Here is a 1,153,433-nt window from a genome sequence, read left to right as displayed (position 1 = left end):
CAAAATATACAAAGAAGTCTGAAAACTCACAATAAGGAAACAACTCAATTAAAAAATAAGCCAAAGATCCTAACAGACACATCACCAAAGTAGATATATGATGGCAAATAAGGATATGAAAAGATGCTTCATATCAGGGAAATGCAAATTAAAAAAACAATAGGATACCACTAGATACCTATTAGAATTGCCAAAATCTGCAACACTGACAACAACAAATGCTGACAAGGATGCAGAGCAACAGGAACTCTCACGCATCGCTGGTGGGGATGCAAAATGGTACAGCCACATTGGAAGACAGTTTGGAAGTTTCTTACCATATGAATCACACTCCTTGGTATTTACCCAAAGGAGTTGAAAACTTATGCCCTTATAAAGTCTACAAATGGATGTTTATAGCAGCTTTATTCATAATTTATAAAACTTGGAATCAATCAGATGTCCTTCAAAAAGGTGAATGGATAAACTGTGGAACACTCAGACAATATCTTTCAGCACTAAAAAAGAGATGAGCTATCAGGCCATGAGAAGACATGGAGGAATCTCCAGTGCATATTAAAAAGTGAAAGAAACCAATTTGAAAAGGCTACATACTGTATGATTCCAACTATATGACATTCTGGAAATGGCAAAACTATGAAGATAATAATAAGATCACTGCTTGCAGGGGGCAGAAGGAGATTAATAGACAGAACACAGAGGATTTTTAGGTCTGGCAATACTCTCTCTGTTATTATAATGATGGATATATGTCATTATACTTTTGTCCAAGTCCATAGAAGGTAAAGCCTCAAGAGGAACGTTAAGGGAGACTATAGACTTTGAATGATTATGATGTGTCCGTGTAGGTTCACTCTTGTTAAAAGAATGGCTATAATTTGTTCAAGGAGAGGGTCTTTGTCAGTATGTTTCAATAAAGTTGTATATACAAGTTCACTATATATTTTTTATATTTTTATTATAGTTAGTCTCTCTTCAGGATTAAATACCTTTTAAAATATTTTTAATGGTTTCTAAGACTTCTCTCAAAATCTATAGATTGTCTTTGGTGTTCTGTTATTTCACCCAAGATGTTTCTACATGCAGATTTCTTTATACTTGTCTTGTTTTGGATTTTGTTTGTTTCTTTCCTTTTTTTTTGTTTTTTTCCCCCTTTTTAAATCAATTGGAAAATTCTTAGTCATTTTCTGTAAAATATTTCCTTTTCCCTATTATCTCCTTCTCATCTGATTATATATACATCCATTTAGTAAGCTCATAACTTCAATTATGTCATTAAAACAAACTGTATCTCAAAATTCCAATAAGTGAAGTGCTTTGGTATCTTCTGTTGTTTCTGCTGATTCTTGCTTAGAGTGTCTTTGGTGTTTTGAATATCTGATTTTCATAAATTTCATTAGCTAGAAGGCTATTACATTTTTTTCAGAATGGTAAATTTTCCTTCAGAGATGTTGATGGATGCCTGTAATTAAAAGTGTAAAGATTTCTACAAATATAAAATCTATGAATACATGATATATACATGTGAATATGTGTATGTCTGTGTGTGCGTGTGTATAACAGAGCAGAGTGTAATCTGTGCATTACAGAGCTGCTTCCAAAAATAAAAGTACAACTTTGTCATTTAACTTCATTTGCATTATAAAAGTCAAGAACTCAAGAGAAAGCTCTCTTCCTTGGGAGTTGTATGACTTGCAAACTCCTCTACTCTGCTGTTTCATTAGATTTTTAAAGTATTTATCACCATATTGTTGATGATAAAAGTAAGGCTTATGGAGGTATAGTGTTTATCCATGCATAGTAATATGAAGAGTCAGTCCTATAGCTTCTTAGTAAACCAGTTCGTCTATAAAAGAGAACTGTGTTGGTTGTATTAATGTAGCAATGATCGCCTAATTATTTCAGAGAGGCCTCTGTGATATTTGTAATTCTTTACAATTTTCAAAGATATAAGAAATTTTATTATTCCAAACCAGTCTTCTGTATGTTGCTTAAACTGTGGTTGCTAACAAGCCGTGTGTGCTTGTAACGGGGATCACTTCCACAAAGCTTCTCCCTCAACTGCACTGCTTTGCTCTAATCTTTTTTCAATGCATCATCTCAAGTTGCTCTGTCTCCTTGGAATTGCACCTAAGTCCCCACATAGTTTCTCACTGTAATTGTTTTCTAGCATTGGAATTGTCAGGAGTCATTGCAAGTGTCAGAGGAAGCACACGGAATGATAAATGTGTGAATTCTCCACTCTGTCACTCTGTCACCTGCAGCAGGATTATTACAAGTGAGATCTGCAGGCAGGTCAAATCCATTCACACAAGCAGAAACACATAGGTTAGTCAAACAGAGGCTAAAAAGCAAGCAATTCTGGTCATGAATAAGTGAGAGATGTTGTTTTTATAAAAATATTAGTAATACCCTTGAGATGTAATTTTTATTGTGGGCAGGATTTTAATAAGTCAGAGACTCAATTTTTTAAACTCATATTTGTTCACAGTAAAATATATCATACTGTCCTTGAATTTATAGCTTATTCACCATTTCTTAGAACATTTTCTAAAAAGAGCTTACAATTATGAATCCTTCCTTTGTCTCTTTGAGTTGTATCTCCTGCAACTCAAGAGTGTCTTACTCTAGGACGTGAAAGCCATTTTTTTGGAATATAATAATTAGGAAGGATGGTACCTCTATTTCTCAGTCTCTGTGGGAGAGTAGAATCCTAACTTTGGGATTTTCCAGCTGGTAAACCCAGCTGGCCTAATAGGCATTTACACTGACCAACCTCCTTGAACAATTAATTATAAAATATCTTTAAAAAAAAAAGATTTATTATTTATTTATTTTATTTATTTTTGGCTGCACTGGGTCTTAGTTGAGGCACACAGGATCTTTGTTGAGGCATGCGGGATATTTTGTTGCAGCGCACGGGCTTCTCTCTAGTTGTGGCATGCAGGTTTTCTCTTCTCTAGTTGTGGCGCATGGGCTCCAAGGACTGTGGGCTCTGTTGTTGTGGTGCGAAGGTTCCAGAGCACGTGGGCTCTGTGGTTTGCCGCACGCAGGGTCTCTAGTTGAGGTGCGTGGGCTTAGTTGCCCAGCAGCATGTGGGATCTTAGTTCCCTGATCAGGGATCGATCCCGCGTCCCCTGCATTGTAAGGCAGATTCTTTACCGCTGACCCCCAGGGAAGTCCCTAGGATATCTTTAAGACCAAGGATGAATTATCTGTATTCTTCCAAACAGGATTTACATTTGTTTCTGACAGATATCTAAGGCCATGGAAGATCTAGGTGATATGAAGTCACATAAGTGCTCACTGGTTGGATTTTATTTCTGTGGCCTGTCTGATGCCAAAGTAACTTTCTCTTTAGTTGCCTGGAGGAGGTGAGTGGGGAAGATTTACTGAGGCTCTCTTTTTACACTAAAGGTGTAGCTCTCAGATTAATAGATGGGGAGACAAGGGTCTCCTGACACACTCTCCATCATGGACAAGCACTGGGATTTGTCTCTAGCGGCACTTGCCTCCAGTGAGACAAGAAGCTCCCACTGTCAGATTGGCAAATTCAGTTCAATGACTTTAGCCTTCTGGGATCTAGCCTTTACCTACAGTGAGGAATGATGATTTCTTATCTGAACAAGTTTGTTTGTTGATGCTTTTAACAACATTTAGAAATACTTCTTTACCAGTTTTAGTCATTTTCAGTGAGAGAACTGGTGAATAACTTGATTTACCGTATTACTATTGGAAGTGAATTTCCTGGAAACCTATTAAATATTAAAGAAATGGTACAGCCAAAAAAACTCTGCAAACCTATAATTTTTCTCCCCCTTAAGCCAGCCTCTGAGGCCCTTCAGCAAGATTAACTGGGGCTCTTAGGCCCTTAAAACTCCCAAAGAGGAGGTTTGTATTCAGAACCAAAAAATATTTTAAAGCTACAATCAATGTAATTGTGTAAAAATTTCAAAAGACAGGAAAGGTTTTGCCCCAGTGTTCACATATAACAAGAGATCTATTCTGAAGGTCCCAGGATTCATACTCTCTCTGCAAAAGCCATGACTGAATTTTTAAAATTTACCTTAACTGTCATTTTATTTTATTTATTATTGATGTCTTTTCATTTATTTGATCCTGAAATTAGGCCAGCTGACATTTGCAAAGCTCTTCTTAGATTTTTTTTTTGAACATCTTTATTGGAGTATAATTGCTTTACAATGGTGTGTTAGTTTCTGCTTTATAACAAAGTGAATCAGTTATACATATACATATGTCCCCATATCTCTTCCCTCTTGTGTCTCCCTCCCTCCCACCCTCTCTATCCCACCCCACTAGGTGGTCACAAAGCACTGAGCTGATCTCCCTGTGCCATGCGGCTGCTTCCCACTAGCTAGCTATATTACGTTTGGTAGCATATATATGTCCATGCCACTCTCTCACTTTGTCCCAGCTTACCCTTCCCCATCCCTGTGTCCTCAAGTGCATTCTCTAGTAGGTCTGTGTCTTTATTCCCATCTTGCCCCTAGGTTCTTCATGACATTTTTTTTTTTTAAGATTCCATATATATGTGTTAGCATACGGTATTTGTTTTTCTCTTTCTGACTTACTTCACTCTGTATGACAGACTCTAGGTCCATCCACCTCAATACAAATAACTCAATTTCATTTATTTTTATGGCTGAGTAATATTCCATTGTATATATGTGCCACATCTTCTTTATCCATTCATCTGTCGATGGACACTTAGGTTTCTTCCATCTCCTGGCTATTGTAAATAGAGCTGCAATGAACGTTTTGGTACACGACTCTTTTTGAATTATGGTTTTCTCAGGGTATATGCCCAGTAGAGGGATTGCTGGGTCATATGATAGTTCTATTTTTAGTTTTCTAAGGAACCTCCATACTGTTCTCCATAGTGGCTGTATCAAAACAATGCAAGAGGCTTCCCTTTCCTTCACACCCTCTCCAGCATTTATTGTTTGTAGATTTTTTGATGATGGCCATTCTGACCAGTGTGAGATGATATCTCATTGTAGTTTTGATTTGCATTTCTCTAATGATTAATGATGTTGAGCATTCTTTCATGTGTTTGTTGGCAATCTGTATATCTTCTTTGAAGAAATGTCTATTTAGGTCTTCTGCCCATTTTTGGATTGGCTTGTTTGTTTTTTTGATATTGAGCTGCATGAGCTACTTGTAAATTTTGGAGATTAATCCTTTGTCAGTTGCTTCATTTGCAAATATTTTCTCCCATTCTGAGGGTTGTCTTTTGGTCTTGTTTATGGTTTCCTTTGCTGTGCAAAAACTTTGAAGTTTCATTAGGTCCCATTTGTTTATTTTTGTTTTTATTTCCATTTCTCTAGGAGGTGGGTCAAAAACACTCTATGACATAAATTAACTGTCATTTTAAATCAGACTATTTTCCATCGGAAATACAAGCCCTATGGCATTTAGGGCATAGTACTCCTATAATTGTGACTGGTAAATATTCATGTACATGTTGACCATAATACATATACAATACCCAAAGAACAGCATCCTGAATTTATTGAGTAAACTAAAGGGAAAATAGAATTTCCCGGGGTATTTTTCATACCACCTGGGAATTGAGTGGGGGGCATGTCAAGCACAAGGACTCAGGATAAAATAAATATGTATCTCTCAGTTGTTCAGGGTCTGAACGATTTTCGCACAAACTTTAAAGTGCATGCCTCTTCAACGAAAAACATACTGCATAGAAATGTAATAATTAGGTATATAATATATTGAACTAGATTAGGGGGAAAAAAACTGCCTTGCGAAATAGCGTCTGATTAGCTATTCAAAAGCCATCCAAAGTTTATTTCCTATCATGTCACAGACTGCCTGACTTCTTAAAAGTTGAATTCACAAGGAATGACTGTCTTAGAGTAATTATGTTGGCTTAGTGTTTAATTGTAAAGTCATGAACACACTCAAAAAAAGTTTCTGAAATGCAAATCAAAACTACAATGAGGTACCACCTCACACCTGTCAGAATGGACATCATTAAAAAGTCTACAAAGAACAAATGCTGGAGAGGGTGTGGAGAAAAGGGAACCCTCCTACACTGTTGGTGGGAATGTAAGTCGGTGCAGCCACTATGGAAAACAGTATGAAAGTTCCTCAAAAAGGTAAAAATAGAGTTGTCATATGATTCTGCATCCCACTCCTGGGCATATATCCAGACAAAACTATAATTCAAAAAGATACATGCACCCCTATGTTCATAACAGTACTATTCACAATAGCCAAGACATGTAAACAACCTAAATGCCCATTGACCGATGAATGGATTAAATATGTGGTACATGTATAAAATGGAGTATTACTCAGCCATATAAAAGAACAAAATAATGCCATTGGCAGCAACATGGATGGACCTAGAGATTATCATACTAAGTGAAGTAAGTCAGAAAGAGAAAGATAAATACCATATATCACTTATATGTGGAATCTAAAATATGACACAAATGAATTTATCTACGAAAATGAAATAGACTCACAGACATAGAGAACAAACTTGTGGTTGCCAAGAGGGAGGGAGGGTGGGGTAGGAATGGATTGGGTGTTTGGGCTTAGCAGATGCAAAGTATTATATATACTTGGATAAAAAATAAGATCCTACTGTATAGCACAGGGAACTATATTCAATATCCTGTGATAAACCATAATGGAAAAGAATATTAAAAAGTATATATATATACATACATATATATATATATAACTGAATCACTTTGCTGTACAGCAGAAATTAACACATTGTAAATCAACTATATGTCAATAAAATAAATTTTTAACAATGTTTCTGAAAATACATTGCAAACACTGGTGCTTTGGAAAATAATAAAACATTTGGGACTATTTAAATTAGAAAAAAATCTAATTTTGAAAAAAAATCGTCAAAGGTACATACTTCCAAGTATAAGATAAATAAGTCCTGGGGATGTAATGTACAGCATGGTGACTATAGTTAACTACAGTTATAGATGCTAAGGGAGTAGATCTTAAAAGTTCTTACCACAAGAAAAAAATTGTAACTATGTGAGGTAATGGATGTTAAGTAAACTTGGTCTCATGATCATTTTGCCTTATATATATATGTATTAAATCATTAGGTTGTACACCTAAAACTAATATAGTGTTATATGTTAATTATATCTCAATTTAAAAAAGAATTTTAAAAAAGGTAATTTAAGGTTTTTTGTTGTTGCTTCTGTTGTTAAGCAATGATCTGTCAATAGTAAATGTCTTTAGAGTGTTTAGCTACTTCAGGATTTCAAACTCTATTTTCCTCCCATGTAGCCATCTGTTCATACCAGAACACACCCAAAACTGATTTAGCGACCCCTCTAGCACTGACAGTTAACAAATTAGAATCACTGACTTACTCATTTGTTCCATCTCTGCCGTCATTTATGCTACATTAAAAGTCCAGGGAAGAGTGGCACAGTACCTAACAAATAATAAAAAATGTTATGTTTAAGCCATCTGTTCAGATATAGACATTTTTCAATCAAAACTATACAAGGTATTTATACTTAACAATAATTAATATTTATTTTGTGGGTGAATACAACTGAAGAAGATATTACTGAGGCATTGCCAAATTTAAAACAAAGTTTTAAAATAGCACATATTACTTATTTGATATTAATATTCAGTATTAATAAATATTAATTGCTGTTAATATTCATTTTGTCATAGTATAAACCTAGTGCATTTTACACTATTTCTATACTAAATTCATAGTAACTGAGTGTGTTTTCAATGCTTAATATTCTGGGGGACGATCATAGGATTATTAAAAAGTATTGTTTCATATTCTAATAAATTAAAAAGTCAAGTAAAAATTGGATTTTTTTGGTTGCTGTCTATTCATATTTCACACAGGAGTTTGAAGGAACTAACGTACTAATGTGCGTTGAGAACTTCCAATACGGGGATATACAAGTCCAGTACAAACACTACATTTTGAGAAGCAAAATAGTTTGCATCATCATTAAGTAATTACTTTGAATACAAGAAGCCCTCTTCTTTGACTTCTGGAATAATTTATCCTGATCTAAGTGATCATATTTTATCTTTTATCTATTCTGTTATTAAACCAATAAATTGTATTGAGAAAATATATGTTCTACATTACAGTTGTGTATTCTTATTGCTTAGCAATAAGAAATTAAATATATATCATAAATATTAAATATTATTTTTAATAGCAACATGCTATTCCATCCGTGGGTAAATTTGTAAATATTCCTTAAATTTGACCCTTTGGATTACCCTCAGTTACGAGTTATACATTTTCTTTAGATATTTTTTTGAACATGAATCTTTTTCAACATCTCTGATTATTGTCTCGGAATAGATCCCTATGAACAGCAGTGAGTCAAAGAATTCTTAAGTCTCTTCATATATAGGTAAAATGTAACCCCCCGATCATCTTTCTATGAGAATGTCATTCTCATTACACTTTTCACAAATTTTTTCAAAATTTTAAAAATCATGTAGATAAAAAAAATTCTCATATATTTTCAATGATTGGTATCCAAATAAACTTTTATAATAAAATTTCTATAATTATCTCCCTGGAGATAAACATTTTATTTTATTTTTATTTTTAATTTTTTTTAATTTTTCATTGTGTGGCATGTGGGATCTTAGTTCCCTGACAGTGAATCCAACGCAGCGTGCCCCCTGCAGTGGAAGCACGTAGTGTTAACCACTGGACCACCAGGGAAGTCCCGGAAATAAACATTTTAGATGTTACCAAGTTTTTTTTTTTCTGTAAAGGTTCACCTCTATGGATCTTTGTGAGCTTCTGAAATCCTGACTGCCAATCTTTTCTGTTCACCATCCCTTATCCTGACACATCCCACGCTGTCAATAAGCCTTTCTTCACTGAGACATCCAGGGTAGTAACCCTAGTAGCATGTCCTCGTCTGTCACACCCCTCTACCCTCACTTTCCTACTTGCCCAACATGGATTCATGGACAAACATTCCAAGTCTTCATTTCCATTGTACTTGCACAACAACCCAACCCTGAAGAATGCCTCCATGTAAACAGAGCAGCTGAAGAGAAAAAAGAAAACAACAACAGCAGCAACAAAAAAAACACATTGAGTGACAAGCCTCGCTCACAATTCATGACCAAGGTTCTCAACTGCATACCCAACAGTGTATGCATACTCACAGTGTGGCATATTGACTGAGGTAACAGATTTTGCATTTACTTAAGAGTTACCTGAACAACTTTTATACCGTATTTTCATCTCAAAATAGGGATGATGAGAATAGAATTTTCCACAAAGACTCGTTGTGAAGGTTAAATAAGCTAAGCAACGGAAAGCATTTATAAGTGATCTTCCCACGTCCATCTACAATAGTCACCATAGACAAGTTATTATAAACAGAAATAGAATCTCTAGATGGAGAAAAGGGAGATTCTAACTAACACGAGTACAAAGAACACCAAAGGAAAACCAGTTCCAAGAACAGGAGGCAAAAAACTCCCCATATACATACTCCATCAACAAAACAATTAAAAGTTACTTAGAGATTTTCGAGTGAGAAGCTGAACTATCAAACCAAAACATTCTCTCAGAATACATCATTATATTTAAAAGAGATAGCTTATATTTTAAGAAACATTCTGAATAGATTCAGATATTTAAAATATCCATGTCAGAATGGTTTTAGAACAGAAGAAAAAGAGACTAGAACAAAAGAAAACAATAAAAATAATAATAATAACTTTTTAAATGATGAAAGACTGTCACTAACTTCTGATTGAATGGGTGGTAGAAAAGATTAGTGAGAACAGTATCCTGAAATTTCAATCCATTTCTTCTTTATCAGACAACATTCTGGACTTCTCACAGTGCCTCTACTTTCATTCGAAATACCTACAGGGTTTCAAGTGAAATATTTACAGAATACCTTCTTTTGTTTTGGTCACCATTCTATCATGCTGTACATTGCATCCCTAGAACTTAGGTATCTTAGAATACCTTTAATGTATAGGTTTCATTTTAGATGCCAGCAATCAGAAGTTGAATTATGACAAATTACGTAACCTTGGGAATTTGTTAATTGCCATGTCTATAATATCCTGCTAGTGAGTCTGTAAACCTTAAATGTAGACTCCTCTCATGAATTGCTGTCAGTTCTACTTTCTAGATATTACAGCAGTGCATTACTATTTATGTCCACCTGCATTATATCTCACCTGGATTGCTAAGACATCCCTGTCTACTCTCCCCAGGTATACTTTCTACTTCCTGTCTTGTCATTCTCTTGGTGCAAGCAGGATGATCTTTCTAAAATGCAAATTGGTTCATGTCCATTCTGTTTAAAACTTCATTCAATAACTGCTCCGTTTCTCTTAGGAAAAGCCCCAATTTATTGAATATGGTTTGTAAGAACTTGGATAATCTGGGCCCTGCTTATGCCTCTAGTTTTAACACCGACATCTAATCCCCTCCCTCAATGATCCAGTCACAACCAATATCTTTACAGTTTCTAAATGCACTGTTCTTTCTTATCTTATGTAAGTCAATGCATTTATACTGGCCTGTAATTTTCTTTTTGTGTGTGATATCTTTATCTGGTTTTAGTATCAGAGTGATGTTGGCCATGTAGAATGAATTTGGAAGGGTTCCTTCCTCTGCAATTTTTTATTTTTGGAATAGTTTGAGAAAAATAGGTGTTAACTCTTCTCTAATGTTTGGTAGTATGCACCTGTGAAGCTATCTGGTGTTTGAATTTTTTTTGTTGGGAATATCTTTGTATTACTAATTCAATTTCATTACAGGTAATTGGTCTATTTATATTCTCTATTTCTTCCTAGTTCAGTCTTGAGAGAGTGTACATTTCTAGTAATTTGTTCATTTCTTCTAGGTTGTCCATTTTAATGGTATATAGTTGTTCATAGTAATCGCTCATGATACTCTGTATTTCCATGATGTCAGTTATAACTTCTCCTTTTTCATTTCTGATTTTATTGTTTTGGGCCCTCTGTCTTTTTTGCTTGATAGTCTGGCTAAAGATTTAGCAATTTTGTTTATCTTTCAAAGAACCTACTCTTACCTTCATTGATCTTTTCTATTGCTTTTTTAAAATTTAGTGTTTTTTTTATTGAAGTATAGCTGATTTATAATGTTCTGCTCAATTGCTTTTGTAGTCTCTATTTCATTGATTTCTCCTCTGACTCTTTATGACTCTTTCCTTCAACTAACTTTGGGTTTTGTTTGTTCTTCTTTTTCTAATTCCTTTAGGTATAGGATTAGGCTATTTATTTGAGATTTTTCCTGTTTCTTGAGGTACAAAGGTATAAACTTCCCTCTTAGAACTGCTTTTGCTGTGTCCCATAGATTTTGAATCATTGTGTTTTTGTTTTCATTTGTCTCTATGTATTGTTTGCTTTCCTCTTTGACTTCTTCAGTGACCCACTGATTGTTTAGTAGCATATTCTTTATCCTTCACATGTTTGTGAGGGGGTTTTTTGCAGTGTTTTTCTTGTAGTTGATCTGGTCTCATACATTATAGTCAGAAAAGACGCTTGATATTATTTCAGTCTTCTTAAATTCACTGACACTTACAATATTTTATGGCCTAGCATGTGATATATCCTGGAGAATGGTCCATGTTCATTTAAAAAGAATGTATATTTATTTTTAAAATTTGACACGTAAAGAGATTTCAAGAACATTTGTTTAAAAATTGAGAATTCATTATCTCTCATTGAGAAACTATTCTTAGACTATGTAGTATAAAATAGTATAGAATAAAAGAAGCTATTTATTTTATGCATTTTAGTTACTCAACTTTTTAAGTTTTTCTTTTTAAAACAACATTAAAGAGTAATTTCCTCACGTTATTTATTAATTATACCCAATTGCATGGAGTAAACAGGGGAAAGAAGAGTTTTAGTAACAAACTATATACTCAAAGAATCACATTAATAATTAAGACAAAAGAGATAATAGGGAAAGCCATATTGCATTTGCTTTACTAACTGTTATTCAATTTTATGTTAAGTGAAAAACAGTATACTGAATTCTGGTAGTAATTCATCCCTCAAAACTCATTTTACATAAACTCTTTTCAAGCATGCTTCAAAAGAGAAAAGAAATGAAATTCTGGAGCTTCTACTTCTATATATGTTTTTGGCACTGTTTTAATTTTTGTGGTTTTTTACTAAAAAGTTACATTAAAATGATTTTAATGCACTACAAGGTTTTTATAGCAATGGGGGAAAAAAGAAAAAGAAAGCAAATACCAATGATTACATTTCAAGGAATAAGAGAGTCTGAGAGACCAGAACAATAAATAAGTTTTAAAAAGTGAAACATTTTCTTTAAACTGTTATTGCAATAGATTAAAACTTTCCATATGTTGAGAACTAGAATAAAAGAGTTTGTAATGTAACCTTTTTTTTAAGAAAAAGGAAATCAACAAGGAATCATGTTAATTAAATAGTAAATAACAAAAGTTAAGTTAGAGCAAAACCATGTCACTTAGGAATTTATTAGCTCTTAATTTCATATTTAGAAGTTGTCATACTTGCAAATAATTTAGTGTTTTGCATTGGGCATAACTTATCTCACTATTAATTTAGTAGGTGATTTTTCTTTTAACTGAGGATGGTTTTTCTCTGACTGGAAAAGGATTTGATGTACTTTTCTAGTTCATGTGATTTAATCATCACTGAATTTAAGCTTCCATAGGGAGAGTTGCTCGGCTTATTTTCTGTGAAATAAGTGGAGGGAATAAATAAGATTGTAGTGACTTCTGAGTATTTCAATTCATAATGTGTCATCCCCCTTTTCACAGCATTAGCTTGTTCCCCCAGGATATAATTTTGCATTGAGAACAGCATTCAGGGTGTACATTTCTTTTTTTTTTAAATCAGTCTTTTTGTTTGTTTATTTTCTTTCCATTTTTTTTAAACATCTTTATTGGAGTATAATTGCTTTACAATGGTGTATTAGTTCCTGCTGTATAACAAGTTTACATTTCAATTTAGTGGAGAAGAGTAGAGTGAACTTCTGATTTTCAGAAGTCATATTCTATCCCCTTCCACTGAACCAAACACTCTAAGAGTCAATATTACTACCATTCTTTTGACTGAAGCTATTTTCATTCCAGCTCAAGATAAGACAATAACTATTGTCTACCTACAAATTTGGTATCATTCTTGTATTCGTCATCACAAATGGATTCATTGAGAACAAAGGCATCCCACATAACATAGTTTGACATAGAAGGAGACGTAATTTGGACCTTTGTCCCAGAATATCTCCAAAGGACTTTCTCTATATTAGTCACTTGTGTGCAGTTACATTTCTGTCACTAGTCTTCTGTTTTCTGCATGTAGCCTAATACCAAAAGCAAATATGTTATTTAACTTTGCGCAAACTTTGCTCTGATCATAGTTGTTTGGATTTAAAAAACAATTTTGTTCTTTCATTCTGTAGCATACATTGGTTTAATACACCAAACAGACCTGAATCACCACTGCTATTTTCAACTTATCCAGTGCCCCTTTGTCCTAGTTAAGAGTCACTCCTTTCTTAAATTATTTTCTTTTTCTTGACTACTGTCCCAATATCATTTCAGAAGAATTAAGGCTTACAAGATAATGAAGGAAAATGGTGACAATCCTAAAGTGAGAATGCTGGATGTCTATCTGGATTTATCTTAAGCCACTCTCTAAATGTCTCAATCCAATGCCCAGTCACTTTGATTTAAATCTTTACTCAGGAACATTACAAGTTACTATGATCATTGACCTTCTGGATTACTCACAAATAATAAAAACAACAAATTGTCAACTTACATAAGTTCATATAGCACATGTATATCACGGTAAAAAATACACCACCTGGGCTGGATGAAACATGATTATGACATCACCTACATGTACTTATTGGTTCCTTTTCTTGTAACCATATCCCTTTTCTCACCATCTCTTGATACCAAGTGCTTTTGTTTGCCCAGAGCCTTCCAGGTTTTGGCCAATTTACCTGAGGGGCACATCTAAATCCAGAATTTTGATGACAAACTACAATGGACCACTGAAAGTTTTTTCTCCACTGTTCTTTGTGGTTCTGGGATTTATAACGAATTGACTTATTTTATAACATTTATTATCATATCTTTTGGAGATAATGATTTGCATATTCCCCACAAGAAAACATATGTTCCTTTATTTATTACATTTATAAATTTGTTTGCTTATTTTGAGCCTTCTCTTCCTTAAAAAGCCACGGAAAACAGCAAAACTAATGAAAAATAGAGGCTAATTCCATCTTCAATGAAACAAAGCTGAAGACACAACTTGAAACCATCAACTATGAAGCATTTCCCCCAAAAGCTGTCATCTCTGAACCAAAATGAAGCAAGAGGCTGAGACTCACCATAGACCTCAGACTCTAGGCAAAAGCAGATTTGCCTAAGAAGAAAGAGATAGTTCTTAAAACCCTGTCAATATCCCTTTGATTATTAAAAGAGGAACACCCACAGGCTCTGGAAGATGTGAGGTACAGTCTATTCAACACTAAAGTCTAAGGGCATTTAATAATCATATTGCAACATTAAAAAAAAATCTTCTACAATCTAAAGAGACAGATTAAAGGATGGATAATAAAGCAAAAATTGCTTAGGGGATTCTGGGAACTACCCTGGAAGTTCAAATGTGAAAGAAAGTATGACTGGCGGTCAACGAACATCAATTAAGAGAGAGATTTCAGCAGGGGTGGGGATGAGTAATTGGATTCAGGGCTGGAGTCTGCCTCAGGTTACTCCCTGCCTACTCTGCAGTCCAGAATTTAGAAAGACCTATACTGTTCCAAGATTATGTTACTAAGAAAGGAACCAGTGGAGAAACTATACATAATTCAATCAAAGTGGAGGGAATGGTCTCAACAAATAGTTCTCCATAATTTCAAAACTTGTGCAAACAACAAACTGAATCTTTTTAAAAACAGAAAGAAAAAAGGTTGAAGGAAGAAATATAAGGCTTTAGAGAAGAAATTAGAAAGCAATCCAAGGAGATTTTTTTAAACCTTGGGAAAGCTCAGGATAACACTGAAAGGCAAAATAAAAACATTGCAGAGATCAAACATATTTAAAGCAACAAAATAGAAAGAACACTGTTAATCTGGCAATGGTGGACAGGCTTCAGGAAGCTACACAGACACAATGGAAAAAAAAGATTAAAAAGTAATTAGAAGAAAATATACAAGACAAAGGAGGTCAAATGCATACATAGTATATTTATGGAGAAGAGAGTAGAACAAATAGATTAGAAAAGTATTAAAATGTAAGTGATCAATATTATGGTTTAAAGAAAAATCTTTATAAATTAGTTTGGCAAAAATTTTAATGTCTGCTAACCTCAAGTGTTTCAAGATTGTCAGGAAGAAGCTTCACAGAGTTTTGTATTTGGGAAGTAAAACAGTAAAACTAAGTTGCAGGGAATTTGACAATATGTAGTACAAGTTAAAATGTGTAGTTCATGTGATTCAGCAGTACTATATTAACTTATCATAAAGAAAGGCTCACAGAGAAGCTTAAGTTATACATTGAACTATGTTTATTGTAACATTGTTTATAATAGAGAAACAGAATAAACAGCCCAGATAACCCTTACAGGTATGGAACCAGTGCTATATGGTTCAACATATATGATATATATATGGTATCAGTCATAGATTGAGCTCAAAACACAAGTTAATGATTAAAAAAAAATCATTAGAGGGATAGGTATAGTGTGATCACATGCATGTAAAGTTTAAAAAGACACACAGGGCTTCCCTGGTGGCACAGTGGTTGAGAGTCTGCCTGCCGATGCAGGGGACACAGGTTCATGCCCCGGTCTGGGGAGATCCCACATGCCGTGGAGCGGCTAGGCCCGTGAGCCATGGCCGCTGAGCCTGTGCATCCAGAGCCTGTGCTCCGCATCGGGAGAGGCCACAACAGTGAGAGGCCCACGTACTGCAAATAAATAAATAAATAAATAAAATAAAAAGACACACAAACATAATCAGAAACCAATACTATGTATATAATTCTATAAACTTAAAGAATATACACAATAGTATAAAAGTGAAGTATATGTAATAAATGCATCATACAGACTGATTATAAAGGAAGAGGGATATGGTTATATTTATGTTCAAAAGGAGACATCAAAAATCTCTAATATTTTAATTATTTAAAGGAATATTGTATTCATACAGCACATGAGATATATTTTAAAAGTTATTTAGCTTTAAATTAAAAGACAAATTACTGAATATAATATAAAAGAATATAATTTGGAAAATATCATACAGATAAGAACAAACTCAAAGAAGAAAACACTTCTAAACAGTGAAATGCCATCCAAAAAGCAATAACACCAAGTAAAAAAGCTCAGAAGTGGAGAATGCTAATTTGCGGTAAACATAGAATCAATTTAAATATAGGAAGAGTAAGCTGGGATGAAGTGAGAGAGTGGCATGGGCTTATAAATACTACCAAATGTAAAATAGATAGCTAATGGGAAGCAGCCGCATAGCACAGGGAGATCAGCTCCATGCTTTGTGACCAGCTACAGGGGTGGGACAGGGAGAGTGGGAGGGAGACGCAAGAGGGAAGAGATATGGGGATATATGTATATGTATAGCTGAAACTAACACACCATTGTAAAGCAATTATACTCCAATAAAGATGTTTAAAAAATTTAATATAGGGCTTCCCTGGTGGCGCAGTGGTTGAGAGCCTGCCTGCCGATGCAGGGGACACGGGTTCGTGCCCCGGTCCGGGAAGATCCCACATGCCGCGGAGCGGCTGGGCCCGTGAGCCATGGCCGCTGAGCCTGCGTGTCTGGAGCCTGTGCCCTGCAACGGGAGAGGCCACAACAGTGAGAGGCCCGCGTACCACAAAAAAAAAAAAAAAAAAAAAATTTAATATAAACTTTAAAAGTGATAAAATTATATTACAAAATAAAGAATACATATTATAAACGCTAAAAATTTTAAACTAACTACATATGTAATAGCATAGAGATATGGGTGAATGAGAAAACAGGAATTAATAGATGTTGTTTAAAGTTGCAGTTAAAAACACCTAAGGAGTTCATATTCTTAGTGATTTCATAATTTCCTCATTAATAGTTCCAAAAATAGAGTTGTTGGAAAATAATCTCTTTTGACAATTTTTTTCTGAAATTTAAAAACTCCCAGATTTTTGCTATAGGTCATTTTTTTTTGTTAAAATTGAGTAAAAGGTATCCATACATTACTAAATTTGTGTTGTAGTAGTATGGTCCTACTATCTATCATAATAGATGGATAGATGATAGATAGATAGAGCTCTCTCTATATATATGTGTATATATATATATTTAGAAATATATTAATAATTATGTCAAATAAAAGCTTAAAATGTTTCTGCAAGGAGAATATTTTTACATTTTATTTTATTTTTTAAATTAATTTTTATTGGAGTATAGTTGCTTTATTGATACTATGTATCAAATAGACGACTAATGAGAACATACTGTATAGCACAGGGAACTCTACTCAATGCACTGTGTTGACCTAAATGGGAGGGAAATCCAAAAAGGAGGGGATGTATGTATGTGTCTGGCTGATTCATTTTGCTGTACAGTAGAAACTAATGCAAGGAGAATTTTGAGGATTGGGTAGGAGGGGTTTGCTTTCTTCTTTGCACCTTCTTATATAGCTTAATTTTAAAAATATATAGTGAATACTTGTTATTTTTATAACAATGATAATGATAGTTTTACCTTTAAAAGGTAAATTGGAATATATATATATATATATATATATATATATATATATATATATATATATAAAATAAACATTCATATGTAAAATGTGTAGTGCCTAATTTGTTGGCAGTATGGATGGAGACAAAGTACTAGGTACTGGAGATATTTTATGAAGAGAAATTAAGTAGTTCACAAGGATTTGGGTATTTGGGAGGATGAGAAGAATAAAACTGAGGAGCCGAAAGGACTGAGACAGACGCGTAGGACGACTGACCAGTGATATTCTTTGGAGGAGGACAATTATTCGTGGGGTTGTTAAAGTTTTGGTGTTCAGGAAGCAGCTGGATATGATATTTTAATGGAGGCCAGGAAAAAATCTAGGAGTTTGGGAGTCAGTAGGGAATTATTTCCTGAATCCTTTAGCTATAATACACTTAGTGGTGGCAGTATAATTTATTTCATTTCAAAGGTGCATATAAGTTACTTTGTAGGTTTTAGACTACTTTGTGTTTTTTTAATACTTTTTATTATGAACTACTTTTTTTTGCGGTACGTGGGCCTCTCACTGTTGTGGCCTCTCCCGTTGCGGAGCACAGACTCCAGACGCGCAGGCTCAGCGGCCATGGCTTATGGGCCCAGCCGCTCGGCAGCATGCGGGATCCTCCCGGACCAGGGCACGAACCCATGTCCCCTGCATCAGCAGGCGGACTCTCAACCACTGCGCCACCAGGGAAGCCCTGAACTACTTTTAATAATCACAAAATCCATAGAATAAGATGATGTTCATCAGTGACCCAAATCCAGAATTATAATATAATAGTAACATTTTGTTTCATTTGCTTCAGATGTCATTGAAGAGGTAAAACATTTCAAACAGTCAAAGCCAATTTTGCTCATACCCACCCAGCCCTTCATTCTCTCAAAGGTAATCAATATCCCGACATTAGTATAGATCCTTTCTCTTTTTTTTTTTGGTACGTGGGCCTCTCACTGTTGTGGCCTCTCCCGTTGCGGAGCACAGACTCCGGACGCGCAGGCTCAGTGGCCATGGCTCATGGGCCCAGCTGTTCCGCGGCATGTGGGATCTTCCTGGACCGGGGCACGAACCCTCGTCCCCTGCATCGGCAGGTGGACTCTTGACCACTGCGCCACCAGGGAAGCCCTAGATCCTTTCTAACCATGCTTTTGTACAAGACTGCGTATGTGTGCCTCCATGAAATCTTAGAACAGGTGTGCCTACTTTTACCCTTAATATTAATGTCATTCTACAGTTTGAATCACTCAGCAATTTTTTTTTATCACTTCAGTTATTCCAGAGATTTATTCCTGTTTATACACGTACATCTAGTTCATTCATATTAATTATCACATAGTCTCTTGTATCATTATGTCACATTTTATCTATCTCCTATTAATGTATTTTCAGACTTCTTTCAAATTGCTATTACAAATAGTTTTATTTTGAACATTCTTAATCATATCTCCTTGGTTTTGCATAGAATTGGAGTTCCTGAATCAAAGGAAGGTATTATAAAATTGAGTCCAAGAAGTTTTACCAATTTATCTTTCTACCAGCAAGTTACAGTAGCTCTTCAACATCCTGGCCGAAGCTTGTTATTGTCAGACTTTTAAATACTGGCTAATCTGATAAGATATAAATTATTTTTATTATTCTTTCATCTTTTAATTATTTCTTTCATTTAATCTATTTCTGTACCAAATAATATTGATATAATGCCTGATGTAACTTTTGCACACTTGGAATTCATCTTGCATGGTTATACATATATTTTATATACATTGTGTTTTCAGCAAGATAATATGTCATTAGGACTTCTGAATTTATGTTCAAAGTGAAATTTGTCTAGTGATTTCTAATACTGTCATTTTCCAGGTTTGTTATATATATTAAACTGTATACTTAAAAAATGAGTTAGGCAGAACTCCCTATTTTCCTGTTTCTTAAAAAATTATATCAGGGGACTTCCCTGGTGGTCCAGTGGTTAAGACTCAGCACTTCCAATGTAAGGGGCTCAGGTTCAATCCCTGGTCGGAGAGCTAAGATCCCACATGCTACGTGGCGCAGCAAAAAAAAGAAAAAAAAAAGTCAAATTAGGACTAACTGTTCCCTAAAGGCCTGGTAAAATTCAACTATCTCTATAGCTATCCTTATAGGCTTGGTACTTTTGGTGAAGTGTGAATTTTTAGACTACTCATTTACTTAAACAGATAGTGATACATACAATTATCCTTCTCCTTCTGACTTAGGATGCACAATTCATCCTAGTTTTCCCCTTAACTCTCCTAGTTTTAGCACTGAAGTTTCCATATCCTTGGAAATCCATCAGTCTCATTCAAACCAGATAGTTGCTGGGGTGGAGTGGTATGAGTGGAGTCAATATTGGCCATTTATGTTGTTTAGAAATGTAAACAATTTAAGTAAATTGTAAAATTTACTGGAATGAATGTTTCCAATCTTGTCTTACATCAGCATCTTCTGTACTGTAGTTAGATCCCCATTTGTTCATAGAACATGTTAATTGCATCTGCTCACTTATGCTTAAATTCAGACATGCTTGGAGTTTCACTGTTTTGTTATTCTTTATAAGGAATCAGCCTTGGGTTTATTGATTATTTCTATTTTCTTATTCTTGACTTCATTTATCTCTGCCCTACTATTTCCATTTCATTTCATCAACTTCTTCTGGATTCTTGTTCTGGACATTATTCATATGGATAGCTCTATTCACTTATCACCTAACTGGGAGCCAGAACATAAAAGTAGAGAACACATGTTAATTGTAATTAAAAGGACAATAAAAATTAGGAAAGTCTTGCAAAATCAGACGGAAAGGCACTGAATGATTGAAAAAGAAAGAATGATAAATTAAAAAATAATTTACCTAATTTAACTACTCTTAACCTTCCTCTTATGAAACAAAGTTTATATTTTTGCTCAGGATACTCAGGTATGTATCCCCAAATACTTTGCCAATTAACTGTCCTCAGTATTAAAACTGTTGGAACACTAGTCTTTGGTCAACAAAAGCTATTCAAAGACATTTAATGAACACAGTCCTTAGTCGTTGGACCTCAAGTCTTACTTTGAACTATCTCCATTCTTTACTTTCATGATAAATTATCTTTTTCTTAGTGTGTAGATCTCTCTTCAGTTGGAGCATAAGGAGTAGATTGATGAATGACACGTCTTTAGAGGTAGAAATACATGGCAACTTGTTGACATAAATATTTATCATCTCACACTGAGGAAGAGTAAAATTAAAGGCAGCTAATGTAATAGAAATGTCAAAAGAAGGTTTGGACATTCATTCATTTTTGGTCACTCTTCAGATGTTCTGGCTTTCCACTGATTGCTTATATATTTGTTACTGGATCTCAGAGCAAGGTTTAGACACGTGTTGCTGTGATTTTTTTGGAAAGCTTTCCTCACCCTCACACCCCAGCAAATAAAGAAATGTGAGGGTTTGTGTGTGTGTGTGTGTGTGTGTTTTGTTTTTGTTTGTTCATTTGTTGTTTTTGGTTTTGTTTTTTTGCTGATTTTAAGCAAGGGCAAACAGATAAGGAAGGAAAAAGATTTTATTAATGCATTTGTTAGAATATTTGCTATATTTGCTATCTATTATACATTGTACCTTATTCTGATAATAACACACATGTTTTTCTTTGACTAAACCTTCCTTCCCATGCTTTGTCCCATGGCATATGAGTTTAATATTTCTACCCATAGATTCAGAGCTGGATATTCATTAAAATTTCCAATCCCTTGGTCAAACTAATTGGTGCAGAGATGTACATTATCCAAAGTGGTTCATTTATCTATCAGGAAAATATCTTTCTGCTGAACTAGAACCCCCATGGAGTCTGACAATACAATTTTTCAATTTTCAGATTTCCATAAAATTGTTACACCAGACTGTCTTGTATCAATGCAAAATTAACTTTATGGTTGGACAAAATTAATATCTTTGTGTTCAACATAGAGTTGTTAAAATTCAAGTTTTGTAGTTTATTAAATATAACAAATTTGCTTATAATTGAAGAATAGTAAATAGTACGCTTATTTCCAGAGACAGGGAGGCAGAAAAAGGAAAGACACACTGCAATTAACGATTTACTTTACTTTTTAAAAAATTATTGATTTAACTCTTAAAAATTAAGTTTTTAAATAAAATTTTCTAACTTTTGTAAAACAACTTTTTGTCTTTTTATATTTCAACATATTTTATTTCTTTTCTTGGCTGAGGAAAAGTTATGTCACCAATGCATAAGCAACTATTTAAAATGCAAAGATAATTTCCAGGGAGACAGTTTCAGACTTTCAAGGAAGTCAGTCTTTCATATTTTCTTTATCCCTGGGTAAACAAATGTATAAAAAGAAAGTGACAAAATGTTCTTTTTCTCTTTTCCAAATCCTATTTGCTTACATGCACACGTACAGTACACATGTGCATGCACATAATTGCCCACAATATTTGCAGAAATAATTCTGCAAGTTATTTCTTGGTGACAAGTTAATGGAATTAGAATATACTGGCTGCAGCTGAATATTAGAAATGATCCCAGGTGAATAATGACATAAAACTTCAAAACTAGGTTTTATTTTTAACCTAATGTAATTTGTTTTTCAAAAAAATGAAATATTTTTGCCAATATTAGGCTATTTCATCAAAGTTTTTTAGTTTACTTAACAGTAACCATATTTATTTAGTTTTTAAAAATTTTATTGAAATATAGTTGATTTACCATGTTGTGTTAGTTTCAGGTGTACAGCAATGTGATTCAGTTTACATACATATATATATATATATACTTTTGAGATTCTTTGATTCTTTTCCATTATAGGCTATTATAAGATATGGAGTATAGAGTATAGTTCCCTGTGCTATACAGTAGGTCCTTGTTGGTTATCTATTTTATCCCTCCCCCCGCTTCCCCTTCGGTAACCATAAGGTTGTTTTCTATGTCTGTGGGTCTGTTTCTGTTTTGTAAATAAGTTCATTTGTATCATTTTTTAGATTCCACATATAAGTGATATGATATATGTCTTTCTCTGTCTGATTTACTTCACTTAGGATGATAATCTCTAGGTCCATCCATGTTGCTGCAAATGGCATTATTTCATTCTTTTTTATGGCTGAGTAGTATTCCATTGTATATATGTACCACATCTTCTTTATCCATTCCTCTGCTGATGGACATTTAGGTTGCTTCCATGTCTTGGCTATTGTAAATAGTGCTGCTATGAACATTGGGGTACATGTATCTTTCTGAATTATAGTTTTCTTCAGTTATATGCCCAGGAGTCATATTGCCAGGTCATATGGTAACTCTATTTTTCCATTTCTAAGGAAACAGTCACAGAGCCCCTGAGACTAACTTCTTATCATCTTAGCATCTGATTAATCATCAGCAGGGCTTTCTTGACAGCTAAGAAAAAGCAAGGATATGTAGGGTTTTTCTTATCCTACTCCAGGCTTCATCTCAGGAGGATGTTAATCTGATTCTAAGTGATGGGCAGTGAGCTAAAGGCCATGAGTATGACTGTTGGCTAACATCTTTTCTGCTTCATCTCTTCAAGCAGCTCCAACTCTAGTTACTCTCTCTATTGCTCTTTCTTATCATTCTGCCTTGTCTCTGCTTCTGTCTCTCTCTGTGGCACTCTCTTTCTCTCTTCCTTTCCCCTCCTCTTTCTTCCTTCCTCTGTTTCTTATCTTTACCTATGTACCACAAGAGTCTTCACTGTATCTCTTCCAACCATGGCTATAGATCTGGGTCTTTGGAGGTTAGGAATACCAGAAAACAAATTGGAAAGGGAATTTCTCTTTGCTGTTGCTGCTTGCTCACTAATCTCTTTTGAAACATCAAAGAAATGATAGTCATGGTTCACATCAAGTTTTCTTTTAAAATAAATTTATTTATTTATTTACTTATTTATCTTGGTCGCATTGGGTCTTTGTTGCTGTGCATGGGCTTTCTCTAGTTGCGGCGAGTGGGAGCTACTCTTTGTTGTGGTGCACTGGCTTCTCATCGCAGTGGTTTCTCTTGTTGCAGAGCATGGGCTCTAGGTGCACGGGCTTCAGTAGTTGTGGCACGTGGGCTCAGTAGTTGTGGCTCACGGGCTCTAGAGCACAGACTCAGTAGTCGTGGTGCACAGGCTTAGTTGCTATGCGGCATGTGGGATCTTCCAGCACCAAGGATCGAACCCGTGTCCCCTGCATTGGCAGGCAGATTCTTAACCACTGTGCCACCAGGGAAGTCCCTGCATCAAGTTTTTATATTCTTAGATTCTCTGCACATTGAACTCCACACAACTCCACAAAGATTATTAACTGAGGGTACCTGAAGTATGACAGAATAACACTTGAGGAATGGATAGGAGACTTAGAAGGAGAAAGTTCATTTGCTTCCCAATCTTGGGTAAAATTAGCCCCAGATAAAATTCTAATCACAGAACCATTTTCCCCAAAATACCAGCCTACACCTAGAAATGCATATCTGCTGTGACCTAAAAGGAATAAATACTCCAGAAATATTTCTAATATAATATTAGAAAGGCGCTTAATACTGCTGTCAGCTAGAGAATCTCAAAAAAGATACCTAATGAAGCCCTCAGTCAATGCAGGAACCATAGGTTTCATAAGTGATATTTCAGCAAACACAGGGTATGCATCAACTTGTGATGTGTATTTCAAGGTTCAGGGCTAGTATTGAAAGACATTTAAAATTATATTCTTCATATTCTCTCCTGATTCTATTTTTATCAGTATCAATATTTGAGAGTATTTCCACAGATTAAATTAATTCCCCAAAGTAATTACAGGGGGAATAAATCATGCACGGTCTACCTCACAGAAATTCAAACTTTGGAAGGTATTTGCAAAGTAGGGAAGTTATGCAATGTTTGATGTGAAAATGGTTTAAACAACTCAGCATGAAATTGACTTATGTGGTCCCTTGGTCTTGGTAACTGTGCATTTGTTCACAGAATTATCTTCCTAAAGTGCCAAATCATCCACTCCCTATACACCCTGTCCTGAGATAAAGAGAAATGAACACTAAACACAGTTTAGAAATGAACACAGCCAGCCACACAGTTTAACAATATTTTATCCAAGCGATTTTGTTTATCCAGTTATAATTGACCATTTCACACTTCAATATGTTTCATCCAGAGCTGAAAGTATTCAACAATAAAATACAGTAACAGCCCTGTAGAAAATGGTTTTAGAACTAAATCTAGTGACAGGGTGGACGTTGCATGGGCATTAATGCAGTTTCTCACTTGCATGCTGGTACAGTCAGTAACATTCTATTGCAGACACTTAGATCATGAAGGATTACACATCTTCCCCACTCCTACAGTGCCAGACTGAAGAAATTGGTTTCCCAGTGTCTCTTCTGCATTACTCTTCTGCCCTATACACCACAGCAAATGTCTGGTCAGGGTGAATAGGAAAACTTAAAGAGGAATCTACCTCCTTAGGAAAGAGATCTGAACTTGTAGCCTTCCACAGCACCTAAGTCCAAGCCTAAGGGAGAGTATCTCAGCCTTCAGATCATGTTCATAAATCAGGAGCTTTCCAGGGCTTGAAATCAAATCTGGAGAAGGTTGTGATGGTTTGCTCTGGGGGGAAACAAGTTGGATATCTGGACAAGAGAAGAGGAAGAGCTTCTGGAAAATGTGAGGGCAAGCAAGGAAGAGGGAATTATAATCTATTCCTGATTAACACCACCCTCCACCAAAAAAAAAAAAGAACTGCGCTCTGCACCTGAAGGAACTGTTAATGGACTCTTTTAGTTAAAAAGTTATATTTTTTATTATGAAATAATTAAGATACAAAAATGTATGAAGAGTTGTTTCAAACAAGCAAACCTGAGGGAAAGGAAGGTTTGTCTTCATTAACCCATGGATAGAGAAGAGAGGCTCTAAAAGAAACTGCTTTGAAACAATTAAGCAGGGGAGGATTTTTTTAGGCTTTGGGGAGATGGGCACACTCTGAGGACAAGTAACAGAGGTTCTGGGGATGGAAACATGTTTCAAGAACTCATGACTGTTCAGCAAAACAGGATGTTGGTTGGTGTGAAGGTGAACAAAGTGACGCTTCCACTGTTCCCTTGAGAAAGACACAGTCATGTATATGAACCTTTCATCCTTGTGTTGGGTCTCTACCTGAAAAAGAGACCCAACGCAAGGGTCTCTTTTGGGATCCAGTACCCTTTTTGATATAATCATATGTAAAAAAGCATATCCACCACATCAGCTAGAGCTAAATATTTCCTCCCGAATGTCTATCTCCCTTCCTTTCTCTGTCTCTGTCTCTCTGTCTCTGCCTCTCTCTCTCTCTCTCTCTCTCTCTCACACACACACACACACACACACGCACGCATGCACCCACGCTATCAACCTGGAAATATCTTAAGAGACTCTTGCTTGTTCATTCCTCCTCTCATACAGGAAGGAGAGGAGTTTGGATCTAGAATGCAGACCTTTATAAAAAATCAGTCCTAACTCCTCCCTTTCCCCTAGTTTACAAATGAGAGTTAGAAGAAGCCTCTTTAACTTGCTTTGGGAAAACAACTTATGTTTTCAAATTTACGTTCAAGATGAGATCAGAACCCAATTAGAGTCAATAGATATTGTTTTCTATTTGTAATTTTTCACCTCCAATTCAGAAATTTAATGGAAGTTCAAACAAAATTTTAATCGTTGTAGGAGTAGGGGAAAAATGACCAATTTATAAATTCATTTTAAATTTCTTGTGAAACAAAAAGTTATAAATATCTCAGGAATTTTTTAAAAAAGTAATCACAATTTTTAATACTAGATATTAACTATTTTACTAAGCAACACCTACCCATACTGCAGAGCTGCAGCACAGATAGTGAAATGGAATAAGAAAAAAATCCCAGGAACAAACACAAGTATATAATAAGAGAAGATTTTATAATAGTGAGGGTCAACCTCTTATAAATAGTGCTGTAATAGCAACTTGATTAATGATTATATTATAATGATTTGGGGACAGTATTCTCTAGCTAACATCAGTAAAATTATTTCCAAAGAATTAGTAGCATTATGGAAACTGAATCAATGATTTAACTCAAAGAAAGTTATAATGCTTATAAGCTATTTGAGTTGGAATGATTTTAAAGAATAAATTCAATGGAAGTATAAAATGATATGTTTAAATATATAAAAATTGAAAATGTGGTATACAAATAAAACCATGGATCAATTAAACAGCAACTGAAGAAGCAGACAAATATTTGCAAAATTTTTCAAAGCAATATATTTTATGTAGTGTATATCATATAAAATTAATAATACTCATAAACTATGAAATATATACTGTAAATCTACCAATATATACATGATATACTATATCTTTAATATTACATTAAAATATAATCATATATAACACAAAATATAATATATCCATAACTATTACATATATTTATGTTATATAAATTAATTAAATTATATGAATTTATGTGTAAACATGCAGTTTTATTATAAAATGCACTAATTTTAAGGGATACAATATTATATATTTTATTTTATTTACAATTTTACAATTTAAATTTTATTCTTAAATATTAGGTGTTTCTTCAAATTAGTACAAAAATGGTGAAGCATCTTTAGGGAACATTTAGGAAAGTCCATGAGTGAAATAATCATCCACACTCTATAAACAGAAGATTAAAAATATATATTTTAAATATATATATATATATGTATATTTAAAATATTTTACCATACTGCTAATCAAGTAAATGGAAAATAGTATATTAATACTGTTCAGATATTTTCCAAAAATATACAATTTTTAAATGGCCATAGTGAAATGGCACCCCCATATTCTTGTGGTGGTGTAAATTTATATGAAAATTCTATAATATTTAATTAAAACCCATTCACTGTATATATTTCATAGAGGAATTTGTTAAATAAAAAAAATCAGATGTCCCTAAAGACATATGATTGAAAATCTTCATTAAAGTGTTATATCAAAATGTTCCATAAACAAGTTATATTGGAAACCAACTAAATTTTGACAGAGAAAATGGTGGTAGATGAAAGACTGTACATTGTAACACCATGAAATGGAAATTTTATGTGTTAGAAAATGCTTATGATATAATAGTAAGTAAAAAGCAAATTTACACACACAAGTTTTAGAAGGCATATATTACCAGTTACCCCCAGATATAGAACTGTGAATTCTTTATCAGTTTTTATTTTTCAGTATTTTCTGTGATTTCCAAAATTGTTATGTCTGTATAGTTATTTTACAGCAAGAAAAAAATTGGAAACTTCAAACTTGTAAGGAGTAAGAGATATTTTAGCGTTGGAAAGAAAAAGGTTAGCAGAAGACCTACAGTCTATTTCATCCTTTTTTAAAAATAAGTTTATTTATTTTATTTTATTCATTTATTTATTGGCTACTTTGGGTCTTTGTTGCTGTGAGGCGAGCGGTGGCTACTCTTCGTTGCGGTGCGCAGGCTTCTCATTGCAGTGACTTCTCTTGTTGCGGAGCATGCGTCCTAGGTGCATGGGCTTCAGTGGATGTGGCTCGCGGGCTCTAGAGCACAGACTCAGTAGTTATGGCGCACAGGCTTAGTGGCTCTGCAGCATGTGGGATCTTCCCAGACCAGGGCTTGAGCCCATGTCCCCTGCATTGGCAGGTGGATTCTTAACCACTGCGCCACCAGGGAAGCCCTATTTCATCTATATAAGGGATGTCTGGGAAAGAAAGAAAGAGATGAGGTGGTCAATCACTTGCAAAGATGTGCATGACAGCCCACTAATGGTATGTGGTGGTCAGACAGTCCTTATCTATGGAATGCTTTTAGCAGAATGTACCTAGTCAATCTAGGTTGATGGAATATTAGAAGGAGATGATCCAACCAAAGGGGTTCACTTTGTGCAAGCAATGCTCTGGTAAATCTATTAGGCTCTCACATGTTAATTTTTAAATAAAGCAAGTGGTAATGGGAGAAAGAAGAAGACCAGCACTGTTAGACTCAGATTTCATGTTTCTGTTTCTTACTGTTGCATGTATCCTTTGTACTAATACTAAAATTTTAAGTGGTTAGATGTACGATTCCTATGAGTTTGATTTGATTTAGCAAGTTGTGTTGTCTAATAATAAAGTTTTTAAAGCAGGCAAACATAAGGCATGAATTAGAGTTACTTTGTACACTGATGATTTGGAAACGCTAGATAATGCTTTCTACCCTCACTGAGTGGAGGATATTATGTGTTAAAATTGTAAACAGACTAGATGCTCCTGCCCAGTAAAACTTCACCATGTTGACCCCAAAAGGCCCCACTGTCAAGATTTGTGTGGGAGATGCAAAGGCAAATGTCTGTCCTGTGATAGCACTTTCAGCTTCAAACATATTATTTAAATGAACGTGGGGGGAAAATCACCATCCTTCTGAAGGTGTGCTGGTGGAACAGACAAGAGAACCTTTTTCCACACCCCTTCTCCTTTCTGCCTCTTCCTCCTAAAAATACTTCACGAATGGCTGTATTTGATAAAGGCTTTTTTAAAAGTATTGTAAAACAATTGAAAACAGTCTACATTGATAGTATCAATACATATTTGTGTTGATTTGCTACAGCTCTTATGGTTCCCACATTACTTACTTTAATTTTGTATTGTTTCTCACAGAATCTCTTTCTATATTTTTTATTCCTTTTTTTCCATGCTTAATTCTATTTTATATAAAATTAGAGAGAAGTGAATCATCCAATCCTGAAAACATGGCAGGGAGAGAGATTTGGTTTGATCCATGGGAGAGGGATGTGTGAAGGAGGCACCTTTTGTTCTCCATCTGGGGTCCATTTATATCTCAGTAAAGATCAATGAAGAAGAGATGTACATGTATAATGTGCAACATGCTATGTGGCCCTTGAAGTGGTTTCATAGCATTTAAGACATTTTAGAGAATTATTTATGCCTTAGTCAATGTAAGATATTTATTCAGAGCAATTTAGCCCAGCTAGAAGTTCTTCTAAATCCTGGAAAAAGAAGCAATCATAACCTCATAGCCAAAGAATAAATAATGATTTTTTCCCCTCTAATAAGTTGAGTAATATATTTTAGCAAGGCAGCAACTGGGAATTTACAGTAAGAATTTGTTAAAGAAATAAGTACTAAATAAAAGTCCCTGGGAAGCCATCCCTATTACTTAGTATAATGCATGTATATAAATTTTTAATTATTCTTATCAGATAATTATATGTACAATTAGATAATTGTCTTTTACACACACACACACGCACACACACACACACATACACTCACTTAACAGAGAAAGTGATTTTTTTTTTCCTGGTCCACAAAAAATGTTTGTTTGATGTAACAAAACAATACAGTTAGCATTAGATACAACCAACCACAAGGAGTATAATGAATGAAAAATTTGTATAATGCACGTAGAAAAACAGGATGTTTACTGTGACAACTATTATTTCTAAAACAATGCTTCTAAAATTACTGAATCATTGAAATCTATATAAAAACGGAAGGATCTTAATAGCAACAAAGGGCATAAAACCAAACATCAAATTTCGAGCAAATTAACATACTAAGCAATTTTGCTAACTAAGCATGATTTTTTTCTCTTGTTCACAATATGCTTAAAATAACTTCATACCAACAGGGTGGGCAGAACATTTAGGTTTCATATCAACTACACATATGAGCATAAAGTTCCATAAGTACAGATAGGGTATTTTGTTTTCTTTTGAGCCGACAAAGCGACTACTAGTTTCAGATAGTTGTCTGAAATGCTTTACCAGTTGGACATTTTAACCAAGATGCCCACAAACCATGCATCTCTGTACATAGTATTTACCTAATTGACACCTCTCCCATCTTTGCCTTCCTTCTAGGAGATATTTCACTTTTAATAAGCACTTTTTGAGCACATACCATGAGTAGGTACCTATCACATCATAGCAGATACTGAGATAGGCATCTGGAATGAGTATGTTTATTCAGAAATTGTATTTATTCATGTTGTACTTATAACTAACATTGAATTTTAAACTATTCTAAGGAAACCAGAGTTTTCTTCACCTCTAGCTTGAGATCATTAAATGCTTCACATATGTAACTAAATGAAAACATTGTAGGGCTCCACTTTTTGTTCCTGGTTTAAAATAGGTTCTCAAAAATTGTAGGATCAACACTTACTACTAAGTATATACTTCATTGTGTTGAAATGCCAAGAGATGATGCATCTAGTCGTGAATTAAATACCTCAAGTAAGTTTTACTTCTGGAATTATTTTCTGAAAAACATAGAAAATAGAATTTAAGGAAGTTTTTTCACATGAAAAGAAATTGTTCAGTTACTATTAAATGATAAAAATCAATACTTGTTTCAATTTGAGATTGAAAGAGCCTTGGTAGGGATACTGATATTATAGTTCTTGTCATTTTCCCCTATAAAGTATTGAACAAATAAATAGGGAAGACATTTCACAATTGCTTTAGTAGAGAATGATTGGAAAAAATTTATTTGAACAAATATATTTTGAACATTTACTTTCCTTTGAGAACAATGTTACCAGAATATTTTTTATGTATTCTAATGGAAGCAAATTTAAATTTCATAGTTCAGTATTTTGAGCATTTAGCATATTAAATTTACATCTGATTTCTTTATTAATTTTTTGCCTGTCTATCTGGCAGATTCTGGTTTTTGCCTCCATCTCTGTGAACCTGAAATTAATCTGATTCCTTTGTCTGGGCACTCAGCGCTATGGTTGTGTGGTTTAATCTCTCTCCCCAGGAGCACAACCCAATTCATCTCCACTAAAATCTTGACTCCTTTGTGACTTGGCTTTGCATCTGTGTTTCCATCTGCCAAGCATTTCACTGGGTTCTCTTTATTCTTTTCTGGGAGGCTGTTTGAAAATAATAAGAAAAAAATCATAGTGGACCCAGAGATGCTCAGCTGCTACAATCATAATGAGGCATCTCGAGATTGCAGTGATTCCCACCCATTAGATAAATAAAAAATGGAACTCAAGAAACATTATAAGTTAATCAATGAATTGATCTGTATTGAATATTTTTGAAGGGTGTTTTTTTTTCTCCGCTAAATAGACAAAGCTTAAATTTTAAGCTTGACACATTCTTTTAATTCTCACGTGTCTGAAATCATCTAATTAAGGATCTAATAACAAAACTTTCTTAATTCTCTCAAAACTTTGATATTAAGGTACTGCAGGCCTCTAGGCTTCTCACAATCAATGCAAGGACTTTTTATATCACTCAAGAGAGCAATATGGTGATATATTCCTGATACTTAGCGTTCTTATACCATTGTTAATTTCTTTATAATAATAATAAGAGGAATAATAAGAATCTAATAGAAATTAGAATATTGCTGTTGCTGTTTATACTTTGAGGCCAACAGGGAGATACCGAATTCAGTGTTATGTTCACAGCAATGCCCAAATGTTACATTTGATTTAATATTCAGTTTATGTGATGCCAAAATAATCTATTAATTATGCAAAAATAAATCAATTTGTTGTTTATGCCATAAATTTGAAAAACTAGGCAGGTCATCCCGTATTTTTTCTCTGGGTAAAAACTTGAGAGGAGATTTAAATTTAATCATTGCAAAAGTGAACAGCTATATTTTTGTCTACATAGTTACAGCTATTGTATATCAGCGATTTTTATTTGCTAGTTTTATTGTGGATAACATTTCTGCATTAATTCCTACACGCGCCAGAAAATATACAAAGGAAATTCAAGGGAAATTAACAAAGATAAAGGGACATAGTCTCTCATAAGTGAAGCAGGAATAGGAAGCATTCATATCTGCCAGGCTCTTTGGAAGAGTGTAAGTACCATTTCACTATCTTATAGCAGCTTTTAACTAGCCCTCTCTACCTCTCTCTATGTCTCTGTATCTCCAGTTTTTAAAATGCTATTGATTTCTTGGATTAGAAAACATTTCGGCTATGGCTTTTCATCTAAAGATTTGATTTCTATGCATATATTAGCAAACTGGCAGATGTAGAATTATTACCTGGATTATAAGCAGAGCTAGAACCCTCGTATCACCCCTAGCTGGTGCTCACTTCTATAGCTTGTCTGGGAGGAGGAGACTTTTTCATTGTCTGTGGGGTCATCCGACAGCATGTATGTACATGCTAGAAAGGAACACAATTGACAGTATAAAAAATCTCCCCAAATAAATTTTTCTCTGCAAAATCCATATTAGTGGACTTTGAGCTCTGAACTCTTGTATTCATACAAAAGAACTCTCGTATTTCACACAATGTTAATCCTTTGCACCTTCGAACTTAGAAATTTGCTTTGAAAGATCAGTTCAGTAGTTTTACTTCTAACTTTTTCGTTAAAAATTAGTGGAATGCTTTCAGCTAGCCTTTGTTTATCCTCTGATGTGTGATGTGTTTTCTGGGTTCTTCCTTGCAAAATCTGATCCTCTTCTTTCAGTCAGCTACAAAGTGTTAGAATGTTAAATGGCTGTGTTTGCCAATATCACACTGTACTCTAGAAATACAGACTGCTAAGAGTTACAGAAGATGGCATGTTATCAAGTTTCTAGCAACTTCAAAAACATAAAAATGTTGGCACATCAAAGATTCTGATTCACTTTTAAAGTAACACAGAGCACGTTTTCAAACTTAATAATAAATTGGCAATTTGAAATAAGTAAACTATGGAATGCCGATCTGCTTTGAGCCTGCAGTAATGATTACAGGAAAATGCCCTATTCTGAGGAATGAGTAGAAACCAGCAAATAAAAAAGCCTGACATGCACTCTCCCTCAAGTTTGCTTGCTAGCACAACTCCTCTGCATTAAAACCCTAAACTCATTAGACAATTAAATACAAAGCAGTTTATTCCACAGTTAATCGTGCTGCTTTAGGCATATTAAATTAACTGTTCAGAAAGGCATGATTTTCTCTAAGTCAATAGCCTCAGAAAATAGTACCTGGGAATTGGGAGTATCATATGGATTGAAAATCGATCAGAAAGGAAATGGAGATGGACTTTAGAAAATAAAAGTCACTCCATTTTCTAGTTAGAAGATATAAAACCCCCAGCATTAGCTTGATATCTTTTTGGGCTTAGGTTATTATTAATTCATTGGCATATCATGCAATCAGAGAGTACATTGAATGACCATTATGCTATGCGCACTATACAATAATGACCATTGTACAATGTGCAAAGCTTTGCAATGCATTTGGAAATACAGAATACAGAAACAAGTAAAAAATAATAAAACATTTCCAAAGTTGCAGCCCATACAGATAGTACCTAGGAAAAGAGATGTGAGAATGGGGAGAGGATAAATAGAGAAATCTGATCTGAAGTATATTTTGAAGTGAGGAAATGAAAACAATTGGTATAGAAAAGAGAAATAAATTCAACATAATTCACGCTTATCTAGTACACAGTTTGTGCCAGGCATTGAGCTAGTTACTAGGGATGCCAATCTAAGCTGTACTTCATACCTCTAATAACAGATGTAAAGGAAAGAGAGAAAACTTGTCATTAGGATACTGCAAGCATTTTTGCTTGGATGATGAATCAACATTGGGTGGTACGCAGAAATAAGACAGGTAAGATAGGAAGCTTCAACTAGAACATATACTTGACATTTTAAACAACCATGTGATTATAGATGAAGAGACAAAATTGACTGGCCTGGAAATACATTTGAACGTTGTGTCATTAGAATGCCACTCAGGGACTTCCCTGGTGGCCCAGTGGTTAAGAATCTGCCTGCCAGTGCAGGGGACACAGGTTTGAGCCCTGGTCTGGGAAGATCCCACATGCCTCGGAGCAACTAAGCCCCTGAGTCACAACTACTGAGCCTGAGCTCTAGAGCCCGTGAGCCACAACTACTGAGCCCGTGTGCCACAACTACTGAAGCCCGCATGCCTAGAGCCCACGCTCTGCAACAGGAGAAGCCACCACAATGAGAAGCCAGCACACTGCAATGAAGAGCAGCCCCCGCCCAACACAACTAGAGAAAGCCCACCCACAGCAATGAAGACCCAACGCAACCAAAAATAAATAAATTAAATAAATAAATTTTTTAAAAAAAGAATGACACTCAATTGGCAGTGGCATGGTAGATTCTGTAGTCAAGGCCCCATCAATATTCAATGATCACTCAGTCTGTCACAATGACCATATGGCAATTCAAATCAAGCCTTAAGGAAGCCAGGGTAACACATGTTTCTAATGAGATGTTGTATTCCAGCGTGGCCTGATGCACTTCAGTTCATGAAACGGGCTGCCAGCTCTGATTCTATATAGCAGAAACCAATGTGAAGAGTCCAAAATTAAAAGCAAAACATTTCTTCTCCATATTACTACTACAAAGTGCTTGAATCACTGGCATGCAATCAAGTTATGCGAGTCAGTAGCGGGGAATCAGATACTAAATGTACACTTCATAACCGAGTTAAAGAATGCTTTTCACAGATGGCTGAGACCTCAGGGGTATGAATTGTCATAAGGCTAAGCTAACTCCTTCCCCTTATGTAGGAGGAATTTGCTTCAATTCTGTACCTCAGTACTTCTCCAGCAATACTGGATAACAGAATCAAGACTAATGCCATTTTCAAATTAAATGCTACCACATCAAGCTCCCAGGACAAGTTCCCCCGCACTAAAGAAGCAGCTTTGAATGAGACAAAGCAAATCCATACCCTGAGGGAATCACACCAGTGGCCTGGCATCTGAGCTATGCTGATGTGTTTAGGGAGCAACATTTAGACTTCTTGAAATACGTTACACAGGTATATACTTCGAAACAATTTAAAATAAAGTAAACATCATCATGCCAAAGCATCATTACCCTAAAAAATGGGTTGATTTATTTGATGAATAGAACCGAAAATGCATTTAACACTAAGTGGGCCAAGAATATTATAATGCATTTCTCAAAAGACGTTGTTTGTACCTGTCAATATTTTATTTAACTCATTAATGAATGAGCCAGCAGGTAGATTAAGGAGCTTTCCCCCCCACCTCTCCCACGCTGCACAGCTTGTGGGATCTTAGTTCCCTGACCAGGGATTGAACCCCGGCCTTCGGCAGTGAAAGTGCACAGCATCCTAATCACTGGACTGCCAGGGAATTCTAAGGAGCTATTTTAAAAAGCACTTGAAGAATGGAGATTTACATAGTTTTGAAAAGGATGCCTAAATAAGTTCGCTAAATTAGTTAGAAGCCTGGCCCACTTCTTACAGGTCATGAAGTTACAGCATCTTATCAGTTTTTGCAGATTAAATTCTAACTTTGGAGGATGTATTGGCTGAGGATTGTTGGCAAATTGACTGGGATGAAATTTCATTTTATCAGGAAAATCTATTTGATTGTATACATTTTCTTCTTTCTACCATACATGTTCCTGATAATGCAGACACGGCCTCAGGCTCAGAAAAGTTTACACACTAAACTCCAAAAATCAGAGCAACCTTAGAAGAAACCTTGTCATCCCTTTCATTCTTTTCATGTGAAAGTTTATGGCAAGAGAGGTTTAACATGTTACCTTGATGCACAGCCTTTCAGAAGCAGGAATGGAACTGAACTTGAGGGTTCCTGACTTGCCTTTAGGGCTCTACCCAACGCACCCTGCTGTTCATTTGTATAACAATTATAAAACTTCTGATGCATTTCATGTAGGGTTAAGGAGGAAAAACACCTTTACAATAGAGTTCTAGTATGCTATATGATTCTCATGGTGCTTTCTTTCTGTACCTCTTAGGTACATTATAACTAAATTTTTGAAGCTGAAATGGATAAGCAGGTAAAGCGCTAATTGCTACCACACATAGCTAGTATGTAAACCATAGACAGTTGGGCCCTACGAGGATTTACTACTCAGAATTCCTATTTTGGACCCTAATAACTCTTTATTCCAAGCAGAATATAGCTAAAAGCAAACAGTGGGAGTCATAAAACTCCTAGTACAATCAAAGACATGTAATTCTGGGGAGGAAAATTGAGAACCAGTGGCCACAGCAGTGAGTCATCTATTAGCATATCGACACTCTAAACCATTGCCTTTAGGAAGAAAAACAAACATCCTAATTTTCCAATCTTAAATTTCAAAGCTAAAATATTTCTGGCCCTGCATTTTAAAATCTATTTTCTCAGAAAAAAATTAAATGGATTGTTTCCTCAAGTTGTATCATGAGGTAGAGCATTAAAGCCTTATATTTAATCAATTCTAAACTAAACAAATGACTGTTTTCATATGGAGTAAAAGTTCATACACGTTGAACAAGTAGTAATGAGGGTTCCAGACAATAAATACAAAAGCATTTTCCAAACTTAAATACAAAAATTGACATTATAGGATCTCTAGACTCTCTTCATATTTTATTTTGTTTTGTTGGGGGATGGACTTTCAAAGTTAAAGTAAACTTATCTTTATCTATTGAATGAGCCACGTGAATATAAAAGGTCACTAAAACCTGTTTTCTTTCATAGTAATGTAATTGAAGGAAAAATGAACTATTCTAGAATTCTGAAATTGAGAAAAATCTAAGGAGAGAAGGAGAAACTATAAATGAAAGTCTAAATCTCACTTTCTTCCTCTGAATTGTTAGTAATTGTTTATGCATAAAAAATTCATTTCCCTTCTCCATTTCCTTCTTATCAGCTAATAAAAGATACATGAAATGAATGAATATAATTTACCTTCCTATAGATGATACACTGTGGAAGTCCATCTAATTATGTGATTTTTAAATTATTTGTACCATTTTAAATAACTAACTTGACTATTAAGTGCCCACAACACAAAGTACTGTATCCTATAACTCATAATACATGTTTAAAATTATGTATAGACATTATCATCATTATCTTCATAATTATCACTAAAGAATAAAATTCTTTTTGAAATAGTGCCCTGTAATTTCAGCAGTTCTCCACTTCTTAGAATTTCTGCTATCCACTGAGAGAGCGATATAGGCTATTGTTCATGGGTAAACCAGTCGGGTACTGCTTGAAGTCATCGAACATAGATATACTTTTATTTCTGCTGTTATGGTACCAGTGAGAAATATAACATTCACTAACTGTCAGTTATAACAACTGTTCACATCCTAGTGCTTTTATTTAAAACAACACTTTTTACACAGCCTTGAGCCCAGAGCATGGGCACCTTCATCTTAGAATAAGAAACATAAAGCTACACCAGGCAAATAGGACAGAAACTGGATTTCATGTTTTGTAGTGTTAATAAGAATAAAGCCTCCTTTCATTCCTATCACCGGTCTAACAAAATCCCAAAGATGCCAGCCCTCTTGGACTATTTTCCTTTTTTATTTTAGCTCTGAAATCCCTTGATAATGCTGTCATTCACTTATGTCATTCACTTCACAAATACTTATTGACACACACTATATGCTAACACTGTGAATGAGAAAATGATCCAGCTTTCACCAAGTTGACATTCTAATAGGAGAGATAGACAGTAAATAATGAAATATCACTTAAGACAGTGATTAGTGGTCAGAGGAAACAATAAAGCAGGTAAATCAATAAGAAGTAACCTACCAGTATGGAGGAAAGGCTACTTTATATAGTGTCTTTATTGGAAACCACTCCTCCCCACCTGGAGGGAACAATATTTAAACAGAGACCTAACTGAAGTAAAAGAATAAACTAAATCTTGGGGAAGAGAGTTCAGATAGTGAGAACACCCAATGTAAAGGCCCTGAATTAGAGAAAGCAAAAAGAAAACCAGTGGGGCTAGACAGAAGGGGTCTCAGTGGATGGAGGGGAGGAATGGTAAATGTAGCATAAGATGTTTGAGATTTAGGAAGGATAATTTTAAGCAGGATTTATAAGCTATGCACAGAGTTTGAATTGTATTCCAAATGTGCTGGCAAAGCCACTGAGGGTTTTGAAAAAGCAGTGATGTCGTCTGATTTACATTTTAAAAGATCACTGTGCTGCTCTGTGTAATACTGAATGTAGAAGGGAAGAGCAGAAGGATGAATACAAATTAACATTTTGGTAGATGAGAATGATGGTAGATTAGTCTAGAACTTAGCGATGAAGGCAGTGAGATGCAGTTGATTGTTGGATACATTTTTGAGGTAAGCTCACAGGACTGACTGAGAAATTTAATATCAGGTGGTAAGCAGGAAAATTGAAGCCAAAATAACATGTATATTTTTGGCAAGAGTAACTGGGTTACAGTTGGTGCCATTTATTGAGATAGAGACTGAGATTTGAGAATCAGATTGAAGGGGGTAAACATAATTCTGATTTTGATGTATTAGGTGTGGGAAACTTACTAGACACAAAAGTGAAGTTTTTGAGTAGGTTATATTCTGGGCTATTCAGTAGAACTTTGTGTGATAACAGAAATGAATAATGGAGTAGCTATTACCACCTGTGGTTATCAAGTGATTGAAATGACTCATGTGTGGCTGAGGGAATTTAATTTTAATTATGTTTATTTTAATTAGTTTAAATCTAATTAGTTATATGTGCTACCGTACTGGACAGATCAAGTTTAGAAAGATGGAAGAGGAGGAAGAGCCAGCCAAGGAGAATACGGAGACTCAAGAAGGCAGCAGGAAAATCAGGAGAATGTGACACATGTAAAGACATTTTCCCAAAGGGAAGTAGAGAGAAATGTGGAGGAAAGGAGGTCCAGTTGACCCTTAAACAACACAAGTTCGAACTGCGAGAGTCTGTGGGTATGAAGGAACTCCAGTTAAGGAAGGCCAACTATAAATTATAGGCAGATTAATCCCTGTGTTGTTCAAGGGTCAACTGTATAAGTGGGACCAAATGTAAATATATGTGTATGTGTGTATATATATACAGGTATGTAAACATTACAGTATTTGTTAGCTAATGGCAATGAGTCACTAGTGAAGAAATAAAACTTTGATTATGCCAAAGGTGGAAAACTGACCTAGTTCTCTCTTCTCTTCTTATTGATTCTGGTTTCCTCAGTAAAATAATCTCTTTAGTTTAGGATTGGAGGGTGGAGCTTTGACTCTCCAGTACACCTTTTGCAATCCTAACTCCATCTCAGCTTCTACCTCCCAGAGAATCTAACACCACACAGTTAGGATCAGGAGTGGTCCAAGAAAACAAGTGGTAAAAAGGTGTTTGGGAACCAGATTGCTTCCTACAGGGCTGGTAGAGAGGACCTCCACCTACTGATAGTGGGTAATGCCTTCCCTCCTCGACACCCCAACTCTTGGGAAACTTTTCCATACAATCAGTGCTTTTCATGATGTAATTTTTTTTTGTCTTCAGATTATGTGACCTCAGCATAGTGCTACAGAGATAATGTGATATTCTTTCTTGATATATTCTTGTCTTTTTGCCATAGTATCACTTCCCTTTCCTATTCTTCCTAATTCTTCTTTGTTCTGTCTTCCACCCAACTGCTAAATAATGTCACTGTTCAGGGATTGTTCCCAGGCCTCTTCTTACTACTCTTCTTACTAAGTCCCATAACTCCCATGATTCGGTCATGCCCTTTTTCATCCAACAGCAAGATTGCTGTTCTGAAAAAACTCGGTAAGACCAGGACATTTCACTAATTAAAACCCTCCAGTAGATTGAAATACATTTTGATCTCATACTCAACTATCTCACTAGTCCCTCACCCACTTTGGGTTTCTTTCTGTTGCTTGAATATGCCACACTTTGTTTAGTTCAGGATTTTTGTTCATGCTATTAACATTGCCTATAATGCCCTTTCCTGCAAAGTTCACATCAACTCGTCTTTTAGTTATCAATGTACTAGTTCCTTTAAATGTCACCAGTCCATGTAGAGAAGTTACTACCATTATCATTTATTTGAGCATCTTCTAATTTCCTCTGTACCTTTTATTATAATTTGTAATTATTTTATATTTTTAACTATGAATTATTCCCATCTCCCAACAAAAACAAAAAGTATAAACCCCATGAAGGCAAGAATTTGTTTCCTGTTAAATCCTTTGTCTACTGAAAATATAGCTTTAATAAACATTGGTGAAATGCATGCATGAATAAATCAATAATGATTTTACTGCTTAGAATTTAATGTTTAAAATGGGATATGGATACTTAACTAAAATTTTTGTTAACAATATTAAGTGTATGCAAGGCACCTATCGCAGTGTCTAGGGCATAGTATTGTGCCATGTAAGTCTCATAGGCTTTCTTCATTCTTTTTCATTCTTTTATCATTTTACCTCTCTGACTGGATAATTTCTAACATTCTATCCTCCAGGTCACCGATTCTTTCTTCTGAAAAGTTCACTATGCTTTTGGAAGTGTTGAATTCTTCAGTTCAGTTATCATATTTTTCACTTCTAGGATTTCTGTTTCTTTGTGGGCTGTTTTTTGTTTTTGTTTTATTGTTTCTATTACTTTGTCAATCTTCTCATTTTGTTCATTGCATTGTTTTCCTAATTTTATTTAGTTGTTTGTGTATTCTTTCTTACTCATTAAACTTCTTTAAGAGAATTATTTTGAATTCTTTGTCTAATACTTTATAGATCTCCATTTCTTTAAGACCATTTATGAGAGCTTTATTAGTCTTTTTTTTTATTAGTTTCTGCTTTATAACAAAGTGAATCAGTCATACATATACATCTGTTCCCACATCCCTTCCCTCATGCATCTCCCTCCCTCCCACCCTCCCCATCCCACCCCTCCAGGCGGTCACAAAGCACCGAGCTGATCTCCCTGTGCTCTGCGGCTGCTTCCCACTATCTATCTACCTTACGTTTGGTAGTGTATATATGTCCATGCCTCTCTTTCGCTTTGTCACAGCTTACCCTTCCCCCTCCCCATATCCTCAAGTCCATTCTCAAGTAGGTCTGTGTCTTTATTCCTGTTTTACCCCTAGGTTCTTCATGACATTTTTTTAAAATTCCATATATATGTGTTAGCATACGGTATTTGTCTTTCTCTTTCTGACTTACTTCACTCTGTATGACAGACTCTAGGTCTATCCACCTCATTACAAATAGCTCAGTTTCGTTTCTTTTTATGGCTGAGTAATATTCCCTCTGGTGGTGTCACATTTACCTGGCTTTTTGTGATCTTTAAGTCCTTACATTGGTATCTCTGTATTTAAGTAATTAGGTTCCTTTTCCAGTCTTTACAGGTTTTCTTTGGAAGACACAGATCTTCACTAGTCAGCTCAGTTTGGGGTTCTGGGCATGTCTGTGGGTAATGTCCTTGGGCAGTGGAGGCTGCTATAATTGTCTATTTTAGGATTCAAGCTCTATTATTTATTTTGGTCTGTTTTGGGGTTCAAGCTCTGAGTTTGGAGATGGAGGATTGTGCCACTGGCTGAGAACAGTTGGATGGAACTTCTGGCTTGGTTCCCTATCCAAGTAAGGCTGTAGAATGGGCTTCACTGTTGCCTGATTCCTCTGGTCAGGCTTACTAGATGTTTGGGACTGGGTATTACATTCCGTTGTAGATGGGACTATGAACTGGCTTTCCTGCCTTAACAGGGCAGCAAGACAAGGCCCAGGACCTATACAACTCATTGTTTGGGGACCCAAATCAGGCAAGAATGTGCATTGAATTCCCTGGTCAGATGAGCCACTGATTTTGCTTTGTAGATGGAGGAAACCATAGGCTGTGCTCTCTGTTCAAGTGCTATTGTATGCAGGGCAGTTGAATGGGCTTTGCTGTTTCCCATATGCTCCAACCAGCTGAAGGCTATATTGAGCAATGAGCAGGACTATGAATTAGGTTCTCTGCCCAGGAGAAGCAGCAGAAGCACCTCTAAAACCCATAAAACTCTTTGTTGTCTTAACTCAGGCCGACCCATACCCCAAATTCCCTGGCCGAAGAGGGCTCTGGCTTTATTCTGGAAACTATAGGCTCTGTCTGTCCTTCACTCAGCTCTAGCTCTGCTGGGCCACACACCATTCAGGTGTTTTTGCCAGCCCTTCTGGTCAGGTGGGGCTGGGGGTCACTGTGGATGGCGCTATGTCCCTGCTGCCTTACCTAGACAGGAAGGGGAGGGGCCACTCCAGGCTACTCTCAGTTTTCCCAAACTGGTTCTGTGGTTGGGAGGGGCTGGGAGCTACTCTCAACCTTGACTATAAATTAATCCCCCTGCCTATGGGGAAACATAGGGAAACCTCCACACCCAGTACTGGCTTTGTTCTGCCAGCCTGCATCTCAGAAGGAATACAGCTAGGCCACACAGCTTCCAAGAGTTGCTGCCAGCCCTTCTGGTCAGATGGGCCTGGAAGGTACTCTCTACAGTAGGTGGGGCTGTGACTCAGCACCTTGCTTAGGTGTGGACAAACCAGGCTCTAGGGTCAGCAAAATTCCTCATTTGAGCATCCGAATCAGACAGATCTGTACCCCGCTGAATTCACTGGTCAGAGTCCACCCCCGACTTGGTTCTGCAGGTGAGCAGAGCTGCTGACTGGGACTACTACTTGGGCACTGCAGGTAGGAACTTCGTCAGCCAAGGTCCATATGCTGGTTGTTGCAAGCCCCTCCCGCTTTCTCCATCACAGTCAGCTTCTCGGTGATTGAACCCCACAGATTCCCCTGAAATCCCTAGAGTGAGAATCAGAATAGGGGCTCCCACAAAGCAACCCACAATCCTGTTGGTGAGTTGGTTGTCCCCGCTGGGTTCTCTTTTTCACTGGAGGAGCCAGAGGCTCAGGAGAGACCTGTCCACGTGGTGCTGCACTGGCCTGGGGGAGGAGGAATGAGGTTAATGTGTAGCTCCCCCTCTTCCCCTTCTAATGCAGTCTGCCTTGGTCTCTGAGGTGCAAAGGGTGGTTCAGTTCATTCCTGTGTTCTATGATTCTCAGTGGTGTATTGCTCTTGAATGGTTGTTGGTTGTTCTTGTAAGGGGGAGTGAAGTCAGGAATGATCTATCTTTGTGATGTCACCTCCCACGTCTGTCTTTATTAGATGAATTCAGGCCAGAGCCAAGGGAAGAATATTTATTGTCCACAAATGACCAGGAATCAAATTTTCTTAAAGGAAATCCAAAGTCAAACCAAGCCTAACTTTTCTCCTCTAAATTTTTGGAAATCCTGGTTTGCAAAACTGAAGACAGGGGGCTTCCCTGGTGGCGCAGTGGCTGGGAGTCCGCCTGCCGATGCAGGGGATGCGGGTTCGTGCCCCGGTCCGGGAGGATCCCACGTGCCACGGAGTGGCTGGGCCCATGAGCCATGGCCACTGAGCCTGTGCGTCCGGAGCCTGTGCTCCGCAACGGGAGAGGCCACAACAGTGAGAAGCCCGCGTACCGGAAAAAAACAAAAAACAAAAAACTGAAGACAGTAGTTCCTCAGGACCTCCCTCCCTCTTTCTGTTTTCCTTTTTGAACCCCACAAAATTCACACGGATTCAGCTCTTCTAATTCCTGAAGGTGGCACTGTACCGCAGCCCTGTCTTCTTAGTCAAATAACTGTTTGGCATCCGTAGGAGGTAATCTGGAGGGGATACCCTCAGAGAAGGTTCTTGAAGCAACTCTGAATTGAGACTAAGACATATGTGCATTGAAAGAAATCATCTAAAGAAATGGGCTGTCATTAGTGTTTTTTCCTTTCCTCCTTTATTTTCTTAGAGAAAGCATGCCTAAAACTCAGTAATGACTCTTCTAGATGTACAGTATATCTAACTAGGAACATATCTGTTTTTAGATATAGATATACCTTTCTGCTACCCAAATATGCTCTCAGTCATTGGTACTATCAGATATTTTCTAGTATTTTAATTAATTCACCTGGAGAAACAAATGATCTCTGATCAACTTACACAAAACTAATTCTAGATGTTCAACTAACCATAGAGTACTAGGCAATTTAATGCTTGTTTTCTACAATAAGAAAACTGATTTCTTGCTTGAATGTAATACTAGATGCTTCCCTTGACCGGTAAATATTTCAGTGGCAGCTTTTCAGCATGGAAATGCTTTTCACTTACCAGCATTTGATGAGGTTTTGTTCCCTGGGCAATCTTTTCTGTCACTGAGGAAGCACCCCATGCAGCCTGATTAGTGCTAAGCTGAACCAATTCCAAATTAATTTCTTTCCTTTTTACCACTTACAATACTTTCAAATTATCTCTTTCCTCCATACTCCCACTCGCACAGGATTCGGTAGAATAAAGAGTAAGCAGTATGGGCAAGTACAAAAATGGTTAACTGCTAAGAAGTGTTTTCTTGCATAAAACATCTTAGTAGCAATGCTTGCTGAGAAATGCTGTTAATAACAGTTCAGCAACCTCAGTATCTATTAACTTATTTTCCAGAAAATATCCATATTTCTTGGCCTAATGGAAAATTATCATTCTTAATTTTTAATGGTCCTGTTGAAGGTGGCATTAAAGACTGTTTCCTTGATAGAATATAAAAGGTGATTCCTTCAAGTAACACATTTGTTTTATATTCAGCAGCTAATTCCATTCACATTATTAAAACTAACTCCAGTATACATGCTATTGAACCATAGTTGACTGATATGTAATAACTAACAAAAGTATCGATAACATATTCAAAGTATAAAATTATTTAGTACATTTATTACAGAGATTTTCATTTTATATTTTTTGGCAAGTCAAAAATTCAATAAAATTCAAATATATTTTGATCAATATTATTCCTTTTCTGGGCTATTTGAAGCATAATATTCAAACTCTTACTTTCCTAATTTTGAATTTGACCTGAAGTCTCATTAACTTTTTATTTTTGGCCAAATGCATAAAAATGCTAGCATAATTGAATAAAGAAAGCTAGTAATTATTTTCCATGTGGCAGAAAGAATCAGAGCCAGATAAAATGTAGAATAATTTAAAGCCTGTTGAGAGAAGGAATGCTTCTTTCAATGGGACAAGAAAACTAAGTAAAGAATTAAATATATTCACAAGGTGAATAGGAGATGAATTGATTATCATCATCCTTAAAGAAGTCTGAATTTTGTGTGGAGGATGCTGATTCATCTCTTGAGAGTACACTGGGGAGACCTTAGATTGTATGTGTTCTTAGAACCAGGGAATTTTATTTTAGGAAGTATGGATTTAACCCTTACAAACTCCGAGTAATGTTCCAAACTTTTCATTATTTCTTTAACTTGGCTAATGCTTTATTATTGGAAGATGTGTCTTGTATTTTCTTTGATCTTTCTTATTCAACAGTTCTAGACTTTATCTAATTTTCTTGAGATAATATTTGCTTTCTTCACTTCCTTTTGTTGCCTGGAAGAGATCTTGGCTCAAAGATGGAAATCTGTACAGATAAGATCTAGTGCATTTTCCTTTAACACTCAAATGGCAGGGGAGAGCATTGGGCACCAGCACATTTTTTAAAGTAATCTGCATTATTCAGGTTTTTTTCTTAATCATGTCCTTTTTCCAATCTACTTTATGAAAAGAAATAGGGCTTTTCTTTGACTTTATAATATAATGTCTACATAGTTTCATGTAAATAGAATATCCTGAACTAAGCTTACTACGTCTGTGATTATTAAATATACATATGCTTAGTTTAAAATTAAAATATCAAATTATGAACCTAATGAGTATTAGTATTTGCTTATACTGTAATAATAAAAGTTCTTCTAAAGTACTTGAAAATAATATGTTCTGTTATGGGATACACTCTCTTAATATGTGGTTTATATTTGTTGTTATATTTCCCTTCTTCAGATAGTATATAAATTGCTCTAATAGCCCTGTTTTAGAGATTATAAGTTCTTAATTAGTAAAGTCCAAATTTATGGGACTTACAATTTTGATATGTTTGCTTATCTCACATATTATTGAGACTAACATACATGAAGTGTTGATTTTCCTTCTCTTGGTTACTATTGTGGATAAATCAAAGCTGAAAATTTGGAAAGGAGCTAGTTTCTCTCTACACGTTAAGCTTCTTAAGCAAATACATATTTGGCTGCAGTGACTGCTGTCCACTTGAGAAAATGTGAAAACAGAACTTAGAACTGTATTTTTAACGCAATCTACTACAGATTTTTTAATGCTTAGTAATTATAAAGGAATAGTTGATATGCTAGGTAGTTGGTATTTGAACCCATTTTCTTTTTTGTCCAAGCATTTAAGTATAAATATCTCTTTAATGATTATGTTTCCACTTGTTAGTTTTTATGATTTTTGTACAATTTTACCTAGTTTTATCTTGAGACAAAATCTTTATTATTTTTAATAGTACACAAAAGTTATGTCATATTTTTTTAAATTCTTATTTTTCAAATTGAATCTTCATATTAGGAATAAAGAAGAGACAAGTGACAAACTTTTAACAATGGAAGTAACTTCATCAAATATTTTCATTTTACACAGACATTAAGGTGCATGTCAGAGGGTCGCATGGTCCATTTTTGCTTGTCTGATTTGTCCCATCAAAATCAAGATTGAGGAAGTTGCGAGCTGATTAAACTTTTTTTCTCCTTTTCTTATTTATGTTTCCCAAAATTTGAACCAAAGTTCACCTCACATTACTTCCAATTCAATAAATATTTATTGAATTTCTACATAGCATATATAGAATTCCCCAGCTTTATATAATGATAATATTTTAAGACTTAAAGCATAAGTTTTAAAATTTTGTAGTCTCTTATTGTTTTCAAATAAATCTTTCAAGGTAAAAATACAAATAGATGCAAAGGGATAGAGATGACTGGTAAACTGACTTAAAGAGAGCAAACACCAAGCCCACTGTAGTAAATATTTTGGATTTTTAAAATATTTGCACAAGTAATGGTGTTTGAAAACTGCTTGCAAATCTGCTTTAGAATCAGGAGACTGTAGTAAGTAGCCTAAATTTAAATAAATCGTAACTATGCAGTGGAGCAAACATGTAATACAAAATGTACTTTTTTTTTTTTTTACATCTTTATTGGAGTATAATTGCCTTACAATGGTGTGTTAGTTTCTGCTTTATAACAAAGTGAATCAGTTATACATATATATATGTTCCCATATCTCTTCCCTCTTGCATCTCCCTCCCTCCCACCCTCCCTATCCCACCCCTCTAGGTGGTCACAAACCACTGAGCTGATCTCCCTGTGCTATGCGGCTGCTTCCCACTAGCTATCTGTTTTACGTTTGGTAGTGTATATATGTCCATGCCACTCTCTCGCTTTGTCACAGCTTACCCTTCCCCCTCCCCATATCCTCAAGTCCATTCTCTAGAAGGTCTGTGTCTTTATTCCCGTCTTACCCCTAGGTTCTTCATGACATTTTTTTTTCTTAAATTCCATATATATGTGTTAGCATATGGTATTTGTCTTTCTCTTTCTGACTTACTTCACTCTGTATGACAGACTCTAGTTCCATCCACCTCATTACAAATAGCTCAATTTCATTTCTTTTTATGGTTGAGTAATATTCCATTGTATATATGTACCACATCTTCTTTATCCATTCATCCGATGATGGACACTTAGGTTGTTTCCATCTCTGGCCTATTGTAAATAGAGCTGCAATGAACATTTTGGTACATGACTCTTTTTGAATTATGGTTTTCTCAGGGTATATGCCCAGTAGTGGGATTGCTGGGTCATATGGTAGTTCTATTTGTAGTTTTTTAAGGAACCTCCATACTGTTCTTCATAGTGGCTGTACCAATTCACATTCCCACCAGCAGTGCAAGAGTGTTCCCTTTTCTCCACACCCTCTCCAGCATTTATTGTTTCTAGATTTTTTGATGATGGCCATTCTGACCGGTGTGAGATGATATCTCATTGTAGTTTTGATTTGCATTTCTCTAATGATTAATGATGGCAAAATGTACTTTTTTCTAATGTTAAATTTAATTTTTGTTTCCCATTAGAGGGGACTGCGATGCATTATTTACTCTCCCACATATAATTGTTTCTATTTAATATCAGAAAGGAAAGGGAAGAAAATCTTGGAGGCCTATCTTATTACCTAAGAGCAGCAATAGGGTAGCAGTGTCCTGACTATAACTGTTGTATAAATTTTTAGCTGCCTCTGTCAGGCTCATAGAAGTTTACTGATGAGGATTTTGCTACAATGCCTGTGAACATGGTACAGATCATTGCATCACTCAGTTCTGCTTTTCAAGATACGTATCTCCATGTTTAAAAATTCATCATGTGGAAAATATTAGTTTTATAGAAGAGATGTAGTGGAAGAGATTTATTCATTTGATAAAAGGATTCTTCACTAACCTGAAGGCTTCACTTTTTATTAGTAGGTTTCCTTAGACATCACATAGTTTTCTGCAAATGATTTACTAATTAATTTATAGCAACCCATCTCTTAAGAATTTTAAAGTATACCAGGTATAAAGTATATACTATATTTGACCTTCAGTACATTGCTGTGTACTTAGATTTCCCACCGCTTACCTTTTAGGAGACTTACGTCTTCACCGCGTATGGTTGAAGCAACCAGCATTAGCATGGTTACCAGCAATTTGGAAATGTATCATCTACGGAATTAAAAGTATTTTTTACTAAATTTGAAATTATTTGGCCAAATTACCAAATGAATATAAAACTCAGTAGAGCCTAACCTTGGTATCTTTGAAGAGTTTTAGGATAATTATTTAAATTTGAAAGAATTTTTATCCTTATACCTACTAAAAACAGCTCTAAACTGAATTGGAGCTTTGAAGTTAGAGTGCTCAAAATTCATTGTTAACTAGTTCTTGAAAAATAACTGCATAAAAGGTCATCCATGCATCCCAATATCTAAATATTCTTTCTCAAATGTTCAGCCTCTGAAAATCTTCTCCAATGAATAATTTTTCATTTTTTAAAAGCTTTTACAGAAACAGTGAGAGACACTGTGTGATGATTGTGATCTGGTTGAGCATTCCTGTTTGGCTTGTCATTAAATGACTAATATTTACACTGAGAATTCATGTTATCAGTGACTTGAAATAAAAAAGCTTCTTGGTACGTTTTTTTTTTTTACTTGAACTTTTATAAGCAATTAAAATGGGGCTAGAAGTTGCATTACAGATAGAATTACAAGGAGGTTTTTAATCATGTATTTTAATGAATTATATACTTCTTAGCAGTAATGTATTCAACAACATGAATAAAGATGGCTATCAAAACCAACAAAGATAGATAGCAAGGAACAATTAGTCTCTTATAATCTTTCATTTGGTTGCAGAGTAATGAGTATTTCTTTTTTGCATATTTTAGTCTATTTTTGTTAACTTAAAAATGAATTAGATATCTATTGTTTGAATGCAAAATATTGTCACTTTATTCTATATTTAAGTATAAAAAGCATTTTTTAAAAAGCTAGGTAGCTAATGATACACTGTTTTTGATGCTAGCGTTATATAAAAGCTACAGTCCACTTTGACTCGCTAGCTGCAGTGTTGTCTTGAGGCTCTAAAAACTTCTTAAAGTACAACAATAAATTCTGTTTTGTTGACCCAATTTAAATATAAGTTGTTTATACAAAATTTTCTTCCTGTTAGTTTCATTTTATGCTACCAAGATCATTAACAATCAGGGTAAATGTAAATTTCTTATTCACACTATAAGAAAAAGAGGGTGAATTTCACATGTACATAGCTTGGTATTTGATTTACCACAAAACACATTAGGTCCATTCATTCAATAAACAGACATAGAGAACCTACTAAATGCCAGCCACAGACTTAACCACTGAGAAAAACCGCCATCACTTTTTAACTGACAAACAGGTTTATTCATATGTGTGCTGATTTAGTTATGGTGTGTCACTCCACTAAAATATAAGTACATAATAAGTCCCTGACACATTTGCAGATTGAAGGAATGAAAGCTGTCAATCAGTCCATGGCTTTTAGTCCAAGACCTATGTTCACGTCTGTGTTAGAGACAGATTCAGCTAAAAACATACCATAAACCCAATCTCTTCTAATGGTTATGTTTCTTTCTAAAAGTTCCTTTATACTCTTTATTAATTACTACTATTTTCTGTTTGGAACACTGTTGTTTTCCAAGTCCAAACATTTTTAACAGTTTTAAAAGATTTTTAAAAAACAGTTTGGGGGACTTCCCTCGTGGCGCAGTGGTTAAGAATCTGCCTGCCAATGCAGGGGACACGGGGTTGATCCCTGGTCAGGGAAGATCCCACGTGCTGCAGAGCCCGTGCGCCACAACTACTGAGTCTGTGCTCTAGAGCCCGCGAGCCACAACTACTGAAGCCCACTTGCCTAGAGCCCGTGCTCTGCAACAAGAGAAGCCACCACAAACGAGAAGCCTGCTCGCTGCAACTAGAGAAAGCCCACACGCAACAACAAAGACCCAATGCAGGCAAAAATAAATAAAATTTAAAAATAATAATAATTAAAAAAAAATTTGGCTTGCGGGGGAAGGATGTTGAATCAAGCAATTCTTTTTTTTTTTTTTTTTTTTTTTTTTTGTGGTATGCGGGACTCTCACTGCTGTGGCCTCTCCCGTTGCGGAGCACAGGCTCCGGACGCGCAGGCTCAGCGGCCATGGCTCACAGGCCTAGCCACTCCGCGGCATGTGGGATCTTCCCAGACCGGGGCACAAACCCGCGTCCCCTGCATCGGCAGGCGGACTCTCAACCACTGCGCCACCAGGGAAGCCCAAGCAATTCTTAAAAGCAGTACATTCGACAACTTTTAAACTGTCTGTATGATTACAGCTGTATGATGACACAAAGCCAAAATAGCAAGTCACTCCTACATACACACACACTCTGTCTTACACGCACTTTAATAGTATTATTGGCAATATCATGACTGAAAAGGTGATTGAAATGTAGAGATCAACTATGTTTACAATATAATTCTTTTGATCAAAATGTCAAGATATCACTATTGCCCACAGGACTTAAGGAAGAGCCCCAATAAAAAATGTGAATTATTATATAATTTGCATCATAAATACACAGAAAGGTCAGATCACTATTCTAATCCAAGAGCACAAAAGACAATGATTCTATTGTCTATTGTAAACACATGCCAGCTCCATTCTTTCATTGATTAACCCCCCTCCCCCATATTCTACAAACCTAATTGGTTTGTAGATTTCAACCTCAGCCAATGCTCATCTCAATAATTGCATCAATTTAAAAATGCCAAAAGTGGAAGAATTTATAACATTTCGTTCCTACATAACATTTATTATCCTACGTAATATAGTAGGATTAGATTTTCTAACCTCAGTGCTTTAAGGAGACAAGGCAATCATGGAATAAAGCAAGACAGGAAGGGAGAAAATACTGAAGTAACATAATCTGTCTTTGCCTGCAAGTTCATAATGAATGAGAATAAGCACTCAAAATTACATTTCAGTTACCCAATTGGAATGAGATTAATGAAGTACATTCATTTAATTTGCCAATATGAATATGAGGATATTTACAAAGAACCAATAGAGAAAAGTTGAGCAACTCTATTTTGATGTTTATGATTAGAATTGTGGATTGCATATTGAATTTCAGCTGTCCAGTGGAATCACTTTAGTTTGAAATCATTTTAATAGGCTATTTCATTAAAAGTCTATGGAGAATTTAGCATCTTGGCTTTCTTTTAATAACTAGTCTATAATTAAATATGGAACTTTAATGATGAAGAACAAAGATTCAAGTTGATAAATAGGACAAAATTATTTATGTGCTAATCGAGTGTGTCAGAGCAATGAATTGAAAGCAATCAGAATTGCTCTGATCTTATGGGAATAAGAACGCTGAGTTATGCACATGCAAAGGTACACAGATCACATTGTAATTGCAATTCTTGATTAGATTGGGGCAACGTGTCCCAATGTGCTTTCTAATCCCTCTGTGATATATATCAAAGATCTATTTTTCTTGGGTTAGTTGTGAACAAATCCATGGTGTTATATTGAAAACCCTCAAAGGGCTTTCTTTAAAATGGAATTTAATCATTGAATGTGCAGATAAGAAATTTTAATTTTTTTAACAAAAAAGCCAACAAAAAAGAGAATATCTGGAGAATTTAAGGAAATATTTTGATACTTAAACTTAGGAAAAACAAATGTAAAATGAATTAATTATGTCCTATACATAATCAGCTCTCATTAAATATGTACATATCGAAGGAAGAGCTGAAATGCATGAGAAAATACATGGAAATATAACGTAGATGATACCATGAGTATGTGGAATTTGACAAGTGAAATGAATATAGGAAAAAAGTTAGAAAGTAGACAAAAATCACAGGGAACACAAGGTGAATTGTTTGACATATGTTTGGTGAAGGGAAGAAAATGAAAAATCAGTACTGGGTGCTCAAAGAAGCAAAGCAGAACAAAATGGAAATCAGCATATTAGTTGGAGATAAATGGGGAGTGGCCTTAATGATCAGAATAAACCCACCCTCAGTTATCTGTTGTGTTTGTTGTTCATATTTTCTGAAGCAGAATGTCTGTATTTTTATATTCTTGTGGATTCTCTTTCCCAGAATTAACTTTATAGTTTTGTAAACATTCAAATAATTCTCATCTTAATTTCTTTTCATTTTCCAATTCTTCTGCAGTGCCATTAAATGATTTGCTATTTAAAATTTGCCATTCATTCTCTCTAGAATTATTCAATTATCTCAGTATTACTTGCTGACAGTTGAGAGTGTTCATTCTCTTAATTGGGTTCCTTTTATGTTTATTAAATTATCTAAAATTTCCTGTGTTTTGAATTGATAGACAAGAAGATTACATATACTTGCTTTCTGTTTTAATTGCTCCAAATCAGTTTTGATGACAAGGTATTAGAAAAAAATTCTTTCAAAGTAAATTCCCAAAACCCACAGGCTCCAATTTACTTTTTGGCCTACATCTTTTCAATTTAAACAGATGATTTCTTCTTTTCCTGTTGATGTGAGGAACACATGCCAGCTCCATTCTCTCATTGATTAATCCCCCTCCCCCATATTCCATGTGCTTGTGCCTATACATGAGTGCGCTCATGCGTGCGCGCACACACACACACACACACACCATTTGGTAAGTAATTAAAACTTTGGGTTTCAATCTATCTAATTAAAATTAAACTGTGATGTGATATGTCAGTTATATCTCAATAAAGCTGAAAAATTAAATATTTTTTTCCATTTTTTTAGTTACTGAAGAAAACCAATTGTGTGTGTATATATATCATTTATGACAATGATCCTGTTGAACAATATGAGTTGGTCAATCATATATTTACATTGATTAATGTAAACTACAAACAGGGATGTGATTTTACTGAGGCTGCATAACAATTATGCTATTGGGTAAAAGGGGGAGATGCTGCCCTGCTCACAGCCTGTCACCTCAGGCACAAAATTCAACTCAGAGGCGAACAACAAACGTTCCTGAGAAATGTGATTTCTTTTTATCAGATAGTCCCTTAGTAGAATTCTGTTTTCTTTCCCAAATGATAAAATGGGTTACATTGGCTCCAACTCATGGATACACTTAGTAGTAAACTCCACAATCAAAACTTCACCTAAAAGTCAATCCATAGCTCTGCAGCAGTAACGCTGAGTCTTTCCATTCTCGAAGGGGAAAAAAATGGTCCATTTCTCATGAGAGAAGCTCAAGTTTAAAGATAAATTTATGACACATAATCTGTTAAATAAATAGATACAGTTATTAAATATACCAAATATTATCTCTTTGGCCTTCAAGAGATAATATTAGGAGAAAAATATAAGAAATCTCCAAAGTAAGAAAGCCAAAAATAACTGGCTTCACTCTTGTAGCCTCCCATGGCAGTCAGGCCACAAGCATTGCTTCAAGCAACATAATTGCTATAAAGCACAAGAACCTTTAATTGCTCCCCTCAGGTACTAGACATCTATAACCATCAAATTTCCCTTTTCTATGAAAATAAAATCCTGGGCATTTTCTACCTTCTACAGAAATGACCAATTTCAAGGTTTAAATGTATTTTCCATTGACCTTTCTGAAGCACCAATTGATGGGCCCCTGTCTCTGCTTTTCTTATGCTCAATTTGGTGTTCCAGGTTTTACCAAACACTGTGCTTGCCTGAGTTGTTCCATGAAGTGAACAAACTAGACTACATTCAAATAGTAGTTTGTGTGTTGCTTACATTAGCACAAAATGAAGCTTAGATCAACAAATTATAGTCCTACAAAATAGTTCAAGTAATCTTTGTTGTACATAATATAAAATGTGTAAGAATTTGTCACAGTTAATATAAATGGCTCAAAAGATAGGGTAACTACAAGGCATGAACACAGTCACTTATTTTCATTAGCTGTCTCACAGAATAAAACAGCTCTCCATATGACCTACTTTCATTTCTTTTTGATATCATGCTCATAAGCAACTTTATTATTGTGAAGCTTTCCCAGGTATATTAAGAGAGGAAACATTGATTTATATATCCTCCTCTAGTGGGTTTTATTAGCAAGGGGCAGTTCTTAAGGGCTTGAGGTCTTTTGAGGACCCTGAAACAACTGCATTTCTGGACAAATGATTCTGAGAAACGTACTAGGGTTTCTGGAGACAGCACCAAATGGCTTTGTCAGAGCAACAACAGGTCCCCCATAGGATTACTCTCTTTGCAAGTGCAATAGTATTATTATTTCTTCCCTTACTTTACAACATACCTGGACTGTCAAATCTGATATAACAATAGTATATTATTCCCTATTGCTTTAAACAAAGATGTAACAAGACAAAAAACTAAAGTAATTGTTGACTTTGAGGTCAAAATATGGATTGTGCATATAAACACTTCATTTGAAAAAGAAAAATACAAAAACCTCTCAAACCATTAAGATTATTTGGAAATTTTTTGCATTTTTCTTAAATCGATGTGAAATTCTCATACCACAATGTACACAGATTTTAAGAGTACAGCTCAATGAGTTTTATGTGCACTCTTGCAGAGACCTGCCAATAAAGTTATCCTTGTGACTAAGATGAGGAAGAGCCAACTTGCTAAAAGACTATTGGATGAAGGTGTTCTAAGAAGTTGAGTGATTGTAATTACAAGTACTCTGGAGCCCTGGTTTAAGGGATTACTCAGTGAACATTTGAGTGAGGGTCATGAACCTTCCTAGCATTTTCGATTCAAAGTTTTACACATAAATGTCTTCTTTGAAAAGGGGCCCCTGAGGGAGTATTTATATCTTTTTCCCAGGTAAATAAAGCTCTAAATTGAAAGGCTAAGAGATGATCTCTGCAGAACATCAGTTCCTACTTCTTACTTCTTTATTCAGGCATACAGTCTGTGGTGTTCTGATTCCCACTCTGATGTCTACAGGTGCATGTGGTGTCCAGAAAATAATAACTGAAGAAACCTTGTGAGAGACATCTGATTGACTCTCATCACCTTGTAATCCGACTCTTCAGGGATGTCTGCTCCACAGAACAATCGGTAGGTTGCCGATAACATTCCACTGAGGAGGCAATCTAAGATGATTTCTGGTGCATGCATGCAGCAACCTGGATAAAGATAGCACTGATAATAACACCTACAGAACCACAGATGATTCGGAGAACCAACTACAATGTGTCAACTGGCCCCTACACAATTAGTTTCATTTCTGTTTCTGTTTCAGTTGCTAAAACCTAATGCTTTCCATTTCCAGCCCAACTGTGCCCCTTTAATTCCGTAGCACTCTTTTTTTAAATTAAAATTTTCAACTTTCTTGAGGTATAATTACATGAAGAGCCGTAGCTATTTAAAATGTGCCACTTAATGTGATTTACCAGATGTGTACACCTGCGCTCCCTGCCTCCTGCAGCCATCCCCTCCCCAATCATCGATGAAGAATAATTTCATTGTTACCACTTCCAAATGTCCAAGCTTTTCCTGCTTGCTGCACAACAGGCCAGTAAGTCAGGGCAAGGAATAGCGACTGGTTAGTTGTTGCACACTTCCTGGGGTCAGAATCCTTTGTTCTTGCAGCTGTCCATGTAGGTCAGGTCATAATGTTTCTGTAAATCTCCAACAAGACAAATGTTATTCTCTGTTCTGAAACTTTTTAATCTCTATATGAATGGAAAAGTGTTACACCTGTAAAGGTCAGAGCCTTGAGAATGGGTTCTCCTGTATATTTCAAGCTATAGGCAACATTTTTAACTTGTAGAAAAAGCAATACGATACAAAGGTTAAAGTAAAAGAAACATATCTAATATGGAGTCAGACTTGTTCTTCCCTGTTACATCATCACTCAAGAAAATTTCCTAGAATTCCATGAGAGTCTACATTTCTGTGAGTAGCAGTCTTTATTGTTTTGTCAAGTTCCAATATCAGGATATGTTGGCTTCTTAAAATTAGTTCAGCAGTGTTCCTTTCTCCTTTATTTTTTGAAAGAGTCTGTACATGATTGGTGTTGTTTTTGTTGTTTTTCTTGACTGACAGAATGTACTAGTGATATCACTGGAGCACAACATTTTCTTTATGGAGAGGTTTGAGGTAACAAATTCACTTTCTTTAATAGATATAGGGCTCTTCGAATTTGTTTCATCTCATGTTAATTTTGGTAAGCTGGGTTTTTCAGGCAATTTGGTTGTTTCACCAAAGTTTGAAAAGTGTTGGCATAACATTTTTCATAATATTCTTTATTACCCTATTCATGAGGATCTTTGGTGATAACTCTCTTACTCCTAATATGGTGACTTGTGCTCTTTTTCCCTTCATGATCAGTACATCTAGGGATTTATACATTTTGTCGCTCTTTTTAAAGAATCAGCTTTTTGCTTAAATTTTCTTTATTATTCTCCTTTTCTTATTTTGTGGATTTCTGCTCTTATCTTTATATTATCTTTCTTCAAATTACTTTGTTATATCACTAATTGGGTTTTTTAAAGGTGCTTTTTACTTTTTTAAAAATTTTTATTATTTTTATTTTTTGGCCACACTGCACAGCATGTGGGATCTTAGTTCCCTGACCAGGAATCGAACATGCCTCCCCTGTAAGGGAAGCATGGAGTCCTAACCCCTGGACCACCAAGGAAGTCCCTTCAAATACTTTGGATTTATTTTGTTCTTTTTTCTCTAGCTGCTTAAAATATAACCTTATGTCATTGATTTTGGGTTTCTCTTCTTTTTAAATATAAATTTGTGTTATAAATTTCTCTGAAGTGCTGCTTTTGCTGCATCCTCAAAATTTTGATATGTTTTATTTTCACTGTTATTTAGTTCAAATTATTTTATAATTTTCCTTGTTGTATTTTGTCTTTAATTCATGGATTATTTACAAATTTGTTCAGAAATATTTGTTATTTTGATGTATATTTTACTGTTATTGATATTTTATTTGATTCAGTGGTGGTTAGAAAATATTCTCCATACAGACTTCAATTTCAATCAGTAAGACTTTTTTATGGCCTAGCACATTGTCCATCCGCCTTATTTCTGGGCATCTTCTTCTTCTCCATCCTGATCCCAGGTAGTGGTAACGTGGCAACCCCTAAGCAAGAATCCCTCTGTAGTGCACTTAGGGAGACTGCAACCTAGTACAGATGTTGCCAGTCCCACCAAAGATTTCTCTTCCACAATGGTGGCCTAGAAGCAGAGAACCTCAAGACATTGGGGAAATTCAAGGCATGGTGGGACTAGGCATCCTCAGGCCACATCAGGGTCCTCTCCAGTGTCCAGTGCTACAGCTCATGACCTCAGTGAAAACCAAATATTGAGGAATAGAGTGGAGTGACTGAGATTGAATTTCCTGACAGTACAGGCTCATCAATGAAAGATGAAGGCTGAAAATCTGAGATAAGGTGAACTTTTAAAAGGAAGAAATTCCTATTTCTTGCACATACCCCAGCATATAGATTGAGATTCCTACCTACTCTGTCATTTGAAAAATTCAAAGAAATAATGTATGTATACTTTTTGGTCTCTAGTGAGTATCCAGTAAATATGATCCTTCTATGCTTCTGAAATAGATTGAATTTACTTATAGATGAAAGAATCCACTGCCAATATTTCTGATTTAAGGTGTATGGAAATGTTATAGAAATGTCCTCATGCCTCAAAGTAAGTTGCTTGCATTTTGGGATATTCTGTGTAATAGCTCTTTAAATAATAGGTGTTCCTTAAAGATTATTATTGCAAATCTAACAAAAACTCTTTCACATTTTAATGACATGTAATTTAGTCATACTATTTTCTGTCAATAATGTGTTGAATTATCCTTCTTTTGATGAAGTGATAAGGTGGAATATGGAGTAATTTTGAAGCAAAGAAACTTGAGTATGGATACTTCAATAAGATTTTGGATAGTCGGAAAAAGGCAAAGGGAACAGGAGAATAGCAAGGGTCCATTGATGAATGGAAGGGGGAAAAAGAGAAAGAAGAAGGGAAATATGGCATAAATTGGGGCAACACAAAATTACTGTTCTCCTAATTTTGCTGAAGGCTAATACTACTGACTGCCAAATCTAAGTCGTAACAAAACTGAAATTCTCCTCCAGACCCTACACTGCCTCTTGTCTACACCAAAATGATCAGTATAGGAACATGGACATGAAATGTAAAATGAAATGATCCTGAATTTTTTTTAAAAAGGCATGAGAAGGACACAGGGATAAATAAGAGGACAGTAGCTGTGATAAAGCCCAGAGTCACCTCTGCTGCATTTTACAGCACCCTCTAGTGCGTCGGAAGTACTGGATGATTTTATCCTCACTTGTGCTTTGTCAACTGTAAATGCATAGTTGAGATGTGCTTGCTCTTCATCATGTTTCTGAGTAATGATTCAAAACTCTATTCTTGGTCAAAATACTTGAAGCCTGTTGTGCGAAGTTCATGTGCTATGGAAAATCGTTGCTTCTCCATAGATAGTTGGAAATGACAGTTGTTTCCCCACTGTTCCTTTCTTCTTTAGAAAGTGTAGGTTGAAATTTGACCCCAAAAAAGGAAAGAAAAGAAATAAAAGAAAAAATTATTAAAAAGATTAATATACATTTCTTCATGCACTGCCGGATTCAGAGATCATTCTTCAACTATTTACTCCTCCTTAAGTGTATAGCAAAAACCTTGAGTTTAAAAATTAATGAGAATAAACAACAAAAGTAGATTTAACAAAAGTTCCTCAGTCTATGCTTGTTTGCCAAAAAAAAACTACTAAACTGCTCAACAAAATTACACCTCTTGTTGTAAAGAAGAGGTTTAAGGAAACATGTGCTGGAGATTTTACTTTGCCTATGTGTTCTTTAAGCTTTGCTTTTGAAAAGTTTCCTGGAAGAAAAAGCAATAGATATGCATTCAACCTGGTATTATTAAGGTACCATAACACCATATCAAATTATCCCTGATATCTAGGAAAAGTTAGAGACTAAAAACAAAATGAGACCAATGAATGACATGTACCTGGTGATGAGGGTTGGAAAAAGTTCCAGTTAGAAGTTAAATTGTAAAAGTCCAATGAGATGTATTGGAGTTTAAAAATCCACTGGTTTAGTGCAGTGTGCATTTCAGCCCTTTGAACTCATTTCAGTACTAATGGTGAAAAGAGAGATTTAAAATGCCACATTAACAAAGCTCCATATTTTAGAGATGATATATCTTCCTAATTAAAGTGTCATGTGTGTGTGTGTGTGTGTGTGCATGCAGATATCCATTCACTTATGCTTCCTGGTGAATCACAGCAACTCCTTAAAAGCCTCAGTGTTTTCTAATTAATAAAACAAAGAGCAATTAAACAGAGAAACACAAATCAGTAAAAACGGTTTCTTCCTGGCATGCATCACTACCTGACAGTAAATTTTGTACCCATTTGTTTGGTCAGTTGTAGTTTGTCAGCCCCACTAGAATTAAGTGTCATGAGGGGAGCTTTTGCTCTGCTGTGAGCTGTAAGTCTAGTACCTGAAACATTGTCAGTCATACAGTAGATGTTCAGAAACTTACAAATAAATGAAAGTATATTTTTAATAAAAGAAAGGAAAGAAATCTAAGTAGTTATTATAGTTCTTATTTCTGTCACTGGTAAAGAGAAGATAATTGGTATTCATAACTTCACCCCTCCACTATCAAATCCATGTTCCCTTGACTTTAGCCTGCATCTCAATTGGTTAAAGATCTTTACTGTGTGGAGTAACCCAGTTTTTTTATTCTTGAAGAGTCTGCGTCTATAGTGGTCCTGCTCCGGGGTTGCTGGGCTTCTATTAAATTTTGCCACAAGGGCTTCCCTGGTGGCACAGTGGTTAAGAATCCTCCTGCCAATGCACGGGACACGGGTTCAATCCCTGGTGTGGAAAGATCCCACACACCGCAGAGCAACTAAGCCCGTGTGCCACAACTACTGAGCCTGTGCTCTAGAGCCCACGAGCCAGAACTACTGAAGCCTGCATGCCACAACTACTGAAGCCCGCGTGCCTAGAGCCGGTGCTCCACAACAAGAGAAGTCACCGCAGTGAGAAGCCCACGCACCGCAACGAAGAGGAGCCCCCGCTCACCACAACTAGAGAAAGCCCGCGTGCAGCAACGAAGACCCAATGCAGCCAAAAATAAATAAATAAATTTATTTAAAAAAAATTTGACCACTGGATGTAGAAATATCAGGAGGAATTCTAGATGATAACCTCATTCTTTTCACAGTGCCCATTGTATAGTGGCAATTTCCCCTTGATAATCAGAGCTAATAGTCCCTGTCAATACACTAATCACTTTCTGTACCTGTTGGTTCAGTGACATAAGAAGTCAAAATGGCCGGGTAGCACTCTCAATAGCCAGTCCACTGCAAGTATTGTATATCCCCCAGTGGAAGCATTTTTTTTTCTTGGAACTGAGCCCAAATTTATAGGATAAAAAGCAAAAAAAAAAATGTTATGAGGTGGTCAAGATATAATAGAGAGACGTCACTTCTACATCTAACCTTTGGTTTCTGGATGCATGAGCTCAGCATATGCTTTTAGCAAGAACCCATGAGTTCAGTGTGTGCTCTTTTTTTTTTTTCATTTATTTTTGGCTGTGTCGGGTCCTAGCTGCAGCACACGGGATCCTCGTTGAGGCATGCAGGATCTTTTGTTGCAGCACGCGGGCTCTTCGTTGTAGTGCATGGGCTTCTCTCTAGTTGCGGCGTGCGGGTGTTCTATTTTCTAGTTGTGGTGCACAGGCTCCAGGGCACACGAGCTCAGTAGTTGTGGCATGCGGGCCTAGTTGCCCCGTGGCATGTGGCATCTTAGTTCCCTGGCCAGGGATTGGATCCCTGTCCCCTGCATTGTAAGGCGGATTCTTTACCACTGGACCACCAGGGAAGTCCCTCAGTGTGTGGTCTTCACATGCAACTTACTGTTACTCAAAAGAAATAGTAAGTTGCTTGTTAAAAGCATATATTGTATCTTGTAGGATAGCACCACAACCTTGAAAAAACTAAATATTCAATTAGCTCAGCTGTTTCTGGTTAATAGGGACAGGATAAGATCAGTGAATCCCATGATTTTTAGCCAGTTGTCTCATTTATTTCTTCATAAAATAAGTTCCTTAGGCAGAACTGTTGTGTGAGACACTGTGATGGTGAATAAGTCATTCAGTTATTCTGTGGATGGTGATACTGGCAGATTTACTGTCAGCAAGGTAAGCAATTCCATGTCTAGAATAAGCAAACCTTGAAGTGGTGAAACACATTCTCCCCTTTGTAAAGGAAAACTGTTTTCCCCTTGATCCCTCAAGTGGTGGAATGGTCACCACTGAGTGTGGTGCTGAAGGTCTCGGCATTTGTCTATTCTTTGAAGACTGGGAATCAGTAATGATGGTAACCAGTTCACCTTTGGTGAGGGAAAGTCCATGCAGTTAAGCTTATAGTAGGTAATTTCTCTGTCTCTCACCAAAGGCACGTTGTTCTTGAGCCTATAAGTAAGCACAGGGGAAGGAGCCTTAACAGGCATCACACAATATGGCCTTTGGTCAACCTTGACAATTGAGAGCCACCTCTACATTTGAAACATTTGGGGGAACATTAATATAAGGTACAAATCTTCTCATACTCTGTGGCTATTCGAAGTCCATCTTTTTTTTTCAAATTTTTATTGGAGTATAGTTGCTTTACAATGTTGTGTTAGTTTCTGCTGTACAGCAATGTGAATCAGTTATACATATACATATATCCCCTCTTTTTTAGATTTCCTTCCCATTTAGGTCACCACAGAGCACTGAGTAGAGTTCCCTGTACTATACAGTAGGTTCTCATTAGTCATCTGTTTTATACCTAGTAGTGTACATATGGCACTCCCTATCTCCCCATTCCCCCTTCCCCCCTTGATATCCAGATGTTCTCTACATCTGTGTCTCGAAGTCCATCTTCATGCCATTTCATCAGAACTTCTTGTCACCAATATTCCAGTTTTGTTCTTGCTTCAACCTGTATGTCTTTTTGCCACTTTGTGTGTCTCTGTTGATTCTCATATTTTTTAAATTCCCTAAGCATCTCTGTGTTTTAACTGGTAAGTTTAACTTGCTAACAATTATTATATTTATTGTTACACTAAGATTTAGTTATGCCATTCACATTTTCATTTAATAATATTGACTTTATTATATATTTCTTCATTTCTGTTTTCTGTCAGATAAATCAACTTATATGCTGCTGGTTTAAAAGTTGCATATTATATTTTAGTTCTTATACTAGTAGCTTATAACTTAAAACCCATAAGTGTATTTATTGACTTCTTAGAGTTATCCATATCTTTATCTTCCTCCTAATAAGGCAAGTCCTTAGCGAGGCCTCATTTATTTTGGTCTATATATTCCTTCCATACAAGTTTTTAGAAGAGCACCTTGATCTGGTCTTCTAGCACAGTAATTATATATCTATTTACCTCATTTAATGCATTCTTTATTTCAGTCACTAAGTTTCTCAGATCTGATGTTTTCACATAGTTCTTTTTTTATGATTTTTTTTTTGTTTCATAATACTAAGTTTTTTCTTCTCTTCTTTGTGTATATTTGGCTTACTTATTTTAAAAGTTTGGTCTGTCAGTTCTAAAACTCTTTGAGTGAGTTCATGACATACATTAGCAATGTTCACACTTGGCTCCCATCTTTTTCCAGATGTCCAGAAATTCACATTTCTCCCACACCCTTAAAGGTAGACACAGCCATATGTTTTGTGCTGGGCAATGAAATGAGTGGAAGGTACATGTGTCTGTTTCAGGATGACTTCCAGTACTTCATTTTCCAGTCCTCCTTTTCTCTTCTTTGGTGACCAAGATGTCCTGTGTTTCAAATGGTGCAGATGGAAGATGTGTTCATCAACCTAGGTCTGTGAGTGAGAGGAGCAGAGACCCCTCCCCCAAAACACAGGCTTGTCATGTAACATGAGTGGCCAACAGTATTTATTGTTTCTGCATGACTGAGATTTTTGCAGTTTTTGTTATCACAGAAAAACCTTTCCCATTCTGACTGATACAGGCATTGTCTCTCTTTAGTATTGTAATCATATTGGCCTTTGAGCTTATGATCTTCAGGGGCATGAGAGTACAGATATTCTATTTGGTATTATGTACTGAAGAAAAGCCCATTTATTGTTTTAATTTATTTTTATTGAAGTATAGTTGATTTACAATATTAGTTTCAGGTGTACAACATAGTGATTCAATATTTTTATAGATTATACTCCATTTAAAGTTATTACAAAATAATGGCTCTAGTTCCCTGTGCTGTACAATATATACATGCTGCCCATTTATTTTGTACATAGTTATTTGTATCTCTTAATCTCATACCCCTATCTTGCCCAAAAAACAATTTAAACAGAGGAAAGGGAATGAACCCCATTGAAGAGAGCCTGACCCATCAGCACTCCCATTGTCAACTTTAATTGCTATCACTCCTTCAGATAATTACTGTGGTGAGATTATGCCCTTGAGGGGATAAACCCTCAAGGTAAAGGAACAATGGCTGGTATATCTCTCCATCTGTTTGTATCATCATTAATTTCTTTCATCAGTGTCTTATAGTTTTCTGCATACAGGTCTTTTGTCTGGAGAGATATACCATGTTCTTGAATTGGAAGAATCAACATTGTGAAAATGACTACACTACCCAAAGCAGTCTACAGATTGAGTGCAATCCCTATCAAACTACCAATGGCATTTTTCACAGAACTAAAACAAAAAATTTCACAATTTGTATGGAAACACAAAAGATCCCGAATAGCCAAAGCAATCTTAAGAAAGAAAAACGGAGCTGGAGGAATCAGGCTCTTGGACTTCAGACTATACTACAAAGCTACAGTCATCAAGACAGTGTGGTGCTGGCACAAAAACAGAAATATAGATCAATGGAACAAGATAGAAAGCTCAGAGACAAACCGATGCACATGTGGTCACCTTATTTTTGATAAAGGAGGCCAGAATATACAGTGGAGAAAAGACAGCCTTTTCTTTTAATAAGTGGTGCTGGGAAGACTGGACAGCTAAAAGAATGAAATTAGAACACTCCCTAACACCACACACAAAAATAAACTCAAAATGGATTAAAGACCTAAATGTAAGGCCAGACACTATAAAACTCTTAGAGGAAAACATTGGCAGAACACTCTATGATATAAATCACACCAAGATCCTTTTTGACCCACCTCCTAGAGAAATGGAAATAAAAACAAAGATAAACAAATGGGACCTAATGAAACTTAAAAGCTTTTGCACAGCAAAGGAAACCATAAACAAGATGAAAAGACAACCCTCAGAATGGGAGAAAATATTTGCAAATGAAGCAACTGACAGAGGATTAATCTCCAAAATATACAAGCAGCTCATGCAGCTCAATATCAGAAAAACAAACAGCCCAATCCAAAAATGGGCAGAAGACCTAAATAGACATTTCTTCAAAGAAGATATACAGATGCCATCAAACCCATGAAAGGATGCTCAACATCACTAATTATTAGAGAAATGCGATTCAAAACTACAATGAGATATCATCTCACACCAGTCAGAATGGCCATCATCAAAAAATCTAGAAACAATAAATGCTGGAGAGGGTGTGAAGGAAAGGGAAGCCTCTTGCACTGTTTTGATACAGCCACTATGGAGAACAGTATGGAGGTTCCTTAGAAAACTAAAAATAGAACTACCATATGACCCAGCAATCCCACTATTGGGCATATACCCTGAGAAAACCATAATTCAAAAAGGGTTGTGTACCAAAACATTCATTGCAGCTCTATTTACAATAGCCAGGACATGGAAGCAACCTAAGTGTCCATGGACAGATGAATGGATAAAGAAGATGTGGCACATGTGTACAATGGAATATTACTCAGACATAAAAAGAAACGAAACTGAGCTATTTGTAGTGAGGTGGTTGGACCTAGAGTCTGTCATACAGAGTGAAGTAAGTCAGAAAGAGAAAAACAAATACCGTATGCTAACACATATATATGGAATCTAAAAAAAACAAAAACAAAAACAAAATGGTCATGAAGAACCTAGGAGCAAGGCGAGAATAAAGACACAGACCTACTAGAGAATGGACTTGAGGACACAGGGACATGGGGAGGGGGAGGGGTAAGCTGGGACGAAGTGAGAGAGTGGCATGGACTTATATATACTACCAAATGTAAAATAGATAGCTAGTGGGAAGCAGCCGCATAGCACAGGGAGATCAGCTGGGTGCTTTGTGACCACCTAGAGGGGTGGGATAGGGAGGGTGGGAGGGAGACACAAGAGGGAAGAGATATGGGGATATATGTATATGTATAGCTGATTCACTTTGTTATAAAGCAGAAACCTACACGCCATTGTAAAGCAATTATACTCCAATAAAGATGTTAAAAAAAAAAAAAAGAAACAATGGCTGGAAGCAGTCTCAAAGTTATAGATTTGTTTGGAGAATAATGTAGGGAGTGAATGCCCAAGGGCAGCCGGTCAGTTTCCATCAGTTCTCATCAAATCTTCACATGAGCAGAGCATTTGTGAGGCACTGATATAATCAGGGCTCCAGTTCTAGTGATCTGGGTCATTCCTATCAATTTATTCAGTGAATGGTGAGGCAATGACAGAAAGTTCTATTGAGGAAAGGACATGCCGGTGAGCTATTTAAATTTTGACCCCAAATGAACAGTTTTTAGAACATTTTGAGGAAATGAGCTGCATGTCTTTTATGTGGCACTTTACACAAGGATAATAATGTCTTTAAAGTTGTTATATAAATTTTGTCTTCTTATAGTTTACCATGAGACATCAAAAGGTCACAGCCACTGTCACATCAAAAGGTCACAGCTATTGAAAGTGATGTCATAGAACTGATAACAATCATGTTTTATAGAAGTTGATCTATTACAGTCTACTATATTGTTGCTGTTGTTTTATATAGAACCCCATATAGTCACTATATGGGGTTTATATAGAACCCCATATAGATGATGGTTCAGTGGATATTTCTGAGTACAAGCATAAATTTTGAAATGAATAATTTGTATCTGCTCCATTGTTGTAGTCAATACACACCAGAAATTTAGTGCCTTAAAAGCCTGATAAACGATGAAATGATTCCCAAAACCGAAAAGAGTTGGAATAAAACACTGCACCCATCCCTAAGTGTATTTTATATTGTAATATAGGCAACACTTGTAGAGTGTGAATACACTAGTTTGTTTTTCTTAGAATATTTGTCAAGATTTCCCTTAGCACCTACATTAGTTGGGACTTAATTTAGTGTTATGTTAGTAGATTGATTGCATCAGTGGCCCTAATTCTTTACCCTTCTTATATCCCTTCCCTCTGTCATATATCATTGTAGTGCCTTCCCAAACTGACTCTGCACCACGATGGGACTTGCTTTAGTCAGCAGAGCATTAACGAGCATGATTTAAGCAGAAGCTTGCAGATAGTTTGCATTGTGGGTCCTTCTTGCCCTTACACATTTGCCACCTATCATGGCAGTAGGAAACTGACACAGTTAGTAAAGGATATTTAGCCCAGTATTTGAGAATACCAAGGAAGATCATTCCTGATGAAGAAATGGTAACTATTCAGTGGAGAAAATGAACCTTCACATAATGATCAAAATTAACAACAGTAATAAGGAACAAATGAACACATGTGCCTCTGGATAGGATACCCTGAGAATATTTAATGTGTGGTGATGTTTCCATAGAGAGATAACACAGTTTAGGACATATTTTGTGAATGTGTTTGCTGAGATGTAAGAAATGTTGACATACAAGTCAAAGAAGATGGTGGGAATATATTGTTAGGAATTTGTTTTTCCTGAGCTATCATAGTGCTTTGTGCCTCCTTTTATAGCACACATTGGTCCTTGTCTCTTGTTCCTCCATTACAGTGGGTTCTCCGTTAAGGGAGAACCACTTGGAGTCTATTTATTCTCACCACCTCTTCAAATGCCTTCAATAGAACCTGCAGCCTAATCCACTTAGTAAGCATCTATTAAGATAATAACTTGGTAAATGTTTATTAAGGAAGATAATAAATGAATTAACAAAATGAAACTTAAGAAAACTATCATCCAATAAAAGCACTTATTATGTGCCATACAGTCTTGTAAACAAAGCATTTACATGAATTCTATCTTTTAATCCACTCAACAGCTACACTAGGAGTATATATTATCATCATTTTCATTTCACAGATGAGGAAATTAAGGTCAAGAGCAGTTACAGAAGCTGCTAAGGTCACACAGTTGATAAGTGGTGATCTGTGTTCACAAGTGCTCTGCTACAAACTGATTTATGGTTCATCAGTTTGAAGTAATATTATAGTAAATGAAAGGAAGTGGTACGCACAGAGCAAATATGAATGGAGATTGATAGGGAGGGTCTGTCAGTGTATCTCCAGAATATGGAGAGAAGTTTTGATGAACAGGTTTTTATGTAGGACTTTAGTGTAACTGTCCCAACCTGGCTGTTAGGAACATTCAATGTCACCTAGCAGTGAATAGTTATTTGACATCCTGCAAAGGTGTATTTATCAACAGCATAGTTCAGAGACAAACGGTTAACCAGTTGCATTGCATGAAAGTTTTATTTCTCCTGGCAACTTATACTGTTATCTTACGAGTTTTGTTAACATACACGAGTCCTTTAAGCCGCTTAATTCTGTATCAGTTTAATAGAATTCATAACACCAAAATCCTAAAAAATAGTTCCAACCATGGTAAGGATGCCTGGTATGAACTTACAAACAGAAGTCTGCTAACATTACCCTGTATCTCACGTTATCTGTCACAGGTTATGTCAGGGCTACTTAGCATTTTTGAAGAGCAACAACAATTGTGAACCAATGCTCTTTCAAGGATTCAGAATAAATTTTTAAATTTCTTTTTTACTTTCCTTACTGAACCTGGAAAGCATGAGTTGTTTAAAGAGTAGTATTAACAACGATTAAACAGAACAGACTAGAACACTGCAATAGCAGTCTGCACACCTCACTAGACATGCTTGTGCATCAGGGAATCAGTAGTCATGTTTACTTTTGTTAAATATGTGTGTATGTGTGTGTGTGTGTGTGTGTGTGTGTGCAGTTTTAACCTGAAACCTGAATACTGTAGTAGAGCAAACATTGCACTTTTAAAAAGGAAAATATTTATAGAAGAAGAAAATGGACTAATTAACATTCTCTAGCTTATAATGAATTAAGAATTAAAGAGAAAAATGCAGTCCTCTGAGAAAAAAATCCTTATTATAGTTAAATTGTTTTCTTCTCAGTAAATGCGTAAATACAAAGAAAATGTTTTATTAGGTAAAGACATTTGACTGGAACACTTGGAGAGATGCACAAATCACTTTGGGCTCTTTGGCAACCCAAAATGGAAGCAACCAAAGCCCTTGAATTTAACGTACCTCTCTGAGAAAATTGGTTGGTCATATTTTAAACACAGAAGCTCATTCCTATGTTATGCTATTTTGTAAATTTCTCTGGGGTAGAACCTGTGTCTTATTCTTCTCCCCCTTCCCCACTGTAGCTTGTAAAGTGCTCTACACAAAGTAGCTATTCAATCCACATCTCTTGACTTCTCATTTGTCATGACTACAGGAAGATTACTGCGGTCTATATTACATAAGAGACCTGGAGTCAATGATACTATGAACCTTCATATTCCCATCATTTCATAGCTAGCTTGAATCACATCATGAATTAATAAAGGCTTCTGAGTCTCTTATAGGAATAGATGTTAAACACTTTCTAATTAGAATAATATTTATAGAGTTCCCTTGTGAGTATGGTGTTGCCATAGATGTAAAACAGAATTCATTGAAGCGATTCATAGTTCTTTGAGAACAATATTTTAACACAACATGCTTTAATTTACCAAAAAAAAACCCCAATATATTTCCATAAATTATGCTTGAAAGATGCCTATTACAGTTACAAGTTCACTTTCAAAAATTCCTGAAAGAATGGCAGCTTCTCCTTTAAGCCTGCTCTCTATGACCCCTACTTCTTGTATTCTGCTTAAATTAATATTCTGGAGGTGGGATAGTGGACTCAGGGGAAGTACGAAAAGTCTCTGTCAATCAAAGAGCAACCTTAGACACCAGAATGAGTTACCACCTATGCAGTCCCTGCGTGGCCGCAGCATATATGTGGAGCAGGGTTCCCCACCTCCTTCCCTCAAGGAGCCCTACTGCCTACTGGTTCTAGATTCTTAAATGTGCCTTGTGAGATAGTTGTGTTGTTATTAACACTAGCGTGTGAAACTTCAGTACATTTGGCATTGAATAAAGTTAATAAATGTCAATCAAATTGATATCAAATAAATACTATTTAATAGTCAACATTGTGTGCCTCAAGGAAGCCAGCATCCTTCCTAAGTCGTTCTCTACTCCTCTCAGCACCCTACATCCTCTAATCTTACCCATGGCCTCTATCGCAGGTTATATAACAGCATGTGGCTATTGTGTTTGCATTTAACGTGTTTCTTCTCTAGGCTACATTTTTTTAAATTAATTAATCAGATATGGTTCTTTCTTTTTAAAACTTAGGCTCCAAACCCTCTCCAGTCTCCCATCCAATTTCTGCTTTGAGAGCTTTGTAAATGACTCATTTATGTACCTCACTTCATCCTCCTTTTTCTGTCTGGAATGCCTTCCTCTCTTTCCTTTCTTATCATCTCTGTTGGACTCCTGCCCATTTAGTAAGACACTGCAACTCCCTTAGCAAGGACATTGTTCTCTCTCTCTCTCTCTCTGTCTCTCTATCTCTCCCCCTTATCAAGCTGCACCCTCTACAGAATATGCTCTTTCCTTCCTTAGATGTCCTCAAAGCACTGCAAACATCCTGAATCGAATTTTCCATAATCAGTCTTGTACTAGAGCCCTGTTTGTGCTTGTCTAAGTTTTTTTTAACCTTCATATAGAAAGAGATTGAGTTCTGATTATGTAAAAACTCCCTAGAGAAATTTGGTGTCCTACACTCATTTTCAAAATAGAACTTCTTGGATTGAATTGCTCTGTCCAACCTAGGATTTGGATGCATTTTATCTAGCCTGTGAAGCTCCGCAAGGGCATAGACCTTAAGGTATTATCTTTTGCAGAATTACGGTTTAGAGTGAAGAGGAAAGGCTCTGGGCTGAGATATTCTACTGCATTTTTTGACAGCGCTGTGATTTTGGCAAGTTCTTTAGCCACTATAAAACCCCCTTCACATTATATTCAACGTCGAGCTGTCTTGAGGATTAAATGAAATAATGCAAGTAAAGTAGCACTACTACCACCGATGAAGTTATTGTTACTAGCTAGTTGGTAGTCATTATCACTGAACTGATTAGCACTTTAAATATTTCTTAACAGTTCTACAAGGTAAATGATGTGTTTCTACTTTAGGCAAAAGAGAGAAGAAGTAAATTGTTTCTGAGACGAGAACATTTGTGATGGTATGTGAATGGAAGCCACAGATGAAATTACCCAGAAACACACAATGCAACTTGCTTCTATTCACAGCTAGAAACAATTGTGTTCACAGCTCTGTCTCTCTGAACATTTGCTAAATTATATAAATGAGACAGCTGCAGTGCACTGGCCTACAAGACAATGGATTCAGAGAAGGCAGGCAGGGATAGAGACAATCAAGGCAATTAAAGGAAGGTCAAAGATTTGTATCCAAAAAACGGAGCAACAAGCTTTTGCCTAAAAATAGTGGGAACCTCCTATTAGTAGCTATGTCTACCGTATAATTTCTAGAAAATATCCTATAATCAAAGTCAAGGAGCATTCAGAACTGGGAAAGACTTGAGTAATGGGAGACGAGAAACATGCAAGAAATATGAAAAGAATGGAAATATAAATAGTGAAAGAACCAGGGGCGCATTGCATTGTTGTTTCAGAGTCAATAGATTTTTGTTTCTTTAACACCTGCTCTCAAATCTCACTGGATTCACCCCAATCCTTTCTTCATCCTGACCCTAATAGTTCTTCTTGTCTTCATTCCTTTTCACGTTGCCTGCTTTCCTGCATTTCTATGAAAATTTAATAGGTCATCACTTATCTCTAGGAAAAGCATTCAAATGATAGTTTTCAATGGTTTAAAAACAAAGGATCTTGCTAATATAAAGACAACTTATAACTAGTTATTTTGAACATGATGATGAATAAAAATAATGTTAGACATATACCTTCAATTTGTCTAACAGAGATAGCAAAATTCTTTTTTTTTTTTTTTTGCGGTATGTGGGCCTCTCACTGTTGTGGCCTCCCCCATTGCGGAGCACAGGCTCCGGATGCGCAGGCCCAGCGGCCATGGCTCACGGGCCCAGCCGCTCCACGGCATATGGGATCCTCCCAGACCGGGGCACGAACCCGTATCCCCTGCATCGGCAGGCGGACTCTCAACCACTGCGCCACCAGGGAGGCCCGAGATAGCAAAATTCTTAAGAATAAATCCCACGCATTTCATATTGTTCCATCTCCAGTGTTAATTCATGGTAACACTCAATAATCTTTAGTGAATCAATTTTCAATGCTGAGAAAGAAAAGAAAGAAAAAACAGTATTTGTAGAACTCTTTTTTTTTTTTTTTTTTTTTTTTTTTTTGCGGTACGTGGGCCTCTCACTGTTGTGGCCTCTCCCGTTGTGGAGCACAGGCTCCAGATGCACAGGCTCAGTGGCCATGGCTCATGGGCCCAGCCGCTCCACGGTATGTGGACTCTTCCCAGACCGGGGCACGAACCCGTGTCCCCTGCATCGGCAGGCGGACTCTCAACCACTGCGCCACCAGGGAAGCCCAGAACTCTTTTTTAATCACCGTTCAGTAGACAAAAAGTTTGGGGGAATTTTCTATAAATTTCATGAAGTAAAAAGTTATCATTATTTATATTTTCATTGAATTATTCAGTAACATGGATTTAGAGTGATAGGATTTAGGACTGTCTGACTAATCTTACACAAGTCACTTAACTCTTTATAGTAGGTTATTCATACATGAATTAGAGATAAATTTTTATAATGTAGGTTATAGCTTTGTTATGGGGTTAAAATAAGCTCATATTGTAAAAAATGTTTACAGATTGGAGAGTACACCAAAGAGTCATTCTTTCAGCAAATAATTTTGAGAACTGTTCTGTTTTGGGGACCATCAATTTATAGAATGCATTTTAAAGCAATGAGACTGGATGAGACCACCAGAAGAGTAAAGAGTCAGTAAAGGAAAGCAATCAGAAATCCAAGGACTGAGCACGGTGACGTTTGAATATTTAGAATAGATGATTAGAAATCTGCGAAGGCAGACCAATAGAAGAAAACTCAGGAGAGTATGATGTTCTAGAAGCCAAGTGAAGATAGTCCTTTGAGGCAGGATACACGTTATCAAACCCAAGTTCATGAGCCCGATGCACAGTGAGGCCAAACAAAACTAATGGAGTTTGGAACAGAAAGGGTTTATTGCAAGGAGAATGGGCCTCTCACGCTCAAAAGACTGGAACTCCCTGATGGTTTTCAGGGAAGTGTTTTTAAAGGCCACATTTGGGGGTGAGGGCTGTAGGATGCATGACTTTCTTCTGATTGGTTGGTGGTGAGGTAACAGGGTGATGTTTCTGCAATCTCAGTCATCAGACTTCTGGTTCCAATCAGTCTGGGGTCTACATGCTTGTGGACAGCATGTAGTCACCATCCTCCACCTGCATGGGGGCCGTCTTAGTTCCTGTAGAAGAACTCAAAGATTTGTATCAGATTGTTATGTTATATCCCTTGAGGAGGAAGTAGGACTCTGCTTTACAGCTGAACTGTTGTTTCTTGACTGCCTTTCCTTTGTATCTGCATTCCCTCACTTGCCCAATCAGTAACTATTTGAATCTGCCCTTTGGGACTCAGGGAAACTCTAGGAGGCTGAAACCTTTTTCCTACAAACCAGAATCCAGGGACATGGAAAGGCTTTTGTACCCAGGAGGGCCCCGCAGGGTCTTGCTGGGTTTTGTAAGGTGTACTGTTTAGACACATCATATGCTGATAAATCAAGAAAGAAGATGGAGGAAAACTGACTATTGGATTACAGCATGGGAGTTATGGTGACCATGAAAAGAGCAGTCTAGTGGAGAGAAAGGAGGAAAATCAATTGGAATTTAGTCCAGAAAGGAGAAGAGTTGGAGAAACAAAACACTCTAACCCCATAACCCTTTCATGAAGTTTTATTTCAGGGATGGGAGTGGGTGGGAGATGCAGTGGGACAAAGGCTGAAGGAACTGTGGCATCTTTGTTTTTAGATGAAAGATATTGCAGTGTGTGTTTATGCTGATAGCAGTGACCCAGCAGGGAAAGAAAATTTGATGATGCATAGAGAGAAAAGCATGAATAGCTGAAGTGATGACCTTAAGCGGGAGATGCATTACAATTTAAAAGTGCAAAGATTGGCTCTGGATAGGAATAAAGATCTTTATCACAGTTACAAGAGAATTGGCATAAGATACAGACGGTAGGTGTGGTCGGACAACAGAGCATAAGGAAGAGTGTTCTTCTGATTGAGTGTTTTCACTGTGAAATAAGAATCCCAGTCATCAACTTCCATAGCTCCTGCTATGCTTCAGGCTCTATTCTAAGGGCTATATCTTTATTCACTTTTTAAAATTCTATTAAAAACCTCTTGAGGTGAATATTATTATTATTATAGGTTTATAGGTGAGAAAACCAAGACAGAGAGTTTAAGTGACTTGCCTGAAATCACACAGTTAGTCAGTGACAGCCAATTAGGAAAAGGGAGGTGATGGATGTGAAAAGCATAAGAGGATTGCAAGGTACACTGAGGACCTCTGTGAGGTTAGAGATTGTGAAGTTAGAGGCATGGGTGTAATTTACTGTGACAGAGAGAAAACTAAGCTCAATCAGAGACCAACCACTTACTATATGTTTCATACTGGTTATAAAGCTTAATTTCAGTTTCTTCATTTGTAAAAACTTAGATAAGGATTAAAAGTAACAACATATGTTAACTGAGTAGGTTCTCAATTCGTAGAATTTTTTGTCTGTCCTTTCAATTCAGACAACCTTGCCCTTGCCAATTATGTCTTGACTTTTATTGGCCAAAAGCCCAAAACTTGCTTTATTCCTGAGGTTAAGGCTTTTTCTTTTGGCATATATTTCAGGACTGGCATTTTGTTTTCAAGGCTTTTCCGCAAATAGCTCTTCAGGGTAAATCAGTTCTCAGGCCCCCCAGTGAGCTAGGAGCCACAAAATTGCGACTGGATGTAACTTTAAGCCTGCAGAGCAGCTGACATAATTTTAAAGGAGTTTTAATTCCTGGTCCCAGCACTCTGCAGAAGCACTATGCATGAGTGACATTCTTCAGACGTGCAAAACGTGGTTCTCTGCCTCTTCCCCTCATGTGAGAAGCTCTTGCTCTGAGCCGGTTCATTCACACTTGGTGGAGTTTCCAAGTCTCCTTGAGAAATGAGCACAATTCATTTACTAGTTTATTTATTGTTTTTAACAACCTTGTGAGGTTGAGGTGAGCATTATTATTATTCTCAGTTTATAGATGTGTAGTAATATAATATAAAATCCATAGTAATAGAGGTTATTATTATTGTCCTTAAGGTTTGAAGCGGTACAGCAGTGCTGACTTCATTAAAATCAGGAAACACAGAGCCAGCAGCCAAGTTTGTTATAAAAATGATAATAGAAAAGAAATCCCAACAACCGTTAATTAACATTTTGGCAACTCTTAAAGTGATTCTGGGAAAAGAGTATTTGTGTTATGCTACTGAAAAATAAAGATGAGTAAAAGCAAAAACATAAAATCTTTAACCTCTGGCTCATCTGGAATGGAGACAGCTAATTTATTCAACCTGACATTTAATCCTTCTTTATATAATTAAAGGTTAATTTCTTAAATTATTTATGGAATTACAGAGTCATCTATCATTTGGCAGTGAAGTTATCTAGAATTTGATTTTAGTCACCTTAATTCAAAACTCATCCTTTAATTATTAATTCTTCCACACATACTATCAACTCATTCAAGTAACTATTGATTTTAAAAATACATTTAATGTGCAACATTGATGAAAAGTTAAAGTATATCTGTCACTTAATTTTCCATACTGTATTAGAAATAATACTGACACAGGTGTAGAAAGTAGATGATATTTAAGAACTCATTTCTTACCCAAAAGCATAGAAGTTAAGTGTGGAAACAAACATCCGAGTTTAAAATCCAGCTCTGACACTTACATGCTCTGTGACTTCAAGCAAGTGACTTTCTTCTTTGTGCCTCAGTTTTCTAATCTGTAAAATGAGAAAAAATAATTACTCCTACTTCAGAGAATCACTAAAAGAATTAAAAGAGGTAGTACCTCTAAAGCACTTAAAACTCTCTCAGCCCATAGTAAGTACTTAATAAGAATTAGCGGGGTTTAAAAAATTATTATTATTATTTAATTATTACTATTTGATTATGTATCCCCATTACCTACCACATTCTCATATGTTTGATGACTGTGAATCAAATGTGGAAGAGAATCATGATGGTAGAAAGGTGCTAACATTAGCCAGATCACCCAGAACCACTAGTGTAAAAGGGGTACATTGATGTTGGAAGGACACACCAGGATTTATAGCTAACTTGTGTCTCTTTGGGGCAAATCATCAATGATGTGGCACCAAGTTTGTCCTTGGGTACCCTTTCCTAGGTTATCCTCCCTGCCTCACAGCATCCGGTGGAATAAATGTGTGTGTTGCGGGGAGGGCAGTTGAGAGGGGTGGCCCTAAAAACCACTCGAGAGATTGTAGACAGTCAGGGCTAAGCTTATATTCAAGAAAAAACACCATTTTGTGCTGTTTATGATAAAATATAGAATTACAGCCTTATCAATAATGTATTATTTTTTAAAAACAGAATAGATTGTGAAATATAGTATAAATATGAAAGAGTGAATTAAACATGTATTAGTGCCGTTTAACAAACAAAATGACCACCCATGTAAACACCACCGGGGTCAAGAAATAGAACACTGCCATTGCCCCAGAAGCACCGGCACCCCACACCCTGCCAAACCACAGCACCATCACTGCCCTTTAAGGTGGACCATTATACCCTATTGGTCTTGATCATTTCATATGTTTTCTGTGTGGTTTTAACAATTAGGTATGCACTGCTAATCAATATACATTAGTGTTGCCTATTTTGAACTATGAATGACTCATACCATTTATTTTGTTTTGTTTCTTGATTATTTTGTTCAACATTATGTTTATTTTCATCCAGGTTGGTTGGTTTGTTGGTTTGTTGATTGCTGGATTTTTTTTAGGGAAAAAAGCTAGAGTGTACAAAGCTGATGGAAATTTTATTACATATGCAGCTTGGTGCATATAAGTGAGATTTTCTCTAGTGTAAACAAATAGGGATGGAGTTGTTATGCCATAGAATGTGCCTGTATTTGACTTTATTAGATAATGCCAAATAATTTTCCAGAGTAATTTTACCAAATATCAACAATGTTGGGTAGTTTCATTGGTCCACATACTCAACAGCATGATGCATTTTAGACTTTGCAGTTTTATATGATCTGTTGAGATATTTATGGTTTCTTGCTGTGGTTTTAATCTATATTTATTAATCGTAAGTTAACAACTATTTTGATTGCCTTTTGGTGAAATGTCCACTCAATTATTTTGCTTAATTTTTGTTTTGTGTTGCCTGGTCATTTTTTTTTAAATTGGTTTTTAAGAGTTCTTTGTATGGTTTGGAAACTAGTTCTTTTTCAAGTATATGTGTTGCAAATATCATCTTTCACTCAGTAACTCATTTATTTTGCTCTATTAATGCTGTCTTCTGATAAAGAGAAGTTGTTAAATTTAAGGTGGTTGACTTTGTCAAGCCATCATTTTATGGTTCATTCTCCTTATGTTCTGTTCTAGATAAGAAATCCACAATGTCATAAAAGTATTTTCTAATACTGACTTATAAAATATTTATAATTTTGATTATAGCATTTTTCCCTTTGTACTGGTTGTTTTTCAAAGTTTATAATGAACAATTTCAATTGTAGAGGAAAACTGAAATAATTTTACAATGAACACCTCTATATCTTCCACTTAGATCCTGTATGAACATATTATTATACATGTTTTATCAAGTACCCATCCATCCAACTATTTACCCCATGATCTATTAATCATCCTCTTTCTTGATACATTTCAAAGTAAATTACAGACAGCCAAAGGCCTCCTCATAGCATTTATATTACGAACTAGTGTTCAGTATTTTTTCCTTAGAAGGGAAATTTACTTAAGTGAAATGAATAAGTCTGATATGTTCATTCACTGAATTTTGAAAAACAGATACACTTCCGAAAGTCAAACTTCTATCAAGATTTAAAATATTACCAGGCCCTCAGAAAGTATCATATTCCTTTCCTGTCAATCTCATGCCTAAAAAATACTGCTCTGATATTTTCACTATAGATTAGTTTTGCCAGTTCTAGAATTTTATGTAAATGGAATTAAATAATATGAATATGTATCATTTCAGCAAATCATTTTTGATATTCATTTACATTGTTCTGTACATCAGTAGTTGTTCCTACTACTGCTAAATAGCATCCTGTCCTGTGAATATGCCATAGTCTACTGTTTCCAGCACTCTTCAACCTTTTGTGTAGCTCTAAATTGCATATGAGACCATTTTTCTACTGCCTACAGGACCTAGTTAACATTTTATGTAGTACAGGCCTGCTGGCAAAGGCTTTCACCTTCATGTTTGGAAGATATTCTTTCCAGTTATAGAATTCTAGGTCAATTTTTTTTCAGTACTTCAAAGATTCTGTTATTTTCTTTTCTGGGTTTCATAGTTTCCAACAAGTCTCTTATAACTGTTATCATTGTTCCTCTGTATGTAATGTCTTTTTTTCCTCTGCCTATTTTATGATTTTTTTTTCTTTATCATGTGTTTCGAATGACAGGTTATTATGTGACTTGGTGTAGTTTTCTTTATATTTCTCTTCCTGGGCCTTTCCAAGCATTTTGGATCTGTACATTTATAGGTTCATCAAATTTGCAAAATTTTGGCCAATATTTCTTCAAATATCTCTCAGGCCTTCTCTCTTTTTTCTGGAACTCCAATTACATTCATACCTTCCTTGTCTTCTTACCACACTTTCATATTCTCCAATATCTTTTGTTTCCCTGTACTACATTCGTTATCATTTTTCTGATCCATTTTCTACTTTACCTCTTTTCTTTTCAGTGGATTCTATTCAGCAATTAATTCTTCTACTGAGCATTGAATTTCAGATTGTTTTAAATTTCTATTTAATTTACAGAAGTTCTACTCTTTCAAATACTTAAGTTTTTTAAAAGTTTCTATTCTACAGATATATGCAAGCTTTTATTTTTCCCACTATACATAATAAACTAGTTGTTGCATAATCTATTATAAGTCTAATATCTAGAGTTCTTATAAGTCTAAGTGTTCTTTTTATTGTTTCTACAAGTTTTCCCTCACTGTGTCTTCTTAGTTACTTCTCACCTTGATTTTTTTTTCTTTTTTCTCCTTACTCTCCTTCAAAAATATATAGGTGGGGATTTATTAAGTCTAGGATGATGAACTCCTCTTTTATTATAGATTTGAGTTTCCTTCTGCCAGGCTCTTGGAGGCACTACTAGTCTAGAACCACTAAAGCAAGTTCACATGCAAAGTTGCTTGGACCATAGAGAGATACTGTGTACACAAGATGTAAACTCACATCAGAACTGGATCTTGATCACAAGGACTCAGGATCAAGTTTTTCCCTTTCCTTTTTCACTCTGCTTACATAGAATGATGGTATAGTAAATAACATTGATGTTCTGACCACAGCTCACCAAAACTCATCATTTCCATTCACAACAGTGCCCTCTTACTGCAAGGAAGAAATTCCTTCTCTGACCATGGGCAAGTGCTGGTATATCTTCCAGATGATGCAGAAGACATGGCAAATGACAACTCTAAAAACAATCCTCAATCAATGATGTATGGAAGTTGGTGGGAAATACCTGTTTCCTTGTCTCTCTGAGGAAGTTCTGCACAGCCTCCCAGGGCTCCCCAGTCAGGTTGAGCCACAGCTTAACACAACCCATATTGACCCTCTTCCCTTCCCCAGCTCATATCCCTGTGCTCTGGGATAACTTCCTGCCAGTTTGGTTTCCCAGTAAACAAACTCTGGGACTCTGAGATTTTATATAAAGGAGGCTCATTCGAGAGTACTTTCAGGGAATTCCCTGGCAGTCCAGGGGTTAAGATGCGGTGCTTTCACTGCCGGCGGCCCAGATTCAAACCCTGGTCAGGGAACTAAAATCCCGCAAGCCACGTGGCATGGCCAAAAAAAAAATGAGAGAGAGAGAGAGAGAGTACTTTCACCATATGTGAAGACAGATCAAGCAAGATTGGGCAGAGAGAAAAGTTGAACCTTAATGCAATTGCCTCAGAGACCCCAAATGACCCCAAAAAGAGTTCTGGAGTTAGAACAGCCTTCAGAGATTTCCCACTTTGAGACAAAGATGGCAGACACCAGTCACTGAATGTGGGCTGCTGCCAGGGAGGGGATGACCTTGCATGAGATGCTGTCTTCAGCTGAGGGCAAGTTCTGAAGAGGGACTCACCCTAGAGCCAGATGCAGCTCAAATTCATAGGGGTAGTGGAATGAGTGTGTCATTTCCCAAGGAGGGATATAGGCTGCATAATATAGCATCCACTACACCTGCTGATAAACTGCTGGTACTCAGATCTGACTCTAACCTCTGTGGAAACCTGACCTAAGACACAAAGCAACCATTTCCTTGATGTTCCCTGTGGTGGATGGTATAGGGGTAGATCTAACTCATCTCTACTGAGATTCATGTGGAGTGTTCTCTGTTTGATGTCTCTCTTTGAGCAGCCAAGGGCCCATGACCCCTGAGATCCGCCAGTAACCTCAGAGCTAAAGTAGCTGTAGCTACTGGTGCTCTGGTTATCTCTTTCTCTTTCAGTTCCTCTTAGATATTAGCCAAGGAGCTCCTTGCTTTCTTGCCAGCAATTTGATATTTTTAGAGTTTTTAAGCATTTTCACTGAAGGTTTGATCTGAATATCCCAGTTTGACATTACTGGAAATGAGAATCTCTGATAAAATCTCAAATGAAGTATTTTTAGTTGTCAGTCAGTAGTAAAATGGGCCAGGCCATTTGGTATTGAAAACTGCTACACACAATTCAATTCTTTCCAGCAGACCTTTACCAGCTTAAAAAAAAAAAATGTGTTTTCTTGAGCCAGTGTCAAGAAAAGCAATGATTTCTACCCTTACCCCTTTATACCCCCAGGAAAGAATGATTAGGTGTCTGAGAAAAGGACCTGCAGGAACTGTATAAAATCAAGCTGTGTGGTAGAGATCAGATAAATCTTTGTGGGGATTACTGCAAAGGTTTAGAGTATATGACCTATGTATTTTCTGCAGCCAATACCTCAGAAGCAAAGCCATTGGCTGAAACTGAACACATATAACTCAGGATGTAAAAGTATGCTAATATCTTATTTTTTTAATATTGTAACATATTTAAAAGACAATAACAAAAAGTTACATTACCAACCTTACTATCAGCTCTACTATAAATTTAATTAACAATGTTACCTATTGTGTTGTGTAGTTCTGCATGCTTTGCAAGTACTCCCTTATTTTATGATTTCTAGTATAGACCTGAACTGTTATCTTGCTGCCTGTGTATCTTTCTCTCTAAACTCTCTCAGTGTAGCATAAGCAAGTTACAAGCTCCAAGTACATGTTCACTGAGTTATAATATAGAGAAAATCCAATAATATTTAAATAAATACATAAAATCCCATAAAGATATAACTGCAAAAATATTGAAAAGGATGGTATGAAAAACCAAGAAGAATTAAGAAGAAATTTTTGACAGCAGATAAGTGATTTTTCTGTTCAGTGTTTCCTAGCTTGGCATTGTTTTTCTTTTTTGCTTTAGATTTTAATGCCAATAAACCAGAACCAAAAATAAAATTAAATGGTTTAAAATCCTATTTGTGACTTGTTCCTCTCTGGTTTCCTTTGATTCTATGATTGTATTTTATTTTATTTTATTTTATTTTATTTTATTTATTTTTTTGTCTGCATCAGGTCTTAGTTGCGACATGCGGGATCTTCATTGAGGCATGCAGGATGTTTCGCTGTGGCACTCGGGCTTCTCTCTAGTTGTGGTGCGTGGGCTTCTCTCTAGTTGTGGTGTGCAGGTTTTTTCTCTCTAGTTTTGGCGCACGGGCTCCAGAGTGCGTAGGCTCTGTAGTTTGCAGCACGCAGGCTCTCTTGTTGAGGCACTCGAGCTCTGTAGCTGTGGCGCATGGGCTTAGTTGCTTCACGGCATGTGGGATCTTAGTTCCCCAACCAGGGATCGAACCTGTGTCCCCTGCATTGGAAGCCAGATTCTTTACCACTGGATCACCAGGGAAGTCCCAATTCTATGGTTTTAATAACTTACTTGCTTTACTAGAACTGTAGGAAAACAGTTTCAGAGCAATGGGACTTTACCTTGATTATTTAAGTCAGTAGTAAGGAGTGCATTCTCTAAAGAGATCCATTTCAGGATGAACTTTTCAGAAATAAACCTATTATAGTAACAGTAAAACCCGTGTGATTACATATCATACGTAAAACAAATACTCCTCTTTCCCTGAGTCATAGTAATCGTGTACCTAAGAACCTTCTCTGTGAGCGGTCACTGTGTACTAGGTGAGCACTCCCCACTGCCTCAAGCAATCCTGATGCTCATCCACTGAGTTAGCAACTAGTGCATATAGACCTGAACTTGATAGAGGGTAGAGTGGATGGAGAGGGTTGAGAATTAGAAGAAAATGGCAAAAAGTTGTTGATACTGATTCATTCAACTGTCAATACCCATCATTCCAAAGCTGTGTGTCAGAGAACAGGTGAGTTTCTCCAAGTGGCACTTCCCATACACACACACACACACACACACACACACACAACCAGCATCTTCTGTACTGTGGTTTCCCAAAAGGGGCAGTGGGCTTTGCCTGACATCTCAAGGCTTCCCTGCCACCAGTTCCAGCCACATATCTAACTTGACTCTTGTGGCTAAAATTTCTTCCTCATTTAATAGCATCCAGTGAGTCCACAGGAAATGCATATATTCTTGCCAAATGGTGAGAGTGCAGCCCCATCGAGATCCTTTTCTTCTCACTTTGCAGGCCTCCCAGAGTCACTGTATCCTCACATGGACCTCACTTCTAAGGGCAAACTTCAGGGCCTTCCGGAACATTCTCATCTTGCCCTATACCACCTCCACCCAGGACATCTCTGTGAGTATCTTCTTGAGATCTTGCCCTACTAATCTGAACCAGGGTGGGGAGCACACCCTCCATGCCCTGATACAAAGAAGAGACAGAATGCCTTAGCATTGCCACTGCCTGACACTCTACTCCCATGATATTTTCCAAATTCTCTAGTCTTCTCTCCTTATAGGCGTATTGGGATGGGGGGGTTGAAGGTCATAGTAAACCCTAGAGAGGCTCCTAGGCTTCTGCTCAGCTTACTCTTTAGAATAAAGAGGATTCATCTATCACCTATTGTTCTCAGATTTGCAACTTTTGCTGAAACTCCAAGGTAAAAGGAAAAGTATCTTTTAACAGTCAAATAAAGTAAGAATTATTACTCCATTTTATTCCCAAGAAAACTGATGCCCAAATGGTGAGATAATATTTCAAGGTCACTTGATTATCAGCAGCTAATATTGTCTCTACTTAAACAAACTTCAGGCTTTCAGTCACATTAAATTTCAGTAAAAACAAACAAACACACAAACAAAATAAAAGGCTGGACACACGCCAAGCATTCATAAATAAACATTTGTTGAAAGTTTGCATTGTTTTTGTTCTAAGTAGGCACTTACAAACTTCTTTCCAACCTGGATTTGGATATGACCCTTTAGTGACTTTTTAAAAGAGGAAGATCTTTATATGACCTATCTCAGAATTGAAAGATTTATTTGATCGATAGTCTCCCATTAGAATTCCGCCCCCCCCCCCCCCCCCCCCGCCCCAGGAGCTAGCCACCCTCCTCTATGATTTCTGTTGCTGGTATGGAATAGCAGAGCTCTACAAGCCCTTTTCCTCACAACCAAAGAACTAATTCAAATTCAGTGGGACACCCCAGATTGAAATCCTGAGCTCTCCTGACCCAACTAATGATTGTTCTCTCCAGCAGCCTGTGAGCTCTGAAACTGCAGTGTCAGAGCCAGAGTCTGAACGACTTTCACCCGCGTTTCCACTCGTTCCATTTAATAGAAAGTGGCAGGACAAAACCCTCAGTAAATGAGGTTCTGAATTGCCATTGGTTCTAAGAATAAAGGGCAAGTTTATTGGTCTCTGGCTATACTAGACTAAACATGTTTAAAAAAAAAAAGGTAAAACCTTAATACAGAGGCAGCCATCTTGGTCAATTGAATGAGGGCAATTGGACAAAAGTCAGGAAGGAGAAATGTAGGGAATATACCATAGCACAATTCAAACAGGGTCACCGGAATATTCATAATGGAGAAATCTCGGAGCAACTCTACCCCATTCATACAGCAGTCAGAACGTTGGCCCTTCCCTCTGGTCCAAAGCTCTGCACTCCCTAGAGTTCTGGATACAGCAGATTCCTCGGCAGGCAACAGACCTAGATGCAGCAGGCAGCATTTCCCTGCTAAGGAGCCATCAGAAGTAGCTTGTGAAAGCATGTCATAGTCATATACACATTGTCAAACGAACGACTTTTCTAAGGCAAATTTAGTCTTTAGCTTCTTTATTTCGAAAATAAAAAATTATGTGTGGGCTCTCTATACCTCAGACTGTGAGCTCACACTTTGACAGAAACAAAGGTAAAGATATGCTTCCTGGGCCTCCCTGGTGGCGCAAGTGGTTGAGAGTCCGCCTGCCGATGCAGGGGATACGGGTTCGTGCCCCGGTCTGGGAGGATCCCATATGCCGCGGAGCGGCTGGGCCCGTGAGCCATGGCCGCTGAGCCTGCGCGTCCGGAGCCTGCGCGTCCGGAGCCTGTGCTCCGCGACGGGGGAGGCCACAACAGTGAGAGGCCCGCATACCGCAAAAGGAAAAAAAAAAAAAAAAAAAAGATATGCTTCCTTCCCTTAAACGTTTAATGAGGGAGCAAGGACATAATGACAATATCATAATGTGTGCAACCCTTTTTGATGCTTTAAGGCAATTACTTTGTTGACATATTGACTTGAGGCAATATTTCCCTTTCTCAGCTGTCATGAAAATATCTGAAATCCAAGACTGCATATAGATATGGAAACCTTCTGGATGACTTATGTTTGTAAATCCCTTTCACCTTGACTAAACCCAGTAATATTTTCCCACCTTTCCAGTCCATGAAACCCAATTCATCTTGATTCCTACTGACCTGGCACTGATGCCACAATTCATAGAATTCTATAAGTTTGGTGAGGATAATTACCATAATTTTCAGATTTAAGGTTGATATCGACATGATCCTGTTTGCTTTATGGGTGATCTCTTTCTCCTTTCTCAAAACAACTGCCATGTTTGTATTTATTTCTTATCTAAGTCCATTTTTCACCAAATCAGTAAAATTTCTAGAGCAGAGAGAGATTCCTTGTTTTGACCAGATAACTTATTTTCCCCAAGCTCTTCCAGGCAATTCTCAGCTTGCTGAGTCACCCAGTACTAATACATTGCATATTATTATCTTATAATTGTAGAACAGTGCTTTAAATGTTATATATGTTATATCATGCCATTTTTATAACCCTCCTAGGGAAGTGTTTCTGCCCTGTTTGACAAATGAGAAAATAGAAACTCAGAGAGGTGAGGAATTGGGTATGCTCATAGAAGTGAATAATTAGTAAAGTTAACACAAAAATAATGCTCTCTGATGTAAGTCTCATCTTGCAATGTAGCAGAAGTAAGAATGTGACCCATTGCTTGTGTCAACTCAGTTGATGATGGAACTCTAGGGAATGGTGAGTTAACCTTGAAGAAGGGAGTGAGATTTTGATGGAAGGAGCTTGAGCACTGGATGGGGTGGAAGCAGAGAATGCAGCCTCCTCCAAAGTCTCTTTGTGTCAAACTTCATGGGCTTCTTTCTAAATGCTAATGAGAATGGGGCTGCAACTCCAAACTGAGAGGTGTGTTTCTCTTGGGAGACTTTGGGTTGTAGACCCCTGTAACAAGATGTCAACCCATTTGCTGGTGAGGCAGCGTTCTTCCCATGCAGCACAGCTCCATCCTTCTGCTGGTGATTCTGGAGCTTTGACACTCCCCAAGTGTGATGCATCTGCAGTGATGTTGGTAGTGGTAACAGTGGAAACAGGAACTGAGCCAAAATGGGAGAGTCAATTGAGGACTACACTTGGAACTTAATAAGACCATCTCATAAGCATCCCTGAAACATGATTTAAGAGACTCACAAAAATAAATGCAGATATTGCACAGAGGTTGGAGATGCTGAAACTGCTGGTGCGGGCAAATGCCAAAGTAATAAGAGATTATTGCTAGCTTGGCCCCATTTTAACCCCTAAGATGATGTGATTTGAGGCATAAAGTATAGAAAGGTTCAAAGAATTGTAGAGATTCATAGTATTTGAAGGAAACCCTGTCATCGTCCTCATTATCACCATAACCAGTGACAGAAAGACTTGCATCTGAGTGGGTTATAAATGTTTTTATAATTTAATACTTTAACTTTCAAATTAAAGAAGAAAAGTAAAGTACACATTTAGGGCAGTTAAGTTTATCATGTCATTGATTCTCCCTCCTTTTCGTGCCCATTCACCTCTACCCTCGATCCCCTCAGCGTTCCCACATGACAAAAGTCTTAGGTGCTTGCTCTGGCTATAACCTCCCCAAATTGATAAACTCAAAACATGGTCCAGAAGAATCATTCCTATGTTGTTGGAAAGCAAAAACTTTCCCTTGAACAGACTTCAAAGGAAAACTACAGTGCCCTCGCAGCGTAATAAGTGCTCTTGTTTCAGGTGGGTTAGTCTGCAAATCCACTTCCACATGATATTCTGACTTGTAATTCAGTCAGAAAAAAGAGAATCAAAGGCAGACTCCTCCAAGGGCAAGTGCGCCTGACCACATCCCTGAATAACAGTGGTGGGAGTAAAATGCTCACTTACATGAGCCCCCAGGAGGAAAACCCTCCTCAGGCAATTAATGAGAGTCTCTGTAGCACACTGGGGGCATTTACTTTCATCGTGACAGCCATACTTTATTACAGAAGAATCCCCAGTTGCTCTGTGATCTTTTTTTCAATGATTTCCATAGTCTCACTGTAGGTTTACCACAAATGTCCATAGATTACCAGGGACTAAGATATAATATCCTGTATTACTTGTTTTTAACAGACCAATACGTTGGGGATAAAGTCTTGTTAATGATTAAAATACACTTTTGTTACTTACCTAAAGTTCCCAGTTAGAATTTTTTTTTAGCTTCCATTGCAATGGGACCAAAATATGGAATAATGTTTACGTCACTAACTGACCAAATGTAGCAGCAGTAGAAGTATTTGCATTAAAAATAAATAAATAAACATGTTTAACCACTAAAAAAGTAATGAAGGTTATTATAGAAAATGTGAGAATATATAAATGAAGAATGAACTTTATAGTCATCTGCAGTCTCAGCACAGAAAAGTAACTATTCTGGTACGTTTCTTCATAGACTTTTTACTGACATGCTTTTTTACATAGCTGCAATCTTGTCAAAAATAACAATTGTTAGGTGCCTTCCTAGAGGACCTGGAGTAGTTGATACATGGTAAAAGGACTCAGAAATGTAACACACAGAAATGGGATTAGCATAGTTAATACACAATCAATAAGATTTCTTAAATGAAGAAAACATTCTAAACATCATGAATTATTATTTCAGTCAATATTTATTAAGTGTCTGCTACATCCCCCGGCATTGTACTGGGTGTATTTAATATCTATTTGAATGTTTTGTGATTCATAAAGGAATGTGTTGATTATTATGAACACTATATCGGCAGCTTTCCTATTACATTACTCTTTAGCATCTAATCATAATACGTATATTGATTGTACGAATCCTCTTGTTTGGGAAGGGTTGAGTGGAGTATGTGACTTGCCCCTTGCTCACTCTAACTCTTCCTGAGTCACAGGATGACTGTGTAAATAAGTAGATAGCAGAGACTTCGTGGAATACAAAAGTTTATTAAAGACCCTAAGAAAGTTTTTTTTTTCCCTCCAGTGAGGCAAGAATATTAGAATTCTAATATCATAGACATTAGGAATATTTGAAGCATGATATTCTGATTGCATAGTTCATAGTGACAAATACCAAAAGCATGGGTGGATTATACAAAGCAGGCTACTGTTTATAAATTATGACAAAAACCTCAAATTCAAACACCTCTAGTGCTGGCCTAGTTTATCCTCCCTCCAATCTTTGAAGAAAATGTGAAGTGAAATCCCTGTCAAAGGAGTTATATTTTGTGTTACAAAATGAAACTCACCAAAGCTGAAACAGTTTGAACAAAATACATAAAATTCTATTGGATTATAACCCAAGGTATAACATAAATATCCATGAGCCCATACTGATATTTTAAAAATGATTGACAGTCTCTAGATCCATCCATGTCTCAACAAATGACTCAATTTCGTTCCTTTTTATGGCTGAGTAATATTCCATTGTATATGTGTACCACAACTTCTTTATCCATTCGTCTGTCAATGGGCATTTAGGTTGCTTCCATGCTTCTGTCATACAGAGTGAAGTAAGTCAGAAAGAGAAAAACAAATATCGTATATTAACGCATGTATGTGGAACCTAGAAAAATGGTACAGATGAACTGGTTTGCAGGGCAGAAGTTGAGACACAGATGTAGAGAACAAACATATGGACACCAAGGGGGAAAACCGCAGTGGGGTGGGAATGGTGGTGTGCTGAATTGGGCGATTGGGATTGACATGTATACACTGATATGTATAAAATTGATGACTAATAAGAACCTGCTGTATAAAAAGACAAAAAAAAACAACTAATACTAAACTTTCTTTTGGTTATTTGTATGGAAATATGTTAATATAAATGTTTCAGACATTACATGAAATTTCTAAAAATCTTATATGTTCTGGTATAATGTTATAAGTCATAATTCTAGTTATTACTTTAAAATGTATATCTCAGAAATAACTAAAAAAATGATTGAATAAACAAATAAATGAATAGAAAAGACAAATATCCTTTACAGAATTCCAAATATGTATGTAGGTATCCTGCTCTCAAGGAAGTGGAGCATAACCCCCTACTCATTAAGTGTGGGCTGGCAGTGTACAATGAGTACAGGATAGGAATGGGGTTGGGGGGGGAAAGAGTACCTTTATGGTGGAGAAATCTGGCAAACACTACCGTGGCCAGGTGACCAAGGTTAACATCAACAGTGAGAAGTCATGTTGATAAATATGAACCCTTGACATGATGTGAAGAAAATGACACTTTATATCTGTGGTCTTCTTCCTCAAAACTCAACTTCAGTCTAATCATGAGAAAACATCAGAAAATCCCTAATGGGAGACACTCTACAAAATACTTGACCATTACTCTTCAAAACTGTCAAGGTCACCACAAACAAGGAAAGTCTGAGAAACTGTCATAGCAAAGAGAAGCCTAAGGGGACATGACAGTTAAATAGAATGTGTCATCCTCAATAGGATACTGGAACAGAAAAGGATTTTTTTTAAAGCCCAAGGAAAAAATAAAATAAAATATATTCGTTTTTTAAAAGTCCAGAGAATTTTCCTCAGAAAGCAGGTGCCCCTCTGGTGAACCCTAACAGAACAATGGAGCTGTACCTCTTAAGTCAACCGATCCACATGATACATAAACCGGCAGGAATTCCGTCTTCCAGTAACCACTCTCACTCTGACAGATGAAAGCACCACAGAGGAAGGAGTTAGGACCTGAGAAGTCTTTTGTTTGTTTGTTTGCTTGTTTGTTTGTAAAGGAAAGAAAAGAAAAACTCTTTGAGTTAAGAAAAAACAGGACTATTACATTCTGTGGTGAGATGAATGACAAATTACGGGAAATGCTGACTAGTTAAAGGGATGTCAGTAGAATCTAGTTGCATTATTCACTACAGAAATCAAAAGCAAGCATAAACTGAAGAGTGACATGAAATTCTGACCTGGCAGAAGAGCTGCAGTCAGCGCCAGAAAACCAGTATCTGAGGTGCAGGAGACAAGGGATGAGACAAGAGGTCAGGAGACAGGGCAACCAGAGCAAATAAAGAACCAGAGTACAAAGCTTGGCAAGGGAAAATGGTTCAGAATATAAGCCATGGATAAAGCAGGACTCTTGACATCTCATCGCTGTTTGGATTCTGCCAGCTGGGTGGCCAGGGCTCATATCGGCTGATTTCAAAGCTCGAGGTGCGAATGGAGAGCGGCAGAAAACATTATAACACCTGAATGTGAATTATGGACATCACATACTTTTTTACTATTTAGTCTCATGATGAGAGGCTAAGAAAAGAAAGAACCATTTTCTGGTTCTAATTTAGCAAATATTACTCAATTGCTGCAATTCTGAGTGTGTACATACTGCTTCAGTGTAATCGCCTTGTCATTCACTCTTGTGTACACACCTCCACCCTCCCCTCAAAGTGTGATGTGTGGAATTTGGGGAAAAATGTTTGGGAGCTAGGATTGTCTTCAAGAAATGAGGCCTTTATTGTTTGTTTTTCCCCTCTCTCTTCCTAAATTCTGTAAGGTTCATTCTCATGTATTCATCACTTCCACAGTTATTCGATCCCTGTCTTCAATACCTAGTGTATTGATGAAGACAAAAAGTGATAGAAATATGAGTTGAATAATTTTTGATAGGTCTGTCTAATGTAATAAAAACTGATAAGTAAATTCAAAATGGAGACTAGGTTAGACCCACTTTGTGGGTAGGGGCTGCTGGAGATCTAGGTGGAGAAGATTTGTAAAATGATGTTAGTCTTTGGTAAAAAAAAAAAAAAAGAAAAAAAAAGGGTGCTGCAGTCAAGCAGCTATACCTGCCGTGTATGTGAGGGGGGCAAGTGAAAGCACTGGGGTCACAATTTACAGTACTTGTGCTTTACACTTGGTAAAGTAAGGAAAATATTTGATTCACACTTAAAACTTAGGTTCTCATTTTTCTTCTTATTTTTTCTAGTTCAGACCACTATTTATATATAGATTGACCAAATTTAGAGTCCTAAACATTCCTAATAAACCACACTGTTGGTGCATGATAATATCCATGTACTGAAGCATCATGATGGAGTCACATGCAATGATGTATTGGACCACATCTTGGTAAAACAAAGGATCTGTTCTTTTACTCCAAATGCATGAAATGTAACACCCTAATGAGACTGCTCAATGGTATAGTAGAACATGTAATGGTCATCACTTAGGGTGATGTAGGGTAGGGTTTATTTGCAGAAAGAATTTTTCTTCGCTTTGCATTATAGCTGTAGGGCGTAAAAACATAAAACACATCCCTGGACCTGTTAGCTTTTTATCCAACTTGTCAAACTGGATTGGCTTAATTGGTTCATTACAAATTATGCACATCAGTATGTCATCCTCTCCCCTTTCCCAATTTCCCTCAACTGTTAAAAATGTTAGATAACTATTAATTAGATAACTGATTAATTCAATTCAGATGAAGTACATTTGCTACCTAATGATAAAGAAGAAGCAATGAGCCTTCAAATAAAAAACACCCAACAACAAGTGAATCCATACAGCTCATTGGATGTTCATTGTTGTGGAACAAATCCTGTAGTTTGTATTCATTATCTAACCAAGACTTTGTGGATCTACCTTTACTTTCTACAAATTCAACAGGGATTTCCATTAGAAGACCAGTGATTAATTAAGCTCATCTATAAATTATTTAAATAATGGTGCTTAATGTAAGAAATAAGTTTTTAAAAACCCCAGTAAGAGAGGAAGGGCTTTGAATTATAGATGAATAACATACAGCTCTAAATACAATTCAGCTTGGCTTTATCTCCAAGTTGGTAAATTCCTGATGTGGGGATGTTTGTTACTTTGAATCTATTTCTGCTCTGTTGATTTCTTCTTTTATCACCCACTCCTGAGTTTTTGTTGGCTCTCTTTCATGTACCAGGATGACACATGCTTTTCCACTTGAACTGAGTGTATTCTTGTGCACCTATCCATACACCAACTGCAGACAAATATCCAACACCCTCACTTACTGAAAGTCAAGAAATTAAGTACAGAGTCTTCTAAGTCAAATTCTTCCAGTGTACATTCTGCTAGATTGTATGTTGAGCATGCCTACTAATACTTTCAACTTTGTTTCTCCTTTTCTATTATGGCTACAAATGATGGGCAAACTTGGTACTTACCAGAAATATATCTTCTACATGAAGTAACATTGCGTTAAAACATCCTATTAGTCCCCCAAATTATTGCTCTGTAGCAATATCAAACAACATGTTACCTCAAAATTCTCCAGGTTAAAGATTTACCATTTGGCAGTTCCCTTCTGGTTTAAAAAGCATCCTTGCTAGGCTCTGTGGAGATTTAAGGCATAAAAGACAAAGCCTCCTGTGGCATTGAAAACCCATTGGAGGAAATAAGTACCCAAGAATTAAGTTTTGCCAACAACAAGAAAGTTATGAAAAATGTTGGATTATTTCCTTTAAAATTCAGTTTAAAGAATAATCACTTTGAGTGCCTCTTAAAAACTCAGCTTCTACATGCACCCAGAAATGGAATACTCTATATTTGGATGCTATCATCTATCTCCTTAAAGCCCACCCAATCCAAATAATCATAATAATAGTATTTGATATCAAACACTGTTCTTAATAATGTTTGTATAAACATTATGTTTATACAAACATACAAATGTTTCTATTAATTTGTATCACCCAATCCAAGTACAACCAGTGTCTATAATATGTTGATGCTACATTAAGGCAGATCCTTCAGGCACTGTAACTCCCAAAAACATTTTAAGAGGGCATCTTCTATGAACACTTTTTTATAGGAGTGCTGAAGCTGCCTCCAGGACAAGGAATCTGTTTTTTTGTTTGTTTGTTTGTTTTTTTGCTGTACGCGGGCCTCTCACTGTTGTGGCCTCTCCCGTTGCGGAGCACAGGCTCCTGACGCGCAGGCTCAGCAGCCATGGCTCACGGGCCCAGCCGCTCCGCGGCATGTGGGATCTTCCCGGACAGGGGCATGAACCCATGTCCCCTGCATCGGCAGGCGGACTCTCAACCACTGCGCCACCAGGGAAGCCCCGGAATCTGTATTTTTAATAAGCTTCTTCCTGCCTTTTTCAGGTGGGCCTGGTGTGGACTGGAAAAGTGCACAACCTAGAAGATGAGAGTTATGTTTTATTCAGCAGACAAAACTGAGGACTTCAGCCTGGGACACAGCATCTCAGGTAACTCTGAGACACTGCCCTGAAGGGTGAGGGAGGAGCCAGGATATATAGGAGTTTTTGCAACAAAGACCAGATATTTGGAACATAAAAAGATTGCTGTTAATTAAAGAAAACTGGATATATCAAGTTAAGGAATTTAGCACTTTTCTGTAAGTGGGAAGATGCAAGAGTCTGAGTTCACTGAAATAATTCCTTTGATATGCACCTCAGCTACCTGGGGCCAGTATCCTTTGCTTTTCCGTCCTGAGTTCCCTCAGGGCTCACCATCAGGGCAGCTGTAATGTGATGGCTTGATGGCTGCAATATCCATTGTTTACTGATATGGCAGGCAATATTTCTCATTCACACTGGGAAACCCTAGGGTAAAGAGATCAGCAAAATCTTCATAGACATGTAGAAAATTTCTAGTTGAGGAATTTCATGAGAAGAGACAGTGCAAAATGTGTTCTGAAAAAAGTACATAGATTAATTTATCTGGAGTGTAATTCAAAGGCTATATGGTGAACTAGACATGAAAAGGTAACTTACAGACACAGGACAGATGACCTTGGGCACAAACCTACAGCTTGGACTATGAGGAACTGTGAAATTTTGAGCAGGTAAAGGACATGATCAGAAGTATGCATTAGGAACTGTGGGTGGTTGGATTGGAGTGGCAAGAAAACACAAGGAAATACTGGTTTCAAGGATAATTATAGCTCCCACTTGGGAGAGAGCAAAGACCTAGAGTCAGGGAGAAAGGAAAGCAGCAGGTGGTTATGAGACAAAACTCCAGGTGAATTTGCTCCCAGTCAACCAGAAGAGGCCTCACAACTGGGCAGGCATTGGCCTCCACAGATAGGAACCACTTCAAAAGTATGCCATCTAATCTAGGGGTCCTTTTTATTGCTTTTCTCTTTGAGAAGATTTGCTTTCTCTTTGCCTTAACATGGACTCTTTGATCAGTGTGTCAAGGTTCTCATTACTGAAGTCTCAATCAGAAAAACAGCAAGTATTTACATTCCAGGGCACAAATGTTGCAGAAAAAATGCCTATATCTGGTTTTGATGGTCAGGCAAAGAGCAGTTTTTGCCTTCCGACTGCAGTGTGTAGACTGCTCAAGTAATACTTAACCTCAGAATAGAGACATTTTCTGAAATGTCACAAAGGACAAACTGAAAATGTCTTAATCATATTTGGTTCCACCCTACCACTTGAATTTATTTTCCAGCATTCATTTTTAATGTCACATTTTCATAAGACATGATATACTGAGGGGGAAAAAGCCTCTCAAACAGAAGTCAGAAAATGAAAATGTTGGTCCTCATCCTTCACTCTTATTCAGTGCAGTATCTTACACACATGCCAGGAACTGGGTGGGGGTCTAGGGAAGAGGATAAATAAGACAGTCTTTGCCTTTGGGAAGCTCACTGTCTGGAAAGAGACAGAAACAAACATGAAGATGGAATTGCATTAGGATACGGTAAGTTCTGGGCAGAAGTTTGCATATCGTGTTCTAGGATCACAGAGGAGGAGTCTATTGACTTTTTTTTAAATTGAAGTATAGTTGATTTACAATGTTGTGTTAGTTTCAGGTGTAAAGCAAAAGTGATTCAGTTATACATATACATATATATCTATTCTTTTTCAGATTCTTTTCCCTTATAGGTTATTACAAGATATTGAATATAGTTCCCTGTGTTATACAGCAGGATCTTGTTGTTTATCTGTTATACATATAGTAGTGTGTATATGTTAATCCCAAACTCCTAATTTATCCCTCCTTTTCCTTTCCCCTTTGGTAACCATAGGGTTGTTTTCTATGCCTGTGAATCTATTTCTGTTTTGTAAATAAGTTCACTTCTATCCTATTTTAGATTCCATATATAAGCGATATCATATGATATCTGTCTTTCTCTTGTTTGACTTACTTCACTTAGTATGATAATCTCTAGATCCATTCATATTACTACAAATGGCATTATTTCATTCTTTTTTATGGCTGAGTAATATTCCATTGTGTATATATATATATATATATATATATATATATATATATATATACCACATCTTCTTTATCCATCCATCTGTCAATGGACATTTAGGTTGCTTCCACGTCTTGGCTATTGTGAATAGTGCTGCTATGAACCTAGGGGTGCATGTATATTTTCAAATTAGAGTTTTCTCCGAATATATGCCCAGGAGTGGGATCCCTCAATCATATGGTAGCTCAGGAGCCTGTTGACTTTAGGTGAAGGCTTTAAGAGGAGATGGCTGAGCTGAGGCTGAAAGGAGGGAGAAAAAGAGAGAAGTCATGAGATGGAGGGTGTTCCTTGTAGAGACAACAATGAGCAGAGCTGACAAGCAGCATGTTGTGTGCAGAGGAGAAACAAATGTTTTTGTTCTTGCTTTCAGAAAAATCTCAGTTGCCTTGTAAAGTGGTCTTTGATGAAGCTGAAAATATAGGAAGGAGTAAGACTTTGAGGGACCTTGAGTGCCCTGCTCAGGGCCTTTGAATCTATCCTAGAGACACAAGGAGCCATTGAAGGATTTTAAGCAGAGAAGTCACCCTCTACAATTTGTGTCTTAGATGTATCACTATGAGGGAAAGATGAGAGACAAAACATACAAAAGGACAATGGCCAGACTATATGCAAAAATAGAATTCTGACTCACAACCTGCAGCATCCTGCCCAGAACACTGACCCCTTATGTACAATAAATGGACCAGGAAGACTATAAGTCTGTTATAGGTCAGACTTATAGGAAGTCAGACTGCTATGTCTAGTAATAAACCAGGAAGCAACACAATAACTGTTGCAAAATTGGCCCAAAGTAGTCAGGACTTGATTAATAACTGATAGCTTTCCTAATCTGTGTCCCCATTTCCAACTGAGGACCAACCAGACAAAGCCAAACATGCTCCCCTAACCACAGGAAGCCCCACTTCTAGTCAGCCTTCCTACAGCTTCCCCAGGTCAACAGCCTACAATCAGGACATATTTGAAGCTTCCCCTTCTCTCCACTCTAAAGTTTTCCAGTCCGCTGCCTGCCTCTGAGTCTCTACCAAAATGCATGTGATGGTGACTGACTTCCTTGCTATTGCACGCTCTGCATAAATAGCCTTTGCTTTTCTCATTTGGTTGGTCTTCACGCATTTCCTCAAAAGTCAAGAATAGATGATAAATACTAAAGAGTAAACCTGGAGGAAAGGGGGGATCAGAAAAGAGGTGATCATAATCAATAACAAAATAATAAAACTAAATAACATGTGTTAAGCATTTACTATATATCTGCACCATACTAATCACTCTACCTTTTAGAATCTCACTTAATTCTTGAAACAACCCTACTGAATGTACTACGTGTTACCCACATTTTAAGATAGCAGAAAATAAGACTTAGAAAGATAAATAACTAGTTCATCTCAATTTTTAAAAATTTATTTTATATATCTATTTTGGCTGCATTGGGTCTTTGTTGGTGTTCATGGGCTTTCTCTAGTTGTGGGAGTTCATTGCGGTGTGCGGGCTTCTCATTGGGGTGGCTTCTCTTGTTGTGGAGTACAGGCTCTAGGCATGCAGGCTCAGTAGTTGTGGCACACAGGTATAGTTGCTCCGCGGCATGTGGGATCTTCCCAGACCAGGGCTCAAACCCATCTCCCCTGCAATGGCAGGCGGATTCTTAACCACTGTGCCACCAGGGAAGTCCTATCTCAATTTTTACATCTAGTTAGTAACTGCAACCAAGTCTTTTTGACAACAAGGCATATGCACTAAACAATTCTGGAACCTGCTTCAAAATCAAAGTCAATTGAGAATCAGACCTTAAACTTGAGTTTGCACTTTACTACCTCTCTGTGTAGCAGGAACTCAGATGCGAGATAAAAATGATAAAGTGGTAAAATATTTGGGAAGTAAGACATCAGAATTTGGAAAGTGACAGGATATGGTTGGTGGTAGAGGACTGGGTAAGGAATCCAAGGTAATTCCATGCCTTTAGTGGCTGGTTGTTCCCCGATTTACCATCCCCCAAGGACCTCCCCCACCCACACACACACAAGCTCAGAGAGGGGAACAAGGGGCTTAGGGGTATCTTTTACTGGGCCCTTGGGCTAGTCACTTAATTTCTCTAAATGTCAATTTCATCTGTAAAATGGGAAGAATGACTGCCTTGCCTATCTCTCCTGATTGTGTTCCATATAAAATAAAACAATGGACACAAAAATAATGAAAAGCTGTATAAAGATACATGTTTCAGATCATTTCTGATCATTTTTTGTAAAAAAAAAAATTTTGTAACATATCTGATGATATATTAGAAGGGTTCTATTGTTTTTCAAAATTAAGATGGAGTTTCAAAAATTTAATATGTGTGTTTCTCACAAAGTTATGTGATTTAACAATTTAACAATTTAACAATTCCTTTTATTTTGCATGGTCACTTCTGTCTTTGGTCTCCATAATATGGATCTAAGAAATTGCCTGAAAATATTTTTGCTTTCCTAGCAAGTAAACACAGCTGAGAATTCTGACATGAGATTATATAAAATGTCAAATCTCATGTGCCCAGTGCTATGTGTAACATCAGGAAAATAAAACAATTTAAAAGATATAAGCATGCAGAGCCACCCAGCACGTGTTTGCCTCAAAGTGGCCACAGTACTTGAACTCTTTCCCCTCTTGACTATTTAGCTTGCCTTCCTTGTCACAATATAGTCCTTATTTTCTTACATAGTAAATATATAGAGATATGTATTTGTATATATAAATATAGGTATGTAGATATAGATGTATATTATTTTACAAACTAAGTAGAAAATATAAAAATAAATAATACATACACACACACATTCCTTTCTTTGTAATTCAACATTCAGTTCAAAACTGCTTATAAAATCCCATCAAAAGCAGGCATCTAGAGCACAAAGGAACAATATGCTAAAGTACTTTTAGGAACTACTCTGTAGGTAACTTCAGACCTATTGATCTGAACCCTGTGTTCTGTGAATCCTTTCCCTTCTTGTTTTGGCCAGACACCAGATGTCAGAAGCAAGGCTAAGTCACACAATAGGTGGGTATCAAAGGATTATGATGGTGACAACAACAACACAACCACATCCTACCAACAACTGCACCATTCCATTCAATTTTTTTTTCTTATCTCATAGGGTCTTAATAACCCTAAGAACTAGGTGCTGTTGTTTCCCCTATTGCATAGTTAAAGAAACAGAATAAGAGAAGTTGAGTAGCTAGCTGAAGTTCATGGAGCTAGTAAATTGTGAAGCAGGTGTGTGAACCATTTATATGTCAAAACAGGTAGGTTATATTGCTGCACAAAATAAAACCCAAAATTTCAGTGACTTAGAACAACAAAAGTTTATTTCTCTTTCATGCTGTATGTCCATTATGGGCTGATAGCAGGGACTTTCTCATCACATTTTTTCATGGATCCAGGCTCATGAAGCAACTACTGTCTCTAAGTTTACCATCTTATAACAGAGAGGCAGGAAATATTGAAACAACAATTAAATGCTCCAGTCCAAAATGAACCAAGTCAACTCACTGCCCACAGCTTATCACATGATCCCATTACTGACTCACAAAGAGGTCAGGAAGTGCAATCCAGAAAGCTGGAAACATTTGGGGAAAAGCACTAACAACTATCATAATTCATATTTATCCAGAGCCTGTAGCAGTGCTCTTTCCACTATACAGTGTCAGATATAATAATCACTCCATAAAGCATCTGAGTCTTGTATAGCATAAAAAAATTATTCCTTTTGTAGACTATTGATTACTTTGACCTGAATTAAATAGACTGCCTGATATATCTCCAGCAATGATGGTTTTATTTGGCATCAGCAGAGAATTGCGATTCAGGGTCTGCAACCATGGTGAGCTATGAGCAAGTTTACCCACAGCAAGGAGAGGAGAAAGTTGGGAGAGCTATAGTAAACAAAGGGTCCATGATTTTTTGCTGAGTCCTTGGCAGGAAAGAAGAGGAGTCTTTCTTCTTCCTTTTGGGCTCTGCTAGCCTCACAGGCTTGAGAGCTCCCCCTTCTAATCTCCTGATTCTACTTAACTGAGGTTTCTGTTTATTAATTGTTTATAATTTTAATATATACAATATTACAATAATTTTCTGGTCTTCATTGCATATAAACAATAACCTCTCAACATAAAGATCTAATTGGGTCAATTATTTTCTTCTTCTTTTTTTTCTTTTTCCCCTTAAACTTTACTTTTTATTTTTTCAGAGAAATCATTCCAAAAATATTGGTATAAACGGTATTAGGTTTGTATTGCCATATAACAGATTATCACAAACCTAGTGGTCTACAAAGATGCACACTATCTCACAGCTTCCATGGGTCAGGAGTCTGGGCATGGCTTAGCTGAGACTTCTACATAGTGTCTCACAAGACTGCAATCAAGATGATGGCCAGGATGTGTTCTCAGCTGGAGGCTTGAATGGGGAAGAATTCTCTTCCAAGCTTAATCAGATTACTGGCAGAACTCACTTTGTTGGCACTGTAGGATGGAGGGCCCTGGCTTTTTGAAGCCTGTTGCCTTAGGGCTGCCCTTAAGTTCTACGCTGTGCCCGTAGTTTCCTGCCACATGTCCCTCTACATAGGTAGTTCAGAACATAACACCTTGCTTCTTCAATTTGAGCAAGAGAGTCTCTCACCAGTCTGCTCAGACAGATTCTTATATAATGTAATAAAATCATGGGAGTGGGGATTTCCCTGGTGGCACAGTGGTTAAGAATCCACCTGCCAATGCAGGGGACACAAGTTTGATCCCTGATCCAGGAAGATCCCACATGCCACGGAGCAACTAAGCCTGTGCACCTCAACTACTGAGCCTGAGCTCTAGAGCCTGCGAGCCACAACTACTGAGCCCATGGCTGCAACTACTGAAGCCCACACGCTCTAGGGCCCACGTGCCACAACTACTGAGCCCGCATGCTGCAACTATGGAAGCCTGTGTGCCTAGAGCCCATGCTCCACAACAAGAGAAGCCACCGCAATGAGAAGCCCATGCACCACTACGAAGAGTAGCCCCCGCTCGCCACAACTAGAGAAAGCCTGTGCAGAGCAATGAAGACCCAACACAGCCAAATAAATAAATAAATAAAATCATGGGAGTGATATTCCATCACCTGTGTCATATAATAGGTTAGAATCAAGTCACAGATTCCACTGTGTAGATTACACTAAATTGGGAGGGGGGACACCAGGGAGCAGGAACTATTGGGGATCACCTTATGGTGTGTCCATCAAATCAACAACATAGAATATGGAAAACTGGTTCTTTGTATGATAATATCTGGTCTGCCCAAGTCATCTTTGACTTATACTTTATAGATCTCTGTTGTTATACCCCTATTCATTATATAAATTAACTCTTTATGAGCTAATTACCTCTTACTTAGCAATATCTATAAATAATCATAATTAAGCCCAAAATGTCTTAGTCTTTGAATTAGTCTTTAAAGAATATATCTTCCCCCCTCTCTCTGTCTCTCTCTTTCTCTGTCTCTATCCCTAACTCTCTGAGAATCAAGGACACCTATTACCTTAACATTTAATGATCCTTTATTTTAAAAAATCATTAGTGGTACTTCTGATTTCAGCTCTAACATGTAAAGTTCTTAGAAGTCATCACTCCTTGCACAGGAAAGAGTTGGACAATGAATTTTCATGTACCTATCAAAGAAATGAGGTTGCAGGGCAAATGGCCATCCCCAAATCTGGAGAGACAGGGGCACCCAGAGAGATGTAGCTGAGATCTGCTTACCTGGGAGCAGGAGCCACTGGAGCTGTAAATTGGTTGGAGCACTTAAATGGTGATTTTGATAAATTGCTGGAAGCCACTGTGTACTAGCATGAGAGTGAGAGACTCCTGGGGGGTCTCAGACTGTGGGCCAAGGTATCATGATTTTACTTTCAAGAATCACAGCAGGTTCTCATGGTGAAGATTCAAGAAAGTTCAACTTGTGGCTGTAGCAAGGGGGATGGAAAGAGTAATATAACGCATACCTGAATCCTTCACAAAGGCCTACTCTCCAGGGTAAAAAAACTTTTGTAGAACATTATCCCACTATTCCTTTCACTTTAGCCTCTCTGTCACTTAGGAAGGAAAAAAAATAGTCAGTGGGAGAACAGGGCACCAAGGAAATAGATTAGGAACCCTGTAGCATGGGAAGGAAAGAGAGGGCAATAAGGGGAAAAGTAAACTGGCTAGAGAAGTACTTTTGAAGTTTACAGCATGCAAGATCAGATAGGTAATAAAAACAGAGAGATGGAAACTCTAAGAAAGTATGAACAGGTAATGGTAGAAATTAAAAAAAATAACCTAACAAGAAAAATGAAAGATACTTTCCACTGGCTCATCAGTAGACTTGGCAGGGCCAAGGAAAGAATCAGTGAACTGCAAGCTAGGTCAATAAAAAGTTCCCAAACATACATGCAAAGAGAAAAAGAGAATGCAGGGAAAAAAAACAACCAACAGCAGAACAGAACATTCAAGAACTGTAGGATATTTTCAAAAACTGTAATATAGGTGTGATTGTAATACCAGAGGAAAGAAAATCTTGAAAGGAGTCTGGGGAGAGGGAAAGCTTAACTATAGAGGGAAAAGAATAAGAAATTAAGTGACCATCTTGTCAGCAATGACGCAAACAAAAGGAGAATGGGATGAAATACACATGTTAAAAGAAAATAAAACAGGGAAATTGTTCTTAAAACTTGAAAGCAAAGTAGTGACTTTCTTAGACAAACAAAAACTGAGGGAATTCATCATCAGCAGACCTCCCTTCAATAAACGTTAAAAGTTTTTCCAGTGGAATGGAAATGATATGGGTAACAGACTTGGATTTACACAAAGAAAAGAAGTATAACAAAAAGGAATAAATGAAGGTGAAATAAAATATTTTTCTCATCTTTAATGTATCTAAAATACATATTTTTGTTTAAAGCAATAAAAGTAATAATGTATCAGGTGATTATAGCATATGGATAAGTTAAATGATTGACAGCCATATTCTAAAGGATGTGAAGGAGGAATTGGGAATATTCTGCTATAATAGACCAGCACTGCACAGAAAGCAGTATGTGTTATTTGAAGGAGGGCTTGTGTTAGTCCATCTATGATGATTCCAACCAGTAGATTATTTTAAAGTATAATTGATACATGAAGAAAGGAGATAAAAATGAAATCTATAAATATTCAGTTAGGCCCAGATAAGGGGGAAAAAAGATACACAAAAATTCAGTGGATAGGAAATAGTTAAAATATGGTAGATATCAATCCAACAATATCAAAGATATCTTTAAATATATGAATGATAAGCATACAGCAATTAAAAGATAGAGGTTATCAGAGTAGATAGGGAACAAGGCCCAACCATATTTTGTGTACAAAAAAAAAAAAAACCTTTAAATACATAGTTTAAAAGTAAGGGTACACTGGGACTTCCCTGGTGGTCCAGTGGTTAAGACTCTGCGCTCCCAATGCAGGGGCCCAGGGTTCGATCCCTGGTCAGGGAACTAGATCCCGCATGCTGCAATGACAATCTTGCATGCGGCAACGAATATCCCGCATGTCGCAACTAAGACCCAGTGAAGCCAAATAAATAAATAAATAAATTTAAATAAATAAATAAATAAATAAATAAATAAAAGTAAGGGTACACCATACTATCACCAAGTGAAGGAAAGCTGGAGTGGCTATATTAATTTCAGACAAATCAGACTTCAGAACACAAAAGATTATTAGCATTAAAAAGAGGCATTACATAATAGTAAAGGAGTCAGTGTCATTAGATTCCAAATGTATATGCACATAATAACAGAATGTCAATATACATTAGAGAAAAACTCATATTACTGAAAGGAGAAATAGATAATTCCAACTACTATAATTGAAGACTTCAATATCCTCTGTCAGTAATAATAGATCAAACAGACAGTAAATATGTAGAGTAAATATGTAGAGGACTTGAAAAACACTGTCAATGAACTTTAATTGACATTGGTAGAATATTCCATCCAACAAGAGCAGAATATACATTCTTCTCACACTTGCATGGAACATTCACCAGTATAGACACACAACATCCTGGGTCATAAAACACACCTTAACCAAAAAGATATTGCTGCAATTTATGTCAAAGAGTGTCCTGCCTGTGTTTTCCTCTAATAGTTTTTATAGTATCTGGTCTTACATTTAGGTCTTTAATCCATTTCGAGTTAATTTTTGTGTATGGTGTTAGAGAATGTTCTAATTTCATTCTTTTACATGTAGCTGTCCAGTAGCACCACAGATTGAAGGGACTCTCTTTTCTCCATTGTATATTCTTGCCTCCTTTGTTTTGGATTAATTGACCATAGGTGCATGGGTTTATTTATGGACTTTCTATCCTGTTCCATTGATCTATATTTCTGTTTTTGTGCCAGTACCATACTGTTTTGATTATTTTTTTCTTTTTTTTTTTTTTTTTTTTTTGCGGTATGCGGGCCTCTCACTGCTGTGGCCTCCCCCGTTGCGGAGCACAGGCTCCGGATGCGCAGGCCCAGAGGCCATGGCTCACGGGCCCAGCCGCTCCGCGGCATATGGGATCCTCCCAGACCGGGGCACGAACCCGTATCCCCTGCATCGGCAGGCGGACTCTCAACCACTGCGCCACCAGGGAGGCCCTGTTTTGATTATTGATGCTTTGTAGTATAGTCTGAAGTCAGGGACCCTGATTCCTCCAGCTCCATGTTTCTTTCTCAAGCTTGCTTTGGCTATTCAGGGTCTTTTGTGATTCCATACAAATTGTGAAATTTTTCTTTCCAGTTCAGTGAAAAGTGCCATTGGTAGTTTGATAGGGATTGCATTTAATCTGTAGATTGCCTTGGGTAGTATAGTCATTTTGACAGTATTAATTCTTTCAACCTAAGAACATGGTATATCTTTCCATCTGTCTGTGTCATCTTTGATTTCTCTCATCAGCATCTTAGTTTTCAGAGTACAGGTCTTTTGTCTCATTAGATAGGTTTATTCCTAGGTATGTTATTCTTTTTGATACTATGGTAAATTGGATTGTTTCTGTAATTTCCCTTTCTGATCTTCTGCTTAGTGTATAGAAAAGCAATATCTTTTTGGATCTGCCTCTTAGAGTAATGGAAATAAAAACAAAAATAAACAAATGGGACCTAATTAAGCTTCAGAGATTTTTCATGGGGAAGGAAACCATAAACAAGACAAAAAGACAACCCACATAATGTGAGAAAATATTTGCTAATGATGCAACTGACAAGGGATTAATCCCCAAAATGTACAAACAGCTCATACAGCTCAATATGAAAAAAACAATCCAATCAAAAATGGGCAGAAGTTCTAAATAGACATTTCTCCAAAGACGACATACAGATGGCCAAAAGGCACATGAAAAGATGTTCAACATCGCTAATTATTAGAGAAATGCAAATCAAAACTAAAACAAGGTATCACCTCACACCAGTCAGAATGGCCATCATCAAAAAAAATCTACAATAAATGCTGGAGAGGGTGTGGAGAAAAGTGAACCCTCCTACACTGTTGGCAGGAATGTAAATTGGTGCAGCCACTATAGAGAGCAGTATGGAGGTTCCTTAAAAAGCTAAAAATAGAGCTACCATTTGATCCTACAATCCAACTCCTGGGCATATATCCACTGAGAACTCTAATTTGAAAAAATACATGCACCCCAATGTTCATTGCAGCACTATTTACAATAGCCAAGACATGGAAGCAACCTAAAAGTCCATTGACAGATGAATGGATAAAGATGTGGTGTATACACACACACACACACACACACACACACACACACACAATGGAATATTACTCAGCCATAAAAAAGAACAAAATAATGCCATTTGCAGCAACATGGATGGACCTAGAGATTATCATACTAAGTAATTCAGACAGAAAAAGACAAATATCATATGATATCACTTATATGTTGAATCTAAAAAATGATAAAAAATGAACTTATTTACAAAATGGAAACAAGACTCACAGACATAGAAAACAAACTTACGGTTACCAAAGGAGAAAGGTGGGGGGAGGGATAAATTAGGAATTTGGGAATAACATTTACATATACACTCTACTAGTTATAACATAGATAAATAACAAGGACCTACAGTATAACACAGGGACCTATACTCAACATTTTGTAATAACCTATTTGGGAAAAGAATCTGAAAACGAATATATATATTATATATCATATATATTATATATATATAAATGAATCACTTTGCTGTCACTTGAAACTAACACAACATTGTAAATCAACTGTACTTCAATAAATAAATAAAACATACCTTAACCAATGAAATAATGGAAATCATGAAACATTCTTACTGTACAATGAAATTAAACTAGAAATCAATAACAGAAAGATAGATAGCTGCCAAATTCTAAAATTGTGGAATAAACAACATTAACACATGGATCAAAGACTAAATCTCAAGAGAAAGATAAAAATATATTGAACTAAATGAAAATGAAAATGCAGCTTTGACATTTGTTAAGCAAAAACAGTGCTTAGGTGGAAATGCATAGCATTAAGTATGTTAAAAATTATTATAATCTAAAATTAATAACTTAGCTTACATCTTAGGAAACTAGAGAAAGAAGATCAAATAAATCCTGAAGCAAGCAGAAGAAAAAAAATTTTGAAGTTAGAGCAATGTCAATAAGTTGAGGGACTTCCCTGGTGGCACAGTGGATAAGACTCCGCACTCCCAATGCAGGGAGCCTGGGTTCGATCCCTGGTCAGGGAACTAGATCCCACATGCATGCCGCAACTACGAGTTCGCATACCACAGCTAAGGAGGCCGCCTGCCACAACTGAGACCAGGTGCAACCAAATAAATAAATAAGTAAACAAATATTTAACATAAAGTAAAAGAAATCATGTTATAGAAAAAATAAAATAAAATAAAATAAATTGAAAACAGGAAAACAGTAAAGAAAATCAAGGAAAACAAAAAGTTGTCCTTTGAAAAGATCAATAAAATTGGTAACAGTGGGGGTGATAGTCAAGGTGTTTAGGGTTTCTTTTGGGGACTGTGAAAATGTTCTAAAATGGATTGTGTTAGTGGGTGCACAATTCTCTGAATATACTAAAAGCCATGGAATTGTACAGTTTGGATGAGTAAATTAGATGATCCTGAACCATATCTCTTATGTCTCGGTAAAGAAACCTGTTTGAAGAAAAGCAGTGTCACAACAAATGTGCCCAGGAAATATTTGTAAAGTGCTTAGAACAGTGCCTGAAATAAAGTTAAGTACTATTCATATTTTCTAACTAAATAATTTTGTATTTACAACACTAAAAATAATTGACTTTGGAATTAGACATCAGAGAAATGTAGTTTGTCTTCCTCATCTGACAAATGGGAGCACTGATATTTGGGCAACTGAAGTGATTTTTCTTTTCTCACATCAGTAATTGAAGTTTATTCGAGACCTAAATCTCAACTTGCTGATTTCTATCCCAGTGCTCCTTGTTCTACACCATATAGTGCTACTTTGTGATTGGGGGTGTGGGGTTAAAGGGTGGTGATTTTCAATCCGCTACTCATGATATTACCATTAGGTTGATTTAGAAGGTTATTTCATAAAATACCTTTTGTTTTCAGGTTTCTTTTATTAAATATAGTTGTACATGGATTGGTACACCAATATGATTAGAGCTGTGCAAAATATGAAATATTTGTTAAATTGATTGTTTACTAGAGTCCTTTTAAGTATACAATGATTTATGATGGACAGTATTGAAATGATATTGTTTAACTATAATTTTATGGATTTAAATTGTTTCATTTTAATATCTGGATGAGTAGCAATTTAAATCTGAATTTCAAGTAACTACCTATCACAAAAACTGTTTAGACTGAGCTTGCATATTACAATATTTGTCTAAAATGACATTCCAGTTATTTCATTCTTACTATAATGATCCTGTGGATTCTGGAGATTGAAGTCATAATGCATAATGATAAAGACCTTAGAAGACAGAAGAGAATAAATGTGAAACCTCATGTTTTTTAATGTGGTCTTTAGTAAGCAAAAGAAGCTGTTTTGATGAAAAGGACCAAAACTGCTTCAGCCTTGAGGTGTCAAACTGAAGAAGGCTTTTTTTCTTTTTTTTCTTTTTTTTTGTGGTACACGGGCCTCTCACCGTTGTGGCCTCTTCCGTTGTGGAGCACAGGCTCCGGACGTGCAGGCTCAGCAGCCATGGCTCACGGGCCCAGCCGCTCCGCGGCATGGGGGATCTTCCCAGACCGGGGCACGAACCCGTGTCCCCTTCATCGGCAGGCGGACTCTCAACCACTGCGCCACCAGGGAAGCCCCTGAAGAAGGTTTTCTTATCTCTTTTTTTTTCTATAAGTGTGAGTTTATATTACTTACTTCATGGATTGCCTTAACTAGATCTCCAGTGAGATATTCTAGTGTGTTTTTACAAATACTGCTACTAATAGTCATTATGTGGTCTACTCTAATCTTATAAATTACTGGAAATCATAATGTTATAATAAACATTAATTGCTTTCTTAATCTTTAAAGCTGAAATCTAAGCACAGTAATAATTATGAAATAGATAAAGTCTAAGATTGATCAGTGAATACTAAAGGATTTTTCCTCCAGCAGTAGTATTTGTCCCACACAAGCAATAATACTGAGTCATAAGTGGAGCTGCCAATTATAGAAGTTATCTATTTACTTTATTCACAAATAGAAATATGTCAGAATCATGCTAGAAAACAAGGACTTGAGTCTATATTTTGATCTCTAAACTGCTTATGCATCTTTCCTTGAAGACAAAATCCGTATTTTACAGCCACAAAACCCATTCATCTATCAAATGTTTTTCTACCTTGTATCTTTAAATTTTGTAATGTTTTCTATAATTTGTCAATGATAAATCATTGGGGAAAACTCTACTTAACCTTTTATAACTTTAGACTCACACAAATTCATAAATAATAAACAGTATATTTGAACTGCAATGCTCCATAGCAAATATAACATTTTATAAATAGATAAGATTTCTTTGTGTAAAAGTGTGAAACTGTGTAGACTGTGTGGAAATGTGCTTTTGGTTAAAAAAAAAAAAAAAAAAAACTTCTGTGTTAACCTAGCCACTAACTAGCTATAAGACCTTGGGCAAACCCTTTGACAAACACTACCATTCATGCTAGGTAAAAACAAATATTACTTCAAAATTTTCTAAAGATCAGGGAAAGGTACTGAGAAAGCCATAAGAACCTCCACAACTCCATGGTTTTATAAGTACATGTGAAATCTTAGGTTAATAGTAGACTAAAACGAGTGGAGAAGTCGAAGTAAAAACAAAATAAAACAAAAACCTTGTATTCAAATTCTGCTTGTGTGTTTTAGTTGCTGATTGGCTTTTGGGTCAGTTATAAAATCTTTGTAAAACCCAATTTCCTCATGTAAAAATAGCGCTAATACCCAAGTAATAGTTATATAAATCCCTTAGTGTTGATGCGAATTTGGTAAAGCAGCCCTATTCTGACTCTTGGTGGCCCCTTGGAATCCTCCTCTGCATAGTTAGTTGTCGGTATCCATAGCCTCTGCCTATCCTGCTCAAGGCAAACTTCTCCCATGTTCGGCCCTAGACTCTCTACTCTTTCCCCTGTTCCAGAGATTTCATTTACACTCATGGTTTCACAACTTCTAAATAGATGAAAACCTGAAATCCAACACTGAGGCCCTAAGTCAGTTGGACCATGATGATGCATGAATATAGATACTAATAATGAAAGATATCATGTAATTAGTGAAATAAATAAAAAATGAATATCCATAAAGTTTTTTTAAAATTTTTATTTTATATTGGAGTATAGTTGATTAACAGTGTTGTGTTAGTTTCAGGTGTACAGCAAAATGATTCAGTTATATATATACATGCATCTATTCTTTTTCAAATTCTTTTCCCATTTAGGTTATTACAGAATACTGAGTAGAGTCCTGTGCTATACAGTAGGTCCTTGTTAGTTATCTATTTTAAATATAGTAGTGTGTATATGTCAATCCCAAACTCCCAACCAGATTCCCTTTAACAGAAGGAGAGACAATATATAGTATTAATAATAGAAAGACTCTTCATCCTTATCCCAATGTGTGTTCTGAGATACTCCATCCACAAAGTTTTCTATGATCAAAAAGGTTTTGTAAATGTTCCATATTGTATTCCCTGATATTAATTCACTTTAGAAAACCAAAGTCTCTAAGAAATGTTCCAAGATAGAAACATATTAGCCTTGTTTAATCCAGAATTTCCAAAATTATTTGGTAACAGAACCCTTTTTTATATAGTACCTAATAATATATTGTATCAATACTATACAATTTAAGAAATGTTATCAAAACTTGCTCTTTTTAAAAACTTTGATTTACACCTGAGAAAGTCAACAGATCTTGAATGATATCATTAGCCATACCATCCAGTAAGGAGAAGCACAATTGGAACTCCCATTGATCATAAAGTAGACAGTGAATTCAGAGTATAATTTGATCTGAATTCTCTGCTATCATTTTGATGAAATATTAGTTTATATATTGCAATGAATAAAATTTGAAATATTCCTTAAATGCCAGCTCTTCCCACCAGTGGGCCTGCACTAGCTGTGGGACAGGCATTACCCACCAGTGGGCCATCACAAGCCTAGGAAGCCCCTAGGCTCTGGCGACACCCACCAATGTGTCAACATTAGCTCCAGGACACCTTGGGTCCCTCAGCCAGCCATGTCAAGAACACAATAACAGTAGGGGAATTTAACGCCTTACTTACATCAATGGACAGATTATCCATACAGAAAATCAATAAGGAAATACTGGCATGAAACTACACATCAGACCAAATGGACAAATGGACTTTAATTTGGTTAATTAAAGTCATTAAGGTCAGCCCTAATCCAATATGGCTGGTGTTCTTACAGAAAATGAGATTAAGATAGAGACACACATGGAGGGAAGACCATGTAAGGACATAGGGAGATGACAGTCATCTACTTGCAAAGGAGGAAAGCCTCAGAAAAAACCAGTCCTGCTGACTTCAAGCCTCCAGAATTGTGAGAAAATAATTTTCCATCCAGTCTGTGCTATTTGTTATTGCAGCCATAGCCGACTAAAACACTATCCACATAAAAAATTAATAATAATAATAATTAATAAAATATTACATGAAAGCTAACTTAGTAACAGAATCTTAATCACTTGAAAAAATTATATGCCTCTATCCGTGAAAAGATTAAAATACAAGGTGCGCAAAGTTACCACATCAGAGGTACCATTTTTCTTGCTATCCATCCTCTCCTCTCTATAAGGACCAATCCATGCAGTATCAGCCCTAGCATTTCAGATGTTTTTCAACTCTTTAGTTTATGCACTGTTGTACATCTTAGAATCATCCTGGACTATGGGAGAGAGAGTTATTCAAGATATTTCACAGAAAACAAATTCAGTGCCATTCATTTCATAACTTATGGATGCTTGCTGAACTGCTAATTAAATTTGTACCAGTTTGATAAGACTAACATTCTCAAACTTAGATCAAAGCAATGCAAATATCTATGCTTCTAATTATGCCTAAAATTTGTAAAACAAATTTTATACTTTTCTCTGAGTATACTTAGGGAATATTCACGAGCCAACATGTTTGACAATTTACCCCAGAATTAATCACAGGACAATTGCAATATGATTTAATTGATAATATTAAACATACCCAGAGCTCTTCAAGAATATATCCTTTAAAGTTAAGGTAGACCTCTCAGCCCAGAGGTTCATCTCAGACCTACAGATTATTTAGCTTCCTCCATCCAAATTTCAGTTCTTCTACTCTGATTTTGATAACCACATACTTATTATACAATAAATTACACCTTATTTTAAAGGCTTTTTTTTTTTTTTTTTTTTTGCGGTACGCGGGCCTCTCACTGCCGTGGCCTCTCCTGTTGCGGAGCACAGGCTCCGGACACGCAGGCTCAGCAGCCATGGCTCATGGGCCCAGCTGCTCCACGGCATGTGGGATCTTCCCAGACCGGGGCACGAACCCATGTCCCCTGCATCGGCAGGCGGACTCTCAACCACTGTGCCACCAGGGAAGCCCCAAGGCTTAATATTTTGATATTGCAGATGTTTATATGACATAGCAAAGTGATTTAAAATTTATTTTGATACTTAATTACTTTAATTATAATTGTTCATATTATCTTTCATCTACGCAACTCAGAAACCTTCTGTATTAGTTTACTGGGGCTACTCTAACAAATTACCACAAACTGGATGGTTAAAAACAACAGAAATTTATTCTCTCACCATTCTGAATATCTTAAGTTCAAAATCAAGGTATCAGCAGAACCACACTCCTTCTGAAAGCTCTAGGAGAGAATCCATTCTTTGCCTCTTCCAGCTTCTGGTGGCTGTCCGTCTGGTGGCTGTCCGCATTCCTTGACTTATAGCCCCATCACTTCAGTTTCTGCCTTTATGGTCACGTTGCATCCTCCTCTTCTGTCTGCGTTATCTTCCTTTGCCTCTCTCTTATGAGGACATATGGTTGCATTTATGGTTCACTTGAATAATCCAGGATAATCTATCCATCTCAAGATGTCTATCCTGATTGTGTCTGCAAACACCCTTTATTCAAATAAAGTAACATCTCCACTTCCACTATCATGACCTTGATATCTTAGGGTGTCCTTTATTCAACCTATTATAGTTTCTTCTTTCACTTAAGAGAAATAATAATATGTCTATATTGATTACATTATTGTTCAAATTGTATGTATTTATTGTATTAGATAAAATGCCATGTCTAAATTTGTACCAATTGAAAAGATTAATGAGTTAAATATTTTGGCCTAATATATAATTTTCCAGCTCTGTAGGGACTCTGATCTGTAATTTCCCATTTTAAATTTATTCCTGTTACATTTTCCCTAAACTTTGAAGTTTGAATAAATAGGAAGGCTGTAATCGTTTCTATATTTTTCTGATTTCTCCTCCTCCAAACACCTTTGCAGATGCTAGAGAATCCTCCCAGCTCATTTTCAAAACTTCCCACACCATGATAAGGATTTGTTTTTATACAAAACATCTCTCATAAATGATGAAGTTTAATACAGGTCAGATCTGTTAAAACAAACACTACAACTTTAAACATCTCTAATTAGTGAAACGATTACCCAAAATCTATTACTGATATGCTTATCTCAAGTAGTTCCTAATATGACAAATACAGTACAACACAGATAATTTGGAAATATCTCCATGCATATTATGATGTAACTTAGTAACCTTTGATTTATTGATCCTTCCCTTATCCATTATCCCCTACTCAGTTTATCACCCAGTTTCTGTCTTATTTCATAAATATTTTCTCAGTTTTGCTGCATTTGCCTAGAAGGCAGAAGATTCATTACTCAACTAAGACGACTTTAAGCTTAAATTTGAAGGACAGTACTGCAAAGATGAATCGTATTAAATAGAGTTCCTGCTTTCAAGGAGCCCACTATTTGGGAGTTGATACTGTCATCCACTTACACAGTTACCCTATAAAGCAATATAGTATAATTGATATTGATACAATAAACCTGAACAAAGTACAGACACTGAGTAACACATTTTGACTGACAAGACTGGAGAAGCCTTAACAGAAGACTTTCCATTTCTTCTTCATCTGTTAAATGCTTTTCATACTTCAAGATCTATATCAATTATATCACCTCCCTATATGGGCTTCCCTGGTGGCACAGTGGTTGAGGGTCCGCCTGCCGATGCTGGGGGCACGGATTCGTGCCCTGGTCTGGGAGGATCCCACGTGCCGCGGAGCGGCTGGGCCCGTGGGCCATGGCCGCTGAGCCTGCGCGTCCGGAGCCTGTGCTCCACGGCAGGAGAGGCCACAGCAGTGAGAGACCCGCGTACCACACACACACACACACACACACACACAAAATATATATATATATATATATATATATCATCTCCCTATGAAGCCTTCTCCAATGTCTTCAACGAGAATTGATAATATTGTGGCACTCATTTTGCAAGTAATTTTACAAGTAACATATGCCAGTTGGTACATAATATATCTCATTAAACTCATTACAGTGTATGCCTGTTTGTTAGCTTTGTTTTGTTTCATTTGCCCTGAGATTTTAAGATCCTTGAAAAAAGAGATTATATATTATTCATATCCAAATAATATATGCTGGAGTACTGCCATGTTTGATGAGGAATTAAATACACATTTTTTTAAGTCTTTATTGAATTTGTTACAATATTGCTTCTGTCTTATGTTTTGGTTTCTTCGCTGTGAGACATGTGGGATCCCAGCTCCCCGACCAGGAATCGAACCCGCACCCTCTGCATTAGGAAGGGGAAGTCTTAACCACTGGACCTCCAGGGAAGTCCCTAAATACTCATTTAATTTACTGAATAAACCACTAAAGAATACCTGAAATTTTCACTTTTGCCCATGAAAGATTAATAGCCGTCTGAATTTCTCTCCCACTGCTATAAACTACTAACTCAGAAAAAAGTTATGAAACAACTCCTTAGAAGGGAAGCAAAGGATGTGATTCTTGCCATCATCCCAAGTTACTGCCTGGAGGAAGTTTCCACACCACAGTGCAGAAAGAAACCACAGGAGTACAGGGGTATGTGATAGTGGTCTCTGGGAATTGAGAAGACAGGGACCATTGCTCCAGAGGCAGAGGTGACTAGGGAAATGCCTGCATGAATGAGCACATATATAGCAGATGAGAAAGATAAGTTTAGAGAAGCTAAGTGACTTGTCCAAGTAAACATACTTATATTAGGTTAAACAATTTCAAATACATTATTTCATCAACTCTTTGAGTTAAGAATCTTTTAAATTGTCATTTTGAAAACCAGGAAAATAAAGTTTAGAGAGAGTTTAAGCTGCCCAAATATATGGTAGTAGAACAGAACAAGCACTTAAATCCAGATATTCCACTAGCAAGTTTATCCTCTGATGCTAAGGGCACTTTGACCTCTAATTCCTCTTCATGTGACTAATCTTTAAATATTTGAAGACAAATTTCTGTCTCAACTTCTCCAGATGAATATCCTCAATCAATTTCATCACATTAACTTTTTGACAGCTACATCAAAATTCTGAATTGTATTAGGTTTTTGGCAGACTGATAGTCATAAGTGCTTTTTACATATTGACTCAAGGGAAGTCTATAAACTCAAATGTTCCACTGCATATGTATAGGATGAACTTGCTGAGCAGTGGCAGTGTATGAATAAGGCCTACTGGCAGTCACTGATTATCAAATATTAGCTCAGTCTGAGGCAGCTCTGTTGCCTAACTCCGGAAGGTATCTGCTATAACCTTCAACAACATTACAGGTGGACAGCAAAATCTCCAATGTGGAATTAATAATCCCATTTCCTCTGAGAAGGAACAACTTGTGATGTTCATTGCTTTTTATTTTTTAACTTATTTTATTGAATTATAGTTGATTTACAATGCTTTGTTAGTGTCTGATGTACAGCAAAGTATTTCATTTCTATATATATATTTTTTTTCCATTATATTTTATTATGGGATATTGAATATAGTTCCCTGTGCTGTACAGCAGGACCTTGTTGTTTAACCATTCAATATATAATAATTTGCATCTGCTAATTCCAAACTCCCAATCCATCCCTCCCCCACTTCCCCTTCCCCTTGGCAACCACAACTCTGTTCTCTATGTCTGTGAGTCTGTTTCTGTTTTGTAGATAAGTACATTTGTGTCATATTTTAGATTCCATGTATAAGTGATATCTTATTGTATTTGTCTTTCTCTGTCTGACTTACTTCACTTAGTATGATAATCTCTAGATCCATCCATGTTGCTGCAAATGGCATTATTTCATTCTTTTTTGTGGCTGAGTAGTATTCCATTGTATATATGTACCACATCTTCCTTATCCATTCCTCTGTCGATGGACATTTAGGTTGTTTCCAAGTTTTGGCTATTGTAAATTGTGCTTCTATGAACATAGGGGTGCCCGTATCTTTTTAAATTATAGTTTTGTTCAGTGATGTTCATTTCTAGATAATACATAGAGAAACTGAGATGTGTGCAAATATGGGTACAGATTTCATTGTAGGGATTACTGAAAAAGAATTGAGGTATTTAACCTGATAAATGAAAAATCTGAAGAACATTAAATGATGATATTTAATATTTAAAAGTGTTTCTACAAAAGAAGAATCAAGCTTAGTTTGTGCAGTTCCTTTAGCTACATATATGTTTAGAAGTGTCTAAGTGAGAATTTGGGGTCAATACAAAGAATAGCTTCCTAACAAAGTAGTAAAAACTTAGTTGCCATTTTGTTTCTGGAAACGTCAAAACAGAGGCTGTGTTTTACCATTACACTTATTCACTCTTACCCAAGCTTCCATAAGCTAGCCTGAAACACCCAGAGACACACATGCCCATTAAGTAACAGGTGTGAGGCATGGCCACAGTGCTTCTTTGAGCAAGGGTCCCTTTTTCTCTGTTTCAAATATACCTAGTTTCTTATTCCTGGCTCCATCTCCTATTGAAAAAGTCTCCTGTCTTTTAGATTTGTTACTGATATTTGGATTCTGAGATTTGATTTCTTGTTCCTGAGCCTTTTATCTTGGAGTTAGTCCCACTTAGTCTTTCTTCTCTGGAAACTACTTAGTAAAATGTGATGCAGTCTAAGGAGCGGATATTAAAAATGGAGTTGTATTGACCATGTAGTGTGGTAGATTGCTTTAGATAACCTACAAAGTCCCCACTTAGTCTAAGTTTCTATCATTCTATAGTTAATATTCCCTACATTTTAATCAACACATCTTCTTTCTTAAAAGATATCAGTAATTAATTTATTAATTGAAAAAGCTACACTTACATACTTACATATCTTAAAATAGTGATTTGGGTTATTGTTTTTACAATTTAAAATTTCAATAAGGATGTTTATAAATTCACTTTGTCTTTTCCCAACACAGTACCTCCAATGAACATCATTAACTTGATTTCCATTGGTGTTCAATTAAATATAAGTTGGTGTCTGGAATATCTCTGGCTCCTGAGAAATTATTTTTCCTTAATTTTGTCTCTCCTCATCCTCTTTTCTCTCCTCCTTTCCTTCCTTATTCTACATACTTAGATTTGTTTGTTTCTTTTTCATACTGTGTGGTTCCAACTTTATTCTTAGTTTTTAAATAATGATTTCCACTAATCCATTATTGTATGTCATTTTCCTATAAATGACTGGAACTTTCACCCTGTCTGAGATTAATAAATAACATACAGTCTTTATTATCTCTTTGTAGTGCAGGATTTTTCTGTAGAGTTGTCAACCCCAAGCCAAGTTTTCCATAAGATTTAGCAAATTTATTGAGAATCTCATTCTTCACTAATCTAATAAAGTAAATAACGTGTTGTATTTTAATGATGTTTTAACAGTTCTATAAGAATTTTCTTCTAATTTTTTCAAAAAAATAGCTGAGAAAATTTTTCTTATATCATCTCTTTCAATATTTCCAGGGCTTCTTGATTCAGCTGGATCAAAGTTTTTACATGGTGGTAAATAAATTATTTTATTCAAGTTCTTCATAACTAGAAAGGAAAGAAGTACTATCTAGAAATGCTTTTTCTAAGTTATTTTTTCTTTAAGTATTTAACAAACTGTTTAAATCCATGAAAACCTTTGAATACTCTAGAATCAATCCATACTTATTTTTGTAAGGATAGGAAATTGGAAAAGATAAATCATAAATAGTTTTGAAAGCCTTAAGATTTAGTGATTTTCAGCAATAAAAAGAAAAATAAATAAATAAATAAATAAATAAATAAAATCTGTAATTTGTAAGCTTGGGTTGGATTGCTACAGGTGTCACCTATGATTTATAATTTTTAAATTTGTTTTGATTCTGCTCTGACTTTTGTGTTATCTTTTAGGGTGGAATTAAACTTTATACACTTTGACCCATATTTGAAGTCATTCTTCAGTTGAGATTAATCAACTGTTTAACCTCTATTTTTGAACACAGGTAAATCAGTGAATAATTTTGTTATCTCATTAGTACTCAGTAAATGGATACTATGGGTTTTTGTTTTTTTTCTAATGCCTATACCACCCATATTTTGATGTAAAACATTGGCCCTGAAAATCTTCATTGGAAGGCATAAGTTGGTTCATTGACTATGATTCTATTGATAAGAGTTCCATATTGTGTGTGTGTTTGTGTGTGTGTGTAAATTATACCTATAATGCACTGTGTTCAATTTTTTAGCTTCAGTTTCTGCAGTATGGAGTAGGAAACAGTAGAAAATTGTCAAGGTATATGGAATCCTATATTTTTTACAGGATTTTCTTACCTAATTCAATACCAATATTTTAGATCCTTGATTTTATTGTTTTTTTCTAGAATCAGTACAACTTCTTTGTTATCGCACTCACATATTATCATTTTTTAATATATAATTATATTAGAATACCTACAATAACAAAAACAACAAATATTGGGCATTAGGAACAACAAAACTGCCTCTATGTTTTATAAAGTAGAAATCTTCTAGTGCAAGGATTGAAAAACTTTCTGTTAATGCTTAGGTAATAAATACTTTTGGCTTTGTGGCAGAGAAGATCTCTTACACAACCAATTCAGCTCTGCTGTTTTAGTGCAAGAAGAGTCATAGACAAGCAAATGAATGGTTTTAGATGTGTTCCAATAATAATTTATTTGTAAAAGCAGGCAGGGGGCTGTGTTTTGTTCATGGACCATATTTGCCAACACTTGTTCTACGGCTTAGGGCTCTAGTCACAAGTTTCATTGTGTCATTATATTTTAGAGAGGGAACACACGGCATCAATAAATCCAGAGAGTAGATTAAGTGAAGCACAGTTAAGAGTTTTCTATTGTACTTAGTATCAAGACACAGAACTTCATTCACACTACAAGAAAAAAATGACCTTGATGTTTAATAGAGTCAGTGTAAATAAGATGCTGATTCATAACTTGCACTTTTTCCAGTCTGAGATCTCTGACCCTTATTTTGACTTTGGCCCATACCCTAATACATTTAAGCAAATGCTTCACAAAGCTGTTTTGTATTTAAACTTTATTTCATTTTTTTTAAAACATAGGTTTTTAAAAAGTAGAACCAAAAGCTTAACTTTCTTTAGGCATAAGGGGTAAATTTTAAGAAATGACCCTTCCAAACATTTGCGAGAAGGAAGTTTGGCTGCCATGCAGCATCTGTTTTATGATGTATCAGTCATCACTTCATTAGAAATGGTGCTTAATCTTTAGGATGTGAGTCATCTCATACTCATAGCCTCCAGGAATTTATCATAGAGACATACAATATAGGAAGCCATTAGCTGAGGAACAGCAATTTTAAAATGACGCATGTATGCTACTGCCAGCTCCTATATCATGCCCCTTCGGCAGAGCCTTATCATAATTCCAGTGCCCTTTATATTGAAAAACCTTTCCATGCTGATGGAGCCCTCATCTAACTGAGATTTATGTGCTGCTTCTTCGGTTCTAACTTAGCCTTTAACAACCCACTATGCTGCTCAAGTTTTCTCTCTTTTTCAACATACAGCTGGAACTTCCTACCTTAGTTTGTGGACCATATTCCTTCAAAATTTTACCTTAAGGTCTGAATTTAAACTAAAATGCTGAAGTTTTCAGAGTTCAGGGTTGCTTTTATAAGGGCAAAACTCTAGACTCAGGGGCTATTCATTCAACAAATATGTACTTAGTGCCAACTATGTAGTAGGGTCTTTTCAGGTGCTGAGGGATCAATATATTGCCCCTGCCCTCACAATGCATAGTTAATGTGTGTGCGTGTATGTGTGTGAAATCAACATGTAAATCAATCATGACAGTAACATTACAATATTACAGCACACCATTGTGTAATAAAAAGGCACAGTGAGAGCGCAAATAGTAAATCATTATCATCCTGGCCTGGAGCAGTGCAGAGAGGTGTAGTTCTGAGGCCTCACAAAGGAAGTGAAATATACTGAGCTTTAAAGATGAGATGGAAGTTAAAGAGAAAAGAGTATTATAGAGAGAGGGAGCAACATGCATAAAGGCTCAGAGGTGTGACATAGCATGATGTGGTTTGACGGAGAAATGAAAAATAATTTGTATGAGTGAGCTAAGAGTATAGGTAAAGAAGGGACAAGAGGGCCTCCCTGGTGGCGCAGGTGGTTGGGAGTCCGCCTGCCGATGCGGGGGATGCGGGTTCGTGCCCCGGTCTGGGGGGATCCCATATGCCGCGGAGCGGCTGGGCCCGTGGGCCATGGCCGCTGGGCCTGCGCGTCCGGAGCCTGTGCTCCGCGGCGGGGGAGGCCACGGCAGTGGGAGGCCCACATACCGCAAAAAGAAAAAAAAAAAAAGAAGGGACAAGAAATAAAGCTGGAAAAGTAAGCAGGGCTTAGAGTTAATGGGTTAATAACTTTTAGACTAAAAGTAATAGGGAACTTTGAAAACTTGAGGCAGGGTAATGTGGTTAGTTTGGTGATTTCTGTTGATTACTAAGTGATATCCAAGTAAATGTGTTGGAGGTAGAACTCACCAGAGAGGGTTCTAGATTGGAGATTTGCATCTGGGGAGTCACCTGCATATATATGATTTCTGAAAATGTGGACTTAAAGAGTAAATAAATAAATTAATAAACACATACAGCAAGAAACGAAATTTTAAGGAACACACACCTCTAGCGTGGACAAGGGAAATTGGTGAGCAGTGGCCATAAAACAAACAAAAAATGAAAACCAGGGAAGAACATTTCTAGAATGTGGTCATAACTTACAGTTGTGTAAAAGATGTTAATGTGAAAAGATGACACAATATGACCATTACTTTGTCAAGAGAGTTATATGAAATGAGAAGCATGAATGTTAGACAGCAATCTGTTGGGAGATGAGTGGGAAGTAAGGAAGTATAGACAGTAATTTTAAATTACCCTACTTCAACTTAAAAAAATCAGTGTAATTCACCACATTAAAACATGAATGAAGAAAAAGCATATGACTTTCTCAGTAGATACAGAAAAATCATTTGACGAAAATTCAACATCCATTCTTGATAGAACAAACAAAAAACTTATAGCAACCTAGGAATAGAAGTTTAAACTCCCTAACCTGATAAAAGGTTTCTGTAAAATACTTTCGATTTAACATCATACTTAATGGAGAGATTGAAATTTTTCTATTAAGTTTAGGAGCAAGAGAAGGATGTCTTCTCTCACCAGTCCTATTTTACATTGTACTGGAAGTTCTAGCCAATGTGCCCATAAAAGGATCCAGGGCTCATCGGAAAAGTGGTTGATTCCAGGACTGCAGCAGGAAAAAGATGCTCCTGGATTGTAGTGTATGTTGAAAAGTAAGGAAGTGTCAAAAAATAAGAGAGACAGAGAAGGAGACAGAGAGAGAAACAGAGACAGAGAGAAACAGAAAGTCACCATTTAAATACCCTACTAATAATGGCCACAGGCAATATCTACCAATGAACACTAAAATCCAATTTTGAGCTACATCAGTTCTAATGCAGTATTGCAGGACAATAAGACAGGACAACACTGTGCTAGTTGCACAAAACAATGAGTAACTTCAAATAATTCACTGAAAATACATTTCAAAATCTATTTAGAAATAGCTATTAGAACATCTATGAGAAACAGAAGAAAAATGGGCAATTCAGAATTACTTTATACATATATGACAAATATATTGGGTTTAAAGTTTGAAATTTGCGTGGATTAAGTGATTGGCTAACTTCATGACCATTTCATTTTAAACTTGACTTGACTTATAGAGTCACATAAAAATTAATTGTTTCAGATACACTGAGACAGTCAGTCTGGTTCATTCATTGACTAGAAATAATTACCAAATATTATTAAAGAAGTGAAATGACCTTGAATGACACTATTCTCTACTTCTATGCCCACACTCGCTTCCCCTAACCCTATGCCTCTTCCTGCACTCCTTATTTGGTGAACAATAATGCCACCTACAGCGTTGTTCCAGCCAGAAATCCTGACTCATTTCTCTCCTCCTGGGTTCATTCACTCTGTTCCCAAGTTATGTGGATTCTCACTAAACAAACCACAGACCTCTATCCTGTGCTGCTAAAACTTCAGTCTGAGGCTGTGCTTCTTTACTGGGTTACAGCAACCACCTCAAAACTTGGCTTCCTGACTCCTGTCTCGCTCCACTCAATTATCAAAGTGACCTTTCAAAGACACCAGCCTGAATGTTCCACTTTCTTGCTTGAAATCTTCCAGTGACTCACGACTTCATGCCTGGAAGCTCCTCATAGGTCACCCTTCCATATCACTCCTATTTATGCTGCCGGCCCTATTTGCAGTTCCCTGAAGGTCACATTTTCCCTAAAATGGCCTCTGAACCTGCTCTTCCTCTCCAAGGAGACCTTGCAACACCCCTTCCCCATTGCCAGTGGCTGTCAAGATCCAACTTTCCCTTAAAGTTCTGCTTGGCTGTCAGCTCCTCTCAAGCCCACTCTTGGTATCCATCAGCCAAGAATTGGTGCCCCATCTACTGACCCCACTCCACACCAACTTCTCACACTTGTTTATAACTGCTTGTTTATTTATGGCTCCCCCTCCAGACTGTGAAATCTTCTAAAATAATGCCATACTTATTCTTATGTTTAATCTGCTGAGCCTAGAACTGTGCCTGTCTTAATACACATTTAACAGTGAAGGAAAGCATGAGTTTAAAACTTAGAGCACATTGTGAGTGAATCTGCTTGTCACCACTCCAGATCTGTTAGTTTGCAATGTTGGAATGATTTAAAATGACAGTCTTAGCATACACCTGTGGTTACAATTATCTTTAATAATCAAGATTTTCTTATAGACCCCAAATTAAAATAGAGAAGTTTTTTTATATGTGGATTATTTTCTCACCATTGGTCCTCAAGGAAGTTACTGTTGGATGCTATCCCAGGTGAAGAGTGTTAGCTTGGTTCTACTAATTAAAGAGCTTATGCAACACCTACTTAAAATTGCATTAAACTTTATTCACCTTAAGTACTGACCTTACAACTTTTTCATTTAGCAATATGCTGTAATGGTCTGGTTGAATATTCTCTTTCTAAAATCTGGAGGATTGAAGAAAGGGATTCACATTCATGGACTAATGAGCTTGTAAAGGATGGACCATGAAGCTTAAGTGCATTCTTCCATTGAAGTCCCAAGCTTCTTAGGCTCTTGAGCTCCCCTCTCTCCTTTTGAGCTCTGAGGAGGCTCTAACTGTCTTTACACAGATGCAGTCTATCAGGACCTCCCATCTGGCCTTCCTGGCAGACTTCTATCCCATCACCATGGAGCTTCCCTCTCAGTGCTGCTTCGGGATCCTGCTTGGTGCTCATGCTGGCTAGTGCAGGCACAACTTGGAAGTTCAGACTGATTACTGCCCCTCAGGATAAACATTTAACCAATAGGAAAAGGGGGTTGGTAGATAAAGCAGATAAAGGGGGTTAGTAGATCAGTCCCCCTTTGCTCTCCCAAGTGACGGTCCTGACCTGTGTGGTGCCCTAGTACCAGCAGTCAGTCATGCTAGAAGTGGCCAGTTCTGTGATTCATCTTTGTATTGACTCTCCCTCCCTGCCTCGGTCCCATCACCCCTCACTTCTGCTTCCTGGGTTGGGCATTCCACTAAAGGAATAGCCCATAAACCCTCTGCCTCCAGATGTGCTTTCTGGGAATCCCAGGCTTAAGACAGCTTGTATAGGAAATATTTTGTCTTTCTATGTGTCTACTCTCTGGGTTAACTCAGGAGTCGATAAAACGCTCAGTCTCAGCAAAAATCTTTAACGAAGGATCATTTCTTCCTTGCCTAGCATTCTAAAATCTGAATTTACTTTCTGTCCCTAATTTAAAAGAAGTAGACTTGTAATTTTGCACCCTGTTCTTGTTGGCATTTAACACTATTCTGTGTAGCTCAATTTCAAAGATCTGGCCAAGACCTATTCTCCCTATTCCTTTTAATTTGATAGGACCTCTAGACATGGCCCAAATCTCTAAAATTCTGCATTAATATAGAATTTAATTCCACATAAATGCAGTTCAACTTGGCATCGTTGTTGTTGCTACTGCTGTTGATGTTATTGCTGTTTCTAAATGCAAGATATTTTGTCAGTACCAGATGTGGATTGCAACACTGAGTCAGGGACTCTTCCTGTTCCCTCAGTAGGCTCTCAATACAGGGCAGGGAGAGGTAGTATATATAATTCCACAAATCAGCCAGACATGCTGTAACAGCTACCTAAAAAGGGAGCCTAAAGGAGCAGAGAGGGTGTGGGGCTTCATCACCCAAACTGACTAGAGAAAGCAGAAAGAATTTCAAAGAGGGGGGACTGGTAAGCAAAGTTTTCCTACATGTGCACAAGAAGGCTATAGTTAATAAATATTTAACAATGATCCACATAATGTAAAAGTCAGCTGAATTACTGACATGACCTTAACTCCCAAAGAGTCCCTAAAGAGCACAAATAAAATGTTTCTTAAAGTCCAGGACAATTTCTTATGTGTCTCTGCAGCCTCCACAAAAAAAAAAAAACTAACATGTGTTAGTCTTCTGCATACTAATAGGATGATAATTGTTTACTGGATAGAATCATGCATAAATGGTAACAGAAACATACACAGTAGCCTCTCTCCTCAATGTCATTCTCCTCGTGGCAACCTGCAGCCCAACACAGGTGCTTCTAGCCGCCCTACCCCTGTCGACAGTAATCTACACTCTCAGTCCCATAAGGTTTGAATGATACCAGCTCTGCTTGGTGCAAAGCAAAAGAGAAAGCGAAAACTTTTCACTCTACTCAGAAAGGCTCAAAGGAGATCTTAAATAAATGTTAGACACTCTCTTTAGATTTTTTTTCCCTCTGTAAAGAAAAATTGGTATTTATTTGAAGATTAGAGCCATGCCATGCTGATTTCAAAAGCTAGGATGGAAAGATTATTTGGATAACATATAACACAACTCAACTCTAATCCTTAATATTTAAAATGTCTTTAATTTGGTGGGTTGTCAGCATTTCCTCAATCACTTTTTGCCATTTTCTAGTTTTGTTTCTATGTAGAACTTTGGAAAATACAGTCTTGATAATTTTTTTGCTTTCCTTATTCACAACATGTTCATAGTTTTTGGCTTACTTAGTGTTCTTACTAAAGTCATTTCTTCTATTGTGTTAACTCTTTTATCCCCCTAGGCACTGGGTAGCTATGAATAGTCCATGTCTATGTATAGTCTCAATACTGGGAATAAGATACCCTTATGATACTTTGTATCCTCTCCTAATGGATCAGTATGGATTGTTTGAGACTACTAGTCTTAAACTGATCAAACAATGACAAGAAGTTTGTATATAATATCCTACAATATATTATATTGTACTAAATATCCCATTTTCCTCTTTGCACTGACCTTCACTGGTAGGGGGGTCATGGAGGTGGGATTCCACAAACCATGTGACTTGCTTCAGCCAATAACGTGGGAGAGTGATGTGTGTCATTTCTGGGCAGAAGTGTTTGATGACTCAGCATTTCCCGTTTTACTCAGCCTTGATCACTGGAAATGTTCCAGATAAAGGATGCTTTGTCACTTCGGGTCCTAGAGAGAAGGTGATGCAGGGCAGAACGGAAATCAAACTTTGATGAAACATGATTCAGAAAGTTTTGTTTTCATAAGCTATGGAGATTTTGAGGTCATTTGTTATTACAGCATAATCAGGCCAATTCTGAAATATATACCTTTCTTCAAAGAATTCTCTAAGAAAGGTGTCCTGCCAGGTGTGGTAGAATGGCCCCAAAAGATGTCCATCCTAAAGGTGTTTCCTAATCTCTGGAACCTGTGACTTTGTTACCTTCCTCAGAAAAAGTGACTTTGCAGATGTAACTAAAGCAATGAACCTTAAAAGAGTGAGGTTTTCTGGATATTCCAGGTGGGCCCAATCTAACAACATGAGCCTTTAAAAAAAGAAGTTTCTCTGGCAGGAGGTAAGGGCAGCTGAAGATGAAGTCAGAGAGGTGATTCAAGGTGTGAGAAGGACTCCATTGAGCAGATGCTGATTTGAAGATGGAGGTTGAGGGGGAAGGGGGGTTACAGCTAGGAGCTCAGGTGGCCTGAAGGAGCTGAGAGAGCCTTCCACAGACAGCCAGCAAGGAAAAGGGGACCTCAGTTCCAGAACCACAAAGAACTGAGTTTAGCCAACAGGCTGAATAAGCTTAAGAGCAGATTGATTCCTAGATCCTCAAGAAAGAATGCATGCATGATAAAAACTTCAGAATTGGGTCTCGTAACATTCTAAGCAAAGAGCCTAGCTGAGGCACACTGGACCCAGCATTCTAAGCAACAGAATTGTGAGATAATAAATTTGTGTTATATTTTACAACTACATTTGTGTTCATTTGTTATGACAGTGATAGAAAACAAATACACTAGTTTTGTGATTTAAGTAATAATGTGCATGGACACAAACTTTTCCAGTAAGAGTAAATGATTTAACTGAACGGTGGTTTAACCTGGTGGTCAGTGATAGAAAAAAGCAAAGGCTAATAATGGAATCTCATCTCTCACTTACTGGCTACTACACCTATGGCAATTTATGTATTTATAAGAGTTTCCTAACCTACAAAAGAAAACTAAACATGTTTACTTCACAAAGCTCATGGATATTTTTTTAAAGTAAATGTGCATAATCTAGTCCCTGATATGTGCTAAGAGATCAGTTATTGCTAGTTAAATAAATGAAAAAACTTAACAATAAGTGAAAAGTGGCTGAATCTGCCAAATGACCCAATTCATAGGAATATTCGGTTTCCTTTATCAAGATTGAGCAATTATCTATCCCAATCAGTGTCTGCCTTTGACATTTATAGCAGACCTGCTTGACAAAAAAGACAACACTGCAGTTTTCAAAATAGGACAAAAATATCTTACCAATATCATATACTCAATAAAATGAATTTATGTATTAGCCTTTTAAATCCACTTTATCATGAAACTATTAGTAATTTCAACATTTGTCATGCCTTCAGGTAATGTTTACAAATAAGACAGTATCATCATTTCTAAGCGTGCCAGGTTAGCCTGTTAATTGAGAATATTTCCCCAAATTCTGAAAGAATACAATGAATAGGAATACTAAAGTCAACCTTTCACTGGATTGTAGTTTCTTACTTACAATTCACCCTTTGTCTCAACTAGCAATTATTGAGCACCTAGCATTTATTCAGCTCTATTGTAAGTGTTAGGGTATGCAAAAAATAAAATAAAATATGCTCCTTGTCCCAGTAAAGATTATAATTTAATTAGAAAGCCAAACACTTCAACAACCATTAATGTTTCCACTGTTAGAACAGTGCTTTGTAATAAAGCACAAAGGAGAAAGAAAGTTAACTTTGCTGGGAGAGTAGGGAAAACCTTACAGAAGAGGAGAAATTAGATTTGGTTCTTAAGTGAATATTTGCACTGTTATTCATTTGCACATGCCAACTCAAAAGTGTTGTCTTGTGACCCATAACTTCAATGTTAGAAGGCTACCAGTGTAAAAGATTTTTTGTCATAATGTCTTCTGTTTATATCTGGGCTGGGCAAAGTTTTCTCTAAGAAGTTACATAGTAAATATTTTAAACTTTGCAGCTGCATGGTCTCTGTCACAATTACTCAACTCTGCAGTCCTAGGGAAAAGGCAGCCACAGACAGTATGTAAACAATAATATGTAAACAATTGGGCATGGCTGTGTTCCAATAAAACTTTACTTACAAAAACAGGCAGCTAGTCAGATTTGTCTTCAAGCTGCAGATTGCCAACCCCTGTCTTAGATAAATAATATACACACAAAAATAATTGACAAGTATTATACTTTGTGCCAGGGCTTGTGAAGACACCTAAAAAGAAAATGAATGGTTCTTACCTTCAAAAACTTTACTAATGTACAATATTCATGTTAAAGGAATTCTACAAAGATTTCAGTTTATCGTTTTAGCCTCTGACTCTTAGTGACCAAATTGAATTAGGAAACCATACTTAATTTGGTTTCACCTAATTTTGATATATTGCTTCAGATATTAACTAACATATTAGGGATTTGTTGACTTATTTGCCTATTTCAATGAATCTATATCTGTTCTAGAGACTTCAGCTTATTTTGGCTGCAGGAAAACATTCATACCCTCCTATTGACTCATTACGCCCAGATAATCAAGTCAGGCATAATTTTAGGTAAGATTGTGTTTTTAGATTAGAATCAGAAGTAGTGATGAGAAAGAAGAACCAAAAGGAATTTCATTTTTATATGTAGTCAGATTTAGTAAAGGAAGGAGCAGCTTGTGTTATAGAGAAACAAAGGATGGGGCTGGAGAGGCAGGTCACCAGTCAGTAAGGTATGGAGGCCTAGAGTCCTAGGATCCAGCAGACTCCAGGTTAAACTGTACATGCTCAGGCAAACTTCAGTGTGTAATACTAACACTATCTTAAGGTTATAATTCCGTGCCTATCGAGAATAGGGCTGGGGTTATTAAAGGAGTTAAGAGATGTGAGAAACTTGAAAACCAGGCTAGTTGTCTAAGCTTCAAATTTGAGATAGGATAGAATCAGGGCACTGAGGAATGAAAAGAATTTAATGAAAAAGAAAACATACTAAATTTGAGGAGAATAAAGATACTGGTCCTATCAGTGTAGAAGCTTCACATTGGACAACATTGGGAAATAAGATGAAAAACAGGACACATAGAGATTGTGGTGACATTTGCAAGAAGAACTTTGATTTAAAAATGTTATGGAGGCACAATGTAGATTTTTCAGCAAAAAAGTGACATGTTGCTTAAGAGATACTTATTTGGTGTCAAAATCAGAGATGGGTTGTGATGTGGCGACAATATTCTTGAAATCCAGTCAAATTGTTTGCTGAGTGGAATGAAAATGAATCACGTAGGCCTGGATTTAGAAGGTGTCAGGGGGAACAGCGGGAAATTTTTAATTTTTAACATAGTGAGCAAAGGAGAGAGATCTGTCACAGAGAACTCCAAGGTTTTGAGTGAAAGTAATTGGAAAAATGGTAATATTTTTAGAATAGACAAGGAAATTGAGGAGTGAATCTAATTTGGAGCATAGAAGGCAGATTCACCTGAAGAGATGTCTAGAGGAAGAACTTTCTATTAATGTTCAATCTGGTGCAAATGTGCAAGAGACTTTTTTTAATAGCAAAGTAACCTTGGGGGGAAAAAAAGCACTGACTTTCCCAGCAGCCTCTCTATCCAACATCAGGAGCATTTGATTACAAAAGGTGATTTAGTAACACATGGCTGCTTCTCAGGCCTGGCAAACCCACTTCACACAGACTGCTGTTAGCAGGATGTGGACCAAATATGGCTTCAGGGGACAGGAGACTCTGGGGGGCTGTGTAGCCAAACCTCAGTGTGAACTTACTCAGATCTTCTAGCTGTCCAGATGCAACAAGCGGTATCATTTGTTATCTGAGTAAATATTGAAATAAATATCTGTGTGTCAGTGTTTTTGTCATGGGATATAATTCATAATTGTTTAGTGCTCATATTAAAGGGAGCATAGTGATTAATTTTATGTGTACTGATTTTATTAAGAAAAATTACATAAAAGCGTAAAGGTCCCATGTATAGATTGAGGCATGAGAGTGGACATTTTCTAAGATGTGAAGGCTAGAATCATATATTTGGATAGCCATGGAATGTGAAACTATAGGAGTGGGTGAATTCTTTAAGTGTGTAGAGGGGGGAGCAGAGGAGTGGGGACTGAACACAGGAAGTGCTTTCATTGAAGTGTCCTCTAAGTGAAACTTGTACACAAGGGAAATTTCCCATACAAAGAGCAAAAGCTAGTGCTATGATACCCTGCCAGGAAAAAAAAAAAAAAAGACAGTTGAAATGTATTGAATGAACTCTGCTAAGCTTACATAAAATGACACAACTATAAACTATATAAGATAAGTGAACTGTGTTTTTTCACTGAAAATTATTTTCCAACTATTTTAATTATTTGAATAACTTTTAGTGAAATAGAGTTAGAAATCCACCACAAATCTCTCTAGGAATCTTACTATCCTGATATCATAAACTTTTTGAGGCAATAATAAATTTTCTTAATGATACCCTTAAAATCTTTAGTAACAGGAGTAAACAAGTAAGAGGAGACCTTCTTAACGAGAAGGGAAGTAAAGAGAAGATGGAGACAGCTGAAGAGTACAGAAGTTGAGACTAAGAATCTCAGGGAATAAGTCAGGAGACCATAGACTCATCCCAACCAGTTTGGTGTTGCTTCTACACTACCCTGCCCTCTTTATTCTGTCCAGATTTTTCCTGGATTTAGATTCTGCCTCAGAAAACACTTGCATTGACATTTGCCTCATTTAACAAACTATCAAACTGTTCTCTAAACAGATGTATATTTGTTCCCTAGGCAGATTGGATGTTAAAATACGTATTAGTGATGCTGCTTTGTCTAAAGAATAATCAGACAATTATCTTGGAACAAAATTGTCTGTTGACAATACCTTTTTGCTGAGAATAAATATATTTGCTCAAGTTGTACATTTTCCCAAGCTGACTTAAAAGAGAATTGGCTTTATCTTTTATAAAACCAGCATTGGTGGTTGAGAGAATTAGCTCCTCCAACATGGTCCTGGTGAATGTAAAATATGTGCGCTGTCAACCACCCATATGTTTCCTTTCTCTTGAACTTGAACAGAATCTATGTTGTCATATTTTATCATGACAATTCTCACTTCAGTCAGAAGAGAAGCCAAAGCTTCTCTGAAAACATGGAAAGAACAAATGGAAAAAAATATGAACAACTTTATTTACTGAAATAATAAGAAAGTGCAGTTAAAAGCAGTAAAATGCTAGAAGGTGGAAACAGTATTTGTTTGGTTGATTTGCTAAGGAAGTGGAGGATGTGAAGAGAGAAATGATGTTATGTTGTAAGAAAGCGGGTGGTTAAAGAGAAAGAACAAATTAAAGTAAATTAAATCAAATTAAATTAAAAGGGAGGCTGAAAAAGACAAGGAAAATTTTTGTGCATATGTGTGAAAAAAATAAAAAGAAAGGGACGTGGAAGACTTGGTGATTTGGTGAAGAGCCAGTAGTAAAGCAAAGTTTAAGGTGAAAAAGAAAAGGAAAAGAGAATCTTTGATAGACTCAAGTCCAGAATAATGATGAAAATAGGCAGATGACTAAGCTTTAGAAAGGAAAACGTCTCTTTTTCTTTTGAGATGAAGAAGGTAGAGTAATTAGTGGTAATGACACTGGGGAATTTTGAGGTGGAAGGCAAAACTTTTTTTGTGTGTGGCTGTGTTGGGTCTTCGTTTCTGTGCGAGGGCTTCCTCTAGTTGTGGCAAGCGGGGGCCACTCTTCATCGTGGTGCGTGGGCCTCTCACTATCGCGGCCTCTCTTGTTGCAGAGCACAGGCTCCAGACGCGCAGGCTCAGTAGTTGTGGCTCACGGGCTTAGTTGCTCCGCGGCATGTGGTATATTCCCAGACCAGGGCTCGAACCCGTGTCCCCTGCATTAGCAGGCAGATTCTCAACAACTGCACCACCAGGGAAGCCCCGGAAGGGGAAACTTTTGAAAGCTCAAATCAAATTGTTTCTCTCTCTTGTGGGAGTAGGAAGAGAGGCCATGATGGAAAATGGGATTGGCCCTTTGAGCAGAGTGAAAAACAATTCAAGGAGCCATTATACAGTGTGGTATAGAAGTGCTGCAGAGCAATTTCATTTAGAAGAAGGGTTGTTTATCTGGGATTAGATATAGACATGCGAGCTGATAGACCACATGAATGAGAGGGATATCAGAGGTGACACAGACATAAAGAGCAGAGCTAGTGGGAGGGCAGAGGTGGGAAAAATAAAAAGAGACAAATTTTCATGGAGAAATCATGAAAGTGGTCAAGGTCCCTGGCAGCACCATGAGTGAGGGACACTGAGAGAGAAGGAACATGAAAGTTATTGAAATTGAAGAATTTGAGGGACTGTCAATTTACACAAACCCTCTAACTGAAAGGGTGGAGACAGAACATGAGTGCACATGCCCATCCAACTGTGCTCTTTACAGCAACATGAAGGCCTCTAGCTTCTGATCTTAGTGCCTTCTCTGGGCTAACGGTACATAAGTTTCTCAAAAGCTTATTCATTAATATGTGTTACCTTGGTTTGCTGTTTATCTGCAACTCTGTGCTTTTGACCGTGGAATGCCTCTCCGCACTCGTTCTGGATGATCTGGTCCTGATTCCAGTATCTCTTTCTGCTAAGTAGTGGTCTCTCCCCTCCCCAGCCTCTGGCTGACCGGCAGAGCAAAACAGCATCAGTGTGATGATACAGTACCCCAGAAAGATGGCAGGAGACAGACAGATTATAGAAACAGTGGATAAGGACCAAAGATATTCCAGAAATATGGAGGCCCATCTAGAGATGGGCAAAAGGTGGTTCTGAAGAATGACTAAAAATAATAAATTAGCATGGACTTAAATGGAGAATGGTAAAAGAGTATAGAAACCTAGACTGGGTTAAAATTATGTTGTCCTCTCCTGATGTCTGAAGATGTATGCAAATTTTCACACACATCTCTTTTTTTAAATTAATCTTTACTGGAGTATAGTTGGTTTACAATGTTGTGTTAATTTCTGTTAATACAGCAAAGTGAATCAGTTATACGTATACATATATACCCTCTTTTATAGATTATTTTCCCATATAGGCCATTACAGAGTATTGAGTAGAGTTCCCTGTGCTATACAGTAGATCCTTATTAGTTATCTATTTTATATATAGTATGTACATGTCAATCCCAATCTCCCAGTTTATCCCTCCCCACATCTTTTCTTTTTTTTTTTTTTTTTTTTTTGCGGTATGCGGGCCTCTCACTGTTGTGGCCTCCCCCGTCGCGGAGCACAGGCTCCGGACGCGCAGGCTCCGGACGCGCAGGCTCAGCGGCCATGGCTCACGGGCCCAGCCGCTCTGCGGCATATGGGATCCTCCCAGACCGGGGCACGAACCCGTATCCCCTGCATCGGCAGGCGGACTCTCAACCACTTGCGCCACCAGGGAGGCCCCCCACATCTTTTCTTATATAGTCAAAACCTTGATACATAATCCTGCCACTTTAAACAAGAGTCAAATTTTGTTTCATCAAAACAAATAGAACCAGGAAAACTATTTAATAGCCAAATGATACATAAGATTTATTTATAAAATAATAATTTAGATCTTAAAAGGACCAAGCAAATTCTGTACCCACCTCCATAGAGATGCCACACCAACCTTTCTAAAATCTTCATCTGATTATTTCCCTGCCCTCTTCAAAGATCTCTGACAACTCCCCCGACTTATGAGAGTCAGCCTCCTTAGAGAGAGCAGAGTACCTTACATCCCAGTGTCCTGGGACAGTCCCATTGATACCACCTGTCTTGTCATAATTACCGATAGCTTCCTCCTCACTCTAAAAAGCATACCAGTTAAGAAAATAAATCACATGGTCACCACGTGTTTAAGGATTTTGATATCTCATCCCAACCCAGCTTCATATGCTGATATTCCTTCAAAAGTCCTTCAGACATAGGGACTATTCTGTAACTTGTGAACACACTTAGTACTTCCACACCTGTATTCTTCTTAACGCACGAAGTCCACTCTTTCTACTGCCCCTAGTGCTTCTTTCCAACCCTTAACCCTATTTCTATTTATCCATCCAGCAAACGACAACTTGCTCTTCAAATCCAGGGTTTACCAGAAGGGCTTATCAAAGCTTCAGCTGAAAATGTCAGAAACCAGATGTCATTCTTGACTCTTCTCACTCCCCCTTTCCTTTTTCACTCCACCAAAAAATCTTATAAATTTTATCTGTATTTATGGGGGTGCAAGATCTTGACCCCCTTGCCTCAGTTGAAACAGCTCTGAATAACTATCTGTGTAGTTTGCTATAGCTGCAGTAACAAAGTACCACAAACTGAATGACACAAACAAGGGAAATATATTGTCTCACAGGTCTGAGGACAAGATTTGAAAGATTTGTTCTTTCTGATGCCTTTGAGGAAGAATCTGTACTATGCTTCTAGAGGCTTGCTGGCAATCTTTGGTGTTCTTTGTTTTCTGCTGCATCACCTGATCTCTGCCTTCATCTTCATATAGCTTTCTCCTTATGTGTGTGTTTGTATCCAGATTTCCCCTGTTTGTAAGGACATGAGTCATATGGGATTAGGGACCTACCCTATTCCAGTATGCCCTCATCTTACCTAATTACATCTGCAACGATGCTATTTCCAAGTGAAGTCACACTCTGAGGTACTACTAGGGGGTTAGGACATCAACATATATATTTGGAGGATACAGTTCAACCCATAATATTATCCTAATATTAATTACTAATGCTTACTACTTCTTAATATGACAAATCTATATCTTAGTATCTGTTTCCCCAAAATCCAACATAAGATAAATCACCACCAATGTAATGACATTTTGGAGGATAAAATATTAATACTGTATTAAATACATAATTTCATTTTTAGTCTTTCAACAGAAATGTATCAAATACCTGCAATGTTCCAGGAAGTGTCCTAAGATTTGGAGAAATCAGTGGATAACAAAATAGACAAGGTCTTTACTAACAGCTTACATTTTAGTGGGTGGAGGTAGACAATAAACCAGTAAACTAATTAACTGTGATAAGGGCTTGCACCAAATTAAAATAAGGTGATATATTAGTAAATAATTGGAGGGTTACAATATACTAAAAATGTAGTGCTCGCTTTGGCAGCACATACAAAAAAATGTAGTAGTTTTTTCTAAGTGGTATCATTAGCATCATTTTTAGAAAATAGTGACTCTTAGCAATTAATATGAATCAGTAATTAGTCATTGCTAAATTACTTTCTGCATAGGTGACATTTAAACCTGGAGTCTAAATAACAAGAAGGAGCCAGCCAGGCAAAAAGGGCTTCGGCAGAGAGAGTGGTTACAGCTAAAAGCCTGCCCATAGAATGAGCTTGTCACATATAAGGAACAAAAATAAGCCAGTGTTTCCAGAGGGTGGTGAGTGAGAGGCAAAGTAGACAGAGCCAAGGCTGGAGAGAAATGCAAGACTCATCTCATGTGGGCATCAATTAGCGGGTTAAGGAAATCGGATACTAATCTAAATATGAAAGGTGTAGCTGGGAGTAATATCATCTGTCTTACATTTATACACATAACTGGTTAATGACTAGTGCTGCAGAAGTGGATACAGGAAGACCAGCTGAGGCTCTTTTGCAATAACCTAACCTACTAATCACGCTATTCTTCCCTGGATGATATCAATGGAGATGGAGAGATGTAAACACATTCAGAATGTTTCAGTTACCTGTAACTCAGGAGTCAGCATGACTTGCTGATAGATTGAATGTAGGAGTGAGGAAATGAGATGAATTAAGGCTAATTCATCTGAATGGGCCAATTTGGTGGGGAGTGGTACCAGTTACTGACTTGAAAGCCATAGGAAAAGCAAGATCTCTGGGGATAGATTAAGAATTCTTCATTGGCCATGGTAAGTCACAGATGCAGACTGGATAGTAAAATCAATATATCAAGTGTTAGCAGTTGATATATGAGTCTAGAGTTCTGGCAAGTGGTCTTGGCTGGAGATACAGGTTTGGGAGATAACTATATATAAGAAAGTACTTAAAGCCTTGTGTTTGTTATGAGGCCACCTAGGAAGGGAGTGTAGTAAGAGAAGCCCTCATGCACTCCAGGATTCAGAGGATAATTGTTCATAAAATTAAAACAGAAAAGTCATCAATGAATTTGCCAACATATAAGGCCTTTGGCAATGTCTGTGGAGTATTGGAGACAGAAGTTCTATTGAATGGGATGGAAGAGAGAAAGTGAAAATGAGAAAGCAAAGACAGGGTATAAACTCCTTCCACAAGTTTTAAATGGTATAAGAGAATGGAATGGTAGTTAAAAAGGAATGTAGGGGGTCAAAGAAAAGTTCTGTGTTATTGTTTTTGGGTTTTTTTGAGATGGCATCACTGATGACAAAGATCTAGTCGAGGGAGTAGAATGTGCAGATGCAGAAGTAACAGTTTCAGCATGGGCTTTTTTTACAGCATGAAAATAGGTATTCTTTATCTGTCTCAGGCTGATGCATTCATAGTGAATTTCAGATATCAGAATTTTTATTTCTGAAATTTACCCATCAACTGTTTTTTTACCTTCTCTATCACCTTGGTGACAGTTATAAGCATAAGACCTTAGTATCTAACTTGAGTTTCCAAACCCAAGTTCTCCCTTCATTAGAAGACATGTATCAGTTACCATCCTGCCAGGAAACAGAAGGCACACTGAAACGGGATTTTTTTTGTAGAAGTTTGAATGCTATTAGAAACTTGGGTGGTAGTTAGAGAAGAAAATGGGTAAAGGGAGTGTTCTTTGATAGTTTGTTGTTGTTGTCGTTGTTTTATTGGAGTATAATTGCTTTACAATGTTGTGTTACTTTCTGCTGTACAACGAAGTGAATCAGCTATACGTATACATATATTCCCTCCCTCTTGAGCCTCCCTCCCACCCTCCCCATCCCACCGCTCTAGATCATCACAGAGCACCAAGCTGAGCTCCCTGTGCTATACAGCAGCTTTCCACTAGCTATCTATTTTACACATGGTAGTGTATTTATGTCAATCCTAATCTCCCAGTTCGTCCCACCACCCCCTTCCCCCCATGTCCACATGTCCGTTCTCTACGTCTGCATATCTATTTCTGCCCTGCAAATAAGTTCATCAGTACCATTTTTCTAGATTCCACATATATGGGTTAATATATGATATTTGTTTTTCTCTTTCTGACTTACTTCATTCTGTACAACAGAGTCCAGGTCCATCCACATCTCTACAAATGACCCAATTTTGTTCCTTTTTATGGCTGAGTAATATTCCATTGTATATATGTACCAAATCTTCTTTATCCATTCCTCCTTCAATGGACATTTAGGTTGCTTCCATGTCCTGACTATTGTAAATAGTGCTGCAGTGAACATTGGGGTACATGTGTCATTTTTGAATTATGGTTTTCTCAGGGTATATACCCAGTAGTGGGATTGCTGGTCATATGGTAGTTTTATTTTTAGTTTTTTAATGAATGTCCACACTGTTCTCCATATTGGCTGTATCAATTTACATTCCCACCAGCAGAGCAAGAGGGTTCCCTTTGCTCCACATCCTCTCTATCATTTATTGTTTGTAGATTTTTCTTTTTTTAAGGAAACAATTGTTTTTATTTTTTTAGTGGAAATTTCAAAACATACACAAAAGTAGAGAGTATAGTATAATAAACATTAACAATTATCAACACTTTACTAATTTTGTTCCACCTATCCCCACCTTCCTTCACACACACCCACACTTTTATTTTTTTTCTTTCTGTAGTATTTTAAAAGCAAATCTCAGAAATCATGTCATTTTACATATATATATGTGTGTGTGTGTGTGTGTGTGTGTATGTATTTCAGTATGTAATTCTAATCAGTAAAGACTTTTAATTTAGCCATCTAGCATTAGAACACCTAACATATTTAATGATAAATTCTTTTTTTTTAACATCTTTATTGGAGTATAATTGCCTAACAATGGTGTGTTAGTTTCTGCTTTATAACAAGGTGAATCAGTTATACATATACATATGTTCCCATATCTCTTCCCTCTTGCATCTCCCTCCCTCCCACCCTCCCTATCCCACCCCTCTAGGTGGTCACAAACCACCGAGCTGATCTCCCTGTGCTATGCAGGTGCTTCCCACTAGCTATCTGTTTTACATTTGGTATTGTATATATGTCCATACCACTCTCTTACTTTGTCACAGCTTACCCTTCCCCCTCCCCATATCCTCAAGTCCATTCTCTAGAAGGTCTGTGTCTTTCTTCCCATCTTACCCCTAGGTTCTTCATGACCTTTATTTTTTCTTTCTTAGATTCCATATATATGTGTTAGCATACGGTATTTGTTTTTCTCTTTCTGACTGACTTCATTCTGTATGACAGACTCTAGGTCCATCCACCTCACTACAAATAACTCAATTTCGTTTCTTTTTATGGCTGAGTAATATTCCATTGTATATATGTGCCACATCTTCTTTATTCATTCATCCGATGGTGGACACTTTGGTTGATTCCATGTCCTGGCTATTGTAAATAGAGCTGCAATGAACATTGTGGTATATGACTCTTTTTGAATTATGGTTTTCTCAGGGTATATGCCCAGTAGTGGGATTGCTGGGTCGTATGGTAGTTCTATTTTTAGTTTTTTAAGGAACCTCCATACTGTTCTCCGTAGTGGCTGTATCAATTTACATTCCTACCAACAGTGCAAGAGTGTTCTCTTTTCTCCACACCCTCTCCAGCATTTATTGTTTGTAGATTTTTTGATGATGACCATTCTGACCGGTGTGAGATGATATCTCATTGTAGTTTTTTTTTTTTTTTTCTTTTTGCGGTATGTGGGCCTCTCACCGCTGTGGCCTCTCCCGTTGCGGAGCACAGGCTCCGGATGCGCAGGCTCAGCGGCCATGGCTCACGGGCCCAGCCGCTCCATGGCATATGGGATCCTCCCAGACCGGGGCACGAACCCGTATCCCCTGCATCGGCAGGCGGACTCTTAACCACTTGCGCCACCAGGGAGGCCCTCATTGTAGTTTTGATTGCATTTCTCTAATGATTAATGATGTTGAGCATTCTTTCACGTGTTTGTTGGCCATCTGTATGTCTTTGTTGGAGAAATGTCTATTTAGGTCTTCCACCCATTTTTGGATTGGGTTGTTTGTTTTTTTGATATTGACCTGTGTGAGCTGTTTATGACAGTAGATATAAGAACATGAGAGCATGTTTATATACTAACAGTAATGATCTAATGGAAGAAGGGAAATTGCTTAGGAGGGAGAAATAGTGATTTTAGAAGTAGAGCTTCTGATAAGTTGAGCAAGAACAGAGCACAGAGTTCAAGTGAAGGGGCTTGTGTTTTACAGGAACAAGAATGCTTCATCTGTGACGTGGCCGACCAAGCACCAAGTCACTTCTTTCTGATCGTACAATCATATTTTCCATTTGTCTTGCATAGAGATAGGGCCATGTGATTGGTTTCCACAAAAGGATCCTAGAAATAAATAAAATGTCGCATCTGAGCTAAAGCAGTTAAGCCTTCTCTACCATCTCTCTTTTGCCCCTGTGGTGACCACAAAGGCCATGTGTTGAAGATGGCCTCCAACAGGAATGTGATCTGAATCTCTAAAGCATTGCTTGAAGGAAAGATGCCCAGGAAAGACACACAACTGGAAGAGCTCCACTGGACTTAATTTACATGATATGTAATCTTTCATATGGAAAAAAATTGCAAGGCTGGAGTTCTTTCTCTTAGTTGTCTACCTACCATAGTAAATGTTCAAAGGACAGAGGGCATACCTAGGGGCACATATGGCTTTGTAGGCTTCATAGAGGGCAGATGGGGATATCTTCTAAGTTTGTGTTATTGAAAAATGCAGCAAGTTTATAAGTTGAGAACGTGGGAAAGGAGAGTTGGTATTGGATGTTTGAGGAGGAGAGTAGGCATAACTATGTCATTTTGGTGAATGAGAAAGTGAACTTGAGGAGTTTAGTAGAGTTGCCGGGTAGTGGCAAAATCCTATGTGAAATTTGGGTTCACAAATTTAAAGTCTCTAGTATTGCTTGTAAGACATCCTATTTTATGAAGCATTAAAATAAGTAAATAAACAAACACGTTTGTCTTAGAATTAAGGTAAAGGATACAGACTTCATTTAGTTTCATGCTGATGAAAAAGAAGATATTATCGGATTAAAGGATAGGATAATTCAGGTGGACCTAAGGAAAGGTCAAGAAAGGCAGAGCAGTGGACAATGGCCTTTGTTGCTATAAATAGCACTGGGAGGCTACAAGAGAATCTAAAGAGGAGAGAAAGTGGTGCAGCAAGTTTGAAATATCTACTGAAGAATTTACCTGTTGAAACCAGGCATTTCATATGCTTGGTTGCTTTACCCATTTTAAGCCTGCCAACACCACTCTGCTCTTTATTGCTATTAACTTTCCATATACTGAAGCTTCCCAAGATAGCCTAACAGCTCCTTGGTTGACAGAGATCATGTAGAACACTTCTTTGAGTTTTGCAATACCAACAATTCTATTATGAGGAAATGCTCAAAAATGCTTTCTTGGTAGAACATTTCCTGGGGAATAATAACATCTCCAGTTTGCTGAATTACAACCATGTGCCAGTGGTGCCCTGAGGGGGTTACAAATATCACTCTATATAATCCTCCCTATAAACCTGTGAAGTTAGTACTGATTTTAATGTTCTCATTTTAAGTATGAGTAAATGAAGGCTTAGTGAGATTAAGAGATTTGTCCAATGATAATGTATCAGAAAGCGGTAGAGTGAGATTCCACCCTATACAACTGATGCTAGAACCAGTTGGTTTTCAGAAACTTTGATACCCACTACCTCTCGGCTGAGGGCTTTCTGGTACTCAGTACTTATTTTTTTCATTATGTCACTACTCTGATGCCAGAAAAGGGGCTGAGGGAAGTGGGAGCATACAAGAAAAACTGTGCTTCCATCAGCATTTCCACAAAAATAAATGAAACTTTAACCTTGAAAAAAAATCATAAAATAGCACAGAAGGATGTACCTAGAGTCTGTCATACAGAGTGAAGTGAGTCAGAAAGAGAAAAACAAATATTGTATATTAACACATATATGTGGAATCTAGAAAAATGTACAGATGAACCAGTTTGCAAGGCAGAAATAGAGACACAGGTGTAGAGAACAAACATATGGACATGAGGGGTGAAAAGCGGGTGGTGGGGGAGTGGTGGTGGGATGAACTGGTAGATTGGGATTGACATGTATACACTAATATGTATAAAATAGAGAACTAATAAGAACCTGCTGTATAAAAATAAATTAAATTAAATTAAAAAAATTACACGTCTCCTACTCAATAATCCTCTCACTGCTTTAAAGCAATTAACTTTGTTATGTCAATTTTAGTGTAAAATAATTTGCTCTAGAATGATTTTGTTTCTTGAAAATTAACTAGAAATTCAAGGTGCCATGAGCGCACCTGTATGTCTTCTGTCAAGCATACTTCAGTAAAGCAAAAATTTCACGGATTTTTTGTGAAATTTGAGCAAAAAATGTGAGCAAAAAATTCACCAAAGTTAAAATTGACTTTATGACCTAAATCACCACCTGTGTAAACAGTTCACAAAGAAAAAAATTGCACTTATCAATTAGTTTCCTCTACTTCTGGCACTATCTTCTATCAAATGTTTTAATATTGAAAGAGCTAAGATTTCAATATTACCTTTCCTGTTCTGTCTTCCGTATCTATAATTCTTTTCATCCATCCATATCCTCTGTTGTACATTAAAAAAAAAAATATATATATATATATATATACATATATATATATATATATGTATATATATATATATATTCCTTTTCAGATTATTTTCCCTTATAGGTTATTACAAAATATTGAGTACAGTTCCCTGTGCTGTACAGTAGGTCCTTGTTGGTTATCTATTTTATATACAGTAGTGTGTATATGTTAGTCACAACCTCCTGATTTATTCCTCCCCCTGGTCATTTTACATTTAAACCCTTAACCCATTACAAGTTACTTTTGTGACTAGTATAAGGTAAGGGTTCAGTTTCATTCTTGTGTGTATGGCTGTAAAATTTTCTCAGCACCATTTATTGAAGAGACTATCTTTTCCCAATTAAGTATTCTTGGCTCCCTTAATCAAATATTAGTTGACCATATATGTGTGGATTTATGTCTGGGCTCTTGAATCTATTTCATTGGTCTATGTGTCTGTTTTTATGCCAGCAACATACTGTTTTGATTACTATAGCTTTGCAATATAGTGTGAAATCAGGAAGTATGATGCCTCCTACTTTGCTCCTCTTTCTCAAGACTGCTCTGGTAATTTGGAGTCTTTTTTGGTTCTGAGTAAAAATAGCTCAAGGTAAAAAAATCTCTGGGCTATCAGTAGTGGAACTCCATAATCTCAGCTTCTCAAAATGCCTCTCTACTTGCAGCCTTATCTCTCACTGTTCTCTTTCCAAGCACCCCATGTTTCTTTAAAAATGAACTATTAGGGCTTTCCTGGTGGCACAGTGGTTGAGAGTCCACCTGCCAATGCAGGGGGCATGGGTTCATGTCCCGGTCTGGGAAGATCCCACATGCCACGGAGCGGCTAGGCCCGTGAGCCATGGCCACTGAGCCTGCGCATCCGGAGCCTGTGCTCCGCAACGGGAGAGGCCACAACAGTGAGAGGCCGGCGTACCGCAAAACAAACAAACAAACAAAAAAACTATTTTCTGACTCAATGTTTCTCTTTATCATTGTCCTTCTGCCTGTATGGCCATGTCTGTCATTAGCATTTTAGTTATCCTTAAAAGCCCATCTAATAATCCACTAGTTGCTTTTTTCTTTACCCAGTTCCTCTCAAATCACCAGAGAAGGAAGGCAATTCACATGTAAATGGAAAAGCAAATGTTTGGTAAACAGATGTTTGCTGGGCCAGGCAGAGACAATGGGGCACAGAGTGTACTCTGAGTTTCTCACCACACATAGCCCATGTTCTTTGCACATGTCTCTGGTGATATCTCTGTACCAGGAACAGGCCGTTTCTAAAATTTTTTCAGGCAGTTAGTGGGAAAGTTAAAATTTCTTCCTGAATCTTTTGGGTCTTGATTGTTTTCAGCTTGAAATAATCTGCATGCCAAAGAGGCATTTTGGGGTGGCAAATTTTGCTCCCCTACAAGTGGCATTAATTACATTCATAATGCTGTGTGTCCATCACCGTGGTCTATGTCCAAAACTTTTTCATTATCTCCAACATACATAAGCTCAGTATTCATTAAACCATAAATCCTCTTTCTTTCCCCACAGCCCTTGGTAACCTTATTCTGCTCTCTGTCTCTATGAATTTTCCTATTCTGCAGACCTCATATAAGTGGAATTATTTAATATTTGTCTATGTCTGGCTTATTTTACTTAGTATAATGTGTTCAGGGTTCATCTGTATTATAGCATATATCAAAATTTTGTTCCTCTTTGTGACTTAATAGTATTATATTGTATGTATATGCCACAATTTTTTATCCATTCATCTGCTGATGGACACTTGGGTTGTTCCCACCTTTGGCTGTTGTGAATATTACTGCAATGAATGTGGTTGTACAGATATCTCTTCCAGTCCCAGATCTCAATTATTTTGGATATATACCTATGTTGATGAAAAATTAGTCAATCTAAGAAAAAAGGGGAAATTTTTATTTGAGCCAAATTTGAGGATTATAACCCAGGAAATGCACCTCAGAAAGCTATGAGAACTGTTCCACCCATTAGAAGTCAAGGCACATTTATGTAAGCTTTTTGAGACAGGGGGCTGTACATTAAATGATGTGTTATTGACAGTTTACATAATCCAGATCTAAGCACCATGTAACCACTTATGAGATCAAGAAGAAATGTTATTTTTAAGGAGTTGTCTTATTGATGCTAGGAGGAGAATGTTGCTTTTTATGGTTGAGCAGGTATTTCTGCCAATGGAAGGTTTGGTCCATGCATAATGCAGATACACAATGCAGTTGGGGAAGAGAGGAGGCCAAAGGGCAGAAAAGATTTTTTGTTTAAATTTTTCTTGTCTTGCCATTCATAAAATTCATGAATGTTATTTCACACCTAGGAGTATATTGCTGAGTCAATATGGTAGTTTGATGTTTAACTTTTTAAGAAATTGCCAAACTGTTTTCCACAGTGGCTACACCATTTTACAAATAAAAAGAAAAAAATTTTTTTAATTGATACATGCCTTTTAAACTCAAAGTATTTTCTTTGTTGTACTGATTTGTAACATTCTTAGAATCATGAAAATATGTCATTTGATTTAACATCCTGTTCTCAAAGAGGATGGGTAACAAATATATCTTTTAAAGTGTTAACATTTTTAGGGCTTCCCTGGTGGTGCAGTGGTTGAGAGTCTGCCTGCCGATGCAGGGGACACGGACTCATGCCCCGGTCCGGGAAGATCCCACATGCCGCAGAGCGGCTAGGCCCGTGAGCCATGGCCGCTGAGCCTGTGCGTCTGGAGCCTGTGCTCCGCAACGGGAGAGGCCACAACAGTGAGAGGCCCACGTACCGCAAAAAAATAAATAAATAAAATAAAGTGTTAACATTTTTATAGTTTGTGATTTTATTGGTCATAACATGGAGGTATCTACAGGAATCCCAAAGTAGCTAAAGTCACTAGATAAAATACAGATTTAGTAAACTATATTATGTATAAATAACAAATACATAAAATGGCATAAACATATCTAATGATTCTAAACAAATAAATATTAACAAAACAATCTGAATATTGGATATGTCTTGAAAAAGATATTGTTGAAACCCATAAAATTCCATTTAACTTTTATTATATATAGGTTAACCAATTTCAATAAACTGAGAAATGTACAGTGTTAAACATTCTGTAGTTTTTTCCAGTTAGGTCAATTTATATCTTTTTCTATGCAAAAAGAGTTACTGTGTTCATTCTGATATAATTCAGAGCACAGGAAAACAGAGTTCACATTCAGCAGTGTCTCACTGTTGGTGTAATTAATTTATTTGCATTGTCATACTTAGTTAAATAAGAAACCAGAATATTTTAATTAAATGATAATACCATGGAATTTTTTATGCTGCACCTTCTGACTTAAAACTATTCTAACATAGAATAGAATTTTAAAATTAAAACATTGGTATCTTGATTACCCAAGAATAAATATTAAAATGCTAGAAATGTGCTGTCTAGGTCAACAGTCCTGTGCCACTGTCATTGAGGTATATTAACAAAATTATCTTTTATATTATCTTCAGAGGTCAGTAAGAGAAAATTTACTCAAATGTGCTTAAGGAGTTTGAATGTTTTTAACTGAGAATGTCACAGGACTAATTTACTATAAAGCCTCCTCCTTCAATAAATAGAAAGCACTTATACTTCATAAAAAACTTTTCCAGCTGCTTAACCATCTCTTAAGACTGTTGATGGGGGCCTCCCTGGTGGCGCAGTGGTTGAGAGTCCGCCTGCCGATGCAGGGGATACGGGTTCGTGCCCCGGTCTGGGAGGATCCCATATGCCGCGGAGCGGCTGGGCCCGTGAGCCATGGCCGCTGGGCCTGCGCATCCGGAGCCTGTGCTCCGCAACAGGAGAGACCACAACAGTGAGAGGCCCGCATACCGCAAAAAGAAAAAAAAAAAAAAAAAAAAAAAGACTGTTGATGGTTGTTCATCTCAATCACTTACAGCTATAGCAACTGGTGACTTTCTCCCCCAGACTAGGACTTGCCCTGGTGCTAAGCCAATCTTGACCAGGACAGGAGGCTGCTTAAGTATCCTTGGGCCCACCAACTGGAAGAGTCTGAATTAATCTGCCAATCAGCCTGGTATTTGAATCACTAAGGATGAGCCCTGGGTTTCCATGTACAGTCAAGGGGCTCCATGTTTCCCTACCCCTGACAAACTAGCTTCGGCAACTAACCAATTTCTCCAAAAGCATTTCTGTGTTTCATAATGACTTGACACTTTGCCCAACTTCCTAGCTGAAACCCTGTTTTGTTTGTGGTTGAAAAGAAATGGAAAGGTAGATAAACTGTTATACATAGTATATGTAGTCATTTCAACCATGTGGGTCTAGTTCTTCTCAATTGACCCTTTAGTTAACTTTATAAACTTCAAAATGAAAATAATACCTTTACATAAAACCAAGGAGAAGGGCCTTAGCTGACATTTATTGTATCCTGACTGTCACCGAGTCCAAGCTTGTACTGCTCGCTGCACAACAGGCCAATAAATTAAGAGATGAGGTATTGGGGCAAGGAGTAGCAACTTTATTCAGAAAGCCAGCAGACCAAGAAGATGGTGGACTAGTGTCCCAAAGAACCATCTTACCCGAGTTACAAATCAGGCTTCTTTTATATGAAAAGGGGAGGGGTATGGCTGGCTGTCCCAAACTTCTTGGTGCTAGAATACTTTATTCTTTCAGCTGTCCATGTAGGTCTGATCACAATGTTTCTATAAACCTCCAACAAGACAAATGCTATTCTCTGTTCTGCAACTCTTTAATCTCTATATGAATGGAAAAGTGTTATACTTTTAAGGGTCAGAGCCTTGAGAATGGGCTATCCTGTATATTTCAGGCTATGGAGAACATTCTTTTACAAAAGGTGCAGAGTGAGAATGACTAAGCACAGAAAACAGAGCACAAGGGTTAGAGCTAAAAGTATACATTCAATACGGAGTCAGGTGTTTTTCTTCTCTGTTACATGGCCAGTAAATTTATCTCTTCAAAACAGTGTCCAAAAGGGAGCCTAATTATTTATGCCACTCTCTCTTCTATCCAGTCTTATCCACTGAGTAGTCTTATCCTCATTTTGCACCTCATCCTTTTTTTTTTTTTTTTTTTGAGGTACGTGGGCCTCTCACTATTGTGGCCTCTCCCGTTGTGGAGCACAGTCTCTGGACACGCAGGCTCAGTGGCCATGGCTCACGGGCCTAGCCGCTCTGTGGCATGTGGGATCTTCCCAGACCGGGGCATGAACCTGTGTCCCCTGCGTCGGCAGGGGGACTCTCAACCACTGCACCACCAGGGAAGCCCGCACCTCACCCTTTTGCATTCTCTGCACTTCTCTTCCCACTGTGTTCCTGGGAACACTGCCTTGATGTCATCCCCAAGGCTACCTTTCCCTCTTACTTCTGATTTAGTTGGGCCAGTGGGATGCACCTACAAGAGACTAGGGATAGGAGACAGAGTTCTGGATATTTCTTCCCCAGCAATTTCCCTATTCTGGCATTATGCTTCCAGAGGTGGCTGTATCCAAACGACCAATGTGCTTACTAGGGCAGCCACTTCTCCATGGTTCCATCTTTTACCTCTTAAGGGTCTAGGACTGAAATGGGTTCCCAGTTTCTGCAGTCACTAATTCCTGGGTGCCTCAGCATCCCCTGTTGACTTCCTAATCCCTGAACATGGCTTTGGAAATCATTCCTTTATTAATTTGTCTTCAGAATCTGATCTCCATGTGCTGTGCCTCCTGTCAGAACTCTGATTGATATATCTCCCAAAAGATCTTCCTTGAAGGGGAAAACTTGGACTAGAAACTCGGGTTGGATCTCTAAGGTCTTATATCTATATCCAGGACACTTAGGAAAGAAAACAAAAGGAATTTGTGGGAACGCTTCAAATGTAATAGTGAGATCACATTCAATGCAAAGGCATCAGACTGTGACAGAGAGCACACAGAATACTTATTTTCCCCCTCTGCAAAGCCCAGCCAACTGATATGGAGAAAAAAGACAGCACATTCACTGAGTACATTTCACCTCCCTTCAATCCCAGTATGTCATGCTCTGAATCAGTTAGCTCTGATAGGTCTCAAATGTAAAGCTGTGCCAAACTCACTTGTCAACATTTTTGAACAACCTATAACTATAACCCTTTTGAAAGCCCTTTTAATAAGTAACTCAACAACTCTTCTCCATGTATAAAAATCTGTTATTTACCCTGGCTAAAGTAGGTCCTGCATTGTAAGTAACATTAAACTTTACACCCCCCATGACTTTATAATTTTAAACACTTGACAGATGGGTAATGAGGATTTTTCCTCCCTCTTCCTGCAGAGTTCTTCTCAGTAATATGTGGTTATCTTATCCACCAGGTGTCTGTCCATGCAATAAAAATGAATACAGATGATTTTCATTCTGCTAGAAATTTGAATCATAATTCTGTTTCCCTTCCATTTACCGAAGCAGCATGGTGAAACTAAATCAATGTCCTCTAGACAAAACATCATTACAAATGGAACTTAAAACATACTCTCAATTTCACTGTGTTAATAAATTGCTTCATGGTTACTGTTGCCTGATTCTTTTGAAGGAATTATTAAATGATGGGAACTGGTTTTCAGTCCTTTGGTGATGTCATCAATACCTTACCTGCCACCGATAGAGTTTTTTTGTTGTTGTTGGGGCAAGGTAAAGCAACTTTATTCGGAAAGCAGCAGACCCAGAAGATGGTGGACTAGTGTCCCAAAGAACCATTTTACCTGAGTTAGAATTCAGGCTTCTTTTATACTAAAAGGGGAGGGGGTGTGGCTGGTTGTTGCAGACTTCTTGGTGCTGGAATCCTTTGTTCTTATAGGTCTGGTCACAGTGTTCCTATAAACCTCATAACAGGACAGATATCATTCTCTGTTTATCTCTATATGAATGGCAAAGTGTTATACCTCTAAAGGTCAGAGCCTTGAGAATGGGCTCTCCTGTATATTTCAGGCTATAGGCAACATTCTTTTACAAAAGATGCAGAGCCAGCATGACTAAGCAGAGGCAACAGAGCACAAAGTTTAGTGCTAACGGAATAGATTCAACAGGAGAGCCAGGAGCTATGGAATCTGGGGGACCTGGATCCTCTTCTGACCCAAACACTTATGAGCTGGGTGATATTGGACAACTCACTTCTGTAAGCTTCAGGCCACTTCGTTTATAATTAGACCTCATAGGGATGCAGTGAGGACTACAGGAGGGGACAAGTGAAAGGCACAGAGCCTTCGTAAGAAACAGATTTGTTAAATGTGTCATAGGTTTTGCATGCATATATTTTTTAGAAATTCAACTGCAGGAACCCTCCCCTGACTTCCACCACCCCACAGCCTTCTGTGTCTTTCATATACTCATCAAATGGGTCATCTTGGTTTCCACCACTGACACTGAGTTCCTAGGAGGCTGGATCTAGTCTCACCTCTCCCGCATCCAGTGTTTTCCACAGTGCTTGGGACATAGTAGATGATCAATGAATATATATATATAAATCAGATGAAATGCATGTAGAAGCTGTATCAGTAATTCTCAACCCAGGTTACATGTGAGAATTACCCGGGATACATCTCAGAAATTCTGATTTAATTAACCAGAGGCAGTGTTGCTCAACCTTGGCTGTACATCAGAATCACTTGGGAAAAATTTTAAATCCACATGCTCAAGCCACATCCCTAACCAGCTACATAAGAATCTCTTGGGATGGGACCCAAACAACTGATAGAGTATTGAATAAACATTGTGCACAATATCTGTAAGGAAAAAACAGCACGTGCATTTACAAGGAACGTTTCCCAAGAAGGTTGTGTGTGTGTGTGTGTGTGTGTGTGTGTGTGTGTGTGTGACTGGCACAGGATATTTCACTACAAAGTCTGTTGAGATGCTAGTGCAATTCACTTCAGTCAGTTCAGAGGGTACAGAATTTTTTTAACAAATAAAGAAAGCCTTCCAAGTGGAATCAGACAGTGAACCTAAATGGAAAGAAGCAAAGACAGCTTTATGTTCCCGAGGGAGTCTTTCCAACTCTCATCCCCCCAGAAATGTTAATCTGGTGCCTCTACTCTGCACAGGATCCCACCAGCCCAGCCTCTCATAAACCAGAGTTGGAATTGTCGGGGAACCTTTTACAAAGGAATGGGAATTTTATTCTAAGTGGGTGAAGGGCTCTATTTTTCACGAATGGGAATTTTATTCTAAGTGGGTGAAGGGCTCTATTTTTCACCATTTGCCTTTGGTGTCTTGTGTTTCTCCCAGTATTTGCCCCTTGAAGCAATACTCTGGCTATGCCAAGAAACACCAGTCTGCAATTACTTCCCTGCAAGAACCCATGAAATCTTTATGTGATTATGGCACAGAGTCTGGTTCATCAAAGCTATCCCATGTAGGTCGTCAAATTTCTTATCATCTTGAATGTTACCACGATGAATTGATACACTTTCATCTCAAATCAAGCGAATTAGGTATTTAACTTAGCAGTGCATTCTTTATACAGTTGAATGAATAATGTCTATTAAGTTTTTGACATGCTGAAAATATCTAAAGTAATGAGGATCCTTGAGTAGCTAATTGGCACAGGATGGAATTATACATGACTCCTTTTCTTAGTATCTATAGTTTCTTGGTGTTCCTGGATAATTTAGAGTCAGAAAAAGAACCTGTTTGATCAAAATATACTTTAAAATATGATTAATCATGGGCAATTCACCACGCCACAGGGAACAGCCCGACAACTTTCTGTGGATCTCCTCTGAACCCATCACTCCCCTAGCATAGGGCCCAGGGAGCGAGAGGAAGGTATCCCTGGTGCTGTCCTCTTCTGAGCCTCCTGTCTGTAGAATTTTCCACAGTGAACACAACCACCATGGTGATTTGAGGTTGTCAACTCACCTAAAGTACATGTATCAGTATTACTTTGTTCCTATCAAGAGGATAAGGGAAACAGTGGACACCTTTTAAATAAAGTAAGTGGGACATCAGAAATAGCAAAAAGAATAACAGGAAAGTCATTCTGATTTTAGAAGAGAGTATAAAAATGTTCTACCATCACCAAATTTCCCCTAACTTAGTTTAAATATCAAGCTTCTATATGATTATTGATATTCCTTAATAACTAACATTACAGGGATATACTCTTCTCTGCCCTTAAGTGCCTGTAACATAACTACAGTTCACACTTGCCTTATCCTTTCTGCTAGTATTTTATTCGTGTATCACCTTTGATTTACTCACATGATTTCCTACTAGACTATGTGTTCCTTCAGGAAAGAGGACTGTGTCTTTTATCACTAGTGACTTTAAATAACAATATGATACACAAGATGGAATCTCAAGAAATAGTTATCATATTAGTGAGATATATTTAAACAAATGAATAATGACATTTTTATTCCAAAAGAGAGCCTGGACTGTAGCCTCCTGTGCCTGATTAAAATACGGAGTCAAGTTAAAACAGAGGTGTTTTTTATGCAACCTCCCCTCCAGATGCCACCCTGTAATAGAAAGGGACACTATATGAATAATGCAAAGAAACTTGGAAAATCATCTGATCCAACCTTTTCATTTAACAAATGAGAAAGCAGGTACAGAATATGAAGTGGTTGGTGCAGGGCCACAACAGCCCTTCTCTCTGAATGGGGTAGGGACAGGGGTTAGGCAGGTAATGGTATATGACGATCTGGGCAATGAGTAGGGCAGTTGTAATACCAGCTCCTCTCTTACAGCGACAGTAGGAGTGGTAGCAGCCAAGCTTTCTCTTCACAGTCATAACTTTTGAAGATGCTCCTCCTAGTTTGTTTCTTTGTTTGTTTTTCATGGAGCGTGATTCTCTGACTAATCAAGAGCATAATCATTAGCTACAAATTTTAAAACATAGAAAGACCCATGTTACACATTCTTTTTGCCTACCCACCTGCCTCTGTTTTGTTCAGATAGCTGTTAGGGGTTAGTGGTTTGGAAAACCAATAGTTTTCAAACTTGAGCTTGCATCAGACTTAACAGGACAGCTTGTTAAAACACAAGTTGTTGGGCCTTAAACCCAGAGGTTCTGATTCAGTAGGTCTGGGGTGAGACCCAACAAGTGCCAGGTTCCAGGTAATGCTTATGCCATGGGTGTGGGAACCACACTTTGAGAAGCACTTGTCTAAACATATCAGGATAATTCTACTGCCAGTGATTGGTTTAGACATGGATTATGGAATAACTCTGATGGAGTCACTCAGTAAATATTTATTGTGCACATATTATGTACCAGACATTGCCCTGTGCACTTAGGATACATCAGTCAGTGAAACAAAGATCCTCACTCTGGTGGATCTTATATTATGATAGGGGAAATAGACAATGAATAATAAACATAATAAATAAAAATTTAAGATAATGGAAAAAAGAAAAAGTAGAACCAAGTACTCTTACCTGGATCACGGATGGTGGAGAAGCAGGTGGTGTAGTTTACAGAATTGAATGTGGTAGTCACTATCCGCCATATTGAAAGGGTGAGACATGGCCTGAAGGAGGAGAGGAAATTCAGCAAGAGGTTATCTGGGGAGGAGCATGCCAGGCAGAGGGAATGGCTAGAGCAAAGAACCTGCTATGGGCTGAATGTTTGCGCCCCCACAGAATCCATATGTCTAAACCCTAACTCCCAATGTGATGGTATTTGGAAGTGGGGCTTTGGGAAGGTCATTGGGTTTAGATGAGGTCAGGAGAGTGAAGCCCCCATGATGGGATTAGTATCCTTATACTAAGAAGGTGAAGAGAGTGGAGCCCTTTCTCTCTCCACCATTTGAGGACCCAGCGAGAAGGTGGTTGCCTGCCAGTCAGGAAGAGAGCCCTCACCAGAGCTCAACCATACTGACACCCTGATCTCAGAATTTTCAGTCTCCAGAACTGGAAAGTTAATGTTTGTTATTTAAGCCACCCAGTCTATGGTATCTTGTTATAGCAGCCTGAACTGACTAGGACAAGACTTTAGGCTGGAGCATGCATAGTGTGTAAGAGGAACAACAAAGAGGTGGGTGTGATGGCATAAAGGTATGGAACATGCAATGCTTGGGCTCTTGATAGTCTACAGGACTGATCGATTGATCAGCAAAGTGAGTGTAAGTGTGTCCCACTGTGTGCTGACCTTCCCATCAAATAGACAGCTACACTTATGAGGCTCTACAAACCAAAAGCAGGATTCCTACACAGCAGCTGTTGAGTTGCAGTGGCTGGGAGTCAAAGACCAGGGTCCTCATAATGATTTTGCCATTAATTACACAGCTGATATTAGGATAATTACTTGAGCTCTCTGGGGCCCAGTTTACTCAGTTATGAAATGAAGGGACTGGACTGCATCATCTCACAAGCTCCTTTTCAGCTCCAACATGCTCTTTCACCCCTAGCAATTCTCTTAGGGCTGTAGCTTAGCTGTCATAGCAGTGAAGTCAAGAATATACTGTTACAGGTCCACAGAATAAAGTGGCCTGATTGTGTGGCTGGGAAAGGCCAGAGGCTGATGGATCACAAGACAGAGATATAGTCACATTGTCAAGAAGACTTCAGGTCCAATTTAAAAGCCAAGTCAGAAATAAGGAAAGGCATTCCAGAGATTGGTGCCAACTGTAACAAAAATATGCCTTGTGCTGAAATGTGATAATGACTATTGATCCTGAGTTAGATTTTCAAGTCACAATTGCACCTATAGATCTTAGTCAACACCACTGTATTTTAAATAGATTATACAAAGAATTCCCCAGCTGTTAACTCTCTTCAATCTCACATATACTATATGTGTATGTATGTCCATTATTTGCAGCCTTTTTCTGAGCCATATGAACAAGTTATAGATGGGATGCCTCATCATCCTCACTATATAACCCTCCAACTTAGGAAATCATCACTGATGTGACATAATCTTCCAATCCTCAGATACCATTCAAATTTCACTGACTATGCCAGTGAAATCTCTTTTTTTCCTGGTTCAGAATTCCATTCAGAGGTACATATTGCATTTAGTTGTCATTCTTCTTTTGTTTTCTCCTAACTGGAAGACTTCCTCTGTCTTCTGTGTTCTTGAGCCTCACAGCTTTAAAAAATGTAAATTGTAATTATTGTCAAATGATCCTGAATCTGGGTCCACCTGAGGTTTCCTCATTACTAGACTCAAGATGTGCTTTCCTGGCAGGGAAACTACAGAAATCACACACTTTTTTCTGTGCTTCACATAAGGGGCCCACAATGTTGATGTTGCTGACCAGTGGGAAGGTTAAACTTTAAAACCTGGCCATGTTCTTTTAACCAGCTTTCTCCATATAATCACCATCCTCCCCCACCTTTGTAACTGATATATTCAATTTAGGGGGTGATAGTCCAAGATTATATTAGTATCCTATTTCCCATCAACCGCCACCCATCAGCTCAGCCTCCACTGACAACTCTCTTCTGAATCAATTACCACGATGATAGTAAGCCTGTGGTGTCTTTGTAGTCTATCGTTTTTTTCTATAAAACATTTAATATTAACCTTCTACTGTACAGAAAAGCTTTTCATTTTCCCCAATTATTTTCTGATTCATTCATTTTAGTTCATGTAGTTATACCAGTGTAGACATATTTATGTTTTTATTCAGTGGGTTATATTCCATCCCTACCATTATCCAATTTTCCTAAATTTGGCCAGTGAGAATTCTGAAAGTGATATTGTGGCATGTTCCTATCATTCTTTGAGCATTTTCTTACTTTCTGTCACAAGATGTTCCAAGAAAAGTTGGACTTCCAGTGCCCTAACCCAGAGTCAACAATTTCTCCAAAGAATCTTGGTTCTTTCAATGTAGGGTTTGTATTTAGAAACCAAGGGCTAGGTGTTTATTTTGCTCATTGCTGCCTGAGTGTCAGTGCTTCTAGGCCTCCTTGGTGGACAGAGCCAGGTCATGTATATATACATGCATGCATACACATACCTACATGTACACACATATATCTCTAACTGATTCTGTATCTCTGGACATAGATATTGTTATGGATATAGATATATTTTAAGCATGAGTTCACACTGATATATACGTTCAATTTCAATCCATCACCTCATGATTCTTTTCAGCCTTACTTGTAAATACTTATTGTCATTCTCAACATATTGACTTATGTGATCAGTTTACATATTTGCTTGAGCCAAGCAGATTCCCTACTCACCCCAAGGTAGGCACACTGCTACACAAGACAGCTTTCAGCTCTGAGGTTGGTCCAGGTCACCTCTCTTTTGGTCCATTATAACATCTCTACCCCCACTGACTCTCCTCCTCCCCCTTTCTACTCACCCACACTTGCCACCATATTGCTACTGAACTCACACTATTTATCTTCCTGCCTCAACAATAGCCCAGTTCAGGGACTTTCTGGTGGTCCAGTGGTTAAGACTCCACACTCCCAATGCAGGGGGCATGGGTGTGATCCCTGGTTGGGGATCTAAGATCCTCCCTCATGCCACACAGCGTGGCAAAAAAAAAAAAAAAAAAAACCCAGAAAACAAAAAAACCAATAGCCCAGTTTAGACTCACTTTTTTGTGTGACCACAAAACTCCATTAGCAAGAAACAGTCTCTCACTTCAATCTTAATGAAATAATTTGCTGTGTTCAGTTTTTCTCTGATTTCCCAACTTCAGAGTAGTGGATTGGATGAGAGTAAATAAAACTAGGCCCTAAGCTTGTGAAGATCTGTAATTTAATAAAGCCAGATGCAACCCCTGAAGTACTGGTACAATGTGTGGATTTTTACCATTTCTCTGAGTCTGCGATCTAATCCGTTATGTCAGTTTCCTGTAGTTACTCAGACTCTATTGATATCCAGAAAAGCATTTTGACTGAATATCAATGTTTCACCCCAAATGGAGAAATCAGCAGAATCAGGACTTTTGCAAGTTCTTGAATTCATCTGGTCTCTTACACAACTATTATAACTGAACATCAATATCAACACAGGATTTTTGCAGAAGTTTATAAAAACACAAGTTACATCTTAACATACTTACTATAACATTACTATACCCTGTGTTGGATGGAAATGAACCCTCATCCCCAAAATTCAAATTACAACATTTTCCCCTTCATTTGAAATACAAAGAACCTCCTTTTAAAGTGACACTAAGTAATCCTAAATGAGTTTTTCTGAACTTGTGCCAACTTTATCTAATAAGCAAATAGACAAATTATTGATACCATCTTTTATGTAAATAATTTGTTTTTACATTTTTGTCTCCCCTTGTGTCATTTCTAGTACATTAGAAATAGTAATAAAAATAGTGTCTAAAAAATAGTGTCTAGTATAATTCAAATAATAATATTTTCCTAAATTTTTGTTACCTACTATAAGCTGGAGCCAATAAATTTATTATTGATATTACCCCCCAAATGCTTAGATGTTATTATAACTTGATAGCTATGATAGAATTGAGGTTCATAAAAGTTTAAAATGATTTTCCCAAAATTATACATACAGTAAGACTTTGTTTTTCCCTCTGCTCTATCCCATGCATTAAATAATGCTTTCACATGGTAAGATGACCATAAATATTTGTTTAATGAATAAATGAATATGAATGAATACAGGTTTGGCTATGTCTAAAGCCTTTACTTACACTATCTTGTGTTCAGCTTCATCCTCTTGTGTCTAATAAACCTTTTAACAGTCAAGTGGTAAAATGGGAGCATAATTCTAAATAAAGAAAAGAATGCACAGGTATGGATTATTGATGCCAAAATATTCTAATTTACAGTATCACAATCAAAATGCATTCTGTGTATGCCCATTTCGCTGTTTTTCAAGGAAATTGCAAACTAAAATTTGACACCATTAATGAACTATGACCAGCAGTCCACACTCCAGCATAGATCAGCACCCTGATAATTCCTGAGCCATGTCTCCATAGCTCAGGAGCCCTACCTGTTAGCCAATAGTACCCAATACTGCTAACATCAAGATTTACAGAGCAGTTATTTATGGCTCTCAAAGAGAAGATAGTGTGTAATTCAGCAGTCTGTGCCTTTCCCTTGAATCAGAAATTTTTGTTGCGATGATCACAGCTATTAGAAAAAAAATGTGGCAGTAGTGAAGGTTAAAAGTTTTCCACTTGTGTGCATTAGTCAGATAGAAAGCAACATACAGTAACACAAGCAAAGAATGGTTTTCCAGTTTGACAGTGCTTTTTGGTAGAGTTGGAGTTAAAATATACCCATTGAAACTGACCTGCCCTACTTAGAAGGATTCTGTTATAGAGAATGTTGATTTCCTCTCCCTGAATGGATGGTTGGGAAACTGGAAACTTCATCATGTTCAGTTCTCTTCATGGGCATATGGCACCCCCAGAGGACCAACTTACTGACAGGTCTCCTGAGCTGCCCACAAGTCTATTGACAAGAGAGAAAACACATCAGTAAGCTGCATAGGAAAAACAAAGTTTGCCACCTCTTTTATATTTTGAATTGACAATTTTATGTTATGAGAAAATATTAGGCAGAGTTTTGTTCTTTACCAGCTGTAAAGAGTGCCATCCAGATTCTTACAATGACAAGATGATTATTCATCGATTGGGATGATAATTTTCTCTAATGTTCTGAGTTTTTGTCATATAGAAAATGTGTATCTTCCAATTCATTCTAAAATATTATTTTTAAGGGGAGAGAATACAGACCATTGTCTTTTTTTATTAATAGTCACAATTATTACAGTTGCAGAAACACAGAAACCTACCATATTTTCATGAGAATTCCTCATTTTAGAAGTAATGTTGGTTTTTCTGTCACTCAAGGCATAAGTTTGCAAACTGGAAAGTTGGGAAGGCACTGGTTATTTCCATCATAAGTATTTTATTAAGATGTCACAGGTGAAAATATTGTTTTTATAGAATGCAGAAATATGAAAGAGACCTGTAATAGGTCTGTACCAAACAAAGGTAGAGATATTTTCAAAATGGAAAAAAAGTATTGAAAGTATTTTATTTACCTTTCATATTTTTACTTAAATTTTTATTTTGAAATTTAAAAAATGGAATCATTGGTTATTATGTAGAGCAAAGAAATAGTTAACTGGGCTTCCTTAGTGGTGGTGCAGTGGTTAAGAATCCACCTGCCAATGCAGGGGACACGAGTTCGAGCCCTGGCCCGGGAAGATCCCACATGCTGCGGAACAACTAAGCCCGTGCACCACAACTACTGAACCTGTGCTCTAGAGCCCGTGAGCCACAACTACTGAGCCTTCGAGCCACAACTACTGAAGCCCTTATGCCTAAAGTCCATGCTCCGCAACAAGAGAAGCCACTGCAATGAGAAGCCCGCACACCACAACGAAGAGTAGCCCCTGCTCGCCACAACTAGAGAAAAGACCACGCGCAGCAACGAAGACCCAACACAGCCAATAATAAATAAACGCAGACCCAAGCACCATAAACACAAAGTGGTCACTGAGTTTATTGCTGTGACAGTGCCTGAGAACCCAGTAGAGAGTCTATTGAGATGTGATTTGAAAACTCATCACAGGTCTGAGGAGAAACTGCTGCTTCCCTCACACCTCAAGCTTGGATGGGTACATCCTGGCCTGACAATACTCAAGAGCAGCATTGACTCAGTTTAGCAATCCTGACATGTAGATTGAAGAAAAACAGCCTAGTCGTGTGGTTACCCATATGGATTCTAAAGGCAGATTTGAAAACATACTGGGTGACCTTGAGCGAGTAAGTTATTTACACTTGATTCCCAATTGGAGACATTTATGTTAAAATATACTACAAATATACACCCATACATACACACTTTTTCATATACATAATTTATTGTTTTAAAATGTAGGTTTTATTATTATTCAGAGGTGATGAGACCAACAGACTAGGAGACAACTGCCATTGAAAAGATGGTTTGTTAATTGCAGTTCCCAGTGGGAGGGCATGCCATGCCATGGGTGGGCAGGGGGCACGGGAGGAAGCACCAGGCTCAGTCAGGAGGCAGAGGGGAGCAGGAGGAAACCATGACAAGGCCATTTATTATGGTTTATGTGGGAAGAAACATGTGAGTAAGTGAAAGCAGGCTTAGAATCAGCTAGTTTGAATGAATTCAGTGGGTGGGCTCTCAGGTATAGGGGCTGCACTGAATCATCCGGCACTGGCCCTGGGAGATCAGACAGGGTACGGAATGTAGGAGCCTCGTGAGAACCCAATAAAGGAGGTAGCTGGAGGACATGGGCTTTGGATTGTTTGGTTTGCATATGAAAGTTGCACTCACAGGGAAGTAGTTTGCTACCTCTAGGAATTAGCGAGCCATGGGAGATGCAATCTCCCAGGCCCCAGATGTCAAGGAATCATAAAATACAAAAAAATAAAAAACATGATTTTTATAAAGATGCCTTGTATTTTTTGTATCACTGTGTTATATAGACAATTAGACTGCACTGGTTAGACACAGTTTAGGCTCTATTTTTAAGGTGATTGAATGGGTAATTTCACCCCAATATTATTCTAATTTATAGCCTTTTCTACCCACAAATGAGGAAAACAAACAAACAGCCCATTCTCTTGGCATTTTAGTTGATTCATTTGGCAAGACTTCCATAGTCTCCTTTGATTTTAGCTCTTATTTTTAAAGTATAATTCCACAAAGTTAACCTGAACATTTCCAATACACTGTAGTTCTTGCAGTCACATAGCAAAAGGAATCTCTCCAAAGATAATTGTTAAAAGGTTCCAAGTGACCATTTTTTACTGAATTTCTGAATGATTTTGGAAACTGTGATGGGTTAATTTTATGTGTCAGGTTGACTGGGCCACAGGATGACCAGATATTTGGTCAAATATTATCCTGGGTATGTCTGTGAGGGCGTTTTTTGATGAGTTTAACATTTAAATAGATGGACTGAGTAAAGCAGATTTGCCCTCCCTAATGTGGGTGGGCCTCACCCAATCAGTGGAAGGCCTGAATAGAACAAAAAGCCTGATCATTCCCCAAGTAAGAGAGCATTCTTCCTGTCTGATGGCTTATGAATTAAAACATTGGTTCCTTGGGTCTCCAGCTTGCCTTACAGATCTTGAGGCTTACCAGCCTCCATAGTCAAAGGAATCAATTTCATATAATAAATTTACTTTTATTATATATATAAACATAAATATATAAAAAATATATATTATATTAAATATAAATATATAATAATATTTGTAAATATATAATATATATATTACATTTATATCATATTGGTTCCATTTCTTGGGAGAACCCTGACTAATGTAGTGCTAATGTAGCAGTGCTAATAATTTATCCCTAATAAAACTGATAATGTCATGAGTAGACTCTCTGACTTTTGTTTTTGTGGACCCAAATTTCTATTAAGATTCCTCCCAAGCCTGGGATTTGATGGCAATTAATTCTAAAACTGCCAAGGTAAAAATGGCTCTTTTTTTCAGTCTGTTAAGTATTCCTTTAAGGAAACAACATAAATATTAACAAATAAGTAAAATTATCATATTCCCACATTTTGGAACAAGAACTTGCTAACTCATACCTACAAACTCCCTCAAGGAAATACTAGTCAGTGATCTTGGTGATAATCATAAGATTACTTATATATTACAGACACAAGTACAGTACTTAAGATCTTTGATGGATAAAAATATCTATTAAGGGCTTCCCTTCTGGCGCAGTGGTTGAGAGTCCGCCTGCCGATGCAGGGGACACGGGTTCGTGCCCTGGTCTGGGAAGATCCCATATGCCACAGAGCGGCTGGGCCCGTGAGCCATGGCCGCTGAGCCTGCACCTCCGGAGCCTGTGCTCCGCAACGGGAGCAGTGAGAGGCCCAAGTACCGCAAAAAAATAATAATAATAATAAATAAATAAATAAATATCTATGAAGCATAACAATAGATATGCCGAATAAGTTATTTTACTTTCTCAGTAAAGTCTTACTAAGTAAGTCTTCCTAAGTTAGTACTCACTTTCACGAGGACTTCTCATGATTGAATAAGTGAAAAAAAGCCACAATTGTAAGCACAAAGAACAGACACCACTAGAAGCACAGTAAGGGATATGCAGAATAGAACTGAAACGCAAGTAGCTTAATCTAGAAATGTAGAAACTTTTTTAGTATTAGAATGAAAATTATAACTCTGGGAGACAGAAATGGAGAGCTCATATACACAACACTGAAGGTGCAAAAAAGTGAAAAACAAAGGAGAAAATATGCAAAGATGTACTTAATCTACTCAGGTATTTTATTGACATCTTAATTAAAGACCTTGTACTTTTTGGTTATGTGTCCCATCTAAATTTAAACTCCTCCATAACAAACGCCAGCCTTGCATCCACCACAAGATTTACCTAGGTCATACACATGAGAGGCAAATGTATTGGGTTAGTATAGTGTAGTCTGAAACTCAACCAATAAAATTTAGGTTTTCTTAATTAAAAGTCAGAAGTTGATATTAAGCACATCCAATAATTTTTGAAATTAATATGTTAACAGGAAAGCTGCCAGGAAGCATAACATGAATTTTATAATTTGAAATCTACTGAGATACAGAAGCATAATTTTATTTTATTGCAGACATTTTCAACTACATAGCACACTCACTTTCCAGTTTCATAATGTAAAGCAGGCTAATATCCCATCTGTCATGCAGCATTCTGCCTCAACGTGTGATCTTGGTGATTTCTGAAAGAGTTAGTTGCTGGATTGGAAACAAATATTTTTTTTTGACATGTAAAATGCTTCTTGTGAATATTCATTTGTGGATTCATCACATATTCCAATCCTATCTGTAGAATCCTCCTGTACTTAAACTATTAAATGAGATCTGAGGTGACTTGAAAAAGAGTCATATTTCTTTTACAGTTAGGGTTGTTAGATTTAGCAAATAAAAAATACGGAATAAGCAGTTACATTTGAATATCAAATAAACAATAAATATTTTTTCAGGATAAGTATGCCCTATGCAATATTTAGGGTACACTTATACTTAAAAAAAAACCTGTTTACCTGAAATTCAAATTTACCTGGGTAACCTGTATTTTCTTTAACAATTCTACTTATAATAGAATAAAGTCTTTTCCTTATGTGTGTTGTGATACAATCTACTGTATTCCTTGAATATAAATCATGTAGACCCCATATTTTTTTGTCAAGGACAAACATGAAAGGATTACTTGTAGTGGTAAGTACAGAATGAAAGAAAATAAGGTGTGTAACAAGTGACCTGGGGGCTCAGCTATGGCCATTGGAGGACATCCAGCCAAATGACCAGGAAATGGTGTCCGAGAATATGAAGCAATGGACAATGGAAGAAAGGATAGACAAACTGGAATAAAACATAAAGCCATAACAAATGTGTCCACACAGCAGGCAGAGTGTGATACTAGGGAATCAGGGTCTCCCAGGTTGTTTCTGATGCATACGACTTCACCCAGAGGGGAAAGCAGTCCTTTGGGTGATGCAGGGAAAAAAAAAACCTATTCTTGATGCTCTGGACTCCCAGATTCATGCCGGTGTCATTTTAGGCTTGTCTTTTACCGTCTCTGATCATCGATCACTTTGTATGTAATAAAAGGATAATATTATCTGTATTGCCAAGGGCCGGGAGGATGAAATAAGATAAGAACTGTAATCCATGTGATCCATTATACAAATACCAGTTGTTATGCTTATTCCATGGCTGATTAATTTGAGTTAATTAATATGGTATTATTGAGACTAAATTCTAAGCGTACAAGACAGTAAAGGTAAAAGGGATTTATAATGTGACTTTTTCATTAGTCAATGTAGTTATATATTCAGGTTCAAACTAGCTTATTTGGCTCATGTTAGAATTATTAGGGAAAATTCTTCCTTTTGTTCTCTTAATTTATTATGTGGGTAGAATTTTTATTTCATAATCTTATTTCTTTCAGGCGGAATATCTAAAATACCTTATCATTGGCTTGTCTACCAGCCAACCCAAATATTTTACTTTGTTCAAATTTATATTATTCTATATGAGGAATTTAGTTTTCCTCTATTATAAAAAAGAAGAGATATTTCATAAAAGAAAATTTTATTTTACACTATCCCAAGAAATCTCAAAAATATGGGGAAAAGGTATATATAATCAAGCTGCTTCTATTGACATTAATCTTTTATGAATTTGAACATTATTCATGAAGCTCATTTTCACTCAATAAAGAGTGACACATCCTCTTTTTTTAAACGTTTTTTTTTTTTTTTTTTTTTTTTTTTTTTTTTTTTTTTTTTTTTTTTGCTGTATGCGGGCCTCTCACTGCTGTGGCCTCTCCCGTTGCGGAGCACAGGCTCCGGACACACAGGCTCCGCGGCCATGGCTCGCGGGCCCAGCCGCTCCGCGGCATGTGGGATCTTCCGGGATCGGGGCACGAACCCGTGTCCCCTGCATCGGCAGGCGGACTCTCAACCACTGCGCCACCAGGGAAGCCCTTAAACGTTTTTATTGGAGTATAATTGCTTTACAATGGTGTGTTAGTTTCTGCTTTATAACAAAGTGAATCAGTTATACATATACATATATCCCCATATCTCTTCCCTCTTGCATCTCCCTCCCTCCCACCCTCCCTATCCCACCCTTCTAGCTGGTCACAAAGCACCAAGCTGATCTCCCTGTGCTATGTGACTGCTTCCCACCAGCTATCTATTTTACATTTCATAGTGTATATGTGTCTATATATACACTACCACTCTCTCACTTTGTCCCAGTTTACCCTTCCTCCTCCCCATGTCCTCAGGTCCATTCCCTAGGAGGTCTGCGTCTTTATTCCGGTCTTGCCCCTAGGTTTTTCAGGACCTTTTTTTGTTTGTTTTTTAGATTCCATATATATGTGTTAGCATATGGTATTTGTTTTTCTCTTTCTGACTTACTTCACTCTGTATGACAGACTCTAGGTCCATCCACCTCATTACAAATAACTCAATTTCATTTCTTTTTATGGCTGAGTAATATTCCATTGTATATATGTGCCACATCTTCTTTATCCATTCATCTGTTGATGGACACTTAGGTTGCTTCCACGTCCTGGCTATTGTAAATAGAGCTGCAATGAACATTGTGGTACATGACTCTTTTTGAATTATGGTTTTCTCAGGGTATATGCCCAGTAGTGGGATGGCTGGGTGGTATGGTAGTTTTATTTTTAGTTTTTTAAGGAACCCTCCATACTGTTCTCCATAGTGGCTCTATCAATTTACATTCCCACCAACAGTGTATGAGAGTTCCCTTTTCTCCACACCCTCTCCAGCATTTATTGTTTGTAGAAGTTTTGATGATGGCCATTCTGACCGGTGTGAGATGATATCACATTGTAGTTATGATTTGCATTTCTCTAATGATTAATGATGTTGAGCATTCTTTCATGTGTTTGTTGGCAATCTGTATATCTTCTTTGGAGAAATGTCTATTTAGGTCTTCTGCCCATTTTTGATTTGGGTTGTTTATTTTTTTGATAATGAGCTGCTTGTAAATTTTAGAGATTAATCCTTTGTCACTTGCTTCATTTGTAAATATTTTCTCCCATTCTGTGTGTTGTCTTTGTGTCTTGTTTGTGATATCCTTTGCTGTGCAAAAGCTTTGAAGTTTCATTAGGTCCCATTTGTTTATTTTTGTTTTTATTTCTGTTTCTCTAGGAGGTGTCAAAAAGGATCTTGCTGTGATTTATGTCATAAAGTGTTCTGCCTATGTTTTCCTCTAAGCATTTTATAGTGTCTGGATGTATATTTAGGTCTTTAATCCATTTTGAGTTTATTTTTGTGTATGATGTTAAGGAGTGTTGTAATTTTATTCTTTTACATGTAGCTGTCCAGTTTTCCCAGCACCACTTATTGAAGAGGCTGTCTTTTCTTCATTGTATGTTCTTGCCTTCTTTATCAAAGATAAGGTGACCATATGTGCATGGGTTTATCTCTGGGCTTTCTATCCTGTTCCATTGATCTATATTTCTGTTTTTGTGCCAGTATCATACTGTCCTGATGACTGTAGCTTTGTAGTATAGTCTGAAGTCCAGGAGCCTGATTCCTCTAGCTCTATTTTTCTTTCTCAAGACTGCTTTGTCTCTTTGGGGTCTTTGTGTTTCCATAAAAATTGTGAAATTTTTTGCTCTAGTTCTGTGAAAAATGCCAGTGGTAGTTTGATAGGGATTGCATTGAATCTATAGATTGCTTTGGGTAGTAGAGTCATTTTCACAATGTTGATTCTTCCAATCCAAGAACATGGTATATCTCTCTATCTATTTGTATCATCTTTCATTTCTTTCATCAGTGTGTTGTAAGTTTTTGCATAGAGGTCTTTTGTCTCCTTAGTTAGGTTTATTCCTAGGTATTTTATTCTTTTTGTTGCAGTGGTAAATGGGAGTGTTTTCTTAATTTCACTTTCAGTTTTTTCATCATTAGTGTATAGGAATGCAAGAGATCTGTGCATTAATTTTGTATCCTGCTAATTCATTGATTAACTCTAGTAGTTTTCTGGTAGCATCTTTAGGATTCTCTATGTATAGTATCATGTCATCTGCAAACAGTGACAGCTTTACTTCTTCTTTTCTGATTTGGATTTCTTTTCTTTCCTTTTCTTCTCTGATTGCTGTGGCTAAAACTTCCAAAACTATTTTGAATAATAGTGGTGAGAGTGGGCAACCTTGTCTTGTTCCTGATCTTAGTGGAAATGGTTTTAGTTTTTCACCGTTGAGGATGATGTTGGCTGTGGGTTTGTCATATATGGCCTTTATTATGTTGCAGTAAGTTCCATCTATGCCTATTTTCTGGAGGGTTTTTATCATAAATGGGTGTGGAATTTTGTCGAAAGCTTTCTCTTCATCTATTGAGATGATCATATGGTTTTTATCCTTCAATTTGTTAATATGGTGTATCACATTGATTGATTTGCCTATATTGAAGATTCCTTGCATTCCTGGAATAAACCCCACTTGATCATGGTGTATGATCCTTTCAAGGTGTTGTTGGATTCTGTTTGATAGTATTTTGTTGAGGATTTTTGCATCTATGTTCATCAGTGATATTGCTCTGTAGTTTTCCTTTTTTGTGACATATTTGTCTGGTTTTGTTATCAGGGTGATGGTGGCCTCATAGAATGAGTTTGGGGGTGTTCCTCCCTCTGCTATATTTTGGAAGAGTTTGAGAAGGATAGGTGTTTGCTCTTCTCTAAATGTTTGATAGAATTCTCCTGTGAAGCCATCTGGTCCTGGACTTTTATTTGTTGGAAGATTTTTAATCATAGTTTCAATTTCAGTGCTTGTGATTGATCTCTTTATATTTTCTATTTCTTCCTGGTTCAGTCTTGGAAGGTTGTGCATTTCTAAGAATTTGTCCATTTCTTCCAGGTTGTCCATTTTATTGGCATATAGTTGCTTATAGTAATCTCTCATGATCCTTTGTATTTCTGCAGTGTCAGTTGTTTCTTCTCCTTTTTCAGTTCTAATTCTGTTGATTTGAGTGTTCCTCCTTTTTTCCTTGATGAGTCTGGCTAATGGTTTATCAATTTTGTTTATCTTCTCAAAGAACCAGCTTTTAATTTTATTGATCTTTGCTATCATTTCCTTCATTTCTTTTTTATTTATTTCTGGTCTGTTCTTTATGATTTCTTTCCTTCTGCTAACTTTGGGGTTTTTTTGTTCTTTCTCTAATTGCTTTAGGTGTAAGGTTAGGTTATTTATTTGAGATGTTTCTTGTTTCTTAGGGTAGGATTGTATTGCTATAAACTTCCATCTTAGAACTGCTTTTGCTGCATCCCATAGGTTTTGGGTCATCGTGTCTCCATTGTCATTTGTTTCTAGGTATTTTTTGATTTCCTCTTTGATTTCTTCAGTGATCTCTTGCTTATTAAGTAGTGTATTGTTTAGCCTCCATGTGTTTGTAATTTTTACAGAGTTTTTCCTGTAATTGATATCTAGTCTCATAGCCTTGTGGGCAGAAAAGATACTTGATATGATTTCAATTGTTTTAAATTTACCAAGGCTTTACTTGGTGACAAATCCTCTTAAAAAGAACTGCCATAATAGAAGTAGCTACAATCAGCTCATTTCACGTAGAAAGCCAGGGTACCATTTTTCCTTGGTACTCATCTGCTGAACAAGGTCAGGAAGATGTTGAAAATGATTTCACGTATATTTGTTCTAGTAAAATGGTGAAACAAAATGTGACGTGACTGATAAAGACAGAATAGAAAAATCAAATAGAGTGGGATTATCAAATCTTGGCTATATTTGCTAGCTTCAGAATATAAAATAATTGTATGGTTTTTTCCTTGACATTTAGCTCAGTAAATGTTTCTGATAATTCAAATGCAAATTTCCAATTTCTGAGATAATTTATTTTCATTATATTGTTAACACTTAAGGTGAGCCACATTATACTTTCCATTTCACAAAAGGTTTCCCTCCCTGGGAGAACTTATTTGCATTATTCAGATCTGAGAGTTATAAATGTCAGTGAAGCTTGACAGTTGTTTAAAACAAAATGCAAAGAGCAGGACACTCATGGGTTTCAGCCCTGTGCATTACGTGAGCTTCCCTCTGTTGTGTTACTATAGCCTGTACAATGTATCTTGGTCCACTACGTACATAGCCATGGTCAAGGAGGACGCACAATATAATAAAGTGTGAAAGGTAATGCAATGGGCTTGCTTAGCAAATATGAATGAGTGTCTCCTCTGAAATAGGCACTTTGCTGAGTGCTGGAAATGTGCCCATGGATGAGACAGATGGAAACTACATTCTAATAGGACAGAGGAGGGAGGGAAAGAAGGAAGGGAGAGAGGGAGGGACGAAGGGAGAAATCACAAACCAACGGCTACAGATTTAGAGAAAAAGGATTAGTAAGTGATATGAACTTTAATAAAGAACTGAAAACTCAAATTTGGAAATGAGCTAGCCATTCCCACTATTTGCATGACAGTTCAAATTTTATACCTTATGTGTTCTTCTTTGTGTATTATTGTATCTATTATATATCTAGCATGCCAAATTAAGCCAGATCTTGTTTGTCAGAGAACTCAAATTTGGAATCTGAGCTGAGACTTGACTTGAAGTGGAGTTTACCCGTTAAAAAAAGGGGATTAGGAAATGAATATGATAAACAAGATAAAAGATAAAAAGTATAAGCTGCTTTGAGGAGCAGTGTTATTTAAAATACTGAGAAAAACTAGGCAAATACATCAAAGGCTAACTACAGATATTTCCTATGCCAAGTTTAGGCTAGTTTTCTTGAGCTGCCACCCAACCACTCCTCATCTAATCTTCTGTAGGGACCACTGGTTGTCTTCCCTCAGCCTTTCCCCCAGACCATCTTGACAGCCCCAGGTTGCTATAGAGGATTTCATAATGTAAAGGAGAAATATAGATATTCCCAATGTGGAACCCATGAACTAGGTTAGGCCGAATAGAACATTTCACTTCCCTTGACCAAAAATAAAATTAGTTAAGAGTTGGCATTATGACTTAAACTGATCCAAGGACGGAATTTTGAGGCTTTTTTTTCTGAAAAACTGGGGACCGACATGCTCACTCTCCTTATGAATGGCATGATATATGGTAATGAAGACAGGAACTGCTAAAACTATTTTATTACACATAGGGAAGGAGGATGACACAAGAACAAGAGAGGAGCTGAATGAATCAGAGGTAAAAGCTGGAACCTGAATCAGATCACACCTGAAATTTGCACTATTTTCACCCTTTTCAGTTGCTGGCTTCTTAGCTGAGCCTGTCATTTCTGTGAATCATTTAATTCAGTTGAGTTCAGTTTTCTAATTAATATTTCTTCTGTCTATCCATGATGGAATCCTCTTTGTTTAGATTTTTATACATATGGAAACTGTTTGTCCCCTTCATTTACTCTGCTATCCTGGGCAGACAATGGACTTCTTTTCTAGCCTCACACATTCTTTCCATCTCTCTGACCTCCTACCGCAGGGAACTGCTCAGCTATATGTCTTAATACCCTCCATGAATCAACAGCCCAGACTAATTTTCATGGAATCACTCTGGCATCAGGAACCCATATTCTCTGACACTGGTAGGCTTTGAGGGAAATAGCTATAAATTACTAAAACTTCTCTCCTAGAATACAGCAGAGTTGAAAACTGAATAAAATGTCCTTGGCCTATCGGCATATATTCTGAGTTTAATGTGATGTTTCTATAAGCAAGTTATATTTTAGAAATGAATTACTTTCTCTTCAAGTTTGAAGATTTTGGTTATTGAAATTAAATGACTGCCTAAGTCCTGCATGAACACAAATCTAGCTTAAATATTGTGTCTCCAGGTAGATGAAACTTTCTTACAGCATCCAGTTGAAGGAACACTTCTGGATGAATTAAAAACTACATGGATATGATATGAATAATTATTCATGAAACAGACATTTATTAGTGTTCCACTTTGTAGCACACACTACTCTAGGTCCTATGAAGTCCATATTAGGAATTATAAAAACTCATGTCTACTCTCAAGGAACTCATATACAAACAACAAATAATAGTGCAGTGGGATAAAAGCGTCACCATCATAGAGACACCAGTCATACAAATGAGCTAAAGATGGTTCCTATATATTGGCCTTTGTTTATTTCTTTAGATCAGACTGAGATGTATTACCTGAAAGCTCAACAGTGACAAACTCAAATTTTTACACATCCAATTGTTAGCTTGTTAAACATCACTAAATTAAGCAGATTTTTAGCCTTGTAGCGTCTCTCTGCTTTCATATCCCACAAAACTGCACCTAATGCCTGCTAGCCAAAGATAAGAGAAAACCACAAGACAACAAAAAACACAAAGCCACTATTTCCCTTGGGAGCTGTCAGCCAGGAGAGTCTTTGCCAGGCTGCTGAGCACATCCTCTAGATGTAGAAGGCTCTCTCTGAGCCCCTTTCCCTTGAGGTCTTGCCCCCTCCCCTTCTAGATGGTGGCTCCCACCGCTTAAGCCTCCAGACTTCTGATGCTGGAAGGTACCTCCCCTGGATGCATTCCATCAAAATAAAGCTTATGAGTACTACTGCCAGGTCATATCTTTTTTCCTGCTTATCCCTGAAATCCTCAAACACTGCCTAAGCACATAAGCCAGATTCAGTGAAAGAGAAGAACATAGGAAAGTTGAGAGGACAAAGAAGGGGATAAAGGCAATCACAGTCATGGGGACAGAATGTACAAAGTTCTGAAATGTAGTACATTCTGGATATGAACTTTCAGGGATTCAGTGTGGTTGGAGTGTCAAAAGCAGAATGTGAGAAATGAGATTAGACAGGTACACAGCAGATAGAGCATGTCATGCCAAGAGGTTTGTATTTATCCTGGCAGCAATGGAGGTCTGTTAAGGAATGTTAAGTGAGGGAGTAAGTGATCAGAATTGTATTTTAGAAAGATCCACCTGGAAGCAGCATGGAGAATGGTTTTGAGGAAACTCAGCACCACAAAAAGTTTGCCCAAATAAGAAACCATTACAGTAACATCAGTGAGAAATTATGAGGCCTTGGACAAAGGTGTGATAGAGGTATGGAAACAATGAATGTTTGGGGTTTTTTGTCTTTTTTTTAAGAACAAGAATCGAGAGCATTTTTTGATTGACTTGACATAATGGGTGAGCGGATATGAAGAGAAAAAGATGATTTCCTGGAATCTGGTTTGGATGAATGGCTGCATTGTAGTGTATAAATTAAAGCTGAAATAGAAATCTCAGAAGAAGGAATGGACAGATTTTCTGGTTGGAGGGCCAACATTAATTTCAACTTTGGACATGTTGAATTTGAGGTCTTTGGAGTCATTTAGTCATTACCATTAGAGAACTGAACAGAGCTGGGAGTCCAAAATTCAGAAAAAATCTGTATATGACAAAAATTTGGACCTAGCCTATGAGCAGTGGTTGAAGACACAGAAGTGATGGGACTGTCCAAAAATAGTAATGAAATATAAGAATCCCAGATGGATTCCAAGGTACAGTGATATATTAAATGAATGACTACAGAGAGAATAATATACAGAGGAGAGGTATCCAGGAAAGAGGTGACATGGACGTGAAAAGAGAAGAAATATACAGAAAGAGAGAAATGAAAAGTTTCCACAACCTCCTTATAAGATCAACTATTTAATAATTTTAAATTTAAATAAATTTTTGTTCTTTATTTTGAAATATCAAAATAATTGTGATCTCATTAGTATCTTTGAGCTATGCTCTTCAGATTGTGAAGTGTGGTCCACATGCATCAAAATCACCTAGGAGTGTGGTTTAAAATTCAACTCTACTCCAGAAATCTGAGTCAGTGATAAGGGATGTGGATCCAGGAATCTGACTTTCCTAGCTTTCCAGGTTTAGTCCTACTGTCTTACAAGGAATTTGGGGTAAGAGCTCCATTGAAGTGAAACTAAAAACTAGGATTTAGGATGTGAGGTTTGATGTTTAAAGATCTTTAATCCTGCTTTCTGCAGTGCTCAGACCAAGATTGTAAAAAATGGTTAACTGTATAAGAAAGATCAACCTAGTCATCAGTTTCTGAATCAGACTGAGAAGTTAATATATTTAGAAAACAAAATAGGTTCCTTTCATGAACCATTATCTATATATTTTTAATGATCAAAGTAAGATCCATAAAATGTCAGTCTGATTAACAAAAGGAAATGAGAGTTTCAGCTGTTCCAGCCAAGCCAGTAGATTTAAACTGTACACTAATTTTTAAGTGAACAGAAACCTTTAAAATATATGTCAAACTATTCTTTTTTTTTTTAACATGAGGGTTAAAGAATAAATAAGGAGTTGAATGACCTACTCCTGTAATACAAATAATTACATAAGACACTTCATAAGAACAGGACAGATGTCTGGTTTGTCACAGCATGCCCACATTTAGCAGAGTGCCTGGTATATAAGCTACTCAATAAGTGTGATTTTAATAAATGAGTTTGAGATTCAAACAGAACAGTGTTCAGATACATATCTACCACACACCAATCCTTTGACCTTGAAAAATAATTGTAACCTCTCTGTTTTAGCCAGGGGTCTCTAGAGAAACAAAGCTAACAGAATATATTCAGATATATAGAATGAGATTATGAGGAATTGGCCGAGCAATTATGAAGGCTGAGAAGTCCCACAATCTGCCATCTGCAAGCTGGAGGCCCAGGAAAGCTGGCAGTGTGGTTCCAGTCCAAACTGACAGGCCTGAGAACCAGGGGAGCCAATGGTGTAAGTCCCAGTCCGAGTCTGAAGGCCCCAAAATCAGGAGCACTGATTTCCAAGGGCAGAAGAGAGCTGTTCCAGCTCAAGCAGAGAGAGCAAATTTGCCCTTCCTCCTTCTTTTTGTTCTATTCAGGCCCTCAATAGATTGGATGATGCCAACCTGCATTGGTGAGGGCCATCTTCTTTACTCTGTTGTCTACCGTTTCAAATATTAATCTTTTCAGGTGACACCCTTACAGACACACCCAGAAATCACGTTTTACCAGCTATTTGGACATCCCTTTGTCCATCAAGCTGATGCATAAAGTTAACTATCACATTCTCTCAGTTAATTTTCCTGTAAGCTTGTTCTGGCCTTACATGGTACAGTGTGTGAAAAGTGACTCACAGAGCATAAGCAGTCAAAATATGCAGAGGTAAATTGAACTTGAAGCTATCATAGCTTAAGTCAGGGCCTCTTACTTGCATATGCCCCTTCCAAAGCCTTGTATGGGGCTCTACTAATGGGTTAACGTGATCTGTTTTTTTGTAATGTTTGCAAAAGTAACATTTTTATATTATTTTTATAAGAAAGGGTCCCCTAAATGAGCTTTAGGCCTCACAAAACTTGGCTTTGTCCATGAATATATGATAAGTAGTATTATTATTTGAAAAAGAAATTTTATACAACCTATAGAAAATTCCTAGCACATTACTGGCACACAGTAAATGTATTATTTTTACGTATGTTATAAATTGCTGATTTATAATATAGACTGTTCCAGCAATGTACATGGTAGTTTATAAATATACAGAAAATATATAAAAATAAAAAGTGGAAGAAGATATAATAGAAGTTTTCTAACAGAAGAGAGGTAAGATGAATCCATACACATTCTAGCAGTCAAAGCAAAATGAAATAAAATTGGGTATTTATTTCACAGTGTGCATGAGCAGATGAAGTGCTAAGTAGAAACTCAACTATTTCCAGTATGAAGTAAAATATTTATTCTAGGAGTTTTTCATTAAAAGAAAAGTGTAATGTACTGAACAATGTCTTTAGGGCATCTTTAGAGTAAAATCAGCAAATGATATCATATATATGTTAAAGACCCCATAAGAAAAGCGTGATCATAATTTTAGTCTTACTTTTTAGATCATATAAATTCTTTATAAAAGGATGTGAAAAAAGGAAAATTTGTGTGTTTATTAAGGTAGGTACGGATTTGTTGAATAAAGATTCTCATAGAGGAGCTAGGAAACGCCAGTTGATTACAAGAAATTTGCATTGTGAGATGGGTCACAGTCAGATAGTAGTTTTATAGCCAAAAAAGGAAAAAATTATTGTGCAGTGACCCGAGTGGTGGGGAGGTAGTTAAAAACTGATAACAAACATTTGGGCTGGAGAAATTGACTCCAGAAGTCGTTGTACAGAATCCTACGGAGGTGGCCCGTGCCGGCCCTGCGCCCATCGCGCCCCTCACATCCCTCGCGCCGTTGCGACCTCACGCCCCACCCCGCCCCGTGCCCTTCATGATGCCGCGCCCCTCGCGCCCGTCGCGCCCCTCACGTCCCTCGCGACCTCACGTCCCTCGCGACCTCACGCCCCTCGAGACCTCTCGCCCCTTACGCCACCGTGACCTCACGCCCCTCGTGTCCTTCGCGCCCCTCACGTCCCTCGCGCCCTCGTGACCTCACGCCCCTCACGCCATCATGACCTCACTCCATCATGACTTCACTCCCCTCGCGCCCTTCGCTCCCCTCATGCTGTCGCGCTCCCGGCGCCGTATCGCCGGGCAGGAAGCAGCGAGAGCCAGGCGCCGGAGAACGTTTGCCGCTTGTGCAGCTCAGCGAGGGCGAGGCCGGAGGAGGCGAAGGCGGCTGCGTCCCAGAGACCTGGGCGCCACCAGCTCCAGCCCAGAAGATGATTGAGGAAACTGAGAGCAAGCGTAACATGGCAGAGAAGAGGCAGCTGTTCGTAGAAATGCGTGCTCAGAATTTTGATGTCCTATGATTATGAACTGACAGATTGCAAAGTACGATTTGTACAAAAAACGATGCAGCCTCCATCTTGCGGGTCTCCGGAACATGCTGGAAGCCTTTCAAGACGACGGCCTTGATACACTGGACTCATCCCCTGAGATCAGTGTGTCCCGCCTCGCGACCGACCCTCATCCATCTACTTCCAGCTGAGCACGTGCCTTCCTTCTCATGAGTCGGCGTGGACCAGCCCCTCAGCTCCTCCGTGACTTCGTGATTGCTGCTGTGACAGTGAGGCCCGAGGCAAGTTGATGGTATTTGCTGTTAAAGCTGTGTTAGCATGTGTGGTGGAAAAATGCTGGACAAGTTGAGATATGTTTTGTCCCAGATGTCAGATTCCAGTGGCTTAATGCTATTTAGCAAGTTTGACCAGTTTCTGAACGAAGTTCTAAAGTTCCCAGCAGCTGTCTTTGAAGGGCCATCTTTTGGTTACACAGAGCACTCAGCCTGCACCTGTTTTTCACAGCCGAAAAAGAGAATGCTGAATATGCCTTTAGACACAGCAATGGCTGATCCTCCTCCCTGGGGCCTTGTCTGGCTACCTCTCAAGCATAGGCTTGCCCACACGAAGGAGGTCTGCCATCCCGTGGAGTGCTCCAGTTTCCAGTGTGAGGTGGAGTGCTCCTATTCCTGGTTTGAGCATGGGATGGGCTTCTGGTACCCATGCCGGCAGTTGCCACACCCCCAGCTCTGCCAAAATTGCTTTTTGTGTGGCCATGCCAGTGTCTCTCATGGCAACCAATACCAGGTGAAGGAGCATTCCTCCTTGGTAACTGCTTTGTGTCTCAGTCTGTGTCCCTAACAGTTCGTCTGTTTCATCAGTAACAACACTAGGGGCACTTTCCTCATAGATGCCTACCATAAATAAGGGTGTAGTGTAATGAAATATTAACACTTACATTTATGACGGGGCTTGCAGATGTGTTGTGCTTCATCACTTGATTTGAAAAGCAGAGTTTTTAAAGTATGGGGAAATGGAGTTACAATGACATTTGACAAAGGTTCCTTTTATTCAGTAAATTGGAATGTGACAGTGCTCCCTTTCCGAGTGAAAGGTGTCTTGTTTTAAAATTGTACAAGGGCTACCACCCCCACCCCAAAAGACTAAACTCTCTGAGCTTTAAGGAAGATTTAAAGTTCTTTTTTTCAAGCAAGTTGACTTCGTGCATATAGGGTTTAAATGTTGCAAAGAAAGCTGCATGAAATGAAGTTAAATTTTTGATTCTCAAGTTGGGGAAATACTGTATTTTACAATTGCCACGTGGATGTCTTTACTTTCTAAAATAGTCTTTTAAGTAACAACATTTGGGTGGAGCTCAATGTCTCATTTTTCTGTGGTGTTTATTAATCATGTAATAAGTTCAGCACCAATCATTTTTCCTTCCCTTCTCTCAGTTTATTTACAGTTTTAAAAATGTCATACTTTTATTTCCAAACAGTTTCTAGAGCCTTGTTTTAAAACCTTTTCCTTTAGTTTTTATTGGTTAGTTTACTAGAAGGTAGAAAAATATACAGTCATAAGTATAATTCAGGATCTAAGTTCTCAGGCCTATTCATCCTACTGGATGAAAGCTTTGATAAGTGGGGGTTTTTCCTCTCTTTTTTTTTTTTCTTTTTCCTAGTTAACCTTCTTAAAAGTCAATCAAGAAGAAAGCAAGTAAGTCTATATCAGGGATTAGTTAAAAACAAAAACCAAACTTTAATCAAGTGTATACTTTACTTCCTACATTTCTAACAATGTCTTAGGTATAATTTTTTTATCAGATAGCTTTTCAGCTACAGTTAAACCATATAATTTTGTTAAACTGAACATCCTATCCTGGGTATTGTTGTGTTGTAAATTCCAGTATTTTTTTTTTTTTAGTTGAGGTGTCATTATTTTACATTTTTTAAACAAGCAAAGGAAAAAAATAACAGTAGTTTCTTCTCTTTTTCATTGACTCGGGAGAATTTATAGATTTTCAAATAGTTACTTTTTCTTAAAGTACAAGTATCCCACTGTGTTAATTGACTTGTTAACATTTTCAATTGTTTTTGGTTAGAGTCTTAACTCTACACTGAGATCGCTCTTTGCCCTATTACCTTTTTAAAAATTTACTTATTTATTTATTTTTTTAAATATTTTTTAACATCTTTATTGGAGTATGATTGCTTTACATTGTTGTGTTACTTGCTGCCTATTACCTTTCATAATGCTTGGATTCTCTGGAATGTATCTACTGAAAATCCTCATCCTAGATATTGGGGCTAGGAGATGAACTTGTTTTTCACCTTAGTTTGAACTTACTCCTTCAGCTAATTTATAACCCTTATAGAAATGGGAATTTTACGTTTATTTAAAGATAAATGACTGTTTGAATATTGCTTTCTGATTTACAGAGCAGTTTTTCACGTGAAAAACTCTGTTGAATTTTTCCATTGCTCTGTAACATACATAAATTGAAGTACAGAAATCACAAGTGAATTCTTATATTTCTGTTTAAACTTCACAACACTCTTGTGAAGTAAGTCATTTCTATTCATTGTTATTTTTATTTCAGCTTTATTTTTTTCTAGTTTATTAGTTCATTTTTGTTATAGTGAGTTAAGATTTAGGGAAAAATCAAGTATTATCAGCATGCATAATTTTGAAGCTGGTATCATAAATGTATCAGTTTTGGATTTTGACGAGTATATACATTATGTAGTAGATGCATGCTGGTAAGGCCTTTTAGCAATGTGTGTGTGTGTGTGTGTGTGTGTGTGTGTGTATAACTTGTTTTCAAGATTAGGACTATGTGCAATTCCCTTGTTCTTTGAGGAAGATATCAGTGAATTTTGAGGCTGATGTGAGTAAAGAAGTTTCCACTTAACAAAAAGATGTGTAATCAGTTAAGTAGTAATTACTTTGAAGATTGTCCACTGTATCTGTACTAATATTTTGAATGAATGTTTCTCTGTGTTCACAACAGATGAATTTAGCATGCATTTAACCAGCTTCTATATGAATTTACATTGCAGATTTGACATGTCTAGTGTTGGTGTTTGGAAGTTTATTTTGATTTTTCCGAAAGTTTTCATTTAATATTTTATCTAAGTAACTAGCAATATAATTTCTTATTCTTCTAGTCATCAATCCATTCATTTGCCTTTACTATAGAAAAAAAAAGCCACATGGTACTATTAAAAAAACAAAACAAAACAAAAGAATCCTAGGAACAAGCCCTCATTGTAGTAGTAAAGCATGAAGCATGATGGTGGCTAAGAGGCCCTGATATAGAAGCTCAGCAATTTAAGGAATAAAAGGGCATTCCACAAACAAATAATAGGGTAACTTTATTCTTTTCAATGACATCTGTTTTGTCCTAGAAAAGCTCAATTAAAAATTAACATTTTGGGGCCTCCCTGGTGGCGCAAGTGGTTGAGAGTCCGCCTGCCGATGCAGGGGATACGGGTTCGTGCCCCGGTCTGGGAGGATCCCATATGCCGCGGAGCGGCTGGGCCCGTGAGCCATGGCCGCTGAGCCTGCGCGTCCGGAGCCTGCGCGTCCGGAGCCTGTGCTCCGCAACGGGGGAGGCCACAACAGTGAGAGGCCCGCATACTGCAAAAAAAAAAAAAAAAAAAAAAAAAAAAAAAAATTAACATTTTATGGTCTGGAAGTCCAGTGGTTAGGACTTGGCGCTTTCACTGCTGAGGCCCAGGTTCAGTCCCTGGTTGGGGAACTAAGATCCTGCAAGCTGCAGGGCATGGCCAAAAAAAAAAAAAAAATTTAAAATTTTCTATGCACAGTATCTAAAACGTGAATCCTCTAGATCAGGAATAGATAAACTTTTTCTGTAAAGAGTCAGAGAGTAAAGATTTTGGGCTTTGCAGGCCATACTGTCTCTGTCACAGCTACTCCATAATAGCAGAAAAACAGCCATAAAAAATTGGTGAATGAACGGAGATGGCTATGAGCCAACAAAAATTTATTTACAGACCCTGAAATTTAAATATCCTATAGCATCACAAAAAATATTCTTATTTTGATTTTTTTTCAATAATTTAAAATTGTAAAACCATTCTTAAATAGTGGGCTGTACAAAAAGCGGTGGCAGGCTGGATTTTACCATTAGGATATAGTTTGCCAACCCTTGGCCTACATGTTTTTCAGTAGGGTTCCTCCCCTGCCACCAACAGTAGAATAACTTTGACTAGACCTAATTATAATGAACCTCATAGATGTCTAGGAATAGAGTTCTCCTAACTTAAGTCCAAAATGACATTTTATCATTCTAAACAAAGTATCCCAAAATAATAAAGAATTTTTTATATCTTGAGAAAACATTTTTTAATAACATGTTTTAATAACATGAAGTAAACTTGTCATATTCTCTGTTGGAATTTTTGGAAATAAGCACCAAGATATCTTATATGTAGGTAAGTCTTTGCCTTCTTTAAAATTATTTTGAAAAAATCTTAATTCTCCCTCATTTTAATCTGCATGTCTGATTTAAATGCTTAATGATTCTGTGAATATTGATTGAGAATAATTTAACTTTTTAAAACTTCTTAGTTTTATACATAGCAGTTTCTCATTAATATGTAAACATTTATAAAAGTTTGAAAGTAAAAATTATATGGCCTGAGCTTTGCTATTCACCTTTCAGTATGTAAAAGAACATTCAATATCTTATTTTTAAGCTCTTCAACTTATATGCAAATAGCTATTTACCAAGTTATTTTAAATAATGTAACAAAATGCCTAAACCCTCCAATCAAAACACAATGCCAGGATCTTGACCTACATCTAAATATTTAGTCTTCTTATGTGATGTACCAACATTCTGAATTTTATGTTTATCATTTCATTATTTCCCAAGTATATAATTTGCACACATCTACATATATATATATAGGCAAAAATATATTTTTTATGTTTTAACTTTGTAAAAGAGGTATCACTCTTTATTCAGTCCTTTTGGACTCTACCCACTGACTATAGTGGCACTAAGATTTACTATATATATTTCACTGTAGCTTATTCATATTGACTACTTGTAAAATATTCCAATGTGGGAATATAGCACAGTTTATTCTTTCATTTACCCATTTAGAAGAAATGAGTTGTTTTTGCTATTATGAGAACAGCATTTCTATGAATATTCTTACATATGTCTCTTATTAATATTCAAGAGTTTCTCTTAGATATGTATCTAGATGTTGAATAGTTAGACCATAGCATATATGAGTGTTCGACTTCAGGAGGAAATGTCAGAATGGTTTCATAGTGGCTGCATAGTGGTTTCAAACTTCTATTTACTACTAGCAATGTATAGCAGATTCTGTTGACCCACATCTCTCCTACACTTTGAACAGAATTTCTCATTTTGCCAGTAGAATGCTTATAAAATGCTATTTAACTGTGGTCTTTATTTGCATTTTCCTGAAGACCAGTAATCTTGAACTTCTCTGTTTATTCCTTTGGCAGTTTTTCTTTTGGGATATTTGTGCTTATATATTCTTCTTGATATTCATCTAGTTGTGTGTATGGTGAATGTCTTTTTCCAGTTTGTAACTTAGCTTTGAAATGTCTTTAATTTAAAAAGTAATCTTTGATGAATAAAAGTGATTAACCTTAGTATTTTAAGTTTAGTAATCTTCTCTTTTATAGAAAATTGTTTTCATGCATTATTTAAGACACCACATGTATGCTGAACTCTAAAAATATTCACTTATAATTTTCTTCAGTGTTCAAATGTTATCTTTTTTTAGATTTAGTCCTAAATCCATATAGAAGTGATAGTTTTGTTGTTTTTTTTTTTTTTTTTTTGCGGTATGTGGGCCTCTCACTGTTGTGGCCTCTCCCATTGCGGAGCACAGGCTCCGGACGCACAGGCCCAGCGGCCATGGCTCACGGGCCCAGCCGCTCTGCAGCATGTGGGATCTTCCCAGACCGGGGCACGAACCCGTTTCCCCTGCATCGGCAGGCGGACTCTCAACCACTGCGCCACCAGGGAAGCCCCCGGAAGTGATAGTTTTAAATGGTGTGAGGTAGGAATCCAACATTAACATTTTTCCATATAAATTATTTTTCCAACTCAATTTATCGAACCATCTCTTCATTCCTACTCATTTGTCATACCACCTCTGGCCTATGTCTAACATCTATCTATACCTACATGGGTCAGTCAATTTCTGATTGATCAACTGGTTAATTTGCTTCTTGTACACAAAAACCACACTGTCATATTTGCCATTTCATAAAGAATCATAGTAATTGTTCTACTTTTACACACACATGCTCTCATGCACAGGAGCACACACACACACACACTTCTTGGACATTTTAGAATTGTCTCTTAAGTTCTCTGACATATCCTGTTGGAAATTGCATTGAATCTAAAGATTAAAGAGAAATGATATCTTTATAATATACTTTTTATATATGAACACAGTTTACCTGTTCATCTATTTAGTCTTCTTCAGTATTTCTTAATAAAGTTTTTATAATTTCCCCAGGAAAGTTCCTAAACATATTTTTGTTAGATTTATTCCTGATTATATCATATTATCTCTTAGTCTCATAAATGGCATACTTCCTTTATTACATTTTCTAGTTATTTACTGCTGATATACAGAAATGCATTACTGTTTCTACATTAATTTTTTTTTTTTTTTTTTTTTTTGCTGTACGCGGGCCTCTCACTGCTGTGGCCTCTCCCGTTGCGGAGCACAGGCTCCGGACACACAGGCTCCGCGGCCATGGCTCACGGGCCCAGCCGCTCCGCGGCATGTGGGATCTTCCGGGATCGGGGCACGAACCCTAGTCCCCTGCATCGGCAGGCGGACTCTCAACCACTGCGCCACCAGGGAAGCCCTCTACATTAATTTTATATATTTACTGCTGATATACAGAAATGCATTACTGTTTCTACATTAATTTTATACCCAGCTTATAATGCATACTCTCTTATTGTCTTAAATAACTTATCCATGTATTCTTTGGGGTTTTCAATGTAAACTTAAATATAGACACAGTTCATTAATTTTGGCTCTCTTCATTACTTTATAAAGTATCTAGAGCTTTAACTTTCTAGGTTCATACCATTTTACAGCCCTCCCCAATTTTGATACATACAGTTTTCATAGCCTTTCAATTCCAAATATTGTTTTTTTTTGGCAGTACGCGGGCCTCTCACTGTTGTGGCCTCTCCCGTTGCGGAGCACAGGCTCCGGACGCGCAGGCTCAGCGGCCATGGCTCATGGGCCCAGCCGCTCTGCGGCATGTGGGATCCTCCCAGACCAGGGCACGAACCCGTGTCCCCTGCATCGGCAGGCGGACTCTCAACCTCTGCGCCACCAGGGAAGCCCCCAAATATTGTTTAAATTTTCATTATGATTTCTTCTTAAACCCATGCATTAGTTGGGAGGCTTTCTATGTTTCCAAACATTCAGGGATTTCTTTTTTTTAAGTTTACTCTTTATTATTTAACTCTAAAGTAATTATTTTGTTACAAAGATCTTGGTCTGTATTACATCTATTTTTTAATATATTGAAAGTTTTTTTTTATTTCCTAATACCTAGTCAGTTTTTTAAATGCTTCATATTTGCTTAAAAGAAAATGTGTATTATTTCACTGTTAAATACATAAATCTCTTGTATGTTATTTTAATTCTATTTTAAACACATGGTCCATCTGTTCTAATATTTCTGCTTCTGTTCAAATCTGTTACCTTGCAGGCTTTTTTTTTTTTTTTTTTTTTTTAAATGATTGTGCCCCTCCAGTGTCTTCGTGAGTTCATTTTACCCTAGGAGGAGAAGTGTATCTGTGGGACAGAGAGTAATTTACTCTGCCTTTTTATAACTTGAATCTCTGCAGCAAAGGGACCAGCAATTTTAAATGACCTTAAACATATGAAAATAGATAAGGGAATTTGAAACAAGAGCATAGAACAGCCTAACTACTGTCTTAAGCATTTTGCATGGGGTGAAGTTGGACACATGCTCAGTGGACAGAGAACAGATAAGCCCAGGGGTGGCCCTGTACCTATGTACAGCCCTATGAACAGATAAGTCCTATCTATCAGAGAACTATAGTCAATTACTCACCTTCCTAAAAACAACTCTTAGGTCTGAATTTCACCCTTCTCCTAGAACACCATGATAAAATTCAGATTTTTACTTCAGGAGGACTGGGTGGGACCTGAGATTCTGCATTTCTCACAATTTCCAAAATGATCATTATGCTGTTGGTCCTAGACATCACTTCAAGTGGCTGGGCTAGATTAAAATTCCCCAGTTTAGAGGAGAGAATCAGAAAGCAACTGCCCTAAAACCATTATTGCCTACTGGTTTTCTGGGTTTTTTTCTCATTTCCTCTCAATAAGAAAATGAGGGCTTCTGCACTGTGTTGACTTTATGTATTCCTAAGAACACCTGGACCAGAGTTCTTGCTCAGGGCAAATGTGGAGGCCAACAGGGCAGGGTCAGAGCCAAAACAAATGCTTTCAGCAGTTCTCCTGTTTTACCACTGCTGTGCTGGGTTGACTCCTGACACTGCCCTGCAAAGAATCTCTTTCTTTCTCCCCCCCCACCCACTGCCCGCACCCGCCCCTTCTCCGTCTCTCTTTCTAGTTCCTCAGGGTAAATTTTGCGAGGAGGAGACAGCCAGCACACAAATTCAGCACCTTGGGCAGGGCCCACTGGCTAAACAGACTTGGCAACTCATAGTTTAAAAACTGGCAAATTAATAACTCCCTGTATCCTTTCAGCTATGACTTATTTCCCTCCACCCTTTTACAGTTGGTCTTTACAAGAGGTGTCTATTACTTGCCTGTATTTTTTCTCACCTCTTACTCACTTTTTAACCCTTCTAAATTGGTTCTTAAAATTCATCACCTCACTAAAACAGTTCTAGCAAAGATCACCAATGACTACATGACACTAAGAACAACAGGTAATGTTTTAGTGTAATGACTAAATTGAAGACTAAATGGATTGACTAAGACTACTGCCTGTGGAAGATTTGTGAGGATGAAAAGAGTTAATGAAAATGAAACTCTTAAAACAGTACCTGGCACACAGTAAATACTCAAAAATATTAGCTATTATGATCTGACTTTACTTTTTGTCACTATTCAACTCTGTTGAGCATTATTTGAATCCTAAAACACTTCTCTTTGGCTTCTGGTAACATGTTAATCTTGTTTTATTTCAACTTCTATTGTTATTTCTTCTTTGTCTCTTTTGCAGGCTCATACTTCTCCAGCTGGCCATTAGATGTTAAAGATCCTCAAGTCTAGATCCCATAATCACCTTTTATCTCACTCTAAACGTTTTCCCTAGATGTTCTTATCTTACCTGTAGCTGCAATTACCACCTCTACACAAATGCCTTCTATTTATCTTTATTCCAAGCCCAGACCTTTCTTTTGATCATCAGACACGTACATAACTGCATTTGAAATTACATGAGCACCTCAAATTCAGCATGTCCAAAACTAGATCCATCAACAGTCCTCACTCTAAATATGGATTTCTTCCAGATTTACTGTGTCAGTAAAAAAACATCCTTTGTGTAAACCAGAAACTCACATCAGCATGCAGTTCCCCACCAATCTCTATTGCTTTTACCTCTGATGTGCCTTTAGCATCCGTCCAGTTTTTTCTATTTGCACACCACCTGGTCTAAACTTCTGTCTTCCCTAGCTTCAACTGACTATTGATAGAGAGCTTCTTTACCATCTACACACAACCAGTCTGAATCCTTCCAAATTGTATAGCTCATTACAACCAGATGCATCTTTTAGAAACACAAATCTGACCATGATACATCTCTCTTCAAATCGATCAATGGCTTTGCATTGCACTTTGGCAAATAGAAATCTTAACTTTACCTATGAGATTCTTTATGAGCTAACCTCTACTTTCTTTGCCAGCTTTGCCTGAAACCATGCAACTTTGTTCTCTCTTAATTAGCCATACTGATTTCTTTGGTCATCTCCTCTTTCTTGCCATACTCCTTCTCCCTACAAAATCATTGCATATACTATTCTCTCTGTAATGTTAATACCTCCTCTCTTGACTTAGATAACACCTACTCAGCCTTTTGAGTTCATCTCAATTCAACTATCTCTTCCTCTAGAAATACTTTCATAATTTCTCACTTATTCAAATCACCCAATATAAGTTTAAGTAGCTCCATGTGACCCTCAATATAGTACATGTCACAATTGCAATTTTATCTTTGCCTGCATGATTATGTGATTTGCATTATATCCTTTCTTAGAGGAAAGTTACATTTGGATAGAAATCATGAATTTAACAGAGGGACTGGCTATTAGTGTGCATTCAATAAATGCACTTTGAATAAAATATTATAAATAAAATGAAAGTAATGAATGTGCATTTCCAACAGCAAAACTGCATTGATTATAAGGAAGGTTACCAAGTTATCACTGAAATCTAGCAGGACTGGTTCTAGGATTGATTTTTTCCCATGCTTTCCATGGCCTCCTTTGTTCTCCACCACTTTGTTGTTTCACGTTTCTTTCTGGATAGATAGATAGACAGATAGATAGACAGACAGACATAGATATATGTGTAGATATACAGGGATCTCTATCTCTTTGCCCATTGATGTTCCCTTTTATTTTATATTTTATATAGAATACAATTGACTAGTGGTGAATGAACATAATTAAACAGAAAGTGCGTGCTTTCTACAGTTGATCACTAGGCATGAATCCTGCTAAAGAAAATGAAGTTGAAATCTTTTGCATTTGACACAGTGTTGCTTTTTCTTTTTTTTGTCATTGTAGAGGATTTTTATGAATCTGAAGAATTAGAAGCTTATTTAAAGACCAAAAGGGAATTCCCTGACAGTCCAGTGGTTAGGACTTGGCACTTTCACTGCTGGGGCCTGGATTCAATCCCTGGTTGGGCAACTAAGATCCCACAAGTAGCCTGGCACAGCCTAAATAAATAAATACATACATACATACATACATACAACAACAACAAAAAATCAATGCAACTTCCTCACCTAGATACTGTGTTTAAAGATGTTTCATGTTATAAACTCTATATAGCTAAGCAAACACCATTCGTTTTACAAGAGAGCTGGTTTTAAATTGAGGAATCAGGGTGATGGCCAAAACCAGTTTCTGACTTCTGGAACTATAAAATTAGTTAGGTAATGGCATACTTTTCAGTTGATTAATTTTTTTTTTCTAGCTGGGACATCTGCTGTCATTTGAAAACTATCCAATATGAATATCTAAAGCAGATGGAAACAGCATGGAAGATGTCAGATTGGCTTGTGGTTATAAGTAATATTTGCTTCTTTTGGATAAGCCTTTATACTGAATAGGCTCTCATTTTTAGCCTTAGGCAATTGTCACCAATCACAGGTAAAAGTAGGCTTGGTAGCCCAGGAGACGAACTACCTTCCATGAAGCAGAGTCTCCAGGACACTACTTAACATTGTTATGATGCTCACATGTTGTATGATTAAACACTTGGTGAGATCTTGGGGTTGCCAGCTGGACATGATTTGACACCCTTATTAATCTTGAGAAATGTTCCCACTTTTATCCAATTAGAAAAATTTTGGAAAAGCCCTCATACCATGTGTCTCTGTTGCTTTCAGCAGATAATGCCAGCTGGCAGTTTTCTTTTCATTAACTGAACTGAGTCTTTGAGGATTACTTCAGTGTGTTGTAATTTCACGGGTAAAGATGGTCAATGGAAAGTGGATATTGCCTCTTATAGGCACCTAAAAAAATATTGGAAATCTTTAGAGATCTCCAGATTCCCTCAGGCCACAATATAGTACCTCTCCTTCTGTGATTGGTTTCCCTTTGAAGCCTGGCCGTAAACCTCAATTCCTTGCATCTAGTTTGCTGGTAGAAGTACTTGACTTTACCAATGTCATGGTCATCTATGGCAGGGGAATAAAAGAGAATGAAGTTCTTTTAAAAGAGCCTAAAAATTCAGTCCTTCTAGAAGGAAGTTTGTATGGAGTACTTATGATGGTCTGGACCTTTTTCTAGGTACTGATACATTAAAAGAGAGTGTCTGCTCGTCAAGATCTCACACACTAGTAAGGCCTCAGACATTGCAAAAAAAAAATAATTTAATGCAGCAAGTTTATAATTGAAATTTGTAAAAATAATTATGAAAAAAAGGGAGAATCTGGGAAAACAAACTTCTATTTGAGTCTTTAATAATCAGAAGAATTCATTAAGGTACAAAAGTGAAGGGAACATTATTCCAGTCAGGAACAAATGTATACAGGTATAAGAGTGCACTTTTGGGGCTTCCCTGGTGGCACAGTAGTTAAGAATCGCCTGCCAATGCAGGGGACACAGGTTTGAGCCCTGGTCCAGGAAGATCCCACACAGCCGTGGTCCGGGAAGATCCCACATGCCGTGGAGCCAACTTAAGCCCATGCGCCTCAACTACTGAGCCTGTGCCCTAGAGCCCATGTGCCACAACTACTGAAGCCCACGCACCTAGAGCCCATGCTCTGCAACAAGAGAAGCCCCCGCAGTGAGAAGCTGGTGCACTGCAACAAAGAGTACCCCCCCGCCACAACTAGAGAAAGCCGGCATGCAGCAACGAAGACCCAACGCAGCCAAAAATAATAAATTAAATAAATAAATTTTAAAAAAAAGAATGTACTTCTGACCATTAGAAATGCATCAGATGAATGAACAGACAGACAAGGAACATTCCCGGTCTGTGTTTCACAAACTTTGTGGCCTCAGAACACCTTTACACTCAAATATTCTTGGGAATCCCGAAGAGCTTGTTTTACATAGGTTTTTTCTGTCAGTATTTACCATATTTTAAATTTAAACTGAGATATTTTTTAAATATTTGTCTTAATTCATTTAAAAGACACACACATAACATAGTAATCTAAATAACATTTTATGAAATAATTATATTTATTAAACAAGAAAAAATAATAGGAAGAGTGGCATTACTCTGTATTTCTGAAAATTTCTTTTATTTCTTGGTTAATAGAACACAACTACATTTTTATATCTGCTTCTATATGCAAGCAGTTGCACTATGTTTTTTGCCTGAAATATATGGAAAAAAATCTGGCCTTGGCACAGATGGGTAACTGGAACGAAGAGGAGCTTTTTAATGGCCTTTACAGATAATTGTGGTTATTCTTCTTTAATTCTACATAAAAATTCTACAGGTGGCAGGTTTAAAGGTCTGTTGCAATGACAAATCTAAAATTATATTAATAAGCTTTTCATAGTCAGTTACCTTAAAATCCATTGATCTGTCTTGCACTGTGAATAGACCTCTTACCCATGAATCATTTTGTAAAATCACAGATTGGCCATTTGGAAATATTGGCTTACTTGTGTTATGCAGATCTTCTAAATGTTGACACATTTCCTTATTCAATAACAAAAATTACATTTGTTAATATCACCACTGATCTCATCAGAAAGTCACTAGTATTTATTGAGAAGCTGTTGAGTTCACAGTGGCAGATACAGTTTTCCAGAATTCCATTTTTTTGCTGTTAAGATTGAATTTTATCAGTTTTTTTCCTTAAAGCAACAAGCCAAATCTGAATACCTATAGTTTGTCTGTCAGTCGTTCTTTCAAGAAAAACGGTGTTCCAGGAAACACAGTGGCAAGTGCAGCTTGCAGCTCAATCTTTTAAGTGCTCTTCCTTAAGAAAACCATTATACTTGGGTACGCAGCAGAAGTACTTAATGTAAACGTCCCATTTTACCATCTAGAACATTTAAAAAAAGCATGTAGATAATATTAAAAAAGTATAACTCAAGGATCAAAATATAATAAAATTAGTAATTTCTACTGCCTTATCAAGGACATTCTTACATGAAACTAGCTAACTAGCTTTTTTCTTCTTCTTTTTTTCCTGTGAGTGTGTGGAGGGAAATATACAATGGCTGCTTATACAGTCTGGTGCCATTGTCCTGATTTGTGCTTACGCACCACCAGTTTTCACCACTACTGTTTTTGAACCATCAGTGTAAATCCAACACAATAAAAAGAGCAAATAATTCCCAGTTTTGATCTTGAAGGCCCCCTGACAGTATACCATTCTTTAGAAACTGCTATTCTACATAAAATTATGAAATAACTAGAAGAAAGGAAACATAGGAGAAAAGTAAAATTCATTGAGCAATCACTATAAATTAGGGACTAAAGAACAGTGGTCAGAATTCATTTGGTTGAAAATAATTAAAACAATTATTTTTTAAAAATTAAAACAATTAGCGAAACAAAAATAGAACTCTAACAAACTAGCTGAGGCAAAAAGGGACTGTATTGGCTCACATAAACATCCTGAGGTCAAGTTAGGGGAGTCCCAGGAGCTCAAGAATAATTGAAAATGGAGAAACACACAGCATCAGGCTACTCCCCAACTCTTATCTAGCCTTGTGGGAAAGGCTTTATTTTCTGAGCAGCTCTTCCCATGAAGTTGGGGCCCTTGGCTACTGGCAACTCTGGGCTCATCTTTCTGACTCTCATCAGATATGAAGAGACTTTCTTCCATTATTAATTCTAATATGAAAAATTTAGGTCAAAGACTGATTCATCCTGGGGAGTATGCCATCTGCATGGCCAGGATGGCAGGGGAGAAGTAGAATGGAAGATGGCTTCTGTGATTGGTGGGGCCCACTGGAATCATCTGTTTGGACTAAGGAGAGGAATAGTTCCAAGAAAATAACGTGGGGGTTGTTTTCAGGAGAAAGGAGATCTTCTGGGCAAATTAAACAGGTTAGTATTAGATAGATAAATAGATGGATCGTTAGATATGGATTGTCAGCCAAATTGTGAGTCCGCTGGATTTTGAAAATGAGGAACCTAATTGTCAGAGAATTTAAGTAACTCCCAGCATCACAAAACTGTTAATTCAGGGAGCTGCTTTTGAATACCTGCTTCTGAAGATTCTCACTTTGTGGTGCTGCTTCTCAGTGAGAACAGAATGGGTATGGATGATTCAAAGGCTCAATCTATCCATAAAGCTCAGAAAAATCTGAGGTTTTTCAATACATCTCCTTACTTAGCACTGCTATCTTAGCCTGATATTAGTTTTTTGTTTTTTTGTTTTTTTGTTTTTTTTTTTGCGGTACGCGGGCCTCTCACTGCTGTGAGCTCTCCCGCTGCGGAGCACAGGCTCCGGACGCACAGGCCCAGCGGCCATGGCTCACGGGCCCAGCTGCTCCACGGCATGTGGGACCCTCCCGGACCGGGGCACTAACCCGTGTCCCCTGCATTGGCAGGCCGACTCCCAACCACCATGCCACCAGGGAAGCCCCTGATATTAGTATTTTTCTATGTATTAATGATTTGATGTTAGAAATGATGGATTCATGCATGATTAGATGTGTGGTATAAACTTTCTGTGATAGCTTATCCATAAAGAGTTGCTGTAATATCAAATGGTGCCATATTAAAGACTAATAGCTATCAGATACTTACTACGTGTTGAAATCCAGGTTAACCACTTTGTACATATTGTGATAATTCTTTCAACAGCCCCATGAGCCAGATAACTGTCATCACCACCCTTTCATGGGTGAGGAAGCTGACTTTCTGGAAGGTTAAATACTGCCCCCGCTCCTATACATCATGTACCCACGCACACTCTTATTCAGGATAGGCTAGATTACGCTGAGCAAACAAACAGACCAAAAAGCTTGGTGCTTTGAGAAAACAGTTTTATTTCAGTTCCCATTTCTAGTTTATTGTAGGTGAGAAGTGGTGTGCTGTTTATTATAGTCCCTCAGGAACTCACTCTGAAGAGGCAGCCAACACCTGAGAGGGAGAGAGATTTCTGCAGTGTTACACTGGTATTTCAGTGCTCCAGCAGAAAAGCGATGCATGGCTCTTAAATGTGCAACTCCAGCCAGACCTAGTTACATGGCCCCTCTCAGCCCCAGTAGGTATAGAAAAGCAAACCTACGACATGCCCGGAAGGAGAAGAACCGAGAATATTTGACAAACGAAGAACAAACATCAGAAGCATCTCTTCCCATCTGCCTGAAATTAAGGTGTCTGGAATCTCAATGTTCATTTCTTCAACTGAAGGCATTATTGTTCCATAAGTATAAATTGCCATGAGAGAATAACACACTGACCTGTCATCTAATTAACAATTAGGTTTAAATTACCTGATAAGCTACAGTATGCTTTGGATATATATGAGAATTATTTTCATGATGTGGAATGATGCTGTGGTGACAGGTCTGGCATGCAGTGTCCCATGAGCCACATGCATACATAGACCCCTGAGTTGGATAACAGGAAGTAGGAATGAGAATACAAGTGGGATGCAGATTGATACCAAGGACAAACTGTTTACTTTGCAGTTTTTTCCTGCACAGTAAAACTTACAAGTACTTTTGCCACTAAAGTTCCTTTGAGCAACCTTCCCAAACTTAAGCCTCAAGGTCAAGTTGTCCTCTCAGAGTGGAGTCAGGGTCAGCATCACTTTCCTGGCATCACTGTGTGAAAATAAGTGCTGAGTGATGCCAACTAGGGAAGCTCACACAAGCCCTGGTGTCCAGGCTTTACTGGAGTTCCATCACTTAGGCATAGTTGACCACCCACGTGGCTCATCTCTGAGTCCAGCCCCTCTAAAGGTTGAGCTGATATTGTGTGACCCAAAGTTCCCACCCCAAATCATACTGTTAGACTATCTGGTGTGGGTGGCCAGCTCCTACCCTAAATCATATTGTTACGTTCATATCAGGAATGACATTCCAAGGGCTCAGAGATTACCTCCCAAAGGCCAAGGCCAAAGACCAGAGCTCTCCATGGAAAAGGTTAAATTCTTTACTGTACACACACACAGACACACACACACAGCTATACCCAAATCTTTCGCACTTGAAACCCATTCATAAGTAATATATTGTCCACTGGAAGGAAAAATGGAACAAAAGAAAAATGATATTTATTGTGACCACCAATAACATCTTCTGTAAATACTCCCCTTTACTGGGAGGATTTTGCAAAGAAACAGCAACTATTCCAACTTTTTCAATAATATATCACACAATCAATCCTAGAAAGTAAACACTAAGAAAAACTCATAATTATCTTTAAAATAAGTGGGGTTAGTTATGGGCTCTTCACTATTTTAAAGGAGCTGGCACACTGAGCTTTATATACTCTCCTTCCCATTGACCTAATTAACTCAATCTCTCCAGACCTTTGGCTTTACTGTGAAGTTCAGGGCATGTCACTGCTGATGAATAAATTAATGGCATAGAGGAATCAAAGTCAAAATTAGCATGAAATCAGTATCCCACTGCTCATTATCTTGAGGGAAAACTAAATTTATTAGGAAATCTGTTGATGAGAGAATCTACTCTGACAAAAAATTTGGTTTTCTTTTTAGATACCTTTGGCATAATAATGTCATTAACCCCGTGCTATGTAAAAAGCATAAAACAGCCCTTACCAAATAATTGTTACTGTGTGGTCACCCTAATATTTATGGTTTTAAGAAATAATATCTTGACACAAAGGAAAGTTTTAGCTGTGACATTGTATTGATGACCTTTTAAATTGATTTTATTTATGTTCATGTGTGGAGACTCTAGATAAAGGGTTGGGGAGCTGTTACATTTTAATGCAGCTTCTAAGGATCCATCCTAATGTAGGATTCTGAGGAATCTAAAGAAAGAATATTCATCTAAATGGGCTTCAGATAATAGTGATGCTAAGAGCCAGTGTAATAAGGAAGTACCCTCTCAGAAATAGCCAACACATCCAAAATATATATTGTTCATAGCTCTTTGGAACTATTATTATTCCTTAGAGTATGCTGTACCAGGAAGATTTCTAAGAGAAAAATAGCAGACTTGGAGAAAGGAATATCGTGTGACAACAAAAAATTTAAGTGTAATTATTATTAGGACTGCTTCCTGTCTGTTTCTTTTTCTCCCATTTTCTCTAATATTTTTATGTGCATTCGTTTTTATAATTAAGGAATGTTTATTTCCCAGTTAATTTCTTTTGCATCTTATAAACAGGTTATCTCAAAGTAGAGTGGGGATAATTAATATTCGAGAAAGACCATTTAAAGTACCTGGTAAACATGTGCCTGGAAGAAAGGGTGTTCTAAGATGTATCCAATAATCACAGATAAGAAGAAGGTTAGGAAATCGTAATTTAACATTATGACTCTAGACTTTATTATCTTTAAAACAAAAATCAGACAAGATGTTTGCATCTTCTGCACACCTGCCTTTGGATATATTGCCAATTTTGATATTTAGAATTCTTCTTATAATGTAAATAAAATAGAAAGTAAATCCTTTTAGAGTATAGTGCAGTAAAGATTTGCCTCTTCTAAAGTAGTTTCGTGCGTTGTATCGGATTAAATAACTCTTCAGCAAGTCATGTTTCTCTGTGTTGGTTGCCAGGAAATTCAGAGGTAATAACTTCCTGTTATCAATCTCTTTGTGGTAGAGTTTCTCCCTCTGGGGGAATGTGACCTTCAACAACACAAGGACATTCAGACCCTCTCCTTAAATCTGAAAATAGGCCCTGGACATAGGAGGAGAGAATTGACTAGATATTTCAGACTTTATCCTTTCACTACTGCTATACCCTTGGTTCACCATGCCTGAGCCTAGGCAAGCAGGATGTTTCCATTAAAAGAGGTAACCAAATACTGAGAGATAGCAAAGAGAAAATAAAGAATTGGTGTAAACATTAGTAGCATTTTGTCTTACAACTTGCCTGTTTCAGATTCTGCTAAAATCTATTTGCTACCAGTGTCTCTGAACTCCCCCTCATTCTGCATCCTCTTCCACAAGGGAAAAGATGATCTGTCACCTGTATTCTTCATTTCCTGGTGAAACTTCGGATGTTCTGATATTTCTTTTATTACATTTTTTCCTTCAATATTTTCTTGACTTCAGTCTTTATTTTCAACTTTCATATGTGTGTTTATGTTATAAAATGTTTCAAGTTACTTCTCAAGTAAAGAGAGACTAAAATACAAGTAAATTGACACAAAAATTGAGAGCCTGACAAAATTTTTTTTTAAAACCCTTTTTTGTTGTTGTTGGCCTCCCTGCATGGCTTGTGGGATCTCAGTTCCCTGACCAAGGATTGAACCCAGGCCACAGCAGTGAAAGCCTGGAATCCTAACCACTGGGCCACCAGAGGACTCCCTATATTTTTTTATCCTTTTTTTTTTCCAATTGGAGTACAATTGATTTACAATGTTGTACTATTTTCCACTGTGTAGTAAAGTGGCTCAGTTATACTCAAATACACATTCTTTTTTAAATATTCTTCTCCATTATGGTTTATCCTAAGAGATTGGATATAGTTCCCTGTGCTATACAGTAGGACCTTGTTGTTTATCCCTTCTAAATGTAATAGTTTGCATCTACTAAGGCCAAACTCCCAGTCCATCCCTCTCTCTCCCCCCTCCCCCTTGGTAACCACAAGTCTGTTTTTAATGCCTGTGAGTCTGTTTCTGTTTTGTAGATAAGTGCATTTGTGTCATATTTTAGATTCCACATATAAGTCATATCATATGGTATTTGTCTTTCTCTTTCTGACTTACTGCACTTAGTATGATAATCTCTAGTTGCATCCATGCTGCTGCAAATGGCATTACTTTGTTCTTTTATATGGCTGAGTAGTATTCCATTATATATATATATATGTACCACATCTTCTTTATCCATTCCTCTGTCGGTGGACATTTAGATTATTTCCATGTTTTGGCTGTTGTAAATAGTGCTGCTGTGAACATAGGGATGCATGTATCTTCAGGAATTATGGTTTTGTCTGGGTATATGCCCAGGAGTTGGATTGCTGGATCATATGGTAACTCTATTTTTAGTTTTCTGAGGAACCTTCATACTGTTTTCCATAGTGGCTACACCAATTTACATTCCCACCAACAGTGTAGGAGGGTTCCCTTTTCTCCACACCCTCTCCAGCATTTGTTATTTGTAGACATTTTAATGATGGCCATTCTGGCCAGTGTGAAGTGGTACCTCACTATAGTTTCGATTTGCAAATCTCTAATAATTAGTGATGTTAAACATCTTTTCATGTGCCTACTCGCCATCTGTATGTCTTCTTTGGAGGAATGTCTCTTAAGGTCTTCTGCCCATTTTTCCATTGGGTTTTTCTGTTGTCAAGTTGTATGAGCTATTTGTATATTTTGGAGATTAAGTCCTTGTGGGTCACATCATTTGCAAATATTTTCTCCCATTCCATAGGTTGTCTTTTTTTTTTTTTATGGTTTCCTTTGCTGTGCAAAAGCTTGTATGTTTGATTATCTCCCATTTGTTTATTTTTGTTTTTATTTCTATTGCCTTGGAAGACTGACCTAAGAAAACATTGGTACGATTTATGTCAGAGAATGTTTTAGGTCCTGGCTAATTTATAATGCTAATGAATGCTTCCTGAGGGATTGAAGCCTCAGTTTCAGATTGGACTGGCAGAGCATGTAAATGCCTTATGGTTACAAAATTGCAGAGGCCCTAGGAGATTTGGTCTAAAGGAGTGAACAGTTTACAGTCCATCTCCATAATAAAGAATGTAAAATTGTTTTGCATCTCTGTGAAATAGCAATTCAAAGTAAGGGTAAACTTGATCTGTTTTCTATTTCAGTGTTTCTTGCTTTACTTAATTAAGACACGTATTCTTTCTCATATCCTGTTTTGTTGTTTTAGGTCATCTATTTTGAAGTAGGTAAGAGGAGGTAGGATACAACACTCAGAAAACTGAGTCGTATATGTAAATTGTTCTAGGGGCAAAGTCTGAGATTTTGTCCTGCTACTCATGCAACAGAGCTGAGAAAAATTCTATATATTCACCATATTCTAATATGTAACAATGCTACTTCATTTTAATAACTTCATCAGATCATATTTTCTCCCTGGAAAGAGCTAGGTGACAACATGACATTGCTCAGTGGAAGATTTTCTGTTTCTCATTGTTATTAGACAATCACTACATAGTAAACTGAATGCCAAAATGGCAAAGGAGGTAAACAAGGCTAAAAGCCCAGCTGTAGAATGGGGACTTTACCTTTGTGACACAGAACAACAATAATCTCTTGATGTTTATTATATCAAAACTGCATTATCCCTCTGGACTATTACTGTCATAATGGGCTATACATTTGCTTCAACTTCACTTACCTCAGTGATACATCATTATTTGCTATGAATGCTGCACATTCCACAAGGAGAGGGAAAAAAAGTGATTAATACGTGAGCTCCATCCCTAATCAAGAGCAAGTGAGAATGCAGGGACAGAGGGCAATGTGTTCTCAATTCCAATGTCTTTGGTGTGATTCTTTGTGTGTGTTTAAAAGACACCATCCAAAAGGGAATAAACTGTTTAAAATGTGTATGTATTTTCAGACTATTATCAAAATCAATTTATTAAAAATTTAACATTACTTATATATAATGCATAAGTTATTTTTAAAATATAAGTTCTAAAAAATCTGATCTTCTTCAGTGCATGTGACCTTAAAATTATATATGTATGGGCTTCCCTAGTGGTGCGGTGGTTGAGAGTCTGCCTGCCGATGCAGGGGACACGGGTTCGTGCCCTGGTCCGGGAAGATCCCACATGCCGCAGAGCGGCTGGGCCCCTGAGCCATGGCCTCTGAGCCTGCGCATCCGGAGCCTGTGCTCCACAATGGGAGAGGCCACAACAGTGAGAGGCCCGCGTACCGCAAAAAAAAAAGAAAAAAAATTATATATGTATGTATGTGTGTGCATGCATGTATGTATATATTAATATAGAGAAATATGTCTGTGGAGATATATGTATATATCCAAATACATATGTGTATGTGTGTGGATATATATTTATGCACACTATATGTAATGTATCCACATGCCTACATACTTATGATTATAATGCCTTACTGCATTTAAGAATCATAAACACTGGCTGCTGATACAAAATTCCAGCCTTCATTAAATTCACTCAAACATTTACTCATTTACTCATCCGACAACTAACTTACTCAACAAATATTTATTAAGCTTTTTGTGCAAGCCGTTAAGCTCATTGATGGATTTTAAAGTGATTAAGACTGGTGCTTGTCCAAAAAGAGGTTACAATCCATTAAAGGAGATAAGCAACTATTATGGAAGCAAGAATAATTAAGAACCATCTGATTGGTGCCAGTGGAGTACTATTCTTTCACATAAATGGAATTTGGAAAATTTTCATGGAGGAAGTGACACCTAAGGCATGTCAAACAATGAGGACAGTGCTAAAGGTTAAAGGAGAAGATTGGGACATTTAATCAGTGACTTAAGAAAATGCAAAGAGATAGGAAAGAAATTTTGGTTGAACTTAAGTGTCATCAAATTTGGTACAATGTTACCTATATTTTAGGAACTATTATGAGAGATGAAGTTAGAAGAGGCAATTAGGTTCAGATGGTAGAGGATCTTAAATGTATGGCCAAAGGGTTTAATCTTCAATTTATAAGCAGAAGGGAGTCACTGGAGTCTTCAGATCACTGAGTAAAACGAACATACCTGGCTTTGTGGCATAAACAATATATTATTATAAGGAGAAGCCATCAAGCAGTAGGCTTGTGTCTGGATCCACATGAAAGTGGTAATAAAGGGTTGGATGATGATAGTGTGGAAATGTAAAGGAGAGGCAGCATGCGTGTGTCTGTGTGAGCACAAACATGCATGCTTTTGGCATGGGGTTGCTGTTACAGACATAAGGAGCAGATTGGGGTTTTTTTGGATAGTACAGGTTTAGGAGAAATCAGTAATAGATTACTTCTAAGTGTCATGCTTGGGCAACTTAGACTATAGTAATGTCATTAACAAATGTTGTAGGATAGGGAAATCAAAAGGAAAACAGTTATAGAGAAAAAGAGGGAAGTTCTGGACTGAAGGATGGAAATTCTCTTTACTTAGGGGTCACTTTTGTTTTATTACAAATTGTTAGGAAGTGCTCAATACCTGTTTTATGGATGAAAACTCATATTTTCCTCTTGATGTGCTTCTTTTAACAATTTTTACCTTTACTTTGAAATTATCAATATTTAATCTAATGTACTAAAACTTATCTGTTGTTTTATATGTGTCTCACCACTCCTCCACGGAAATCCCCAAAAAGCTCAAGTGGGAATTATTTTACAGATGCATGTTTTACACCTTTTCAAGGGGTAAACCACTTAAAAGGATCATAAAACCAGAGAGGCCCAGAGACAATGTTCTCAGAGCCCACCCCATTTCACAGTTGGCCCTTGTCTTACTTTCCCTTTATTTTCCTTCCTTATCATGCTGCATCTGAATCTACTATTGAGCTCTTTTTGTACTTTTGGGACAATCTTCCTGAGCCAATCCTGTAGAGTATGAGAAGCACAGTAAGAGCTAAAGTAGGACCAATGTGCCAACGTGTTATCAGGACCACATTCCTTTTGGAGGTTTTCAGTGAGAATACATTTCCTTGCCTTTTCAGCTTCTAGAGGCTACACACATTCTTGGTACGTGCCCCTTCCTCCACCTTTAAAGGCAGCAAAGTGGCATCTTCAAAGCTCTCTCTAACCCTCCTGTCACCCTCTTCCACCTATGAGGACTCTTGATTGCACAGTACCTGATTGAATCATCCAAGATTATCCTCCCATCTCAAGATCCTTAAATTAATCACCTTTGTTAAAGCCCTTTTGTGATGCAAGATCACAGTTTCAAGGATTAAGACTTGGATATCTTTGAGGTGGAGGTACGGGCATTATTCTGCCTGCCACTTAGAATCCTTAGTGGTAGAACCCAGGAATCTGCATGTTCATGAGCTATCCAGGTGAGTTTGTGCAAGTATGGAGGCTTGAGCAGTCAAAAGATTGTAAAGCCAGGCTTGTGGTCTCTTTGGCAATGTAATTCCTTCTAAAGTGTAGTACATTTCCTAACTAGTACTTCCAATCAGTTCCATGTGCTATTCTCCACTGTCAAATTACCTTTCTAGAAATAGATATTGTGTCTCCATTATTCTTCTGATTCCTTGCCCTATCTCTGCCTCTCTAGCTCTTGTCTCAAAACCATCTGAAACATAGGCTGGGAAGGAGAGGAAACAACCTTAGCTCCCACTGTTTGGGAATTAGGAGCATTTGGTTCTCCAACTGTGCAAGGAAATACCCCAACTTTCCATTTTCCCTTCTGTATATGTCCTCAAACCTGCAAATTTTTGCTTGAGTTCACCTTACATGGAATATCTTAACTAAAAGCAGGAAGCCAAAGTCAGTGCTACACATTCCCAGCCACTTTTTCTAGAGCTGCAAGCAGTCACATGATCTGCCGTGTAAGTTAGTAAAGTTAGTACAGGTGACTGTTGCACCTAATGCAAGACCAAGCTTTGTTAAATTTCAGAGTATGATATCCATTTCAACAGTTCCAGTCATCCAGCAGTTATGCCAGTGTCTTATATCTCTATTATTAGAGCAGCATCTCGCTTCAAGATGCCTATTTCTATCTTAAATAGAGTAAGCAAGACTGCAGCAGCAAATAGACCAAAAATATGTATGCGGCTCATTACAATAGAAGTGTATTGCTTTATGATAGTCTGATGCAGATGTTCCCGGTCATCAGTGGTTTTCCTCCACACAGGGATTTAGAGACTTATGTTCTGTCCACCTTGTGCCTCCAGCATCCTTAAAGTTCTCATCCTGATCTGCATCCAACCAGTAGAAGAAGAGAACAAGGGAAGAACAGAAAAAATAATGCATATCATTTCCACTCACATTAAACTGGGTAGAACTTGGTGTCATGAGTTAATGGCATATCTAATTTCAATTGAATCAGGCAAATGTAATGTAGGCATATTCAGAGGAAGAAGAAATAGATTTGGCTTTTTTTTTTTTTTTTGGTAAACAGCTAACAGTCTCTCTCATATCATCAAATGATTATTTATATGTCTTCATTTAGGTTATTTGTTGTAGCTTGTAAATAAATAGAAACTTTTTTTTCATGTAAATCTATCTGTAATATATTTCATATAGTCCCAGACACATAAAGAAATTTAACAGATCTATTCTGATAATTTTTTTAAGAAGTTGGGTCAGACTCTGGTTTCTAAAAAGGTAAGGAAAAAAAAAAAACTTTCCAGTATGGTCTCCAGAAACATTCTTCCCTGAAGTCCCATTCCCACAAATGCCATAAGCTCACACTATGAATTGCTACTCACAGAATGACTTCCTGAAGTCTGTTGCAGGACAGAGATTCTCTAAATTACCAGAATCACTCGGAAACAAAATTAACAATGTGTGTCTAATTAGAAAGGGTCATTCCAGTCTACCTAGCTCCTTACTTTCTCCTTTGAGTTAGTCCCAGGTGTTCTGGAGGTGCAAATATAGATTTAGGGATTGGAAATGTGCTTGTGGGTACTATCACATTTCAGCATTTATTCTCCATCTAACCTTATTGAATCATTTGATTCTTTATACATTCTGTTAGTTTCTTATGCCTGTTGTAACAGATTGTCACCAACTTGGTGGATTAAAACAATAGAAATGTATCCTGTCTCTCACAGTTTTGGAGGCTGGGCGTTTGAATTAAGTATCACTGTGCTGAAATCAAAGTGTTGGCAGTGCTGTACTCTCTCCAGAAACTCTAGGAGATAATCTAGTCATTATTTCTTCCAGTTCTAGTGACTTCCAGCATTCCTTGTCTTTTGCCACATCATTCCAATTTTAAAACCTCTCTACTCTGTCTTCACATCACCTGATTCTCTGTGTGCAGTGAAATCTTTTTGCTTCTCTGTTATATGGATACTTACTATTGCATTGAGGGCCCACCCAGCTAATCCAGGATAATCTTCCCATCTCAAGAGCCCTATTTTAATTACATCTACACAGACTTTTTCCCAAATATGGTAACACTTAAACAGGTTCCAGATATTAGGACCCAATATGTTGAGGAGACCATTTTTTAGCCTTTCACAGTTTATTATCTCGTTTCCAATGAGTCACATCTGTCCCTCTTGCAAAATGCTTTCATTCCATCCCAACTTCCCCCAAAGTCTCAACCCATTATAGTATCAACTCAAGTCTAAAACCCCATCTAATTTTCATTAACTCCAAAGTCTCAAATATCATCTAAATAATTCAATCAAGTATGGGTGAGACTCTGCGTATGATTCATTATGGGTAAAATTCTTCCCCATCTGCAGACCTCTGAAGCTAGAAAACAAGTTATCTATTCCCAAAATACAATAGTGGGACACGTATAGTACAGCAGTTACAGCCATTCCTATTCCAAAAGGGAGAAAATTTTTTTAAAAAAAGAAAGATGTCATCAGTTTCAAGCAATTTTAAAATCCAATCGGGAAAATTCCATTAGGTTTCAAGGCCTAGAAATTAATCCTCTGTGGTTTATAGTTCTGCCCTCTGTACCAACAGCTCAGGTGTTTGCCCTCAGAGTCATTCTTTCTTTTTCTTGAAGTGTAGCACGTGTTTGCAGCAGATTGATTTTATAAACCTGTTTCATGCCTGTAGAATTTTAGAATTCTGACAGTCTTTTTTCACTTCATCTTGTCTCTGCCCTGATCAGGTTAAACTGGTAATATTTCTGCTGATATGACATTCCCCAAAACCTTGAAGGTCTCCTATGTATGTTATGAGAATTAACAGCATTAGACAAGAGGGTTGACCACAGATCTTTCCTAGATAATCACATCTCTATTTCTGGTTTTTGTTGAGATGGCTGAGTGGGTCCATGCCTAATTTCTTCACCACTAGCAAAAGGTTGGCCTTCCCTCCAGAACATGCTTCCCTAAAAGTGAATGTCCTAATTTTAGCATCTTCTGCAGTCTGTTAGATTCAGAACTTTCAGTATCAGCAAGCAATGGTTACTTTTTCCCCAATAGTCCTTTCCTCAACTTATCTTTTTCCTCTCACGTTTTACCATGAGCAGCAAGAAAAAGCAAGGATGCATATTCAACACTTTGCTTAAAAATCTCTTCAGCTAAATATCCAAGTTTATTACTTACAAATTCTGCTTTTCAACAACTGTAGGACACAATTCAATTAGACTTTTTTGGCCACAGTATAACAAGGGTCTCTTTTTACTCCAGTTTCCAATAACATTTTCCTTATTTCCTTCTGAGCCTTCAATGACAACACCTTTAATGTTCATATTTCTACCAACATTCTATTATGATATGTGTATTCTCTAAGATGGTAGAGTCTTTCTCTACTGTGTTCTTCACTTCCTCCTGAGCCCTCACTGGCAGGGTCTTTAACATCCATATTTCTATCAATAATCTATTTAGGCAGGGAGGGGACTGGGTTTGGCTGTGTGAAGACAGCCTGAAGGTGGCTAGTGCACCACAGCTAGCCAGGAGGGAGTCCCGGAAAAAGTCTGGACCTGCCGGAGAGGCAAGAAACCACTGTTTTGGGGTACGCGAGGAGAGGGGATTCCTGCTCTGTGTGCCCACAGAACGCAGAGCACCACCTAAGTGAGCTTCAGAGACAGGTGCGAGCCACGGCTGTCAGCTTGGACCCCAGGGTTGAGCATGAACCGCTAACGCTGCCACTGCTGCCACCAAGAATCCTGTGTGTAAGCGCAGGTCACTACCCACATCCCCTGGGATCCTGTGCAGCATGCCATTGCCAGGGTCCCGTGACCCAGGGACAACTTCCCTGGGAGAACACAGGGTGCACTTCAGGCTGTTGCAATGTCATGCTGGCCTCTGCCACCGCAGGCTCAGCCTGCATTGCAATATGACTACCGTGACCCTCCCTCTCCCCAGCCTGAGTGAGCAAGAGAGCCCTAATCAGCCGCTGTTTTAAACCCCTCCTGTCTGGATGGGGAACAGACACCTGAGGGAGGCCTACATGCAGAGGTGGGGCCAAAACCAAAGCTGAACCCCAGGAGCTGTGCTAACAGAGAAGAGGAAGGAAAATTTCTCCATGCAGCCTCAGGAGCAGCAGATTAAATCCCCGCAATTGGCTTGATAAACCCTGAATGTGTAGAATACCTGAATAGACAACGAATGGTCTGAAAATTAAGGCAGTGGAGGTCGGGAGCAACTGTAGACTTGGGGTTTGCTTTCTCCATCTGATTTGTTTTTGGTCTTCTGCTTAACTTAGTTTAGTTTTTAGTGCTTGTTATCATTGGTGGATTTGTTTATTGGATTGGTTGCTCTCTTCCTTTTTTTTTTTAACTTAAAAATTTTTTTTTCCTTTTTTCTCTTTTTGTGTGTATGTATATCTTTCTTTGTGTGATTTTGTCAGTTTAGGTTTAGTTTTACCATTTGTCCTAGGGTTCTTTCTGTTCTTTTTTGTTTGTTTTTTCCTTTTTATGAGTGTGTGTGTATATGTTTCTTTTTAGATTTTGTCTGTTTAGTTTTGCTTTTACCATTTGGTTTGGGGTTCTATCTGTTTGGTATGTTTTTTTCCTTCCTTTTCCTCTGAGCCGTGTGGCTAGCAAGGTCTTGGTGCTCCAGCCGGGTGTCGGGCCTGAGCCTCCGAGGTGACAGAGATGAGCCTAGGACGTTGGACCACCAGAAACCTCCCGGCCCTGCATAATATCAATCAGTGAGCGCACTCCCAGAGATCACCATCTCAACACAAAGACCCAGCTCCACCCAACGGACAACAAGCTCCAGTGCTGGATGCCCCATGCCAAACAACTAGCAAGAAAGCAACAACCCCACCCATTAGCAGAGAGGCTGCCTAAGTCATACTAAGTTCACAGACACCCGAAAACTGACCACTCAATGTGGCCCTGCTGACCAGAAAAACAAGATCCAGCCCCAACCACCAGAGCACAGGCACCAGTCTTCTCCACCATGAAGCCTACACAAGCCACTGAACCAACATCACCCAGTGGGAGCAGGCACCAAAAATAACGGGACCTATGAAACTGCAGCCTGCGAAAAGGAGACCCCAAAAACAGTAAGGTAAACAAAATGAGAAGACAGAGAAATATGCAGTAGATGAAGGAGCAAGATAAAAGCCCACCAGAACAAACAAATGAAGAGGAAATGCAGAGTCTACCTGAAAAAGAATTCAGAATAATGATAGTAAAGATGATCCAAAATCTCAGGAGGAGAACGGAGAAAATATAAGAAAAGTTTAACAAGGACCTAGAGGAACTAAAGAGCAAACAATGATGAACAACACCATAAATGAAATTAAAAATTCTCTAGAAGAAATCAATTGCAGAATAACTGAGGCAGAAGAACGGATAAGTGACCTGGAAGATAAAATATGGGAAATAACTGCCACAGAGCAAAATAAAGAAAAAAGAATGAAAAGAATGGAGGACAGTCTCAGAGATCTCTGGGACAACATTAAACACACCAACATTAGAATTATAGGGGTCCCAGAAGAGGAAGAGAAAAAAAAGGGGCTGAGAAAATATTTGAAGAGATTATAGTTGAAAACTTCCCTAACATGGGAAAAGAAATAGTCAAGTCCAGGAAGAGCACAGAGTCCCATACAGGATAAATCCAAGGAGAAACACGCCAATACACATATTAACCAAACTATCAAAAGTTAAATACAAAGAAAAAATATTAAAAACAGCAAGGGAAAAGCAACAAATAACATACAAAGGAATCCCCATAAGGTTAACAGCTAATCTTTCAGCAGAAACTCTGCAAGCCAGTAAGGAGTGGCAGGACAAATTTAAAGTGATGAAAGGGAAAAACCTACAACCAACATTACCCAGTAAGGATCTCTTTCAGATTTGACGGAAAAATTAAAACATTTACAGACAAGCAAAAGTTAAGAGAATTCAGCACCACCAAACTAGCTTTACAACAAATGATAAAGGAAATTCTCTAGGTAAGAAACACAAGGGAAGGAAAAGACCTACAAAAATAAACCCAAAACAGTTAAGAAAATGGTAATAGGAACATATGTATCGATAACTACCTTAAATGTAAATGCATTAAATGCTCCAACCAAAAGACACAGGATGGCTGAATGGATACAAAAATAAGACCCGTATATATGCTGTCTACAGGAGACCCACATCAGACCTAGGGACACGTGCAGACTGAAAGTGAGGGGACGGAAAGAGATATTCCATGCAAATGGAAATCAAAAGAAAGCTGGAGTAGCAATACACATATCAGACAAAATATACTTTAAAATAAAGGCTATTACAACAGACAAAGAAGGACTTTACATAATGTTCAAGGGATCAATATATGAAGAAGATATAACAATTGTAAATATTTAGGCACCCAACATGGGAGCACCAGAATACATAAGGCAAATGCTAACAGCCATAAAAGAGAAATAGACAGTAACACAATCATAGTAGGGGACTTTAACACCCCACTTTCACCAATGGACAGATCATCCGAAATGTAAATAAATAAGGAAACAAGCTGTAAATGACACATTACACAAGATAGACTTAATTGATATTTATAGAACATTCCATCCAAAAACAACAGAATACACTTTCTTCTCAAGTGCTCATGGCATATTCTCTGGGATAGATCATACCTTTTGTCACAAATCAATCCTTGGTAAATTTAAGAAAAGTGAAATCGTATCAAGTATCATTTCCGACCACAACGCTAGGAGACTTGATATCAATTACAGGAAAAAAATACTGTAAAAAATGCAAGCACATGAAGGCTAAACAATACACTACTAAATGACCAAGAGATCACAGAAGAAATTAAAGAGGAAATCAAAAAACACCTAGAAACAAATTACAATGAGAACAGGATGATGCAAAACCTATGGGATGCAGCAAAAGCACTTCTAAGAGGGAAGTTTATAGCAATACAGTCCTACCTCAAGAAACAAGAAAACTCTCAAATAAACAACCTAACCTTACACCTAAGGCAGTTAGAGAAAGAAGAACAAAGAAACCCAGAAAGTTAGCAGAAGGAAAGAAATTATAAAGATCACATGAGAGATGAATGAAAAAGAAATGAAGGAAGCAACAGGAACGATCAATAAAACTAATAACTGGTTCTTCAAGAAGATAAACAAAATTGATAAAACATTAGCCAAAACTCATCAAGAAAAAAAGAAGACTCAAATCAGAAGAATTAGAAATGAAAAAGGAGAAGTAACAACTGACACTGCAGAAATACAAAGGATCAAGAAAGACTACTACCAATAGTAGTATGCCAATAAAATGGACAAACTGGAAGAAATGGACAAATTCTTAGAAAAGTACAACCTTCCAAGACTGAACCAGGAAGAAATAGAAAATATGAACAGACTAATCACAAGCACTGAAATTGAAACTGTAATTAAAAATTTTCCAACAAACAAAAGCCCAGGTTCAGATGGCTTCACAGGTGAATTCTATCAAATATTTAGAGAAGATCTAACACCTGTCCTTCTCAAACTCTTCCAAAATATAGCAAAGGGAGGAACACTCCCAAACTCATCCTATGAGGCCACCATCATCCTGATACCAAAAGCAGACAAGGATGTCACAAAAAAAGAAAACTACGGGCCATTATCACTGATGAACATAGATGCAAAAATCCTCAACAAAATACTAGAAAACAGAATGCAACAGCACATTAAAAGGATCAGGCACAATGATCAAGTGGGGTTTATCCCAGGAATGCAACGATTCTTGAATATATGCAAATCAATCAATGTGATAAACCATACTAACAGACTGAAGGATAAAAACCATATGATAATCTCAATAGATACAGAAAAACCTTTTGACAAAATTCAACACCCATTTATGATAAAAAACTTTCCAGAAAGTGGGCATAGGGGGAACCTACCTCAACATAATAAAGGCCATATACAACAAACTAACAGCCAGCATGGTTCTCACTGATGAAAAATGAAAACATTTCCTCTAAGATCAGGAACAAGACAAGGTTGGCCGCTCTCACCACTATTATTCAACATAGTTTTGGAAGTCATAGCTATGGCAATCAGAGAAGAAAAAGAAACAAAAGGAATCCAAATCAGAAAAGAAGAAGTAAAACTGTCACTGTTTGCAGATGACATGATACTACTATACATAGAGAATCCTAAAGATGCTACCAGAAAACTACTAGAGCTAATCAATGAATTTGGTAAAGTAGCAGGATACCAAATTAATGCACAGAAATCTCTTGCATTCCTATACACTAATGATAGAAGTCTGAAAGAGAAATGAAGGAAACACTCTCATTTACCATTGCAACAACAACAAAAAAATACCTAGGAATAAACCTACCTAAGGAGGCAAAAGACCTGTAGGCAGAAAACTTAAGACACTGATGAAGAAATTAAAGACGATACAAACAGAGAGATATACCATGTTCTTGGATTGGAAGAATCAACATTGTGAAAATGAGTATACTACCCAAAGCAGTCTACAGATTCAGTGCAATTCCTATCAAACTGCCAATGGCATTTTTCACAGAACTAGAACAAAAAGTTTTACAATTTGTATAGAAACACAAAAGACCCTGAATAGCCAAAGCAATCTTGAGAAAGAAAAACACAGCTGGAGGAATCAGACTCCTGGACTTCAGACTATACTACAAAGCTATAGTACTTAATACAGTATGGTACTGGAACAAAAACAGAAATATAGATCACTGGAACAGCATGCAAACCCCAGAGATAAACCCACGCACATATGGTCACCTTATCTTTGATAAAGGAGGCAAGAATATACAATGGAGAAAAGACAGCCTCTTCAATAAGTGGTGCTGGGAAAACTGGAGAGCTACATGTAAAAGAATGAAATTAAAGTCTATTTGGTCTGATATGAGAATTGCTACTCCAGCTTTTTTTTGATTTCCATTTGCATGGAATATATTTTTCCATCCCCTCACTTTCAGTCTGTATGTGTCCCTAGGTCTGAAGTGGGTCTCCTATAGACAGTATATATACGGGTCTTGTTTTTGTATCCATTCAGCCAATCTGTGTCTTTTGGTTGGAGCATTTAATCCATTTACATTTAAGGTAATTATTGATATGTATGTTCCTATTACCATTTTCTTAATTGTTTTAGGTTTGTTATTGTAGGTCTTTTCCTTTTCTTGTGTTTCCTTCCTAGAGAAGTGTCTTTAGCATTTGTTGTAAAGCTGGTTTGGTGGTGCTGAATTCTCTTAGCTTTTGCTTGTCTCTAAAGATTTTAATTTCTCCGTCAAATCTGAATGAGATCCTTGCTGGATAGAGTAATGTTGGTTGTAGGTTTTTCTCTTTCATCACTTTAAATATGTCCTGCCACTCCCTCCTGTCTTGCAGAGTTTCTGCTGAAAGATTAGCTGTTAACCTTATGGGGATTCCCTTGTGTGTTATTTGTTGTTTTTCTCTTGATGCTTTTAATATTTTCTTGGTATTTAATTTTTGATAGTTTGGTTAATATGTGTTGTGGCGTGTTTCTCCTTGGATTTATCCTGTATGGGACTCTCTGTGCCTCCCGGACTTGATTAACTATTTCCTTTCCCATGTTAGGGAAGTTTTCTACTGTAATCTCTTCAAATATTTGCTCAGTCCCTTTCTTTTTTCTCTTCTTCTTCTGGGACCCCTATAATTTGAATGTTTGTGTGTTTAATATTGTCCCAGAAGTCTCTGAGACTGTTCTCAATGCTTTTCATTTTTCTTTCTTTATTCTGCTCTGCAGTAGTTATTTCCACTATTTTATCTTCCAGGTCACTTATCCGTTCTTCTGCCTCAGTTATTCTGCAATTGATCTCTTCTAGAGAATTTTTAATTTCATTTATTGTGTTGTTCATGATTGTTTGTTTGCTCTTTAGTTCTTCTAGGTCCTTGTTAAATGTTTCTTGTATTTTCTCCATTCTATTTCCAAGATTTTGCATCATCTTTACTATCATTATTCTGAATGCTTTTTCAGTTAGACTACTTATTTCCTCTTCATTTGTTAGGTCTGATGGGTTTTTACCTTGCTCCTTCATCTGCTATGTGTTTCTTTGTCTTCTTATTTTGCTTAATTTACTGTGTTTGGGGTCTCCTTTTCACAGGGTGCAGGTTCGTAGTTCCCATTGTTTTTGGTGTCTGTCCCCAGTGGCTAAGGTTGGTTCATTGGGTTGTGTAGGCTTCCTGGTGGAGAGGACTAGTGCCTGTGTTCTGGTGGATGAGGCTGGTTCTTGTCTTTATGGTGGGCAGGTCCACGTCTGGTGGTGTGTTTTGGGGTGTCTTTGGCTTTATTATGATTTTACGCAGCCTCTCTGCTAATGGATGGGGCTGTCTTCCTGTCTTGCTAGTTGTTTGGCATAGGGTGTCCAGCACTGTAGCTTGCTGGTCGTTGAGTGAAGCTGGGTGTTGGTGTTGAGATGGAGATCTCTGGGAGATTTTTGCCATTTGATATTACGTGGAGCTGGGAGGTCTCTAGTGGACCAATGACCTGTACCTGGCTCTCCCACCTCAGATGCACAGCCCTGACTCCTGGCTGGAGCACCAAGAGCCTATCATCCACGTGGCTCAAAATAAAAGGGAGAAAAAAAGAAAGAAAAAGGTAAAAAAAAAAAAGTTATTAAAATAAAATACCTAAAAATAATCATTAAACAAAATTTTTTAAAGTAATTTAAAAAACAAGATAGAAAGAAAGAACAACCAAAGCACAAAACAAATCTACCAATGATAACAAGAGCTGAAAAAAAAAGAAAAAAAAAAAAGAAAAAAAGAATGGATAGAACCCTAAGACAAATGGTAAAAGCAAAGCTATACATACAAAATCACACACAGAAGCATACACATACACACTCACAAAAACCGAAAAAGGAAATAAAAACATATATCGTTGCTCCCAAAGTCCACCTCCTCCATTTGGGATGATTCGTTGTCTATTCAGGTATTCCACAGATGCAGAGTACATCAAGTTGACTGTGGAGATTTAATCCACTGCTCCTGAGGCTTCTGGGAGAGATTTCCCTTTCTCTTCTTTGTTCGCACAGCTCTTGGAATTCAGCTTTGGATTTGGCCCCGCCTGTGCATGCAGGTCGCCTGAGGGTGTCTGTTCTTCGCTCAGACAGGATGGGGTTAAAGGAGCAGCTGCTTCTAGGGCTCAGTCAGGCAGCGGGGAGGGAGGGGTATGGAGTGCAGGGTGAGCCTGGGCTGGCAGAGCCCAGTGTGACGTTGCACCAGCCTGAGGTGTGCCATGTGTTCTCCCGGGGAAGATTTCCCTGGATCACAGGACTCTGGCAGTGGCGGGCTGCACAGGCTCCCGGGAGGGGAGGAGTGGATAGTGACCTGTGCTTGTGCACAGGCTTCTTGGTGGCTGTAGCAGCAGCCTTAGTGTCTCATGTCCATCTCTGGAGCTCCTTTAAGTAGCGCTCTTAATCCCCTCTCCTCTCCTCGCGCACCAGGAAACAAAGAGGCAAGAAAAAGTCTGTTGCCTGTTAGGCTGGTCCAGACCTTTTCCCGGACCCCCTCCTGGCTAGCTGTGGTGAACTAGCCCCTTTCAGGCTGTGTTCATGCAGCCAACCCCAGTCCTCTCCCTGGCATCCGACCGAAGCCAGAGCCTCAGCTGTCAGCCCCCACCTGCCCCGGCAGGTGAGCACATGAGCCTCTCAGGCTGGTGACTGCTGGTTGGCACTGATCCTTTATGCGGGAATCTCTCTGCTTTGCCCTCTGCACCCCTGTTGCTGCACCGTCCTCCGTGGCTCCGAAGCATCCCCCCTCCACCACCTGCAGTCTCCACCTGCGAAGGTGCTTCCTAGTGTGTGGAAACCTTTCCACCTTCACAGCTCCCTCCCACTGGTGCAGGCAATCTACAGATTCAATGCAATCCCTATCAAACTACCAGTGGCATTTTTCACAGAACTAGAGCAAAAAATTTCACAATATGTATGGAAACATAAAAGACCCCGCATAGCCAAAGCAATCTTGAGAAAGAAAAAGGGAGGTGGAGGAATCAGTCTCCTGGACTTTGGACTATACTACAAAGCTACAGTAATCAAGACAGTATGGTACTGGCACAAAAACAGAAATATACATCAATGGAACAAGATAGAAGGCCCAGAGATAATCCCACGCACATATGGTCACCTTATCTTTCGTAAAGGAGGCAAGAGTATACAATGGACAAAAGGCAGCCTCTTCAATAAGTGGTGCTGGGAAAACTGGACAGCTACATGTAAAAGAATGAAATTAGAACACTCCCTAACACCATACACAAAAATAAACTCAAAATGGATTAAAGTCCTAAATGTAAATCCAGACACTATCAAACGCTTAGAGGAAAACATAGGCAGAACACTTCATGACATAAATCACAGCAAGATCCTTTTTGACCCACCTCCTAGAGAAATGGAAATAAAAACAAAAATGGGACCTACTGAAACTTAAACGCTTTTGCACAGCAAAGGAAATGATAAACAAGACGAAAAGACAACCCTCAGAATGGGAGAAAATATTTACAGTTGAAGCAACTGAAAAAGGATTAATCTCCAAATTTATAAGTAGCTCATGCAGCTCAATATGATAAAAACAAACAACTCAATCCAAAAATGGGCAGAAGACCTAAATAGACATTTCTCCAAAGAAGATATACAGATTGCCAACAGACACATGAAATCGTGCTCAACATCATTAATAATTAGAGAAATGCAAATCAAAACTGCAATGTGATATCATCTCACACCAGTTAGAATGGCCATCATCAAAAAATCTACAAACAATAAATGCTGGAGAGGGTGTGGAGAAAAGGGGACTCTCATACACTGTTGGTGGGAATGTAAATTGATAGATACAGCCACTATGGAGAACAGTATGGATGTTCCTTAAAAAACTAAAAATAGGGCCTCCCTGGTGGCGCAAGTGGTTGAGAGTCCGCCTGCCGATGCAGGGGATACGGGTTCGTGCCCCGGTCTGGGAGGATCCCATATGCCGCGGAGCGGCTGGGCCCGTGAGCCATGGCCGCTGAGCCTGCGCGTCTGGAGCCTGCGCGTCCGGAGCCTGTGCTCCGCAACGGGGGAGGCCACAACAGTGAGAGGCCCGCATACCGCAAAACAAACAAACAAACAAACAAACAAACAAAAAAAAAAACTAAAAATAAAACTACCATACCACCCAGCAATCGCACTACTGGGCATATACCCTGAGAAAACCATAATTCAAAAAGAGTCATGTACCACAATGTTCATTGCAGCTCTATTTACAATAGCCAGGTCGTGGAAGCAACCTAAGTGTCCATTGACAGATGAATGGATAAAGAAGATGTGGCACATATATGCAATGGAATATTACTCAGCCATAAAAAGAAATGAAATTGAGTTATTTGTAGTGAGGTGGATGGACCTAGAGTCTGTCATACAGAGTGAAGTAAGTGAGAAAGAGGAAAAGAAATACCATATGCTAACACATGTATGTGGAATCTAAAAAAAAAAAAAAGGACATGAAGAACCCTAGGAACAAGATGGCAATAAAGATGCAGACCTACTAGAGATTGTACTTTAGGACACGAGGAGGGGGATGCGTAAGCTGGGGCAAAGTGAGAGAGTGGTAGTGTTTTTATGGACATATATACACTCCCAAATGTAAAATAGATAGCTAGTGGGAAGCAGTCACATAGCACAGAGAGATCAGCTCAGTGCTTTGTGACCAACTAGAAGGGTGGGATAGGGAGGGTGGGAGGGAGGGAGATGCAAGAGGGAAGAGATATGGGGATATATGTATATTTATAACTGATTCATTTTGTTATAAAGCAGAAACTAACACACCATTGTAAAGCAATTATACTCCAATAGAAATGTTACAAAAAAAAGAATGAAATTAGAACATTTCCTAACACCATACACAAAAATAAACTCAAAATGGATTAAAGACCTAAATGTAACTCTAGACACTATAAAACTCTTAGAGGAAAGCATAGGCAGAACACCCTATGATGTAAATCACAGCAAGATTCCTTTTGACCCATCTCCTAGAGAAATGGAAATAAAAACAAAAATAAACAAATGGGACCTAATGAAACTTAAAAGCTCTTGCACAGTAAAGAAAACCATAAAGCAAGATGAAAAGACAACCCTCAGAATGTGAGAAAATATTTGCAAACGAAGCAACTGACAAAGGATTAATCTCCAAAATATACAAGGTGCTCATGCAGCTCAATATGAAAAAAAAATAAACAATCCAAAAATGGGCAAAAGACCTAACTAGATATTTCTCCAAGGAAGATATACAGATTGCCAGCAAACACATGAAAAGATGCTCAACATCTAATCATTAGAGAAATGCTAATCAAAACCATAATGAGGTATTACCTCACACCGGTCAGAATAGCCATCATAAAAAAATCTACAAACAATAAATGGTGGAGAGCGTGTGGAGAAAAGGGAACCCTCTTGCACTGTTGGTGGGAATGTAAATTGATACAGCCACTATGGATTACAGTATGGATGTTCCTTAAAAAAGTAAAAATAGAACTACCATATGACCCAGCAATCCCTGAGAAAACCGTAATTCAAAAAGAGTCATGTACCACAGTGTTCATTGCAGCACTATTTACAATATCCAGGACATGGAAGCAATGTGTCTGTCGACAGATGAATGGATAAGATGTGGCACATATATAGAGTGGCATATTACTCAGCCATAAAAAGAAACGAAATTGAGTTATTTGTAGTGAGGTGGATGGACCTAGAGACTGTCATACAGAGTGAAGTAAGTCAGAAAGAGAAAAACAAATACAGTATGCTAACATATATATATATGGTATCCAAAAAAAATGGTTCTGATGAACCTAGGGGCAGGACAGGAATAAAGATGCAGACGTAGAGAATGAACTTGAGGACACGGGGAGGGGGAAGGTTAAGCTGGGACGAAGTGGGATAGTGGCATTGGCATATATACACTGCCAAATAAAATAGGTAGCTAGTGGGAAGCAGCAGCCTAATGTTTTGTCACTAGACCACAAAGTATCAGCTCAGTGCTTTGTGACCACCTAGAGGGGTGGAATAGGGAGGGTGGTAGGGAGACACAAGAGGGAGGGGCTGTGGTGATATATGTATACATATATCTGATTCACTTTATTATACAGCAGAAATTAACATTGTAAAGCAATTATACTCCAATAAAGATGTTAAACATCTGGATTTTTCCGTCAGGTCCATCATTTCTGTCGTTTTTTTCTATCATTTTTGTCATCTGCCCAGTACCCAATTCTGAAACTTCTTCTACATTTTTAGGTATTTGATACAGTAGCATCTCACTTCCCAGTACCAAAATCTATTTTAGTTTCCCATGCTGTATAAGAAATTACCACAAACTTAGTGGTTTATAACAACAGATTTTTTTTTCCTTGTAGTTTTGCAGGCCAGAAGTCCAAACTAAGTATCACTGAGCTGTAATGAAGGTTTTGACAAAATCACACTCCGTTTGGAAGATCTAGGGGAAATTCCATTCTTTGCCTCTGCCAGCTTTTGGTGGCTGTCAGCATTGCTTGTCTTCCGTCACATTACTCCACTTTCTGCCTCTGTCTTCACATTGCCTTCTCCTCTTTTGCCTGTAAAATCTAGACTACTTCTCCCTTATAAGGATACTTGTGATGGCATTTAGGGCCCATCCAGATTATCCAAGATGCTCTCCCCATCTCAGGATCTTTAACTTAATCACATCTGGAAAGACTCTTTTTTTTCCAAATAAGGTGACATGTAGTTCCCAGGGATTAGGACCTAATATCTTCGGGAGTGCCATTTTTCAGTCTACTACATACATACCCAATGTTGGCTTATTATTTCAGAGAAACTTGAACAGTGGGCCTGGGAGTAGACCAATTGGAATGTTAAGTATGGGCTTTGCTTGCTAATTAAAATGTCTCCCATGTACCCACTTTAATTTCTCCCCAGAGACTGGATAAAGAGCAAGCTTATACGTCTTTTCTTTTTTTTGCTTATACGTCATAAAAATGAAAAAATAGATAATAGTAAGAATTTCACATAGAACCAAGTTACGGTGAATATTTAACTTAGTTTTACTTGAACGTTTACTCAGAAGACTTGAGGACCTTATTAAAGGACTGATTAACAGCAGTAAAACATATGCTCTTGGGACTGATTCACCTGCTATAATCTATATAATCTAATAACGGTTGACTTTTTTTTTTCAGTTGAGAATCATAGACTGTTAGAGCCAAAAGGGGTCCCTGAGATTGTCAATTTTAATTCCTTTACTTTGTAGATGAAAAAAGGGATCCATAAGGGATAAGCTTGTTGCCGTGGTCACGTAGCTTGCAGAATTTCTCCAGTTTTTTCCTTTTGTCTCCTTTTTAGTGTCCTGATGTTTTAGACCTTTTGCTATGACCATTTCCTTTATTGTGTCACAGAATTGCAATGTACTATTTTAAGTGATTAACCATCCCTAATATAAAAAATTCTAGGTAATAACTTTCCCCTAGAATTCACTTCAGATATCTGGGGCAATGTTGACAGAGAAGATAAGCACAGAGAAAAGAATTTAGAGGAAGCTGCTACCATAAGAAACAATGTTTTGTCACTAGACCACAGTTACCTCTTTAATAAGCCTAAACTTTAAAATAACATTAAATATTGTAGATAAAGTGCCAATTAACTTTAAAATTTTTTCAAATAAATATTAAAATTTAAAATATTACCTGGATGGGTTATTTTATTCTGTTGGAATAGCCTTTAAAATCATTTTCTTATGCTCTTATGGAATTAAATACATTATTCCAGGGTAATAATTTATCTGCACAGAAATTTGGAGAGAAGTAGTATTACCTGTGAGGGCTTCCTTGAGAAGTATAAGAGAGAATTAAGTAGATATCAAATACAACAAACCATTGCATACAGTTTATCTCTTTACCCAGTGTTTACATGCTAGCAACCTATTATTCAAGCACCAGAAACACTGATCAATTCAACTCAGTAGTTAAAACAAACTGAAATTATCAGCATGACCTTGGAAAATAAATAAATGAATGATGTGCCAAATTTTCTGTTTATATAACTATGCAAGGATTATAAAGAAAAGCCATTTTAAATCTGGTTTGTGGCAGAGCATTAAAACCTCAGGCTCTGTATCTATTTCTAATTATATATGACTTATAGCTACTTTGTGAATTCTATAGGATTTATTTTATATTTTGGATATATTTCATTGAATATCAAACTATTTATGGTTTCAGGCCACTCCAATGAACTGGTATATTACCAAAGAAACAGATATCATGAAGTCTGAAATGGTGGTAAGTGACTTTTATCTTTCCACAGTAGGGAGTAACTGAAGTGCCATGTTGGACAGAAAAGGAGAATCCAAAAAAAAAGAGAGGGAGAGAGGCATTTGTTGAGTGTCTAATATGTTCTGTGCCAGTGACTATATTTGGTATTTGTTTTATATATATATAATGTTCCCAATCTTCACTCCCTTATGATTCCATCAATAAAATGAACATTAGGATACCTTTTTCTAGTCCCAGCTTTTGCACTGTGTAAGTGAAATTTGAGTGATTCTCTTAACCTCTTGGGACTTCAGTTTCCTCATCTAATAAGTGAAGGATTTGGACTGAGCAATAGCTCACGTCCCTTTCAGCACATATAACCTTCATGCTATTGTTACATTATAGTGGATCACAGTAGTAGCGCCTTTGTTTCAGTATGTTCCTGCTCCAAACTTGGGAATTACAGTGTATTCGTTCCTGCCAAGGTGGAGTCTAGTGTTGTAAACCTGAATAGGAGGATCATTTGACTTTTCCAGGGGTAGCTCCTACTGAGGCACATTTTGAAGAAGTTACGTTCAGTGCCCTTTGTTAAAATTGTTTTGGGGGCCCCAAACAGAACATAGCCTGACTGTGTGGTGGTGATGCTGACAGCTATTTAATCTGTTGCTATATGTTCTTATTCACCATTCATTTTCCCCTCTAAGGAAAATATATCACCTTATAGTTCAGGAGTTGAGTATGGTTTCTCAAAGGACTTCAGTTCTAATCCTGTTTCCACTGCATTAACTGTTTAAATTTGGGCAGTGTACTTAACTTTGTTGTGTTTTCGTTTCTTCATATGTAACATGGAGTACATGGTTTACTCAATTGAGTAAAAATTATAAGGCTCTTAGTACAATGACAACGTACTATAAGTGTTCAAAACATGCTAGCTTTTACTTCCTACATTTACTCCACTGTGTAAAGCAGGAGAATGATCCACAGTAATTTATGTCAACTCTAAGTAAATAACCAGCAGTGTTAATGGGGATAAAGGGATTGGCTGAAAGAGCCAGACACTAAATATTTTAGGTTCTGTGCATCCTGTGGTCTCACTACTTAACTCTGTCTTGTACACAAAAGCAGTCATCAACAGTACATAAACAAATGGGCGTGGCTGTGTTGCAATAAGACTTTATTTACAAAACAGGTAGCCAAATCACACATCTCTGCATAATATTCCAGCTTGCAGCTACCATATGTTCCTCTCCACCCTCTCAATGAAAGATTCCTAGATTGCCACCCACTCCCCATCAAGTGTCTTTTATGGACACTTCCTTGTTGCATGTCCTTTGAGGACAAATGTAAAATTTTCCCAAGCAGAATTGCTGAGTGACATGTGTGCATATGTAATGAACACAGTAGCGCTCTGGCTGGACTGTACTTTTCCAGAAGGGGAATGCATGGGTCATAATCAAAAGGGCAGGCAGGAGACATCCTGTACCCTACACAGCTGCCAACAGAGCTTACTAATTTTTCCAGCGTAAAAGGTATAGTGTATTTTATATTGTTTTATTTTTAATTTCTCTAATTACTAGTGAATTAGAACATGTGCTTAATAACCTTGAATTTTCCTCCTATAAATTGTCTATTCCTGTCCTATTGCTGTCTTTTTCTTGCAATTTGAAGAAGTGCCTTGAAAATTGTAGATACGATTGTCTTGTCTAATTTAGAGATTGAAAATATTTTCTCTAATTCTAAAAATAACTTTGTTCATGGACTTTTGTTTAATATAAATCCTTAATTTTGCGGTAATCAACTTCTTACTTTTTTGCTTGAACTTTTGAAGTTTTGTGCATTTGTGTGTGTAAAATATTTACATGTAGAGAAGAATCTGTCAGAAGATATGCTAAAATAGTCACAGTAATTATACCTGAGTGGTGCCATAAAATTTATTAGTGCTACTCAATTGCAATTGGTGGCAATATTTTGTTTTGTTTTATTTTATTTATTTTATTTGATGACTACTTTTGTAGAACAGTTTTAGGTCTACAGCAAAACTGAGGAGAAGGTGCAGAGATTGCCCCACATGCTCCTTGACCCCGCACACACAGCTTCCCCCATTAGCAATATCACTCGCCAGAGTGGTGCATCAGTTACAACTGATGAACCTGCATTGAAACATCATAATTATCCAAAGTCCATAATTTACATTATAGTTCATTCTTGGTATTGTATATTCTATGTATTTTGACAAATATATAATAACATGTATAGATCATGATGTATCATAAAGAATATTTTCACTGACCTAAAAATTGTTTATGATCCACCTGTAGATACAACCCCTTTTCCACCCCTAGCCCCTGGCAACCACTGATCTTTGTACCATCTTTTTAGGGGGTTAACTTTTCTTTTTTTTTTTTTTTGTGGTACACGGGCCTCTCACTCCACACTCCCAAAGCAGGGGGCATGGGCTCAATCCCTGGTTGGGGAACTAAGATCCTGCATGCCACACGTCGTGGCCCAAAAAAAAAGTATGTGTTGAAATTTTCCAATTTTTTCCTACAATAAGAGTTACCTGCTGATTTGTAAATAGTGTCTAAGAAGCCAAGCAGAAGGTAGTAACTAAGAGGATAGTATCCTGAGCTGAGGTTTTGGTAGTCAGTCCCACATGTCTGTGGAATCAACAAATTTTAAATTTGGTAAAATTAGATCCCAGAGATATCAGAAGAGCATTGAGATAAACCCAACAGTCCATGCTGCTTTTGTTCCTGAGATAGTTGTGGCTTAAGGCCAAGAATCTATGAGGCTGAAAAGAAGTTTCAGCTAAGAGGGTAGGAAATTGAGCACAGCATTTAGTAATGTCTTATGACTCTTGAGAGAAGACAGAAAACAAACAAGCAAACAAACAAACAATTCCAGTTAGGAACTCTGATAGGGCTATATTGTAGATGAATAATTAATTTGAAATAGATAAGCCTTCAAAAAAATTGATACCCAGCATCAAACAGCTCAATCTGCATGTGTTTTGTTTTGTTTTTTTTTGCGGTAGGCGGGCCTCTCACTGCTGTGGCCTCTCCCCTTGCGGAGCACAGGCTCCGGACGCGCAGGCTCAGCGGCCATGGCTCACGGGCCTAGCCGCTCTGAGGCATGTGGGATCCTCCCAGACCAGGGCACGAACCCGTGTCCCCTGCATCGGCAGGCGGACTCTCAACCACTGCGCCACCAGGGAAGCCCGCAATCTGCATGTTTGATAGTCTTCCCTTACTCTATTTGACTGCCAGAAATTTTTTTAAAAAATCATCTAAAAGAGTATAATATCATCTAAAGTCTCAAGTTATCTCTATAATTTTTATATACAGTATCAGAAAAGCATTAAAAAATGTATAAGAGTGCCAGAAGATACAATAAAATGACTGAGGACAACAAAAGCAACAGATCCATAGGTTATACACATATTGGAGTTGTCATACACATCTTTTAAGATAAATATAATTAATTTCTTGTGCTTAGAAAATAATTGAAAAGGTGGGGAAATTCAACACAAGCCTGGAATCTTTAATAAAATGAATTAAATAGTCAAGTGGGTATTTCAGAACTAAAACACAATAACTGAAATTTAGAATTTAATATAGGTTTAACAGCTGAACAATCATCCTGTTCTGCTGGATGAGAAACAACAAAAGAGAAAATGAGAGAACAGGATGATTGTTCATTGAAAATATCCATACTGAAGCATGGGAAAAAATGGCAGAACAAAAAGATAAAAACATTACAATATAAAATATATAAATATATATTATGTAAATACCAAAAGACATATGATATAGTTATACCAATATCAGGAAATCTAGACTTTAAAACAAGAAGATTCAAAATAATGAAGGATATTTCATGATGATAAATAGGTCAAAGTACAAGGAGTTATAATAATGACAAATGTATATGCTTCTACTAACATAACCTTAAGATATTTAAAGCATGTATTGTCAAACCTAAAAGGAGAAATAGATAAATCTAAAATCATACTTGGAGATTTTAATAAATGCCTTTCAGTAACTAATAAAACAATCAGAAAAAATACTTGTAATAATATCCAAGTTATTAGTAACACTATTAACAAATTTGACCTATTTAACAAAAATAGAACATCACACCCAAGAATGAAAAAATACATATTATTTTCAAGTACACATAAAAATTTACCAAAATTTATCATTTGCTGGACTATAAATAATTCTCTATTATTTCAGTCAAACAAAATACAGTTTCAGTTATATATAATTAAACCAGAAATAGGCAGCCACAGATTATGAGAAATTTCTGGTGTTTGGAAATTAAGCATATACTTTTATATATCTCATGAGCAAAAGATAAATCATTGAATGACTTATTGAAATTGATAAAGTATTTTGAACTGAATGATATTGGAACAACATGCTAAAACTTGTATGATGCAGCTTAGTATTTCTATAAAGAGAATATTTGTATCTTGAAATGTATTAATAGAAACACAAAAGGAATTATAATTAATGATTTAAGTATGCATTTCAAGAAGCTAGAAAAAGAACAGCAAGAATCTACTGGATGACAAAAAACTAACAAAGATAAGAGCAGATATCAATGATGTAGAAAACCAATGGAGAAAATCAGTACAACCTAAAGATGGTTCTTTGAAAAGACTAAAAATTTAGATAAGCCCCTGGCAAGAAAAACATGAGAAAACACAGATCACCACCATCAGAAATAAAAAAATAGACATCACTATGCACCATAGAGACAATAAAAGAATACAGGTTGTTATGAAAGTACTTAACCCAAATAAATTTAAAATTTGAAATAATAGATGAAACTTAACAAATCTGACACCAGGGGAATAAACAATGTAAATAAGTACATGTGTATCTGTCAATTAAATGGATATGTAATTAAAAACCTTCTCACAGAGAAAAATCCAGACCCAGATGGCTTCACTAGGTCTTTACCAATCTAAAAAAATTTCTTCCAGGGCTTCCCTGGTGGGACAGTGGTTGAGAGTCCGCCTGCCGATGCAGGGGACATGGGTTCGTGCCCCGGTCTGGGAAGATCCCACATGCCACGGAGTGACTGGGCCCCTGAGCCATGTCCGCTGAGCCTGTGCGTCTGGAGCCTGTGCTCCGCTACGGGAGAGGCCACAACAGTGAGAGGCCCGTGTACCACAAAAAAAAAAAAAATTTCTTCCAGACAATATAAAAAGAAGAAATACTTAACCCACTTGTTTCAGGGGACAACACAGTATGTAGAGCCAGATAATATAGATGTTCAAGCCCCAGTTTATAATTGGGTTATGTTCCTCATACACACTTAAGTGTCTGTAAGTAAGAGCAAATTGTACTCCTGGAGTTGACACAGTTTTTAGTCTGCAGTTATATAGGGCAACTAATGCAATTACATTTAAAAATCACTAGTCTTGGGCCTCCCTGGTGGCGCAGTGGTTGAGAGTCCGCCTGCCGATGCAGGGGATACGGGTTTGTGCCCCGGTCTGGGAGGATCCCATATGCCGCGGAGCAGCTGGGCCCGTGAGCCATGGCCGCTGGGCCTGCGCGTCCGGAGCCTGTGCTCCGCAACGGGGGAGGCCACAACAGTGAGAGGCCCGCGTACCGAAAAAAAAAAAAAAAAAAAAAAAAAATCACTAGTCTTTCCTGAAGCAGGATACACATTGTTTTGATGTAATTCATTTGTCTATTTCCCTGTTTTTCTCTGTTTACTGGAAAGAGAGGGAAAGAGTTTTAAAAGCAGTACAGATAATGAACAGGAACAGGAAGTTTATATGAAATACTAGGTAATTAGTTTGGAAATGGTATAGACAAATTGATAACATTTAATGTATTATTATCCATTAAAAGCACCATCTAACACTTCTAAATATATAAAGTCTGACTTCCAATAGGAAACAAAATTACTATTACTATTTTATTGATTCTCCATATCAATTTCAACTGTGGAATGAGGGGAATATAGAAAAATTTACAACTAAGAAATCTATGCTTCTAAACATGGCAAGCAATCTGAATAAGTACATTCTTTCATGAATTTTTCTAGACATACATTTTTGGTGGACCTGTTTAAAATATGAAAGTGAACATGATGATTTTCCTTGATATTTAATTTTTTAAAGACATTAGCTACTTTCCACAAATAGCACGTTTGAAGTGTAAAACAATTTCACTGGAGTTTTACAGTATTATACAGAGATTAGAGCTTAACTAGAATTAATTCTATAGCAAAAACTCAAAAGATGTTAATAATTAAGCCATCAAGGCTGTATCACTTGCGTGTCAATGAATTCTGTAGGCATTGTCTATATTTAAATATTGATTTCCAAAAAATGTGAGTGCTTATCTGAGTTGCGTGTGTGTTTGAAACTGCTAAATTCAAGGTCATTTGTGATACAGCAGTAGAAAATGAATACAAATCGTAATTGTATTAAGTTTTTATGTCACTTTTAGGAGCATTGACATTTTCTTATACTGTCTTCTCATGCATGAACATGACATATTTTCACTTGTTCTGATCCTTTTTTATATTCCTCAGTAAGAACATAAACATGTCCTTATAATTTTTGTATGTTTTGTATCCTACATGTTTCTTCATTGAGGCTTTTATATTTTTATTAAATTCATTTTTAATTATATTATGATTGTTATTACTATGGAAATATTTTTACAATTTTATTTCTAGGTGAATTAATAATAATATTCTAGAGAATAGAATTAATAGAGAAGAGTTTTTTTGATTTGTGTACTTATCTTGTATCCCAATATGTTATCAAATTCCTCTACTAATCTAGTAGATTTTTTTTTTTTTTTTTTTTTTTTTTTGGTGGTACACGGGCTTCTCACTGCTGTGGCCTCTCCCGTTGCGGAGCACAGGCTCCGGATGCGCAGGCTCAGCGGCCATGGCGCACGGACCCAGCCGCTCCGCGGCATGTGGGATCTTCCCAAACCGGGGCACGAACCCGTGTCCCCTGCATCGGCAGGCGGACTCTCAACCACTGCGCCACCAGGGAAGCCCTCTAGTAGATTTTTAATACTGTCTCTTGGATTTTTAAAGATACAACCATTCTATCAACAAAGTGTGATCATTTTATTCATTCTTTTATAATATTTCTTTTCCTTTTTTACTTGATTCCTGTCTGACTCATCCAGATGTCTACCCACTATCTTCTGGCAATAATCTTACTGTATTACCCTCTTTGAATTAACATTATGTTCTTTCACGTCCTTTTGCATTATTTAAGTACAGGACATCTTGCTACACTCAAACTAGGGAAAGGCAGAGCTAATAGGAAATAATGCCAAACACACACACACCAACAACAAAACCCTAATATTTCAAAATATCATCTTGTCATATGACCACATGCTGTGACAATATCGAAATAATTTGGAGACCTTGACAAGACAGTTTTGCTGGGGTGGGGAGGCAAGAGAGAAGTGGGTTGAAGAATGTGTGGATGGGCATGAGAAAGTTAGGACAGTGTGCACATACTGTTTAGAAAAAAATTGATAATAAAAGGAAGTGAGAAGTAGAAGGAATGGGGAGTGTTGATGGTTATGTAAACAATCTAAATGTTTAGTAAGCTGCTAGGTCTTTTTTAAGATACAGGGATGGACATAACAAAAAACCCATGTGTAGAAATTGGTCAGTTAGTCATAATGGTAATTACTGACAGAGTAATCAAGGTTGTAAAATTGTTTCAGACTTGTTCTTTAAACATTCATTCAGAATTAGATGTGGTTTGCTATGTATACAAGTTCGGGGAGGGTGGCGCGAAATTGAAGAAGATGCAAATCCTGCCTTCATAGAAATTAAATTTCAAAGGAAGAGGAAAGACATGAACATAAATAAAACAGACAATATACATATAGGGAGAAAAAAGAATCAGAAAATATCCCAAACTGGGCAGTTTGACAAATGAGCTCGTCTCCATGATTTGTTTCGATAAACTCATTATCTTAATGCCGCTCTTACTTTTCAGGGATAAAAATGACATCTTTGCTTAATTGATTATTATTCTGAAAAGATAACATTAACATTTTTTCTTATCCTGACATTAAAAAAAAATATGCCAACCTTCGTCACTTCAGGCTATTAGCAACCTGTTCTCCTATGTTTAATAATATGTTTTGCCACATCATGACACCAGATGCTGTTCACATCACTACATACATCTAAGTCATTGATGACAACTTCAGAAGCTTCAAAGCGAAAGTGTCATTTGTGAGAAAAACATAATTCAAAAACATACATGTACCACAGTGTTCATTGCAGCACTATTTACAATAGCCAGGACATGGAAACAACCTAAATGTTCATCGACAGATGAATGGATAAAGAAGATATGGCACATATATACAATGGAATATTACTCAGCCATAAAAAGGAATGAAATTGAGTTATTTGTAGTGAGGTGGATGGACCTAGAGTCTGTCATATAGAGTGAAGTTAAGTCAGAAAGAGAAGAACAAATACCGTATGCTAATGCATATATATGGAATCTAGAAAAATGGTACTGAAGAACCTAGTGGGAGGGCAGGAATAAAGATACAGACGTTGAGAATGGACTTGAGGACCCGGGGGTGGGGAGGGGAGGCTGAGACATAGTGAGAGAGTAGCACTGACATATATATACTACCAAGTGTAAAATGGATGGCTGGTGGGAAGCTGTTGCATAGCAGGGGAGATCAGCTCGATCTTTGTGACAACTTAAAGGGGTGGAATAGGGAGGGTGGGAGGGGAGGCTCAAGAGGAGGGGATATGGGGATGTGCATGTGCATAGAGGTGATTCATTTTGATGTATGGCAGAAACTAACAACATTGTGAAGTAATTATACTCCAATAAAGATGTAAAAAATAAAAAAGAGAAAGTGTCATTTGTTACTGTGGATGAATATTTGATGAGAGTTTGATGTGACAAGTATTGGCCAATATTTTAGAATGCTTGATTTAAAATGTTTAAAAAAGTTCTGGTCCATATCTATACAAATTACAGTCCTGTAAAAGAAAGATATATATCATTTCAACCCGATCATTTAAGTACTATAACTGACCCACATGTCAGAAACCCACCAAATCGCCTGTGGGAGCTGGGGAAGGCTTAACTGCAAAAGGTCACACTTGATGTAATTCTTGAAGAATGTTACACCAGCCCACACGACTACAGTATTTTGACACCAGACATCTAGAAAAATCAGGACTGTTCATTCAAAGGAGTCATTCATCTGTATTTTCGTGTATGTACACCACTAAAACATAAAAGTAATACTTCACTTATTTAACTGACAAGATACTAAAATCATTCTAAATAAGATGTCTTGTATGGTTATATTTATTGTCTTTGCCACATTGTTACACCTTTGCACATTAAAATTTTCAAGAGTTTATTTGAATAAACATGTATGCAAATTGGTCAGTACCAGACCTAAAATGGTTAAGAGAACTCCCTGACAGGAGATAGGGGAGAGATTTTTACAGAGAAGAGACAGAAGCAAAGCAAGGAAATTATTTGATTGGCTCTAACTTTAGCAGTTGCCTTATTTAGGAGGGCCTAGTAGCCTGTCTCTGATTGGTCATCCTGAAGTTTCATTTTCTTGGATTTAAGTGCATTGACTCTGGCATAGGTTTTGGTTAGCTTACATAGTCTACGAAGCATTAGGGCCATCTCAATCTAATGTCCTCGTTTAATTACTTAACAACACTCGCCCGTTGCCCTACATTTAAAAACTAGACTGATTAAAAGCAGTGGTATTGATATTTTTAAGCAGTGGTCTCTATCCTCAATGTAAATATTCTAAAAGTTCATTCCTAAAAGAGATACAAACAATGCTCCTTTATTTAAGTTGGGGGGAGTGGAGATAGAAGTAAGCCATGCCTAATTACCCATCCTGCCTGGAGTACAATTAATATTCACATAAAGTAAACTATATGAGTCTCCTTGTAAAAATTATTCCATTTCTATTGGGAAACAAAGGTAAATGAAATAATGTGATTCAGGAATGTGGTGGTATTTACATGAACTTGATAGAAATACAGTAAAACTTTAGCCAGCATATTAAGGGAAGCATATTATTCCAGTAGCATTGGTTTATTCTTAATGTTCCTGATTCCACTGGAAAAAATCTGCCTAAAATATATGAACAAAAATATAAAACTTATTGTGCCCCTAGTTTGCATGCTCCTTGCAGGTAGGGCCCTTGACTTAACGGTCTGTCTTGTCTCAGAGATCCTTTGCAGTCAGTATTGGACTGCATATATATAGAATGTCTCAGAGACTTTTTTAAAAAGTCTTTCACTGTCAGATCTTTAGATGTAAAATAGAAAGCATATCAAGTCACAGTGAGTGCCTTAAGGCAAGAATTGTGTCCTATTAACATTTGATTCTCTAGCACAGAGCTGTATATAAGTTGTCATTAAATAATGAATAAATGAACTAATAAAAATGTACAGACGTTGAGAGATCATCCTCTAACTTTTACATTTTTGTTGTTCTTGTTTTAGTATCTGGGTGATACTTTGATTTCATTTAGTTCCAGATTTTTAAGATTTTTATATTTTCTTTTTGTATCATATCACTTACCGATAACTAAGCTCTTTCATGATATATACAAAAAAAAAACAGTCATGGTTCTGCCACTAACTGGCAGTACACTCAAAGGCAAATTGCTTAATTATTTTGTCTCATCAACTATACAATTCTGATTCCTTTTTTTTTTTTTTTTTATTTATTTTTGGCTGAGTTGGTTCTCTGTTTCTGCATGTGGGCTCTCTCTAGTTGCAGCAAGTGGGGGCCACTCATCGTTGCGGTGCATGGACTTGTCATTGAGGTGGCTTCACTTGTTGCAGAGCACGGGCTCTAGGCACGCGGGCTTCGGTAGCTGTGGCTCGCGGGCTCCAGAGCGCAGGCTCAGCAGCTATGACTCACGGGCTTAGTTGCTCCGCTGCATGTGGGATCCTCCCGGACCAGGGCTCGAACCCGTGTCCCCTGCATTGGCAGGCGGATTCCCAACCACTGCACCACCAGGGAAGCCCCTCTGATTCCTTAAAAAAAAAAAAAAAAAAAAAAAAAAGGGAAGTAGGGTGGATATCAGTATGATCATTTCTCTGATAGTTTCTTCTTGAGGTTGCTGGTGCATTGCCTTTTTTAGTTCATTTTAGTGTGTAGAATACTAATAAAATATTTGCTTAGTAACAATAGTCTTACAATAGTCAGAATGCTCTTGATATATTTATCTATTATTCGATACTTAAAAACAACCCTGTGGAGTATTTAGTACTACTATTATGCCCATTTTATACCGAGGAGACTGAGGCCAGAAAAGGTCAGGCAGCTTGCCAAGTATGAAGGGCACTCAAGCCTGGGCACCCCGGCTCCACCTCTGTATATACTTTTCTCTTAACTACACCATGTGATTCCTCAAAAATGAACTTTGGCAAAACCACAAATGGTCGATATGAGTGTATCCTTTCCATTTTAAATTATATAGAAAATGTTTATGTCTTTGTCTTTAGAACTTGTAGGATAGTCAACTCAGGCTATATATTACCTCACCTTTCTGTATCAATTATGAAGAAATGCATAGTGCATCATAACATATACAAGTAATCTCTAGGTCCATATGGATCTTTTATAAGATTTAATTCATTTTTCTCCTTGCATTTTTTTCCTGTTTTAATCTGCTTTTAAAGGGATGGTCAAGGGAGTACTTTTATTAAGGTGGTAATTTAAATGACAGTATACTAGATGGATCTTACATCAGAGACTGGAAAATAATATAGAAAAGACTGGAGATAGATGGTTGCTTAGGTTTTGTTTTGTTTTCTTTCCCAACGCTTTTACCGAGTTTCTAAATCAGAGATTTGCCTTATGTATTTGCCATTTTATAAACATGGATTCTTCACAACAGTTCTTAAATATTTTAAATATTGTTTATAGATTTTAATATAAGCTGAGAAAATAACAATAAAAAATAATGTTTAAGCTGAGTCCCATAGTATGAAACTGCACTTATTATGCACGTAATTGTTATTTTTAGTATTTGTTACCTAATGGGATATTTGTTATAACTTTTCTCTGATTAATTTTACTGCCCTTGCATTCTTTCACCAAATTCACAAATACTTTTTGATCACATATGAGATATACAAGCTTCTTAGAAAGTAAAAATAATTCAAGTGGCTGGTGGCTGCTGAAGAAGGGCAAAAAAATATACATGTCTGTAAATGATCATATATCCCAAGGGCAAGTCCAGAATGTCCAATCTAGGCACAGTTCAGAGAGCATTATTTTTCCAGGCTAAATGTTGGTCTTGTGGATTGTTAAATGGTGGTTTACTTTCCACATTCTATTAGACACTGGTGTACCTTCTGCACTCCTGACCTTTGGTAACTTATATTATCAGGCAAAGAGGAAATTAAGTGATTAATATTCATGAACACTATTGCAAAGTTGGAAAAGCTAAGGAATAGTGTTAATCATTGATCGGTAACATTTCTCAAAGTAAATCCAAGTAAAACGAATTTCTTTAAGCATGAAATCAGATGTCTGCTTAAAATAGATCTCTCACTGCTTTGGAATACCTTAGCAGCAGAGATTCATCTGAACTAAATTTTTACTGCATCACATCTTATTGCAAAGACTCTTAATTGATTCTGCTTTACCTAAATTTCTATGAATAAGTATGTTGCACAAAAACGTTAATAGTTTCAATTTTTGGAAATCATGTTTCTAACATCTTTCTATTCTAATTTTTATGAATCATATTTCTAACGTCTTTCTACTCTAAAATTCTAGGAGTCTATTAATTATATATGTCAGACAGACATTGTTTAAAGGTATTTATGGAATGATCTTTATAAAGAATCATGTTAAGTATATGATTCATCTATATGCCTCATAATTTAACATTCTCAAGTTAGATATATATGTTCTCAAATTATTTTTAGGCTTAGACTTTGGGTATCTCATGCCTTAATAAATAGATTACAAATCTTAGAAAATAAATCATGGGACTCATTTGTTTAATGAATATCTTCCAAAAGACTTTTTTTTTCATGTACTGAAATAAAAGATAAAAAAACTGGAAGGAAAACAAATACTCGAGAACCATTTTTGTACAAAACTTATTTTAAATTGCATTACATGAAAAATGAATTATTTCTGAAGAACAGCAAATGAGAAAAACAATTAAAACTAGAAATCTGTAGACAAAAATGACTTGAAAAACACAAATTTTCTCTTATGATTTTTAAAATGACTAGAGGGAAAATGGCTGTTAAGAAACACAAAATGGTAATTATAATGTTTAGTTAAGAGGAATGATTATCAGCAAAAGTGAAAAAAGGGGGGTGTCGGTAGGAGGATTATAGCAATGTAAATTGAATCACACAGTGTTGGCATTCAACAGAATCCATTTTATCTAGTTCAGAGCAATCAAAGAGGTAAACAGAATAAAAAGTTCTTCAAGAGCTTGCAAACATACAGAATTAGAAAACAAAACAGTCAGAGCTCAGCTGCTGGTGTGAACAAAGGTAGGACTCCAGTCAGTGAGGAAATGGTTGCCATGGAAAGAAGGCTTAGCTTTACTATCTTCTATGTGGGTGTTCTTTTAGGTATCGGGAGGAATAAGCCAGAACTTTGGGAAAAACTTATTTAAAAGACATGAGAATAAGTCCATTAAACACATTTTCAGTGAGTTAATTATTATCTATATTGCTACAGAGTTAATAATTGGAGACACCATTTTACTTATGATTTTAGACCCAAGGGCAAGCATGAATGTCCCTAAAACTTGAAATAATAGCTGCAGCCTGGTGAAAGTTGAGGAGGTCATGTTTGGGCCCTAATTCGTTTGAATAGGAAAAGCAGTCCCTCCTTCCCATAGTTTTGAAGACTTGAGAGTTTTTGATTCAGAATGCACTAACATAAACAAGTAGGAATATTAAACCTCTCTATGTTCCCATTTCTTCTACCTAAGTCTGGTATTTTTTTTTTTTTTTTAACTTCTCAGGTAAGCAATCACTCTTGCAAATCTTTTTTTTCTTTAAAAAAAAAAAGCAAACTAGATATGCAGACACTAGAGGTGCATCAATTGCCACCTTGAGTAGCAGGTCTTTACCTTCTATTCCTGCAGACATAGTCAAGTGGCAGTTCCCCCACCCAGCCCCCGGCCCTTGATCACATAGAATCTTCTGGCAGATATGCTTCCTTACGTGGTGGGGAGGTTAAACTATACCTAAGCATTCAAACACATTAGAATCTACTATTTCTAAAAGCCTAAAAAGAAGATTCTACTCTTTCTCCTCATTGGTCCAGAAATTAGCAGAACATATACAATTTTTTTAAAAATGTTTCTTTTATGTCTAAACAAATCATATATATTTGTGAAATAAAATTCATATTTTATAAAAAAATCATATTTTATTCATTCAAGACAAGAAAAATATAAACCCAAGAATCTTCTGTGCCCTTTGGCCTCCTCTCTCCCCCCACTGTGCATCATGTGTCTACATTATGTGTGGATCAAACCTTCCCCATTGGCAGAAACACCTATTCAACCATAAACAGCAACATTCTCCTAGCAGCAATAAGACAGCTCCTTAAAGATGACACTCCTTCTTGATCTCATAAGGGGCCACAGTGAAGCTTAGATCTGAATTATGTAAACTTTCAATAATACATCATTTGATATACAGCCCTCTGTCTCAAAAAACTTACATAACCGTTCCTTGACTTGTAAAGGGCAGAACAGTTCTCAGAGCTTTCTGAGATACTCTTCCTTGGTTATAATCCTCAAATTTGGCTTGAATACAATTTTCCATTTTTTAGATCAACTGCTTAAGTTTTCTTCAACATACTGAATTTTAATTCAACTAACACATACTAAATTCCCATTGTGTGTCAAACATTGAACTAACTGCTCTATGGTATAAAAAGATTAGTAATGCATGATCCTTAGCTTCAAGGATCTTATCATATATGGAATGCGTAGAAATAATGGTAGCATACCATTGTTTCAGCACCTATGTGAGCCTAGCTCCAATGGTCACAGGACCCTGCAGTATCCCTACATTAAAAATAAGGTCACTGAGGAACAGAAAGTTTAAATAACTTGCAACATCACACAGGACATAGTTGAACAGTATTTCAAGCCTAAGTCTTTCTACCATGTCACACTTTGCATACTAGTGTCTGCCATTTACCTTGGTACTAAGTCACTGTTCAGCCTTCTTCCTTGAAGTTGAACAATCCTAGGTCCTTTACCATTTCTAAATTGTTATGGTGTCTGCAGCTTCTTATGCATTTATTCAATAATTACTGAATGTCTATATGATTGAGTAGTAATACTGAATTATACTGAATGCCTGAGAGCTCTTAATCATTCCCTCTAGCATCCCACATTTTACAGCAAAACAGAGAAAAACTTCCTAAATTTTAGTAGAATTTAAACCCTCCTCTAATACCCCACTCTTAAGATTCTTTTGACATATGGGTCATAACAATTAGGATAAAATTAGTCTTGACATTTTTTGAGGAAACATATTCATTAGCATTCCACTTCATCCCTTAATTACCCATGGAGAATGGGGAAAAGACAAGTGGAAAAGCAGTATATTATGAAATATATGAACTTTCACTGATCTAAACAACTAAAAATTATTTTTAAGGGAATTCTCAAATTATATCAAAATTTCTCTGTAAGGATCGAACTCAAAAATATTTATCTGTTTATCTCAACACTTAGTACTGTGCTTGACACTCCATAAGCTTTTGTTAAATAAATAAGCTTCCTAAACTATTAGTCTTTATTGCTCTATAGAAGGATATTTTAATTTTATTTTACTTTTTCAAGTTATTTACAGTGAAACAATATAAGTTGAGAAAATTTACATCATCTTCATGGTGACCCTAAGAAGTCCTGAAATGTTTTCTGATTCTTTCAAGAAATATTATATTTTACTCAAAATAACTAGCTTTTTAAAAAATTTTCTTGAAGTATAGTTGATTTACAATGTTGTGTTAATTTCTGCCATAGAGCAAAATGATTCAGTTGTACATATATATATTCTTTCTCATATTCTTTTCAAGTATGGTTCATCACAGGATATTGGATATAGTTACCTGTGCTGTACAGTAGGACCTTGATGTTTATCCATCCTGTATATAATAGTTTGCATCTGCTAATCCCAAACTCCCAATCTTTCCTCCCCTACTCCCCTGCCCCTTGGCAACCACAAGTCTGATCTCTACATCTGTGAGTGTGTTTTTATTTCATAGATCAGTTCATTTGTGTCATATTTTAGATTCCACATACAAGTGATATCATATGGTATTTTTCTTTCTCTTTCTGACCTACTTCACTTCATATGATAATCTCTAGGTCCATCCATGTTGCTGCAAATGGTATTATTTCATTCTTTTTTATGGCTGAGTGATATTCCATTGTGTGTGTGTGTGTGTGTGTGTGTGTGTATGTGTATCCACATCTTTATCCATTCATCTGTTGATGGGCATGTAGGTTGTTTCCATGTCTTAGCTGTTGTAAATAGTGCTGCTGTGAACATAGGGGTGCCTGTATCTTTTCAAATTATAGTTTTGTCTGGGTATACACCCAGGAGTGGGATTGCAGGATCATATGGCAACTCTATTTTTAGTTTTTTGAGGAATCTCCATACTGTTTTCCATAGTGGCTGTGCCAGTTTACATTCCCACCAACAGTGAAAGAGAGTTCCCTTTTCTCCACACCCTTTCCAGCATTTGTTATTTGTAGACTTTTTAATGATGGCCATTCTGACTGGTATGAGGTGGTACCTCATTGTAGTTTTGATTTGCATTTCTCTAATAATTAGCGATGATGAGCATCTTTTCATGTGCCCATTGGCAATCTATATGTCTTCTTTGGAGAAGTATCTGTTTAGGTCTTCTGCCCATTTTTCGATTGGGTTGTTTGGTTATTGAATTGTATGAGCTGTTTGTATATCAAAATAACTAATTTTGAATGTATTTTATCATATTTTAATGCTCTGAAAACCATCAACCAAGTATGTTCAGTCTCAGCCAGAAGAATGAGTACTGCTCTGATCTCATTCCAGGTGTATTACTTTCCTAGGAAGACTGTAACAGATTATCTACAAACCTGGTGGCTTAAAACAACAGAAATTTATTTCTCACAATTCTGGATGCTCAGAGTTCAAAGTCAAGGTTTTAGCAGGCCATGCTCCCTCTGGAGAAGGACAATCTGTGCCATGGGTTTAAGGGCCTACCCTAGACCAGTAGGACCTCATCTTAAGTCAATTACATCTGCAAAGGCCTTATTTTCAATAAGGTCTTATTCACAGGTTCTTATTGGACATGGATATTGGGGGGGCACCTATTCAACCCAGTATACCAGGTAAAGAGAAGGTTAGAGCATTTAGGTTAGTATCATCATTTTAATGTCAACAAAGGATTATTCATGAAATATTTTATGTATTAACTTACTAGTAGTGAGTTTGTTCATTAATACAGAGAATATATCTGAATTGAAGGTACTAGGTAGATAATATTGGTCTATAGAATAGCCAAATATAGTCTTAATGATAGCTCAGCACTGTCAAACAAATGTGTGCATAGGGTTGACTTACAATCAATAGGCAGTTTTTATTCCATTATATATAACCACTCAATCACAATTCTGCTCCAAGTAAAAAATATTTTTTACCATGATTGCAAATAAGCACATCTATAGATAACCATTTTCTTCTGTGATGATTTGATACACCCTTTTCTGAATGAGTACCCAGTTGTCCCTTCTTAGTTTCACCTCTTCTTTCTCATGCTACCATTTTGCTTCTAACCTCTTCTCACTCCTTTCAAAGAATCATATATACCATGGGAGATACAATTTGAGGTTGTAAGAAGAAAACTGCCTCTGCATATGTTCTTTGTTTTCACACTCATTACTTTCTTTACAATTATAGTACGTTCTGTTTGAGGTATATCTCCCACAAATATTCCTATGGCTCACATTCTCACTTCAGTCTGGCATCTGCTCTCATATGGGTTCCTCACAGAGGCTTTCCCTGACCACTCTATCTAAAGTAGGCACCCCTCTCCATTATACTCCCTCCCTTTACCCTGTTCATTTATTTCCTTCATATCATTTATACCAGCATGGTAATACAGATTATTTGTAGATTGATTTGTTTATTGTCTATATACTACACTAAAATATAAGCTCCATAAAGCCATGACTTTGTCTACCCAGTTGACTGTTGTATATCTTGCACTGACAGCAATACTAGTAGCCTGCCCCCATGGCAGCTGCTTAATAAATGTTTGTTGAATGATTGAATAACTGAATGATTTTGAGGTACATGTCTCTGAAAACTCCCTTCATATACTATAAATTGGCCTAAAAAATAAACATGAACAAATGTGTGACTCACCATATTTCTTATTCCCTGAAATGTGTCCGAGTCTTATAGATTGCCAGGGATATATACATAATTCGGAAGAGTTGCTTTCCTTATGGTGAGTTCAACAGCCCTTACAAACACAAAACTGATAACATGTAACTTGGTCAATTATTCATTAAGAATTCTGCTGTCTAATGGCAGATTATTTTTCATTTTAGCATATAACTGGACCAGGTAAACATATTTTAGTAATGGTAACCAATTGTAATAACTTATGATAATAATTGTACTATTTTTTAATGCAATCACACAAATACACATTATATAAATTCTATATACTCTATGTAAAATTCTTTTTCCACAACAGTATTTAGCTGGACATTAGTTTTAGGGCATCAATTCATCACACCATTTCTGTTATCCCCGAGTTTAGAGTCAGCTGCAAAAAGACACAGGAAATATACAAGTGGAGACCAAAATATCAACCTCAGTTCTGATCAGCTGATTAGAAAGTATGGCTTTACATTGACATATACACTACCAAATGTAAAATAGATAGCTAGTGGGGAGCAGCTGCAAAGCACGGGGAGATCAGCTTGGTGCTTTGTGACCACCTAGAGGGGTGGGATAGAAAGGGTGGGAGGGAGATGCAAGAGGGAGGGGATATGGGGATATATGTATTTGTATAACTGATTCACTTTGTTATACAGCAGGAACTAACTCACCCTTGTAAAGCAATTATACTCCAATAAAGATGTTTAAAAACAATTAAAAAATAAAATAAAAAAAAAAAAGAAAGTATGGCTTTAGATCTACAGTCAAAATGGTGTTAGAAAGTCATAGTGCTGGGCAAGGACGTTTCTCCTCTAGAGGAGCAGAGCCTGTCCTAGTAAGTTTACTGCATAGGAAAATCAAATGTATCAGTTTTCCACTGTTTCATTAATGATGTATACAAACAACTGCCAAATCATAGTGGTCTACATAAGAAACATTTATCTGTGCTCACAAGTCTATGAGTTGGCCCAAAGGTCCTGCTGATCTTGGCTGGATCCAAGGCTAGCTGGCAAGTCAGCTGAGTGGACGCTGGCTGGCTTGTGGTGCCCTCAGTTGGAACAATTTTTTTCTGCTTCAAGTGATGTCTCTTCCTCCAGCAGGCTAGTCTGGGCTTGTTCTTGTGGCACATGTGGATTCAAAGGGAGCCAGGATAGCACAAAGACACTGTCATTTCTACTGCATTCTGCTAACCTAGGCAAGTCACAAAACCAGTATACAGCCAGGGCTGGGGAAATAGACTCCACCTCTTGATGGGAGGAATGAAAAATTACATTGCAGGGGCACAGATACAGGAAAAAGTGGAGAATTGGTCAATTTTATAATCAGTTCAACACAATCAGACTGAACCCTCTTTACAGGCAGGCAGATCTAATAAAAGAAGGAAAGAACAGAGCTGAACCTGCCCCAGATGAGTAAGGAACAGAAAGAAAAAAAAGGTGTGTTACCATCACTGAAGCTATTCCACAAAATGCCTGATTTTAGGAGAAAGGATGAGCTCCGTAACATGTGTATGCTTGACACCACCAGCCTACCCAATCCAGTTCAAACTAAAATGAAATGAAAGAGTAGAGGTAAAATCAGTATTTTGTGCAGTAAAAAATAATGCTGCTGACTGACAGAATCTCTCACACTCAGATGAATTGTTTACTGACTTTGATCAAGTAAACACAGTCTATTTGCTTTTCTGTTCTCTTCTTATTTCTTAGAAGGGTGCCATACATTTGGCTTTTCCAACAGAAACAAACAACTTCACTTGAAAGATTTCACTTTGTGTTTTAATTACTTTGATCACAAAATAGACAATCGTACATCTAGAAATAGCATCACTTTTTCTTTTAAATTCTTCAAGTCTGTGGTTATTGAACTAGAACATCAAGTTTGGGATATATGCCAAGCAAACAAGTGACTTCTCCCCATAAGTTTCATATAATACTCATTACTTGATTAAAAAATTTGAAGAATTTATTTTTTATGTATTTGCTTGAAGAAAGCTACTGTATAATTAGGTGTTGCTATTACAATCACAGGAAATATTTGCGATTTTTTTTTCAGGAGGAAAAGAGAAAAATGTTAGATTAAATAAAAATTAAGCAGCCTATACCTTAACAGAATACCGTCACAATGAAACCTCATCAGGTCCCTAAGACAGAAAAATAAACTATTTTATTTTATAATAAAAATATTAACATATTTATATATTAAAATATATTATTTTATATATTATATTATTTTTCAATAAATAGTTTGCCATGTTACAAAGTTTTATTATCAATATCTATGTTTTAATAGCTTTCCAGTTATAGTTTTTTAATAGCTTTCAAATTTAATAGACTTTAAGTCCTTCAGAATAGTTTTCTCCATATATTTTGATCACACAGCTTTGATGTAAAAAAGTAATTAAATGCCTCTTTATATGTAAGTGTTCATATCTTATACACATATGTAATATATTATAAATCTAACAAATTATGCCAAAAAAGGGCATTAAAAAGTATGAGCTAAAATAAATGTGAGTAGACCATGTTTCAATACTTTTATTCCAAACCCCCGTGATAATTCTGCTCACACCAAAATAGATGAAGCATTGTAGGAAAGCAGAAAGAAGACTAGAGGAAGCAGTTGTTCAAAAAGCCATGGAAGTATTGAAACTTCTGAAAGCCATCCCCTGTACTCACTTTTCAAAAATGCACAGATCTTCAAATATAATAGAAAAAGGTGTCTACATTCAGTCTCTCCCTCCAGCCCTTCTGTACCATAGGCTTTGAGGATTAGGTCTTCTGGCAGCTAGTACTAATATCTGCACAGACACTTTCCCAGCACAAACACTTATAATAGGTCCTAACCCTCTGATCTTAAGTGGTGAGCACTTGAGATTCTCTGGGCCAGTCAGCTCCTCTCTCTTGGCATTGAACACACAGGGACAGGAGGTAGTTGGAACTTCCCACCTGATGGCAGCACCTTAGAAGTTTTATGAACTTGCCTTGGTTGAATACTCAGAACTGTGCTGCGTACTGTCATCACAAAGCTGGGTTGTTCATCCCTTTTTCTTATTCTTGAGCTATCTTAGTAGCTTTCCAAATAGTCTCTCTCCTGCTCAGGCTTGTCAGAGGCAGTTTTTGTTATTTCAACCAAGGAAACTTAACTGATATTTATTTGCCCTATCCCCTACAGCTGAGTTTTAAGGAGCTCAAAGCTTCATTCATCCATTCAGTCAGTCATTCAGTCTTTCTTCTAACAGATATTTACTGCGTACTTATTATGTGTTAGGTGCTAGACCACAGAAGAAAAAAGATGAATAAAGCATGTTTGCTGTCCTTCAAAAGAACAACTTTATGGTGGGGGAAACAGAGTGAAAGAGCTGCGTTAGAGTTCTAATTGTAATAATTACAAGATGCTAAGGGACAGGGTAGAAGCATAAAGCCCAGGTGTGAAAAGACAGGGGTTGCTTTCTGAAAGAGTTAATACAAATTGTAAGCCTTAAACAATTAATCTTGGAGAATATGTATACTGCTTGGGGCATTCTGAGCAAAGGGGGACCACACCAGCAAATGCCCAAGAAGGAAAATCAATTTGGTACATGGGGAACCACTGTAGTTTGGTGTTGAATATAAGTTATGGCACCAGAGATGAAGTTAGAAGCTAAGGAGTTTGAACATTGCCTCATTACATTTTTTTTAAAGGTGTCATCACCAAATTAGAATGCTTAGCTCATCTGCAATAAACCTGTTAAGTGTTTGTAAATTCTTTTTTTTTTTTTTTTTCGGTATGTGGGCCTCTCACTGTTGTGGCCTCTCCCGTTGCGGAGCACAGGCTCCGGACGCACAGGCCCTGCGGCCATGGCTCACGGGCCCAGCCACTCCGCGGCATGCGGGATCCTCCCAGACTGGGGCACGAACCCGTTTCCCCTGCATCGGCAGGCGGACTCTCAACCACTGCGCCACCAGGGAAGCCCTAAATTCTTGCACTATCCCTGCAATTCAGTCATAATTGAATGATTCACTAATAGGAAGTACTAAGTCACAAAGAGGGAGGCCAATATCATTATCAGTTACTAATCTTCTTAAATCAAAACCAGAAATGAATGAACACTGGTTCCATGATCAAGAATCTTTTGATCTGTATTTAATCAACACAAGGATGTATCAAGCCACTGAAAAACAGCAGTAAACATATTAGTGGAAATGTGCCTGGTGAGATTATATAAAATAATAAAATTAAACCCCACAGTAAAATTAAACCCCATAAGGCTTTGCTAATCACATAACTTGTTCTTAGTATTGGTATTCTAGATTGTCTAACTGCCTTCAGTTTATCATGTAGCGATATATTCCAAATATGATTGGGTGGGGGGGTCTGTTTTGCCCTTATTGAACAGAGTTTAAACATATGCGTTAAATTGATTATCTCTAATGTCACCCACCTCAGGGGTTATCCAGGCCGGCATTCTAACAAGCATTCTGAAGAAAGCTATTACAATATTTATTCCCCTGGTAAGCGGCAGTTGATGCTTTGCATTTTAATGCTTACTTGCAATAGCTGAAGTTTTGCTTTTACAAAGCAGTTGTCTTTTCACAATTGCAGGCCTTTGATAACTGAAGTTCTATTGTTGGGGAACAAAGAAGAGAGATAAGACCACAAAAATCAAATCATGGATTTTCACCTCTCATAACTTTTTCATTTTGGACCCGAGAAACAATTTTACCAAATGGCTTTGCAGGTATCCTTCTGAGATGAGATTGTGTATAGGCACCAGGTAATTATTTTTCCCCACGCCTGCTTTCACTCCATCTGATTCAGACACCTGCACATGTTTTTGGAAAATGAAAATTAATTCAGAGAAAGGCACATTTAAAGGTCCTGGTTCCTAATTAAGGACTTTCAACTGAGAGATGAAAAGCCATTTGATTGTCCTTTTGAGATGCCTGATTCCTCGTCCCCCAAAAGGGATATAATCCCTCACCAGGGAATTCCAGTCTCTAAAGAGAACACTGGAGATACGAAAACCCACATGACATTATGCCTGAAATAGCTTCTCTCCATTAAATGTTGCTGTTTTCCTTCTTTAATCTCTTTACCCTTCCAAATGTTTCTTACTCTTATAAGGATACACCGGAAAGCACTTGCCTCCATTATTTCACAGCTTTTCATGAGCAATAATCAGTGCTGTTCTCCCTTTCCAGCTCAGGAAAGCATTATATGGCTTCTCCAAAGATTAGAGGAGACAATGTCTAGATAATGTCTCCCTGTGACACATCTGCACACACGCTATTTGGGCTTAAGGACATCTCCCCAAGGCTGCTTTTGGCTCTGACTCTGCAGATATCAGCAGACTTCATAAGACAAGGATAATAGCTACAGAACTGGTGGAGAAATCATTCATCTCCTCCAAAGAATCTTAAATTTGGCCATGAGACAACTTCAGACTGAACGGCACCAGGGAGTGGGACAGGGTACTGGAAATGATGACACGCCTGATAGCTTCTAATGAAAAGAGTGTTGCCTGTTCAGGAAGACAAAGAAAGACCCAGGTGATCCACAAGCATGAGTGGAGAGACTGTCATTTATCTGAGTCCCATTTTGAACTTTTAGTAATAAGCATCCTATATGTGATTTTTGTGAATGGAGATAGTAATTGAGCTTCCTGTTGCAAAGGGGGCAATGTGGCAGTGTCCACCAACCGCAGTACCAAAGAAGCTAGTTCCAGAACAGATTGCTTTAGTATTTGTTGGGCTGGAAGAGAATGTTGGAGAGGGGAAGGCACACTGGCCCTTCTTCATAACCTTGATCTTTAGTTTATTTTTTTCTCTGCTAATATTCTCAATCTAGTAATTTACACCAAAAAATATTCATCTATTTTCTAAAAGGAATCTTGAACTCAAGACTCAACTTGAAGGATAAAGAGAGAACATATGCAGTCCATGTTCAAGGAGCTTCAACCCTAATGGGGAAGCAGGTTGGCACAGCAGGTGTGAAGGACTGAGCCGGCCAAACTTAACTGCAGAGTGAACTTTTTTAATATGAGTGTAGGATTTCACCATACAACTAATTGTGCCTTTTTTTTTTTTTTTTTTTTTTGGCTGTGTTGGGTCTTGGTTGCTGCGCGCGGGCTTTCTCTAGTTGCAGCGAGCGGGGACTACTCTTCGTTGCAGTGCACAGGCTTCTCATTGTCATGGCTTCTCTTGTTGCGGAGCATGGGCTCTAGGCGTGCGGGCTTCAGTAGTTGTGGCTTGTGGGCTCTAGAGCACAGGCTCAGTAGTTGTGGCGCACGGGCTTAGTTGCTCCACGGTGTGTGGGATCTTCCCTGGACCAGGGCTCGAACCCGTGTCCCTTGCATTGGCAGGTGGATTCTTAACCACTGCGTCACCAGGGAAGCCCTAATTGTGCCTTCTTAAACGACAAGACCATCGCTACGGTCTCTTTGTGTGGCCCCCATCAGCTGACACAGTGGTTTGTATTTAGTGAGTGATCTATTTTTGCTTTGAAAATTTAGGTGTTGAATGGAGTTTTTAAGAGTGATTGTAACTATTTAGGAAAGTACCTGTTTCCTCTGCCAGTGCAAAGGTTAAATAGATTGAAGCAAATGTATCCTCAGTAAACAAATTAATGCATACTAAAGTGTGTCCTAGAGGCACGAGATAGGATCTAATTGTTAGTGCCATGCTTTTTGTCTAATGTACTGGTAACAGGCATTAATTTCTTCCCCTCAATGGTTTGAAAGTCCTCAGAGTCTCGGTGCATACCTAATACATGCATGAATGTCTTGGTAAGATGCTAGAGATTGGAGTAGTCAGGACCTATTGATAGGAGGCTATTAACAAAATTCTCTGAGAAGACCATAACAAGGATTGGGGATATTTGTGAAAGTCAGGGCCATGGGAGCCTCTTATCCAGCAGAGTACCCATAAACGCCACCAAAGGGGATGACATCCAGCTGCTGTGCAACAAGAGAGATGCGCCCCTGGAGGGGATTCATAAGACAGAGCTGATGATCACCCATAGTCCTTCCTGCCCAGCTGTGGGGGTCAGAAAGGGAAAGCTCTCCATGTTTCTCGTCTTCTCTACTACAGCGCTCCACACTTTTGCTCACCAACTGAATAAGGAGTTTCCACACCGAGGAACTCTCCCACTCTTCAGCAGACACTGACTAGGTGTCCAACAGATTTAACTTAATTCTGACACTACCTACCTGGAGTTAGCACAGAACCCATGGGTTAAGTCCTCAGCCCCATAAGACTGCCCACCTTCAGACACTAATTACAAGGCCAAGTTGTCACCTGTGCTCTGACAGACCTATAAATTGGAGGTTCCCCAAACCTCCTCCTCAGTTTCAATCTTTTGCAGAACGACTCACAAAACTCAGTTTACTTACTATTGCCAATGTATTACAAAAGGTTGTAACTCAGGAATAGCCAGATGGAAGACATGCATAGGGCAAGATGTGGGGAAGGGGTACAAAGGTTCCATGCCATTTCTGGGTGCACCACCCTCCCAGTACCTCACTGTGTTCATCAACCCAGAAGCTCTCTGAATCCCATACTTAAGGGATATTTACGAAGGCATCATTACAAAGCATGATTGATTAAATCAATGGCTACTGATGATTGAACTCAATCTCCAACTCCTCTCCTGTACCAGGAGTTTGGGGACTAAAGGTTCATCTAATCATCTGGTTGGTTTCCCCTGGCAACCAACTCCCATCTTTAGGGGTTTTCCAAAAGTCATCTCATTAACATAAATGCAGGTGTTGTTGAAAAAGATTTGTTATGAATAACAAAAGACACCTTTATGTCTCATCATTTAGGAAATCACAGTATCTCAGGGTCAGACTCTTAAGATGTTCCCCAGTGGCCCCACCTCCTGGTATTCGTGTCCTTGCCTTATTTCTTGTCCTTGATTCTAGGTGGGACTTGTGATTTTTCTTCTAACCAATGGAATACAGCAAAGGTGATGGATGTCACTTCCATGATTAGGTTACATAAGATTGTGATTTCTGTCTTACTACCAGACTCTAGTCCCTATTGCCTTCTTGGTTTGCATGGTTTAATAAAGCAAGTGGTCATGTTGGAAAGGCTGTGTGGCCAAGAAATTGTTGGTGACCTATTGCCCACAAGCAGCAAGGAACTGAGGCCCTCAGGGCAACAACCTGAGAACAACCCAACCTCCCAAGAACCAAGTGAGTTTGGAAGCAGATCTTTCCTTAACTGACTCTTCAGATGACACCCCAGGTATTGACATCTTGATTGCAGCCTTATGAGAGACCCCGAAGCAGAGGACCCAGTTAAGGCAGGCTTGGACTCCTGATGCACAGAAACTGTGGAATAATAAATATGTGCTGTTTTAAGCCTCTAAGTTTTTGGTAATTTGTTACACAGCACTAGATAATAGAATCCCTGTGGAAAGTGGGTGCCCACAGTCTGGAATCTATGAGAGATTCGAAACTGGAAGTGGTCAGACAATTGTCTGGCCATGATTGTCTCTGGCAGGGATCCCTTAACACTCAAGAAATAGTGTGGTGGTAAATTTTATGTGTCAGTTAGGCTGTCACAGGGTGCCCACATATTTGGTTAAATATTATTCCTGGGTGGGTCTGTGAGGATGTTTCTGGATGAGATTAATATGAATCATTGGACTAAATAAAGCAGATTGTCCTCCACAATATGGATAGGCCTCATCCAATCCATTGAAGACTTGAATAAAAGACTGAGTCAGAAAGAATTCTTTCTCTCTACTTGACTCTTGACTGTCTTTGAACTGGAACATCAGTCTACTCCTGATTTTGAATTCAGACTTGGACTAGAACTAATACCATTGGCTCTCCTGAGTCTCCAGTTTGCCTACTGCAGATGTTGACCTTCTCAGCCTCCATAATTACATGAGCCAATTCCTTATAGTAAATATATGTTTTATATATATATATATATATATATATATATATGTTTATATATATATATATGTTTTTATATATATATATATATATATGCAATTTTTTTTTTTCTTGCGGTACACGGGCCTCTTACTGCTGTGGCCTCTCCCGTTGCGGAGCACAGGCTCCGGACGCGCAGGCTCAGCGGCCATGGCTCGGGCCCAGCCGCTCCGCGGCATATGGGATCTTCCCGGACCGGGGCACGAACCTGTGTCCCCTGCATCGGCAGGCGGACTCTCAACCACTGCGCCACCAGGGAAGCTCATATATATGCAATTTTTTAATGCCCTCTCTCCTGGAAGGGAACCTGCCCTTCTCATTTTTCCTTCACCCAAAGCCACACCCTCAAGAGAACCCTACCTGTAAGTCATTATATTTTTTATCTCATTTGGGAAGAGAGTAACCTTAGAGAGAAGACTTAATTAAAGTTTTGTTGCGGGTCTGAGGTATACTTTGGAACTCATGAAACATCATGAAGAGACCTGGTTCCTTTTGGTGAGGGCTGGAGGGGATGCAATAAGCACAGCTTAGAGCCTCGCTTTACCTTTCATCATTCCCATCCCCAGAGCTTCACTCCCAGATGCTACCCCATTTATTTTGGTCCCTCTTCTTATGTTTCAGTTTCTAAAAATGCTTGTAAGTGATAAACAAATACAAATGTGTGTCTTTACACTAACTGTAGGTGTGGCATTACATTTTAATTCTACTAGATAGTATTTCTTTTTTTTTTTGACAAAAGTAGTGGTAAGCGTTTGAGACATTTACTTAAGATATTGAAAGAAATCCACATTATTAGAAGCTGAGATGCATCTAAAACTGCCAGTTTAAATAACACATCCTCTGAAGTATGTACCCTGAGACCTATTTTTCCAGAGTCTTAAAAATGCTTTACCATCATATGTACATGCTATAGATCACATTTAAAATATTCTTATTGTTATTTACATCGTTGGCTATTGTGTTTCAGCTTCAGTTTTTATGAAATGTCTTAGTCCAGGCTTATTGGAGATCTACATTTGTAACCATGGAAAGTAAATGTGGGTCTTGGGGTATTAAAAAAATAGAAAAGTAAAAAAAAAAAAGATGCTTTACCATCATTAACTTTACTCAGCCAGACTCTATTAATATTATCATATCCCTGTTGGAAAGATGTAGGAAGAGTCAGACAGAAGGTGTAACAGGGAGTCCAAGGTCACAAGCTTCTGTGCCTGGAATATAAAACCTTTAAGAGTTACGTATTTGGGATGTTTTCTTTTCCCCAGTTGACAAGAACTAGTCATGCAAGTGACAGCTCAGGAACACTGTTATTTGCAAATATCCCTTCCCTCTCTTTTCCAACTCTTCTGCGTAGCCATTTACATAGAGGTCCATGAATTATACATACATCAGTATAATCTCTGTGTACCCTTCATGCACGTACACTTCAAGGGGTGTGTAGCCTTGAATCCATCACTTTGCATTTTCCCTCTGTACTCCCCCTTGTTTCTGGTGAACACTGTTTGCAGTATAGCCCCACCACCCCTTGCCACAGCCCTAAGCAGTCAGAGGGAGAGGAAATCTGACCCTTTCCTTATTCATGTTTTATGTTCCAAAAGAAAGAACACTCTTCTGACTTCTGGCCATGGCTGAAGAAGGAGGTTAGCAAATCCTTTCCCCAAAGAGCAACTCTAAAGTTGAGAAAAATTAACAAAATACAACCATTTCAATGCCATAAAAATAGACCAAAGATGGACAGCAATCTGAAAAGAGCTTATGCTTGGGGAGTTGCTGAACTTCAGGTGAGAATAGTGGGAGTCTGTGGCTAGAGCTTGTCCTATCCTCCTCCTTTCCCCTGCAACTCAGTCATCATGGAGGTTCTGCCAGAGCAGAGTAGGCCATTAGACCAGCATTTTTGCTGCAGTGGTCAAAAGGGGCTCACTCAGTTGACAGTGGTGGAAGATACCTATGCTCACTGCTGTTGTCAGTGAAAATGATAATCTTGACAATGGGTAAGCAAAAAGGGTCAGTGGCTCTATTATCCTGATGTCTTCGTCCTAGTTGGGGCAAGCCTATTCCTAGATAAAACTGCCTACACAGTGGAGACTAAAGAAGGACCAAGCTGTCCACATATGTCTGCTTCCCCTAAGACTATGCAGATGCACAAGGAGACAGAAAAGAGCCCAAGGGAAAGTAAAAGCTGGGCATGCTTGAAAACAGACTAAAGTTTGTACATGCTCTCTTGCCCACACATAGATCCATTGGTAAGTAAGTAAGAAGCCTTACTGGCTTGAGGCCTTTGAGTACAACCTCTGTCAAATTATTGGCAGACATCCAGCTTTGCAGGCATAGGGGCAACCCCTAAGGGGTCAGGCTTAAAAATAAAAAGAACTTGACAGAAAATCAGCAAAAGATATAGATAACTTAGGGACTTCCCTGGTGGCGCAGTGGTTGAGAGTCCGCCTTCCGATGCAGGGGACACGGGTTCGTGCCCCGGTCCAGGAAGATCCCACATGCTGTGGAGCGGCTGGGCCCGTGAGCCATGGCCGCTGAGCCTGTGCATCCGGAGCCTGTGCTCCGCAACGGGAGAGGCCACAACAGTGAGAGGCCCGCGTACCGCAAAAAAAAAAAAAAAAAAAAAAAAGCAACCTGATAATTTGGGGCTTCCCTGGTGGCACAGTGGTTGGGAGTCCGCCTGCTGATGCGGGGGACACAGGTTCATGCCCCAGTCTGGGAAGATCCCACATGCTGTGGAGCGGCTGGGCCCATGAGCCATGGCTGCTGAGCCTGTGTGTCTGGAGCCTGTGCTCCGCAACGGGAGAGGCCCGCGTACCACCAAAAAAAAAGATATAGAAAACTTAAATAACACACCTGACAAATATAGAATACTTAATTCAGTGACTATAGAATAAAAATTATTTTCAAGTACACACAAAGCATTCTCTAGAATAGACCATATGCTAGGCCATAAAACAAGTTTCAATAAATTTCAAAAAATTAAAATTATATAAAGTATGTTTTCAGTGACAACAGAACTAAGTTAGAAGTCAATAACAGACATTCGTTCTTTGTTAAACTTCTCACTGTGTTCATTCATTCTTCTCCTGAGTTTGCTGAGCATCTTTATGATCATTATTTGAACTCTTTGTTGACAGGTAGCTTATCTGCGCTTAGCCTAGTTCTTTCTCTGGAGTTTTATCTTGTTCCTTCATTTGGAACATATTCCTCTGTTCCCTCATTTTGCCTAACTGTCTGTGTTTCCTTCAATCTTTTAGGTAAGTCAGTTACATTTCCCAGTCTTGGAGATGTGGCCTTATGTAGGAGATGCCTTTATACTTCAAATAAAAGTATTTACACTGTAAATCAACTATACTTCAATTGAAAAGAAAAAAAAGTATTTGAAACCTGTTTGGCTGCCAGGTCCTGCCTCATGCAGAGGCTGCTGGCTCATTGGTGGGCAGGGCTGGGTCCCTAAGCAGCTGGTTGCTTGGCGTAGAAGGTCCCAGGAGCAGTGCACACCAGCTGGTGGGAAGGTAAGCTAGAGGGAGGACTCCAAAATGGTGCTTGCCAACCTCATGGTAGGATGAGCTTCCAATAATGGCTGCTGCCAGCATCTGTATCCCCAGGGGGGTGTCCCAGTTGCCTACTGCCTCTCTGGGAGGCTCTCCAAGATCAGCAAGTGGTTGTGACCCAGGCTCCTTTCAAATTACTGCCTCTGTGTTAGGTCTCAGAGCATGTGAGATTTTGCATGAGCCCTTTAATAGCATAGTCTCTGTTTCCTACAGCCCTCTGGCTCTTCTGTACACAAGCTCCACTGGCCTTCACAGCCAGACATTTTGGCTGCTTGTCTTCACACTGCAGGAGCCTAGTGTGGGGCTCAGACTCCTTGCTCCTTAGGGAGAACGTCTGCAATTGTGATTAGCCTTCCACTTGTGGGTCACCTACCCAGGGGTTGAGTCTTGACTATACCATGTCTCTGCCCCTACTGTTTGTCTCATTGTGGTTCCTTCTTTATATGTTTAGTTGTGAAAAATCATTTCTGCTACTCTTCAGGTTGTTCTCTTGGATACTTGCTCTGTAAATAGCTGTAATTTTGTTTGCCCGTGGGAGGAGGTGAGTTCAGGGTCTTCCTGCTCTGCCGTCTTGGCCACTGTGCCTTGAGTTGATGCTTTACAGGATAACAAAGTTGAGTTAAACTGAAGAGAAAAGCTATATTAAAAAATACAATTTTGCAGTGATTTGCATCATTGTAACAGTAATTTGTATCTGTGTAATTCACTTTTCTATGAGTAACATCAGTTCTTCTTCAGGATTATGTCAAATAGACCTGCTTTCAATGAATCACAACTGAAAACACAATTGTTCACAAGATTGAAGTTTGTAAAGTGTAGTATTACAACATCAATCAGACTCTTAAGATTTTTACTGCTAAAAGGTATATTATTTAGAACATGATAAGCTTATAGACCGGCACAGATAAATAAGACAATGTATAACTTTGTGAAGAAAATTGGTATTTAGTTAGTCTTACTGACAGTGTCTTGGCATGAAAAGTTCATAAAGTCTGTTAAAATGTGGTAGATAAGAGAAAATCTTCCACAGTGTGACTCTTGTTTTAATAATGGAGGCTCTATTTATTAATAAATTATTTTACATTAACCTTTATTACTTAATTGTGGCAATGTAATCCACATTTGATTCAAGTCATGTCTTAAGAGATTTTTATAGATTTGACAATAAATTATATTTATAAAGGATGTATGGATTATGGTGGCATATCTAAAATATGTTTGTTATACCACAAGATATACCATTTGAAAAGGGTTTTGTGGTCAAATATGTTTGAAAAACATTATTTACTATATCCATCTCTTAGGGATTAGAATGTATGTTAGTACATTAAAAGCTCTGAGAAGTTCTTGAAATAAGCATCCTGTTTTACTTATATCCCAACCTTTCAGTGGGTTTACACATCTTGTACCCTCCCCCACATGCTAAGTGCTTTCGTTGACCTTGTTGATAACGGCTTCACTTTTCTCTAGCTCTTTACAGCTGATGCAAGGCCTGGTGATGTGAACTGGTCATATGCTTTGCCTCCCAGGATGTTTTGAGGGTAGGAAGCTCAGCTGCTGAGGGAGAGTGGAAGATGACCAGACCACTATAGATAGCACTGGGTCCAGAAGACAGGTAGTGGGGCTTGGTCTGCCTCTGTAGCATCCGGGACAGCTTACTTGTCCCACCATTAGTTCTCATTTATGCTGACAGTGAGACAGTGACCTCCTTCTTCCACTCACCTCTTCTCACCATTTGGGATTTCTGGGCTATCGGTTTCTGTTGCTTCTCTGACTTCCATTTCATTCAGAAGTTGTAGTGATAAGGAGAAGACAGTCTAGAAACTTTCTGGGACCATGGTTCTTGTCTTGGCTCAGTCACTGACTGAGTTGACCTAACTAAAAAACACATGAGGTACTTACTGTGTCCCAGTTACTGATCTGAATACTTCACAGCTATTAACTCATTTAGTCTTCATACATCTCTAAAATGCATGCTCCTTATTAGCCCCATACTATGGATGGGAAGTCTTAAAACATAGAGAAGTTAAATAACTTGCTAGTTACTACTAGTAATAGTACATGTTTGAGCCAGGATTCATGCTTAACCAGTAAGCTACAGTGCCTCTTACAAGCCCCTTAACTTATTTGCTTCTTTGTGTCCGTAACCATAAAATCAGATGCACTCTAGAGAATGCCTCCCTGTCCTCTTTCCATCTCTGTCCCACTTTATCTGTTCCTGTGTGTTTTCAAGAACTCTTTCCTAGGCTCAGTCAAGTTTCCCTGCTCTACTGACAATCACAGTGCAACTTGACAGATCAGACAAAGCAATTGCAGGCTGACAGGTCATTACAGACAGCTGGCAGATGCTTTACACCTAGCCATGATTATAAAGGAAGGGTGAGAGAGATGAAAGGCACATTGTGGTATTATAAAATTTAGGCCAGTAATAAGCTGGCAGAGGGCTTGGCACGGAGTGGATACTCAGTAAAAGTTTGAAGACCAGAATGGTGCACTATGATGAAAGACCATCAATGAATTTGAAACCATGACCCATTAAAAAGGAGAGACGACCAGTTCCAATGTGCCATTTAAGATAAAATTTTAAAATAGGAGAGTAAAATTTAGCTATCAAGAGGATCTGCAGGCTTAAAGAGTGGACCTCCTACATGGGTGGTGAAGTCAGAAGTCTTGAATATAAATCACTTTCGTAGTGGAAGATTGGCCTGAGTGTGATTAAGTTGCCAAAACAGTAACTGAGTTAGTCATTTCCCTGAAGTTTTTAGTTTTCATTCAGCAGTTATTCATCCTTAAACTTTAATATGTATCAGCAAATACAAGAAAATAGTTTCTTAAAACAAAAGGAAAAACATTAAAATATTATTTAGTATTTGCCTATAAATTGCAACTTAACTTTTGTTTAAACCATGGGACTATGCAAGTGGAAACATGCAAAGGCAACATGCAAAATTTTTAAAAAAAGGTATATAGGTATTATGGGAAATTTTAATTTTATTTTTCCAAATTGTGTTGTTGCCTTACATCCTTTACAATAGTTTTCAAATTACTCAGAATAAATATAAAGTAAATATTTTTTACAGTTTCTTCATGCTGTGCCACTAGATGGACTGACCCCTGTCAGGACCAAAATTGTACCAATGCACTTGGCCCACCTGCACGAAGATAGAAAGTAGTCAGAAATTAGTCAGTGTTCAGAATCTTAAACAACAAACAAGGATTTTCTGTTCCCTTTGTTCTAATAAATGTACATATTTTTCTGTAAAAGCTACAAATAGACCTTAGTGTGAATTATTTAAGAACAATAGACAGCAGTAACAATTTACTGGTGTCATTTGTTTTCTGCCCACAAAAAGGAGGTGGGGGAGATCACTTGTGTGAAAAACATTAAGATCATAAATAGGAACTGAACAAAAGTTCTCCCAGGACACTGTGTCTAATGACTGGATTAGACCATGGCTGATGGACCACCCTAGGATTTCTTCTCATCCCCAGAAGATCAGGTTTATGGGATGGAAATAAGAAAGAGCCACCTCAGTACTGCTCATGCAGCACCTTGTGCTGACACAGGTATCTGGATCATTTAATGATGTGACTTGTCCCTGGTAAAATTGGATAAGCCTTCTGATTAATAGAACATCGATTTTTCTATGTCGTTTACTACTTCAGACCTATTGGATGGTTTTCTCCTTACATGAGTTTTTACAAATACCCGATCACTTTTCTCTAATAAAAGATATATTGTAATGTAAAAATCATACCACAATATTTATACTACATTGTTGTTTATATTTACTTTTCTTTTTTTTTTTTTTTTTTTTTTTTTGCTGTACGCGGGCCTCTCACTGCTGTGGCCTCTCCCGTTGCGGAGCACAGGCTCCGGACACACAGGCTCCGCGGCCATGGCTCGCGGGCCCAGCCGCTCCGCGGCATGTGGGATCTTCCGGGATCGGGGCACGAACCCGTGTCCCCTGCATCGGCAGGCGGACTCTCAACCACTGCGCCACCAGGGAAGCCCTATATTTACTTTTAAATAATATACTTTTAAATATTCAGAAAAAAATTTTTTTCTGAAAGTCCCATTTCAAAATTTTAGCAGAAAAGATGAAAGAAAAAATCTTATTTCATGAAAAGATCTGATTATTTCTACAGAAAGAGAAAATTAGAATAAGCAAATGTTAGAGATAATGTCTGTTGATCAAAAGGATGTACATATAGAATGAATATAATAAAAAAACTGTCTATTTAAAGATAAATAATGCCAAGATGAGAATTTAAGCATCAGTCATTATCTAATGGTTTCTTATTTGTTTGTATTTGGTTTCTTATTTGTTTTCTTATTTGTAGACAAAGTAATTAGAAAACTGCATTTTCATGTGGATGTTCTAATTCTAACATAGCGTGTCACTGATTGTCATCTTTTAGCTCTTCAACTGTAAGCAGTATTCTGATAAAATAATATCTTTCTTAATTTAGAGTAACACTTAATGACATGATAAATTATTATTTTACCTTGAATAATTTATACCAGAAAACTCAGATATTCAAAGACTATTTTAAACTAAGGCATAGTTGAAAGAGACATAGAATTTTTCAATCCCAGCGATCTATATAAACTATTTTTACAAGGACAAATACATTTTCTAGAAGGTTTCATATCAGCATGAGCAATTGAGGTTGATTCCATATTTAAATTTACACCTTGCACCTGGCCTCATTCCATTTCCACTTCCTAATCACTACACTGCAACAATATCTTTTCAAGATACTGACAATGCTGAGATATTTTGGGAATGGTGTTTTAGGGAGGGTTCAGTGGAGGTAATTATTCTATCTTCATGAATTTACAGCTTAGCATTTCAAGTTGATATATTAGCATATAATGTAAATGTAATATTTTTAGCATATAATGTAAATATAATTAATTCAATAGCTTTACAATCAAAGTTCTTTCAGCAAAGGCTGAACCTTTCTATTTTTAAACATCTTTCTTAACTCCTTTTTCACTTTTTCATATTATATCTTTCCAATTAAAGTTTAAATAAGGGTTCAAACGTCGTCCTTAGATATTCATTCACAAAATTGACCTGATTATCTGAGGGCAAAGATTACACATTACTTCCTGAGGGAATTACACATGTTAATGGAGGGTAGATATTAGCCCTTGATATTAATAGAAGTTACTCATGCTCATTGTTCACGTAATCTTGTCATTGGCAAGTCTTTTATTACTGCATAAAAATAAAAAGACTGAGAAGCCCTATTTTCCAATTTAAATATTAGTGTTTGGTTAGAATCTTCCCTATAAAGCCGTAGTTCTTAAATTCAATTATTATGTGATTTCTTTTTTCTCTACCTTACTCTCCTTAGCTATTTTTACCCTAGTAGTTATCTGTAACCCTTTGACAAACATCTGATTGTCCTGGGTGGTATAAGAAAAGTCCTCATTAACAAATTTTTTTTTAAAAGGAGAATTAGTATCTTTTTGCTAAATTAATGTGTTGAAATTTTAAATTGTTTTGTATCTAAATCCTTTAGGATTCCACTGAGATCTGGACATTCTATATACGTAATACCTGTTTGCAACCTAGAACTAAAGAATGTAAAGAATGTGATATTTTAACACTATATATTTTAAACCATTACAGATAATGTTGAGAAGGATGAAATACGACCAGGGGCAAAGAATCTATAGAGACCGTACATTTAGTAACTAATGTTAAGAGTCGGAAATTCTAAGGCCTGTAGTTTATTTTGTTCATTCACCCTTAATTTTAAGACTGTGAAGTACTTTAATACCCTTTGATCTGATTAGCAGTCTGAGTTCACATCACTTCTCAAATTCACATGCTATCTCAAAAAATGTGAGTTCCCTTCCCAAGGCACATCTCCCTGATGACAGGAGCAGAGCACAAAGTAGCATGGCAAAGCACTCAAAAACCAGCTGAGGGACTCCCAAGAAGATACTGAGGGGCTGAGTAATTCACCGACTGTACTTGCCACTGTCATTCATTAGCTGTTGCAAAGCTGAGCACATTCGGTATGTATGGGAAAAGCTTCTATTAAACAAACATGCTGTAATTTTTTAAAGGACTATTTTACTAGTAAAAAGAGAGTGTTACCAATAAAGAGTCACCTACATAAATAACACACAGTAGGTCATAATACTTCAGCATGAGTAAGTAAATAAGATAAATAGTACATGTTTTCTTTGCTCCATTTCACTAAAATTGATGTTGTAAACAGATTACTCAGGAAGTCAAAACTGTTGAATTCTCCAAATGGAAGACATCTTCTCTGATAAATATTAGTTTGCTTATTTTATCTTTTTTTTTCCAACAAGCAAACCCAGCATTGTTTGCATTTGTCATAATCCTAAACTGTTCAAGAAGCAAGGAAATCATAACTACATGATAGTCCCTTTCTATTTCCTCCTTTTACACAGCACAGCTATGGGCTCTTGTGATGACCCCAAGAGGGATGATGAGAAACACACTTGGGGGCACATACTCAATTTTTAAAAATCAACTCAATTTCAATTTGAATGAGGAACGGAAGGGCCCAACACGACGATAGGAAGTCTAAGCTAGACTTGAATAAATGTATTTCCTTCCAGACTGAAATAGTGACTTCATATCTGTACACTTTTTGGTCTGAAATAGTAAAGCACCATCCATTGGCATCCAGTGTACTAACTAATTAAATTGATGGGACTTTTTTACAAAAGGAAAAATGTCTGTACTTGGGTAGGTTGATGCCCTCTTTGGTCACTTTTGTAAACTCTGAGAGCCCTGTCTGACACAACCCATATCTGGAGCATCTGAACAGTGTGGCCCCTGGGGGTCATCCATGACCTGGGATATGCCTCTCAATGTAATGGCTAAAGGTAAAATGAGCTGAATGTGAGAGCACTTTGACAGGGATAAACCACACTCTTCATAAAAAAAATGAAACTTTTTTTAAATCAATATTTTCTTTACTGAAGTATAGTTTATTTACAATGTGTTAATTTCTGCTGTACAGCAAAGTGATTCAGTTATACATATATACATTCTTTTTTATATATTCTTTTCCATTATGGTTTATCATAGGATATTGCATATAGTAGCTCTCTGTGCTGTACAGTAGCATCTTGTTGTTTTTCCATTCTGTATATAAAAGCTTACATCTGCTAACCCCAGCCTCCCACTCCATCCCTCCCCCAACCCCCTCTTCCTTGGGAACCACCAGTCTGTTCTCTGTGTCTGTGATTCTGTTTCTGTTTCATAGATAGGTTCATTTGTGTCATATTTTAGATTCCACATATAAGTGATATCATATGGTATTTCTCTTTTTAAAAAAATGAGACTTTTCAATGCAGCCTGGTTTTCTCCCTGCTTTAAGAATGTCTCCATTTAGAATGTTAACTGTTTTGCTAAAAGCATTACCTAGAAATGCACCCATTAATCGGGAGATCCTAGATATACCTAGATATATCTATATGTATACTTACATTTATTAATGGGGCAGTCCTTGTATATATAGGATTATCTTAATTTTGTGCATATAACCCACACTATAAAATACATATCTAGGTGAGACCAGTCCCTAGATGTTGTTCAGGTCTGCACATCTATCTTTAACCATAATTGGACATTTATTTAATCAAGGGATTTCTATATTTGAGAATTGAGACAGGAGGAATGTGACTAGGACTCAAAAGCACCAAATTCACTTCCTTCATGAATGCAGAAAACGTAACAGAACAATAAAGTTGAGGTAATTTTTTAATCAGATTGCTTTAAAAATTAACACATTTCATCTTTATTAATAAGAGACAGTAAGTATGCAGTCAGGTTTAGGGATTGAAACAACTAATAGAATTCTGTATTCAAAAACATGAAATTAAGAGTTTAACGTTGTAAACCTCGAAATAGAACATACGTAACATTTATTAAATGAGACATCACATGCCATCAAATTTCAGATACCATTGTTTGTTAAAATTTTTTTTTCCAGAGAGGATACAAATCTTTAAAATGTAAAAATGTCTGCCTTAGAGTTTATGAACTATAGCATATGATTGAGAAATAGAAATGTAACCGACCAAGAGAATCTTTTAAGAACACTTTACTTTTTTTACAGTTTTACTGAGATATAATTGGCATATAACATTGTGTAAGTTTAAGGTGCACAAGGTGTGGATTTGACACACTATTTTGCAAAATGATTAACGTCATAGCATTAGTTAATACCTCCATCACTTCACATATTATCATTTCTTTTTGTGGTAAGAACATTTAAGATCTCTCTTAGCAACTTTTAAGTATATAACACAGTATTATTAACTGTAATCACCATGGTGTACATTAGACCCCCAGAACTTATTCATCTAACTGAAAGTTTGTATGCTTTGACTAATATCTCCCATATAGGAATACCTTACCTGTTATATCAAGTCCAGGAAAGCTAGCCAGCTTTCCGGGGTCCCTAGTGGCATGTGTTTTAAGGTTCAGCTATGGGGAGTTGGCACTAGAAAAAGAAATAGAAGAGAAGGTCTCGAAATACTGGTCAAAGTTGAGTCCATCTAGAGACCATATATGAAGGAGTAAAACACTCTCTCCTGAGTGATATTTGAGGGAATCATCTGAAATCTAGTGTTTCAGAGAGTCACTCTGAACTAAGGCAAAGTCCTGATACCTCATTGCATTATCAGAGAGTCAAACCTTGGCCAGAAATTGGCAGTTCTTTTCCTGAAACACATTAATTTAAAATGTCTGGCTTCAAAGAATCATCAATTCCAGTATTTTCCCTTCTAAGAGCAGACCAACAAATGTGCCGTGTTGGCTAAGTACAGCAAGTTGATACTGTTGATGAATTTTCTTCCAGGACCCCAGTCTGTCATCTTTTGTCACCAGTATGTGAAGTGAACTTTAAAATCAAAGTATAGATTTATTCACTCGCTTTCACATCCATCTTTATGGATTTCTTTGCCAAAAAGCTGCCCGAGAAGTTCTGGGTAAGCCTTCCTGCTCAAAAATATCTCCCCCAATTCTATACTTGTCCATCATCAACCTTCATTATTATTTTTTCATAAAAACAATGCTAGTTCATTTTTCTGCTGTTAAAGGAAGCCCATAGCATAGGGATTTTGTTCATACCCTGACAGAATTTTAAAGAGTGACAGAAAAGAGAGCAGCTTACATAGTCCCTGAAATAACACTGTTCAATTATTTTGCCTTGGTTTTGAAAGAACCTTGCTTAGATGAATTTTTCCATTTGGGCAAACTATTTCTACTAATTCTATTTAATAACTCTTCTAGGATTGTTCTTATCTAGGAAAGAATAAGATGTATGGAAGTGGAACCCAGGAAGACTGGTCTTAGGAAGTCAGGGAGCCCAAAAGTTTGTTCAGAAGTGAAATAGAAAACTAATGTAGAAAGTGCACCAGCATCAAAGCAACCTTCTTCACTGTTGTGCATAAAGCTGTTGGTTTGCGAACTCGTCCCACACATGGAGGGCAAAGAGAGACAGAAGAAAGAGGCAGACCACTCCAGATGCGTAGGTGGCAGGTTAACAAGCAAGAGAACTTACATACGAGGCTTGTCTTATATGGCCACAGTTGCGTAGATGTCCACACCCCATCCACCAGAATCTTAAAAGTTTATATAACTGACCTTAACTGAATTGAGTCACGTATACCATCCAGATGGCTGTTAACACCTCACTCTCTCAAGCCTGTGTCCTTGAAACAGCTCTGGCTATGAGAACGGTGGTCAGAACATTTATTCCAAGGATGCAGAAGAAATGAGGAGCCTCTGATTGCCTGGGTCCAGCTCACGGGTCAGCTGGTGCTCAGGTCCTCTCCATCACCTCCTCCAATGAAAGCAGATCTTAACATTTATCTGCAGCATCAGTTGGAATGGTGATTCAGTACATATTTAGTGCATGATTTTCAACAATAGAGTAGACAAATAGCCATTGATTTTTAAATATTATCTCCCAGTATTTTTTAAGTCATGAAGAAAAATGAAATAGAAACATTGAAACAGTGAGGCGGCAACTGCTAACACCCAGTCCTTAGGGGGGAAAATGCAAAATTAAATAAAATGATTTTATTCAAAAGAATAATTTGAAATGCTTAATAGTATAATTTCTGTTATTCATTATTCATGCCTAGGTCTTTGCAGAAGCGGCAAACAAATAAGAGGTGGTTAAGTATAAATTTAGAATTATTTTCTGAAGGGGAGAAGAGTATACTATCCCCAAATATTTCACTTTGGTATACTAATTCTTTTGAATTGAAGTTATATGAGAAACAGCCTGTTCAAGAAGAACACTTTACCCACCTTTGGCCCCCTGAAAGCAGAAAATAAATCCCCCATGTGAAAGATACCTTCCCTGTACCAGGAGGGTGGAAGGCATCCTTATCATCAGAGACAGGGAATTTAGGGCCAAGAAGGCCTACATAAACAAAGCTTGTTACTTCTCACTGATTTACTACCCCATGCCCAAACCCCTTGATCTTGTCAGTTCTTCACCAATTTATTGTTTCCTTGTCTAAAAGATTTCTGCTTTGGTAGCTTCTTTGAGCCTCATGTTTTTATGGGGCTCCCATATATACAAAATTAAATTTGTTTTTCTCCTCTTAATCTGTCTTATGTCAGTTTGATTATCAGACCAGCCAAAGATCCTAGAAAGGAAGAGAGAACATTTTTTTAACCCTACATCCTGTTTAATTTTGGAAGTGTTTTTTGAAAATCTTAAGAAGGGATGTTTAACTGGACTGGAAATAACTTGATTTTTAAATGTAAAATGGCATTACTTAAAGTCTTGAACATTCAATAGATTTTTACTTTATTTTGTAATATTTCTAGAGGTGATTTTAGTAGATTAATATCTCTGCTAATTACATTTTTGTTATGGAATAAAAGGTGAGGTTATATGACCCATGTTCTCTTCAGGTCATTTGCCCTGTTTGCATTCAGAACTTGGAAATGCCTCTCTGTCTCTAATTTTTTCCCCATTTTTCCTTCCTTATCCTCATATTCACCACATGCCCCTGAGCAGGAAACTAAACTAGATGGTTTGGTGCCCTCATTCACTTGAGGTCCTTAAACAGCTACGCCACATGATAAAGCATTTGAAACTCTAATTTTATCATTTATTGAGTGTGAAAATGCTTCTATTGTTTTGAAAAGGTCACATTTCTCTCTCTGCATTGGATCTGTTTTCAGACATATTCCTGTATTTACTCAAAAAAACTGCCTTCCCTCATTCATTCAACAACTGTGTATTGAATCCCTGCTGTTTGCGAGGACCGTAAGGCAGTGAGAAGATCAGATATGGTCTCTTTCATCTTAGAGTCAAATATACCATCTTATCAAAGTGTGGCTTCTGATTCATCTCCTTCCCTTCATTTCTCCCTCTAGGATTCCCATGACCCAGGGAAACAACCATCTTGTGCTTGCTTAGATGATTTCTAAGTTGGAACAGCTCTCTTAGATGATGTGTTGCCTCCCTTTTAGCCTTTCTGAATTTCAAAGAGGTACATAAATGAACTTAATTAACACACTCATGAGTCCCCACATTCTTATTATGAGCAGAGATATTATTTCTCTATCATCAGCAGTGCAGTATAACATAATCTTTGATACCGTGTGGCACTCACTTTGTTGCAGAAGGAAATCTCATTTCATAGTTCCCTTAAGAGGCTTCCAGTTTTTGTTTCATGAGAAATTATTATGAAGTATCTTTCAGAGTTTTTCAAGATGAACTGTATTCAAATTAACAATTTTCCTTAGAACACTGTGGCTTTGTTCAAATTTTAAGTTGGTTGCTTTAAAATAGGCCTACTCCTGTCAAAATGGCAGTAGTGAGAGGCGAGGAATAGCACTGAAATGGGAAAGAGTGTATTTTATAGTGACAGCTCTACAGTTCTTCAGTGTTTTAGCTGAAATAATTAAATTGAGACTGAAGCCTACTCTAATCTAGGCATATTTTTTATATAACTCACTCACTAAATTATCCCAGTCCCACAGGCCCTATTCTAGGGTAGTGAATGCCTCCTGTGGTATGATTTGGATGGGAAAACAAAAGTCTGCACCACATTGCTAATAAATGAAAGGTTTTTCTCTCTCTTACACCAAGGTGAAATTCTTAGAAAATGGGTCTTATGAGATAAGCACATATAAAAGGTAACATGATGTGGTAAAAATAAAACTGGCCCAAGAGCCAGAGCGATGGATGTCAGTGCTAGCTCTGCCACTGGTAAGCTTCTGACCTTGGATAATTCACTCAGCTTCTTTGAGCACAGTTCCTAATCTATAGAAATAGGTTAGTAACCTCCTTCATGGGATTGTTAGAGGGTAAAAATGAGAAAAAATATAAAAGTACATAACAGAATGCCTGGCAAGTGGTTGGCCCCCAATAAATAAGTTTCTTCCCTCTTTTCTCTTTCCCTTGCTTGCTGGAGAATCCCGTTGTGAGGCAGTGGAGAGCTTAGATCTCATTGATCACACCAGGAAGCTACAGTCTGTATATGAAATAGACCAGTGCTGTAGAAAGTGGGGAAGCCACTGCCTTTTTGGTGTGACCTGGTGGCTGCCACAACACCCACTGTGAGACCATGGGCACTTCATAGCACAAGTATTATTATGCTGTAGTAACTGTACAGTATTATGCTGTAGTTATCATAACATTAGGTTGTTGTCATCAAATGCTTTGAACCTAGTGAAACAGAGCAGGACCCTGTGGGGCCCTCCCTGGTGCAAGTCCTTTCTGTGTCCCCCATTTCTTGTTTGTGAAACCACACTCCTTTTTGGGTGGGACGCAAACCCAGCCAAAACACAGATTGGGACTTGAACCCACAGGCTGGGACTTGAACCCACTGTCTTTTAATTGAAACTGCTCACCTGACATCAGGACTTACTGAAGCTCAGGTTCTTTTGTCTTGGCGCAGAAAGAATTCAGCAAGAGGCAAAGAGGCAGGCAAAGAGTGAGTTTATAAGCATAGGACGCTTGTGAGAAATACAAGCAGGCAGGCAAGAAGGCTCTGCCCTAAGGACTGAGAGGACCTTGTTTTTATAAACAAAAGAAAAGTGGGGAGGGGGAGAAGACCACCTTCTTCCTCATTCTTGGCCAGATGTCAAAACTTACATCAGTGGTTCCTCCTTTGACCCTATATGGTCTAACTGGGACTGTCATGGCACTATTTAAATCATACATGTATCAGCAAAAAGGTGGTGACATATACTAAAATATGGTAATTCATCTCAGGTTTCAGTATAATGTCCCCTTTCACCTAGTTCTTTCCCCTTTCACCTATATTTCTGTCTTGGCTACATGCAGAAGTGCTCTTCAAGGACCTTAACTTAAATGCTCTTAACGGTCCTCTTCAAGGACCATTAACTCCCTGACTTCCTGTTTAAAGATTCAGACCCCGTATCTATTGTCTTGTGTTTTAACTATCAGGGTTTGTGGCTTGAGTGTATGTGGTGCTTGGATGCACGTGGTCTTCCTTCAATGTAGTGTAGATTGTTGCTAGGTTACTGGATTCTTTTCCCAAGTGGTTGTTAGCTTACAGTAGTCTCCCAAACTCCCTTAAAATTCCCCGTCTTTAAACCCCTAGTGGGAGTTCTAAACGACTAATTATTCTACTTTGTCCCTATCATTTGTAGGAAATAGGCTTCATTCAGCTTCTTTGACCTTCCCTGAGTTCCAAAGAGCAGATTCCAACAGTTGCTAGTCAGGGAAGGGAGGGGATGCAGAAACAAGGGAGGATCAGTCAAGAAACAGTAGTGCAGCCTTGCGGCAGGATCCTGGTTCCTCCTCATATACATATCTTTGAGTTCTTCTGCAGGAACTTAAGGCCTCCAGCAAGGTGAAGGATGGCAGCTTCAGGCCGAGCACAAGATGCCTGGAGCACTGCCCTGTTACCTCACCACCAACCAATCAGAAGAAAGTCACACACCCTGCAGCCCTCACCCCAAATTTTGCCTATAAAAACTTCTCCCTCAAAACCGTGGGGGAGTTCGGGGTTTTTGAGCACAAGCCACCTGTTCCCCTTGCTTGGCCCTACAATAAACCTTTCTCTGCTCCAAACTCCAATGTTTCAGTTTGTTTGGCCTTGTTGTACATTGAGCATACGAACTTTTGTTTGGTAACACTAGTGTGAGATCTAACCATTATTCTTTTAGCTGAATTTCCTTATTTCCTCTTATTCAGCTCTCAGAAACTACCTCTCTGGCTACTTTCTTTTTATGCTCCATGCAGGCCCTCCCTCCTTTTCTTGACTTCTAAATGCTGGAGTCCATGGGTCAATGTAGGCCATGCTCTTTGTATCTAAATTCAGGACTTATCCACCTCCTGGACTTGAAATTTTAACTATATTCCAATGACTTACATAAATATTTCCCCAGCCTACACCTCTCTCATAAGCACCAGACAGTATATCCAACTGATTAGTGCTTATATGTGTAGGGGAGGAAATACCTTTCTCTCCACACTTCTGAGTTCTTGGCTGAGACCCTTTTGATAAAAGACAGATTAACAAGAGAAAAACAAACTGTGTACTTCATGCATACATGGGAGATACCCAGGGAAAAATGAGTAACTCCCCTGGGGGCTTAGAATTCCAGTTTATATAGCATCTTCAACAAAGGGCAGTAAATTTGTAGAGAAATGACAGGACTAAGGAAAGCAGGTCTAGGCTTCCAAGGGAGGAGACGAAGCCTAGTTAGTAAAGTTCGTTTATACAGATTCCTCTGGTGACTTCTCCAGGTTAAGGGTCTGGCACTGTATCCAGTGACTAACTTCTGTCCTTCTTGGTAGGGAGGGGAGAAGGAACACCTTTATAAAAGTATGTCCCATTTTTAGGCAAATAGGGGAAGGCAGAGAGCTTTTCTTGTAACTGCTTCTTTTCAGTTACCTTCAGCTCAAAGTAATTCTTACTCCAACGTGGTATATTTTGGTGTGGTGTAATCTGCTGCCCTTAAGATGTCTAATAGGCCAAAGAGAATTCTTGATTTTCTCCCCCAAAACTATTTTCTTGACTCAGTGAATGGCACTACCATTCACACAGTTGCTTGGGTCAAAAATCTAAGAGCCAAACCTTGATTTCGCTCAGCTCCTTTCCCCTTGCTGCTCCCATCTCCCCAACGTCCAATTCACCAAGCAGTTCTGTCAGCTCCCTTTTCAAAATATATTCTAAATGTTACACTTCCCAGCGCCTGGCCCAAACCACACTCATCTCTACAATAACCCCTTAAACAGCCTCCCTGCTCCCCCTCGGACCCCTCTGACCTTCCTGCAGCTGGCTCCTCACCAAAGCAGCCAAAGGGATTTTTGCACAACATAAGTCAAATCATTTTGCTCTCCTGCTTTAAGTCCTCTACTGTATTTCCATTAAACTTCTACTGAAGCTTATAAGCCCTGTATTACCTGGCTCCCTATCTGGCATCATTTCTTGCCAGTTCTCCTTCATTCATTATATTCCAGCCACATTGACCTTGGGAATCCTCTCTGGACAGCACCTCTGCACTTGGTAATGCTTCCTGAAAGTGTTTCCTCAGAACTTCATGTAGTCACTCCTTCCCTTCCTTCTGGGCTCATCCCAAATGCCGCCTTCTTCGATAGGCCTTCCCTGACCATCTTACCTAAAGCAGTCCCCATACCCTCCATATTGTGACTCTGTTCCCTTCATCTGCTTGATTCTCTTCACGTTCTGTCACCATCTGAAGTTATTCTATGTGTTTATCATCTGAATCCCAACCTGGAAGGGAAACTCCTCATGGAAGAGACTTCATCTCTCATTCTTTCCTTATCTCCTTCGTATAATAAGTGGGCAAAAATATTTTGTTTAATTAATCTATTCACTTAGTCACCTGAGTTGTAAAACGCCTAATGATCTTTAATCTCTCTTTTTTTCTCCTACGTCTACTTCATCACTAACTCTTGTTCATTCTGTCTCCACATTTGTCTCCATTTCTCTGTCCCCAAGGTAACTATGTAATCCAGCCACTCATCATTCCTCATGGAAATTGTTGCAGGAAAGAAAGCTGGGGCACGAGAAGATGGTCATGCCCCAGGTCTCAGGTGAGTCCCTGGGACGGCCACCAGCTGTGGGTCCTTGGCTTCACACAGCAAAGAATTCAAGACTGAGCTATAGTAAAGTGAAAGCAGGTCTATTCAGGGAGGTACACACTTCATAGAGTGTGGGCCATCTCAGAAGGTGAGATGCCCCAGGGTACAGGGTTGTCAGTTTTTATAAGGGTGGGTAATTTCATAGGCTAATGAGTGGGAGGATTATTCCAACTATTTTGGGGAAGAGGTGGAGATTTCCAGGAATTGGGCCACTGCCCACTTTCAATTCTCTTTGGAACCAGAGATTCCTTGGTTTTGAAACTCTACTTCCCCTCACTTAGTGTCACTTTCAGAAAAGCATTTAAAATTTCTGGGTCTCAGGTTTTACATCTGTGTGATGGAGATAATAACACCTGTCCTATAGGGTTGTCATGAAGATAAAATGAGTTGTCATAAGGATAAAATAAGTTACTTTCAGAATTTAGGGTAAGACACAGCACATAGTAAGTACCCAATAAATGTTCACTGTTTTATTACAGCTGTTCCTCTCTGATCTAACATAGACTTGTTCATGGCTTTATCCGTAATGTCAGCCCTGACCCAAACCCTACATGAGCACATGATTCCAGTGTTCAACAGCAACTGGCTTTAATTCCTATTTCTTACTCAGATTCTTCTAAAAGGCATGCTTGGGTCATTGTTCATCCTGGTTCAGCCACCTAAATTTAGCCTGGAGAGAGAAGCATCACCTGGTACAATCATGGCAAGCTAAGCCCGCCCCTTCAGCAAGGGCCATGGGGCTCTACTGAGGTATAGCAAGGGCAGCCTGGGAAGGGACTAATATGTCTCTTCTACCAAGTAAGATGCCTGCCAAGTTACATAATTCTTTGGTAATAAAATATAGTGATCCTAGTATAAGAATCCTGTATTTTGAAAAAAAATGACTATTTGCATTCTGTTTATGTTTTCTATAATTTTTTACTTGTTTGTTTGCCCTTATCATTTACTGAAGGTCTGTTTTGGAAATGTTAGCTTATGAGGACTATGATAAAAATAGAACCAGGAGAGGGGTTTAGAATGGGTACTGCACCCCTGGGGCTAGGTGTGATGGAAGGAGGAACTATAATAAAAGAACCCTGATTCTGGGGATACATTTGGACTTCTTTGGGGCTTTGTTTTCACCCTAAAGATAATCCTTAGGAAAGTCATCTCTACTAAAACTTTGAACTTTGTGAAATTGCTTTAAAGGGAGACATTATCTATACTTTCTGCCCCAAAGATTTCCCTATCACGTCCCTGTCCCTTGTTAAGTTTTCAGAAATTCCAGTACTAATCACTTGTAGATAAGACCATAAAAGCCATGGTTAGTACTTAAATATGTTCATTGGGAGGAGTGAGTCCTTAGGTGCTGTCACTAACCTCAAATCCTTCTTGACCTGTCAGATTTGCTAGCAGAAAGTGGTGTTCCCAGGGAAGAGAGAGCAGGACAGATGGAACCAGGGCATGGAGCATGAGGCCCAGCTGATGAAGTGCACACTAGGTGCCATAAGAAAGAAGATTGGGTGAGCTAAGGAGAAAAAAAAAAGGAAAGAAAAGCCTTTAATTGGAGATAGAGGGACACACCTAAGGCATTTATTTCAAATGTTTGTTTGAGAGCAACCCCTTAATGATAAAGTCTAAATAAGTCCACGTTCTGTGAGGGCTGCACCACTGCCTGGAGCTCTGAGTGGGTGCTACTGAGGGTTCATCCTTGTCTTCCCCAGAGCACCTAATCACCATTTGGCATGGAGTAAGCAATGGATACATATCTCTTAAAAGGTGCAACGTTTTTATTTTGTCAGCACTTTTTTCTTTTTTTTCAAAATTGTTAAGGAATTTGCAAAAGCAAAATTTGCTTAACAAGTTAAAGTAGTGATTCAACATTTGTACATCGGCCAGCTCCCAGGCAGCAAGGCATCTTTGGTGAGCACACATGCTACATACCAAATGAGGACATATGGTTTTTAAACTTGACTCAAGATCTAGCATAAAACTTTGAACCTTTGTAATCAAGCCCTGGGGAGATCACACTTTTAAAGAGACAGAATTAGCTTTTCAACCCTTGCCTGTCCTTAAAGAACACTGGAGCTAAGTTTACCTGTGTAGACAAACAGTGAAACCTGAAGTGTGCCTTGCAAAGTTGTCATTCCTTGGGGGGGTAAATAGAACCACTTTAGCCAAAATCGGCCTGTGTTGCTGCCAGGCAGGAGCAAGGCAGGGTCTCCCATGGTGCCCTCATGGCCTTCCCTTCTTAAGGAGTTTTCTATCTTTACTCTTACTTAAAATGAGCAAAGAGAAGGGACCTACCTTCAAGATGGTGGAGGAGTAAGATGTGGAGATCACCCTCCTCCCCACATATACATCAGTAATGCATCTACATGTGGAAAAACTCCTACAGAACACCTATTGAACGCTGGCAGAAGACCTCAGACTTCACAAAAGGCAAGAAACTCCCCACGTACCTGGCTTTGCTTTTACCATTTGTCCTAGGGTGGTTCTGTCTTTGTGTGTGTGTGTGTGTGTGTGTGTATAATTTTTAGTGCTTGTTTTAACTGGTAGATTTGTGTTTTGGTTTGGTTGCTCTCTTCTTTCTTTTTTTTATTACTTTTTTATTTTTACAATTTAAAAAATATTTTAATAACTTAATTTTATTTTATTTAATTTTTATTTATTTTCTTTCTTTTTTTTCCTCCCTTTTCTTCTGAGCTGTGTGGCTGACAGGGTCTTCTTGCTCTGGCTGGGTGTCAGGCCTGAGCCTCTGAGGTGGGAGAGCTGAGTTCAGGACAGTTGGTCTACCAGAGACCTCCCGGCTCCACTTAATATCCACCAGAGAAAGCTCTCCCAGAGATCTCCATCTCAGCGCTAAGACTCAGCTCCACTCAACGACCAGCAAGCTACAGTGCTGGACACCCTATGCAAAACAACTAGCAAGACAGGAACACAACCCCACCCATTAGCAGAGAGGCTATCTAAAATCATAATAAGTTCAGAGACACCCCACAACACAGCACTGGATGCAGTCCAGCCCACCAGAAAGATAAGATCCAACCTCATCCACCAGACCACAGGCACCGGTCCCCTCCACCAGGAAGCCTACAGAACCCACTGAACCAAGCTTACCCACTGGGGGCAGACACCAAAAACAACGGGAACTACGGACCTGCAGCCTGCAAAAAGGAGATCCCAAACACAGTAAGTTAAGCAAAATGAGAAGACAGAGAATTACGCAGCAGATGAAGGAAGAAAATAAAAACCCACGATACCAAACAAATGAAGAGGAAATAGGCAATTTGCCTGAAAAAGAATTCAGAGTAATGATAGTAAAGATGATCCAACATCTTGTAAATAGAATGGAGAAAATACAAGAAAAGTTTAACAAGGACCTAAAGAGCTAAAGAGCAAACAAACAATGATGAACAACACAATAAATGAAACTAAAAATTCTCTAGAAGGAATCAATTGCAGAATGACTGAGGCAGAAGAACGGATAAGTGACCTGGAAGATAAAATAGTGGAAATAACTACCACAGAGCAGAATAAAGAAAAAAGAATGAAAAGAATTGAGGACAGTCTCAGAGACGTCTGGGACAACATTAAACACACCAAAATTTGAATTATAGGGGTCCCAGAAAAGAAGAGAAAACAAAAGGGACTGAGAAAATATTTGAGGAGATTATAGTTGAAAACTTCCCTAATATAGGAAAGGAAATAGTGAATCAAGTCCAGGAAGCACAGAGTCCCATACAGGATAAAGCCAAGGAGAAACATGCCAAGACATAAATTAATCAAAATAACACAAACTAAATACAAAGAAAAAAAATATTAAAAGCAGCAATGGAAAAGCAACAAATATCATACAAGAGAATCCCCAGAAGGTTAACAGCTGATCTTTCAGCAGAAACTCTGCAAGCCAGAAGGGAGTGGCAGACATATTTAAACTGATGAAAGGGAAAAACTTACAACCAAGATTACCCAGCGAGGATCTCATTCAGATTTAATGGAGAAATTAAAAACTTACAGACAAGCAAAAGTTAAGAGAATTAAGCACCACCAAACCAGCTGTACAACAAACGCTAAAGGAACTTCTCTAGGCAAGAAACACAAGGGAAAGAAAAGACCTACAATAAACCAAAAACAATTGAGAAAATGGTAATAGGAACATATGTGTCGATAATGACCTTAAATGTAAATGGATTAAATGCTCCAACCAAAAGACACAGACTGGCTGAGTGGATACAAAACATGACCTGTATATATGCTGTATACAAGAGACCCACTTCAGACCTAGAGACACATTCAGACTGAAAGTGAGGGGATGGAAAAAGATACTCCATGCAAATGGAAATCAAAAGAAAGCTAGAGTAGCAATTCTCATATCAGACAAAATCGACCTTAAAATAAAGACTATTACAAGACACAAAGAAGGACACTACATAATGATCAAGGGATCAATCCAAGAAGAAGGGATAACAATTGTAAATATTTATGCACCCAACATAGGAGCACCTCAATACATAAGGCAAATGCTGACAGCCATACAAGTGGAAATCGACAGTAACACAGTCATAGTAGGGGACTTTAACACCCCACTTTCACCAATGGACAGATCATTCAAAATGAAAATAAATAAGGAAACACAAGCTTTAAATGATACATTCAACAAGATGGACTTAATTGATATTTATAGGACATTCCATCCAACAACAACAGAATAAACTTTCTTCTCAAGTGCTCATGGAGCATTCTCCAGGATAGATCGTATCTTGGGTCACAAATCAACCCTAGGTAAATTTAGGAAAATTGAAATCATATCAGCTATCTTTTCCAACCACAACACTACAAGACTAGGTATCATTTACAAGAAAAAAATCTGTAAAAAATACAAACATGTGGAGGCTAAACAATACACTACTAAATAACCAAGAGATCACTGAAGAAATCAAAGAGGAAATCCAAAAATACCTAGAAACAAATGACAGTGAAAAGAGGATGATGCAAAACCTATGGGATGCAGCAAAAGCAGTTCTAAGAGAGAAACTTATAGCAATACAGTCCTACCTTAAAAAACAAGAAACATCTCAAATAAACAACCTAACCTTACAACTAAAGCAATTAGAGAAAGAAGAACAAAAAACCCCCAAAGTTAGCAGAAGGAAAGAAATCATAAAGATCAGATCAGAAATAAAAAGAAATGAAGGAAACGATGGCAAAGATCAGTAAAACTAAAAGCTGGTTCTTTGAGAAGATAAACAAAATTGATAAACAATCAGCCAGACTCATCAAGAAAAAAAGGGAGAAGACCCAAATCAATAGAATTAGATGAAAAAGGAGAAGTAACAACTGACACTTCAGAAATACAAAGCATCATGAGAGATTACTGCGATCAACTTTATGCCAATAAAATGGACAACCTAGAAGAGATGGACAAATTCTTAGAAAAGCATAACCTTCCGACACTGAACCAGGAAAAACTGGAAAATATAAACAGACCAGTCACAAGCACTGAAATTGAAACTGTTATTAAAAATCTTCCAACAGGGCTTCCCTGGTGGCGCAGTGGTTGAGAGTCCGCCTGCCAATGCAGGGGACGCGGGTTCGTGCCCCGGTTTGGGAAATCCCACATGCCGCGGAGCGGCTTGGCCCGTGAGCCATGGCCGCTGAGCCTGTGCGTCCGGAGCCTGTGCTCCGTAATGGGAGAGGCCACAACAGTGAGAGGCCCGTGTAATGCAAAAAAAAAAAAAAAAAAAAAAAAAATCTTCCAACAAACAAAGGCCCAGGACCAGATGGCTTCACAGGCAAATTCTATCAAACATTTAGAGAAGATCTAACACCTATCCTTCTCAAACTCTTCCAAAATATAGCAGAGGGAGGAACACTCCCAAATTCATTCTATGAGGCCACCATTACCCTGATACCAAAACCAGACAAAGATGTCACAGAAAAAGAAAACTACAGGCCAATATCACTGATGAGCATGGATGCAGAAATCCTCAACAAAATACTAGCAAACAGAATCCAACAGCACCTTAAAAGGATCATACACCATGATCAAGTGGGGTTTATTCCAGGAATGAAGGATTCTTCAATATAGTCAAATCAATCAAAATGATACACCGTGTTAACAAATTGAAGGAGAAAAACCATATGATCATTACAATAGATGCAAAAAAAGCGTTCAACAAAATTCAACACCCATTTATGATAAAAATCCTCCAGAAAGTAGGCATAGAGGGAACTTTCCTCAACATAATAAAGGCCATATACAACAAACCCACAGCCAACATTGTTCTCAATGGTGAAAAACTGAAACTATTTCCTCTAAGATCAGGAGCAAGACAAGTTTGCCCACACTCACCAATATTATTCAACATAGTTTTGGAATATTTAGCTATAGCAATCAGAGAAGAAAAAGAAATAAAAGGAATCCAAATTGGAAAAGAAGAAGTAAAACTGTCACTGTTTGCAGATGACATAATACTATAAAGAGAATCCTAAAGATGCTACCAGAAAACTACTAGAGCTAATCAATGAATCTGGTAAAGTTGCAGGATACAAAATTAATGCATAGAAATCTCTTGCATTCCTATACACCAATGACAAAAAATCTGAAAGAGAAATTAAAGAAACACTCCCATTTACGACTGCAACAAAAAGAACAAAATACCTAGGAATAAACCTACCTAAGGAGACAAAAGACTTGTATGCAGAAAACTATAACACAGTGATGAAAGAAATTAAAGATGATACAAACAGATGCAAAGATATACCATGTTCTTGGATTGGAAAAATCTATATTGTGAAAATGACTCTACTACCCAAAGCAATCTACAGATTCAATGTAATCCCTATCAAACTACCAATGGAATTTTTCACAAAACTAGAACAAAAAATTTCACAATTTTTATGGAAACACAAAACACCCTGAATAGCCAAAGCAATCTTGAGACAGAAAAACGGAGCTGGAGGAATCAGGCTCCTGGACTTCAGGCTATACTACAAAGCTACAGTCATCAAAACAGTATGGTACTGGAACAAAAACAGAAATATAGATCAAAAGAACAGGATAGAAAGCCCAGAGATTTACCCACTCTCATATGGTCACCTTATTTTTGATAAAGGAGCCAAGAATATATAATGGAGAAAAGACAGCCACTTCAATTAGTGGTGCTGGGAAAACTGGACAGCTCAGGTAAAAGAATGAAATTAGAACACTCCCTAACACAATACCCAAAAGTAAACTCAAAATGGATTAAAGACATAAGTGTAAGGCCAGACACTATCAAACTCTTAGAGGAAAACATAGGTAGAACACTCTTTGACATAAATCACAGCAATATCCTTTTTAACCCACCTCCTAGAGAAATGGAAATAAAAACAAAAATAAACAAATTGGATCTAATGAAACTTAAAAGCTTTTGCACAACAAAGGAAACCATAAACGAGACGGAATGACAACCCTCAGAATGGGAGAAAATATTTGCAAATGAAGCAACTGACAAAGGATTAATCTTCAAAATTTACAAGCAGCTCATTATCAAAAGAACAAACAACTGAATCCAAAAATGGGCAGAAGACCTGAATAGACATTTCTCCAAAGAAGATATATAGATTGCCAACAAATACATGAAAGGATGCTCAACATCACTAATCATTAGAGAAACGCAAATCAAAACTACAATGAGGTATCACCTCACACCAGTCAGAATGGCCATCATCAAAAAATCTACAAACAATAAATGCTGGAGAGGGTGTGGAGAAAAGGGAACCCTGTTGCACTGTTGGTAGGAATGTAAATTGATTGAGCCACTATGGAGAACAGTATGGAGGTTCCTTAAAATCTGAAAATAGAACTACCATATGACCCAGCAATCCCACTACTGGGCATATACCCTGAGAAAACCACAGTTCAAAAAGAGTCATGTATCACAGTGTTCATTGCAGCTCTATTTAGAATAGCCAGGACATGGAAGCAACCTAAGTGTCCATTGAGAGATGGGTGGATAAAGAAGATGTGGCACATATATACAATGGAATATTACTCAGCCGTAAAAAGAAACGAAATAGAGTTATTTGTAGTGAGGTGGATGGACCTAGAGTCTGTCATACAGAGTGAAGTAAGTCAGAAAGAGAAAAACAAATATCGTATGCTAACACATATATATGGAATCTAAAAAAAATGTTTCTGAATAACTTAGGGACAGGACAGGAATAGAGATGTAGACATAGAGAATGGACTTGAGGACACGGGGAGGGGGAAGGGTAAGCTGGGATGAAGTGAGAGAGTGGCATGGACATATATACACTACCAAATTTAAAATAGATAGCAAGTGGGAAGCAGCCACATTGCACAGGGAGATCAGCTCGGTGCTTTGTGACCACCTAGAGGGGTGGGATATGGAGGGTTGGAGGGAGGCGCAAGAGGGAAGAGATATGGGGATGTATGTATATGTATAGCTGATTCATTTTGTTATAAAGCAGAAGGTAACACTCCATTGTAAAGCAATTATACTCCAATAAAGACGTTAAGAATAAATAACTTAATAAATAAAAATTTTTTAAAAATAAAATGAGCAAAGAGATCCTCTCTCCTCCTTCAATATCAATGTTTTGATGTAAATATTTTTGTTTTGTTTGGGTGGGATTTATATTTTCTGCATCAAGGGGTAGAAAGTAACATTTCTGATACTCTCAAGGTTTGAATCACAATTATATCAAGTGCATGGTGATTCAAAGCCCAGGTTCTAGTGTCAGATGCCTATATTCAGGTCCCTGCTCTACCACCTCCTAGCTGTGTGACTCCATTTACATGACCCTCCATTATGTTAACCTCTGCTAATCTCTCTCTTGAGCTGATATATGCCCAGCATACACTTACAGCCATGCCTAGAATAGTAGGACGCTCTTATTATTGATGGCATGTCTCACGTACTCCCTTATTTATTCTTCATAGTTACCCTCATTTAATTCTCATGACCAACCTTCTGAGACTGATAGAATTAAAATCCCCATTTTATAGATAAAGACGTGAGACTAGGGCAGGTTAAGCTATTCACCCAGGGTTACAGAGCTAGGAAGTGATAGAGGGAGAATCAATACTGCATCGGTCTGACTCCAGTTAGGACACAAGCCATTTAATGTATGGTAGCCATTATGTCAAAGACGTGCTAGATATTTTAACTGTTTTTGAGAGACTAGATTGTCAGCAGAGACAAGTAAACCATAAATAAGAAAAGGAAACTCAACAAACATACTGTCAGTTGAAGCCCTGTTACACTTTATTAGCTTCGGGGGAACTAACCCACCTAAAGTCTTGAAGTCTACCAGTCTGCCAAACAAAAGTAAACCTGAAGGAGCCACAATCTGCATTACTATAAGGAAACAAGACAGCATTGCTACTCCTGAGTAGATGATAATCTAGTTGGACAGATTAAACATTGTTCTCATACATGCAAAATAATCATTGCAAGTTCACCATATATTCACCAGTGGGATGCATAATGCCTAATATAGTGTTAATCAAGCAAGAATTTTAGAGCAAATGATGAGCACGGGCTTGTGAAAAAAAATTGAAGTCAATTGTATGGTTCAGGTATTAAATGCTATAGGATTTTTGAGTTGCGGAGATAATGGCATTACTATAGAGCCAGGATTTGAACTGAGTCTTGAAAGAAGAAAGAGATTTGGATAAATGCACAGGAGATTGAAAAGCATTCCAGAAAAAGGGAAAAAACTGAAGCCATGGGGGCAGGAAAAGTGTAACATGGCTGGGATAGCAAAGGAGAGAAAGGATAAAAAAGACTGATTCCAGAAGGTAAGACATATAGTTGTCAAAGTGATTCAATTTATCAAGTTTTTTCACAGTTGATCAGTTAGTAGCTAACTCTGCAAAGCAGAAATATGTAGGCATTAGTATTCCCATTCAAAAAAATGAACTCAAGAGTCTAAATAACATGTACACAGGTATGCATTAAATTAGTGTTGTGCTACCAGTAAAAATAGAGTATTTTAGCCTCTTTTATTTTCATTACATTATGTATTCCCTGCAGTACAAAGGATAAGGAAGAACCTTCAAAGTCAAGAAGATGATTAAATAAGCATCACAGAGTCAAATGTAATAATAAATCAAATAGAATAGCATCTGATATACTCAGGATGTTACTATAGGGTTCCATCTTACAGGGTATCTATCTATCTATGTATCTCCATTTATAAAGTATCTATCCTAAGAATCACATCTAAGTGTTCTTGAGTTTATTTCTTTCATCTAAAAAGTAAGCTTTGTTCAAAAAAACATTCAAAGAAAGAGCAGAATAAATGTTACTTAAAATCAGCATGGTCCATTTTCCATGTCTTTCCGTCCCCTTTCTTAAAATTTTAACTCAAGCTATATGCTAGCCTAGAATCTTTGAAGATTTATTTATTTCTTTTTTTCTTTTTGCGGTATGTGGGCCTCTCACTGTTGTGGCCTCTCCCGTTGCGGAGCACAGGCTCCGGATGCGCAGGCCCAGCGGCCATGGCTCACGGGCCCAGCCGCTCCGCGGCATATGGGATCCTCCCAGACCGGGGCACGAACCCGTATCCCCTGCATCGGCAGGCGGACTCTTAACCACTGCGCCACCAGGGAGGCCCGAAGATTTATTTTTTTGAAAATATTCTTCATAAACTGATTGAGGTGATAGACTTTTGAAAACATTCATCTCCCACTCATATAAACCCACACAATAGAAGAAAATGAAATTTTATAAGTTCCATGGAAAGATTCTAACATAAGGTGGAAAGTTTACACACTTTTTTTTAAACTTTCCTCAGTGTTAGGGTCCAAATGACTTGTACATTTTATGCTGAAAATTGAAATTCAGCTTAACAGTCGCCATTTCCTGAAAAGGGTCATGTGCAAGTCGGGTCTTTATTATGTGTTTGTAATGGATTGGGGTGGTTGGGACTGGGAAGTTGCTGCTTATAAAAAAAGTTGGGTAAAGCCAGAGTTCTGTAATACAATATTAATGGTGACAGCAGTTACTGTTTGTTGATGACTTATGTGAGCACCTAAGTGCCTTATATACATAATTTTACTTTCACAGGATCCCTGTCTGGTAGAATTTTTTTCTGCCTCCTTCCAGAGTCCTGGAAGAAGAACCTAAAAGAGAGCCCAAAGCCTGCATGGGGAAGAGAGCACTGCCAGAATTTATACACTGAAGGTGCAAGAAATGGAACAGCAAACAGGTGAGAGGCAGGGATGCGTGATGCATTCAGGGAGTGAGATTAAAAGTGATGAGGGGGAATAAAGATGCAGACCTACTAGAGAATGGACTTGAGGGCACAGGGAGGGGGAAAGGTAAGCTGGGACAAAGTGAGAGAGTGGCATGGACATATATACACTACCAAACGTAAAATAGATAGCTAGTGGGAAGCAGTCACATAGCACAGGGAGATCAGCTCGGTGCTTTTGACCACCTAGAGGGGTGGGATAGGGAGGGTCAGAGGGAGGGAGACTCGAGGGAAGAGATATGGGGATATATGTATATGTATAGCTGACTCACTTGGTTATAAAGCAGAAACTAACACACCATTGTAAAGCAGTTATACTCCAATAAAGATGTTAAAAAAAAAAAAAGTGATGGGGAAGCAAGGTGGTTCCTGAAATCTGCTACCTGCTACTAGCCGGGGCCTTAGCTAATTAGCTTGAAAATGGTTTTGCTTCAGTTGGTTTGCTGATGTGGGAGACCATAGGAAGCCACTGGATGCAATGAAATAGGTTGAATGTGGAGCTGTACAGGCAGCCTGAGTTTCACATCCCAGCTCTGTTTCTCATGGACTGTGTCACACTTAATCCATCATTTTCCTCATTTATAGACGTCTCCAGGATAATAGCATATTAACAGTACGGTTCTGTATGCAGTAAATGACATACTTAATGTAAATAATGGATTTACTCTAGTGCCTGATATTGGGTAAGTGCTCAAGAAAAACTCTTAAAAGATACAAACATATTTAGAGTTTCTTTTTAATGAGTAGGCCATTGACAAGGGTTATGATTTTACCTGGTAATAGTTTATCTAAAAATATGAATTTTTAGGAGCAAGAAGAAAAGGGGATAGAAAGTAAAGCAGAAAAGAAAAAAGTCTGTGATTAATATGACAGTATCTGTTCCTCCCAACATCACTAAAATCTCTCTAACCCAGGCTTCATTGCAGAAGCAGCCAAGCACCTACCAAGCATTAGGGCATCGTGTCCTCCCAGAGTAAAGTAGTGCAGTAATACAGTGGTGCAGTGATACAGTGTAGTAGGGATACTAAGGCTCTCTAACCACACCTGTCTCCTTCCACTGCAGCCTGAAGAAGCAAACATGTTCACTTTCATTAAAAAGAATCACAGATGTCACTCCAGACTTGCAAAACTTCTAGCGTCACTGCAGGAGAATCTTACCCAGAGTCCCACCCCAGCCACTCTAATCAGTTGTCCATTTGAGACAGGAACTCAAAGAATAGGCTACTTGGCTTCTGCCTTCTGTCTCATTTCACTCTTCTTAAACCCTCTCCTTATTCCTGCCTGAGCCCCAGCCTGTCCCCTTCATTTCTTTCCCAGGCAGACCCTCAACATCGGCCCCCATGCAGCTCTGCCATGGAACCCTAGCACTTCCAGCCTAAGTGTCACCGTGGCTTGTTTCTGAGCTGCCGATGGGTGCCGCTACCCTGGCAAATGCAACCCCTCTGGGAGGAGAAGCACAAGGCTGGGAAGTAAAGAGTCTGGAAAAACCCTCAGTGGTTTGCCTCCACCATATCATTCCTAGGCAGCTCTAAACAACTACGGTTCTATTGCGCTGTCTTTTATTTCTATATTGAGACTTTTCTATTCTAATCATTCAAGAGAATAAAAAAGAAATTCCCAGAAATATCCTAATTCAGCTAATATTAACTTTGAGTTAGTCAGTTTTCAAACCTCCTTTATGTCCATTTGCCCATTCACCTTCACACTAAACCTGTGCATTCAAGAATGAAAGACTGGTCCACAGCCTCATAGCGAGTCACTGGTGGAGTTGGATTCAATTCTGTCTGTTCTGGCTGGTTCCTCATGTTACCAAACAACACCTTCTCTTCACAAAGAGTTTTTTGGAATATGTACCCTGATAAAAGGCGTGTGTGTTCCAGGTTCCGACTGGGACATGGCCATTGTTAGAAAACACAAAGCCAGGTCACTCAGCTGGCGGTTTGGGTTGTCTGAGATTCTAGTTTGTGACTCTGTGGCAGGGTCCCAAATATTATACAAATCCTGTTCTTATTTTTGTTTAAAGCTCCAGCAGGAAATAGAAAATGCTTTCACTCTATACTCAGCAAGAACGACCCAGGAGACCAACTCTCTGGGATCCATAGCTGTCAGAAAACTAACCAAAAATGCCTTTCTGTGCAGCACAAGTACTTACTTTAGATGTTCTGAGGAGTAGATGCTATAGTCAGCAGTGATATTGTTTCACAGGGTTCAGCCAAAGTCAGTAGGCTTTTTATTCCCAGAATATCTTAGCCCAAAGACACAGCATCCTTTCTGAGACAGGCTCAGAAACTTGTCTGCTTGACTGCTTGCCAACAGCTGCTCCTTCCTGACTATAAAGCAACTTTTCTGCAAAAGCAAGAAGGAACTAGGCCAGTAAGCTTAAACTATGGTTCCTTTAATAAAATGTCATAGTAATTTCTGATCCCTGTTCATGAATTTATTTCTGGAAAATCAGAAGTAAGATCATGTAAGTCCTGTCAATATATTCTGTGTAATATATATTTCCTTAGTATTTATAAATGATTTTGCAATCTGGTCTGTATTTGGTAAATCTACATTATAGAACTTCACATCTGAGTATGTAATCATATTCTCTGTTTCCTTTCTTGAGCATAAAAGAGTATTTATGACTCTTCTTTTATAGCCTTCTCCTCATAGTGTTGGGCACTAGGGACTCTAAATAAGTAAAAATGACTCATAGCCTAAAGATTCTGATCTTTAGTTCCTTAAAGCCACAAATAAAGACCGTTGTTTCTTTCTGACCATAGAAATTTGTTGCCTCTGTCTCTAACTCTTATCCCAATAGGCTACAAAGTGACTGCATTTTCCTCTAGATAAGAATGACCTGTTGGATCAGCTCCCCGCCAACTCCCATTATGAGGTTTGTGAACACTTAGTCTCCGTCAGCCCTGAAATTGCAAGCAGATACTATGTGTATTTGCTTATGTGCAGGTTTTTCAAGGTCCTTAGCTTTTTTCAATTCTCAAAAGATTTTGGATAGAGAATTAAGAATACTCTGCCAGGGCTTCCCTGGTGGCGCAGTCGTTGAGAGTCCGCCTGCCGATGCAGGGGACACGGGTTCGTGCCCTGGTCTGGGAAGATCCCACATGCCGCGGAGCGGCTGGGCCCGTGAGTCATGGCCGCTGAGCCTGCGCGTCCGGAGCCTGTGCTCCGCAAGGGGAGAGACCACAGCGGGGAGAGACCACAGCAGTGAGAGGCCCGCGTACCGCAAAAAAAAAAGAATACTCTGCCAGGCTTAGAACATCTTTTAGAGATTTTTATCAACAAGTCTTTACAGTGTTTCTTCTCCCCTCTGATTTGTGATATACTGTACTGCAGTAGTTTTATAACCCATGGTCCGTTTTCCAAATGTGTCTTGGATGATAGAGTGGTCATACAATAGACATTACTCAGTGCCAGCAAAATAAACTTCATTCTAGTACCTTGTTATTTCATTTAAGAATGACTGGTCACCATTTTTTAAGAAATAGATGATATAATATTGACCCATGTGGAATATGGTACCCAGTCATCTCTCTAAAATCTTAGGGATTGCTTTAAACTTAACTCCACCTTTCCCCAACATTAGGATGCCTCTCTAGTGGCCATGACCTCCCTGCAGTCATCAGGGTAACAAAAACCAATCAGGTTTGTGGAATGTTGATACTTTACTAATGAAGGTGCCAGCAGGTCAAGACAAAAAAAGAAAGTTTTCCACCATCATGCTTGTAATGCCGCCTCTGCTCACATGTAAACAGCCATCACAATTATCTTGTTGTGCATGCTGCCCACAGCATGGTCAGCCTCTTAAGAACACATAAAAAAGACAGAAAAGGGAACCTACCTATGATCCTTGCCCACTGTTTGGAGAATTGTACCCTCAGGGTTTTCACCCAGTGTTTTCTAAAAATTCACAGAACCATTTAAATTCTTCTTTCTGGATCAAGTCTCTCAAATTCTTGATGCTAGATATACTGCTCTGAGCCACAGTATTGTCCATGAGAATAAGCAGAATTATCTAGATCTGTGCCTTGCAGTATGGTAGCAATTGGCTACATGTGGCTTTTGGGCACTTGAATGTGGCGAGTTCAAATTGAGGTGGTGGTGAAGTATAAAATACACAAAAGATTTTGAAGATTTATTAAGGAAAAAAAATTTCATAAAATATTTTACACTAATTACATGTTGAAATGGTTATCTTTGGATGTGTGGATTAAATTAAAAATATTATTAAAATTAATTTCTCCTATTTTGACTTTTTTAATGTGACTAGTAAAAAAATTTAAAAATACATACATGACTCACATATATTTCTGTTGGTTTCTACCAACCACAGTGCTCTAGATCCTAAACAGCAAAATGGTAAGGTGAACACTTGAAGCTCTTTCTATAAACCAGGCCCCATCCTCAGCACAAAATGGAAACTAAAAGCATGCTAGGGTAAAGGGAAATGAAGAATGTTACCCAGAATGCAAGATGTTAGAAAGCAAAATGGGGGAGGAATGTAGACCAAAACAGTGAAATGCAATAGAGAAAAAAGAAATCTCATTCTGAGTCCCCAGTGACTCAGCAATCTAAATGTAATAAATGCAATTACTTAAGTGTTAGAAGAAAACATGGGTCAATTTCTCTGTAACCTGAGAGTAAGGGAAGGTTTTCTAATTATAACAGAAAATTCAGACACACACACACACACAGGTTGAGAAATTGACTATATAAAAAGTTTTTAAGTACTTTATTTTGAATTGAAAAAAAAAAATAAAGACAAATGACAAATCAGAAGCAAATATTTGCAACATATATGACAGACTAATATCCCTACTGTACAGATAAGGACATTTAAAAATTAAGAAAACAAAGACCACAAATTCTAGAGAAAACTGGGAAACAGACTGGAACTGAGAATTAACAAAAACTATGCAAAAATGACACTTGAACATATGAAAAGGTGTTCCAACTCATTCATAGTTAGAGAAATGCAAATTAAAACCATACTGATATATTGTTTCTCATCAGCAGATTGGCAAGAATTCACAGTCTTGAATTCTGTTGTCAGTGGAGAACAAGGCACTTCTTGTTGTCAGAGTGGAGAACAAGGCACTCCATGCACTGCTGAAGGGGACTACCAAAAAACATGACCTCTGTGGAGGGGAATTTGTCAACAGATTTGTCCAAAAACCTACATTCACATTCACCCTAGGACCCTCATTTATCTTGATGCTCAAATTGTTCCAGATTTGGCCTGTGAGAACACATTCAAGCTTGCCCCTGGGTCTTTTTGACATGCCTCTGTCACTTTCAGAGCACTGTCTTACTTTCTGTCACAAGATATTCAAATTATTTCAGACCGGCCCTGCTCCAAGCCCAGAGTCAGGAATTTCCCCAAGGAGACCTGGTTCTTCCTCTAAGAATTTGCACTGAGATTATACCTCCAACAATACAAAAATACCTCTGCAGAAGGTCATTTGTTGCAGCATTATTTGTAATTATAAAATACTGGAAACTATCTAAAGGGGCAAACATAAGAGAAGTGTTAGAAAACTATGCATCTGTAAAAAAGAATAAAAAAATTATCTCTATGAAATGATGAGTGATTTCCAGGATAAACAGGATATAACAAGTGACAAGAGCAAAGTGCTCTTTGCTGGGGGCTCTTACTAAGTATGATTCACAGCCTGAAGATTTTAATATATATATTAAAATCAAAGGGGAACCAAGAAAACATACATGGCCTTTTTAATTTTTCAAAAATAAATACAGGTAGAATAAACCAGAAAGTAAGTAAACTGGTTAATTCTAAGGGATTGATAATAGAGGAAAAGAATTACGAAGTATGGAAAAGGGAGGGACCCTTGTCTGAATATATTTTTTGTATAGTTTTGCTTTTTTGATTCATATTAATGTTCAGTGTATTGAAAAAATAACATTGAATCAACAAGAATGGATGGAACCCTAGAACTGATGCATTATTTCAAGTGAATAAGTAAGTACACTGAGGGAAAAACAATAAATCTAATCCAAGTAAAATTGCATATTGTAGTTTGGCTGTATCTGCCCTCATCTGAAGAGGGATAAAGAGCTGCAAATCAATCTTGGTCTGTTTGTTTATATCGTGGAGTAATACAGGAATGACAAATTCTGAAACTATTTTGTGTGTATTGTAGGATTGAGTAAATAGATATATGGATGTTGTTGGCAGTCAAGGTCTCACTGTGGAAGAAAAGCAGCTACAATTATGCAGTGAGTTAGACAAGCAAGAACACTATGGGATTCACAATTTCGTGTGTGTTTCTAACTCACACGAAAGAGCCTAGAAGCAAAGAGTACACCTAGGGCCCAGAAATTGGTTTCTAAATATCATTCCTAATGAAAAAGAGTAAGTATCCTTGGAAAGATGACTGATTGTGGGGCTGGTGCAAGAAGAGGATAAGATAAGAATAGAATATCTTGTGCCACAACTTAAGAAGGTGCTCCCCAATGGAAAGGAGCATGTCGGAGAGACACAGGAGTAAGACTGGGGCTCTCACTGGCCAAATGCAGGGCAATTTGATCATCAAAATAAGTGAGGACATAAAGAGCTTACAAGTCGTTGTATAGTATCATTGTAAGGATCCGTGAGTCTATACTGATGATAGAACTGATAGAATAGATATATAGATAGACAATACATAAACAGATGATTAGATAGATATGAAGATAATGGATAGATGAAAAAGAAAGCTTTTTTTTACTCTAGTGTATCAACTTATAAAAGAATGATGGATCAGAAAATCACCATTCTGTCATGGTAAAAACTGATTTAAGCAAGCATCATCAATAGTTGAGGGGGCAATTTTGATAAGAAACAGAATATTATATAATATCAAAATATTTCCTTACAATATACTTATTACTGACAGGAAAGAAAAATATGTAGTATAGAAATGGGACAAAATCTTAACCGAATGCTCAAAGGTACCATTTCCAATAAGGGCCACACAGAAACCATGAGCCTCTAGATGTGACACTTGAGGAGGGCATAATGTCACTCATGCAGTGTTCTAATCGAACACAGATCTTGAGGAAACTTTGGAGAATCCGAAATGGAGATACGTTATTTTATGGAATTCTTCACAAATACCCATAACATGAGAGACAAAAACTGATGAATTGTTCTACATTAAGTGGTGTTAAACAGAAATGACACCTAAATGCAACACTTGACTCTAGACTAGAAAAAGGTGCAGAGACAACATAATTGGGACAGTTGATGAAACTAAAACACTGACAAGTTGGAATATGAACTGTAGATGACATGAAAGTATTGTACCAGGGTTAAATGTCCTGAGTTTACTAACTGAACTCTGACTATATGAGAGAATTTTTTTGTTATGAGGAAATACACACTGAAATATTATGGGGTAAAGTGGGATGATTCATGCAACTTACCTCAAATGGTTGAAAAAATTAAAATATGTATCTAGAGAGGGAGAATGATAAAGCAAGTGCAGCAACATACTAAAAATTAGTGAAATTGGATAAAGAATATACAGGATACTTTGTACCATTCTTGGTTTTATTCTGGAAGTTTTAAATTATTTCCAGATAAAAAGTTTTTAAAAATATCTTTGAAATAGACTTGTCAGATTGAAGAACAGAAGCAAATTATGTCCATTTCCCTACTAGAACCCAGGATCAGGCACGGTTATAAAATTAAATGGCCGTACAGACTGTCTAGGCAAGGATAGGTAGCTAATTTGGGAGATATCTATGGTCTCTCTTGAAAACAGTCTCAGCCCAGATTCTGAGTGCCCGGGAGTGGCTGAAAAGAGGAAGAGAAAGATGCTCAACTGAAAGGGACATAGGTCTTAGACAAGAAGATGATCATCCCAGCTGATACCTAATTGGCCAGATGTATCAAGGACCAAATCCATCTCCTCCCCTCACCCCACCTCCTCCCCTCACCACACCTCACCACCGCCTCCAAAACCTAGCCCATACCTGGCAAAACACAAGCTCCCTGAAACTTAAAACTCAGCTTAGAACCCAAATCTACTGAGATTACAGTCAGCCATCTTGGCCAAATGGGGGCCTCAAAATAAAACCCAAGTTGAATGTTGAATGTGTCTAAAAGAACTCCTGCGTTTTCAGACTTAGTAGAATGTATTATTTGCACTTAACAAATAGCATCCACCTGTCAACTTGACTCTGCAAACATATATTTTAATAGCCTGAGTGTTTTTCTTTTGTTTTACCTAGATAAAAGTAGCTCTAACTTCTCCCTTCAAAGGGAGAATATGTCTACTGAAATTAGGTCTGATTTCAGATTAGACCTAAAAAAATCAGTACCTATCAAAAAAAAATCCCTCCTGACAACAACCAAAAAGTGATTAAGTTCACGTTTAACTTCAGCTTATTTGATGCATGCAAGAGCTACAAGAAAAATTCCATGGCCAGCAAAGCACTATTGGCTGGACCTCTCATTTCCAAAACCTAATTGTGCCACATGCTGCTTCCTGTGAACAGAATTTCTATTTTCTCTGCCTCTTAAAATGATCTGGAAACCAAGAAATTTCCTACGAGACAGTGTAAAACAAGCGCTCTGCCTGGATCTTGTGGTAATGATGCCTTCTTATTCCCAGCTTCGTTGCCTCCTCTGCTCATCACTCAAGAAGTGGAAGACTTGACAGATGCAAAGCAGTTATTTTTCTCTGCTATTCTCCCTTCAGTGATGCTCATGGGATGCCCTGAGGGGACACTCTGAAAGTGATTTAATGTCATCTGTGAGACAAGGGCTTCTTCAGCAGCCACAGTGAGGCTGCTATCACAACTAGGGTTACAAATTACTAATCATCCAATCTTAATGAAAATTGGTGCTTCCAAACTATACTACCATCCTGATTATAATACCAGAATCTTTTTTTTTTTTTTGGTTTAGTGTTTTATAGCTTAGTAAATCACTTCTGTACATAGTCTCATTTTAAACTCATGCTTTAATGTCCTCATTAGAAAATAAATTGGCCAAAACCCATGGCTGGTAAACAGTGGAGAGAAACTCAAAGCTTGACCTTCTTGTGCCCTGTCTAGTATTAATTCTCCTCAACCTAAATTTATATATATATAATATATACACAAATATATTTAAATTTTTATTGGAGTATAGTTGATTTACAATGTTGTGTTAGTTTCAGGTATACAGCAAAGTGAATCAGTTATACGTGTACATAAATCCATTCTGTTTTAGATTCTTTCCCCATATAAGTCATTAGAGAGTACTGAATAGAGTTCCCTGTGCTATACAGTAGGTCCTTGTTGATTATATGTTTTTTATGTAGTAGTGTATATATGTCAATCGCAATCTCCCAATTTATCCCTCCTCCCTCCCTTTCCCCCCGGTAACCATAAGTTTGCTTTCTTTTTTTAAAAAACATTATCTTTATTAAAAATATTTATTTATTTATTTATTTTTGGCTGCATTGGGTCTTCGTTACTGCATGGGGGCTTTCTCTAGTTGCAGCGAGCAGGGGCTACTCTTCGTTGAGGTGCACGGGCTTCTCATTGCAGTGGCCTCTCCTTGCAGAGCATGGGCTCTAGGTGCGCGGGCTTCAGTAGTTGTGGCTCATGGGCTCTAGAGCGCAGTCTCAGTAGTTGTGGCGCACGGGCTTACTTGTTCCACTGCATGTGGGATATTCCTGGACCAGGGCTGGAACCCATGTCCCCTGCTTTGGCAGGTGGATTCCTAATCACTGCACCACTAGGGAAGTTGCTTTACAATATTGTGATAGTTTACACTGTACAGCAGTGAATCAGCTATACGTTCATATACATATATCCCCTCTTTTTTGGATTTCCTTCTCATTTAGGTCACCACAGAGTACTGAGTAGAGCTCCCTGTGCTATACAGTAGGTTCTCATTAGTTATCTATTTTATACATAGTACATAGTATCAGTAGTGTATATATGTCAATCCCAAACTCCCAAACTCATCCTACCCCCCCGCCTTGGTATCCATACGTTTGTTCTCTATGTCTGTGTCTCTATTTCTGCTTTGTAAATAAGATCGTCTATACCAATTTTTTCAGATTCTATGTGTTAATATACGATACTCGTTTTTCTCTTTCTGACTTACTTCACTCTGTATGACAGTCTTTATGTCCATCCATGTCTCTACAAATGACCCAATTTCATTCTTTTTTATGGCTGAGTAGTATTCCATTGTATTATTTACCACATCTTCTTTATTCATTCCTCTGTTGATGGACATTTAGGTTGCTTACATGTCCTGACTATTGTAAATAGTGCCACAATGAACATTGGGGTGCATGTGTCTTTTCATATTATGGTTTTCTCTGGATATATGTCCAGGAGTGGGATTGCTGGATCATATGGTAGCTCTATTTTTAGTTTTTTAAGAAACCTCCATACTGTTCAAAGTGGTTGAACCAGTTTACATTCCCACCAACAGTGTAGGAGGGTTCCCTTTTCTCCACACCCTCTCCAGCATTTACTGTTGGTAGATTTTTTTTTTTTTTTTTTTGCGGTATGCAGGCCTCTCACTGTTGTGGCCTCTCCCATTGTGGAGCACAGGCTCCGGATGCACAGGCTCAGCTGCCATGGCTCACGGGCCTAGCCACTCCGCGGAATGTGGGATCTTCCCAGACTGAGGCATGAACCTGTGTCCCCTGCATCGGCAGGCAGACTCTCAACCACTGTGCCACCAGGGAAGCCCTGTTTGTAGAGTTTTTGATGATGGCCATTCCGACCGGTATGAGGTGATGCCTCATTGTAGTTTTGATTTACATTTCTCTAATAATTAGTGATGTTGAGCATCTTTTCATGTGCTTTTTGGCCATCTGTATGTCTCTTTGGAAAAATGTCTATTTAGATCTTCCACTCTTTTTTTTTTTTTTTTTTTTTTTTTTCCTTTTTGCGGTATGTGGGCCTCTCACTGTTGTGGCCTCTCCCGTTGCGGAGCACAGGCTCCGGATGCGCAGGCCCAGCGGCCATGGCTCACGGGCCCAGCCGCTCCGCGGCATATGGGATCCTCCCAGACCGGGGCACGAACCCGTATCCCCTGCATCGGCAGGCGGACTCTTAACCACTTGTGCCACCAGGGAGGCCCCACTCATTTTTTGATTGGGTTTTTTTTTTTTGAGCTGCAATAGCTGTTTGTATATTTTGGAGATTAATACCTTGTCAGTCGCTTCATTTGCAAATATTTTCTCCCATTCTGAGTGTTGTCTTTTCGTTTCGTTTATGGTTTCCTTTGCTGTGCAAAAGCTTTTGAGTTTAATTAGGTCCCAGTTGTTTATTTTTGTTTTTATTTTCATTACTCTAGGAGGTGGATCCAAAAAGATATTGCTGCAATTTATGTCATAGAGTGTTCTGCCTATGTTTTCCTCTAAGAGTTTTATAGTATCCAGCTTTACATTTAGGACTTTAATCCATTTTGAGTTTATTTTTGTGTATGGTGTTAGCGAGTATTCTAATTTAATTCTTTTACATGTAGCTGTCCAGTTTTCCCAGCACCACTTATTGAAAAGTCTGTCTTTATTCTATATTCTTGCCTCCTTTGTCATAGATTAGGTGACCATAGGTACATGGGTGTATCTCTGAACTTTTCTATCCTGTTCCATTGATCTATATTTCTGTTTTCATGCCAGTACCATACTGTTTTGATTACTGTAGCTTTAGAGTAGAATCTGAAGTCAGGGAGCCTGATTCCTCCAGCTCTGTTTTTCTTTCTCAAGATTGCTTTGGCTATTCTGGGTCTTATGTGTTTCCATACAAATTTAAAAATTTTTTGTTCTAATTCTGTGAAAAGTGCCATTGGTAGTTTGGTAGGGATTGCATTGAATCTGCAGATTGTTTTGGGTAGTATAGTCAATTTGGACAATATTGATTCTTCTGGTCCAACAACATGGTATATCTCTCCATCTGTTTGTGTCATCTTCGATTTATTTCATCATTTTCTTATAGTTTTCTGAGTGCAGGTCTTTTGCCTCCTTAGGTAGGTTTATTCCTAGGTATTTTATTCTTTTTGATGTGATGGTAAATGGGATTGTTTCTTTAATTTCTCTTTCTGATCTTTTGTTGTTAGTATATAGGAATTCAAGAGATTTCTGTGTATTAATTTTGTATCCTGCAACTTTACGAACTTCATTGATGAGCTCTAGTAGGTTTCTGGTAGCGTCTTTAGGAATTCTATGTATAGTATATCTTCTGCAAACAGTGACGGTTTTACTTCTTCTTTTCCAACTTGGATTCCTTTTATTTATTTTTATTCTCTGATTGCTGTGGCTATGACTTCCAAAACTATGTTGAATAAAAGTGGTGAGAGTGGACATCCTTGTCTTATTCCTGATCTTAGAGGAAATGCTTTCAGTTTTTCACCATTGAGAAAGATATTTGCTATGGGTTTGTTATATATGACTTTTATTATGCTGGTCAAACATTATCCTGGGTGTGTCTGTGTGGGTGTTTTTGGATGAATTTAACATTTAAATAGACTAGAGTAAAGCAAATTGCTCACCCTAATGTGGGTGGACCCCATTCAAATAGGCAAAGACCTGAATAGACCATAAAGGCTGACTTTCCCCCAAATAAGGGGAAATTCCTCCTACCTGACTGTTTTTGAGCTGGGTCATTGGTTTTTTTTCCTTTCTTTTAACTCAACTGAAACTTCACCTCTTCTTGTGTCTCTTTGCTGGCCTTTGGCCTTGAACTACACTACTGACTCCTGGTTCTCAAGCTTTTAGACTTTGACTAGATTGTATACCATTGGCTCTCCTGGGTCTCCAGCTTGCCATCTCGCCCTGTAGCTCTTGGGACTTTTCAGCCTTCATAATCACATGAGCCAATTCCTTATGATAAATCATATATATATCCTATGGTTCTTTTTCCCTGGAGAATCCTAATACAGATGGGAACTCAGTTTGGAAGTTTTCACCAGTTTGACAGATAGAGCTGCCTTTTTGGAGGTTGTAACCCATTGTCTGTGACCTTCCCTACTTCTGTAACTTGTGAGGAATTGCTAGCTTGCTGTCTCTAGCCAATGAGAGAGAGATCACTGTGCCTTATTCATGTTCTAGAATCTGGGACTGCACCTAGAATCAACTGCTTAATTACCTTAGGGAAGGAAAACCTCCAAAATGCTCTGGTTTACCTCTGATTTCTTGGATTATGCATTTGCATTAGCCTAACAGAATTTACGTCTATTGGAGGAAGTCCTTGAGAGGATGTAACTACCAGTTGACCCACAACCTGGACCCCAGCCATCAAAGGCTCCTCACCCCCTCCCCTGTGCTTGGAATGTATGTTCTACTGATAGGAGTATCAGTACGTTCTGATACTCCTAGCTGGAGCTGTTTCAAGGATGTAGCCTTGATAGAGTAAGGTATGTTGACACCATCTGGACTGAATACGTGACTGAACCCAGTTAAGGCCACTGTAAACTTTTAAGATTCTGGCAGGCAAGTGCAGAGATCTCCTCATCTTGTGGCCTGCCAAGACAAGCATCATATGTGTAAGTTCCCTTGCTTATTACATCTGCCACCTACACCTACCAATCTGGAGTGGTCTGCATCTCTCTTCCATCTCTCTTTGCCCTCTATGTACAGATGCCAGTTTGCAAACCAGCAAGGTCACCTTGTAAATTTATTTGATTTACCCATTAATATTCCCTTCAGGATGGGAAACACCCGAACACCACACAGGGCTACAGAGCCTGAGAAACCGTAGTTCTAATACCAACCCCCTCCACTTTACCATCTATGTGAATTTGGTACATTTCTCTAATTGAGGTTTAGTTTCCTCATATATGTGATAGTGATCAGAATGTCTCCTTCATAGAATTATTGCAAAAACTAAGTGGAACAGCTAAGGTTAAAAAGCCTGGCACACAAAAGAAACAAAATGAACATTAGTTTCTTTCCTTTCTCCTTAGTAGTTTTGGCCAAGTTTAAGGTAACTTCCTTGCCTTTAGAGACATTTAATAGTTACAATTAATTATGAATTAAATTTAACAGCATCTTAAGTTTGAAAATTGAAAAAAAGGTTGGCTAATAGGTTATTTTTGCCAGTGTTATTGTTTCTTGTCACACTATTCTTCTGTATTCAGTGCAAATTAGAAAGAACAACTTACAGGTTTTTTTCTTGCTCTCTACTTGCCATTAAGAGATTTTATGTTTATTGTTCCAACGTGATGAAGATTTCAGTGGTGAACCAAGTTCAATGAGGATTGTTTTTTATTTTCTTGGTGTTTAAAACTGTGCTATCTTTGCATTGTTAATGTTGAAATTCATTACTTGTGTTTTCCTCCTCTTTACCTCCTCTTAGAACTTGGCTGGAGTCAGTGTAAAATTTCTTTATGAAGAGATTAATTTATGAAGATACAACTGCTTGGTTGTATTTTCCATGTAACTTAGGCATAGTAATATAAATAAAGAAATAGGGAAAAAAACTAACAATATTAACTCATGGGTCAAGGAAAAATCACAGTGAAAATTAGAAAATATTTTGAACTAAGTGTTAACATAAATATGACACACCAAAACTGTGAGCTGCAGCTAAATCCATGCTTATGGAAAAGCTGTAACCTTGCATAAATATATTAGCAAAAAAGAAAGACTGAAAAAAGCAATACATTAATAATCTAACTCAAAAGCTACAAAATAAATAAGTTAAAATCAAAGAATGTAGAATTTAGAAAACAAAAGGAAAATAAATAGAAATAGAAAAGAAACAGACAACAGAGAAAAATCTAAATGTAGTTTCCTTAAAACTATAAGTAGTTTCTTAGAAAATATTTATAAAATTTATAACCCAAACAGGACTAATTAAGAGCAAGAAAAAGCACAAATAACCAACACCTGGAATAAAAAGGGGGACATTACTAACACCCCAGAGACATTTTAAAAATACGAAAAGGAGACAACTGTTCTTACAGAGGAATTCCATGACATATGCAGATACTGACCCCAGTATCAGGAAAAAAAGGCAGAGCTTAATTCCCTTCCTCTTAAATGTGAGCAGGACTTAGTGACTCAATTCCAAAGAACAGAGTATGGAAAGGGAAAAAGTAATTCTACCATGTAGTTTAGAAGCCTGGCAGCCAATAGGTAATTAATCCAAAATTACAAAAATAACTAACAGATTAACACAGATCTGATACTTAGCAAAGCAGAGATTCAAAAACCACACCTGTCTCTAAAGGATACATATTTTTTTCAGATTATTAATTTGCCTCCTACAAAACGATTATTTTCTGTGCTTTAATGTCTCCGTTTATTTGCTCTCCTTTTTCTTCTGCTCCCCAAAACGTGTAGAACTGAAACATAAACAGACTCCAGAAAGTTACTGTGCTCCATTGCAGAAGATGGCCCCATATGCTTCCCATTCCTGTATGCTCATTTCTTTGCAATGTGGCTTTTGCAGTTTCCCCCATCTAGGGTTAGACCCCGTTTCTCTTTCCCTTGAGTCTAGACTTGGCCATTATCTGCCTTGGCCAATGGGACAGTAGCAAATGCAAGCAGAGCCTTGGAAACTTTGAGGTTGCCATGTGAAAAGTCCCAACTAGCCCGCTGAGAGATGAAACACCAGGCAGGGCAAAGACAAGCTGTTGCAGCTGAGACTCCCCTCTCCCAGATGAACCAGTGTGCCAAACACTGCACATGTGGGTGAGGCCATTGTGGACCATCCAGCCTCAGCTGCACCAGCCTAGATTAGGCAAATCCACAGATCATGGGAAATGATAAGCCACTTTTCTTTTAAGCCACTAAGTTTTGGGATAGGTTGTAATGCAACGAAAGTTAACTGATACAAACATCTTTTCTGCTTTTTATCCCCTCTGATATAGTCACTCAAAAAAAATCATTATAATGAATCATGAGATTCCCACTGCTTAACTCCCAATCTTCAAACTCCATATTAAGAGTTTCTTCCCCACACATTTGTTAAGTAGAGCCTACCCAAGACTCTAGGCCCAATTCTGACCCTAAAGGATAGCATAAGCCCTAGAACAATTATACACATGGCCAGTGTTGAGTCAGACTTAACACTGATCTTCCCTCATTCAGGGCCTCTGCTTCTTCAAGCTCCTGGTTTGTGCCCTGGAATTGATCCACGATTGAATCTATTTAATTTCCTAAATACCTACCTGTGCCAAGAACTGTGCCCAAGGGGTGGAGACACAGAGGGGATTAGGACATAGCCTTGCTCTTGAGAAGGTACAGTGTGCAGTGGAGACAAGTAAACCGAGAAAGTATCGCCTAGTAGAAGGCAGTGTTTAATTGGAACCTCAGTTCTTCACTAACACGCATTTGCCTGGTTGCCTGAGACTGCCCGGCATCTCATCAAACCAGGCTATACTTTTGGTGGAACTGCAGTTTGACTTACTCAAGCTGCTGATCTGCCTGCTTGAGCCTCCACCAGCTGCTTGCTCTTTGAATCTTTAGAGTTACAAACCTCCCCTTTGTCCCTGCTTATATAAAGGCCCGAGGTCTGAGTTTGTTGTAGTCCTTTGGCTAAGGTAATTAGCACATCCACTCACCTCCTCAAGGTGTATCTGTTTATCTCAGACCTGCCTCTGGATTCACATCCCCATCAACCACCCCCTGATCCCATCCCTGCCCCTGCTCTCTGCTATGGCCCCAGTCCCATATGTCTGTCTGGGTATCTGGTGACATTGTTCGCTGGTAACTTGGTCCTGTTCCACCAGATCTCCACTTAGTGCTATGTGTCAACATGGGTTTTGGACTTTCCATCACCAACCTATTCAAGTGCTCTCGACAGTTTATCCTCTTCTTACTATGTTCTCCACTCCATGCCACTGCTTTCCCCTGCTTTAAACACCCCTACCTATCTCATAACTAATTTGATTATTGTAAATGCCCAAACTGGAAAATGTAAACCCAGTGTGAATCAGGACAGAATAACTGATTCAGCCTATATTGATCAAAATCACTCCTTAAACTGTTATTTATAAGAGAACAAATAATTTTAATAAGAGAACATTTTAAAAGATTCTTAATAGCAAGAAGGTTGATGTGGGAGAGTCATCAACATCTCAATGGTGCATTCATTTGGAAATATTTTAAAGGATAACTAGTAGGTGGGAAGAGCCTGGAATCTGGTTCCATGTTCCTGCTACCTTTTGCCTTAGTGGTGAAACTTTGGAATGAGGAGTTGTTAACTCACTGCCTCAGAATCTCAGGTCTAATTCTTCCCTTCCTCTGGGCAGCCTGATTAAAACAAAGGCAGGAAACAAAGCCCAGGAAACAATCTGAGTATCTCCTACTGGGGCAAGCAAACAACAACAATAAAAAGATCCAACAACTGATGAAAACTGGCATTGTTGCTTAGCCTACCAACAACCTTGAAGGGGCATTAAACCCCTGTGCAGAACTTGGACTGTTCTGCTGCGGATCCCTGTGCCCTGGAAACTCCACCATCAATCACCCTCACCGTGCACAATCTCATTTTTCTCCTAGTAGCCTGTGTAAATAAAACAAAACCTTCCCTGAAGGCAAAACTAATGGCTCCCCGTTAACATGAGACTGTTTGTCATAAACAGTGGACCCACGGTATCTATAATTCTGCAGGAAATGACTGATATTTTAGAAACAGCTAGGGTGCGAGTATGATCATTATGGGGCTGTATTTAATAACTCTAAATGTTAGATGTAATCCAGGCTCCCCTGAAACCAACTTAAACTGGCAAGGAAAATAATGTCAGGGTTAGAAATGACTGATTTGTGCATATCATGCATAACTTCTGCTGACAGTTGAATCAAAAATTTGCCAGGGCTTGGGCACTAGCTAGATATGAGGCAAGAGAAGGAAAAAAAAATTAAATACTGTAGTGCTACTGGTGGAAATGGGAGCCAATATTGGTGGGAAGGTGGCGAGTTTGGTTTGTAGTATAAGCCAGAAGTTAGTTGCCCTTAAGAAAATTGCTAAGAGCTGACCTGAATTCAAGTCCATGGCCAGTGACTGTCCACAGCCCCCCACCATTTCCACCAGTTTCTCTGGCTCAGTTACACATGCTTCTGTCTTCCCTGCCCCTCCTGTGCCACAGAGTTGGGTGTTTCTGCTTGCCTTCACCAGCTCCATAAAAAATACTGATGATGTGGGTTTCACAGGACGGCTTGAAATCAGCCATCATTCTGGCTCCATATCCACCAACTTTCTCTTTCTCTCATTACCCATCCTTCCTTCCTGAAACATCTGAAGATCAGACTCCCATTACTATGTGCTGGTCAACTGTACACACACCTAGGTGTCTCCTCTTTTACCCCAAGTACTCATCAGGGAGATTTTATAAACATATATACTTCCTTCCCTAAAATGTATACTGGTGAAATTTTTTCTTTATCCTATTGACCTTTATATATATGTATATATATCTATATGTATGTCTATATATCTATTTCTTTCATCTTTGGAGAGTGTTGAAATTCCATTTATATTCTAGATTTTCTCCTCTTTACTACTGCTGCTGCTGCTATTAGTGGTAATACTAGTATTTCTCCTACTCAATGAACATTGTTAATAGCTTTATTGAGGTATAATTGATACATAAGTAACTGTACGTATTTAATGTGTACAATTTGATGAGTTTGGACATATGCAAAAACCCATGTGATCATTACCACAATCAAGGTAATAGATACATCCATCACCTCCCAAAGTTTCCTTGTGTTCCTTTGTTTCCGCTTGTTTGTTTGTTTTGTGATAACACTTAACATGAGATCCACCCTCTTAACAAAATTTTAAGTGTACACTACTATGTTGTTAACTACAGGCACTGTGTTGTAGAGCAAATCTCTAGAACTATTCATCTAGCATAACTAAAACTTTATACCTATTGAATAATGACTCCCCATTTTCCCCCAACCCCTGGTGACACTATTGTATTCTCTACTCCTAATGGTTTGACTATTTCACATGCTCACATAAGTAGAATCACGCAGTGTTTATCCTTCTGTGGCTGGCTGATTTCACTTATTATAAGGTCCTCCAGGATCATCCTTGTTACAAATGGCAGAATTATCAGGGAAATGCAAATCAGAACTACAATGAGATATCACCTCAGACCTGTTAGCATGACTATGATTTTTTTAAAAAGATAAGTATTGGAAAGGATGTGGAGAAACTAAAACCATTGTACACTGTTGGGGAGAATGTAAATTGATGCAGCCACTATGGAAAACAGAATAAAGTTTCCTAAAAAAATTAGAAATAGAACTACCGTATGATCCAGCAATCCCATTTCTGGGTATATACCCAACAGAATTGAAATTAGGATCTTGAAGAGTTATATGTACTCCCATGTTTATTGCAGCATTATTCATAATAGCCAAGATATTGAAACAACCTATATGTTCATCCATAGGTGAGTAGATAAAGAAAATGTGATATATATATATATTCAATAAAATATGATTCAGCCTTAAAAGAGAAGTAAATCAATTAACATTTTAATGAACTTTTTGGCTTACTAAGTACTTTATAGGTTCCAAACACCTTTTACAACCTTTGTCTTATTTGCTCCTCACAAGATTCTGTGAGGGAGGAGTCGGGGAGGTGTAATTATTGGCTTCAAGTTATAGAGGAGTACTGAGGTTCAGTCAGGCTGTGTGACTTGCCCAAGGTCCTGGGGTTGGTTCATATTCAACCTGGACAGGATGGAATGGAGAACTTTTGGTTCTTAAGCTCAGAATCTTTCCTCTTGATGAAATCATGCTGCATCAATAAGAACATTCTGTAAATGGCTTGATGACTTTATTAACAGATGTGTTTTAAGATCTGACACTTCCAGAGGAAACAAGGACAGTGGGCTTTAATTTGCAAAGAGAAAATGTCAGCCAAGGGAAGAGAGCATAGGAAAGGGACCATGAATGATACAGAAGGTGAGCTGGTGGGAGAAATCAAAAGTGAGAAATTTCTCATGGTCTCTAAAAACATTCAGTAGAGATCATCCAGGGACCATGATTTCATTGATTCGGGTACTAAACTCAGGAAGGAACATATGTATACATAGTAAAGAACATGCCAACAGCTCTAGATCAGAGGATCCTGGGTCTTTCTGTTCCAGTTTCAGTACCTCATTCAAAGAATCTGATTGGCCCCTTTTGGGATCAGTGTCCACCTTAGAGCACTTGGCCATGTCCAAACAGAAGAGTCCCATAGCACCAGCATAGCCAGTGACCTCCTTCTCTTTCTAGAAAAGAGAAAGTGTGTTAAATCTAGGGTCACCTTAATTGCTTCTATTACATTGTACCATATGAATTATAGATCTTAAAGAACTGACAAAATGTTGGCATGAGACGATATGAAGAGAAATAGAAAAACAGGAAAACCTTGCATCATTTTTTTTGTAGTTCTCCCGTTTGGATGGAAAACAGGGAATGGTGAAAGAGTAATGGAATACGCTAAAACTGGAAAGGTAGAAAGTAGTTGTGACAGGTTCTGGGGTAAATAGAGGACAATTTTAATTGGCTGTAGGAAGTTGACTGGAAGGAGCCATATACTTTGCTGCATTAGGTATTAGTGTTTCAATATTAAATATATTTATGAAAATCTTTTAACCTCGTAGGAGCACTTTTGGTTGGAATTGCTATGAATCAGCCTCCCCATGGGGCCAAAGTTCCTTAGCACAAAATTACTTTCTCTAGTGGGGGCACTTCAAATTTTACTACATTGGTATTGGATCTTTTTTGCTAAACAGGAAGATGGGTAGTGACCAGAATAGCTCTTATTCATAGAGCAGCAGCAGCAATCAGAGCATGACAAAGAGATGTCATGTTTACTAGCAATGATAACTGTTTGCTTTTAGTATAAATGCCCTCCCTTCAAATTGGCCTCATCAGGAAAAATCATCTTGGAATTTTAAGTTGCCTTCTCTTGCCAAGTATAGGAGTTCTGTCCTTTTCTCAACAAAATTGATGTGTTTTCCTAGATTGCAAAGCATTCTATCATCTGAAGGGGAAAGGATGTCCTGGAGAGGAGCCGAGCGAGAACTCCATCAGGCATTAGTGAGAAAAGAGTTCCCATAAATGAGATTTGAGACTTTGCCCTAAAAAAAGCCATTGAAGAAACAGTATATTCTGGTGGCAAAAAGTACTAAACTAGAAACTAGGAACTGGTAAACATTTTTTTTCCAGAGCTCAAAAATGGTCACAAATGCTTAGACATCTAATTTTCTCTCTTATTTCCTTCCTACTGCATTTAATGACAAAAATCTGATGATGGGTTACAGCCATGTTTTGCTCAACAGGAACAGATTGTGTTGACGTTAGAAGCTTCCTCTTCATGGGTAGAACATTTTAGAAAAAAAAATTGATTCTTGTACTCTATTTCAGAAAGTTTCAATAGAATTAGCAAAACTATTTTTTAATCTATTTTATTTATATTTATTTATTTTTGTCTGTGTTGGGTCTTCGTTTCTGTGCGAGGGCTTTCTCTAGTTGCTGTGCACGGGCCTCTCACCGTTGCGGCCTCTCTTGTTGTGGAGCACAGGCTCCAGACGCGCAGGCTCAGTAGTTGTGGCTCACGGGCCCAGTTGCCCCGTGGCATGTGGGATCTTCCCAGACCAGGTCTTGAACCCGTGTCCCCTTCATTGGCAGGCAGATTCTCAACCACTGCACCACCAGGGAAGCCCAGCAAAACTATTTTTAACATTCACAATTTATGAACTCCAAAATCTAGAGGGCTTTTTCTCTTTAAGGTTTTTTTTTTCTTTTCTTTTCTTTTTTTTTTTTTTTTGTGGAGATACAAGATGTTTTTGCTTTACCACAATTAAAAATCAAACCATCTCGATTAATTTCATCGACATTTTAAACCCTGTGTTCTCTGGAGCAACTCTTGAGGGTTTTTATAATTTTCTCATTTCAAATGCAAGCTCTATGAATTGAGTTTATTAACATTTAAAAATAGAATAATGTTACTCATGAGTCTTTTTTAAGAAAAAAAATGTATACATAGTGGCAACTAAAGTCTTGGAAGTAATGTACTCTATTCTCCCTGGAACATATATAATTTCTTTGAAGTTAGGTGCCTAAAGAAATTAACATATACTAAAGGGAAACCCTAAGGTCTAAATTAATGTTCTTCCACTTGTATCTAAATGCTTACCAGGGAGTCGTTTGAATAAAAGGCATGTCTTTTTATTTTATTTTTTAAAGTATTTATTTATTTGGCTGCACCAAGTCTTAATTTCATCATGCAGGCTCTTAGTTGCGGCATGTAGGATCTAGTTCCCCGACCAGGGATCAAACTCAGGCCCCCTGCATTGGAAGCATGGAGTCTTAACCATTGGACCACCAGGGAAGTCCCAGCATGTCTTTTTTTTTTTTTTTTTTTTAATTTATTTTTGGCTGTGTTGGGTCTTTGTTTCTGTGCGAGGGCTTTCTCTAGTTGCGGCAAGCGGGGGCCACTCTTCATTGTGGTGCACGGGCCTCTCACTATTGTGGCCTCTCTTGTTGCGGAGCACGGGCTTTAGATGCACAGGCTCAGTAGTTGTGGCTCACGGGCCTAGTTGCTCCGCGGCATGCGGGATCTTCCCAGACCAGGGATCGAACCCATGTCCCCTGCATTAACAGGCAGATTCTCAGCCACTGTGCCACCAGGGAAGGCCCCTGGCATGTCTTTTTTTTTTTTTTTTTTTCTTTTTGCGGTATGTGGGCCTCTCACTGTTGTGGCCTCTCCCGTTGCGGAGCACAGGCTCCGGATGCGCAGGCCCAGCGGCCATGGCTCACGGGCCCAGCCGCTCCGCGGCATATGGGATCCTCCCAGACCGGGGCACGAACCCGTATCCCCTGCATCGGCAGGCGGACTCTCAACCACTGCGCCACCAGGGAGGCCCTGGCATGTCTTTTTAAACTGAAAGAATTCTTGAGAACCAAAGTCACTAACAGTTACTATATTCATATTTCATATTTCTCACCACAGGTTTGCATTTTTATGATATTAAGTCATCTTTAACACTAAATAACACAGTCAATTTAGGCATTATTTAGATCCATAAGTGATTAAGCTAAACCAGTCATTTGACTTTTTATTTATTAGCTGGTTGTTTTATTATTGATCAGATGATTTGGCATGATGCAGCCATCGTCTCACCTCAAGCCTTCCAATCTGGTCGCTATGGATTTGTCAACGACTTTTCCTGTTCCACATGATAGGACTGAGATACAATTTGAAAGTTCCCTTGTTCCTTTTTTCCTTAAACCCTAGGTATAAAAATGTGGGAAGGACCTCGCAGAAGGGAAAAAGCTTAGTTAGCAGATCCAACTCTGGGAACTGAGGGAAGTATCACATCCTAACTAGGGTTAGTTACCTGTCCCCAAGCTATAAGTAATTCCTTTGAGAACAGAGACCATGACTTATTCACTTCTGTTTAGCACCTAATACATGTAAGTATTCAAAGCCTGTTTACAGAATTAAACAAATGAATGAATAAACAGATGAATGAATGAATGAATCAATCAGGCAGTCAATTCTTTTCCCTTGACATCAGTGAAAGGGGGTGGGATAAGAAAGAATAGGAAAGCTGGGAAGCTATCATATATTGGACTCTATATGCTCATTCACATGTACTATTTCATAAGGTTCAGAGATGTTCCATGTACTCACACAGCCAGTACATGGTGAGATTGGGATTTAAAACTAACTCTGTCTGGCATTAATAGCCTATGATCTTCCTACCATCCCAATATCTCTTATTTTCCTTCCTGCTCTATAATATGTGGGGGTTAGGAGAGAATAGGAAGTGAAAGTTTCTCTTTTCTCCACCTAACAAAGGCTTTTCTCTCATCCTAAATTTGGGAGGTTGAATCTTGGAGGACATGAAAACATATTTAAGACTAATTTAGGGAAACCAGCAATCATGGAGGAAGAAAAGGCTGGATCTGCTGTGTGTTAAGGGACCAGGGGGAGAAAAGTTACAATATTCTGTAAGTTTTCGGTTCTTTACAGCCATTCATCACCCATATTGTGGTTCATCAGTGAAGCACCACTGCCGCAATTCAGCAAATAAATCACCAAGGCCAATAGCTGTTTGCCCCAAATCAGGAAATAACATATATTCACCTTGAATCAAGGTCTGGGTCACTGCATGTATTTCTTAGCATGAAAGTCCAGTCCTCTTTAGCATCAGTAAGCCCACATCCTGAGGAATGTTCCTGCAGGACATTTACTTTGTATGACATCTCCTGCTTATCTCAGCTAATATCCTGCAAACAAAAGCAAGTCTTAAGCAAGGGTCTTTTTTTTTTATTGAAGTATAGTTGATTTACAATGTTGTGTTAATTTCTGCTGTACAGCACAGTGATTCAGTTATGCATATATATATATACATATATATATATATACACACACACACATACACACACACACATTCTTTTTCATATTCTTTTCCATTATAGTTTATCACAGAATACTGAATGTAGTTCCCTGTGCTATATACACTGGGACCTTGTTGTCTATCCATCTTATATATAATAGTTTTCATCTGCCAGTCCCAAACTCCCAATCCATCCCTCCTCCATGCCCCCTCCCTCTTGGCAACCACAAGTCTGTTCTCTATGTCTGAGTCTGTTTCTGTTTGGTAGATAGGTTCTTTTGTGTCATATTTTAGATTTCACGTGTGTTATCATATGATATTTGTCTTTCTCTTTCTGACTTATTTCACTTAGTGTGATAATCTCTAGGTTCATCTATGTTGCTGCAAATGGCATTATTACATTCTTTTTTATGGCTGATTAGTATCCCATTGTATATATTACCACATCTTCTTTATCCTTTCCTCTGTAGATTGACATTTATGTTGTTTCCATGCATTGGCTATTGTGAATCGTGCTACTATGAACATAGGGGTGCATGTATCTCCTTGAATTTTGTCCAGATATGTGCCCAGGAGTGGGATTGCTGAATCATATGGCAACTTTATTTTTAGTTTTTTGAGGAACCTCCATACTGTTTTCCATAGTGGATACACCAACTTACATTTCCACCAACAGTGTAGGAGGGTTCCATTTTCTCCACACCCTCTCCAGCATTTATTATTTGTTGACTTTTTAATCACGGCCATTCTGGGGCTCCCCTGGTAGTGCAGTGGTAAGAATCTGCCTGCCAAAGCAGGGGACACGGGTTCGATCCCTGGTCCGGGAAGATCCCACATGTTGTGGAGCAACTAAGCCCGTGTACCACAGCTATGGAGCCTGTGCTCTAGAGCCCGTGAGCCACAACTACTGAAGCCCACATGCCTAAAGCCCATGCTCCACAACAAGAGAAGCCACTGCAATGAGAAGCCCGTGCACCACAACGAAGAGTAGCCCCACTCTCCGCAACCAGAGAAAAGCTTGCATGCAGCAACGATGACCCAACGCATCCAAAAAATAAAATAAAATAAAATATTTATTTTTAAAAAATCACGGCCATTCTGACTGGTGTCAGGTAAATACCTCGTTGTAGTTTTGATTAAGCAAGGGTATTAATATGAGTCCAGTGCACTTTTACTAGTTTGAGCTTAGATTTCAGAGAATCCAAGATGACCTAAAATTGGAGAGAACAATTGCTGTGTGGGTGCATTTTTTTTTTGGCAAGAAGTTTTCTAGCTATTATTAGATTCTAAAAGTGGTTCAAAACCAAAAAGTTTAAAGATTTTGGGGAGAGAAAATACTCCTTATAGTTTTAAATTTCTACTTTATCTTATTTCTCTGCTGATAATTTGTATTCTCATATTTTATGATTGGATAAAACCATGAAAATACTCCTCATGGTTTTAAATTTCTACTTTATCTTATCTTATTTCTCTGATGATAATTTGTATTCTAAATTGTATTTTATGATTTTTGCTATAAACCCCAAACATGAGAACTTAAACAAATAAATCAATATGTGTTTAAGTCAAAGCAGTAATGACACTGCCAGTGGCTGAAGGGGAGCCTGCCAGTGGGTGCTGGCAAGAGGAGTCAACTCAGAGCTCATACGTTCTCTCCAGAGAAGGGCCTCACACAGAGGACAAGGAGAAATGCCAACAACTTCTTAATGGAAGTTCAAGTTTATGCAAGGCATGCTACCAGGCACTGCGTTAAAGACACCGGTGGCATTGCTGTTGAGGAAGCACTTGCCACCTTAGTATAAACTTGAGGAGAGCAATGACATGCAATAGCACTATATGGAGATATATAGCACCTCAGTAACGCAGAGCTGAGAGATGCAGACACCCTGTTGTCATAAGGCAGCTGGGGAAGAGATAAAGGTCATTTCAGTTTCACACACTGCCACTTTCCTAAAGTGCATCCTATTCAAACACTCACACTCAGCAGAGTCCCTGGGAATCATTAGTACCTCTTAACTACTGTGCTCACATGAACCAGTATGTTTTGTGATTACTATATACAAATTGACATAATAAACTCTAAGTACACCCAGGGAGCCAATATGGCGCATTACATCAAGAGCACAGCGTAGAAGATTCCCTGGAGACATTCTGTTGAGTCACAGTCTAACAGTTTTACCAGGGATATTAACTAGTATTGTGCCAAACAGCTGTATGTTAAAGACTCCCTAAATAGATAGGGACGTGATGAGAATATATTAAGAGCTGCTTGCCCTGTCAATCATCCAAAGCTAATGTTATAAGATGTTGCATAGAAAAAGTAGAGGGAAAATAGATTAGGTTTGTTAAAATTCAACTACGCCTAGTTTGTGGATTATAATAACCTTGTCAAATCCCTTGGTATTTTTAATAGAAATTATCCCACTGTACAACCTTCCCAGATTCTAACACTGAATAAGCAAGAATGAAGATTAGTTATCTGTGCTAGTTTGTACACAGAGCTGTTACTACTAACTTGTAAATCACAAATGAGTTATTAAATCCGTTAATAGTATAAGATGCTAATGAAGCGAGGGTCAAGATTTGACCCCACAAGTGCCACTTAGTTACCTAAGTCCATGACTTAGGTAAGAAAAGATAAAATGCCCAAGCCTGGACAACCTTTCTGCTGGTGAGCACCAGGGGACCAGATGAGAAAGGGCCAGTCACTCATTACCAATAAGCAAGGTCGGGGGTGGGGTGAGGCCCACATTTTACACAATTCACAACCAGTCACATTTAGAAACAGGACTACAACTTAGTTCTTTTCACTGTGCCTTGCTGTCATCTCTGTTGAAGACAGAACAGTAGCACCATTTATACAATTTAGGCCTCTTTTGTATTCCCCAGGGAATGTCACGAGACGCTAGGAGCTTGGGGCTAGTGTGTGCTGTTAGAATAATATGTAAATATCTGTATTTTTAATAATAATAGTTTTTCTCGGAAAAAAAGACAAAAAAATCTCATATATACAGCCATATATATACATATGTATATGTACACACACATACACATACATACACAAAAATACAAATCTTTTTCTATGCATATATGTGTTTATTTTCTACAAAACAGGCTCATACTACATATACTATTTTGTTATGTGACTTTTTTTCCCTTAGTGATATGTCAGAAAAATCAGCTAATTTAAGAAATAGAATTTTCTAAATATGCTTAGTAATACGTTGCACAAAATGATCTGAAACAGATATCTTCAGTGGAAATTCCTTTTCACCTTTGGAAACATAAAATCTATAGCACTGCCAAAGGTTTGAGGATTTGGTTAAGCAACATCCATATTTTCACTCTCTCTCCTATAGCATGTCCAAACCCCTTCCTCTAATGGTGGGAAGCCATGATGCTCCTTCACTGCCAAATAGTGTAAGTTTCAACTTTTGGCCTAGGTTTCTGCTAAGTACAGTGACTACATATACTTCGAAAAACATTACATTGAGATGGGACCCTGAGGAATCATCTAAGGCAGCATCTTCAGATTCTAGGCCACCACTATTTAGTGTATTGTGAACTCAATTTCATTCTTTAAATGAGCCTATTAGAAGAGAAAGGAACAGAAAAATAATGAGTACATATATTACATGTAGGAAATGCAGATGTTCGATAATGAGACTCTAGTTATATGGCTGTGTGTTTGCTTAGGTCACAAGGTAAAATGGACATGAATTTTTATAACATCTTTATTGGAGTATAATTGCTTTAAAATGGTGTGTTAGTTTCTGCTTTATAACAAAGTGAATCAGTTATACATATACATATATCCCCATATCTCTTCCCTCTTGTATCTGTCTCCCTCCCACCCTCCCTATCCCACCCTTCTAGGTGGACAGAAAGCACCAAGCTGATCTCCCTGTGCTATGTGGCTGCTTCCCACTAGCTAGCCATTTTACGTTTGGTAGTGTATATGTGTCCATGCCACTCTCTCACTTTGTCCCAGCTTACCCTTCCCCCTCCCCATATCCTCAAGTCCATTGTCTAGTAGGTCTGTGTCTGTATTCCCATCTTGCCCCTAGGTTCTTCATGACCTTTTTTTTTTTTTTTTTTTTTTTAGATTCTGTATATACATGTTAGCTAGCATACAGTATTTGTTTTTCTCTTTCTGACTTACTTCACTCTGTATGACAGACTCTAGGTCCATCCACCTCACTACAAATAACTCAATTTCATTTCCTTTTATGGCTGAGTAATATTCCATTGTATATATGTGCCACATCTTCTTTATCCATTCATCTGTTGATGGACACTTAGGTTGCTTCCATGTCCCAGCTATTGTAAATACAGCTGCAATGAACATTGCAGTACATGACTCTTTTTGAATTATGTTTTTCTTAGGGTATATGCCCAGTAGTGGGATTGCTGGGTCATATGGTAGTTCTATTTTTAGTTTTTTAAGGAATCTCCATACTGTTCTCCATAGTGGCTGTATCAATTTACATTCCCACCAACAGTGCAAGAGTGTTCCCTTTTCTCCACACCCTCTCCAGCATTTATTGTGTGTAGATTTTTTGATGATGACCATTCTGACCGGTGTGAGATGATATCACATTGTAGTTTTGATTTGCATTTCTCTAATGATTAATGATGTTGAGCATTCTTTCATGTGTTTGTTGGCAATCTGTATAGCTTCTTTGGGGAAATGTCTATTCAGGTCTTCTGCCCATTTTTGGATTGGGTTGTTTGTTTTTTTGATATTGAGCTGCATGAGCTGCTTGTAAATTTTGGAGATTAATCCTTTGTCAGTTGCTTCATTTGCAAATATTTTCTCCCATTCTGAGGGTTGTCTTTTTGTCTTGTTTATGGTTTCCTTTGCTGTGCAAAAGCTTTTAAGTTGGGCTTCCCTGGTGGCGCAGTGGTTGGGAGTCCGCCTGCCGATGCAGGAGACACGGGCTCGTGCCCCGGTCCGGGAAGATCCCACATGCCGCAGAGTGGCTGGGCCCGTGAGCCATGGCCGCTGAGCCTGCGCGTCCGGAGCCTGTGCTCCGCAACGGGAGAGGCCACAGCAGTGAGAGGCCCGGGTACCACAAAAAAAAAAAAAAAAAAAAAAAAAAAAAAGCTTTTAAGTTTCATTAGGTCCCATTTGTTTATTTTTGTTTTTATTTCCCTTACTCAAGGAGGTGGGTCAAAAAGGATCTTGCTGTGATTTATGTCATAGAGCGTTCTGCATATTTTTCTTCTAAGAGTTTTATAGTGTCTGGCCTTACATTTAGGTCTTTAATCCACTTTGAGTTTATTTTTGTGTGTGGTGTTAGGAAGTTCTCTAATTTCATTCTTTTACATGTAGCTGTCCAGTTTTCCCAGCACCACTTATTGAAGAGGCTGTCTTTTCTCCATTCTATATTCTTGTCTCCTTTATCAAAGATAAGGTGACCATATGTACGTGGGTTTATCTCTGGGCTTTCTATCCTGTTCCATTGATCTATATTTCTGTTTTTGTGCCAGTACCATACTGTTTTTTTTTTTTTTTTTTTTTTGTGGTACGTGGACCTCTCACTGTTCTGGCCTCTCCCATTGCGGAGCACAGGCTCCGTACGTGCAGGCTCAGCAGCCATGGTTCACGGGCCCAGCCGCTCCGCGGCATGTGGGATCTTCCCAGACCGGGGCACGAACCCGTGTCCCCTGCATCGGCAGGCGGACTCTCAACCACTGCGCCACCAGGGAAGCCCACCATACTGTTTTGGTTAATGTAGCTTTGTAGTATAGTCTGAAGTCAGGGAGCCTGATTCCTCCAGCTCTGTTTTCCTTTCTCAAGATTGCTTTGGTTATTCGGGGTCTTTTGTGTTTCCATACAAATTGTGAAACTTTTTGTTCTAGTTCTGCGAAAAATGCCATGGTAGTTTGATAGGGATTGTATTGAATCTGTAGATTGCTTTCGGTAGTATAGTCATTTTCACGATGTTGATTCTTCCAATCCAAGAACATGGTATATCTCTCCATCTATTTGTATCATCTTCAATTTCTTTCCTCAGTGTCTTACAATTTTCTGCATATAGGTCTTTTGTCTCCTTAGGTAGGTTTATTCCTAGATATTTTATTCTTTTTGTTGCAGTGGTAAGTGGGAGTGTTTTCTTAATTTCACTTTCAGATTTTTTATCATTAGTGTACAGGAATGCCAGAGATTTCTGTGTATTAATTTTGTATCCTGCTCCTTTACCAAATTCATTGATTAGCTCTAGTAGTTTTCTGGTAGCATCTTTAGGATTCTCTATGTATAGTATCATGTCATCTGCAAACAGTGACAGCTTTACTTCTTTTCTGACTTGGATTCCTTTTATTTCCTTTTCTTCTCTGATTGCTGTGGCTAAAACTTCCAAAACTAAGTTGAATAAGAGTGGTGAGAGTGGGCAGCCTTGTCTTGTTCCTGATCTTAGTGGAAATGGTTTCAGTTTTTCACAATTGAGGACGATGTTGGCTGTGGGTTTGTCATATATGGCCTTTATTATGTTCAGGACAGTTCCCTCTATGCCTCCTTTCTGGAGGATTTTTATCATAAATGGGTGTTAAATTTTGTTGCAAGCTTTCTCTGCATCTATTGAGATGATCATATGGTTTTTCTCCTTCAATTTGTTAATATGGTGTATCACATTGATTGATTTGCCTGTATTGAAGAATCCTTGCATTCCTGGGATAAACCCCACTTGATCGTGGTGTGTGATCCTTTTAATGTGCTGTTGGATTCTGTTTGCTAGTATTTTGTTGAGGATTTTTGCATCTATGTTCATCAGTGATATTGGCCTGTAGTTTTCTTTCATTGTGACGTCTTTGTCTGGTTTTGGTATCAGGGTGATGGTGGCCTTGTAGAATGAATTTGGGAATGTTCCTCCCTCTGCTGTATGGACACAAATTTTAAAACTTGGAAATAACAGTGAATCTAGAGGGAGAAGCCTTAAGAACAGTAGAATTCCAAAGTTCCCCTAGAATCCTTCTGCACCAAAAAAAAAAAAAAAAAAAAGAAAAGAAAGTTTAATGCTTAAATCCATTAATTCTGGAATTCTCCTGACAGCTTCAGGACTCACAGTAGCTGGCCTCCATATTTGTTAAAAGAAGCAAACTTTTAGCAGTTTCTTACTCCTGCTTCTAAGCCTTACAAGAAAAAATAAAATGTGTGCAGCCTGACTTATTTTAATCATAAAACTAGGCATGTTTCTAGATTAATGAATCTTCTGATTAAAGACTGCCAAGTTCAAAGACTCGCTTTGGCTGCAGGAAAGGAATAAAATGATTCAGAATTAAAGACGAAGGAACTGAAGTGGGTGAAATGTTGAAACGGCTTAAACTACTGCTCTCGTGCTCATCTCCCACCTTCGAAGGAATCTCAACAGGAGATTATCAGAGGAGACAATTTTTATTGAAACCATTACTCATCCGTTGCACTGCATGTGTAAATTTAGGACATGGTAAGAAGTTTCAGTTTTGACTTTTGACAGTGAACGACTTTTTGAAACCAGATGCAGTGATATCCATAGCTGATGGTAAGATATATTAATCCCACTAACTCATTAACATAAGCCACAGCTCAAAAGATGTGGACATCGATTGGGAATGAATTGATAGGCTGAAGAGTTCACTTTGAGAGCTAATTTGAGATTTCTAAGTCTATATCCTTTAAAATGGTTTATTTCTTGTGAATAGCATGAATAATTTTATGTATCTATTTAACTTCAGATCTACAACCTTTTCAAATCCTTCCCTGACTCCCTTGTCTTTCCTTTAACAGTAATAACACATATTCTGAGCCATAAGGCAGCATGCAAATAAATGTATATTACACTGGACTATTCACTATTTAATATGTGGCTTTTTAAACCTGGCTTCTTATGGGTAAGGAGTATTTTGCATATCATAATCCTCAGATTATATAGGAAAATACTGAGCACAAATTGGTCCCTCAACAAATATTGATTATACAGTAAAACAGAAAACAAGAAGGAAACTAACATTTATTGAATAACTCTGTGCCAGGCCCTTGATGTGCATTATGTCATTTGAGTCCCAAGATATCCTGAATAGCATGGACAGTTATTTCTATTCTACATTTGAAGAAACTGAGCTCAGTAATGTTTAAAAACTCACAAAGCATCCCCCTAGGTCTCCAGAACCTGGAGATCTTCTACTACATCAGGGATGGCAAATATGTGCCGCATCCCTGGCAAGGAATCATAGTGTTCTTTCCTACTGAACCAATATATAACCTCAGAATCCTGCTCAACACAGTGTTCTGGGCAGCTTCAGTCAATTGATTGCAGTTCATTCAGGACTTGAAAACAAATTGCAAATTTGAAATTCAGCATATAGTCTCCAAGAAACTTTCCAACTCTGATATCCTATACTTCCTACCTACATCCTTTAAAGAGTTTTATTATAATGATAAATTTTTAGAATAAAAATTTTAAATAAATAAAAGTTTTTATTATAAATTTTATTGTAGTAAATTAGAAAAGGTGAAATCTTAGTTGAAAAATGAAGCTTAAAGCTGTCACCTTATCAAGAGACCAACTGCCACTCTGGACTACCTATGCCTCCCTCTCTGACTTACCTTTCCCCAACCATCTCTGCTTCCCTGTCTCTGTTCTGGCATTATCTTAGATCGTCCCTGTCTAACATGGTAGTTCTCTCTACATGTGGGTTTTGAGCACACGAAATTGTAGATAGTTCCAACTGAAATGTGCCATCAGAATCAAACACTCTAGATTTTGAAGACTGGTATGAAAAAGAGAAGGTTAAGTATCTCAGTAATTTTTATGTTGATCACATGTTGACATTATAATAATATTTGAATATAATCGAGTTAGAGAAAATATAGTTAAAAATAGTTTCATCTGTTTCCTTTTATTTTCTTGTAATGTGGCTACTAGAACATGCAAACAAACATGTGGCTCATATTTGTGGCTTGCATTTATATTTCTGTTGCATAGCACTGTCCTAAAGGCTTTCATCTTCCATCTTTGATTCTTCTGTTTTCCTTGCTTCTGTGTGGCCTCCTGTTCCATTTTCAAGGCTGGATGGTCCTCCATCTTCCTAAGTTGTTGGCTGTTGGCTGCAGCCTTGTGTCTGGCTTCCATGTGATGGGACAGCTATTCCATCTTCCCTCAGTCCATGGTAGCCTCCCTCTGCAACAGCTCTCTGCTGTCCACTGTTGTTGCCAGGAAACCTGTGAACTCTTTGAACTGGACTTCAGTTCTTCTAGCCAAACCCCATCAAACTCCAGCACCCTTAGTTTCTTGTAAGTTCTTTCAGAGATACATAGGAAGAGATCAGATTTGAAATGGGGAAGTGAGAAGACAGTCAAGCTCTTCCCCCTTTGACTTGGAGTACACCTTCTTTTGCAGGGCATTCAACCAGCTCAAAGTAGTCCACCAGTGGCTGATTGATAAAGCATGAGGAGTAGGTGATCCACGCTGATAATAGCTTATCAGTGGTCTTCACAGAATGGGCAGTGGTAGTACTGTTTCCAGTAGTGGTAGTGAGCCCACAACTGGAAACATCCAGAGCAAGTCAGATGGCTATTAGGGGTCCAAACATGAGATTCAGAGCAGGAACTGTTTCTTTGTAAGGCAGAGGGGAATGACGGGAAGGTTCAAAGCCAAGAAATTCACCTGTATAGAAAAAGAGCAAATCTCATGAAGCAAAGATCCAACCACCAGGGGGCTGTAGAAAAAATTGTTAAAAGATCTGAGTTGATGTCTCAGCCCTACCACCTAATTACACTTTCAGTTGTATCATTTAACTTTTGCATCTGAAAACTATAGACAATAACACTTCTCTTACCTGGGCATTGTGTCAATTATATAAAACATATGGGGGAGGGGGAACGTCACAGGAGGAGAGGGTAACAGAGGGGCAGCAGTCTCTCCCCCAAATCCTAGACTGGGGGAAAGTGTGTAGCTATAGGGAATGTGATCTTGACCAGAAAAGCACATGAAAGCACCTGTGTATATTGTAAAACATAAATCACAATCTACTTCAAAATAATATAAAAATACAATTTTTTAATCATGAATGAATATTTTTGAAACGGAAAGAGGAAGTGACTCTGAGAACACTGCCTTTAGAAGGCACACTCATGACCACAACCAACTTCTCCAGAAATGTAGCCACACAAATGAAAGCGTGGATATAAGAAATCTCTAGAACCTTTGCCAAGGTGACACTAGCCTTCTTGTTTTTCTTCAATCATGTTACACTGGTTCCTGCTTCAGAGCCTCTGCACTTGTTTTTTGCCCCCTGCCTGAAACACTATTCCCCTGGTTCACTGCCTCATTTCTCTTCTGCTCATCAGCACCATCCCTTCTGCTATGCCCACCAAGAGACCTTCTGAGGTTGAACGAAACATGTAGTCTCAGAAGACCACCTAAGGCCACACGTGACACCAGTGTCCTGAGATGGCTCTCGACAAGAACAAAATTGAGCCTCCTAAACCATAGCCTCAGGTGTTCCTTTTCAGTAGTGGGTGAACTTGCAGTAACTCAGGTGCCAACATCCACACTAGGGAAAGGGGGAAAGACCCTTATCAGGAAATGCCAGGCTCAAAAGCCTCCTGCTCCACAAGAGCCAGTAACTTGCAATCCATTTATGGGCATATCTTACAGAATCCCCAAAACCAACATGCCAGTTATAATAAGACTCATGGACTCAGAGAAGCCCAAAAAGCTTGGACCTCCATCAGATACTTAGAGGTTGTTTGCAGTACCTCCTATTTCAGATGCAGTTTACCAATATGGCATCATTTTTATCATAAGCAAGGTTGCTTAATAACTTAGTTGGCATTTTTACCCAAATCAGATCAGAGAAACAGCACTAGACAGTTGGACTAAAGCCCAGGTTCTCATGAAGCAGGAGATTTGGTTAACCCACACCATCTCAAATAGCCATGGGTTCTGTCACTTGAGACTTTCAACCCTCTTGCCCTGCTTTATTTCTATTCACAGCAGACATCATTGTTTGTTTGTTTATGTGCTTGTTTGTTGCCTATTGACCCCCATATCAGCTCCATTAGAGCAAAGAAGTTATCTGATATGCTCCCTGTTGTACCCAGCATCTAGAAGAATGTCTGGCATAGAGTAGGGAGCCAGCAAACATTTGTTAAATGAATAACATCAATATCCAGGATTTGATGCAAAGAGAAAGAATCCAGGCTATTATTACTGGTCCAACTAGCAACTTATGAGTAGGCGTGTATGGGCAAGCTATCTGTTAGCATGCCAAGTGGCCCCCCTTGGAGACCTGGTCCCAAGAGCACAATAGTTCCAGAGAAATAATCAAATTCCTAAGAGGACTTACAGTATTGGTCAGGGCTTTTATTACAGAGGAGCAAATAGTGACCTAGTCTGTAGGATGTAAAAAACTGGAAAACAACAACAAACAGAAAACAGTTTAGCTACCGGAACATTAAAATTCCAACATCAGAATGGACTCACCACCAAGATGGCTTGGCTGGCAGTTTAACCTCTACATGATGCCCCAACACAGTGGATCAAATTACCACATTTTCCACCATCACTTCCGAAAGAGTTCTGTGAGATGTTAATAAATGCTATTTAGAAAAGGGTTCATGCTTGGGAAATCCCAGTTAAATATCTTTGTTTATTAAAAGACCTCTCTGAGAATTTACTTCATAAATTTCAAAGAGAGAGCACAAAACACAGCCTTTCCCAAACTTCACAAGCTGTAGAAACCCTTCCTTCTCAGTGCGTCTCATGTACTTTGGAACAATTTTCATAAATGTGTTTTATACTGTTTGGCAGAAAATCATATAATGTGTATGTTATGACCAAAACTCTCCAAATGAGGAAACAGGAGCTAACTGCTGAGAGTAAAATTCATACGCACATCCCTCAGATACTGAGGGTTCAGTTCCAGACCACAGCAGCAAAGCAAATATCGTGATAAAGTGAGTCTCATGAATTTTTTGTTTCTCAGTACGTATAAAAGTTATGTTTACACTGTACTGTAGTCTGTTAAATGTGCAATAGCATTATGTCAAAAATATTACATACCTTAATTTAAAAATATTTTATTGCTAAAAAATGCTAATCACCTGAGCCTTCAGTTATTTGTAGTACTAACATCAAAGATCACTGACTGCAGATCACCGTAACAAATATAATAATAATGAAAAAGTTTGAAGTATTGTGAGAATTACCAAAATGTGACACAGAGACATGTAGTGAGCAAATGCTGTTGGAAAAATGGCACCAATAGACTTGCTAAGCGCAGGGCTGACAAAGTTTCAGGTTTCAAGGTCAACAAACTTTCAACTTGTAAAAGGCAGTATCGGCAAAGCGCAGTAAAACAAAGTGCAGTAAAAGGAGATACGCCTGTATATTCAATATGATTTTGAATGTATAATTTAACTATAAAAATTTTAATTTTAATTTAAAAGGTTATTGTTTCAGATATATATATACACAGTCATTTAAAAATTTTGTCTGTGAATAACCAATAGTTCCCTTATCTCAGTTCTGTTCCAGTCTCCACAAGAATGAGCCCCTTTATGTCTTCTAATTCTAAGAACCATGAATATTCACGAAACTACAGTGCTTATACAACTTGAATAGCACTTAACAGCTAGCTTAATACCTACCCTTGATAATAGGCAATCTAAGAAGATAGCAATTTTATGTTTAATCAGGTACCAAATGGAACATTCTTCTCAAATATACCAAAAACTAAGAGAGAAGAAAAACAAGTTTGAAAATAAATCTGCCAGCCCACTTTGTAACCTAGACTTGCACTAGTTCTGTGAAGTTGAGTGTCTAGATATCTAAAGCCCACTCCCTCCTATATGTCCAAGGTCTGTGAGGTGGCTGCCCCTCCCCATACTGTTTTTCCTGGCTCCAGCCAAACATGCCAAGAAAAGAAGAAAATTAGAAATTTGCTTTGACTCCTGACATATAGGAAATTTGCAAAATCTTTCTAAGGCGGAAGAATGTGCTACCACACAGAAAGGGAGCAGCATGCAGCAAAGTCTAAATCAGCCCCAAATAATGCTCTTTTATCACTGTGGCCCTTGGATGCCTCCATCAACAGCCAAATGAAGCCAAAGACCATTTATTTAAATAGAAAGAACCACTAATCACTTTCCACATAAGCTAAGCTAATAGCAAGTCAGGAATCTCACATTTGGATGACACATGTAAACAAGGATTGTATCCAGCATTAATAATCATCTCTGTGAAATACTGACTTGTTTACACTCCCTGTAGTTCTTCACACTTCATGACAAGCATTTATTATACATAAAAGAATTTTACATGTCTGCTTCTGACAGAATAATCATGCATTTTTTACAATGTGTGACCAAGGAAACATCTTAATTCCAATTCTCATTTCAATATATTTCACTGCCAGGCTACTGGCTGCAGAGGCTTGAAACGTTTGCACAATCTCCTCCCCATCTCTTATCCCTAAGGAGGTGAGGTGAGTAGGGTGAGGATTTAAAAACTGTAGCTTTTTGGCAGCCAGCTTACTTGTTAAGCACAACACGAATCATAAAACATTTAAAATTTTATCTGTTTCAAAGTTAAAAAATTGTTTTCATTGATTGGTTTATAGAAAGCAGAGAACCAAGTTGAAGTCATTCTGGAAACAGAAATAGTTTGCTTCCCTGTTCATATGCTGATATTCCCAAATTTGCCAAAGGAAAGACTTCCATATCCAGAAGCAGCATTTTCAATGTGTGTGAGAAGCCAGCTGTACATGTTTGGTCGTAACAGGAAAACACAAAATGCCAGGGATTCGATTGCCGCTCAATTAGCGAGCATTGGAAGGCGCCACTGTGTTCCCCTTAGGGAATCCTCCATCACTTAGCTGTTGCCTGGTTACCCCGCTCGTGGAATATGCTCTCCCATTTCCAATTTGGTAATTTGTCACAACAAAAATATCAGTTCATTACATCAAAACCTACCCACGTTGAATAGTCTGTAACGTCATAGCAGATGTGAAGGGCTGAGAAACACTTCCTGAAACTGAGGACTTTCCAGAAATCCCTCCAGCAGCTCTAAAGAACTGTAGACTCACATAAACCCAGGCCAGAAGTGTTCATTGCCTATTTACTGAGTCTTACTTTGTATGACCTTAACCTTTATTTAAGATGTTATTCTATTCTCCCCAAAATGTTATGATGCACAAAAAGCTGTTGTTATCCTTTTCTGGGTGATAAGGGGTAGCCAAATTTTTAGTCTATCCCCATATTTTTAATGTTTTTTCCCATACTATTTCAGTATTTCTCATGCCAAAGCAGAAAGTGAAGTCTCACATGAAGCACAGAATTTTTTATAGCTAGAAAAATCATCAAAGTGCCTGATGCATGTAAATCTCGATTGTAATGCTTTATCCAGAAATGACTCTTGAAGCAAGAAGAGCAGACATTACACTTGAAGCCAGCAGCTCTGTAAGCTACTTTTGTGGAAGAGAGATTTTAAGCTGATGCTTTTGGAAACGCCAACTAGATAAATCAGAGCAAGGGGAACTAGAGAGAAGTTTACTTTAGATGCATCTATGGTTAAACATTCACTTGAATGGATAATGATGCTTTCCTAGTTTGTGCTTATGCAGCCACTTAGCAGGTTTGGTATTAGACCACGAAGTTCAGAACCACACTTCATACTCTCCTAAACTCACTTCACTCAGTTTCTGAGAATTAATATCCAAAATGGATCCTCTGGCACTTTTTGTACAAGTACAGATTATTTGTTCTGACCACAATTCCTTTGGAGGTATCACACTCCCTTAGCTTAAATCACCTGCTTGGAAATAATTGAGCTTGGCATTTCTTCATAAACATAAAGATCAGAGCAGAAATAAATGAAATAGAAACAAAACAATAGCAAAGATCAATAAAACTAAAAGCTGGTTCTTTGAGAAGATAAACAAAATTGATAAACCATTAGCCAAACTCACTAAGAAAAAGAGGGAGAGGACTCAAATCAATAAGATTAGAAACGAAAAAGGAGAAGGTACAACAGACACCGCAGAAATACAAAGCATCCTAAGAGACTACTACAAGCAACTCTATGCCAATAAAATGCACAACCTGGAAGAAATGGACAAATTCTTAAAAAGGTACAACCTTCCAAAACTGAACTGGGAAGAAATATAAAATATGAACAGACCAATCACAAGTAATGAAATTGAAACAGTGATTAAAAATCTTCCAACAAACAAAAGTCCAGGACCAAATGGCTTCACAGGTGAATTCTGTGAAACATTTAGAGAAGAGGTAACACTCATCCTTCTCAAACTCTTCCAAAAAATTGCAGGAAGGAACACTCCCAAACTCATTCTATGAGTCCACCATCACCCTGACACCAAAACCAGACAAAGATACTACAAAAAAAGAAAGTTATAAACCAATACCACTGATGAATATAGATGCAAAAATCCTCAACAAAATATTAGCAAACACAATGCAACAACACATTAAAAGGATCATACACCATGATCAAGTGGGATTTATCTGAGGGATGCAAGGATTCTTCAATATATGCAAATCAATCAATGTGATACACCATATTAACAAATTGAAGAAGAAAAACCATATGATCATCTCAATAGATGCAGAAAAAACTTTTGACAAAATTCAACACCCATTTATGATAAAAACTCTCCAGAAAGTGGGCATAGAGGGAAGCTACCTCAACATAATAAAGGCCATATACGAGAAACCCACAGCAAACATCATTCTCAATGGTGAAAAACTGAAAGCATTTCCTCTAAGGTCTGGGACAAGACAGGGATGTCCACTCTCACCACTATTATTCAACATAGTTTTGGAAGTCCTAGCCATGGCAATCAGAGAATAAAAAGAAATAAAAGGAATCCAGATTGGAAAAGAAGAAGTAAAACTGTCACTGTTTGCAGATGACATGATACTATACATAGAGAATCCTAAAGATGCCACCAGAAAACTACTAGAGCTAATCAGTGAATTTGGTAAAGGAGCAGGATACAAAATTAATGCACAGAAATCTCTGGCATTCCTATACACTAAAGATGAAAAATCTGAAAGAGAAATTAAGGAAACACTTGCATTTACCATTGCAACAAAGAGAATAAAGTACCTAGGAATAAACCTACCTAGGGATACAAAAGACCTGTATGCAGAAAACTATAAGACACTGATGCAAGAAATTAAAGATGATACCAACAGATGGAGAGATATACCATGTTCTTGGATTGGAAGAATCAATATTGTGAAAATAACTATACTACCCAAAGCAATCTACAGATTCAATGCAATCCCTATCAAACTATCAATGGCATTTTTCAGAGAACTAGAACAAAAAGTTTCACAATTTGTATGGAAACATAAAAGACCCCAAATAACCAAAGCAATCTTGAGAAAGGAAAATGGAGCTGGAGGAATCAGGCTCCCTGACTTGAGATTATATTACAAAGCTACAGTAATCAAGACAGTATGGTACTGGCACAAAAACAGAAATATAGATCAATGGAACAGAATAGAAAGCCCAGAGATAAACCCACGCACATATGGTCACCTTGTCTTTGATAAAGATGGCAAGAATATACAATGGAGAAAAGACAGCCTCTTCAGTAAGTGGTGCTGGGAAAACTGGACAGCTACATGTAAAAGAATGAAATTAGAAAACTTCCTAACACCATACACAAAAATAAACTGAAAATGGATTAAAGACCTAAGTGTAAAGCCAGACACTGTAAAACTTTTAGAGGAAAACACAGGAAGAACACTCTTTGACATAAATCACAGCAAGATCCTTTTTGACCCACCTCCTAGAGTAATGGAAATAAAAAAAAATGGGACCTAATGAAACTTAAAAGCTTTTGCACAGCAAAGGAAAACATAAACAAGATGAAAAGACAACCCCCAGAATGGGAGAAAATATTTGCAAACAAAGCAACAAAGGATTAATCTCCACAATTTATAAGCAGCTCATGTAGCTCAATATTAAAAAACTAAACAACCCAATCCAAAAATGGACAGAACCCCTAAATAGACATTTCTCCAAAGAAGATATACAGATGGCCAAGAAGCACATGAAAAGCTGCTCAACATCACTCATTATTAGAGAAATGCAAACCAACACTACAATGAGGTATCACCTCACACCAGTTAGAATGGGCATCATCAGAAAATCTACAAACAACAAATGCTGCAAAGGGTGTGGAGAAAAGGGATCCCTCTTGCACTGTTGGTGGGAATGTAAAGTGATACAGCCACTATGGAGAACAGTATGGAGGTTCCTTAAAAAACTAAATATAGGCTTCCCTGGTGGCACAGTGTTTGAGAGTCCGCCTGCTGATGCAGGGGACATGGGTTCGTGCCCTGGTCTGGGAAGATCCCACATGCCGTGGAGCGGCTGGGCCCGTGAGCCATGGCCACTGAGCCTGTGCGTCCGGAGCCTGTGCTCTGCAACGGGAGAGGCCACAACAGTGAGAGTCCCGCCTACCGCAAAAAACAAACAAACAAACAAAAACTAAAAATAGAATTACCATATGACCCAGCAATCCCATTACTGGGCATATACCCAGCGAAAACCATAATTCAGAAAGACATATGCACCCCAATGTGCATTGCAGCACTATTTACAATAGCCAGGTCATGGAAGCAACCAAAATGCCCATCGGCAGACGAATGGATAAAGAAGATGTGGTACATATATACAGTCGAATATTACTCAGCCATAAAAAGGAATGAAATTGGGTCATTTGTAGAGATGTGGATGAATCTAGAGACTATCATACAGAGTGAAGTAAGTGAGAAAGAGAAAAACAAATATCATAGATTAATGCACACATGTGGAACCTAGAAAAATGGTACAGGTGAACCAGTTTGCAGGGCAGAAATTGAGACACAGATGTAGAGAACAAACCTATGGACACCAAGAGGGGAAAGCAGTAGGGGGGAGGCATGGTGGTGTGATGAATTGGGAGATTGGGATTGACATGTATACACTAATATGTATAAAATGGATGACTAATAAGAAACTGCTGTATAAAAAAATAAATAAATTTTAAAAAAGAAGTGATCTTCCGAGGCAGTATTTTTTTGCAGACCTAAAGGGAAATTTTTAAAAATAAAATGTTCCTAATCTTTTTTAAAATGATGCTCCTATTGGATGTTTGTGAAGATACCCAAGTCAATGTTAAAGCACATGGAATTACAAATATATAATGACAAAGTACAAATTTAGGTGATATAATATGAAGAATAAACTTAATTTCCAAAGTAGAATTAACACTGAATTTTTACATTTAAAGCATACCAAGTGTTTCTCTAAGAAAATCCTTTTTGCTCGATTTAGCATTAAGCTAGCTGCTTGGGCTTCCCTGGTGGCACAGTGGTTAAGAATCTATCTGCCAATGCAGGGGACACGGATTCAAGCCCTAGTCCGGGAGGATCCCACATGCCACGGAGCAACTAAGACCATGTGCCACAACTGCTGAGCCTGTGCTCTAGATTCTGTGAGCTACAACTACTGAGCCCACATGCTACAATTGCTGAGGCCCGTGTGCCTGGAGCCCGTGCTCTGCAACAAGAGAAGCCACTGCAGTGAGAGGCCCGCGCACCGCAACGAAGAGTAGCCCCCACTTGCCACAACTAGAAAAAGCCTGTGCACAGCAATAAAGACCCAAAGCAGCCAAAAAACAAGACCACATGGTACTGGCATAGTAGGGTGTGTGTATGTGTGTGCGTGTGTGTGTGTGTGTGTATGAAAAAGAATAAAGAAACCAGAAATAAAACATCCCATTCATTTATGGTCAATTGACTTTTGACAAGGGTACCAAGAAAAGATTTTTCAACAAGTGATGCTGGAACAGCTGAATATTCACCTGCAAAAGAAGTTGGACTCCTGCTTTGTATGCTGTACAAAAATTAACTCAAAATGTGTAGACCTAACTGTAAGATTTAGAACTATAAAACCCTTAGAAAAGAAGCATAAGCATAAATCTCCATGACTATTTATTAGGCAGTGATTTTTCTAGATATGACATCAGAAGCACAAGTGACCAAACAAAATAGATAAATTGACATCATCAAAAATTTGTTTTAAATTTTGTTTTAAATTACACTATTAAGAAAGTGAAAAGAATGCACAGAATTGGAGAAAATGTTTTCAAATCATATACCAGATAAGGGACTTATACCCACAATGCATTCTTTTAAAAGCCTTACAACTCAACCATAAAAAGACAGCCCAGTTTTTAAATGGGCAAATTTGTATAGACATTCCTCTAAAGAAGATATAGAAATGACCAATAAGCATGTTAAAAGATGCTCAACATCATTGGCTATTAGGGATATACAAATTAAAACCATAATGAGATACCATTTTAAAGGATAGCTATAATTAAAAAAAGATGGACAACTACTAATGTGGGTGAGGATGTAGGGAAAGTGGAACCCTCATACATGGCTAGTGGGGTTGTAAAATGGTGCAGCCGCTTTAGGAAACAGACAATTACTTGAAACATAGAATGACCCTATGACCCAACAATTTCACTCTTTACTGGCTACTTTGAAGCAAGTGATTTGAGATCCCATCTTTGTGGGTATGTCTCAAATCAAAGGAATGATTACGAATTCTGCCATTAAAATGTCACAGGCCACTTTTACACAATGTACAAATCATACCTGGCAAAGTCCTTTTAAATTCTACAGAGGCAAACTCTCGTTAAATCTTTCTTAATATTAGCACTAAGATTAGCTCTATTCATTGTTGGTATTATTTTACCTATTCAGTATATCATAATAGTCTATGTCTCTTTTTTTAAAATTAATTTATTTTTGGCTGCATTGGGTCTTCATTGCTGCGCGTGGGTTTCTCTAGTTGCGGCGAGCGGGGGCTACTCTTGGTTGTGGTGCACAGGCTTCTCATTGCCGTGGCTTCTCTTGTTGTGAAGCCCGGACTCTAGGCATGCTGACTCAGTGGTTGTGGCTCACGGGCTCTAGAGCACAGGCTCAGTAGTTGTGGCGCACGGGCTTTGTTGCTCCGTGGCATGTGGGATCTTCCCGGACCAGGGCTCAAACCTGTGTCCCCTGCATTGGCAGGAGGATTCTTACCCACTGTGCCACCAGGGAAGTCCCCTATGTCTTCTTATTTAACCTTTGGTTTAGTTTTAGATAACATGGGTGTAAATATATACTTGGCAGTATATTTTGGTATTTTAAATAATTATAGGTTTATAGTTGTATTATCTTTCCTTTGTCTAGCACAAAGCTCTCCTTTATTAAAGCTGGATCTTTGGACAGGAAAGCAACATTAGTGTGTACACTGAAGGAGGTTTCTGTGTTCTGACCCAAACTACCTGCTGCCCCTCTGGGCCAGTCCAGCTTCCCAAATATTTTCTATTCCCTCACTAGGCAGTACACTCTCCATTCTGGGACATTCCCTCTGCCTGGGAGTCCCTTTCATTATCTTCTCTTTTCTTTCTCTCTCTCTGTCTCTGTCTGTCTCTTACTTTCTCTCACTCCTTTGGTCTCTCTTCCTCCATTAATCAAAATCCTACCATATCTAACTTAAAAAACAACAACAATAACAACATCTAAAGAACCTTCCCTATTCCCTCCATCATAATGTATTGGTATTTTCTCTGTGCTCCAACTGAATTGAAATGGTAAATCTAATGTGTTGGGGGCTTACTATGTGACGAGCCCTAATGCTAAACACTACGATTGATCCCCTCATTTAATCCTCCCAATATTCCTCATAATGAAAGTTTTATTAATCCCAGTTCTACAGAGGAAAACAAGATGCAGAAATGCAGAAGATGCATGTCTTAAGAAATAGAGCTGGGATTCAAACCCAGGCAGACTCACTCTAGAACCAGCTGTGGGCTCTTGATCCCACTGGCAAGAATCCTACTTGTATTAAGGTTACTAGTTTCTGGCCCTGCTCTTCTCATTTGATTGTGAATCTAGTGGCTGTGGGTGGAAATTGGGGTAGAAAAGCATCATCCTATTCCTCCTTGTACCTTGCCAGCCCCTGGCGCAATGCCTGTGACATGATGGTACTCAATTCACATTTGTGGAATTAAATTATAATAATATCCCTATGGGAAATTACAACCAGCTTTAGGGTAATGCTTCATGATATTTGTCCAGAAACTTGTGGCAAAAAATACTAGACTGCAATGATTTGATACTCACACTTATTATCTGGAATGAGCTGCCATATTAATATTATCCACTCTTATTCCTTGGCACTCACATGGAAAGAGTCGCTAGCCAGTTATCAGATGAAAAGATAAAATAATTATTATAACAACTAGTATCATCATTATCACTATAAATATCAGTGTTCTGAATGTTTTAAGCATACATCATTTCATACATACAACCTATTAAGTGTGTACTGTTATCTCCATTTTAAAGATGAGAAAACTGAGATTCAGACAAGTTAAGTAATCAGTCCAAGGCCACAGAGTTGGCCAGAGGACCCAATCCCAGTTGTCCCACCACAGGACTCGGGCACATGCGCATCTCACCATATCGCCCACTAGTTCTTCCATTGGAACAGGAATTGGTGCCTGTATCAGGATGGATAGTGAGCAGTTCCCAATAAATGCCCTCTCTCTGCTCCCTGAAACGTCCTCCAGGTCTGAAAAGAAGTCCCACGACACTCCTCAACTCCAGCCGACTACTTTTTATGTAAACAGCCATTACTTATTTAACACAAAATACTGTTTTGTTTTCTTAGTGTGTGTGTGTGTATGTGTTTCCTTTTCTGTTGCTAGCCTTGACATCACAACAGAATTGCTAGCAGCATAATGATCAGATCAATTTCATTTCGAAGAACTGACTCACCATTGTTTTAGGGGGTATGGTTTAGCCTGGCATGCAGTCTCCCTGCTGTTCTCAAGTGGCTTCATGGATTCAGTGTGCATTTTAGGCTGAAGTATGTGCTCTGCAATCGAAGAAGTAGTTAATTGTGTGTTGTTGTGTTGTGCTAAGTCATCTTGTGATACTGACATAACAAAAATTAGACTTCTTGGTGGTGAAAAGCGTTTTCTGGGTCTTTTCAAAGTAGTCATTGGAAATTTCCTTTCCAACACTGAGGGAGAATTGTAAGGTGTTGACAGTAAAAACACAACACTTCACCTGGGCACCTGAAGTGCCTCATTTCTTTTTTCATTTTTTCTCTTTTTAATCCCACTTTTCTTCCTTGTTTGCCTACCAAAGACTTAGACTTATCCTATGTTAAGAAAATCATTTGCCAACATTCCCCAACAAGCTGGAAAATAAGGAACTGGGCAGTCTCTCGGTAACTCTTGCTTCCTGGGACCTTCCCACCAGACTTGAAACAACAGATTCCACGGATAGGAAGAGAAAGCATTTCTGTAAAGGAAAACATTTTATGGATGTTTGTACAAAATCATCCCAACAATGAGATTTTAGAGAGGAGATATTCAAATGTGTTAAATTTGCAATATAAATCCTCTGACCTTTCCATTAATTTGTTTAATAATTAGTCTGACATTTTTGTTATTTAATTAAATGGAAAAAAATTGTTTCTTCTAAGCCTTGCCTAATCACTTTAAAGTAATATTTATGTAAGTTTGAAAATTATATTGAAGCAATTAATATTATAACAAGGATGATTCTTAAATTAAGGCATGTTTATCTGGAGAAAAAGAGCCCATGAGAGTGGCTTGTCCATTGTTGCCAGTTTCTCTGTTTCCTTTAGGATTCTGCAAATGGGCATCATTTCTATTTTTGGCCCAATTTCCATTTCCCTGGTAACAAGGATCCTGCAAATGGAGGACTATGACTTCTGTAAGTTTCACAGATCACAAGCAGGGCTTGCTCAGGTCTCTGAGAGTGTGCTGAGAATCTGCATCACTGCTAAGGAAACAGAAGAAATAAGAAGTCACTGGCCAAGGATATTATGTTCACTGTTTATATCCCGTCCCCTTGCATTTTCAATGTTCCACTTCACTTTCTATTCCAAATACTTTACACAGTCAATTTCTGACCAAAAGCCAATGAAATTAAATAAACAGGAAAGTGTGGAATGAAACAGAAGCATGGTAAGCAGAAAAAGCTGCTACTCCATTGATTTTTAAACTGTGAACTTGGGTAAGGGTTCTCTGCCTCCAGCGCTAAGCTAAGACAGGGTAGTGAAGCAGGCGCTTGGGTCCACTTCTCTGAAGTCCATAGATGGGTGCTCAGTGCCCTCTCAATCCCTACATTCAAGGTCCAAAACCTCTTTTCTCCACACCTACCTCCACTGATGCTCAGTGGCCCTGGTGCCTTCTGACAGAACGCTGCAGAGGCTAACTGAGCAAGTGTATAGGGCCTAAGGTTTTCACAAATGTAATCATTTTGCTCTGCAAAATGAAATAACCCTGTGAGGTATTTTGTAGTAAATACTTTGTTATCATCTGTAAAATGGAGATAATTCCCTCATAGGGTTGTCAGAATAATTAAATGAGATCAATTGTAAAAATCGCTTAGCGGGCTTCCCTGGTGGCGCAGTGGTTGAGAGTCCACGTGCCGATGCAGGGGACACAGGTTCGTGCCCCGGTCCGGGAAGATCCCACAAGCTGCGGAGTGGCTGGGCCCGTGAGCCATGGCTGCTGGGCCTGCGCGTCCGAAGCCTGTGCTCCGCAACGGGAGAGGCCACAACAGTGAGAGGCCCACGTACCGCAAAAAAAAAAAAAAATCGCTTAGCACATGGTCTAAAAAATAGTACATGGTTGCAAGTGGTAGGTCATGATTACTATTCTGAGCCTTATTCTGAATGTGAGCATAATAGTATCAATATTAAGTATCAACTATGATTTGTTTGTCTCATATAATAACATGCTGGATGCCATACAAACCAAACACAGACAGGCATACCTTTCACACTCAGGTTTCTTGGAGTCAGAAACTTTCAATGCAGCTCTAAAGTTCAAAGAAAAACAAAGTAAAGCTAACTAACCACTGATGAAAGATATGAATTGAACAAAGGATTGGACAAGCTAATCAATCTGAAGAAGAATGTGACTGAGGAAGGAAGGAAGGGAGGGAGGGAGGAAGGAAGGGTGAAAGTTGCGTGTGGGCTGGTGTGAAAGATCTGTATGGAGCTGGTACCTCATCCAGCCAGTCAGGGAAGACCTCATGAAGAGAAAAGAATGAAGGGAGACCCCAAAGATGAGGAAGAGTTTTGGGCAACTTTTGACAATAGAGAAACAGAAGAAAATTTCCATTTCTCCCTGTGAAGGGACAGAGGACTGAATTTCCCAAGTTTCTCACACTAGATGTTAACTGACCGTTGGGCTAACATCACTTTCCCCTGTGTCTTCACAAGTGATCAGGATTTGATCTGTCTGTTCTTACAAGCCATCTATTGTTTATTCTAGCTTTGTAAGGACAAAATATGTGTTCATCTTTTTCTCCCTAGCCCCCAGTATAGTACCAGAATTTAGTATGTCCTCAATAAATACTTGATGAATCTTAGTGACCACATGCAGCTAAAACTCCTACATTCTAGTGGGGTCCTCCATGCTTCAGTGTTACTCATTTTCAGCATCTTTCTAACACCATCATCTTGTTTGATGTGGTCCAAACTGCAAAGAGGCATACTTGTTCCTCCTCAGTAAAAAGAGCCTCCAGTGGCATGATTAACACAAGTTCACTTACACATATGACCAACAGCCCCTAATAGAAGCCTCAAAAAAAAAAAAAAAAAAAAAGAGGGAGAGAGAGAGAGACATCAGAAGGCTGAAGGAAAAAATTGGCTCCCAGATCTCAGCAAACTAGCTGAAAAAGTATTTATAGAATTGTTTCATTGGCCAAACAGTAATTCTGTATTGACATGAGTTTGGACAAGGTTAACAAAAGAGTTTTTAAGTCACCAGTTTAACTTCAGAGCATTTGCATTAAGACAAATAAGAAATAGTACCTTTAAACTTTACATATATATATATATATATATGTATATATATACATGAATGGCAAATTGTTAAATGAGGAGGAAAAAAACATTCTGATATAATTCCTGCTTTATTTAATTCATAGTCCTAGAAAAACTAACATTTCTTTTCTATTTTTTCTTCATTGCTCTTACTGTAATTTTTATCTGTTTCTTGAGTACTTGATTACCTGTCTTCTCCAAAAGACTCTTTTCAAAATCAGGGCCCAAATCATGTATATTTTGCTCAATAATTTATCCCCAAGCAGTTTGCTTACACATCTTAGGTGTTCCTCACACATTTATTGGATGAATGTCTGAATTGGAGATGTCGGATTTGTGATTAATCAGTTAAAACCATGGGAGTGGATGAGCTCTGCTAGAATGGGAAGGGAAGTAGGTCAAAGAAAGAATCCTGGGAGAGTCCATTCATGGGGACCTGAATATACATATATACATATACACACATATATATATATTCTTTTTCAGATTGTTTTCCATTATAGGTTATTACAAGGTATTGAGTGTAGTTCCCTGTGCTATATAGTAGGTCCTTGTTGTTTACCTATTTTGCATATAGTAGTGTGTATATGTTAATCCAAAACTCCTAATTTATCTCTCCACGCCTGCACCCCCAAACTGTCCCCTTTGGTAACTATAAGTTTGTTTTCTATGTCTGTGAGTCTATTTCTGTTTTTGTAAAAAGGTTCATTTGTATAATTTTTTTAGATTCCACAAGTAAGTGATACCATATGATACTTGTCTTTCTCTCTCTGACTTACTTCAGTTAATATGATAATCTCATATATATGATTTTTTAAAAAATAGAGTTTGCTCTAATCAGAATTTTCATCATGAACAAACCAGTAGACAGCTTTTTCAATTTATACATCACAGGCCACAAGTAACATTTTTATCAGAGTGAGTCAAAATGATAATTAAATAAAATAAGCTCAAATTTCACAAAGCTTAAGTCATAGGATCTTAGTGCAGTAAAGATAACCAACAAGGATGATGTCATTTTCCAGCAGAGAAAACTGAGACCCAGAGAGGCACATGCACAAAGTTCCACTTGTTATCCCATCAGTCACACATTAGTTGACACATCTTACACGCCAGCCCTAGGGTGGGAAGTCCAAGGATGAATTGTTGTACATGGAAGACTGTACTGGAATTAGCACCCAGGGCTTCTCACTCCCAGGACAAAGTTCTTTCCTTCCCTGGAAGGAAGGCTCTTAGAATGGCCTCTGCTCTCTTTGGACATTGAAGCGGAAGGTCATGTAATGCCTGGTTGCCCACCCAATGTCCCACACCCTGAGAGCTTCACTTACCATCAAGGGGTCACTTATACACCACTAGACTAATGACCTCTGTTTGAAAATAAGGATTTGGGAAATTAATTATTTCCAAAGTCACACATACAACTTTGAATCCAATGGTTATCAAATCCCTGCATGACTTTAAATTCTGTCTTTTTCAGTTCAAGCCACTGCCAAATTATCTGTGCCTCGGGGCATGAAGATGCAATGCATAAATCAAAAACGAGTAAGTTTTTTCCTTTCCTGTGCTATTGCAGAGATGTCCATTTGCCACATCATTTAGCAGCAGAGAAGAAAGCTATAGATGGGAGAGGGGAAGCAGGGGCAATGAGCCTGCTCACTTGGGAAAAAAACTTGGAATTTCTGACTAAAGTGAATTCCTTGTGATTTTAGGGAAAGGTATTAGCATGCAGATAAAATACGAGGCCTGAGGAACCGCCTCCACCTCCTAAATGTTCTCAATTTTATTTCAATTGTATTTACTTCTAATCTCTCCCCTTGGGCTATCCAGACCACCACCACCATCACTGTCATCTTGGTGTTTCCTTTTTTAAATATATTTTTACAATTGATAGATGGTTTCCCATACTGAGACATGCTTTATCTATGTTGGCGAGCATGAATCTATGTTTTTAAACTATGCAGTGGAAAATCCACATGCACACACCACCAGAGGGGACAGTTCCAAGAAGCTATTTACTTCTATGGAAGAGTTCTTAAGCAAGGATTTAGGAGAGCTGGGTTCTGGTTGCACGTCTGACATTTGAATGCTTCAGGAACTCAAATACTCATCCCTGTACTTTCGCTCCCAGGGCCTGGCACAAGAGAGGAGTGAAAGCTACATCATCTATCAAATTTGTCCCCCAACAGAGATCCCCTTCTCCACTGGGCATGACCCTTTACTGTCTCCCACCCATATTCTGTTGATTCCTATTCTAAGTGTTTTTTTGTGTCTTTGGTCATTTGATTTTGGCTAATCCTTCATTCATCAAATCTAGACTAGCCTCCTTCCTCACCATCTGTCTTATCCCACCCTAACCATCCTCAACTGAAACTCAAATTCCACTTCTGCAGAGCTTCAGTTTCAATGTCATCAGTTCTCACCCTGCTCTGAAATCCCAGCTCTTTTACTTGTATCACATATTTTTTCACTTGGTTATATAATGTCTCATATTATTGTTTTAGATTTCTTTGTGTTATTTATTAATTGCTTCCCTGTGTTTGCCTTGACTCCCATCTGAGTGTCCAACCCGTTCTCTAAGTAATCAAAAGTCCTAGTTTCTTGTCCCAAGTCTCTACTCCCAACGACTCTGAGCAAAACCAATGATCTTCCATTTTCTTATATAAAAAGTAAAAGATCCTTAAAATTGATTTCAGCTCAAATAGTCTGCAAGTCTAAGATTTTATTTACCATTTAATATTTCAGATTTGTTCTTTCATGTTATCATTATTATTACTCCTTTCACTTCCTAGCACATTCCTAGATGCTTAATCAAGGAGGAAGTGTAAACAGAGTCAGTGAGCTCATTTCCCTGGCTACTCTGTGGAAGTGCAAGAATTCCAAGGGTTAAATTGAGGTGTCTTTGGAAGTGTTCCTCAACTCCTAAGGCCTTTCCTATTATGCTGTGAGCATCAGAAGTCTTTTTTTTCTCCTTCAAAGCATGGGAAAGGATGTGGAAACACAGTTCAGTGTTTATTGGAAGCAAAAGCCTTCCTAAAAATCCATCTTCAAAGCTTATAATTTTCAATGAATGAGAAGCAATTCCTTTACCTTCAAAGGCCAGGATTCTTCTGTCTTTTTAAATAAAGGGAAAGGCACGACCTGTCACACAAGCTGACAACGCGACCCAATTTAAGAAGAAAGAAATGAAACGATCAACAGTTTCAGTTTGCAGTTTGGAAGGAGGAGGGTGAGATCTGATAATCCTGGCCTATTCCTCATTTTCTGCTTGAGGAAAAAATAAAGGGTATTTATGAGAACTGTCCTCTGTTATTAAACTGAGATGATTGCTTCTGCCCCTCTAAAATGTTTTGTAATATTAATTTTTCACTAATGACATTTTTAATATACTGTGTGATAAATCCCTGCCAAAGTCTCACTCTCACCAGTGTCTGCATGTGGGGCTGTAATAAGCATGACCCTAGTCTCTTACCCAGATTGGAGTCATTCATTACCCAATGCCGTGGCCAGTTTGCATCTCCAGTTCATAAGCAGTCTTTCTCCAGCTGTTACCTCAATTTGTCCTTGCAACCATTTCCATCAGTTCTGGAGAATTTTATGTAGTAAAACTTTGCAAGTATCACTGGGAGTGGAGGTAAGGGAATGAGGAGGGATTTGTGTTCTCCATCAGAGGAAATCAGATGAGTCTGCAGTCAGCTTCCAGGGGTCACTCCTGGGGCAGCCCCACTTGGCCTTTTGAATCCGTGACTACCCCAGTCATAGGCACGAAGCCTCAAAGCTAGCTGTTGGCAGGGTCCTGCTGAATTTTGGGGAAACTGACACCGAATTTTATCAGCACCAAGTATATCAGATGGCTCTGAAGTTTGAGAAGAAACAAAACAAAAGCAACCTTGATTAGGTTCTTTAGTTCTGAGTCTAACCTATCACTTATCTGCCACACTAAGGAAAAAAGGAAAAGGAGGATAGTGGAAAATAAATGAGAATATTAGAGGGATTCTCTAGAACACTCAGCACCCAGTCAGAAAGGACAGCCCCTAAATCACATGCACCAATAAAACACTTCAGAGCTGCTGGTTGCTCTGAAGTGAAATGTATAGAAATATTTGAAATTAGTTTACTCATGGTTTTATACTTTCGTCCATTCATTCACTCATTAACGAGCATTCACGGCCAGACATTGGGTTAGGCCTAGGGGATACATGTATGACTAATATTGTTCAGTAAATAATAAGTATCTCATCTGTAAGTTCCATGAGACCAAGTCTCTCTCTTTTTTTTTTTTTTTACTGATAGATCTCTGAGACTGGCATAGTATGTGACAGAAAGTATGTCCCCTGAGAGAGAGATTGGGATGCAAAGAGAAAGAGAACCAGAAAATGAGAGCAGGAGAAAGGTGAGTTTCATCCCCAGGATCTAGGAAAATATCTGGTCCAGAGTAGAGGCTCAGTGAAGTTGGCTATTATTTATAAATATAGTGGAATTAACATGATTTATTCCCGAAGCATTGACTACACTGTATGACTCGAGTTATTCGTGTTCAGGCTGGATAAAAAGATCTTAACACAAACATTCTATGCTTCTATTGATATTTGCTTAGAGGCAGTAGGCAACTACTCTGCTTCATGATATGTTTTTGTATATGCACGAATATGCTTTGGCAAAATCATTTAACTAGACCTCTTCTAGGGAAGGTTATAAAGATAAAGAAACTCTAACTGAATACAGAGGGGAACTGCTAGTCCTGTGTGAAATGCAGGGTAGAAAGATGCATGGGGGAAGATGGGACCTTCAATGGGATTATGAAATTTTGTCTAAGCTGAATTCCCAGAACACGATCCGTCCATTGCATAAATATTTATTGAGGCTTTGCTGCATTGACGGCATTAAGCTAGAAGGGACGGACCCTGCACTCAAAGATCCTGTGGCTGAAAAGGACCCAGACAGAGGATGAGATGCACTGGGAAGGGCTGTGAGAGCAGAAGGCACTAAAGTGCTCAGGGCACAGGCCCCAACCCGGCCAGGTGGCCAGTGGCCAGAGGAGGATTTCCAGAGGAGGTGATCCCTCAGCCAGATTTTTTAAAGAGTAAGATGCAATGAAATAAGTAAAAGTAAGCCAAGCCGGAAACAAGCAGACAAAGCAGGAGATGGTTGTCGACTGGCGGGGGAAGAAAAGCACAGACGAAAAGTTAAGAATTATGTTTTATTCAGCAGCCTTGCTTAGGATTTAAACCTGGGAGGCAGTCTGTCCTAGTTCTGAAGGACTGCTCGGAAGAGGTAAGGGAGGAACCAGGATGCATGGGAGCTTTTGCAAACAAACAAACCAAAACGCAGGTAGAATATCGAAAGATTACTGTTAATTACAGAAAACCAGACATCTCAAGTTAAAGAATTAAGTGCTTTTCTGTGTATGCGGAAGATGCAAGTCTGGGCTCACTGAAATCATTCCTTCCATGTGCACCTTAACTATCTGGGGCCTGTTTTCTCCACCCTGAATCCCCTCAGGGTTCACAGTCAGGGGCAACTGCAGTGGCTGAAGGCTTGATGGCCACAACATCCTTTGCTGACTGATATGGCAGGATCCACAGGGCATCCCAGAATAGAAAAGAGCACAGACCACAGCCCGGGGAGGTGGGCGGGTAGAGTCAGAGCAGGTTTGGGAAACTTCAGAGGAGCTTTATATGACCAGCCACTGGGAAGAAGGGGGCCACTGGAACACATGGGCACAGACAAGATAAGGGGGGGCCTTGGGGGGGGCCATGCTAAGGAGACTGGGTCTTCTCCTGGAGATAACAGGAAGTTTCCCTCACATGCTGAGTTAGCACAAAAACACAGGCTGGTGGCAAATAGGAAGCAGGTCTTGCAGAACTGGCTCCTTCTAAAATATGGATGCAGACCACTTATAAGATCAAAGTTCATTCATCTCAAAAATATGGTTTGAGCACTTGGGTAAGTAATATGGAGAATACAAAGATGAGTAAGACACATGCTTCAAGGACATTCAATCCAGAAAGGGAAAGTAGAGTCCTGAATTGCTGTTGTCACAAGAGGAATACAAATAAAGAGTGTTGGTTTTCCAAACTAAGAAGGAATTCCCTCTGGCTGGACGATCAGGAAATGCTTCATGGAGAAGAGGACTTGGAGGTTCTACCTTAAGGTGGTGGTTCTCAAGGCTGAGTGTGTGTCAGAATCACCCGGAAGGTTTAACCATGATGGGTCCCCCACCCAGAGTTTCTGATTCACTAGATCAGGAGTGAGGCCGCCAAACTGACAGATAGCTCTCGTAAGTCCCCAGGTGATGCTGATGCTGCTGGTCCAGGGACAAGGCTTTGGAGACTCTTTGCCCTACGTGACAGTTACGGACTGCTCAAATAGAGATGAGGCTGTGGGCATCACATGAAGAGGAAACCGTGTATGTAAAGGTACATGGCTAGAAAAGCAAGGTTATGTCCTGATTACAGTCAAGTTGGGGTAGATAGAATATAAGACCTCTGAGTATATAAGGTACAATCAGGCACAACAAACTTGGTAAGTTAATTACCCAATCAACTCCAGTCAGCTGAGAGCAGTTGTGCTAGAATAGTTATCAAGCATAAGGCAATGTCCAAGTCTATCCTTCAACTGTCCTAGATCACCTGGTTTGCCCTGCTCTGAACTGAAACAGCCATTAGTACCAGTCAACTCAGCCATTGTATGCATTACCAATCCTTTTCATCTAAACAAAAAGGAATTTAAAAATCCCTTTAGTTTAGCCAAAGCAAGATTGGAATGTTTAAAAGGACTTTTAACAAGGAAAGAAAAATTATAAAAGTAAAGAAACAGAGGCATTCGCATATATTGAGTTCTCATGTCATTTAAAAAAAGAAAAAAAGGGCTTCCCTGGTGGCGCGTTGGTTGAGAGTCCGCCTGCCGATGCAGGGGACACGGGTTCATGCCCCGGTCCAGGAGGATCCCACATGCCGCGGAGCGGCTGGGTCCGTGAGCCATGGCCGCTGAGCCTGCGCGCCCGGAGCCTGTGCTCCACAACGGGAGAGGCCACAACAGTGAGAGGCCTGCATACCGCCAAAAAAGAAGGGAAAAAAAAGCCCCAAAGATTAATTTGGCTGATGCAGTTTTATATGGTTTGCAAGGTGTTTTGAGTTGAATTGTGCCTAAAGATACATTGAAGTCCTAGCCCAGTGAATGTGACTGGTTCGCCTCTTGGTGGGTGTTGAACCAAGAGACATAGCCAAGCCAGAGATTGGGAGAAGGAAGGATTTATTATTACTTGCAGCAAGGAAGAGAGCACCAGGCATCTTTCCCAAAGCAGTGTCTCACTGAACAGCCAAATTGGGGAAGTTTTAAGCTAAGGGCGCATGCATATTCATGAAGGGGATTGAGCAGAGGAGAACTCAGCATAAAATTGAGGCAGAGGTTGACAGTCCAAACTTCAGTTGATTGAAGTCAGGAGGGTCGACATCACCATTCCGTCCTCCACCTGGTTAGGGGCCTTAGTTCCTGCAGAACTCAAAGACAAGTGTCAGATTGTTAGGTATATCCCTTGAGGAGGAACTAGGCCTCTGCTCTAATCATTGCACTCTGGTTTGACTGCCTTTTCTCTGTTGCTGCATTCCTTTGTTCCTTAAGATCATTGATTACTGAGACCTGTTCAAGGGCAGGCACTGTGGCCAGGCTTAGAACACAAAATGGCTTCTCATTTCAAGAAAGCCGTTCCTGGTTCTCTTTCTCTGGGAACCCCCTAACCTATCTGCTATCACACAAGAATGTGACCTTATTTGGAAATGGGGTGTTTATGGAGGTAATCAAGTTAAAATGGGGCAATTAGTGTGGACTCCTATCCAATACTGGTGTCCCTTTGAGCTTAATTCAAGGTGGGGGCATGCATTTCAGTAGGCACTGTACAGGCCAGAAATCTCACACCAACTGTACCTGTAAATCCCCACCCCAAAGTCCTTAATTTTAGTTATTTTTCTTTCTTTAGCAGTTTACTACCTCTTTCTTAATCACCTAACTACTTACTTAACTACTCTTCTTCTACTTCAAGAGAGAGGTAGCCAGTACATTGCCATTCCTCTCAAAGTCCAAAAGCCTATTCAGCTGGGGCGCCTCCTGCCTGAGGAAGAAGGAAGGATAATTTCCCCTACTGGCGGTGGTCGTGGTGACAGGAAGGGGTGGAGCAGGAGAGGCAAGACAAAATGAGAGCAAGTCGGGGCTGGGCAGCCAGGGCAGAGGGTTGCCTGGCCCAGGCGGGAAGGAGGAAGTCGAAAGAAGACCTGGTGCTGGGACTCATCACCTTACATCTGACTCAGGCTCGCACTTTGTTCTTGCTCACTGAGAAGGAAAACCGTGTAAGTACTTGCAGTACATTGTCGGACGTCTTCCTTCAGAAGAGAAGTGTCCTGTTTCCACCACTTGCCGAGAACAGCTGGGTGCCCCCTAATTACTGATTAGCACACACAGTGGTCTAATGGGTCCTCCATATTTGAGGGGTAATTTTGATTATTGCTTTTTCACACTGATGAAAGTTTCCTGGGGCTTTGTTTATGTGATACCCCACCTTGCAGTCAGGAGGGCATACTCCAGTCACAGCAAGGGAACTGCTGTCCATACCAGGTCTCAAGGAACATGTGTCCAATGGCCAGAAAGCAGTAACAACCTTGGTATCTATCAGAATGCAGCCAGTCTCTAAAGAAATCACCATGTGTGCCCATTTCCAATAAAGGGAGCGTTAGTAAACCTGGCATAGCTATACCCTTGTTCTTTAGTTTAAATCGAAACACTCAAATGTAACTCAAAGAAGGTATGCCCAGAGTGAGCAAGGTTTTCAGAAATCAGACTTTGCCTTTCCCCAGTAGCACAGGCCCTCCCATGTCTCGGGGACCCTTGGGGGCCAGTCCAGTGAATAAGGAATGAGCAGTGTGTGAGTCAGGGTTCTCCAGAGAAACAGAGCAAGTAGGGGATAGATATGTATAGGTATATATTTATTATAAGGAATTTGCTCACATGTTTATGGAGGCTGAGAAGTCCCACGATCTGCTGTCTGCAAGCTGGGGACCCTGGAAAGCCAGGGGTATAATACAGTCCTTTGGTAGGTGACACAAAGTGGATCCTTAAATATGCCTATAAAACGTGAGTCAAATGAACACTGCAGTGATGACAGGGCTTTTGATAAGTCTCTACAATTTATGTGATTTGTATTCTACCTGTAATTCCACTAAAATTATTATTTTTTACTTTTTTATTTTTTCTTTAATATTTATTTAGTTTTGGCTGTGTCGGATCTTAGTTGCGGCACCTGGGATCTTTCATTGTGGCACACAGGCTCTTCGTTGTGGTGCATGGGCTTCTCTCTAGTTGTTTCATGCACGCTCCAGAGCACGTGAGCTCTGTAGTTGTGGCACGAGGGCTCAGTAGTTGTGGCACACGGGCTTAGTTGTCCTGTGGCATGTGGCATCTTAGTCTCCCGACAAGGAATCGAACCGGCTTCCCCTGCATTGTAAGACCGATTCTTAACCACTGGACCACCAGGGAAGTCCCCCACTAGAATTGTTTTTAAACGAGCAGATGATTTTAATATAAGAGAATACTAAGGGCAGCGTTTGCCCTTCCAGATTCAAAGGGCAGAGAGTTACTTTTGAGATCATCAGGGCTCCTTGAGGTGGACCACACACCATCAGTGCATTTTCTCGCCCGAAACTGAGTTGTGTCGTTGAATAAAGATGTCCTCAGAGGATTTAGTGCAGAAGTGAGTGTGAACTCACCTCATCTCAGCCCTGCTGGTGTATCTTGGGATTCACCCTTGACCCTCTACATCAGCGTGACTGGTGTGCGCCTGGGTGGACTTCCAGATATCACAACATAGTTCAGACTTTTATGTTTGTTTCTCAGCTGTATAAACACATACCCTCACAAGGGAACGCAACCCTAGAAGTACAGGCTGCTCTTCAGACTCACCACTGAGCAAAGGAGTCCATTGCTTGGCACTTGCTTTCTTTTCACCTCCCATCTCACCTTTATTTCCCAAGCACATAGACTTGTCTTGTTAATGTTAGTGACAATTTAACAAGTCACGATTATGCAGCAAGGTTTGTAATAAGCACTATCCATACATAATTTAATCGAACAAAAACCTGTTCGTTATAATAATACCTCCCCTGTGAGGTAGGTGTTATTACCCCCATTTTACAGATGTAAAAATTGTAACTCATTGACAGAGGTCACTGAGCTAGTAAATAGTGACTCAGAATTTATACCCAGATTCACCCATTGCCAAAATCCATATAACCGTATTCTATACTGCCTCCAAGTTTTAGCAAAATAGGTAAACTTTCCTTGATTTTTCACTACTTTAGGGAGCAACATTCATAAGTCCAATGGGGAGACTGGCCGTTCAGCTCCTGAGATGTCACACACAAGTCCAACCCTCATCCTTTTTTTTTTTTAATTGAGTGAAAGATTCTTGAAATTCTATAGTGCTTTACAGTTTTCAAAAGTTTCACACAGATGATTTCATATAATCTCATAATAACTTTTTTCCCCCTACCCCTATCTTGCCCCTCCCTCCTTCCCCCTCCCCACTGGTAACCACTCGTTTGTTCTCTATATCTGTGAGTCTGTTTCTTTTTGTTTTTTTCACTAGTTTGTTATATTTCTCTTCATTCTTATACTTATTCACATGTATAATGACTTGAAGACAAAACACCTAAATATTATGAGTTTGAGCTCATCACAAAGGAAATGAATCTGTACCAGTGAGGTTGGGAAACCATATTTTCAAGGGGGTTAGCCTTAGGACATGGCCACTAATGAAAGCACATTCATTGATTCATTCTTTCCCCAGTAAACACTGAGTACACACTGTCTAAGGCTTTCAGGATGCAATGAAAACACATCGGTCCCTGCCCTCAAGTGCTTCTAGTAGGGACACTGAGTAAATAAGAGGCCATTAAAATCCAATGTGGTAAGTCCTGTGAGCAAGTAAATGGGATGTGATGGGCTAGTGGCCAAACCCAAACCAGACAGAGGTGTTGGAAAGCCACATCCCATCCCTGAGGGCAGAGTCCAGCATTTCCTCAGTGCTGTTTGTCACCACCATGGTTAAATGAGTTGTGCAGTTTCCCCGGGGAAGACACATGCTTATTTGTTCGCTTTTATTAGTTGAAGAGAATTATAGATATCTGGTTACACGTTCTCAGTGCTCTGACAAAGATTCTTAGTCAACTTGGGAAAATTGTTCCTATCATAAATATTAGGCTAAATACAATCAAAAGAACACAGCTGCCAGGAGATATTCCCAATTTACAGATGAGAATACTGAGATTCTGAGAGGTAGTAACTTACCCAGTTCATACAGCTCATAGGTGGCAGAGCTAGGATGTACACCCAAATATGCAAGCTTCTAAAGGAAGGTCAATAAGCTAGTACATTAAGTGCTACACTGAGCAACTGGGAGAAAGCCTCTCTCAGCTAAAAGGTACCACATTGTTCCTGGGCTCTGAAGACCACCTGATTTCGATGTTTAAAGCACTGCAGCTGCAGACTGTGGCCTAAAGTGAATGAAGCTGGAGGAATCACCCTTTCCAAAGGAGTCGCACCTGCATACTACATAGATGTGCACCTGAAACCAGCTTTCCCTCTGTATATAAAGGGCATGGGGAGCGCGGGCTCTTGGGAGAGGAAGTGCAGGACAGGAAGCACGGTCAGTCAGGCTCCCGGCGACGCTGCTATGTGGCTGCTGCAATCCCTCTGGCTCTGGTTTCCACTGTCTGTTGCTCTGAGTGACCAGCATGAGCCCGAGGCACCAGATTATCCCGGTGGACTCCGCTGTGGGCTAAGGAGCTTTCAGTTCACCATAAACCTTCTCAGCCAGGAGACAGCAACCCCTCCTGCACTAGTAGCTTGGGGTAGGTTTGAAGGCTGAGCCAGGCAATGGCGTGTCTCCTCTACTGCCTAGAACTGCCCTCTGCTTCCTGTCCTAATGCTTCCCCCCTTTGCTAAACTCTGCCGCTTCTCTCTATAGAACAAATCTTTTAAAATGTAGCTTTGCTTCTGAATCTGATTCCCCTTTTGTTCCTCTTTTCTTGGCAGCTGTCCCTGGGGTCTAAGGCAAAGCTGCTAGTCCTTTCCCAGCACTGGTGACGGTGGTGACCGACCATCTGTGCTTTCCCCCCTTCCCCACCCCCAGATAATCGCGGGCTGCCGCACAGGCTGCAGAATGACTCTGAGTGTGGCACCTGGGTCAACGAGGGCCCTGGCAGCTCCCTGGTGGTGGACGTGTCCTACAGTGGCTGCTATGTCACTGAGTGGGTGAGTACGACCCAGTCCTCAGGAACGCTGAGACATCTGTGCCACCATCCAGGCTGATTCCCGGGGCCTGTCTCTCCAGGACTCCCACTACATCATGCCGGTTGGAGTTGAAGGAGCAGATGCAGGTGGACGCAGGACAGTTACAGAGACAAAGCTGTTCAGGTGTCCTATGGATCTCCCAGGTAAGGGCTGGAAACTTCCAGGTTCTGGGTGGTATGGAGCTGCCTGGAAGATGCCCTCAGGCATCTTCTACCTGCTGTGTGCAGTGACCCCAGGCACCCGTGGAGGACTGTCTTCTAACTCTCCCCTCCACAGGAGACCTTAGGATAACCACCACCTGAGCCATGACTTGGGGCCCAGGCACTGTGGGTGGTGCTGCACGTGTCACCTATAATCCCAGCCCAGCGCTGTGAGCCCTATTGCTGCCCCCCTGCAGGGAGCTTACCAAGTGCCCCTCACTGATAGGTGGCAGAGCTGGGAATGAACCAAGAGTTATCCCAGGACCAAAGCTACCCCCGCCTTGAAGGGTAGGGAAGGAAGCTGGAGTTATCAAGGAGACTCAGCAAATGCCTTCAAGAAGCAGACTGCGCTGAGAATAGGGCTCAGCCCCTTCAGCTAGGGGCGCTACTCAATTACTTAACTGGGTAATTAATAGGAAGTATGACACCAACTCAACTCCAGCAAATCTTGCCTTGCCACCTGAGAGCCCTACCTCAGTCGTAAGAGTCGAACTTGTAATTCTTCACACCTGCCTTGTTAGGCTATAGCCGCTGTGGTAATACTGATAAAATACAGGATCATAGGCCCCACTCCCCACCTACTGAATCAGAACTGCATTTCAAAATGGTGGTAATTTATAGAGTACACTAAAATTGAGAAGTGCCTTTTAAAGAACAGAATTAAGGGGCTTCCCTGGTGGCGCAGTGGTTGAGAGTTCACCTGCCGATGCAGGGGACATGGGTTCGTGCCCCAGTCCGGGAACATCCCACATGCTGCGGAGCGGCTGGGCTCGTGAGCCGTGGCCGCTGAGCCTGCGCGTCCGGAGCCTGTGCTCCGCAACGGGAGAGGCCACAACAGTGAGAGGCCCGCGTACCAAAAAAAACCCCAAAAAACGGAATTAAGAATTCTTTATTTTTAACGTCTTTATTGGAGTATAATTGCTTTACAATGATGTGTTAGTTTCTGCTGTATAACAAAGTGAATCAGCTATATGTATACATATATCCCCATATCTCCTCCCTCTTGCATCTCCCTCCCACCCTCCCTATCCCACCCCTCTAGGTGGTCACAAAGCACCCAAGCTGATCTCCCTGTGCGATGTGGCTGCTTCCCACTAGCTATCTGTTTTACATTTGGTAGTATATATATGTCAGTGCTACTCTCTCACTTCATCCCAGCTTACCCTTCCCCCTCCCCGTGTCCTCATAGCCCGTTCCCTATGTCTGAGTCTTTATTCCTGTCCTGCCCCTAGGTTCATCAGAACCATAAGAATTCTTTACTTGAATAAAAAAGTTGAGTCTCACTGCTTCTTCCAATCTTATTGGTATTTCTTCTTCCAAAGAAGACTCCTTTCAGGGGACTCCTATAAGGTGATCTAATAGTTAACTTTCCGACTCAGATACCTGTTATGTACATATCTCTTTCAATCACGTAGATATCTATGGGAATTGAATGTTAATGCTTTGTAATGAAATGGTCTCTTCTTAAAGACCAAACTTTGTTACTTAGTGTTGCTCTTCTCTGCAAAATCTAGCCCTAGACATCCCAAATGCTGGCCTTTGCGACTCTATCCCAGTGTGGGACAGACTGCCATGTGCTCCTTCACCCATCACTCAAAGAGACTGCAAGCAGCTAGGCTGCTGCTACGATTCTGAAGAGGCCAATTCCTGTTACTACGGAAACACAGGTGAGTCACTGTGTCTTTGAAATCAACTGAAGAAAAGTGCCTGCAATTACCACTAACTAAACCCAGAGGAGGGTTTTCTCCCCCACCTCCATCCAGAAGGCAAATAGTAAAGATGACTAGAGGTTAATGTATAAGCAACACCTCCTAGAACACTTGACCGTAAGTGACAGAGCTTTCTACAGCCTTCCATTGTCTATTCTCCTAGAATCCAATGTAAAGCAAGTAACTCTCAATGAACTCAAGAAGCTAAGTCTGTGTGCAAGATGCTAATTGACAGAAACTTAACCAATTCCCAAGAAATAGCCACTTGTGGCTGATTGTCTAGAGAGCTTTATTTCAAAAGATGATTATTTGTCCCAAACCATGCTCCAGCTTTTTCCCATTAAAAAAAAAAGACCCTCATTAAACACCTAGATGCCACACTCAATTCTATGCTCTGAATTCTAGCTGATTAGTAAAACAAAGCAGGTATGACTATCCCCATTCTACAGATAAAGTTGATGCAAGGAGGTTAAATACTCTGCTTGAGGCCACACAGTAAGTGGTGGAGGCAAGGTTCAAACCCAAGTGGCTATTCAGAGCCTTGATGAAGCTCTGGATGGCTGAACCTGCATCAAGGTCACTAGCTGGGAATGCAGCTTTTCTAGGAGGGGGGTGGGGAGAGGAGGGGGGGAATTTAAAAGAACTAAACTAAATAATTAGACTCTTGTCTGGCTGGCTCAGTAACAAGCAAGATGACCTGCCTTCAGCACAGTTGCTCTGGTGTTTCAGTGACCGCACGCTGTACCCAGGATGGCCACTTCTCCATCGCTGTGTCTCAGAATGTGACCTCGCCCCCACTGCTGCTGAATTCTGTGCACTTGGCCTTCAGGAATGACAGTGAATGTACACCTGTCATGGCAACACACACCTTTGTCCTGTTCCGGTTTCCGTTTACTGCCTGTGGTACTACAAATTGGGTGAGAAGAGCTGACCTTGGGCTCTGTTCCTGACTTGAAGTTGGGTAGGAATGCCCTAGTGATGGGGGGAGAACTGGAATAGCTTAGCCGTGGCTACTGCTTGGTGCATAGGATGGTCTCTAGGACAGAGAGGGCTTCATCACTGAGGAAGCTGAAACCTCCCCAGGGCACTCGGCTAAGTCATCCCACCTGCACTCCAGCAAGGGGCTAGCACCCCTTACCACACTGTAGGAGGACAAATAGCAGGTTCTTCCCACTGCCTTGACCTGGGAAACGAGCAGGGAGGTCAGCTGAGATCAGTAGTATTTCTGGCTGCCTCATCTGATTACTCATAAGCCTCTTCCTGTCCCTTTATCCTGAAAGTAAGGTGAAGTGATAACTTGCTAGCTAGTCAATGCCACCTGCTCTTGCCTCCACTCATGTTGTGAAAAATGCAACCTATCATAGGGCAGCCTTGCTGAGCACTGAACCAAAGCACATTATGAGTGAAGCAGCATCTGGCTTGCAGGAGTGACAAGACTTCTTTACCTGCCCTTGTAGATCACTGGAAACCAGGCAGTATATGAAAACGAGCTGGTTGCAACTCGGGATGTGAGAACTTGGAGCCGTGGTTCTATCACCCGAGACAGTATCTTCAGGTAAGGGTCTTAGTTAACCTGACCTTGCTTGACCAGAATGCCTGACTTCCCTTTTCGCATAAAGCAGGAGTTTTAGAGTAAACATGAATCCAGAAATGACCATCTCCTCATGACAGGAGAATCTCAACTGCCTTGGTTGTCCAATCTCACTGACCATTATTTGATCCAGTAGCCCTGCATTACTGCCACCAACTTGATCTAAGCCTCAAACTTACCTGACTTCTAATTCATTTCACCTGGGTCTTTGGTTTCTCACTCTGGTCTCTTCCTTCTACCTCCACTGGTTAAGCTGTAGCAAAATGAATCCCTTTAAAACCTTAGCTAGCATACTTAACGCTTTCTCTTTGTCTTCCTAGAGCTTAAGCTTAACATCATGAGCATAACTTGCAGGGCCCTGCATGAAACTGCTACTACTTCTCCAGCCTAATCTTTCTCGATCCTTCCCTCACTATTCCCTAACCCAAGATTGTGCATCTAGAGTATTCAGTGGCCCTCAAACTTCTTGCCTCCATACTTTTCTCTCGTCTATCACTGTTATTTTTATCAAATCCCCTGCAACATCTTCCCTGATTACCCCCTCCTCAGAAGGTATGTTTTTCTCATAGCACCATATTTATTTCTTAATTGAAGTATAGTGAATTTACAATGTTTTAATTTCTGCTGTACAGCAAAGTGATTCGGTTATATATATTTTTCATATTTTCCATTATGGTTTGTTACAGGATATTGAATATAGTTCCCTGTGCTGTACAGTAGGACCTTATTTATCCAGTCTCTATGTAATAGTTAGCATCTGCTAATCCCAAACTCCCAATCCATCCCTCCCCCATGCCCTCTCCCCCTTGGCAACCACAAGTCTGTTCTGTCTGTGAGTCTGTTTCTGGTTCATAGATAAGTTCATTTGTGTCCTATTTTAGATTCCACATGTAAGTGATATCATATGATATTTGTCTTTGTGTCTGATTTCACTTAGTTTGACCATCTGTGGGTCCATCCATGTTGCTGCAAATGGCATCATTTCATTCTTTTTTATGGCTGAGTAGTGTTCCATTGTATCTACCACATCTTTATCCATTCATCTGTTGACCATATCTATTTCTTGTATGGTTTTTATATCAAACTCTCAAACACTGATCTTGTTTACATATCAGTCTCCCCAATGATAGGTCTCACAAGGCCAGAATCACACAACACGTTTATAAACTTGTTCCAACACCTGGCACTTAATGGTTCCTCAAACCTTAAAGAGGTGACGTGGTCCACCCACCCAAGATAGTAGCTAAAATCTTATTTTTCTGTAGGCTTCGAATCAGTTGTAGCTACTCTGCAAGCGGCAATGCTCTTCCAGTTAATGTCCAGGTTTTTACTGTCCCGCCACCCCTTCCTGAGACCCAGCCTGGACATCTCACTCTGGAACTTCAGATTGCCAAAGGTAAGAAGACCCTCTTTTGTGGAGTATCTGGCCCTCTAGTCCAAGTCTTGTCCCTTCTCTGGGCGTCAAGACCCTACCTTGGTAACAAGATACTTGCCAGAGGTGTTTATGTGGGTGATGGTCTATCTCAAGCCACCTAGAGGTTCCAAGCTCTTTACTGCTTCAACTTGTTTTGGCCTCTTGCAGACAAACACTATAACTCCTACTACACTGCTAGTGACTACCCAGTGGTGAAGTTGCTTCGGGATCCCATCTACGTGGAAGTCTCCATCCAACACAGAACAGACCCCAGTCTAGAGCTGCGCCTACACCAGTGTTGGGCCACACCCAGCACAAATGCCCTGCTCTGGCCCCAGTGGCCCATGCTGGTAAATGGGTAAGTGGCTTTTTCCTGCACCTGTGTTAAACACCCTCCACGAAGCCCATCTTGACTGCTGGATATCCTTGCTTAGATGCCCCTACACTGGAGACAACTATCAGACCAAACTGATCCCTGTCCAGAGAGCCTTGGACCTGCCATTTCCTTCTCACTACCAGCGCTTCAGCATTTCCACCTTCAGTTTCGTGGACTCAGTGACAAAGCAGGCACTCAAGGGACCGGTATGATGCCACCTTCTGTGTTCTTCCTCAGGGCTCTAAACCCCCCAGCTCAAGTGTTTTCACACTGTACCACTCTTCAGCCGAAGTGGCCCTTAAACATTGGTTGTTGGTACTGCTTTGGAGCAATCAAGGGATGGCAGTGGCATGTGTGACATGTCAGCTAGAATCGAGTATTTTAGTGCTTCTGTGATGTCAGCTTGGTTTTTCAGGATTTTCTGAAACTTCTTGATTTCTTCCTGGGGGAGATAAAGCAGGTTTGAAGACTTATGATGTGTTATACCATGATCCCAATTCTGTTGGCTCCCAGGTGTATCTGCACTGCAGTGCATCGGTCTGCCAGCCTGCTGGGACACCATCCTGCGTGACAACCTGTCCTGCCAGACGTAAGTTTCCAAGCTGTCTACACCAGAGGACAGATTTCAGTGTATTTGGCGTCCCAGAGCAAACCTTCTTTAACCTGTGGCAAATGAGTCAAACGGAAGATTCATCTTATTAACGAGGCTTCCTTAAGTACTTTCACGATGCAGTAGAACAGAAATACAACTAGTTTCCTAGAATTCCAGGCCTTCTAAATATAAGCTATAAATCCTGAAAACTCTCAGCTTTAGCTTTTCTCCATATAAATTTTGACTTAGCCAGGAGGCAAATGGGTTCACAGCCTATAATCTAATAAAACATTTCTGGTCTATCCAGATATAAATGTAGACCTCTATACTTGCTTGAAGGCAGGTCTGGCAACAAGGCCTGAAGGCTTACAGGTGGAATAGGATTGCAGACTTAGTTATGTGCTCTAATGATCAGGCCCAAGGCTCATACAGTTGTATACTCCACCTGATCCCACAAATCTTACCTGGCTCCTGAATTAATTGAGATTCATGACCCCTGAAGCTTTAAGTCCCTTATGGCAAAAAAACACCTCATAGTATTTTTCATAACTATCATCTAATAGATTAAATATTCAACATCCAACTGCAATGATGCATACACTTGTATACATATATGTCTATAAAAACTAAAACTTTGAAAGTTCAAAGATCTACAACTGGCAGTAGAAATAGGATTCAAACAGAGCTCTTCTATTAGTGTCTTACCAGGTACCTTTATATCATAGGGTCTCAGTACTAAGGTACAAATGTTCAAGCATCTCTATGTAAGAAGAATGACAGTTTGGGGAGAGTCCAAAGTCATCATTTCTCTCAAAGTGTTAATACAAATGACCAAGTCTGAGACTTTGTATTGAACACATTGAGGTTTTTCTTGAGGCCCATGGAGCAGAGCTATCCATACCAAGGGACCTGGCACTATTTTAGACTCCTTAACCACTCACACCACATGTACTAACAAATCCCTAACTCATCTCTCCAACAGGAAGAAGAAGCTCTGACATCCATTATCAGAACAGCACTGCTAGCATTTCTAGCCAGGGTCCCATGATTTTACTCCAAGCCACTCAGGACTCTTCAGAAAAGCTCCATAAATACTCAAGTGAGTGGAAGGAGACCTCCAGGAGGTTCCATATCTGAACCATTGGTCATACCAAAGCTACTTGCTCACCCCGGCTTCCCTTACTGATTTGGTCAATGTGAACCTCAAAAGGAATTGTATAGCTTTTTTTCCTGTAGCTCAAGACTGGCAGTCTTTATTAGGATGTAGAATCACTTGCTTTTCAGTATGCATTAATCTACCTTTCCATCCTACAGGGTCTCCTATAGACTCCCAAGCTCTGTGGGTAGCTGGCCTTTCTGGAACCTTAATCATTGGAGCCTTGTTCTTGTCCTACCTGGCCATCAGGAAACGGAGATGAGCTACTCAGACCAAATGTGTTAATAAAACCAGATTGCACTGCTAGCCTGTGCTCAGCTTCTCATTTGAAAGGTAAAAAGTAATTTCTTTACACTAGTTCATCTACTGTTAGCATCACCTCTTTCCAGCTTGGGTTAATTTTTTCTTCTGCAGCCCTCCTATCTTCTGAAGAGAACATTTCAGTAGAATTTCATAGTTGGTTGACAACTCAAGCAGAATCTACAAGAACTTAGTATCTCAGGCTTAGCAGATCTTTTACAAGTTTATGAGGGTGTAGAACAAAACTCTTCCACAAAGTCGATCAAACTTAGGTAGAACTAGTCTAGAGCTAGTCACGAAACTTCTAGCTCAGGGGCCCCCAACCCCTGGGCCATGGACCCGTACCGGTCCTCAGCCTGTTAGGAACCGGGCCTCACAGCAGGAGATGAGCAGTGGGCAAGCCAGCGAAGCTTCATCTGCCACTCCATCACTCCCCATCGCTGGCGTTACTGTCTGAACCACCCCTTCCACCACCCCCGTCCGTGGAAAAATTATCTTCCACGAAACCGGTCCCTGGTGCCAAAAAAGGTTGGGGACTGCTGTTCTAGACCATTGGTTCTCCAACTTTCGTGTGCATCAGGATCAAAGGAGGGCTGATGGAAACAGTTACTGCACCCACCCCCAGACTTTGATTAAGTAGGTCTGGGCTGAAGCTTATGAACTTGCATTTATCACCATTCCTCAGGTGATCCTGATCTTTGTATTCCAAGCATTACACTTGGAAAACTAATGCCTAAAAAAGTATCTGATCATGAATTGATCAACTGGGAGAGGCTTTGTTTTGCCCCAGAACCAGCAAGTAATTTCATAGTTTAGTAGCTCTTAAGATTAGTAGAAAAAACAGGAGAAGAATGAATTATCCTGACTTCTCAAGGTGAATGTCCTACTCAAAGAACTACTGGTAACTAACACTGTTAGCCAACCTCTGTGGATCTCCTCTGTCCCCAGAGCGGGGAGCTATGAAAGTATGCCTGGTTAAATAAGATAAGACCATTCATCTTCATGGAGCAACTTCCAGGTCACTTTGAGGTGTAAAGTTGTTTCTAGCTTGGGGTGATAAGTAAAAAAGCTCCTTCCTATATACAGCAACCTTGTGCAATCTCCTACTTAGAATCAAAATGGCTGTGTGACAATACAACATGGTGAACATGATGGTGTTACTGGCGCTAGGTTATAAAAGACAGCACAGCTTCTGCCTTGGATCATTTGCTCTGGAGAAGCTAGCTGTTACGACACAATAAGGTTGCTGAAGCAGCCCTGTGGAGAAGGACTGAGGCCCCCCCCAGCCAAGAGCCATGTGAATGAGCCTCCTTGGAAGCTGATCCTCTAGCCCTAGTCCACATCTAACCAAAACCTCATGAAAGACTGCACCAGAGCCACGTAGCTGAGCCACTTCCAAATACCTGCTCCACCACAACTATGAGAAATGATTAATGTTATAAGCTACCACAGTTTGGGGTGACTTTTTTTTTAAGGCACAATAGATAACTAAGCCAAACAGTCCTTAAACTTCTTTGTGAAGATGTCTTATCTTGGATATCGAGGAGTAGAACTGCACAGAGTGTATGGTTTGGCAGTTGCTTATGAAGTTAAAACATTTTCCAAAGTATTTCTAGTATCTTAACACTCATAGTAGCTTTGTAAAGAGTTTTAGTTGCTCTAAATCCCGTAAGGATAGGCATCTGTTTTGGGGTGGTAAACAGTCTATAGTTTGTGCTACAGTCTAGTGTTGGCTCCTCCTCCTTAGCTTATGCCTAGTCCAGCCTATGGGGGCCCACAGCTGTCTCCTGTCCCCTGTCATCACTCTTTTTTATATAATTTTTAGTGGTATAGTTGATTTACAATGTTGTATTATACAGCAAAATGAATCTGTTATACATATATCTACTTGTTTAGATTCTTTTCCCATATAAGCCATTACAGTATTGAGTAGAGTTCCCTGTGCTATACAGTAGGCCCTTATTAGTTATTTTATATATAGTAGTGTATATGTGTGTCAATCCTGATCTTCCAATTTATCTCTCTCCCACTGTTAACCACCCCATAACCATAAGTTCCCTTTCTGTTTAAGATTTTTTTGATGGACCATTTTTACAGTCTTTATTGAATTTGTTACAATATTGCTTCTGTTTTATATTTTGGTGTTTTGGCCACGAGGCATGTGGGATCTTAGCTCCCCAACCAGGAAATGCACCCACAACCCCTATATTGAAGGTGAAGTCCTAATAACCACTGGACTGCCAGGGAAGTCCCTCATTTTCTATATCTGTAACTCTACTTCTATTTTGTAGATAAGTTCATTTGTAGCCTTTTTTAGATTCCCCATAGTGATATCATATGATATTTGTCTTTCTCTGTCTGACTTCATTTAGTATGATAATCTTTAGTTTCATCCGTGTTGCTGCAAATGGCATTATTTTGTCCTTTTTCATGGCTGAGTAATGTTCCCTTGTATATATGTACCACATCTTTATCCATTCATCTGTTGATGGACATTTAGGTTGCTTCCAGGTCCTGGCTATTGTAAATAGTGCTACAATGAACATTGGGGTGCATGTATCTTTTAGATTTATAGCTTTCTCCAGATGTATGCCCAAGAGTGGAATTGCAGGATTATGTGGTAGCTATATTTTTAGTTTATTAAGGAACCTCTATACTGTTCTCCATAGTGGCTCTACCAGTTTACATTCCCCCCATCAGCGTAGCAGGGTTCCCTTTTCTCCACACCCTCTCCAGCATTTGTTTGTAGATTTTTTGATGGGGGCCATTCTGACCAGTGTGAGGTGATACCTCATTGTAGTTTTGATTTGCATTTCTCTAATAATTAGTGATGTTGAGCATCCTTTCATGTGCTTTTTAACCATCTGTATCATTGCTCTAGTTTCTGACACTGCAAGTTCATAACTGCACATTTTGTTAGGACTGTTTCCTCCTCCTCAGTGTTAGCAATCTGGGGCATGGTTGCTGTCTGTGTCTAATCAGCCAACAAGCAAGGGAACTTTAAGCCAATGAAATATACAAGAATTCACAAAAATTGTAAGAGTAAGACAAAATTAACATCTTCAGAGTCAATGAGAATCAAGATGTGCTGGTCACCAACCATGTAGGGACCTAAGAAGTATTAAGTTTCCTTCATTTTTCCAGGGAAACAATTTTATATTAGGGCAAATCTAAGAAAACCCAAAGCAGCTGGCAGAAGACTGCAAACAGCATCTTGACATCAGCCCCATATATTGAAACATTATTTTATTGGATCTTCATGTTCAATGAAAAACTCTCTTTCATACTAGGGATGGACAGTAGAAGACTCTATTTCAACAACCAACAAGAAACTTAACTTATGTGGTCTGGGAACAGGAGAAACAATAGGAAACCAGAAGTTGAACCTGATATCACAGTAGCCATTCAGGTGGAATCCTATGATTTTTAATAGAGAATATCCACCTCCTGCTACCCAGAATATTCAGACCAGGATATGGCATGACTGTTGGCCAGACATTTAATCTCTATAGACTCAACCTTCTCACTCCTGAAGTAAGGACTAAATTATTTCTTTCTGTCTTTAAATTTTTCGTTCTTGGAAAATGACTGAAGGAGATTAAGAATAATCTATTTGCTTCCTAGCTCTCCCTTGGAAACTGTACTTCCCTGATGCCTTACTCAGAATTTTCATGCTGTGAGCTGGTGATGTGCTTTTGTGTCTTACACCACAGCATACTTCTGCCGTCTGAAAGCTAAAGCCTAGCTTTTATTTAATAAAAGTCTGAGCAAGCCTTACTGCAATAGCCATAGGCCAGAGGTAGCAGAAATTAGGTAGTTCTGCCACTTACCAACTTCTCACTTTTCCCAAGAAGTATTGCTTTGATATGAGACTGAGGACGTTGCCACAGAGAAATAAATCACCTCCCCAACACTCCCAAGTAGCCCAGTCAGGTGATGAGAAATGGCCAAATCAAATGAAGGCTCTCATTTCAAGCAGAGTGGCTGGGAATGGAGGGAGCAGAGAAGAAAGGGCCGACTACACAAAGGTTTATGGTTGTGAAATAAAGAATAGGTTTCAGTGAAATTGGATAAAATTTGTTATACCAACAGAAGTTTGCCTTACCTCAATATTGGAATAAAGGGTTCGATCGTAATAGCTCCTTCAAGTTTACGAGGTGTTCTTATTATGTGCCTGGTCAGTTCATTGTCCCCTCATCCGCGTAGAAGCACTGCTGTCTCAAAAGGTTGAATTTGTTTTACTTGTGTCAAAAATACCTAGGAGGTCAGTTTTTAAATAAGGCATCTGCTTTCTTACCCCGAGAGTTAGTCTTGTTGTCCTCTGTTGGGTAAATGTTAGGGACTGGGGGCTGGAGAGCGGGTGGAGATCAGGGAGAGGGGAAAAGGGCCAGCTTCAGGAGAGAGACCCACACGTCCACCAGACAGAGTGATTCCTCACCATGGCAGAGGCAGCCCTGAGGCCGAGGAGGTGCTTGTTTGGAGGTCAGGTTCCTGTTGCCAGTGGCCTTCAGGGCTGCTTGTGCTACCCAGATCTCCTCAAAGTCAGACTTTCATCCTAAAAATTCCCTCGTCCTTGTCCAGGACAAAGAGCCTGGCACAGACCAGGAGCTCAGGGAACATTTGCTGAGTGAATCACACCAAACTATGACATAATTTAACCAGATTTAAAGGAGCCCAGAAAATTCCCAGAGAATGGATGGCCGGATTTTAACCAGAACACACTCATCCCCTGGTCTAGGAACTCCTGACCAGGCGGGGCATTTAGGGCATGCAGACTGTCTACCTCTGTTGGCAGCCCCTTGTGGTTCACAGGAATGACAAAAACTTCATGATCAGCATGGACTGTCCCTTTGCACAAACTTACATCTTTATCTTTTGACAATAAGGAAAGCCACAGATTTCAAATTTCCCATTAAAACACCTACAACTTGTTTCTCCCCTTGAGGAAAAGTACTTAAGCAAGGAATAAAACTGCCACAAAGAAAAATCACAAATCCAGTAGCAACTATAGTGTGCTTTTCTCCTCAGTAGCCTAGCTTTTGGTTCTCATAGTTTAACATCCTTATTGACATATAGCTCACATTCCATACAATTATCCATTTAATTTGTACAATTCAGTGGTGGTTTAGTATATTCAGAGTTGTGCAGCCATCACTACACTCAATTTTAGAACACTTTCATCATCCTCAAAGAAACCCCACTAGAAGCCACTCCTGATTCCCACCTCTCCCCAACCCCTGACATTCACTAATCTACTGTCTGTCTCTATAGATTTGTCTGATCTGGAGCAGCTCACATAAATGAAATCATATAATATGTGGCCTTTTGTGACTGGCTTCTTTCATTGCATAATGTTTTCAAGGTTCATTTATGCCACATCATGTGTCTGTACTTCAGTCCTTTTTAGGACTGGATAATATTCCATTGTTACATTTTGTGTATCCATTTATCAGTTGATGGGCATTTGGGTTGTTTCCACCTTTGGCTATTAAGAATAATGCTGCCATGAATTTGTGTACAAGTTCTTATATGGACATATCATATATTTTTCTCTAGGTTATATATACCTAGAATAGAATTTCTGGGTCATCTGGTAACTCTATGTTTAACATTTTGAGAAACTTAACTGTTTTCCAAAGTGGTTCCACCATTTTACATTCCCACCAACAATGTATGAGGGTCCCAATTTCTCCACATCCTCACCAACATTTATTATCTCATACTGCAAAGTGACATTTTAAATGATTCTTTTTTTATTGGAGTATAATTGATTTACAGCATTGTGTTAGTTTATATGTATATCCCCTCCCTCTTAAGCCTCCCTCCCCACCCCCCCACCCCGATCCCACCCCCTAGGTCACCACAGAACACTGAGCTGAGCTCTCTGTGCTATACAGCAGCTTCCCACTAGCTAACTGTTTTACACATGGTAGTGTATATATGTCAGTGCTACTCTCTCAATTCGTCCCACCCACCCCTTCCCCGCCTGTGTCCACAAGTCCGTTCTCTACGTCTACATCTCTCTTCCTGCCCTGCAAATAGGTTCATCAGTACCATTTTACTAGATTCCATATATGTGTTGATATACAATATTTGTTTTTCTCTTTCTGACTTACTTCACTCTGTGACAGACTCTAGGTTCATCCACATCACTACAAATGACCCAATTTCATTCCTTTTTATGGCTGAGTAATATTCCATTGTATATATGTACCACATCTTCTTTATCCATTCATCTGTTGAGCAACCTAAATGTATATCGACAGATGAATGGATAAAGAAGATGTGATACATATATACAATGGAATATTACTTAGCCATAAAAAGGAACGAAATTGGGTCATTTGTAGTGATGTGGATGAACCTGTAAATGATTTTTAAACATGAAGAAACATAAAGACAATAAGAAGACCCATAATCCTACCAATAAAAATACTAATGTGTATGACCAAATTAGAAAAAAATTCAAATCATATAGAAAAGCACAAATATAAAGAACTACCATTCCCCACTCCCAGTCACTCTTCCTGAAAGTAACTGTCCTCAAGAATATGTCAGGCCAGAAGAAGCAAGCCTCATGTGTATATGGTATACCTGTTATTTGGTATCAATTTGGCATACAGGTATATACCTGTATATGGTATCACTTATTTTTTCTATGTGTATGTCACCTGTCTCTTGTCCAGAAGGCCAGTAGCCTCCAAAGAATAAGGATGCATGGGCTCAGGATGACCAGATACCCATCAGGAGTCCTGGAGGGCACCTTTTGCCTTTGTGTCTTCCCATGGGCTTAGCAAAGTATTCTGTATACAGTAAAAACCAGTTTTACAAGATGGCTTTTTATTTGACCGGGACAGGAAGAAGACCCTAGTGTGTGTGGGGTTTTTTTTGCTGAGCTTCCCAAAGTAAAGCCCAGGCCGTGGGGAAGGCTGAGCCCAGGGTCAACAGTGCTTTTATGTGCCTGCATCATACTCTGCACTAGGCCATTAGATCAAGCTCCACGCTCTTGATAATGCTTTGCATGCTGTCTTCCTTGTCTCCTTCAAAGGGATTCTACCTGCAAGCATGCTGTTTCTGGCATTTGCTGTTGCCCAGGAAGCTACAGGGACAGGTGATGGGAGAGCATTCATAAATAAGTCTATTCATAATGTTGGCCGGGGAAGAAACCTTCTGTCAAAGTCACATTTAAATTCAATGAGTCAACCCTTTTTTCAGTTAGCATGCAGAAAAGCTTAATACAGTCTATTGGAGTGGCCTCCGTAAGATGACACAGAAACCCTTAGACACCTCCAAGATGACTCGATGCCCTTGGTTTGGGATCAGTCAACTTAATATTCTGTATTTCCTGGGAATGAACTTTCCCTCATTTTACCCCACTGTCTACATTATAAGATTCCCTACACTGTTATTTTAACCTTTTTTAACCCTCTGGTATCTCAAGAACCATCTTCTTTTGGATAAAATATGGAAACTTTAACCATTGAAATAGGGTAGCACGATGAAAGTACTTCCCCAGCTGAGGTCTGATGAAAAAGTTTAGCAGAATGTATTAATAGAAAAGTATACAGAGCACAAAAGCAGTGGTATTTAAATATTATGATTGTAATAAATATTAATTTCACATTAATGATGCACTGGGTAAAATTAAAAACAAAATGAGATGCAGAATTAATCATGAGTCTACCCTGTTGAACTTATCTAAATGAAAGGTTATTCTATGAAAGAAATGGTGTTGAGAGGAAAAGATTAATTTGTGCATTTTAACCTCTGAAATAGGTGTTCAGGGAGCATAAAATAATAATTACCATTTTTAGCATATATAACATGCCAGACACTATGTAAGCAATTTCCATGGATTATTTTACTTAATGCTCACGATGCCAAATGAATATATATTTAATAAATGGTGATGACTGTGGTAATAATAGTGATAATGTTGAGAATCTCTACCATTTTTGGGTGCATTTTATGTGCACTGTGCTAAGCTCATTAAATATACCGTATTTAATTCTCATAACTCTCTTCTACATATTAATGTCATTTATGATATCACCGTTGTTAAATATATAGACACAGGGGCAAAAATAGCAAAAATTACTGTTTATAGTATGCTACATCCTACAGAAGAGAAAAACTCTTACTTATCTACCCAAAGGTAGATTTTGAATTTATCACGGGAGGTTGACAAAGATTGTTTTGGTTTCCCATCCATCTGGTGCTTCCCTTGGCAAGAATGAGGGACACACTCACTTGTGAAAGCAAAAGTGAAATTCTTTGCTCAACGATGTTTTCTTAAACACTCCTTCTATGCCGGGCACTGTGTGAGGGAGGTACTGAGGATCAGAACTCAGTCTAGAGAATAAAAACTTATTAAGGTAATTGTGATACCAAGATAGAGAAAAGAAAGGGTATTGTCTATGGCCACATACAGGGACCTGAGTGTGAAGTGAGGGCTTAGGAAGTTGGGGATTAGATTGATGAATGGTTGGGATGGGAAGGGCAGAGAGAGTTTCAGGGCTTGGAGAGAGAGAAAGGAGAACATTCCAAGCAGAAGAAAAAGCGTGAACAAAACCAGAGAGATGACAAACAGCCTGATGTGTCCAGCAAATGCCAAAGAATAAGGTAAAGCTATCAATCTGTAAACACTGTGAAAATTGTCTGGAATGGACAAACACATCAATAGAACAAGGCAGAGAGTTGAAACAAAATCATTTATATCAATGAATTTAGTATACAAAAAAGGCAGCATTTCTAATCATTGCAGAAATGATGAGGAATTTCACTTCCCACTCTATATATCACTGTAGGTCAGGAGTTCAGACAAGAGCATGGCAGAATGGCAGAGATGGCTTATTTCTGTTCCACAGCTGTCTGGAGTTTCCCCTGGAAGGCAGGAGGTAATGCTGTTCCCCATCTCTGTCTCTCTCTCTTTCATGGGCCATGACTACTCCTCATGGCTATGCTCTTCTGAGCCTGTCTGACCCATTTTCCCCTCTTTCCCACAGCCTGCTTTCCTTGCTAACCCACACCAGGATTCCAGTTTCCTCATGGCTTATAATGGCCACCTGGACCCTGAGTCGCCTTCCCGAATTTTATGCTCTGTTCCCATAGCCCATCCCCTTTCTATATGCCAGTTCCAGGCTCCAGGGAGAAAGTATAATTGAAGCAGCTCTTCTTTGAAGTCAGGCTTCACAAATCATGGGTCACTAGTAGCCTATGATCGGTTGTCCTTGGGGCACGTAACCATGCCTGGTCCAATCAGCTGTTGCATAAGTAAGGTCATGTGATACAAACCAAGGCCACTTAACTGTAGGTAGGCAGATTCCATTAGCATGGGTTAGCATGAGATTGTGTAAACCTGGGCTGTTGTGTAAGCCACCAGCTACATGGAGAATTTAAATTCAAATTAATGGAAATAAATTTAAAATCCAGTTCCTCATTTACAATAGCCACATTTCTGATGTACAAAGCCTGCCTCCCCCCGCACCATTAGGCTGGGCGTGCAGCCTAAGCTAAGAGAAATTATCTCAGTCTCCTGGACATGGATGGGTTTGGGGTCATCATTTGACTCCAGAAGGGTCATTCTTCCGTGACTGACATAGGTACACACAGAGAAGAGATATTTTGCCTTCAGAGAGCAGAAGCACTGAGAATCTTATTAGCCTAGACCTGCTAGAGGCCATCACTACAGCCAAGTGGAGAGAACCTGACAGAGAACTGCATCAAATCCCAGGCTAGGAGAGAAAGTGGGAGAGAGGGAGAGAGAGGAAGGGCGACAGGAGGAAGGAGGCAGAAGAAGAGAAGCAGGAGAGAAGGAAGAAGTGAGAAGAGCAAAGCTTTAAAGTGACTTTGTTTGTACTTCTGGATTCACTTGTGCAGGAAGTGCCAGCCTTGTAAACAGTGAATAAACTTCCGTTTGCTGGAAGGAGTCTAAGTTAGTTTAGTTCACTTACAGCCAAAAGAATCTTCATTTTCTCCACATCCTGAAGCCAAACACTGTAAGGACAGGGAAGAAAATTAGCTGATAATGTAAATTATCCTAAGTTGTAAGTTACTCATGGCTCAGTGTTTCATCTACTCACTAAAAAGGTCAATTTAAAAGGACACTGAAGAATTGATGCCCTCTTTCCGTAGAACTCTGTATTATCTGCTTTTTTTTTCCTTTTCCTCATACTCACTCTCTTTTTTATTAACAGCTAATTTGTTAGAGAAGTTTTAGGTTTATAGAAAAATTGAGCAGAAAGTATAGAGAGTAGTACCCTTATACCCCCTTCCTCCCTCCCCAACTATTCCCCCTGTTATTAACATCTTGCATTAGTGTGGTACATTTATTACAATTGGTGAGCTAATACTGATACATTATTATTAACCAAAGTCCATAGTTGACTTTATGGTTCACTCTTAATGTTCTGGATTTTGACAAATGCATAATGCTGTGTATACACCATTATAGTATCACACAAAATAGTTTCCCTGCCCTAAAAATCCCCTGCGCTCCAATTAGTCATTCCTCTCTTCCCCCAGCCCCTGGTAACCACCGATCTTCTTACTATCTCCATAGTTTTGCCTTTTCCAGAATGTCATATAGTTGAAATCATGCAATATACAGAGTTTTCACATTGGCTTCTTTCACTTAGTAAGATGCCTTCAAGTTCCCCTGTGTCTTCTCATGGCTTGACAGCTCTTTTTTAAATCACTGAATAATATTCCATTGTCTGGATGAACCACAGTTTGTCTGTTCATTCACCTACTGAAGGACATCTTAGTTGCTTCCAGTTATGAATAAAGTTGCTATAGATTATAATGACCACTTTCTGTTATGGCTGCCTGTCCTATTTTGAAAGCTGCTTTTCATTTCAAGAGCCACTCAGGTGGCACCTGCCTGATGAAGATTTCCCAACTCCCCAGGACAGTATAAATCACAGCATTCTCTCTACCTACCACATTTCTTAAGTGCTTCTATAATACCTTCTATTATGACATTATTGAGTAGTTTCTTTGTCTCTCTGTTCCTTACCAAGTGAACTCTTTCAGGATGTCTTACTCTCTACTGAATTACTTAATCTTTCTTTGCCTCAGTTTCCTTGTCTGTAAAATAAAAATTATGAGAATTAAATACATTATATATATACAATATATATCATATATTTTTTAGTATATATATTTAGAATAGTACCTGGCACACAGTATACACTATATAAATTTTAGCTATTATTCTTTTTTATTATTAACACTCATAACCATATCCAAAGCAATGAGCCACTTAGTAAATGCCACTTAGTCAATAATTTCCTCATCCCATTGGTTGATATATGACTGAACATGACTTATAATTTAAAATAGTAATAACTGTGTCAGACTCACCATCTATTATTTGTTTGGGGTTTTTTTTTTTCATACTATTGCTCAGCTATTTTAGTGAGACTTGAGCCTCTAGGTTAAGCTGCTTCTGTGATGAGGGCATGATAGGGGAGGGCCAGCTGATGAGGCCTGGAAGAGTTGAGAGAATGGGAGGCATTTGCCTCTTTCAGGTCCACAAACTTTGTAGATCCAGAAACTTCATTTCTAGTTCTACTGACTCGATTCATCTTTCAGGAATTGACAAACTCAAATGCAACAAACTTAAAAGGCTCTGGTGAGTAAACTAGAATGGTAACCTTCATTTTTCATGAAATCTGCAGTTGCCGATGAAAAGAGGATGGTTGGAGAGCCCCAACAAGTGCATTTATTTTATCCCTGTAGGAAAACTCGATATCATTATCATACCTTGGTCTGTGAGTTTAAAGACATTTCTCCAAATTTATATACAACCTGTGCCATTTGTACAAGGGATGTAGACAACATCACACTCCCTTTATGTCCTCCTCCACTTTCAGCAAAGAGCACTTAAAGTTGAGTTGTAGTCAGTGTGTTCTGGGCAACCTGGGAGACCAAGTCTCAAAGTGCAACATATCTGAGTTCAAAAAATCCAATTGCCCCTCATCTTTTGTTTGTGAAATGGGGTTAGGGATGCCTACTTTTTTTTTCTAATTTTGATTTTTTTAATTGAAGTATAGTTAATTTACAATGTCATGTTAGTTTTAGGTGTTCAGCACAGTGATTCAGTTATATATATATATATATTTTTTCAGATTCTTTTCCCTTGTAGGTTATTATATTGAGTACAGTTCCCTATGGTATAGGTCCTTGTTCGTTATATTTTATATATAGTTGTGTGTATATGTTAATCCCAACCTCCTAGTTTATCCCTCCCCCTGCTTTTCCCTTTGGTAACTTTAAATTTGTTTTCTATGTCTATCCCTCCCCCTGCTTTTCCCTTTGGTAACTTTAAATTTGTTTTCTGTTTTGTAAATAAGTTCATTTGTATCTTTTTTTTAAGTCCCCATATAAGCAATATCGTATTTGTTTCTCTGTCTGACTTAACTTCACTCAGTATGACAATCTCTAGGTCCATCCATGTTGCTGCAAATGGCATTAGTTCATTCTTTTTTATGGCTGAGTAATACTCCATTGTACCATACATTCTTTATCCACTCCTCTGTCAATGAACATTTAGGTTGTTTCCATATCTTGGCTATTGTAAATAGTGCTGCTATGAACACTGGGGTGCACGTATCTTTTCGAATTAGAGTTTTCTCTGGATATATGCCCAGGAGTGGGACTGCAGGATCATATAGTAGCTCTATTTTTAGTTTTTTAAGGGATACCTACTTCTAAGTGTTGTTGTGGAGTTAAAGGAGAAGCATCGAGCAGAGAGCCCACCGCAAGTTCCCTTTATTTTTCTTGTCCACCTGATTTGCCAGGGCAGGAAGGTCCTGAGGATGCAAACACAGCTCTTGCTGCTAAGAACCCACTCCCCAGTCCAACTGGATTTCCAAGTACACCTCTGCCTCATTCACAGCAGACTTGCCTTAAGGCTTAGACATAACCAATTCTCAAAGATGAAAATTTAAAAAAAATTCCTTTGAGCCATAATAGCACTTGAAATTTAATTACTTTATAAATGAGCTTTGATCCCTCAGTTGTGACAATCTCTCCACCCTCCCTCCCACCCACAGTTCAGTAGAGGATGCCTAATTATCTGATCTTGCTAAGTCATTAAATATGCATTTGCTAAAGTCATTTCCCTTATCCCCTGACCCTCCCTAGAGATTTTATCCTAATTACTGATTTGCTTTCCTTCATTAGAGTATGATTCCTTTGCAAATCTTTTGTTTTGCTAATGTATCTATGTAGCTGGGGGACCCTGGGAATTCTGTGCCTGCACATTGGTTGTGTTCTTCCTCTTTCCCTCCAAAGGAGAGAATTGCAGATGCCTGCCGCCTCTTCCCAGCCTTCATGGGTTGGACCCAGTGTCAACCAGTCTTATGTGAAATTTGAGGTCTGCGCGATGCAATAATGTTGTCTATACCTGAAAAACCCATGAGTCATGGGAGATGAAGGGAAGCACCAGGGTTTGCCAGTCTGTGGCTCAGAGCATGCTCTGTTCCTTCTTAGGAAGCACCTGGGTGCACTCAAGGCTTGCCCCCTCAACTACTCTCCACCGTCATGCTGGTTCTCAGGGACCAGCAGGTCCCCGTGAGAATGGATGTTTGGAGAGAGCGCCCTTGAGCAAGCAACTACTAAGAGGGGTTGCAACTATAGTTGGTCTAAATGAGCAATTTTTTAACTGGATAAGCAATTGGTGTCGTGGCCTGGGTTCTCCTGAAAGCAAAGACTGAGACAGCGTCTTCTGGGCAGGTAGTTTGCTTGTTGGCAGGGCATATAAATCAGGAAGAGGAGCAAGGGACCAAGAGTAGAGAAACAGGGAAGGAGCAAGAGGTGATGCAGGAGGGTGTTGCCATGGTAGTGACTTTTCCAACAGACAGGGGCTCCATCCCCTGGCGTTTAATGGGGAGCTTTCTGACATGTGCCTCTGAGCTGTCCTCCCAGGCGGAAATAGGGGACAGCGTTTATTCATTGGCTCTGATCCCCTATCAGTCAAGGGGGGTGCCTCATAGGGCGAAACTGCTCGAGTTGCACTTTTGGGCAGCAGGTGCATGAGTAACCTCATAGGTGATGGGAAACCTCAGGCATGTCGTGCTGCAGCACCAGAGAAGCCCAGGCAGAAGGCAAGGGGTACACAGCGCTTTCGGGGCAGCGGTCCAGAGCCAGCCAAACGGCTGTGTGGAAGGACAAGGATCGGAATAGTGCACTAGAGGTAAAATTGGTCTTCATACCGTCAGTTGCTTTTAATTTTCTACTTCCAATCTCATTTCATAAATGGCACAACCCATTTTCAAGTCTTATATGTGATGCTGCTCAGTTCCAACTGAAGGTTAGAAGGCAAATTAAAAGTGATTCCCAGCACTGTTTAATGACACTCTGGGTGCTGTTAATTATTTCAAAGCACACTGTAAAACTCTCCAAAATAATTTGAATCTGTGTATTAAAATACCATAGAACATATTTCAGAGGAGTACTGAGGTGGGGAGGGATGCATATTGTTAAGTCGAGCAGTGATGAGATGTCCCTGCTCATAAAGTGAGTTAAGAGAGCTGAAAGCACAACACGCATCTTGACACTGAACCATGGAGCTGGGTGACTTCAAGTTCTTAACAGTGGAGGCAGCGGAGGGAATAAATGCCACCTTACAGTACAGGATGTATTTGGGGAAATAACTTCCTCCAATAATAGAGGAAACCATTGTCTGACCTGTAAGTGGCTTGAATGTGATTCAAATGGAGCATTTTTATATCTTTTCAGTGTAACAAAAGTAATTTAGAGTCTAAATTTAGATGTGCAAAGTCCTGGAGGGTAGGGAGTTGATTTACATACATATCACATTGTGACTAATTGTGTATTTGAAGGGCAGGGGGCATTATGTTAAGACAGACAAGGATGTAAAGGCCAGGGAGTCTTCAGAAATCAATTACTTGACTCTGGTTCAAAATCACACCCATGGTAACTGACAGGAGGAGGTTTCTATTCAGATCTGTAGAGAAACCATGACCTTCACCATCTAAGTTAAGGAAAGAACACTGTGCAGTGACCTGAGGAGAAACAAATACCAGTCCCCTAGCCTGTAGAAAGGTGAGCTATTTGCTGTATAGACCATAGACACATGGCTGTAGTTTTCAACTGTGATTTCTCCTTCTGAGGATGTTTTCAGGAAGAAAGCATGACATTAGGACAACATGGCAGGATATTTGCCTGAAGAGTGGGTCTAAAGCCTTAAAAAAAAAAAAATTCAAGTGTGTTATAATTTCTGGAGAATAGGCCTTATGGTATTTGTCTATGCTATTTCTTATCCAAAACAATGGGAATTTGGGCAAAGTCGATATCCCAGATACGACTCTGGAGTATCAGTAGAGGCATGAGAAAGAAAGGCAGAAGGGGTATCACTGAGAGGATGTTCCAGTGAAGAAGGTGGGTGTAGGTTAAAGACAATGTTGGAGCCAGGACAGAAGCTAGAAAGGACCGTTTGTGAGACCAGTCATTTTTAGACTGTGGGAAGCAAAGGCAGAAGACAACGTATTGCGAGAGGGACAGACAAGGTCAAGGCATTAAGAAACACAGGCAGTTTATGAAGTTGACTTTAGAGGCTGCAAGCAATATATTGAGAAGGTTATGCTAAAGGCACGTTGGTATGAGTGAGGGATTTATCTGCAAGCTATGGGTATATTTGGCTGCAACTCAATAAAAATGATTAAGCATAAGAAAAGAAAGCCATGATTTGACTCTTCTGCTCCAATAATGTCTGAAAAGTTTAACCTTTGCAGTTCTGGAATTGAAGACACAGCAAAAGTTCAGGCTGAGCTTGACGATAACACAAAGAGATTGGGGAAAGAGAGGGAGAGAGAGAGAGAGAGAGAGAGCAATGCTTTGGAAGGCATCCACATGAAAGGAGCCTGCCAACATGCTTATAAATGTGATCAACTTCCTTCTCTAAATTCTCATCAAGGGGATTAAAAATTTTTTCTGTATATAAAATGCTTTATAATTGACTTGGGAAAATTAGGCAGAAGGCAAATGCAAATCCGTTAAAAGACAAATTCCAGTTAAAGAACACAAGAGAAACTTTTAGAGGTGATAAGCTTCCAGTAAGCAAATAAAATGATAAATGAACAGAAAAGACCATAAACTTTCTCTTAAATGCCAAAGGAAAGTGTCATCTTGAGGCTTACCCAATTTATTACAATCCCATTGTGAAGATTGCTATAATGCAATCAGAAATCCTTGCCACAATTAAATTCTGCAGTGTTTTAAACTACTGAAATAACTAAAAACACTAAGGGGAATTCAATGCCTTTGTTTTACCACATCCTTGAAGCATGGATACAGAATATTAACAAATGTGGTAAAGACTAATATTTACCGGGCATTGTTCAGACACATAGGAATGTTGGTTGCTTTATCTCATTTAATTCTCCTGACAATGCAATGAGGTATGATACTGTTATCTTCCTTCTACAAAGGAAAAAACTGAGATTTAAAAGGGTTAGAAAATGTGCCATGCTGTTTTTTTTCACCCCTGTATTCATAGTTCCTCCTAGCCTAGTGGCTGGCAAAGAAAGGCCTTTAGTAACTATCTACTGAATGAATGATGAGTAAATGAATGAAAAAATGAAGTGGTGATACCTAGACTCACATCCTAGACTGCCTAATGCCAAATCTTTAAGGGCTCTGCTCTGTCGCTTATTACGGTTAGGACTGTGAAATGCAGTTTGAAATGAGAGTTTTATAATATTAATGACCTTCTGCAGCCACCGAGACAAGTCACATCCTTTCTTTGGTACTTTGATGGCTAATCTGATGGGATATCTACCAAAACAATCTAAATACCTGTGGAGAGTGTAGACAAAAGTTGTAATTTAGCCCTTCCCTCATTTTCCAAACCAAAAATTTATCCCTAAATTCAAGATAGGCTAAAAAAAAAAGTTTCCAAAAAATGTACGTTAACAAAGAAGTGAAGTAGCTGCAAAAAAAAAAGGCTAATCCTTACAAGTAAACTCCAAAGTATTCAAAAATCAGGTAGAGATCCCATTGTTTTTTGTTTTTTTTTTTTTTTTTTCTTTTTGCGGTATGTGGGCCTCTCACTGTTGTGGCCTCTCCCGTTGCGGAGCACAGGCTCCGGATGTGCAGGCCCAGCGGCCATGGCTCACGGGCCCAGTCGCTCCGCGGCATATGGGATCCTCCCAGACCGGGGCACGAACCCGTATCCCCTGCATCGGCAGGCGGACTCTCAACCACTTGCGCCACCAGGGAGGCCCCTCATTGTTTTTTTAAGAGCCAGGAAAGAGAGAGAGAAAGGAAAGGAAGAAAGAAATCATGCTTACAGGAGACAAAAGTGCTGCCCCTTCAGAGAAGTTTCAAAATATGAACTGACAAAGAATAAAATCAAAATTGTGCAACATAGGTGATCTGTGCCATATTCACCACAGCAAGGAGAAACCCTGTCCCACATTCGTTTATGAATCTCCTTCAATTAACTAGTCAAGTTGTCTCAACTTGGTGCAACATGGTTGTACAATAGTTATATTAGGAGCAGAACACACTGTGCTGACGCACACTAGCGGCGGCATCAAACACGCCTTGCAAGAGTGCTTTACCCTGCTCCTCACTTGTTTCCTCTGTTAATAATCCCCTGGAGACCTCCAACCCAAAACTCAGTGCTATATAGAAACTGCATCTTTAGCTTGGTTCAATTGCCTTTTCCTGGCTCTGATTATGCCTTGCCTTCTCCGGTGGTGTTAATTAGTTTGCAAAGTTGCACTGCCACGGCTGAAACTATTTCCATATGATGAAGAGTTCCACCAGAATCTTGACTCAGTATGAAAAGTTGTCTTTTGGATTTGGATTGTCCCAAATCCAAAGCCTCAGTGAGATTAAACCTAGGCCGATTCATTTGAGTGCTAATGCAAGAAAGTCAAAAGACCAAAGTCAATCAAAAAGTATTTTTATAAAGGTGGAGCCTAAAATTCCACTCACAGCACCAGATCAAGTGCCAAAAGTCATGTGTTCATTCATGTAACAAACATTTACTGAACAACTCTAACTTACGGAGAATTATTCTAGGCACTGCTGAATGAGAGCAGAATAAGGCAGCAATGCTGCCCTTCAAGAGTTCACCATCTAATAAAACAAAAGAGATTGGCTTTTTAAAAAATGTTTCAGTAAAACGATATTTAAAAATCCATACAAAGTACAGTGAGGACGGACTTTGTTTCTTGTAGTCTGGCTATCCTGATCATCTTCCCCACTGGGAAACAAATAAAAATACTAAATGAGATATAAAAACCAACTTTGGTTTAAATAAACATCTTTATTAAAGTACAACATACATAGAGAAAAATGTGCCAGTAACTACATAGTTGAATTAGCACAAAGAAACATAGCAACCACCCAGATCTCCAAATGTAACCCTAGGTGGATTTCAAAAGCCAGCTTATGCCTTTTCTCAGCCACAAACCCCTTCCTCTTCCCTCAAGTTGACTTTAAAGCCATAGTTTACTTTTGCCAGTTTGTTACCACGCTATGTTTATTGGTTTGGGATCTGACTTCTTTCACTCAACTGAGATTCATCCATATTGTTGCACGTGTAATAGTTCATTCATTTTCATTGGTGTATAGTATTTCATTGCATAAATATGGCACATCAATATAGAATTTATTTGTTTACTGAATTGTTGAAGGACATTTTCCTACTGTATGGTCAAGCCACTCAGGGTGGCTATTCTCTTGCCCTCTGTACATCCCCTGCCTGACCAGGGCCCACTTCACCTACACCTACTCACATAACTGACCTTCCTAATTAGTAAATGCCTACATACTTGCCCCAGCTGGTGATTGTTCTTATCAAAGGGGTGGAGAGGCACTGAAGGGCGTGCTACTCTATTAGTTTCCCTGGTAACTGAAGAGCCAACCTGACATCAATTCCCCCTATAACTGGGAATCTCCCCTTCCCTCGGCAGTGAAGATTGCTGCTGCATCCTGCCTACCGTCTGCCACGCAGTGAGGTGTTTCTCCAGGACCTTGCTTCAGACGGGTAAGTTTCCCCCAACCATTAAACCACTGATGTCTCTGTCGCTGACTTGGGGCTCACTCTTTGGTCTTGAAGTTGGGCAGGCACTGGCCTTGTGGGCCTGCGGGGTGCAGCCCAGCAGTTGGTGGAGCAGCCAGGAGACTGAGGAAACTCCCGTGAGTGCCGCCAAGATGTCGGGAAATAAGGACGGGGAATGAAAAGTTGCAGGGGTGATCCTGGGGTGTCTGTCCACTAACATCTGGGGCGCCAAAGTTGCAGGCGTAATCCCAGGGTGGCCGTCCACTAACGTGGGGCCTGAAAGTTCCAGGGGTGATCCCCAATAGTGCAGGGGTAATCCTGGGGTAGCTGTCCACTAGTATGGGGGGCCCTGTGGTGGCTGTCCTCGATAAGGGGGGGCTACCAAGAGATTAAAGAACAGTGGTCCCCTGATGGCTCTGCTGTTGTGTCAAAATGAGCCTTTTGTCATTGGTGAGCTTAGCTTTCTAGAAGGAATTGGTATTTCTATTCTTGTGCCTCTGAGACATAAATGATCGACCTGGGCTCTCAGAAACTTTAATCAAGAGTGATCTCTAAGAATGAAGGGAAAAAAAGAGCTTTTATGTAAACTCTCTAGGAATGATTATATTTGGGGGAATGTCTATCAAAAATAATCTCTCCAGATTTTGGTATCTTGAAATGAAGCTAAGGGAAATGAAGAGAATTCATTGACTCTCTGGGTCATTTCAAATAGGATAAAATATTGGAACATTAACTGCTGTGTGGGTCTTAGTTTACCTACCTTACCTTTTTAGGAGAGGAAGACTAAAGCATAAGTTTTCCAATCAGGAAATGCTGGTATGACAAATAGTCCACAATTATTTGCTTCTTGTTTTTTGCCAGAGATTAAGGTTTTTAAGGGTTACGATTATTATCAGTCCTAATTCTAGTTATTGTAACCAAGTTTCTTCATTGATTACATTGTAATCAGGTATTTAACTCTGATGCTTTTGCAAAAGTGCTTCATCTTCAAGAGGATTCATAGGAAGGACCTTTCACAGGTACAGGTCTCTGATAAATTTCAGATTATACCTCTGAACTGGGTAAAACATTTAAAAATCCTAATGGAAAATCTGATGGCTTCATAAACTGTTAACAGAAGGATTGGTTACTGAGTGAACTGGTGAATATGGTTATAATTTTTATGGTTTTAGTCTGGAATGTTTCTGGCTTTGGTCTGTGTTTTCCTGTATAAGAAAGCCCTTCCCCTCAAGTTAATTATGACTTAACAGCAATTTGGTAAACTACACCTGTGGGTAGAATTGAAACATTTTTCTTTTCTCTCTGCCTGGTCGCTCCAGAAATTGGAGACTCTTGAGTTCTGAGTGCCTTAGCAGGTGAATGGGAAAGACTGTCTCCTGACATGTGCAGGAATCTCAATATTTTGGGGACCTCTAGAAGAGAAAAAATCCACCAAGGTGGAGCATGATGGCAGGCCTTTGGCATGGCTTTCCTGGCCTTGAGAGGCCTTTTGGGAATTCAGTCTGAGACCTCTGAGGAATTCCTCCACAGCCAGTTTGGAGGAGCCTATGTGGTCAACTGATCAGACTTGTTTTACAAACAAATTAGCCTTAATTTGTCTGTGTTTGGTGGAGAAGAGCGTAGTTTTAGAAAAATATTATGTTTCAGTGGATATTAAATTCTAGTTCTGCTAATTGAGGTCTGTATTTATGGAAGTTACTGCATTGGCCATACTTTTGCCCTGATGATCAGGAGGGAAAAAAATTATCTAGTATAGTTGTCACAGAGTGTAACTACTCATGATCTGTGACACAGCTAGCTTTTAGCCTGCCGCTAAAAGCATATGTACAATGCTTGTGTGACAATTGGCTATAAGTGATAAAATGTATGGCCTGTAAAGTGTTTCCCCATTTACATACCTCTGAGCCTGCTCACCCTATCTGATTAGTTTTCCCCCATTGTGGATAACTAGGTCAATATAAAGGAGGCCTAGTACCAAGGGACATGACCTACACCCAGGGCAGGCAACTGAACTACCCCAGCTTCTAGGGACAAATATTTTGATCATCAGTGCTTTCTATTAAATGTTTGGAATCAAAAGGGGAAATGATGGGAAAATCTGCACATGTTGAGGTATGGGGAAGTCAGAAGGCTTATACATTCTTTACCTTAAATTTCACTGACCAGAGCAACGTGTTTGGTGTACTTTTAGACATGCACTGTACATGTGCTTTGTCCACTGAGGGAGGGAATGCATTTGAAAGTCAAAATGGAGTAGCTGTGGTTCAGACATCCAAGGTAAAACTAGGTAGACATTGTAGATGTGATTTTTTTTTCGGGGGCGGTGGGTGTCTTGTTTCACTTTATTTTTTACTTGAAGTATATTTGATTTACAATGCTATGTTAGTTTCAGGTGTACAGCAAAGTGATGCAGTTATACATACATATATATGTATTTTTTTTCAGATACTTTTCCCTTATAGGTTATTACAAAATATTGAGTATAGTTCCCTGTACTATACAGTAGATATTTGTTGTTATCCATTTTATATATAGTAGTGTGTTTATGTTAATCCCAAACTACTATTTATCCCTTCCCTCTGCCACTTTCCCCTTTGGTAACCATAAATTTGTCTTCTATGTCTGTGGGTCTATTTCTGTTTTGTATGAAAGTTCATTTGTATAATTTTTTAAGATTCTACATATAAGTGATATCATATGATATTTGTCTTTCTCTATCTGGCTTACTTCAGTTATTATGGTAATCTCTAGGTCCATCCATGTTGCTGCACATGGCATTATTTCATTCTTTTTATGGCTGAATAATATTCCATTGTATATATGTACCACATCATCTTTATCCATTCATCTGTCGATGGTTGCTTCCATGTCTTGGCTATTGCAAATTGTGGTGCAATGAACATTGGAATGCATGTATCTTTTTGACTTATGATGTTCTCTGACTTATGATATTCTCTGGATATATGCCCAGGAGTGGGATTGCAGGATCATATGGTAGCTATATTTTTAGTTTTTTAAAGAGCATCCATACTGTTCTCCATTGTGGCTGTACCTATTTACATTCTCACCAGTAGTGTAGGGAGGGTTCTTTTATCTCTACACCCTCTCCAGCATTTATTGTTTATAGACTTTTTGATGATGGGCATTCAGACTGGTGTGAGGTGATACCTCATTGTAGTTTTGATTTGCATTTCTCTGTTAATAAGTGATGTTGAGCATCTGTTCATGTACCTTTTGGCCATCTGTATGTCTCCTATGGAGAAATGTCTATTTAGGTCTTATGCCCATTTTTTAAAATAATTTAATTTAATTTATTTATTTACTTGTTTATTTTTTGGCAGTGTTGGGCTTTAGGTGTGGCTCACGGGATCTTCGTTGTGGCATGAGGGATCTTTCGTTGCGGCGCATGGGCTTCTCTCTAGTTGCAGTGTGTGGGCTCTCTAGTTATGGCACGCAGGCTCCAGAGCGCACGGGTTCTGTAGTTTGCGGCACAGGGGATTTCTAGTTAAGATGCGCGGGCTTGGTAGTTGCAGCACATAGGCTTAGTTGCCCTGCGGCATGTGGGATCTTAGTTCCCCGACCAGGGATTGAACCCACATCCCCTGCACTGGAAGGCGGCTTCTTTTTTTTTTTTTTTTTTTTTTACAACTTTATTGGAGTATAATTGCTTCACAATGGTGTGTTAGTTTCTGCTTTATAACAAAGTGAATCAGTTATACATATACATCTGTTCCCATATCCCTTCCCTCTTACGTCTCCCTCCCTCCCACCCTCCCTATGCCACCCCTCCAGGCGGTCACAAAGCACCGATCTGATCTCCCTGGGAAGGCGGATTCTTTACCACTGGACTGCCAGGGAAGTCCCTTATGCCCATTTTTTGATTGGGTCATTTGTTCTTTATGATATCAAGCCACAGCTGACCCCCGCCTCCCCAGGAGACCCTCCAAGACCAGCAGGTAGGTCTGATCCAGGTTCTTATGGAGTCACTGCTTTGCCCTGGGTCCCAGTGCACGTGAAACCTTGTGTGTGCCCTCCAAGTGTGGAGTCTCTGTTTCCTCAGTTTTGTGGAGCTCCTGCACTCAAGCCCCCTGGCTTTGTGTTTGTGGGTCACCCACCCGTCAGGTATGGGATTTGATTATATCGTGAAAGCACCCCTCCTACTGTCTTGTGTGGCTTCTTCTTTGTCTTTGGGTGTAGAATATCTTTTTTGGTAGGTTCAATTCTTTTTGTCAATGGTTGTTCATCAGTTAGTTGTGATTTTGGTGTTTTCATGAGAGGAGGTGAGCTCAAGTCCTTCTACTCTGCCATCTTGTCTCTCGTCTAAAAACTTAAATTCTTATAGATAATTCACTGACACCAAAGATTATATCCTTGAACACTAGTTTGAGAAATGCTGATCTCTAGGGAGAAATTCAAAATCATTACTTCAAGACTGTTTTGGATTGAGTTGTATCTTTCCCACAAAAGATATGTTGGTGCCCTAGCCCCCAGTACCTCAGAATGTGGTCTTAGCTGGAGAGGGTCTTTACAGTGGTAATCAAGTTAAACCGAGGCCATCGGGGTGGGCCCTAAGCCAGTATGACTGATTCCCTTATAAAAAGGGAAAATATGGCCAAAGACACACACCCATGGAGAAGGCCACGTAAAGGTTAGGGTTACACTGCCACAATGAAGGATCTCCAAAGGTTGCTGGCAAACCACCAGATGCTAGGAGAAAGGCATGGGACAGATCGTCCTTTACAGCTTCAAGGAGAGGTGAGATTTCATACGTCTGTCCTCTGGAACTGAGACAATAAATTTCTGTTTAAGCCCTCAGTTTGTGGTACTTTTTTTTTTTTTTTCCGCGGTAGGCAGGCCTCTCACTGTTGTGGCCTCTCCCCTTGCGGAGCACAGGCTCCGGACGCGCAGGCCCAGCGGCCATGGCTCACGGGCCCAGCCGCTCCGCGGCATGTGGGATCCTCCCAGACCGGGCCACAAACCCGCGTCCCCTGCATCGGCAGGCGGACTCTCAACCACTGCGCCACCAGGGAAGCCCCAGTTTATGGTACTTTGTAAGAGAAAATAATATGAATAAACTAGGCATTCAACGTGTTTCTAAATCAACAAACTATACAGATGTCCATTTTCTATAAATTAATTAATAATTTAACAAAATTATAACCAAAACCCCAATGGGAATTTTTTGGAAATTGAGAAAATGATTTAAAGCGTTATGTGAAAAGAACTAAAACATTAGAAGTGTAGAGAGTTTGGGGAAGCATAATAAATGATGATGGAGGGCTTACTTTGTTATATATTAAAACACATTTTAAAGTTTTAGTAATTAAAATATGGTCCTAATGTAGGATTTGTTCAAATGCTTCTTATTGCCAATAACAGAAAACTAGTTCAAATTAGCTTAAACAGTAATGAAAATGTCATTGTTTTATATAAATGAAAAGATGTATGGCAGGCTTCCTGTGATGGTTTAATTTAGTAGCTCATGATGACATCAGGATTACAACTCTGTTTCCCTATGGTCCTCCCTTCTGCCTTTCTCTGTCTGTCAGCATTATCCTCAGACTATCTCTCTGCGATAGCAAAATGAATGTCTGACTTGCTGAAACTTAATGTTTGTTATGCAGATCCAATAGGATAGATAGATTCATATCCAAGGGGATATATCACATCATGTACCATAACCATCAAAACAAAATGTCCCAAGCTTACTTCTGATGAACCATCTTAAGTCAACTACCTACCCCTGTAAGTCACAAGGCCAATGATATGATTACTTCATTGATGACTTTCTTTGAACTATATAAAAAAGCTCTTTCTATTCAAGGATAATTGGAATTAGAACAAAAGGACACTTGAAATAGTAGGGAAGAAACAAAGTTTGTTAGAATTCACTAGTGAAATCACCTTTGAAGGAATGTTTTTGAAAACAAATTCAATTACTTCAGTAGATTAAGGACTTACATTTTTAATTCATCTTGTCAATGTGGTACGGTGTTTTTTGGGAATCTGTCCATTTCATTTTAGAAAAAGTCTAACTTTTCAAATTTATTTCCATATAGTTCATAATATTTATTATACTTTTAATATCTGTGGTATCTGTAATGATATCTTCTCTTTTATTCCTGAAATTAGTAAGTTGTGCTTTCTTCTTTTCATGCTCAAATATTATGCTATGGATTTATCAACTTTTTTATTCCTTCCAAGAACCAATTTTGGCTTCACTAGTCTTTTATGTTTTTTGTTTGTTTCCACTTTATTGATTTCAGCTCACATCTATCTTATTTCATTTTACTTACTTTGGGCTTAATTCTCTTTTTAAATTCTCTCTTCCAAATATAGAAACCTACACAATTGATTTTAAACCTTTTTACTAATAAAAGCATTTTAAGCTATACATTTCGCTACATCCTGTAAATTTTGTTATGTTCAACTTTAATTATCCTTTTTGAAATATTTTCTAATTTTTTTCCTTTTAAGACTTAAAATAATTTTATTTATTTATTTTTGGCTGCATTGGGTCTTCCTTGCTGCACACAGGCTTTCTCTAGTTGCGGCGAGTGGGGGCTACTCTTCATTGCGGTGCGCGGGCTTCTCATCGCGGTGGCTTCTCTTGTTGCAGAGCACAGGCTCTAGGCGCGCGGGCTTCAGTAGTTGTAGCTCATGGGCTCAATAGTTGTGGCTTGCAGGCTCTAGAGAACAGGCTCAATAGTTGCAGCACACAGGCTTAGTTGCTCCGCGACATGTGGGATCTTCATGGACCAGCGTTTGAACCCATGTCCCCTGCATTGGCAGGCAGATTCTTAACCACTGAACCACCAGGGAAGCCCTTCTTTTAAGAGTTTTAATTTCAGCTGTTAAAAAAGGGGGCAGTGGGCTTCCCTGGTGGCTCAGTGTTTGAGAGTCCGCCTGCCGATGCAGGGGAAACGGGTTCGTGCCCTGGTCTGGGAAGATCCCACATGCCGCGGAGCGGCTGGGTCCGTGAGCCATGGCCGCTGAGCCTGTGTGTCCGGAGCCTGTGCTCCACAATGGTAGAGGCCACAACAGTGAGAGGCCCGCGTACCGCAAAAAAAAAAGGAGGGGGGGCAGGACTAAAAATGGGGGCAGGGCTAAAAACAAATAAGAGAAAGTGGCAAAGTCCTTACAATTGTGGTCCCGGCTCGCTAGTTCCTAACTGGCTTTTGGCCTTTGATTTTTATTTTAGGGTTGGAAAGAAAGGAGGTCATCAATTCTGTCTCCTTACCTTCCTCCAAACTTAGACCAAGATCTTGCTGATTCCTTTTTCCGCAATGTTCCCTTTATTCAGTATTACAGCCAAAGCTGACATTCAAAGAAAGTGGTCAGTGATTGATTTCCTTCTGAACCTTAAACCTGGATGTCCTCAGTTGACCTTGGAAGCTAATACCCCTTACTCTTTCTGGTTCTCTCTCCGAGGAGCAATAATAACCCTACAAAAAAACCAAGCATGAAATTTACATGAAATAGTAAACATAAAATCTAAATGTTCTCTTTTACAACTACAGAGAATAAAGTAGAAACAAACTAACCTATCAGAATTACAGAAAAAATACACCATTTTAGATTTACTTAATTATTCAGAAGTTAAGGCACTGAATTTTACATTTATGAATGCACTGAACTGATTAAAAATTTCTCCTTGCTCACAGAAAATCTCTAGTTTTAGGAGTGCTGATTATCTCCTGCAAAATCTCATTTTGTTACTTCGGGAAAGTTTATACTATGAAGTCCCTTGTTTTGAATTGTGTTTTTCAGTTCTTAACATTTGCATTAACTTTGAGTCTCAGAATTCTGTCATTAAGTATCAGATAAAGTAATCTAGTCTTAGCCAGTTTAAATGAGTTCATCAATGCAGGTTAAATAAATCTATTGAATGTGAATCACTGGCAAGTACTAGAGCTGGGGCTGGAATCCAGGTCACCTGACTCTTAAAGCTAGTGTTCTTCAAATCCTACTTGAAGACCAATGCATCCTGCCATCATCACATAGTCATAGGCTCTTAGGGGTTTCAAAATCATTCATGTAATATTTCCTTAAACTGTAGTCTGTGAACCACTTGTATCAAAACACTGTGCATTGGCAGAGAATGGGTGCTGGTTTAAAATGCAGATTCCCTGGCCTTATCAGACCTTCCAAATCAGAATATTTGGGGGTATGGCTGAGGAATCTGAATAACTTATAAATTCTCAGATGATTGTTATGCAGCTATATTGAGCATATCTTTTCTAGAAATACTGAAAAATTAGTCTCTACTTAAATACTTCTCACAGGAAACACTATTTCTCAAACTAGACTAGCCCACTGTTGGGCAGAAGCATTAAAAGGCCATTGGAAAGTTGAGCGAAGTCCTTCTTTTTATTACTTTTAACAGTTGGTTCTAACTTGAAACAAAACGGGATATATTTTTCTTTTTTTTTCCCCCAGAACTTGTATTTTTCAAATTCAATAAGCAGACCCTTTATGTTTTCATTCAAGTAATCGATCATACCATTCTCCTTGTTGAAGAAAATGGGAGTAAATTAAATGTTAAGAAAAATTTTGTTCTCTTCCTGTGACCTGTTAGCATTATGCCACATTTCCCTAAGATTTGAAGCTATTTTTTTCCTCATAATTCATTTTTGATGATTATATATTTCAAATGTATAAAATTCAAAGAAATTATAGGATGGATGCTTGTATCAGACCCAAACCTCATTTGCTTCCTTAGATTTCCTCCATGCCACCTACTTCCTGGCTCTTCCTCAGCCTCCCGCAGCAGACAACTTTGTTCATACTCTAATGCTTCTGCTGCCTGGGGCTGACCAGTCTCTTACCTTTGGCATGTTGGGCCCTTCCTGTGGCGCCCCACCTTGTGCAGCCAATCTGACTGGCAACCCCCAGGGAATGTTGGCTCCTTTTCCTACTTCCAGACTTGGATCCACCCGCCCACTCAGGATATGGATCTGGTATCCAGAGTGGGCTCCTAGAGCAACCCAAGTGATTGAATGGAGGAGGTGGAGGGGGGACTTGTTATGCCTCAGGGTGAACTCTGCCCAAGGGGGACCGGAGATGGAAGAGAAGTGACAGATTCACTGCCTGTCCTATCTTCTCTCGTGGACTATTCCAAGGCACAGTGTCCTTTACAGAATGTCTTGTGAAGTCCTGGTGGGCCAACTGCACACACCTGCCCAGCAGCTCTCTTGCTCTTCCTGATTCATGGTGGAGTGGAGCCAGTGCATGTGTGGATTAGTTTGCATTGCTGCACAGCCTTCCTTGACTCACCCTAACTGCTTGGCTGCCCCGATAAAGCATAATCACTTCTATCCTTGTCTCAGGCTACATTCTAGAGCACCAAGGCTAAGATAATACCATGTAGGCACTAGCCAAGATATAAACAGGGAATAGTTCCTTTCTTGCTATTATGCTTTGTATGAATGATAAATTATTTATTTTTGTGTGCATAGCATTTTGCCTCTGCTCATTCTAAACTGAGCTTTCATGATATTTTCACATGTAGGCAGTCATTTCATTATTTATACTTTTTAAACAAAATGATAAGAGTTTCTATCATTTATCTCACTGGTGAGAAAACTGCTTGAATAATTGTATTTCTTCTGTATGTAATAAAAGATGAATAAACTGACAGCTGGCTATAAATTTTTGTTACTTTATAATATAATATCTTGCCAAGCCTTCTTCTCCATTCATTTTTTAAATTTTATTGAAATATAGTTGATTTACAATGTATTAATTTCTACTGTACAGCAAGTGATTCAGTTACATATACGTTCTTTTTCATATTCTTATCCATTATGGTTTATCACAGGATATGGAATATAGTCCCCAGTGCTATACAGTAGAACTTTGTTTATCAATTCAATATATAATAGTTTTCACCTGCTAATCCCCAACTCCCAATCCATCCTTCTCCCACCCATCCTCCCCCAACCACAAGTCTCTTCTCGATGTCTGTGAGTCTGTTTCTGTTTCATAGATAAGTTCATTTGTGCCATATTTTAGATTCCACATATAAGTGATATATGACATTTGTCTTTCTCTTTCTGACTTACTTCAGTTAACATAATCTCTAGGTCCATCCATGTTGCTGCAAATGGCATTATTTTATTCTTTTTTATGGCTGAGTAGTATTCCATTGTATATATGTACCACATCTTTTTTATCCATTCATCTGTCAATGGACCTTTAGGTTGCTTCCATGTCTTGGCTATTGTAAATCGTCCTGCAGTGAACATTGAGGTGCATGTATCTTCGTGAATTATGGTGTTCTCTGGATATATGCCTAGGAGTGGGATTGCTAGATCATATGGCAATGCTATATTTAGTTTTTTAAGGAACCTCCATACTGTTCTCCATAATGGCTGCACCAATTTACAGTCCCACCAACAGTGTATGAGGGTTCCCTTTTCTCCACACCAGCTCCAGCATTTGTTATTTGTAGACTTTTCTATGACAGCCATTTTGACCAGTGTGAGGTAGTACCTCATTTTAGTTTTGATTTTTATTTCTCTAATAATTCGCAATGTTAAGCATGTTTTCATATGCCTGTTGGCCATCTATATGTCTTCTTTGGAGAAATGTCTATTTTGGTCTTCTGCCCATTTTTCAGTTGGATTGTTTGTTTTTCTGTTGTTGAGTTGTATGAGCTGCTTGTTTACTTTGGAAATTAAGTCCTTGTTGATTTCATCATTTGCCAATATTTTCTCCAATTTTGTAGGTTGTCTTTTTGTTTTGTTCGTGGTTTCCTTTGCTGTGCAAAAGCTTGTAAGTTTGATTGGGTCCCATTTGTTTATTTTTGCTTTTATTTCTGTTGCCTTTGTAGACTGACCTCAGAAAACATTGGTATGATTTATGTCAGAGAATGTTTGGCCTATGATCTCTTCTAGGAGTTTGATGGTATCATATCTTATGTTTAAGTCTTCAAGCCATTTTGAGTTTATTTTTGTGCATGGTATGAGGGTATGTTCTAACTTCATTGATTTACATGCAGCTGTCCAACTTTCACAGCACCATTTGTTGAAGAGACTTTTTCTCATTTTATATTCTTGCCAACTTTGCCAAAGATTAATTGACCATAGGTGTATGGGTATTTTTCTGGGCTCTCTATTCTGTTACATAGATCTATATTTCTGTTTTTGTGCCAGTACCACACTGTTTTGATTACTGTAGCTTCGTAGTTTTGTCTGAAGTCTGGGAGGGTTATGCCTCCTGCTTTGGGTTTTTTTTTTCCCTCAGGATTGCTTTGTCAATTCTGGGTCTTTAATGCTTCCATATAAATTTTAGGATTATTTGTTCTAGTTCTTTGAAAAATGTCATGGGTAATTTGATAGGAATTGCATAAATCTGTAGATTGCTTTGGGTAGTATTGCCATTTTAACAATATTAATTCTTCCAATCTAAGAGCATGAGATATCTTTCCATTTCTTTGAATCATCTTTAATTTCCTTTATTAATGTTTTATAGTTCTCAGCATATAAATCTTTCACTGCCTTGGTGAGGTTTTATCCTAAGTACTTTTTTTGATGTGATTTTAAAAGGGATTGTTTATATTCCCTGTCTGATATTTTATTTTCAGTGTAAAGAAATGCATCCAATTTCTGTATGTTAGTCTTGTATCCTGCTGCCTGTGTTGAAGAGAGGTGGTGAGAGTGGTCATTCCTGTCTTGTTCCAGATTTTAGTGGGAAGGCTTTCAGTTTTTCACCATTGAGTATATTATTGGCTGTGAGTTTGTCATAAATAGCTTTTATTATGTTGAGGTATTTTCCCTCTATACCCATTTTTGTAAGGGTTTTTATCATGAATGGATGTTGAATTTTATCAAATGCTTTTTCTGCATCTATGGAGATGATGATGTGGTTTTTGTACTTTCATTGATGTGGTTTACCACGTTGATTGATTTGCGTATGTTGAACCATCTTTTTGACTCTGGAATGGATCCAACTTGGTAGTGGTGTATGACCGTTTTTATGTGTTGTTGGATTCAATTTGCTAATATTTTGTTGAGAATTTTTGTGTCTATATTCACCAAAGATATTTGCCTGTAATTTTCTTTTTTGGTAGTGCCTTTGTCAGGTTTTTGTATCAGGGTGATGGTAGCTTCATAGAATGTCTTTGGAGTGTTCCCTCCTCTTCAGTCTTTTGGTAGAGTTTGAGAAGGATGGGTATAATTTCTTACTGTATGTATGGTAGAATTAGCCTGTGAAGCCATCTGGTCCTGGACTTTTGTTTGTAGGGAGTTTTTTGTTTGTTTTTTTTTTAATTACAGATTTTATTTCACTGCTAGTGATTGGTCTGTTCAAATCATCTCTTTCTTCTTGATTCAGTTTTGGTGGGCTGTATGTTTCTAGAAACTTGTCCACTTCTTCTAGCTTGTCCAATTTGTTGGTATATAATTGTTTATAGTATTCTTTTATGGTTTTTTGTATTTCTGCAATATCAGTCATTATGTTTCCATTTTCATTTCTTATTTTGTTTATTTGGGTCCTCTCTCTTCTCAGTGAGTCTGGCCAGAAGTTTGTCAATTTTGTTTACCCTTTCATAGAACCAGCTCTTAGTTTTATCAGTTTTTTTCTATTGTTTTTTAATCTGTATTTTATTTATTTCCTCTCTGATCTTTATTATTTCCTTCCTTCTGACTTTTGTTCTTCTTTTTCTAATTCTTTTAGGTGGTATGTTATGTTGTTTGAGATTTTTTTTTGTTTCTTGAAGAAGGCCTGTATTGCTATGTACTTCCCTCTAAGAACTGCTTTTGCTGCATCCCATAGATTTTGTATGATTGTGTTTTCATTGTCACTTCTCTCATGGTATTTTTAAATTTTCTCTTTGATTTTATTGTTGACCCATTGGTTTTTTTGTAGCATGTTGTTTAGTCTCCATGTAGTCATTTTTTCCTCATTTCTTTTTCTGTGGTTGATATCTAGTTTCATGCCATTGTGGTCAGAAAAGATGCTTGAAATAATTTCTATAGTCTTAAATTTGTTAAGGCTTGTTTTGTGCCCTAATATGTGGTCAGTCGTAGAGAATGTTCCATGGTGCACTTGAAAAGAATGTGTATTCTAGGTTTTGTTTCTTTTGTTTTGTTTTGTTTTGGATGTAATGCCCTGAAAATACCAATTAAGTCTAACTGTTCTGTTGTATCATTTAGGATCTCTGTTGCCTTATTGATTTCCTCTCTAGAAGATCTGTCCATTGATGTGAGTGGGGTGTTAAAATCCCCTACTGTTATTGTATTCCCATCAACTTTTCCCTTTATGTCTGTTAGTATTTGTTTTATGTATTTGGATGCTCCTATATTGGGTGCATATATGTTGACGAGTGTAATATCCTCTTCTTGTATTGAGCCTTTTAACATTATATAGTGTCCTCTATTATGTTTTTTTAATGTCCTGTGTTTTAAAGTTTATTTTGTCTGATATGAGTATTGTGACCCCCACTTTCCTGTCATTTCCGTTTACATGAAATATCTTTTTTCATCTGCTCACCTTCAATTTATATGTGTCCTTTGCCCTTAGTGGGTCTCTTGTGGATAGCATATTGTAGGCTCTTGCTTTTTTTTAATCCAATCTGCCACTTTTTGTCTTTTAATTGGAGCATTTAGTTCATTGACATTTAAGGTAATTATTGATAGATATGTATTTATTGCCATCTTGAAAACCTTGTTTTCCTGTTGATTTTGTATTTCTTCTTTGTTCCTTTCTTTTTGTTTTTCCTTTTGTGATTTGATGATTTTCTTTTATATTATGCTTCTCTTCTTTTGGGTTTTTGTGAATCTGTTGTATGTTGTTGATTTGTGGTTACCCTGTTTTTCAAGTATGTTAACCCATTACTATATCTACTTGCTTTAGGCTGATAGTCATATAGGCTCAAACAAATTCTAAAAAATATCTACATTTTCTTCCTCTCCTCCACCACATTTTATGCTTTCCATGTCTTCCTTTACATCTTCATGCTTATCCTTTTGCTGTTCATTCTGGTTATCATCACTTTCACAATTTTTTTTTTAATTTTAATTTTTTACTTTGTATAGAGCTTATTTAAGTGATTTACTTTCCCATTATGATTTTCTCTTTCCTATACGTTCTTGCTTATTTTCTATTTGGAGAAGACCTTTCAATATTTCTTTAAGGATAGGTTTAGTATTGCAGTATTCTTTTAGTTTTTGCATGTCAGAGAAATTCTGTATCTCTCCTTCTATTGTAAATAATAAGCTTGTTGGGTGGAGTATTCTAGGTTGCAAATTATTCCCTTTCAGGATTTTGAATATACCTTGCCACTCCCTTCTGGCCTGCAACATTTCTGTAGAGAAATCAGCTGATAGCCTTGTGGTGGTTCCCTTGTAATTAACTCTTTGTTTTTTTCTTGCTGCCTTTTGAATACTCTCTTAATCTTTGCCATTTTAATTTTAATATGTCTTGGTGTAGGTCTTCTTGGGTTCATCTTGTTTGGGACCCATTGTGCTTCCTGTACCTGGATATCTGTTTCCTTCTTTAGGTTAGGGAAGTTTTTGGCCATAATTCCTTCAAATACATTCTTGATCCCTTTCTCTTTTTTCTCCTTCTGGGATCCCTATTATGCATAGATTGGCATGCCTTATATTATCCCATAGGTCTGTTATGTTGATTTCACTTTTTTTTCCATTTGGCTTTCTATCTACTGTTCTGATTTGGTGATTTCCATTATTCTATCTTCCAGATCACTTATTCATTCTTCTGCATTACACAATCTGGTATTTATCTCCTTAAGCTCAACTTTCATCTTGACAAATGAGTTTTCTAACTTTTCTTGGCTCCTCTTTATAGTTTCTAGTTCATTTGTACAGTAATCTGCATTTCTATTGATAGCCTTTCTTAATTCCTTCAGTATTTTTATTATCTCCTTTTTGAAATCTGTACCTATTAGGCTGAAGAGGTCTGTTTCGTTGTTTGTTCTTTCAGGGAATTCTCTTGATCTTTTAATTGGGGGTGGTTCCTCTGATTCTTCATTTTACTTATATTCTATGTGTTTAGGAGAAACAATGATGTACTGTGGTCTTAGAAGGATATTTTTATGTGGGAGCTTTCCTGTGTAGCCTGCGTGGGTTTAATATTTTTGCTGTTAGGGCTGTGTTTTGTATGGATGCCTGCCGCCTCTTTCCTCAGTGTGTGCTGGCTGTTATCCCCTTGATAGGAGGTGTGATTCATGTGGTGAGCAGAGCCCTGGATATTGAGCAGGGCTTCCATTAGGCTCTGTGGTTGTCACAGTGCTGTCAGGGGCAGAGTCTGCTCCCTGTTGTTTGTGCAGAAGCTCCCAGTTCTGTTTCTGAGCTGTGGTGTGAGGTCGGAGGGATAGAAGTGCTCCTTCTGGGAGAGAAGCCATTGAATATCCCTCTGCTGGAGCTGTCCACCGGGGAGTGTGCTCTGTGGTGTCACCTGAAACCTCTTGTGCACGCTCACAAAGTCCAATGCTGTTGGCACTGCCCTTGGCCTTGCCTCAGCTGTGGGAGTGGAGGCAATAGGTGCTGGTGTCCCACAGGTGCTGTTAACCAAGTCACCAGAACAGATCTGCTGAAGTCAGGTACAAGGACCCACTGTGGGAGCTACAGAAGCAGCCCAGACATGGCCCAACCTCTGTGTACATGCACCCACAGACCCACAGCTGCTAAGGGCAGACCATCCCAGCCACGAGAGCACCCATTGTCCACTGTCATGTCCTCCAGGTGCTGAGTTTACAAAGCCTGCAGTGGCGTAAATCCACAAATCACACAGCTCTGGGAAGAGAGCTCAGGTTTCTGCCCTGCTTCCTAAGTCATGTGGCCCCTGGGGATCAGCTTTGATTTTAGCCCCATCTCCTCTTGTGGGTAACCCACTGGCACTGGCGCACTCCCAGAGCTCATAGATGTGGTGCTGAGTCAGCAGAGAGCACAGAGAAAGAAGCTCCCTTTCCATTCCTCTTAACAGCAGTGCTTCCCTTCTGTGCGGGCTTGGGCTGCTTCTGCGTATACCCCCCAGCTGCTGCTCTCCCACACTCCAGCCCTTTCAGGCTGTCTGCACAGCCAACCCCAGTCCTCTCCCCAGGTCTGTCCTCTAATGCCCGAGTTTCAGCACCAGGCCTCTGCCCATACCAGCAGATGCTCATCTTAGGCTGGGAGTGCAGGGCAGTGACATGGACCATCTGTGCAGGTTTCTCTCTGTTCTGCCTGCCACAGACCATCTGCTGTGCTTTCCTCCAGGCCTCTGAAGCTCCCTTTCTGTCCCAGCTGATCACCCCACTGGAGAAGGGGCTTCCCAGAGTGAGAAAACCTTTCCTTTTTCACAGCTTCCTCCCAGTGTCACAGGTCCTGTCCCACTTCCTTTTTTTGGTTTCATCCTACCCAGTTACATGGAGATATTTCTTGCATTTTTAGTTTCTGAGATCTGCTGCCAGCATTCAGTAGGTATTCTGTGAGGATTGTTCCACATGTAAATGTGTTTTGATTTATCTGTGGGAGGAGGTGAGCTCCACGTCCTTCTATTCTGCCATCTTGATTCGAGCCTCTCCGTTCATCTTTATTTTATGTAGGAGGAAGGCCCTTAGCTTTGTTCTATTGTTAAAAGCTTAAATATCAATACATATCTCCAGTTTCTCTTTCTGCCAATAAAGAGTGTAATCATCTTATGTCCACCTATTACTTTTATTCTTAACATTACATCTGTCTATGTATTTCTGAATTTACATATGAAACACTAGGTCTTCCTAATTCTAATACATTTTTGAATATTAGGTACAAAACTGCAGGTAATTCAAATTACAGTGTGCAATAAGTTTCAGAATTGGTGGTCTTTTAAAAAAATATTCACTCTACAGTTCCTGCTTATGTTAATATACTATTGTTCCTGTTAGAAGCATTACACTTTGTAATACTTAGCTGTATTACCAGGTCTATAAAAAGTAAATTCTTTTTAAAAAAACAAAAATCCTAAGGCCCATAGAGCAATGCTTAATGCAAATGGAGTATGTGTATATCAAGGTCATAGATTTCTTAGAAGAAACAGAAACATAAATTATATGCCATATGGAAGGAGTTAGAACTCATCCTGAGTGTGTGAGGGTTGGTGAGCAAAAAAGGCAAATTCAATGCTCCTTTGCCATTGAAACACCTCTGGCACAATGATGTGTAGTATTCTTTGATCCCCTAAAACTTTTCCTCAACTGATGGTATGTGAAATCTGTAAGAAGAAAATATAAACTCAAATTATTATTTTTTTCTTTTTCATATTCTTTTCCATTATGGCTTATTACAGGATATTGAATATAGTTCCCTGTGCTGTACAATTGGACCTTGTTGTTTATCTGTTCTATTTATAATAGTTTGTATCTTCTAACCCCAAACTCCCAATCCATCCCTCCCTCCCCTCCACCCCAACCCCCAGCAACCACAAGTCTGTTCTTTATGTCTGTGAGTCTGTTTCTGTTTTGTAGATAAGTTCATTTGTGTCATATTTTAGATTCCACATATAGGAGATATCTTATGGTATTTATCTTTCTCTTTCTAACTTACTTTGCTTATTATGATCATCTCTAGGTTCATCCACGTTGCTGCAAATGGCATCATTTCATTCTTTTTTATGGCTAATATTCCATTGTATATATATACCAAACCTTCTTTAGCCATCTGCATGTCAGTGAACATTTAGATTGTTTCCATGTCTTGGCTATTTTAAATAATTCTTCTATGAACATAGGGGTGCATGTATTTTTTCAAATTATAGTTTGTCTGGATATATACCTAGGAGTGGGATTGTAGGATCATATGCAACTCTATTTTTAGTTTTTTGAGGAACCTCCATTCTGTTCTCCATAATGGCTGCACCAATTTACATTCCCACCAACAGTGAAGGAGGGTCCCCTTTTCTCCATACCCTCTCCAGCATTTGGTACTTATAGATTTTTTTAATGATAGTCATTCTGACTGGTGTGATGTGATAACTCATTGTAGTATTGATTTGCATTTCTCTAATAATTAGTGGTGTTGAGCATCTTTTCATGTGCCTACTGGCCATGTGTATGTTTCTTTGGAGAAATGTCTGTTTAGGTCTTCTGCCCATGTTTTGATTGAGTTGTTTTTATGTTATTGAGTTTAATGCACTGTTTGTATATTTTGGAAATTAAGCCCCTGTCGATTGAATCATTTGCAAATATTTTCTCCCAGTCTGTAGTTTGTCTTTTTGTTTTGTTTATGGTTTCCTTTGCTGTGCAAAAGCTTTTAAGTTGGATTAGGTCCCATTTGTTTATTTTTGTTTTTATTTCTGTTGCCTTGGTAGACTTACCTAAGAAAACATTGGTATGACTTATGGTAGAGAATGTTTTGCCTGTGCTCTCTTCTAGTAGTTTTATGGTGTCACGTTGTATATTTAACTCTTTAAGTCATTTTGTGAACTCAAATTATTTTAATCATGATGAATGTTACAACTGGAACTGGATCTCTTAGCCACAATAAAGTAATTTATGGACAGTTATTAAAACCAATGAAACAGTCTATAGAACTCCATAAAGAAATAAGGTAGACACTGAAACAAAATAGCAAGATGAAACTTTTCCTACTGTCTTGGACTAAAGTTGCCAATTGGTTCCTTTATCCTGAAATAGCAGTGTTCAATGGTGCTTTTGTGTGTGTGTGTGTGTGTGTGTGTGTGTGTGTGTGTGTGATAACGCAGGCCTCTCACTGTTGTGGCCTCTCCCGTTGTGGAGCACAGGCTCCGGATGCGCAGGCTCAGCGGCCATGGCTCATGGGCCTAGCTGCTCCGTGGCATGTGGGATCTTCCCAGACCGGGGCACGAACCTCTGTCCCCTGCATTAGCAGGCAGACTCTCAACTACTGCGCCACCAGGGAAGCCCCAGGGGTGCATTTTTGAAGCCAGTTATTCATTTGATAATCATTTCCAGCACTCCCGTTATTACAGAAGTAGAATATTAGTCTTCACAGATATTTCATCAAAATGTTTGTAGCTATCTGCTTTCCTGTTTCATTTTTGCTATGTCATAAGGAATTATTATTTTTCAACCCAGTCTGGCCATAGTAGGAAAAAGATTAAAAAGAAACGTGACTTCTTAGAATAAGCTCCAGCTCCCCCATTAAACAGCATTTTGATTTCTGCCAAGCCATTTAACCTGCCTAGATTGCATCATCTGAAACACAGTTGTTTAAATCCCTTCCAGCTCTAATGTTCTAGAAGGCCTGAAATGTTATCTCTAAGAGGAAACTGTTACCACTGCTGATTGTTTCTGTACTGAATTGTGATATTATATATACTCTGATTTGGGGAACATGAAACAGTAAGGATTTATTAAGCTGCTTGTTTAATATATTAGCTACACAATTATATATTATGACATAATTCTAGATAATGTGATAGGTTCTGACCTTGTCCTATTAATAAATGTGTGCTATTAATATTTATGGCTATTAAAAAACCTAGGCCATCCATGAACTTGTATCAAGGTCAAGATGCTCCTTCCCCAGCTTCTGTCAGGAATTTCAGAGTGATGGGCTGAGGTGTTATCAGTAAGGTGACAGGGAGGTCATCCTCTTCACAACACAATAGATATTTATGAAATAATTTGGTAAATGTCTAACTGTCCACGCCATTTCCATGTCAGTTTTACATGAATTCCATTCTTCAGTAAATCTAATAAATATAATACATACTTAAAAGTTCTCTTTTACTGTGTCCAGAGAAAATGAGGCAGTGACCACACTAATGGCTGGCCACCCAAAGACCTTTCCAGCAATGAGGGAAAGGAGGTGCATATTGATATAGTCACCCAGAAAACTGGAGCTTAAAAAATAGGAACATTTCCCTAGAAAAGCAAGATAGTGAAAAAAATGTACAGTTTTCATAGGTATGCTTTTCCAATCAGGAAACAAGTATTTTCATTACAATATGACTTTTAACTGCGTTTCTGTGAGGCTAAGAACTGTCTCCTGTGTATAAAAAATAATGACCATCAGTCTAAGGAGTGAGTACCATTTAGTGCATTTGGAAAAATTCAAATTCAGCTACTGATGCCGGTGGCTAGGTTGTTTTCTTGTCACAGAAAAAATTCAGAGGCGAGACAGGCAGGTCAAGAAAGTAAAGCAAGGATTTAATTAAGTGATAGTATGCTCTCAAGGTGATAGCAGACAGACTCAGATGAGTAGCTGCCCTGAGTTTCTTTGGCAAGCTGGTTATGTGGAGGCATAGAAATGAAGGGGTGGATATTCATTGGGAAGGGAGGGGTTTGGGGATTGTATTCCCTCCCAGCTACACCTTCCTGAGGGGAGCAGGGACTTTTGTCCTTATTTAATCTTGATTGGAAGTGTCATGGCATTGGTGCATGATGGGAAATTCTTTGATTTTTCTTTCCTTTTTTTTTTCTGGTTTTTCTTTTCTTTTTTATAACTTCTCATGTCAGTTTTCTAAAAAGATTTTTATTAGAGTATAGTTGATTTACAGTGTTTTATTAGTTTCTGCTCTACAGGAAAGTGAATCAGTTATACATTTACATATACCCACTCTTTTTTAGAGTCTTTTCCCATACAGACCATTTCAGAGTATTGAGTAGAGTTCCCTGTGCTATACAATACATCCTTATTAGTTATCTGTTTTATATGCACTAGTGTGTATATGCCAATCCCATCTCCCAATTTATCCCTCCCCCCAACCCCTGGTAACACTAAGTTTGTTTTCTACATCTGTAACTATTTCTGTTTCATAGATGAGTTCATTTGTACCCTTTCTTTAGATTCCACGTATAAGCAATACCATATGATATTTGTCTTTCTCTGTCTGACTTACCTCACTCAGTATGACAATCTCTAGGTCCATCCATGTTACTGCAACTGACATTATTTTGTTCTCTTTTATGGCTAATATTCCATTGTATATATGTACTACGTCTTCTTTATCAGTTCCTCTGTTGATGGACATTTAGGTAGCTTCCATGTCCTGGCTATTGTAAATACTGTAGTCATGAACATTGGGGTGCATGTATTTATTTGAAGTATGGTTTTCTCCAGATATATGCCTAGGAGTGGGATTGCAGGATCATATGGTAGCTCTATTTTTAGTTTTTTAAGGAACCTCCATACTGTTCTCCATAATGGCTGTACCAATCTACATTCCCACCAACAGTGTAGGAGGGTTCCCTTTTCTTTACACCCTCTTCAGCGTTCATCATTTGTAGACTTTGATCATGGCCATTTAGACTGGTGTGAGGTGATACCTCATTGTAGGTTTTTTTTTTTTTCAATTTTTATTTATTTATTTATTTATTTATTTTTTAACATCTTTATTGGAGTATAATTGCTTTACAATGGTGTGTTAGTTTCTGCTATATAACAAAGTGAATCAGCTATATGCATACCTATATCCCCATATCCCCTCCCTCTTACGTCTCCCTCCCACCCTCCCTATCCCACCCCTCTAGGTGGTCACAAAGCACTGAGCTGATCTCACAAAGCACTGAGCTGAGGTGATACCTCATTGTAGTTTTGATTTGTATTTCTCTAATGATTAGTGATGTTGAGCATCCTTTCATGTGTTTGTTGGCAATCTGTACATCTTCTTTGGAGAAATGTCTATTTAGTTCTACTGCCCATTTTTGGATTGGGTTGTTTGTTTTTTTGATATTGAGCTGCATGAACTGCTTGTATATTTTGGAGATAAATCGTCTGTCAGTTGCTTTGTTTGCAAATATTTTCTCACATTCTGACAGTTGTCTTTTCATTTTGTTTATGGTTACCTTTGCTGTGCAAAAGCTTTGCAGTTTCATTAGGTCCCATTTGTTTATTTTTGTTTTTATTTCCATTTCTCTAGGAGGTGTGTCAAAAAGGATCTTGCTGTGATTTATGTCATAGAGTGTTCTTCCTGTGTTTTCCTCTAAGACTTTTATAGTGTCTGGCCTTACATTTAGGTCTTTAATCCATTTTGAGTTTGTTTTTGTGTATGGTGTTAGGGAGTGTTCTAATTTCATTCTTTTACCTGTAGTTGTCCAGGTTTCCCAGCACCATTTATTTATTTATTTATTCATTTTACATCTTTATTGGAGTATAATTGCTTTACAATGGTGTGTTAGTTTCTGCTTTATAACAAAGTGACTCAGTTATACATATACATATGTTCCCATATCTCTTCCCTCTTGCATCTCCCTCCCTCCCACCCTCCCTATCCCACCCCTCTAGGTGGTCACAAAGCACCAAGCTGATCTCCCTGTCCCAGCACCATTTATTGAAGAGGGTCTCTTTTCTCCACTGTATATTCTTGCCTCCTTTATCAAAGATAAGGTGACCATATGTGAATGAGTTTATCTCTGGGCTTTCTATCCTGTTCCATTTATCTATATTTCTGTTTTTGTGCCAGTACCATATTGTCTTGATTACTCTAGCTTTGTAGTATAGTCTGAAGTCAGGGAGCCTGATTCCTCCAGCTCCGTTTTTCTTTCTCAAGATTGCTTTGGCTATTTGGGGTCTTTTGTGTTTCCATACAAATTATGAATTTTTTTGTTCTAGTTCTGTGAAAAATGCCAGTGGTAGTTTGATAGGGATTGTATTGAATCTGTAGATTGCTTTGGGTAGTATAGTCATTTTCACAATGTTGATTCTTCCAATCCAAGAGCATGGTATATCTCTCCTTCTGTTTGTATTATCTTTAATTTCTTTCATCAGTGTCTTATAGTTTTCTGCATACAGGTCTTTTGTCTCCTTAGGTAGGTTTAATACTAGGTATTTTATTCTTTTTGTTACAGTGGTAAATGGGAGTGTTTCCTTAATTTCTCTTTCAGGTTGTTCATCATTAGTGTATAGGAATGCAAGAGATTTCTGTGCATTAATTTTGTATCCTGCTACTTTACCAAATTCATTGATTAGCTTTAGTAGTTTTCTGGTACCATCTTTAGGATTCTCTATGTATAGTATCATATCATCTGCAAACAATAACAGCTTTACTTCTTCTTTTCTGATATGGATTCCTTTTATTTCTTTTTCTTCTCTGATCGCTGTGGCTAAAACTTCCAAAACAATGTTGAATAATAGTGGTGAGAGTGGGCAACCTTGTCTTGTTCCTGATCTTAGTGGAAATGGTTTCAGTTTTTCACCATTGAGAACAATGTTGGCTGTGGGTTTGTCATATATGGCTTTTATTATGTTGAGGTAAGTTCCCTCTATGCCTACTTTCTGGATGATTTTTATCATAAATTGGTGTTAAATTTTGTCGAAAGCCTTTTCTGCACCTATTGAGAGGATCATATGGTTTTTATCCTTCAATTTGTTAATATGGTGTATCACATTGATTGATTTGCATATATTGAAGAATCTTTGCATTCCTAGGATAAGCCCCACTTGATCATGGTGATGATCCTTTTTATGTGCTGTTGGATTCTGTTGGCTTATATTTTGTTGAGGATTTTTTCGTCTGTGTTCATCAGTGATACTGGCCTTCAGTTTTCTTTCTTTGTGACATGTTTGTCTGGTTTTGGTATCAGAGTGATGGTAGCCTTGTAGAATGAGTTTGGGAGTGTTCCTCCCTTTGCTGTATTTTGGAGGAGTTTGAGAAGGATAGATGTTAGCTCTTCTCTAAATGTTTGATAGAATTCGCCTGTGGAGCCATCTGGTCCTGGACTTTTATTTGTTGGAAGATTTTTAATCATAGTTTCAATTTCAGTGCTTGTGATTGGTCTGTTTATATTTTCTGTTTCTTTCTGGTTCAGTCTCGGAAGGTTGTGCTTTTCTAAGAATTTGTCCATTTCTTCCAGGTTGTCCATTTTATTGGCATAGGGTTGCTTGTAGTAATCTCTCATGATCCTTTGTATTTCTGCAGTGTCAGTTGTTTCTTCTCGTTTTTCACTTCTAATTCTGTTGATTTGAGTCTTCTCCCTTTTTTTCTTGATGAGTCTGGCTAGTGCTTTATCAATTTTGTTTATCTTCTCAAAGAACCAGCTTTTAGTTTTATTGATCTTTGCTATCATTTCCTTCCTTTTTCATTTATTTCTGATCTGATTTTTATGATTTCTTTCCTTCTGCTAATTTTGGGGTTTTTTTGTTCTTCTTTCTCTAATTGCTTTAGGTTTAAGGTTAGGTTGTTTATTTGAGATGTTTCCTGTTTCTTGAGGTAGGATTGTATTGCTATAAACTTCCATCTTAGAACTGCTTCTGGTGCATCACATAGGTTTTTTTTTTTTGTTTGTTTTGTTTTGTTTTTTTTTTTGCTGTACGCGGGCCTCTCACTGCTGTGGCCTCTCCCGTTGCGGAGCACAGGCTCCGGACACACAGGCTCCGCGGCCATGGCTCGCGGGCCCAGCCGCTCAGCGGCATGTGGGATCCTCCGGGATCGGGGCACGAACCCGCGTCCCCTGCATCGGCAGGCGGACTCTCAATCACTGTGCCACCAGGGAGGCCCCATCCCATAGGTTTTGGTTCGTCATGTTTTCATTCTCATTTGTTTCTAGGTATTTTTTGATTTCTCTTTGATTTTTTCAGTGATCTCTTGGTTATTTAGTAGTGTATTGTTTAGCCTCCATGTGTTTGTTGTTTTTTTTTTTTACAGTGTTTTTCCCTGTAATTAATATCTAGTCTCGTAGCGTTGTGGTCGGAAAAGATACTTGATACAATTTCAGTTTTCTTAAATTTATCAAGGCTTGATTTGTGACCCAAGATGTGATCTATCCTGGAGACTGTTCCATGAGCACTTGTGAAGAAAGTGTAATCTGCTGCTTTTGGATGGAATGTCCTATAAGTATCAGTTAAATCTATCTGTTCTATTGTGTCATTTAAATCTTGTGTTTCCTTATTAATTTTCTGTTTGGATGATCTGTCCATTGGTTTAAGTGAGGTGTTAAAGCCCCCCACTATTGTTGTGTTACTGTCAATTTCCTCTTTTATAGGTGTTAGCAGTTGCCTTATGTATTGAGGTGCTCCTATGTTGGGTGCATATATATTCATAATTGTTATATCTTCTTCTTGGATTGATCCCTTGATCATTATGTAGTGTCCTTCAATGTCTCTTATAACATTTTTCATTTTAAAGTCTATTTGATATGAGTATTGCTACTCCAGCTTTCTTTTGATTTCCATTTGCATAGAATATCTTTTTCCCTCCCCTCACTTTAAGTCTGTATGTGTTCCTGGGTCTGAAGTGGGTCTCTTGTAGACAGCATATATATGGGTCTTGTTTTTGTATCCTTTCATGGAGCCTTTGTCTTTTGGTTGGAGCATCTAATCTATTCACGTTTAAGGTAATTATCGATATGTATGTTCCTATTACCATTTTCTTAATTGTTTTTGGTTTGTTTTTGTAGGTCCTTTTCTTCTCTTGTGTTTCCCACTTAGAAAACTTCCTTTACCATTTGTTGTAGAGCTGGTTTGGTGGTGCTGAATTCACTTAGCTTTTGCTTGTCTGTAAAGGTTTTAATTTCTCTCTCAAGTCTGAATGAGATCCTTGCTGGGTAGAGTAATCTTGGTTGTAGGTTTTTCCCTTTCATCACTTTAAATATGTCCTGCCACTCCCTCCTGACTTGCAGAGTTTCTGCTGAAAGATCAGCTGTTAACCTTATGGCGATTCCCTTGTATGTGATTTGTTGCTTTTCTCTTGCTGCTTTTAATATTTTTCATTGTATTTAATTTTTGATTATTTGGTTACTATGTGTCTTGGCATCTTTCTCCTTGGATTTATTCTGTATGGGACTCTCTGTGCTTCCTGGACTTGATTGACTATTTATTTTTCCATCTTAGGGAAGTTTTCATCTATAATGTCTTCACATATTTTCCCAGTCCCTTTCTTTTTCTCTTCTTCTTCTAGCACCCCTATAATTCGAATGTTCTAGCACCCCTATAATTTGAATGTTGTTGTGTTTAATGTTGTCCCAGGGGTCTCTGAGACTGTCCTCAATTCTTTTCATTGTTTTTTCTTTATTCTGCTCTGTGGTAGTTATTTCCACTATTTTATCTTCCAGGTCACTTATCTATTCTTCTGCCTCAGTTATTCTGCTATTGATTCCTTCTAGAGAATTTTTAATTTCATTTATTGTGTTGTTCATCATTGTTTGTTTGCTCTTTAGTTCTTTAGGTCCGTGTTAAACTTTTCCTGTATTTTCTCCATTCTATTTCCAAGATGTTGGATCACCTTTACTATCATTACTCTGAATTCTTTTTCTGGTAGACTGCCTGTTTCCTCTTCATTTGTTTGGTATGGTGGGTTTTTACTTTCCTCCTTCATCTGCTGCGTATTTCTCTGTCTTCTCATTTTGCTTAACTTACTGTGTTTGGGATTTCCTTTTCACAGGCTGCAGGTTTGTAGTTCCCATTGTTTTTGGTGTCTGCCCCCAGTGGGTAAGCTTGGTTCAGTGGGTTGTGTAGGCTTCCTGGTGGAGGGGACTGGTGCCTGTGTTCTGGTGGATGAGGCTGGATCTTGTCTTTCTTGTGGGCAGGACTGCGTCCATTGGTGTGTTTTAGTGTGTCTGTGAACTTATTATGATTTTAGGCAGCCTCTCTGCTAATGGGTGGGGTCGTTTTCCTGTCTTCTAGGTGTTTGGCATGGGCTGTCCTGCGCTGTAGCTTGCTGGTCTTTGAGTGGAGCTGGGTATTAGCGTTGAGACTGAGATCTCTTGGAGAGCTCTCGCCGATTGATATTATGTGGGGCTGGGGAGGGGTCTCTGGTGGTCCAGTGTCCTGAACTTGGCTCTGCCACATCAGAGGCTCAGTCCTGACATCCAGCTGGATCACCAAGACTTGTCCACCCTGGCCCGCCTCCTCCCCTTGTGTCTCCTCTAACTTCCTCTTTCATTAACTTCCTTCTGGTTCCCAACTGGAGAGCACAGATTGCACCTGCTCCGAAGGCCAGTGGGGGCCTTGCCTCACCTGATGCTCAGCCTCTGTTGCTTGTGCTCATTGTAGGCTTGATTTGCATTTTATGGTTTCCTTTGCTGTGCAAAAGCTTTTAAGTTTAATTAGGTCTCATTTGTTTATTTTGTTTTTATTTCCCTTACTCTAGGAGATGGATCCAAAAAAGCTATTGCTGCAATTTATGTCAGAGTCTTCTATCTATGTTTTCCTCTAAGAGTTGTATAATATCGTCTTATGTTTGTCTTTAATCCATTTTGAGTTCTTTTGTGTGTGTGTGTATGGTGTTTGGGAATGTTCTAACTTCATTCATTTACATATAGCTGTCCAAGTTTCCCAGTACCACTTATTGAAGAGACTGTCTTTTCTCCATTGTATATGCTTGCCTCTTTTGTCATAGGTTAGGTGATCATAAGTGCATGGTTTTATCTCTGGGCTTTCTATCCTGTTCCATTTATCTATATTTCTCTTTTTGTGCCAGTACCATAATGTTGTGATAAGTGTAGCTTTGTAGTATAGTCTGAAGTCATAGAGCCTGATTTCTCCAGCTCTGTTTTTCTTTCTCAATATTGCTTTGGCTATTCAGGGTATTTTGTGTTTCTATACAAATTGTAAACATTTTTTGTTCTAATTCCGTGAGAAATGTCATTCGTAATTTGATAGGGATTATACTGAATCTGTAGATTGCTTTGGGTAGTAATGTCATTTTTACAATATTGATTCTTCCAATCCACGAAGATGGTATATCTTTCCATCCGTATGTGTCATCTTTGATTTCTTTCATCAGTATCTTACTGTTTTCTGAGTACTGTTCTTTTTCCTCCTTGGGTAGGTTTATTCCTAGGTTTTTTATTCTTTTTGATGTGATGGTAAATGCAATTATTTCCTTACTTTCTTTTTCTAATCTTTTGTTGTTAGTGTATAGGAATGCAAGAGATTTCTGTGTATTAATTTTGTATCCTGCACCTTTACCAAATTCATTGATGAGCTCTAGTAGTTTTCTGGTAGCATCTTTCAAATTTTCTAAGTATAGTATCATGTCATCTGCAAACACTGACAGTTTTACTACTTCTTTTCCAATTTGGATTCCTTTTATTTCCTTTTCTTCTCTGATTTCTGTGGTTAAGACTTTGAAAAGTGTGTTGAATAAAAGTGACGAAAGTTGACATCCTTGAATTGTTCCTAATCTTTGAGTAGATGCTTTCAGTTTTCCACCACTGAGAATGATATTTGCTGTGTGTTTGTCGTATATGGCCTTTATTATGTTATGGTAGGTTCCCTCTGTGCTCACTCTCTGGAGGGTTTTTATCATAAATCGGTGTTGAATTTTGTCAAAAGCTTTTTCTGCATCTCTTGAGATGATCATATGGTTTTTATTCTTCAATTTGTTAATATGGTGTACCACATTGATTGATTTGCATATATTGAAGAATCCTTGTGTCCCTGGGATAAATCCCACTTGATCAGGGTGTATGATCCTTTTAATGTATTGTTGGATTCAGTTTGCTAGTATTTTGTTTCGTATTTTGACATCTGTGTTCATCAGTGATATTGCCCTGTAATTTTCTTTTTATGTGATATCATTGTCTGGTTTTGCTATCAGGTTGTTGATGGCCTCATAGAATGAGCTTGGGAGTGTCCCTTCCTCTGACATATTTTGGAATAGTTTGAGAAGGGTAGGTGTTAACTCTTCTCTAAGGGTTTGATAGAATTCACCTGTGACGCCATATAGTCCTGGACTTTTGTTTGTTAGAAGATTTTTAATCACAGTTCAGTGATTTTTAAAATCAAATTCAGTCCTTGTGATTGGTCTGTTCATATTTTCTCTTTCTTCCTGGTTTAGTCTTGGAAGGTTGTACCTTTCTAAGAATTTGTTCTAGGTCATCCACTTTATTGACATATAATTGCTTGTAGTAGTCTCTTATGATCCTCTGTATTTCTGTGGTGTCCTTTGTAACTTCTCCTTTTTCATTTCTAATTTTATTGATTTGAGTTCTCTCCCTTTTTTTCTTGTTGAGCCTGGCTAAAGGTTTATCATTTTTGTTTATCTTCTCAAAGAACCGGGTTTTAGTTTCATTGATTTTTGCTATTGTTTTCTTGGTCTCTATTTCATTTATTTCTGCTCCCATCTTTATGATTTCTTTCCTTCTACTAACTTTGGGATTTATTTGTTCTTTCTCTAGTTGCTTTAGGTGAACTGTTAGGTTGTTTATTTGAGAGCCTTCTTGTTTTTTGAGGTAAGGTTTTATTGCTATAATCTTCCCTCTTAGAACTGCGTTCGCTGCATCGCATAGGTTTTTGATTGTCATGTTTTCCTTGTCATATTTCTCTAGGTATTTTTTGATTTCCTCTTTGATTTCTTCAGTGATCCGTTGGTTTAGTGATATATTGTTTAGGCATCATGGGTTTGTGTTTTTTGCCTTTTTTTTCCTGTAATTGGTTTCTAATATCATAGAGTTGTGGTTGGAAAAGATGCTTGATATGATTTCAGTTTTCTTAAATTTACTGAGGCTTGATTTGTGACCCAAGGTGTGATCTATCCTTGAGAATGTTTCGTGTGCACTTAAAAAGAATGTTTATTCTGCTTCTTTCGGATGGAGTATCTTATAAGTATCACTTAAGTCTGACTGGTCTAATGTGTCATTTATGGCTTTTGTTTCCTTATTGATTTTCTGTCTGGATGATCTGTCCATTGGTGTAAGTGGGGTGTTAAAATCACCCACTATTATCGTGTAACTGCCTGTCTCCCCTGTTATGGCTGTTATTAGCCTTTGCATTATATATTGAGGTGCTCCTATGTTGGGTGCATATATATTTACAATTGTTGTATCTTCTTCTTGGATTGATCACATGATCGTTAAGTTGTGTCCTTCCTTGTCACTTGTAACAGTCTATATTTTAAAGTCTATTTTGTCTTATAGGAGAATTGCTACTCCAGCTTTCTTTTGATTTCCATTTGTGTGGAATCTGTTTTTCCATCCCTTCACTTTCAGTCTGTATGTGTCCCTAGGTCTGAAGTATGTCTCTTGTAGACAGCATGTATACCTGTCTTGTTTTTGTATCCATCCAGCCAGTCTGTTTCTTTTGGTTGGAGCATTTAATCCATTTACATTTAAGGTAATTATCAATATATATGTTCCTATTGCCATTTTCTTCATTGTTTTGGGTTTGTTCTTGTAGTTCTTTTTTCTTCCCTTTCTTTTCTTGTAGTTTGATGATCATCTTTAGTGTTGTGTTTGGGTTGCTTTTTCTTTTGTGTGTGTATCTCTTGATTTTTGGTTTGCATTTCCCATGAGGTTTGGGAAACCTATATATATACATGGTTGTTTTAATTTGCTGGTCTTAAAGTCTTTAAGTTGCTGGTTTTAAGTTGCTGGTCTCTTAATTTCAAATGCAATTCCTATTTCCTGCATTTGTACTTGCCTCTTCTTACAGATGCTAATTTTGATATCGTATTTGTATATGGATGATTTCCTGATTTTACTGTATGTTTGCCTTTGCCAGTGAGCTTTCCCATTTGTTATTGTCTTATTTCTATTTGTGGCCTCTCCCCCAACCCTGCCCCCTGCCTAGAGAATGTCCTTTAGCATTTCTTGTAAAGCTGGTTTGGTGATGCTGAATTCTCTTAGCTTTTCCTTTTCTGTAAAGCGTTTGATTTCTCCATTGAATCTGAATGAGATCTTTGCTGCGTAGAGTATTCTTGGTTGTAGACTTTTCCCTTTCATCACTTTAAATGTATCATGCCACTCCCTTCTGCCTGCAGAGTTTCTGCTGAAAAATCAGGTGATAACCTGAGGGGGAATTCCCTTGTATGTGATTTGTTGCTTTTCCCTTGTTGCTTTCAATATTTTTCTTTGTATTTAATTTTTGTTAGTTTGATTAATGTGTGTCTCAATGTGTTCCTCGTTGGATTTATCCTGTATGGGACTCTCTGTGGTTCCTGTACTTGGGTGACTATTTACTTTACCATGTTAGGGAAGTTTTCAACTATAATCTCTTTAAATATCTTCTCAGGCCCTTTCTCTTTCTCTTCTTCTTCTGGGCCCCCTATAATTCAAATGTTGGTATGTTTAATGTTGCCCCAGAGGTCTCTGAGACTGTCCTCATTTCTTTTCATTCTTTTTTCTTTATTCTGTTCTGCAGCAGTGATTTCCACCGTTTTGTCTTCTAGCTCACTTATCCGTTCTTCCTCCTCAGTTATTCTGCTATTGATTCCTTCTGGTGTATTTTTCATTTCAGTCATTTTATTGTTCATCTCTGTTTGTTTGTTCTTTAGTTCTTCTAGGTCTTTGTTAAACATTTCTTTTATCTTCTCGATCAGGGCCTCCATTCTTTTTTCGAGATCTTGGATCATCTTACTATTATTACTCTGAATTCTTCTGCAGGTAGATCGCCTATCTCCTCTTCATTTACTTGTTCTTGTAGGTTTTATCTTGCTCCTTCTTCTGCAGCAAATTTCTCTGTTGTCTCATTTTTTTGTTCTTGTAGGTTTTTATCTTGCGCCTTCATCTGCAACATATTTCTCTTTCATCTCATTTTGTCTAACTTACTGTGTTTGTGGCCTCTTTTCCACAGGCTGCAGGATCGTAGTTCCTCTTGCTTCTGGTGTCTGCTCCCTGGTGGGTGAGGTTGGTCCAGGGGCTTCTGCCGTTATCCCCTTGTTGGGGGGCGGGGGAAGTTGACTGGTGGTGTGATGACCAGAGCTTGCCCTGGATATTGAGTAAGGCCTCCCCTTTGCGCTGTCGTTGTCACTGACATGTCAGGGGCAGGGTCTGCTTCCTAGTTGTTGGAGTAAAGGCCCCCAGTTCTGTTTCTTAGCTGTATTTCTGATCTCTGGTGCTAGATAAGCAGGATTGGATCACTCCCACTGTAAGAGAGAGCCACTGAGTGTTCCTCCTCTGGAGCTGTTTACCTGTGAATGTGCTTTGTTGTGTCCCCTTTCGTCCATTGTGCAGGCTCACAAAGTACACTGTTGTTGGCACTGCTCTCAGTCCCACCTTAACTGTGGGTATGCTGGCAGTTGGCCCTGGTAACTCTGAGGCATTTTTTTTTCACAGGCCACCAGCCTAGATTCACCAAGGTCAGTTCCCAGGACTGCAGTAGTTGTGCACCTGGATCCATTGTGGGAGCTATGGGGGCAGCTCAGACTTTGGCCTGGCCCAACCTCCCTGTGTAGGTGCCCAAAAAGCCCACATCTGCTAAAGCCAGACTCACCTCTGTTCAGATGTCTGTTCAGATGTTCCACAGGTGCTGAATTTAGGAGGCTGTCAGCGGAGGTGTAACTCTGTGGTTCGTGCAGCCACGAGGAGAGATTTCAGCTCTTCTTCCTTAGTCCCATGGCCCCTGGGGCTTAGCTGTGGTTTCAGCCCCACCTCTGTGTGTGTTCCTCCCACCAGAGTCTGCTCTATATGTTGCTGTCAGGTGGGAGGGGGCTAAAGCAGTGATCAGGGCAAGCGGGCTGCCCAGCTGGGAGGGAGCTGAGGCAGCGATCGGGGGAGCAGGTCACCCAGGTGGGAGCGAGGGGCCGAGGAGGCGGTGATGGGGGCGTGTGAGCCGGCTCCAGAAGGAGCCCTCCCTAGTGCCCATGGAGACAGGGGCTGGTGCCCGAGGAGAGAGGCTGCAATGGTGGCCCCACCCTTTGCACATCACTCAAGAGTGGCACTTCGCTTCTTTGTCAGTCCAGGCTTCCTCCATGAGCATTTCTGGTTGCGGAGCTCCTCACTCGCATCCCCTCAGTCTGTCTCCTTACAGCCAACAGCAGTCCCCTCCCCGGGTCTGCTCTCTAAACCCCGTGTTTCAGCCCCCAGCCCCCATGTGCACTAGCAGATGCCTTTCTCAGGCTGGGCCGCGCAGGGCTGTGGCACAAATCACCTTTATACGTCTCACTCTGTCCTGCCTGCTACAGACCAGTTGTTGCTCTCTCCTCCAAGCCCCTGAATCTCCCCTTCTGTCCCCGTTGATCTCCCCACAGGTGAGGGGGCTTCCCCAGATGTGGGAACCTTTCCTCACCTTCAGCTGTCTTCCAGGAGCACAGGTTCCATCCTGCTTCCTTTCCTCTTCCTTTCCCCTTCTTCTTTCTCCTGTCCCACCTGGTTGCATGAGGATCTTTCTTGTCCTTTCAGGTGTCCAAGGTCCTCTGCTAGTGTTCATCAGGTGCTCTGTGAGAATAGTTCCATTCGTATCTGTATTCTTGATGCATCTGTGGGGAGAGATGAATTTCACGTCCTCCTACTCCTCTGCCATCTTGAGGATATCATGTCAGCTTTTGTAATCAATTATTATCATATGACTTAAAATTCTATATACACTTAAAGAAAACTGACTTTGATGACAAAAACCAAGTCCAAGCCAATCTGTCCACCTAGCTGTGTTAATTCAGACAAGTTGTGCCTTTCTGAGCCATAATTTTCTCATCCCGAGCAAGGAGCTATGGCCACATGTGCTTTCCCACCAGACACTGAAGGAAAGGAACTTCGTATCTGCAAGGCTAATTTTATTGTAATGAGGCCATATGAGCAAAAGGTTACATTTGGGTGGCAGAGATCCTTACCTCACACTTATCACCCCAAAATGTGTGCTTTCCTGTCAGTCTGGAAGTCACTGCTTTTCTTTGTCTGCTCAAGAACCCCTGTTGTTTACAAGATGTGTGGTTTCCTGCCATCTGGCCTGTGCCCCCCTTTCTCTGCTCATGTCTAGCTAACTGCCTGCTCTAACATTCCCCCCTCAAGGAGTCTGGACCCTTAAAATCTTTTAAGGGGCACGGGTCGATGGTCTGTCTTTTGTAACTGCTTCAAGCTGAGCATGGGTGTTGTCCCTACCTGTGGGTCTAGATTGCTTGCTTATCTGTCAGAGGTAGGGGTCTTGGGTTGTTTAGAGTGGCAGAGATGGAGAGTGGGGAGTGGAAGGAGGCAGCAGCCTTGCCCAGTGGGTGTTGATGGTCCCTTTCTTCAAGTGGGATGGGTTGAAATCCCTGGCATAGCATCATTTGAAGTTGGAGTTGTTGTATCCTAGAGGATAGACCTTTAGCTAGGTGGTTAAAAATACAAGGACCAAGGAGAAAGATGAGAAATATAGATGGGCCTAGAAATGGGAGAAGCCAAGTATATCCTGGAAACCATCCCCTAAAGGGTCTCAGTCCATTCCTGCTTCCCTTGATTATACCTGTGGATCCAGGAAGCCTGTTCATAGATTCCTTGAACGTTTACTTTTACTTCTCCTGTGACATTAATATATATGTAGCATGTTTTATTTATGATAGCACAAACCCCTCCTTGGCTTGTTAGGAGATAGTCTAGGGCTCGATGGTTGTTGAAGGCCACCTCTGCCAGGGAATCTAGGGATTTTTGTAAGAGTGTGAGAGAGTCTCCAGTTCTCTTTAGTGTGCTGTCCAGGGAGGAGGTTAGATACCTCAGGGTTGCCTCATTGTAGGTAAATTTTCCCCAAAGGGCAGCTTCACCTCGGGTCCCCATATTTCCTGCTAGCACCAAACCAAAGGCCCTTTTTTGTCTCACATGGGTCACACTGAGGATGGTTATTTGGGCTGGAGCCATGGTTCCCAGGGTGTAGTCCCCATAATGAAGTGTGGCGTCTAGATGTGAGAGAGCAGTGGCTTTGGTTATTGTGAGGTCCCACATAGGCATAATAATCCAGGCGGTGCTGGTAAAGCAGCATCATTGGTTTGCTTATACAGCTGGAGAAAAGTTCTGGGAGGCGGGGGACAGTTGTGGAGAGGTCCCATCTGCATTTTTGGATTTGGTCCCTGGTTTGGAGTGTCCAGGGTGAGGCCTGTATTCAGGGATAGTCATGGTAAGGGAGTGTCTGGTATAATAGCTAGCACAAGCAGTTCTGTTGGCATTAGTTAGTGAGCTGTCATACATACATGTGTTTTGTTAGGGGTGCAGATGAAATGTAAAGAGGCTGGCGCACTATATCGCTCCAATTTATAGGCTTAAAGTTATGCAGCGACAGGCTTAGGCTTGTGTTAGAGTCTTAGGGGCTGAAGAGGGGTCTGTGTGTCCCCTCTGAGTATTGCTGTGACAAGGGGTGCATCCTAAGGTTTGATTGCAGATTAGGGAGGTTTTGGTGATATTTATAGCCCTTGAATAGGGAGGTGTGATGCGGTAACAGAGCGGAGGTGGCCTTTCCCATGTAACGATTAAGGAAAAATCTTGCCTAGGGTAATTAAAAGAAGATTGGTTAAAAGCTGAGAATACAGTATGGCTGTTGACTGTATAGGCCTTGAGGCTGGAACTAATGTCTCCTGGGGTGGTGGGTTGGGGATGGCAAACCCAAGAGAGATTGAGATTTTACCCTTTAGCAATAACCCAGGAGTTATTAACTATTCTGTTATCTTTCCATGTTAAGTCTTGGGACCAAAGAGATTGGATAGGTAAGAGGAGAACAAGTAATAGAGGGAGTAGGGTCCCTAGCATCTTTCAGAAGGAGAAAAAAAGGCTGTGGGCGGTCTTTGGATTTTTGGCAGGTCTTATCAAACCCAGCCTGGACAGAGGAGTTCCCTCTCGGGTATAAGTGCAGAGCTAAAGCAATACTCATAAAAGATTCTAAGAGCGAGGAGGAGAGCAAGGAGGACAACAAGTATGCAAATCCTCCAGAGTATTTTGGTTATTTTGTGGGTGGACTGGGGTATCAGAAGGCAAAAAGGAAAATAGTGGCTCTGGGTAATCAGCCTTGGATCTGTGACGTTTCTTTGTCCTTCCTAAGAGCTTCAGGTCCTAAAGAGGCTCTCGCATCCACCTGAACTCTTTTGGCTGTCCAAGGTCTTCCATGTCCTGTGAAGACTCAGGGGGAGGGGGAGGTTTAATTCTAGGAAGGTGCACCCAACTAGTGACCCCTGTAGTTTTACTACAGTAGGAGTGCTGAAAAGGACATAGTAAGGCCCTTTCCAGTCGGGCAGTAATTGATGAGAGGGGGACCCTTCTCTCCATGTTTTTAGGAAGACAGAATCTCCTGGCTGAACCTGCATGGAGCCTGTTTCCTGGCTGAGGGCTGGCAAAACCTGATTTCCATATTCTGAAATCGTCATTTGGACTTGCTGCAGATTAACTAGATACCTAATGAATTCACTGGTTTTGGTGTCTACCACAATATCAGAGGATAAAAGGGGCCTATCATAAGTCATTTCAAAGGGGCTGAGCCTTAGCCCTGTTTTAGGTGTGACCCTGGTTCTCAGGAGGGCTATGGGCAAAAGCTTTGTCCAAGGTTCTCATGTCTCTTGAGAAAGCTTAGCCAGGATTCTTTTTTCTTTTTCTTTTTTTTCTTTTTCTTTTTCTTTTTTATTGAAATGTAGTTGATTTACAATGTTGTGTTAGTTTCAGGTGTACAGCAAAGTGATTCAGTTATACATACATATATATGTATTTTTTTCAGATTATTTTCCCTTATAGGTTATTACAAAATATTGAGTATAGTTCCCTGTACTATATAGTAGGTATTTGTTGTTATCTATTTTATATATAGTAGTGTTTTTACATTAGTCCCAAACTACTATTTATCCCTCCTCCCCCGCCGCCCCTGCTTTCCCCTTTGGTAACCATAAGTGTGTTTTCTATGTCTGTGGGTCTATTTCTGTTTTGTATAAAAGTTCATTTGTATACTTTTTTTAAGATTCCACATATAAGCGATATCATGTCATATTTGTCTTTCTCTATCTGGCTTACTTCAGTTATTATGGTAATCTAAGTCCATCCATGTTGCTGCAAATGGTATTATTTCATTCTTTTGATGGCTGAATAGTATTCCATTGTACCATGTCTTCCTTATCCATTCATCTGTTGATAGACATTTAGGTTACTTCCATGTCTTGGCTATTGTCAATCATGGTTCAGTGAACATTGGGGTGCATGTATCTTTTGGAATTAGGGTTTTCTCCAGATATATGCCAGGAGTGGGATTGCAGGATCATCTGGTAGCTATATTTTGGTTTTTTATAGAACCTCTATACTGTTCTCCATAGTGGCTGTACCAACTTGCATTCCCACCAAGAGTATAGGAGGTTTCCTTTTTCTCTGCATCCTCTCCAGAATTTGTTATTTGTAGCCTTTTTAATGATGGCCATTCTGACCGGTGTGAGGTGATACCTCGTTGTAGTTTTGATTTTAATTTCTCTAATAATTAGTGATGTTGAGCATCTTTTCATGTGTCCTTTGGCCATTTGTATATCTTCTTTGGAGAAATGTCTATTTGGGTCTTTAAATTGTTTGCTTTATTTTGATATTGAGGTGAATGAGCTGTTTGTGTATTTTGGAAATTAAGCCCTTGTAGGTCACATCATTTTCAAATATTTTCTTCCATTGTGTAAGTTGTCTTTTAGTTTTGTTTATGGTTTCTTTCACTGTGCAAAAGCTTTTAAGTTTAATTAGGTCCCATTTGTTTATTTTTGGAAAGAAACTGAAGATGACAGAAAAAGATGGAAAGATATACCGTGTTCTTGGATTGGAAGAATCAATATTGTCAAAATGACTAAACTACCCAAGGCAATCTACAGGTTCAGTGCAATTCCTATCAAATTACCAATGACTTTTTTTCACAGAACTAGAACAAAAAATTTTTAAATTTGTATGGAAACACAAAAGACCCTGTATAGCCAAAGCAATCTTGAGAAAGAGAAACGGACCTGGAGGAATCAGGCTCCCTGATTTCAGACTATACTACAGAACTACAGTAATCAAAACAGTATGGTACTGGCACAGAAAACAGACATATAGATCAATGGAACAGGATAGAAAGCCCAGAAATAAACCCACACACCTATGGTCAATTAATCTATGACAAAGGAGGCAAGAATATAAGATGGAGAAAAGAAGTATCTTCAATAAATGGTGCTGGGAAAACTTGACAGCTACATGAAAAGAATGAAATTAGAACATTCTCTAATACCACACACAAAAATAAACTCAAAATGGATTAAAGACCTAAATTTAAGACCAGATATTATAAAACTCCTAGAGGAAAACACAGGCAGGATTCTTTTTTTTTTTTTTTTTTTCTTTTTGCGGTATGCGGGCCTCTCACTGTTGTGGCCTCTCCCGTTGTGGAGCATAGGCTCCGGATGTGCAGGCCCAGCGGCCATGGCTCACGGGCCCAGCCGCTCCGCGGCATATGGGATCCTCCCAGACCGGGGCACGAACCCGTATCCCCTGCATCGGCAGGCGGACTCTTAACCACTGCGCCACCAGGGAGGCCCAGGATTCTTTTTTAAAGTTGATTGCCCTTTCTATTTTACCTGAAGATTGAGGCCTCCAGCCAGCATGGAGGTGGTAGCAAATGCCTAGGGCAGTAGAGATTTGTTGTGTAATCTTAGCCACAAAAGAGGGGCCATTATCACTTTGTAAAGACTGTTGAAGTCTGAACCAAGGAATTATTTTCTTTCATAATGCCTTTGTTACTTTCCTAAGCTCTCTGGTCCTTGTTGGAAAGGCATCCTTCCGCCCAGTGAAAGTGTCAATAAAAATTAGGAGGTATTTATCTCCCTGGGAGGATGGCATCTGGGTAAAGTCTTCTCCCAGATAAGTTCCTCTTCTTTGGATGGGCTGGAGGAGGGGTGGGGGCCTGTTTTCCCTCTGGGCTGTTACGGTAGCATATGTTACAGGCTTTTGTGATTTCTAAGATAGTCTGAGAAAGGCCTATGCCAGAAAAAGCTTTTTCCACCAGGCTAGTCAAAGCATCCCTCCCCAGATGAGAGGAATCATGGAGTGCCTTTAAAATTTTCCATTGTAATGCTCTGGGCAGCATTATTGTATGTTCCTTTATCCACCATCCATTGGGGCCCTTTCTATATGCCCTAGTTCTAGCCTACTTTATTTCCTTATTTATATACTGGGGTGGCAAAAGCAGGCTGGGGGGGTTGGTACATGGAGGGAGTAAGGTAACCTGAGTTGAAGGAGTTTTAAGAGCTGCACTCTTTGCTGTCTTGTCAGCCAGGTTATTTGCTTTTACTAGTGTGAATTTCCCTTCTGGTGTCTCTTAGAGTGGATAACTGCCATTTCCTTAGGGTCTTGTACTGCCTGTAGGAGTTCCAAGATCTCCTGGCAGTGCTGGATTGGGAAGCCCCATGCAGTCAGGAGTCCCCTGTGTTTCAAGAAGGCATCATGTGCATGTAACACCAAAAATGCATACTTAGAATCCATATAGATATTGATCCTCTTGTCTTTTCCTAGCCTTAAAGCTCGAGCTAGGGCTATTGGCTTCTGGTGCCAAGGTTTGGGGTGGCAGGGCATCAGCCTCTACGAGCTCATGTAAATCTACGATGGCATACCCTGCTTTCTGGACGCCATCATGTATGTAGCTACTTCCATCAGTAAACCAGTCAGCGTCAGGGTCCTCGAGGGGCTGGTCCCTAAGGTCAGGTCTGCTGGAATACACCTGTTTGATGGTCTCAGTACAAGAATGAGACAACTCCCCTGGGCTTTCTCTTGGCATACGGGTAGCTGGATTTAAGGCCTGACATACTTTAAGGGTCACTTCAGGAGAGTCAAGAAGGGTGGCCTGATATTTTGTGAGGCGGCCTCCAGTCAGCCATTGTTGTCCTTTAATTTCTAATACTCCCTGTACCTGGTGTGGGGTTAATACTTCCAGGGGTTGATGCATGGCGAGTTTTGTGGCCTCTTCAACTAGCAGGGCTGTGGCTGCTATGGCTCTCAGACAGCCTGGCCATCCTGAGGCCACTGGGTCTAATTGCTTGGAGAGATATACCACTAGCCGTGGAGCTGGCCCTACTTTTTGGGGGAGAACTCCCAGGGCTATTCAGTTTCTCTGAGGTAAATAGAGTGAAGGGCTTGTTAAGATCTGGGATCCCTATAGGGCTCAGGCACTAGTCAGGGCTGTCTTTATCTAATCAAATGCTCTTTGTAAATTCCCTGTCCAATATAGAGGTTCTGTGTCCATTCCCTTCAAGGCCTCATACAATGGTTTTGCCATGAGACCAACCCTGGGGATCCAAATCCTGTAAAACCCAGCCCTTCCTAAGAAGGTTCTGATCCGTTTCTTTGTATGTGGTCATTGTAAATGGAGGATTGCTTCCTTATGCTGGGTCGTAAGGGTGCGCTTCTCTTGGCTTAGAACATGTCCCAGGTAGGTGACCCTCTGGGAGGAAATTTGGGCTTTCTCGGGGGATACTTTATACCCCCTGGAGCCCAGGAAACTGAAGATCTGTACAGCGTTTTGGTCTGAAGCTTCCTTTGAAGGGCTGCAGATAAGGAGTCATCTGCATATTGTAATAATGCCCTCATATCTAACTTTAGTTTCCTTAGTTCCAAGGCCTTGCCAAGCAGGTTTGGGCTCTCCTGGAATCTCCGAGGAAGGACAGTCCAGGTATATTACTGGGTCTCATTAGTGTCTGGGTCAGTCCATTCAAGAGCAAAAATGTATTGAGAATCAGGGCGAACAGGTATACAGAAGAAGGCATTTTAAGATCAAGGACTGTAAACCAGGTGTATCCTTTGGGACCAAGTAAGGATTGTATATGGGTTGGGAACAATTGGATGAAGAGGAATTACAGCTTCACTTAAGATTCAGAGATCTTGGACCATTCTTTATTCCCTACTAGGTTTGAGGACAGGTAGGATTAGAGTGTTACAGGGAGATTGACATGGCACCAAAAGCCTACATATATATATATATATATATATATATATATATATATATTTTTTTTTTTTTGGCGGTACGCGGGCCTCTCACTGTTGTGGCCTCTCCCGTTGCGGAGCACAGGCTCCGGACGCGCAGGCTCAGTGGCCATGGCTCACGGGCCCAGCCGCTCCGTAGCATGTGGGATCTTCCCGGACTGGGGCACGAACCCATGTCCCCTGCATCAGCAGGCGGACTCTCAACCACTGCACCACCAGGGAAGCCCAAAAGCCTATATTTGATAAATTTTGAGATTAGGGGTTGGAGTCTCTGGTTTTATGGGGTGTTGCTTCCTGGAAAAGAAGTTGTTAGTTTCTTTTAAGGTGATTTTTATAGGAGTGACAAACTTTGCCTTCCCCGGAATTCCCTGATCCCAGACCTGTAGATCTATACGTTTTTCCTGGGGAATATTTTGGGCTGGACTGTCCATGTCTTGTATAATACATAGTCTAGCCAAAAACATTCCTTGCTTTTGGTTTTCAGGGAGAGTAAGAGTCACCCCCAAGGCTGAGAGAAAGTCCCTTCCAAGTAATGGTCTAGGGCATTCAGGCATGACAAATAACCTGTGAGTTATAAGTATCTTTCCCCAGGTGCAAGGTAGAGGGGTGGTGAAATGTTTTAGCTTTGGTCTTCCTTCTACTCCAATAATAGAGCAGGTTTTGGGGGCAGGGGGCCCAGTGTGAGAAGTCAGGACAAAGTAAGTGGCTCCCATGTCCACTAGAAACTGGAGAAGTTTACCTGTGACGTCAGTGGTCTCCCGCAGTTTTTCCTGTGTGATGATGACTGTCTTCTCAGGAGCCTTGGGAGGTCCTGGGTCCTATAATCAAACACTGCCATGACTAGCTTGGGGGAATTACCTCACTTGCTTTGGAGCTGGGGGCATTCCCTCCTCCAGTGGTATACCTTCTTACAGTGTGGGCATGGCATCCTGGGTGTAGCTGGGACCTGTTTCCTGGGCATTCCTTCCTCTAGTGTTTGGGGCTCCCACAGCTAAAAAAGGTTCCCTTTCCTGGCAGGGGTCTTCTGGGAGTACTTTTGGGGTGACCAGGTGGTGGGTTAGGTCTTGTCGTGATGGCTGCCAAAAGCCTAGCCTGCAGTCATTCCTTTCTTAAGTCACACTGTTCCTTCCTTTCCTCCTCAGCCTGGTCTCTATTGCTAAAGACCCTGAAGGCTGTATCAATAAAAAGGTTGACAGGCGTTTGGGGCCCCATGGTAAACTTTTGAAGCTTCCTATGGGTGTCAGGGGCTGATTGGCTAATGAAGTGGGTTGCAAATACTGTGTGTCCCTCAAAAGTGTCTGCATCTACATTCGCATACTTTCTGAGGGTGTCTATTGATACCAGTCGGGCTAGAAGTAGGATTGGATTTTCATCTTGGCCCTGGGTGATGTCTTTAACCATATCATAGTTAACAGGGTTAATTATGCATTGTTTCATCCCTTCAGCAAGGCACAGGATCATGTGATCCCTTCTAGTGATACCAGGCTGGTCTGGCCAATAGTCACAGCTGGGATCCATTAGACTCACTGCTGTCGTGTCCACAGGGCATTGGTGAGGTTGGGTGACATGTAATCCACCCGCATACGTTTGAGCCTGTGCCCAAATTTGGGTCTTCCCTCAGTGGTGCCGCAGTGGGAAAGAACAGTATTTAGGTCCTTCCAGGTAAGGTCAAAGGATAGAGTTAGTCCCTGGAATTCTTCAGTGAGCCAGCTGGGGTCCTCGGAGAATCCGCCTAAGGGAGTGCAGCACTGGGTTGGACAAAGAAAAAGGGGTGTGGACTCCGGTAATTCCCTGAGGCCCACTTACTACTTCCTGAAGGGGGCCGGGAAGCTCTGGCTGCACTGCTGGTCTGGAAGGGTAAAGAGGCTTATAGGGCCGGGGAGGAGTGAAGATGGTGAAAGAGTGTGGGGCTTGGGTCTTCTGTCTGGGGATTGTGCTCCTCCACAGACGCCACTAGAGAGGGCTTTTGTGTAGCCTCAATGGGTCCCAGCCAGCAAGTTCCCTAACATAGGACTTGCGAAGCTCCAGGTTCTCTCTTAGGGCCATAAAAGCCTGAACATAAGGAACTTCTGTTCATTTAGATGTCTAACTGTAGGATGTTATGTATTATAGTTGAGGCTTCTGTTTTCTGGTCAGGCCTCATCGTCCTCAAGTTTATATTGGGGCCAGGCTGTGTTACAAAAGAAAGCAAGTTTTTTTCACTTTAAACCATCTAGAGGAAACTTGTCCTAGGGACTCAGAATGCACCTGAGGGCTCAGTCCTTGAGGATGGAAGAGGTGTTTCCTATCATTCCTTCAGGGAGGTGGTGCTCCCGTGACAGAGAGGAGCGCTGGCGTTAGGAGGTCCCGTGGGGATTCCCTAGGACAGGATTTGTTCCAGGTGCCCCTGTCCACCAGGTCCCTTCGATACTAGTCATGATGGGGGTGAGCTACTCCCCCATACGGCGGTCCTGCCGGCTCCACATCTTGGGGCCTGTGTCCTGTCGTGGTGTCTGCGGTACCCAGGATGAGTGACTGTCCTGAAGGCTCCTTTACAGATTCTGTGGCCAGCGATTAATCTCTGTGTTCTGGGGTATGTACTTCTAGAACAGACATCCTCAGAGTTTCAGGACCTATTTAGGTTACAGCTTTTTTTCCCTAAGAGGGTGGTATATGTCTGGAAACAGGCACTGGCCATTAAGGGAGATGGTTTGTGAAAAAGCCTCTCTTTTCCCTTCCCTTTTGTGGGCAGCACCCCCGGGCCTGGGTGCTACCCTGCCCCCCCCGCCAAATGCCCCATGCAGCGGGCAGTGCCACCGGGGTGGGGGGGATATGGTGGCCCAAAGTGGAGGCACTGTGTCTGCACTTGGTGGGACGGAGGGCCCGACAGCCCCGCGAGAACACTCCCAATCACGCAACCCAGGGGAGGCAAGCAAGGCAAACGGGGGTCATGTGTCCCTGGGGTGTGGCCATGCGTGCGTCCCGCCCCCAGCATGAACTACCCCGTGCTCACAGTCCCCCTTCCCCACACCAGGGATTATGTACACAGACCACCCACGGCACAAGGGAGCTCCCGAAGGGACCCTAACAGCCATGGGCACGGGGTGAACTCTCTTACAGTCTGAGGAAGGCTGCATTTTATACTTCCACACAATTGAACCCAATGACAGCTAATTAAATGGTGGATAAGGCAAACCCAAAGGGCAAAGCTCCTATGGTTTGGGCCCCTAGCTACCTGTGAGAATGCTTGGAAACTTCCTGACATGCATTGTGAGTAATGAGAGCTATAAGACCTAACGGCAAGGTTGGAAAATGCCTGGCAGATTCTCTTTCCCCATTTCCAGCAGAGTAAGGCATGAAATAAGAATGGAAAGTACAGGGACACAGAGAGAGACAAGGAGAGTCAGGCATAGGTGGACCAATAATAAGCCTATAAGGGTAGCTGCAGGGCGTGGGTGGTGTTATGCTTTTAACTGTGTGCCTAAAAACGTTGCCCGGAAATTGCCTTGAGGTGGGCGGACAGACCTATCGCCTTTCTAGTCCACTGAACTACCCAGTTGTCCGGACGAGAGTCTTCCAGTGGCGAAGCAAGGCAGCGCCTCTCAAGCGTCAGGGAGGCGAGAGGCTGAGGCTTACCGAATTCCCCTGGCTGCCTCGCCAAAGATGATACTGGCGGCTAATTTCTTGTCTCGTCGCAGAAGGAATTCAGGGACAAGGCGGGAGGTCAGGAAAGTAAAGCAAGGGTTTATTTAAGCGATTGTATGCTCCCTAGGGGAGAGCAGCCAGGCTCCGGTGGGTAGCTGCCCTGAGTTTCTTTGGGAAACTTGTTATGTGGATGTAGGAATGAAGAGGTGGAATATTCATTTGGGAGGGAGAGGTTTGGGGGTGGTTTTCCCTGATTTTCATCAGCCCCACCTTCCTGAGGGGAGGAAGGATTTTTGTCCTTATTTAGCCTTGATTGGAAGTATCGTGGCATCGGTGCATGACGAGAACTTCTTATATGCAAGGCTAATTTTATGGTAATGAGGGCACAGTGACCAAAAGGTTACAATGGACACCAGAGATTCCCGCCTTTTCCCACCTTTCTTTGTCTGCCTTCAGGACACTTGTCACCCCAAAATGTGTGGTTTCCTGTCGGTCTGGAAGTTCCTACTTCTGTCTACCCACGGACCCCTGCTGTTAGGGGTGTGGTTCCTGCCCTTTGGCCTTTGCCCGCCTTGTTCTGCCGCTATCTAGCTAACTGCCTGCTTTAGCTGTTTACCTTATGGAGTAGGATCAAGAGATGTTTCCAAAGGAAAAAGTGGGGTAGGAATAGATGAAATAAGAAAGGGAGAAAAATGGCCGTGAGAGTGGAAGCAGAGACATGAAGATACGATATTATGACACTCTTTGTGATCGTTTGATTACTTGAAAATTTCTGAGGGGATTACATTTCTTGAGTTTGAGTTAGGCAGCCCTGAGCTTAATCAGAGAAGTAGAGAGTCCCAGTGTGTTTGTAATTCGCGCAACATTTCCTGGGAGATTTAATAATGATGCCAATGCAGAAAATCTGCCCCTTCCCCTTTGAGGCCTTGAGACGGAAACGAAGAGGTACCCTCCTCCTCTGTCGGCCACTGACAGCCCCAGTGACAGTTTCTAAAGTGACCAGCTCTGCTCCTTAACACTGATGGCCAAAGGCCACGAGTGGAAGGAAGCTTCCTTTCCTGAATTCACCCTTTCTCTGCTTCTCCCTGAGCACTTGTCTGTCACCAACCAGGGCTCTAAAGCCAGGAGCCATCAATCAGGAGAGTCTACAAGAATCTGCAGAATCCAGGGGACAACTAGGAATTTCTTCGCTCACCTCTCACCTGTACTGTTGTTTCATGTCAACTCTGATTTGGGCATTATGAACCGAAGACCTGCATCTGTCAGACTTCATGTGGCAGAAGAACATTTATTCCTCTCCGCTGCGTGCTTCCTCTGAAGTGTTTTGTGGCAAAGGGGAACATGGTCTTGGATGTTTTGTGGAGCTGACCTCATTTATTTTATCCAGACTCCTCAGAACATGAGGTCACCTCCTTGAGCAGGACTGAGGATTCCCACAGCACCGACAAATTGACTCCTTCACCCAAATAAAAATGTTACTGAGAGGTTTAGTATGAGCCTCCCCAGAATGTGCCACTTTGGCATGTGGATTACTTTGAGCTGAAGTCAAACAAGCCTAGGAAGACTCAGGAAGAGCTTTTTATCTCCTCCTTAAGTGTCTAAAAGAATTCAGAAAGAAGACCTGGTCCAGGAAGAGAACCATCACCAGGGATAACTAGAGAGAGTGTGGGCTGGTGTGGGAAGCTGGGGGGAGCCCAGCAGGGCCTGTTTGTTCTACCTGGCACTGCAAAAACTTGTTTACCAAATATTTGCTCTTGCCACCGTCCTGTGAATTGTCTTCCTTCCCTTTGAAGGCCCAGACCCCACTCTCTTCTCCTGAGCTCAGGATGGCACATAAGCCTCAGTTGCCTCACTGTTGGGAGCCTCTCCTGTCTTTGTGGGGCTCACGTACATAAAAAATTGTTTTTCTCCTGTGAACCTGTCTTATGTCCATTTAACCTGCCAAAGAACCTAGAAAGGAAGAAGGGCAAAGTTTTTCAAAACAAATGCAAAATCTAAGTACCACAGCTATGATGTGCCAATGGGCTGAAAAATGACAGTAGATACCCAGCACTGCCCTTGGTACACAGTAGATGTTCAATTAGCACTGGAACGTTTCATATATCACTTACTGGTGTGCCAGTCCTCTTCCAGATTAAGACAGAAAATGAATCCCTGTTGTTGCATGGAAATGAATTTTCCCTGAATAAGGAAGAGCTTCCTAAAATGAAAGCTGATTAAAAATTAAAATGATTTGGGAGACTGATTTTTCTGTTATTGGTGGTTTCCAAGAAATCTGGATGACCCCAAGACAAGGAAATGACAGGGGTGGAGCTAGGTGATTCAAAATACTCCACAGCTCTGAGGTTCCGTAATCATAAAAGCAGAAAACTTGCTTAGCTACAGGGACGTATGACAGGCCTTAAGACAGTGTTTGGATTGTGCTAGACACACACAACTTAAAAACTCAAGGCTTTCAAGGCTTTTTGATGCATCCCAGTTATAAGTGAAATGAAGAAAGAGGGTGAGAAAGTTAAATAGTTTAATCAGAGCAGTTTTACAATTCTAAAATTAACAAGCAGACCTTGTAATAAAAGAGCTCCAATATTTGCAAAATGACCTCGCTTCCATTCTGAATCTCTTTTTTATTTGTAAAGATTCGCATTACATTTAAAAGGACTCAAAATGGAGTGATTGATATATTATTATCCATGTTTTTTGATGCAACTGATGAAATCCCTGAATGGATATTGCTTCAGCTTTGATATTAAAAAAATGGCCTGACAAGAAGTCCTTAATCCACAACTGATCACAGGTGGCCGAAAGAAAGAGAAAAACCCAAAACTACTGTCAAGTTCATAATGTATCACACTGTTGGTGGATGACACTGGCTCCAAATATACAATTAAGCCCACGACACTTTATTACTATGAATATAATTATCATGAAAGTTCTTTCACGTGGATCAACTTGCTTCTGAAGGTTTTCTTGGTTCGTTTAAACTTGCATAATAAACATGCAATGAATTATTTCTTTTGAAAGTGTATTTTTTGCAGTCTTTTTGTTTTCATACAAAGATTTCATAAAGTTGCAATATTGCATCAGAGCATTACCAAAATAAGAGCAGGAGCACAGGGGGAGGGGAAATGGGAATCTGGATGAATAAGAAGAACCTCCTCTCATCCTGAGACAGGCCACCCGTCTTTTTATTTGAGATTTTTTTTTTTTTTTTGGTTTTCTTTTTTGTGGTATGTGGGCCTCTCACTGTTGTGGCCTCTCCCATTGCGGAGCACAGGCTCCGGACGCACAGGCTCAGCGGCCATGGCTCACGGGCCCAGCCGCTCCGCGGCATGTGGGATCTTCCCGGACTGGGGCACGAACCCGTGTCCCCTGCATCGGCAGGCGGACTCTCAACCACTGCGCCACCAGGGAAGCCCCACCCGTCTTTTTTAAAAGGTGCACGCAAACTGCTTTTCTTACCCTCCCCCACCAAAGAAAAGCATGAAAGAAAAAAAAACCCTCACAAAAATCAATCTAAGAAAAAAAGTCGACATAAAGAAAATAAAGATGTTTTTTCATGCACATATCTTCTGCATAGCTCAACCCACATATAGTAAGGCACTATTTCCCTTCGTAACTGGTGTCCACAGCAATCTGGTAAGTGCTACAGTGCTCTGTGACCATTAGAGAATTCCTTTCTGGATGGTGAAATAAAGAGGCCGGATGAGTGTGGCTGCCACGCTTCTCTGTGAAAGTCCCACAGTGCAAGCTGATTTCCAGGAGTCTCAGAAGGAAATCTGTGTGTATAACGATTGAGAGTCTCCAGAATGGTTTTCTTTCCAAAGTTCCTATTTTGTCCTTGTATGAATTTAGATTATTCTTCAGTCATTATTCTCAAAGAAAATACACTAGGTGGGGGAAAAAGCACAGTCAAGTCTTCAGAAACACAGCTTCACTGCTCCGAGAAAGCATATAACACTGGCAATTCAGAAAATCAGCAGATGTTTCCAAGGGAACAGAGAGAGAGAGAGAGTCTAGAAACAGAAGAACAGAGACAAAGACAGAGCGTGTGTGTGTGTTTTTGTTTTCGGAGGTGATCTGGGACTGAGATTAATTTAGCTGGTCTTCGTACTGTTTCCGGAAACAATCCCCAGCCGGGAAAAATTCCCAGCACCTTTCTTGATACATCTTCCAAACATAAGATTCCTGTAAAAGTAAAGGCAATGTGTTAAGAACATGTCTTTCCCTAGGATCTCTGTGTTACCACAAAATATAAGATAGAAAGAGACTCAAATTTGTTATTTTATATACATATATATATATCACATACGTATAATGGTGTATTACACATAGTTATAATCCCAAATTCATTTAGATAGTTCCTAACTATACCAGGTCTTATTTATTTCTACTAATAAATAATCAATCTTCATCCTGACTGTAATATAATAATGATAAAAACCTATTTGTGATATATGAGTTTGAGGGTTCCTTAAAACTATTATTTTTGTTTAATTGTACCATTCAAATTCAAACTATTAACAATCGCAGGTGAATATTTGTGGAGGGAGAATTTCAAATAGCTCGGGTAGAACCTTAAACATTTAATATGCAATTATTTATTTATTTTAATTTAAAAAATTGAAGTATAGTTGATTTACAGTGTTGTTAGTTTCAGGTGTACAGCTAAGTGATTCAGTTATACACATACATATATTTTTTTCTCAGATTATTTTCCCTTATAGGTTATTACAAAATATTGAGAATAGTTCCCTGTGCTATACAGTAGGTATTTGTTGCTATCTATTTTATATATAGTAGTGTGTATATGTTAATCACAAACTCCTAATTTATCCCTTCCACTCCTTTCCTCTTTGGTAACCATAGATATGTTTTCTATGTCTGTGGCTCTGTTTCTGTTTTGTATATAAATTTATTTGTATCATTTTATTTTTGGTTCCACATATAAGAGATATCATATGATTTTTGTCTTTGTCTGACTTACTTAACTTAGTATCATAATCTCTAGGTCCATTCATGTTGCTGCAAAAAGCATTATTTCATAATTTTTTATGCCCAAGTAATATTCCATTGTGCGTGCGTGTGTGTGTGTTACATCTTCAAGTCTTAAGAAACACAGCTTCACTGCTCCGAGAAAGCATATAACGCTGGCAATTCAGAAAATCAGCAGATGTACGTGTGTGCATGTGTGTGTGTCACATCTTCTGTATCCACTCATTTGTCAGTGGACATTTAGGTTGTTTCAATGTCTTGGCTATTGTAAATCGTGCTGTAGTGAACATTGGGGTACATGTATCTTTTCAAATTAATGGTTTTCTCCAGATATATACCCAGGAGTAGAACTGCAGGATCATATGGTAGCTCTATTGTTAGTTTTTTAATGATCCTCCATACTGTTCTCCATAGTGGCTGTACCCATTTACAATCCCACCAACAGTGTAGGAGGGTTCCTTTTTCTCCACACCCTCTCTGTGTTTATTATTTGTAGACTTCTTGATGACAGCCATTCTGACCGGTGCGAGGTGATACCTCATTGTAGTTTTGATTTACAGTTCTCTAATAATTAGTAATGCTGAGCATCTTTTCATGTGCTTTTTGGCTATCTGTATGTCTTCTAGGAGAAACACCTATTTAGGTCTTCTGCCCATTTTTGATTGGGTTGGTGGTTTTTTTTGATATTAAGGTGTAGGAGCTGTTTATGTATTTTGGAGATGAATCCTTTGTCAGTTGCATCATTTGCAAATATTTACTCCCAGTCCGCAGGTTTTCTTTCCATTTTGTTTATGGCTTCCTTTGCTATTCAAAAGATGTTAAGTTTAGTTAGGTCCCACTTGTTTACTTTGGTTTTTATTTCCGTTACACTAGGAGACAGATCCAAAAAGATATTGCTGTGATTTATGTCAGAGTGTTCTGCCTATGTTTTCTTCTAGGAGTTACATGGTATCCAGGCTTAAATTTAGGTCTTTAATCCATTTTGAGTTTATTTTTGTGTATGGTGTTAGGGAGTGTTCTAATTTCATTCTTTTACATGTAGCTGTCCAGTTTTCCCAGCAGCACTTATTGAAGAGACTGTCTTTTCTCCATTGTATATTGTACCTCCTTTGTTGTAAACTAATTGACCAAAGGTGCGTTGGTTTATTTCTGGGATTTCTTTCTTTTTTTTAATTGTTATTGGAGTATATAGCTGCTTTACAATGTTGTATTAGTTTCTGCTGTACAGCAAAGTGAATTTATTTATTTATTTATATATATATATGAATATAATTACTATGAATATAATTATGAATATATATATATATATCCCCTCTTTTTTAGATTTCCTTCCCATTTAGGTCACCATGGAGCATGGAGTAGAGTTCCCTGTGTTACACAGTAGGTTTTCATTAGGTATCTATTATATACATAGTAGTGTATATGTGTCAATCCTAATCTCTCAGTTCATCCCACCCCTCCTTCCCCCTTGATATCCATAAGTTTGTTCCCTACATCTGTGTCTCCATTTCTGCTTTGCAAATAAGTTCATCTGTACCATTTTTCCAGATTCCATGTATAAGTGATATTCCATGATATTTTTTCTTTCTCTGATTTACTTCACTCTGTATGACAGGCACTATTTCGTTCTTTTTTATGGCTGAGTAATATTCCATTGTATATATGTGCCACATCTTTATCCATTCCTCTGCTGATGGACATTTAGGTTGCTTTCATGTCCTGGCTATTGTAAATAGTGCTGCAATGAATATTGGGGTGCATGTATCTTTTTGAATTATGGTTTTCTCAGGGTATATGCCCAGTAGTGGGATTTCTGGGTCATATGGTAGTTCGATTTTTAGTTTTTTGATGGACCTCCATACCATTCTCCATAGTGGCTGTACCAATTAACATTCGCACCAACAGTGTAGGAGGGTCCCCCTTTCTCCACATCCTCTCCAGCATTTACTGTTTATAGAGTTTTTTGATGATGGCCATTCTGACCATTGTGAGGTGATACCTCATTGTAGTTTTGATTTGCATTTCTCTAATAATTAGTGATATTGAGCATCTTTTCATGTGCCTCTAGGCCATCTGTATGTCTTCTTTGGAGAAATGTCTATTTAGGTCTTCCATCCATTTTTTGATTGGGTTGTTTGTTTTTCTTGATATTGAGCTGCATGAACTGTTTGTGTATTTTGGAGATTAATCCCTTGTCGGTTGCTTTGTTTGCAAATATGTTCTCCCATTCTGAGGGTTGTCTTTTCATTTTGTTTATGGTTTCCTTTGCTGTGAAAAAGCTTTTAAATTTAATTAGGTCCCATTTGTTTATTTTTGTTTTTATTTTCATTACTCTAGGAGGTGTTATCTAAAAAGATCTTGCTGTGATTTATGTCAAAGAGTGTTCTGCCTCTGTTTTCCTCTAGGAATTGCATAGTATCCAGCCTTACATTTAGGTCTTTAATCTATTTTGAGTTTATTTTTGTGTATGGTGTTAGGTAGTGTTCTAATTTCATTCTTTTACATGTAGCTATCCAGTTTTCCTAGTACCACTTGTTGAAGAGACTGTCTTTTCTCCATTGCATATTCTTGCCTCCTTAATCATCGATTAGTTGACCATAGGTGTGTGGGTTTTTCTCTGGGCTTTCTATCCTGTTCCATTGATCTATATTTCTGTTTTTGTGCCAGTACCATACTATCTTGATTACTGTAGCTTTGTAGTGTAGACTGAAGTCAGGGAGCCTGATGCCTCCAGTTCCATCTTTCTTTCTCAAGAGTGCTTTGACTATTTGGGGCCTTTTGTGTCTCCATACAAATTAAAAAAATTTTTGTTCTAGTTCTTTGAAAATGCCATTGGTAATTTGATAGGGATTACACTGAATCTCTAGATTGCCTTGGGTAGTTTATTCATTTTTTTAAAAATTTATTTTATTTTATTTTTGGCTGTGCTGGGTCTTCATTGATTCACGCAGGCTTTCTCTAGTTGCGGTGAGCAGGGGCTGCTCTTTATTGTGGTGCGTGGGCCTCTCATTGCGGTGGTCCCTCCCGTTGCAGAGCACAGGCTCTAGGCACACTGCCTTAAGTAGTTGTGACTCACAGGCTCTGGAGCACAGGCTCAGTAGTTGTGGCGCACGGGCCTAGTTGCATTGTGGTATGTGGGATCTTCCTGGACCAGGGCTCAAACCCATGTCCCCTGTGCTGGCAGGTGGACTCCTAACCACTGTACCACTAGGAAAGCCTGGTTTATTCATTCTGACAATATTCATTCTTCCAACCAAAGAACATGGTATATTTTTCCATCATTTTGTGTCATCTTGGTTTCTTTCATCAGCATCTTATAGTTTTGAAGTACAGGTCTTTGCCTCCTTAGGTAGGTTTATTCCTAGGTATTTTATTCTTTTTGATGCGATGGTAAATGGGATTGTTTCCTTTGTTTGTTTTTGTCCTTATGAAATTCCTTTATTTTTAACTTTTTATTAGAGTGTAGTTGATTTAAAATATTGTTTCCTCAAGTGAATCAATTATACATATACATATATCCATTCTTTTTTAGATTCTTTTCCCATATAGGTCACTACAGAGTATTGAGTAGAGTTCCCTGTGCTATACAGTAAGTCCTTGTTGATTATCTATTTCTCATATAGTAGTGTGTATATGTCAATCCCAATCTCCCAATTTATCCCTCTCCCCTTCCCCCCTGGTAACCATAAATTTGTTTTTTTACATCTGTGACTCTATTTCTGTTTTGTAAATAAGTTCATTTGACCCATTTTCTTAGATTCCACATATATATGTGATATCATATGATATTTGTCTTTCTCTGTCTTACTTCACTCAGTATGACAATGTCTAGGTCCATGCATGTTGCTGCAAATAGCATTATTCCATTCTTTTTTATGGCTGAGTCATATTCCACTGTACGTATGTACCACATCTTCTTTACCCATTCCTTTGTCGATGGACATTTAGGTAATGGGATTGTTTCCTAATTTCTCTTTCTGATTATTTGTTGTTAGTGTGTAGAAATGCAACAGATTTCTGTGTGTTAATTTTGTATCCTGCAACTTTACTGAATTCCTTGATGAACTCTAGTAGTTTTCTGGTAGCATCGTTAGGATTTTTTATGTGTAGTATATCACATCATTTACAAACAGTGACAGTTTTACTTTTTTTCCAATTTGAATTCCTTTTATTGCTTTTTCTTCTCTGATTGCTGGGGCTAGGACTTCCAAAACTGTGTTGAATAATAGCAGTGAGAGTGGACATCCTTGTCTTGTTTCTGATCTTAGAGTAAATGCTTTTAGGTTTTCACCATTGAGTGTGATGTTAGCTGTGGATTTGTCATATGTGGGCTTTATTATGTTGAGATAGGTTCCCTCTGTGCCTACTTTCTGGTGTGTTTTTGTCATAAGTGGATGTTGACTTTTATCAAAAGCTTTTTCTGCATCTATTGAGATGAACATATGGTCTCTATCCTTTAATTTGTTAATATGCTGTATTACACTGATTGATTTGGGAATATTGAAAAACCATTGCATCCCTGGGATAAATCCCACTCAATCATGGTGTATGATCCTTTTAATGTATTGTTGGATTTGGTTTGCTAGTGTTTGGTTGAGGATTTTCGTGTCTATGTTCATCAGTAATATTGGCCTGTAACTTTTTTGTGTGGTATCTTTGTCTGATTTTGGTGTCAGGTTGATGGTGGCCTCATAGAATGAGTTTGGAACTGTTTCTTCCTCTGCAGTTTTTTGGATTAGTTTCAGGATAGGTGTTAACTCTTCTCTAAATGTTTGGTAGAATTCTGCTGTGAAGCCATCTGGTCCTGGACTTTTGTTTTTTGGGAGTTTTAAAATCACAGGTTCAATTACAGTACTTGTAATTGGTCTGTTCCTATTTCTGTTTATTCCTTGTACCTTTCTAAGAAGTGTCCATTTCTTCTAGGTTGTCCATTTATTAGCATATAGTTCTTGTATTACTCTCTTATGGTCCTTTGTGTTCCTGTGGTTTCCTCCGTAACATCTCCCTTTTCATTTCTAGTTTTATTGATTTGGGTGCCCTCCCTTTTTTTCTTGATGAATCTGGCTAAAGGTTTATTCAGTTTTGTTTATCTTTTCAAGGAACCAGCTTTTAGTTTCATTGATCTTTTCTATTGTTTCCTTCATCTCTATTTCATTTATTTCTGCTCTGATCTTTATGATTGTTTTCCTTCTGCTAACTTTGAGGTTTGTTTGGTCTTTCTTGAGTTGATTTAGGTGTAAGTTTGGGTTGTTTATTTGAGATTATTTTTTTGGTTCTTGAGCCTATATGGCTGTAACTATAAAGTTTACGTGGCTATACACTTCTCTCTTAGAACTGTTTTTGCTGCATCCCATAGGTTTTGGAACCTCGTGTTTTCATTGTCATTTGTCTCTAGGTATTTTTTAATTTCCCCTTTGATTTCTTCAGTGATCCATTGGTTGGTGGTAGCATAGTTTCAATATCACTACTTGTGACTGATCTGTTCATATGTTCTATTTCTTGCTGGTGCAGTCTTGGAATGTTGTACCTTTCTAAGAATTTGTCCATTTCTTCCTGGTTCTCCCTTTTATTGGCATATAGTTGCTTGTACTAGTCTCTTATGATCCTTTGTATTTCTCTGGTGTCCATTCTGACTTCTCCTTTTTCATTTCTAATTTTATTGATTTGAGTTCTCTTTTTCTTGATGAATCTGGGTAAAGGTTTATCAATTTTATCTTCTCAAAGAACCAGCTTTTAGTTTCATTGATCTTTGCTATTGTTTCCTTTGTATCTATTTCATTTATTTCTGCTCTGATCTTGATTTCTGCCCTACTAAATTTGGGTTTTGTTTGTTCTTCTTTCTCTGGTTGCTTTAGGTGTAAGGTTAGGAGGTTTGAGAGTTTTCTTGTTTCCTGAGGTTAGACTGTATTGCTATAAACTTCCTTCTTAGAAATACTTTTGCTGCATCCCATAGTTTTTGGGTTGTCAAGTTTTTGTCATTTGTTTCTAGGTATTTTTTTTAAATTTCCTCTTTGATTTCTTCAGTGATCCATTGGTTGTTTAGTAACATATTGTTTAGCCTCCATGTGTTTGTGTGTTTTACAGTTTTATTCCTGTAATTGATTTCTAATCCCATAGCATTGTGGTCACAAAGGATGCTTGATATGATTTCAGTTTTCTTGCATTTACTGAGGCTTGCTTTTTAGCCCAGCATGAGATCTATCCTGGAGAATGTTACATGTGCACTTGTAAAGAATGTGTATTCTGCTGCTTTCGGACGGAATGCTCTATAAATATCAATGAAGTCCATCTGGTCTTATGTGTCATTTAAGGCCTGTGTTTCCTTATTGATTTTCTGTCTGGATGATCTGTCCATTGATGTAAGTGGGGTGTTAAAATCACCCATTAATATTGTGTTACTGTCAATTACTCCTTTTATGTCTGTTAACATTTCCTTCTACATTGAGGTGCTCCTATGTTGGGTGCATATATATTTACAATGGTTGTATCTTCTTCTTGGATTATTCCCTTGATCACTATTTTGTGTCATTCTTTGTCTTTCATAGCAGTCTTTATTTTAAACTCTATTTTGTCTAATCTGAGTATTTTTTTTTACATCCTTATTGGAGTATAATTGCTTTACAATGGTATGTTAGTTTCTACTTTATAACAAAGTGAATCAGTTATACATATACATACGTTCCCATATCTCTTCCCTCTTGTGTCTCCCTCCCTATCCCACTCCTCTAGGTGGTTACAAAGCACCAAGCTGATCTCCCTGTGCTATGTAGCTGCTTCCCACTAGCTATCTTTTTTATGTTTGGTAGTGTATATATGTCCATGCCACTCTCTCGCTTTGTCACAGCTTACCCTTCCCCCTCCCCATATCCTCAAGTCCATTCTCTAGTAGGTCTGTGTCTTTATTCCTGTCTTACCCCTAGGTTCTTCATGACATTTTTTCCCCTTAAATTCCATATGTATGTGTTAGCATACGGTATTTGTCTTTCTCTTTCTGACTTACTTCACTCTGTATGACAGACTCTAGGTCCATCCACCTCATTACAAATAGCTCAATTTCGTTTTTTTAATGGCTGAGTAATATTCCATTGTATATATGTGCCACATCTTCTTTATCCATTCATCCGATGATGGACACTTAGGTTGTTTCCATCTCCGGGCTATTGTAAATAGGGCTGCTATGAACATTTTGGTACATGACTCTTTTTGAATTATGGTTTTCTCAGGGTATGTGCCCAGTAGTGGGATTGCTGGGTCATATGGTAGTTCTATTTTTAGTTTTTTTAGGGAACCTCCATACTGTTCTCCATAGTGGCTGTACCAATTCACACTCCCACCAGCAGTGCAAGAGTGTTCCCTTTTCTCCACACCCTCTCCAGCATTTATTGTTTCTAGATTTTTTGATGATGGTCATTCTGACTGGTGTGAGTATTGCTACTCTTGATTTCCATTTACATGGAATACCTTTTTCCATCCCCTCACTTTCAGTCTGTATGTGTCCCTAGATCTGAAGTGGGTCTCTTGTACACAGAATTTATATGGGACCTGTTTTTGTATCCATTCACCCATTCTGTGTCCTTTGGTTGGAGCATTTAATCTATTTACATTTATGGAAATTATCAATATGTATATTTTTATTGCCATTTTGTTAATTATTTTGGATTTGTTTTTGTTGGTCTTTTCTTCCTTTCCTATTTTGTTCTCCTGTCTTGTTTGATGACCATCTTTAGTGTTGTGTTTGAATTCCTTTTTTTATGTGTGTATATCAATTATAGATTTTTGATTTGTGGTTACCATGAGGTTTTGATATAGCAGTCTATATATATACTTGATTGTTTTAAGTTGCTGATCTCCTAATTTCAAATGCATTTCAAATATCCTACATCTGTACGCTCCTCCTCTCATGATTACTGGTTTAGTTATCCCATTTGTGTACGAAGGATTTCCTACCTTTACTGTATGTTTGCCTTACAGGTGAGCTTTCCCATTTTGTAATTTTTTTTCTAGTTGTTGCCTTTTCCTTTCTGCCTAGAGAAGTTCCTTTAGCACTTGCTATAAAGCTGATTTGGTGGTGCTGAATTCTCTTAACTTCTGCTTGTCTGTAAAGCTTTTGATTTCTCCATCAAATCTGAATGAGAGCCTTGCTGTGTAGAGCATTCATGGTTGTAGGTTTTTCCCTTTCATCACTTTAAATATATTATGCCACTCCCTTCTGGCCTGCAGAGTTTCTGCTGAGAAATCAACTGATAGTATTATGGGGAATCCTTTGTATGTTATTGGTTGCTTTCCCATTGTGGCTTTTAATATTTTTCTTTAATTTTTGTCAATTTTATTATTGTGTGTCTTGGTGTGTTCCCCCTTGGGTTAATCCTGCCTGAGACTCTGTATTTCTTGGACTTAGGTGACTGTTTCCTTTCCCATGGTAGGGAATTTTTCAGCTATTATCTCTTCAGGTATCTTCTCAGGCCCTTTCTCTCTCTCTCTCTCTCTCTCTCTCTCTCTCTCTCTCTCTCTCTCCTTTCTGGGACTCCTATAATGTGAATGTTGGTGCCTTTGACATTGTCCCAGAGGCTGCTTAAACTGTCCTCACTTCTTTTCATTCTTTATTCAGTTTTGAAACAGTAATTTCCACCACTCTATCTTCCAGCTCACTTATCCATTCTTCTGCCTCATTTATTCTGCTGTCAATTCCTTCTACTGTATTTTTCATTTCACTTATTGTATTGTTCAATTGTTTGGTTGTTATTTATATTTTCTAACTCTGGTAAAAACTTCCTGTTACTTCTCACTCTGTGCATCCATTCTTTTCCTGAGTTCTTGGATCTTTATGATCACTGCTCTCAACTCTTTCTCAGGTAGATTGCGTATCTCCAGGCCCCTTAATTGTTCTTCTGGGGTTTTATCTTGTTACTTCGTCTGGAACATATTCCTCTGCCATCTCATTTGTCTGAATTTCTATTTGTATTTTTGTGTATGTGGAAGGTCAGTTATGTTTCTTGACCTTGGAGAAGTGGCCCTCTGTAGGGGATGTCCTATGTGTCCCAGCAGTACACTCCCCTCTCATCACCACGGGCCAGGGACGAGGTGGCCCCAGGGTAGTTTCTGACCTGTGTTTGCAGACTCAGTTCCACAGTGTGGAGGTGATTGTAGTTTTCTTCCTTCTGGTGTCTGCCCCCTGGTGGCTGAGGCTTGTGCAGGCTTCCTGGTGGGAGGAACTGGTGCCTCTCCACTGGGATGGAGCTGGGTCTTGGCCCTCTGGTGGGCTGGCCATGTAAGGGGCGTGTCTAGAGGTGGCTGTGGACTCAGGAAGTCTTCAGGCAGCCTGTCTGCTGATAGGTGGGTCTGCGTTCCCACCCTGTTGGTGGTTTGGGTGTTGGGTGGAGCCAGGTCTTGGTGCCAAAATGGCGGCCTCTGGGAGAGCTCAGGCCAGTGAATCTAACGGTGTCCTTGTCCCCATAGTGAGCCACACCTGCTTCCCCAGGAGACCCTCCAAGACCAGCAGGTAAGTCTGGCCCAGGCTCCTATGAAGTCACTGCTCTTGCCCTGGGTCCTGGGGCACAAAAACCTTGTGTGTGCCCTCTAAGAGTGGCATCTCTCTTTTGCACAGTTCTTTGGAGCTCCTGCATTCAAGCCCTGCTGGCTTCAAAGTCAAGTGCTCTGGGGTGGGGGAGGGTCCTCCTCCTGATGCCAGACCCCAAGGCTGGGGAGCTTGATGTGGGGCTCAGAACTCTCACTCCTGTGGGAGAAGTTCTGCAATATAATTATTCTCCAGTGTGTGGGTCACCCACCTGGGGTGGGTATAGGATTTAATTATATTGCAGGTGCACCCCTTATACTGTCTCGTTGTGGTTTCTTCTTTGTCTTTGGATGTAGAATATCTTTTTTGGTAGGTTCCAGTCTTTTTTACAAATGGTTGTTTAGCATTCAGTTGTGATTTTGGTGTGCTCCTGAGAGGAGGTGAGCTCAAGGTCCTTCTCCTCTGCCATCTTGTCCCAGGATATGCAATTATTTTTAAATGACCATAATACTATTGAATGAAGTTCATTTGAAATCATCTGCTATCTGATTAAGCAATCAAGTATATTATAATTATCAAAACCCAAACTCAGCATTTTCAGCTAATAAATGTGCAATTCTAGTTTTACTTTTCCTACTACAGCAATCTTTGCATACACATACAGGATAACAGGAATTTTATACTAAGATACCATGACTAATATCTGAAAGTAATTCCAATATTAATGTTTAATGTACACATTCCAAAATGCAGAGGTTCTTTTATCATTTCTTTTAGATGATGTATGGTCACTGTTTACCTACCTGTCCTGTGTGCTCTGTTTCATCTTTGTTTATGAGATACATCAGAAAAAACCTACAGATACAGAGAGAGTAATCAGAAATGGATTGTACGGAAATATCAGCATAAACAGATACTTCTGATTCTGCTGTGGACTAATAACTCTTCATGGCAGAGAAAATAAATGGGTCAAACCTGCAGGGCCAAAAAAAAAAAAAAAAAAAAGCCATGGGGACCAAAAGCTTAATCAATCAGCTTTTAAAATATTTTTTTCAAAGGAGCTATAATGTGTTCACAGATCAAGTTATACCTCTTGGGAGCTGCTTTATACCAGGCTCAGTGCCAGACCCTGCCTGCAACTGTTTCCACATTCACTCATGGAGCAGGAATTGAAATCCTCTTTTGGAAAACCAATAATTAAAAAGGTTCAATAACTTGTCTAATATTGCACACTTGTGAATTCCAAAACCTTTTTTTTTAATTGCTACAATGCTACTCTATATCTTTTCTTTTTTTTTCTATATCTTTTCTGTTAGATATTAAAATCAGGTTAGAAACAGATTAAGAAATAATATTGTACTGAAGTACAGTTTTGGCTAGTCTCAAGTAATAGCCAGATTTCTATGTATTAAAAAAAATACAACATTTAACTGTTTCCAGTGGTGCCTAAATGGGTCTGTGGTTCTTCAGAAAAGAGAAATGAAGATTCACATATCTCTAGGGAGCAGCTGGAGCATTCCTGTTTGAAATGGAAAACATGGCCCAAGCTGTCTGAGAGGCTTGGTACATATTCTGCTCATCCTTTCCACCTTTTCATTTCATGTTCTAGAAGGTATTGTTCACGTGGAGGGCTGCAACTTCATTTCCTAAGTCAAAATAACCACTAGCTGTGGGTCTTTCCCTCCGAGAGGCGCTCTCTGTCCTGTTTCTCCAGCTTGCTGAGGTGGGGGATGCCTGGGTATCAGGAGAGGTAGGGGAGTCCGAGTCAGGCACACTCACAGATAATTGGCCAAGTTGTGTTCCTGTAAAGTGTGGGTTTCAAAGCCATGGGGCACGGTGTCGAAGTAATCATTGCCTATCCCACAGATGAAGCACTTGGTCTAGAAGACAAAGGCAGTATTCAAAGGTCAGAGTTCAGAAAGCAAAACAAAAGGAAAACACTCGGGCAGCTACTTGGGTTAATTCGGTCTACGTAAAACATCATCCCAGAAGACTGTGCCAAGCCCCAGTATCAATTTAACTGTTGCCACCACTACATCTTGCCGTGGGGTTTAAATGACATAGGAACCAATAGCAAGAAGTAACAGAGGCAGAAAGAAGAGAACAAGATGATGATGGCTGAAAAGCAAAGCAATGTCTTCTTCTTTTCTCCAGCCTAAGTGAACACGCCCAGGCTTGGTGATCACTCTTGTTCATTACACTGGCTCAAGTTTTCTAGGTAGGACTGAATGTGTCCTCAACTGAAACCACAAACTTGGTATCTATCCTAGACAAGTCTGATGACCAGGCTGGTGGAGGTGGGGAGGCACAAATTCCTTCCATCTGGGGAGGACCAAACCAAATACCAAGCTGTGAGGTGTTGAATCAACGATTCAGAGAAGGTCCGCCACATGCCAGGCATCATGCTAGGCACACAACCAATATACATGTACTGGGATGGCAGTCCACTCTAGAAACAGAACAGCTGCTCTCTCCACTTCCCTCCCATCCCATCCATCTCTCTCTTCACCCGCTAGGTCTGCCATCTGCAGGCCTGGTACCCAAAACCCAGGGAGAAGCAGGCCTTCCATTTTATCATTAGCATCTCCTGTGCATCAACTCAAATGAATTCAATAATTATTGTCCTCATGTGGCTCCAGATGCTCATCTTCCCTGCAAATTAGAAGCTGTTTCATACCGTCAGAGGCATGTTTATGATGCCCTAGATGCGAGAGCCTAGAATCAAGATGATTAAGGTAATTTATAATTCTCCCTGCCTTACTGATCAACAGCTGCTGACAGCAGAAAGGCTCCATTCAGCAATCCAGTCTTGTACACAGTTCAGTGTCTCTTAACTAAACAGGTTCCCACTTAACAGCTTTCCCCAGGAAACTGCCCTTCCTCTCTGTTACCTCTCTCAGTCACTCTGTGTGTAACTGAGCCACCGTGCTTCTTCCTAGAGGCTCATGCTGGACGGAACCTCAGTAACATCCCCACTTGCTCCAAACTCTTCATTCTCTGCATCTGGCCAATCACCAAGTTCTTTTCATGCCAAAGTACTGCTTGAATCCACTGGGCTCCTGCATCCTCAGTGGCACTTCTTTAGCAAAAGCCTCATCATCTCCTACCTAGAAAATGCTGACAGCTGCTTCCCTATCCCTGGGTGTGCCAGTGTCGAGCTCACGCCCCCTATTTTAATCCATAGTTATCTTTTTAAAATGTAAAATCTGATCACCTCACTGCCCCGCTTAAAACCCTTTTCTTGCTTCCCAGCCTGTAAGTCACACTGTAAATTTCTCAAATGCATGATTAGGCTCTTAATTAGCTGGCCTTCTTCTCCAGCCCCTTTACTAGAAAGTCATGCTTCATCCTGAACCAGTTATGCTTCCAAGAAAAAAAATCTGCATATCAAATCCCCTAAAATCAGAGTCTTGGTATATAGAACGTCAGGCAGTGACGTTTTTACAGAATCCAATGTGAATGGTACCCCTGGTGATGGGCATGGCGGGGTGGGGAGGTGGCCTAAAACTGGCCTGCGCTCGCTCTCTCTCTCAAATCCACACCTCTGCAATCTTCAGGCCTCAGCTTGGGCATCCCTTCTTTTAAGTACGCCCCTGATCATACAAGAGGAAATTAGACACCAGCCCCAGAGACGCCAGCACTCAGGGTTTCCTCCTATAAAGGGCTCATCACACTGCTCATGATGTCCTGTTTACTTATTTGTCAGCAAATCCCCCATTTTGAATGAATGGTCTCCCCCTCCTGGAGGGGCAGATGGCGCCATACTCCTGTTTGTACGTACCTGGAGCCCACCACACAGCCTAGCAACAGTGCTCAACTACGTGTATTGCCTGAATCAAAAACAGGCCAGTGAAACCATGCATCGTTCATGTCCCTCCCCCTTCTCCCACAGTCGTCATTCTTTGATAAAAGACAGTGGGGACAGGCAGTGTCCACAACAACAAAAACGCAGAGTCAGAAACGGAGAGACTCACCTCCATGTCTTCTTTGACCTGTTCCTGTTGGTCTCTTAGCTCCCCAAAAGCATCGATAATTAAACCTAGTGTTCAGTAAAGATGGGATTTAATCTATCAACCAGAGAAGGATAATGAAATTCACAGCCCCTTGGCTAAGCCTCCCAAGGAAAGGGACCATGACACTGAGAGATGCTCAGAGCTTGGCAGAAGATGTGAGCGCACACCAGATACTCCTACGAGGGCAGCAACGTTCTCTCTTTGGGGGGCAGACATACATGCAGTTCCCAGGGCACATACATACTGCCTGAAAAGGGGTTTAAAAATGAGGTGACAGCAGGAAAAACCTTGGGTTACCTTGGCATCAATAAATGGTGTGTTACTACCTGCTTCACGCCAAGAAGGAGCAATGGAGATTGATGGTCATAAAGTACAGAAAATGCCACTAATAAGATTTTCAAGTGCTAATTTGCAAATCAAACATGCCCATATTAACTGTGAGGAATTTACCTCCAATCATTTTTTTCACAAGTTCGTCATCAATAAACTTTCCGTAACGTTATTAACTGCAGCAATCAGCAACTAACGGCTTCCTGCTGCTTTGTTCCCTTTTCTCCTGTGACTTGCCGGGCTGTACGTTTTCTTCCAAGTGTTTTATATGACTTTGCCCTCTTCTAAACACATTATTGTTACGCTCCATAAAGACATAAAGGAAGGGTTATGAATCCTTTAAAGGTGTTCCTGTACTTTCCTGAAAAAAGGGTATCATTTTTTTGCCTGTGGAATTTAGAGGATAATATCCCATTTATAGATTCAAGCTAGGATAAATGTGTAAGCAGAAGAAGACAACATGAGTGATTTTTCTGAGGGAAAAAAAAGTTACCTTGGAATAAAAGGAGAGGAAAAAACTACCCGCTCCAAGTTCCCTTGGAGTAAAAGGAAGATCGAATGGGTCAACATGGCACGGTGGTTGCACATGACGGCTCTGGGTCCAGACCCTGTGGCCTTTGGATTCCAGCCCTGACACTTTTCAGCTGTACACTTCAGCCAAGTTACTTAGACTTACTATGGCTCAGTTTCTTCAAATGTGAAGAACAACATTTTGCTCCCAGGGCGCACGGAACAGACGTCATTTTCAAAGAAATCTTTTCAATAACCCATGGCTTAGAGCTTTATATAATTTCCATGTGATAGACCCAAAGAGTCTAAATGGCTCACCGACCACTAGTTGTAAAGGTCATCAGCGGCAGGGCAGGAAATCAGACCCAGGAAATGCTCTTTCCATTCTGTTATTTGAAAGGAGGCCAAAGAAACCTGTGTCCATCTCCCTGCTAGAGCAGGGTCCCTTGCTTCTTTGTTTTTCCCTCTACAGATTTCCAATGAAGAAACACTGAATGGAAGAGTTCTATTTGGCTTTTCTAGGAAACACCTGACATTCTTACCCCGTCTTTAGTGTTAGCTTCAACAATATGTAGGTCAAATTCTAGATCTTCTTAAGGATGATGCTTACCTTGTATTATGGCCAAGAGAATGACAATTACAAAGAAGAAGAAGGTGATGTCAAAGATGATTCGATAGATCTCATATTCATCGCCGGCTGGGTCTTCAATTTCATCACCGATACCCCCTCCGGCACGTACCCCGACATACATGTGGAACATATAGCACTGGAAAAGAGAGGAATGGCTTCACTTCCTGGAGGACCACTGCCCATTTTTATACTCAACACACCTGAGATTGTCTCTCTTGTTCCTAATCTTCACTGTGGAAATGATGAGCATCTTTGCCTTCTACCTCACCTCTTTTTGTTTCAGTATTTGTAATTGTGATGCAAACACTTGGCTCTTACCTTCTGCTGTCTTTTAAACAAAACTCTGTGCTGCATACTCTGCTTAGCACCTGCTGTCATACTTTGCAGGAAATGAAAAATACCTCACTAGCATCAGGCATAAAGGTTATCCCATTAAGATCACAGTAAGGGCCACAAAACTACATTTAATTGCACTGTTCAGTTTTTTGTGAGCATAACAGACAAAGGAATGGGGAAGTAAAAGTCCATTGTATAACTGGATAGAATGTTAGAAATTAAGTGAGGAAAAAACCAGACTTAACACTTACCATCCTCTCATCTATCACATTGGAATATAATGCGAAAAATTTTTAACTTTAATGTCTAGAATAAAGAAAAATGAGAAAGGCAGGGAAGAAATAGCAGCTTATTGTTTAAACTTTGAAACTTTAAAGCAACCGACAACATGTACAGCTGCAAGTAAGTGTCCATTGCCAAAAAAGAGGGGTGCAGTAAAGCGCTTTGGGGTAGGGTTTCTCAGCCTCAAAACCATCAACATTTTAGGTCAGATAATTCTTTGTTGTGAGGTCTGTCTTACGCACTGTAGCATATGTTAGAAGGATCTCTGGCCTCTACTCACTAGATGCCAGTAGCACCCCAACCCACAGACAATCAAAAACGTCTGCAGACATTGCCAAGTGTCCTCTGGGGGGGCAACATCAGGACCACTGGATTAAGCATCTAGGGTTTTATCTTTATTTAGGGTAAGTCCACACTCTCCATTCCAGGCCCTCTGATTTAGCCATACTTCCCCTAAGTTCCCGTCTCCCAAGCACCGCCCTCTCCTCTACCCGTGCCTCCTCCAAATACAATATTCCTGATTCTAGATCTTTGCCTGCATATTCTCCTTATCTTGTAATATTCTTTCCCATTTGTATCCCATTAGAAACTACTCATCCTTCAGAACCTCAATGAATAATCCTTCTTCCATGAGGCCTCCTCAGGCTGTTCGAGACACTCTCATTTACCCAACTGATGTCACCCATCAATGCAAAAAAAAAAAACTCACTGTCTGCCGTAACCCTAACGAATGGGGCAAAGACCTCAAAACAGCATCTTCACTCAGTGAGACACCACACTCCTCTGGTTTTCTCCTACATTTCTGGTCATTCCTTCTCAGCCCCCTTGGCTGGTTCTTCCTCATCTCCCTATCTCTTCATGAACTAATGCCCAGGATTGGGGTCTCTGACTTTTTGTTTCTTTTAGGACACTCCCTTGGGGAACTTTTCCAGTTTCATGCTTAAATATCATCTGTGCTAATTACTTCAAAAAATTTCTATTTACACCTTGGGTCTCTTTCCTGAATTCCAGACTTGTATGTCCAACTTATTTTTCATTTGAGGTTTTATGATCTATCTCACTCCACTAGAATTAGTCCCATTATAAGAAGAATTACTTGGGTTACTATTCTATCATCAGTGCCTAAATAATGTCCAGCACATGATAGGTACTCAAAAATCACTTGTGGGATAACTGAGGAGTGAAAAGTTATGACTGGTCAGCTGTTCTCATGGAGAACAGCTCAAATAGACCTCAGATTCTCAGGTCATTTTAAAGAGCATAAAGTTCAGGCAAAGAATAGGCAGCAAGATGATACCAAAATGCTCATAGTTCAACAGCCAATTAATTACTGATAGGAAACTTTTTGCATTCTGCATCTAAGTCAGACGCCTGGAATTTAAAAAATGAACAGAATTAAATAAAGGTTGGGTCACTTAGGCAATAGCAGTGAAAGCAAAAATAAACGAATGGCATCTACTCAAACTTATAAGCTTTTGTGCAACAAAGGAAACCATAAGCAAAACAAAAAGGAAACCATAAGTAAAACAAAAAGGAAACCATAAGCAAAACATGGACTGGCGGAAAATATTTGCAAATCATGTGACTGATAAGGGCTTAATTTCCAAAGTATACAAACAGCTCATACAATTCAATAAGAAAAAAACAAACCACCCAATCGAATAATGGGCAGAAGACCTAAATAGACATTTCTCCAAAGACAACATACAGTTGGCCAAAAGGCACATGAAAAGATGCTCATCATCACTAATTATTAGAGAAATGCATATCAAAACTACAGTGGGGTACCACCTCACACTGGTCAGAATAGCCATCATTAGAAAAATCTATCAATACAAATAACAAGTGCTGGAGAGGGTGTGGAGAAAAGGGAACCCTCCTACACTGTTGGTGGGAATGTAAATTTGTACAACCATTATGGAGAACAGTACGGAGGTTCCTTAAAAAACTAAAAATAGAGTTGCCATATGATCCAGCAATTCCACTCCTGAGCATATACCCAGACAAAACTGTAATTCGTATAGATACACGCATCCCCATGTTCACTGCAGCACTATTTACAATAGCCAAGACATGGAAATAACCTAAAAGTCCATTGATGGATGGATAAAGAAGATGTGATACACACACACACACACACACACACACACACACACACACACAATGGAATATTACTCAGCCATAAAAAGAATGAAATAATGCCATTTGCAGCAATATGGATGCAACTAGATATTGTCATACTAAGTAAGTCAGAAAGAGAAAGACAAATACCATATCACTTGTATGTGGAACCTAAAATATGACACAAATGAACATATCTACAAAACAGAAACAGACTCACAGACATAGAGAACAGACTTGTGGTTGCCAAGGCTGGGGGAGTTGGAGGAGGGATGGATTGGGAGTTCGGGATTAGCAGATGCAAACTATTATATATAGGATGGATAAACAACAAGGTCCTATTGTATAGCACAGGGAACTATATTCAATATCCTGTGATAAACCGTAATGGAAGAGAATACAAAAAGAATATATACGTATGTATAAAGGAATCACCTTGCTGTACAACAAAAATTAATGCAACATTGTGAATCAACCATACTTCAATAAAATTAAAAAAAAAAAAAGATTGGGTCACTCAGAAAAGAGGTTGGTCAGTCTGGGATGCAGTAAGCAAAGAGCATCACCCCAGAACTGTTCTGGAGCCCAGGGAAGGGGTCTCTCTTACAGAGAGGCCAGGATAGTCCTTTTTTACAGACAGCCTGATGAGACCAGTGGTGCCTAAACTTAATCCTGCATCCACATCTCCTGGAGGCTTAAACATTCTGGATTCCTGGTACCACGTACTGAATCAATCTTTAGAAATAAAAATTTGAAGACATTTTAAAAAAGCCCTCAGGACATGGCATTAATTTCTTAGAACTGTTTGTCTAAAACAGTGCTTGAAACTGTAAATGGTGGATCTGTGGGTAGAGAAAGTTTTATTTTCCCTGTATATTCTTGCATACTCTTGGAATTAGTTTTTACCACATGCATTTCTTATTTTTATTAAGAAAAATTGGGGGTTATATGTTTTTCTCCAAATCTGTCCACACATGTGATTAACTGTGGCTACAGGAAATAGAATTATTATTGCAGCTGCCTACTCTTTACTTAGTGAACTAACATAGGCCATCCTTTCCTGGCTTTCCCATTCTTAGCTTTGTTTGTAAAACTCCCCCTGCCCCCTTTGGCTGGCGACTTAATTTGGACAATCTACCTGGCTGTGGTCTGGCATTTCTCCATGTCAAATTCTGGCCCTTTGACTCCCCACATTAATAGCCATAGTGGGCCAACAGTGGATCACTGCAGTTCCCTGTTCAGGTCCTGGAATGCCCTAGCTCTCCAAGCCCGCTTATTTGACATGTATGTGACTAAGATGGTCTAGCTAATTCCTCTTGCTAATTCTTGCTGACCAAGACTTTTGGATTATAATTTGGCTCCCCACATAGAGTTTTTCTATAGAGAAGAGACTATCAACTTGTTGCTTGAACTTTTAGTGAGTGGAATGTTGGTATTCTGACTGATACATCTGACTCTTAGGAGTCTGGTTAATGTGAGTCTGTCCTCAGGCAAATAATTCACTTTTACTTTCTAGACATTAAAGTTGAAAACAAGACCATGGAATGAGGCTAAATTACCAAAGTAAATGTATCCTTTTTAGATCTCTCGTCAGCCACTTGGCCTCTCTTGGCAATATCTGCATCTCACTGCTCGCCTTCATTCTATGATAGCACTAAGAATTTTGAGGAGGGGATTCCACCATATTTCATTAAAATGAAATATGGTCATGCTGTGAAAAGAGAGATAAGAGTTTTGTGGATGTGCTTAGTTAGGCTTAATAAGATACCAAAGTGAAAAAGAATAAAATGCACAGTTCACCAGTGGGATTTTGATATTGATTTTCCCAACCTTCTCCTTCATTATCAGAAGTTCTCACCAGAGATAGCAGGGCCATGGCTGCTGTGGTGGAGTAGGAGGAAATGTGGTGACCAGCCACTCACAGGAGGCGGCAGCCTGTCAGATTACCATTCTGCTCCTGAAAAGGGAAGTCCTTTCATCTACCTTCCTTTTCAGAGAATCAGATTCAACCTGAGCATAAGAGCTGGAAGAGCAGTGCTGGGCAGCAAAAAGTGACACCGCTTTCTTCAGAGAACCTGAGTAATGAGGGAGGAAGGTGCCTGATGCTACAGAAATGGGGACAGGGCAGCTGCTAATTCTCAAGATTTAATGTTCTGTGACTTTCCCCCCATCCACCTCCTAAACTGATACATTCTGGGGTTAATCACTGTTAATGCTACCTTTAGGGGACACTGAAGAGTAACAGTTTCTAGTGGACTGGTGAAGATCCTTATAAGATCTTTACCTTGGCCAAAAAAAAAAAAAAAAAAAAAAAAAAAGGCGGGTGTGGGGAGAGAAACAGACACAGGGAGAGAAAAAGGTTGAACTAGAGAGAAACAGATTATTCGTTGAGAAGATGGGGTAAAATAAGTACTTTGGAACAACTACTTAAGCAGGTTACTTCCCTAGGAGTATACTTTTTAGCTCAACCACCTGGAAAGCTTTTTCCAAAATACACAGGTGTTGATACCTTTCCTACAGTTTCTGACTCAAGGGATCTGGGGTTGGTCTTGAAGATCTGTGGATTTACAGAGAGTTTTCCTGGTGATTCCTCTGGGCATTTGAGGCTGAAAAGCACTCCTTTTGAGATGAATGCTCTTATATATGCCACGTCAGTCTCCCTGGCTCTCTAGCTGCAATCAGCTTTTTCCCCTGGACTTGAGAACTTTAGATTACTTTTCAATTTCTTCTCCTACATTCTTGGTGAAGAGATTCAAATTCTATCAGGTTGTGGCTGGTTTAATTAGATTCTCTGGCTCAAAAAACCGTGATTCCAAATAAATAAGTAAAGAAAGAAGAAAAGAAATTTAAGTATGAATCATCACTGACTCTGCAAAACTGCAGCTACAGTGCCACCTGCTGTAAGTTATGAAACACTGGCGGGTGAATTACATCCCCCGGAAAACCTACAATGTTCTCTGAGACCCGAAGAAACAACCTGAAACAACAAATGTGATGGGAACTCAGGATGACAGCAATAAAATACGACGCGAGTGAGGAAAACCTATCTCAGATGAGAATACTAGACTTCACTCTTTGAAAAAGAAATGCTAAGGAGACTGGCATAAAGAAAGGATTCTCTTTGGGGAATTAAAACAATGCAATCTGATCACCTGCTACTCCATAATTCTGTCTTGCTAGCTGTTTGGTTTTACTAAGCCTCCACTTTTAATGAACATTACTGTCAGTGATTACTTACATTTTAAGTGGCTATGGCTTCTTCAAAACCTCCCTGCACAAGCGTTAGTAAGAGGCAAATTAAAAGGGGTTTTTAGATCTAAAATTGAAAGTTTAACCTAGGTAATGTGGCCTCTGACACAATAGTTGTTAAGAACAATCAGCTGGAGATGGACTGTGCAAAAGTACACAGACTCCTGTCTGGTTCGACTGATTGACAGCAGTACATAATAATGAAAGAGGTAGGAGCCGAGGTGTATTGTATCCTGGAACTGAGTTTTCTTTTTCAAGAAAGAAACACCTAAGATGCAAACTTATGATGCCTCCAACCTCACCTCAGCCAAAGGCAAGATCTGTTCATTGTTATTTGTAGAGACAGAAATACCTACAACAGAGCTGGTCAGAGGCAGTCTCGCCCATACAGACAGAAATTCCTGAAACTGAACAAAATCCTGGCTGTAGCTCAGTCCCAAGCCCATAGATGAAAACATCAAGAAGCCAATTTCCTCATCCTAAAGTGAGGCAAGCTTCTCTGCCTTCTTTATACATTTCCCTGTCATTGGGTAAAATCAACCAGGTAAAGGCAGTGGTCTTCCTAACCCACCTCTTGTTCAAATGATGCATGGATTCTTCTCCTAATAAATCCATTGACAAAATTAACAAAAGCAGTGGAAACATCTGAGAGCAAGATGCAAAATGTAGTCATATAAGAATACTATTAGGGCAACTTGAACAGGGTCAGATACGACTCATGATGTGAGAGTGAGAGACCAGGATATTTTGGGGTCATACTGTGGTAGGAGAGGTGAATCCAAGTCACACGTTGTTCCCACCGTGTAACCCAGGCCACTGCATATCCCCATCTGAAACCCTCCCTACTTTCCACTAATCTGAGCAGTTCACTGAGCATCACACCCTCTGTGAATGAACGACTGCAGGACAACTTTCTGACCTGAGGCTGGTGAATTTTGAGATTTAGACCCATTGGGGTGATTCTCCTGGAATATAAATGAATCTCCCCAGAGTCCGTGTAGGCACGAGTGCCTACCGTTAGCCCTTACTGACCTCCCTTGCACCTTGTTGCCTCCTCCAGCCCCCTGCTCCCCTCCCTGCATCTGGCCAGCCGCTCCCCCAAGTCTTCAGGGTCATGGGAGAGAGAGACAAGGTGGTACTAAAGGCAGCACACAGAAGAGGGGCTGAAGGATCGATCTCTAAAGTACCTTCCTCACTGGGCCTGGAATGGCAGGGTAGGGATGTGGGGAAGCAGCAAGCGGGTGGCAGAGTGCCCCCCGTTAGCGACTCTGGTGGAGGTTACTACTAGTGACTGGTCAGTCTCCCGGAGCACAAGTTTTCTCTCTCCTTGACTTGTGGTCCTGCTTCCTGTACCAAATCTTGTTAACAGTTTCTTATGTATTCTTCCAGAAAAATAGTATGTGTATTCTAGCATATCTATTATATACATTCTAGCATATGTGTGTGTATCATCTTGTACAGTTAGGATCCTTTTGATCTTTTTTTTTCCCACTTAAGTATAATTTGTATGTCTTTCCATATCAGCATGTACAGATTTCTCTACTATTTTTAAAAGCTGCATATTTTCCATTATATGGATTTACCATAATTTATTTAATCAAGACTCTATAGATGATAATTTATATTATTTTCTATTTGTTTTAGCAGCTAATATCCTTGAATATAGCAAGGCATATTTGTGAATAAACAGGTCAATTACTAGCAATGGAACTGACAAGTCAAAGGGTAAGTACACTTAAAAGTTCAATAGATATTATAAAGTTTCTCTCAAATTGTTGTGTTATTTTAAATTCCCAACCGTGTTCATGAAGGTGCCAGTTTTTCAATCAATTCAGTAACTCTGGGTATTAACAAACTTTAATATTTTGCAAACCTGATAGGTAAAGGTGGCAACTGATTGCTTTGATTTTCACTTTTTAAAGTATCACTATGATAGAGGCTGAGCATCTTTCCATATTTATAAGCTGATTCAACTAATTTTATAGTGAATTGTCTAGTCATATAATTTGCTTATTTTTCTATTGGCTTGTTATTTCTTCTCTCAGTTGTGACAAAGACGTTGTAAATTAAAGAAACTGGCCCTTTGTTATAGTGCTCAGTATATTTTTGCTAGCTTGTCATCTGCATTTAAGATTATCCTTATAGTTATTCCTTTTCAAAGTAATTTTTTATGCTTACATGGATCCTAGGTTTTATGTCATGTTCAGAAAGACCTTTCCCCATTAAGAAATTATTGTTATGGGGCTTCCCTGGTGGTGCAGTGGTTAAGAATCTGCCTGCCAATGGAGGGGACACGGGTTCGAGCCCTGGTCTGGGAAGATCCCACATGCCGCGGAGCAACTAAGCCCATGTGCCACAACTACTTAGCCTGTGCTCTAGAGCCCACACACCACAACTATTGAAGCCCGCGCTCCTAGAGCCCGTGCTCCGCAACGAGAGGCCACCGCAATGAGATGCCCATGCACCGCAACGAAGAGCAGCCCCCGCTCGCTGCAACTAAAGAAAGCCCACGGGCAGCAACGAAGACCCAACGCAGCAAGCAAGCAAGCAAGCAAGCAATAAATAAATAAATAAATCTATTTAAAAAATTGTTATTATTTCACAAGTCAAATCCTAACTTTCATTTTTCTCTTTCTTTTTTCACTGAAAGATTTATTTCATTTGGAATTTATTTTGAGGTAAAGAACTTGGTTGGCATCCACTTTTAGCAGTTTCCTCCTAACAGCATGTCCATGGTACCAATACCATTTATTGAATTATTTTTCATTTCATAATTTCTAAGGCAACTTTTATCATACTTTTAATTTCCAGGTGTATCTGAATCTCTTTCTAGACTGTATTCCATTGATCTGTCATTCTCTCGTACAAAAACTGTCTTAATTACTAGTCTTTGTAATATTAGTAGGTCTTTGTCACTACTCCTTTGAGATGTTTATTTTTTCTAGAGCAGTTTTAGCATCATTATGTCCATCTCTTTTTACACCAGCCCCAACTGCGTCGGTATCTCAGTTTGGAGCTCACTGAAGGATTCATCTCTTTCCAGCTAGAGGTTAAATATTTTGTCTAATTTTCTCCTTCCCAGTCTAGCATCTCATATATGGTAATTTCTGATTTGTCATATTAGAGATGCAGGTTATAGAAGAGTGATAAAGCAATATGAAATCTTTAACATCTGTTGATTTTTAAAACCAAGACTAAAAGGGTAATTTAACCCAGGATACTCAATATAAAAGAGATATTTTTGGACTTCAGTAATTTCAGTTCAAGTCATTAAGGTGAACAAATACCTAAACCTTCTACAAGGAAATAATTTTACCTGCTGTCCTAGAATATATGAACAACAGACTAAAGTGTTTACCTTAATCCTTCCAGTTCTAAGGACTTTACTCAGGATTCTACTAATTATCAGGCTGATGGAGTAGATGTGCAAAACTGGCAGAAACAGTCCTTCATGTTCCACAAAAAATGAAAATCGTCGATTCTTTAAAAAGCCACACAACTTTTTGCTGTGTACACTATTTTCTATTTTTCACTGTTAAAGAACAACTACACAATTCCTTGGGTTGAAGAAGCAGGAGAAGTTTTTTCATTCATAGGAGATCAAAGTGTATGAACTTACCGTTAGCATGTCATCACATTTCATGTCCGGTGTATCGCCATCTTCACTTTTATTGTAGAATTTTCGGAAAAAATTGAATGCCACGACAGTATATAGGTACACGACAACAGCTAATAAGCCAACGGTTAATACAAGCTGGAAAGCAATGTGACATTGAACATATATTAGAAATATAAGTCAGTGGATTTACTGACTAAAAGCTAATGGAATCCACACCTCATACCTTTCTTATACCCCCAGTGGGGAAATCTATTTTCATAGTTTCTATATTTTATCAAGTTGCCAGTTTATTTTATGTAAAACTTGACTACTTAATTGGCTAATAAATGCATACTATAACTAGAATATGAATAAAACTCATTTAGTTTCATATCCAAATTGATATTAATAATATTAATAAGCAGCTTAATATGTTCATTTTTCTATCATCTAAATATTTGGTAGTAGATACTACATTAAATACATTCTCTCTTTTTATAAGTTCTATTCCCTTTAAATAATTTACATTCCTAACAAAAACTCTCTCATTTTTGTTATGATAGTAAAAGGGGTTGTAAATCACGTTTTCTTTCAATCACATCCTAAAACTAAATAGGAATTGTTTCTAACATCTGGAAATGCACGACTGTTAATAATGTGTATCATAAATATTAAAAAAAAATAAAACTAAGAAGTCTGGCTTTGTTAACATAAACCAGTGATCAAAGGGAAAGACACTTGAATAGCTAATAAATAACACTATTTTGAAGGCTAATTTTCTCAACGTATAAATAAAAGTCACAGTTTGAAAGGTCTTTTTTCAGCTCTATGTAATCTTTCTTTAATTCCAAACTATACTTTACATACATGTATATATATATGCATATATATGTATGTATATATAAACATATATTTTATAGAATATGTATATATATGAATATACATAGAATTTGTATATGAATATGTATATTTTTTAAATATGACTTTCACCAAGGTGGTAAAAATATATTTCTGGTTCTATCACAGAAGTTCTAAACACACTAAAATGCATTATTTTTTATGTCTACTTCCTCTGATTACAACATACCCCTGGTGTTCTTAACTGTGGCAGCATATATTAAGTCTTTTAAAAATCACTTCATAGGGCCTCCCTGGTGGCGCAGTGGTTGAGAGTCCGCCTGCCGATGCAGGGGATACGGGTTCGTGCCCCGATCTGGGAGGATCCCATATGCTGCGGAGCGGCTGGGCCCGTGAGCCATGGCCGCTGGGCCTGCGCATCCGGAGCCTGTGCTCCGCAACGGGAGAGGCCACGACAGTGAGAGGCCCGCATACCACAAAAAAAAAGAAAAAAAAAAAAAAATCACTTCATAATTATCTGGAAAAAACATGTTGTCTTAATAGAGGGCTTAATTCACTTCTATAAATTAAGTGTAAGGCCACTGTAAATTTCTGCGTGTTTTACCTAAAAGGGCTATTTAAGCTCTATATATCTTTGCAAATGAAAATTTGATACCTCAAAAAGAGAAGGAATAAAGTTTAGAAATAAACAAAAGTTTAGAAATTGAGAGTAGTGCCAGACTTCTTGTGTGAAAATACTCCACAGATTTAGCATCTCCAGTTCTTCGAACATACTGGGAGCTCAAAACCAATTTACTAATTGACCGATGAATATGCATAGTACACTTCTTGTCACCGGACTCATGACGTGCCATGTATATCATACTCATATTCAGAAACTAGAGTGACATATATAAGAACATTGTGCTGAAATTTAGAAAGCTGAAGGTCATGATAATGTGAATTTAACCGTGGACACAGTTCAAGGTTTTGGGAAGGGCACTGATTTTAAAATACACTGGATTATAAAATTCTGGAAAAGGACTCTGTTATTCTAAATAACTAACAGAATGTGTTACCTCCCACTGGACACTTGATAAATAGAGAATGAATTGATAAGTTTAATAATAATGAAAGTTTTAACATTACAAATGGGTTGTATTAGAACATAAGCTGATTATCTGGAATTAAGCCAGCTTTTCTCCAAGTAAGCATGACCTTGTCAAGTGTGAAACATTATTATTCCTTTTGCCCAATTTAAAAGTGGAGAAAAGAGCCCGTGAATATCCAGTTTTAAAATACTATATTAAATTAAGAATGTAGCATCTCAGGTTTTATTACTAATATAACTAGTGTGTTAGGATGTTGCAACATATTTTGGTTTAGCCACAGTATCAGATACAGCAAATATATTAGGAACAAAATAATAACTATCTTCCTGAGTGTTTAATGTGCTTGAGCCTGTTCTAAGACCTCCACATTTCTGTTTTTATTTAATTTTCACAAAACCCCTATAAGGTAGGTACTTTTATTGTACTCATTTTACAAAATGAGGGAGTTGAGATTTAAAAGAATGCTGAATAATTTATCCAAGGTCACACAGCTCATCCATCAAGCCAAGACTTGAATGTAGGTCTAGGGGGCTCTTAAACTACAAATCTGCATGGTTTATAGGAGAAAAAGTACAGATCCTCTATTCACAAAAGTCTTTAAAACTGTACACTGTCATTTGAGGTTTGGTGTTACTTCTGATAGAATATTTGTTGCTTTTTCAGTTTTTACAGGGGGAGGAAAACATAAACTTTTACCTGTTTGCCATTGTGTGTTACTGATGACAAGATGGTTCTTAACGTCTTGAATCCCATAGCAATGTCAAGAAGATGAGCGGCAAAAAAAAAGTTGTTATAGTGTCCGAGAACGGACATGGCCATATACCAGGCAAGGTAGAGGAAGGACTATTAAGACAAAATGAGAGAAAATAATCTCAGAAAATAGAATACATACTATTGTCAAAAACTACTCTGCTCTCATTCCATGATAACCACTCCACTGACTTTATCTTCTTAGACTAAAGATTTATATAAGTCCAATCGGTTATATCAGTTTGTTGGTGTATTTTATTTTGATTTAGCTGTTCTGCAAAGTTCAATGCCATTCTCTCCTTTATATCAGAGTGGCTCTTTTTATTTATCCTCCCACAGAGAAAAATGTATTGACTTACTACTCAACAGCAACTTACTAATGTCAACTATTGATAGTTTGGGGCAGATAATCCTTGGTTGTGGATGCCATCCTGTGCCTAGTAGGATGGTTAGCTAGCAGCATCCCTGGTCTCTACTCACTAGTTGCCGGTAGTAGCACTCCCCCTCTCCAGTCATGACAACCAAGAATGTCTCCAGATGTTGCCACATGTGGCTGAGTTGGGGTGGCCTCCTTTTTATTCAAGGGAGTTGCTTGTATTGTTAGATGAGAAGTTAGCTGCAAGACACCTTACTAACAGTTGACAGTCCTAAAAGATATTTCAAGACTTGATTGTGAGCTCTCCAGAGGGTTCTCTATGATACCCAGAGTTCTGGGCCCACAGCTGGGTGAGGCAGGGTGGGGACAGAGGCAGGAGTTTTGGGGGGAGGGCTGTCACAGGTCTTTAGGAGAATGGAACTCAGGTTCACTATAAAAGTGCTAAAATTAGAGCGAGATTTTGAGACTAAATGAGATGTACAAGGAAGAAAGCACGGCAGCAAGAACAGCAGAAGGCCTTAGGGGAGGTTCTTACGATCCTTTCTGTAGGGGGTGTGAGAAGACAGTAAAAGAATTAAGAAGCAGTAATGAGGGGATGGACTGAGATCTAACAGCAAAAATTGTAGTCCATCTATTCAGCCATGTTTCATGATTTTCTCTAGCAACTTCCCATAGCCAGCAAATGGTAGCACAAAAACAATTGACAGTAAGTTATTTAAACTGGAATTCCTAAGAATCAAAAATGTCATGCTATTGAGCCAACGAGGTAGTATAATATGATTCTCTGCCTTGACAGCTGGTGGCTTTTAGTCATGGGTGTTTTTTTTCATAATATTTGGATATATATGTGGGTCCTATGCCTAACTCAGAGGCTCTTAATGCTCTTTGATAAAAGAAGGATCCATCAAGAAAAAGAGCACAGTAATTTAATGTACTTTATTTGGCAGAAACAAATGGATCGCAATTAATGTTAAAAAAAACTTTAAAATTTATTTAGAACTTTCTAACATCTATAAAAATTCTGAAGAATGCGATTGGTCAACTAAAATCTGAATGAAAATACACACGAATTTGCATCTCCATTTCATTTTTCTCATGTAAATATATTTTCATTTTAATCTTTCAGCTACTGAAAGAAATGGAATGAGATATGGGCTGATTAATCATATATTTCTGTGGGTCTTTCTCAGATGTGGTCAGTATTAAACGAACTGATATTTAAGTAGCTTTCTTAAATAGCCATCTTTCCAGCCACTGAAGCCCAACAAGCTCATCTCATCAGAGTGCGTTTTACTTTGTGGTAATGAAGTTGGCTTACATTGTCAGTGAAAACGACTCCTAGTTTCCACATCTGATACTTCACATCAATAGAGTTCAGCCTGGAAAGACAAAAAAGAAGAATTTGTAGATATGTACATGAAGCAGAGACTCACAGGCTTGCAAAAGCCTGCTGTCATTCACTCTCCGTGGGGCAGGGCTGGCAGCCATCTCAGGAGATAAGTTCTAGTTCAGGAGCCCAGGGAAGAGCTGAGAGCTCTGTTGGAAAACGTACTCCAGAGTTTTGTGATTTTTTTTTTTTAAGAGGAATCTTGGAAAACAAAACAAAGCATCACTATGTCTCTATTACTTAAAAATAGTCTTTTCTTTTTGACCTTTTCTTTTCCTACATTAAATATAAATACTTTATATGTGACAGTTATTCCTGGAAACTACTAAATTAACTAACATAGGTATATCGAAAGTTTCCTCCCTAACTTTCATTATACATTCATAATTGCATCCCAACAGAATAATTTTTAGTTCAACTAATAAAAACTTGCATAGATGTCCACACTTGTTTTACAGCTGTACTGATTTTGCCAATGAAAGGGCTTATTCATTTTGATTTTGTTTCCTATTGTTTTCAGAAATGCCCCTTCTCTACTTCCATGTCTATCCAAGAAGGAATTTAACCCTTCCCCTTGGTTCCCACAGAACTTTGTAGACACCTCCCTTTATAATCGTTTCCCATGTTGTTTTGCAGGCGTAGGTGTGTATGTATGTATGTGTATTGATGCCTTCCTCACTAGTCTGTGAAATCCCTGGCACCAAGCATGTTATATCATACATTGAATGTCTCTCAGTAATGTTGAATGAGTGAATCTTAACATAAATATTCATGATCTTTGCAGATTAAAATATACATGTATTAAAATATACTTTTTAATTTTCACTTTTTTCCAGAACTTGTCACTAGTTTATGGGGCTAGAAATTATCATTTTGTTAGCCTTTGCAACATTCCAGGGAATTGATATGATAATATAATATAATTTTAGTGTTATTTTCAAAAAGGCTTCTCTAGGCTTACTGTTTTAGTCTTTAACTACTTCTTTAATCATTTCTTTTAATTAGGCCAATCTTAAATTACAAGTGCAATGATAAATAGTTGATAATCTAAGCTGACTTCTTAGGAGACTTTTCCCCTTAGAGTTAAGGTTTAATTTTTTAAGGAAATAAAGCAGTCTTTGAGTTATAATTAATTTTATTATTAAATAATATTTTTTAAAATTTCATGAATATTTACAATGGGTTTCAATATAAGAATACTTTTTCTTAAAAAAAAGAGATGAAGGGCTTCCCTGGTGGCGCAGTGGTTGGGAGTCCGCCTGCCGATGCAGGGGACACGGGTTCGTGCCCCGGTCCGGGAAGATCCCACGTGCCGCGGAGCGGCTGGGCCCGTGAGCCATGGCCGCTGAGCCTGCGCGTCCGGAGCCTGTGCTCCGCAACGGGAGAGGCCACAACAGTGAGAGGCCCGGGTACCGCAAAAAAAAAAAAAAAAAAGAGATGAAAAAAAAATAAACCCATTGGATAATTTGCATGAGAGCATGATTATTTCCCATGAAAGCAATCCAAAACAAAATAAGGGTTGATATCAGGATGTCTGAACTTCCCATGGTCGTTTCTAACTTTATTTATAAGTTTGTTCTTATGATTAGTTGTTTTCCATCCCTGTCATGCATTAGGGTAGCAAGTTTCCTACCAACAGCATTAAGAGTATTTTGTAGTATACAATACTCTTTTCTCACCAGTAGTGGCAGTGATGCTGTTTGGGTGGAGCTGACTCCACCCCCAGGGATGGAGCACAGCTGATCTAGGCCAATCAGGGCATGGCATTAACCTGGCCACAGGGCTTGGTTCAGGGGTAAACTAGAAGCCAGAAGCTGAGGAGTTTTGCTAGATGGTTTTGAGATTATAAGCTCTCCTCTCACTCCATAAAGACACACAGGAAGAAGCATGCAGGCTTTCTGGCTGCTGGCAGCTATTCTATCCCCAGGAGGTGAGCTGGCCACTTGTTTAAATGTGCACATACCAAGCCCTATGTATTTGATAAATAAATACATGCACACATAGATACATGAATCATCCTTGTATGCAAATGTTCACAATAAGATACTACTCATAGAAAACAGATAATCTTTTAAAACTCCATCCTTCTAAACACTTTAATAAAGGAACACTACATGTACATTTTTTCCTAGTAATGTGTGTTATTTACTAGATCTTTATTCTTCTAATTTTATTATCCATATTTAAAGGTATTAATAAAAGCCACATTAATTTCTTGGTACTTTGCTAGGGGTCAAACCTGCAAACATTTACTATGTAAAACAGTGGAAAATTCCACTAATTTAAAACTTTCTTCATAGTAAAAAAACAGTCTAAACTTTCCTTCTGTTTTTTCAGACATTTTCTAGAGTCACAAATATGACCATGGAAAATGCATAATTCAGTAAAACTATTTAATTCTACATTGGTTATCAGGGATCTGAAAATGCTAGTAAGAAACTCAGCAACCCCCCTCTCACCATAGTCCTTACGTGATATTCTAACATAAGGGCCTTAATGCCTACGGGCTGCCAAGTGTGTTTCATCTTACGTATAGTGACCACATTTCTTTAAGAACCACATTTGTTTTCTTAAAGTACTCAGGTAATATTTTAAATTTAAATTCATAACTTGCTATATATTCTCTTATCTAACTACTTTTGAACTGGGTTCACATTATTTTTAAAGACCCAACTAGCTCTAACAAGGTTTCAGAGAGATAAAAAGTATATGACCAAAGAGATCAGCCAAAATGTTTTTTTTTGTTTGTTTGTTTGTTTTGCGGTATGCGGGCCTCTCACTGCCGTTGCCTCTCCCATTGCGGAGCACAGGCTCCGGACGCGCAGGCTCAGCAGCCATGGCTCACGGGCCTAGCCGCTCTGCGGCACGTGGGATTTTCCCAGACCGGGGCATGAACCCGTGTCCCCTGCATCGGCAGGCGGACTCTCAACCACTGCGCCACCAGGGAAGCCCCAAAATGTTGTTTTTTAATGCTAGCTAAAATCTAAGACAAACTAACATTGCTCTACGGAACCTTAAATATTTATGTTTTCAGAGAAATCATCATATACCTAATTGACTGATACCTTAAATACACAGATAAGGGAAGGTAACGATTACGTTTTTTTCTAAAATCGTTAAGTGGCTACAATAAGAAATTACATTTTTAAAAGCCTGTAGGCTTCACAACTGCAATTCTAGAATTATAGTTGACTAAATTTGCAAGACAGATACAGATGTATATATATACATATATATATATATATGTATACTAACACTACACGTGCATGTGAAATTCAATCTCAGGTGAATTCAGTTCAACTGGTTACATCCTTCTAAATATATATTATTCCATGCAAGCACTGTATAAGAGTGCCTCATTTTAAAATAAACTTTCCAAGTAATAGTATGACAGCACAGTACTTCAGCATACCAAGTCTTTGCTGTTTAAATAAAACACAACAATTAAAAGAATATGAACTTATTTCTAATAAAAGGTCTACATAGCTCCCTTTTCCAAAATAAGAAAACGAACTTCTTTTCAAACAGGAAGCATTAACAAGTCAAATATTATGCTTTTGCATCTTTGACTTCAACTTAAGTGGCATTTAGGGATAAAAAGGCAAATTGATAAATCTTTTTTTCTTGCTTTATGTAAATAATGAAAAAGTCACCTTCAAAAATTAATAGATTAAATCTACTGATTCCATAGTGCAAAAATACCCAGAAGTACAGAAGCAGACTTTATATATTCTCTGCTTCTCTCATCTCTACTCCTCTGACACTGAAGGAAAGGAAATCAACGCACTAGCAAGTTCAGAAGTGTATTACTTTTTCCTCCTTTCCACCTAGACCTTGGATAGAGCAGAATTAACACTCACACGGCTGACAGGGAGCTGTCTTTCTTTGGCTTCTTCTTTTCCCGGGCATCGCTGAAGTCCAGGGCAGCTTTGTCCATGCCAAGTAACTCGCTGATTCTGTCTCGGCCATAGAACTCTCCATATTTATCCATAACCTGGGGCAAGAAAAAAAGCATTTTACTGGCCTCCATCATTAAGTAATCTCATCTGTATATGCACATACAAACATCTAATTATTTTTATACATAGTATATATCGGTCTTACTTTCAAGTTCACTTAAACATCTAACTTAACAGCTCATGTTCTGTGATCACACTGCTTAAGGTCTTAGTGAACTTATAGCGTTTTAAATAATGCCTAGCTGAAGAACAAGATTTCTTATGCAAGAGAGAAAGGCAGGCAAAAAAGAGGATGGGCTCAAGTAAATGTGTAAAGAGGTGGGAGAAAATGGAATAAAGTAACTGCTACCAAGTTCATACTCTGTGCCAGGAATTATGCTAAAAGGTCTAACTTGCTTTTCCCTCATGGGACTGTCACAATATGTAAGTTTTCTGTTGTTAGCATCCTACTCTGCAGATAAAGAAATTGATCTTGGAGAATGTAACATGCCCAGTCTCAGCTTGGCAAGAGATGGGGTGAGGAAGCATCCAGGCAAGGCTGACTCTCAGCAAAGATCTTCTGCATAGAGCACGGCATGCCACTGGGCTGCCCATGACATGCTGGTATCCCCTCTGTGGTCTCCAAGGCAAACATTCAACTCCCCCCATAGTATCCTGACTCCAGCCATTCTTCAATAACACCTGAACCTGGAGTCCTGTCACCATCCACAGGTCCTCAGTTTAATTCTTACCTAGAATGGATTCCTTGTCCATCATTAGAATCACTTCCTTGCAACCCCCCCTTGGCTTCCTTGCCCCTCTCTCTTCTGTCACATTTGTCTGGGCTTTGCCCAGATGTTGGGTTTTTAGATCAGGGCTTAGACATGGGCTAACAGATCACCTGTGAGCTCAGTACCTCTGTCTCTGATATAGCGACTCTTGGCCTACAGTTTATATACCATGAGGATCCCGCACGTCATTGAAAATGGAGGCAACAGGAAAAGTAATGAAAGAAACGCAGAAGGAGAGAGAACTGGCAGCAAGAGAGGAAAAAGAAAGCAAGGAACAGGCATATAGGAGAAACAAACTGAGAACCAGCGAAAGAGGAGGGGGAACGTTAAAGTAAAACATTAGAGTGGATGAAGGAAAAATACATAAATAGATAGAAAGAAAGGATTAGCAGAAATAAAAATGAGCTTTTCTGAATGTATACAATCAGGTAAATTAAAAGAAAACATAAAAGAGCAACAGTAGTTAAAAAGCCTATGAAGGTACACTATTTAGGTTCATTAAAACAATTTGTTTTCCATTATTCTCACAGCACTGAAAATGGGCTGGTCTGGTCTGAGTGGGAGTTCTTTAGGGGTTGTATTCTCGCCCAGGAGAACAAACTGGACCTCAGAGCAGGAATGCTATGGATTGTCTCAACTGCAATTACAATCTGTATTTATTTGACTCTAGATATATCGTGTCCTTCAGAGAAACTCTTGCTTTAATAACTTAGAAGCTGCTTCTTTATACTGTTAAATAATTAATAAGCATAAAATATTCAAATTATCTATTTTATATTACTTAAAAATTATTCTTTCAGAGCTCTGGCCTAATTTGGATGCACTCATCTGCATTCGCGCAGTGCTACTACTCTGTGGTCACAAGGGGACAAAAACTTGCACCAAAATGAAAATCAACAAACACACTGCTTCTTCCAACTAGGAAGTCTTGGGGTTTTTTTGGTTTATTTTGTTTCTGTTTTTTTTTTAATGTGCTTCATTTTAAATAATGTACTTGATTTAAATTCTTGGCAAACTCTCCTCAGATTGGTAACAAAAAATTTGCAGTTGCTAATCCCCAGCCACTCTATGAGTAGTTCTCAACTGGTGGAATCAAAGGGAAAAAGACCACTTCATTCAGCAGATATTTGTGGCCATTCACCCTAGACCATATACACTGGAGCTACAACTCGTTATGGTACGTGGCATGAAGTGATTCAGTTTGGCAATTGGAGGGTTCAAGGAATAAGAAGGAGCTACAGGGCCTCCCTGGTGGCGCAAGTGGTTGAGAGTCCGCCTGCCGATGCAGGGGATACGGGTTCGTGCCCCGGTCTGGGAGGATCCCATATGCCGCGGAGCGGCTGGGCCCGTGAGCCATGGCCGCTGAGCCTGCGCGTCCGGAGCCTGCGCGTCCGGAGCCTGTGCTCCGCAACGGGGGAGGCCACAACAGTGAGAGGCCCGCATACCGCAAAAAAAAAAAAAAAAAAAAAAAAGAAGGAGCTACAAAATAATGATTACTGTATTTTACAATGTACAAGTACTGATACATGCATTATTATATATATATTTTTAAAAAGTGACCTACAGGGCTTCCCTGGTGGTGCAGTGGTTGAGAGTCCGCCTGCTGATGCAGGGGACACGGGTTCGTGCCCCGGTGCGGGAAGATCCCACATGCCGCGGAGCAGCTGGGCTGGTGAGCCATGGCCGCTGAGCCTGCGCGTCCGGAGCCTGTGCTCCGCAACAGGAGAGGCCACAACAGTGAGAGGCCCGCGAACCGCAAAAAAAAAAAAAAAAAAAAAAAAAAAAAAGTGACCTACATTAAATCCTGTGTGGTAGGAAGAGCAGAGATAATCCTTGTGTCTTGAAACCAGAGCCGACATAGGTGCCAGAGTCCGTAGCTGAACTCCTATTTGTATTCTTTCTATCACGCTCTGATACAGTGTGCATCAGAAGAATAAAACTTTATCAAAATAAAAAGGACTTTGAAGTTTATATAAAAGTAAATAAAATTCAGTCCTTTGTTGTTATACAACGACTTTACTTTTTTATTGTAAGGGAGGATCCCAGCCCTGGTGACTTAGCTGTCTTAACAGAAAAAGAGCCTTTAGTCAATTTCAGTTACCCGAACAATCTCAGAGAATATTCTTACCAATTCTTGTTAATGTACAGACTGAGCACTGTTTAGTCACCTGAGTCAGATGACAGGTGGGTGAGCAATGCTTATTTATTTTTTTAGCTGCAGAGTATGGGTCTCTTATGAAATTTTTGAAATTCATATTGAATCCTATTTCCATTTTGAAATGACATTAACAGACAAAGCATGCCTCAATATCTCAGCCCACATATGAGCCACAGCAAATTCAAATCTGAATTGCACTTTAGGAAAATAATAGAAAATTTAAGCCCTCTAAGTAGTATTACCTTTCTTTTAACAAATTTGTCCCAGTAGTTGTTGGGAAATGACCTAAAAGATATAAAAGCATAGAAATAAAATAGTATAATTTTAAAAAATGATAAATAACAATATATTTTTTGGAATAAACAAAATACTTAAAATAATATGTAAACATACATTCTTCCATTCACAAAAATTACAATGAATTTCCCCCATCTTATCCCATCATTTTTCTATCATAAGTATTTTAAATGTTAAATGTTAATATATACATGTAAATCACAAAAGAGACTATGGGCTAATATTGTAATGGAGACAAATATGAGCATATTTATTAATAAGCAGTCTTGTTATATTTTTTCTTTATGTATAATGTGTTAATGTATACATTTCTTTGTCAATTGTCTTTAAAAATTAAAGTATCTAAAACTGTCACTGTTTTTCCTAGGAAGTAAAAAAAATCTCATTCCCACTAGTTATCCTTAAGGAAACTGAGCATAATACCATCACATGACTCCAGCATCTTAACTAATATAGAGTTCACCTAAGGGGACAGACGTGATTCAATTTAGAGTTGCTAAACAAAATATTGAGCATTTAGAGTAAACATTTATAACACACAAACAAATCATCCCCATTTGGAAACCCAGAACTTATTAGAAATCATAACTTTTTAAGAATAAGCAAAACTAATCATAATAAAAAGAAGCTATTTCACTCGAGTAGTACAAACTACAGAAAAATATTGTATCACTAATACCTCTAATAGTGTAAAATTAGACTTTTGTGATGGATTTTTATCTGCAGCAGCAGCTAGTAGTTTGGATCTAGACCTCACAAGGCGAAATAATTAGTATAAAGAAAAGTATTTGTTTTTCTGTCTTATATTTTACATGTCATAATGTTTAGCTAGTTATATGCTTCGCCTCTGGATGATACCAACTGAAAATTTCCAACTTAGATTAAAAGTGTGAAATTCAATATTTTTGCCTTTAATGCTACAACTCCTTCCTTAATGAATAATTTTGGCTTCCTCTATGCTTTTAGATGAGATAACCCCACACTGCAGGTTATGCACCTCCAGCTACACACTTCCCTGAACACTGAGTAATGGATGTTGTTATGTTCCATCAGTGCTGTGGAAATGGACTCAAAGCCATTTTTGATGGAGGAATTCAGAACACAGAGGGCAAAAATTGATGGCATCCATTAAGAGACTGATGGAGCTTAGTCTTTGATTTTCTTGGCTGAATATATAACTGTTATTCACCTCTGCTAAACTTTTGATAAATCTGCAAGAACTCCGGCAAAGTATGTCTTGAAATTTTTGAGCACAGAAATGTCTCATCTCATTCTTTACTCACTGTGTGTTGATTACGAGTCTATCCCACTGGCCTTTAATATCATCTTCTGAAGGCTGTTCTGTAATATAAAGCCCATCAAATTCCAATTTTCGAGCTACTTCTTTTTCTCGCTTAAAAATAACCAGTGGGACCTACATTTGAAAAATAAACATGTTAAAATTAATTTAGGTTTACTAGCATCTCTTGGGGTCACTATCTTTACAAAACAGCTTTTGGAAAGAAATATTTCCCATGTTACTTCCAGGAAGGTAAAAATTGAGTGAAAATCAATCAGCTATATTTAGGCAAAAGGAGGCGTCTAGAGGTTTTCGAGAAACAAAAGACAGTATAGATATTATATATATGCATATGGTTTTAAACACATAGATGTTCATAAATAATTGCACTAATGAAATCAATTTTAAATATTAAAGAGAAAAAGATTATACAAAATTGCTTTTCTTTTGCATATTACATATATACATATATATAATATATATGGATGCAATAAAACATAGCACTAATGTTCCAAAATGCATACTTCTAAAAAATTTTTAGTTTTATTTGAGAAATCTCTTTAATAATTCCATGCTCAGCATGCCCATATGCTATTTTGAAATAAATTTTAATTTCAACATCAGCAAAAATCTTTGTCAGTTTGCCAGAATGTCTCCAGAATTTACTGATTCCCTTTTCATATGGACAGGTTTTACACAAGGCACAGATGCAAAAAAGATGCAGACATTCTGGAAGTATCCAAGAATATCCCCTCTCCCCCCCCCAATAAAACAAGGGAAACAAAGGGAGGTAGAGGAGTTTCTGAAAAAAACTTTACACTCTAGTCTTTTACCCTGGACCCTGGGTTTTCAAAAGTCTTCTAGAAGCTCCCCAATCCGAAGCAGGGCACAGTGAAATAAAAGCCCTGCAGTAAAAAGGTGTCATGCTAGGAAAAGATAAAGAGGTTTGCAAAGGTGATGGGCAGCCCTGAGCACTCAGAGAGACTATCTTGAGTTCTATTCACCAAACTATAGTGCTCCCTTGGTAAGGATCTAGGGATGGAGCTCCATTATTTTCCGGGTGACGTTACAAACAGTGAAGCATTTCTGCCAAGGATAGCGAGAGATACATACCTAATAACAAAACAATCAAAATGACTCTCAGAGGTCCAATATGATGTATTTCTAGAACTTCTACTACACTGGGCACTGCTAGGAGACATAGTGGGTGGTCACTTCTGTGGGGTCAAATTATAGGTGAAATTGGCTATATGTGAATAATTACTGACATGTGCGAGAAAACTACAATGTGACAGCCACATCCCCTTCCCAGGGCAGCCTGCATCCAGTGACTCGTCACCAGGGAGCTCTAAAGGCCCAGCTCCAATGCCCCAGCCCAGGGCTACCCTGAAGGGGGCATCTCAACTTCAGAACAGAGACCTGTGATGTGCCCTGTTGGGTCTGTACTGTAGCCCCACTTTTCCCTTCCCTCCATGCTGCTTCCTCCCCTTGCCCCGCAGGTGTTTATGGAACATCCCCTAATAAACTATGTGTATGTAATTTCCATTTCAGAATCTGCTTCCCCAGAAGTCCAACGTGCAACAGACACACACACACGCGGACACACACAGGTTCCTTGGTGCCTTACTATCTTACTTTCAAGCAGTAGTATCCAATGATGCAGAAGAAAGAGATAACCGTATGCAAAATGGCTAAGATACGCAGCGTGGGCTCCATGTAGCCGCTGCTCTCCTCCAGCACGTAGTGAACTGCAATGATTCTAGGCGAGCTGCTGTCCAGGCTGCTAACTTTGGCATTTTCACTTGAACTGCGAGTGGGGAGCTCCTTTCCTTCAACCACAGAAGAAGTGGAGACCTGATTCAAATCATTTAAAGTACAGTCAGTTCACTTCCTCTGACATCAGGGTAAACAAGAAACAATGGAAACCCAGTCTTAGCAAATAGCTGGATGTGAAACCACTGCACGATGAAAAGACTAAAAGCAAAGGCTAAAAAAGATAGCTTTTTCAGTATCTTGTAATAACCTATAATGGAAAAGAATCTGAAAAAGAACATATGATACATATATATATATATATATGTAGAGAAAAAAATATATAAAAATATAACAAATATATATATATAACTGAGTCACTTTGTTGTATGACTGAAACTAACACAGTATTATAAATCAACTATACTTCAATAGAAAAAAATAATGACAAATAATGAACAAATTTTAAAAATTCCCTCTAATTTACCCAGACATGAGGATTCCAGTGCATGCAGGAAATAATTAGATGGCTAAGCTGCCTTCTCAGTGATCAAAAGAATTTAATACAATACAGATACGCCACACCCAGATACAGTAACAAGTGAGATATTCAGCCAAATTAGACTCTGAGTACTGTGGGTAGATCCTCTGCAAATCCAACATTCTTCAGTGGGGGCATTTCTCACCTAGTGTGAAGGAGCAAATCTATCCCTGCTGTACTAGACAGTCAGCAATGTGCCTGAGATTCAGGTTTTCATTTTCATCAAATACATTTCAGAATCGGTTTTGATGTGCTCACTAGTGGATCTCTGAAATTTTTACATTCAATTCAGTCTTTCATATTGGTTATTAAAAGACTAAGATGTACATACCTTATAAAAGAGCAAGATGAAATTGATTGCAAACGCGACAAATAAGGCTAACATTCTCATGTTGTAAAAGTTGCGAGCAAAATAGTTCTGAAGGTGAAAAAAATTATTAAAAGGTCATTGAATCGAGAGACTTGAAATTTGCAGACAACTGAAATAAAGCATTCATGCATTTACCCAAAACTATTTGTTGAAGGCCCACTGGGTTTCAAGTCCCATGCTTGGTGCTATCGATGTAAAGCACCAAGCTTTACGACGTAAAGCACCACGGAGGAGACATAATAAAGAAGCACACTCACAGATAAAAAGCGTAATTTCAGGGAATGTTAAATGTTATGAAGAAAAATCCATCAGGTTAAGGACTTAGGGAACAGGGGCGCTATTCAGACAGGTGGTCAGAGAAGGTCTATCTAAGGAGGTGACATTTGAGCTGCGGCCTGGATGCCACTGGACGGCAATCAAATGAACAGCTGGGGACGGGAATGTCAGAGAAAGAGCTTGGAGGGCAAAGGTCCTGAGTTCCAGGTGATGCTGGTGTGTTTGACGGATAGTGAAGAGGTAGCGCAGTGAGAGGAGGGGAGAGTGGGAGGGAATGAGGTCAGAGAGGTGAGCGGGGGACAGGGTTCTGTAGCCCTCTGATAAAAAGTCTGTTGCCCCTTATAGCACAGTGGTTCAGTGTCTGATTGCTGGGACCACACTGCCTGGGCATAAAGCCTGACCTCACCACTGACTCACTGTGGGATGTGGGCGAGAGACTTAAATCATTCTTGTAGCATCATTTTTCTCACCTGTAAAGTGGGAATAACAACAAAACCTGTCTCATAAGTTTGCTATGAGGATTAGGTAAGTTACTATAGGGGAAGTTAGTCATTACTCTTGTTAATATCACTGGAATTATTATTTTATTCTACATGGGATGGCAAGCTCTTGGAGGAGCTGAAGAGGGCTGATGCAATCAGATGATCTGAAAGATGATTTTCCAGCTACTGAGTATAAAATAGATTGGAGGCAAGCATGGAAGGCAGGAGACGAGTTAGAAAGTGACTGCAGGATGCAAGAAGAGATGATGTTGCTGGTGGTGGCTTGGACCAGGTGGTGGCTGTGGAGGTGGTAAGTACTGGGCAGACTCTGCGTATATCTGGAGGAGAGAGCCGAGAAGAATTATTGTCGGGTTGTATCTGAGGTAGGAAAGAAAGAGAGGACTCAGAGATGATAATTCTGGATTTGGGGGTCTGAGCAACCAAGTAAATGGTTGGTTCTATTTTTTGAGCTATGAGGGGAAAAAGTACAAAACACTTCGAGGAGAAGTGGGTTTAAGGAAAAAGGTTATGGGGCATACCAAGAATTTGTTTTAATATTAAGTGGGAGATGACTATAAAGTATCTACCCGGATATGCCAGGGGCTTTAGCATCATAAGGCCATAGCAAAATGACATCTCGTTAGTTATCCCTCTCTGTGGACACAGCCCATTTTGATGGTGTCATCTCCCCACACATGACCCTGACTTTTCTGCCACCATTTATAGGACCAAAGCTGGCCACCACATCCAAACCGGGTCAGTCACATTGGTTCTCCGTGGAAGGTGGGACTGGGTCATAGGTCGGAGTTAGGTACCCTGGTTATCTGAGCTGGGAGGTCACGAAGACTCGGGTCACAAGGGGCCTGTGGCAGCTGGTGTGGTCATGATTAGGCTGGTGCATGCAAGCAGGTGAACAGAGAAAGTCATACTGCAAGAGAAGCAGGAAAGTAGAAACTGTGACCTCTGAGACAGAAGGATGGAAGGAAATCTGAATTATGCGCTTTACTCAGCTGCAGTTACACATACTCTTCAGGAACCCAGGGGCCCGGCTGCAGCGTATTACAGTGGCTGTGCAGCCTCGCCCCCTCTACCACGCCCAGACCACACCTGCAGCCACGTCCACCGTGACAACGCATCAAACCAGTGGTTATCCAGAGTTGCCTCAGAAGCATCTGTGTTCTCTGTATTAAATAATATAGTCACATACAAGGTAGTTTAAGAAAATATAGGTCAAACTATTCCTTAAAAAATATATTTGTATACGTTCTAAAAAATGTGTCATATATACACTTACGCATAAGCAGTTAGAACATATCACCACTGAGAACAATCCATTTCCCTTACAGGTGAAGTTCTATACTACATGAGTTTCTTGTCTATGTTTTTCCCAAAGGCTAAGTATGATTTTGCCTTTCAAATGGCCGTATGATGGAGTGTTGCTCATCATTTCTAGGTCTGACATTATTGGTCAGTACCTCTTACAGGTTTATTCTAGACATTCATCTCCCAGTCTTTTCCTGCTTGAAAAAATTATATATAATATTTATGCACATATACATACATACACATATAAGAGGCCTTTCAAACAAAATTTTTAACAATTCCATCCTGTATGAATAGGAAGAGAGAACTACATCTCCTTTCTTTGTTTTCCACGTACAAGTATATATTTTATTAATTGGGAGAGCATTTCCACTGAATGTTTAGGACACTACATAAAGAACTGTCTTCTCCCTCTTTGTTCTTTCATTTATTTACTTATTTCCACTTAAAGAAGAATTTGGAATAGACCTTCTTATTATCAATGGAGAGTTGGCTCACTGCATTAATATTTTTATAACTGGAATTTTAATGAAAGGGCGATGTTCTAGAAAGGCTGACTAACCCCACTCTGGAACATCAATATGAATTACTTGTCCCCTAGAAGGTATTCTTTGCTATAATGTATGGCAGAGCCTTACATAGTGTTCTTCAAAGACGGAGCCCCGGGGTTATGTTTATTGACTTGCCCTGAAGTCCTTGTAGGAAGGCACTGGCAGTCACTAAATCAAGTGGACCCTCATGTGAATGTGTGCAGAGGTTATGTGTTTGATGACAGGGAGCCGTGGACCAAGGCATTCATTTTAACATATAAACACTAAGATGGGCAAATACAACATACGTGCAGGGCTGACCCAAGTGAACGTCAATGCGTATTTACTGCACCCGAATGATTATGATCTCACAGTATATCAGTAACAACATTCATTTTAAAACATCTTACTAGAAGTTTCTGTTGATAGGCTATGATTTTCTTCCAGAATGCTGACTCAGGAACTTCTGGCTCTCCATATCTGTGTGTGTGGAGCTGCCTCAATTTTTGTTTACCCTTATCTTCTTTGGCTTTTTCTTCTTTTTCTCCATCTTCTCCCCTACGGACACAAATGAATGAAAAATAAGCCATCCATAAACTAAAGAACTGAACAGGTTTTGTGCCAAAATATACAAACGAACAAATATTTAAATCATAGTATCAGTTTTAATAACTGATATCTCTTCCAATGAATTATGATATTCAGAACTTTAGAATTAGGGGTAGGACTTCTTGCTTATCATAGCCCCCTACAGATGGATAATTTCTGTGAAGTTCAAATCTATAGGACATTTTACAGGCTTCAAGTATCTTTGTATCTATACCTAGCATATTCCTTTCCAAGTGTAGAGTAAAATATTTAAATCAAAGAATAACAATGGAGACTTTTTTTGGCTGCTACTTTTTAACATACCTTATTTTTAAATTCTTATTTCAATGTTCAGGCTACTAGGATTTAAAATCAGAGGCGTACGCATTTGGTTGTTCACATGTATAAAGGATGTCAATACCTTAATTTTGCAGAAAATAATGAAATTAGAAGCACTGAAATTTGATACCTAAACCCCTCTAGGTGCAAAATACCAAGGCTTCATGGAAGTATATTTATGTATATGTGTAGTCACAGATATGTAACCCATAACATAACCCATACTTAACTCATATGCGGTCAAACATTATTTTAACGTTAAAGAGTTGCCATTGAAATGACTGTCATGCCCTGTTACATTTGTCTGCATTTCACTATAATAGTCACTTATGTGGCCATTTTTACAACTGATTCAACAGTTCAAGGTCTATGACAATGAACAGTGCTGACTGTACAAAACACAACTGTGGCCCTTGTTTGAAGCCTAATTCAAACAAACCAACTGTAAAAATACCCTTTTCAGACAACTAAAGAAGCTTAAATATTTAGCGGGTATTAGACGGTACTAGAGAATAATTGCAAATTTTGTTAAGTATAAATAATGGCATGATAATTATGTTTTTTAAAAAGTCCTTAGCAATTAGAAATGTATACAAGATATTTATGGGTGAAATAACATGGTGTCTAGTATTTTCTTTAAAGCAACTTGTTGTACAGGAGGCCCCAAAATATGTGTGTGTGTCTATGGTAGGGAGGGTAGGCAGGAGAAAACCTAGATGAAACAAAATTAGCAAAATGTTAATAATTAGTAAAACTTGGTGATGGGTATATGGGGTGCATTATAACATTCTCTCTTTTGTGTATGTTTGAAAATTTCTAATAACAAAACTCTTTAAAATTTTCTGTCTCAAATAACTTGGAAATAAAAATGATTTTCCCTGAAAAAAGTGTTGTTATTCAAAAGGTGACTCAAGTGATGTCAAGTAGGCATGTGAAAAAGTTAAACTGTTTTCCATGAAATATAACATTAGAAATAAGAACTATTTCTGAGTTATATCATTTAATGTTTTACTTTTATAGCTATAACTAAATTAACACAATTCTAAATAAACATTTGCTATTCTAAAAAAAAAAAAAAGAAGAAAAAACAGAACAGGCAATGAAAACAGGCCAAAGGCAGTAACAGAATAGAGGAGAAAAATAAAATGCTACATGAGAATGCTACAGGTGCACTATAGGCACTTAAAAATTTGATTTCCCCAATTGTTAAAAATGTGCATATAAAACTATGTAAACTTGGGGAAAGATGTAGGTTTCAATTAACAGAAAGCCAGTGTTATGAGGAAATTATAAATTTTCATTGCTTCATAGGCAGCTCTTTATTTCTCATTGTTGCATTTATAACTGTGATCCATAGCACCAGGAATATTGCTGAAAATGAAGTTTCCTGGGTCCCAGACCTGCTGATTAAAAAACCTGTGCTGGGGCCTAGGAATCTGTGTCTTTAACAGACTCTCCAGGTAGTTTTTACACAGGTGGCCCTAGGACTGTGCGTTGAGGACCACCATGCCCCAAGAATTCTGTGCCACGGCATTCAGAACGTTTGTCCCCTCCCTTCTTTACAAGGACAGAATAGATGCTCGATTTTAAACAGAGAACTACAGCCGTCAGTCATCTTGCAGAGAGCATCACACGGAATCACTGAAGTCTTTTCTGCTGAGAGAGAAACACACAAACAGAATCCTCATGGCACAAGAAAGAGGTGGGAGTGGCCCCCAGGGTGGGTGGGTGGTCTACGCTTATCCCTGCCCAGGGGCTGAGGCTCTCCACTAGGATGACAGATGTCCTCCTGCAGCCTGAGAGTCTCCACTGCATCCCCTGAAGAGAGAGGACGAGTGAAAGACACTAAAATAAAGGAAAGGATACAGCAACTACACCTACTCGGCTTTCTCAGGTTCGGATTTGCTTTCTTCTTTTTCTTCCTTTTCTTCTTCTTTTGCCTTCTGTTCCTTGGATGAGTCAATGGGGAAAAGAGAAGCAGGATTACACATCACTTTTGAATGAGTTTAGGGAGCCCCGTGACCCTGTGTCAAACTGTAACCTATAAATGATACCCTCCTGTCTCTATTGAGATAAAGCTGCTATGTGTGCCCTTTCTTCTACTGGTCCACGCATTCCCCCCTTCTCCGCACTTACCTACCAGGCTAGCAGTAGGTACCAACTTTCTGAGCTCCTTCCCACTTTTCTTATTTCACAACTACCTTCTTTCCCTCAGTCACCTACTCAAATCCTACTCACCCTCCAACACCAACTTAAATTCCACTGCTTAAGTCTCATCTAACTACTCCAAGCTATACTGAGGTTTCCATTTTCTCAACACAGGTAACCTCTACTGTCTGCTGCCTATGCTACTTACCACTTAATAATTTTCTAACTTTTTCATGAGTCTTTTAGCTTTCTAATAAACTCTTTAAGGCAGCTTGAAAGCAGTGAGCACATCTTACATTTCTTTTAATTTGCTATGATACCCAGTGGTATCAGACACCTGGCCAATCCTCATAAAATATTTGTGGATGGAATGATTATCGTTCAATTGCCTAATGACAGGAGGGTGAATACTTCAGCTCGTCCTTTCATAGTTTAACTTAATAATTTATAAGGAACCTTCACAAAACGCTAGCTCCACCTAACTAAAAAAGCCATTCCTCTTTGGCAAGTCAAGTCACGTACCGAAAACCACCCTGGCACTAGCAAGACAGCTGATGTCAAGAAGTTCACTTATCGTGCCCACCTGAAGTCCAGAGAGCTGCTGTGACTGGAGGTAAGTTACCTGGAAATTTTCTTGCACCTCGGGGATAGGGACGGGGTTGCTCATGAGGTCGCTCAGGCCAGCATTGGGATTATGAGGAATCAGTTTGTACTGCCCGCCTTCTCGCTTCAGGTCCAAGCCAAAGATGTCGGAAAGCAGGTCACTCTCCTCGGTCAGTTCCTTTAAGTCCGTCAGATCTTCGTTGGGCAGGGCGCCTTCCATGGCTTTCCTCTCCCCGTCCTCCCCGTCTCCTCGAACCTCATCCTGCGTGGGGTCTGGCATGTTGGCCAAGAGCTCCGCCACCTTGATCTTCTTCGCACCTTCCACCAGGCTTCCTCCCAGCAGGAGGCTGCCGACGATGCGGGAGAAGCCTCTGAAGACACTCGCTACGAAGTGCAGGAGGCTCATAAAAACCCCCCAGTAGGACGTAAAGAAGGCCGTGACCATGTCCTTCACTGTCATCTTCTTCACCTTCTTCATCTGCTTCTTCAGGCTCTTTAAGCTGAGCATCCGCATAAGGGTCAAGATATTATACCTGAGGGCAAACAGGGCCGACGTGACCGTCACGATGGAAAAGAAACCCGTCCTCGGCCCCTGCTCCTCTGGCTTCTCCTTCCCGCTCTCCTCTTTATTCGCTGACCTCTCGTTCAAGTCCGACTCCGAGATCTGAGCTGCGAGCTGCATCTCAAATATGGTGTCCTCACAGAAGTTCACGAAGAGCTCCATCTTCTCTTTTTCTCCCCCTTCGTTGACCACATCAAATATAAATTGCCGTTTGGACTCCTTGACCTGGGGCTTCTCCCACTGGGTTCGGCTAGACTCACTGATTTCAAAGTAAACCCTCTCGATGCGCTTGGCACTGCCCATGATCTCGATGCGGCCCAGAAAGGGCTGGAAGTAATTCAGGACACTCTCGGCCAATTCCAGGAAGGTCTGCAGCCGGGTGTCGTTGGGCATGTGTTCAGAGAGGTTTGTCAGAAGCACTGCCACGTTGAAGCCGATGTCCTTGGCAGGCTCGTGGAACCGTTTGACAAATTCCTCGTAGTCCAGGGTTTCGTTTTCATCCGTCTCTGTGCAGGACAGCAGAAATTCAGTCTCGGACTGGGTGTAATGCTTATGGCTCTCCATCGCTTTGTGGAAGTCCCTCTTGGAAATGACTCCCTTACCATCTGGGTCATACTCTTTAAAGGTGTCAGAAGATGTCAAGTCCTTGAGTTTTAAAAACATGTCAAAAAATTTGAGAATCATCTCCACGTTGTTGGAAGATTCCACGAGCATATCAACCATCTGTTTGCCGATGGTGCCATTAACGACATTGCCTGGGGGTAAAGAACTGCATTGGCTCAAAATGAACATGCCCGATAAAACCGGTGTCTAAGCTGGATAGAAGCTAGTGTACGTTACTGTGAATTAATTGTAAACTGGTCCAGTTGTATAAGCTGTCGCTAATTTGTGCAGATAAATATTAAACATCTTAAAATGTCTAAAAAAACCCAGTGTCTATAGAGAAAATAACAATATAAATCTTATATGACATCTGAATCAAAGATAGCTCCTTGTTTATCTTCCAATGTACGAAGGAAAAGATGAGTAATTACTTGTAAACTCTAGTTTCAAAGAGTCATTACATGAACACAAGCAAAAGCATATTTACAAAGTAATTAGACTAACGCACATAAAACAATATGTGAAGAAAAGCTGACATTTTTTTCTTCTAATTGTGTTTTAGGATTAAAAAAAAGCAACGTGTTTTAGGATTAAAAAAAAATAGGGCAAACATTTATATTATCCTAAAGCCAGAAACTGAAATACAATCTCATTTTAATAATAAAAATGAGTGTTTGCACAGACCTTTTGGGTTGAAATGTCACTGCTCGTAAACGTTACCTGATTTCATGTTCATATGTCTGTGAGGCAGGTACTTTTTATTAATTCTGATTTTATTATTGAGAAAACTGAGGTTTGGCAAGGTTAAATTAATGTGCTGGCCGTGACATGATTATTGAGGGCTAAGGCCTGGATTTTAAACAGATCTGCTGAGAGCAAATTAGATGCTCTTTCTGATTTAAAATGTGAAAGATCTCTCTGCATTTCTTCATGGTCCAGAATGTTTATAATTAGAAAATGGCAGATTATGGATAAGCTTGAGGAAACGAAATGTTATCCTAAGGTATAGTCATCGAATGCTTTTATTCCATGAACAGAGCTTGATATGTAACATGAAGACATGCATCAGGAAAAAGATGCATGGTGAGGGGTTTGTTGAGTGCATTTGTGAAGCATTAAACACCAGGGTTAAGAGCATAGGCTCAGGAGCCATGCTATTGGGATTTGAATCCAGGTCCCACCATCTGTTAGCTGAGCTACCTGGGCAGACTTCTTAGCCTCTCTGCACTCAGTTTCCTCATTTGCAAAACAGTGATAATATTACTATGCAATTCATAAACCTGATATTAGGATGAAAAAGTACTTAAACCAGCAGCTGGCATATTAAACGAGGTTAAATTTAAGTTGTCATTCCTGCAGTTCCTGTTGCAGTTATTACGGTTGTGGTGTTATTATTATTTAGACTAAAACTTGAATTGAGGTCATGGGAAAAGGATCCTGTGCTCAAAGGGTATAAAGTGGCTGCCAACTAAGGGTTTCGAGCAAGTGCTGCATCGTTGAAGTCCTAGCGCAAGGTGTGCCTACTGCCTTAATTAGTCAAAGTATAGCTGTGCAGTGCAGGGCAGGCTAAGAAACAGAGAGAGGAATTAGGAAGGATTTAAGAAAAAAAAAAGGACAAGGAACATAATAGCAAACATTTTTAATTTTCTTTGGTCGTATTCACATGATTTCACTGAATTCTTGCATCAGCCTATCATGAGCCCCATTTCACAGAGGAGGAAAGTGAAAAATGGAGACGTAACTTGTGTCAGGGTCACGCTGCCTGCGTGGGAAAGTGGGATGCGGGCGTTGGTGGCAGATCTCAGAACCCAAGCTCTTACCTACTACGTTTACTGTCTGAGACAGAAAAGAAATGCAGTAGCAAAGGAAAGTAAGTTGAAAAGAGAAAAGCGCGAGAATGAAAACCGGAGAGAGAGGCATGTATTGGGAGGACTAGGCCGCCACTAGACTTGGTGGGCTGGGGCGCTCTCCCGAGCCTTCTCCTCCTGCAGATTTTTTTTTTTTTTTTCTTTTTGCGGTACTTGGGCCTCTCATTGTTGTGGCCTCTCCTGTTGCGGAGCACAGGCTCCGGACGTGCAGGCTCAGCGGCCATGGCTCACGGGCCCAGCCGCTCTGCGGCATGTGGGATCTTCCCGGACCGGGGCACGAACCCGTGTCTCCTGCATCGGCAGGCGGACTCTCAACCACTGCGCCACCAGGGAAGCCCCCTCCTGCAGAATTTTAAGAACCCATAGGAGTCACAAGGCAGTCAGCTCAAAGCAGCAATTTACACCGTTGGAGTGTATCCAAACGTCTGTAATCCCCACTGGTTACAAAAAAACAAAATGATAAACAAATAAAACCTTCTTTAGGTATTCTGTCTGAAGAGCATACTCTCTGGGGTATCACTATGAAATGAAAAATATCACTATGAATGAAGTACTAGTGATTTCATTCCATAGTTTTATAAACTGAGATAGGCAGGATTTCTCTTTTTTAAAAAGCAAACTTGGAAAAAGAGTAATCAAGCCAGCAATAAATCTGAGGCATCTGTCCCATCTCAGCGTTGATATTTTATCCTTTGCAGCATGCTGACTCCCAAAGCAAGCATGTATGGAATCCTTAAAATAAAAGATTAAAGGGGACTTGAAGATATAAATCAAAACTACCTTCCAACATGGACAGCAACATGACCACCATGTCCTTCTGAAGATCCATCAATTCTTTTAGCAGCTCAATTTGACTGGAATCCTGAAAGAATTAACATACTGCGTTTGAGATAATATGGGAAACCTATGCAGCAAGAACATCATACTTATTCTCTCAAAAAGAGTACGGATCTACCGATAGTAGACACTTTACAGCAAAATAGAGCTAAAGGGAGGCCAAATATAAGTCTGAAGCTTATTAAAAATACACACTTAGGAATTAAAGAGTATTTACTGTTGATTCCAACTCATGTTTATTAAAGTATTTGTAAGGACAATGAATAAATCTAACACGAGTACAGAAGAACTAAAGCAGTGGTGGAACCCCTGGGGCCAGGTAGGCAAGACTCAGGTGCTTCTGCACATTGGATATCTTTCTTTTACTTGAGTAAAGACGGGACTTGTCTTTTCTTCTTTCTAACTTACTACACCAAGATGCTATATATTTTGTAAAAATTAACATATTCTGGAAAACACAGGCATAACAGTGATAAGAGACAAACTTATCCTACATAAATCTAGGCAAAAATGTACACAAGTATTACCTGTATTAATAATGCACAAAATATCTTATTTACCAATTTTATCAAGCTCTGATATTTCTCTCGTTAAAATTTTCTGTTTTGTTTTTTGTTTTTCATGTTTCACCATGAAAAAAATTATTTTACAAAGCTATGTTGTGTCCTAACATCACTATGCTTAGACTCAGTGCCTGGAAATATGGAATGTACTTATATTTACATTATGACTTCATGAATCATCAGATTTTTTTATTTTAAACTATACCCCTTTCTTTTTTTAAAAAAAAATACAAGGTATCATTTTATTCATATGAATTTTGCTACATAGGAAGCCAAATTTCTACACTGCTGGAAGGATGAGGCTTTTTCTTCCTAGATAGTTGTTACCTTGACTAGGTCTACAAACTGAACAACTGCTAGGTAGCACCATCAGATGTTCATAAAATGATGGCAATACATCTGAATCAGAACTCTCCTGTGAATGTATAAATTTGGTTCATGTTGATTTCCTTTACTTACTAAAATGTCATTAGCAATTAGTTGAAAGCATCATGATATTTCCTTACTTGGTTGATTACCAATAACTAGATACTAACAAAGATTCTCTCCTTGACCAAACTAGCCAGCTCCTCTGGGCCCTCTTCCCAACTAGGCTTTAATCTTGGTCTATAAAGACTTGAACAAAACACCACCATAGTTTCTAACAGCTCAAGGCTGCATCCCTAGCATGACCCCAGCTCCCCTTAGAGTGCCTGCCTGAGAAAAATCAAGACTGCCAGAAAAATTTTCTGTTTGTTCCAGCCAACACCTGACGATAGTAGAACCTGTCTCCCAGGCTCTGTGGGAGGGTAGAATCCTGCCTTTAATATTCAGCGGGCCCAATCACATTTACACTGAACAACCGTTTGTCATTTTCCTCTTCCCTAACTCTACTGAACCCTGCTAACCCCCCTCCTCCTCCCTTAAAAACACTTATCACCTCTGTACAAGTCCAAGTTGAGTTCAGCTCACACTAGGTTCTTTTCCCTACAGTAACAGTTATCACTGACTAAATTGGTCCTTGCCACTTTAACCAGTGCCTGGCTTTATCTTTGACCAAGATGTCTTCCTGCTTGTAGGCCAGAGGGCAATGTGAGTATCCTCACTTTGCTGGAGGAAAGGAGACTCAAGGAAGAGAGATGGGACACGTGAATGAAATCGTGGGAGTTGGACTGGAGTCCTTTGACTTTGAATCTAGCATTCTCTCCTCTACCTGACACCTGGAAGATACATACCCACACCCCGACAGACATGTCAGCCTCAGGAGAGCCCATCAAAATTCACTGTATCACAGGGACATATTTACTCAAGATTTATATTAAGAGTTTTTCTGTTTGTGTAACTCTGAGCTCCAAATGCAATACACAGTGAGAAAACAGCACTCTGATGTTTTCAAGATATGCTCCCGAATTAACATGAAAAAGCATGGTGGAAAACCTGTTTCTTCTTTATTTGCCTATCTGTCTTTCACAAAGTAAAATGTCCTGTTAATGGGTGAGTGTCACCTTTTGAGAACAGCTGCTTGTTTATGACCCTATAAGAAAACTGTCTCCCCTTAACGAGGGATTTGGAACAGATGACAAATCCTCTTCCAATTATCTGTAGGGAGGAGGAAAATTCCAGTGAGTAATCATCGAGAAGTAGGTCTACAAAGGACTGTAAAATGTACAGTGTTTGGAGAGTATATTTTATTTCTCCATTATAGTCAATTCCTCAATACCTTTTGTTTTCAAAATTGAATAATGGCTTCCACCTATTCTCAGCTTGCATAAAATTCTTTTATTTTAAAAAAAAGGTTTTTTTTTAATGTAGAGTAAAAGTTGTATCAAGAAGTCATCTAAGAAAGATAATATTCAGACAAAGGAAAGCATGTTTAATTTGCCAGTGATCACAGTCTCCAGTGTGTCATTTAGGATGGTGGAGGACAGTGACTTTACCTGAGACAGCTTCATCTGCATGTGGGCAAATACATGAAGAAAACCCACCACCGCATCCCAGAGCCTGCTATGAGCCAAACTCTGCTGGTTGCCAGTGCAAGGACCCTGGGGCAGAAACAGACAAACAACAATCATTCCTGATAATTTAATTGCCAAAATAAACTTTACAGTAATAGGGACAAAGTTAACTTAGTGCTGACATATCTTATCACCAGCATGTTATCTGAAAAGACAGGAACCCAAAACAAAAGATATACAGTGATTGTAATGGTATAGCACTCTTAGGGGACAAACATTTTCTTCCTTGAAATGTTTAAATCCCCAAAACAGTTTCTCAAGGATTTTCATGTTCTGTTTCTGTATGAACACTAAAACACTGGGGAAAAAATGGTGAATTATTTCATTTTTGTCTGACTTTGGTTTCTTCTATTTAGAGGAAATCTCAGCTAAGTTATTTTAGCTAAGTAAGATCATCAGAAGTGACTACTTGTGTGAAAAGAATTTGAGATTATGCTTTACATGAGAGGTATTTACTTCTTATTGTTAAATAGTAACCTGGATAAAGCATTCATAGAGAGGACAAAATATCCTCTTCAGCACTTCATTGTACAACCGTATCCTGGTTACCAATCATACAACCATTGAGATTTTTAAAGATTAATACTTAGTCATTAACTTTATGAACCCAGAATCCAAGACAATTAGAACCTAACTTTGTTCTCTTAGCTTTCACTTCAGAAGTGATCTTTATGTGACACTAGAGTGAGTGTTGTAGCAGAGACTGTTTGGATGGAGACAACTTCTATTCTTACTTCCCAAGGAGAAATTCTACAATCGCTAAGTTTTGAAAACACACCCACATCAACCAGGAAAAGAAATAATAGGGATTATATTTCAAAAGAAAAAAACTCATTCACTCATTAGACAAATGGCTCAGAATAAGTTTAAGTTGGAGAGCACATTAAAATGTTTCAGGTTTTAGTCTGGAGACAAGTGACTGGAAGAGAGGACTGCATTGAAGATACTGAAAAGATGTCGACATGGAACTCTGTCCTTTATCAAGCTACACTTGAGGCCCTACAGCTGAGGATAAAAGATGTAACCGAGTGGGACTCTATGAGGCCTTCCCAGAATAGACGCCCACCCATGTCCTCTGCCTTCCTTTTGACTGTAGAAAACCTTTAGTCAAAGAATACATTTAATCAAAGAAGTGAACAAATGCAGAAAGAAAGGAAAACAGTCAAGCAAGGCAAAATAATACTTTAGCCATTAAACCAAGTCAAGGACCTTTAGTTTCTTCTCCAGGTCTATAGATAATATACTGAGCCACGTCCTTTGAGCTGTTTGGCAGATACTGAAATGCACACCAGGTGGAAGAAGTGAACCGCAGGCTGCCCACAAGCACGGGAGACCCCAGACTGGCTGGAATCAGGTCGATGATGCTGACTTCCAATTACCTCACCACCAACCAGTCAGAAGAATGTCCACGAGCTGATCACACACCCCACAAGACCTCTCCCTCCCCCTGTCTTTATAAACCTTCCCCTGAAAGCCTCAGGGAGTTCGGGCCTTTTAAGCACTAGGCTCTCTGGACTCCTCGCTTGGCGCCTGCAATAAACACTGCACTTCCCTTCACCACCACCAGGTGTCAGTAGATTGACTTTACTGCGCGAGGGTGGGCAGACCTAAGTTTAGCTCGGTAACAAAGACAGTAAGTGCCAAGTATCTCAGTATTCCAAAAGCAAGGTGCTAGATCCAGTACCTGCGAAAGGAAACTAGGTAGATCTTTCTACCTCAAAGATATAAAGGTGCTGAAGCCGAAAAGGGAAAGACTTTGGAAAGAGCTCTGCAGGTGCCGGGCCTCCCAGCCTCCAGCCTCCACCCCTGCTGCCGCAGGAGAGGAGAGGGCTGCCTGCTTCCCTTAACACCATGGAGAGAGGAGGGGTCAAGAGAGCCATCAGAAGTGCTCGGCTCCTGCATCCTGAGCTTGGGTAGCATACAGTCCCGTAGTAGGGACTGTGAAGATGGAAAGTGACAACAGAAGATTTCTTAAGTTGGGTACTTCGGAGGGAGCTATCTTGTCCAGCAGGACTTTGAAATCTTGCCGACAAAACTGTCTGGGGCTTCCCTGGTGGCGCAACGGTTGAGAGTCCGCCTGCTGATGTAGGGGACACGGGTTCGTGCCCCGGTCCGGGAAGATCCCATGTGCCGCGGAGCGGCTGGGCCTGTAGGCCATGGCCACTGAGCCTGCGCGTCTGGAGCCTGTGCTCCACAGCGGGAGAGGCCACAACAGTGAGAGGCCCGCGTACCACAAAAAAAAAAAAAAAAAAGAAGCGGGCCACAGAGCAAGTCTGAAGAGACAGTGGGGAGGAGTCAGTTCTTTTAACTTAGAGGTTAATACATTGAGCCCATTCAACGTACCAGGCCAAACTGATTTTACAGTGTACGTGAGTCCTGTCTGGCTGTTAAAATAACTCTGGATCAAAGCAACGGATCTTCACGATTCCACTGTGGTCCAGCCTCAGCAATGTGCCTCATGTGCTAACACTGGGAAGGGTGGAAAGTGCAGGAGGGCATTAGGTGGACACTAGAAGGCCATTTCGAAGAAAATAAACATTTTTCCTGAAGAAACAAACATTTTCTTCATGTGGTATTTAAGGTTTTAACCAAATGTTAAAATATTATATTAGAAAGGACTAAGATCTTCTGAAACCCCTAGGTGACCAAGAGTTCTTTTGCAAACCTTATGCGACAGAGCTGCAAACCAGAGGCCCAAGTTCCTACTTTTCCTTGTAAACCTGAAACACACAGAAGGTACTTTCCAGGACTTGCTCAGCCTCAGACCATCGACTTCTGAGAACTGTTCACTACCTGAATGGAACATCTGTCTTGCCTGCCACCTCGCAGGCCTATTTCTCCTGATCTATTCAGTGCCTGTAACATATAAAACCCTTGCTACTATTACACAGAGAATGGATAGACACCAAGGTCCTACTGTCTATCACAGGGACCTATATTCAATCACCTGTGATAAACCATAATGGAAAATAATCTGAAAAAGAATGCATATATACGTATAACTGAATCACTGTGTTGTACAGCAGAAATTAACACAACATTGTACGTCAATTGTACTTCCATAATATAAATTAAAAAACAAACAGACACCCTGGCTAACTGCCAGAAGGCAGTTACTTTCAGGTTGACCTTCTCGTGGAACGACAAATACAGCTTTCTCTCTTCTCACGACTCACCCTGTGGTCTTAACCCCAGGCACTTGGACAATACAATGTCCTCCTTCTCAGGCAGTTCTTCTTCCCCCCTTATGAAAACTGGAGTTGAAATCTTACAGAAGATTATGTTTATTTTGATGGTTTTGGATTCCCCCCCCTTGCATAATTTTCTACAGTTAGCAAAAATTGGAGTCCAAAAGCAACATGCAGTGCTGTCAACTAAAAGCCAGCCCAAAGCAAGTATGAAGCCAACGATGAGCTTTTATTCACAGTATCAACAATAATCAATAAACATAATGCTAAGGCAAATATCTTCAAAATACGTTTCACTAAAGGCAATGGGGTGCCCTGGGTTGGCTCCTGGAACAGAACAAGGACATTAAAGAAAAAACTGGTAAAATCGAAATAAAGTCTGTAATTTAGGTTATAGAATGGTGCTGGTGTTAATTTCTTAGTTTTGACAAATGTATCATGGTTACTTAAAATGCCAAAAGCTGGGAAAGCTGGATGAATCATATATGGAAACTCTCTGTACTGTCTTTGCAATTTTTCTGTATATCTACAATTATTCCAAATTAAATTTTTATTAAAATATATTTTTAGGGAATTCCCTGGTGGTCCAGTGGTTAGGACTCGGCACTTTCACTGCTGAGGGCTGGGGTTCGATCCCTGGTCTGGGAACCAAGATCCCACAAGCTGTGCAGTGTGGCCAAAAAAAAAAAAAAAAAAAAAAAGTATATATATATATATATATATATATATATATATATATAATTTGAGAGTTGATTAAATTATGTAAAAATGTCAAATAAACAAGGAGTATTGAGAAGTTAAAACATGAACAGGCCGCAATAAGCCTTGCTACTTTACCTATTATTCCTTGAATGTTCATTTAGAATGTTCCGTGTTATATAAACAAGTTAGAATAAATGATTTTGCACATAGTGGAAGGTCAATGGCTGCTTCTAGTTTTATATAAATTTAGGACTCTCACTTACCTTAGGAACCAAGAAATGTCCACTCTTGGCTGAAAGGAATTTACCTTTTATTTGTTATATAGAAGCCATTTTCCTGTTTCTATAAAATTCACTGGCTTGCTAATGTCATCAATCAATCTTATTACTTAATCAGGACAGTTCACACCAAACACTGTATTGCTCTCTTTCTAGACACCGATGAGTATATTAAGGTAATAATGGAAGCCAAGGAAGATAAGGAAAAAGGAACATGAGTGGACTGAACTGGATTTAAAACTTTGCTTGTATTTGAATTAAAGAAAAGTTATTAGCATTATCAAGTGTGGCTTTTCCATTTTTAAATACTGAAATAAGGATCCTCTGCCCTGCCCTTGGAGACAAGAGAAAAAGTGAGATCCTTCCAAGGTACGAATACAGAGGAGAGAGTGAGCCTGGAGGAGGTGAGGAATGGCCATTCTGCCATCTTTCCTCTGAGCCACTCAGCCCTGGCGGCTTCACTTGGCCATGAACAGTTCACTCACTCGGTCATTCTACAAACACCTGTAAGTATGCAAGGCTCTGGGGATACAATCTGTTATTTTTACTTAACTCTTTCCCCCACAAGATTATGTTCAGTCTAACAAAGCAAACTGTACATTTCTTCCTCCTATTTTATCCTTGCACATGGCACTTCAATCACAGTGACTGAGTCAGAGTAATATTGGCCATGGAGACAGAAGATAGAAAGGAAAGATGACTGACTAGTCTTCTAGAAAATGGCAATGTTTTGCTTTCTGAAAAAGGCAGAAATTTATAAAATCTTTTAAGAATCTGCAGGTTAAGACTAGAAGTCTACCCCAAGAAGAATAGAAAGCAAATCAAGGTAAAAAAAAAAAAAAGGTATATTATTCATGGAATTTGGAATTTTACCTGTATTATATACCTTATCATGTTATATAATTTTATATATATACACACACACATATATGTGTATATATATACTGTGGACAAAGAATGTTGCCTGCCGTTTCAGTAAGCAAAGGATGTTGCCGCCATCAAGACATCAGCTACTGCAGCTGCCCCCTGACTGTGCACCCTGAGGGGATTCAGGATGGAGAAAAGCAGGGGACTGGCCCTAGGTAGTTAAGGTTCACATCAAAGGAGTGATTTCAGTGAGCCCACATTCTTGCATCTTCCCATACACAGAAAAGCACTAAATTCATTAACTTAAGATGTTTGATTTTCTTTAATTAACAGTAATCTTTTGACGTTCAGACTCCCTGGGTTTTTTTTTGTTGTTGTTTGTTTGTTTTCTTGTTTTTGCCAAAAAACCCTATATATCCTATATAGCCTCCCTTACCTCTTCAGAGCAGTCCCTCAAAGCTATCTGAGAGGCTGCATCCCGGGCTTAAGTCCTCAGTAAGTCCTCTAAATAAAACATAATTCTCAACTCCTAGGTTGCACATGTTTTTTTCAGTCAACAATACACACATACATGTATTAAAATGAAGTTTTTAAGTGCTCTTTTCTTTTTCATAAAGTTTCTATGAAACTTCTTCCTTATTTTCCCTGGAATACTATAAAAAGTGGTTTACAACTCTGCCCTCTCTCCTTCACTTCTTCTCTCTCCTCCTTCTTTAATATTTATTTAGTGCTTAATATATATACCAGACCCTGGAAGTATGACACAGTCAACATCATGGTTCATGTCTTGAAGGAGTTCATGATATCCCAACCTGCCAAGTGGTAAAGCAGGTTCCTTCCATATAAATTCACATCTCAAGTGAGTATTTTAAATGGCCAATTGGCTCTGGAAGAGGTCAGTAAGAATGTGGATGAGAGCAGGAAAATACTTTAGGAATACTGCATTTTTCCAAGGAATTCAATGCTAACCAGTTGACTCTCTTTTCTCTCTTTCTTTCCTTCTTCAAATAACAGAAATGTTTAAAGGTTTACCTGAATATACTCTGTAAGCGTGTTAAAGACTTGTTTTGCTACTTGAATCGCTTTGGAGAAATTCCTTTGTCCTTGTTCATCAATGACATCTTTCCCAGAGTAATACCAATAGAAGTCACTGATTGATTCCTGGAAAAGAGAGACGATAGGATTAAGGCACAATCTGATGCTACCAAAGACCTGTCCAGTTCTGGACTCAGTAATAGGAAATCATCTTAAGTAACAGATTGGAAGCAAACAAAAATATCTGCGAGGTAAATACTATTGTCAATGATTTTCCTAAACATAAAATATGGCGACATCCTCCCTAGATATAAATTAACAACTGGAGAGAAGATTAGAAGTAGAAAACTTAGCTTTTAAAATGACTTTCTGTCTCTGATGACCTTGAACTTCACAAACATAAGGATTCATGACATTAATGCATATTTATCCATAGAGCAGTTAGACGTTTACTATGTGAGCACAGAAATTAGACAAATCATAGAACAATATTTCTGGGTTCCAGACATTTGGTCTCCTTTTCCTCCAACAAAGCCAATAACGTTTCTTTGATGAGAATTCCAGGATGTTCCTGGCTTGTGTAACTGCCCCTGAAGAAACTAGTTGGACTCCTTGTAAATACTGACAACTGTAAACAAATATCTAAATAAGATCAATCTTTCCAAACAGGATATTTTCAACAATAACTTATATTTTGAAGGAACTTTAGTTGCCTAAATGAATAATACAATTTGGGCTACCATTTAGGTTTTGAGACATGATTTTGAAAATCACAAATATATTTTCAGCAATGCTTCTTGACATATTTGCTTCAAAAATGGATTTTTTTCTCATTAAGCTTTAAATAAGAGTGTTGTGCTTTTACATATGCAAAGATTAAGGGAGAAACAGAGTTTGAATTTGAAGTTTTTAAAAGTACTATACCTGACTTCCTTATAAATAAAGTGAGGGAAATAAAAGTTATATAAAATCTTATTACTTAAGAGGCCTACACCTTCAGATTCGGTTCTAGTTACGTGTAAAACATTACTATACTATCAAAGATACTTTTAAGTGATGAAGTGTTAAGCTGAATTTTTAAATTAATGCAAATATTTCAAGAGCTGAAAAGAACTAACCTTATGCTATTAAAGTTAAGTGTATGGTAAGTAGTTTGAAAGCCTTTCTTTCCCATTTTTAGTAACGTTTCAAATATTCTTCTCCTATTTATCTCTCAACTGTAGAAGAAGGAACAGAGCATGTTCATGCTTTACAAATTGAAAAGCAATTTAAAATGCCATCAAGCTTAAAACTGTAGGAGGGCTTCCCTGGTGGCACAGTGGTTGAGAATCCGCCTGCCAATGCAGGGGACACGGGTTCGTGCCCCGGTCCGGGAAGATCCCACATGCCGCGGAGCGGCTGGGCCCGTGAGCCGTGGCCGCTGAGCCTGCGCGTCCGGAGCCTGTGCTCCGCAACGGGAGAGGCCACAACGGTGAGAGGCCCGCGTAGCGCAGGCCGGTAAAAAAAAAAAAAAAAAACTGTAGGAAAAAAATATTCCCACTTATAGAAAGAAAATAAGCCAAGTAAGAGCCAGGATCAGAGGCAAAGACAATAGTAGCAGTTTCAACCTAAGACGTGGGGAAAGACTGTGATCAAAGACAAAATATCTCTACAAATTCTGACCTCATAAATCAAAACACATTTCAACATGCCAGTTTCACAGCTCCACCATATCTTGCCAACCAACCAACCCCTTAATTTGTTACTAACGTAAAGCAACGTACCTGAACTCTCAGTAGGTAGTCTACAGTAGAGATGATTATGTTGACCGTCGTATTATTGCCAGTCTGAGTTCGCAGATAATTTTGAAAATCTACATAAGATCAAAAGATGTTATTAAAGCGCATTCAAAACTTTAAAATGAGTTGTTTGAATAACTCCAAAAGCAAATGATGTCTCCAGCAAAATCACCATGGATACATACGTACACTGTTATATCTGATAGCTTTAATATTGAATAATTTATATTTTCCATAAAAAGTGAGTACCTCAAAAACAAATCTAGGTGCTTCACAGAATATCAATATTCAAATTTCATCTAAGAGGTCGCTAACACCTGTTTCTTGATTCCTAGCTCTAGGGCTCTGGGCATGTGAATGACTGAAAACAACTTCCATCCTGTAGGAAGCATAATTAAATGATTTATTCCATAATCCCTTATTCCTTAGTACTGTGTTAAGTGCTGGGGAAGCAAAAATCAAGATCAAGTTCCTGCCTTCACGGATACACAAGCTTGGTGGAGAACCAGTTATATAAACAATGAATGTAAATATATCATGCAAAGTTACACAGTGAAGTAGATTCCCCCAGTAAGATAAGTGGTAAAAAAAAGAAACAGAGCTACATATGTCTCTATAGCTATCTATCTAATCTACATCTTTCTTCACCTATCAGCTGTCTTCTCTAGCATGAGAACAACCAATAAGAATTAAGTGAGGGACTTCCCTGGTGGCGCAGTGGTTAGGAATCCGCCTGCCAATGCAGGGGACATGGGTTCGAGCCCTGGTCTGGGAAGACCCCACATGCCGCGGAGCAACTAAGCCTGTGCGCCACAACTACTGAGCCCGCATGCCACAACTACTGAGCCTGTGCTCTAGAGCCCATGAGCCACAACTACTGAAGCCCACGCACCCTAGAGCCTGTGTCCTGCAATAAGAGAAGCCACCACAATGAGACGCCTGTGCACTGCAACAAAGAGTAGCCCCCGCTCGCCGCAACCAGAGAAAGTCCGTGCACAGCAACGAAGACCCAATGCAGCCCAAAATAAATAAATAAATTAATTAAAGAAAAAAAAAGAATTAAATGAAAGGGCTAGCAAAGGACTTTGAAAGAGGCAATGCGATACAGAAAATTTCCCAGCGCCTATGCAGCAGGTAATGTTCAAGAACTGTTTCTTGACCCAAGGGAAGAAGCATAACTGGAACTAACAGACTCCTATTATTGCTTCAAAATGCTTATTCCTGGGTACCACCGATGGTCTGGGGTCTCACAAACCTGAGTTGTGTCCCTCACAAAGCAGTTGCAAGAAGCGGAAGAGGTCACAGGTGAATTCGTCATCCTGCAGAACCTTTTCTCCTGCAGGAAGTCCAGAGGGACCCAATGTTATCAACCACTTTAGCCTCGCCCTCCCTTTCTATCCCCACCTCCATCAAACTTGCATGTTGATCTAGCATCGTTCTGAACCCAAAACAGTCACAAATCATAGCCACTTTTCTATATGAAGCTCATAAGATCATGCGCTTGACAGATAGATGCACTTTTTCTTGGTAAGAAAAGAACACTTGGATCTTAAAAACTCAGATATCTCTCTGTTAAAAGTAGCAGCATGGGTTTGGCAACATTTTAGAAACAACCTGAAGAGATTAGAGACAAACTTTTTTTTTCTTTCTTTCTATCTTTCTTTTTTTTCTTTTTGGTAAGATTTGTGTAGGAATGATCTCTGCATCTCTTACAAATGTGGAAGTTAAATCTGCTTTGTTCCCAGAGTCTGACCAAATGATTCAATGCAGAAGTATTCAGTACATATATAAAACAGGACCAAGAGTTTCTTTTATTCGAATATTAATTAAAGGACTTTTGTGAAAACTCTGGATGACTGGAAAATGTTTTTTAACTCATTTCACTTAACTCTCTCATGAGCTTGTCTAAATAGAGAGCTCATTGGTTGGAGCATTCCTTCCAGAGGAGGAAGAACTGACAAGCAGACCTAATTCTAAATACCAAACCAAAAGATACACTTCGCTGGCTCCTGCTAGGAGAGCTAAATCTAACAAAGAAATGTGAAAAGGAGGACATCTCAGTGCCATAGGAGGTGGTCTGCATCATTTCAACACTAACTATACATGCGGGGCAAGGATGAAGCCTCAGAAAAGGGTTCCGATCTTTCACCTACATTTCCATTTAAATGTATCTTGATCACAAGTTACTTTGAAAGCAAAAACACAAAGAAGCAAACAAACAAAAAACAGGCACCACACAAATGAAAGCTGATTTTAAAAGCATAGAGTGTCTGTGAAAAAAACACTGTCAACATTATGAGTGTATGCTCTAGAATCTCAATTTGTTTAGAAAGCAAAATGACCAAAAAAAAAAAAAAAGAAAGAAATGTTGTTTGGCAAGTGAATGAATATACTCATGTATTTAAAAAAATAATAATAACTTTTCAGACTGGAAATACTTTGGGCTAAGAAAGAAAACTATGCAATGATCATGTGTTTACTGGAACTAAAATTATGAATGATCATAATGACAGAGAGTTGATGGACTTACCAGTCTGCAGTCTGTGACTTTCAAAGTGAGAGGCTTCATATAATGGGAGGGTTAGGAAGCAAAACCATTTTGAAAACTAATATAAACATTAAAAAAAGTACATAAAATCACTGTACTGGTTTCCCTGTTGGCCTGCTAGATATTATATTTGGTGACCAAATTAAGATCACCACGTCTACAAATGCAATGTGGCAAGTTTAATGTGTTAAATGCACATTGTTTTGAATCTCAATACATGGCTGATAAGCCCATTCCTCCATGTTCACATTCATGACAGGATAGGAAAAAAGGAAACAGCCTAGGCTAATAAACTAAACTCTTCACTGATTACACTTAGTATCATTTCATGAAGATACTTTAAAATGCTATTTAAATCAAACTGTTAAGAGTTAGTTACACAGACTTATTGACTCTTTCCTTGTGAACCCATCTAAAATGTTTTGTTTTGGTTTTTTCGTTTTTCAGAAAATTGAATCAGTAAAACCACGGACATACTTTCAATGTTTGCATATTCAATGTGGAGTAAGTAACCCTTGGTAGAAAGTATTCAGAAAAGTTAACACAAATAAATTAACATGTAGTCTACCAGTGTGCCTGAAAATGTTCTGTATGATGCACATTGATTTATAACATAAGGCTTTTTTTTTGCTGTTGGCATGCACAGTATTTTCCGGACTGTATACCGAGACACATACGAGTAACTTCACTTACATAGGACACGCTGCACACAGCAGAACAAGAGGGAAAGGTGGGGTGGGGGGGGAGGGGCAGGTCAAGCCTTCATTTACCATCAGTTGACACCAGGTTGTCGTATCCACTAAGGTGCTATTGCTTAATGAACACATTACTATCTGATTAAAATGCTGCCATGGCCCATGCTGCATGTAGGCAGTGCAGGAACAGAGATGGATGATGGCTTTATGTCTGCAGAAGGTACACGAGCAACAGTCTATTTTGTGACGTATGCAAAAGAAATCCCATTGTAAGATGGAAACTAAGGTTAATAATAAATAACAAAATGGAGTAAAATGTAGTTGAAAGTGCTCTTACATTTTAAAAATATTATTTGCAATAGCTGCATGATGGCCAAATGTAGATAGTGTGAAGGGCATTCCTTTGGTTTTATTTTTAATTATAAGGGGCTTATGATTTCTAACACTGTACTAAAGGGAGAGTTATTTCAATACTGTTGTGATGATGAGTTTGTGCTTTGTGCCTCAGTTTTCTCACCTATAAAATGAATGCAGAGCGTACACTGTCTACCTCACTGGCTCTGCACAATCTATATGACCATTTTTTTATCAATTGTGGAGAGGTTAATATTATCAGTAGCAGTGGTAATGACACTAAATAAAGATGGGAACAACATGCCTACATGATATAGTTATGTGAACATAGGTATTAAATGTGTTTATATTTTCAAAAAGCCACCTTAATTTTAATGGACCAAATATTTTCAAAAATATAAGTTTACACCTGGAAATAATATTAGGTAGACCTTATTTGTTCAAGCTGCCAATAAAAAGTAATTCCTCATTTAGAGATCTAATCAAGTTAACACAATTTTAAAGGCTTTTCTACTCACAATCGGTTTATCCAACTAATAGAAAAGTACACAAGTGTTTAAGTTCAATAAAAACAGTTGTTTTTCCTTAGAATTTTTCCTTAGAATATCCATGGATATAGCTCAAAGTCTGCAGACTTATCTCCAGACAAAGCTTGATTTAACTGTTAATAATTTATTATCAATAACTGTTCTAAAATTAATGAAATAAATAAAAGACTAATATATATATAAACAATTGAATTAGCATCAGTAGACTCCAGAAGACTAACATCCCCATCGTTGTAGGGTCAGCATCAAATAATTCCCTGTAATCTATTGTTAAACAGCTCTCAAGAGCCCCCCATTGCCATAGAGGAAATAATTCTGATTACTTACTAATCTTTAGAGGACTTAAATATTTATTTTGTATATGAAAACACTGAAGGATAAAGGTTAAAAGTATTTTTAAATAGTGAAAAGTCAGGTATTTGATTCCATGTGGGTAGTTTTAATATCATTGCTTAAATGGTCTAAATATGGCTGCTTGAATAATATTACAGCTCAACTAGCAGAGAATAAAAAATTTGAAATGGATTTACGATTAACATTTAGTTAGTGACTACGGTGTGCTAGGCATTGTGCTAGATATATTTTCTCATCATTTCATTTCAGGTTTACAAAAATCCTACAAATGAGGTGATACGATCCCATTTTGTGGTTTGGTAAACAACCGAGAAATTAAGTAACCTGACTACTGTCCTACAGCTATTAACAAGTAAAAGACTTGAATTCAGTAAACTTCAGCAAACATTCATAGTCTCCTATATGCTAGGCACCTTGTGAGGTGCTAGGGACAAAAAAGACCAATGGACACAATCCCTAACCTCAAGAAGGTCACAGTCAGGCAATAAACAGGTAATTTCGATATTGTATGGTCCTTCTGAATCCAGTGTGCCATAGTTTCTACACTTCATAGAGCTCACATCAGTAATCAATCTCTGACTAACAATCATTACACTTACTGTACATTATTTAAATTGTGAACTCCTAACTTGTTTTTCTGAATTTTAGAACCCAAGGAAAACCATCTAGACATGTGGCTTTAGAAAAGTCAATTCACCTTTCTGAGTCTTTGTTTCATCATTTTGATATGGAAATTAACAGTCTCCTGACTTCCTGAATTCATAGGGCTGCTGGGAGAATCAAACTGGTCCAAACAAGTACATTTGCTTTGAAATATGCAAAACACAGTAGGAATAAATGTGAAGTTTTAATGGCATGCAGTCATTAAAAAAAAACCTTTAGATTTCTAAAATATAGAATACTGGTGGGTTGTGGATATGATAAATCATTCATAATTCCATTAAGTACATGTATTTAATCTAAGGTAACAACCTAACACCAGTGTATAAAATGCACTCCTAGATAATACCAATGACCACTGTGTGTGAAAAAAGTTAGGTGTGACCTATGGAAAACAGAATTAAAGTTATAGGTTAGCTGTGGGGGGAGAAATCTTTTGGTTTCAAACATGATTTGCAGATTGTTTCTCTTATAGCTGTCTTTTTTCTTTCTTTTTTTTACTGAAGTATAGTTAATTTACAATGTTGTATTAATTTCTGTTGTACAGCAAAGAGACTCAGTTATATATATATATATATATATATATATATATATATATATACATATACATTCTTTTCTATTATGGTTTATCACAGGGTATTGAATATAGTTCCCTGTGCTCTACAGTAGGACCTTGTTGTTTATCCATCCTATATCTAATATTCAATAGTCTGCATCTTCTTGTAGCCTTCTCTTAGTGCCTTTCAGTTGTCATTACTCTAACTGAAATCCTTGACATCCTTCACCCATTCCATCCACCAGCATCCTAACTGATCTCCGTGCCTTCACATGGGACACCCATCTTACACCCTGTTGCTGACAACAACAGCTATAGGCAATCCAGTTATAACACTCTTCCTGATAAACAGACTGACTCCTGTAACAGTAATTACGGAAAGCATACTCTGAAGAATTCCCTGCGATCTATGGTTAAGCAGAGTTCCCCAGCTGCCGTGAAGGAAATGGTCGTGACCACTATCTTTGGAGAACTCCATGTCTATTTGATACACTAGCATTACTGAGAAAGGAGAGATTTGTGCCTTTTAGTATTAGTAGGTTCTACTGGAAGCATTTTGAACAGTGAATGTAGGAATTTAATTCCAGGTGGATCATCACACAAAACATAATGTATCACTTAAGTGTTATTTAGTTAATGGCTCTCCAGGGTCTCAGCAAGAAAGTACAAATGCCTGGGAAGAGCAAAGAGGTCCTTCAGCACCTCTCACAAACTATCTTTCCATCTTCTAGTGGGTTCATTTCTCTTCAACCACACCAGGTTGGTTACTGTCCTCTAATATGTTTTGTACCTTGAACTTTGCATACGCTGATGCTGATGCCTTCCACTGGAATGCCTTTCTTTGCTTTCCTTATCTACCAGATAAACTTCTATTTCAGGCTATGTGTTATGTCTATGGTGATACTTCCCCATCCCGGGCAAAGTATCAACTCAGTTCTCTCTTACACAGAGGGCATTGTTCTGAAGTTGCTTGTTTACAAGTCTGTCTACACAATACTGGACTCCTATAGAACGCCAGTGCCTAGGACAGTGTCTAGCACGTAATAGCCACTCAAATTTAAACGACTGCTTCAAAGTTTAAAAACTGCAAGGATGTTAAAAAACAATCTATTTAGTGCTGTGAACTACAGGCTTTTTCTTGAGGAGAAAGTTTACCCATAGGAACTGCAGAGTAATATAGTGAGAACCCAGATGTTAGCACTGGATTACACCTGGGAAAGTACTCTGAACATCTGGGGCAGGAGAAAGCCAATAAATAATTAAGCACTAAAAACACTAACGAAAAATGAGGGTAGCCAATATTTTAAGACTGTTTTAATTATCTCTTTCATTAATTAATTAAAAGGAATCCTTTTTCCTTCAACTTCACATAAACGTCATGAGGTCACTATAAATATATCAGCAAGAACCTCAGTGCAACACATGATCAGTTACAGGTGGAAATCCGAGAAGCTTAACTTGTATTAATGTTTTATATAACAGTTTAGAAAATCAAACAATTTCTGAGGAATCAGATCAGCTTCGCAATTTCATCTTGCTTACGAAGTCAAGGATCCCTGCAAAATGATCAAAAATAAAATGCAGTATCTTCGACTATATTCCAAGAAGACGTTTGAAAGAAGGAAAATTGCACTTTCAAGCTCATCATGAATTACTAATGAGGTTAAATGGTACTGAAGAAAAATTAAATATCCAAGGATGGAATGAAATTTCAAAGATTTATATAGGTTTTTGGTTTTGAACTTCACTCTATGTTAAAAGAAAACACATAGGACTAAAAAATATACAGAGAGGACAACACTGAGCACGTGACAAATCTAAACACATTTGCTTAAGAACCTTTTTTTTTTAAAAAAGAAAAAAAACAAGGGGGAGGTCCAGGCTTTTGTAGAAATGGGGGACATTTAGTAAGGTAGGATAGGGCTACAGGACAGTAACAGTGTAGAGAAAGGGATATAAACAATTAGTCTGAGATCCAGATACAGTTGCCCTTCTGTATCTGCAGATACAGAGCTATGACCGTGCTATGCCACTTTATATCAGGGACTTGAGCATCTGTGGATTTTGATATCTGCGGGGGGCGGGGGGGAGGAAGGGGAGGGTCCTGGAACCAACCCCTCATGGATATAGAGGGGCAGCTGTATACAAAGCTTAAAGGAGCACATATTCCCTAATGGTATTTCAACACCAGATGGGGAATGTCATGTGTAACCATAAAAAGCTTAAAAGTGATATTAAAACTTCAACAGTGGATGCAAAAATCGGCAATAGATGGGTGTCTTTGAAGGGAGACATTACATTAAGGGACCAATAATTCTACTTAAGTCAACATGCTGGACACAAAATAAGCCCCCCAAAGACTACTGAAGGATGCGGGGGAAGGGAGTAGGCATGTGGAATGGGCAAATTAAAGACAGGAAGAATGCCTGCATTTCAGCCTTGACCCTGCCACTTCGCTGTGTGACCCTGAACAAGCCATGTTATCTTTCTCTCCCTCACTCTCCTTATTTATAAAATAGGGAAAATACCTCATGGGAAAGTTGTGGGTATGAAAAAGTTCATGTATTCAAGTTATACATTTTCCATGGCAATATAATGTATGGTCATTTTATCATCATCGGGAAGAGACTGAGCTTAATAAAGATAATTGGTTAGGATGGAGATTTAGGTCTATCAGATTATTTTCTCAGTCCTGAGCCTATACTGCACAAGCGTCAAGCTTTGAAGCAAGGATATCACAAACAGATTTAGATTTTTCAGCCTTTTCTATGTTTTCCAAGAGGGATGACCAATGTTCTTTCTCCTTCGAGAGTACAAACTTTTCTTAATAGTTGCAGAAGCTTAAAAGAATGGTCACGTAACAGAAATTTTAAAAATATGCCAAAAGATAGAGTCAGTATAGGTGTTCTCAATCTGGGAAATAGTGTACCATTCATTACAGCGAATGAATTGTCACTGCATGTTCTCCTAAAAGATATTTTGATGAAGGCAACAGTGTGTATTCAGAAAGCACAACTTAATCTCTGAAGCCCTGTTGACATACTAGGCACTATTCAAAAAATCTCATCCCTTCTTTATTACCATCGTATGTCATGTCTTTTAGAGACTACTTTGCAATACCAGTGCCATCTTTGTTATTATCCTAGCTTGAAGAGTAAACATTTGCTACTGTTTCTACAGTTCTTTAAATTCGGTCTCAAGAATGAAAATTTGCTTTTATGGTAGAAGGTTTTTAATGTGTGATATTTTCAAAGAATAGAGGAAAACTCTACAGATCTCTCAATACTTGGAAAGGAAGTGGCAGAGCCTAATGGCTAAGATGAGACTCAGCCATTCACAGCACACACTGGATCGGCACTGATTTTCCCGTGCACCACTTGGTGCAGCCATAAAGCCACAGTATGTCCAAGACAGAAATGCCACAGGGAGACTATTGCACACATTCATTCATTTACACAACAGCTGCAAACACTGGGTCCACCAGAACTTTTTTAAAATGAAAGAACAGAACCAAACAAATCTCAAACCATCATTTAAATGCTTGTTGCCCCTTCAGGTCTAATATGTTAATAACTGCACATCCTCATAGGATGAGAAAAAAAAAAGGAAAGCTTGATACATAAGTTTTAAAAGGAAAAGGATGCATAATGATGGAAAGTAAACAATCTACTTGTTAAAAGGGTCTATAAAAGGAAAAAATGCACAAAAACTGTCACTATCAAGACTGTACACAAAGCTAACAACAAATAAAGGAGCAAATGAAGAAAAGGCAGTTCCTTTTTAATAATTACCACGCTCATGAGTGATGACTGAGGAAGGGAGGATAGTACATTGACGGTAGTCGAAAGAAAAGGAAATGGGGAAAAAGAAAGAAGTTGAGAGTTTGTTTTTGCTTTGCTGTTTGTAAGGAAATAAAATAGAACACGTGTTAATCAATTTGGGCAATTATTTTTGTGTGCATTTTCAAAAAGAATAAACTAATCAAACCCATCTCATATTGAGAGACAGAACTAATTCTCACATTAGGATGGTCACTCTCATCAAGTTATTTCTGATTTGGGACTCACAAATGTTATTCTCATCTATATCTGGTTGACAAAGCCTAGGAGGCCCAGTAAAATAATCCTGTGTGGTCACTATTTCTTTGTGGGAAGCTGATGTAAAGAGTGATTCAGAATAATTAATGGAATTGTGTTCAGAGCCTCTGGTACGTTAGCTAAAAACTGCAGGGGAAAATGAAATTGATTTCTAATTCCATGACAGGGAAGTCAGACTTTGGATAGAGAACTGACTCATTTTTAGGCACTTTCCAGCTGGAAAATGCCCAGGACTTCTGTGAGACATTAGAGGCATGAGGTTAATGGGACCTGGGATTTGTCATGGCTCTGAGTTCTCCAGATGGGCCCCTCAAGGCCAGGTGTTGTTAACTGTCAACACAAAGGTTAGTAATGAAGACATCTGGCTTGATCTCCATTTTCAAAAAACCTAAGTTCAGAATTCTGCTGGTGATTTTTCTTGAAGGTAGCTAACCCAATTAAATAACCGTGTGATGAATACTTGATTACTGAAACTATACATTCAAAAGCCAAGCAGAAAATAAAATTACACAGGTGATATACACAGAAGCAGCAGCGTTAGCATATGTATAAATGATAATCTTTAAAATACTGGAAGAAAAATGCAGCTAATTTTTTTCCTATTGTGAGAACAAAAATATACAGAGATAATTAGAGAGATTAGTTAATTCTAAAATATTTCAGAAAGGCAAGCAGACTACAAATGGCAGAGGGGAGAAAATTTATTTTTTGCAATAAGATTAGTTTTATAGAAGACCCAATGTTCCAAAACTAATACATTGATAAGATGACAACTCCAAACCAGACCAAACAAACAAAAACAGATAAACACACAGGGCCTTACTCAAACTAAATTAATTTAAAAATCAAACACAAAAGAATAAAAACAAATCAAAACCAAAAATAGTGAAGATACTTTCTTCTTAATAAGTACCAAAACGAATGTGCAACAATAGTTATTTCTGCTTTAAATGCACTGTGTGCTAAATTTTCTAGTTCATGCATCTATGTATAGAGAGAAAAGCTCTAAGATTAGGTGAGTCATTATTTTCATGCACATGTAAATTAAGTGATCAGAGTTATTTAAACACAAAAATTACTCTTTATTTCATTAAACAATTTGGACTTGCAAAGACATGGATATATGAGATAGAAGGATAATTGCGCTAAAAGGGAGGAGATAGTAAGACTAGTGGTGGATTGAAGGATCTGAAAGCATCACTATCCTAAGGAGGTAGAAGAATTTGAAAGCCTAACAGTTTGCTAAAGTGGCCAAAGAAATTCAAACATTTTCTAATGTGGCTCATCCATGTGCTTTAGAATTTTATAGATAATTCTCTAATAAGGGATATTTATTTACTACCCAACTAGGGGAAAGGCCACTGACAGTAGATCTGGAATAAAAAAGGAGTCAATGACCAACATGGAAGATTGGGGTTTTGGGTGTGACCTGCATGGGTGTCTAACTATGAACTTTTAAATGAGTCACATAAGCACTGTGTCTATTTAAAGATAACCTTGTATCTCTCTGTATTGCAAAGGTAATTTCAGGGAATAAGTGGGGACACGTGACGCTTTTAATTTAAGTGATCAATACCTGATCCTTCCTCGGTCACCATCCCAAGTCCTTCAGCTTTGTTTTGTCGCTCAAATGCGTTTAGGTCAAGGACACTGCAATAACAGGGAGGAAAACATTTAGAGGCCTAACAGAACATTTTCCTTCTTCAGGAGAGCAAATGTCTAAAAACCGTGTATCGTGAAACGTGAACCGAATGTTATCAGATACTGAAAACATACACTGACTCAATGCCTACTAACCATATTTTCCTAGTAGCAGACTAGTTTCTCTCCAGGGTCCACACTGAAATGATCTATGTGAAAGTCAAGCATATGGCATTGATGGGTTTCAACTTTGGGAGAACATTACAAAGTTAGCAGACATACTGAAATACAATTAGAATGATCATGTTTTTCCAGTTGGAATAATAACATTAAGTATGTGGCAGGTTCCTTAGTCATTCATTTAGGGCAGATGAGAAGTGGTCTAATGGCTCCCAGATAAAATGAAAGAGAATTTTGTTTTTTGTCTTTTAAAAATCATACACTACTCATTTCCAAGTAAGCAGAATACACATTAATTCTCCAAGGTTCCTATTTAAGCACAGGGTAGACTATTTTAAGACATTATTAACGTGGAACAATTAGTAATTAAAACATTACTAACACCTAACAGCAAGATAGAGCATAAGACACCTGCACACTTTGGTCTCACTTAAAAGTGTGTTTAATCATTAAAAATTCTTCTGTGTATAAGTGCTTTCAGTAATGTAAAACAAGCACTTTAAAAGGTACAACCACTGAGTGGAAGCAAAGCAAGAAAAGCATGTGCTTACCTGCATGACTGCATCAGGCCAGCAAGGCTCTGAAAGAAGCCCACATCCTTTTTCTCCTTGAGGTAGTCAAGCATTTTCTACAGTAGACAGATAAACCACATGGTCACTGAACACAAATCTCATTTTTTGTTAAATAAGAAACAATAAAAACATCCTTTGATTCTGAAATAAAGATAAAAAATATCCAGTGCATACAAACATGACGAACGTCACCTTGACCACAAAATAGTGATAAGCATGTCACAGCAAGAGACTTGCACATTTCTAAGTGCAGCAGGACATACACATGGCTTGGAACAAGGGAGGTGCTTTACAAAACACCACAGGCAGCATAAATATCAGGGGGAAATAATACTCTTAATTCTCTTCATGTCACTCTGTAAGTATCTGGAGATTCAGATACTTAGTTCAAGTTTACCGGGAAGAAGGCCCACCTGTATGCTATTCACAGGTTTCATTACAAAAGTGAGTTCCTTAAACAGCATGCCAATCCGAGAGCTCTGATTACCATATACTAATGTTACAGACAGAAATTCAGTTTCCATTACCATGGTCTCTAGACCCAAGGACTGGTGGGAATCATGTGACTATGAATTTTTCTCCTCTTTTCTCTGAATGATGTCCAGATTCTGTGGTTAACATTTTGGTTAAACATAAATGTAAAAAATGCTAAAGCAATGCATGGCTTCTACTTGTTAGTATGTTGTTACATGCCACGATGAAACAGCTACTTTGAATGTAGATACAGTGTGCTGGAGGTTTCAAATAAGAAGTACTATTTGCAGGGCAGGAATAGAGAGGAAGACGTAGAGAACGGACATGTGGACACAGGGCGGGGTGGGAGGAAGAACTGGGAGATTGGGATTGATGTACGAGCACTGCCATGTGTAAAATGGATAGCTGGTGGGAACCTGCTGGATAGCGCCGGGAGCTCAGCTCGGTGCTCTGTGGTGACCTAGGGGGTGGGACGGGGGGTGGGGAGGTCCAAGAGGGAGGGGATATATGTATACATACAGTTGATTTGTTTCATTGTACGGCAGAAACTAACACAACATTGTAAAGCAACTATTCCCCAATTTAAAAAAAAAAGTACATACAAGATGATAAGATGACAGAGGTACACCAAAGGTTTTAAGAAAATAAAGATACTGCTCTTCTCTGAATCTTGAATAGAAGGAATTAATTCCTATTATCAGAGCTATCTAGATAGGGCTCAGCTAAGCAGTCAAAATATTGGTAGTACTCTTTTTCCAGAAATCGGAGTTAAAGGTAATATAAAACTAAATATGTGAAGGCTGTATACACATACAGAGTGTATATATATTTGTGTGTGTGTGTGTGTGTGTGTGTATATACACACATGTATGCATATACCTACACATGCACAGATACACACAAATACAGACACACAAAAACGTACAGCCATTTTGGGGTGTGTGTGTGATAACTCATTGGTCTAATAAAACATGAAGCGCTTATTAATCACTGGCCTTTTAAAACAAAATGAATATGGGTTACAGGGTCAAAGGGGAGTGGTGGAATATATATCTGAAGGTATAAAGAAAAAAGAAAAGATCTGTACAGACGAAGAGTACATTTATTACATGGTCTCTCAAGGTTCCTTTTGGCTCCATGGATTTCTGAATATATATACTATACAATTAAGGTCTTTTGAAGCAATACGTAAGTCAAGGGAAATTACTTATTTATAAGTATTGTGGCGAGATTAGGTTGGTTTTCTTTATTTTTCCTTTTTTAAAAAAAGTCATGTAGTCATTTACTATGGAAATCAAAAAAGAAAATCTGTAAATTGGATGGGAGAAAATTCCCTTTATTTTTACTAACTTCTAACTGAAATTTAGCATTCCTTTCAACCAGTAATCTAAGCAACAAACACTAAGAGGATTAAAAAAATAGAGGATTAAAAAATCGTAGCTACGATTTTGTCACCAATAAAGATTTCAGGTATTTTCATATCACATTACAGCTGTTGTAGCTATTTAAAAATATTTAGACACGTCTTTTCTTCTCAATAATTATTAGACCAAGTACTAGATCTTTTATTTAATGAGTTCATAAAGAAACATATTACTTTATCGAAAACCTATTTTATAATATTTTGATTACCACAATTCAATATAGTTGGTTTCCTTTGTCAATCTGTGTAATTTTAATTTGTGCACTTATAAACATTACACCGAGAGGAGGCCAGAGATTTCAACGAACTGTCAGAGGCAATAAAAAGCTAAGAACCCTCGCTTAGGTTATGTCTACGTTCTCTTCCAGTACTAACATGTAATGATTATATTTACAGAAAAAAATATACAGTTTGAGAACAATGTAAAGATGAATTTTTCAGCTCTTCTGAGTTACTGCTTCACCTAGTCCAAAACTTTACTAACCCAAAAGAAATCTTCAAATTTTCTCTGCTTTTCTTTTCTTAGACTCAAAGGTTTCTAGGAGCCTATTCCTAGCTTTGTGCCACTCTAGTGATTCTGAGGTTCACAGCAACTTGAAGTCAAACATTCTAAAGTTCTCATTTGCCTTCCTTTCCCTCAATGAGGGTAGCCCTTTACCTGCCTGATTAAAACTTACCCAGGAAAGAAACAGTTACTAGTTCCCTGTTCAACCGTTCTTTCTCATACAGAAGCCAAGATACAAAAATAAGAGAGACATTATAGTTTTAGAATAACACAATCTGATGCTTATATTATGTTGTGCTTTGTTGTTCTTCAATGAGCATAAGAATTTTTTCTGAGCTCAGAGCCACACTGTTGGCCGTGTGAATGTTGTCCCCAGAGGTAGGCAGTACACACCTGTGACAATCTTTTTTTAAGTCACTCAAATACTCTTTTTTTCTTTAGTGAAGTATAGTTGCTTTACAATGTTGTGCTAATTTCTGCTATAGAGCAAAGACACTCAGTATATATATATATGTGTGTGTATATATATATATATATATATTCTTTTTTCATATTCTTTTCCATTATCACAGGATATTGAATATAGTTCCCTGTGCTGTACAGTAGGACCTTGTTGCTTATCCATCTATATATAATAACTTGCATCTGCTAATCCCAAACTCCCAGTCCTTCCCTTCCTCCCCCACCCCTTCCCCCTTGGCAACCACAAGTCTATTCTCCATGTCTATGAGTCTGTTTCTGTTTCATAGATAGGTTCATTTGTGCAGCATTTTAGATTCCAAATATAAGTGATACCATATGGCATTTGTCTTTCTCCTTCTGACTTACTTCCCTTAGTATAATAATCTCTAAGTCCATCCATGTTGCTGCAAATGGCATTATTTCATTCTTTTTTATGGCTGAGTAATAGTCCATTTTATATATGAGCCATATCTTCATTATCCATTCATCTGTTGACTGACATTTAGGTTGCTTCCATGTCTTGGTTATTGTGAATAGTGGTGCTATGAACACAGGGATGCATGTATCTTTTTGAATTATAGTTTTGTCTGGGTATACACCCCTGGAGTGGGATTGCTGGGTCATAGGGTAGTTCTATTTTTAGTTTTCTGAGGAACCTCCATTCTGTTCTCCATAGTGGTTATGCCAACTTACATTCCCACCAAGAGTATAGGAGGGCTCCCTTTTCTCCACACCCTCTCCAGCATTTGTGATTTGTAGTAAGTCACTCAAATACTCTTATTCTAACAAACTCAACAGACCTTGGCCTTCAGTTGGATATGGAGATTGCATCCTTTGTCATAACTGGTTGAAGTTATCAAAATCCCAGTCCAGATAATATCTAACTTTTAAACAGAACATCATTACAAAACTTGGTTGGGAAGTGATTTTCTCATATCTTAGGAGAATAGAAAGAATTACAACTAGAAAAATTCTTAACAGTGCATTCTGTTTACATGTTAACCTAGGAGCCAGCTTTGCACCAAATATACAACAAAATCTTAAGAGTCAATTTTTAGGAGATATAACACTATAAAACATGTTACCAAACTAGGCTCCCCAGGTCAGGGTATTTATTTTTCACTATTAAAACAAACCAGCTGCTTTATGCCAACTTATTCACATGAAATGCAGCACTGCAAATGATGACACCATATGACATGACTTCAGACTTCTAAGCAGCGTTATTATTTATTGTGCTACCTAGAAGGGGTGTTTATTGTGCTACCTGGGAGATATTTGGATACTGGGATAAGATGACCATAAAATAAAGGCATACTTTACATAGAAAATGAAAACAAAAAAGTACAACTAATGTACAACTAATAGTTCTTTTAGGATGACTAAAATAGTTCAACAGGATGACTATACGGTCCATCTCTTCGAAAAGCACATTATGTAAAAGGCTCAATGACACACCTGCTGTACTGTAGAGTTCCCGCCATTTAGGATAGCAATTCCAAGTTTCAAAGTAGCAGCCACCATGGGTCCCATTTCACCTTAAAAATACAAAACATTGTGATCCTTATATCACCTCACCTGCTACATTAACCAATTCTATCTCAAAATGTGCACTTTTAAAGTCATTATTCACCTCCTACAAACCTATGTCATGGTGGAGAGGGACAGACTGACTCATATAACAACAACAACAAAAAATTAAAAGAGTCATAATGCATATTTTGCCATCAATGTTTTTACTAAGTTCTGTGTAATATGTCTATGATTGAAACTATATGAGAACACAGAAAAAATGAACAGGAAGGAACAACTGATTTTGAAATACTGACACCTAAAATTATTAAAATTCCAAACAAATCATGTGTATTAAAATAATATTGAAAGGAATATGAGCTACTTAAAATATTCTCCCTCCTCCCTCAAGACAGTATGTTTGAACAACTTTTATAATCTCCATTTCATCACTTTTATCTTAATATGTTTATAGCCTTGCTTTATTAGGATGACTAGTCACAATTTTAAGTTATTTGAATAATAATAACAAAATTTTAAATCCAACCAGTTGTCTAAATTTAGCATATTATGTTTTATTTTTACTTTAGTCGCCTCCACTTATCTTAGAAATGAAATAATCCCTATATTTGGAGAGGGGTGCTTAATAACCACCATTACTTTTCCATTCCATTAAAATTACACTAACTAGTTTTCACAGAGAAGGTATTACCAATGTAAGAAAAATCAGCTTGCACTGGCTGGCTACTGAAAAATGCAACAGTACTTGAATTACTAAAAATGACTCACTTAAAAAATCTAAACATTTATATCAAAGGCCCCGAGGGCCAAGTCCAGCTTGGCACCTGTTTCTGTAAATAAAGTTTTATTGGAACATGGCCACACCATTTATTCATGTATTGTCTCTAGCTACTTTCATGCCACTCTGGCGGAGTTGAAGAGATGCCACAGAGGCCCCAATGGCTCACAAAGCCGAAAATATTTACTATCTGGCCTCTATCAGAAAACATTTGCCCACCTCTGATTCACATAATCAGTTTGTTAGAGTTGCGTCCCAATATAATTTCCAAAACTTACTGAACAGAAATAAAAAATCTTTTAGTAAGATTCTGATTAAAAAAGAAAAATCAACATTGAACTTGGTAAGAGAGGTGGCATTTGTGAAGTCACCTGACCTAGTCATGAACAAGAAATTCAGGGACGAAATAAATCGGTAGATTTTAAGTAAGGGCGCTCCTAGGAGTAAAGGGGAAATCTACAGAATCGGCTCTTCGGAGGTAGAGCCAAGAGCCTCACCTTTGCTGGCACTGATGGTCTGCAGCACCATCTCAGCTGCACCGCGGTCGTGGAGCCTGGCTTGTTGGTACAGAAGCTTTTGCTTTTCCATTTCTTTTTCCTGAACACAAATCCCAACCATTTATGTTGCAGATATCACTAAGCAGAGCAGCTTTCTATAAACCATATTCTCAGTCATCTCTTCATGTATGGGCTCTATGACAACATTATGGACCATTTCAACACCAACAATGTTATCCAACAGATGTTAACATAGTCAACTCTTGGTTTTTCCCTTTATATTTCTTGTGATAGACTTTTGGTACTGATTTATCAGGATGAATTTTCTCAATTGTAATGACTGGATTAGTCCAAAGCCTGTATCATACTTTTGAAGTACTGTACTTTATCATTGAAACTTGCACTTTCTGAATGATACATTCGTGCATCAGTTTGTCACGTGTTTAATCATCTCCCAGGTCATGGTCATAACTTGATACTGCTCAGCAAATGGCTCGAGTTGTAAGTTATCACTGAATGACAGAAAAACATTAACTGAGGACGTGTTGGAGTTTAAGCAAAATTAAAAGCTGATATGGATAAAAAGGTAGGCTTCAACTAAGTAGTAGACATATGATAACAGATCTCCCCAGTCCCCTCCCAAAGAATAAAAGCAGCAATGTGCCTTTATATTTTGTATTCTCTGGTGGTAACAAACGATTCTGCATGGTACGGCTAGAGCAATGGCTAGAGTTTGTTCTTTTCCACTTAAACTACCACTGAAAACATACAGAAGGAAATCAAAATAAAATATAAAGGCACAGCAAGTTCAAGACTGGTAGGATCATTCACTTGAGCTATCCAGTTCGCTGGAGAATTGAGACGGAACCAAGCAGTATAAGTTGCAGAATGAAAGTTGCATAGAGCACTATGACAGCGCGTCCATCAAATGGCGTGGTACGGAAGCTTAGTCAATGGGACATGAAACAGTCAATTAGTATCATGTCCATAAACACAACGGCCAAAACATATATGACCTAAGAGCAGAAAGAGCTGCAGCAGAGGTAGCCAGAGTGACAGCTTTGCTGCCATAAACTTTCCATCCAAAGTACGGAAAATAGACACTGGAAGATGGAAGAGGTTTAAAAAATGAAGGCTTGCTAGTTACAGAATATGAAAAAGAACATAAACTAAAAGGAGGGGGTAAAAGAAATGGGCTCAAACAAATGAAAAAAGAAACCTTTAAATCAAAAGCAACCAACACAGACATTTATGCTGTTACCAGAGAGTTCTCGCCGAGGCTGGCAAATTTGTCTCTTAAATCTTTGATAATATCGTGCTGCGAAAACAAAATTGATCAGGGTTTTTTTTCACACTATAGTTAGAGCTCCTGTGGTTAAATTTTTATTTTTTCTTAAATTATGTGATAGGCCTAAATGGAAGCAGAAAAAAGAAAAAAAAAGGCAGCTTTGCTTTATATGTAGCCATGCTAACATCTAAAAGGTTTGCCTTCATGTTTAAACCTCTTCCTGTGAAGTCAAAAACAAAACGAAAACAAAACCACACAGACACACAAAACTATATTGTCATTACAACAGAGTTTCAGAAAAACTGAAAGAAGACCCTTTCGTCTGCTCTTCAGGTGCTGTTTAAAATTAGTGAGCAACATTTGATTCTTCCTTTTAGACCCAACAATCTTTGACTTTCCTCCCGTTGCCAGAGCTATTTCTGGAACTTTTACTTCCTAGCTTAACCAACTCCCTTCGTGAAAGAGCTTTCCAGTAAAACTGATAAGAAATTACTGTCTTAAGGAACTGCACTGTTATTTTCATCAACTAAAGAGGCAAAGGAGTTAGAAAGAATGATTCTTCTATTGACGCAATACAACATATAAAGATAGTCATCAGGAAATCCAAAGAAGATGGAAGATGGCAGCATGCCATATATTCTTGAGGAGAAACAAATACAGAAACCCTTCGCTATTTGTGCTCCAAAAGTAGGGAGACCAGCTCAAAGATCTGCCAGAACAACCTGCACAATAGATTCTAAGGTCCCAGTATCCTCTTCAGTAACTGAAATCACTCATGATGGATAGACCTCAGGAGGACCAAGAAACACAGGATATCAAATTGCCTTCTTTACAAAGTAAACTCCCTGAGCAAAGATCATGCTAATTTTCCTTATATAACATCTAAATTTCAATAATAATATTTCGGGGGAGATGATATGAAACATTTGAAGAAAAAATATTGAGTAAAAAAACACACTCTGATCTAGAGGCAGGAAAATCATATTTCATAAAGAGGGATCAGGTCGACCACTCTTTTGAATTTCTTTGTTGGAAGCCCTCTCTTCAGAATATCTTTAATGTTATTTCTTTTTGTACTTTGTTGTCCCCTTTGAAAACTGCTTCTGGGTATATAATTTAATCTTTCATTGGAAATTTTTTCACGACATAAAAAAGTAAAACTTTAAAAGTGAAACTAGAAAGTTTTCAGGCAATAAAATGATGGATTATACGGAAAGAAAAAAATTCTTTCATTTCAAATTTACTGCAGATTAGCTTTTCTAAGCAAATTGGAGATAGATCTTTTAAAAGTATCTTATTCAAGGAAATAGCACCTTGAAAGTACTTTTTATTTTTTATTTTTTATTTATTTTTTATTTTTTTTGCGGTACGCGGGCCTCCCACCGCTGCGGCCTCACCAGTTGCGGAGCACAGGCTCCAGACGCACAGGCCCAGCAGCCATGGCCCACGGGCCCAGCCGCTCCGCGGCACGCGGGATCCTCCCAGACTGGGGCACGAACCCGCGTCCCCTGCATCGGCAGGCGGACTCTCAACCACTGCGCCACCAGGGAAGCCCTGAAAGTACTTTTTAAAGGACCTTTTTAAAAGTAGGGTTCCTTGCCCTGCCGCACTCCAAATTCCGCTTGAATTGCTAAAGGTTTTTAAATATAACACTATACCTTCAACCTGTAGTTTAGTCTTTAAATTATTCCAAGGTTACAAAGGGAAAAATGCTTCAGGAATTGTTGTTTCTCCCAAACAAGAAGATTGTCTCAGTATTTTATTGATATAGGAAACTTTTACATTTATATGATTTTATGTAGACTCCTAGAAACCTCGGAATCACTAGTACTGACAACCTGCAGCAAATTAGCAAGACCCTGTGGCATGGGTTTCTGGATTAATTACATTATTGGAAGGCCCTACTTTGTGTCCCTAAATGCTTTTCATCCCTCAACACTTTTCTTTCTTCATCTAACTGTATTATGTATGATTGTGTGATATTTTAAATACCAAATGAGGAAAAGGTAGAGACACGTATACATGTACAGAAGCTAGACATTATTTTCTACAAATCATTTTCATTGTGACATTCCTATACTAAAAAAGCATGGAGTTTATTTTTTCACCCCTTCACAAAAGATCAGAAGAAAAGTCACGAAAATTTGCAAGCTTCTGATCAGTATTTATGCACTTAGAAGAGTTATGAAATTGCCCTGAAAAATGAGCTTACTCAAAAACAGCAAATCAGACAGTTTTAAAGGTGGATATTACCCCTGAGAACATCCAGTTCAAAGATGAAAAGGCTGAGGTACAGGGTAATTAAATGTGACCTGCTGAAGGTCACCTGGTTGGCACCCAGATGAGAACTCAGGTCTCCTGCCTTGGGAGGTTCTGTGCTCATTATGATAAAAGATTTCCTCTCATTGGGCTTCTCTGACTTGATTTTAGTAAGGAAGTGAAATTGATTAAATGTAATGATAATAGCAAATACTTATAGAGTTTGTTATGTGATAGGCAATGTTCTGAGTGGATTATATACATTAACTAATTTAATCCTCATCACAATCCTATGCAATAGAGACCTTAATTAGTCCCATTTTATAGACAGGATAATTGAGGCTTAAGATCATACAGCCATATGGTGGAGCTGGGATGCAAACACAGCTGGTCTATTTGAGTGTCTGTGCTCTTAATGATTCTGCTGTATCCCATTTCCTGTAAATAATGTGGCCAAGCATAAGCTTCAACTGGGATTATTTTTTAAAATTTTTATTTAATATTGGAGTATAGTTGATTAACAATGCTGTGTTAGTTTTAGGCGTACAGCAAAGTGATTCAGTTATACACATACATGCATCTATTCTTTTACAAATTCTTTTCCCATTTAGGTTATTACAGATTATTGAGCAGAGCTCCCTGTGCTATACAGTACATTCTTGTTGGTTATCTATTTTAAATATAGCAGTGTGTATATGTCAAACTCAACTGGGATTGTTTTTAAAAACAATAGCACATGCAGTCAAATTATTGTGCATGTCAAAAATGCACAGTTATATGTTTAAATATGTGTTGTCTACATACTCACATGCTATTTAGGTTTACACATTCATATGCATAAATTACCATACACAATATAGAGGACTGTGCTTTTTGGGAATTTTCCTTGTATCAGGACCAGTATTCCAGCCCACACTGACCCCCCTTCTCTCCAAGTCTTAGTGACTTGCCTTGCTTCTGAAGTACAGTGGTCCTAGAAATGGCTTGCACCATTACTGTGCTTACGAAAGCTGGCTCTTATCACAACTACCACTGTCTAAGGAAACCACATGCTGATGGAGATGGAGACTGCAGTGCCTGGACACTCGCAGGCTGGACCCAAGCTGGCTCTGGCTTCCCCAGGGGTCACCTGGAAGAACTGGTTAATATCAGCAGGAAGTATGAAGAAATTAACACCCTGTGACCAATAAGAGATAGGAGGTTGGACAAAACCAGCAGATAAAGTGTTCCTTGTTGCTCCCCAGGAGGTAATGTTCCAGGATGCATATAGCCTCTCCAGGGGCATCCAACACAATCTAGCAACTAGCTGTATGGCTGGTTAGTTGTGGTTAGCTGGTCAGCTCAAGAATGCATTACTGCGTTCTCTCTGCTTCCCTGTATCAGTTCTCATTCTCCCTCACTCTTACTCCCCTGAGACTGTAACACCTCCAACCCCAGTAAAGTGTTAGCAAAAAACCTCTTTGCTCTGTTTTCTAGGGAACATGGGCTAAGACAGGAGGGTATTACTGCAGATCAACAATTTCAGTATATAAAAATGCAGTTGGCAGATTGCAGCAATAAGCATGAGTATTGGAGAACACTGGCCATGAAAATTCCTTCCCCCCTCACCTCTGTGATTCAACAGTGTGACAAGCAACTCAACACTCTAGGGTCCATATTTTGACACCATAGAGCTTCCACAGTAGAAACTAAAGAAGTGTAAATTTTCTTGATAAAAGAGATAATTGTTTCAATGTTTTATATCCATAGCTTTATCTACAATTTTTAAAAATTTAATGGTTCTCTTTGGTAAGATTGAGGAAGCCCTGCTAATCTAAATTGCTGTGTTCCTATGAACACAAGTAAATAAGCCCATTCAAAGGTCAAATTATGTAGCTATTGGAAAGGGAACATCTTATAGCCAATTCATTCTTGTAGAATTACAAAAAATTGAATTCTATTCAAATTTAGATCCTTGGGGGCTTCCCTGGTGGCGCAGTGGTTGAGAGTCCGCCTGTCGATGCAGGGGACACGGGTTCGTGCTCCGGTCCAGGAAGATCCCACATGCCACGGAGTGGCTAGGCTCGTGAGCCATGGCCGCTGAGCCTGCGCGTCTGGAGTCTGTGCTCCTCAATGGGAGAAGCCACAACAGTGAGAGGCCCGCGTACCGCAAAAAAAAAAAAAAAAAAAAAAAATTTAGATCATTGGAGGGGCAAGACAAAAGTGCTTTTATCACTGTGTAGAGCTATATAACATCAGTCCTTAAGACATTTTAGACCTAAATGGATTCTTTCACACCTAATGGTACATACTTTGGAATATGAGCTGGGTATTGGCCTGAGTACTTAGTGGGTATGATGTCACTTTAGTTATGCCTGAGGCCCATCTGGGAGACAATATAGGTTAGTCTCCTAAGTTTTTATGACAAAATATCAACTCTGTCACAGGCATATTTGCCATTTTAGACACAAGCAGTTCTCTTTAATCAATAGGACAGAATGATAGCACCTCAGGGACTCACCAGAGAATTCACCTGTGAATTAGAAACTGGGCATTTGCCAAAGGATGATGCAACTTGCATAATACTCGAGAAAGATGGTCTAGAAGGCGAGTTAATGGTCCATTCCTCTAGATTTACTTAAGCTTCACTGTCATTAATTTAGGTTTTTCCATAAGTGGTAAATCTATATTAAAGTATTTAATTCAATAAAAGCTTTTGTGTAGAATATTATCATCGAACGTTGCACCCTCAGATTTGGAAGGATGGCAGTAGGAGAAGCAACCATCAGAAGAATGTTGTTATATGTTTTGCAAAATCATCATTTTAAAATGTGGCCTACTGTGGTACCAAAGTTCTTTCTTCTACGTGAGAAAAACCCATCGTGCTCAGGAAAGTCATTCAACTTGAAATATTACTCTTTGTTATTATTATTATTTGTTTTGGCTTATGAAAAGTTCAAAGCCGAATAACGCAATACACTGTAGTAATTAACATTTTGGGTAATTGCTAAAACGTTTCTTCCCTTTCAATTAATATTGTCCTCTTTATAATATTTAACTGTCCATTTTCATAGTTTTAATATTGAAGTAGTCTCAAGTCTAAAAAGAGTTATATATAATTACTAACTAAATATGCAATTAAATTTTCAAATAAGTAGTTGTAGGTAAATATGCATATAAATAGATGAAGCTGGGAATTAAATTATCAACTTAAATCAGGCAAGTTTTAACAGGATCATATCAGTAAAACATACATGTGATGGAAGAAGAAAAGAGCTGGTAAATACTAGGCATTTTAGCCTGCACTCCCTGTTTTCCATGTTTTTTTGAGCTTTATTTATGTTACTCCTCATGGAAATTTTCTTTATAATGCTACCTTTTAATATCTACTTCTTTCTTCTTCTCAATATTCTTATAGATAATTTAAGTGGAAAGTATAGCAAATATTAATAATCAGCCAGTTATAGGGATACAATTCAATTAGCACACTCTGTTATTCCAAAATTTATTTAACATAATTTGTTTTAAGAATTATTGAAACTGCCAAGCGACCTTTCAAATTCATTATAACTTAGATGAAAAATTCCACTATTTAGACTATACTAAATAATGTTAAACAACCAGACATCTCAATGTAAAAAGTCTGGTCCGTTACTAAATTTATAAAGAGAAAAGCAATAATCCAGTTGTCTAGTCAAACTTTTCAGTGGTGTTGCTGTCATCACAGGGCCAATCTCAGACAGAACCCTCTTTGCAGGTGATTGGTTCTCTGTCAGTTCTAAAAACACGGCCTCATTCTTCAGCTTGGGAAGAGTTCATATTGTTAACTCACAGAGTGTGTATTTTGCAAATAGACTGCTCCACAGATTAGGCATAAATGATGAGTTATAGTATAGAAATCACACGGAGAGTCAGTCAAACATCGGTTAAGAAGGGAAAAGTCCCAAATCTCTTCTATTGTGTTATGCGTGTGAGTATGTAGCACCCCTGGCAACTCTAAAATCCTGTCTCATTCTGGGACAGTCACACCGGCTGGTGTCTACCTCCTTTCTGGGGGGATTAATTACCAGGTTGCACCATTACGTGAACTTCTCTCCCACCATCCTAAATCCAAGGCATGCAGCCCATTCTCCCAGGCGGGGCGCCATACGTCTCCTGATTTCTTGTTCTCAGTATGACCTGAATCCTACACTGTACAGGCTAGATTCCACTACTAGTTACTCCCAGACTTCTTTTCTGAATAGGGAATCTTTCTGATGTCACCAAATGTGATCCTATTTACCAAATTTTATTTGCTTTTAGATCTCCCTGAAACTGCACTCCTCTTTCAAAGTAAAATGGTTTTCTTAACAAGCAATACTTTCTCATCCTGGCCTTCCTTACCCGCCCCCATTCCGTCTAAATCAATACCCTTGGGCATGAATTTCAGTGCTATCCGTGCAATCAAATCTTGGTGGATGTTAGGAGGTCCCTTTATGCTTTCAACCCTCAACAAGTCACAGGAATTCTATCTGAGATCATTAGCGATAAAACTATAAAAATCCAGCCAATTAGGATCACGCCCATTGTACCTACTGATTTAAACCCATAATCTATAATTAAGTGTTATGCCTATTATATGCCATTAAATTATATCCATCTGATTAGAGCTAAACGTGATAACATCTGCATGAACTCTAATTTTAAAATGATATGAGAACAATATAGTCCTCCAAATATAATAGTGAGTTAAAAACATTATAATTTGCTCCTTCTAAGTAGATTTTTTATGACATTCTAAATTCATCTTAACAGAAAATATTTCACTTTTTAAAATAGAAGGCAAAAAAGAACACTTTACACTTACAAACAGAAAAGCTTTCTCTCTTTTCTTTAACTAAAGTCATTATAGGTATTTTTTTCCCTGGGATGTTTATGATTTTTCAACTAAATAGTCTCACGAAAATAAAATGTAAGCTTAACAGGGTTCATATGAAAGGAAAATTTTTGTGATTATAGACCAAAATGTTTTCTCTTGGCAAATTTTCCAGGTACTTAGCTCTTCAGAATATTCAGAGACAGAAAGAGTCATCTAGTTATTAGCTATAAGGAAATGCTAAATTAACACTGAAATCATGGAATATCCTCTCCAATTATCAGTTGAAGGTATTACTAGCACAATGGAAAAGAAGATTATTTCCAATCCCACCAGCAATGCCATATATCATATCTCTTTTCTAGTAATAAGACTGGTATAAAAACCCACAAGAGGGATGAGGCATGAAATGTTGCACTGAAAAGTCACCAGCTAAAACTGAATCACCGAAAGGGTGGACTCTTTCATCTCAGCATAGTACACAGCTCAAAGTCAACACAGAGGATAAAATTTCAAATTATGAGTCAATTAAATTGCAAGGAGAATAAACCTATGTCAAGGAAGGGATACTGAAGAGACAAACTGCATTGGAGCTACAAACTTGGTAGAAAGATTGCAAGACTGTTTTGTTTTGTTTTTTTACAAAAAAGAATCCAAGATGTTGGGTCTAACAAAGGTAAATGTCACAAGAAACTGAAACTCAGACCCAGACAAATACACACATATATATATAGTTTTACCTTGCTGCGTTGGGATCCTGTGACCTTAAGGAAGGATGAGGACAAGAAGCAAAATAGCAATAAACAATTGCTCGGAAGACAACCGACAGACCATAAATGGTGTGCACTTCAGGAAAACAGTATTATCTGCTGCTCACAGCTCATTCTAATTTAGTTCAGTTTCTTATCAATGAAGATGGATTTGAGACTAGAAATACACATACATTAGAAAAGATTATAGTGTCATCCAGGAAATTAATCTTAAGGCATTTTTCTCAGCCAGCAATAGTCATGGGTCATTCTCAAATTAGTTTGTTTTGGTATTTTTTTACACAATGACTTCAGTGCAATGCTGCAGAGATGCTCACATCCAATTATTCCTAAAAGGGGCACTACTCAATATCTACTCCTCACCTACACTTTTTTGTGGGTCCACTGTAATTAAAGACTTACAGCTGGCTACTAATATATTTCCAGACTTCTAGCTCAAAGCAGACATGTAAATTAATAGCAGCAAAAAAAAAAAAAAAAGGTCTAATCCATTTCCTTCCATTTAATTTCTTTTTGAAAATTCCAGAAAAAAAAAAAGAACCAATAAATAAGGAGAGGGTAGTTGGCAACAGCTGGTCTTTCTTATAAAAAGCAAAAGTACAGCCTAAGCAAAGGGGGAAAATAATATTTACTTTCCCTTTGGCTAATGAATATTGAGCAGTATTTCGAATTATATGGAAATGTAAAATCTGAGAAGGTTTGAGGAAATAATCATAAAATAGAACATAGCCCTAGGAATATATGCAATCCTGCCTCATGCAAGCAAACTGCACTGTGTGCCACCAACTACATATGTACAGGGAATGAGTGACCTAATTGGGCAGAAGTCAAAAGAGGCTAAATCTTTAAGATTTCTTTGATTTAGAAAAAAAATCAAACCAAGGGTTTAATTAGAAACTTGATGTCATGTTGCTCTTCCATAAATATTTTTCTGCCACGTCTGTTGGAAATTTCAGATCACATCATTAACTGAGATGAGAACAATTTAAAGCAACCTCATCTCTGAGGGCTGTCAGGAACACTCATTCTGAACATATGGGTTTTATCTGATTCTTTAACTAGTCTATGTTCCTTGGTCTTAACTTCAGCAAATGTTAGGACTCAAATTTGTCCATCCAGCTTCTGACATGCAGTTCCTTGACACAATAAGCTGCAATAAGCCATGAAGCAAGAAACATAAATGTCAGTTATAAGCTATGAAACAATGTTTCAACGTAGACAAAAAACAAATATAGAAAGATTCATCTTACTTCAAAACTCTTCACTTCCTCTTCCCCATCATCGTCTTCCTCGTCATGACAACTCTGATACATGTAAAAAAAAAATTTTGAAAAGGTCAACAGGATAACATGTTGAGGCAGAAAATATAAAAGAATTTAGCACAGAATACTGAATCATTTGTGTTAGTTTATCATCAATAATGTTTAAATATATACATTATATATAATAAGCTTAGATGACATGATCAATGAATCTGTGGCCTAAAAGAAAACTACACTGTGCATATACAAAATTAAAATACTAAATTACCAATTATATATATATCATGGAGATATTTATGAGGTCTGTATCATACTACACATACTACTTATTCATGCATTTTCCTTGTGCAAATCAAGTTACAAGCCTTAAAAACAAGGATCATTGTTTTCTCCTTTTTTATGCTTCCATTACAATGTGTTAATACAGATACATTTAATAACTATGAATTAAAATTAAAAGAAAGCAGTGTCCATTACTTAAAGTGAATCTTGTCATCTTTTTTTTGTTGTTGTTAAGTTCATTATTTATTGTATTTGGTCTAAAGGAGGAAAGTAAAATTCCAACTGTTACCAAGATTATTCTTTCACAGAAAAATGATAAAACAGACAATTTCATTATTTTGAGTTATTTTCCCGGAAATGGTAAAGGAGCTGTGCATGTATTCTTATCTAATTCCCACAGCTGAAAATTTTGCTTGCTAAGGAAGCAGAGCTGTTTGGTGGTTAGGAACATGGCCTGAGGATACAGAGTGCCTGGTTCAAATCCTGATGCTGCCATTTATGAGCTGTTTAGTCAAGGGCAAGTTCCTTTACCTCTCTGGGTCTCCGCTTCCTCATATTTAAAGTGGAAATAATAAAAAAAGTAACCATGTTCCTGAGAGGATCACATGAATTAATATATGGAAATTGTTTGCCACTTAGGAACAAGTATCTGAAAAACAATAAGCTTTTAATAAATCTCAATTGCTATTATTATCATGGTTTGGTACTAGGAGTATCGTGTTGACCAAAAGAAGCAGGTCATCAGCCAATACCTGTGCTAAGAAGACCCTAACGCTCTTCTAAGTTAGATTACTGCAACCCTTCTAAGGATTTTTTTTATGGTTGGTAAACACTCAGTGTATCTATGAAGCTCATGGAAGAAGTGGTTAAATATAACTTACAAATCAGAAAAATACTTTTAACTCAATGTTTCACAGTACTTTGAGTACATACGTGAAGTAGAAATGGGAGCCAGGGTACAAAATGTGATCCTTCCACCAGACTCAGTGATAAATGCTAAAAGGTTTGTTACATTCTTTCATTCATTCAACAAACATGTACTGAGCATCATCCTCTCCATTTCATGAGAATGTGGACATGGTTTGCAAAGGAGAAAATAAGGGGACACAGACCTGTGACAATTTCACTACATGGAAAAGTTGCTAAATAGTATGTTCCACCACAAAATCCAAGATGTTGATTATTCATTCAGAGTGCAGGAACTTTTTGACTATATGCTAATGTCACCTTGACTCCCGTGTCAACAGTTAACTAGGATCTTGAAAATAAATACACCTGAGAAGTTTAGCAAAACATATCTGGAAGGCCAATCTGCAGCCCTCCATAAATATTGTATGTATAATGTTGAATGCAGAGGAATTTTGGCTGAGCTGCTCCTTTTAGATTACCTACATAATGCTTCCTTCACATGCATTATAAATTAGGAGTGAAACATAGGGATTTTATCAAGTAACAAGCATGATAACTATCTAATCAAATTAGAATACCAATACAAAATGTCTCTTAAGAATATAAAGTTACACATTTTCTGAAACACATCATCTCCCATACAAATTTCATTACCTTCAGAAATACTGGGAACAAGGTTTGAGTTGAAGAATACATTTAGAGAAGTTGGCATTTTGAGTTATAATGATATGCTTTTAAGCTATAAAATTCATATGATATGTTTGCTTTTATGTAAAGGAATTTAGAGCTCTAGCTGACAGATCTATCTATCTATCTATATATATACACACACATTTTTTTGGCCGCGTGGCACGTGGAATCTTAGTTCCGTGACCACGGATCAAACCTGTGCCCCCTGCAGTGGAAGTGCAGAGTCTTAACCACTGGACCGCCAGGGAAGTCTCTGACAGATATTTTTTACAAAGAATTATTTTGAAACAAAATACTTTAAACTGTTTTCTAAAAATTTCCTAAGAAAATTTAGTGAGATTCTCTTCTAATAAAGTTAAAATTTTGATTTTTAAAAAACCTATTAAACCTGAATCTATTTGGAGACCTATCTGACAAAATTCAATAAACCCATAAACTGCTTTAAACTTGTCCTGATTGCCATGGGGCATGCTGGGACCACAAGAAAACTATAGAGAATGTCTAGCACTTTTTAATGTACAAACAGAAACAGAGGGATTTACAGGCATAGGACACAATGTTTTTCAATAGCAAACTGCATCCACGCAATTTGTATGATAATGCTAAGTAAACAGTAGGTTCTATTAGATGGTCCTGCAACACAGGACTTAACTTTCTGGATCAAAACGATCAATTCTAGGCAAGGAAGAGTGATATCGTACTCCAGGAAAGAAAAAAGTGAATAAAACCCATACATAAAGGGGCAGAAGCATGAAATAGAGAATTTAGAAGGAAAAAATTAGAGAAGACCAAAAAACAGGATACTTCAGACATTCAGATATCTGGATCAAAACTCAAAATTGGCAGTGAGAATTCATAAAGCAGTAAATGGGGCACTTCACCTCGCCACCATCCGCTGGAAATTTCATTCTGCAAAACAAGTGTATGTCATACATCCTTCAGTTGCCTTTCTGAGTGCGTCACTCCTCAGAAGACAGAGGAAGCAAAAAGAAACCTTCAGGATGGATTTAAAACTAAGTTTTGCGTGAGACAGAAAACAGAAATCTCATAAGAAAGTGATCCTGGCATTTTATAATTTTAACCAGCAAAGAACGAAACACTAACTTAATGTGTACCTTTCAATAAGCTATAAGAGAAAGAAGAGGAAACATTTTCCTTAGCCAGAAACTCAAAAAAGTGAAAACATTATTGAGCGTTTAATTTATGACAGTATCATTCTAGATACTTCCACATGGTTATCTTATTTAAATTGGTAAAACCATTCCCTTAGAACAGAACAGCTTCAGACAGTCCAGAAGGGATGATGAGTACAGAGATATTCTGAGAATCAAGCATGAGTGACCACGATGAGGACAAAAGGAAGGGGTAACAGCAAACCAATGTGGATGCACTGCAAATTCTCTAAGATGTTCAAAAGAGGAGATATATATGATGTAAGGAAGGGGTTGGAAACAATTAACCTAAGGTTTAAAATAAAGTGTGGCTCAAAAAATACAAAGATGTAAAATGATTTTTAACATACAGCCAAACACAAAGCAAGGAGAACAAGGAACAGAAAGTACATGATTTACAGCAGAAACTGTAATAATAATAATAGAGAGAAAAAGCAGAACTACTCATCAGCTGTTTGCTTCAGACTTAACCACCAAAGAGAAGTGATTTTTAAATATGAAAGTTACCTAGCCAAGAGAAATGAACATTAAGACCTCAATGAAATGCTATATTACACCCACCTGGTTGACAAAAATTAATAAAACATAAAATATAAAATATTGGAGAAGATGTGGATCATCAGAATCTCTCTTAAACATTGCAGGGAGGAATGTAATTTAATGCAATGACTTTGGAAAACAGTTTGGCATCTTCTCCTTAAGTTGAATATTCATATATCCTATGACCCTTGGCTTTTGGACATGAATAAGAACAGGCATTTCAAGCCCTTGTTTCATGTCAGCAAAAACATAGATTCAACACAAAAGGCTACCAACAAAAAAGTAAATGGATAAGCTATGGTGTAGTTGCACAATGGAATATAATAGTCAAATCAAATGATCTCCAGCACACACAAAAGTAGAGATGAATCTTAGAAAACAACAGTAAGTAAAACAAGTAAGTACCAAAAGATTACATAGCATACTGCCCTTTTAAAAGTCAGAACTACTAAAATCTCAAAAATATGTAATTATGTATGTAACACACATGTATATATGTAATATATGTATTAATAAATTCATATAACTAATGTATACTATATAAAAGGAAAGCAAGGTTATCCTGAACATGGGCTACAGGAGGATGATTTCCTTGTGTGGGGATGCAGGGTATGGGTTAATGGAGAGGACCGTATGATTCCAGGTAGGGTTATTATCAAGGTCTTAGCTTTTCTTGTGAGTGGTGAGTTTATGAGCAGTTACTATATTATTAGAAACTACTAAGTAACTACTTTGAATAAAAGTAGCCAATAATGTAATGGACCAATGATGAGAGTGTATCATGAATCCAGAGCTCTGATTAACCCAATGCTGGGCTCCTATGGTTAAAAAAAACTGAAAACTGAAAACAAAAACCAACTAATATGTAAACATTGCCTTCATAAAGTCCTGCAAATGGAGAAGGAAGACATAAGTCTCTTGAACAGAGTTCAAGTGTCAAGATTCAAGGCAAAAATAATCATATGTGAATGTAAAATGACCACTGGTAAACTCTGAGAAACCATGAAGGCCAAGAGAAAGTTTCAGACTCCTGGGATGCTGATTGTCAAAGTGAAGAAAGGCAGCCTCCAAAAACTACTTACTAAAAAGTTTGGTATCAATCATCAAAACTAGCAACTTAGATAAACACAGGGAAAGCACACTTACGGGTTTGTGGTTAACATAAATGGAAAGAAATATTTAACAATGGATGAGAGAAATGAACTTTAAAAGTATTTTGGCCTTGGGACTTCCCTGGTGGCGCAGTGGTTAAGAATCTGCCTGCTAGTTCAGGGGACATGGGTTTGATCCCTGGTCCGGGAAGATCCCACATTCCATGGAGCAACTAAGCCCGTGCGCCACAACTGCTGAGCCTGTGCTCTAGAGCCCGTGAGCCACAACAACCGAGCCCGCGTGCCACAACTACCGAAGCCCACACGCCTAGAGCCCGAGCTCCACAAGAGAAGCCACCACAATGAGAAGCCCATGCACCGCAACAAAGAGTAGCCCCCACTCACCACAACTAGAGAGGAAGCCTGTGCACGGCAACGAAGACCCAACAAAGCCAAAAATAAATAAATAAATTTATTTATTTAAAAAAATATTTTTGGCCTTGGATAATGGTATAACTCTAATTAGAGAAATGACGACTTATACTTAAAGAGTATTCAACTGCCAAAATACAGGTATGTGAGGTAAACCTCAGAAGAAATCCATAAATGACATGGAATTTAGGTGAATATGCAAGCTCTAAATGTGACAAAAATGTAATCTGGCTGCCGAAACACCAGTGAATTCTTACAATTTATTGTAAATATATAGAATTCCAAGGCAGAATAAGCAAGGATCAGTCCCAACGTGCACTACAGAGGTGAACTCACAGCCAGCACACTGTGTTCAAGTAATTTCTGGGGGGCACATATTGATAGATGATTGAGAGAAGAATGAACTGAGTAATGAAAGCTGAGCATTCCTGGGATACATTAAACAATAAAAGGAACAAGATTATTTAATTATGAAGGGAAAATCTTGAGAAAAAGCATCATCAAATATTTGATCACTTATCAAAAGAGATTAAACTTCAGGATATAACCAGGACAAATGCAGAGGCTGATTCTGCTCCAGTCACAAGGAAGAACTTGAACCATCAGGAATCTCCTACTCTCAAAACAGGAGCTTCTCCCCTTTTAGCCCACTTGCTCACTGCTTCTTCAACTGCGAGGACAATAGTCCATGGACTCCTTTACAATCTCCTTACTTATCAGCTCCTTCTTTCCTCATTTCCTTATTTATCCTAGTTAGAATCCAAGATCCAATGCCTCAGCCACTCTCATAATGATAGACAACCCCCCTGTGATCCCCTGTCCTTCAACAACAGCTTGGCAAAAATCCTTATCCTTGACAAACCTAACTTCCTGCCTTCTCTCAATCTGCATTTGGTTCTGGGAACTGCTAGAGAAAAGCCACACAACCAGAAGACTGGTACTGTCCAAATTCATAAAAAACGACATCAGTCAGGCTTTCCACACTGCCTGGGAATTCTATTTTAGTTTCCAGTCAATACTCATTCCCAATTTTCACAGAAGGAAATATCCTTCCTCTTTAATCTTTTAACCTAGTGTTTTTTAAATATTTATTTTATTTTATTGAAGTATAGTTGATTTACAATGTTGTGTTAGTTTCTGGTGTACAGCAAAGTGATTCAGGTATACATACATACAATAGTTTGCATCTTCTAATCCCAACCTCCAAATCCATCCCCTCCCACCGCCTTGGCAACCACAAGTCTGTTGTCTATGTTTGTTTTGTAGATAAGTTCTTTGTGTCATATTTTAGATTTCACATATAAGCAATACCATATGGTATTTCTCTCTTTCTGACTTACTTCACTTAGTACGATAATTTCTAGGTCCATCCATGTTGCTACAAATGGCCTTGTTTCATTCTTTTTTTATGGCCGAGTAGTTTTCCATTGCATATATATATAGAATTCATATTCTTTAACCATTTATCTGTCGATAGATATTTAGGTTGTTTTCATGTTTTTTAAACTGTGGATTTCAACCCATTAACTGGATGTGAAATCTGTTTAGTAAATCATGATCTAAAACAACTTTTTTATTTAAATAGAATAGAAAATATCAGTCTGCACTGCTCATAGTACAAGTATAATTTCATGATGATTTTCTTTCAAGGTATCTGTTTTTATGTTTCTATAAATATACTTGGTAAATGTATTTCTGACCGTGGGTTACGGTTTAAAAGAAAGCTGGAAAGCCACGACTTTTCTCTTATTCTCTGTAAGCTGTCCTGCTGCCCTGCTCCCACCTACTCAAAGCTTCACTCCACAAATTATTCCCTTATCTACTCTTTTGTGTCCTTCCCACCAGAACAGAAGCATGTTCAAATCTATTTTAAAAAAGTAAAAAAAAAAAAAAGGCAAACAGGCAAAAATAATCCCCATTCAACCTCACAATTCTATATAGATATTTATCACCCTCTACCTTTCTTCTCCTTCTCAGCCTTCTCAGTAAAGAGATGTCTATGCCACATCTACTCACACATGAAACTCTACGTACTTCCCCACAATACACACTTGGACCACCAGTGCTCCATCTCACAATCCTCTGCAACTGTTCTCACCATGGTCCTATGATGTCCATGTAATGAATCCTGGAGAATTTTCAATCCTTACCTTGTTCAATCCCTCAGCAGAATAAGATTTTGTTGACCACACACTCCAACAGTTACTATATATGCTCACACTTAAGATTCTCTCCTTTTTTTTGGGGCAGGGGAGCTCCTTTTTTTCTAACCACCTCTTAAGCATCTATGTCTTTAGAGGCTTGGTCCTAGCCACCTGTTCTTCTCATGCTTCCTTTTCTGCCTGCGCAAGATCATCTACTACTATGGCTTCAATTACCTTCTAATGCTGACAATTCCCAAAACTGTAATTTTATTTTATTTTTAAAATTTTTTAAATGAATTTATTTATTTTATTTTTGGCCGCGTTGGGTCTTTGTTGCTGCGCCCAGGCATTCTCTAGTTGCAGCGAGCGGGGGCTACTCTTCATTGCGGTGTGTGGGCTTCTCATTGTGGTGGCTTCTCTTTCTGTGGAGCTCGGGCTCTAGGCAGGCAGGCTTCAGTAGTTGCAGCACGCGGGCTCAGTAGTTGTGGCTCGCAGGGCTAGAGCGCAGGCTCAGTAGTTGTGGTGCGTGGGGTAGTTACTCCATGGCATGTGGGATCTTCCTGGACCAGGGATCAAACCCATGTCCCCTGCACTGGCAGGTGGATTCTTAGCCACTGTGCCACCAGGGAAATCCCCCCAAAACTGTAAATTTAAGCCTTCTGTGAGATATGGAATATCAGACATGACTATCTTATTGCATGTTAGACATCTCCACTTAGCTGTCTCACAGGTATTTTTGACTAACATGTCCAAAATTTAATTTGCCATCTTTCCTCTTCACTCTAGGCCTGCAATCATTCTGGTGCTCCCCACTTTAGAATATGGTTCTGCCATCTACTCAGCTGCCCAAGTCAGAAGCCTCAGAGAAACGTGACTCCTCTTCCCCTCATTCATTCTCAGGTTATGAGATTAAACGAAATAAGCACCCAGAAAATACTAGCTATTACTATTTTTTTCATGGTCAATTCATCATTCAACAGTTAAGGACTTCCTTGAAACTCAGACTAATGCTATATAAACTACTCCCACTACTCTTAATTGTTTCTCTACCATTAAACTTGTCAGAGTTTTTTTGTAATCATTTACTCAAATTTTGTCTCCTCAATCAGATGATAAACTCCAAGAAGGCAGGGTGTGTGTGTTACTTTCTGGTTCACCACATTATCTCCAATACCTTGATGTCGAGTGAATATTTGTTGAATGAATGAATGTTTGGAAAATTCGTGAGCTCTCCATAAATAAAGTATTAAAGGAAGAAACAATGATCACCTGTCAAAAACGTTAGAAGAGATATTCAGGCAACAAGTGGAAAGTTGAGATTAATGCCCTGTAGGTTTCTAAAATTTAACGATATTTTATTTTAATCTAGAAACACACAGATTCTTATATTTTGCCATTAAAATCAGACATTTATTTACCTTTGCCATAATATCTGCATAAGCCATATATAAAAAATCTTCCTCCAGTTTGCTATGAAAAACAAGAAGAAAATCAGTTTTTAGGTAGAAGGTTAGTTACATGCAAAATCACCATCACTGTATAAAATAACTTTTATCCTTCAAAAAGTATGTCTTTTTAAAAAGAAATAAACACAAAACTCAGGCAAAGCATTATTCAGAAATATTGTAGAATCAGAGAGCAAAGATCTTAGACTTCCTAAACAGTGGCCCCATCTTACCTTACAGAAGAGACCTTCAAGTCTCACAAAATAAATGATCTATTGACTTACACACAAATGTAATAACATTAATATTCCCTTAAAACTACAAAAGTTGAACCAAGCAAATTTACATGATGTCAGGGCTTTTGACAGCAGAAGTGATATCTGACATTTGTTGGAAAGACTCCCCCAATTATTATGCTACTACGTAGTTTAAAAGTATGATGGTCATCATGATTCTTAAAAACTAAGATAGGTTAAAATCTGTTTACTATCCTCCTTTGAAAAATTATGGAAACCACTAATTCATTGAAGAAAGGCTTCCATCAAAAAATACCCGACGTTTTGCAAAGTTTTTTAGCAGTTTTAAACTTATAGCCATCAGAAAAATCCACTTATGAGAAATACCTCATTACCTGACAATGCCACACAGGGAGCTGCTCTATGCTTAGGGATGAGATGATTTTGTTAGTTAGGAAATAATAAGAGAAAGAGAGAGAAATCGTGAGAGAAGGATGGATCACATTAGCTAAGAGGGAGAAATGTACATTATTACGACATGCATAGAGGTCAGATGAACTCTTTAAGACTCATGTGGCTATGGGTTGATAATTAAATTCTCTGCAGAGGATGAGGGAGGCCTGGTGCAAAGTAGGCTTCCTCTCCCATGGCAGGGAAGCAGGTAAAGGTTTTAGAACCTCCGCCATGGCTCATCTACAGAATCAGCCTGTGCGGTGCCCCTGTAATGAGCAGATACTGAGCATATTTTGATTACTGGGCTTCTGAGTGCATTTCTTATTTAACTCCATAGAGGTTTGCCCTTTGTGGTTTCAGTGAATTCATATGACCAAGACTGTAGGAACCAAGAAAAATGGAGAATGCCCATAAAATAGATCTCCAAGAAACCTTCCACTGAGAGGATGGCGCACCCACCTCCTCAAGTTTCCTAAGACTTACTGCTGAATGGAGACAGAATCTATCCAGGAAATTTGGGGTCACCAGTGGTCTCCAAACATTTTTGGTACTGAAATTTGCTTTGGGCTCTTTTATTTTCTAAAGCCTGTTTGTGATCAACAGGAAGATTCAGAATCAAGTCAACCAGCTAATTACAATGTTGTTAAGAAAAATGAGAGCTAGGTAAGTATCTGATAGGTAACTATTCAAGCCTGAAGTTGTGTGAGCGTTGATTCGTAGTGTATGCCAGACTGGTCCTATCTTTGAACACTTCTCTCTCCTCCCAAGAACAAGATGAAACTGAAACAGGAACATGTGACGGACAGAACACTCAGACACGGGTTTCTATCTGTTCTTCCTACGTCTCGTGTGAATCCTCCCAACCATACCATTTCTCCGTTAAAGCCGTTCGACTGAACAGAAGGATCAGCTGATGGAGAGGATCAACCCGCTTAGTGCCTTCATCTTCCTCCGGAGGTTCTGCTCCAGGTTTCTATACAAAAGTCAAATTTATAAAATTTCACATTTAGGTGAAATGTTCACCCAGACCCAGGAGCACTATGAAGGTTCGGAACAACAAATAAAAAGAAAGTCTTTCTCTTCCTATTGTGGTGCGCGAGTGTGTCTGTGTCATATGTATTGTACCTGCACATGTATGCATGTGTGTGTGTGTGTTATATTAGCGACACAAAGGTATGCAGCTTTAAAAAAAAAAGAAGCTATTTAATAATGGGACCAAAAAACACTATGGGCAAGGATGACTTACCTCATTTAAAAATTCTGAATGCTATTCTTATAAGCAGATTCATAACTAACTGAAAAGTGTATCTGCTACATGGATTTCAGCTTTAGGGAGGGCTCAATTTACAAAGAATTGCAATAAAATGCTACATCACTCCAAGTATAAAAATGTAGTTCATGTAGCAAAGCAAACTGATTATCAAATGAAACATTTTTGTTGCCTACAGAGACAGAGAAAGGCAAAGAATGCTGAATGAGTTAATGTCTGAACCACTTACACATTATTTTTTCTCATTTTCAGTTACTTTTAAAACTTAAAAAAGTAATTTCATTCTATTGGATAGAACATGTACCATGAGGAAAATTATGAAGCATTTTTACTGACTGTAGAATTAATTAATCCCATTTGTTGAATGATTTAATGAATTTTATATCTCTATAAGAATTACCCATTCAGACTGATATTCTCTCTACATAAATGATGTTCTTTCTTGGATTTAAGGCTTAATGTTGCAGGTACTGTGTAAATTTCTATAAGGTTGAATATTCTAATATTCTACAGGTTTTGATTTTAAAGAGAAATGAAATTCATTTAAAATATAAGGGGGTAATCAGGGGTAAGGTTTTATGAACTGGATTAGTTTATCCTTTATGTTCCCTGATAATTTGTGAGTTAAACAAAACAAAACAAAACTTTTAGACAAGAGGTCTTTAACTTGGGAATCACAAAGCCTCTAACTAGTCTGCAAAATTCTGCAGGACTATATGCTTACAAACTTTCCTAAGATGGTTCTTGGTCAGATTTTTAAATAGGTCCACAGCTCATAAAAAATTAAGACAGTGGCTCCCCTGAGTGAAGCACTCTCAGTAACACAAGCCTCCTTATCAGCATGGTCGGACTGCAAAATTCTACTTGCCATTTATACTATATTTACCATGACTTCCTGCTCTTCCTATACCTAATCTATCATTCTCTGCCCTGTATATGTTTAACAACCAGCTACTTTTCATTGGCTTTTGTCAACCTTTAACCTAGTTTTGGTGAATAATTCTTTATGGTTCAGCTTTTATAGTAATATCCTGGTTCTGAGGTGTCTGAAGTTGCTTTGAGGAAGAATTTAAAAGAATAATAGAGTCAAAGTTTAGTTAAATTCTGAATTGCTGGGTGCTGATGAGATCTCTTTGAAAGAAGAAGAGTGACTTTTTCCCTAAACACTGCATGCAATAACAATCGAGAATAAAGTTTCCTAAGGCCCATACACTGCAATGATGTTTTCTCTTCAATGTTATAAGATAAATGGCTCACACCAATGTTATTCCACCAAGCCCAGACTTCCTTTCATCTTCTAACCCCATTAAAAATGTACCGCTAAATCTTCTATCAGTTTATCTTCAAAGTAATGTTCTTCTGTCTCAATCCAAGATTTTTCATATCCCTGAAGAAAGAGATTGACAGCCCGATGCCTAAAAGGTAAGCACAATTTCAAACAGTTATTTTTAATTAAAGTGAAAAGGTATTCAATAGCACTTTATCACTGGATTATCTGTGCACTAAAAGAATAAAATAAAAATAAACTTCCCACTCTCAACTGGAGAACAAGGCATCTCAGAGGACAGAGAAAGGTTTCTCAGATCACACACTGACATGGATTTAGTTATTTCTAAGTTTTGTAACATTGGTCAAGTTATCCAACTTTGTCAACTTTCACTTCTCTCATTTATAAAACGAGGATAACCCTATCTATGTGTCAGTTTTGTGAGACTCAAACTGAGATAAAGAATATAAAGCACATTGGATGGATGCTCATTACATGGTAGCTCTTATGACATAAAGTGGCTCTGCTTAAACGATGTTATGGAATTATCCAGTGCTCCTGTTAACATTAGATACAGACCCTGAGGATTACAAAACTAAATGTATGAAGGGAACTTTATGGGAGTATATATCCAAAGATTAAATCCTAGAATACTGATGACAAGTGGCTGTCTATGAATTAAAGAAGACCAGTGAACACTAAAACCATAAGTAAACTCATCATGAAATTGATGAGATTTATGGCTAAGGTTCCACTCTAAGAAAATCATGTCAATAAGGGAACATCAGAAGAGAATACCAGACGTGTTAAAATGAGCTGGTGCCATTGTAGGATGGAATGCTGAGCTTAACAGTATCAAAGGCGGGCTAAGGAATCACGAGACATAAAGGTAGACAGGTTTATGAAGGGCTTTGAAATCCAGGGAGAAGAACTGTCAACACAGATGGAACGGCCAGAACTCACCATAAATTCTTGTACGAGAGCGGCTCAGTCTTACTGGTACATCAGAATCCCCTGTGGAGCTTTCAAACAGTACACATGCTAAGCCCTCAGATATTCTGATTCAACAGGTTGAGGTTTGGATATTTCTCAAGCGAATTTGAGTGTATTTCCTAAAAGCACCAGGTCTGAGAACCACTGGAATAAGGGATACAATTCTGAATATGTTATATCCCAGAGAGTGGAACGGCAGACTCCGTGACATTGTAGAAACTAGCTTGGACTCTGCTGTCATCAACATGATGTGAGTCAATGAAGGGAGTTGAAGAGGTGGCCTTGAAGGGAAGGATGGTGATGCGAAACGGTTCAAAGGAAAAGTTGAATACCGTATGCTAACACATATACATAGAATCTAAAAAAACAGTACTGATGAACCTAGTGTCAGGGCAGGAATAAAGATGCAGACGTAGAGAATGGACCTGAGGACATGGGGAGGGGGAAGGGTAAACTGGGAAGAAGTGAGAGAGTAGCACTGACCTATATACACTACCAAACCTAAAATAGATAGCTAGTGGGAAGCAGGCACATAGCACAGGGAGATCAGCTCTGTGCTTTGTGACCACCTAGAGGGGTGGGGTAGGGAGGGTGGGAGGGAGATGCAAGAGGGAGGAGATATGGGGATATATGTATATGTATAGCTGATTCACTTTGTTGCACAGCAGAAACTAATACAACATCGAAAAGCAATTATAATCCAATAGAGTTGTAAAAAGAAAAGAAAAGAAAAACTTGATGAAACTTGGACAATGTCTATATAGGAGCAACCAGAAAAGAAATAAGAATATGAATTCAAGGTCAGTGTTCTATTTGACTAATCTGTGACACCATAATTGAGTCAGAGAATTTAGAAGCAGCACGTGGTTTGAGAAGGAACTGAAATTTATTTTATACTTGGTGAGTGACGAGATGGCAAGGAATTTAGTGGCCTTAGTGAAATGGAAAAGTTTTGTTTGTTTTGCTTTGTTAGTGGCGGGGGGCAGGGAGGAGTTATGTTTTTGTCTTGTTTTTTTCTTTATTTTACTACCCAACTTACGTTATTCATTCATTCAAACACTTACTGAAAGTCAGTGCTCTAGGTGCTGAAGATATGAAATTGAACATAGCTCTGAAGGATCTCGAAGTCTGAATCAGAGAGACAAACAGCCCCAATACTATAGGAAAGTGCCCACAACCAGAGGTATTTAAAAGTGTCCTAGAAACAAATAGGAGGAAGCATTTTCAACTTGGAAGAAGTAGAAGGGCATGGCTTGGTCAGAGATGGTCCAACAAAGAGATGCAGCTGAGCTGAGCCTTGTTTAACAGACATGGGGATGATGCCACTTGTATAAAGCTCAGATTGGGAAACAGCACAGTTTCTTAGGAGAATCACAAGAAGGCTGAAATGGTACCCTGGGCTAGACTTCAATGCCACGGGTTACTTTTCTTTTAACAAGTATATCTCCTGTATCTCTAGGAGAAGGTTGATGGGTCTGTCAAACGTGTTTACGTTATTCCCATAAGTTAGTTCCATATCAGTTCTTTTCCCCAAAGGCTAAATAATCACAAAACAATAAACAACAATTAACAATGTTTGTGTTATGTCCAGTTCTAAGCACTGTGTATACTTCGACCCATTAAATAACCTGAACAACTCTATGAGGCAAATTTTACAGTACAGCTGAGAAAACTATAACAAAGTCAGGGAAGAACCTTGACCAAGGTCGTGCATCCATAAGCTGCGAGGTCAGGATTCAAATCAAGGCAGTCTGACCCCCAAGACTGAGTTCCTAATTACTCTATCCTGCCTCACATATGTGAGCAGATCCTCCTGAGTATTTAAAAGTAATAGAAAACAAACTTATGGTTACCAAAGGGTAAACAGTGAGGAGGGATAAATTAGGAGTGTGGGATTAACATACACACACTACTATATATAAAATAAACAACAAAGACTTACTGTATAGCACAGGGAACTAACTATATTCAATATTTTGTAATAACCTATAAAAGAATCTGAAAAAGAATAGATTTTTATATATGTATAACTGAATCACTTGAAATACCTGAAACTAACACAATGATACTTCAATAAAAAATAAAAGTCATTTCATAATGACATTACAGACCAATGAGAATACCCAACAAAGGAAGACAAAGTCAAGTATTACACAGAAGAGCCAATAAATCTTGTCCATCCTTCTCTTTGGACTATTGTACTCGTGTTAAGGTAGATGCCACCTATCACTTGTTAGGGGAAGAATAACTTTAATCCATTATAAACATCAAAGAAATTCTGACCTTGGCAGGTTATACAAAGGAGCCATCCGAAAGCAGGCAACCACTGCCCGTTTTCTCTGCTTAGAGAGCAGCTTGTGCCACACGGCCTTTTTCGATCTCTGAGGATGCTCGACCTGAGATAGAATGACACAAAGACATATGTATTTAACCCCCCAAAGGCCCTCAAAAATACAGCTGCATCTTTTAGCTAAAAACTTTTAGAATTTCAATCCCAAAATTACCTCACAATTATTATGGGAAAACCCATGTCCTCAAAGTTACCCAATGCTAAATTTGAAATAGTTTCAAATGTTACATATTTTCCTTAGTAAAACTATAATACTTTCCCAACACTGTGTGCTTTAGAAGCTATGTGATCTTTAAAAATCAAAGAAATATAAAACTATTCTATATAAAACAATTTTGTATCCTTTTCAGAATTCGGTTATGGTGCCAAAACATAGTTTTTGCCTATGCAAAACAATTAACCTATTCTTATTTATTTATCCATTTCCACTAATTTTATCACAAGAGCTACAACAGTAAACATAAATAGATGCAGTTAAAGAAAATTCTAATGAAAAGTCCGCTGTTCCTTAATATAACAGGATGGAGAGATGACAAGTCTTTGTGAACACATTAGTAGGAGTGAGTAAAAGAATTTAATTTTGCAAAAATGTTAAAATATATAATTACTTTGTTAGATAGGGACAAATGAGAATTCAAAAGTTGCAGTAAATGATGCAAGCAAGCTATGTGTTTAGCTAATGGTGTTTGGAATTTCAAGAAGAAAAAGAGATTAATTGTAAGTATTAGAGAGAAAAAAATCCCAGCATAGAATTCTACATTAATTAGTAATTTCTAGGCAATTGAACACTGTACTTCCCGGACTGTAATATCTCCGGCGCAAACATGTAGATTTCTGGAAGAAATAAAAACGTTACATTAGCTAAAAAAGTAAAACTAAATTTATTATCCTTTGCAGTAAAGGGTCAACATATGAATGTAATAATGCCTGAAGAAAACATTAAGAATGTTTGGATTACAGTGATTTGGAAATTTTAACAAAGCAATTTGTATAATTTGAAAGCACTTATTTCTGTGATCTTCTTCCTTCTATAGGATCAATAAACACTTTCTGATAATTATCCAGTTCAATTTTCTTCTTGGTTATATTAAGCAAAACAAAACATTGTTGAGACACTGCAGGTGAAAACAATCAAGGGTAGTATTATTCACCTAGAATACGGCATTCTGATCAACACGGGTGATAGTCAACAAACATAATTAATAAGGAAAGACCTTAAATAGTGAATTTTCCTATAAATCAAGTAAACAGATGTTGTTAAGATCTGTGATCCAAAGGTGAACATCAAGATGTGTCTTGTAATCGCTTGAACACCTGGGTTTGCTGCTGTGTTAGCCTGTCTGGAGTTTGAGTATTAGACAATTCCAAGGAGACAGCTTACTGTCCTAAGAAAAATGACCAGATGTACAGTACAAAATGTTCAATTGCAAAGGTTGCTGACCCTTGAGCCAAATGAAGTCTTTCCTCTGCACCCACTGTTTTTGCACCGAGTGTGGCAAATGAAAATATTCTTTGCCAACTATTCTATGACTCACAAATTAACATTAGAATAGAGGTATTAAAGGCATGACTTCTGCACACAGATATCTTCCACTCTTTTCTATTCTTTGATAACTGAGGAGTTCTTTTTACTCATATTCTTAACAGTTTGAAGAATACTTGGCCATGAAAATCTGACCCTCTTACCTTTTCCTAGATAATTCCTACTTCTTTAAGGTTTACACAGGGATCACCCTCATCGTGGCTAGAGTAAGTTTGGGTCCCTCTTATTCTCTCTTCAGTACATTTTGTATCCTGGCACATATAAGTCACTACATATTTATCTATGTGGCCATATACTCCACTAGAGCACAAGCCACTTGAGTAGAGGGACAGAATTCAGTCCCCAGCAGAGTACAATGCTGCCATATGGTAGTGCATGCAATAAATGTTCACAGGATAAACAGCTGCTCAGTAAAATGAATCTCACCACTTTACAAATAACATCATTCATTATGATCACATGTATTTATGACTATATAACATATGACTATAATAAAACAGGGTTCAATAAACTTCATTTAATGTATCTAAAAGTCATTCAAGCAAATCCAGATATGTGCATGAAAACCAGGAAGAATTAAAAACTCATGGTAGAGTAATGCTGTCAGAAATGGTCCTCTAGGAGCCATTTAATTATCATTGAGTAATCTTCCTAAATATGTATATACTTCTGGAAACACAACTCTATGACTTTATATATCACTTAACATTTCATTACCTCAAATCTTGTCATCTGTTGATGGATGATCATTTATATTTATTTAATATTTCCTGAAAATATTTAGGGAACCATTAAGTTGCCTAAATAATATTTTATTATCATATTATATTATTAATATTATGGTGTTACATTATGTAAACACATATCGATAGCCATATGGTATAAGAGTATCCTAGCTTAATCTCATCAGGTGCAGTGATAAATTGCATGGCACTGGAGAAGTTATTAGCATTTGGGGGGCATCTGAGTAAGCAAGGAGGAAATTAAGAGGATGCTACATTAGATATACCCTTCGGTTATTTAACTGGCCAGGGCAGTGATAGGAGGTCATCAGATAATATAAAATAGGAAGCAAAGAAACACATTTATTATTGCTATGTTAGTAAGTTCTGCAAAACATTCAGATGACAATATCCTGAGGTGACATGGGGCATTTCATTATTTTATGTTCAGTGTAAAATAACCGCCCCTCCATGTCAGGTAGGTATTGTCATGGAGACCCAGTGACAGAGCACACTCTTGGGTTTACACTGAGCACCCTCAGTCTGGTGTTATTTTGCTGAATGGACCTCGTGAGAAACAGAGACTGTCTCTGTGTTGCAGATATTTTACCTAAGCCAGAAGATCCCTTATACAAAAATATAATCCACCGATTGATGACGTTTCAGATATTATTGGTTTGGGAATTCTTGAGCAAAGGTAATAAATAAGAAAATCAAATACACAGTAAGCTTTGTAGCTTAAAATAGAATACAACTGAAAAATGATAAAAAAAACATTATTTTCACATGGCTCTAATACCAATGCACTGCTCTTCTCTAAATGTAACATATTGCTGAACTTGAGAAAAATTAGCCCAAAAATATTAAAAGGAAAGGTTAAATAAGTGACCTTAAATTCAAAATTCAAACATTAGACCAGGGAAAGATAGCATCTCAAACATGTTTTTATGATGAACAATAGAAAAAAATACAGTTATAAAACATTTGAAATCAGGTGTAACTCCTCAAATTTTTGTTAAAATGGCTTAAAATTAATTACATAATTTTAATTATCTGTTTAATTTTAGAAATATTTTGAAAAAGACTATAAAACAGAGGCCTTGATCTCCCCAAATACATTATTTATCGATGGTTACAAAAATTACAAGCTTGGAAGTGCTGCTGATTAGATACTAAGGACTCCCAAGTCATAGATTCTTTGTAATGAACATGCTGGATATATATGTTTTCTGGCCCACGGTTAACAAGTTAACACACATCCTTTAAAAAAATATTTTTTTATGGTTAAGGCAAATGTGATTGAATCAACACAAAATCTAACCTGTTCAAGATGAAAAAGCACATTTGCTATATCCAAGACCCTTTCCACTGTCTTCTCAGGATCTGAAGTGTCTTCTGTCCTGTTGGGTAAATCTTTGTAAAGAGCCATCTGCCATCTAATAGCAGGATCCTCCACCTGCAGAAAAAAAGAAAAATGTTAAAAAAAATACAGTGTAAAGAGGGGAAGACACACTTCTGAAGAGTCAATCTATAGCTATTTATTGAGCATAGCACAGGATGAAAACATGACGCAGAGATCAAGACAGAGAAGTACCTTGTACTCATGAAATTTATCCTCTGGTGAGGAAGGCAGACATCAAACAAACATTTACAGTTGTGACAAGGGCTACTAGAAAGAAATATAAGGTACCTGGAGATTTAACCTAATCTGTTGGTGGCTGGGAAGATTTCCCTAAACAAGTGAAGTTTCAACTAGGATTTAAGGATGAGCTGGAGATGGTCAGGGAAAGGAAATAGGCAAAGCAATCTTTTATCTTTCTCTTTTCCTTTCACAGTCAAACACTGAGAGACTCACATATTTACTTTAGAGGCAATGATATAGGATCACATTTATCTATAAATACAAGGATTCTACAACAGAGCTCAGTCTCACTGAAACAAAGATATCAATTAATATAAAGCAACGAAGGCCTACAAAATCACACTTACAATAAACCAATCTACAAACTCTACTTTTTAATACTGTCAAATTTCGAGTGAAAGATACAACGGAATTCTGAATGTTTTTAAGAAATATTATTTTAAACCATAGAAACTGACCAATACAAGCATCTTTCCAGGGATACAGCACTTCAAAGTAATAATTTAGATTAACTATGTCATTAAAAACGGGCACAGCAATACTCGTATGTTTCTCCTCCCATTAAATACTTTAAAAACGGGAGATGGAGTGCAATGAAGCAGAAGTAAACAAACAACATCTAAAACTTCACAACTCCTAGCCTGAGAAAGTGTAGTTTGAAATGTTAAAAATAACTTTCATCTTGCAGGAAAACAGAGATAGAGCTCTGTGCACTGAACGACTTGTCAACACCATTTGTCTTTTGATAAAACAAGATGTTTTCTTCCATATACTTTTTTCATCTGAGGACTCTGGTACCTCTAGATATTATTCTTTCTAATATACAATCACTCCCTCTTGTCCTCAGGATTACCAGTCTTACAATTTCAAGACAATGTATTCAAGAAAGAGCTGGGAACAAAAGAACTCATTGCTTGCAAGTCTGTAATATACATGAGGGCCTTGGGGCCTATTTTTATATACATGAGGGCCTTGGGGCCTATTTTTATATACATGGGGGCCTTGGGGCCTATTTTTACGTAAAAAATATAGAATGAATTGTCACAAAGAATATGTATTCATTACGTCTTTATTTTCAGGTTTCATTCGTTTGGAGGTGAAATATTGGTTATACATATGCATCCTTTTCAGCTTTTTTGTTCCTCCTGACTCCTCAATACACAGCATACATTGTCCAAAGTATCCCTACAAGTAACCTCTAGAATATAATGGAAGAATTTCCTCCTGCTTATCCGAGACATAACTTTTTTTTTTTTTGCGATACACGGGCCTCTCACCGTTGCGGCCTCTCCCATTGCGGAACACAGGCTCGGGACGCGCAGGCTCAGCGGCCATGGCTCACGGGCCCAGCTGCTCCGCGGCATGTGGGATCTTCCCGGACTGGGGCACGAACCCGTGTCCCCTGAATCGGCAGGCGGACTCTCAACCACTGCGCCACCAGGGAAGCCCTTTTTTGTTTTGTTTTGTTTTATGTTTTGCTTTGTTTTGTTTTGTTTTGTTTTGTTTTGTTTTGTTTTGTTTTGCAGTACACGGGCCTCTCACTGATGTGGCCTCTCCCATGTCGGAGCACAGGCTCCGGACGTGCAGGGTCAGCGGCCATGGCTCACGGGTCCAGCCACTCTGCGGCATGTGGGATCCTCACGGACCGGGGCACGAACCCGTGTCCCCTGCATCGGCAGGTGGACTCAACCACTGCGTCACCAGGGAAGCCCCAAGACATAACTTTTATTTGACTGTTTCCTGAGAGTGGTATAAACCCCTTCTTAAGAGGTAGTGAATACTTTCTGTCTCTACGTGGGACCATGGTTCTCAAAATGTGGTCTTGAATTCCCTGGGGCTCCCGAGATCTTTTCAGGGGCACATGATTGCCTCAAGTGCCCATGCATGTAGTATAAAATTGAGGTTCAGCTGGAGGCTTTATGAACATTTTGAATAATGTTAAAAACCTTTTTGCTATCTGCAAAGAGATCGTGCTCTTATAGGAATTAATCTCCTACTCTGCTAAAGTTAAAATTAAATGGATAATTGAGTACACAACAAAGTACACATGAAATTTGCTCTAAATAATGTGAGTACTGTAAAAGCATGTCGCACCTTTATATTATATTCCGAAGTGTTAAAAGAAAATGAATATGGTTTGGATCTTTGGAAAGAAACATTTTAATACCCAGGAAGGGATACATTATACTATAGCCACTAGTTTTTGACATTTGGACATTTTCACAATTAAAAAAAAATCCTCAGAAGGGACATCTGAATAGAAGAGTTGAGTCAAAATAATAAATTGCTAGACTTCTCATATTACATAACACGTCCTGTAAACAAATGAATAGTTTATCCACTACTATGAAAGCATTTCCAAATAATGGTAAATGCTTGGACTACAAAAACTACTTTGAGCAAATTTTTTACCCACCATTAGAAAGTATGTGTTATCTTGGTTTCCATTCATGTTTCTCTTCTAAATGTACACTGGCTTTGCTATTACATTAATTCTTGCTATCTCATATGTACTAATGACTCAAATACACTTATTTAATTTCTGAGCACTAGGTGTAAAATATCAAATTTTCATAGACACCTGTCTCCATGTCCCAAAGGTCCTCAAACTCAGCTATATGAAGGAAATTCCCAACCTTTATTTCAACTGGTAACATCTTTTTTCAAAGTTTGACAATCTCCGATGATCTACTTTAAAAATACATCATTTGTTATCTTGAGAGTCATTAATACAAAAGGATTTGAAAGCAGGATAATGACTGATTAAGATGATATATTTCCACTACCTTACTTGTTAAAGTAACATTATTTGTAGTACTCTACTAAAGAGAGATTAACTAGTTTATAGGTGCTAAGTGTGCTTTCTAATAATATTGGGCTTACCTTGCCTTGTAAGTGAATATTACTGCGGATTATATCTCGAACTTCATCCTCAGTGTCTTTCTGTCAAGAAATAAATGTTACCTAAATGAAGTCTTATAATGCATCGACTGTCACAAGTCATTAGAAATAAACTTCTTGAAATAGTATATGTTTGAACAAATGTCTTTATAGGATTTAATACATGCAACAAATGTATTACATCGCTCAGATAATTAATATCTGGGGCTTATCACTCAGATACTTTTTTGATATTGCTGTGACTTGAAACAAGACAACCACCTAATTTAACTCCAGTGAAAGTGCCCTAGACTCAAGACAACTGAATTTCCAGTTCACAAGAAGTAGGTCAGAAGCATGTTCCCTTGGGTTTAAACAGAAGTATGTCTCCAGCATTCTCTGAAATCTCCATGAAGTCATGTTAGCACCCAATAACATCCCCAAGGATCCAGTAATACTGAGGAGCATATCCTGAGAAGCAAATATTAGACAAAAGCCAATGGGCCTGAATCTCTGCAGCTCCCTTTCCTACAAACTCCCTTCAATTTGCTCATGGTAGGGTCTCAAACTCTGGATATGCAGAGAGGTGCTTCAGTGTGGGAACATGGGAGAGAGAACATGTCCTCCAATTTACATGAATAAAAGACAGCAAACCCAATGTATATTTTTGAAAACTTGCATCCTCTCTGTGTGACCATGAAGAGGAAAACCAGAGACCATCAAGAAATCTTGAGAACTTCAATCTTGATGCTCACAAAGGAGAAAAGCTGCTGATTCAAAAGTCAAATTCGTATCTAACGACAATCAGCACATTATGCATCTAACATTCAAAATCACTCTTCAGAAATCTGCAGAAACCTCTCATCACAAATTTGATATAGGAGTTCATATGAAATCCATTTTTTTCCACTACCGGTGACTTGTTGCCATCTTTTCTATTTGGTTTCTGAATATGCCCTGGGGGTGATTAATGTAATTGAGAAATAAAAACAGCCTCCAAAAAAAATATTAGGCAGTCTTTGTGTCTGAGTCCTAGGGCCTGTGCAGAAAAATTGTTTAATAAAGCATTGAATGCAAATGAAATATTGACATAGAGCAGTGAGACGAAGGAATCCAAACACATGAGCATCTGGAGGTTGAATGATCATTCCCACTGGTAGGAACAGGAGCCTTACCAGACTAAATCGATTTTTGGCCAGAGCAATGAGCTCCTGGTCCCCAGGGGCACAGATGTTCAAGCCAATGGGCAGTAATCGCTTCAGAGCTGCCACGATAAGAGAGGTCTGCATGGAATACCGGTCTCCTTTGCGCTTCATTTTCTTCCTTTCCTGATCAGAAACAGCTGCCTACAGAACAAAGGTAAGTGTTGGAATCTGCAATGACTTCTTGTCTCATAGGACTATGAGCCTTTTCTAACTTGCCTGTAGTTCCATCTTCCTCGTTTTCTGCTGGCCCCTATTGTTTAGGAATCCTATTGAGGATACCCTTTCTCTTTCCTTCTCAGCATTTCTTGCTGATTTTAAGTCCTACTCTCAGATTCCCAAATCACTAGAATTTACTGGTAGGCATTTCTAGATAATCTTTTTTTTTTTTAAAGAAAAAAGGTTTATTTTTTTGTTTCTTTTTTGTTGTTGTTGTTTATCTGGCCACATCATGTTTCCTGACCATGGTTTGAACCCAGGCCTCCAGCAGTGGAAGCGCCGAGTCCTAACCACTGGACTGCCAGGGAATACCCTCTATATAATTTTAGAAGGAAAATGCACATTGTAATTTTAGAGAGTCATATGGATGCATGAAAAATCCATGGTAATTTCAGATACTGCATGTTTTATGATTTTTGGTGGTTAACAGGAAAAAAAAGATTAAGAATAAATGGGTTTTGCTTTGACAAATGCTTGCTTTGCAACACACACACACACAGCATATATAAAACTCTCATATATTTGCCTTTTATACAGGCTGAACACTTGTCTCCCCAGGACCTTAATCTAGACGTAATATACTAATCAGTGTTACATAAATATTCAGGATTATCTCTGGATAACCTGTTTACAACTGAGAACAGCCATGATACTTCAGGGTTCTCTAGTGATTTTGTTGAAAACTGTGCTTGTGCCAGGGTCACCTCCAATGACAGAGTCTAATTTTCACTGGGTAGTGAGTATTCTTCTTTCTATTAAGAGGACATGTTCTAATGTTAAAATGAAAATAGCTGTCCCATATCCACTTCTTTGTGCATGTTAAATTTCTTTGTAATAATAAATCAAACATTGAAGATAGTTTTATGATATATTGTAATAGTTTTGGGATGAGAAATTCAGAAGATCATTTAATATACAAATGATTTGCTTTCCCCAAAAGAAGGCAAAATATATCACAACATGATAATGAAAGAAGTTTTTTTGCAAAGTGAAAGTACTGAAACATCTGAAATCATATGGTAATGGTAGCTGATATGTTAATAATATAATATATATTATATAATGTATTATATTTTTACATATATAGTATATATTGATATATTATATCAAACCTACAATATCTGAACCACAGTAATAAGAATCATATTCACTTTCCAAAGAGATGTACTTATTGTGTGGATCCCGCTTTTATCTGTACCAGTTTGTAAGAGAGTACTCTCAGTAAGTTTAGTAGAAAAAGAACAGTGAATAATTATTTGTACTATTAAATTGATTAACCCATAAAAATAATGAATCAGTGGTTTCACATGAACTCTTTGCTAAAAGGAAACCTAACCACACTGATAAAAATAATTACCCAAATGAGGAACCACCATCCTAAAAATTAAGGAAATTGATATAAATTATGCAAACATATTTCTACCCAATACTGGTAATTTAGTTTTTGCAAAACAATATTACTCAATACATTAAAGTCTAAATTTTACTGGTGCTGAAGTTTTCTTTGATTTTAACTTGTAAAGGTCTTTTGGTTTTACTGTTGTAAAAGTAGAAGGAGCTTATACCTGGCTTGATATTTATAAATATTTAAGCAACCTTATAATAAAAATAATTTAAATCAACACTAAAGGCAACTCTACACTGCTCAGTTTTGAGAAGTACTAGATAAATTAATTCCTACTTATGCTCAAAATATCATCTTTGCTTTCTATACCATAGGAAATCTGTAAACTGAAAAGAGCAGTCAATAAATCTTTGAACTTTTATGGGTGACACAGTCCACTGTTGGTATGAAGAAATTAAATATACGAGCAAGCAAATATCCTCATGTACATCTATAAAGGCTGGTTTTTCCTTGTTCAGTGCCGATTTCCTCCCCAGACTATGGAGCTTCATTGGGGAGGCGGCCAAACCTATTTTGTTCCTTTTTCTATATGCAGAACCAAGCACTGTGCCTTACACATAGGAGCTGTTCGATAATTTGAACAGAACTGCTAAAACTATTGAATTTGCATAGTTCATTTTCAATCCTAACATTTGAATCAGATATGAATACACAATAACAGGGTCAATATGTAGGCACTGATGGAAGAAATTTTCACATATTGAGATCTGGGAAAGTCATTCTGGCTTCCATGATTTAACTTAAATTTTACGCTAATTAGAACAGCCTGTTTTGTGACCCATCAAACATGCATTGTGCATCTGCTTTAACCACTGAAGAAACAAATGCATTTAAAAAATTAAAATAGAGTAACTGTGGCTCAGACATCCAACATGGAGCTCAGTGGCCACTGTGAATGTAGTCTGAGACAGGATCCTGAATCACAGAGAACTTGAATTTTCTGAACTGTACCAGTCTCAAGGACACCACCAGCCATTCTCAAAACATCTGCTAGCCCCTGCCAGCTGCAGCGTTGTAGTCTCAAGATCTCCTTGGTAACTATGCAACTATTTCGGACCCAGACCAATCCTTACTTAACAAGCACACTTACTTCTTGCCAGGTCCAGTCATAATTTTTGACAAATAACTTATGTAATTTTGCAGTGTTTGCCTTTGTAAGTCTCCCCCATTTTGTAGTACGGCGGAACATAATTCAACTGCTTCTTGAATCTGTGTCTACCGGGTTATAGTCCTCAGTTTGGCTCAAATAAAACTCTTTTCTATTCCTATTACAGATTGTTTATCATTTCTGTCAACAGCATATTTAAGGAGTTGAATAAATGACCTCTCTCTTAAATCAACTGTATGTGTGTGTGTGTGTGTCTGTCTGTCTCTCTCTCACCTACACACAGACACATGCACGCACCACAAATACAGCTCCAACAATTTCACCTAAAATAACCTAAAATTTAATAGAGGACCAAGAAAAAGGGAAGAATTTTCTAATATTCCTACAAGAAAATGGCCTACAAATCCCCCCCAAAATAGACATAAAATCATAAATGATTTATGAAAATTTAGATATATGAAGGATAAAAGTGAGCCTATTCATCAAAAAGACAAGAGATTACAAGTTCTGGTGAGAATGTGGAGGAAGGGGAACCCTTGTGCACTGCTGGTAGGAATGCAAACTGGTTCAGCCACTGTGGAACTGCATGGAGGTTCCTCAAAAAATAAGAAAAATAGAACTCCCAGAGTATTATGGCCAATTATACATGCACTGGCCTCTCTCTGGGCTATATATATTTTGCTTTAAGCCAAAATGAGCTTCCCTATCCCAGATTTCCTATTCCAAATTGGTCTGCTGGCCAACTTATATACTCTTCTAATTTGGGAAATGGCACTCCATACATATAGTGATTATCTCTGCTTGAGCGACTGGCTGAAGACTGATGTGTGACAATGTGTCCTTTGGTTGGTGTTTGCATTTGGTCTCAATCTCTGGCCAAAAGGAGTTCGTTTTTCCTGCAGGACTCTGGGAGGGTGGCTCTATCGACTGCTGTGACGCCTTAGACAGATGGTTTAAGGTCTTGTCACAGAAATCCCTGAAGCTTTCTGCATCTCTCTGCTCTCAGCATTTCAGGAGGGAACACCTCTCTGTTCATTTCAGTTTCAGATGTAAGACCTCTCGCCACCCTACTGGTATCCATTCTTGACACCAGACCCAAATGACACAGCTTTTGGGGAAAGAACTTACTCATCCCCTGACTACCTTCCACTTCTGAATCCCTCTTGCCATCCGTGGTCAGCTGAGAACCTCAATGATACTGCTATGACCAACCAGTGACTCTCAAATCTGTCCAAATGTTGACACATGCACATCATGATGACTTTAGTAAAACAATATAGGTAACATGTTAGTATGTTTGACTCCATTGTTTGAACTGGAAACATTTTTTCTAGGAAAAAAGTTTATTGTATTTCCACAATATAAAATGTCAAGCACACATGCAGGCAAAAAAAATTTTTAAAGCAAAGAAGCAAGGCATAGTCGCTGATTTCTAAATTTTTCATCAATATTACTGTTATTTGCGATCTATCTCGTCTCAGAGTGTTAGCAGCCATAGGTAAAAAGACTAAAAGGGTTAACAAAATTTGGGGGGGGGACATTAAATTTGAGATGCTCCTATCCATTACTTTTGATTTTTTTCCTGAAAATAGGAGTAAATGTCAATGGTTGTAGATGCCTCAGTTTAGGTTACAGGACGTACAATGCTTTGAGTGTATGCTTGGAGAATCCTTGGACTAGAATGATGGAAAAGAGGGAAGAGGATGTCTGTATAGAGGTATGCAGACCTCTGCTCTGAAGACCTTTAATTTATCTTGAGTTTGATAATACACTTGAGTCATTGTCATCCTCCAAAAGAAAACACTGACCTCTTATGTCCTCTCTATGCCTTTGTTAACACCGGCCTACACTGACAACATACTGACAAAGCAGGGTAATTCACTAACAGTTTTCAGTTCAGAACATCCCTGTGAAATATATACTCTTAGTATAGCATCTTCTGAAGGAGCAGTTCCTCACTCTTTAGGCTTACTGTCTGCCCAGAGGAAAGAAAATTTATCATCTTTTATGAGTGTTTCAAGAGCACAGGTGCCCAGAGTAACAGCCTGTAGTAGTCGGACAATTGTTCTAGTCATGCAAAGCTTCAGCCAGCATTAGCTTTGAGTTCATGTGTAATAGAATCAAATACATGGCATTTACAACTCTGAATAAGACTAGAGTACTGAGTGATGCTACTTTATTGTCCTGGTGGCCGACAATGAAACAAGTCAGATGGACGCTTGGGGTTCATCTCTCTTCCCATAATTTATTGAGTTGGTCGAGACTGATTTCCGTAGCCACAGTGCCACACTATTTTGCATCTTTGGCCATTTGGTAGCAGATTTTGTGTGTTACGCCATCTAATATATTCATTTTCTTATTTAGTAGTAATTCACAAGATAAAGGCACATATTTTTCAGTGTTTTGAAAGGTCCTCCAGTCCGCAACATGAGTGATGGAGAAAACAAAAATTTCCATTTCATATGTGAGAACTTAGAATTCATCCATGTGGTTCTTAAACAATGCAGCTAATTATTTGGCGGTGTATTTATTTGACACACATAAATGTACATACATTTCCTCTGATGAATACATATTATTGACTAATTATATCTATATTATACTGATTGGCAATTTTGTGAGTGTGTGTGTATATTAAGCATGTCTTTTTTTTTTTTTTTTTTTTTTGCAGTACGCAGGCCTCTCACTGTTGTGGCCTCTCCCATTGCAGAGCACAGGCTCCGGATGTGCAGGCTCAGCAGCCATGGCTCACAGGCCTAGCCTCTCCGCGGCATGTGGGATCTTCCCAGACCGGGGCACAAACCCGTGTCCCCTGCATCGGTAGGCGGACTCTCAACCACTGCGCCACCAGGGAAGCCCTAAGCATGTCTTTGTATTGTGATGCCTTGACATCGTGGTCCCTGCTGATCTTTGAGTGCCCCTCCCAGGGTTAGTCAATTCCTAGAGATAGAAAATTACTTGCCTGCAAGCACGCCTTTCATATACAAACCAATCAATTCAGAGTCCTTGTCCTCCAATCACCTCCTTTACCTGAATCTCAATCCACCTGCCCTCATCACCCAGGGCCAGGTACCAGACAACTAGGGACAGTCCCTACACCCCAGAGCCTGCTGAAATGATTCAAGCTAGCCAGTGCTAAGCCTGCTTACCCTACCTCGTCTGCTCCTTTCCACAGAAACCATAATAAAGGCTCTTGTGCACATCTTCCCCTTGCTCCCTCCGCCTCATGGCTGACCCTGGTGCTTCCCCATGTGTCCTCACTCTACGCTGTGCCTTCTGTTTCCAGGGAACTGTGAGTAAAATCTTCTTCCTCCATGACAGTCATTTCCATGTCTACATGTCTTGCCACACCTGATTACAGTAAGTCCCAGGTACCCTTAAAACTGTGTGTGTGTGTGTGTGTGTTTAATCAGTAAACGTATCATCAAATCCATCAAATTCCAGTTACAAACCTTTAAAAGGTCTAAAAAATATCAACCAATTCAACTAATGAACGTTATATTCACACATTTTCTAGAGAGTTAAACAGATTATAATAATACCTTGGACATCTTTGACTTGGTGTCCGTAATAAGGAAAGACATATTGTTGATTTCATTCTGTACCACGAAGTTCTGCTCTTCTCTTTTGAAATTCTGAGAAGTCCCAAAGGAAGTTTTAATTAAAACCACAGATAAGTAGTTCATGTAATAGAGGTTACAAAGGAACCTAAACTTTCTACAAAGATAAGTAGTAATTTGATATATGACTTATAAAGAAAGGAAACAAATAGCTGTTGAATATCAAATGAGGGTGCTTGGCTGGGGGCAACAATTCTGGGAACTAGATAGAAATATGTATGTTTCAAAGATGGGAATACTAAGGTTCAGAAAATTTAAGTAACCAAGTCACACACCTACCAAGGGGCAGAATGAATACTCAAACACCAACTAACTGGTGGTAAGCATATACTGCCTTTTGGGATAAACACAGATTTCCTAAGGGCATGCACAACTATAATGCAACTTTCCATTCTGTCAGATATTTTATCTACTTTTTCATATACCCTAAAATTATTTTATTCATTTTTAATTTAGGAACATAAAAACACTGGCAAAGTCAAGTGTTTAAGCAGTGGTAGTAGTGAAAGCAAATACAGAATAAAAGCAGAAATAATCACAGAGCTTTAAAAGAGAGGTTAACAATCTAATTATACGTGTTTCTTTTTTGAAGGAGCATAACCCAAGCAAAATAATTTCATAGTAACCAACTAAATATGTTAATAATTGATGAGTAATAAAAGATTTTGTATGAAGGACAGTGAAAAGACTAAGCCTCAACTTTCATTCAGCTCATATTAACATTCTAATTTTAATATTATAACTGCTCACATAGTTTCACCTTTAAAAATTTGGGTTAGAACGTATATAACATATATTAACAGATTTGTGTTTAAAATACATCCATGAGATTCAAAAGCACATATTCAGATTCTTTTTCTTATTCTTGAAACTAATACTAGGCATTCATCTAAAAACCTACTGATTATGATAAATACTCAGCACAATTAAAAATCTCTGTGATTGTTTGAAGATAAATTACAAAACTCAAAAGAAGGCTTATATTGCATCAAACTCCCCAGGGAAACCTAGTCTCTCTCCTGACCAGTTAAGTGATACTAAGGAGATGACCTTGAGAAACACTCTGATAGGTATTTACTAAGGGGATAGGAAAATTCATTAAATTTTGCAAGTCCTTAACATATTCCAGAGAGTAAGCACTGTCAGTATTTTCCTACTTACGTGGGATTTTGACCAGTAGATAAACACCTCTGCAACCATGCGGAAAAGATCTTCTGCTTCTGGGTTAGGCTCTTTTAGCCACTTTGCCCTAGATCACATAATAAATAAAGAAAGTGGTGTCTCAGTTACTCCCTAAAGTTAATTAAAAAAAAATCACACTCCTAAAGTTAAACGTGAAACCAAGTAAACTGAGGGTGAGCATGCTTGTCCACAGAGCTCATAAATGGCTTCAGTGTACAGCTGTAACATTTTAAATAATTTAAACACTGTAACTGTCAAAGTGCTAGCTTTTACACCCACAAGGCAGACTGCTCCACAATGGGATTTCCAATTGTAATTTTAAGATGTTTGGTGAAATTCGCATCTGATAATGTCATCACTGTGAAAAAGCTCATTGCTAAGTAATGAATGAAGCAATTCCACTGGGACATATGAACACAGTAAGGTTATGACTTAATTTGAGAAATTAGATCACTTTTGAACATTCTACCTGTTATAGTCCACAAATCTAATCAAGAGCGGGTAGAAGGCATAGAGATCTCTGGCCAGCGTGGTGAACTCGTCTAGAATGAGAAGTTCAGCCTCGGACATATCCCCCCTGACCTCGGATTTCAGATGGTCTTCCTCTGATACCACCATTGCTGCCTTTTTCTTGAGTTTCTCCATTAATGGCAAGAAATGAGTTTTCAAGAGCTGAGGTTTCACTTTATTTATAATAGGCTGGGAAAATACTGTTTGAAGACAGACATTAATATTCCACTCTGCATAAACATTCATTAAAATGAGGATTAGATGGTCATCACAATTGTACAGCATGATTAAGCCTCCCTCTCCTCCAGCACATGACTTCCTTTAGAATTCAGCCCATGCCGCAGTCCTTTTTCTAGTCCCAAACCTAATTACATAGCTGCTGTTCAAAAATGATTACTGAATTGAAACTGATGTGCTTCCTTGTTTTCAAAAAAGAAAGAAAGAAAAAAATTGGCAGCTAATTTAGAATTTTTAAAAAGGCATTCATTCACTTTGGAAATCAATTATTTTCACACAAAGAAGAAAAGTCCCCAAATGGAAAAGTTTCCCCGGGCCTTTTTTTAGAAGAGATACACACCACTGAATACTTATATGAGACCACTACCTACTTAACTACTACGCCATCTCATTATAACTGTCCCCATCCTTGTCCCAGTGGAAGAGTTAGATTACATATAATACTGCTCTTTTATTTAATAATAGTTGTAGTTGTTAGCAACAGTTCTAAACTTGATTAGGCCATTTTTTAAATTTAATTTTTACTTTATATCAGATTTACAATGCTGTGTTAGTTTCAGGTAGACGGCAAAGTGATTCAGTTATACATAAACACATATCCGTTCTTTCTCAGGTTCTTTTCCCATATAGGTTATTACAAAATATTGAGCAGAGTTCCCTGTGCTATAGAATACGTCCTTGTTGATTACCTATTTTATATATAGTAGTGTGTATATATTAATCCCTCCCCCTCACCTTTCCCCTTTGGTAACCATAAGTTTGTTTTTTAGGCCATTTTAAAAGGAATATTTTTCTCCCTAAGAGTAACATACATACACTGGGGAAGTGTATAAAAGAGAAATGTTAAAAATCAACCATAATTACCCTACCGAAATTAGTAAGACTTTGGTGTATTTTTTTTGGAAATTTTCCCAATAAGTAATATCATATGTAAACTTCTGAATTCAAATTTTTAAAGTTCTTCTCTTAATCCTCCATGATATACTGAATATTTTCCACATCATAAAATATTGTTGAAATCTTAATGTTTGAAAAAAAGCATAATATTCTGGTATATGGATGTGCCAACCTATTTAGCCATATGCTAGTGGCTGGGCATTCAAATTGCTTCCAATTACTCAATATAAACAGTGCAATGATAGAGAAGCTTAAATGTAAATATTTGTATCTTTTGATTATCCTCCCCCATTCCTGCTAAGAGAGATGACTAAACCTGGGTGGCTTCAAAATACAGTTTTATTTTTGTCTCTGTCTGCAGAATCATTAATTTTTACTGCTGTGTTCACTGATTAATCTTAGCGAGATTAGTCAAATCTAGAAAATGTTTACTCACTTAAAAGTAGTAACTATATGGAAAGTTACCCAATGTCTGATTAAATCTATTATTTTTTTAGAACAGCATGACAGAAGTAATCCAGAATATTTTTTGAGCACAGAGCAAATATTCACAAAGATTAAGATAGAAAAATTTTAGTCTTCTGTATTTCAAATCTTTTTGGAAATAAACAAATGGAAGTGGCACATTCCTTCCCAGTCTTACCTGCTAACCTTTTCATCCAGGCTCCCTCATCAATTCCCAAGTTATTATATATGATTTTCAGGATATTTCCCAGCAGCGTGTTCATATGCTCTGAGTTCAGAGCTGTGCAGCACATCTCAGCCCTTCCTGGATTATTCTCGGGTCCGTGCTCCCACCAATGAGACATGTAGCTACACAGCATGGGCAGGATAACTTCCATCACATGTGGCATTTGTGTATAGCGAATACCGGACTCAGCTAAGTCCACAATTTCTTCCATGAGTTTCTCCAAAGATGGTATATTTGGACAAACATCTTCAACATTAGCTGGCAAATTAAGAGCTAGAGAAGCACACGTACAAATGACATGTATTTAGTGAAAGAAGTGACCCGAAACACACACAAGCAATCATTTCACACTGGGCTTCAAAACTCAGCCAGACCTGCCATGCCTTCAGCTGGATTCCTCTTTTTTTTTTTTTTTTAACTGAAATGTAGTTGATTTACAATGTTGTGCCACTCTCTGCTGTACAGCAAAGTGACTCAGTTATACACATACAGACATTCATTTTTTATATTCTTTTCCATTATGGTTTATCACAGGATATTGAATAAAGCTCCCTGTGCCTCTCCCTTTCCCCATGGCAGCTATTTCAAACTTTCTTTTCCCCCGAGTCCCTACCCAACCACCTGAAGATCAGCAAATGACCGATCCTTCTAGGAATATCAGATGTTTCTTCTTTGAACTGCCTGCTCTCATCTGGACAGGATTTGTGTGTCTGGTCTCACATTCACGTCTGCTCCCCTTTTCAGCAGGAGTTCTGAGGTCCCTATGCATGGTTCACCTGTGTTCTGATGCTGTCTACCCTCCAGCAGCCGCCTTGCTCAGGAATGTATTTTCAACTCCTTCTCTACTGCCTCTTCCGCAGCAAACCTATACACATGCTCAGCTCTCTCTTAGACTGTTTACCTTTCCAGGTACTCTCCTAGCCACAGAATTGAAGGCTTCTGCTTTTCACCACTGAACAAATTTATTCTTTTACAATCCTTATCTTACTAAGTGTTTCAAGGGCGTTTCACATCACTGACCAAAGTTCCTTTTCCTAAAATCCCCCTTTTCCTTAACTTCAATGCATTCAGTGTTTCTTGACTCTCTTCTGAATTTTGTCAGTCTCCTTTTGCTAACTCTTTTCTCCTTGCTGAACTTTTAAATATGGGTTTTCTTTAGGGATTTATCTTGAACTCACTTCTCTTTTTCAGCTTATATGTTTGCCTAGGCAATTCTGGCCATTCCTATGGGCTTCTGCTGTAAGAGAATAACTCTCAAAGCCATATTTCCTAAAGTTTTTTTGTGTGTCTCATAAGGAATGTGTCAAAAACAACTAAAATATAACGGGTCTAAATTTAAACTTGACCTTTCCTCTCCAATCTACCTCTTGAGCCTGCACTACTATCTCGTGAGGACAACATTATCCAATGAGTCACCCAGGCTAGAAACCTGGGAGAAATTCTAGGCTGTGATGCTCCTTCATCTCCTACAGGAGATGATTCTACCTCTAGGATTTCTCATAACCTCTTCACTATAGACTACATCCAAGGGGTTTTGCCCAATTAGATTTCTTCTGCGTTACCACAATCATTTTCTAACTGGTGATGCACACTCATTCGTCTTCCTTATTTCTGCCATGATGGAGTTCTAAAATGCAAAGCTACTCATGTTACTCCCCTTTTTAAAGTCAATAAAAGGATCCTTTTTGCCCTGGTACAGTCCCCACTCCTAACCTGACACAGGAAGCCTACCTCGCCTCTTCTTGGCTTTCCATTCTTGCCTCATCTTTTCTCTTTCTTCCCTGAAAGCTACTGCCACCTCAAAGTACTTGAAGTTTCCCCTAACGTACCAGACTTTCAGTGTTCCTAATTTCAAGGCTCATCTGTACAAACTCTGCTAAGTCTTCCCAGGTGCTCTCAGCTCAAACTGCTTTTTTTGTGTCCCCAGTGCTCTTTATTCTGAATTCTATCACATATATTCACCAGTCTCTCTCCCTCTACTGCAACTAAAAACTCCCTGAAGAAAAAAATCAAATCTTATCTTTGTATATACCATCTTCTCCATCTACCAATGATCATTTGTTGAATGACTTGACTAAAAAAATGAATGAAGGAGAATCATTAAATGCAATTCCTTTCCTTTGTTATGCAAACGGTGTATTACAGAAAATAAGCGGGGAAATTATCTGCTCTGTGTATTTCCTTACCTGTAACAAAATAACAATCTGCTTCATTCTTGATGCATTAAAAAATATTAATGAATCAAAAATCCTTAATAAGACAACTTAATAAGACATGCTTATACAGATAATTAACAATCCAAACTCAACTGTTTTACTGTTTACAAATATATTGTGCAACTTATGTAGAAAAATATTGCTAAGTTATATTCAACATATTTTTCTTTAACTTCCTCTGTGATGTGAAATTCGAATCATAAATTAGGCAAATTAAATAACGATTATTCAAGTTTTTAAGAGGTTCTTTACTTGAAAAATTCACTATAAAATCAGTGTAACCAGTAGCTCCCATATAGACATGAATTACACAGAGAAATGATCTCATCAACAGAGAGGTATGCATTTGTGAACAGCTAATAATTCTTGTTCAAGTTGGGGAAACTCTTGAGGGCTTTTGGAAAATGATTAAAATAAAATATACTTTATCAGGCTTAGAGGACCAAACTATCAGAAAAATATCACATGGAATAAAACTGTTCCAATAAGATAGACATACCCGGTGAACCAAGAGAAATGAAAGGTACAAATCTATAACTGTAACAAATAAGAATACCATATACTTACTGACTACCTATAAGAGATAACTGAATCAGAAATCAGATTGACCTATTTTTCCATATCTGCTGATTATTCTGTCTTATTATTAAGAGGGTTAATTTGTCTGTGGCTCATTGACTTAGAAGAAATTAAACTAATTTTCTTTCAGAAACACTATGGAAATAGTATACAGCATTCCAAAAAATTCCAAATAATAACACCTAAGAACAAGTAACATGGAGATAATAAATTAAAATAGCCCATTAAAAAATCACGGTCAGAAAACACAACAAATGTCATTAAGTTTTAGCTTCAAATATCAAGTAGTGCACATGCTTCTGTGTTACCTGCTCTCTCTCGAGAAGACTTAGTATTGTAGATGGAGTAAATATTGTGTTTGTCGAGATGAGTTTCCAAAAATGCTACGGGAAAGGCACCAGCAAAGGCAGCCAGACACTCTCCTAATGCAGAACGTTGCCTATAAGTGGAAAACGCTTATATTTTTTAAGTCTTCTAAGTGAAAAACTGAAGAAGTTATATTAAAATTGGAAAGGTAAACCTAAAAGAAGGACACTCATAGTGCTACTGCTACTGATAAAAACTAACCCTCAAATCCAATTGCTATATTGCAAAACAGCATGTGCTTTCAATAGCAAATTCCCTGCCATTAAAAAAAAAAACACACCTAAATTATCTGTCAGCTAAAAAGAAGTTAAAAACAGTACAGACAAAAATAACAACAACAAGGAAAATAAACCCCAAGCCCTGTAAATTCCCTCATAAGTTTGGACATTTTACTTTTTTTCTTTCTTTCTTTTAACATGATGACCTAAGGAACAATTCTTGCCACGTGAATAAATGGATTTTGATAAAAATTTTAAAATTCAAGTACTAATACAACATACAAATAAAACTTTCTGAAAATTTACCATGTATAAGTAATTTCAGGGTAGCTATGAAATGTAAGGACATATTAGATCCTAACAACTATTGATAACACTTAAAATTAATTTATCATTTTCAAGGGAAGGAAGGGAATCAGACTGTGATGAATTTATTCAAGGCTTCCCTTGCCACTGATATAAATTCTCTCTCCCTCAGTTACCTACTTAATCCAAGGCTTTACTGGCATGTTAAGTGTTTATTAAATATAGAATAATGTGAGAGTTATTTCAGCAAATTATGAACTCCTTAAATGAGTTTGAATATGTATTTTATTTAAAAGTCAATAAAACGGATCAAATTAAGAAAAGATTACATAATTCTCTTAGACAGTTTTAAATTTCTCCCTGAAAAAAATAATACTTAAAATTAACACTGTCTGATTATCTAATATTTTAATTAAAAATGACTAGATATATATTCAGCTAGGAGAAAATATTCCTTCATAGAATGACACTGAATAAGATAAAGTTCAATTCAAACATTTCATAACATTTCATTACTAAAGATAATTTAGGACATCAAGAAATTACAAAGAGCATGGGCTTTGATTCAGACAGACCCAAGTCCTGATCGTAGTCCTAACACTGTGTCACTCACCATAGAAAAATTACTTACTCTTTTCAAGTTTTTCTTTCCTTACCTAAAAACAGGGATACAGAATTGCAAAATTTCTGGCACACAATATGGGTTCAATAAATGTTTTAAAAGAATGAGAAATACTTCATTTAAGAATTTAATAGCCTAAAATGTTTCATGTATGACCCCAAAGTAGATAATCTATTTCCAGACATCTAACTGGGCTAGTCCTTTTATTTCATTAATAATTCATCTGAATTATTTAATAGTTCACTTTAAGATATAAATTCAATTAGTAACTCAGATCAACTCTGATCATTTCTGTTGCTATTCTGGAAATAGCAATTTTTCTTTTAGATGAGCTGTATTAAAATAACTACTTTTTTTTTTAGTATAGTGTCATTTTTTTCAAAATACCTTTTACTCACCTTCAAATTTTTATTTTTATATTCTCCCAAACTCGCTTTATAATTGCAAAGTTAACTGAAAAAATATATATCTTTTTAAAGAATCTAACAGAGGGCTTCCCTGGTGGCACAGTGGTTGAGAGTCCACCTGCCGATGCGGGGGACACGGGTTCGTGCCTCGGTCCGGGAAGATCCCACATGCTGCGGAGTGGCTGGGCCCGTGAGCCATGGCTGCTGAGCCTGCATGTCCGGAGCCTGTGCTCCGCAACGGGAGAGGCCACAACAGTGAGAGGCCCGTGTACCGCAAAAAAAAAAAAAAAAAAAAAAAAAAAAAGAATCTAACAGAAAGATCCCAAATTCTATCAAGAAAAATACCCAGGCAAGAGTAGAAACAACAATAACAGTAACTGCTGAGGTATGAGAGAATTTGGACTACCAGATATTAAAATGTATTAGAAAATACTAACAATTCAGGCTAGATGGTATTGCTCTAATCATTCAAAAATCAAATAATTTAGAATAGAATAGAAATTCTAGAAATATAACCTAGCAAATATACTTAGTATATGATGAAGAGTTTGTTTTAAATCAGTAAATAAGAGAAATATTTAATAAATCATTATATTAGAGACGTGGTGGACGATTTAAAAAATTGAATTTGAATTCTACGTAACACCAAAGAGAAACAGGAAAAGGCTCATTTCCAGTAAATCCCTTCATACTCCAGAGACAATCATTTCAGACATTCTATGCCTCCCTCAAGCTTCTCACACTTGTTTCTTCAACTGTCATCTGGCTGAAGACTCAAGTCAGACTTCACTGAGACAATGAAGGCTATTACACACAGACCTATTTACACCTGACTTATCATCTACCTGTTTCCTGTTGCGTAGAGAAAGTTCTGAGTCTAAAAAGCCGTGTTCTCAAAGATGCATTCCTGATCATCTCGTGTCATTCTCTGTACTGTGTGCCAACTCACACACAATAACTTGCCCCTGTTACGTTAATCGGTTCCCTTGTTTTGTTTCTCTCCCTTGATATAAGCTCTCTGAGAGCAGGGATCTATTTGTTCACTGTTGTATCCCAGAACCTGACATTTGATCAGTATTTACTGAATGAACAAAAGGATTAAACAACTGAAAGCATGAAAAACCTAGGAGAATAAATATTTGAATTTCTAGCTATTAAGGGTATAGTATAAACTCCTTAAAATCATGAAACTAAGGGGATGAAACACGTATGGTATAATTGCTAGATCTGATTATATAAAAATCCAAAATTCTCATGTCATAAAAAGCTATCTGCACATAATGATTTGTATATAAGCAATATAAAGGTAAAAAAAATGCTAGAAGTCATAAAAGCAGGAGAAATAACAGGCAAGAAGTTAATAGTTAACAAATACAATGGTTATTACTGATCAGTAAGATAATACATTAATAGAAAAATGGACAAAAAATAAGAAAAGGCAATTTATAAAATAAGTACAAATGGTAAGGTAAACACACACACACAAATAGCTAGTAACTGGTAATGAGGAAAATGCATTTGAAAAGAAAAATAGGATCTTACTTTCAACTAATAAATTTATAAATAGTAAAAAAGGGTAATAATCAGAAATGAGAAATGTGAGGAAAAGAGAATTCTCTTGTAAAACTTTAAAGTATGAATTGAATCATTTTTTTTAAAGATAGTAAAATGTGTATCACAAACCCGTAATACATGCATACTCTTTAACCTAGATCTCCAAATTCTGATAAAGGAAATAAAATAAATATACACAGAAAACTATGAACATAGATCTAGCATTATTTATGTAAGTGAAAAAGAGAAAAGAGGCTACATGTCAAAAATAAAGGAATATTTCAATAAATTATAATACTTCCTTAGGATAAAATATTTTATAACCATAAAAATCATATGAAACTATTGATAGTTTAACTTAAAATGCAGGTAAAACTTTAAAAATATTCAGAGTAAACTCAATTATCTTTTTCCATTGATCTACTTTCCTACCTCTTTGTAATTGTCACCTTATTTTAATTACTGTTGCTTTTTAAGTTTTAATGTTTGGTAGGCCACGTGAATGCCCTTATTACTCTAATTTTCTCTCTCAAAATTTTATTGCATTGATTCTCATGCATTGATTCTTTCAAATGAACTTTAAAAATTTTTCAAGTTCAACAAAAAACAAATTTCTACTTGAAATTCTTTATAATTAAGATTAATTTGGGGAGAATTTACATCTATTCAATGTTCTTCTCTCAGAATATCCTTTGACTTATTTATTTCATTTTTTGGTCTTCTATTAGAATGTCTTTTTATTTCTCCTAACATTTAAAAAAGCCCTCTTTCTCTTCTCTCTTCCACAGAAATCTTACAGAAGTTGCCCATGTGATCTCTCTTGTTCAGTTCAGTGGGGACACCTTATCTTACTTGACCTGTCTACAACATCTGACTCTGCTAATCTTCTTTTGAACTTGAGAACATGAAAAAATTAACTGCCTATATTCATTCTTATTTTGTATTTCCAATATAGAATTAGAAACTGTACTATCAGATTCCTTCGTAAGCCTCATTAACACTCTAAGTTTAAACTTTATATTAAATATAGGCTTTACCACTATGGCTTTACACTTTTTGTTCATAATTCGTAATTGTCTTTTATTATATCAATTCAAATTTAGCTTAAAGATTGTCTAATTACTCCCAAGGAATTCAATATGTCAATCTGATTGTTTAGTTTATAATTAAGGAAAAAGTTATAAAGTGAAGACCCTTGAAATAAATAATCATAACACTTGAAAAAACTATTAATACAAAGTTAAACTTTTAAAATCTTACCTTTCCACATAAATACTCTTGCTGGTTCCCAATGCATACAAGCTAGTCAGAATTCTGTAACATGATACCTGTACATCTTCCACTAAGGAAAAAGAGAATCTCACTTTAAAAAAAAAACACTTGTTATCAATACACTGTCCTGAGAAAGTTTCGGCTAACAACAAAATTCCATATTAAAGGCATACTAACATTTTAATATTTGAAAAAAAGCAATACAAGAACACACACACACATAAAATGAAATTTAAGACCTTTTTCTCAAACAAAATTCTTTTCTTGAAGGAGCTGAAAGCATTCTAAAGAATTGTGCTCTGATTATACAGACAGAATATTATCAGGAACAATTGCTTTAGGTATAAGAATAAAGGATTTCTTCAAGAATAAAACTAAGCACAAGGATATCTGGGAGGACAGGTCCATTTTGACTCCTGTTCCAAAGGTATATAAAGACTGCACCTTTTATTTTAACTCTCAAATGAACAAGAATAAGAATGCTAGAGAACAGGGTGTATCATTTATTTCTGCAATGACCTGAAATTCAAGGCATAAGTAAGTCACTCTTGGAGCTTTTAAAGCTAGAAAATCAAGTAAAACCTTTTAGATGATCTCTGATCCAATAAACATGTTCAACAGGCAAAGAAAACTAAGAACATTGGATTTCTAATGCCAACTCTGCTACCATTTCACAGAGGACACACCATGACATGAATGGAGAAATCCTCCTCATCCCCCATATTTGTTTCTGTGTCCACATGGGGCTGTAAGTAATCCTCCCATTGGCTAAAGCAGTGTCAATGTCAATGTTTTGAAACTAGCGGTTATGTCATTCACTGATGAACAATGGTGGTTTTTACACAGAGCTGTATTGTACTTCACCGGGGAGACCTACAACACTGAGTCTGAGTGGGTGGGTCTGCAAGCAAGACCCACTTGACTGGTAGACAAGGGCTCATATCATCTTTCATGTTCATACAGGCAGGAGAGCAGGAACTTAGGTCACGTGGTTTCTTTTCCATGCAACCTTGGGCATTCTGTGGATATTTTTAATAACCACAGAATTCCAGCCAGAAACGGCTGCTGAAATCCCCTATGAAAAGAGACTGAAACCTATAAACAAACGATATTTGAGCCACCCTAGTAGGTCAGTTATTTAGATGCAGAATTTGTCTCAGCAGTCTTCAAATTTACTGGTAGGATAGCTTGCAGAAACAACCTGCATCGACTCAGAAATAATCTGAAAACATTTAATGCTGCATGTCCTTTGGTGAAACTGCATTAGAAAATTTCCATGGAAAGAGACACCACAGAAAGTATAAAATTTGGCACTTGGATGTCAACAATGTGGGCGTGACTGTCCATAACCAGTACCTTACTGGTCCCTTCTGTGAATCCATGTGATTCAGAGATCTATCTCTATTAAGAATGGTTCTGGTTTTGTAACTCAAATGTCAACCTAATGTGTTCTTAAAAAAAAAAAAACATTTTAATGTATAAGCAGTGTTTGAATAACCTCGATGATGTGGCTGTTAATTTCTGATTGTACTATGTAGATAATGAAACTCTAAGTAATAGATTTACATACATATTAGATCTTCTCCGAACTGATGCTGGCCAATATGCTCAAATAATGATGACAGCATTGGCAACAGTGCCACCGTGGTATAATTGATAATCTGAGTAACACCTTTGGGTTGGTTTCGGGTGTGGGTGAACTGGCCCTGCTTAAGATTTTCCATCGTCTTCTCCAGATCCTCTGCGGCATTGTCCAGGAAAGCTCTGAGTGCACTTTTAACACTTTCCAGGCCAGTCTTCATCACAGTCCTAGGGAGTAAAGAAGAGACAGCTTGTATCTTGTGAGAGGAGCATGTGAAATACAAATAAAACATGCTTCTACATCGTATTTATTTTTGTCCATGATGACATTCACTCAGTCAACTCAATTTTTTAAATCCACTTTGAAATAATTCTTTCCTATATACTTGAAGTTACAGCAATAGCACTCCGTAAATGCGTAACGTGTCCTAAATGCCTTTGTAGTCAACTTAATTAGGACCTCGGAGCAAACGGCAGTTCTAATGCTTTACGTTTTCCACCTGTGGTCTCAAATATTGAGAATATTTAGTTGATAACTAAGAAACCCAGCTCCTGAGTCAGTTTAGTTCATCCCAAATCCAACAAAACTAGAATGTTTTCTGAGGCTATAGGTGTGAAAGAAACATTTAATGCCGGCTAAACCACGTTAAAGAATGATATGGATTTTTTTTTTTTTTTTTACCTTAAGGGTAACAATCAATCTTTTCAAAATAAGCTCTGAAGGCTGAACTTTGTAGAGAAGTGACATTCTAAAGCTGCCATTTCTTGTAGAAAATGAAGGTGTATGGTAGCATCTCCTTTCTTCATTTATTATACAAAACACCTCAAATAAACTTTTAAACACAAAAATGGATAATTCAAGAGTATCACCGCATATTCTCTGTAGAAGACTTTTAGGAACTTTTATTTAGATGTATCCTGGATAATAAGTAAATTAAATGTATGGCTTAAAGGCCGAATTAATCATGCTAACCAAACTGGTTTTGTATTTGGATTTCTGGTCATTTTAATAGAGGTGCAGAGTAGAAAGTGCATAGACTTGGAAACTGGTATATTTCCACTTACTATGCAATCTTAAGCTTCACTTTACTCATCTATAAAATGAGAATGAAACCTTCATATTTCCTGTAAAGCTAAATGTTACTAGAAATATGGAGAACAACTACCATGCCTTGAGGCTAATAAAACCTCTAGAGTTGTAGCTCATCATTTTTACCTCACATAATACAGTCCCAATTCAACCCTCAATTACATACCTAGCTGCTACAGAAATTACTTAAAATTTAAATAACAATATATATATGATCATAAAAATAATAAAAGGCCGTTGTATTACTAATTTACAAAAGATATTCTTTTCACCTACCTTAAAGTCTTTATTGCAATCCCAAAGAACAAAGACACTAGGTTCTTCTTATTATTCCTGTATATCATTATTACACTCATTGATTTAAATAAAAATGTATCCATTTTACCTTGCATCCAAAGTCTGACCCAAAATATGAAGACAGTTGACAATTGATGTTGCATCATTTCCTAAAGAGGAAACAAAAAGCTGCATAAATTGCCCTGAGAATTTCTCAATGCTCTTCTTTTCTATTAATGTTTGTGTTCCAAAAATTAGTCAAGGGCACAGCTCAGTAAGGATAACTCAATTCAACAGATTTTTTGATAATCAAGTTTAAAATCATGCAGTTTTTCTGCTTAAAAGTGGTTATGCGAATGTAAGTAGAAAAGCAATAAAGCATGTCTCATCAAATAGCTGACATACTCAAGAAGCATTCAAAGCACTGCCTCAGGCTAAAGAATTTTCACTGGATTTTTCAAATATATCCTCCTCTCCATACTAGCTCACCTTATTTTTAAGTCATATTGTATGCCAACTTTTTAAGTCAGCTGATATCCTTCGTGAAATGAGGTGGGCTAAAAGTCTAATAAATTTAATTCCCTTTTAATTACCCCAAGTATATCTGCTTTCTTATTGCATTCAACTGCATTGAGATGCATTAATTTGCCTGAATTCAACTGCATTGACATGAACTAATTTGCCTGAGTGTTGTTCATCTTTGGTGAAAAAGTAGTACCAAACTATCATGCAAAACAGCATCAGAGGCTGAATAAGTTAAACATTACTCATGAGATATTTGAAACGGGGGTGACCCTTCTTGAAAATAAGATGAAACTCAGCCATTCTGATTGGCATATTTCATCAGAAAGTACAGAAATATGAATCACATAATGAGTACACATATTTTATTTTGTGATAAGGATACAAAAAAGAAAATATGAATCCAAAGTAACAAAATGATTTGACCACTCACAATACAGTCTGACACTCATCACTTCCTCATTCCATACTTTCCTATTTGTAATATATACAGTCATTCCCTGGTCCTTAGGTTAAAAACTCCTAATTAAATGTGAGTTTTGAAAACATTTGAGCATGTTATATTCTTTATACACAAAAGGACCCTAAAAGGAACAAATGAAATATACATGGAAATAACTGCCTTAGAATGTGGGCATACCAGTTTAGTGATATGATGCAAATAAGAAAAAAATAATAAGGTATTCATTGCTGAGACTCTTGAATTCTTTCAGAAAATGTTCCATTAATCTCGTGCTTTGAATCTCAGAACTTCCAGGTAATAATGAAGACAAAATCAGCAGAAGGGCAGAATTTGTCATGCTCCTCCTGTCTACTGACTGGTGGCAGTGCTAGGGCTTCTACAATACTACAGCCCTTAGAAGTATTACTCATTTAATTATTCATTCACTCAATAAATACATGTTAAATACCAGGTACTCTTAAACTTCCAATAATAAGCAAAATAGAGTTCTCATGGTACTTGCATTTTAATGGGGGACACAGACAATGAACTATTAAGCAAAAAATAAATCAGTATGTAACATAATGTCAGGCCTCAGTAAAAATATATAAAGCAGGGAATAGGGATTAGAGCAACAGGATAGAGTAATAGGGTGAGTGGTCACCAGAGCCTCCCCAAGAAGGTGGCACCTGAGCAGAGATTTGAATGAAGTGAAGGAACAAGCCATGCATATAACTGGGAGAAGGGCCCAGGTGGTAGAAACAGCATGTTTCCGGGGCAGAAAATGAATCTGGTGGTCCAGGCAAGGAAGTCAAGATGACTGATGTGGGAAAATTCAGGGGAAAGAAGGAGAATGTAAGATGGAGAGGAGGGAAACAACAGGTTCTAGAGCCTTGCAACCAGAGCAAGCACTTTGGATTGTGCTTCAGTGGTTAAGAATCCACCTGCCAATGCAGAGGACGTGGGTTCGAGCCCTGGTCCGGGAGGATCTCACTTGCCATGGAGCAACTAAGCCTGTGAGCCACAACAACTGAGCCTGCGCTCTAGAGCCCGTGCACCACAACTACTGAGCCCACGTGCCACAACTACTGAAGCCCGGGCGGCTAGAGCCCATGCTCCCCAACGAGAAGCCACTGCAATGAGAAGCGCATGCACCGCAATGAAGAGTGGCCCCCGCTCGCCGCAACTAGAGAAAGCCCACGCGCAGCTACGAAGACCCAACGTAGCCAAAAATAAATAATTAATTAATATATATATATTAAAAAAAGAATGTATGTTGAGGTTTTGCTTATGGGTTGCATGTTGGTGACGGGGAAAGGAGACAAGGCTGACTCCACGATCATTTGGGTGAGCAACTGTGTGAGCAGTTGGGTGAATAGTGGTCGGATTCAATCACGTAGGGAGAGCCCAAGGCAGGAGCAAAATGTGTGGGGAGGGGAGAGGGGAGGGTTGGGCGTTCTGCTTCCGACAGGTCAAGTGTGATGGGCCAATTCATCTCCAGTAGAGATGTAGGCAACTGAAAAAAACCTGGAGTGCAGAGATGAGATCTGAGTTAGAGCTGTAAACTTGGGCCTCATAAGCATATGGATAATTTTTTAAATCATGCACCTGAATGAAATTAGCCAGCATGAACATAAATACAGAAGCATAAAGGTCCCAGAGCCTCCAATGTTTGGAGGTAAAAAAAAAAAAATAAGAAGGGTGCAGCACAGAAAATGACAGAGGGAAGGCCCAGGAGGAAGAGGGGATACAAGGGGATGCCTATGAGTCTCATGCAACCAAATTCAGCACCAAATCAGAGAGGCTGGTCCCCTACTCTCTTCCTAAGACTCACAGTTATACTGTCTCTTCATACAGATTATCAGTGTTTGTACTTTGTACCGAGCTTATCCATGCCTTTTGCCAAAAGGAGGTCCAGGGTACTTTAAACTTCCTTTTGTATAAGCTCATGAGGTGTGATTTTTTTTTTTTTTACGTCTTTATTGGAGTATAATTGCTTTACAATGGTGTGTTAGTTTCTGCTTTATAACAAAGTGAATCAGTGAGGTGTGATTTTTGTTTGCTTTGTTCCCTGATGCCACTCTGCAAATAGAATAGTGCCTGATTTAGAGCAGGAGCTCAATTAAATACTTGTGGAGTGACTGGAATGTGAGTAAAAAGAGTAGGAAAGGGCACCAGTGGCCAGTCAAGTTCTGTGGGTCAAATGAAAATGTGTGTGGTGAATATGAGATTCCTGTGATTGTTAGTCACAAAACTGTAAGCTATATAAGTTGACACACTTTGGTACACTCCAGAGCAGATATAGTACAACTTTAAATGGAAACCTCTTATTGTAAAAAATGGAGAAAGGACCCTAAGGAATGCAGTTAACAGTATTAACTGAACCTTCCTTCAGCATTTGAATGTATGGACCAGCAAAAGTATCAATTTTATTGGCATGTATAAATGCCTAAACTAATGGTTAGTCTTGAAGAGATAAAGTACGTAGTCAGGCTTTTAAATAAAATAGCAACCTGGATATGGTCCTTCTAAAGGCTCTCCAGATCACCGTAATCAGGTATGTCAGTCACGCTATTAGTAAGAACAGGAAGGGCTAGACAAAGCGTAGTAAGATGGTAAAATTTTAAGGTGATGACTGTATTTTTTCATGTTAACTATATGTAATTTCTTAACTGCTCTGAGCAGTATAAAAACCAAAAGTTTGATACCTTCAACTCACGCTTTTTTCAAGATTCAAGTTACTTTCTTTGTCTTCAAATATAACTCTCATCACCTCTAAACACTTAGGGAAACACTTATGGATTGCCTATTTATCTTTAAGATTGTGTTTGCATCAGTGTGTGTGTGTATAAGTGTAAAAGGTACAAAATTAAAATCACAGCTCATACCTGAATCTCATAACAACATACAGCAAGCACTGGGTTTTTAAAAACATTGTTACCAATTCTCACAAAATAATACAACTCTCTAAATAATAAAAATAACAAAGCTAACACTGTTAAGAGTCAAAATATCCTTCTTGTATCTTAATCCCAAACTGTTTTGTGGTTTTTAATATAAGATTTCTATAATTCAGGAGTTTTCAATGTCATCAAAAATTTGATATGTCACGTACCACTTGTTTTATAATCTGATTTATTGAGAATTCTCAGAATGTTGACTTTCTCTCTTCTGGGAAAACAGTAATAGTCATTCTAATTTTTATTCTTCTTTACTTTTTCTAGCATGGCTCTTGACACAATATCTCATTATATTCTCTTCTTTGCAGAAATGATTAATCTTGGAAAAATCCTTATTAATAACATGAAATAAAATTATGCTAGAAGATACAAATTTCTCTCAAAATTATGAAGAGACAGAAATTGAAGCATGTCAAAGATTTTATTACTTCTGAAGTCAGTGATATTGAAAAGAATAAAATTACTGAGTCCCTAACTTGGTGAGAAGTTTCAGTTAAACTTAGAATATATATTACATTTTCTATTCATTTGTCTCAAAGTCAGGAAATTCTCTCAGAGTAATATGTTGAAATGAAAGAAGTATCTATCTCTTTAATACAATATTCTGATATTATTTTCAAATACTATTATATATTATTTTCAGTCTGAGTCTGATATTTAACCTCTATAACAATTAGGTTATTTTTTTATATAGCAACCCTAATCCAGGAAACTCTTGCCTTTATCATACACACTGTCATAAAACTACAGAATCTTTAAGTTAGATAAGACCTTAAGGATCCTCTAGTGATGAATACCATACTCAAAATAGATAACCAACAAGGATGTACTGTATAGCACAGGGAACTCTGCTCAATATTGTGTAATAACCTAAATGAGAAAAGAATTTGAAAAAGAATAGATACATGTATATATATAACTGAATCACTTTGCTGTGCACCTGAAACTAACACAACATGGTTAATCAACTATACTCCAATATAAAATAAAAATTTTTTTAAAGTAGCAGATTGTGCTACCTATTTTTCCTATTTTCCTTGACTATCATCCATTTTATTTAACCTTCAGGTTTACTGACATAAAGTTATATATAATTTTCTAACAGATTGTGCTACTTTTAAAATTTAAACCATGACATTCTCAAAATAGTGACACAGTCAGTTCTCACATATGCACTATCCTCAGAAAGTCTTAGTGCTTAAAATGACTTTCCTTTCATTATATGTGTCCTATTAAACAAGCACAAGCACAATCTGAACCTTTTTAGGGATAATACAAACACATACAGTCATTCCTCAGTATCCACAGGGGATTGATTCCAAGACCCTCCCCCAACACCAAGAATCCAAGGATGCTCAAGTCCCTTGTATAAAATGGCATAGTATTTGCATATAACCTACTCACATCCTCCTTTATACTTTAAATCATCTCTAGATTACTTAAAATACATAATACAAAGTAAATGCTATGCACGTATTTTTGAAGGATGGAGATTTCAAGTGTTGTTTTTTGGAACTTTCTGGAATTTTTAAAAAAATATTTTTGGTCCCCGATTGGTTAAATCCATGGATGCAGGGCCTGCGGATAAGGAGGGATGACTGTACTAATTTTCTAATATCTCCTGATACAAGATAGCCCCTCATTTAAACACATGAAGGGGGTTTGGGGTCGGGGATAACAGAAGGATCAACATAAACTTATTCCACTAATTTTTTAATCAGGGAGAGATACCAATTGATAGAATTCACTATATTACTTTATTTACTATTAAAACTCTTTTAAAATTAACATTAAGATTTAGGTACCAGTTTAATCATTCATACTCGCCTAGAGGAAAAAACAAATACTTTAACAAGACCTATTGCTTCATTTAAGCACATGATAATACTTGTCCAGTATCCCTGAAGCTAATGTGGGAGCTGTATTAATGATGTTCTAGGGTCATTGAGGTCAACCAGAAGGAATGTTGGAGTTTGATGCTCATAATGTTGCAAAATGCTTGCTTTATTCCAGGCATTCCTAGGAATCTACCTGTCATCAAATTTGGAAATTCTCCAGTAAATCTGGGTGTCTCTAGACAATTAACTGTCTTGCTAATATGTTAAAAACTCACCAGAAAACAGGAAAGTAGAAAAGGCCTCTACCAAAATGTTCATTGCAGCTCTATTTACAATAGCCAGGACATGGAAGCAACCTAAGTGTCTATCAACAGATGAACGGATAAAGAAGATGTGGCACATACATACAATGGAATATTACTCAGCCATAAAAAGGAATGAAACTGAGTTATTTGTAGTGAGGTGGATGGAGCTAGAGTCTGTCATACAGAGTGAAGTAAGTCAGAAAAAGAGAAAAACAAATACCGTATGATCACACACATATATGGAATCTAAAAAAAAAAAAAAAGGTCATGAAGAACCTAGGGGAAAGATGGGAATAAAGATGCAGACCTACTAGAGAATGGGCTTGAGGATACGGGGAGAGGGAAGGGTAAGCTGGGACAAAGTGAGAGAGTGGCATGGACATATATACACTACCAAATGTAAAATAGATAGCTAGTGGGAAGCAGCTGCATAGCATAGGGAGATCAGCTCGGTGCTTCGTGACCACCTAGAGGGGTGGGATAGGGAGGGTGGGAGGGCGGGAGATGCAAGAGGGAAGAGATATGGGGACATATGTTTATGTATAACTGATTCACTTATAAAGCAGAAACTAACACACCATTGTAAAGCAATTATACTCCAATAAAGATTTTAAAAAAATAAAAATTAAAAAAATTTTTAATTAAAAAAACCAAAAAACAAAAAAAACCTCACCAGAAAACAGATAAGTAGAAAAGTCCTCTAAATGATAACTATTTTGTGCCAGCCTTCTCAAATAGTTCCTCGAACTGAAAGTATCATTGTTGGTAGAGTTTAATGATTGTTTGAAAAGTCATTAATCATGTGTTACTTCCTTTTCAATGTTAAGTGCCCTAAGTGTTTTCATGGACCACTTAAGGAATTTTTTTTAAATGTGATTCTCATAAACTATGAGATAAGTGGATATTATATTTTCCCTAATATTCTCAAGGAAAAAAATGTAAAGTCTGGGTTATTCATGAATGTAAGAAAATTCCAAATTGACAGCACTCATCTCATTGTAGTAAGCATCTGCTGACTTATCTATCTTCTCTGTTAGACTATAGACTTCTTAAAGGTAGGACCTGGTTGGTTGATTAATTCAGTCATCAGATATTTATAAAAGAGCCACTGCGCACCACACTTACTGCTGGGCTCTGAGGATACAAAAATAAGCCCTTGAAGGGCTGAGTTTTGGGCCAGAGAAAGAAGTTAATCTAGTAACAACATCAGTGAGATGAAGGAAAAGTATGCAGAGCTATGAGAAAGTTATAAAAGTAGAAGGAGAGAGTATAATCAGGGAGGTTGGGGATGGTCTTCCTGAGAGAATACTATTTGGGTTGAAATCTGAAGGATTAGTACTTAACCCCATTGTGGGTGTGAGGGACTGGAGAGGGGCATGTGGTGTATGGGATCCCATCTCTGTCAGTAATTACAGCATGTGCAAAGGCCCTGGGCAGAAAGGAATACATTTTCACGAAGCAGAGAGAAGGCCGCTTAAGCTGAGGCATTATGAGGAAGCCAGAGCATGCTGGGAAATGAGGATGCAGGGGTACACAAGGGACAGACTATCAAACACTATGTGGCCAGATGAAGAATTCTGATCTTTATTACAGAGAAATGGGAAGCCACTGGCTACACAGGAGTGTATTCAGTGATGAGACCATTTTGTTGTTCTGTTTTGGTTTTTGGTTGGGGAGGGGGAGAGATATGATTGCTTTGGAGCACAGTTTAGAAGGGCAAGAGGGAATTCTAAGAGAAGGGTGAGTACGTTTGTGGAGGCATACAGGTAAGAGACACCTGTAGATTGGCGTGGGGTGGTAGCAGCAGAGAGGGAAAGAAATCTGTGCTTTTCTATCCTCACAGGCTAAGAGAATGTCTACACACAGCAGACACACAACTGGTTACTGAAAGAATGCACAAAATGAATGTCATTAAGGCATTCGATTCATTTTCACATGTAAAAAGAAAGCTGTTAAGAAGTCTTGATACACACACACTTGTGCCACCATCACTATCCCTGCTGGAGTTCTGGTTACCAGATTCTCTTTCCCCTACAAATGACTGAAAGTCTAAAAATAGGCTGTAATAGTAGGACTTAAGTATCCTCTAAATGCTTTAAAATTAGGCAGTTAGAGAGAGAGAATTTTCACTTAGCATAAGTGGGCAAAAATGGTAGGATTAAAAGCAATATTTCGTTAGTCAATAATGTGTCCTTGAAAACGGTAAATGGGATCCTTATTCCTTGTCAACCTGCCTGCGTCTTACCCCGTCCTGATTTTCCAAAATACAAGTGTGCACCAACTTGCAATCACAAGCATTTCAGAAGTCAAAAGGGAAGCCTAGGGCTTCCCTGGTGACGCAGTGGTTGGGAGTCCGCCTGCCGATGTAGGGGACGCGGATTCGTGCCCCGGTCTGGGAAGATCCCACATGCAGCGGAGTGGCTGGGCCCGTGAGCCATGCCCGCTGAGCCTGCGCGTCCGGAGCCTGTGCTCCGCAACGAGAGAGGCCACAGTAGTGAGAGGCCCGCGTACCGCAAAAAAAAAAAAAAAAAAAAAAAAAAATGGGGAAGCCTAATATAAAATAGATGCTATTTTCCTTACTAATTTTTTCTATAAAGTATTTTGATACCCCAGAATTACTGTTCTGTAGGGAATATGGCTTGTTCCCCTTTTTTAAAACCCTACCTTTTTCTAAGATAAAAGGAAATGGTTTACACACCTTCAAAAGAATATATGAGAAATAAAAACATGACATCTCTCTTTAATTCTTAGTGTGCTTCAACGTATAGAAAATATTTTAAAGTAGATAAAAGATATACATAAATATAGAAGTTCAAGTTTGGGGAATCCTCACTTTACATATCAGAAAAATTTCTGAACAGCTACAATCTGGCAGACACCTTGGAATAAATATTCCATTACTGATCAAACTCAGCTCCCCACAATGACCACCACCAGGACAAGAGTTTTGACTTCTGGTTTATTTTAATGCTTCCCTCTTGTCTCCAATCCCACCTTGCTGACATGTTTCAGGTTAATGTATCTCTTTCTGTATTTTTGCTCCTTGACAGGAAGCCCAAGTATTTCTTTGTTAACCTCAACTTTCACTTCTGTATTACTTTATTCTTAGGCTAGATCATGAAACAATTTTTTGAACTAAGCACAGGAAAAACATTTTGATCATCAGTTAATGTCTGCCAGAATACAGAAAAAATATATATAATGTAAAGATAGGGTGAAAGAAAAAGTAAGAGATTAATATGTCTATATATTTACAAAAGACCACTGTATATATGCTCTCTCTCTTCAGGAAAATCCACAACGGTATAATTGATATATCAAAAAGTAAATACTTGGATTATACAACTTCTGCTTTGATCTAGAAATGGCTAGATTATAAAGGCTTCATGGCACATGTATTTTAAATAACCAAGTTCCCTAGTTTAGTGTGTATGTAATTTGATTTATCTAAATAAAAGCTGTACAAATAAGGCTAAAAATACCTTAGTTTTGAAAGCTGTACTGTTACAGTTTACATAGCACTTCAACATTCATCATGTCATATGAGATTTTATACATGCAATAAATCTCTAAAGTTAGTAGTTATTTTAATCTAGTTTAAAAATGAAAAAAAAAACCCAAACAAACCAAAAAACAAAGATTCAGAGAAGTTAAGTCCCTTGTCCAAATCATTCAGCTGGTTTAGTTGCAAATAGAGGACTTACATACAGGTTTTCTGATTCAAAGCCCATTATTCTCTCCAGGACATCATGTTAACATCTAAAACCACGCTGTAACTGTAACATGTAAAGTTTACGTGTCTAAGACTTAACATGCTAACACTTTGACAAGTCTGTATTAGAGTATGTTTGATTAATAAAAGCTTCTTGAAGTCTGTATTGTTTTACAGGCAAATGCCTAAGCAAATTTGAAACAATAATAAGACACTAGAATAATATAAAGACTGCATTAAAATATGCCTTTGAGATAAAGATACATAGTAGCTCCCCAATAAATTCCTGTTAAAAATAAAAATAATAGTATTTAAAGGCAAAGGGATTTAACATGCAATGCCTAAATGAAATACAAGAATCACAGAGAGACAGAATGAATGTTAAAATCCAGTTCTTCTCCTCTGACTGGTATGACAAGTTATATTATCCATTTATCTTCAACTCCTGAACCCTTAATATATTCAAAGGGAAAAGAGAGATTAAACAACACGTAAAATTAATACATGGTAATGGAAGTCTACATTAGTAGACCAGTAGATTAGTTTACATATAGTTCCTTTACAGAGGGTTATAAATTGCAAAATGGCACAAGGCAGGCTTCTGGGATGCTGAAAATGTTCTGTCTCGACCTGAGAAAATGGGCAGATACATGTAAAATTTCATCAAGCTATGTCATCAAGCTGTTCTCAAGATCTGTGTACTCTGCCGTATATATGGAATGCCTCAAAAAATTTAAAAATAAAATTACAGCAAAACGTAACATGGGAAACCAAGAAGTTAAAATATGTAAGAAGCGAGAAAGAGCACAACAGAAAGTATTATTATTTTGGGTCCCCATCAGAGCCTTCCCCTATCTTGAGAAGGTTAAAGAGTATACAAAAGCTCTGTCTGAACAATTTTCATAGAAATTTTTCTATGATGAAGAGAAGTCAAACAAAAGCCAGTCAACTTAGGAGAGCTTTCTGAAGACAATTTCCCCGTTAATTTTGGATAACTGAAACTTTAATGCAAAAACTCAGGCAATTTATGAGAAATATATCTTAAAAACACCCAGATACTGGATATAATAATATTAGAAAGCAAATACAGCATTAAGTAGTCATATCCATAAACTATCATTTCTCAAAAAATGTAAAGAATGTAAAAGTTATTTGCATATATATACACATACACACACGTACATGTACCTAGTTCTCAGCTTATCCACTGTGGCTTTTATAGAAATGACTTAATCCTTAGGTTTTCCTGTGAATGGAATGGGACTTATAACATCTCTATCAGTACACTCAATGTTTTCTTACTGAAGTCACCCCAACGCTGTCTCAAAACCTATAGAGCATTGAGCTAAAATTTGCTTTGGCAGTTACGAAGCCAGATGCAGGAAAGCGTACAACATAAATTCTGCCGACTGCTATGAAGTCTTAAAGCCCCATGGCAAGGAGAGTCTGTGGAAAGTGAGTGACCACCCTGCAAGGCTCTTTGAAAGCAAGTGTTTGGGAACATGAATTTCAGCTACATGAATTCTCAGAAATGAACAAAAACTGACTATTATGGGGTGAGGGGTGCTAGAAAAGTCGCTTTTGCCAAATCCAGGCCTCACTGTCTCTACCATGAAGCTCCAATATCTGGAATACAGTCGACATGCAAATCTGTAGTCAAGAGCATTAAAAAAGTACAGTTAAAAATTGTTCGTGTATAACAGCTCATTACTTTATCTATAAGAGATAACCAAACACAAATTCAGAGGCCCAGTTTTGCTTCACCCCTCTGAAATAAAATATGGCAGAAGCTGCCATTTTCATTCATTTGACCTTTAATAATATAACCTTTTGATTTTCAAGTGTGCTTTGGACTAGTATATAAAGTTACAGTCTTCAATTTCACCACAGGTAATGCTACTTATAAACAACCTTGAGGACCTTAACTTGGCCTATGATGACCATGCATGCAGCCATGCAAACATGCATTCATGCAACATAGCAGCACACAACACAGTGCAAAAATGGCAAAGAAAACCAAGTGATGGCCATGCTAGTATTTGTTCAAGGGTCTCCTTACCAAATAGTGAAATCCTATGCCTGACAAGAACTCCAAGTTTGCAGAATAGGCTGAAGACAAAAGAAAAACAAAAGAGAAAAGGGAAAAGGGGAAGGGAAGGTAGAAAAGACAGGGAGAAATTTAATTAAAATAAAACAAAAAAAAAGAAGAAGAAAAAAAGAAAAATAAACAGCTGATATATGAGCCAGAAAAAAGCAACATGATGTCACGCAGAAAGAATCAATTCTCTGAGCAGAATGTGGAGTAAAGATATTAAAGAAAGAGTCTTTGAGTGCATATCTTTAACAAACATGGTTAAAAAAGCACATATTATAAGGAACCAAAAAAAAATTGAAAGCAAAGCTAATTAATATAAAAGCAATCTATATGAACCCCGTCAGAATATAACTACTAGAAAACCAGAAGGAGAAAAATTTAATTTTATCTGCCCCAAAGTACTACTGAAGTTCTAGAAATTTGTTGTTGTTGTTATGGACATTATTTAACAATGGAAGTATGGTGCTTTGGGCATAAAATGTTTACTTTTAGTATGTTTTATCATTTGACCTTTCCTTCTCCCTGACCTTGACCACACCCCTTACACATATACCAAAGCATCCAGTGAATCTGAACACAATGAACTAGAGAGAGAATTTAAACAACTGATAATCCCTCAGAGAAAAACGTTACAGATGTGATAACTTAAAGGGCCTCTAATGGTAATTCATGAGTTGAACATTTATTTCCTCTAGACTAAGTTCCTGGGTCCTCATGTCCTTCCTGGTGGTCACCAATGGGAGATTCCAAATAAGGGGGCCCAGGACTCAACATGATGGCATAGGTACGCACTAATGCTTGGATCACAACCCAGAGCCTGGGCAATACCCGTTCTTGTCCTGTCACGTCTGTCACCAAGCAGTCTGGTGGCTTTCTTGCTGGGCCCTATTTTTAGGAACACTCAGTTTCATGCTACAATCCCTTCTAAACATCCCTCAGGATTCAGCTCAGACATGTTTACTCCAAGAAGCCTTTTCTAACACCAGGTGTTCCTTCACCACTCCCAACCCAAGCTCAAAGAAGTCCCCTCCCAGCCAGGGGCCATCTGCAAATATCTACCAGGACACTTAACCTCCCATATTACAACTGACACTCTTTTCACTTCTATCCAACACTCTTCTGAACCCTCAGAGAGCACTGGTGGTCCACAGCCAGAACTTACCAAAGCTCTAACCTTGAAAATCCACTTGTACAGCACCCCCCACACTCAGCTTGACTTTCCCAATCGTGATGACAGCTATGTCCTCACTGCCCCATCCTCTCTTACAAAGCTTTCCCATCACCAGCAGTGCGCAGATGTACACTCGTCAGGACTGGGGGGACAGGCTCTATGCCGTGGAATACAATGATGGCAACTGCTCATGGCAGAATGGGAGAAAGGAGTCAGGATCACCTTTGTGACGTGGACCACTTTTATTACAGTAGGTTTTGGCCATCATCTCTCACTTCAGTAACAATGTGAAATAACGTATTGGTGAAAATTAATTATATAGGGCATGGGGTAGCTCTTCCAAGAAAACATTCATCCGCAAGTGCTTAAGTGACTTTGAGGTCTTGGGAAATCTCTTATCAGTGATAAATTTTTTTCAAACAATGATCTATTCAAGTAGATGTTAGACATAAGATTAGACATTAGCCCCCCCACCAAGCGGCATTATTTATCTTTAGGCTATAATTGAAATGAACAAAGACAATAAAACAAAAGCAACTTTCTCCAGGTGCCCTCATTCACTGAGCTTTCTGTGTGTTAACAAGGATCTCTTTCCATGTAAAGAGAGTGATTACATCTTAGAATTGTACACATTTTGGATTCTTGAAATCTAGTCTATTTTAAGTGACATCTTTTACCTCTTACTCGCTGACACTCTCTAGTATCCAGAGTGAAACATTCTGTGATGATGTTGAATTTATAATTCTAGGATTATGTTTTAATTTATTATGAATTTGAATTACGAATTTATAATACTAGAATTATGTTTTAATCTAGACCCGGGGTGTTTTGAGGTGATAGGAAACAGAACTGCTCTGTATCCTGAGCACATTTATGTTGGAGAATCTCTCCGAAAAAAATGACTTCTTATGATATCAGCTGCTTCCTAACTCTAGGTGTTCCTAATTAGTAACAGATGTGCCACCAGAGAGACATACAGGTATATAGAAAGCTAGGTCCTAAGAAAAGACAAATCATATCTCTCTCCCTTCCTGTGCCATCCTCTTTCAGGGTATAGCTTCTGTGCAGACTCTAAGGTTTGATTATTATAAACTTTGGCCTGTAGTTTTTCTAAAGACAATTTCCATAATCCCATTATCCCCTTTCTCTACATCCCTTCATTATTAACATTCTTAAGAATTCATTCTGCAGTTTCCTCCCTGACTCACTGCCTTGTGAGTTTGCTTTCCACCTCATCGCTCTCCTGAAAAACACTCTCTTGAAGTTCTCAATACCCTCTAAGTAGCAAATCTAATAACAACCTTTTCCGTCTCCATCCTGGAGAGCTCTCCACAGTACTTGGCATCATTAACTACTTAAATCTGTGAAACTCTGGTTTCTGTTTTACAGTATTATTTCCCACTTCCTCTCTAATTAATTGTTCTTTCTATTCTTCAAAGATCCACTTCTGAAAACCCTGGAAATGTAATAATTCTCCAAGTTTTGGTTCAGACCTTTCAGCTTCTCTCCCATTCTCCCTTAGTTTCATCTGCTTTCAGAGCTTCGAGCAGGAGATGGGTATAGATTATCCCCAAATATGTCATTTCTTGCCCTGATCTCTCCAACACCAAACACCTACTTCCCACTTTCTGCTGGATATCTCCAGCTGAATGACCTGTTAGTACTTTAACCTTCCATACGTACCTCTTTAACCAAATTTAAACTCTTCTTCTCAAAACTAGTTCTTCTGAAGTTTCTTGTTTTCCCTAGTGAGACCAATACTGTTCCAACCACTCAGCACTGAAACTTCAGCCCCAGGTTGGCCTCCTCCTTTCTACTTGAGATAGGACTCATTACCGAGGCATGCTTATTTTCCCTCGTCCATGTTTCTCAGACGCAGCCCCTCTCTGCATTTACATCTCCTGTGCACTCCCAGCACTTTATATATGGCTCATTTACACTCATCACAACATAGTTCATGGTTAGCTCTATATGTATGTGTCTCCTCAGCTATACTTCTAATCCATTAAAGTTGGGAACTGTGCTGTTGTATCTGTGTGTTTATCCTCAGACCTAGGACAGCACCTTGTACCCATGGGGCATTCAGAATACTTGCTGAACAAACCCACGGGTAGCACCACCTACTGGAAGTAGCACTTCTGTTACAACAGCTTGCATCCCTGCCATAGCTCCTAATACCTGCCATGGCTTCCCAGCCATGCTACTCTTATCAATCCTACTTATGCTCCCAGACTGTCCTCATTCTTCTATTTAAAAAGTGTCAATGGGGCTTCCCTGGAGGCGCAGTGGTTGAGAGTCCGCCTGCCGATGCAGGGGACACGGGTTCATGCCCCGGTCTGGGAGGATCCCACATGCCATGGAGCAGCTGGGCCCGTGAGCCATGGCCACTGAGCGGGCACGTCCGAAGCCTGTGCTCCGCAGCGGGAGAGGCCACAACAGTGAGAGGCCCGCGTACCACAAAAAAATAAATAAATAAATAAATAAATAAAAAATAAAAAGTGTCAATGGCTTCCTAGTGCTAATGAATTAAGTAAAAAGAAAAAAGATATTTTGACAGTTACTCTCAATTACAGTGTTCCATCATTAATCTACATAACCTATATTTCTCCTAAATGACCAGCTTCTACGCTGTACGTTGTTATCTAAAAAATATACCTTTTTCTTAATCTCTGACCTACATATTTTTTAAGATCAACTCTGAATGTCATGACTTCCATAAATCTCCAGCCCATCCATACCCATCTAAGGGGTTCTTACTTTACTTTGAATCCTATAGCACCGCTCAGCTTTCTGCTATTGGAACGATATTTATTCCCATATACTTAGCCACTGCTATGTATACTCCTGGAGTGCAGATACCCCATCTAACTCATTTCTGTGGACAGGAGAATACTGACTGTAGACAGGAAATGCTCGATACCTAATTTCTAGTACCAGGAGGTATCTAAACAATTAATGGGAACAACCTGGTTTTAACTGTGGAGAAATTAATTTAGACCCACATAACTACTGCTACACCCAACTGTTAAATACAAATTAAAACGATCATGGCAATGCTAATCATGTGTATGCAGGTATGCTTGTTTATTCACAGTAGCAGGGCCAGTTTTTTTTTTAAACCTGTTTTGTTGTATTTTTTACATATTTTACTCATTGAATATTTAACTTAAGTAGTAAGAAATCAGAGATTTACAAATTTCAGTGATTCCATTTCAACATGCCAAACAAGTTATTTGTTTTTGTTAATGTGATAGTGATGTTGGTTGTTTTAAAACATATCTTTATGATTATTAAAGTAAGATTTTTTCATTTTAAAAACTTGGAAAACACATAAAAATAGTAATATAAAATCTACAATGCACTACCTAAAGAAAACAACCATTAACATTAAATTTATCCCTCACCAGTACTTTTCTCTACATAAAAATTTAGGTTCTTTTAAAAAATCCAAATCAATACTATTTGAACAAATGTTTTATTTTTTAAATGATGATTTTCCTAAGTTATCATGTATTTGTACCCATCATCATTTTAATGACTGGACAACATGTACCATAATTTATTTACCATCACCTTATTCATTTTTCAACTCTAATTTTTTTCTCTCTGAGGATAAATTCTACCTACGTTTGGCATTAAAGTACTGTGAAGAAATCAGTTACTTCTGTTGTTATGTCTCTCATTCCTGTGCATTGGAATTTTAATGGCATACATTAAATTTTAATGTCATACATTCCCTTTTTCGGAAGTGCTAGTGGGAGAAGTAAAACTTACCAACCCTCTTTCCAAGAAGTGAAGAAAAAAATTGAAGATGAAATCATTAAAAACTGGGGCAGTGTTATTAAAGGCCCCAAAACTACATCAACGGAGGCTAGTACAGAATCGTGATGTTCTTCTGATTTCTTCTATGAGGGATATAGTTGGTAAAGGAGAATTAGTTACTTCTGTAGTTAGTGAACAGTTCTTAGAGTAAAACTGAAAAATGAATGGCGAAAACAAGACACAATAAAAGGGGAAGGGAAAGAGGAGAACTTGCATAATTTTTTTTCATTTTTTTGCCTATATTCTCCAACTGAATTTTGATTTATGTTAATGAATGTGATTAAATTAACAACACCCTCTAGGAACAAAGTTTCTGTTACAAAAGGTTAACTGGCCAGGAAAGACTAGGAGACTTTGCAGTAGCCTTGGTTCCATAGTGTTTAATGATAACTTGGTGTTCTGGCATTTTCCAGCTACTGTGCACACTCACCATCCACAGGGGAACACGGGGCCAGTGGTGTGGATGAGTGCGCGTGTGAAATGAGGAAAGATGGGTCTCTCTCTCTCCTAGGGAAGGCGGAAAGAAGGCCATGCCATAGTGGGGAAGGGGAGGGGGTTATTTGCATCTTGGAAAGTAGCTCTTCCTTCCCTTTCCTTCTGGTAACACAGTTGGTGGAAACAAAGTAAGTCACTGGAATGGATTCTCTGTTATTTTAACTATCATCCATTTTATCAACTTCACAGGAAGCTTATTATTTGAAGAAGTTTGGAAACATTTTTAATGCTGCTGCAATCCTACATCACATGATTGGCTATCTATCTGTTGGTAGACAACCAACTAGACAATAAATTTGAGTAAAGAGATGAGCTTAAGATCCTACCCCCAGTGCTATGCACCACAGGAATCTTACTTCCTCTTTACCCTCTGGGGACAGTCTATATTCAATGTCATCTCACCCTGTCCAATAGGCTGATACTGCACTGCCATTCAACATAACATTAAAGTCAAGTCTATGCTATGAATCTAAAATTGCTCTAAAAGAAGTCTTAAGAAAATAAAAAAGAGGTTTGTTTCCCAGGCAAGCCTCTGGTGACAGATCCATAGATACTGTGAAATGATAAATGCATATTCTTTTAGGATGTTAAACTTGTGATAATACTGCTAAACAGCAATAGATAACTAAAAACAGTCAAGACCAAGGAAAGTCTGTATTCTACTTTATACAGGGTACTCATTTTTATAGAATATTTTTTTCAAATACAATCTAAAAGCTTGGTTTGGACCCCTGTGCAATGTAATATAGAAGAAGACTTTCTCAGTAATTGATTCTCATGTATACTAAGTTCTGGCAGAATTTTGAGGACTCAAACTTGAAATCCCCAGCAGAATCACAAATAAATCTCCAAAGAATACTTGGGTTTAAAGAGAAATAAGAAAGCACTGCTAGGATACTGGCTTGACTGGTGTGAGCAGAAAACTTTAGAAAGTATATATGTTTACTTCATTTTATCCCAAGATTGCTCATAATTTTTTAAAATTTAAAGTTATAATTTCTGAAAATGAGATTCTGCTGAAAAATACAGGCTGGCAAAAACATTAGATTTGAATACATTTTCAGTGTTAAAAAGTATCATTTAACAAAAAATACTAATACACTGATGCATCTCCAGCCTCTACTTATGGATTCTGTATTGGGTATTTTGTTCCTTCTACTCAGCATTACATTTAGCAGTAAAATATAAGAAAATTCAACACCTAGAACACATGTATTAACTTGCCAAAACCATCCTTCTCCTAGTGTTTGATTCCAAGGGGCCAGAGGCCAGGGAACATGGGTGGCAACTCTTTGCATGATCCTACTTCAAGAATCTGAGATGCTCTTTCTCAAAAGGAAATACACTTAAACAATAGTCTTTATTTTTTAAAGCTGTTTACCTAGTCACCATTTCTTTCTCTTTGTTTGATGCATGTCCTCCAGAACAGAGAGGTCTGCTTGCTGCAGATAAGAAGTATAAACGATGGTTTTTGAAATACTGATCAATTAAAGGAAGAACAACCTGAAAGAAAGGAAAAGAAAACAGATCTACACAGTGGACTCTTCCGGGGGATGAATGAATGCTGTGTTGTTAGAGCAGCCAGCGTTCTGTCCACATGCAATAAGTCCCCAATATCCACAGCCATGCCAGTCAGCACCATTTCAAAGTATGCCTCTCATAAGTTTCACCCTGCTGTCTCCAGTCCCTATGTGTGTGTGTGCATGTGTGTAATTATAAAAAAACACATCAAATTTTCAATGGTTTGAAATTAGTCTCAATATTTTCTGAAGATGAAACAGTCTTAATATTTTCACATCATGCAGTTCCGTGCCTGAAAGGTTCAATAATAATCAGTGATGACCTTCTACTGAGTCTCCACTATGTCTGAGGATTGTAACTGATATGCTATCATTTCATGTCTCCCAGTAACCACTCTGTATGGTAGGTGCCATCATCCCTGATTTCCAGGTATTAAATTGAGATGTAGAAAGTGAATGATTTACTCAAAGTCACACTGCCACTTACCTACCTGCACAAAGCTCTTGCCTGGCCTCTGTCAAAGCCCACCTCCCAATTCTGCCCTCTAATCCTGATGGCTGTTGGCCAATTCCTCCCCCTCCTCTGTCCACAGGCTTTGTACCTGCCACTCACTCTGAAACGCTCTCCCCACACCCCATGACCTACTCACTTCACTCCTCCTGCAGGCCTCAGTGCAGTGGCACTTCATCAGATAAGCCTTTGCTGGCCTGTCAACTAGATAAACTCCCTGTATCCTCTGGCCTTTGAACATCATTTGCAATTTTATATTTTATGTGTATGATTTTCGGGTTAGTCTCTCTCCCTAAGAGTCTATAAGGCACACAAGAGAAAGAAACATTTCTAGGTTTGTTTCCCATTAAAGTCCTCTCCTGGCCTCTATGACTACTGCTTGTTCTGTTTCATTTACTACTGATGCACCAGTGCTTAGGACCTTGTTGCAAGCCTGTAGCAAGCGCTAGATAAATATTTGTTGAATAAATAAATGAAAAAAGTAATAATAACTGGCATTACCAGTATTTAGACTCAAGCCTGTCCAAATACATTTTTCCCCTACAAGGTAGGTATATTTTTTAATAATAGGAATACAAAAGCTTTTAGTGATCTTCCTAGGAAGTGGTGACACTGCCTGAACTTAGTGATTGACATATAATAGGTACTCAATAAATATGTGAATGAATGATCACAGACTTAGTAGAAATTAAGCCACATTAGGCATGCATCTGCAAACAAAATCACTAGGGGCGCTGAGTGCACAGGCAATGAAATACAAGAATGTATTTTAAAAGTGTGATTAGAGGCCATGAATACAGCACTTCTGATCACTGGTTCTCAAGGGCGATTACATCCTAGCAGAAAAGGTAACCAGCAACGTGCAGCCCAAGACAGACTTCAGAGGACTGATACAGATTTGGGGTGCAATACTGAGTGGAAGGAAAAGACAAATCTCCCTTACAGTAAAAGGTACAATTCTGAAAACATATAATAGAAACCAAATATTAATCAGTCAAAATAACATGTCATTTTGTAAATGACCTATAACCACCAAATGCAAGTACTTTGAGAGGAAATGGACGGAAATCATTAGGTCTTCAGGTTAACTAAAAGATATTGTAAATAGGAAAGCTTCCTAAGGGCATTCGGTCTTTGTGATAGTGAATCTCCAGGACATAATTCAATGCATGGCACAGACGAGGCTCAGAGTAAACACTGAGTATGTGAATGGACCCAATGTGGACACTCTGCAACTCCTTCCCATACTGGCTGGAATGTGCACACAGCAAATTCTTGATAAATTCGTATTAAACGGAATAAATAAAAATCATGGGATATACTCTAAATATGAACAATTGATTCTCTCTGAGCCTCAGTTTTCCTCTTCTGAGTAGGATTCAGGTCCCACAAGGATTCTATAGTATAGGTTCTTATAACATACCCACTGATAAATTAACTCATGCTTTTCCTCTTTAACAAAGAAATATTCATCTAAAAATTTTAAATCAGAACAATATTCAAATGTTAGGAAATAGAATGTTTCTCCTTTATGTCATATGATAAAGCCAAAAAAGAGAACTTTGAGTCAGACTTCACAGAGGACAAAGTCATTTGAGAAATACGGTACGGAGAGCAGAGCGAGTTAAAGCATGACCAAAGGTGCTGGGAGCACATTTAGCCCACATGATTCATGCAGTAATTTTCATGCCACAGAATATTTAGTTAGAGTAGAATTCACATTTGTAGACAAGTGCATTCCATAAAGAGGCAACGATCTAAAGAGTATATTTGGTAAACAAACATATTGAAGGAAATACAGGACGGATTGTATACTGTACTTTAGCAAAGAACTTGATTTCTTGTTCGTAAGGGAAATGTTCGCCTTTGCTTCTGCTGCCACCATCTGTAGACATGAAGAGTTTTTAGGTACACGTTGCACTTCAAACATTGCAAGATATTCACCCCAAATGCTAAGTTTAGAACACATTGCTAAATGCGTTACCCCACTAAACTGAATACAAAAATATAAAGGCTAACTTCAGTTGTGCAATTTAAAAAAAGATTAAAAACATACCCAAACCAAAATAAAAAAGCTCTTGAGACAGCCCATACATGTGGTTATAAGCACACACATACTGGTGTAGCTTTGAGATCTGACTGACATGTAGGGAGGAAACTGGAATAAAGTAAAAATCCCACATTTTTAGCAGTAAAATCCCACATTCTCTTTCAGTAAGAAAGAAGCTCCCTGGGGTGAGAAAAGTGAGTGGAAAATAAGCAAACATAATTTGTTAGATTTTAACATGGACCTCTAAATAAAGATAGTGACTTCTTGGTGTGACTGCAAGTTACAGCCTTTAATATTAATATACCAATGGAAAAATTTCAGGAAGCCAGCACCTGTGATGAAGGGGAGGACCACAACTATAATACTAGGTTGGAAAATTAACATTCTTTTAAAGAATAAAAAAGTTCACCAGTGTCAAAAGATAATTTCCATAAGCAAAGCAAAAAGCCCTGAATTTTCCCCATGGTGTAGAAAATGAGTTCAAGGTTAAGAACTGATTGACTGAATGCATTTAGCTTAGAAGGTGGCCTTTCCTACCTCCCTCATGCATATAAAGGAGGTTTCATGCATATAGAAGAGGTAGCAATAAACTATAATAACCACGATGCTATGCAGAACAGATTGGAGAGCTAAGAATTTCAGAACTGGATATAAGGTTTCAGTAAAATCTGTAAGCAGAGCTTCCATATTTTGTAAGAATCAAACTGACTTTTCCTTGAAAAAGTTCTTTTGCACATAGAAATGAAAACAATTTGAAATACGCTTTATTAAATCTTAAGCATAAATTCAGGATAATTTTTAGAGAACTTAGGTAATACTCTGTAAAATCAGACAGTGCTCTTCCCATGAATAAGTAAAAGAAAATAATGGCTTTTCAATGCTTGCGAATTTCAATTTCTTTTAAATCACTTTTGCACTAAATCTCTCTCAAGCATATTATGCAGAATGGCTGGATCCACCTAAGGGACCTTCTCATATAAACGTTATTAAGACAGAAATTTGTACCTATCTAAATCTGCTAATATTTCAAAGAACTAAATAGGAAATATCTTTCCTTTCATTATATATTTTAACAAAAATGCCTCTGTATAAAATGTGAAAAGATTTGGAGAGAATATGATCTGTGATGTAATACAAAAATTCAAAAAAGGCATAGGCATATTCTTACCATGACCATGAGTCTATGTTTAAGAATGAATATATTAAAGATGTGTAGCAAAGGAAATAAAGTGTAAGATAAAAGAAGAAGGTATTACAGAAATTTTGGGTTTTAGTAATAATGAAAAATGAAAACAAATGATTGTGTAGACAATCTCAACTCTGCTTCTCCTCTTGACAGAGTTCTTGTACATAATTTGCCTTGCCAAAGGCACCTGAAAAAGGAACAGGTAACATCAGCAATTGTAAAAAAAAAAAAAACTAATTTTGTTGGGCTCTATATTAATCTAACCTTATTTCTCCCCAGAATTCTGTTCATAATACCTTCTCTATCCTATAGAAAGAAAGAAATGTGTGAAGTGGGTGAATCTGCCCTGTAGTTAGCTTCTCACCACTCCTTACACACAAACGCCGTCCTAGGAGTTTTATTCAGAAACTTGAATATAATGTGAATAAGGCAAAGCCTAAACACATTTTACCCTTCAAAGTTCTGTTTCTGCTACCCATACGTAAGCAAAAACTTTTCTTACTCCCTTTCCAAATGATCACTCTTTATTCCCTCTTCTCCTCTCTCGTCAAAAAAGAAGCCTGGATCCCAGAGCTGCTACTCATACAGATATTTTTGAATGTGGATTAGAAATGTCAACACTTAACTTTGTGCATAAAATCTTCAAAAGTTCACCATGGCCTCATGCTTGTTCTTTGGTCAAATTTCATTCAGACTAATGTGGCTACTAGTCAAGGTGACTATCATATTTAAAAAAATATATTGTTGGATGAGTTACAAAGAGACTGCATATTACAGATTAGTTTGTATAACTGGCCTTTATGAAAAAGATGGTTAAGAGAGGAAAAATATAGCATTTGTACTGTAGCTAAAGAGGCAGGTGGGAAAAGAGGGAGGTTCTTTAAGAGAACGATGCTCAAGTAGAAAATCTCTAATCACATTTGGGATCCAGGGGCCAGGAACAAGAAAATACCAGAGCTCGAATTTCTATAAACTTTAATCTGATGCTGTGCTGAAAACTAATATAAATCCTAAGAAAACAGCAGCAAAAAGAGTCCTTGGTTAGGAGGGGTTTGTTGCTGATGTATCACTAAGGGATCTAGGACTATGGGCCCCAAGGAAAGGGGCTGAAAACAGAAAGAATGAGGGTCAAAAAACCAAAACAAAAACAGAAAGAGAAACTTAAAACTGGAAAAGAAAACAAGAAGATCACCACCAGCAGAGCACACTGCCTTTCAAAAAGGACCAAACTCTACTTCTTTATATCCTAATACCAACCAGTGGCTGGAGGGGATCTGACACAAAGGTGAGTAACTGACAACTTGAATTTTAATTCAACAATGCTGAGGACAAACACAAAATAAGAGAAGTGAGAGGAGGCTGTCTTGATGATCTGTGCTGAATCTTAGATTTAAAATAAGGAGTTCTTTTTGTACTTAAATGGCACTGAGCCAGATGGGGAAGAGGTCTTTCCTTTTACTCTAAGAGAATAATCAAGTATTCTGTATTGCAGATACTATAATATAAATGTGTAACCCTGCAAAGGCTAAACTCATTGTCTAGAAATTTGGAGAATCCATAGAGTTTTAGTTTAGTTTTTTTTTTTTTTTTTTGCGGTATGCGGGCCTCTCACTGTTGTGGCCTCTCCCGTTGCGGAGCACAGGCTCCGGACGCGCAGGCTCCGGACGCGCAGGCTCAGCGGCCATGGCTCACGGGCCCAGCCGCTCCGCGGCATATGGGATCCTCCCAGACCGGGGCACGAACCCGTATCCCCTGCATCGGCAGGCGGACTCTCAACCACTTGCGCCACCAGGGAGGCCCTAGTTTAGTTTTTTTTAAGAGCAGAGAAATTAATTTCATAAGGAAAGATTTAAGTGTACCTTAAAATCTGATGTCCATCCAACATATCTTTCAAAATGAAAACTCAATGTCAATAAACATTTTAAGGCAAAAAGTATTACATGTTACATTTTTTTTAAGTTCTCAAAATTTACCCATCCTTAAAAATGAGTTTGCCTATTGACTTTTGGACTCAAATTAGTATTACGATGGATAGAAAGTGTTTATACCATCCGGGAGCAGATCACAAGCATCCCAGTAGTCTATGCTGTTCTAGCTCCTGATGTTGTAAATGTTAAGAATAACAAAAACTGGGCTGTTAGTAATAGGACTATGGTACCTACCAAACTCCAGGATATACTGGTGGGCTTCGTCCACATAGCGAATGAGTTGCTGAAGGAAACTATAGGCAAATCGTTTCTCAATAGAAGGAGTGTCCAATTCCAGGTCCTTGAATCCTCTAGAACAGCAAAAAGGAAAAATGGAAACCAACACCTACAAAGACTGCTAGAAGGTAAGGTAAAAACGAAATATATTTTTTAAATACCTACATATAGAGAAGTATATTTAATATTTTACACATAGCAATATATAGATGTGTATATATATACACACACAGATATAGATAAATTTGCAAGGTTAGCTAATATTCTTGTAGCTAAAAACAAAAAAGATTAAATTTATAAAAAATACTTTGCACCTGATATAAAACTGTACTAAATAACTATTACTATGTATTAAAATGTTGCATTTAGAAAAATAGAGTGTCATTTTTGCCTAGGGATTTTGCCTAAATGATGGATGGGGACTTAACATAAGAAGTGTAAGAACGCAATTATGTGGCACAACCGCTAAGGGCATTAATGTTTCTGACACATATATTTTGAACATACTAAACAGTAGCTCTAAGATTTAAAGAGAGCACTGAGTTCATTTTCAGACTTAAATCTGATAGGGATATTTAAATATTCAGTCTTATAACGAGAATGTGTAACTGGAGTAGGTGTGCTTTTACCTGGATACAGCATAGCCATTGATCTGCAGGAACTTGAGGATGTCCTGTGCTTTTTCCCTATCCTTGGCTTTCTCTTTGGCCGTCAGTGTATCATAGGGTACCAGCAGGGGATGGTTTCCACCTCCTAAGAGGATGTCAAGACAAGAACACAGCATAGTAATTAGAAAATAATGTGAAATGAGATATGGCTGCATGTATAATAGGACTGCACTACAGAACTTCTGGTGTCCTCCACTTATACACAGGATATATAGGACTCATATAAGACTCTTCCCTTTATGGAGCCTTTAATGCTCCAATTAATTTAGGAAACCTGTTCAAAAAGGACTGTGCTTATGCCTTCTAAGAGGCAATTAAAACATGAACATACAGGCATTTGTAATTTCAAATGCCAATGACATCTGCAATCACACAAGAAAGGAAAAGCTGTGTTCTCCTCTCCACTGGAACTCCAAATGCAGTGTATTTATGCACCAAAACATGCACAGCTGGATCCAGTAAAATTACAAGGCATGTTTCAAGCAATATGCTTCATTTGCCACCACACAGAGAGAAGAGAAAAAAATGTCTTAAATATGGAATTTTTATTATGCCTCCCAGATCAGAGAGTACTTTATGGTCACATCTTTCTAAATATACAAAACCCATACTTAGACTGCTGGTACAAGTTGGTTGCTCTTAAATATCTAATAAAAGTAACATACATACTTGATTAAGAATTTTGGCAAGAACCTAGGTTTCTACTATACCTCTTCTGGTAAGACATACTACAACCATTCTTTTAGATTTGAAAATTCTGGGAAGCACTTAAACTTAAAAAAAACTGGTAAAAAGAAAACAATTTATAAAATTATAAATTTTATAAAAATTATAAAAATTTCAAAAAATGCACTGGTAATTCCAGATATTAAGATCTGTCTGATACAGGGAATGCTATTAAAGCAGCAGCAAAATGAATAGCACAGTATGACCCAAATTTAAAGTTTACAAAACACATATAGGAATATATTTTATGTGGGATGCTGAAATTCTTTGAAATACAACTGCTAAGGGAACACCAGAAAAAAATAACTATTTTGTTTGAATTATGATGACAACATAGAGACTATTAAATCCCTGTCCAATGGGGTTAAGCCAGGAGCTCCCCAAACAATCATAAATGTTGAATCGGTCCCACACAATAAATAAGCAGACAAAAAGACAAAGGAGAAAACGCCATGCTCTCCTAGAGCTTGCTTTGACTGAGAGCGCCATCTACAGAAATGCAATCACGCACTGAACCTTCTGACCATTAGGTGCCACCATACACCACAAATGCAAAGGGAGAGTCAGGAACTACCACGTTAACACGAAGCATATTAAGAAGCCACCAGTAATTTTACAGTATGATACAATTATTAATGTAATATAATACACCTGTCAGTAGAATACAATTCTCATGTGCTACTAAGAAACATTTTGTGGACAGCAAGAAGGATATAGAATCAACTACTAGCCCACTGAGAACAAATTTGACTTCTATTCTAATCACAGATAGAATTTAAAAGCATATTTTATGAAAAATTTTATAAAGCAGACACTTAATTTCATCATGCTGCGATCATAACCTATTTAGAAATTCCACTATTGCATGTAGTCCTTTATTCCTAGAAAAATTGGCAACTTAATTTGTATTCCACAATGATCTGGGTGGGGGGAGGTCAGACACTAATAGGTTACTCTGGGAAGGGTGAGGGGCAAGGGGGGTGGGGAAGAGGAAAAGAGGGAGAGAGAGAGAGAATGAATAAAGCCTAAACTTTAAAAATCCTAAGAACACAAAGTACGCTCTGACTCTAAAACCCTTCAGAACTAGATAGGGTGGGTTCTTTGAAGTCAGCCAACAGACTGGAAATGATGTCCTTTGCTGTGCCACTTAGCTAATGGCAGTGTGACTACCTTGACCTTGCCTATTTATAACATGAGTATAGATATTACGTGGAAGGGAGGTAAAGAAACTAGCTAAACCTGAGAGGTGAATAAATACGCAGGAGTTCCTAGGACTCTGCCTCAAACATACTGCCTGGCTTGTGTACTCATTCATGCTAAAGGGTCAAAATTGATACCAGCACTGTCCTTGGCTTAGTGACAGATCATTGCAGCCCAAAATATGTGGCAGGGGGGAAAGAAGAATAAAAAGAAATGCTAGTTCTTTACATTTTTCACTAATTGGGGAGCCTGGATAATATTTCTTGGACTCTCACTCCTTTTTTCTATTCATAACATACTCCTTAAACCGCCTGATTTCCCCCAAACTCTGCTAGCTTCTTAAAGTAGATTGGGAGGGCACTGAGGAACAGATAACCTGGGTGAGCAAAAGAGGAAATTTTCTCCCGGTTTTTCTAAAGCAGATTCATCTTCTGCACATAGATGTAGGGATGATAAAAGAGCCCTGAGCCCTGGATGGGGCTGAAACAAAAGTGGGCAGGTTTGGCACGGACTCTCTTAGTTGTCCAAGTGTCTAAATGACTAAATGGCTATTTCAAGTCATTTCCTTATTCCTGACTTCCTGGCTTCTCTCTTCTCTCCTGCTGTTTCTCTGTCTCTTTCCTATTGTTTTTCAATGTCTCTCTCTCTCAAACACACACACACACACACACACACACACACACACACACACACACACACACACACACACACACACACACACACACACACACACACACACACACACACACACACACACACACACACACACACACACACACACCATAGGTACTAAGACACGCAGTAGGTGACAGGCCTCTCCCAGACTCCCACCCATATCTTCTTGGAAGCAGAAGCAGAGTAGTCAGAACACAAGTTGGCTGTCAAAGTCTCCAGGAGAGGGAACACGTTGGAGAAAAGACACCTGTGGTTTCTGTCCTAAAACTGTCCACAGTCTCAAGCCTCTCTGGTTCCAAGAATCATTTCTCCTTCCTTTAGCCCCAATAACTTAAAAGTCAAGATCCAGTGCTATATATTTCAATACCTTTCCTATTGGCCTGCTGTTTTAGGGCCAAACAACTCACTTTCTCCTTTGAAAGGGTAGCCTTCATGGGGTAAGAATACTAATTTCACCACCTCACCTTTTAGCCTTTGCTGCAACTGTGCTTGTCTCCCCCCTACACAGTATGAATTTGGACCAATACAAGCTGGATGCAGAGATACAGATGCCTCATTTATGAGTGATGTGCTTCAAAGAAAACACTGACTGTAGGACACCTAATGGCTGGCCCAGAAATTAAAGGATGATGATTTTCTAGCATACTTATTAGAAGTGAGTACTAAGGTAGCTGCTTATTACTTTTAGTTGTAACCAAACCATAGTGATTGAAACACACTTAGAAAACAAAACTGAATTTTTTTCATGTAATTTGCTCATGGAACAAATAGTAATTTTGTTAACTAGTTATGTGGACAATGCTCCTTCAATAACCTCACTAAGTGAAAATTCTATGACTCTGTAACTCAGTTATCCATCCATCCTTCCATCCATCCATCAGCCAATTAAACAACTGATCATTCATTTTACAAACACTGATGGAATGTTTCTAGAAAAACAGGTCTAGCCCTTAGCCAAATTCTTGAATAGGCAATTTTGGTATATGGAATCCTTTTTGTTTGTTTCTATGCCCAATTCTAATTTGTTTTACTCAGTTTCCTAGTGCTTGGTGCCTGGTACCACCCTCCAATATCACAGCTATTCCTTTGATTATGAAATATCTCCACCTCCCAAAATGATCTCCTTCTCTATTCTTACCTGTATCAATAAATAAGAAATAGAGAGTTTCCTGGTGTCCAGAGCTGTACAATAAGGATGACAAAAGTAATCAAAATTGTGGCCCTGAACCTGAACTATATTCTCATTGGGGGAAAGAGACCCACATAGGAAGTAACTAAAGAAAACACACACACACACACACACATTATAAACAATATGTGTATAATCTAAAGCTAATGCTGCTGATTTATTCAGCTAATACTGAATAAATAACAATGAAAGAGATCATCAGATACATTAAACTGAAGAAAATTTATGCAAATATCATATATTTATATTAAGAAATATAATTTTCTCAATAAACTAAGAAAAGATTTGAGAAATGACTAAGAGAATACTAGGTTGTTTTAGTATTTAACAAAAACAGCAGAAAAGAGCAAGCAAAAGAATATAAGAGGGGCAGAGTCAAGATGGCATACTAGGAAGATGCAGAATTCACATCTCCGCACAACTAGGGCATCTACCAGGCCCCGGTGGGGGACCGCGGACACCTGAGGGGACGGGAGGAACCCCCAGTGACAGGGCAGGATGCGGGGTGTGGGGGGAGTGAACGGGGAGGAGAAGTGGCGGCCGGACAGGACTGGCGCCCCTTAGGGGAAGGGATCCCAGGCCCGAAGGGGGAAATTGGGGAACCACTGGGAGGGCAGAGGATCAAAAGGGAGCGTGGTCAGGTTTCCCCTGCTCACTTGGACCCCCAGGAACCTGCTGAGATCCTGAGCCTGATCCTCTGCACACCGAGGCCCCCTGCAGCCACGTGGGTCCTGAGGGAATGGGAGGTGGGGAAGGGGGAGGAAAAGTAAAGGCCAGACCTCCGGGGCCAGCACCCCTGAAGGGTGGCTGGGGGAGGGAAGGAGTTCCTACACCTAGCAGGACCCACCCACGGTTAGGGGTCCAGTGGCGACAGGGGAGACCCTGGGGGAGACGGTGGGGGAGGGGCACAAAGGAATGGAGGGGAACAGGGCCAGCGCTTTCCCTGTCCACTTAGGCACCAGGGAACGTGCTGGGCTCCTGGTCCTAATCCTCTGCCCTTGGAGCCTCCCTCTTGCCCACAGACCCCAAGCCCCGCACCTACACCCCCACCCAGGGCCCCACCTCTGCACTCAGAGACCCCCTCTGAGACCTCCTCCAACGTGCTGGCCCTGAACTCCACCCACACACCCTCACTCAGGGCCCTACCTCCAAACTCCGGAAGTGCACACTCCAGACACTCTCCTTTCCACATGCTGCCTCTCCACTTCCGTGCAGGTCCTAAGCAGAGGTCCCGGCCCACCCAAAACCCCACCCCTGCCTAAGTTCCACCCACCACCCAAACCCCACCCCTATAGCCAAGGCTTTTTTGTTTTTTTCCTCTTTCAGATTGGGGTTCTGCTTTACCTGGTTGATTCACTGTTGTTGATTCTTTTATATATATATATTTTCCCAATAAATATTTTATTTTTCTTATTTTATTTTATTCTTTTTTTGTTTGTTTGTTTGTTTTTGCCGTACGTGGGCCTCTCACTGCTGTGGCCTCTCCTGTTGCAGAGCACAGGCTCCGGACGCACAGGCTCAGTGGCCATGGGCCATGGGCCCAGCCGCTCCGCAGCATGTGGGATCTTCCCGGACTGGGGCACGAACCCGTGTCCCCTGCATCGGCAGGCAGACTCTCAACCACTGCGCCACCAGGGAAGCCCCTATTTTATTCTTTATACTTTGTCAGTGATCTCTCCTTTTGGTGTGTTGCCACCCCCCCACCTGTTTTTTTTCTGTTGTCGTTTTATTTTACCTGGCTGCAGTTGTTTCGATTATAGTTTTATTTTTCCTAATATATTTTTTATCTTCCTAATTTTATTTTGTTTTTTATTCTTTGATATTGTACTGCTACTCTTTTTCTTTCTTCCTTTTCTGTTTTTTTTTTTTAACTACACCATGAAGTTTGCAGGATCTTGGTTCCCAGGCCAGAGGTCGGGCCCAAGCTCCTGTGGTGGGAACTCTGAGTCCAAACCACTGGACTAACAGAACCTCAGACTCCAGGGAATATCAATCAGAGTGAGGCCTCCTGGAGGTCCTCATCTCAGCACCAAGACCCAGCTCTATCTAACTGCCTGCAAATTCCAGTGCTGGATGTCTCAGGCCAAACAACCAGTAAGACAGGAATACAGCACCACCCATCAAAAAAAAAAAAGAAGGAAACGAAAAGAAAAATGTGTTACAGACGAAGGAGCAAGGTAAAAACCTACAAGACCAAATAAATGAAGACAAAATAGGCAACCTACCTAAAAAAGAATTCAGAGTAATGATAGTAAAGATGATCCAAAAACTCGGAAATAGAATGGAGAAAATACAAGAAACATTTAACAAGGATCTAAAATAACTAAAGAGCAAACAAACGGTGATGAACAACAAATTCCTGAAATTAAAAATACTCTAGAAGGAATCAATAACAGAATAGCTGAGGCAGAAGAACGGATAAGTAAGCTGGAAGATAAAATGGCAGAAATAACTGCCAGGGAGCAGAATAAAGAAAAAGAATGAAAAGAATTGAGGACAGTCTCAGAGACTTCTGGGACAATATTAAACACACCAACATATGATTTATAGGGGTCCCAGAAGAAGAAGAGAAAAAGAAACGGTCTGAGAAAATATTTGAAGAGATTAGAGTCAAAAACTTCCCTAACATGGGAAAGGAAATAGTCAATAAAGTCCAGGAAGCACAGAGAGTGCCATACAGGATAAACCCAAAGAGAAACATGCTGAGACACATATTAATCAAACTATCAAAAATTAAATACAAAGAAAACATAATAAAAGCAGCAAGGGAAAAGCAACAAATAACATTCAAGGGAATCCCCATAAGGTTAACAGCTGATCTTTCAGCAGAAACCCTGCAAGTCAGAAGGGAGTGGGAGGACATATTTAAATTGAAGAAAGGGAAAAACCTACAGACAAGATTACTCTACCCAGCAAGGATCTCATTCAGACTTGACAGAGAAATTAAAACCTTTACAGATAAGCAAAAGTTAAGAGAATTCAGCACCACCAAACCAGCTTTACAACAAATGCTAAAGGAACTTCTCTAGATAGGAAACACAAGAGAAGGAAAAGACCTACAATAACAAACCACAAACAATTAAGAATATGGTAATACGAACATACATATCAATAATTACCTTAAATGTAAATGGATTAAATGTCCCAACCAAAAGACAAAGACTGGCTGAATGGATACAAAAAAAAGACCTGTACATATGCTGTCTAAAAGAGACCCATTTCAGACCTAGGGACACATACAGGCTGAAAGGGAGGGAATGGAAAAAGATACTCCATGCAAATGGAAATCACAATAAAGCTGGAGTAGCAGTTCTCATATCAGACAAAATAGACTTTAAAATAAAGACTAATACAAGAGACAAAGAAGGACACTACATAATGATCAAGGGATCAATCCAAGAAAAAGATATAACAATTGTAAATATTTATGCACCCAACATGGGAGCACCTCAATACATAAGGCAAATGCTAACAGCCATACAAAGGGAAATCGACAGTAACACAATCATAGACGGGGACTTTAACACCCCACTTTCACCAATGGACAGATCATCCAAAATGAAAATAAATAAGGAAACACAAGCTTTAAATGATACATTAAACAAGGTGGACTTAACTGATATATATAGGACATTCCAGCCAAAAACAATAGAATACACTTTCTTTTCAAGGGCTCATGCAACTTTCTATGGGATATATCAAATCTTGGGTCACAAATCAAGCCTTGGTAAATTTAAGAAAATTGAAATCATATCAAGTATCTTTTCCAACCACAATGCTCTGAGACTAGATATCAGTTACAGGAAAAAAAACTGTAAAAATACAAAAACATGGAAGCTAAATAATACACTACTAAAAAATCAAGAGATCACTGAAGAAGTCAAAGAGGAAATCAAAAAATACCTAGAAACAAATGACAATAAACAAGATAACCCAAAACCTATGGGATGCAGCAAAAGCAGTTCTAAGAGCGAAGTTTATAGCAATACAATCCTACCTCAAGATACAAGAAAAGTCTCTAATAAACAACCTAACCTTACCCCTAAAGCAGTTAGAGAAAGAAAAACAAAAAAACCCCAAAGTTAGCAGAAGGAAAGAAGTCATAAAGATCAGATCAGAAATAAATGAAAAAGAAATGAAGGAAACAACAGCAAAGATCAATAAAACTGAAAGCTGGTTCTATGAGAAGATAAACAAAACTGATAAACCATTAGTCAGACCCAAGAAGAAAAAAAGAGAGAAGACTCAAATCAAGAGAATTAGAAATGAAAAAGGAGAAGTTACAACAGAGACCACAGAAATACAAAGCATCCTAAGAGACTACTACAAGCAACTCTATGCCAGTAAAATGGACAACCTGGAAGAAATGGACAAATTCTTAGGAAAGCACAACCTTCTGAGACTGAACCAGGAAGAAATAGAAAATATAAACAGACCAATCACAAGCACTGAAATTGAAACTGTGATTAAAAATCTTCAAAAAAACAAAAACCCAGGGCAAGATGGCTTCACAGGCGAATTCTATCAAACATTTAGAGAAGAGCTAACACCTATCCTTCTCAAACTCTTCCAAAATATAGCAGAGGGAGAAATACTCCCAAATTCATTCTACGAGGCCACCATCACCCTGATACCAAAACCAGACAAAGATGTCACAAAATAAGAAAACTACAGGCCAATGTCTCTGATGAACACAGATGTAAAAATCCTCAACAAAATACTAGCAAAGAGAATCCAACAACACATTAAAAGAATCATACACCATCATCAAGTGGGGTTTATCCCAGGAATGGAAGGATTCTTCACTATATGCAAATCAATCAATGTGATACACCATATTAACAAACTTAAGGATAAAAAAACCATATAATAATCTCAATAGATGCACAAAAAGCTTTTGACAAAATTCAACACCCATTTATGATAAAAACTCTCCAGGAAGTAGGCATAGAGGGAACCTACCTCCACATAATAAATGCCATATATGACAGACCCACAGCCAACATCATTCTCAATGGTGAAAAACTGAAACCATTTCCTCTAAGATCAGAACAAGACAAGGTTGCGCACTCTCACCACTCTCATTCAACACAGTTTTGGAAGTTTTAGCCACAGCAATCAGGGTAGAAAAAGAAATAAAAGGAGTCCAAATCAGAAAAGAAGAAGTAAAACTGTCACTGTTTGCAGATGACATGATACTATACATAGAGAATTCTAAAGATGCTACCAGAAAACTACTAGAGCTAATCAATTAATATGCAGAGTAGCAGGAATCAAAATTAATGCACAGAAATCTCTTGCATTTCTATATGCTAGTGATGAAAAATTTGAAAGAGAAATTAAGGAAACACTGCCATTTACCACTGCAACAAAAACAATAAAATACCTAGGAATAATCCTACCTTAAGAGACAAAAGACCTGTACGCAGAAAACTATAAGACACTGATGAAAGCAATTAAAGACGATACAAACAGATGGAGAGATATACTATGTTCCTGGATTGGAAGAATCAACAATGTGAAAATGACTATTCTACCCAAAGCAATCTACAGATTCAATGCAATCCCTATCAAACTACCAATGGCATCTTCCACACAACTAGAACAAAAAATTTCACAGTTTGTATGGAAACACAAAAGACCCTGAACAGCCAAAGCAATCTTGTGAAAGAAAAATGGAGCTGGAGAAATCAGGCTCCCTGATTTCAGACTATATTACAAAGCTACAGTCATCAAGACAGTATGGTACTGGCACAAAAACAGAAATATAGATCAATGGAACACGATAGAAAACCCAGAGATAAACCCACACACACATGGTCACCTTATCTTTGATAATGGAGGCAAGAGCATACAATGGAGAAAAGACACCTCTTCAATAAATGGTGCTGGGAAAACTGGACAACTACATGTAAAAGAATGAAATTAGAACATTCCCTAATACCATACACAAAAATAAACTCAAAATGGATTAAAGACCTAAATGTAGGGCCAGGCAGTATAAAAGTCTTAGAGGAAAACAGAGCAGAACACTCTATGACATAAATCACAGCAAGATCCTTTTTGACCCACCTCCTACAAAAATGGAAATAAAAGCAAAAATAAACAAATGGGACCTAATGAAACTTAAAAGCTTTTGCACAGCAAAGGAAACCATAAACAAGATGAAAAGACAGAAAGAGAAAAACAAATGCCATATGCTAACACATATATATGGAATCTAAAAAAAATGGTTCTGAAGAATCTAGGGGAAGGACAGGAATAAAGACACAGACGTAGAGAATGGACTTGAGGACATGGGGAGGGGAAACTGTAAGCTGGGACAAAGTGAGAGAGTCGCACTGACATATATACACTACCAAATGTAAAGTAGATAGCTAGTGGGAAGCAGCTGCATGGCACAGGGAGATCAGCCCAGTGCTTTGCGACCACCTAGAGGGGTGGGATAAAGAGGGTGGGAGAGAGACGCAAGAGGGAGGGAATATGGGGATGTATGTATACATATAGCTGATTCACTTTGTTATACAGCAGAAACTAACACAACAATGTAAAGCAACTATACTCCAATAAAGATGTTAGAAAAAAAGAATGTAAGAGACAATTACATAACTGGACTGAACAAAACAAAGAGGCTGAAGATGGGAGATAGAATGAAATAAGAGAAATATTTAAGTTGGGGATAGAAGTCAGTGAGGGAGGTCTACGTAACTAATAGAACACCTCGGGTATTAGGATGAGAAATATAGTTATCTACATGCTAAAATGGGCAAGAGAGAGCCACCAAAATTCTGAGACATGAGGAAATATACACTAGCAATCAGGAAATCAGGAAATAGCATTTCCACCTTGAAACTATTACAGCCATATTTGAACCATTCTAATAAAATAAAGTTGTAATGAGCTCTTATGCTGAAAAGACTATTTTATCCTTATCATACGTTCATGTACTCAAACTCTGTTTTTTTTATAAGGATTTTTAGAAAATACTACCTTTGGACTCCAGTTCCAGTTTCTTTTTCTTTGCCCAAATATTATGGTAGTTTTCAGCCATCATTTCTGCCATAGCCTTAAAAGAACAAAATATTTAGCAACTAAGTTATACTCTAAAAGGATAGTAGAAAAAAGATAACTTTGTCTTCCAATATGTAATATCAAAACACACTTTAAATTAATAAATTGTAGTGTCTTAGTGCTAAAACACATGTAAAAAGATAATTAAGCACAGCTTTGTTATTTAGAATCTGAATTTCAGAGGATTCTAATGATCTGTGAATTTACAAACCAGCAGAGGTGATGTGATGGGAATGGTCATTGTTCTTTATAATGTTTAAAGATACATGTTTTGTTAATTTAATAATGAAACTTCAAACTAGCTATGGACTTTAAAAATATGTTTATTTACAAGTTCTTATTTTAATTTCTAAAGTTTTAAAAGATGATGTAAACCTTACTGAATGAACACTGAATGCAGAGAGCATCAGACAAGCAGTCTAGATCCATGTCTGTCCCAACCTAGGTCAGTCTGAGGTCTTGGATGAGACTTGGCCTCTGTGGCCTTTGGGTTTTGACAAGATTACCTCCAAGATTCCTTTCATTTTTGATTTTCAAGTTTACTATGTCATGTTAATACATTTGTACTAGAGCAATGACAAAGGGCAAGCCAAACAATTTAACAATCCATAGATTTTTTTATCTTTATATACTTATATCTCTTGGAATAATACTAACAATGCCAATGTCATTGTCTGATCATTATATTGACCTGTTAACTTATGTTCCATGGAAACAAACTTTATCTTTTCACTCAAATCAGGCAATTCAAAGTAGGTTCCTTAGTGACAAAGGAGACAGACAGAACTATGGTGGAGAAAGCAAAATGCCATCAGTTTCCCTGGATAAACAACTTATAATATATATATTCTTTCATGAGTAATTAAAGTGATCCTTGAGCAGAGCATTATAAACTACTGATTTAGTCTCTTCTCACATACAGCTATTTAATTATATTAGGACTTTTACATAGATATGATCTTTAAAGAAAATATATTATCCTAGAAAAAGTTCTATCAACTTTTACAGCATTAAAAGCTTAGGGTACATAATCTATAAACTCCATGGACCTTCTATATGATCACTACATTCAAATAATTCATGCTGTAAAATACATGCAGGAAGTGTTACAGTATGCTTTTTAAAAATGAAATTTGCAGAATATTTTTAAAAGTACTTACATGCAGATCTCTGGATAGTGTAACATTGCTCATGTCAATGGCTCGGGGGCTATAACCATGGGCGGCATCTACAGAAACCTAGATAATTTGCAAAAAAAAAAAAATAGCATCTCATTAAAAAACACAGTAGAGAGAGATTTAAGAGACACTTTGAAAATATAAGGCAAACAAAATTCCAAGTGTAACGTTTCCTCAGATAAAACTGGCAAGTAGCTACACAAATTGATTTTGCAAACATATCTAGCAGATTAAATTATATTTGGGTGTCTGACAAGCATTTATGATTGAATAATACATCCCAATATCTTAGGGATTGCTAATCTGTAAAGTTAATGATCAGGATTCAACAAATTATGTAGTGAGTCCAAGATTCTGAAATATTACCGGAATCAAAGGATAATTGAATTCTTGAGTTTCTTACAAATTCTAATTGGCTGCAATGAAATTTTCTTTTCCTCACACAAACGGTAGTTAATCAAAGAGGTCAGTATTTATAAATGTCTTTATGGGCAAAACAGATAAAATAAAGCCAACTTTTTAATTTTAAAAGTGCATCATATAGTACTCAGTGATTTGTAACGACACCCTCAATCACCAGAGGGTTTCCTTAATATTTAAATTTTGACATTTTAAGGATGAAATCTGAAAAACAAAAAAAAAACCCTACAGAATGGGAGAAAATATTTGCAAATGATGCGACTGACAAGGGATTAATTTCCAAAATATAAAAACGGCTCATATGGCTCAGTATCAAAACAAAACAACAACAAACACCCCAATCAAATAATGGGCAGAAGACATAAACAGACATTTCTCCAAAGAAGACATACAGATGGCCAACTGGCACATGAAAAGATGCTCAACATTGCTAATTATTAGAGGAATGCAAATCAAAACTACAATGAGGGGCTTCCCTGGTGGCGCAGTTGTTGAGAATCCGCCTGCCGATGCAGGGGACACGGGTTCGTGCCCCGGTCTGGGAAGATCCCACGTGCCGCGGAGCGGCTGGGCCCGTGAGCCATGGCCGCTGAGCCTGCGCGTCCAGAGCCTGTGCTCCGCAACGGGAGAGGCCACAACAGTGAGAGGCCCGCATACAGAAAAAAAAAAAAAAAAAAAAACAACTACAATGAGGTACCACCTCTCACTGGTCAGAAGGGCCATCATTAAAAAGTCTACAAATAACAAATACTGGAGAAAGTCTGGAGAAAAGGGAACCAACCCTCTGACACTGTTGGTGGGAATGTAAATTGGTGCATCCCCTATGGAAAACAGGATGGAGATTCCTCAAAAAACTGAAAATAGAGTTGCCATATGATCCAGCAATCCCATTCCTGGATATATAACCAAACAAAACTATGATTCAAAGAGACACATGCACCCTTATGTTCACTGCAGCACTATTCACAATAGCCAAGACATGGAAACAACCTAAGTGTCCATCGACAGATGAATGGATAAAGAAGATGTGGGGGCTTCCCTGGTGGCAGAGCGGTTGAGAGTCTGCCTGCCGATGCAGGGGACACGGGTTTGTGCCCCAGTCCGGGAAGATCTCACATGCCGTGGAGCGGCTAGGCCCGTGAGCCATGGCCGCTGAGCCTGCGCGTCTGGAGCCTGTTGCTCCGCAATGGGAGAAGCCACAACAGTGAGAGGCCTGCGTACCGCAAAAAAAAAAAAAAAAAAAAAAAAAAAAAAAATGTGGTACATATACACAATGGAACACTACTCAGCCATGAAAAATAATGAATGCCATTTGCAGCAACATGGATGGACTTAGAGATGATCATATTAAGTAATTCAGAAAGAGAAAGACAAATACCGTATGATATCACTCACACGTGGAATCTAAAATATGACACAAATGAACCTATCTACGAAACAGAAACACACTCACAGACACAGAGAACAGACTTGTGGTTACCAAGCGGGAGGGGGTTGGATGGAGTGGGAGTTTGGGATTAGCAGATGCAAACTATCATATACAGAATGGATAAACAACAAGGTCCTACTGTATAGCACAGGGAACTGTATCCTGTGCTAAACCATAATGGAAAAGCATATAAAAAGAATGTATATATATGTATAACTGAATCAGTTTGCTGTACCGCAGAAATTAACACAACATAAATCAGCTATACTTCATTTAAAAAGACAAGAATGAAACCTATCTTCCAATCAACTGCAAGAGGGTTTCACTTACTGTCAGGAGCTCTTACCTCATTCCACCCAACGGCATATTATGGAAAAGTATGCCACAGAAACGAATTCTGGTTCATGCTTATAAATCTGAAATTATATTTGATATATTTCATAACTGTGTATATTCTCGTCAGACATGGATAAACAAAAAGCTAAATAAAAGGTACAATACAGCTCAGATCTGTGCCTGTGAACCAAAGGGAGGCTATTATGTGCTACCATTAATCATGTTCTCACGGGCTACACTCAACTCACCGTTCAGTTTTAAGTGAATCTTGGCTTCTGTGTCAGTACTGAGCCACTGCTGGGTACCATCCATAAGAGAATGCAGAATAAAAATCACAGTTTTTTCTCCCTTAAATACCCATGAAAGGAAATTGAGACTTAGAGAACTTAAGTGACTCGCCCAAGGTCACAGAGCTAAAATTCTGAGCAGGCAGGATTCCAACTCAGGCTGTCTGACTCCAGGCCCACTTCTCTCTCACTGTCACCTCTTTTCTTCAACATATCACAGTATATTTCTTTCCCCAGCACTCTACTACCCCTGCCCTCTCTAATGTAATCAGTTTCCAAGTTGCCAAATTCAAAGTCTTCTTTGCAGCTACCATCATACTGGTCCTTCTACACTGGACATGACTAACCACCACTCAACCAGCCCCCTCGTTTCACGAAACCACCCACCTGGCTCTCCACTTCCCTCTCTGATCTCTTTGCCTCCTTCTCTGGCTCCTCTTCCATAAATGACCTCGAAATATTTGTGGCTTTCTGGGTTCCCTCTTCAGTTGTTTCTTTCTTTATTCTAAATGCTTTCTTTAGGTGTCCCTATCCACATCTACTTTAAATATTTCATTTATCAACCATGTTTTATTAAAACCAAAAATGAGTTGATCCAGCCTAGCATTGCTTCTCTGCTCTAGACTTACATTTTCAACTATTCATTACCATCTCCATTTGGGATTCTATAAGTGTATTCATTTTCTACTGCTTCTATAATAAGCGACTGCCAGAAATGTAGTGGCTTAAAACATCACAAAGTTATGAGAAATCTGAAACAGGTCTCAATTAGCTAAATTCAAGGTGTCCACAGGGCTGTGTTCCTTTCTAGAGGTTTTATCAAAGCATCTTTTCCCTGTCTTTCCCAGCTTCTAAAGGCTACCCACATTTTTGACTCATGGCCCATTCCTCCATCTTCAAGTCAGCTATACTACATCTCTCTGACCTTCCTTCTGTAGTCACGTCTCCTTTGTCCAAAGCCAGGAAAGGGTATCCACTTTTAAGGATCCTTGTGATTACGCTGGACCCACCATTAATTCAGTAGAATCTTGCCCATCTCAAGATCATTAACCTTGATCACATGGGCAAACATAATCACATTGGCAAAGCCCCAGGAAATCAACCTTTCTACAGACAACAGTGATTGGGGATCATCTTTGGAGCCAGAATTCTGCCTAACACGACATCTAAAATCAAAAACATATTCTCTCCTTGCCACCCACCCCCCAGCACTAACCTCATCTCACATACGCTACCCAGCTGGTAGGCCAGTACAGACCCATGGCAACCCCCTCTGATTAGCCCTCCTCATTTGCTATTATGGATCAGTCACAAAATTCTGTCTCTTCTACTACAAAACACCTCTGGGATACATCCGCTTTCCTCCATGTCCACTGTCTTTGCTCTAATTCATATATTTAATGTTTTTGTTTTGTTTCATGCAATGCATTCAATATCCTCCTAAGGAGTTTGTCTTTCTGCCTTCAATCTCCCCCTTCTCTGATTCCTTCTCCACTCTGTTGTGAGAATTACATTTCCAAAGTATTTATTTTGTTATTCCCTGACTTATAAGCCTTTCCACTGAACAGTAAAAATCTGCAGGCCTAGGCTGAGCCTTACTCATCACAGTATTCCCAGAGCCTGGCACAAGCCATCTTTCATCAATTTCAGGACTATAAAATGATTCCCAATCTCACAGATATTGAAATATGGCAAACATGCGTCTTAAAACTAATTTTTAAAAAAGCATTAGACTCTGCAAATTTTGTTGAATAAATGAATCAAATAGAGTTGATATCGATAACTTTATTTGTTCCTAAAATAAAATTCTCAGTATTTAATATCCTCTTAGACCATGTTCCTTATATAACTGAAATTTATATCCTTTTAGCTTTAGAGTAAGTTATTGAGGCTGGTTTAAAGAATGCAAGTAGATATTTGTTTATTCAGAGATAGAGTCTTTTCATGTTTTTCATAACCTGTTTCTCTCCTTTACATTCACAGTAATCACAAGACTGGCCAGGTCTTCTATAATTTCAAGTTACCTGGGATACATACCATCTCTGTATTTAATTAACTCTAGTCTTCTTAGCAATAATAATAACAACAAATAACAACCACCATGTGAATGGTTATGTGCAAGGCACATAGATTATCTCATTTCTTTAGAGCAATTCTGAAAAGGAGATACTGCTTTTTGTCATTTTAAAATGAGAAGAGGATCAAAAGAATTACATAATTTTAAGCCATTATATCATGTAAATTGTAAACAGCAGAATCAAGTTTTTAAAGTAATTCTGTCTGACTCCAAAGCACTTCTCAACTTTCTTAAGACGGCCACCAATGTTCTGCCTGATTTGGCCCCTAAGACCTCTCTTCCCATCTCCTTGTTACTCATGAGCTCCAATCTCACTGGATTCCTCATTTTCCCTCACACACGCCAGGCCACACTCTCATCTCAGAGCACGTGCACAACTTGCAACATCCTTCCCCCAAGTAGGTCCAACTCCCTCCCTTCTATTCAATTTATCTTCTCCATGAAATCTGCTCTGATAACCCTATATCATACTGCAACTCGTCCCAAAAGGCTAACCAACTCCCCTGCTCTGCACTCGGAATCTGCCTTTCCATGCTACATTTTCTCTTTCCATAATATTTATCACATTTTGATGTAGTATGTAATTTACTTATATCTATTATTTACTTTCCCCATTAACATGTAAGCTCTATGAGAGCAGAGGTTTTTGTCTATTTTGTTCATGGACCTATTTGAAAAGCTCAGGATAGTACATGGAACATAGCAGGTGCTCAGTAAATAACTCTTAAAAGAATGAATGAATCATTCCTCTATCCTAGTCTCTATTTTAGTTCAAGATAGGTAACACCTTCCAAATTTCATTCCCATCTTCCTCTCCTTCTCAGGTTATAAGCTTATTTTTTAAATTTGTTTAAATAATTTATACCCTACATGTGTAATAAAAACCAGATATAAGAAATTAAAATTGGGAGGTAAATAAGTAATTACTGTGAACCTGTGGAATGTGACTGAAATTGTCAGAAATGTCCTCCTTTTCTGCTGACTTGAGTGACGACCAAGAAGTCAAAATCCACCAATTTAGCTGCTCTACTCAGCATCTCCTCACTGATAATTATATCAGCATCTATACACTCTATTCTTTTTTTTATTTTATTGAAGTACAGTTGATTTACAATGTTGTGTTAATTTCTGCTGTACAGCAAAGTGATTCAGTAATATACACATATATATATTCTTTTTCATACTCTTTTCCATTATGGTTTATCACAGGATATTGAATATGGTTCCCTGTGCTATACAGTAGGACCTTGTCATTGATCCATCCTATATGTAACAGTTTGCATCTGCTAATCCCGAACTCCCAATCCATCCCTCCCCGATGGCAACAAGTTTGTTCTCTATGCCTGTGCATCTGTTTCTGTTTCGTAGATAAGTTTATTTGTGTCATATATTAGATTCTACATATAAGTATACACTCTATTCTATATCCTGTCAAGTTATTGGCTTTGTCATTGTCCATATATTACCTTAATGTGCACATTACAAAACCCTAATGGAGTGGCAAATTTCCTGAAATCGTGATTCCTGTAGTGTTCATGGTAAACAAAAGACATTAACAGTGTTACTGATCCACGTAAAAATAATAATGATCATAATTAGGTCTAACATTGAAATATATGCCCGTCACTCCTTTAAGTGATTTATAAGCATCACAACATGTAATTCTCACAATAATCTTTTAAATTAGATGCTCTCTTCTGTTTCACTTTGAAAAGGAGAAAACCGCAGCATAGAGAGGTTAAGCAGTTTGCCTGAGCTCACAAAAAAGCTATCTACTCCACGGTGAGACCAGGATTTCAACCCAGACAGGCTGTGCCAGATCTTGCTGAGTTAAACACAGGCCGCTTCTGCCTCACAGATGGAGTGCTGAGCCCCAGTGGAAGGAAGCTAAGAATATCAGCTCCAGAATCATGTCAACAGGTGATCTCAATTCACCCAACTGCAGTCCTTAGTATAAAGTGATGCCACCAAAAGTGTTCCTTAATTTATTCAAGAGTGTATCTATTACATAATAGAAAACATCTTTAGAGTCACATGGGAAAATCAGTAATGGAGAGAAGAAAAGACATTAAGAAGTTTGGCAAGATGATAACTGAAAAAGATGATAATACTGTTAGGTTAGTAATTAAGAAATGACGAGCTATTTTAACATTTCAAATAATGTTGGATTATGCTTCAAGAATGTTTGTGTGAAAATAATGGCAAGGATTATAAATATATTTGTGGCATTTGTTGCTCTCTGTTTCTGATACTGATAGAAATATAGAAATATTCTGTCCTTTTATTTTAAACTACTGAAAGGTCAAAGTACTACAAACTCAAATAACCTCTTTTACGTACCTTCGAAGAAATACTCTCTGGCATTAAAAATATATAAATAATAATGGTCATAATAAGAGTTACCATTTACTGAGGGAAACAGATTGAGTAACGTGCCCAGCAGTTTATTTCTAGAAAGTGGTGGTCCCAGGATTGAAGCCCCAGTGGTCTACCTCCAGAGCTGTCCCTCTTAATCCGTACATCTGGCATAAGCACCTCCTAATATTTTGAAATGACGTAGGAGATTTAACAATATATGTCATATGTCACACATGTCACTCTGAAAATCATTAAGACTTAAGAGATGATTATAGGGTATCAATTAATAGTATCTATTGAGGGTTTAATGGGAACTGAAAACTGCACTAGAAGCTAAGCAGGGTGTAAGGAAGAGCAGAAATATATACAACATACACAATTTTTTTTTTTTTAGCCATCTTGGGAAAAGTTTATTGAAATTCAGAAAAACATAATTATGATTTTCCCAGGGTTAAAACAAGGTAATCCTTTTCTGAAGATGGATTGGTTATAGCTTGTGCATTATAATTCACAGAGTCTGTAATCACTTCCGATGTTTTAGAATCAGTTTCTTAAATTTCGCGTAACATTTTGTATCTGACATGATCCAGTACCATTTTGGAGTTTGTTATGTTTCATCATTGGTTACTGTTTTTTTTTTTTTTTTCAGAGATGCTCACAAAAGTATGAAATCTATAAGTTATTTTAGTCTTCAGGTGAGCGTGGCTAAAACTGTGGTATGAACCTTTGCTTCTCTCCCTTTTCTGGTATTTTTGAAAAATTCGAGAGATAAGACAGGCAGAGGCATACTCAGCAGTCTGCCCTACTTGCTCTGAGAGCAGTGGCAGGAAAAGGTATGGCAAAGACAGCAACAAGAGAACGGAGTACCCCTCCTTTCTGTTGCAGCCCTTCCCTTGCCCTCTCTGGGCTGTGCTCCAGCACGTTATAGAGGCCCAGGTTTTCTGGCTAATAGACAGGTCTTTTTTTTTTGTCTGCCTCCTACCATTTCTACCCTTTATTGCTGGCCCACAGAATCGGCACCGTTATTGTTTCAAAGGGCATGTTCTCATTCAACATATACGATTTTAGATTAGAGCACATAATTTTTCCTATGAAGGGCAGTGGGAGAATCTATTTTATTTCTCCTGGCAGAGCTTAAAGTCACTTCCATTATGTAATAATTTCCTTATTTCCTATACAACTTACAGGAAAAAAAAACAAAACATCATTCCATTCTCTGCACTCTGAGCATTTTGTACATAGCCTAAATCTTATTGTTGTGGTAGGTTTAACTAGACTGTCTCTAACACCAAATTGTGAGTCTCTAGGAGTAGAATTGGATCTTATTATCTTTGTATTCCTATCACCTAGTCCTCAGTTTGTGCTCAATATTTGTTCAAACAGATTAAAACAAAATGTGATTTAGTTAGAACTGTGTGTATACATGATAACAAGGTAAAATATGCTTTTACAGCTTCTATCTCCAGGATACTTAAGAGAATATGATGTAAAATACGCCCAAATCAGAACTTAATCTATTTAACAGTACTATATTTCAAATATGAAGCATGTGAAGCACACACTTTGAGTACCTTCATTTTCTTTTTTTCAAAAATGTCATCTATATAAATGGCAATAATAAACACAACAGTTTGGTTAAACCAAAGGCAGTGGCCCAAGCAGTCTGGAAAGGGACGACGACAGGTTTAGCTCCCAGGAGAAATGAAAGGGCCAGGTGGTATTTGGTCCCCACCTTGAACCCTAGGTTCTCAAGGTCAAGGCTGTCCTTATTCTGCCATCTTGAACACAGAAGCCCCACAGCCACGCCTTGTTAAGTTGACTGAACTTCCTTGACCTGATCCACTAGCGGTGTGTTCTTCGATTCCTGCGCTGCCTGTCTGGTTCATATCTTCCCTTCGCAAGTGGACAGGTGCTCAAGCCCACTTGTATGGAGCATCCATGGGGGTTTTAGATCTGGATCACTACTATCTGACCACCCCTCTAGCACCTAAGAACCAACCTTCAGTTCTTACTGGTAAGGAGACAAAAGCTCTGTAGACAACCTTTTTGTGGATAAAGGAACGTATTTTACATCCTTCATTAGCATAACTTTATGACTTTATCATCGAGTACTCCTTTATATACTGTCAGAAGTACAACCTGATATATAAACTCCAGTACTTTAACCAAGACCTAAACTCACTTAAAAGGAACAGAGTTTTCCCGCTTCTAAACTTTATGTTAGTCTTTAGAATTTTCAAGTTAGTTGTTTTGGGAAACACAATAATTAAATGAAATATTCAAATTATTTTAAAATAACATAAACAGTGGATTCATTACTGTGGTTCTTACCTGGCTTGTCTGGGAAATACGACGAGTCCGGCTATAAAGGGCCATGCTGTCTCCCTCCCGTGTCCTTTCAATTCTCCACCCCCAGGCCAGCATAGTTTTTAAAGATTCTTTGATTGGCCAGCGATAAATTTCTTTTTCCTAGAAAAAAATCAGAAAAGGGTGGGGTATTATGAACCTAAACAAAAATTTAAAATATTTTAATGCTTTTTTCTGAAATACTCTGTCTTCACCTAAAATTTTTTTGATTAGCATTGTTTATTTAAAAATAAAAAAGGAAAGTAAAAATTCTGAAGAGCAGAGTGTGAGCTGAGACCTCGTTTGACTAATGCTGCTAAGAGGGATCCTATCTTATTATATAGCATGAGGTTAATTTCCTTTAGTTTCCCAGATTCTGATACTTCAGACAGAAACTAGAAAGGAGAAACACAATTAGGAAGAAGTGCTAGATTATATGACATGTGCTTGAAGCCGTTTCTCTGCTTCTCTTGAAGCAGAGAAGTAACTTCCTCTGTAAGCACCAAGCTAGAAAATCCTTTTCACTTTATTTTTCAAGATACTGCTTTCCCCTCAAAGAAGTAAAATATATGAAAACATAAATAATAAGCATATTACAATATATTACTTCATTATCCCTTATCAAAAAACTCTTAAGAATGAAAAGAATGTTTTCTAAAGTTCTTAAAAATATAGGAGAGGAATAAAAATAAAAAAGAAACAGAAAAATATTAAGTAGAGAAGAGAATAACCAATTAAATACTGACAGAAAATGGTACTACAGAGAAAAAAACAATAGATAAAAAATGGGACCTTTGAGAAAAGGTAAAAATAGTATATATAAAATAGACGTGTTAATAAGAAGAAAAAAAAACTTCCCTCCCCAAATTAAAACCATATAAACTTAAAAAATAAACACGTCACCTTTTCAGATAATAGTTTATATGGCTTCATTAATGGTTGAACTTTAGATGAGTCTGAATATATTTCTCCATAAATCCATCCATTTGCCAACTAAAAAAAAAATCAAAATTGTTTTACATGCTTTAATTTTAGAGTGTAGGCGTGCATGTGTTTAAGTGTGTACTTGATAAAATAAATCTAAAATGAACCAAGATAAGGATTAAGGTTTGAACTTTATCCAGCATAATTCAATATAAAGATTTTCATCGTAGTCAATATTATTTTGAGTAACCACTTGAAACAAATCTTTTTATCCAGAGATTAAAAGCATCCAGTCTTCCTTAGACAGGTCTGTGATTATGTCAATAGCCCTCCTCTAGGAGGAGGCTGAAGGCTGCACGACCCCTATGATATTCATTTTGGCCCATCTTGGGACCCCAACCTGTGTGATCAATAAGTGTGAAACACTCATTTTAAACAGGAAAACTGGAGCAGCTGGCTTATTTGGAAGCCTCCCTGAATAATGCTACTTGTTTTGCCCACTCCTTTGTCCAATGACCTCTCAACACATTTGTTCCATGTGATTTTGCCCATATAATTTGGTGCATTTCACTGTTTCCCTATATCATTTCACGTATGTCTATGGGATCCGGGTAACTAGTAACTAGGCTGAAATAGCTCAGGACTGCCTTCCTGTAAATCTCCTCTCCATCACCACCCCACCGGCTCAGTCTTTATAGAGGACAGACACTTCACTCTTACTGACTTACCTAGTAAATCGATTAAGTTACTGAACAAAGAAAGAGCCATACGCTTAACAAAACAAAAAGGGGGTTTCTTGGAAGGAGGGACTGGTTGGCCGAGGCAAAGACTAAAACTTAATATCAAGTTTAATAGGGTGGGGCTTCCCTGGTGGCACAGTGGTAAAGAACCCACCTGCCAATGCAGGGGACACGGGTTCGAGCCCTGGTCCGGGAAGATCCCACATGCCACAGAGCAACAAAGCCCATGCGCCACAACTACTGAAGCCTGCGCGTCTAGAACCTGTGCTCCGCAACAAGAGAAGCCACTGCAATGAGAAGCCCGCGTGCAGCAACAAAGACCCAATGCAGCCAAAAATAAATAAATTTTTAAAAAATAAAAAAAGTTTAATAGGGTGATACTGAGTTGCCACATAACATAAGCAACCCTTGGAACCTTCGCTCTTTGATTTTCACTTCGCCAAGTCAGTACATGCTTATTTTAGAATCCTGCTTCATCTCAACTTAATTTCTCTGACAACCCTATTTTAACCATCTTCTCTAAGTTTAACTAGGCTTAACTTAAATGTGACCACATTTTTCCTCCAGAAAAATCTCATAATATATATGTAGGACTTATATCACGGACTGCGACTGCTTTAGTTATCTCATTCAAGTTATCTTTTCTTGACAATGCAAATAAAACATGCCATCTTGCCTCATAAGTGAACTGCAGATCTACTTAGAGATAAGAAATACAACAGAAGAGTAGAAGGTATAAATAATCACTAAATTCTGATTAATAATTTTCAAGATTTTATCTAATATAAAATTATACATAAAGCTAAAGTTCCCTTAAAAGATGTCTGGACCTAGAGCCACTATTTCTTACTGAAGACCCTAATGATAGTTTAAAAAAAATTTTTTTTGAAGTATAGTTGTGTTAATTTCTTCTGTACAGCAGAGTGATTCAGTTATGCAGTGATTCAGTGATTCAGTTATACATATATATACATATATATATATATATATATATATACTTTTTCAGATTCTTTTCCATTATGGTTTATCACAGGATATTGAATATAGTTCACTGTGCTATACAATAAGAACTTGTTGTTTATCCATGCTACATATAATATTTTGCATATTATTACTACTTTTTACTCTCACAAAAATGTATGTTTAGAAACTATATTTGATTTAATTAATAGATTCTTTTGAAGTTTTAACACTGTGCTTTTTTTTTTTTTTTTTTTTTTGCGGTATGCGGGCCTCTCACTGCTGCGGCCTCCCCCGTTGCAGAGCACAGGCTCCGGACGCGCAGGCTCCGGACGCGCAGGCTCAGCGGCCACGGCTCACGGGCCCAGCCGCTCCGCGGCATATGGGATCCTCCCAGACCGGGGCACGAACCCGTATCCCCTGCATCGGCAGGCGGACTCTCAACCACTTGCGCCACCAGGGAGGCCCTAACACTGTGCTTTTTATGAACACAAATATTCTTATTCTTATGTGCATTATATGTACATCAGTGGTAGAACTAAGTATTTTATTAGACTAAATATTATGTCAGCAAATCATAATTGAATGTTCTTTCCTAATCTAAAGCTCTCACTTGAAAGTAGAAAATTGTCATGGTCAGAAATATCTGAGCCATGATCATTCATTAGGTACGTTCAGTACTGAATTAGAATGTGATATTCTGACTTTTACCTTGTCCATTGACCACTTGTCATGGGAATGTTCTGCATATTTGTTAATGAAGTATTCCAACTTCTCAGGAATTGTAATGCTATGAGAAAAATAAAGAAAAAAGGCTTGATTTTCACAGCACTTACAGGGAATATTAATAATTTACTCACAGCTTATGACTGCTTATACCCCATTCGATGCATAACTGTTAAAAAATTGGTTTAACAAGGTACTACTTTTCCATATGGTAGGAACAATATAAGAAAAGTCAAGCAGATATGGTTCTATCCACTCATCTTATAATGAGTCACACTTTATGTCTTAATGTTAAGTTATATATAATAAAAATTATACATAGTATAAATAAAAATAATTAAAATGTATTCAAAGAAGAGGACAACAGATAACACCAATTTTTTCTTTAAACCTGAATGAAGATATAGTTAAATTCAACAAGCTTAAAGACATACTTTTCTCTCACATACGGTCTTTGAAGTTATTCCTCCTTTTGACTTAAGTCTCTTAGGAAACAACTATAAATGGATAAAAGACTGCTGAAATCTGACCTGTTCCATTTTTAAATGTACTAAAATTAATTTTAAGTTAATTGCATACAACTAGTGATATGTTAATAATTTTAAATGTTAATGGTCTATATATAAATTCTAGATGGTACTAATATGAACTATAGGGAAAAGTAATTAACCAATTCATGCTTTATGATTTTGATAACATTTCTTCTTGATTTCCTTCACGCTTAAATAAATATTTAATCCCTCGAACAGACATGGAGTCCACGCAACTGAAGACCAAGTCTGATGGTAAATGTAAGACTTGGGACTATCAAATATATCTATGAATGGAAAAAGTAACTTACTAATGCAATTAACCTTGAGAATAGAATTATAAGTAAAACCTAGTATAATAAGATGGTTTACTGTTCTTTTCTAGTAATGTTATCAGTTAGTAATTGAACTTTATGACATTCACATACTCAAAAAATAATATGTAAAAAAATCACAAAGATGTAGAAATTATTGCTATCACTATGCAAACCTAGTCTGTTAAGAGGTCCCCAAAGGGGCTAGCTGAGGTTAATTAATATACATGCCTCACACTTGTTCATTAATTGGATTTAATTAATCAACATCAAAGCCATAACATTGTTCTAATGTTATTTTAAAATCCTAGATTACATTGTATGTTAACAAACCACAAACTTACCCAAGTAGGAATGTGAACATGTGATATTTTGGTTTACTTACTTTAGAAGAGATACAAAGGATCAATCACATAAGCCAAATACTGGGGGGGTAGAGTCTTTTCTCACAGGACTGTTATCAAATACCAAACATGCAAATTTAAGGCATTATCAAACTAATGGCATACCACCTGGCTTGAAATTTGGATCTGGTTATGGAAGCTAAACCAGCTGAGGGGCCACCCAGAGACCTGAAAGTTGAACTCCCAAGCAAATTCAGATGCTGTGGATGGTAACTACCAAGTGACTACCTTGCTAATACTGATCTTGCTGAGTCACCACGGAATGGGTAAGATAATGTGGCATGAAGAGCAGCCTCCTTGAAAATGGAAAACCATGGTCCTACTTAAAGACAGTAACAACAACAAAAATGCTGAGACTCCGAACACCTGACATACCCAAACATCCTATCTGTAGAGCAATTTATGCAAGTAGGTACATGGAAGAGCTTTCATAATGATAAGTAATATATTATCTGTGGTTAAGGTTGTCACACCGCATTCTCAATCCATGCTAAATTTTCCAGAAATATTCTCATTTGATATTCCCTTCACTCTCACGCTGTGCTTTATGGGGCTGAACATAAGCTGCTAACCCTAGGCCTGGCTGAGATGTAGTGATGATGAAGTGATGCCCCGTAGCTCACAGAGCTTTGCACTGCATGCTGGGAGCACCCTGAATCAAAGACTCTGCATAGAAGTTGGCTTCAATTATTAATAAACATTTAGGGTAGAATTTCAACTAAAAAATATAACTTATATACTTTCTTGATTCTCATTATTATAGGTATTGCCATGTGGTTACGTAGAGAATCCTGATGATATTAAGAGTATATCTCTTAGAAGGTACGTCTTATCTACTTCTGATATTTGTATAACCATTATTATTACTATTATCATTTCATCAAGTAGAGGGACCCCTAGTAAAAGGATACCAATTCAAAGGGGGCATGGATGAGAGAAAGTTCACTTTAGTACCTTATTCAATTTCAGACTTCACACATCATTTACAATAAAAATCTGCTGCAATAGAAAGAGTCCATACTTTGAGGTATCAACAGGTTGTGGGTTAAAGTTCCCTTCAGAATCCATTGATGACTGTTTTTCCATCATACTGACATAATTTGACTCCATGTAGTCTGGAGGCAAAGCTCCCGCAACTGCACTCAGGCAAGGCAGTGCCAGTTTGAAAAGTTCTTGTTCATATTTCTGGGAAGAGATGGAGGACCAAAAAGTAAATACTCCATTACTATTGAGCAAAAGCTGTCAACATGATCACTGCGGCTGACACGATGCTGTAAGAGAAAATCTGAATTACCTTGGGCTGGCTCAACTCCCCAAAGGATTCTTTCTCTAGAAAATGGAAACTATAGCCTGACATCCCGTAAGATGAGATGACTGAAGCTTTGTACTGCAGTTGCAGCATAAAAGGAATAAAATCTTTGCTTCTCTAAACGTTTATTCTCCAATATGGGAAATGAAGTGAACCTGAATATTCTACATGTATAATGTGTCTTTACAACATAAACATAATTTCAGTCAATGAGGACTACTGCTGCACCACATTATAAAGACTAGACATGAAAAATACCCAAAGTATAACATTCCAGAGAGTAAGGAATTTTAACTGGTCTGTATTGCATTACAAAGGTATGAAAAATAAAATTCTGAACTGAGAAAGAAATTCTATAGGAGATATGTATAATCAAAATTTCTGGGGAGAGGTATTTGTATATTAATTACATAATTAGTTAAATTTGTATTTGTAGATTTTTTAAAAATCAAAAAAATAATTCCTTTATTATTAAAAAATTTAATTGAAGTGTAGTTGATTTATAATGTTGTATTAATCTCTGCTGTACAGCAAAGTGACTCAGTTATACACATCTAGACATTCTTTTTTTAAAAAATATTCTTTTCCATTTTGCTTTATCCCAGGAGATTACAGTTCCCTGGGCTATACAGTAGGACATTGTTGTTTATCCATTTTAAAAGTTATCTCACTTTAAATGTTCAATTTTAAATTAAAGCTGTAAATTCTTCTCAAAATACCTTCTACGTATTATTTCAAAAATGCTCCAGGTTTACCCAAGGCAATTTAGCAAGAAAAAGCACTGAGTTGTAGCTACCAAATGTAATCACAGATAAACCTCCCTTATTATGCAGTAAACTCTTGGTTATACTATTCCAGTCATCTGATAATGTCTCTTTGGGAATTCAAACTGATTTTGATTAATAATTTAAGCATAAGCATATGAAGCATGTTGTTCTGATTTTCTCTGAAATAATACACTCCAGTCTTCTGAAAGTATATGAACTATTCATTATAAATATGGCAACTATAAGGGAATGTCACATACATAAAGCACTGAGTACTTAAATCTCCATAGCAGCAAAGTGGGAAAAGTCAGTAAGGCCACTGGAATATTATAATTTTATGATATTTAATATTTTATATTTTTATATTTGACAGGATTTCTTCAGGCTTTATAAGATTGGGGAGGTGACTGACTAGGGAGGGTTTGAGTCCAAAGAAGTCCAAATGTACCAGAAACTGATCAACCCATGTGCATAATTTCCTAAAATGCTTAGCCATTTTAAAGTCAGAAAATGTTATGATCACAAGAAACATGTTACCATAATGATTATGAAAAGTTAATATAAATTGCATCCTCAACATTTGTTATAAATGAAGAGAAAAAATAAAACTATGTCAAGTCTTGATGAGCAAAGACAGCATTCCACTATTCCACTAGGAATATTATCTTACCAAATCCTATGGTTTTTCAGTTGTTTTATCATACAAATAAAACCACAATTACCTTTTGAGACAGGGCATCAAAAATGCCCCAGAACAACTTTCTTGATAAATGAAGTTCTTCTTCTGAGGCAGCTCCAAAGTTTCCCCACCCTCCAAGCAGGCAGTAGTATTTCCAGCATCTTTCATAATGATTTGTCAGCAGCTAGGTGGGAAAACAATTCTAAGAGCACTGAGCTAAAGACACATGGTACATATTTTCCATTTCCTCCCCAATGGCATTTTAATGCCATGTAATAAGGCCAACTGATAACTGATATGGAAATGCTCAATCCCATATGAATTCTTCTGGAGAATACTATGATCTTATATAGGATGTCTCCTTAAATTTAACACTGAGCACAGGATGAAGACCAAATGACCAATTTCACAAATTATCTTGAACAGAATTCTTTAGGAGGTTGTTTGGTTATCTGTGTACCCGAGTTCTACTTTAGTTGCTATCATTTACTTACAATTTTATGACTTGTTATCCCCTGGAATCCATGCATGTAACAGAGGGATTGATGTCACACTGACCCAGAGGATATAGCACCTAAAATGTGCATTCTCAAGGGACAATACCTCTGAATATTTGTGCTTCCTCTCTACCTACCCTGAGTCATTACACTTCACGATTTGCTTCAGAATGCACATCTCTAAGTAAACTCCCCAAACTGCCCTACTTCCGTAATTTCTTTATCTGTAGCTCTTTGGTGGTTTTGGATGTAATTTATTTTCTTACTGAGGGTCTATGTTGCTTCTTAAGTTTTTAACCTACAAATATTTTGTGGGACTAAACTAGAAGTTCAAAGACATGGATGGAATTTTTCAATTATTCGGTAGCTCTTTGGATCATTTATTCTGGATATATAAACTGAAAAATATTCACAACTATTTGCCAAGTTAATAAAATTATTATTAATAATAATTAAAATAAAAATATTTTTTGAATAAACTGTAAATTTTTGGACCCTCTTTCCTATCGCTAAGGAGGAAAATAAATTGAGCGTTACTCTTATTAAAGCTAACTAGGTCTCTTACTGTATAAATATTTCTTCTCGTTTGGTCTCCCTCACAGTTACGAATCTCACACACACACACACACACACACACACAAAATTTAGGAATCTCAAATGATGAAATATTGAGATCTAATTTGCTTAGAGTAACAGGCAAATATCTATAATGCAAAAGAGTTTTATCACATAAAGTGATACTGTATCTTTTTTCAGGTATTTTCCAGCTCATTTGTATCAAGAAAATTTTGCATGACAAGCAAATGATAAAAACTGTAAAAAAAAACCCAGGATTTTCAGCAAGGATATAACTTACTTTACATAATTCATCAATTTCTGTAGATTTATTAAACCCAAATCACTTTTTGTAGAGAAAGATTGTTTTTGTTAAGTATCTAGGTGTGTTTAGTGTAAGAGCAGCTGAAAAAAATAGCAGCTTATTTTTATCTTAAACCTCTTTTCACAGCACAATTACTGGGTGGCCATGAGGAAGAAATGATGTTTACTTACCAGGTGGCAGAGCACAGTGGTCACCTACAAAAAGTCCACTACAGGACAGTGACCTCCATACACAGACCACGCCACTAGATCACACATTGGTACGCACCTAATACCTTAAAATCGTGAGCCAGGATTGGTATATTACATGACAGGAAAATATTCCCAAGTCAATAAGACAGAATGAAACTTGATCATTCATGAACAGAATAATAAAGCTGGGAAGCAAAAATGTCAGGGACTTTACTCTGTGACAAACTGTAACTGCATATACATAAAGATTATATTTGATCCTTATGAAATGATATTTGGAAACTGTTATTTGATTACCAACTTAGAAAATGTTGTTTCTAAAACCTATTCTTTATGCCTTGACGTGGCTAATACTTTAGGCCAGGCCTATTACCATGTTTTCCAGCCTAAGAATATCTTGGCTCATCTTTTTCTTGTGGCCCATTTTCTTTCCATTGATTTCTATTTCCATTGATTTACAGTAAACCAATCTTAGGATTTCTCTGGTCTTTTATTACTTGTTTATTTTAGGTTGAGGTACACCTATCTATAACTTACATGCCCATTTCAATAACTGGAAGAAATTTTTCAGCATCAAAGATCAAACATGATGTATCTGAGATATATATATATATTGTAACAGGAAACAAAGCCAGAGGACCCAGTAATCAAATAACTACAAACACTTCCTGTACTTACCTTAAGAGGCATCTTTGCATGTTCATTTAATAAGGGGACATCAAATACTAATCTTCTGAGTAAGTGCTGCATCATAGAAGGTCTCAATTGGCTGGTGGAACAAAGCTAATTTTAATAATGAACATTTAATAATGTCTAAACTAAGCAGAATAATTCACTAGACTAGATTATACATGCCAAAAAACTGTACCTACACCTCTCTTCAGATGATGTTAATTTTAGGTGTTCCTAATCCAAAGATTAACCAATAGTTACATACTTTTGTAAAAAGCTACATTTCCAACTCATCTCTAGCTCCCTGATCTGAAGACCAACCCTTATTTGCTACAGGAGATGTTCCTCTTCTGCTCTTTCCCTTGCTACCACTCACAACTGCAGACCCCACTGTTGCTACTAATTTAGTAAATGCTTCTTCCCTCACTCCAGTGAGTGGGAAGGGTCTTCAATGACTAGATCAGAAGCAGAAAGAGGATAGAGTGTAGGAACAAGAGGACGAGAAAAAGGCTGAGACCGAAATTTTGCCAGAGGAGAAAGGGGAAGAAAACCAACACACAGTGACCATTTACTGTGTCAGCAATCCTGAGTGCTTCATCTCATTTAATATTCAGAAAAAGCCAGTGAGATAGATATTTTGATTCCATTTCACAGAATTTTGGGGTCAGGGAACTAAAATTAGATTATGAACTAATCTCCTTTTTTTTTTCTTTTTTTTTAACCTCCCTCAGTCCCATCTGGCTCCTATACCCATACACTCGTTCCACTATGAGTGAAAACCTTTCCTTTACCAATGTACTGGGCAGGCTACAAGCTTTCACCTCCAAGAGCTCCTATCCGTCAGAAAAAAACCATTACCCTAGCTAGAGGCCTGAGAAATTGTCATTTTGACTGTCAGAACCTCAAAAGGAGAAGATATGCTTCTGGTTTTCAGAGTAAGACCTTCAAACACTTCTATCTATAGGAAGCGGCTTTCCAGGCTGGAGGAAATAGTCTGTCTTCATCACTGTCACAATAGGTCATACTTTAATATTATACTACATATATTTTTTATCTTTAGTAAGTCTCTGTTTTCTCTTCTCTTCTGGAAGAGGAGTTAAAACCATCACACAGTGAAAAGGGGAGAATCTATTAATATTACACTAACGTGGCCAGAGACACCTCACACGCCAACATCCAGAATAGCATCATTGGTCCAACACTGTATCCAATGGCTAGATACCGAGAAGGTCTTGGAGGAACACTCCTGAACTTGATCAGGAGCAAGGGCACTCTGGTGAGACTCATACCCCAGCATATAAAATGAATTAATTGTATGGTCCAGAAATTGTTGACAACATTCAAAACAATTTGTCAAGGGTCAGAGACTAAATTCTCTTTCTTAAAGAAGAAGAAACTTGGTATAGACTTCATTGCCCACTTACCCACAAATAGAGAGTAAACACACTTCTATGGAATCTCGTTGAGCTTTGGTAAGTGAGCAGCCTTTAGAAAGTCTGTACACGGTGTGAAGTAATGAGTCAATGAGGGAAGCATGGTGCTCAGTGCCAGCAAAAAGAGGAGCACATCTTGTTAACAAAGGCAACACGGCCGTGCAAAGGTACCGATTGAGGGCCAGGGCCATGTCTGTAGCGCTCAAAGCAGCCTAGAAAGGAATTGGAGAGGAGACAGTCATTTGTGTTAGGCAGGAGACAACTTTCAAAGGGATCCACAAGTTGACGTGTATTGTCATTACCTAGAAAATGACAAAAGTACATAATACGGAAACGGATTCTTCTGTTATAGATTTACCTGTGGTTCATATGCTTTTTTATCACAAAAAACAATCAATTTTCAATTGCTCATAAATAGATAAAAATGAATGAAGTAATATCTATCTCTTCAAAAAGCCCCAGAGGTTCACGTTCTAAAATAAAATATTGGGGGCTTCCCTGGTGGCGCAGTGGTTAAGAATATGCCTGCCAATGCAGGGGAAAACGGGTTCGAGCCCTGGTCCGGGAAGATCCCACATTCTGCGGAGCAACTAAGCCTGTGTACCACAACTAGTGAAGCCCCTGAGCCTGTAGCCCGTGCTCTGCAACAAGAGAAGACACCACAATGAGAAGCCCGTGCACCACAACGAAGAGTCGCCCCCGCTAGCCACAACTAGAGAAAGCCCGCGCACAGCAACTAAGACCCAACGCAGCCAAAAATTAGTTAATTAATTAATTAATTAATTAATTAGGGCTTCCCTGGTGGCGCAGTGGTTGAGAGTCCACCTGCCGATGCAGGGCACGCGGGTTTGTGCCCCGGTCTGGGAAGATCCCACATGCCACGGAGCGGCTGGGCCCGTGAGCCATGGCCGCTGAGCCTGCGCGTCCGGAGCCTGTGCTCCGCAACGGGAGAGGCCACAACAGTGAGAGGCCCGCGTACCTCAAAAAAAATAAATATATAATAAATAAATAAATAAGTTACTTTTTAAAAATTTAATAAAATAAAATATCAAGGGTAGGATGGATGAAAGATAAAGACACTAATGATATCAAAGAATGTGAGTGCTTCCCTTTACTAGGAAAGGTAAGAGAAAGGAGTTTATTCTCACAGTAGATCTCAAATACATAAATTCTTTCTGAATTCTATGTATGAGTATTAATTATATTTCTGTTCATGTCCACCAGCATCAATAACCAAAGGCTGATTGTCCTACCATGTTATCAACTATACTACTTAGGTTCAGAATTTCACATGAACACAACCAAAAAAGAACAAAAAAATTCAGTTTTATTTTTGTGATTCTCCTCTCACAACTTTCACTATTGACAACTCAAGATCTGATTTCCTCTGATATCAAAAAGACTCATTTAATTGAGAATAAAAAGAGGTATTATTATAGCTACTAGAATAACACTTAGAGTTTCAGCTTATTTTACAATGTTTCAAATAGTAGAACACTTATACTGATAATGGCAGATTCTCAATACTGGCCACTGGATTCACAGGACTCAAATCTGGATTCACAGATTTGAGCCTATATGTACGTTAATAAATGAAGGCACCAGGATGATACTGTAATTGGCATGACTCAGCAATGTCCACTAAACCTTCTCAATACTTTAACTGCTTTTGTTGAGATGCATAATTATTTATGTTGACTTCGAAGTGAACAGGAGCCACTGTGACCTCCCAAATTAGGGTTATATAAACTTTCTACTGTCTTCCATTGCACCTGATCAGAATTCTTACCTTACTCTTCAGGTTGTCCATTTTCTCCACTATTCAGTGAATTCCTTGAGGATATAGTCTATTTTGTTTTCTGTTTACCCTATGCTTGTCTAAAAATATAATAGGCACTCAATAACCATTTGGTGACAATGAATGAATGAATATATCTATGAAAGAATATCATATGGCAGAGATTGTAGAGTTAGAAGTCGCAAAAGTAATTTGTTCAGATCATTACCGTGTCTAAAGAAGCAGCAGCCCGCAGATCTGGCAGAAAGCCAACCTCGAGAAGATGGAGGAGGAAATCTTGAACCTCAATTCCATAGACCCTGTCAAGGAACAAAACCATGGCTGCCTTGTGATCTGGGCAAAACCCCGCAGACATGTCAGGCTCCACCACATTCCCATCTAAAAAAGAGAAGGTGACACATTGTTGTTAATGAAATAGATTACAAATGGCTACTTTCCAGCCTTCTCTTGTTTTAAATAGTTATCCGGTGAATGGTTTTCTGTTCCTCTACTACCCTCAAGCAAGGGCTGGGACTTAGCTGAGGCAATATGGCAGCGCAATGTAAATCCATGGTCATTTAAATGTTATTTGGCCATCCATTTGTTAACTGTGTATATGATTAGGACATAGCATTATGCCAGATACCGAGAAGGAAACAAAATGGCACCTAAAATCCAAACTGTAAAACTAAGAGTAAATATCATAAAGGTAAAATGTAAAGCAAGGTTTGCATTCTTTTCAATACACGAACCTCTTGAAAACTTAATAAAACATTAATAAAGTTCATGTACCCTATGTGATAATCATGGTACATTTACATCATTTACATATTTATGGCTTAGACAATTACAGAATAATGAACAAAACTCCAGGAACCAGTCTGACTTTCAAATGAAAGATGTTTCATTAATCGTAATAGCATTTAATAACATTTAAAACATATTTGAGAGACATATTATTTTCTCTATCAACAGTCAATGCTTGATGCCTATATAGAGGAGTGAATTCCTTAGTATAACTGTAGATTCATAGAGGGGATCACTGATATGAAGAATTAGGGAATTATGTGCCCATTGAAAATACTGGAGAACAAACTTGTTTTCTGTTTGACCATGTGATAATCATGCCACATTGCTGCTGACCACACACTATAAGACTCTGCAAATACTATCACAGAATCTTTATTACTGATGCAATGTTGGAGAAAGAAGGACCCAGGGAAAGATGATACATGATCATACCCATCCTGAAAGAATACAGTCACAACGTTTTTGTTTTCATTCACAGTCGATGAATGAATTTGATATGTGAATCATGAAAATGAACAAATAACAATGTTTTAAAGGAAATTAGACTGAAGACTAATACCAAATCACTTCCATTCCTTATAATTAATAATAACTAATACACCTAATACCTTCCTTCCTGTAATTACAATAATAAGAATAACAATGTCATTTGTGCTGTTGTCAGGTTTATGTTAGGAATGTTCCAGACACACTTTCATACAATTTTCACACATGCACTATGAAGGTGGTATTATCATCTTCCACAAGATAAAAAGCGACTTTTAGGGAAGTTAAATAACTTGTCCAAAGCTGCACATCTAGTCTTTGGCAAAGTTAGATTTAGACTAAGTAAAATTGGATTTAAAATCCAACCCGAGGTAATTTAATCCTTAGGTTAAATCAGCATGCTCTAATTTTTGATTAAAATTCTACAAGAAATTCCAGTTCCATTCTCCTAAAAAAAAATCACATTATAGGTAATTTATAGTTATAGGATTCTACTCTTCTAACAGAAAGCTGTGCCTAAGGAAATGACAAGCAACTCACTGATCTTGAAATAAGATTTGTTTTTGAAACACTCATTCAGGTGGACATTCATTTTAAGGAATGCTACAACTCCAGCTGCCTGGGAATGAAGACTCATGGATTGGCTGCTGCCTTATGCTCTCCATCTCCTCAGACACACTGGGGACAATACAGCTGATGAACTGCGCTCCTCTCAGACTCCTGGAAAATGAACTGGCACAAGGAGGGCCAGCTGCACTGGCTTTACCCTGTGCTGCCTGCATTATTCATCCACCTAAAATTACTACCTCAGACAATCTGCCCAAACCTGTTTGGACCAAGAGCTGCAGGAAAAGAATATCTACTTTTGAGATTAGATACTTGCCCCTTAATTTTTCTAAACTCCTCCTTCTTTCATTATCATTTTGGGCTACCCTCTAGTTCTAGGATAATTATAATAAAAATGTATGAGACCCATCAGAATGGCCCTCATCAAAAAGTCTAGAAACAACAAATGCTGGAGAGGTGTGGAGAAAAGGGAACCCTGCTACACTGTTGGTGGGAATGTAAATTGGTGCAGCCACTATGGAGAACAGTATAGAGTTTCCTTAAAAAACTAAAAATAGAGCTACCATACGATCCAGCAATCCCTCTCCTGGGCATATATCCAGAGAAAACCATAATTCGAAAAGATACATGCACCCCTGTGTTCATTGCAGCACTATTTACAATAGCCAAGACATGGAAGCAAACTAAATGTCCATCAACAGAGGGATGGATAAAGATGTGGTACATATATACAATGGAATATTAGTCAGCCATAAAAATGAATGAAATAATGCCATTTGCAGCAACATGGATGGACCTAGAGATGATCATACTAAGTGAAGTAAGTCAGACAAAGACAAATATCATATGGTATCACTTATATGTGGAATCTAAAAAATGATACAAATGAACTTATTTACAAAACAGAAAACAGACTCACAGACTTAGAAACCAAACTTATGGTTACCAAAGGGGAAAGGTCGGTGGGGGGAGGGATAAATTAGGAGGTTGGGATTGACATATACACACTACTATATATAAAATAGATAATCAACAAGGACCTACTGTATAGCACAGGGAACTCTACTCTATACTCTGTAATAACCTAATTGGAAAAAGAATCTCAAAAAGAATAGATATATGTATATGTATAACTGATTCACTTTGCTGTACACCTGAAACTAACACAACATTATAAATCAACTATACTCCAATATAAAATAAAAATTAAAAATAAAACTCATGGCCTAGGAAAAAAATGTATGAGAAAGGCCTTAGCTAATACTGAGGGGCAAGGTACTAATGTTTAGAAACAAACTTCACATACTAAATACAGAATATATAATAGGAATTATCAACAATAGCTGGTGATGCTTAAAGAACCAACTGACTTGTCATTGAAACCTAAGAAGAAATATTGATGGTTTGAGTTTTAGAAGTTGATTTAATGCATACCACAGCAAAATAAAAACATACAAGTTTCTATCTACATTCTCCATAAAAAGAAAGAAGATTAAAAAAAAAAGCATAAATTTAACAATGACCAGTAGATGGTGTTTTAAAAATTAGCTTTCAGTGTGACTGTGATAGTTCACAAAAAATCCTTTAAATCCTAAGGTAGACAATATACTGCATATTTATGACAAAAAAGTCATAACATTACTATAACTCAACTAAATAGGACAGGAAAGAACAATAAACGTTGAGTTAAAATGGGGAGAAACTAATCTTTCCAAAATGTTCTCCTCTGTCTTGCAAAGAGCACTTCTTTCAACACACTGGCGATTTTTAAATCACTAAGTCAAAACCTATGACCATGGTTTTAGAAAAAAAGTATTATAAGAAAGTGACCACAAAAACTATCAAAAAGAGTGAATTAAGGTGTTGCTGTCAAGAAAGAGAAGAATAGGGGACCAAAGAACTCTAGGAGAGACATTAGATAAAACAGTTGAGATGCTTATTTCCCTTTTCTGGAAACTGAAATGTCACCTGTAAAAGACTTAGAATCTCTTTGGAAACAGAGCTGTTTAAAAACAATGCATGTAGAAAATATTTTATAAAAAACATATTTTTAAATTGGGGTATAGTTTCTTTACAATGTTGTGTTAGTTTCTGCTGTATGATGAAGTGAATCACCTATATGTATACATATATTCCCTCCCTCTTGGACCTCCCTCGCACCACCCCTCCATCCCACCGCTCTAGGTCACCACAGAGCACCAAGTGGAGCTCCCTGTGCTATACAGCAGGTTCCCACTAGTTATCTTTTTTACACATGGGAGTGTATATATGTCAATCCTAATCTCCCAATTCATCCCTCTATGTCCACACATCCGTTTTCTACATCTGCATCTCTATTCCTGCCCTGCAAATTGGTTCATCTGTATCATTTTTCTAGATTTCACATATATGCGTTAACATATATACAGTGGAATATTACTCAGCCATAAAAAGGAATGAAATTGGGTCATTTGTAGAGATGTGGATGGATCTAGAGTCTGTCGTACAGAGTTAAGTCGGAAAGAGAAAAACAAATATTGTATATTAACATATGTGTGGAATCTAGAAGAATGATACAGATGTAGTTCATTTTTTAAAAGAAACTTATGTAGTGTAACTATGCTGCAGGGAAAGAAACCGTGGGTACTGATGATCTTATTGAAAACATCACACCATCCACATCCTACTGAATTAAAAAAATGGAAATTCACCTTACCTTTGGCTATCGTTGGCATCTGAAAAGCAATGCTGATTACTCCCACCAAATCTCCCAGTGGAATCAGGGATCTCAAAATAGACCTGATTCTGATGGCTTCTCCCTTAGCAGCATGAATCAACTACAGGCAGAAAAATAAAGGAACGAAGAATAACTTTGTGAAATCAATGGTCTAATTCTATCTAAAAAATTGGAAGAATGGGAATCCAAGTCTAAAATAATTTTCTGTTAATTATATAAAGTTAGACCTCTTTAATAATAGAACCACTCTATGATTCAGCAATTCCACTCCTGGGTATATATCCAAAGAAAACAGAAACACTAATTTGAAAACATATATGTACCCAAATGTTCATAGCAGAATTGCCTAGATATAGCACCCTAAGTGTCCATCAACAGAAGAATGGATAAAGATGTGGTGTGTGTATGTCTATCTTTCTATATCTATATAGATATAGATATAGAAAGATAGACATACACACAACAGAATACTACTCAGCCATAAAAAAGAATGAAATTTTGCCATTTGCAACAAAATGGGTAGAACTGGAGGGCATTATCCTTAGTGAAATAAGTCAGAGAAATACAAATACTGTACATGATCACTATATGTGGAATCTAAAAGATAAAACAAATGAACAAATATAACAAAACAGAAACAGACCCACAGTTACAGAAAACAAACTAGTGGATACCAATGGGAAGAGGGTAGTGGGGAGGGGCAAGACAGGGGTAGGGAATGAAGAGATATAAGCTATTATGTATAAGTAAATAAATAAGATACAAGGTTATATTGTACAGCACAGGGAATATAGCCAATATTTTATAATAACTTTAAACAGAGTATAACCTATGACAATACTGAATTACTATGTTGTAACTAATATAATAAATCAATTATACTTTAATTAAAATTTTTTTTAATTAAAAATAAATAATAAAGTTGAAACTCTCTCAGAAAGTGCTGTTTCAGGCTTACAGACAGATATTTACTTGCCACACAATTTTCATTGACTTCAGCAGACACTGAGTCACATACTGCATTCTAGGCCAACAGGTATATCCATTAGAATAATAGTTTTTATCCTCTCTGGGGTATTAAAGTATTTTAAGATTGATAAGTCTGTGAATGCTTACCCCCCAAAATTACATATAAATATCTATCCATAACATGAGCAATAATACTAAGGGAAAAATTATTATCTTTAGGTTCTGAACATATACTAATATTTAGGCTGGTTTAGCCTTTTTTGTTTTGTGATAAAAATGTAATTGTATATCCACCTATATTCTACCCTGATTTCTTGCAAGGATGGGTTTATAATGTTGGGGAAAATGGTGAACATGGATCCTAACAGGTGTTTTAGACCTTCACTGGCTAATGAAGTATCTATGAAGATTGTGGACCTGACATAGTCAAGGATCTCAGCCCATCTCTGCAACAGACTGGAAGCTTCCAATGCCAGGGAACGCATCTGTTCCTTCACCACAGAGTGTGAAACAGAAGCACAATTTCTGACACCTAGGAAGTCCTCAATTAATGGCTGTTGAAGGTGAATAAATTTCTGAAGTGCCAAGGTCAGTCCCTTATTAAGTCACTTGGTTGTTTTTCCCTTTAATATAATAGAACAAAAATCTTCTATTTATTAGCATAATTTCTCTCGTGGTTCCTTTGATTTTCCACCTTAACAGGAAAAGAATGAATATTGTGAGCATGAAGTTTTTTCTCTGCAATGACCTTCCAGCACACAAATTTTTGATAGTCTATTCCCATTTACTATAATGAAAATCTCATTGATAGCAAGTTAAGTCATTACAAAAAATCAAACTCCAGGTTTTCTAACATTCTAATATTTCTCCATCCTGCAATTCCTCTCTGTTCACAACAAAAGATTACATCCAGAAAGCAAGAAAGTTTTAACTTATGGGTGTGAGAGAAAGAGACAAAAACAAACAAGCAAACTCCACTCCCCCTACACCCCCCCAAAAAAAGACATAGATTCGAAGGGTAGGGAGAAAGGTGATGTGTTATAACAGTCACTTTGGCTTCATGCTCAGAGCAGTTAGAAGTGTATTTGCTTTCTTCCCCAGGACTGGTCAATGTGCTTCAGACTCTGGCTGTTTCCCATCAACAGATCATGAAGCTAATTTTATGGACCCTGGGTAACATTTTTAAAATTAATATAATGGAAGAAAACAGAATAGATTAGAATAAAGTAGAAAACAGCAGAATGTATTACAGAGTAAAAGTAAGTATCGTTCCATGAACTTCAATTACCTTTTGGTCAAAAAGTTTATGAAAACACTATCAATAGGGTCTACATAGCTCTTTCCTTCCCCATGACCTGCTCCCAGCCCCACTTTCCCTTAAACCAGTGGCCAACATGTAGCAGCTCCTTCAAAAGGACTAAATATTGTATAGCAAGGAAACAACCCTTGGTAGGAGTGGTGCTTTCTGCATGCACTGAAACAGGAAAGGACACTGTATAGGAAAAATAAGTTCTTTCCTTCTTAAACTGTGGGGAGGCTTATATGAGTTTTGGAGATGTATTAGTAACTGACTAGTCTATTAATGACTCATAATGAAATCTCATCACTAATTTTTGTAACCAAGAAGATATTTCCAACTAAACAAACACTTGTTCAGCAATGAGGCTGCAGCGATTATTTTTAATGGAGCATGAAGATTGCTGGTTTTGGATACTTCTGTGGTTTTTGCAAGTGATGGATGTCTTAACAAAGAGGAATAAGCCAGGATGTTTGTTCTTGGACCTCACGGCACTTACATGCATTTCGGGAGCACAGCGTCCTAACAGGTCAATCAAAGCTGCATAAAATGTCATGATGGCATTCCCCATGTGGATGGTATCATCTTCCTCCTCTTCTGTATCACTTTCATGGAATTTTCAAAAGAAAGAGAAAGAAAAGCAAACGATAATAATATAATGTTTTATATTATATATATTATAATAATATAATGTATTTTAATATAATAAAATAATATAATTATAAACATATAATAAAATGATGTTTCAGATTTATTACATACTTCTCAGAGGAAAGGGACCAGTACAGTAATTAATTCTGCCTCTTCTGACACTTTTCACATATGTGTTTAATATACAGCTTGACATTTCAAAAAGGAAAATAAAAATGGGTTAAAGACAAGATTTGAGATTCTATCACCAAGAAGGCATCTGTGGGAACTTTAATATTAAGATTCCTTCAAAATGGAAAAAAAAGAGGAATTATTAATTTGATGGATTCTGCTCATTTCTACTGGCAGATAAGATATTAACAGAAAATAATTGATTGAAGAACATGGTAAGTTTACTTTTGTCAACAGCATACATTTAGAGAAAGGGTGACAGAGATCTGTCCTATAAGATGACATGTACAAGGCACCCAGTAAGGTGATTTGCCCAGAGTACTTCATAAACGTGATTCCATTTACTCACCTCTCTCTTTACTCTGCCCCACCCACTCACTCCCAAGTAATACAACATGAAAAACATAAATATTTCATTATCTCATTGATGAGAGACAAATTTGGATGGCCCTGTCATTCCTTGTTTAGTGGCCTGGCCGACAGCTGCCTCAGCTGGACTCAGCAGTCTGCAGAGTAACAGCAAGGCCTGTTGACAATATTGTTCCTCAGAAGCAATGCTGTTCCCAAGGTCCTCAGGTGCACACCCACTCAGGTGGTACTCGACCAGCAATCTCTTGGTATATTTTCGACTTGTTAGAAAAACTAAGGGATTCCTAGTTCCTCAACAGCTAACTGATAAATATGTAACTTGCTCTTGGAGTGCTCCCAGCCTGGAACCCTGGCCTTGCTGTCGATGGAACATTTACGCCAGGTCTCTAAGTGGGAGAACCAGGGTTTGCAGGACTACCTCTTTGCTTGGAAAATTGCCTCCAATAAGCCCTATGTTATATCTTTACCAGTGGTGCTAGCAGTGCGGTTACATGGGCCCCTAGCAGGACACTCAGCTCCACAGATTAAAAAAATAGAAAGTTGGGACTTCCCTGGAGGTCCAGTGGTTAAGACTCCATGCTTCCACTGTAGGGAACATGGGTTCGATCCCTGGTCAGGGAACTAGCACTTGCATGCCACGTGATGCAGCCAAAAAAGAAAAAAAAGGAAGCAACACGCCTGGATGAATTTATTGTTGGAATCAAGTATTAACAACAAAGACTATGGAGAAATGTAAGGTAGTCACTGCCTCCCCAGTCACCAAGACCTTAATAAAGCATTTTACTCCTCAAAGTGACAACATCCCCTTTTCTCTGCCAACACACCAGTTAAGTCCCCATCCTCTTGCTAAGCGTCTCTTTCTCTCTTACTATTATCATGAAAACTCATTCCAGCTAACCTCCCAGTAAACTCTATTCTAAATTCAAAGGCTCACCTGCCATCATTTGTAAGAACTCACTACTCCCTAGAGCCCTGAGAAAATTCACAAAATACAACCTAAGTTTTTTCCGACTAAATCCATACAATCTTCCTGAGGTCCCTCTTTGTTCATTCACCCTATCCCAGCAGCAAATTCCATCCCTTCTCTCAAAACACATTTCATTTTCAAGGGAAGAAATCCAGAGTACCAGAGAATTAGACTGCAATTAAGAGAACGCAAATTATATTTTGTAAAATTAAAAGTCAAGTAGTATCATTTAATCTTAAGAGTGCGTATATTCGACCTACGGGGTTTTGCTGGATCCACTAGTTGGTGAGGGACCATCTCGAGAAGGATCCTCAGCTATTTTTATGGCTTCTTCCATGGCTGCGAGCAGACCATTCCCACCTTCCCCCCTCAAGGCAGGACCGAAACACTCAGGTCTCCGGATGAGCAATCTCACCACGACATTTGCATTCTCCTCCACGCTTTCCCCTAAGTTCAAACGGGGAACAGGAGTAAGCAAACATTGACTACATGGAAGTTCTGAGCAAACAATGTTATACTAATCTGCTTATATTTAAAGAAAAATAACTAAAACCTAATAAGGTAGTAGTAGAGCCAAAGTTGAATCCAAATTACTAGTGTTCTGTCCGTAAGACTCAGTAAATTTCTTTTCTTGCCCTTAAAATTTTCCAAGTAAAGAAAAGCATGATGGAGTTATAAACTATTCATTTTTGTTAATTTGTTATAGGAAGTGAAGTCTTGGTCCTAGCTATTATTAGAGTCTAATTATAAAAACAGCAAGAATGTAAGTGCCTAAAAATTTTTATTTAATAATGAAAGCCCAGCATCATGATCAAAATAAATATTACAAAATAAATTATTACTGTGAAAAAGCCTACTGATTATAAAATATTCAATTTCTTTACTACTACCTACTTCCTTCATGAAAATGCTGGGATGCCTCATTATTTTATACATCTATTTTTTTTTCAGTTTTAATAATGACCATAAAAGACCCTATGCGATTCATCCTACCATTACAGAAGACAGCAAATCTGAGAAAGTCAAGATATCTCTCTCCTTCAACTGGATTCCACCCAATGTCTGGATAACCCTTCGACACCAGCATTGGACAACTTTGCAGTCCACAACCAGCCAAATATCGCACTACCTGCAAAAACAAGATGATAAACAAAAACGTTATCCCTTGGGTGAGATACTCATTAGAAGCTTGCACTGGACATGGTAAATGTTATTATCAAGGGATGGTTTAAAACGAATGCATTTTTGCAAGTTCTTTTTAATCTCATGACCGTCTATATGAACCCCCTTTAGTAAAACCTTAGAATTAAGAAATACTGACAAACTGTAACAAAGTGCTATCATAGTAAAAATGTTTATGAATGAACTCTATGAAAGAAAAATATTCCTAAATTTCATATCATTTGAGACTTTTACCTACAAGAGTCATAATATTTGATAAGCTTTAAATATGCCTAATGGCCTCTGGCCCAGTGTAAAACCTGAATCCATCTGAGATAGTGAAAGATCCATCTGAGATACGATGATATTTTTAAAGAAGTGAATTTATTTCCACAATAAAATATCAGTGTAATGGGGGAAGGTGTGTGTGTGAGAGGACACCTAGAGAAGTGGAGAAAACTAAGCTCAGAATCAAATATCGTTGGGTTCAAATCTGACCTGCATTAGAACTTAGTGTATCATCTTGAACCACGGTTTCACTGTCTATTAAGTTTGGGATAATACTACCAAACTTTCTGCTTTGTTAAACTTAACACATTAAAATTTCTGCTTAGCTTGGCCTTTTAAAATATTCTGTCTTATTGTGAATGTTGGTTCTCTATATAAGATTTCATAACAGAACCAGTTTTAAAAGAAATCCCTAAAAAAAAAAAAAAGGAATCCCTAAAGAAGTCACTATCAATGGTAGCAGATGGTTGGAGGAGCAACTTATCAAACAAAATAAGCTACACCCAGCCCAGTCACAAGCTAAGCCAGGCTTAAAAATAAATAAATAATAAAGCTAAAAATATTTTACATCATCCTTATTGAGGTATAATTTATGTACAATAAATTCATCTATTTAAAGTATAAATTCAATGACCTTTGAGAGATTTATCCATCTGTAAGAACCCACAACCAAGATGTAGAGCATTTTCCATTGCTCCTCAGGTCCCCGTGTCTTTTGCAGACCATCCGTCCCTACAAACCTTGGTCCTGACAACCTGCTTTCTGCCACTACAAACTAGCTTACATGTTCTAGGACACTGATACATGCAGTCATCCATTATGGGTATATCTGAGCCTGGCTTATTTTACTCAGAATAACAATTTTGAGATTCATTCATGCTGGAGTACATGTCAGTCCCTCATTCCTTTTTATAGCCTAATCATGGCATCTCACTACTTATGGAAATACCCCAGTGTTGTTTATCCATTCACCAGTTGTCTGGTGAGCTGTCTCCAGTTTTGGACTCAGATGAATAAAGCCATTATCAACACCATGTACACATCTCTATGTGGACATATATTTGTATTACTATTGAGTAACTACCTAGGAGTGGAAAGGCTAGGTGCATATTTATGTTAGGTATGTTCAACTTATTAAAAATAATGCCAAACTGCTTTCCAACTGACTTAACCATTTTTCATCCCAACAGCAGTAGATGAGCGTTCCAGTTGCTCCAAAGCCTACTCAGTGTTCAGCATTGTCTACTTTTTAAAAATACTAGCTATTTTATCAGTGTGTAGATAAAAACATTTCAAATTATATATGGGAGAGAATTCTCCAGAGGTTATATTTAGAGATGCAAAGCTTCATGACGCTTGACTGGCATGTCAGAAGGATTTGGGGAAGAGTTCACTTTTTCATGCTTTCAACAGCTATGCGTTGAGCGTCTACCCAGTGCCAATGCTAAGACTGGGAAAAAGCAATGAGCAGCCGAGAAAAAAGTGCCCTGTACTCACTAGCCTTACATTATGGTAAGGAGTAGATTTTGGTAAATACATATACAGATTTTAGTAAAATATATTTATATTAAAATGTAATTTTAAACCATAAATATTTAAACTATAGCACGGACACGGAAGAACTGAAAAGAAGGTGACTTTGGAGCAATGACTGAAAGGATGTCCGGAAAAGAGCCATGAGGACATCTGGCAGAAGAATATTGCAGACGGAGGGAAGAGCAAGGGCAAAGGCCCTAGGGCAGGAGCACACCTAGCAAGTTCCAGTGACAGTAAGGGGTCCAGCGTGGCTGGAGCAAAAAGAGAGACCCGGAGAATAGCAGGAACTGATTGGATGGAGCTATTGCAATGCCTCTAAGTGTATGCTCAAAGTGAGATAGGAAGTCTTTCCAGAGTTCTGGGCAGAGGATTAATGTGATCCTTTCAAGAGACTCACTCTGGCTGCAAGGGAGGGATCAGGAAGACCACTTAGAATGCAACTGCAATTAAAACATGGGGGAAATTTATCCATATTTTGGTAAACATATATGTGGCCTAATATGCTTAGAGTGCACGGCCTCCAGTATATCAATGATAACTTGCACTGTAATATGCAAACTTCTGTGATATAAATTGTATATATAAGATGTTAAAACAATTTCTTTTACGAAATCTAAACTGTATGATTAAAGCAAAAGTGACAGCAGATTACCAGGAAAGGACAAAAACGCAAAAGAATATAGAGTAAGTTGATTCTCTTTCCAAAGAAAAATGCACGTGATCAGAGAAAATACCTTATCTCAAATTTCTTGTTCTTTATAATTTATAATATTACATATAAATGTAACATATTTATAATACATAGTATATTATAATTATAATAATTATAACTATAGTATAATTACATTTAAATATCTAGAGAAACCACTATGAACAAGTGTAATTCACACAAACACACGGGGCAGGGATGCTGTTTACCTTTTCCAGATCTGGCTCCCGCAAAGCTAAGGCTAGTTCATTATTATCCATCACCGAGGCTGCTGCTACGTCCAGTGGCGTTGAACCTCTCATAGATGGTGAGGCTGTTAATTGAAGCAAAGATGAAACAAAACCTGAATTGTGCTGCAACTATGAATTCCATGTAAAAAAAAAAACTTTCACTTAGAATTGAATTTCTGAATGCAATACATATCGCACTAATCCAACTTAATTTACATTAAAGTTTAATTTTAAAATCCAATATGTAAATCCTATTCATCTTAAAGATTAAATGAAAGTCATACATTTACTTACCAAGACCAACACTGCTGTTTTCCAGTAAATAACTGAGATGATCGAACATTGCTTTCTGATTCTGCCTACTTATACGGCAGAAGTAACAGAGAAAACGGCAACAGTTGGCCACCATCTTGGGAAAAGTGATTTCCTACATAAAGAGCATTTAGTTAGCTGGGAAAGCAAAGGATCTTTATAAAGTTGAGTTCTGAAGCTGAGGTCTCAATCAGATTGCCCATCCATGTGTGCCCATGTCTGCCATGCCTCAGGTACAGAAGACCTTCGAGACTTGGACTCATCTAGTCCTAGAGCCACCAAAAATCAAGGCTGGCACTAATTTGAAGCCTCACTGCCATCAATGGGTTGATCTGGAATTAATCTACAGCCCTAAACCTAAAGGTGGCATGGGCCTGGTTTAGGAACCAGGCAGGCTCAGCTGTGATTCCTGACTCACATTTATTAGCTGTGCTTCTTTGGGGAATTATGCAATCTTACTGATTCTCTTCTGTAAAATTGTAATAAGATGGATGATAATATTTACCTGAGGCAAAGGAGGGAGAGTTCAATAAGATGTATTGTGAAAAATACCCAGTTTAATACTTGGAACCACATAATAGGATGTTCTTATCATCAGTGTCGCTGTTGTATTATTATTAAGATTCTGGGAACTCACATCTTCCCTGACTGGCACATGACATCTCCTATGATGAACACCCTTCCTGGAAGGTCTGCCTGCTTGGCCCCAGCAAACACATCTCCCCTGAGACCTAGCTCTTATTCTAGTATGCCACAGATAATCCCTAAAGACTCCAAGTCCTTCTTAAACAGAGTATTTTATAAATATTTTTAAAGGTCTAACTGGTAGTCGGAACATGAGAAATATGGACTCACATCTATATTTTGAAAAATACATTTTAAAATCTCAAAAAAAAACTGAAACATTTTGCAAATCAGAGGTCATGAAATTGTACTGCTTTATATGGAGTTATATATTATATTATTCTATTTGTTTGGTTTTAAATTTTTTTATTTTAAAATTTAATCATTTAAAAATGCACCTTAGTGTCTTACAACAAATGCTATAGAGCATCATCTTCAAATTTTGGTCTGGATCAGGAATTTAGTGGAACCAACTGTTGTCTGAATCAAGGGAATGGGTGGGTCTGAAGAGCATGCTTGTGTTATGGACTTCTAATGTGATGGAAATGGATTTATAATTCAAAATCTTACAAAATTAGCATAGTATTAACTTTTAAGCTTTCTAAATATCCCCTAAGTGAGGATAATCTAGGAGATAGCAAATTACATGGCATAAGAAAAATTGTTATCAATATCAAAGAAAAAACTACAGTCAGACCTCTATATTTGCAGGTTCTACATCTGCAGATTCAACCAAAATGCAAAAAATGCCAAAAGTTCTAAAAAGCAAAACTTGGATTTGCTACATGACAGCAACTATTTACATAGCATTTACATTGTATTAGGTATTATAAATGATCTAGAAATTAAAGTATATGAGAGGATGTGCATTAAGTTATACACGAATACTACACCATTTTACCTAAGGGACTCAAGCATCTGTGGATTTTGGTATCTGCAGGAAGGTCCTGCAAGCAATCCCTTGTGGATACTGAGGGGATGAGTGTAGAAGCATATCCAACTCTCAGTCTGTACAGTTTTGTTCAATTTTTTTCAAAAAGTGTTCTTTAAAAAGCAATCCTAATAGAATTTACAGAAGTTCTCATTAAGAATATGCCATGTACATATTCTAGGAGGTTACAATAAACGGCATCCCAAGAATCAAAGGGTTTCCTTTACCTTGGACTCCCCACCTCCAAGGACATTCACCATGACCTCCATCACCGTCTCGTGCATCCCAAGTGCCCTCATGAGATTAGGGTGCTGGTAAAACACTTTATTATTCATGATATCCCTAGAAAGGACAACATAGGTACAAAGGAAACACAGAAGTCAGAGCAAAATTTAAATAAAAACGTATCTGAGATCATGATAAATCTTCTGGAAATAATTACTGGCATGTATGGAAAAGTAAGAGCAATCATCATTAAGCCATAGAAGTTAATAAGCGCAATTGGGTCTTCCTCAAAAATACTGACAGCCTACCAAAAACAGCATACAAGTCTTCCACTCCTCTCAATTATAAGAAATGTACTAAACAGGTAAACATTCATTTATGTGAAACAGACTTTGTGACACTTATTCCTAGTTTTATGAATATCTAAATTCAATCTTATTTTGTTCAACCTTATTTTGTATAGAAATATGAAGCAGTGTTATACCATGTTCTTATGAAAATTTCTATATAAATAAGTGTTGTATAAGCATCTCTGCTTTTCATATATGCTTTTTTAGTACTATATTCATTATTTGTATGTTTAAAACAGTAGTGTTATTTCCTGCCACATTTATGTTATCATTCTGGCAAAATGCTTTTAAAGGATACATATTCTCTCAGAGACACTGAATACACATGAAGTCCAGGTACGAGTAATCCAACTCATTAAAAGGGACATTTAATCTAAAGAAACAGCAGCAGACAATACCTAGAATGTTTTGTATTATTACTATTGCATTACACATTATTACAATACTCATGTAAAGGTACTTTTAAAGATCTTAATGTTTAGCAGTCCTTGCAAATAAACAGCTCTGTTGATTTTTATTTTAACATATAGCAAATCATGCAACAGTCTTTTCTATAAAACACTTTCTTGTTGGAGCCAGAGCAAGAAAATAATGTACAATCAACGAGAAACCTGAAACTTTCCCTTTGAATCGGGTTACCTTAACTGAGACATTCATCTATTCCTTTAGTCATATGCTAACTTTTAGTTATTCTGGCTACATCAAGAAAGTGGAATAGTGTGATTCTTTTCTTTTCTTCTTTTTTTTTTTTTGTTTTTGTTTTAGCTCTTCACTTTTAATTTAGCTTTGTTTAGGTTTGTGCTAATGAAGACAGTTTTTAGGTAGCACAACTCAGAAAAATGACTTGGGGGCCCAGGGCTAATACAGGTCTGATCTATTTAATGCAAGGACGAATAAGGTAAAGAAAGACATCCTTTCATTCACATCAGATAGCAGCATATTTATCAAGAGAACCTTCAACTCTCAAACCACAGATGTAATCATGAGATCTGTTCTCCTGTTAATTCAGATCCTTTGCATGACCTAACTTTGGAAGGTAGCTAATTGAAAAATCTCATTTGCCTTTAGTTCCAGGTAAATTAAATGGATTTTTAATTCTACCACCAGTAGGCAGGTTGTCACTTATTAAATGTGTCATTTTAGGATCTTTCTAATACCACAAAAAGTAACATTTTATCTTGTTTCATAATCATTTTGAGTTTTATCCCTATTGAGTGATTTATATGTTAACAGTACATCGTACTTGTTACACGGTCATTTAAGAAAGAAAGGGCTCTACATTTCCTGGAAGGCTTTCTTTCTCATTTAATTAAGATCACTTCTCAGGAGAGGCCCCCTCAGGTTAGATTTAAGTACTAATATTCCAAAAAAAGGCTAGGCACAGACAATTATAAATAAAGAACATAACATTAGCTTGTGTTGTTTAGGTTTTTCTCTTTTCCCTCTTTGTCCCATTAGTACACTGATTTTTAGTGTGCAATCATTATAATGATTTTCGGAATATAACCTCCCAGTTTTATGATTTCAAATACTTAATAGTCCCACAGGAAATATATAGTATCGTGTTCTGAATTTAAAATGTACATAAATATCACATAATCTGAGTCTTTCCATACTTTCGTTCCCCCTCAGAATTATTTTTCTAGCCAAAGAAAACATCAGTTATTCTATTTCCTTAGTTGTTTTTCAAAGAGCCAACGCTGAGTTTTTTTAATCCTTTTTATTATTTGTGTTTTATTTTACCTATGTCACTAGTTATCATTATCTCCTCTTTTATCTGTTATTTATAGAACCAGATGAGCTTTTTTTGGTTGGGGGTGCTAAATATTTGTCTTTTACATCACTTTTCAACATTCTACATTCCAGATTTTTATATCCTTACATTTAGGTATTTTCTCTTATGAATATCATACAGCTTAATTTAAGCTTTTATTTTTCTCTGGTATTTTAATACTCTCATATTTTCTTTTTTTTTTTTTTTTTTTTTTGTGGTACGCGGCCCTCTCACTGCTGTGGTCTCTCCCGTTGCAGAGCACAGGCTCCAGACGCGCAGGCCCAGCAGCCATAGCCCACGGGCCCAGCCACTCCTCGGCATGTGGGATCTTCCCAGACCGGGGCACGAACCCGTGTCCCCTGCATCGGCAGGCGGACTCTCAACCACTGCGCCATTAGGGAAGCCCCTCTCATATTTTCTTTTTTTTTTTTTTTGTGGTACGCGGGCCTCTCACTGTTGTGGCCTCTCCCGTTGCAGAGCACAGGCTCCGGACGCACAGGCTCAGCGGCCATGGCTCACGGGCCCAGCCACTCCGCGGCATGTGGGATCTTCCCGGACCGGGGCACGAACCCGTGTCCCCTGCATCGGCAGGCAGACTCTCAACCACTGCACCACCAGGGAAGCCCCCCTCTCATATTTTCTTATCCCCAAATCATACAAGCTTGTTAATGACTGCTTAGATATATGCATATATGTGCCAGTAATATACTCTCTGAAATTGATTACCTCCCATTCTTCTGAATTCCATTTTCTTTTCCAGAATATACAGCCTTTAGAAGGCCTTTCAATGAGGGACTTTAAGTAAACATTCTGAAATATCTTTGTTTTGCCCTCACTCTTGAATATGGAATATGAACTCCAATATCCAAATCCACATGAAGCACAAGCTCATGATGGTAAAGTCTTAGTTGAGTAACACACTGTAAATTGATGGCTATTTTCTGTTGGAACTTTGTGATATTTTGTTGAGTTATGATCTCTAGTTTTACAACTGAGAATTCTAAATATTGTTTCTTTTCAAGTGTCCTGGCTTTTTCTATTTGCTTTCAATATATTCTATTTATCACTGGTTTTATGCTGTTTCACTATAGTCTATCCAGCTGTAGATGTGGAATGGTTTGTACTGTGAATTCATATTGTGAATTCATACTGTGAATTCATATTTTTCATCAATTCTGAAAAACTCAAGCCAATAGCTCTTCATAGTTCCCATTCTATATATAGCTCATCTATTCTGTCTCTCTATAACTCCTATTCAGCATATGCTGGACCTCCTTATACTATCCCCTATGTCTCTTAACTTCTCTTTCAGTGTTGCATTACTAATTTCCTCAGATCTATGATTCAATTTATTAATTCTCTTCAGCTTTATTTATCTATACTTTTATTAATCACTACTCTTAATTTCAATTATTATATTTTTCATTTCTAGAACTTCTATTTAGATATTTTTCAAATTTTCATGGAACTTTTGTGTGTCTTATTTTTGGTGATTTTATTTATTCTTTCTTTTTTTTTCTTTTCTTTTTTTTTTTTTTTTCAGTATGCAGGCCTCTCACTGTTTGTGGCCTCTCCCGTTGCGGAGCACAGGCTCCGGATGCGCAGGCTCAGCAGCCATGGCTCATGGGCCCAGCCGCTCCACGGCATGTGGGATCTTCCCGGACCAGGGCACGAACCCGTGTCCCCTGCATCTGCAGGCGGACTCTCAACCACTGCGCCACCAGGGAAGCCCCTATTCTTTCTTATTTTTAAACATTTTAAATACAGTAACTTTACATTCTCTTTCTGGCATTCTATGATCTGAAATTCCTGTGGGAGGTGTTCTAACTCCACTCTTTATTGTATCTGCAGACTCTTGCCTATGGTGGATTGTTTCCTTGGGTGTTTTGCAAGTTTTGATTGTGGGATAATCTTTAGTAGTATGTAGGTTTTTCCTGCAAGAATTCACAGTGAATTGAGTTGAGAAAGCACACCTCCGGGCCAAATTATGTGTTAATTTCTCAGCTTGGGGATCCTTAGACTACATATGAGGTATAAATGTTAACCCTATTTAAGACTAGCGTATACAAACTATTATATATAAAATGGATAAACAACACGGTTCTATTGTATGTCACAGGGAACTATATTCAATATCCTGTAATAAACCACAATGGAAAAGAATATGAAAAAGAATATATATATATATATATATGTGTGTATATATATATGTAATTGAATCACTTTGCTGTACACCAAAAACTAACACAACATTGCAAATCAACTATAACTCAATAAAAAAATTTTAACCCTGAAATCCACACAAAGTACAATGTACGATGTTGAATTCTAAGAACAGTTGTTTTATCCCCCATTCTTTGCTCAAGGCCCAATAGGCATAGGCAAACTTCCTTGTTATTTCCTGCTCGTGATTGTTTGTCCCCCTGTGGATTTTATTGTTTTTATTAATCTGTATTTTTTATATGTGATTGTACACTACTGAGAAATTAATAAAAATAAAATCTAAGATATTTGTTGTATATCATAGCCACCTTAGCATCTAGTTGTAAAATTAGTCATGTTTTGTTATTGAGCACTTTTCCTATTTAGCTTTAAAACATAGTCTCTAGAAAAATGACAATCTAATTTAATGATCATAAAATCTAGACAGTGTATTTATACTAATGCACCTACTGTACTACTATTGGGATAAACAACTAGAAAGAAGACATTTATAAGAAAAAGGTTGTAATAGTAAATAACTTACCCTAATCCACGAATCATAAGTTTCTCTTCTTCTTTGCCCATTCTCACACTCAGCAGAGAACGAATCTGACCAAGAGATGCCAGCAGGTTGATGGTATCCTCCACGGAAATACCATTTATAGTGTAGGTCTTTGGCAGAGCCCGGACCAGACCCCCAATGCCATCATACTGTCGATGGAGCAACACGAACATGGCCCTCACCAACTCAGGGTCTTCAATAACAGACTCTTGAGCCCATCGGACCATGGTCTCAGAAATCAACTGCTGAAGAGTGGCTGCAAAGTAATTATGGATACTTCTTTAAAAAGGAGAATAATAAGACACATTAGATGGGCATTTCAAATGCATATCTCCGATAAGCCAAACTGGTATCAATATTTGTGCCAGAATTTCAAAAATATATTTTTTGAAAAAAATAAACTTCATTTAAATATTCTTCAAGGTCAATATGTCAATACCAATGAGTTACAGACATGCAAGGATAAAAATACACAATATTTTCTTTAAAAACTATTCTTAAAACTAAGGTATTTAAGCTGTTTCAAAATTGTAGCCACTTTTCCAAAACTACTATTGGCAATCCATAGGGCAATGAATGAGTGGTCCTATTACTTTTACTTTTATTTTCTTAGTTCCATTCTTTTCCTCTCAGAAGATCTGACATCATATATCCTTATAAAGGTCAACCATGAGCATTCAAGGAGCTTTCTTTTTATCTAACTGTCTCCTCATTTGAGTCCTTTGTAGTAGCAACCTCATGAAATTATATTTCCACTTCAATTTGTATCCCTAATTGTCACTTAAAATGTCTTCAAAAGGATTTGATTGTGAAACTGTATTAAGGTGAAAAGTTACCCCATACATAGAAGATTACTTGCAATGTACAAGCAATATAGCACACTTAAAAGCAATAGAACTTCCAAACCTCTTAAAATATATAGTAAAATTATCAAAGCTAAGTAGGGTTGATGTGACTAATTCATACATAGGTACTTAGTTCCTATCACCAATACACTGTCTGATTTCCAAAAGAAGCTGTTTAACCTGTTTTAATCTATAGCATACTAAAAAAAAAAAATCTACCAATTTTAATCAAATACAGAAATTAGATAAAATGCCAGTATACTTCCATGTATCTCAAAACCATGTTGTCAGTTTTAATAGGTCAAAATTGATAATAATAAAAAGTGATTCATAAGAAACTTTGAACTCTGATTTTGAAGAAGCCCTGGCTCAAATTTGATTGTGATACTGAAGAATAAATTTAGAAGTAATTGTATGGATAAAAGATTTCCCTTGTAAGTTAGTGTGAAAAAAACACAAAATTTTCATGATTTTTTTTCTTTCCATAAAAGCCATTAATAAACCAACACTGCATCTTAAATGAATGGAGTCTCAGCAGTGAGACAGTAAGTCAGTGGATCTCACAGACCTACTTCATGAAACCCTTCTGGATGAGAGTGCAGTGTCTCAAAGACCGATTGCCTCAGTGTGCTTATTTGGTTTCACAGAGTATCAGCTGTGACTTTTCAGTTAAATATTATATGGATGAATCAGAAATGCATAAAACTTTAGAAAATATTTCAGAACCAAAATATAGTTACAGACAATATCTATTTAAACTTTAAGAAAAGGTTTAACTTGATGCAAGAATATATGAAAGTCAATAGCATAATATTTAGATATGAAGGCTAAATTACCTGCTTTATACTTTCTCTTGATAAGACTGATCCAATCCCTAAATGTTTAGTTCTCTAGGGAGCCCATCCACCCTTTCAAAGCTGCCATCTCTCAATCTGTTCCTACAAATATGGCCTGATGCTGCTGTCTACTTCTGGCAGCTACAGGCATCTACTTAAGAATTTGATTTCTTGGAAGCTGCAAACTCAATTTTCTCACTGGTTCATCTAGTATAATATTTAAGTGATGAGTAAATGCCGTAGTTGAGTCATTTTAGCAGTGCCCTTTCATAACTCACACGACTTCTTGGAGTCACTCTCAATGGGCTTTTCAGCTTGCTTCTTCTTTAGGTATGTCACCTTTTCTACCAAGGACAGCAGGCGTCCTCTAATTGTTAAATCGCTGTTTCCATCCAGAGACCCATCTTCATCTAGCTCAATTCCTAGTAGGAAGAAAACAAAGAGAAAGAAGAAAAGAAAAAATAATATTAAAAAAACATTTAGGATAAATAATTCTCAGGTTTTGCAAGTTTTTCCATTCATAGCTTAAAGCAATGCTGCCATGTCTGAAACAGCTGATGACACTGAGTTAAGCAATCTTGCCCACTAGCACTCACAGGTAAGAGTCACTCATGGCTCTCTCTTCCTTCTTTCTCTTTTTCCCCTGTTCTTGTGATATCAGAGCTATCAGCAGCCAGTACAAAATATAAAACCAAGCAGAGAGGGAAAAGAGTCTCTTAGGAGTCAAAATCAATTGTGCTACTTGGGCTAACCCTCAGGCATCTCTTGACCTTGGGCACTGTTTAGACCTATGGTTCTGCCCTGCCTAAAAACCTCCCTAGTCTTTTATCCTCCTTACTTACTTCCAAAAATATCAGTGATATTTTAATAACTCGAGGGACAGAGAGAGCAGATATCATTAGATATCCTAAACTAAGGAATACTTTATGTCTGAAGCAATAATTCTACCACTTTAGAGCACTCCTTTATTTATAGTATATATAAATGTGTGTGCGTGTGTGTGTGTGTGTGTATTTATAGTATAACCTTCTAGCGGTCATTCAGTGGTTCTTCATTCATAAGCTGAATTAATATACTTTTACTCTCTTTATTAAAATAAAATGAAAATAATATCACTGGCGCTATATATATATACCACTTAAGAAATGGCTAATTCATTTTCTTTAACTGAGACGCAGATGCAGACTTATCCACACCACTGCATAAAGGGAGAAAGAACCACACATTCAGAACATCCAATCAATTCCATTTTAAAAGTTCTTAGAATAAAAATAAGGGAGAATCCCCTTAATAGATTTGGGCTACTGACATATAATTTAATGCAGGAGTTCCTTAGCATTAATTAATTTCAAAAGATATGTGCCAGATTTCCTAGGCCAGTCCTAAAAAGTGGCCCCTCAACCAGTTTAAATACAACTGTTTGTGATGAAATTTCTTTAGACTAAATTAACTTAACACTCCCCTCTCTGCCAAAAGCACCTGGTTACATGTCCCCATTCCCCAGGCCACTGAGGGAAGGAGGGAAAATAGAGAATTTTGGTCATGGCCTGCTTGGTCTTCATGCCTTTCTGATCTCTGTACCCCTCATGACTTCCCACATGGGTTTTTTTTTTCCCCATAACAAATATTCTTATATGAACTCCTAACAGGCATCATGTACATTTTTGAACGTATTTACATACATACTTACTTTTGTACCAGTATATGTGTACTAAAATATACATTTAATAAGAGTTGTAGGTCAAGAAGGCCTTACCACAATGTGTCATCAAATCTTCATGAAAATCCAAGAGTTGGTCTTGGATTTCTTCGGGACATGGACATTCGCTTTTGTCATCCTTAAAATTGAGAAGCATATTGATCTGAAAGTTTGGAAAAACAAAAGAGGAAGAACTAGAGTAAAAGAAAAGTGAATTCAGGAATGGCACAGCAAAGAAGATCACAAAAAACAAAGATGTTCAAAATCTGTTTTTCAGTATTCATAGCTGGTTGCCCAACAGATGAAAAATCATTATCTATCACTCAATCCAACAAACACCACAAATAAATCATTCAAATCTTAGCATGCTGAAAAATAGTCATGTCTTTTGCTTTCTCTTTCTCAATTCCACAATATCAGACCTTTGTATACTTGGCGTTCTTCAATCAATTAAGATCTAAATGTTGGTTTTTAAAATTTTTTATTATGCTTCTCCTAAATTTTCTTTTTTTCCTAGTTAATTTCCATGCTTTATTGAATATTTTCAAGAATTATTTTTAGAAGGATACAGTAAAGAAGAAGGAAAACCAAACATAATTGAAGAGTAATATAATGGATAACTATGCTTTTTTCTAACATTAATGGTTCAATTAAACAAACTGCAAGAAACTTTCTTCCATTTCTTTTAGTTTTAGATACAATAGTATCAAATTCATAAATGAAGAATAGTATTAAATTCATAAATGAAGAAAAGTCTGTTCCATAATTTTCCTTTAGGAAACAATTGTAAGTTTTCTTTTTAGAGCTTTGTGTTTGAATTTTTTGTTAAACTATTATTTTGAGAAAATTGTAGATTCACATGCTATTGTAAGAAATAATACAAAGAAATCCTGTGTACCCTTTACCCTGTTACCCCCTATGGTGACATCTTTCAAAACAGTAGTACAGAATCACAACCAGGATACTGACACTGATAGAGTCGAAAGAGAGAACAATTCCATCATTTCAGGATCCCTCCTGTTACCCTTTTATAACCACACCCACTTCCATCTTGCTTGCTCTTCATCCCTAATTCCTGTCAACCACTAATCTGTTCTCCACTTCTATACTATTGGTATCTTAAGAACGTTACATAAGCAGAATCATACAGTATGCATATATGTATTCCCATATGATCCTTTTGACAACCATAGGGTCTGTAGTAATATCTTGTTTCATTCCTGATTTGATAATGTGTATCTTCTCTTTCTTCCTTTGTCAGTTTCTCTAGAGTTTTATTGACTTTACAAATATTTTTAAATAACCAGCTTTTGGATTCACTGATTTTTGTAACTGTCCTGTTTTCAGTTTGCATTCATTTCTCATCTGTTCTGTATTACTTGTTTTGGGTTCATGTTGCTTTTTCTAAATTCTTGTGATGGCAATTTAGATTATTGCTTTGAGTGTTTTTCTCTTTTTAAATGTTAAGTATTTAATGCAATAAATTTCCCTCTCACACAGTTTTGGCTGTTTCCACAAATTTTGATATGTGATATTTTCATTTTCTTTCAGTTCAGTGTAGTTTTTACTTTCTCTTGAGACTTGATTCTCAAACTGTGGATTATTTAGAAGTGTGTTGTTTAGTTTCCAAGTGTTTAGAGATTTACCTGTTAACTTTCTGTTACTGATTTCTAATTTGACTCCATTGTGGTCAAAAAAACATTCTGTATAAAAAAATTCAATTTTTTTACATTTTTTGAGGTTGTTTCATGGCTCAGGATACAGTCCATCTTTGCAAATGTTTCATGGGCACTTGAAAAAAAAATGTGTGTTCTGTTATTGGGTGGAGTGTTCCACAAATTTCCAAAAATCCTGCTGGTTGATGACAGTGTTGTATTCTCCTACATTCTTGCTGATTTTCCATCTAGCTTTTCCTTCAAATATTGAGTGAGGGGTGTTGAAGTCTCCAACTATAATTGTGTATTTGTCTATGTCTCCTTTCAGTTCTATATGTGTTCACTTCACATATTTTGCAGTTCTTTTGTTTAGTGCATACACATTTGTCTTCCTGGTGGATTGATCTTTTATCCTTTTGTAATGTTCCTGTCAGTCTATGATAATTTTCTTTGCTCTTACCTTCTTTTGATTAATTTTTCATGACATATCTTTTTTCATCCTTTTACCTTAAACATATCTTTATTATTACATTTTAAGTGAGTTTCTTGTAGACAGCATGTAGTTAGGCCAAGTTTCAAAAATTCACTCTGTCAATCTCTGTCTTTTACTTGGTGTATTTAGATTATTTATATTCATGAATTTACTGGTATGGTTCTGTTTGTTCTCTCTGATTTATTTTTCCCAACATGCTTTGAGTTCCCTGAACTATTTTTAGGATCCCATTTTGAATTATCCATGGTATTTTTTAGTGTACCTCTTTGCATAGCATTTTTAGTGGTTGCACTGGATATTATATTAATATATACATAATTTATCTCAAGTCTATTGGTATCAATATTTTACCAGTTTAAATGAAGTATAAAAACCTTATCTTCCTTTATGTCCCTTATTCTCTCCAATGAAAATATAATTGCCTTAGATATTTCTTATGCATACATTTAGAACACATCAGACAGTTAGCATTTTTGCTTTGTCCATCAAACATAATTTAGAAGACTCAGGAGGAGAAGGAAATTGTATTTACCCTTAACACCTTGTGTTTTGTCTTCCTTCCTGATTTTTCACATTTTCTTCTTTCATTATTTCCCTTCTGTTTAAAGAAGGCATTCTTTCAGAGTAATCAAATTCTGGTAGTTTTCCTTCATTTGAGAAAGTCTTGATTTCCCCTTCATTCCTGAAGGATATTTTCATTGCATATAGAATTCTGGTTGACAGATCTTTGCTTTCAGGACTTGAAAAATGCTGTGCCACTTCCTTCCGTCCTCCATATTTTTTGATGAGAAATCCATTGTCATTTGAATTGTCTTTCCCCTATGAGTGTCATTTGTTTCTCAGGGCTTTCAAGATTTTTCTTAGTCAAACTTCTGAAAACTAAAGACAATGATATGTCTTGGTTTAGATTTGGGGGGGTATCTCATTTGGGATTTACTCAGTTTCTTGAATCTCTTATCTTTGTACCTTTTGCCAAATTTGAAAAGTTTTCAACCAGTATTTTTTCAAGTATTTTTTCAGTTCACTCTCTTTCTCTTGTCCCTCTGGAAATCTAATGCCACAAATGTGAGACCTTTTGCTATATTTGCACTCGTCCCTGAAGCTCTATTTTTTTTTTTTTTTTCACTCTATTTTCTGGTTTTTCGGGCTAGGTAATTTCTATTGTTCTCTCTTCAGTTCAACGATTCTTTTCTCTTTTTCCTCCATTCTGCTGTTAAGTCCATCCATTGAAGGTTTTTAAAAATTCAGATACTGTATTTTTCAGCTCTAAAATTTCCATTTGGCTCTTCTTTGTATCTTCTTTTTTTTTTTTGCTGCAACTTTCTTTTTTTAGTTTTGTCATCTCAGAGTTTGTATCTATTGATTGTCATTTTTCATTCAAGTTTTTGCTGGTTCTTGGTGTGATGAGTGATTTGTAATTGAAGCCTGGATACTTCTGGTATTATGTTATGAGACTTTGGTTCTTATTTAAACTTCTGGCTTCTTCTGACACTGTCCAGCAGAAGAAGAGCTGGGGCGCCTCATTACTGCCAGGTGGAGTGGAAAGTTCATTTCTCCACTTGACCTCCATGAAGGAGAAAGGAGACCTTGTTTCTGCTGTGTGAGGCTGGGAGATCCAGGTCCCCAGTGGACCTGAACTCACACAACCCTGGCTGGAAAGGGTAAGAGTGCCTTGGTATATCTCCCTCCCTGGCCTCTACTGACACTCAGGAAGGGGTAGGTCTCATCACCACTCAGCGGGGATAAAGTCCCAGCTCCCCACCGTCCCAGTTGGAGCACCTGTGTACAGCCTGGTGAGAGTGGAAGTCTAGGCTCTCCACTCAGTGTCTGCTGGTTTGGGTAGGGGGTGGGGCACAGGGTTTACTGTGGTGTTTGGCTGGAGTAGCATGGTCATTACCTAAAAGTTTTCTGTCTTGCTAGAAAAAACAGTTTTTCTGGTCCTTTGGCCAGACAGAGAAGGCACTTGTTGGGGCTTTTCTTGTCTATGCCCGCTGGCGTTTCTGCGTTGCCGGCTTCTTTAGCTCCAAGTCTGGGATAGGTGAGGCAAAAAGAAAACCCAGGGAACTCACCACCATGTCATTCCTCAGCTCCCAACTTCCGTAGCCACTCTTTCTTCTATCTTTCAGAGTCTTCTTATGTTGTCTTTTATGTAATGTCCAGGGTTACAGTTGTACTTAGAAGGAAGAATAGGGAAAGGCACATGTACTCCATCTTTCCAGAAGCACAAGTCTCCCAATAGTAGTTTAACAAATGGAATTACTCTGGGAGAGGTTGGACTTGTTCTCTGCCTCAGTAAATGTTGTTTACAGCAATAAACAAGATCCCATGTCCCTTCCCTCAAAGAAATTACATTCTGGTGAGAAAAAGATACATTCTGCAATTAGTCCCTAAACACTTTCATTCAGAGGTATCTTGGACATAGAGGGAAATAGCAAGGTAAGATATTGAAGACGCGATCTGTCAGTTATACCTTGTGACCACCATAGCTGCATTTTGGTAATATCTCACACTATGAGACCCATCCTCAGGTGGATGCTAGAAAATGCACAATCCTAGACTAGCTCATTCTTGGGTTTAGGCATAGGCTTTTGGTTTTGCTGCACCCAAGGGAGACCTGGGTTTGGAGGTAAGCAACCAGAGGAAGAACCACAAAGAGGTGATCACTATTCCTGCAAGACTGGTGGCAGTGACACTGGGTTCTTCTAGGAGACACAAAATGAAAAGTGTTAATTCCTAGGAGTCAAGGGTGCCTATTAGCTGGGGCAGTGCTGTGCCAGCCAACGAAGACCCACCTGTGCTTGGATATTATTCCTATTTGAAGAACTTCAGAATCTGGCACAGTGGTTTCCACAGAGTCCGTAATACACCTGATACCTTTTAATAAGTCTCTCATCTGTTTAAACTAACAGATAATTAGATAATTTTGGTGAGACCAAATAAGTAGGCAATTTTGGTGAGACCTATGGATACTGACTAAACAAACATAGCCAGTTTAAAGAGAACAGGAGAAAAATACACTCACAACTTCTGGTATCATTTTGCAATGTGTGGAACCTGAATGAACTAAAACCCAAAGTAAAAGGAAGACCTTTCAGTTCATTCTTATACCTGCTCTTGAGGCGGTGATCTGAATTCCTTTGTTTTCCTGGCTGTGAGTGCAGCCGACATGTTTAAGGCTTGCATAACTTCGTTATAGCGGAATCGTTGATTGTCTTGGAGCTTGGCTACAAAGTCATCTGAAAAGGCCACAATGGCTTCTATCCGGTGCCGGACCTGGCAGTCACAGAGGTACTGAAGTAGCAGGCACATCTAAAGAGATGATTAAAAAGACACCAAATTTAATTTCTGCAACTTGCTTAATGTATATCAAATCAAAATTTGTGGCACACATGCTTAGTTGTCAACTCTTCTCCTTTATTAACAGAATCCTGATTTTATGTAGATAGCAATGTGCTCAGTCCCAGGGGATGAAACATAATTCATCTAAGCCCAAATGGCAAATACCCTCTGATGTCCCTCTGATGAACACTTACTGTCCCAGCCTCGTCTGCAGCTAGAGGCAAATGAGATAATGAAGAGAAGTTTGCAAGGGGTTGTCTGGGAAAGATTTTTCACCATTCATAAGGGGCTAGAATATCCTCTTTTCAAAAACTGGCTAATGACATGAACACTGGAGGAAGAAGGAAGTGACACACTTTAGGATAAAAACTATAAACTGGGCTTCCCTGGTGGCGCAGTGGTTGAGAGTCTCCCTGCCGATGCAGGGGACATGGGTTCATGCCCCGTTCCAGGAGGATCCCACATGCCTCGGAGCGGCTGGGCCCGTGAGCCATGGCCGCTGAGCCTGCACGTCCGGAGCCTGTGCTCCACAACGGGAGAGGCCACAACAGTGAGGGGCCCGCGTACCGCAGGAAAAAAAAAAACACGAAAACAACAAAAAAACATAAACTGAGGACTGCAGGAAGACAGTAAGGTCTGGGTTCCTGATGACACCACTGAGCTACTACATTCATTCTAGAACTGTCTACCTCCAGACTTTAAGTTAACTAAGTGGTTTTATTGCTTATTCATTAAATGGTCAGCTGGGTATTCTTCTACCAGAAGCCCAAAGGATTTTTAACTGATATGGCACATCAGTAGCAACATGTTCTGCCCAAGTTTATACCAATTGTGATATAAATACACAGCAGTGTTAAAGAGGACTTTAAAACCCTATCACCATCCACAACATGGCCATTTCTGTCAATGCCAGTTCTGAGACAGCCCTAGTGTCTAGGTCCCTCTCTCCATCCGCTTTGGCTTTGTCCCACCCCAGTGTAAGCACTGTCCCCCTCGGGTCTGAACCAGCATGACAGCGTCCTACTAAGTGGGCTCTGGATGACCACCCTCTCTTACTCCCCTCACAGGGAGCTCTACTGAGATTTTCAGAATAAAATTATCCTGCTAAAATTCTTCAGAGGTTTTAATTGAAATTAGAATAAAATTCACATCCACCGTATGGCTGGTTTTAGCAAACAGCCAGACTCTGTACGAACTGCCTTCTGCTTATTATCTCACCCTCCTTCCCCGCAGACACTGGTCTGGTCTCTTCCCGAGTCAGAGCCTTTTTGTCATGCTCCGTGCTCCATGTGAAAGCTTCTAGAACACTCTTGCCCTTCCTCTTCACAAGTACTGGGCTCCCACTACTAAATATCTGACCCCAGCTAAAAAGTCACCCTTTCAGAAAGGCCTTCCCTCACCTTACTCACAGTATTCCAGTTGAAATTTTCTTTCTTCTAAAAATCCATTCTTTTCCTTCTGAGCATTTAATGTGATGAACAATAAGATATTCTAACAGAAATACATATCAATAAGTGTATATTTCCCCCAGAGACAGTAAGCTTCCTTCACCCAGCACCCAGTGCCTGGCTCAGAGGAAGACCTCAGTCAGGGTTGACTAAGGAAGGAAGAGCAAAAAAAAAGGGTGTCAAGGATGCAAGCAACAAACTGATGCTAATGAACCAAAGAGGCATTAGGAAAGGGTCCTTGGGACATCTGGATGAGCACAAAGACAGGCAAGGTCTTCGATTCTTTAGAAACACAGGAAGGAAGTAAAATCTTGTGGGTGAGAATGGACGCACCTACTGGTGAGCAAGCGTCCTAAGGCTGGAAGGGTAGAGGTGGGGTTGGAAACAGGCACTGAAAGCCTTGCATTTCAGGCATTCCAACAAAATGTGGTGAAATGCATCCACGGAAACAAGGAGACGCAAGGAAACTGCTAATGAATAAGAGGGAGAAGAAGTGTAATAGGGAAGAACAAATCTGACTCCATATTGGATTCGTTTCTTTTACTTTAACCTTTATATTCTATTGCTTTTGCTACAAGTTGATCACTAAAGTGTTGTGGCTTTAAGTATACATAATGGTCCGTCTCCAGGGACCCTGCCTCCCATGCCTAAATGTTAAGCTAAAATACCTTTGTTTAAGCTCACAGGAAACATCCTGACCAGGCCCCCCTGTGAATGGCTGCAGGAAGAAGAAATTAACACATCCCCTCCTGAATCTGGCCAGAACCAGGAAATATTTGCAATAACTTCTTGCCCTTTTTTTTTTTTTTTAACTTTACTTCCACACCTCTCCCTCTTTGCTCTATAAAAGAAATCAGCATCCCAACCCAGGCAAGATGGTTCTTTGGGGCACCAGTCCCCCATCTTCTCTGTCTGCTGGCTTTCTGAATAAAGTCACTATTCCTTGCCCCAATACGTCTCTCGATTTACTGGACAGTGCGGCGAGCAACATGAGCTTGGACTCGGTAACACTGGCAGGACAAAAACCCCTCTCCTATGCTCCTTTCAGATAGACATACATACATGCACATGCACAAATACACACACACACACATACACACAGAGAAATAGCGACATGCCACACACACACGTGTATGTTGGGCGGACACGTACTTGACCAAGGAAACCACCTTGGCAAAAATACAAAAAAATATGTCAACTGACTCAATTGGAAAATAAATGAACTTCATTCCAAATGCAAGAAAATTAGATGGGCATGTCCCCAGGCATAACAGGAAGTTGGTTAATTTTATGAAGAACTATCTTTACCCAGGAATACAAATACACACACACACACACACACACACACACACAGAAAAAGAGACAAAGGTCAGTGTTAATAGGCTGTGAAATTCACTGCAATCTTTTTCTCTGATTACCTGCAATTTAACTGGCTCGGGCAGTTTCATTTGGAGCAGGCCTTCCTTGGACCTCTTACCCCCTTTGTTTTCTTCCTCAGTGGCTCCTTCCAGCTTGGAGTCTTCTGCGCAGGGCTCCTTCTCTGGTGACTCGCCCTCCTCCTCGGGACCGGCAGCTTCCTTGAACACGCTGGGCTCAATCAACTGCAAGATGTGTTTCAAGTCCTCATTGTGGAAGATGCCCATGATGAGCAGGGTATAGAACAACTTGATGAGAGGGACGAAGAGGAACTCAGTGGTCCCCCCGACAGGGTCCCGGGAGTGAAGGCTGCCCTCTTCTACGGCCTCTATCAGCATCTGTATGGTCTTGGCCTTCAGGATGTCCAGCGGGAACTCAGGGCTGTACTGGTAACCCTCGTTATTAATGCTGACAAAACTCGGGGAGGAAAACTGCATCCGCGGCCTGAGGGAGGTGCTGAGGCCAATGCCCGGGAGGCCGTGCTTTTTGTTCTCGTCGGGGAAGAGTGTGATGCTCTTTGTCTCCTCCGTCATGGGGACGATGAACTCATTGTTCATCATGAGCCTGGCGGTGGCGTAGGAACTGAGGTGGATGTCAATCAGCAGGTCGTAGTAGCCGGCGCGCAGCAAGCCGGGCATGTACTTGTTCTCGATGGCGTAGAGCAGCTGCGGTTCGTCCACGTGGCTGCACAAGGCGTGGGCCACCCGATGATTCCCAAGCGCGCAGACGGCCGAGTAGAGCCGGAGAGTATGGTAGTGGAATTTCAGCAGTTCTTCCTGCTCGGTCAGTTCCAGGATGTCCACAGATCTGGAGACAAGAGAAGTTAAACATGGACATTGAAAACGACTCTCCATCAGAGGAGAAATCTACATATGTTGTTGATGTCACAAGTTATGGAAACAGACACTATTTTTTTTTTTTTTTTTTTTTTTTTTTTTGCGGTATGCGGGCCTCTCACTGTTGTGGCCTCCCCCGTTGCGGAGCACAGGCTCCGGATGCGCAGGCTCCGGACGCGCAGGCTCAGCGGCCATGGCTCACGGGCCCAGCCGCTCCGCGGCATATGGGATCCTCCCAGACCGGGGCACGAACCCGTATCCCCTGCATCGGCAGGCGGACTCTCAACCACTTGCGCCACCAGGGAGGCCCGACACTATTTTTTAAATTAGTTTTCTGTGACATGTTTGATGATAGCATAGATTTAAAAAAATCAGTTCTAGATGTTTTTAAGTTTTCTTCCAGATAGAATTTGATGTTGAAAATTTCCAGTCACTAGTGCTTGGAGCTTTCTTCATTCTTCATCACCCCAGGATTCTGAACATCTCTTTTAGATATCTGGGTCTCAAGCTGACCCTGGGGACTCCCCTCCTTTCAGAATTTGAGCACTCTTCGAAAAATCCTGAATCTCCTTTTCCAATTTGGCTAAACTGCTTCAAGAAGCCAGAAAACTTAGCCTTAGGCTATCTTGCTTTGTCTCTGACTTTAGGATCAGCTCTGAGTGTAACCAGTCAGTAGGTAAACAGTGGGATAATTCCTTTCATATAATTTACCTACTTACACGACCCTCACGGACCCAAACATATGCCAATGCCACCCTGTTTCCACCAGGTATGTGCCACTCATGAAACAAACACTATTAGGGACATTTTCACTCAGGAAAGCTTCTGTTGGGAATCTGAGTTTATATCAGATCATTTTGCTTCTAGTACACATCATGACCTTTCAACGCAATTAAACCTTAAGCATATGTCCAGAATGTACCTAAAGTCAAGTCATTCCTTTTAAAAGAAAATCTATTTTAAGAGCACATAATTCCTTTAGATGCGCTAATTTTTCTAAACTCTTTAAATTACATAGATTATTCATGGGCAACACTATAGTATTAAAGGTAGAAACTTGATATATTGATAATCAAGGGAACCACTCATTCATCTAGCAATGTATCCTTGGTGAGGCTGTAATATAAGCTCATCAGGACAGGGGCTATTATATACTGTGGTTATTAGTATTCATCCAGCACCTAGCCTAGCACACAATGGGTACTGAATAATTATTTGTGATTATTTATTGTTAAGCTTTGCCCCTATCCTTAGATACCCTGTCATCCTGTCCACACCACCTATCCATTGTACCTGTGCTTTTCAGGTCACAGGCATTCTGCTAAAATCCACTGTGGCTTGATGGCGCAGACTTATTCCAGACTCCACCTTCTGACTCTCAGAGTCAGAAGATTCATGCATTATAAAATGCCTAGCAAATAATTACCCACCCTGTGTATCACCTAGACTTCCAGGAAACCACACATCTGCTGGGCCCAGTTGCTAGCACCTAGTTCTTGGAAAGGTATAATTGAGCAAGCCCCCACCACCTCAAGGTGTAGTGGAGGATTCCCATATCTTAACTGGGCTCTTCAATCTCCCAAGAAGACTGTTACCCATCCCTCAGCCTGGCTAATGGCTAAAATATATAAACCCGTTTATTGTAGCAACACAGAATATCTGAACTCTAGGTCCTTACCAAAGAACGCAATTCAGTCTACTGTCTGATCAATCTCAAAATGTCAGTTGCTAGAAACAATATATAAGGACTCTACAATCTACGTTGCTGCTGCCACTCCCAATTCACCCCCCATGATTCATTTTATGATGCCATGTTCTTTCCTATAAAGCACCCCTCCTCCCTACCACGCCAGTCTTTTAAGGTAAGGGTCATGTCTGTTTGGCTCACTATTTTCTATCCAGTGCCAGGAACACAGTGGGCATTAATACATGTTTGTGGAATGAATGAATGAATGGGAGAGAAATCGGAAGGAGTTGTAGTCTACTTCTCATAACCTGACTTAGGTCAAGGCAAACCAAAGGATATACCACAGCTAATTTAGTCTGTCTTTCCACACCAACCCGTTGTAGCAATATTCATACATTAATGAACAATGGCTTTAACTGGAGGAGAGCAAAAGAAATAACTCACTGTTTCATCTGTTATAAGCACAACGCCAAATATATCATCTAGCACATCTTTAGCACGTGCTGTAAATTGCATTGTTGTCAGTAAATATTCTCCTCCTTCCTTCTTCCCTGTAGATGGAGTCATCTTATCAGCCCTACTTACTTTGGGCTTGACTACCTCACTTGCCTTGGTCAATAAAATGTAACTGGATAGAACATCTGCCACAAGGGAAAAGAAAACTCTTAGAGGTCTGTTAGACCTCCTTCATATCTACCCTTGACCATGGAAGCTATACATCCCAGATCAGGGCTGTCCCACCAGCTGGGCAAGAAGGCACATGAACCGCATCTGCAGACCATCTCCCCAGCCTGGAGCAGAGCTTCAGTGGACCCAAGACCTCATGTAACATGAGCAAGAAACACAGGTTTCTTTGCAAGCCACTGAAATTTGGGGGTTGCCATTACAGTAAAATCTGACTAATACAACTCATTATAGTCTTTAAAGTCTCCAGGGGAGAAATTTCCTTCATGACTCAGTATCATTCTTTTATTCATCAAATATTACGGAGTACCTATTATGTATCGATCACTGTGCACTGGTGAAATGATGGTGAACAATACAGACAAGATTCCTGCCCTAAGGCAGCTTACTACCTACTTAAAGAGGGAAACAACCCCCAAAATAAGTAAATTAAATTATGAACTATGAGTGAGATATCTCATGAAAGAAACAGAGGACTGACATACATCTACTACCGTTCAATTTTTAAAATATTAGTTAATTGTCATATTATTGGGGCATGAGGAACAGATTCTACTTGAATACTAGTCAGCATTTCCATTTTGGAATCTGAATTTTGAAACTCATCAGATTTTTCTTTGGCTTCTACAAAGTGTGAAACCAGTGTGCAACCATACCATGGTGTGATGCGAATGACTGTGGATCAGTCCTGGCTTTGTTATTTTCCTATCCTTATCTTCTCTGCAACCTGATTCCAATGACACATTTTTTTTTTTTTTACAAATTTGCATTTCATATATTTTGGGAAATTGACTCATTCTTTACAGTCTATAGTAAGAATTTAAATTATCCATTCATTTGCATATAATTTATCACAGGTAATTAACATAAATGATACATTACTATGGCAGGAGTGTATGCTGGGTTTCTATGACATGCCAACATATTAAATCACAACCTTAAAACTCTCTGCTTAATAGAGATAGAATATTTTCCCTTATAAAGAAAAATTCGTTCCCAAATGTGATGTTTCTTTTGGTTGCAGAGTAATTTTTTTAAAACATTAGATGCAAAATTCCAATAAAACTTTTCTCACATAAAATAAAAAGTATGAAATTCAATTGAATCCTCTAAAGAGTACATTATGAAAGCTGTATCTCTCTAATTATTTCACCTAAAAATATACAAATAAATACTTAATGGATTAAAAAAAATTCACCTGGCCAGATTAATTTTTCTTTGGATTTCTTCTGTTTGGAAACAGCTTTGTTGAGATATCATTTACATACTATACAATTTACCTATTTAAAATAAATAATTCAATGGCTTTAGTATATTAATGGAACTGGGCAACCATAACCATAATCTAAGCTTAGAACGTTTTCCTCACCCCAAAAGAAACCCAGTAGTACCCAGTGGCAGTCATTCCTCAGGTCCACTGCCCTTGCATCCCCTAAGTAAACATTATTCTACTTTCTCTCCCTAAAGATTTGCCTATTACAGACTTTTCCTGTAAATGGAATCCTATAACATGTGGTATAACTAGTAGTATAACTAGTTAAAAACTTAGTATAATGTTTTAAAGCTTCATCCATTTTGTAGCACATATAAGTACTTCATTCCTTTGTATTGCCAAATAGATTTACAGTATGGATTCACCACACTTTATTTATCCACGAATTAGTTGGTGGGCATTTGGGTTGTTCCCACTTTTTGGCTACTGTGAATAATGCTGCTCTGAAATTCGTGTACAAGTTTTTGTGTGGACATGTTTTCATTTCCCTTGGGTATATACCTAGGAGTGGAATTGAAGGCTCTTATGGTAACTCTGTATTTAATTTGTTGAGGAACTGACCAATTGTTTTCCAAAATACAGGTTAAATCTTAAAGGTACTAAAAGAAAATAAAAGTGCCAAGCATGTCTAAATATATAAAAATGAACATAGCTCCTACAGCTTTTTAAGAGTAGAGTTTTAAAATATAAGAAAAATAACAAATATGTGTGTCTTTGCATTGTTTTCATGAAATGTTTTCACTCAGTTTTTGACTTAACTTTTTAATGATATTTTGGGAGGGAAATCTTGGTCCCAAACTTACTGATAATGAGGCTGCTAAAATGAAATCCTGCAATTTAATTGGCTCTCACATGGAAAAACTGAAAATCATAAACAAAGCCACCTCTGAACATTAAGTGTACTTTATATCATTACTATGACTGTCTAGAATGCATATAAACTTGTTTCCCAAGCCCTCAAGGTATTTTCACAATGCTCTTTCACTGACATCTCTTGGTCTCAGTTTTTCCCATCTGTCAAACAAAGGACTGAACTAAGTGATTTTTCTGATTCCCTCTTTACTATCTTACAGTTCTGTGATACTCTCTTACTCGGCTGTCTTAAGTCAGATGGCAGCTGTACTTGTCTGAATTTTTACTTACTGTTATTCTCATAAGCAAAACAAGAATGAGCAAAGAAATCATACACTATCAAATCACGTCTTCACCTGTAATAATTCTGTTTCAGTAACCAAGGAGTTGAGACATAGACTTAAACTTGGGATGTACAAAATAACGTCTGCATGGCCCCAAGAAATCAGTATTTTTTAAACCCCATTTTGTTTCCCCAGCACCACCCCTGAACCCTGGGGTAGGCATCTAATTTGATGGGTCCCCATCAGATAGTAAAGGATGCTCAGGCCTGACCTGTTCTCCTCTGGGATATGGAGAGACATGAACTGCAGAGGTTCCACACACTGCACCAGCCAGCCTTGGCGTTCACTTATTCGAGACACGTCTACCTTCAAGAACTGGTTGGGCATTCTGCTCCAGAGGACATGTGAGAGGAATTGCACATGGAGACGAGGGGGACACTGCGGCACGGGGTTTTTGTGCTCGCTCTTGAATAATCCCGCTGAGAGAGGCATCACATTCTAGGAGATGGGGAAGCAGAAAAAGAATGAATGGATGACGCTCCTGGGGGGTCAATAAAGTGATGACTAGAGTTCTGTACAGGAAAGAGATAATGACAGATACACTAATTGTTGAGCAGAGTCAATACAAAACTTAATAGAAATTGGGTTGAGCTGTTTCTGAAAGGACAAGTGGAGAAAATTTGGGGATGTTTCCTTCCCATATATTCAATGGCACACTGAGAATGCAAGAGCAAGAGAGTATAACCATGCACCTTTCCTATTTCTTCACCAAGCTGGGTCCTCAGGGACGCTTGGCATGTCTTTAGCTGCTTTCATCCAAACATCCTGAAAGACTGGTCACATCCACTTGGCTTTCTCCCTCTCTTATTGTCTGTCCTTTGTCACCCACTTCATCCTTCCTTAAACTACTCACACCCTCACTCATCTTCAGGTTTCTCAGGTTTGAGTAACCAACAATACACCAGAGACAATTCAACAGATACACCTAACTATTAAACAAGAAACACAATTTCCTTCTCCTCCACCTCTAATATGTATCTTCAACCATTCCAATTCCTGCAGTATGGCCTCAGGGAAAGAAAAGTCTCTACTATGCCAAAGCTTATTCATTCATTTATGATCGTGATACCACCCCTGCCTGCCTCTTCTGGGCCAATAAAACAATTATCTCATCTTTCCGCATTACCTTCCGTTTCTTCCTCTCCTCTAGAACCTTCTCTACTGCATTATTTAGACTTGCTCATCCTCAAGCTACTTTCCTATTCTCTTTTGCTAATGGGGACAAAAAATCCAGGCACTGAGAATGTATCAGTGAAACAAAACAGACAAAATCCCTACCCTCATACAGCTTCCATTTCTTTTTCATTAGACATAAAATAAACAAAATCAGTAAGTAAATAGTTATTAGAAAAGAGGTCATGGAGAAGAAAAAAAAACAGGATGGGGGAATCAGAATGTAGGACAGTAATAATAAACAGGGTGGTCAGAATGGTGTCACTGAGAAGATGACATTTACAGAACAATCCAAAGAGAAGAACCATGTGGATATGCAGGGGAAGAAATTTCCATGCAGAGGGAACTGTGAATGCAAAGAACCCAAGGAGGGAGTTTGCCTGGCAAGTCTGAGGAAGAGCTGGGGGCCAGGGTGGCTGCAGTGAAGTGAAGGAGGGGACAGCAGGAGGAGTTGAAGTCAGAGGGGTTAGAGGAGGTCAGGTAGTTTAGAACTTGAGAACCATCCTCAGACCTCTGATTTTTACTCTCAGGGAAACAGGGTTTCTAGGGTTTCGAGCAGTGAAGTGAGTGACATGGTCTGACTTTTATTTTAAAATCATGACAGTCACTCAGATTGTTCTATGATAAACAGAGGGGTGAGAATGAATTAGAGGCTAGTGGCGAAAAATACAGATGGGAAATGATGGTGATGGAGGGCAGATCAGCAGGAGGGGTGGTGGGACGGGTCAGAAGGTGGAGGATTTGCTGGGGGGGTGGAACTGGGATGCGAAATGTAAAGGAGGGAAGCCAAGGATGACTCCAAGGTTTGGGGTCTGAGTTATTAACTGACAGATCAGGAAGACTTGAGCAGGCAAGTCAGGAGGAGGGGGGACTGAGGGTCAGAAGTCCAGTTTCGGACATATCCAATTTGCAATATCTATGAAACACGAAACATAAATGTCAAATAGACCAATATCAGAGTCTGGGTTCTGAGAAACTACCACTTTTCTGTCAAATTTTAACTTTTTTTTTTAACATCTTTATTGGAGTATAATTGCTTTACAGTGGTGTGTTAGTTTCTGCTTTATAACAAAGTGAATCAGTTATACATATACATATGTTCCCATATCTCCTCCCTCTTGTGTCTCCCTCCCTCCCACCCTCCCTATCCCACCGCTCCAGGTGGTCACAAACCACTGAGCTGATCTCCCTGTTCAGTCATCCAAACTTGCTGCCTCCTTTCCCTCACGTTCAATCTCAAATAATAATATGAATTGAATGATCTTGAACAAAATACTATGGCTTCTTCCATCATTTTACTGAAATTTTTCTGGAAAGGTCACTAAAGCCCTCCGACTTAACAAAAAATCACAGATTCCTTTAGTCCATATTGTATTGGCTCTTCTGGGGCAGGTGGAATCTCATTTTACAAAGGCAGAAACTGAGCTCACATGGTTTCAGAAATATGTCCAAGGTCGCTGAGCCAGCATGGTAAAACTGTCTACTAAATTCACCCTGAGGGGTGCCCAGCATCTCATTGTTTACAATTGCGAATTTCAATTCAATTCCTTTTCCTGAATTTCAGCAGGCTCTTCTGCTTGTTGTTGTATTAGTATCCCTTGGCTGGCCAAACTAAAATTATTCAAATTAATCCTTTTCAGATTAACATATACACACTACTATACATAAAATAGATAACCGACAATGACCTATTGTATAGCACAGGGAACTATACCCAATATTTTGTAATATCCTATAAGGGAAGAAAATCTGAAGGAGTACACACACACACATAACTGAATCACCATGCTGTACACCTGAAACTAACACGACATTGTAAATCAACTATACTTTAATTTTAAAAAAAGTCCACCCCCAAAAAAAGTTTAAAAAAAGAAAAAAAATTAATCTTTGATTCTTCATTCTCCTTGAGCACCAAATCCAATTTCAACAAATCCTATTAATCCAATTCACTGACAAATTCTGTTACTCTCTCCCCTAAAACATCTTCTTATGTATCACTCTCTCTCTATGATGACTTTCATGAATCTCATCATCTTCCCCCATGTGGACAATAACAAATTCTTGATAGATAATTATTACTGCCTGCTCTCATTCTTTTGAGGGCAGATATTTCTCCACATTACTACCAACCTATTTTCCCAAAACAGGTTTGATTATACTCAATCCCCTGCTTCAAATTTCCAGTAAGGCACCACTGCCTAGGGAATAGGTGTACACTTCTTAATATGGCATTTAAGGCCTTTTCAACTTGGACTACCTTCCATCCATATTCATCTCTAGCCACACCCCAGAAACATCCTTTGTTACAGTCACACTGAATTTCTTAACCTTCAGCACTTTCACGCCTATGTATTTTCACTTTCTCTCACCCTCTGTCTAGAATGCCCTCTCCTAGCAAATGTACCCTGAGACCTGTAATTCAACAGTTAAGAATCAACCTAAATGTCATCTCCTCTTTCAGCTTTACCTGATCCACCCCATCCTACTTAGTTGTCCTTTCACTTATGTTCCCAGAGTACTCAATACCTGCCACTCTTGCATTTACCACAATGTAGCATACTTTCAGCTCTTCAAGCCCGTTCACTAGCTTACCTGTGAGTTCAGTGATTACTGAGCTGTATGTAATGTGGTATTTGTGTTCTGTACAAGCCTAGTTTTATTGAATAATATACTTAAGATAACCAAAGAAAACCCTTTCTAATTACTTATGTTACCCTAGTGACCTTAACGAGATTACAGAATTTTCAAATATGGAAACTTTTAAAGAATGATTTATGTGATTAATATCAGTACTAATAAAGTATGGAATTAATTGAAGAAGTAAATGCTATTTCCTAACAAAAAACAACCCAAATATAATACCAGGAATGAGTCTTTCTTACCTTTATCCTTCCCAACTCAAACTGAAAAACGTTGGGACTTGTAGCTTGCGCAAAAACTGCAGGAAATAATTTTGTACTTGGTTCCACCTTAAATAATCAAATGAATTTAATAATATTAGTAAAGGAAGGAACACACAAAAAAATACATTTTCCTCCTAACACCTAAGAAACACTTTACAGAAAAAGACTTTTTCTTCCTCTCATGCAGATATTCTCTTTCAATAATTATTTGGAATATTTCATTTCAGGACTATGTGAACATTTTTGGAGGAATGTACTGTTTACTCTGAAGGGCTTATGGCACTGTTATTACTCCAACAGAAGTAAAAATACAGAATTGACTCATTTGTGTTTTCATTTCCTTCTAGCTTATAATTTACTTGTGTTCTCCCCTGTAATGGAGATAAAGGTTTCCTCCCTGGAAGCACAAGGCCATCCCTGACCACATACCTGATAGTATGTGCTCAGCTCCTTGCCGTTGGCCGTGAAGGTGAGCAGCCCACTGGCGGTGTCCACCACGCAGCCAATCTCCAGGCCGTTGTTGTTGCGTCCTTGCCCGGGGCTCAGGCTCTCACCCGCACACACCATATAGCAGTTGCTGCGTTTGATGCTGAATTGCAAAAAAAAAACATGTTTATCTTTGAACAAGCACAGGTAGTGTGGAAAGCATGGATGTCCGGCAAACTAAACCTAAGTTATGCTGTGCAAGCAACAAGCTCATGCTGAAATGGGACAGGTGTACAGTGGGCCCGATTCGGTGATTCTGAGCCAAACTCCATTGACTTCAGTGGACATTCTGAGTCAGGTCTTCCAATCTCTCAATTTCACACCTAATGAAGACGGGTCGACGAGTTGGAACCAAGGATAAGAACTGACCTGCACCTTCCCTCCAAAAACTCAAACCAAACTGGACCTTTTTCTGAGGTTCAAAAAAGTTTAACTATGATAAAGCAGAAACTAACACACACACACACACACACAAAAAAAGTTTAACTATGTAATAATCATCCAAATTGGTAATTTTCATTCTCATGGCTTTTTTTAAACATCTTTATTGGAGTATAATTGCTTTACAATGGTGTGTTAGTTCCTGCTTTATAACAAAGTGAATCAGCTATACATATACATACAACCCTATATCTCATCTCCTCCCTCTTACGTCTCCCTCCCACCCTCCCTTTCCCACCCCTCTAGGTGGTCACAAATCTCGTGGGTTTTGTTTTTTTTTTTTTTAACCACTTGTTCTGAGATGAGAAGCACCTGTTTCTGAACACTATCAAAGTCTTTAGGCCAATTCTATGTGAGCTGTCAGTGATTCGACAGATATAAAATTTGGCTAAATTTAAGCCCCTTTCTGGACAATTCCTGGTGATCTGTTATGAGAGACAGACTTAGCTGGGAAGTGCACAAGATCTGTGATATAAACAACAAACCCCACCTGAGTTTCACCCTCAACAAAACCTTTACCAGAGATAGTAGCAAACTTAAGTGATTTGAGTTTCACATCCTTCCCTTTCTCTACTCCTGTGCAGTGCATGTATGAATGAGGCTGGCAAAAAGGGCAAACACAGGCAAGTGGGAGGAAAAGAGCAAGAAGGAGGAGATAAAGTCAGTTTCTGAATAGTCAAAAGTTGGCTGTGTTTCTATGCTCTATTTATGTAAGGTTCAACAACTTCCCTAGCCTGTATTTCCTACACCAAAAACATCAGTCAGATATCATATCCCTTTATTATCTCCTTTCATTGTCCCCATCTCTGAAACTCAAATATATCCGTCAGAATATTCCTGGAAACAGGTGGTTTGGGGCCCCCCTACTGACGTAAAGCACTGTTCATTGGAGAATTTCTGCTAGGCTCACTGTCTCAAGTGCTAAGTTCACTGCGGTTCAAGTGTTACAACCTGAAGGCAGGGGAGGGAGCTTCCGGTCACCAAAAATGATGGTGCAGGTATAAAAGAAAAGCAACATTATGGGGGGGGGCTCTTTCTAGGAGACCCATCACAGCAGATCAGAGAGGATGCACGGGCACACAAAGTAGATGCAAATGGCCAGATCTTCTCTTGTCTTATTCTGCAAGGAAGATAGCCTTCTTCACTTTTTTGAAGTTTGGTTTGAGTTTGGTTTGTTTTATAAATGAAAAAGGATGGCACAGAAACTGAAACTGACTTACCCAAAGCCACACAGCGAGTCAATGGCAAAGCTGAGGAAAGAACCCACGGCTCCTCAGTCTGAGTTCGAATGCGTCCACCTGGTCTAAACCACTAGCCCACACTGTCTTCACCTTTTTCTCCCCACCTCCTAACCAGTTCCCAAGGTACAGATCAGACCACAGGTTAAATGCCTCACAGTCACCCGTCTCTAATCCTCAAACAATGGCTAAGTAATGGTAACCCAAGTCATTAGTCATGTGCGATGTCACCTGAAGGAATATATGATTATTACCCCAAAAAGATGCACTGCTCTTACTTTATAAGATTTTGCACTTTCAATATATTCAGATTCCTTACTGGCTTGTATGAGTAACAAAAAGGACATGGACATCAACGGTCTGATTACACTGTTCCTATAAACAGAATATTATCTTGGACATAAAATCCAAGAGAAAAAAAATGCCTAGGTTTATCAACATTTTTATCAAATGTCATTTATGTAAGAAATCGAGGAAAACCAACCTTTCATGCACCTTTCCTTTTTCATCTCCTAGAGTCACGGTCACTGTACGAACTCTGTCCAAGTCAAAGCCTGTATCATACTGATGGAAATCGGATGTGATCCAGCCCACCCAGACGTTGGCAGGTTCTTGTCCAGGAAAGATTCTCACTGAGTAATAGTACTGTCGAGATAGCAACACCAAGTATTGGTGAAGTAAAAAGAAACAAAACTTTGACTTGCAATGTCTAAGAAGATATGTCTTTGTTTAAAATCGTTTGGCATATTTGCAGCAACATGGATGCAACTAGAGATTATCATACTAAATGCAGTAAGTCAGAAAGAGAAAGACAAACACCATGTGATATCACTTAGTTTGGAATCTAAAATATGACACAAATGAACCTATCTATGGAACAGAAAGAGAGTCATGGACATAGAGAACAGACTGGGGATTGCCAAGGGGAGGGGGGTGGGAGAGGGATGGATTGAGAGTTTGGAATTAGCAGATACAAACTGGTATATGTAGAAAGGATAAACAAGAAGGTCCTACTGTATAGCACAGTATAGGGAACTATATTCAATATCTTATAATGAACATAATGGAAAAGAATCTGAAAAAAATATTGGCTTGGCCAAAAAGTTCATTTGGGTTTTTCCGTAACGTCTTATGGAAAAACCCGAACAAACTTTTTGGTCAATGCAATATACACAAATGTATAACTGAATCACTTTGCTGTACACCTGAAACTAACACAGCATTGTTAATCAACTATACTTCAATGAAAAAGAAAATAATAGTATATTCCATACTAATAATAGTATATTCAATTATGCTATAACAACAACAACAAAACCCAAAGCTTAAAGCAGCAAAAAAAAAAAAAAAAAAATCCTTTGGCCTAAGTAAAACGTTATAGGCACAAAGGACTGACGTGGTGAAGGAAAAGTCTTAAAACAGAGATCCTGAATTATTGCAGAAATAATGGGAAAAAGAGAAAAGACTATCTGAGCAAAAGATGACCTGAAGCTTTTTATACTTCCAAGTATGAATGGATGGGGGAGTACATATATAGTATGTTTATGTGATAAAATCATCAATCCATTACACAGGTAAGCTTTGAATTCTTCAAGCTGACACAAGAACAATAATCTATGCTACAGCTTTTATACCTGTTTTAAACCTTGAATATGCTATCACTAACATAATATTTTGAACCCTTAAAATCACTTTGAAATAGTTCAGATCTGATACGTGAAAGTCAAGTTCAAATATGGGGGAACTCTCAAAGGGACACAGCTATATATATTTTTTCCATTTGGTGTTTTATGAGAAGTGCTTTAAAAATTCAAAATGGCAGACAGCACACCTTGACCTCTAACAAAGTATGATAAATGATCTTGCAGACATATCACTGAGACAAAAGAAACTGCAAAATGTACTTGGAAAACTTAAGTGGCAAATAAAGTGCTGTCAAGAAAGAGGAGAACAAAATCAGGACTGAGGGGGCCATTAAGGATTATTTTTCCTAAAATAGCTCTCTTACTGCATAATATCCATTAGAATATACATACATCTTTCAACTTTTCAGTCCCCAAGATATAAGTGAATAATTATTTTAAAAATAAGCTTGCTAAATAGTACAAATCATGTTAACTATTTGAAATGCAAAGCATGATCACTGACAAATAGAAATAAATGACAAAAGCTGCAACCTCATACCGTGGACGTTTGCATCAAGTAATCATAGTCATCCCTCTCATCTGCCAGGACGTCTTCTGTGAGTCTTGCAGAATGGCTGGTGCTGTAATCTGGCTTTGTCCTTCTAAGCAAAAATCTGGAATATAGTAGAGGACTAGGAATAAGCAACGTTAAAATGTTCTGCCTATCTCAAATATAAACATATAATTAACTTAGTAGAGTGGTTGTCAGCCAGGATGATTAGCTCCCAAGAGGACATCTGGCAATATCTGGAGATATTTTTGGTTGTCACAACTTGGTGGGGGAGGGGTGCCACTAGCATCTACTGGTGGAGGGATCCTGCTAACCATCCTACAATGCACAAGGCAGACGCTTACAATAAATAATTATCTAACCCAGAGTGGCAATAGTGTTGAGGTTGAGAATTTCATATTTAGTGTAAGAAAGGATGCTAAAACAATCTACCTTCTTATCCATTCAAAAGTACTATTTAGAGAGAATACTCTAAGGTTCAACCAGTAATGTAAATATAAACATCTTAAAAACTAACTCTTGGGAGAAAATACAAATCATATATCTGATAAGGTTAACATCTAGAATATACAAAGAATTCCGACAACTCAGCAACAAAAATGCAAATGACCCAATCAACAAATGGGCCAAGAACTTGAATAGACATTTCTCCAAACATGTTATACAAATGACCAATAAGCATATGAAAAGATGCTCAACATCACTAATCATCAGGGAAATGGGAATCAAAACTACAATGTGATATCACTTCACACCCATTAGGATGACTACTATCAAATAACCAGAAAGTAACAAGGGTTGACAAGGACTTGGAGAAATTGGAACCCTCGTGCAGTGCTGATGGGATTGTAAAATGGTACAACTGCTATGGAATACAATATAAATTTTTTTCCTCAAAAATTTAAATATAGGGCTTCCCTGGTGGCGCAGTGGTTAAGAACCCACCTGCCAATGCAGGGGACATGGGTTTGAGCCCTAGTCCAGGAAGATCCCACATGCCATGGAGCAAATAAGTCCGTGCACTACAACTACTGAGTTTGCGCTCTAGAGTCCGCGAGTTACAACTACTGAAGCCCGTGTGCCTAGAGCCCGTGCTCTGCAACAAGAGAAGCCACTGCAATGAGAAGCCTGCGCACCGAACCAGAGTAGCCCCTGCTCACTGCAACTAGAGAAAAGCTCACTCGCAGCAACGAAGACCCAACGCAGCCAAAAAAATAAATAAATAAAATAAATAAATTTATTTAAAAAAAAATTTAAATACAGAAGTACCAGGCATCCCAGTTCCGGGTATATATCCAAAAGAATTGAAAGTAGGGTTGTGAAAAGATATTTGCACACCCAAGTTCTTAACAGCATGATTCACAATAACCAAGAGGTGGAATCACCCTAAATGTCCATCACTGGATGAATGGATAAACAAAATGTGGTGTATATACACACACTGGAATATCATTCAGCCTTAAAAAGGAAGGGAATTCTGACATATGTTACAACACATATGAACTTTGAGGACATTAAGCTACATGAGATAAGTCAGTCACAAAAAGACAAATACTGTATAATTTCATTTATATGAGGTATTTAAGCAGTCAAATTCATAGAAACAAAAAGTAAAATGGTGATGACCAGGGACTGGGGAAGGTTGGAAAAGGCAAGTTATTTCATAGACCCGTGTACAGCAAAAAAAAAAAAAAAAAAAATCGTAGAAAAAGTAACTCTTTAGACAGATTGTTAGTGATAACAAATTAGATGGCCAACAGGCTGCTTTTCCTTCTGTAGAATCCTTGGTACGTAAAGAAGGAGGAAGAGGAAGAAAAAATTGACCTTGGAAATCCCTTACCCACTATTACCCTCTCCTGTGATCCCCTAACATAATAACCACATATTTAAAATCATTAAAAAAATTAAAATTAAAAAAAAATTAAAAATCATTTTGCATGTATCAATGACCTTTGTTTCAGACGAGAGGGCTTTTCCTGAGCATAATCTTTGTGGTTGTTAAACTCTGGTTTTGTAGCTTCTTTGTCTTTGTCCACTCGATCTGGCACCAGATGGCCATGAGCTGTCTTCATGAGAACCTCAAAGTCCGAATCCACATCATAATCCTCCAAATCATTCTTGGGCCCAAAGAGACTGGCGCCAGGGATCCCTCCAGCCGCAGTCTTGGAGAAGACCTCCGCGCACTCGATGGGCATGCTCAGACGATAAAACATGATATCCGTGCTGCTGTTTTGAGAGCCAAAGGACTTCTGGGTGACCTTTAAACACGGGGAACTGTCGATGGTGCCGTCTATTCTGGTCACCTAACAAATGAAGACGTGATTGTTCAAATGCTCATCACTGTCAGTTTCCTGATTCTAAAACCCTAACGTGCATCACACCTTTACAACACAAAACATGGCCCGCCCATGGCATAATTTCATAAATGAGATCATTAACTTGCTGTGTTACAGACATACTCACAGTTCTGTTTCTAACTCAGAAGATGATTTGGGAAATTCATGTTAAAACTGTATATATTCAGATTGAGCCTGACACTGCCTACATAAGAAAAGAAGTATATACAGTTGACCCTTGAACACCGCAGGTTTGAACTGCCTGGATCCACTTATATGTGGATATTTTTCAATAGTAAATACTACAGCACTACATAATCCGCGACTGGCTGAAACCGTGGATACAGAGGGCCGACTATAAATTATATGCAGATTAACCCCAAAGTTGTTCGAGGATTAACTGTAGGTAATCAGTCTAATCAGCCTCTCAGAAGTACCTAAAATCAGAGGGTAATCCTGTCCTTAGATTCTCCTACAGTGGAACACATCAGAGACATCATTTTAAGGAAATGCCAGCAACTGTCCAAGTAGGAACACCCACTCCTGGTTTTTGGCAATGGTCTGATTTTTAAAGGAAAAGCAAACCTCAATATGTTCATGGTTTGATGGAACTTGGAGAAACTGAGGAAGCCTCTTGCTTAGCCACATGGTAATATCCCTGTTCGTGTTAACGGCAAATGGTTCATAGCCCTCTTGTAAGCCACAGATGGTGAAATATTTCAAGGTGCTGACATCCTTTCCAAAGTTCATCCTGCCCACTTGAGCCACTCCAAGGCTACATACAGGTATGAATCCTGGGAAGAAAAAAAATACATCAAAATCTTCAGTATCATTCGTATAAGATCCTTTTAGCATGGAATCACCAAAAGTATTGCTCTAAAACTCTTACCTTTGTGAGAACCGTTGCCCTGAGGTAAAAACAATAGTGGGGTAAAGAGACCACGGACACTAAGTATTAAATGTGAGGATCAGAAGACCAGTATTTGCTCTTGGCATCATAATTCCTTAAATGCAGGCCTGAGCTAAGTCCCTTCTTCCACCCTGGACTTCTGTAAAATGAGGTAACTACTAAGCGGCCCCGAGTCCTCTGGAAATCCTGGGGACCAAAACCCCCTCCTCACAGCCTCCCAGCTCCGACGTGCAGGTGACTCTCTTGCAGAGGGAAAATGAGAAAGAAGTTAAGTGCCAAAGCGCATTGCCAAAGAGCCTGAAATGTGCAAACATCAAATACAGCCGAGCTTTACATGTAACTCAAAGAAGAAGAAAAAAAAAAAGGATTGGAGGCCACATTTTTAAAGGTGTTCATTCACTTGTAGCTGCTTTTGATCTTTGAAGAGAATTTTGCTTCTTTTTTTCCCCCTAGGGTACCCTAGATCTAAGCGTAGAAAATATACATATAAATAAGAATTCAGAAGTAGCTGTTAAAATCCTACTGAAACTCCTCCATCTGTCCCTTTCCCTTCAATGTCACTGTTGGTATAGATTAAGCAGGGTAATGCAAAATTAACATAAATAGCTAAGATAAGAAATCAAAAAGTTAAAAGTTAACAAGAAACTAAATCAAAAGCAACAGCAATGAGCAATGAAGAAAAAAATATTTCAATGTGTGGCAGGGATGGTTAATCATTCCACTATTAAATAAAAAGGGGAAACTACATTAATTATGTTGTTTGAGTTCTTTGGAATCAACTGTCTGGCAAGGGGATGAGATGATACTTTTCAGTGGAGGGGGCATTTACCTACTCTTCATATCTTTCTGTAATATTTTACATGAAAGTTCAAGTAGTCAGCACAATAAACAAGGTCAGTATTGCGATGCAGACTACCAATTAGAGGATCTAACTTGCAGATCAAAAAAGCAGGGGATCCTCAGAATAAGCTGACAGATTTCTACCATTATGATGTCCATTTCTTTCCTTGTTGAAATTAGTGGCAGTGAAAGCAATGTATAACTCTCAAGACAGCATAAGACAATAGAAATTACATCTGATAATTCATAATGATTTTATCCAGTTTGTGTCATCAATATATATTTAAATAAACAGTTGAATCATAGCATTACCAACCGGGAAGCAAGAACACATCCAGCTGGGTTCAAGGAAGTGTGAATGATGAGTTTCTAGCTAAAACTAAAAAAGCCACAGCTGTGTCTGCAGCTGTACCAGCTCTTGATGCAGTAGTCAAGGAAAGTTGTCTTAAATAAGTGTCCCCAAAGGAATCAAAGAAAAGGATTGGATAAATGCAATAGATCTGAGACAGCTTGAACTACATTTGCACAAACTGGAAAACCTAACATTCATTTGACATAAACTAGGGGATACCAAGGCAGAAACATCTCTGCTGATGCTGAACATTTTTCTTTCTAACCACTTTATATGTAGTTGAAGTTCCTACTCTAAAAGTGAAGTTACTGGATACCTTTAAATATCTGTAGAGTAGATCTTTGGGTGTTCGTTATCTTAATATCTGAACTTTTCTCTATGTCTGATATATTTTCATCTAAAAAATCAAGTATTTAGTATTGTACTCAAAGATCTGTGTCCTAAACTGTTCACTATGGCTATGTATACAATCATAGAATACTGTTTGGACAATAAATACGTGTTTTTCTTTTCCTGGAGATGGTATACTACTTAGCTTTTGAAAATCTGGTTTTCAAAGGTTCATTAATATATAGGAAAATATTCACAGTATGTATTATTTCGAGAAAGAAAGATGGAACATATGGCTTATTTTTAAAGATGCAAAAACACCAGAAGGGGTTTTTTTAAATCAAAAAAGTTTCAGAATGGTGGAATTTTTAATGCTTTTTCCCTCTTTTTATGTCTTTCAATTTAACAATTCTTTTCAATGAATATGTATTTTATGATGACAACAAACGACGGCCTTCGTAAAAATAAAATATTCATTTAAGGAAATGGGATATACCTACATCTTTCTCGTATAGAAAGGTGGAAGAATGATGTGAATATAAAATGGTCCAAACAACATGTTCTTCAAGTTGCTGAAGTTCAAGTTCTCATTGCTAGTGAGTGTGCAGTGAGCTCGGTACCAGAAATCTTGCTAATAAAATTACACTAGTACAGGAGTGCTGAAAAGTGATTTAGCAATATGCATTAAGACACTTTCACCTACTCATTTCTTTATCCAACAGACGTCTATTGAGCAGCTACTGTGTGCCAGAAACAGGGAATACTAGGTCACTAACACAGACCCAGCTAAATGTTCTCATAGTCTAATACAGTGGGGAGACAAGCGAAGAAGTAATAAAATAAGCTACTGACTCATCTAAAAAGAGGGAGTGCTAAGAGCCGAGGAAGAGTAGAGAGATGAAGTCAGGAAGATTTTGCAGAAGAGTCACCATCTAAGTAGAGGGCACACAGGCAGTCCTGGGAAATGACTAAGAACAGGGACTTTGGAATCCAAGAGACCTGGATTCAAGTTTCAGCTCCACCACTTCTTGGCAAGTTACTTAAATTCCCTAAGCTTTAATCCTTTCTTTTGTAATATCTACCCACTAGGGTTATGGTTTTAAAAACAAGATCCTGTATGTATAGTGCTTAATATATATGCTCACTAAACTCAATTTTAAATGGAAAAAAAAGAGGTAAAAGAAACTAAACAGGTGTAATAAGAGAATGGTTAATTATGATACATACATAAGATTAAATAGGTGTAGTCATTAAAAATCATGTTCAGGGCTCACCAAAATAAAACTATACAGGGAGGTAAAACTAACATGGCAACATTTAAAAACTGGTGATTCCAGGTGAAGCGTACACAGGTGTACATTGCACTATTCTTGCACTTTTCTAAAAGGCTGACATTTCTCAAAATATGATATTGGTAAAAATACCACAAGTTATGCTTAAAATACTTTTACGCCTTAGGACAACATACTATACATAATATTAAGTTTAAAATAGGTGGCAAAAATTATTTTTACATCTCAAACCTTTAAATGGGAGAAAAATACATTAAAAGTCAAATTTCTCTCTGGGTAGTGGGAATATAATTTTTAACCATTTTCTTATACTCCTTTGTATTTTCCAAATGCTCAAAAAGAATATATTAATTTTATGAAAGATAATAGATAATTTTTCATTAGCTTATAGCAGTAGATGGTTTTTTCACTGCTTTAGCGTTTTGGTCTCCTTTAAAGGAATTTATCTGCGAAAGTACATCCATAAGTAGAAATTATGCTTTTTTCTCTTTGTAATGTAAATGAAGTAGAACTGAATAAAAATTAAATTGTATTCTGACTTCAGAAGATGCGATTTTAATAGCTGTTATGATAATAAAACAAAAGATATTTCTAAAAACTACATTTTTAAAATTAGCATATCACAGCAGGAACAACAACATGGCAATGGTATCAAAGCAGATAGAGAGTGGAGGAAAAACTCCAGGTACTTTTCAGTGGCCACATGGGAAAGGGCCAGGCCTCAGTCACTTCCATTTGGCCAATGCCCTGCAAATAAATGTGCTGACAACAGATGAAATGCTTACCACACAAGGCTCCCTAACAGCAGCTAATTCCCTGAGTGTTCATCTCAGTGACCCTTAACGACCATTCACTGAGACAGGAATCATTATTATCTTTTTCCAGTGATTTAAGTCCAATCTCGGCTTAAATCACAGCTAAGTGGCCAGAAAATAAACCCAGGTCTGCCAGATCTCAAGCTCCGTGCTTTAATTCAGGCCTGTAATCACCAGAGAGTAGAGATTTTAGGTTTCCTGGACCATATGGTCTCTGTGAAAACTACTCAAGCCTGTGTTAGAGCGCAAAAGCAGCCACAGACAGTATGTAAACAAAGGAGCATGGCTGTGTTCCAATAAAACTTTACTCACAAAAGCTGGCGGCAGGCTGGATGTGACCCTCAGACCTTAGTTTGCCAACTCCTGCTCTAAGTTTTCAATATTCAAACATTGTGTATCAGGTCCCTCCATCTGGCAAATATCTAAAGAACACCGACCAGGTACCAACCACTATTCTAGGCACTGGAAATACAGCTGTGAACAGAACAAAAAGGAGTCCCTACCTTTCCGGAGCTTATCTTTATGTAGAGAAGGCAGATAAAGAATAAATAAATAGTTACCAATATACATAACACAATGTCAGGAAATCATAAATGCTATCAGGACTGATGGAATGTTTTGCCATGAATTACACAAGACAAGTTGATAAATGACCTCACTCTTAATCATTTCCCACAGCAAAACATGATAACTGAGGTTCAATTCTTTATTAGCTTGAGGTATGCTGAACACAAAAATATTCCAACCCAATGAAACAGACTTCCACAAATTCACACACAACCCCCGGCACAGGTGAAAGTTGGTCCTACCTTCCTGTCCTTTGTGTTCTCGATCTTCTATTCCAGTTATCTTAACTGACACCCTGCAAATAACAAAGTCTGATGTATCTAAGGGAAGTTTTCTTCCTGGCAGTGGGTCTTAAATTAGTACACATGAGTCCAATTGGTTACTTGGGCCTGTGCCAGACCCACCCTAGCTATTTGTAAATCTGTTAAAACAGTAGCTACAGCTTACGGCTAAACTGCTTCCTCCAACAAAAGACAGATGGCTACAGCAAATTTTAACTTTCTCCGTTGAGAAGCCTCTTTGCTCCTGAGCAGAGGGGTGTGTTGGGAGCATGCAAGTCCAGCAAAAGAACTGGCAGTCACAGGATGTGGCGCTGAGAGGCCGGTGTGAAAAGAAGATAAAGCAGATCACAAGCATACCAGCTTTTCCTAAGAATATACAATTTCAGATTTCAAATTTTCTAAAATACAGATAGGAATCAACATTTACAAGCCAAACCAAACGGCCAAAAGCAGACAAAAATGGCCGATATTATACTAACATGTAAATTTGAGTTATTTGATCAGAAGGAAGGGTAACATTTACTGGTGGCATACTATTTGCCAGATAATATATAAGCACTTTCCCATTCATTATTATTATTATCATGCTTTTTTTTTTAATTTGGCCACGTTGTGCGGCATGCAGGATCTTAGTTCCCCCACCAGGGATTGAACCCATGCCCCTTGCAGTGGAAGCATGGAGTCTTGACCACTGGACTGCCAGAGAAGACCTCCCACTTATTATTAAATATTAACCCCATTTTTCAAGATGTGGAAACAACTAAGATGTTAAATCATCTTGTCTAAGGTCCTACAGCTAGTTAAATGGCATGCTAAAAGTTGAATCAAGAATGCAGAGAAGGAGGGGGGCTTCCCTGGCGGCGCAGTGGTTGAAAGTCCGCCTGCCGATGCAGGGGACACGGGTTCGTGCCCTGGTCCAGGAAGATCCCACATGCCGCGGAGCGGCTGGGCCCGTGAGCCATGGCCGCTGAGCCTGTGCGTCCGGAGCCTGTGCTCCGCAATGGGAGAGGCCACAACAGTGAGAGGCCCGCGTACCGCAAAAAAAAAAAAAAAAAAAAAAAAGAATGCAGAGAAGGAGGGAAAAACAAAAACAAAAAACACTTGCCTTAGATTTCTGGGCTCTTTAGACTTGCAAGGGGCATGAAAAGACCATTTCCAATTAGTACAATTAGTATTTTTTATTTTAAGGATATGAAAACAGAGGGGCTGGCCATTTGCCCAAGATCATATGGGAAGAATGATTTTCACAATAGGGTCTAGAACCCAGGGCTTCAGACGTGATATTTGTTGCTTCTATTTCATGTTGGCTTCAAAAATGAATTAAGGAATTATGCTAAGTGAAGTCTTAGGGAATTTTCCATGATGCAAGTGCATCTTTAGTGCATGGACTCTGTAACATCAATGCTGGCACAATAGGGACATTCCCATACTTTCTTCCTGGCTCTTGGTTTATTTCAGATAATCAAAGCAGTAGAATTTTTGTTTGACCTTGAATATCATTTTAAAGCCATCACATTCTTTCCACCAGTCCAAATCCAGAAAAAAAGAACGTTTAATATACACAGGGTTCTGACATCCTTTATTCTGATTCCTTGATCTTTTCAGTATAATTTAAACATTAAATCTTGCTGTTTGGCTCTATAGCCTTCATAAATAATAAGCCATTGGTGTTGTAAATAAGCCATTGGTGTTGTACATCTGTATTACTCCTTCTAGTACCTCAAACACACATTCATTATATGCAAAACTGCCAATTTGCGGATAGGCTAGTATATACAGAAATTACCTCATTAACCACCTACCAACTTTATTCATTCTCAAAATGGTCTGTAAGGTAGAAATTTCCTCTGTTCATCAATATATAAAATTTAACTGTCAATTAACTGATCAGTTTAGGCTAAGCAGTTTGATTTTCACTGAATTCCCCAATCATTTCACAATGAATTTCCCGAAACAACATGTTGTTTAGATTACATACACGTAAGCTCAAAAGATGTATATTAAATAATAATCTGAAATTTAACACTAAGTATTAAAAATCTCCTCACTGCTTGAAGTATTCCATGAATGTAGTACATATTTAAGAGTTTCATTCGTGGAAATATCCAGAGTGTTTCTAGGATAGCTTCCCTTTCTGATTCCAGAGAAAACTATGAGACTGATTATGCTGGTTTCCATCATCTTCATACTCTTTAGAATTTGTCTACCACTTTATAACTGTCTTTATCTTCACTCAAAATATGTAGTGTCCCAACCCAATTCCCTGACTGTTTGAATTGCTCCACTGCAGTGAGTCATAGTCCTAACTTCTTCCTTCCTTCAAAAATAGTTTACTTTTAATTAGGGTGATTCCCAACAACGTTACTTTCTCAGGTCTGATACAAACCTAGGTCCAAGGTCTGTACCAACAGCAAGTTGTACATAATGTCACTAGTGACAGAATGGACAGATGTTATGATGGAGCCAGGAAGGTAGGTATTTGGGACAGTACAGACCCAACCTTATTTCACACCGTGTTGACAGCTACTCTTCTGGATGAGCCATACACATCTGCCAAATAGTGCATATTTCAACTGAGGGTAAAAAGAATATTGTATTATAAGTATAGACTGATGATTCTATATTCTGTTTTTTTCTTTCTTTTTTTAAAGGCAGCAAAATAAAATCAATCATGGAAAGTTATCCCTCTCTTTTTCCTTAGAGGTCTTTTCTGCCTAAAGCTATGCAGGTATTTTAATTACAAAAATATTCTTCTGGTTTTCTGCCAAGGAAAGGAATTCCATGCAGTCTCAGCACCAGGAATTCAGTTTTGCTCACTGTCCTTTCAAGTGGCAGATACAGAATCAGAAGCATCCTTTCTGGATTTGATTAGAATCATTACAGGTGTAGAACCCGAGGGCCCTGAGATAATCTTTACTTACAGAAGAGCTGACAAGCTTGAAAAAGCTCCAGTGTAATGAGACATTTACACAATGCAAGATATATCCCAGAGCCTACTTTGTAAAATGCAGGTAACCTCCAGACAAAATAACTGTTCTTTCACCATCAGGCAAGATGTTATATGACTCTCTGCCTTGCTTTAAATTAAGGATATGATTAGTTCTTCAAATTACTGCTAACACTAAGCTCTTGCACATAAGAGTAAATTGAAGGTGGTTCTAGATGAGTATGGGATATAAGCGCAGAGGGGTCGTTTATTAGTTTCCTCGGGTTGCCATAGCAAAATACCACAGACATTTTCTTTATTCATTCATCTATCCATAGACACTTAGGTTGTTTCCATATCTTGGCTATTGTGAGTAATCCTGCAATTAACATGGGAGTGCAGAGATCTCCTTGAGATCCTAATTTCTATTCCTTCAGATCTATAGCCAGAAGTGGTTTTGCTGGAGCATATGGTAGTTATAGTTTTAATTTTTGAGGAACCTCCATACTGTTTTCCACAATCGCTGCACCAATTTACCTTCCCACCAACAGTGCACCAGGGTTCCCTTTTCTCCACACCCTCACCAACATTTGTTACCTTCAGGTTTTTTTGACTATAAATGTTCTTACAGGTGTGACATGATATCTCGTGTTTTTGACTTGCCCTTCCCTGGTGATTAGTGATGGAGAGCACTTTACATATCTGTTCAGTTTCTTTGACCATTTTTAAAATGGGTTATTTGTTTTTTGTTTGTTTGGTTTTGGTTTTGGTTTGTGCTACAGAGTTGTAGGAGTTCCTTATATATTTTGGATTACCCTTTATGAGATATATGATTTGCAAATATTTTCTCCCATTCCATAGGTTGCCTTTTCGTTGTGTTCATGGTTTCCTTTGTTGTGCAGAAAGGTTTTAGTTTAATTCCACTTGTCCATTTTTCCTTTTGTTGACTTTTCTTGTGGTTGAAAAAATCACTGCCAAGGCCACTGCCAAATAGCTTCTCCCCTATATTTTCTTCTTCAGGTTTTAGAGTTTCAAGTCTAATGTTTAAGTTTTTAATCCATTTTGAGTTGATTTTTGTGTATAGTCAAAAATCATGTTGTGCACAGTCACAAAAACATTTTCTGTGTGGTTCAAAATTAGATAAGGGTCCAATTTCATTCTTTGCATATGAATATCCTATTATCCCAACGCCAGTTATGAAAGAGATGACACTATCCTCACTATGCATTTTTGTTATGCTTGTCAAAGATCAGTTGACCATATATGATACATTTCATAGTAAAGTTTACCTCTCAATAAAGTTCAGTGATTTTCTCTGTAAAAGTATCGTACACCTTCTGTTAAAGTGATAACTAGTGATTACTGAAAACACCTGATGTTACTGTAAATGGTATCTTCTATTTAATTTAGTTTTCCAGGTTTTCTGTTAGTATAGAAATGCTACCTTGCTAAATGCTCCAGTTATTCCTAGTAATGTCTGTAGATTCTATAGGGTTTTCTCTGCAAATGATTAAATTATCTGCAAATAATTATAGATTGTTGTTCCTCTTATTCCAATTCTTAACATTTCCAATTTCTTTTTCTTGTCTATTACAAGTTTGAAAACCAATTTAGGACGAGAGCCTTTTTAGCACAAGAATAAACTAAAGTACTAAAAGAGTTTATAAATGCTCTATATTTAAATTCCTCTCACATCTATCTGTCTTTATATCTGTGCCATGCTTGATTTGGGATTTTTACCATCTTCATCATTTCTTCTTATTGCTACAGAGAATGTCAGCTCAGACATAAATATATTGGCTAGTAAAGCAATCAAAAGAACAATGTGGTAAGATATACAAAAATATATTTATTCTCTACTAGCCCTGTTCTTGTCCCCCACCTAACATGGTAAGAATCATCTCCACTGGGCTCCTGAGGAAGTATATCAAGGCATGCTCCATATAAAAATTATCATTTAAAAAAAAAGCTTCAGTCTCAAATTTGATATGGAATCATCTCTGGCTTTGATAAGATGAACTAGACTCTGGATCAATCAGAAGAACCCCTTTCAGGTTCTTGCTATGGGGCATCATATCTCAATTGGCTACCAGATCTCTGTGGGTAAAAGTTAGAATGTCTTCTATGTTACGGGCAACTTGATTTGTGATAAAATTAACTCCTGATTAGTTAACTGTGTATGGACTGGGGGAATACATCTAAAGATTCCTGACGAAGAGAAATGCTTGAGGTAGACCGGTTCGCAAGCATTAATTCCTGTTCTCTACCTTTCTGAGTAGACAGACACTAAGGATGCCCTTTGACAGTTTTGCGAGTCTGAAGACTCAGTTGAAACTAAAAATGTATTGGTCAATGTATTTGCTTCCATTGCTGTTGAACAAACTACCACAAACTTATCAGTTTAAAATAATGCCCATTTATTATCTCCTAGTTCTATAGGTCAGAAGTCCAGGTATGGCATGACTGGGGTTCTCTGCTTAGCGTCATGAGGATGAAATCAAGGTACTGGCTGGACTGTGTTCTCATCTGAGGCTCGGAATCCTCTTTCCAGCTCCCTGGTTGTTAAATGAATTCAGTTCTTTGTGGTTGTAGGACGGAGGTCTCCTTTTTCTTGCCAGCTATCAATCAGGGGCTGTTCTCAGATTTCCACCGTGTGGCCCTCTCACACCACAACAGTTTGTTCCTTCCAGTCCAGGAGAAGATTTTGTCTCACACTTTGGATCTCTCTGACTTCAAGAAGGAACCAATCTCTTTTAAGAGCTCACCTGATTAGGTCAGGCCCATATGGCTAATCTCCAGCTGATTAACTCAAAGTCAACTGGTTAGTAACCTAATCATGAGAGCTATACCCCATCATATTCATATTCTGCCCACACTCAAGAAGAGAGGGTTATACATGGCATGTCCACCAGGGATCAGGACTCCTAGAGGTTGCAGTCTTAAAATTCTGCCTACAACAGAGGGTACTGCCAGCTCTTTTCTTGGGCTCTCCCCATTCTGGATCCTGAATGTTTGTCAGTACAATGGTAGGAAGAGATGAGGAAAAATTCACAGAAAACCTTACCAGGGACGGCATCTGCACTTGTCAGCACTATTCCTTTGTTGACATTACAGCCAGAGGACTCTTTGAAAAATGAGATTCAATTAATCTTTTGTTTTACTTAGAGATATTCTGAAGATATTTTTTTAAAAAAATCAAAAAGAAGGGAGAATCCTAAAAGAGGACCTGCCACATAGATGAAATAGCTTTTAAAGTCTGAAAACTCCACTCCAGCACTACACAATGCTCTTGATCTCAACCATGTAAGTTCTGGTCCTTTGAGGGGAGATGAGAGGCTAACAGATCTTGTTCTTCTACCAGAGACCAGTGTATCTCAGCAATTTGCTCTTTGTCCAGTTTACATATGAGCTTTAAGGTCAAGTCTGTGGTCACTGAGGGAAAGTGCAGTCCCTATATGGGAAAGAGATCTATAGCTTTTTAGAAGAGCCCTGCCTGCATCTTTATGGAATAACCAGACCCTCACTGGAACTAACTGTATGGCTGTATCTCCACCTGGATTTAACTGGATGACCCCATCAGTCTTTCAAAGATTTTTGTGATTTCCCTTTTGATGTTATCTAGAAACAATTTATACTGGTCAAGACATCACTTCAGTTGTGTAAGCTGTACAAAAGGCAGAGACATCAAAATATGTTTAGCCATGTTGTCTACCAAGCTGATCAGACAGGATCTGCAGAGTGTGCATGCATGTATATGTATATATTTTATATATAGAAAATTTTCTATCCGCCTTACCACACAGTTCTTTTGATTGCTTTACATATGACTGAGCTATCTCTGCAGCAACAAAAAGAAATTATGAAGATGTTAAAAAATACCAAATCAAGCATGGCACAAACATAAAGACAAGCTAGGTATAAGAACAATTTCAAAATACAGCACTTATGAAACCTCTTTAGTACTTAAGCAGCAACAGTATATTCCTAAATTAATGGTTTCTCGAACATGCTCCTTTGAGTCATAGATATCCCCAGGGCTCACTTTCAGTGGTGGTGGGTGAGTTAGGGAGCTCAACTCAGGGCCTCACATTGTAGTTTTACCCAGAGCAGTTCCACTGTATTTTTTAAGAAGCTATGTAAAGTTAATAGGGAAGAATAGGAAAAATTCCACTCCCAAAAAGCATTTGGAAGTCACAGGCATGCATAAACTCTGTAGTCCTTCTTATGGCAGAAAATGTGGAATTATGACTAACTCCTAAAAAATTAATAGTTAATGGTCATGGCTAAATAAAATTTATCATCTGCCTTAGAGACCAAAAGGATACATCCCAACACATCCAACAATAATCCAACTGATGGGCCATAAAATTTTCAGACAGTTCATCAGAATGCTGTATTAACTTGATAACTGAGTTATCAGGATAAGTTTCAAGTCATTTTTAAAATTTCCAAAATTACGTGAAGTGTAAAGTCAAAAAACAAAGTTGTTTATATGACTGCGCCACTCAGACTCACCTCAGAGCCTAGCTCATCACTACAATGGTAATTGGTCTCTGTGACAGGGCTGTAGCATGAACATTATGTGCTTAAATAGTATGAACAGGCATTCTGCATTGTTTATAATTCTAACATCATTCTGTGAATCTACATCACATAAATCAAACAAGTAAAACTCACATAGGCATTTCAAAAATTTAACTTCATGAGAAGAAACGCATAACATGCAAGCATTTTAAAATAACAACCAATTAAAAAAACCCACAAAATCTCAGGTCATATCCATAGTAGTAGACAGTATAGACAGATAACAGAAAAAAGTCCTTCTCCCACCTTCCCTGTGATATGCTGACACTGCTAAAAGCAATACTACAGGAGGGGAGATAGGTAATGGAAGGTTAGAGGGTCAGTTTTGAAACCGAGCAGGACCCTTGGGGCTCCTGGGGCCGAAAGCCTTTCTGTGTCTTCCGTTTCTTGTTTGTAGGGAACAGACTCCAGCCTCCATGACCTTCCTTGAGTTCCAAAGGGCAGATTTGAACAGCTGCTAATCAGGGAAGGGAGGGGATGCAGAAACAAGGGAGGAACAGCCAAGAAACAATAGTGCAGCCTTGGGACAGGATCCTGGTTCCACCTCAAGGGATACATATAACAATATCTTTAAGCTCTTTATAGAACTAAACCCCCGAAAAAGGGAAGATGTCAGCATTCTTCATTCCAGATTAAAGGAACCAGAGAAGCTCTTCAAGAAGACCACCTCAGGCCAGATTAAAGGAACCACAGAAACTCATCAGATTACCTGAGACCAGATTAAAGGACTGCAGGCCCTGCACACACCCTAATCTTATCAGCAACCCCGTCCTTGAACCAATGCTATAAAACTCCTCACCAAATCCTCCCAGGTTGGGGCACACAGTTTTTGAGAGCAGGAGCCCACTGTGTCCCCCTTTGCCTGGCAAAGCACTAAAGTTATTCTTTTCTACTTCACCCAAAACTCTGCTCTGAGATTTGATTTGGCACCGGTACACAGAGGCTGCGTTCTCAGCATCAGTTTCACCCACCAGCCAGCGATGCAGGTATGCAAAATAGAAATTAAGTTATAAAAATGCAAAATTCCTATTATTTTCACAAACCTGTGTTTGAGAAATGATGGTCATACCCGCTCAAAAGCTTGTTGAATGAATAACTACAGAACTTAATGCAAATAATGAGCTGGCCAACTTTTTGAGGACTGGCAACAAGTTTACAGAATATTAAAAGTATTTATTGGGGTATATCTTAAAACCCAAGACTATATATACATATATATTCAAGTAATAGGATATATTCAAAGCCATTTTGAAAAAAACTGTTAGCTCATTTTGAAATGAGATATTTATAAAATATTTTGTTAGATATTATCTTGTTTATATGCTCTAGATGAACACTTCCAGTGATGATGTAAATGTTCTCTAGCTCTGCTGTCCAGTAGGGCACCATTAGCCATAGGACCCTACTGAGCACTTGAAATGTAGCAAGTGCCACTAAGAAACTCAATTTTTTAATCTATTTCACTTAAATTAATGTAAATTCAAATAACCCCATGTGGCCAGTCTACTGGAGGTACAGCTCTAAGAACACCTACCTTCCCACTTGCTTCATAAAGGGCTTTTGTCCTTTTCTTACGACCCTGTTCAAGGTCATCTCAGAGCCCCACAGGCAGAGGTATTTTTTCCCTGCATGGTGCTTCCATAGAACTTTCTGCATTTCTCTATTTTAGAACTTATTCACTGAATAGAAATTACACAAGTGAGAACGTCCCCTGGTATTCTGTCATCTGCATAAAGATAGGACAGCTTTGTCCTCTCAGCATCCAGCAGAGGGCCTGATACTTGGTAGGTTCTCATTACATTTTTTTTTTTTTTTTGAAATGAATGAACAGAGAGAAGCCATAAGCAGTTGATTAAACAGGGAAGTTCTAAACAAACATTTAATATTTGTGGAAAACTGTCCTTTTGCCTGCCATTTATTTTCTTATTCACACTCATAAAAGCCATTTCTGCCTTATGGGAATCCTAGCTAAGTAGCAGAGAGAGAGTTTCTGCTAAAGTAATTTCAAGGGTATTGAACCAAATAAGCCACATGGCAACCTTGTGATCTACAGCTGCAACTCATCTGCTGGCTCACCCTCAAACCAAGATGGCTGGTCAAGAGGCATCAGAACAAAGAGCTTTACTGTGCCCCAAACCTGAAAATGACACGAGATGCAGTACACTTACCATCACCAACATCAAAGTCCTTGAAAGCCAACTCTGAACCCGAATCATCAAGAAGGATTTCGCCGTTCAGTGTGAACATCATGGTATGTTCTGTCATGTCAACCATACACCCCACAACATCGCCTGCTTGCCAAGAGCGCCCATAGTGCTCATTGCCCTGGTGCCACCGCTGGGCCTAGGGACAGAAGAGTCATTGTCACAGAGAAAGCCAGAAGAACAGCACCCACCTACCCCTAATCGGCATGACTCACAGTAGCCTTTGTATTAACACAGCGGGAGGAAGGAGTATAGTCAGCACATCTGTCTAAAGAAATGCACAAAGCAATGTGGAGGTGCCCGGGGATGCTGAACCCCTGATATTAACATTGTATGTTATTGAATCTTGAGAAAAACCCAAATGCTATTTCATGATTTTCAGAGTCTAATATTTAAAAAATCTAACCCCACATCTTTTCTATTAAAAGAAAAACTGTCTCTTTAGAAATTTATTTTTTCTCACTACAATGAATGCTTCCCAGGATATGGGTTGTTTTTGTCTACTCCCCCAAATACAGAGAAGTATGAGCAGAGACTCAACTGGGAACTGATCAGAGAAAATGACATTCTAGTTTTCATCTATTTCAAAATAAAATCCCATTCCTTGGAAGCAAAGGCACTCGTACTTCAGCAAAATAGAAATCTAGAAGCATTTCAGTACATACTAAAATCAAAAAAGGTTCAAATCAAACTTAAATATATTCTCAAGATATTTACTGAAATAGTAAGCCAAAAATTGAATATATATGTCAACACTGCCTTATATAACACACGTGAAATCTCATAAATACCTGTGAAACATAGGATAAATGTCACTTTTTAATCTATAAGTATGTTCCACTGATTTACAGATATAAAATTAGTTATATTAAATATTTTGTCAGATAAATCTTTAAATTTTTCCCTAAAGTATCACCTTCACTGTGAACTGACATATAACGGGATATAGTCACCAATGCAAAACAATGATTTGATTCTTCTAAAGCATAACACATTGTACTTTTAAAAAATTTTAACTAAATGAGGTATCAAAAGGTGTTAAATTTTTCCATCTGAAATAAAAAACAGGATTCAGGAATTGTAATATTTCAGAACACAGTGGGTCAGTTGTCCTAGAAGACACAACACTAATTTATAGCCTAGAAATGCTTTCCCACACATACACCTGGGTACCCAGGCGTCAAATCTCTTCATGATTATTTACTCTAATTTTTTTTTTAATTAGAAAATACTTTTTTCCTTCAAAAGGAATACAAATTCACTGAAGAAAATTAGGAAATAAAAATAGGATAAAAAAATAAAATGTCGGGCCTCCCTGGTGGCGCAAGTGGTTGAGAGTCCGCCTGCCGATGCAGGGGATACGGGTTCGTGCCCCGGTCTGGGAGGATCCCATATGCCGCGGAGCGGCTGGGCCCGTGAGCCATGGCCGCTGGGCCTGCGCATCCGGAGCCTGTGCTCCGCAACGGGAGAGGCCACAACAGTGAGAGGCCCACATACCGCAAAAAGAAAAAAAAAAAAAAAAAAAAAATAAATAAATAAATAAATAAAATGTCAATAATTTCATCCCCCCAAAAAGACTATTATTATTCTATTATGGCTGTGCCATATATACATTAAAAAAATTTTTTTTATTCTTTTTTAAGTTTTTGTCTTGATATTCCTAATAATGTGTTTACTTTTTATAATTTTTGAAATTTATTTATTTATTTATTTTTATTTTTATTTTTTTTGCAGTACGTGGGCCTCTCACTGTTGTGGCCTCTCCTGTTGCGGAGCACAGGCTCTGGACGCGCAGGCTCAATGGCCATGGCTCACGGGCCCAGCCGCTCCGCGGCATGTGGGATCCTCCCAGACCGGGGCATGAACCCGTGTCCCCTGCATCGGCAGGCGGACTCTTAACCACTGCGCCACCAGGGAAGCCCTGAAATTTATTTTATTTATTTTTATATACAGGTTCTTATTAGTCATCCATTTTATACATATTAGTGTATATATGTCAATCCCCATCTCCCAATTCAACATACCACCACCTCCTCCTGCCACGTACCCACCTTGGTGTCCATACATGTGTTCCCCACATCTGTGTCTCTATTTCTGCCCTGAAAACGAGTTCATCTGTACCATTTTTCTAGGTCTACATATATGCGTTAATATACGATATTTGTTTTTCTCTTTCTGACTTACTTCACTCTGTATCACAGTCTCTAGATCCACCCACATCTCTACAAATGACCCAATTTCCTTCCTTTCTATGGCTGAGTAATATTCCACTGTATATATGTGCCACATCTTCCTTATCCATTCATCTGTCGATGGGCATTTAGGTTGCTTCCATGATCTGGCTATTGTAAATAGTGCTGCAATGAACATTGGGGTGCATGTGTCATTTTGAATGATGATTTTCTCTGGGTATATGCCCAGAAGTGGGATTGCTGGGTCATATGGTAATTCTTAGTTTTTTAAGGAACCTCCATACTGTTATTCATAGTGGCTGTATCAATTTACATTCCCACCAACAGTGCAAGAGTGTTCCATTTTCTCCACACCCTCTCTAGCATTTGTTATTTGTAGATTTTCTAATGATGCCCATTCTAACTGGTTTGAGGTAATACCTCACTGTTTTTCTGATTTGCATTTTGCTAATAATTAGTGATGTTGAGCAGTTTTTCATGTGCTTCTTGGCCATCTGTATGTCTTCTTTGGAGAAATGTCTATTTAGATCTTCTATTTTTTGATTGGGTTGTTTTTTTAATATTGAGCTGCATGAGCTGTTCATATATTTTGGAAATTAATCCTTTGTCCACTGATTCGTTTGCCAATATTTTCTCCCATTCTGAGGGTTGTCTTTTCATCTTGTTTATGGTTTCCTTTGCTGTGCAAAAGCTTTGGTGTTTCATTAGGTCCCAATTGTATATTTTTGTTTTTATTTCCATTTCTCTAGGAGGTGGGTCAAAAAAGACCTTGCTGTGATTTATGGCAAAGAGTTTTCTTCTATGCTTTCCTCTAAGAGTTTTATAGTGTCCGGTCTTACATTTAGGTCTCTAATCCGTTCTGAGTTTATTTTTGTGTATGGTGTTAGGAAGTGTTCTAATTTCATTCTTTTATATGTAGCTGTCCAGTTTTCCCAGCACCACTTATTGAAGAGACTGTCTTTTCTCCACTGTATATCCTTGCCTCCTTTGTCATAGATGAGTGGACCATAGGTGCAAGGGTTTATCTCTGGGCTTTCTATCCTGTTCCATTGATCTATATTTCTGTTTTTGTGCCAGTACCATATTGTCTTGATTACTGTAGCTTTGTAGTATAGTCTGAAGTCAGAGAGTCTGATTCCACCAGCTCCATTTTTTCCCCTCAAGACTGCTTTGGCTATTTGGAGTCTTTTGTGTCTCCATACAAATTTTAAGACTTTTTGTTCTAGTTCTGTAAAAAATGCCATTGGTAATTTGATAGGGATTGCACTGAATCTGTAGATGCTTTGGGTAGTATAGTCATTTTCACAATATTGATTCTTCCAATCCAAGAACATGGTATATCTCTCCATCTGTTGGTATCACCTTTAATTTCTTTCATCACTGTCTTATAGTTTTCTGCATACAGGTTTTTGTCTCCCTAGGTAGGTTTATTCCTAGGTATTTTATTCTTTTTATTGCAGTGGTAAATGGGAATGTTTCCTTAATTTCTCTTTCAGATTTTTCATCATTAGTGTATAGGAATGCAAGAGATTTCTGTGCATTAATTTCGTATCCTGCAACTTTACCAAATTCATTGAAGAGCTTTAGTAGTTTTCTGGTGGAATCTTTAGGATTCTCTATGTATAATATCATGTCATCTGCAAACAGTGACAGCTTTACTTCTTCTTTTCCAATATGTATTCCTTTTATTTCTTTTTCTTCTCTGATTGCCGTGGCTAGGACTTGCAAAACTACGTTGACTAATAGTGGCCAGAGTGGACATGCTCATCTTGTTCCTGATCTTAGTGGAAATGCTTTCAGTTTTTCACAATAGAGAATGATGTTTGTTGTGGGTTTGTCATATATAGCCTTTATTATGTTGAGGTAGGTTCCCTCTACGCCCACTTTCTGGAGAGTTTTTATCATGAATTGGTGTTGAATTTTGTCAAAAGCTTTTTCTGCATCTCTTGAGATGATCATATGGGTTTTATTCTTCAGTTTGTTAATATGGTGTATCACATTAATTGATTTGCGTATATTGAAGTATCCTTGCATCCCTGGGATAAATCCCACTTCTTCATGGTGTATGATCCTTTTGGTGTGCTGTTGGATTCTGTTTGCTAGTATTTTGTTGAGGAATTTTGCATCTATATTCATCAGTGATACTGGTCTGTAATTTCTTTTTCTGTAATATCTTTGTCTGCTTTTCGTATCAGGGTGATGGTGGCCTCATAGAATGAGTTCGGGAGTATTCCTTCCTCTGCAATTTTTTCGAAGACTTTGAGAAGGACAGGTGTTAGCTCTTCTCTAAATGTCTGATAGAATTCGCCTGTGAAGCCATCTGGTTCTGACCTTGTTTGTTTGTTGGAAGATTTTTTTTTTTTTTTTTTTTTTTTTTTGCGGTATGCGGGCCTCTCACTGTTGTGGCCTCTCCCGTTGCGGAGCACAGGCTCCGGATGCGCAGGCTCAGCGGCCATGGCTCACGGGTCTGGCCACTCTGCGGCATGTGGGATCCTCCCAGACCGGTGCATGAACCCGTGTCCCCTGCATTGGCAGGTGGACTCTCAACCACTGCGCCACCAGTGAAGCCCTGTTGGAAGATTTTAAATCACAGTTTCAACTTCAGTACTTATGATTGGTCTCTTCATATTTTCTACTTCTTCCTGGTTCAGTCTTGGAAGGTTATACATTTCTAAGAATTTGTCCATTTCTTCCAGGTTGTCTATTTTATTGGCATAGAGTTCCTTGTAAGTAGTCTCTTAGGATGCTTTGTATTTCTGTGGTGTATGTTGTAACTTCTCCTTTTTCATTTCTAATTTTATTGATTTGAGTCCTCTCCCTCTTTTTCTTGATGAGTGGATAATGGTTTATCAATTGTGTTTATCTTCTCAAAGAACCAGCTTTTAGTTTTATTGATCTTTGCTACTGTTTTCTTTGTTTCTATTTCATTTATTTCTGCTGTGATATTTATGATTTCTTTCCTTCTACTAACTTGGCGTTTTGTTTGTCCTTCTTTCTCTAGTTCCTTTAGGTGTAAGGTTAGATTTCTTATTTGAAATTTTTCTTGTTTATTGAGGTAGGCTTGTATTGCTATAAACTTCCCTCTTAGAACTGCTTTTGCTGCATCCCATAGGTTTTGGATCATTGTGTTTTCACTGTAATTTGTCTCTAGGTATTTTTTGATTTCCTCTTTAATTTCTTCAGTGATCTCTTGGATATTTAGTAACATATTATTTAGCCTCCATGTATTTTGTGTTTTTTACGTTTTTTCCCCTGTAATTCATTTCTAATCTCATGGTGTTGTGGTCAGAAAAGATGCGTGATATGATTTCAATTTTCTTAAATTTACTGAGGCTTGATTTGTGACCCAAGATGTGATCTATCCTACAGAATGTTCCGTGTGCACTTGAGAAGAAAGTGTAATCTGCTGTTTTTGAATGGAATGTCCCATAAATATCAATTAAATCTATCTGGTTGGGCCTCCCTGGTGGCGCAAGTGGTTGAGAGTCCGCCTGCCGATGCAGGGGATACGGGTTCGTGCCCCGGTCTGGGAGGATCCCATATGCCGCGGAGCGGCTGGGCCCGTGAGCCATGGCCGCTGAGCCTGCGCGTCCGGAGCCTGCGCGTCCGGAGCCTGTGCTCCGCAACGGGGGAGGCCACAACAGTGAGAGGCCCGCATACCGCAAAAAAAAAATAAAATAAAAAAAAAATAAGTCTATCTGGTCTACTGTATCGTTTAAAGCTTGTGTTTCCTTATTAATTTTCTGTTTGGAAGATCTGTCCATTGGTGTAAGTGAGGTGTTAAAGTCCCCCAATATTAGTGTGTGACTGTCAATTTCCTCTTTTATAGCTGTTAGCAGTTGCCTTATGTATTAAGGTGCTCCTATGTTGGGTGCATATATATTTATAATTGTTATATCTTCTTGGATTGATCCCTTGATTATTATGTAGTGTCCTTTGTCTCTTGTAACATTCTTTATCTTAAAGTCTATTTTATCTGATATGAGTATTGCTACTCCAGCTTTCTTTTGATTTCCATTTGCATGGAATATCTTTTCCATACCCTCCCTTTCAGTCTGTATGTGTCCCTAGGTCTGAAGTGTGTCTCTTGTAGACAGCATATATATGGGTCCTGTTTCTGTATCCATTCAGCGAGCCTGTGTCTTTTGGTTAGAGCACTTAATCCATTCATGTTTAAGGTAATTATCAATATGTATGTTCCTATTACCATCTTTTTAATTATTATGGGTTTGTTTTTGTTGTTTGTTTGTTTTGTTGTGTTCTCTTGTGTTTCCCACTTAGAGAAGTTCCTTTAGCATTTGTTGTAGAGCTGGTTTGGTGGTGCTGAATTCTCTTAGCTTTTGCTTGTCTGTAAAGCTTTTGATTTCTCCGTTGAATCTGAATGAGATCCTTGCCGGGTAGAGTAGTCTTGGTTGTAGGTTTTTCCCTTCCATCACTTTAAATATATCATGCCACTTCCTTCTGGCTTGTAGAGTTTCTGCTGAGGAATCAGCTGTTAACCTTATGGTAGTTCCCTTGTACGTTATTTGTCGTTTTTCCCTTGTTGCTTTCAATAATTTTTCTTTGTCTTTAATTTTTGTCAGTTTGATTACTATGTGTCTTGGCATGTTTCTCCTTGGGTTTATACTGTATGGGACTCTCTGTGCTTCCTGGACTTGGGTGGCTATTTCCTTTCCCATGTTAGGGAAGTTTTTGACTATAATCTCTTAAAATATTTGCTCAGATCCTTTCTCTGTCTCTTCTCCTTCTGGGACCCCTATAATGCAAATGTTGTTGCGTTTAATGTTGTCCCAAAGGTCTCTTAGGCTGTCTTCATTTCTTTTCATTCTTTTCTCTTTATTCTGTTCCATGGCAGTGAATTCCACCTTTCTGTCTTCCAGGTCACTTATCCATTCTTCTGCCTCAGTTTTTCTGCTATTGATTCCTTCTAGTGTAGTTTTCATTTCAGTTATTGTATTGTTCATCTCTGTTTGTTCTTTAATTCTTCTAGGTGTTTATTCTTTAATTCTTCTAGGTTTTTGTTAAACATTTATTGCATCTTCTCGATCTTTGCCTCCATTCTTTTTCCGAGGTCCTGGATCATCTTCACTATCATTATTCTGAATTATTTTTCTGGAATGTTGCCTATCTCCACTTTATTTAGTTGTTTTTCTGGGGTTTTATCTTGTTCTTTCATCTACTACATAGCCCATTGCCTTTTCATCTTGTGTATCTTTCTGTGAATGTGTTTTTTGTTCCATAGGCGGCAGGACTGTAGTTCTTCTTGCTTCTGCTGTCTGCCCTCTGGTGGATGAGGCTATCTAAGATGTTTGTGCAAGTTTTCTGATGGGAGGGACTGGTGGGGGGTAGACCTGGGTGTTGCTCTGGTGGGCAGAGCTCAGTAAAACTTTAATCTGCTTGTCTGCTGATGGGTGTGTCTGGGTTCCCTCCCTGTTGGTTGTTTGGCCTGAGACAACCCAACACTGGAGCCTACCCGGCTCTTTGGTGGGGCTAATGGTGAACTCTGGGAGGGCTCATGCCAAGGAGTACTTCCCAGAACTTCTTCCGCCAGTGTCCTTGTCCTCATGGTGAGGCACAGCCACCCCCCACCTCTGCAGGAGACCCTCCAACACTAGGAGGTAGGTCTGGTTCAGTCTCCTGTGGGCTCACTGCTCCTTCCTCTGGGTCCCAACACTACTTTGTTTGTACCCTCCAAGAGTGGAGTCCCTGTTTCCCCCAGTCCTGCCAAAGTCCTGCAATCCAATGTTGCTAGCCTTCAAAGTCTGATTCTCTAGGAATTCTTCCTCCCGCTTCCAGATCCCCAGGTTGGGAAGCCTGATGTGGGGCTCAGAACCTTCACTCCAGTGGGTGGACTTCTGTGGTATAAGTGTTCTCCAGTTTGTGAGTCACCCACCCTGTAGTTATGGGATTTGATTTTATTGTGATTGCGCCCCTCCTACCATCTCTCACTGTGGCTTCTCCTTTGTCTCTGGATGTGGGGTATCTTTTTTGGTGAGTTCCACTGTCTTCCTGTCGATGACCGTTCAGCAGTTAGTTGTGATTCCGGTGTTCTCGCAAGAGTGAGTGAGCGCACATCCTTCTACTTCACCATCTTGAACCAATCTCTCCATATTTTGTATTTTTAATTTTAAAATATATTATGCAGCTAAAATTATCATTAAACACTTATATAATGTATAAATAAACAATAAAAGAAGCAATTGAGGGGAATTCCCTGGCGGTCCAGTGGTTTGGACTCTGCACTTTCACTGCCATGGGCCCAGTTCAATCCCTGGTCGGGGAACTAGGATCCCACAAGCCACGAGGCCTCACCAAATTAAAAAAAAAAAAAAAAAAAAGCAACTGACCAGCTTCCACCAAACTTAAAACATAAAAATTACCAATAATGTTGAAAATGAAAACTCTTGGTGATTGCAAACAACAAACAGCATTCTTATGGCTATTAAATGTTTATACCTATCATTAATTATTGCTTGAGGATAAATTCCTCCTATGCAATTCCTCTGTCAAAGTGAATATATTTTAAATTAGCATATGGATTTTTAGCATTTTTGATAGACAAGGATGATTCATCTTTTTGATATGATACAGCATCAATATTTTACTTCTTGAATTTTGAATAATCTTGACTATTCACAGGGTGAGGGAAAACGTTTTGAGACTACAAGGACAAAAGTTTTCCTAGGAACTATTTTCTCAAGGTTGAGCTCAGGAAAGTACTAATATTACTGTACCACCAAAAGGAATACCAGAGGAAATCAAGCCAGGCAGCGTGGGAGCCCACAGTGTGTGGATGCCTGGTGCACAGCAGCCTACAAAACCAGGAGCCTACAAACTCCAGTGTCCAGTGCCCAGCAAAGCACACTCACCTTGAAGCCATCGAAAGCAAAGGCACGTTCATCCGAGCCAAGCTCCTGATCGGGTTGACAGCCTGGCCTGCTCCAGCCAACTCTCATGTCTCCAGCAGTGACAGCCTCAAATTCAAAATACCACCTTCCTGCCTTCACAGCATAAGTTTTCTCAGCGCGGAAGATTCGGAACCTTTCTCCTGTGCCACTGCACACTTCAGCTCTGGCAGCTGTGAATGGAAAGAGATTCTGGTGATCGTTGCATGGGGAATTGAAAGAGGAGGGCAGATACCACATAACCTACAGGGATGATGCTAATGATACCTTCTATTCTTATCTTGGTTCATATGTGACAAAGTGTTTTCATATCAGATAGAACCAGCTGGGTGAAGTGGAAAGTACATGGCCTCCCTTGGGAGATGCTGGTTGTTAACTTTCACTAATGCTGTAGGGCAGATGATGTAAAAAAAAAAAATTTTTTTTTTTCCTGTGGAAAAAAGCCTAACAGCCACTTGGTGGTTTGGTAGTGGAAGATGAGATGAACTTGAGGGCAAGAATGGGAAGAAGACAATAAAAGAGGTTTAAACTGTTTTGCATGGGAAATAAATAGACATTTATGGGTAGGAGAGAAGAGAGAAGAAGCACCCAGGAAGTGAGGAGGAGAGAAAGAAAACAACAAGAGAGAGCTATACATTAGCAGAGAATGGGAACCATTGATAAGTTTCCCAGACAGAATGGTTACGAGCATAAGTCTTCTGCTACCCCACCTCTTCACTGTAATGTACTATACACACAAATGCTGTGTTTAAGTGACTTGAGGAAAAAATAAAAGGGTCAAGTCCAACATCAGGATCCGTGTGGTGAGATGGGGAAAAAATATCTGTAGGATGTGAGGTGCACCAGAGATGGAGAGTGCCAGTGGTACAAAACCTCAGAACAGGGGACCTGGAGCTAGAATGACTTGGAGAACGTCACCTCCTAGGAAATCACAGCGCATGGGGACAAGGGTCCACTGAACTGATATCAAAGGATATGGTCAGCTCCATGAAGTTCGGGGTTAGATACAGAGAAGCAAATTTAAGTGACTTGACTGAAGTCACACAACTAACAAATGGCAGAATTCGGGAGCTGCCAAATGCTACAACCTGTGTCCTCTCCACTCTACCTTCAGGAGTTCACACAGAATTAGTAGGTACCAGTTAAATATTAGTGCTCATCTGTTCTCAGGAGTTAGGGAAGCCCTGATAAATAATAAAAGTTTATTAAAAGCTAAACTACTGATGTGACCAAATAAATAATACTAGTCACGATAAGCTCTAAAGGTTGACGATAAACACACAGATCATCTTTAACAATTTAAGATTAGATTGAAGAAAAGAAAAATGGACTAAGAGGTCCCAGCACATAATAGGAGCTGATTTAATGAAATGATCAATTATTACTTTTTGATGACTTTATGGTGATTGTAGGGCATGTAGATGAACTGCATCTGTTGATAAACCTTTCAAAAACTGGGTTAAATTTCTGAATAAGCAACATTTTGTTTTTTCACCTTTCCCCACATATACACACATGCTCACTCCTAACGACTTAGTCTGCTCCAAGCAAATCTCCTGTGTCCAGCAGTGACAGCCTCAAATGTCACACACTCATATCATACAATACATTCAAACACCTTACTGAAAAAATGAATGCATTAATACAGTTTAAAAATGAGACATTTATACTACTCTATGGAGCAGACAGCATGTACAAAATTCTCTGAAGAGAGAAAGTTTGCTTTCGATACATTCAAGGTGGGAGTGGAAAGGGGCTTGAATGAGAGAAACATCTCCATGGTGAAGAGTAAAATATTCTCACATCTGTTACTTAATAACTGAATGATTTTTGAAAGGGAGAATAGTAAACCACTGTTTTGAGGACAAGAAAATTAACTATTAAGGAGATAGTTCTAAATGCCATAATACCAAAAAAAAAAAAAAAATAGGAAAAGCCACATTTCCAGAGTCAGTATTTTCTCAAGAAACAGTACACCGATCCACTGCTTCTTTAAATCATGGCTGTAATCTTCCCTAAATTAATCTAAGAGGTACAGAAAACAAGCTTTGAACTACACAAACATTGGGAGATTCCTTTTCAGGAAAATAAAACGCTCTCACATATTATCCTTATTTTTAGTGATGTCGACATGTGCAAATACAATCATACTTATATTCTAGTATGTACTAACAAACTCAATCCCAATTTCCTGAGTATGAAACACTCAGTTTTTTAGAAAACTAAACTGCTGAAAAACTCACATATCCTTTTTCCTGTTTTATGTTTCCAGGACATCGGACTCCACGAAATGCACAGTGTGCTCAAGAAATGCAAATAAATGTTAATATTAGCTTAAATCAAATACATTGGAAAATGTGGTATAAAAAAATATAACCAGTATTTAATTTCTTTAAAAGCTCAGTACAGAGCCTGGAGTCTCGTCCAGGGCAGCTGGTCCACTCTCATCGGGGTGTCCTGGCCAAAGCCCGCATGGCAGGCAGAACTCGACAAGAAAAGCATCACTGGAGCTCAAGTTTGTCTTGAAAACAGCCTCAAGTTCCACCTGTCCTTGCTGATCTGTGGTTTTCTATGTGACCAGGAAATCAAACTGATAATCTGATCAGTCTGATCTCCAAATTGGAGCAGGAAGATAAAGTGATGACAGAGGAGAGAGCAACTCCCCCAGCCACCTGTCCAGATTTGGAAGTTCTACCTAAAGCCAAAGGGTTAACTTCTAAGCAGCACGTTTTTAGAAAAGAACAATCTAAAGGTATAAATATAGTAAGAGTTCTGATTTTCCACAGTGGAAAAATGCCATAAATTAGAAAAGACACAAAGTTACCAAGACAGTCATTTTCCCAAGAGAAAATGTTGCCGCTGGAGAGATAACATGAAACTGTTGCAAGTTGGAGTGAAGTATAAGTCATCTCCAAAATTACATTTTCCTTGAGCATTCCTACAAGCAATTGTTTGCATAAATGTGACTCAGATACTGAGTGTTTCAAACATAAACTGGTATTGGTTTAGTTGCTCTCTTCTTATCTTTTTATTACTTGTTTTATTTTAATAATATTTTTTAATTTTTTTAAATAACTTTATTTTATTTTTTCTTTCTTTCTTATTTTTCTCCCTTTACTTCTGAGCCATGTGGCTGACAGGGTCTTGGTGCTCTGGCTGGGTGTCAGGCCTGAGCCTCTGAGGTGGGAGAGCCGAGTTCAGGACACTGGACCACCAGAGACCACCTGGCTTCATGTAATATCAATCAGCAAGAGATCCCCCCGAGACCTCTGTCTCAATGCGACGATCCAGCTCCATCCAACGGCCAGCAAGCACCACTGCTGGACGCCCGATGCCAAACAACAGCAAGACAGGAACACAACCCCACCCATTAGCAGAGAGGCTGCCTAAAATCACAGTAAGTTCACAGACACCCCAAAACACACCACTGGACACCACCCTGCCCAATAGAAAGACAAGATCCAGCCCCATCCATCAGAACTCAGGCACCAGTCCCCTCAACCAGGAAGCCTACACAAGACACTGAACCAACTTCAATCACTGGGGGCAGACACAAAAAACAACGGGAACTACGAACCTGCAGCCTGTGAAAAGGAAACCCCAAACACAGTAAGTTAAGCAAAATGAGAAGACAGAGAAATATGCAGCAGATGAAGGAGCAAGGTAAAAACCCACCAGACCAAACAAATGAAGAGGAAATAGGCAGTCTACCTGAAAAAGAATTCAGAGTAATGATAGTAAAGATGATCCAAAATCTTGGAAATAGGATGGAGAAAATACAAGAAACATTTAACAAGGACCAAGAAGAACTAAGGAGCACAAAAACAATGATGAACAACATAAAAATGAAATTAAAAATTCTCTAGAGTAAGATGGGAATAAAGACACAGACCTACTAGAGAATGGACTTGAGGACATGGGGAGGGGGAAGGGTAAGCTGTGACAAAGTGAGAGAGTGGCATGGACATATATACACTACCAAACGTAAAATAGATAGCTAGTGGGAAGCAGCCGCATAGCACAGGGAGATCAGCTCAGTGCTTTGTGACCACCTAGAGGGGTGGGATAGGGTGGGTGGGAGGGAGGGAGACATAAGAGGGAAGAGATATGGGAACATACGTATATGTATAACTGATTCACTTTGTTATAAAGCAGAAACTAACAGACCATTGTAAAGCAATTATACTCCAATAAAGATGCTAAAAAAAATTCTCTAGAAGAAATCAATATCAGAATAACTGAGTCAGAAGAACATATAAGTGACCTGGAAGATAAAATACTGGAAATAACTACTGCAGAGCACAATAAAGAACAAAGAATGAGAAGAATTGAGGACAGTCTCAGAGACCTCTGGGACAACATTAAACGCACCAACATTCAAATTATAGGGGTCCCAGAAGAAGAAGAGAAAAAGAAAGGGACTGAGAAAATATCTGAATAGATTATTGTTGAAAACTTCCCTAATATGGGAAAGGAAATAGTCAATCAAGTCCAGGAAGCATAGAGAGTCCCATGTGGGATAAATCCAAGGAGAACCTCATGTAAGTATGTAAGCTCATGTAAGCTCATGTAAGTATGTTACATAAATGATTTTTAAATTGTTATAATGAATATAACACTAATTGACATTTAAAAAAAATGAACAGTTAGCAGATATATTTCTATCACACTTATCAAAGCTACTCAAAGAAGAAATTTGGGATTTATGCCTTTAACAAACCACTTTAAGGGCAAGATCTGATATACTGTGTTCCTAGTACCTCACTGCTCCTAGCACGGAGAGGGCAAACACCAATGACCATTCAAATAGGATGTAAAATATCTATACACGCTTCATTCCAAACCATATATTTAAAAGACAATTACCACTAGAGGGCAGTCAAGATCTAAGCATGTATTAAAATTACAAGTTTTTTATAATAAGCTATGAAGGCAGGCAGGCTAGTCTCGAAAATTGTATACGTATCTTGAATCCTTTAGGTGTATCTGTATAATAATCTTAAAAAAATCATTGATATTAATCAGTTATCTTTTTAACCTGGTAATATTTCTAAGTAAGCAATTCAAATCTCAATAAAACTTTGTAATGAATAAAAATAAATGACTTTTTCAAATGTTTTAAAATATTATTTAGAACAATTCTCCAAAAATAGTATAATTCAAACACTGAGTTCATATTCATTCTGGAGTACATAAATCATCATTCCGACTAACAGAAAATAAATGATAGCCCTGACCAATTACATAAGGTTAGATTCAGTTTTATCAAAAATTTTATGTCCTTAACTTTTTTAATGTCAGCAAAAGCAGTACAGTCAATTACAAATTAATGTTTTAAATCTTATCTTAGTGATCACCATTTTGCTTTATTCCATAAAATCTCACATCTATCTATTAATTTCCATTTTTCACTATCCTTGTCCTGAAGATCACAATATTCCCAAAGCCCCCCAACTCGTCTCTCTGTCCAAGCACTCTCCCCCTCCAATCTGTTCCTTCCCACTGTTGTCATAGTTATTTTGTTGTTCTAAACTCTAATCACAAATCAAGCTTTTGCTTTAAAACTTCCTGGCGCTAGAACTCCTTGTACAACTTTACCGTATTTCTCAACTGGGTTTTCAAAATATTCCATATTTTAGCCTAATCCTTCTACCTCCATTTATAACTGTTCTGTCCTCACTTATACCCTATAATTTAGCCTAACTAGACAATCAATTTCCCCTCAACTCTTTCTAAATTTAATGACATCAGATATACTTTCCCTCTTTCAGGAATGTCCTTTCTCCCACCAACCTCTTCTTGTTGCTATTTTCATCTCTTCAACAGCTAACTCAGATGCCATTTTTTCCCCTTACTGATTCCTCCAGTTGGAAAATGAATCTTTCTTACGTATTTTCCATATATATCAATTTAATCCCTACTAAGAGGTAGGCGGGCTCTTGGATTCCGGGACACACTGGTGAATGAAAAACAGGATCTCAGGGAATTCCCTGGCAGTCCAGTGGTTAGGACTTGGTGCTTTCATTGCCATGGCCCCAGGTTCAATCCCTGGTCTGGGAACTAAGGTCCCACAAGCCACGGAGCACAGCCCAAAAAGAGAAAGAAAAAATACAGGATCTCAGCGTCCATTGTGGAATATTTTACATGAGCCTCTCCGTTCGTTAATCACATAACTTCAGTAAGATTGAATCTTGTAAATCAGCTATCAATGGCTCTATCTTTAAATTCTTAAAATGCAGAAACGATGCCATCCTCTGATCACCATTTTTCCTCCCAGTTTTCTCATTTCCTTATTCAAACACATTCACTCTTCAAACTCATTAATTTCCTCTGTGGCTTCCCTTCTTTATCTATACAACTTCAGTACCTTCCTGCCCTATTACTCTTCTCCTCACTTGCTCTGTTAACCCCAATCTTTGTCTAATTTTACTATCTCATTCTCACCATCTATACTTGCTCTGCTGAGCTTGCTGGAAAACACAAGCACACAACAGACTGGCACCATTACTAACTCAAAGTCTCTAACCTCAATTGGACCATTAATGTTTCTCTGCTTTTTATCTCTCTGAAACCTGCTCTCTGTCCCATCCCACAAACATCTCTCTCTAATCTTTATTGCTGAGTGACATCAGAAGGAATAGCAGAGTATGGACCTCCAAAACTACTCTTCTCTGTAAAAGCAATGAGAACAATGGAAAAAATGGTCAAAATCAACTTTTTCAGAGCTCTAAAAATTAATTAAAGGCTGGCAGCAATCTGGGGAGTGTTTTCTCAATAAAAAATGGCTCAATATTTGTAAGGACAGCAAGCTTCGTGGTGCTTTAACTTGACTTAGTGCTATTCCTTTCTTCCTAGATGCACAGTACAATGAAAACCAATAGGCCTTCAATTAAAGTGAAAATCAGCAAGCTAGAAGCCTCTGGAGTGGACAGAGCAGAGTGGAGCTCCTCAAAGCCCCATTCACGGATAACTGTCATTATTTCACCTTTCTGGTAGTTCCTTGGAAAATTCCACTGGCAATACTTACCTTTATTGGACCTGATTTAGAGTTTGCTCAATGCAAACAATCTTTTCCCCAGGGTCATTTGTTGAAAATCAGAGGCCATTTTTTTGTTGTTGTTGTTGTTTTTGTGTGGTACGCGGGCCTCTCACTGTTGTGGCCTCTCCCGTTGCGGAGCACAGGCTCTGGACATGCAGGCTCAGCGGCCATGGCTCACGGGCCCAGCCGCTCCGCGGCATGTGGGATCCTCCTGGACCGGAGCACGAACCTGCGTCCCCTGCATCGGCAGGGGGACTCTGAACCACTGCGCCACCAGGGAAGCCCCCAGAGGCCATTTTTTAACACTGCGGCTGCTTGAGGTGGCAATAACAGCTGAGGCAAACAACAAGCTGTCCAAAATATTTGGAACCACTGCGCCACCAGGGAAGCCCCCAGAGGCCATTTTTTAACACTGCGGCTGCTTGAGGTGGCAATAACAGCTGAGGCAAACAACAAGCTGTCCAAAATATTTGAAAAGAAAAGCTGCGGAATGAGATATCCACAATAGGCTGTGAAAGGTTTCAACATAATCCTGGTGATCTAATAAGCCATGCTCATGCCCAGGGTTCTGGGTTCAGGAAAAGACCTGAGAAGGCCCTAAGTTCTCACGTCTGGAAGACCCTGAGGTTCTGCAAAAGCCATAAGTGAAGGCTAAGGTGGGGACTGGCTGGCTGTGTGTCCAAGGCATCTCCCAACAAGCACACAGAGTCCCTCCCTTGACAAAAGCTGGGAGATTTATAGGTCCCATTTATGGAAGTCTCTGTCTAATCACAAGCTGACCACTAAGCTGATGAAATAGAGATTTCAGCAGCCACACGTGACAAACAGAACATACTCTACTGAACTAAGAAAATTCATTAAACAAATAAGTAACGACAATTACAACAAGCACAATAACAAACCCTGAAGGGAGAATCCAGAGTTGCCATATTATACTATTTAAAATGTCCAGTTTTCAACAAAAGTAGTGAGACATGCAAAGAGACAAAAAAGTACATCTTATATACAGGGGAAAAAAGTCAATAGAAATTGTCACTGAGGAAGCCCAGTTACTGGACTTATTAGACAAAAATGTTAGGTCTCTCTTTTATACAAGGCCAAACCCTTTACCCATGTTGTGAATTTCATTCCCCACCCCAACCATCCTCAGATCATACTTCATCAAGTTCCTCTCCTCTCCTTTCAACTCGCCTTTCCTCTGATTCTTTTCCTTAGCATTTAAAAATGTCCAAATTTCTCCTATTTAAAAAAATGAAAACTTTAACCCTCTTTTTCTCTCTAGCAATAGTCTCAGCTTCATATATGTGTGTGTGTGTGAGTGTGTGTGTGTATACATATATACATATGTACTGAGCCTTGGTTGCTCTGTCTAGTTGTCTCACATGCATCTCAAACTCAACATATTTAAAATCAAACTCAGAATCTCCCCAATTTCCCACCTCTATCTGCTCCAATTCCTGTGTTCCCAGTGAATGCGAAGGTACTCACCAGCTACTAACCCAGAAGCCATCCCAGACTCATCCCAGACACTCCTTCGTCCTTCTACTGATTCTACTTCTAAATGTCAAACAATTGTCCTGTGAATTCTGTGAATTCTCTCTATTCACAGTATTGGCTAAGATCAGGCCTTCAACACTCCTCATCTATACTTCTTTTATAGTCACCAAACTGCTGTCCTAACCTCTAATTTTGTTCACCTTCAGCCCATTCTCCAGAGAGCCACTGGACTAATTCTTTTAAACAGAAAACCCTTGTTTCAGTCTCTGTCTTCTCTCCTTCATCTCCCCCTGGTTCTCAAACTTCACTCTATATTCGGCCATGTAAAGCTATCTGATTCCCACGTGCAACCCTCCCTTGTCACTCCAAGCCTTTACACAAACCATCCTCTCTGTCTGGAACACATGAACCTCACTGATTCCTACTCATTCCTCTAAATTTCACCCTAGCTTTGATGGTTTTAAAACATGTCTCCAAATATTTTGTCACACTTCCCCTCAAAAAGTGTGGGCTTAAGGGTGCAATGCATTTAGTGACTCACTTCCAACAAACAGAATATGGCAGAAGTAATTGTAACAGGCATTGAGGCTTCCTCCTCGCACTATCTCTTAGATTACTAACTCTAGGGGAAGCCAGCTGCCATGTGAAGGCACTGAAGCACCTCTCTGAGGAGGTCTACGTAACAAGGAACTTAGGTCTCTTGCCAATATCCAGAGACAAACTGAGCCTTTTAACCAAGAACTATGCAAGTGAACTGTCTGAGAAGCAAATCCTCCAGCCCCACTGAAGTCTTCAGATGACTGCAGCCCTGGCCGACTTGACAGCAGCCTCAAGAGAGGCCATGATTCAGAACGACCTAACTAATCCACTCAAATCCCTAACCACAGAAACTTTCAGATAGCAAACATTTGTTGGTTTAAGCCATTAAATTTTAGGGAGGGGTTATTTGTTACACAGCAGTAGATAACTAACACACCTCCTTTATGAAGATTTCTCTGACACCACCAAGATCAGTTAAATCCTCTCTGCTGTGACACTTGGGCATTAATGTTTACACTGTATAAAAGCATTGACTACTTAGTCTACCTTCCCTGCCTATCCTGAAAGCTACCTGTGGGCAAAACTGTCTTATTCATTGGTGAATCCCCAGAACTAAGCACGGGAGATGTTCAATAACTATGTATTAAAATCAAATGAAAATGAGGATGATTTGAAATATGGAAGTAACATGAAACCCAAAGATGGATTTAGTAAATATAAGCTCCTTTTCTTCCTTCTTGAAATTCATATAAGTCACAAGAAAGTAGGTAACCATAAGGTAGTAATACATTGCCTCACAAAGGCGTTAAGAAGATGAAATTTTATTATGGTTGTAAATAATATAAAACACTGTATGTCATCAGAATAACATCTTATCCAGTATCCTTCTGAATGCAGTTCTCACTAAAAGTGAATATATCAGATCTGACACAGTTTATGCCCATAATTGATAATGTTTTTAAATATAATCATCATTATTTTTCTCTGGCATACACTGCTTATTTCTTTGTACAGGGCTAAATGTATTCTCCTCCTTGAATATTGACCACAATTAACTATTTCCTTGAAGACTTAAGGTTATTGTTAGAGCCATTATTAATCATTTCTCTGAGCTATACAGTGGGCTTGTTTCTTTCCTGTTTTCTCCTTAATTCACTGGCTGTCATCTATAACTTTAGAACTGAGTCAGCCTAACTTGGGCAGCACTCTTTCTATGTAATTTTCAATGAGTATCAGAAAAGCAATGGTGGAGGAAAGACCTATAAATGTAGGTAAGACTCTAGATACCCAAAATATAAATATTCATGTGGGAAGGAATGAAAATAAAATTGAGGGATATCAAATGGTTGATATGTCAGACTTTAAAAGCACGGTTGATTTTTCCCCAAACCTTTATTATTATCACTAAAACATCTTCCAACAGAAAAGATACAGACTGTCATCTCTCTTATCTAATACTCTCTAGGGAGACACAAAGTTAGGAAGAAGCTCAAAAACTTCTATGACGACTGTATCCTTGTTAGGTATTTATTGTACTTATATTAGGTATATACCTAATAGAGCAGTTGAATCAAATATTTTAAAAGTATGCAGGGCATACTGGTGGCACAGTGGTTAAGAATCTGCCTGACAATGCAGGGGACACTGGTTCAATCCCTGGCCAGGGAAGACCCCACATGCCGCAGAGCCACTAAGCCAGTGTGCCAGAACTACTGAGGCTGCACTCTAGAGCCCATGAGCCACAACTACTGAGCCCACGTGCCACAACTACTGAAGCCTGCACACCTAGAGCCTGCTCCACAAGAAGAGAAGCCACAACGAGAAGTCTGCGCACCACAACAAAGAGTAGCCCCCACTCGCCGCAACCAGAGAAAGCCCTCACGCAGCAACAAAGACCCAACACAGCCAAAAATAAAAACAAATAAATTAATTAATAAAAAATAATTTTTAAAAGAAGTATGCAAAAACACTGGAAAATGCTATACTATCCTAAGGTATTATTAATAAACATTTGTATGCCTGATACATCCAATTGTTCATTAAAGAGTACATTTAATAGGTAATTACAAAAAGAGATTGTGGCTTTGTGAAACTAGGAGTCACTATGACTAATGATTGAAGTTCTCCACAGAATGCCACAATCACTAAGGAGATATTAGATACAGCCACTCATAATTATGATAGTTTACTAATAATAATCCACAATTGATGATGCAGGAAGATAAACAAATGTCTGAAAGTTTAACGAAAAAAAAATAAGATCAATTAACTCTTTAAAAGATTTACAAGTCTTCAAAATTAACCACATCTGCTCCATGGAAGATCTCATTTAAATAATGAAAAAGCAATCCACAAACTGGGAGGAAATATTTCCAATATCTGACATAGTTCTTATACCCAGAAAAACATACATATATGTTTATATATATAAATATATATATTTTCACAGTTTAATAAAAAGAAGACAAAACAACCCAGGTTTTTTTTTTTTTTTTTTTTTCTTTTTGCGGTACACGGGCCTCTCACTGTTGTGGCCTCTCCCGTTGCGGAGCACAGGCTCCGGACGCGCAGGCTCAGCGGCCATGGCTCACGGACCCAGCCGCTCCGCGGCATATGGGATCCTCCCAGACCGGGGCACGAACCTGTATCCCCTGCATCGGCAGGCGGACTCTCAACCACTGCGCCACCAGGGAGGCCCCCAACCCAGGTTTTTTAATGGATAAAAGATGTGAACAAACTCTTCATAAAAAAGATATACCGATGGCTAACGAGTATAAGAAAAGATGCCAACATTATTATTCTTAAGGAAAATGCAAATTAAAACTACAATAAGATACCATTTCACACCTACTGTAAGGGCTAAAATCGGAAAGATTCACTACCAATTCTTGGCCAGGGTGCGGGAGCAACTATACCTTCACAAATTGGTCATGGGAGTATATTTGCAGAACTGTTTGGAAGTTTCTTGTAAAGTGAAATGTACGTTTGTCCTATGACCCAGCAATTTCACTTCTATTTACCCTAAAAGAAATGAAAGTATGAATCTGCACAAAGATTTGTCTACAAATGTTCATAGCAGTCTTATTCATAACAGTCAAAAACTGGAAACAACCCAAATCTATATCAACAGGAGAATGGATTAAAAAAAATTGTGGTTTATTAGTCAAATGGAATGCTACTCAGCAATTAATTTTGTGATACTTGTAAAAATATGGGTGATCACAAAAACAGTATATTGAGGGACCTCCCTGGTGGTCCAGTCATAAAGAATCCACCTTCCAATGCAGGGGACACAGGTTTGATCTCTGGTTGGGGAACTAAGATCCCACATGCCTCGGGGCAACTAAGCCCACGTGCCACAACTACTGAGCCCACACGCCTCAACTAGAGAGCCTGCGTGCTGCAAACTACAGGGCCCATGTGCTCTGGAGCCCACCCATCACAACTAGAGAGAGAAAAACCCATATGCCACAACTAGAGAGATGCCTGCGCACCGCAACCAGGGAGAAGCCTGTGTGCCTCAATAAAGAGCCCACGCTGCAATGAAAGATCGCACGTGCTGCAACTGAGACCCGACACAGCCAAAATAAATAAATAAATACATAAAATAAAATAACAAACAAAAACAGTATGTTGAGCAAAAGAAGTTAGATAAAAAATATGTGATTACTGTTGGTGGGAATGTAAAGTGATACAGCCACTATGGAGAACAGTATGGAGGTTCCTTAGAAAACTAACAATAGAACTACCATATAACCCACCAATCTCACTACTGGGCATATAGCCTGAGAAAACCATAATTCAAAAAGATACATGTACCCCAATGTTCATTACAGCACTATTTACAATAGCCAGGACATAGAAGCAACCTAAATGTCCATCAACAGATGAATGGCTAAAGAAGATGTGCTACATATATATACAATGGAATATTACTCAGCCATAAAAAGGAATGAAATTGGGTAATTTGTAGTGATGTGGGTGAACCTAGAGTTTGTCATACAGAGTGAACTCAGTCAGAAAGAGAAAAACAAATATTGTATATTAATGCATATATATGGAATCTAGAAAAATGGTACTGATGAACCAAGTGGTAGGGCAGGAATAAAGACTCAGACGTAGAGAACAGACTTGTGGACACGGTGGGGGGGGAGGGGAAGGGGAAGCTGAGACAAAGTGAGAGAAGCACTGACATATATACACTACCAAATGTAAAATAGATAGTTACTGGGAAGCAGCCGCATAGCACAGGGAGATCAGCTTGGTGCTTTGTGACCACCTAGAGTGGTGGGATGGGGAGGGTGGGAAGGAGGCTCTAGAAGGAGTGGATATGTGTATACATATAGCTGATGCACTTTGTTGTACAGGAGAAACTAACACAACATTGTAAAGCAATTATACTCCAATAAAGATTTTTTAAAAATATATAGTGATTACATTTATGCAGAGTATCAGAAGAGGCAAAATTAATCTGTGATGATAGAATTTAGAAAGTGGTTACTTTTCAGGGGCAGAGGGAACTTTCTGTGATGAAGAAAATGGTCCGCATGTTCGTTTGGGTGGTGGTTTCTCTCGTGTATACAACTGTCAAAATTTACCAAATTGAACACTGAAGATCTGTGCATTCTATTATACAAAAATTATACCTCATTTAAAAAATATTTTAAAAAGAACAATTAGCGTTGAGGGCTTATTCTGTACCAGACAGCTGTAGAACTCTTCCCAATTGTTGTTTCTTGACTTGGCAGGGTTTTATTGTTTATCCATCCCAGGGGCCGTGTGGACTGCACACCCTTTAAGGCAGGGATATTTTCTGTATCTTGCATATCTAGTAGTATCTGCTTCATAATAAGATCTACCAAGTATTTGTTGCTATAAAGCTGACTTCAAGATACATTAATTGTAAGAAATTACATTATGATTATGAACATTATTGCTATTAAATAGGTATCTAATTTTATTTGTAGCAAATATAAGGAGATGCTAACTACATACTGACTCAACTCAAAGGACTGAAATCTGGGGTTGGGATTCTGCCTCTACCATTTAGTAAATAGGAAGACACAGAAGTATCTGAATCTGTTTCCTTATCTGTAAAATGAGCATAGTACACAGACCATCCTCATAGAGTTACTGTGAGGATTAAACAATAATTGCAAAGGTCTTCTAAACACTTGTTACACACGATAAGCACTATATAAATATTACCTATCATTACTACTTAAGATTGAATTCCTATACACAGATACTACACTGAAAATATTAGTCATTAGAGAATATCTGACATAGATTTTAAAAACTTTCTATCAAAAAACACAGGCACTACAATGAAACATGCAGAGCTCATGTCATTTTTGGCAACTTTAAAATATGGATATTAACACCAACTCAAAGTACAGGAGCAAAGGATTAAGGAGTTAACCATCTTAAACCATATTCTTAAAAGGTATTATTCAAAGGAAATATGTTCTTCATAGACCCTTTAAAAATCCATTTATTCAACACATATTTATTGAGTGCCTATTCTAGAGTGTTTTCCTTAAAGCAAAATATTGCACTAATTAATTACTATGGCCTATATGTAAGAGTCTAAACAATGAAGGTTTAGAAAACACTAGCTCCCACTATAGATTTACTCCCATAAACAACTAAAACTAGCTCTTCTGAAGCAGAGCTGGTGGGGTAGGTGGGAGTGAGGGGCAATATCAGAATCACGGAGTTAACTGCTCCCTCAGATTCTTCGGGAAGGTAAACCCATTTCTTCCCCCTGTGGAATCACTGCGGTCCTGAGGCACTCTGCTGAAAGATGAGCTAATCCTCCAAGTGTCCTTCAGGACAAAAAATGCTCTGAACTCCTGGCCTAAATTACATACTTCGACTGAAGGAGTCTATGTTGCACTCCCCCTTTTTATTCATGCATTTGGCTTTAAAGAACTTACTATGTGATTTTGCAACAAGAGGAGAAGAAAGCGAAATGAAAATACCATGATCTTGATCGGGCGCCTCCAGGTTGTAGCCATACCCCAGCAGTGTGCGCACGGCCTCACGGAGGCTGTCCTTGTTGGATTTCTTAGTTCGGTCATCTAGAAGGGCATAGGGAACCAGGCGAGGGTTTCTTCTGTTCTTTACATCCTACAGGAAGACAAAAAAGGTGCATGATCATCAAAGAGTGACCAACAGCATTTGGAAATGAGACAGCCACCAAATACATCAAAATATAAAGCATATGAAGGTAGATACTGTGCCTTCTACCTTCCCTTTGTCTTCCCAGGCTGCAGGAGTTACTGAAATACTATCAGTATGAAAGATTTAATCAAGTGAGTAACTGCATCAGTTTAAACCAGGCCCTCTCCATGAGAAGAAAACGTAAAAATAACAGCAGTAACAAAAGCCAACTTGAAGGATCTCAGTAATCATCTTCCATCTGCCCTGGTCACAAGGCAGTGGGCTAACTTAAGAGAACCTACCATTTCCTTGCCAAGTTGAGTGACAGGTCTTTGTTACAAGAAGAGCCTAATTATTACCTGACATCTGATTTTTGAGCCAAAGGACAACACCTGGCTGCTGTGCCTTCTTCAGAGAAAACTCAGTGCGTGGGCGGCCATCCCATGACTTCAAATAGCTTGGAAAATATGCATTAAGTTGATTCCATCAACTGGTGAAACCAGGTAATGCCAGGAATACTGAAATAGCTACAAACCTCACAATTCATCTTTTACAAAAGAGGCCCCAAGTTTAAAATGTGATTAAAATGGTGTTGACCAAGCAAGAAGACAGCCTATCTTACGACCTTGGAAAAGGATACCTAATTTACGAGTAAGTACAAAACTTAATCTCATGGAGGTGGAGATGCCTCCCATGGGCTGCGAGTCTTTAGGGCTCTAACATTTAAGAAATTACTTCTTTCCACTCACTCACTGCTGCAGGTTTTGTCAAACTTTCCATATTTTAGGAGGCGTACTCGATTCTCAATTTACCTTAGCATGAAGAAGAACTCAGAGGCTGTGGATATTCCCAAACCTTCTCCAAAACAAAAACAAAAAACAAAAAAAATGGTATGTGGTGGACAGGGTTTGCTCTCGCTGGGGAAGACCAAAGAAAACTGTTTCCTAATTTCTTCTTCCCCCTCTCTAGCAAATCTGTAGTAAATACCTCATCCTGGCTACATGACCATCTACTGACACCTGGAGTCCAAATCATCTGGGTTGCTTGATGGGGAACCCCACACCGAAGCCACCCCCAAATACACAAGCAGCGTAAACAGAGTACCTGCACTGCCAGTGCAGCTTTAAGACACATTACCCAGCACCCCTCCTTTTCAACATTGGTTGCTGCCCCGCGCTGCCCTGCAACTTTTCGTGTAGAGAAATTAAGAGGCCTCCGATGAATCACACTCTCTGGAAATGGTGTCCTGGGAATCTGATTGTGAAAAGGAGCTGCCCTGGGGTTTCCATGTACACAAGTGCTTGAAATCAAGTGTGCTGGAGAGGCAGAGAAGAGGGACCTCAAGCAAATGCCTGCTCTCAAGGAGTTTACGACCTAGTTGTGAACCAGATTATGTTAAGGAGAGGGTGATGAAAAATTAAAGACAACGCTCGTTCAGACAACCCAGCAAATGTGTGCTCTGTCAGTGGGGAATGGGGTGGAGGGATGGAGTGGGAACTGGGGGAGGGGATGGAGAAACGGTTCCAAGGAGAGCTTTGGCCAGCTCAGACAGAGCTCTGTGTTTTTATGAGGAGGACCCTCATGCACAAGGAAGAGGCAGACACCAGGGGGGTTCTGGTTTGTCCCACAGAGTCATGCGGTCTGCAAGGCAAGTAAGCGCTCCTTTGGCAGAGAGCAAATGTGACCCCTTATCCCCCTGTGGTATATGGTTCAGGTTCATATACACACACACACACACACACACACATACACACACAATGCTCAAGTGGATTGCATACTGACAATCTCATCAGTTACAACCAGTTTAATTCAATATAAAAATAGCTTCTTTTATGAAGGAAATGAAGGCTATCTGAGTTTTCTTTAGCCTTGCAAATGACAAAAGTCACCGGTTAAGAAGAATTTTGGAAACATATTTTTCAAACCAACATTTTTTTTTGATAAACTCTAGTATTTATTAAATTATAAAGTCTGTAATCAAAAAGAAAAATGTGGATCAAGACACACCTCAAACTACAAGGACTAGACAGCAAAGCCTATGGGAACGCCATGAAGTGTGTTACAGACAACATTCTGAAACATAAGTTATAAGCTGTTTCCTTTACATTTCCATTTCAGTAACTTTACTATTAAATAGTTGTTATTCATCTATTTTAAAACCCCAAATTCACATGTAGCCTTTATCCTGACATGTAGCCTTTATCCTGAACCATGGCCTAAGCTTATAAGTAATAATCCAGTTTATTCCTAAAACTCTTTAAGTAAAGGCACTGCCCACCATGAGCTGGCAAGAATCACTGTGATAAACAAGAGAAGAATTTGGGCTCTGGAGTCAAAAGGCTTGATTCCAACCTGGTTCTGCCACCTGGGTAGCGCTGGACAAATTGTTCTCAAGCTCCCTGTACATCATATGTGAATTGGCAATAAAAACTGTTCATCCTGGGCTTCCCTGATGGCGCAGTGGTTGAGAGTCCACCTGCCAATGCAGGGGTCATGGGTTCGTGCCCCGGTCCGGGAGGATCCCACATGCCGCGGGGCGGCTGGGTCCGTGAGCCATGGCCGCTGAGCCTGCACGTCCGGAGCCTGTGCTCCGCAACGGGAGAGGCCACAACAGTGAGAGGCCTGCGGACCGCAAAAACAAACAAACAAACAAACAAACAAAGTGTTCATCCTTCATGGAACTGTTGCAAGAGTTAAAGAAGAAAATAGATGTAAAACTCGATGCATAGTGACTGGCATCTTATAATAATAGCAAAGTATTCTATATTATTTGTTAGGTGAAATGCACTGCTGTAGCCTTTCTTATACATAAGTTATATAATGAAATTTAATAATTCAGTGAGGAGGAAAACAGTGGCACAGAGAAAATTAATTTAAGTAGCTTTCCCAAGGTCCCACAGTCACTAAGAGGCAAGGCTAAATTTGCTCTGCTTTGCTATCTCAGTACAGACCCAGACTAATGACGGTTAGTTATTCCTGTGAGTGCAACCATTAACAGAAATCCATGATTCTGAAATCCAGAAAACTCAGAGAAGTCAGTTTTTTACTAAGTTTAACAAAAACTCAGTTGGTGGCAAAAATGATCTGAATTGATGCAAGGCTGTGGATAATCTTTACTTACCCCTCTTGGTATCATCAGCCTACACTGCTGAACAAAGAATAATTTATATATAGTCTGCTGCCCTGCTGAGGGCACTATGTAACGTGATCAATGTATCACCATTCTGAAAACCAAGAAATATCTGGATTCTGAAATTCATCTGGTCCCAGGGGTGTTAAATAAGGAATTGTGGGACTTCCCTAGTGGCGCAGTGGTTAAAAATCTGCCTGCCAATGCAGGGGACATGGGTTCGAGCCCTGGTCTGGGAAGGTCCCACATGCCGCGGAGCAACTAAGCCCGTGTGCCACAACTACTGAGCCTGCGCTCTAGAGCCTGTGAGCCACGACTACTGAGCCCGCGTGCAACAACTACTGAAGCCCATGTGCCTAGAGCCCATGCTCCGCAACAAGAGAAGCCACTGCAGTGAGAAGCCTGAGCACCACAACAAAGAGTAGACCCCACTTGCTGCAACTATAGAAAGCCCGCACAGCAACGAAGACCCAATGCAGCAAAAAATTAATAAACAAACAAACAAATAAATAAGGAATTGTGGACCTCGTCTATTATTAGTTTATCTTGAACTTCTCGTATTTCAAAAGCTTCTCCTAAAATACAATCTTAGAGAGAGAAATGCCACAAAACAATGTTATAAATCACTCATCTGGTAATATTCACTGTGCCCCTCATGATAACAACAAGACTTGGGGTGGCCTGACTTCTTGAATCAGGCATTTCTGTGCATATGTACATTAAAGATATCTATATGATGTGAGTTTTACAATGGTCATTACTTAATCTCTCCTGTTACAAATTATACTAATTCCTACTTAAGTCAATCTCAGAGTACGTGCTGTAGAGCTAAATTCCCACGTACCTGTTGGATGCCATAGGTCCAGCCCTGCCGGATTCGATCCCGGGCCCACACGTTATGGGCATTTTCTGCCAACTTGTCCACCATTGCTTCCTGAGACGGGGTGAGCTTGATAAAGCTCAGGTCCATCGGGGCAGGCTTGTATCCACTTGTCAGCTGGTAACTACAAAGCAAAGCCAAAGAAATATATAATGGGCCTGTCCAAAAAAGTCAAGGTTGAAAAATCCCTGTAACAGTCTGTTAATTCCAATTGTTCCTAATTCTTTTTTTTTCCTTTTTTTTTATTTTACAAATTTAATCAGTTATACATATACATATGTTCCCATATCCCCTCCCTTTTGCGTCTCCCTCCCACCCTCCCTATCCCACCCCTCCAGGCGGTCACAAAGAACCGAGCTGATCTCCCTGTGCTATGCGGCTGCTTCCCACTAGCTATCTACCTTACGTTTGGTAGTGTATATATGTCCATGCCGCTCTTTCACTTTGTCACAGCTTACCCTTCCCCCTCCCCATATCCTCAAGTCCATGCTCTAGTAGGTCTGTGTCTTTATTCCTGTCTTACCCCTATGTTCTTGATGACATTTTTTTTTCTTAAATTCCATATATATGTGTCAGCATACAGTATTTGTCTTTCTCTTTCTGACTTACTTCACTCTGTATGACAGACTCTAGGTCCATCCACCTCATTACAAATAGCTCAATTTCATTTCTTTTTATGGCTGAGTAATATTCCATTGTATATATGTGCCACATCTTCTTTACCCATTCATCCGATGATGGACACTTAGGTTGTTTCCATCTCCGGGCTATTGTAAATAGGGCTGCTATGAACATTTTGGTACATGTCTCTTTTTGAATTATGGTTTTCTCAGGGTATATGCCCAGTAGTGGGATTGCTGGGTCATATGGTAGTTCTATTTGTAGTTTTTCAAGGAACCTCCATTCCGTTCTCCATAGTGGCTGTACCAATTCACATTCCCACCAGCAGTGCAAGAGTGTTCCCTTTTTTCCACACCCTCTCCAGCATTTATTGTTTCTAGATTTTTTGATGATGGCCATTCTGACTGGTGTGAGATGATATCTCATTGTAGTTTTGATTTGCATTTCTCTAATGAGTAAAGATGTTGAGCATCCTTTCATGTGTTTGTTGGCTGTCTGTATATCTTCTGTGGAGAAATGTCTATTTAGGTCGTCTGCCCATTTTTGGATTGGGTTGTTTGTTTTTTTGCTATTGAGCTGCATGAGCTGCTTATAAATTTTGGAGATTAATCCTTTGTCAGTTGCTTCATTTGCAAATATTTTCTCCCATTCTGAGGGTTGTCTTTTGGTCTTGTTTATGGTTTCCTTTGCTGTGCAAAAGCTTTGAAGTTTCATTAGGTCCCATGTGTTTATTTTTGTCTTTATTTCCATTTCTCTAGGAGGTGGGTCAAAAAGGATCTTGCTGTGATTTATGTCATAGAGTGTTCTGCCTATGTTTTCCTCTAGGAGTTTGATAGTGTCTGGCCTTACATTTAGGTCTTTAATCCATTTTGAGCTTATTTTTGTGTATGGTGTTAGGGAGTGATCTAATCTCATACTTTTACATGTCCCTGTCCAGTTTTCCCAGCACCACTTATTGAAGAGACTGTCCTTTCTCCACTGTACATTCCTGCCTCCTTTATCAAAGATAAGGTGACCATATGTCCGTGGGTTTATCTCTGGGCTTTCTATCCTGTTCCATTGATCTATCTTTCTGTTTTTGTGCCAGTACCATACTGTCTTGATTACTGTAGCTTTGTAGTATAGTCTGAAGTCAGGGAGCCTGATTCCTCCAGCTCCATTTTTCGTTCTCAAGATTGCTTTGGCTATTCGGAGTCTTTTGTGTTTCCATACAAATTGTGAAATTTTTTGTTCTAGTTCTGTGAAAAATGCCATTGGTAGTTTGATAGGTATTGCATTGAATCTGTAGATTGCTTTGGGTAGTAGAGTCATTTTCACAATGTTGATTCTTCCAATCCAAGAACATGGTACATCTCTCCATCTATTTGTATCATCTTTAATTTCTTTCATCAGTGTCTTATAATTTTCTGCATACAGGTCTTTTGTCTCCTTAGGTAGGTTTATTCCTAGATATTTTATTCTTTTTGTTGCAATGGTAAATGGGAGTGTTTTCTTGATTTCACTTTCAGATTTTTCATCATTAGTATATAGGAATGCCAGAGATTTCTGTGCATTAATTTTGTATCCTGCAACTTTACCAAATTCATTGATTACCTCTAGTAGTTTTCTGGTAGCATCTTTAGGATTCTCTATGTATAGTATCATGTCATCTGCAAACAGTGACAGCTTTACTTCTTCTTTTCCCATTTGGATTCCTTTTATTTCCTTTTCTTCTCTGATTGCTGTGGCTAAAACTTCCAAAACTATGTTGAATAAGAGTGGTGAGAGTGGGCAACCTTGTCTTGTTCCTGATCTTAGTGGAAATGGTTTCAGTTTTTCACCATTGAGGACGATGCTGGCTGTGGGTTTGTCATATATGGCCTTTATTATGTTGAGGAAAGTTCCCTCTATGCCTACTTTCTGCAGGGTTTTTATCATAAATGGGTGTTGAATTTTGTCAAAAGCTTTCTCTGCATCTATTGAGATGATTATATGGTTTTTCTCCTTCAGTTTGTTAATATGGTGTATCACATTGATTGATTTGCATATATTGAAGAATCCTTGCATTCCTGGAATAAACCCCACTTGATCATGGTGTATGATCCTTTTAATGTGCTGTTGGATTCTGTTTGCTAGTATTTTGTTGAGGATTTTTGCATCTATGTTCATCAGTGATATTGGCCTGTAGTTTTCTTTCTTTGTGACATCCTTGTCTGGTTTTGGTATCAAGGTGATGGTGGCCTCGTAGAATGAGTTTGGGAGTGTTCCTCCCTCTGCTATATTTTGGAAGAGTTTGAGAAGGATAGGTGTTAGCTCTTCTCTAAATGCTTGATAGAATTCGCCTGTGAAGCCATCTGGTCCTGGGCTTTTGTTTGTTGGAAGATTTTTTATCACAGTTTCAATTTCAGTGCTTGTGATTGGTCTGTTCATATTTTCTATTTCTTCCTGATTCAGTCTTGGCAGGTTGTGCATTTCTAAGAATTTGTCCATTTCTTCCAGGTTGTCCATTTTATTGGCATAGAGTTGCTTATAGTAATCTCTCATGATCTTTTGTATTTCTGCAGTGTCAGTTGTTACTTCTCCTTTTTCATTTCTAATTCTATTGATTTGAGTCTTCTCCCTGTTTTTCTTGATGAGTCTGGCTAATGGTTTATCAATTTTGTTTATCTTCTCAAAGAACCAGCTTTTAGTTTTATTGATCTTTGCTATCGTTTCCTTCATTTCTTTTTCATTTATTTCTGATCTGATTTTTATGATTTCTTTCCTTCTGCTAACTTTGGGATGTTTTTGTTCTTCTTTCTCTAATTGCTTTAGGTGCAAGGTTAGGTTGTTTATTCGAGATGTTTCCTGTTTCTTAAGGTGGGATTGTATTGCCATAAACTTCCTAATTCTTATTGTTCCATAAACCACAGTGGTGACCACTGGTAATGTGTCCAGGAAGCCTGAGCCCCTTTCCGTTAAGCTAAAAACTCATCAGGTGCAAAGGCCACACGATCTTTATGTTTTCATTTTCATACCAATAAAACAGAAAAGAGGCAACACCTGTCTCTCAAAGGTGAGAAGGATTTATCTTGGTTTGTGTTCCAAACAGTTGATGCTTTTTTACAGGATAAATCAAAGTATCGGTAATTAAAACATCTGATAAATTTCTCTTCCTGTTAAGTCCTCATTTTTCTTCAACATTTACATGTTATATTAAAGTAATATTTATTTCATAAATCTGCATATGCTTTCAGATACTAGCTATTCATTATTCTACAGGGGAATTTTAATGCATTTATACATTATTTCCCTACTGCTATTCCTAGTTACATACTTTAGGAAGCCTCAAGATAAGATAGACATTAGGAAATACCAGGCATATAATCATCTAAAATATGATTAAGGCCTGTAATTTAGGGAACTCATACCAGAGACTATTTCCACACTCTGAGCTGGAGAGGAAAAGTATTAAAACAAGTATAAGTTTTAACCTTTTGGGAGAAATATAAAATTGGAAATAAAACGTTTTCAACAGACATATATTAGGGCAATAGGACTGCTCTGCTACAAACACACACACACACACACAGCTGTCTCATCTATTTAACTAGAGAGATTGGCACAAAGTCTATTGTACAGTTGCTTCTCTTTCATTCTCTGTCATTGTTGTGTCCCCTTCAACTATGCTTCAAGGTCAGGAACTGCTTCTGATCCATTTTTCTAATTGTCATTATACTTAAAAGAGTACCCGGCAGAGAGCAGCCTTTCAGTCTACAGTTTTTGAAAGAATTAACTTTATTTACAGAATGAATATAAAGAGATATCCATCTTCATCTCAAAGATTCTCCTTTGGTGCAAACAAAGTAAAGAAAATTCACCAGATAATTAAGCTAAGTTTAAGAAATTATCAGAGAATGAGAAAATGGTCTTTAAGAAACTATACATAATCTTTCTTCTTCTAATTCAGGGAGTTGAACTGCTTTGCTCCTAGCTATCCCCAGGAACTAGAATAGTGCCTGATACATGGTAGATATTCAATAAAAATTTGTTAAATGAATCCATGTATGACAGCAATAAATAATTTAAGGTTGAATAAAGTTGGCTTTACCTTAAATACTCCTACTTCATTATAAGGCATCTTCTATTTTATAAATGATTTATCTACAGGCAAAAGTTTTAGAGAATATTTTGTTTGATTTAAATAGATCAGATTGGCCTGGTAACTGCAAAAATTATGGCTAATTACCACCTTATGTCACTTCATTTACATCCACGAGCTAAATTTATTGACATGAAATTTTGTTCTGTTTTAAATCAGAACTCTGTATGTTTGGGTAATTAACAATATTTTTTCTTTGTTTTTCTATAAAGAAGCCACATGGGATTTTTGTAATCACTCACACGAATCACTGTATTTTATAGAATTTTTATGTTTAAATGGACAAATCTGTCAACTCTAAGCACAGCCTATATACAAGTTCTCACTCAGAAAATAATTTCTTCAAGAAAGAGCTCTCAATGCGTTTCAAATGCACCAAGAGGTGATCAAGCCAGCATTGTCTAATTTCCAAGTTTAACATTATTTGCTGGAAGCAGGGTTGAGGGTAATGATAAAGAATTTGGTCTTTTGCATACAGCTGGCCAGTAAGCAAATGAAAAGATGCTCAACATCACTAAGTATTAGAGAAATGCAAATCAAAACTACAATGAGGTACCACCTCATACCGGTCAGAATGGCCATGATTAAAAAGTCTACAAATAACAAACGTTGGAGAGAATGTGGAGAAAAGGGAACCCTCCTATATACTGTTGGTGGGAATATAAATTGGTACACTCACTATGGAAAACAGTATGGAGGTTCCTCAGAAAACTAAAAATAGAATTACCATATGATCCAGCAATCCCACTCCGGGCATATACCTGGACAAAACTGTAATTCAAAAAGATACATGCACCCCTATGTTCATGGCAGCACTGTTCACAATAGCCAAAACATGGAGACAACCTAAATGTCCCTCAACAGATGAATGGATAAAAAAGATGTGGTACATATATACCGTGGAATACTACTCAGCCATAAAAAATGAAATAATGCCATTTGCAGCAAAATGGATGCAACTAGAGATTATCATACTAAGTGAAGTAAGTCAGAAAGAGAAAGACAAATACCATATGATATCACTTATATGTGGAATCTAAAATATGGCACAAACGAACCTATCTACGAAAACAGAAACAGAATCGTGGACACAGAGAATACTCTGTGGTTGCCAAGGGGGAGGAGGGTAGGGAGAGGGATGGGTTGGGAGTTTTGGGTTAATAGATGTAAACAATTATATACAGAATAGATAAACAAGGTCCTACTGTACAGCACAGAGAACTACACTCAATATCCTGTGATAAACCATAATGGAAAAAAATACAAAAAAAGAATGTATATATGTGTATAACTGAGTCACTCTGCTGTACAGCAGAGATTGGCAGGACATCGTAAATCAACTACACTTCAATTGGGGAATAAAAAACACCAACTTGGTCTTTTGTACTCTCCCATCTTCCCACCTCTATTTCTCACCCTCCTCTTGACTTTCCCCACAATAACGCAGCACATGGTAGCATAACAGTACACCATTCTCTTTTTTCTCTCATTTTCCAGTGGTCCTAATCCCTCCTACCTGTCACAGAGGATACACATATGGTCAAGTTTTGAAGCTAATCTATGAATAGTTGACTAGAGCCTATGTTACCTCAGTGAGGGATATATGCCCTCTAAAAGAGGAAAGATCCTTCCCCTGCAACCAATTCTAATGGTAGACTTGCCAGCCATGTCTTACGTGACATGGGGAGGAATTTTTGAGGGGTATTTTCTATAAACAATTATTGATAAGTTTTACTAATCTATAGTAGAACTACACATTCTACTATATGTCTATAATATATATATATAGTATACGTATATATGATAATATTGACATAAGCATTTCTCTTTATTTTCTAAATTTTCCTCTTCCTATATAGAATATCTACTAATGTTGCTTTAATTTGTGATCACAAGGAAAACCTACGGAGACACATTTGCATCTGTTGATTTGAAATAACAGAATAATTAGTTCACACTCATTTTCAGATGTAGACTACGATTCATTTTACTTGCTTTTCTTCATAGCCCTGTGCAAGAAAGAATTTAAAGTGGTTCTTTTAAATGGCCAATAGTCCCAACCAAATTAAAGTTACTAATTCCCATTTCACCTGAACCTTATTTCCACACTGTTTTACTTCATCTTCTATAGTAAAAATACAAATATCTTTGAAATTAATAGACTTCAACCTCCGTAGGTTGATAAAAATGATGACATCATGAATGTTTTAACCAGTGGCATCAATGAGGATTTTCAAGACCATTTTTCATTATGTGAGACATGACAAAGTATCAAATCATTATACCAAAATGAGATTTTTTAAAAGTGCATAAATGTACTTCAGCAAATAATGTCCATTTCATCTTATTAATACAAGCTAATTAGGTACATAAAGATCTGCTAATATAAACTATTTTCTTTTTGTGATTGAAAACGAACAAAGAACAAAGCTTTTGAATAAAATGTGACTGATGTGAATCTTGGAAGCTAAATGTTTCCAAGTAAAGCTTCAGATTGATTTCCAGAGATTTAAAAGAAATAAAGGAAAGACTGCTACAACAATTCTTGGGAAGTAGAATTCTGTAGGCCAAATAATAGGGAAAAGGCATGTCATTAGTAATTATATTAATACAAAATATATATAGCTCATATTAAAGACATCTATGTATTACAGTCTACCTTCTCAAGCTTTCTGGGAAAATTCTGCCAGAATCAGTTAATAGATCTCTTTCTTCTGCCATCTATTTGTCTAGTAAGTGTAGTTTTTTACTTCCCTTACTTTAATATACAAAGTTGCAGTGCTAACAATCATTTTGTAAATTTAGGTTATGAGGAATATATATGGTATTAAACAAATACATTCAATATGTTCATTTCCAAAGCATCAAAGTTCTTTTATAGTTATTAGCTCTTAGTTATATTTTGATGTAGTATATAATGCAATAATATTTTAAAAGTGAGATTAACAAATTACATAAACTCTCTGGGCGTCAGTTTTCTTACAGTAAAATTTCTTTTTAAATACGTCTTTGCCTGAAAAAAAGAAAAACCTACTGGCAAACTGCCAGTTTCATTTGCATCAAATTACCAAAGATGTAAACAAAAAACTGATAATACTTAGCCCTACTGATGAACTGCCATGTGAAGCAGCAGTTCAGTTTTGTGCTCCATTCCCACCTGACCCACATTTTTTTCTAAGCAGGAATTCTAAATGAGCCTTTGAAAAAAGTGTTCAGTAGAATATCACTTAAGGGCCAATTAAAGTGGTGCAACAAAAATGTGGCAGAATACCAAAAACACTGAGGAACAAGCCTTTTCTTTTTTTCCAGCCTCTCCCACCTCTCAAGCTTACTTGTTTAGTATAAATCAGGTTAAATGAAGCTTGGAAGTCATTACGTTGTGAAAGATGCACAGTAAACATGAAAAGATTATGTCCAAGTTCAGTGGATGTTAGCTGTAAATTTCAAAACCAAATCAGCGCTTCAAGTACCTTGGAACAAATGGGAAAAATCTCAGATGACTGCATGCCAGAGATATTAAGAACAAGTTTTGCTGGAAGCACATCTATCAAAAATGAATACTGGGCTGACATTCTCACAGAAAGGAGATAGAGAATATTCAAAAACCCTTCTCCAGAAAACAAATACAGGAGAGTAATTTCAGTGTAGAAATTAGAAAGGAAAAGGACAGGGATCTATTTCTTCTACTAGTACAATTCTTCATTTTGTTTTTAAATAAATGTATAATATGATGATATGCCCTGTGTGTGCCCCACCACTAATTCCTTTTTTAACCCAAGGCCTTTCTGTACCTCACAGCCTGTTTGAAACAAAACCAAGAGAGGATCATTTCAAGAGAGACCAAAAAAAAGCCATTCTTGGCTTTTGGATTTTTAAAATAGGCTTTGAAAATTCACTGCAGAGACAACAGTCTTTAGAGAAAGGCCTTCTGATATTAAAAGCTCTACTTATGAATACCAAAAGCGCAAGGCCCTGATGTGTCAGAACATAAAAGGAGACCAGCTAAAGAGTCCAGTCTGTCCAGCCCCAGACAGGCTGAATGTTCCAGAGCCTGGAAGAGAGGAGAGCTGGAGGGAAGCCAGGGCTCTCCATCCCCCTGCCCAGATGGAGACCAGACAGATCCAGAGCTGAGGGGAACTTCTGTCTTGCTTACCAGATTGGACCCAGGAGAATGGCCAGGTTCCAGAATCTCCCACACCCTAACCCTTGTGCAGCACAGTTTCAGGAGAACAGATTTGGCAACAAACCAAGTCTAGGCTGCCAGGCAACCTTCCCTCCTCCCTCCACCAAGAGACTGCAGTCCCCAAGTTGCCAGAGAGAGCATTCCTAGGTTTCCAGCCACCTCTTAAAGAGGCATGAGTGAAGCTAAAAGTAGAGCAAGGACCTGGAGGTCTCAAAAAGAGATGAGGAGGAGAGTCCCAGCGTGTGGTCCAAAGATCAGTCAGGAAAACACGCATCCCATAATGAGGCAGGAGATAGATGGGCCCCAGGCCTAGCAGCTGGAATACAGGTACTTCAAGATGAAGATAAGAGCAGGAGGATAATGAGAGGAGCTGAGCCCTGCCCAGATAAAAACGTAGAGAGACCACATTTTCCTCATTCTCGAAGCCAAGGAGGCCTTCTCAACTACACATGCACAGAAATGCTCCTCGGAGGTCAAAAAGGGAGGGCGCGCCACCCAATGGTAGGTGGTGTCAACCTACCCATAGGCCTCTTCGCTAGAATCCATGTTGGCTAAGAGACGCACGCGCACACAGAGGGGAGGACCCTGAGTTGAACCAAATACAGACTCAGAACCAGGCAAAGCAAGATGATTGGCCACAGGAAACAAGGAAGAAATATCCCGTATAAGTGATTCAAACTACCACGAGGGCACGACTCTTCCTCTGCATCTGCCCATGTGAGTCTATTCACACATACCCTTTTTCCTCCTAATAAACATTTTACCTGTTTCACTACTTTCCACCTCTTTGAGGGAATTCATTTCTACAAAGCTGATGGGCCAGGGGCCTTGTCACTGACCACTGGTCTAGTGGTTAGGATTCAGCGCTCTCACTGCCACAGCCCGACTTCAGTCTCTGGCCAGGAATCGAAATCCTGCTTCAAGCCGCTGCAGGCTGAGGCCACCCAAGATCCGTAAGATGCCAGCAGAGACGAATGAAGACAATTAACAAAGACTTCCCTTTGGCCAAACTTGAGTCAGGCTCCTCTGAGCCCTCTTTCTGACCTGGCCTCTGACCTTGGGCTCTGTCCTTGTTTCGTTTAGTCCAGTTTTAGCAAGAATCCTGCTAGGTCAAGTTAATGGAAATCCCCCACCGGTGACCTCCGATCCCACTCCTCATCCCCCACCTTCGATATCCTATCACTCTGGTCTGCCTTCAGCAAGAACCCTATCAAGTTGGTTTTACCAGAATCCCCCTTTTCCTTAATGTTTCCTCTTAGTAATTTTCCATCCACTGTCCCCCACTCTGGTCCTGAGCTACAAATCCCCGCTTGTTCTTGCTGTATGTGAATACGGAGGTCTCTCTTCCCCTATTGCAATAGTTCTGGAATAAAATTTGCCCTTATGGCTTTAACTTCTGTCTGGCTCTAGTTTTCTTTGATATAATTCAGCCCCTGACAGCAAACTCAAAAGAGAATGCCCAAGGATCCAATGTCCCCTCCCCATCAGGTGAGTGTCCAAAACAGACGTATAGCCCCGGGAGTAAGACGGGGGTACACCTTGAATTCAAACTTAACAAATATTCATTCTGTAGCCGTATATTTCAGGCCCTGTTCTAGGAACTAATAGCACTGAATAACGTGGACAAACAATCTATATCTTTATAGAAATTACGTTTAGATGAGGAATCAGGCAATAAACAAAATAAACATAAAATAATAGTATGTCAGAGGATATAAGTGCCGTGAGGAAAAATCAAGTAGAAAAGGAAGCATGAGAGGAAGTACAATTTAAAATAGGGTGCAATTTTAAAGAGGTAGAGAAAGACAGCTTGGAGAAGGTGACCTTTGAATCAAAACTTAAAGGTGAGAATAAACACAGAAAACAGTGATTTTAATGGAGTTTGTACTGAACAGACAAGGATTAGGTTTCCACTATCAAGCTGCATCCTGGCTGCAAGGTCCATTGGGTTTAAATATGAAATTAAGTCCGACGAGAGCAAATGAAGAACATTACATATGAGCACATTTTAAAATTTGTGGTCTGTGAAATTTACTCGCTACACATAAAAAGCGTATATAAATAATTTTTTCTTCACAATCACAGTGCTCATCCTCACAGAAAAAAATCCAGCTGCATTTGTAACACTATTTTTCATTTAGGTAAATATTTACATACACTGAATTTTGTGCATGTGCTTGTGTCTATATGCACAGTATAAATATGAGTCTGCACATTCAGTATCCCTCTAAGCATTCATTTCCGAAAGCCATTTTAAATTTACATATACATATAAGCATTGAGAATATCATTCTTAACCTTCTATCTGCCCCAATATGCTTGAGAGATACCACTTCCCATCACTACAGTGGCTACACAGCATGAGGGGGAAGGAAGTGATGCAGGAGCGAGGGAATTTAGCACTAGTCTTAAATACCTCTCAAAGGATTCGAATATGTTCTTCCACAATTCAACACTACCTCTTACTTCCCAGCGATACATACAAGCAACCAGTTCCTGACCTATGTTTTGGTTTAACAGCAGAGAAGTGCTAACAAGAAGTCTGAATAAAAGGTACTGGTATTCAGACAAGAATTTTATTTTCATTTAAACCTTTACATTTTAAAAAAATCTCAGCTACGCAGGGATATGAGATACTGGGAACCACAAGCTCTGGGACTGGATTCTTTTTCAGTTGCATTTTTCTTTATTCCTGTAGCAACTGGACTCTGCTCATCAAACTCTGCAGTGGGTCGAGCTTAATTTTACAACAAATGTGGGAAGGTTTATGAATTTAAGAACAGACCGTTATGTGCTGTACCATTCAGCTGCCTGCTGGTTTGTTTAGAGAGGAGGAAGAGGGAGAAAGGGAGAACTGAGCTACAATCTATCACATATTTTTTAAAAGTCTTTAAGGATTTTAAGTGAAATGATCTGTATTACCAGAAAAAAAAAAACACATAACATTCAGATTGCCTATTTTCAAATAGGGAATGTAGCACATCATTCTAATTACAGTTTGAGTCTATGTGTATCCTTAAATCTGCAATGGGTCTCTTGTAGGCAGCATATAGTTGGGTCTTGTGTTTTTACCCACCTAACCACTCCATACCTTTCGAATGGCAAATTCAATCCATTTACATTTAGAGTAATTATTGATATGTAAGGGCACACTAATGCCATCTTATTAATGGCTCTCTGGTTGCTTTGTATTTCCATTGTTTCTTTCTCCTTCTATGTCTACTTCCGTAAATTGATTATTTTCCATGTTGGTGTGCTCTGTTTTCCCTTTCTTTGTCTTTGTGAATCCATTCTATATAGACTTTTGTCTTGTGGTAACCTTGTAAATTACATTAAAAATCGTATAGATAAAATAATCCATTTTAGGCTTATCAGCTATCACAACTCATCTGTGAAAGGCTATGAAGGCTCCATCTTTACTCCTCCATCTTATATTACTCATATTACTGATATTACAATTGATATTACTGATGTTACAACTTATCTCTTTTTATGTTGTATATTCATTAATGATTTATAGTAGCTATAGTTCTTTTTACTACTCTTTGCCTTTAACTTTTATACTATAGTTGAGTGGCTAACACACCCCCCTAACATGGAGTTACAACTCTCTGGGTCAAACTGCCTTTGTTTCTCCATCACCAGTGTCTTGTATACTTTCGATGTTGTCCTGTTGCTCATCAGCATCTTTTCATTCCAGCTTGAAGAACTCCTTTCAGCATTTCTTGCAAGGCAGGTCTACTGGCACTGAGCTCCCTCAGCTTTTGTCTGGGAAAGGCTTTATTTCTCCTTCTTATCTGAAAGGTAACTTTGTTGCATACACTATTCTTGGCTGGCAATTTTAATCTTTCAACACTGAATATGTCATTCTACCCTCTCCTGGCCTGTAGAGTTTCTGCTGAGAAATCAGCTGACAGCCTAATGGGGCTCCTCTGTACCTTACTTTTTTTGTTCCCCTGATGTGCTTTAAGATAATTTCTTTATCACTGATTTTTAAAAATTAATTTATTTATGTATTTATTTATTTAGGGCTGCTTTGGGTCCTCGTTGTTGCACACGGGCTTTCTTTAGGTGCGTCAAGCGGGGGCTGCTCTTCATTGCAGTGTGTGGGCTTCTCACTGCGGTGGCCTCTCCTGTTGTGGAGCACGGGCTCTAGGCACACAGGCCCAGTAGTTGTGGCTCACGGGCCCCAGAGCGCAGGCTCAGTAGTTGTGGTGCCCGGGCTTAGTTGCTCCACAGCATGTGGGATCTTCCCAGACCAGGGCTCAAACCCGTGTCCCCTGCATTGGCAGGCTGGTTCCCAACCACTGTGCCACCAGGGAAGCCCTATGACTGATTTTTGACAGTTTCATCACAATGTGTCTTGGAGGAAGTCTTTTTACATTGAGATAATAGGGTGTTCTTTTAGCTTTATGGAGTTGTATGTCTAAGTCTGTTCCCAGGCCTGGGAAGTTCTCAACTATTATTTCTTTAAACAAAGTCCCTGCCCCCTTCTCCCTCTCCTCTCCTTCTGGAGCCCAATTATTCAGATATTTGTTTTTCTGATAGAATCTGATAGCTCTTATAGGCTTTCATCACTCTTTTAAATCTTAGTTTCACGTCCTCTTCTAATTGTATTATTTCTATATTCCTATCCTCCAAGTCATTTACTCTTTCTTCTACATGGTCTGCTCTGCTACACATGTTCTGTGTTACCTTCTTCATCTCATTCATTGAATACTTTAGTTCCAGTATTTCTGTTTGGCTCTTTTTATAATTTCATTCTCTTTGTTAGAGTACTCCTTCCATTCATTAATTTTATTTCTGATTTCACTAAATTGCCTTTCTGAGTTCTCCTGTGGCTCGCTGAATTTCTTAATACTATTTTGAATACTTTATCAGTTAGATCACAATATTCCATGCCATTGAGCTCAGCTGCTGGAGAATTACCATCCTCTTTTTGTGATGCCATATTCCCTTGACTTTTCCACATTGGTTGTAGTCATGTGTTTCTGCTTTTTGCATTTGAAGTAGCAGAAAGCACCTTAACTAAGCTTTCATGTCTTTTCTGGTTCTTATAACTCACCAGGGCTGGCTATCAGAAACCTCTCTTTTTTTTTTCCAGAAGGCGGCGCTATAGCTCAAGCTTGTGGTTTCTCCCTTGCCCATCCACCTGGTCTGTCTACTGGAGCTCATTCTCCTTGACCAGAAGTGTGCACAGGGAGCTGGCAGCAGAGTGGGAGGGAGGTGTGGGTTTAGCACTTGGTGAGTTAGGGGTGCCCACAGTCCTGGTAGGGAGATCCCGAGAGTGGCACTCCCAAAGGCATGTGGGTAGACTTTCTGTAGAGTGCAGTCCCTTTAAGGCCTTTTGAAATTCTTATCTACTTCTATTTCAAAGCCTTCCCAGCCCCTAGCTGCAAGCTCCCACCTTAATACTCCAAGTGCCAGTGGAGAGAAATGGGTTTCTCCAGCCAAGTCCCACCCAGCCAAGGCAGTAGGGCACTCTCATGCTCCTCCTCTTACTCCAAGGAAGAGATGTCTCTGCCACATAAATCAGCCTGATAACCACCTTCTTAGGGGTGGGGTGGTGCTGGGAAAAGTTTCTCCTACTGCTTCCGCTGTGACCAAACTCCTGTTTCTTTTTTCGTTTGTTTGTTTTCTTTGTTCTTTTTTTCTCCAATGGTGTGGTGGCATCTCCCTTTGGGAGGGCTGGACTTCTGCAAGTTGTCTGTCACGGGTGCGTACCTGCCTGATTCACACTCACCAGATTCTGGCCCCACAGCCAGGAAAGGGGCCCAGGCAGCCTTACTGGCTTCATTAGTTCTGCAGCTTATCAGGAGGTTTCTCTATCTCCTACCAGATGCACTGGTGAGCAAGATTCCTCTTGGGTCCCTGAGAGCTAGGTGCAAATTGCAGAAACCCCACAAAGGGACTCTTATTCATGTATGGATATCTAATTCACTGATTTATAAAAGGGGGATGAAAAGGAGGAACATCTTATGCTGTCATGTTACAGACATCACTCCTGTACTAGGTATTTTAGAAACTGGGGGCCTTGCAGTAAACAAAGCCCCAGCCTCTTACTGAGTGCATATTTCAGTTTAGGTGACCCAAAAGCTAAACGAATAAATAACGTCAGCTGTAGAAGTGCAAGTGAAAAAATAAAGCAGGCTAAAGAAAATGATCAGAGCATTATAAATAGAATGCCTAAGGAAGACCTCTCAGAGGAGTTTATACTTAAGCAAAGACTTAAATGAAGTGAGCGTTCTTTTGTGTTTTGTGTTTTTTTCTGATTTAAAAAGTCCTTCTCCACCTCATGGTCATGAAGTTATTCCACTTGTCTTCAAAAAGTATTTTTGTTTTGGGCAATTGGGTCTTAAATTAACCTGCAAATGTTTGTGTATAGCATAAGGTAGAGACCTAACTTTTTTTTATTTTGCTAGTCAATTATATGAATACCATTGATGGAACAGTTTTCCTTTCCCCACTTATCTATAACAAGACCTTTGGCATATGTCAAATTTGAATATATGCATGTATATATTTGGGAACTCTCAATTTGTCTATCCCAATACCATTGTAACACTTCCTTCATTACCATAGTTTTATCATAAATCTTGATATCTAGCAGAGCAGGTTTATCTTCTTTTGTAAAAGACTTCTAGATATTCTTGAACCTTTGAAATTCCACATATATTTTAGAATAGCTTAGCAAGCTGCTTAAAAACCTCTGTTGGCAGAATGACTGGAATAGTATTGATTCTAAGATTAATTGGGGGACAACTGATATATTTGTTGTACCATCCATGATCATGATCTATCTCTATTTATTTAGATAGTCTTTAAAGACTTTAAATCCAATTTTAACATTTAGTCTACAGAGGTCTCGCACCTCTTTGGTTAGATTTCTCATCTACCTTAGGGATTTCTTTTTTTCTTTCTTTTGCTTTTTTTTTTTTGCACTTCTAAATGATATTTTAAAGGTACTGATCTAGCAGTATTGCTGTACTTATTGTCAGCAAATAATACTGTAGATCCTCCTGAGTTTTCAATGCAATAAAATTACCTGCTATTGACAACAGTATGTTTTCTTCCTTTCCAAAACTCATAATTTTTCTCTTGTCTCACTGCATTGGCTATATTGAATACATCAGGTAATAGTAGTTTATATGTTTTATTCCTGAATCCTAAAGGAAAAACTTTGGGGTTTTACCTTATAGATTATTGGTTGCTATTTGCCTTTTGTCAGGTTAAGAAGGTTCTCTCAGATTATTGCTTGCTAAGAGTTCATATGCTTATAAGTAAAACATTTTATGAAATATTTATTACTAAATATACTGGTATGATCATATGAATTTTCTCCTTCACTCTAGTGTGAATAAATATATTTTCTAACGTTAACCCATCTTTTTATTACTGGAATAAATTTAGCTGGGCCATAATATACTGCTAAGTTTGTTAATATTTTGCTTAGCATTTTTTTGTATCTATGCCCATAAGTGAAAATGGATTACAATTTCCCTTCCTCACACTACCCTCATCTGGGCTTTATTTTATTTATTTTATTCATAGATAATAAGCTGTAAAGTGCTGCTTCTTTTTCATTTGAGATTACTCATTCTTAAATATTTGCTGGAAATCAATAGAATAGTGGTTTGGGATGTGTGTGTGTATTTTAAACTATTAATTCAATTCCTTTAATAGCTGTAGCTCTATTAACATTTTCTTTCTTCATGGGTCAGTTTTGATAATACTATATACAATTGTCAATATCATTTAACTTAGAAACTAATTTGTTAATTAATAAATTTGTTATAGTTTACGGTCCCTCTTGAAAATATCCCTATAATTGCTAAAAGAAATATTTCTTTTTTCTTTTATCAATCTTTTCAGAGATTTTTCTTCCTGCTTATTAGGTTTCTAAAACATGCTTTCTCCAAGTACTGCTTTAAATATGCAACTCTTATGTTTTGATATGAAGTCTTTGCCTTTGCTATTCTTGTATTTTAAATTTTCACAATGATATGTTTGATCTATAAGCTATTTAGAACTATGTTTTAAAAGTTTTAAATGTCATGACTTTACATGATTTTTTTATTGTTACTGTTATTTCCTGTGATTCAATAAATATGATATTTACAATATCAATGTCCTCATGTTGTAAAGGATGTTGAGTTTTATAAATGTTCCATGTGTTCAGTGTTCTATATATGTCAAGCTTTTAATTTATAGGGGGTTAAATTTTTATTATTCTTCATTAATATTTATCTGTTACACATATTAGTTTCTGGGAGTTGTGTAAGGAATTATCACTATGATTTTACATTTGTCTATTTATTTTGGAAAATCTATTAATATTTTGCTTTCTTGATTTTTTGAAGCCATTTTACTTGGTGCATACATGAGTAGTATTAGCATAATGCTTATTTTGTGGATCCTTATACAGCGTCCTTCTTTCCTTAATTTTGCCTTATTTTGTCTTATATAAGGCAACTGACAAAAAGGAAACTGCAGTTTCCTTTTGAATAATATTACTTGGAGCATCATGTTCTCATTTTTTTTCAACTTTTCACGTTCTGAATTTCTCGATGTGTCTCCTGTAGCTGGGTTTTATTTTTGTGAGGTGTATACAACATGAGTTATCTTTCTGAATCTAATCTGACAATCACTATATCTCACCTGGAGAATTTCACTGATTTCCATTTACTGAGATTAATGACATATTTGGATGTATACCTGTCATATTTTTATTTTTAAAAATAACTATTTTTGGATACACACAAGAGAATATACTTTAAAGCATTATAATGAAATGAACTCCATTAACCCACCACCATGTTAAAAATTAGAACATTACCAACACCCTTGTATTTATCTTTGTGCTCCCCCCCTTTCAACACCCTTGCCTGTACTCCAACAAAGGTAGTTACTATCTAGAATTATGATGCCATGGCTTTAGAAAAAATCTTATAAGTCAAATAAGCATATATCCCTAAAAATATGTACATATGTTTTATGCATATATGGTTTGAGCCTCAAAACTAGTCCTATACTTTATATATATATAACCTTGTAGGATATGCTGTTATACATATTTTTTTTAATGGAAGCCCTGAGTAAAAAGGTTTGGTGGCCTAAAGGACCTGCTAGAATTTGCACTCGCATAGCAAGCTCATGGTTTCTACTTTAATTCTATGTTTATCTGGGGTGATTGATAGAAATTATGGAGTGGCTACTTTGTTTTTATCTCCATGATATTACTTAGCACATTTCCAGGCCTGCTATTTACAACATGCAGGTCTCGGAAGAGTGGCTTGAATACTTAAACTAAACTAAATAGAGAAAAAGTAACAATATGTAACAGTTATCATTTATTAAGCACTTATACTCATTTAATCCCTAAAACTTCCCGTATTAATACCTGTTAGCAGATGAGAAAGCTAAAGTTTTAAGAAGTTAAACAAGGTCACAGAGATTGTAGCATAGCAAGCAAAATAACTCCAAGAGCATCCAGTGCCTCAGGTTTTTCATCTTAAAGTGGAAATGATAACACTGACTGCATAACTACTCCTAAAATAGATTTTCTTTGTAAAAATAAACAAAATTATACACCTTCTGGTGGAAAGTGGGAAACCATATCCAATCAGTTAGGATGTGGGCACACGTGTTCACACACACATACACAAAACAAAAATAACAAACTCATAACACACTACCAAACATTTTGTGAGCTTGTTTCCCCTCTGGGCACTGTGATGGACTCTCACCCCACCATGGCCTTGATGCAGCCCCTAGTGTAATACAGCAAGCTTAAATTTTGAATCTGAATTTTATAGCTTATGTGTAAGCAAGGCATCTAGGATTCCATCAAGAGTTTTGTGGGTGCAGTAACACTAAAGTAAGGCACAGACTATTTAATATTGCTTAGACATTCAACTTACTTCTTCGGCAGCTTCATTTTTTTCACCTTTTCTTCGGTGTGTTCATCTGATATACCCACATGACATCCTAATGCCAACAAAGTCCTGGAAAAGAAAATCAGACATAAGCTGCAACAATTCCTTCCCTATGTACAGAACAACCCAACATAATAGCAGCTAGGCATGAGGTATAACAGTCCACCTCAAATGCAGAGAGAAGTATTTTTTTTAAAGCAAAAGGAAAGCTTACTTAGTTGTAAATTATTTACTGTTGAGTAATGAGTAGGACATTTGAAAATTAAATGTTTCAATTCAAACACAAAAAGGAACATACTGAAAAGTAAGTCTCTCTACAATCCCTTCCTTCTATTCCTGTTTCTTTGCCTAAAGGCACTGATTGCTACTAATTCCTGAATGTCCTGCTACAATCTATGCATATTCTAAAGCAGCTGTGGTGTGTGTGTGTGTGTGTGTGTGTGTGTGTGTGATTGTTGTTTCTGCTTTCCTTTTACACATTGGTTATGTGTAAGAGTTCTCCACAATTTGCTATCTTGACTTTACAATATAACCTTGATATATGACTTTGACTTACTCTCCTTCATATAAAGCTGGTTTATTTTTCAATAGCTCTGAAGTGTTCCATTCACTGAATGTGTCATAATGTCTTACCCAATTCTCTGTTCACAATCTTTTGTTATTACAAACAATGCTGCAATGAATAACCTTATACATTTAATACATGTACTATATCCTTCATCTGTAGGATAAATTCCTACATGCAATTACTGGGTCACAGGGGTGGTACATTTCAGAGTTTGACAAATATTGCCAAATGTCTATAGAGCTGGTAATCATTTATATTTCCACCAGCAAGCTATGACACTGCCTATTTCCCATACCTGGTCCAACACAGAGTTATCAATTAATATGCTAATGAGATGTCTCGTTTACAGTTTTAATTGGCATTTTTCTTAATATAAGTGCACTTGAGCACCTTTTTCGTATGCTTTGGTGATATCTGTACTTCCTTTTTTCTGTGAAAACATTCCTTATTCACTTTTCTGTTAGATTTGGGTTTTGTTGTTGCAGTTCAGAAGCTCTTCAAATACATGAGATGTGAGTTACAAATATTTTCTCCAGTTTGTTATTTGTCTTTTTACTTTCTTTATGCTGTTCTATGTAGAGCGTTAAATTTGTTTTTACATAACTGAATTTTTCTATCTTTTAAAAATGGCTTCTGAGTTTTATGTGATACTTAGAAAGAGATTTCCCAATTGTTAAATCACTTGAAGGAAACGTCCTTGCTTTTTTGACGGGGAAGGGGTGGGGCAGGGGAGGCTATATATCTTAAGGTAGAAATTTAACTTTATTTCCCAGATGGATACCCAGTTCTCCACAAAATATTTACTGAATAATACATTTTTACTTTCACTTACTTGAAATGCTACTTTTATGATATACTGAAGTCCCATATGTTTTTAAGTCCTTTTCTGGACTTTCTACTCTAGAAAAATCTCCCTTTCACATGACACATCAGGGTTCCAACTGGCCAGAAACAGTTTATCCAGTGTTTAGATACACTGTATTTTTTTACTCCCTTTAATGAATAAGCTTTTGTTGATTTTCCCAAGAAAGATCCTCACCATTCACATTTAGAACTCAACCTTAAAAGTCCCCAGACTCAGGGAGAACAACATCCTTTACTATTCATGACAGTGAGTGGTTCCAACTATCTCAATAGAATAAGATGCAACGGCATAAACTTTGTGGATGACAGAATTTCTAAGGTGTGGTCAGTTGCAAAAGGAAGGTAGCAAGTATCTAAAATCCATCTATACTTACCCTCCATCACATTTAGAAAACGACAATATGGAGATATAGATATAGATATACACACACACACACACACACACAAGCCCACACACTTACACACACCGTTATCAAGTTAAATTTTAGGTTATATATGGCAAAATTGAGATGAGCCCGTGAAATTACCTTTGGAGTGTTAAACTGCAAAAATATGGATAGAGCAAGAGCTAACTGAAGCTATGAAATTATCTAAAGAATGTGCCACTTCAAATGAGATTGACTGGCAACAGAAGAATCAAAAATTGACTCACAGAACAAACACAGGCTATGCTTATTCAAACACTGTCCAAGGAACAGGAAGTTTCCTGCCATCATCCTCCGTTCATGTATCTATTCAATAAGTATCTTTTGAAAGCCAGGTCCTGTGCTAAGTTCTGGGGATAAGCTTATAGGCCAGTGAGAACTAAGACAAAAATTAACTATAACACAGTGTCTTGCATGCAGTGACATATGTACAGGGCTATGAAAGGGTCAAGTAGGATCCCAAACCCAGCTCTAAGGGAACTCAAGGGTGACAATAACATTGGGATTTATCTTAAATCCAGGTAGTTAAACTTCTGAGTGCACGCCTACCAAGAAATCTGATTATAACATATGGAGAACCCTGCTTAATACATTAAGTGACGATAACGGCTAGCACTGTATGACCAATGCTACAATCCAGTTTTAGAATATTTCCATCACCCCATCAGATTCTCCATGCCTGTCTGCAGTCATTGATCATACCCACCCTCATGCAATCATAAATGTGCTTTCTGTCTCTAAAGAATTGCCTTTTCTGGGCTTCCCTGGTGGCACAGTGGTTGAGAGTCCGCCTGCCGATGCAGGGGACACGGGTTCGTGCCCCGGTCCGGGAAGATCCCACATGCCATGGAGCGGCTGGGCCCGTGAGCCATGGCCGCTGAGCCTGCGCGTCCGGAGCCTGTGTTCCGCAACGGGAGAGGCCATGACAGTGAGAGGCCCGCATACCGCAAAAAAAAAAAAAAAAAAAAAAGAATTGCCTTTTCTGGACATTTCATCTAAATAGAATCATACAGTATTAAATCTTTCATGTCAGGCTTCTTTGACTTACCACGTTCTTTAGGTTGATCCATGCTGTAATGCACATTAGTAGTTTATTTCCTTTTATTGATAAATAGTATTGCATTGTATGGCTCCACTACATTTTGTTTATCCATTCATCAGCTGATGGATGTTTGCAGTTTTTCCAGTTTGGGGATGTTATGTATAATGCTTCTATGAACATGTCTTTGTGTCAACATAGGCTTTCATTTCTCTTGGGTACGTATGTAGGAGTAGAATTGCTAGGCTGTATCATAAATTTATGTTTAACGTTTTAAGAAACCACCGAGTGGCAGGGCCATTTTACATTCCCATCACTAATACATGTAGATTTCAGTTTTTTCTATATCTGCACCAACACTGAGTATATCTGTCATTTTGATTATGGCTATTCCAGCATGTGTGCGGTAGTATCTCATTGTGATTCAGTTTGCATTTTCCTAATGACTAATGATGTTGAGCATCTTTTCATGTGCTTATTAGCCATTCACATATCTTCTTTATTAAAATATATACTCAAGCGTTTTGCCTGTTTTTTACTTGGGCCGTATGCATTCTTATTACAGAGCTGTAAGAGTTACCTATATATTCTGTACACAAGTTCTTTATCAGGACTTGTACGATTTACTACAAACCCTATAAATGTAAACTTACATGATTTATAAATATTTTCTCCCTATCTGTGGCCTGAGTCTCCATCTCCTATGTGGTTCTTTTGTATTACAAAAGGTTTTACTTTCTTTTTTTTTTTTTTTTTTTTTTTTTTTTTCGGTATGCGGGCCTCTCACTGTTGTGGCCTCCCCCGTCGCGGAGCACAGGCTCCGGACGCGCAGGCTCCGGACGCGCAGGCTCAGCGGCCATGGCTCACGGGCCCAGCCGCTCCGCGGCATATGGGATCCTCCCAGATCGGGGCACGAACCCGTATCCCCTGCATCGGCAGGCGGACTCTCAACCACTTGCGCCACCAGGGAGGCCCCAGGTTTTACTTTCAATGAGATCCAGTGTATTGATTTTGTTTTCTTTTATAGATCGCATTTTTGGTATCATACCTAAGAACTCTATGTCTAACCCAAAGAGACTTTTTTTTTTTTTTTTTTTTGCGGTATGCGGGCCTCTCACTGTTGTGGCCTCTCCCGTTGCGGAGCACAGGCTCTGGATGCGCAGGCTCAGTGGCCGTGGCTCACGGGCCCAGCCGCTCCGCGGCATATGGGATCCTCCCGGACCGGGGCACGAACCCGTATCCCCTGCATCGGCAGGCGGACTCTCAACCACTGCGCCACCAGGGAGGCCCGAGACTTTTAAATGAGAACAACAGATCATTTAAAATATCTATTCAATGCTATCAACCACACCAAGTTCTCTGAATAAGAACTCTTTTGTCTTTATATTATCTTTATTAAAACCATTTTATTTGACTTAACACCATTCAACTCACCCATTTAAAATGGTTTTAAAGTCTGCAGAGGGTGGGGAGAGAGCAGCGTGAGCTGTGGAGCTTGTGCAGAGGTTAGCAGAGAGGAACAGAGTATGGGAAGTGGAAATGGACGAGCTGGAGGTAGGCTCTCCATCTGATCCCTGTGCTTCCCACAGTAACCTGCATATGCATTCAGCACATATTGCTACAAGATTAAGTGGCAATAATTGCAATTTAGCACTTCAAGTATATGACCACCGACAAGAAGAGGAAACATACTGGCACAAAGCCACAGAGAGAACAGGACGCACCCTGTCCATGATAACCACTTGGTATACAAAAGCCTGGCTAGAGACTGAGCTTTATTGCTTATTCGTTGGTTCATTCATTCGAGAAATATTTACTGAGCTCTGTGTAAAGTTCAAAAGATGGTGAATAAAATCAAAATCAGATGCCCGCCCTCAAGAAACTTAGGTCTGGTGGAGTAGAGAGGCCATCCTGTCATTATACATAACTGGACAGTTTCTAGGCTGAGAGATACAAACAGGCTGAGTGCCTATAAAAGGGGGCTTTATTGAGTCAAGGAGCTCAGCAAATGTTTCCCGTAGAAGTGACCTGAGATGTAAAGGATGAGAACAGGGCATGGAGGGGAGCATTCCAGGAAATGGACATAAAGAAGGGGGAAGGAACATGCAAACAGGTGTGCAAAACAAAGACTAGTGTGATGGCAAGCAAGGAAAAAGAAGAGTAGCCTCCTACATGATGATGGTGGTGAGAAGGGGAGCAAGACCTTGCAGGACCACTGGGCAAATTAAGGTACTGCCTTTATCTTAAGAGCAATGGGAAGCCATTAAAGGAATTCAAATAGAGAGAAATGACACTAAATATTTGAAAAAGATCAGAGTACAGAATGGGTAAGAGAAGAGCTAGCTTAATATTTCAACTGGATCTGTTGGGACAGTTTTATAGTTTCAGGTGGGGAATAATGGTAGCTTAGGCTAAAGACATGGAAGCAACCTAAATGTCCCTCAACAGATGAATGGATAAAGAGGATGTGGTACATATACACAGTGTAATATTACTCAGCCATAAAAAAAGAATGAAATAATGCCATTTACAGCAACACGGATAGACCTAGAGATTATCATACTAAGTGAAGTAAGCCAGACAGAGGAAGACAAATATCATAGCATTTGACTTATATGTGAAATCTAAAAAAAAAAAAAGAAAGAAAGACACAAATGAACTTATTTACAGAACAGAAACAGACCCACAGACATACAAAACAAACTTATGGTTATCAAAGGGGAAAGGGGGGGGGAGGGATAAATTAGGAGGTTGGGATTTATACATATTACTATATATAAAATAGATAACCAACAAGGACCTACTGTATAGCACAGGGAACTATATTCAATATCTTGTAATAAACTATAATGGGAAAGAATCTGAAAAAGAATATACATACATATACACATATATATATATATATATATATATATGTATATGTATAACTGAATCACTGTGCTGTGCACCTGAAACTAACACAACATTGTAAATCAACTATACTTCAACTTAAAAAAATGGTAGCTTAGGCTAGGGTGGTACAGTGCTGTTCTGGAAGAGGGTGTCAGAATTTCTGCAGTGCTGTACAGCACACAGATGATCATTCAAATCGGAAGTAAGCTGTCTTTTTCGACAATTTACGTGATAAAAAAAATCACAGAAAGAGCAACAAAAATTCATATTCACACAAAATCACCCAACATCCAAAATAAGGAATATTCTGTAATAATCATTTGTTTATTTAGTCACTTGGCACTCCTCAGAATGTAAATGAGTAAAGTTGCTAATCCCACCCACAGTGCATTATTTTTTTTAAAAAAACCTGAACTTTACAGAGTGCTTCTTCTGTTAGACATTACGGTGCTAAAGGCTTTATCAGTATTGTATCATTTAGTCCCCACTACAATTCCATAAAGTAGATACACTATGATCCCCATTTTAAACTGATGCTAAAAAGTCTAAGGTTCAGAGAACCTAAGATTCCCTTTGTAGGAGCAAGTCCTTAAATCTAGACCATCCAACCATCTAGACTCTATGTTCTTACCCACTCTGCTCTACTGCCTATCAACTAACCAAGTGAATAAAGGAAATACATAAAGTACTGTACTTTCTTTAACTACTGGAATTGGGCATAGTGTGAATTTTGGAGAAATAGGAGCTCTTTTCCCCCTAATTTAAAGTTTAAAGAAACAAGTGAAATTAGTTCATCATAAAACCATATAAATATTAACAAATATGAAAAGGGTTATTAGCATTCGCCATAGGCAACAGCACCACGGTACGTGCAGTCTGATGATTAATCAAACCAGCCACCAGTAGCTGTTAGGAATGAGATTAGGTTATGTGTAGCAGTCAAAGGCTCAACATACCAAGGAGACTGGTATGGAGATCTCTACATTCCAGTCTTCCCAGGATTTGCCTAGCTAGCTTAGCTGTCAATTGCTAAAATTATAGGGAATGTACTGCAAATTTAACTCAAATATCTTAGGCCATGAACTTTCAATAAAAACATTTTGTTGTAAAAGATGGGCAAATAATGGGCTGCCGTGAATTAGCAAGCTAAATGTACAAGCTTCACATCAAGACCACAAAGGAAGATAGGAGACCCTGAAGAGGAGGTCACAGTGATGTGTTCTGCATTCCTCATTACAGGAAAGCTTTGTCATTTTTTACCTGTAGTGGTTTCTCAATTCACTCGATTTGTATATACTCCTTTTCCTTTTAAGTTACTAGTAGAACCTAAACTCATTCTAGGCCCAATTTGTTAATTTTCATAAGGAAAATCACTACCAGATCTTTGAAGATATATACCTGGACCCAAATCCTAGAATTTGAAACAGTGTCTAAGTTTTATGTTCTGGGTCTTTGGTAAAATAACTTCAACAGAACTAGCTCTTTGCACTTAACAAAACTGAAACAAAACAGAGAAAGGACAAAAGCATTGGTTTATTCCTAATATAAGCAGGTTTTGAGATAAGTGACCTATTGGAACAAATCCAGTTCTTCGAGGCCATCAAGGATGGAAAAGTGCAAAACTATATACTTAATAAGGTACTTCCTAAGTACTTGCTGATTTGACAGTTGTCTAACCATTACTGAGTTAATGAAAGGACCCCATTTTCTGATCATGCATCACCAAGTCTTACAGTGAAAAACTGTTCTAAACTAGAAGCTAGAGAAGCTGGATCCCAGTCCCAGCACAGCTACTAACTAGCTGCCAGGGCATCTGACAGCTCTCTGAGAATCCTCGGCTGTGACATCATTGGTAAATCTGAAATAATAACACTCACAGCCCAGTGTGCTGCTAGGAAGATTAACCCAATACCTGTAAGTGAGAGTGTATGTGAAAAGGCAAAGCTCTAAATAAATAAACATACCAATTAGTGTAAAGTATCATATGGTATTACCACTAACACTAATAATAAATGCCATTATTCAAAGCTCAGTGCAATACCTTAAATTGGTATAAAAATTTCTAAACACTTGTTCAAACCTTCATTTACCTAGTCACACACTGGTAACAATTTATGACTGACATTCTGAGGAGCACTGCATCCAATGCCAAAATCCTTGTATTCCGAAATACCCATAAACATCTGTAGAATACTCTTTGGGAAATACTTACATAGAGCACAAAGACATAAAGTAATATGCTCAAAGTCTGTTCCAAACAAATATTGATTCAATCTAACCAATGCATTATGGACATTTCTAACCGGAATTAAAATGAATTAAAGCATAATATCAACACTTGGTTTCTTTCGTGTAATACAGATAGGAAAATAGGAAATTTAAGACACTCACTTCAGGGTCTCAAGCGACATCTGTAAATTGTAATTGCGTTCCTGTTCAGGCAGCTTGGAGAACTCCACCAGACACGGGTGCTGTCTCTTATTGTCATCTCTAACCTGAAACAGAACAGGATATCGACATATGATAGTTTCTAAGGTCAGATACTAGCGATGGTAATCTAATTGCATGGAGGAAAGCGAAGGGGGAAGCGAGAAGGGAAACCCAGGCCATCACCCCAGCTAAGCTGCCTCTGTCATCTCCCAGGCACGGCTAATATTCGAGGTCAGTGGTCAAGCCTGGCATTGTCTGGGCTTCCTGATGTCTTCCATTTGGCACCGTTCCTGGCCCCAGTGTCCATGCCTGCTCTACCCTGAATCCCCCATGCCCACTCTCCCAGCAACTTCCAGCATTTGCTTAAATCTTACTTTCTCAATGAGGCTCATCCTGCCCGCCTTCCTAATATGCCAATCTGCCCACCCACCCTACTTTTTTTTTTCCCGTAACAGTTACCACCTGCGAACAGACTAGGTCTTTATTTATTGCATTACTGTCTATCTCCCTGAAACTAGAATGTCTGACCAAAGGAACAGGAATTTGATCTCTTTTGCTTTTTGACAATGTGTTCCCAGCACCTAGAACATGCCAGGTACATGGCAGGCACGGAACAAATATTTTGTAAACTGAAATGAATTCTAGGTAAGAAGGTGCAGTAATCACTTAGTTTTGATGTGCAGGAAGTTTTACATGTTTAGAGCCAAACAGATTAGAGACATCAATTAACATCAGGACTGATTGATACAGACTCTTGGAGGTGGTTCCAGCTGTTCATTTCACCCCACATAAGCCACTTCTGCTCTCACAAATCTCTCCAGTGCTTTACCAAAGTCAGTTAACATCCCACAGCCATTTTTCATATTAATCCTTGAAAACATGGGTTAGCAATCAGAATAAACTAAATTCAAGATTTTAGGGATGAATTAATGAGAAAGATGTTCTGTACCCTTGCATTAGTAATTAGGTTTTTATCTTCTTAGAGACCTAAATTACACAGGCATTACTGCCGTGGTGACACCACGATCACAGCCATATGCTGTCAGGGAACAAATTACTCCATGGTAATAATTACCAGGCTTTATAAATGCCTCATAAAAAGTAGGTAAACATGAGTATGATTTTTTTTTTAAGTTTTCAGGAGTCGCCAAGTTAAAAACAAGATAGTTATTCCTTTCTTTCCAGTGATCATTGCAAATGAACAGGACTTACACAAAAGCACAGTTTATTTACTTATTCAAGTGTGTAACTTTGGAAATGAAATCTAGAATTACAAAATGTAACACTAAATTCTAAACATAAAGGTAAAAATGAACGTGCCCAATTCCGGAGATAATTTAATCTGTGTTCGTGTAATTTCCACTTTCCCTCTATTCTCTACGCCAGAGAGTAACTGACCCCATCATCCTCTCGGGTGTCCAAGCTAAAACCAGAAATCTACCCAGATTTCCTTCCCTCTCTTATCCACATCCCATAGTGGAACTTCAAAACATCTGCAGTCATGTCTCTCCAGCCCCACTGCTGGCACACAGTTGGGAAACTCACAACCTCTCACCTGGGCCACCTGAGTCTTCTCCCTGACCCCTTTTCCTGCCTCCAGGCTCACTGCTCTTCCACAAAAACAGCAGAGCAAATATTTACCACCTCCTGGAAGCCCTCCCTGATTTCACCAGAAAAGCTGTAAATATTCCTCCCTCACAGTTAGCATCTCCACTACAGTACTTAGCTTGTTAATTGTTTGTGTATCTATCACTCAGCTAAACCAGAAGCTCTTAAAAAAGGCAAACTGACTAAAACAAGGTCTTTTCCATTTGGTGACCCCAGTACCAAGTACATCAGGCAAAAGGGACGCACGAATGCCTGAATGGACAGGCCTGATGTTATTCCATAAAACAGAGGTCTTACATGATGCTCCTGTGAAACACATCGCAAAGACATTTAAAGGAACTAAGTTATTTCCAAAAAGTAATAACAAACAAAAAACCCCAACTTATTCAACAGTTCAAATTGCTCTAAAGTAAAACACAGTTGAACACTTCATTTAAAATGTCAAAGAGTTTATGGAATTAGTCTCAATAACAGGGATCTACCTAAGTTTAGACTAACAGAGATCACAAAGTCAGGGATGGTGGCCACTAATCTGGAAGGAGTTTTAGGAAAGCCCTTGTAAAAGCAGCAGGACACAAGGTCAATTATTACATGGTAGAGCAATGTGAAATCTCCTCATGTGTCAGTTTGAGACTCTCCCAAATTGTTGACCCTCTGATATGATACCTGGAGCTGTGCCTGCCCAGAATGAGCCCTAAGAAAACAACCGTTTCGTCCTATCAGCAAGTATTTGAGTATGTTCCCTGTCCCAGGAAAGGTGCCAGATGCCAGCACTACAGCAACAGACTAAGTGCTTAATCTCCACCCTGGAGGCCCAATAAACATAAAGCCCAAGGTTGCTTTAACCAGACAGGACCAGGTGAAGGATAACTGGCAGCAACCAGGATGGCTCAGAGGCACCGTATTCTCTTTCAGCATCTACAGACTAGCAGCATTAGAAGATATGGTATTGAAATGAACTGGATTTAACTGCAAAAATAGATAATAATGAGACCTTATATTTCCTCTTTTTTTTTAAAAGAAGAAACGTAAGTAAGTTCACTGTAGAACGTCATCATTTAGGCAACCTTTAGAAGCTTGCAATAGAAATCATCTTTCTTGAGCATAAGCCTGTTAAACAGTTCCTGTTACTGTCCGGGTTTTTTGTTTTTTTTTTTGGAGGGGAGTTGTTATGAGATGTTTTTAAACCTTAGCCTGTAATTATCTTTCTCCAAATTTTGTCCATAACTCAAATCTCTGCCTCATCGTGAATCTTGTGGTAAATTCTGTCAGTAACTCCTCTGGCAATTGACTAGGTACACCTTCATGATACCTCTCCTCTTACTGACTTTAAATATGGTAAATATCTTATCTAGCATTTATTCATTTCCTCTATTTTTCGAAGTCCATGAATATAGCACAAAACTATATACTTAACACGGTAACTTTGTAAGTGCTTGCTGATTTGACAACTGTCTAACCATTACTCAATTAATGAAAGGGTCCCACTTTCTGATCGTGCATCAGTAAGTCTTAATAGTGAAAAACAATTCTGGACTAGAAGCTAGAGAACATACATCCTAGTCTTAGCACAGCTACTAACTAGCTGTCAGGGCATCTGACAGCTCTATGAGAATCCCCAGCTGTGACATCACTGGCCAAACTGAAGTAATAACACACAGCCCAGTGTGTTGTTAGGAAAATTAACCTATTACTTGTAATCGGGAGTATATGTAAAAAGGCAAAGCTCTAAATAAACAAACATACTAATTAGTATAAAGTATCATATGGTATTATCACTAATATTAATAATAAATGTCATTATTCAAAGCTCAATGTAATAAGTATGACTGGCTGAATACACTCATTTCTATATTCAGTCAAATGTAAGAAAGTGTTACAACCTTTGGGATGCTTAGGCTATTAGTATCATAAAAATGAAAGTGTTGCCACAGTCCTGCTAAACAACGATATATGCCACACTGGGATTACACGGGGAGTCGTTTTGGTTTTATTTCATCTAAATTTTATTGATAAACTGTAAACTAAGTTCTCTGAAAAATAATCATTTGGAAACGCATGCAGTCATTACTTCTCAGCCTCTCTTCCACTTACGAAACCATCTTGAATCTTTGCCAAGAGGACTTACACTGCTACGCACAATTGGGACTAAAAGAAGTGAAACATCAGAGGAGGAGGGTAAACTGACTTCTTTCCACTTGCAGTTTTCACTTTCAATATCAGGTTTTTTCCTGAGTTCCTTAGAAATCAATGCCTATTGTCTGTATATGTTAACCTTGATTGAAAACTGTAACTTTCAGCCTGAAGACTGATAACTTTTCAATTGTCTGGGCAACTAAGCCATCCGTCAATGAACCTGCCACTAACGTCACTCCCTTTCGTAAATAAAAAATGCCCAAAACTAAAGTGTAGGGGAAAAAAATCAATCGGATCGACTCATGTCACCACGTAGCAGGATGAGTGAGAAGAAGTTATGTTTTCAGAAAGATGTATTAACAGAATCTAAAAATAATTTACAAAATTATGTACCGGACCATACTGCCAGCCAAGTTCAATTTTATTCATAACCCAGAGTTCATGGATATTCTCTGCCAGTTTTTCTCTTATCCTCTCCAGGTGGGGAGGCAACACAACCTAAAATTGAAAAAAAGAAAAAGAAAACACATCAGAAAGAAATGCAAGAAAATGCAGTGTTAATCGTCCTCACTGCGAGTTGAACCAAATAAAACAGTCTCATCAACCATTAAAATATAATCATATAACAAGGTTCCAAACCATCTAATCTAAATTTGTAAAACTAGGTATCTAAGCAATTAATAGGTAAATTTGGGGAAATTATGAATGAAAGTTAGAAAGAAAGAAAACAGAGTATTGCTGAGGATGGCCATCATTAAGAAAAAAGTCCTAATGGATTTGGTATAACCACCAGAATATGCATTATTTAAAAACAGAAATCAGCCCAGAGTTCTTAAACCAAACTGGCCAGCACCCACCAGCTAGAATGAAGGCAATTCAGTGTCCAAAAGATAATCCGCTCGCTCCCTGTGTCTAGAAATATCTGATGGCAGTTACTTATGTTTTCCCTAACTCTGTAACTTTTAGTGGTTTCCAAATATAAGCCTCAGGTGAAAAAATCTGAACCTGTTCCCATTAAAAAGGGAAAGTTTAACGGCCTCTTCATAACACAAAATGGTTTTCCAGGTGACGGGTTGGCTGTGCACACCTGGCGATGCACTGGCATGTGCCCCACAAGCAGTCCCTCAACACAGAGAGCAGGCAACTGCCCACCATGCCCATGGATGCGGCAGAGTTTCCACAGGGGGCAGGCCATCCCTGTCTCCTTCTCTCCAAACAGTAGAGGTTATCCAGGGCTCAGGAAATCCTAACTGTGCTAGTGACAGCACAGAATCCCACTGTCCATTCCAGTCCATTTCCATCCTCCAATCGTGCTGACCGCTGAACTCTGGTAGCACCATACACACCCTGCCATGTTCCAGCGATGGCAACACACACTGAATTTTAGCCATGAACAAAGCTTGTTTGTTTATGTGACGGCATCATATACAAAGCCAGCAGGGAGAGACAAGAAATATGGTTCAAGGAACCAAACAACGGAAGCTTCTGAGGCCTGCTATTAATTCTATTTCAGACTTCAGACATTTCTCTGATCTTCAAAAGCTAATGAACAAACTATGAATATCTAACCGGAATGAAGTTACTTCACCATTAAAATAGAGCAATACTTAATTCATTGTCAATGTCAGGATACTTTCAAGTCTATGAAAGAGAAAAGCAAGAGTAACTGCTAACATTGCTTAGGTGCTTATTTGCAAAGTATTGTGCCAATGTGTTATTTATTAACTATGTCAAACGTACTCTGAACATCCCAATGAATGTGATGAGTAATTTTCTCAAGTCCCAGAGCGTACATTCGATCCCAGGCATTCTGATCATAATCCTAGAGCTCACGATCTCAATCTCTACCCAAGATAAAAGTCAGTTAATCACTTCAAAACACCAAATGTATCTAGATGGGAGAAGAAATTGAAAACTCCACCACTACCCTAGATAAAAAAAAACAACACTCTAAAATCAGTATGCATTACCTCAGGTTGTGGCCCATTAGTACATTATAAAGTCAATTTACTGGCTTGAAACTGCCCTTAAAAAACAAAACAGAATAGAGTAGGCAAATGGCTAAGTGGACATGGTAAGGGTAAGCATTAGTTTATGAAACCAATTATACACATAAATTGTATTATTGTAAAATGCATTCATATGCAGGCAAAAGTTTGAAAGCCACTGCATATGGGAATGACTGCAATTCAAACGTTGCCATCACAGCTGACGATCTGGGTACCTGGCTGGTATCCACGGGGATCGGTGTGAAGGCGGCTTGTGTCAGGGAAACTGTGGGACCCAGGAGGTCCCGTGTATAAGTCCTTTCTTGCTTGTAATCTCGGCTGTGTTCCACTTTCAACTTTTCTTTTGGCAGAACAGCTTCATAACAAGGAGCATACCCGGGCGGAGGAAGGAACTTAAATTCTCCATGTCTCCCCCCAAGCAGAAAGCGTACCCTGAAAAGGATGCATGTCGGGGTCGGTTATATCTCTGGCATACAGAAAAGTTTCCTAATCAGTAGAATAGAGGAATAAATTATGAGTACAAAATTAGCTTTGTCAGAAGCCACATTTTTTCCCTAAGTACCACCATAATGTCAGTACCTTAGAGATTAAGAGCCTCTAATCATAAAAGTGAAACCTGATTAAATTATGTTAATGGCTCAGCAAAAACTTACCACTCTCTGGAGAAATAATAAAAGCATATGCACCATATTCCCATGTGAATGAAATACCTGTTCATAGTATTTGGTCATTTAATGTCTCAAGGTGCCCAAATAATCAACAGAGAAAGAACAGACTTGATCTAAATATCTGTATACTTAAAATTGCAGGGCTGGATGAGATCTGATAAAGAGAACAAATAGTCACAGTCCAAGTTCCCTGTGAAATTCCTTAAAGGGGACTCAAATGATACTTCTACATACTAAATTATCACTTTAATTTCTCTTCCATCTGGTAGAAGCAAAAAAGCACAGGGTTAGAGGAAACTACCTTGACCCAGCTGACCATACGCAGATAATTTACAAGTATAGCAGGTAGAGGGTGACATGGAAAGGAGTCATCTTGACCTGATCAACCAAAAAACATGTGGTTTCTGTAGAAGTGAGGGGGTTTGGAGTAGGGTGGCAGAATGTCATGAAAAGAAAAGTTAATGAAAATAAATATGAGAAAATAAATGGTATTTTTAATGCAACATTGTTTGTTTACCCTTACTAAATAAAAAAGTGAACTTAAATGGACTCGAAATATTTCAGGAACACTGGATAGAAGGATAGTCAGCAGATTGCATATCTAAATGGTTGGAATATGAACAAAGGATTCAGCCTCCTGAGATTCCCCTCTTAGGTGAATCTTATCTTCACCCTTCAAGGAAGGGGCAAAATGCCCTGTGGACAGACGCCCAGGAGTGAGAGAGAGAGAAGGTAAGCAAAGCAAGTGCGATGGCAGTGCAGAGTCTTCCATGAAAGAATGAGAAGTGGGGAGGCAAAGAGACCAAAACACATAGAAATACTAACTTGATTCCTGCAGAGAAACTGACAACTGGAAAGAAGAGGCCATCAACGTTGAAATTCTCAAACATGCCTTGAACAGGTTGTCCGTTAATTCGGAAGGAGATGCTTGGGGCACTGAGATCTAAACAGCAACTGATGACATCATCAGTTCTCAACAGATGCTGGTTTGGTGAGCTGACAGTACGGGCAATACAACCTATGGGGAAACACATTAAGGAGGGTGATGCACCTTTATCCCAGAGAATCATCTTCAGAACCTGAGTCGAAGATCTGAGGAGGCAGTGACAAGCAACCAACGGTACTGGACGACACTAAACCTTGAATGCGTATTAATGTTATAGGTCAACTCCTTTACCAAAAAAGTTGTTGTTGTTTTCAGGAGCCATGCTGTTATCTTTATTGTAAAATGGTCCTTCTGACATGCAGAAATGTTTGCATGCAGATGGATGGTATTTGATGCTGATATCATCTTACAGCTGATAATATAATGATGTCAGGGGAAAACCTCTAGCGAAAGGCTTGAGGTCAAATTGCTACTTTATCACCTACTACTTGTATGACCTTCAGCACATTACTTAAGCTCTAGAAAGCTTGATTTCTTGTAAACCAAATTCCATCACCTTGCAGACTTGTTATGATGATTAAATTAATGGTTTGTAAGAATAGTCTCAGACACAGCAGGTATTTATTTCAGTCCCCTTCTCAAAGATTAAATCCATTTTGTTTTATAAAATAAAAATATGAAGGGATAATGAAAGCAGAAAATGTGCTCATTTGTGCATTGTTTATTGAGAGACAATACATGTCAACTGCTTTGTTGCTGTTCTGTAACTTATTTCATACAAGGTCTTGGTTGGCTTCTTAGGTAGGATACAGCAGGATACAAGTTGAGGCATGAAAATGATATTTGATAAATGTCATTTCTTGCCCCAGCCAGCCTATAACCTATGCCCATTCTTGACTGTGTCATACTCCTTGGCCGATTAGTCCCATGGGCACAATGGAAAACAAGAAGGTAAGGTCCTCCCAAACACACATGCTCACAAATGCAAACATACAAAATTTCTCAATTTGAGCAAAGACAAAAATAGATTTGATGATGCAAGCTTTGCATTCTTTATAACACCTTTTTAAATTTTCTAGCATGCCAAGATTTCTACCAACAGCATATCTGAAATGCCAGTAGTAGAGCATATCTACACTTTAAACTGTGTACTTTTTAAAAATTTTACCAATATTCAAATCTGCAAGCAATACATTCATTATCAGGTGGTCCCTCTAAAATTCCCTGGATATAATAAAGGCAGCTTGTTAAAAAAAAGTCATACAAAAGCAACAGGACTCACAGATAAAGGTCTATATCCCTGTTTGTATCAAGATCTGTAGCTGATAATGTTATTAAACATATTTACTATAATCCAAATATATTGCTCAATCTGAGGGATACTATAATGCTAATACTAATGACCATGGTTAACTGTTTTGCAATGCCTGAAAGAAACAGGTAAGAGAGATAAGGTCACTAGTGACCAGCCTAAGTCCACAGTTTCAATGGCACTCACACTGCTGAATCCACTAGGAAGCATTTTAAGGTTGCATTTACATAAACTCAGATCACATCCATATAAGAACTATATTCCTGTTCACTGCATTAGCCAGAAAAGAAGATAGCAGTGGTCTGATTCATAGGTCCTGTAAGAGAATCCTTACCCAGCTTTCCCATACTGTTCTATGACATTCCTCCATACTTTTATACTTAAATTCTCCAAAATCACCAAGGTTTTTCACACTTTTGGTCCTTACAAACACAGGATGTGGATGCCCCAATCCAGGGGTCCCCAACCCCAGGGCCGGCATCGGGCCGCACAGCAGGAGGTGAGCAGTGGGCGAGCGAGCGAAGCTTCATCTGCCGCTCCCCATCGCTCCCATGACCGCCTGAACCATCTCCCACCCCCAGCCCCGTCTGCGGAAAAACTGTATTCCGTGAAACGGGTCCCTGGTGCCAAAAAGGATGGGGACTGCTGCCCCAATCCAATTCTCATTCACACAAGGGGAACACAGCAATGCTATGCAAAGTTTAAGTTGGGAAGAAGCAATGAAGACAGAGCTCAAAACTTTTGCTGATAAGCCAAATTCTGGTTACAAGGAATATCTCCACCCTCCAATCACAAAAAGTTAAGTGTTCTCTCTCAGAAATCACAGATAGTTGATACTTTAAATTCTACTTCAACTATTAAAAAGAAAAGGAATAGGAGAGTGAACCCAAGAAGATTATGTGAATTACAGTGGATTTAACCACATAACTCAGTCAGAAGCCCATTAGTTTACATTTATCTTTGTTGATCCTGAATCTAAAATTAGCAATAGATCCCAGGGCTTGAGAGAACATAGCTTTCAACTACAGGCGTGGTAGAGTGCATATTTTCTTGCCATTTGAAAAAACAGTCAAATATTTTCTCCTGATACAAAGTTTCAGGATGAATTTCTCTTGAAATTCCACAATGTATCCTCTTTTCTGTGATACCTGCATAGAGTCACTCAATATTTTTGTTGCTCTTATCACTCTGTTTAAAAGATACTTTGCCATGAAAGGCATATTGCATACACTTTCAACTCCAGAAGCTCTGGGTTCTTCCTCTGTGTTGACAGAAAAAGCTTCAAACTAAATGCAAACATGAAAATGGTGAAGTGGCGTTATATGGCTAAAATAATGAGATGCAATTCAGCATTTTTTTTTTTTTGACCAGTGTAATGTTTTGTTTCGTTTTTCCCCTAATCTCTGTGTAATGGGAAAACAAGTGGACATGCTTCATTCATTCACCTGAGGACCCATTTTGTGTGGAGTGATACTCGAAGGTAGAGAGAGGGGATAATATCTGAAGATGATACTTATATTATATATTATATATTATAAATGTATAATCAAACAGACATTAACCCTATTTCATCTTTGTCAGGTCTTCTGAAGGCAGGGCTCTTTGTCTTCGTTTGGTGGGTAGAAAAATTCTGTAACAAGCATTGTGACTCTCTTCTGACCAGCGCAGTACACCTGTGTTAAGACACACCACACTACAGCCTGGGTCCCAACCAGTGCCCCACAGGTTAGATGAAATATCCAACATACAGCCTCATCTCCTCCAGGCTACTGAGCTATTGGCACCAAATAAAGGAAAAATTTAGTAAGTATTATTGTTCGATACAACTACATGGAGTGCTTTTCTTTATAAATTCCTTACCATAAACTCTTAGGTTTAATTACATTTAATTAAAAATGTTCTTTTCATAATTTATGAGGCCTGTAAAGCATTAATAAGTGAATACCGCTTGATTTGCCCATGAGAGGCAAAGTTCAGCTTTCTGTAATGTAAGGAACCTCTCTCTATTTTCTGTATGTTAAATGTGCTATAAAATATATCAGGTTCGTTCTAAATGCAGCTTTATGAATACAAGCATGTGTCTGCAGAATCCAAATGAATTCCAATATCTACATAATCAAACGGTAAACTTTTAAATAGAGCCAATCAAAATACATGTTTTAATAAATCTGAAAAGAGTACTATTTTTATTTTTATATATTACTCATTTTTAATATACTTTCAACCATCAAAGCTTTGCGGTGGTAGCTAGTGAAATGAACTATTCATTCATTTTTAAACCGTTCCACACTTCTGAAACAAAGCATCATTTTATTATGAGCTGACTCCTCACAATACACTTGACCAATTACCAATTCCTGACATTACATTACCCACCAGAAGATGGAACTTAGTCTATTTATTCCAATTATTTTCCAGGATTTGGTTTTGGTTCTTTTTTATATTGGAAGCTAAAGCTTCACATATACCAATTAAAAGAAGTAGGAAACATTTAAGTTTTTGCACTTGATTCATGAATCAGAAAGCCACGTCTGAAGTATACCATTCAAAGGCAAAGAAGTCTTTTGGAGAGGTACTATAATTGTAAGAGTTTTCTTTTTCCCCTAGTGAAATTCTGCTTTTTACGTAACACTCTCATCATTTCAGTGTTACGTTTCTGAAATAAATGTACCTGATATGAACAGCACCAATACCAACAGCTTTTAGAAATGTCCAGCGAGGGCAAAAGATTTCCTTCAAAAACACTGTGAAAGACAATGGATACTACGTACCTGACCAGAGGTGAAGGCCATCAAATCCATAGGAGAAGAGGTCATCTCCGACACCATTTCCACCCCACTCCTCGCCCCCTCCAGGGTAGGGAGAGTACCCCTCCGTTGAAGCCCAGCCCACTCGCAGGTGAGTGGCTTCGGCGGTCACAAATGGCTCGGTGTGGTCCACCATCAACTCATAGTACCATTTCTTATATTGCGCAGACCCTTCGCTGACACCCAGAAAAATATTGGGTCTCATGCTTTAAAGAGATGGGAATAGCATGTGAGAAAATCTGAATAAACCTTTCATTGTCTTAACTTACATTGTGCTATTTTGAATTAGTCCTGCTTCTCAAAGACATATATTACACATTAAATATGTTTCCTTAAGTACAACAAATTATTGAAGCAATCACTGAAGTCTGCTGTGACAGCCAACCTTACAGTTAACATTCAGAGACTGATGTGTACTTCTGGGATAACTTAGCAATGTCACTCAAGGGTCTATTATTTTTTCTTAATTGCTCTTCAGCATATTTTATATCATTAATCATATTTAAGGGGAGGCACTCAGGATAGCACAGCGGGCCCTCGGACCTAATGGCGTTACTATTAATCCAGGACATAGAGACATTTTCCTAAGCTAAGCTTTGTGTCATACAGAGTTTGAGGCTGAAGCAAGTCATAGTCTTAGTGAAGGAACCAAGGTGATCAATCATCTTTGTTGTTCTCTATGCTTTGCTGTGAAAAGAATAATTTCTAGTTAGTTGTATTTAATTGCATTTTACAGAAGAACTTTTACCCTAAGTTAATACTAGGGATTAGTGAAAGTCTCAGAAAATACTGCTCATTAACGACAGGTTTATTATATAAAGAACCACAAAGGGGGCTTCCCTGGTGGCACCGTGGTTGAGAGTCCGCCTGCCAATGCACGGGACACGGGTTCATGCCCGAGTCCAGGCGGATCCCACGTGCCACGGAGCAGCTGGGCCCATGAGCCATGGCCGCTGGGCCTGCGCGTCCAGGGCCTGTGCTCCCCAATGGGAGAGGCCGCAGCAGTGAGAGTCCTGCGTACCGCAAAAAAAAAAAAAAAAAGCAGTTTTATTGCTTATTTGTAGCATTTATTATACTTTGGACATTTGAATTCAATGTCTTTATTATACATAGTACGCACTTCACCATTGGTATTGAAGGATATAGTGTTTTTAGTTATGTTCTAAGAAGATGTAAAACATAATTATATATAATTATATCCCTGTATCATTGTCAGCCTGCTCCTGAGGATGACAACAACAATTTGGCTATATATGAACGTGAATGAGAGCTCTTATACATTTTTTTTTAATAAATGTGTATTTTGCTTGGGTCATCTATTGTTGTTATCTCATCTGATGGGTAGAAAAAATTCCTACACTATTCCCTGGGGAAATATGTAAAAGATTCTCATCAAACAAACAGACTATACGATGTTTTAGCGACAAAGCTAGAACGTGCATTTTTTGTTATGCCACCAATCTGGCGACGCGGGCTCGCTGAACCTACCTGCTGACGTGGTTCACAAGGCGTGTCTGCAGTAACAGGTCTCTTCCTGGCAGAAGATTGTCACAGATGAGATGCTGGTTAGAACGGACTGCTACCCCATGGCAAACACAGAGGGAGCATAAGACGTCCAGAACCTAAAAAGAGAAGCCACCTTCAGACTCTCATTCCCTTCTCAGGTTCAAGTGTCAGCAGCAATTTCCACAAACACACTTCCTCCAGTTACCTCTGACCCAGTCACTTTAAACATTACAGCTATGTGTCCACTTATTTTCCAACTTTCCTTCATACACCAATTGAGAACTGCTCCATCCTCCCATTGAGGCTATGCATAAGCACTAAGCAATATTACCTGATTGGAATTAAAAGGTGAAAAACACTCACAAAAAATTTGACACACCTTTTAAAAATTATCTTTTTAAAAAAATAGTTTTAAAATTATTCCAGAATTTATTTCTGGCAATAAAATGGTTCACTTACCTTGTGATTTCTTCCATGCTTGTCTAAAAGTGAGATAATGGATTTAATATGGCCTTCTTTAATAATATTTAGAGCTTCTGGACTTTCTACTAACACACAGTGTAAAGCTTCAAGAATACCTAAAGAGAAAACAAAGAAAGGGGGGAAGTATGATTAACCAATCTACAATGATCAGTGGCTTTCCTCTTCTCTATGTGTTTATTCAGGTGTTGACTGAACATAATATAATTATTATGTGCTCAATGCATTTGGGCATAATGCATAGTACCACAGGGCACCTGTGATAGGGGACAGGTGGTGTTTGGAACACAGGACCGATAACCAAAGGTGATGTCGAGTGAGGACAAGGCAAAGATACAGTGTTCAGCTGGGTAAACAGGTAATTCTGCCTACAGAGAAATGAAAGAAAGCAACATTTAAGTGGGGCCACAGAGAACTCATTCATGGCCATTTTCCAGACAGGAAAAGATGGCGGTAAAGTGTTGAATGAAGTCTTGAATGGGGGGCATACCTCATGCGCCTGGGGTACAAAGCCAATAGGGGATGGGACAGGTAGGTTAGGGCCAGCTTACGAAGCTTCTGGACACTGAAAGCATAACCCTGCAATAATGCATCCTAACCCATGGAGATCATTACATTCTCCTGGAGGTTTATAGCAGAAAATGTTTCTTGGTTTGCAGAACAAGAGAAATATACAAGTTAACACAAAACTAAATAGAAATATACAATATACAAAACCTGAAAAAGAAGGGTAATGTTTTTAGGTATTAGCTATCAGAGAAGATAAAATGGAATACATCTTTTCTTAAAGTCTAAAATAGAAATTAGAAAATAAGTCTCATTATCAGAATCTTTAGGGTGAACTTGAAAAGCTAAATGGGTACACGTATATTTATTTTTTCAGAGCAAGCCTGCCTTGTCAACGATGAGAATGTAGTTCATTTGTAGCAATTAGACATAACACTTAGAAAGTGTGATCTCTGTCTGAGAGCTACTGTCTGACCACTCTGAGAGTATTGAGGAGGGTCCCAGAAGAACCTTGTAGAAAGGTTTATTCATTTCAGATGGAGATCACTTTCTTGGAAAAGAAATGTAAAGTGCTCAGGTTTACAAATGGTAGAGTATAGAGTAATTCACTATTACTGTCACAATTGACACTTGATCCAAACCAAGACAAGGGCTGTTAATACTAATTTCTTCACCAATGACTTAATTTTTTGAAATATAAATGCACACTCAATGAAAATATACCCTAAAAGGTAAGTTAATTTTTGGTGTGGTTCAAAATCTGTTGCTGTATTCCAACAATCCGTGCCTGTTAAAAATCAAAGAGAGCAGAAAATAATAATACAACAGGCTGCTTTTATATAAGGGTATGGAAACTATTTCTGCTATTATTAAAAAGGTAAGCAATAAAATAAACTCCATCATTCTAAGCTAAAAGAAACTAAAATAACAGAAAGGGAACAGCATTTTTTTTTTTTTTTGGCTGTACCGTGTGGCATGTGGGAATCTTAGTTCCCTGACCAGGAGTGGAACCCACGCTTCCTGCAGTGGAAGCGCAGTGTCTTAACCACTGGACCGCCAGGGAAGTCCTGGGAAAAGCATTTTTAATAGATTAGTCATATGTTATCCTGATGTTTTTTGTTTTCTCCCTATTACTTATTACTATAGAGCACGTGGCTGCCTATGTTTATAAATAAAGTTGTATTGTGTTTACATACACGTTTGTTCACATATCTTCTTGGAACTAAAAGTATGACCTTGTGGCAGTGCATCCTAACTAATAGAGATCATTTCACTTTCCTGGAGGTTTATAGTAGAAAATGTTTCTTAGTCTCCAAAACAAGAGAAATATACAAATGGTGCTCTCGCATTAAAAAGGCAGAGCTGAGCGATGCAACGACAAAGTCCTATAGTCCCACAACCTAAAATATTTACTATCTGGCCTTTTACAGAAAGAGTTTGCCAATCTCTGCTATAAAACATAATCATTAAGAAAAAAACAAGTAGAAGATCAAGAAAAATAAATCCTTCGTGTAAATAAACATTCACGAAAGCCCACAGCATTCATAAACCTAAATATATCAGAAAAGATTAAAGACTAGATTTTCGAAAAGAACAGCACGTATCACAAAATGCAAGAATGGCAATGTGAAAATAAATCTGATTTTTCTCATATTCAGCCTATTCTAATGGAAGGGTTTCAGAGTTTTGGGTTTAACATTAATTTTTTTTTTCAGTGGGACCAGGTCAGAGCCAACAAATAAACACCTAGATGAAAAGAACTACTGCCTCTAATGCCGACAATAAAATGTCAGAGAAAACTATTTTTAATTTTAACTGTTGGAATAAACTGCAAATAAACTGCTTTTGCTTTTAATAGCAAGACATTCCTAAAGGAAAACAATTGGAAACACCAAAAGAGACATTTTCAAAAATAAAAACTAGCTAGACTGCTTTATGTATATATTTAAATCATACTGATATATGCCTCAAACACTTAGGTAAAAAAAATGAGACAGAGATACAGTGCTTAATATTAAGTGGCAATAGTTGACTAAAGATGATTTGACATTTAAAATTTAAATTCACTGAGTGAGACCCAGGAATGGCAACAGTACAGAACACTTATGGTCAGATTCTCAAAGAAAAATTGTAAAACTTGGTAGATCATAACAGGATTACCGGAATGAAAGAATTATGAACATGTTATAAAGTGTAAAATAAAAAATAAAAACCCACCCAAACTAGTAAGACAAAACGTTTTGATAAGTTTAATAAACTTATAGAAATGATTCATGAAATTTTAATAATAACACAGAAATGCATAATGTATAATGTAAACTTTTAAGAGTAAATACAAAATTGGATATATATTAGGACTGCAACTATGTAAAGTATACTTATTTACATAGTTGCAGTCCTAATAAAAACACCAGAAGTTATTACATCAGGATGTCAGTGCTAGTTATTGCTTGGCTATGAGGGAGACCCTTGAACAACATGGGTTTGAACTGCACAAGTCCACTTACACACGGATTTTTTTTTCACTAAATACATACCAGAGTGCTACATGATCCACAGTTGTTCAATTCGTGGATGTGGAACTGTGGATACAGAGCCAACTGTAAAGATATACATGGATTTTCAACAGCCCAGAGAGTCGGCGCCCCCAAACCCTGTGTTGTTCAAGGGTCAACTGTACTTCTATCACAATACTACATACACTCTACGATATGAGCACACCTCACTCTTAAAGTAAGAAACATTTCTAGGTCCTGGTTCAAGGTAGTGACATCGGAGGATTCTAAACTCAACTCCTCCCAAGAATACACCAAATCTACATTTATATATGGAACAATTTCCTCTGAAAGAAACTCAAAACTTTACTGAGTGAATCCTATACATCAGGCAAACACAACAAAAAAAACCCGCACTGAATCAGATAGGAGAGGCTGAGACACAATCTCGCTATAAACCCTACTCCCAAGCAGCAACCCACAATCGGCAAGTAACTCACAACCCCAAGCTTCTCCCTGAGTAGCAAAGGGCTTGGAACCCCATATCTGGCACCCCTACTTTAAGACCTGCACCTGAGAGCAAGTGCCCCAAACATCTAGCTTTGAAAGCCAATGGGGCTTGCGTCCATGAGACCCATGAGGCTATAGCAAATTGAGAAAAAGTCCCTAAAGGGGCAGCAGGAACTCCCCTACCCCAGGGCCCAGCACAGAGGCAGCCAAAAGTACCCAGTCTTTCTGTAAAAGGCTTATTTGCTTACCTTAAAGCTTTGGCCTGAGGGGCAGGCATCTAATTTAACACAAATCTGGGAACCAACTGAAATTCTCTCCAGAGATGGAGGTTGGCGGGCACCACCTTTGTGCTCCCCAACTGACTTGCTTCAGCTCGTGGGTATTTCCTGGAGGGAGCTTCTGTGCGTGACTGGTGCCCCAGTTTTACACCTAGTGCCCTGATGCACAGGGACGCCCCTTCATCACCTGGCTGTGATGGCCAGCAGGGCCTGTGCTCGTGTGTTCCATGAAAGCATAACACCCTGCCCAGGGCACAGAACAGACAGAGCCAACTGAAACCCACCCCCAATTTTCTGTGAAAAGGCCTATTTGCTGTCTTGGAGCTTTGGCTGGAGGGGAAGGTTTCTGGTCTGGCACACATCTCGAGACCCCAGATCATCGGTGTCTCTGAGAAAGGAGCTTGTGTACATGTCTGACGCACCGGCTCTTATGGCTGTGAACCAAAGGACACATCCCTTGATGTGTCCAGCTTGGCTCTGGTGCCAGTGGGGCTTATGTTCAAGGCTTCAGTGGGACAGTAGCAAAGAAAGAAACAGTTCTTACCTAGCTATCACCCCAGGATTTGACACTGAGAGAGCAGACAGAAATGCCCATCTCCCAGTCTTCCCCTGAATGAGGTATATTTGCATATTTTAAAGGCTGCTGCCTGAGGGTCTGGCTTTCAATCAGCCTGAATCTAGGTTCTGAGATCCTCCTCTTTGAGATGCTGACAGGTCTTGGCATACTCTCTAAAAATAAAGAAACCAAGCCATCTATATGCTGCCTACAAGAGACTCACTTCAGATGTAAGGACACACACAGACTGAAAGAGAACAGATGGAAAAAGAAATTTCAGACAAACGGAAACCAAAGAAAGCTGGGATAGCTATACCTATATCAGACAAAATACACTTTAAGACACAGACTGTAATTAGAGACAAAGAAGGTCATTATATAATGATAAAGGGGTCAATCCAACTATAATGTTTGTACATATTTATGCACCCAACATAGAAGCAACTGAATATATAAAGCAAATATAAAAAGACCTAAAGGGAGAAACAGATAGTAGTACAATAATAGTAGGAGACTTTAATGGCCCAATTTCATCAATGGATAGATCATCCAGACAGAAAAGCAATAAGGAAAATTGCCCTTAAATGACGCACTAGACCAGATGAACTGAACTAACATATACAGAACATTCCAACAAAAAGAAACAGAAAACACAATCTTCTCAAGCACATGTGGAGCATTCTACAGGATAGATAATATGCTGGGCCACAAAACAAGTCTTAATAAGTTTAAGAAGATTAAAATCATATCAAGCATCATTTCTGAGCACAATGGCTTGAAACTAGAAATTAGTTACAAGAAGAAAACTGGGATATTCATAAATATGTGGATATCAAACAACAGGTTACTCAACAACCAGTGGGTCAAAGAGGAAATCAAAAGAAAAAGCAAAAAACAGAGCAGCAAATGAAAATGGAAATACAACATACCAAAACTTATGGGACACAGCAAAGGCAGTTCTAAGAGGGAATTTCACAGTGATAAATGCCTATAATGAGAAAAATCTCAAATAAACCGCTTAACTTTGCACTTCAACAAACTAGAAAAAGAAGAAACAAAGCCCAAGTCAGCACAAGGAAGAAAATAACAAACATCAAAGTGGAAATCAATGAAATAGAGACTAAAAGACAACAGAGAAGGTCAATTTAACTAAAAGCTGGCTTTTGGAAAAGATGAACAAAACAGACAAACCTTTAGCTAGACTCACCAAGAGAAAAAGAGAAGGGACTCAAATAAATAAAATCAGAAATGAAAGAGGAGATGTTACAACTGATACCACAGAAACAAATTGGGAACTATGTTAAAAAATGAATTCATAGAAACATAAAATACACCAAAACTGAATTATGAAGAAACAGAAATTGTGAGTAGACTGATTAATAGTAATAAGATTGCATTAGTAACCAAAAACCTCCCAGCAAACACAAGTCCAGGACCAGTTGGTTTCACTGATGAATTCCACCTAACATTGAAAGAAGAATTAATATAATCCTTTTCAATCTCTTCCAAAAAACAGAAGAGAAGGGAACACTTCTGAACTCATTTTATAAGGCCAGCATTACTGTGATACCGAAAACAGACAAGGACACCACAAGAAAAGAAAATTGCAGGTCAATATCCCTGATGAACACAGATGTAAAAATCCTCAACAAAATATAACCGAAACAAATTCAACAATACATTAAAAGCATGTCAGTTCCTTTTCTAGATGGTTTAACCTTCCTTTATTGCCTCAATTCCCACCACTTGCTCCTACAAAGAATGATTAATACATACTTTTATTTAAATATTAATCATAAATATTTATTAAGTACCTACCAGGCACTGTTCCAAACAACGGGGATGAGCAGTAGACAAGGCCTGCAAAGCCCTGGTGGAGCTTGTAGGATCTTTCTCACCTTCAACCCTTCGCACATATTGATCTCAGATTTAAACACACTTTCCTTTTCTGAGACTGCAAAATCTGAACCATCTTGCAAAGGCAAAAAGTCACCTCACATGGTGAGTCTTTACTAACGTCTGGGGATGAATTATTCCTTCTTTGCAGTATTGATCACATTTTATTAAAATTATTTACTTTCATTTCAATCTCCCATGAGACAATGAGCCCTTAAGGGCAGGGACTGGTTTAACTGTGCCTAATGCAAAATTGAGGGGCAAGGCATTATATGTATAATACAAGCAACATTCAGCTATTTGCCTTAAAACTTTTATGGCTGTAACTTTCTGAATCATTTATATTCTCATGAGCAAGAAAAATCTCTGAGGATATAACAAAATGGCTGGAAAGAACTTGATGGTAATGGGAGCATCCAAGGGCTGGGATGGTAGAGAATGTTCCTCACCTTGTTTTCTGTAATCAAAGTACAATGGCCCAGTTTGCTTTTTATCGATAGACTTACACGTTTGTTACCCGGCTTCCAAAACTGGGGAAGCTCTCCATCTGGGATCAAAGTTGACTGGGCTATTTTCTATTCACGGGTCATGCCCAGGGCTGTCCACGGTTGGACAAAATTTGTCGAGGGTCTGTATGGAAAAACTGGAAACAAGCCACAGAGCAGAAGTGCTGTATTTGGTCTGACTTTACCTACCAGGAGGAATCTAGTCTGGGGATTTCACCTCATAGCAAGTAGGCACAAGCTCCCTGGTGAACCTTGTCCACTTGAGAGAAGGAGTGAATAGAATCAGACTTGGAGCCACTCCAGCATAGAAGGCCAATGAGAAGCTAGAGCCAAGCCACGGTACATGTGCTCCCAGTGTCGTCACAGGACAACAAGGAGAACCAACTGACCTGGAAAGCACAACGTCAATCCCCCCCCAGGAAATTATTTTCTCACCTATGGTCACAAGAGTCTTGCAAAATAAAACAAAATTAAGATAATCCCAGGACACCGAGGTAGATGTAGGTTTAGATGGAACCTAGTTCTCAATGCATTAGGGGTAACATGGGTGTGACTCAGATTTGAGAGAAAGGAATTATCACTTACATCTCTACTGCAAGCAACTCCAGAAGGAGTCCATGGCCTCAGCTGAAGATTTCAACATGGAAATCCCTTGGGCTAAGCTAGTGGTGAGCAAACAGGAAGGCTTCAACCTGGGTGCTAACTGGTGTGAATCACACTGCTCCCTAGTTAAGGAAGCACTGGGGACAGGGCACATGCAAAACACACAGAAGGGTGGTATCCACTGCAGGATCAGTGACAGCTATAATTAGAGAAACCATGAATTCCAAATTATTCCAACCAGAGCCTGCTTTTTTCTTTTCTCTCTTTCTAGGAGTTAAGATTTTTTGCAACGTTTTGGTCAGACCTTATTATTAGTGTCCCCAGGGCTCACTGAAGGCAAAAGGAAATAAGGAAATTTCTATTTTTGCCCTGGGTAATGAAATTTAAACAAAGCGACACAACAAGTAAAAAGACTGGGGGAAAGACACTGGGAAATGACAGAAAAAAAAAAACATGAAAACGCACAAACGTGAAACAAGCAGACCAAAGCTATCTATAGAGGTTATGGGAGACTGTTTCCAGATGCAGTAACAAGATATGCAGTAGACTGTCATGCTTTTAACAGAGGGACTACTCAATATTTACAAGGCTTAATGAGGAAATATAATAATAAGATACCGTTATTATTCTGCTGTTTTATGTACTGGTTACAAACACAGTCTAAAGCCAACGTGCCCAGATTTTAGTCCTGGCAGATTTTAGGCACATTACTTAACCTCTCTATGCTCCAGTGTCCTCGTCTCTAAAATGGGGACAATAATGGTGCCCACCCTGGGGGTCTGTTGTGAGAATATGTGGGAAGCATTTAGAACAGGGCCTGGATCTGAGCAGTGCTATATGATCACCTGCTATTATTTTATGGCTGTAACAAAATAACATAAAAGACAAATAAAGTGAAATAAAAAGGATCAACAGGGAAACATTATAAATATGCTTCTTTTTAAAAGGAGGCTAAAAATTAAAAAAATAGGAAAAGGTAGGGAAATGCCGAATGGACAACACTGATTAGAAGAAAAATTCAGGGAAAATATTTATTGATCAGCAGGAAGAAATAAAATAAAGGTTAGTTATTAAAACAAAATTAGTTAAGGTAGTATATCTGGGACTGCGGTAAGAGAGCAAGAAAGGCAAGTAGACTCAACGGCAGAAAATTTTTCTTTCTTGAGACAGCAGGACTGTTGGGCCAAAAATACAGTGAAAGATGAACCAAGTAGCCTTACAACCTTACGAATGCTAAAATGAGACATAGAGCACTCCTGGTGGACAGGAAGCCCTTCTCATGATATTATTACCATTATGAGAAAAGAAAAATATGCAAATAATCACTGGTTAGAGAGAGCAGAAGACAAGTCCAGCTAGCGCCATGTTGACTAAACGTCCGAGGAGTCTGGGAGGTTTTGGGGGGTACACACCAAATGTGAAGCCATGAAAGAAAGAATATGACAGGTGTAAAGGGATGCATTTGTACCTGGGCCTGTGCATTTGAGAGGGTTCTGTAGAGACACACATCTGTTGTTTTGTTCCACTAATTTAAACTAAACTGCCAATGAGTCACAACTCCCATATCCCATCCAAGCCATCCTTCTTTCATGGGTGGGCACGAACATGGAACTAGAAATGGCAGAAACTTCTAGTTTGAACTGGTTGGGAGCTCAGTTGGCCCTCACCCAGAACAAACAGCAGGAGTTGAATAATGAATCAGTATTTAGCATAATTACAACACATCTTTTTTAACATTTACAGTGAATTTTGCAGGTTACAGATTGAAGCGCTGAGAAAGGAATAACTTGTTATTATACCGTTTTATGGGTATAAATTTGAATTCAAGGAACCATTTCAGTTTCAGTATGAGATGAACTGCTAAATTTATTTTTTTCACTTTTTAAAACAAATAGAGAGGGAGAAAAGAAAAAAAAAAAAAGTAATACAAATTTTGCTTTCTTTCCGTAACAGAGGGCTAACTTGTGAAATAAAGAGAAGTCACCCTAAATAGGGTTTCTGTATCTCACTCAAATAGAGAAAAAAAAATGAATTAAATTGACATCAATATTAAAATATATAAAGCCTTAAAAATAATGATCTTAAGAGATATGGTCACAAGCCAAATCGGGAAAACACATAATGGCATATACTTATAATTTATAATAATGGTTTTGAGGCTAGAGAAGAAAATGGTCTCATTAAATCCTGAGCTAACATAAAGCTGAGAGGGAGAGAGAAGTGACAGGAATGAGATTAAAATATAACAGAACTTGACAAAAATAGGAAAATGAGAGGAAAATTAATAAAAATGGAAGTTAGTCCAGGTAAAGGTATTGTTGCACTGTTATTCATATACAGAAAGGTAAAATATTAGGAATGCTTCAGCAAGAAAAACAAAAAAGTTGGACCTAGGGCATTTTCTTGGAAGATAAGATGAACATGAGTCAAAAGTTTCCCATGGTAAATAAGCTGAAATAAAACACATAAAATCAGTAATGTAATTATAATGTACCATCCTGCCTTAGTTAGGCCTCTGATGGTTTGCTGCCTTCAGTTTAGGGAGCAATGATTTATAAAAGATAGACAAACTAGAGAAGTTAAAGGACAGCTAAAAGAAGAAAAGAAAATGTCAATTAAAGGCAGTTTATGATACAGCAGAGTTAAATAATAATGTTAGAAATTTTATGCTATATAAATATGTTTGTATAAATTGTCATGTCTCAAGGCCTATGAAGTGTTGAGTGCCAGACAAGACATCATCAATACTTTAAGACAGTCTTATCTTGCTATTTATTTTTTTTCATTTATTTGTTCATTTATCACTGAGTACATAAAATGGGTCATTCTCAGTGTTAGGTCCTGGGTATGAGTAAAGTGCAGAGCAAAAATTGATACAAGCCCTGCTCTTGTCAAGTTTACAGACCATGCAAGTTCAATTCTAACTCCATTACTTTCTTTGATCTTAAAAAAATTACCTCTGAGCTTCTTATCCTCAGATTCTTCATTTATAAAATGGAAATTATAATGGAACATACCTTATAGGGTTACTGGGGGAATCCAGTGAAATAATACATATGACATTCTCAGCACAGTGTCCTAAATTAAGATTTCCTTGGCCACACCATACAGTCATTAAAATGTATACAAATCCAACAATTGTGTCTCTCCGTGAAATATTAGTATCTATAGACATTCTGGCAGATGTAATTAACTGCTCTAATGCCTTTTAAATAAATATTTAGAAGATCTACACATTTTGCCATCTTCAAGATGGATTTCTCCAGGACAAGAGAAATACAGATTAATCAACTCTCCAAAAAGATACTTGCCTCAAAGCAGCAAATATTTATTGAGAAAATTATTCTGGGCAGGAATGTAAAACGATCATAGCATCTGCCTGAGCTTTATGTCAATTGTGAAAGTTCTCTTGCAGCATGAGGACAAGTCAGGGGCATTCTTTCCGATAAGCACAAAAGAAACAAATACAAAGGGATAGAATAAACTAATTCTGATACTTGGCAAGTGTGAAAAAAGGGGAAGGAGAAAAGTTACACGATACATCATTTAATGAAAAACCACAATTTCAGACAGGGTGTTAAGTGCAGAATGGTATGCAGTCCTGAGATATATCAATATGCGTAGAGCAAAGAACAGCTTAAAAATGCAGTTAAAAGTGGATATAGTTTTAGGAGGGTAAGCAACTGCTTCCGACCAGAGAATATCAGAAAGTACTGGCAGAGAACTTCAAAATACTTAGTCACATGATGGAAAGTAGTATTTTAGATCATTCACTTCTAAACTCCATTGTGTAATGTGATTCAAGAGAGCAAAAGAAAGAGGGGACACAGGGCAGTGATGCCCAAGAAGGTTAGCCAGGTTAAGATACCCCCCAAAATCACTTCCACCTCAGAAATTCTACAAATCTCTGTCAAGTGAACTGATCTATTTATATGAAAGGGTTATTATTCTCCCTCATGGTATTAGAAGAATACAATTGCACATAATCATTTGCTTCCTCCCACCAGAGGGGCATCTATCATGAAGGGAAAGAGCATGAAATAGAGCCATACTGCAAGTGACACAGTGTAATTATTTCACCAAAGATGACGCTAAAGAATATTTAATAACCAGAATGGCATGAGCAAAACTCAAACAGACGAGACGCTGGCATTAAACAGTCAACAGTCATCAGCAGCAAAGCAGAAGAGCTGATGTAAATCAATTATACTCCGATAAAATTTTTGAAAAAAACAAAAAAGCGCTGAAACATCAGTTCTGTCCATGTCAATGAGACAGAAGAAGTTCAGTACCTGAAGAGGACTAGAAACCGACCAGGTGAAATGCAGAGATCACTGTGGTTTTGTTTTTAATAAGCAGTTTTTCTCAAGTGAGCCCTCCCTGGATAATACAGTTTCTCTGAGACAAGACTTCCTCTCGCTAACCAGGATTTTGTAGAATGCCACCCTAAAGGGCTGTGTGCTGAGAAAAATACAATAAGTAAAAGTGGGGAACACTCCCATCTCCAAACCAACTGTGGAGAATCTAAGGAAGCAGGATGGAAACATGAATTCCAGGAACCGCCCAAGAAAACCCCTGGGAGACAAAGGCTCTCTCCAATTGGTGGGAGGTGGCTACTGCAGCATGGATGGAGACCAGGCACCCAGGACAGGCAAGACAAGTGTAAGGCTGCCATAAAACAACTGCTTGCCCTTGGCTGCAAAATCGGCAGCAGCAGCCCAGGCCACTGGGGCCAGCGTGGAGTAATGTCAGGAGAGCATTACAGCCCTCCAAGGTCAGGGAAGTGACCAAAACAGGTGCCAACTGACCCCTGTCCTTGGGCAATCAACCTTTTGCATGTTTCTCATCTAAATATTCAGGTGGCTGGTTAATTAAAGCCTAGGGAGACCATCTTTGTATACTATGCTCCTTTCTGGGGTTTAAAGCCCTGGCTTACAAAGCCATCTCTCTATAAAAGCCAGGGATGCTCTCAGCCTGGTCACTTCTGGTATCCTTCACACTTTAATGTCTAAGGCTAGAAATTAGTAATGTGGTTAAATGGTAACTATGGAAAATGATTATAAAATCAATTCTATGTTGCAAAGCACTAAATTTTTTTTCTCAAATATGAGATAGTCGAAGATTTTTTTCAAGAACCATTTTCTAGAAATGTAATTTGCCATCAATCCCACACATGGATTTTTAGAAAAGCATTCTGAAAAGGACACAGATTTTGGATAACCTAGCAACTTGGATCAAGTTTGCATTCAGAAAAGAATGTTCCCATTCATGTGGACTTTTCTTTGGGGGAATTCTTTCTTCATTCTTCACATTGCTGGTGAGATATTTCAAAATACAGGAAGCCCTCCAAATCTGGATCTCTGTCCCCTCTTTCTTCTTTCCAGCTACAACTTAATGCTTTACTCAGAAAGGAAGAAGTATGGCTGTATACTAAGTTTTCTAGCATCATTCAAAAGTGAGTAATTTTGACAAGGGTCTTAGCTATTCTTTTTTTAAATTTACTGGGAGCGGGGGCTACTCTTCGTTGCTGTGTGCGGGCTCCTCACTGCGGTGGCTTCTCTTGTTGCGGAGCACGGGCTCTAGGCGCGTGGGCTTCAGTAGTTGTGGCACGCAGGCTCAGTAGTTGTGGCACACGGGCTTAGTTGCTCCGCGGCACGTGGGATCTTCCAGGACCAGCGCTGGACCCATGTCCCCTATATTGGCAGGTGGATTCTTAACCACTGTGCCACCAGGGAAGCCCCTTAGCTAACTATTAAATTAGTAACCTTTAATTTCTAATACATGATTTCAAACATTTAGAGGGGATATCTTTGAAAAATGTATTCTCTGCTTCCCTGTCTTAAGTGACCCATCAGCATTAAACATAATTTACATATCCTGATGACCCAAGATCATTATTAAAAACACCAATCATTTTAATGTGCTCTAGGTGAATCTCTGGATGCAAATGGATGATTACAGTGTGGGGTTACAGAGTCAAACACATATTGATCCCAACAGCTATTATAAAAGATTTTCTTTAAAAGGTCTCCAGTATCATCATGATTCTGATTTAGAGCTTCTTATAAGGTTCAGGTACATAAACTCCTGGGTTTAACATAGCTGACTTTCTGCAAAATCAAAAGCTTTCAATCAAGAGCTTAAGTTGCCTTCTCCATGGCTATCTCCTAGAACACTGTCCCTTTCTCTGTTAGCATTAGTGTTGTATGAATTGTTGGTATCCCTTAAAAAGGTTAGCTGTGATTTCTGCATACCTAACAGTGGATCTCATATAATATCCTGTGAACTCATATTCTTTCTAACTCAATTGCTCACACCTAAGTAGATACTAAGGTGGAAGAGTTTCCTACACACAAGATTCTGGGACAAATTATTCCACTGGTTACAAATTTTTCCCTTTGCAAAATGATGAGCTTATGCTTTGCAAGAAATAGCTGTGCCATCTTTGGAAGCTTTAAACTATCATGTTTCCAGGTAGCAAAAGCTGGATTGGACATGAGCGCAAAGCTCTGGCAATTCACGACTACTCAAAGCCCCTTATCCTGCTTAGCCCCAGAGGGAGCTTCACTCACGGCACTTGCTAAGAGTGGGAGGAATTGGCAGGAATCCCTAAGAAGGCCATTTTGATTCCCTGCAAAACTATCTGGGGGAATAGACTGTGTAAAAAATAAGACTTAGAAAAAATATGCAGCCTCCTAACCAGCAGACTGTTCTTAGCCATCTCCTGAAATGCTCAAAAAGTATTTCAAGGGTTAAGAACATCCTAAAGAAACACCCAGCCTTCAGAAATACATCAACTCAATCAGTGTACTTGCTCATACAAGTCTTTTGTCTTTTCAATTAAATTTGGCCCAGAGACATAGTCACACATGAAGTCTGGGCCAATGTCCGATTTATCTCCCCTCCCCGGCAAGAAATTCATAGTGGCTGTTCTTAAAACTGATCAGATATTCTAAGAAGGCTTTATGCAGTAGCGATACTGGTCAACTTTAGATAATGCAGAATGTGAACCAAAAAATCAGCTGCCTCTCTATATCATATAGTGAAAGAGCAGTTGGCTGGGTAGTAGATGCTGCCAGGGCCCTGGTCAGACTCTCATCCTCTCCATTCAGTGAACACTGCCTGATTTCCAACTGCCAGTGTCTACATTTCTTTGCTTCGAGATTTGTTGTGACCACAGTGGTAGCTGGAGGAGCCCCAGAGCTAACGTCTCCAGGGAGCAGCACCAACCAATGAGAAGCTGGTTATTAACACTCCAACCCCCTCGCCCCTCAGGTGGGATAACTCTAAGGCACGGGTCCGCAGAATCACCCCGCCCCCAAGTAGCTCGATTCCCACGGCGGTAACCTGCTTATCAACACACCCTCTCTGGCCCCTTCTCTACCTTGGCTCATGTCCACTCACGCCCCAGATAAACTTGCCCTTCGACCCTTGTCTCAAGGTCCACTTCTGGTGGAACCCAAACTAAGCTTTTTCACTGACACATCCTTTTGCTGACTCTTTTCATGTCTTCACCAGATTTCTACTTAAGTTTGCACCAGTTTATTTTGAGTTTTGTCCATTGCCCTTTTCTGAAGGCAACTGAGAGCTCGTAGACCCCCAGCTCTGCTCTGCTGCTCATATACAGACACAGAAGCTACTCATACAGCTGGGAGATTGACAAGCAGAGGAGAGTGTGTATTCAGCAATCCCATATAGAGAGAAACTAAGATGATGCATACGAAAGCACTCAGTAAACAATACAGCATGATTGAAATACATTTATATTATTTCTGTGTGTGCATATACATATATATGCATGTCCTTATTGTTACTGTCGCTTTTAAAAACTAAGCAACATTCTACTTCCTCTAGGGAAAAAACGCAGTTCACTAAAAGAATAAATGTAACTACAGCAGAGAAACCTGTTCAGTGAAAAAAATTTTAGATACTTAAAAACTAGGAGGCTACAAGGTATAGTGAACATATTTCAAGCCTGATTGTGGGGGAGCTCGTTCTCATCTTAGCTATAAAAGTTAATTCTAGCATCTCAAAGCAGTCGTTTCAAGGTTCTATGCCTCAATTTTCTTCCTCCAAAGTGAGAATGTTAGGTGAAGCATTCTCTAAGGGTCCTTCCTACTCTTGACTTTCACCCTGCTCTCTCAGGGCACAAGCCTTCTATTTTAAGTAGAAATGCCTGCGACCAACACCTGGATTGGGAAATGATCATAGCAAGTAGCGATTTGTAGCCAATGGAACTGTGCCTATAACTGACTAAATTGAAGACTGTAAACACTGGACTCTGTGTGGCTGAGCTTGAAACCATATGCAAGCCTCTGTGCCCCTGTCCTTTGAAGTAAAAGGCTTTTGCTTTAGTCTCCCAGGCCTCCCTTAAGTCTCAAAAGGGTGGCTCAAGAGTTAAAGATTAGGAAATGTGAAGATGCAGAAACAAAGAACAGCCTTGGGCCCAGAAACTAGTAACAATGTAGACTATAAATCTGCCACATAGCAGAATCACAAACTCCCAGTTCCCTGAAAGATACAGATAAAGGCCCAACACACATTCCTAGATTGTTTTTATAGGAAGCAGACCCCAACCAGATGAAAATTGCTGACCGCAAGTGCATACACTCAACAGTGTTTGAAACCAGAAGGTTGATGATGCTTGAAAGTTCACCTTGATGCCAACCAATCCGAGACCCGTGCATGAGCTGATCACACACCCTGCAGCCCTCTCCCTCACAATGCCTTCCCTGAAAGCCACTGGGAAGCTTGGGTCTTTTGAGAGTGAGCTGCCCATTCTCCTGGCTTGGTGTCCTGCAATAAACGCTGCACTTTCCTTCACCACAGCCCAGTGTCGGTAGACTGGCTTTACTGCACGCCAGTGAGCGAACCCAAGTTTGGTCCTGTCACAAGCTTAAAGGATGCTCTGCTCTGTTCTTTCCTTCTCTCTCTCTCTCCTCTTTTCCTTTGAGCTTTTTTTGCTGTGCATTTTTTAAAAAGTGAAGCAGCTGATTTGTCCAGAATTCATACTGCATCCTGAAGGTTGCTCTGTTCCTTTCTCTTTCCAGATACTCCCTGGGCCAGGGAAAGAGACCAGCATACTTTTTGCATCTACTGGAGCTTGCCAACAATTCTAGATGCTTTGAACCAAGAATTTATCCATTTCTCAATCCCTGCCATCATCTTACTACTATTTGATCACTTCCTCCTAGTAGCTATTCAGTTTTTCCTTACTGAATATATTCCACATTGATTCATAGTTATCTCATTCATGCTGTGATACCCTGAAAACCCTTGTGTCATAATTCTTGCACCTTTTTTACCTCAACAATCTCCTATTCTATTTTTGCCACCCAACAATCCAGGAATGTCTCAGAACTCATCGTTACTCAAATTTCTCTTAACTTAGATTTAAGTTCCTGAATCTTAAACTTTGAAATTTCACTCTGTGACTTAAAAGTAACCTCCTTTGACCATAGCTATCTGTTCTTCTACCTCTCTATCCATTCAATTCCAACAAACCTGTCCCTGAATGGGTCTTCATCATGAAAAGTCATGGAATTATTCCTGTATTGACAGGTATATTATTAAGTGAATTCAAACTGTCATTCATTCAATCAACAAATACTATCAAGCCCCTACTAAGTGCCAGATGGTATGGCAGGTCCAGAGAATACAAAGATCAATAAAACTGAGGCCCTACCTTCAAGGAGTTCACTACTAATGTAGGAGATGGAGAGGAAAAATAAATAACAGAAATGGGCAGTAGTGCTATAGAAGGGCAGCTAATGGAACACTATGCAAACAGATGGAGGAGCAATAGATTCAGTTTGGGGCGTCCCTGAGGCAATCTGCGGTGCCAGAGTTCAGGCAGGCCTGGTAAGCACAGGTACATCTCCACAACAATGTAAAAGTAACATACTTGTTAGAGACAGATGTATCAGATTTATTGCCTTTAACTATTTTACAATGATGCAGGCTGTTTATTGGTATTTATTAAATCCCTTTAAAATAAACTATTGTGCTACATGATTTGGAAAACTAATTTTTTTTCCAAATCTGTCCACATAATCATTTGAAGACAAGTTAAAAATGTGAATTCCAAACCAATCCTTTTTTTTCAAATTCAATTCACTTAAACTAAAGAACAAAAACAATTCACCCAAACCAATCCTTTTATCTGTATGGTACTGTAATGTACTAATGCATTAGGAACAATTGATTTGAAAAGTAATGGGAATGCTGGCTCTTCAGTGGCTTTCCGAACTTCATTCTTTTTTAAATGTAAATGAAGATATGGTTAGACTGCTTTTCAGAAATAACTAATGAAAATACCAATGATTTTAGCAATCAGTAAACTTTCTAACCTAGTAAAAGGAAAACGTTTATATTGCACTGAATCTCAGTTTTTAATGTCTTAAGGGACATAAAATAGAAAAAAAAAAAAAACAGGAATAATATATCATAAAAAGGAGATAGTGGAAAACATACCAGAAGAAGCTTCCAGTCTTTCCAATCGGCTGATTAACCAGTCGAGGGAGCCAGAAAATTGAGCACAGTTTTTACGATTTCCTCTAATTAGAGCCGCTGCAAAACAAAAAGCAGATTTCACAGTTACGTGATTTTCTAGTTCAAAACCAAAGTAAGCTAATAGTAGCCATAAAATGTTGGATCAAAAACAAAATACCTTTATTTTATACCTAAAACACATACAAATACATACATATATACATACACAAAAATTGAGACATTAAAAAAAGAACTGATATTTATTAATGGAGACTGAAAAAATACTGCTTATTAGAAGGACTATATTTTGAGAAAGTAACATTTCATTGGAAAGTCATAATGAAGGGTAATGGAAAAACCAGTGTCCTGGGAGTTTCCCCACTTGGATTCCAATATTCCTTTCTTTTAATTAGCTGTGAGACTAAATTATTTAATTTCCCTAGAGCTCAATCTTCTCACCTATATAATGAAGAAGTTAAGAAAACATCAGTTTACCAGAAAATGTGGCACAAAATACTAGGAGATAGAACTGGTAACTATAACAGACACGCAAAGATATATCATTAAATGTTACAGGAAAAAGAGGGTGGGAGGGCAGACGGCTAGTAAGTTTGAAACCATTTTCCCCCCTATATCTCTTCTTTCCATTTAGAGATTCACAATGCACATTAAAGACTCTAAGAACTAACCCCTGCAATAAAGTCATCTATTCTAACTTTGCTTAACCTAGTGTTTTCTACACTTCTTTGACCAAAGAACCCATCTTAGATGAAATTCCTATGTGACCCTTAGGATCTCTTTCAACCCAACTGATATACTCAATTTAATACTTTTATTTTTTCTAAATCATTCACTTCTTTCAAAGCAAATGTGGTAAATATTTTATGTAAATTCTACTCTTACATCTATAAGACTGTTCAGAAACTGTATAACTGTTTATAAAGGGCTAATGAGGTTTTTATATAAAAAATGTTTAATGTGAAAAAGATGCTGCTATAAGAAAAATCACTACTTAAAGTCTAGTAGTGCTAGGAAACAGTTTGAAGAACTAAAGTTTGAGACTACCACCTGTTCATCTCCTTATTAAGAGCAAAACAAAGGAGACCCTGCAGCAACAGAGTTCAATTAAACTTAAAGACTTCCTTCACATTTCCTCTTTCCTCCCCAAAATGTTGTTACCTCGCCTGAAAGTAAGAAAAGAAATAATCACAGAAAAGACAGGAAGCCTTCAGTTCTTGCAACTGCATAAGAAAAGCTCTTTTGTGAGTGGAGCCCCCATAACATTTGTACAAATATTACAAGGTGATGTATTCAATTACTTAGGCTCTCTTCCAGCTCTGGGACCAAGAAGAACCAGCTACACACACACACACAGAGGGACAAATGTGTCAAGGATGAGGTGTAGTAGAGGAATGAGGAGTCCTATATGCTCAGTGGGACTTCTAATTTTAACCTGTAGGAACATCTGTTCCTGACTTAGAACAGCAGCAACTGGGGGAAAGTAAACGATGAAGTTTTTGAATCTTTATAGAGTTTCATTTGTTTAAAATTTAACCCACTCCTTTAATTTTGACTTCTGGCTTTTAAAATTAAATATATTAACTATTTTCTAGAGGTCAAATGTTAGAGATAAGGTAATTCTTGAAGAAACTAATAACACACAAATAAACCCTTTTAATAAACCATGGAACGTTTAAGAAAATCCTACAGTAAGCCACAAAGAAAACTTCACTAAACTTACTACAAACAGAAATGGTATACAGACTAAGTTCTCTGACAACAATGTAATGAAATTTGAAATTAGTAAGAAAAGCAGAAACAAAAATAAAACCTACATAAAAATTTAAACTCTCTCCTAAGTAATTTTTTAGTCAATGAGGGAATCAATACCACAATTTTAGAATATCTAGTAAACATCAAAAATAGCAATGCTACCTTATACAATCAATGGTCGATGGTCAAAACTGTACTTAAGGAAAAATAAACTAAACACTTTAATCGCTAAGTAACAGGGTGAAAAATGTTAACTAAACACTCCTTTCAAAATATACAAAAAGAATATCAAAAATATTAGAATAGGAAAAATAGAGAGCAATAAAAGCAGAAATTAATGTTAGAAATAGAAGTGATCTATGTAATAAATTGAAATATGATTAATCAATATGGTCAAGATTCTTTTTTTAAATATAAGCTAAATACCAAAGACATTAATCAAGAAGAAAAGAGAAAAAGAACAAAGTTAAGAAGAAAAAGGAATTATAAACACAGCCACTTTATATATCTCTGTACTGGAATTTTTGAACATTTAGGAAAGAGGATGGCCTCCAAATATATATATTTTTTCACCAGAATTGACCAAAGAAGAAAATCTAAATAGAGTAACAAACCACAAGTAATATTGAGCAGTATGTATGTCAAAGACCAAAAACTTTTTTTACATTCAAGAATTAAGTCATTTCTATAATAAACTGTTCCAAAGTAAAGAAAGTAAGAAAATCTCCCTACTTTTTTACAAAGGCAGTATAACTTTGATATCAGTGCCTACCAAAGAGAGTGTGCATATAAGAAAACTAGAGGGAATGGGAAAAGAATCTAACAAAGAGCGGATATATGTATATGTATAACTGATTCACTTTGCTGTACAGCAGAAACTAACACAACATTTTAAATCAACTAGGCTCCAATAAAAATTTTGTAACAAAAGGAAAACTAGAGGGAACTCTTACTTATGAAAGCAGATCCCAAAGTCTTACACAAGGATGGTATTTACAAACCATATTCAGCAGTGCATTAGCAGCATTAACTCAAGTGGGGCTTCAATACTCCAGTGAGACAGAAATGTATTAGGAAATCTATTGTCACATGAAACAGATGATGATCTCAATAGACTCTGTATGTACTTCTAATCAAAAGAAAATTGAACTCAGTCAAACAGAATGCCTCCTGAGCATTATGAATGTGTGTGCGCATGTGTGTGCACGTGCAGAGTATGTTTCCCAAATAAACAGAGTGTGTGACTTATTACAATTCAGCAAGTTACCCATGAAAAAATCAGCTGAGTTTCTAAAGTAATGGAAAAATATACAGAGAAATACAAGAAAGCTCATCCTAACACTATTTATAATAGCAAAGCACTGGAAACAGCTTGAGTGTGGGCTAAATAAATGATGACACATCCCTTCAGTAGGGCGGAGTACATCCACTAAAGCCTGATGAAGGTTTATAGTCACTGCTGAGGAAAGATGTCCACAATACAGAAGTCAGTGGAAACAAATGCTATAAAAGAATACTGAGACTGTGATCCCATTTTGGTGAAGTAAATATATATACTCGATATGCATGTGCACAGAATGGAGAAATTGAGTTTTTTAGAATATTTCTTAGGGAATGAGAGCTCACTTTTTGAGAAACAGATCATGATAAGTTGCTGGGATAGAAACAGACCTTGAGGAACATTGATAAGGGTGGGAGAGCTCTCCCCAGGTCAAAAGGGGAAATTCTCTTATTCTAAAATGGGGGGTGGGGGGAAGGAATGAATGGAGCTGGGAGGAAAAAGGGTCACCCTCTGTGATACAATTCTGCACAGGGACCCTCTGAAGCCACAGTAAATTCTGTAAAATAAATAAACAAGCAAACAAATAACTCACAAAGGCTGGATAAGAATGGAAGTTTGTACGAACCAGCGAGGAGGTGGTGGTCTGCAGCAAGATATTATGTAACCTCAGAGAAACATCAGATAATAAGGAAGAAGCATGCAAGTGGGAGACAGTGTAACCAAATAATGCCCCTAAAGTGTACAGACATCAAAGGGAAATCTTAAGTCTGCCCCAGTCCATGAAACTGGAATGTGGACCAAGTCAACTAAAGCTTCAGGGGATCAGACCACAGCTAATGTCCACTAGCAGGGATTTGCTATTGTTTATGTATGTGTGTGGGTGTGTGAAATGTTTTACGTGTACTTAATGTTGTATTTAGAGTCAAAGAAATATTTTTTAAAGGTTATACACCAAAATGGGTGGCTACATTTAAAAGCCGTTTCTACCTTCTTTTTTTGGTCAATTATCTAAGTTTTTTATCATGAAGATGTATTCATTTTTAAGTTAAAGAACACAATAAAGTTACTTTCTTTTTAAAAAGAGAAAGGAAAACAATGCCATTAATACTGACAGTGGCAGTAGCTATCAGATTGCTCGGAGCGCCACTCTCATGGCCAAAGAACAATGGCCACTTTACATTGTACCTCAAGGTACAGAAACAAACTCAAGACAAATGTCGTTTCATGCACGCTATACCTTAAAATACTGTTATTGCTGCCTAACTGTCCTGGAAGAAAGTTAAGACCTTTCACCCGCCATACTATTTTTCCTCATTTATTTAAGAAATATTAACGTTAATGCATCAGGCACTATGGTTGGCCCTGCAAATATAAGCTTGAATAAAGTGTGAATATAATACAATGGTTTGCAGGTCTTCTAGCATATTCTAAGCTCCTTTAGATCTGCCACTCTGTCTTATTACACTTTTGCACATTGCCTGACACTTAGAGGTATGTTATTTCTTAAGGAATAAATAGGATCCATTCTCTTACAGAATAACATTGGTTGTAAGTGCAAATTTTATTTATATATTTTTTAAAATAAATTTATTTATTTATTTATGGCCGCATTGGGTCTTCATTGCTGCACACGGGGCTTTCTTTAGTTGCGGTGAGCAGGGACTACTCTTCGATGCAGTGCGCGGGCTTCTCATTGCAGTGGCTTCTCTTGTTGTGGAGCACAGGTTCTAGGCGCACAGGCTTCAGTAGTTGTGGTGCGTGAACTCTAGAGCACAGGCTCAGTAGTTGTGGCACACAGGCTTAGTTGCTCTGTAGCATGTGGGATCTTTCCGGACCAGGGCTCGAACCCGTGTCTCCTGCGTTGGCAGGCGGATTCTTAACCACTGCACCACCAGGGAAGTCCCAATTTAAATACTATCAACACATTTTGAACTAAGCGCATATGATGGAAGTGCTAGTTCAGTGAATCAAACTTCTTTTGGTGTTGAGTAACTCATTAAATCCTTAAACTTTTATCAATCAGAATACGAAATGCAAGTAATATTGGCACTTAACTGAAAAATAATTACTGTTAAAAATACTCTATTCTATATTTCTTACTAGTATCATAACATCCCTATGTCTTCATGCTTTTGTGTTTTAAACTCTGACTCAAAATTTCTCAAAATACTAACAGAATCAGAAAATTACAGATGGACTGAGATGTAACTTCCACGATAACTCTCACTTTAAAAATTTATTCAACAAATACTGATTACCTGCTTTGTATCAGGCACTGTTCTAGGTGCTGGAGACACACAGGAAATAAAACTATGTTTCCTCTTGGAGTTTACTTTCAAAGCCTAGAGATACTAAGTGAATAGGCCTTAAACAGCACAGACAAATGAGGAGGCAACAGAACTAGAATCCAGAAAGATATTTATAATATTCAGATTAACAAGTGAATACTCCTAAATCTTGAAAACCATAAAAAACAAAAACAAACAAAACAAAAGAAACCCTCAGAATGTTGTTGAAGAATTTAAGAGTGTAGTCTGTGGGTTCCCAGAGTAGGCTGCCCCAAAATGTGCCTCTATGGCATATTGAGTATTTTGAATTAAAGTTACTTAAGAAATGGCCAAAGCAAGAGGGACACTCTGACCCTCCTTTCTGTCTCCCTGAAAGCAGGAAATAAATCTCTCACATGAAAGATTCATTCACATTTCCTGCATCTGGAGGTATAAGGACAAGCTTACCACCAGAAACAGGGAGCCTGGGTCAAGAAACCTTTGTAAACAAACCCTGTTACTTCTATAACTGACAACCCATAGCCCAAACTCTGTTTAGATTCTTCATTAATTGGGCACTCAAAACCCAGGTTTCTTTGTCCTGTCAATTCCTCACAAATTTATTGTTTCTTTGTCTAAAAAGTATAAAAGCTGCCTGCTTTGGCCACTTCTTAGGTCTCATTTCTATGACCTCCATGGGCATGAATTAAAATCTATTTCTTTTTCTCCTGTTAATCTGTCTCGTGCCAATTTTATTAAGGACTCAGAAACTGGTAACTTCTCCCATCCTAAAAGAGTAGCTGTCTATCCTGTTTGTTTCATACTTTGAATTTTCATAACATGAGTAATCACAGGGAGAATTTGCCAAAGAGCATTTCTCAGGACATCTTTAGAAAATCATCCTGGCTTGCAAGCCTCCTGTAGATTAATTGTGTGGATGTCAGAAAAGATGTATGAAAGCATGCCACAGCGATGCGTTTCAAACTATGAATATCGGTGTCTATAAGATCCTTAGGTCTTCCAGATGGCAGGCTCATAAATCTGCTTTTGTCATTCTCCACTTAAACACATATTAAATATATCCACGTCAAATTTTTAAACTGTTACAGATTATCATTCCCACCTTCTCCCTTTTCTCTCCATGCTAAATAAACCTGCTGAAGTAAAAGAAGAAGGTTTATTTCACACATAACCTCATGAAAGAACCTACTGTCTACCTTTTTGCAAGAATGGGGAGGAGGCTTAATAAATTTGAAGTTAATGATACTTGCAGCAAACTTTCTGATAGCTGGGTAAAGAGGGACAATGAGATATAAATATCACATTGAACTCCAAGTACTGCTGCCGTTCTGAGACTTCTCCAGCCAAGGTGAAATATACACTTACATATACATGTCTACCTAGCTTATGATTACACCGACTTCAATAAAAACTACTGGTGTCAGATGGTTCTTCAGTCAACATAAGATTTTATTTACTATTTTTTTCCTGATCATGAAATCAGTGCTCACTACAATAAAAACAGATTATCAAGAGTGCTCAAAGGAACATTTAAGCCACAAAATCTCTCATAATTCTATTCACCCAAAACTACCATTATTAAAACTACCATGTATATATTGAAAAAGATTCTCTTTATATGCACTGACATATTCTATTTTTAAACTCAACTGGAATGAATATATTAACTTTTCCTTTCATTATCAATTATCTAGCATTACACATTTCTGTCACCTATTTTTTAATTATAAAAGTAATACATGTAAATAGGTTAAGAATAAATGTTCATTAGAACACACAGAAAAATAAAAGTTCTCTCCAAGAAGCAGCCACCTAACAGCTTTCTGTGTATCCTTTCAGAAATGTCCAATGTATTTACAAGAATGTATATGTCTCTACATACTTTTAATTTTATGCAGCTGGAATCTAACTATGCATACAGTAAGCATCTTGTGCTTTTTTCCCCTTAACCCCATATCCTAGATTGCCATACTAAAAAGACCAGAAACCAAGCCTGTTTCATACAGCTTTCCAAATGGTATACTTATCTCAATTTTCAATAACACAGTTTTACACTCTATAGGTATACTATTACTTATGTAACCAACCCCCTGTTGATAGAAAAATTGTTTTCAATTTTATGCTACTTATAAACAATTTTTCAGTGGACATCCTTTCCACAGTTGCACAAATATATCTCTAGAATACACTTCTTAAAGTAGAAATTCTGAGAGTAAAAGGATATATACATTTAAAGTTTTACGTGTATTGTTGACTGAGGTTTGTTTGGTTTCTTTAAATTTCATCAATTTATACTCCCACCAAGAAGATGTTTTGCAACATTTTCACCAATGATGGATATTACCATTTTTTTGCCTGTGCCAATCTAATAAGTGAAATATGATCTCTACTTATTAGTTTAATTTCCATTTCTTTATTTGCCATGTTGAGAATCTTTTATTATTTTATTCATTGTTCTGTGAACTACCCGTTGCCATCTGTTGTCTGTTTTTCTATTAGGCGATATTCTCTTTTATTATACATTTATGAAAACTCTGTATATTACAGACACTAGGCCTTTGTCTTTCATATAGATTGAATATTTTACAAAATTCCCATCTGTTTTTTATTTTGTAATGATATTATTTATCCTAAAAGTTTTAATTTTCATGTAGTCAAATTTATCAGTCTTTTACTAATCACTTACTAACATGATTTAACAGTAACGTGTACTGAGATGGTTGAGGCAATAACTGTACAGCACTGTGGCTAGCTGTGCTATTTACACCACCTGTCTCTCTTACTCAACCATAAGCTTCATGAGAGCAGGGACTACATCCTGCTAACAACTGCACCTCATTGCCCAGATTGTGGCATATCCCCTAGTAGACACTCAATTAATCTTTGATGAATGGATGAAGCTTCTATCAAAACCCAGGTCCATTGGACTCCCAGCAGTCTCTGTTACCAAGGATGCCCCTTCAGGAGACTATACAAGCAATTAAGAGGAAAGGTATTTGAGAAAACAGATAAAAGAGAAAAGGAAGCTTTTCTGAAGAGATATATATATGTATGTATATATATATATATCTCAAGTGTTTTGTCTCATATATATAATACATATATACACACACACATACATACTTGCATGCACACATACATACACGGGAGTAGGGGATTAACAAAAACCCTCTGAGGAATAGCAGTGTGAAACTATACAAGTTAAAGTTAAGAGAGTGTGTGTGTGTGTGTGTACACGTGGAAAGTACATTCAGAATTTATGTCTCCCATTGCATGAAAAAATTAATTTAAAAACCACAAAGCATGCACTGCCTGAAATCACTGTGTGCTCTCTTAGTGACATATATGGTTATTATGCTATCTTCCATTATGATGTGAGTTCTAGGGGGTCCTAATTATGTCAATTTTAAGTAATAGCTCCCTTAAATCCTTCTTTAATCAAATGGGATGTAAAGAATTAAGGAAATAAATGCATATACTTAAGAAATATATGCTGTATACATACATACATACATACTTAATATAGAATATATATTTTAAATAGAAATATATATTTCCTGTATATCAAGTCTCTGATAGGGATAATAATTCTAGACAGTCTGGAGGGATAGTAGTGGATTGGAGGTAAGGACGGGCAGGACATAATCCCAATGACTAGAGATAAATTGGCTGAAGTCACAGGTGAAAAGGAAGGGACAGAGCAGCCATGGGGCTTGAGTACTCGGAAGACTAGAACAGGAAGTTATACACCAAGTGTCAGAGAGTCAATGAAAGTGCATGAGGAAGTGTGTGAGGGCTTCCCAGAGTCTAAAAGATTGGTGGAGAAAAGAAGTGGAAGCACAGAGATTAACCAGTAATCTCACAATAGCCAGCTAGCAACACAGTCTCAGGTGTTTACATCTCAAACATCTGCTGAGCACCGTCTACGCACCAGAGATGGAGGCTACCAATGTATGAGGTGTGTGATGCTGGGTTCAAAGAATGGGTGAAGTAATAGAATGTAGCATTTCAGCCTGGGGGCAACTACAAAAGAAACTTTGTTCCTCCATTTCCTGAGGAGGAAACCAAGAGGAGGGTGTATCTGCAATAACCATGATGCTACGGCCTTCTATCAGCTAATCCAGAACTTTCCTTGCTATATCCAACAGTTCCAACTAAAGTTCCTTTCCTAAGCCATATTTAAATGACAGAAACAACAAGAACAAAAACAGAAGTGGAAGAAGAAAGCATGACTATGTTAATGAGGGAGAAGATGACAACGAAAGTATCCAGAAGAAGTGGGCATATATGATAAGAACAATAATATGCTAATGTTAAGCCTCTGACGTACATCTTCACATTGAAGCCATCCAACAACCTTATGAATGTCTGCAAAGCGTGAACAGGAATGCATCATACCACTGCAATTTTTGCTGAGCATATGCCAAGTTACCTAGAAGTTGCAGATACAGATCTCCACCCTAGATGACTCGCCCCCTTTAACCAAAGGCAAAACTACTGCTCTGGCCATCTGTCACGCTCAGAGATGGATTTAATACTAAACATCATTGACTTTAGTGCAACTAAAGTAAAACTTGAAAGCCTCAATTAAAAAGCATGTTATAAAGCTGCTGTAACTGTTACACGATCATGTTAAATAGACATAAGTTGGGTGCCTTGAAAGCCCAATCATACTTCTTACCCAGCAACTCATACAGAGAATTCAGAATCGATTTCCAAGATTCCCCTGCTTCTCTCCCAGCGACATCCGCAAAGTGTGCAGCGCTGCTGTACACGTGCAGCCTGTCTATACACTCGAGCACAAGGTTGATCATTCCCTGGAAGGGTAGAAAAATCCCCATCAGAAACTGCGATTCTGCTCACAGGGAAAAAAAAAAAAATGCTAAGTTGGTTTTTTTTAAAAAGCCTGGCGCAAAGTAAGTCTGTTAATCATAAAGAACACTGAGCTCATTTACTCAAAGGACAGGAAGAAACACACTTGCATGTGAAATAAAATGTTCTTGAAATGATTCGAGTGGTTTTTAAATCCTGAGTGCTATTCTCAAATAGAAGCAGAACAATATAAAAATATGTACTTCATACTTACATTTGCAAGGCTTAGTAGTAGAATGAAGAATCCATCATAACAGTATTCTACCATAAGTGCAAGGGTTCAGAGTGTGCCACCCCAAAATATGCCACTTTGGCATAAGGATTATTTGGGGCTGAAGGCAATTGAGAAAAAGTGGACACGAAAAATTCCCTACCCTTCTCTGTTCCACCAGGAAGGGCAGGAGGATGCTTGAGACGACGTTTGATCTACACATCAAACTAGCCCTTACTGTCCACTAGTTTCTCCCATATATTTCCTTCCTACAATTTGTTGCCCCTCCAAGCTCAAAATTCCTTTCGTCTTATCACTTCCCTACAAATTTATTATTCTTTGTGTTAAGATGCTATGTAAACCTGAGTTCTAACCACTCCTTGGAGTTACCCATCACTGAGTACTCCCATGTATACACATGATGCACATGTTAATAATCTATTTGTTGTTCTCTTGTACATTTGTCTTTTGTCAGTCTAAACTGCAGGGCCCCAACCAGTGAACCTGAGTAGAGGAAAATGATTTTTTCCCCTACCCTGCAAAAGCATAAGAGCAGATCCTTACTTTTAGGGAGGACACCACCACCATCATCATCAATCATTCATTTTTAACAGTAAACTGAAGATATAGTAACTTAATAAAGAAAAGCTCATGAAAACACATCTTTAAAGCAAATCAAAAATTCATTACAGAACTTTGTAAGAAGCTGTCTACTTTTCAAATTATGCTTCTAATTATGCTTTTACTTTTCAAATTATGCTTTCTAGATCAAGGTTGTCAAAATGAGGGAGGCAAAGCCCATGAAAGGAAGAGCTATAAAGAGTTGACAAATTAAATTAACTTACTTCACACAAAGAATGTAAGAGGCATTATGACCCTAAGAACATTTCTAGGTTCCCATTCAGATTGTCTTATATGAGAAATTGAGAAAAACACTAATCCAAGTCAATATTTTAAATTTTCACAACCCAATATTTCATTTTCTTTTTCTAGATATTAAATAAGTGTAGTATACCTAACAGTTTGGTATGTACAAAAAGAAATGATCTCAATAAACTATTCCATGTTGCTATTATAGGTTTATGTTGACATTTCCTGTGCTTTCATGCCATTATGAGCTCTAGATAGGTCATTTCTTTTGTACGCAGTGAAAAAAATCCTCAAAAGTTAATGTACGGTTCAACGGCTTTTGATGGAAAATTAGGAAACAGTTTTAAAACTAGAAGAACATAGATTTAGGAGCTATGGGAACTCAACCATGTCCACTAACGTTTTTTCTTAAATACTTTTTACAAAGATACTTTCACTCAGAAAAATGCATTAATCCACATACAGGGAGCACTGAGAAGAATGGGAACACTTGCTGATCTGGCCTGATTTGCCAGCTCAACTCTGACATCCTCCCACTGAAATTCTTGAATACATGGTACTAGTTTGGACACTAGCATCAGGACCATTAGATGTATCACTTGGTCCTTCTGTTATTCTGCCTATAAAATATGCACTGGAGCTCTTTTTAGCAGGGGAACTTCCGGAAAATAAAATCATACACAGAATCTTAACATATGCAAAAAGAAAAAATGGGGGTGCCCTGTCCAAGCAGGGAGTCTGCAGCCTGCCTCCCAGGTGGCCCTCTCCCAGGCAACTTCCATCCCCAACCCAAAGCTCCAGTGGATCCTGAAGCACTTCCAAGGAGCCCCAAGGAACCTGCTGAACACTTCGAAAACCCTTGTACTTTCCAAAGCCTGTATCCATTTAGACGCTTTTGAGAATCTGTTTTTATATAACAAGCATAAAGCAAACTATTGTGCAACAATGATCAGAATGGAAGCTGAGCAGAGAGTAAAATAAAACGTCTTTTGCCAGAGAAGCGAAGAGTGTCATCTTTTAAAATTAATACTTACTGAGAAAGAAATAAAAACCATTGCAGGATTCCCCCAAGGCCTGGTTCCCTTGTTCCCTTTGTATAGTAGTACATCTGCTCATGTATATCTCAAAATGCAGATGTCAAATAGATAGAGAATCTTCCCCACCAAGAAGTTGTTTCCCCAAGACAACGACAGAAAAGAAACGATCATTGGTAGAAACTCACCTCTTCCTGGAAGAGATTCTGCCGATTTTTTAGTGCTCGTAATCTATTCTGCTTATCTTCATGCTCTAAGTGCTCATCTGGTGGGTGGAAGTAGCCAATCAGGTCCTGCAGACTTAGACTTACAGACTCTATAGGTAAGTCTACAGTGGAAGCCTTTGCTTTTTTGCTGAGAGCATCAAGGCCCCTAAAATAAATAAGAAATGTTTCTCCACATCAGTGATTCACAATTTTGTTTTATTCTTTTTTAGTCTATAGATGATTGAAAGCTTTACTCTCTCTCCCTATATGCCTGTAAAAGGAACATATAAGAAAGGCCCTAATTTTCCTCAAACAAAAATAATGAATATATTCAAATGAGAAATGTTATATGCCGTCAAGTATATATAATGCTAAACACCAGTATCAAGAGAAACTCATCTAGAAGAAAATCTAAAGGATCTGGAGAACCAATGCCTACAAAACCAATGGTCTAAATATTTAGAAACCAACTGATTTTCATTTTAAAACACTATATACTTCACCGTTTGAGATGCAATTTCCCAGGCTCATAATTCTGACATTTACTTGTTCTGTTTTGTTTTGTTTTTGGCGTAAACACCGTTAACTGCTATGCTATCACTGACACTCACTGCCATCCTGCCTAATTCCTGCCAATTTAAAGATATATCCCAATGATAATAATTTAGAAAATTCACTTATTAATCAGAAAACAATATATTAACATGCTTTTCCATTGTCTGAAACAGATGTATTTAAGAAGTAGATTAAGAAACAGCATCAAGTTGCATTTTCTAGCCTTTGAAGAAAAGCATACGGCTGGCATGTAAATGTGTTAATTTATTGGTCTTCTGAGACTCTGAATTTTAAAACTCATAGCTTTGTATGTATCTGGAAAGAAACACTTTAAAGCATAATGTTTGTAAATCAGAATTATTCCAAAATAAAAAAAATACCCAACAGATACCATAAAAGAATGGGAAAATGCCTATACTATAGTTGATATAGTAACATTCATATTAGTCATGACAAAATTTGATGCATAAAATATTATACTTCCTTTTCTTCCCTCTGCATTGGCAAAATTATATGTCAATATTTTATTCCAAGGAAATATTTCTTTCTAGTTATCTGACTGTATTACAATTTTTATTTTAAAAAACAATAAAAACCTTATAAATGAAAAATTAGCTTATCTTTGAATTTTATGATGCTATTTAAAATATATCATTTACATAAATATTACTAATAATTTTGGAATATTATACTTCAGCTTTATAAACAGTTCAAATGGTAAAACTGCATGACTATCTTTTTTTTTTTTTTTTTTTTTTAATTTTTTTTTTTTTTCTTTTTGCGGTATGCGGGCCTCTCACTGTTGTGGCCTCTCCCGTTGCGGAGCACAGGCTCCGGATGCGCAGGCCCAGCGGCCATGGCTCACGGGCCCAGCCGCTCCGCGGCATATGGGATCCTCCCAGACCGGGGCACGAACCCGTATCCCCTGCATCGGCAGGCGGACTCTTAACCACTGCGCCACCAGGGAGGCCCTGCATGACTATCTTAAAGTTTCTACCTGTAATTCCAAATCAAGTACATCAATGAAATTCATCTATTACCTTGTCTTGCCATCTCTACAAGGCCTATGCCCAAAAAGCAACAGAAATGACTTGTCAGAAGAAAATTATTTCTCCCTTTCTAAAATGAATACTCATATGCAATGTAACATTGCTGGTTCTAAACATTTAACCCATTAATTCTAGTTGAATGATAAATATAACAAAGTCAAATTCAAATCCTATCATGCAAAAGTAAATAAAATTCATAAGTAATTCAAATGTAATATCTACATTTTCAAACCTAAAGAGAAATAATAGCAAATCAGTTTTTAGGTTATTAGGTTGAATATATCTGCTATCAGAAATGTAACCATTCAATTGCTTTCCAGGAGAAGCCTCTTGTCAGACAAATGCTATCCAAGACTCTTAAAACTGTTAATGATATTGCAGCCATATCTTTTTCAATCCGTCTCCCAGCATAATGGAAATTTTAAAAAATAAACAAATGGGACTTAATTAAACGCAAAACCTTTTGCACAGCTAAGGAAATCATAAACAAAATGAAAAGACAACCCACAGATTGGGAGAAATTATTTGTAAATGATATGACCAACAAGGGATTAGTCTCCAAAATTTACCAAGAGCTCATGAGACTTAATATCATCAAAACAAACAACCCAATCAAAAAATGGGCAGAAGACCTAAATAGATATTTCTCCAAAGAAGACATACAGATGGCCAAGAGGCATACTGAAAAGATGTTCAATATTGCTAATTATTAGAGAAATGCAAGTCAAAACTACAATGAGATATCACCTCATACCAGCCAAAATGGCTACCACACACAATGAATGCTGGAGAGTGTGTGGAGAGAAAGGCACCCTCCTACACTGTTGGTGGGAATGTAAATTGGTACAGCCACTATGGAGAACAGTATGGAGGTTCCTTAAAAATCTAAAAGTAGAGCTACCATGTGACCCTGCAATCCCACTCCTGGGCATGTATCTAGAGAAAAACACGGTCTGAAAGGATACATGCACCCCAGTGTTCACTGCAGCACTGTTTACAATAGCCAAGACATAGAAGCAACCTAAGTGTCCATCGACAGAGGAATGGATAAAGAAGATGTGGTACATATATGCAATGGAATATTATTCAGCCATTAAAAAGAATGAAATAATGCCATTTACAGCAAAATGGATAGACCTAGAGATTGTCATACTGAGTGAAATAAGACAGAGAAAGAGAAATATCATATGATATCCCTTATATGTGGAATCTAAAAAAGAAATGATATAGATGAACTATTTACAAAACAGAAACAGATTCACAGACTTAGAGAATGAACTTATGGTTACCAGAGGGGAAGGGATAGGGAGTTTGGGATTGACATGTACACACTGCTATATTTAAAATGGATAACCAACAAGGACCTACTGTACGGCACAGGGAACTCTTCTCAATGTTATGTGGTAGCCTGGATGGGAGGGGAGATTGATGGAGAATGGATACATGTATATGTGTGGTTGGGTCACTTTGCTGTGCACCTGCAACTATTACAACATTGTTAATTGGCTATACTCCAATATAAAATAAAAAGTTTTAAAAATGTTAATGATTCTAAGTTTTAGGACTCTCCAATAAAGAGACATTTTTCATCTTAATTTATCAGGGACAAAAAAATGAAAAAAAAAATAATTAGGGGAAATCAAAGGTGGTAGAAGCACACTATGTCACAAGAAAAATTAAAGCCATGAATTCCAGCTCTACATTTTATAATTTGAAGATTAAATCACATTACAAACATACACTCCTCCCTTATCTCATTTACTTCAAGAATACATTTATTCACTAATATGTTTAAAACGGATAACTAATAAGAACATGCTGTATAAAAATAAATTCAAAAATTAAAAAAAATGTTTAAAAAGAATACATTTATTAATATACCTGGAGGGAAAAAAGCTATACCTTTTTTTTTAACAGTGCAGAAAAATAGAACCCTTTCCCCTATACATGAAAACAAATGCAAACACACACACACCCTCACACACACCACACCACCACCACTACCCTAACCTTGGGGAGAGAGACCAGAAGGGTCACAGAAAATAAACTGCATAAGAAAAATACAAATGAACAAAAACAAAATAGATCTCAACTTCCACTCTAAGAAGTAAAAAAGAAAGGTCTGAATTTACATTTTTTAAATGAGTCTCTTAATAGTATATAAATCTACATTAATAAAATGAATACCTAAAAAATTTTACTTTGAAAAATATATGGATATTGTAAAATATTATAAAGATATTGAGGTTTTAAATACTTTTAGTGCTTTTATGAATGTGATAGAAGGATCAAACTATGTTACTTAAAATAACATACCCTTTACAATGTTCTGTAATTATGTAAAACTTTTCAAAGTTTCTAAGCTATATTAAAGAAGCTATATTAAATTACATTAAGCTCTATTAAAGCTATATAAATTCAGGAATTCAAATAATTCAGTAATATTAACAAGCACATAAGTAAAATCCATATATATAGAAATATATATATAAATGATGAATTAAATAATATAACCAGCAGGTGAGTATAGAAAAGAAGAGAAAAAAATAAAGCTAAATTAAAATTTAATTTTTGAAAAACTAATACATAATTAAGGTCAGTTAAGTGTAAAAAAGAGAAACAGACTCATTATCTTCATCCATAGCATCTGTTACATGATCACAGGAAAGAGACACACTTTTAAAAGGAGATGCTGGATAACCAGGAAAAGATGGTAGGTAGTTTGATGATGGGCTTGTGATTAGAAATCTGAAGGAGAAAAAAAATACCAATATAGAACTAGCAAAGATTAGACTACATTTGCCAGGGGAAACATGGAATCGCATCTCAAAATACAAATTTCATGTGTCAACTACATCTGAGTTGCTTTCAGCCAAGATAAAGTGAAACAACCCTCCTCCTCCTCCAAAAAAAACACAAGACAAAATATTTGGAGAAGAACACATTTCAAGACACTGGACATCAAGAAATAAAGGATAGATATGGTAACAACCATGTTGAGTCCTACAATGGCTCCACTTTGCTTTAGGAGAATTTCTAGGCTATGATACAGGTATGGGAACCCAGGTGAGGCAAAGAAGACTCCCTGAGTTGAGGAGACATTGCTGAGAGTCTGGGAGACCAAGGTTACTAGAGTTTGCAGGACACAGTACCAAAGAGGAGACCGCTACATAGGAGTGGACTCTAGAGAAATACAGAGGGTCCTCCTCAAATATTCAGCAGAGGGTTGATGAACACATACACATGAGAAAACTACCCAGGACAGGGAACAAAGCCTTCTGAAATAATTAGAGAAAACAGTAACCGATACTCACACAGGATGTGAAATGGTGCCTTTTCCCATCAGTCAGATTGGGAACCCTCATAATTCACGGGGCATCAGGTTGAGTATACAGATGGTCTTGCCTCAAGAGTGGGGAATAATTAGCCCTAGATTTAACATGGATCTGCACCCACCCCAAAAATCCTAAAAGCAAATTCCAGAAGAATCAAACTTAACCAAGTAACTTAACTGCTTCCCAGAAAAACTCAAAAATATTGACAGGAAGACAAAAATATCCAGTACCCAACAAATTTACAATGTCTGACAACTAAACAAAAATGACCAGATAAGTAAAGAAGAATAAAATATAATCATCAATAAGAAGAAAAATCAATGAACCAAAAGAAAAAAAAAAGTCAGCCTAGAATGTTATACCCAGAAAAAAAATCACTTAAAATGAAGGTAAAATAGGACATTTTCAGACATACAATAGCCAAAGTTTCCATCTCCAGGAGACCTGCACCATAAGAAATGTTAAAAGAAGCACTTTGGGAATAAAGATAAACTACCCACAGGAAATGCAAATCCTCAAAAAAATAATAAAGATTAAAACACCTGAAATGGTAAATATATGCACAAAATATTAGGTGCATTTGTTATTATTTAAATCTTTTTGAAATCTAATTGACCTTAAATAAAAATGATAAAAATGTAGTGTGGGGTTTACAACACCTATAAAAGCAAAACGTATGACAAAAACATCACAAAGGGGCTTCCCTGGTGTCGCAGTGGTTGGGAGTCCACCTGCCGATGCAGGGGACGCAGGTTTGTACCCTGGTCCGGGAGGATCCCACATGCCGCGGGGCGGCTGGGCCTGTGAGCCATGGCCGCTGGGCCTGTGCTCTGCAACGGGAGAGGCCACAGCGGTGAGAGGCCTGCGTACTGCAAAAAAAAAAAAAATCACAAAGACTGGGAGAGAAGTATACTATTGAAATGTTCTTATATTACTCACAAAGGTAAAATGACCTGAAAGTAGGCTGTGATAAGTTAAAGTTGTATGCTAAACATCTTAAGCAACCACTAAAATAACCAAAAAAGGAATTATAACTAATAAGCCAACAAAAAAAGGAGATAAGATGGAATTGCAGAAAATTCTTAATCCAAAAGAAGGTAGAAAAAGAAGGAAAAGGGACAAAGACCAGAAGGGACAAATACTAAACAAATAATAAGATGGCAGGCAAACTTATATATCCATTATCATATGAATATAAATGGACTAAACTTCACAATTAAAAGGCGGTGATTGCCAAATTGGATAAAAAATCAAAACCCAAGTACATACTGCCTAAAAGAAATGTACTTTGACTCTAAAGACAATAGTAAGTCAAAAGTAAAAGATTTTTTTTAAATATACAATGCTAACACCAAAGAAAACAAGAGAGCAGAAGTGCTATATTAACTTCATACAAAGTTGATGTTATAGCAAATATCACTAGGGATTTTAAAAAGGTGATTTCATAATAAAGGGGTCAGTTTATTATATCCTAAATTTTTTGATGAACCTAATAACAGAGCTTCAAAATACATGAAGAAAAAAATGACAGAACTGCCAAGGAGAAACAGAAAAATCCAATTATAGTCAGATTTCAACACCCTTCTCTCAATAATGAATAGAACATACAGACTGAACATCAGTAAGGAAGCAGAAGATCTAAACAACACTATCACCCAATTAGATCAAACTGACATTCTTTAGCACTCCACCCAATTAAAGGTGAATGGGCACATGGAACATTTATTTTCCAGTGCACACAGAACATTTACCAAGATAGAACATATTCTGGTAGAGCAACTAACAGAAAACATTATGAAAATGTCTGAGAGGACTTGTAATTGAGTTGATTAGTATGACCTTGGCTATGAAGGTAACAAAAAAGGGACCGGTGCTTAGACTGAGTTATAACACTGTTCTTGGTTCAGCGACAGAGTAAGGGCTATTTGTTCAGGCTGCCTCGGAGTAGCCATGCCTGTCTCTCCATGCAACCTACATACATCCTCCAGTGCTCCTTAAACCATCTCTAGATTACTTATAGGACACAATACAATGTAAATACTATGTAAATAGTGGTAAATACAATGTAAACGCTATTTATATAAACAGTTCCCAGCATGCAGCAAATTCAGGTTTTGCTTTTTGGATCTTCCTGGACCATAAAACATGTCTCAATAAATTTAAAAGCATTCAGTTTTACAAAATATATTCTCTGACCACAGTGATATTAAATTAGAAATCAGTAACAGAAAGATCTTTGGAAAACCCCAAATATTTGGAAACTAAACAACCTATTGGTCAAAGAAGCAATTAAAAGGGAAACTGGGGCTTCCCTGGTGGCGCAGTGGTTGAGAGTCCGCCTGCCGATGCAGGGGATGCGGGTTCGTGCCCCAGTCCGGGAAGATCCCACATGCCGCGGAGCAGCTGGGCCCGTCAGCCATGGTTGCTGGGCCTGCGTGTCCGGAGCCTGTGCTCCGCAACGGGAGAGGCCACAACAGTGAGAGGCCCGTGTACCGCAGAAAAAAAAAAAAAGGGAAACTGAAACACAACACAACAAAGAGTGAGAGAAGCCACTAAGGACAGATATTTTAGCACTAAATGACATAAGAAAGGTCTCAAATCAATGATGTCAGCCTGCATCCTCTGAAACCAAAAAAAGAAGAGTAAATTTAAACCCAAGGCAAACAGAAAAAAAGATTAAAGATCAGAATGGGAATCAGATAATCTTTTTAAATGATCATCTCTCCCTCAGTATCTACTGGTTCCAGGACCTCTCTCAGATATCAAAATCTGTGGACGTTCAAGTCCCTTATATAAAATGGTGTAGTATTTACATATAACCTACACATACTCTCCTGTATACTTTATATCATCTCTAGCTAACCTACATAATACAATGTAAATACTATGTAAATAGTTGTAAATACAATGTAAATGCTATGTAAGTAGTTGTCATCATGCTTCAAATTCAAGTTTTGCTTTTTGAAACATTCTGGAATTTCTTTCCTAATATTTTTGATCCATGGTTGGTTGAATACACAGATGCAAAATCCTTGGATACAGAGAGCTAACTATAGTTAAATATAGGTTATATAACTAACCTGTTTTATCAAGATAAGTATAATAAATGAATTTCATTCAAATAACCCAAACAAAAACAATTTCAATATGAAGCACCAAATATATAATTCAGTAAGTACTTTTGCCACAGAATCCAAATTTCCCATGTTTGGTTCTCTATCTAATCAATTAAGCAAGTGTTAGATTCTAAAATTAAGCTTCCAAATCACAGACACTACTTTTTTAAAAAAAATATGATTGGTCTTGGGCAAAGAACAAATGTGCAAAAGCAAATCACATCCATGATGAATTATAGTATCTTGATCAACATACAAAATGCCATTTAAGACATACCATCACTACGTTAAGTCTAAACACAGATATAGTACCTTTCTGACAAAATATGTTTTAAAACAAATAATCAGTTTTTTCTCTAGTATTAATTGAGCTCTTGCTTGCCAAATGGAATCTCCATAGTGCCTCTGAAAATACCACACAAGTCACAATGTAATAAAAATTTGTCTTTTTGTAGTTGAAGAAGTCAGTACTGATGTATATAATTACATAGAAAACAGACTATTTTAAAGATTTATGATTATTTTCCTCAGTCCTTATAGAACTGATTAGGCTGTAGTCAAAAAGAACCATGGAAAGAACAAGATGGAAAAAAATCTAAGTTGAACTGATCCTAAAATAAGTTATAATTTCAAAGTCAAAAATTTATTTATTACAAGAAATAAGTGCCATAAAAAATGATAAGAATCTGATGCTTACCCCATCTTTAAGCCTTTACTCCATCTAAAAAGGGTTAGGGTTTAGATGAGGCAGAGAGGTGAGATAAATACTAAGGATATGATGAAGCTGAATGCTGTGCATATTCTTTGACTTCATGAAAGTATGCACACAAATGCACATACACACAGTGGGATGGTTTATAAAAGAAGCAGAGAATAATTAAGTGAATATTTATATAATCTTGGGTGGCAAAGGTCTTTCATATGCTAATTTATAGAGTAAACTATGATGAAAAAACACTTTAAAATCTTTCCAAACCAGTAAGTTGGGAAAATATTTGCAATTTATATGATTATAGGAAATTAGTATCTCTAACATAACAAAAGCTCATAACAGCCTAATAGAAATATTATCAAATAATAGGGTAAATCACAAAGAAAAAAATAAATGAAGAAAATTGGTCAACACCCATTTTTCACAATTCTCACATAAATGCAAATTTTTAAAATAATTATAAGTAAATATGTACCTACTATAAATAAATACATATACACATATATATCACTTTTTCCCATCAAATTGGTAAGCTTAAAGAGATATGTAATATCCATCACCAACCAGAGTATATATTGGTATAATGTTCCCAGAGAACACATTGGACACAAGTTTGATTTAGTTTTGTAGATATGCAATTGTTTCCATTATTAGGGTGGGAAAGGTTACTTATTGCAAGAATCATTTTTTTGAGTTCAAAACTCACAAAGTATGTAGGCTGTACTACCTCCAGTGTGAAAGGGCTAGCACAGGGATATGTTATAGAATAATTCTGACATACAGCTATCAATTATAAGTTACATATATAATTTTTAAAACCACAGTCTTTTTTAAAAAATTCATTTCAAAGAAAGACATAAAATCATCTAACTAGCATTTTCTAACGGGTTCTGCAGAACTGCCAAATTGTATGAGATTTACCACCATAGTATATTTTAGAATTGTTTACTTGTAAATCTGATAAGAAAATTAAAATAAAATATTAAACAACTACCACAACAAAGGACAATGTACCTAATAAATCTATTGAAAAGGAAGACTGTGCTCCGGATGACACGTGCTGTCCGTGATTCTTCATGCTGAGATCTGGATAAATTTAGGCCATCATCCATGTGACCCTCATGATGCATAATAGCCTGCACGAAAGCAGAAATAACACCATTACTCCCAATATCTCTTTTTCAAATGGGTGTTAAGAAGTAGGCAACTCAAAAAGGTAAGCCATGACAGTAAACAGAGTCAAAAGACAGGTGAAGGGAACTGTAAGCTGTCAGGTTCAGGTAAAATAATATGCACAGGTCCCTGTACAAATTAGTCATTCAATATATTTATTCAGCTATTGTTTTAAAGATGAATCAGTTGTTGTTTTAAAGAACCAATCAATAAATATATTGATTTGAAAAACAATCACTAGAATGTTTTCACATATCTATGTTCAATGATTCATCCACAGTCTAAGCAAACTCTGAACAAAGAAGCAAAGGAAAACATTACATGGGATACCAGTTATTTGGTAGTTCTGAACATAGCTGGGTTCATTAATAAGTACTGAGCAATGCTTCTAAGGCACCTCAGTTCTTTAAAAAAAAGTGTTTTTATTAGTTCTTTTGTTAGCTTTATGTTTTTGAACACTCTATGAAAGAACAACATGAAGAGATAAGTGCAAAATATTAAGTGAACAGCTGAATCAATTTCACAAAGTGAACAAACCACGTAACTAACACCCAGATCAAGAAATAGAACAATATGGCACCTTAAAACCTGCCCTGGAGCTCCCTTCCTGCCCCATCCACCACAATGTTCCCCCATCTTCATGACTTTCAACAGCAAAGGTCACTTGTGTACTATATGTAAATGGAACCATTTGTGCCTAACTTCCTTCACTCAACACTAACAGCAAGATGGTTCTAGAACATTTAATCAGGTATACTGAACTAAAATTAGCAACTAGAACTAAAATCATAAACTACCTAGAAAGCAATGTAAAGAGGAGCTCCTAATACCAAAATCAATGAGACAGATACATCTGTATTCAAAGTCAATTTTGTAGCTTTAAATGCCTTCACTGACAAAGAAAAAAATGACTAAAGTGAAGGAACGTATCACTCACTTCAAGACTCTAAAAAAGAAAAACAAATTGAATAGAAATGGGGAATTAATGAAGATAAAAAGAGAATTTAATGAACTAGAAATCAAATAAAATACGAAAAAAGGATGAATAAACACAAAATGTTTATTTTTTGAGAAGATAAATAAAATAGTTAAACCTCTCACAAACCAGGCTAAGGATAAAATGGAAAGAAAGAAAAAAGCACAGAGAAAAGAATATAAGGTACAAAAGACATTAAAATTCTAAAATGATAATAAGACAATGCTATATGGAACTTAATGGCCAAAAAAAATTTTTTTTAATTTAAGAACAAAACTGACTACTCCAGAGGACAAGGATGGCTTCCCAGCAAGTTGAAAATCATCAAAAGGAATCTGCCCAACAAAGTAGAAAATTTGAGGATACCAATTTATTAAACAGAGATTGAAAAGGAAATTTAAGATCCAATTTTTAAAAGATTATAGGACTAGACAGTTTTACAAGTGAGCTCTAATGAACCTTCAAAGAAATGATACTCTTAATGGTAGACTAGGTCAGTGAACTATGACCACTGCCTATTTTTATATAGCCTATGAGCTATGAATGGTCTACAATTTTAATGGCTGAAAAAAGACCAAGAAAAGAATATTTCATGAAACCTGAAAATTATATGAAATTCAAATTTCAGTACCCATAAACAAAGAAAAATTAATATATAAATTTCATATATAAAGTGAATATATATGATAATTCTAGATAAATTCTAAATAAAACATAAATAGAATCTAATAAGATTTCAAAAGAATAATAAACTAGGTCAAATTGGGTTTAGTCTATGAATGTAAGGATTCTTCAGTATCATGATTATTAACCTATTTATCAACAAAGTAAAAGACACTAAAACATGATTTTTTCTCTACAACTGATAAAATTTAGCAATCATTGCTAATTTTCTAAAAAGTCAGATAAAATAGAAATAGCAAGATATTATTTAAATATATAAACTATTTCAATTGTCCACAGGATGCAAGAAGGCATAACTTCTGTGAAAATTCGCAATAAGAAGTCATACTGGGATGAGCAACCAGAATAGATGAAAAGACAGCAAGCTGAGATAAAATGTGACCTGGGTGAGATAACGAAAAAGACAAGAAAACTAAAATTTCAAAGGCACGGAAAGACATTAAGGAACAGAACTGCATCAAAGAAAACAAAGTGAGTGATTTGGGGGACACATTTGCGAAGCAAAATGCAGAGACTGGGTAAGAACGATAGGAATGCCAAAGGGGAAGACGGCCGACCTGGAGGAGAGAAACTATCTGTGCTCCTGAGAAAGAAAGTACAACTGTAAGAAAAGGAGGCCAAAGATACACTGCACAATTCTCCTCTCAGTTTTAAAAGACCTATGTGTGCTGATTAAAAATCCTTGGTGACACAGACATAGAGAACAGACCTGTGGTCGCTGAGGAGGGGCGGGAGAGGATTGGGAGTTTGGGGTTAGCAGATGCAAACTATTATACAGAGAATGGATAAACAACAAGGTCCTACTGTATAGCACAGGGAACTATATTCAATAACCTGTGATAAACCTTAATGAAAAATGTATGTATATGTATAACTGAATCACTTTGCTGTACAACAGAAACAAACACAAAATTGTAAATCAACTATACTTCAATAAAATAAATTTTAGAAAATCCTTGGTGACAGATGCATTTCATAATTCAGAGTTTTCAGGGGTTTTTTAAAATGTAATACAATGTATAAACTGTACGTGTGGAACACACAATATGGTAGGTGCATCACTGCATAATCAATGAATTTATATTTCTGCAGCAAAACATGAATATCCACACTAAGTGGGACACATAAAACCTATGAAAAGTGATTCAGACATTTTTTTAGCTAACCAAGGTTTTATTCATATGAAACAACAACAGGAAGTCAGTTTCAAATATGTAAAGATTTGGTGAATATACCACCAACATGCTTTTCTCGAAAAATAAAATGATTTGAAGATACTAGCTAACTGGGAAGTGTATAAAAATTAGGAGACCTAGACTGAGAAGTCCTCACCTGTCATGACCACACTGAGGTCTCTCGATAAAGATTTAATATAACAGATGGTTCTAGAAGTAGTAATACATTTACAGTAGAGATTGTATTAGATTATCTCTTCTATGGCCTATAAAGTCTGTTTCACATGTTACTTTACTAATGTAAATAAGACTGGTTAGCTTCTCAACACCCCTGTCAAATTCTTCTATAAAGCAAGGTCTTTGTTAGCCTATGATGTAGAATGTAAGTCCCACTCTGACTTTAATCCATGGTTAAGGAATAAGACAGTGGAGTAATAATAATGACAACAGGGTGAGGGATAAATGAAATGAGTGGAGAGCATTGAAAATGTTGAAGGTGACTGATGGATGGATACACAGGGTCCACTGTACCCTTTTGTTCTCTTTGCATATATTTGAATTTCTATAATAAAAAGTTAAAAACAGCGAGGCTCAGTCGTGGGACAGAATGAACACTATACAAATACTGAATACAAACACATTTAAATTTATGAGCCTAGATCAAAGACCCCAGAGACAAGCGATCATATTATAACGATTATACGGGTCTGCAGGAGAGTTGTCCCAGGCTCTCCATCCGAAGCTCTGAGGAAGGTGGTACAGGGATGCACTTAAGCCCAACTCTATCAAAGCAGGATTAGCTTCCCACTCCACTAATATCAGCACTGGTCACTCTAAAAAGATAGCAATAGCCTTGAACAATCCATATTGGAATGTGTATATGTTACGATTAGGAAATCTACTGAAAATAAAAATTTCTTCCCCACTACTTCCCTTCCAAGGTCTATTATAGAAATAATAGTTATCCCATTATCTGATTCTGCGTACTGTTACATGGCAGTGTAAAAACATGAAATGTGAACAATCTAGTATCAATGCTATGTACTTGCCATAAGGAAGCTCACAAATTAGAGAGAGAGAGATGTAGCCTAGTGAATAAAATAGCACAGAGAGTGTATATAAAATTTAATAATACACAAATATTATGAGAACACAAAGGAGGGTGTACTAGATGAACTTAGATAGGAAGAACGTCTAAGATCATCTTTAAACTTAATCCCTGGGGGATGGATAGGAACTGGATGGAGGAAAAAAAGAAATTTAAAAGGGCATTCCAAACAGAGGAAATGGTATGTGCAAAGGCACAGATGTGGAAAAGCCATGTTTCTTTGAGGCTTTGGAAGGAATGTGCTGTAAGTGGCTGGTGTGCTGGGGAACCTGAAGACACCTAGAGACTGGACAAAGAATAGGAGAATGGGGCAGAGACAGATGGGAGGCAGGTCAGGAAGGGCGTCACATACTATCAAAAGGCATAACTGTCGTCTTGTAAGAGATGGGGTGTCAGTGAAGAACTCAGAGGTGAGTGTATGAGCATGTCTGCAAATGAGTTTGGGGAAATAACAGAAACGAAACTCACAAACACTAAACATTTCTACGCATGAGCAGTATTGAGCATTCTAAAAAAGATACTGTACACACAATCCCAGCAGCATCACAGAGGACACAGTGAATTAGGCAGACCAAGCTAGGATCCAGAAAAGAGTAGCATATTTCTTCACTTAGTATTTAAATCAGTGATATAACATCCAGCGCTGTTCACTTACAAAAACCAGAGAGTTTATTAGGGTGGGACTGGACCTCTAGCATGTAAATTACAAACATTAGCAGGTGGCTGAAAGGGTTAGCTACTTCTTTTTGTCGTGCATTTGTGTTTTTCGTTCATTAATAATGACTGCTATAAATACTGTTTTGAAATACTCTTACCTTACGTTGTATGGATCCCATTCTCACAGATTTCACATCCACAGACTGGTAAGTTAGCCACAAGCCCGTATTGATATGCTGTATATAGCATACTGAGTCTCCATATTTTATTTCAGAGGTTCCCATGCCATCAACTTCTTTTCTCACCCCTACATCCAATTTTTCCTAAGAGAGAGAGAAAAAAAAAGATAAGAAAAGGTTTTAAAAATACTAGTTTATATCGAAAAAACTTTGCCTTGTTGTAAATAATGTTCCTTGAAAAATGCAACTCTCTGCCATCCTCTGAAATAATAATGGTCAAATGTTCCATGCTAGCAGTTCAACCTCTACTGGAAACTGAAGTAGGAGATTGCAGAGATAAATAACATATTCCTGACTTATTCATACTGGCAGAAAACTATTTTGGCCATAACACAAAATTTTATATTGCTTCATGGCAAACTCCAAACCAGAGATCTTAAAATCAGTAATTTAGGCTTCATATTCTTTCCAGATTATTATTTTTGTGACTGATGACTAAGAGCATAGGATTGAGGGACAGAAAAGCCAATTTTGAGTCCAATCTCTGCCACTTATTACGTCTGTGACCTTAGGATAAGTTAATTAAACGTTTTAAGTCTCCATCTTCTCATCTGTAAATACAGCTAACAAGAGACTCTCCCCCAGAGTATGGGAAAACATGAGATAATGAATGCAAAGTTCTCAGCACAGTGCCTGAGATAAAATAAACACTTCAATAAATTCTAATGATTTTGACCATGAAAACGGTATTGATAATGGTGATGATGATTTCCTTCTTAATAAGTATGTTAGACATAATGATGATTTCTTTCAAACTAATCAAGGCTATAATTCAGTTTCAACTACTTGCAGTTTCTAACTCGGACCCCAGAGGTATTCACCCCTAAAGGGCTGCCATGCTCAGCTCCCTATGCTATGAAGAAGCAATCAGTCCTCTGATACCAACTAAATGTTTCTTTTAAACCCCTATTTATTTTTTATAAAATTATTTATTTATTTTTGGCTGCATTGGGTCTTTGTTGCTGTGCGTGGGCTTTCTCCAGTTGTAGCGAGTGGGGGCTACTCTTCCTTGTGGTGCACGGGCTTCTCACTGCGGTGGCTTCTCTTGTTGCAGAGCGTGGGCTCTAGGCGCACGAGCCTCAGCAGTTGTGGCACGTGGGCTCAGTAGTTGTGGCACACGGGCTTAGCTGCCCTGTGGCTTGTGGGATCTTCGCAGACCAGGGCTCAAACCCGTGTCCTCTGCATTGGCAGGTGGATTCTTAACCATTGCGCCACCAGGGAAGCCCCTAAAGCCCTATTTATTTTAATGCTTCTTCCTTCAATTTTCCCTCCCATGCATCATTCTGATCTTTAAGAACTCATTATGTCTTGAAGTTCTGTAGAGTTCTTAAAACAACAGCAAAAACACAAAACAAAAAAAAAAAACCTAATGTTCTTTTGGTTACAATACCTCCATTTGTGGTTTCTTATTGTTCTCTTTGGTCTAACTTTCCTTGTTAAATTTACTAGGTTTTGTCTATTTCTTTGGCTATTTGACTGTCCTGTGAAGTTAGTACCAGTTACACAAATGTTTTTGAAGATTACATTGGAAGTCTGTTAAACAAAAAGGAACAATCCAAGTAAAACAGATTTTTTATTTCTCATGGTATTATTGCACCATACTAATAGTTAGCAACTCCAAAATAATTACGGACACTCTGCCAACAATTGAAAATTAAAATTTAAATGAGCTGCAATTCTTAATGCAAAAAGGGTCAAGGTCATATAAGTAAATGCAATCATGAGTTAAGTTGATTTAACCATTAAGCAAATAACTTGAAACACTATTCTAAGAATCTGCAATAAAACAGATACTAAACCATTCCAATTTCATTCTATCAAACCAGATAAACTACTAATCTACTTATACCAACCCTATAAATAGGAAAATTAAATTCTAGGGAAAATATATAACAATGCAATTATCTCCTCAAAATAAAACAATGAGCCTGTAACATTCTTTTTGTTTGTCTTTTATCCCAGGAAATGACTATGTAGTCTATTTATAGGCTTGTGGATTGTGCTTTGAGAAGCCTCAGTTACTAAGTGCAAAGGTATGCTGTGTTTGCTTTTTATTGAAGTAGTTCACATCTCTCTCTGGATTAGAAATTTTAATTGTGAAACTTCATGATGACCAGGTTTTCATAATTACTCTGATCCTCAACTCAGGTAAGAGCTGCTAAAATGACATTAGAGAAGAAAAAAAGAAATGTGATTATTTGCTGAAGAAACACCAGTAAAGGCCAGTCATGCTCTTTCCTTCTTTTATTTCCTATCATTTTCTGTAGCTCAGACTTAGGAGAATTTCAGGTGAAAATCATCTAGATGCTGTGACCAACCACCAAGTCAAGAAAACGTGACAGCTGGTAGAAGCTTCTAACAGATAATTAGTCTGTATTACTAGAAATAAAGTGTCCAGCTTAGGCGAGTAGTAATCTTCCTAAAACCCTATATTAGCTACCTTATATCTAAATCAGTGGCCTTTAGTTTCAGCATTGCTTTGATTTACTTTATAAATCATCTAGATTTATTTTTCTTTTGAGTTATTCTGGCTTTGGGAAATGACGGTGTGGTTTAGTTGTGCTAATCCTCCCACAGATAACAGAAAATTTGGAAAAAAATATTTTTCAGAATCTACTGGAAGGCACTTAAGAGGGACCAAAAGCAGAGAGAAAGTGAACAGCAGACTTCTCTCCAAAGACAGAGTACCCAAGTGATTTGTAAAAAGCAGCCTTTGCCCTGGGGCATGGCCCATCCAATCTGCCTGGAGCTCAGGCAGAAGAAAGCTGCTGTGGTATTGATACTTGAGGTATCAGAGTACACAGTTTGGGGCTCACAAGCAGACAGAAAATTAGATAAGCTAAATCCTGGATAAGAAAAGTAGCCACAAGATCTGTTTATAAAATTTGTCCCAGGGACTTCCCTGGTGGTGCAGTGGTTAAGAATCCGCCTGCCAATGCACGGGACACGGGTTCAAGCCCTGGTCCGGGAAGATTCCACATGCTGAGGAGTAACTAAGCCCGTGCGCTGCAACTACCGAGCGTGCACTCTAGAGCCCGCGTGCTGCAACTACTGAAGCCTGAGCGCCTAGAGCTCGTGCTCCGCAACAAGAAGCCTCTGCAACAAGAAGCCACCGCAGCGAGAAGCCCGTGCACTGCAAGGAAGAGTAGCCCCCGATCACTGCAACTAGAGAACGCCTGCGTGCAGCAACGAAGATCCAATGCAGCCCAAAATAAATAAAATAAAATAAAAAATTTGCCTCAATTCTTGCTGACCACTATACTATGCATGCTCAGGGAAGGCCCAGTTAATGGCAGCCGCTAGGAATCGAAATAACTGAGCACAAATAAGTAGTACAAGCAACAGCCCACTGCCAAAGAGAGAAAGAAACCAGAGTTTCACTCAAGCAAGGTTCACTGCCTACCAAAACCATAGTCACTCTTCAGAGAAAGAAAAAAAAAAAAAAACTACTCCCAATCCCAGCCTTCAAACAATCCTACTCATGAATGCTTGGCAAATCTAATTTTCAACTGAGTATCAAAATGCTTCCGGAAGCAAAAAAGATCAGCCTGAAAAATAATAAGCGATATTTTGGCATTGGGTACACCAAACTGGCTCATGACTAAGTCAAAACTATTTCTGAACAACTGTCTTCATTAAATGATACATATGCATTGGATATACTCATTGGATAAAGTAGACTCATTAAGAAATTTAAACTAGTCCCATAGGATTATGTCTTTATTATATGGACAAGGTGGTTCAAAGAGAGTCTTCTAGCATTAATTGAAATCTTCCTTAAATGTCTCCAAATTATTCTGTCAAGTGGCTGATATGAAGAAAACAAAGGCCTTTACCCTTAGATGATGGAGTGTTTCTTTTGGTAATAGCCAGGTCTCCTTAAAACAAATAATGGCTAAAGTTAGGAGAGTTAAAAGGTCAAAAAATTTTTATTTATTTGCTTCTTTATGGGGCCACATTTTGGCACAGATAGTTGGTCACTGTGAAATATGAGTCTAAAAATGCTACAGGGTCAGAGAAATTGCTGGGACTGACACACCAGGCCAAGCTTAGCCCATCCAGGGCAGAGCTGCAAAAAAAAACCAGACAGCTTGCTTTAGCCCTGGTGTTCAGAAACTTCATAAGGAGACACTCTGGTGGGTGAGTTTGTGGTCAGAAGGGTTTTAAAACTTTTCTTGTATTGGGAGGTGTCAGCAGCTTTTGGCAGGAAAAAGCTCTTTGCAGGAAAGCGCTCTCTATAGGGGGCCCCTCTGTCTTGTCACTAAACTTACACCAGGTGCCCCCCATGCTCTATTCGTCTCCGGCTCTAGCACACCTTTCAAATCTTTTGACCACACAATACCTTGCCTAATCCGTTGGTTCTTTCCATAGATCAAAGAAGTAGAAATGAAGGATAAGTAATTAACAGATGACCAAATCTCTTCCCTAGCTTCCGCGTCAGTAATCTCGCCAACAAACTGTGTGAACAAAACAGCATCTAAAGAAAGATCACTAGGAATCAACAAGCCTGCACACACGCCTGCACGCAGTGGGGGATGGCGAGGACTCTGACCCCCTATCTCAATGATTCACTGAGATGACTTCCCTGTTTCTTTTTAAAGGCTTCCATGGTTGAGCAGAATCTTCAGAGGTACTTTCTGGGGGACACTGAATCCACCATCTCCCCAGACTGTCAGCATTCTGATTAAAGGCAACTTTCCCTTCTATCAGCATTTGTGAGTATCGATTTTGTAAGCAGAGAGCAGCTGGACCTGATTCAGTAATGGAGGGTCTTTGAGGGGCTTCCATGGGGCAGTGAAACAAGGTCACAGAGCCTTAGGAGAAGCCCTCTCATATCTTGTACTATACTTCCCTCCTCTGGAGTGTGGGTGGAGCCAACGAATACGTTGGGACATCACTCCTGCAATTAGGTTATGTTATATGGTAAAGGTGAGAAGATCTTGGAGATGTAATTAAGGTCTCTATTTAATTGACTTTGAGCAAATAAAATGGGAGGTTCTCCTGGGTGAGTCATGCTTAATCAGGTGAGGTCTTTAAGGAGGGTTTAGGCTTTCTCTGAGCTCAGCAACTACAAACAGTGCATCCCATGGGTTCCATTCTGCTTACAATCTTCCTTTCCAGGCCACTTGCACTATGGACTCCAGGCTTACTCAGCCAGCCTCATAATCTCAGAAAGCGGGTCCATGTAACACATCCCTTCATGTATACGTATCTCATGCTGGCTCTACCTCTCGTTAAACTCTGACCCATACACCTCATCTTTTTTTCATTTTTTTTTTTTTTTCATTTTTAAGGACATTCATTGCTTTCTAATTTTACAAGCAATACATGTTCACTGCAGACAATGAAAGATACCTAAAAGTATAAAGTAAAAATTAATGATCACCCATAGCCCATCCCTCCCAGAGATAACCATCATTAGCATCTTGATGCATTTCCTCCCAGTATCTCCATTTTCTAAAAAATTGAAGTACAATTGGCCTACAATACTATGTTAGCTCCAGGTATACAACACAGTGATTCAATATTGCTATACATTACAAAATCGTCACCATGATGTCTAGCTACCATCTGTCACCAAAGAGACTACAATATTATTAACTATATTCCCCATGCTGCACATATCATCCCGGTGACTTATTTATCTGTAACTGTAAGTTTTTACCTCTTAGTCTCCCTAACTTGTATCTTAAACATTTTTTGAGCCAAGAATAAAAATCTCAAATAAAACAACATACTAAAACTGTGTCCTAAAAATATTTTGTTATTTCTATTTTTGCCATTTGCTCCATAATCCTTGTAATCTCATTGGCAGTCTTATTTGAGGTTGGTATTCCATCATTTCAGCAGCAAAAGGTTTCTATTCATGGGGCGTGAGAGGGAAAAAACTGGAGGAAATCACCCACAGAGGAATATTTTTAGGGCATTTTAAGCTAACAAAAAAATGACATCTTGAGGGTAGTATAATACGTGGGTGATTGGCAAGACCTACCTTATGATGAAAACTGACATTTTAACACACTAACGTAATGGTTAAAAATTCTAGGAGTAGAGAAAGTGAAGAATAGGTCTAAGAAAACCTGCATGATTCAAATTGAATTCTTCATGATATAAAATGTTTTCTTTAAGAAAAGACCAGCATAAGCATTTTGCAATATATATGTGCATCAAATCATCACATAGTACACCTTAATTTCATACATTATTAAATGTCAATTATATCACAATAAAGCTAGGGGAAAAAAGAGGACCAACATCAGTGATCTTATAAACTGTCTTCCACTTTATTCTGTTTATTCTGAATATATATAGTCATCAACAATTGTTGATTATTCTGCAAATCCTGAATTTGAGATTGGCTAGTGAGTGTTCATGTTAGTGCAAAGATATCCCAATGACAATCAAAACAACTACTCCTTATATTAGCTAGTAGAACAGGTTTTTAAAGCCATTCTCATAATTTTAAGTAAGAATGATCTTAATGATTTGTAAAAAAAAAAAAAAAAAGGTATGTTTCAAGAATATATTTTCAAAACAGTCTCACACAATCATAGGTAAGGGAATGCTACTGTAAATGTAAGGGTTCTTTTTTTTTGAGTTTGACTTTTTTTGTTGTTGAATTTTTGAATTTTATTTTATTTATTTTTGTATACAGCAGGTTCTTATTATCCATTTTATACATATTATACACTAATATGTCAATCCCAATTTTAAAAGTTAAATTTTTCATCAGTAATGAAAATTTGATTTGCAACACAGTAATTATGTCAATCAATAGTCGTTTATTAATTGTATACTCAAAATATACCAAAATTGAAGAAATATCTTACACACACAAGTCTCTGCCTTCCAGAAATATAAGTACTCATTATTTTCACTGGAAACAGTATAGCAAAGATACATAAAGATATGACAAGCATTTTCAACTTGTCAGTGGCACTAAGGGAAAAAAAAAGAATCCAATACACCTTTATGTAAATCTGATTATTTATTTCAAAATCCAGGGGCCATGACCAAATGTGATGATTAACAAAAGGATGAAAGAAACTGTTTAGCCATACCATCTTCTCCAAAATGTCGACAGTATAAAAACTATTTTAATTTTAAAACATACAATTTCATCTATAATTAAGGACTGTACTTTTATTCTAGTTTAGTTTGTTCTAAGTTCAATGCTTTTTTTATTATGTAATTGTACTTTTCATCATGAATAATTTTCAATTTTAGTAATTAGCCCTATTAGTATCAAAATATGCATATATTTGTTAAAAACTGAAATACACACACAATACAGTTGTTTCTGATTGATGGATAGTACATGATTTTAATTTTCCCCTTACCTCATTTTTGCAGTATTCCCTTTTAAAATCCTCTATAGTGACTACACATTACATATAATGAAAAAGTAATTTTAGAAAGAAATAATAGAGTTACTATCTTGACTTCATAGGAAACACTTTATTACCTACTCTGTCAGTGATTTTAAAATGAAAATTCTTTGATTTTAAAAATAAGATGTCCTCCAAAAACTAAAAATATAGTTGTCATGATCCAGCACTCCCACTCCTGGGCATATATCCAGAAAAAACTCTAATTCAGAAAAATACATGCACCCCTGTGTTCACCGTAGTACTATTCACAATAGTCAAGACATGGAAACAACCTAAATGTGTATCAACAGATGAATGGGTAAAGAGGATGTGGTACATATATACAATGGAATACTACTCAGCCATAAAAAAGAATATATGCCATTTGCAGCAACATGGATGGACAGAGAGATTATCATACTAAGTGAAGTAAGTCAGAAAGAGAAAGACAAATACCATATGGTATCACTTATATATGGAATCTAAAGTCTGACACAAATGAACTTATTTACAAAACAGAAACAGACTTGCAGACATAGAGAACAGACTTGTGGTTGCCAAGGGGGAGGGGATGGGGAGGGGATGGGGAAGGGATGGATTGGGAGTTTGGGATTAGCAGATGCAAACTATTATATATAAGATGTATAAACAACAATCTACTGTATAGCACAGGGAACTATATTCAATATCCAGTGATAAACCATAATGGAAAAGAATATGAAAAAGAATATATATATATGTATAAGTGAATCACTGTGCTATACAGCAGAAATTAACACAACACTGTAAATCAACTATACTTCGATAAAATAAATTAAAGAAAATAAAAAATAAAAATAAAATGTTTTCCTGGATTTCACTTCCACCTTCACCACTCTTAACCATGTTATATACAATTATCAGAGTGGTAAATGACAGTGGGTTATTAACAACCTGTGTATTACAGTTGTTCCATAAATGTGAGGTCCATGTAGGAGACTAGTTTTAGAGAAACCAAACAGTTTATTAAAAGGCAATGTTGGAGGTGCTCCCTGGTGGCGCAGTGGTTAAGAACCCTCCTGCCAATGCAGGGGACATGGGTTCGAGCCCTGGTCCGGGAAGATCCCACATGCCATGGAGCGACTAAGCCCATGTGCCACAACTACTGAGCCTGCACTCCACAGCTACTGAAGCCCTCGTGCCTAGAGCCCATGCTCCGCAACAAGAGAAGCCACTGCAATGAGAAGCCCGCGCACCGCGACAAAGAGTAGCCCCCGCTCGATGCAACTAGAGAAAGCCCGCGCGCAGCAACGAAAACCCAACGCAGCCAAAAATAAATACATTTATTTTTTTTAAAAAGGCAATGTTAGAATCCTAGGTCTCTGTACTTTCAGTGTAACCTATGACATTACACAATCACCAAAAGCCAGCAACAGAACCTCTGAGCAGAGACCACAGAAGGAGCTGGTCAGTAAAAACTCTTCAAATACAAACTATACTCTAACACTGACAGAACATAAGCAGAGATATTTGGGGGGAAATGTTTCAAAAGCTATTGCTTTGGGCAAGAACCGTTATCAAGAGATTTTGAAAATATTCATAGCTTTTGAGTATTTCTGTTTCTAGGTCTAGCTCTAAATAAATAAATTTAAACTGTGCACAAAACTTATGTCCAAGTATATCAGTACAATGGATGAATTTTGTAACTGATTTTTTTGTTACAAAGGAAAAATGGCTATCATAATAGGCAAAATAATCCAGAGATTTTTTTTTAAGTTAAAGAAAATGCTTTCCCCTTGCACTCATACTCTCATACACCTTCCATTTTGATCTTTCTTTTTATTAGTTTTATTTTATTTTTTTATATTTTATTGAAGTATAGTTGATTTACAATGTTGTTAATTTCTGCTGTATAGCAAAATGATTCAGTTATACATATATATACACACACACACACATTCTTTTTCATGTTCTTTTCCATTATGGTTTATCACAGGATATTGAATATAGTTCCCTATGCTATACAGTAGGACCTTGTTGTTTATCCATTCTCTATATAATAGTTTGCATCCGCTAATCCCAAACTCCCAACCCTTCCCTCTCCCACCTCCCTTCCCCCTTTTCATCTTTCTAAAGCAGCCAAAGTTAAAAGATTAGTGTACATTCTTCCACATCTAATATATAATCATATATAAACACACACACACAGATCTTTTTCTTAAGTAAAAAAATAATAAGATTTTAAAATTGCATTACAATTTGTTTTTTTCTTCACTCAACAATATTATGATGGGTATCTTTCCAGATCAATATATTCTGATAGCTAATACCACTTAGCTATCAAGTCTATTTGTTAAACATTTGAGTCTACCAATTTTTTTGCCATGACAAAGAATGATAATGTGCAGTTTTATTTTATTTCTGTAAGAAAACTCCTCTCATTAAAAATACATTTATATAGAAGACTGCTAGATCAGTGGCTGCATGTATGCAAGAAAGAAATTATTGAAATATGTTCATACTTGTCTCTTTTGCACTTACATTTCCATTGGAATAATCTAGCCCATTTTGCTAGAGGCATCCATTTACCTCCTGGAGAATTAGGATTGTCAAAGAGTGAAAAGAGAAAGATCATGTAGGTATTCATCTTTCTATAGCAAAATAGGATTTTTGGAGACCATGGGAATATGATTGCTACAGAAATAATGAAAAGAGAAAGATGAACTCAGCATTCAGATTTCTCCAGCAATAGAAGGAACTAGGGAGACCACAGTTAGACGATAGAGTCAGGCACCTACACGGGAGGCCCTACATGAGGCCCTGGTGTACCTCCAGGCCCCTGGGCAGCCCTGACAGCCTGGGGGTAAATGAATGACTAGCCAGTCCAGGGTTCCAGGCCTGGAAGTCAGGCCTGGTTACTGAAACCCACCCTGGCTAGTGGTATGGAGCAGAGGTAATCTCATGTTCACTGGATCTTCTTATGTGCTCAGCCAAGTGACATGGACAAGTGGTTCATCTCTCCTGCCTTTAGTTTTTCCATCTGTAAAATGGGGATCCTGATTCTCAGAGAGATCAGTTACAGAGAATATTCAGCTCAATTGGCAGACTTACAAGAAACAGAGAATGGTAGCAATTATTATCTTTAAAAGGCCAAGAAATTAGGGAAGAAAGGGTCCCGCTTCCCAGTGCCGTCAACAAGCTTTAGGAGGGCACACACTGTCAGTACGTTCCCAGCTCCCAGCCAAGGTCAAGTCAGCCCTTAAATATTCCTGGGTGAATAAATGTCCACTTCCCTTCTTTCACAAACCTCCCCTCTCTTCCACCACCTTACTTTAGTAAATTTTACTACAATAAAAATATTGTTTAGTGTTTGGCTTTTTACTATAAATATCTTATTTGTTACTTGATTTTGGAGTTTTAAGAAAATATTATTTGACTTTTCACTGCTTCACTGGAAGCAATCAGAGCACCTTTCATTTTTCCTCTTTCTCCTCCAGTTTTTGTTAGATGTATTTTTCCTTTTTAAATGCCATATACTGAAATTTTTTCTAACATCTTTCATTGTGATATGGCTGTTCAGCTTCTTCTACTTCTTTGGGATTTTATTTTGGTAGATTATATTTTGCTGGGATGTCGTGCATTTCTTTTCACTTTTCCGATTTCCTACCATTAAGCTGTATGTCATTTTACACTATCTTTTTTACTTGAAAAGGGCTTCCACCATCAGATAACTGATGCATCTTTGGTGGGTTGAATTTTTTTTTTCTTTCTGCACTGAGGTGTTATCAGTGGACAAACTAGCAAATTCCCACCACCCTGGTTAAAGTCTTGAGGAAGAAGCCCATCAGCGCCAAGTTTGTTCACAGTGCAATCAACTGTGCTTTCCAACTACAGACACAAGGAGCAACTAACTGCCCACCTGAGGTCCACCCAGGTACCCTCTGCAGAGCCCCTCTATGGGTCCCTACAACAAATTATAGATGCCAATCCTGTCTCAGATTATCCACTGGAGTTGATCAGCTTTGTGTGTTTTCACCATAAAGGACGGGGACCTACACTGGCCGTCTTTCCAGGAGATCTCGGGAGAATTCATCAAATCAGAAGCATCTTCTACCATTCTGTGTCCTCCAAAGCAAGAAAACTGAGAGCATGGCACTAGGGATGTAAACTGAGGCTACTGTCTTTTTAGAGTTACTTCTGGTCTTGCTCAAACTTACCTTTATCTGTAACAGGGGTGTAAAGTTTTCCATCCCTGAGACAAAAGCTAACCAGTAAGTTAATACCATTGCTATCATGATGCCCAAGTTTCACATTCTTCATTTAATTAAGGACAGAAATACACAATTATCACAAAAATGCATATAATCGATGCTTGGCATGTGTCACATGAACAAGTGATTTTCAACTATTCTTGAGACACTTCACTATTCAGGACATCTACTGTTTTCCTGAGGCATGGTTAGCAATCCATTGCACTGCAGGGTTGGTGAGTTACGAATCTTTCATGAGGTACTACGTGGGCCTAGCTGTGCTACAGCACCAGCATTCCAACTTGACTTTGATGTGCACTTATTTTTTTTTCTATTCTACTCATCATCTAGTTCAGAGGGATTCTCATGAAAGATATTAAGGATTCTCTCAGGGGTTCTGTTCTTACAAATGATTCAAGAACGTAAGAAGAAAGGTCTGTATGTAAGAGCATCTGTGTGAACGTTCTGGTGTGCCCATCACATTGCTATACAACAACAGCACGAGGTCTGTGCTTACTGCACTGTCAACACCTAAGAAAGCTAAAAGGGGCTGGATCAATGTGCTACACGTAAATAACCAAAGAACTATAAGCCAGGTGCAACACCTGGGAAGGTGTTAGTGGTTTAGGAAATAGACTTTACTGAAGAGGAAGGCATCGAAGAGAAAATGGGAATTTGGAAATACATGTAAAACATACATCATTTCTTTTTGCATTTCTAACATCAAAGGAAATGCAGTAGGGATGTACTTAAAGGAAATCGAAAATTATACATTTCTGTCTTACCTTGGAAGATCGGAAGGTAAATGCTGTTGATTTGACATCAGCTTTTTCTTTGTCCATGAGTAGAAGGCTTTTGTCTTCCATGAGGCTCAAGTATTTTCCTGTTGTGACATGGCGTAGTCGGAAAGGCTGGCCCCATCTTATGTGGCTTCCACTCCACCTAGCAAAAACAGTTAAGACTTGATCCAATAGCAAATACAATGACAGGAGAAACAGCAATTAAAATGTATGTGTCAGACAATGAACAAAGGTGCTTTGCATACACTGTCTTCTTTAATGATCCCCCAAACCTTATGATGTTGGTGTTATTAATTTCGTATCACAAATAACAAAATGGTTATTCAGAATGATTAGGTAATATTCCATGTCACAGAGCTAACAGTAGGTAGAAGCGAATTTAACTCAAGGTCTTCCGACATTAAGTGTAATACCATCCACACCAAACACTACTCCATGCAAAGATGACCAAGAACTTGTGTTCCAGGTTAACCTCTAATCGCTAGTCACAGATATAGACATTATGAGTTTAAATGATACCTTAGCATTTACTAGTTATTTTTGGATTTGCACAGACTTGAAAACTAGTGATATTAGAGTCAATGCCTAATTATGATTAACTGGAACTCATATATATAAACTGAAGTATGTATTTATCTGAAAAAAGAAATCTCTTCCTATGCTTTAAATTTTAATAATGTGGAACAATTATGTCATTAAAAACCAATGAACAAGAAAGACAAACCAAGAATATAAATTCTAATAGAGTCAAGAGGAAAAACGGGAAAGCAAAATTGAATGCAACACAGAGAAAATATAAACTAAGATTGCAGAAAAAAGATAAAAAGCAAAGTTGTGATCACTAAAGTCTGCTTTTAAAAATAATGACTTTCAGATAGGGTAGAAAAGAAAAATTAAGATACAGACCATCCTTGCTTTGCACAGTACTGTGTTAACTGAAAGCCGTCATTATCAGAGCCTTGCCCTTACTACAGTACAGAGTGGAAAAAAGGTTCTGATAGTGGTGACTTTCAGTTATCATGCTAGTGTGCAAAACGAGGACAGCCTCTTATCAATGATGTAAAATCAAATTTTAAAAATACAAATAAAAAGGATTTACCATGCATACAAAATCAAAAGAAAATAGTGATGGTAAAGTTGATAGTAGAGAAATTAGAATTCAAGGCAAAAAAGTATAAAGGGGACACTGTCGGGTATTTTATAATGAGAAAGATATACTATAAAAAGAATGTACTATGTTATGAAGCTTCACATGTCAATGGGAAACAGAAAATGAAACAAAAGAAACACAAGGATAATTTTTTAAAAGACAATTATAGTGGAAGCTTTACCACTATGTAAGGAATCAAATAAATAAAAAGTAAAGGTATGGAGGATTTCAGTATGATTTTATTAATTAATAAACCAGTTTTAATACAGATGCATTATAAACTTTTATATTCTACAAATTAAGAACACTTTAAAAAGAATTCACCAATCTTAGTGAACTACAAGTCAATTTTATGCTGTTTCCCAACCTGGATTTTTGACCTGAACTATTAGCCTGGAAAATTAACAGTAGAGTGATATTGTAATAAGTTCATGGATTTGTTTATAAAGACAATTACTTTGGAAAAGTCCTCCTACTAAATTAATAATCATGTACCAATAAACCCTGATAATAACACGGTATTGTCTTAAAAATGAAATTAAGGTTCATTTACCGACAACAGCATGTTAAAGCATTTCTAGTCTGGTAATAGTGTATACTTTTTACCAGAATTTCTATACGGTATTCTGGATCCCATGTTCAAATCTATTTAATAGGGCTCATATACATAAGCACTCCTCTCAAGCCACTGTTAGAAATGGAATGAAACTGGCCAATCATCAGCCAAACTTTGTGAAGTCTAAACACATTTTCTTTAGCTCACAGGTCCAAAAGAAAAGAGGAAAAGCCCAGGAGAATCAAGGGCAAGAAAATAATATTTCAGTAAAAACTGAAAATAGTTATAGTAAAGAAGTTATATAAAGCAGCTTCCTATGTTATTAGAAAACTGTTCCATATGTATTATCTATATTTACTTGTAATTATGTCAAAGAAATTAGGACTATTTGGTCACCTGTCATGACATGTTAATTTTTTAAAAATTTGTAACACATAAGAAAGTGGAATTTTACTTAAAATACAAAATGTATATTTATAATTGCAGTGATCATGCCCATTACAGAAACGAACATATATCCTACTTACAGTGTTCTGACAACTTTGTACTGGGGTACAACACAGGAATGTGTTTTCTATTACATTTGACTCCCAAAATTAAAACTTACCTTATTAAAATGTTCATAATATGGAAAAACTTTTGACAACATTAATGTTATGTAAGTAAGCAATATAAAATATATAATTACTGGACTACATAAATTATAACAAATACATAGTTTGGGGCCTCATTGGAGGAAAAAAAACCATATGGTATCCCAAAGATTATAATACAAACATTGACCTTTGGAAATAAAGTTCTGTCATAAACAAACATAAGCAGGATCTTTGACTATTGCTTCCTAAGTAAAAAGAAAAATTAATTATGTGGCCATTGCATATAATAAGACATGCAAATTAAATGCAGTCTAATTTGTAAATTTACAGTGAGGCCAAAGTAGGTCAAAGATGCAACAAAATCTAAAAAACAAATTTTTTTTAAATAATTACATTTGTTACATATGAACCTCCTGCTTTCCTACTGTAGATATACATCAAGGGTCATAGAGTAGAATCAAAACACCACTCTTTAATTTTTTAAATGGTTGAAAAAGTCCCTGATCCACCTTGGCTGTCAAGCCCCCTTGCTGTCATCTAGATTCTGAGAGGCACAGCTACAAACACATGGTGATAAAGTACCCCCTCTCATCTCCATTATTTGAAGAAGGCTCAGGCTCTTTCTATATATCAGTCAACCAAATTCAAAGTAAAACAAACTCCAAACTTCCCCCTTTCAAACTTCAAACATTAGGCAACAGCAGAGGAATGGAATTAAGACCACGGGATAGAAACACGTGCTGAATAATGGGATTTATGTAATTGCAGTTCATCAACAACATTGTTGACAATAAAAAGGAACTCTTGTTGGGCTTTCAGGAGCTCTCATCTTTTTTTTTTTTTTTTTTTTAAGTCTATAAATTGAGACAGATTTAGGTCCTGGTTTCCTCAAAAAAAAAAAAATCATTTCTTTAAGCACACAATTGTGAAGGGTAGGTAGATCTATAAATGTGAAAACACATCTGGAGTCTGTTTTTTAAAGGCAAAAAAACTTCTCTAAATTTCACTTTTTTGGACTATTTCATTTCTCTAATTAAGCTGTCATTTTTATAATACACAAGGCAAATTACAAAAATACATGTATATATTTGAAATTCTTTTCCCTAAATTCTCTGAATAATTTATGAAGCACACAAAAGCTATGAGTTTTCTTCCCTTTCCTTTATAAGTCATCTCTTCTTTTTCCATCACATTAAGAGGTGCACTTCCCATAAAATTTTACTTTTAAGTTCAATGTTTATCAAAAGTTTTAATATTTCAGTGCATTTGATCATCTATGAATTTATACAGGAGAAATTTAATATCATCAATTAATTAAGAATTAATGGGGTTAATATAGAAGCACTTTTTTAAAGTCACAGACTTACAATCAGAGAAAATATAAAAAATAAATTTAATTTACATGAATTTTTTTTGTTGAAGAGGAGTATGACACAATGAGCAGAAAAGTCTTTCAATCATAAAAAAAATCCAATTGGGGTACTATTCTGTCATGGGAGAGTAAAGGAAATATGATTTCAATGAGAAAGATGAATAACATATTTTTTCACTGTTAAAGAGACCATGTTCAAGTATTTTTAAATAAACAAAGATGGTTATTAAATCACAGCAGTACTTAGAGACAATGGGATACTTTTATAAGAGTGGTGTAACCATTTTATCTTAAAATGTCACTACTTAGGATACACTGTAAGTTATATTCTATGCATCTATTTAAACTGATAATGAAAAAATTTCTATGTCAAGCCTAACAATGATCAAAGAAATACAAAGTTTTTCGAAATCACTGTATGTGATATGTGAGCAGAAAAAACAAAAAGACAAAAAACTGAAGACCACTGAACCATTTTAATCATCATTAGATAAGCATTAATCTCAAAATATCAGGTTGACAAAGACAGCTATTCCATAATAAGATAGTTCCCTACAGCCATCCATGAAGTCTGTTACCCTAAATCAATATTTTTTTAAAGTGTCATATAATAGGGGACATACATTGAAAACTTAATGATTTTTAGGTAAAGGACTAAAACTTCCAACCTTTTATTTTTAATTTAACTGATATTTAAATTCTATTTAAAATAGTTCAAAATGACACCTTTACCATCAGTATTGCATTTACATAAAGGAACTAAAAGTCAATCTCTGGACAGCTTTTTGAAGTCACCAGAAAAAAAGGTCATTGCTTCTATAATGAATACACAGTGACTTGTTTGCAATCTACATTTCTCACTCAGCTATCAAGCTATTTGTAAGTAAAGATAGTGACTGCCAGTTATGACTGTCACATCTCACTGAGGTTCAAATTTCCACTGTTTTACATGTGACTTTACAAGGTTAAACCCAGACCTGAAATGTGCGACAGGGTTGCAAACAATTTGTCCTGTCTCCAAACCTTACATCACTCTGCTCTGGGAGCTCTTCCTGCCAGGAGATGCACAGACTGGGACAAGACGATATTATAAAAACAAATGAGGCTAAACGCAAAAGCAGATGGTATAAAATTGTTGCTTACTACCTGGTGAATGTAGGCTAGTGAAAGATAAATAAAGGCAGGCAGAAGGTAAAAGAGGAGAGACTCTCCACTTTCTCAGGGTTTCATTTGCTTGCTGGTTGTTAGCATGACCATCTCACATAAAAGCACAAGAGCACTCGATGTACTTTGTACCCGGAGCGTCAGGCTGTATTTAGAAGTTCTACTTACGCAACTCTTAGTGTCTCTAGTCTCCACAGGGAACGTGCGTGAACAGATACAGCACCGCCTTCGTAATGAACAGTTCTGTTAAAAGAAATAAAAAGCCCAATTTTAACGTTGCATTCTTGGACTCAATTTTTCAAGCCAATTCACAGAGAAAAGTAAATGGGAAGGCTTTGGAGAAACAGTAAAAGCTACTTTTTGGTAGGAGACAATATAACTGGAAATAAAAATAACAACAGTGACCTGAATAAACATTTGATTTAAACACATTCCTTTGTCTTTTACTCCCTCTCATCCCCTTCATCCCCTCTCCCTCACCCTGGCCATTTTTCTCTCTTTATCCCAGTGAATACTTTCATCATTAAACTTAAGTCCATGAACGTACTCCACTATGAGTTTAGGTGTAGTTTAATATATTTCAACACATGCGTATAATTATTTGCAATTCTAAATTCTTTTAGACATTTAAAACATTTTAAAGAAACGTAAAAACACATTAATTTTAATGTTTCCATGACAATCTGTTAAATGATAAGAGATAGGAAAATGTAAACATCAATAAAATGTAAATATCAACAAAAAGTCATACACACACACACAGAAATTTCTTTGGATGTACATCACACATACCAAAATTCCAAAGCTCTCGTAATAACAATTTGTTAATCTGCCAGACGTGATGCTAAGTAATGTGTATACATTATCCAAATTGGTCTCTATACCATCCCCTTGAGATTGGCTTAAGGAACCACAACTTGTTTCCTGTTTCTTTCCCAAGTGCTCACCATCTCCCTCTCCACTGGGTCTCTTCATCATCCAAACACACATGACCCTGTCCTGTCACAAACATAATAACGTGTGACCATATTTTCCTCCCCTGCTTCCCTTGCTTTTCTGCCTCATTACCACCTCCTCTTAAACCTCAGTGCATTCAATCTTGTCTGCAGACCCACTTCTCCACTGAGACAGATTTAGCTGAGGCCATCAAATGACCTTCATGTTCCCAAATCCAGTGGACCTATTTTTTTTAAACACTTTCAAAAACTACTGCTTTGACAGTTTTCCTAACACCATTCTCACCTGCATTCCTCTTAACTACTCAGATATTCCTTCTCATTCTATTTTTATTGTGGAACTTTTCAAAGACACACAAAAGTAGAGAGAATATTATAATAAACCCCAATACACCCAGTACATAGCTTCAACGGTGATCAATATAGGGCCAACCTTGTTTTACCTATAACCACAAGTTATCCTTCGACATACAACCTCCACATAAAACAATACAAAAGTATTTTTCTATACTTGATATACATATATATAAAATTTGTTTTTATTGGGCTTCCCTGGTGGTGCAGTGGTTGAGAGTCCGCCTGCCGATGCAGGGGACACGGGTTCGTGCCCCGGTCCGGGAAGATCCCACATGCCGCGGAGTGGCTAGGCCCGTGAGCCATGGCCACTGAGCCTGCGCATCCGGAGCCTGTGCTCCGCAACAGGAGAGGCCACAACAGTGAGAGGCGCACGTATGGCCAAAAAAAAAAAATTGTTTTTATGAAATACCCATTCACTGTTCAAATTTTCCCAATTGTCTCAAAAATGTCTTTTTCAGATTGAATAATGCCATTTGTAGCAACAAGGATGGACCTGGAGATTACCATACTATGTGAAGTCAGACAGAGAAACAAAAATCATGATATCGCTTATATGCAGAATCTTAAAAAAAAGATACAAATGAACTTATTTATGCAACACAAACAGACTCAGAGACTTGGAGAAGGAACTTATGGTTACCAGGAGGGAAGGGTTGGGGGTAGGGATAGTTAGGGAGTTTGGGATTGACATATACACACTACTATATTTAAAATAGATAACCAACAAGGAGCTACTGTACAGCACAGGGAACTCTGCTCAATACTCTGTAATAACCTAAATGGGAAAAGAATTTGAAAAAGAATAGATACACGTATATGTACAACTGAATCACTTTGCTGTACACCTAAAACTAACACAACATTGTTAATCAACTATACTCCAATATAAAATAAAAAGTTTTTAAATGTAGCAAAAGCCATAGAAAACAGGATGATCAGGAATCCTACCGAGAAGCATGAGGTAATCATTCTCAGGTTAACTTGCTTTCAAATTTTATTCTTTTTTAATAATGAATCTACTTTTATCCATCATGTCACAGGATGGGAAAAATCTGAATAAATTGTTCTCCAAGGAAAAAAATGTCTTCTTCTTTCTGTTGCTTTTTCAAATCAAGATCCAAATGAGATGCATAAATTGGTTTGGTGTCTTTATTTTATTCTAGAACAGTTCTCCCTTCCTCTTTTTTTTTTCCTTCTTGCCATTTATTTGCTTACAAAAAAACTGTATCATTTGTCCTGGAGTATTTTCTACATTCTGAATTTTGCTGATGACATCCTCACAGTCTTTTTTAACATCTGCCTCTACGTGGTAGATCTAGAAATCTAGAAACTTGCTCAGGTTCAAGTTTGTGATTCTTCGGCAAGAACATTTCAGAAATTGGTGTTTGCCTTCCTATTACATCACATCAGGAGGTAATAATGACTACTTGTTTATCTTTTTACATTAAAATTGATTCAGGATCACCCTGATCCATCCATTATAACCTAAGAATTTTAGGTACATCAATGACCAGGGTCCTCAGTAGGGGCTTTTAATGGTGGTTGTGAATATAATCATGTGGATAGCTTTTAAAATCCTGAAACCTTGCCCTCACCACTGGCCAATTAAACCAAATTTGGAGTCAGGTGTTTTAAAAGCTCCCCAGCTGGTCGTAAGGGGGAGCCAAAGTTAGGAAACTATGGTCTATACCTGTCTCTAAACAGTAGCACTACTGACACTTTGGTCCAGGTAATTCTTTGCTGTGGGGGGCTGTCCTGTGCACTGTAGGATATTTCCCACATCCCTGGCCTCTACCCACTACACATCAACAGTATCCATCCAAGCTGTGACCCAAGTTGTGGAGATATATATATATATAAATCTTAATATACAGAATATATGTTATATAAAAATACATTCATATATGTGTGTGTCTGTCTGTGTGTATATATATAATTTTATAGAAAGGATTTACTATAAGGAGCCTGCTCATGCAATCATGGAGGCTGACAAGTCCCAGGATCTGCTGGAGACCCAGGAGAGCTGATGATATAAGTTCCAGTCCAAGCCCAAATGCCTGAAAACCAGGAGAGCCAATGGTATAGTCCCATTCCAAAGACTGACAGGTTCAAGATCCAAGAAGAACTGATGTTTCAGTTTCAGTTCAAAGGTAAGAAATAATTGATGTCTCAGCTCAAAGGCAGTTAGGCAGAAAGAGGTCCCTCTGATTCAGGAAGAGTCAGCCTTTCTGTTCTATTCAGGCCTTTAACGGATTATGAGGCCCACCCACACGAGGGAGAGCAATCTGCTTTACTCAGTCTATAGATTTAAGTGGTAAACTCATCTAAAAACACTCTCACAGAAACACCCAGAATAATTTGATCAAATAGTCTGATCAAATATCTGGCTACTGTGTGGCCCAGTCAAGTTGACACATAAAATTAAACATCATAATAACTGAAAGTCCAACTTATCTAACTATATTTCTAAATCTGGAATTAATATCTACATTGTGAGTGATACTTTTTTTTTCTCCCCAAGATAACTACAGATAAATTCAGAGTGTTTCAGAACACTTGGATCATCCCAAAAGCATTAGTTTGATCAGTGAAGCATGAGCAAAATAATTGTCTTATACATGAATTACAAAAATAACAATTAGGTCATTTTCAATTTACTTTTGTTTCTTCAACATAAAAAAGGCTTAAATTTAGTACATTATTTTAACACTGGACAGCTCATAGTCAATTATTACTGCAGTACCACAGACACCACCTTTTTTTTTTCCTCCAAGTGAACTATTTTTTTTTTTAACATTTACCATATGACCTTAAAGCAATGGGGATAAGGGATGTTGTCATTAGTGTTCTACTTTTTGAACACATACTGGTTTCTTTTTTGTCCAGAGAGAGGCTACAGTGTGTAACAAACGCTGAACAACAAAAGAGGGAACAAAAATAATACAAGGAAATTTAATCAGTCACATCCAATTTTGATAGTGAATCAATTACACAAGTTGAAAATAAAGAGTAGTAGTTTACTGGATTCTAAAGATTGCCATGCCAATTCAAATGCTTATGACATGTTTATGTAGAATTCAGTAGGGACAAAAAAAAGTCATATCACTGTATTTTAGTTACTGCAATGAAGGGCAGTAAAATAATATCAGAATTATTCATTTTTCCAAACTTGATGTTCAATAAATGAATGACGGACCACAGAATTAAATTCTCTTTTGAAAAATGTTTTTTTAAATCCTAACAAAATAGATTTTAAAAGTCATAATTGGTATCCATAGGAACTATCACTACTTTTTACCTCAAAAGAAATGTGCTGCTTTAATACATGTAGCAAAAATGATTACTTTTCTCCTTTTGTACACATAAGTTTATTAATTTAAAGTATCACTGAACATTCATAAAATCCATCACATGCACAGGCTAAAAAATAAAAACCATGTTATCATATCAATAAATGCAAAAAGCATTTGACAGAATCCCACATCCATTCAGTGAAAACTCTTAGAAAACTAGGAATAGGAGGGAACGTCCTCAACTTCATGAAGATCATCTACAATCAACATCATTCTTAATAGTGAGAAACTAAATAATTTCCCCCTAAGATACAGAACAAGGCAAGAATTTCCCCTCTCACCAATCCTTTTCAACACTGTACTAGAAGTATTAGCTAATGCAATAAAACAAGGAAAAGAAGGTATGTGAATTGAGGAGAAAAAAAACTGTTTTCTTTTGCAGATGACATGACGGTCTATGTAGAAAATCCAAAAGAATCAACATCAAAAATAAAACTCTTGAAACTAAGAAGCAATTACAGGAAGGTTACAGGATACAAGATTAATGGAACAATTAATGGACAAACTCAACTTTCTTATATACCAGTGATGAACAACAGAAATTTGAAATTAAAACACAATACTATTTATATTATCACCAAAAGGAAAAGAAAGGTATATTTCATACAAAATATGTACAAGATCTATATGAGAAAAACTACAAAAGTCTGATGAAAGAAATCAAATAGTAAATAATTGGAGAAACATTCCACATATACAAACAGGAAGACTCAATACTGTCAAGATATCAGCTCTTCTCAATCTGATCCATAGATTCAACTCAAACCCAATCAATAACCCTAGGAAACTAATCAGTTATCTTCAAAGCAAATCTAAAGTTTATACAGAAAGGCCAAAGACCCAGAATACCGAACACAATATTAAAGGAGAACAAAATTGGAAGAATGACACTACCAAACTTCAAGACTTACTATAAAGCTACAGTAATCAAGATGGTGTGGTCCTGGTGAAAGAGCAGACAAATAGATAAATGGAACAAAGCAGAGAGCCCTAAAATAGGCTCATACAAATATAGTCAATTGACCTTTGACAAAGGCACAAAGGTGCTCCATTCCTTTCAATGAAAAAAAGGATAGTCTTAAATAGGTAAAGTACAGGAGATTTTTAAGGCACTGAAACTATTCTGTGTGCATTACAAGGGTGGATATATGTCATTATACATTTGTCAAAACCCAGAAAATATACAAAACTAAAAGTGAATCCTAATGTAAATAATGGACTTTAATTAATACTAATGTGTCCATATTGACTTATCAGTTGTGAAGGAAGTACCACACTAAAGCAACATCTTAATAATAGGAAAACTGCAGAGGAAGGTCTGGAAGGGATATGTGGGAAGTATCTGTACTTTCTGCTCAATTCCTTTGTAAATCTGAAACTCCTCTAAAAAATAATGCTTATTAGAGCCACAGTAATCAAAATAGCATGTTATTAGCACAAAAACAGATATATAGATCAATGGAAGAGATTAGGGAGCCCAGAAATAAACCAATGCATCTATGGTCAATTAATCTATGACAAAGGATGCAGGAATATACAATGGAGAAAAGACAATCTCTTCAACAAGTGGTACTGGGAAAGCTGGACAGCTACATGTAAATCAAAGAAATTAGAACACTCCCTCACACCATCTACAAAAATAAGCTCCAAATGGTTTAAAGATCTAAATATATGACATGACACCAAAAAACTCCTAGAAGAGAACATAGGAAAAACATTCTCTGACATAAATCGTACCAATGTCTTCTTACAGCATTTTCCCAAGGCAAAAGAAACAAAAACAAAAATAAACAAATGGGACCTAATCAAACTTAAAAGCTTTTGCACAGCAAAGGAAACCATCAACAAAACAAAAAGACAACATACGGAATGGGAGAAAATATTTGCAAACAATGTGACCAACAAGGGGTTAATATCCAAAATACGCGAAGGGCTCATACAACTCAATATGGAAAAAACAAACAATCCAATCAAAAAATGGGCAGAAGACCTAAAGAGACATTTTTCCAAAAAAGAGTTATAGATGGTCAAAAGGCACATAAAAATATGCTCAACATCGGTAATTATTAGAAAAATGCAAATCAAAACCACAATGAGATATCAACTCACACGTGTCAGAATGGCTATCATCAAAAAGTCTACAAATAATAAATGCTGGAGAGGGTGTGGAGAAAAGGGAACCCTTGTACACTGTTGGTGGGAATCTAAATTGATGCAGCCACCATGGAAAACAGTATAAAGTTTCCTTAAAAAACTAAAAATAAAGCTAACATATGATGCAGCAATCCAACTCCTGCGTATATATCCTGAGAAAATAAAAACTCTTAATTTGAAAAGATATATGCACCTCAATGTTCACAGTAACACTATTTACAAGAGCCAAAACAATGGAAACAACCAAGTGCCCATCAACAGAGCACTGGCTTAAGAAGGTGTGGTATATGTATACAATGGAATACTACTCAGCCATAAAAAGAATGAAATATTGCCATTTGCAACATGGATGGGCCAAAGAACATTATGCTTAGTGAAATAAGTCAGACAGAGAAAGACAAATACTATATGTTATCACTTTTATGGGGAATCTAAAATATAATGCAAATGAATCTATATACAAAACAGAAACAGACTCACAGACACAGAAAACAAACTTATGGTTACCAAAAGGGAAAGGTGGGGAGGGACAAATTAGGGATATGGTATTTAACAGATACAAACTATTATACATAAAATAGATAAGCAACAAGGATTTACTGTATATTACAGGGAATTATATTCAATATCTTGTAATAACCTATACTGGAACATAATAAAAAAAATAACTGAATCACTATGTTGTACACCTGAAACTAACACAATATTATAAATCAACTATGCTTCAATTTCAAGTCTTAATTTTTAAAAATCACTTAATTTTTTTTTAATATTTATATATTAGGAGAAAATATACTAGGACTATACTAGGAAGAAAATGAAGAGGATGATTATAAAATTTAGCCACTTTTATGCTTTTCTTTTGTTTTGAAAAATATCACATTTTACAAGATTTAAAAATTTTAGGTTAGCAGTTATTTTCTTTAATCACTTTTAAGCTTACATCCAATGTCTCCAAATGTCTCTTACTTGAAGTGAGCTGTAAATCTTACTGTTGTTGGCCCCTTAAAGATATCACATCTTTTTTTCTATCTGTTTTTAAGTGTTTAATTTTGTGTTTACTTTTCAGTACTTTTAGTCTGATGTAAGTGTGGTTTCTTTTCATTTGTCTTACTTAGGGTTCATAGTTCTTGAATATGTGGCTTAATATACTTAGTCAGTTGTGGAGAATTCTTAAGCAACTGTATTAAACATTGCCTGTGCCTTGTGTACTTGCAAGCACTCTTTTTCTTGTTCTCTGTCTCCCTCCTGCTTTCCTTCTCCTGCTGCCTCCCTCCCTTCTCTATCCTTTTATTTTGGAACTCCCATACATGTATGATAGACCATTCATCATTTACCATGTACTTTGTATGCTCTTTTTCATATTTCCCAATCTTTTGACTATCAGTGTTTCAGTATGAGGTCAGAATATTTCTTCTGACATTATTTCCAGTTCAATAATTCTCTTTTCAGCTATGTCTAAGCTGATATTAAATCCATCTGTTCTAATATCAGTTATTTTAATTTTCAGTTTTAGAATGTCTGTATGACCCCTTCTTATAGTTACCAGTTCTCCACCAAATTTATTCACCTGGTCTTTTAATTCTTAGATAATAATCATAAATATTTTAAATGCTACTTGTGATAACACTATTATCTATGTATCCAGGACCTGTATGCCTTTTTCTATAGTGTGTGTTTGCCATTGCTTTTCAGATGGGTCCTATCTTATATGCCTGTGCTGTATAACAAAGAATTTGGCTGACCAATGCCCCTGGTTCCTAGAAGGGAGATTCTAAACCCTTGGAATTTCCCAAGTGATATAAGAGACTATGTTTTTCATGAGCCTCTTAGATCACACCTTCATTTATGGTAATGGGGGCACTCGTGGTGGGCCCTTAGATAGCTTCAGTAAGAGGGTTGGCCATGCTGGAAAGACAAATCAGATGACCAGAGGGTTGGAAGTTTGATCCAGCCTGACCTCTGAGGAGTGAAAGTGTGGAAGAGATTAATTAAATAATTGAGTACATGATTGAACTCAAACATTCCTACGTAACAAAACCCCAAGAAAAACACTCTAAGACAAAAGCTTGGCTGAGCTTCCTGGATGATGGACACGATGATGTGCCAGGAGGGTAAGATATCTTGATCCACAGGTACAGGGAAAAGAAACTCTACATTTGAAACCCTCCCAGACCTCGCCCTATACGTAGCTACATCTGGTCCGATTTGTAATCCTTTATAATAAAATTGTAATCGTAAGTATAGCACTTTCCTGAGTTCTTAAATCTAAAGGGGTTATGGGAACCCCCAAATTTGTAGCCAGTTGTACAGTAGTACAGATGGTCTGAGGACCACCCCTCTCCTTGTGGCTGTTGTCTGAGATAAAGGCAGTTTTGTAGGGAAAAAAGCCTGTAATTTGTATGATCTATTAATTCTGGGGAGTTGGTGCCAGAACTGTACTGCAGTACATCAGTCAGGGTTGAAACAGAACAGCGTGTTTAATTTTGATTATTAGATTCAGTATATGTAAAACACAGAAATCACTTGAGTTCTTTGTGTTAGTCCCCCACCCCCCAAAGATGTACTTTTGCTTCTCGCAGGTAAAGTAATCTAGGGGCACCAGCAATCCCACATCATCTTAATCCAAATGGTAATTAATATTATTTGAGGCTGAGTTTCAATACTTGCAAGGGATGCTCTTTTTCCAGTTCACCACTGCTTCAAGGGTATAGCTCTTTGAATTCCCTCCTAAAGTACCTCTTGTTTGGTGGGTCCTGTACGACCACTTTTGATCCACTTGCACTCTGATGCTTCCAACAGCTCTGCCCCACTTCTGAGCCACTCAGCCACTGCAATCCCCTGGAGAGAAGAGGCTTCCTCAGATGCCGAACTCACTCCTCCGTCTCCTATTTTGGGAACCTGGCTCCACACATTTTCACTACTTTTTTAGCTCTCAATTATCTTTGAACAGATTTTTGGTTTTTCTCAGAGGGAAACATGGCTTGGAATAACCTCATCTACTATTGTTATCACCATCACTTTAAAAAATTATCTTTAAAATACAATTATTTTTGGGCCTCCCTGGTGGCGCAAGTGGTTAAGAGTCCGCCTGCCGATGCAGGGGATACGGGTTCGTGCCCCGGTCTGGGAGGATCCCATATGCCGCGGAGCAGCTGGGCCCGTGAGCCATGGCCGCTGGGCCTGCGCGTCGGGAGCCTGTGCTCCGCAACGGGAGAGGCCACAACAGTGAGAGGCCCACATACCGCAAAAAGAAAAAAAATAAATAAATAAAAATAAAAATAAAATACAATTATTTTCAACTTTGAGTCCATCAAGCTAGTGTGGAATTCAAGCACTTATTTTTTTGTTTGTTTTTGTTTTGTTTTGTTTTTGCGGTACGCGGGCCTCTCACTGTTGTGGCCTCTCCCGTTGAGGAGCACAGGCTCCAGACGCGCAGGCTCAGCGGCCATGGCTCACAGGCCTAGCCGCTACACGGCATGTGGGATCCTCCCAGACCGGGGCACGAACCCATATCCCCTGCATCGGCAGGCGGACTCTTAACCACTGCGCCACCAGGGAAGCCCTCAAGCACTTATTATCATTGCTGGAGTTGTACAGTAATCTCGGACCTTGGGGAGTAAGCCCAGTTCACTTTTTAGATCTTCTAAGTGCAGGGTCTCTACTTACATGCTCCTGTCCAGTCTGAGGGCTGACGCTTTCCACTCACTTCAGAGGCTCAGGACATTTTGCTCAAGTGAAAAACCCCACAGCCACTGCCCTCTGAGTCTTGCCATCTCCTGATAAGCCAGGATGAAATGGGGAGTAGCAAGTTGTCAGGGAGCAGAGTACTGGTCAGCCTGAAAGGGGAACTCAGAACACGCTGCTCCCTCCCCAGTCTCTATGAATGCTTTAAAAAGAATTTTTTTAAGATAACCATGGATTCACATGCTGTTGTGAGAATACAGAAAAATCTCTTGAACATCTGTCTGGTTTCCCTTAATAGCAATATTTTTCAACTATAATATAATAGTTACATATATACATAACCTTAAGTTACATATGTGTAACTATTATATATGTAATATATATGTAACTAATAGTTACATATGTAATGTACTATTATATATGTAACTATATTTTAAAACTATAGTATAATAGTTACACATATATGTAACTACACATATATTCAAGTTACATACATATGTAATTGAATATATATATATATAACGGTTTTTCAAGGAAGATATTGACTTTGATACAATCCCCTGACCTTATTAAATTTCTCCAGTTTTGCTTATATTCATTTGAGTATGTGTCTGTGTGTGTGTATTAAATTCTATACCATTTTATTAACTGTGTAACTTCCTGGAACCCCATCATTGTAAAGGTCCTACACCACAAGGATGCCTCACATTGCCCTCTTCTAACTAAACCTACCTCCCTCCCGCTCCCCTCTCTTGCTTCCCTAACCCTGGATAACCACTAATCTGTCCTCCAGTTCTAAGATTCATTTCAAAAATGTTATAAACATGGACTCACACAGTATGTGATCTTCTGGGATTGACAATTTTCACCCAGCCTAACCGCTGGGAGATCCATCCCAATTGTTATGTATCAATAGGCCATTCCTTTTTATTGCCGAGCAGCATCCCATGCTATGGTTGTACTGCAGACTGGATAACCATTCCCTTGGTGAAGGACATCTGGGCTGATTCCAGTTTTCGGCTATTACAAATAAAGCTGCTTTACACTAAGTATTTGTGAAGAAGTATTTTTGTGAACACAGTTTTTGTTTCTTTGAGATAAACACCGAGAAATGCAATTGCTAGGTCGTATGGCAGTGCATGTTTAGTTTTTTAAGCAACTGTCAAAATGTTTCCCAGAGTGGCTATACCATTTACAAGCAATTTATGAGCGATCCAGTTTCTCTGCATCCTCGCCAACATTTGGTTATCAGTATTCTGTTTTGTTTTAGCCATTCTGATAAGTGTGTAGTGATAGCACCTGGTGGCCTTGTATTTCCATAATCACTAATGACGTTGAACATCTTTCCCTGTGCTTACTTGCAAACTGTATGTCCTTTAAGTGAAACCACCGTCTATGTTTTGCACCCATTTTCTAATTAGGTTGTCTGTTACTGTTGAGCTTTGAGAGTTCTTTCTGTATTTTCAGATTATTTGTCCTTTGTTGGACATATGACTTACAAATATCTTTGGCCAGTCTATAACTTATCTTTTCATCCTCTTCACAGGGACTTTTACAGAATAAAATTTTCTCATTTTGATGAGATCAATTTATTGATGTTTTCCTTTCATGGACATGTTTTTGATGTCAAGTTATAAACTATGATCTCAAAGATCTTTTCCTAATGTTTTATAGTTTTATGTTTTACATTTAAGCCCATGATCCATTTGAATTAGATTTCATATGAAGTGTGAGGTTTGGGCTGTGGTTCATATATTTTTGCCTTATGGTCATCCATTTGCTCCATGTGAGTGTCTTCTGAGTCTGTGGCAAAATCCTTTCTTCTCTTCTTTCTCTGCCAGAGGGAATCTCTCTCTCCCTGTGTGCAAGACACTAAGCCTAACAACCTCCTTGGACTTAGTCTTTAGGGAATAAAAGTCAGGAAGGGAAGCGCCATCTAGAAAAGTTAAGCTTTCTGCCAACTCTCAAACCTCCCCTGAGGAGAAAAGTGCACTGGGACTGCTAGCTGCTTAAGTGGGGAAAAATACTGGGAGAAAACATACGTTAACATCACGAAAATCACCTCGCAGGCAAAAGTTTTGCATGCTGGCAAGTATGTGAGTTTTCTCTGAAAAAAATCTATAACATACATCATACTGTCAAAATATCCACAAACCACCCCCAGTTTGTTTAAATCACTGTCTTCAAGGCTCAGATTCCTGCTGTAGAAATAGGGATTCTTCCCTGTGGAGTGACATGAAGTCAAGATGCTTCCAATAGAGAAGGCTCTTAGCCAAGGATGTGGGACTTATAGGCCTCAAAATAGTGTTCTGTTCATTCAGGTTGGTCGGCTGGTTTCTTCCCCTCCTGGAATTGCAAGAGGACAATCATCTTTTAGGAGTCACTGAAATCCTACAAACGGGGACCTCAAACCCCTCTGAATTAACCAGAGCGGTTCTCAAGGCATGCATCCCACTGCTCTCCTTAAACAACCTACAGGGAAGTGCATGACTTTTTTTTCTCCATTAATTTCTTTCACAAACACAAAACAATCAGCATTTGTATGCAGATTCCCATATATTTGTCACTCTATGAAAGGGGTACAAAAATGAATGATACAATCCTGGCTGAAAACTAAACAGAATAGATGAACACACACACCAGTAAAGATAAAAAATGGCACTATGTGATATATGCCATTTACCTGGGGCAGTTAAAGACACAGACGATTCTACTACCAACACGTCCTCAACCAAATTAAGTTCTGTGTGGTAATGTATTACCAGACCCTGGATGTTGAGGATTCACCTATGAATCCTTTGAAAAACAGAAAAATTACTCACACACAATTTCCATTGAGAGTTGATACTGAATGGCAGGTTCAAAACAATTATGGGGAAGAGAAGCTTGTTCTACTACCTTACAGGCTGGCGAGAATACCACCTCAAAATCAAAGGTCAGCACAGATTCCTCCTTGTCTAATCCTCCTCAATGGGTAGAATAGTAAGATACATTTTCTACGATCTCATTTTTTTATAGCCAGCACACATCGAAATGCCTAGAACAAACAAACCCTCAATAAGCATTAAAGGAATTGATAAATAGACCCAGGATTAAAAGATTATTGCAGAGAGAAATTATAAGTGTTTCAGTTTACACATTTTCTCAGTAGAATTTCTGCTTGCACACCAGTCTACTACGTAAGGGCCTAAGAGAGTGTTTGGCTGAGCACCTAAGCCCCAGGCAAGCTCCCAGGAACCTCTTCATAGTAACAGAGAAATCAAAAGTATACGCCTATACAACACTTAGAGAAGCATCACGTATTTACTCAGGACTGAGTTTGTGATATTTCTATTCAAGTTGCTGCACAAAGAGAAACAGGTATTGAGACAGGACATGGATGGGCCTCAGGCTGAGCAGTTTCTCCCTTGTGGACAGAAACTCCGTAACAGCAGAAACTCCATAAAAGCAGGATGATAGAGGAGGCTGGGCCCTGCCCAGATCAAAGACCACATAATCCTTATCCTCAAAGTCAAGGAGACCTTCCTGACTACACATGCACAGAAAGGCTCCTTGGAGGTCAAAAAGGGAGGCGGCGCCACCCCACAGTAAGTGATGCCAACTACCCATAGGCCTCTTTGCTAGAATCCATCTTGGCTGAGAGATGTGCACGCACACAGAGGAGGACCCTGAGGTAGACCAAATACGGACTCAGAACCAGGCAAAGCAAGATGACTGGTCAAAGGAAATCTGGAAGAAATGTCCCATAACAGTGATTCAAACTACCACAAGGGTGCGACTCTCTCTCTCTGAGCCCACCCGTGTGTCTATCCACACGTACTGTACTCTTTTTCCTCCTAATAAACACTTTACTTGCTTCACTGCTTTCCACCTCTATGTGGAAATTCATTTCTACGCAGCTGATGGGCCAGGGCCTCGTCACTGGCCACTGGTCCCGGGTGGTCTAGTGATTAGGATTCAGCGCTCTGCGCAACCTCAATCTCTGGCCGGGAACTGAAATCCTGCTTCAAGCCGCTGCAGGCCGAGGCCACCCAAGATCAGTATGTTTTGAGATGTCATGTCTGCATAAAATATAAATGAATAATCGTGGATTAAAAACAATAACATCCTTACACTCCGAATCCATATTAAACAGTCATATAAATAGGACTAGAGCAGAAAAACAACAACAAACATTTGCTACTTTTACTTCTCACTCCGTACGGAATATAACACAACCACAAAGGAATTTGGAAATTAAAAAAAAGAGGAAGCTTTTCTTTTCTTCCTGAAAGATATTGCTTACACCTAGATTAAGTTAAGAAACTAAACGTGGACCAGTAAAAACGGTCTTAAATTTTCACTGAGAAAATAACTGGGAGGTTTCTCTCAGTGTTGATTTTTAATCTATTGTCTCTTGCCAGTCACTCACTTTCAGTGCATCCGACACCTCAATTGTTTTTTTTCATTTTTACTCTTATCCAGTGGCTCCAATTTCTGTGAATATTTTTAATCCTTTGCCTTCAAAGCTTGTATTTTGGAAAACAGTGCCTTCTAGCCCAGTCGTTCCTTGAGAGTGTGGCTCTCGACCAAGTCAGGCTGCTAAATAATGACAGGCTGAAGCAAGGCCAGGGTGCTCTCTGCAATCAGCAGGGAGGTTAAGTTCAGGGGAGAGACTGCATCTCCTTCCAGGGAGAAGAGGCAAAGAAGAAAAAAATAGCTCTCCTTCACGTGCTTATTCTTCTAACAAAACTATTTGGGAAATCTGTCCTATCCCCAGATGCAGGCTAAAGAGGTATAAACAGGACATGAAGAGAAGGAAGAAAATTCTTATATGACCCAAACTTGACCGTTTTGGAGCAAAACAGCGCAGCTTCAGAAGCTTGAGCCGAGGTAGGCATACAAACCCTGCGGGGTATTAGTCATCCAATTGTGTACGTAGACATAAACCACACCTCTCCTTCTAAGCCAGACTGAGAGACACTTAATTCATTAGATCAAACGCATCTCATGCCTTATCAATTATTCACAAGTAAAGCTCACTGAATCATAATATTAAAAGAGGCATGAAGGCAAAAATATTGTCATGTATACATACGGCATGGCTTTTGCCTGCTGAGTCACATTCTGGAAAGCAGATGTAACATTTATTTCCAGACACTGTCAGAAACAATGACTTAATGGTCCTGAGTTTGAAAGGAACAAGACAGAGCAAGTATATGCCGAGAGTAATGCCTGGTAAGATGGAAACAGGACAACTTCTCTATCCACGCTCAAGCCTGCTTGCGCTCTCTCTCTCTCTCTCATACACGCACACACACACAGACACACACACCATCAGGTGTATTTTATCTATGCATGCATGGGTATGTGTGTGCATTTATAAACAAGCATATTTAAGTTTTTATTGTTACATATCCCCACTAGAATATAAACTCCTTGAGAAAAGAGACTTTGTATCTTTTTAGATACTAACAACCCCAGCACCCAGAACACGGTGTCATTCCACAGATTTTTATTAAATGAATAAAATTATCTATGAGCTATGTGGTAAAAACTGTTTTAACATACAAATAATGCTTTTCAAAAAACGTTCCCTTAATACCGGTTTCCACATCAGAGATCTCACATAATAATTCTGAATAACACTCCCCTAACTCATCTTTCTTAAAACTTATTAATTTAAAAGTATGACATACTTAATTCAGGTAGTGCATATTTAATCCATTAGTAAGCATGTGTGCACATAAAGTAAATGCCTTTGTTGACATTTTATTGTATTCACATAAAAATGGATGGAAGTAATAAGGTGCAATCCAGAGACAGAACCTAGAACAGAAAACATTCCCCATATAAAAGACTTCATGCTTGAAATGAAAACTGATAATCAAATTTCAAGGCTCCAGAATGAAATCTTTTTTTAAAGCAATAATTTAAAAGCTGTGTGGCATCCAACAGATCTCTTGCCAAGTAGCAGAACTTGTTTCTCCTTAATTTATCCCATCTCACTATTTGAAAAGTTTGAGAAAGAACAAAGAAATTACAATTCTACAGTTAACGTTCCGTGCATTTCTCCCTTTCCCCCGCCTGCTCACAATGTCTATAGATGATGATTTTACGACTTTTATTGTTGTTTAGACCAGTTGTATACTGGTAATTTTAGACTCACACATCTTTCTGGAAAAATCTCAAGAAATTTAAAGTAAAACCATAGTGATGCTTTACTTCACAAACATGTCAGAATTCAATCCATAAAAGCAACATGAGCAGGAAGTGTGGGGAAAATATATGTTTAATTTAACTTTGGTAGGCTTCATTCTCCAATTCAATTCCACTTAAGTGAATGGGACAATATATGCTCTTCATTCTGGGGGTCTGGTTAACACTCCCATGAGATGCACAGGAAACCACATACATATACAAATCTAAGTGTGAAGAGGAAGTTAAAGATCACTCCATCAGAGAGAGAACAGACTTGTGGTTGCCAAGGGTGGGTGGGGATGGTGGGGAGGGATGGAGTGGGAGTTTGGGATTAGCAGATGCAAACTATTATCTGTAGGATGGATAAACAACAAGGTCCTACTGTAGAGCACAGGGAACTATATTCAACATCCTGCGATAAGCCATAATGGAAAAGAATATGAAAAAGAATGTGTATATATGTATAACGGAGTCACTGTGCTGTACAGCAGAAATGAACACAACACTGTAAATCAACTATACTTCCATAAAATAGATTATAAAATAATAATAATAAAAGATCACTGCATCGGTATCTAGAACTACAGTACCCATCGTTGAACTGCATTTTCAACTGCTACAATTACAGTTCTATTATGTATATTCAAAACTTGTCATGGGAAGGAGGCATGAGCAGATTGACAAATCCACTTACTAACCCAGCATTTACGACCAAAATGGTCCTAAATTACTCAGAAGCAACTGTCACTTCTGGCCATCTCCTTATCAATTCCACTACTTCTTGTAACAAACCTGATTTGACTTTAGTTATTTAACTTTAATAACAGAATATAATTGAGTGTAGCCAGATCATAATTACAGTGAAGAATTATGAGTTAAAAGAAATCTTTATATATGACAAGGCTAGACCAAAAAAAAAAAAGTCAAATTATTTTTACTTCTTTTTAAAAAATGAATCAAAATACATTTTTAAGGTTATCACTATGCGTTTTTCCCCCAATACAGATTCACATCAATTAAAGAAAGGCTGCCTCCTGGCTGTACAGTCCTTTGCCTTCCCCTCATTCTGTAAGACATTGAAGTGACTTAGCATGAGGACAGGGGAAGATAAAGAAATTTCTACACACTGATATTAAGAAGACTTGAAAGAATAAAGGGCTCTATAAATGTAAAATTTAAGGAATTACTTTTATCGTTACATGCAAAAAATTGTTCAATCTCACTGTGTAATCAAGACATAGATAACTTTCAGTCTTAAGCAACATCCCTCAGGCTCCTGCTGCCTATTTCTGACTCATTTTCTCCCTCAAGTCATGAGGGAGAGAGGAATGTCATGAGGCATGTCAAGTCTGACATCCATTTTAATCTAATTTCACCCATGTAAACACGCCGTACAAGGGGGCACTAAGGATGTGTTCTTACTGACATCACTACCTAGAAAGAGCTGCAATGTGTTGATCTGAATACATACTGAGATTAATTTGACACAGAAATGAATAACATTAAACCAAGAATAATACAGGAGTGGGGGCGGGAGCAGCCTGCAACATGCATGCAATGGGAAAGCGGACCCAGAACAATACCAAAATGTCTTTGACATTTCCCCTAGTTTTCTCTGCAATAACCAGCAATGTAAAGAACTACAGCAATGTAATAATAACCAGCAGGAGAGATGATCATACTAAGCGAAGTAAGTCAGACAGAGAAAGACAAATACTGTATGCTATCACTTACATGTGGACTCTACAAAAATGACACAAATGAACTTATTTACAAAACAGAAAGAGACTCACAGACTTAGGAAACAAACTTATGGTTACCAAAGGGGAAAGATGGCAGGGAAGGATAAATTAGGAGGTTGAGCTTAACATACACACACTACTACATATAACATAGATAACCAACAAGGGCCTACTGTAGAGCACAGGGAACTCCACTCAATATTCTGCAATAACCTATATGGGAAAAGAATCTGAAAAAGAATAGATATACGTATATGTATAACTGATTCACTTTGTTGTACACCTGAAACTAACACAACATTGTAAATCAACTATACTCCAATATAAAATAAAAATTAAAAAAATAAATAAAAGGCATCGCCCAAAAAAAAACCAATTAGCAGGAAATCTGCTCTATAAGTATCATGTTTAATAAAACCCCTCTTTAACATACAGACTCTCTAATGTGCAGGAGAGGTGGAAAACTGCAGTCACTGCCCGCGAGCTTAGTCCAAGAAATCTGGGATCTATCCGACGCTGGATATTCTCATTTGGAAATGAAAACACCCAACTGTTAAAAACTATGCTCATCCATTCCTCGCTTCTAAAGCTTAGCAAGAAGGAGGAGCCCTTCCCCACCACTCACCTACCACATTCATTTCAAAACAGAAGAGGGTTTTCTTTGATATAGTTTAGCGACTCTTCCCCTAAAATCTAGGCTCTACCATACTTTCACGCGCATGCCCAGGGTCCCTCAAACGTTTCCATATCTGACTAAATGCTGCTCTTCTGTCTAAACAATAGTGATAAGATAACAACAACGATAATACATTTGTTGATCTCTTAATATGCATCAAGGTTTTACATGCATTTTCCTACTGAACCTTCACAACAATCCCATGAAGTAACAGCTAACATTTAAGCCGCATTTCACAGAGGAGAAAAATCAGGTTTAAAGAAATTAAGTCACACAAGTCACACAACTATTTGTGGCAGAGGCGAGGCCCAAACCCAGGTCTACAGCCCATTCTCTTAATTACAAATCTCTAGAGTGTCCGTAGAAGAGCAGACGGGCTCAAAGAATCACTTTGTTTCAAGTGTTTCATTTAACAAGTCAGAGACTAAAGATCCAAAAGGCTATGGCACAACCTCATTTTGCTCCTAAGTCTCTATGATGATATTATATCATTGAACACACCTACACCCCAAGCCTCCTTTGGGTTCCATAACTAATTTCCCTGGCTCTCCACTTAACTACCATTCTGCCTCGCTTGTGCCTTTCCTTCACCTGTCAGTGTCCTAAATATCAGACTTATCTAGGATTCCATCCTCAGCCTCCTCTCTAGTTAGCCTATTCCAAGGCTTTGCAGCCTTTTAAAGCAATGCCCAAGTTGCTAAACATAACACTCTAGTCACTGTTCCTCCCTCTCTACCTAGGGCTCCCATTCTTTCAACTACCCCCTGTGCACTTGTGTTTTATATCCAACCCAAGCTTTGTATAAGTTAAAGACTCAAAAATTCCAATTTCCCATAAACCCTTTATTTCCCATAGACCCTCTGTACTCACCAGTGTCCAAAATCTCACTCGGTCCTTTGTATCAAATCTGTCCATCTCCCACAATCTTTAACACCATCTCTCTTCCCTAGAGTCAGAAACTCTAGGGAGTTTCTCGCCCTTAAATCTGATACATTCTCTCACCAACCACATAGAGTTCATCCTTAAACGAGTTAATCTGACCTGAAATGTTTCTGGGCCAGGCTGTCCTATTCTAACAGCCACTCTCCAGGATAAGCTTCTCCATTTCTCTCACATGAATGACTTCATCAGCCTTCTCCGAGTTGGTTTCCCTGCTCCACAATCTCTCCACCTCCGATCTAAGTTCTTCTTGTTTGTCAGAGACACTCTTTTCAAAGAGAACTGACCACGTCACCCCCTCCCCACACACTCCTTCCCAACTATCTCAGGGTAAAAGCCAACCCGTGGGAATGGCACTAAGGAGACTTCAAAAGCTGAACAAACTGGGCTTCCCTGGTGGCACAGTGGTTGAGAGTCTGCCTGCCGCAGGGGACATGGGTTCGTGCCCCGGTCCGGGAAGATCCCACATGCCGCGGAGCAGCTGGGCCCGTGAGCCATGGCCGCTGAGCCTGCGCGTCCGGAGCCTGTGCTCCACAACGGGAGAGGCCACAACAGTGAGAGGCCCGCGTACCGCAAAAAAAAAAAAAAAAAAAAAAAAAAAGCTGACCAAACTACTCCCTCCTGTCTAGTTTCCATGCTTCTTCCATCCTGCCCCTCATCACTCGGGAATAACTGCAATTCCCATTGTACACTGCATCCCCTCTGAGTCTTCTGAGGGATGAATCTTCTGAATTAATTCCTCAAATAAACCGTCTTTTGAATTCCCTCTCATCTTTTATATAAACCCTATCAACACACCATTAACATCTTCTTCCTAACCTACTAAAAGCAGCACTTTTCGTTTAGGGAATTTTTTGAGGCTCTGCATTTCATGCTTCACCATAAGCTAGGTCTACCTGGGGAGAGGTAAGACTAGTACCCAGGTCTCACAGTGACTTTTCCCAAGGTTAAACAGCTAATTAAAGAACTATTAACTTTCTAAATGTTCTCTGTATCTTTCTTTAAATTACAAAAATAAATATTTATCAATAATAGTTATCTAAGGGATATGCTAATATTACGAGAAACCTCCACTAAAAGACTTAAAGCCACGTAATAAATCACCCGGATCACGCCTTCTCTCACAATAATCGCTTATTTATGCATTCCACTTACCATATTCATCCATTAACTTGTGAGGCAAAATGGAACATTCAAATCACCCTCAATATTTTTATGGTTTTGTATTATTTGTGCACTTTTCCCCATGATCCAGGCTACTGCCATCTTGGCCCAATGCCAAATAATAGTAACATAGGAGAGGTATTAAAATCACATAAAATATTAGGGAAAGTGCTCAATTTTATCATCTATCTCAGTAAATGGGAGGTAACAGAAAAGGGTCCTAAACCTTTGGGCAATTTGACAAGTCTAAAACTGAACTGGAGACTAAACATTCCAGAAAGAGGATTCATCAAAACGAATGAACATTTCACGAAGTTTTAAGTAGGTGAATGTGTTCATTCCTCCCACTCAGTTTATTGTATTCACTGCTTCTCACCATGTTTTAATTATACAAGAATTTTCTGCAACTCTATTCATAGGTAGTCAAAACCGTACGTGAGAAAAAAACTACTTCAGAGGAGGCCAGCAATGGATCACTTCAGTGGACAGATGAATGATAGTGGCCCACTTTCTCCTATGCTAATGGCCTGAACTGACAAATCCTTAATTTACAAAACTTATATCAAAACAAGAAAATGCAAGGCTCAAGGCGCTGGGCTCAGGTACTAACCTTCGCTGCTCTTCACCGTGTTCTCCTGAAGGGACCGTGAGGCATTCATCCATGTGTCCATGAAGCAACCTGAGGACGTCACCACCAATCAGATACCCTAGAAGGATTGAAATGCAGTCACGTTTGAACTGTCATCATCACATTGACAGCTGAACAGATCATCGGCTCCAATCTCCTATTTTCATAGACAGATACACAGAAGTCCAGCAAGGCTTAAGTACCTGGTCAAAATCAGAGATGGATGGTGCCACCTGCCTGCCACCTCTGAGCCCTGGGTTCCCAAGTCCCCCAGTTAGTGATGTTCCCAGTATTATACATGACCTCAGCCTCATAAAAACCTCCACTAAACATGCAAGCCTGGATAGGCTCCGATTTGAACTTACGTAAGTGAGAACAACCAGAACACACAGATATTTCCTGGGAAAACCCTGATGTACAAGCACTGCTGTGATCCAGTTCTAAGTCACGCGCCCTGGAAGATGAGAAATCTTGACAGTTGCCTAACTAAGCAATACCCTGAGGCCAAAACACTGGAGAAAATAACCCCTAGAAAGCTAGCATGTAAAACACACACAAAAATAAGCTAAAGCTGACGATAGCATAAAAATAAGAGGAGATAAACCTTAACACAAACTTCACTTTTAAACAGCAATTCAAATGAGTTTCTTAAATGTTATGTATCTGCATTACAGAATATTTTGACACAAACAGCTCTAATTAATCTACTCATTTTCACAATCCCAAAGATGACTGCCAACTCTGCATCAGGGACCAGCTCCCTAATGGAAGTGGAGTTCTTACCTTGGGCTGCTTCACTTCCTGAGCTGATTGGGGCCACGCTCCAGAGGGTCTGCTGGAAAGCGGCGTCCACGTGCAAGCTGCCATTGCCATAAGACAAGTGCTGCATTAGAAGCAAAAGAAGGCATCACTACAGGCTCTGGGTAAGTCTCAACACGAAGTGCTTCTGGCAACTCAAGTTGAACTCTGCCAACGTGGGACTGTCCACAGAGAGCCTCTGTTGCAATCCTGTCACTCAAAAATGAAGAGACTAGTAGGAAAAAAATTAGAGTTTATATTTGACTTTAGGTATTTTTCAGCTTCCTTCTAAGAGTTACTACTTAAGCCACTAATCTGAAAACACAAATAAAATAAATTTATTTGTGAAAACAGACTATTTTGTTTTAAAGGCTTATTGATGGGCAAATTTGTACAGATAGTAGGCCCTTACCATTAAAATTATAATTAAGTTTTTACATATCACACTGTGACAGTGTGTTGACAATGAAGTAGGTTAAACCTACTGGACTAATGTGTTACTTTCATGGGGTCCTTTAGGAACTTTTATCTACAATCTGATGTAATAGCCATTAGATGGCAATATTTCCTAATAGGTATCAAAAACCAAGACAATACATGTCCTTCAAAATTCAGACATTACAAATTTCAGATGTTCCTTCTTAAGTCAAATGTATTAAAAAACATCATATTTCACATCTTTGAGAGCCATAATTGATGAGTTCTGAAATAATAAGTAAAGAAAAACAAAATTATGAGTACAGACAAATGACTTGCTTATTTCACTAACCATTACCTGGCTGCTGCTAGAATTTCAAATATGCAAAGAACAACCACTTTTTTTCTTGGAGTCATCTGAGTCAACATCACCAATATTCCTATAATTTTCCTGGAACACTTTCCAATGCTGATGACAGCCTAAGCTTTTAAAGACTTCAATTGCACTAGAACTTTCCCAGATATCTGACCTTCCTAGTTAGACAAACAGCAGTCACAGCATGCAGAGTCACACTGGTATATGCCACAAGCCTTTCAACATCCAAAGGTCTCTTCTGCCTAAATATACTAATCTCAAGTCACCAGCATAGGTAGGCATTTCATTTTCTTTCTCTGAAAAACAAAACCCGAGAAATTTGTGACATTTGACATATATGTAATTATCTTATCAGCAATTTTCCAATCAATAAGATTAAAAGTGGATGTTTCAGGTTTAGCAATAACCTGCTCTTACCCCTCTCCCATCTCAACCAGCTGTCTGTCTTTGTACAACCTCCTTTCTACCTGGACCTGTCATTCTTATACAAAAATCCAGCTAAGATGTCTGTACTGAATTAATTCCTTCCCTAATATATTAAAATTCTTTAACTATTTACAAATAAATCATATGCCATCTGCTTCCACAAACAAGAAAAATATATTTTCCTTCATAGCCCTTATCACAATGTGATCATTTAGTGTATTTTTCATTCTCCCTCTTGTAAGCTGACACAGGCTCACAACTGTATCCCTAGCATCTAGCAGGGTTACTCAATAAAGAAGTATGTGCAGAAGTGAACCAAACCTTTAAAATCAAAGTGTAAACTTTAAAAAAATATTTTAAGTTATTCCATAAATGTTCCTATTTCAATGACCTGAGCCAAACTAACAGCACATACACACCAAACAAACAAACAAAAAAAAACAAAGAAACCTGTAAAACCATATGGATTTTATCAAACTATCAGAAGACGATTCAAAATACCAATGCTTATATTTTTACTTTTGAACTCAAGTGAAAAGAAAGCTCATGCCATATTACGATAAATAGATTTGTTCATCCTTGTTCACTGAATATACTATGTATAAAGCATTGTGCTAAACATTAATAGAACACATTCCCCACCATGAGGGTGCTCATAAGCTAGAAAGGTAAGTAAAATATATCCACAAAATGCTGTGAGTCAGTGTTTTGAAAATGTTAGCTGAATTGTAATCAAAGTGCTACAGGAATTGAGAGAAAAGAACACTTGGACCAGCCTAACTGGAACAGAGTTCATTGTCCTGGGCCTTGAGGACAGGTGGTATTTCCACAGGAGAGAGGGTTCCATGTGGGACGAGGCATTTGAAGGGCCAGTAGGATCACTTGGCCTGAGCGTCACATTTATATACTTAAGAGATGCTGTCTCCAAAATTTTGTACATACACTGAATTTGCGTATGTGTATTAATAACGTTAATCCTCTAAGTGTAAGTATTTTTTTAAAAAAATACCAAAACTTTTATAAACTACTTTAGAGATTCTCATTCTTAATACACCAGAAACCTCGTGATCGGAAGTGGCCTGGGCTTTTTTGGTGCTGTAGGCTCTAATAAGGGAAATGGTACCCAAAGGGGCAGAGATAAAGGAACATACAGCTCAGCAGAGAGTTTCCTCTTTGGGGCTTACAGCATATACTTAGAAAGAGAGTGAGAGATAGGCCTGCAGACAAAGCAGGTGTCAGATCAAGGACCTTATAGGCAATAAGGAGCTACTGAAGTGAAAAAACAGTCGGGGGGGGGAGGAGGACAAAAATGCAATCTTCAAATCATATCTAAGCCTAAAGGTACACAATAAATAAAACCATAAAAAAAGGAAAATTTCAGTCTGTTGGAGAAAGTAAAAAAAAAAATGTCCTTCAGATCATATTACACCATTTAAAGTTATCTAAATCATGTCCACTCTTCTCAAGAAAATATTCTCTAGGCATAACTATTTTGGATGCTTCTATTTAATTTTGCTGCTTAAGCAACAAAGGGAAATCTGAGTAAGAACCACACAGGCTTGTGATATTAAATATTCAGAATGCAGTAACAATTTCAGTTACTGACACTAAGATGGGTTATCCTTAGAGCCAAAACAGATGTTGTCAGAGGTTGAAAGCAAAGCTGGCCTTAGGCTGAAATATGTAACTGCTCTAAAGTTTACACGCCCGCCAGGAGCACTGCAGGCACTTTGGAGAGTGATCTGCTCTCTCCTATCACCTTGATTCTCATGTTAGTGACGCTCAAGTTCTCATGGACACACAGATCACCTGAGGATCTTGTCAAAAAAAGGCAAATTTGAATTCAGGAGGTGTGAAGGGGGGCCAACCAAGGCCATTGGTTCAAGAAGCATATTTTGAGTAACATGTAATATGATAGAAGCACGAAATCTCAGGAATAGAAAAGATATTATTATAAATCACCTCCCAGGAGTTCTCAACCTGGACTCCACTTTGATACTTTTAGTTTCCTTTGTAATCCAGTGTATATATTTTATGCATTTTAAAAGATAATGAAACAAAGAGTCAGTAAGCTTTCTCCCACTGTCCGAAAGGTCCAAGGCACAAGAATTTCTAAGAATATCCAAATTCAACCCTTATCTGATGCATTTATTCACTCATTTATTTCTCTCATCTTAAGTGTCAGGCACTTGACCCTGGTGATGCAACACACTAGAAAAATGATCCTCCAGTGACAGGGAACACAAGTAAACAAGATATATCACCCCCTCAGAATTCACTTTTTTATTCTGAGAAAAAAACGAGGGACACAGAATAGATGCTCTTTCCAAATGGAACAGTCTATGATTCCATCACCTGAGCCACAGAGAGAAAAAAAAAAGGCTCAAGGTAAATAAATAAAAAATAAATTGGATGGAATCTAAGGGAAAAAAAGGAAAAAAAAAAAAAGGTCATGAAGAACCTAGGGGTAAGACGGGAATAAGACACAGACCTACTGGAGCATGGACTTGAGGATATGGGGAGGGGGAAGGGTAAGCCGTGATAAAGTGAGAGAGTGGCATGGACATATATACACTACCAAACGTAAAATAGATAGCTAGTGGGAAGCAGCCACATAGCACAGGGAGATCAGCTCAGTGGTTTGTGACCACCTAGAGGGGTGGGATAGGGAGGGTGGGAGGGAGGGAGACGCAAGAGGGAAGAGATATGGGGACATATGTATAACTAATTCACTCTGTTATAAAGCAGAAACTAACACACCATTGTAAAGCAATTATACTCCAATAAAGATGTTAAAAATAAATAAATAAATAAATAAATAAATTGGTTGATACGATAAAGAGCTTGAAAATATTTATAATCACTGTCTTTTTAGCTATCGGTAATTTTAAGCAACTTGAGGGAGTTCGGTAACTTACTATGCAATCAGAACACCTAGCATTTATTGGAAATTCAGAGGTGGGTATGAGAGAAGTAAATTTTTATGAGCCCTAGAATAGCTTTCTTTTAAGCATTTTTCATCACTTTTTAGATTGTGGGGTTTTGCTTTTCCTAATTTACTTTTAGACAGTTGTTTGGTAATGTTTTCATGGATTTAAAAAATCTGTCTGCTACTGTATAGCACAGGGAACTCTACTCAGTACTCTGTAATAACCTATATGGGAAAAGAATCTAAAAAAGAGTGGATATATGTATATGTATAACTGATTCACTATGCTATACACCTGAAACTAACACAACATCATAAATTAACTATACTCCAATAAAATTTTTTTTAAAAATCTGTCCGTTTCTATAGGTGACAGAGAAAATTATTCAAAAATCAATGTTTCAAATGAGAGCAATCCAATCCATGGGTTGAAAACTCTTGTGCATACCATGGTGATTTTTATATCTTTCTAACACACATTTTGAGTGCTTTACCTTATTTTGTTTAGTTTGAAAGAGATTCACAGCAATACCTATTTGACCATATTTCCTCTCTTTTAAATTGTATCTTTCTCTTATATTTAAGCTGCTTTGATAAAGCCTCCTTTAAAGAAAAAAATAAGTCATTCCAATAGGTCAAAGGAATTTTTCTTCCTCTTAGATATTCCTGAAAAGAGGATTAGAATATCATTTCATATTAGAATATGAAACAGCAAGATTAGAAAAGATATTATTTGGATGAGTGGCTTACAACCTTTTCTGGAGATAAAACCTTTTATTCCTGAGACATCATGTACAAGGTTCATCACATAAAGCAGAAAAGGGCGGAGCATCCTAGGTGGAGCCTGGGTTCCTAGAGCCCAGCACAGTCCACAGGACACCTCCACAGAGGACAGAGTGAAAATCAATCCTTCAATCAGTTTTAATCAATTTAGCATCCCAATATTTGTACGCTTGATTAGAGCAGCAAACACACAATTAGATAGTTCAGCCATAGCTTAACCATCACTGTTCTTGAAGAAAAATTAGATCAAAGGCCAACAGACACTAACAAATGAAAAGTTACAAAGTCAATGACAGGACATGTTTATTTTTAGTAGTTAGTTTTAACGGATGTGTTTTCAGCCGTATTTCTTATTTATTTTTAATCATGTCAGCATCTTCTCAGAATATGAATCTGGCTTTCACATGATAGCCTTTTATTTAAAATCAACTGTAACTGTCTCTTCACTTCTCACTTCCCAACTTTCTCCTATTCTGGTTAAATATCTACAGTTCTTTTTTTTTTTTTCTTTTTGCGGTATGCGGGCCTCTCCCTGTTGTGGCCTCTCCCGTTGCGGAGCACAGGCTCCGGACGCGCAGGCCCAGCGGCCATGGCTCACGGGCCCAGCCGCTCCGCAGCATGTGGGATCTTCCCAGACCGGGGCATGAACCCGTGTCCCCTGCATCGGCAGGCAGACTCTCAACCACTGCACCACGAGGGAAGCCCTACAGTTCTTAATAGGCACAAATCTCCTGGGTAAATAAGCAATTTTTACATGTGCCATTCATAGAGCTAAGAGTCTTGTCTTGATTAAGCATTCAATCCTCTTAATATCCCTGTGAACTAGGCTATTATCCCCATACTGCAGATGAAGAAACTGAGGGTTTGAAGAGGTTACATGATTGGCCCAGGCTCATTCTTAGGCTCCGTACCAATAAACAAGTGTGTGTGTGTGTGTGTGTGTGTGTGTGTACACACACACACACACATACACAGAGCCCAAGGGTACCAACTACTTAATTCTAAATCAATTACACACAAATAATATGTTGATTTAAGGCAGTAGGAATACACTTTCTATAAACTAGCATGAGCTTAACTGCAATGATGCTCTATTTCTGATTTTTGTTTCAATCATCATCCACTAGGATGTCTGGGATTTTTTTAATGTGGATATTCATGTAAAGTTTATAATACCGTATTTTATATTTGTTTGCTTTCTCAACCTTAAAATAGAAAGAATATTTTCACTGACACCCTTCACACTTCCATTGATTTCAATATTCTGCGAAATTCTGCATATGACTATTCTTTAGCAAAAATATAATTTACTACAGAAGTTAAATAGATATTGGCCTCACCACAAAAGTAAAAAATACCTTCAATGATTAAGCATAAACTTCTTTCTTCAATCTCCCATTTCTAGCCCCTTCCCTTTGAAACAATGCAATGTCAGTGAGGGAATTAAACCGTTTTTTAATTTTGTTTATTTCTCCTTTCTTAGCATGACAAGTGTTTCTCACATAATAATCTGCTTTCATGAATATCAAAATAGGTAATCAATGCCTCATTAATATAACCTTCTCATTGGGCGCAAAATAAAGTCCATGGAATTTCAAATTCCTGATTGGACTGCATTTACATGCTATTAATAAAATAATCCAAGAACAGGCACTATCGATGTCACGAACATACATATCAAGGGCACGAGGGAAGCCTGTCTAAATAATCCTGGTAAGCCACACTTCCACACATGTCACATCATTCTTCTACTTAGGGAGTTATGTATAATTCATCAAATAGAGATACAGGCTTGTTTCTAAGCAATTTTCCTAGATAATTTGCGATTTCAGCTTTAAAAAGATCATTCTATCGACCTGTCACTTACCATATCACCAACTACATGATCCGACTTTGCACACTTACCAAGTACCTTTCGGAGGACACACTAACTAAGATGAGGTCATCTCCAACCCGTACTTTTTCTCCTTCTGAGCGCTGCTTGGAGGCAGGATGGATGGTCCACCAACAAGCTTCACCTGCACAATGATTGAAATGTGAAACACAAAGAAATGCCTCAGTTTCAAACTCGATGTTCTTTGCCAGTGACTCCAAAATACAAGAGGGAAATGAAGTCCTCAAAATCAGTCTTCTTAAAATGAAACTGTCCTATTCACACAAACGTCAGAAATTTGAAATAGAATGCAAATTCATCTCTTAGACCATGGAAAATCAAAAAGAATTAGGCCAAATTAGCTTAGAATCTAAAAAAATAGTGGGCATATGTATAACTGATTCACTTTGCTGTCCAGCAGAAACTAACAGAACATTGTGAATCAACTATACCCCAATAAAAATTAGAAAGAAAGGAAAGAAAGGGGAAGAAAGGAAAGAAAGGGGAAGAAAGAAAGAGGGAGAGAGGGAGGGAGGAAGACATACTGACATGAAAAGACTCTTCTCATAGAAACTAGCTGTGACATTAGGGGAAGTTTGGTGTCTCTTTCCCCCACTAAGAATTGCTTTAAAAGGATGTTTATTTATGCTAAGACAAGGCCAATTTCACCAGCCAGGCTGATCCAACTTCGCTCCTTACAAAATCACATGTTGTTACACTGCTCACATTGCTCTCTCCTATTAACATCTTTTTGCCACCTGATTTTCAAAAGGATTTGGGTTTTTGTGACACGACAGTTGCATTGTAACAATTTAAAAAACCTCTACTTTTTGAGGGATGCTGATGCAAAATAGGTACAAATACTGTCCCCTAAGTTTTACTATCCTGTGCCTTATTTTACAATATTTTGTTATTTTTAAATGTGGTAGTTTCTATTAATCTAGGAGTAAAATAGTAGAGAATCCTACAGAATTTTCTGGGATACATTATAAAAATATCTGGGTATACATAAAATCAAATAATTTCTTCTAGAACAAGTCAAGCATAAGCCTCATGAACCATATAGCTATACTTCAAACTTCAGTCTCATCACCTAGGATATAAACATAAGCACACAATTCTTCACTTTGTTCACAGTTCCTTTTGAAACCTTTAAGTTCTACCGCAAAATGGGAATAGTTTTAGTGATATCTGTTATCTAATAATTACCATTCTCTGTGCCCAGCTTTATTATTTCTCCATAACTTATTTTTTTGCTTCTTTACTAATTGCCCAATGCCAAAATGTAAACTCCATGATAGCAGAGCATTTGTATGTTTTGTTTACTGGGGTTTTCCCAGCTCCTACTAGCATTTTGTAGGCATTCAATAACAATTCATTTTGCATAAATGAGTAAATGAATCAGCAAATAACACTTCTTAAGCATACTTAACAGGCAATACATAATCTATGCCCTGAGCTGCTTTTCTTACACAAACCATATTCTTACTTGAATGTCACGTTGCAGAATTCCTTATCTTCATCCACTCAACTCACATTTTTAAAATTATAGGGCATTTTTCATTCACTCACTCAAATATTGATAAAGCACACACTATTTGTCAATCATTGCTTTAGTAGCTGGGGATACCTCAACAAATAAGGAAGAAAAAATGATCTGCCTTGTGAGTTTCATTCTGATCAAGGCAGGCACACAACAAATGATAAATATAGTAAGTAGTTCAGTAATTCAGAAGAAGTAGAGACCTATGGGGAAAAGAGAGCAGCATAAGGGTGTAGGGTGAAAGACTGCCTTGTTTGGTGGGTTTCACTATTATATAATCATCTCAATGTATGGAAACAAGTTATAGATCGTGCATGTCTTTTACTTCTTTTGAGAAAGAGAACTGAAGATTTTTTTTTCATGTAACTATGTGCTGAAGTAAATTAATTACAATGAGAAAACTAAAAATACTAGCCAAAATACAGAGGAATAATGGAGCCTATAGAAAATGAAATAAACATGAGAAGAATATATTTATCTTTTTGGTGTCTGGGATTCTTGGAATTTCTTGTACAAGGTGATGTGTTGGTCCATTAAAAAGTTAATTAGGTTGGTAAACAGAACTTTATTTTTATCCATTTGTTATTAGTGAAACTTTTAGAGTATGGGAAAGTATTTTAAAAAGGAGGGCATGTGTGAGCTTGATCCCACCCAAAAAAGCAACAACTTAATGAGTTGGTCTATTTCCTTCCATTCTTTTTTCTAGCTGGTCTTTTATTTATTTTTAATTTCTATTTCCTTCCATTCTTTTTTCTAGTTGGTCTTTTATTTATTTTTAATTCCAAAATCAGGCATGCTCATTGTAAAAGATAAAGCCATTAAATTGTACAGGGGTGTATAAAGTGTAAAGTTCTCAAAGCATTGAGAATAAAAACACAAATAAAGCCTATACTTTCCTATCTGGAGTCTCCAAAAGTATAACTGTGTTAATATGTGTTTTTTGTTTCAAAAATATGTAAATACATAGATATGGAGCATGATGACCTGTGGACAGGGAAATGAAGGAGGCTTTCATTTTCTACTTTTTTGTTTGAATGCTGACATTGACAATGTTACATGTGTACACTTAAAAATATTTTAAGATGAAAGCTGAAAGGTAGAAAAGATATGAATTAATAACACTTTACAAACTAATCAGAGCACAGTAATATGGTTAACGATCAGCAGAGCATAAGTACTGTTTTCCTACCCAACTCCAACAAAAGAATAAGGTTTGAAGTCTAGTTTGCACATCAAGCTAATTATGTGGGGATGACCCACCAGTAGAAACAATGTACATTTCCTCCTTCTATTAAAACCTTTCCGAGTTAGTCATTTGTTTTTTTCCTGAATCCGTCCCTAAGAATATTCAACCAGTTTATCTTCCAGAATATTCAACCAGTTTATTTTCCATCGTGTCTCAATACGTCTCCCAATCCAATCCCTGCCACGATCTGAGTGCAGCTTCATCATGGACCAAGGTGCTCACCTGTTGTGTCCTCTTGCAAGCCAACATCAAAGGCCAGTTTATCAGTTGAAGACCGAGAGGTGGACAGGCAGCACAGATACTAAAAGACACAGAATCAGTAGCTGTCACTAAACGTTTATTGTCCATTCCAAGTCTAATTCTGAGCACTTACACAGCCTAAATGAGGAACAATGCTGTAGAGGAAATGTGGTTTTCATCCCCCCTCACAGAAAGACTGCAGAAATATGTCCTGTCAGTAAAAGAAGACAAGTAATTGGGCATACATCTGTACATCTCTCACTTCATCTGATATTCACGATCATAAGCAAAAGGACAACCTGATCTGTCAGTTGGAAATCTTTCTCCCAAGCAGAAATTTAAACACTATTCACTTTTATCTTCTAGTTTTGTTTTCATTTTAAAATTTTTAACTCTCTGAAATTTATCCAGAATTGAATTTCAAACGGTGTGTGTGTAGCCTGTCGCTTCACTGCAGTGAGGGTTTGTCACGTGTATACCAACGTGTGTTTCCCTAGGAGGAATGGAACTCTCCCAACACCACCATCTCCTGATTTCTTTCTCTCCCTCTTGAGTTTTCCTAACTATATATTCTTGGACATAAAGTTTAGGATAATTTTTCAGGGCAACTCCTATATCCCCACCCCAACCTCAAAATCCTCATTAAGTGTTGCAAGAATGAGAACACAAAGATGAATGTGGTATGAGCTCAAGATACACTGCCACCTACACCAACCAAGTGCAGTGCCGGAAAGAACAGGAGCCCTGCAAACAGGACTCAGGGACAATGCTGGGGACTGAGCAAGCACAGACGTCCCAGAATCATGGAAAAAGTAATGATAAGCCTAGAAAACCCCTATGATGGAATAGGGTTCACCCAGCTCAGGGGATGCCTGTGAGGGTAAGGAGGCAGGTGATGCACGGATTGGGGACAGATGTACTGGCACGTTACATGGAATTTGGTGCCCTGAGGATGTAAAAACCAACTGACCTGGAGCTTCTGTCTCTTGACTGCAAACTACTGACTTCCCAAGTTATAGAAACAAGGCTTCAAGGGTCCCCAAACATTTTCCTAGCTAGTCAGGAGTATGAGTCTGACCTCAAGAAAGGCAGCCCATGGTGGCCCCTGCCTGAGGGTTACAGACCTTAGACCTAAGCATATTAAATATCTGCCTTTATTTGAGAAAAAGTAACAATGTTATAATACTGATCTCCCAGGTAAAAACTTAGTGATCTCTATTAAAGGCTTCTGCAATATTTCTCGATAATATTACAGTACCAGGCACTGCAACTGTTCGCGTACATTCTCTCCCAACGTTCACAGCAACTGTGAGGCACACACTATAATTATTTCACTAAATGTTAATTAAATTCTGTTAAGGGTAAAGACTTGGTCTTATTTACTACTATATCTAGTACACAGGAGGTGCTAAATAATATTTATTGACTGAATGGATAAAATTCTCAGATGCAATTACAGGCTTAAAGAAGTTTGGCAAGGTATCCAAGGCTGTACAGCATACAGGAAAGTGAGCCTGAACCCAGATCTACCAACCAAGTTCAGGCTCTTACCCATCTACTATGTATCGAGGGTATTTTTCTGAAAACTGACTCTCATATTTATTATTTTATGTGTTTTGATTGCTATTGAAAGTGGAATTCCTTCCATGAAGTTCTAATGTGTGAGTGCTCTATGCAAAAAGGTTGTTTTTATACATTTGTCTTCTATCCAGCCACTTAAAGTGTTCTCCTTTATTTTATTTCATATCTTACTAAGTCAGCCAAGATTTCCAGAACAATGTTAGATAGCTAGCATATTCTTGGGAGGTTTTTTTCTTTTAGTTTTGTCAAGAATGGATTCAGTGTTTGACAATTAAGTATGAGGTCACTGATGTGACATAAATATTTTCTTTATCACTGAGAAAATAATCATCAATGCTTAGTTTTTATTAGGAATTGGTATTTTTATTAAAAACCTGTTTCAGCACCTGTTAAGATGATCACAGCTTTTCTCATCTGACCTACTAATGTGATGTAGCACATTAACATAAATGATATTAAGTCATTATTAAAATCACATCTATACTTTACTTCTCTTCCTCTAATTTTCAAATCCATTAACCAGATTTTTCATATCAATATTCATGATGATGAAGATTGATGATTTTTTTTGTTTTTTTTTGGTATTGATATTGAGGCTATGCTTAAGTTTTTGCTCAGGAACAGTTTACACATTTTGGGAATTATCTCCTTCTTAAAAGACATGATTATTTTATACTTCCAGGTATTGGACTATTGTGTAGTCACTAAAATAAACTTGATGGAAAATTTAAATAATATGGATAATACTTATACTGTGATAATATGTAAAAAAATCTGTATATAAATTTGGTTATATAACAAGATCTCAATTATGTTAAAAAAAATTTTAACAACAGCAAAGATTGAAAATTTTTAAAAAGTCCCCAACAGTTTTCTCTCATTGGTGTGATCATGAAGATTTTTTTCTTCTGTAATTTCCAAATCTTACAGAATGAATATGTAGTGTTTTTATAACTTAATAAAGCTTTTAAAAGAATGGAATATTTATATATTTTATTTTAAACATATTTTACACACACACACACGCATATATAAATGAGAATGAGTAAATTGTGCCTGAGAGGAGCCCAGTGGATAAATGGATAACTGGGTGTAAGAGGAGCTGATATGGAAAAACAAAGAGAACAACTAGTTAAGAAGGAAAAGAAGTTAGTGGAGAGTTGAAGGTGGGACTCGCAGGCAGTTTTTTACACTATTTTTCAGTAAGGATGCTTTAATTCTCTAACAAATAAACTGTTTGAAATAAAATCAGAAATGAGAACTATTTCTTACTTGACTCTTGACACCTCTCTCCTCCTAAACCTAGTCTTTCAAAAGTAAGATATGAAAAACAGAACTCACATAATGGTAGAACTGAAGGACCTTAAAGGTCCTCTAAGCTAACTGTCATCTTATAAATGAGAAAACTAAGCAGGATATAAAGATATTAAAAAATACATACAACCAAGCTTGTTAAAGCCATCAATGAAATGGGATTACCAAATATTTCCTGACCACATATGCACAAATGGATCAGCATGACCACAGGGGAGATGCAGTCTACACATGTACTCACCATGCCGCTGTAGGAATGGCGCAGCAATATGGCATGTCCATAGAGGAGCGTTCGGTGGCCACCACCTTGAGCGGTCTGCATAGAGCAGAGAAAGGTCGACAAGGAAAAAAAGAAAACAGAGTAAATTTAACTAAGTCCATAAAATGCTCTCTTGTTCTCATGGAAAAGTTTAATGGGAAAAAATAAAATAGGAGCTATTACAGATGAGCAAAGTGCTGTGGAAAGAACGCTTAAGCTGGGACAAAGCTACCAAGAAAACCTTCTCCTGTGTGTGGGGTGGGGGGCTAGCAGTTGATCTAGTTCTTAAAGAATGAACTCGAGTTCAGTAAATACCATAATTTGTAAATTTTGATTCCTAGGTATTTGTTGTCTGTATTTCCCATTACGCTGTGGTCCACGTCGAGCAAGGGCTATGGTACTTTGGGCACCATGGTATACCAGACTCCTTGCAAAATGCCTGCCACATACTAAGGACTAAATAAATACTTCTTCAGTGAATGAGTCTTCTTAAAGCACAAAATTCATCAAATCATCTTCAGGCTTAAAAACCTTTCATATCTTCCAACTGTTTATAGAAAAAGAGTCCAAATTCCTTTATATGAGATAGAGGAATGCTTCTCAAATTCTAGCATGCTTACAAATCACCTGGAGAGCTTGTTAAAACACAGAACCCTGGGCCTACTCCCAAGATTCTGATCCAGTAGGTCTGGGGTAAATACAGAGATGTTTCATTTCAAAACTTTTCCAGATGACCAAGGTGCTGTTGTTTTGGAGACAACAGTGAGTAGTACACACATAGAGAACTTTAGTCTCAGCCCTTTCTAGCCTCGCCCCCAAATCCCTTGTGCTCCAAACAAACACACTTTCCCTGCCCTGAGCTTTCTTACTGCTGTCTTAGAACACAATACTCCGTCTCTCTGTAGTCTTTTCCACCTCGTCGACTGTTTTAAACTCAGGTTAAGGGCTCCCTCTTCTATGAAGCTACAACCTGAGCTAAATCGGAGAAGCTAGATGGGTTCCCCGACCCGGGTGAGTACAGGTGTCATAGGAAACAAGGAAGGGACCACAGGATTACAGTGCTGGGTCGCAGATAAACTAAACAGGAGCCATAAAATTAGATCAAGGTAACATCATGGGAGGTACAGAACATATGCCAAGGAGGCTGCCCTTTTTTTCTGTAGGAAAAAGAGGTCTTTAAGGATGACTGTGATGTTATTGACTTATACATACTCTAAGAAGTACAGGAGAAAGTATTTTAATATTCATTATTATTATACCTTTTTTACTAAAAATATATCCCCTTCCTATTGTTCCACATAATTTCTTAAAATAACTTTATTTATGTGTTATGCTTAAAAGACTTCCAAACCATTTAAAAATAGGTATTAAAAGGTACTAAAATTATGAGAAAAAAACTGCTTTACAAAAAAGGAAAGTTACTTTTTCACCTCCAGAGTGAAAAAAGGGAAAAATCTACTCTGCAAAATTATATTCTTCCTAAGAATGAGGCCCTGTTTAGAGAGTACGTTTATTTTCTATAATATATTTGATTTGTTGTGGCCAAGAACAACTTATTTACCTTGTCTGATTTGGACTAGTTTGGTAGGAGCTTACCTTTCCCTACCAGATATAAGTTCCAAAGCTACAAGATCCAGCTGAACTTTAATGACACTAGACAGTCATACCAACCAAAACAAGATGTTTTAAAATGAAGAACAAGCTTTAGATTTAGTGCTGTTTTTGCTATAAAGCTTTGCCTGTGCATTTCATGTATTCATATGCACATATATACATAAATGTTCAAATTGGTTAAGAGGAGATATTTTAGTATCTGAATTTTCTTTCAAAGATTTTATATATAGAGATTTTACACAGTTGTATATTATGGATTTAACACTACAGATTTCCTCACTACTCAAATGCTAATTTATGTCACAAATTTAGTTTTAATACAATTCCTATAAAAGTATACAAATAATCCACACTAAATTAACTTTGTTACTTAAGAGAGCACTGTTAACACAAGTGAATATAATTTCTGTCACATGGTCTGCAGTCCTTGTCCTCTAACTTGTCATTTTAAATAATACTATTGTGATTGGCTCTGATTCAGGACAAATAAAATGTATAATTTCCACTCTTGGGCAGGTTGGATAACTTATTCAACAAACATTTATCAAAAGAATTGTGTTTGTGGGATGCATCCAAAGATGTACCCTGGTTCTTTATTTGTGCTTTCTGATTTGGTCAATCAATCATATCAATTTTCTTGTTAAATTTGGCCTGGTCCTTGCTTTAAGTGAACAAATATTTATGGACTTCCTCTGATGTAGGGAACTACCGGTATTTTAAGAGGATGGTTACACCTGTTAAAGTACCGGTTACACTGGCTTAGCCACCTCCAGGGTTATTCCTTCAAGACTCTACAGCACGCTGCCTTAAGGTGGACTGGGTCATCCCCCAGGGCAATTTCAATGAGAAAAAGTTCATCACTGCTGGGTAATAACATCACAAGCAGTAGTAATTCAGTACTCTGGAACAAGGGGTCCATTTCTCCTCCAGCCACCCAAACCAGAACCTTACAAGCTCACAGTGCTATAACCATCATAACCTTTGGGAATCCAGCCAGGACCAACTAGATAGAACCAATCAAGCTAATGGACCAACAAGCTCAAGGCTAGCCCACCCCTCAAAATCGCACTTTGGAAAAATACCTTGGTGTTTTCTGAAGTTAACATGTTCATTGTTCCTTGGACTCTAAAACACAGGCAAAGTAAGTGGTGCTTTCCATTGCACCAGTTAAGAGAAAAAGTAGAAAGTTAAATTTTCTGTAACAAACCTTGTGTTCACATTCATGTCACCTATACTTTAGTCCTACTGATTCTCCAGTAAACATTATACAAAAGAAATACTTTTTTCTATTCATTCAAAAGATATTTATTGGGTATCTTCAAATACTATATCTGAGAGGTAAACTATCTGATGTCAAGGGTATGATGCATAATAAGCTCACAGCTTGTTTTCCTCTGCCTTCAAAATGAGAGTTTTCTCTAATTATTCATTCATTCAACAATTATAGGGCCTCCCTGGTGGCGCAGTGGTTGAGAGTCCGCCTGCCGATGCAGGGGATACGGGTTCGTGCCCCGGTCCGGGAGGATCCCATATGCCGCGGAGCGGCTGGGCCCGTGAGCCATGGCCGCTGAGCCTGCGCATCCGGAGCCTGTGCTCCGCAACGGGAGAGGCCACAACAGTGAGAGGCCCGCATACCGCAAAAAAAAAAAAAAAAAACAATTATAAACTGAATCCCATGTGTTTCCCTTCCAAAGACTTGCACACTAACAGCAAAGAAAACAGAAGTTTAAGAACTAATTCTCTCTGCATTTCTTACCACCTCCAACTACATGTCAGATCATCAGGTCTTTTTAGTAAAAGTATTACCTGGAACTTACATGTCCTTGACATACATTTCCAAGTGTGACTTGGGCCCTACCTGTTTCTGAAAATGCAACGGTCTGTCCCTCACACCCCAGCTCTCCCCTGTGATTGGCTGGGCTTGTGGTATGGTTGGTGAGCTGTGAACAGCCCCCTATGGCCCCTCTGCAGATCCTGAAGTTGGCTTCTGCTAGACTACTGTAGTCTCCCATAGGCGAAGGGGGTTTACGCTAAGGGGCTGTTGTTCTTTCAGGGAAAAACACCACCAACCCAAAGTAACAACTACCATTTCCAAACTCCTCCCTCTAAATATTTCTGGTGTCAGAGAGCCAAGAATCATTTAATAAAGGGTAAAATTGGACTTTCTGAAAATATCAGTTTAAAAAGTTTTTTCAGTTCTGTGCGTAGGTTTAATCCCAGGACCCCTGAGATGACTGACAGGGCTAATATTAAACGATAGTGTAAAAAAGATGAACTGGTGAACTGTAAGTGGATAAAAAAAGTTCAGAGTACGTTCAAACAAAAGCTAAGCAACAAAGCTGTACGTATTCTAAACAAACCACACTTCAATTTTTCCACAGATTATTTTAATACCAATTTGGTATTATTAGGTATTCCTATGCCTTGAGCTTTCCAGGACCTTGGCCCAAAATGTGCAATCAGAGTACCCATATCGTAAGCAGAAGCTCTGATGGAAATAATTCTACATTTATATTTATTTAGAATAATATGCAGTCATAAGGTATCATTTATTAATCTGTTATCCTCCTCTGTGGGGAGGGGAAAATTGGATCACTGTAGCTACCTTTGAGGTACCACTGTTACAAGCTTAAAATACAACAGCAGAAAAGCATAGTACATAAAACCAGAATAGTAATGACTAAGATCAAGTCAAGAGGTTTAAACATGCATAAACATTAATGGCTATGTGTTTCTGCTGTTTGGGGTTTTTTTCCTCCTCTGTATTTAATAAAATATGTTTGTACCACATATTTGCTTAATGCGTCTTCAGTGTCATTGCTATTTAAAACCATTTAATTTATTAACTGTATAACATCTAAATATTATAAGGTTTTCTGTTTTACTAATCATTTTTTCTGTACAAAAATGCTATGCTAATCAATGTAGGACATTTCTCATAATTCCAGGCCCTTATTATTCGAGAGGTTTTTTTTTTTTTTAAAAAATAAATCAGGGCTTCCCTGGTGGCGCAGTGGTTGAGAGTCTGCCTGCAGTTGCAGGGGACGCGGGTTCATGCCCCGGTCCGGGAGGATCCCACATGCTGCGGAGCAGCTGGGCCCGTGAGCCATGGCCGCTGAGCCTGCTCTCCACAACGGGACAGGCCACAACAGTGAGAGGCCCACGTACCGCAAAAAAATAACTAAATAAAATAAATAAAATAAAATAAAAAATAAATCAGACTCTACAGGAGAACTTTTCTATATCCCTTGATCATCATAACACACCATTTCAGAAGAAAAACAATGAAATCTTAAAAAGAGTTTACTGCTTAGGTAATACTAAGCTACACAACCAACATTTAAAACGATAGACAACAACAAAAAGGAATTTGCCTTAGAGAACTTCTTTCATAGTGCTCAGATATTTAAGCAGGGAAGCTTTTAAGTTTACCTTCAAATACGAAGAGTGATACTTGGGTAATGAGTTGTTTCAGGGAGAAAAACAAAAAAAATATCTCTGTGCGTAAGCCTTCACATCATCTGAACATGACTTTCCAACGCAAATGTGAACAGCACTAGACAGGGGAGGAGCACAGAATTGCTGGGCCTGGCATCTGGTCCACCTGGGGTCCCCGGCAGCAGGAGCCATGCAAACAGCCCTGCCATCTTCAGTAGTGAATCATATAACAGGTTCAAAGGATGATTATAATAATTAATGAGAAATCTGGCTTCAGTGCAAAATAAATATGTTTGACAAACCAGCTGACCACTGTCGAGACAGCCACTTGGCATTAGACAGCTAACTTATGAGGGAGGGTGTCTTAACCAAAGGTCTCCAGAGGGAACAGACCAGGCCTAGGACAGGACTAACTGATCACTGCTCAGTGCCACCAGCAGAAATGAGCACCTGCGACAAGGAAGCATCTGGTTGGTTCTAGGAGGTTCTAACGATGTGTGTCCAGGTCTGAAAACCAAAGCAAGTCCTGACTGAAAAGTGAAAAAGCTGCATAAAATTTAGCATCCTTTTCCTTGTAATTGGTTTAAATTACTATAGTTTGATGCACAGGCCCTTGCTTAGTCAAATTCTAACCTTTCCAGATGATCCAATGCAGGTATGAAAATAAGTCATTGGGTTTCTGGCCTTGCGGTTAAAAGAAGTTGGAGCTTAATTAAATTACTTCAGGTACACCACCTGGTTTAAACCAAATGGACATCATTTTTCTATTTGCACTGATTTTTATATGAATCTGCTCTCATGAAAGAGCTTGAGGTACATGCTTCAGGAACTAAGCCATTTACTGTTCTCCAAGGAACCATAGAAATGGCATAGACAAAGGATTTGAATAGGAGTGAGATGATAAAAATGAGTGCAGTAAATGCAGATTTAACAAGCAAAGCTGCTAATTTTTAAAAAATCAAACCCAATTTCATTATTTATTTATTTAGCCTCGCCGCACGGCATGCAGTATCTTAGTTCCCCTACCAGGGATCAAACCTGTGCCCCCTGCAGAGTCTTAACCACTGGACCGCCAGGGAAGTCCCCTTCATTATTTATTAATATTTGCAAAGAGAGAACATATTCATGTTTTCAGCGGTTGATAACATTTTCCCAACCAAATCCCTTGTTTCGTGATCTGCCTCATTGAGCAGTTCATGTCCTCGCTTCCCAAGGTAATAACAATAGTTTCCACTGAAAAATAATGGCTGGAATTATTTGAAATTTTGGAAAATGTTTTGGGTCCTTGTTGATAGGGACTTCAAGTAAGTGTTCTGCTCTGTCACCCTATCCAAACTGTCAAATTCTTCATGTTAACGAATAGGTCCATGTGTCAGTACAACACTCCTGCTTCAGAGTTCTGTCAAATATGAATGTGACTCCACAGAAAATGAATCCTTTGCTTCCTTTTCTTCTAAGCAACCTTTTAAATCTACATCCAGAATTTTGATTTCACACTTTTCAGAGTTTATATCTTTTGAAATGTTTAAATATATTAAGCCTTCATTACCTGAACACAATCAATTTCTCTACACAATTTTCCTCAGCTTTTAGGATAAAAATTAAATTTCATGAATGTTACATGAGAAATGTAGCAGGTATATTAAAATGAAACAAAACATTTCTACTTTTTGTCTCAAATAATGACATTCTGCTTTTCCTCTCCTTTCCCTACATGTGTCCTTCAATGACATGACCATGGATTTTGCTCTTCTCTTTTAGTTTGTCTCTCTTAAAAACTTTTTGTTTTTCTAATTTGGTTGAGGAATAAAAAGAAGTCGAATTATTTTCACATCTCCTGGAGTAAGTAGTTCACTAGGAGCTTCTTGGTGCCTCTTCTAATTTTCCAGTGTATGAATTTCCTGTTGTATTCATGCAACAGTGCATAAACACAAAACAGCCAATATAATTCCCACAGTGAAAATTCTAGATGGAGAACAACAGAAAAAAAATCTGTTTCAATGGGAGAAATTCCTAACGTTGGCTAAGTACGACTTAGTATGTCACAATATGACCCAAAGATGCCAAATGTCAATAAATGTAAACATGGGAAGTATTTACTGAAATTTAAAAGTTTAAAAGTTTTGATTTAATTTTTGAAAACTTTAAAATGTGAAGAAAAGTGCCATGAATTCAAAAATTAAATATGAGTAACCAAACACAAAACATACAAAGTATTACATATACAGCAGATGATCCAATGCCTCACCTTCATCATGAATTTCTGTAGGGGCATAAGGAAAAGAGAGAAAATATTAAATATACATTATTTCAAAGACATTTTAAAATATCTTATTTTTAGACTCCACTGTTCTAAATGGAGTTACATGAACAATAAACAAAAAAACATTCACTGTGTTGTCACAACAAAACTTAATATCAACTACATGCTAGAGAAAAGGTGTAGCAAGCAAAACTCTTTTTTAGAATGCTTTTACATTAGTTCTTTCTTTTCTGTGAAAACATGCTACTTAACTTTAATGCGTGATTCAATTTACAGCATATTTAAGGACCCAAAAAAAGGTATAATCTTAAAATTATACTCTGACAATGCTTTAAAAAATTTTTCGTCTCATCTGTTGCATAAAAATGCATAATATAAACAGCAACCCAACTAACTTAAGTAAAAATAGTGGATTAGAAACAGGTACAGTAGACCATCAATTAATATGCTGTGATGAGCTGCCCATATTTCATGCAAAAATGACAAAAAGCAATTCTTTAGATACTACATATTGTGATATGTGAATTTCCAAGAAAAACTACAAAACTTTTCTCTTTTTCTCTTGACTCAGCCACTTCTCATGATTTACATTGTAACAGCTCTTTTTTTCTTCTACAAAACATAATATGTACATATCGATATATTCCTTCCTTTTTCTTTAGACCCATAAAGTTTCTTTGACTTCTTACTCCTGGGAGAGGTAAACAGATGAAAAAGAGCAAAGAAGGAAAAATGATAGTATGTTTCCAAACTTAAGGCTAAATTTAACTGTCAGGTGCATGTACGTCCTACAGAGGAAAAAATACACACATCCACATTAGTCTTAAAGAAAACAGCAAGGGAAAGCTTTCTAACATAGATGTTAAATACCACACTGGTTTCCCTGAAACATACAAACATAGTAATATATGTATATTACTAAATGGCAATTCTATTATGACTGATTTTTTTAATTTTCAATATTATAATGTTAAGGAAAAATTGTAAAGAACTGTTTCATTCTCAGCTTAGAAAATATAGGCTGTGTACATTTTTGTAGCTAATATGATATCAAGATAAATGATATCAAGGAACTTTACTCCCTGTTGATACTGACTAATCACATGCCTACCTGTGACCACTAGTGATGCAGATATCACTGAGGAATTTGGGAAAATCATTTAAGCCTTAATTCAAAGAAAAACAAAAATCCAAAATTTTGCTACAGAAAATGGTTTATAATAGATACTTTCTTCATGAGATTTTGGGGTTTTTAACTGATTTAGGTTTTAGAGATTTTTCTTTCAGAAATGTCTTCAGCCTGATTTTGTCAGTTACCTAGGTTGAACTACTTTAGAATTGTAGAAAATAGAAAAAAAAAGTCATCTAGTTACTGAGGTCTGCTTTTCATAATTTTTAGTTGTGTGTGAATACAGGATGAACAAGTCACAGAGAAGACTAATCTGTATACAGGATAAAATAAAATGAACACTATAAATTAGCAAAAACTAAGATGGCCATCTATAGAATGAGAAAGAAGAGCAGATGTAACAGACACGCATTATTTTCAAGACAATCAGGAACATGAAACATTATTTGTGGCATTATTGAGATTAACTTTTTGTACAAATCATCTATTGGTCCATCTATCTGGCTTATTACATTAGAAGATATTCAAAAGGGATCATTCAAGGGCAAAGAAGAAGTCAAAATATATTAATATATAAAGGAAAAATATGTTATTTTAATCTCAATGTAGACACTGCTTAAGTATGATAAAGAGCAACAGAAAAAGAATGAAAATTAAAATCCTTTACAAGTTGATGATGTGATAGAAAGAGCAAAGAAACTCATGCATGAAGATAAATATTGAAACAGCCTCAATTTAGGTGTAAAGCAGTATCATTTTTATGCTTACAATAAGTTTAATAAGGAAATCAACTATTTACTTATTTACTTATTTATTTATTTATTTTTGCGGTACGCGGGCCTCTCACTGTTGCGGCCTCTCCAGTTGCAGAGCACAGGCTCCGGATGCACAGGCTCAGCGGCCATGGCTCATGGGCCCAGCCGCTCCGCGGCATGTGGAATCCTCCTGGACCGGGGCACGAACCCACGTCCCCTGAATCGGCAGGCGGACTCTCAACCACTGCGCCACCAGGGAAGCCCGGAAATCAATTATTTAAGAGCTAAAATTTCATTAGACAAGATACAGAGATGGATAATTATAAAGACAGAGTCCAGGCATGGTACTTTCTGTCTTAGAAGAAATTTGGGGATGATAATCAACTGACACAGAAACACAAAGTGGGATATTTTAGTTCTTTAGGGCAAAACTAAGAGTGGCAGTAATTCATTGTCCAAGGTTTAGTTTAATTACTTCAGAATGGACAACTCAGATGAAGCTTCAAATGTGAGCAAGAGTTGGGGACATAAGCACCCCCCCATTATGCTAGACTAACATGAAAACCAGGAAGAGAAACAGCAATCCTTATGTTCTAACTCAAAGATGGCCCTGGGAGTCTAATGGACGATAAAAAGAAGCAGAAGTCTTTGGTCTATAAGCATATGTCACTTGATCTAGTAGATCTGAAAGCCCTAAGGGATTTTCTTAGCATATGCAAATAATTACGAGTAGAAAAACAAATCAAATAGCAATACTTTAGTCTGAAAATTGTAATCAAACATCAGACATCAAGAGACTGCATAATTATATTCCATCTGTTACTGGTACAAAGAAAGAAACAGAAATTGAGGTGATGTACAAACTTCCTCTACCATAATTTTGCCTTTCAGTTCAAACCTGGATTTTTTTTCACTGCTATTTCAGGTTTGTGAAATGAAAACTGATTATAAAAATTAATTCCTCTATAAATGGGCCTTTCTTAGAAGTTTTAAAAGAAGCTTTGCTGAAATGTCTTCTTAAAAATTATATAGATAAGGAAATAGTAACAAAGCAACAAAATAAACATTTTGGGGCTACTAAAAAAGAATTATCAAATAGAACAATCTGAGAGACTAGGGCAAAATTTTGCCTCTGGAGTCCTAACATGAAGTTTCCACTGAGGCAGTGAAATGTCCTACCCTGCACACCAAATATCCATCAGACTTAAGCCTCTTTTGTCATCTTTTTTCTCCTTGTATCAAGATGCTAGGATTCTCCATAATCCTCCAGCTGGTCTTCTCTCCTTTGTGAGTGAGGATACATGTGGTAAATTTCATTATGTTGAGAAAAGGAAAAAATATTTCACCATTAAAGACTTGGGTTTGTTGGTGGCTTTTTTTTTTTTCTTGCGGTACATGGGCCTCTCACTGTTGTGGCCTCTCCCGCTGCAGAGCACAGGCTCCGGACGTGCAGGCTCAGCAGCCATGGCTCACGGGCCCAGCCGCTCCGTGGCCTGTGGGATCCTCCCGGACCAGGGCACGAGCCCGTGTCCCCTGCATCGGCAGGCGGACTCTCAACCACTGCGCCACCAGGGAAGCCCTGTTGGTGGCTTTTTAAAAATTAACCATGCTCCCCCAGAATTTTGGAGGGCAAAAGAAATTTAAGATTAACAATTCCAAGTTCCAAACATATATCAATATATACTATCTAATAGCATATGTGGGTATATCTTTGTGAAAAACCTCAACAATTTCTCTTATGATGAAGATATCCTATGTAAATGCTTAACTTTCTAAGACTTCCCCACTGAAAATACTCAAGACTGAACTGATTGACAGCCATGTTGATGGTGGGCCCAGAAAGCATCTAAAAGAGGGTTCCACTTTTAGCCCATGAAAAAGCAATTATACATATAATGATATAGCCTGTGGCAATGCTCTTGCATTACTCAGATTAATGACCATCACTGGCAGCTAGTGATATGTGTATGCTGGTATTTTTTTTATAAGAACTCAGTATAATTTGGGGGCAGATTGGGAGTAACTGTTGTCTTTTTCAACCTATCAACTCTTTACAGATAGTGTCTAAATGGACTGTCTTTTCTCTCATGTGTAAGGGTCTGACATATATATGTATATATAATTATCCAGTTCTTCTTTAGAAGAGTAAAGGAAAATAAACAATTCTGATAAGCTACTATAAATCCTCATCTTTTATCTCTGTGACACATTTATAAATCACTGAGCTGCATGAATGCCTAAAACATGAAGTAGAAAAGCTATTGAGGGCTTTCTTCCTTTCCCACCTTTCTCTCAATCAAAAACCAACAAATTGATCTCTACAGAGAGTATGTGGATCATAACGACCTGAGGACCTATAAAGCCTGCCCTATACTCAGAGCACCACCTACCTAGAAAAAATTGTCTTTATCAGGATATAGAAGATTCTGTATATTTTTTTCAAAACCATTTCAAACATGATTGAATCTTGATAACATGAGAGCACTTCATAGACCCTCACATCATAGTAGCTGCACAAAAAAATGCATTATTAAAACTACTCTCAGAAACATTTGAAAGGATTTTGTATTTTAATAATTCCAACAGCATCAACATATTTTTTAATATGTATGAGACATAATTTGGTCTACAGACAATGCTTCACATACATCAATATGACAATGTTTTCCATCCCTTTATTGTCCCCAGCTCCATCCATGACTGCAATCCCAGGCCTCCATGTTAGAAACCAATGCTAGAGGTTAGGGGGCTAGAGGGCTGAGGGTGGAGTAGATGGAAATAACAATTCATCACGTTTTAATCCAGAACTCACAAATGTTATTCGCTCTTGAAGTATGAAGAGCAGCATTTGATTACTCAATGAGCTCTTGATTAAACACAAATGCCCAAAGGTGCTCAAAGAGGCACTGGAAAACAGCTAGAGGGTGGAAGAGGGGAGGGAGAGCGAGAGATTGACTGACAGGTGACGAAGTTTCCAGAATGATGCTATGAGAAAATTTATAAAGAAGCAAATCTAATTTTCAATATATTTAAGTTTTATAAGGCTTCTAAAAGTCTCAATCTGGGGTTGTCGCCTGTGTTCTGTAGACAAGCAAATATAACGGGGTGTTAAAATAGGACACCTGTTTCAGAACAAAGTAGTGGCAAATACTCTCATATTCCAAATCACACTGTGATACCACCCAAACAGGGACACCAAAGCAGGTGGCTGAAAATCCAACTACTGCCCTAAGCTGGCCCCCAGCTCCAGTCTATCAGGAGAGGTTGGAGAGCAAAGACATGGTTTCTTAGAGAGAGGTGTTGGTTGGCTTGGAGTCCTGTTTCCCCAGAGCTTGCCCTTAGCTCAAGCCTAGAAAGGGTGGCTTCAGGGATACCTGTGTCCCAGCAGAGTAACGTTACAACTGGGAAGTGACCACACTGCCAAGAGCAAATGGGGGCCACACTAGATGGAGCCAGCCTGGGACTGCCTTCAATGCCACCAAGAGACCAGGGGTGAGGAAGTCATCACCACTGATCAGCTAGAGGATGGGGCATGTGGATGCAGCAAGAGAACCCCAGCACAGAGGCTTCCCATGACAGAATCTCCACTGGTCGCCTCCCAACTACCCAGAGAGAAAGTCAGCTGAAAACACCTGACCAGCCCGATGAATGACAGGCTCATCAAAGAAGACCTGCCTGCCAACTTTCCTCTTCTCCTTGCCAGGACACCCTAAGAGGGTCAGAAGCCGCAAGCAATGCCCAGGCGTGTGTGGAAACTGGCAGAGGGAAGTGAGATGCAGATTCCTCCCTACCCCCCGCCCCCTCCGGGCTCCTGCCGGGAGAGGCCTGAGCTGTCCCAGACCCTTAACTAGAATTAACATCAATAGTGCTCCACTACGCAGGACTGGGCATTTTAATTACTGAAATGAGACTTGTGTGACTTGAAATGGCTGGGGGGGGGGGTGTTTCATTGTCTATGAGAAAACATAGAACCCGTCCTAATTTAACCCAGGGCACACAGGAGAATGAGCCCCCAGAGCAGGTAGGTAGGCAGGGGATTAAACTGTTTTCTGTTGCCCTGCAAGTAACAGAAAAAGGTAACAAATTCTACCTGTGACAGTAGACTTTCAAGCTCCCTATGGCAAGTGCATAAGATTTGACCTATACGGGTCTTCAAAGAAAGAAACAGCTCAAATCTAAAATTTACTGAGATCTATACATATAGTGATTATCAGTTACCTAGAGCAAATCCAGCTGGATATTTTCATTATATGAAATCTCAGTGAAGGTACATTTCAGCATTGATATGTCTTGTCATTAAGATAACAGTAATATTTTAGAACCAGAAGGGGCTAGCCCAGATTCTAATCCTATAAACAAGGAGACGAGACGAATGCCCACAAATAGCTGACATAGGTTATGAAGTGAGTCACAGAGCTGAACTGCATGACCGTCAGCTCAATGTTACCTCCAATACTTTCTCGGAACCAGAAAGCAATCTCTAAGGTAAAGGTATGCAAATAAACCTACCAAGAATAAATTCTGAGATGAGAAATCCCTATGAAAATGAGAGGGAGAAAATCCACATAGCAAGGCACTTCAAAAAAGCAACCAAATGCAGAGGAAACAATGGGGATGCTTCTAGACAGTGGTAGAAAGGGGGTTTATTCATTTAAATATTCTATTTCCAAGGGAACTAAAGTGGCTTGAGTGGCTGGCTCAAGAACTACTGATTTGGATACAGCACAGGAATACTGGAACGGAAGTGAAGGGATAAAAAGATGAGACAGGGGCCTCCCTGGTGGCGCAGTGGTTAAGAGTCCGCCTGCCGATGCAGGGGATACGGGTTCGTGCCCCGGTCTGGGAGGATCCCATATGCCGCGGAGCGGCTGGGCCCGTGAGCCATGGCCGCTGGGCCTGCGCATCCGGAGCCTGTGCTCCGCAACGGGAGAGGCCACAACAGTGAGAGGCCCACATACCGCAAAAAGAAAAAAAAAAAAAAAAAAAGATGAGACAGGGACTTCTTTGAGGATGGCTAATCTTGGGGAAGGAGCACAAAAAGGTGAAGCACATGTTCTTAGAAACAGGTTTCCATTCCCAAGACAAGAATTCGGATCAGAATTTTAACTAGAGGCAGAGAAGAGAGGAAATTTCAAAAAGAAAGAGTTGAACAAAATTAATAATAGCTTAGTTATGAAGAAACAGATGATGAATTAAAATTATTTCCAGAGTTATAATATAGAAGTAGTAGTTCTCAAAAATCCATACATGGGTGTCATCATCATGGAAATGGTAAATTTAATAAACAAAACTTTCTTTAAGTATAAAGGGCTGAAAGAAGTTTAGAAAACAGGGCAATTGTTTGGGAAACACAAGTGAAAGGCTACTGAAAAGACAGCAAAAGTCTCAAGATGTTCCCTCAGTGGAACTGCATCCCAGAATCAGGGAAAATAATGAAAGTAAAATGAAGCCATCAAGTAAGACAGTATTAGCTGATTCATCATACTAAGTCACAGGGCAAATAAGAACAAAACAACACAACAGTGAAGGGCTTCACTGTTTTGCACACAAAGTGAATCAGGAACATGAATGTTGGTGAAACTCTCATTTCCACTCAGAATTACAAGGAGTTCAGAATTGGAAGGATCTTTCCCTTTCCCTCTGTCCCCCTCCCTCCCTCCCTCCCTCTCTCTCAACAGTTGAAGAAACTGAGACCAATAATAGTAACATAGGGCTTCCCTGGTGGTGCAGTGGTTGAGAGTCCGCCTGCCGATGCAGGGGACACGGGTTCGTGCCCCGGTCCGGGAAGATCCCACATGCCGCGAGCGGCTGGGCCTGTGAGCCATGGCCGCTCAGCCTGTGCGTCCGGAGCCTGTGCTCCGCAATGGGAGAGGCCACAACAGCGAGAGGCCCGCGTAACGCAGAAAAAAAAAAAAAAGAATAGTAACATAATTTGGCCACGTCACACTTTGTCACACTGTTGGTCTCCAAATTAGCCTCCAGAATCCTGCAACTGTTAACTTTCTTTGTGATATTTTCTCATTCACCTTCACTTTTTAAGATTGTATGAATATGTATAAAGCCTTTTCCTATAGCACATGGAAAAATATGAGAGCTAAGCAGTAGGATTCTAAGATTAAACAGTCAAGATTTTTTGGTAAAAGATACACAATATTAATAATAAAAGCCTTCTCGTTGACCAGAAGTCTATCATAACGATAAAGCTGATTACATAGAGACTATAATGTTCCAGGGATAGAGAATATTTTAATAGATTCCATTTCAGAAGAAGAAAACTAGAAACTTATAAAGGTTCTAACTGGAGACTGGTAAAATATGTGCTGATTACAACAGAGCAGTTATTTTGAATACTCATAGTACCAGCCACACTAGGAAGCAAAACAAAAAGATTAGAGGCAACAGCAAACATGCACCCATTTATATCACGATCTCTTTGTAAATACGTGGAAACACATACCCATTTTTTCACATCAACTTTCTGTGGAAAGAAAAAGCCAAAATAGTAACAAGCAAACAAATAAGTAGCTAGCAAGGTTTTAATTGCTGTCATTTAAATAAAGTGAAATGTGGTCCCTGCACCAAAACCTACTTCCAATTCTGAAGGATACGAAACAGTATCCAAACTTTTAATTAATAACATTTAATCTCCTCAAACAAACAAACGTTTTCAATTAATTTACTAATCAGAACTTCAAAAGGCATTAGGCTGAATATGTACCAGGTACATGAAATAACAATAATCTAATATATTCAAAAGCAAATGTGAACATTTACCTAATTCTCAAACCTACAGGCCTTTGATTTAGGAACCACTATTCTCCTCTAACTATAAAAATGTATTTAACGAAAAAGATCAGTTTAGAAATACAGCATCTGACTATAAATCTCTGATGAAACAGAAGTAACATTTCTCTTAGCCCAATCTTTCTAGCATTATATAAATGTTCACAGTATAACAAAAGGCATGCTTTGTCAAATAATTCTGAAACTGCATCAGAATCCAAGTATTGTTTAAAATGTATTTATTAATGAATGCATGTTAGTCTCATAACCATTATATGACTCTTTAAAAATTAAGTGAATATAATTATATCCAAAGTGTAAAACAGAATAAAAAGCCATATGTCAACGACTGCCTCTACAAGGCCCTAAGATTCCTAGCAAATCAATCAGAATTTAAAAATCTCAACACTGAGGGATATACTCTCTCTCAAAGGTAAGTTTCCATAACCAACCTCCCTTCTTCAGCACATATGATTGGGGATCAGTGAAACGTGAGGTTTGCTTCAGACTCTTCATGCATTTACATTTACTTGCAATTTTTTTTTCTTTAGAAAATTCATTAATCAGGTCCAAAGCTCATGCTACTTCGCCATAACTAAGAATCTCCACTCCTTATTAACAAGCTTCAAGAAGGAAATGTGCATAAGATGCATATACATTGTGATTACTTTTTAAATGCTATAAAGTGATATAAAAATATCAACCTAAATACACACGTGGGATGTTTTGAAGGCCCAGTGAGATTCAACAGATTCAACAGATTACTTACAACAGAGCATTTTGGCTTCATCAATAATTTATTTAGTCTTCAGAAAAATCTCTTCTAAGCCTACCCCCAACCTCTGAATTTACAAACACATTGTTATTTAAGAAAGAATACTTTAATGAATGGAAAGCCCTGGTTTTCACTGTAAGTTTTCAAGATATTTAGCTGTTACCCAAAGCTCAAGTCCTCATTTTAAGCATGAACCTATTAAAGTGATGAATCTATTTCTTTAGATCCTGGGGCACAGGGAAACAATTTAGTCATGTCCAGTATAATATAATTATCATTCACTTTTCTATCTTTAAAAGGACAAATTCTTATATTTATTCTCTTCCATGAAAAATAACTTAAGGAAATGTGAAATGATTTCGCTTTCATGTTTATCAGGAAACCAGGATATGCCATGCTTTTTCAATGATTAACAAAGACATTCTATTATCCCATCATTACTTTCACATCAAAATGTTAAACATACCCACACACACACACACACACACACCTGCATCAGTGCAAAGATAAAGTGCTGTGGGATTTTCCTAGAAGAAAGAGAAATTTTAATCAAGAGTCACAGTTCCTGGTATTAGTAACAGAAGCTCTTTAATAATCTATATTACAAAAGTGAAACTTTTTTAAGCAGCAGGAATTAGCAATAATATAACAGACTCAGTATCCAAATACCCAAAGAAAGGCTTAGCAACAGCATGTGCTGGGGGTGAATTTTCAGCTAAACACAGAAGACAAGACAAATGGTCCACAGAGTTAAAAGACTGATAAAGTACAATCAAGTTGTAATTATGCATAAGCGATGCAGAGTAATTTCATGACACATCTCTTATGAATGTTAACAAGAATTATTTAATTAAATGCCTACAAACAGTGCAGAAGAGAATGATTTATATGAAGCTAATCAAGGAAGGGAAATATAAAGCTCACAATGAACTTGACCAATTTTATAGTTTAAACAGTTACCAAATCCATAAAGCATATAAGACAAATGAGTACTTATTCCAATAATTTTTTATCCAAGTATGTGGGATTTTTAAAAAACATACTGATTCCATTAATTTAGAGAAAATAAATATTTTACCATCTGTAGGAAACTGCATTAACTATTTTAAGACCAACAAATGAGCAAACTTATTTTCAAATAAAAACACAATTTCCATTAAGGAAAATAAAAGTCATTTAAATAGCAACTTGACTAAGCAGAGAGGACAGAAGTTAAGAACATAATACAAAAGTAATTAATTATAAATTATATCATATGAAAGGTGGAACATTCACATGACATCTCCATTTTTGTATTCATATTTTAATATGTACATTTAATTAGTATATTTTAATAATTTTAAATATATTTAATTAATATAGAAGTTATAAATTAGGGCACAAAACATGAACTATTCCATACCTATAAAAATGAGTTTGGCTGCTTCTTGCAAGTTGCTTATTTTACTGTTTAACGTAAAGAATGTTATTAAATCTATAGGTCATATAGTAAGAAGTTACTATGTGCCAGGCTTTGAGCTGAACACTTTACATGTAATCTTACTGACTGTATTTTATACATGAGGAAAAAAATGACATATAAATGTGTTACACACTTTCCTCAACAACAGCAACAAAGTTGTTGGAAAAAAAGGGTGGAGCTTGATCTTGAAATTGGGTCTTTAACTTCAAATTCCCACTCTCCTAAGCTCTACTATGTATGTCAAAAACAAGATACATCATCTTTTTTCTCTTTTGTTTCAGATTTTTAGTCTCTATTTAATTTGGAATTATTCACCAGCCTATTTCTTATGGTAAGTGCCACCTAATACAATGTGTTAACATCAAGATAAGAGAATGTAAAATGAACCTAGAGATTCTTATGATATCGAACATGTTATTTAGTTTGTTTTTCAAATAGCATGTCCGGTTTTTCACATAGATAAATTTCTAGATAATTATGACACAACAATAAAATATCCGACATAAATATAAAGTTTTTAATATCAAAGCATAACATAAGAAAAGTAATTGAAATATTTAATACATACCTACAATCCATTACCCTGCTAAGGTTTTTAAAATAATAAATTAGAGAAAAGTGAAAAACAAAATCTACTCTACCCTATAAGTAATTCTCCACCACACAGGTTGTTTATTATTAAGATTGGGGGGAAAACTTGAAAAATTTGCACACTGTGTTCCAGGATTCAAAATATAATGAAGTCGTTTCAATTTTCTAAAAGTAAAACTATGATTTGGAGGGCCCACATTTTTAGTAAATACAAATTCAGAAAAATATATAAATCATGAGTATATAGCTTCACAAAACTGTACTAGCAAATAAACAAACCCATGTAATCATCACCCAAAACTAAAAATAGGATACAACGTACAACCTAGAAGCTGCCTTCATGCTCTCTCCAGTTAACTATTATTCTATCATCATTAATTACTTTTCTAATTTGGAAATATAGACTATGTTCTCTTTTTATCTACCTCCTTTAGCTGACATTAGGTTTGTAAGATTCATCACACTGTCGCATGTAGTAGTAATTAATTCATTTTCCCTGCTTATCATATTCCATGGTATGAATATGTCACAATTTATTTATCCATTCAACAGTTGAACATTTGGGTTGCTTCGTGCTTAGGGCTATTACAAGTAATTCTACAGTGAATATTCTTGTACATATCTTTTGGTGCATACAGGAATATATATCTATTAGGTATATACCAGGAGTGGAATTTCTTGGTCATGGATCTATAAATATTTAGCTATAGCAGATACTGCCAAAGAGATTTCTAAAGCAGTGGTAATCATTTAACTCTCATCAGGAGTGTATGACTTTCACTTGCTTCACATCTTGACAATACTTCTAGTCTTTTAAATTTTAGATCTTCTGGTGGGTGTGTAGTAATACCTCATCACAGTTTTCATCTGCATTTCTCTGAAGCCTACTGTAATGAAGCATTTTTCCATATGCTTTGGATATTTCGAATATATCTGCTGTTAAGAAGTATTTGTTCAAGTCTTTTACCCATTTTTCCTATTAGGTTGTCTATTTTTGTTCATACTGATTTCCCAAAATTGTTTATATTTTTCAAGTATTCTCTCCCAGTCTGTGTCCTGTCTTTTCCATCTCCTAATGGTAACTCTGATGACAGACATTCTTAGTTTTGGTACAATTTCTCCATCTTTTCCTTCATTGCTGGTGCTTTTTGTATTGAAAAGATCCTCCTACATTATTTCTGAGAAAATTTATTATCTTAACTCTTACCTGAGACCTCAATCTGTTAGGTATTGGTTTTCTGGGTATATGGTGCTAGGGAGGGAATTCAGATTCATTTTCCCCCTCATTCAGCTGTTCAGTTGACCCTGCACCATTTACAAAAAGATAATTCTTGCCTCCACTGTACTGCCTTGCCACCTCCATCATAAATCAAGTTACTAACATGTGGAGGTATTTATGAACTCTCTTCTATTTTGGCCTATTTTTCTACGCCTGTGCTAATACCATACTATCCTAACCACTGTTCCATCAAAATAAGTTTTGATATCTGGTAGCCAAAGGCCCCAACTTTGTTCTTTTCTTCAATATTATATTTGTTAATATTGAACCTCTCTATTTCCTATAATGTTCAGAATAGACATAAATTTTCATGCACACAAAAAGAAAACCCGCTGGGATCTTGATCGCGATTGCATTGATTGACAGATCAATTTGGAGAGAGCTGCCATCTTTATAATATTCAGGCTTCCAACACTGTATATCCCTCTTTTGTTTAGGTCACCTTTAATTTCCTTCAAAATGCTTTTCGATTTTCTATGGAAAGGTTTACATATCTTTCATTAGAATTATTCCTAGGTACATGATGTTGTATTATACCAATATAAGTAGACTCAGTTAGAAATTTTTATTTTATGTTTCCTTTTTGCTAATATATAGAAATATAACTGACAATTTATACTGAGTTCTAACTTTACTAAATTCACTTTTTAATTCTAATAGTGCCCACCTTCGCCCCTTTATTTAACATTACACTAAAATAATTCAATATTTCACTGGTTTTCCATTTTACAGATAGCATCTATCAGATTAAAGAGTTCCCTACATTACAAATTTACAATACAAGATTTATTTTTTAAATGTTTTAAAAGTATCAATTAAAATATGTAATATTTCCCTTTATGTCTTTTAATATGGAGAAAGACATTAATCACTTTCATGAATACATTAACTACTGTTGAATCCCACCTTAGTTATAATATGCTATTGATTTTATATATCCATAAATTTGGTTTGCTAGTATTTTGTAGAGGATTTCTGCATCTATGACCTTGATGAATATTAGTGTATAACATATTTTCTGGCAAGGCCTTTCTCATGGTTTAGGACCATGGTTATGTTGACATCATAAAATTAGTTGAGAAGGATTCTGCAAGAGGTTAAGATTGGTATTACTGCTTTCTCAAATGTTTGCTGGAATTTACCAGAGAAGCCATCTGGGCCTGTACTTCTTTGTGGTAATGCTTCTTTTTTTAATAGTCAGCACTTAATTTTTTAAAATATTTAAAAACTGAGATACAATTGATATAACTTTATATTAGATGAATGATTTGATATTTCCATATATTGTGAAATGATCATTACAATAAGTCAAGTTAACATCTATAACCAGACATACTTTCAATTTTTTTTGTGATGAGAACTTTTAACATCTACTATCTTAGCAACTTTCAAATATACAATACAGTGTTATTAACTACAGTAATCATGCTGTATATTATATCCCCAGGGCTTATTAATTTCATAACTGGAAGACTGTATCTTTTGACCACTTTCACCCATTTTGCCTCTCCTACACCCTGCCTCTGCAACCACCAATCTGTTCTCTGTAACTATAGGTTCAGTTTGTTTGTTTGTTTGTTTTTCAGATTCCACATAAAAGTGAAATTATACAGTATCTGTCTTTCACTTGTCTCACTTAGCATAATCCCTTCAAGGTCCATCCATGTTGTCAAAAACGGTTAAGATTTATTCCTTTTTTTTTCTTTTTTTTTTGCAGTACGCAGGCCTCTCACTGTTGTGGCCTCTCCCATTGCGGAGCACAGGCTCCAGACACGCAGGCTCAGCAGCCATGGCTCACGGGCCTAGCCACTCCGCGGCATGTGGGATCTTCCCAGACCGGGGCACGAACCTGTGTCCCCTGCACTGGCAGACGGACTCCCAACCACTGTGCCACCAGGGAAGCCCTCAGCACCATATTCTGAAGAGACTGTCCTTTCTCATTGTATATGCTGGCACCTCTTTCATAAATCAATTGACCATCTATGCATGGATTTATTTCTGGGCTCTCTGTTCTGTTCCACTGATCTATACGTCTTTTTTATGCAGACACCATACTGTTTTTTTTTGTTTTTTTTTTTTTTTTGCTGTACGCGGGCCTCTCACTGCTGTGGCCTCTCCCGTTGCGGAGCACAGGCTCCGGACACACAGGCTCCGCGGCCATGGCTCGCGGGCCCAGCCGCTCCGCGGCATGTGGGATCTTCCGGGATCGGGGCACGAACCCGTGTCCCCTGCATCGGCAGGCGGACTCTCAACCACTGCGCCACCAGGGAAGCCCCCACCATACTGTTTTGATTACTATCTTATGAGCACAAAATATCTTTCCATTCATTTGTGTCTCATTCAATTTCTTTCACCAACGTCTTATAGTTCTCAGTGTAAAGGTCTTTCACCACCTTGGTTAAATTTATTCATTGGTACTTTATTCTTTTTGATGCACTTGTAAATGACATTGTTTCTTTAATTTCTCTTTCTGATAGTTTGCTATTAGCATAGAGAAATGCAAAAAATTTTTGTATATTGATATTCTTATCCTGCACAGTTACTGAATTCGTTTATTAGTTCCAACAGTTTTTTGTTTTTTGGTGGTTTTCTATACATTACATCACATTACCTGCAAGGAGTAACAGTTTTACTTCTTTCTTTCCAATTTGATACCTTTTATTGCTTTTTCTTGGCTAATTGCTCTGGTTAGGACTTCCAATACTATGTTAAATAGATGTGGAAAGAATGGGCATCCTTGTCTTGTTCCTGATCTTAGAGGAAAAGCTTTCAGCTTTGTACTGCTGAGTATAATGTTAGCTGTGGGCCTGTCACATATGGCCTTTATTAAGTTGAGGTATGCTCCCTCTACACCCACTTTGTGGAGAGTTTTTCCATCGTAAATGGATGTTGAATTCTGTCAAATGCTCTTTCTGCATCTGTTGAGATGGTCATGATTTTTACCCTTTGTTTTGTTAATGGGGTGCATCACATTGACTGATTTGTGGATTATAAACCATCCTTGCATCCCTGGAATAAATCCCTGTTGATCACAGTATTGATCCTTTTAATGTATTGTTGAATTCAGCTTCCTAGTATTTTGTTGAGAATTTTCTCATCTATATTCATCAGGGATATTGGCCTATAATTTTCTTTTCTTGTGGTATTCTTGTCTGGTTTTGGATTCAGGGTAATGCTGGCCTTGGTGAATATGTATAGGAGTGTCCCTCTTCTTCTGTTTTTTGGAAGAGTTTGAGAATAATTGGTATTAATTCTCCTTTAAATGCTTGGTAGAATTCATCACTGATGCCAACTTGTTCTTAAACGACATGAGACCACAAAGTCCTTTCTGCCATCAGTTTGGTAAAAAAAACTCACCATAAATTTAATTAAGCAAATGAAGTCACCAAGTAAGTTCAATAATTCACTGAATTATACTTTAGCCCAATTTCCTGTCTTTATTCTGATTTTTGTATTGATCAGACAGAATATTTTTTTGAATTTGTCAAATAATGTCAAACAATGATGCAGATTTACACAATAAAGTAAACTTGGCAATCTCCCACACTATTGCATTCAACTTAAGGAAAATATTTAGAATTTTCACTTGGAAGTTTAAATTTTTTCTTTTAAAATTTAAACTGGGTAACAGAGGACTAAGATCTACTGCTTCCTAAATTATTCCTCTTTTAGAATAGGAAAAGCTCCTGTAGTACTATTTAAATTGCTTTCTGAATTTGTCCAAATCCTTAGGAACGTACACATACATTCAAAACTGCCAATACTTCCATTTTCAAGCACATAATATATTAAAATGGCTTGCACATAAGGTTTAGTGCTAACAAAGTCAAGTGGATGGGTGCTAACCAAATAATATAGTATTCTCTTCATGTAGGCTCTTGCCAGAATTACTAAGTTCAATTAAATACCACAAGTAAATTCAGGGCTTCCCTGGTGGTGCAGTGGTTGAGAGTCCACCTGCCAGTGCAGGGGACACGGGTTCGTGCCCCGGCCCGGGAAGATCCCACATGCCGCGGAGCAGCTGGTCCCATGAGCCATGGCCGCTGAGCCTCCGCATCCGGAGCCTGTGCTCCACAACGGGAGAGGCCACAACAGTGAGAGGCTCGCATACCGCAAAAAAAAAAAAAAAAAATACCACAAGTAAATTCATTAGGGAAAATAAATATTTAAGAAGAGTATGAACAATCGGTGAGGGAAAAAAGAGAAGAAATAAGGTAGAACTAGCCCAATTAAACATTAAAACATTCCTAAAATACAGTGATTAAATCAGTGCTGTTTCGGCACAGTAATAGACAGATGTGTATAGACAGAGTATTTAGCTTAGAATAACCCATCTGGGAATGTACAAACTTAATGTATGACATAAAAGACATCACAATAAATAAGGAAGGAAATCATCTGTTATGAAAAATGATGGGAGTTTTTCTTAGCCATTGGGGAAAAGAAACCAAGTTAAACACACATCTTAAACTCTGGATGGATCTACTATGAATAATAATAAACTCCATATAATAATAAACTCAAATAAATTCCACGTCCATTTACTATAAAAAAGTAATGGGTGCAATGAGGGATATAATGATTTTAACAATTCAGTGCAATCCCAATCAAAATACCAGCAAGTTATTTTGTAGATATTGAAAAACTAATTCTAAAGTTTATATGGGAAGTAAAAGACCCAGAAAAGCCAACACAACACTGAAGGAGAAGAATAAAGTAAGAGGACCAACAGTACCCAATGCCAAGACTTATAAAGCTACAGTAGTCAAGACAGTGTGGTACTAGTGAAAGAACAGCCAGATAGATCAATAGAAAAGAACAGATAGCACAGAAATGGACTGACACAAATAAAATCAATTGATCTTTTTTTTTTTTTTTTTTCTTTTTGCGGTATGTGGGCCTCTCACTGTTGTGGCCTCTCCCGTTGCGGAGCACAGGCTCCGGATGCGCAGGCCCAGCGGCCATGGCTCACGGGCCCAGCCGCTCCGCGGCATATGGGATCCTCCCAGACCGGGGCACGAACCCGTATCCCCTGCATCGGCAGGCGGACTCTTAACCACTGCGCCACCAGGGAGGCCCTCAATTGATCTTTGACTACGGTGCAAGGTAATTCAATGGAAAAACGAGAGTTTTTTCACCAAATGATGCTGGAACAACTGGACATCCACATGCAAAAAAAAAAAGAGGTGGAAGGCGTAGAGCTCTTCTTTGAGCTTCTCGCGCAGTGGGTTGAAGCCCTGCTTATGGAACCAAAATTTCCTCATCTTGCGCCTGGCTGCCAGCCCGCCACCACCCACAGGATGCACCATGCAGTGTCTCCACCGATGTAAAGATCTGGGATCTAGAGTTGGAAAGACCTGTGTTTAAAACTCTTTAATCTAAACCATGTGGCTGACAGGCTCTTGGTGCTCCAGCCTGGTGTCAGGCCTGAGCCTCTGAGGTGGGAGAGCCGAGTTCAGGACACTGGACCACCACAGACCTCCCGGCCCCACATAATATCAATCAGTGAGAACTCTCCCAGAGATCTCCATCTCAGTGTTAAGACCCAGCTACACACAACGGCCAGCAAGCTCCAGTGCTGGATGCACCATGCCAAACAACTAGCAAGACAGGAGTACAACCCGACCCATTAGCAGAGAGGCTGCCTAAAATCATACTAAGTTCACAGACACCGCAAAACACACCACCAGACGCAGCCCTGCCCACCAGAAAGACAAGATCCAGCCCCACCCACCAGAACACAGGCACCAGTCCCCTCCACCAGGAAGCCTACATGACCCACGGGAACCAACCTTACCCACTGGGGCCAGACACCAAAAACAACAGTAACTATGAACATGCAGCCTGCGAAAAGGAGACCCCAAACACAGTAAGCTAAGCAAAATGAGAAGACAGAGAAATATGTAGCAGATGAAGGAGCAAGGTAAAAACCCATCGGACCTAACAAATGAAGAGGAAATAGGCAGTCTACCTAAAAAAGAATTCACAATAATGACAGTAAAGATGATCCAAAATCTTGGAAATAGAATAGAGGAAATAAAGAAACATTTAACAAGGAACTAGAAGAACTAAAGAGCAAACAAACAATGATGAACAACACAATAAATGAAATCCCAATTTTTCTAGACAGAATAGATAGCAGAATAACTGAGGCAGGAGAACGGATAAGTGACCTGGAAGAACAATAGTGGAAATAATTACCACAGAGCAAAATAAAGAAAAAAGAATGAAAAGAATTGAGGACAGTCTCAGAGACCTCTGGTACATTAAACACACCAACATTCGAATTATAGGGGTCCCAGAGGAAGAGGAAAAACAAGGGTTTGAGAAAATATGTGAAAAGATTATAGTGGAAAACTTCCCTAATATGGGAAAGGAAATATTCAATCTTAAGTCCAGTAAGCACAGAGAGTCCCATACAGGATAAATACAAAGAGAAACATGCCAAGACAAATATTAATCAAACTACAAAAATTAAATACAAAGAAAAAATACTAAAAGCAACAAGGGAAAAGCAACAATTAACATACAAGGGAATCCCCGTAAGGTTAACAGCTGATCTTTCAGCAGAAACTCTGCAAGCCAGAAGGGAGTGGCAGGACATATTTAAAGTGATGAAAGGGAAAAACCCACCACCAAGATTACTCTACCTAGCAAGGATCTCATTCAGATTTGATGGAAAAATTAAAACCTTCAGAGACAAGCAGAAGTTAAGAGAATCCAGCTCCATCAAACCAGCTTTACAACAAATGCTAAAGGAACTTCTCTAGGCAGGAAACACAAGAGAAGGAAGAGACCTACATAACAAGCCCAAAACAATTAAGAAAATGGTAATAGGAACATATATATCCATAATTACCTTAAATGTAAATGGATTAAACACTCCAACCAAAAGACACAGACTGGCTGAATGGATAAAAAAACAAGACCCATATATATGCTGTCTACAAGAGACCCACTTCAGACCTAGGGACACATACAGACTGAAAGTAAGGGGATGGAAAAAGATATTCCATGCAAATGGAAACCAAAAGAAAGCTGGAGTAGCAATTCTCATATCAGACAAAATACACTTTAAAATAAAGACTATTACAAGACACAAAGAAGGACACTACCTAATGATCAAGGGATCTATCCAAGAAGAATATATAACAATTGTAAATACTTATGCACCCAACATAGGAGCACCTCAATACATAAGGCAAATGCTAACAGCCATAAAAGGGGAAATCGACAGAAAAACAATAACAGTAGGAAACTTTAATACCCCACTATCACCAATGGACAGATCATCCAAAATGAAAATCAATAAGGAAACACAAGCTTTAAATGACACATTAGACAAGATGGACTTAATTGATATTTATAGGATATTCCATCCAAAAACAACAGAATACACTTTCTTCTCAAGTGCTCATGGAACATTCTCCAGGATAGACCATATCTTGGGTCACATATCAAGCCTTGGTAAATTTTTAAAATTTTTAAAATTTTTCAAACAATATGCTAGTAAATAACCAAGAGATCACTGAAGAATTCAAAGAGGAAATCAAAAAATACCTAGAAACAAATGACAATGAAAACACGATGACCCAAAACCTATGGGATGCAGCAAAAGCAGTTCTAAGAGGGAAGTTTATAGCAATACAGTCCTACCTCAAAAAAAAGAAACACCTCAAATAAACAACCTAAGCTTACACCTAAAGTGCTCAGAGAAAGAAAAACAAAAAAATCACAAAGTTAGCGGAAGGAAAGAAATCATAAAGATCACATCAGAAATGAAAAAGAAATTAAGGAAATAATAGTAAAGATCAATAAAACTAAACGCTGGTTCTTTGAGAAGATAAACAAAATTAATAAACCACTAGCCAGCCTCATCAAGAAAAACAGGGAGACAACTCAAATAAACAGAATTAGAAATGAAAAAGGAGAAGTAACAACTGAACCTGCAGAGTCACAAAGAATGAGGGATTACTACAAGCAAATATATGCCAATAAAATGGAAAACCTGGAAGAAATGGACAAATTCTTAGAAAAGCACAACCTTCCGAGAGTGAACCAGGAAGAAACAGAAAATATAAACAGACCAATCACAAGCACTGAAATTGAAAGTGTGATTAAAAATCTTCCGACAAACAAACAAGCTCAGAACCAGATGGCTTCACAGGAGAATTCTATCAAACATTTAGAAAAGAACTAACACCTATCCTTCTCAAACTCTTCCAAAATATAGCAGAGGCAGGAACACTCCCAAACTCATTCTACGAGGCCACCATCACCCTGATACCAAAACCCTACAAAGATGTAACAAAAAAAGAAAACTACAGACGAATACCACTGATGAACACAGACGCAAAAATCCTCAACAAAATACTAGCAAACAGAATCCGACAGCACATTAAAACAATCATACACCATGATCAAGTGGGGTTTATCCCAGAAATGCAAGGGTTCTTCAATATACACAAATCAATGTGATACACCACATTAACAAACTGAAGGGAAAAAACCATATGATCATCTCAATAGATGCAGAAAAAGCTTTTGACGGGGCTTCCCTGGTTGTGTGCAGTTGTTGAGAGTCTGCCTGCTGATGCAGGGGACATGGGTTCATGCCCCAGTCCGGGAAGATCCCACATGCCACGGAGTGGCTGGGCCCATGAGCCATGGCCACTGAGCCTGTGCTCCGCAACAGGAGAGGCCACAACAGTGCGAGGTCTGCAGACCACAAAAGAAAAAAAAAAAAAAAAAGCTTTTGACAAAATTCAACCCGGGGCCTCCCTGGTGGCGCAGTGGTTGAGAGTCCGCCTGCCGATGCAGGGGATACGGGTTCGTGCCCCGGTCTGGGAGGATCCCATATGCCGCGGAGCGGCTGGGCCCGTGAGCCATGGCCGCTAGGCCTGCGCATCCGGAGCCTGTGCTCCGCAACGGGAGAGGCCACAACAGTGAGAGGCCCACATACCGCAAAAAGAAAAAAAAAAAAAAAATTCAACCCGCATTTATGATTCAAACCCTCTGGAAAGTAGGGATAGAAGGAACTTACCTCAACATAATAAAGGCCATATATGACAAACCCACAGCCAACATCGTTCTCAATGGTGAAAAACTGAAACCATTTCCTCTAAAATCAGGAACAAGACAAGGGTGCCCACTCTCACCACTATTATTCAACATAGTTTTGGAACTTTTAGCCTCAGCAATCAGAGAAGAAAAGGAAATAAAAGGAATCCAAATTGGAAAAGAAGAAGTAAAGCTTTCACTGTTTGCAGAAGACATGATACTATACATAGAGAATCCTAAAGATGCTACCAGAAAACTACTAGAGCTAATCAATGAATATGCAGAGTAGCAGGATACAAAATTAATGCACAGAAATCTCTTGCATTCCTACACACTAATGACGAAAAATCTGAAAGAGAAATTAAGGAAACACTACCATTTACCACTGCAACAAAAAGAATAAAATACCTAGGAATAAACCTTCCTAAGGAGACAAAAGACCTGTATGCAGGAAACTATAAGACACTGATGAAAGAAATTAAAGATGATACAAATAGATGGACAGATATACCATGTTCTTGGATTGGAAGAATCAACATTGTGAAAATGACTATACTACCCAAAGCAATCTACAGATTCAATGCAATCCCTATCAAACTACCAATGGCAGTTTTCAGCAAACTAGAACAAAAAATTTCACATTTGTATGGAAACATAAAAGGTCCCAAATAACCAAAGCAATCTTGAGAAAGAAAAATGGAGCTGGAGGACTCAGAATCCCTGATTTCAGATTATATTACAAAGCTACAGTAATCAAGACAGTATGGTACTGGCACTAAAACAGAAATACAGCTCAATGGAACATAACAGAAAGCCCAGAGATAAACCCACACACATATGGTCATCTTATCTTTGATAAAGAGGGCAAGAATATCCAGTGGAGAAAAGACAGCCTCTTCAATAAGTGGTGCTGGGAAAACTGGACAGCTACATGTAAAAGAATGAACTTAGAAAACTTCCCAACACCATACACAAAAATTAACTGAAAATGGATTAAAGACCTAAATGTAAGGCCAGACACTATAAAACTCTTAGAGGAAAACATCGGAAGAACACTCTTTGACATAAATCACAGTAAGACCTTTTTTGACCCACCTCCTAGAGAAATGGAAATAAAAACAAAAATAAATAAATGGGACCTAATGAAACTTAAAAGCTTTTGCACAGCAAAGAAAACCATAAGCAAGATGAAAAGACAACCCTCAGAATGGGAGAAAATATTTGCAAACGAAGCAACTGACAAAGGATTAATCTCCAAAATTTACAAGCAGCTCATGCAGCTCAATAACAAAAAGACAAACAACCCAATCCCAAAATGGGCAGAAGACCTAAATAGACATTTCTCCAAAGAAGATATACAGATTGCCAAAAAACATATGAAAGGATGCTGAACATAACAAATCATTAGAGAAATGCAAATCAAAAATACAATGAGGTATCACCACTTACCGGTCAGAATGGCCAATCATCAAAAAGATCTAGAAACAATAAATGCTGGAGAGGGTGTGGAGAAAAGGGAACCTTCTTACACTGTAGGTGGGAATGTAAATTGATATAGCCACTATGAAGAACACTATGGAGGTTCCTTAAAAAACTAAAAACAGTACTACCATACGACCCAGCAATCCCACTACTGGGCATATACCCTGAGAAAACCGTAATTCAAAAAGAGTCATGTACCACAATGTTCACTGCAGCACTATTTGCAGTAGCCTGGACATGGAAGCAACCTAGGTGTCCGTTGACAGATGAATGGATAAAGAAGATGTGCCACATATATACAATGGAATATTACTCGGCCATAAAAAGTAACGAAACTGAGTTATTTGTAGTGAGGTGGATGGACCTAGAGTCTGTCGTACAGAGTGAAGTAAGTCAGAAAGAGAAAAACAAATACCGTACACCAACACATATATATGGAATCTAAAATATAAAAAAAAATGGTTCTAATGAACTTAGGGATGGGACAGGAATAAAGACGCAGATGTACAGAATGGACTTAAGGACATAGGGAGGGGGAAGGGTAAGTTGGGACGAAGTGAGAGAGTAGCACTGACATATATACCAAACGTAAGGTAGATAGCTAGTGGGAAGCAGCTACATAGCACGGGGAGATCAGCTCAGTGCTCTGTGACCACCTAGAGGGGTGTGATAGGGAGGGTGGGAGGGAGAGGCAAGAGGGAGGAGATATGGGGATATATGTATACATATAGCTGATTCACTTTGTTACAGAGCAGAAACGAACACAACATTGTAAAGCGATTATACTCCAGTAAAGATGTTAAAAAAAAAAAATCTAGACAGATCTTAAACCTGCCACAAAAATGAGTTCAAAATGGATCACAGACCTAAATATAACACACAAAACTATAAAACTCCTAGAAGATAGCATAGGAGAAAATCTGGGTGACCTTGGGTTTAGCAATGACTTTTTAGGTACAACACCAAAAGCATGATCCATAAATGGAAAATTGTTAAGTTGAACTTCATGAAAATGAAGTCTTCTGCTCTGTGAAAAACACTGTTAGCTGAATTAAAATTCAACCCACAACTGGGAGAAAATCTTTGCAAAACATATATATGATAAAAGACTGGTAGCCAGAATATACAAAGAACTCTTAAATCTCAACAATATGATATACAACGGAATACTACTCACCCACAAAAAAGAATGACCTAATGCCATTTGCAACAACATAGATGGACCTAGAGAATATCATACTAAGTCAAGTCAGAAAGAGAAAGACAGATACCATATGATATCACTTATGTGTGGAACCTAAAACATGACACTAATGAACTTATCTACTAAACAGACTTACAGACATAGAGAACAGCCTTGTGGTTGCCAAGGGGGAGAGAGGATGGAGGAGGGATAAACTGGGAGTTTGGGATGAGCAGATGCCAACTATTATATACAGAATGGATAAATAACAATGTGCCACTGTATAGCACAGGAAACTATATTCAATATCCTATTATAAACCATAATGGAAAAGAAGATGAAAAAGAATATATATATATATATATATATATATATGTAACTGAATCACTTTGCTGTACAGCAGAAATTAATACATTGTAAATCAGCTATACTTCAATTTTAAAAACAATATGAAAATAAACAACCCAATTTAAAATTTGTCAAAAGATCTCAATAGACACCTCACAAAAAAAGACACTATGGCAAATAAGCATATGAAAAGATGGTCTACGTCATATATCATCAGGAGATGGCAAATTAAAATAACAATAAGTTACCATTTACACAACTGTGAGAATGGCTAAAATCCAAAAACTGACACCACCAAATGCTGATAAGGATGTGGAGCAACTGGAACTCTCATTCATTCATGGAATGCCACATGCTACAGATACTTTGAAAGTCAGTTTGACAGTCTCTTACAAAAGTAAACATACCCTTAACATATGACCAAGCAATCTCTTTTCTTGGTATTTACCCAAAGGAGCTGGGAGCTTATGTCTACATGAAAACCTGCATGTGAGTTTATAGCAGCTTTATTCATAATTGCCAAAGCTTAGAAATAACCAAGATATTCTTCAATAGGTAAATGGATAAACAAACTCCTGTACAACCAGGCAATGGAATATTACTCAGTAATAAAAAGAAACAAGCTATCAAGCTAGGAAAAGACATAGAGAAAGCTTAAATGCATATCACTATGTGAAAAAAGCCAGAATAATAAGGCTGCATACTGTATGATTCTAAGTATATGACATTATGGAAAATGCAAAACTATGGAGAGACAGTAAAAAGATCAGTGGTTAGAAGGGAGGGAGGCATGAAGAGGTGAAGCACACGGGACTTTTAGGGCAGTGAAACTATTCTGTACAATATCAGTAATGGTGGATACATGACATCATGTATTTGTCAAAACTTTTAGAATGTACAGCACAAAGAGTGAACCCTAACGTAAACTATGAAATCTGAATGATAATGATTTGTCAATATCTGCCCTAATGTAAACTATGAGCTCTGAGTGATAATGTTTGTCAGTTATAACAAATATATCACACTAATGCAAGGTACTATAATAATAAAGGATATAGGGAAGGGGAAAGGTTATGGGACTTTTTCAGACAGTTTTCTGTAAATCTCAAACTGCTCTAAAAAAACATATTCTAATGTAAATAACTTATATATAATACATACCAAATAATTATAAAATGAGAGAAATGTAGAAAAACTTAAAAACCCAGTGATATGGATCCATGAGTAGAAATATTATTTCTGGCGGAGAGGATTATGAAAAAGTTCAAGGAAGACACCTTCTTGGACATAAGCATAGAAGTATAGGGTAAACTTTTGAATGGCTCAGAACTCTAAGTTGAGGAATTAGTGTGGTAAGAATATGAGTAATGTATCTGGGGAAAATAGAGCATATTCAAGGAGTGGGTCCAATTTGGATAGAGAATGGACAAAATGAAAAACTAACTAAAGCTAGACATGAAGAAAAACTAAAGCTTAAGTTCCTTCATGAAAACTGATTGTTCACTTAGCAACAATTAAATTAGGAACAGTCTGCTCAGGGAACAGTTGTTCAACAGTTCAACCTAGAAAGAAGCCACAATCAAAACAGTCCTTGAGAAAACACCATAAGGGTGATCTAATTATTGGCTGAATCTCTTGGTGCACAGATTTCTTCCTAAGCAGTTCTTGAATAGTTTTCAAAGGAACCAAAAACTCCTTATGGTGAAACTAACTACAAATTTACTGAATTGAGATAACTATGTAGCATTCACCTCAAATCCATTTTGGAAGTATAGAGACTATATCTCATGATTAAATATATGATATAAACCACTTTCCTACTCATAACTGTTATACACACTAATACCATTAGAAAGAAAACAAAACAAAATCTCCAGGCCATGGGTGTGTAAAGATAATCTCAGTTTTTATCTTTGCCCCTAGGATCTCATTTTTAATCCTTCACTTCCCCCCAAAATTTATAGTTTATATTATAATGCACAGATTCCACTTATGTCCTGTCCTGGAAGAAACATCCCTAGCCCCTCAGGCTCTCCCTCACCATTTCTCCTACACAGAGCTTGGAACATAAGTTACTCATGGTACATCTGTAGAGTGAACAAATGCAAGTAACTCCAGCTTATGAAGTGTTAAATTTTGCTGGCCTAACTGTGCTTCTTTTTTTTTTTTTTTTTTTTTTTTTGTGGTACGTGGGCCTCTCACTGTTGTGGCCTCTCCCATTGCGGAGCACAGGCTCCGGACACGCAGGCTCAGCGGCCATGGCTCACGGGCCTAGCCGTTCCGCGGCATGTGGGATCTTCCCAGACCAGGGCACGAACCCGTGTCCCCTGCATCGGCAGGCAGACTCTCAACCACTGCGCCACCAGGGAAGCCCCAAACTTTGCTTCTTTTGTTGTCTCTGCTGTGATTTATCTATCGCTTCTCTCTCTCTCTCTCTGTCTGCACTGTCTAATCTCATTGGGACACTTTTCTCTCATGTCAGATCACGTAACCATTTCAATAGGTTCTTCTTATCTCACACCAGGCTCACTGTCTCCAGAACTATGGAAATCAGTGCACTACGGAGCCCATTCTGTGTGCCCTGGGTGTGCTGCTCTCTGTACTACTCTGTCAATGGTCTAAGGACAGTTCTAAGGTTTCCTGTTCCAGTAAAGAACTCGACCACAGCTCTGTTGGTGTCTTAGAGCTAATGGCATCACTATTAACTCAGAAGTCAGAGAAGTCACATCTGGTCATACCTCCAGTACTGACCTCATGCTGTCAGAATGTTCCATCTGGTCTCGAAGTTATACAGATCCCACTGGACTTCGTCTTTCTCTCACAGCTCTGAGATTAGGTGCAAAAAAGTACAGATTCTGAGAGTGTGTGGCTACAAGTCAAAAGAGTGGCTTGGATTCCTTTTAAGTCCTCAAATCTCAAAGTATATGAAAGATTTTGTATGTGTAGAAATTACCTGTATTTTTTCTGGGGAACACGTCTGAAACTTTTATATGATTCGCCAAGGTACCATGACTGGGGATGGCCATTTAGTTTCTCACCCAGACTGGGGCACCATGGACAGTGAAAGGGGGATAACAGGAATTAAGCTGTGACAGGTGTTAACCTGAACTGTGCCAGACAAACAAGGATGCATGGTTATCTAACCCCAAAAGGTTATTTTCTCATTTTCCCTTCTGAATATGTTTCTTTTCTCTCGCAATAGAGAAGGGAAAGGTGAAAAATAGCTGCACTGAATAGTCAATGTTCTACTTAGGTTCAAAACTGTCACCATAGTAGTAGACACAGAATTTGGGGCACTTTTCAGCCCCTTAATTTTTGGTTTATATATTCTATTTTGCAATTCCTCAAGTCAGCAAATATTTCCTCAGTATCTAGTTCATCTCATGCTTTGTCCTAGGTGTTACTGGTAAAGCCAGTGAACACAACAGATCAAAAAGTTTGCACTCATGGGATTTATACTCTAATAGGGATAGACAGCTTATTTAAAAATAAAAATAAAAACAGAAACATATAGTATGTCAGAAGGAAAGAAATGCTTTGGAGACAACTCAAGCAAGGTAAGAAACAGTGCTAGTGAGGGGGCCGAGGAAGTAAGGGGAACTGGTATTTGATAAAAAGTAGTGAAAGAGGATGTATTCTGTCAAATTAGACTAGACTGTTTTAAGAAAATACAGTTTACTTTAAGAGAATAAAAATTAGAGGCTGTTTGGCTCAATAGGTTACGAATATCTTTAAATCATTGGTAAATTCAGGAACAATCTAGCACATAAATTTACTATCTGACTCGTTTGCTATCAAACATTTACACGTGAAAAATAATTTTTATTTTAAATACCAAAAAATCTAAGGAAGATGTTCAAATTGAATGATACTAATAGAATAAAATAATCTATACATGCAAAAGTCATCATCTAAAACAGTGCATAATGCTGGCATGGTGATTAAATTACATGTTGATTAAATTGACCTCCTTATTGAGTTTGGTGCTGGTGTCTCTGGAAACCACATCATTCAAATACGTAGCAATATGTAGTATTCAGAGTAGGAAGTAGTCTTTCTAGAGAGAAAGACAATAAAACAGAAAACGTCTACAAATAGAGGATGCATATCTCAACCATAGACAAATGTCCACATTCACATAAGTGGTAGATAAATAGTTGTTGCTCAGTGAATATTTTTAGCTATATATGCCCTTTAGGAGATAATAATCCCATTCACCTTCTAAATCACTGCACCAGTTTCACAGATGAAAGACAGCTACATGATTATGTACACAGGCTTTAGACAAGATGCTGGCTAACGAACACACCCAGTCAGTAAATGTGTTAATTTATTAGCTTTAGAGCCCCATTCCCAAAAAGCAGTATTTATGTTTTACTAGGGATGTTCGTGACAGCAAGGCAAATAGAACCCAGCCTCTCGAACTAAAACGTTAAGTTATCAGTAGATAATTGGGAATTTCAGTTTTGACATAAATAGCTAGTAACATCATCTTGCCTACAATATAAACAGACTATTCCATTAAACTTTTCACTGTTTTTACCTGTAGAGGACCTCAGCCATTTATGATAGGATGTGTGCCTTCATATAGGGGAGGTAGTGGTGGGAAAGTACTTAAGAGTTCCCTCCTCTGTACTCTCACTGGACTGTTTACTATCAAAAGCACACTTCACCCACATTCAATGATGTGTCTACCTTTTCTTTTCACTATTAGATCACCAAATTCCTCAAGAGGAAGGATGCCCTCTTATTTATCCCTGTGTCACCAGCCCAGAATTCACAATAGCAACTCCATACACTTTTGTGGAATGAATACTGCATGAATCAGGTGGGTGGAGAAGAGACATGGGTTTTCCATTTCCCAGCTTCAAAGACCACTGAGCATAGACTTTGATTTCTATTCCTAGGTAAGGATTTAACTTGCTAGATCTTGTTTGGCTTAAGAACCTGGAGGATCTCAAATCTAAATAAATACTTCCAAATAAGGCTTAAGGGTACCAACTCCACGTCTGCTATATATCGTAGCAAAGAACGTTAGGAATCGTCCAACGTTCACTTACATATATAACCCTCCTCTTTCTCCCCAGAAAATCCAGTTTTGTAGAGGTAGCCTTTCTGCCCTCCCTCCCCACGCTCTGAGCCAATTGTGTTAGCCACATTTCCCCTTGCTAGTAAATAATATGGGCAATGAGTATGTGACAGTGGGCATAGGGGAAGTCTACCAGGAGGTTTCTGGGAAAATCTCCTTACTATCATAAACAAAAGCAAAGAAAGTCAGCTGCTTTGTGTGCCTAGAGATGCTGCTGAATTTGGATATCATCACTGATATGATGATACAGCCCTGTTGTAATCATGAGGGAAACTAGCCTAAGAACCAAACAAACAGAGAGAACAGAGTCAAGAGAATTATAGAAAATCTGAGCCAGAGTCCTGCTCAATTAAACCTGGATTCTCTTTCTTGGGACTTTTTGTGTCCTTATTTTTAACCATATATGATTAAGTTGTAGAAGATGATCCAATAGTCTGTAATATGATCCTGTTTATGGAAAAATATTTTTTATACATGATGTTCTAGATGTATATAAGCCAATCTTAGCTGTGGTTATCTTCAGGGGATAAAAAGGATTATGAAGAAGGTACTTTCATTTTATACTCTACTACTGTTATGAAAATATAAGATTGACATGATTCTGGAATTTAAACTTCAAGGGAAATTTAAGTGTATTTTTATATTGCATGCATGATAGGCCCTAATTACTTTTTCCCAGTTTTATTGAGATATAATTGACATATATCATGGTGTAAGTTTAGGGTGTACGGCATAATGATTTCACTTATGTATGTATATTGTGAAATGATTACCGCAATAATTTTAGTTAGCATCCATCCTCTCATGTAGATAAAATAAAAAGAGAAAGCAAAAAAGGGGAAAAAGGGCTTCCCTGGTGGCACAATGGTTACGAATCTGCCTGCAAATGCAGGGGACACAGGTTAGAGCCCTGGACCGGGAAGATCCCACATGCTGCGGAGCAACTAAGCCCATGAGCCACAACTACTGAGCTTGCGCACCTAGAGCCCATGCTCTGCAACAAGAGAAGCCGTGACAATGAGAAGTCCGCGCACTGCAATGAAGAGTAGCCCCCACTTGCCACAACTAGAGAAAGCTCACTCACAGCAACGAAGACACAACACAGTCAAAAATAAAAACAAATAAACTAATTAGTTTTAAGAAAGGGGAAAAAAACATTTTTTCTTTGTGATGAGCACTCTTAGGATCTACTCTCTTCCCAACTTTCCTGTATATCATACAGCAGTGCTAACTACAGTCATCATACTGTATATTGTATCTGTAGCACTTATTTATCTTACAACTGGAAGTCTGTACCTTCTGATGGCTTTCCTCCAATTCCTCCTCTCTCCACCTCTGGTAACCACAAAGATGATCTCTTTTTCTATGAGTTTGTTTTTGTTGCTACTGTTGTTTTAGATTCCACAAAGAAGTAAGATCATAGAGTATTCGTCTTCCTCTGTCTTACTTCACCTATAACATTATATGCTCAAGGTCCATCCATGTTGTCACAAGGAGTTCCTCATTTTTTATGGCTGAATAATATTCCACTCTACAGATATTCCACCATTTCTTGACCCATTCATCCATCAATGGACACTCAGGCAGTTTTCCTGTCTTGGCTATCACAATTCTGCTATGAACATGGAGGTGCAGATATCTTTTCAAGTTAGTGTTTTCATTTCCTTTGGATATACGCCCAGAAGTGAAATTGCTGGATCGTGCGGTAGTCCTGTATTTAATTGTTGAAGATCCCCATCGCAGCTGTACCAGTTTACAATCCCACCAACAGTGCACAAGGATTCCCTTTTCTCCACAACCTCGCCAGTATTTGTTATATTTTGTCTTTTTGGTGATGGCCATTACAGGTATGAGGTGATATTTCACTGTGGTTTGGACTTGCATTTCCCTAATGTCTAGTGCTGTTGAGCATCTCTTCATGTACCTGTTGGCCTTTCATACATCTTCTTTGGAAAAATGTCTGTTCAGGTCTTTTGTCCATTTTTAATTTGATTATTTGGTTTTTGCTATTGAGCTGCATGAGCTCTTTATATATTTTGGATATTAACCCCTTATCACATAATATGGTTTGCAAATATTTTTCCCATCCCATAGGCTGTCTTTTCACTTGTTGTTCCTATTGCTGTGCAGAAGCTTTTTAGTTTGTTGTAGTCCCACCTGTTTTTATTTTGTTGCTTGTGCGTTATGTGTCACTAATGACTTTTAACATTATCAATATATAAAATTAATTGATTCCTTACTATAGTCTAGGCTGACACAAAAACAAAAATTGTGAGTGTAGTATTATTTTTCTTTATTAAAAAGTAGCCCCATTCAGTCTTTGGTTCTGATCTCTTCAGAGGCAGATAACTACTGCCCCGGGAGTATTTAAAAGTGTAATCACAATTTTATATCCTAATTGTTTGATTCTGTATTTCAACGGAGACTTAGACTGTGTAGAGCAGTAACATATTTGAAAATGGATGAACAATATCAAGTGTTTAAGTAAACTTCAATTTTTTCCCCAGTGGATCATTAGCCCAGCCATCTGAGAAACATATTTTTAATAATGTACAGAATACAATCTATATTATATGATTCACAGCAAGGTGTGCCAACCCTTCCTTTTTCCTCAACACTACCCCAATTCACTTTAATGAAGAGAAAGCAAACGGAAAAATATCAGTATGAAAATAAAACTCAACCAGGGTGGATGCAACATTAACCCTTAATTTTTGATCCTTGGCCTATCTGCCCAAGAGCATGAACAAATAAGACTTTTAGATATAGTGAACATGAACCAAAATACCAGAAGAATAAGAATATAAAAGAATATTAAATATATTTAAATATAAGTATAAAAGAAATATTGAGCACCACTTTTGGAGTAACCAATAAATACCGAAAACTCCTTAGAGAATAAAGTCTTTTCAATGTAAAATATGCGTGAATCTATGGATTAGTATGTATAAATAAGATAGATTGAAAATAATATTGATTGGTTTGCAGGAAAACCAGGCTCCTGTCAAACCAAAGTACACTTTTCAGTCCTTATTCAACTAGATTTCTCTGATTTTCATCTGATGTTGTCAACAATATCTTACTGAAACTCTATACTTCCATGATGTAGTAGGCCAAATAGTGGCACCTCAAAACCATCCACATCCTATTCCACAGAGCCTGTGAATATGTAACATAATAGTATGTTGCTGGCTTTGAAGATGGAACATGGGCCACCAGCCAAAAATATAAGCCAGAAAAGGCAAGGAAATGGATTCCTCCCTAGAGCCACCATAATTAATGCAGTCCTGCCAAAACCTTGATTTTAGCCCATTAAGACTAAGTTTTAGAATTCTTACCTCAAGAACTTTAAGAAAATAAGTTCATGGTGTTTTAAGCCATCAGGCTTGGAGTAATTTATTACAGCAGTCATAGAAACTAATACACATGGCTTCTGTAACTATTTTCTCCTAGTTTTCCTCTTGTCTCCCAGATTGCATCTTCCCAGAGCCTTCCATGGGGTCCTCCTCCTCTTCTTCCCACTGCTTTATTAGTGACATCCCCCTAGGCTCTCCCACTGCTCTCCTCTTATTACATGGATACTCCATAGTAAAGAGCTTAAAAACATAGACTTCAGAGCCCAATGGAGATAAATTCGTACCCTAGTTCTACCACTTACTAGCTATGTGAACTTTTCAGATACTGTAGTTTTCAGGTCTAGAAATTCCATTTTGTTTCTTTGAATAATTTTTATACGTTGAGTTTTTTTAATCTTTCTGTTCACAGTAAACATATTTTCCTTGACTTCATTGAACACAGCCATAATAGCTGCTTTAAATCCTTGTCTGGTAAGATCATCTCCAGGTTGTTCTTGGTAGCCGTCTCTCTTGAGATTGGGTCACATTTGCATGTTTCTATATATTTTAAGCAATTATGAATTGTATCCTGTCCTTTTATATTGTTGAGATTTTGGATTCTGCTATATATCACTGAAGAACGTTGACTGTATTTGCTTTAACAAGCAATCAACTTGGTGGGACTCAAACCACAAACTGCAAAATGCTTGGTGGCAGCGCAAACCTCAGTGCAGCACTGCCCTTAGCAGTGGTAACTGAATTCACACCTGCCTCCCATACACGTGGCTAAGCATCAGCCAGACACTTGAGCAGAGTGTATGCACAGAATTTGGGGCCCCCTCTCTCTGGATTTCTCGTTTCCAGGATCACTCCTTGACTTTCTGTCTTCAGAGAGACTGTGCATGTTCTTTTAGAGTTTTCTCTACCACACAGAACTGACTTCTGTCAGTCTCCAGGCTAAAAGCCTTAAAAAATATAAAAGTCATTGGCACCAATTTCATTTTCCAAGTCTGGCTCCTCTCCAGAATATGTCTGCTTTTGGTCAACTCTCTGGAGCCTTGAGGTAACTGGGGGCTTTACTTCTGTTTGTTTGTTTTGCTTTTAATATTTGGGCCAAATATGTTTTTTAATACTTGGGCCGAATATGATTTTAATATTTGGACCAAATATTTGGTCTGGAGCAAACATTTGCATTCCCAAAGCAAACATGATAATAAGATAACAGCATAGCTATAGTGCTTCCTGTGTGCCATGAATGTTCTATACACATTAGTTATATGGACTTATTAGATTCTCACAACAACACTATGAAGGGGACACTATTTTCCCCCACTTTATAGATGAGAAAACTGAGGTACAGAAACATTAAGCAGCTTTCCTAAGTTTACCAAGAATTTAACTCAAGGAGTTTGCTCTAGAATCTGTATGCTTAACCACCATGGAAAACAGCACACAACTTCTTGAACTTCAACTTCTACTCTTGCATTTATATAAAATGATCTTAAATGCAATTACTTGCCTGAAATTGGAATGTCAATGTTTGATAAATGTATTTTTTAAAAATTCATCTATGGTGCTTCAATGTTTAAAAAATGTATTTTTAAAAAACCCACCTCATTTACCAGTAAATTTAGCTGGTTACTTCTTGATGCATTTTTGAATACTCTCAGAGTACATGCTTTAAAAAAGCAGAGGTTTTATTAGAAGAATGGTACAACTGTATAATAATACTCCATATTCTATAACTTCATTTTTCATAAAAACTGAACATGTCTGAGTCTGATGTACCTCTCTATTAATAATTAAGTCACAGTGGTATTTTGTAATTACAAGACAGTATATAATTTAGAAATATGAAACACTCTTAGGATTTCATATAAAATAATAAACCATTTCAGTACATTGAAACATAAAAACCATATTAGGAAAATCTTTGGACATATTATGCATAGTCCTCCTGGCAAGTACTAGTTTCTAATAGAATTCTAAAGAATAGTCTAATGAGACCAAGTTGTTCCCTGGAGAAAAATTTTAAGTGATTTTTATATTAATAGTTTTAATATTATTTCTACTTGTCTTAGAAATGATGTAGCAAGTCCAAAGAACACTCAAAGGAATGCCAAGTTCCACAAACCCAGTCCCTTCTCCTTGTGCTAACACTTTATCTACACTTCCATGATAACACACATCATACTGCACTATAAGTTTCCTTCTATTCCTGCATTAGACTGTGAATCCATTGATGACAAAAATCTCCTATTATTCATCTTTCTATCCACAGTCTTATAAAGTATACCTTATAAATGTTCAAAGTTTGCATTAGATAAATGAATGATTACAACTGACTTTCATAATAAGTAATATTTATAATATTACATTGTAAATTTTATAGATATTTAAAGCATCAGTTGTAATTGAAATTATAGAAAACTACCAATTACCTATAATAATGAGGAAAATATATGACGTAAAGTGAATGAATGATACCAATCAGAATTACCAAAATTACGAATTTCCTCCAAAAAGCAGGATATAAGGGGCAAATATTGGTTTAATTTTACTTTTTGTTTCTTGGTTCAAGCTACTAATTGTCTAACAACAAGGCACCGATAGTCAAGTGGTTACAAGCCAAAGTCAAAAGGGACAGGGTTCTACAATTCTCCCAGAAACAGTTAAACCAAATGACAGAAAGGACAGTCAATGTTATCTTTGTATATACTCTCCTAAATAGTAATACAAATAATAAGCCACTTAATATACTCATGGTGTTAAACAAAAGCAATACCTGTCAACAAATGATAACTATTAAAAATAGTATTTGAAAAAGTAAGAATTATCAATAAATTTCACAGACTGTAAAACCAAAGCTCCTTCCACTATACTGTCTCACTTCTCACTTCATATCTGTGCTTCCATGAAGTGGAATCCTTAAATTAAACTAGGCATCACAAAAATAAAAATTAATGTTCATCAAAAATGTTTCTGAATTAAGGTATAATGAAACAAATATGCAAAAGCACAGGATCACCTAAATTATTAAACTTTATTAACTAGAACACACACAGAAATAAGCAAATACTATCACTGACTATATTTTAACCTAATTGTGCCATCATTGAACTGGCACGACTAAATCTCAGAACAAATTGGCTGGGATACTGGAGGAGGGAGAAGGGGGACTCTGGACCAGCCAAGGTCACAGAGAAGGAAACTGCAAGTCCAGGGAAAAGGAAGTCAGGGATTGTAGCAGTCCAACCATTTCTTACAGGTATGAGAAAAAGAATATGTAAAACAATAAAAATAGCCACTGTTAAATGTATGGTGAATATTCCACATACTTCATCATTTAATAATTACTAAACCTGATGATAAATACTGACCTTCTCCAAAGCCACAGAGTGAATATGTGGCACAGCTCGTATTCTTAAAACTGTTCACAAATTCTACAAAACCCTGCTTAGGCCTATGCTATATCACCGGGTATGCCCCCCAAAAAATCTGAAGAGCGAGAGGAGATAGAAGTGGATTCAGAAGCAGACAAGTTATCCAGAACCACATAAAACCCAGAGGGAGAAGAGAAAAATTAACACAAGCAAGGATGTGCATGTACAGAAGTTCAGGCAAAATTCGGCCAAACGGACGGGTAATGCTCCCGCAGTCATTTTTTCCTTGTTTTATGTGCATTGTCTCCACCCTCAGGATTTTAAAGGCTCTGCCATTCAGATAAAGCTAAACAGGTCTTGGCCTATTTATGACTGATATGCTTTGATTAAGAATAAAAGCTAAATGATGTTTAGTGGAATTATATACATCAGATCTAGATCTGTCTTATCTGTTTAATTAAAAAAGTGTGATATTTTTTAAAATCCCTCCCGATAAAACCTTTCAGAATGCTTCTTGTGCCACTTATATGTTAGTTATTTTACTAATAGCCACAATAAGCAACTCTGTGGAATCAAAACTTCATAAATTAGGTAATATTTTTTCTGTTTCATTTTACGCATCTCCTTTTGTTATCGATAATCTTCATGATTTGTTTTGGCACAAATGATGTCGGGAATTTCCTGCTAGATTTCCTGCAGCTTTAATAAAACCATGCATTTATCCTGTGGGACCCAAGAATACAAACAAAATGGTACTTAACCACAAGAAGAAAAGTCATGGTTCTAGATGAGAAATTTTTTTCCTTATCATCATCAAGTGTGTTTGTATTGCTACCATGCCTATGACAGCATTTTGGACATTAAATAGTATCAGTATTAAGTGTATTGAATTACACAAAGAATTTAAGAAGAATTTTTTTTTTTTTTTTTTTAAAGAACAAGGCTTCTGGGCTTCCCTGGTGGCGCAGTGGTTGAGAGTCCGCCTGCCGATGCAGGGGACGCGGGTTTGTGCCCCGGTCCGGGAAGATCCCACATGCCGCGGAGCGGCTGGGCCCGTGAGCCATGGCCGCTGGGCCTGCGTGTCCGGAGCCTGTGCTCCGCAATGGGAGATGCCACAACTGTGAGAGGCCCGCATACCGCAAAAAAAAAAAAAAAAAAAAAAAGAACAAGGCTTCTTAGAGAAAGTTGATCACGAGAGAGTGGGAGAATCAGGTAATACACAGGTTCTTTTTGATACGCTGTTAATTGGTAGGGAAAGAAATGATTTCAAGAAAATGAGCATCACCTTCCTGACACACTTCATCCCAGTCAAAGTGGATCTTTCTTTAAGCAAATCTACTGCATATAATTTATTGTTAGAGATGACAATTTGCTTGACAAAATTATTAACATTCGCCACAGATTCCCATAATGAATTCAAAGGAGACATATGAGGCGCTCGTAAAGAGGATATGGATACCTATGGAGTCCAAAGACTGACTCCTACAAGTGTCAACAGCATCCACTGATCCCATGTAATCAGACATGCTCTTCAGCCAGTTTGCACTATTATGATGAAGATGGTTGTTACAGTGGAAAACTAGCCCTCCTGGTAAATAACCTCAGCCCCAACTCTGATCATCCCACAACTCCTCCACGATACCCCCAAACTGGTCAGACCACCCCCCAAATCTCCCCAGGACCGTGACTCAAGCAATTTGACTGAGGTCCACTCTGAGTAATCAATGCCTGTGTCAAACTAGTTATGAAGTATTTTGAACATCACTCCCGGGTACAATCACAACTCCTCTGCAGTCTAAGAACCCTTCTTTCCCCCAGACACAGTTTCCTCTGGAGCTATTTGACAGTGGTTTCTTCCTAAAAGTTACTAGCTTGAAAGTGAGATTTGGCTAAATGGAATATGTTCCTTTCCTGTAGCAGGTTTTTCTCAAGTTTTGTTTTCTAATTAATGTCTTATGGTAGCTACGCTGGTCCTTATAAATGGTATTCCACATATTACATAAATTACCACTTTATCTCTGATAGAAACTTTCTAGATAGAGTACAGCTCAAAATAAAATTCAGCTAAATAAATATATGGGGGGAGGCAGAAATTCTAATAAGTATCTTCAAAACATAAGTCCAAAAATAGTATTTTCAACACTTCCTATATAAACAGAAAATTGAGAGCTTGCCTAATCCAACGCCATGATTCTAGGGAGGTAAAACATCTTCTCAAAATTTTAAATTTAGAAAAAGCAGCTTAGCAATACAAAAATTAAATTTATGGGAATTTAATCATAAGTTGGTATCTATAAAGATAAGTGAAATGACAATACACACTTTTCTAGATGCTCATGCAAAAGAAAAAGGATTTTCCTTTGTAAAGACAGATTTGAATTTCAAAGTTGATATGTGATGTTTAAAACTCAGGAGGGGTTATTCCAGGTAGAAAGAAAACTAGTTAAACTGAGAAATGTTTTATTCCTCTTTGATTCAAGTCTAATCCAAAAGCGCTGCATTAAAAAACAGAAAAAACATTTTTTTAACTTTCTGTAGTTTAATACCTTAATTTCAAACTGTTGTAACCAAAAATGAACTTGAAAAATTAAAATATGCATAACATATTTGGATCTTTTTAAAAATAAGCCATTAGTCTAATATCAAATAAAGATCACTAAAGTTTCTCCTCCATACTTACAAACGTACTTTTCTCCTCCATACATACATACATATATGTCGTATAGTATTAAAATTTTAAATTAATTGAAAATTAATGTACAAACCAATTAAAGTCCTAAGCTGTGTGACACTAAAATTTAAAAAACTACAAGGCTAATGAAAATACATTACATCAGAATTGATCACTCATTTTCTGTTAAACCATATATTATCATTTTTTAATCTCTTTACTTATCCAAACCAGAGCAATGATTAACAACAAAAACAGCAACACATGGACCAATAATGGTAAATAAAAATTTTCAGTTTTATTCCTGGAAATAGTATAGCTTATTAAACCACACAGTGCAGTAATTATAGCAACAAGCAAACAAATAAACAGGAAACAAAATTTGACCATTCATCCTCCTGCTTAATTCTAAAATTTAATGAATTGGCTAAGAATGGGTAGTAGCCCAGAAATCACTCACAGCATAGAATGGAACATAATTTAAATTACCAAATAAGCTTGCAAAGAAAAATGTTTGCATTAGGGGATAAAATAAAAATTTCACTTTTCAGAAGAAAATGATTAGCTCTTTGCAAAATTACAACTGACTAAAGCTGTAACACCATAATTTCGTTACTTCAAATATATGAGTGCCATGAAATTTTACTTGCCATAAAGAAGCTTAGTAAACAGTCACATAGTTAGAGGCATTTGAGAATGAAATAAAGATTAATAACAACCATGCATAAAGCAATTAATTGAAAGAGTCAAAATAACAGCTCCAAAAACGTTAGAAACACAAATGCTCAAGGAGAAGATTCTATTGTAACCATTGACATAAGCATGAGGTTCAAGGACACAGATCACCCTGAGGATGGATTTTTTTAAGTTCTTTAAGACATCAATGATCTGCTGGATGAAGCAGAAAGGCAAGCTTAAGAAAATCACAACTAAAAGGCATTTACATATTTTGGTCAAAAGAAAATCTCCAAAACCTGTGAAAGAAATCATTCATATAGTAGCTGAGTTCATTAAAATACTGCAAGACAACATAAATTAAGTACTTACCCCTTGTGACTTCTCCACAGTGTTAGCCAGCATCTCCTGCAGGGCCCGGACAGACAGGGACTGTTCCAGCACAAAGGTGCAGATGGAGAGGTCTGGGGGGACATTCTGTGCAGAAAGAAGGAAAGCCGTCATCATCATTGTCGTCGTCATCATCATCATCATTATCATCACCATCACCACCACCATCATCATCAAGAATCCAGACCCAATTTACCTTATTATATACTTGTTTCTTTCACAGAAAGAATAAAGAGTACTTGTCAATTCTCTAATATGAGCCCCCAAATCATCCAAATACATTGTCTATACCGCTCACACTTAATCCACATTTTAATTTATGGATAACTATAAGCTACCATTTATTGAGTGCCTCCTCTGATTAGGCACTGCACTTGGAGCTTTATCAATAACTCCTCTGGTCATCTACAGTAAAGATTATTACTATTATTGTGTGGACAAGAATATAGAGAAGTTAGGTTACTTTTCCAAAGTCACAATTACTAAATTTTTCAAGCCGGGACTAAAAAGCCAGATTTCTCTGACTCTAGAGCATTCATTTCTAGTCTATCAAGTACTTCGCTGATAAAAAATTAAAAGGACAGAAAAATACTTTACTCAAATTAACAGTGAAGTTAAGCAAATATAAAATTGATTGGTATAAAATATTGATTTACACAGGCTTGTCCTTATCCACAAAGACAATGATTAGCTTGTCTTCCTCAAGTTGGGTATCATATCCTCCAACTTCAGATGCAATAATTTGACTTCTATTCAGTGTCTGCGTACTGCTTTATTTTCTCACTCATTCCTTTTCCTTTCTATTTCCTTCCATCAACTTCCATTCCAATCAAATAATAACCCCATAAATTCTGAAAATCCCAACAAGTAACTACCAAGGAGGTGAAGGAAACAGGATAAGAACCGACTGTCAAGTTAGAGAGAACTATCTGAATTAGGAACAAATGCATTATTGTGCATGCATGCTTTTACTTTAGATAAACAGGATCCAGGAAGCAATCCAGCTGGGTACGGGAAGATGTTCAAAGGAGCATTTTCACAACAGAAGAACATTATAAATACATTAAACACAAAACACAAGTGAGAATATGTCTTCTTAAAAAGAACATTAGGAGGATAAATTGATAACTTGATGCAATGCATCAGAATTACAATTTACAGTGTTAAAGTATTTACTAAATTGAGCCACTACCAATAAAAAGATCCTTATCAGCAGAGAATAATGCTTTATGGTTTCTAGGAAAGATTAGGTACCAGGGTTCTAAAATTAAAGTTAAGATTATTTTATCAATAAAAGAAGCATATAATCACTAGTTACTCATACCCCACAAACCTTCCTGGCACCCATGTTTTGCTTTGCTTTATTTTTTTAATGAACATTCGTTTTCTAAATTCCTCTATCCTCTTATCATGGGCTTCTGTGGCCCCCAGCCCAATTTCTTTCCATTCCTCCTCAAACTATCTCAGCTAGTAGTCAAAGGAATCTCTCAAATCTGGGTGCAGCTACTACTTTTATACTCTGAGGTAATGCAAGAAATTTTCACACGTTGAGGTATGGGGAAGTCATTCTGGCTTATACATGATTTGGCTTGAACTTCATGCTAACTGGAACAGTTAGCAATGCATGCATTGGTCTGTCAAATATGCAATGTACATCTGTTTTGACCATTTTTTTAAATGCATTTACCAGATTGTTTAGAATGTCCACTTTGAAGATAGGAAATGGGGGCATTTTATCCCTACAATGCCAATGCTAGTACTCCTTCAAAGATGAGTTTCCCTTCCCAGACAGCAAGGTCATGCTGAGTTGCTGTGTATATGCTAATCTTTCTCTTTTGAAACCTTGAAGGGATGCACCCCTGTTTAATATTTGTCCTTTGTTCTCACAAGATATAAAACTGTGGTTCAGGCATTCAAAATGGAGCCAGATAGCCATTGTGCATGTGGTTTCAGACACATTCCTGCACTACCGAGAACTTGAATTTTCTGAACTGTATCAGACTCAGGGACTTCACCAGCCATTCTCAAAACAAGATCTGTTAGCAGCTGCCAGCTGCACCCTTATAGTCTCAAAGTCTCCCCTTGTAACATTCAACCATTTCAGACCTCAACCAATCCTGGCTTAACAAGCACCCTTACTTCTTGCCAGCTCCAATTATAATTGGCAAACCACTTATATAACTTTGTGGATTTTGCCTATATAAGCCTCCCCCCATTTTGTAGCCCAGAAGAACACATTTCAAGTGTTTATTGAATCTGTCTCCTGGGCTATAGTCCTCAGTCTGGCTCAAATAAAACTCTTTTCTATTCCGATTATAGAATGTTTATTGATTGTTTCCACTGACAGCAGTCAGCCAGACAAGGGCTTTCTTTCCAAAATCCTCAGATAAAAGATTGGAAGCCTGGAAAGGGGCTCTCTTCTACTGTGAAATTCAGGATAAGCTCTTTTAAATTTAATATTCTCAGTTTAACTACATTAATAACAACTTATCACACTAAGACAAATGCTACTGGGAAAAAATTGATTAAGGTAAGTGTTCATTCCATTCATATCCATTTAAACTGTGAGAGTTTGGAAGCTACACTTTGACATATAGCACTGGTAGAGAACTATGTTAAGAAATGGTGTGCTAGTGAACCAATTTCTAAAAATAAAAAGCCTTGACTTGCCCATTTCTGTAGTGTAAATACTCCAACGATGGCTGGTTTCAAAGTATAAAAGTTTACAAATCAGCTCACAAAACTGCTAAATATGTAACAATTAGCTCTCAGGAAACTCTAAGAGCCATTGCCAACACACCACTGAACTGATTTCATGAATTGCTTTAGAATCAGTGTATTATAATAGTTAAGAGATTGGATTCTATAAACAGATCACCTAAGCAAGAATCCTGGCCTCACTATGTACAAGCTATTAACTTTTCTAGTCTTTAGTTTCCTTCCCTGAAAAATGGGATAATAATTATACCATCCTCATAGGGTTGCTGTGAAAAAATAAATGAGATAATCTAAGAGCTTATCACAGTGTCAAGACCATAACAAGAACTCAAAATAAGCGAGCCACTGTCATTAGTTAGTTTTGCATATTGTCATTTCTCTCCATTTGTGGCATTTATGAAGCACCACTCATTTCTTAAAACTGGTTCTTAAATGGATTCTGTTTTAGAGAAATCATGTTTGAAAAGTCAAAGCATTAACTATGCACCTGTTCATAACATCTAAAATGTTCTAGTTATTTTCAAGAAAAGGCACTTTCTGATAATATTGAAAAGTTTACATACTCGGTATATTTAAATTGTTTCCTACTTCACTTTAATCAAAATGTTAAAGTATGGGGCTTCCCTGGTAGCGCAGTGGTTGAGAGTCCGCCTGCCGATGCAGGGGACATGGGTTCGTGCCCTGGTCCGGGAGGATCCCACATACCACGGAGCAGCTAGGCCCATGAGCCATGGCCGGTGGGCCTGCGTGTCCGGAGCCTGTGCTCCACAGTGGGAGAGGCCACAACAGTGAGAGGTCTGCGTACCGCAAAAAAAAAAAAAAAAAAGTTAAAGTATGAGTCACTGGAATATCTTATTTACTTTAAAGATCCTTGAAAACCACATGGATCTGAAATGAATTAATCCTGGCAAACAAATTTCATTTTTTCACAGAGCAACATACTTGTTACAGATAGTGGGGTTTAACAGGAATAAATGAACAGACAATCAGCAAAGGCAATTCTCTCTCAGAGACTCTACCCATCTTTTTTTGGACCTGTCTTTATTGCTCTCTCTTTGCCCCCTCCCCCCCTCAAAACACACATAAATGTAACAGAAAAGCTGAGCAGTTAAAAAAAGAAAAAAGTTTTACCCCTTTCAGTAAAACTTGAAACAACACAAATCAGAGCTTTGCACTGTTAGTTTCTTTTACTGGAAAGAAAAACGTCTGGTTGTTCTAGGCAACAGAATCATTACCAAAACTTCTTACTTTTCAAAAGTAACTACTTGTCACTTTTTAAAGTAAACTACTAAAAGTATTTCTTAATTTAGATGTATATTTCTTCAAATAACCCTGACATTTTTAGAGTTAAACCACACTGCAGCATTTATGTTAAGGCTTATTTCCCACTTCCCCAAAATAAAGTCGTCAGTGGAAAACAAAGGGTCTCATTCATTAATTAAAGATCAACTAAATGGCCCCTAACACCAGGCACAAGAGATAAAGTATAACAGTCTATACAGCTGTAGTGGGAACTTCAATTCGCAAGCATTTGCATGTTACCATCTTTTCCTTAGTCTTTTTCTTTACTCAAGTACTATTACTGAGAATTTTAATTTTTAGAACTTCAACTTGAAAGAATTTTACGTGCCCTTACAATGAGTGTGCTCCCAAACCATGAAATAAACCCTTACGTATGTTTTACCTTACAGGTGCTTCAAAATAGACCACATCAGAACATGAAACAAAGAACTACTGCTCAGCCTGTACACCTACCTGCCTCTTAGACATTACACTTATTTTTCATACAAAATTAAACCAGAGAAAATATATACTTTGGTTTGTCTAAATGTGTATCTAGGCTGCTCAGAACCCAAAGCAGGCAGGCAGGAGGCTCATAATGCTTTTCATATGGAGACAAGACCAATTTGATAAGGATAGGTGTGTTTTGGCAAAGGTAACAAACCTTAAGCAAGCAGCATGGCTGTGTGTCTTCTCTTCTTTTTAAAATACAAACTGGTCCCCATTCTTCCCTGCCTGACAAACATTCCCTAATCTTACAGGTAAAAAAATTCTCAAGAATAACCACAACATAGCATCTGGCTTTGCTGGCACTGGAGAGTCTGTGTGAAGTCAATTAGGTTTCCAACCGAGGTATCCATCGAACCATTTGGCATACACAGATGTATATGCCTAACTCACTTACAAACCTACTGAAACATGTCACTGACTTAACTGAACTGCAAACAATAATTTGGGGCTATATAAGCTACAGCAGACCACCTCTCTTGTTATCACTGTGTACAAATTGCACACTAACATACCACTCCACTTTAAGGTCTTGATGCCTTTGCTCATACTTTTTTCTCCCTCAGCATGACATATCCATCTCCAGGTCTCCACCAATGGAAAACTATTTCATATTTTTAAATCACACATAAATAAAATCACATATAAAAACATTTTCCTTGGTGAAAATTCAAACAATACTGAAAAATTTTTTTAATTCTCTCTTTCCAAATTTAATTATACATACTCTCCCTCCCAGGCATAACCACATGGGAGCTGGATAAGCTTTCAGATGTACATCTTTCCAGGCCTTTTTTTATTCATTTGCATACATATGTAAGCTCACATAGAAGTATACAGATTGGCTTTTCCCATTAACGGGCTCACTTTGTATAAATTACATATTTTAATTTATTAATATGTATTGAAGATCATTTTCTGTTAATAGATCTCTATCTACTTCATTCTTCATGACAGCTAAAGGATCTAGACAAGCCATATGCCTCCTGAAGATTGGTTCAAGTTTAATACTATGAAACATTGTTATTCAACTTGGACCCTCACTCTCCCACCCCACCACGACCAGTCTAAAAGGATGATTTGCAAAAGAAAGTGCTCAGTGTTTGAAGAGTTGACCTCAAACTACGATTTCACCTATTTCTGGAAAATTAAACAAATGCACCTATAGGGATAAAGTAGTAACAGCCCTAATGGTGGATCTTTACTTTGGTTTTTGTTTTCATAATCCTAAGTTTCTAATACGAAAACAAGTTAATTTACCTTTTTACACTGCCTTTCAGTTTTGCACCAAATAACCTTCAGAGTAACACAGAGATATCTCAAAATGTATTTTGAAAATTAATGAGTTATTAACTTGATAGTTTGACAGCATAAGCAAATGGGCAGGTCACTGTACCGAAGGACATGGGATTCCGAGTCAATGCATAACCAGCCAAGGGATCCCAGGTAAATCAGTCTGAGTTTCCCCATCCATTAAGTGGCAATATACTTATCACACTTCACAGAAGAGTTCTGAAGTCCAAATAAGAAAAGCAAAGCATTACAAACTAGAAAATCCCAACAAAATATAATTTTCTCTGCCTAATTAAAAAAAAAAATCTATCTCACATTGAAAGCCAGAATCACAGAGATATAAATTAAGAGAAAAGCTTGTCTTCTACCAAGAAATGTGAAGACAGGATTCTTTGGAGTGGAACAGATGGTCTGAAGTTGATGCAGGTTTGTTTATTCTCAGCCACCCATCTGCTGAGTGGCCTTGAGCAAGACACCATATCCACTGAGGGTCGTGCCCACAAGCTACAGAGATATCAAACTTCTCCAAAAAATAAAGTTGTTGTTGTTGCTTAAGTTGCCAACTTAAGACATGAAACAGGCAAAATCACACCTACCAAACAGGGCACAATATCCTTTAAAATGTTTGTATGTCCTACAATTCCAATATAATTATGATGCTGTATCCCACTGACTTATATGAACTACTTTAGAAAAGAAATATCAAGCTGGATATAAGGAAAATCTTAGTTCACTTTTTTCTCTTTATACGTCTTCAAAATTCCAATCATAACATTTCCCCAGCCTGGAAATGTGGTTATTGCCAGACTTTCACACTTTTCAGTGAGAGTTCATAGTTCCAGGTAGTTTTTCTTGTCATTTTCTTTTTCTCTTCATCCCACTTTGCACCAAAGATTAACAGAACACTGTCTTAGAGAAGGAAGTATGTAGCCTGCATCAATCACAGGATAAATTCTTTCTTCTTTCAGAGATCAGCTTTTGAAAGACAAGTTAAATGTGATCATAGCAGATGAAATGGATATGCCTGGGTTTCCCCACATCTCAAGCCTTTGAATCTCTTCAGAAAAGCTCAAGTCATTCCATGTGTCTTTCTTAACATAGGTCCAAGTCAGAAAGGATCTGTTAGCACATTAAACAAGTGGTAATTAGCAGTACATCACCACTACAAAGAGCCACAGCTCTGTCAACTTAGCAGTTAATTATGAAAATCCCTAGTGAATTAATAGGGGTTCATATAATTTGCTCAGTGTTCATGTTTCTCCCTGGCATACATCTTCTGTAATACAATCTTCTTTAAACATCATATTAAGTAGATATGCCAGTCTACCTTATTTTTCTAATTATTTTAATATTCAGCTGACTCAAATGTGCCAGTGCAAATCTGGAGGTATACTAGTTTGACATTCCACCCTGCATGACCTCTCTCCTTCTAATATCATAACAGGAATATTGTATTAGGTCAACTCTGTTCACACGTATCTTAACTGGGAGCCACTGTTGGTGAGAACACACATATTTAGTATTTTGAAAGCAAGACACTCAAAAGGAAACCAAAGGAAAGGCTTTGGCTATGAACTGAGCCTCAAGATGATATGCAGGTATGTTAAAAATCACATGTGCTACTAATGATTCATTGGATGTAGCCTCCTGCTTTTGAACATTGCTAAGTCAAACCCATGTATCTGTCGCAATCTCAATAAAAGCTTAACAAACCAACTCTCCACACTCTAGGTGATGGCCCACTTACCTAATTTGCATGTAAAGCACATAATTTCTAGTCATATATCACAATGATGTTCCAGGAAGTTGGGCTCAAATTGAGAAACCTGCTGTTAAAAAAGCCATGGCGCTTCACCACTAAATTCAGAGTTCAGAGCTCATTAAACATCTGAATAAACAGATGAATAAGCAAACCACAAGAAGAAATAAATCGGTGGAAATAGTGGAACCACCACTATAGTTCAACTACCCACAAATTACTTTGGAGCAAAGTTTCACTCTGCTCGAGTCTTTTTTTAAGTATTAGCAAAATAGGGACTTCCCTGGTGGTCCAGTGGCTAAGACTCTGCGCTCCCTATGCAGGGGGCCCAGGTTTGATCCCTGGTCTGGGAACTAGATCCCGCATGCTACAACTAAGAGCCTGCATGCCACAACTAAAAGATCCTGCGTGCCGCAGTTAAGATCCAGTGCAGCCAAATAAATAAATAAATATTCTTTTTTAAAAAAGAATTAGCAAAATATATACATACTCATTACATATGTTGTAAGTAATTGGCAGTGTCATGATATCGAGTACACAAAAATAGTTTTGGCAAAAATAATGTATGGCCCAAGTATTTGTCAGATATCAGAGTCTGTGACATCTCAGCCTTGCCTCCCTGCAAGATCCCAGTGAACCACAGTGATCAAACTTGATGGATCCCCCAGTGAAAATTTCCAGTGATCCATAGAGTTGTCTTCGGGGAGTTCTGTGAAAAGGAGATTCAGGTAGAATCAATTCATAAGTTCGTTACCTAAAAGCATTTGGGAAAAAAATAATTTTTACCGTAACCAGGTCAACCTAATCATCTGACATATGACCTCTGTCACAACATCCATACTGCCTTGTCTCATAATCTGCTTAAAGAAAGGGAACAATTCGCACAAACTTGTGGATACGGGCAATCAACAGCTTCTGCCTCACCTAGAGCACTACAAAAAGTCAAAAGGAGGAGAAAAAAACGAAGACGAGAATTATGGCTTCCACATCAAGTTATGCAGGCAAAGATGATGTCTTCAAATTTAATTAACGATGTAATACAGTGCCGATTTATTCAGGCGTAACATACAACCATCTCGCTCTTTGTGGGTATCTCATTCCATGAAAGTGTGCTGGATAATTCCATCTAAATTAATTTAAAATGGCAAGAGCTAAATTAATTACTCAGTATCAGTCTGAACAAATTAAGCTAGAATCAACTCAGTAATATCACTTGGAACCTCAAAACTGAAACTCCAAGCAAACTCAGATGGAGACAGTCAACACCCTGGAATTCTTACTAGGATTTTGCTCACATGGAATTCCCACACAGTTTCAAGAATTAAGAAATAACTGTGTAGACCCAATTATGTAAATAATAATGGCTACATGACTTTTAAAGCATCCTCTGTGTGCTAGGTCTTAATTCTCACCACAACTCTATAAGAGAAGTATTATTATTATCTTCACTTTAGAAATGAGTAAATGGTGAGTGACAAAATTAAATGACTCGATCTAAACCAGAAACTATTAAGAGGCATATCTGCTTAGCCTAAAACCCATATATCACCTCGTCCCCCTCAAGGTAATATTAGCCTGATTATCAGCTGTTCTTTTTTTCTTTTTGTTTTCCTGTACATTTGTGGTAATAGTTTTATTATTGATAAATTAAACTTCAATGTGACAGTGTACATGCTCTAAAAGAACTCACACACAGCATCAGAGCCATGAATACCACAGACTCCATGACTTTCGCTTGAGAGACATCTCATAAGTTTATAACCTGGATGAGCCCCTCTGGCAATGTATTAGCAAAAGCAAAAGTGTAATGAGGCATTAAAATAGTGATCCTGGGTTTCCCTGGTGGCGCAGTGGTTGAGAGTCCGCCTGCTGATGCAGGGGACACGGGTTCGTGCCCCGGTCCGGGAAGATCCCACATGCCGTGGAGTGGCTGGGCCTGTGAGCCATGGCCTCTAAGCCTGCACGTCCGGAGCCTGTGCTCCGCAATGGGAGAGGCCACAACAGTGAGAGGCCCGCGTACCGCAAAAAAAAAAAAAAAAAAAAAAAAAAAATAGTGATCCTTCCTAGATGATGCCTTGTGGGTATATCTGGATATAGGGATCTTTCCCTTGTTTTCTGAAGATATGAGTCATCATGTCAAAGGAAGATATGATATTTTCTGGTTGAAGAATCTTGACAAGAGAGGTATATAGTAGAATTAGAAAACTAAGTCAGGAGAGATAATTCAGGTATGTTATACAGAACTGAAACTAACACTGTATCTGTGAGACTTAACCCTGAAATAATGTTAGGTGATCTGGACATACTCCAGAGTGCTACTAATCCATATAATCTATAAACATATAGCTTAAGGTAACAGAATACAAATACAGTTTGGGTGACCAAAAATTCCATCTCACCTAACACATAATTTAGTTCAGAAGGGAGCTATCAGTAACACAAAGAAATAACACAAAGGATATTTTAAGGAAGGTAACTCTAGCAGCTGTGTACATGATGTATGAAAGCCACAGTGTGACACTATTTATGTTCAAGGATCAATTCAGGAAAGATAAAAAGACTTAATGAGCTACATTTTTTAAAGAAATTATGGGGACTTCTCCTTATAGCTGAGTGAGGAGGCTGGCAAATCCTCTCCCTAAAAAGCAAGCTGGATAAAATTGACAAGAATAACCTTTTAGAGCTGTGGGACTTAACCAGAGGCATAAAAAAATATAACAAACTTCTAGGCTTGAAAACTGCTGAACTTCAGGTAAGAACAGTAAGAGTCTGTGGTGGTATTTCTGAAGGCTGCTCCCATCTCCCCACAGCTCAGCTGATGTGCAGCTCCTGCAGGAATGTGGTGTGGGTAGTCTGGGAGGACCAGAAGCTGTGCCACCTTATGAAAGGGGGCTCGCTTGATTTGGAGCAGATGCCATGCACAATGCATTGTATGTGAAACTGACACTTTCCAGGGAAACTCAACAGCTCTTCTAGCCTTACTCAGTATATTCCTAACTGAAGTTGAAGCATGCAGAGTAATTCCAAACTATTCACACACTCCCGGCTAACTATGAAGTAGCATGTACATAAGAAAGACACAAAGAACTCACAGATAGCAAATCTGGAACAGATTTTAGATAACATGAACTTTTCATGTGCTTCTCTACCCATACACAGGTCCATATGCAGAGAACAGAACTGTTACTGTTTGAAGTACCTGAGTGCAACCTCTGTACAATCACTGCCTTAACTCTAAGCTATGCAGAAACAGGGTAACCTTTAAGAAGCAGGCTAAAATAAAAGAATGAAAACAAATCAATCTGTGACATCAATGACAACACATCATAGAGGGGACATCTCACAGGCAAGTTACTAAACAATAAACAAACCAACAAAAATAGGAACAACCACCTTCTTAGCCCAGGCAAGTTACTAAACAACAAACAAACAGACAAAAACCGGAACAACAACCTTCAGTGGAGAAATACCAGAATTTATAGTTCCTACAATATATTACCTAAGAGTCCAGTTTTAACAAAAAGAAAAGTGGCACAGGCAAAGAAACAAAAAAACAAGAAAGTGTAACCTATACTGAGAGAAAAAAGTCAAGAGAAACTGTCAGTGAGTATCCCCAGATGTTGAAATTAGCAGATAAAGGCTTCAAAGAAAACTTTAGACATACAAATAGGGACTTCCTTCGTGGTGCAGTGGTTAAGAATCCACCTGCCAATGCAGGGGACATGGGTTTGATCCCTGGTCCGGGAAGATCCCACATGCCGCGGAGCAACTAAGCCCGAGTGCCACAACTACTGAGCCTGCGCGCCTAGAGCCCATGTTCTGCAACAAGAGAAGCCAGCACAATGAGAAGCCCGTGAACCACAATGAAGGGTAGACCCCACTTGCTGCAACTAAAGAAAGCCCGTGCACAGCAACAAAGACCCAACGCAGCCAAAAATAAATAAAATAAAATAAAGTTTAAAAAAGCATACAAATATATTTAAAGAACTACAAGAAAAATGCTTAGAGAAATAAAGAAAAGTATGATAATAATTAGTCAATGAATAGAAATGCTCAATAAAGATACAGGAGTTACACAAAGAGAACCAAATGGATTTGAGTATAATAACTAAAATATTAAATATGCTAGAGGGGTCCAACAGCAGATTTAAAATGAAAGGACAAAGAATCAATGAACTCAAAGATCATTTAACAGAAATTATTCAATCAGAAATATACAGAGAAAAAAAAAAACAGGAAAAAAATTAAATGAGCCTCAAAAACCTATGGAATAGGGCCTCCCTGGTGGCGCAAGTGGTTGAGAGTCCGCCTGCCGATGCAGGGGATACGGGTTCGTGCCCCGGTCTGGGAGGATCCCATATGCCGCGGAGCGGCTGGGCCCGTGGGCCATGGCCGCTGAGCCTGCGCGTCCGGAGCCTGTGCTCCGCAACGGGGGAGGCCACAACAGTGAGAGGCCCGCATACCGCAAAAAAAAAAAAAAAAAAAAACCTATGGAATAGGGCTTCCCTGGTGGCGCAGTGGTTGAGAGTCCACCTGACGATGCAGGGGACACGGGTTCATTCCCCGGTCCGGGAAGATCCCACATGCCGTGAAGCGGCTAGGCCCGTGAGCCATGGCCGCTGAGCCTGTGCTCCACAATGGCAGAGGCCACAACAGTGAGAGGCCCGCGTACCGCAAAAAAAAAAAAAAAAAAAAAGATTGTAACATGTGAAGTGATGGATGTTAATTGGCTTGATTGTGATAATCATTTCACAATGTATACACATATCAAAACACCACATTTTACACCTTAAACATATACAATGTTGATCTGTCAATTACAACATCAATAAAGCTGGGGGGAAAATCCCAGTGCCTAATAAATTAAGACCAAGTTCCCCTATCTGGTATTCATATTCTGGATCCAACCTAATTTTCCAGCCTACATTAAATGCTTACTATAATAGACTAAATTAGATAATTCTCTACTTTTCACAAATACATTTCATCTTCCCAACTTTGGCCTTTGTCCAATTTCTACTCATCCTTCAACTCCAAGCTCAAATACGACCACATCCATGAAGCATCTCGTGATGACCCAAACTGCCACGTATTACACCAATTTGTACGCAACTTATCTTTCATACTCCTTTGTAAGCTAATGAGACAGTGTTACCCTCCATAATGCCTTACTTCTTATGTACTTTGTTGAATATGCTTAATAGTGCTGCCTGTGCCTCACAGAAAAGTCCATTAAAGAGAAAGCATTTTTGTGACATGACACCTGTACCATCGCATTGCAAATAAACCACTGAAAAAATATTTGTAAATAAGCCCTAGAAATATTTTTAAGTTATTTTTAAAATATTAACTGATTGATGAGTTTTCAATCATGTAGCTATGATTTATCAAAGATAAACATATGTTAAAATAATGCAAATACTAACTGTAATATTTTGATGATGGTCTAAAAATTCTAACTTATGCTGATTGGAAAAAAATATCTTCATAGGGCCGAACATTAAGCAATCAAAATCATCTACACAGAATTTAAATGCATTATTTCAGGACCCTCTACTGTAGGAAATGAAATAAGATTCATACACACCCAACTCACTCACATGTAGGTTACCAACCTGAAAGATTCATTGGATCTTTACAGGAATAAATTCTTTGGTGATAAAAATTACACACTTCTAAATCTTTTATTTGGCAAGTACCACAACAGACTTGAATGTATGATGCCAGGTTTAATCCTAGTAAAGAGATTTAATGATAAAATCACCCATTAAAGTAACCATCCATCTATTTTCTACAAGCTAATCACGTTTATATTAACTTCATCCACATTAACCACAGTTTATGTTTATACCCATAAGTGGTTGAAGAATGAATGACCTAGTTATTTAAGTTTTGGTGTCTGCTGAAATGCATCTTTGTTAGACTGATCTCATTTCCTGCGGAAACCAATTTCATTTCCTTTATGACAGAGCACCAGGCCAGAATGGCAAGTGAACAGCAAGCAACATGAAGTACCAGGAACTTCAGGAAAACCTCCATCTCTGTTCAACGAAACATTCCCATCATTAAGCATTAACTTGCTCAAACTTTTACAGGTTACACCTGTAACACTAACCAACTTAAACAGTTCACAGTGAACTGATATATGCTCAATAAAACTAGCAACTTAGTTGTCATAGTATGCTCAAATTCAGATTAGCAGTCTGAGTACCTGTAAGGCTACTACCACGTTTTACCTATGTAACTTTAAACCTTTAGCTAGAAACACATTTTTAAAGGACAATATAAAAACTCAACTTCTTAAGTAAAGCTTTATCTTCAAGGATGCCTAATTGGGATATGTAAATGTATACTGGCCTTTGAAAATTCATGTTGAAATATGAAATACTTTTTGCTTTTCTGAATTTGACTTCTAAATTTGATTTTCCCACTAACTTATTTATACAGTCTTTCAAAAGAATTTTTGAAAATTTTATTCAAAGTGGAATGTTGGGATCTGGTTCAGAAACTCATCAGGAAATCAGCAATATGATGGTAGACAACCACTGAAAGAAAAAAAAATGAAATAAAACACAATGCTGTGAAATATCTAAGGTTAATTTCAGGGACCTCAAGCAGGAGTATTTCATTAAGTTAGAAACTAGAGTAGATATTAGTAGTCTCCAAACCTCTTTCCCTGTACACTGTATATTACTTTCCTAATGCCGCTGTAACAAATCACCACACATTTAAGGCAATACAAATTTATTCTCTTACAGCCCTAGAGGTCAGAAATCTGAAACCATTGGGCTAAAGTCAAGATGCGAGCAAGGCTGATTCTTCCTGGAGGCTCTGAAGGGAGAATCTGGTACCCTGCCTTTTCCAGCTTCTAGCGGCCACCTACATTCCTCGGCTTGTGGCCCCTTCCTCCAACTCCAAAGCACGTGACTCTAATATCCACTTCAGTTTTCACATCCCCTTCTCCTCTTTTTTAGTCAAATCTCTCTGAGCCTCCCTCTTATAAGGACACTTGTGAATACAGTTAGAATTTACCAACATAATCCAGGACAATCTCCTATTGTCAAGATCCTTAAGTTGCATCTGGAAAGTCTCTTTTCCCATATAATGCATTCACAGCTTGCAGGGACTAGGAACTGGATATTGGTGGCAGCAATTCAGCCTACCATATATTCTATAAGCAAATATTTTGAACATTTATTTGCAAAAAGGAGCATATTAAAATGTTATTTTCATCACAGATCTGTACTCCAGTACTTACATATATTACAAAAGATTAAAAATGAAAATTAATATGATAAACAATATTTTCTATAAATTTTATTATAATTATAATATAATAAATCATTTTTTGCTTGCGTTATGAATATAATGTGACTAAATATGCTTCATTATTTTTAAAACCTTAAGATTTAAACTTTGTGATACAATAATAGGAAGGCTGCTTTCAAGTTCAGTCTATCTCAATAATTTATTTTAATGGCTTTTGAAATTGCAAAAGAAATAGACATTTCTCCAAAGAAGATATACAGACTGCCAACAAACACATGAAAGAATGCTCAACATCATTAATCATTAGAGAAATGCAAATCAAAACTACAATGAGATATCATCTCACACCAGTCAGAATGGCCATCATCAAAAAATCTAGAAACAGGGCTTCCCTGGTGGCGCAGTGGTTGAGAGTCCGCCTGCCGATGCAGGGGACGTGGGTTTGTGCCCCAGTCCGGGAGGATCCCACGTGCCGCGGAGCGGCTGGGCCCGTGAGCCATGGCCGCTGGGCCTGCGCGTCCGGAGCCTGTGCTCCACAGCGGGAGAGGCCACAACAGTGAGAGGCCCGCGTAACCGCAAAAAAAAAACACCAAAAACAAAAAAATCTAGAAACAATAAATGCTGAAGAGGGTGTGGAGAAAAGGGAACCCTCTTGCACTGCTGGTGGGAATGTGAATTGGTACAGCCACTATGGAGAACAGTATGGAGGTTCCTTAAAAAACTACAAATAGAACTACCATATGACCCAGCAATCCCACTACTGGGCTTATACCCTGAGAAAACCATAATTCAAAAAGAGTCAAGTACCAAAATGTTCATTGCAGCTCTATTTACAATAGCCCGGAGATGGAAACAACCTAAGTGTCCATCATCAGATGAATGGATAAAGAAGATGTGGCACATATATACAATGGAATATTACTCAGCCATAAAAAGAAACGAAATTGAGCTATTTGTAATGAGGTGGATAGACCTAGAGTCTGTCATACAGAGTGAAGTAAGTCAGAAAGAGAAAGACAAATACCGTATGCTAACACATATATATGGAATTAAAAAAAAAAAAAAAAGGTCATGAAGAACCTAGGGGTAAGACAGGAATAAAGATAAAGACCTACTAGAGAATGGACTTGAGGATATGGGGAGGGGGAAGGGTAAGCTGGGACAAAGCGAGAGAGTGGCATGGACATATATACACTACCAAACATAAAACAGATAGCTAGTGGGAAGCAGCCTCATAGCACAGGGAGATCAGCTCAGTGCTTTGTGACCACCTAGAGGGGTGGGATAGGGAGGATGGGAGGGAGGGAGACACAAGAGGGAAGAGATATGGGAACATATGTATATGTATAACTGATTCACTTTGTTATAAAGCAGACACTAACACACCATTGTAGAGCAATTATACTCCAATAAAGATGTGAAAAAAAAATGTCACAAACATGCACAGATCCAAATGGAAAAGGATTCATTCTAATCCACCAATTAGAAAAGGATTTTGTTGAAATTCAGCTACTAACTCTCCATTTTGCCTGTTGTCAGTCACTTCTTAAACTAATCACACAATGTTTTATTTTTATATTTTTAACAAATGGATTCAAATTTCACTTTACCTCATTATTTAAACAATTAGAAAATTTGACATTCACGTTTTTTAAAGTCTGCTTATGTCAGAGATTACATACATGACACATTTAGATCATTTTCAGCAATATACTGATGTAATTTAAAAAAACATACTCAAACATCCATTTTCAAAATGTTCTCTCCGTGGTAAGATTACTTGGAAAACAGGTGCTTTTTCATTGTAAAAAATGTCATTTTCACCCTGGAAATATCTCCAAGGGAATATGCTATGAAAAGCTCCCCATCATCAATCACTGCAAGTCTGAAACAGTTGATTTTTTTGTAATATTAAACCTTCAAATTAAGTACTTGGCCACAAAATTACAAGAAGACTGTCCATGGTGTAGCCACTGCACATCTCATTTTAAAGTACTACTAAAGAACCTGCTATATAAAAAATAAATTAAATAAAATTCAAAAATAAATAAATAAAGTACTATTAAGATTTTATATTCTGGCTCCAACTTCTTTGCTTCAATAGCTTGCCTAAGAAAGAAAGTGTGAATTCCATGTAAGGAGCTAATTCTGTGAACTTACCCAAGATTCTCATTTTATTTCTGGTCAAGCAGCCACTCCATTAGTAGTTATATCTGCCCATTTTCCTTCATCAACACCATCCTCATCCTCCCCAAACCCTTGCTTTTGCAAGAGACTTTTTCACTATTGAAAACACAATTTTCTCCGTAATATTTCAAAATGTTTTTTAAAAGTAGCTCTTAAGGATTTTCATTATTGAAACAAAATCAATGCAATTCTATGGCCCATCTCCCATGCTGCATAATAGTCCTAATACTTCTTTCACTTTTTATTCAGCAATGCTTTCCATATGTCTTCCAGCAATATTTCTTAGCACAAAAATGCATCTTTGTGTGTGACATGGTTTCCTAGTATTACTGATATTTCGGCCAGTGTTAAGATAGTAAGTGTTTTCCCCCCCAGAATGTGACTTTTTGCCTTCCACTTTTAAAGAAGACACAATAAGAAGCTGCTAGATATTTTTCAGGGACATTGCAAGTCATGAAACTCAAACCTCATGATCTAAATATTTGGTTTCCTTGTGCACATGTGTAAAAATCTCACTAGGATATGTACATAGGAGTGACTATCTTAAGTTAGTGTGCGCACACCTTCAATTTTATTAAATAGCCACAGTTTTCCAGTATACATTCCTACCATAGTTGGGTGGAAATTCCTATTGTTCCACATTCTCACCAACAATAATACTCCCAATCTGTGAAATGATCCTTCATTGTGCTTTTAATTTTTATTTCCCCAGTTAATAATGAGGCTTGATAATGTTTTCATATTATAATGGTCCATTCGTATTTCCTTTTCTGTGAAATGCCCGTTCACTTGTATCTCTTTTTTTCTCTGCTCATCATTCACATAGATAGGAATAATCTATGTATTCTGGATACTTCTAGGTCTCAAATTTTATGCTTTGGTATGCAACAAACCAAATAATAAAACTAGGTTTTCCTTTGAGTGTCTATACTTTTTACTTTGTTGTTAAAATACATTTTCATAGGGCTTCCCTGGTGGCACAGTGGTTGAGAGTATCTGCTGATGCAAGGGACACGGGTTCATGCCCCGGTCCGGGGAGGATCCCACATGCCGCGGAGCGGCTGGGCCCGTGAGCCATGCCGCTGAGTCTGCGCGTCCGGAGCCTGTGCTCTGCAACGGGAGAGGCCACAGCAGTGAGAGGCCCGTGTACCGCAAAAAAAAAAAAAAAAATAGTATGCTACAAACAATATTTCTAACTCTCACGAAAACACAAGAAACTAAATATTCTAATATTTGCAACCTTGAGTTGTACAGGGATAAGAGGTGTGTATTTAGTTAAGGAAGATCTCAGGGGAGTATAAGGTAGAGAATAGCACAGGTATTTTTTCAGTCTCCAAGTAGAATTTTAATTATGACATTATAATTTTAAAACCCTATTAATTATTCAATTCAATTTACCGGTGTTTAAAGACTATATGACAATTCACTGGTCACTACAAAGTTAGTTTATATTTAAATCAAAGCCATGTGTCACAAGCTACATTCTCATTCCCTGTAACATTTATAGGTTCCTTACCTGTTCCCTTGGGGAAACAGAAGTTCTTACCAATTCAATTCCACAAACATTTAGTGAGTAATTACTATGTGCCAGGAACTCTGGTTTTCCATTAAATTTACTTCTGTTATTATAAGACAGGTATAAAGACTTGGTTACAACTTGGACTGACTGGCAGAAAACTCAACAGATTTCACTGGTGTCATGATGTCCTCAGCATTGAGAGAATAAAGCTGAAACTCTCCAATAAGCTCGTTAAGTGTTTATTTTATCAAAAATGTGGGAAAGTCCCATGTATCCCTGCTGTCATCAATTAATTCTCTACCATCCCTATAACTACTAGCTGATGACGAACTATTAAGGGCATTATCTGAAAAATTAGGAGAGAAGCACTTTGTCTAACACAGCACTGAAGATCTCATTTTCTTTTGTGAATTGCCAATAACTCATAACAGTCAGTGAACATACAGGATCACTGAGAAGTTTACAGTGCAGCAGGGCTACACTCAATATGTTACCAACAAGGGTATCATTTAAGCCTCACCCATTCTTAGAAATAAGAGATCAGACAAATACTAAAATTAACATATACCTACATGTCAACTGGGATAGAAAAGGAAGTACAGCTGACCCCCTTTCCCAAACAGCCTTTTTTTTTTTTTTTTTTTTTTTTTTGCGGTACGTGGGCCTCTCACTGTTGTGGCCTCTCCCGTTGCAGAGCACAGGCTCCGGATGCGCAGGCTCAGCGGCCATGGCTCACGGGCCCAGCCGCTCCACGGCATGTGGGATCTTCCCGGACCGGGGCACGAACCTGCGTCCCCTGCATCGGCAGGTGGACTCTCAACCACTGTGCCACCAGGGAAGCCCCCAAACAGCCATGTTTAATAGACTAAGAGACTGCAGAAAATTAAAGGAGTACAATAATAATCAAAGGGGAAAAACACTAACTAAAGTAACCAGATTGCCAGTCAGGCAGAGAAATTCTAATGGCTCTGTTAGTGATGACTCACACCTCCCTTAACCAAAACAATAGGGAAGAAACCTCTTAAATATCCACTGTCCATATATCATTTTGTCACAATCTCTCAGCAATCTTCAGTAAGCCTCCCCTATGTGATAGCGCTTCCCTATATTACAGCCAAGGCAGAGGAAGTGCTTCTTGTCAGGTGATTTGTTCAAATCCAAAGAGAGAGGAAGTGAAAACCCTCACCTAAAATCTGGGTCCCCCAAAGTCAAGCGCAACATTTCCTCTCCTCCACCTTGCAGATGTGAATACCACGGGTCAACTGTATTCTTCAACTTGAGAAATAAAAGCGAGAGCTGGCATCTCAGCAAAGGAAATTATTTTCCAAACATTATTCCAGGTTAGACCTTTGGTTTGTGCTTTCCATTCTAGCAACTTAAAACACATTATGAATTTGTCCGCAGCTCCACAGCCCTTAGCATAATTAAAACCCATTAGTTTGGTTCACAGTATAATAATTAGTTTGGTTCACCACGTGTGCTATGAAAACAGATTCACCTAAAAGCTCCTAGGAGGACATTAAATATTCACAACTCTCAATAAAAACTTAGCAGAACATGTCGAAGTATAAAACTTTTTATTAGCAGATGTTGTAACTCACCCCTCAGGAATACTATACTTAGGTTCAGCCAGTACTATCTTATGACTTTGAACTATTAGTGGTGGGAAAAGTACCTGGGGTGCCTCAGAAAACCTTTCCTGGCTCAGAAGGCCACTACACCAAGTGTCATTACAGCGCTGAGAATTTTCTATTGCAGAGTTCTGAAAGAAGCTGCATGTTCAAAGACCCACCCTAACCTAATAATGTTATTTCATATCATTCTTTCTCTTTATTATTAACCTTTCCTGACTCAAATCTTACACTTTTCTTATTCTATACTCAAACCGGGTTTCATCCCCAGCTCCTTTCCTCCAGCCAAAGGTCACCTTCTGAAAGCCACATTGGAAAAAACATTCTGATCAATGATAACAATTCCACCAGCAGAATAAAGAGGAGGAAATAGAAAAGTCGATAGCATTTTAAGAATTTAAGCTAAGACTAACTCTGAGTTTGGAGCAAAATCTATGTAGATCCATGCAATAAAAAACAAAACTCTAAGAACTGTACTTTAAGTGTTCACGATTTTGAGCAACAGAAGTATCTCAGCACATTCATACAAATGCTAAATAGTTTATCAGAGACACACATATAAGACACAAAAACAAGATAAAAGTGACTCTTACAAAAATATTTTTTCCTTTCACATATATGTGAAATTATCCTCATTCACCCTGTTATGTTGCTGCAGTGGCACTGGTCTCTTGGGGCTGATGGAAGTCCCAACGAAAACAGAATGAAGACAATCAAGCCAAGATTAAGATTTCTGATTCCCTAAGAAGATTAGGAGAATCTGAAAACAAAACTAAAAATAACACTGTGTCATCCAGTCACATATTACATCTGCAAAGAGGTTCTTAGTCTTTTTTTTTTTTCCTCATCATAGACCTCATTATTAACCTGTTGAAAAATGGATATATTCATAATTGTGGCTACAACTTCCAAGGATTGTGAGTCCTCATAGGTCGGCCCTGGATGATTAGAATCCTTGTTGGAAACCATGTATTCCTGAGGTCAGGAACCTCACTTTCATCTTTCTATACCAGCACGCAGCACTGCGCCTGCGTCCATCAGGCAGCAGAGTTGACGAATGAGAATGTGTGTCCGTAGTCAAGTGACCACAAAGAATAATTTGACTGGTTAAGGGAATGAAGCACTTGCTTCTGAAGGAATAAATGATTCAAATGCATCAGAAGCATCACTGTTTATATATATATAAGTATATGTGCATATGCGTATTTGTACATATATATGTATATATGTGTGTGTGTATACATATATACACACATGCACACACACACATAAAGAAAAAGCCTGGCCTTTTAAAGGAATCCAAATACTAAACTTATATTTGAGTGCTTCCAATACATGATAGATACTCTTTCACAGTGAAATTCTCAACATGAGTTCCAGAACACCTTTATTAAAACTAAGAAACTTCAAAACTGAAGGTATTCAGGGTGGCTACAGTGCTTCAGACTTATTCTGAATCAAGCCATTACTATATATACGCCCAGTTGATGTGATTCTTCTAAAAATGCTTTTTTTTTTTTTTTTTTTTTGCGGTATGCGGGCCTCTCACTGTTGTGGCCTCTCCCGTTGCGGAGCACAGGCTCCGGACGTGCAGGCTCAGCGGCCATGGCTCACGGGCCCAGCCGCTCCGCAGCATGTGGGATCTTCCCGGACCAGGGCACGAACCCATGTCCCCTGCATCGTCAGGCGGACTCTTAACCACTGCGCCACCAGGGAAGCCCTAAAAATGCTTTAAAATTGTTTGAAATACTTATTCTTCCTGGGTTTTAGAAGTGCACCCAAGTCTTTAAGCCTAACACCCATCTTTATCATACTTTTCTGTGGGGAGGCTATTACAAAAATGGTGGATGGTGATTTTAACTCCTATGGAAGTCATTACTCAGCATTAAAACACACCAAAGACTTTATGCCTTACCTGTTCCTGCAGTTTGTTAGGGCAGAGCACAAAGACTACCTCCAGCCCCCCTTCAATTATTTAAATCTACAGACCAGCCTCATGGTTTTGTCTTCTTCTATTCGTTTCCCTCCTTCTCTTTACACATCAATCTTCTTACCCCTCTCAAGTATTTCTATTTCTGGGATGGAGTTTTCTATTAGTTTCTTTTCTCTTTCTTCTCCCACTTAGGAAACAGGACTACAATTATATCTTTTATCTTTTTTTTTGACAACTGCTTGGTTCCTTTTATATTCCTTACTTTTTCCAAATATGACTCTTTTTTTTAATTTCCAAAGGTGTGATTTTAGTTTTGTGTTCATCATACACTTTTCAACATTTGCAGCAACAAAACAGACCTACCACTAAAAGTCAACTGTATACGGCATTTACATTTTAGTCCCCTATGACTTTGTGCATTATTAAACTCACAGACCATTCTCCTAGTTTATTTAGACAATAAAGATTCTAAGAAAGATTTTTATATTCTTAGAAGACAATAAAACTGTCTCCTTTGCTGAGCCATTCTTTTCAGATCTATTCTTAATGTTGGAAGTACTTGCCCTGAGCCCCCTGCTCTTCTGCATTCACAAATTTCCCCCAGAGGATTCTCTCCCAAACCCATGGTTTTGAATACAGTATATCTCCTGCGTATGAACCTTCAAGTTGTGAACTTTCAAAGATGCAAACCTGTGTTTGCAGGTCCAATCAGGTAAATTAGTTCACATGTCTGGTGTACATTGTCACGCGCATGCATACTCTATAAGTGGCTGTGCTTTTGTGTACTTTACTGTACAGTACTGAATAGAGTACAGTAGAACAGTATCTTTATTTCTTGCCTGTTCACTCGATGCCAACCCCTGTATGCCAGCTGTTGTACTGTACTACCGTACTTTTCAAGGTACTATACTGTAAGATTAAAAATGTTTTCCTTATTTTTTGTGTTTGTCTATTATGTATTATCTGTGTGAAAAGTATTACAGACCTATTACAGTACAGTACTATATAGGCTAACTTTGTTGGACTTACGAACAAATTGGCCTTACAAACATGCTCTCGGAACAGAGCTCATTCATATGTAAGGGATTTACTGTACCATAATATAACCCAATGACTCTCAAATCTATGTCGTTAGACCTGACCTCTCCTTAGGACTCCAGGCTGATATTAAGCTGCTTATTTGATGTCTACTTGATGTCATAAACCCAGCACAGTCAAAATAGGACTCAGTATTAATGTCTCCCTTTCTCTATGCCTTCCACCCATCTTTCTCATCTCAACAATATACTCAAATCCCAGAATCTTGTGATTCCTCTTTTTCCCTTACCTCTCAAACACAATGCAATAAAGATTCTGAATCCAATTACTCCTATTGCCTTTACCACCCCAGTTTAAGCTTCTGTCATTTGTTTTCTCTAATCCTTTCTCCAAGTGCAACCAGTACAAAACTTAACCGGTACAAAAAATCATGGAACACACTTGCTTACGACCATCCAGTAGCTTTCTATTGAACTTAAAACCCAAATCTCATTCCCTAGCTTGCAAAGCCCTTGATGATTTGGCCCTTGCCTATCTCTCTGACCTCATCTCATGTCATTTACCACTTCACCTGTTAGATTCCAACCATGCTAGCCTCTTTCTGTCCTCAGAACAATCCATGCTCATTCCCACCTTAAAGTCCTCACACCATCTCTTCTATCTGCCTACAATGCTCCTTCCTCTACACATCCAACATCTGGTTCCTTCTGGTTATTTGGCAGAGAGGCCTTCTATGACCAAAGCAATCGAATGGGGTCACCCTATCATTTACCACCACCTTATCCTCCACAGTATGCATCACTAATTGTTAACCAAATTATTTATCTTCTACTTTCATTCACTAGAATGAAAGATCACAAGATGATGAACTCCATCTCAATCAGTGTCTATCACCATGATTTTGGACATTGCTTAGCACATAGTAGGCACTCAATAAAGTGTTTATTAACTGAATTAAGTTAAATAATTTATTTTACACAGAACAAAACTCTATGAATTTCATGGCACTGATTTTTTTCCCTTTTTACAGAAAGTTACCACATTTCCTAAAAGATCAAATAAACATTCATTTTAGACAGTTTTCATGGAAATGTTAGGCACTAAAGAATGTTAAAATATTACATTACAACGTTCAGAATACTCCAGAAGTTATAGTACCTCCAAAACCTACATGGTAGTAATTATACATGAGAAATTATTGCATTTTCAATAATTAATTAAAATGCAAATAACCCATACTTCAATGTCTCTTCACGTTATCTAAAACATCACATTTTATGTTTAAGGAACTGAATCTCAACTTTATGTGAATTTTGCTGGCAGTGTGAAATATACCACCAAGATCTGCTATGGTTTTTTCCCAAATTTTCTGGACCCCATCCCTCTTGCACCAATACAGATTAGATTTTTCATTACATGATACTTAAGATGACTGTACGAAGTAATACTCCTGCCTTTCTTCTGGCTTTTCTGTCTCCATTTTTATCCCCAACACTGTAAGTACAATTTTTAAAAGAACATTTTATTTAGGTAATTTCCATGTCCCCCTCAAAAAAAAAAACCAAACCCATACGCTTTAATACTATTTCACTAACTCTTCTCACAAAGACGTTATGCCCTAGGTTAATCAACGCTTCTTGAAATCTCCTACACATGATTCAGTGATTGCCAATCTGTGGGCCTGCAATTAGGGATGATAAAAAAAATGAAACCACCCCACATTCCTAAAGCATGTCTGATACTGAATAATTACACATCTTGAAAGTTAATGCTTATATGTGTGTCTACATTAATTGCATATACTATTTTAAAATTTGATTAATCAAAGACAATATGTTATTTAAATATTCAATAGTGTTTCTGAACTCACAGTAGTATTTTTAGTCACGTTCCATTTTCGCAACAGACACCAAACATACAACTACTATGATGTTAAAGTCCTGCAAGGTTTTTGAACTTTAAAGGGGGCTCCATATTTTAAGTTCTACTATAGTCTATTTCATTAATTAAACTCAGTACAAACACTCTGCTGACAACCCGTGTGCCTGCTACACCAAAGCAAGACCAACACACACTGCCTTATAAGTCTCCTTAATAAAGTAAGCTTTTCTCATGATCAGCCCCTACACACCTGAAACATTAATATGCCATCAACTGCAACCAACTAAGGTAAATAATATGTATATTTTAATTCAAGTCACTGTTTACTCATCAAATATTAAGCAAGTAAGAAAAAAGTATTAAAGTTATTCCTAAAAGCCTCTATTACTTTACTCTCATGGGTCTGAAAGTTGCTAACACTACACTCATTAGCAGTGATGGAAAATTACTGGCGAGTACCTCAACCAAAAATGAACAAAACAATTTTTAAACATGAATTGAAATGAAATTTTAGTACACAGGGATCATTTCTTATGTTTAGATATATAAGGAGACCCATCATCATACCGTACTAGTAAGTTTACTACCTTAACTTCTTGATTTTAAACTATTTAACTTATCGCTTACCAATATTACCTATTTCAGTTTATTCAACAGAAATAAAAATTGGAGAGTCAATGCAGTGAACTCCTTGAGTAAATAATAATGAAAGGTAATATATCCAATGGATATAAGATGTCAATATTTTAAAAGCCGTATCTCAGAAGTTGATTCCATTCAAAAACCATTCCAAATGTGTTCAATTATCCTTAGAAAACTGACTTAAACCTTAAAAATGTATCTCACGCTGTAGGTAAATTGGGTATTTATGAGAAATGAGTCTATTAGAACAGTTCCGTGTTTGTCCGAAGAGCAAACCTAAAGATAACTCAAACACATGTAAGTATTATTTCCTTCTGAGGGGTGAACTATCCTCAATGTAGCTCTAATAAATATGCTTTCTGTAGAGCCATGGTCTACTAATCTCTAAGTTCTTCCCCAAAATAACTACACTTATCCTTCAAGGTCTGACTTAGGCATCTCTTTACCCAAAACCCTAAGATTGAGCAAGGTAACCTTCCCGTAGGTTCCATCAGCATCTTGTACTGGACCTTAAAGAGTGCTTATGACATGTAAATAAAGATTGACTTCCTGTCTCCACACTAGGCATGAAAGCTCAACAGCAGCAGGGATCATGTATTATTCATCACTTGATCCCAAGAGCCTAAAACTTACTAAATGCTCAATTAATATTTGTTGAATTGATTAATTAACAAACTGTTCAAAAACTCACAGAACACATATGAAATTTGAAAGGGGGGGTGGTCCTTCTTTCTAACTGAAAACTAGTAAGCATCCAAAATGAGTCAAACTCTGTTACTTCTGAAAATATAAAATCTACAACACTGTTTATAGGTTATGCTGACTCAATTAATTTTAGGAGAAAGAAATTCTTCTGTAAACCTATCCAAACTCATTTTTAGAATCTATTCACATTGAATTTTCTGTAGTGATGGAAAATAACTGAATGGCATCCTAATTAGTAATAACAGAAATAATAATAGTAAACAGTAAAAACCACTGGTTACATTTACTGTGCATTTACAATGGATGCTGTTCAAAGGACTTTTTATTTATCTCATACTATCATTATAATGACAGCATAACGTAAGTACAATTATCTCACACATTCTACAGCTAAAGATACTGAGAAACAGGCATTATGCTAATAATGGTCCATGGGCACATACCATATAAATGTCACATGGGTATAAATACCATTTTGGTATTTTTTGATGCTATCAAATTGATTCTCTTTGCCAAACAAGGCAAACACAAACCTTTAATCTGTTTTTTATGGTAACTATTTAGAAAATCTATTTTCTACTCTTTTTTATCACTTTAATATCCTCTGGTATTTTTTGACAGATATAATGCTAGCAAATGGAGAGTATGTATAAAAATTACACAGTTCTAAAATATTATATTCAGGTTAACACATCCTAAAGTGTTGTTTCCCTTTTCAAAATATTAGCCAAACACTGACAATACATATTCAGTGATGAGGCTATCACTCTCTACAAATCTACATCTTTGTACATGTTTATGTATTAACCAGTTTTGTTACAATTTCTATTATTACGTATGTGTTTGGCCAAAGAATACAATCTTTTTATTCTGTTCTTCCCTCATGTCTTGTCAATAACACTGACGTTTTCACCAGAGGTTTCATGCGTCCATTTTACAATTGGTCCACATGTCTTATCATTTCTGATACTATTGTGAATAACTTTCTTCTATTAAATTTTCTAGTTGGTTTTGCAAGAATGTAGTGATATTAGTGTATATCAATTCTATATCCAGAAACTTTGCTGAATGATCTTATTACCTAATAATTAATCTGCAGATTCTCTTAGATTTTCCCTGTAGACAGTCATATTATTCTCTCTATATATTGACAGTTCGGTTTCTTTTTCAGTCGAGCCCCAATATTGCCATGAACTATCTCTATAACTTGGAGCGAGTCACTAGGATTCACTTTGCTCATTTATAAAATTAAATGATTGAGCCAGGAGATCTTTAAACAAAAACCTTCAATATTCTAAACTTCCTAAATTTTATTACACTATATACACTTAGAATACCATGTTATATTCTGTCCCACCCTGTACCCAACCCAGTTCCTTTTGACTGTGATCCTCTAAACAGCAGTAAGCCTAATCTAGAGTTTCAGCCCAAGTGGCAAAAGCACATACTACTTACTCAACAGACATGCAATCCCTCAAATTTTCCAGCTCCCTTACAGTTAGATCAGACCATTAGCTCTGAGCAATTAGCTGTAAGCAGAGATGACCTGTCTCCTTGGGAACAAAGCACCCAGAAAAGGAAGTTAGTTCTCCATACTCTTTTCTTCCCCTGCCATGGTACTTAAAGTCATTCTAGACATGGAATGTTAGTTACCTGGGGCTCCTGAGTGACCACCTGGAGTAGGACCCCCTAATCAGTGGTGGACATGTGACATGTACACAAATTAAATCACTGAGACTTCGGGGTTCATAGTTTTTTCTTACAAAAGCATAACTTAGCTTATCCTGACTAACCCAGGATGGCAAATCAGTTTCATTTCAGGTGCAGATTGATTGGTAGTAGCTTCCTGGAATTGAAAAAAATATTGAGAAACTTTGGGAAAATTAGAAAGGAATGCCATGCACAGTCAATAGCTCCATAAGTGTGGGAGACTGGGTGAATCCTGAACCCCAACTTAGGTCATATGTTTTATGCAAATTGAGGCTTAAGAACTAAAAGACTGGTGGTAAACTTCAGTTACTAGTGGCTTGAAAAGTAAGTCCAAACCTCAGCTGGTTACTTCTCATAGCTGCAGTATATTTCTCTAGTACCAACACCCTTAGCTCTTCTCCATTCTTATATTCCTGTTCACCAAGTTGACTATCTTACCCCTACACTAAACCCTGAATTACAATCATTTCCAGCCAAGCAATTTCTGCTGCAGGCTTTTAAGGCATAACTTTGAGAATGTAAATCTAACAAGACAAAATATTATTATTCACGACATTAAATCTCAGATTCATTACTTGAGTGTTTACTGATCATTTTCAAAATGTTCTGGCTACGAATCAAGCATCATTTTCCATAAGCTATTTTCTAATGAAGAACTTCAGAAATACAAAATGGTATGAAAGGATTATAATAAGCACCCATGTTTCAACAGCCAGCTAAAAAATAAATTATTACATACACAGGTGAAGTGAACCAGGTACCCAGCCCTGATTTTATTCTGTTTGTTCCCCTGAAGGAGTTATAACCATTCTGCTGAATTTAATATTTATCATTCAAGGGCATTTTTTCAGAATTTTACTACCGATGTCTATATTCTAATACTAATTCCAGAATTGTTTTTCATATTGTAACATGATATAAATGGTATCATACTGTATATGTCCATCTGTAATTTTTTATTTTTTGCCCAACATTATATTCCTGGGATTTATTTTTGTTGATAAGTATGGTTATAGTTTCACTGTATGCAGTATAACTACCTTGTCTGAAATTGATACAATTTAAGTATCAATTTTCCTACTGATAAAATTGAGATTTGTTTTGTTTTGTTTTGTTTTTTAGGTGGAGTTCATTTTTTAGAACAGTTTTAGGTTCAGAGCAAAATGGAGAAGGCACAGAGTTTCCATATTACCCCCCAACACACACAGCCGTCCCTGACCAGAGTAGTACACTTGTTACAATCAGGGAACCTACACTGAAACATCAGATTATCACCCAAAGCCCATAGTTTGCACATTAGAGGTGACTCTTGATGCTATACATTCTACGGGTTTTGAAAAATGTACAATGATTTGTATCCACCATTATAGTATCACACAGAACAGTTTTGTTAGGGAACTGTTGACCAAAACTGCCCGCCTCGGCCAGCACAATGATACCCACTTACATGAGTTGTCCTACAACTGCAGGTCCCAGTGAGAAACATGGTGCTGCCACCGAAAACTAATTGGAAGAATTCGGGAGGAGCCAAAAGGAGGGAGGAGACGCCAGCCCATAAGACGTCCTGCCAACCTCCTAGAATCCTTTGCTCTGGAATCCACGTTGGCTGAGAGATGTGTGCATCACCAGGAAAGACCCTGAGTCGGACCAACTATGGGCCAAGCAAGAGGACTGGCCAGACACAACCCGGAAACTCACCCTATTACCAGAAAACCTGAGACTGGGAGCCACGTGGCAGAGCAGTTCTCCTGGAGTCCTTTACCCTCCCGCTCTCTGCCCAGGCGCCCCTTCCCAATAAAGTCTTTTGCTTTGTCAGCATGTGTGTCTCCTCGGACACATTTCTGAGTGTGAGACAAGAGCCCACTCTCAGGACCTGGAAGGGGTCCCCCTTCCTGTAACAGTTTCCCTGCCCTAAAAATCCTCTGTGCTCCACCTATGCATCCCACCCTTCCCATAACACCTGGCAAACACTGATCTTTTTACTGTCTCCATAGCTTTGCCTTTTCCAGAGTGTCAGATAGTTGGAATCCTACAGTAGGCAGCCCTTTCAGATTAGCTTTATCCTTTACAGAAAATAGTAAATTACTAATGAAAGTGCATGGTACCAATTCCACTGTCAATCGGTGTTAGGATGAAGCATCATTACGGTCACAAATATGAATATTTACTCTGGTAACATGAAAAACATTAAATTAACTTCCTTGAAGCAGGAAGACTATGTCTGTGCATTCTTTGGAAGATACAGTAGGATAAAAAAAAAGCCAAATGGGGCTTCCCTGGTGGCGCAGTGGTTGAGAGTCCGCCTGCCAATGCAGGGGACATGAGTTCATGCCCCGGTCCGGGAAGATCCCACATGCCGCGGAGCGGCTGGGCCCGTGAGCCATGGCCGCTGAGCCTGTGCATCCGGAGCCTGTGCTCCGCAACGGGAGAGGCCACAGCAGTGAGAGGCCCGTGTACCGCAAAAAAAAAAAAAAAAAAAGCCAAATGAATTGGTGCACTGTCAAAATAGATACATCAATATTAATCAAGTCATTGGTCCAAAGAAGGAAAGTCAGTTAAAATCAGCCAATATTTATTAATCATCTGCTTCCTTCAAAAACATACTATGCACTTGAGATATAAGATGAATGGGATGTTGCCTCTGCCTGCAGGTGTTTTCCTGGTAATTATTTCATATTAGTTTCAAAAAGTAAATGTAAAGGGTCATGTGATTTTGCAGCAAGGGGTACAGTAGAAGGAATTCACTATGCTTGAATGAGAGAGAGAGGGAGGGAGGAGAGGGGAGAGGAGAGGTGGATAGGAAGAGAAAGGAGGAGGGAGGAAAGGAAAGAGAAAGGAAGAGAGGAAAAAAGAAGTATCTTTTCAGGGAGGAGGGGATGCAAATAAATGCAGGAGGGCTTCACAAAGGAAGGCAAATTTGACAGCTGCCTAAAGGATGAACAGGCTTCCTTTAGGTGAAGAATTACTCAAGGATGTTCCAGGGAGAAAGAGAACAGAGCATATTCAAAGGCAAGCTGTCTTCCAGCAAACTCAACCCGGCTGGACTGATTACACCTCCAGGGAAGTTTATGTGTGTCTAAATATACAGATCAGTACGAAATGACAAAGATTCGCTCTTTGACCAAACTCTCCCCATGCACCTCTAAATCCTCTTTTCAACTAGGTCTCAACCTTGGCCTATAAAAACCAAAGACTCTCAAAAAAGATGATTTTGTCCATCCCTGTCCCCTGCCAAACTCACATTAAGAGACATAAGCATGAACACAGTTTCTAATGGCTCAAGGCCACAACCCTAGTGTGACTCTAGCCCCTGCTGAAAGGGCCTCCATGAGAAAGCTCAAGGCCACCAAAAGTACTTTGTTCTAGCCAACACCTGACAACAGGCCCCACCAACCTCTCTAAGAGCATTTACTAAAAGGACTTCCAACGGTGAATCCTTCCTCTGTCCCTTTCCTATATACTAATATCTCCTACAACTCAGGAGTGTCTTTCTCAAGTAGCTGAAAGCTATTCCTTTGAAATGTAATCATCAGGAAGGATGGCACCCCTGTCTCCCAGTCTCTCTGGGAGAACAGAATCCTAACTTCAATACTTGCCAGCTAGCAGACACAGCTGACCTAATCAATATTTATATCGACCAACCCTTTGCAATTTTTCCCTTCCCTGACCCTACTGAGTCCCCATGTGCCCCCCTCCCTATTCCCTCATTCTCCTCTTAAAATACCCAGTAAAGTCTGTACGAATTGACATTGAGTTCAGTTCATGCTGGGCTCTCTTCTCTACTGCAGTAGTATATTACTGATTACAATCTGTCCTGACCATTTTAACTAGTGTCTGGCTTTGCTCATCTTTAGTAGTAATAGAGGCTGAAATAACACAATCCACCATTCTAAAGCATTCAGTAGCTCTCCTTATCTTTCAAATACAGTTGTGCTGGTTGCATGGCATTTGAAGCCCTGCCCCAAGCCCAAAAGAACACTTGGGAATTCCCAGTCACTGACAAATGCCTCTTCTTCTCAGTCCTTTGTCCTTGTCCTCCTTCTGATACGCATACTTCCACATCACACTCTACTTATCTACATTTATATTATATTCATTTATTCTTTCATTCATTCATATGTCAAACACATTCATTAACTTATTAATTACCATCTGTCAAGGAGTCCCACTCAAATGCCACGCCTCTACATTCCTAAAACTTCACTATTAGCTCCACCCAGAGTATTCTTTCCCAACTAGAGAACAGGGTGAGTACATCTAACCTGCAGGCAGAACATTTTTCTTCTATAATATCTTTGATTATTGCTCCTATAATATTTGTTCTAGCTTCTCCTTTAGGAATATAATATTTTCTACATGTTATATGAGGGAGAGACACACTATAGTCCATGGGCCAAATGTGGTCCACTGTCTGTTTCTGTACAGCCCATGAACTAAGAGTGCCTTTAACCTTTTTTAATGGCTAAAAAAAAATCACAAGAAGTAATATTTTATAAACATAAAAATCATAAGAAATTCAAATGTCAGTGTCCATAAATACAGGTGTTTTTTGTGATACAAAATACAGGTGTTTTTGTTTTTTACATGCTGCCTATGGCTGTTTTCATGCCACGATGTTCCAAGAACTGAGTAGTTCTAACAAAAAGAAAAAAAAAACATTTGATTCACAAAGCAGAAAGTATTTATAGAAAAAAGTGTGCCAACCCCTGTATTAGGTAACAATTTGCTGCAGTGTGTTCACTCCAATGATGGTTAAGTCATACTCTCAGATCTAGAAAAAAAGATGGTGTGCAAGACTTTTTTTTTTTTTTTAAACAGGCATTCACTCAATTCAGCTCTGATCTTCTAACTTAGCAGCTTCTCCTTCCCAAGCCTATACTTCCACAATCCTGTTCCTATCTCCGCATATGCCTTTACTACTTTGAGAGGACTAACGCTTCCAAAATACACTGGGTCATCGCCAGCTTCCTGCCTACCAATGCCCATGCCATTTGGTGGGAATCTGAGTTGATGGGACAGAGTGGGGGAGGGTACAAAGAACTGCTTGTTCACACTATGCTTGTTAGCACAGCCTGTGGGTCAGAGGCAGAGAGGTTCGATGGACTGAAGTGCCTGCCAATCTTTCCTTAGTGTTTGAGGTAAACCTGTGTGTATCAGAGGTGAATTCCACGTAGGTTTTTCTCCAACTGGTTCCATCTACCTTATAATTAGTGGATATCTCTGCCAGATTTTAGATTCAATTGTTTTTCAGTCTAAGATTTCAGTGTTTTCTTAAGTTTTCATTTCATTTTGAGACACACTGACCAGAAGCTCATCTTTGACTACAATGAGAATTTCTTTAAAATCTTTAAAATATTCCAGGAATGAGTCTTTAGCTCCTAAGACAATTTATTGATGCTGTATTATTCAAGTATTCCATAAAATGCTTCCTCCTTCGGGGATTTCAATTATGTCATCTTTATCCTTTCAAGTCACCACCCTTTCCTAAATGGGTAAGCAGCATCAATATGTGTTTAAAACACTGAAGAATTATTTCCATACAACTTATAAATTATAATTTAACAAACAGTTCCATTCTGGCCAATGGAATGATCTGCCAAAAATTGTTAGACATTTTCTTATAACTTTTCTGCTTTATCAGAACTTTAAGCAATCATTTATTCTTTAGAGACTACATAGTCATACATTATTAGGGTACTTCCTTTCTGCCACACCTACCACATACTTTGTTTTCCTCTTAATGTATTGGGGAAAAAATAATTATATAACTAAAACACAAGGATTCTGAGAAACAAATAATGCTATTAATAATTTATGTTCTTTCCCAAACACATTGGTCTTTTACCTCCCTTTTGCCCAAAATTCTTTGAAAGTCACAATGAATAAATAGAAAATGGCAATAATGTTAATATTTATTTTCCTAGAATTGTTTTATTACCTCAATTAATTTTTATGAAAAACGCTGAGAAAGCATCTGATATTTAAAATGTTTTATAAACGATTTTAAAGTGAATCTTTCTTACATCATCTAGCATTTATCTTATACTGACATTTTTATTATTCAAAAATTCTCACTTGAATAAGAGCAGCAGTTCATCTGGAATATCACAACTATTATGCATCATTAATATACTAATATATTATTTATGATGGTGAATAATATCCTGAAATGAGAAGTCACTGAAGATAAAATATTGCTCTATCATGTTCCATTATGGGAAGATATACTTTTAATTAAAGTGATGCCATAGGAATTGGAAGAAAGAGTTCTTGATATTGTCTTACCTAAAAGGCTCAACGTCCTTTTTGGAGGCCTAATAAAAATCAATAGTATTGTTTTATAGGTACGGTAAGTATGGACCAGTCTTAGAAATATAGAATCATTGGAGTGTTGGGCTGAAACAAATCTTAAAGATCCTCTTACTATATCCGTCCTGAGTCCACAAAAAGAGTAGTACCAGAAAATTATATGTGTAGCAATAAGATCATTAAACAAGAATCCTATTTTTTTAATGAATTTTCTTTTTTGAGGGACCACTCCATTACTATTGATAAATGATTGGCCTAAGACAATCATTGGTCCCCTTTCGAACTTAATGTAAACTTGAGTTTGTATGTGTGTAGGTATGTATGTGTGCACAAGCATCATTCCATATATGTGTATCTTTCAGTGTATGTTCTGACTGGTCTGCATATATGAAGGCTGTTGGTACACTGATTTTATAACTCACTGTTCTATAAATGTCTCTCATAAGTCCATTTTTGGTAGTTTTTCCACTGACTCATTTGGTAGTCTTAGACATATAATCAGATCATCTGCAACTACAGATGCTTTACCTCTTCACATCCAAACTTAAGTCTCTATGTCTAATAACACTGGCTTGTCCCTCCAACACACATGCACAGCAGAGATACTGAACATCCATCTTTAACTTATTTCCAATTCAAGCAACAAGTGTATGGGGATATAGGTATACATATAGCTGATTCACGTTGTTGTACAGAAGAAACTAATACAACATTGTAAAACAATTATACTCCAATAAAACACACAGATGGACCTAGAGATGATCATACTAAATGAAGTATGTCAGACAGAGAAAGACAAATATCATATGATATCACTTATATGCGGAATAAAAAAATTATACAAATAAACATCTGCAAAACAGAAACAGACTCACAGACACAGAAAACAAACTTACGGTTACCGAAGGGGAAAGGGTGGGGGATGGATAAATTAGGAATTTGGAATTAACAGATACATGCTGGGGCTTCCCTGGTGGCGCAGTGGTTAAGAATCCACCTTAAGTGACTAAGCCCATGTGCCACAACTACTGAGCCTGTGCTCTAGAGCCTGCGAGCCACAACTACTGAAGCCCACACGCCTAGAGCCCATGCTCCACAACAAGAGAAGCCACCGCAATGAGAAGCCCGTGCACTGCAACGAAGAGTAGCCCCCACTAGCAGCAACTAGAGAAAACCTGGTGCAGCAACGAAGATCCAATGCAGCCAAAAATAAATAAATAAAATGAATAAATGTATTAAAAAGAAACAGATACAGATACATACTACTATATTTTAAACTGATAAACAACAAGGGCCTACTATATAGCATAGGGAACTACATTCAATATCTTATAATAACCTGTAATGGAAAAGAATATGAAAAAGAATATGTATATACATATTCATACACATATATATGTACATATATATAGAAGGTATAACAGTATCATTTTGCTATACACCTGAAACATTGTAAATCAACTATACTTCAATTAAAATGTAAAAGGAATTAATGTCTACTCCAAATAGATACATAAAATTCACCATGTTAACTATTTTAAAGTGTGTAATTCAGTGACATTTAGCACATTCACAATGTTGTGTGACCATCACCACTAACTAGCTACAAAAAATTTTCATCATCCCGAAAGGAAATCATGGACCCATTAAGCAATCACCCTCCATTAAACCCCTGGCAACCCCTAATCCGCTTTACGTCTCTATGGATTTGCCTATTCTGGATATTTCATACAAATAAAAACCATAAAATATGTGAAAATAAACAAACCACTAGTGTCCCACTCCCAGTAAATAAGGTGCTGACTTTTGAACTGAAGTGTGCAAGTGTGTGTGTGTGTGTGTGTGTGTGCATGTGCGTTTGTAAAATAAATGTTAAGGAGCTATCCATCAATTCTTATTTTATTATTTTTTGAAACATTGATAGATTTTAAATTTTGTCAAGAGACTTTTCCCTACCTTCAGGGATGTCTAAAGAATTTTTCCTCTTAGCTCTATTAATATGAAGAATTATACTAACGGATTTTTTGGTATTGAGCCCCTCTTGGATTCCTGGAATAAACCCCACTTGGTCATGAGGTATATTTTAATGCAACATTGTTTTCTGTTAAAAACATATTTTATTTTGGAATCGTGTATCAATATTCCTAAGTAAAATTGTTCTATAATTTTCCAAAATAATTTTTTAAGATTTTGGAATCCATGTTATACTTACTCAATGAAATAAATTTGGAGGTTTTCCTTCTTTTCCTATCTTTGGAATAATTTAAGCTGCATAGTTAAGTAGGCGTTTATTTGACCCTGGTACAATTCTTGTCAGGAAATTCTTTTATTACTTTATTTTATGACAATTAGTCTGTTTAGACTTTCTGGAGTATACTTAATTTTTCTACAGAATGATTCATTTCATGAAGATTTCCAAATCTATCTACATATAACTGAGCAAATGGTCCCTTAGGATTTAATTTACTGTGCTGTGACTGTTTTCCTTTTTGTACCTTTATGTAACTTCTAATACACAAGAATATTTGTACTTTCTCCCTTTTTCTTAGTTTGTTGAATTTTTTCAAAGAACCAATTTTTAAATTAACTCATCAATTTCCTTTTTATCTTTATTAATTCTATCCTGTTGCTTTCTTTTGTTTACTTTGTTATTCTTCTAGTTTTTTATCTGCTTGTTTAATCCATTTATTTTCTTTTTAATTTTTATTAATACATGCATTTAATGCTAAAAATGTTCTCCTGATAAGTTCCTTAGATATGCCCACATATTCTAAAACATCATGTATTCATTTTCATTACGTTTAAGAAATTCTTCCGTTTTACTTGACATTTCTCCTTTGACCTAACATTTACTTAATAGTGTGCTTTGTAAATTTCAGATAGAAATAGTTTCTTAATAGTTTATGGCCTTTGTATGCAAAGTGAGGTTGGCTAGAATCTTTGACACATATTTTCTTTCCCTAAGTTTCTTAATATGTTACTCCATTTTCATTTGGCATAAAGCGTTGGTCTTAAAAATAAGTATCATGACAATCTGACTTTCCTTCCTTTAAAAGTAACTTGGTCTTTTTGCCTGGATTCAAAAGATTTTTTTTCTTTACCTTTAAACTCCAATAGCTTTACTGTGATTATCTGTATGGGCCAACTAAGAAGATGATTTTCTACATAGGCACTATGCATTTTCAATGTGTGGTTTCAGGCAAGTGTTCTTGAGCTTTGGTTTTCTTCCCAGGGTCATTTATTAAAAGTGCATTCTCTTATACCTAACATTTTCTGTTGTCCTTTTTACTTCAATGCGTTATTTTATACCATATTTAGGTTCACAGCAAATTTGAATGGAAAACACAAAGATTTTCCCATTACTCTCTGCCCACAGACATGCTAAGCCTCTGCCATTATTAACATCCCTTACCAGCTGGTACATTTGTTTTAAGAAATGAACCTTCATTGACATATCTAATCACCCAAAGTCCACAGTTTTCACTCTTGGTTCTGTACATTCTATGGATTTTAACCAATGTATAATGGCATGTACCCATCATTAGAATATCATACGGAAGAGTTTCACTGCCCTAAAAATCCTCTTATTCATCCCTCCTCCCTAACGCCTGGCAACCACTGATCTTTTTACTGTCTTCATAGTTTTGACTTTTCCAGAATGTTATATAGGTGGAATCCTACAGTATGCAGCCTTTTTGCATTGGCTTCTTTTACTCAATAATATGCATTTAAGTTTCTTCCATGTCTTTTCATGGGTTGATAGCTTATTTCTTTCTTTTTTTTTTTTTTTTTAGCAGTACGCGGGCCTCTCACTGCTGTGGCCTCTCCTGTTGCAGAGCACAGGCTCCAGACACGCAGGCTCAGCGGCCATGGCTCACGGGCCTAGCCGCTCCGCGGCATGTGGGATCTTCCCGGACTGGGGCACAAACCCGTGTCCCCTGCATCGGCAGGTGGACTCTCAACCACTGAGCCACCAGGGAAGCCCGCTTATTTCTTTTGAGTACTGAGTAATATACCACTATCTATATGTAACACCGTTTATTTATCCATTCACCTACTGAAGGACATGCTGGTTGCTTCCAAGTTTTGACAATTATGAATAAAGCTGCTATAAACATCCACGTGCAACTTTTTGTGTGAACATTTAAACTTTCAACTCCTTTGGGTAAATACCAAGGAGCATGATGGCTGGATCATATGGTCAGAGTATGTTTAGTTTTGTAAGAAGCTTCCAAACTGTCTTCCAAAGTGGCTGAACTATTACGCATTCCCACCAATGACGAATAAGAATTTCTGTTGCTTCACAAACTTTTCAGCATCTGGTATTGTCAATGCTCTGGATTTTGGTCACTAATAGGCACAGTGGAATCTCATTATTTTGTTGTTGTTGTTTTTTAAGGTTTCAATATTTTATTCAAGTTTTATTTTAAGTGCTGTTAATTACAGCATTTGAAGATGAGGAACTAATTCCACATAAAATGAAAGACTCTAAAATGTACCCATTAAACTGCTAAAAAATAAACTGAGTGGCAAAAATACAACGTAAGTTCAATTTAGATTCTGAGTGTTGTCACCATGTGATTACAGTCACATAGACTCTTCCCAGCTTGCAGCTGGAGCTCTTAGAAGCTATTCCATACTCTGGTGCAAGGGCAAAAAAACACAACATGAGAAAAAACACAATTAAGTCCTGAATTATTGGCTTCATCACATCCACCTTCTCCACCCCAAAATGGCACAGAAGAAACAGCTACCACTCCCTGAAGACTACTTTTGGTGTAAAAGAGGTGATGGATTGGGGTGGAAGGAGTCCCGGCCTAAAAAAGTCCCTTTCAGATGAGTTTGTATACACCATGAAAGAGCCTCTCCTCAATCAAGGTAGGAGACCAAGGTTCAGTTTTCAGGAAATCACAATTTCATTCATTTACTTAATACGAATTTACAAATTACAAAGTACCTGCAAATTACCAACTTCCACTTGCAGCCATTTCTAGGTAAAAAAGAAACCTGACATCTCTAGAGGGGCCAGCAAGCTCCCCCTCAAGTCTACAGCTGAAAGGACCTTTTTTGAAATTGGGTTTCTTCTGTACCTCTGAAAGGGTAACACCCTAAAGCGGAATCACCTTTAACCTGGAAGTCTAACATGATATTTAGCGATACTTGCATCCCAGACATACAACATTAAAAGGTACACCAAATTCTGAAGGTAGCTATGCTGCCAAATAGTTTAAAATTAAATGACTGTACAGTATTCATTTATGCTTGAAACTCCAGCCCTAGACCAAGCTTGGGGCCACCAGCACTGACATTCTTGCCATCCAGCAAGTGTCAGTTTGATACCTGGCTTTAGGGTCTGAGTATATTCTAACCCTATCAGGGTGGAGTTGTTCACTTTAGCCGAGAAGCAGGAGTCAGGGTTGATCTGGTACTTGGCTGTGATTCCGAAGCGAGTGTTACTGTTTCCTGCTGTCCAGGCCAGATTAACAGCAGTCTCCATCTTCTTGTTCACCTTCTGATAAATGGAGCCGCCAAACTCTGTCCCATCATTTACATTAGTGTGAAGCTGGAATTCATATTCATCGGTCTTGTAGCCAACCGCAAAGTTGCTCTGGATCACTCGAGACTTTGTGGTCTCAAAATTCATCTGGTAGTCAGCCAGCCAGCCAGCCCTCATAACCCAGCATGAGAGCACCCGGGTGGAAGGCCTGGCAAGGTCGAAATCCACGTCACAGCCCAGGTTGATAATGTTCCCATTTGGACCCTGTCTTGATTTTAGCATTTTTTTCCCCAGTGTTTGGTGAGAAGGATGAATCGAAGGTCAGCTTCAGGCCACGTGCAAGCTGATCTTCCACAGTAATCTCTGTGCCTAGTGTGTTGTCAGTGCTCCATTTCTCCGTAAACATCAGACCATATTCCGTCCATCTGTAACTTGGTTTCCAGACTGCCCGTCAGTTTGGTGGTCTCAGTGTTGGCTGAACTTGAGCTTGTAAATTCCAGTCCATTCTCAGATTTTGTTTGCAAATCAAGTTTTATTAAGCCAAATGCACAGCTCTTAGTGAAGACATCCCTGGCAGATTTGCCAAGATCAGCATACGTGGGAGGCACAGGCATCTTCTGCTCAGAAGCGGTGGCAGTGGGCTCCGCCGCGGCTATGGCGGGGGCTGCAGCGGGGGCTGCAGCGTGAGGAACAGAGCGAGGGGCGGGGCAGAGGGCCTATTTCATTGTTTTAATTTGCACTTCACTAATGACGTAAGACGTGGAACAACTTTTCATGTGCTTATTTGTGATCTATATACAGGTATCCCCTGCTTTTCAAAAGTCTATTTTTATGCCAGTTTGCTTTTAGGGAAGATCTACATTAGTACCTGTTGGCTAATCAAAAGAAATCCGAAGAGGGTTTTTGCTTTTACGAAAAAAGGCAAAAAGCAGAAACAGCGTTCAGCTTTCGTCTTGCAGCAAGCCATTATATAGATCCAGCCCATACTATCAGCAACAAGAGTGGCACCAAGGAGCATGATGGCTGGGTCATATGGTTAGAGTATGCTTAGTTTTGTAAGAAGCCTCCAAACTGTCTTCACGCAGTCCTTCCTCAGAAGCTACACTCAGTATCAAGCGTCCATAGCTTTGACTGTGTCTGTGAGCATCTGTGCTTTATCTCAGGTTAATTTGTGCATCTGTTAGCAAGATGTGTCCTAAGGTAACTGCTTGTTTGCTTTAAGCCATTTTGCCGTATGAAAAGTTTCATAGGAATGCTCTACTTTCAGATGGCAGGGGAAACCTGTTATCTCCTTAAATGAGGTGTCTTAGGGCCTGTGGCCCATTTTTTTAATCAGGTTGTTTCCTTATTTCTGAGTTTTAAGAGTTCTATATTTTGGAAACAGTCCTTTATCAGATGGGCCTTTTCCAAGTATTTTCTCTCAGTCTGAGACTTATCTTCTCATTCTTTTGACACTGTCCTTCTCAGAGCAGAAGTTTTTAATTTTAATGAAGTCCAGCTTATCCATTCTTTCACGGATCGTGCCTTTGCTGTTGTAATTAAAAACTCATCAACACACCCTAGATCATCTAGGTTTTTCTAACTACGTTATCTTCTGGGATTTTATAGTTTTGCATTTTACATTTAAGTCTGTGATCCATTTTGAATTAATTGTTGTCAAGGATGTAAGGTCTGTGTCTAGATTCATTTGTTTGCAGGTGGGTGCCCAGTTGTTTCAGCACCATTTGTTAAAAAGACTATCTTAGCTCCATTGGACTGCCTTTGCTCCTTTGTCAAAGAACACCTGACTTCATCTGTGGAACTATTTCTGGGCTTTCTATTCTGTTCCATTGATCTACTGGTCCTATCTTTCACCATTATCACATTGTCTTGATTACTGTAGATTTACAGCAAGACTTTAAGTTGGATAGTGTCAGTTCTTCAACTTTGTACTTCTCCGTCAACACTGTTGGCTATTCTGGTTATTTTTCCCTCTCCAACTAAACTTTAGAATAAGCTTGTCAATATTCACAGAATAACTTGCTGGGATTTTTACAGGGATTGCATTGAATCTGTAGATCAAGTCAGGAAGAACTGACATTTTGACAGTATTGAGTCTTCCTATCCATGAACACAAAATACCTATTTAATTTTTTTTTTTTTTTTTTTTTTTTTTGCAGTACATGGGCCTCTCACTGTTGTGGCCTCTCCCGTTGCGGAGCACAGGCTCCGGACGCGCAGGCTCAGCAGCCATGGCTCACGGGCCCAGCCGCTCCGCGGCATGTGGGATCTTCCCGGACCGGGGCACGAACCCGTGTCCCCTGCATCGGCAGGCGGACTCTCAACCACTGCGCCACCAGGGAAGCCCCCTATTTAATTTTTCTTTGATATCTTTCAAAGTTTTGTAGTTTTTCTCATACAGATATTATAATGTTTTATTAGATTTATACCTAAGTATTCCATTTTGGCATGTTAATATAAATGGTATTGTGTTTTTAATTTCAAATTCCACTTGTTTACTGTCAGTATAGTGGGAAGCAATTGACTTTTGTATACTAAATTTGTATCTTGCAATAATTGCTTATTAATTTTAGGAGTTTTTGGTTGATTCTTTCAGATTTTCTACATAGATTTATAACATCATCTATGAACAAAGACAGTTTTATTTCTCCCTTTCCCATCTGTAGGCCTTTTATTTCCTTTTCTTGTCTCAATGCATTAGCTAGGACTTCCGGTACAATGTTGAAAAGAAGTGATGAGAGGGGATATTCTTGGCTTGTTCCTGATCTTTGCGGGAAAGCTTCAAGCTTCTCACCATTAAGTATATTAGCTGTAGGTTTTCTGTAGATAATCTTTATCAAGTTGAGAAAGTAAACTAAGACTATATGGGAACTAAGAGGTTTTTTTTTTATCATGAATGCATGTTGTTTTTTCCAACACAATTTCTGTATCTATTAATATGATCATGTGATTTTTCTTTTTCTATTGATGTGATGGATACATTAATTGATTTTTGAATGTTGAACTAGACTTGTATACCTCGAATAAATCCTATGTGGTCAAGGTGTATAATTCTTCTTATACATTATTGCATTCTATTTACTAATATTTTCCTGAGGATTTTTATATCTATGTATAAAGAGATATTGTCTGTAGTTATTTTTACTTGTAATGTCATTATCATATTTTGATATAAGGGTAACATTGGTTTCATAAATGAGTTAGGAAGTATTCCTTCTGCATCAATCATCTGAAAAAGATTATAAAGAATTGGTATAGTGTCTTCCTTAAGAATAATAAGTGAGGAAATTCCCTGGTGGCACAGTGGTTAAGAATCCACCTGCCAATGCAGGGGATATGGGTTCGAGCCCTGGTCCAGGAAGTTCCCACATGCCATGGAGCAACTAAGCCCACGTGCCACAACTACTGAGCCTGCACTCTACAACCCGTGAGCCACAACTACTGAGCCCTCATGCCACAACTACTGAAGCCCACGCACCTAAAGCCCATGCTCTGCAACAAGAGAAGCCACCGCAATGAGAAGGCCGCACACCGCAACGAAGAGTAACACCCACTCGCGCCAACTAGAGAAAGCCCACACATAGCAACAAAGACCCAACACAGCCATAAATGAAAGAAAAAGAAAGGAAGGAAGGAAGGAAGGAAGGAAGGAAGGAAGGAAGGAAGGAAGAAAAAAATAATAATAAGTGAGTAATCCATTGGGCCTGGTGCTTTCTGTTTGGAAAATTATTAAATGAATACATATGTATATATTTAAATACAGTATTGCTATTACTACTTTCAACGATCTGTTAGGTCAATTAAGAATAAGAAAAATAAAAGATTTTATTTTAACCACTCATTCTCTGATGCTCTTCCTTCCTTGCTAAAGATTAGAGTTCTTGGGGCCTCCCTGGTGGCGCAGTGGTTGAGAGTCCGCCTGCCGATGCAGGGGATACGGGTTCGTGCCCCGGTCTGGGAGGATCCCATATGCCGCGGAGCGGCTGGGCCCGTGAGCCATGGCCGCTGGGCCTGCGCGTCCGGAGCCTGTGCTCCGCGACGGGAGAGGCCACAACAGTGAGAGGCCCACATAACGCAAAAAGGAAGAAAAAAAAAAAAAAAAAAAAAGATTAGAGTTCTTGACCTATATATTTTCCTTATTACTGCAAAACTTCTTTTAACATTTCTTGCAAAGCAGGTCTACTGGCAAAAAATATCCTGAATGTTTGTTTGTCTGAGAAAGTCTTTCTTCTTCACTTCTGAAGGGTAATTTTGCAGGATATTGAATTCTGGGTTGGTATAGAGTTTTTTTTTTCTCTCAACACTAAATATTTCACTCCAGTTTCTTGTTGTTTCCAGTGGTGTTTTGAGAAGTTGGATGTACTTCTTATCTTTGCTCCTCCATTGGTAAGTTTTTTCCCTCTGGCTTCTCTCTGGACTTTTTCTTTAATTTTCTGTACCTTGAAAATTATATGCCTATGTGGAGGGTTTTTTTGCATTTATTCTGCTTGGTGTTCTCTGAACTTCCTGGATCGGTGGTTAAGTGTCTGACATTAATTTGCAGAAATTATCAGTCTTTACTGTTTCAAATATTTATTCTATTCCTTTCATCATGATTCTACAGAACTTCTGTAGGTGTCCTACAGCTCTTATAGATACTCAATTCTGTTATGGTTTTTCTTTCAGTCATTTTTCTCTTTGCTTTTCACTTTTGCAGGCTTCTTTTGAGATACTCTCAAGCTCAGAAACTGTTTGCTCAGCGACGTCCCATTTACTAATAAGCCCATCAAAGGCATTCTTAATTTCTGTTACATTGTCTTTGATCTCCAGCATTTCTTTTTCCTTCTTTCCTAGAATTTCCACCTCTCTGCTTACACTGCCCATCTGTTCTTACAGGCAGTCTACATTATCCATTGGAACCTTTAGCATATTAATCATGGTTGTTTTAAATTCCTGGTTTGCAGTTGAAAGTCTGGTGGGCCTGGATCACCTACAGATATTATTCTGCTCCTTCTTCTCTGTGACATATAAAATTAGATCTACATACATAATGCAAAAATGTAAATAATTATATAAATAAATGTAAATTAATTACTCCACTTATACAGTATACATAAATTATATGTGATTATTTATAAATTATACACAATTATATATAAATTATATACATTATATATAGTTATATATACATATAACTATATATATATAGTTATATAAAAGAAACAAATAAGGAGAATTATGTCTACAGGCAACAAAAGCACACCAGATAAACAGATAAAAATTGAGATGAGCTTCCTTGTACGCTTGGGAAAGGAGGGTGGGTCGGCACAGCTTTTTTTTGTTTGTTTGTTTGTTTTTGCGGTACGCAGGCCTCTCACCGCCGAGACCTCTCCCGTTGAGGAGCACAGGCTTGGGACGCGCAGGCTCAGCGGCCATGGCTCACGGGCCCAGCCGCTCCGCAGCATGCGGAATCCTCCCGGACCGGGGCACGAACCCGCGTCTCCTGCATCGGCAGGCAGACTCCCAACCACTGCGCCACCAGGGAAGCCCAGCATAGCTTTTGTAGCTTCAGGGTCCTACAGCAACTTGTTCTGCTGTTTTCATCTAGTGTTCAAAACGAGGCTTTTTGATTATGAGATCTATTGGCTGTTTCCCTGCCCCACTTTCACCTGGTCCTTCTTTTTTTTTTTTTTTTTTTTTTTTTTTTTTTTTTTTTTTTTTGCTGTACGCGGGCCTCTCACTGCTGTGGCCTCTCCCGTTGCGGAGCACAGGCTCCGGACACACAGGCTCCGCGGCCATGGCTCGTGGGCCCAGCCGCTCCGCGGCATGTGGGATCTTCCGGGATCGGGGCACGAACCCGTGTCCCCTGCATCGGCAGGTGGACTCTCAACCACTGCGCCACCAGGGAAGCCCCACCTGGTCCTTCTTTATCCTTTGCCCCTATCCACCCTGCTCAATCTGGACTGGATTCCCAACAATTTCCCCTCAGAGCAGGGCTTTGTCAAGAAAAGAGCCTTATCTGGTTAGTTTCACAAGTCCATAAGCCAAGATTGCTCTAGAAACATCCATCCTTATCATAGTTCCTTTGTTCCTTCCTAGTTTTAGCTTCTAGTTTCACATTGGCCCACCATGCTTTCTAGTGAGTACCCGTTACCAGTTTTCAGAGACAACAGAAACTATGTCACCTCCCCTACACTTCCTCCCCTACACTTACTGATACCAGAGGTGGGGATAACTTGTCACCTAGTTTGCTTTAGATATTATGTTGTCTGTGGGTTTCAGGTTTTGCCATCGTCATAGGTCTGTTTTTATGTGGAGATTCAAGGAGATTAAAAACTATGCCTCCCTAATAACTTCTCATTTCTCCATAAACTTTTTAATAATAACAAGGTAGGTATCTCTGAAAATGACTAGTTCCAAAGAACAAAAGCCCAACTTTTCAATTCTAAAATATAGAAACAAAGTGTCATTCATATAAGGAGTGTACAGTAAATATCCATAATTATGAATTATGAATAACTAAGTAAACATATCATCAGATTTAATGCTTACATTTTCTGCAAGAAAATCTATGCTGGAATTATGAAACGTTCTCTTTCAGGCACAGATCAGCCTGAATAAATATCCTAGGAAAATTTCTGAAAAAGTAAGTCTTGCATTTGATTAGAAGATTATGTAGCTTAAGGTTTTTCTGGGATCATTTCCAGGAACATGTACATAATTTACAGTGACTGACTACTCAATGCCAACAATAATTCTGTTCTCCCAACCTTTATAATAAATGTAGGAGACACCAATTTGAGGGGTAAAAAAAAAAGGCCATCTCTCATTTTCTACAATGAATGTCAAATCCAGATATATCTGCATGAAACACATCTGCACCCAGGCTTAGATAGTTTAAACATCAACTGAAATCCACAGTTTTCACTCTTTGCTATTATAGAAAATTAAAAGTCTATTTTATAAAATAAATTGCCCTAAGACTAGTGGTTGCCTTTCAAATTTAATAACCCATTAAACCTTATGAATCACTCACTAGTGTTTCATGCTAAAAAATAAGAAAATAAATGAGCTATGCCCAGGTCCTCAGGGAATTTAGAAGCTGGTGTATGGTACCTGGGAGTATATATACTTATGTATTCAGGGAGAGAAGATGTTGTGGATGTTACACAGAATTAAGCCCAGGTGAAAATATAATAGAAATATAAATCAAGAAAAACAGAGAGAAAAACAGAAGGACAAGCAGTATTTCACCGGCAGGAAACGTAAAGGAAGGATATACAAGTCAGGGAGAACAAAGTAAAATGGAGATATGAAAAAGAACTGACACAGTAGGGAATCATCAAGTAATCTGAGTAGGTGAAAGAAAACAGTATTTATGTTGTAAGAACATTATTTTTTTATTTTTTTTATTTTTTTATTTTTTTGCGGTATGCGGGCCTCTCACTGTTGTGGCCTCTCCCATTGCGGAGCACAGGCTCCGGACGCGCAGGCTCAGCGGCCATGGCTCACGGGCCCAGCCGCTCCGCGGCATATGGGATCCTCCCAGACCGGGGCACGAACCCATATCCCCTGCATCGGCAGGCGGACTCTCAACCACTGCGCCACCAGGGAGGCCCTAAGAACTTTAAAAAAACAAAAGTTCCGATTGGTTTACTGGACTTCAGTTGCTATTTTATTCTATGCTTGATAAACAATTTCAGTATCTCATCGTAAATACAAATTTTCAGATAAACCAAAAAAGAATAACAGAGCATGACAACAACAAAAATGGTTGAAATGGTCAGTTCACTATGTCAACAGTCACAACTAGATAGCCAAGTATCCCTGCGAAGAATTAACCAGTTTATTTTTTTTCCAAAAAAATGTTTCAGTTTTTTTGAGATATAATTGACATGCATCACTGTGTAAGCTTTTACTGAAGTATAGTTGATTTACAATATTATATTAGTTTCAGGTATACTAACATGGAGTATACTAGAGTGTTCCACATATGTTCACTTCTAGGATTTTATGGTTTCAGGTCTGACATTTAGGTCTTTAATCCATTTTGAGTTTATTTTGTATACAGTGTGAGGAAATGTTCTACTCTCATTCTTTTATAGGTAGCTGTCCAGTATTCCCAGCACCACTTACTGAAGAGCCTGTTTTTTCTCCACTGTATATTCTTGCCTCATTTGTCATAGATTAATTGAATGTAGGTGCCTGGGTTTATTTATTTATGGGCTCTCTATGCCGTTCCATTGATCTATGTGTCTCTTTTTGTGTCAGTACCATGTTGTTTTGATTACTGTAGCTTTGTAGTATAGTCTGAGGTCAAAGAGCATGGCACCTCCAGCTTTGTTCTTTTTTCTCAAAATTGCTTTGGCAATTCAGGTCTTTTTGAGTTCCATATACATTTTAGGATTATTTGCTCTAGCTCTGTGAAAATTTTATGGGTACTTTGATAGGGATTGAATTAAATCTGTAGATTGCTTTGGGTAGCAGACATTTTACCAATATTATTTCTTCCAATCCATGAATGGAATATCTTTCCATTTCTTTGTACCATCTTCAATTTCCTTCAACAGTGTTTTATAGTTTTCATAGTATAGGTCTTCCACTGCCTTAGTTAAGTTTATTCCTGGGTATTTTATTCTTTTTGATGCAATTTTAAACAGGATTGTTTTCGTTTCCTCTTTCTGAGACTTCATTGTTAGTATATAGTAAGCGGGATTGGAGTGTTTGCTGGGCTCGGGCTGTGTCGTGCACTGGGGCAGTCACAGGCAACCAGGCAGCCATCTCAGCAGTTTTCAATCTGCCCTCTCCACCTTGCTTCAGGAGCAAGCCAGCGCAAGCACACTGCTCACAAGCAAAATTCAGGCTTCCCATAGCTCTCTCCTTTGAGTCCCACCAGCCCTCCCACCAGCCAAAGGGGCTCATTTAACTGTGTCAGACCCCAGGGCTGGGGCATCCAATATGTAACAGGAACTGCTGACTCCCCAGGGCAAATCTCCACCCGTGTAATTTCTCTTTTCCTCTGAGTCCCCTCCCAAAGGCACAGGTGCCAACCTGCTCACTTCTCTTCCCTTCCTACCTGATTCCATGAGGATCTTTCTTATAGCCTTGGCTGTACAGGAATCTTTCTGCCAGTCTCCAGTTAGTTTTCAGTGAGAACTGTTGCACATGTAGATGAATTTTTGATGTGTTTGTGGGGAGAGGTGAGCTCCACCTCCTCCTACTCCTCCCTCTTGATCTATTTCAAGATTAACCAGTTTAAATGAATGCCTAGACTATTTCAGTGCCTTGACTGCTACATGACATACCTAACTAGAGCATGAGGAGAGTTCATTTTTAGTACTGGAAACCAGCTCTTATATTAAAGGACCAAGAGAACCATAGCCAGTACAGTGAAAAATAAAAACCCAGCTAACTAATTGGCCTGGTTCTAGGCACGACAAAATTCCAGAAACCACAGGGAAAATACTAGATATTAAAATCCTTAATAAGTTCTTTTAAGAAGAATATTTTTCACAACGGATACCTATTGTGGTAATTTTCACAAAGAGAATGCTCAATAAACACTTGTCAAATTAAAAATAAATCTAGGCAGGGCTATAAAATGCATAATGTTTTGTCACCCACCATTACAATATTAATAATGTGACTTGGCATTAAATTACTATAATAAATAAGTCATATGTATACATTGATCAATGTTATTCCACAGAGTAATGAAAGGGGTACTGTGATATAAAGGGAAGAATCAGGGACTCGAAGCCAAAAGACCGAGGTGTTAACTGTGAAAAGCTATTGACGACACTTGCTTTGAGTCACAGGAAGCCTTTGGTCTAGTACCTGCCCTCTACTAGCCCCCATGTCCTCATGTGTACAGTGACTATAACAGCAATAACCATGCACACATTCTCCTATTGTGACAATTACATGAAATCATGCAGGTCAAAGGACTCTGTAAACTAAAAAGTGCTACACAAAACATTATTAAATTGACAGTTTTCTGGTTGATTTTCTACCACCAGAAACATCTTCATTTCCTCTCTTTCCTTTATTCTACACAGTCATCTATCAGCACATCCTCTAAATCCTACAAGTCTATTCTCAACCCCCCCAAGTTTCCCACCACCGTTGCTTCTCATCTGAAGACCCAGCAGATGCCCTGCAGACTTCTGCAGGCACCTTCCACCTGCTCTCACTGCTTCTAATCTTACTCTTTCAAAAGCTTCTAATCTCTCACCAGAACCCAACCATGCTGGCAACTTGATCTTGGACTTCTATCTTCCAAAACTGTGAGAAATAAATTTCTGTTGTTTGAGCCAAAAAAAAAAAAAAAAAAAAAAAACCCACAAAAGCCTCTAATCCACAGAAGAGCTAAATCAAATATTTACTTAAATATTAAATCAAACTGCATTGCTCACCTGATCCAATGGCCTCCCTTTATACTAGGAAGGAACCTCAATTGCTAACCAAGGGCTGACAGGCCCTTCACCTTTCCTCACCAGTGGCCCCATTCAGGGTACTAGAGCTGCAGTGGCTTACCTGTTTTTCCTTAAACACTCTGCAAGCACTTTCCTAACGAGGGGCCCTTGCATTGCCTGGTTCTTTCCAGAATGGTCAAGAATTTAGTACTTCTCCCTCCCTCACTTCATTCTGCTCAAATATCACTGCCTCAGAAAGGCCTTCGTTAATTACCCTTTGCGAAAGGGTGAGTCCTTGCCTTATCGCTCTCCACCCTGTTACTACTCTGCTTTTCTTCACAGCCCTTATCGGTTCTGAAATTATATCGCTTATTTACACTGTTTACTTTTCCCCTACTATATATAAACAGCATGGGGCAAGGACTTTGGCTATTCCTGTTAACAGTCTCATCTGAGTTATTTGCAAAGAGTAGGGGCGCAACTGAAACTTTGCTTAATGAATAGGGAAAAGACTGTTCAATTTCCTTTAGTTTCTGTTCCATAGAAAAGAGCAGAGTGCCCATAAATAACTTCAATGCCCCTATTAAAACCCGAATGTTTGAGTAGCCTGGAAAGGCTTTATCCCACCTTGGAATTCGAAGTGGACTCCAAGAAGCAAAGTCTGTTGCCAAACCCTTCTGCGGCCAAACACAGCTTCTGTTGTTCTTTGTGGATGGTTGCAGTACACTGCAGAACCACTTCATCATCCTGCAGAGGGGAGGAGAAGAGAAAAAAGTGAGATCTAGCATTACTTAGTCTAAATCAGATCCACAAGGTTATTATTTAATGCTTTTTAAAATCAGAGAAAAATACGGACTTCCCTGGTGGCTCAGTGGTTAAGAATCCACCTGCCAATGCAGGGGACACGGGTTCGATCCCTGGTCCAGGAAGATCCCTCATGCCACGGAGCAACTAAGCTGGTGAGCCACAACTACTGAGCCTTCACTCTAGAGCCCGCGAGCCACAACTACTGAGCCGTCACTCTAGAGCCCGCGAGCCACAACTACTGAGCCCACGTGCCACAACTACCGAAGCCAGCACGCCTAGAGCCCGTGCTCCACAACGAGAAGCCACCACAGTGAGAAGCCCGCACACCACACTGAAGGGTAGCCCCCGCTCGCCGCAACTAGAGAAAGCCCACGTACAGCAACAAAGACCCAATGCAGCCAAAAATAAATAAATTAATTAATTAATTTTAAAAATATATTTTAAAAAATCAGAGAAAAATAAATATAAGAACAACTGTCCCCAAAAAAGCCAAAGAATCAATTCCTAGTGTACTTTTACTTGCAAAAAAAAGATAACTGGGGGCTTCCCTGGTGGCGCAGTGGTTGAGAGTCCGCCTGCCGATGCAGAGGACACGGGTTCGTGCCCCAGTCCAAGAAGATCCCACATGCCGCGGAGCGGCTGGGCCTGTGAGCCATGGCCGTTGAGCCTGCGCGTCCGGAGCCTGTGCTCCGCAACGGGAGAGGCCACAGCAGTGAGAGGCCCGCGTACCGCAAAAGAAAAAAAAAAAGATAACTGGGTAGGGGGAGGCAGGAGAAGTTATTGCTATTCAAGGCAATCAACAGCTTTTTTTTTTTTTTTTTTTTTTTTTTTTACTGTCATTACTGATCCCCAAAGGCAACCTACATGGAGAAAAGTAAAATACAGGATTTCCACGTTAGCGCTCTTACACACTGCTTTAAATCATCAAAACTATCAAAAAATGGTCTGACATATTCCTAGGACATCAAGTATTATCAAGAATGGAACAGATTCCACTAGCAAGCACACACACATCGTTCCAAAACTGACACAGGAAAACAGGTCAATAACAGAGCTTCTGGGTTCAAATCAACCTGAAAAGTCATCTTAGTTCAACCACACATTGGCAACTTGATCATCTTTGAAATGATCCTGGATTGCTTAAAAATGTACAGAGAGGTGATTTGTTAGTTCAGTCCTCTGCAATCCAACACTTGGTTTCCAATCAATTAATTAAGCAGGGTTACAGGAAAAACTGTACAAGGGAAAGATGATCCATGGGATGACTCAGTACAGGCAGCATGAGCACCACAAGATGCACAGGCTTTAGAATTAGCAACAGCTGGTTTCTTACCCCAGTTCTGCTGTCTACAAAATGAGAAGGGAAGTGAGATCAACTAAGTTACACAGTGACTGACATAAAAAAGGCCCTAAATCAACAAGAAATGCAAGATATCATTATCATTTTTTAACAGGTTCTAAGTGGCAAATGCCTAAAAAGTCTAGCCATTTATATTTTGACATTTCAACCTCAAAGAAACAGGATACTTAACAGAGAAAAAAACAAATATACTCATCAACCCTTTTAATTAGAATCAAAGCGTAAAAGGAATATGAGTACATGCTAGATGCTCACCATGGTCGAATAGTAGAGTGGAGGTGATAAGATACAGCAAATATTCAAAAGCAGAAAACAAGCCTTTTTGGTTAACCTAAAGAATATGCTATATCAACTGGAAAAGTACAGCTATAATTTAATACAAACCCTTATCATGCTATATATTTGCTTTATTTCCTACGTGGTAGCAGCAATGCCTAATAGCTGGCTCATAGCACCGGTCACAGCCAAGTCCAATCTCTTAATAATTAGCTCCCAAATCTCCCCACAGTGCTCACTGATATCCAGTGAGCATTCAATTGTTACATTTTAAAAGCCAATTGCTAAAAAAAAAAAAGCACTATTTTCATATAATGAGTACATCTGAATATTAATTCATGTTCAGCATGGCTATAATAAAAAATAATGAAGTATATTTGTTGCTTATATAATCTGCAAGATCAAAGATACATCATGTTTTCCAAATAGGTTTATAGTAACAAAGAACTAAATTGTGCTGCACTGTGCTCAATGCCTTCCCAAACCGCCACAGTCTTTTGCTATCTTGTCTCACCCTATGGAACTAACTCTAGCGAGTAAACTACACTCTTGGGTAAGATAGGTTCGTTTGGATACTGGAGGCTATCTAAACACAGTTAGTAAATAATTACTGTAATGTACTAATTAAAGACATTTTAGGAGTGAGAATAAGAAAACACAGCAAGATATAAGGCAGGTGAGAATAAGAGTGCTACCCAGTAAGCCCAAAAGAAGAGAAGGTGTACCATATTTACCAAAAATACAGTGTATGCCAGTCCTGGCATTACTTAATCCTCACAATATCCCAGTAATATACAGATTATCCACAGATATACACATGAGGAAAATAAGGCTCAAAGTAACTTGTTACTCACAGAGGGCTGAACATACTTATTTCTAAGAACTGGTCATTAAACCTAATTTATTTGAATGTAAAAGTCCTCAACCCCACACTGCTTCCAGAGGCTCAGTTGATTTTTTAAGAGACTTGTTATATAGAGAAGTACTTCTCAGTCTTTAACATGCATCCTTTCACCTGTAGGTCTTGCTAAAATACAAGGTCTTGGGTAGATTTTGCATTTCTAACAAGTGCTCAAGTACGAGGGGGATTCAGAATGGGTCCCAGAAAGGACATGGATCCCAGAAAAGATGTGAGAAGTCTTTTATAAGAGTTTGGAGGCAGTCAGTAACAGTTGAATATTAAAATAAGTCTGTGGACTTTGGACAGAACCAGAAATGAGAGCACATTTCTGGAGATGCTCATTAATATGTGATACAAACCAACTATATAAGGGAAAGGAACCAACAATGTACTGAACACTCTATTAAATTAATAAAACCAACTCACTTGTGCAGTTTCCTTACAATTTAGTGCATCGGCATTGTGTGATGAAGCGCCTGGGCACGAAGTAACACGGAGTTCAGGGAGCTCTGCCACGCCACTAACAAGAGAGCCATGACTACAGCTTTCAACTATGATCCAACTTTGATGGATCCTAGCCTGACACACTTATAAGGCTTTTTCCAGTTTATCTGGGAGCTGTTTCTCTTTTACATTCCAGTAAATGAAGAGTTCCTTTTTGACTGAAAGTGAAATATACTGAGCACTGATGGACCAAACACCAATTCGTAAACACCTGCCTATTAATTAACCCATCATTCATCTCAAAGCACAATTTTTTCTCCAGAACCACTGTGGTTGGAGAGCCTACTGACTATGCATTTCAAAAGTTCTTGGGCCTCCCTGGTGGCGCAGGGGTTGAGAGTCCGCCTGCCGATGCGGGGGACATGGGTTCGTGCCCCAGTCCGGGAGGATCCCACATGCCACAGAGCGGCTGGGCCCGTGAGCCATGGCCGCTGAGCCTGCGCGTCCAGAGCCCGTGCTCCGCTCTGCAATGGGAGAGGCCACAACAGGGAGAGGCCCGCATACTGCAAAAAAAAAAAAAAGAAGTTCACCATCTGTATTGTATCCAATGCTATCTGTCAAGCAGATCAGATTAAACTCCATGGAAACCAGGTGCCCAATGAAAATAAACGTTTTACTTAATGATTCCCAAGGGAATCATACCACTGTTCAATTTAGACCACTGCTCCATAAATATACGTTGGATTGAATTCCTTTTGTTAAATGCTCCTGTATTTTTCCTATGACCTTACAGCTCTTCAGCACAGAGATCAATTATTTATGGGGGGGAAAGCCAGCACTACAATACTGCATTCCAGGCAATTTTGTGAGGAGTAAATAAGACATGATTTCTCTAACAAATGCTGCCATGTCTGCTGTAACAGTACAAGACGGAAAATAATTATCAAATAACACCACCAACAGCTCCTTTCACACATTCATTTATCACTGAAATATTTTCTGAGGACATAATATGTGCTAGGAAATGTTCTAAGCCCTTGAGATGATTTACAAAATAAATCAAAGATCCCTGAACTTATTAGGCTTACATTCTAGCAGGGAATAGAGACAATAAACAAAAAGACAATAAGTTCATAAATTATGTTAAAGGTGAAAAGTCTATAGGGTAAGGGGCTCATAGTGCTGCTGTGGTGGGGAAGATTGAAATTCTGAATAAAATTAACGGGTTTCATTGAGACAAAGACTTGAAGCAGGGAAGGGGCATCAGCTATGTGAGTATCTGCGGAATGGGCAGTCCAGGCAGAAGGAAGGCCAGTGAAAGCCTCTCAGGCAGAAGACTATCTGGCATGTTCAAGAAACAGGGAGGATGTCAGTGCAGCTGGAGTGGATTAAGCCAGGGGGAAGAGGATGGTAGGAGATGAAGTTGGAGACAACAGAGCCAGATCAAGACAGGCCCTGAGCCCAGCCTAAAAGCCAAAAGCCCTTGGCTTTTACTGAGGGACAGGGAGTCTGTGCCATAAAGAAATGAAGAGTTAAGTACTATTATTATGCTTTTGAGTATTAACAGATGAGAAGAAGAGGCATTGTGAGAGTAAATCCCTGTTACCCAGCAAAGTGGTTGAACAGGATTCAAATCTGGGTCCACCTGACTCTATAACCTAGACTCCTAACTTCTGTGCTGTACTACCTCCTACAATGATATAAAATCACTGCACTAAGAGTCTGGCTAGGAATCTACCCAGAAACTAACCCTAGTATAATCCCCTGGTTTCCATTCATCAAATATGTTTTAGTGATGTGGCTATAGGTAAAGTGAATAAAGTTACTATATGCAGATTTAACTGTGTGAAAAACAAAATCACATGAAAAACAAACTTACATAAAATAACAAGCAAACTTCTGTGAATCGAGGAGCAGCAGGAAATGGTGAGATGAGAAAAAGAAGGTTGTCTGTATCATTAGTAGGTAATTAAAATTTAGTCAATGATTAAATTTTCGACTGAGAAATGGCTGTCCGAAGTAGTGCTACTTAATGGATTTTTAGGAAAGGAGACAGAAAGGCAAAGCAGAAGACAGAGATCAACACAGACAGAAGAGGAGGAAGGGACCTTTTTAACTTCCATTTCAGAGATGGAAAAATACCTAGTTTTCTGGGCTATCGAAGAAAGAATGAATGTATTAACATCTGCCATATCCTTCAGAACTCATTAAAATACTTGATAAAATTAAGTTGTTGGCTCTGAACTCAGCAGAGCATCTTCCTCTTCAATTAACTGCTTTTCCACTTTTCTTATTACCCTAAAACCTAGGAAATAGGAGCGGTGGTGAACCAAGATGGCAGAGGATGCCCCCAGGGCAGGCAAAGGAGGTGGCATTCTCTGCAGGGAGCTTCCAAACTGAAATGAAGCCCACAAAAAAGCTGGCCTGATTTTTAGTATCACCACGTACAGACAATTCTAAACTCTGTCAGAGAAGACAGTTCTACCCACCTGGCTGCCTGCTGCCTCTTCACGTAGGCCACATATCCGAGCTGCTAAAGCACCAGCAGAAAGCTATGCACACGCGTGCACGCACGCACGCACACGCACACACACACACACAGCAACCGGTATATTAAACAGCACAAGTAATTTATAGATGAAGATACAATCCTATAATCTGATCCCAACTACAGAAGAACGGACGTAGATCAGGACTGATGTACCCATAAGACCCCATGAGGAAGCCATTTCAGCATTACGACATGTTGTATCCCATCTACTCTCTTGTGAAATATTATTTCAAAATGTATGAAAAAACTCTGAAACTGCCCTCATGAATATCACCCAAGACAGTGATGGCAAACTATATTTCCTAGTAGAAAGTAAGGAAGAAGTAAAAATGTTTCCCAGAGACCACTAGGTAAAGGAAATTTCTCTGTTCTTAGGTTTTATTTTTTAATTTCTCTTTTAAAGATATTTTTGATGTGGACTATTTTTAAAGTCTTTACTGAACTTGTTACAATATTGCTTCTGTTTTATGTTTTGGTTTTCTGGCTTCGAGACATGTGGGATCTTAGCTCCCCAATCAGGGATCGAACCCGCACCCCCCTGCACTGGAAGGTGAAGTCTTAACCATTGGACCACCAGGGAAGTCCTTGCTCTTAGGTTTTAAATCCTTGAAAATAAGTACATTTCTGAAATACTTTAAATAATTTTTAAATTAGAATTTTAAAAGATACAGGAAAATGAAGAGCCTAAAATAGCTTGGATAACATATGAGGTCATAATCATAAAAATAGAAGCAGTTACATTAAGCATTTAATTTGATCTTTGTCATAAGAGAATTGACATGCAAGTGAAAAATCAGATCTAGAAACACTGAACATATTGCAGACATTCTCAGTATCTGTTTCATGTGAGACAGAGATTAAAGTTGACAGATACAGTCACCAACAATAATATCAACAGAAATGTACCTTTTCCCCTTTTCCACTTGGAAAATAGCATGCATAAAATCTGTGTTCCTAGCTCTGAAATGATCAGAATTTCCTATTTGGCACTGAAGATTGCCTCACATGTAAAGATGAAATTCATCTTAATATATGTGCTGAGTATGAGACTGTTATCCTGACTTTCTCACACCTATACATGGAATACACCCACAGAAAGAGCTAGTAAAGAAAATCAGTGCTCTTACTTGCACATAAAGCACTGACATCACACATTGAGATAAGCAGAGTAACTGAGCACTCAATAATGTCTCCCTGTCACCTGGCTGATGCTCAAGCAAGTATTAAGAGACCAAAGAGAGTGCCGGATGGGCTGGCCCCTTAGGAGTCATTCTGCAATTACACCAGAGAGTGTACCTATTGCACAGAGTATCACTTAGATATGATGCTTCTATGAAAAATTAAGTGTATTTATTCATATTACTCTGAAGTACTTAGTAGCTATGCAGAACAGATGAGACCCATATTTAACTATAAAAATGTGTATGTTATACATAATATATTGCTTGAGATTTTGCATGCATATTTTAGAATATTCAAAGTCCTGCTCCTCCTCTCTGCAGAATGGCAGAGACCCAGGGAGAAAGCTGTAGAGCTTCTCAAAGATCCACACCAGACTTGAATGCATAAACCACATTAAAGTCCTGAAGAGCAGACAACTGTGTACGAATTATTGCAACATTTTAAGGAAGGATAACGAAAAGATTTTATGTAAAGGAAGAATGCTGAAAAGACAAAGATGGAGAAGTAATTTTAGAGGCAATTTTCAAGATCTGAATCTATATATCAATAACTCTTTATTTCAAGACATGCAATTTCTGACTCTTGAGGACACTATGCTTTCTTGTATTACATATACACAGACTCTCCCCCTCTCTCTCTCTCATATATACAAGTCGATGACCTCCAGTAAGTGTAATTCTCTTGTTATCGCACAACACAAGGACAAATTTTCAAGACTGATCAAAAAAATAAATAAATAACAGCCATCTGGACATATACATATTATATACCACCCACTGGAGAACACCAAAGATTTTTTAGCAAAAACACAGAGCATGAAATAATATTATTCATAGGAACTATTTTACTCTTGTTTCTGGGATATGTTTTGATACGTACCTCCCCACCTGCATTTTTATGCAAGGGTTTCATAGCTCAAACTGTACGGACATAACATTTATCTATGGATTCATAGGCTTGCTTTTGAAAAACACAGGGAAATATGAGTTTGCAATTTTGGCCTCCAATTTACTTCTGTAATTGGCAAACTTATTAAATTCTGTTCTTGCTAATTATAAATATTTAATTCTGTTTTTGCTAATTATAAATGTAATTCTTTAATTAAAATGGAGATTACCATGCAGTGCACCAAAGCCTATAGGCTTTCAATAAATGTCCTCACTTTTCTTGCAATCCATGAATATTTCAGCTGAAGGCTTTTCTCTGACCTGGGAAAGAATCAATGAACCACCAAACTATACCTGAGCATTAAGCTATTTCTGGTAAAAATCAGGTTGTACATATGCACTCTAGAAAGTGAGTACAAGCAAAGTAGCAATTTTCAGCCTTTCTGTTGTTTTCACTCAGCTTAACCCAAGTATTATAAAGATCGGCAAAAGGTTACTTTGTACTCGAAGCAAAATCATGATACAAATATCAGGACCAGCTTTTGAAAAGCTTGGTGCTGAACTCACAAGTGCCAGTTTACAAGGAGTCAAATATAATGGATGGAAAATACAAAAGTTACCCAGATAAAGTGAGACACACAAAGTATCTGTTACAGAAATCTTGTGTTTGTGCAAAAAGAGCCCCCTAGAGACCAATTAGAAACTCAGTGTCTTTATCTATTAGGTGAAGTTATATAATAATGTTATGTAATAACAAGTTTTATAAGAGTTAGTATAATAAGTTACATGGTAAGAATATAGTAAGTTATATAATAATTAATAATAACTTGCCCACTATACATAACTATTATTTAATCATTTGTAATACTAAATAATATGAATTAAGTAGAAAACATTACTTTTGGACCAGACTCACTCAGAGTTTAAATCCCAGCTCTCCAGCTCTCCTTTTACTAGTCACTGTGATTGTCAGTATTTTCATCTATGAAATGAGAAAACACCTACCTTACACAGTTGTTGCATGCAAGGGATTAAATTAATCAAGAATCTAATATTTACAAAGTGCACAGGAAAGGGTGCCAAGAATATAAAAGATGATTATTAATTGTTATTTCATCATTCCTATTTTTGTAAGAAGTAAATTCACTCATTCAAGACATGACCACCAACATAGCAGAACAAGTTCTTGCACCCATGGAGCTTATACTCAAGGAAGAGATAAATAATAAGTAAATGAATAGTTTATAAAATTTAACATCAGATAGTGATAAGAGCCAAGAATACAAAAGGACAAGGTCAAAGATATCAAGAGTAATGAAGGGGATTATATTAGAGGCTGGTCAGAATCAGTCTCTCTGATGAGAAGACAATGAACAAAGATCAGAATAAACTTGGGAGTCAGCACGTGGAATATTCCAGGCAGGGAAGGGCAGCAAACACAGCAACCCTGCACTAGCAAAGGGTCTGGTGAGCGAGCGGCTGGGGGGATGAGTAGAAGAAACAATGGCAGAAACTTAGCAGGGCTGGATCCAGAGGGGCTTGTAGGTCATGGGAAGGACTCTGGAGTTTGGTCCAAGTATGACACTAGCAATCTACAGCTTTAATGCAATCCCTATCAAAATACCCATGACATTTTTCACAGAATAAATAATCCTAGAATTTATGTGGAACCACAAAACATTCAGAATTACCAAAGCAATCTTGGGAAAAAAAGAACAAAGCTGGAGGTATAACCCTTGCAGACTTCAGACTACACTACAAAGCTATAGTAATCAAAACAGCGTGTACTGGCACAAAAACAGACAAATGGATCAATGGAACAGAATAGAGAGCCCAGAAATAAATCCACACACCTATGGTCAATTAACCTCAAAGACAAAGGAGGCAAGAATATATAACGGAGAAAAGACAGTCTTCAACAAGTGGTGCTGGAAAAGCTGAACAACTATATGTAAAAGAATGAAATTAGAAGATTCTCTAACACCATATACAAAAATAAACTCAAAATGGTTTAGTGAGACAAGACATCATAAAACTCCTAGAAGAGAACATAAGTGAAAAATTCCTTGATATAAATCGTAGCAGTATTTTCTTAGATCACTATCTCAAGAAATAAAAGCAAAAATAAAAAATGGGACCTAATCAAACTTAAATGATTTTCCATAGTAAAGGAAACCATCAACAAAATGAAAAGACAATCTATGGAATGGGAGAAAATATTTGCAAATGATGAGACCTACAAGGGGTTATTATCCAAAATATACAAACAGCTTATACAACTCAATATCAAAGAAACAAACAACCCCATCATAAATGGGCAGAAGACCTAAATAGACACTTTTCCAAAGAAGGCATACAGATAGCTAACACGCATATGAAAAGGTGTTCAACATCACTATTAGAGAAAATAATGCAAATAAAAACTACAATGAGGTATCATCACACACCAGTCAGAATGGCTACCATCAAAAAGTCTACACAAAATAAATGCTGGAGAGGGTGTGGAGGAAAGGGAACCCTCTTGCACTGTTCGTGAGAATGTAACTTGATACAGGCACTATGGAGAACAGTATGGAGGTTCCTTTAAAATCTAAAAATAGAACTACTATATGATCCAGCAATTCCACTCCTGGGTATCTATAAAGAAATAAATGAAAACTCTAATTCAAAAAGATATCTGCACCCCAATGTTCACAGCAGTAGTATTTACAGTAGCTAAGACATGGAAACAACCCAAGTGCTCATCAACAGACAACTGGCTTAAGAAGGTGTTGTACGTGTGTGTATGTATATATATACGCATATATACACATATATACATATTATATGTATATATATACACATACACACACACACACACACACACACACACACACTGGAATATTAACCATAAAAAAGAATGAAGGATTTCCCTGGTGGTGCAATGGTTAAGCATCTGCCTGACAACGCAAGGGACATGGGTTCAAGCCCTGGTCCGGGAAGATCCCACATGCCACGGAGCAAGTAAGCCTGTGCACCACAACTACTGAGACTGCGCTCTAGAGTCTGCGAGCCCCAACTACTAAGCCCATGTGCCACAACTACTGAAGCCCGTGTGCCTAGAGCCCATGCTCCACAACGAGAGAAGCCACCGCAGTGAGAAGCCTGCACACCAAAAGAAACAGTAGCCCCTGCTCGTCGCAAATAAAGCCCATGCACAGCAACGAAGACCCAATGCAGCCAAAAATAAATAAATTTTTAAAAAAAGAATGAAATGTTGTCATTTGCAGCAACATGGATGGACCAAGAGAATATTATGCTTAGTGAAATAAGTCAGAGAAAGACAAATACTATATGATATCACTTATATGTGGAATCTAAAAAAATAATACAAATAAACCTATATACAAAAACAGACTCACAGACATAGAAAGCAGCAAACTTACGGTTACCAAAGGGGAGAGAGAGTGGGGGAGGCACAAATTAGGAGTATGGGATTAACAGATACAAAACGCTACACACAAAATAGATAAGCAACAAGGATTTATTGTATAGAACAAGAAATTATACCCAATATCTTGTAATAACCAATATGGAATATAATAAGCAAAAACTGAATCACTGTGCTGTACACATGAAACTAATACAATATTATAAATCAACTATAGTTCCATAATAAGTAAATAAGTAAGAAAGATGAAAACCATAGAGGGTTGTGAGCACAGGAGAGATGTAACTTATTTCCATGTTAAAAGAATCACACTGTCTGCCACGTTGAGAACACAAATACTATTTGAAAGGTTCTCACTGTAGCCGAAGCAAAAGATGATGGTGGTTTGTACTAGAGTGTTGCCTGTGGAAGTGTTGGGAAGGGGTCAGAATTTGAATATAATTTAAATGTAGAGCTTACAGTATATGGGATGGAGATAAAGAAGAAAAAGAATATGTTAAGGTTTCAAGCTTGAACACCTGGTTAAATGCTGGTACCATGTCCTGAAATGGGGAACACTGGGGGAAAACAGTTTGCAGCAGGGGAGGGGCTTGTGAAGGCAAGTTTGGACATATTAGGTCTGTGATGACTTTCATCCAAATGAGGTCTCAAGTAGGCAGCTGTATATATAACTCTGGAATTGAGGAAAAATGCCATGGCTGAAGATAAATATTTAGGAGTCCACAGTATGAAAATGTATTTAGGGTTTCCCTGGTGGCACAGTGGTTGAGAGTCCGCCTGCTTATGCAGGGGACACGGGTTCGTGCCCCAGTCTGGGAGGATCCCATGTGCCGTGGAGCAGCTGGGCCCGTGAGCCATGGTCGCTGAGCCTGTGTGTCTGGAGCCTGTGCTCCGCAACGGGAGAGGCCACAACAGTGAGAGGCCCGCGTTAAAAAAAAAAATGTATTTAAATACCATGATACTAGTTGAGGGGAATGAATGGGTAAACAACAACTAGAGAATCTAAAAGTGAACCCTAAACCTAGTGCACAATGACATCAGGAGGTTCAGATGAGAGAATTCAATAAAGAAGAATTATAGTGAACGGGCTGTAAAGGAGAAGGAAAACCAGGAGCCACGTCAGATAAACAAGATACAAAGGAAAAAAACAGTCCTAGCTGTTTTCTGAGCAGAGCGCTATGCAGAAGCTGGGTGAGATGAAGGCTTAGAATTACCATCACGGTTGGCAACATGGTGTTCATTGGGGGTCTTGCCAAAGGTCATTTTGGTGGAGTAATGGGGATCAGATCCAGAACAGAGGGGATTTAGGAGAGAATGAGAGGAGAGGATGTGGACCAGCAGGAATAGACAACCCTTGAATTGTGCTAAAAAGAGGAGCAGAGAAATGGTACAGTAGCTAGAGGGGGATATAGAGTTAAGGAAGGAAATATCTGGGGGCTTCTGTAATATTTCAGGTATTCTTCTGGGCACCACGGAAAGAGGTGATCAAAACAGACAAAACTCCTGCTCTCCTGGGGAAGTATAATACGAGAAACAGACAATAAACAAATAGAGAGAGATATATAGGTTGGGGAAATTATATAAATAAAATAAAGCAGGCTAGGGCAAAGAAATGATGGGAGTTGATATTTTAAATGGCTATACAGGGAAGACCTCTCTGATAAAATGCCATTTGTCTGAATGAAGTGAGAGAGCAAGCCATGAAGATATCTAAGAGAAGATGTTCTTGATATGCTTGGGAAATACACTATCATGTGTTTATATACTGATAGGAATAATCCTGAACATACCCAATAAAGAAAAAAGGCTTGTAATTCAGGGAGAGATGGGGTCAGTGCAACTCCGCCTGGGGTTGAGAGCACAGGTGGAGGTAGTGGCCTCAGGTAGGAGCAAGGGTGGGGTTCCTGGAAGGTGACTGATTCAGTGGTGGGAGGATGCAGAAGTTCTCTTCCAAGGGCTTCTGTTTTCTCAGTGGAATAAGAAGTAAAGTAGCAGCTGGGAGTGAGAAAGGAAGACAGGGTTTGAGGAATGCAGGACAGTAAGCTGCCTGGGGAAACAGAGGAGGACTGCCAGGATCCACTTGAGGTTAGAGCCCTAAACATTAGATGATACACATTTAAATGAGAGAATGTCTACAACCTCTAAAATACTATGGAATCATGTGATAATATTTTTAAAAACATGGGAAAAGAAAGATAATGGCTGAGTAGAGAGGATAAAGTGCACTACAAGTATGGGCACAGGTTGGACATGACAAGTCAAGTATTATGAAAATGCTTGGACAAGTACCCTCAAAGCACTTAGAGTCCAACGGGAAGAGAGAACAAGTAGATAACTGATTGTCCTAGAGTAAACGTGTACTACAGCACCATGACCGAAAAAGGCTCAGGATGCCAAAGGAGCAGAGACAAGGCTGGATGAGTCACACTGGGAATACTGTCATGGCCTCCTGCTGTGCCTTTGTCTCTCTACCTTTTTAAAAAAAAATTTAATTGAAGTATAGTTATTTACAATGTTTCAGGTGTACAGCAAAGTGATTCAGTTTTATATATATATATATATATATATATATATAGAGAGAGAGAGAGAGAGAGAGAGAGAGAGAGAGATGTTCTTTTTCAGATTTCTTTTCCATTATAGGTTATCACAAAATACTGAACATAGTTCCCTGTGCTATACAGTAGGTTCTTGTTGTTTATCTATTTTATATATTATAGTGTATATCTGTAAAATCTACCTTTTTTTTTTTTTTTTTTTTTTTTTTTTTTTTGCGGTACACAGGCCTCTCACTGTTGTGGCCTCTCCCGTTGCGGAGCACAGGCTCTGGACACGCAGGCTCAGAGGCCATGACTCACGGGCCCAGCCGCTCCGCGGCATGTGGGATCTTCCTGGACCAGGGCATGAACCCATGTCCCCTGCATCGGCAGGCGGACTCTCAACCACTGCGCCACCAGGGAAGCCCCAAATCTACCTTTTAATATAACAGACTTCTCTACAGCTGTTCCCTGTCTGCTATCCAGTTCAATTCATCCCAGTACAACTTGAGGCATATTAGGAAAGGCTGTTACAGTTGCCTAAAAAAAATGTACTTCCACAGGGTCAAAGTATAAATTACTCTGCAAATCTTGAAGTAGATGGATGGAATTCCTCATCGGGACCACGATTCACAAATTCATCACACTTCCTGCTTACACCTTTCTTTTCCTAGACTACACTCTTCAAAGACAAGGACCATGTCTCATTCTTGCTGCACCTGTGACAGCCATCATACCCAGAATATAACAGATGCTCCATAAATGTTTGATGGATGAATAGATGAATTAGAAGGTACAAATTTAAAAAAAAAACAACAACAAAACTCTAGCCAACATGAGTTAAAAAAGCAATTTTTCCACTTTTTAGCTGGTTAACCTTGGAATAATCCACTTCAACGAGACTCAATTATCTTATTCATTAAAAAATTACCCTTACCTATATCATACGATTATTATAAAGACTAATTAAATGAAATAAATCTAGTCCTTTGCAAACTGTGAAGTACCATATAACAGTTGGCTATTACTAACATCCACGTAACTGGTAACTTGGACTAGGAACAGAGGTCATGAACAAGGTCATACCCAGTTTCAGCAGCATGGAGAACCAATTAAAGACCTAATCACCCATAAGAACTTTGCACTGGTCAATATTATCCAGAAAAGACAGACACTGGTATTAAGCAACACAAAGGATAAAACAAATTGTAAAAAGGTATTCACTATGAGAAATACATAAACCACATTTGATTTGGACAAAGAAAGTAATAACCTTCCAAAAGTATTCATCAAAAACTTTGTCTACAAACTGACACTTTAAATTCCACTGGTTTCTGATACCCTATGAAGGATGTTTAATTCAACAACTTTTTAAATCTTCATATTAAAAAAAAAATTATCTAAGAGGACATTCAATGTCAAGCCATCTTTCTATGTCTTAAAAATCCAAAAGGGATTTTTAAGAAATCTCTCAATATTAAAATAGTACCACACCTCAATCTTATTAAGTCTTATGATGATGAAAATTCGGTTCATTCCTTTATTTCTTTACATGCCTCTCAGGGCAAATATGCAGTTACATAAAAACATCCTTTTCTACCCTTCCCTAGCAATCAAAAGGTGAAAAGACTATATTACGGAAGGAGCTTCAAGATGGCGGAGGAGTAAGACGCAGAGATCACCTTGCTCCCCACAAATACATCAGAAATACATCTACATGGGGAACAACTCCTACAGAACACGTACTGAACGCTGGCAGAAGACCTCAGACCTCCCAAAAGGCAAGAAACTCCCCACGTACCTGGGTAGGGCAAAAGAAAAAAGAATAAACAGAGACAAAGGAATAGGGACGGGACCTGCACCACCGGGAGGGAGCTGTGAAGAAGAAAAGACTTCCACACACTAGGAAGCCCCTTCGCAGGCGGAGACTGCGGGGGGCGGAGCGGGGAAGCTTCGGAGCCACGGAGGAGAGCGCAGCTACAACGGTGCGGAGGGGAAAGGGAGAGATTCGCGCACAGAGGACCGGTGCTAACCAGCGCTCACCAGCCCGAGAGGCTTGTCTGCTCACCTGCCGAGGCGGGCGGGTCTGGGAGCTGAGGCTCGGGCTTCCATCAGATCCCAAGGAGAGGACTGGGGTTGGCGGTGTGAACAAAGCCTGAAGGAACTAGTGCACCACACCTAGCCGGGAGGGAGTCCGGGAAAAGATCGGGAGCTGCCGAAGAGGCAAGAGACTTTTTCTTCCCTCTTTGTTTCCTGGTGCGCGAGGAGAGGGGATTAAGAGCGCTGCTTAAAGGAGCTCCAGAGACGGGCGCAAGCCGCGGCTATCAGCGCAGACCCCAGAGACGGGCATGAGACGCTAAGGCTGCTGCTGCCGCCACCAAGAAGCCTGTGTGCAAGCACAGGTCCCTATCCACACCTCCCCTCCCGGCAGCCTGTGCAGCCCGCCACTGGCAGGGTCCCGGGATACAGGGACAACTTCCCCGGGAGAGCACACGGCGCGCCTCAGGCTGGTGCGACGTCACGTCAGCCTCTGCCGCTGCAGGCTCACCCTGCATCCGTACCCCTCACTCCCCCCGGCCTGAGTGAGCCAGAGCTCCCGAATCAGCTGCTCCTTTAACCCCATCCTGTCAGAGAGAAGAACAAATGCCCTCAGGCGACCTACACGCAGAGGCAGGGCCAAATCCAAAGCTGAACCCCGGGAGATTTGCGAACAAAGAAGAGAAAGGGAAATCTCTCCCAGCAGCCTCAGGAGCAACGGATTAAATCTCCACAATCAACTTAATGTGCCCTGCATCTGTGGAATACCTGAATAGTCAATGAATCATTCCAAATTGAGGAGGTGGACTTTCGGAGCAATAATATATATATATTTTTTCCCTTTTTCTCTTTTTGTGAGTGTGTATGTGTATGCGTCTGTGTGTGATTTTGTCTGTATAGCTTTGCTTTTACCATTTGTCCTAGGGTTCTCTCTGTCCGTTTTGGGGTTTTTTTTAAAGTTATTTTTCTTAACAATTATTTTTTATTTTAATAACTTTATTTTATTTTACTTTATCTTCTCCCTTCTTTTTTTCTCCCTTTTATTCTGAGACGTGTTGAGGACAGGCTCTTGGTGCTCCAGCCAGGCGTCACGGCTGTGCCACTGAGGTGGGAGAGTCAAGTTCAGGACACTGGACCACAAGAGACCTCCCAGGTCCACGTAATATCAAACGGTGAAAATCTCCCAGAGAGCTCCATCTCAATGCCAAGACCCAGCTCCACTCAACGACCAGCAAGCTACACTACTGGACACCCCATGCCAAACAACCAGCAAGACAGGAACACAAGCCCACCCATTAGCAGAGAGGCTGCCTAAAATCATAATAAGGTCACAGACACCCCAAAAAAAATCACCAGACGTGGACCTGCCCACCAGAAAGACAAGATCAGGCCTCATCCATCAGAACACAAGCACCAGTCCCCTCCACCAGGAAGCCTACAACAACCCACTAAACCAACCGCACACTGGGGACAGACACCAAAAACAATGGGAACTACGAACAACCAGCCTGCAAAAAGGAGACACCAAACACAGTAAGTTAAGCAAAATGAGAAGACAAAGAAACACACAGCAGATGAAGGAGCAAGGTAAAAACCCACCAGACCAAACAAATGAAGAGGAAATAGGGAGTCTACCTGAAAAAGAATTCAGAATAATGATAGTAAAGATGATACAAAATTTTGGAAATAAAATGGAGAAAATACAAGAAACGTTTAACAAGGACCTAGAAAAACCAAAGAGCAAACAAACAGTGATGAACAACACAATAAAGAAAATTTAAAATTCTCTAGAAGGGATCAATAGCAGAATAACTGAGGCAGAAGAACGGATAAGTGACCTGGAAGATAAATTAGTGGAAATAACTACTGCAGAGCAGAATAAAGAAAAAAGAATGAAAAGAATTGAGGACAGTCTCAGAGACCTCTGAGACAATATTAAACACATGAACATTCGAATTATAGGGGTCCCAGAAGAAGAAGAGAAAAAGAAAGGGACTGAGAAAATATTTGAAGAGACTATAGTTGAAAACTTCCCTAATATGGGAAAGGAAATAGTTAACCAAGTCCAGGAGGCACAGAGAGTCCCATACAGAATAAATCCAAGGAGAAATACGACAAGACACATATTAATCAAACTGTCAAAAATTAAACACAAAGAAATCTTATTAAAAGCAGGAAGGGAAAAACAACAAATAACACACAAGGGAATCCCCATCAGGTTAACAGCTGATCTCTCAGCAGAAACTCTACAAGCCAGAAGGGAGTGGCAGGACATAATTAAAGTGATGAAGGAAAAGAACCTGCAACCAAGATTACTCTACCCAGCAAGGATCTCATTCAGATTTGATGGAGAAATTAAAACATTTACAGACAAGCAAAAGCTGAGAGAGTTCAGCACCACCAAACCAGCTTTACAACAAATGCTAAAGGAACTTCTCTAGGCAAGAAACACAACAGAAGGAAAAGACCTACAATAACGAACCCAAAACAATTAAGGAAATGGGAATAGGACCATACATATCAATAATTACCTTAAATGTAAATGGACTAAATGCTCCCACCAAAAGACACAGATTGGCTGAATGGATACAAAAACAAGACCCATATATATGCTGTCTACAAGAGACCCACTTCAGACCTAGAGACACATACAGACTGAAAGTAAGGGGATGGAAAAAGATATTCCATGCAAATGGAAACCAAAAGAAAGCTGGAGTAGCAGTTCTCATATTAGACAAAATAGACGTTAAAATAAAGACTACTAGAAGAGAAAAAGAAGGACACTACCTAATGATCAAGGGATCGATCCAAGAAGAAGATGTAACATTTGTAAATATTTATGCACCCAACATAGGAGCACCTCAATACATAAGGCAAATACTAACAGCCATAAAAGGGGAAATCGACAGTAACACACTCATAGTAGGGGACTTTAACACCCCACTTTCACCAATGGACAGATCATCCAAAATGAAAATAAATAAGGAAACACAAGCTTTAAATGATACATTAAACAAGATGGACTTAATTGATATTTATAGGACATTCCATCTAAAAACAACAGAATACACATTTTTCTCAAGTGCTCATGGAACATTCTCCAGGATAGATCATATCTTAGGTCACAAATCAAGCCTTGGTAAATTTAAGAAAATTGAAATTGTATCAAGTATCTTTTCCGACCACAATGCTATGAGACTAGACATCAATTACAGGAAAAGATCTGTAAAAAATACAAACACATGGAGGCTAAACAATACACTACTCAATAACGAAGTGATCACTGAAGAAATCAAAGAGGAAATAAATAAATACCTAGAAACAAATGACAATGGAGACACGACGACCCAAAACCTATGGGACGCAGCAAAAGCAGTTCTAAGAGGGAAGTTTATAGCAATACAATCCCACCTTAAGAAACAGGAAACATCTCGAGTAAACAACCTGACCCTGCACCTAAAGCAATTAGAGAAAGAAGAACAAAAAACCCCCAAAGTTAGCAGAAGGAAAGAAATCATAAAGATCAGATCAGAAATAAATGAAAAAGAAATGAAGGAAAGGATAGCAAAGATCAATAAAACTAAAACCTGGTTCTTTGAGAAGATAAACAAAATTGATAAACCATTAGCCAGACTCATCAAGAAAAAAAGGGAGAAGACTCAAATCAATAGAATTAGAAATGAAAAAGGAGAAGTAACAACTGACACTGCAGAAATACAAAGGATCATGAGAGATTACTACAAGCAACTATATGCCAATAAAATGGACAACCTGGAAGAAATGGACAAATTCTTAGAAATGCACAACCTTCTGAGACTCAACCAGGAAGAAATAGAAAATATGAACAGACCAATCACAAGCACTGAAATTGAAACTGTGATTAAAAATCTTCCAACAAACAAAAGCCCAGGACCAGATGGCTTCACAGGTGAATGCTATCAAACATTTAGAGAAGAGCTAACACCTATCCTTCTCAAACTCTTCCAAAATATAGCAGAGGGAGGAACACTCCCAAACTCATTCTACGAGGCCACCATCACTCTGATACCAAAACCAGACAAAGATGTCACAAAGAAAACTACAGGCCAATATCACTGATGAACATAGATGCAAAAATCCTCAACAAAATACTAGCAAACAGAATCCAACAGCAATTAAAAGGATCATACACCACGATCAAGTGCGGTTTACCCCAGGAATGCAAGGATTCTTCAATATACGCAAACTAATCAACGTGATACACCATATTAACAAACTGAAGGAGAAAAACCATATGATCATCTCAATAGATGCAGAGAAAGCTTTCAACAAATTCAATACCCATTTATGATAAAAACACTCCAGAAAGTAGGCATAAAGGGAACTTTCCTCAACATAATAAAGGCCATATATGACAAACCCACAGCCAACATCATCCTCAATGGTGAAAAACTGAAACCATTTCCACTAAGATCAGGAACAAGACAGGGTTGCCACTCTCACCACTCTTATTCAACATAGTTTTGGAAGTTTTAGCCACAGCAATCAGAGAAGAAAAAGAAATAAAAGGAATCCCAATTGGAAAAGAAGAAGTAAAGCTGTCACTGTTTGCAGATGACATGATAGTATACACAGAGAATCCTAAAGATGCTACCAGAAAACTACTAGAGCTAATCAATGAATTTGGTAAAGTAGCAGGATAGAAAATTAATGCACAGAAATCTCTTGCATTCCTATACACTAATGATGAAAAATCTGAAAGTGAAATTAAGAAAACACTCCCATTTACCACTGCAACAAAAAGAATAAAATATCTAGGAATAAACCTACCTAAGGAGACAAAAGACCTGTATGCAGAAAATTATAAGACACTGATGAAAGAAATTAAAGATGATACAAATAGATGAAGAGATATACCATGTTCCTCGATTGGAAGAATCACATTGTCAAAATGACTCTACTACCCAAAGCAATCTACAGATTCAATGCAATCCCTATCAAACTACCACTGGCATTTTTCACAGAACTGGAACAAAAAATTTCACAATTTGTATGGAAACACAAAAGACCCCGAATAGCCAAAGCAATCTTGAGAAAGAACAACGGAGCTGGAGGAATCAGGCTCCCTGACTTCAGACTATACTACAAAGCTACAGTCATCAAGACAGTATGGTACTGGCACAAAAACAGAAAGATAGATCAATGGAACAGGATAGAAGGCCCAGAGATAAACCCATGCACATATGGTCACATTATCTTTGATAAAGGAGGCAAGAATATACAGTGGATATAAGACAGCCTCTTCAATAAGTGGTGCTGGGAAAACTGGACAGGTACATGTAAAAGTATGAAATTAGAACACTCCCTAACACCATACACAAAAATAAACTCAAAATGGATTAAAGACCTAAATGTAAGGCCAGACACCATCAAACTCTTAGAGGAAAACATAGACAGAACACTCTATGACATAAATCAAAGAAGATTCTTTTTGACCCACCTCCTAGAGAAATGGAAATAAAAACAAAAGTAAACAAATGGGACCTAATGAAACTTCAAAGCTTCTGCACAGCAAAGAAAACCATAAAAAAGACAACCCTCAGAATGGGAGAAAATATTTGCAAATGAAGCAACTGACAAAGGATTAATCTCCAAAACATACAAGCAACTCACGCAGCTCAATATCAAAAAAACAAACAACCCAATCCAAAAATGGGCAGAAGACCTAAATAGACATTTCCCCAAAGAAGATATACAGATTGCCAACAAATACATGAAAGGGTGCTCAACATCTCTAATCGTTAGAGAAATGCAAATCAGAAGTACAATGAGGTATCACCTCACACCTGTCAGAATGGTGATCATCAAAAAATCTACAAACAATAAATGCTGGAGAGAGTGTGGAGAAAAGGGAACCCTCATGCACTGTTAGTGGGAATATAAATTGATACAGCCACTATGGAGAACAGTATGGAGGTTCCTTAAAAAACTAAAAATAGAATTATCATACGACCCAGCAATCCCACTACTGGGCATATATCCTGAGAAAACGATAATTCAAAAAGAGTCATGCACCAAAATGTTCACTGCAGCTCTATTTACAATAGGACATGGAAGCAACCTAAGTGTCCATCAAGAGATGAATGGATAAAGAAGATGTGGCACATATATACAATGGAATATTACTCAGCCATAAAAACGAACAAAACTGAGTTATTTGTAGTGAGGTGGATGGACCTAGAGTCTGTCATACAGAATAAAGTAAGTCAGAAAGAAAAATACCATATGCTAACACATATATAGGAATCTAAAAAGGAAAAAAAGCAAAGAAAAAAAATGGTCAGAAGAACCTAGGGGCAAGACGGGAATAAAGATGCAGACCTACTAGAGAATGGACTTGAGGATACAGGGATGGGGAAGGGTACGCTGGGGCAAAGTGAGAAAGTGGCATGGACATATATACACTACCAAAGGTAAAATAGGTAGCTAGTGGGAAGCAGCCACATAGCACAGGGAGATCAGCTTGGTGCTTTGTGACCACCTAGAGGGGTGGGATAGGGAGGGTGGGAGGGAGGGAGATGCAAGAGGGAAGAGATATGGGAACATATGTTTATGTATAACTGATTCACTTTGTTATAAAGCAGAAACTGACACACCATTGTAAAGCAATTATACTCCAATAAAGATGTTAAAAAAAAAAGAAAAAAAGACTATTATGCGCAAAAACTAGATTTCTTATGAATAAAGAAAGAAGGAATTTCCTGCCTGGGATTCTCTGGGTGATTACTGATGAGGGGAAGTAAAAACCAAGAAAATATCACCCCAGTTCATATTGAAGATATCTTGGCAAAAGATGATTTAGTGAAATACTGACTGAAACAAAACCCCGAACAGTTATTTCTCTTTCAAAATAAATGGACTTTCCCAAATTATGTATCACCTTTATGTGATTCTAATCAGATTCTTCAAAGACCCATAAGTATCATGGATTATAGTCAAGATTTGGGGAGCATTATGTAAACCTCCGTATTCTTTGCTCAGCCTTTCCATAGGTCAATTTACAGTGTAACTTTTCAACTTTAAAACTCAGCTAAGATACCCTGGATGCTTTCTATATTCTATCTCTGCTTTTAGCATAACCAGCAGTAGGTTCCCCTTTCAAAACAATCATTCCCGCCACCCCACAACTGCCATAGGTTCTACCCACCTTTGTCCAGTTATGGCAATACCCTGTGGAGGGGTCATTGTTCTGTAGATTGTCTCTCTTTTGTGTGTTCCCTCCAGGGTGCAGGGCACTTCAGACTCATCTATAGTGGCCAGCAAGAGCCAGCTTATTAAGCTGTGATCGGAGCTCCTTTTCGAATCAACCCCAGAAAGAGAAAGTCTCTTGTGCCGCTGAACATAAAGAAACTTCCAAGCTACCAGAAGCACCTCCAAGGTTCCATGGCATCTGAGTGGGGTCCTTTCCTAACGTTTCCTTCACCCTGTAGTTACCATAAGTATGTCTTTTATTAAAAATTACTCCTGACAGGAGCCCTTCCGCAATGAATGGGCCAGAGAGGGAGGGTGGCGCTCTGGACATGAAAGTCTGTGTAATTTCAAACTCCACGGCCAAAGGAAATGTCAAGAAAAGTGGAGCTGTAGCTCAAAAGCTGATTTTACAGAAACAATTATTTTTTTTCAGGAGCTCAAATACTTACTCTTCCTGGGCTATTTAATCATTTTGAGGGCTTTCTCTCTTCCCTTCTTCTAAAACAATCTCAGAAAAAAATCAGGAAAGACAATGGTTGTAGAACTGTTTATAATAAATTATGAATCATTGAAAGATCTTTTCTTCCAAATTGAAATAAAAAAGAGATAAGAGCAACAAATAAACGAGTGCTAGACAAAATTTGAAAAGATATCTTTCAATTAGTACTAATAATCACTTGCACAATAATATATAGGCCTGCAAGAAATAGAGTAATAACAAGGACAAAAATTTTTATTCACCTCCCATTAAAATTGACAACCAAATGTTTTAAATTACCCATTGCTTGGCTGAATTTATAAGTTAAGCTAATGGTCACTGAATCACCATCAAACTGTTAAAAACAAACAGTATTTAAAAAGTAAAAAATCACCATGTGTACTCCTATTTCTGAGCAAAAACCAAATCAAACAGAGTACGAAGACAAAGGCTGCAAACCACCAAGTCAAAAAAATATGAAAGTAATTGAAGTTTCAGTTACCTTCAAAATGAGTAAGAAGTTATCAAGGTTACTTGAGGATTCAAATATTTCAGAAACAATGCTGTTGTCCAAAAAGCAAATATGCCTGCCTAAAAATGAATAGGACTGGCAATTCTATAACGCTGCTGGCATAGAGGGGGTCAACTGGAGTGACAAAGCAGTAGGACAAAGAAAGAAAACAGATTAAAGCACTCATGGCACAGGGTGGCTTCAGATTAAAGCCACTTCTGCAGTCAAAGGAAATGTTCAACAACTGTGGATTGATAAACCTGTTTAGAGTCTATGAAGAGACAGAGATTTCCCAAATTAAAATTCATCTACAGATTTTCTCTCATCACCGCTGCCCTTTCACAACATTATCTCTGTTGAGTTTCTCTTCCCACTTTGATACATTATTTAAAACTCCTCAACTGACATCAAACTTGAGTCTAAATTTGTAGAAGCCTTGTTTTTGACAGCTCTGTGATCTCCATCTATTTTTATGTTTGAATGGAAATGAACTTTTCCGTACACATGCTAACCCTACATCCTTACTGTTCCAGGACCCTGACAAATAGGGAAATAGAGCTGAATTTTATTTCCACATTAACAGGTACATGCTTGCCTGTAGAAGCTTATGTAGAAATTGTCTCGTGCAGCTACCCAGTGCGTGGTGAGCTCTGCACTGACAAATGTCCAAAGTCCAAAGAGAGGCATTCCAACAGAACCAAAGGGGCCTCTAAAGAGGCCAATTATAATACAAACAAGTTACCTTTCACAAGAACTGATAAAACATGAAACAATGAATGATTATATGATCCAGCAATCCCACTCCTGGGCATATACCCATACAAAACTATAATTCACACCCCAATACATATACTCCAAAGATACATGCACCCCAATGTTCACAGAAGCACTATTTACAATAGCCAAGACATGGAAACAACCTAAATGACCATCGACAGATAAATGGATAAAGTAGATGTGGTACACATATACAATGGAATATTACTCAGCCATTGAAAAGAATGAAATAATGCCATTTGCAGCAACATGGAAGGACCTAGAGATTATCATACTAAGTGAAGTCAGAAAGAGAAAGACAAACACCATACAACATCACTTACCTGTGGAATCTAAAATACGACAAAAATGAATATATCTACACAACAGAAACAGATCCACAGATACAGAGAACAGACTTATGGTTGGGAGGAGGGGCCTGGGGAAGGGAAGGATTGGGAGTTTGGAATTAGCAGACACAAACTACTATATATAGAATGGATAAACAACAAGGTCCTACTGTACAGCACAGGGAACTATATTCAATATCCTGTGATAAACCATAATAGGAAAAGAATATACATATGTATAACTGAATCACTGAGCTGTACAACAGAAATCGGCACACTATAAATCAACCATACTTCAATACATTTTTTTAAATAAATGATTAAAAATCACTTATTTTTAAATAAAATAATAAAAATGATTAAAAATCATTTATTTTTAAATAAAATAAAAATAATAAATAAAAATTTAAAACTTTTAAATAAAACCATGAATCCATTGGTTTTTATGAGAGAAACATACTTTAAAGCCTTTGCTATAAATGTCTTTGAAAAAGGGAGTCTCCATTGGAACTTGTGGGATCAGACTGGAAGCACTAAATGTGGAAGGACGATTTTTTCTAAATTTCTAAATACCACCTTGTGCATGAATGTAAATGGATAGTAACATTTAAGCTGAAGGGAGTGGCAATCTGTGTTTGGACAGCCCAGTCATCACTGCCCCTTCTGGTGAGACATCTTGATATTCCTCTTTGGAGGGACTTTCTCCTCCCAGACTCTCAGTCCAGGTGATTTGGGTAGAGGTGATTCCACCCTTCCTCCCCTCTCAGGGGCAGGGGTCACACATATGACCAGGACCTTCCATGTTCCTAGCGACATGACCCCCGTTGGTGCAATGAGACTCAATCCCAGCAGTGGAACTCTTAGGAAGGAGAAATCTCTTTCTGCCAGTCTCAAAGCTAGTAGAATGTGAGCCTGGAGCTGCTGGTGACCATCTTGTCAACTCATGGAAAAAAACCTATCCCTCCTTTATTTTGGCTTGAACCAGTTGGAGTTGGATTTCTGCACATACATCCAAAAGATTTCTACCGGTACCCTAAGTAAATCAACAAGGCATTGGCAACATTAGAACTTGAAATTCACAGAACCTCAAACCTAATGCCTTTTCAATGAAAGGAAGTCATTTTCTGTAGGAAATTGCCATGGGGGCCTTGTGCTGAAGTGATTTCCATGAGGTTACTGCTCATCTGCAAGAATTCATGGTATTTATCTTCTCAATCCCTTACTTCATAGTAACAGGACAAATGGTGACCTCACACTAGCAGGAGAACTCCTAAACTTCTGAAAAAATCTAGGATTCAAATTCATTTTATGATACCAGGAAATTAAATATCAGGTGAAAACAACAGACTCTATGAGGCAAAAAACTTGCGACCTTCTGTGCTTAAGCACTAACGGCAGCTTTAATGAGCAAGCCAAATGATCTTCTCTAATGATCAAATCTGAGAGAAAGAGAAAGATATTCTTTTATCCAAACTCCCTCCTTCCCTGCTGGGAATATTTATATCAACTATTCCTTAGAGTCCTTGCACTCATGCAGAGTATACTGCTGATGAAAAAGTGAGACGTTCTCTTGGTATATATACTACATCGTGGAGTAACGGCTCAGAAAAAAATTAAGAGCCTTGTTCAAGTGCACTGCTGCATGACCACTGAAGGCTGGGCACCCCCAACTGGGTATGTTCAGAAACATTTTTCAAAGGAATAACAATAACAAACATATACATATTTCCATATATGGGCAACAGTTCCCCCATCTCTTGCATCATATTTTTTTTGCATTTATATATGTCTACTTGAAAGAGGAGGCAAGAAGTCTGACTGGGAAAAGTGTATTAGGTTGATGTTGACCCATGTAGAATGATCATTCTCCTGGATCCCCCTCTTCCTGATTGGTTTAGATCCCTTCATTGTTGTTTTTCCCAATAGACTTACAGATGTTAGTAAATATGCTAGAGAATATATCTCATTATCCAATTCAGAACAAAGTCAAACATTAACTACAAAGGTCAACTGCAAATCTATTACAGATCCTATAATATTTCTATATTTCTATATTAGAAGTTTTCATCAATAAATAAAAAACACAAAACTATTACTATAATTGTTAGGTCTTTAACAATTATAGTAATACGTGAATCGCAGGTCTGTTATCAACCTGCACATCCTGGGCACGTACAGATCAAAAGAACACAATTCCAGTACAGCCCATCTGGCTGGTGGTTCCACAGTCCTCATCATGGCTCCTCATACTGGAGAAGGTCAAGACCAGGGGGTCAAGAGAGAGATTAAAATCATCAATATTTGATTACCAATATTACCCTTCTCTGAACTACGGGACCATCACAGAACACCATAGTAAATAAAGGATACTCACAGGGCCTCCAACCATTCCCCTCCCACTTTTCAGGAAAGGACCAAACCAAAAACATCTTAGATTGCAGATCGCCTCAAAATAATATCTCAAAGCACCCCATTCCATTATTAAGAGTTTCTACCACCAAAACTATCTTAAATTACTTAAACTCAAGCTAAGTTCTTTCTCTCTTGTTGACTGCTCAAAGGATAAAGAATCTGCTGCCTGCCATCTTCATTACTTTTTGTTACTTTTATACTGAAAAGAACCTCAGACTTCCTTTCTCTACCAATAACTCCGCATGCAACCTTGGATGAATCACTGAATTTTCCTACATCTAAATTTCCTCCTCTACAAAATAAAATATAAGGACCAATTTGTGGATTCCTAAGGCTTTTCCTAAGTTAAAGTTCATTTTGTAACTCTAGATTGGTTATTGTTCCTTAGACTCTGTTCTAACTCTTAAATACATGCCCCATCTGCATTTTTCTTAAACTCCTAGCCCTTTCTTGCCACATCCCAAGAAAAAAACAATAATAAAACAAAGAGACCAAAACAAGGAAACCTCAGTGCTATTCACTGATCCACTCTGTCACAGTAACCACCGTTGGCAAATGTGAGGTGAGCTAATACAGCAACTAGCAAGTGTCTGAAACACAGCAGGTATATCCTTTCTTTTCCTGCTTGTATCAGGGGTAATAATAGTCATCCCTTTGTCTTTAGAAATAAAATCTCTCCATTTCGTAAATGAAGTTTTAGGTGTTTTATTGTTGTTGTTTTTGAAAATGGTTGTAGGATAGGATGCTGTGGAGAAGAAGGAAGAACTTTTTGCATATGGACTCATCATAGTCCCTCAGAAGATGCTGGAATGAATGGAGGGTTGAGAAAATTCCTAGCCATAGAATACAAAAGAACACTGGGGTAAAGGTAAGTATGTGTTGAACATCAAGGCTTATTTCACATTCCCACCTCAAATACACATACACATGACACACAAGTTAGCATCTGCCTGTTTAAATGATGGCACATCTATACCTTACCTTTTGCCCTAAAAACTATTTTAACGAACCTGGTGCTCAGCCTTAAAGGATGATGGGGAAGTAGCTCAATGCTCTATCATTCTCTTGGACCCCTTGTTACTTCGATGATATCAATAATCATAACTTGGTTATCTTCACATCTGCTTAGAGAGCATCAATGTTCCAACTGCAGTAGCCAAACCCAAACTTTTCCAACTGTTTGAAAAACCAGACAATAACTAGTTCACTCCACAATCTCTACTTGGAAGGAACTGTGCCCCAATTCAGATTATTCAGGGTTAATATCCAGGAACCACTTTGAGAAGCAACCCTACAGTGGATAGAAACCATAAAACCAAGCAAGACAAAGAATCTGACTGCTAACGCCAAGATCAGAAATTGCATGGACACCCTCCCACACCATATGATCTTATCAGACTACCCCGCAATTTCTCTTTGGGGGCTGCTTTCAGGAGGTTGGATGTCAGATCAAAAACAACTGTGCATCAATGACCAGGAGAAGGTGAATCAGGAAGGCCTAGACAGTGACCTCCCTACACTGGGCAGGGCCTTTGGCTAAAAGTAGGAAAGCTCCTCTTTATTTAAATGACAACTCTCTAGAATTGTTTATTCTGCTTTTTTGCAAACACTATACAAAGAGGAAAAGTCAATGCATATGGACTGGGGTGGAGAGAAAGAGACCTAACAGTAAAACCTAATCTTTTACCAACCAGTCAGAATTGTGGAGAGGATGCATGGGCTTCTGAATCAAGACCCCTCAAAGAAGACACCAAGTGGACCCCAAATCTCAAAGGAGGGGTAAGTTAGAGCTTTCAACCACCTGTATCATTTAGAGTAGAGAGGATACATTCTTACAGCATCCATAAGCTACTTTAAAAATTAACTAGACTCTTGGGCATTAAAAAACACAAGGGAATTCCCTGTGGTCCAGTGGTTATGACTCCGTGCCTTCACTGCCAAGAACATGTGTTCGATCCCTGGTTGGGGAACTAAGATCCCACAAGCCACATGGCACAGCAAAAAAAAAAAAAAAAAAATCACAAAACTGTAAGCTTCCTCATGACAGTGGCCACGAACGCCAACTTTGATTCCCCTACATTCACTGCAATGTCTAGAGATGAGAAGCCATCACTAAATGTTACTGAATGAAAAAGCGACTGAATAAAAAGTGTTCTTAATTTCTGCGTTTACAGACTACCTGGAAATGTTTTCCAGTCTCTAGAATATTACCCTTGAATCCACCACCTGTTTAATATTCACAGCAAAAAGAAAAGTAATTTACAATAATGAGTATGTTTACATTAACATTTCAATTTACATATTTCAATTCATTTTCTCAGTTAAGAACTTTGAGAGCATGCCAATAGAGAGTACATAAATTATTTTGACACCTGAGATTCAATGACAAGCCAATTCCCACTGAACAGAAATTTCAGATATAAATGTTGGAGTATTTCATAGCCTCTGCATGGAAAGGAATTCATGAAAGAATTAAATACCATAACTTACTAATAGCCAAGGCCATTTTCTGGCAAGTATTGTGGATTCTGTCTAGAGTCAAAGGGTTAATGAAGAAGGTGTGGTGAGTGACAGAAGAAAATTCAAAGATCCATTTTGAAAGTTCCATCTGGCACTTACGATTCCATGACTTTACTATCTAAGAATTTGTGTCTGTCAGGAAAGTCACAGATGCAGAAAGGAGACTTGCTTTTGCTGAAAAATAAAGGTTTTTCTCTAAGGATAAGGTTACTTCAGAATATTCTAAAAACTAAATGTTGGCAGCTCTAATAATCAAGGAAAATGCATACTCAGTGCATTCCCCATGAGTCCCTGAAGGTCAGCTACTTAGGACATCATGTACCTATGCCCAGCATTGACCAGTAGGCCCATCTTTGGTGTGTCCTCAATAAATGTTTACTGACTAAATTCAAGACACTGTCATTCTCAGCAAACGAAATGATTTATAAAATAATTTAAATGCAGAATTCACACCAAATCTTTTGCATACAAAAAAAAACCCAACAAAAACAAAATGAGGCAAAGACACAGACTTGAAGTGGAATGCATCACAATCAATCAAGAAAAACTGGGTACCATTTTTTCTTCCATTTAAATTATGTGTTTTCTTTTCTCTAGCTGGTAGGGCTTGGGTTATTTACTGTCTTGAAGAAAGCAAAGATGTAGGAGATTATAAAATCAGCTTTCATCAATGGTGGGAGGTAGATTTTCTTGTTAAAAGAAGGAACTGCAAAATTCAGTGGGCTCAATATGAGAGCACCTTCCTCCTAGAAGCTGGAAGGCTCTGGGGATCTTGAGGGTAAGAGCAGAAAGCTATTATTCCTGCAAATTTCAGACAGCTTACCTAGAACTTCAAAATGTTTCTCATTTTTTGGTACTTTGCTGGTAATTATCTAAGTGGCAAAACACCATACAGAACTGTCAAGTAGGATGTACGATCCAGGTTTCCAGGTAGGGGATTAAAGCAAAGGACTACTGAACCTTTAGGGTAATACTGTTACCTCTGACAGAGCTGAAAATCCAACTTTGTTTGATTGGCAGTTCATGTGCTAATCGACCTACTTACCTACAGCTGGTATTGTTAATGGTTGAGAGAGTTACATTTAAATTAAAGTTTGGATTTGCAGAATTTCTAAACAAGTTATATCTAAAAGGGCATATCATTCCAAGGGACACTCCAAAAATATATATAAATAAGAAGATGTGGTATAGAGAGAGAGAGAATGGAATACTACTCTGCCACAAAAAAGAATGAAGTAATGCCATTTGCAGCAACATGGAGAGACCTAGAGATTATCATACTAAGTGAAGTCAGACAAAAAAGACAAATATCGTATAATATCAGTTATTTGTGGAATCTTTAAAATGATACAAATGAACTTATTTACAAAACAGAAATAGAGTCACAGACACAGAAAACAAACTTATGGTTACTAAAGTGGATGGGATGGGGTGGGGGATTAATTAGGAGTTTGGGATTAACAGATACACACTATTGTATGTAAAACAGGCAAACAACAAGGACATACTGTATAGCACAGAGAACTATACTCAGTATCTTGTAATAACTCATAATGGAAAAGAATCTGAAAAAGAATATATATATAACTGAATCACTTTGCTGTGCACTTGAAACTAACACAGTGTAAATTAACTATACCTCAATAAAAATATATACATATATCTTTACTATAGCAATTTTTTAAAAAAGAAGTATAAGACTACCAAGCTAAGAATGGCGAGACTAAAAGCCATCACACTTGACTCATGCACAACACACATGCTAAGTTCTAGCCATGTAATATGAATAAAAATCCAGTAAACATTCATCAGAAATTCACCCAATGGAAGGAGGGTATAGAAAGTCACCTAATAAGAACCCATCAATAACTAATACAAAATTACTGAATAAGATCACGAGAAAAAGTAAAAGCTACTTACATACCTAAAATGATCATTTATGTCATAAACTTCTCTCCCCAAAATAACAATAAGTTATGTTCAACCGATGGAGTTATGCTCTCACAAGGGGGAATTTCAAGAAGGATAAAGCCATCTATGAACCTCTAAAAAAGTCTAAGTTCCAATCTAGCAATGTGTTCTTACAATATAGTTAAATACATTTTGGGTATTAAAATGAATTGGAGCACAGACACTCATCAAACAGTAATTTACAGTATTCATGGAAATATAGGAATTATCTCAGGCTATTTCTTCTTAACACATACACCTGCCCTACTGCAAGATGGTGTTTCTTCACTCTTCACACTCTTCTGTAGATTTCCTGCTTTCTCCTTCAATATCCTATCCTACTGTGAAAGCTAATAAAAATAACAGTGATGCACGGCTTATCCCAAACACCCTATGGATGATGCAGTAAACAAAAATGCCTTCAGTGTTGAAATACATTCAAGCATAATTTCTAGCATTCAAAATTTTCTCTCCTCTGTTCACAATTTTTCATATGCTATGGTCTGAATGTGTGTGTCCCCCCTCAAATTCACATGTTAGAACCCTAACGCCCAATGTGATGGTGTTAGGAGGTGGGGGCTTTGGGAGGTGATTAGGTCATGAGGGTGGAGCCCTTGTGAATGGAATTAGTGCCCTTATAAAAAGATCCCATGGAACTCAGAGCCAGCCCCTCCTGCCATATGAGGACACAATGAGAAGCTGTGACCCAGAAGAGGGCCCTCACCCAACTATGCTGGCACCCTGATCTCACACTTCCAGCCTCCAAAACTGTGAGAAATAAATTTCTGCACTTATAAGCTACCGAATGTGTGCTATTTCATTATGGCAGCCCAAACAGACTAAGACATCATATGGAATACAGAAGTTGCTACCTAAAATTAATTAGTTAGAAACAAGCTACAGAACACTGGGTCAGCAGTGAAAAGACCTCCTCTTGTTTCGCACCTCCTGGAGTTAACAGGCCTCCTATCACCTCACAGCATTAGCCCACAGGAGTCCCAGAGATGCTAAGATATTGGTCCACCACCACCCTGACTCATGGCAAAGGAAATAGGTATTCATGGTGTCTCCTTTGAAAAAGCCAAGTGGAACAAGACTGGTAGGAGGGCACGGGGAGCGAGAAAGGCTTGACAACACATAACTACTTACATAGGCCATGACTACGATGTTATGGACACAAGCCTCATACAGGACATTCAGGGCCATACTGCCTGGCTGTGGATTCTTCTAATGCCACATAAATCCCCCTTCATTGGGTAACATGAAAATGCACTTTCTGTATTTATCGCCATATACTGCATTCTGTAGAGATTAACAAACTTCTGGCCTCGGGGAATTTATGTGGGTAAAACAAAAAGGTATGATATTAATTAATTAATCATGTCCACCCCATAAAGCTAATGATGGGCTCTCCATCATGGATTCACATACATCTCATCAATATGAATTAAATTTATTCAGGAAGTTTTGAAAAGCACTTATTCACTTGCTTTACCCACTCTTGTTCAGAAAGGCATTTAACTGGCTTAAAAAATATACAGGGAAAAGCAGATTTTTTAAATGACCAAAATATACAGCTCTTTGATTTTTTTTGTATAAAGCCGCTTAGAGGGAAAACAATTTAATCAGCTACATAAACAAATCTCATAATCCCCAATCATCACACTAAAATCACGTTCATCTTAAAATTACCACAGATTTAACTTGTATACAATGAAAAGCAAGTATGCTCCAAATTATAAGCAGTCAAATTTTTAGAGTATCATTTAAAAAATAAAAGCATCCCAGTATGCAACTAACTTCTATTAAGCCAACTATCGTGGGTAGGACTAAATCTACATTTGGTAAAGAGATAAGCTTGTTTTTTAAAAACTGAGTATGTCTCTACCTTCAAAGACAAGTCCTTGAAAGTATCTCCATTTGGAAAAAAAAGTATAATTTTAAGAGGCTTATTTATTCACTTCAAGTGATTGCTGGGTGTTGCTTTTACTGTATTTTTCTTTATTTTATTTGATTTTTAGTTTATTTTTTATACAGCAGGTTCTTACTAGTTAGCTCTTTTATACATATTAATGTATATATGTTAATCCCAATCTCCCAATTCATCCCATCACCACCCCTCCCAACCCCCACTTTCCCCCCTTGGTGTTTACTGTATTTTTCTACAGCTATTTGTCATTACATGATTGGATAACAAGTCTAAAACTACTATAATTGTGATATGTAGAGGAGAGATTAAATTCAACACTCCCTCTTAAATAAATCAAGTTGTATTAGGGATAATATTGGAAATATTTATTTTAAAAGGCTTTGAACCCATTACTAAGGTTACATTTTCCCTCTCTCTGTTTATGCTAGCCACAATTTAAGTTTGGTGTTTTCCAATTCAGTTTGTCAACCAGCATAAATAAAAGATAGTCTCTTTTCATGATTAGTTTCAGTTATTTTTCTTAGAGCAATGTAATATTTCAACATTTTATTTACCTTTAAAATTAACAACATATGACACTAAAGAAAGCATCTAGATAGCATTGTACAGGCAGAGGGCAGAGCTCTAAAAAAAAAAGAAGGGTATTTTGCTAGGCTACAATTCTTATACATGAGCAAACAGGGACGGTGCTAGGGAAAATGCTCTGTGACACCCAGCAAGTTCATCGCCTGCCCAGCGTGTGGGATGCAGGGATGGTGATTAGATTTGAAGCCCATGGAGGTCCACTGAGGCACTTCAGTTTACGTGATAAGCTTCAGCCATAAAAAAGAATGATATAATACCATTTGCAGCAACGTGGGTGGACCAAGAGATTATCATACTAAGTGAACGAAGCCAGACAGAGAAAGACAAATATCATATGGTATCACTCACATGTGGAATCTTTTAAAAAAAAGATACAAATGAACTTATTTGCAAGATAGAAATAGACCCACAGACATAGAAAACGAACTTATGGTTACCAAAGGGGAAAGCTGGTGGGGGGGGGGATAAATTAGGGGTTTGGGATTAACAGATACATACTACTATATATAAAATAGATAACCAACAAGGACCTACATATAGCACAGGGAACTCTACTCAATATTTTATAATAACCTAAAAAAGAAAAAGAATCTGAAAAAGAATATATAACTGAATCACTGTGCTGTAGATCTAAAATGAACACAACATTGTAAATCAACAGTACTTCAGTAAAAAGACTGGTTTGGCCAGAAAGTTCGCTCGGGTTTATTGTAACATCTTATGGAAAAACCCAAACGAACTTTTTGGCCAAACCAATATATAGAGAGAGGGAAAAAAAAAAAAGCTTCAATCCAAAGCCCTCCGGTTTTTATTTCACTGTGTTTTGTGGATCAAGACAGAATAAGAACCTCTCAGCATATGAATCCTAAGAATTCTGCACTAACTGACATTAAATGCCACCTCCGTGCCCCGACCCAGCCTCTTTCCACCCAGTCGGCTGGACCACCAGGATAGGAGTCACTTCAACTCCCTGACAGAGATCTAGGATGCCTCTGCCCATTGAGCCCTTGAACACAGGCCTTCAACCAAAGTCCATCATTCAGGAAATATTAAAAGACAAATGTTACTACAGCAGTTCTGGGCACACTGTTGAGTGCAAATAGACGTCAGCTATCACTATTTTTCTTCTGTTGCCTTCTTGTCACCAAAGGCTTCTCATTCAAGCTATACACCAAATAGCATTCCAAAACCATGAAAAAGGAAGAGAATTTGGCAACATGTTTTAGATAACATTTTACAGAAGCTTTGGAAAGTACAAGTCCCTACCGTTTGCACGTAATTGTTATTAAACCACTATGCGACACAAATGCCATCCCCACTCTATTCTAGATGACACCTCTAGAAATTAAAACCTGGCCTCCTACACTGTCTTGTCACTTTTAAGTACAATGCATTTCACCAATAATCACTTCTTGTCTATCCCCCAAAAGTAGCAACCCTGTTTCAAACACTCTTAAATGGTGATTACAACAGGGAACAAGTTGGGAGTCTAAGTCTACTAAGTTCTCTCTCAAAAACGCCTATACAGAGGCTGTTTTCTGAAGTCTCTAAATTGCTTTAAGATCTGAGGTGTTTTTCTAAATAAACAGAATAACTACTTGTATCATATAACATTCCCTAAGACAACAATGCCTTCTAAAGCACAATAATAGGTCACACTGTCAGTAATAAACAAAATACGTAAGCAACACCATTGAAAACATAAGGGAAAAGACAAAACACTTCAAACACACAGAAAGGAAACAACAGGACCTAGGTCCAGAGGGATACGCTTTTAAATCCTAGAAATCGGTGAGAGGTGAGACATGCAGCAATTTAATACAAACTCAGGATTCCAACTATATTTACACCAACACGTAATTTTCCCACCAAACCACAAAACTATTCCCGAACATCACAGCCACCTGTCCCATTTCCTAATTCTAACAGTAATGTTAACTTTTCGCTAGATTCCAGACTTGATCAACTCACATCTCTAACGTTAAAGAACAGCCCTTTCTCACCATTCCTGGCTTCTGTCGGGAAGGATTCTCCCTGACCACCCACTCCAGGCCTCCCTCTGCCCCATCACTCTCGCCACCCCCAGGAGCCAACCTGAACCAGCTGACTGGGAAACTTGGGGAAAGGTAGCCACACCTGGCTCAGCTCTGCCCTTTCTTCCTCTTGGGAACAGGCTGCACACAAGGATAGGTCTCCTATCAGTAATAAATGTGATGTTCTAATCTTTCATCTGCTTTACTCTTGTATTGATATTTCCCATATTCTTCAGAACCTAGGCAAGAAACTAGATGCTGTTGACTGGGTCTACTCAAAGACCAAAACACCAAGACCACCTGAGAAGATGCAAACAAAACAAAAGCTCTCACTGATGATGCAACACAGAACAAACGAATGTTGTGAAATAACTAGGACCTCTGGAAACACAGCATAGTGGTTAATGGCAAAATATCTACAGCTGGAATGCAATATTTGAACCCCTCTCTGCCAACTATAAAACTGGTGGCAAATTTCTTAATTTCTCTGGGCCTCTGTTTCCTCACCTGTCAGATGGGGATAATAATAGTAACTTACGATTATTAATATATATAAACATATAGAACAATACCTAGACATAATAAGCTAAGTAAATGTTAGCTATTACTAATATTACCATTTTTCTTATTTCTTTTTCTTACCGCTATCACTATTACTATTTTGCATCACAAGATAAGACTTGAAAAGAAATACTCATCCATGATAGGTTAGGTTACATTTTATAAGTTCATGTCTATAGTAGGACTCCAAGAAAAATGAACTATAATGGAAAAGTTGTAGGAAAATGAATCAAATTGGTCCACTATGGGTGATGTCACCTGAAAAGACAGTTTTGCCTTACAACAGAAGAGGAAATATAAGGGTACACCATTTGGCACACACACAAAAATTCTTTGTGTTTCTGTTTTTGTTTTCTTTTGTTTCGGCTCTTGTTTTTCATGTCAATAATTGCTCTTCAGCTGCTCCCCAAATATGTGATGTGCGTGAATCTGCCTGATGATAGACTGATCTGGGCAAACCTGTGGTGTGGACAAATATTTTTCTGGATGAGAGAAGAAAAGTCATGCGTCCTTTGTTCAGGGTTTCTATGACCCAGGACAAGTTACTTCTCTCCCTGCATTACATACCTTAAAAAAATAGGAGGAGAAAAGAAAGTTCTGTTATTTGACTCACCAGAGTACATATTAACTGACCAAATATGCCTACAGGTAAAATACCAACTCTGGGCATAAAGTTAGGTTATCAGAGACCTTTCCTCTTATTAAAGGAACCAAAATCGACTTTATGCCTTAACTTAGCATTGTTCAGGAACACACATGCCTCTTTGCCTATCACAGAGACATACAGAGTCCTGTTAACAGGCTCAGATGAATCACCAGCACTACTCTTTAGGACACGTCTTTTCTTAAGGGGTCAACTTGCTCTGACAGCAAGCATGCAGGACCACAGGGCAGATGGAAGCTTGCAGACAGGCAGCACAGAGATGCCTCGTTTTTAGAAAAGCACAGGGTACCTTAAGTTACTGTTGGAAAAGTAAGTCCACTCTGTCTTGGTGGGACAAGGCAGGTGCCACAGGTTCTAGAATTCTCATCTTCTAACCTAGAGAAATAGGTGCTATAAACAGGGAATTAAGCAAAACGCTGGATGCTTTAGATCTTTTCATTGTCTTAACTTTTTTTCCATTATTCAACTACAGGCTATAGATTTCTTAGTTCTCACCAAACTTGCATCATTTTAAACCGACTTGTATATGTTAAAAAGGAAGAAGATCTTAAGTAAAATGCTGACCCCAAGTAACGCAGGACAAGCCTGCCTCATATTTATCCTGAAAACAGTAATTTGAGGAAGAAACATAAGTTTGAGGTTGGAAAATGCTATTACTACTGGACTATTAGGAAAAATCCCCCCAAGGCTAAAAGCAGAGTGCATCTCTATCTACCTCACAGGTATCATCAAGACCTTAAATGTAGACTGAAAACCTCAAGGAAGAAGAAAGACATTTCTTTCCAGAGTACTACCAAAAATGTGAGGAAAAAGATGACAGACGCAGCAAAAGACAGGACTCCGGGTGAACAAAAATAAGAGGTTTGAGTATCTTTGAAGAGCTGTAACATTCAGAGATTCTCTCTGGCTTATTTTTGAATCAACATATCCACTGGCCCTAAACTTCCATTTTGATACATTCTGAAAGATGATACAAAATGTTACACTAATGAAACAGTCCCAGGATTAAACAGGCACACGGGTCCTCCTGTAGCCACTAACCTCTCCTTTCCATAGTCCCTGCCAACCGTCACTCCCAAACCTCTCAGACTGTCTGCCCTGGAACAAGCTGTTGCTTACATTTCAAATATTTGTCTTAACAAAAAACAAAACATAATAAGACAAAACATGAGCAGGGTGACTAATTGTTTAGTTGAAAGACTGCGATGTCATTTACAAAATGGAACACATCATTCCCCCGGGGTCCAGGCTGAAAGGGCTGGCACTGACCTGCTGACATGGAAAAGATTACCCATGTCTGTGCTGACTTTGACCACCACCCGGAAAAGGTCACTTCAATGAGCCACTTGAAAAAGACATAAAAACATCTCCTTCCTTGTTAAATCACACAGTTGCTCTATATGCGTTTAAATCAAGAAATAGGTAAGAAACCAGCTACTAATTCTACTTGAGAATATGTAAGTACTAAAACACTATAAGATTTTTCTTTTAAAACAATTGATAGTATACGTGCCTAAGTCACTATAGGTGTTATCAGCAAAATGTCTGAGATGGCCTGAAATTTCCCAGGATTTCCATGCCCTTCTCTTTTTGAATTACATCTTTCCAGTACAGAAGAGCTCTATTATTTCTTAACATTACATATGAATCTACAATTACCTCAAAAATAAAAATTAAATTACAAATTAAAAAAAATAATAATAAATCACATCTTTCCCTATTTTTGTAAGACCTATAAAGTATTGACAGTACACACTCCTATATTTAAAATAAAATGCCTTAAAAATATCAATCATATGAAATCATTAAGGAAAATTTAAAATACAAGACTATATGCTAAAAATTATAATAATGAGAGAAATGAAATAAGTTCTAAATAAAAACAGCTATATACCAAAAAAAAAAAAAAAAAAAACCACAAAAAGGTCATGGTTGTGACCAAAACAAAGTTAATCAAATTATTGCTACTACTGACTGTTTTACTCAGAAAAATCACACTTCCTCTTGCACATTTCATCAACTAAATTTAATGTCCTAAATAAGCAGAAGTGAGCTCCTGTTTTGGTGTTTCATCATATCAATACTTTCATTCAAGTCTTTTACTCATCAAAATAATAATAAATGAACATTTTTCCAGAAAAGTAATGGATTTAAAGAATATAAATGTGTAAGGTACTTTAGCTAGCAACTTCCAAAGCCGGGAGGCATATCTCCAATGTTAATGAATGAAAGAGACAAGCAGACTTTGCCTTGCTGGACTCCTTCCAAAGGCTGAGGATAGTTTTGTTCTCTGAGGTGGTTTCCCCGACCACTACTTCTTGATAATATTCACCTGACATTCCTATATGTATTTCCTCAACTACATAATACCTGCTCAAAGAAGCTATTGTGAGCATCCAAGATAATGCAGAGTGAGCACTACAGTGTGGGACACAATAGGTGTTCAATAGTGAGTACCTAATCAATCGAACATGCTATGCAACATTATAATCACAGTTATGAGCACAGATATACATATGGGGCCAGTATGTCCTGCATCTGCTGCTCAGCACAACGCCTGCCACACGGCAGGTCTCAAAAGATATCCATTAAGTGGAAAAAGGAGATTCCGAGATTGTTTAAAATTGCACAGCTTTCAGTAACTAAGCATGAGTAGAAGCCGTAACTTGTGGCCCTGGTCTCATGCTCCTTCAAATTCACGGTGAGCCCTTGTTCTGATGCTGGCCTTTGGTGCCTGTCTCATTTGACAGTCATGTGAGGTAAGTGTTGTGCTACCCCATTTATACACGAGGAAATAAAGGCTGAGAGAGAAGAGTTAACATCCCTTCCCTCCTTCTGACTCTCTACAGGATCTCAGTTTTGTGCTGGTAATCATGTGCCTCAAGGGGCCACCCCACTCTGAGCTGCAGAGGTTATTCTCACTTTGTTAGTAATTATTTCAGGAATGGGCATTTGACCATTCTCTGGTTAATGAGACCTGAGAGAAGTCTCTTGGGGAAAAGGATTCTGGGAAAATGTTCCTCTCTAGTAGGCAAGGACCATAATAAGAAAGGGTCTTTTTCCTTCCTCTAGTCATTGTCACGTCCAGATGTGATGCCCGGTAGTCCCGTAGCCAACTTGCTGTGAGTTAACAGACAAACATCAAGTGTAACAGAGAAGAGAGATAGATCACCTGCATCAGCCAACTCTCAATGGGCTCGACCTCTAGACTTCACTGAGCAATTCCCTTTAGAATAAGGCATTTGAAAATAAGAGTCTCTTATTTGCAGCCAAAAGCACCCCAAGTGGTCTCCTGCCCAAAGTGAGAGAGTGCCCTATTCAGACTCAGATGTATCTGATGCCCTGGCTTGTTTGTTTGGTTTTTTTTTTTTTGGCCACACCCCATGGCACACGTGGTGACCCTAGTTCCCCAACCAGGGACCGAACCCATGCCCCCTGCACTGGAAGGCAAAATCTTAACCACTGGACTGCCGGGGAAGTCCCCTGGCTTGTTCTCTTGATTGTTGCATTTCACTGGACGGTGGGCACCCCACCCAAAGCCAGAGGCCATGTGAAGAGAAAGCACTGACTGTGTGACAGGTCCCTTCTAGATACTTCATATACATTATGTAATTTCTTCCCCATAACCCAGCCTTTGACCCTAGGACTCAAATGCCAAATTCACCATAGTGAACTGCCTCCTGAAGAAGGCTGGATTTTTACTAAAGCTGAAAAACAATTGTTTCTTAAGAAGCTATCAGTTGTATCAAAAGCCTTGATTTGCAAAGTACGGCAGAAAGACAATGTGTTTAAGAGGTGAAACCTGTAACATCTTGGGTAGTTGTTCAACCTCCCCTAGCCTGCATTTCCTCAATTACAAAACACCTACTCGGATAAGCTCCTGTCAGACAGCAGGTATTCAATACTTGATAACTCTCATAGCTAACAGGCCTTCTGAACCACACCTACAGTAGCGCTGGAAAAGAATCTATGAGCAGAGAAACATTTGAGTGGTTTCATATTAATCCTGTAATCATAATCAATAAATCACAGTTTTCATTCAGCAAGGATTCCTCTTAATGTTTATCCACCATCAAAATGAAAAATAACCCTTAATAATCTATTATCTTACTTATCTTTCCAGAGATGACAGGCAATTATTAAATCCTACTGATGTTTCCTCAGGGGAAGAGCAAAATGAAAAATGAATGTGTAACAAAAAGCATCCAACCAGCTTCTAAATAGCTCAGAAATGTTAATAGCACAGCCACCCTGCATATCAAGATACAGATTTCATAGACCACTAAGTTATTAGTCACTAAGTGATTTTAAATTTTGCCATAAATTCCCTTCTCCCCATTAACTATTATTTCACATTCTGAATGCCACAGTAACAAGCTCTCTGAGCCAAAGCAACAGAGCAAAGCCTCTGTATGCAGACCACGATCTTGAGGTACAAATCCCTGCTCGCTCTCAGTGGGTACTCAAGGTGCCTCGGAGAAAACAGAGGTCCCCTCTGGTGGGCAGAGGGGAACAGGAGTCAGCAGTCACTGTTCCCATATAATCACAGTTCCCAATTCCATCCTCCCGTGCCTGTACCTTGGAATTTGCACTTTTTCTCATCACCACAACTAACATTTCCTGAGCTAGTTTTTACTATGCACTAGACATTGCTTAAGTACTTTGCAATCCTGTCAACTAGGTGCTATTATTATCCCCATTTGACAGGAGAAGACAGAGGCACAGAGAAGTTAACAAGCCCAGGGTTGTGTGGTTAGTATGTAGTGTGCAGCCAGGATTCAAAGCCAGGCCAACTGTCACCAAAGCCTCTTCTTTTTTTTTTTTTTTAATTGGAGTATAATTGCTTTACAATGGTGTGTTAGTTTCTGCTGTATAACAAAGTGAATCAACTATACATATACATATATCCCCATATCTCTTCCCTCTTGTGTCTCCCTCCCACCCTTCCTATCCCACCCCTCTAGGTGGTTGGTCACAAAGCACCAAGCTGATCTCCCGTGCTATGTGGCTGCTTCCCACTAGCTATCTGCCTTACGTTTGGTAGTGTATATATGTCCATGCCTCTCTCTTGCTTTGTCACAGCTTACCCTTCCCCCTCCCCATATCCTCAAGTCCATTCTCAAGTAGGTCTGTGTCTTTATTCCCGTCTTACCCCTGGGTACTTCATGACATTTTTTTTCTTAAATTCCATATATATGTGTTAGCATAGGGTATTTGTCTTTCTCTTTCTGACTTACTTCACTCTGTATGACAGACTCTAGGTCTATCCACCTCATTACAAATAGCTCAATTTAGTTTCTTTTTATGGCAAAGCCTCTTCTTTTAACCACTGTCTAAAGCCCTTGGTAACAACTAGTTGGTATCCCAAACTAAACCTTCCCAAATATTCCCATGGTCACTTTAGGTACATCTCACTTTCCATCCACTGTCTTAAAAAATATATCTTTTAGACTCTAACATCAAGAAGACAAGTAGCTCAACGAGTCACCTGAAGCCTGAGTCACCAAGAAGGAAGAGGTCTTTTTTGGGTTTTTGTTTTTACTGAAGTATAGGTGATTTACAATGTTATGTTAATTTCTGCTTCAGAGCAAAGTGATTCAGTTATACATACATATACATTCTTTTTTATATTCTTTCCCATTATAGTTTGTCACAGGATATTGAATACAGTTTCCTGTGCTATACAGTAGGACCTTGTTGTTTATCCATCCTATATATTATAGTTTGCATCAAAAAGGTTTTATTATCAATATTATGTCACCAGGAACTAGCCGACACACAGAGCAGAGAATGAGAGCAAAAGATCACAAAAGATTTCTTTGAAAGGAAAACCAAGGAAAATCAAGTAAATAAGACATGTCAGAGCTGTGACTGAAGATGAGGCAACATCACTTCCCTTTTGAAGGTCACTTCTCCACCCAGGATGCTCAGTGACCTGCCAGTCAAGGTGCCCATTGGGGAAGCCTCCCCCAGAGTGGGCAGCCTCCTTGGGCAGAGGTCCAAAAGGCTTTATCCCACCAGCCCTGCACCCACTGTATAAGAACCCTACTTCCTATTAGAGACTAAATACTACACTGTTTAGTAGTTGGAATTTCAGGTACCCTGGAGGGGCAGGAGAGGTGTGGGGCGCAGTCTTCCACTTTGACAAACATTAATTAAATACCCACTGTGCACAAGGCATTGTGCTACCATTCAATGAGCATGGGCTACACCAGGCCCTATAGTAAATGCTTCAAATTGCAGTATTTAAATAATGTATTGAATATATTACAGCTTTTAAAACATACATTCAATTTAACCCCAACATAAGGCTTAGAATCATCATTTTTCTAGGTTTTATCGTAGGTTCCCAACATATTTTATCATTTTACTGAGTTTTTGAAAAAAGCAAAGAAATTTTTGCTTTAAAGCCCAATATTCAAGGCTAAGTGTTGCATTACTATGTATCAATACCTATTGAAACAGGTATATAGGTGGAAAAGACTAAATTCATAGTGATTCAGATGTTCTATGGAAACTAAATTTCATCTATGAACCAGAAAAGTCTTCAAAAATCACAAGTGAATTTAAGTTGAAAGCAAGAGGTCCTCATATATACATGATCTTACTGGACTGATATTTTTCATCCCATATGTTGTTACAGGACTTACATTGAGAATGATATAACATGTTCTTTACTTAAATATTTTTAATTTATACTTTCTAAACTTGGAATATTGGCTTATTATGGCATGAGATGACATTTTGACAGTTCCATATTTTTAATTCCTTAAATTTTATGACCCAACACAATCTTAATAATACAATTACTAGAATATAATGGAACATATTTGGAGATTCCTTAAAAAACTAAAAATAGAATTCCCATATGATCCTGCAATCCAACTCCTGGGCATATATCCAGACAAGACTTTAACTCAAAAAGATACATGCACCCCAATATTCATAGCAGCACTATTTACAATAGCCAAGACATGGAAGTAACCTAAATGTCCACTGACAGATGAATGGATAAAGAAGATGTGGTATATATATACAATGGAATATTACTCAGCCATAAAACAAGAATGAAGTAATGCCATTTGCAGCAACATGGAAAACAGACTAGGTTTTGAAGACCAGCAGATACGGGTTTCCTAGTTTTGTAACCCTGGGAAATTGCTATATCCACATCTTTAAAATGGGGCTTATACAGGATGTATATGTAAACTATTTAGTTCAGTTAAAGATTATCACACTAAGTGAAGTAAGTCAAAGACAAATATCATATGATATCACTTATATGTGGAATATTAAAAAATGATACAAATGAACTTATGTACAAAACAGAAATAGACCCACAGACATAGAAAACAAACTTGTGGTTACCAAAGGAGATAGTGGGGGGGGCCACAGGGGGGAGGGAATAAATTAGGAGTTTGGGATTAACATATACACGCTACTGTATATAAAATCGGTAAACAACAAGGACCTACTGCATAGCACAGGGAACTATACTCAATATCTTATAATAACCTATAATGGAAAAGAATGTGAAAAAGAATATATATGTGTAACTGAATGTGTACTTTGCTGTACACTTGAAACTAACATGACATTGTAAATTAACTATACCTCAATTTTAAAAAATAAAATAAAATGTTACTCCATTAAAATATGAAACTTTGGCAACATGAGACTGCAAGTAAACAGTATTAACCCCTCAAACTATTTGTTGTTATGAATTAAGAGAAGCTCTTTAATTATCATGGAATGCACCTGCAGTATCCGAAGAACTGAGCTAAATAGTTTTCATATATATCCTGTATAACCCCCATTTTAAAGATGAGGATACAGTAATTTCCCAGGGTTCCAAAACTAGGAAACCCGTATCTTCTGGTCTTCAAAACCTAGAGGGAAAACACCCTCTTCATTTGTGTATGAACGTAATAAAAAGTATTTTAGTATGTTTACAGTGATTACTATAGATCAAAAACGCCCACTTAGGAGGCAAATACAGTCGGCCCTTGGTATCACAGAGGGATTGGTTCCAGAACCCTGCCCCTCCCAGGTACCAAAATCTGCAGATGCTCAAGTCCCTTACAGCCCACACTCCGTATCCGGAGGTTCTGCATCCGCAGGTTCTGCATCCGCAGATCCAAACAACCACGGATCCACCCTGAGTTGGTTGAATCTGCAGATGCAGAACCCGCCAATACAGAAGGGAAACATGGCAACATAAATACATAAAAACTACTCCATATGACCTCAGGAGTACCAGTGAACAGGAATCTTCATTTACAGCATCTTAATTTGTTTTAGAAAAGAAGACTGATAAATAATAAATATATGCCCCTGAAAACCAGAGACAACTACCTAGAGAGTCATACCAGTGCTAATCAATATTTAAGGGGCTTAGAACTCACAAATACAGCCTTCTGCAATATTCTAAAACATATACTGGTTTTCCATACAAAATATGTTTCTGACTTGTAGGCTTATGAATTATCAAAAATAATTGTGGGTTTGGAGGTGAGATGAGCCCTGGCTATTTCATTTTCTGAATTTAAAATCTAGTTCTCTCTCAGCCTTTGATTTTCACATGAAAAGGATTTTAAAAGGCAACAATATGGAAATCCTAAAGGAAAAAGAATGTCAGTGGGAAACGCTATCTATTCATCTAATCTTGACTTCTCACTAAATTTTTACAAAACAAATGAAAAAAAACCTGGAGGATATTTTAAAACTGAAAATGTTAAATACGCTCAGAGAGGGCAACTGAAAAATAGTAAAGTGTTTATAAGTATAGTATTAAATAATGACTTACAAACACTAGGACCTAAAATGAGGTGAAAGAAAGTGCCGGTGGGAAGAGCTGGCAAGATGGTAACATAGTAGAGACGTTAGTTTAGTTTCAGTCAGTTAGTATGTCATACTTTAAGAGTGATGTTCTTTTTTAAGCACTGAGTTATAGATGCCTAGGAAACCAATCAGATCTCAGACACTGAAGGTTGATGAACCAGAGGCACTGTGCTTTACAAGGAGAAAGCAGTATTTCACTCAAATCTTGCCAGTGCTACAGATTTTCCTCCTGGAAAGTTTTTCAAATGATTCTGGGAAGAAAAAATAATTCTTTTCAAGGTTGCTTTATCCTGGGATTGCTGGCTCAATTCCCAGGCCCAACGAAACTATAACGAGTGCCAGAACTAAGATGCCAGTCTTGTTTATAGAACAGAATGAACTTAAACCATATATACCCTCACCTTCTCTGAGCTGACTGCATCTGATGTGTGGAACATGCTTCTTGGACCATTTTCTTTCTCCTGCTCAAGAACTGCATATCCTTGTAAAATTTCTAATGTCAAACTCCTTGGTACACATGTTTCAAAAGACTTTAAAAGATGCATGTCTTTGATCCAGCGATGTTGTTTCTAGGGATGTTTCTTAAGAAAAGAATTTATTATGTTCACAAAGGTGCATGTAAAAGGATTTTCCCTGTAGTATTATTCATTATGTTGAAAAATCGGGACCTCTTAGATGTTCATTAATAATTTTTTAAGTTCATTGACAGATCATATTTATCGGCAGAATGGAACTTAAGGGGACATTAAAAACACCAAAAGCAGCTGTTTGGCCCAGAGCAAAAGTACTGAAAGATTTCAGAACTCACTTTTCGTTTCCTCTTTCCAGCCCCAAGTCTTGGTAGCCTGGCCATCTCCCAACACCTCCCACCCGCTCCCCTTAGGAAGGTGAGGAACCTGTTACATCCAGGTTGAAAGCTTGCTTTTTTATAAATCTATAGTGTTAAAAAAGCATTTTATAAATCTATAGTATAAGAAAAGAAGTATGGGGGTACTCATCTCCAGAGTATAGGATTAAGAGTGAACTTAATTTTTTTCTGCATTGTGTTTAGTATTTCCTGAACTTTTCCCCAAAGAACATCCTTTGTAAACAACCAAACAAAAAACACTGCAAGAAACAGTCAAAAACAGGACAGATGTCTGCAATTTTTAATGCTTAGTCATCTGCCAAACAGATTTAAGATGGCACTGTCATAAAACGGCCAAGTATCTTTGTTGCTCTGTGCAAATCTGACTTCAAATATCTTATTTATCTATTTAATTTCCCTCAACTAATTAACTTCATTTGTTTCCATCATCAATTTTCTCTTAAGTATGTCCCACATAAAAGGTGACACTTTCCTCAGGTGGATACCCTACTTATCAACCATCCTCAGGAGTAATAAATCATGCTAGTTGGAGTGAAATTAAGTGGGGTGAGTCACTAAGAATAATCCTTAAACACACACCACAATTATTCAGTACACACGGAAAGCACTTTGGCATTCAGGTAAATCAAGCATGGCATTGTTGATATTTCTTAAAAGTGGGGAAATCATGGTTCAGAGACCTGTCAATGGATAAATAAACCAAAAAATAAATCCACTGCAATAAAACTGCCTCCTGGAAAATAAATGATTTGTTAGTTTGGCTTAAGAACTGATACAATGGTAGAAAAAGTCCTAGACTTGGTATAGGGAAAACGAGATTTTCATCCCAGCTGTACCACTTACTAGCTATGAAAACTCTAGCAAGTCTAAGCTAAAGGTTTCCTCATCTGAAAATTAACTCTGAAAAAGTGTCAGAGGGTTATTCACGGTACAAATGCAAAATTATCAGGCTAAACAGGTTGACTCAAAGAGCATAACCAATTCCTAGCCTCTCTAGCATGACTGAAGAGTAAACTAATTAGCTGTACACATATAGTCAAATATGAGGGCCAGCATGGCCCCAGTTCCCTGAGTCCGTGCCATGGGATCGCACTGCACTTGAAATGGGCCATGGTGAGCCTAGAACTTAGTGATCTCTGGACCAGATAAAGTTTCAAGTTTCTATGCCTTATTTCCACAGGGAAGAACCGCACAAATGCATCCAGGAATGCCATTCGATAACCTCAGCAGTATCCAAGGCCAAGGCTGAACTCGAACATGGCACTGCATGAGACCCACTCCCTCAGTAGCGTGTAGATTTCTCTGTGTGATGAAAACCAACTCAATCAACTCCATTTGCTCTCCCACCATTTTCCAACAGAAATATCCATGACAACACACGAAGCCTGCAACAATAACAGCACCAGAAATTAAGAAAATTAATTACGTAGTTTTCAGTCTCTGAGGAATTTTCCTGAACTTTGGCCCAGGTGGTCCTAGTCCTGCCTCACTCAGGCTGGACTGCTGACCCCAGAGCCTGTTTTTGGAGATGGTGGGAGAAGCTTCCTCCATCCGACAGCCCCAGGCAGGCATCAGAATCTCTCCGCACAGACTCTCACAAGACATCGCACCCAGGAATGCCAACTGTCAGAGGGAACTGAGACTGAGGGAGTCGATGTGCCTTAGGACACAGTATGGTGGAGACAGGAAAAAAACAAAACAGGGAGAAGACCTTCACCAGAGGAGCAGGGGAAAATGCTGACCCACCCAAGGTCAACACCCACCAACTCCCACACCCTCCGCTACAGCCACTCATGCTGGACATCAGAAACCAGCCAGGCCTACACATGTCAATTTGACCTTCAGATCTGAGGGGCGGTTTTAGGAGCACTTAAGAACAAAGAGAATATGGGTAAAAGATGAGCTCTTTTAATTCAAGGATGGGCACACAGGGAAAAATGGTACCTAAGACTCTGTGACATGCAATAGAGAATCCCCAACATTTCAAAAGGAAAACATACTATAGCTGGAATATGGGGCAGTCATGGTATTATAAAATCATTTTTATAAAGAGTTTATTGGCACAGAAATGCTAATGATATAAAAAGCAAAGAAAAACAGGACATGCATGATATGAATGATTCCAAACTTATTTTTAAACATGAAAGGAAAGAAGAATATACACATAAATATATAGAAAGTATAAAATATATTAAATATTAACAGCAGCTTAGCTCTGGGTAGCAGGATTACCAGTAATTTTTATTTTCTTATATTTATTTATTTATTTATATTTTCCTAAAAGTTTTCTATATATTACATTTCTAATAAAAAATATTATAAATTAAGAAAAAGAGAAGTACAATCTTTCTAAAATCCAAGGACATTTCAGGTGTATCACACTCCCCCCTCTGGCATTTTTAATTCACTTGGACTCGTATTTCCCAAAGGGAAAAATATATAAGTAGCAAAATTAGAGCATTAGAACAAAGCTTTAATATATGTAAACATACATACATATAGTATATGTAGTTGTAAAGACTTGATCATTGGTTATATAAAATCTAACATGATGGCATTTCCAAAATCATGTCCAACAAAATGGTGTGTGTCTGTGTGTGTCTGTGTGTGTGTGTAGCATCTCAAAAAGCAAGTACTGGGCCTCCCTGGTGGCGCAGTGGTTGAGAGTCCGCCTGCCGATGCAGGGGATACGGGTTCGTGCCCCGGTCTGGGAGGATCCCATATGCCGCGGAGCGGCTGGGCCCGTGAGCCATGGCCGCTGGGCCTGCGCATCCGGAGCCTGTGCTCCGCAACGGGAGAGGCCACAACAGTGAGAGGCCCGCATACCGCAAAAAGAAAAAAAAAAAAAAAAAAAAAAGCAAGTACTACTCAGCACTTCTAGTCCAACCACTGTATTATTCAAACATTTTTCAAAAGAAATCACATTACGTATGCATCTCAACACACCTTATTTTAAGTAATAGAATATAGTGTGCTTCAATTGAACAAAACACACAAACACCCATACAGAAGGAAATCACACAGCTCCTCATGTTACCATAGTCTTGGACATTCAAAATCGTCACTATTGTAAGCAAACAGTGGAGTCAGCAAACTCCGTAACGATGGCACCTGTTTTTGTCACTGGCTCAATGGTTACCAGCGAAAACTTTGAAACCATTAGCTACTTCACACATACTGCAATACAGCAAGACAAAAATCACTGCAAAGATGCAATGATTTTTGTGCACTAGTGCATATGTGCCCTAATGTGTGAGCTTCTGCCCATGACATTCACTGGTCAACCTAACATCAGTTCATCCTGGGTGGTACCGTTGGCGAAGGCCACATGGGTCTCACTTAGAGCAAATCTGAATCCTTGTATCTTTCTAAAACCTACTACTCTTCAACTATTTTCAAGGATCCTAAGGTGAAAAATAAGAAAAAAATTAATATGCTCCAATAGATTTGTAATTATGTACAAAGCCGAAAAGAATGGGAACCTTTTAGAGTGCTGGGATCCTACCAGTGGATAAATGGATTTTTTTTTTCTATAGCTCATCCTAGAAAAAATTTGAAAAGACAGTCATGCAGTTGGGTAAAATAACATAAAATACTTTATAAAAACTACTTTCCCCATAAAAGCTATTCCCACAGAATTCATCACCACTGGCCTTTCAAATGTTTGACTTCATCCATGAAAATACAATATCCAGGAAAGCATCCAACGGTGGTTTGATGGGTGCTCAAAGGTTTTCTAAATAAACTAATGTGCCTTATTTGTAACAGAAAAAGAATGGACACCACCTAAATAACTCACAACAGGGCATAATTTCATAAAATAAGGTACCTGACTTGACACAGTGTTATTTAGGATTTAAATTATGGGACAAATGTAACATGACACAATGTTAACTGTAAAGTCAACATATGCAAGTGTCTGTATTATTATTATATCTACATGGGCTATAATTAAACACACATGCAAAATGTAGTCGATCTATTAGGGTGAAAGGATTGTGAAAAACTTTATCTTTTAAGAAAATATTCATTATGTTGTTTTATAAAGTTGTTCCCATAGTAACTATTTCCTTTAGAAGAGTTTCGCACTCACAATATTGCCCTCCTCGCCTACCTGCCATCCTACCTGCCTGCTCCCTTCTCTACATTTCCCCATCACAGGAGCTAAGAGATCAGAGGAGGGAGAAAACCTTTGAGTAGGAATGACATTCAAAAGATGTAGAAAGCCATCCTCAATATTTCTGAATGAGTACTGTTCAGAACAAGTTTTCAGTTAACAAGTTATTTTTTAAAGAACACAGATTTTTAAAGGAAACTCTGTGTATATTTTGTAAAGGAAATGGACTAGAGGAAAATTTAGATTATACAAAGAGATCCTCAAATCTGTTCCCAATACTGAAGTCTTCATAAGCAAAACCAGGTGGCAGAAAGTTTTTCAAATAGAAATGAGTGACAGATACGAGAGCACACTATCATCAGACACAAAAAACAGATCCATCAGATCACACATGTCTACATTCAGAAAAAATTTAACTCAAGATTTATAAGTAAATATAAGATTATGATGATGTTAGGACAAAAATCTTTTCTTATGTAGATGAAATTCACAATTGCCAACAGTATCTTCTAGGTCTTACACTAAGGTTTTTTTGTCTGCCCCAACCTTATCTCTCCAACCTCTCTATTATCAATATATCTTGCACTCAAGCTCATCCAGAGCTGCCTTCTTTGAGAAAATCCAGCCAAATTGTGATAACCTATCTTTTAGTCATCCGGCAGTTCATGCAACAAATCATGATAATGATGAAATAGATAAGGATGAAATAACTCAGATAGATCCAATGGTGTTTATCACACTAATTCTGAATATAATCTATCTTCCTGTCCATCACCTGACAGATAACGTTAGCACATAACAGGCCTGTCATAAACCTTTCCCACAGTCCAATGCCAGAGTCATCATGCAGCCAAGGGAGGATTTAGACATCAGAGCCTCCAGAGCCTGTCATACAATGAGAATTTCACATGGAAAGTTGGACCTTCCTGTAAATCTCAGTGAGGATGATGATGGGGAGGGAGGGACCAGGAGGATACTGATAATACCTGTGTATGGAAAGGGACTTGCCTAAATTATTGTAAAAACTGAACCTATGGACTAATAATTATTTCATTTCTAGTGCATCAGGTTTTAGGAAAAGGACATCCTACCTATGTCTGTTAGCAATTTCCCTCTAGTAGTCAGAAAAACACAAATGAGATTTCACAGCAAGAATCACAAAGCTATTTTCGTCCAAACTGACAACTGTGCATCTCATCTGAAGCTACAAATCAACGTATCTGTCCAGAACTATTAGGGAAAAAAACAGCTGTCCAGACCAAGTTCTGCCAGTAAAACAAGACCTTGAATAATAGCAAGGGCAGTGTCAGGACCTCAAAGAGACACTAATAGACTACAAAAGTAAACAGGCGTCCAGTCAGGCTGATTTCTTTCATTTGGTTCCTGGCGACAAACGCAATGACAGACAAAGGTCAAACATGTCTTGGTCCAGTTGTTTTCAATTCTTGGCTAAAAGAGGCTTATTTTAAAAACACAACTCAAGAAAATGCTACTCTGATATTTCTTATCATTAAAATTACCATCTCTCCATAAATGGTATCCTGTATCATTAAAATCCACGTGGGAAGGCCTGGCAAAAGGCACAAAAAGAATCAGAGTTGGAAACCCTACATTGATTACTCTTTTATGATTGACACACTGATAGAGCCAGATTCCTGAATGATTGATATCCCAGCCCCATCACCACATTCCAAACTGCAGTTAGTTCAGGAAGTAAAAATTAAAAGAGGTAGTCATAGAACTTTAGCAGTTGATGGGAAAATTGAGGTTCCTTTGAACCAAATTCAGAGAAATAAGGACTCAAAACTATATTAACATATAACAAAATGGACTTGCTGTTTTCTATAGTTTATTTCTGGTTTCTTTTGGAGAGAAGCAGGGGAGGGGGAGCAGTTATAAACCCAAAGTATCAACATACTGACAAATACTTAAAATATGCCCGGAACGGCAAAAGTAATACCCTAAAAATGTGCAAATTTTCCACTTATTTTCTGATGAAAATCTATTTCTACTTCATTCATAAAGTAACACTGAGAATAGGTGATAATGAATAAAACAGAATAAACCAAAAATAAAGAGGCAGAGTGGAGCTGGACTGCCAGGATTCAAATCCTAGCTCTACCACTCATGAGCTGTTCGACTTTGGGCAAATTAATTAACCTCGGTGTTTTCCTTATCTTGAAAAGAGAGGCGATAATAACAGGCCTATTTCACAGGGTTCCTAAGACCATTTAAAGGAGTTATCAGTGGCAAAATACTTAATACAGATATAGAGCAAGTGGTACAGAAATATTTATTACAGTCAACAAAAATCAGCTCATTAACAAAAGTTTCTGGAGTAAATTCAAATTAGCATAATTTTAAATTCAATTATAAATGTAGATATTGATATATCATTGAATTTTTGTTAGAAAACTATTTTATATTGCATTTTCCCCATGCATCAGAGATATCTGCAGACATGAAATTATTTTTCATGATCTACAGAGCTGAGAGAATCCGCAGAATTGTTGCAACCCTATACTGTTCTGTATTGTTATTTCTCAGTCCAAGAATGTCTTGCCTCTATCACGCAAGTAAAATTTCCTTGAAGACAAAGACCACATCAGATTTTCATTTTATATACTCGGCAGGACCCTGCAAACTAGTACACATGAAGTTTGCACTCATGAAGTTAACTGGATTAATGTGACAATTTTTATGGCAAGGATCTGGAATTTAATTAAGTTTATTAAATTCTTAGTGTAAATACAGAAAACTTGGCCAATTTGGTTATACTATAATCCTTCAAGTTGTTGAAAACTTTCTTAGGTCATCCATGGACTACCATTTCTCCAGAAAGAAAGAAAAAAGCAAATACATTTCCAAAAATCATTTCTTCTAGTGATTTTCTGAATCTTCTTCCAGTTTTCCAAGGTCCTAAAAATTGTGGATTACAAAATATACTGTGAACACTGGTCCATTCCAAAACACCAGGAACAAACAAAACAATCCTCCAAGTTGAAAACCTACTCTTTCCACATTTTTCAATACTTCTCAGAGGGAAGCCTATTTAAGAAAACAGATCTGCTCCTTATTTATAAATGCTAAAGAGACAGAAACTAGCACAGAACAAAGAATTCTAAGAAAAAGATCCCACCCTCAAAAAAAGACAATGTTATGTTCAAACATATTTAATAAATATCATTAAAAATCTAATTCCTGGGAATTCCCTGGCGGTCCAGTGGATAGAACTCCACACTTCCATTGCAGGGGGCACGGGTTCAATTCCTGGTCAGGGAACTAAGATTCCGCAAGCCTCGTTGCGTGACCAAAGTAAAAAAGGTATTAAAAAAATCTAATTCCCTTAAAATGCAAGGATTAAACACACCACATTTCATGAAAATGCAGCACTTCAGATGGTAATACATCTGTAAAATGACAGAAAAAAGATTAACATTTTTGTAGACTCAACACATCAACTAGATAGTCCTGTAAGAATAAAATCGTATTCATTACAGATGGGAACAATTGGGTCATTTCATTTGCAGGCAATTTGATGAGAAATGACTCATCTACAGTACTTTCTGGAAACCATTCTATCAAAAACTCTGAAATATATGGCCATAACCTAGATTTTGTCATTACCTCAAGACAGTTCTCTTTTGAAATCATATACTCTACTTTCTGCATTGGATCACAACCTTCTTCCTTCTCTTTCCCATTGCCTCGTCACCAAAAATTTGTCCGGTTGTATCAGACCTGTTCCTGACTTCTTTTCCTCCTGTAAGCAGCAATCGCACTCATCCACGACTGATCAAGTCAACTACATCTTAAAACCAACTCCCCCAGTAATTCCGCACTTCCCTAACCCTTATGCTACAACCACCTTGCATACTCACATCCTTAGATTAATCTAGCTACTTGAATTCTTGTACTCTACCCCTAAACTCAAATTATGGAGCATTACTGCATAAAAGTCACAAGACTCAGCTATGTAGCACCACTAGAAATCTAATTTTAATCCTAGCTGAGCACTATCACTATTCATTTCTCTTCCTATTCCCCCCCCGCAGCTACAATTCTAGAAATTCACCACTTCTTCCCGTCTTCTATTCAATCCTTAACTATTGCCATTTCCACAAGATGACATTGCCTCCCATCTCCTCATCAACTCCACAATACGCCCACATTTCCACGTTTACACAAATGTACCTTTCAGAAATTTGCTTCATTTATTATGTTTGGTCATCTTCCTCACTGGGATAAAAATAGTCAAGTCCTTTTCATCTGAAAAAGTCTTTGCCTCAATACTGTGAGGTGGTTATATAATTAAGGAATATACAAAGAGATTCAGAGACAGAAAACTATGGTTGAGCAATAAAAGCAGAAGAGTAATAAAATTCAAGACCAATTAAAAAAAAACTCTTAGCAAAATCAGGATGAATGGGAACTTCCTTAATTTGAGAAAGTATATCAAACATCATAGCTAATGCCCAGTTATAACACTTCTATTGAACCTTATGCTAAAAATCTGAGTTTCTGCAATGGGACAAGAAAAAGAAATAAAAGACATGAAAATTACAAAAGACATTACTCACAGACAATATGATTGGCTATAGAATCTTCAGGCAAATTATGTGAATGAGTTCAGCAAAGTGGCTAATATAAGATCAGTATACAAAAAATTAATTTACTTCATATACACCAAGAACAAACAGAACATGTAATTTTTGAAAAGATTCCATTTACTACAACAAGAAAAAGAATAAGAAGTACCTAGCAATAAGTGTAACAAAAGATACATACATCTTTCTGAAGAGAATTATAAAACTTCAAATATATACATTAATGCGGAGTAAAATAAATGGAAAGAGATACCATATTCATAGATGGGAAGGCTCAATATTTTAAAGATATCAACTGTCCCCAAATGACTCATAAATTCAATGTCATTCTAATTAAAATACCAACAATGTACTTCATATACCTTGATGAGCTAACTCTTAAATCTACATCATAATCCAAAGTGCCTAAAATAGCTAAGAACATGTTAAAATAAAGACCAAGGTAGAGGACTTATTATCAAAACTTACTATAAAGCCATAGTTAAGACAATATGATAATGACACAGAATTTGAACAGACTTGGAAGGACCAAATGAGAACCACAAGTATGTTAGAAATTTGAAATATGTCAGAGCTGACATATAAATAATTGGGGTAAAGATGAACAATGATAAATCAGTATTAATTTGGAAAATATAAAATTCCAAGAGAAATTCCAAGTGAATTCAGTAAGTAATTACGAAAAGCAAAACCTAGAAATTCTTAAAAGATAACACAGGAGAAAAATTTTATGACTTTAAGATAAAAAAAAAATTCTTAATTAAGAGAAAAAGAACACCATCCATAAAAAGAAAAGGCTGAAAATTCTGACTTTATTAAAATCTTAAAATTCTGTGTATCAAAAGGCATCATAATTGTAAAAGGCAAACCAAGACTGGGAGAAAATATTTACCATACAGAAAAATAATACTTATATCTATAGTATAAAATGAACCAAGTAAAACAGCTCAGTGATAAAATGGACAGAGAATTTAAATAGGTAATTCACAGAAGAGGAAACCCAAATGCCCAATAAATATACAAAAAGATGTTCAACCTTGCTAACATCAGGAAAATGCAGTTTTAAAACTTTGTTACATCCTTCAGATTGGCAAAAAAAAAATTTTTTTTTTGTCCTCACAGCATGTAGGATCTTAGTTCCCCCACCAGGGATGGAACCCGCGCCCCCTGCAGCAGAAGCAAGCGCAGTCTTAACCACTGGACCACCAGGGAAGTCTCAAATTTTTTTTAGTTAGAAGTCTGATAAAACCCAACTGTGGAGAGTCAGGAACTCATTCACTATAGATGGAAGAATAAATGGCACAATCATTCAGAATTGCAATTTGTCAATAGTTGGAAAAACTGAAAAAGCACAACCCCTCAGATTTAGCAATTCCTGCACTAGGTTTATGCCCTAGAGAATCCTGTACATGTGCTCAATGAGACATGAACAAGAATGTGCACCAGAGCAGTGTCTCAAATAGGAAACAAACAAACAACAACACCTGAAAATAGCATAAATACCTAAAGACAGGAACAAATTAATAAACTGTGGTATATGCAATATGCTTTCAATGGAATGTTATACAGTGACACATCAGTGAATCAGTGATCAATCTAGAGAAATCTCAAAACAATGCTGAAGAAATAAAGAATACAAAAATGTATCGCTTTATCATGTTTTAAAACATACAAAAGAATGCTATATATTGCTTATGTATGGATGTATGGATGGAAGGGAAACATGCATGAAAATGATATACATCAAATTTAACAGAATGATTCTCTCTGGGAAGCAGGGAGGGAGTGGGGCGCCGGAGGAGCACATGGGAAGTTTCAATAACATCTGTGCACGTTTTTCTTAATCTGGGTAGTGAGTACTTGAGTGTTTGTTACAATATTCTTCACTCCTTTTTATATGCCTAAAATATTTCATCTTTTAAAAGATGGAGAAATCTGAAGATAGAAGACATAGGTGTGTACTTTACAATGGATGCATTTAATTGTATATAAATTACACCTCAATAAAGTTATTTTTTAAAAAGGAAAAAAGGGGCTTCCCTGGTGGTGCAGTGGTTGAGAGTCCGCCTGCCGATGCAGGGGACACGGGTTCGTGCCCCGGTCCCAGAAGATCCCGCATGCCGTGGAACAGCTGGGCCCGTGAGCCATGGCCGCTGAGCCTGCGCGTCCGGAGCCTGTGCTCCGCAACGGAAGAGGTCACAACAGTGAGAGGCCCCCAAAAAAGAGGAAACAAGTTACAACCTGTGTTTAAGGAATTGCTGTATAGAATTCTGTATAGAATTGCTGTATGGTCCAAATATTTTCAACCCAGCTCCAACCTGTGTTCCTGAAGATGGAGCCTAAGCTAAATACAGGTGAAATATTTTAAAATAATAAAAACAATGAATAATTTTTTGGAATAATTTTTTAAAGTAACCAAGTTTATTTTAAAGTCTAGAATTATTTTAATAAATTAAATTTTAAATTAGTAATTTTAATAAATTAAACTTAGTAGGTTTACATTTATTAAATTTTATTAACTTAATAATCAAAAAATACTAGTTTCTTTATTTTTAAAGCCAAAGAGAAAGATTTTCCTCCATGTAGACAAGTTCCAGTCTCCAAATCACAAACATTCTATCCTGCATGACCACGTATCATGGTTTCACTGAAAGACTATTGGATTAGAAAGAGAAGACTTTGGTTCTAAACTACCTAGCTAGTAGAATTTTGTAGAAAATCTAATAAGAAAATGTATATGACAATATTTTAAAAGGCATAAGGTATATCATTAAAAATATAAGGAGATAATATTATTACTATCATAAAGCCAGATATGTTTCCATGCGTTATTATTCTACCCTGGTTATCCAACTAAAAAAAAATTTTGTTTTCATTTTTCCTTGTCTCAATCAATATATTTAATACAGTTAAAATGCAAGTAAAAATAATTTGTTATTAGAATATTAAAAGCCTACCAAAAGTACGTTTCACTAAGTATTCTTAGATCATAACATATTCAGTTGTTTCTTAAGCTGCCATTTATTTAACACTTGTAATTGATGATTTCTTAGCTTATCCTGACCTTGCTTATGAGAAAGGAAAGCACTGCTCTGATGTCCTTGAAAAGTTAGCCTTGGGATTGGAAAAGAAATGAACACATTCCTTTAGGTGCCCAATGCTTTAAACAACCTGCCAGACAGGAGGCACTAGTAGATAATTAGCTATTTGAAGACTGAAATTATAAAGAACTTTCCCCAAAGAATTGTTTTTGTTTCTTCATTAATATTCACAATTCAATAAGAAGCAGCAGAGTTAACATGTGATGACTTCTCACAACTTTGGGGATATTATGTGAAGCCCCTCACATGTATTAGCTCATTTATTCCTCACATCCACACAATGAAGTGGGAAATATTATGTCCTTTCACAGGTGAGCAAACAGGCATAAAGAGGTCAAATAGCTAACTGAAGATTATATAATCACTAGTAGTAAATTTGGAACCAGAATACAGGTCCGTCCGGAACCAAATCTGGTATTTTTAACCACTATTCCACAGTGCCTCAGTATATAAATACAAATGTATAAAAGGCAGAATAGAGTGCGCTCCCCAATTAATGTCAAGATTGAAGGAGACATCGAATTCTAATACTGGTTCTTTCTAAGTGTCAGAATGTCGAGTGATCTAATTTTTATTTTAAGTTAATTTTAATCATTGAAGTTTTAAATTTAGTTTTCTGTATTTTCCAAAATTTATACAATGGAGCATGTTCAACTTTTATAGTAAAAGTAAATGTATCGGAAAAATAACAAGAAAATATGTTTAAATGCATGAACTTAACAGCTTGAGTAATAACTTAAGAAGAGTTCAAAGAGTTTGGAGAAATTTTAAAATGTCTATTCACGGATCAGATTCAATTCACACGTGTGGGATAACATGATAGGTGCCAGGCTCTGCGTGAGGCACCTACCTCTGCAAAACACCTGTACCTATGAAGAAACTGGGGTTCAGAGGATTCTCAGAGGAAGTAGGATTCCAGCCCTGTGCTGCTTGGCTGCCTCCAATTATAACAAGGAAAGCTTCAAATGGGGACAATATGATGATTAGAAACCAGCTGCTTCAAACTCCTGGCTCTCCTAGTCAGGCTCAAGGAGTAGCAGAGACGCTCTCTCATCATTCTCTCCAACAACTTAGTTCTGTGGGCCCTGCTCACTCTCTCTAATTTTGTATACAAGACGAGTGTGGGCAGCCTCTGGGTCAGGGTCAGAGTCTACATGAATGGTCAGTATTCATTTCCTTAACTCTCCAACCTCAGCACCTGTCTGCCCAATGTCATGGGCCCCGGCCGGTATCCTGCTGCTTCAGCCAACCATCCCTTCTTCTCCAGGACTTGCCATCAACTCTGGATGCTTCCAGACTTCTCTCTCCTGCACAGTAATCTCAGGGACTGGCCCACTGGCACCTTGAGGGCTATGTCTCATTCACGTGTAGTACATAGTGAGGTTCAAAGGGCTTATGAATCATTAATTCATTAACATCTTGACTTTGTGCCTGACAACCGTCATTGCCACCAAACCATTTTTCTTCTCTGCATTTCTATTCCAGGTCCCTCTCAGCCCGCCCTGTCAGTGTCCAGGATAAGAAAGGGAAATCAGCAGATGCAAGAAACCATGAAGTCATATCTGTATGCTGCCAGCAACTCCATCAAGGGCAAGAGAAGAAGAAACTAAATGCACTTATGCAAAGGATACATCTAAGAATGCAGAAGAAAGACACTTCCAGGCAAAATTTCTTTTCAAGTGCTCCGAACCATGGCAAGTGCTCAGAGACATTAAAAGGATTCTGCTTGCTCAGAGTTTTGGAGAAAAAAAGAGAAGTTAAAGATGGAACGACAGTTATGAAACAATGTTTGGCTCAAGAGAAAGACAGTCTTCTCTTCATTAGAGTTTGTTATTAAACTACTAGAGATGCAGTGAGGGAAAAAAAGTGACAGAGGTAATAAATACATTCTTCTTGAATGTGGTCAGAGTCTTCATGTCTATGATTTTGTTTGACAGTGTTTTATAGTTGTGCCTTTTTAAAAGTACTTGTCACTTCTGACATTAGTAGAAAACATGCATTTCATTTCCTCAAAGTTTTCAGAGTTTCTGGAAAATAAGAAATCTGAATTACGTAAAAATAAGTACCAAATCCATCAGCAATTTACAACAGCTTCTTCCCTAAAGAGCAATATTCAGTGTCTAGCGCTGAAGTAAGTGAGGCTGCCGATCTGTGGAGGGCAATGAATTCCCCCAGGATTAATCATTTTAATCGATTAACATCATCACTGTGCCAAATTACAAGAAGTCATTCAAAAATGTGCAAGATCTTTTTCAAAGGCAGAGGAAGGTACATTATCAGAGGAATTCCAAACAGGTATCATCTTACCCACGGATTTTTGGATTTGGGAGAATACTGCACAATGTCTGCTTCATGTATGTCATTAGGTTTGGGTTGTAAATAACACCAAATAACTTAAGTACTGTACATATAATATCTATACTACTATCACAGCTAATGTATATTTGATGACAATTTGTTCAGTTATTCTTTTTTTATTCTTCATTTTATATTGGAGTATAGTTGATTTTCAATGTTGTGTTAGTTTCAGGTGCACAGCAAAGTGATTCAGTTATATATATACATATGTCTATTCTTTTTCTTTTCCCATAAAGGTTATTGCAGAGTACTGCATAGAGGTCCCTGTGCTATACAGTAGGCCCTTGTTGATTATCTATTTTATACACAGTAGTGTGTATATATTAATTGCAACGTCGTAATCTAGCCCTCCTCCCCTTTGATAACCCTAAGTTTCTTTTCAAAATCTGCAAGTCTGTTTCTGTTTTGCACAGTTATTCTTAACTTGAAAAAGTACACTTAAGTGGAGCAAAATAAAAAATCAAGAAAATTGGCTTTTAGTAAGTTATACTTAACTTACTTTACATTGCTCTGTTCTAGCTGAAAGTAACTGCCCTCCACCTTCCTCCCTTTCTTGAATTTTCAGATGCTTAGTGTCTCCCATGATCTTTTGACTCCTGTGTAAAGCACCGTCCAAAGGCTAATTAATTGGCTGAGCAGTTGAATGTGCAGCTTCTGTTACATAAGTTGAGTTCACAGAATTTGGAATGACTAATCAATGTATTAAATACCATGTGAAATGACTTTATTCAGTCGAGTCTTGGCTCTGTCCCCCAGAGCCACCAGGCCTTGGACAAGTCACCCCATCCCTGCGAGTTTAGTCTCCTGGAACTGAACATTCTATAGAAACTCCTACCCCAACTATGTCACTGTGGTTTTGGGATGAGGTCCTAGAAGAAATTCGAAAAGGTATGGTTATGGGTAATCAGGGACTTGCATACGCCAAATCCACTTAGTCTTACTGAAGGCACCTGACCTAAAAATGGAGCAGATACTACTCAGCAAGTAATAATCACAAGGGCAGCAACAACAGAAAACTCCTATCACCCACTTCTTCCTTTGGAAAAAATTTCTATCAGTCATTTGATATTTTAAATAGTCATTTGAGAGTTTTTCATATAACACTGATATTTGTCAGCAAGAATAATAAATGCTCCCTGTTTCTATCATTAAATCAGATCAAAAGTGGTTAAAATCATCTTTTCATCATATAGAGCTAGAGATTACTTGCCTACCGACTGCACTGCGTGGTTTGATTGTGCTGCTCTTTTATCTGGCCTCGATCAAAACACAAACTTGGCAACACAAGCCACACTGCAGCAAAAGAAATGTTGTTTTATAGTCAACAGCTCACTTTTCTTGTTAAAAATGGCGAACAGTTTTGTCTGATAAAATCTAAGGCAGTCAAGATTCAATGCAAGCCCTATCAAAATCCTAATGGTATTCTTTGCAGAAAGAGAGAAAAAAATCCTAAATACATACAGAATCTCAAGGGACCTTGAATAGCCAAAACAATTCTGAAAAAGAAGAACAAAGTTGGAGGCCTTACATTTCCTGATTTCAAAACATACTACAATGCAAAAGTCATAAAGATTGTGTGATACTGCCATAAAGACAGATATATAGATTGATTAAACAGAACAGAGTCCAGGAAAAAAACGTTTGGGTATATGGTCAAATGATTTGAAACAAGAGTGTTAAAAGAGTACACAGTGGGAAAAAGACACTCTCTTCAACAAATCGTGTTGGAAAAACTGGATATCCACATGCAAAAGAACAAAGCCGGACCTCTATCTTACACCATATACAAAATTAACTACCAATAGCTAAAAAATAATACATATGAATTTACATACAAGACAGAAACAGTCTCACAGACATAGAAAACGATCTTCTGGTTATCAAAGGTTTTGGAAGTGGGGAGGGACAAATCAGGAGTATGGGAGTAAGAGATACAACTACTCTACATAAAAAAGATAAGCAACAGGGATTTACTGTATACCACAGGGAATTATATCCAACATCTTTTAATAACATAATGGAATATAATTTGCCAAAAATAAAAACTGAATCACTATGCTATACACCTGAAACTAATGCAATACTGTAAGTCAAATATACTTCAATTAAAAATTTTTTAATAAATACATAAATTAAAATGGATTAAAGACCTAAACCTAAGACCTAAAACTAAAAATATCCTAGAGGAAAACACAGGATGAAAGTTTCAGCACACTGGATCTGGCAATGAGTTCTTGGAAATGTCATCAAAAGCACAGGCAACGAAAGAAAAAATAACAATAAATTGGACTATATCAAACTTAAAAACTTCTGTACATCAAAGGAAACAATCAACAGAGTGGAAAGGCAACCTATATAATGGGATTAAATATTTGTAAATAATATATTGGTTAAGGGGGTGATATCCAGAATATGTAAGGAATTTCTACAACTCAACAACATAAAAAAATTTATAATAGGCAAAGGACTTAAATAAACAATTCTCCAAAGAAGATATACAAATGGTCAGCAGGCATATAAGAAGATGCTCAGCATAACTAATTACAAAAGAAATACAAATCAAAACCACAAATGAGATACCACATCACACTGCTTAGGATGGCCATTAACAAAAGAACATAAAATAACAGCTGTTGGCAAGGATGCGGAGAAATTGGAAGCTTTGTGCGCTGTTGGTAAGAATGTGAAATGGTGCAGCCATTATGGAAAAAACCATATGTGAGTTCCTCAGAAATTTAAAAATAGAATTACTATATGATCTAGCAATCCCCCTTCTAGGCATTTATCCAAAAGAATTCAAAGCAGGATCTTGAAGAGATACTTGCACACCTATGTCCATTGCAGCACTATTCACACTACAAGAGGTGGAAGCAACCCAAATGTCCACCAAAAGATGAACAGATAAAGAAAATGTGATGTATACATACAGTGGAATATTACGCAGCCTTAAAAAAGTAAATCCTGTCACATGATATGACATAGGTAAGCCTGGAAGACATTATGTTAAGCAAAATAAGCCAGTCACAAGAGGGCAAATACTATGTGATTCCATCATATACCTAATATCATCAAAATCATAAAAATAGAAAGCTGGGGCTTCCCTGGTGGCGCAGTCGTTGAGAGTCCGCCTGCTGATGCAGGGGACACGGGTTCGTGCCCCGGTCCAGGAGGATCCCACATGCCGTGGAGCGGCTGGGCCCGTGAGCCATGGCCGCTGAGCCTGTGCGTCCAGAGCCTGTGCTCCTCAACGGGAGAGGCCACAGCAGTGAGAGGCCCGTATACCGCAAAAAAAAAAAAAAAAAAAATAGAAAGCTGAAAGGTGGTTGCCAAGGCAGGGAGGAGGTGAAGGAATTCATTTTTAATGGGTATAGCGTTTCAGTTCCGCAAGATGAAAAAGTCCTGGAGATTTGTTATGACAATGTAATAATACTGAACGCTAGTGAACTGTATACTTAAAAATGATGAAGATGGAATTTTAATATTATATGTTTATTGCCATAATTAAAAAATGAAAAAAACCCAAGATGCAAAACAAAAACTCTGTTAAAAAATCTGAGGCAGTTGATATTGAGACTACAAAATAACACGGCAACACTAGACTCCACAGATAAAGTCACCTAAGAATAAATTTTAAATGGCATAATGGTAAGTGCTAATAACACTTAGTGAGCATATATACCAGGTGTCGGGCTAGGAGCTTTACATGTATTTTCTGATATAATAATCCCAACAGTGTTAGATGAGGATTACTGTCTCCATTTCATACAAAATATTGAGGCTTAGAGAGGTCACATTCTGATAAGAATCGCATGACTCCCAGCCTGTCCTGCTGAGTGCTGTGCTATATGTCGCATGACCTAATACCTTCCCTGAACACTCACCTAGACCAGAGAATAAAACCCACGAAGGATGCCATTTTTTCCTAATTAAACAGAAATGAACAGACAAAAAAGCAATGCTGAGCTTTAGAAACTGAAGCATGGTGCCCCCTGTGGATTTCCCATTTTTATTATAGAGAGAGCTTACAATATCTACCCCAGATGAGGAGTCTCTCACTCTTATCCTTCCTTTTTTTTCTTTTTTTAAAATGTTTATTTTATACTGGAGTATAGCTGATTAACAATGTTGTGTTAGTTTCAGGTGTACAGCAAAGTGATTCAGTTATATACATGTATCTATTCTTTTTCGAATTCTTTTCCCATTTAAGTTATTACAGAATATTGAGCAGAGGTCCCTGTGTTATACAGTAGGTCCTTATTGGTTATCTATTTTAAATACAGCAGTGTGTACATGTCACTCCCAAACTCCCAACCTAGTCCTCTCTCCCACCTTTCCTCCCCCTCCCACCGCTGTTCCTTCTCTAGGTCTGTGAGTCTGTTTCTGTTTTGTAAATAAGTTCATTTGTATCATTGTTGACCTAAACTTCCAGGTAAATGACAGAAAACCACCTTTGTGGAAATGTATTTACAGCAGAAGCATACTCATTCAGCGACCTAGCACAGACACATCACAGCAGGTATATATCAAGACATTCCTTCACCAGAACAGCAGTCAGTGGGCCCTGATCAATTTCAGCTCTCTCATCTCAAACTAGCTGCTTAAGGACTGGGGACCCTGAGACCTGGCTGGTGCTGCTGGCTCAGCCACATGGCTTTAGTGATCTGGGCAAAGAGAAGAAGTAGTTAAATCCAAGTATGAAAAGAAAAGATCCTTTAGAAGTATGCATAACGTGACAGACAGCAAAGAGCTTTAAGATTTTTCATGGACAGAATCACTAAAAAGCAAATTGCAACTGAAAACTCAAATTTAAGAAATCCAAGCCTTCACAGATACAGTTTGAGGAGGACCTTGGGTTCTTAAAATAATCCCCCAAATCTGTCAGTCCACACGAGATTGTGCAATTTTGTCGTCTGCCTTGTGCCAAGGGAGCAATTTCATAATGAAAGTCTCTATGACATTCTCATCACTGCATTTCTATTACAACTCTAATCTGAATTGGGGGGTGAGGCTCTGAAGGGTCCCATCAATTGACTTTGTGAACTTAGCACAGAACCAGGCTTCGGCAAGGCTGCAGTGAGCTCTAGCTCTGGCTTTTGGAGGTGGTGGAAAGCTGATCTCCTTTCCCCGGGTTACCCTCACTGGTCGGTGCAGGCCCCAGAGCTACCCAAAATGCTGCAGTAGCACAGACGCAGCTATCAGAGCCAGGCTCTCTGGGGGCCTCGAGATGCTGGCTGTGTCCTCTGCAGCCTATGAGCTCTGCAGTCATTTCCGTGACACTCACAACCACAGGGAAAAGTGAATAGTTACTTTTTTTTTTTTAAGGGTTTTCTCTCTGTTTTCAACAGCAAATCAAGATGATGCGATTTCTGGGGACATATGGGAAAGGACACAGTGACTCAGGTCTATTATGCAAGTGGATCTTATTCTATTTCTGTTGTTCCACTGGAGGGAACGCCCGGAATAATCATCCAGAAATTAGCCTTCAATTTGGTAATCAAAGTTGAAATCAGACAACTGTAAATCAAACTATCTAACCAAACACTGGAGATCACTGACACCTTACAAGTCAAAAAATCAAAACAACGTCAATATTCAGGGCCATGTGCTTCATGTGGTCCAGTTAACTGAAATCAATACCACTGCAACAGTCTGACAATGGGATCCAGATTTCCCCTCATATATATACTAAGGATCTCATAGGACCATGTATTTGTTTTTACATACGTAATCGTATGTTATAAAAGAGGCAAACATAACCATAATGCTTGCATTAAAATAGTTCTAAACGTACTACCCGAGCTAATAGGGAGACTTTGCCACAGGTCATAATTATGTCTGGAAACTATATACAGAGAAATGTAATAGACAGAAAAAATATTTTCCTAATTCACAACGATAAAGTCCTATAAGACAAGAGCTCATCTCTCTTGACACGAGATCCATCATTTACCCACAAGAGGGCTTTGGACTACCAGGGGGAAAGCAGCTCCCAGGTTACAGACCTGTGAGGTTCTGGAGAATAGCCCTCAGACCCCCTGAAACCTAAGAAATCAAGGGCCAGAGACCCAGAAATAGATTCGTGTCAGGACAATCCTGGCAATGAAACCTTTCGTGTCAGGACAATCCTGGCAATGAAACCTTTTGGCCAGGCACCTAAGGAGCAGGCACTGTTGTTTTCCAAGCTGTTCAAACTTCAGGTGAACTGAAGACTGCATAACACAGCTGCCAGAAGCTCTGCTGCAACTGACTGTGATGCACAGAGCAGCAAAAGAAGAGCCAGATGCTGATGCTTCCTTAGTCTCCTTGGTGTCACGTGTTATCTACAGAAGTCTAACTGTTCCAGAAAGACGAATCTTGTGACCACTGCCTGAGAATGTCCACTCACTTTCTCCTAAGTATACACAGCCACGGACCATCATTCACCTTCCCAAATGGACCGTGAGTTATGGAGGCAGGTAACTGTGTCTTCTGCATGGTTGCATCCCCAATGCACACAGTAAGGACTCAGGGGTATGCTGTTTGTTTGCTACTGGACTGAGAGAGAGTCTGAGACACTTCTTTTGAATCCAAGGGGTGCCAATCTAAAGACTAACCACAGGTGAAGGAGCTGGTGATAGGGGATCTGTGGAGTAAAGGAGTGCTCCAAGGAAAGATAACAAGCTCTGCTTTAGATAGAAGGAGCATGTCTTAGTCCATTCAGGCCACTATAACAAAGTACCATAGACTGAGTGGCTTGTAAACAACAGACATTTATTTCTCATGGTTCTAAAGGCTGAAAGTCCAAGGTCAGGTGACAGGATAGTTGGGTTCTGATGAGAACCCTCTTCAGGTCACAGACTGCTGACTTCTCACTGTACCCTCACATGGCAGACAGTAGAGGGAGCTCTCTGGAGCCTCTTTTATAAGGGCACTAATCCCATTCATGAGGGCTCCACCCTCATGACCTAATCACCTCCTAACACCATCACCATCAAAATTCAACACATGAATTTTGAGAAGGACACATTCAGTCCATAACAGGGCACAAAACCTAACTAAAGTAAATTTGGAGAAACACTGAAATCGAAATATGTTATGCCAACTATACCTGTAAAATAGTGATGGTCAGGACTTTCTTGTATAAAGACTTTTTCAAATGGGAATACAGTAGGTTCTGTATACTTTTAATCAAAAAATTAAAAAATTTAAAAGCTACAAAGAAATGTATGATTCTGGAAAAATAGCAGTACCATATGATAAACAATAATGCACAAAAACAAGACTGTGAACATCAGAGATCATTTATAGACAACCATCGTACCCCAATGGCACTTCAGTAATAGCTGAAGTCAATCATTATCTAATTTTTAAATAAAAGCGCACAACATAAGTATTATTTTTGTCAAAGACTATTCTGCAATTATGCCTATAATTTAACAGAAAATAAATTATGTACGCCTCCGGAAAAGAAAAAAAATACATCCTTGATGAAATTAATGGTTCCTGGAAAGTTGTTCTTTTCTTGTAAATTGTATTCCATAATTTGAGAAAACTTGCATCATCGCGAGTAGAAAAAGCTGAGTCGGCATCTTCCCATCTCATAACTGAGAGGAAGAACAGGAGCCTCGTGCCCTCCCAAGACTGCAGCAAGATGAATCAGCCTTCAGTCGCCTCCTCACTCCAGCCCCGCCTGCTCCTTCGCACCCAATACCCTTCTTCACAGCCATGGAGTCTTGGAACACAGGCCTTCCAGGGGAGGCAGGATGCCCCCAGAGGCCCCACGCACTGTGCCAGGCCAGGTTGCTGCTGCCTCCCTGAAGGCCCACCATGCCCCACCCAGCACACCCACTTCAAGGTTCCACATCGTCACTAGGACAGGCACTCCCAGAAAGGGAAAGTGACCCAGGCAGCTTCCTAAAGCAACAAATTATGTGGAAAGGATTGTGTCATAAGCCCTGATCCATTTAACAGCACAGTCCTACAGCGTTTAGAACCTCCTTCCCTTAAGTACCTGGGGTTGCACAGTTCTAGTCGCTGACTCACCCAGAAAACTGACGTGCCGCATGAAGCTTTGCCTTCAGTTGTCAGATAAACTCAAAGGAATCATAGTACCAGCTGCCTTCTTTTACAGAGAAAAGCCGTCCCTTCTCTCCCACCCCTGTCCCATGTCGCTGGTATTTTAGCCAAGGGGACAAAGCATGAGACATAATACTGGATCTGAGTTCGGGAAGGGCACTGAAAGGTCACCCAGTCCATCCCCCATCTGTCCATCAGCCCTAATCTCAACCGTAACATTTTACTTTCTTTCTAAGGTTACCTGAACAGTGTCTCCTCAGCTCGTTTCTATGTATAGTCCTTACCTGCACTCTCTGGAAATTCTTTCTCCTCATCTGAATATGTCATATTAACATTTAAATACGTGTTCCTTCATTAGGTACCCGGTGGTTTCCACACACCGCTCCCCCCCACCGCCCGCCCCCGGTCTTTCCTAAAACCGCCATCAAAAGGTCATCAGTGGCCTCCCAACTGGCAAATCCAAAGGGCTATTTGTAGCTCTCAACCCAGCAGGCTTCATTTGCGCCTGCTGGTCGCCACCTTTTTAATAAACCAAGTGTAAATATGCCTTCCTCTAAATTCTTCTTTCCTGGTTCTAGTGCTTTTCTTCTAACTTACCTTTTCCAGACCTTTTTCACAGGTTCTCTTCCTCCACCTAACTTTTAACTACGGCTTGTCTAGGATTTCACGAACAAATAGAGCAGATGTATGCAAAGTAGATTCTGCATGCAAAGGGTTAAGAAACTGGGATAATACATTTTTGAAAAAGAGAAGGCTTTTGTGGTTTATAACTTGTTCAAATCTGTAATTCCTGTAGTAGCCAACTTGTTATGTGGTGACTGATTTAGGACCAAAGTCAGGATTTTTCCGTCAAAGAACAGCCACTTGCCATTGCCTGAATCAATGCACAGTAAATTGAATTGCAGTCTGGTTGACCCACTAATGTTTTTCACTTATCGTACTATACCAGAGTTATCAGCTTTCATGGCTGCTTCCTCAGATAAGCAAGGTATTGTAAAAGATAAAGATGAGGTAATTCCTTATAAATTCCACCATAGCAGGTCCCTATTTAGAATCCCTTGATGAAGTATTACTGGATTTGGAATAAAATCTGCCCTCCTTATGCTGCTCTGGAATGCCTAAATGTTCGGTTCCTTCCTACTTTTAAAATCTTCCTGGCCTTCTTTGTGCGTCCCTCAAATATACTGCCCTGAATCCAAACTCTGAAAACAAAAAAAATACATTTTTAAATAATTCTGTACGTTCACACCACGTAATAATGTAATCAAATCACCAAATAATATATATACAGATTATAGTAGGTGATATTATTTTTATAAAGTTCGAAAGTGAAAAACTCTAAGAATATATTGTTTAGAAGTATATTTGTGATTCTTCCAGTAAAAATAAAGGAGAGCAAGAGAATGAAAAAATAAGACCAAGATAGTGGTAGTTTCCAGGGAAGGGAGGTGAGCCCTGGAATGGGATCAGGAAGAACAGGGAGCTTCCTTTTATGTTTAAGCCACATGACCTGCATATATACAGCATGCATTCTTCTGTCTGTATGAAATGTTTCATAATTCAAAAAGAAACTGAAGACCAAGTTTGCAGTTCCACGCCACAGCTGCCTGCAACCAAACTACAATTTACCATGTACCGGGTCTGGTGACAAGAAGCCACTGCTCTTTGCCGGCAAGATCCTGACTCTAGTCCTTCTGAATCAACCACTATATAACAAGTCAGCTGTTACAGGAATTACAGATTTGAATAAAATTATGTCACCACTAATCCTTCTCTTTTTGAAAACTGTATCATCCACTTTCTTAAGCCTTTGCATACAGAACCTAGTTTGCAACGATTCAGCATGTATACAAGACCTGAATTATCTTAAGCAGCCATCGTGCAGTGGTGGTTTTTCTAGGACACTGAGACTGGAGGACTGGCTGGTTTGATACCCTTTATACCACATTGTTTCTAGTTGAGGTAAACCAGAGCCAAGTATGCAAACAGAAGTCCCAGCAGGCCCAGCTCTGCCACAGCATCTCAACCAAATCATTGACACATCCTGTGCATCTCGGACATCCCTGGTGAGGGATGCTTGGATGTGAAAGGGTCCTCTGGAGCTCCCCGCCTGAGTTCAAATCTTGGCTCCACCGCCCACCAACAAGCTTGACCTGGAGTAAAGGACTTAATATGGGAATAATCATTGGACCCTCTCTCTTGCGCTACTGTGAGCATTAGATGAGATAATTCATGAAAGCACCTAGAGCAGGGGCTCAATCTACTCAGTGAGGGTCAGCAATAATAATAATTATTATTATTATTGCTGTTGTTGTTGTATTTATTATAATGATCATCATCTGAGATGACAGATGATGATGATGATGATCTGAGCTGACCAGAAAGACAAAGCAGAAAAAGAGGAGTTACACTAAAAGATCAAAAGTTGGGAAAGTAAGTCTCAGAAGACATGAAGTTGAGTTGTGTATTAGAAACAAAGGGGCCACAAGGTCCGTTACCAGAGAGCAATCAACAGAGAAACCAAGGTCCAAAACAGAGAAAACTGCAAAACGCAGGCCACACAGAGCAGCTCAGGGAGGGAGAACAGACGAGGGCTATAAGAGCTTGGGGTGGGCAGCCTGGAATCCTCCACTGTCAGTCATCATGTGTCCTGTTTTCATGCCCTTCCCCCTTCCTCTCAGCCCCCTAAGAGTCTTGCTTTCTAGACCAGCTGACTGAAATGCAGCATTCACTTACCAGGCCATCATCCAAGGCTCTATCTCCCAACCAGCCTCCACCACTGGGGATCTTTTTTTTTTTTTTTGCGGTATGTGGGCCTCTCACTGTTGTGGCCTCTCCTGTTGCGGAGCACAGGCTCCGGACGCGCAGGCTCAACAGCCATGGCTCACGGGCCCAGCCGCTCCGTGGCGTGTGGGATCTTCCCAGACCGGGGCACGAACCCGTGTCCCCCGCATCGGCAGGCGGACTCTCAACCACTGCGCCACCAGGGAAGCCCAACCACTGGGGATCTTGAACTGCCCTTAGCATCTCACGGTGGCCCATCGTGGATGACAAAGATGCAGTTCAGTAAGCTAGATCCCCTATCAACAGACCACCCAGAATCAAAGTCTTATCGCTTAACAGTGTCACAGACCTGAAATCTGGTCAGAAAGCCAGGGCCACTCTGGCACCTTGCCCTACCCTCCTGCTCACAAAGGGCATGCTCATCCTCTTGACTCTCTTCGCTTCCTCTTGGTCAGTCAAGCAGAATTCAGTCCCAGGATGGAGATCTGCGAGGATAATGAGAAGCACGAGACCCAGACAGAAAGGGAAGGGCTGCCCTACCTCTGCGTGCCTCCCTCTATGCCCAGCCCCAGAGCCCAGCTGACAGGGCACAGTGGGAAGCATGGGGGCTCTGGACACAGATGGGCGTGGAGCCCTGATCAGACACCTGGGAGCCATGTGACCTCCGCTGAGTTACCTCCCCCTCGAGTCAGTTTCCTCAGCTGTAGGACAAGAGGAATAATCCTACCGCCAGATGTTAGAAGTTAACTGAAATCACACGACAGAGAGTTTAATAGTTAGAATCCCTAAGTTCTGATAAATATTGGCTCTTCCTCTCTGCTTCTTCTTCCTCCCCTCTTCTGCAGGACCATTGCAAGGGCTTCTGAAGGCATTCCTAGCCTCCTAAATTTAGAGAATTTCCTGGAAGATTACAAATAGACTCTAACACCAGCATCTAAATTTATTGCTTAATCTTCCAACTTGCCTATAAAAAATACAATGAGAAAGACTGGGTTAAATACAATATGATTAACCTCATCAGCAGATAGTTGTTTCAGTGAATCTTTGTCCAACAAGCTCTCCAAGTATGTCTCTTAACTACCTGAGATACTTCAGAGGATGGGTGAAAGCAATGGAGAAATCCCAGTACTATTTCTGTTCCTCTGTGACCTGCCATATGGCAGAGATAACACTTACTCATCAGGACACTCTTGAAGAAAAGCAAGGGTTGCCCTAAAAGATATCACACGCCACAATAGCTACTGTAATTCAGGCAGGATAGTGTTAGCACAGGGAAAGACAACCTTAACAGAATAGAGAGGTCAGAAACACACAGGGGACAAAGGTGGCAATGAGCAAAAATGGTCTAATTCCATAAACAGCACTAGGGCAATAGCATAATACATATGGAAAAATAATATTAGATATCTACCTCACACCATAGAGTACACACTAATAAAACTGATGGTTATTAAGGACCTAAAGGTTGAAAGTAAAACTTTGAAATTCTGAGAAGAAAAAAATTTTTGGAATCTCTATAACCTTGGAGGAGAGAAGGATTTCTGAAACCAAACACAGAAAAGTCCTAACTATAAAGAAAAATAATACACAAATTCTCCTACTCTAAGAACTAAGAATGCCTGTTTACCATAGAGCTTTATAAAGAGTGTGGAAAAGACAAGCCAATAATTGAAGGAAGACAGATGTGCACAGCACATCACGGACAAAGAAGCAGCATCTTGAAAATACAAAGAAAATAAGAAAAATGACAACTGAATAGACAAAGTATTTCCGGAAGAAGAAAGATAAATAGCCAATAACCATATGAAAAGATATATGAGCACATCAGGAATCAGAGAAATACTAATTAAAACCACAGTGAGATTTTATTTTACAACCCTAACTGGCAAAAATTAATGTCTGACAGTATCAAGTATGGCAAGGACGTTGAACATGCAGAATTCTTACATTTCTCTGGTGTGACTACATGTCATAAGACTCTGGAAAACAATCTGGCTCTGTCATATAATATAATGTACATCTGTTACCCGGGAAAGCATATTTTTCCCACGTATAAACATTATATATATTTCTTTGAAAACTCTGGAAATCAATTTGGCATTATATTGTGAACTTAAACATGTCCATACCCTACAACCCAGTAATTTCCCTTCTAGGTGTAAATCCTAAAAACTTCTTGTACCTGTACATCGGAAGACATATACAGGATGGTTTGTAGCAGCTACAGTTTAAAAAAAAAGAAGCAATCCAATCACCATCAGCAAGTAGTGTGTATAAATAAATCACGATACATATATATATATATATATATATTTATGAAATGGAATACTATACCCTTGTGAAAATAACTGATCTGTAGCTACGAGCATCAATGTAGATCAATCAGAAACAATGTTAAGTGAAAACAGCAAGTTGCAATAGATTACACTTATAGCATGTGAAATCATTTTTAAATTTCAAAAACAAGCAAGTCATATGTGGCTTTTATTTTTTATTTTTTATTTTTCTCTTTCCCTGCGGCACGTGGGCCTCTCACCACTGGGCCCCCCCGCCCCGCTGCGGAGCACAGCCTCCGGACACGCAGGCCCAGCGGCCACGGCCCACGGGCCCAGCCGCTCCGTGGCATATGGGATCTTCCCAGACCGGGGCACGAACCCGTGTCCCCTGCATCGGCAGGCGGACTCCCAACCACTGCGCCACCAGGGAAGCCCCATATGTGGCTTTTAAAAACAGGAAAGCAAGAGAACGAGAACAAACGTCAAGACAGAGATTATTGACTGCGAACTAGTGTAATAGAGAAGAACAAATCTGACTCCATATTAGATCTGTTTACTTTTAACCTTTCTATTCTATTACTTTTGCTCCAAGTTAATAATGTTGCCTATAGCCTGAAATAAACAGGATAGCCTATTCTCAAGGCTCTGACCTTTACAGATATAACACTTTTCCATTCACACAGAGATTAAAAGTTGTAGAACAGAGAATAATATTTGTCTTGTTGAAGGTTTACAGGAACATCATGATGTGACCTACATGGACAGCTGCAAGAACAAAGGATTCTGACACCAAGAAGTGTGCAACAACCAACCATATCTCCTGCTCCTTTTCATATAAGGAAGCCTGAATTCTAACTCGGGGAAGATGGTTCTTTGGAACACTAGTCCACCATCTTCTCCGTCTTCTAGCTTTCCAAATAAAGTCACTGTTCCTTGTCCCAACAACCTGTCTCTCAATTTACTGGCCTGTCATGTGGCGAGCACTACAACCTTGGACTCACTAACACTAGGAATTCCAATCAAGAAAATGCTCACAGGGATCTAGTGAAGTTGAAAATGCTCCTTTCACTGGGGGGTGTACTCCCATATTTTCAGTTTATTCCTAGCTTTTATAATTTACATAACTGTAACACGATTTTAAATATCTAAAGTTTAATAACTCTGGAAAGAATTTTAAGATCAAATTTGCTATGTATGTTGCATCATGTCCTAAAATCACAGAGCAATTCCAAAGCAGACAGCTGACTTTATCATATAGTAACCAATTCAGAAGGAGGTAGGCAAAGATACTGCCAGCAAGAGAGCAGAGAAATACAGTCAAAGCCAAAGCCAATCTCCATGCTTTGTGAGATTGATAAGGAGGTACTATTTTGAAGGACAACCTAACATACACTAAAGACTATCTTTTTATTTACAAAAAGATCTAGTTATTCTATCTGCAAAAGCACTGGTAATCTCAGTAAATATCAAGATACCATTTTCTCCCCCATAATTAAACATCTGACACATGTACCTGCTCCCCGTATTAACTTGTTTCAGGTACACGGTTTTCTGAAAATACTGTGTATTCCTGAACTTTCTAACAAGCTTTCATACAAAGTTAAAGAACATCTTCACCAGACACACAGTAGTAAAATGCAAATGAAGGATTTTCTATCAACTCTATCAAATAAAGTGTCAATATTTTCAGAGTGATCCCAAGCAAAATGTTAACACCTGCAGTGTTAAAAATTTTTTACTTTTTTTTAAAAACACATAGTTCCCAAGGTACAGAAAGTACTGACAATTTGATCACAAATTCAGGAAAGCCAATAAAAATAATAAAGCTCACGTAGTACTAACAAAACCAGTGATACTAACATTTGGGGTTTTTTTTAATCAGCAAGATTTCCAAGTCAAACAATACTCAATACAACTAAATGACAGAACCCAATAAAATCATCTTTCGACCATTTTTTGTGATTTCATAACCATGGATGTTTATATTTGATAGTGTATTTTAAAGTAAAGAAGGAATCATTGTCAATTATAATTAGAAAAAATTACCTGAGAAAATTTTACAATGTGAATGTGAGTAATAGAACACTGGCCATTTGTCTGAGCTAACAGGAAATTACTATAATTTTAAAACTAACTTTCCAATCCATCACATCTACAATGTGCCCAATGCTGACAGTGCCAATGCTACTGGGTAGGAAAGTATAAGGCCTGCTATGGGTTTTCCAAATTACAGCTGTCAATATAGGGAAGGACCTTCTTACAGGTCCTTCCTCTGTAAATGAGGGATGCAGGGTGAACCTGGGACCCAACAGAGGCTGTGCTAGCTGGGACTATCTTAGGGCACTCTGACTGCAGTCAGAGATATTTGTAGTTTCAAAGTCATTCAAAATTATATACAAGATAGGCCACAGGCATTAAGAAATGGTGCTTTATATACCAAAACAATGGTATATATAAACCACATCAATGTTTCAATGATCTCTACTAAAACAAGCGCAACACAACTGATTTTCAAATATATTACAAATGCAGGGGCTTCCCTGGTGACACAGTGGTTGAGAGTCCGCCTGCCGATGCAGGGGGACACGGGTTCGTGCCCCGGTCCGGGAAGATCCCACATGCCGCAGAGCAGCTGGGACCGTGAGCCATGGCCGCTGAGCCTGCGTGCCCGGAGCCTGTGCTCCGCAACGGGAGAGGCCACAACAGTGAGAGGCCCACGTACTGCAAACAAACAAACAAACAAACAAACAAAAAATATATTACAAATGCACACATGCACATGAAAGCATGGGTATATAAGTATGTAGGTATATATAGAGAGACACACACTGAAAGAAAAAAAATCACACATGGGGTTATGGGCATGACTCTGAAGTAATACAAAATGTCCTAAAGGCCATAAAAAATAAATTTGAAAACTCTTCCAGAAGACTGACATCTATAACAGCAGGTTACAGAGCAACCATTTTTAAGATCCACCATAATAAAAATAAAGAGAAGAGGTTATCTCTGAAAAGTACATAAAAGAATTCAAGAACTACAGCATATAATTAAAGCCCTCAGGGGACACTATCTAGATTGAATGTGACATGTAGAGATTATATAGGACATAAGAGACTTCCCTAGTGGCACAGTGGTTAAGAATCCACCTGCCAATGCAGGGGACCCGGGTTCGAGCCCTGGTCCAGGAAGATCCCACATGCTGTGGAGCAACAAAGCCCGTGCACCACAACTACTGAGCCTGCACTCTAGAGCCTGTGAGCCACAATTACTGAGACCGCGAGCCACAACTACTGAAGCCCACGCGCCTACCGCCCGTGCTCCGCAATGAGAAGCCACTGCAATGAGAAGCCCGCGCTCCGCAACGAAGAGTAGCCCCCGCTCGCCACAACTAGAGAAAGCCCGCACGCAGCAACGAAGACCCAACACAGCCATAAATAAATAAATAAATAAATAAATAAATAAATAAATAAATAAATAGGACATTATATAGCTGTAAAATGCAATGCAAATGAAACCTAACCCTTTTAAATAAACAGAAAAATATAAGCCTTCAGAGTATGAGTATTATAAAATTTGCATACTCAAAAGCTATGCATAAGCTCATGACTCATTTGGAAGTTATACATTATTAACAAGACCAAGGCTTTGCAATCATAAAGGCTGACTCATGGTAACACACTTAAAATCTGGAGAAAAATGTTTGTTAAGAAATGCTGCAAATAGAAAACCTTATTCACAGAGTGTTTTTTAACCTTCGTTGATCAACTTACATAACTCAGGGACTTGTTTTTTTAAAAATGTGGAGTCTGGGACATTGATCACCTTGCCCTCACTAGTAATTGAAATCCTTTACACATATGATTGACTCCTGATCCTGGGTCATTGTTCGAGTATTTTTAACAGCAGAGTCCAAAAGAGCCCCATTATGAAATTATTCCTAAATACTTAGCACAATTTAAACGTATCCCCCCCCAACTTCGCTGTTATTTGAAAAGGCAACAGGTATACTGGAAAGAACACAAGATGGGAAATTTTCAGATAAGGTCGAAGGGGAAAATAAAGAACTAAATACACAACTGCAAGTCACTGTCTTGAGCACTACCACAGGAAGGTGCCATAGTGCAGGGGAGGATGGTGGACCTCCAACAGGACACTGGGGTCAGTGAAGGCTGAGGTTAAGCGTAGGGGGCAGCAGGTGGGCAGTGGAGGAGGGAAGGTTCATAAATGGGAAAGATCATCTAGAGAGAGTAGGAGTATCTGAAGTCAAAGTTCAGTTCTAAGGGAGAGCAGTTTAGGACCAGTAACTAAAGGTGGTGCCTTAGAGCTGGGCAAGAAACCAGATCACAAAAGGGAGGCCAAGTGGACAGTAACAAGAACACACTGGTTGTTTACCATTTTTTTTTAACATGGCCACTAATCTGAGGACAGATTAAAACTCAAAATCCTTGAGGAAAACCCTGAGTCACACTCAGAATTTATTATAAATGCACTGCTCTCTAAACTCATTTAATACCTTGTTTAAATATTAAACTAGAGTGAATGAAGAAAAATGAAACAGTTTTAATTCTCCTAATGTTGAAAACCATAATCAAGTACCCTTGGAATTATCTCTTTTAAATTCAATAAAATTAAGTACACTAATCTTTTACCATGGAAGGTCAAACTCTTTTAATGCATCTGGCCAATTTTCTAATGCCTACACAGGAAATGAAAAATCATGCATAAAAACTGCCTTTGCACATGATACAGACAGATATTTATAGTGTGTGGATTTCCCAGCCCATCTATGTGGAAAAGTTAAGATGCAGAAAAAGAGGCCAATCACTCCTGAGGTGAAAGACTGCCACGTGACCTCACTACTCTCTCCTGCAGCTCTTCTGAGCTGGTGGTCAGTGTGTCTTCTCAAAGAAGTAACCATCACAATTAGCAGATGCAAACTATTATATATAGAATGGATAAACAACAAGGTCCTACTGTAGAGCACAGGGAACTATATTCAGTATCCTGTGATAAACCATAATGGAAAAGAATATGAAAAAGAATGTATATATATACATATATATATGTGTGTGTGTGTGTGTGTGTGTGTGTGTGTGTGTATACATGACTGAATCACTGTGCTGTACAGCAGAAATTAACACAACATTGTAAAATAGCTGTACTTCAATAAAGTAAATTTTTTTACAAAGAAGTAACCATCAGAGAGAGTATCACTAGCTAACAGTCACGGAGAACTGACAGGCACAACACTAACACATACCTCTTGTAACTCTCCCACAACCCTGTGAGATGGGTTCTATTTTATGACTGTCTCTGTTTTACAAATGAGGAGATTCAGGTTTGGACAGATTAAGTAATGTGCTCAAGGCACACAGCTAATAAGCAACCAGTGCCAGGCCTCAAACCAACTGTCTTCAGTCCCAAAGCCCGGTAGAAGCAGTTAGCTACAAAGCAAGAGGCACACATAAATTATGTGGGTGCTTCCTTTTCTTTATTCTCAGAGCTGCCTCTAACGCTCTCTGGATGCACTGAGAAGCTAAGTGAAAGGGTCATTCGTTGCATCTGTAGCAGCTACAGCAAAGCACCTAGTTTCCAATCTTTCTGCATCTCTTTTTTCCTCATCCAAAAAGTCAGGCAAATAATACCTTAATAGTAATAATAATAACCTTAACATGTTACTGTGAAGCTGAAACGGGCGATATGATTACCCAGGTGCACACCAGCCAAGCGCTCATACTAGCAGCCTTCTGGCATTTGATATCCCAAGTACTTAAACACAGCAAACAACCTTACCGAGGATCTAACACCCATCATTCTGTGGACATGGCATGGCATAGGTAAACCACTGTCCCCGAAAGGGGAAAGTCTGGGGTCCTCGGGAACCTCCTTGGGGCTCCCCAGTCACATCCATACCCAGAGGATGCCGGCAGTTACTCCTATCCCAACGCTGTATGCACAGTGAACTTAAAGAAAATAAGGCAATAAACCTGGTTTTGCCAGAAGCATCCCAGGGCAAAAGAAAATTTGGTAAATTTCTCAAAATATTTTCTTGCCTTTCACATCTATTTTTACACCTCCTAATGAAGGTATTCTATTTTGTTACTGGCTTTATGAGGATGTGGTACTCATTAGAGCACCTGCTTTCCTCTTTAAACAAAATAGGTACAGAGGATGAAAGAACATCTTTTAAATTATCATCTCTTTTTTTTCCTCTGCACACTGGTCGATGAACTAGGGGAAATTCATTTTCCAGATCTCACCTCTAACCTCTTAATAATGCTCCTCACAGGTGGTAACTAGTTGGCACGTTGTTCCCTTGCTGGAAACTAGGAGACAGTAACTAAAGATGGTGCCTTGGACTTGGGCAAGAAACCAGATCACAAAAGAGGCCAAGTGGACAGTAACAAGAACACACTGGTTGTTTAAAAAAAATTTTTTTAACATTGCCACTAATCTGTGAACAGATTAAAACTCAAAATCCTTGAGGAAAACTCTGAGTCACACTCAGAATTTATGATAAACGCACTGCTCTCTAAACTCATTTAATACCTTGTTTAAATATTAAACTAGAGTGAATGAAGAAAAATGAAACATTTTTAATTTTCCTAATGATGAATATACCACAATCAAGTACCCTTGGAATGACCTCTTTTAAATTAAGTAAAATTAAGTACACTAATCTTTTACCATGGAAGGTCAAACTCTTTTAATGCGTCTGGCCAATTTTCTAATGCCTACACAGGAAATGAAAAATCATGCATAAAAAGTTAGTCTGTCTGAATCCATACCTGGGAAGCGTAAGGAGCTTCACCCACCCAAGAGCAAACAAAATTCAAAGTCTAGGGAGAGGAACTACTGATGAAATTTATCTTTTGTGACCACACACTAAGAACTTGGTTAAAGAGGAATAACAGCTCTGTGATGGGAAGAATGAAATAGTGATTTAATTATGCCTAAATAGCAGTGGTGAGAATGGAGACCATTTAAGCCAGACTGATGAACTTGCTACTCTCTTCTCAAAGGTCTGCACACATTCAAGGGCACAGCCAAGCCAGGTTGCTGCTTAGCAGACACTGATGTCAAGGCAAAGAGAGCCTGGTTCAGGAGACACGATGGGGACAAGAATGAAAACTGCTTTTAACCTTTTGGGTGCAAAGCAGAGAAAATCCTGAGTCAAAGCGTTGATATTCCAGCTAACAACTTAGTTGTGTTTGCACAGAGCTCTCTGATCGTCCACCCGTTTGGGAAGCATAAGTACATTACTGATTGTGAACACAGAAATCTGAAGCAACGAGGCAAGTGCAGATGAATCTATTGCAGCCTTTTTCTAAATCACTGCACTGCATAATTAGAGAAACTCTGATGAAAGCAGGTTTTTGAATAACAACTTCCAGAGGAGTCTCGGAGATTTTTGCTTGTCTCTAGAGAATTACTGATAATATCTTGATAGTGCAATAGTTAATAGCCAATATATCAACAGGCAGATTACCTAATGCACTGAGCTGCAAAGGTTTCTAAAACCTAGTAAGAAAATAAGTATATGGAAGTGAGATAATATAAATCACAGGCATCCTGATCCAGATATTAATATCACTGCTGTATGTTCTCTGCAGGTAGTCACCAATGGGACAGGCTCGGGGATTGTAACTGTGTGGCCAGAAGGGTTAAAACCGGAAAGTCCTCTACCCCCATAGACTTGATGATGGGTTTCACTCGTTTGGCAAGTGCTTCATTCCACATATTCATTCCATATATACAATTACATATTGTAATTTTAAAGCACTATATTTTAAAACGTTTTTAATGGGAGGACCTATTTTCAAGAAAAGTCCACCCATTTGGCCTCTCTCTCTCTTTACCATAACCAATACCCTTAAGAAACCTCTAAGAAATCCTAGAACTACTTAGAACACAGATTATAACCACAGGTGTCCTGCATACACATACGCCTCCTCCTTCCCCACCAGACCCCACTCCTGCTCCTACACCCATCCTCTTACACCTACACCTACACGTACGCCTACACCTACACCTGCTCCTGTATCTATAAATATACCTACATCTACTTCCACGTGTACACCTGTACTGCTCCTACACCCATCCTCTTACACCTATACCTACACGTACGCCTATACCTACACCTACTCTTGTATCTATAAATATACCTACACCTACTTCGACGTGTACACCTGTACTGCTCCTACACCCATCCTCTTACACCTATACCTACACATACGCCTACACCTACACCTGCTGCTGTATCTATAAATATACCTACACCTACTTCTATGTGTACACCTGTACTGCTCCTACTCCTGCTCCTCCTATACCTACACATACACCTACACCTACATCTGTTTCTATAAATATACCTACACCTACTTCCACGTGTACACCTGTACTGCTCCTACACCTGCTCCTCCTATACCTACACATACGCCTACACCTACACCTGCTGCTGTATCTATAAATATACCTACACCTACTTCTATGTGTACACCTGTACTGCTCCTACACCTGCTCCTCCTATACCTACACATACACCTACACCTATACCTGTATCTATAAATATACCTACACCTACTTCCACGTGTACACCTGTACTGCTCCTACACCTGCTCCTCCTATACTTACACGTACGCCTACACCTACACCTGCTCCTGTATCTATAAATATACCTACACCTACTTCCACGTGTACAACTGTACTGTTCCTACACCTGCTCCTCCTACACCTACACATACGCCTGCACCTACTCCTGTATCTATAAATATACTTACACCTACTTCCACGTGTACAACTCTACTGTTCCTATACCTGTTCCTCCTATACCTACATGTACACCTACACCTACACCTGATTCTGTATCTATAAATATACCTATACCTACTTCTACATGTACCCCTGGACCTACTGCTACACCTACACATACACGTAATACCTACACCTATTCTGGTTCCTAGAATGACTTTTAAGGCAGGTTCTGTGTTTTGCATCAGCTGTATCTTCATCCAGCTCTATAACACAGTAGTTCAACATCTGACCATAAGTCATAGGTAACTTTCTCAATGCTTTTTTGAAAGATTTTCTATATTTGTAGGATAACAACCTCTTTTATTTGCTAATTACTCCTTGTATCCTTACAAAGCACCTTAACAAACATTTATTGTAAACATTTAAAACACAGGCTTGTGATGAGCATGAAATGAAATGAAACACTTTACTTCAATAAATACCATCTTGCTTCTCTTTAGTCTCACTTCATAATTAGTCCGCCAACTTCTGTGAATCACTGGCACCCTTGGACCACCAGGCTGAGATGGAAGAGAGTCACTGCTCCAGGTGTTATGAGCGTTCAAGTCCTCATCTGAACCCTGCGTCTCCCACCTCCCTCCACTCTACAAGCTGGCTGTACTCCGGCCACGATGCCCTCCAACGTGCCCAGCTTCCCCTGCCTAAGAGCCTGGCACTGGCTGCTTCTCTGCATGGAAGGCTCTTCCTCTAGCTCTTTCCAGAGCTGGCTCCTCTTCATCATTCATGACTCGACCCAAGCAGCACATCCACAGAAGAATGATCAGAACGAACCTGCCTAAAATGCCCTCCCTCTTACTCTCAATCCCCATATTTCTGTCTTTCCCATTGCTGTGTGGTTGTTTTCTTCTTCAGAACAATATCCCTGTCTGCCATCACCTCGCTTATTTTGCTTATTGTCAGAATCTCTCCATCTTCCAAATTACATTTCACGAGAGGAGGATGTTTATTTTGTTCACCACTGAATCCCCAGCACCTAGAATAATGACTTTACACAATAAGCACTCAAGAAATAAAATGAAGGGGAGGGGGGGAAGATGTCCAAACTATAGCTAAATCAATATTAAACAGTTAATTTTAGAGGAATTTTTAGATATGAACTTTTATGTGCTGTCTAACAGTTCATAAAAGGTAGGAGTTTAAGTGTTTCTCATTCTTAGAATTTTCACTAAACAACATATCATGCCTACAGTATATGAATTACCCATACAACAAAAACCTACTTAGGTACAAATGGTACAATTACTTCTAGGGCTCTAAGCAGATCTGCTTGCTTTATCATGTTTTGCTTAAAATATTCCAATTATGTTATACATTTACAAATGTGAAGGTAAAATTCCAGTCTTTTTTTTTTTTTTTTTTTTTTTGCTGTATGCGGGCCTCTCACTGTTGTGGCCTCTCCCGTTGCGGAGCACAGGCTCCGGATGCGCAGGCCCAGCGGCCATGGCTCACGGGCCCAGCCGCTCCGCGGCATATGGGATCCTCCCAGATCGGGGCACGAACCCGTGTCCCCTGCATCGGCAGGCGGACTCTTAACCACTGCGCCACCAGGGAGGCCCCATATTTATTTTTAAAACAGGGCAAGATATTATAAGCATATTTCACCTAGCAAAAAGGCAATTACACACAGCAGCCCATTCATACCATAAGCCAAGACAACAACAAATGATATTTTGGTGTTTGCGGGGGGAAAGTAATTTCTAAATAATTAGATGACATTTAGAAATAATGAATGCATGTTCACACTAACTACAATTTAGTAACAATTTAATATTTGATGCAATCACACACATCTCATTTGGTCACTATCAAAAGAAAAAAAGGAATCACCAGGGCTTCCCTGGTGGCGCAGTGGTTGAGAGTCCGCCTGCCGATGCAGGGGACACAGGTTCGTGCCCCGGTCCAGGAGGATCCCACATGCTGTGGAGCGGCTGGGCCCGTGAGCCATGGCCGCTGAGCCTGCACATCTGGAGCCTGTGCTCCGCAACGGGAGAAGCCACAACGGTGAGAGGCCCGTGTACCACAAAAAAAAAAAAAAAAAAAAAAGAAATCACCATGGCATATCAAAGGTACTCAAAGTTTTCTATTATTATGGAAAACCCAAAGATGAAGGAAAAAAGTCATAGGATAAGATATCTCAAATGAAACATTTAATTCTGTTCTTTTTGGTTGGCTACAAAGAATAAAACAAAAACCAAAAAATCAATAACCAAATTGTTTCCAACGCCATACACCCCATGCGGATGAAATTAAGAGTATAGACTTAAATATTCCTAGCACATTTAGATCAACATCCTAAAAGATCAAAAGCCAAAACTGCTTCTGACCACTAAATTAAATCTATAGCTGGTCTAGAGCATTTAACATCTGAAAGTAGGGCACATCTGATGGCAGACAGTTCTGCTGTTCTTCGCGGTGGCATAAAACACTAGCAAAAAGAGATCACTGGAAACTACAACATTTTAATTACCCCCATCCTTAAATTTCCCCCCAAACTATAATTCAAGTATTATGTGGTACACATTTTTTCACCTCCATTCTCCAAAGGCACGGACGATCCTCTCAGAGAGGGCTGGAGAGGACATGGCAAAGATGAGCAGAAGGCTTGGCAATCAATCAACTTGATCATCAGTCTCGTAAGAAATAACAGACTCTACCTTTAACAGGCAGGGGTTCCAGAAGACACATGACACCAAAGTTCCTCACCCTCAAATAACTGACCCCCAGGAAAAACAGGATGTCAAAAACGCAGCTATGAATTTCCTAAGCCAGCCTCTCCTCTGCACACAGATCAAACCCATCATTCTTTTCTTCTTTTTTATAAATTTATTTTATTTGTTTATTTTGGGCTGTGTTGGGTCTTTGTTGCTGCGTGCAGGCTTTCTCTAGTTGTGGCAAGAGGGGGCTACTCCTCTTCCTTGCAGTGCGTGGGCTTCTCGTTGCAGCAGCTTCTCTTTGCTGCGGAGCACAGGCTCTAGGTGCGTGGGCTCAGTAGTTGTGGCGCACGGGCTTAGTTGCTCCGCAGCATGTGGGATCTCCCCGGACCAGGGCTCAAACCCGAATCCCCTGCATTGGCAGGCGGATTCTTAACCACTGTGCCACCAGGGAAGCCCAAACGCATTATTCTTAAAGCTTCGTCCCTAACAAAACTTCTAACAAGTAACGCCCAGGAAGAGAAGGCCATTACTGGCACAGAATGGGGCTAACAGTCTCTTTACTGGAAGCTGACCAAGCCTACCAACCCCACGTGGGATCTACATAGAACATTTATAGGCGAATGGAGTGAGATCCAGGCCATTTCTAAGACACACTGTGACAGCTGTAGGTTCCAGCCTGCCCTAACCCCCAGGACTACTGGTCTCCTGACATCAGTACCCCAATAAATCCGTTTCCCTTTGGCTGGGTGGGTATCCAGGAAAAGAAGGAATTGTTATTGTTGTTTCGTTTTTTGTTTTAAGAAAAAGGAAGTCAGCCTAAACTTAGAATCACAGCTTTCACCTATGGGCTCCTGACATGCAACCAGACATCAGAGAACCACACTGATTCCCTAACTTAGAGAAAACTACTAAAGACAGACTGCATTGCTTACTCTCTGCCTTATAAGCAGGAATGCTCACACTATCATACTCATCAAGGCGAAAAGTTACAGCAAACAAAAGAATGTCCTCACCATCATGGCCACAGATATTACTCAGCAAAATTACCCTCCCTGGAGACAAATTGCTGAACAGTCTTTGTTCCTCTAAGAAAAGCTGGACCACTGCCATTTGATGTGAGGATCACCCCTCTAACTGTATGTGGAATTTTTATTGGAAGGTAGGAAATTCTGAGGGTTCACGTATCATTCTCGTGCCTACCCACTGACAGGAATAATCATGCTTCTCTCCTGTTCTCCAGACTGAGAACCAACCCCTGGAAATCTCCAAGAAGAGAGACTTCTCAGCTGTGAGCAGGGATTCACCAAAAACGCCACTGCAGACATCTGCAGTCTGTTTCATCAAATATTCAACACAGCACAGCTTTGGAAATCAAATAAAGAAGCTTTGGTGTTAGCATGTGGGAGACGATCTTAGAATGCTAAGTGTTAACAGCCAATCTGCAGTGAAGACGTGGGTTCTGTTGGTTAGTGTATTTGTTGCTTTAGTTTTTGTCCAAACCCAAACAAAAACATTTATCTTGTGTCATTTAATGCCAAGCATACTCTCCGGTGACTACTGATTTTCTTGTTAGGTCATGTTGTACAAAGATTGAACCTGAAACCCTAGAACCTAACAAGTACACCCAGATGTTTTTATTTCCTCAAAACTGGTATGGGAGGCAACAAATGCCCTGAGCTCAATGAGACCTTCTGGACAAGCAGTACAATTTGTAACTAGAATTGCAAATGCTCTACGGTGTCCAATTGCCAACATGAAATTTAGGTGTGCCAGAGAATTATTTTGTTTTCTTAAATACTCATGACGTGACCCAATCATGTAACATGTCTAAAGAATAAATAAAATATGCAGTAGATTTTATCTGCTTTTCAACAGTGAACTGTTACATTCATTCATTTTAAAATAAAGGGCTAATTTCACTCACTAAAAAACTTTTTCCAAATAATTTAAAAACCTGGGCTCCAGCCCCGAGAGACTTCAGTCTAAATATCACTGTCAACAGTAGCAAATCACAAATTTCAAAAAGATCATCCATGTGTACAAATGTTACATATGCATCAGGAAACAAAATGTTTAATTGGCACATCTTTCTGCCTCCAAAAACATTCATGCAGAAAGCATCTGTCTTATTGCTGGTGTTGCCTAATACTACGTTCAGGAGACTGCTCACAAATAGTATCAGAGAAGCGGGGGGAAGCTGGCAAAACCCCAGGTGTTCTATGTCAGATGATGGGAAACTATCCTTAAGAAGCAAAATTCCAGGACTACCTTGGTGGCGCAGTGGTTAAGAATACGCCTGCCAATGCAAGGGACGTGGGTTCGAGCCCTGATCCGTGAAGATCTCACATGCTGCAGAGCAACAAAGCCTGTGCGCGCCACAACTACTGAAGCCCACGTGCCCTAGAGCCCGCGCTCCGCAACAAGAGAAGCCACCGCAATGAGAAGCCCACGCACCGCAATGAAGAGTAGCCCCCACTCACGGGAACTAGAGAAAGGCCGCACGCAGCAACGAAGACCCAACACAGCCAAAAATAAAATAAGTAAATAAAATAGATTTATTTTTTTAAAAAAAGCAACATTCCCAGGTTCCATTTGGCCGAATGCCCATGGCACCGTGGTGGGTGCAGCACTAAGATCATCCTCAAACTGTTTATTTTGAAGTTTTAATAATAGATGAAAAAATATTATTTAAAATAAATTCAAGAACATTATGTAATCTGGGGATAGGCAGTTCATAATTTACCCCAGCCTTACAAAAGCTAGGACCCAATTTTGACAGTCTCAAAAATTTTTAATTCACCCATCTGTTTCTCCAGTGCTTTCAGATGAAGCAAGTTAAAAGCAAGGAGATTATGATCCTTTTTAAGAAATTTCATCCCTTAGGAGTTCAGCAGAAATTTGCACATGAATTTGTCAAAAATACTTAAGCTTTTCTCCTGAAAATCAGTTTCATTTCTTTCCTGTTACTGATTTTTCAACCATCCACCACTTCACCTGCCTCTTCTGCCTTCTCCATCAGCACTCTCATTCCAGGCGTAAAAAACAAAATGAATAATAAATAACATGAGGCCTAAAAGCACGAACATTGCAAATATTTCTCTGAAATATATTCCCACATGGGGCCAGCTTATTTCATGATTTTAAATACATCATAGCAGGCACATGGGGTATGGACAGGAGCTAGAGAGAGCCCCAGTGATTCTGGGAAAAAGGAAGGGGATTGCCTTTTGAGAGTTACCATAACATATACACACTATTATATATAAACTAGATAACCAACAAGAACCTACTGTATAGCACAGGGAACTCTACTCAATGTTTTGTAATAATCTATAAGGCAAGAGAATCTGAAGAAGAATAGATACACAGAGATATATAGAAATATAAAATATATATATGTATAACTGAATTGCTGTGCTATACACCTGAAACATGATACTGTAAATCAACACTTCAATTAAAAAATAAAATAATAAAAGTAAATAAATAAGAAAGTAGCAGAAACAAAATTGTAAACAAAGATAAGCAAAATCAACTTGGAGAGCTCTGGCCTGAACTAGATCGCATTTACAAGCATAACTACAAAAAGCTTATGTCTGTCAAAAAGGCAGGGAGTCATGGGGTGGGTCCTTGATTCCAAGCTCATCAAGCGCCCTTTGGCTGAACAGTCAGCAAGGTTTCGGGATGCCAGCCCATGTAAGCCAGCAAGCCGGCCACTTGTTGTCACAGCTTCCCACTGTCACCTTCTGTACATCATCGCTCATCGTTATCTGATAGTTTTCCCATTCTTTATTTCTGCCTGCCTCTGCTCCCTCACCCTGCCTCCCTCTCAGAACACCCTAGAACACTTGTCGTGCTCACACTGTACCCCAAGAGCCTAGAAATACTGTTTGATGAACGAGTAAGTAACGTGGCTCACCAAGACTACAGCCGGGCAACTGCAAAATCCAGCCCAGCTGACCCAGCATTTTTCAGCGTCAGTTAACAAATCAGCACTCTGGTGTTACTCCTTGGTTTTGTGACCTTTCTGAACTCACGGCACGGAATCTGATTCACTCTAGGACATGAATGAAATTACTTTTCAGGTCATTCAGAAACAGAGGCCAACGTCACCTCCGGCTCCCTCAGATTGACTGAGACCGTCCCTCTGGCCCTTAGCCCCCCTCCTCTGTTTTGTCTGTGTTTTACATCCAGTGGCTGAAGCATATGCCAAATTCTAGACCTCTCAAAGGCGAGTCAAATCTTTGTGGCAAGCTAACACACCCTGGAGCTAATAAAAAGAGGCGTCTTCCAGCTTCTGCCTTTTGTCTCTACTTTTCAAAAGGAAGACCAATTTGCCAACCCCTGTGGTCATGCTCAAGTTCATGTGTCCAACACACACTGAGGCCAAACAAACCAAAACATAGGAGTTTGGAGCACAGCAATGTTTATTGCAAGGGCCAAGCAAAGAGAATGGGCAGCTCATGCTCAAAAAGCCCAAACTCCCTGATGGTTTTCAGGGAAGAGTTTTTACAGGCAAAATTTGTGAGGAGGGCTGTGGGGTATGGGAATGGTTATTTTGCCATGTTCCTACAAACTTGTGATTTCATTTCCTATCAAAATTCTACCACTCCACAAAATTGTTTTTTTCATACAATCCAAATATTAAAAGAAAACAATAGCCACTTATAATCAGAAACTGCTGGCTTCAGAATGGCCATCATCAAAAACTCCAGAAACAATAAATGCTGGAGAGGGTGTGGAGAAAAGGGAACCCTCCTGCACTGTTGGTGGGAATGCAAATTGATACAGCCACTATGGAGAACAGTATGGAGGTTCCTTAAAAAACTAAAAATAGACCTAGCATATGACCCAGCAATCCCACTACTGGGCATATACCCTAAGAAAGCCATAATTCAAAAAGAGTCATGTACCACAATGTTCACTGCAGCTCTATTTACAATAGCCAGGACATGGAAACAACCTAAGTGTCCATCAACAGATGAATGGATAAAGAAGATGTGGCACATATACAATGGAATATTACTCAGCCATAAAAAGGAATGAAATTGAGTTATTTGTAGTGAGGTGGATGGACCTAGAATCTGTCATACAGAGTGAAGTAAGTCAGAAAGAGAAAAACAAATACCGTATGCTAACGCATACACATGGAATCTAGAAAAATGGTACTGAAGAACCTAGTGGTAGGGCAGGAATAAAGACGCAGATGCTGAGAACAGACTGGAGGACACAGAGGGGAAGGGGAGGCTGGGACATAGTGAGAGAGTAGCATCAACATACATACACTACAAAATGTAAAATAGATGGCTGGTGGGAAGCTGCTGCATAGCAGGGTGAGATCACCTCTGTGCTTTGTGACCATCTAGAGGGGTGGGATAGGGAGGGTGGGAAGGAGGCTCAAGAGGGAGGGGAGGGACTTCCCTGGTGGCTCAGTGGTTAAGAATCTGCCTGCCAATGCAGGGGACACAGGTTCAAGCCCTGGTCTGGGAAGATCCCACTTGCCGTGGAGCAACTAAGCCCATGCCCACAACTACTGAGCCCATGTGTGCCACAACTACTGAAGCCTGCGCGCCTAGAGCCTGTGCTCTGCGACAAGAGAAGCCACCATAATGAGAAGACTGTGTACCGCAATGAAGAACAGCCCCTACTTGCTGCAACTAGAGAAAGCCCCTGTGCAGCAACGAAGACCCAACACAGCCAAAAAAACAAAATAAAATAAATTTAAAGAAAAAAAAAGAGGGAGGGGATATGGGGATATGTGTGTGCATACAGCTGATTCACTTTATTGTACAGCATAAACTAACAACATTGTGAAGTAATTATACTCCAATAAAGATGTATAAAAATAAATAAATAATTTATGTTTGTTAACTTTAAAGTGGCTTTTGGTCATCACATCCCTAATTATCTCTATTTAGCCTTTTTAAGCTCCTTGATGATAGAGGTTAAGATCATTGAGCAGGGGCAGTGGGGAAGGGGGCTTAACCTGACACACAAAAGTCCAATAAAGATTTGATGGGTGAAATATGTGATTACATGATGGCATGATTATTCTATATTAACATACTATATAAACTTACAAATGCCTGACTCACACATGATCCACAAAAAGAGTAAGCTGGTAGTGGGATTGCTGGGTCATATCCCACTACCAGCTTACTCTTTTTGTGGATCATGTGTGAGTCAGGCAAGACAAATACTGTATGCTGACACATATATATGGAATTTAAGAAAAAAAAATGTCATGAAGAACATAGGGGTAAGACAGGAATAAAGACACAGACCTACTAGAGAATGGACTTGAGGATATGGGGAGGGGGAAGGGTAAGCTGTGACAAAGTGAAAGAGCGGCATGGACATATATACACTACCAAACGTAAGGTAGATAGCTAGTGGGAAGCAGCCGTAAGGTAGATAGCTAGTGGGAAGCAGCCGCATAGCACAGGGAGATCAGCTCGGTGCTTTGTGACCGCCTGGAGGGGTGGGATAGGGAGGGTGGGAGGGAGACGCAAAAGGGAGGGGATATGGGAACATATGTATATGTATAACTGATTAAATTTGTTATAAAGCAAAAAAAAAAAAAAAAAAAAAAAGAGTAAGCTGGTAACCTGCTTCCAAACCTCCTCTCCCCAGAGGAAGCTCTGTACCAGTTCAGAACACAATCCAAACTCAGTATGATACTGGGGATTACCCTATGGACACTACAGAAAAACAGATCTTGGTACATAATAGATGCTCCACAAGTGAACAAACCTATCTGCCATCCTTGTTAGAGTGAAAGGATGTGGGTTTTGGAACCAATAGACTCTCATTTGAAACTTGGTATCACTGTATCACCAGAACGCAGTGTCAATGTTTACATTAGAAAAAGAATCTCTCTCTAGAATTCCCTGGCGTCCAGTGGTTAGGACTCTGTGCTCTCACTGCCTGGGTTCGATTCCTGGTCGGGGAACTAAGATCCCACAACCTGCCTGGCACCCCCCCCAAAATTTTTTTTTTCTTTTCCTGTTCTTATTCTCATGAGTGACGATAAATGGATAATTTGTTTTATTTTTTTTACATCTTTATTGGAGTACAATTGCTTTACAATGGTGTGTTAGTTTCTGCTTTATAACAAAGTGAATTAGTTATACATATACATATGTTCCCATATCTCTTCCCTCTTGCATCTCCCTCCCTCCCACCCTCCCTATCCCACCCCTCTAGGTGGTCACAAAGCACCGAGCTGATCTCCCTGTGCTATGTGGCTGCTTCCCACTAGCTATCTATTTTACGTTTGGTAGTGTATATATGTCCATGCCACTCTCTGGCTTTGTCCCAGCTTACACATATATATGGAATTTAAGAAAAAAAAAATGTCATGAAGAACCTAGGGGTAAGACAGGAATAAAGACACAGACCTACTAGAGAAAAGAATCTCTTTAACAAGGGTATTTACATGTATCTGTGAATGAGTGAAGTGATAAACATATGAAAAGAGTATTCCTGTCATCCAAAACAACTACTTCTCTAGTATGCTAAGAGAGAAATTAGCAGTTTCTCTATTTAAAATATCCTGGTGGATATTTACATGGAAAAGATATCTAACAAATTATACATTTTGCTTCAAATTCAATTCAAGTAGACAACATTATTGGGGTCATGATTTTTTTAACTAAAAATACTGCATTGATCAATAAACTCCCAGGTGATATAAAGTGCTCCCTTTAGTTATATTTAAACTAGTTACCAACTCTGTATACAATGTTTCTTTTTCTTTTTTTTCCTCAAAACTTTTGCTGACTAACAGTGAAGACAGGTATGTCTTACACATACATTGTGAAAGGTACAAAAATCTAAAAAGGAGGTGAAATCATTTGGGATTATCATTAGAAAAATGTGCTTCAAATTCATCTTGTTTTTAACAAAAAGTCAAGTCCTAGTCAAATACACTTTATAACCACAACTTCATCTGGTCACACTTGATTTTTCAAATGCTTAAATGATTCTTTTTATCCACAATATTTGCATGCATAGCCTACAGTTCAAACAAATGATTCCTAATCCATAAATATTAGAATCTCCTAATATAGCACTCCATTCAATGTATAACTTAGTTATCTAGTAAGCAAGTTTAAATTATATGATTCCTTAAATGGCTGTAAAGAAAACAACTGCTGTGGGCAATAAAACTCTAACTAAACAAAATCCTATCATGGGTCTAACATACAGGAAGGTGATAAGCCCTTACAGAACCTCATGTTTCCTCATCTACAAACAATTAATAATAAAGTATAAACAATATGCTTTAATATAATATAATGGTTTAGAATTAAATTATAAAGAATAATTCTTTTATCAATTTTCAGAATCAACTCTTTCAGAATCAACTCAACAACTGTTTCTTGTTTTGCTTTCTTTACCATCTATGGGGGAAGGAGGGAAGGAAATCCAAGTTTAAGCCCATCACCTTAAGCTTGTAACATCTCACCTTCCTATATGAGAACTATAAAGATCAATGAGAGGCTGTCAGTAGACATTAGCAGAACAGCAACTCAATTAACAGCAGAATGAATGTACATCCAGATACTCAGGACTACACTATCAAACACCCCTTAGGCTTAATAAAAAAAAATCCACAGACATTTCTTCCAAGTCCAAAACAAGCACTCAGACAACAGAAAAAAAATTAAATTTCAATGTCTTCCAGGATGTCAAAATCTGGCTAACCTAGTAGAAGAGAGAATCACTTGGTATTATTGACAAGTAGAACTTAAGAATTTAGAAACAATATTAAAGACATAAGGAAGAAATGTAACTGAAGACCATAAAAAACTTGTTGAGATAGACTGACACCTCTGAAAAACATTTCTCTAAAAATGGACAATCTTTTATTTCTAAAATATATTGTTAATGTGTACACTCCAGATCCTCATGAAATTAATATGAATAATACATATAAACTTGTTTTATAAATTGGACTGCTTTAAACCAGTATTAAGGTATACTTCTTCAGTGTTAGGACAAGTAATCCAAAGATTCCACTGTTTATATGTGTTTGTCAGATACCGATTGTTAGAGACTTCAGGAATCATGTAAGATTATTCTATTAACTTGTCATATTCATTATTCCATTAGTAAGGCATGGTCCCTGACCTCAAATATTTAATCTGGAGGGAAAATAAAACTCATACCCATGTAGCAAGCAATCAGTAAATACTATAAGATGAAACAAAATTAAGTTTCCAACTGCAAAAAAATAATTTCATAGGATTCTGTCTTCATTGGGGAGGATTTCATGGAGGAGACAGTGATTGATATGGGTCTTAAAACATAGCTCGGGGCTTCCCTGGTGGCGCAGTGGTTGAGAATCTGCCTGCTAATGCAGGGGACACGGGTTCGAGCCCTGGTCTGGGAAGATCCCACATGCCACGGAGCAACTAGGCCCGTGAGCCACAACTACTGAGCCTGCGCGTCTGGAGCCTGTGCTCCGCAACAAGAGAGGCCATGATAGTGAGAGGCCCGCGACCGTGATGAAGAGTGGCCCCCACTTGCCACAACTAGAGAAAGCCCTCGCACAGAAACGAAGACCCAACACAGCCAAATATAAATAAATAAACAAATGTGGGGTTTAAAAAAAAAAAAACATAGCTCGGATTTCTATGTTTTATTTCTCTATAAGATTGAAAATTTCCCAAAGGATCAATCTGTTGACACTATCAGCTCTTTGCATCCCTCTAATTCCCTGCCCTTGCTGAGTACACAATCAAATTAAGTATTTAATGAACTGAATCACAACTGCTATGAAAATATAGCAGCTATGAAAATATATGTTGTTCTTCCCAACAAAGCAATCATATGGAACCTCTATCTTCACACATTTAACAGAACTCTCCTGTCCACTGGCTCCCCTTTTTCTCCCTAGGTACACTGCCCTCAGACCACACTTGGTCCTGGACCAAATATGATCATCTACACATTAGTCCCCACTTCTCTTCCTGGCTTTTTCTCAGCCCTTTCTACCACCAGTGGATAACCTGGATTACTATATATACAGTGAGGATGCTGCTCTCTGCCAGGTCATATCACGTCTCAGGGAAAGCACTTGTATATTAACAGTGGCTACCACCTGTCACTTCACATAAACTCATTAGAGCTCCTTGGCCTCAATCTTAGACACACAGGACTAGATCTATTTTTTTATTCATCCATTCATCCATCCATCCATTCCCTCATTCAGCTGGCAATCATTTAGTCCATCACTCCCCTGTGCTGAGCACAATATTAGGTACTGAGTGGACAAAACTGAATATGATTCTTGCCCCACAAGGGCTCATGGCCTATAAGTTCAAGTGTTCATCAAAGAGGATAAGGAGAGGAGCTTCAAGCTGGCGAAGAGTAAGATGTGCAGATCACCTTCCTCCCCACAAATACATCAGAAATACATCTACATGTGAAACAACTCCTACAGAACACCTACTGAATGCTGGCAGAAGACCTCAGGCCTCCCAAAAGGCAAGAAACTCCCCACATACCTGGGTAGGGCAAAAGAAAAAAGAATAAACAGAGACAAAAGAATAGGGACAGGACCTGCACCAGTGGGAGGGAGCCGTGAAGGAGGAAAGGTTTCCACACACTAGGAAGCCCCTTCGAGGGCGGACACTGGGGGTGGCGGAGGGGGGAAGCTTCGGAGAAGCGGAGGAGAGCGCAGCCACAGGAGTGCAGAGGGAAAAGTGGAGAGATGCCCGCACACAGGATCGGTGCCGACCGGCACTCACCAGCCTGAGAAGCTTGTATGCTCACCCGCCAGGGTGGGCGGCGGGTGGGAGCTGAGGCTCGGGGTTCGGTCGGATCCCAGGGAGAGGACTGGGGTTGGCAGTGTGAACACAGCCTGCAGGGGGTTAGTGCACCATGGCTGGCCACGAGGGAGTCCGGGGAAAGTGTGGAGCTGCCGAAGAGGCAAGTGACTTTTTCTTGCCTCTTTGTTTCCTGGTGCGCAAGGAGAGAGGATAAAGAGCGCTGCTTAAAGGAGCTCCAGAGACGGGCGCAAGCCGCGGCTAACAGCGTGGACACCAGAGACGGGCATGAGACACTAAGGCTGCTGCTGCCGCCACCAAGAAGCCTATGTGCGAGCACAGGTCACTCTCCACACCTCCCCTCCCGGGAGCCTGTGCAGCCCGCCACTGGCAGGGTCCCGGGATACAGGGACAACTTCCCCGGGAGAGCACACGGCGCGCCTCAGGCTGGTGCAACGTCACGCCGGCCTCTGTTGCCGCAGGCTCGCCCTGCATCCGTACCCCTCCCTCCCCCCGGCCTGAGTGAGCCAGAGCTCCTGAATCAGCTGCTCCTTTAACCCCATCCTGTCTGAGAGAAGAACAGACGCCCTCTGGGGACCTACACACAGAGGCGGGGCCAAATCCAAAGCTGAACCCCGGGAGCTGTGCGAACAAAGAAGAGAAAGGGAAATCTCTCCCAGCAGCCTCAGGAGCAGCTGATTAAATCTCCACAGTCAACTTGATGTACCCTGCATCTGTGGAATATATGAATAGACAACACATCATCCCAAATTGAGGAGGTGGACTTTGGGAGCAACGACATATATATATATATATTTTTTTCCTTTTTCCTCTTTTTGTGAGTGTGTATGTGTATGATTCTGTGTGATTTTGTCAGTATAGATTTGCTTTTACCATTTGTCCTAGGGTGCTGTCTGTCCGATTTTATTGGCTTTTTTTGTTTTTTGTTTTTAGTATACTTTTCAGCACTTCTTATCATTGGTGGATTTGTTCTTTGGTTTGGTTGTTCTTTCTTTCTTTCTTTTTTAATTACTTTAAAAATTTTTTTAATAAGTATTTTTTGTTTTTTATTTTAATACCTTTTTAATTTTAGTTTAGTTTAGTTTATCTTTTTCTTCTTTCATTTTTTCTCCCTTTTATTCTGAGCCGTGTGGATGACAGGCTCTTGGTGCTCCAGCCAGGCATCACGGCTGTGCCTCTGAGGCAGGAGAGCCAAGTTTAGGACACTGGTCCACAAGAGACCTCCCAGTTCCACGTAACATCAAACGGCGAAAATCTCCCACAGATCTCCATCTTAATGCCAAGACCCAGCTCCACTCAACGACCAGCAAGCTACAGTGCTGGACACCCTATGCCAAACAACTAGCAAGACAGGAACACAACCCCACCCATTAGCAGAGAGGCTGCCTAAAATCATAAAAAGTCCACAGACACCCCAAAACAAACCACCAGACGTGGACCTGCCCACCAGAAAGACAGGATCCAGCCTCATCCACCAGAACACAGACACTAGTCCTCTCCACCAGGAAGCCTACACAACCCACTGAACAAACCGTAGCCACTGGGGCAGACACCAAAAACAATGGGAACTACGAACCTGCAGCCTCTGAAAGGGAGATGCCAAACACAGTAATTTAAGCAAAATGGTTAAACAAAGAAACACACAGCAGATGAAGGAGCAAGGTAAAAACCCACCAGACCTAACAAATGAAGAGGAGATAGGCAGTCTACCTGAAAAAGAATTCAGAGTAACGATAGTAAAGATGATCCAAAGTCTTGGAAACAGAATGGAGAAAACACAAGAAACATTTAACAAGGACCTAGGAGAACGAAATAGCAAACAAACAATCATGAACAACACAGTAAATGAAATTTAAAATTCTCCAGAAGGGATCAATAGCAGAATAACTGATGCAGCACAATGCATAAGTGACCTGGAAGATAAAATAGTGGAAATAACTACTGCAGAGCAGAAGAAAGAAAAAAGAATGAAAAGAATTGAGGACAGTCTCAGAGACATCTGGGACAACATTAAACACACCAAAATTCGAATTACAAGGGTCCCAGAAGAAGAAGAGAAAAAGAAAGGGACTGAGAAAATATTTGAAGAGATTGTAGTTGAAAACTTCCCTAATGTGAGAAAGGAAATAGTTAATCAAGTCCAGGAAGCACAGAGAGCCCCATATAATAAATAAATAAATAACAATAAATATCTCCTTGGACAAATCCAAGGTGAAACACAGCAAGACACATATGAATCAAACTATCAAAAATTAAATACAAAGAACAAATATTAAAAGCAGCAAGGGAAAAACAACAAATAACACACAAGGGAATCCCCATAAGGTTAACAGCTAATCTTTCAGCAGAAACTCTGCAAGCCAGAAGGGAGTGGCAGGACATATTTAAAGTGATGAAAGGGAAAAACCTACAACCAAGATTACTCTATGCAGCAAGGATCTCATTCAGACTTGATGGAGAAATTAAAACCTTTATAGACAAGCAAAAGTTAAGAGAATTCAGCACAACCAAACCAGCTTTACAACAAATGCTGAAGGAACTTCTCTAAGCAGGAAACACAAGATAAGGAAAAAACCTACAATAACACACCCAAAACAATTAAGAAACTGGTAATAGGAACATACATATCGATAATTACCTTACATGTAAATGGATTAAATGCTCCAACCAAAAGACACAGACTGGCTGAATGGATACAAAAACAAGACCCATATATATGCTGTCTACAAGAGACCCACTTCAGACCTAGGGACCCATACAGACTGAAAGTGGGGGATGGAAAAAGATATTCCATGAAAATGGAAATCAAAAGAAAGCTGGAGTAGCAATTCTCATATCAGACAAAATAGACTTTAAAATAAAGACTATTAGAAGAGACAAAGAAGGACACTACATAATGATCAAGGGATCACTCCAAGAAGAAGATATAACAATTGTAAATATTTATGCACCCAATGTAGGAGTACCTCAATACATAAGGCAAATACTAACAGCCACAAAAGGGGAAATCAACAGTAACACAATCACAGTAGGGGACGTTACCACCCCACTTTCACCAAAAAACAGATCATCCAAAATGTAAATAAATAAGGAAACACAAGCTTTAAATGATACATTAAACAAGATGGACTTGATATTTATAGGACATTCCATCCAAAAACAACAGAATACACTGTCTTCTCAAGTGCTCATGGAACATCCTCCAGGGTAGACCATATCTTGGGTCACAAATCAAGCCTTGGTAAATTTAAGAAAACTGAAATAGTATCAAGTATCTTTTCTGACCACAACGCTATGAGACTAGATATCAATCACAGGAAAAAATCTGTAAAAAATACAGACACATGGAGGCTAAACAATACACTACTTAATAACCAAGAGATCACTGAAGAAATCAAAGAGGAAATTAAAAAATACCTAGAAACAAATGACAATGAAAACATGATGACCCAAAACCTATGGGATGCAGCAAAAGCAGTTCTAAGAGGGAAGTTTATAGCAATACAATCCTACCTCAAGAAACAAGAAACGTCTCAAATAAACAACCTAAAGTGATACCTAAAGCAATTAGAGAAAGAAGAACAAAAATACCCCAAAGTTAGCAGAAGAAAAGAAATCATAAAGATCAGATCAGAAATAAAATGAAAAAGAAATTAAGGAAATATTAGCAAAGATCAATAAAACTAAAAGGTGGTGCTTTGAGAAGATAAACAAAATTGATAAACCATTAGCCAGACTCCTTAAGAAAAAAAGGGAGAAGGCTCAAATCAATAGAATTAAAAATGAAAAAGGAGATGTAACAACTGACACTGCAGAAATACAAAGGATCATGAGCGATTACAAGCAACTATATGCCAATAAAATGGACAACCTGGAAGAAATGGACAAATTTTTAGAAATGCACAACCTGCCAAGACTGAATCAGGAAGAAATAGAAAATATGAACAGACCAATCACAAGTAATGAAATTGAAACTGTGATTAAAAATCTTCCAAAAAACAAAAGCCCAGGACCAGATGGCTTCACAGGCGAATGCTATCAAACATTTAGAGAAGAGCTAACACCTATCCTTCTCAAACTCTTCCAAAATATAGTAGAGGGAGGAACACTCCCAAACTCATCCTACGAGGCCACCATCACCCTGATACCAAAACCAGACAAAGATGTCACAAAAAAAGGAAACTACAGACCATTATCACTGGTGAACATAGATGCAAAAATCCTCGACAAAATACTAGCAAACAGAATCCAACAGCACATTAAAAGGATCACACACCATGATCAAGTGGGGTTTATTCCAGGAATGCAAGGATTCTTCACTATACGCAAATCAATCAACGTGATACACCATATTAACAAACTGAAGAAGAACCGTATGATCATCTCAATAGATGCAGAGAAAGCTTTCGACAAAATTCAACACCCATTTATGATAAAAACCCTCCAGAAAGTAGGTAGAAGGAACTTTCCTCAACATAATAAAGGCCATATATGACAAACCCACAGCCAACATCGTCCTCAAAAGTGAAAAACTAAAGCCATTTCCACTAAGATCAGGAACAAGATAAGGTTGCCCACTCTCAACACTATTATTCAACATAGCTTTGGAAGTTTTAGCCACAGCAATCAGAGAAGAAAAAGAAAAAAAGAATCCAAATCAGAAAAGAAGAAGTAAAGCTGTCACTGCAGATGACATGATACTATACATAGAGAATCCTAAAGATGCCACCAGAAAACTACTAGAGCTAATCAATGAATCTGGTAAAGGATGAGGATACAAAATTAATGCACAGAAATCTTTTGCATTCCTATACACTAATGATGAAAAATCTGAAAGTGAAGTTAAGAAAACACTCCCATTTACCACTGCAACAAAAAGGATAAAATACCTAGGAATAAACCTACCTACGGAAACAAAAGACCTGTATGCAGAAAATTATAAGACACTGATGAAAGAAATTAAAGATGATACAATTAGATGGAGAGATATACCATGTTCTTGGATTGGAAGAATCAACACTGTGAAAATGATTATACTACCCAAAGCAATCTACAGATTTAATGCAATCCCTATCAAACCACCACTGGTATTTTTCACAGAACTAGAACAAAAAACTTAACAATTTGTATGGAAACACCGAAGACCCCAAATAGCCAAAGCAATCTTGAGAAACAACAACGGAGCTGGAGGAATCAGGCTCCCTGACTTCAGACTATACTACAAAGCTACAATCATCAAGGCAGTATGGTACTGGCACAAAAACTGAAAGATAGATCAATGGAACAGCATAGAAAGCTCAGAGATAAACCCATGCACATATGGTCACCTTATCTCTGATAAAGGAGGCAAGAATATACAGTTGAGAGAAGACAGCCTCTTCAATAAGTGGTGCTGGGAAAACTGGACAGATACATGTAAAAGAATGATATTAGAACACTCCCTAACACCATACACAAAAATACTCAAAATGGATTAAAGACCTAAATGTAAGGCCAGACACTATCAAACTCTTAGAGGAAAACATAGGCAGAACACTCTATGACAGAAATCACAGCAAGATCCTTTTTGACCCACCTCCTAGAGAAATGGAAATAAAAACAAAAATAAACAGATGGGACCTACTGAAACTTCAAAGCTTTTGCACAGCAAAGGAAACCATAAACAAGACAAAAAGACAACCCTCAGATTGGGAGAAAATATTTGCAAATGAAGCAACTGACAAAGGATTAATCTCCAAAATTTTTAAGCAGCTCATGCAGCTCAATATCAAAAAAACAACCAACCCAATCCAAAAATGGGTGGAAGACCTAAACAGACATTTCTCCAAAGAAGATATACAGATTGCCAACAAACACATCAAAGAATGCTCAACATCATGAATCATTAGAGAAATGCAAATCAAAACTACAATGAGATATCATCTCACACTGGTCAGAATGGCCATCATCAAAAAATTTATAAACAATAAATGCTGGAGAGGGTGTGGAGAAAAGGGAACCCTCATACACTGTTGGTGGGAATGTAAATTGATACAGCCACTATGGAGAACAATATGGAGGTTCCTTAAGAAAACTAAAAACAGAACTACCATACGACCCAGCAATCCCACTACTGGGCATATACCCTGAGAAAACCATAATTCAAAAAGAGTCATGTGTGCTTCCCTGGTGGTGCAGTGGTTCAGAGCCCACCTGCCGATGCAGGGGACACGGGTCCGTGCCCTGGTCTGGAAGGATCCCACATGCCGCGGAGCAGCTGGGCCTGTGAGCCACGGCCGCGGGGCCTGTGCATCCAGAGCCTGTGCTCTGCAACGGGAGAGGCCACAAAAGTGAGAGGCCCACGTACCGCAAAAAAAAAAAAAAAAAGGGGTCATGTACCAAAATATTCATTGCAGCTCTATTTACAATAGCCAGGACATGGAAGCAACCTAAGTGTCCAACAAGAGATGAAAGGATAAAGAAGATATGGCACATATATACAATGGAATATTACTCAGCCATAAAAAGAAACAAAATTGAGTTATTTGTAGTGAGGTGGATGGACCTAGAGTCTGTCATACAGAGTGAAGTAAGTCAGAAAGAGAAAAACAAATACTGTATGCTAACACATATATATGGAATCTTAAAGGAAAAAAAACGGTCATGAAGAACCTAGGGGCAAGACGGGAATAAAGACGCAGACCTACTAGAGAATGGACTTGAGGACACGGGTTGGGGAAAGGGTAAACTGGGAGAAAGTGAGAGAGCGGTAGTGTATATATGGATATATATACACTACCAAATGTAAAATAGATAGCTAGTGGGAAGCAGTCACATAGCACATGGAGATCAGCTCAGTGCTTTGTGACTGGCTAGAAGGGTGGGATAGGGAGATTGGGAGGGAGGGAGAGGCAAGAGGGAAGAAATATGGGGATGTATGTATATGTATAGCTGATTCACTTTTTTATAAAGCAGAAACTAACACACCATCGTAAAGCAATTATATTCCAATAAAAATGTTAAGGAAAAAAAAAGAGGATAAGCGTGTTTTGTACAAAAGATACAGCATATCAAAATGCTACAAGCTGAAAGTGAGAAAGCTAAAGTCGAGGTATTTATAGGAGGATAAGAAAACGGGAGAGGAAAATAAGGCAAAACTGTCTGATCCTAATAACAGAGGTCTGCAGAGAAAAAAACAGCCAATTTCCTCCTCCAAAGTCAGGGAAAAAGAGTATGTGGAAAGGATAAACTGTACAAGTGAACATGATATTTTTCTTAAGAGTATGTATACAATACTCTCTCGACTACAGATGTTTATGCATCTCTTTCTCTCTCATTAATGTCCTTTCTTTTATCCCCACATGTCCAAATCCTGTCAATCTTTTAACTCATATGACTTCAAATCCTTCCCTGATCCCCACGGCTGAAAGTAATCTCATCCTAAACACCCATATTTCATGATAAATTTTTATCATAAATTTATGATTTTATCATATATTTTATAATAATTGATTTTTTTAGGGGAAGAGAAAGGAACTATCATTTATATATTTGTGACCTTCTACGACAGATACTTTAAAAGCATTAACCCTTTCATTCTCACATCGTGTTTTCTATTTCCATTTCATACATGAAGAAATCAAAGGTCAGCCCGTGGTCTCTACAGCTCCACGTCCCTTTCACAATACTCCATTGTGCTATCCATGTTATTATACTGATTTAAGTATTATATTATATACTTATATCAGTATAATATGATATATTATATATTGATTTAAGTATTTCACTCAACGTATATTTACTAAAGACTTACTCTAACCTCTATTCTAGGACTACAGTGGGGTCCTGTCCATGCCTCCAAGATCACCATTTAGTGTGGAAGTAAGTAGGCAATTGCAATTTAACATCCCAGAGAATATTAATTAGCTGAACATTAACAGGAAATTTTGCCTTTTTAAAAGCCTCAGCATGGGGAACTCTGAGTCAAGAAAGTCAAACGGGTCTTTAAGACTTCTCAGATTCTTTAATGTAAAATCTCCAGGAGGTGAGTATGAGTATTTCCCAGACTTCTTGTTTTTTTATTGTAGTTAAAATATACTTAGCATAAAATTTACCATTTTAACCATTTTTCAGTGGACAATTCAGTGGCCTTAAGTACATTCACAATGTACAACCATCACCACTATCCATTCCAGAACTTTCTGACCATACGTTTTGTGGAGAATACTACTACCAGTGTGGGGTCCCAAAGAATACCTTTTAAGAACTGTGTGACATGGTATCCAGGCTATGGCAGGGGATACATAGGATACTGTGAGAACACAGGACCCAAGGGCAGGTCTTTCCAACACAGAAAGGCCTAAATGTCTAACCAGACACCTGCAAGCCAAGAGTTAGCCAGAAATGACAGACGTGAGCAGCAGGCTAAAGGCCCAGTTTAAAAGAGATACTGTATCCTCAGGCCTATGAAAATTACTCACGGGCCCTCAGAGACAGAGGAGCATCATATAAGCAAATGGCTGGTTAAATGTCAAGGGGACAAGGGGATCGGCCAAGGAGAAGACAATTTCATGCCTGTGTTACTTTCCTCAATGCTGCAGTGATGGTAAACTTTTATAACTTCTGGAGGCTCAGAATTCAACATCTGTTCTCAGGGGGAAGGAGTAGCCCCAGTACCAACCATTTGCATTCATCCCAATCAGATCTATAACTTCATGAAAGATCATTAAATAGTTGGCCATGCATATATCATCAAAGCATTTAGAAATGAACCACAGGAACATTTAGGTGAACATTTACATTATAAGTAAAAATGTAATAAACTTTCTTCCAATACAAAACTAGAAATATCTACATTCAGTTTCAGATCAAGCCATTTACTCTTTCCCTTAAACAAAATTCTGAAATCAAACCGAATGTCCCTTTTTGTAGTTTAATATACCACCGTCTAATAATGGTTGTTAGTTTCTTTAATGTGTTCATTTCCTTCACCTCCCCTGTTTTATTCGGGGAATTTAATTAGAGAGAATGAGACAAGTGTCGCCAAAGTAAATCCCAAAAGACGTAAAGACCCTGAGACTTGAAATGCAACTGCCTCCCTAACCCGCCATGACACCTGAGACTTCGAAAAAGCAGTAGAAAAGTCTGAACAGTGATGAAGTATTCTTTCCTTCTTGGTAACAGAGCATTCTTCATCTTTATTACTACCAAGAATGGTAGCTTGCTATTAAGGGACTTACAAAAATGTTGAAAAACTCCAAGTTCATTCTTAAAACCAATAGGAAGAAAGTATGGGAAAACGCATGCAAGCATAATATACTTTAAACCATGTGCGTTATGTACAGCGAAGTCTATAAAACCTCTTGACAGAGAAAGAAGGTCCAAATCCACACAGGTCATTACTAAATTCTTTCATCTGAACTCTACATTGTTTTCAGAAAACTGGGTAAGCAGTTTTGGAGCATTTCATTGGCCAATCAAAAACTGAAAATAAATATAGAATCTAAAAAATGCTTAATAAAAAAATCTTTTAAATAAAAATAAGCTCATAGACACAGAGAACAGAGGCAGGAAGCTATAATGCACAGCAGGGTGAGTATAGTTAATAACACTATATTGCTAACTGAAAGTTGATGAGAGAGTAGATCTTAAAAGTACTCAGGGGCTTCCCTGGTGGCGCAGTGGTTGAGAGTCCGCCTGCCGATGCAGGGGATACGGGTTCGTGCCCCGGTCCGGGAAGATCCCACATGCCCCGAGTGGCTGGGCCCGTGAGCCATGGCCACTGGGCCTGCGTGTCCGGAGTCTGTGCTCCACAACAGGAGAGGCCACAACAGTGAGGGGCCCGCGTACCGCAAAAAAAAAAAAAAAAAAAATTTCTCAGCACACGAAAAAAAATCCTGTAACTATGTGTGGTGATGGATGCTACCTAGACTTATAGTAGTGATTATTTTGCAATATATATAAATATTGAATTACATATGTTGGACACCTGAAACTATATAATGTATATTGTACACCTGAAACTAATATAATGTATGTCAATTATACCTCAACCAAAAAATTAAAATAAAATTCTAAATCCAAAAAAATAAAAAGTCAAATAACTTCACAGAAAGTCATACACTATATTTCCCAGTTGTAGATTCACGCTGTGCACATTGAACATTCTAAAAACTTCCGCAAAAATGAAACTTACCTATTTTTCTCTAGGGAAAAAAAGTGAAAATAAGCTGCAACTAACTTTCCTTAGCCCATAAATCTTCAACCTCACACAGGGGATAATGTCATCCATCCTGGAATAGCTGGATAACTTCATCACCGAATCACTGCAGGTCTCAGTAGATCTCAGGCTGCCCCACCAGCAACACTTTGCTCACGGATCTTCAGAAAAGCAATGAATCACTCACTTACCACAGGGTGAGGTCTCTTATTTGTATCACTGTAAAGTAACAATGAAGCAACCAACCAGCTAAGAGTGTTCAGAAATACAAAGCTAAATTGAGAAGGTCAGAATCTTTTTTGCATACAAAGCTGCAGAATTCACAATCTACAATTCCTGCGATTGCTTCCCTTCAGGGCTATAATTGGAGGCTAGCAATGTTCTCTTGGGGCAGCAAGGCAGCCTCAAGACCCTCTCCCAGGCTGCAGTTTTTATTCCTACTCCTCCTCTTTTTAAATGGTGTTTATCTCCCCAAGGTCATCCACGCATTAAATCTACTATCCTGCAGAATGGAAATTTTTGAAAGCAATAAGTACCAAACAAGAAAATTTTAAAGACATCATTATTTTAATCTGTTTTTTCAGAAAAACACTCTTTGCCCAGTGGTGAAACAGTATTTCTATAGTAAAAGACTACTTCTTTATTTCCAGTACAAACATAGCCTTGGGCTGATTTAAATGAAAAATATGTAACAACTCATAGAAGCATCATCTAAATTTATGATGTTCATTTTCTACCCATAGCCTAAAAAATGGTTTTGCAGGTTGTCTGCAAACTTATTGGAAAAACTAAAAGATATTTATTCTGTTGTGGTTTATAACCTTCCAGAACCACCACCACCAAAAAAAAAAAAAAAAGGTTCTGCATACACATCCCCCTCATACCATCTATAACTGTTCCATGCCAGCTGACTCAACATTAATTCATTATTCAAATGTATTGCATCGGCACACTAGAATTACTTCACGTACATATTATCACCTAATTTGAACTACTAGAATAAGGATGGGCAATAAAGGCCCATAGCTATTTAAAAATAAAAAACAAAAAAACACAGAACAATGTAGTTTCCAATTCAAGCATTCCTAGGAAAAACACTGCCCCTTTTCCTATCCCCTACCAACTTGTTCCTTTCCTCCTATATGTCCTGTCCCACTTATGAAGTCATCATTTACCCAACTGCCAATGCTAGAAACCTTTACCTCATTCATAATTCATTTTTCCCTCCCCCAACATTTCTTCAATCCAATTCTTCACCAACCAACTTCTATCCATTCTTGCTCCAAATAGTCTCTCACTATCTCTCTCATCTGTCTACTCTTTGTCCAGACCTTCATCTCCTATAAGAGCATCCTAATTGTTCATCCTATTTCCAGACTCTCTACATTCACCCTAAATCACCTTTTGGAAATGCAAACGTGATCCAGCACCTACCACAATGACCATTATAAAGGTCCTTAGTAAATATCTGCTGGACCAATGGCCATGTCATGTCCTATTTCTTACAAACCTTTGCCTCCTCCCCTGCCCACCTCCATTTCCTAAAGGGCATCGATTATAAGGGCACTGCCCTGCTCCATCACCAGTCACCTTGTCATTCTCATTATTACACGCAAAAATAACAACAGCCATAATAATAGTGATCACACACATTGCACAAAATATCACACACCTTGAAATTTTTTTTAAGTATTTATTGATATATCTTTACTTAGCAGATGAGAGAAGCAGCGGTTTATGAGGAAAGACAGAGAGACTATAAGTAATAAAATTAGAATTTAGGTCTTTCTAACTGAACTCTACAATCCTGTCATTATCCTGCTGAAAGCTTGGTTATAACAGTAAAACCATTTAATTTATTATTTCTAAAAAACATGTAGAAATAATTAAAGAGCTGATTTTGAGAGGTGTCTTATGCATTACTGAAAGTCATTTTCATTAGTCAAAACACCAAAGTCTGGGTGGCTGCCTCTTTTAGGATAATTATTCCACTCTGTCATATTCATCATTGGAGCAGTCATATGCCCAGTTTTTAAGTAAGTAATAATGTCTTTCAGAAGAAGCAGGCTTTGGTCTCTGGACAGTTCTGGCAACTGCAGCATTGCCTCTGAATACTAATGTCTTGATACTAAGCTTAAAATTAAAGATCAGGCAGAGTACAATCCCAATGCAAAATTCAATAGCCGTGAAAACTATTTTCCCTGACAGCACATTATTCCTAGATCTAAAATTAATCAGAAATAAAAACCAAGATGAAAATTAACCAACCCAGTCTATTTTCTCCTGTGATTCCTGTTTATTTCTTTAAATCTCACCTTCAAAACCATGACCCTCGGCTCTAAAAGAAGAGAGGTGATCAAGTAATACTAAAACCACTGAGCTAAACCCTTGCCCCTCATGTTAGCAAATTAGAATTCTCTTCTTCCAGCAGCATATGGAGTTAAGTAAACCCCTGACAATCAAAAGCAAAATTAAAGACTTTGAAGCCAAGATCCATGGGATTTTGTATTAATTCCTTCAGACATGAATTCCAGGAGGATTTCCAGGATCCTCTGGTTGAAAGACTCAGGAGTCTCATCCCTGCATTCTTTTTTTTTTTTTTTTTTTTTTTTTTTACGGTATGCGGGCCTCTCACTGTTGTGGCCTCTCCCGTTGCGGAGCACAGGCTCCGGACGCGCAGGCTCAGCGGCCATGGCTCACGGGCCCAGCCGCTCTGCGGCATATGGGATCCTCCCAGACCGGGGCACGAACCCGTATCCCCTGCATCGGCAGGCGGACTCTCAACCACTGCGCCACCAGGGAGGCCCAAAGATTGGTTTTGTTTTTGTTTTTGTTTTTTTGTTTTGTGGTACACTGGCCTCTCACTGTTGTGGTCTCTTCCGTTGCGGAGCACAGGCTCTGGATGCGCAGGCCCAGTGGCCATGGCTCACGGGCCCAGCTGCTCTGCAGCATGTGGGATCTTCCGAGACCGGGACATGAACCCGTGTCCCCTGAATCGGCAGGTGGTCTCTCAACCACTGCGCCACCAGGGAAGCCCCCTGCATTCTTAAATTGCCCAAATCTATTATTGAAAATCTGTAAAATGTATCATAGGTTCAATATTTCCATTTTCTACCGGTAATGTTTTTCTTTCATAGAATAAAGGAGATGGTTGTGTAAACTATGCTGTTTAAAAAAAAGAACAGAAAAACTTTCCAACTGTTAATCCAAGAAAACTACCTGCCTTACCTATACTCAGGGGCTTTCCACATGCTGGTATTGAGGTAAGTACTGAGGATACAAAAACGAAAGGATTGGTCCCAGCCCCTTGCAGAAGCCGGCTTTCCAAGAACCTTCCAGCCTATGACCTCGCTCCATCAAAAGCACTGCTAATTTGAGGGGCAAGCCACACCTAGCATTCGCAAGTTCTCAGTAGATGTTACTTCTGGACATGGTAGTAGAGTAACAGTAGTAGTTCTTGTTGTAAACCAAGCTTTCAAAATATTTACGTAATACAAAGTCCCACGAATGAGCTTTCTTGGGAGGAAAATAGGCCAACGTGTGAATCAAAATGGCAAATATCTCTTGTACTGGAAATACTGGTGCCTGGCCTCCTCACCTAAAAATTCCCTGAAGGGCCCCATTTCAAGATACCATTGAGGTAGCCCAGGCTTCCTTTCACATGAAAACAAGGTAATATGATAACAAAAGGCCAGCTATGAAGTAGCTTGAATTTCCAATTAAGTTCCTGCAGAAGCCAAAATAAAAGTTAAACCAATTCAATATATGATGGTGGCCTACAACAGAGGTGGGGAAAACCTTCATTCCATTTCACAGGAGAATAAAAAGTCCCTCATCTCCCTTGTAATGAGATCTAACAATATTATTCTGCTACTGTCTTGTACTCTTCCCCTCACAGTCAGAAAGCTGCCTAGGGTTAATCTTAAGAGAATCATTCTTATTTTGTTTATGGTACTTCATTGGCAAGTATGTTTGGGGGACCTAACTGCTAAATCTCACCAAAATATCCTCATAAACTATCTATATCAAGTACTTCTCACATGCTCCATTCTAGCTCCTTTAAAATTTGCTTTTAATTTTCAAATACTTCAAGAACACAGACAGGCATAGAAAAGAGTGTAATTGACATGTTTCAAACAAACTCTCCAGATCTAAAAATGTATCCTCTATCACATCTGGTAGCAATTATTGCCTTAGAAGGTTCTATCTCCCAGTAGGTTTGACCCTCTAAACATCCCATCAACACTTTGAACAATGCTTCCTACTTGATTTGCTCACTCTAAAGGAAAAGCCAATCTGGAAGAAGCTAAAGCTTGAAGCCAGAACTGTACACAAAAATGGAAGAACTTGAAGAATTTATAACATTTTAGGTAGGGTACTGGATTCCTCCAAATTCCGAAAAACGGCAGTCCAAGACAACCTTATCTAGATCTTAAAAAGTAAGGCAATTCCAATGACAATAAAAAGAACTTCTATCATTTAATACTTATTGTGTACTGGGTTCTTTATTTTATTTTATTTTTTTTTTTCTTTTTGCGGTATGCGGGCCTCTCACTGTTGTGGCCTCTCCCGTTGCGGAGCACAGGCTCCGGATGCGCAGGCCCAGCGGCCATGGCTCATGGGCCCAGCCGCTCCGCGGCATATGGGATCCTCCCAGACCGGGGCACGAACCCGTATCCCCTGCATCGGCAGGCGGACTCTTAACCACTGCGCCACCAGGGAGGCCCTACTGGGTTCTTTATATTCATCATTTCCATCTTTGTAACAATCCTACAAAGTAGGTATAATGATCATGTTTGTATGAGGACATGGAGATTCGGAATGACTTGTCCAAGATCACACAGCCAGAACCAGGTTTCAAACACAAGCCCAGTTGGCTTCAAAACCCATATTCTTTCCGCTCTTCCATGACAGAAATGGACCATCCATTTTCCAATAAACTCCCATTTGCAATAAGCATACCAGTCATCCACGTATACATATTTCGATGAAAACCAATCTCCCAAAAAAAGGGAAATCAGAAAGGAGAAGCAATTTTTTTTATTAACTATCTACTTATTCCACTGCCCGATTATTATTAGACTCCAGACACTTCAGCCAAATCACATGTACACACCCACGTCATCTCCACTATAATCTACGCGTGACCCAACACATGGTAGAGCATAGTTCAGAAGAGAACTGTCCTGTTACATCAGATTTTCAGATGACCCAACCACAGGGCTTGCTAACTATAATTAAGTCTGTCCTGAATAAAGCCAGATAGAGGTGCCATAAGAAGGCCAAGGTCAAGCCAAGGTGAGGAGTAGAAGTGTTTTTAAGAAAACATCGTTAAAATTGGCCAGCATCACTTGCTTGGTTATTATCCTAACAGAAGAAGCCTTTGCAATAGCTAGCTACATGTCTTTGCTCTACTCAGTTAAAACTGATTCTCTGATAGCCACAGGGTTCCAGGATTCCAAACGTTCAAATATTCAGGACACAGAACTATATGCCAGATATGCCTTGAGAACAATGTCCAAGTAATTAAAAAGTGGCTCCTCTAATCCAGGAGCTTATTTTACACTATGTATTATGTGAGAGGCAACAACCTCTTAGTGAAGTCACTCACACTGAAATGTAAGAATGTGACTCCCCAATGAAATCTCAAAATTGCATGACTGCCCCCAGACAAGTCCAAGTTGCTGAAGGTGTAAGATGGTCATTGTTTGAGCAGAAGAAAGATGGATTCATGAGGAACTAAAATTTAAATGAAAAGATGGATGAAAGAACATCGTAAACAACAGATGATTTGTGTGTCTCTCCCACCCTTGCCCCCCATGCCCTGGTAATTAATGTTGTATTTCGTTGGTTGCTGTTAATGTTACCAGGATAGCTGCAGACCCCTTTCCTCTTAAAGTAACAGGAACAAAGAAATTTATCAAAATTAGCAAGATCAACAAGGTGCTCACTTGTTTGTTCAATTATTACACTAAATTTTAAATGCTCTAGAAGTCTTTTTATCTCTCACTCAAAAAGAAAGATTTCTCAGGCCCCTTATGTAAATATATAATTCAGTATGGCATCCTTAATCTTTTCTGGCACATAATATTTTTACGTTCATAGCGTTTCCTGGAACTGCAAATGTATATTTTCAAGTTATATGGTTGACCCCAAAGACTTCTTACTAAGAGTTTTGTTTAGGCATTAATCATTCCCACCCTAGAACAAGGGGCATTGACAGTCCCCCATTTGAAGCTGGTATAAAATGAAGGGCAAACTTAGATTTTAAAAGGTATGAGGTTTGAGGCTAAACAAATTGTATATGGGTGATTATTCTAGATTTGAAGAGGGAAAAAAACTCCAAAGAGGGTATGTCTCCAAACTATGGTCTCTGTTTTCAAAGATTTAACCAAATCATATATCTGTCGTTTAAAACTCAGAAATTAAACTACTGGAATAGATGAAGGTACTACTTAAGATGCATTCTGGAAATAGATTAACATATTCTCCAAGTGAAAGAAAAAATTGGCACAGTGATAATTCAAACAAGCCCAACTCCAGTGGGGCTCAGAAGTGTTTTTACTGGTGGACAGAAACTGGTAAAAAAATGCATTTTAAAAGGATTTAAACTGTCTCAATTGAGCTAGTCAAGGAAAACAGCTGGCGATACGGCAAACTGCTGTAAGAAGAAATGTATCTTATAAACAGTGGGAATTGTTCGCTCCAGGAATGCCAAATGCTACGTTATCTACATATTTGAAGTGGGTTCCCAGGAGAACAAATATCAGTGATTCTTGGAACTTTCCCACGCATTCCTCTCCAGGTCAACTGAACAACCTTCTTGAGGACACAAACCACACACTAAATTCAGCAGCACCCCTTTCCAATTAATATTGCTGTGTTCTTTAGACAGATTACTGATAGCCTACATACCACACAACAAATTAACACATGAGATTAAAAACAGTGGAATCCATGAAGTCAGAGTTTAAATCATACTTGGACATCTCCCTAAAGTTTCCAAACCCTGTCATCTGACATACTTTTCCACTCCTTCTAAAATGATGGCTTTTTCAGAAAAATTCAACAATTGATTGCATTTTCATTGGACCAAAGACAACACCACATATCAAATTTGTTATCCAAATGGATGCTAATCTTTGATCCCTCTTCAGTCGTGATCTATTATCAGGATACCGATCTGGGCAAACTTCACTCTCACGTTCTTATCCATGCTGACATTCCCTGTTCACTGAGACTTCAAAGCCTTAAACAGAATCTTTTTTACTCAAACACAGTGGCAGCTGGAAGAGAAAACCCTTTCCACTTTAATAACAGATCATGACAGTCAAACCCCCTACATTTAAAATTACAGCCAAGGCATAGAATTTCTCCCTTAAAACTTCTATTTTCAGGGCTTCCCTGGTGGCGCAGTGGTTGAGAGTCTGCCTGCCGATGCAGGGGACACGGTTCGTGCCCCGGTCCGGGAAGATCCCACATGCCACAGAGCGGCTGGGCCTGTGAGTCATGGCCACTGAGCCTGCGCATCCGGAGCCTGTGCTCCGCAACGGGAGAGGCCACAACAGTGAGAGGCCCACGTACAGCAAAAAATAAAAAATAAAAAAATAAATCAATGTGTTCAGCTGCAGGCAACAATAGGCTAGTCTTAGAAATGTAACACTCTAATAATAAAAAAAAAGGATACAAATGAACTTATTTACAAAACAGAAACAGACTCACAGATCTTGAAATCAAACTTATGGTTACCAAAGGGGAAATGTGAGGGCAAGTGATGAAATAGGAGATTGGGATTGACATATACACACTACTATATATAAAATAGGTAACTAACAAGGACCTACTGTATAGCACAGGGAATGCAATATTCTGTAATAACCTATATGGAAAAAGAATCTGAAAAATAATGTATATATATATATATATATACACACACAAACATATACATACATATATATAACTGATTCACTTTGCTGTATACTTGAAACTAACACAACATTGTAAATGAACTATACTTCAATAAAAATTCAAAAAAAAAATAAATGATGTAAAATTTTTTTAAAAAAAGAAAATTAATGCTAATTGGAAAAGGCTAGTCCCAAAGGACTAGAGTGCACTTTTTTTTTAAAGTCCAAAACTAAGCAGAGCTAAACTATTGGTTTAGTTTAGAACTATTCATTAAGAAAACATGCATATGTGGTACATGCAAGGAAGTAATAAATAGAAAATTCAGGTGAGAGGGAAAATTCCTCTGGGACGGAGTCAGGGGGTTTAACAGAGGAAAGCCAAGGTTTAGTTCTCAAGCTGGACTCTAGGTTCACAAGTATTTACTTTATTACTAGACTTTAATAACTTTATAACTTTATAATTTAGGTATTTGTTACATACATTACTGTGTATGTATCAAATATTACATTCAAAAAGCTATGAAGGAAATAACACAAGGGATAAGATGGCGTCTCTAGGGCAGCTAGGACTGAACTGTGGTTTAAGGACAAATAAACATTAAGAATAAGAAGTTTAATTCTCACTGTTAAAAATAAGGGAAGTGATGTCCTCTTTCCCTTTTGTTCGAGTATTTACTTTGGAAAATTTGTAATTGTAGGTTCTCTCTTGCCTCTTTTGAAACATATGTAAATTATTTTAAAGCTAACTAAGGCTTCTGCCAGCTTCATGACCCAGGAGTGTCTTTCTCAAGGACCTAAGAACCATCTCTTTGTAATGGAAACATCTCCCAGTTTCTGTGGAGGGTTAAGAGCCACACTTTGCTGGGGGGTGCACCAGGCTCCTACCTGCAAAACTATCTCCTATCATAAAGACAGAAAAAAGTTCATTTTTCCTGTGTATAAACCAATTAATTAACAGTGATGGTCACCCCCAACAACCAGGTGAACTAAGGATGAACTACATGTAATAAATGGTACCCTCAAATCTTCTTACCTGAGGACAAGTCACTGTCTGCCTTGAGCACATGTCTGCAATGGGTTGTGTCTACTTGGCTACGTAAAAGGGTGAGATTTCTTTGCCTTTGCAATCTCTTAGCAGATTGTCTGTGAAGCTCATCACATTCTGGTTTCATGCTTATTCAATAATAGAACTGTTTTCTCTATCCCCTTTGTGCGGAGGGTTTCTGCGTTGAAAGAAGATTTGAGTTCATTCTATTTCCCCGACAGTGGCTGGCAAGGGGCTATTGAAATTGGGTCTTAGGTCAGATTGGAGCAGACCCGATCTGGTGCAGATCCTAGGAGGAGAAGTCGTTGTGCAAGAGGATTAGTAAGGAAATGCTCCCAGGAAGCAGGTAAGGTGGTGGATAACAAAACAGGGATGGGGGTGGGGTGGAGGAAGCCAAACAAAGGGGCATGGCAGCCAATGTCCCTGATTCCACAGCGGAACTCTGGAGAGTAAGTTCTGCCTCAGAAGGGCGCTGTCTTTCACGCCCACATACTAGACAGGTTACCGGGGTTGTGGGCAGCAGACAGGGACCTAAACTTGAAGGCACTGGCTGCGTAGGCAAAGCAGCTATGGTAGCTAAAGGAATCTCTTCCAAAGAAGAGCTGCAGGAGTCCACACTGGGAAGCAAAAGCCCCCCAAAGCTGAGGACGGGTAAGCTTTAGAGAAACGTAGTGAGCCGAGGCACAACCGAATGAGATCACAGACACAGGCAGGTTATGGTAGCTCATGTGAGGGAGTGTGGGTTTTATCCTAAATGAAGTGAGAAGCCACTGGAAACCCTGAAAGGAATGAGTTGATTTATGTTTTATATAATGATTTCCATTTCTGAACCATCAAATCAGAACAACAAAATGACAGGGAAATGTGGGTACTTTTGTGCCTCAGCAAATTTACAAATGTATTGTCACAGAACTAGGAGCTACTCACCCAAGACAGACCATGAATGTTCAATTTAAGCAACCAAGGAGCTACAGAACCTTCCCTCTTCAAGGAAGAAAGAATCCGGAAGACAGTCTCAATCTACTTGGAGCTGGCGGGTGTCTTCACCCGCAGGGAGCCGGTGAGAGGGAGAGGCAGACAGAAATCAAAGGTACCACTGGTCCTCATCTGTGTGGCAGATATAACTGAGAGGTGGAATGCCTAAAACATCCTCTCCCCATTCACAGCTTCCAGTGAAACAGGGAGAGCATAAAATAAAATAAACTGTCAGCAGGGAGCTCTGGGGATCAGAGCCTCTTCTGTGTGTCCGACCTTGGGCTCAGTTGTATATTAGGGAAGAGGCTTTGTATACTATTACAAGTTAATCACTAAAGGGATATTGCCTATAAACTTAAATTATACATAATGGCCCATCTCTGGGAACCCTGCCTCGCAGGTAATGAGCCTAAAGCTAAAATACCTTTTTTTAGCTCACAGGAAACATCCTGACCAGGCCCACCTGTGAATGACTGAGGGAATGAAGAAATTAACACCTCCCCTCAGGAGGCTGATCAGAACCAGGTAATTGGTTTGACTTTACTCCCTCCCCTTTTAGTATAAAAGAAGCTTGAATTCTAACTCAGGCAAGATGGTTCTTTGGCACGTAAGTCCCCCACCTTCTCTGTCCGCCAGCTTTCTGAATCAAGTCGCTATTCCTTACCCCAACACCTCATCTCTCGATTGACTGGCCTGTCGTGTGGCAAGCAGTACAAGCCTGGACTCTGTAACAACAGAGCAGATGAGATCAAAGACCCTGGTGTGGGAAACCTGTTTACCCCCAAAGATCAGCAAGCTCCCCCAGCTGAGCCACCATCACAGGGCAGCAGGGACTCTACCAGTGTGGTTGATAAGGTCCCCTTTCCTCCATGCCTCTGTGGTATACCCCAGATTACTGAGTATATCTCTTATCCTACCACATCGGTTCCTTCCCTGGGGTTCACTCCCAGAAATACTATTTAAATTCACCTGAGATATCTGGAGCATGAGGCCATTTTCTTAAATCATTGTTTAGCCTTGTGTGCTTTGTTTTGGAGCAAACAGGACACTGAGACATGAAAAGTGCAAAAAATACAGCATTCCACTTTGGGTCCATGAATAAGTGTCCAACACTAGGGTTTCATACAAGTGCCGGAATGACTGTCTGACTACACAGGAGTGTGAGAAACAGAAGAGAGAAGGGAGCTCTGAGCCCTCAGGTGTGCACACCTCCCCTGTAGAGTGCTGGAGTCATCCCACATGCCCAGAGACTAAGGACAGGGCTCAGAGGATCAGTCAGTGTGATGCCGGGGGCGGGGCGGTCAGAAGGTGTCTCCAGTGAGGAGCTTCTTAGGTAAGAATATATCTGATTGGCCTCCTTTAAGAAGGGATCTGATTACAAATCCCACAAGTGCTCAGGGGGGCTGTGGTTAACCGAAAGTTACATGACTCCTCCCCAGGATATAAAGGTTAGACTTAAGTCACTAGAGGCCACCAGGCTATCCCATTACTATGAGGTGGTAGGGACTCGGGGGAATGTCTCCATTTTAAACATCTCGGAGGACTGGATTAAAACAAAATTGGCTAAAAAAGCATTTGACAAGATTCAAGCACCATTCATAGTTTTAAAAAATTCTTACCAAACAAGGAATGAGAATTTCCTTTACCTGACCAAAAAATTCTACCTAAACCAACAACAAACATCTTAATTAATGGTGAAACATCAGAAACTGCCACCCTTTAAAGTCAAAAATAAGATAAGGGTACGCAGCAACACTTTCATTCACCATGGTACTAGAAATTCTAGAAGGTACAGTCAGACAATAAAAAGAAATAAAATATGTGCAAGCTTTATTACTCAGCCATTCCTAAGCGTTGTCTGGAAGATGTTCCCACTCTGTGCACAAGGAGACATGAACAAGGCTGTGCACTGCAGAATTGTTCTGTAAGAGGAAGTTTTTTTTAAAAGGCAACAATCTAAATGTCCATCAACGGGAGGATATTTAAAACTTGCAATCTATCTCTACAAGGGAGTGGAAGGTAAGCACAGACACTCAACATGCAGCTGCTAATAAAGAAGAGACAGGGGCTTCCCTGGTGGCGCAGTGGTTGAGAGTCTGCCTGCCGATGCAGGCAAAACGGGTTCGTGCCCCGGACTGGGAGGATCCCACATGCCACGGGGCGGCTGGGCCCGTGAGCCATGGCCACTGAGCCTGCGCGTCTGGAGCCTGTGCTCCGCAACGGGAGAGGCCACGACAGTGAGAGGCCCATGTACTGCCAAAAAAAAAAAGAAGAGACAGACTGAGCCTAGCTCTGCATATCCAGAGGACACTGAGAGGCTGGGAAAGGTGAAGTCCTGGTATTAAAAATGATTTTATGCAGATAATCCAGAGATGATGTTCTATGGGCCAAAGTGAGCCAGCTCAGGTCTAACAGTTCAGAGCCACCTTATAATAATTAACCCACTTCCGTAGGAACCAATACGGCCTAGACTCAGAAATTCTGTGGGTTTCCACAGCCTTTCTTTTTAAATTAAATATATAAAGTATAACATATATATACCTTAAATCCAAATCCATAAAATCATCCTACAGACTTCACCAAGAAATTCCAACTACGAGGGCCTAATTTCAAACTGTTTATTTGGAAATAAGAAATTTGAACAAGACCATCTCTAACAGCGTCCTCTGTCTCCTCAAGAAGAATATAAATAAACCTGTGGGTGACTGGATTCTGCAGTGGGGTGTTTCAGACACCCTCAGATGGAACATCAGTGTTGTACATTTTTTTGGAGGAAATTCAGGTTCACAGAGCACTGTGGAGAAAAATTAATCACAACCTAATCTGTGATAATTGGCTTAATAATAAATTTGCATATGCTTATTTTAAAAGTCTGCGCTATGCAATACCTCTAAAGATAAATTTAAACTGTCCCATGCAAATAATCAAGCACAAATGGCTACTCTACTTAGTTGGCACAAAAATCAATCCATTGGGCTTCCCTGGTGGTGCAGTGGTTGGGGATCCACCTGCCGATGCAGGGGACACGGGTTCATGCCCCAGTCCAGGGGGATCCCACGTGCTGCGGAGCGGCTGGGCCCATGAGCCATGGCCGCTGAGCCTGCGTGTCTGGAGCCTGTGCTCCACAACAGGAGAGGCCACAGAGGTGAGAGGCCCGCATACCGCAAAAAAAAAAAAAAAAAAAATCAATCCATCACGTCTTCTGGATGGAGGTAAAGAAATACATACTCGCATGTAGCTTTACACTAAATAATAAAAGATGAAAGATGAAAAACATGACCTAATCTAGTGTTTACAAATTACGTTCTAAAATAGTGCTTCAGGCTTCCATGAACATTTGGTTCTGATTTCTTTTTCTAGTAAATTTCAAACTTATTAAACTCTTAATAAAGAAACATACACATTCAAATATATGTTGTACTCAAGCAGTCATCAACGTTTTTATGTCCAGCTTTCAAAGAAACCTAACAAAACACAAACATCACCTTCTTCTCCCCAAGTCTGAACTCGTGTGCATCTCTGTACATACATTTTGAGCTATCATATCACCAAGCGCCACCTGCCAGCCAGCAAGTCCATTTGTCAAGGCCTCCTTACTTACAAACGAAGTATGATAGTATTTGTAAAATTATTTGAAACTGTTAGTACCTTTTGCTCTCATTTATAAAAAATGAATATAAATAGAAATATTTTGAAAACACAACAGCTAGTGATAAGTGCGACAGAGAAGGTCATCAGGCAACAGGCATATGCCATACAATTCACATTTAAAGTGTACAAGTGACTGGTTTTTAGCGCATTCACAGAGTTGTGCAACCATCACCTTTCTCCCATTTCAGAATATTTTTCCCACCCCCAAAATAAATATTGTACCTCTTAGCTGCCACCCTTCAATCTTCCCATCACCCTCAGCCCCTGGCAGCCACAATCTACTTTTTCTCTCTCAACAGATGTGCCTATTCTAGACATTTCATATAAATGAAATCATACAATACGGGGTTCTTGTGTGTCTGGCTTCTTTCACTGAGTATTGTGTGTTCAAGGTTCACCCACATTGTAGCATGGATCAGTACTTCATTCCTTTTTACAACCAAATAATACTCCACTGTGTGGATATACCACATTTTGTTTATCCATCCATTAACTGATGAATACTTGGGCTTCTTCTGTTTTTTGGCTATTATGAATAATGCTGCTCTGAACATTTATGTACAAGTTTGTGTATGGATACATGTTTTCATTTCCCTTGGGTATATAACTGGGAGTGGAATTGCTGGGTCATATGTTAAGTCTATGTTTAACCTTTTAGGAACTGCCAGGCTGTTTCCAAAGCAGCTTCATCACCTTACATTGTCACCAGTGTGTACAAGGGTTCCAGTTTCTTCCCATCCTTGCCAACATTTGTCTTTTTTATTCCAGTCATCCTAGTGGGTATGAAGTAGTACCTCACTGTGGTTTTGATGTGCATTTCCTTAATAATTAAGGATGCTGAGTATCTTTTCATGTGCTCACTGGCTACTTCACATTCCATTTTTATACACCTTTAAAATAAGATTACATTCAAAATAGGGAACCTCCAGATTATGAATTTTAACATACCGAATACTGCCAATGTGCTAATGTGTTCTCATTTCGTGATTTTATAATGAGTAAATTTTATAAGTTTAAACTTATAAAATAAATACTAATTTATTTTTTGTATGTGTTTCATAAACAACTTCATTTTAACTTAAAAAAAAATTGAAAACACTAACCTAATCAAAACTCTCATCATTTATTTCCACATATAAGAAAAGAAGCCCAGAGACTCTAAATGACAAAACTAGATTGGGGTGGAGAAATAATAATAATAAAAGTATCTTGTCTCCCAGACTACCTACCCTTTCTAGCAGAATTAGATGAATAAGAACAACAAAATTAGGGATATGTACATCGTACAATATGCCCAGCACAAAAGTGGTAAAACTGGAAAGCAAAGCAAATAAATGATTATCACAAAAGTCAGGATAGTGCTTATCCAGGAAGGGCATCACACACTTACGAGTTTCTGTGGTGCTGACAATGTCCTATTTTGGGTAGTGATTAAACAAGCATTCAGTTCTTAACTATTTATTATTTATTATCACTTCTTATTTATTTAACTGTTTATAGCTGTTTTATGGATATTATACTTCACAATAAATAAAAGTTAAAAATACATTTTTAGCCATGCAAACTTACCAGTAATTAAGTAAGAGATTTTGCTTTAGAAAAGAAATTGCTTAAAATCCATTCAAAGCTGACAATTCAAGACAGAAAATTATCTTCCTTTGATCCTTGATACTTATCTGAATGGAGACCACACTGTACATCTTAATTTATACTGTACAAACAGATCATTGCTTTCGAACATAACCCATTTTTCCAAGTAACCACCCTTTGGTAGACATCATTTGTTGCCAATTTACTGAAAATTTCATGAATTGCAAGATCATAAATTCCTTGACATCCTTATCAACTCTAAACTGAGCACAACCCCAGGGTCACACCTGTTCTTTCTCCTCACAGAAAAATCATTAGCAGCATAAACAACATCTCACATTAGCCACTAAAAGCCTTATTATTTACACCTCTTAGCAGCCCAGAGCCTGCTCTCTAGTCAATTATTTTAGAGTCGGAACCTAACTAAAGGTCAACCTAGCAAGTCAGCCTAGCAAAACAAACATAGGCAACAAAGTGCTAAAGAAAACGGGGAGGCAGAAAGAATCCTTCCCAGCCTCGCTGACTCAGACACCTACTACCTCCTATGGGCAAAGAATCGTGCTTTAAGGAAAGTGAAATTAGTGGTTACAACAGAGATCACACACACACACACACACACACACACACACGCAAATTATGTTACTTGGTGATTCACAAAGCAAAGTAAAAATTTGCAAGGTCCTTAGTATAGACCATAAGCATTAAGGTTATGACCACTGGCTACCAGGGTCTAAAATATTCTAGAGAGGTCTACAATATTCTACTCAGCATCCTTTTTTAACCACCAATCTATAACCTTTGATGCACTGAGAACCATAACTTTGCTTTCACATTGCAGTATATTTGAAGAGGCAAAAACCCTCTGTCTCCCCCCCAGGACTTCTCCCTCCCACATACAGTCTGCTCTAGAAAGATCCAATGCATTGAGCACACATCCTAAATAACCATCACTCTGCAAGATGCCAAGCCTGCCTGGGACCTGCCGGAGGAAGTGGGGTGTGCTTGTTATAAGCTACTTGGGAGTGTGACAACCCATATGGTAGGGAAAGGCAAGAGAAGGGAAAGAGGGAAAGGTTTCATCTGGCCCTTTATCACCTGGAGCTCACAGAGGCCCACCTGACCAGCATGCCCCTTGTCACACAGCCCAGGTAACTGCAGGAAACAGGTGACAGCAAGAATAATCCAAGGTTATTGAGCACCTTACACAACTCTGCCCAGCACTAGATATTTTTCCAAGAACCTCTCGGTATTACAGCGATACCACACTCCACATCACTTTTTTACACGGCAACTGCATTCTAGGCACGTAGCAGAGTATTGCTTCTACTTAATTATTACTGCATCAAAGAGCATTAATTAAATTCATTCGGCAAAGGTGGTGGTTTGGGTCGGGGTACAACGGTGGTCTGTCATGGCCACTCCGGTTATGTTAGTAAGTTACTTGTTTGCATCTCTCCTTCCCAAGAACCAGGAGGACCACAGCGGCATGAACTGAGTGGGGCTTCTGCTGCCCACCCTCCGGCCAGGGCAGCTCCCCTGGCCCCCACAGGACCCGATGACCAAGTAGAGGGGCGGTAACAAGCCAATATGCCTGCAGGTCCCACCTCCAGGGCAGAGGCTCTGCTCTCTGTCTGCTGCATGTTGTCAACGCTGAACGCAAGAGTGCATTCAGCTTAGGAAAGATCCTCTAGACGTAGCCACACAGGTCTAGGGTATGAAAGCAAAGGCTGTACAAAAGACAGATCCATCAAAATTAACGACCCTCCATAAGCCATAAATCCAAACTCGATGTAAAACACAAGCAGCAAAATGAACCTGGGAGAGGCCAAGAGTGTGTCTTTGGAATGTGTCAGCCAGAAGAACAACAGGAAACCCCAGTTCCCCATGAAATTCTATTATAGGAACTTTTTTCTTAGTTGCCTCGTGGTATTATATCACAAAGATAATTGAGAAGTGATGCTACGCCATCCTTGGTTGCTGTTGCTAAGATTTCTTGAAGATACCTGAAAATAAACTAAATGTAACTCAGTAACCTTACATAAGGCATTGAGCGCATGAGTCATCCACTGCGGTGAGCTTGCATGCTAACTATGCTGCAAACAGCTTACTTGTCACCGAAAAGTGATCTAAGGTTTCTGTTTTCCAGACTCCGCCTCCACTTTTTCAGGCTCTGCTCCACTATTTCCATTTTTCCTGCCACAGTGAGACAGTGTAGCACAGTGAGCAGGGCAAAGTGTTTGGAGCCAAACTCCGGGTTTGAATCCCAGACTGCCTCTTTCCAGCCTTATGACTCAGTTTCCCCATCTGCAGAACAGGGATGGTAAAACCATCACAAAGTGTCCTGAGGACTGAAGATGCTAATGAATGTGGAGTACTTATTTACAACAGTCCCTGACACTTTCTACAGCTATTTATTAGCATATCATTATTATAGAATCAAAAATTTTGATAGTTCTGGGCTTCCCTGGTGGCGCAGTGGTTAAGAATCCGCCTGCCAATGCAGGGGACACGGGTTCGAGCCCTGGTCCGGGAAGATCTCACATGCCACGGAGCAACTAAGCCCGTGTGCCACAACTACTGAGCCCACGTGCCACAACTACTGAGCACATGCACCTAGAGCCCATGCTCCGCAACAAGAGAATCCACCACAATGAGAAGCCCACGCACCACAACTAAGAGTAGCCCCCGTGCAGCAATGAAGACCCAACACAGCCAAAAATAATAAATAAATAAAATAAATAAATTTATTTTAAAAATTTTGACAGTTCCTTTGACCACTTGCTTTGAAAGGAAGTATTAAATTCTATTTTATCCCACTCATCTTTACACATATGATAATTAAAGAGAACCTCAGAAAAACTGGTTAAAAAATCACACAGAAGTCATCCTAGTGAGCTCGGTACTTCAAATCCAAGAAAACATGTTTAATAGCTGCAAACAGAAACGTGGGCAACCAATGGGGCATGTGCTTTCTTACCTTTCCTAACTAAAGGATGACCACCACCCACACAGGTGCTCCCCCCACTCATTCCACAAACAACTGGGGGAATGCCTACTTGCCCTGCGAGGGGTAATCCCACCCTGAACAGGCAGTATTAAAAACGCTCAAATACACACTGCTCTACACATTTTCTTCTTGCGCCTAAATTATAATAAAGGCATTCCGAGTGGGAATAGAAGACTTCTCACATTCCATAAGAGAGTTCAACCAACCTCCTGTTTCAACTGGTCGTGAGCAAAATACTCCAGTCTTTATCAGATTAGATGAATCATTTACTACCTCCTATCAAATCTCAAGTAAGAAAAGTGCTCTGCAAACACATTCTAAACCAATGGTCTAAATCACAGACTATCACGTCTGAGAAAATGGCCCGTCACTTTCTTGATTTCTTCTCTTCCAGTGATCTTGTTCTCCACCAGATCTCCATCCCTCATACCTAGGGTCACTCCTCAGACCTTACTAAGTGTAACTCCTCCAGAACCTCACTTTCAAGCGTCCCACTGGCATCTCTGCTAGTACTTGGTCTGCAGGACTTGTCTGACCCCTGAAATCTACAATCCCTGATCCTGCCACCAGCCCACTGTGTCCCAAGCCCATCCCCACTCCTCCAAAATCCTCACTCCCCTCATCCCCCGGCTTCAGTCCATAAGCCACGATCACATCCCGACCTGGTATATACCACCTTCAGTTCCCTGTCCTCCCTACCTTCCCTCTACCTGCCTGACAAAACCATCCCTGCCAACAGCCCAAATGGACCTGAACACTAAGTGGGACCAGAGGGAATCCCTGGATTTTTCCTTGTTCAATCTCACACCATCCTAAGCTATTTCATTTTTCCTCTCCTTAGAACTCCAACATCTTCTCAATCCTTAACTCTCAATGGAAGACAAGGCCTACTATTTCATTAAGAAAATAGAAGCAATCAGAAAAATTGCACAAGCTCTCACCACACTCACTCACCTAACTGCATCTGTGCCCATATTCTCTGCCTTACTTTTAAATGGATGACTGTCCTCGCTCCTGGCTATGGCCAACCCTCAGCTAGAAACAGCTATGCCTTCCTTCTTTGTCCTATTCAAGGACATTACTCCCCTCTCTCTCCTGCCTCATCAAATGTTCTCTATCAATTAGAACCTTCACATTAGCATACCTGTATGATGCTTGGATTCCTCCCATCTTAAAATTCTCTTGACTCTGCTTCCCAATCTAGTTACCATCCCATGTTTCTCCTTTCCTTTAAAGCCAAATTTTTTAAGAGCTGTCCATACTCAATTCTTCTCCTTTCATTTGCTTTTGTACCACTGTAATCAGAAGTTCACCCCATCACCCTATGTCAAGGTCACCAATAAGCTCCACAGTGATAAACCCAATTCTCAATCACCATGTTACTTCAGCAGCAGCACTTAACCTAGATGGAAGGTAGCACAGCAAAGTGGTTAGGAGTACAGACTCTGGAGCCACACTAACTGAGTTCAAATCTTGGCTCTTCCACTTACATCTTGGGTGACCCTGGGTGAAGCTGTTAATCTCTCATCTGTAAAATGAAGGTGATAATAATACTATCTCATAGAAATTGGTATCAGGATGATATCAGTTATTATATGTAAAGGGCTTAGGAAAACTGGCTGGAACTATGTGACTGATTTCAGTCACATCTTCCTTGAAGGATTTTCTTCGGTAGGTTTTCAGACCACCAAAATCTCCTGCTTTTCCTCCAGTCCTCTGCTGAGTCCTCTTCATCTCCAGGATTCCACCCTTCATCCTGTCATCATTTTTTCCTCAGTGCTCTCCATCCAGTCTAATGCCCTACCATACATCTCTGGCCCAGACTGCTCCTCTGATCTCCAGATTCATTAATCTCATCTATATTTTCATTCAATAATTTTTTTTTTTTTCCGGTACGCGGGCCTCTCACTATTGTGGCCTCTCCCGTTGCGGAGCACAGGCTCCGGACGCGCAGGCTCAGCGGCCATGGCTCACGGGCCCAGCCGCTCCACGGCATATGGGATCCTCCCAGACCAGGGCACGAACCCGTATCCCCTGCATCGGCAGGCGGACTCTCAACCACTGCACCACCAGGGAGGCCCTCAATAATATTTTTAAGCAGGTATTTTAGGCCAGGCACAGGCACTGAAGGTACAGCAGAGAATAGTTTAAAAAAAAAAAAAAAAAAAAAAAAAAAACTCTGCCTTCATGGAGCTATTGGTTAAATTAGGGAGACAGACAGTGAGCAAAATGAAGAAAGCATATTATGGATTAGAAAAGGAGGATGCTTATGATATTATTCTGCTTCACATAAGGTACAGCACACTTTCCTGTACAACCTCCTGCCCTTTGAGCTACTGCTGTCACATACTTTACTGCTACATATGCTACACACCCCACAGTAGACTGTTATTGTTCTTTAGACAACCAATTAGTTTTCAAGGAGATCAAAAATTAGAGGGAAATGTCTGTTTTTATTTGCCCACATTGTTACCATTTCCAGCACTCTTCATTCCGCTGTGTAAATCCAAACTTCCATCTGTTAATCATTTTCCATCTGCCTGTGGAGCTTCATTTAAAATTTCTTATACTCCTGGTCTGTTAGTAATGAGTTTCCTCAGCTTTTGTTTGCCTGAAAATGTCTTCATGTCATCTTCATTTTTGAAAGACATTTTATCTAGGTAAAACATCTGGCTTGACAGGGCTTTTTTCTTTCATTACTTTAAAGTTATCACTCCACTGTCTTCTGGTTTGGACAGTTTATGAGAAGGCAGATGTTATTACCTTTATTCCTATGTTTGTAATAGTTTTTTTTTTTTTTCTGTATGCTCTCAAGATTTTCTCTTCATCTTTGATTCCCAACAGTTTGACTATTATGGCCTAGGTGTATTTTCTTATGTATTTATCTTGCTTGGGGTTCTCCGAACTTCTTGGATCTGTAGGTTGCTGTCTTTCATTAATTTTGGAAAGGTCTTACCCATTATTTTTTAAACATATTTTTTGCACCTTTCTCTCTTTTCCCTCTATGAGTTCAACTGTATATGTTTGATATCTGTCCCACCTGTCTCAGATGTGCTGTTCTCTTTTGTTTCATTTTTCCATACTTTTCATTCTTTGTGCTCTAGTTTGACTTCTATCAAACCTATCTTCAAGTTCACTGATTCTGTCCTCTGGAGTGTCCAGTCTGTTGATAAGCCCATCTGCATTAGTTATCCATTGCTGTATAATAAATCAACCCAAAATTCAATGGCTTAATGCACAGTTTCTGTGGATCAGGAATTCAAAAAACACCATAGCTGATGGTTCTGGCTCAAGAGCTCTCATGAGGTTGCTATCAATATGTCATCCAGGGCTGTCATCATCTGAAGGATTGGCTAGAGCTGGAAGATATGCTTCCAAGATGACTCACTCACATAGTACCAGTTGTTGGTAGAAGACCAGAGTTCCTCTTTACATGGGCCCCTCTACAGTTTGCTTTAATAGGTCTTCATCACAAGGTGGGATGGCTTCCCCCAGAACATGGGACCAAGCGGAGAGCAAGGCAGAAGCCACAATGTATTCTCTGATGTCACCTCAAAAGTTACACACTTATTTCTGCAACATTCCATTGGTAACAGATTATCCCTGGTCAGTATGTGAAGACAATACACAAAGGTATGAACACTAGGAAATAGGGATTAGGGGTCACCTTGGAGGCTGCCTACCATCCTGTGAAAAAAAATTCTTCATCTCTGATACTATGTTTGCATTTTCAGCATTTCTAGTTGATTCATTCTTAGGGTTTCTATCTCTCTCATGAAATTCCCCATCACTATAATTTACCTTCTCCACTTAGATCCTTTAACATATTAATCATAGTTATTTTTAAAGTCCCTGTCCAATAGTTCCTATAGTTGGGCCATCTCTTTATCTGCTTCTATTGACTGTTTTACTTCTTGACAATGGGTCTTTTCCTCTCCCCTCCCCCAGCCTCTTTTGTTTCTCTTGTAATATTTTTTATTGAGTGCCACTCTGTTTAAAAGAACCAAACTGAATACTATTTACATCAGAAATGCACACACCTTTTCTTCTATCAGGGCCATTAGTGTAGGGAGTCAATCTAGTCTATAGTTAAACTGGGTTTGGCTTTTGTTCTTCCTGTAGTTACCTTCAATGCTCCACAGACTTCAAATTCCTCCAGTGGAGAGCTGTTAGTACCTTGTGCTTAGTGTGAGGCCTGGAGTGTCTTTTCTCAGTTTTACCTCTCCACCTTCACTTGTGGCTGTGCCAGAGGCCATGTTTCTCCATTCTTCTGCTTCTCCCCAACTGGTATGATACTCTGGCTTTTCACTTGGTAGAAGCTCAAAGTGGAAACAGGAGACTTATTCATTTCTCTACTCCAGCCTCAGTCTTTTCCCTGTGTATGTGTCTCAGGGGTGGGGCTTTCTCAATACTTCCTTCCCCATCTACCAGTGATAAGCTGGGTTATTTTAGATTTCTGTCTGACAGGAAAATTGTATCCAAAAATTTATTTGCATAAAAAATTTGAGGCTTATGATGTTACCTTTTTCCATTTTTCCAGGGAAGACTAACATCTGCTTCTGCAGATACTTGATCATAATCCAGGATCATCTTAATCTAATATCAGGTACAGAGGTGATTTTTAGTGAGCCCTTAAGACCCTATGGTAGCCAGTCTATTTGGTCTATTTCCAGTTCACTCTTTTCCCTGTTTAGTCCTCTAGGGAACCAACCTCAAGCACAGCTGATATACCTTTAGCAAGCTATGGATTCCAACTTTTCTCTCATAGTCTGTTAAATCACTCAAAACTGCTTCTTAGTATCTCAGCACTATTTTCTAGACTCAGTGAACAACCCCAGAAGATACAGCTCCAAATGTCAGGCTCATCTCTCTAGATTTCCCAAATCATGGCCAGTACTTCTTTGCCACCTTATTAGCTATTTCATGGCTTCAAGTATGTTTTCTAAATACTTCATCCGACTTCCTTGGTTGTTCTCAGCAGGAGAGAGGGCCCAAATTACCTTGTCTACCAATACCTGAAGCAAAAGTTTTCTAACTTAAATTTTAATGGAATAACTCTGGCTTCTGTGTGGAAGATAAAAGCAGGGAAAGGACAAAAGCAAGAAGACCAGCTAGGATGCTACCAAAGTAATTCAGATGAGAGAAGACAGAGCCTTGGACCAAGAGGGTTGCAATGGAGGTGAGAAGTAGTCAGATATCCAACGACCTGTTCTACATCTGCACTTGGATGTCTAAACAATATTTCAAACTTAACAAGTCCAAATGCAATCTTTCTTTTCCCACTGAAAGCTACTATTCCTTTACTCTTCTTCACACCAGAAAATGGTAACTCCATCCTTCAAATTGCTTAGGCCAAGAACCCTGAAGTCATATTTAATACCTTTTTACTTGTATGTAACATCCAGTCCTGTTATCGCTATACTCAAGATATATGCCAAATCCAACCTCTTCTCCCACTGCCCCTGCTACCACCCAGATGCAAGCCACTACCAATTCTCACCTGGATTATTGCAATAGCCTCTCAGTTGTTCTCTGTGGTTCTTCCTGGGCCCTTCCCATTCTGACCCTCAACCCCTCTCATCTAGTCCCTTCCGGCAGCCACAGTGATCTTGCTAAAATGTAAGTCAGATCAATCACTCCTCTGCTCAAGACTTCTGATGGTTCCCATCTCACTCAGAGTAATAGTTCAAATTCACATATAACGGCCTAAGAGGTCCTACATGGTCTGCCCTGCTGCCCCTCTTTGATCTCAACTCCTACTCCCCATCCCCTTATATTCACTCTGTTCCAGCTTCACTGTCCTCTCTGTTATCACTCCAACATGCCAGGCCAGCACCTGCCTCAAGAACCTCACTGTAGTCAATTCCTCCACCTGGAAAGCCTTTCTCCCATATGGTTACCTGGCCTACTCCCTCACCTGTTCAAGGTACATTCTCAGGGAGGCCTTTCCCCAAGGATCCTATCGAACATTTCCCTCCTTGCCTTATTTTTCTCCACAGCACGTTTTGCCATCTGACATGTTTTACCAGTTAACTTATTTATTCATGCCTATCTCCTCCCACCAGGATACGGGTCCATATGAGAAGAAATTTTATTCACTGGTCTATCTCCAGCACCCTGACCAGAATCCAACAAATCAATATTTGTGGAATAAATGAAGGCTGTGGTCTTTAAACTTCCATATCTTTTCTCTTGCATTCCATAAATCATCCTCTCAACGTTTGGGGTTTGACAGAAACAAAACAACAAAATTTACACCTAAAAACAGATATTTGTGTGTTTTCCACCATTCTGCTATTACATTTGTCACTTACAGAAAATTTCAAGGGCATGAAGTAATTAGATAGCTTTAATAGGAGCAAATTTTGTGCCTATTTCTTCTTCTCTGAGATCTACTTTTCTAAGGGATAAGACTATATATGCATCCACTCCTCCTGATGTTCAAAGCATTTTCCTTGGGTAACTCTTGATGAGCAGAACACTATATATTTGTATTTCATTAGCTGAGAACCTCATAAAATCAACAACGCCAAGGCACACCTAAATATCATACCCTTGGTTTTTATCAAAGATCTCTAAAAGAAAGGGCCACATGAAAAACATTTTTGCATTAACTGAAGAACTCCTGCCAAGGACACTGTTTATATTACTCACCGTCCTTATACGAAGTCCCATGAGAAATTCCTTCAAGAATTTAAAGCCAAGAAAAACAATGTTTCCCCCAAATAGATTGGTGCTTATGGTTAGCATATTTGCTTCCTCCTTTGCTTGATTCTGATTCAATTTTATTGACATTAACTTATGTGAGTCCCCAATTGAGAGCTACTCCAAATTCTTTGGGAGAAAGATTGGAAATGTCAATTACTAGATACATATAGACATACCACAACTAGGGTGGACAACTGTTCTGGTTTGCCCAGGATTGAGTGTGTTGGGACATAGAACATTCAGTGCTAAAACCTGGAAGGTCTCAGGCGGACCCGGGTAAGTTGGTCAACCATAGCACAAGGGAAAATGGAACAACGTCCTGAGGGATCTGAAAATTCATTCCATCATTCTATACACCTATACCAGTTTAGGTCCTCCAAGGAACTGACACCAAGACAGAAACAGACATGCAAGCAGTTTTCTGGGGAAACACCCATGAAGGATGAAGGGGAAATGAAGCAAGAGTAGGCAGGGAGAACATGCAGACCCAAATGCAGGGAGGGAAGGAAGGCAGATCCAGGGAGGAGGAGCCTCAGAGCAAGTCTTGGCAAGGCTGATGGGGGGAGAGGAAGGGAAAGCAAAGGCTGTCAGTCAAAGGAGTCCTGCACAGGCTAGAACAGTCCAGCTCTAATCCCTCCACCAGACAGTCACTGGATGGGAGCAGCCCAGGGCAAGGTGGGCTGGCATGAATCCTACAGCATACCTGAAGGTCCAACAGCTGAAGTTTTCAACAACTACTCTCTCATAGCAGGTTCTCCAGAAGGGAGAGCTGAGGGGCACCTCCATGGTGGTCACATGTTTTGTTTGTTTGTTTGTTTTTTGGCAATATGTACTTTATTTTGTACATTAGAAAAAGTGACATTTTTAAAAGGGCTATTTTCATTTGTAAGTAACAAAGGTTTCTCCTTGCCCATGCTAAATTAAAACCAAAATAGACAGCAAAGCAAAAAGTCAAAGCCTGTGTCTAAACTGACTTTTCACTCAGTTTGATAATTTTTCTAAATTCGCTTAAGGAATTTAGCATAGGGACAGTATTGCTAATACTTTTATATCACTCTGTTTCCAGTCTATAATTAAATTTTCATCTCTCCAAAATGAAGGCATTCCCACTAGTAGATGATCTCAAAGGGTTACTCAGCTGTTGTAATTTCAATGTTAACAGAGTGAAAATCTGTTAAATCCCCAAACCTGCAACATCTTTTGTTTTTTAAATAGCCTTTATTAAGTCATCACTTTTCTCCTCTGTGGCTGAGAGTCACAGACAGCAGACTGAGCTCACAGGGCTTAGCAGTAGAATCTCTAATATAACCAGAATGGTCCAAAATTCTCTAAGTACTCATAAACAACCAAACCTCTGGGCCTGGTGGCAGCCACCTTTAAAATACCTTCCCAACATCAACCAAGTCAAACAGTGCAACTAGGGTGTTAACCAGCCCAATGTCTTACAGATTCTCTGGACCCTTTATTCAAGATTCATAGTTTCTCCTCTTCCTGGCAAATACTTCTGTCTACAAATGTTAAAGTCACAGCCGGTAGAGAGAGACCTTACTTCCCATGAATTAGTTTCTACCATAGTTTTCTCTCAGTCTCAGCATTCAACACTGCTGGTTTTCGCAAAGTTAAAAATCTCCAGGTTTCCTTATGCGACTTTTAAAAACTCACCTGCTGCGTGAATAGGAGTCATTGAGTGACATATGTTACCCAAAATTAGAGCTGTCAGACAACAGAAGGGACTAGACTCAGGAGATAGTGAGTGTGGTAGGCATAGCAATGGCCCCCAAAATGCCCACGTTCTGATCCTCAGAAGCTGTGAATGTGTGACTTTCCCTGGCAAGGGGGAATTAAGGTTCCAGGTGGAATTAAGGTTGCTAATCAGCTGACCTGAAAATAAAGAAATTATCCTGGATTATCTAAGTGGACCCAAATATAATCACAAAGGTCCTTCTGAAGAGGAAGAGGCAAGCTGAAGATTTAAGAGTCAGAGTAACGGGATGTGAAAAAGACTCAACTGGCCATTGCTGGCTTTGAAGATGGACCAGGGCCAAGGAATGCAGGCAGCCTATACAAGCTGGACAAGGCTTGAAAACAGATTCTCTCCTAGAGCCTTCAGGAATGCAGCCCTGCCATCACCTTGATTTTAGCCCAGTAAGACCCATTTCAAACTACAGAATTACAGACCTGTAAGGTAACAACTTTGTGTTGTTTTAAGCCACTCAATTTGTGGTCATTCGTTGTAGCAGCAATAGAAACCTAAGGCAGTGAGCTCCCCGATTTTGAAGGTAATCAAGCAGAAGCTGACTGGTCAATTGTGAGGATACCACAAAAGTGAACCCTGCATTGAAAGAGAAGTTGTAACAGGTGACCTCTACAACTCCTTCCAACTCGAACACTCTGTAAGTAGATATTTTCTCCTAATTTCCGGACATAGGTGCCTGACAGGTTTGGGGCAAGTCATCACAAATGGACCATAAGCCAGTGGCCAGACTCCAGCTTGTTTCCCAGCCGTGCACCACCACTCGCTGTAACTGCTCTCCATCTGTAAAATCCTTGCTCTCTAGAAGTATTTCACTTGACATCATTTATAATGATGCAGTACGAGACGGTAACATAAAACAGTTTCTCCTTGGAAGAAAGGAACAACTGTGGAATTAAAACATGTTTTGAAGCTCCACTAGAGCAGGGCTTTAAAAACAGTGATAAAAATCAATAAGGGCTTCCCTGGTGGCGCAGTGGTTGGGAGTCCGCCTGCTGATGCGGGGGACACGGGTTCGTGCCCCGGTCCAGGAGGATCCCGTATGCAGCAGAGCGGCTGGGCCCGTGAGCCATGGCCGCTGTGGGCCTGCGCGTCCGGAGCCTGTGCTCCGCAATGGGAGAGGCCACGGCAGTGAGAGGCCCGCATACCGCAAAAAAAAAAAAAAAAAAAAAAAAAAACGAACAAAATCAATAGAGGGGGTCTTCTTCCATCAGTATTTATAAATAATAACAGAATAGAATCAAATACAGCAGGAAATATGAGAATTCTTTCACGAGTTTTTGTTTCAGCTCTGTGTGAAGTGTGTGTGTGTGCGCGCGCACGTATGCACACACGCACTGAATCACCATGCAAAATGTCATTCTCACCTTGGGTCACAGCCCCAAAAGTTTGAAAGTCACTGAACTACAGCAGATAGAAGCACACTATTTAGTGCAAAAGGCACACACACAAACTGTGTTATAAACAACTACTGTTACACTGACACTTGTTCATTAAGAAACTTCAAGGAAGATACAAATGTCTTTTCATCTCAGAGTCTAGAAATTTTAGTTTGGCCCTTATATACATAAGGTTTTCACTGTAAAAAATATTTAAAGAGAAAACCTGTTAATTTTCAATAAAAATTATTTGAGAAGGTGATGGCACATTTACAAATAGCTTAAACCTGTTTGCAATCACAGAAATCAGTACTTCTGTAATCCCTAACAAAAATCAGTCAGCAGCCCTAAAAGAAACTTAGCTAACTGCTTCTCCTATCGCTTAATTAGGATCATAGAATTTGCTGAATAAGTCTTTATTCATCCTACATATGCCATCATTTTTGTGCATGTTCCCTTTTAGCTTTCATCTTTTGAAAAGCAAAGATCATAATCCTGTTCTTTCCTTATTTAGAAACCCAGTGTTCACTGCAAATCAGCAGTTTACATGAAGGGACTTCACTGCTAAAGTGACCCTCACCTCTCACTTTCTTCCCTCCTGACTGGATCATCGCCATCAGCATCCCTGGCGGTCAACTGCAACCCCACATTTCTGGCATCTAACATGAATGAACCCTAAATGCTCCACAAATCTGATCAGCTTTTCAGTGCCTCATTCAGGGCTCTGATGAAAATGCTGACCCCCACCCCCGCAAATGGGCTAAGGCAGGCTTCCCCCTGGAGGGTGACCCACCAGCCAGTGCTTTGAGGAAACAGCCACTGAACTCGTTTTGTCTCCACAGTAATGAACCATCATCCATTATACTTTCCCCGATACCTCGCTCCTTTTTTTCCACAAGGAAACCAAGAGACTTTATCAAGTACACCATGTCTGAATCCATCTATCCCATTGCTACAACATTCTGCTCATGTTTCCCAGTGTAAGGATGCTGCTTACAAAACCAACAGGGTCTCCTGCCACGCTTGTTTCAGTGATCCCAGGATGGACTCTGGTGATAACTGCTGCCCCTTCTCACAGAACAAACATGTGATTAACAGTCCAGCATTTCATCTGAGACTAAAACCAGAAACCCCAATCTAAAGTTCGTGGGATTCAGTTCCCCGTCCTCTGCTACCTCTCCTTTTGCTGGAGTTCCTCAATGACTAAGGACAGTGGTTTGGCAATCTCCACTACAAATTCTGAAAACATCTTAGGAATTAATTTGTCCACATCACGAAAGTTTACTTTCTCCATACTTTTCCTGGGCTTCAAATCTCTTACAAGTAAGTTTTTACAGCCTTCTCCTGACCAACAGAAAACACGAGCAAAACAGGAGTTGGGTGTTTTCTCTTTCCACTTTCAGTGACTCTTAAACTGAATGAGAGAATTTTTTAATTTTTATTTTATATTGGAGTATAGTTGATTTACAATGTCGGGTTAGTTTGAGGTGTACAGCAAAGTGATTCGGGTATCATATACATTTATCTATTCTTTTTCAGATTCTTTTCCCATCTAGGTTATTACAGATTATTGAGCGGAGTTCCCTGTGCTATACAGTAGGTCCTTGTTGGTTATCCATTTCAAATACAGCAGTGTGTACATGCCAATCTCAAACTCCCGACCTTTCCTTCCCCCCCTCAGCCTTCCCCCCGCTGTAACCGTAAGTTGTTCTCTAAGTCTGTGAGTCTGTTTCTGTTTTGTAAATAAGTTCAACTGTATCATTTTTTTTTTTTAGATTCCACGTATAAGTGATATCATATGGTATTTGTCTTTCTCCGTCTGACTTACTTCAGGTAGCATGATCATCTCCAGGTCCATCCATGGGGCTGCAAATGGCATTATTTCTGAATGAGAGAATTTTTGTAAAATGCCAGCCACGGTGCCTGGCTCTAAGCTGGTACTCAAAAACATCTGCTTTTTTCCTTTTCCTATCTCACCAGGAGCTAAAAAATCCCTTTTCATTTTTCTCCTTGACCTAAATACACCCCCCAAAAGATGCTGTTTGTTGCTCTGTCTGCATTTTGCAAACTGCATGAGCCTCACCTCTCTGGGTTATTCATCCTTTCTGTTGCCACCCTTACAAGTCAGTACCATGTCTTCTACACACCACCTATACATGTTACAGTGGTCTTACTAACTAAACATGCGCACACGCGCGTGCACACACACACACACACACACACACCAATTTAAATCTGTAGTTGTAGGTTCTAACGGAAAAAGGAAGCTCCTCCTTTTTCCTTTTTTTGTCTGCCGAACTGGTCCTCTCTCTAGGAAGGTCACCTGCTTGGCTGTAGCCCACAGCATCAGGAGGGATGTGCACAGCGCAAGGGGAGAGAAAGCCACACAGAGCTGGAGGTCGCCTGGCAATCAGCGCGGCCACATATGTACCACACGGGTTGTTCTCACAGCCACTCAGAACTCCATCCTGGAAAGCCCTCATCCCTCGTTAGCCACTATATATTTTAGAGAGCCAATCAGGGGAAAAGCAACAACTACAGCAACGGCAACAGTAATGATACAAAGCTCCATAGAGCACACTTAGCTTCACAACAAACCTAAGTAAGTTCTACTATTGTTTACCTTTTACCAGTGAAGAAACTGCAGCTTAAAGAGCTTCAGAGACTCACCTAAGGCCACAGAGCCACCCAGTGGAGGAGCCGGACCCAAACCAAGCTCAGACCCACCTTGACGTTGTACATTTACAGCCACCATTCACGAGCGCTTACAAGATTCCATGCACGTGTTAAACCCTTCACATGCATTGCCTTGTCAGACTCATAACAACTCTGCATTTCAAAGATGAGTCAGCTACTATTTCTGACACAAATTTAAGTGGAGCTAAATAGTCCAGGGTTGTTGGAATTTAAAGTGCATTTCCCAACCACCGTAATTCCTCAGGTATTTTTGGATGTGATGTTTAAGTAACATAATAAAAGGACTTACTACGTGTCAGGCAATGTGACAAGGGCCATAAAGAAATTACTTCGTGAATCCTCCCAATGCCCCTGTGATGAGAAAACTACTATTAAACCATTTTATAGGTGAGGAAACTTGAGGGTCAGAGAAGCTGATAAATTTGCTGAAGGATATAAAGCAAACTGGGGAGACAGGACTCAGAGACCATAAAAATAAACATTACATCGCAGGGCCGCTGCTTTTAAGAACAAGTACCTGGGTGTTTGGCCTAACACATCCACTTGTGCTCTCGGAAAGAAGGTGATGCTCTGTCCTTTAATAAAACATGTTATGATAAATAACTTATCACCTGCTAGCATATGTGGTATCGACTAAGCCCAAAATATGAATGAAAGTGATCACAGATGAGATCCAGGGAGGAGACGTGGCTCCAAGAAACAGACCTTAGGGACCCAGCGACCAGACGGAGGAAGGCAGTGCTTCACTTCAGGAGCATTCTCTTTCCAGCCCTGACTTCAATCCATAAAACACAAACAGCAGAACAATGCCAGGCCCACGGAGGACGACCCAGCCTTCCGTTCCATTCATCAGACGTGTGCGAGTCACCCAAACCGACCACCCTGAGAGAGAGGGGCCCACGAAGCCGGGATGGCCCATCTGACGCTGCACCTGGAGGTATGTCTCTGGACACCTGGATCCAGTCTGTCCTGACCAGCGCCAGCGTCCAGATGCCCACGGGGGGCATCGGGAGGACACTCAAGATGAGGGTGCAGGCCCACACGTGGTTTTAACAAGTACCCCCCATCTCGGTTTGCCAGGGTGGCCAGAACAGAGGACTACAGACTGGCTGGCTTACACAACAGCAATTATTTAAGTTCTGGAGGCTAGAAGGAGTCATAGGCTATGAGAGGCCTCACAGGCTTCTGAGGCCTCTCTCCTTGGCTTTTCAACGGCCCCCTTCACCCTGCATCTTCACACGGTCTTCTCTCTGTCTGTATGTTAGTCGCCTCTTCTTACACGGACACCAGCCAGATTGGAGGAGAGCCAATGCTAATGATCTCATTTTAACTTAACTGCCTCTTTTAGAGACCCAGTCTCCAAACACAGTCCCTTTCTGAGGTGTTGAGGGTTAGCACTTCAACATATGAATCTGAGGGGACACAATTCAGCCTGTAACACTCACACTGTAAACAGACTTCTTTTCAACTTGTCAGAACAATTTCATTCTAAATCCATTTTTACAATTTTTTCTTTTTCACATGAATTAGGTCCAAAAAATGCTGTAAACTTAGGCTCCTTTAAATACTTAACCATAACCAATTGAATAATATTGTTAATAAGTAGAAAATGAAATAATGCCACTTGCAGCAACATGGATGGACCTAGAGATTATCATACTAAGTGATGAAAGCCAGACAAAGACAAATGTCATATCACTTATATGTGGAATCTAAAATATGACACTAATGAAGTTATCTACGAAACAGAAACAGACGCAAAGACATGGAGAACAGACTTGTGGTTGCCGGTGGGGGGGGAGGGATGGATTGGGAATTTGAGATCAGCAGATATATATAGGGTGGATAAACAACAAGGTCCTACTGTATAGCACAAGGAACTATTTTAAATATATTTTAATAACCTATAATGAAAAAGAATATGAAAAATATATATATGTATATCTGCATCACTTTGTTGTACAGCAGTAATTAACACAACATTGTATATCAAATATACTTCGATAAAATACTTCTGTTTGTTTTGGGTTTTTTTGTTGGTGGGATTTATGTGACTTTTAATTCTCATTTTACTACCATTTTACAGTAAGTGTGGGGAGTAAAGATGGGGTGGAGTAAGGGAAAGGAAGAAAAGTATTCTTTCAAGTTCCTTGAATGACTGAAGCACATGCTAGGATAAGAAAGTTCAGTAAAAGCATCCTATCCTTTTCACCACAGAGCTCTTAATGGAGATGTGTGACAGAGATATAGCAACTCTTTAGATCTGGCGGAAGTGACTCCAACAGAGAATTAATACTTTTAAAAAATAAGAAGAAAGGAAAAATCCTTAAAAATATGTAATCCCTTTGACCCAACTTTCATATACACATTTACTCTGAACGTTTATATAAAAGGAAGTTCATCATATCATGCTTTATATTAGCAAATGTAGAAACATCCTAAATGCCCCACATTTAAAGAACTGATTAAATAAATTATGTTATGGCATCTTATACAGCCATTAAAAATCATGCAATAGAGGAATGTTTATGTCTTAGAAAACATTCACTACATAATACTAAGTAAAAATGTGGGTTATGAACCCAAACGTATGTTCAAAATGATGTCACCTGTTAAAATAAAGAATATTCATACATAGGCACAGGGATACATGCCAAATGTATCTCAAGGAGGGTTAGGAAATATTTATTGCCTGCATTAGCATTAAAAAATTTTTTTGATAAAGATTAAAAAAATCTTGATTTTTTTCTCCTTTGAGAAAAGGCTGTGTGTTCTTCACTTGGCATCCCAAGTCTCTGAGCCTCAGTTTCCTCATCTATAAGGTAAAGATAGTGAGGCCTTCTGAAGTTAAGTATTTACAGTGTATTCAAAACATACTCTGAAAATAATTAAGTTACATGCACACATAGACACACACACAAAGTATTTTTTTAACCATGATAAAATCCACATAATATAAAATCTGCCATCTTAACCATTTCCAAGTGTACAGTTCAGCATGTGAAGGGCATTCACATTGTTACACAACCAATCTCCAAGAACTCTTCATCTTGCAACACTGAAACTCTACCCATTAAACAACAACTCCCCAATCTCTCTTTCCCCAGCCCCTGGCAATGACCATTCTACTTTTCGCCTCTACAAATTTGACTATGGAGTAAGGATTTTTGACTAGGAGCTCTGCACTTCCACTGCAGGCGGTTCAGGTTTGATCCCTGGTCTCGGGGAACTAAGATCCTGCATGCCTCGTGGGGGAAAGGAAAGAAAAGAAGGGAGGGAGGGAGGGAGGAAAACACTTTAAGTGGAAAGGAAGGACTACCATCCCCCATGGCAGTCATTCCCAGCCCTAGTTTCAGATGCACCTGGGAAAATCTAATTCTCAAAAAAAAAAAGTAAATAAATTTAAATCAATTCCCATTTAAAATGTACCTACATACATGCATATTCCTCTAAGTTCTTTTGCAAAGTGAGAAGGTATTTGCTTGTTGCAAAACCACTAAGGTTGAAAATGGACTGAAGCAGGGACATACTACAGTCCTCCACTCTACCAGCTGAGCAATCAAAGGGAGAACACAGACACAGATGACAAATGTATGGCTACCAAAGGGGAAAGGGGGAGGAGAGGGGTAAATTAGGAGTTTGGGATTAGCAGATACAAACTGCTGTATATAAAATAGATAACTAACAAAGTCCTACTGTATAGTACAGGGAACTATATTCAATATCCTGTAAAAAAAAATCATAATGGAAAAAAATCTGAAAAGAATATATATATACTCTTCAGATTTATTTATATACATATATACACATAAAACTGAATCACTGTGCCACACAGACTAACACATTGTAAATCAACTATACTTCAAATATTTTAAAAATGCACATTTGTTTTTGGTGGTATTTACCACAAAATTGATTTCATTTCCAAGGAGAACACTTCTTCCTCACAAGAAAGTTCTGTCACACTTTCTTTAAAAAAAAAATTGAAAAAAATAAAAAGGGCTTATTAACACAACACTTTTTTCTTTTTAACCATGTTGGGTACTTCTTTGTGTTGCAGTCAAGCTGAGCTGGGGGCTCTTAAGGGTTTCCAGAAATAGCCTTGTAGTGCAAGGGCTGCTCTCTGCCGTTCCCTGGGCATCTGGGGAGGGAAGAGGGGTTCTCCTCCAAGTCTGTCAAAGAACCATACCTCCCGCAGAACAGACAGTGCCAGCCTATTCACAACAGCCAAGACATGGAAACAACCACATGTCCATCAACAGATGAATGGATAAAGAAGATGTGGTGTGTGTGTACATACATACATACAATAGACTACTACTCAGGCATAAAAAAGAATGAAATAATGCTATCTGCAGCAACATGGAGGGACCTAGAGCTTATCATACTAAGTGAAGTAAGTCAGACAGAGAAAGACAGATACTATATGATATCACTTATATGTGGAATCTAAAAGAGGACACAAATGAACTTATCTACGAAACAGACTCACAGACAGAGAACAGACCTGTGGTTGCCAAGGGGGAGGGGAGTGGGGGAGGGATGGATTGGGAGTCTGGGACTAGCAGACGCAAACCATTATATAGAGAATGGATAAACAACAAGGTCCTACTGTACAGCACACGGAACTATATTCAATATCCTGTGAAAAAACATAATGGAAAAGAATATGAAATAGAACATTTATATGTATAACTGAGTCACTCGGCTTGTATAGTAGAAATTAACATTGTAAATCAACTATACGTCAATAAAACAAATTTAAAAACAAAAAAGAAGAATGGACGGTGCCAGCAATGAAGCAGAGGGCCACCATTTCACCCGGGGCCAGCTGCAGCCCCTCAGCAGCAGCCTTGGTGCCCACCCTGAGGAGGAGAGGGGAACAAAGTCTTCATTTCACTCCCCTCCTGACCACTGCCTGGCCCTCCCTTGTCTCTCTCCCCGCTATGAACTTGGATCTCCATGTCTGGGAACCCTCCCCCACATCCCATCACTTGGTGGTGACGACCGTACTCTTTTAGTTTCCTGGATCCTCTTTATGACAACAGAGCCCTCAGTAAGATGCAGATACATCCTCCTTACCGAGTACCTTTGCCTATATTAATGCAAGTAATCCTCCCAACAACGCTGGAAAGCAAATACTATTACTATTCCCATTTTACAGAGTAAGAAGCTCCCAAGGCTCAGAGAGGTTGCACAACTCACCCAAGGTCAGGGTGCTGGTTAGAAGGTGGTGGGCTGGGTGGGAAGCCAGGCAGTCTGGCTTCAGGGCATGGGTTTTCACCCTCTAGGCTAGACTGACCCTCGCCCCTATTGTTATATTTTCCTAAATTAACATTTCTTAGTGGAGTAACATTCTATCCATCCTAGGTCTTCTTCCCTCAAGAACAGGATTTCTGAAAGGATTTTCCAGAGTGATGTAGATGGCACAGTAGCAGCTTTTAAATCTAAATATTTACAAACTTCTGACAGCTGAAGTGTCTTACACTCTTGCATTCTATAATAGGAACTTCTATAATTCAGCATCACTTGCTAAAGGTGAAGATGCCATTTCTTTCTTCTTTTCTTTCTTCCTCCCTCCCTCCCTTCCTTTCTTTTTGGCTGCATTGGGTCTTCATTGCTGCACGCGGGCTTTCTCTAGTTGTGGTGAGGGGCTTTCTCTAGTTGTGGTGAGCGGAGGCTACTCTTCATTGTGGTGCGCGGGCTTCTCATTGCGGTGGCTTCTCTTGTTGCAGAGCACCGGCTTTAGGTGAGCGGGCTTCAGTAGTGCTGGCTCACGGGCCCTAGAGCGCAAGTTCAGTAGTTGTGACGCACGGGCTTAGTTGCTCCACGGCACGTGGCATCTTCCCGGACCAGGGCTCGAACTCGTGTCCCCTGCATTGGCAGGCAGATTCTTAACCACTGCACCACCAGGGAAGTCCCTCAAGATGGCATTTCAATTTCATCATTTTTGAAAACTTCCATGTGGTAGAACATCTTGTTAATCAAAGACTTTTTATGTAAAATGTTAGCTGTAGTGGCTAAAGTTTTAAGGAGAAAAGATATCTTACATAAAAATTTAACAGAGTTTTTGATCAATAAGAAAATTTAAACAAAATGAAGAAAAAAGAATTGTTAGCATCCAGGACATTCCTGGTCATATTGACCAGATCAGGTCTGACTTGGGGGTCCCTGACCCTTTGACCTTTCCCCTCTCTCCACACCCCATGAAAATAAATGTCTAACCAAAAAGAATTACTTCTGTACAATTTGATGTGAATTTATATCAGTTGGATTATTACTTTTCCCAGGGACATCTGTATTTGTAAAATACTCTGTTTACCATATGATCCAGCAAACCCACTCCTGGGCATATATTCAGAGAAAACTATCATTTGAAAAGATACATGCACCCCTATGTTCACTGCAGCACTATTTACAATAGCCAAGACATGGAAGCAACCTAAATGTCCATCAAAAGATGAATAAAGGGGCTTCCCTGGGGGCGCAGTGGTTGAGAGTCCGCCTGCCGATGCAGGGGACATGGGTTCGTGCCCCGGTCCGGGAAGATCCCACATGCCGCAGAGCGGCTGGGCCCGTGAGCCATGGCCGCTGAGCCTGCGCGTCCGGAGCCTGTGCTCCGCAACTGGAGAGGCCGCAACAGTGAGAGGCCCGCGTACCACACACACACAAAAAAAAGATGAATAAAGAAAATGTGGTGTATATATACACAATGGAATACTACCTAGCCACAAAAAAAATGAAATAATGCCATTTGCAGCAACATGGATGGACCCAGAGATCATCATACTAAGTGAAGTGAGTCAGACAGAGAAAGGGAAATATGATATCACTCATATGTGGAATCTAAAAAATGATACAAATGAACTTATTTACAAAACAGAAAGAGACTTACATAGAAAACAATCTTATGATTACCAAAGGGGGCGGGGGGGTGCAGAAATTAGAAGTATGGGATTAGCAGATACACACTACTATACATATAGATAATCAACAAGGACCTACTGTATAACACAGGGAACTATATTCAGGATCTTACAATAAACAGGAGATATGGGGATATGTGTATGGCTGATTCACTTTGTTATAAAGCCGAAACTAATACACCACTGTAAAGCAATTATACTCCAATAAAGATGTTAAAAAAATCCATAATGGGAAAGGATATAAAAAAGGATATTATATATATATATATATAAATGAATCACTTTGCTGTATATCAGAAACTAACATAACATTGTAAATCAACTATACTTCAATTTAGAACAATAAAATAATCCCTTTTAAAGAAATGCCTGGTTGACCATGTGTAAGTTGGGCAAATAGGTGAGAGAGGAAGATGCAAGCTGTGTGCATACGTGGATCAATAAAGACCCCGAGTGGGCATTATGCCCAGGCCACCTGTTCTGGCTGAGCTTAGGGCCCACACTGAGTTTTGATTTCACTGCAATAAGGGAGAGTTAACTAGCATATCAACGTTATAGCTTTAAGAAGTATTAACTCTCACGTGATCTTTAAAAATAATGCCCTCAGAAATGTTGAAACCGACTGATGGAAATTCATCTCTAACACCCAACAGACACTCGTTGGCCTACAGAATTCCACCTTCTAGCTCTCTCTACTCCTTTGCCCGAAAAATTCTGGTTCTTCTGTTTTCTCACAAGCGTGCTACATGGCTCCTCTACCCTAGTTCACGGCAGTTTCAATTCATTCCACAAACATTTAAGAAGTGCCCTCTGAACCAGGAACCGTGTGAGGTGCTGGGTGATGCATTCGTTCAGCATGACTCCTGACCTGCAGGGATGGGCACAGCCTTAAATGTCCGTGGGACAGAGTCCTATACCCGGGGGCGGGGGAGGGCGGCGAGCAGCAATGCCCTATGGTCAGGAGGAAGGGGAAGGGTCCCTTCCCAAGCTTATAAACACCAAACCTCAGAAATGGTTAGTACCTAAGGAGTGGGGAGTTTATTATTGATTCCTACGGAGTACTGTGTCTTCGACCCAGGAAAGGGGTAGCACATACTGCTGGGATATGTGAATACAGCCCTTAGTAAGATTTTGCAAAACTTATTTAATAAATATTTATATAACACCAAGGCTCTGCGAGGTTGGGCACTTAGGGATAAAAAAGCAAACAACCAAGACATGGAATTAAGGAAAAACCAGCTAAACACAAGAATGACAGCAAATTACACAACGAAGCATAAACGAAATAGGAGCCAGAAACTCGGCTGTTATTTTAAAGGTCAGCTGCATGTCATGAAAGAATCACGGCCCCCATTCCTAAAAGGCTTACATTCTCCTAGGGAGATAAATCAAATGAACGTGAATCCCCAGAAACGTGAAACTAATTGTTACTCTATATAGGTTGGAAAGGTGAGCCCGGCATCAAAGGAAGAAAACATGACGTCACTTAATCCTCTAAATTGGCCTGGAAGAGGTGAGCCATGAGCTAATTTGGGTTTTTTTTAATGCTGTAGTTTAAAAAGAAGAGGTGGGTTGGAGTTCTCCCTGGCTGGGTCCCTGGCTGGGTAAATAAAAAAAAAAAAATTAATGGAAAAAGGTAAATAAATTTTAAAAAGAATCATTAAAGTGTAAAAATAAATAAATAAGGGGGGTGGTAAGGTTGGAAAGGACTGATTCACAGGAGGCCCTTACTGCCTTCCATCTGTGTATCACTTCCTGAGCATCCACTGGGGGTCAGCCCCACCCCCAACTGAATCCCCAACTGTGTGTCTGTCTGACAGTGGCTGGGTGGGACATGGGGATGCCACAAGAGTTCCTGACACAGTGCCTGCTTTCATGGAGCTCACTGTGGAGTGAATTACATTTTGTCATCCCAGTTTTACAGGCTCTGAGACACCCAACACTCCAACTCCCCCAAGAGCCAGTGCTAGAGCTCGTATAGAGCAGAATCAGGATGCAGACAGGCAGGTTTATCTGGCCTCAAAATCATAAGCTTTCTATTACCCCAAACGGTCCCCGACAAGACGGGCAAAAATGAGCAAAAACTTAAGAGCACCCCAAGGACAGCAGTGTCCTCCACGTGACACTTCCCACCTGTCTCCATTTCCTACCCTAAAGCACACTTCACACCCAGGACTGCAAACCTTCAGTTCCCTCAAGACCCCGCAGGCCACATCCTCAAAGCAAGGGCTACTGCCTAGGACGCCAAATTCTCTGTCACACATGGAAGGCTCCATGGGAAGTCGGGAGAGGAAAAGAGAGAACTATCATCATTTCCTCGCAGAAACAAAGAGAATGACCTCTCCTCCATCCTCTGCGACTTTCGAGAGAAAAAAAGGAAAGCAAAATATAACCGTTGGAATGGGCCATCCTATAACGAATTCAACAAGGATAGTGCTGCAAACGTCCTTCTAACTAGATTTTTCCCCTCTCTTAGCAGCCTGACCAGTGTCAGAAATCTCACCAAGTAGACATTCATTTATTTCATCTCACACTCCACCCTCCAAGCTTCCTCATCCAGGATGAAAATGCTCCTGCAAAGGACTTCACAGCCAAAGGGAAAAAGAGTGGGCCCAGCACCCAAGGCTGAGAGTTTGAGACCCGCCATCACGTTGGACCTTGATAAAGTCATTTAACTCCCTAGTCTCCATGAAGGGAGGCTACACGAGTCAGCTCAGGGGATGGTGAAAAGCAGGTAACAAACAGAAGGACCCTGCAGCAGAACCAGTGGCTCAGCAGAAAGTAGGCAAGTGTTAATGGACGCTGACTCGGCGTCCTTGTTCCAACTAATGAAGCCGAAAGTTGGAGTCCCCGACAGGAGGTTCCGGAGCACTGGCCCCCAGAAGGAGGAACGAAGTTGTGATGACACAGAGTGACGAAGGGGCAGAGCTTACCTGGGAAGGCAGAGGTGTGAACCTGAGACGAGCTGAATCTGCCAGCTTTGCCGAGAGCAGCGGTTTTCAACCTGCGGTCTGGACCTGTAGCATCAGCATCACCTGGGAACTTGTAGGGAACCCTCAGGCCCCGCCCCAGACCCACCTGATTAGAAACGTGGGCGGGGCGGGGGTCAGCAATCTGGGTTTTCCCAAGCCTTCCAGGGGATTCTGAGGCAGGCTTACATTTGAGAACCACTAGCAAAGAAAGCCAAGCGCACACAACATTTAGTTCTATGGTTCTGTAGTTCTAGAAGGGAAATTAATATAAGACCTAGCACATTCCAACATTTCTACCCTTGGAAAGCACAGCCGGGGGATTAGACTTTCCAAGCTTAGCACAAGGGGGTGCAGTCGGCCTTGTGTGTGTCTTGTGACCAAACTCTGGAACCTGTTATAGGGGGCAATGCTCTCGGAGCTCAGAGCTGGGTCACGTGCTCAATAAACATCACTGCACAGCACAGAGGATACGCTTTTTGCTTTTTAAAGCAAAAAGCCTCCACAGAGGTAATCTTCCCTGGAAAATATCAACAATCATCCAACTCTATTTCCCCCACCTGCCTTAGCACATATTTCTTAAATTTCCAAAATCAATCGAACGGCAGGCCTGCTGCAGAGCAGAGATGCTGCATCACCGCGGGCTGCAAGTTCTCCCACCAACAGGCCCACACAGAGGCCCTTCTGCGCGATCCATGGTCTCGGCGTGTTGCTGGTTTTAGGGTCTCAAAGCATAGATAACCAGATACTGCTTTTCAACTTTCCAAAACATACAGCTACCATCACAGGCAAAAATCAATGCAAAAAAAATCTCCGATTTCAAGGCAATTTTCTCTCCGAGCAAATCTGTGCCTGAATTTAACTGAACGTAATTTGCCAGCTTAAAAAAAAAAAAAAAAAAAAAAAAAGATAGCTTTTAATTTTAAAAAAATACAGAGGTGCACATGACACTCCCCTGTACATTTCTTTGCAACATCTGAGAATCTATCATTATTCCAAAATAATATAGCTAGTTAGGTTTTCCCCCTGGTTATTTTGTTACACACACATACACGCCACAGGCCCTGAGGGAGGGCTCGGCTCAGGACCCTGTGGCAGATCAGCCTCAAAGGCAAGAGATCACGAGCTAAAATTTTGGGTCATTTCAGAATTAAACCCACTTGCTCAGGCCTGTGTAGAACAGAGGCATCCTCAGCGTGGTCACCACAGGGATAAACTAGTGAGCAGATCCTTGTCACCACCATCAAGACGCACACTCCAGCTGCCCTCCAGAGCCAGCACCCCAAAACACAGAAGCTGACTTAGCTCAGAGATGCTCAAAGTGCAGAAGTGGGGCCTCCCGGTGGAAAACCACAGAAGGCGAGGGAATACTGCAGGACTCCGAAGACCTGCTTCCCAGATCTTCTTGATCATGCAAATCACCTGGAGCACTGAAGGGAAAACGCTCACCAGCAGGAGGTGGCCTCCCCCAGTTTCCCCCTTCCCTCTGCTTCTGGGGGGAGAAGCAGCTTCTTGGACTGACATACCTGGGAGAATCACGGGTTCCCCTCTCGGCTCAACTGAGCCCCCTACTCGCTCTGAAAGTGAGCTTCTCTGCAGGATGCAGGCTCTGGTGCTGCCTGGGGAGCTTGGCCCTGAGGGAGGGATCTGCTCAGGACTCGGGCAGATCAGCCTCCACCCAGGAATGCAAAGAGCAGGCCTCCCAGGCTGGCTGACTTGACAGCCTCCAGCCCAGCCGTTGTTAGGGAATAAGTGACATTCTGAGCTCCTCTTTGTCCTCGTCATTGCTTTTCTTCTCGGTTTGCTCAGAACCTGGGCAGGAATGAGGACTAGGATCCGCTAGGACTCTCACCTCAACACCTGCCACAGGTGTGTTTAATGATGCAGATTCCAGCCCCGCCCACGCCCGGAGGTATTGGCTCCTTAAAGCTAAATCAGAGCCAGGTGCTTCTATGAGGAGCCCAGGAGACCCTCATTATCTAGAAAAGGAAGGAAATACCACTGTCTGAAAGAATTTCTAGAATTGAGCTCCCTGTTATGCAAAATTGAGCTATATGGGGGCCAGTTTCTGCAGAGGTTTGCAGCACTGTCTAGAAGTTTCGCTCTAATCACACCCACAGGGGAAAATTACAGAGACCATGAATTTGAGACTGGAACGTTTTATCAGAAGGTTAAGCAGCCCGGCAAAGGAGTAGAGGCTTCCCAACGATGTCTCCAGAAAAATCAGGGAAGATTAGGGAAAGCAAAGCCTTGGGGGCGGTGGGGGATGGCTGTGGGGAAGGAGTGGGGGCTGACACTGTGAGGGAGGGGCGGCCATGCCCTGCTTTGGTGGGAAGTGCTTCTCTGCAGAACCAAGACTGCTTGGCACTGTGCATGGGGAAGGGTGCTCCCCACACTGTCTTCCCCCACAGCTACCCGACTTCTCTCCACCTCTGCGACCATACTGGAGCCTGAGCATACTTAGGGGCGTCAGAGATGAAGTCACCAGCTCTGAGCCAGCCATCAGAAGTGCTTGGCATCTGTTACCCATGACAGGCAATGTATGTTGATGAGCATCTCAGAACAACTCAACTGCAAGGACATAAGATCCTATAACGTTTCCTAATAAGCAAGGAACCATAATTGGAATTCATAGTACAGCACCCATGACTTGTAAGTTAAGAAGCAGAAAGCATATACTGTCATTGACATTTGGATGTCATCATGTGAGGGGCTGGTCTGTTTTAGACTCGTAAACATGGTAGCGTTTATGAGACCTCATTGGTTCACTCCTGACTTCAGTCCTCCAACCCTTTTCCCATGCAGTCTTATGTGTCTTTTTCTTTTCTGGAGGGGGGTGATGAATGAATGAATGAATTTATCTATCTATTTATTTATTTATGGCTGCGTTGGGTCTTTTTTGCGGTGCGCAGGCTTCTCACTGCCGTGGCTTCTCTTGTTGCGGAGCACGGGCTCTAGGTGTGCGGGCTTCAGCAGTTGTGGCACATGGGCTCAGTAGTTCTGGCGCACAGGCTCTAGAGTACAGGCTCAGTAGTTGTGGTGCACGGGCTTAGCTGCTCCATGGCATGTGAGATCTTCCTGGACCAGGGCTCGAACCCGTGTTCCCTGATTGGCAGGTGGATTCTTAACCACTGCGCCACCAGGAAAGCCCCAGTCTTAGGTTTCTTAATCCAAACTAACCTCCCACGTTTGGGGAAGGGATACTGTATATCCCCCACACTGTGAAACCCACTTCCCCACGGACGAGTTTATATCTCCAGTTCTGACCTCTCTCCTGAACCCCATCCTGACCACCTCCCGACAGCTGCACTTGACTCTCCAGCAAAGGTGGAAAACCTCCACGTGTCCAAGCCAACCCCCTGGCCCCACTGCTGCCCGCCTGCTCCACCTGCAGCTCCCCCATCACAGCTGGGAGCCACGCCCTCCACCTGCCAGAAGCTCCTCACGACCCTGGAAAACTCCTTTGCCCTCACTGACCCTATGGGAACCACCAGGAGATCCGCCAGTTCCAGGTGCAAAATGCATGCGGAGTCCTGCTGCTGCACACAAAAGCCACCGGAGAGCCTGTCTGAGGGTCTCCCTGCTCCCTCCTTGCCTGGCCACCGTCTGGTCTCAGCACAGCGGCCAGAGTGGGCCTCTTAAAATGAACAGGAGCAAGTTACCACCTCTGCTCAATGCCCGGCAACGATTCCCTGGTCGCTACTAGCAAGAAGGCAAGTCCTTTCAACAGCCCTCAGGGCCCTGCTGCCTCTGCCCCGGCCCCCCTGACCCCTTTCCTCCTATTCTGCTAGAATTCTCCAAGCATACACTCCACCGAGGTCTTCCCACTGGCTCTTCCTTCTACCTGGAGGCCCCTGGACTTGTCGCCTCCTTCAAATCTGCTCAGATGGCATCACCCGAAGAAGACCCATCCCGATGCCTGTCTTTAAAATCATCCCTGGTCCATCCTTTGACCCTCCTTTGAATCCTCATCCTGTTCTACTTCTCACTTTTCTACCCATAGCACCTACCATGCATTTCACTTACTATGTTGATTTTTGATTACGTCTCCCCCACCGGAACCTAAGCTCCATGAGGTCGGAGTACCTGTTCGACCCAAATACTAGAACAGTGCCTGGAACGCAGTGAACAAGGCAGCTGGGCTAGCTTAGCATCCTGCCCCACCTCCCTGAACGTGTTTGCCAGAACAGAGAATTTTCTGTCGGGAGGAGGGATGACGTGTAAGCGGACAGCAGCCACCCTTATTCGAGATCTTATTTACAAGGTTCCAGAAGGAGCTTCTGCACCAAATGCCTCCCCAGACAGTCAGCCAGGGTGCCTGAAATCCCCAGCATCATCCCCAGACCTCAGGAGAGGGCCTCCAGGGAGGAGAGAACGTGGTAAGACCTTCACAGCCATTAGCATCTGGGCACCAATCAGTCCACTCAAATAGCCATCCCCCAACAGTAAACATATAGAGGGGGCCTGCCACGCCCAAGCGCTGTGCTTAGAAACTCAGGGCTAAGTTAGAGGGAGGCTCCATCCCCACCATCAAGGACGCAGGGGTCTCAGCAGGGAGAGAAGTGGGTACACAGACAGCCGTGTTCTCAAGGCTGCAGGGAGGGTGTGCACGGCACCCTGAAGAATTAGAGAGGAGACATGGCCTGGCAAAGAAAAGAGGAAGAGGGAACAGCGCCTGCAAAGCCACAAAACTGTAAAAGGCACAGCACACGTAAACAGCCGCTTTGCTAAACTCACTGGGCTGGAATATCACAGGCAAGGAGCAGGTGAGACGGAGGAAGAAAGGGGCACACTAGGATGATGTTTTGTCTTATAGGTGGCGAGACGGGGCGGGGAGTGAGAACGGGGCAGATTTCCAGGAAGACAGCCCTTGGGGCAGGTAGCAGAGGTGCTGCAGGGAAGAGGCCTCACTGCCAGAGGCCTTGATGAAAAGGCTCTGGGAAGTGAGAAAAGGTACAGTTTGCTGAAAGAGGACAAAACGGCCCAGAGTGTGACACAAAGCTCCCGGAGAGCCAGGACAGCTGGTGACTGCGGAGGCTGTGTCTGAAAACCGAGCGTGATGCAAGGACTCGGCCAGATCCCCCCAGGTCTGAGCCGCAAGCAGGCACCTTCCAGGGATGACAGATAATGGGTTGTTCCATCCAGGTCGTACTACAAACAAAAAGGGTAGGAGATGGACTGGAGAGAGGAGACCCCCTTCCTAGTCCAGGGGAGGCATGCCGAGGGGCCGACCTAAGGCGTTTGCAGTGAAGATGCAGTTACACCACAGGAGAGTAAGAGCCCCTCAAGGAACTCCAGCCCAGAATGATGGAAACAAGAAACGCCTGGGTGACCACAGAGGGACAGCCAGACCAAAGGGAGCCAAAGTTCGTGCTTGCAAATAACAGAAAACCACTGAGTTGGAATGCTGATGAGTGCTCACAGAAACGACAGGGAGAGGGGAGAATGTGTCTTGAAAAGTGGACGGGAACCCAAAGAAGCTGGCTGCCAGAGCAAGGCCCATGGCCAAGGCCCACACAGGAGCAGTTAGGACATCCCAGCACCAATACCTGAGTTAGCTCTGACCCACCCCCTGGCCAGAGTCTAACTGGCTGTACTCAAACACAGTCTGAAAACAGTGAGAGGCTGGGCAGTCAGCCTCTCACTGTTATTTAACGACTTTCCTATATGAGCAGTTAAGTGTAAACTTCCTGGATGTATCTGCATTTAGAAAGACGACACATTACTATTAACGATAGCCATACATGGAAACAACTTAAATGTCCATCAGCAGGTAAATGGTTAAAGATGTGATATACAGGGACTTCCCTGGTGGTCCAGTGGTAAAAAATCTGCCTTCCAATGCAGGGAACACAGGTTTGATCCCTGGTTGGAGAGCTAGGATCCCACATGCCGCAGGCGAACTAAGCCCACACTCCACAACTACTGAGCTCGCGTGTCTCAACTAGAGAATGTGCGTGCTGCAAACTACAGAACCCATGCACTCTGGAGCCCACGCCCCACAACTACAGAGCCCACGTGCCCTGGAGCCTGAGTGCCACAACTAGAGAAGAGAGAACCCGCACTCCACAGCTAGAGTAGAGAAAACCCGCACTCCACAGCTAGAGAGAAGCCCATGTGCCACAACTAGAGAGAAGCCTGCACGCTGCAATGAAAGATACCGCATGCCTCAACAAAGATCCCACGTGCTGCAACTTAGACCCAATGCAGCCAGATAAAAAAATATTTTTTAAAAAAGATGTTATACACACCCCCCACACACAATGGAATATTACTCAGCCATATGAAAGAAATACTGTCATTTGCAGCAACATGAATGGACCTAGAGATTATCGTACTAAGTGAAATAAGTCAGAGAGAGAAAGACAAATACCATATGATATCACTTATATGTGGATTCTAAAATAGGACACAAATGAACTTATCTGTGAAACAGAAATGGACTCGCAGACATAGAGAACAGACTTGTGGTTGCCAAGGGGGAGGTGAGTGGGGGAATAGACGGACTGGGAGTTTGGGGTTAGCAGATGCAAACTAGTATATATAGATGGATAAGCAACAAGGTCCTACTGTACAGCACAGGGAACTATATTCAATATCCTGTGATAAACCATAATATAATGGAAAAGAGTATGAAAAAGGATGTATACATGTATAACTGAATCACTTTGCTGTACAGCAGAAATTAACACAACATTGTAAATCAACTATACTTCAATAAAATAAATCAAAAAAAAAAGGAAAGAAGAGGCATTAACCATGGCCGGACTGCTGGTGTGTGTACATGTGTGTGTGCATATGTGCAAGGTGGAAGGTGAGGACAGAAATCTGGTTTCGACCTTCCTAGGTGCTTCTCCAGGCTAAACAGTACCTAGCACTCTCCCCTAAACAAAGCCTTGACTCAGGTAGACTGATCTACTCCATCTCCCATTCCTTGTTCCTCCTGGGCATTTTTCCCACCTGTCTGTCCTGTCCCCAACCTGCCCTGCTACATCCTGTCCATCTCTATGGGCTCATCTGAGCCCCAGTCTACCCAGCCCCTCCCACTGCCGAGGACCAGAGCTCTCTGACCTCGAAAATCCTGCAACACTCACGGTCGAGAGGCCCAGGAAGCACTCATCTGATACCACCTTATTTCAGTGACTCACCTTTGATGAATACACAGACTTTAAACAAGATTAAAATCATAAATGCAGAAATTATCTTTCTTGCCTTCCTCCCCCTTAGCTTAGAAGACATATTCAAATAAATGTTAGGTGGCTGATAAACTAAAAAAGTGAAAAACAGAAAAAAGTGAAACACAGATGAAAAGTGCATTTTGTGTAATTATTTAAGAGCTTCCTGGGTAGAGGGGCAAGAATTCCTCAATTAACGATGAGGTACCCGCTGCTTTTGCTTTTGTACAAATAAAGGTTTGTGGTATTTACAAACCTGTCTGGAGACCCAATTGGCACTTACCTGATATTGCCTTATACTATTAATTACCCTCTTCTGTGTATATTTATTTTAAACAAGATTGAAAACATTATACGAGTAGGAATTCTCACTCTCACTCTGTGCATGGGGGTCAGGGGGGAGCTTGCTTTTGACCTCTATAGCTCAATGTTATTTAACTGATCGTCGGGGAGGGATGGAGTGGGAGTTTGGGGTTAGCAGATGCAAACTATTATATAAGAATGGATAAACAACAAGGTCCTACTGTACAGCACAGGGAAAATATCCTGTGATAAACAATAATGGAAAAAAATATGAAAAAGAATGTGTATATAAGTATTACTGAATCACTTTGCTGTACAGCAGAAATTAACCAACACTGTAAATCAACTATACTTCAATAAAATTAATTTTTAAAAATAAAAATAAAAATTATCTGACTAACTAAAAGGATAAAAAATAAAATACATATGAAGTTTGCTTCCTGTATAACTAAAAAAAAACTATCACTGCTCTAAGGAGATAGCTTCCCTTACTAATGGTCAGACCACATATTATTGAATCTGTACCAAAAAAAAAAAAGATTGTGAAAATTTTTTTAACTTATAAAAAGTAGTGGCTGGGGACTTCCCTGGTGGACCAGTGGTTAAAACTCCACTTCCACTGCAGGTGGAATGGGTTCTATCCCTGGTCAGGGAAGATCCTGCATGCCGCACAGCGTGGCCAAAAAAAAATACATAAATAAAATGGTTAGTTCTTTAAAAAAAAAAAAAAAAAAAAAAGGTAATGGCTGGAATCTGACAGGTAAGTTCTTTGGAGGTATCAAAGGGATGAGTCTAAGAGAACAAAAATGGCCAGAGCTGGATGGACCTAGAGTCTGTCATAGAGTGAAGTAAGTCAGAAAGAGAAAAACAAATACTGTATGCTAACACATATATATGGAATCTAAAATAAAAGAAAAAAAAAAGTAGTCATGAAGAACCTAGGGGCAGGACGGGAATAAAGATGCAGACCTACTAGAGAATGGACTTGAGGACACGGGGAGGGGGAAGGGTAAGCTGGGACAAAGTGAGAGTGGCATGGACATATATACACTACCAAACGTAAAACAGATAGCTAGTGGGAAGCAGCCGCATAGCACAGGGAGATCAGCTCGGAGCTCTGTGACCACCTAGAAGGGTGGGATAGGGAGGGTGGGAGGGAGGGAGACGCAAGAGGGAAGATATATGGGGGTATATGTATATGTATAGCTGATTCACTTTGTTATAAAGCAGAAACTAACACACCACTGTAAAGCAATTATACTCCAATTAAAACTAAATAAATAAATAAATAATTTTTAAATGGCCAGAGCCAAGTGTCTAAACATGCTTATTCATTAAGCCTGGGACTCACAAGTCATGCCAGCTCTGCCAATCAGCTAAAAGGGGGAGCTGTCCCTCGGGCAGGCAACAGGGCCATTAGGAGATAGGCAGGTACCTAAAGGGAAGCTTCCAGACCTTGAAAGGAAGGGCTGTCATGCAGCCCTTGTGAGACCCCAATGTCAGCTTAGGAAGTGAGGGGGCCAACAAGCCATCTGAACAATCACCTCTGCACAGACCAAGCAGGGCAGACAGAATCACACTGTGGTGAGGGAGGACTCTGGGGGCTGGACAGATGGGATGCAAGGGGGGACTGAGTGGGCCACACAGCAGGGAAGGAAGAGGTGGGATGAGGCCACAGGAGGGTGCATCTCTGTATTCAGGGGCCAGGTTAACCTCAGAGGGACCCCGAGGATCCCATACCAAAAAAAAAAGAATCAGTGGCTGACTCAAAAACCCCAAGAATTCCAGGTACATAAGCCATTCTTGCCCCGGCTTCTGCTCACTAAGCAACTGTCCATTTCAATTCTGGATCAGGAACTCCTCAAAGGCCCAGACACGCCAGGAGAGGCTCAATGAATAATGTAAGGATGAAGGAAAGAAATTCATGCTCTTTTACCTCATCTATTTCCTTCTCTGCTTTTCCACTTTCTTTTTTCTTCTTTCATGCTATCTTCCCACCCCTTATTTTTTGGCAAGCATTCTTTTGAAAGCTCCAACTAGTCCCAATGGGGACCCAATAAGAATGGAAACAAACCCATCTTTAACCTAAATCGTGAGCAAGAGCAGGCAGAAGGGCCCAGGAAGGAAGGTATGGAGGTGGCAGTGACCTTCACCCCAGACATGGGGCCAAGATCAGGCAGAACTGGGGCGGGTGCACCCCAGAGCTGAGCATGGCTCTGAGGCCAGGGGGCCTGGGTTCACATCCCAGGTCCTCCTGTAATGGGCTGCTTAGCCTGGGGAAGTTTCAGAATTCCTCTCTGCCTTAGTTTCCATATTTGTAAAACGGAAAAAAATAAGAGTGCTTACTTTATAATATTTGGGGGAAAATTAAATAAGTACTTAGAACAGGGACTGGCACTGAATACCCACCTCTTCCTTCCTTGTTTTTTTCTCCCAAATAAATACCTAAGTGTTTTTCAAAAGAAGGTTCTATTGATCCACCCTAGGGCACGTGGTACTAAACAATTTCCTAGTACAGAGTAGGATTTTTAGTTTATAACTCATCCTTATGTATCTGTGCCCTGTCCTTGGATTCATCTTATAACTAATTACTGAGGCTGGCTGGCCATCTTTGTTCCTGAAACATGAAGAGAACAACCACCTCTGCTGACCAGCTCAGCTGAATGAACCTAAATAGTACATTTATTGATATTGCATTTTCTGGTTTTATACTATACTTACATTCATATTGCATTTTCTGGGCCTTTTTCCTTAATGGTCACACTATTTTCCCATTGTTAAAAGATGATAGTTAAGAACCATTAATTTATCAGGGGGGTTATGTGACTCAGAGTCCACGCAGACAAAGAACTCAGGTGGTTTTTGGATTCCTTCTGCATCGGATGTAACGGGGCACACGTTATTGATCTCAGGAGCTGAGATGGCTGAGATGTGCCTTGGGAAGAGGCTGCCTTACGTCCTCGTTGAGTATTTATCAGGGTCTGCAGCTCTAACCCTCATGAACTTCTCTTTCAGTCAAGACCGAGTCACTGGCCCTTCTTCTGTGTTCAGGAATTTGATGGCACAAGTGACTTTCCCTTCCAAATTTTCTAGGTCTTAAATACTCCTTTCATACATGAATCATTGAATGTTTCCCATTGCATGGGAAATGAGCTGGGAGTAAAAGACACCATCAATTCTCCTGGATTCCTTAACTCAATCTTGATTTTTGTCTTCAAGTACAAAAATTGTAATGCATACATTTGAATAAAGAAAATGGTAAAGGAAAGTCAAATGGAAATTCAAATCATGATCCAAGATATTTCTCTAACACACAAATGTGCATCAACAAAAGCAACGCAACATAAAGGCCAACAGGATTGGGGCATCCGCTAGCCAAGAGATCACAGAATATAAAGCTTGGTTTCTCCCTCTCCAGATCTGCAGCCCAACTAATGATTACTAACATTACTGGTCATATACATACGTGGAATATTATCATACTTGGTATAAAAAAATAAATTCCCAGAAGGAGTAAACTGAAATCTTTTACTTAAGCCCATATGCTCCCTGCCAAAAGAAATTTAAGTTGCTTTAGTTGTATTATAAAAGACATTTTCCTTTTGTCTTATCTTTTGCGATCTTGTATACTAGAGTGTCATGAGGATCCCTGAGAAACAGAAATAAGTATTAAGTAGAAATCTATGAAAATATACCAGACACCCAGAGGCCAGACTTCCAAAACATAATTCCTTCTTACTTAACCTCATTTAAATAACGGAATAGATTTCAACAGTCACCCAATCAGAGAACATTAGTTCTGTCATCTGGGGTTCATTTCCTTATTAACAATTAATACACAGAATGAAGAACCAAACAGGATAGATTCCGCCAGATCCCTTAACACAAAAAGCTCGGCCTCTTCCCCCATTTAACTCAAGGCCTGTACCACTTTTCAGAGTTTAGCGCTGATGGAAAAGGGCAGTCTGGCAGCTCTAAAGAATTCCACTTTATTTATTTATCTACCTAAGGGACATAGTTTGGATCCTTTATGCACTGGAATACTTGAATCATACGAGTTGGAATACGAGCCATCCAGAAGTTGAGAAAAAAAGAAAATATATATTCAAGCTAAAATTGATCCAGTTTTAAGAAGGCCATTAGTCAACCCCAATTTTAGGAAAGTTCTGAACAAACAGGCTGGACTAAAATAGAATAAAATCACAGGGCGAGTGAAGAGCTTTCACTTGGGACTCTATCCCCACAGCAGACTGCAGGACAGACCTTCAATCCCAACTCCTTCAGGGTGGAAGACTTCTGGTTCAATACAGTTTAGGAGAAAGGCTTTCTGGATCACACCCCACAGATTTAAAGGGGGCATGAGACACTGCCCTCTAGTGGCTAGGTCACAGAAGACAAGTTCCAAACAGGCTGGAGAGCTCATTTTGTGCTCTTCTGAAACTACTATCTCCTGTCCAAGTGGTGAACTCTTGAAGAGCCTTAATTCTATAGTTGAGTATCTTCGACTTTTTTTCTGAAGCAGGTTACAGATGGTAGAATGACTAGCACAAAAGTCAAACTACTCCCAGACACTATCACTGGGGTTAGAAAAATAAGATGCCAATCTATCTTCCCTTGCCAAAGGCAAAGCTGCTCAGGGAAATCAGAATGGAAAGCAATGTACTCCCAAATACTTCAGTTTTAGGGGTTGTAAAAAATCCATTCCCATAGAAACCATAAACTTGAAGTGTTCGTTTCTGTTTTTTTTTTAAAAAAAAAAAAAAACAGAAGAAAAGGTTCACAGTTTAGAAATGACAGGGAAGAAGCAGGAGTACCTCAAGTATAATGACAACAGCTGCAGAAAAGAGTTCCATGTGATTTAATCCCAAACAAAACAAGTCCAGGAAGAGATTTCCCAGACTGGCAATTGGACAACACCCTTTCTTCAATGGAAAGTATTTACACGTGGCATTGCTTAATGTCATAAAGCAAAAGGCATGTCCCTTCTGTTGAAGGAAGAGACTGTCAATCTGGTTTTTATTCCTCCATCCCATAAACCCAGGACTGTGAAACTCTATGAAAACACAAAATAATTTTCAAGATCCCAGGAGCCACGACCTTCACCATTTTCCTGTGACAGTTTGTAAGTCCCATTCTTCACAATAATTTATTTGAAGACTCAGACCTCTACATGAAAAAGGAAAACTATTCTAGTAGAACAATTCAAGTGAAACCTAGTTTTCTCAGGGCACACGCCATCCCTCCTGCCAGCAATGCTCAGGGTTCAAGGTCAGCCCCAGGTCTGCTTCCCTCTATCTATCTAGCTGACACCTTTATCTCTTGTGGCTGGTCCCTCTTTGCCTGAGTTGTTGCCTGAGCCAGGCTGAGCCATGCGATGAGTAGCTTATTTCATGCCTATTACATGCCCAACTTGTTTCTGATTGGTCTCCTTGATGTGTAACTTCTCCCCAGCTGGAAACACTGTGTGGCAATGGTTAGTTGTTAAAATTTCCCAAAGCATTCCGCAGATGGAACACAAAAGGCTAGCTCCTTGATCTCCAGGTACCAGGCCAGCAAAATGCACTACAGTTTGCCTAGTGGGCATTTCCTTTTAGTGAGAAAGAAATTTCAGTTGTCCTGCTGTCAGCTAAAAATATAATACGATAAATAATCCTTATATTTTGGATAACATTTTTGGCTACAGAGTGATTTCAAGCATGGTCCCAGGAAAATGTCCCACTTTTCCTACATGTATGGGAGAAAGATCGACCCATAACTTCTAGGGTATCTCTGTTGGAAGAGTGCTGCATGGCTCCACGGAAGCTGCCATGGAAGTATGTGGTACATACTTAGAGAAACAGGCAGTGTCCAACTCTGGCTTACATAATTCCAAGTTTCGTAGTTGAAGCCAAGGCTTCCCTTAACAAGACAAAATGATTAAATATATAAACTTGATCTTAGATACTCTTGATACCCCCTCTCCCCTTTATTGTCTCTAAAATATTAAGGAAAAAATACTGGCAGAAAAAGCTCACTACCTGTATGGTGTTATTTTTAACACTGTAATGTCCTAGAAGCATGGTCTAGTGGCAACGCCAGCTAACTCGCCATCTTGACTTGGTGTACATAGTTCTGTTTCTGGTCCTCTCTGTTTCTTCTCTAAGCCCCAGCCTCATGGCGGGGTCCCTACTACTCCCCCACATCCTCCTTTATCTAATGCCCTCAGATGGCCCCCATCAGATGAGCCCCTAACCCACTCTGCACTGCTGCTCTCCAACCTAAGGAGAGCTGGACCATCACCCTGCCTCCTTTCTCCACTGCCAGCCCACTAAAACCACCTGTCCAGTCCCTGAATCCACAAGATGGGGAGGAAAAACAAGGGCTGTGGAGTAAGACAAGCCTGAAGGGAAATTTACAACCTACAACTCTCCACCTGTCCCATCCTTTCTCTAGAATGTGGGGTGGAGGGTATTTAGCAAAGGGAGAAATGTTGGCAGTATCTCCAACATTTTCGTTTGCAACTACAGCCAGAAGAAGGTACTTAACCCAAGCAGAAGTCCCACCTATAAAACTAGGATAACACTTAACCTGATGAGGTTGTCTAAGGTTTATGCGACATAAGCCCTGCAACATGCTTAGCACAGTGCAAGGCACCCAGGAAGCCCTCAATACACAAAGACAAAACAAATGATGTGTTTGTAAAACATTTGATAAAAATTAAATCACTCTGTTAGTCAATATTTATTGGGCACCTTCACTGCTATGGTCTGATGTTTGTGTTCCCTTCAATTCATACGCTGAAATCCTAACCCCCAAAAGTGATGGTATTAGGAGGTGGAGCCTTTGGAAGGTGATCAGGTCATAAGGGTGGAGCCCTTATGAATGGGATTAGTGCCCTTATAAAAGAGACCCCAGAAGCTCCCTCGCACCTGTGACAACACAGCAAGTAGGTGCTATCTATGAACTAGAAAGCAGGTCCTACACCAGACACCAAACCTGCAGGAGCCTTGATCGTGGACTCCCCAGCCTCCAAAACTGTGAGAAACAAATTTCTGTTGTTTATAATCCACCCAGTCAGTGGTATTCCGTATAGCAGCCAGAATGGACAGACTTTTACATTCAAGGATTGTATTAAGAAACAGTACCCCCTGACCTGCCCTCAAAAAAGGAAAGGTTACCTATATTCCTTGCTCATAAGGAATTCATTACCTAGTAGGTCAGTGATACACAGAATACACTTTAAAAAGTGCACAAGAGCATTTAGAGATAATACATAGAGAGGAAGTTAAAGCACAAATACTGTATAACTGAGTACCCACAGAACCAATATTAGGTGGTGATTACTTGCAATAACAAAAGAAATTTCCACAGGGTTCCCGTATGTCGCAAGCTTCCCCCTTAGTGCATTTAAGCTGTATGTTGATTTTCTTTTTTCATTCAATTCACCCTTTCAGGAACACCCTCTCCGTGAAGCCGGATGTATCCATATCCCTGCAAAGGCACAGAGGTGGAAGCAGAGGAATCACAGAAGGGGGTCACCCAGCTCCCCTGCCCCGCCGAACCCCTCCAGACACAGGCTCCCTAGCTGCCCTCCCAGCTACCGACCAAAACTCTTCCACTGTCACTGCCTGGAGTTCACAGATTCATCCTCCAAATATCCAGAACTCCTGCTTCCCCCACTGCTTCTATGTCCACACCCTGCTCTGCCCCAACTCGGGTACAACACACTTTGTCACCTGTTTAAGGTGAACTATTCTGCTGTGGTGTGAGGAGAATCTCAGGAAACACAAGCCACACACAAATTATCTCAGAGAAGTCATCACCATCAATTTTGCTCAACAAAAGAACTGAAGTATCTCTTTGGCCACTGCCTGCCAAGACTCTGGCTGCTCTTGAAGCTCCAAATCCCAACACTAATTTCCACTTCCACCCTCAGTCCAAGGCTGAGCACTTCCCCCAGAGCCCATGGTCCTGGTGAAGCAAGGTGATGTTTCTGTACGGCCCCTGTCCTCAGGGCTGACACTGCTCTCTCCAATCATCAGAGCACAGCTAGGTGTCAGCCCAGACTCCCTACAGAAGCTCCCTGGGGTCACCACTCCATCATGTCTCTCTGAGCTGCCTTTGATCTCCCATGTCCTTCATCTCTTTCCTGATTGACTGCCCAGGCAGCTCCATGTCATGAATGAATCATATGCCCTCTTTTTATGTTCTGAAGTCTTTCTAAAAGTCTCAGTTTCTTCTTCGCTCTCTCCCCAGGGCACCATCATCATGGGCTCCAACTGTAATAGAGAAAAACAAATCTGACTCCATACTGGATCTGTTTCTTTTACTTTAACCTTTCTTTTTTCAATTTATTTATTTATTTATTATTTATTTTTGGCTGCGTTGGGTCTTTGTTGCTGCGTGCAGGCTTTCTCTAGTTGCAGCGAGTGGGGGCTACCCTTCGTTGCGGTGCACAGGCTTCTCATTGCAGTGGCTTCTCTTGTTGTGGAGCATGGGCTCTAGGTACGCGGGCTTCAGTAGTTGTGGCTCACGGGCTCTAGAGCACAGGCTCAGTAGTTGTGGCGCATGGGCTTAGTTGCTCCACGGCATACGGGATCTTCCTGGACCAGGGCTTGAACCTGTGTCCCCTGCAATGGCAGGTGGATTCTTAATCACTGAGCCACCAGGGAAGTCCCTAACCTTTGTATTCTACTGCTTTTGCTTCCAGTTAAGAATGTTGCCTATGGCCCGAAATATACAGGATGGCCCATTCTCAAGGCTCTGACCTTTATAGATATAACACTTTGTTCTGCACCTTTTAATCTCTATAGAATGGAAGAGAATAACAGTTGTCTTGTTGGAGGTTTACAGGAACATCACAATCTGACCTCTGTGGACAGCTGCAAGAACAAAGGATTCCCCCACCAAGAAGTTTAAGCAACCAACCACAGCTCTCCCTCACCTTGTCTTTAGAAGTTGACTTTCTTGCTCTGCTGAAACCCTTTGGGGAGTTTGGGGGGGGCACAAGCTACCCGTACTCCTTGTATGACCCTGCAATAAACCTTTTTCTGCTCCAAACTTTGACATTTCAGTATCGTTTGGCCTCACTGTGCATCGGGCACACGCACTTGCATTCGGTAACACTAACATGCAATCCAAAGTCACTACAATGTTCCTTAAGGAGCCTCCAGTCTCAGCTGTTGGTTGTTCTTTCTATTCAAATGATCTTAGAGAGCTGGTACAGTCCAATATGGTAGCCACTAGCCTCATGCGGCTATTTAACTTCAAACTGATTCAAATTAAATAAAATTTAAAACTTCAGTGCCTCAGTGGCATTTGCCACATGTCAAGGACTTAATACCACAGGAGGCTAGTGGCTACAGTACTGGACGGTACAGATAAAGGACATGCCCATCATCATAGAGTCACAGAGCACTGGAATACACCCATATACCACTACTCTGGCCATAGTCATGTGGAGGGCAGAGTCCAATTTGGCTACACAGTGGGATTTATCCAAAAAATGTCATGAAGGGAGTTTTGAACTAGGTTTTGAAATCATGATGACACTATCTTATGTCTGTAGAGTAACTTGCATATACAAGGATTTTTTACATATATTTTTAAAAAACATGATTTCGAATGGGGTAACATTTTCTATGGCACAATCTCATATGCAAAGACACACAAGAGAAAATGCAAAGCCTGAGAAGTCAGCAGACCTCTCTCAAGAAAACAAACATTCTTTAATTTGTGGGGATTTTAAGGTTTCAAAAAAGCCAATCAGATTCTGTCTACAGATATTTCAACCTGCTTTTATATTTCTTAATTTGACCTTAAAACACTGTATGGTGCTACCAGGAAACACTAACCCATTACCAACCCAGACATGCACAGACCAGACCCCATTACACAACAAGTCCTAATGATCCATCTTTTCTATAAAGACTCCCTTCCCCTGATATCAGTATTATAAAGGTGCTCCAGTGCATTTTAATCATGCAGCTGTCATTCTAGATGCATTCATATGCCAAATCAAGACCACAGAGGACAAGGGAAAGAACAGGACAAAAAGAAAAAGAAAAAAGAACATATGGATATCAAAAACACACCTACGTTTTTAACCCATCCCCTGTTGACTCTGTTCCTCTCTCTATATTCCCATCCTCTTAGCCAAGAACCCTGGCATCAAAAGCTATGCTTTCTGCTTGCAGGGTGTCTGATATAGCAACACTCTGGCTCATAGCTAACATATCCAACAGCACAGTCTGGAATTTAAAGGGCTAGGGTGGGGCTCAGAGGTAGGGAAAGTAGGAACTCAGGTTTGGCCATGGTTTAGGATTTGAAGAACAGATCTTAGAAGAACACTCCCTGGTGTGTCTATATTTTCAAGTCCATATCACTGAGGATTTGGGAAGGGCGCCCTTCTTAGGACATATACAGATGACTTCAGTCAGAATTCACAGAGAAATAACGGCGGTGAACCCTGTCTTTTTAAAGTGGTCTAAACATGGATGGACCTAGAAATTGTCATACTGAGTGAAGTAAGTCAGACAGAGGAGGACAAAGATCATGTAATATCGCTTATACGTGGAATCTAAAAAAATGGTACAAATGAACTTATTTACAAAACAGAAACAGACTCACAGATGTAAAAAACAAACTGATGGCTACCAAGGGGGAAAGGGGGAGGAGGGATAAATTAGGAGATTGGGATTGACATACACATACTACTATATATAAAATAGATAACTAATAAGGACCTACTGTATAGCACAGGGAACTCTACTCAATACTCTGTTACAACCTATATGGGAAAAGAACCTTAAAAAGAATGGATATATGTATACATATAACTGATTCACTTTGCTGTACAGCAGAAACTAACACAGCATTGTAAATCAACTATACTCCAATAAAAATTTTTAAAAAAACATAAAGTGGTCTAGAATGCTTTCTCTATTCTAAATAATAAGAAGAATTTCTGGAGCTTCCCTGGTGGCACAGTGGTTTAAAATCCGCCTGCCAACGCAGGGGACACGGGTTCGAGCCCTGGTCCAGGAAGATCCCACATGCCACGGAGCAACTATGCCCGTGTGCCACAACTACTGAGCCTGTGCTCTAGAGCCCGCGAGCCACAACTACTGAGCCCACATGCCACAACTACTGAAGCCCACGTGCCTAGAGCCCGTGCTCCGCAACAAGAGAAGTCACCACAATGAGAAGCCCACACACAGCAATCAAGAGTAGCCCCCACTCGCCACAACTAAAGAAAGCCCGTGCACATCAACAAAGACCCAACACAGCCAAAACTAAATAAATAAATAAAATGTATTTTTTAAAAAAAGAAGAATTTCTGAGATGAAAACCCCCTAAAGCTACATGGGAACCTCAGATTTTCACTGAGGCTCATTTTAAAAGCACATCTAAGCCCACTGTGTTAAGAGGAATGTGAGAAGAGAAATCCAAGACGGCCACCCAGAGGCAGAGAAGGGCATCAATCCTGTCAACATCTCAAATCTGAGAAATGTGGGAGATGCAGTAAGTTTCCCTTCTGTGCGCTGGGTTTCTGACAAAATGCGTGAACGCCATTTTCTGCTTTACTGACATCTTCATGGGCTGAAAAGAACAAATGCATCCTCACGCATCTGATATTAGGAATAAGTCTACATCCACAAATGGTACTTGAAGAGCGAATCATCACTCATTACACTTCTCACATTGTGCATCTCCATTTAAACAAAAACATTTACATTTTTTATTCTGATATTGCTAGACTATAAAATCAGATGATTCATCCCAGGTAGGTAACCAGGTTCACAAAGAAGCAGCCTCAGCAAAGGAAAGCCAAATGAGCAGTAGATCTTAAACCTGGGATTGAACCTGGAAACAGAATAGCAGGTGACAGACATGCTACTATAAGTACACTGAATAAAAATCAAGCCCAAAGAATGAAGATTGGTTAGTGCATTAGTCTCTTATCCCAGCTGGTTCAGGTGCTGTTTGGGAAGCCACAATAACATGTGAGGGAAGAAGAGAAATCTGGCAAAAAGTTTTCCCTAAAGCCATTCCTCTTGCAGGGAATCCAAGCTTTAATGTGAAAGCAGGCCTCCTAGCTTTCTCAAGTGCAAGGTGAGAATAGTGTTTTCATGGCCGGTGGCCATGAAAATACACTCTGCAGCCTGATAAGAAAAGAACTCACATGCCACAACAAGCCACAGACACTATACTTTGAGTGTTCTAGGTATATTTACACACAAATACAGTCAATTCATACTCTCCTAGCTTTAGAATTAACTTGTCCGTTGTTATTAACCCTATCTTTATTAAAATGGCAGAAATTTTACTGCTTTCAGCCAACCTGGTTCCACTGCAGCTGCAGAATGAAGGCCCTGTATCTTTACACCCTCAAACCGTAACACTGCCCGTGACCTCTCCTCCCAAAGCTCCAACGCTCCCAGCATCACAAGATGAAGCAATGTGGTCCTGCCTGGTACCTCTTGCCACCCCACAATCATCACTGCCCTGCACAGGGTACCAATGATTTGCAGGAGATAAAATTCCCCTAAGCAAGCCCTAGCTTGGATTAGTTAACCAACATGCTTAAGCTCCCTCTGAGGTCATCATCCCTCCTTTCTTTCCCACCAAGATACCTTAGTAAGATAAAGGTAACAGATGGGGATAGAGGAAAGGATGAAACCGGAATAAAAGAGTTAAAAATGCTTGGTCGCCGAGATGGGAAAGTGTTATGGACTGAACTATCTCCCCAAAATTCATTTGTCGAAGCCTTAACCCCCCACTACTTCAAAATGTGACCTTATTTGGAAACAGGGTCTTTAAAGAAGTAATTAAGATTAAATGAGGTCATTAGGGTGGGCCCTTAATCCAATTTGACTTGTGTCCTTACAAGAAGAGAAAAGTAGGACGTAGACACACACAGAGGAAAGACCATGTGAAGAGGCAGTGAGTAGACAGCCGTCTACAAGCCAAGGAGAGAGGCCTCTGGGGACACCAAACTTCCCAACACCTTGATCTTGGACTTCCGACTTCCAGAATTGTGAGAAAGTAAACCTCTGTTGTTAACGACACCCAGCCTCTGGTATTCTGTTACGGCAGCCCTAGCAAACTAATAAAGGAAGGAACAGAGCATCCTGAGGAGTAAAATGTCAGAAGTTGCCTCCTCTCCTATCCATTTCCACACAGCGGTCTTCCCCCTGGGGATCTCTCTCCTCAAGCCCCCCAGGGGCTCAGGATTCTCATACTGACCTGCAACTGAAATTAAGGAACAGAGCATTTCACTGCAAATGCTCTTGGCGCCTGATACTAGGAAAGCAATATGATTAAAAATGCACACACAGGGCTTCCCTGGTGGCGCAGTGGTTGAGGGTCCGCCTGCCGATGCAGGGGACGCGGGTTTGTGACCCGGTCCGGGAAGATCCCACATGCCGCGGAGCGGCTGGGCCCGTGAGCCATGGCCGCTGAGCCTGCGCGTCCGGAGCCTGTGCTCCGCAACGGGAGAGGCCACAACAGTGAGAGGCCCGCGTACCGCACAAAAAAAAAAAAAAAAAAAAGCAAAGCGCACACACAACTACACTACTACAAAAATACAACTACTGTATATCCTATGGCTTCAGTCTACTGTTCTTTCTCTTTGCTTCCCTTCTCCCCCTTCCAGCTTCCAGGAACAGCAGAGAAGAAATTTAACGTTTACTGACATTAAGAGTTTTATCTTACTGGGTAGATTTTATTTTATGCAGAAGGGAAGGGACTCAGAGAGGTTAAAGTAACTTTTTCAAGAGTAGAACCAGAAACTGAACCCAGATATTTCTGAATCAAAAGCCCTTGGGACTTCCCTGGTGGTCCAGTGGTTAAGACTCCGTGCTCCTAACACTGGGAGCACCAGTTCAATCTCTGGTCAGGGAACTAAGATCCCACGTGCCACACGGCGAGGCAAAAAGAAAGAAAAAAAGAAAAACCCCTTATTTTTCCCACGAAGCCAGTTTCTTCCCTGCAGCCAAGATTGGACAAATGTTTTATAAAATAGTTCTACTGGGGAAAAAAAGCCACTGTAAACACTCTCCTAATATCCCTAGAGATTTAATCTTACATTGGTATTAATTAGATGCTGCTTACTATCGGAGTCTGTGGAACAACTAAAACTTCTTTTCAAATTTCACAAATCATGATAAACATAAATGACAATTAACACCCTTGAACAGTTTTTATGGGAAGATAAACCAGTGAAATACCTACTTTTAAAATCCAGCTTAATTACTATAAAAAGGCAATGTGAGTTCTATGCTTTCCTACCATTTTTCAGCATCTGGCGGGCACAGCTCTGGCGACAAGGCTGCTCCGAGCTCACAGAGGCCACATGTCACGAGGCAGCCAGCCCTGCCCCTCCAGGCAGGCGCTTTTCATGCTTCCTGCCTAGCTGCCGCAGGTGAAATCAGCAGTTAACTTCCCCTGATAATAAGCCCAAATCAGCTTAATTTAATTTTCTTTCCTGAAAACTGAAAAGGGCTGAGTACCTTCAGGAAATGCCTGACTATAAGCGAAGTCCTCAAGCAGTAAAACTGAGCACAGTGAAGGCCCCCAAAACTGCAAGACCAGCTCCTGGGAAGAAAACTGGCCTAAGAGGTGATGAAAGCAGAGCACAACCCCTCCTGGCCTCAGGGAGAGGAATGGGGGCCTTGAAGGACCCCCTCCCCCTTCTGTTTTTGCTCTCGGAAAGGCTTGGCCGTGAATAAAAAGCAACGACCACCTTCACGTTCATGAATAGCTCTATACGCCCAGCCACCTTGCTGCCTGGAACAATTATGCACATCATTAAAGCTGCTGGCCATTCCTCTGAGACTGCCATTCAGTTTCCACCACACCCTCAGCTCTTGGGTTCTTAGTAGTCACAGCTTTTGGTCGACACGGCACGATCGTTCCGTTACTGATTTATAAGATTAATGGGAACATCAGCAGCCGGGAAACTAAAAGAGCATAGACGAAAGCGGAGAAGCCAGCTTCACGCGGATGAGTCTGATTTGGGACAAGCTGAGGGTGAGGTAATAACAGGGCATCTAGTGAAAATAGTGAAGAGACGCTGGGTAGAGTCCACAGCACAGTGTGCTGGTGGCTGGCTGTGAACGAGATCTTCAAAGGGGAGGATGTGTGGGCAGATGAGGAGGATGGAGGACCAGACTCTCAGGCATCCACGTACAGGCAGTGGGAGAACCGTGGGAAGCAGAGGAAAACCAGGGAGGGTAGTGAAATAACCACCACTTAGAGCCTGCTATCCAATATGGCCCGTTCTGTGTGCCTACTGGGCGCTTGAGGCCGGTCCACACTGAGATGTGTTCGAAGTATAAAACACACACCTGACACAGATGAACTTATCTATGCAACAGAAGCAGACTCACAGACATGGAGAATGGACTTCTGGTCGCCAAGGAGGAGAGGGGGTGGGGGAAGGATGTATTGGGAGCTTGGGACTAGCAGATGCAAACTAGTATATATAGGATGGATAAACAGCAAGGTCCTACTGTATACTGTATAGCACAGGGAACTAGATCAATGTCCTGTGATAAACCATAATGGAAAAGAATATGACAAAGAATATATATATATATATGTGTATAACGGAATCACTTTGCTGTACAGTAGAAACTAACACAACATTGTAAATCAACTATACTTCAATAAAATTAATTTTTTTTAAAAAAGAAGTAAAACACACACTGGATTTTGAGGCCTAAATGGACAAAAGTCCCATGTCTCCTAGGGAAGTTCAGAGAACTTATGCCACAGGCCCACCGGCGATCTCTCAACAGCCCTGTTGGAAAGCGGTGAGCCGGATGACAGTAAGTAAACCATCGCTGTGTCTACACATTTTGAGCAGAGAAACAGTAGAATGAAGAGGCGTTTTGTTTTGTTGATTCTGAAAGAGAAGACTTGTGAATGTTTGTAAACAGCGTGCTAGCCCCCTTTTTATTCCAGCAAGACAGGGACATGCGGCCTCCCAAATTCACATTCTCATCCCCACGGAACCATCTGGGAAGAGCACACACACCAATACAAGCAAAGATGGGGAAGGGAGGGGGATGGGGAGGAATGCTATGATTTATCTAGAAAGGAGCTCAGGCCTTCCGTGTTTGGGTTTTTGTTTTAAATCCTGGATGAGATCACGAACAAGGCTGAAAGGGCCCAGAGGGTTAGCTGCTGGGCCTGAGGACAGCATGGGGTGGCACCACCATGCACACATCCTGAATCCTGGGATTCCAAGGCCATGTCGCCTGGCTGTTGGCTTTGCAATTGCCACTGCTTGTGTGAATAAAAAATATTGCCTGCCGGGCCTCCCTGGTGGCGCAAGTGGTTGAGAGTCCGCCTGCCGATGCAGGGGATACGGGTTCGTGCCCCGGTCTGGGAGGATCCCATATGCCGCGGAGCGGCTGGGCCCGTGAGCCATGGCCGCTGAGCCTGCGCGTCCGGAGCCTGCGCGTCCGGAGCCTGTGCTCCGCAACGGGGGAGGCCACAACAGTGAGAGGCCCGCATACCGCAAAAAAAAAAAAAAAAAAAAAAAAAATATTGCCTGCCACATCAGAAAACAAAAGATGTTGCAGCCATCAAGCCGTCACATTACAGCCACCCTGACCGTGAGCCCTGAGGGAACTCAGGATGGAAACAGGATGCTCTCCTATAAAACCATCAAATACTACAGCCACCCCGAACAGTGCACCCAGAGGAGACTCAGGATGAGAAAGCACAGGACACTGGCCCCAGACAGCTAAGGTGCATATTGAGGAATGATTTCAGTGAGCTCAGACTCTTGCATCTTCTCATACATAGAAAAGCTCTAAATACCTTAACTTGAGATGTCTGGTTTTCTTTAATTAACAAAAATCATTTGATGTTCTGACTACCTGGTCTTTGTTGCAAAAACTCCTATATATCCTGTTTCCTCCCTCACCTCTTCAGGGCAGTGTCTCAGAGTTATCTGAGATGCTGTGTCCCGGGCTTAAGTCCTCAGTTTTGTCCGCTGAATAAAACATAACTCTCAACTTTTAGGTTGTGTATTTTTTTTCAATCGACAATTGAACATACATTCATCAAGAAATTTCTCCACGGTTGTGAGAAATTTTATTACTACCTAACTTCAAGCGTGTACCTAAATGCCTTCAGGCTGCTTTTTCCTCTTATTCCCTAGCCCCTAAATAAATTCACTTTGAAAAGTGTAACTGTTGATAGCTATCTGTAACTTCTGGATGGAGACTAATGGAAAAAAGAGGCCCTGCCGGCACGCTTGATCCAGCATCAGTCTATAATTCTGGATGAGCTACAAGTCACTGTAAACACTCACAAAAAAAGAAAAGATGCGGGGACTTCCCTGGCGGTCCAGTGGTTAAGACTCTGTGCTTCCACTGCAGGCGGGCACGGGTAAGATCCCACGTGCCATGCAGCCAAAAAAAAAATCAAAAAGAGATGCAAGTGGTTACAGAAAGTAAGTCCTCTGGCAAACTGTTAAAACATCCAGTCTTCGTTTCATAAACAACTAGATGTTATTCAAGCTTTTGTGACTTCTCTCCTGCTGCAAGGAGATGTAAGAATTAAGGTCACCTGACACTGCAGGTGTGGATGGAAACATTTATTTCACATGCATATTGTGTCACAAACTTGACCTACTAAATTCCTCAAATACTGACGTATAAGAATAGCAGGGGTGACTTTCCTGGTGGCGCAGTGGTTAAGAAGCCACCTACCAATGTAGGGGACACGGGTTCGAGCCCTGGTCCAGGAGGATCCCACGTGCCACAGAGCGACTAAGCCCGTACGCCACAACTACTGAGCCTGCGCTCTAGAGCCTGCAAGCCACAACTAATGAAGCCCACACGCCTAGAGCCCGTGCTCTGCAACAAGAGAAACCACTGCAATGAGAAGCCCACGCACAGCAACGAAGAGTAGTCCCGGCTCACCGCAACTAGAGAAAGCCCACGCATGGCAACGAAGACCCAACGCAGAAATAAATAAATAAATAAATATAAACAAACAAACAAACAAACAGCAGGGTCCAACTTGACACTCTTTCCATATAGAAGAAATTTACAGAGAAACTAACAAGCACACAGTTGACACACATCTGCTTACCCAAGCACTTGGTGGTGACCTTATGGTACTAAGAACTTGGAAACACTACAAGCCTGCATGAGAGGCAGCTGTAAGTGGCAATTCTCTCTTTGGTATTATACCTGTGCAATTTTTTCCCCTAATTGAAGGAACTTAATACCAGGGTTTTAATTCCACAAGATAACAGGGCAGTGCATGAAAGCACCACCAACCAATTAAAAGAGAGGTACACTGACAATAACAATGTTAATATTTCATTTCCAGGCCACAAGAAATCTTTAGCATCATAGTTCATTGATGGCTCCTACCAAAGACTTTTGTTTTAAAGCAGAGTAGTGTAGTTGTTAACAGACAGGCTCTGGCACAGGTTGGAGTCCTGGATCCAAAAGAAGAGCTGTGCGGTTTAACCTCCCAGTGCCTCAGTTAAAATGCAGATAAAAATAGTATAGACTTCATATGTCCTGTGAAGAGAAAATGAGTTAATGCACAAATGTAATAGGGAAGAACAAATCCGACTCCACATTAGATCTGTTTCTTTTACTTTAATCTTTGCATTCTATTGCTTTTCCTACAAGTTAAGAATGTTGCCTATGGCCTGAAATATACACGAAAGCCCATTTCTGAAGGCTCTGACCTTTAAAGATATAACATTTTTCCATTCTTATAGAGATTAAAAATTGCAGGGATAGGGCCTCCCTGGTGGCGCAAGTGGTTGAGAGTCCGCCTGCCGATGCAGGGGATACGGGTTCGTGCCCCGGTCTGGGAGGATCCCATATGCCGCGGAGCGGCTGGGCCCGTGAGCCATGGCCGCTGAGCCTGCGCGTCCGGAGCCTGCGCGTCCGGAGCCTGTGCTCCGCAACAGGGGAGGCCACAACAGTGAGAGGCCCGCATACCGCAAAAAAAAAAAAAAAAAAAAAAAAAAATTGCAGGGATAGACTGAGAGCTTGGGATTGACATGTACACGCTGCTATACATAAAACACATAAAACGGATAACCAACAAGGAACTACTGTAGAGCACAGGGAACGCTGCTCAATATTCTGTAATAACCTAAATGGGAAAAGAATTTGAAAAAGAATAGATACATGTATATGTATATGTATAACTGAATCACTTTGCTGTACACCTGAAACTATCACAACATTGTTCATCAACTATGCTCCAATATAAAATAAAAAATATTTTTAGGGCTTCCATGGTGGCGCAGTGGTTGAGAGTCCGCCTGCCGATGCAGGGGACACGGGTTCGTGCCCCGATCCCGGAAGATCCCACATGCCGCGGAGCGGCTGGGCCCGCGAGCCATGGCCGCGGAGCCTGTGTGTCCGGAGCCTGTGCTCCGCAACGGGAGAGGCCACAGCAGTGAGAGGCCCGCGTACAGCAAAAAAAAAAAAAAAAAAAAAAAAAAAAATATATATATATATATTTTTAAAAAGTTTTAGAACAGAGAATAATCTTTGTGTGGTTGGAGGTTTATGGGAACATGGTGACCCGACCTACGGGGACAGCTGCAAGAACAAAGGATTCTGACACCAACAGGTTTGCAGCAACCAACCACACCCCCTCCCCTTTCAGTATAAAAGAAGCCTGAATCCTAACTCAGGGAAGATGGTTCTTGGGGACACTAGTCCCCCTTCTTCTTGGTCTGCTGGCTTTCTGAATAGAGTTGCTATTCCTTGTCCCAACACCTCCCGATTTACTGGGCTGTCGTGTGGCAAGCAGTCCGAGCTTGGACTCGGAACTCAAACACTGCTTTACAATACCACCTGACCCCTACTAAGTGCTCAATATTGTCATCTACTATTTTAATCAATTAATGCTTATCGGCACCTTGATCATAGCAAACCAAGATCCCAGGTGGTGACTTCACAGACCAGGACTGAAAGTTTCACCTCTAAAGAAGTCTTTGCCACCATTTCTCTCTCCTCATCAAAAATTCACAGTGATCTCAGAGCTCTTAATTCCCTCCCCCTGCCCCCCTCCGCCAAAGGTCCTGATAACACCTGCCTTCCAGGGATTATGTCTAAGTAGTGTCTGGTGGAGTTTACCTTTAAAAGAAAGAACAGCTCAGAGATGGCAGCCAGGGGAGGAATAGCTGCTCTGTGAGAAGAAGCTGCCAATTTTTCAGGAGTAAAGGTTTTATGTCTTTAGCCCTTAGATAGCTATCTCCTGCAACATAAATAAGAGAAGCCTCTGGGGAGTACAAGATTCCTGATAAGAGCCAGTAAAAACATCTTTCAGTTTGGACGGGTCATTGGGGAAGAGTCCCATAATGCAAGATGTGTGTGACATATACATAATACGTGCACAACACGGGTGTAACAGACATCTTGCACATAAGTTAATTCAGAAATTTTTAAACTGTCATGAGGAATTTTATTTAGTAACCAACTTGAAGCATTTGTGTGTGTATATATGCATGTGTAGGGGTGGTGTGTATACATGTATATGCATATGCATATATATACAGGGAGGGATCTCTCACAGCTCTACATATAATCTGCAGTCCCTTCCTGAAGTGTGGGCCTTGGGTGTCCACACGAGGGAACTGAGGGGCAACAAACGTGGGGCATCCTGGACTGAAGCCAAGGTAAATACATCACTTCTATGGCTCAGAGCCTCTGCTGACATTCTTTTCCACAGACTCGCTTCCCACACTTGACCCTCTTTTGAAGGTAGAAAAAAATACAGGGGCAGGAAGGGTGGAAAACCCTGAATAAGCAGAATTATAAAACAAACTTTCCAAACTTTTGCTTAGAGCCTCAGATTTTAAAATCACAGCAGTGACATCCAAGCATGAAATCTCAATCAGAGAAGACTTGATTCCTAGGTCTCTAGGCTCATGATGACAGGGCCGGGTGAGGGGGGAGGGTAGACTCCCACATGCCACTCTACGAGCATGGCTCCCCAGCGCAGCATCTGCCCTGATCCCGTGTCTAGGGCCTGCCATGCAATTGCAGCTGCATGTTCAGTATCTCTACTTACACATACACCAGCCTCAAAATCAATGACATCATCCTGACCTGCAAATCACCTCCTCCCACTGACACCCCTCTGTTACTACTACAGCCATAGTTCCAGCCACACAAATGTAAAACCTCTTGAGTCATCTCTGATGGACTGTCTTCTCCTGACCCTCAAGTGACCAGGAATGGGCCAGACTCTACAAGGGCAAAGAAGGCAGCTGCCTTGGGTTAACAATGGTCATGGCTAAGATGACTAGAACGTGCACTGGACTCATGGCTATTTCATAAAACCAGTCATAACTAATACCGTAAATCTGTCTGAGCAGGAAGAGATTGTGGCCAGGGCAGACCACGTAAACAGGTTATGTAAAAAGACAGAAGCAGGTGACTTTGGATGAATGCAAATGTCGTCCTGGTGAATCCTGCTTGAGGTCTCTACAGTTTACAGCAGCCTCTGCCCATCTCCCACTAAGGCCACATCTTCCTCCCCAAGGACCCACCCTGCTCTTCCCGTTCCCACAGCCATCACAGAGTTTAGGGCAGCACCATCTGATAAAATATAACACGAGCCACACGTATAATTTTAAGTCTTCTGGTACCCACGTTACCAAAGGCGGGGGAAGGATCAATTGGGAAATTTGGACTGACATATACACGCTACTATATAATAAAATAGATAACCAACAAGGACCTACTGTATGGCACAGGGAACTCTACTCATTACCTCGAAATAACCTATAATGGAAAAGAATCTAAAAAAGAATATATATATGTCTAACTGAATCACTTTGCTGTATGCCTGAAACTAACACAACATTGTAAATCAACTATATTTCAATTAAAAAAAAATTTTAAGGTAGAAGGGAAATGGAGAAATTTATTTTAACCATATATTTGACATCATCTAATATGTCCAAAGTAGTATCATTTCAACAGGTAATCAATATCAAACAACTACTAATGAGATATTTTACATTCTTTTGGCCACACAAAGTCTTTGAGATCTGCTGTGTATTTTATACTCACAGCACATCTCATTTCCCACTAGCCGTGTTTTTAGGTGTTCAAGAGCCAGGTGTGGCAAGTGGCTACCACACAAATCCCTCTAAATAATGATTACTCCAAATACAGCTCCGCAGTAACTTGCTACATATGCCCCTTCTGTCTCTGAGGTTCTCCTCTGGCCCTTGCCCCCTCTCCCTACCCATGTTCCACAGTGAAGTTGGACTAATCTACCCAAAACAATCTGATTCGCTTGCCCAAAGTAGGGGCCATATCTGTATTGTCAACATCTACCACAGGGACTTCCCTGGTGGCACAGTGGTCAAGAATCCGCCTGCTAATGCAGGGGACACAGGTTCAAGCACTGGTCCGGGAAGATCCCACATGCTGCGGAGCAACTAAGCCGGTGCGCCACAACTACTGAGCCTGCGCTCTAGAGCCCGCAAGCCACAACGACTGAAGCCCGCGCACCTAGAGCCCATGCTCCGCAACAAGAGAAGCCACTGCAATGGGAAGCCCCCGCACTGCAACGAAGAGTAGCCCCCGCTCACCGCAACTAGAGAAACCCCGCACACAGCAATGAAGACCCAATGCAGCCAAAAATAAAATAAAATTTAAAAATTAAAAAAAACGACCACAAACTAGACGTTCAATAAATGTTTGTTAAATAGTCGATCGATTAAATGCACCAGGATGAAACCCACGTTCCTTAAAATGACATTCAGGTTGAGCCTTTAACTCTCCCTCCTTCCTCTTTGTAAACCCTCCACCCATTTCCAAAATTCCAGTGAAGGTAGAAAGTGAACAGGCTGTGTCTTCTGGAGCACCAGTTATACTACCTGGGGAGGATTTTCAAATACTTTTGTGTTAAAATGCTCTGATACATCCTGAACGGGAAGGCTGGACCCCTATCAGCTGTTAAGATTAAACACAAGTCTCCAAATACATTCTGAGCATACAGCAAGCAGCTTTATAGCTGATGCTGCAGAAAACCTCCAACCACTCCCATTGGCTTTTGCTCCCCTCTTGCTGGTCGGCACACTGATGAAAATACTCCCAAAAAGCTCTGGCTGCCCGGTGCCATCTGGTCACACCACATGCCTGCTTATCTCTACTCCATCAGGACTCCCTTCACCTGTCTCTCCTGCACCCTTTCTCCCATCTCAGATGCCGGGAAGACCACCCTGACTGGTGGGAAGTAGAATTTCCTAAACTGCACCTGACCTTAAAAGTGGTATAATTCTCCTGGCATAAATTATACCCACTTAACATGGTTAGGTGGCCAGCTTTCTCTCTGCTCCTATAAAGTAAAACATAGTCCTGGAGCAATGGCCTAATAAAATAAACTTAAATAAATAATTTTGAAAATAAAACATCATAAAAATTGTCTAAAATCTTGCCTGACAATAGTTTGAAGAAAAAAATGGACTTTGCCAAAACATTGAAGGAAATGAAATTATTCAGTCCTGATAATTCAGTACTTCACTTAGGTTTTTAAAAAATGTGAAAGGCAAAAGTATTGACTGATAAAAAGCATCATCAAGGATTTTCCTTGGGAAATATTTCACTCTCAAGTATTATATAAACATTCCTGATTTTTTTGGACTATTTTTAGCCATTTGGATGACAGACATTAATAAGTCCAGTACAAAAGTGCACTCTGTACCCATCATACGAGCTATAAATGTCCAAGTTGTTGTGCCTATTTTGAAATGTATTACATATATAGACGTAAATAATTTCTTAAATTATTAAATTCCTAAAGAATTTATATATCAGTACACATTTTTAAAATTGTCCTGTTGATAAAATCACTCCCTTTAAATTCTGTGGCTAAACACTTGAGTGGTTCTCTTTATTCTTCACCCGCTTTCTCTTTATCATCACAAAATACAGCCAGATTATCAGGAAAAGATGTGTAACTGGGATAGGCTGCAATTTACTACATGGATTTTTCTAGGACCTAGCATACATTCACCAACACTCCGTTAAAAAAAAAAAAAAAATCGTAGCTCAAGACCATAACATCCTAAGGAGCCATTTTTCCCCATCCATCATTAAACTTTTCTTACTTTAATAAGCTCTTCTCAGAAAAAGATAATTCTCCTGGAGTGGCTACAATTATGCTAAACTTTAAGAGGCACAAGAGATTTTGTCTCCATTGTATGTATTTTTTCTCAACTGGCTCACCTAGGAGCAGGTCAGAAGAAAAATGTCAGTTAAAGGTCACAGTACAAGGAGATTCTAATAACAGTAACAGAAAGTTCATTTTATACATCAAAAGTCAGAGAACAGTCAGGGAAACCACTTATGCTCAAAGTAAAAATGGATTTTGGTGAATAAGAATTCATTTAAATATTGGCTTCAATCATAACGGCGGAGGAAGAGCTTTCCTACAGAAATTCCCATACCCAAATCCGCTTTTGCAAAAGTCAGGGCAAATGTAATCATGATAGGAAAACAAGGTAGATGACACCAAATTAACAAATGGGAAGTCTTTTTTTTAATCCCTAAGAATAGAGGACATCCAACCACCAGCAAATACATGGAAGTGCAGACTGAAACAGAGAATCTATTTACACAGACAGCCACATTGGCAGGGGACAAACAGACAGCCAACAAAATCTTATCTGTCATAATAAAATTTCAATAGCACATATGGAACAATAGCAACTTCAACTGTTCTTAAGCCATGTCAACAGTTCATGACCTATAAAACTAGTATTTTTGCCAAGGCACAAATTTTGCTGATTGGTAAGTGAGACCCAGTGAGTCACCCAGCCTCTGTGTGTCAGTGTGGCTTTGCTGTAATCACCATACTTTATATGCTTATTTTCAAGAAGCATTAAAAAAAGAAAAGAGAAAACTTTGTCTCCTCTGAGGAAAATGGCCCCAGAAAGAAAGCCAAGTACTAGTGCCACTGAGATTGCTGTGAAGAGGTCTTTAAAATATATATATAATTCTTAACCAAAAAATTCAAAGTTTTGGATAAATTAAGGCATGGAATGCTGAATTTGTTAGTGACTTAGTTGTATGGTGTGACTGATTACACCACAAACTCTACGTAGAACAAGGCAATGGAGGTTCACTGTCATTATCAAGGAGAAAGGATGTGAAATTAATGTTTGCCCATTAAAAAAGAAAAACTCAGCTAAAAGAAATAAAGAAATATAATGCACTGAATAAAGCATGGAATGTTAACAGAAGAGAGTCAGGCGGGAAGAACCTTCCACAACGGCACAGTAAGCCAAATCAAAACCACCTGGTATTGGACTTCCCTGGTGGCACAGTGGCTAAGAATCCTCCTGCCAATGCAGGAGACACGGGTTCAAGCCCTGGTCCAGAAAGGTCCTACATGCTGCAGAGCAACTAAGCCCATGCTCTACAACTACTGAGCCTGCACTCTAGAGCCCTCGAGCCACAACTGCTGAGCCCACGTGCCACAACTACTGAAGCCAGTGCACCCAGTCTGTGCTCCACAACAAAAGAAGCCCCACCCCCACTCGCCACAACTAGAGAAAGCCCGCAGGCAGCAGCGAAGACCCAACACAGCCAAAAATAAATTAATTAATTAAAAAAAAAACACCTGGTATAGTGGTCACAGATTGGAAAACCCAATATACTCAAGATGCCTATTCACCCCAAATTCATATACAGGTTTAATGCAATTCTTATCAAAATCCCAGTGAGATATTTTGGTATAGACAAGACTATTCTAAAATGTACATGGATCAGCAAAGGAACTACAATGGTAAAGCAATGTTGGAAAACAGGAATAAAGTGGAAGGAAACATTTTACCTGATTTCAATACTTATTAGGTGGCTACAGGATTCAAGACTGTGTGGTACTGATGGACACACAGACACAGATGAATGGAGCAGAATACAGAACCCAGAAATAGTCCCACGCAAGTATGGCCAACTAATTTTTTGCAAAAGCGCAAAAGCAATTCAGTATAAGAATGGTAGTCTTTTAAATTCTGCCATTTACAATGATGTGTATGGACCTAGAGCATATTATGCTAGTGAAATAAGTCAGACAGAAAAAGACAAATACTGTGTTATCACTTATATGTGGAATATAAAAAATAAAACAAATAAATATATCTAGTAAAACAGACTCACCAATGTAGAAAACAACCTAGTGGATACCAGTGTGGAGAGGGAAGAGGAGAGGGACAAGATAGGGGTATGGGATTAAGAGATACAAACTACTATGTATAAAACAGATAAGCAACAAGGATATATTGTATAGCACAGGGAATTATAACCATTATTTTGTAATACCTTTAAATGGAATATATAAAAATACTAGATCACTATGCTGTAAATCATTATGTGTACCTGAAACTAATATAATATTGTAAGTCAACTATGTTTCAATAAAAAAAAAATCCTTCTAAAAAAAAAGAACGGTAGTCTTTTAAACAAATGGTGCTGGAGTACTTGGGTATCAATACACAAAAAATAAAGAAACTCTACCTAAGTCTCACACATTATTCAAAATTGACTCAAAATAGATCATAGATTTAAATGTAAAACATAAAACTATAAAACTTTTAGAAGAAATCATAAAAGAAAATATTCATGACAAAGGGCTTGGTGAAGAGTTCTTAGACATGAGACTAAATTACAATCCACAAAAGGGAAATATTGATAAGCTTCACTTCATTGAACTTAAAATCTTTTGTTTTTCAAGAGATTCCATTAAGAGGAAGAAGAGATGAGCTACGGACTGGTGAAAACATTTGCAAACCACATATCTGATAAAGGACTCATATCCAAAATTTATAAAGAGCCCTCAAAATTCAACCATTAAAAATAATCCACTTGACCAAAGGGAATGATACAATGGCAAATAAGCACATGAAAAGATGTCCAACATCACTAGTCATTAAGGAAATGCACTTAAGACCATGATGAGATATCACTAGACACCTAGCTAAAATTAAAAAGTAGTGACAGTATCAAAAGTTGGTGAGGATGTGGAGAAACTGGATCTCTCATATACTACTGGTGGAAAATATAAAATGGTACAGTGCAGCCACTCTGAAAAATAGTTTGGCAGTTTCTTTAAAAACTAAACATAGACTTACCACATAACCCACCAATCACAGTTCTGGGTTTTTATCATAGAGAAATAAAGGCTTATTTCTACATAAATACCTATAAGATTACTCATAGCAGCTTTAATTGTAATAGCCAAACCTGAAAGCAATCAAAATGTCCTGCCATAAGGTGAATGATTAAGTAAAAAGTGGTACCTTCCTAGCATGGAAAGGGCATTATGCTGAGTGAAAAAATGCCAGTCTCAAAGATCACCTGCCATATCATCCATCTGCATAATATTTTAACAGTGACAATATTATAGAAACAAAGAATAGATTAGTGGTTGCCAGGGGTTAAGAATGGTAGGAGTGAGGATGACAGGTGTGAATGCTCAGGGTTAGCACAAGGGAGATCTTTGTGGAGATGGAACAGTTCTGTGTCTTGATCATGATCATACGTGTGATACATGTGATAAAATAACATAAAACTATACACAGGCTTTATACCAAAGCCAATTTTCTGTTTTTGATATTGCATGATACTTAAGTAAGACGTAACCAATGTGGAAACTGGGTGAGTGTATATAAGATTTCTCTGCACTGCCTTTGCAACTTATATAATTACTTCAACCTGAAAAGTTTCTTAAAAGCAAGTTAAATAAAAACCACATGGTATGATTTTATTTACAACTGAAAGAGTTTCCGGTGGAAGACTTCAGTTCCTGGTTATCATGGAGAAGCTGGTATCAAACTAACCTTTCCCTTGAGTACAACTATAAAAAGTGGATGAGGGCTTCCCTGGTGGCGCAGTGGTTGAGAGTCCGCCTGCCAATGCAGGGGACACGGGTTCGTGCCCCGGTCTGGGAAGATCCCACATGCCGCAGAGCGGCTGGGCCCGTGAGCCATGGCTGCTGAGCCTGCGTGTCCGGAGCCTGTGCTCCGCAACGGGAGAGGCCACAACAGTGAGAGGTCCGCGTACCGCAAAAAAAAAAAAAAAAAAAAAAGTGGATGAAATACACAATTATTTGAAGGCATTAGAGAGCAACCAAATCATGGGCTGTGATGAGCCTGCATACAATTTCCCTAAGTAGAATATAGAAATGTGGGCAATATAAATAAAGCTAGATTGAGACTTCAGCATCCACAGGCAAAGGAGTCCTGCTAAAACTCCAGGCATTCAGATGAGACTAGAAGACCTATACCTACAAGTTAAGGGCATCCAGAAACAAAAAAGCCTCAATCAGATCAATCTGATGTGCCCATACTCTATCTACCTGCCAGATATTAATATATCTGTGGAAGAATACAGAATATTCTGTGGAATAATACATGGGGGAGAAGATATCCTCCAGAACTCTACAAGTTTTCTTATATAATATCCAGCTTTCAAAAAAAAAAATGCCCGCCAAAAAATGAGACCAAATGTCTGAAAAACAAGAGAAAAAACAAAGGACAATAGAACCAAATCTACATGTGATAGAAACATTGGAATTAGCTATTACAAAAATGCTATAATAAATATCTTTAAAGACAGGTGAAAACAGAAAGAATATCACAAGAGAATTTAAATCTAGAAAATGAATCAAATGCAAATTTTATGACTAAAAAATAAAATAACTAAAAATTTAAGAATTCAGTAGATGGGTTCACCAGCTGACTGGACAAAGCAGAAGAGATTTTTGAAGGAAATATCCAGATTGAAGTACAAAGAGAAAAAGGAGTGAAAATACAATTGAGAAGCAAAAAAGACATGGGGAAAAGGAGCAAAATATGTATAATTGGAGTCCCAAAAAGAGGGACGAGAAAGAGAATGAGACAGAAGGAATGTTTGAAGAAATACTGGCCAAGAATTCTCCAAAATAGATGAAGAATATCAAGCCGCAAATACAAATCCCAAACAGAATAAAGAAAATGAAAATATCTCCTTTAAAAATTAAAAAAACAATAAGACTTACAGCTGACCTTTCAAATACAAACAATGAAAGCCAGAAGGGCTGAAAGAAAAACCACCAGCAACTGCCAATTCTATACTCAGATGAGGAGAAATAGAGATGTTTTCAAACAAAAACTGAGCAGATTTATTGTTAGTAGACCCAGGATAAAAGAAATCCTAAGGGAGTTCTTCAGACAGGAGAAAAATGATCTCACATGTAAGCATGGTAATGCAGGAAGGAATGAAAGGTACAAGCCAGTATAACATACTGGTAAATCTAAATGAATACTGACTGTTTTCAAAACAATAATAATGTCTTGTGGAGTTTAAAGATTTAGAGAGAATTAAAATAAAATACACCAACACAACAGCACAAAAGGCAGGAGGGGGGTAAACGAAATTAAACTTCTTTGAGGTCCTTGCATTGTCCAGAAAACTATAAAAGTACTTATTTAAAGTGGATGCTAATGAATTAAGGATACATGTTATAATCTCTAGTATAAACACTAAAAGAATAATAAAAGAATGTATAACTCACAAGCTAATAGAGGCTTATTAATAAATGATTAATCTAAAAGAACTCAAAAATGAAAAAATAAAGAAGTACAAAGAACTAATGGAACAAAAGTAAGACGACAGATTTAAACCCACATATTTTTAAGCTGTATGTGCACAGGGTAAGACTCCCAAGCCAAGCAGAGTTCAGATGCTTAAAGCAGCAAAACAAAACCTCTTAGAAAACCACAGCAAACATCATACTTGATGAAATTCTCTAAGCTTTCCCTTAATCTGAGGGAAAGGATCAAAGATCTGTCATATCTTCTAGTTCAAATTTATTAAGGTCCTGGTCAGTGCAATGAGTCAAGAATAAAAAATGAAAACCGGGAAGCAAAGAATAAAATGGTCATTATGCACAGATGACATGATTGGATACACAGAAAATCTAAAAGAATCCACAGATAAACTATAAGAATTAATAAATGAACTTAGCAAAGTTGCTAGACACAAGGTCAATATATAAAGTCGACTATATTTTTATATTCTAGGTAACAATTATTAAACGATACCATTTACATTACCATCAATGAACATCATGCACCTAGGAATAAACTGATCCCAAAACTGTACACAACTCTCCTAGAAAACTAAGTGTAATTCCTGAGAGAAATTTAATACATAAATATAAATAGAAGGTTAACTCATATTCATAGATTGTGAATAATAAATAACATTGGGAAGATGTCAATTCTTCCCAAAACAATATATAGATTCAATGCTATCTCACTAAAAATTCCAGCAGTTTATTTTGTGGAAATGTACAAGATACTTAATTCTAAAATTCAAACAGAGATGAAAAAGCCAAGAAAATCAAAGAAAATTTTGAAGGATTAAAGTTAGAGGACTAACACCAACATATAACAAGACAATATAAAACCAGAACACTTAAAGTTTATAACATCAGAGCAAGAAAAGCCAAAGAGACCAGTGAAGCAGAATAGGAAGTGCAGAAATAGACAGTCCTGCCTAATTTACTATAAACATACTACTGCAATGCAGTGGGTAAGCCGGTGGTCTTTTTTAGTAACTGGTGCTGGATCAGTTGGACATCCAAGGGGATCTCTACCTCATCACAAACAAAAAAGTCAGTTCTATAGGAGTCATAGACCTAAACGTCAAAGTTGAAATAATAAAAAGCTCTAGAAGATAACATGGGAGAATATCCTCATGGGCTTTGGGTAGGTAAGCCAAGATTTCTTAAACAGGATACAAAAAGCACAAACCATGAACAAAAAAACTGATAAACTGAAATTCACTAAAATAATAGCTGCAGCTCAACAACACTAAAAAGAGTGAAAAAGCAACAGTATCGGACAAGATATCTGCAAGAGACATACATGACCTCATGTATGTAGACTATATAAAAGCTCTCAAGAAATTAATAAAAGACAACTTTATTTTTAAAACAGGCTCTCACTTGAACGGGTGCTTCGTAAGAGTACATCCAAATGTCCATGACAGAGATGAAAACGTTTTCAATATCATGAGTCATCATGAAATGCAAATTAAGACCACAATGAAATATACCATAATGATTAATTTTTCTGGAAACTAACATTTACTAAGTACTGCTGGTGGGAGCATTAATTGGTACAACCACTTTGTAGGAAAAAAAACTGTTTAGAAAGCTGAGTGTTCATTAAAAAGTCTACAAATAATAAATGCTGGAGAGGGTGTGGAGAAAAAGGAACCCTCCTACACTGTTGGTGGGAATGTAAATTGATACAGCCACTATGGAGAACAGTATGGAGGTTCCTTAAAAAAATAAAAATAGAACTACCATATGATCCTGCAGTCCCATTCCTGGGCATACATCCAGAGAAAACAATAATTCGAAAAGGTACATGCACCCCAATGTTCATAACAGCATTATTTACAATAGCCAAGACATGGAAGCAACCTAAGTGTCCACTGACAGATGAATGGATAAGGAAGATGTGGTACATATATACAAGGGAATATTACTCAGCCATAAAACAGAATGAAATAATGCCATTTGAAGCAATATGGATAGACCTAGAGATTATCATACTAAGTGAAGTAAGTCAGAGAGAGAAAGACAAATATCACATGATATCACATATATGTAGAATCTTAAAAAATGATACAAATGAACTTATTTACAAAATAGAAATAGACTCACGGACACAGAAAACAAACTTATGGTAACCAAAGGGGACAGTATGAGAAGGGGAGATAAATTAGGAATTTGGGATTAACATATACACGTTACTATACATAAAATAGATAAACAACAAGGACCTACTGTATAGCACAGGGAACTATATTCAATATCTTGTAATAACTTATAATGGAAAAGAATCTGAAAAAGAATATATATATATATATATAACTGAATCACCTTGCTGTACACCTGAAACTAACACAACATTGTAAATTAACTATACTTCAACTTAAGAAAATGGTTAAAAAAAAAAAAACTGAGCATTACATACACTCCAGTCAGCAATTCCACTCATGGGTACATATCCAACAGAATGTACACATACCTGAATTTCAGGCATTCGCTTAAATTTTAATATTTGAGAATATCAATACCAGCTTTATTCATAATCGTGAAAACTGGAAACAACTCAATGTCTATCCACAAAGTGTGGCACTGAGCAATGACCATAATGAGCACCATCAGATGCATCTCACAGATACAACATTAAGCAGAAGAGACGACAAAAGAGCACATATCATACTATTCCATTTACGTAAAGTGCAGAAACAGGCAGAACAAATCTATTTTGCTAGAAGTCAGAATACCAGCTACCTCTGGAGAGGCAGGTGACTACTGGGGGTGGGTCTGAGGGAGGCTTCTAGGTCTGATCTGAGTGATGGTTACACATGAGTGTTCATGATGCAAAAGTTCATCAAGCTGTATACTTAAGATTCATGTACCTTACGGTATGTGAATGTTATATACTACACTTTTTATTTTTAAAGTTTTTTTAAATTTACTTTAAAAATTAATTGGAAAAGAGTCTACAAAAGGCAAATAAATGAATCTTAGGAAGAGTTGCTTGCAGGCAAGGACTATGTCTTATATAACTCATTATTTCCATGGAGTCAAGTAGAACGTCTTACATATATGTATTTAGAAATGCTAAGAACATAATCATGGTAATAATAATATATAAATTTACATATAAATTCTATTTCTACAGATGCAAATATGAGAGTTTTCAGCCAGCATTTGATCATCCTCATTAATTTCCCCTTGGATAAAATGGAAAAATGTGGGCTGGCTGATTATAGACAACATAGAACTTATTTCACAGAGACTAAGATGGAAATCTTAGGTTAGCCCTTGGGTTCTAGCCTCAGCTCTTTCCAGTCTAGCAGACTTATTAGTGACTCTATGGAAATTATTTTAAAATACAAAAGAAGGAACCTTTAAGACAAGCTCACAACACCCCACAAATATCTGACACACAGGAGGTAGTGAATACATCTTGGTTGAATGCAGGAATATGCATACTTAGATAATCATGGTCCCATCCAGTACCTTCATAATATCACCATTCAATGAAAACATCAGCCTAACATATGGTCAATCCAATATTTATAGCCTTTATGATGAACTGGAGAAACCACAAGCCAACTGTGGAAGTAAATAAAAATGAAAGCCTGAAAACTGATTAATTCATCACCTACCCCCAAAAATATAGCCTCCGTCTCCTATAATTTATAGTAGTTTTTATTCTCTCTTCCTCACTCATATGAAAAACTGTTCTGCTCTCAGTATTTCAGTTCATGGCATAGTAGAATCTTATCAAAAACACTTGAGCAATAATTTTCCCCTGCCCATAAAAATTGGCTGAATTTATCTATCCTTAAAAATAGACTCCACTGGGTTTCCCTGGTGGCACAGTGGTTAAGAATCCACCTGCCAATGCAGGGGACGCGGTTTCAAGCCCTGGTCCAGGAGGATCCCACATGTCACAGAGCAACTAAGCCCGTGCGCCACAACTACTGAGTCTGTGCTCTAGAGCCCGCGAGCTACAACTACTGAGCCCGCGTGCTGCAACTACTGAAACCCACGTGCCTAGAGCCCATGCTCCACAACAAGAGAAGCCACCGCAATGAGGAGCCCACGCACCACAATGAAGAGTAGCCCCTGCTCACCACATCTAGAGAAAGCCCGTGTGCAGCAAGGAAGACCCAATGCAGCCATAAATAAACAAACAAACAAACAAACATACCATGTCAAAAAAAAAAAAAAAGACTCCATTTATCCACAGTATTGGGCCCCTGCTTGGAAGCCGCCCTGCTATACTAAGCAGAGTTCTTGATGGTCTGAACAAGCGGAAGAAGGTGCCATTACTCATTTTCTCCCCTCCGCAAAGATTTGCAAGTCCTTCTCCTTGATTTATTTAGCAGGCTCTTTTGGTCAGATTTTAGTTTGCTCCATTATTCATATTAGAGGGCAACACCATAAACCATCCCTAGTGTTGAGATCTTAAAATCCATTTCTGTATCTTTAGTCTATCCTCAGTCATCTGGGTTATCTATATACATAGCACCCCATCTTACAAAACTCTGGGCTTCAGTCTGCCCACACGTAGAGAGAAATCGAGAAGTGATCTCTCTGCTTCATCCCTACTGTGTGACTGCAGGAAACTGGTATCATTACGGAATCACTGGCACCATTTTCTACTGACATACATGGCCTTGCTTGGGGCCTTTCCAGAGCAATATTTTTGTTTGTTAGAACTTATGCCCTATTTCTTGTTCTGCCAATCGTATGAAATTCTCAAAATTTTGTTCTGTAGAAAATGTCCTTGGCAGGACAAAAACTAGAAGATGTTCCCCCGACAGTAGATAGGGCTGTTTCTTTACCATTCTATAATGAAAACGTTGGGAAGCTATTTCTCCATCATCTAATTTGTGCTTGAGTGTTACTGCCTCATCTCCCCTTCTCTGGACCAGTATCCACAAGCAGTATAACCAGGCGGAAAGATGGGAGAGTCCCAGGGGTTAGAGAGGAAGAAGCCTCCAGATTATTCGGTCCGACCCCTCTTTTCCCTCCCTTAGTTTCCCACATCCTCTTTTACATTTGCACAAGAGTGATTTCATTCTCTAAGAAAGGGGTGAGAACTGAATATGTGTGATTGGGTAAGTCTGAGTGAGGGCCCATTCTAAAATTCAATTCTGGCACGTGGAACAGTAGAAAGGTAGACTCCTTGACATTCAAACTATGAGGACCTCTCATGCCCAGCAAATCCTGGCAGCCCTGGGCACAGTTGGGCAAGACTGAGAAGCCAATAACATGACTGAACACTTCACCTAGTACATTACTGATTGAAGAAAGGTCTTAAAAAGTTACAGATTATAGAAATTTAATTGACATTTGTCATATACATATATATATTACATATCTATATACATTAGGGAAAGTAAAATGTATCTAATTTGATAGGGGCAAAAGGTGACATACTTTTAATTCTGTTGGATGCATGGTCAGCATGTGGTCTGGCTAGCTGAGAAGATCCTATCATAACCATCATCTTAAAAGGAGTTTCCTTTTAAGAAAGTGTGGTGGGCAATGACTGAGGTACCAAAGAGATTAAGATAATTCTTTGTTGTTAAGCACAGATATCTGTTGAAAGCTTTTACTTTTCTATCACTGGTGTTAAGTATGAAACTGACTGGGATTTGCACATTTAAATGCTATGTACCTTTACTGTTCAAATTTTTTTAAAAAACAGAGCTTTGCAAGCTATAAATTGTATATGCGGTATACTGCCAATTACATTAAAATGTAAGTTTTATGGGAATTAAAATATCTCAGAAAAATGCAAATTGCTTAATTTTCTGAAAAATTACAGAAATTTACTTAGCCAGCTAAACTATGTATCACAGTAGGACAGCCAAGGGCAGCTGCTATCAGCAGAATCATTTTGTTTCCTAAGACATTTTGACATGTTCCCCTGATTGAGCTGTCAGAAAATTGTCCTAATATATTCCATTTGCTAAAAGTTCTTTGTAAATACGTATACAAAGCCTGCAATCTTTCTGAATCAGTAGCTACAGGAAAAAAATAAAACAACTAGCAAGATGAACTTATCCCACTCGTCCTAATGAGATATGCTAGCTGGATTACTTAATCACCAACACCGTGCAACATCCAAACAAAATGCGCCCAACTTAGAACCAGCGAAGCTCTAACTCTAATTGCTTACTGCAGGGTCCCCAGCAGAAAATGAAATTTTGCAAAGCTAACTGAAAACCAAACGAAAATAGCGTGTGCTCTCAGATTAGGTAAAGCAGTAAGTAATTATCTGCTAAAAGAGGGGATGCATCTGTTTATTTGTGTGCCCAATTATGGTGGCAGGTGGAAGACGGGGCAGTCTCTAGCTTGGCCTGTACCTAGGCTCTTGCTCCAACAATTAAACCTTTTCCACCATAATCTGGACTGTGGTCTCTCCCATGCGAAACAAAAAAGTGGATATATGTATACCTATAACTGATTCACTTTGCTGTACAGCAGAAACTAACACAACATTGTAAAGCAACTGTATTCCAATAAAAAAATAAAGTTTAAAAAAAATTTTTTTTAAAAGGTAAATAATCAGTAACTTTCCGTCAACCTTGCTCCCCCCCCCTCAAGCTACCACCTCTGCTCTTCTTCCTCCTCACCAATGGGTGGAGAAAGAGGTCTCCTGCATCATCCACCTGTTTCTACGTGCTCCTTGTCTGAGATCCTATCCATTTTCGGGGCTTTGCTATCACACCAATGGCGACCTAAGAGGATGGGCCTAGACCTAGGCCCATCCTCTCTTACAAACAAGAAATCCACATTTGCAGCTTTACCCTTTGTATTGTTTCCTAGGGCTGCTCTAACAAAGTACCACAACTGGGCAGCTTAACAGAAATGTATTGCCTCCCAGCTCTGGAGGCCAGAAGTCTGAGATTGGGGTGTCAGCAGGGCTGGTTCCTTCTGAGGCTGTAAGGGAGAATCTGTTCCAGGCCTCCCTCCTGGCTTCTGGAGGCCGTCGGCATCCCCTGGCTCGGAGATGCATGGCTCCAATGCATCTGTCTTCACGTGGCCTGCTCTACGTGTGTCTTCACATCAGCTTCCCTCTTCAAGTGTCTGAGTCCAAATTTCCCCTTTTTTATTTTTATTTTATTTTATTTTATTTTATTTTGCGGTACGCGGGCCTCTCACTGTTGTGGCCTCTCCCGTTGCGGAGCACAGGCTCCGGACGCGCAGGCTCAGCAGCCACGGCTCACGGGCCCAGCCGCTCTGCGGCATGTGGGATCTTCCCAGACCGGGGCATGAACCCGTGTCCCCTGCATCGGCAGGCGGACTCTCAACCACTGCGCCACCAGGGAAGCCCTCCCCTTTTTTATAAGGACACCAGGTCATATCGGATTAGGGCCTACCCTTATGCCCAGGGCCCACCCTTATGCCCTCATTTTAACTTCACTATCTCTGTAAAGACCCTGTCTCCACAGGAGACCACATTCTGAGGTCCTGAGGGTTAAGACTCCTACTGTATCATTTGGAGAGGGATGCACGTCTGTCCATAATGTACCTCAAAATCAGGATGTCCCAAACGAATCCCACTGCCTTCCCTTAAAACCTGCACTTGGGCCACGTTTCCTCGAGTCTCCTAAGCTCATCCTTGTCTTTTTCTTCTCCTCACGTCGGATCAGTTACCAGTCAGTCCTGTACGGCCTTCCTCCACGGCAACTCTAAGCCTCCCCCTCCTCTTCCTTCCCACAAACACCATGCAAACTCAGACTGAATTATCTTGCGCCAACTCCACGGTGACTGTCCCTAACAGACATCTCAGCTCCCGTCTCTCTCTGATCTCTCTCTATCTCAATTTATCTTACAAATTGCTGCCACATCAATCTTCCTAACAGCCAGCTCTGACCCATTTCCCTCCCTAGAGAGGAGGGAAAAAAAAATCACTTCCAGGGCTCTTCTTACCTTGTGAATTAAGCATAAATCCCTGTCCCTGGTGGTCTCAAGGTGCCCACCCTCCCGGGATTACCCCAGGGCACACTCTCAGAGCCTCTTTCCCAAACATGGCTCCGTGTGTTTCTGGATGTTTCCATCAGAGTCTTGCCAAGAAAGGAAACAGAAATCTCAAAGGGCTTCTTTGAAAGGCGTTTAAGGCAGGGACCAAGGAGTGGGCATGGAGGGGGATAGGGCCCAACAGAGGCGGAGAGACACCTAGTGACCAGCCACAGTGGGAAGCTGGTACCAGCCCTCTACCTGAGGGGACAAGGGGAGGGGACCTCTCCCAGTGCCCAGCTGAAACAGGAGCCTGCTGGACACAGAGCAGTGCAGAGACAAGTGAAAACAAGCATCAGGGATGAGAAAACAGAGAGTACCAACCCAATGTCTCTAATCACACCCTTTTTCCCCTGGGATCCTGTCTGCCCACCTCCTCAGCCCAATTCATCAAAATCCTATCCATCTTTAAAGGGCATATGAGTGACATTAAAGATATTTTTTACAGGTAAAAACAACACTCAAACGAATGTAAAATGAACACATGTCTAAGATTTTACTGAATTCATCATTAAATGCAAGAACCAGTATGATGTTACCACACGTTCAAAGGAAAACCCAAAGAACATACAAATACACGCACCCATCAGGAAAACTGAAACGCATTTGCTTGCTAAGTGCAAAACTGCTCAATATCCCCCCCTGCATTCCACCAGCTACAATCTGCATTTTCTCTGATCAAGAATCCAACATCCAGGAACCATTACCATCAGTTTTCTACAACTTACAGAGTTGTAAAACGGCTCAAAGATAAACGAAAGGCAGAGATAACTCAAATGAGCGAGTGAGGTAGACGGGGCACCCTCAATTCTTTTTTTCTACTGGCCAAATTCAGTCTTTCATAATTTTCCCCGACGACTGGAAGGAAACAAGGAAGGAGGGCAGGAGGGAAGGGAAGAAGAGGGTTTTGGCATCAGAAACCGCCAACACCACTTACTCACGAACCGCCCCTGAGTAAGTAATTTCACTGTCTGCAGCTCAGTTTCTTGGTCTGTACAACAGCAGTCAACTGCTTTATGGACTAAATGAATTGCTCCTAGAAGCATATGCATGGTGGCTATCCCGAGCCAAATAAATGACAGCCAGCATACTTGAGGCCCTTTCATTTTCCGTCACCACAAATCATGGAGGTAGACCAGAAGTCCCTTTACAGTCTGAAAATTCTGCACCTGTAAATGCTGCCCTCTTCCATGAAGCCTTGGACCATCCTAATTACCAGGCATGGATCCCTCCCTCTTCAGCATCCTCTCCCACACCAGTTCTCCACCTCATGTTCACTCTCTCCGCATTCCCCATTCCACCCACCAGAGACATAAGAAACTCAGGAACAAGCTCAGAGATACTTGGGTCCCAGCACCCAGCCTGGTGCTTGGCACATAGTAGGTAGTCAACAAATATTTCCAAATGAAACCAAAGAAATGATGGATCAAAACTACAGCGATGTATGTTATATATGAAAGTTGTTAAGAGTAAATCCTGAGTTTTCATCCCAAGGCAAAAAAATTTTTTCCCATTTCTTTGATTTCTGTATCTATATAAGATGATGGATGTTCACTAAACTTATTGTGATAATCATTTCATGATGTATGTAAGTGAAATCATTATGATGTACACTTTGAACTTACACAGTACTGTAAGTCAACTATATTTCAATAAAACTGGAAAAGATAAAATTAAGCATTCATTTAAAAAAATAAAAGCGAGATTACTACACACATACAAAAAAATCTACACTGAGATATCATGTCACACCTGTTAGAATGGCTATTATCAAAAAGACAAGAAATAACAAGCGTTGGTGAGGATGCAGAGAAAAGAAAACATTTGTGCACTGTTGGCGTGAATGTAAACTGATGCAGCCACTACGGAAAACCGTATGGAGGCTCCTCAAAAAATGAAAATAGAAATACCATATGACCTAAAAACCCCACTTCTGGGTATTTATCTGAATGGAACAACAGCACTAACTCAAAAAGTTATATGCATCCCCATGTTCACTGTAGCATTATCTACAATATCCAAGACATGGAAACAACCTAAGTGTCCATCAATGAATGAATGGATAAAGAAAATGTGGTATTATATACATACATATATATATATATGTACACACACACACACACACACACACAATGGAATATTACTCTGCCATAAAAAGAATCAAATCTTGTCATTTGCAACAACATAGACAGACCTTGAGGGTATTACGCTAAGTGAAATAAGTCAGACAAAGACAAATACAGTATGATCTTTTAGATTTATAGAATCTAAAAACAAAAACAAAACAACCAGACTCAGAGAAAAGACTGGTGGTTACTAGGGCCGATGGGGGGTGTGGTGAAATGGGCGAAGGGGGTCAAAAGGTACGAACCTCTAGTTATAAAATAAATTAAGTCCTGGGGACGTAACTTACAGCATGGTGACTATAGTTAACAGTACTGTATTGTGTATTTGAAAGTTGCTACAAGAGAAGATCTTACAAGGTCTCATCACAGGAAAAAAATCTTTACATGTGGTAATGGATGTTAATTAGACATTGTGGTGATCATTTTGCAAAACATACAAATATATCATTATGTTGTACACCTGAAACTAACATAACTGTGTATATGAACTGTACCTCAATCAGATAGAGAGAGAGAGAGAGAGAGAGAGAGAGAGAGAGAGAGAGAGAGAGAGAGAGGGAGAGAGAGAGGTACTAAAGCAGTCCCATGGGGAGAAAAGAAAAGACAGGGTGCTGAAGCAGGAAGGGGTGAGACCACAATTCCCTCTTCTTCTTTCCTAGTTCATGCGTCCTCTTTTGCATGAGTAGGGCTCAAGCTAGGCTGATTTTGCAGGCTTTTCTGAGTGCCACTGTTCTCTGTAGCAGCAGCAAGACCTTTAAACTCAATAATAATACCCCATCTTCAGGAAATGATGGCCCCCTTTACTGTCACAAAGAGGACAGCAGTGGAACTGGATGTTTTAAACTTCTTTGACAGCCATCAATCAGAAACAATTCATCCCAGCTTTTCATTTCTCTGTAACTCAAGAGGAAGTGTTCTCCTCATGTGTCACTGAACCTATAAGCCAGAACTTGTAAGCTGATCATAACTCCCAACTGTGGGCACGGTTCTCAAAGACAAATCATGTCAGATGTGTCCAGAGGTAAAAGAGAACCGAGGATTCAATCCAGTGAGTGTGGGCGACCGCGTGTCTCTGCTAAATGTTTCAAGTACCCCAATCATCCTTCAATATGCTGTTCTTCTCTGAAAGGCAGGGAAAAAACTGGGCTCTACCCAATGGGTTCATAATTGTACGTGTCCCTGAAGTACTTTACAGTCAAAATTTGGTAAAAAGAAATATGGAGTATTATCTTACTATCTTTCTTGTGTGTGTGTGTGTGTGTGTGTGTGTGTGTCCAAAATTTCTTTTAATGTGAAATAAATACAGACTCTAGTGAAATTTAAAAGAAGTCATATTTTGATCACCATAAACCCACTGTGGAAAATAAGTGAGCACAACTTTTAATGGCTAGAAGCTCAGTGTGACATTCAGTACCTATTTTAACAGGGGCCCAATTTACTCAACACTAAGGATTTGATTTATTTCCTGGAATTTTTCCTTTTTCTTATCTCTTTTTCTTTGTGCTCTCAAAATATATCTTTTACTTTATGTCTTTGGTTATGTATTAAATATGAGTGAAATTCAGACTCATGTGAACTTTATGAGTCTGGTTCTAAATTCAGAGGGAAATAAGACAACTAAAATTTTCATTAGAAGTGGAACCAGTGTGCCAAAAAGCTTTTAAAATAACAAACTTCTTTAAGGAAAAAAAAAAGTGCTTACCGCAGTAGAAAAAAAGAAATTGACCACATAGACTTGTCCTTCCTCCCAGGCTGATGGCGATGGTGGGCCTGTGTCCCTGGCTCAACAATCACACTACGAAGTGTTTATCCCCGTGGACAAGTGTTGCTCCCAGGCTGATGGCGATGGTGGGCCTGTGTCCCTGGCTCAACAATCACACTAAGAAGTGTTTATCCCCGTGGACAAGTGTTGCTCACAGCACTGATCAGGAAACTCCTGCCTCCACCCTCCCCAGACCCAGCAAGGCTCCATCATCCTCTGAGCTCCTACAGCACTTTTTGCTGTTCCACTCACTTTGCCCTGCAACTGCCTTAGGTCCCCAGCAAGATTTGAGGTTTTCTTCAGGAAACTGGCAAATACTGATGATCGCCTGGTGACAGTAGGTGCCTGGGCATAGCCACCTAGTGCAGGTCTCACCTGGGCACACGTGTCAGTGGCTCCCACTCTCTGGAGAGAACTCTGTTTGGATAATGGGTGTGGAGGTAACCACGTGCTGGTCCTCTGAACACTCCAGGTCAGCAACAGGGAAAGCTTCAGATTTCCGCTTCACTACAGAAACATCACTGTAGGACTTTTACTGGGCCACAGGAAACAGGAAGAACACCTTTTATCTGGGCCAACTATCTATTACGTTTTAGGAAACCCCAGAAATATGGGTCAATTCTTCACCAGCCCAAGTAATAACAGGAAGCCAGAGAAGCACTTCAAAGCTGAGACCATGGAGAGGAAGATGATCGCCACAAGTTTAGTTGCTGATGCTGTGATGCACCAGGATGAGAACATCCACAGACACCAGCATCATTCAAAGTGTACATGTCCAGTGTTTGTTCACAAAATGTATTACGTGATGTTCTACACTTGGGCTAAGGGCCATTTATTTGTCTGTGAACTTCTAAGCAGTCAATTATTTATATGTAATTTTTTTAATCCACAGTAATAGCTTAGGCTCTTGTTACACACAGCACATCATAGGTACAAAATATATATTTGTTGAAAGAATAAGGGAAAAAAGATAATATGTGAAATAAATTGAATTCCAGCTTCTAGATTCTGAATCTAATGTATTTGTTTGATTGCTTATTACAAATAAGTGACAATGGATGATATTGTAAAAAAAAAAAAAAAAAAGTACGCATGTCCAGTTCATGGGCAAGGTTTTTATTACACTCATTCTTCTAAATAGTTTGAGTCTGGCTGACCCCAGGACTCTTAACATGGCAGAGAGCCCCTCAGAGGTAACTAAGTCCCCATTTTACGGTTCCTGAAAGGATTCTTATGGGACCCCGCCAATCCTGAGGTCACACAACCACTGACTGGCAGAGTCCCCATTCCAATGTTCTTCCCATGATTAATAAAGATGAAAGTAAAAAAAAAAAGTAATAATAAAATTAAATTAAACAATAAAGATGAAAGTAGGTGGATAAAACCGCTGTACTGGATGCCCCTGTGATGCCCTGGAAGTCACCTCATCATCTAGAAGCTTCTCACGTGAAGAGTACGGAATCTGATAGGCTTCCCTGGTGGTACAGTGGTTGAGAATCTGCCTGCCAATGCAGGGGACACGGGTTCAACCCCTGGTCTGGGAAGATCCCACATGCCACAGAGCAACTGGGCCCATGAGCCACAATTACTGAGCCTGTGCGTCTAGAGCCTGTGCTCTGCAACAAGAGAGGCCGCGAAAGTGAGAGGCCCGCACAACGCGATGAAGAGTGGCCCCCGCTTGCCACAACTAGAGAAAGTCCTGGCACAGCAACGAAGACTCAACACAGCCATAAATTAATTAATTAATTAATTATTTTAAAAAAAAGAGTATGGATTCTGACAGGAACCCAGGGTCTCTTCCAGGCAGCCCCAATCACTCAGACTCACTTCATCCTTCCTTTATTCTCTTTCTCGCCTTAGTCACTTGTCTCAGTCACCTTCCTCTCAGTACCTCCTCACAAGGCTGAGATTTTGCAGGATGGGGAACCCAAGTAAGGTGTCAAGAATCAGATTATAGAAGGTCCTGAACCTGGGAGAGAAGTCAGACTGGGTGTGACAGGAACCTGGAACTGAGGAGTGGTGGCGAGAACACAAGGGTATTAGGGGGATGCAAATGGCAGGAGAATTCAAGGGGGGCTTCAGTGGCTGGAGGAGAGGGAAAGGATGAAGGCTAGAACAAGTACTGGGGTACGAAAGAAATCTAAACCTGAGCTAGGTTGCCAGGGAAATCACGATAGGAGATGATGACAAATTAGATACGAAGGGATCAGAAAGAACTAAACAAATGCACTGAGCACGTACCATGAGCCGGGCACTGTAACAGGTTTTTGCACATAAATTCTATCATATGATCTTCAACAATCCCTCTGAGATGCCTAATATTATCTTTAGGTTTTAAGGAATTTTTTAACATTTTCTCAAGTCCATAAGCTAGGTCCTGGTGGATTCAGGCCTCAGACCCAGGTCTTCTGGAGGTTTGGATCACACTGGTGCTTCTAAGCCATGGCCAACGCAGAGCCACTGGGAGGAAGAGCCACTCAGGGGACAGAATACATGTGTGCTCAGGACAGTGTGTCCAGAAGTAGGAGGGGAGTTAAAACAGAGGCCGTGGGCAGCTGGAAATGAGGGCCCAAAGGCTGTCAGATCTGGGTGGCTTTCTTCTATAGGAAGGAACAGCTTTGGGAAAGTTCCTGGCATTCCTCTGGCTCCCAGAGCTGGATGAAGTGATTGTTAAGCCTTTTCAAACTCTGTTATTCCAAGGATCCCAGACTTTGTGGCACAGATAAGCTCAGGAAGGCAGAAGAGCGAGAACTAGAAATAGGACAGTATCTTTTGGAACAACCAAAGACTAAGAGTAGACGGAGTGAAAAGAACCCCAAAAAAGCATGATTGTAAATGTATAAAAAATAACTCAATGTATCCTAGCTCCAAAGCCAAACAGAGGAGCTTCAAAAAGGAGAGCAAGATTAGTAGAGTTTGTGAGGGCTAAAGGAATAGGGGTAGAGAGGAATGTTTAGATTTGGCACAGAAGCAAGGCAATTACTGGTAATATCACCTACTAAAGTGATTTTAACCAGAGAAGCTAGGTAACAATTACCAGGCGGGGTGGAGACAAGCAGTGAGTGGAGACCACATCTGGAGGAGTTGAGCAGCTAAATAATGGTCTCGGAGTCAAACAAAGAAATTTTAAGATGGGAGAAATTAGCATACTTCAAGATCAACCAGAAGGAACAAGTGGAGAAGGAGGCAGAGAAAGGATGGAATTCATGCAAGATTCCAGTTCTGGACCAGCGAGCAAGTACTGCGCTGAGATCTAGGACACACGAGGGATTGCAGCTTTAGAAAGAAGGGACAAAACATCCTTGTCAGCAGCTAGAAGGACAAGAGGGTAGATTTAGACAGTGAACCCTGTGAAGGTGATGATAGGCATAAAATGGGACAGGTGCGTTTAGATCTACTCTACAAAGAAGAATGGTGTGCTGATGAACTAGCTTTTTGGCAATTCTTCAGAGATTTTCACACACTTTGCATTACTCTACTGCTGCTATTATGGGCTGAATGTTTGTGTTCCCCCCATGTCTCCTATATTGAAATCCTAACTCCCAAGGGGGGGGTATCTGGAAGTGGGGGAGGTAATTAGGTCATGAGAGTGGGACCCCCATGAAAGGGATTAGTGCCCTTATAAGAAGAAACACAAGAGAGATGATTTCTCTTTTGGCCATATGAGGATACCACAAGAAGACAGCCATCTGCAAACCAGGAAGGAGCCTTCATCACACACTGGATCTGTTGACACCTTGATCTTGGCCTCCCCAACCTCCAGAACCATGAGAAATAAATGTCTGTTGTTTAAGCCACCCAGTCTGTGGTATTCTGTTATAGTGGCCCAAACCAAGACAGCCACTAATCTGGAGTGTGACACTGGGCCAAATCATTTCACCTCTCTGAGCTTTTCCTTATCTGCAAGATGACAGGGGAGGGAGACGCAGGAGTAGACAAGATAACATTTTCCAAAGGTCTCAGATAACATTTTCCAAAGGTCTTTTCCTACCCAAATATCCTAGAGTTTCTACATGTGCTTTTTCCTTCTAGCTGTTCCATGCCAGGCTCTAAATCTTTTCTTTGCAATTATAATTGCAGACCACTTTTTTCCTTATTTTGAATGCTTCCCTAACACCTACTATCACACCATGCACATAGAAAGTGTTTGACAAATGTTTTTCTAAATTAACAAAAAATCTCCATAATGTCAGAGTTTCAGGAGACAAATGTGTGCCTCATCACATCTTCTTCTGCCCCAAGGGCTATTTACAGAATCACAGTCACCCAGAAGTTGTAATCCTTTCTCTGGTAATTCAGCCTTGATAAAAACACTTATCTAAAGCCAAAGGACAAACAAGATGGAATGTCAAATAAATTAGTGCCCTAAGTGTTTCAGATCCTGCCCTTCCTGCCAATGTGTACACACTAATTTCTAGATCAAGAAAAATACATGAAAAAATAAGCCTGGGTGGGCTTTCCATCAGTTCCTTGAAAAAATACTACAGTGCCTATCTATCAAAAGATCCTCATGCCTTCAGTATCAGGGGAGCAAAAAGGGCTCACCCAGAATCTTTTCATTTGTACTCTGTGACATTCCTACAGCTAAGAAAACTGATTGTGTCCCCCGTTTGTCTCCTGTGAACCAAAAACATGCTTCAGCAGCTGATAAAGCAGGCTTTCTCTCCTGGAAAGGACATCAGCCTAAGATCTGAGTTTTAGTCTTGGTTCTGCACTGCTGAGCAACTGACTTTGTACAATTAACCTTCCTGGACCTCTACAAACTGGGGCTACACATTCCAGCCTGATCTACTTCACCGTGTTGTGCAGTGGCATTTATACTTTATGATTATTACCATTAACTGCTAAATTCTTTCTAAGATGCTACCTATCAATAGCAAGCAAGATGTGGAAGCACTGGGAAGAAATCTACGGTGAAACAGTTCATTCTGCAAAGCAAGGCCAGAGGAAAGCTCAAAGCATTCCTATCAGAATAATTTTTGCAGCCAGGACTAAGTTTGAAGTCTCAACCTATGCATAAATGCAAAGCTACTTGACACAGTATATCCCCAGAGTAACTTCACTGTGCTTACACAAATGAAAGAAAGGCAAAGTACTTAGAAAAATCAACTCCAGACAAAGGTTATTTTACATCATGGTTTTCTTAAAGTCAAGGAATTCCAGTTCATTGCTATATTGGTAAGTTAAGGACATTTTTAAAATAAAATAAACAACACATTCCAAATCATGGATATGTTTGGAAGTGACAGTGAATAAATCCATTATGGGCTGAAGGCATATTTTATGATAGGATTCTTCTAAGTGCCCCAGCACGTCCAGAGTTTACACATATGTATTCTTAATTTCTCTCAAAGATAAACACATCAGGGACTTCCCTGGTGGTGCAGTGGTTAAGAATCCACCTGCCAATGCAGGGGAAAACGGGTTTGAGCCCTGGTCCGGGAAGATCCGACATGCCATGGAGCAACTAAGCCCGTGCACCACAACTACTGAGCCTGTGCTCTAGAGCCCGAGAGCCACAACTACTGAAGCCCACACGCCTAGAGCCCGTGCTCTGCAACAAGAGAAGCCACTGCAATGAGAAGCCCGTGCACCACAACGAAGAGTAGCCCCCGCTCGCCGCAACTAGAGAAAGCCTGCGCGCAGCAATGAAGACCCAACGCAGCCATAAATAAATAAATAAATAGATAGATAGATAGATTAAAAATAAATACATAAACACATCAGAGTGAGCCTGCTTCTAGCTGATGGGAAAGCCACTGAATGGAAGATGATCTTTCATCTACGTAACCATTTGAAAGGAATGTTAGCAAACTCACAATTACATAACGGAAAAGAGCTGGGAGAGGGACCAGCAGCAGCTAAATACAGTGAAAACACCCTCATTCACAAATGAAGAATCAAGTCACAGCAGCAGACATAACTCACGGACACAGTCCATTAAAGATTTCACCTTTGCTTCCCTTGAAGGTGATTACAAACCTCTTCCAGAAGAAGAAGGAAGAAGAAAACTTTCTGTGGACAGAAAGATTCCAAAGATTCTTCAGTGAGCTGCCCTGCCTGAATAAAAATCCAAGAGACTACTTAAGGTGCTCCACTCAGAATATATGAAATGGTCAGTCAAATTCACCATTATGGCCTCTTAATGACTAACACTTTTTTTAAGCACAACAGTTTTATCCATAATTTGTAACCGTTTTACGTAGATGTACAGGTTGTTAATACTTCCTGGGCTACTTAAAAAAAAAAAAAGAATTAGAAGAAGAAGCTCATATTGACAAGACTGCACGCAACAGAGAAAAAAAAATGCTCCAGGAAAAAAAAAAACAGATGAATTTACCGCTAAAAACTACATCCTCTCCATTCCTAACTCCATTAACATTTCTGAACCAACAACATTCTCAGGTTAAGAGAATAAAATGGAAAGGAGCAAAGGCAGCAGGCAGAGGAATAGTGAAGGGTTTGAGAATTTCTGTACTGAAACTGTAAAATATAGAGAGGAAGGCATGTTTTCCTTTTAGATGTTCAGGCCACACCAAAAAAAATTCCCCTGCTCCACCATGCTACTTCCTTCAAGGTCATCTATCATCAGCACAACAACCTACGGATGTTTTATTAAAAGAAAAATCCCAGGCCAGGACTGCCAGATCTCTACCCAGGAGCCACTTATCAAAGGTGTCACTGGGGCTGACAGGCAGCTGTCCAGAGGCACAGACTTAACATTACTTTATATGTACAGAACCCCATCAGCAAGCACATTAGCTCGGCCCCCATTAAGTATTCTGATAACACCACCTCCATGAGCTCAGCTTAACATTTAAGCCTGCAGGAAGCCCTTGAATGCACAGAGCCTTCCAAAATTTTCTAGCTAATTTTAACCCTATGGCATTTAGAAAAAAAAAATGAATTTAAGAATTACACAGCAACTAAATATTTTATCCACCCAAACAAAAAATGTCATGGTACTGAGAAACATCTTTTCATATGGCTTTTTATTAGTTATTTAAAAACCATATAGACAGTTTTCCACTAAAAAAATAAAAGTAAACCGTATTCCTAGTAGGCTTACAATATTCCCCATGAGCAAGGTTTTGGTGAATTGGCTCTTCAGAGTTGGGTGGTGGACCAGTAGTACCACCAACAGCACATGTAATGGTGCATGATGCGCAGATATTAGGTCAAATCAGTCGCCATCTGATGTGTACCCTGGATTGATTTTATCCTTTCGAAAGGCTCCCCGCCCTACCCCCACAAAGCAAAACTGAGTGCCAAAAAAAAAAAAATTAAAAGAGCAAAATGGAAAAACTGGCCACTTACAAATGTTCTTGGACAAATGTACTGTTTTCACTTTTTCAGCCCCCAAATGCGTCATCTAGGCTACTTTCACACCTAAAAGTTGCTATCTGGTTAATATGTCAAAACGTAAATATCTCTCTTACTTTCTGTGATTGTGGAGGTAACTGTAACTGGGCAGTGGCAGCTTTTTCACTACTGGGGAAAGAAGAGCCAGGAGAAGCTGCAGTCCTGGGGGTGGGGGGACTGATGACGGGGAATCCTGTAAGGGAATATCCTTCAGAGAGGAGGATACAAGTGCAGGGAAAGGAAAGACCAAAAGGATGATGCAAACGCTAACTAGGTGCTTCTTGACAAGAAGTTACAGCATTTTCTTTTGCCAAGGGGCTCTCCAGTCCCAGCTTCGAGGTGAGCAAAGCCTCAGCATGAGAAGCATCTGCAGCGTTCGAACAAATCAGCGACAGGAAGGAGCAGTGCCAAGAGGTACTTACGGAGAAAAAACTGTATTAGAGTGGAGCCAACATTCCCCTGCTGCCACCCAGTGTGGAAATTCCGGGCAGCCACCCTGCCCTTACACACACACACACACACACACACACACACACACACACACACACACACACACACACACACACACACACACACACACACACACACACACACACACTTTGCTGCACTCAACGTTCAATAAGCCAACATTTAGAGAACGACACGTTCGCGTTGTCCCCCGCCACCCCCGCGCGCGCGTGCACGCACACACACACTCGCTTCCCATCCCTTCCACGTTCTGCGAGCAGTCACAGCACCACCAATGGCCCCAACCTCAGGCACCGCGGTGTTCACGGAGGCGACTCCCCCTCCCCTGCACAGCACCTCGACTTGGGGGGCACATCCTGCCCCGCCTCACCGGTCCCGGCCACACCAAGTAGGCGAATCCCTGGGTTGCGTGATGGCGCGCGGGTCCAGCCCGAAAGCCCGAGAAACCGCGCCGCGGCGGAATTCCGGGCGACTGCCCGTGTCCCCGTCGGCCCCCGCGCCCCACGGGCCACGGGGTCTGAACCCTGCCCCTGGCTGCCCGGAAGATCCCAGCCCCACCGACCGGACAGGCCCGACCGGCCGCCCCCGCGTCCCCCGACTCCCGCAGCTCCGAGGCGCCCCGGGACCCAGCCCGTGCGCCGCCCGCCCGCTCGCCGCGCTCCGGCCGCGCTCGGTCCCCGGGCTTTACACACGCGCGCACGGACACGCACCCTCCCTTCCCTCGCCCCGGCACGCACACCTGCGCCCCCCGAGGGATGCCCAGCTCCTCCCGCATCCCCGGGAGCAGCCGCCGGCCCGCCCGCGTGTCCCACTGCCCGGACCCGGTCGGTGGATGCCCCGGCTCCCCCTGCTCCCCGGGGAAGCCGAGACGCGCGGCACTTACAGTTCGCAGGAACTGGATCTCATCCTCGCCCTCGCCCCCATCGGCCATGGCTCCGCGCCTTCTGGCCGGGGCAGGCTCCCGAGCCCCGCGGAGCCCGGCGGCGCTGGCGGCGGCGGCCCCTCGCGCTGTCTCCTGCTGCTGCTGCTGCTGCTGCTGCTACTGCTACTGCTGCTGCTGCCCGGAGCCGGGGGCGGGAGGGGGCCGCGGCTGCTGGGCGCCGAGCGCCAGGCGGTCCCCGCCTGCAGAGCGGAGGAGGAGGCGAGGGCGGGGGCGGCCGAGGCGGGAGCCTCCCTGCGCCGCACTGTGCAGGAGGAGGGCGACCCGGCCCGGAGGACGAGGGCAGGCGGCCCCGCAACCCCGCCGCGCCTGCTTCGCGCGTCCGGCCTGCAGCAGGCGGACTGCTCTGCCCCAGCTCCTCCGAGCGAGTGCGTGGAGCCCGCGGAGCCGCGCTGAGTGCCGCGGTTGGGGGCGGGAACTGGGGGCGGGCGGGCGGGCGGGGAGGAGCTCGCCGGCTCCCCTCTGCTGCAGGTAATCCGCAGCCCGCTCCTCGGCCCAGAGGAGCCAAACTCAAGGCCCAGCGCCGCTTACTGGCCACGCCGGGTATCGCGGCCGAAGCGCACAAGACGAGCCGACAGCCTTCCACCTGCGCCCTTCTGTTCCCCTGGGCCTGCACCTGCCCCTTCTGACCTTCAAAACCTGGGCTCGACATTCCTTTCTCCTGGAAAGGCCTACCGCGCTAACTTCCACAGCACTTCGGATCGCAGGCAAGAATCATCTTTCACCCGGATGCCCGGAGTGGGTCACCTCCAAGTAAAGGTGACACAACACATGGTATTTTAAACTTGGATTACCTCTGTTCCCGATCAGCATAATTCTTTAGTACCTAGTGCCGGTGCACCATGCTTCTCACAGATTAACCACGCAAAATGCATGGTACGCAGAACTTTAACAAATTCATTCAACAAATACATGGCGAATGCCTATGCCAGACATTGCAGTATAAACAGACCGGAGTTTATACTCTAGATTAGAAATGCAAACCTTAACAAGGACTTGCGATAAAGGATGGGTTGATATCTATCAGTATGAATCATTGAGGCGGTCTAAACTCAGACTATGGTACCTGCTGTCCTCACTGTAAAGCCGTTTATTTCTGAAGAAACTCGAGCGTTTCACCACAGGTATCAATACCTAGTTCCCACAATGCTCCGTGCAATTACCCTCCAAATTGCCGTGTAACAAACGGCTGTGACTAAGAAAATGCAGGGTCTGAGACAATTTGGATAAGAAAGCACTTATGTCTTGCTCCTAGTGCACGACTCGTTAATTTAAGATACTTAAAAATACGGATATGCAAAACAAAAGTTGCAATGTCAATCCTCCGAAGATGCAGACACTGTGAAGGTTTTTCATCAATTTAACTACACTGCACATTTTGCAGCATATAATTAGTTATTAAAATCTGCCTGTAAGTTCTATGCACCTTACATCTTATTTTCAACTTTCGTGAACTTTATACTTACTGAGCTAGTTTTGCATATTTCCAGCAGAATGAATAACATAAAGAATATGCCTATAAATACTGTCCCTCCTGGTGAGACTAGTAATGCTCTGCTCTGTCTTATGATAGTAATCATCTTACCAAAGTACTTGACATATTCTTGTATATTGATCCATAATGACTAACCAACCCTTAAGGCATAATTGACATGAATTTTTACTCCTAGGAACCATTAAATGAGCAATCAGGGATCTCATAAAGTCCCCCATGAGGAAGGGCTTTATTCTGAAATTGATTCTTCATTTTATGTTAAATAATTTGATCTTCCAAATTTATGACATATCAAATTGTCCCCTTTCCAAGTATTTTATTCTTAATTAAAACAAACATCTGTACTGTATGTGGAATTACTCCCTTCTACACATATGTTAGGTAAACTATTATAAAAACTCTAACTCACCAGGTTTTCGTTTTGGCATTTTAACTAGGCTGTAAACTTTTCTAACAAGAGCTATATTTAGTATTTTATTAATTCTCTCAACAGAAGTGATATATAATGCTAAATGGCCTAAGTACCCAATGATTATTATTCACCATATAGAGTGTTCAACAGCAAACAGAGAAGAGGATGGTTACAGAACATATCATTTTTATGGACTTTAAAACACAAAAATAGAATACTGTGAGGTTTATGGACCTCCAATCTGTACTAAATATATAAAAACATGTTTGAGAATGATACATATTTATTTTTATTTATTTATTTATTTATTTATTTTTGCGGTACGCGGGCCTCTCACTGTTGTGGCCTCTCCTGTTGTGGAGCACAGGCTCCGGACATGCAGGCCCAGTGGCCATGGCTCACCGGCCTAGCCGCTCTGCGGCATGTGGGATCTTCCCGGACCGGGGCACGAACCCGCGTCCCCTGCATCGGCAGGAGGACTCTCAACCACTGTACCACCAGGGAAGCCCCATATTTATTTTTAAAAGGAGAACTATAGCAAGTGGTTTAACACTGGTGGTGAGTATATGGGTGTAATATTATTGGGGGTACTCTGATTTTTTTATATATTTAATGATTATAAAAATTAAAATAATTTTTGTGAGAAAACTACTAAAGCTATTAAAAACTATGGAAATTTTTTACTCACAGTATTTTTTAAGGTTTGTTCTGGGGCTTCCCTGGTGGCGCAGTGGTTGAGAGTCCGCCTGCCGATGCAGGGGATATGGGTTCGTGCCCCGGTCCGGGAAGATCCCACGTGCCGCGGAGCGGCTGGGCCCGTGAGCCATGGCCGCTGAGCCTGTGCGTCCGGAGCCTGTGCTCTGCAACGGGAGAGGCCACAACAGTGAGAGGCCCGCGTACTGCAGAAAAAAAAAAAAAAAAAAAAGATTTGTTCTGGCTGGCGTCATTTATGTATGATCTCCTAGTCTCTTCTTCTGATGAACAACTGTAGCGAGAAAAATTGGTTTTGACTGAAAAGATCATAGAATGATAGAATGAGAACTAATCTCAATTTTTTTTTTTTTGCGGTACATGGGCCTCTCACTGTTGTGGCCTCTCCCGTTGCGGAGCACAGGCTCCGGACGCACAGGCTCAACGGCCATGGCTCACGGGCCCAGCCGCTCTGCGGCATGTGGGATCCTCCTGGACCGGGGCACGAACCCGTGTCCCCTGAATCGGCAGGCGGACTCTCAACCACTGCGCCACCAGGGAAGCCCTCCCTAATCTCAATTTTAAATATAATTTTAATTGAGAGAAACAAATATAATTTGGATACAGCTTAAAGTTTCTGTTCCAAGTCTTTAATTCTTATTATAGTCTTAAATTATAAGGGATTAGCAAGTACACATTTTCACAGACACAGAACTCCGGTTCATAAAATAGAAAAAATATTTTGTTTATTTAGAACTTTCATAAGCATCCAATACTTGATATCTATGAGGTTTGTAATTTTTACAAAATATTTCTTTTTTCTAAATGCATATTATGTATAATAGTCTATTTTGCTTTTTGTTACTGAAATTTATCATCTTAATATTGCTTTATTGGAGTAGATGTTGTGTTTCCCATAACACTCCATTTCAGGACTTTACTAATCATAATATAAAACAGTTTAGAGGATGATATTTCCATATTTTTAGTCCAAGTTTGTGAAGTGTTTTTCTTTATGATCCATTTTATGTCATGCAAGAGAGGGGTAAAAATCATATTTCTTTTTATTTTTTTAATTAAGATATTTTTTCTACAGTCACCTAATCAACAACGGGCCAGCAGAGCCCACTGTTCACTTGGCAGAACTTTAGACATCCTTAAAGGAGAAAAAATTGAGACAAATGTAAAATTTTTCATTTTGCCTTCCAATTTAACTAAGTTCACCAGTGATGTACGCAAGCATTAGAAAATTAACTTCTTCTTCAAGGTTTCTATGAAAGTCAGCTAAAATACTCAGTGTTATTTTAATTCAGTTTCTTTCCATTAAGATCACATAAGTTAGAGACCTTAATGAGGAAGTGAGAGCCTCTGGGATTGTCAGTGGGTCATTATAAAATTACTATTGGAGAAGCCCTCGCATCTAGAGATTAAGCCCTTTCTGCGTTAACTCAGATTTCCAGTTTCAGTATTTCCAGGGAAGGTTTCATAGCATTTCTTCTTATCGCATTTCAGAACTTAACAGACCAAAATTTCAGAAAACTGCCAATTTGTTTACATCTTTTATTGCATGTATTCTAAAATACTGTAGTTATAATGCACACCTGAACTAAAAATAAACACCAGTAGATCCCAGGTACTCACCGCAAGCTGGCCCCCAGGACAACAGGGCTGGAAATAACATCAACGGTCATGATGATGATGATAAAGCCTCATTGACTATTTATTGCACTCCAGGCACTTTATTTTTATTATTTCTTTTCATCTCCACAGCAAATGCCATTTTAGAAAAAAAGAGACCAAGATTTACACAAGATTACACAGCTGCTGAATGGTGAGGCAGGGGTCTGAAGACTCCAAACCTGAGCTCTTTATCACTGTTTTGTGCTATTACTCCTCCCAGACCCCAGCATGAAAAACACAAGAAGAGTCTAGACTAGCAGGAACTAAAAACAAGGCTCTGGCAGCCCCAGGAGATTTATTGCTGGTTTCAAGCCAACCTTAGGAGCCCTGCTAGCTCTTGGAGTGCCAAGTGAGTTCTGGAGAAGGAGACAAGGATTACTATAGCTCAGAAATAAAATCTAACTCATGGGACTTCCCTGGCGGTCCAGTGGTTAAGGCTGTGCGCTTCCAATGCAGGGGGCACGGGTTGATCCCTGGTCGGTGAACTAAGATTCCCACATGTTGCCTGGCATGGCCAAAAAAGTTAAAAACTTTAAAAATTAAAAAAAATTAAAATCCAACTCATGCCCTCCTCCACAGTATGGATTCTTAGGGGAAATCCATTCTTTCAGACTTGAACGTTATTCATCACTACCTCATCAAATCCCTAGATTGATCTTAAAATTACAATCTAAAAATTATGAAGCCCCAAACTATAATTAGTCTTCTGATATCCAGGGTCAGGACTGAACTGAATATAGATGACAAAAGTGAAGGTGATCTATCTTTTGGGGTCAACAGAGCCCTTGACTTCACAGAGAGGGTTGACCCTATGTAACAAAAAGTTTGCTAATTAATCAACTTCTCTACTGAAAGAAGTGTTCCTGAGGAGGTGTGGGCTCCCCAAAGACACTCCTAACCCAAATCACCTCATACCTTCACAGGTAGGTCACTGTGACTATCACATACCCCCTAAGGCATATCCTCCTCCTGGTTTGACTATTCATATTGTACCACACAGCTCAGATCCAAAACCTAATCATCCTCTTTGATTCCCCCCTAGTATGGGCTGAATGTTTGTGTGTCCCCAAAATTCATACATTGACACCTAACCCCCAAATGATGATATTTGGAGGTAGGGCCTTTGGGAAGTAATTAAGTTTAGATGGATCATGATGGATGGGTGGATCATCTCCCCATGATGAGATTAGTGGGGCTTCCCTGGTGGCGCAGTGGTTAAGAATCCACCTGCCAATGGAGGGGACACAGGTGCAAGCCCTGGTCCGGGAAGATCCCACATGCCATGGAGCAACTAAGCCCGTGTGCCACAACTACTGAGCCTGTGAGCCACAACTACTGAGCCCATGTGCCACAACTACTGAAGCCTGCGCACCTAGAGCCAGTGCTCTGCAACAAGAGAAGCCACCTTGATGAGAGGCCTGCGCACCACAATGAAGAGTAGCCCTCGCTTGCTGCAACTAGAGAAAGCCCTTGTGCAGCAAAGAAGACCCAATGCAGCCAAAAATAAATAAATAAATTTATTTTTTAAAAAAAGAAAAGGAAGAGGGGGAAAAAAAGAAAAGGTCATGCAATTACACAGTGAGATGGCAGCTGCCTACAAGCCAAAAGAAGAGTATACTCAGAATGAAAACTACTTTTCAAGCACCTTGATCCTGGACTTCCCAGCCTCCAGAACTGCAAGAAATAATTTTCTATTGTTTAAACTATCCAGTCTATGGGATTTTTATTAAGGCAGCTCGAGCAGCCTAAGGTATTCCCTTACCTTCATCACCCAACATCAGTGTCTTTTTATGGGTAAAAAGATGCCTTCCTGATTCTTGTCTTTACATCCCAAATTATTTCACTAACTTTGCAACCAATCTTCCTGGGTTTTGTTCTTTACCACTGTGAGTCATCTTCCAGACTCCCACCAGAATAACCTCATATAACAATGTTTCCATCTTGTCACTTCCCCGCTGAGTAAGAACTGGAGCCATTGAAGAATAGTTTCTAGACACTTACCATATTACATTCAAACCCCTCAGCCTGGCATTAGAGGCCCACTGAGACAGAGCCTCCTGCAAACTTTTCAATATTCATTTCCAAGGACTCCCTTGTTTTGGCTCCAAACCAAATTACTGTTTCCCAGATAATATGTATGCATTAATCGACCATGCCTTTTCTTATGCTGTTTCTTCTGCCACCTAGGGCCAGAAAATCCTGTCAAAATCTGTTCCATCCTCCAAGGAGTAATTCAAAACCTACTTCTGGGATTTGGATTACTCTCGTCAGAAATTCTAACTCTCTCCTGGGAATCACAACTCTTCATCTTATATTGCCCAGGATTATAGTTATGTGTCTAAGGATAGTATCCCCACAAACGCACTAACAACCACCAAGAGGCAGAGACAGTGTATCTCCTTTATCATGCTCATTCTTCATAGGTAATAATTAAGAATCAATTTCTTCTTAGGTGCAAAGTGGCTGCTAGTCACTGCTACCACTTTGCACATGACTCTCCAGTTTCATTTTCCTTTTAAGAAGATTCCATGCTAAAACACTCTTCTTCTGTCTATCACTTCCCCTGCATGGAGATCATTCATTAATTGTTCACAATGCAGAAGTAACCCCAAAAACCTTTGTGAATATAGAGTCTGTCCCAGAATAGGACCAATCCATCTAGTGTCTTCCAGGTTTTCATGTAATAACATAGGACATGAGCAGCTTCTTTGAACTCACTCTTCATTCATTCATTCATTCATTCAGCAAATATTTATTGAGCATATACTATGTACCAGACCTTGTCCTAGTGAATAAAGCACAGGCCCCATGTCCATGAGGCTTATTCTAGGGCAGGAGGTAGATACATACAGATAAATATATACATCAGGTGCATTCAGTGCTATGAAGAAATATAAGGCAGGATAAGGGAACTGAGAGTAATAGAAGAGAATGTTTTGTAGATAAAATGGTCAAGGAAGGCAACTCTGATGAAACCCCATGGCAGCAGTGACTTTAATCAAGTGAGGTAATGAACCTCATAGGATCTAGAGGAGGAGCATTTCACACAGAGAGACTGGTATATGCAAGATCTGTGAGGTCAATGGCATGTCTGAAGGGGCAGCGTAATGAGCAGAGCAAGGGAGTGAGAGGATGGTGGGCAATGAGGTCAGGGGGCCAGTAAACATGGTACATATCCTGCCCCATTCCAAGTGGGAACAGCCATCACTTTTTTCAGGAAAAGGATCTAGTGTACTCAGTCTGGTTTGAACAAGGCCAGGTAGCTACCCGTTTTAACATCCAACCTGAATCTCCCTGCTCTGTACATTTCAAATTCCTGGCTATTGGGAGTCTTCCATATGAGTATCAATTCTCTTTATCTGTTGAGTTTTTCTAGGAAGTCCAACTGGATGGATTATATTTATTTCTAGTTATACCACCCTTGGTAAATGGCTAAAACAAACAGACCCATGCCTATCTGGTCCTCTGCCAGGAAACAGGGCAAGGTAGTCATCATAAATGTGGGCTTTGGAGCTAAACAAACTCATTTCTAATCCCTTCTTTGTCATTTACTGTGAAGTTACCTGATTGTCTAAACCTCTGTTTCTCCATGTATAAGATGAGGGTAATAACACTACCTCACAAGATTGCTATGAACATTACATAAGATAATGAATATAACTTACAGAGCACAATGCCTGGAATATGGACACACTTGTTAAACTGTGAGTATGTAATTTACATTTAAAACTGCTAAATTTAAAACTGAAATTAGGGACTTCCCTGGTGGTTAAGAATCCGCCTGCCAATGCAGGGGACACGGGTTTGAGCCCTGATCTGGGAAGATCCCACATGCCACGGAGCAACTAAGCCCGTGAGCCACAACTACTGAGCCTGCGCTCTAGAGCACACAAGCCACAACTACTGTGCCCGTGTGCCCCAACTACTGAAGCCTGCGTGCCTAGAGCCCATGCTCCGCAACAAGAGAAGCCACCACAATGAGAAGCCTGCGCACTGCAATGAAGAGTAGCTCCCATTCGCTGCAACTAGAGAAAGCCCGCATGCAGCAACGAAGACCCAATGCAGCCAAAAATTAATTAATTAGTTAATTAAAAATAAATAAAATAAAACTGAAATTATTTACATTCTCTAAAATAAAATCAGTCAGATGGTATGTTCAGTGCAACAACTTCAGAGGTAAGGGTTTTTCTAATTTTTCCATCATGGTTATTAATATGAAGAGTTTCTTTGGGAAGTTCTCATCTAGAACACAAATGCACTAACTTTCCCCAAAATATCCCAATATCTTTTAGAATTATTTTGGTTACAAGTAATAAAGACCTAAAAAGCAAGGGCTTAGACAACATGGGGATCATTTCTCTTGTGTAACACTGTCTAAAATTAGGCAGTCCAAAACTGGCACAGTGGCTCCATGATGTTATTAATGTGCCATCTTCCTTCTATCTTTCAGCTCCATTATCCTTACTTCGTTAAATCAAGTCTCATTGTTGCAAAATGGCTGCTCAGTACCAGCCATCAGGTCCAAGTTCCAGATGGGAATGAGGGTGTAGAGTAGGACAAAAGCCATATGAGTTAATCCACCATTTAAGAAGCTTTCCTGAGATCCCCACCAAAAACTTTCACTTCTATTTCATTAGCCAGAATTTAGTCACCTCTCTTTATATGAGAGGCTATGAAATACAGGTTTGAGCTGGTTACATTGCAGCCCTCAAGAAAATCAGGGCTCCTTGGTAAGGAAAAAAACAAAATGAAGGTGAACATTGGGTAGGCAACCAGCAGATTTGGCCTCAACCTCCATACAACTGTCTTTTAATATGATATATGTACATAATTTTACAATTCGTTGGTTAAGAGGGTGGTCTCAAGAATGTCTACAATCGGGTCTCCCTGGTGGCGCAGTGGTTGAGAGTCCGCCTGCCGATGCAGGGGATACGGGTTCGTGCCCCGGTCTGGGAGGATCCCATATGCCGCGGAGCGGCTGGGCCCGTGAGCCATGGCCGCTGGGCCTGCGCATCCGGAGCCTGTGCTCCGCAACGGGAGAGGCCACAACAGTGAGAGGCCCACATACCGCAAAAAGAAAAAAAAAAAAAAAGAATGTCTACAATCCCTTAAGAAAAGAAATATATTTTATGTCATCAAATCAGGACATCATTTGCTTAAATCCCCAAATAGACATTACTTTGTTTCTCAAAAGCCTTTTAAAAAGTTATGTAATTTACTAAAATAGCCTTTTCCCTATTTTCATCTTCAGTTTATTCAGATTTTCCTGTCACACATACTGAGCTTCTTTTACATATAATGTATTGGATTTGTTTTTTGTACCACAAGTTCATACCACACTCTAGCTTCAATGTGATTTGACTATAAGAGATCCGCTTGTCTGGGGTAGAGGTTTTGGGGAGAAAAGAGTGGGTTACACACACATCCAATGTTGTAATACTTTTGGAAGAGTATAAAATTCAGAAGAAATTTAACACTGACTTCTACAGCACTTACCTGGACACAAACCGAATATGGCGCTATGATGCAAACAGAAATGTTTTTAAATTTGTCATTGGATATCATGATCACAGTGAAATTTCTAAAGCTGATGGACTAAAGAATGTGAGTTTGAGAAAAGGAGCTAGAAACCTCATGACCAGTGATTTGTCAACTTCTGTGCTGTGGTACTTGGGCACAATTCTATAGTTATACTTCAGGTAGCAGATGTACTGACCCATTAATGGGAGCTTAATTCAGCCATGAAGGATGAGGTTGCCCAAACCAGCATCTCCCCTTGATATAGGTGGGCTCTAATGAGGGCTGAAAGCCAGTGGCCCAGAACAGACCCACTCCTGAAACCCAATCTAGGAGGCTTTACAACTGGTGCCAATCCATCCATTCATTTATTCATTCATTATTACTTACTGCCTGGCACTGTGCTCTCTTCTCAGAATACAGAGTGAACAAGGCAGTACCAGCCTTCCTGGAGCTTACAGGGGTATCCAGTGTTGTGTCAGCTACTTAGGACAGAGAGTATTGGGGGGTTAAGCCAATGAGGGCAATAAGGAGGAAGTGACTTGTAAGCTGAATAATAAAGAGGTGTCATCCAGATTTGTAGGTGGGGTGAGCATAGGAAGAACAGTGATCCTCGTGATTAAGGAGCATAGGAAAGACCATACTGTATGTTCTTGTTAATAATTAAGTTGCTCAAAAAACAGTTATCAAGTGTCTGCCATACACCAGGCACTGAGCTAGGTGCTAAAAATACAAATATAACAAAAGATGGTAAGATGGTACTCTTTTGCCTCAGCTTCTGCTAAGGCACCAAAGCCAAAATCAACAAAAGAAGTGACAAAGACTCCCATATTCCGAAGAGAAATTCTAGAACACCTACGTAGGAATTGCAGAGGAAGGTGCTGGAAACTTATTTTTTTTTAAGATTTTGTTTTCGATGTAGACCAATTTTAAAGTTTTTGTTGAATTTGTTACAATATTGCCTCTGTTTTATGTTTTGGTTTTTTGGCTGCGAGGCATGTGGGATCTTAGCTCCCCAACCAGGGATGGAACTCACACCTCCTGCATTGGAAGGTGAAGTCTTAACCACTGGACCACCAGGGAAGCCCCTGGAAACTGATTTTGAAGCCCCTAGTCCTTGAAGTTATAAAAGGGTAGAGGTTGAAGGGGTTGAGAGAGACAATTTCTTTGGAGAAAACTGGAGGACTGTCATATTTCTGAACCACCAGAAATCCACACAGTCGCGGGGGAGGAGAGGCAGGGAGGAAAGACAAGGGTGTCCCCCTCACCTCAAGTCAGTGAGAGTGGCTGGAGAACACTGCACAGAAAGTGTGAAATAGGTTCCCTGGAGATTCCTGTCTGATTCCTGCCTGAGAAAGGCAAATAGTGAGAGGCTTTCCCCGGGGAAGACACAGTCACACCAGGAGTTAACTGCATGTCCACAGACCACAGGTCTATTTTCCTGCAACTTAGCATCCTCCAAAAAAGGAGCCTGGAGAAATGCAAATCAACACTACAATGATGTAGTATCACCCCACCCTGGTCAGAATGGCCATCATCAAAAAGACTACAAATAATAAATGCTGGAGAAGGTGTGGAGAAAAAGGAACACTTCTAAGCTGTTGGTGGGAATGTAAGTTGGTGTAGCCACTGTGGAGAACAGTATGGAGGTTCCTTAAAAAACTAAAAATAGAACTACCATATGATCCTGCAATCCCATTCCTGGGCATATATCTGGAGAAAACTATAATTCGAAAAGATACATGCACCCAAATGTTCATTGCAGCACTATTTACAATAGACAAGACATGGAAGCAACATAAATGTCCATCAACAGAGGAAAAGATAAAGAAGATGTGGTGTGTGTGTGTGTGTGTATATATATATATATATATACACACACACACACATACACATATATATAGTAGAATATTACTCAGCCATAAAAATGAATGAAATAATGCTATTTGCAGCAACATGGATGGAGCTAGAGATTATCACACAAAATGAAGTAAGCCTGGCAGAGAAAGCTATCATATGATATTGCTTATATGTGGAATCTCAAAAAAAAAGATACAAATGAACTTATTTACAAAACAGAAATAGACTCACAGACATAGAAAACAAACTTATGGTTACCAAAGGGAAAGGGATAAATTAGGAGTTTGGGATTAACATATACATACTAGTATATATAAAATAGATAAGCAACTAGGACCTACTGTGTAGCACAGGGAACTAGACTCAGTATTTTGTAATAACCTAGAAGGGAAAAGAATCTGAACAAAGAATAGATTATAATATAGGTTACTGAATCACTGTGCTGTACACCTGAAACTAACATGACATTGTAAATTAACTATACTTCAAATTAAAAATAAAAGTAAAATAAAATAAAATAAAGGAGCCTGCCCATCAGGGGCTTCCTGCCCAGCACAAAGAGACCGGGGATGGAGGGAGAGCAGGGAGGGGAGGAGAGACATCCATTAAGTTACTTGCCAAGTGCAAGTAACTCAGCCCCATCCTTCCTTCTGTTCTTCCTCACTCTCAGCAACTCCCTCAAACCTGGAGGAGGAGAGGCTGCCTGTGGGGAGGATGGAGGAGGAGAGGAACCAAGCAGGAAAATGTGAAGCTAACCTCATAGCCCACCAACCTTAGGCTTCTCAGCTGGATGCCCCCAAGCTCCAGGAGAGAGGAAACATTTTTTTTTACATCTTTATTGGAGTATAATTGCTTAACAATGGTGTGTTAGTTTCCGCTTTACAACAAAGTGAATCAGTTATACATATACATATGTTCCCATATCCCCTCCTTCTTGCGTTTCCCTCCCACCCTCCCTATCCCACCCCTCCAGGCGGTCACAAAGCACCGAGCTGATCTCCCTGAGCTATGTGGCTGCTTACCACTAGCTATCTACCTTACGTTTGGTAGTGTATATATGTCCATGCCTCTCTTTCGCTTTGTCACAGCTTACCTTTCCCCCTCCCCATATCCTCAAGTCCATTCTCTACTAGGTCTGTGTCTTTATTCCTGTCTTACCCCTAGGTTCTTCATGACATTTTTTTTCTTCTTAAATTCGATAAATGTGTGTTAGCATACGGTATTTGTCTTTCTCTTTCTGACTTACTTCACTCTGTATGACAGATTCTAGGTCTATCCACCTCATTACAAATAGCTCAGTTTCGTTTCTTTTTATGGCTGAGTAATAGTCCATTGTATATATGTGCCACATCTTCTTTATCCATTCATCTGATGATGGACACTTAGGTTGTTTCCATCACCGGGCTATTGTAAATAGGGCTGAAATGAACATTTTGGCACATGACTCTTTTTGAATTATGGTTTTCTCAGGGTATATGCCCAGTGGTGGGATTGCTGGGTCATATGGTAGTTCTATTTGTAGTTTTTAAAGAAACCTCCATACTGTTCTCCACACTGGCTGTACCAATTCACATTCCCACCAGCAGTGCAAGAGTGTTCCCTTTTCTCCACACCCTCTCCAGCATTTATTGTTTCTAGATTTTTTGATGACGGCCATTCTGACTGGTGTGAGATGATATCTCATTGTAGTTTTGATTTGCATTTCTCTAATGAGTAAAGATGTTGAGCATTCTTTCATGTGTTTGTTGGCAGTCTGCATATCTTCTTTGGAGAAATGTCTATTTAGGTCTTCTGCCCATTTTTGGATTGGGTTGTTTGTTTTTTTATTATTGAGCTGCATGAGCTGCTTGTAAATTTTGGAGATTAATCCTTTGTCAGTTGCTTCATTTGCAAACATTTTCTCCCATTCTGAGGGTTGTCTTTTCGTCTTGTTTATGGTTTCCTTTGCTGTGCAAAAGCTTTTAAGTTTCATTAGGTCCCATTTGTTTATTTCTGTCTTTATTTCCATTTCTCTAGGAGGTGGGTCAAAAAGGATCTTGCTGTGATTTATGTCATAGAGTGTTCTGCCTATGTTTTCCTCTAAGAGATTGATAGTTTCTGGGCTTACATTTAGGTCCTTAATCCATTTTGAGCTTATTTTTATGTATGGTGTTAGGGAGTGACCTAATCTCATACTTTTACATGTCCCTGTCCAGTTTTCCCAGCACCACTTATTGAAGAGGCTGTCCTTTCTCAACTGTACATTCCTGCCTCCTTTATCAAAGATAAGTTGACCATATGTGCATGGGTTTATCTCTGGGCTTTCTATCCTGTTCCATTGATCTATCTTTCTGTTTTTGTGCCAGTACAATACTGTCTTGATGACTGTAGCTTTGTAGTATAGTCTGAAGTCAGGGAGCCTGATTCCTCCACCTCCATTTTTCTTTCTCAAGATGGCTTCGGCTATTCGGGGTCTTTTGTGTTTCCATACAAATTGTGAAATTTTTTGTTCTAGTTCTGTGAAAAATGCCACTGGTAGTTTGAGAGGGATTGCATTGAATCTGTAGATTGCTTTGGGTAGTAGAGTCATTTTCACAATGTTGATTCTTCCAATCCAAGATCATGGTATATCTCTCCATCTATTTGTATCATCTTTAATTTCTTGCATCAGTGTCTTATAATTTTCTGCATACAGGTCTTTTGTCTCCTTAGGTAGGTTTATTCCTAGATATTTTATTCTTTTTGTTGCAATGGTAAATGGGAGTGTTTTCTTGATTTCACTTTCAGATTTTTCATCATTAGAATATAGAAATGCCAGAGATTTCTGTACATTAATTTTGTATCCTGCTACTTTACCAAATTCATTGATTAGCTCTAGTAGTTTTCTGGTAGCATCTTTAGGATTCTTTATGTATAGTATCATGTCATCTGCAAACAGTGACAGCTTTACTTCTTCTTTTCCCATTTGGATTCCTTTTATTTCCTTTTCTTCTCTGATTGCTGTGGCTAAAACTTCCAAAACTAAGTTGAATAAGAGTGGTGAGAGTGGGCAACCTCGTCTTGTTCCTGATCTTAGTGGAAATGGTTTCAGTTTTTCACCATTGAGGAAGATGTTGGCTGTGGGTTTGTCATATATGGCCTTTATTATGTTGAGGAAAGTTCCCTCTATGCCTACTTTCTGTAGGGTTTTTTTTTTATCATAAATGGGTGTTGAATTTTGTCGAAAGCTTTCTCTGCATCTATTGAGATGATCATATGGTTTTTCTCCTTCAATTTGTTAATATGGTGTATCACATTGATTGATTTGCGTATCTTGAAGAATCCTTGCACTCCTGGAATAAACCCCACTTGATCATGGTGTGTGATCCTTTTAATGTGCTGTTCGATTCCGTTTTCTAGTATTTTGTTGAGGATTTTTGCATCTATGTTCATCAGTGATATTGGCCTATAGTTTTCTTTCTTTGTGACATCTTTGTCTGGTTTTGGTATCAAGGTGATGGTGGCCTCGTAGAATGAGTTTGGGAGTGTTCCTCCCTCCGCTATATTTTGGAAGAGTTTGAGAAGGATAGGTGTTAGCTCTTCTCTAAATGTTTGATAGAGTTCGCCTGTGAAGCCATCTGGTCCTGGGCTTTTGTTTGTTGGAAGATTTTTTATCACAGTTTCAATTTCAGTGCTTGTGATTGGTCTGTTCATATTTTCTGTTTCTTCCTGATTCAGTCTCGGCAGGTTGTGCATTTCTAAGAATTTGTCCATTTCTTCCAGGTTGTCTATTTTATTGGCATAGAGCTGCTTGTAGTAATCTCTCATTATCTTTTGTATTTCTGCAGTGTCAGTTGCTACTTCTCCTTTTTCATTTCTAATTCTGTTGATTTGAGTCTTCTCCCTTTTTTTCTTGATGAATCTGGCTAACGGTTTATGAATTTTGTTTATCTTCTCAAAGAACCAGCTTTTAGGTTTATTGATCTTTGCTATCCTTTCCTTCATTTCTTTTTCATTTATTTCTGATCTGATTTATATGATTCCTTTCCTTCTGCTAACTTTGGGATGATTTTGTTCTTCTTTCTCTAATTGCTTTAGGTGCAAGATTAGGTTGTTTATTTGAGATGTTTCCTGTTTCTTAAGGTGGGATTGTATTGCCATAAACTTCCCTCTTAGAACTGCTTTTGCTGCATCCCATAGATTTTGGGTCGTCGTGTCTCCATTGTCATTTGTTTCTAGGAATTTTTTTATTTCCTCTTTGATTTCTCCAGTGATCACTTCGTTATTGAGTAGTGTATTGTTTAGCCTCCATGTGTTTGTATGTTTTACAGATCTTTTCCTGTAATTGATGTCTAGTCTCATAGCATTGTGGTCGGAAAAGATACTTGATACAATTTCAATTTTCTTAAATTTACCAAGGCTTGATTTGTGACCCAAGATATGATCTATCCTGGAGAATGTTCCATGAGCACTTGAGAAAAATGTGTATTCTGTTGTTTTTGGATGGAATGTCCTATAAATATCAATTAAGTCCATCTTGTTTAATGTATCATTTAAAGCTTGTGTTTCCTTATTTATTTTCATTTTGGATGATCTGTCCATTGGTGAAAGTGGGGTGTTAAAGTCCCCTACTATGAGTGTGTTACTGTCGATTTCCCCTTTTATGGCTGTTAGTATTTGCCTTATTTATTGAGGTGCTCCTATGTTGGGTGCATAAATATTTACAATTGTTATATCTTCTTCTTGGATCGATCCCTTGATCATTATGTAGTGTCCTTCTTTGTCTCTTCTAATAGTCTTTATTTTAAAGTCTATTTTGTCTGATATAAGAATTGCTACTCTAGCTTTCTTTTGATTTCCATTTGCATGGAATATGTTTTTCCAGCCCCTTACTTTCAATCTGTATGTGTCTCTAGGTCTGAAGTGGGCCTCTTGTAGACAGCATATATATGGGTCTTCTTTTTGTATCCATTCAGCCAATCTGTGTCTTTTGGTGGGAGCATTTAGTCCATTTACATTTAAGGTAATTATTGATATGTATGTTCCTATTCCCATTTCCTTAATTGTTTTGGGTTCGTTATTGTAGGTCTTTTCCTTCTGTTGTGTTTCTTGCCTAGAGAAGTTCCTTTAGCATTTGTTGTAAAGCTGGTTTGGTGGTGCTGAACTCTCTCAGCTTTTGCTTCTCTGTAATGGTTTTAATTTCTCCATCAAATCTGAATGAGATCCTTGCTGGGTAGAGTAATCTTGGTTGCAGGTTTTTCTCCTTCATCACTTTAATTATGTCCTGCCACTCCCTTCTGGCTTGTAGAGTTTCTTCTGAGAGATAAGCTGTTAACCTGATGGGGATTCCCTTGTGTGTTATTTGTTGTTTTTCCCTTGCTGCTTTTAATATGATTTCTTTGTGTTTAATTTTTGACAGTTTGATTAATATGTGTCTTGGCGTATTTCTCCTTGGATTTATCCTGTATGGGACTCTCTGTGCTTCCTGGACTTGATTCACTATTTCCTTTCCCATATTAGGGAAGTTTTCAACTATAATCTCT

General features: G+C 38.6%; 2 protein-coding genes and 2 pseudogenes across 2 annotated transcripts; 2 read left to right on the top strand and 2 right to left on the bottom strand.

Moving 5' to 3' along the window:
• Positions 1 to 173,233: 173,233 nt before the first annotated feature.
• Positions 173,234 to 174,151, top strand: LOC132488498 (dystrobrevin beta-like; annotated as a pseudogene).
• A 159,554-nt stretch (positions 174,152 to 333,705) lies between these two features.
• On the top strand, positions 333,706 to 341,625 carry ZP4 (zona pellucida glycoprotein 4). Its single transcript, XM_060090145.1, has 12 exons — positions 333,706 to 333,883; positions 334,165 to 334,286; positions 334,366 to 334,468; positions 336,040 to 336,192; positions 336,964 to 337,151; positions 337,692 to 337,789; positions 339,091 to 339,221; positions 339,408 to 339,597; positions 339,674 to 339,821; positions 340,129 to 340,204; positions 341,190 to 341,306; positions 341,522 to 341,625. Exons 1-12 carry the CDS (start codon positions 333,706 to 333,708, stop codon positions 341,623 to 341,625), a joined length of 1,608 nt encoding a protein of 535 aa, XP_059946128.1.
• A 66,803-nt stretch (positions 341,626 to 408,428) lies between these two features.
• Positions 408,429 to 1,136,269, bottom strand: RYR2 (ryanodine receptor 2). Its single transcript, XM_060096737.1, has 107 exons — positions 1,136,222 to 1,136,269; positions 930,691 to 930,810; positions 879,773 to 879,877; positions 847,742 to 847,762; positions 839,386 to 839,400; positions 832,068 to 832,142; positions 828,914 to 828,992; positions 825,935 to 826,047; positions 819,084 to 819,183; positions 818,283 to 818,379; positions 796,633 to 796,707; positions 791,612 to 791,768; positions 779,147 to 779,311; positions 774,230 to 774,351; positions 764,431 to 764,614; positions 761,937 to 762,072; positions 751,895 to 751,990; positions 734,050 to 734,168; positions 733,573 to 733,706; positions 732,049 to 732,290; positions 727,905 to 728,097; positions 726,627 to 726,843; positions 724,796 to 724,900; positions 720,620 to 720,723; positions 712,426 to 712,509; positions 693,546 to 693,705; positions 689,391 to 689,538; positions 674,295 to 674,503; positions 665,198 to 665,372; positions 650,718 to 650,926; positions 649,747 to 650,099; positions 647,785 to 647,899; positions 646,085 to 646,245; positions 643,865 to 644,024; positions 643,415 to 643,501; positions 639,568 to 639,794; positions 633,683 to 634,487; positions 630,586 to 630,786; positions 625,387 to 625,492; positions 623,909 to 624,052; positions 621,932 to 622,205; positions 617,064 to 617,178; positions 615,264 to 615,396; positions 614,949 to 615,052; positions 612,039 to 612,174; positions 611,306 to 611,492; positions 609,387 to 609,492; positions 606,601 to 606,721; positions 602,272 to 602,441; positions 600,257 to 600,477; positions 598,839 to 598,929; positions 596,636 to 596,776; positions 594,859 to 595,022; positions 592,575 to 592,653; positions 590,143 to 590,232; positions 589,225 to 589,362; positions 579,969 to 580,046; positions 578,728 to 578,803; positions 567,909 to 568,032; positions 567,238 to 567,353; positions 563,660 to 563,724; positions 561,190 to 561,311; positions 554,285 to 554,334; positions 542,556 to 542,616; positions 541,070 to 541,308; positions 539,488 to 539,569; positions 535,063 to 535,193; positions 531,912 to 532,232; positions 530,094 to 530,334; positions 529,604 to 529,691; positions 528,365 to 528,457; positions 522,064 to 522,234; positions 520,892 to 520,951; positions 517,688 to 517,822; positions 514,905 to 514,935; positions 514,543 to 514,547; positions 514,035 to 514,147; positions 510,810 to 510,906; positions 509,091 to 509,194; positions 507,506 to 507,557; positions 498,816 to 498,869; positions 489,676 to 489,732; positions 488,415 to 488,514; positions 487,065 to 487,144; positions 482,722 to 482,798; positions 481,926 to 481,999; positions 471,793 to 471,873; positions 470,523 to 470,611; positions 468,757 to 468,885; positions 462,612 to 462,716; positions 460,076 to 460,157; positions 456,282 to 457,579; positions 455,393 to 455,460; positions 452,995 to 453,142; positions 449,935 to 450,021; positions 448,946 to 449,164; positions 447,315 to 447,445; positions 445,977 to 446,019; positions 442,708 to 442,841; positions 438,779 to 438,839; positions 437,031 to 437,177; positions 434,407 to 434,541; positions 424,779 to 424,935; positions 423,290 to 423,354; positions 421,095 to 421,195; positions 420,119 to 420,170; positions 408,429 to 408,994 (listed from the first exon to the last, which is right to left on the bottom strand). The coding sequence occupies exons 1-107, from the start codon at positions 1,136,267 to 1,136,269 to the stop codon at positions 408,899 to 408,901; spliced, it is 14,961 nt and encodes a 4,986-aa protein (XP_059952720.1). The 3' UTR covers positions 408,429 to 408,898.
• LOC132484047 (voltage-dependent anion-selective channel protein 1-like) lies at positions 919,429 to 920,335 on the bottom strand (annotated as a pseudogene).
• Positions 1,136,270 to 1,153,433: the final 17,164 nt, after the last annotated feature.

The sequence above is a fragment of the Mesoplodon densirostris genome, chromosome 1 (assembly GCF_025265405.1).
Source record: "Mesoplodon densirostris isolate mMesDen1 chromosome 1, mMesDen1 primary haplotype, whole genome shotgun sequence".
Lineage (NCBI taxonomy): Eukaryota > Metazoa > Chordata > Mammalia > Artiodactyla > Ziphiidae > Mesoplodon > Mesoplodon densirostris.
The sequence above is the reverse complement of the archived record's forward strand: the minus strand, read 5'-3'. Positions and strand labels throughout refer to the sequence as shown.

What these genes read in the sequence shown, in the direction of transcription:
- ZP4 (XM_060090145.1), top strand. Translation starts at nt 333,706, where the DNA reads ATGTGGCTGCTGCAATCCCTCTGGCTCTGGTTTCCACTGTCTGTTGCT. An exon ending in GCTGCTATGTCACTGAGTGG is followed by an intron (nt 334,287 to 334,365) that starts GTGAGTACGACC and finishes CTGTCTCTCCAG; the next exon opens with GACTCCCACTACATCATGCC. An exon ending in TGGCCCATGCTGGTAAATGG is followed by an intron (nt 339,598 to 339,673) that starts GTAAGTGGCTTT and finishes ATCCTTGCTTAG; the next exon opens with ATGCCCCTACACTGGAGACA.
- RYR2 (XM_060096737.1), bottom strand. Translation starts at nt 1,136,269, where the DNA reads ATGGCCGATGGGGGCGAGGGCGAGGATGAGATCCAGTTCCTGCGAACT. An exon ending in AGAATCTCTTCCAGGAAGAG is followed by an intron (nt 762,073 to 764,430) that starts GTGAGTTTCTAC and finishes CTACCCTTCCAG; the next exon opens with GGAATGATCAACCTTGTGCT. An exon ending in AGCTGAGCACATACTATCAG is followed by an intron (nt 643,502 to 643,864) that starts GTATGTGGTCAG and finishes TGATTATTTAAG; the next exon opens with GTGGAACCAAGTACAAAATT.